Below are 1,147,155 nucleotides of genomic sequence, written 5' to 3'. Positions count from 1 at the left end.
AAATGTTAATTGCGATCTGAAGTACATGGATTTCCAATAATTTACCACACATTTACTTTGAACAAAGGGAGATTTTTAAACCGCAATCTATTCCCTACCTGTAGAGCGGCAGTTACGATCCACCAAATTGAAAAAAGAAAGAAAAGAAACAATCTTCCTCAGCCATTATCCTATTCCAAGATCACCGTGATCAAGTTCTATCAGCGCGAAAGAAAAGAGTAAAGAATGAATATCCCCTTTTCAGCTGGGCGACAATCAAACCCTCCCGCTCGGTTAACGCGTCGCAGAGAGCCGGGGGCAAAGAAGCATCGAAGAAAAACCTCTAAATCCTTTCTCCGTGTACCGTAGGGGTAGCAAAGAGACGGGTTGCTCGCGAGTCTACAAAAAGAGAAAGGTAGAATCAAGAGGTAGAGCGCAAACAGAGGAAAAACTGGTCGGCCTGGGGGGCGGGTGGTGGATGTCGGCGACGACGAAGAAGAAGAAACGATTGTCGAGGAAGAAAAGGGGAGAAAATTCGCGAAAGGGTCGCGCGTCGTAAAAGTTACGACAGTGGCGCATTGTCGGTGCGGTCTTCGGGCGTTACACAAACACAATGAGAGGCAGCTTGAGCGCGGGTTTTAAGCGACTTGCGTGTTCGTTAGCTGCTTGTGAATCCAGGAGGTCCGTCGAAGGGGGATAGAAAAGGGCCGCGACGGCGAAGAGGTGGCGTGTGATGTGGAAGAGAAAGATCGAATCGTTGGGGGATGAGTGAGAGAAACGTCGGCGTTGGTGGCGATGGCGATGGTCGGGGGTTGTCCCTTGCTAAGCCAGCGTTAAGGGTAGCTTGGAGTAGGTACGTAGAGCTTACGGCACGGTAGGAGGAGGAACGAGAAAGCGACGGAAGAGGGATGAAAGTGCGAGAGAGTGACAATGCCGGCTTGCTAGGCTACGTTTGTAGGTGAGAGAAAGAGAGATAGGGAGGATCAGAGAAGCAGCCAGGTATAGAGATCTAGGTAGAAAGAGATACCCAGAGTAGGTACATCGTAGGAAGAGAAAGCCGGAGGTGGTGAATGTGGAGAACGAAGAGGAGGGCGGGTAAGCAGAGTGTGTAGGTTGGCAGTCTTACAGATCAATAAAGCTAACCACCCTCACCCTCCCACTTTCCTCGGTTCACCCTCTTCGAATCACCCATCTGACCACCTACCACCGCCTCCTTCTCATCCGCCACCTTCTCCTCCTCCCTCGAGCTGCCTCAAGAACAAACCCCAATGTGTCTGACAACAATGACCACCCGACGGATTAGATGCTTCCCCAGGGCTCCTATAAACACGCGCGCGTGTATCAAACGTGTATGTGTACACTCGTGCTATTTATGCCAGGGAAGAAAGTATGACCGGTACCGATCAAACATCGAGGGAGATTCACTTCGAAGGGTGAACAGATTCAGTACCGCCGATGCATCGTCGTTTCTTCTTTTCTTCGGAGGTTGTAGCCGTGGATAGAAAAGCCTACCGGCTATTAAATTCTCCGAAGGGGGATGAATATTCATGGCCGATCTCCGACGGCTTCGCACCCAGCTTTTGCTTTCATCGTCGTTAATTGACACTGATTCCTTGACGGGCTTTGGCGCCACGCGGTCGTTCTACACGACGGGAAATTAGATTTAAATCGATCCGCGACGTAACCTCGTTGCGGTCATTTTTTATCCGCCCCGACGGTGGCAAGCCGGTACCCGATGCAACCGACTCAGGTTCACGTAATTACTCTTGCGGGATCTCGATCGGTCGGTTTGTCGAAATGTCGTTAGAATTTTTCCACGTCGTTTTTGAAGAAACGATATCAAGGTTAATGTGCTAATTTTTATTTGAAGAACAATGATTAATGAAAATAAATCGAAATATGTCAGGAAACTTGTTCGATTCTTCGAACCACCCATCGTGTACCAAAGAACGTGGACGAGGAGCGCATTCAAACAGGTGTATGGTATTTTTCTTCGCGTGAAAACGTCCGACCACGTGGTCGTTAAAAAAACGCAGCGGAAACAAGCGAGCACTTGGATCTCAATTAACGTTAACATGGTTTCTCCTTAGCTTCGTAACTCATGCACCCAGAACGTATATCTTATTTAAAGAAAAAAAAAAAAAAAAAGAAACATCTTACCGAAAGAAGAAGAAAAAAAAGAAAATCCTTTCTTTTCTCTAAGCTTTTCTTTTCGCGAAAGAATTCGTTCATCAAGTATAGCCGTGTTTACCCACAAAAGGGAAAGATAGAGAGTAATTGCTCGAGCAATTTTTTTTCTTCCTCTCCAGACTCGTTTTCTCCGAAATTCTGTCCGTGCCAACCCCTTCTATGGCGAAGCTCGCGAGCACACGTGGCTAAAGTGTCGGAGGATGGAGAAGGAAGGAGAACGGGTCGGAGAAAGAGCCGGATGCCAGCTCTTACGTGTCCCGGTACGTGTGTAATCTTGCCACGGTTGTGAGGGTAGGTTGCGAGGGGACGAAAAGGGGGGACAAAGTTCACGGACTGAGCGTCGGTCAGGCGCGCACACAGACACCCGGCACCGACCCCTTTCAGAATATTTTCTCGGTTCTTTCTTGCGGACCCTCACCCTAAGCAGAACAACGTAGGGGGTAGCTTGAGGTCCTGGTAAGACCCCCCACCAACGATGCTCCTTATTGATCGTCCTCCGGCCCACCTACCAAAAGGGGGCATACACCATGCTGGTGTGTGCTTTCTCCTTCTCCTTTATCCTCGCTTAGGTCCACCCTCACGGGCCACCCTTTCGCCTTTGTAGCCCACCTACCAAAAACCACTCTACCTATCTCGCTCCCTAGTTCCAGCTAACTCGGACAACGTCCTTCTCTAACCGGCTCGAATCTATCTACTGGTCTCTGTTACACTTACGTGTTGCTCGATGCTAACCATCGGAGCACAAAGAGCCCGGCATGATCCCCCAGAGTCTCGGCACTACCACGGGCAACGGATAGTCTGGAAGTATAGTTCGGCTAGCCGAGGAGGCTACCGGCGACGTCAATTTAACGGCAATTTCGTTCCCGGGGAAAATTGATTGTGGGTACGGTAGAAATTCATAATTAGCTCGACGTACCTGACTGACGTCCTGGACGGGAATGCCTCCATGGATCAGGACCTTAAGTATGATTAAACGTCAGAATGGAAAAGCGAACGGCGCGATCCCTCGTTATGCCGTTGGATAGCCTTTCGAGAAATGTACGTTTGCCGGCGATCTGAAAGAATGAAACAGAATTGTTAGTTCGAAGTCTGATCAGCTAAGCGGAATGGATGAAGGAGGGGACGGTGAAGAATTAGGGAACTGTACCTTACAGAGATCTGAAAGAACGAAGTGGAATTAATTGCGATACCATTTTTTGGAGAAGGTGATGTTAAAGGAAGAAGAAACTTAGCTAAGTTACTAGTCTCGTATTTACGTTGGAAAATTACAGTAGTATAAGTCATTTGGCAGGACATATCTAGAACGTATACTGATAAAAGATATTTCAGTGAAAATTATAACCTGTTATGCTTGATTACGTTAATTGTAACTAATTTACATAAACAGTGACAAACAGCAGCCACACCTGCTGACATAATTACAAAAACCGGAAATTGATAAGATACGCATTGTTTACACGTACGGTCTTCTTGTTGACGTGAAAAATTTGCAAAACAATAACAAATATATATTATAAATAGACAACTCTTTCCATGGCCAGCCATCCGAGTGTTAAATACATAAGTGAAAATACAATAGTTTTCTGGAATACAAAACCTACATTATATTTTCAATATTTTCTAATTAATAAGCTCAACGAATCTTCTTAAAGAAGTTGAAATTTCTATCATCCCTCTAAACATAAACTAAAAATCAACCCTCCTTATTGCTCTTTTTCTTACCCTTTTTACAAGAATCAACAAAACTACAAATCTTATAAGAGCAAAATATAATTTTTCGAATTTTAATGAATGAACGACTAAGAAATGCAGGTAAACACAAGGTGAGATGCAAGTGTTTACAAAGTAGGAGAAAAAGGGCGGGTAAAGTCGAACAGGTGCTGAGCACGTGGTCGATCGATGTCCGGCCAGTATGGGTTGCCTCCTTTTTTTCCAGTCGGGGCTTTTCCCGAAGAACCGCGCATAGCCGTTTTTCATTCATATTTCCACGGTCGTGACCCGTTCATCGAAGGCTATAACGCCACGCTGGCGGAATCGATTTTGAATGGCGTATACCAGGCGCACCCTTCTCCGCCTATTTTCCCGCCGCGAATGTTCCCCTAGGTCGGGGTTACATTTATGTACCGCCATACTACGCTTTTTTTTTCCTCTCCCCTTCCCTATATTTTACAACCCGCCGACTCGGCATAGCAATAAAAATAATGCGATACACACCGACCACTATCGCTCTGTGTCAGTTGTTTGAACTGCACAAATCGTTATTACATGAAAAACAGATTAAATTGTAATCTTATTTTTAAGGGATGAAAAGAATAATTAAAAATTAGTAAAAATTATTTTTTTATCTTCCAAAATATAAGTTAACTAATTTTTCTTCTTTCAACAAAATATTTTTAGAATAATTAAAAAATTCTTCTATTAAGCCTGTCATTTTATTTCTCAAAGCTAACCTGATAGGAAACCATAAATCACCCATGATAACTTACTTTATGTGTTTGTAAAATCCTCCAGAATTTGTTTTCAACTTGTCTGTAAACTGGAACATAGATAACCCGATAACTAGCATGATTCATGGGTTAACCATTAAAACGAAATAGACACTTCGAGTTTTTAATTGGATATATTTTTATTTCGAGAGGAATTACTGGATAAATTACTGCCCCAGCTGGACCGGTAGATCGTCGATAGATTCAACTATGTCGCTCTCTTTCTTTGCGCGCCAACATTTCACGCTCCGTCGATTCGTCGGACAATAAAAAATTGCGCGACTACGTGTTATATAGGATCGTGACGCTGTTCAATGTAGGAATTTCGCTCGATAAAATTGTCTTAACGAGGGTGGCATTAAGCGATACGCATAACGAAACTTTTCCGTCACGATGACGTCCATCGGCATTCAGTCCGTCGACGAATCGTCGTACTCGTTACGCGTGAATTCGAAAGGTGTCTGATTTAATACGTAATACAGAATGATTCCATTATTTGCTATTTAACGCGTTCATTTACCAATATTTCACGTCATGAAGTCATTGGTTTAGCTAGGAATATTTTTCAGAATGGAGCTCTTAAAAATTGTAGATTTGTGCAATTGTGTAATTTGAAAATTTTAAATTTTCCTAAGAGTAAAATCCATGATTATGGGCATGGTCATAATCTCCTAAAAATCAAAAGCCATTGGGAATCGAGTGGAAAGGGACGAATCAGAGTCGGGTTTGCGGCAATTAAATCATCTTGCAAAACGTATCGATAGAATCAGGCACACGTCATCATTCGGTTAAAAGGCGAAGTTTCCGACCACTCAGACTGGCAATTTATGAGGATCAATTTAGGGGATCACTGTGGCCGCTGTAGCGATGCCAGGCCACGCTCTATCGGAGATACTCGATCAGAGCAACAGCTGATGGCTAGCCGCTATCTATCGATCGATCGAACAGTATCGATATTGTAATAGTTTGCTAATAGTCGTACGATTGTTTGATCATTCACGACGACCTGTAAGCTTGCCCACCTACCATACCTCCGTGGGTACGGAGAAACTGATGGGAAGGGAACAGTCGACACGGGACAGAGAAAGCGGAAACTGGTAGAATAAGGGAAAAGAGGGTAACAAACGTGGAACGATTGGCCACGAAAAATTTTAACGTTCTATAACGTGCGGTTAATTCGATTATTCTTGGCTACGGATTCTCACTTTTTCGGTGTACATACCGTTCAGCTAGTGGCATACCGTTGCGGCTGAAATTTCTGCGGGTTTCTATTGCGGATACGCGAAATTGTTCCGTCTTCCAGGATTTAGAGAAAGAAATGTTTTGTACGCTTTGTTGAAGCGCACAACCTTCGAGGAAGAATAATTTTAAGAGAACAGTGTAAAATTTAGAAAATGAAAGATAAGAGAGAAAAAATAATAGTGGCCGCCATCCGAGGGTTAATGAATGAAAAGCTCTATTTAGATAGACATTGACATTTTCTCAGAAAGCAATTTTAGATGGTGATAATTACATTATATTAATTACCGTGGTGTAAAAATTCTACTGCCACTATATCAATGGAAAATAAACACAAATTATTATGCTTATGTCATATATTGTGTATTATGTATTGATGAATTAATGAATATTACTATAATCAACAAATACAATAAATTACGTAATATTAATTGAGAAAATGAATTAATTAATTGTTTCGATTTGGAACTAATTAAACAATACAATTATAGCTTACAGTTTACCATGTGATGCATTAAAATTGATCTCTACTAAATAAATACTCTCTCGAATTTTTTATTCTAAACAGTAACCTTTCATTAAAATTAAATTCTTTTCTTTTATTTTTTTAACTATTATCTTTAAGCTAACATTTTGAATAAAATCACAAAGTAAAAAGTATCATATGGAAAGAGATGAAAAGCATAGAATAGGGTTTTCCTTTTCCAAGAAAATTGAATTAAAACGTTCCTAAGTTAAACCTGCAGTTCTGTACAAGTTGGCTGACGTGTCTGGCTACAACGCGTTACTTCTACTTGCGATGGTATTAGTAAACGCAACAGGTTTTTACACGTTATCTCTTTTTCATCGTTTGAAAGAGGATGAGTAAGAAATAATTCTTCTCAGCATCGTGGGACAATGTAAGAATCAGAAATTAGAAACGATTCCTACCTCCACTTAATACCACGGAAATGGTCACGTTTAACTTCCGTGAAACGAATACCATTATTTGCCGTCAACAAAAACGTTAAGCGTGTTACGTGTGCATATTTACGGTGTTGTGAAACAGCTCCACAGGTCGTTCGTGAGAAAGCCAGCCGACTTTCTGTTTCAACGCGGAGAATTAAGCGAGCCGTCCGATCTTGGGCGGATCCCGGGCTCTTTGTAAACGCGTGTAAACACTTTTTACCGTCGCCATTAGCGATGGCTAGTCGGTCATCGTGGACTTTGGCCGAGGAATACGGTGGATCGCGTGTCCTCAAACAATCTACCCCTTTTTCTTTATTTCTTCCCGGGTCTGCCCCCTAATTATGTTTGCGCTCCTGAGTGCTCCCGAGCTTTTTCTTTTTTTCTTTTTTATTCTTCTAATTAGTCACTCGGTTAATCATACCGGTCGCGCGGGTACGTCCGGCCGAAGCTTTTCAACTCTCTCGTTTCTGGCTGTGCACGTGCATTTCCAGAAAGGAAAAGTGGACGTTTTACTCGCGAGACGGTTTTTGCGTACTTAAGGCGAACCCGTCTCATGTATAATAATTTCCTCGATGTTAATGTGTTTGAGCTGCAACTGAAGGAGCTTCGTTACCGCTGCTCCCCACGTACGAAACTTTTGTGTTTCGTGAAAGTCTTTAGCTGGGTGCACGGTTCAGAAAAATTTCTATATCTTATTTTTAGCGAAGCTATGGTAATTCAAAAGTAATTGCCTAAAATGGCCAAAATGCGAACTAACGGAGATCTAAAGTCATCGTAAAAGTCTCGAATACGCCGTAAAAAATTTTATCGACGCGAAATTTAGAGCGATACCGCAATGGCCCACGAATTGCTTTTCCGTGGTGCGTTTGCGCGTAACTCCAAGGGTGGCCAAGTAACAGCTGTTTTCTCCTGTCTCGTGACGGCGCCAGTAGCGTATAGGAGAGAAAAAAAAGCGCAGAAACAGAGGGGTAGAAAGGGGGTGGAGAGAGGAGCGATGCAACAATCGAAACCATGTCGGCCAACGACCGTGGCCCGTGCGCCACTCCTCGCAAATGGACCGTCGTTGTTGTTGTTTCAATGTCGCCGTACTCCATTGCGGCTATCCTTCTCGCGGCTATTTATTTTTCATACGTTTTCTGTCGCTCGCCTCGAATCCACGACGAGGGAGAAAGTGACCGAGGATAGTTCTAAAAGTATCAATTAGTCGTCGACCCGAGTCTGGACGGTTTAAAGAATCGTGCGAGAGAACCGGCACGTGAAAACGAGTCGCTTTAAAAAAAAAAAAAAGAAAAGAGGGAAGGAGGAGGAGGGTTTCTTTGCGGTAGTAATTAGTTTCCTCTTCGAGGGGCGGCGAAAGGGGGAGAAGGAAAAAGAAGGTAGCCAAAGGGGTTCCTTTTAATGATAATTGGTTTGCTCGAGGAACGGAAGCGGAAGAAAGAGACAAAGGAAGAAAAAGTGTGAATCGGAACCGCGTTAATCGGTAATCGTGCGGAGTAAGAACAAAAGTGTTCAATTGTCTTCCGATGCTGTTTGAGATCTACCTTTATCTTTCGACTCAATTTATGCAGAGATTTGAATAAATCACACGTTTATGCAACATTTTCTCTCAGAATTTCCGGAAAAACGGACGTTAAAATTGAACAAACATTCGCGAAGAAAAAGTGTAGATAGGTAAAAGAGGAAAGCAAGGACATGTTCTTTTTTCGACGAATAATGAGCTGAGGTCCGTATTTATTCCAGTTCATTTCACATGCTCATTAAAGCGTCGGACGGAAAGTGTATCGGCGTTAAAAGCTTGGCAATAAATACAAGATAACTCGGTTAATTCATGTTCCTCGATACAGTTTGCTAATTACTCGTCGTATCGATTTCACGGGTGTAACTGCAAATAAAATTAATGATCGTCAAAATAAGGTGTACCAAACGATGGACATTTTCCTTTCATTTCCCGAAGTGAAATCAGCGAGAACGTTGTTCAAACATCTGCGAAATGTTTATATTAAACAACCTCAATCATACTTTGCTCTTAACAAGTGTACAAACACAGATTTTACAAAAATAAAATCAATCGATCGATATTTGTGAAACCATCTACCGATCTTTATCAAGGTACAAGTGTTATTCATCTTACAAATAACAAAAACAATATTTTCAAACAAAGATGAACGATCGAAGGTCACCGAAAGATTAGTCCGACACGTGTTCATCGTCCTATTAACTAATTTTTAATTAATGCCATACGTTGAGTCCAGTGGCTCGTTCTCATTCAGCCTGAAAAGCCAGGGGGCAGATTTAAATTCCAACCGGATCAAACTTTTTCAGGATTGTTTAATTAATTATTTATATGCTCGTACCTCGTCAGTTTGATGAATGACGATACCTGAAACGTGATCACGTATCCCCAGGAACAGGAATTTATCGTGTCAGTTTAATTAGTTATCTGTTCGCTTTCGTTTCGTTCCGACAGTTTTTCTCGCTACTGTGAAAAACGATCTAATCCTAATCTAATCGATTAACATGACAATCACTTATGAAATGACAAGATATTTTCATTACAGAAGCAGTTGTCGAAAATGTACCATTTTAAAGTGTTAATAGTAAATACTAAGTTCTATTTCCTATAGAACCGATGAAAATTGATTAAACAAACAGATCAGATAGACAGGTTCATTCATTTCTATCATTGGATCTTATTAACCACTTACGATCCTGACCGCCATCAATTTTGCCCCTGCCATTTAACTTCGATTCCGTATGCGTTCGGTTATTGCCACGGTTCGACGCGCCTCGTTAATCAATCCTGTCGTAAAAACAGCCGCAAACATCGATCTGCAATCAACCGAGAGTAACACCTCAGAGTACAACTACCTGAGGATAGATCAAAAGATCCTTCAAAAAAGAAAAAAGAATCGCTTGATCAACGTAACCCAATAAACTTCTGAAGCGAATCAGATGGAAGGAAAAAAGCTACTCGGATGAAGAAGAAAAAGAAAAATAAGAGAAAAGCTTCGAAAGATCCGATTTATCCGAGGATAGTGGGGGAGTTAGAAAACGCCTACGACGTGTCGAACACGTCGAGGGGGTGAAAGTCGACAGGGTAAAAGTGTTTCCCAAAGCAATTAAAGAGTGTACCCGGCCGGGTGGTAGAGGGAAACGATCGGCTCCTTTCATCGGCAAACAAACCAGCCGCGGTTCCCAAGACAACAACCGTGCTCTCGGGAAAAGTCTGAAAGCGTGAATTTCCATATTTCCACGCGGCTGGTCGCAGGTACAGGTTCGCTGATCACGTAGACACGATCGGGGCAGCCGGCAACTCTCTAGTTTCGCGTTCACGCTCGCCCTCGGGCTGCTAGAGAGCCGGCCGCAGCGGAGGGTCGGCGAAGAGGATGGCAAAGGAACGGGAAGGACACGAAACGCTCGAACGAGACGTTGGAAAAGAGATGGTGTCAGGCTACTAGGAACAGAGGGGAAAGGAAAGGAACGCTTGGTAATTCCTGGGGCAAGGAAGCGAGGGTCAGTGGGGCGACAGGGGGTGCGTTAAGCCACACCCGCAAAAACAGCCCCCTGCAGCTCGAGCAGCGACCAAGCGCATCGACCGACCAGTTTCCCCACCATCAGCACCGCACACAACGCGAGCGACAAGTTCGACTCGGTTTGCAAAAGCTTCTCGAGGATACTACCGCCAGCTCGCACCCTCCCACCCCCGCTAGCAACCCCTTTCCTTCGTTCGAACCTTCCTGCTTCTATTCCCGCTTCGGGATCCTCTCTTAAGCGAGTATACAACGGGGACGCGGCACAAACATTCTTCACTGAAAAACACGGCATACTGTCGATTATCAGAACACTGATTATTCTTTAGAACTGATTGTGAGATCTGACTGAGATCAGACCTTAGATCTGAGTTCATTTCGATTTTCTTATGATATATTTTTAAGATAACGTTCTTGTTTTTGTTGTTATTTATTTGATAGATTTCAGTGCCCAAAGATATCCAAAATCAAATATCTTTGAGAGGCTTCTGCGTGTCCATCAGATAATCGAGATTGATAATCGAATACCTTCTTAATAATTCCCTGGAATTTTTCTGCGACTTTTAAGTATTTTGAAATTTGTACATATATGTCTGCTTAATTTGTACAATATACCGCATATAAAAAACAACGCATTAACATTTATTGCAATACTCAGTTGTCTGTAATATGTTTCTTTATTGTCTTCTTTTTATCAGGGTTTCACGAGTTGTGATTTATTGCGCGGTTCTTTTACTGGAACAAAATAAAAATGAATCTTTTTGTTCTGATATGGATTTCTTTTGCAATCCTTTGTTCAGACCTTATTTTATATATTTGCCTGAATTTTAAGTTAAGTACGTTTTTTGCGTTTCATTATTTAATAAAGATTGAAAGAAATTCATTTTATATTCACGTTGATACTAGTACTTATTTCCTTTTATTGATACTTTAAAGTTATCTGATGATCTTATGGTTTTGCAATAATACAAACAATTTAAGTCCAGATTATATCCAGATATATTAATCTTCAATGATAATATTACGATGACGCTTGATCAGATATTTACGTGCTAAATAAAAATCGTAATACATATCATGACATCTTATCGTTCGTACACAAATGATACTGTAAAGAAATCAATGATTGATAATATTTACGATCTTAAAATAATTATATAATAAAAGTACTTCAAACGAACATACATATCTTCGATTATTAAATGTTATTATATTTTAATTAGTGAAGTATAAAAATCAAAAGAATTTGAACTATTTGACCAAATATCTTCCATGAAAGCATCCCTTGTCCAAGGATAAAGATTCAATCTTTAAATGGAATCGCGCCGTTATTTCTTAGAATAAAAACTCGCTTCTATTCTCTAAGGGATTCTAATATACCAGCTTATAGTCGTGGAGGGATGAAAATCCCCTCCTCGACTCACCCTCGTTTCACTCCTCGTTCTCTCTTATCTGTCGATCTCCCCACTACTCAACCTCCTTCTTCGAACCCTCAGATGCCACCCCCAACATCGCCATCTCCACTAACGGCACAGCTAGCTCCATAACTACCACCAACCCCTACGACTACCCTCCTCTTCGCTACGCTGCGCACACCTTCTCGCGCATACAACGAAGAAAACTGCGAAAAACTGGAATTTTTGAGCGGGAAAACTTTTCGAACTTCTCGACGACTCGTCGGCGCACACTCGGTCCGAACGAAACTTTTCCGAGCGTGGGTGGGAGCGCAAACATTACCGCGCGAAAGAAATCTCACCCCTTAGCGATTAACTCCGCCAAGTAAAGGGAACACGAGGAGGTTAAAATAAGTAGAAAGAAATCCTTTTTCTCTCCTCGGAAACTTTTATGGATATATTACATTTCTCCTTGATAGGATAATTTCTTACTTCAAGCACTTTTAATCCTGGGAAAAGAACCAAGGGGCGGAAATTGTAAAAATTCTCGAGTTGTAATATCATTTACTTTTTTAAAATAGAAAAATTTTTAAATAATATTCGATGATTAATCCTCGCTTTAAATTCTTAATTCAATATCAGTAATTTTAATTAAGAATTTCTAAACAATAATTTCTATTCGTTCCAATTTTTACTTTCACCGAAACCTTCGAAAGTATCTATTGTTTCAGCGAAACAGTTGCAAACGATTGGCAAATATTGAACTGTCACGGAACATTGGTTGATCTTTAAATCCCTTTAAAAGTCTTAACCGTCTTTGTCCGGCTTGATATTCAACGTTGAGCGTGAATCTGTCAGGGGTGGAAGTTTGGCGGGTTGGGGTAAATGGTAGGGAAAGGGCGAATCCATAGGCGCAGTCATAAGGGCAGTATAGGAGGGCTTTAATTAAGGCAAGTAGAGGAAAGAAAAATCCTGAGGGAATTTATAGAGGTCCGGAGAGCCATGCCCGGGGTTAAGGGACCGAAGGGAACGGAGAACGTTCGTTGAGACAGGGTTTGGTCCTAAACTCGAAGGATGTGCCCATGGTAATTTAGACCTTCGAAACGACTGCCGGCCTCGTAAAGGTCTAAATGCAAAGCGGACTGTTCTACGTTAATTTCTTTAGACGATTCAACGAATAATCGTCCACCTCCTCTCTTTTTCATTACACCAAAATTACTACCCTTTAATGCATTTATCTTGTTTGAATTTGAATCTTTAATAATATAATAAATAACTAATGTAATTTTGTAAATGGAAGATCACAGATTGAAAATCTATATTCTATTCCCGACAGCATCCCGTCGACGATGGTTCGGGTCACGCAACGCAACGCGCTCGTCTTTTTATCAAAGTTTAACTCTCGGAGAGAATTTTCCTTGGGCTAGCTCTATTAATGCGGCGAATAATGATGAGTTTAAACATGGCGCCGTCGTGTACGGATAAATAGGCGCTGGCTGCTACCCAGGACGAAGGTAGTTCGCTCGGATTAACTTGGTCCGTTGACGAGGTGATTAAACGTTGATTAAACGCAGACTAAATTGCAGTCAAAAATATCGATCCTCCGCCTTGACTCCGCCACCGGTCCACCCTCGTACCCCCTTGAATTCCCACCCCCCTTTAGCCACACGGAACTACACGTCTATACCCTCTTGCCGTTCGCATTTTATCCGTTACCACCACCTTTCCAACGGGTCACCTTTCAAACCTCCGGTAATCACGGTTATCTTACTCTGTCCTAATGGAATTACGGCACCGCTTTGATATCGTCGCGTTTCGTGCTGCATAATTACGAGATTGCTTAACGACTCAGACAGGAATGTGAATTATTCCCCGAAGACGTGCCTCTTTTCCCATCGATACTTCCCTTTTACTTTTCGATGCCTTTCAACGCTTTTTACTTTTTTATACGCAACTGCTATCGAGTTTCTAACGCTAGAAACGAATTAATAAAATTTAACACCGAAAAACGATCCTGATTCCAGACAGCCGTTGATCAACAAAGGCAATCTTCAAACGAACTGAAAAGCTTCGATCTTCAGCAGGTGATGATTGAAAAAGCGTGCACAGTGATTTCGCGCTCGATATATTCATCCACCTTGAATAGAAATCCTTTCATCGTAACATCTCCTTCCGTAGCTGCCGATGCAGCCGGCGGCTTGTTAATATGTTCCGCGCGATCGAGCAAGCAATTTTTGCACGCTTGTTCAACCAGCCCAGGAACGTACAATTAGCGGCTCATTAACGATGAATGCGGCGACGTGATACCAAGTGCACTCATTGATTCCACGATTCCGAGGCTCGCGTGTTCACGCGAACGCCTCTGTGCACGCGTAAATCTACCCTACGCACACCGTCGAGTCTAGAAGCCGGCGCCTATACCTCTGCTCCGAGCAGAAGGGAGTGGAATAGCGCCGATGGATCGGCGACTTTTAATCAATCCGATTATTGTTAGAACCATCGGACTTGCCACCATTCGCTCAACCACCCCTTCCCTCTGTGTATATGTGTGTTAACGTTTCACCGCCATTCAGTCTCGATATATTTCTATACCCTTCATCCTATTTCTTCGTAATCTTCCATGTTCGTTTCCCGGCATCGTCGCCTGTCGTTCAATAACCTTCGATGTATGCTCATGGCTGTATAGATAAAGAACAGACGGTTTCCTCGATCGACCTTAATTGCCTCGTCCACGTTTCTCCTTTTTCTTCCTGCACCTCCGCGTCTTTATTCCCTGGGGCTCGAGGGGATTGGAGATTGAAGAATGAAAATGTTTTTCTTCAGAGAAAATTGGATCGAAAGGCGTTTAAAACCATTCCGTGATTGAGATCTTCTATTTCTCTGAGAAGAATTAATCGGGTACACGTTCTTAGAGCGTTAAGGGTTTTTCATTCGTTCGAGAGGGGGAATGTATTTTTATAGAATTATTTAAAATAAATTTGTCCATTTGTCCAGCATCCCCCTTTCCGGTAGACTACCCGTGCAAACAAAAAGCGTTAGAGAACAAAAAAAAAAAATGACGCGAAGGTTGGCCGGATATCCGCGTGCCAATATACCGATCATGCTTAGGAGGCAAATACACGACGTTGGTATCTGGGAATCACAATACAAGCCCGCCGAATGTTGTAGGTATCCCATAGCGATAACACACACTCACAGTCTCGCAAAGAAGTGGACAGCCTGGCCCTGACACTCAGAAGCACCATCAGTTATACAGAGACCGCCGACTGGACCAAGCGCACACCATCATCGGTACGGGTGACACCAACACCATCGTCAACTACCATCGCGAACCGTAACACATGGCGACGAGGCCGTGTGAGGGGCACCGGTTGGATGGGGCGGTTTTTTAAATCTAGCCATCAAGGATCCATCCTGGCCTGGCTGAATGCCCGCACGGCACACATCGAAAGCGATCTAACGTGGTCGCGGCCGTATTTGTCGGCCGCCCATTATCCTCGTCGAAATTCAATTACCGGTGCCGGGCGTTGATTCTATTTTTCCGAGCACCTGTAGTACCTTCCTCCATCCCTCCTTAATTTCTCCTCAATCGCGCCCTTTTAATTTACCTTACCCTCCTTCATTTTTTTTTTCCTTTCCCTTCGCATTCCTTTTGTGACATATGTAATTATCGATATAGATTCATATTATTTTTTAAGAATATTAAAGTAAAGTAAAATGTATCATTTTTAAACGAATTAGATACTTTGGAAAATAATTATAATTTTTCATTAAACGAATGTAATGAATTCTATTAAAATTTTGAAACGATGCTACCTTGAAAATAATTGAAAATTACCAATTCTTACGTATTTCTTGTTCGCGAAAGCGATCGAAGGGTGAAAATGGCACCATCTGGCCCGCTACAAGTCGATCTTTTTTTAATCGAATGCGAAGTATATATCGGGGAAACAGACAACGAAGAGATATAGTCACAGGACGAGAATCGTGTAACGCAATCCCATAAATTTGTCGGCTTCCTGTTATTCCCGTTAAAATTCAATTACCCATATCGGCGGTAGCTATGGTGTTACATTTTTGTTACAGCCTGTTCGTATTGGAAGGGATTGTTATATATTTAGCTTTTATTGGTTATGTTATACTTCTCGTTATTTAGGCTTCACCAACTGAGAAACCTCTTGTTTTTAACAATATAATAATTATTTAAGTCCCTCCCTATTTAAAAAGAAAGAAGAAATAACAATTATTTTAATAATACTTGACAAGAAGACCGACTACGTCTGAAATACATTTTCCAATTAATTTTCACCGTGAAAGTCCACGACAGAAATATTGAATCTTGATTAATTAAAACCAATTAAAAGGTACCGTAACGATCAGACGCGATTCACAAAGATTAAAAACGATAAAAATAAGCATCAAATCCTATCGTTACATCGCGAAGGGGTGGAAATAGATCGCGGCTATTTTCTCGCGAACATATAATATTTTCATTGCAACTTTTTCACCGGTTGATTTCCCCCGATATATTCCAACGGCAGGTATCGCCAATCTTTGTTTTTTTTTTTTCCTTCCTTTTTTTCCGGGGAAAGCAAAAATTTTTTTTCAGATTAATCGAAAACCGATCAACCGCACGGTGAATTCTCGAAAGGCTGGCATTGTTTATCTCCCGATTGGTAGACGGGATTGAAATCTTTCTCTGGCGCCCCTTTTGTTCACGACCTCTTTTGATTCAGGATGTTCATACACGAGCTGCAACCGTCTCTTTAAAGCGCGAATTCATTCCGCATTGAAACCTGAGACGACGTGACTTTGACGCAATTAAGCCCACTTCTGAAAACGCTCCACTCGCGCGGCAAGCCCTTCTCGTGTTCGCGATCCGCATAGATCTCTTCACTTCTTTTTTTGTTATTTTCTCGCACCCTCGAGTGGTATCGTGAATCGAAATGATTTCTTGCGTTAAAGCTCGCGATAGGAACTTGTAATTCGTCAAGTGAAATCATACGAAGGGAGGATACGTTCCGCTGTCACTTTATAATTTAATTACAATCCTTTCAATTACTTTCAACTTTCTCTTAATTATAACAATGAGTTATAGACGAATTAACAACAATCAGAGGTTTATTAATTAATTTTCAGTTAATCGATGGTATTAATAAGAGCCATAATTAACAATTATTACAAATGCATTGAGCACCTCCCAAAAGAAGTCCCTAAAAATCAAAATATGAAATGCACATTTAATTAGGTATACAAGTTCCGAATGAAACAGAACGGATTCCCATCCATGTAAGTATGGATCTCGGTTCACAGATATCCAATGGGTGCGACACTCGCGAACTTAATATCCGCGTATCGCGAAAATTACCATCCACCGTCCCGGTTCCCTTCATTTATTTCCCTGTCTTCTCCGCGTTCCGATCCACCTTCTTTTTGCTCAGCGTCACGCTTTTTCTTCCCTCGTTCGGCCAGCGACGCGGAGGGAGGGTAACGCGGCCGAAAAACAGAAGGGGTCGGCCGCGCCGGATAGAAAAGGTCGGGGCTGAAAAACGACCCACCGAGCCACGATGACTTTCGGAATCATTTTTCAAAATGTCTGCCTCTGCCGGGAGGGTGGCGGTGCGGGTGGGTGGTTAGAGGGGTCGGTACCGACCAACGAGGGGGAGGAGGGGGGTGGTCAACCCCCGTAGCGAAGGGTGGCAAGATGGCGGCTCACGGTAAATCGATGGAGGCTAGTCACTGCAGGCGCCCTCGCTTTCACAATCCCCAAACTCACCCCTTCCCCTCGTGCCGTCCCAACACCCCCAACCCCCTCATTTTCGTGCTTCACGCAAGCGCCCGCACCCTGGACACTGTGTCTTCGCCGTGTCTAAGAATGATTTCTCATCGATGACCCATACCCCAACGAAAAAATTACACTTCTTTTCATTTTTTTTTTCTTCTTGCATTTTTTTCTATGGAACGAAAAAATGCTGCTTTTTTGCAGCTAGAACTGTCTTAGGAATGAATTTTCTAAGTGATTCAATATTAATTTATCTTGAGAGATATGTATCTCATTTTGTAACTTCCTACAAATTTTCTTATCTATTAGAAAAATATTGAAATAAATATTGAAATTTACCCTTTCTTCTTTTTTAACCCACTAATTGTAAGTATAAGCATGCTACCGCTTATTTTGCAGGATTTATCCGGAATGGATTAAAAAGAAATAATCCATTGAAAGGAAAACATATAGATAGTGAATGAAGGCGCTTACGGTTAATATTGGGAACGGAAGTTGATAGAAAGGGAAAGGTTCAAAGGATACTGGTTTTTATCCCCTGAAACATCAACGCAAACCTGTTTGATTCTGTCTGAGAAAGGAACGCTTCGTCGGGGGTGAGAACTTGCGACTGGTAAGGGAAAAAGAACACCGAGAGTTGACCAGCACAACAGGTTTCCGACTCTTAAACCTATAACTCCGAGATTTTTCCTCCCACACCCCTAAAAATCATTTTTGTAGAGCATTTATTTCGTACAAAACATTTTTTCTGTACATATTAAATTTTTCGATGTTAATATTTTGCAAATAAATGTTATTTATAAGGAACTTTTTAAGCGGCTTGTTTTTCCAATAATTTTTACATCCAAAATGCAAATTCCTAATTTGAATTTTGTACCGATAAGTAGAATTGGTGTTGAATTTTTTTAATGTATCAAGTGTCTCTATTAAAAATGATTATACATCATAAATATTTTATTTGAGTGGTCCATTTTGTATAATATCGAAAGCTGACATGAACAATATTGTAACTAATTTATGATGGATAAATATTTATTTGCGCAAGACAAAAACAAGGTCCTGATAACAAGTACAAGAGACTCTGCGACAGTTGTCTCAGGTATCAACCTCGAGTTGATTTTTCACTTTGTCGAAAAGGAAAGCAGACAACAATACACGAAATTAATGGCTAAAGTAGACTGAATAATTTCGTTTAGTGTTTACAAGTGAATTAACCGAAAACATCAACATCCTTAGATACTTGAAAGAAGAAATTTAAAAAATTCACCATCTTTGGTTTTCATATCACAACAAAGAATCTTTAAGATCTATTATTAGTACTTTTACAAATGTTGCATTTTCCAAAGTTTATTTGCAATCAAATAATGAACATTAAAAGAAAAAGAATTGAAGAAAACTGGGCGTTGCTCTATACGACAATTATGGGATCAGTCATCAATCATTACAATATCTATCGGATATGCGTTTAACGTTTCAAACCCAGTTAATGCAAAAACAAAACAAACAACAATCTTCGTTATATAATGTACTCATTACAATTATAGTAGTTACTAGCAGTTGCTAATTAGGTACTTTTTCGGTAACAATTCACCGAAGTGCACTTATTATTGTAAATAACATTGCTTTTAAGAATAAAAACATGATATACTATTTAAACTGAGTGACAGGAAAATGCACTTATTTCTTGATAAAATCATTTTACTTATGTTACAATATGCAAAACTTGCAATCTTCTACATTTTCAGTTTATTGTTAACAGAACAATGCAATTAGTTTCTTTTGAATTGTTGGTTGAAAAGGGTATTAAGGAAATGATGATTTTATCTTTCATTTGTGTCCATTGTTTTTTATGTCGTATGTACTTAGATATGCAAAATATCAAAGATAAATATAACATGTTTGTAGACAGTAAATATAAATATCCCTCTACTTGCGAAAAGGAAACAAATATAACACAGTTGCCATTGGTCTTTGGAACGAAAAGGTGGTAAAAAGTAAGTTCAGTGACTCTTGTCGAATCATCTTACATTTGTCAGTATGTAATTTTAATATTGTATATAACTTTGTTGAAAGTTTTAATATTCAAAATTTGCATTTCAGATAAATATTACTCGCTAACAAAATCTTATTACCAAATCAAATGTTCGATGTTATTAAAAGCAAAGATAATAGTACACCTCATTAACAAGTGTAAAATGCGATAGGGATTTACAAGTAGAAAATTGAAAAAAAAAAATAAAATCATATTCTGAATAACAATTGCCACGTTCAAAGATGACATTTTATTTTATTATAGCAATTGTTTTCTATAGGTGTGTACACGCGGTATTCCCGAAAAGATGGAAATAAATATGAAGATGTACTCTCGGATCGGAGTCTTACTCTTCAGCAGCGTCATGGGTAAATATGTATATTACTCAATCACTCAAGAAGAGGAAACTTGTTGTTTGTGAAAAAGTACATTGTTATAAATTATCGTTATCACCTTTTATCACCTGCTATCGCCAAATTGTAATTGTTTACTAATTAAGGTAATATGTACATAACAGATAGACTTATCATTTGGAACATATCGCTGTTTAGTAAATGGGGTTAATCTAATAAGGAGATGTGCATATCCGAAAATTCGGAAAGAAAATGCCGAACCCGAATCTAACCCGAATTTCCCTCTACCCACACGGGAGAAGTTTGACTTCCAGTACTCATTAACACGTTGATTGTCACAGCTTTTCATAAATTTATGAAAACCCCAAAATATTAAGCATGAAAAAATATTATTCACAGGGCTGCTGATATTGAACAACAACAATGTCGGAGCGGCATTGGACCTATACGTAATAGACACGAGTGGCAATCTAGTAAAATTGGATCTAACCAACACCAGTGAGGAAGCGAATTTAACTATGAATGAACTTCCGAACTACGTTTCCTTTGCTCTGTATACAAGGGCTACAAATTATACTCCCGAAGAACTGATCATCGGTGATGTCGACAATTTGACCAACAGTCATTTCGACGCTGATAAACCAACGAAATTTGTCATCCATGGATGGATGAGCTCTTGTGACAGTGATGTCTGCATAGACATTCGCAATGGTATATATACGTATAATAAGGGTTAAGAAAGATACTGATTTGACATGAAACGACACAAAATACTGTTAACATTCAGATGGCGGACCATGAAGAGAACCCCAATTTTAATTCAATTCTTTTTTATAGCTTTCCTTGAACACGGTGATTACAACGTCATCCAAGTCGACTGGAGAAACATAGCGGCAAAGCATTACATATGGGCAAGTAATCAGGTGGAGATCGTTGCCAAACTTGTCTCTCTCATGCTCGACTTCCTTATATCGCAAGGCCAAGATCCGGCTAATATAACCGTGGTTGGTCATTCACTTGGTGCTCATGTTGCTGGACTATCATCCTACTATGCGAAGCAAAAAGTGGGCTACGTTGTTGGTGAGTATCAATCTAAATTAAACACCACCTATATTTCGACTGCTACTAAACCTGTCACACAAGTGTCTCTCGACAGATTTGAATAAAAGTGATATTTCTTTCAGCTATGGACCCAGCCGGACCCCTGTTTTATCTAAGGGATAAAGGCCACAGAATTTCCAAAGGCGATGCCGACTACGTGGAAGCGATTCACACAACCAGGCTTCTTGGTTTGATTCACCAAGTCGGCGATTCTGATTTCTATCCCAACGGTGCCCTACACCAAGTTGGTTGCGGACTTGACTTGGGCGAATCGTGTTCTCATGGAAGATCTTACGAATACTACGCCGAATCGATAAACGATGACCGTTTTATAGCTCGACAATGTGACAACTACGCTGAGTACGCATTGAACTTATGTCATTCGAATTCTACAGCTCGTATGGGCGGTGTCACGCCGGATTATAGTGCTAAGGGAAAGTACTACTTGGTTACGAACACGGAAACACCATACGCGGAGGGCTAGACGGTGTGGCCGTAACCATGGATCTTTAGCTCTGACCTATAGTTCCTATCAATGTATGTTTATCGACAATTCAGATCTGATCGATATATATTTTTAATAATCATATTTTAAATTGTAAAGTTATTGAGCACCTGAATAAAAGATCTATTTGAACAGTTCTACGGTGTCTTATTTTATTCATAATTGAACAAAGAAAACTATTTCAAATATCTATATTCCTCAACTCCACTTATAGTTTTCTCACGTGATAAATACATTTTTTCTCAGTCACGTGTTTTATCCTACAAATGCCCCTTCTTTATCCATTCTTATCGTGCAATATCTACTCGCAAAAAGTACAAAACAATGAAATTTTATCTTATCGATGCTCGGACTAGATTCATCAATCAATCGCTTTATAAACGAGCTTCCAATCGATGCCATAAGTAAAATCGAAGTAAACATGGAGTCGCACGCTTCGATTCGTTTCTTATTTTTTAGCAGTGTAATCGGTAAACATTGTTTTTTATATTAATCATTCGGGAAGAGAATTCTTCACAATACCTTGTTTAACCCTTTTAGGTTTAAAGAGCTGTTCCTAATTCAATACAAAAAATTTGATGATATTAATATATGAAGCTAAAAGGGTTAATTCGACTTTACATATTTCTAAAAATTTAGCATCTCTCTAGGGTGTCTTAGAAATTACCTAAATCAAGTGATTTTTATCGATTCTTCTTTAGTTACGAAAATTTAGTAGAAAACATATCTTGCTTATAGGTGTTTTGGTATTAAGCAGTAATATCGGGGCGGCGCCGACTCCAAAAACTGATCTCTATGTATTGGATGACGATGATAAGCCGGTCAAAATAGATTTGGACGCACCTGATACAGAAGCAAATTTAAAAGTGAAAGACCTACCGAACCGAGTTCTCTTTTATCTGTACACGAGGAACACGCAGAATAATCCAAAAAGACTAATTGTTGGAGATAGCAAAAGTTTGACAAATAGCCAGTTCAATCCTAGAAAACCAACGAAAATTATCACTCATGGATGGACGAACTCTAAGAGGAGCAAAGCTTGCACGAAGGTTCGCGATGGTATGTACCTTTTATATGTTCTTCTAAACTGACAATCTGTTATGATCAAGATTATCGAAAAATTAAAAATAATTAAAAAATGAAAATACTACCAAGATTGTCTTTGAAAATATTAATCATCGATACTTCAAAATACGGTTGTCTATGTTTTACAGCTTTCCTTAGCAACGGTGATTACAACGTCATTGTAGTCGACTGGAGTAGCATATCAAGAAGACCATACGTATGGACGAGTAATCAGGTCCCAAAGATTGCCCAATTCATCGGTACTATGATTGATTATCTGCAGACACAGGGAATGAATCCATCTCAGCTGACAATTGTTGGTCATTCTCTTGGAGGTCATATCGCTGGTCTTTCGTCTTATTATGCGAAGAATAAAGCTCAATACGTTGTTGGTAAGTACACACAATATTAAGCTAACTCGACATATCAGTATTGTGGTAATCGGTTGGCGGACCATGGAGAGAGCCCCAATTTCAATTCAATTTTATATATGTTTTGTAAGTTTGGATTACGATTGACTTAGGCACTATTCTTTAAGTATTAAAGGCTCTCAAAATAATCAGAATAAATCGTGGATTTTTTAAATAAATCTTCTATAAAGTGATGTATCTCTTTCAGCTTTGGATCCAGCCGGACCTAATTTCCATTTGAACGGTCGAGGCTCGAGGGTTTCTAAAGGCGATGCAACGTACGTACAAATAATCCACACAAGCAACCTTCTCGGATTAACCATGAATCTCGGCGACTCTGACTTTTATCCGAATGGTGGGAGTGCACAAAATAGTTGCAAAATGGATGTGGGTGGCTCGTGTTCTCATTCAAGGTCTTACGAGTACTTCGCTGAGTCAATTAATAATAATGGTTTTCTGGCACGAAGATGCGGTAGCTACAAGGATTTTGGAAACGGCAGGTGCAATTCGAACCCTATCGGATACATGGGTGGTCTTCTCCCGAACTTTAATGTTGAGGGTTCGTATTATTTAAATACGAACTCGCGATCACCCTACGCGAAGCACAGTGTGCTCTGATCTGTTACCATGATTGCAAAGAGAGTAAAAAATGAACCTTCTACCTCGATTATCAAGTTTCTTTAATGGTATTTGTATTAACCCCTCAAACCGATAATTATACAAAATTTTCATGGTGTGCGATATAATTTGGATGAATTGATCAAGTTTTGTGATCATTTTTTCCAAGTTACACGGAATGAAAATTACTTGCCTAATAAATTTCAAATTTTTAAGGTGAATGAATATTTAAAAGTGAGAGGTATATTGAACCAACAGAAAGAAATGAATAATTAATAGTTAAGATCTGAACGAAGTAGAAATTTGTTATAATAATGTTTGATACTGTTGGGTGAATGAATTGTAGGGTGAATGAATTGTATTAATATTTTGTTCCATGTATAAAATAAAGAATCTTTTTAAACAAATCTACAGTATTTTATTTTATCCATAATTGGAAACTTGTTCAAATCTCCTTTCGTTCGTTTATCTCGTACCCCGAAGGTGATCACACGTGTGCCGCGTAACGTTGTTAAAATAACTGAATTAAACTCTGCCGATAGTATGAAATCGTATTACACAAATTATCGTTTCTTCAGCCTGAAGAAATTTCTCATTTCCTTAATTTCTATTTGCACCGAATAAGAATATTCAACAGGTGATTATTTGTCAAAGGATATTAAGGATATTTAATATTTGTGAATTTCATTTTAGGTACTGGGCCTTGTTTTAGTAAATGATTTTAAAAGGAAGCAAAAAATGATGGAAACGTTTAGACAATAATTTTTATCATTTTTATCTCTTTTTCCATAAATTGGCCATATTCCTTCAACTCTCAACTTGGATAAAAATGATAAAATACTTTCATTATTTAAAAACGTTATCAAAGTTTTACACGCTGTTCATTTCACTGGCGTATGTTTCTATGCCACGACTATAATAACTGACGAATTTGTGTATGAACCTTACAGACCTAATTACGGAAAGCATACAGCTGTTAACTTAACTTAATTAACGCAGACTCTGACGTATACTTCAATGTCACAATTTGAATTGTATATCTTCTTTCAATATTTCAGAGCAAATGACGTGAACAGATGTTCTTATTTGTTACCTAATGCGCTTAATGTGATTATAATTACTCTAATTGTCTGTTATTGGCCTGATCGTTTATAAAGCCAACAAAATTAATTTTATTGTCAAATCAATTTATATCAATTTTCATTTAATTTTTCTTGAATAAATTTTTGAAGTTATTTTCCGCGGTGCTAAAGCTATTCAATTTTTAACAAAGTAGTCTAATTCTTTTATGTGTTGATTAGCGATATTTCTAATAATCGTTTGTAAAGCTCATAATACATGCAACTATGTTCCTTTTCATTGAACTAGCTCATACTTTTCCAATGTCTCTTTTATTTTCTATTCATTGTTGTACAACATTTTCTTTTAATTGATACACAACAATGCAACCTCGTCGCTTTATAAAGGAGCCTCCACTCGACGCTACTAGCAAAATTGTAGCAAACATGAAGATGCACGCTTCAATTAGTTTCCTGCTCTTCAGCAGTTTCATAGGTAAATGTAAAATAATTTTCATCATCATTCGAAAATCATTAATAAAAGATTACTTTTAGCAAATTTTAAACTTTTAATTGGTATAGTACAAGTGTTATTAAAAATTGCACAAATCGAAAACTATTTGTACAATTTTCTTGATACTCGGTAATTATTGGAACTCAATATGATAAATATTATTCGCAGGTATTTTAGTGTCAGGTGCTAGTATCAACCAAGAGCCGTACGTACTAGACGACAACGGTACACCAGTTAAAATAAATTTGGCCCAAACTCAAATCAGCAATCCAATATCGTTAAGCCCTGGCGAGCTACCGAATCGAGTTATCTTTTATCTATACACAAAAGCTACACCATCTAACCCTGAAAGACTAAATCTTGGCGATGTAGGCAGTGTGAGCCGTAGCCATTTTGATCCAAGAAAACCAACAAAAATTGTTACCCATGGATGGCAAAACACTTATCGGAGCAAAGCTTGCACCTTGATTCGTGATGGTATAATCTTCTACGTATACCTTAACCCTCGGACGACGGTTAGAATTTATATTTTGTAAATTTAAGTCTTGATTTATCCAGGCTCCGTTGTTCAAGGGTTAATAAAACGTTTTATCTATAGGGATTAACATTAACACCTGTACTTTGCAGCATTTCTTCGAAATGGCGATTACAATGTCATCGTAGTCGACTGGGGTAGCATAACGATATTCGAATACGTATGGACAAGTCAACAGGTTGTAAAGGTTGCCCAATTTGTTGCTAGCATGATTGATTTTCTAGCATCGCGAGGAATGGATTTGTCTAAGACGACCGTAATTGGTCATTCACTTGGTGCTCATGTGGCTGGACTTTCATCTTATTATGCAAAGAGGAAAGTGAATTGCGTTGTTGGTGAGTACAAGTCATTGAATTTTTTAATTTGGGCGATGGTAGTACACTTGGGTGCGATATAGTCTATCTTTGGGTAAATGGAGGATCCTCCATTATTTGATTTCGATTTTATTATTAATATTAGGGCATCCTAACTCTTAAATGGTAGGGTGAAATTTAACTCCGTAGAAATCAAATCTATAGCTTCCCTTCTTAAAAGTAGAATGCCTTTTGCAGCGTTGGACCCAGCTGGACCCAACTTCCATGGAGTTGGAAAAGGCCAGACAGTCTCCCAGGGCGATGCAGCTTATGTGCAAGTGATCCATACAAGTTATCTCGTAGGCACCAACAACCATCTTGGTGATGCTGACTTTTACGTCAATGGAGGCTCAGCACAAATTGGTTGCGGAGTAGATATAGGCGAAGCCTGCTCTCATTTACGTGCCTACGAATATTATGCCGAGTCCATAAACAGCAACAATTTCGTGGCACGTTCATGCAGCAGCTTCGACGATTATAAAAGTGGCAAATGCAATTCGAGACCAACCGCTATTATGGGTGGTGTTAATCCTAACTTCAAAGTTAAGGGACAGTATTTCTTGACCACTAACTCCAGACCACCGTATGGCAAAAAGTGATTGAATTGATTGGTTATTGGATGTGGAAATAAATTTTTGCCAATAATGTTTAATATTAAAAATATATTAAATGAAGTATAAGCAATAGTAGCTTAAAGTATTAGCAATAAAGCATGTTTAAAAAAGTTTTGCAGTATTATCATTATTAGAAATATTTAATAATATAGAAACTGGAATATTAGGTTTTTTCAAATATTCCTTTGTATAAATTAATAAGGCTCGACTATTTTTCTATTAAAAACGACTTGCTGTTGCGTTAAAATTTTGAAAAAGATGGTGAAAGCTAATGTGAGCTTTTTTATTTAAAAAATGTTACAGCATCTTCTTTCCAAAATTCGTGTAGATAATGTGTCAAAAATAAATTTTGTCTTAATTAACACTTCAATTCAGTGACTATCTTGTTAAATAGAACAAAAGAACTTAAAGTTACGAAAGTAAAAAATTTCGTAAAACAGAAAGGAAATTTTCATTTTATAATATTCCTTTTTATATTTTGATCTACTTCAATATAGTTTCTTTCCTTCTATTAAAATCACCACGGTTACGTGTCAATTACCCGGCTTTGTGATTGACACACAGGAAGATTCAAAGTACTTGAAGATCTTTGAGTTTGGTCAATGGTTCGTTTGAAAAGGGAGTACAAAAGGATCTGGGTACGGGAAATTCTTCAGGTGAACAGGAGCAGGGAATGACAATGAGCACACCTGTAACACTAATACAGAGTGAAACATTATCCAGTTGTATGATGTCCGAAACAGGAATGCATGTGATGCCGTTTCAAAAAAATGTTGCTTCGAACAACAGTGTCCTTTGCGGCTCTATGCGCCGAGAAAAAAGGATCCCCTCAGAACTACCATCTATAAAGGTCTCCCTTTAAACTTAATAAAATATGTTTTTTAATCGTCCATTTAGTTTTATACAGTTTGACATTGCGATGCAAATTAAGCAACAGAGTTTATATAATAATATCCCAAAAACTACAAATTTGATTTAACTTTCCCTCAAATTGAAACTTTTAAGAAACATTACATTTTTGATTAATTTTTCTACTGATCTATAAAGATAGGTGTATCGTAAATTACCATTAAAGACCTGATTTAATAACTACTTTTTTGTGTCACTCGTGGAAATTCGTGAGAAAATTAGAAAGAGATTTGAAAAATCTATTTTTCTAGTTGCATGCTCAGAATTACTTCACTATATCCGAATGTCCTTCGAGTCCGATTAAACGAGGGCCGTTTTGTTTATCAATCGTTCAGAACGTTTCGATCCTTTCATTGAGCATCAATTAGTCATAAAATTATCGAAATTAGTAACAGCAGGAGGGGTCGTTTCGAAATTTTCCACTTTGTTGGCCGCGTACGTGTGTTTCATGACACATTTCACCGGTTTTACGCGTGGATCGCATAAAATAATTGCTAAATGAATCGCGGACCTGTTTTTCCCGGTGTACTTATTAAGCAAACGTTTCGATTAACACGGTGATTAATTACCAAGGTCACCGGTTGATGATGATATGCATCATATTTACAGTGCTGGCCACGTTGCAACCAGGAAACAAGCGAAATTTTAAACGATCATCGAAAACAATTTAAAGCTCGTATCGTGCTTTAATATCTCCGATAACGTGGTTCATTATGCTCCGGTCAGAAGTAGTACGTCAGTAATTAATTGAAAGTGTTAATCGAATGAATCGAAATTCGAAATGTGCTGGACCGTTTAATTGAACCATTCATCGCGAACGATTCGCAGCTTGTTAAATATTTTTCAACACATTCCTTTCTCGATTGTCATTTTACCACCTTGTGCATAAAAGAATACTGATTTTCTAAACAAACCGATCTGTTTAGTTCAAAACAGAATTAGATAGGAAATGGAATTATGCAAGTTACAGAAAGTGGAATAGGAAAGGAATATTTAAACAGGAAAGACTATAGTACATCTTCAATTAGTTTTGTTCATTAGTCTATGTGTATAAGAAACCAGGTGTCCAGATAAGATTACGCCATTAAGGGAGCGATCTAAAGAAATCGTATGACAGATAATGGGACATCGGACAACTAAAAAGGCATAATTTCAGATCGTAAATATGAAACCCGAGCTACCTCGATCAGCCACTTACGTTTAATTGGTTCTTATGACGGCCATCTTAATTGACCATTTGACTATTATCGGATAGGATTACACCGTGTATTTGAATGCTACCTTATGGTATCATATACGTAAGCAAACGAATATCTTTTCTGTCAAAGATTATTAACACGTTAAATATTGCAGTGATAACAATCATACTATAATTATATAATTATGCAAATTATGCAAAAGTATATCATCCTAAATTAAATCAAAATCTTGAATCTAATCGAAAGCAAAGTAATTCAATGTTAATCTAAGTTCGATATTTATAAGACGTGCTATTACTGTTTCGTATTATCTATACATATAATTGGAGGATCTTATCTCTTAGAAATTTTTTAATTAATGAATTAAGTATCAAATAAGCATAACAAGCGTTAAGATAAAATTAATTAAATAAGATTCATTTTTAAGCAAAAATTTAATCCATCACTTGAGTGGAAAGTTTGACTTGAAAAAGAAATTTTATAGCAGATAATAAATACTTGAATATTTTGATCGGAAACTGACAACGACAATTATGATAAATAATGTCGAGTGGTAGAAAGTTTTTGTATGTTAAAAATTAATAGTACTATTTATAATTCGCAACCATTTGAAATTTGAGTGGGTAACTTCTGAACTCGCGCAAAATCCGATGGATTACCCGAGACCATTACTGCTAATTTTGAGTAACTGAGTTAATTTTCAGGTGCCTAAAACTTTCAAACACTTCACGTAATTCGAGGAAACTCTAGGTAATGAAATTTTCAAACATTTAATCCGTTTCAGGTATCCTACATTTTCAGACTACCCTATCGAAATATGTATTCTTTTTCTTCCTCTCATCTTCCCTTGTCTGAACAGATTACCATTAAAACTTAGCTATTTTGCATTTTTCAATATTTAATATTATTTAATCATTTAATAAAAAAAAATTTCGAACATTTGAAAATATTTTGGAAAATAAAAGATGAGAGATGTGACATTTTACCAAAAGGGTGTAGTAGGATAAAATGAACAAAAGTGCCCTCGAGCCGATTTTACCTGGCAATACACCATTCAATAGTTTGCCAAAAGAAAAAATTGTACACCAAGTTTCAACCCTCTACCTCAACCGAGAGGGTAGTTACAGGGTAAAATAGAATTAGGGGTTCTTACCACATTTTCCCTATTTAATGGTACGCAAAAATTCTAGAATACTTTAAACATGGTTATTTATGATTGTGAATTTTTCAGAATGTTTAATTACAAATTCTGAACGTGGAAAATGAAAAATGCAAAAAAATGTCGAAAAATGTAGATTGCTACACAAAATTAATATTTGCCTAGTTGCTGAGAATAACATAGAATATAAAATAAGAATTTTTCATGAACATAATATATATAAGAAATCTAATCACTAATCGATGAAATCTGGTTATCAAATCTCATCGCGATAAGGCTACATTAACGTCATTCTTTATCAGTATAAAGAAATCTTAAGTAAATATTGATTAGATCCCTTAATCTTTTATTGGCATAACAATTTCGAATAAGATATGTGGATACAACTTCAAATCGAGTACGCCATCGAAATCAAGATCAGGGTAATAAATACAGAAGCAGATTATTAAAATTAATAATCACGATTGAATCCAGGCTCCGGTGTTGAAGAGTTAAGGTCCAGAGTCGATAATGTCACTTTTAAACTTAGAAGCGTCTGGGGTATATTTCTACCCCGCTCAGTCGTTCTAGGGTTAATAAACCTCGAAGAACGTTCATTAATCATCGGCTATCTCGTAGTCGAGATTGCTCGTGTAAACATGGCGTAGATATTTGGCAAAACGCGGTTAAGTTTGTCTGACGAGACGGCTATTCTCGGAAAGAACTCATGGATAAAGGATGAAAATAAAAGGCCATAGACGTGATAGGGAAAAGGGCGATGTCCTTAATTCAAATATTGACCGTTCATTTATCAAACGACGATGCCTCGATCCACGCTAATTAGCTTCGCCTTCCTTGTCCCCGGATTTCGTTTCCGCCTAGTTGGCCACCGCCGATCGTGCCTCGAGTTTGACGCTCCTTTATTTATCGCTCGTCTGATCTTGCTACTACGTTTACGTGACGATAAGCAGAACTCTTTTTTGTCTCGCGAATACGTTTGATATCGAGGGAAAGAGCTCGATGGAAAAAGGGGAGGATGCGTGAAAACGTTCGCGCCGACACCGCCCATTTAACGCCGTTATTAATTAGCGTTCGTCGATGGATTTTAATTAGGACATGGAAGAATTCTGCTTCCAACGGGAATCTTGAACGAACTGAAAATTCTTCCAAGTAGTTGGTTTTTCGAATTCATTCAATCATCCCGAATGCTCAGATTTTAAGATATTTTGAACCATTCGAAATTTGGTATATCTTTTATTTTTTTAAATAAAATGGGAATATTATATGTTCAGTGTAATGATTTATTTAACTTGGACCTTCCTAACTAGGACCACCCTAATGTATGCAGTACATAATCTACACTGATACACAAAATCTCGATGAAAACTGTGTATTTTATTCTACACCATTAAAAATAAATAAGCTGTCATATAATCTAAATTATGATACGATTATATTTATAATTATAAGATTTGAAATACACCCCACCTACACGAACACGCTTTCCACCATCTACCTAATTCAAAGAACAATCATCTAACGTGAAAATCTATCACCACCCTCAGTGATCATCGAAACATCGGACGAGCGTCGATCGTCCTTACAGTAAACCAATAAACGTCACCTATCCGCCTACAATTCAGATCAACCGCAAAATCGATTATCCGTCTCGCAGACGCGCTTAACAAATATGGCCGACTACGAACCTGCAGGCCCAACCGACGTGCGTCCGTCGTTGAACTCCGTACTCTGCGTATTCGCACGCACGCACACACTCGTAGATCGAGATTCACACAAGCGTCGCGACGCCTGTATTCCGGTGTCCTCTCCTCGTTCCAATAGGTAGTATCTATCTCGCGAAGACGAACACCGTGAACGTATGTGGATAGATGAAAAATCGGCGGCGAATATCGCGAGACGAGGCACGATCGACGCCGTAGGAGGTTGATGCGGCTACGACTGGCTGGTGATGCAACATAAATTAAACTGCATAGCTAGCCTGCACACCCCAATCAGCCCCGTGTCCCATGGCCATCGTGCACAGTATTATCGGACAGTTGTGTTTGCGTGGCTGTGCGTGGGTGGGATCGCAGCCACGGCACGCGTACTGCTCTCTCGGGCTGATGCGTGTGCAAAAATTGGCATTGCGCGAGGGTTACAGTTCGCTCGCCGACCAAGCCCCGCATTTTCCCAAAAATACCATCTCGCTCTCTCTTCTGTTTCACGATTATCCGTCACAACCCTTCCCCTGCCCGCTCGTCCATGGCTGCCCTTCGCCGATCCACTCCCGCGTCGCGTCCAAAACGTTCGCCTGATAACGCCCTCGAACTTTTCTTCCTTTTTCTTTTTCCCACGCTTCCAGTCGTTACACCGATCGCGCTTTTTTAAATTATGCGCATTTTACGGCGCGATCCGGGACCACAACGGGGTGAATCGGACGACAGGGTAGCGTTTCGCCCGATGGAAACCCGTTTACGGACGATATCGGTCGGAAGTGTTTGGGAAAATAATTTTTAATAAAATTCTTTGGATTTTGGTGAATAATGGGACCGGAGATTTGTCGCGTGTGTTTGGTATAAAAATTAATTTAATCGATTAAAAGGACGCATCGATTTTTCTTGAATGTAGGTATTTATTCGCAGATAATTTTAGACTGTTATGAATGTTTTAATTTATTTCTATATAATTGGTGTTAAATATTTCAAGCATCATAACGCCAGTAAAATGAACCGGTGGCAAAAGCTTGCGGATAGTAAAAGCTTTGGCCGCAGGTGTTGGAAAATATTTCAACCCGAGGATAGAACATCTCCATCACGCGCGACCTTTAATAAATCCTTGCCGAGCAGGCGAAAGAAAATCAAAGTGCTGCGGTGCTCTCTCGTCCGGTGGGCAATATTTCCTAAATATCAGGTGGATAGCCGGCAATCACGGGGCCAGATTGGATACGCGACCGAAGCAAATTTCGACGCGGAGAGACCGCCGTCGCGGCGCGTCGTCGTTCGAGGATTCGGAAACGGGGTGAAGTGGAAAGGCGGTGTACAGAAGTGGCGGGCAGGAATTTCAATTTTCGCGGGCTGGCAACAGCTGATGAAAAAGTCTATCGCAATAGAATATTACCGATCGACGCGGGTCCTCTTTCTCCGGGCCGGCACAAATATTTCTCGATATCGCGAAGGACGATTGGCCCCGCGGAGGATGCGCGGGATTGCGTTTAATATTGTCACCGGTGGGTCAAAGTCAGTGCGACAGAGAAAACATCGAATTTTGAAGGAAGAGACGGACAAGGATAGAACGAAAGAACCATAAACAGTGAAGAAAGAGGGTACGAGATGAGACGGAACACCGTCGGTTCCCTTTTAATTGAAAACTCAAGTGCCCTTGCGATCTTAATTAAGGGTTGGAAATTTTCAGCTCGATCGATTGGATAAACGAGAAAGACTGGACCCTATCGGTTGCTCGCCACTCGACCAATAGTCACTCGCGTAGCGTGCACTTTACACGGCTATTTTTTCCTCCTTCTTTCTCTTTCCCAGCCCTAACCGTTGCTATCTACCTTTCTCCTATCAACGACGTCATGTTTCTCCCTTTTATCACTGTTTCTGCTCGATTTCTCGTCCTGCTCTTCGATAATACTGCACCCGTGTAGCCCAGCCGAGCAAAGTTAAGCTTTATGAGCTAACGATCACCAAAATGGCCAGGAATAATGAAGTACCGCCTATTTTGGCTTCAAAATTCATTCCTTACAAAGGGAATTCGTTACCTTGGAGACACTAACAAAATTAATAAATATACTTTGCTATTTTCTTTTACTGTGTTAGATCCATCACACTTCTCGTCCATTTTCCCAAAATCGTGGGTATTCGCTATGGATCTGTATTCGTCTTTCTACACGCTTTACCGTGCACCTCGTCTGTCCACTTCTCGTCCACTCAAATTTACACCGACAAATCTAGTGAAGGAGATAACCGTAGTACAAATCCGAGATTCCCGTATGCAGGAGGCCATAAGTCTGTTGCTTTCCAGGTAAATGATCGATATTAAACTCTCCAGAGGTGCTTCTCGTGCACCGTTAATTCCGCTTGTTGGAAACACTGGTGCAATCGTAGATGGATACTCTCAGTGACTAATTTGCGCGTAACCTGAGCCAGCCGACCTGAGTATCGGCTATACTCGCCGGAAAATTTTGGCATTGATTACGCTGACAGGCTCTTTGTCACGATGTTTAGATAATAGATGAATCATTGTATTGTAACGGGTTTTCACAGGCATTTCCAATATCGCTTCGGCAGCCTGTCCATATTACTCGATGCATAGCGCGGAAAATCGTTGATGATCGCCGCGAATATTTTCGTTAATTTCGTTCAACGTGAAACGCTGGGCGTCGTTTCAGACTATGGATTAATTTTATTGTCAAGTAAAATTTTTTGTAAGAAAATGGTATATTCATGAGAAGAATTGCTCTGCCAATAAATCACTCCTAGTTGAACGACTATTTTATAATTATAAAGACTATCATTCAACTGTTTCTTTCTTCTGTATTGTGATTGCAATCAAAGAATCATTAAAATTAAGATTTGATAATTGCAAGATTTTTCCTGACTAAATATTATAACAATATTTTATTTCTTAACTTAATAGTAAATAATTTTCTGCTTTTGTTCCCTCAGAGAAATATTTCTTTAATCAACACTGTATCCAGTTCTATGCGCCTGCACACTGCAACCGGTGCAACAAGCTGCAGCGAAGAGAATCAGCCTTCGGGCGCATTTAAAAAAATTTTCTTTAAAAATATCGTCTCCTACGATTACTAATTTTTACCATTTTTAAATTATTTATCAATTTTTCATTTTTCTACGCTTTTTTTTTTAGTTTACTAGGATTTTTCAATTTTTAAGAAACGTAATGTCGTTGGACGCCCAGCGTTTCTTCATTTTATCGATTTTGTTAGGAATCCACATTATCGACATTTCGATTTCCAAATTTTTTTCTCTAAACGCGCATGTATCTATATAGATTGGTTCGTATTCCAGCTCAGAGATGGCACCAGTTATCTGCTTAAACAGCGGTCAAAATGTTGTCCACTATTCGCGTAGAAATTAACGCTGCGGCAAATCTTTTGACCATCTTTGCAACATTTCTCACCGCTGTTTAACCGATTATTGCAATTTTATGGCATTAAATTAATTAAAAATATGTATCTATTTAATGAAAAGTATATAGCTGACTTGATTTATTAATAAATAATAATTAATACAGTAGACTCTCGTTACATTGCCGCGGAAAATTTTTTAAACTTCCAAGCTGTCATTTGGATGGGAAAGAGTGGCATTAGAATCCCTGAAAATCCGTGTGAATATCAAATTACTCACGCGGCAATATAGGAAGAGTTTGCTGTATAATAAGTTTTATTGGCAATATGGTATCCTTACTACAACTGGCTTTATAATTATAATTTTAAAACTTTAAGAGCACATCCACTATTTCAAAACTCTATCGAATAATTACTATAATCTTGATTTTTGTAGTATATCTTTTACCCCAAATATACTATATAAAAGAAAAGCTGAAAATAAACGCCGAAGAACCCATCGAAATGCAAAACAGCGAAAAGGTGAAACAGCAAAAGTGACGAATGACGGACCACAGAGACGATACGAAACGCGCTCATCATTTATTTAACATCAAGTGCGATTCAATTGTTATAATATATGCTAATTCAATCAATCGGGAGCCCATTAACTTCTACTTCATAATTAAAGCTCCGTTGTGAAGTGAAATTTGTTATTGACCGCCAAATAAAATAATTCCAGAAATAAACTCGTTGATACAGGATTTTATCTCGAAAATATGCCATTAATCTACTGATATACCTTGAAGTTCTTAAATAATTATAAATAACAAATTAAAATTGGGATACCTTTAATATTATTAAATGTAGATGATCGATTATTTGAGCATCTTTTCTTTTTCTTGAGATTCTACCTCTCCGTTTCTGGTTGAACTATTTTCCGCGGATTCGCGTTTTCTGCTCGTTTACCATAGTGAGCATTGTAAAATACCGTTTACCGGTTACATCGTTCCGGAAAACTGCGCTCACGACCATCCCTTTTTTAGGATCTACTTCCCCATAAACCGAACCATGCCGCGCTTGATATGAGATAACAATGCACGCGTCCGAGTCGAGCTGTGTCGTGTGTTCATTTTTACGATCTTTCGCGTTTTACTGGCGTATTTAAAACATATCTGGCCTAGGCCTTTTTGTTTTAACGGAGCAACAATGATGCGTTCAAGATTTCAGCCTACCCTGCTAGCTACGATCTTATCAATCGCGCTGATGAATATTTCAGCTTGGCTCGGGAATAACTTTAATCACGAATCGCGTGCCAAGGAATGACTAACGTCCGGTCTTCACCGATCGAAGGCGGGGAATTTAATGTTGCTGTTTTCGAGATATAAAAACAGAATATTTTGTAGGAATTAAACAGTGTCACATTTATAGACACTGAATTTTTAATTAAAAAATCACACGAAGATTAGGGGTGTCTATCCGTCTTAATAAAATTATTATATCATTTCAAAGTTGACCACTCGCTGTAATCAACACGATCAAGTAACGTCGAAAAAGAGGAAGTTTAGTTTGACAAAGAAATCGACTTCTGACGGCTCGTTAATTTTTGAGAAAGCTTCGCTTTCGCCTTCGGCTCGCATTAAATATACAGGACGCATCTGGACACAAAACCCTAGCCTGGTATTCGCGAGTGGCCATTTATAATCGGCCAGTCTTGCCGTGGCTACTTAGCAGGATATTTTCCAGTGAAAAGGTGGCTCGTCGAGGGACGAGTTCAAAAGTTCACGTGAAAAACAGCGTCAGGAAATTGCTAGGAAATGGCCACCTTTTCGACGACACTCGTCCCTGCCGTCGTCCTTCTAATAGCCTAAACAGCCGCAAGAAAAGCCTTTAAAAGGTCAGTCCGACGACAGGGCTTAAAAAATGTCCGCAAACTCGATACATCCTCTTCGCAAGGAAATTAAACGGTCCCTTCCCTATCCAAGTATTTCGACACCGAAATTCCTGTTTATCGGTGGACATTATATCTGACCATCGCTTTTGTAAATCTATTTTTAAAATAAAATAGTTCTTGTTACGAGATGCTGAACTTTGCATTTCTCGTGTATCGAGTAACTTCGATGTTCCATTTAAATAAGACAGTAAAACTGTGATTACACGAGGGTGTACACTCGTCGACGACTTTACCATTTCTAGCAGTTCTCTCATTGTAAACGTCGATTCTTTTTATCGCAGCTTAAGGTTATTACCAAACACCCTCTTGCGAGAGATTCACCCAAGGATATAACTCTAACATTCAACGTCTGTCGTATCTTATTTTATTTCCTTTCCGTTCAGCAGTATACCCAAATGGTTAAACGAAACTCGAAGAACTTCGATACAAGATGCTTGAAAATTTTACTCAGAATCAAACAACCTTAGCAGTATACGTAACTCGATTAAATAAATAAATAACAAAAGAGCATTGTCCAGATTTATTATGCACAAAACCGAGCAATAAGTGGTCCTTTCAGAAATTACCGCAATAAGGATCTCCTCTCACCCTTGATGAAGTTTCACGTAATCTCTCAGATTACGTTCCACGGTTGAAAGAATAAGTCTCAACAAGTAAAAGAAAAAAAAGAGAAAGAAACAAAAAAGATGGGGTCGGTGAATCGCGTACATACATAACATGTAATATTTAAAACACCTCAAAGGCGACGTGACGACAATGGGAAGTGGGTGGGAACACATCATTCTCGGGGAAACTTTATCCACCCCTAAACGCTTCGTTTTCCTTTTCCGTTTCATCCACCTTTGCTTGGCTGGCCTGGGGTGCAGTTTTTCAGCCAGCAACGCGTACTAGACGCGGTAAATACACGAAAGGCGAGGAGCTTTCTCTTTTCTTAACGGCAAAGTCCTCGCTCTCTGTGTCTCTGTCGCGGCAGGAAAGATTTATGCAGGGTTGCATGTGACCGCAAGAGACTGCAAGAATAAAGCCACGTCGTGCTCTCGATCCCGGCTTTTTTTTACAGTCGAGAAATCCTCTTATGCAACAGATAAAACCTGACGCCAACCGTTTACCCTTTTCTTTTTCAATCCCCCCCTTTCCATTCCCTTTTCTTTTATATCCGGCTATCACTTGTTTCAGTTAGCCCGATAATGTGGTTTCATTGCGTACAAAGCTGCTGACCGATGATTGCGATAAAAATAATAATAGTACCTACCGATGATGATAATGATAATAACAACAGCGATGATGTGCGTTGTTGTTATTATTATTATTATTATTATTATTATTATCGGACGTTGTCATCGTTATTATCGAATAATTACACGAGAAGTACATTCAGTAATTTGAACGGGATAGCTATCTTTCAAACGAGATGGATTGAAAGCGAGTACACACAAATACTGATTAATAAATTATTCAATTCATTTTATCGAGTGTTATTTACATTTAATGATTGATTTGCATACTTTTAATCCTTTATCGATATATATGTACACGTACGTATAGGGAATCCGAGCAATTTACTCTTGATCCTGGATGGCCGTGGTGTGCCAAAGTAAATTACCGTTTATCGCCGTTCGTCGATCGTCATTTTTTATTTGCTCACCGTGGTAATCAATTAACCGGCTCGGTTTAATCACGCTTTATGCGTTATTAATTTATTATCCGGCTGTATTAACAATATTTAATGTTGTGGAGAATATTAAATAACGATATTCAAATCGCCGCTGAACCACCGTGAAAAGATGCGATCGAACGTGTCCTACTCTTTCTTTTGTTTCAACATTTTAATTCGCCGCGTGATCGGTTTAATCCACCCTCGGACGTTCGAAACTTTAGTAGCAAGAAATAAAATCGTGGTATATCGGCTGACAAAGGAAGTAATATTCCAAAAGAAATTCTACAATTGAATATTTTTATTCATTTAACAGTGGAACTACCAAACCATCAAAATGACTGGCTTCAAGTTAATAAAATTATTTAAAAGCTACAAATTTTTCTTAAAAAAAAAGAAAACTATTATTTAATTTATTCCGAGCAAGGAAAATTTAATAAGGGTCCAGAGTATCAAGTTCATACCTAAGTGTTTTGTCCGCCAAAGGATTAAACTGCTCTTAAACTTAATGTTAATTACTCTGAGGATCGAGGTATTGTAAACAATAAAAATACGTCACCCTCGGCAAGCCCCGGGTGCTCGGAAAACCTCCCTCGCGGATGTTGAAATTCAAGCGAGACCGGGTCCCGAATAAACGAAGAAACAACTGTCGGGGAGTTTATTTCTCTTGCGCCTCTCTTTTTTCGTGCTTCTCTTTTACGGTTGGTGGCCAACGACATACGTATATAAAGGTGGGCCAATTTGCCGTGGCAAGAAAGAGGAATAAAGAGAAATAAAGAAAGAAGGCGAGGCGTGTCGGCAGGTTTCAGGGAACGGTAGGGAAGGTTTACGAGGTTCTTTCTGCCGCCTCGTCGTTTCATTTTACGGGTCGTCGCCTTCTTCTTGCGATGCGAATTTGATTCAACGCGAACAGCCCATACGGAGGCTCGCTATCGAACCGCAGCCAATTTTCCTGCGGTTATTCGAACGTCTTTTATATCCCCTTCTACTGTACACCGTGGTAACCGAGCTATCATTGCCGATACTACCCACATTCCAGAAATAATCTTACATTTCCCTTTTTTTAATTCTTACTTGTTGACAGTGAGAGATGGTTCAAAGAAATATCTACTCTATTTTCCAAATAAAATTTCAAATTAAAATAAAATAGAAAAATCAAGCTTAATACTTTAATAAATTCTATAATTTAAACTAAGAAACATGAATCTTGTCGTTTCAACCCCTTTGGTAGTTCTAGTGTAAACAAGCTAAGGAGGTGAATTTCTTCTGAAACTAACAGACCGAGTAGACAATTACGTAAACACATGTGTCCTGGTAATTCGTCGTATCATCGGAATTGCGTGGGACCGTAAAACAACGTCTAGCCATTCTAGCAGCATAGTTTTAGTTAATTCGCGAGAGAAGACGCGTCTCTCCACCGCGATCGTCTCCACTTTGCCCGTTCAAGGGGTGGATGCATCCGCGTGCCCCCTGCTCGAATGGTCAGCTGGACCCTCGTGCACGTAAATCACGGGGTTGCCGCAGATCCAATTATCAAATTGTCCGGCACTTCAGCCGAGACAAGAGAGAACCGGCCAGAACGTTGGATAGAGAGCAGTTCAGAGAGGATTTTCCAACGGAAAGAGAGGTGGACAGTGATATGGCTCGATTTGGAAGAGAGGGGTCAGGGGGATGCGGTCGCGAAACAGAAATGGGAAATTCAAGACGAAGACGAGAAGCGTAATCGAAACAGAAGCTAATGATTATTTAATCTACGTTTGTTTAAAAATTTTCACTATTTCTATGAATTTCACTATATCTTGAATATCACTACACCTTTAATTATGGAACAACCAGTAGCGAAGGACACAAGTAGAAGACGATGGTCGAAGCTAAGTGGCGTAGGATCGCTAACTAAGGGAGCAATAGATTCTACAGGGCAAAACCGCTAAAGACAGCTCGACGTTAACAGGGAAAATTTATCACTTAAGTGACTAGGAAGCACGCGAACCCCGGGTAGCATTTCGTCGTCAGATAAGGTAATCGGTCGATAAAGAAAAGTGGGAGGGAAACTGGTAGCTGTAAACACTCGAGGCGAACAATAGCAAAAGTAATAACACGTTGTTGCATAGTTTTCTAAGGAATCGGTATTTACGGTACTCTTATCATTTGCTAAGATTGCGTAATTGAGGAAAATATCCACGATTCCACGTAAACTCAGGTCGATCTGAATTCCTTGGAATTGTTGATAATAAATTTCGTGTAAACAAATAGTTTCGTTGGGTTTTCTCAATGATTAAGTTGTTTAGATAACATACTAGTTATTTATTAATAACTACTATTAATTATGATGTTTATGTCAATTATGTTGATATTGGTATTGGAAACTTCGTAATAGTTAATTGTAAACGATTAGATAATTAGAGTTTGGAAGCTTAAAAAATTTTTATTCTCATCGCGGCAATATAACGAGAGACTACTGTAATATTAATATTAGCTGTGATTATTGGTAGATGGCAAATGATTTGTGTAACGGTGCAATTTTTGCTCGTGATAAGAACGTGCATAACAGATTCCTTGGGGTTAAACGACACGTGCACCGGAAAATTCTCGTTAGCCCGGAAATGCAAATCGGATGTGCGTGCCTAAAGCTGCAAACACGCCCCTTTGTCACGCGATTCTAATACAGACATCGTCTTAAAGGCGAAGTTAATTCAGTTACGATACACGCAACAAGTAACTCGCTTAAGGGGGTAGACACTGATAAGGCAGCAAGGCGACATTACTGACACGGTAACGATGTCAAAAAAATGGATTTACGAGAATTCGATAATCTTGAAAATCATATCGTGAGAAAACAATTCCTGCCTGGTACATTCAACAATTTTTCAATAAAGAGAGCTCAGTACCGTTCTCAGAACAGATATCACATGGCCACTTTATCGCTTCTTCGAAATTGACCCTGGAATTGATAACTGTCACCTCGATTTACGAATAACATATTTTGTACTGTTCTTCTGGATTCGATATACAACACACAGCATCCATAGAACACGCTACTATGCTCAAACAAAGGATTTTTTACTCCCTGTTATTTGGAATAGATTAACGAGCCTATCTGATTGTCTCTATGAAAAAATCATCGAGAAAAGCATGTAATAATTAAACGAACATTCGAAGCAACAGGAGGGCTTGATCTTCTTTCGAATGCAATGAATTAATCGGGAACGGGTGTTTAATTATCGCTCTGATGAAATGATTGGTCGCTCGTTTGTTTGCCGATTATCAAAACCGCGCTCGATAAATGTTTTAATTGTCTTCATTGTATTAAATTGCAAGCAATGATGCACTTGATCGAGCGTGTTCATCAGTCAGAGAGAAATATTATTCGCGGTTAACGGAGACCCGGTTGCATACATTTTATAATAACATCGTGTTTACGTTAAACACGCGATCGAACTGTTTCCCACTTTCCATATTATAATATATACACCTGGAAAATTTCACCGAGAGCTTTTCACTTTTCCATATGGATCGTATACGTTGTTATCATTTCGTGTGTTTGACAATAATTTTTAGCTTCGAGGAAAGTTCAACCGGGTGAATTGAAAACAAAAAAAAGGTAATAGCAATCGCGGTCGACGGTTTCACTGGATTCCCAAAAATATCTCGACGAAGAGATCGCTTTCCCTCGGGAAACGACAATTGAATCAATTTAGAGGGCGGTTTTGATAGGTCGAACGAGATGCAAACGCATTACACGGCTGGTGTTTTGAAATATTACACCCGTGTTACGTCAATTATTGCCAATATACCGTGGAAAAAATCTAATTGATGATTACTGTTAACACGAAATCACGATACAAACTATGGAGATTGTTTTTTAATTGTTACTTGATGTCTGTTAACCAGAAGAACATTTTTCAACCTGAATTTTTCGAGAAACTATTGCAATTGGTAAAATGATTCTAAAATTAAGCGATCAGTCTTTGTGAATACGTTATACTAGTAGATTGGAATATTTATACTAATATACCTTTTTGAAAAATATAATTTTTAAGATTGTATAATCTTCTATAGCATATTCACATATATATTAATATATAAATGAAATATATTAGTATACTTAAGGAACGTTTTGTTAAGTTAATATTGTTCAAAATTTTATACAAGTCTAAGGAAATATAACTGAATAATAAAAAATAAAAAATATAGAATGGAAATTTTGAATATCATTATCGTTATACTAGTAACCTATTCACAACGACATAACCTAAAGTATTAATGATGTGTTACTAATTCCTATTATAAAACATCTTATTATACAGAGCTGTCCCGAGCAAAAAGTCAAAATTATTAAAAATATTCACGACGTATGTATATGCACGTATAGAGACGTAGAGGTCGCTACTAGTGACGGCCATGTTGTTATATGTATGAATATGTTCATTTCAATATGTTCATTACAGAGTAGCCGTATGAGACATAATAAAACCATGCAACAAAAGAATGAACAATTAAAGAAAGTCTTACCTGAGTAAATAACTGTTGTTTAACCTCCATGTGTGTTTTTGTCACCAGCACTTATCAAATACGTCGAAACCGTGTAGAGAACGCGATTGTTTTCGAAATGTTAGTGCATGTATTAAACACAATCGCGATCGAAACCACGGATAATTAGTAACAATAGTTTAAAACTAACGCGTTATTTTAATGAAGACACTTGCAAATATTTCATACGTCCAAGAGTCACGATTCACTAGGCTTACCGTGCGAGGGTTACGACAACGCGTCCTTCTTACGAACACAAATCACGCGAACCGTTCTCCTCGGCTGTTCCTTCAGGACTGGCTTTCAAGCGTCTTACGAATCGAAGGAATGTAAACTGTCAACATAGCCGAACAAATTAAATTTCAGGAGCTATAATCCGTCTCACGAAACGAGTCAGTAAATATAAACACAACAACTGCGCGGTGAACACGCGATAGACGCTACCGGCTCTTACTATTCGCTGTCAAGTATCGACTACAGCGCCAACTTCAGACGGTCCCTTGCCGTGGGCCCGTGGTTCAAAAGTCAGGCGGGAAACAGCGTTTCTGATAAAAATTATTTTTCATGATTTTGGGAGATGACTTTATACCTATTATTATTATTGCTTCAAAAGAAGTAGCTTCTTATTTTTTAGTATGCAGGGATCGATATACTGAAATTCTAAATTTCGAAATTGAAATTAATTTTTTTTTATTTTATAAAATAATACCAAATTCTGATGTTAATCAACATAAAATTACAAAGCTAAAAAAAAGAATAGAATTTTCTAAACTAATGGGTACATTTGAAACACTTCAAACAATAGGTCGTGGAAAATAACATCTACAGTGTTATTATTCTTTTAAGGCTATTCTTAGGAAAAACAATTCCTCTATCAAGATAAAGTACGACAGGGGGTTTGATCTTTTCTCTGAATTTCTGCAAAAACACGATACTTTACGTAATATGTTTATCCCGATATTCCCTGCAGTGTTTACCTGGCCGACAAACTCTGATAAACCTGCAATAATATGTGTGTAATATCGATTACAAATAATGTTATAGCCTTAAGAATCATCAAGGTATACAATAGACCTTCAGATCGGAAAAATTCATTATCGTATCCCTGTGTCTGTTCACCCTATAAATACCGAAGTCTTTGCCAGAAGAATCAGTATATCCCAGTCTCCAACGAAGTAAAGTAAAGGTGAGCTCTGAAATTAATTACAAATTTTATAATTAATAATATTACATATTGAAATATATATTTCTTAGTTTCTGCCTTAACGAAATAAATAACGAAGATGAAGATCATTTTTACAATTTTGTGTCTCGTACTTCTGGCTGTTTCCTTCGTCATGGGTTGCAAGCCACCAGGTTTACCTGTAAGTAAATCTCATTATTTATTTTATTTATTTATTACTGTATTTATTTATTGCTGTCTTTAGAGATTGTGGAGCTCGAATCAAAAGCTGAAATTATTAAAAATATTTTATTAGAAGCAGTAAAATTTATTCTAATAAAATTATAGTGCTATTTGATTAAATGTTGTAATCAAATAATTCAATTAAATCTAAATAATTTGTCCTTAGTGCACCGACGACAGTGATTGTTGTGGACCATTAATATGTAATCCATGGGCTGGTCGTTGCACCAAGAAAATGACCCCATCATCGACGAATCTGCCAGGAAATTCCGAAGTTCCAACCAATGAAAAACAAAAATGAAGGATGGATTGATTAACGTGGATATTAATTCGTAGGCCTACTAATTAAATTGCAATTACCTTACTTTACTAGGATTTTGAAATTCAATGTAAAAATAATATACATTAATTAATACACAAATAAATATAATATACTATTCTAGAAATTTTTTTCATTCACTATCCCTTATCACCTATCCCTTACCTTAATAAGTTGTTACAAGAGACAGTCACTTTTTTTAAATATAAATTTCCAGCATAATTTCATTATTGAAATGACTTAAAATTAGCAGAGAATTACTGTTGTTAATTTAATAAATGATTATATTTTAATTTACACAGACAGGTAACTAACCTATATTATTGTTATTTTTTATTCAAAGGTCGCAACAAAGATATCTATTATACTTATATACATATTGATACTGAGAAACTGTATTCTCCTTGTGTCAATAAGCAATGATATTTTACGATAACGTACACGTATAAATCCATGAAACCTATTTATTGAAGACAGTGTCGATGGTGCATTGACTGTAGAAGCTCTGGAAAAAAGTCTGTATTTCAATTTCAATATTTTACAACTTTGTTTAAAAACACTATACATATTCGTATTGATATTTTATAAATTTTATTATTTGTTTGCAGTTAATATTTCATAACTGCTTATCGTGTAACCAAAATAATTTTACAAATGCAAATTTTTCTTAAATTTATGATTTTAAAGGGTTTTCAAGATCGTCCAGAAAATTTACAATTTGGTTTCTCTTTCATTTGAAATTATTTCTCTCTCATGTTAAGTTTCATTTGAAAAATGTACCATTATTAGCTGAACGAAAAAATTGTCAGGAAATGTCGAGTTGAAGGAAAACGATTTAAACAAATGTTTCATTCAGCAAGGGATTTTAAATGTACGCTATGTCTACTTTATCGTTTCATACATTCTGAACCTATTGAATCCCTGTTCCATGCAATATAATTATTAAATTTTTTAAGAGCAATAGCAGAACCTGCTGAACCGCGTGCATGTGATAGAAGCAATATTTCAATTTTACTCGGCATTTCCTACGGTACAAGTATAACAGTTAAAACGAACGTAATGGTGAATTTTTACGAGCGATACGCAATCAGACAGAATTCAACGCAGAATATGAGAAAAGTTTGCATTTTACAATGTTTCTACTACGTTTTCTATTTCACCTTTCAATAGAAGTCTAAGTAATTAATAAATCATTTACAAATTATAAATAAAGACAACTGTTAACGACTATCCTCTTCTTGCTCTATTAATTAATCGCGATAATTATTCTCTAAATCTAAATTCATTATTGCAGCTTGAATATCTTCAACATGGGATTTCTTAGCCTTTTTTTGGTTATACTAATAGCCTTTACTACTGTTTCATCAAATTCATCGAATAATGCAACTTGTGTTCCGTGGAAAGGAATAGTAAGTCTCTAACTATAATTTTTTTGAATATAATAGAAAAGATACATAATTAGCAATTAACAATTTAATAAAATTGAACGTTTAATATAAGAATCTTGTGAAAAACTATTAATTCTACACATGTCTGTTTCAGTGTCATGCCTATGAAGATTGTTGCCGCTACCTTTTATGTCCCACATACGAAGCTCGTTGCGTGCCAAAAGAAGGAGTTATTATTCCCGGAGAAGACACAAGGCCCATTGGAAATGGACCATTTCCACCAGGATATCCAATTAATTAAAGTCACATATGATTTTTTTAAAGTTCTCTTGCAAGACTTCGATCTCAATAAAAATGGACTACATACATTACAATCAAATAAAAGTATTCATATAACTATATTTCGAAACTATACTATATAAAATAACAATAAAAATATTATTAGTAAGGTTTGAATTTTTTTAAGAATTTTTTAATTAGTAAGTTTCTATCCCATACTTCTGAAGATACCAATTGCGAAACCTCTCAAGGCTACTTCGTTTAAGAACACGGCTATAATTGAAGAACTGAAAATAAAGAACACTCTTATTTTATGTACGCGACAGAAATATTCAAATGATTTTGTTATGTGACTTTATTTAGAATAAATTTCAATTTTTGAGACAAGTTTATTAATTCATTAACCAATGGTGCCCTGAAAGGGTTAATAGCCTCGTAGCCGCAACAATCTTAATCCAATCCTGACTAAAACTACACAGAGCATCGAGTATCCAAAAATCCCTGTCTCCAAAGGGTTAAAATTCTACTGAAAAGTTTATTTAATTAAAGATATGTTTCCAATGAACCTCGTGAACCAACTTGTTAAATAAATAAAAAAGACGTCTGCACACATTTACACTGAAAATACAAATATTACAAAAATAGCCCTGTCCCTTTGCTATATATTTCCAAAAGCAGTGAAAAGATTTCGATTCACGGTAGACTGCAATCAGTTACAGTGACGTTAAAATAAAAAAAAAAGAAACACAAAAAAACAAACGTCATGGAAGAATAATCGACGTTTTCACTTGGCTGCCGTCTACGTATAAAGGGACAATATTACCGGATGATTCGGTTTTCTTTCCTGTTGTTTCCTATTAAGCGAATTAAAGAACAAGAGGGCTTTGTCGAGAGATCAATGGAATGTATGAAGCCAGGCAATATGCAGCCGATGGAATATTGGTGCAGAAGGCAAAAACCGTGGCACGGCCATTTTATAACCAGCGAATGGAAAAAGAATGTTCGCGGTGGCTGACTCTTTTCAATTGTTATACAGTTTAGGGTATAATTGGAACGAATTATAATTGGGAGGAAAAGAGTGCGTTAGGTTTCGGGCTTTCTCCGAATTTGTAGAGATACGCGCCTCGAAGGTATTATTCTGCAGAGTTGAATACCAGACCCAGAACAATCTGCAGTTACTGTAATTCAATGGACCGACCTTCTTTCTTGTTTTTTGTTAAAACAAGAGAAAAGAAGGATATACGTGCACCAGCCAGAAATGGGAAAATTCGGGTACAAAGATCGAAGGTAACGTTTCATCACTTTTGTCAAGTACAATTTCGTGAAAAATTAAAAGATATAAAATTGGTAAATAACAGCTAAAAAATAAAAATGTATTTCAATTTCCTATAATAGTTCTACTAAAACAACGTAAATCCTAGGAATCATGACAAAGATATCACAACAGTTCAAGTGACAAAGAAAAACATTGGGAAATCTAATGTGCTGATTTAATTTCGCGGAAAGCAACGCGCGATGTAACAAAAGACAAGATTAATCTTATGCGTGTTCCTTAAACGCGAGTTACGTGTGTGGGAAGTATAACATTTCTTGCAATTTCCTCTTGTACTCTTTTAAATACACACACACGCGCGTCCATGAATATGTAGATGAAGACTTAAAGGCTGGTCGACGTGACGACGACGTTGCGGTATAAAAGCGTAGTATACGGCAAGTTGAGAAATCAGTTAAGGTCGAACTGTTGAGACGGTCGCTGTTAAGAAAAAGTATATCCAGTGTTGCTTTGAAAGTCTCTTCTGGTGAGTAAAATTCACGTAGTTTGTCGGTTGAAGGACGTTTACGAAGTTACTCCGAAATTTCATTTGACGTGGAGTAAAGAAAAGTGACAGGAATTAATTCGTTGGCGGTTTAAACTCGACAGTGATCGCGTGTTTAATCGATCGATCGATCGATTATAAGGTTTTATACATCTGTGCGACGCTGAATATGTACTTGATCGTTTAATAAACTCGTACAAACAGAAAATGATGCAGAAATATTTCGATGTTTCTAAAACGTATGCTTTTATCGTTTAATTTTTCCAACATTTTCTGGAGATAAGAAAATTTCCATGAACAATTTTCAAGTAAACATTTGTTAAAGTAGTGACTCATGTGCAGTGAACCTTGAACGCTTCTGATACATATTGCTGTCATTTTAGCATGATAAACTTCATTAATGTACCAACTTATAAAATCAGTATTATTTTCTATGCATTATTTTTCACTGTAAGATGAGACCAAAATTTTCTGTCATAAATTCATCATTGCAATACTATCCCCCTTTTTATAAACAATATCGTTTTAACATCCTAGCAATTTAAATAAAAAAGTTGAATATTGTCATTTTGACAGAGTTAATTGTTTTAATTTCATTAATCAGCTGTTCCAATTATTTTGTTCGTCAGTTTACGCGATTACCTTTTACGAAAATATAAAGAATTCCGTCGCGATAAATACGTGACAACCACTTGATGAAGTAGATTGATGCCGTACATGGTTGGCCGTGACCGTACACTTTAGTCACTCTGTCGGCTATTCAGGAACGAGTCAGGTCAGTAGTTAATGACTCATTCACGGACACCTGTGTACGTTCTACTCATGCAAAATCCCACCGTGTGTTCGTTAGCTTGCGTAATGAGCTGGAATCTCATGAATCCGAGATTGATCTTTGTCCAGGCATACTTTTCGCGGACTCGAAACGAAACAATTGAATTTAGTTCACAAGTTGATTACCGGAGTGGAAATGGTCGTGTGTGATAAGACATACGGGAATTGTGTAATTAAGGTGTTTAAGTGTTAAACGATGTAAGTGCCAGAAATGAGAAGTTTCAGTAGGATTGAAATACTACCATGTACATTTCGGTATTTACATTGTTTATCACTCGAATATCATAAATTTTCAAGGTTCATGATTTTTACAAATTTAAAGGGGAAATAAATTGTAAAAATGTTAATGTAGTATTCAGTATTCTTCTCAGGTTTCTCTATATAAATATTTATCAATTCCATATAAATTTTTGTATAAGTCCACGTGATTTTCATTTAAAAATAAGTATTGTACATGGCTATTAAATGCTTTTTTCCTCTACTTTTCGAATCATTTTTATTTTATAATTTAAATTGATAATTCATCTTTCAGAGAATAAATACTCTACAAAATGTCGAAGTATACAATGCTCATTTTCGTCTTCCTATTGGCTACGACCCTTATTACGGCAGCTCCCAACAGGTGTGGTCGACATGGTGATCCCGTGAGTAAAAACTCATTTTCCTTTTTCTTTGTTGTTCTCATAGAACCATTACTATTATCAGAATTTGTTAATAATTCAAGAAGAAAGCAAACGATGTGGTTAAAGCAAAACGCTACTTTAATTAGTTCTTATTATTAATTATTCTTTTTCTATTTCAGTGCGTGAGCAATTCTGATTGTTGCAACAACATATCTTGCCACCGATATGCGAACAGGTGTCAAGTGGTGATCACGGAGGCGGAATTGATGGCTCAACGGGAGAAGATCTTAGGTCGGAAAGGAAAGGATTACTAAGTGACGTTATTCCCTGACGTGCATATAAACAACTATATACTCCAGGATTTCAGAGAATTCAAATGAAAATTTCAATCGCAGAAACGAGACACAAATATGCATAACACGTGGCTGTAATACACGAACAAAAAACAAGGACATGTTTTACGTTGGTGTAAGCAAACAAGTGACTAATAAAAAGAAGCAAAGATGATTTCAAAAGTAGAACTGACGTTTTTTTATTAAAAAATAAAACCGCACCCACACCGTAAATCGCCTTATTTCGTATTATTTCACGAACAAACTAGTCCAAGAGCTTCATCGAAAATAAACAGAATATGTCAGGCATTTCCATTCGGCGAAGAGGTCACGATTATTAAGTTCATGATTATTATTATCAGCTCATACGAGATTACTACGTTTTCTTTCCAAGTCACAAATGCTGCACATTTTAATATCCGTGTTCGTGGCTGTAGTAAAAATGATGTCATTATGAAATGAAATTGATAGAACTATGTAAAATTGCTTTGAAAATAAAGATAGGTAATTATGTAGAATAGAGTACATTTCCCTATCTTCAATGATCTTGACATGTCTATATTATAAAAAGTAATTTCTTGAGTAATTTCATGTGTTGCATTGAACGCAAGTTACATTTATATGCAAGCACGAAAGAGTGAGCTGTAACAGGAAAATATGTAATAGGTAGATAATAATCTGTTGTAGCTTCAACCGTTTATCGTTTATCTCCTTGACCGCGACCAAGGTTAATTACATTGCTTTTAATGTGTTTCTGCTATAAATAAAATTTGGAAATAATTAACAGGAAATTCATTTAGATTTAATCTTATTAACCCTTGAACAACAGAATCAATAATTATTATAGATAGAGTGTAAAATTTGGAAAATGGAAGTTCAAAGGTTACCTAATGAAGATCATTCCAAGAAATTCATAATGAAAGAATTAAAATTTTAATGAAAATTTTTCAGATATCTTTTGTTAAAAACACAAACACGAGTTGCGTTTCGATAAATGGACAAAAGTCCGGGTTAAATAAAACTAGCGTACGAAGAACAGGTGCGCAGAGGAGAAAGGGTCTTGCTTAATCACCTCAACTTATCTTTCGATAAACTCGAGCCCAGACCGACCATATGTGGCTCAATCGAAATCCCTCGTAAACGATGTCTTTCCACGTCTCCAGATTCCTAATCAATAGGCTAATCGGCCGTCCTAAGTACCTTTTAGACCTTTTTCTCTCATGTCGTAAACCTAGTGTAATTAAGAAGCTGATAAAAATACTACCATTCGCAGCAATGTGGCTGCCTTATACATTCCTTTTAAATTCAGGATATTATTATTACATAATCTTTGGAGAAGGAAAAGATATCGATACATAACGCATCATAATTAACCGATTACACAAGAATTTACATCTGAAACTCTACTTTCTATTAAGTGTTACGAAACTTTATACATTTCAGTTTAATTTAGTTGGAGATTGAATATAGCATAAATAAACTACATTAACTCTAAGGAAACGTTGAATTAATTCGTGAAAGTTTCCTCGTTTCTGGTCAGTTACCGATAAGTTGTTCTATCTTCCGTTAAGAGTCTTCCTAATTTCGAAAAGTAAGCGTACTCTGATTCAAAGACCGAAAGCTTCTTGAGTTCGTTAGACGATATTTCTGCCGCTTTTCAATCTCATTAGTTTCAGCTTAAAGTTAAGCTCCTCAACTCTTTCGGACCGTGTCGTCTCTGTTCTTTGACCATAGAGTTAGCAGGCCAAGTTCTTTTCGATAGGAAACATGGTCAAAAAAAGAATTAGTTTCAAGTCTGTGATTGTTTGAGAACCAAATGACACAGTAGATACACCCATGTGAAATAAAAACAGAGTTGGATATATTTCAAACAAAATTTATTTTTAATATTTTAAAAATTCATTTTGCTTAATAAATATTACTGTTAATTAAAATTGAAAATTTTTAAATGGAACATTCAATACAATTTTTCAAGATCAAAATACTAGACAGTATAATGAAGGCTAATTGTAAATCAATTTTCTCGTTAATTTTTTGATAAGCTTCTCAATAAACACTTTTTATAGTGGAAAATTTCTTCATCGATAAAGCAGTGAATTTAATTCTCCTGAATCTCATCCACGTGAAACTGATAAGGTGAAAAAAAAGTTATATCTAGTGGATCGAAGGTAAAGGCATCGCTATGCAAATATTTGCTCGAGGTACCTTATCGTGCTCCAGCTTAATTGCCATATGTTGTACTCTCATATTTTATGGTACACCTTCTGTCTTAGATAGAACGTGTACGTGATCGTATAAAATGATCAATTTCGCAAAGATTTAATATTCCGTTAATTCTAACCATTCTTTGATTAGGATCAAAGTTTCAGGATCAAATGAATTATTAATAGGTAACTACATTTATTTTCCAAATTCACTATAACTCCCTTCATAAGATTTGATAAAATACAATAAGAATCCCCAGAAATGAAATAATTTACACGAACGCTAAAGAGATAACCATTAATCTCTTCCCTCCGTCAAAGAGAGACCGCGAGAAATCCTGTCGCGGATCGGTGTGAAAATTGTCAGCCGAAAAACTGTTCGCCAGCAAAGGACAAACGTATCGGGCGAACGAACGAAGGGAACGGAGTTGGAGACAAAACATTGAGCGGAGGAAAGTACTCGACGCGAGTCGAGTGTCCCTTTTCGTGGTTCCTTTCAAGTTCTCTTCCGGGAGGCAAGCGGAGTCCTCCACGAGCTTTTAAGCTCGTTCTCGCTGGGAAGGCCGAAGAGCGAGAAGTCGAGGTTGTGTCGGATGCCAAGAGACAGGTTTTTGGCACAATACCGTTGCTCACGGTTACCACCGGATGTGCCAAGAACGAGCGACCCAAGGGGGCGTGGGTAGTTTCGAAAGGACTTAAGTTCGCCACCCGACTCCCGAGAAGAACCGGGTAACAAACGGGAGCCAAACGGAAGAAGGAGTACGGTATAATGCAGCTGGCACGCCGTAAACATTCCGGGGCCACAATATGAAAACATTATCGGAGGTAAGCCGGAAGGCACACAGTAATGTGCTGAGCTTAGCTCGGGGACATCCGAGGCACTGATTCACCGACCACCTCTCGGTGCACTGCCACGTCAGGATGTCAGGATTTCAGCCGGGTACTCGTTCGACGGATTCGCGTGGCCCGAAACCACTCTCAGGCCGGGCAGAGTGAAAGGATCCGGCTCCAAGCGACGAAGAAGAACACGCGAAATTTGCGGCCATGCAACGCGCTGACAAAACTGGCGCGCGATTTTTTTTTTTCCGCCCCCATCCCGGCCGAAATTGTTCTTTAACTTGACGACGAGCTCGCGGGAAATTCGGGGATAATCGAGGATTCTCCCTGTTTGCGCCCGCTCGCGACCGGATTTCATTGCCTGATAAGTCGATCAGCTTTTTCGAGAGACATTGTCATTTGTCGTGGCTCAGTGTCGAGTTTTTGACATTCTTTTATCTCGATTAATTGATCGATTTTTTATTATTAAAAATTTTGGTAAAATACATATTCACCTTTTCAGTATTCGATGTGACTATTTGATTATTAAAACAAAAACCAGAAAAAAATTTTATAGGAATATAGGGTACTTCTTGCCAAAAAAGTAAGAAAGATAATACAATTCATCAATAGACATCAGTGATTTCAGTTTATCGAACCTGAATCTGACATTGACGAAGAAAAAAGAAGGCAAGGGGGCGAAGGTAGGCCTCGATGATAGGCGACAAGGGCGTGTTTGTGAGAGTGGCGATAGCAAGGCGAAAGCGACTACAGGGTCGACGATACAAATACCGAGCTACTTAGAGAAGAGGGAAATGGGACTAGCCATTTAGGGCAAACTACCCCTGAGTTGGCTCACGCGACCGATCTTATCGCTTGCCAAGCCAGGTCCCGGCTAGCATGTGGGTTCACGTGCACCCACACCGTTATACGTGTTTCGTTTACCGGCTATCTCGTCGTAGAATTGATTTCTTGCATTATTTCTCCGAGACCAGGTCCAATGTTACCTTCGTAACAATTAACACAGTGATTACTCTGATCAACAATGACGAACGTTAGATTTCATTTAACACTTCTAATTCTTTTTAGTCGTTTAGAATCATAATTAGAATCACGATTAAAAATGATAAAAACTTTACGTACAATACAATAAACGTTACAATAAAAATTCTAACAAAAGTTTACCAGTCTTTGGCATGAAATTTCATGACACAGCAGGACACGTGTTGATTCGAATCGTAAGAGATTCCTGCAATGGCCAGCGGAATCTCGTGCCCCTCGCGTTTGCAGTTCGCTCGTCAACATCCCTCATATTCCAAGATTTTCATCGAAATTCATCCTGGAATTCCTTCGTAGCTGACGCGTGACTTTAGCATAGCTCGCCTACAGCATTCTCTAACCACCCTGCGGATTACATGGACTCCATCTTCGAAGTGACTCGAATCGAACTTAACAGTCGGTTAAGTCGAAGGTTTGTGCGGACCGTTTAACTTACTACGTTTAGTTCGAAGTCCGAACTGTAAGCCAGTTCACAATCAGAAGGGTCCGTCGGGGTCATGGAGATTTGCCAGTCTTATCTCGATTTGCATAAATTCATAGTTTGCAGTTTAGGCACTTGGACGTAAAGACGTTGAAAGGGCCGAGTTCTCGAGGCAACGAAATCTCTCCTCCTTCGGGCATTAAACGCGATATCGTTGTCTAACGTTGGGATGCAGTTGGTGGTGGTATTTTAAAAGAGATCCTTGGACTTAGGATCAATTTGATAATAACTATTATTTTCATTTTCTAAATTCTACACTATTCCTTTAAAAATTATTCTTCCAGTTTATGAAACTCGTACATTTAAAAATTTGGATGTCGATTGATCCAGGTTCCGGTGTTGAAGGGTTAATATCTTAAAATCCATCGAAATCGGAGAAAAATTTGCAGCAATGGCGAAGCCTGTGGCGCAGACACAGGTCGATGGAGGCAACGACGAACACTTTACGGAATTAATAAAATATTCACTCGACGGACAGACGGCAAAGTAAGGCATATAATAATTTTCTGGCACGCCACCTTCTGTCTGTCTCTCCGTCGCCACGGCTCGTACGTGTCAGCTATCGTCGGATCTGATCAGAAAATGGCGCAAACTCCGATAAATAAGATAAATAATGTAACGTGCCTTCCGTACGGGACAACCCCTTCCCGCGAAAAACTTTGAAAGTCGCGTGCACGTCCATCAGAGCCGAGCCCTAATGCCGTGTTTCGCGCGAAACTGCCATGGTTGGCCTGGTTCAAGGAGATTCGCTCTGGAACGACCATTATCAAGCCGCTTTCACCGTCGAATAAAAGTCGTTACCTGTCTATCGCACCATCGGTCGCGTAAATTACCATTGGTCTAGTTTTCTTCGTGCCGTTACATTCGACCATCCCGACATTTTTAGGACTAATGGACCTGGATGAACGCTAGGGTGGTTCTTCCGTAATCAAAGAAATTTTATTTTACATCCCATCTTATTTAAAGGAATATCGAAACCATGGATTTAAAAAAAGTACAAGTTCAACAATCAATACTTTGGGTTCACAATTTTTGTCTTTAATGAATCTTCAGATTTTCATTAATATTATTCCTATTGCCTTGTCAAACTTCTTTTAGAATATTCTGTGGACGATCAAAAAGTATGAGACGAGTCAAAAAATGTTAAGAATATTGATTTTAAATCATTTCGTTTTTATAAATCTATCAGCAAGTTGGTCGATCCTTAATCCCGCGGATATCCGCGGAACACTGACATTTTTAATGAACGTTGAAGGCTGAATTTTCATGGGGTCTCGACGGGTTGAGGATACACGATAATCATTAGACATAGATTCGCAGGGGTGACTGTCCGTTCCCTCGCCCCGTTCTCCCCTCCACCAGCCAGCTAGCACCGCACTTATCCACCGAAATTCAGGGTCCCTCCGACGTCAGCCCACCCCCTATCCTGCAGGATGCAGTTCCGCTCGCAAACTCAAACTGCAGCCGTGGGGGATGCACGGGGTGGCGAGGTGGTGCAGTCGGTTACCATGGCGACCCATCGTCACTGGACACCCTCACACCACCGTTCCACCTACGTTCAACCCCCGTGCACGGTGATCCAGCGGCCGGACAACATCGTCCCATGCCGAGCCAAAAACACTGGTCTCTTATTACGCGGCTAAGCTCGTGAATTGTCTTCCCTCTGAGTCCCGTTTGCTCGTCCGCCTTTCATGCGACTCTACCCAACCCGGTTCAACTTGATTTTCTACCCCCTTCCACCCCTGCACCGAGCCTTGTTCTACCCCTACACGTATCTCTAAGATGGGGCGAACTGTTGATTTCCCGGGTGCTGATGAGATCGAGCAACTCTTTAATGCAGCACCCGATTGTTTCAACCGTTTCCTGTGGCTTTTAATGAAAATGAGGGGTAGTATTTATGTACGTGACTGCTGACTAAAATTACAAATTAGGGTTGGTTCGTGACAAAATATATATTTTTTAAGGATAGAAAGAATGATTTCACTCAAAGGGACAAATATTCTCTAATTAATTGATGTTTTTATGACTGGTAGTTCCAACCCTTAATGGAGCCAAGCTTTTGCTGTTGAAACTCAGTCTGAAGATTCAAATGTAATTTTAAATCCTTTCGAATTTTTATTTTTTAAAGCTTACACTATTTTGTTCATTTTCATATAAAAACTTAAGTAATTTCTACTAATTAAGCGTTCGAATAAAGTGATAATGTGATGAAAAAATAATTCAGTGACACAGTAACGAAGAGGAAATAAAAGAAACTAATCAAACGGATTAGCCATGTTCGTAAGGTAAATGAAATAGCAGGTTTTACATAACCGGTGTAAGCGTGATGTCTTAATATTAGATATCCGTCGAGTAACCGGATGACAGCCACACCCTCTCTTGGTCACGCGAGAGAAGACTTTTCAAAGCCGCCTCAAGCAGACATAATTAATGAAACACAAGGGAGTGGAAAGTGTAAGCATTTTAACGACTGAAGTCCCTAAAACTTCTGGATCATTTCAACCCGCTCGACAATACACGTCGTACGTTTAATTCAAAAACACAATTTCGCGAAAGCCCCGTTTTCTCTTTGTCAAAATATTTCATTTCTGTTATAATAATTATTACAATGTTCGAGAAGTAAATTCTTTAAATTTGATAGGAAAAAATAAGGATTGACGCAAAGATAATAAAACTTTCTTCAGAAATAAACACGATCGTGAATCGTCAGCACGTTTCCGCCGCAACGTCCACGTGTTTACCCGGCAATTGAACGTTAACAATCCGACTTACGCATTCCTCGTTAATAATTGGTACGGTTGAAGCGACAGTAAATCCTACCGGCACGTTTATAGATACTAAAGCCTGGCTACGGTGAACTACACATAGCATTTAGGATCGATCGATCGAACTTGACGATACGATCGGTCGTTTACCATTACGTATCCGTGTGATCGTGTCGAGGGGGGTGCACAACCCCCTTAACGTGTGTCCCGCTGGCACAGTGACCCTGTTACCCGTATACAAGCCGGCACATCTCACCAAACATACACGCACGACCACATTGATGGCCTGGCCACGCCACGGTTCCCCCGCGTATGTTGTGTACACGAACACGCACGTATTGGTCCTCATCGATACCGATCAAATACCGAACATTCTGAGGCAGCCCGAGTGCACGTGCCCTGCGACCGAGGCGCCTGTTGCTCGTCACCTCTTCCTACAAAATATTCCTGGATTTCGAGATTCCGATGCTTCAGATTGCAACCCCTGGACGCCTGGAACGTCCTGGGAACGAATCTCAGAAATCTTACGCGAGAAAAGATAAAAAATAATATGCTTCCTACACCCCCATTGCACAAAGATTCGATTAAAAATTCCAAGCTCTAAGATGAATTCAAAGAATCAAGATTTCAAAAACACCCGAAATCCGTCAACGTAATGAGTTTCATCCCGAACGTCACATCTACTACATTGTTCTCGCCGATGTCATTAAGTGGAAACGTTGTAAACGCTCGATTGACCAATTATCGAAGGTCCAGATCGAAACAGCGATCGATCGATCATTGATACGAAATTTATTATTGCATGTATTTGTCGAGCCTAATGAACAACACGGTCAACCCGATCGCGCCGTTAGCACACGGCCACGCATCCACCGGCAGCAACGTGTATTTACGTATATAACGCGTCACAGACACCATCGCATACGTACATATAATATATACACGCATACGTGGCACCCCGTGCGATCCCGTGTTTATTTCCACAATCAGGCGAGTCATAATACTATTATCAAGGGGTGGACCACGGGGGTAGAACCACGATGTATCGTGGCACACGACCCACTGATACGATGACCCCATTGAATGGACAATATTGGCCGTGGGTTGACCCATAGTTAGGCTTCAATTTCGATCCGGTTTCGGTGTGTCAATGTGGCGCCAACGTGTATTCCACGAGGCCTCCGTCCGAATTTTCTTTACTCTATCTTGACGGCAGTGGACGACAGATTAAGTGTAAAAGAAATAAAAATAAAAATTTATTGGAACAATGATCCATTGTTTCACTGATTCAAAAACGCGTAGCAAATTGAAAGCATTGAGTCGGGCTCTCTCCATGGTCCGCCATCAGAGGGTTCGTAATTAATACGAATAGTGTCTTCCTACACATGCTCTCATTTTCTTACTATTATAGGGAGTCTCTCAAATACTATCTGACAAATTTGTCATAAGAAGCAGTGGTTCAAGCGAATAGATTCTGGTACGGATCATTTACTGAATTTCTGTTGATTTGCCGACAATACGCGGTTGATTTATTGTGACGGCGTATCGTTGTTGTCGGTAATTTTATCATCGTCGAACGTTTTTCCAGGAAATCGAAATCAAATGGGGGTATTAATATCTCATTGTGTGCCGCGTGTCGGCGACACTTGCCCGTCGCCCGCGCCGCGGTTTTCCATCGGTTTATTTCCCTCCCCATTTTTCCGCGCGCATTAAAGCGAGTGGCCGCTAGTCCACGTGCAACGAATCAACCGCGGCCGCTTTTGGAAACGACAAAATATTCACGATCGTCGAAACAATTACCCAGTTGTTTGCGCTCATATTATCCAATCGTATCGGTGTCAATGAATATAATGATACCAAGTGTTTGCGTGCAATTAGCATAAAAATGAAATGACCGGTGAAATTGTGCACGGTGAAAGGAATTTCTGTCGCGAACCACGCTGAATTCGTAAGTTAATCGGCGCGATAAACCTTTGCTTTTTAACGTCCATCAATGTTGTTCGTGTCGATTAATCGACGCGTTAATAGCTGCATTTCAATCGCACTTTCGATTTTCAAACTTTCTCGTCGTGGAAATACAAATTCGTTTCGAAGCGAAAATTAAGGGGTCGTTTAAGTTACTGTTGTAAATACTTTTATTCAACTAATGGATTGTTGCCCGAATGCTTGTTAGTCCGTGAACGCAGTGAGTTCCGAAGGTTATTGCGAATAAAGATGGTCCCTTCTTGATAACGCCGTGCTAAGATACCATAGTTTCGAAGCAAGTGGTGTATCTTGATTGGAATCTTCAACCCTCGCGCAATTCAACCCTTGCAGATGCATAGAAGATTTCGGATTAGTGCGTAAGAATCAAATCGCACGATGCCACGAAATGATACAGTACACTCTTGTTGTAACAGACTATAAATTATTTAACAAATACGAGAAATTCAACAAGATTTAATATTTTGCAAAAATGTTTTTTTTAACAGAAACTGTTGTACAAAGGATTTAAACTTTTTAAATAAAATATTTCTCAAATTTATTATTGTTAATTTTATTCAAAATGTTTAAAATAACATTCTCTCTGATTAAAAGAACTTTCACTTACTACTTTCCAATGAGAATGAAATTTTCATTAAAATCATACGAAATTAGGTAATGAAATACAGTTCGATGAAAATGAAATATTAATCAAGTCGATACACCATTTGCGGTTTATTTATTTATTATAATTCGATCGTTTTGTATTTTAACACTTTATCCTTCTCCACGCGTCCGAATCTCTCAACAAGTATTTCGATCAGATTTAGTTAATACACGTTCATGATGATCGCTCGTTGATTACCAGCGAATTTCAATTTTTCAATTTCATCGTGCCCCGTAAATCAACAATATTATGCTTATGTAAATACGGTAATGGCGGATTATATGTAAATAATTTCGAGCGACATCGTTGAACAAACTGTTGCAAACAACAATCATATGCAATATCGAAAGCCGTGGATAAATACTCGTTTTAATTGCCGCGTAATACTCGCAATCTTTTAGCTGTCGTTTTTCTTTTCCATTGTTAAACCGAGCCAAGTTGCGCGTGGAAAAGATGAAATAGATGCCTTTACTTTGTTCCACTGAGTCATTTATTTCGACGCCGTAATGAGATACATACGTAAAAGGCTGCCACGGAATACGCAACGCATCCCGCGTTATTTTATATTTTCGCAACGTGAGCACCTTCGAAAGCGGAGGACCGTGCATTGGTAGAGAGCAGAAGGATTTCGCGTTGTTATTTTGAAAGAAAAAATTCGAGAGGTGTTAATCAAACTGTAGACCAGCCTTTAGAATCTATAAATTAATTTAGCTCTCGAAGGGTTAACTTAAAATAAGAGCCATTAGTTAAAATCATTGACAAATTTTTAGTTTGACATCAGGTTCTGAAAGAAAAAGCCTCGTCAACCATTCGTCCTGTTCTTTATTCTTCATGACGACAGAAGGGTTCTCTGAACGCAAACGAATTCCGTTTCCGCCCATGTTAATGTAAAAGTTGCCCGCATCGGTAGCCGTGACGTGTTCGTATACGCCAACCCGTCACGCCCTTTAATTATCATACGAACCATCACGCCACTACACTTCCGTATACAATTACTTAGTCGTTCTATCATTCGTACTCGGAAGATACACACGAAGATGTCGAGCATCAAGATTAAACCCTTTAAACGGTCGTGTTGAATACACGCGTCATGATCAAAGTCAATATAAAGTGAAAATGATGACCATATTCGTATTATTAAAATTCTTATGTATCATAATGTATGAATGAAACAAAATGAATTAGTGAACAAGTGAAAAGCCAAACGAAGGTCGTCGAGCAGGCTCGATGAAATCGCGATTTACGGGGCTGGAAATGAGGCGCGTTATTTCAATAAAATTTTCCTCTCGCCCCGTCGATCGACGCAGAAAAACTAATATTCCTGGACTGGTATTAATTACATTATAAATCCACATAATCCCGCATTACCGCACGCCCTCCAATTGCCATCAATAATTATCGCATATCTGTCAGCAGCCGGGAACGTTGTTAAAATAATGTTTAAACTGCACGCTTTAATTACATTGCTACCTGTTGCTGGCTGATTGCAAAATAAATATTTATTTGTTTGAATATTAATCCCTTACCTTTGCGCTCTGCTGTCGTTACCGGCTGCAGAAAAGCGCTCGTTGCAAAAGAAAATTCAACGGGGATTTATACAGTTCTCGGGATGAATTTTTTTAGAAATATGTATTAGTGAAATTTTGTTCCACGAATCAAAGAGCTTTTCGAATCATTAATTTTATTTTGTCCCTTGTATTTTCGAGATTCAAACGTAGATTTCCAAAAAATATTATCTTTTTTTTATGCAGAGTAGCAATTAATATATAATTAAAATCATCTAACACTACTTATATCATAAAATATAGTTTTCAACAAAAGGACCCGGTACTTTGATCATCGTATTAAAACCTTGCAAACTTCTCGATCCACATCACCCCGGCAAAAGTTATTAAACAGCCAGTAAAACGTACCTCGTCAAACTTTCTTAACTTATGCAATATTTAACGAGTATCCTACAGGAAACTAGCAAAACCGTTACAGTCAGCCACGGAACGGCTACGATGTTCCGGGAGATAAAGAAGAGACCAACGGTCAACAAGACGAAGGAAACGTCGAAGAAAGTTCGTTAAGAACACAGAGAATTGCGTTCAAGTTACAAGGTGGACAGCTTGGGTGCATGGGGTGCACCTGTAGGGGGGCCCCTTAAGGTGCACCGCACCAGAACCTAACGTATCGAACTCTGTGCGGTGACCATAACGAAGACGTTGATCGAGGGAAGGTCTTTAAATGGCCGGATGTCTTACTGGAAATAATGCTATCAGCCCTTTAACCGTTGGCATGCTCTTGTTCCGTGTCGGTGAGTGCCACTTTAACAAGCTGAATGATGTGGAGGTTTCAAGTAAGCAGTGATACAAATTAGAGAAGATGATGGAAAAATATTATTCTAAGATAGAAAATTGAAAGGGCTATTTGTTAAGTTTCCATTTCCCGGAAACAATTATCAAGAGTCCTCTATATGTATTACAACCAAGGTTCTAGATTTGAAATATAGAGAGATGTACTGATAATCTTTTATATGGGTATAGATCACGTTAGGTCATGCACTCGTTTCAACCCTATAAAAACCATCAGCGTAATGAACGACAAATTCTAACGACCTTTGATGATCTCAAAGGGTTTGGATGACTCTCGGCTGACTGAAAATCGTATCTCCATATAAAACACCTCGAACGTTGTTTTCTGCGTCGAGGAGAAACGTGAAACGCGACCGGGTAGAGCGTTAATTTCGATGAAACGCCACTCGTCGTGAAATTCGGGCATTTTCGAAAGTGAAAGAGGCCGAATTTCGAGCGTGGCGTACGGCGATGCCTCTTACCGAGCCGTTCGCAAATGGTAAACACATAGGGGCGCGTGCATGCGTGCGTTCCTGAGTGCTGCGAGGAACGTGTTGCGGGTTCGCGCCGCGGAACCATTCGGAGAATGTGCTCCGCCAGAACGAAGCGGACAGGATTTCGACGCCATTATCGCGGCCATTGTCCAGCGGAAATCATTAAACTAAAATCTAACTGCGGGGCTAATATTGTAAACCGGCTGCCTATTCTCAAAGCTTTCATGCCAACCCCAGTTATGTACCTTCGGCTCGAACCGACCGCTGCCAAGTCGAACGATCAGTTTCTACAGACGTTCCGGGCAATTGTTGATCGAAAGGACGGCGATACAACGAGACACGATTACCAGGCTGAAAGGAATTCTTCGTTGCCAGAATTTCCTGGGAAAGTTACTTTACAGTTGCGAGTTGCAGCTATTTTGCTGCTGGTGACAGCTCCTAGGTAGATTGCAACTATTAATAATAATAAATTGATACTTTTCCATAAAAGAATTTCTGCTTATAAGTTATTTTTAAAAAATATCGAACTTCCAACTATCTATATTATTAATGATATAAATAATTTTTAAATCGAAGCTCTTCATTTTCTATCTAATACAACGGTAATGCTATTCGCTATTTTTTCTTTTATCCAATATTTTGATAAGCCAGGAGATATCAGACTTTCGAACAGCGCCAGTAACGTACGCAGGGAGTCGGTTCGAAAAGGAGCCCCCTCGGCCGAGTTTAAATAACAATTTGACGGGAGAAAATGAGCCATCAAAAACAATGCGACAGTTAAAAGGTTTAATTCGACTGGTCAAAGGTGGAGAGAGTCTGTTTGACTGCAGTCCTGCAAGCAGAGGGAAAGCGAGAAACGGAGGAAACGGGAAGGTGGAAAGGAGAAAGGGGAAAAAGAGCAACCAAGGGGATGAAGGTTGGGCAAGGGTGGTCGGCGGAGCAGGGGGATGGAGAGGACGAAGTTGAACCGGTACCTTTCAACCGACGTTGCCGACCTCCGTGCAAACGTAGATACGCGTGTACTTGTACGTCGGCGAATTATTATGGTAAAACGGGTACGAAAGCACCCCGATATCCCCCGTTAGCGGTCCGTGTTCAAATGTACCGTACGAGTTCTCCGGTGTATGAGAGCTCGTACGAGCACGTGCGTGCGCGCGCCTGTGTTTTCTCGGCCCGGATATATCCTCGGCTACGAGTAGTTACTGGTTGGAGTAGGAATGTTAATACCCTGGCTGTCACCGACAGAGCAGCAGGCCCACCAATCCGTCCGACCGGCTTCAGACTTTTCCGACGACTCGCTGCGAGAAAATCGAACAGTTATGCTTTCAGAACAGAAATCGTTTGAATATTTCCTTCCAACTTTCTATGTCCGTTTTATTATTTCTAATAGACAGGGTGTCTCAATTGAAGGCTACCTAACTATAGGGAAGAATATCAGGGATAGATACCCTGAAAAAAATTTCTTTTTTTCACCTACCATCGACTGTTCACTGTAAGCTAAAGATGACTATAGTCATTCGTCCAGAGTGGTTGTTGTACTCTAAAGGTGACTATAGTCGCGCATCAGAATTTTCTATCAATAAAACAACTGTTTCTAACGGTAAGGGAATCGATAACAAAGAAAAGCAAGTTTCAAAGTTGAATCAACAAGGTAATCGAAGTTATTACTTTCTTATGAATAATTTCCGATAAAAAGTTGTGACACTCGAACGACACGATCGATTTTAATCGTGCAATCGTCGAGTGTCTGAGTGATAAGTTTCACGTAATCAGAAGCAAGCTCCGCGAAGGGGATTAAAGGTATCAGATACAACAGGACCGTACTTATTATTACACGAGTATCGCAGATGAAACTGATACAGATGCCTCCAATTAAAGTTCCCGATTATCATCGATGAGAAATCAGTGAACATCTACGTTCTACGTATCGATTAGCCGTCAGACAATTTATTGGCACTTCAAAGAGGCCGAGTCGCTGCACAAGGAACATCGATGGAAACGAAATATCCATTAATTGCGTTAAATGGTACCAGCAACTTGTGTTCCTTCGATTTCATTTCGTTCCTTTAATCTTAAACAGTTTCTATTCGTTTCAATTTATACAATTTTTTCTCGGATTATTGAAAATCAGAATAGATAAATTGTTTCTGTTAATTGTCATATGCCACTCGTGTCCAGCAACAATTGGCAGCAAAAAGTTTCTTTGGTAAATACGTATCTTTAAGCGAGATTGGTTTGTACACCAATTGTTGTGTATCTAGCAGTGTGTACGTATACATTCGACCCTGATGGGGTAGGATGGAGGAAAAGACTGACTCCAGGGAGTCGATGCTATCGATTTGGTCGATCTATGGAAGCTGGACGTTCACAAATCAACCACTATAGCTACTGGATTTCCCCTTATTCAGTATACGTTGCTTGCCGATGACTATTATTTCCGCTACTTAACACATTAACTACAGCAGCAGATAAGTAGATTTATTAAATAAATAAAAAATGAAATATAATTTAATGGCCAACATACACTTCAGCAAAAACACCTGGATAAAATTTGCAAATTAAAATAAGAAACTCGAAACCAGTCTAGTGTTAATCTACTTCAGTAGATTAGGAATGTCTGACCACTTCCAAGGAGAAAACCCCATTCACTTTACTATTAAAATTCAAATTCAAACATTACTAAAAGAAATCTTTATCATTCTATTAATTTATTAAATACCATATCCCACACACCCTTACACAAATTAAGATTTAATAAACACCCATTCCTTCCTAGTTAGATTTCATTACATAGCAATTGTTAGAGTATAAAAATTAAAACTCCGCACTGAAAGGATTATTCTTTCTACAACAAGGAACTATAAACCCAAAAACAAAGCGATTCCAAGAACCAGAGCAGTCGTTACAAGAAGAAACAACAAAAGCATTAGTCGACAGAACAATAGAACATCCTGAAGAAGAAGAAGTAGAACACGAGATAAAGAAACAGTCAAAGAGTTGCCGTGTTGTTGTTGTGGTAGAGAGTAGAATGTTACAACGCACGGGAACCGAAAGCTTGTGCAAAAAAAAAACCGCAACGCGAAACCAGTACGGTCCGTAGAAAAGGAGCAAAAAAACGGGGATGAAATAAAAAAAAATAACCCGTACCCCACCGTTCTACCCTTCCAGCTCTTTCGATGCATCAACGAGGTGGGGAGAAATGAAATCGACAGGGCGTCCACCTATCGGTCCGATGCCGCGTATACAACACACGATCACACATGGAACGCCTCCCACACGTTGCTGGCGACGCTTTTGTCCACGTGTGTCGCGATACGTAACCGGGAACCGACCACACGGACGCGCTCTGCACCCACGTTCTCCTCGACGTTGTGTGGGTGCCCGTGTTGACTGAACGTGTGTACGCCGACATAACTAAACAAGCAACAAGTGACCTTAAAATCTGCGAATAAAAATACCGGCCACTGATCGGCTATCGTGCGCAGCTGCGAGGCAGCAAAGGGGCGAGGGGGTGTGTGTTCCACCGTGCCAAGGAACCACCGGCAACCCGTTACTGCATGTAAACACCGGAATCGTAATTCGAAAAAAAAAAAAAAAAAAAAAGAAAAAAAAGGGAAACTACTCCTGGCAATGTCAGTCGCGCTTTCCTTTTTTCCATCCACTCCGCGCGCCCCACTTCTCCTCTTTCTGTCAATAGGACGAAAGTTTTGCCAATTGGTTACGCGTTGTAACCTGAACAAGTGGTTCCCATGAGCTTTGTTTCTTTTTTTCTTTTTTTTATTTCGTTCGCTTCTTTGGGACGAGAAAGCGGTATGGGTTCTATGGATTGATGTTTGGATGATGATGATGGTAATTGGAGATGTAGCGCTCTGATTGGGTTCAAGCATAGAACTCGATGCTTTGATAAAGAGCAAGTGCGTGATGGGATTGATCGAACGTTTCCTGATAACGTTATAGGCAAACTCGTTAGATAGAAAAATTGATAAATTTGCAACCTTCGAATTCTGTAGGGAAGGGAATTAAAAAATTATCAAAGTGTATAGAAAGCAAAGTATGAATGGTACTCTGTTGATCCAGTTTGTGGAAGCAACTGTTTCCCAAGAAAGGATTAGGGGATGAAATTAAAAAGCAACAAGTGACCTCAAAATGGGCGGACATAAAAATACGAGAGGTTGATTGAGAGTTTTACGCGGCTCAATCGAACTCAAAAAGGAGAGCAGGATCATCCGGAAAGGGGGATATGGGGTTAGAGTGAACCGAGAGGTAAAAAGGGGTGAGAGCCGATAGAGGGATGGTACAGATAGAAAAATACTTAGAAGTCCCCTTGCTTTATTGACCATTTCTGACGTAATCGACGATTAAAAAGAGAATGCACCCCTTTCTTTGTCTTCCTTTTATCGGAATTAAAAACAAAACATTATGATCATGAAAAGATGCAAATCTTATAATATTCAAAAATGAGCTCAAATCATTTTTAAATACTATATCAATCTTTTAATCATCAAAAAAGGTTTGATAAATATATAAGCCTAAATTTGTTTAAAAAAAGAATAATAATGTTAATAATGGAAAGGAAGAAATTTTTGATTCAGGCGGTTTCTGCATTAGTTCCAGTAGCAGCCGTCTAAGCAGGAGCTCGCCACTGTCCAGTAACCCTTTCACCACCACAAACATCCTTCAACCCCTTAGTACACACGGATACAAGTCCACAGACGGGGGTGATTTTTCTTTGGAACACCATCACATTCTCGCAGCATCTCACCGCCACGCGCACAGACTCTATACAAGCGTGGGGTTGCGAGTATCCTCGTTTCGCCCCGAAAGGGGTAGCTACCCTCTCTTTTCTCTGGAACAGCGCATGACCGAAATCACTCGCGCTCTTACTCGCACTGCTTTTATTGAAACAACATCAAATAAGCCGCTTTTTCCAGCAAACATTAAACCACCAAATTATTATAATTTACGTTATTCAACAAGTCTCGACTAATTTGAATAATATTATATTTATATCAAACTAGTCGAATTCAGTTTGAACATTTTTTTCAATCAACTTATCTGTTGTTATCATTGAACACGGTAATTTGATAAGGATAAAAATTGTTTTCTTTTTCTTTTTTTAAATAAAAATATTCTCCGTTCTAATAAGCCACGTTAGCCCCGGTAATTTAGGTGCACTCGAAGGCTGTATGCAGGGAGCATCGGCGATATCAGTGTGTACCATCGCCTCGAAAGCCCCCGTTACACCTCGATGTACTCGTACAGAGGTGCACACGTACACCAGGAAAACTTGATAAAGTAGAAAAGCTCTCTATTGCTGTCGGACCGTTCTGTAGCCGTCTATCCGTCCCTCTCGCTGGCACACCGTCGCGAAGCATACGAGCGCGTGGTCAGCTTGCAAGGAATCTCTCCGTTCTTCCAACGGTGTCTATTCTATCGTCCTCTTCGTCTTCGTCCACACCATCCGCGCGGCTCGAGCTCTCGTTCCCTCTGCTGATCGCTCCGCAAGCTCCGTCCTCGTCTTTTAAACGCTGCCCAGTCGAGTAGATCTCGGACGAGTTCGGGGATGTTCGTGTCGTTCGCAGTCGTCCTCGTCGCGCCCTCCCGGACGTCAGGGTGCCTCGTCTTCCTCTCGCAATTGAACCCCTTCCAACGGCGTAACCTGTTCACCCACCACCGACGATTCCGTCGCAAGCTTTCACGATCGGGAATCTCCTCGTCGCACAAACGACTCCCTCGTTGATATCATCTTCCTCTGAACTCGTTCAGGGACGGCTGTTTCGCCTAAGTCACCCTATGCGACGGGATAAAAGCTCAAGCTCCAAGTGTTTCTTAGTGTTAAGAAGAAACTGGCATGACGGGAGAATATTTTGAAAAAGATAATCGTCTATTTGAAATGTTCAGTTTTGGAACCGAGTGATGTGTAGATAAAGGGGTGGACGTGTTCCGGTAGCTGATCGTCGGGCATAAGTCAGTCTCTGTCGTTGGTCCAGCTTCACTTTCTCTGTTTCTTTGGTCGGTCTGCACCGGTCGCACTCCGTCAGGAGGAGCAGGCGGCGAGCTTTCGTGTTCGAACGTGAGAGGAGCCACCGTCCGGGGCAGCGGCCAAGAGGGGCCGCCGCGCCGGCTTGCCTCCGCTGCTGACCGGCGCGCGTATTTCTCTCCCTTCGGCTTACAGCATCCGCCGGAGCTTCTCCTCTCTCCGCCTACGCGGTGCGAGTGTGCCGTGTGCGCCAGTGCGCCCGCAAGCCCGCAAGTTCGCGCTCCGCCACGCAGCCCAAGCTCTCTCTACCCGCGCGCTGATCGGCCACGTTCGTCAGCCGGGCCCCACGCAAAAAGGCAGCGGGGCCGCGCGCGAGCCGACTCGAAACAACAGGATTTCTTATCGAAATTAATCGACGAACGAAAATAATAAGAGAAACCACGTAAGGAAAAGGGAATTATTTATTAAACGAATCGCGGCCGGTTAGGCGTGAAGCGCGTTTTCAACGGCTATTGCAAGAAGAACACACACGACTGTCCTCTTTTATTATCCCCCCGAGGAAACGAGAAAAGTTCGACGACGTGGTGCGACTACGTGGAAGGAACAATCGAAACATCGGTGTTATCAAGACCGACAGTGACCATCGGAGCGATTTTTTCATTGACCAGTGACTGTGAGGGAACAGAGGATTTCAAGGACCCCTGTTTTGTTTTGTGAACAACGTTTACGCACCGAATCGAACTCGTCTTGGAATCGACACCATTGCACAGGTGAGTCCAAGTCCTGAAACACTGACCACAGTTTCTTTTTCTTTCATTTCTCCTTTTATTTTTGCTTGCTCTGTTTCTTTTCCACGACCCTGAAGAAAAAGAGCCGGGAATACTAATTAGGTTTTACTGTTTGATAAAGATTCTTTGATATAATTTATAATCTGCTGGCGAGGAAACATTTCTCCAACGATCTATCGTAACCTCTTTTAAAATCTTATCGAAAATCAATCAATTTTTACTGTTTATCTAATTCTTCCTCTTATAGTGATGTTTGTCGTGAAATTTATCAATTTATCAATCAGAGTGTTTTGTATTCCTTTGATGAATGGATATCTTTGAGATCTCTTCTTTCCTTCAGCAATTGTTCTTCTGATTTCTTTTGATGAAGTAGTATAAGATTGATGATGGAGGACGTAGTTTCCATTGACACTTAAGTGACTATCCTTTGGTCTGATCTCATTGCCTGTTATCCTCGGACACGTTCCCCTTGTAGTAAACGCATCTCGAGCCGAGACGCGTCTCCGATTGTGTGGTGACGTTCACGGTGATAGTGTGCACTGGTGGTGGTGTTAATTGTGGGCTAAACGACGCGTAAAAACGTACTGTTTCTGGAACGGGAGTCGAATTCGTCAACGGCGATCGAAGTGGAAGTGACCGTTCTCTTCGACGAATTCGTTAAATAAAAGTAAACACGTGTACGTAATAAGTGAAAAGAAAAGGTGTTTATATAATTACGAGTTAATTCCGCGATTATTAATTGCCGAGGTGTCGATATAATGAGAATCAATCTCACCTGTGCGCGTACATTAAAATATCATTAATAATATTTCGGCTGGCATATGTTAATTAAAACGCAACTGCGAAAGTAATCATAAAATTTGTGGAATTATTGTAAAAATTGAGGAGAAGGGATTTTTAAATACTTTAAACTATGCTTTCTTGGTGTTGGGTAATTTTTTGGATTAAAATTAAAGTAAAAATGTATTTGTTAAATGTTTTTTTTTTTTTCAAATATGTGACAGTTGAATAATTATTGGCAAGTTCTTATGTCTGACGAGTAAAAGTATAAAAAAAAATTTTTCTAAAATTCGAATACGGGAGAAATTATACGTGGAACGTAAATCTAGTGAAAGAGTCGCGGATTATAGAGGTCTAAGTAGTCACAGTCTGATCTTGTCAGACGTAAGACGATGCACTCGAAGACTTCTCCCGACGGAAGCCGTTCGAAACGACGCTCAATTTCGAAATAAACTAAAATTTCAAAGCAATAATAAACTACAATTAACACCAAAATACACAAGTGTTAATTACAAAATAATAATACATCCTTAACAAACGGTTATACAATCGAAGCACTAATGTGTATAATTAAAAATAATAAACAGCACTTGAGAACCGTGGAAAGTATAAAAACACACTATTTAAAATAAAATACAATGATTTAAACCTCACAATAAATCACCGTTTAATTTTCCCAAATCGTTCAAAATCAATCACGAATAATAACAATCAAAAACAGAAAATAAATTTGTCCAATTTTTCACTGATTTCACAATAATCCGAATAATCAACCGCGATCGACGTAAAACTCACGGAACGATCTTCGTAATGACGAGAGCTCGATTGAATACGAAAAATTAGTCACTTCCGGGATAAGTACAAAGGTCCCCTGATCGTAGCGTCGTCCCTATGTAACTGAGGGTCCGAAAAAACGAGTGTCCAGCTTCGATCGTGATTCCGGTATAACCAGTTTTCCCGATCCGAACGAAGGGTTGAAAATAAAAAAGAAAGAAAATGAGAGAGGTCGAAGGTGCAGGAAGGGTTACTCGTGGAACTCGTAGCCTTGGCGTTGTTCTGTTATTGAAACACCGCGTGGCAGTTAGCGAGCCGATCGATGACCGCGTATAAACAGCTAATAATCAAACGAATCGTGTCATAAACAATCGCACGGTGGGGGTCGCGCAGTGGTGGTAAAAGTATAAATGAGTTTCGATCGGGAGTGGGGTGCGGATGCACGGCTGGTGGGGTGATCGGTTCGAAAAGCTCGGCTTGCGTGAAAATTTCTTTCGAACCTCGAACAGTTAGGGGGATTATCCAAACTTCCGTGGAGGTGTGCAGGAATAATAGGCGACAGCTTAGGAAAGGAAACGATAAACCGGTTACGATTGATGGATCTCGAATCGGAGGTGTATTCAGAAACGCTTGCCGATACGTAACTTCTGTATCATCGGATGCACGCAGATTTTGCGTAGTTTGCATTGAAACGTCGCCCACAGTGGAATGTGCATTCGATCAAGCCCGCTCCGCTCCTTTCAAAGGCTCTCCCGTAGTTTCGCGTTCAATGCTTTCATTGGGATTTGTTCTTGTTTCTATTAAATCGTAGAGTCGATTGCGCCCGCGATTCAACGAGGAAGATAATTGCTCTGCTTGCTTCGTACGCATCTTATTTTGTGACGAAAAGTACAATGGAACTTGTTTCATTTTTTCAAATTTTTACAAATCTTTATATCTCAATTCGTTCGTTCATTAAAGATTTTTGAACATTGTGATTCGTTGAAGAAAATAGTAAAGTTCGAAATTTGAAAATTCAAAGGTTCGATGTTAAATCAAAGTTAAAATCGTCAGCACCGGTATAAATTCTCTAGCTACGTAGATCACAGGCGGTATTTCATGTTCGTCCGTTATTCGCCGTCAGTTTAATCTTCCGACATTGCATGACAACGTTTCCATCAGACACAGCACTGTGTTCTTTCAAAAATTCACGAAAGTAGCTAATACCGCAGTAGATCCGTTTCAACCCCTATCGCTCCTTCCAATTTCCAACTTACCCAAAAGTTTCACCGTTGAACATTTCACGAATGCCCGAAAACCCAAGTCGAAAAGCGTTTTTCTGAAAGCGTCTACCCCGAAGCGACTAAAGTCGATCCGAAAGAAACAAGGGCGAAAGTGATCTTGGCGTACGCGTCATAGCGGCACAATGCCGGAATGGGATACGTACAGGTCGAAGATCGATGTTCGTAAAAAAGTAGGAAAAAAAGAAGAACACAGTGACAACAATCTCCATATATACATGTAGCAGCCGTGAAAAAGCACGAGGTGATTCCCGTTGTTGCTGTCTCCCGTTGGTGGGAGTCTGACCGGTCAGGGTGGGGGATATGTGTGTTCCGAGGGTGAACGGTATGATAACGTCGAACAGGTCGACACGCGATGTATCGGTCGAGGAAAGAGAGGAAAAAAAAAGGGATAACAGGGGGTGGGGTAGGGTGGAAGGATTGAAGGTTGCCCCCGAAAGAATCGAAAGTCCCATCGAGTCAGAGAGAACGCGATCGAGGGAAGAAGAGAAAGAGTAGAAGGAGAGAGGATCGAAGGGGTTGGGGTTTGGGGGATGAATCGTGGTTGCTTGCAAGGGCTAGTACATAGAAAAGAGAGGGAGAGAAGAAGGGTAAGGTTCGTAGGGAAGAGAGAAGGGAATAGTGGTAGGAATAAGGTGGGGTGGAAGGAAAAGTCTGGCTAGGTGGTAGGGGTTGAAGGCGAGGGTGAGTGGGTTAACTGCAAAACCCGATCGTCCGTGTTTTTATCTTAAGACGACTCTGCGACTAGAAGCCGCGTAGGAGACGAGAAGAAGGGGTATTCTGGTTGAATTCTGGAAGGGGTTGTTCTCGACCTCGGCGTCCGGCTGGAGGGGTAGAAAACGACAGCGGTGGCGGTGGCGGCGACGGCGGTGTGCGTCGCGGAGTGTAGGGGTTTTCTGGTGGTGGCAGCGTTCAACCGTCTGGGGGTGGGCGAAAAGGGGGATAACAGTCTCGCATCTACGGAAGAAATAGTGGGGATAAGACTACCCTCGGAGGCAGGAGTGCGTTTGCGCCGCCGCCGTGGAGGTGGCATCGGGTGCTAAGGGTTGCTTATTCGCCCCAGTCCCTGGCGGCGGAGGGGTGGTCTCTCTCTCGCCCGTTCACGACGGGGGTGGGGAACCCCTCGTCCCCGACTGCAGGGTTAGGGTGGTCTTTAGGTCTGTCAGTAGCAAAGCGGCGGCCTCATCATACGGAGCTGCCGGGCTGACCAGCCAGGCCGAAATCACTTAAGACGCGTACACCTTGTAATATAACCACCGTAGAGGCGCGCGCGCGCTCCCGCGTCGCCCGCACCTACACTAACTACATACGTATATATATACATATACATAAAATACATACGCGCGATCAGCCAAACGTACATACAACACTATACATAGAAACGCGCGCACGCGGCCAATTGTATATGTATATATCTATATAAATATAAACTCAGTACACGCAGCCAACGCTGCAACTCACATACGCACAACTGCCGAACCGCCATCCAGGTCAATCTACATCACGCTTCTCTCCACACACACACAGACAAAGTGTTGTGCCGAAACACGCGGACACTGGTTTTAATCGCGGTATAGAAGCGCGCACCCCGTGAGAGGACAAGACGCGCGGTTACCGGTGCTTTTATAATACGTGCGCCCTAAGGACACGAAGGAGCATACGAAGTTGGTGCACCAGGTGCGTGTGCGTGTGTGGTCGATTGAAAACTAGCTGGTGGCGGTCGTTGGTACGCAGAAGGACGGTGATTCTTGTCAGTGGTGGACGCGTGTACCTAGAGAGAGGGACAAAGGGAATCTATGTGCCGTCGTGGTGGTCATCGTCGTCGTGGCCGTCCTTGTTGCCGGCTAACGTGACGATGAAACGTTCGTGGATTATTTTACGACCGTAACGTTAATGGCCACTGTTCAGTTCGTTAATTATCGTCGATGAATGATCCTCGTGATCGCATAGAACAAAGATGACCGGACAGTACCGCGAAGATCGAGTACAGTGTAGAAGGACATTGTGAGACTGGCGGCCGGTAGAAGGCAGTAGATCGCACTGCTTCTTCCTCGCGTCGGTCCAGTGCTTCGTCAACCTTCGACTGAGACTGTTGTGTTCCTACGTAACCTCCTCTATCCTACACTCGACTCGATCCCCCGACTGTTTAATAACAAATTATCGTGTTATTACCGTATCGTGACTCAGTGTGGCACGTGTAATTTTTGTCCTCCGGATAACGTGGCTGTGTGCAGAATAATAAGGTAATTCCACCGTGACGTTCTGTTGACATGTGTTCACTGATCAGTCGGATTCAAGTGATTCCAGTGATATTTCATTCGGGAAATTCAATTGTGCATTTATTATAGGGGATGTATTAATTAATCGACGAGCTTTGGAGTTTGTGATGTTACCTCGTTTGAGACTCGGCTCTACTGATTCCTTCTTCGTGAAATTTTACATTTTTCTTTCTATTTTCTTTTGTTTTTTCTTTATTTAAAAAAATACTGCGTCGGTTTCCATTCGTAAAGTGCGATAACGTTAAGTGATAATAACACGTATGTATTAATTAATTCGTGGAACAGCAGTATCGCCGAGTCTTGCACGCGATTTCGTTCGATGAAAATTCACCGTTTATAAAGTCATACTTGTTAGCCCGGCTACTATCAATAGCCCCACGGATTGTAATTTTAATGAAGCCACGTTTGCGATGTGTACGGAAGCGTTGTTCGCGAGTGATTGCGTGCTGTTTTTCGAGCTGAATGAACCGCGTCCGCGGTGTGTAACGCACAAGAGAAAGAAAAAAGAAACGCGTTCGGTTGTCGAACGGCGTTGAAAAGGGCAACGGATCGTATTATTCGGTAGTGTTTAATCGCGATTTAATTGACCCCTCCATTATTCATCGCGATTATCAATGAGCGGTTTGCCCGCGGTCTGTACTGTAACCAGTGTGTTTCACTTTCGTTGCCTTCCAATCCTTTCTGACGAAATACAGTTTATGTTTTTTTGCGTTGTATTTTTATTTATTTCCATCATTCTCCTTTGTTCTCCTTACCACAAGTTGATCGTGCAAATTTCATCGATCAATCCTTTCGAACAAACACCGTTAATCGCTGTTTGCCGGACAACTTACGAAGTCATTAATCAAGGGTAATTTGCACGATCGCTCCTTTTTATATTTTAATTTCAGTTTTAATTATGTTGACGCATTTTTGTTCGTTACAGTTTCTGTTAATCGAAGGATAATAGTCGAGTAACAAGAAACACGTTATGCTTCGTTCAAGGAGAGAGAAAAAAGGGAAAGAGTTGGTGACAACGATTAATTAGCGCGTAAACAAGGATATTGCCGCGACTACCGGAAGAATAGATACGCGTGATGTTTCAATAATCATTTTAATCCCATTTCGTCATTCCGTGTCCCCTCCGTCGGGAGTTTTTCGTATCGGGACGCACGCTCCCGATATGCATCTTGTTCGTTGCAATTCTACAGTTTTGTCCGTCGCTAAATGCATTCCAATCAACGACATACGAAAATCATTTTTTTTTAGAAAATATAAACCAACACTTTGTACTTTTGTGTTTTCGGGACAAGTTTCTTGTGGTAGTTTCTTTCGGTGTCGAATATGAAAAAGATCATCTTTGATTGAAAAATCATTGAATAAGTGGAAATTAGAACTACAATTAGTTTCAATGCGATTTTTATACCGAAGAAATGATTTTAGATGTTGCGGAATCGTTTTAGTAGTAAGAAGCGTGTAAAGTCAGACGTTACGGTCTGACAGCTCGTGGCTTCTTCTACTGAAGAAACTTATACTTCTTATCAAAACAACAAATAATTGGTCATAATTTATACTGTTTATTAATATTTCTACTGCCACAGTAAAAATGGACGTGTGTAATAAATCATTGAACTTCTAATCACTAAAAATATAGGTAGTTAATTTTTGTTAAGCTTGCTTCTTACTATTTTATATAATTTAATTAAAAAATTTTTTTTAAAGTTAAATCTCGGTGAACGTGTTAATTGCAAATGACAGGTACTCGAGTTACCCTTCGGTCTTCGATAATACCTTATCTTCTTTCAAAAATATGAATTTTCTACGAAATACTACTCGATGGAATACAAACAGAAATTCGTTGAATTTTCCGAAGAAAAAAAGAAAATCAATGCTTTTGTGACAATCGAGCTACTCGACCCCCGGGCTGTAAATCGAAGGATCGTCCATCGATTGATCGGTGGATTGCGCGTGAAATTGACCGATGAAAAAAATGACGCTTTTTTCCAGTTAGGTGGCCGGGGGAAAAATGTCGAGCCTTTCTTCGATAATTCTTTGATTCGTAAGGGGCCTTTGACCTATAATCAGCGAACGTGTCGAACAATACGGGGCAGCTGTCACTGTCCTCGTCTCTGTCGCTGTCGTTCGTTATCAACATCTGCCTCGTAAAGCAGAGTGGCCCCGGCGCGTGCATATACACGCGTGCACACGCAAACAAATACAGACAGAAAGCCGGCATAATCTACGACAGCTTCGAATTCAGAGTTTCACGCTTATCGCGAGCACTCCTTCCAATATTTGTTCTCGGCGAAAGGGGGATCGAGTGACTTTTATCAAATGGATGTATTGTCAGCGAGAGAATGGACTGTGCTTTCCCACACGGCAGAACAACCTCCTTAACGTTTCCCGATCGTTTTACGGGGTTCGTTAAACCGTGGTAACCATGCGACAATGCTAGGGTTCGTCTGCCAAGGAAACGCGACAACCCGTGCTTCTCCTGAAAATAAGTTTGACAGCTGAATTCTCTAACGACGTTATATGGTTCCGGTTTTAGAAAAACTCGAATCAAACCGCAACACTTTAGATATTTTTAATTGATCTATGAAGGTAGAGACAAAATTTTGAAAAATTCATCTTATTTCTTTAGACATTTTTTGTAATATATAAAAATCTTCTGATTCGAAACTCGAGTGTCAAATTTGAAATTATACGCATCGCTCTAAGTGTTTCGTAGATTTTGGTCAAAATTAACTATCATTCGAAGGTTGATAAAGCATTCCGAAATCGTTCGAGTGACAGGAAGGTGATCAGTTAGAATGAAATCCCGAGTGTCTCCTTCGTTTAGGATCTTAACTCTCCTCGCGTTCGGTTCTTAATTAATTTTCCTAAAACCAATTTACCGCGGGGATCAGGAGAAATCTCAGTTGCACGGAGTCGACGGAAAGTTTTTCCGAGCTTAAAAGGAAACGGGGTATAGGTTGCCTAATGAAATCTCCGAATCTCGCCCGTTAGAAATCCCATGGGTTTGCGTCGCGTTTCTCAAAGTTGCCCGCTTTGCTCGCGATACATACTTGAAACAACTAACTTCCTGTTACGTTTCTGGAAACGTCAGAAAGACGATAATTCCATGTCCTGAATTCTTTCAATGGAACGTGTTTTCATTTTTCTGTATCAAATTTCTTGTATCTTTTCATATTTTTTTTAGAAGTAATGGTCTTTTACTGTTTTTTTTATTGATTATCTATGGAGTTGTACGTGCTAACGAGGGGACGATCGAACGATTAGGCGAGTTTCCAAACGCATCCCGCTGCATCGAGCGGCTGTTAAGCTTTCAGAATCGTTATTTCGGCTAATGTCTTGGCAAGTGTCGACGCGGTAGACGTTCCCAAATGGTGGCCATTGTCAGGATTTCCTAAGTTTTCGACTGCGCCACCGTGACGCATCTTAACGTATCCTCGTCATCGTCTCAGTCGCGATAGGCTGTACAGGAATTCAACTCGAGACGAAAGTTTCGTCGTCGAGGCGCGATTGTCGAGGCTAATCTCGCGGGACGCGAAGAAGTCGCTAGCTAGATTGCATACGAATATCCGACTGACTTTCCTTTCGAGGAAAATTTGTTTTGTCAGTTTAGAAGGTAATTTCGCGACAGAATTATATTACCTGTTCAAACTCGAGGAAAGCAAAAAACTGCTTTTGTTCGATTGAAAAATTTGAAAAGACTAAAACGTTTCAAGTCCATGATTTTATTTACAAGATTTACTATAATTCAAACTATCAGATTTCACATTTCCCACCGTTAATAAAATTACCATAATTTCTATGATATTTGCAAAATTGATATAACATAAAATTCTAAAATTTGAGCCTCTGCGCAATATCAGACCGAAAGGGTTAAAAAAGAAGAGAAAATATCAGAAAATATTTTTAAAGGAATTTTGATTATTTTACTGAATAAGAAGAAACAAGAGAGGCGAGGATGACGAGTGGGAATGAAAATTCAGGCAGCATAGCCGTGAAAATGAAATCGAGACAATAAAAGTAGAGGAGAGCAAAGGGCAGCTCCCCTTGTTTTTGAAAGATTTGAGGCTACGCGGTAGACTTTTATGACCCTCCGCGAAGGAACCAACGGGGCTCCTAAGCTCGTTGAAACAAATGTAGCCGAATGCCGGCCTATTTGCATACTCATTGTGCCGTAAGTGCTTCACCCTAAAGTCGCTGGTTCGCTGGTCTCGTGGAGAAACAGGAAACGATGGTGTGAGTGCTCAAAAGCGACACGAAAATTGGGTGTAAGCGACAACGAACATCCCACCGAGAAAGAATTAATACTCGTTAAAACGATAACACATCCCTGCTTGGTGTTTAATGAACCACGATGTCTGTGTACATTGAAACCTCGCGAATTACGCTTCCAACCATTAATTGAAATTATTTTTTCTCGAAAAAATATCTGGTTTCACAATTTTCGGATATTGTTTTATCGTTACCACAATGGCGCGGAAAATAAATGCGAAAGCCATAGAAATTCTTTTGGCACATTTTCGAAAAATCAGGGATAAAAGTCAAAAATGGAATAATCGAAGGATATTTTGAGAGATTTATTTCCGTAAAGGAACATTTAGAGAATATCATTATATAAGGGAGTCTTAAACGCGTTATAAATACACACGTTGAGAAATAAAGCTTATCAACCCACCCGCAATCTCCGAGTTCCGGTAATAATTAAAAGCAAACCGCAGAATATTCTTCCTTCGATAAACAACTCTATTACTTCAGTCGTCACACGACTATTGTCAACCGGTAATTACCGTCGGATAATCGAAGGAAAATCAATTCTCCGATCAAGTCGAAATTAAGGAAATATTTTCATGAGATTAGATCATTTCTATCAATTAAAACTTATTTCTTTCTTTTTTCTCATTAACAGAATATCTTTCGTTATATAATTTTATGAAATAATATTAATAAGCCAGTCAATTAGATACAAAAAATAAAATAAACTGCAGTAATGGTTAAAGATTTATGCGATTACGTTATAAAATAAATAATTGAAAATTCTGGAAAAAAGAATGTAAACATTCATCACTTTTTAGTTTATTTTATTCAGAATATTCGATGGAAATGGATTTCATGGATTAACGTTTGAAAAAAGAAGCATTGCAATTTGCGGATAAATGAATGTTTAAAGAGTTTGCGAGTTCTCTAAAAATTTTGATATACATAAAAGTAAATTAATTTGAAAATTGATGGTCGTTTGATGATAGGATTAGTAAGTATTTATCACATTGGCTGACACAGTATAATCCGTCAAACGAGACGAGTCAGTATATGTTTACAAATTCAAGCATTCGACGCAGGACCGGAGCTCAGTTGTATCCAATTCTTCAAACGCTTCGGTCGAGATTTGTGTACAGTGATTCGCGCCTGTTTCGAGCACGTGAAGTTGTACGCATTTACTGTCTCGTATCGTTGGATGGAGTATAGAAAGAGCCACGTAATCAGGCATGTATAATTACTTTATCTTACTTTCCAATTAACTTATTGATAAATGTTTACAATCTGTCTCCAACGAGAAATAAAATACTTTCAAAGCGTGTCATTAACCTACATAGGTTAGGTTGATAAAATTTGGGGGTCGCTTGTATTTACTAAGATATTGTGGTAAATATTAACATAAAATCATTATTTTCAAAAGTTAATGACTTTGTGGAGTAAACAATACTTTTAAAGCGCGTTATTAACCTATGTAGGTTTGATTAATAGAAAAAATATCACTTACCTCACAGCAGACACTTGACCCGTCAACAATAGCCTCCTTGTTCAGTTCTAATTCCTGTTCATAGAGTGCACATCGCGGGGGACGCGTCATGAGAAAAAGGCGGGATTTTCTATGTGCGTCGATCACATGCGTCTTAAGAGAATATAGCCGCAAGTCTAGCAAAAATCGAGCAAGCACATCCGCTGAACGTAGACGCATACGATCGACGCACATAGGAAATCCCGCCTGAATATGTAAAACGCGAGTTCGTCGTGATATCAAGATTAGAATTGGCTAAACGTATCACTTTTAACACTTCGTTTAAATTCACACTTTAAAGTTATTCTTTACAAGGAGACTATTGTTGACTGATCAAGTTTTTGCCGTGAGGTAAGATACATTTTTTCTGATAACATAATCTAACCTATGTATCTTAAATTTTTATCAATAGTTTTGGATTCGAGGGGCAATAATTGATTTCTCGTTGAGACGCTAATTGTAGATATTTATCAACTTATTTATAGTCGAAACCTTGATAGTTATAAATCATTTAAAAATTCTTTTGAATAAAGAGGAACGAATTCATTTTCTTTTTATCTTGCGTTTCCCCGTTGCAGCCACTTTGATTACCATTAAATTAAATTATTCGTGAAAACTTATTCTCGTGGTCCAGCGAACAGGGCCACTTTATTAGTCACGGTACTCACGCGTTCCTTCAATTATCCTCTCCCTGGGACGAAAAACATGATCGCCGAACGGCGCCCGAAAATGGGGAACTCGTCGCAATTAATAATATCGGTAATTGGTGTACGCGGGTCTCGTGCCGGTGAACTTCAAAGGTCATCGGCTGGCAGCCAGTTTAATTAACGCAATCAAATGAAAATATTCATCGGCGCGACGCGGTGTACGTGTGGGTGTGTTTATACGTGCAGATTGGGTAGCACCGGTGAATCGGACACCCGCGAGCTCATTATGCAAAAGTTCGTCGCGGCCCCGCAATTTCGATATTCGTTCAATTCCCCGAAAGGCACGGGGCGTTAAATCGCGGCATTGACCCAGATCGTGCGAATTTCCAGTTTCGATTCTGTCACGACGTCTCGGTCAGCCGCGTTGCTGCCCCCCCTGTCCCCCCGCCGGTAACTCCCGTTGTTTTCCCCGTAATTAAATTTCAATACCCGCGAAATTTTGGTCCCTCTGATTTTTCCTACCACGGTAACTTTGTAACGTCAAAGTGCAACAACGATGTTGAAGCCATTTGGTGCACACAAAGTGCAGCAAGGTTTACAAATTTCGACCAGGCAAAAACAACTGCAGTAGTCATTTGACTAACATGTTTTATTGGGCACAATTGCAACCGAACAAAATTTATTTTTGAAATAATATGAAACCCAAAATTTTCTGAATTTAAATAAATTTTATTATGGGGAAAACGTCGTAAATGCCTTATTGGAAAATCCTTGTAGAAGCTCATCTAAATGTCACGCAGTTCCGTGACAGCTCGTCGGAGGTAGGCCATAGTTATCAAGGAGGAAGGATGTCTAAAAGAGCTTGATTACATTGCGACGTAGTATCCGTTCCACTCTCGAGAACGAATTTATCGCGCAAGGAAGCTGAGTAGAACGTGATGGCTAGGGAAAAAATAACATTCGATATTTAATTGAAAGCTTGCTTGCACGACGGATGTATTAACGATAGTTTCACAAAACGGACGAAATCACGATTCGAAAAAAAAAAAAAAAACAAAAAAAAGAAACGAAAAAAGGTTTTTAATCGCGTTTTCTTTCCTTCTTCTTCGTCTTCTTCGTTTTTTCCCCTCCCCGAAACGTAGACCATGAAATACCATTAAATTATCTCGACGATCGTTCCGAAACTAATTTCGAAAAAACGTCGGTAATAAAAGTAAAACTCTGGTGCTCAACATTTTACGTTTCAAACAATGCGTCCCCATTGAAAGGAGCACTCGAACGAAACGGCACTCGAGCGAAAGATCCGAAAGACTGCGATGAAATTACGGATTGAATATGTTTTTTAATATTCATTTCGACCAGAAACCGATTACCGCAGCTCTCTTCCTTATTCCCCTTCCCTTCGTTTCGCTCTGAAAAGACATTCCTCATACATGTACGTGTATATTTTTCTATTTTTCTTTGATAATACCACCGGTTATCACACACACGATCGCGTACGGTTGCTCCATCTGACGCTAGATATTACCATCCCGGAAGTCGCGTTGCTTTCTATCGTTGACTACGCGGCAATTGGTGTCCTTCGTCACCCTCTGCAATTGTCTCGAGGATGCGAGCGGATTCTCGCACGGTAATTGCGAATCGACCTGTCGTCGCGTTAATGCGTCATAGTCACGTCACGCATCTAGCAGCTTGAGTCTGCCATTAAAGCATAGTCTTCGAACCGTGGGAACACCGTGTCCACGGGATCGGCCTTGGTCGAAATAAAAAAAATTGTGCAAAATTAAATTAGAATTATGGATCTCTCGATGGTCCGCCGTCCTCCTTAGAGTTCTTACTTTTTTAGAAAAACGATCCATATTTGAAATATTAATAATTCGATACGATTTTTATTTATGAAACAAAATTCGAATATTTATTATTGGAATATCTGTCGAGAAGCTTCCGACAATGGGTCAGATCGTTCCTGTCTAGGATAATAGCACCCATAGACAGGGGGTCGTGGACGGACGTATTGACACTCGTGCGGTATGCGGTAACGTGCGATACGTCAACACACACATGTGTACGGTTCGTTGATGCATTCCCGTGTCGGGTAGGTGTGGGTGGCCAAGGGTGTGTTTGTCATGTACGACACGCGAGAGGGTAAAGGACACGAGATCAACGGGGGTGTGTGGAAAGGAACGGCCACGGAGACGCATACTAATTAAACGACAACATTGTCTGGCACGTTTGTGCGAAGACATGCTAATTACATTTCGTAGGAGAAGTCGTTTTTTTCGCCCCATAGACGTTGGCCATGAATGAAGCGCGAATCTCGCGCCCGCTTTCTTTTTTCCACCGAATGAAAAGGAGTTTTTCCACTGTTCTCTTTCTTTCTTTGTCTGCCTCCTTCGCGTCCGTGCACGTCTCCTCTGAATCGGCGTGTACCAGTTCGTATATACATCACGACCCCTAACGTTCCCATTGTACCCGACTCGCGTGTGTGAACAGGTTCCTTTTTAAAAACTACCCGCTCGTTTGTCCCTTTTCCTTGGAGAACTTTCTTTCACCTGTGTTCGCGCACCGATCGATCGATCATCATAGAAACGCGCGAAGATACCTCGAATGGCTGATAATTAGTAATTAACCATTGAACAGCGGAGCTTGGGTCAATCGACACCCAAATTCCGCAAAATACATGGAAGGATCAAATAAATTGATAATAATTTAAGACCTTGCATGTAATTAGCAGCCTCAGCAATCGACCCATATCATCTGCACATTATGAATACCGTTCGTTTCCTGTCGTTCATACGCGTTTTATTATTATTTTGTATAAATATTTGCGGATTTTAATGCGACGTCGACGATACGGGTTGCCACCGAAGGTGATACGATTTAATAGATATTACTTGAAATTCATTAAAACTACCGTGCGCCGTGATAAAAATTAATTTATCCCCGTCGATGAAACGCGTCAGGATAAAATCGAAATTATTTATCATGAATTCCGGCGCTTGCACGCTCTTGACCTTGTTGCATCCAATTAAACGTTAAACGGATTTTGTACGCGTAATGAATCAAGAACGATGACACGAATTTTCCTTTTTTCAGATTGACGAATGACGTCGTAACAGAGAGCTGGTTGATGCGCAGACACCGGGACACAAAAGGTAAGTCAATTTGTAATTACCTTTTTTTTGGCTATTTAAAAGTGAATTTAAAATGCGAGACGCTATGCATATCGATCACCGCGACTGAGATGAAAGAAGGATGAAAGTGTTTATATTCGATGAAATATGTATCGCATTGCCACGCGAACGGGACACGTTGTACGCGATACGTGTAAGGGGTAGCTTTTGAATCTTGATATTTCAATATCCTTGTCTCTTACTCTCGTTTTCCTGAAAGAATCTACTTTACACGTCAAGTAATTCCGGATCACAATCGATCGATCCAGTGCAGTTCATAAGTAAAAGACAAATGCTGGACGCTAGTTCCGTGTCCGTAAAGTCTGCCACGAGCGGTGCATTATAATTCCTCGGTGGCGGGGTTGGTCGGTCGTTCTTTTTTAACTTTTGTACATCACCGTCAGGATTATGCAAGCAAAGAGGCGAGGTCTTTCGACGACGCGAGTGAATGCTTAGAATTTAAAATGCATTTCATATCGTTACGCTTTCCCGTTCTCTTTCTCGCGGCTCTTCTTTTGCCGGGCACCGTCTCTCGCTTCTTCGTACATCGCGCGCGCTGCCCGTCACCCCTTTTTCTCCGCGGCCACCCTCTTTCCATCGTTTCTCTCTCTCTCTCTCTGTCTCGCTTCACTTTTCCAAGAATCGCTCCTCCTGCCCACTCGTTCAACAGACGGCATATATGTCTTTATGAACGGTATGTGGAGTAGACAAGTGCATTAAAACCTCGGGCGTTAGTTCAAGCTTCAAGAGGGAGAAGGAGGAGGTGGTGGTGGAGGAGGATGACTGGGAGGGTAGAGATGGAGGGCTCAGGAGGACACACAAAGGAATGCAAAGTAAGAACCACGACCTCCGCCAACCCCCTTCTCGCGGCTACCCCTCCGTTCCTCCGCTTCATCCGGCCTCATCCTCGGCAACCTGCTCCTCCACCTCCTCCATCGTCTCCACCTCCTCCTTCAGCGTATCGTTCTCCTCTGCCGGAGGTTACAACGCATTATCATACAAGGCGGCCCTCTCCTCGCCTTCCCTTAATTGTTTTCCACCCCCGTCCCTCTCCCTTTATCCTCTCGCCCATCATCTTCCGTCTTCCAACTCGCTCGGTTCTGCTCGACTACTCGCGATCTCGCCACCCCTTTTCGAAACGGTGCGGCGCGGTGTGTCCCTCCTCGTCGGGTAGCGATCACCTGCTGAAACGACCAAACGACGCGGAAAGAGTGTTTCCCTTTGCTTTGGGTAGACACTCGTCGCGATTCCACGAGTGGTCACTCGTCGGGCGCCGAATTCCACGCCTTTGCCGATTGTTCGACATCAAAGGTAGACCGGGGAACACTTAACGCCTCGGCTGAGAAGCTTGTAACCGAGTGACTGGAAGGAATCGACTAGGGTGTCCTCTCTTCTCGATCCTTACCATCAATAAGAATCGGTTTCGTGAATTTTCAACGCGTCCCCGATCGAGGATGCCGGGATATTCTTCTTTTGAGCGTGCTTGATTAAAGGAGGTGTCGAAGGATTCTTCGAGTTTCAATTATCGCCCGGTTCTTCTCGTTTGCGAAATACACCCGGCGAAGCTTGCTTAAACGTGTACGCGATGCATCGAATATTAAATCCCTCGAGAATTCTCGCTTTTTTTTTCCTCTCTCTCTCCTCGGGTTTTGTCGCAACCCCGTTTTATTCGCGCTCTCGTCGGTTACAATTTGCTGGAAAGTCGTTTGCCCCGCCAATTTGTATTCGACCAACGCATTCGCGTTTTCCGCTAACGTTTCGTTGCTAGGAGACGAACCGGACCGCGGTCTGCAATTGAAATTAATTTGGCTGACTTTTTGCACCGGCAACAATGGCTCGCCCACCGCCAGATCTTCTTTTCACCACCTCGCGGAAATGTCGCTAGACTCGTCTCGACTACGCATGCTTGTTTCAGAAATAATTCATTAACGGAATAATGTGTTCATTTGTGTTAATGAATATTTATATAGCGAAAAATATTTTATTTTTACTGAAATTAGTGGGGTTGTAAGAAAAAGTACTTGAATTCTTATTATCTATTATTAAATTTATTACCTACATTCTTTTACTTGATGTTGAAAGTTTCACATATTGGAAGAATAATTTTTGAAGGAAGAATGTAAAATTGAGAAGATGAAAATAATATGAAATAGAAAATTAAATTAAAATGATGGCTCTCTTCACGGTTAACCTTTGTAACTTTCTCGCTGACGTATGTATTAATAAATGAAATAGAAGTATAATGCGATTAAGATGACAATTCGATGGTTATTCCCGTCACCTTTCGGTGGAACAACGATTTTCGCAGTTCATCGAGGGGTGAATGAATATTTTCGCTATGATGATCGAGAGCCTCTCTCCGATCGCGGCCTGTTTGGTTTGTAGTAATAAAATTTGTGACGGTTTCCGTCGCTCATATGCATAATCGACGGGAATCGCTTTTACCGTGGCCGGCTGCGTTAACGACGCTTGACGACGCGTAAAATCAGGGGTGATAATTTGGAATTAACCGAATTAGTATGTTACGGCTTTGTAATTGCGTTACAACGGGATCGGTGGTGTGCGCTTGCGCTCGTGGAAACTCGATAAAAGAAAGTGTTTGTGAACTCGGCCGGCCGGCCGGATTGTCGCATTCGAAAACGCGGCTTTACGCGGTCGCTTCGTTGTGGCCGCCGTTGTAAATTTAATTATCTCATTAACCCGCTTTTCGTTCGATCAACGTTTTATTTTACACGACGATTCGAAACCGTTTCGATTCGACGATGCGTAGATGCTACGAGCCACCAATGGGACTTTCGTGGAACTTAAATATCCGTCGCGGTAATCGAGTTTCCGGGACAACTTGTACGGCGATCTGCGAATCTCCGGTTCAGAACCCTTAACGAGAGTTTGAGAAATGTTACATCCGTCCAGGTCAATCGAGGGTGAACCGTTTCATCTTAAACAGATGTCGATCTCTAACACCAAACTTGTAATCCTTCGTTTCTCCGAATCTCCGACCGATTCAAATCTTTCCATGAAGTATTAATATCGAAGCAAATTTTTTTTTTCTAACTAGAATTTTCTATATTTAAATGTAAAATAAATTATAAATTATTTATTATTAAAAAATATAATATTATGGAAAGGGAGAAAGTGCATCGATTGATTAGCGAAAATCGAGGTGACGATGTCAATGTCGAGCGCGAAGTTCGACGGTGACCCCAAATATGAGTATAAAGGTTCATTGAATGGCGAACGGCCTTGTACTGATCGCAATTTCTGATATCAAAATACATCGATTTACACCTCTATTGTTCTTCGACGCGAAATGTATCATAAAACAGCGGTGCAAGTGAATACGTAGAACGCATCCCTTGTTTTGAGTCATTCAACGGCTCGAATGGGTTAATGGTTCCCTGGAAAATGTGACCCTATTCGGGAGATCATTGTAACAGTTTATGTTTCATAACGTATGATGATAAATTAATCCTGAAATTAAAGCTCAATTCCTAGAACGATTAAATATTTTCAGGAATTGGACGAATTTCTATGCAGATGTTGAAGAATAATCTGGATTATGTCAAAAAAACTTTCAATACAATTGCACAGAAATTATCAATTGAAATAAATGCGATTATTTTAATTTTTCATACGATTGATTTCTGCAAAATTTCATCAATATTTAAATATCACTTAAATTTTCAAGTAATTGTGATGGAACCACTGAATATTTAACAAGCCTCATTTATTTATAAAAGAAAAGCAATAAATCTCGCGAAATTTATACGATAGACGATATAGAAGTTTATTTCGAAGTAATGCAGCTAGCAAGGAACCTTGACAACTTCCTGTCTGACTGTGTTTAATTAATAGCCGCGACTCGATGGAAAAGAGGCGAAACACAGGAAGCGAAAAGGGACCGTGACTCCGCAGGACAGGCTGAATTCTCAACGAGGTGGGGCGCTTACATCACGATTGCCGATCGGCCTCGTGAACGGTACGCGAATCTACGAAGGCGTGTAAGCCAGTCGAATCGTTGGAGAACGAAGGCGAGCCAATGCACGCTGAATGATCGTCGAGAATGGCGACTCGACAATGGACGATCGGCGCGTTCTTCCGGAGCGATCGCCGTTTTCCGCGTCGTTGTACGCCCATTGCCACGAACGGGGCCGGATCTTCGCTCTCTGGGCCCCCATAGACGCAATTGGACCTCCGTAGTCGTTTCGTGTTGCCCGCCAATCGCGACTTTCGAAACGTCGGAATAAAGAATCCGGATAATTGCACCGGTGCTTGCACGCGATCCGCTTCGTAGCCTGTCCTTTACGAGATGGTTGCCGGAACATCGATTTTATTTCCATGCCTATAGTCAGATTCCTATCGTATTGTCGGGTACTTGAAGAGACATTATTTCAGATGATCGAATGCATGAAGAGGTAGAGGTAGATTGGTAACTTCAGAGGTAGTTTAATTGATGATTCCTTTGGGTCCTCGAATGACGGACCATGGAGAGAGCCTCAATTTTAATCTAATCCCGCATTTCATATGATTTTCATTTCCTAAATTTTACACCATTATATTAACAAATGAATTTTTATTAATTAGATAGATAATGTCCAAGAATTGTGTCACTGTTTTCCATTCAATCGTCCCACGCGATAAATGGTGGAACTGGAGTGCTTAGATCACGATATAATGAATGTCGTACGAAGATTACGTCCGTGGATGGAGAAGCTATTTACGTAGACTCGGAGGGTGTGTTTAGGTGGTAGGGTGAGGAGAATCGCGTCAGTACGAGGGGAATAGAATTACTTACACAAGTAACCGAGATTACGTGACGCGTGTGTCATGTGGCCGCAGCCATATGAGTCGTCATGTCGGGACACGTGAAGATGACTCCCTATCCGTTGTCTTTATCGTTCGATTAAAAGCCCGTCATCTCTGAACTGCAGCTACTTCCTGAAGAAGATTAACATTTTCCTAGAACAAATTCTCGTTACAGTTTAACCATCGTACAACGGATGGTACGATTGTCTCGTGTACGACGGATGCTGCCTCAAACATAAATTATTAACAAGGAAGTTTTATTAAATATGTTAGATTTGAAGGAAAATTTATATTTCTTGTATAATTGTGAAATTATCAAAATTATCATTTATCAAAAATTATCAAATTTTTCGAAGCACCGAAATCTTGTTGAAAAGATTTTCGAATGGCAAGAGAACCATCGAAACGAATGCCTTTTAAAATTCAACTTCAGTTTAAAAGATACAAAATAGTCAGTCAGGGCCAAATCGGATGAATATGGTGGACGTTGAAGTAGTATAATGCCTTTAGACGCCGAAAAAATACAATTGCTTTTTCCGATTTTCGTTCAAGTTCAAGTGCCATTTTTCCACCGATATCAATAAAATACTGTTGCTTTGACGCAGTTATTATTGACAGAATCAATACAGACGTATCTATCGTATTCGTCACCAGACGATTTACAATAGACGGTCACGTTGAAACTTGGATAGGCTACAAACCAGTCTGCTATTTTTTCTCCAAGTTGTTTAAAGTGTTATTTGAAATGAAATTCAAAAAGACGTATGTAGGTGTTCGAAAAAAAATGCTTCAAGAAGGGTATCGCGACGAAGCGCGGTTCTTGCGAGATACCATAGCTATCGTCCGGCAATATATCCGGTTCCTGCCGAAGAAACGTGGTCCGTAAGATAATTCATTATCGCGTCCTCGCACTGGACTCTCACAGTCAGTTGCCGGCCGCGTAACGACAGAAGACGATGATGAGGTGGCCGTCGAGGCTGAAGCGCGCGTTACGCGACAAAGAGAAGGGGGTAGATAATTAAAGAGGGAGAATAATCCTGAATCAGCGTCATCGAGCGAGACGAAACGTATCCTCCTCGTCGTGTTCGCCGAGCGGATGCACATTGTGAGCTGTTCTTGCGTGTCCTCTTGTCACCGTGTTTAAAGACAATCCCAGCTAGCGTCGAGACGCGTCGCGGATGAAAGGACGACGTCGACGTCGATGCCGTTGCGATCTATCGGCCTAGTCAGTTCCCTTCTCTATTCTTCTTTCTCTTCGGCAACTGTTGAATAGATCCTCGGCTGGTGGTCGACAAGATGCTCGATCGAAAAAGCTGTCCCGTTCGTTTGCTCAGAATATTTCGATATCGATCCCCCTGCTTTTTTTTATCATCCCCTGATGCAACAATAAAGTCTGTAATTTCACTTGAAGAGGAAAGGAAGGATAAAGCGGGAAAGCAAGAAGGCAAGGAAGAATAATGGAGGGAAAAAAAGAGAGTAGAGACGTCTGAAAGCTGTCCTGATCGATCGGGCTCGAACAAAACGACGCTCCGATTGGCCGGCAGAAGTCTTGGGATGCCGAATGTAAGAACTGCCGTACGAAAGGGTTGAGAAAGAAAAGAGAAACGACCGAGGGAATAGGCGAAGGAATTTTCGAAAGGGAGGCAATGACTGCATTCGAACGGTAGCAGGAGGAAGAGAGGAGCGATCGGGCCGGCTCGTCTCATGACTCGCGGTATAAAACAATATTGATTGGTCGTACAATGCGGGTGGGATCATGGGGTGGATCGGCCGAGGGGGTGGAGGGTGGTCCACGGTGCATTGTGCTCGCTGCGTCCGGTCAAACTTTTCATCGTCCCTCGCAGCTGTCTCTCTCATCTCTTTTCTCCTCTCCTTTATTTTTCTGTCCGCGCGCGCAACCACCTCTCTCTCCTTTTCTCCTTGCCCTTTCGTTCTCCCTTCGCCGTTCTATTTTTCTCTTCTTCCTCGATTCCACCCCCCCGATAATTATTGCAGACCGTCTCGGTTTCGTTGGTCTCTCGATTCTTCCCGATGGATGAACCGTTGCACGGCTACCAACTTTTCCTACCCCCTCTCGCGCTACCCCGTTCGACGAATTCGCGAAGGTGACAAAGAGAATTCTTCGTTACGTTTCGTTTCGAAAAATCTTCGCGCTATTCGAGCATAGATGGTCGTTTCGCCATTCTGTCCGCCAGACACAAGGATTATTTGTCGCACGGGCATCGGTTCACGGTAAAAAAGCAATTTTTCGTCGAAACGGAGTATTACACAAGTTTGGTAATATTTAAAGCTCCCGGGTCGTTCATTCTGTCAAACGGTATACCGGAAACTTTGAGAACTAATATCACCGTGGAGCGGCTGACAAAGGCTCGCTCGACAACACCACGCATACGATCCTCCTTCCACCGACACACCTACACCCCCGCATTTTATAGATGCTCGCGCAAACACACGCGTTGTGTACACTTGGATTACTCGCAATTACGCTCCGTAGATCAGATGACTCCGTCTCGGCGAGCGCTTTTATTGCGGCTTTATTAAACGACGATGGCCGATCGCGTCCGCCGTGGATCTCGTAGACGCAAAGTCTGGAGGCGACGAACAAACGGAAACGGATAAACTGAACGACCATAAGAATCGAATATTGAAGAAATATACGTTGATTCGATGAAAATGTTGGTATTTTATAAAAGGGAGAATTAGACGACTTTTACCTGGTGATATTTTCTAGTACACCTTTCATAGAGATGAAGATAAGAGTAGCTGGTGCGCGAGTAGCTGGAGAAAGGTTGAAAAATAGGGAGGAGGGTATCCGTCGAATCGCGAGCCTCGAGGAACTCACTTTGTAAAGCCGTAAAACCTAAACCGCAGCTACTTCTGGTACTCCGTTGCAACGGAAATACGCTTTCAACGGAGAACGTCCAAGTATCGTGTAGCTACACGATAACTCTGGCCAAGCCGCGATACTTCTCCGACCGGTACACGGAGTGGACTCGAAGGGTACACAAAACGAGAGAAACCGTTTTTATGACTCGCGATTGCTTCGCGCTTGCCGGGACCCACGTATGAGAGAAAAGTCAGGAGGTATCAGAAGGTGATGCACTCCGGAGTGCATACCGGAAAAAGTCGAAACTCGAGAAACTCCGTTGGAACATGTAATGATACACGTGTGTTATGGTCAACTTCCCTCCTTCAGACCGAGGCCTTGTTACTCAGCGGCTATCGTACAAGTGCTCGTCGGAATTTCCGAATATTCAAACTAACTTCGACGAACGTACGTCGAGAAACAGGGCTGCTCGTTTTCTTTTACGTACGGACGTAGGTGGATCGCGTGGATTGCTTTTGATGTTACGAGTTAGCGAGTTTTCGATGCTTTTCTAGGTAACGAGCTTATAATTTCATTCAACTCTCAGCTTTGGTTCGGCTTCTGGTCATTTTTTTTTATATAATTTTGTTTGGAATTATATTTTACGTAGAAATTTTATTGTGGTAATTTAACATTTTATTAGACGTACGATAGGTAGGTAGAATTCAGAAATGAATAAATAATATTATCGGTTGCAAAATTTTACACAGAGCAAATCAAAGCTTTCTGATCGAGCAGGAATTCGTTTCCCCTAGCAAGAATCGCGGAAATGACAATCGAACCTCGTCTTTCTGGCTGCCCCATCGAAACAGTTAACGTAGCCGGAGGGAAACGAAGAACGAATGGTCGTTCGATCCGTGTTGAGATTGTTTCGCGAACGGTTCGACGTTTAGGAAGAAGGGTGGACATTCTTGGGCGCCGCGTGCAGTTCGGTAATTTATTTCTTGCCGGATCCTCCTGACCACAGGATGCCTGACGAGGGTGGCGCCTAGCTTCGTTTTGCCCAACTATTTCGGAATCAATTAAACTATCGAGGCGACCAAGTGTGCGATTGAATCGTTAATTAGCAGCTGCCCTAGGTATTTTACCGATCCCTTTCGCAAACTACGCAAACAACCGACACCGTTCTACCCTTTATTTATACTTGCCACTTCTTCGGCATTCCTCGTTGATCTGAACATTCCTGTTATTCAATTATATTAAATTCTTCTCCTATTTTCTTTCCACGCATAACAATTAAATAAAGAAAATATAAAAGCTCCAGATACCATGAAAATTAAATGTTACGCGATATCATCATTGCCCACAGAATTATGCAAAATGAAGATTAAGGGTGCATTCTCATTTTCAGACAGAATAGAAATATTCACAACGAACATTTCTGCGTTTAAATAGAAAAAAGAAAGAAACGAATGCGTATCAAAGAAATTAAAACTAATTCCACCCCGTACTTGTTCTTACAAAGCGCGACGCACGGTGGTGGTTGTAAATTATTCGTGATTTCCCCGGAGCGTTCGATCGCGAATTATGCCTGCACCGAAAGACGCGCAAGATTGTTAAGAATTACACAATGCCGCGCGACAAATGAAGCGTTTCAAAAAAAAAAAAACGCACGGTCCATCCCTACCGTGCAGGAGAACCAGATAAAACGAGAAAGAGAGTAGACCGCGACGAGAAAAAGGAGAAAGAGAGAGAGACAGTCCAGTGTGTTGCGCGAGCCTCGGAGCTCCATCAAGCCCTTCGAAGGGTTATGAATAAGGGATGAAGTTTCCTGCGTAGCGACGCACGTACGCCGCCGCGTCGGTGTCCACGCATTCATATGAACTCGGCCGAGTTTTAAGCTCGATTGTATGCCGGTAAACGAATAAATGTGCAAATTTGACAAACCAGCCCCACTCTCTGTCTCTCCATCTTCCTCTCTTTATCCATTGGAAAACGAACGCCCGTACAAGCACCGCTGTCAGCGACGATTGTACGCGAGAGAAAATATAAAAAAAAGAAGAAAAAAGAAAAAAAAAGAGAATGGTCGGAGTGGCAGCGAGAAAAAGATGGCATTATGCGTGCACCACCCTCGCGTCCATATTTCCGCGGAATTTTCTGGACACGTCTAGGACACGCGAAGGGTGGGTGCGAGAGGACGGGCAGAGGAGAAAAATCCAAACGCGTTCTCCTGGAGTAGGTACACGCGTGCGTATGCGTGAGCGGGTTGACCCACGGATCGGCCCTGATGGGCGCACGTTGGGCGTTCCTACGCGCCGCGGGTTCGTGAATAAAAATAATTAACGGAAAATATATACGAACGTCGAAGCGGCGATTGATTTACGGGAAAGCGCGAAGGTACGAGGCGGGTCCGGTAATTTCGCAAAAACCGCGTATCTGCGGGCTCGGCCTCGATTTTTGTTTTTACCCCGGCCAACCAGATCCACTGTGCCCCCCTCGTCGCAACCCCCCGTTTATCTCACCCTCCTGCTCGCTCTTTCTACATCCCCATTTCTTTCTCTCTCTGTTTCGCCGCGTGTATGCGATCGCTACGAGTGTTCAAGCTTGTACAAATTTACGTTTTGCAGATGTGTATGAAGTTTTTTTTTTTTTTTTTTTTTTTTTTTTTGATTTCACCCATCGCTCTCTCAAATCGACCGAACTCCACGGTCCATGATACTCGTTGCCACGGATATTACAGATAATTAAGCAATGGTTTTTTGCATGTGATCAAATACACTCGCTGCCGAAGCGAAGATACTTCTGCACGGACAATCGTGTTTTTTTTTTTTTTATATATATATATATCGTCGAGAGGGTTTTGTTTTTTCGTTCAGTCGGCCGGCTTTTTTATCGTACCTCGATAGAACGGACTTTCATCGTTTCCTCTGATAAAAATCAATTTTCTTTTTGATGATTGTTTAACGATCATTTTCTAAAATACTTGGGAAAAGTATTCTATTATTTTTGGACAAAGGTAAAATAATCAAACGCACCCCTTTCAGACACTCCCTTTCAAAATAAAAGTTACTTTAATACTTGGAATTACCATGACTTTTTAAAAATAAACCATCAATTAACCCTTTGCAAAGAGAAAAGGCACCGAATTAATTTGTACACCTAAGAAATTGAAAATCCTCGATTATTTGCAACTCGAAAATAGTACTGCGAACATTAAGATCGAAGAATGGCGACGGTCTATCCAGGTGTACGAACTTGAAAGTAGTGGAAGGCAGATGGTAGTCACCCCTTGGTAATAACCCGTGCGGTTTACCCGGGGTGGCGAGGTTACCCTTAAGAGACGTTCGCGATCCCGATTCTAAGTAGACCCGTAATTTAAGTAATCTTCACTGTAATCCGACAGAGCTATCAACCCTTCCAACGAAAACTCGTCGAACTTTCTATCCCACGTGTATCGTCCCTTTAAAAACGAGTCTTGCTAATTAACCGCTCCTCTCCTAATATAATATCACGATTGTTCCACGACCGCGAACTCGGGCACGGTCAGCAAACACCGAGAAGAATAAACACACAGCCGCGTCCCGCTGTTTCTCTTTCTTCCAAGATAATAACTTTTTTAATTAAAGGAACTAACAGAGGGATGGAAAAAAGAAAAGAAAAAAAAAAGGAAGAAGAAAAACATTGAAACGAGTAGGTGGCGACAGGGGCCGTTTCGCGTGACGTAAAGTTAGCACGGTTGCACTTTGCATTATCTTATCCTCGAGAGGGTGAGGCCGTTTACAAAGCAACGGGCGCGCGAAGCGGAGGCGATTTAACGCCCTGAACGACTTTCTCACCCCAACGCGTGGGTGGGGGGGGGTGGGAAACGAAGCACGAGGCTAGAGAGAGTGCCTAAGAACCCCGAGCGTGGCGTGGCTCGAGAAGGACACCCTGATAGAGCCGAGGCCCCGGCCGAAGAGGGACAGAAGACGAGTCTTGTAGACATAGGGCTAGGGTGCTTAGTTCGCCCGGCGTGAAAAGCGGAGAAAAGCGCAAGAGAGCTTTTTCTCTCGGGCTCTGAAGTAAGTGGCTGCATCGTACATAGCACGTATGTCCACAGGTGTCCGCGGACAATGACTCGTGTCCCTGTTGTACGTCTGCACACGCATACCCCGTGGATAGAACCATTGGATCCCAGTTGTGTGGGTGCGACATGTATTCGCGTTCTCGGGACGGTTGGCTGTGTGCGCTCGCGTACGCGGATCCTTCGAAGGGGTTGGTCTACCGGGAGAAGTCTCTTAATTTCCGTGCTTCGGGACAAAGGGGGAAAAAAACGAGCGGCCGAGAAAAGAGCCGAAGGTAGAGAAGGGCCGTTTCGTCTCTCTTTTCTCCATATCTCCTTCTCTTATACACTGTTTCCGCTGCCCTTCGTTCCCTGACGCTGCTGCTGCTGCTGCTTCTTCCTCCTCCTCCTCCACCTTCTTTCCCTTAACTCTCTGCTCTCCGATGGTAAATAGAGAGAAACAACCGGCGACAACACGGCGAGGGTGAGCCACGACTCGATACGCGTATATATACACGCAAACATTCGCTTAGCAGACGGAGATCCTTTGACTCTGTCTCCTAACAGGTTCGTTCGCAGCGGCGGTGAAGCAGCCGCGGGATCGCGGTGACTTTAATTCCACGATTGTTTGTTCCGACTTCCCTCAGAAGTTAACTGAAGTGGCACAGAAGTTTTACCGCGTCATACGTGCCATTATATCTTCGGCTCGCATCCGCGATCCTGCGTTTCGAGAAACGAATCCGGGCTCGGTTAACCGGCGAACTTCTTTTCACGTGATACGTAGCCGTCTGCGTCCTAGGATTCTCTCGATCAGGGGGAAGTGTACAGAAAGAACGTTACCAAGATTTTTTACATTTCATGTAGGATTTAAGGGGTTGGGTTAATTTGAGGTTTTTTTTAGAGAAATAATGAAGTTTTATTTCTAAAATAAAAGGCTGAAAAATTGATCAAGAAAATACCAATAACGAGTGCACGAATCGAATGAAAATTCTATTGAAATGATCGAATCGTTTCCAAACGTTTACTCCTCAGATTCGGATCAACCCCAAACTGGAACTTAGGGAGAAGACGTATTTAAGAAAGATATCAAGGGTCCCGGAGTTCTCGAATTAAATCCATTATCCTGGCGTTATTGTCTCCGCGGTTAGGGCAATTTCGACATCTGCCGAATGGCAGCTGAGAAAGAACAGCATCATCTCAAATTACTCCGTCGTTTCCTCTATCTCTCCTGCGGCTTCTCGCTCCCCCGCCCCCGCGGGCTCGAAACCGCGTGTAATGTCCGCCTGTCGCTAATCCTGAAAATCCTGAAAAAGGTTCATCATCTGCTTGTAGGTGGCTGTCTGTCTACGACGACTGCATAATGCCGCTCGTCTCCTGTTTACCGCGTTTTGTGGCCAAACAGAATCGACGATCTCCTCTACTTTTTCTGCTGCTTCTTTCCTCCCTGCCCCCCCCCCTTTTTTTAAACCCCCTCTTAGTTGCACCCCCGCAGCCGTGCACAGCAAACGAACGAAAGGCCGTCCTTTATCTCCGCGGTTTGCCGCACCTATTGTCGCTGTGCGCCCGACCGACACGCCGGGTCTTCTGCATATTTTGAATATATACGAAAGGACCCCGGTGCCTCCTTTTCGACGTCCTTTTTCTCGAAAACGAGCCTTGATCGAGCGGATCCCCGACGCTCGGCTGCTGCGTCTTCCTGGCCGGAAGGATGCCACCGTATACGTTTCGGGATATTGACGTAACAGTACGACAAGGGGTGTCGTTAAATATTTATCCCGGTCGCAGACACAATGCTCGATCCTCGAGAAAGAGGATCGTGGCGTATAAAGAACAGCAGCCGTTTATACGAAAGTCACGCGCCACTGAAAAGTTGAGATTTGCGTGAATCAAGGGGGGGTGATCGGTGTACGGGAAGAGCGATAGGTTCCGGAAATGCCAGGTGATGAGACCTCTTGCAGTCGATCTTGGTAATCGACGATACGCCGCTACGTGGGCGTAATTTCTTCCGACAGATTCGAGGAACAGGAGAGGGGAATCCTTTGTCGAATTGCAATCGGGACGATTCGAGCTGAACGAAACGCTTTCGAACGTTAAGAATGGAAAATGGATCGAGGCGAAGGGATGTTGGAATTATTTAGGGGTAAATATAGATGAATGGATTCTGAATCGTATGCTCGATTTATTTAGATCGGATCAAGCTAGAAAGAAGGCTGATGATGGTGTAGAATATTATTTCATTGCGGATTATTTGGTATTTTTGGTAAAATAGAGAAATACAAATTAGTGGCACATTGGGAAAACATTTCGAAAACTCTTGTAAAATTGTAAATTGATGAACCGTGTGTATTTTTCAATTACGGATTTATCCGTGTAAATACTTTCTGTCAAAGTTAATTTGATTATACAATATGAAAACAAAAAATTGATGCTGTAAACCAGAACCAAAAATTGCGAATACAATGGAGTTTTTAATTTTACTCTTGTAATTAAGATTATTATTTGTAAAAGCCAGGGTAACTGTATATATTTCTACAAATATTTCGCCATCCCTAAACAAAGATACCGTATTCGCCCCTATTTCTTCCCACACGTGGAATTGATAACGTGTTGCAACGAGCAAGGGCTATCGTCACGAAGGGTTTTATCTTCGTTTCCACGTAATTTCCTCGTAACGCCAATTTTCCTCGAGACTACTAACCCTTCGTGGCACGTTCGAGCGCCCTCTGGGAAAACAAAGGTGTCACTTCTTCAAAGAGCTCTTCGCTGCTCTGGCTCTTCTTCTATCCATCTCGCTTTAGGGATTCGTTGTCCCGCGTCTTCTCCTCCCTTAAAGATCTCGCTTAACGTTCCATCTTTATCCCACTTAACTCATCTTCGCTCTATCCGTGTCACTCTATAGATTTTATCCCAAGTATCTCAAGATTCTTGGCTCCTGGCCCCCACTAAACTTCATCCCCTTCTTCACAGTACCAAGAAAGCACTTTATCTCTTGAGGGGTTGCTTCAACAGGTTACAAGACATCGGGCGTTCGGTTTTTCTTAGACCGAGCCACCCCTAAGGAAGATTCATCCCCCTGCCTTTTCACCAGGCTTTCTTATCCTACGGGAAGTGTCTGCTAATTAAAGCTCCCTCCGTGTTGATGTTTTCGGCCTGTTAACCACTGTATGGACAATAAACTGTCTTCCCTGGTTACCCAACGTATCGAATACATTTTCCTCCTGACTTGATGGCTTTAGGAGAAAATTTTATTTACGAAATATATGCGTGACTATCTGTTTTACGTAGAAATTATTTTTATTTTTATAATTATATCCTGTTTAACTAGATTTCATATTCAAGTGTCATTTATAAAATGAAGGAAAATTGAAAACACAAATGATTAGAGATATCAGAAATTATTTTTATTTTAAAAAATATGATAATTCTTCTTGAAATTAGTCAGAACCATTTATATAAAATTGAAGTAAAAAGGAAAGGAAAAGCACCCTTGTTTATTAATAGCACTCTCCAAATATAAATACATCTTTCTAAAAGATGTCCATTCACTAGAAAAGAGCTTCTCACCCCAAACTCAGTTAAGAAAGTACTTTATCTCGTTTCACGGGGGTGACTCCAACAGGTTACAAGACGCTTGAATCGTCTTCACGGCTGCTACCCCTAAGGAAACACCATCCCTTTACATCTTGGTCGTTTCCTGAGCCCCAAGTAAGTCCACCCTCGGCTGAGTTTTCTTAGCCCCTTCACGGACGAAGAACTTCCCTCAAAGATTTTCCGGGCTACGGGGCGCGGATAAGGAACCTGTTGATGAAAAGAAACAAGCGGCGGGGGATGAAAGGGAGAAAAGAAACGAAACGCGTTTTCTTACGACGATACCAAGGTCTGTCCCACCCCCCTGTAGTACTTTCTCGAGACTACGTCCTGCTATCCACGAAACGCCCTCGAGGGAACAAGATATCAACTTGTTGCTGTCGGGATTGAGCGTGGGCCAAGGATCTACGGAGTCGAGCTTTTTATTTTATTATTTAGAGACGGCACGCGAAACCGATCCCCTTTACTCGTCCCGTTTCTTTTCTCCCTCCGTGGATTAGGAACGCTTTGTTTCCCATTAACCCTCGAACAGCCGAATCTTTGCTGATCCAACGTATGATTTTCGGGGTTAAATCTGACACTTTGATTGCCTTTGTGAAAAGGCAATATTTTATGAATAAGTTTATTGAAGTTTATATTCAATTTTTAGCCGAAAATGGCAATGACCGTCATGGAGAATTTACAATTTTTGTGTCGATATCCTAAAATAGCCAATTAGAATATTGTTGAAAATATTTGATAGGATTGTTATATAATAGTTACTTAACCCTATAGAACATAGATATTGATTAAATTGAATAGAGAAGAGGTATTGTCAGGATTGAAAGATCCTTGGAGCAGTAGAAACATTTCGTGACAAGTGGTTGCTTCTGGTAAACTTCCCACCAGGAGTTCCCAGGACATGCATCCATTCGGAAAACACTTGTTGAATATCGAACTAAGATTGCTCGAGCTAAGAAGCCACTTGTTGCTTCGTCCTTCCTGTAAGGAACTCGCAGTCCCGTTTCAGGATACTTAGCCTTAACAGCTGGATCAGTTCCACCCTCTTTTGATCCTCGACTCTTCTTCTTGATTGAAAACTGATCGAACGTGCGCCAGATTCGATTCGTTCAGACAAGTTTTCGAAACTTTTGTCCAAATTTTAAAAATGAAAAGAAAAAAGAGTTCTTTTCATAACAAAAAAAGGATTGTTCTATTTTTTTTATCTCGATTTTATCAAATGTTTGAAAGTTAAGATTAGTGGAATTTTTATTAATCTTTAGGCGTGTTTCATAACAGATACGTAATTGTAGCTTTGCTAAGGACGCCACTAATCCCTCGGTTCTTCGATTGAAATAATCCATTAGCATTGCAATGATTAGATGAAAGGGGCGTCTCCTGAGACAGGGGCCACGTGTTTCTAGCACTGTTCCAGACACACGTACAAGTTGCACGCACGACACCAGCTTAATCAATCGCACGACCTATCGGACACTAACTTTAGACTGATCAGATCATTCCTGAAAACGTATATATCTTCGTGATTGGTTTCCATTTGCCGTTTAAAAAATGGCAATAGTATCAAATGCAATTAATAACAGATACATTTCGAATTTATTATTTCAAATGAAATTACTATCGTTACATCAGAAATTATTTAGATGGGCTCGTTCACTCAGATATTTACCGAAACATCAAGTTGCGTGACAGAAAAACATCTACCTCCTCCTAGAACGAATTAATGAATTTCCAGCGAGTTAACACATTGAATGACGGAACTTGAAAAGAAAAAATGCAAGTTCACCCCGAGGAGTTGCAACATGATTAGATTCTGCCACGTGCCTATTGTGCCACCCATCGACGTAACGCCCCTTCCTATCCACGTGCACGCGTACGGGTATCATTCATGCGTGTCAGTGTTTCGATCGAGCAAGGACCGTAAGACGCAGAACTGTAATCTTCCAATGCGTCATACAGATGAAAACGATAATTTACAGTTCAATTGCCATATCAATAATGGATGCAAAGTATTTAGAAAGAGTTAGATTCGTCAAGTACCCGCAATCCCCGCAGCTAATTCCGTATCGAATAGCGAGGTATCGTAACGAGGTTTCGTCGAGGGGCGGTCTTCTAATCGCCTAATCGTCGTGGAACACGACGCAACTACCCTTCGATCATCGTCGACGCGGTTTCGTCACCGAGGGGGAGCATCTGATTGACGATCGCGAAGAAAAGTAAGAACTGACCGAGATTGAAGAGAAAAGGAGAGAGATAGAAAGATCAATCTTAACAGGGCCAGGTTTCCCATCGAGACTAGACTATTTGATTTTCAACCCCATCGTCCCTTTGACGATCTCGGATACCGTTCGACTATCTTTCTCTGTCGTTTTATTGAGTTACGCAACGACACGAAGAGAAAGCAGTCGGCCAGGTTCTTTGTCTATCGGGCCATCTGTCACCCCGAAGAGTCGACGTCTCTTGTCAAGAGGGTGTTCACGGACAACGGCGTGGGCGTTTAACGGTTAGACGGCCTACTTGTGTTTGTAAATGGCTGGCCGTTTCTCGTCTGAGCAGACGGTACGCCTGTATATTCCCACGGAACGACGATACGACGTGATACGGATCGTGATAAAAGGGAGATAGCGCGACAAGTAGAAGCAAACCTCTGGGATACGCGTGTATCGGGTATTGATTTTCCTCGTACGGAGTTACGGCAACGAGGTAAGCCGAGACGCGACAAAGTTTATTAATCCTCGGGGCAGCAGCCGCGTCTGCGTAACCCCGGCTATGGTGGTTTTATGGGGATACGAAAGTTTTCATTTCGTTTCGATGACTGCTGGGAAAGGATTCTCTGTTCGTTTAGTTTCTAGCGTCACGCAAAATATTTATTTTCTAACAAAAATTGATCCTGATCCTAGAAGTAATTTTCATTTTGCAGACCTTGCTTAATATTCGAAAGACGTTAAAATAATAATTTACAAACTGAAACTCATGCCGTTGATATTCATCGATCTCCCGGAATCTTTTGGCAACGCGTCGGTGGGTGTCGTTAATTCACTTAGCTGGAAGTTTCGTCTTAACTGCCGGCTGCCGTATAAATTGGTCAGCCGAAAGGCGCGACACACAGGAACGGTGGAAAGGAACGCGGGAGAAGGACGAACAGGGAACATCTAATACATCATAAACTTGGGAACAAAGAGGAGAGAGGATGTCGTAGCAGCGCCGGAGAATCCGCCAGCTCCGGTATCCTCGGGATGAAACTTTGTCTATTTGTTAAGTCTTGCCAACCGAAACTGTCTCAGATACTGGCATCGAACTATGCCTCACACCTATGACCTCTTTAGTCTCATCCTTCTTCGTTCTAAATCTCTCTGTATACTCCCCTCTGATTCTTTGTTCGAGTGCATCCTTCGTTGGGACGTTGAATAGTCGCCAGGAAGACATTCTGATTCTTGAAATTTCCTGAGAAATTAATGTAAATCGATAAACACGAAGAGTTACTTAGATAAAAATTAATTAAAAATTATTACAATAAAATTAATACTGAATACTTTTAATATTTGACTACCTATGACAGGAGTGTTTCCTCTAAGGGTTGGTATACGTTGAGAAACTGAGGGTCAATTCAAAATGGTCAGCTTTTTTAAAATGATGACTTTTTATTTTGAGAGTTTATACCAAGCAGGTTGGGAACAGAAGGAAGAATGCTATTCATACTGCATTAAGAAAATTACGAAAATTCGGAAACAAAGAATTTTTCTGTATCGTTAATAGGGGGAAACACAGGAAATGAACTTGAGACTATCCAGATGCTATTTTTTATACATTCGTTCCAACAAAAGCTATTCTTCTGTATCAAGAATATTTATAAAGTCCTCACGTAGAAGCTAATTTTTGGCAAACCTTCAAAATTGACCATTTAATATTTCCATAGAGGGACACGTTTTTCTTTATGCGAAACAACATTTCCCCTTCAAAAGCGTAACAGTTCTAATTGTACAGGGCTATGTAAATTAGTTGCAAAACAGCGCAACTATTTCACAGGCCGGTACCAGTCGCCAACTGAATCCGTACTGGAACGAGAATTCCAAATTAAAAAGTTCACCGTCCAACGTGGTCATCTGCATCTAAATTTTCTCCGGCGCAAGTTCGGCCCGGCTGGTCGCGCCGTTTCAAAAGGATTTTCACCGTGTCCAGAGGGACAACTCGAAAAAAAGGCTGATAAAATTTTTTACCATGCCGATGTATGCGTGATCAGAATTCGCGAAGTTTCGCGCATCTGGTTCGAGGCAAAAGTTCGGAACGCGACACCCGCACATGACATCGCTGTGTCGGAGGGTGTATCGGTGGCTGCTGGCGAGCTTCGGGGGAGGGAGGGGGTGGTTTCATTGTGACGACAATATCGCCTTGGGCGGCATTGGCGAGGCAGAGATGCAAATTTCGTGGAGGACAACTCTGTACTATACGTTTTCATCTCCTCGAACGATGAATTCGGTAATACTGCAAGGAATCCTACGTAATAGCGTTTAATTCTTTTAAATTTCCCCTGAGATTATTAATTTCTGTCTTAAGAATTAGGAGATCGTATCTTAAAATTTCAAATACAAATTAGCTTTAAAATTATTAACAAAAAATATTTTATATAATTTAGAAAATAACAGGATTGTGATCTTTTCGTTTCAGGGGACAGCATCTTTCACATCGCCACGGCAACGTTCATCGTAAGTACCCAAATTTTTGAAAAATCAATTTTTCAAGTAGAAATACATCTTAACCTCTTTTCAAAGAGATCACCTTAAGCATGAATTCTGAAAGACGCAAGAAACTAGCCCGACCGTGATATAAATGAAAAAATAGGGTAACGTAGAATGCGATAAAGCTTATCTGGAAAGAAGAAGAGTAATCGTGGGTTGCATAGGGTCGTCGATTTCTCAGCGTTCTACGCCAATGCGTGCATATACGAGTGCAGGGAACGGGTTGACGGAGGGGGGGAAGGGGTTGACAATGCAGCTGCGACGGGGTGGCAGCTTCGTGGTCGTCGTCGTAGTCGTCGTCGTCGTCGTCGCGGCCGTGCAATGTCAGTGGCGATAGCGGAGACGAAGTAGGAAGAAGGGTGGTTAGACGTGCGGGGGGGTGAGCGAGCAGAGGGGTGGCAGGGAAGGGTTGGAAACCGGTAAACGGAGGTGGAGACGCTCTAAGGTACATAATCATGCTTGCTGATTCCTTCTCTAATAAAAGTCTCACTGTCAGCCCATCCCCAACGGGTTGTATCTCACCCCCTTCCCTCGTTCCCCGCCTGTCCTCCCCTGCCCGTAGATCTCGCAAGTCGGCGCACACGCGTCGCGTAGACAAAAGTGCATGTGTGCCTGGCAGCGTAGTAACTGGGTCCGCGAGATGCACCCTTGCGTGTACCCCGAGTTCCCGTGACGGAGATCGGGGCTGAGCCGGTTGTGTAAGAAGACAAAAGTAGCTGGGTTATACGGTATCCGGGAAGGGGCAACGAGAATTACGCGAGATACGGGTCAGAAATGCTTGCCGTAGCACCATCTGAGGTTGCAATTTTTTTCATCTCCCGATATCCACTCGAAGATTTACGCATTCTCGTACATGCATCCGTCCCGTCTCGTCTCTGCTCGTTTCCGCTTCTCTTTAGTATTCCCCGCTTTCAACCTGGCCGCGGCTCGTCGATATCGATAAGGACCTATGGCGACGAGCACGCCCGCATCCGCTATACAGAGGGAGGCGATTCCTTCGAGATCCGTATCCGGAACGATTTGCAAATTAATTTGGCTTTGTCGGTAGACCGTCGACGGTATGCTGATCTTAGTAAACAGCACACTGCACGCTGGATATCCTCTGTTTATGTAATGTTAATAGGTATCCTATGCAGCCACGGATTTACTTGTGTGCACCCGGTGATGCGAATCTGATTTGCTTCTGAGATGTCAGGGAATTAGGATGCATAGGATCTCCACTTAAAGCGATAACGATTTCTAATCTGCTTCGTTTCTTGAGTCTTGAAAATTTCAAATTATAATTTCGAGAAAGCAAATAGAGTCTAACGAAAGTGGTCATCGGAATCAAGGTATCCATTAGCCTCGATACAAAGGAAACACCGGCTCCGCCGGCCGGAAACGTGATCCAAGCGTAGGGAACAGAAGAACGTATGTAAGCATATCAAAAAATAAAGAAGGTCGGAGCGTTGAATGGCGCGGTTATCCTCGGGGTTGTTAAGGCGAGCCAAGGGTAAGGGTACAGTCTCGGTGTCTCAGTGTCGATTTTTAAAGGGCCAAGCGTTCGAGGGTCCTTGGCCCAGACAGGTCTCAAGGTGCATGTCTCTGGTGGATTTAAAAGGCCCTCAAGGTGGTTGTGTGTAGGGAAGGAACCAGATGGCTCGACCTACCCCACCTTGCCTCGTCCTTCTGCTTCTTCCACCCACGTGTCTAGGTGCTCGAGTCGGTCTCGACATGAAAATGGATTTTCTTTCGCCCCCTCCCATCTTCTCATCCTCTACTTTCCCTCTCTTTCACGTTTTATCTGCCGCTACAGTTTCATTCACGAGGCGGTTTCTCTCCCTCTTCTTCAGGGGGGCACGCGTTAATAACGTATCTTGATGCGGACGAGAGAAACTCCATCGTTCGACATATGTTCGAAAGTCATTGTGCATCGCACGGGAAAAAGACGATACGGTTGTGTGCTGGCTGGGTCGATCGTGAACATTTTCGATGCGGTTCGTTTTCGAGGTTGTTAAGCTCCCGTTAGAGAGGCGCGTCTCGAAATTGGGGCCGGATATCGTGGAGAGGCCAATCTGTCACGATGAACCGAAGAATCGGCAGGCTTCGCGAGGGTGGATGAAGAAAAGATAGGGAGAAACACTGTTGGATAGCTTTCGTTTCTTTTCTAGACGAGCCACTTTGTTCGACGGACCGTTGAATCCACGTGATTCCGTGATAAATTGTGAGAGGCACGCGCGATACTCGAAGGCGTAACGGAGTTTCAGGTTGAGAGGCGAGAAACGGTTTTCTCGCCAGATGTTATTAAGAATTTTTGAGAAATCATTTTTTGGCTATTCATCTTCAATCTTCGATATCCAAGTCGCGGCGGACCATGGAGAGAGTCCCGATTTTAATTCGATTTTGTTCCAAAATCAGGCAATAATAATATTATTAATACAATTAGTATCAAATATAATAATGAAAGAAAACAGCTTGAGCAAACAGAATATCCCAATTTCGAAGCAGAATACAAATCGAAATTGGCAAACTTTCCAGGTGTAAGGTTCGGAAAAGATACGTTTCGGCACGCGTTCGGGACAGGAAAGCAAAAGGTACAAGGTTTTACGGTCAGGACATTATGTTTACTACACGAAACGCCCCCGCAACGCCTCGCCGGAAGACCGGATGTCTCGTGCTGAGAATTAACGGGACGGATTTACAAGCGACGACAAATCGCCCCTGTAGTTCTTCTCTTTCAAGGAACGCGTGAAAACGCTCCTCTTTCTCGTTACCGACCACTTTGGAACAGTTTAAGAGGGCTCGGCCACTTGCCAGTAATACCGGACAATGAAAAGCTTGGTCCCGTTTTCGCACCTTTGTACATCTTTATAGTAACCGCTATAATTAGCTGGGATCCTTTCTGGAGCTTGTAAATAGGAAGCATTCCTAAATGTCCCCGTCTCCTTTGTGGCTCGTTAATGGAGCAAGCGGCTAACCGTCCGATTGAATCGAAAAGCACAATGATATCCTTAACAAGCAGAAAATCTTTGTCAAAGAAAGATCCTTCCTTCTCCTTCGAATTTTCACCAATTATTTGCAAGCGAAAGGCAAACAGTTCGAGAATAGAAATCTTTCTTCAGTTACACAAGATTAGTTTGCCCATTGAATTCGATTCTTTTAGAAAATAATATATTAGAAGCTGTTGGTTTACGAAGGGGCGCATCCCGATGCGACGACAAATCGATCGAAAGTTCGTCACCTTAATAATCTCTTTCTGTTTTCTCGCCGGCCCGTTCCCCCTTCACGGTGTTGTACACACCCCGCGACGGAGCAGCCGGGCGTCTGGCCAGACGGAATTTCAATGGGGCACACGGTGGCACCCCACGGCAGTTCCGTCCTCTAATGTGGAAGTAGCTCGTGCTACCTGAGCAGCTGCACGTGTGTGTGCGAGGAAAAGGGGACTCCCTTGACAGAAGTTTTATTTTATTTTGCCTTACCTTATGGGCCGGCGAAGAAGGGGGGAAACGTTAACCAGAGGGTGAAAGAAAGAGGGAGGTAGCAGGGTGTTAGACGAAGAAAGGAAGGAGGCCCCATGGGTAGACGCCGCCAGGTACCCTGTAGGCCCAACGTCATGCTTGAGAGGGGTACCATCTGCCCCCCCTAACGAGTGTGTGACGTCAGGTGTGACGACGTGTGCTACAGGCAAGAAGTGTCTTCTGCTCGGGCCCCCCATTTTTCTACGTACTCTTATTCCTGTATGCTTAAACTCTCGATTTTTGTTTCGACGAAACGAATATTCGTTTCGAGAACTTTGGCACCGCGTTTCGGCGGCCGTCCATTTGCAGCGATTGTACCGGCCGCAAAAATTGTCTCTTTCAATTTGGCCGGTGTCGGTGTACCTACCTATAAAATATGAAGTTCGGGGCTTCACGGTTAATTGTATTGGCGTCTGAAGGGTCGCCTTTTCAATTCGCGAAATTAATTTCGCGGACTGCGCGCGAGACCGTGTCGCCCTATTGATTGGAAAGTTTACGCTCGCCGCGGATGCCTATCGATCTCCACTTCACGAAACTTCTCTGTCGCGTCTCAAAGCGAAAATGGCGCAAAGCGTTTTTTTTTTTTTTTTTTCACGCTACGGATCATTCTTTCCTATAATTAATCATTCCGCGAAACGGACCACGAAGGTGTGTCGATATTTTTCACGACGGATCGCATTGAACGTAACCAAAGGGTTTTCAGGCTGGACGAACGGGTTAAACGGAAATATAAAGTCGCGAACTTTTCGAGGGCCAACAACCAGTCAGAGTCACGTGCACCTTGTGCCCGTTTAACGCTTCGGTTACGCTTCGAACTTTGACGAAGTAGAAAAATGGTAGGGATAATTACCGGTTCCGAATTTCCGGAAGTATAGTTAAATATACCGGCCACTTTCACGACGACTTCCTTCCTTTAGCCTTATCGGTTTGCTGAAAGTTTATTCAAGCAAAGGTTAAACCCTTTTTCATCGTACTCTATAATATTCCCTTTTGATCGATAATTTTCCTTTGAATTGAATTTTTTTATAATATTTAAACGCTTTTGAACGATTTCGAACCCATAATAGTTATAGGGAATGTAAAAGGTGTAAGATTGGAAATTTTTTAATTTTTTCTCTTTCTAGAGAAATAGAATTTTTCTTCAAGCGTTAAAAATGTAAACTGTTTCGATGGAATATTAATTTGTGTGAACGCAAACGTTCGATAGATATATTATTGAAACGATTACGGTGTGGTGCGACTCACTTTTATCACAGTAGGCGTATTTCGTATCTTTAACAAGACCGTTAAATTGTTCTTTATCACAGCACGGCTCGGCATTATCGTGCTGGGCGGCTTCTGGAGATATATGCACGCACACTTACTTTTTTTTCAGCACGCCCAGAAAGGCTGCGCGTGATTTCTACTGTTTACAAAGAACATTCATATTCGAAGAGACGAGGCAGACTTTCCCGCGCGTTGACATCCATTTCAAAGTCGCTGTTCAATCAGCGACAAAAGACTTGGATAAAACGCGACTCCAACCGCGGAAATTCATCGAAATAGAATATTTACCGTGTAACGAAACATTTCCGTGAATTAAGATTACTAAAATGGAACCCTTTTTATTCCAACGTCTTGGGTTAATTATCGAATACAAAAATATTTTTCCTTTCTTAATTTTTCAATAATATTTAAAATTATTTTTGATACTTTAATTTGAAAAATTCGAAACATTTATACAGAAAAATGGAAGACTCATTTTTTATTAACTTCCAGAGTTAGAAAAGTTTTTACGCGAATGGCATTTCATATTTCCGCCATATAACTTCAGTCGATAATCTTTCTTCCCAATACCAGAACTCGATTCAAAGGTCAACGACTTCTCCCTTATCCGAGTGATCAGATAGCAAGCACGCTGTCTACTATCAAAGCAGAATGAAAAATTTGAAACGTTACCTGTAGAAACAACTATCATTGAATCGTTCTAAAAGAATCCTCGAAGTAATCCGAGCTGCCGAAATATCATAGCGAGATTCGTAATGTAAAATCGAAGCATCCCCCCATTGAGCGGGCGCGACCGGTGAAAAGCCCCGCGGGCGTTCGTGATACGAAAGGATCCGCGCGCGTGCAAAAGCTGGCTGCGCAATGCGTGCAATATATCAAAGAGTCAAGAGTAGTCGGGGCCCTCCTTCAATCGGCGTTCTCGTTCGCATTCTTCGAGGCGGGCGTCGAGAATCGTGCATATGCATCGATCGATCGTTTGGTCGCGTGTTACGCGCCTTGCACGAACGGGCTCCAAGTATAAGTACGTAATACGCAGGAACGAAGGGGCATGCGTCATGGAACATCTGCCGCGGGCGCGTGGCCCCCCGTTCGTGCCCCAAAGAGCACCGACTGAAGAGAAGGGTCCTTTGAGACAAAGAAAAAGTATGACGTACAGGCAGCTGCCGCTCACGGTGACGTAGAGGCACCCCCCTTATGTCTCGCAGGAGACCCACCTAAGGTGAGACTCCTCGTTCTCGAACAAATCGAAGATTTATCATCCCCGTTCGCGTGTGCAACACCGCAACTGTCCCGCTAATTGAATCCCGCTACCCCCATGAATCGATTGACTTTACCGTGACCGGCGGATCAATATGATCGATCGGGTGTCTACTGAAGAGACGTCGCTCAGAGATTACCGGTAATTTGCATTCTTAACTAGTTTGATAGTCGGTTGTCGATCGGGGGAGGCAGAGCTGATCAAATCGAAAACTTATAGCTCGGTAGTAGTGTTGGTTATACTAAATCAAGGAAATTTTTTGAATTTAAAGTAAAAGTAAATTTAATAGATTCAAATTCTGAAAGTCTAGTATCTTCAATTTCAAAGACCCCCATAGTATCGAGCAGCTTCAACCCCCTTTCTATTACCTATCAATAGACGATCGAAGCGTTTTCAAACGTCCACAAAGTGATTAAACTCGACCGAAGCTTGATAACTTGCGAAAATAGAGCGGTCCAGTTGGAGTCTCTATAAGGTCCGCGCTTCTTTTTCGCCGCGTCCCCTCTCGAGTGCGATAGCGGCCAAGCAAAGTCCGAGAGTCCATCCTCAAAGCTGCAAGCCGCTCTCTGAGTGCATGCCTTTCTTCTCGGGAGACAGAAAGTAAAGAGTAAAGGAGACAAAGACAGAGGCAGGCGGTAAAGCGTACTAATCTCCCAAGTAGACACGCTAATGAAAGCTCGGATGCCACTGTCTTTCCCAGTTTTTTTCCAATGTCTCTCCTACTGTACGCACCTTTTGTCTTCTCTTCCTGTGATCGAAATTACAGGGAAAAGAGAACGGGAACGTCTTTCGTCGTGACAAGAATCCGACTAGATTGCGAATGCAACGATCGATAGTCGGGGTATCAGACACGAGTTTGGCTACGTTTGAATAGGTAAACATTTGAATAAGTCACGTCCAGTCTTAAATTCACGTGCTGTCCGAAAGAATGGCGTTCGGGGATCCCTATTATTACCTGATGGTTCTTCCGCGTCCCTGACTAAGGGTGCTCCACGTACCTCTAACCACTCCCAATATTCTCGCATCTGTCGGGGCACGCGAATCGCCCTTGCACTTGAAAGACCTGGAGAGGAAAAAAATAACACATCCACCGGCGTACTTCCCCTTCTAAAAGGATCAATTAAAGCGTTCCTGTGAAATTGCGGGAAAGTAATTCGTACATACATACAGGATGTAAAAGGAATACAAAGTTTAACCCCCGAACCCGCTATATCGCCCTTACAATATTTCATTATTAATTGCCTTTAAATTTGCATTCAATTGTCTGATTTTTAGGCAACCGAAATTATTCCTTTCCGAATATACCTAATTTTGATTGATTTATTTTTTTTAAAAATATTTATAAGAAAAAGACAGTTTCAATCGCGAATGATTAATCATCATCCTAAATCGCACCAATTTCACGATGCATTTTCGCTGAAGCCGTGCACCGCGCTCGCGAAAGAGTTGCACGAGGGTAGCGAAAGGGGTTACTCTGCAAGACACAATTCCGGTAGATGCAGGGAGAGAAACAGAGAAGCAGAGAAGCACAATGACCGCGGCGAATCACGAGTGAATTTGAGAGCGAAATCGCTGGATATTGTTTGCGAGACAGATGCATCATATACGAGGAGATTGTGAGCCGTTGCGATGAAAAGGATTCGCAAAAGGGCCCAGTCGAGCAAAGCCGCGATTCCTTTTGCATTCTTCCGTCCGGGAAGAACCCTTTCATTTGCATCTGTCTCGAAAATGCAAAAAGGCTTTTTCCAAAAATACAGATGTTCCCGGGGTTAGGCCGCGGACGGCCGCAACTGTCGCTCGAGTGGAACGAAAAATAGGGATATTGTGCGTTTCTCGGCCTCCTTCAAGACATTCGTTTCCACCTTTCAGCTTTCCTTAGATCCGGAATCTTAACCTGTCCAGGTGTATTCGAAACCGCATCACCTGCTTGCACCCCTTTCCATGCGAAAAGGAAATCGCGTACCGTAGAGCAATTTTTCCTCACTGTTTCTCGACGAACGCGAAAACGTGGTCGCTCGAGGAAAATTTCGACTCGGCTATTTTGTCAGTCGAAGGGAAAAAACATTTTCTACAAATCGAGATTCACCGGCGAACGTTCTTTTATTTCTTTCTTTCGCTGTTCCTAGCTTCCGCACGGTACACGACCGTTTTCATGAAAATAACTGTTTGCTCTTCTGGAACTCGGCGAAGTCAAGAATTTTTCGCTTTTTAACGAGAACCGTAATAAAGAAACGAGCAAAGACACGATAAAATAATTTCGCATTTATTTTCTCTGAATTCGTTGTTTAAATGAAAATAATTAATTCGCTGTTATTAGGCTCTATGCAATTTGTCCAACATTTCCTCGTATAATTCAGATTGTTAGAGCACGCACCCGGGCGAGAGTTGCGTATTATCATCGTCGCGTTTATCATCGTTAAAATATTCTGCATCGACTGTCGATTCGCGTTAAACGTTGTTTACTGCCGTGTGGAACCGTGATCAACGTTCATCCGTGGAAAGCGATTAGCAGAAGGTAAAGTAAAAGTAAAAAAATGAATAAAGAAAAGGGTTGAAGGGAGGGTTGGAAGGGATTTGGGGAGAGAACGAGGAAGAAAGTGGAAAAAGAACGGAAACGGATCGGCGGTAATAATGCCTACCTGACATTTCGATTATCGAGATCAAAAAAGATTTTCAGCCGGTAGTTCATAGGTAGGTGCGCGCGCGTATTAGCTGACAGCTCTGAAATTGCGAAAAAGGAAGAAAACTCGATCGCAGACGCGCTCGCGCGTTTCGCTCTACCGGTCAGACACGTATATACGCAGTGGTCCAGAAAAAGAGAGTACGCGTTAGATCGAGTTTGCTGATTCTCTGTCGTAGGTAAATTCCTCGCCTTTTTTCCACCCTCCTCCGCGCGTTACCCGCCGCTACCCTCTGACCAGATTCCATCGTACAGCGAGCGTGGTCCGTGGAACGTTGGGGAGAGGACGAGGGGAACCACCCGCCACCCGGTGGTGCGCACTTTTTGCGCGGAGATTTTTCGCAACGCCCTTCGGCTCGTCCTCCACCTCCACCTGTGCCGTTCCACTCCCCTTCTCCACCCTCTAGCTAGCCTAGCCGCGTTTTTTATTTTACCCCGCGCGTCGCCGCTCGGACCGTCGAGCGATCAATGAATTGAAGCGTCCGTCCTTTTTTTTTCTTTTTTCCTCTCTTTTTTTTTTTGGTCAGCCTCTGCCTTCCCTCGTTCGACGCACTGCCGCCTGCATCTCCGTCTCCTTTGCGCCTGCTTCGAATCAACCTCCTCTCCCTCTATCCCAGCCGTTTTCATTCCTCTTTCTCTACCCCCGATTCTCCTGCACCCTCTGCATCTCCACACTTTCTATCCGGCACTCTTTCTCGTTTGGCCCCTCTCTCGTTCGCTCCTCGACCTCTCTACCACCCAACTGCCACTGGCAGTGTTCGTTCGTTCGTTCGTTCGTTCGTTCGTTCGGGCCTCTCTCTATCTGCATATCTCATTCCGCGTTTCCCATACCCTCCAGTTTCTCCTCGCCGTTATCGTCCTTCCTCCACCTCCACTTCTGGTCCAGCTCTGGTCCTTCTCGTTCCTCATCCGACTCACCCTTCCGCGCTCGAGAGAAACGGATTGGAAGCTGTGTCCCGCTCACGGCCCTCTCCTTTCCCCGTCTTCTTCCAACGGCCTATCTGACCCTACCCTTCCCGCTCCCTTCCCTTCCGTCTCTTTCCGGTACTCGCCGGACACGCGGCTTCCCTCTTCGTTTTCCCTCTCCACGCGCCCTCGACGCACCCACACGCGCGTACCGGCCGGTGACCAGGCTGCATGTGCAGGCCGCATGCACTTGCACGCATGCAACTCCCGTATTCCGTGATCTTGCATCGCCAGATAAATCTCACTGACGGTTCGCGTGCGAGCGACAGAGAGGAAGGTTGGATCAGAGAGGGAAAAGCGGGAAAAAAAAGAAGGGTAGAGAAAAAGAGACGGGGAGAGAAGGCCGGTGCATGCGCCGTGAAGAGAGCGTTATACACTTTTCCCGTGTATGCTATTCCGCAATGTCTATCCGCCGTCCTTCTCTCTCGCTCCCGCCATTTTTTTTCCCTCCGCGTTGCACTTTTATTTCGACAAAGACCCCCGGGGGCTAATGCGAATTTCCACGTAAAGTGACGGACGCGAACTTGGAGTAATATCGCGGGCCAAACGCGAGACGCGCGACCGTAAACAACCGGGAACGTAGTCGACGCGTTTCCCGCGAGCAGGGATTTCCGGAAAAATTATTGGACCCGGCTACGTTCGAAAGGCAATCGATGCCGAGGACCTTCCCGCGAGCGTTCCTCGCAATTTCCCAAACTTCCGTGGGAGCGATTTTTTAAAGGCTCCTTTCGACCGCATCGGGCGAAACCCGCTTACGATCCCCGAGCGATTGATAAATTCCGCGAACGTGTAAAAAAAACTGCGCGCGTATTTATCAAGGATAAATTGTATTTCATAGAATAAATTTAACCTTTCCAGATTACTTTCTATGGCACCGATAACGGGGGGAATGGCTTTCGAAAAAATATCAAATATAATAATCTCCCCTGTTTGATAGATTATGTACGTAAACGCTATCGTAGCGACAGACTCGCTAAACGAAAAAAAAAGCCGCAATTAGTCGAGCCGGCGTAGAAATATTTCCGGGAAAGATACACAAATTTCGAAAAATTATTACCGACCTGCTCGTATCGGTATTTCAATATTTTCAGAGATTCACTTATCTCCCTGCAGCATTCCCGCTCTGTTATTCTTCAGAATTTTGTTTTACGTACTTCCATATCGTATATCGTGCCGGCACAGCCGCACCGGGGACCAGTAAAAAGCGTTTCCCTAGAAACCGTCGCAGCATCAAATGCAAAATTTATAACGCATTACGTTCTCGCAAATATCCTGGCCAGTTATCATCTGAAAAAAAAAGAGGAAAGAGAGAGAGAAGGGAAAAAGGAGTACATCAATAAAAAAAATGATAATTGTATCTTTTTCCCCTCGCGCAACAATTCATCTCTCTTTCTCCGTTCCTATCTCTCTAAAAAGACGTAAGTTTATTCATTATCCTGGACGTACAGTACTGAACAGTAGCCGACTGGACAATTGGACTGCCAACCCCATGGAGGATAGCCTGGGAGCCCCAGCGGCAAATAAAATCGTATTTCATCCCCTAGCCTGCGAAAATTTTGTCTCTCTTTCTTTCCTCCTCGTTCCCTCCTGCTTCCCTCTCTTTTCGCGGCGCAAGCTCGTACATCAAAGCTCGCATGCGTCCATCTTCCTCCTCGAATGTTGCTGCTGTTGCTGCCACTGCTACTGCTACTGCTACTGCTGCTGTTCTTCCTCCCACGTTCCCTCGTTTTCCCTGTCGAGCCGTCAGCTCGAATCCCCACCGTTCCACCTACAACCCCCCTCCGCCCCCAGTCAACCGCCACATTGCCCAACTATCCCCTTTTGCCGCCCTTCCGACCGCCACCCACTCAACCCCATCCTGTGTACAACTCATAAACTTTTGTACGTAGCTTTAGTAGCTGTAAGTTAACTTCCGGTTCTCGCGACACTCTCCTATGTCCTGCACCGCGTGGCGGCCTCGCGTCGATTCGAAAAAAAATCGGCCCGCTTTTCCGACAACCGTCTGATCGTGTTGATCGTAAACATATTTGCTTGTTTATTTCGTCGGGTTGATATCGGCCGGTTGTACGGCCAATATTATCTCGTCGATACGTTTACCCACCAGACCGATGTTTCTGTTACTCTTTTCACTTGATTTTTATTTTACCTTTCCCTTTTTTAACCGCCCCTGATCGAATTTGAACTCTCGTAATTGTAACTCGATGGAAGGGCGTTGGATCAAATTATTTATTCGATATTTCTTTGCTTTTCTATTTTGCATCGATTTTCTTTCGCGCTTCCGAGGATTGGTTAAATGGTTTCGGTGGTTTTTGTAACGGAGGTATTTCGAAAATTTTTCACGATTTTCAAATACGTTAATTTGGAAATGAAGGGTAGGTACTTGGCGGAAAGTTAGCTCGAACAAAGCATCGAACGATTTATTTCAACCCTTTCGTGGTCCAGGCTGGTTTCAGGATGCAGAATGCAAGCCTCGGTGGTAAGCTAGCTGACCGCCAGTGGTTTTCATCGTATAACTCGATTAGCCCTATATATTCTCTCTCTTTTTCGATATAACTCAGCGCCAATGCAATTTTCAGTAATTGCAACGGCAAAGGAACGAAGGGATGCCGGGGGATCCCATCAAACTCGCGGGATCAGATCCTTACGAGATCGAGGAAATTGTTAATCCAGTTTATGTTTCGATGTTGAGCGCAAATCTGTCACAAGCAACGGTTCCATTCGAATTGATTTGTAATTAAAGAATCGTCGGAATGAAAAGAACATTATTAGTTAACTCCATTTCGTTTAAGAGTTATTTCTTATCTCTTAAATTATTTTATTTAAAAACTGCGAGGTACATTTTATATTGGTTTCGATACTCAAATAATTAACATAATGAATATCGACACATGTTTAAACATTCGATTAAAATTGGGTCCGCGAATTAAAACAGCACCCACCAGCTAAGAGTTAAATAAATGTCCCAAGATTTTTTACCTAGAAAAAATCTGTTTAACGACTCGAAAAAGCGACAAATTAATAATTATCTCAAACGACATTAACATCCGCGTTAGCGTGCACGAAACGCTAACGTTTCTAAAAATGAAAAGGCAAACAAAGAAATGAAATGAAACTCACTTCCTAGTTAGTTCCTCGAGCCGGTTAACAGAGCTTAGAAAGTCGGTTTCCTTTCTGAAAAGTACATACACCTTACTTATTAACCTGAAATTACAGGAAACTAGGTTAGAGGCGGGAGCTTTTTTTTCAGCGTGTTTTATTCAACGAAAGATTAAAGTACAAGAAAACGCCGACTGTGGACGAGATCACGAGCGTGCTTTCGACTTACACGCTTTCTGCCATCTCGCCAATTAAAAGCTGACTTCTGCCAATGCGGTTTAAGCTAGGCTTCCGCATTTGTGACCGACAGTTTCCATCGCATCGGTGCGCTTACCGCCTGTCGCGTTAAAAAAGAAACGAGGCGAAGGGAAGAAGCAAAGGATAGGGGGCGGGCAGGGAAGGGAAGGGAGAAAAAAAAAAGGTCGTTTTCCGAAAACCCTTCCGAGCGTGCACATCAAACGCATCAGGCCGCGGTGGATGCGGAGGAGAACGGGTCCGCTCCTCTTGCAGCACACTCGAAGGCGCGCACGCTCCTAATTGCGTTATCCGTCGCGGGAGAGGAGAAACGAAATGAGGGAAAAACTGTTATAATTTTTAATTGGAGAACGCAACTGTCGTCCATCAAATTGGACCATTTGGCACGTGGCTGCCACGCGAGACTACCGTTAAACACCCCATGGAGCCTGCTCCGTTAGGGTCTACGCCACGCTTTCCTACTGGAACTATAATAACAGGTGCTATGCATTAGTAATTATACCGCACGTTTCGATCCGGGCCGAACGATCGTTCTTCGACATTAACGATAGCTCCAAGGAAAAATTTCGACCTTGTTTCAGGAATGTCATGGTTAAAAGAAAAATGATTTTGAGATTAACGCTTGAAGAAGTCTGGGTCAATCAAGACCCAAACTGCTGGAAAAATAATTTTTAAAGGAACAATTTTATTTAGAAAATGAAACCTATAGTTAAGTTAAAAGTGGAGCTTTCTCTATGGTCCTCCATCCGAGGCTACTTATTTTGCTTAAGTCAAGTAGTAGGGGGAGTCAAGTAGTTATTTTCATGAAACTTTGATGTCATCGAATGGTGTCAGGCTTGAATATGCAACAACTTAAATCATTAAATTTTATTACACAGCAGACGGCTAGGTTGAAAAGGGTCAATAGAAACGAATCAGCGAGGAGGCTGAACCGTGAATGTTTCAGGAAGCCAGTAATGCATTTCCCTACCTGGACGCCGTCTAATTTCAGTCGGATTTTTATCCGGCGCCCGCCGACACGGAACAGACATGGCCGACAGATTCTTTCCATTTGTTTCGATCGAATGACAATCGAGCGCGTCGACGCGCGTTCTCACGGCCGGATCCGGAATCGAGTCGTGAATTTTGCATTCGAGGAGGGGGCGTACAGTATTCTATCGCACCACGTCCCAGGAAGTCTCCTCTCTCTTCGTTATGACGGGGACAACAGAAAAAAAGAGCGCTTTCGTCGCGTTTGCAAATCGAATTCGTCGTCAAGTGCTCGTTTATATTTCACGCGACGAGCTGCGTGTTGCTCCACCGTTACAACAGCTTTACGGAAAGGCCGCCATCGAATCGTCGAATCGTGTGATTTTTCATTCTTCCTTCTTTCCTTTTAACCGTACGTACCTTGTCTTATATTTTAAAAATCGGTAATTTTTTAATTTCAAGATTCTAAAAAATAATTTTGAATGAGAAAAAAAAAAATAACCCCGCTCGAACAGATATGATTCCTCGTCAGCGCGGGTTCTCGTAAGAAGTTGAACCGGGGAATCGGTTCGATTCTCCATAATTAAGAAGCGCCGTTTAAAATGGGCACGGCTGGTTGCTTGAGAATGCACAAACGGCTCGGTGCTCGAGATTTAACGCATTTCCCGCGTTGCAAACCGTGGCTTCATTCTTCCCGTGATTTCGTGTCTGCTGATGCGTGTCCAGGCCAGACAGTTTTTCGCCGAGCCGAAACGCGCGTATCCGTACGCACCGAACCGCGGCTTCGCCTCACCCGAATATCCATCTGCACGTACACCCGCGTACATACGCGCTGCCGTACACTCCGCTTTTTTTTATTTATATCTATATCTATATACAGGCAGGTAGATAGGTACACACGTATACAGGAGATAGGGCGCGAGCGCAAGCGCACATAGCGTGGCTTGCTCGTTCGCGAAAGCAGCCAGGAATTTCTCGTCGTCCTACCATCGTCGAATCGAGAATGCCGTCGTGAATTCTGCATAATGCACAGGCCATGCTCGGCCGAGCTTCCTGCATAAAATAATCTCTTTCCGCGATCGCGATTCGCGGCCCAAGCCGGCCAAGTGAAAGAGTGGCAGATGTCACGTTGCCGCGTATTTTTCACCGACCCACCCTCCTCATCTCCCGCCCCTACTCTACTTTTTTTTTTTTTTTTTTTTTACTTACCCTGCCTCCACGTTCCTCGTCCTCCTCATCCTCCGATCTCCGTCTCCCTTTCGCGTCCTCGTATCCATCGTCCCTCCTTCTCGCCGCTGTCGTCGGCAGGGTCGAACGAACGAATGGAACAGGCCAACGGGGAGAGAAATACGGAGAGAAGAAGAGGAAGAGGAACGGATAGGAAAGGCAAGACCAGGGAGAGAGAGAAAAAGAGAGCGGTGGTTGGGGATGGATGGACGGGGAGAGAGACACCGTGACAGGGTGCGTATACACGCGCGTAGGTGTACGTACGTGAGAGGGCTGGGATTACGGCGGAAAAAAGAGAGAATTCGAGAGTGACGATGAAAAATCATTTCGAGCCCGGGATCGAGCCTTTGGGACCACGATTGTTATCGTTATTGGTTGAACGCGAGAAAGTTCCGCAGAAGGAGGGAAAAGAATTTGGATTTCTTATTCAGGCTGAGCCAAGTAGTCGAAACTTTGACTTTAGAACCTAGATTATCAAAACTAATATAGAGACAAAAGTCACTAGAAAAATCCCTTGTTGCACCCTAGTATCTAAGCTTCAAACTTTAAATTTCTTCAATTCAAAATTTGATAAAAATTAAAAATATCTGGATACTACTTTTCACTCTATCAACGTAGAGTAAGTTTTAGGGACTCGTTAGAGGCGTATCCTCGGAGAGGTGTGATCCATGCATCGTGTTCAGGGTACGGAGAAACGAGCGGAACAAACATCACTGTTGGCCAGTCGTTGCCGACATTAATGCCTTGTTTCCTGGGCGGCGCTGGTTTTTAATTAATACTTGTTATGTCTGACTAGCGCGCGCGGCTGGTTCTTTCGGACGCTGAAACACGCGTGATATGTTGTTTGCACGCCGGGACAACGGACGCGGTGCAACACAGCCAGAATTAATGGGAGACCGACCCGACGATGTAATTCCAGAAACGTTTGATATTTCGTTGGCTCGGTAACAACGTTTTTTTTTTTTCTTTTTTTCCATTTTCGTCTCCTGCCTCGAAGATACATGGTACACGGTGTGTCGATTTCGCGCGAAGGTGTAGATTCACCCTTCTTCCTGAAAATTTACGAGTTAAATCGTTATTTGGTTATCGAACTTGGTGATACATTTCCAGGTAAAGAGTTCGTTTGAAAAGAAACATTGAACGTTGGAAATGGAAAAAAGTGCGACGACCATCTTTTCGATAAAAATTAAATATTCTGAAAGACACGGTGAACAAGTTAGGTAAAAAGAGCGGGAAACGTAGATAGGGAAGGGTGGACTGGGTTGGGCGATGACGACAGACAAATTAACTCTACTGGCGAGCGCATATTTTCCAGAAATTAATAAAAAAGAAAAATGAAAAAAAAATAGCGAATGCTTGAAACGCACGTCGACATGTTGCATACATGCATAATGTGCATAAAAAATCTGGTACGTCAGGTGCGTTTGAAAAATTCACCGTATCTGTACCCTTCTCGTCGCGACTTTGGGGGGGATTTCATATTAAGTAAGAAAGAAATAAAACGCTGAAAATTAGTCGCGATTTGTTGAACGACTCGTTCGAGGGTTACCGTCAGCGTGGAGCAGAAAACCGGCCGGTTGAAAGAGAATCATGTTCTATCGATACATTAGCAACGTACAAACCTATTATCTTTCAGGAACTTAATCTCCTTTCGAAACGGAAAACTGGTGCTCGCGTGCAAGTATCGCGGCGCGAAAGAGAAAATCGCAGCGGGGCAAGCGATCCCGGTGAACACGCGCATCATCCTCGATCACGCTCGGCCATCCTCAAAGCTTTGAAGAATGATGGTGTGGATTTATCCTAGACCGGTATTCTAATGAGAGTCCAACACGCTCAAGGACAGCGAACGGAAAAGCAAGCGGGTGCGAGTGGATGGAAGGGCCGTTGGTAAAAGGGAGCCAGGGAAGGAACGAGGAGCGAGGGGTGGGTGGGTGGATGGATGGTTGGAGGACGACGGTGGAGGACGAATTAGCCCAGCGGATTAGCGTCCGCATATTTTTGCAAAAACGAGATAATGCAAAAAAGCGCGCTGACCGGTCCGGGCAGGCTGGTACGGATGCTGCGTAGTAGAAAGGCAGGTGGAGGAAAAGGGGGTGGATGGGCGAGGATGGTTCGTGACGGACGGAGGGCAGGAGGTGGAGGAGGTGGTTAGGTTGGAGGATGAGGGGGGGTGCGTTGAGGGTGGAGGGCGTGGCCAGGCGGCCTCTGGCAGCTTTCAAACGAGAAAGAGAAAGAGGAGCCGCGTTTCCGTGGTACCAGAACTTGCGAGAGCGAGCCAGAAAGAGAGAGTAATGTCGAACGATGGAAAGAGAGCGGAAGAGAGAAGCGGCGATCGAGGGACAAAGAGACGAAGGGACAGAGAAAGAGTGAGAGGAGAAACATAGAGATGGATAGAGAGAAAGAGAGCGTAGAAAAGAGGAACGGAAAAAGGGAGAGAGAGAAAGAGGGAGTACGACGAGAAAAAGTTATAGATGCACCGTATGCATGTGGTGCATGTACGTGGGCCGACAAGATTCGCTTGTGCTGGTGCGTTGCATACGCGACACGTACGTGCACTCCACGTATGCATCGTCGTACACGTAGTGAACGGCCGGTCTGTGTGCGTTTAACTATAGCCAACGTGGCCCGTGGGGCAACTAGGGGGTGGGGTGGGACAAAGGGGTAAAAATCATTGCGCGGTCCAGCCTCGAGGCTGATCGATGGTTGCTGCACTCACCCCTGCATCTACTACCCTCTACCTCTCTGTACCCGTACCCCCGACGGCTACCCTATACCATTTTCCAACCCCGTCCCCCCGCGCGCACATTCACTGATCCCTGGGACTCACTGACTGGCCAGACAAAAAATGGCCGGTTCGAAGCCTATCCGCTTCTGCCCAGGCTGACGTCGGGTGTTTGATGACCTCGGGGTGGCAAGAGCGGCCCGGGAGGTGAAGGGTGCAACTACGAGCTAGGGTGCACCCGAAGGCGGGGGGGAGAACGAACGGTGCACCCGAGGGCCGACGGCCGGAAAACCGACACCCTCCACCCACTACAACCCCCCCCGAACCGCCTCCGTTTCGTCCACCTACAAAAGGGTGGACGCCGGGAGGGAATCGATGACGGTAGATGATTTTACGTATACTAGTTCGCCGGTCAGCTCTGCCCTCTTTTCACGGATTCGGTAGCCTCGCGGATACGCTGCGAACGTTTCTACGTGTTCCGCGCCGACACCGTCCTTCGTCCACGTTTCCGACTCACGTGTCGCTGCTGAAATATCACTGGAGAACGCGATCTTAGATTCACCCTCGTCGGAGAAGGTGAGGTAGATCTCCTAGGTAAACAGGGTAAAAAATAGTTTCAAAGATGTTTCTTTCTTTCTCTTCTTATTTATCTACATTTGCATGCAATTTTTTATGGCTCCTTGGGGAAACTATTTACTGCACCCCCCTTGAAGAACTAATTATTATTAAAAAATTAATTATTATTACATGCTTCAAACCATGACGTGTCTCAGGTCAGAAAGACACCCCCGCTTCATAACTGTCCGGTTTAGGTCCCGATTTTCAGTTAATTATCCAACATTTACTGTACATAATGTTCGAAAGAAAAAATTGCATATCTGGAAAATATTATTAAGATCACCTCTCGTCGGAGGGCCAAAGTCTTTCCCTTCAACGTAGCCTCTGGAAATTTCGATCCCCGACCGATGCTTTACAGGCGGCTCTCTAAAGTCGATCGTTGGTAACCCTTACCGAAGCATTCCGCGCGCAAACTGGCGAAGTTCAACGCCAATGACACGTCGTCGGGGCCGTTAATGATGCGCCCCTACCCCCGAGCGAGCGGCGCCTACACTCGACTCTCGATCCTTAGCTTCACACCCCCGGAGACAAAACGCTCCCTCTGCACCGAGGCATCCTAAACGGATGTGTGTATGATAGAATTTCTTCCGTCATTAAGAAAGCCTTACAATGTGTACGGGTTTCTAAGCGCGGCCGAATAACTGTCGTCCGGATGTCGTGCCAGGTTGGAGCGTGGTCGCTCTCGTCGTCGTCGGACAAAACTTTCACCGTCCTCGGAACGAAAGTACCGGGTCCATCCCACCCCTCCATACCCCTGTCGAGCAACCCCCGTCTGTAGTATATATTCGTCGTGTCTATTGAAGTAACGGTAAACGCGACTCGTGAAAATTCCTCGCACTTCGCGCTCCAGATCCGCTCGGTTTCTTGTCTCCTCTTTCTTTCTTTCTTTCTTTCTCGCCGCTCCCTTCCGCCTTTCCTCGTGCCCCCGTACAGCCTCCTTTTCCGCCACCCCCCTCTAGCCAGCTCGCTTCTTCTTCGAGCCCGTGCTTTTTTTTCCCCCCCCGCGAAACTGCTGCTTCAATGGTTACGCGCGTCCCGCGTCTATGCTCAGGTGACGACTCCACGGAAAGGGGGTGGGTAGCTGCTGCCGGCATTATGCACCGAGTTTTCTATGCGAGAGGGTAGAACGGAGATGTTCATCGGTTCTTCGTGCCGTGAGAGGATGTTACGGTTTGATATTTTCTTTTGATTCGGGGCGGTCTTTAGAGACCGAGCTCGTGTCTTGCCACTAGCTATGCTTTTCCCTCGGAACTTACCCTATGGACACGTGCACGCTTGATTCGGCGCTGTTGCGCCTTGTCTTGGGAGAAGGAACTCTGTTTCCTTGATTGACACTTTGAATTTTTTATTCTTGTTTAAAATTTAATTAAAAAATGTATAGAGATAAAATTGAAGAAATTATAAGACATTCAGAGCCCAATTTCAGAGATCAAAGCCAAGTATTCTTTTCAATTAGAAAATAGTATAAAAATTTGGATACTCCGTTCCACCCTTCTCTATAATACCACCGGCTATCCGCGCGAACTGATCAACTCGATCCTCGAGTCTATCGCGATAGCGCGTTGAATCGGGTCTTGACTCTATCAGTCGGCATAAAGTGTCCCATCGCGTTTAGATACCGATTCGAGCCGTCGATACGCCGGCAACCCTAACCGGGAGGTGAGTTGATTCAGAAAGCGGCGTAGAAGAAAGAGAGAACAGGAGAAAGAGCGTGTATGGATATAAAGCAGCTCGAGTGCGGATGATAGAGAGGGAAGAGGGTAGTTCGCGCGCGATCGAGAGAGAGAGAGAGAGGGAAGCAAAGAGAAAGAACTCGAGCCCGGCCTAACCTACCCCAATCGAGGGCTTACGTTGGAAAGCTTGCACGGCAGCGTAGCAGTAGAGGCAACGATAGGAGAATCATCGAAAAGCCCGACGCTTTGCCGGGTGGTGCAGGGTGAACGAGCTACCGGTGCGCAGTCATTGAATGGACGGAAAAGGGAGCAAAAATCATTGAAAAGTGATGACTGCTCCCCGACGCTGCCAGAGTGGATCATCGAATGACCAGAGGCTACCCCAGCCCGCTTCTACCATCCGCCCTCGTGTGGACCCCGCTTTCATGATTTCTACTGGAAATTAGCCAACTGGCTAACGACCAAATAGGAGCCTTTCGCCTTCTCCCTTCCTCCCTGTCCGCCTCTTGTCTCTTGAATCTCTGTCTCTCCTCCACCCTCTAACCCCTTTCTCTCCAGTCGAAAGCGGTGAACCCTCTCTGTTTCTCCGCTCGTGCACGCTCTGTGTCGATCGGTGCACCCTCTCTATCCCTCTCTTCCTCTCTCGAATTTCCGCCCTCCGCCGCGCCACGCCGTTGCACCCTGTCGCTCGATCGGCCGGCCATGTCCGCGTTTTTATTTCGCCGACTCTCCGACAGCGGCACGATCGTCCGGCCAACGTCCTTGCCTCCGAGATTTCGAGTCCAACGGCTGCAACGCTCGATCGATTGCCAGACGAAATCGCAACCACTTGTCCTCTTTCTACCGATGAATTTCAATCTTTTCATTGTTCCTAATCATTAGTTAACACCGGTCAAAATAATTGGCTCCGAGTTTCTTATTTTTAATTATAAATTTTATCGAGGTACTAATAATAATGGTAATAAATGAATGAAAAAAATCTTGATTAATTGCGCATACGTTTTCTTAAGATCGATAAACGAAGTAAAAATAGGATTCGTAACAAAGTCTCGAGTGGAGGGTGTTTGGTCGTAAACGATCGAGTAAAAAGTCAAAGTTGATTCCGGGTGTTATATGGTTTGTAAACGGTGGGTTCTCGGCGTACAAGAATATATCTCGGCTCGAAGGAAATATCGGATGATACGGGCCGATCCACGCAAGCTGGATAGTGGAAGGTGGGACGGGACACGGGAACAAAAGTTTCGCGATTCGTGATAGAATGATAGACGTTTGTTCGGGAAAGAAAAATGCAAGATTCGCTACAGTCACGAAATGGCAAATTGGAGTTGAAACTTCCCTCGTACGGGTTTGGGGTAGGTTGGGTTAAGGCGTGACGGTGAGAGGGTGAGCGGCACAGGGAGGGAGGGTGGTTCTCCTACGGAAAACACAGGTTGAGGGTGAGAGTTCTGGTTAATCGAGTTTCGTCTCCACGGGAATTACGAATTCGTGCGTATCGCTTTAAGCACAACCGACGATATTTAACCGTTCGGGTAATTATTATGTTCCTTTTCAAAAGACTTTTTACTGAAAATCGTTTCAACAGTTCTACTGCAATCCATTGATTTATTATTTTCATATTTTATAAAGTAAATCGTGTTAAGGATATAAATTGGAATTTCGATGGATCGAATGCCTAAAATCGTGTTCGAAAGGGGTGAAAGAAATACTCAAAGACCCAGTTTCGAGGCATTCAACGACATTTCCGTCTGGTCGAATTCTCTTCTCGGCTTTCCTGCGTTCATCCCGAAACATCAATGCCACCGTCAGAGGAGATCAGAGTCTGATCGCGATGTTGCCGATCGCGAGCGCCAGACTCCGCGTATTATTCCCTCTTTCACCGGGTCTTTCTCATAACGCGCCGGCTCGGTGGCGCTAAAAAGGAACCCGGTGAATCGCGCGTTACCGTAATATTATGCGAACCGCGAGACCAGAGGCTCGAATGGCTCGCCAGCATGTATATGTGTTCCGAAAGCTTATCAAAGCTTGCATGTGTTCCGTTCGGGGATTCGCACGCACGGCCCACCCCCCGTTGCATCGAGCCACGTGAGCCGACGCTTGGTATATCTTCCAAAGCCCCTAACCTTCTCCCTTGCCTTCCGTCTTTCTCTTACCAAAGGGATCCCGCGTCCCTTACACCCGCCACGTTCAATTTAAACTTTGCCCTCGGCTTTGCCCCCGAAAGCCGCATTAAGATTTTTTAAGGTTACGAGAGAATCTATACCGGCGAGACCGTTCGACCAGCCACCCTCTTTCTCCCCCCTTCGGTATACTGACACAGATTATTGGAAATATTTTATTGGTATAATTAACCCTTGTAATCCGACACTTTTCACAGCAAATAGAAATTATACGGAAAAGTTTGCTCGTCAATTTTTACAACACCATAAGGAATAAATTAATTATACTCCCACGATTCTTACGATTCTTCGAGAGAATAGAAAAAAGCGAAGGGAAGAGCTTTTCCCTCGGTCTGTACTTCTTACGTACTTTTTATCTGATCGTGTCTCCGAATCCCTCTTCACCACGAGGTATCGTAGGACCGAACCCCGACGTTGAAAATAAGGGTTGCATCGGGCAAGTAAGGCGCGCCAGGAGAGAGGGCAGAATATCACCCCAACCGAGTCTGGTGGCGCACTCCCTCCACCAGAGGATGCTTCAAGGAGGGTCCCTACTGCTTATTTATTTCTCCATTTGAATTTTATTATCTTGTTCCGTCGTTACGGAGCCCCGGTTCGTTTTCTTCGTCCTTACGTACACGGACGCCGTGCGACGCCGATGAAGAAGGATACTTTCCACGTCCTGCCCTCTTTCCCAGGGTAATTCCGCGGGCTCAGCGACGCGTTAATTCGAACGCGATAATAAATTACCCTCTACGCGCTAATTCGATAGACGGTGTCCATAGAAAAATATTGATGCCACCTCGATGCAACTAGAAAAAACCACCCCTCTTCCACAGTTTGCCGCCACGTTTAGTTCCCTGTGTCTAGTGTGCTCGTTTCCTTCGACCAGCGTCCTAGAAACGGGTGGAAAACTAAAATCAGACCGCGTCGAACGATTAGTTTCCGGCCGTTTGTTCTTGCCTCTCGAGGACAACGTTGAATATCCAGCGATGCCGCGATTTAACTCGGGATAAGTTTTTTAACATGGCCATATTACGTTTCACGGGCCAGATCCACGCGTCGTTTCGTGAGAGGAAAAATAAAAAGGCAGAGCCGCACAGAGGGGTTAAACATAAGTTTCGAAGGTCCTCCAAAAACCGTGGCTCGTGTGCACGTAGGTTTGCCAAATTGCCGTGTAGAAAAAGTTCTCTTTAACCGCCCTGCTCTATCTGACCGGTCCGTGGATATCCCTCCCCCTCTCCTGGGGGTGCCTCTAGCCGTTTCCGGCCATAGAAAACATGTGTGCTAACATGCCACGCTGAACCTGCCGAATGTTAGGTTAAACGCGATACGCGTTACGCGGACGGCCCAGCCGAGTTTTGTGGACCCTTCTCTGACCCTTCAACGCTCGCGAAGTTGGGTTTATCGATCGCTGATGCAGCCCCATGTTACGCTGCAATTTCGGTGTTTTCGTCATTCGAAGAAACTCGGCTCTAACGATCGGTTCCCCGCTTTCGTTCGGTTATTCGTCATCTGTATACACCCTCGTCCATAAGTCATGGGACACTTGAGTACTGTTTTCAGTTTTTCGTTTAATTCGTGGGAGAGGAGAGGATGATTTAAATTTATATTCATTTTTATTCAATTTTTTAAATTTTTTATTGTTCTTTTAATTATATAATAATTCCAGTGTTGCAATATTTTATTACAAAGAAGAATTGCTTTAACCCTATTTGAGTGAAATGAAATATTTTATTAACTCAGTTGCAGGAATCGATTACTTTGCTTTTAAGACTTTCTTCATATTAATTGTAGTATACCTTTAGAATCGAGTGAGTATCAAAGTTGTCCCTTATAGGTCGCACTAGATGGATTAAAGGTTGAGGAAAAAACTTTCATTTTCATTCCTGTAATTTTAATCAACTTATAGCCGCAACCCTCTAGAAAAAGATTCCTGTTTCTCTGTTTATAACTTCTATTACCTAGCTGTAGACGATTATAGTAATGAGTCCAATTTATCCACAGTTTCAATAAAACCACAGCTATCTGACCGTTTTAAATAAAATTTTATCTGACAGTAGCAACTGTTAATTTATTCTGCGACGGTAGTAAAAAATACGTATAAAAGACGAAAAATCGATGTAGATGCGTAGAGGCTTTCAATTAGTAAATGTAAATGAAAGTTCGATAACCAGAGGAGAAGCGTTCATTCCCTTTTGCGGTCGGTTTCTCGAGACGATGGAAGCCAAATTGTACCCACCTTAATCTCGCTACGTTTATGCGTACTTTAATCTTTTTCGTTCGCTCAAACTCAGTTTTATCCTACTTACCTCCGACGCTGGTTCGGCTCTCGTCAACCAGAGTAGAAGAAGGGTTCCAGTCTTTCTTCCCTCTCGACCGAATCCTTCCGGCTCCCTCTTTTGCCCTCCTTGCGAACATGACTTAAAGCTCGCCGTCCTTTAGCCGAATGGGGTTTCGATGGGGTGATTTCGACGATTCGCTCGTCGACTGCTTGCGAGCCTCTAACTTCGTCTCGAGCCGGCTACCCGTAGGGAAAGGGATTTCGCCTCCTTGGAAACCCGTTAAACTGACGAATTTATCGGGACCCCTTCGATGCTTTAAAATGCATGCAGCCGTGCACATTATTCCTTACCCGTCTGCCATTTTCTTCGTACCTGTCCACTAATGGCATCGATTCGTTAGAAAACCAGCAGACCATCAATTATAATTACATCAGAAAATGATGAATTTTAAGATATTCTAAAAAATTATGAAAATTTCTCATTTCCCATAGTACAACACAAATTTTTATTTGTTCCAATATCCTATAAAAAAATACCGAATGTTGGATGATGAGAAGTTAGCTCATACAACGGTTGGAAAGAGGCGAAGCAAGGTAGGAAGAATTTCGAGGACCGTTCGGGCTACTCGAGACTTCTTCATAAAGGATCGCAATTTCGCTCGATACTCGATCGAAAAGCGGCGCCGAGTCGATATCGGCGTCGATTCAATCCGTAACCCGTCCGATGAAGAATTGTTATTCGGATCTGAGAAATTCAACCCTCTGTTCGAGGCATGCAACGAGAAGTTTAATAAGGGTCGTTCAAACTTCGCTTCGGTTCTCGTTCGAGCAAAAATCGCGTACTCGGTTCGCGATCGAGCCAAGAAAAGCGTCGGAACCCCTCTCTTCGGTGAACAACGAACAGTTGTCTCCGTCTGGGATTCACCGTTCGAAAAACGCATCCCCGGGAAAAAGCTTCCCCGATATTCCTGAACGAACTGTTAAATCGGTCCGCGACATGAAATTTTCTTAATAGCTGGAACGAGCTCTGATTTCGGAGGGTGACTCGAGGACGAAAGGGGTGTGCCACGGGAAATCGTAGGATGGAAGAGCGAAAACCGGGTTTTGAAGAGTGGATACGGGGCGAAGAAGAAGACGAAGACGGTATGGTAGAGGGAGGGGGGTGAGAAAGAAAAGACGAGTGAAAGGAAGAAAAGAGGAAAAAGAAGGTTTGAGGAGTCGGCTACCGACTCGACGACCTCCACCGACGATGAGAACCTCTCTGAAGTGAGACGGAGAAGGAAAGAGTTAAGAGTCGGCTTGATGACGGGCGTAACGGAGAAGTAGAAGGAGAGAGTGACGGGGTGGACGGGGAGTAAGAGGGTGGCGGGTGGTGTAGTCGGGAGGTGGAGTAGACTGGATGGAGGAGCCCACGTTGCAATGATATCGATTCCAATGCTTCTTACTAGACGCGGTTGGTTAGGGTGGGCAACCCCTTACTTTTTATCCCTTTTCCTCCGCCTCACTTCCCTGCACGCGCTCCGACCACAGTTCTCGTCCTTCTCCCTGGCCCCTCCAACCCTCTTCCGATCCTCTCGCGATATTTTACTCGGTTATTTTTGCTAGTCTTCCCTTTACCTCTTTCCCCGATCGTTCCTTCTTTATCCCCTACGTTCCATCCTCCTGGTATCTTCTTCCTTTTTTCCCTAGATCCGTTTCGGTCACTTAACACCGCTGAAGAATTATCCTCGTCCATCAGTCAGTCAGTCAGGGTCAGAGGGAGTCGAGACAAAGTTAATGAAGTGTTATCGCTGACTTGATGCTGCCGCTTGTTAGACCGCTGATTCGATTGCAATCCATGGAATTTTGATTATGCGATGACAGGGATGAATCGTTCGCGTTCGATGTCTTCTCCACCAATCGCTGGGTGCATTGCTTTTAAAACGTGTTATGATCTTTCGAGATCTTCTACGAGTCACAAAGAAATTAAAATTGTCTATTTTCCATCTAAAATTAACTCAATTTAATTAATGGGCTCAAAATTAGGATCAAAACAATACATAATCATAATGGTTTTGATTTATTCTTTTTATTATCAATTATTCCAACGCAACTCGGTCCGGGCTAAACGGTTCGTATACAATTACCAGGGAAATGAAATGCATCATAGTTCCGTGCCAACCCCTTTTTCCAAAGCTACCCTGCACACCGGGTAACTTTGCACTCGAAAACGAAACTTTTTCCGGCCGCTGCACTCGAACGCGACCCGTTCAGTTTTTCTTCGCCGCGATATTATTATTCTTTCTTTACCGTCGAAGCCTGAACTTTGGTATCCTCCTTATCCGTACCTCTGCTTGATGAACTCTTCAGCGCCGGAGAAACGAAAAAAAGTGGAACGGAGACGAAAGAGTAAAAGAAAGCTGGGTGGTTGATGGGAGGAGGGATAAGATTGCGGGCGACGAAATAGATGAGGAGAAACGGTGAAGAGGGGGGGATGGGGATGGAAGAGTTATATACATACATTCTATATATATATATGTATATCTAGAGATCCCCTGATTACTGCGAATTCCGTCTTTCGCCGTCTGTCTTTTCGTCTTTCCCCGCTTCATCCACTTGACAGAGCGGCCTGCCTCCTGTTTCACCCCTTCACCTTTCTCCTTCTCCTTCTCCTTCTCACCTTTTCCCGTTCGCTCACCCTTTATCTCTCCGTCCTTCTTCGTCGTCCCTTGGCTGCCTTCCCCTTCCCCGTTCGGCCTTTCTCGCTGTCCTCCCTTCCCAAGTAAGCCTCTCTTCGTTTAATTGATTTCTTAAGACCCGATGGGGTTCGCGGATGTAACTCGAACGGATGCAGTTTTTCCTGCTCCTCGCCCCGCTCTACTCCGGTCCGTCATCCCCCAGTCGTTTCTCTCGTCGTTCACGGATTTCTTCCTTCTCCTTTTTTCTTCGACGAGAAGTCGTCGATGACGACGACGACGACGACGACGACGACGACGACGACGACGACAAGCAGGGAGAGAGCGACGTAAACGGACGTGGAGATGGACGAGTTGGAGGAAAAGGCGTAGCAGAAAGAAGAGACGGAGAAGGGTGTATCCCGTGGGAGGGGAATGCAAGATATTGCAGCCCCGCGGGACACACAGAGACGTAATCTCCACGACGGAGCCGGAGACGTATTACAATCCCGCGGTCCTCCACCACCAAGTCGTTTGGTTTCCCGTGCATGAATGGCCCATTCTCCTTGGCCTGTCTCTAGGAAAATCTCTATCTATTCCGATTACCGTTCCACCGCCTCCGCCCCATTCCTTCCTCCCCTTATCCAACCGGCTCTTACTCGCTCTCGGTACGAGCATCAAGCCGACGTTTCAGCACGCTTGCCGGGATAGGCCGCCGGCTTCGGAGAACAAAGATTTCATTTTTCACCAGGCGCCAGGGACCAAGGCGACGGGTTCAGGAACGCAGGCGGCAGGAGGTGGAGGAACGTTTCTTGCGTTGCAGATTTCTTTCATTATTCCTCTTAATCATGCCTCGCTGCGCTGACTGCGCCGCTCCGCGCCTCGCCGTTCCTCTCATGAGTTCTAACGCGCGGAATCAGGACACCGGATGAGATTCTTTTAAGATGTAACCCCGCCCCCTGCCCTCCTCTACGAGTTTTTTAAAATCATTCCCAAGAGGGTTGGATCTCCGATTCTTTCAACAACGAATCAATCTTCTAGATAATCTATACCTATGATATACCTATGAAATAGTAATTTTAATTAATAAGATAAGAAAGGGGTTAAAAATCTTGGAAGAAGGAGGCTGTAAATGAAGCGTGCCAGCATCGCGACAAGAATAACGATTCACTTCCCGAATCCACCTTCCTTAAAACATCCTTCTACCCCCTTAGCACAGACGGTAGCCCCCTTCGTCCTCGAAAATCCGTGCACTTCTTTTCTCCCTGTCCTTCGAGCGTCTCCCTGCCAGCCTCTGAAGCTTGTCTCTCCCATCGTAGACATATATACGAAGGGGTGCGAAGTCGTACGAGCGTGTACACGGAGCAGGAATTGGAGGAGGACGAGGGCCAGGACGAAGGGGACCGCGAAGAACAAAGAGTGCAAGTATAAGGTGGACGGGAAGAGAGGGTTAGAGACCGGGGGGGGGGGGCGGGTGGGTGGTGCATATAAGATGGGCGACGCACAATGCACGCACCCTCGGCGCACTCGAGGCTCCTCAAGCAATGCCCGTGTAAGGGATGAAGGACACGGAGGGAAGATTCCGAAAACTCGGCCGCTCAATACGGTCCGTGCTTCGACTCACCCTCGTATTTTCTTTCCTCCTCGCCTCCTCTGCGTCTTGTCTTCTCAATATCCGTCCTTTCCTATCCGTTTCTCTCCTCTCCGCATCCCCTCGTCTTTCGAAATATCGTTGAAACCTGGACGATCGACGCGACCGACTCGATCGAACGGTTCCTCGTCGTCACAAACGACACCGGGACGCGTAATTGCGTTTAATGGGCCTCGAAAGGGGCCACGTAACGGACAGAGAACTCCGTCGCGAGCCTGTTTGCTTTTGCGCGAGAAAGCGCTTTCGTTTAAATTGCCATCGTCCCGCACTATGTTTCTGATAGATCGTTTCGTAATGCGCCTCCGTGTCCCTCTGGTAATTGACCGTTTGAAATTACCGCGTTATGAGTGTAATTAAAGGTACGCGCAAACGCGATCACTCGTTGATGCCGCGATAACAACGGCATCCTTATCGGTACGGCTTGTCCGATGGGAAGGTAGACCGATTTTTCTCGATACAAGACGCGTAACGTGATTTTCTTGTAAAAGGAATATTTGAGCACCCCTTGTAAGGTGGATACACCGGCGACACTCCAGCATTCCTTGCGCGTTCTCGGGGGTAGGTGGTTGGAGGCTGAAGTGGAGTCATCGTTTGCGAGAGTGCTTACCAGCCCAACGGTATCCTCCTCCTGCCCTTCATCTTCCACCGATCTCCATCTCCGTCCTTCTTCCGTGGCAGAAGACTCGGCGACGAATCCTCGAGCATCGAGGCGTCGTCTACAACGAGAGCGGCGTAAACCTTATTCTTACGCCACTTTACTACAAGATGTTAGCCACGGAAGGGGGCACTCTCGCCGTCAGCGTATGTATAAGTATTAATCCCTTCGCCGGTAACGGTGACGAACTTTCGAGAGGACGCTCTCCCGTCTCCGTTTCCCTTATCTATCGCATCCTGTCCTTGATATTTCTTCAGTTTAATCGACGCTAAGTTTACACGCGGTTAGAACGATGAAATTTAACTTCCGGTGCTTTCCTGTAAGGAGTTCGTCGAAGGCAAAGTTTCTCCTTCTCGAGTCTTTGACTTAGTTCAACCTTCGATTGCATCCAACAGCCACGGCTATTCAGAATTATTTTCAAAGATCACTGGGTCAATTTACCCTCCATTCAAGATCCAGCCAGGACTGTTTGATGAACGATGCAGCGGGAGATTCGTTTCGAGAAGTTTGAGCAGTCGAAATCGATCGAGTGTTCTTAGCACTCGGTGCTTTACTTATTTCAGTTTGGGAATCTTTAGGAATGGTAAACAAGTTATTTAATTCCATCGAATGATTTATTTATTTCCATCATTTATCAAATATAAAGCAGCGAAGTAAATTACACCGAATTAATCATATCTTCGAATCAATGCTCTCGCGAGCTGCAGTTAAAACACTCCATTCATCCGTACCCTTTCCACGAGCAGAAGCTTTTCTTCGGCACCGCTAATGCAACGTACACGCATGCGAGTAATTCCGGCACAAGCTCCCGGCTATGGTACAAAGAACGAGGCTGCATCCGACCGTCTGCAGCCACTTCCTATCGGAACACTTTCCTGCATCGCGGTTCTTCATCTTTCTCATAAAGGAGACCTCGTCCGTACGGCGGGGGTGGCTACAGAGAAGCCGACCATCGTCGTCGTCTACGTCGTCTACGTCGTTCTCCATCGGCAGAGTGCTACTTAGAGAAATCAGAACACGCGGGCCTCGTGCTACTTACGTCGTAAATAGAAGAAAACTAAGAGAAAAGAGGTATCCGGTGGAAGGAGCCCGTTGGAAGCCTCGAACTTCAACGGTAATGTCGAGTGCACGCTTACTCGTCGTCAGAAGAGCTTTTCTTGTTCTTGATGCGCGTTGGACAATGGTGGAAAAAAAAAACACTCTCCTACCTCCTCTCGCTCTTTACCTCCTTCTCTGTCCCACCATTTGCCACTGCAGCCGACTTTACTCGTTCCACAACCCCTCAGTAGTCTTTTAACCGGCTCCGTCTGTTGGCTTCCGCGATGACACGAGGAGAAAGAGGAGGAGGAGGAGTAGGAGGTGGATAAGAGGACCACGAGAAAGAGGAGCATTCTGAATGTCCTGCACTCGCTTTTCTTTCTCTCCGCCTCATTCTGGAAGAAAAGACGCCTCCGGTGAAGGAGGCAAGCTCGTGAAGAGGACAAAAGTAAACCGGCTCACAGCTTGAGACGCGCCACATTCGCGGAAGTTCTTCCGGTCCTCGTTTAAGTAAGAGGCCGAGGACAAGGGAGGCGGTGACGACTCGAGGAATTCAAGAAAGCTGCGCCACGCTGAATGCGTCAAGGAGCCACGCTTTTTATCCACGCTTCTTCCTTCTTCTTCGTTTTTCCGGAGCCTTTCTTCGCGCCTTCAGCCCCCAGGGGACAGAGCCACATAGTATCTGGATAAGACAGAGACGGGTGGATCGTTGGTTTGAAGAAAAGCGTAATACGCTCGAGTGGCTTTCTTCGACGCTCTGACACCTTCCTCCTAACGCGAGCCGACAAGCTTATTAGTTACTTCGCTCTGAACACCTCCTTACTTCGCACTTAAGAGACGATGGTGTTTGCGTTTAAACGTCTTTTAGCGCCCGAACAAGTGCTCGCTGCTTCAACTAAAGGGTCCTTATTTATCATCTAAGGAAATTCAGATGACCAATTTAGTCTTCGCTGAACGGTCCTTTTAAATTGTCACGTATTTTCTTTGATTTCTCTTCTCGTAATGATTCGAAATACGAAAGGAAGTGATTTATAAGTTAATTACGAGGCGTGTCAAACGATACAACTTTCTGCAGTGCGTAGAGCACCCGAAGCGCGACAAATAGGCGCCGGAAGTGCGTATCCAGTGGACCAGGTATCCTTACTGGAAGCTTCCACTTTCATGGAGGAAATGAGTTCTCGCTCCTTCCGTTCTCGCCGCGATAAAGTCTCAATAGGAAAGCGGGCAGACACGTCGTCGTGCAAAACAATGTCATTTTTCCCTTTCTCTTTCGATATCAAACCGGGGTATCTTTGCGATCGCCTGTAAACTCGACGAGCAGGGAAAATAGGCGAGAAAAAAATGATTTTTTCCCTCATGCTCTTCAATTTCCCGACCAGCGTATAACTTTTTAATACGCTACATTGTATCAGATTTCTTCGACCTGGGTCCTGGCTGCAAACGCTGGATAATGGACTTTGAAACAATAACCCGGCCCGCGTTGCGTTGGAAACGTCCAGGGGCGTAGAAGGGAACGAAAAAATATTTATACTCTGCTGTTTTTCCCTCTCTGTTCCCTCTACCGGCGCTGAAACGACGAAAAACGATATTGAAAATTGAACCACGCGCGGCTGCAAAAACGAACGCGCAAATATTTTTCAAACATTATTCGAACAGGAACCGAGAGGAGAACAACGGTCGATTGAACTTTGATAGAAGAAGAAATTGTAATAATTTTCTAATGAAACTAAATCTACAACGAATATTGCGATATTCGAGTAGCAACTGACCCGACTTCGGTCGGGAAAGAGTTAATTAAGTAACCGGTAATAGAAATCAATCCAAGTATCGGCTCGATATCGGTTCGTTCTCGATGTTTAAAGTAATTCACGAGCAAACGGATTTCGATAATGATGCGAAAAAAAGCATAATATCGGGAGTATCGTAAGGATCCGATCGCGGAATCCACGGGTCAGCGAGCCGGAAAGAGAAAAGGAAGCGGCGACGAAAGAAAATTAAGCAAATAAAAATTCGCCGGTGAACGCGAATCTAATATACGCGCCAGGCCTCTTGTTAATCGATCAATCGAAACCGTTGGAAACCTCATCCCCGGCTGCACCTAATTATTACAAGCCGCCAATTACCATCGATAAGCCAGACCCGAAAATCCTGCCCGCTATCCTAACCGTAACCCCATCGGCAAGATCCCGCGCCGGGTATTACGAAACGTGACCGGAAATTCGTGTTCGCTGGACCAGGTAACCTCGCCTGGAAGCTTCCACTTTTCCAGAGGAAACGAGGCCGTGGTTCGTACCGTTGTCTGTCCGCGGTCGAAGGAAGACCGAGGGGCTGGCCGGAGGTAGAAAAGGTGCATAGAAAAATGACGGTGGACAGCGGGAGGGACAAAGAGGAGGAGAGAGAGATCTGATCAGCTAGGATGGAAAGACTACAGACATCGGAGGGAGGAATCGGTGGACAAAGGGTGGGACAAAGGCGGCAGAGAAAGCCGGAAAGAGGAAGGAAGAGGGAGGAAAAGAGCGCGTGAGAGGAGTGTCGTAGGTAAGGGGACGTGGAACGATACCTGTGCGACTGTCTGTCGTCCGGACGTCCGTTGTTTTGTTGCAATCACGTATCGGTGGGTTTACGCAGCCACATATCGGCACGTTGTTAATGCCGGCATACCAATACGAGGAACCGAACCAGGATGCGAGTCCGGGGCTTGGCTCGAGTGGTCGCGGCTCCGCGATTACTCGAAAGGTGCGGAACCCTGTGTTCCGGCCTTCGTCGACGCATCATTGTACGCCCAGGGGCCGGAAATGATGTCTTAATTGACCCCCTCCGCGCACCCGACGCGTCGCGCCGCGTCGCCTCGAATTGCCTGCAAGAGATTGAACGGGAATTTTTCTACCGAACCGAACCTGTTCGATCGGCATGGTTTATCGTGGCCGGTTACGAAATTACGGGACACGGTTACTAGTTTCAACGAAGGATCTAGGATGGGGGGATTCGAATGGAAAATGACGTGCTTCTTTTTAACTTCCGGTTGATTTGGCGACAGGAAACGCTGTGAAGATTGTAGCTAGATTGTGGATGGGTTAACCCTTGGACTGCGGACCATGAAGAGAACCTCAATTTTATTAACCCGCTAAATACCGTAGTACGGCACGCTAATTAATATAATATTAATGCTATTTAAAATTTTATGCAGTTCTTTTAATTTATCAATCATTGACGAAAGAAGGATGGAATATTACCCAAAATAGTAGATAATTGATACTTAAATCATTTATATATTTAAAAAAGTGAACGATAAATATAGAAGGTTCGGATCGATCGAACAGAACACGAAGCTCCGAAACATGGGTTAGTTTAAAACAACGATTACACAGAAAGAGAAGAAAAACTAAACTGATCCCTAGCTGGCAATTTTGATTCTCTTTATTATTTCAAGGAATCTACGTTCGCTGCTTCTAATGCATGCAACGGAGGACGTTAAAGGGGTTGCGAATTGATGAAATATTAACCCGTTCGCTCGTCGAAGTTTCTTGAAAAAAGAGTGTAGGGTTGGTCGGTCGTAATAAACGTCAAGAGAAAAAAGTTATAAAGTAGAAGTATAACAAAAATTCAACCTCGCGTGTGTTCTAAACACTAGGTTGCTGCATACCAAATAGTAGATTTCTAAACATATCTCACATCGGCTCTCTCCATGGTCTGCCGTTCATGGATTATTTTAAATGACTAATCCTACTTTGGGATAAGTAGACGATGAATCACTGAAATGAATCACCAAGTAAGATATCATTTGTCTTTATTTTTGTAACACATATGAGCTAAATGATACAATTTGATATTATAAGAAAAAGTAGAAATTCTTCTGAATTTTACGACGTTCCGTGCAAAGTCTCAGAAACGTTCATTCAAATTCTACAACGAGAACTTGTTACAAACGTGAAAACTTTGGAAAGTGGAATCCAGAGATACGTTAAAACTCAAGCCGAACGAGCGAAATAAAAAGCAGCCGAGTGTCCGAGTTACTTGCCGCCCCGCGAGGGGGATGAGGGTGTCGTTAGGTCGGAAGGAAGCGCGAGAACGCGTAAAATATTCCCGCGAACAATAAAATGCTTTTATAATACTTTGTTACATAGCCGGTCGACTAGTTATGTTTCGCCCGCGTGCATTACGATCGCTCTTTACTACCTCCGAGTTTCGCGCGGGCAGTTTACTGCTGTCGGAGAAGCGTGCAGGCGAGGCTCGTTGACAAAAATTTTCGTCTCGTCGTAAAAACGTGACTGACGGACCCCGTTAAAGAAAGAAAACGACCGATAAAAAGTGTATCTTTCTTGCCGAACAAATTTGATTATCGTAAATTGAGAAAGTTGCGTAATTAAAAGATAACGTAACGGGGATAAAATCGGCAGGTAACGCCCGAGTACTTAGCAAAGGGTAAAAGAAGTAGTATCCGTGGCGGAAACGCACAATGGGTTACGCGCACACGCGACCTGCCCGTGCAATTACCAGCGTACGCGGGCTGAGTGACGCGTGTGCACGCGTGTAGATCGCGCGTACGCCTCCCACACGCGTCGTTTCTCTCTTCTTCTTCTTCTTCGTCGTCGTCGTCGTAGTCGTCATGCTATGAATCCGCAACAAGTTTGCCGCGCGACGGACGCTCGCGTATCGCTCACTGGGTGGGTCTCTAATGTATAGTGATTACGTATTTAGAGCGACAAAGCGCTTGAGAGAATTCTCTTCGCTCGACCATGATTGCACTCCTTCCTATTCTATCCGTTCCTTTTTTCTATTCAAAGTCAAGGTATTTTTTTGAATTATTGAAAACGATAGGAAAACATTATTGAAATTTGAAAATTAATTATTTCTATTCTTAATAATTAGAGCTTCGATACATTTCACTGCGTGTTAAAAAAGAAAAGAAGCGCAATTTCTATTGCACTATACAGAAAAGTTTGTATCGCCAAAGAATTCGATCATCGATCGTCGCGAATCGAGCCGAAACTAATTATTCTCGCGGCGGTTGCGTTAATTAACCGCGTACGCGCTTAACATAAATAAGCCGCGGCGCGAGCGAGATGTTTCGTCAAAAGAACGGGACAAAAGGCGCATGACAAAACGTGCTACGTATGACAGCACTTAAATCGTTCAATTATCGATACATCAGCGTTCGGTTGAGGGAGGAGGGCAGAACGACGGGATTATTCAACGCGTTTCGCGCGAATCAAAAGAGACGAGTCGAGGTTACCGCGGGCTCGATACAGGGCGGATCAAAAATCTTCAAGCGTATTCTCTCGCGGCTCGTTTGATCGTCCGTGCAACAATAATGAAAATACTGAAGCGTTAAGGCGACCCCGCTAATGAAACCCAAATTAAGATGCGCGAACGCGTCGCGTGAAATTAAATAACAAGGAACCCGTGGTTGCCGCGTATTAATAAACTAGGCTGCCTCTCGATCGCATCCCTCGTTGATTTATAATTACACGAAGACAGAGAGGAGGATGATAATCGCGCGCAGACAACGAGACAGCGTCGAATTGAAATCAATTGAGACCGAAGCGAAAGGAAGGATGTTGAAAGACCGAGGACCGACGAAAAATACGAACGGATGCAAAGCCGGACGCAATCGCCCGCGTCGAGGGACGTTAGTCGCGTCAAATTAATCGTTGCACACTTACGTTTCTTAATTACCATCGTCGAACGAAGCTGAAAAGATTACCCCCCCCACCTTCCTACTCGGCGAGCGAAGTGGCTCGATTAGCATAAACGTTGAAAGGCTGGTCGGAAGTTAGTTACAAACGGTGGCCCTGGCGATGAGATACAGGAGAGCCTTTTCCTCCGACTCGTCTTACTCCCTTTTGTTTTTTCATGGTAACCCGCAAGGCAAGTGTCTTGACCAGAGAAGAAAAAGAAGGGCCACGGGATCCGAGGAGCTTCCGACAAGTGGCTTCTCCTTGCCTTAAAGAGAGAAGCGATAGGGGTGAGAGCGGAGATTGAGAGCATCAGAGCCGAGCGGTGAGATAGAGGAGGTGATGGCTGATTCTGTGGCGAGAGAAAGAGACGCGACCCGACACGATAGAAGGGGGAAGGAGGGATTATAGTCGTGAGTTTGTCGAGGGACGTTGGCCAGGGACGAAGAGGGGTAACTCAAGACGGGTCTAAGTGAGTCTTCCGGCCGACAGGCAATGATAGCCCTGAGAACTGACCCGACCCCCGGATATGTGTTGCGCATATATGTGGGGACACAGACACCAACCTCGTGAACATGTCACAACATTGTCCGCCTCTATTCGGACCCGGCTGATCCGTAATGGCTTATTTCGTAAATCGGAGATTCGTAATGGGGATACGCACGCGTGACGATAGGTAAGCCAATATGCGGTCAATTCGGCATAAGCGGTTTGCATGATGCCGAAGAGTTTCGGCTGTTGAGGTTACGAGGTGAACGCCGAAGACCAGGCTATTAGGGATGGAAGGATGAACGACGTTGCCAAATGGAGTTGCGACGTTCCTGTCGTTCCGTACAATTAACATTTTTATTTGCATTAATATTAAATGCCGCGTGGCTCACTGGTGGCCCAGCTAGTGTCTCGTAAAAAAAATGTCGATACGATATTAGAAAAATATTTAGTTTGTAATTTTAAACAGATTGTGGAAAGATAACGTTTCGTAATTTTATACAATTACAAATGTTATGAGCCGTGAAAAGGGTATTATAGAATTTTGACAATGTTGATCATCAATTTACATTCTTCGATAAACTGAATAACAAATTGAAACACAACGGGTATAAATCAAGCGGCCAAATACTGTTCATAAATTAATTATTTATTTTCATCGTCAATCATTTAAAATTTCCCAAGGTTACCGGCTAATGTATTTAAACGTATTTAATTAAAAGGTTTGATCACGTTCGCCATTGATTTTTCATGATAATTACGAATTAATTACTTTCACTTTGATATACATATGTATGTACGCGATTCAGTTTCGAACATTGAACTTTTCCTTTTTATCAAAGCAAATTTTATTTGAACGTTTTAATAGATCGACGAGTGACAAACAAATTGAGTGTGGTATTTTATTTTCCAATGAATTGAACTTTAATATTGCATTAAATTTACATAATTATAGCAAATAAATCGTATCGTGTAAAACTTTGACTTCTAAGGCTCTCTCCATGGTCCGCCATTCGAATTTTTTAATTTTTCCACATTTTTATTGAGAAATATAATTTTAAGTGAAAATTGAGTCATTATCAATTGATGAAAGGGTTAAACTTTACTTCGAATGTTAATAAATTTCATGAAAACGCTTGGTATAATTAGAGCAGGCTCAAGCAGAACACTGATTACACGATAATGCGAATCACGGAACAGTGACATAACGCTGCTTCCTACGCCTATTCGCAGCCTTGACGTCCTCAGATAATTAGCTCGATGCGCGACCAGCCTCTAGAAGAATCAACTCGCACGCAAAACCTTGCACTAAACATTGAAACATTTTTCCCAAGAAACTCTATCGCATCTTACCGCTTCGACTTTTGGACTCGTTAGTCTGAAAATCACATCAAAGATTTCCTAGATAGATAGATATCTACCTGAACATCACTCAAGGAGCACTCTCTTCCTTTTCCACGTCCATTTAATCGTCTACTTCGTAATTTGAATTTATGAAAACGACGTGTCATTAACACCGACCGACCATTTGCCACGTCTTACTTGTGTTCGACTTAAGCCTTAATGAGAGCCACGCGGTAAGTTGCTGCCGACACGTTTAATGACATCGAAGGTATCAGTTTAAAGGGAAGACGAAGGGGAAGGCGATCAATGGCTGTGTAGCACAGCCGGATTAAAGGAGTCATTTGTCTTCGTAACCACTTTGCTTGTCAAATCCGACCTATTATTATAGCAACGCTGTCAACCGGCTTGAATTTAAGCATGCTCGGTTATAAGCTAATATTCCGTTGCCTCTGACACCTATTCCCAACTTGGAACAGAAAGTTACCAACATGCCGATATTTATTTTGAGAAATTTCAAATTTCTCTGATCGATGTATCTATTTCCAGACAGTGCATCGTCATAATTGAATACAGAAATGTAAGTCCGTGGAGCAGTTCGTTAAGGTGTTAAGAGAAGATTCAGTTATCTTTTGAAAAATGAGAAGCAAAGAAACAGACGGGTTTCCCTCTCGCTAGGCGAACGGAAGAGCCGGAAAGCGTTCTTTATGCATCATATACCACACGCGTACAACTCGCTAATTAGCCTTCCCATTGAAAAAAAGGCTTTTCCTCGAGCATGCCGAGTCCTTAGCTCAGCCACGATATACGAGGGATTCGTCTCGAAAAAGAGGCCCGTCACAAAAGGGAGTAGCAAAGCGAACGACTGCGGAAAGAGGCGGTCACGCCGCGTTTCCGACCCGCTGACGACGCGTCTGCTTATTTACTAATTCGGAAGCAATGTAAATAATCGCGGCATCATCAGAGCCGGACGGCAATCACGAGCGGGGGTGTCTCTTTTCAGGAGACGAGCTTCACTGACCAGGCGATCGTGCCGGAGAAAGTATAGTCCCCTCGCGTGTACGGCACGGCGCAGGTGTGACGGGTCAATAAATACCCGATTCTCGCGATCGTCCAGGTGTATCGCCTTCCGCGGCATTGTCAACAAGTTCCGGATCTGAGATACCCGCCTACGTATCTGCTTCATACGCACGATTCTTTTCCTCTCCGGCTCGTTCCTTTTCTACCCTCACCGCCCGCCGCTGTTCCGCGTTTTGTTCGCGGAGGAAGCAACGCCACGCGAGTCCGCGATTCATTTTCCAACGACGCGGCGAGCGCGTGCATTCAATTTCTTAATGAGGTTTATTACACTCCACTCCTTTTACCTCCGACTACCATCCGGCTCGCCCTCTCCCTTTGTCCCGTGCACTTTTAACATTCGCGTTTGATAATATTTTTATTTCCCTTACGCCCCAGGTGTTTCCATTGTAACCTCATTAACATTACCGCGTCTCGATACACAAGTTCACCCTCTCCTTCTCTTTTACACTATGTTTTTACTCTTTATCACGACACCGCCCATCTGTCTATCGGACTCGTCGATAGATTATTCTCATCGACACGGAATATTTTTTTTCTCCTTTTTACACGGTTCGTCTGCGGGACGACGATGATATCTCGGATTATCTCTTTCGGACGGGCATCCGTCGAGTCGGTGGAAACTTTTTCCTGTTCTTTCTGCTCGTCCACTCTTCCTACGACCGTTCGTGTCCGCCTCTCTGGCTCCCTTTTTCTTTCATGTCCTGCCGCAAGGTCTCGTTTCATAACCACGTAAACTCTGTTTAATTAACGCGTGGACTGAAAGAGGAGGAATTTTCGATGTAAGCGGCGCGTTGCACCGCCCCGGTGCATAAGGTACGAGGCGCATTGCGATGATCCTACGTTGGGCGATGGAGTTGGTCGAGACGGTGCGGCGGAGGAGTAGACGGTTAGAGGTCGGGTCTGCAGGGGTTGCAACAGGGAGGAGGGTAATACCGGTGCCGGTGTCGTTAGGTGAACGGGGAACGTTGGTAGTGGTAACGGGGCGATGGTTGTGATGGTGGGTGATGGCGATGGTGGTAGTGGTGGGTACTTGAGAGAGCTCGCCGTTTCCCTTATTCCTTCAATCAACGTCAGCTGGGGAGGCGAGTCTAGTGTGTACCCTGAGCAAATACTCGCGTGCTCCGCACTAGAGCAGCATAGAGCTCAATGACTACATCATCCACGAAGGTGGTGGTTAGCTAGACGCGCCTTTGCCCCATCCGGGCAGACAGTCATCGAAATCGATTCTTTCCGCGAAATAAACGGCCGGCTCGCAAATACCGGCCCGGTATTATAGTAAATACCCGGGACTCCGCCTACTCATTGAAAATGCGGCCTCGAAATGTACGAAAACGAATTTCAAATGCCTGGTACTTTTAGAACCATCATTTACCAGATTTTTGTCATTTTATCGTAGCAATGACAAGAATTACTGTCGTGTAAGTTATGGTAGGAAACGGTTCAAATGATTTGAATTAATAATATAATCATTTTTGACCGGATATAAATGGTACTTTATTCGAGCAAGAATGTCTATCCTGGAAAAAATCTTTACGTGATAAATTCGTCTGGTAAATTGGATAAAGGTATCGCTGAAAATAGGAACGGAATAATCGATGCATCTGGATTCCCCCTCCTTCGGATGCATCTGGTTAGGTGTCGATGTCTCGCGGTTGGAAAAAGGTCTCGTTAAAATAGGAAGGAAGAGGGCCGGATACACGACGGTTACGCATGCATCATGGGTCGTCTAAACAAGCTGTTTAGACGACTTCAAGTTAACCCAAATTGACTGAATTGGATTAACCGCGCCGTGGCTCACCCGACACTTGGGAACCGGCCTGTACCGGCGTCACCGTATCCGCGATACAGCCAGTCCTTTGCTTCTCATGCAAATACGCAATGCGTTATTCCACCGCTTCAGCCCGTTTCTCTCCCCCGTTTCTCCGGCCGGTCCTTTTTTCTCACCCGTTTCTCCTGTCCCCGGCCCTCCTTTGCCTCGTTCGCGAATTTAGCTGGTTAGCTGAATTGACGGCGTTTGGGAAAATTGCCTCGTCTACTCCCGGGTGCTGGCTATCAGAGAGGTCTGCTCTCTCACAAGAAGACCCTTTTGTGTCTTCCTCTATTCATCCCGCTGTGTTCATCTCTCTCTCTCTCTCTCTCTCTCGAGAACTACCTCATCTCGATAGCACCCATTCGCGTAGCAGCGTTCCAGTTCAGCCGAGATAGGCCGTGGCTCTTCGGTGTCGTTCGGTGGGCGTCGAGACCGGACCCTGTCAGCGCGGACCACGAAGAGTCTTCCGCTCCTCGAGCCAGTTTCGCGTGCACACGTGACGTTCTGACGCACGTCGTTCTCCTCTGTCCTGTCTCTCATGTCAATTTGCGGCCGAGGGCCGAGGGCCGAGGGCCGCGGAAGGAAGAGAGGAGACCGGAGAGATCGGAGAGGCTTACGTTGATATCGTAGGATCGGGGGAGTGTTGGCGTTGCTTTCGAGTGTCCGTTCCTTGGCTAACCATGGACCCTATGCGTACACGTAATACACACTTAACCGTTCCTCTTCCATCGGCCTCCGGGTGCTTCTCTGTTACTCCCGATCGGTCGGACGACAACTCTATCTTTGTCACCGTTGCACCCGACCGAGTAGTTGTCTTTCTCTCTTGGCCGCTGTCCGCGATATATGGATCGTCGGAAGTCACCTTCCTCATTATCATACCAACAGGCTCGCTCGCTCACTCGGGCACAGCCTTCATCCTGTGCCCTAGTCACTTACGGGGCCGGTGGTGGCCAACCCAAGTGTCGACGGCTCGGTGATCGGGCGGCCGGTAGGCTGAACCCCGGATCGTTCAGCTGGCCGCGAGAACCACTGGCCTGGGGGACAAGACGCAAGTCCATTATACTCAATCACAGCGTGATTGGCTCAAACGATCGGACCACCGCTCGCCGCGCGTCGTTCCACGGAGGTTCGGCGCGGACGTGCCGCGTTGGCTTTCGTAATGTCAAGAAGGAAAGATCCTGCTTTGATTCGGCTTTGACTCTTCTCTGACGCTTCTGCTCCCTATCGCGCTTCCTCTGCTCGTTCATTTCTCTGCGATCTGATTAAAAGAACATCCACTTGCCTCTGTATCACGAGGTAAATTTCTGCTAGTGAAAAGATTTGATTCTTTTTTAATTTTATATTGTTTGCACCTGAATTTGTATATTCAGTAAAACACCCTTAAAGTTTCAATTGTTTTGACAACAGGCTCCAACTTTTAAAGTCATCAATTCGATATCTTTACAAATTTTTAAATAAAATTTTAAGAAAGTATTCTAGAAAAATATATTTATCTTATCAAAGGTACGCAACCCCTTAAGAGGATCATCGAGATCCTAATTGATCAGCATTCGTCCGATACATCGATTCGTAGTAACCAGGTGTTTCTGGCTTTGAGAACCATCAAAGGTGTGTTCCGTTTGCAGGACCTCGAATGTAGACCAAGGTCCAGCTGCAACAAAAGCCACGGCACGCTCTAAACGACGCAGACCCCATTTCGTGTCTATCTATTCCCGCATCTGTTCCGCTAGATCCGAAAGATGACTTTCCATCTCCAGTCTGATCTCTCGCTCTCTCTTTCCTTTTATTTTACCTATTGACGGGACAGATTATCAGGAAACCGTGTTGCAAAGCCAAGCGAGGATCGGTTCGCGTTCGTGCTCGGTATCTGTAATCGGAATCGTGGCTGGCCGATACACGAGCACCTTAATGACGTGAAACGTGCCCGTTCCTTTTCCTACTTTTTTTCCCTCTCCTCCTTCTCTCCTCCCGGTGGACAATGGCAGTCCGATATTTGCAGCCGTTCGTATCGAGGCCTTTGTCAGCCATAGGGTAATACGTCTTCCCTTTATTTCTGTTTCGCGATACGAGACGCTGGCTTCGCGACGATAAATTCGTAAATAACGGTCGGAAGATGCGGAATCGTCGCCCATCGTTCGCTGGCATACTTACCGTAACGACGGGACACGAAACGCCGTCCGCGGAGAGATCACCGGGCCGAGCCAAACGTCGCGAGAAACGCGAAACTTTGGCAATTGAATATAATTAAGTAATCTCAGGGAGCCGCGTAGAAATGGCAGAACGGCGAAAAAAAGAGTGGACGTTGCCGAAAACCGGAGAGTTGGTTGGACGGCTGCCATAAGGAGACCTCGCCACGAAATGCCAACGACAATAACGCCGATAATCCTGGCCGTTCCTGTTGGTTGCCAATATGCTACGGACGTATCTACATAACTGCCTCGAAAAGTAGCCCGTGGCCAATAAAAAGCAAACACTGAAAGACCGGGAATCTGTCGTTAAGCCTCCTCGATCTGCTTCTCCCTGATTACTACGAATCCCGAATCTGGGACTTTTACTTGGCACCGCTGGACGAAGGAGTTCCTTTTACGCTGAAACTTGCGATTGGACGAATTCGAGGTTGCTTCCTAAGTGATTGACGGCGAGAGACAGGAAATGATCGATAGAGGCAATGAAATTGATACACTTGGAAAGGCGACATTAAGGTGGATTAAAATAAATCATCTGGATGTCAGCGTTTCATTATTTATATTTTCATCGAAATTTATTACGGACGTTGAAAATAATATTTCTATTAATTTTCCTTTTTATCGTTTAATCGAATAATTAAATGGTCCGCTGCGGCCATCCCGGCTTCTCACTTTCCCGCTCGAAATCTTTCAACCCTGACCGCTATCCGAACGTTACAGTTAAAACGTCGCTACGCAATTATTATCATCCCCAAGACGCAACAGTTTATCTGCAAGGGATCTGAGCTGAGTTGAATAACGTGGTGTCGTCGAAAGGAAACAGGAGGACCGTTACTCCACCCTTGGCACGAGTCAACCGACCGCCTCGCGCGACTCTTAAGACGTTGTAAAAGTAGGGGTTCGTTTGTGTCCCAAGACGTTAGCTCGACCTCGGTTGGGGTTCCAACAATGGCAACAAGAAGCCGAAACGTCGGTTACGCCTTGCCAACGGCAGCTGGCACGCGCTGCTTCCGAGCCCTAAGGAGACCTTTCCTCTACCTTCTTCGCCCTTCGCCTGCGTCTTGAACGCTTGGCTAACCGGCTCCAAGAGGGGAGCCAGTCTCAAGAAGTTACCTTACCCGAATCCTACCTGGGGGATACCTGGACATTTAAACGGGGGGATACCACCCGGTAAAACCACCTGAATACTAGCGAGGGGGCCTTCTTGATCTTGCAGTGGCGTCGAATCATGATCACGTTCATTCAGAACGGATTTTAATAATTTCGATAGAAGGTAGGGCACATACGTTTTAAAATAGATTCTTTGGAAATAATAATTCTTTTTATTTTTCAAGTGTTTCAAATATTTTCGTTATTTAATATTATATCTATTAAATAGGGTAAACTTTTTTAAATGATTCATAGGATGGCAGACCCAATTTTGGTTTGAACCCAGATTCTAAAGTGCAAGGATTAAAATATAAAATATAAAATTTCATGAAACGAATTACATTTTAGTGGTTCACCAAAATCGGAAATTTAAATACCCTGACGAGTTCCCTTGGTAGGGTAGCGTCTACGCCGCTGAGGGCAAGGACCGTTGTTCCTACTTCCTTTCCGCAGGGAGGACGAAGGGCGCCGCAGGATTTTTTGTAGCTTTCAATATTAGACGTTGGCGTTTCCCACAGAGAGAAGTCATGGGAACACGTTCAGAGGAGGCCGCAAAATGTCTGGTGAAAATTCTCCGAGGAGATTTGCGATCGCACCTTGGATACTTTTCCGGATAAAGGAAGCCACGTTGAAATCCTCTTTCTTTCCCCAACGAATGATCACCCTCGATCTTGTGGCTCCCTTCTTACATCGTATTCACTGATATTATTGTCGAAGATTCCGTTAAACGTTTCATCTTTCCTCCTCTTAATTTCCCTTCTGAAGATTCTGAATTCAAAAGAAAATTCGAATAATTGAAATATTTGAATTGTTGACAAATTTGAATGACACTTGATTCATACCATTATTAGAAACTTTTCTATCATGGAGAGAACCTCAATTCTATACTAATTATACATTTCATAAGTTTGGGTCTATATTGACTCCGGCTCTGTGTTCAAGGGTTAATTAAAAATGTCTTCAACATTTTTAACCCTTTAATATCGATGAAACAGCGAGGATACCTGTGTCAGTGTCACGGTCAGATCAATTTCCAGTTTCCATTCAGTTGGTTAAACCGAAAAGTTCCAGCACCATCGAGACGCGTCGCGTAAAAGTGGGTGGCGCTCATTATCGCGCTTGTATTATCTGTAACGCGTCATGAATGGGTACCGAAATCGAAATGAAAACGCGGAGGAAAGGTCATGCTCGCGTGCCAGGAATAACACGGTCGGTCCGTACCGTTGACCCACATTGTTTTTGAAACGCGATTAAACTCATTGAAAACGACCGAAGGTAGATTAATGGGCGCGGGTCGCGTAACCGCGGAAAGCGAGGCAAAAAGCGAAACAAATTTAACGAGCTGTGAATTATGAAAATCGGTGACAGACCGCCGGCTTTTAAACGGTCTCCATTTCTCTTTCCCTCTTTACAACGCTCGCTCCGTCGCTCGTTCGCGTTTTCCCATCCTACCCGGTCCCGCGGCTTCGCGAAAGTTTGGTTTGGGCGCGTGCCAGTGAATCGAAAACGATTCGAATGCAAAATAATAATAAAACAGCCGATGGGATTGTGGCGAGGGTGGCGGTGCTGTCGGGTGAGACTGGTGTGGGAGGTGGGAGGCGGGCTCGGCAGCGCATTAACGCAATTAACCTCCAATTAATAACACATCAATTGACACCCGGTCAACTTGTTGCATCGGAACAACCCGATAATATGCGGAACGCGTGTGAGCCGTGTGTGTACACACACGAGTCACCGTTCCTCTGCTTTTGTACGTGTGTATCATTGTGCATATAGAACGTTGTTCATTCACTCTCTCTCTCTCTCTCTCTCTCTCTCTCTCTCTCTCTTGCACTTCGTATTGCTATTCTATTCTCTCTCCGTTTCGATCCCTATGTCTGAGTACTACTCGCGTACACACTCACGATTAGGCGTCACGAAACACCGACGCGTTTATGTGCCTGCGAATACGTGTCACCGAAGGGTGCTCCGTCGCCCTGTGCGGAATAATGAAACGAATGTTACAATAATTTTATATCGAGGGGAAAGCGGTGCATAACTATGCGTGTTCAGCGCAGGGTATTCATAGGGTGTTCAAAAATACTCATCGCCTTGAAATGTAATTCTTAACAATTTGGAAGAGTTTGTCTCTAAAATTGAAAATCAGAGTATTCTTTATTTTGTAATGTAACTTTGAATATTATTTTTATCGAAAGATTGAAATATAGATCTTAAATCGTACAAATGTTACAAAATTGCATAGGTATAGATCCATAAGAAAATTTCTTGCATCCACAAGTAACACTGCAGCCATTGACCTAGAGAGGTATCGAGGGTAAATACGAAGGGTAGTGACGTAAACGTGACAAGGCGGAAGCTAAAGCCATCATTTTATCTTCGTACCATTCTCTGTAGGACCTAAGTACACACGGTGTAGGTCAATGACTGCGGTGTTTCTTCCAGATGGACTTTTTTTATCGCCAAGCCCCTTATGGCCCTTATGGTAGCAATGCAGGCCAGCTTGCAACTTGAAAACCGTCTAACTATGGCAAAAATTTTCATTATTTTTTAATTACCAGGCTGTTTTAAAAATTTTCATACTGGATACATGAAAATAAAAAAAAGAACAATGTTCTTCAATTTTAAGATATCGACCCTTTTCGTTATGGGTTAATTAATTAAACAACTGTTAATAAAATATAAGGAACCATCTGAGCTAACTATAAGTATTACTCTTAGAACACCTTATACGTGCATACAGAATGGACACGGACTGATGAGCATAGTCGAGTTCCCATGCAACCCCCTGCGAACACTCTGACCACATGACACCTACAGGGGGTGGAATTCCGATGCACATGCCGTTACCGCGTTCCCTCGATAAACGCCATGTGGGGTACGCGCACCATGTGATATTCACCAAGCAGAAACCTTCTACTTGTACAGCTCGCCGGAAGGAAGTCGTTGGGGATCGCAAAGTAGAAGTATTGTTTCCTTTTCGTTGTGAATTCAGGGGTTCTCTCCATGGTCCGGCGTCCGAGAATTAATTAATAATACTATAACCATTTCAGAACCATTTCAAAAAATTTATAATATTAGATAACACTTTGTAAATGAATTTTGCAGTGTCTGCATTTTTCGTTCTGAAGCTAACACGTTCTCTCAACCCTTTATTATTATAAAGAATTAATTTTGATTCGAAAAGAATCTGATGCAAAGACTGAGAAAAATTTCTCAACCATAGCAAGTTCGTTCCTTTCATATAGATCCTTCAGCGTTCACCTTTTGATCCATGGAAGAGCGATGGGCATCCATCGGGCAACGAAGAACAAGCTTCTTTTTCTTCGCTGAACTCGTTAAAAAATTTCGATTCGGAGTTTTTCTCTTTGAAATTTCATGCTAGGTCGATTCACCGATAGAAACCGCGTGATCGATGGTAAGAGATTAACAAACGCTTTCCTTGCCCGGGGCCCTTTTGTCCGCGGATCTCTTCCTTAATTACCCGGCCTATAGGTGGAAGTTATCAGCGCCGATAGTTCGAGACAATGGCCACCTTAGATCCTAACCCTTTAACGATGGAAGTCTTCAGGAAAAGTCAATGGAATTACCAGTCCAGTCGGTCTCTCATTCACTTCCATTCGACGGTTAATTTTTTCATTCAACAATTATATCTTCCCTGTTTGTTGTTATTCTTCTTGAATTTATATGAGAAACTTTGAATAGAGTCACTGGCGAGAAACGATTTTCTAATCTCCTATCGCAACCCCACCGGCATGACCTGCAATCCCTTCGAATCAAGTCACCTGCTTAAACGGTAAATATCGCATGACGCACCGGAAATGGTTGCTGCTGGTTCATCAGGGTGTTTTCGCATCGTTGAAAGGTGATTGATTCGTGTGTCATTGCCCGTCAAAATACGTACTCTGCTAATACCAAAGCCGTGTTTTTTTATTCCACCACCGACGAGTTTTCAAACTTTTCCAGTAACACGGTTCGTTCATCGATCTCAATCGAAAATTATTCATTCGTTTAATCTATCGATGGAAAAAGTTTATTTTCAACCGTGCCGTTTTAAGAGAATACGAATATTGTTTCGTAAATTTCGGAAGGTTTCTTTATGGAACAGCAGTGTAATTAGCCGGAGGTATCTACTTCCGAGCGGAGGCGATACAGTGGGAGAGTTCCTAAAAGCATTTCCGGCGGGGCAGCTTTTCATTGCCGAGTATGGCACGCATGGCGAGGCAGAAGGGAAGTGAAAAATAGTAAGGACAGAAGTTGCTGACCCCCCTCGAAGCGTTCGCGTTCCTCGAGGCAGGTACGATCGTAGACGTTATCGAGCCTGAGACCATATGTCACCCTTTCGTCCACCGAGCGCACCCTCTGTTCGCTGCCTAAGATAATTGCGTGGGAGCAGGGAATGTTTCTTTGCCGGGAAACCGTTCGAAAAATATATCGAAACGAAGTTTTCGTTCTATCTGTTAAATTAAACGTGATGATCGATGAATTCTAAGCAGATCATCAGCCCTTTCTGTACGAGAATAGATGAGGGAAAGTGGAACTGCGCGAGCGCAACACGGAGGGAGAGGAGAAAAAGGTACAACGATTCCGTGTTTCCACCAATTCGACGCTTTTGCCACGTGTTGCTATATACGTATCGCTCTTTGAGCGTTCTTGTTGCTTCATGAGCGGTGCGTATATATACGTCTAGTCGGCTCGTCGATATATAGGGAGGAGTACTCGTGTCCTCGAACGCAGGCGGCTCGTACGTAGGCAAACTATGGAATATGTCGGCCTATTGAGCGCAGGTGCTTTAAGCTGCTCAGCTGTTGCTTCGAATCTTATGCACATTCACGCAAACGTGTATCGCGTTGATATTGGTGCACGACGAGCCGAGTGCCGTATCAGGCTGGCTGCGTGCAAACGCAGAACCGGCTCGCGTGTACCCACGCACTTACGTATCGGGAATTGAATCGTGAAACGATCCCAGCAACCTCTGTCATCGGTGAATGAATTCGTTGAACGGTCATCCTTTCCTTCTTACGCGGTTCGCGTTATTTGTTATTAAAAACAGAATTTACCAAGCCAGATGGTACGCCGGTCTATGGCTAAAAATTTCCTATCAATTACACTTTTGCACCCCTCTTCGCTTTTCTATCGATCAACGCGTAACATGTAATCCCAGACAAAGAGTCGACTTGTCCGGAACTGACTGTGCTCTGAATAAGAAATTCAACGTAAGTAATTTTCTTATGCCCTCTCCTTGTAGCAAGCCACTCTCTTCATCCACAAATCCCGACTACTTTTAGTTTGAAGCTCGAAGACATCCGCCAAGTCACATCACATTACTAGCGTTACGTAAACGCTACCCTTTGCATTGTCGCAATGGATGATTACTATATTTTTAACCCGATAAAGACTTACTTCTGCTCTTCATGGTTTTTTTTTTTATCGTTACGCGACTTGATCGTACAATGAACCAATACGCTTTTTCCACTTCAAGAAGGAATACTTAATTTCTCCTTGTAGGTTAAAACCGAACGATAGGTGATATAAAATGAAAAGATTACTAGTGGTTGTCGGACTTCCTTTTGGTACGATTTATTTTTAGAAATTTCTAGTGTAAATTGAAAGAACCTCGAGTTCAGCGTCGACTATTTTTGCGCTCGAAATTATCGATCGTAATTAAGTTTCGCTGAACTGAGCAGAGTTATGTCAGGGAGGAAAAATAATGTGACAGTCGTACTCAATATCGTTCAGCTTTATCTAGAGAAACGAAGGAACATTTATACAGACGGAAGGGGCTGAAAAGAAAATCGAACGAGCGATTTAACTGACGCCATAAGCGTAACACATCGACGTGCTACTATAAGCTGCGTGAAGGGATGATTTTTTAATGACCAACTAAAGTATGTTCGTTGCGTGTTTTCTGTTGCAGACGAATAAGAAGAATCGCGGCAAGGAAAATCGAGACGAGGGAGCGAGGGGCACCTAGCCCTTTGGCGAGCTCGAAGGATGCAGCTCCCAGGCGGGAGCACGAGGATTCCGCCCGCGAGAGCACCGGTCTCACTTCTCGTGATCATCAACGGGAGTAATATCGCATCGACTGTCGTGAAGAAACGCAACAACGGTAGAAACTGTAGCGGAAGCGGCGGTGCCGGTGGGGAAAACTTAAGGAAAAGCGATAGCAGTGGAAACGGTCCCGAGAACGAGCCGCGTCTCGTGAAAAGAAATCGTCATCCCGAGACGAGGACGAACAGCCGACACCGAGTCACCGAGAAGTTGCAGCTGTTGGCGTCAGCTCCAAGGCGGAAGGAGCGGGGCGAGGAATAGTGAAAAGAATCTAGAGAAAAAGCAAGGAACGACGGAAGAAGAAGAAGAGGAGGCGGCACGAGAGAAGGAGAAGAAGAAGGTGAAGAGGAGAAAGCAAAAGTTCGTCGGGAAGGAGACGTGTGCCGACGTCGTCGTCGTCGGCGGCGGCGGCGGAGGAGAAAAAGGCGGCGGAAGAAGAGGAGGAAGAGGAGAAGGAGAAGGAGAAGGAGGTAGCGGCGGCGGCGGCGGAGAAGGAGAAGGAGGAGGAGGAGGAGGAGGCTGCGGCGGAGGCGCGACGGAGGAGAAAAAGGTGGAGGAGGAAAAGGAAGAGAAAGAGAAGGAGACGCCGAAGACGAAGAAAGTGTTGAGAGGAGAGTGTGTTGGCGATCAAAAAGTGGGGAGGACAAGGTAGAAGGAACGAGGAGAAAAGGCGGCTGTGGTAGGGGAAACGGCGAGAGAGTAGAGTAGAGAAGCAGAGGCAGCGCACTGAGCCACGAGGGGCTATTCGAGCGAGAAGGGGAGGGGTGACAAGGAACCCTGGCGGGGAGGGGACGCGGAGGCCTTCGGGGGGCCGACCAACCAGACGGCCGATGATGTCATCGGGGGAGGAGACCGAGTATTTCGCCCCCTACGGAGCAACCACGGAAAGCAAGCAACAGCAACTCCAGAAGAAGCAGAAGCGCACCAGACAGCGCGTGGACGCCGGCGAGCCGCGCAACAACTACTCGAGTATACCGCACTTCACCTCCCGGCCATCCTTCCACGGCGGTGGTCTGTACGGTTCTATCTTCGGTGGCAGCGGGCCAACACATCAACAACAACAACCACAACAACAACAATCTCAACATCATCAATCGCAGTCGCAACAACAACAACAGCTCCAGCAACAACAGGCTGGAGCGGCAAGCAGTCAAGGTCATTTAGGTACAACTACGACGGGTCCTACAGCTCAGCAGCATTCCGCCCACGCGGCTTTCGGCTTCTTCGGGGCACCGGGTTACGGCCCCGCCAAGATGTTGAACGAGCTACTCGGACGACAGGTCAAACAGGCCAGTGACGCCGGTGGCTCACCGCCAGAGGGCGGTCACGGAATGACTGGTGCCGGCATGGACCCAGCCGCTAATTTGCAATCCGGTGCTGTAGTTAATTGCGACGATCCCGCCACCGCCGAGCTTACGCAGCACATGCTCCGCGACATACTCCAAGGGCGCAAACTCTCCGCGCGCTCGATCCAAGAGCAGTCGAACAACAATAACAGTATACACAGCAACAACAACAACAACAACAACACAGCGGATTTACTTAAGTCTCAACAACAGCATCAGCATAGTCCTCAACAAAATAGTGATAGTGCACGTAGTGGAACAGTGCAAAGTGGTGGAGAGGAGAGTGGTGATGGAAACAACGTCGTGAATAACGCGAATCACAGTGATCGTGATACCGTGATGCCGGGCGATGCTGAGGATAGCGCGGAGGACGCAGCCGCGGCCGCACGTGCTATGGAAGAGGCATTCGCCGAAGCTGGTATGGAGCCTGGGGCCAATCTCGATGGATCCGACTGCGAACAGAGTTTACCACCCAGTCCCACCCAACCAAGGTCAGGCTCTGTTTCCGTCAAGGAAGAATTGCAGGATTCGTTGAACATCAAACGTAGCCCGAGTCATTCTCCTTGTCCGATCATACCGAAAACCGAGACCAGTTCGCCGACCACGGAAACTAAACGAGCACGTGTTGAAAATATCGTCAGCACGATGCGCAGCAGTCCGGCCCTTCAAACTCCCACGGTGAACGGTTGCAAGAAACGTAAGCTCTATCATCCTCAGCAACAAACCATACACCACGTTCTCCAGCACGGTGTCAACGATACCATGATGGACGACGAGGAGGTGAACGACGAACTAGAGGATCCCCTGACTATCAGGCAGAAACGCGAGGAAAAGGATAACCTTCAGTCGCAGTTGAAAAGTTTACACGAACAATTGGCTGTGATGCAGCAAAAGTACGATGAGCTTACGAGTAGAATCGATTCGGACATTGGCGACATCGTTGGTGCACCGGCCAGTCCTCAACCACCGACCAAACGGACCCGACTTCATCCACCATCGTACAACGGGCTGCCGGCCCTGCCGACCGAACACCCGCATGCCGCGGCAGCCGCCATGTATCATATGGGACACAAACTCTACCTCGAACAGCAACAAGCTGCTCTAGAGAGAATGAAGCAGCATCAGGAGGCGGCTGTCAGGCAACAGCACCAGCAGCAACAGCAACAGCAGCAGCAGCAGCAGCAACAACAACAGCAGCAACATCAACGGCAAAGTTCTCCACCGCCACCACCGAGTCAAGCGCAGCAACAGAGCCAAAGCAATACCGGCCCGTCCACCCCGCAGACGCCGCAAATGCAGCCAGCGGGTACTCCTCTTCAGCACAAAGATTTCCAAGAAAGGATAAATATGTTCAGACCAGCCGCAGCGGCCACCGGCTCGTCGGCTTCACACATCACCGACGAGGACCTGCAAAGTCTGTCGGACGCGTTGAAGGTGGAGATCACCTCGTGCTTGACAGGTCTGATCGACAAAGTAGTTAACAGGTTCGTGCAACAGAGGAGGTTTCTTGGTAAACAAAGCGAGGCGGCTCAGGTTGCCGCTGAACAGTTGAACAAGGATCTGATGTTGGTGAGCCAAGTATTGGAAAGAAAATCGCCAAGGACGAAAGTAGTTGACAGAGCAGCACCGCAACCCGGTGGCCCAAACGGGCCACGGGGGCCCCACAATGGCGGGCCCCCTCCTCCACAATCTACGGGTTTCCCTCAAATCGTTACCATGGCTGGCGTTCCCCATGGTCCTCATTCCGGCCCCACGGAGAACAATCTTAATCAAATGAATCAGCTGCCCCCGCACGTGAGGGCGAACGGAGGAAGGTTTCAAACCTCCCAACCGCCCACGATGTATAGGACCTGCATGCAGGGACCGCAACAACAGCAGCAACAACAACATCAACAGCTGGAACATCAGCAGAGAGAGCAACAGCAACGCGACCAATATTGTAACATGAGGGGAGAGGAGAGAGAAAGCAGGGACTCGGAACAGAACGAGGCACTCTCGCTCGTCATAACACCGAAGAAAAAACGCCATAAGGTGATTATCTTTTAAATTTTCATTTATTCAAGTAAAGTAAAATCATTTTTACAAGTATTAGATTGATACATCAACTTCTACTGAACGATATTATTGAACTTTCAAACTTTTTAATTACTAATTAGAAGTAATTATAAAATCTTTTCATAGATAATTCATTATTCAATCTTGCATGTATATATATATATATATATATATTAACACGTTGACCGACCTAATGAAAATTCTATAATCTAATATAAATTATTTAAAATAAAATGGAGCGTGTCGGTGAACGTGTTAATTTTAGTGTTAAGTTTATATATAATAAGAAGCTGAATGACACAATAGTAAGTCAAGGTATCAATTAGTATTTCCCATCGCAGGTAACGGACACGAGGATCACGCCGAGGACGGTGTCCCGAATCCTGGCGCAGGAGGGTTGCGCATCGCAAGGAGGAAGCGAGAGTCCACCGCCCCCGCCTCCGCCGAGATCGTATCACGCGCCGCCACCGATGCTGCCAGTGTCTCTGCCAACCAGCGTAGCGATACCGAATCCAAGTCTCCACGAGAGTCAAGTGTTCTCGCCGTACTCGCCGTTCTTCAACCCTCACGCGAGTCATCCGGGTCAGGTACCACCTCCGGGTCCGCATCACCTACCTGCCAGTCCTCCTGGCGGAGGTGTAGAGCTCAGGGATTCCCCTCCACTGCCTCATCCGCCGGCTATACTGCATCCTGCCTTATTGGCGGCTGCCCAGCATGGCAGTCCGGACTACGGACATCTCAGGATAGACAGCAACGACCGGCCCCCCGGTGATTGCAACTCCGGCGACATCAGTTACGACGGGATTCAGCCTACAATATCCTTTTCTAATGCTACGTCGTCGAAAAGAAAAAAAAAAACGATCCGCGCTTTCCGTTGGTGGAAAGTTGGAGAACGTCCAGAACAACCGAGACACCGGTCAAAGTTTCGCTCCCGTTGCGACGGTATTTCCGGTTCCGTTAACGCAACAACAAGCAGCTGAATCTCGGTTGACTCGGAAGCGCGAAGTAATATCGCGGACGGACAGTGTCTGAACGTTCTCCAAAGAAAGTACGTACGGTTAAACTTTCGGTATTAAATCGGGAAGAGCATGGGGCTACTCGTCTCTAAAGAGCTGGATAAAGAGACGAGCGAAAAACGAGCGTTAAAAAACGGTAGAAAGGCGAAAGAGTTGATGACGATGCTTAGGAATGTTTTCTTTTTCTCCCTGTTGAAGGGAACGCGAAAGGCTTGGGAAAAAGTTTTGAGAAACAAGTAGAAGTTGAAACGGGAGAAAAAGTCGACCGGTCGACAAGGAGAACGAAGTCGACAAAGAGTCGAAGGGCGGAGGAGGTGGGATAGGATACAGGGGGGGGAAGCTCGGACGAATGTTAGATTAGTTTGCCACGGAGTTAGGCTAATGTTGGCTGCACCTACGAGCAGAGTTTGTCCGGCAACAACGCGCCAGGTCGAAAGTTCTTTGCCTACTCGGGCCCACCCCGAGCCTCCAGTCTCACCCAACTTCGCAAGCCAATAATCTGTCCCGCAATTTCGGAATTTAACCGCGGAAACGAGAGAGCAGCCGTTCCGCGAACTTCCCTTCGCGAACGTCTCGACTTATCGTAGATAAGCCACTTCTACTACTTCTCGGACCGTACGAGAATTCACCGGTCTTACTCTACCGAATTCATTTCGTTTATCCGAAATATTGAAAATCTTCCGAACGCGATGCAAATGTGAAACGTAACCTGGTAGTTACTCTTTTTCTCTTGATATAAATAGCCGGTCAAGTTAAGACGCGTGCTGAGGATCGTCTGTAAGCGTGATCAACGGGCGCGAAAAGTTCAACAGGCTCGATTATCACGCATGACCCGGCCAGGTAACTGTCGCGTTGCCCTTCTCCCTCACTTACCGAAAGCGCTCGTAAATATATATCCACACACGTATCGGAGCTGACAAGCAGGAAAAAACGACGTGTGCCGGGCGGGGGCGTGTAAACGCGTCGCAACGATGCAACGTCGGAAACTGCAACGGCATGTGTTGGTCCGGGTCGTTCGATCGGCAGCGCGGCGTTCTTTGCCGCCTTTTTAGCCGGCCTTTGATGTAAAATCAATGGCGCATTTTTTTCACTCCCTCCTCTTGGGGTAGGTCGAGCGCATGGCCGCGGCGCAACCTGCTGCTGTTCACCACTCTCTTCTCGATTCACCCTTGTCTCTCGCTGTTCCTGCCTTGCCGGCCTTCCATCAATCCGAATATGCTTTTGCACGTTTGGACGAGTTTCCTTCTCGGTAGATGCTCGGCGACGGTCATCTTTCTCAGGTTAGCGCCGATTCAGTCGAAGATATAGCAAAGGGTTGTTAATTAGAACATTCGCAGGTGTTAAATTATCTAAAAAATCAAAACGGCTTTCTCTTCTTTTCCGGTGTACCGCTTACGTATGATAATAAGGGGTAAAAGGGGACGAGGAAAGGAAGGCGAAATAACCCTTATTGCATTCTGGCATCTCGTTATCGCTCATCGACGTTACCACGAGCGCAAAATGCGACGCGCGGTGCACGCACGTTTGATGCGAACGACTACACTCGTCGACTCGTTCGCTCGTGAACGACGAGCAGCTTGCTTGTACGATGAGAGAGTTTCGCGCGTTGACAGTAACACCAATGACGATAGGCGTTCGTGAAAATTTGCAAACGTTCCGCGCTTTTCCTGTCGCCATACGGAATTAGATGGCTTTCAGTGGATCGAGTGTCCGGAGGAAAAAAAAAAACGTTGCGCAGATTTTTTCACGATTATTCCTCGCTTTCACCCCTCGACGAGGATCGTTCGAATCGCGCGGGAAACTGTTGCGCGATATCACGTGGCGAGCCTCGTTATTGATGCGGGTTCCGCTTCATAATTATTTGGTTAATTTATTTAAATCGTTCGAAATGATAAAAGAATTGTTCCAAGAGACATTGACCCGTTCAGAACTGTTTTTCAACATCTTCCAATCTTTCGAATGAAACGTAACGAAAAGTTTTCTGGTTACTTAAATCACAGACGGGCCGCAGAAGATTGGACACACGGATTAACCAAATAAGAATGCGATGAAACCACATGAAGAGATCCTATTACCGATAAGGAGTCGGTAAGGCTTCCGTTGAGGATACGACCAATCGTATGGGTCAACCTGGGCGAGAACGTTAGAGCTCTACCACCCTCGCGACATCCACAGCTTGTACGATTTCTAATCCAATTTGATACGAAGGAAACACGATTAAGTTTGAGATATTTGCGTACACAGAAACGTCCTTCTTCGGACCTACGATACGATACCGCTCGTCTATACTATTATAGCCCATGCTCTTCGCTCGTTGATAGCGTAAAGGTATTTCTGTTTTTCGCAACAAGGATTCACCCTTCGAATGGGGGTGAAATCTTGATGATGTAATGCAAGCAAACAGTATTTCCTTAACCACGATGAACTCGTCGACGTTGACGCCGATGCATCTGAGGAAGGCGAAACTGATGTTCTTCTGGGTCAGGTACCCTACCTCGTCCATCCTCAAGATGTACTTCCCTGACATCAAGTTCAATAAGAACAACACCGCACAGCTGGTCAAGTGGTTCTCCAACTTCCGGTGAGTAGAACAATGTAATTTATGGTTTGCCTTCGGAGTTGACCAAGAACTGTTTCGAAGTTCGCTTAGTAATCTGAATCTTTAATTATTCATTATTCTCTGATATCTTTTAATCGAATTTTGTATCAAGATTATTTGAAATAATACCCAACTATTGACGTATGATTACAACTTCGATAAAACAATTAGAATCTTTTGTCTGATATCGAAAGAATTCTTGGTCCGACATTTAATTGCATGCTCATTGTGTGCTCGGTAACTGAGCAAAGACTGTCACCATACGAATATACGAGGATTTGCATAACATTCGCCACGATCGTGAATTCATGGTTTACGACAAGAACCAAGTACCCATCGCGGATATCGGATCTTCGAATTCATTCTCGATTAACATCGTGTCGCCACTCCCTCGATTCTAGTTTCCGTGTTCGATGGAAAAAAAAACAAACGCGCGGAGATCCTGGAAGACGTTTCTGTTACGCGATCCCGACGTGTTCCGTGTATGCAAACGAGAACGAGTTGCTTTTCAAGGGATCGACCACTCCCTGCGTAGAAGCGGTCAGAGCCCAAGAGACGAGAGTCACGATGGGTGTGTCCGAATCTTAATTACCCTCTCTTCAGCTGGGCATAAGTAACGTGACTACGTTGCGCCAGGTATAGAGAGTAAGAGGCCACAGGTACCGACACACACCGGCCAACAAGCATTAGGCTGATTATAATTAGCCTGAGTACAGTACAGATCCGAGATACAAGGCGGTCGAGAAGGCCACGCATGGTCACGCCGCTACATTATTGCCACTTTCTTATCGCGAGAGACGCCCATCCTCCTGGAGACCATCAGTTTTCAACCGCCTCCGACACTTCGCGTTATGTATCTTCATAGTTAGACAAAACTGTCCGTTTAGTAGCCGTTCTTAATTATAGCTTTCGTCATTTTTCCTCAGAATCCTAATTTGGATAAATATTATTCTAGGGTCATTATCTCGCATTTGCAACAAATTTTCGAATAATTATTATAACCTTCGTGTAATGAAAAATATCCAATTTGTAATATTAATAATAATCCGTTTAAATTGAACTTATACCTACGTGTAAATGAATAATAAAAATTTTCCACGCGCTAGACGTCGAAAGACACGGCGTGAATTTCATCATCGGTTTCCGATGTGTCCATCATCGCGCATCGTTTCGCCGATCTGCTACGAAATATTCGAAGCACTCGAGCGAGCCGCGGCGAGACCGGCCGCAAAAATTTAATTAATACAGAAAAAGGTCCATTAAAAACGGCCCCATGGAAATGAGGAAAGGGTGTACACTTAAAATTCTGCCCCGGGAAAATGAGCAAAAAGTTGGCCGAAATTTTATTCCGTTGGAAAATAACGCGGTCGAGTCACGTTTCGCGGAACGTTTGAAATTGTTCCGATCTAGTGATACTCGGCGATGGATTAGGAACTGTCCGTACGAAATTCAAAACCCGACGCACGAAGCATAGAGAAAAAAAAAAAATAATTCATAAATCTGTAGGTTTTTATAACGAACCACTAGGAGGAGGAAGTTATCCCTCGTGATATTAATCGTACTCCACGTCCCTTGATCTCATCCCCCTGGCCCTGTTTCGTTCTCTCGAAACATCACCATCGATGGCAACGAGAAAGAAAATCGTTTACGGTGAACAGAGCGTGTTCGGTGAAAGTTAATTACATAAAGCTAATTACCGGACGAAATATATTTTTTGTCGTGTAAGCCGCGGGGCTGTTCGGTGCCTTTTCTTTGACCTGCCCTTTGCGATTCTTAACTTCGATCACAAACCGGACCAAAAATGAGCGAAACACGACGAGGGTTGTCTCTAAGTCTCTTTTAGAGAATTAGAGAGAAAAATTAGGGCTCTCCCCATGATCCACCGTCCGAGGGTTGAAAGAAATTATGTGATCTACGTTTGCTAACTTCCAACAAAATATTGTCTGTCGAACAATCTTAAGAATAGAACGTATGATTGTAAATTGAATATTTGAGATTAATTACCGGTACAGGTCGTGCTCGGCCGCTCTAGGGTTAACCGGGACCCGGCGATAAAATTAACGCGTTCGAGGCGGACCGTTTGCGACAGATAACTGTTGCGGCTGGTAGAGAATGAACCGCAAGGGGGAAAAAAAGATCCTCCCTTCGAACCGTGCCAGTAATAATCTCAATGTTTCTAGCCGGCCGTGTCCATAAATAATTACCGGCGCGCCCTCCTCTTCGGCCACCCTAACGATCGTGAAAGGGAGAAATTGACAACTTTCCTCTTGATAATCCTTGCATACTAGTTTCGTACAAGTTTTCCCGTAAAATGCCGATTAAAGGACGACACGAAGGTGCCAATCTCGCGGCTCATTAGGCACACTTTCACCCTACGGGGACCCTCTCCTTTGACGACTAATCACGTAAGGGTTTACCCCGGACACTTTTTCCTGCTGGCCTCTGCCGGCAGTCGTTGTCGAGCGTGCTCGATCTGATAGCCTAATGCACGGCTTCCTATGCGGAAATGCCTCGCCACATTATTCTACGCTGCTCCGTGTATCACTCCGCTCTTCACCCTTCTTCGCCCGAACCGGCCCTCTGAACGTTGTACTTTTGTCACGAGAACCCGTCCACTTTTCCCCCCTCCAAGCTTTTCCAATCTTCCCTCGCCTCGGAAAAATATTTGATCGAGTCGATCAAACACGCCACTACGCGGACATACTCGTCGATCTTTATCGCTGTCTTTCGCGGTTTCGACCGGCAAATCGCTTCTGGTGAAGGGTGGAAAAATTTGAACAATTTGTACGATTTATGGGAAATTTAATTCTGTGAAAATTAATTCCAAAAATTATTTCATACCAAAAGGGTTAACGATGTATGGGAATAATGATTCATAAATGGCTCGTCTGTCGCGAATTTCCTTCGTTTCCCAGTGCAACAGTGAGAAAAAAAAATCGGTCCCGGTGAGAGGGAAGACGGGAACAGAAAGGGGACGGGGGTGAGCGTGTAGGGAAAACGGGGAACGAAAGGAGATCGTGTGAGAAAGAGAGGGATGAGTTTTCACAAAGCGATTCTTCGCACCCTATTTTCTCACGCGCGCGTCGAATCGAAAGCACGTCCGATATCTTACGGAGACTCGTTGACGTCGAGCGTACATCATCGGATCTGCTTATACCGTCGACGACGACGACGACGATATTGACAGCCTTCGTTCGATGAAGCTTGCCGGGGGGGATGATTGGGGTCGTCGATGACAGGGTTCCGACGCCTGTGTGCCGCATTCGTGCTCGTACGTGTCTCTCTATCTGCCTGCATCTCTGCCTCCGTTCGTTCGTCTATTTGTGCGCGAAATAAGGGGAAAAAAGGAAGACAGAGGAGAAAGAAAAGGTGAGATCAGCGAGGACTCGGGTTAGTTTTGTTATCAGATCCTGTGCTAGGACACGCGACTCGGTTGAACGATCTTATCGCGCGGATGGAAGGAATTTTTATGTCGTATAATGGACAGCAGTCGTACACGACACGAAGACAACAACGCGATGGATTTGCGTTGCGTGGAAACGAGCTTTCTACGTGTGGCGAATAACTCTCTTTGAGTTTACGTATTGGATTTTATTAGAAAATCCAATATTAACCCTTTACACTATAAATTCTTACACTCTATCTAGTATACCAAGTTGTCTAATATACCGCAGAAATGAAAATACAAAAATACGAAATAGAAATAAGGAATCGAAAGCTCTCGAGTGGTTAAATAATAAAGTCGACGATGAATTTACCCAGTCACGCTTTCGAGGGGTTGCTTATCGTCTCAAAATCCCCGATATAATTCTTCAGCAAGGGTGCCTCCTTCTAATTTCTTCTTCGCCTCGTTCTTATCAATCGACAATCTACTTTGTAGCGGACATTACCAGCCGGCCCTCCACCCTATTCCTACTGACCACCATGGTTAGGGTAATGACGCGGTAATTTTCTAAACAGGAATTTCCTTTTCCAACCCCTTATCTACCGGTCGAGCACGTGACCGATCGTTAACGTCCGGTTTCCTTCGTTACTATCCTTGCTGACTGGTTTAGTCAATGATCCTTGATTCCACTGTTCACCAGAAAATGAATACCCACGTTTAAACGGAAAGCAAGAACTTTCGTTTGTATGAATCACGGATTTGTAGAAATTAAATTCTCTCCAGACAGCTCATTTACGGGTTTAATTATTCCTATCAGGCGAACGTTCTATTTCAAGATGCATTCATATAATCATTAATTACATACACTGCAATTTTTATAGAATTTAAGTTATTCAAAATAGAATATAGAATTTTAGTTTAGAAATATATAGAATTTTAATTATTCAAAAAGAGACAAATTATCATTAAAAAAAAAAAAAATAATGGTAACCAAGGATTTGAACCGAGGACCTTTAGATTGTGAGTGATGTGTTTAACTACGGAGCGGATCCATGACTCACAATCTGAAGGTCCGCGGTTCAAATCCTTAGTTCTCAACAATTTTTTTTTTTTTTTTTTAATGATAATTTTTATGTAATAGTTATTTAAAAAGACACAAATTATCATGAAAAAAAAAATGTTGGGAACCAAGGATTTGTACTAATTTAAAAGTTCACGACACACCAGCTGACAAAGTGTTAAACGGAGAATAATGTGGACTCGGTTGCTAAGTCAATTACCAGCCACACCTCATTTAAGACAGTTAAAATAAAATGAAAGCCGCAGGGTAGGTCGGTCGGAGGTTCACCGAAATCTTGGAGTGGAAACGGGCCGAGAGACTGCAGGCAATCTCCAGTGACGGGACCGCGTGTGTTCTCATCTCCTCGGCGCGCGGCGTCGGCTTGCGTTTTAATCGCACAAGATTGTGCATGCCTGGTAGGAAGTGCAAGGACGGGGGAGGGGGAGGGGGGTTGTGGGTGTGGGTGGGTCGAGGTTGGAAGGCGTGCGTGGGCGGCCGCGTGGTAAACAGGCGAGCAGGCGAGGGCCATTTAGCGAGAAGGCTAGACGCGAGCGTGACGCGTGTTGCCGCACGTGTATATACGCGGACACGCGTGTGTTCGCTCATACGCGAACGATGACGAGCGAGCCCCGGTTTTCTCTTATTGTGAGGAATAAGCTGGCTGCAACCGAAGGGAAGAGAAAGGGGTTGGGTAGCCGGAGAAAATTCGAGCCTTGAGGTAGTTAGACACACGGTGAAACGGATAGGAGAGAGAAAGAGATCGAGTTTCACGGAAGAAAAGAGACTGCGGCCACATACGTCGAGGAGACGCGAAACGCGTGCCTACGTTCGCAGATAACGTCCCGTCCTCCGTTACGCTACGCGACCACTTTCCCGGCTAGAAGCAGAGCAACACAGCAGCCTTGTAATTATTATGCTCTCGTAATCTATTCTACTTCTACCTAACTCCACCCCCTATGCGGTCGCTTCTTCCGGCACGTTCTTCTTTCAATTCGTTGCCGGTTTCGTTGTTTCGCAAGTCTCTTCCCTCGTTTCCTCGTCTTTCCCCAGGAATCGCTGCATTTTCCAAATCGCGTGCGCTCTTAATTGCACCGCTTTCCTGAATCTAATTTTGTATTAATTGATGCTATTCTTCCTCCTCCGAGGATCGTGAAAAGTTCTCCTTCGATTTTCTTCTACCGAAACCGGCAAGTACGAGTTCTTTGAGACAAAAGGCGGTAGAGTAGGGAGGAGGGACGAAGGTGGTAGGATCAGAGGGAATACGTCGAACATGGGAAAGGGTTGGGGGTGGCAGTGATAGCGGGAAGAAAAGGGAGGGAAAGGAGAAGACGACAAGGTGGTTGGACGAGAAAGGGGTAGGAAAAGACGGGAGAATGTATGGTGGTAGTTCCGTATCCAGGACCCTCTAATGAAGAGAAGAAAACTTTGCTCTTTGACTTTCGGACCGCGGCCTTGCTGACGGCTATACCTGCTCCTCGAAGGGAACGAAGGAATGGAAAAGAAGACGTCGGTGATCTCTTCGTCCGCCGCGAGGCCCTTGAAATCCACAAAGGAGAGCTCCTCTCGCTGGTCTTCTCGCCTGTGTCTGTACACGGTTGTTCTACACGCGCGTCCACCAAAGACGTACACGCACGAACGCAAAGGGGGGGCGAGGGGCAGGCAAGTTATATAGATAGCCGAGCGAGATCTCGAGGAATTCGCGCCAGCTCCTTAATTAAAAACTCAGTGCACGGCACAATGGAGTGGCAACTCTTTGGGTACCGTTGCTCGCTGCTACTACCACCACCGTTCCTCACGTTCGCCTTCTGTAGACAGGTGCCTACAATACCGACCTACCCTGCCGAGCAGACTTTTACTTCCTTTCCGTAACGATCAGGGTGCCTCATTTCTGACTAAGCGCTTACACGTACTTCCAAAAGCAGCGAAGAAATTTTATTTACCCAAAAATGACAATTTTTGTCTAATTTTTGTTGAATTACGTTCAATTTCCCTTGAACACTTCGGTTCCTTATATACTTGTGACTTTTTCAACTGCAGCGTATCAATTTGATATTGCACGCTGGAGGAATTGTCGGCTGGACAGGCATGCGTTTGAAATATCGTCGCGCGACAAGGAAAAAGCGCGTCTCGCAAGCGAATTCTTGGGAAGAAGGGTAATCCGGCTTATGGCGGTGCAGCCGGGAATGAAGCACCCTGCATCGAGTCAGCTTACCCCGTACGTGGTGGTTGTGCGCGTAAACGGCAGTCACTTAATTAAAAATTACTTAATTACGTTCTTGGCACTAATTAGTGGCGCTTGGCTCTCTCTCACCCGTGCGGCTCGACTACCTAGGCCGAGCTTGCCACCTCTTCTTTCTCTCTCTCTCTGTCTTTCTCTCTCCGACGCTCGGTCCGCCCACACCAACCACCTCCTTCAACCCTCTCGCCCTCCTCGCCCGTTAGCTGCCTCCTCCATCTCCTCTTACACCCTTCTTCGCTTCTACACTCCGTTCACAACCAGCCGGCAGCGAAATCTCTGTCTTGGTTTGCATTCTTCTTCTCTCTTCCGCCGCAGCGGTAACGGCAGCCCCCGATTCCCGGCTCTCTGCCGCTCGCCAACAATCCGCGCCTCGCCCTCTACCCCTTTTCTTTCCCTGCTCGCCGGAAGTCAGACTAGCAACGAGTTACCCGAAGCGCCGTAAACTTCCGGTTAACGTTATTTCTCTTCTTATTCGCTTTTCTTCCGCGGTTTTCACGCACCGTCGATCCCACCCTCTCGCTCCGCAGCCGTGTGGACCCAGCTTCCGTAGGGATTACCCCTTTGTTGCCGTGTACACGACTCGGGAGTCATCTTTGAAACTCGAAAGCTATATACCTGCCGAGCGAGTAGCTTCTTTTTCATCATCCTTCGCACAGATTCGAAAGAAACTGACAGACGTCGAGACATCTAATCGAGCGTGATCATCTAATTTCCGTGATTAAAAGATATCAATTTGTTTGTTCCTCGACTGGAGAAACACTCCCCTGGTGTCCCTGGTGCGACACCTTCGTCACGCAACTCGCTCCCCCTCCTGCGAACGATCGGGAAGAATAGGAATCCTGATCAGGCAGTCGGACGAGGAAAAGAGCGAAACGAACTTCGCCACCCTTCGCGAAATGTCAGTGGCGTAACATAAGGGGTTCCTGCTGGCGTTGCAGCAGCCATCCAGTCAGGCAGCAACGGCGCGGCGGTGGCATCGTTCCTTTTCGAATTTTTTGATAATGAACACAAGTACGAGAAACACGACGGGGTATTGGCTGGGCGGCAGACAATGCAGTGGCCGCAGGGTTATCGCGGGAGGAACAACGAAGGAGGCGGGGGCCTGGCTGACGGGATTTCGATGGGAGCGAGCCTCAGCGCGGGGAGAGAAAAGGAGGAGAAGCGGCAGTAGTAGCGAGAAGGGGGTGGCGCGGGGGTGATGCCAGGGGACTTTATAGGGGATGTAAGCTTCGCCACTGCAAGGCTAATCCGCCGCTATGAGCTGCTACTTGCAGCATGAGTACGGTACACTCCCTGCCAAAGACTTCCCCCCTTTCTCTCCTCGTCATCTGACGGAGTCTTCTTTCCGGTTCTTCCCGTTGGTCGAACCGTACGGTTCGTTGACCCTGCGCCGGCAGAGAAAACCGCCGAAGAACGACGGAAGATGTTCCCTTCTTCGCGCGTTTTCTTTACGAACAATTCGAACATCCTGATTATTCGATAAAAAGCTGCATCTCGAATGGTATCCCGGTTCGCGAGATTAATTCGTAGCGGAGAAAGATAGTCGGAACAATCGACTGCGCTGGCCTGATTACGTAAAGCCTCAGAGTCTCGTCATTCCGCGGGTATTTAATATCTCGAGGAAAATACTTGTGACGTTCTAAAGAATTTTATTGTCCGGGCCATATGAACCCGGTCCGAGAGGGCTCGTTATCCGTCTTCTCCATTGTGTTCGTCGAATGCATTCCGTGGCGGTGGGAAATTACTCCGAAACATCTGCCGATTGCCAGTGTACTACAATATCAGCCCTCTGTGTGCCTAAGAAATATCGGAAATAGTTGGCCGATCTGGGAAGGAAACACTTGGCAGACTGCCTGCCTCCCTCTCGCCGGCTTTGCTCGACGGATGTGCATCGCTGCCTACTTGCCGGTGCATTACTTAGCCGGCAAGTGCAAGCAGAGGTAGCTGGGAGACCCAGAAAATTCATCGCCCGTTGAATGCCGCTCCGTCTCCGGAGCGTACGCTTTTTTTTTCTTCTTCTTCTCTCTCCCCCGTGCATCGTGATCGCCTTGATTGCCGACACAAAAGGGACGCGCGTCGTTCGCTACGGAATTAAAATGCGATATTGACCGCGCTCCCGGGCTAACTAAATATTGATCGTTCTCCTTTGCGATCCCTTTTGTTTCGTTTGCCTGCCGGGAGAGTCCAACTGACACGAATATCTTCTTTCCTTCCCTTAAGACGAGACTAGTGGAGTCATTAACGGGGACGGCCTCGGTTTTCTCGCGACGTTCATTCCACTTCTTGTACCCCTTTCCCTTTCTTCTTCTTCTTCCTTTTCTTTTTTCTTTTCTATTTTTTCTTTTTTTACTCCCCCATCTCCCTCTGACGTTTAAACACACGCCCGACTCTGACGGTAATTGTTTTCGTAATTGTTGTCCGTGGAGCCGTAGTCGCGTGCTTTTTCAGACGGCAGCTAGAAGAGGAAGTTCTAGAAACTAAGGTTGAAGACTAGAACGCCGTGGTAGTTCCGTCGCTGGGGACAAGAACCAGCGTTTCAAACGAATTAATTCTACCGTGAGATTGTTAAGACGAGTGTCGACTCGCTCGTCTACCGTCACATTCGGTTATTATTTAATTCCCTGTTATATTGTTTTTCATCGTGCTACCGTTTGCCGAAAGCGTTTCAATGGGTTACATAAATATTTCTCAAAATTAACACTGACAACATACGCGATATATAAAATGAACTATCAAATCTGTCAGAGATTTCCATGTTCATCCTATTCAAAATATAAAATACTACTTTATGTGCATTCTAGCGGAACGATGTGTTCAAAATCTGATGGAAGTTTTAAAAATTGTATTCATTATACCAAATATGTTTGACCCTTTGATACAGCAACGTTCCATCAAAAAACGCTCATGCTACATTGATACGTGCGTACAATAGAATTCTTTCAACTCACCAATATTTCAGTATAAATTTTATTTTCCGGAGTTTACCGTATTTATTTCTTTTTAATACTCCGTTTTGATTTGTTTATGTAATATTTAGAGATCTATAATTCGATCGATAAGGACTTCTCAGTAATCAACCTTCAGACTTCGAACCATCGGTGAAAGGGTTATCGGTTCTCTAAAACGCTTCCAGATTCCTCTTTCGAAAAATATAACAACCCCTAACGCGGCTTCGTCTCCGAGGGATGAAATTTGCGCGAGCCTCGCCCACGCGAATAGTCAAAGGAAATTCAACTGAATCCCGTAATCGCATACGGTAATCCATTATCCGGTGTGTCTCGAGCGCGGCAGTCGCGTCGCGTGGTCCAGCCATCGAGAATCATTCTCCATGCGTGTTCGAAGGATTTTCGTGCCGAGAGAGAAGAGGAAAAATGAAAAGTGGAGATCGCGCGTATCTATCCCCGGGCAGAGGGCACGTCGTCCACGAGATATCGGGCACTCGTTGCCCGGAGACTCTCGTTGCCGGGCTGCGCGGAAAAAATGTGAAATGATAATGTAGCCGGTATCCCGCCCTAATCGGCTTTGTATCCGCCGTGATGGCTGGTGAACCGGGCGACTGCAAGCCAGCTGAGAGAGAGGACAGGGGATGAACGGGGGGGGTGGTGGTGGTGGTGGTGGACGGATCCTGGGGGCAGCTGGGAGATGCAAGCCTCCTCCGACCTCCATGGAGGATTTAATTTACAACCACCGGCGAAAAACGCGGAAAACAGTTTATCAAAAAAGTTACCGCGCAGGCTCCGACATCGGCGGAGAGAAAGAGAGGAGAGAACGGGAGGAGGAGATGCCGGAGGAAAAGGGGGCGCGGGATAGAAAGAGGGTTCACGACGGCAGAAATGAAATTGTCCGTGCATGGATTACCGTCGACTTCGTTATACCCTCGAATTAGTCTCTCCCTCCCTCCAACCACCCCGCCGACTACCCTCTTTCTCTCGGCTCTACATGTCCATTCTTCTACATCTATCTCGTGGCGCATCATTTATTCACCGCTCCTAAAACGGCACTTAAGTATTTTTTAATAAAACCTCTTAGCTCGTGCGAGTACTTATACCTCTGCCGTTTATTACGCCACGGATTTTTTCTTTTTCTTTTTTTTTTTATCGTCGGATAAACAGTGATTTAATTTTATACCGTTCTGTCCAGTCTCTGTCGCGGTCTTCTTTTCTTTTTTCCAACACCTTTTCGTCGTCGTTTAGAAAATGATCAGGAAAACAGATGTGTAATTATCCGAACGTGTATTTTGTAGGGAAATTTCCGTGAATTATCGGGGCAGAGAGGAGATTCGAATAAGAGAAACGGTCACGGCTGATCCCACAGGGTAACGTGCTTACGGTGCGGCTCGTTCGGCGTAACTTTAAATTTCCCGCTAATCCCACGGGGAATCGGTTCGATGCCTTTCGTGACGTTTCACGGCAAAGCGAGCCGGGATTCGAAATGGACGTGGACCGAGCGTAAAATTACTGTTTCGGCCAACATTTACCCCGGCACTCGCGGGAGTAACGTTCGACTGGACAGCGACTCTGAATTGATTTCGTTTGAAATCCCATCCCCCTCGCTCCCTCCTGCCTCTTCTGCATCCCTCGCTCGTTCTTCCCTCTCTGCCTCGCTCTCTCTCTCTCTCCTTCTTTCCCCGAATCGTTGTTCGCCACCCTCGATTCTCTTCTCCCTCCCTCCGGCCGGGGCCCTCTCGCTTTTCCTTCCACTCTTCGTTTTTCGAATCTCGTACGTACGGGATTCGGGCGAAATGCATTCCGATCCGCGCCATTTTCTATCGGTCACATCTGCGTGTCCAAACTCGAAATGAGAGGAAAAAAAAGGAGAAAAAGTAAAACGAAGGGAGACTCATTAGCCATGGCAGCTCGACACGGAGAAAGTGATACGGCAATCAATAACGCTCGACGGTAGTTTTTCGAAGCCCCTTCGAAATTTCTGCAATTTTACCATCGATTGCGGCCACCAAATCGCGGTCATTGCATTACGAATTTATGCGTTGTCTTCGACCCCTCGAACGTGTCCCCTTTCCTGACCAAATCCTTCCGAATTTTAAATAGCCCTACGGTTTTTAATTGATTCTCGGACGGCGGACCATGGAGAGAGCCTCGATTTTACTCTTTAAAAATTATCCATTTAATCATACATTTGCAAGTTTGGGTTTCGATTGATCGAGACTCTGTTAAAAATAAATTATGTCCAACGTAACAGCACCTCTGCCAGACGGTTTGATATCTATACTTACCTGGTCCATCTATACTCGAATTACTTTACCATTTTACACGAATCCATTAGCTGGACGTAAAAAGCTTGACGAGAAAGATAGAAGGCATCGACGGTCGATATAATGTAAACTGCTACGGCGCGTAGTACATCAAAAGAGCGAATTGCAAAATAATAGAGCAACGTGGTTAGTTCAAAATTCAAAGAACCCATCGTTCGAGTCTGATAATCAATGAACCTTACGCGGGACAAAGGGATCGATGAACGCGAATGACTCGATGATACCGAATAAGAGGAAAATAAATCGACGCTCATGAACGAGAGAGATAAAAGGGCTAGTTTAAAAGATAGAAAAAAAATAAAGAAAGATAAAGATTCATAGGAAAATAGAACCGATTCGAAACCGATAATATTCATCGTTCACTCGAAGACGGAGGGGGTTGGAACGTTCGGTGTCACCGGTCCCGGCGCCACGTCATTCGATATTTTTGTCAGTAAAACGATATCAGGCAAATTGCATCTGTCCTTTACATCGTGGCTCGGAGCCAGATCAAACAGTATTCGTCGGTGGATGTTACTCTTCCCTCGGTGGCTGCACTTTCTCGTTCCTGTTCGGCAGTCGGGCGTCGATCGAGTGCCTTTCGACGCTAGAAAGGGCGTGCAATAAATTTCGAGATCCGAGGGAATCAGTTTTATCGGGTAATCTATTTCAAAGCGACACGGCGCACCGTTAGACGGGTCGGCGAATTCGCGGGCGTCGTCGTACGTTTTGCGAAAACGGCGCGCTTACGGCGCTCGGACGTCGAAGGCGCGGCTGAGTTTCGTTGAAAGCCGCTGGAAAAATTTGTTCGTCCAACGTCGGACCAGAGAGAGGTCTAATGTACTTTTAATTTGGCGGTTATCCAAAAGAACTGGTTCGAACGGAGAGGCCGTGAGAGGAGCATGGTCAATGGCCGGCGAAACCGGGACTCTCTTATTGGCGTCGTATGTAAATCGCCCATATGCCGAGTCAACTCTTGAGCAGGCCGCAAGCATGCGGGCAAACCGAGTACGCAAAGCACGACTATCTTACGACACGGCATACGGGCGACAAGTAGGCCGGTGTCGTTAAAGGAGTACCAACCTCGGTACGTGTCTACAAAGAAAAATGGAGGTGACCGCTTTCGTTTCGTGATCGACATTCTTGGCTTAACAGAGACCAACCGTGGGAAAGTAGGATTTTATTATTTCAAGATCTTAATTAAATTCGATTGGGAGAATCGAAAATATTACTTATTACTAAGCGTACGATTAATTAACTTTCAATTTGAAAGTTTAAAAATTATTAACTTTAATATCCTTGTACACGTCTTATAAGCTTGCTATTCAACTATTCTGGCCCTACAGTCCCTACAGTCTACTGTATAATGAAATATCAATTACAAAGTCAATTAGCTTAAACCATTGTACCCGTGAAATCTATTATCGATTCGAAACCTCAAAACAATCCTGGTTGACCGTTCTTTTCACGTCGAAGGAGAGAAGGGCCTCGGTTCTACCTGGAGCCGACAGTATGGCATCGTTTAAGAGCCATAAACGTAAGCCGGTCGAATATTTACGGTAGTTTCTCCATCCTCGGTGGTCGACAGTTGTCTAACAAATCCTATTTACTGTTACCCAACGGTCTATGTGCACTAGAGATGCGGGGAGGGTGCCCATCACCCCTAGCTAACCTACTGCCCTACTGCCATGAGTCTCACCCCTGAAAGAGTCTGCCGTATCTCTTTCTCTCTTTTTCTCTCCAGCTCCTTTCACACGTTCTCCATCCCCCGTTCGTGTCACTTTTTCCCTAGACTAGCTCTTGCTTTTTTCTTCCACCCTCCACCTCCTCGCGTTACATCGCCATCTTTCGTCGCACGCGTAACGGTCCCACATAGATCGGATCAAGGGATCATCTGACGATACTCATCGCTTTTCCCTGGAGCAAACAAAGGACGGCTGGGTTTTTCAAGGTTTCTCGTGCCACGGAAAATCGTCCCCCTAGGATTCGTCTCTTTTCCACGGACCCCCTCGATTTTCCCTGGTAATCGTTTCGAATACGAACCAACAAATATCAAGTATCGATCGATGCTTCTTCCGAAGCGTTAGCTAATTTGTTAGATGTCGGTACGTTCAACTTTGCCTGCCAATCGCCGAGAATAAATAACGAGACTTTAGAATCCAGATGCTAACACGGGGGATGAAATAACAAAACTGAACATTCCTTCGTTAATATTAGAGCTATCACTGTTTTGTTGTATTTGCGGCTTGAAAATACGAGATCGTGCGTGAAAATAGAAGGAACTCGGTTGATCGAATTATCGGTGAGGAAAATAACGACCCAGAGCAACGTCTCGATTTCGTCTTGCAGCTCTTTCAGGCTACAAGGCAGACTCGTAATGTGGTTTAGCGTGGCATGACAGGAGGTAAACTTGACGACAAAGAATTATTGATTTTTTCTAAGCGGGTTGAACGAGTTGCTGGGCGACTGAGCGGTCCCGGTAGGGTATTCGACAAAGGATGTTTTCCGAGTCCCTAACCTAGGTAACCCTTCTCCTACGCTTCCGTCGTTTGTGTACGTGTTGTCCGTGTACTTGCCCCTCTGTCGACGTGTGTGTCAGAGGTTCGTCTCTCTTTCTCTCCTTCTCTCCATTTCCCTTCTCCACATTCCCCTCTTTCTCGTCTCTGGCCGCCGCGCCGCGTCGCACGCGGTGTGTACTCAGCCGATGCACCGAGGACTTAACTGCCTCATTGTCGTCCCAGCAGGCATTCGAGCTTCGGGACAGATGTGCAAAATTTAAGGTTAGAATACCAGGGAAATCGGCGGTAACGTCGAGACCCCGGCTCGGCTCGTGTAGCCTCCTTTCATAGTTTTCGAGGCAACGCTCCCCCACGTACCGCGGATGAATTCGAGGGGATGTCGATGACCGACGCGGTTCTCCTCGGATTCGATTAAATAATAGCATCTTCTAGGTACAAAAATGTCTACGCGTTAACGTGTTATATTATCATAGGAAATTTGAATTTTCAAATGTGCGTAAATAGAAAATAAATTACTAGTAGGTACTTGACAATTAATATTTACGATCAGTCGAAGGAGGTCAAAGACCCCCAGGTTCGAATTGCCGCGGGAACCGGCGCGGCATTCTATCGGTCAAGTAAGACGCTCAAGAATGCACCGTAGCGTGCTCTGATAATTGAACCATTAAAAATCCGCTCGATTCAGCGGGCATCCCTTAATCAAAGAATACGTTTAAAGCAAAGCGATCGGTCAGGCCCCCCTGCGCGTCTGACGTCCCCCTGTGTTCGAACGATCCAGGTCCGAGGCTGCAGCAGCGTTGAAAAGTGCATCCACGTTAGAGCTCGGTCTTTTTGGAGCATCGTACACCCAAATAGTCTAGTCCAGCTTTCGCACCTTATGCACGCGAGGCTGCACATGCATAGTGCAGCAGGGCCGGTGCATCGGGTGGCGGGTCGGCCGTGAGGGAAAAAAATCGATGAAATAAAAAAATGCTTGACCGATGCCGACGTGTGACGAGGACGCGAATCGCGGCCGATAGAGGTGGCGGAGGTGGAGGATGACGAGGATGACGGCGGGGTTGAAGGAGGAGGAGGAGGAGGAGGAGGAGGACGGGGGGGCTTAGTACAGTAGCAGAAGGAGGGATAGTCCGGGACCATTGAAGAGTGAAACCGCTCAAAGCAGCTGCCCCCGCCCCCTCCCTCGTCCAACCTTTCACCCTCCGCCACGTCCCTGATCCTCGACCGCTTCGGCCTGTGCGCCCACCGACCCCACAACCTCCGACTCTCTTACTCCTCGTACCTTTGAAAACCACCCCTCTCTGCTTGGACGTATCGTGCAACCCTGCACCACCCCCCATCTTTTCTCTCTCTCTCTTTTTCTCCTTCTCGCTCGTACACTCTTGTTCGTTCGTTCGTTCGTTCGTTCGTTTGCTCGCAGCCTTAAGGGAACCGAAAAAGCCGCGTCGGTAAGAGGCCTCCATGTGGCTGCGCTCTGCAAGAAACCGGGTTATGTTTCGCCGATTGATCCTTCCTGTTCCGTTCGCTGTTTTTCCCGACGAAACGGCCGCCTCCGATACACTCGTCTTTCAGGGTCGATGCGCGGCCACTCGGACCCCGATTGCGGGTGCCATGGAATTTCTCTGAATGAACCAAGTCGTCTGCATGATCGCTTTGCACTCTTACCGATTGATATTGCCGATTCGTTTCGATCGATTCTTCGTTTTCCTACTACCTAAAGAACTTCGAGAAACGAGAAAGACCACGTGTGTGCTAGGGTAGCTGCAACCAGCGAATCATTCGAAACAACGCGTTCTCAAACGAACGAGCTTTACCATGATGTATACAGCACGCGTGTCGGAGGATATATTCAAATGCCTCTCTGATTTCAATGAATCGGGCTCGGCCGCTGACAAGTCGTCTCGCCGCCCGTTCGCTTTCCGACTCTAATGCTCTTTGCATAATAAATTCAAGTCGGTCGATTTCCATTAGAGCATGTGCCATGGTCAACAAAATTATCCGTCCTTCTATCTGTCTGCCGACAACGCGATGCTCCCCAGACCGAACCGCCAAGAGAATCAAAACGAGTTAGAAGAAAAGGAGAGGATCAACGAGGGGCGAACGAAGGGGAACCGGGGGTCTAAGGCAACCAGATGTAGGAAAAAAGAAAGAGAGAAGAGAAGGAGAGGGTAGGGGAGCATCGAAAAGCAATGGGGTACACACGAAGAGTGTGTATTGTAAGATCGGCGCGTGCGGCACGCGGAACCTTCGCTCGCTAAGTCTATGCCCTGTGTCGTGTAGAACCCCCCCAGTATTCAGGGCCCCTCTTCGCCCTTCTGCCTTTTCGTGCCACCGTTCCTCGAGTTCCCTTTTTCATGAAGGGCGAGGGCCCAGGAGCTCATTGTCGGGGGCACATCTGCCGCGCGATCGTCCAACGATTGTCTTGCAAGCTTAGGAAACTTGCTCGTCGAAAAAAAAGGTAGCTTACCAGCCGTGGAGACATGGACACGCGTGTCCCTTATTCGAAGGGACGATCGGGGAGGGACGGCTGTTTTCGAAGCGACCTAACTTTTGCGACATCACTGTCTGTATGTTAATAAGTTGAATCTTGTTTCTTCTTAAAAAGAATTCTGTTGAATTTTATTCTCGTCCTTGGATATGATTTTTGTAGTTATTTGTAATTAAATAACTGAAGACTTAAAGATAAATTGCTATTATATTTATTTTTTCGCAAAGTTACAAAACATAACAAGAGCGTTAACGTAAGGTTAAATGTATCATTTTCAGACAGAACACCATGAATTTTGAGTTACAACAAATTAAACAAGTAGGAAATTTCCAAAGGGAGGTTATTCTTAACGAAAAAAAAAAACTAATACGTTTCAGCATGTCGGTTTCTTTAGCAAAATGAAACATCGCGAACAGCTTAGTTTTACGGTCGTTATATAAATCTGAAAGGTAGACGCGCGCTGTTGGTCGCGGCGCTCCTCAGGGTTTTCCAATGTCCTGAAAGAAACTCCAATTACGGTTGCCTCGTAATTTAAACGCGAGACGCGCAACCCGTTGAGAAAACGGTGCTAACCCGCGTATCCGTTCGTTCTCTGATGGCCAGGCTGGTTCCGCGGAAAAGTTCATCGTTCACGAGCCACGACTCGTCACCCTTTCCGAAAGGCGGCACCGGATATTACACCGGTCCCCCCTGGCACCCTTCGGTAAGCCCAACAAACCGCTTGGCTGGTCGCAATCAACAACACACAGTCAACGTCGACTCTTCAGCCCGCACGCGGAAATACTGTATACACGTATACGCTAGCTAGCGCGCGCGTGCACGAAACGCGTATCATACTTGGCTGAGTGGCCGTGACGGAACAGAATGAAGTAATCACTTGTTAACTTGTATTTTAATTACTTGATTTTCCGGGCTTCGCATCGCGCCAACGGTTGCGCCAGAACACCGACAGAGGAGGAGGAGGAGGAGGACGATGTCGACGACGACGACGACCAAGTTGGGACGAGCGTCGTCGCGTTTGCCGCTGCAAGTCTGAGTGCAGATGGCGTTAAAGTGTTAATTACTAATTAAGAAGGGTGCACAGGGTGCAGCATCAAGACCCTGCGCGACACCTTTTTGAACGCGCCCTCTGAATGGACGCTTACGCCCTGACGGGCAAACGCGTGTACTCACCCATCCATCCGCGCTCATGAGCCACGCAACCGCGCACACAACCGCGATCCAGCTAGAAGAGAGGAAGGCCGGGCGTCTGTGCTCCTGAACGTGACGGCAGTCTGCTCGCGCGCCTCAACCGACGTCGCGTCGTTGTCGATGCGGGGCAGAAACGAGCGCGCAAACACGTAAAGCACACGCGGGCGTTACAAGCGTGCGCAGACGCTTAATGTTCTCTCGTTATATGCACTTTCACGCCTCGTGCCCGTTACCCGTGAGGATAAAGTAGACCGTGGCACGACGTTCCTCTCGAATTCTTTGCCAGCTTCTTCTTCCGCACCCTCGCGGTGGCCGAGACGGATTTTCCAGCTGGCTGTGACGCTATCACCCGGCGCACAAAGCGGCTACGCCTGAATTTATCCCCGGTGATGGCGGCTGAATACGCCGGTTAAACGTCGACGACGATGTTTCTCTGTTAATTGTGCTGAACACACACGGGGCATTCTGTAAATGGACCCGTTTCTGCCCGATGATAATTACAAGGTGAAAAGAAGGCTGGTCGTGGTAATAAGGAAACCGGCTAATGTCACTTTTCCTTGTGCCAACAGTTAAATGCCCTTTGGAACGTTTCCGGTTTGCTGAGATTCCCTACCTACGGTTGCATAGTTTAGGAAGCAAACGAAATTCATTACCTTTGCGCTTGCTCGAGTCAGAAATTTTAAAGAATTTTCAGTTTCTTTATTTTCAAAGTATTTTCTTTACCAGAAGCGTCAAATTAGCAAAGCTTCGGGGTGAATTAAATTACTTTTCAAACGGTAATTAAAATGGTATGTTATTTTGTAAATGATAAAATCCTTAACGGTTTAGCAATCTTAGAAACCGATATGTAGTTTCAGAAGATCAACGTCGAACCTTACCCCGGGGGAATACGTTTAAAGGATGCAGAAGTTTGTTAGACCCCGGGACGGGCACAGCTGTTCGACGCAAAGGGAGACGGGGGGACAAAAGTTTTCAAGGTGATCGACACCGGGGCTAACACTTTGCGAATCTTGGCGGATTGTCGGTTGTTCCTTAAGCGTCTTCTCCCCTTCGAGGGAGTCGCCCGTGGGAAAGTTGCGCCAAGAAAGCCGCGCCGAGGGGTTCAGAGACTTTAAGGGTCAGCTACGGGTCTTGGGGAAGCGAGGTGTTCCGAATTGTCGAAGGTCGGTCGGCTTGGCATAACCGTTAAAAGGGAGCCGGCTGGTTGGCTTAAGAAGCACGATTGAAGATCTTTGAATAGAAAAACGGTGAAGGGGAGAATGTAAGGCGAGAAGACGCGAGTCGTCGTTACGCCCTGAGTCACTTTACCCGTTTCGAGTCGGAAAGAGAGAAAAGAAAAATTGCAACTAAACAGGGGATGTTTCGATGGCGATTGGTGTTCGCGGATCGACAGGGTTGCTGCGGAATGGTGCGAAATGAAAAAAAAAAAAAAGGAAACAAGGAAAACACAAGCAACCACTGAAGTTTCCCCTTTTAATTGGTGCTCTCGCTTGTACCGCGTGCGAGCCGTTACAAAAGCGACGCGTCGAAACAGCAACTCGCGACGATGAAGATCAGGTATGAAGAAGGCGTCACGACAACGAGCATCGTTCCCATTAAACGCTTCAATACGCGGCACCTCGAAAGCTCGCATTGTTGCTTCACCTGCGCGCCATAATACGCACCGCGGTTACGAAAAAAAGGTGTTCACGAATTTACGGACGTCGCTCGTCGCCCGAGTACTCGACGACTGGCTTTGTGCTCGAGAAGCACGCTGGAAAGAATTGGACGCGACTCAAGAATTCCTTGAACGACAGAAACGGTTCCATTCAGACCACGCGAGCAGGACAAATGAAAGGGAATATTATAATTGGAAGAAAGTTAAAATTTTAACACTTCCCTGGGTGTGGATAAAACGACGGTTAAACGAGCATTAAATAGAAGGCAGGATGTAAGATTTCCTTCATCGGGAAGAAGTAAGTCAAATCGTGGGAAAAGAGGCCGACATAATTTTATCCTCCCTTCTCGAGATAATATTTCTGATGGAGCTAAGGATCGCGAAAAGGAAAAAAAGAAAAGAACGCGAGGTAACGATTTCCGTTCGAGCTGAGAGTTAATTATTCCCTCTTCGAAGACACTCCGTTGCGTTCGTCTTCCTTCTAACCGTCACCTTTCTATCTGTCTCTCTTTTTCATTTTTTTCTTTCTCCTCTTTTTTTCGGTGGCAAAGGCAGCCTCGTAATTAGATGCTAATAATCAGCACCCTCCAGAAGGATCACGCTCTTTTCCTCTTCCTCTGGCCCCGGTCTCTCTCGGTCTCACTCGACGTCGCGTCGCCCCGTTGCAACGGGGCGCAAGAAAACCCAAGCCCCTGAAGAGCTTATTATTATCCTAATTATACAATACTATAATGAATGACTTCGCGGCTCACCCTCTAGCCCCTTACTCTCACTATCTTCCTACCGTTTCCACACTCTATCCGCCTCTCTTTCTCGCTCTATCTTCCTCGATTTCTCCCTCTCGCTCCTTTTTTCCTTTCTTCTCGCTCACCGTTGCTCTTCTCCTCTGCACTTGGTGGTCGAAGAGTGGCAATTCTAGCACTCCGGGCTTTTTGTCAAACCGACTACGGAACTAGTGCCGTCTCCCTCGCGCCCTTACACCCCTATTATGCGACCATCCAACGTCTCTCGTCCCGTTTCGCTCTCTGTCTCCTGGTGTCTGTTTTAATTAGGCACTTCGCGGATATATATACGTATCTACCCGGTACGGTATTACGTAGCTACATGAACCGGAGCCGAGACCTAGCCCAATCTGCCTACCGTATTCCACCTATACTCGGCGATCCGACGAGCTTGAATGCGGTTGATGGGTGGTTGAGTAAGGATTATAGGCGCAGGTGACACATACACGTTACCTCCGTAGTGAGGTTGAAGTCGGGGGGTGGCTCGGCCCCGATGGGTCGCTGCTACCGCCGCCGCTGACGGTTCAAGGAGACGTTGAAATAGAGTGAGAGAGTGAGAGAGAGGAGGAGAGAAAAAGAAGTGTGCTGCGACGGGAGCGAAAGGGAGAAACGAGCCAGCGCGAAGGGAGAAAGTGAACGCGGGTGATATAGGTGGTGAGGGAGCGAGAAAGGGCGCGGAACACGATTCTGCAGAGACACACACCTCTTTCAATTCTCCTCTCGTGTGTACAAGCTTCTCTGACTGACTGCTGATAAGAGCACGCGAAATTGTCTTAATTGGTGAGAGAGCCAATCTGCGAGTGATCGAATGAGAAGAGCCTCTCCCGTCTCCGCCAACTGAATCCACCTCTCGCCCTTTCTTCTGCTAGCCAGCTATAGATCCGGCCGCGACGCATGAAAGATCCCATTGTTTTCTTCCGTTGGCTCGAGTGCGTTCGATCAACGAGTACCGACCAAACCAATCATCCAGCTTTCCCTGATTCTCGATCTTCTTCGTTATTTTAAGTGTCATCGGTTTACATCCATCTAGTCTTGTCGGTTTAAATTCGCGCCCTCGCGTCGACTTGGTCGTTGTCAAATCAACGATATCCTTCATTTTTAGAATAAAATATCACAGTCTGGATAGGATTGTCAAAGAGTTTAGATAAGAAAAGAATGAGGAATCTTAACGGAATATTGGCGGTCGTTTAAGCGACTATGCTCTCAGTAGGAAACGAGATGGACGGATACGGAAATGTTCGTCGATCTTTCTGTTTCACGAACGGCGCGCGAGTCCGCCAGGCGGAAGCAATCTTAAAAATTGCTCCCAACGGCACCGAACGAGACCAAGACCCGAAGCTTGAACTGGTTGGCTCACATTGTCGAGCATTCAGGGAGGTCGAGTTATACAAGCCGCAGTAGCACTACCGACTCGTTGCTTTCCCGCTGAACCGTACTTCTTTGCATCCCCTCGGGATCCAAAGTGCAAGATCAACCTGACTGCCATTCTCACTGCCATTCTGGCCTGCTACTCTAGGATGTACTTCCACCAACGGGGGCCGACTTCTGTGTGCATTTAAGGGTGAGGAGGATAGGGACCCGGAAAGAAGAAAGATCGAGGAAAAGAATGGAAAAAAATATCCGACCAAGTAGCAGCCTCCTCTTGCTGAACACCGTTTCTACGCTCTCGCGGTTCTCGCGTCAACTCGTTCTACTGTTTTTCTCGATCGACTTTCTGTGCATCGGGTATACAAGAATGGCAGGACGTTTCTTTTTCTCATCCACGTCTTTTTCATTTCTTCAGTCGCGCTTTATGTAGAGGTAGAGATTCATTCGTTGGTTCCATAAGATATTAATACAGTAAACTCTTGTTATATTCCCATGGATGGGACTATAGGAGGGGAGAATTTTTCAAAATTTCAACCTCTTATTTCAAGGGGAAAGAAACAAAAAATTTCTAAGAAAAGAATTAATTTCCATATTAAAATATTAGCGCGAAATTTAACGATTTTTCCACTGAATGAACGAAAAACGTATCTTACAAGGCTGTTTCGTTCGTCTGGATGAAGAGGAACGGAGCGCAAGCGTATAGAAACTAAGTCCGGCTTTGGTTGAATTGAAAAAATAATTAATTTCTTAATCAGTGGCAGAGTTGCATTGAAGTTGCTCGCGCAAAGACGTCTCACAAAGAGGCACGGCTGGCGTTCAAAGTATTCGTTTTCTCTGGCGGCACGACGCGTCGTGCCTCCTTTCCTTTCCCGAGTTTTTCGGTGAGATCCACCGAAGCGAAGCCACCCCTTGATGCTGGCCCCGTTACTCCCCTTCCTGCCATCTCTGCACGGTAGCTCGGGTCACTATTACTATACAAATTACCCGCCAATTAGTGACTTGTGCTTGTTTAACTGCGTTAATTAATGAACGTAAACGGCAAACTTGGCGGGGACTCGATTTTTTCCTTTGCCGCCCACGAGAAAAGAAGAAAAAGCGTATCGCGACGCGATCCCACCGCGTTTTCTTTGTAAATGCGCGCGCTACCGTTACGTTTCACTGTGAACCTACCACCAGTTAGGGTGTCTTGGACGATACAGTAACGGAGTTCTTAATAGTTTCTTTGAACCGTGTCGCTCGACAACCGACGACGAGTTGTACACATCTCTTCGCACCCCCTTCTTCGCTTCTTCACCTTCTGCAGCTCGCGTCAGACCACTTTTAGTATCGACCCTTAATTAATTATCGGTAGTGCATTAGCATTCTACGTTCGCCCGGCACGACACCCGGTCTCGGTTTCGAAGGAAAAAAGAAAGGAAAAATTAATTTTCATGTTTATCTTCTTCTAATGTTAGGGAAGAAAAATAACAAATTGATTTTGAAAAAATCTTCGATATATTTGAAATTATATTCGTAACTGGTGAAAATGCTCAGATACCTTGTACAATACGAAAGTGATCATTGTCATTAATTTGGTTCTTATCTTTCAGGGAGTTCTACTATATTCAAATGGAGAAATACGCGAGGCAAGCGGTTTCTGAAGGTGTGAAGAATGTCGAGGAGCTTCGGGTCGGTGGTGACTCGGAAATCTATCGAGTTCTCAACCTTCATTACAACCGAAACAATCACATTGAGGTAAGTGATTTTATCTTTCTTCTAATACAATGTTTCTTGTAATAAAAAATAGCTGCCATGAGAAATTCAATATTTACAATTAAAATACTATAATAGTTTCGAATTTGAAAAATATCTCCCGACTTTCACAGTGAATTGAAAATTAATTAAATGAATAATAATTTCTATGATTCGGAATAAAGAGAGATTTTGTTATTCTAGCGTTAATCCGAGTAACCGTATAAAATAACATTTCTATCCTCTATGATTCTCTAATCAAATCGGTGATGTCAGAGTTGAAATTTCGATAGGACCAATAAAATAGCCGCGAGCCTGATCGTTTCTATCGCCTAGTATGCAATTATTCGGCGGTCGGTGTACGGCCAGGCGCGTTACCCATCTTTCGATCGGTAGAACGCTTTTAAACGAGTTCGAACTCGTACACATCCGGCTTTTACACGTCGAGGTTTCCTCGTAAATCACTCGTACGTCTCTACTTTCCCATTGTGGGGCGCAATTTACTTTCGCCACCGCGTAACGACCGTTGATTGTATTTACAGCGACCGGGTGACGGCGTGTGTGCACACGTAAAGCAGCTATTTAATATTATTTAACGAGTCTCCGGTGTAACCTGGAGGCTCTATTCTTCCTCTCGCCCGTTACAATCGCCGCCCGCTTGACGCGTAATTAATTACTCGTGTTCGTTAATAACCCAAACGTACTAATTATCAGTGGAAACTCTTAGCGCCAGTTCGTCCGTGTGACCGCTCGTCTCGCTCGTTAAGCGATACACGCGTCACATCGTTTTAATTGTTTCGCTCCTTCGGTGGATCGTAATGAGCGCGGAGAAATTATCTTTCTCGTTTGTGACGGATTTTATTTCTCTCTTCCTTTTCTGTTCGAGCAACCTCGCGATTCACTCTTTGATGTTTATTCCCTCGTCAAAATGCGAAGTTATCTAGAAATAAGAAAAAAAGATAGATAGTTCAAATCGAAATTGTTATAGTTTTTTGTAGAAAAGAGAATTGATGAAACTTCAACCCTTCTAGGATCATGCTCTAAAATTTATATTAACCCTTGAACAACGTAATTTGCTCAATGCAAAATTGAATTAAAATTAAGATTCTCCACTGTGTAAATTCTCCTTTTTCATTCACTTTGTAAATAATACTTGGAAGAAAGAAATAGAAGATGGAAAATTGATTTATGATTCCCACATGGTCCTATAAGGGTTGAAAGTGTTATTCCAATGAAAAATTGCAATTATTATTTAGTATATTCAGAAGAGAAAAGTAAAGGATCTCGAATATTATCCCCTTAAAGCCTGGTTATGAATTACAGGTACCGACCCACTTCAGGTTCGTCGTCGAGCAGACGCTAAAGGAATTCTTCAAAGCAATCCAAGGTGGCAAAGACAACGAACAGAGCTGGAAGAAGTCCATCTACAAAGTGATCGCTAAGCTGGACGACGCGGTACCGGACTACTTCAAGACCCCGAACTTCCTGGATCAGCTCGTATGAATCAGCAGGTCGCGTGACTCTTGCTCTTCGTGGTGCGCGGGCTCGTCAGCGCTCGTCGGCTCCCGGTAAAGTCAGAAAACTAACAGAACGATTACGAAGAGGGAGGAACGGTCAGCGAGGAAGGATCGCATCCGCCATTGGAGGTACACGTCCTTCGCGTAAAAGCGCGTTCAGGTATCCTTACAAACTAACATATCGCAGAACGATCGTGAGAGAGATAGAGGGAGATTAGTTGGGAGGGAGAGAAAGATAGATAGAAATGAGATAAAATGTTAGGGAGATTAGAGGAGTAAGAAAAAAAAAAAAAAGAAAGGGAGAGAAAGTACAGAGAGAGAGAAACGTTCGAACGAACGAACACGCGACGTACGGAGGCATCGATCATCCTAAACCGAAAAGGAACCCGATGAGGAGTGCCGACGAAGGATCAGGCTGTGACCTAATCACGAGACAACGTTCACGAGCGGGACCGGTTGGATTTATTTCACGCTTCGTGCCTTTTTAATCGGACCGATCATAGATAATTAATCGCGATCGGATGCGACCAGTTACTAAGCGAGGCCACGAACTGTCCAGCCTGTCCACGCCGCGGACGGCATCGATACGACGACGGTTCTGGGAGGAAGCGGAAGAATACATAGAACGAGAAAGCGTGGTCAACGAACGGCAAGGAATACTACACACAAGCTTCGAACGTCGAGTATTGTTTTCGATTTGTTGCGTAACAAGCAGACAACAGTTCACCGATTACCGCCTAATTTTAAGACCCTCGTTTATTCCGAATCTAGACATGTAAGGGAAGAGAAAGAGCATTCGTGAAAAACGGTGACGACGATCGATCGAAGGCTGGCATTCTTTCGAGCGAACGAAAAGTTCAAATGGTATGGCTACCGTTTTGTCCAATATTTCTAGATGAAACCGATTTAAAAGAAAAAAGAAAAGTTTACTACTTATCGTGTGTTCGATGGTGAAGCAAGATCCGCTGGACGGATCCTCCGCAGCTTCCGTTCGAGAGGCAGAAGAGGAGACCCTCCTCGTGGATCTTGGTGGAACGAGCGGTGACGAACGGTATCCGCCCTCCGTTTCCGTTCGTTTCCAAGGCGCTACAACGATGGCCAGTTTCACTTGGCATTCGTCACGCTGCGTACCTTTGGTCTTTTTCTTTTTTTTTTTTTTTTCTACGAGGAACCCTTGCTGCTCGATCGAACGCACCCTCGTCGACCCGTCGTCCCGACGGCAATTTCGTTTCTAACCGCGATCGCTCCGACATCCGCTCGACAGAGCCAAAGATGATTAGTTGTTTCGAAAGGGATCCCAGGATGACGGTTCGTACCGAATCGACGGGAACAACTAGCGACGTTACCAAATTTTACTTTCAAGTTAACCCCGTCGTTTCCGAAGACGATACAGCCGACCGGCAAACGGGCCGGTCTCCTGCGCGTCGATCCTTTCTTTTTTTTTTTATTAATCCTTAAGTTGTACATAGGTTCAGTTTTTCCCAAGAATTCTAGCGAATATTCTTTGAAGAGACGAGACGGTACACGGTAAGAATTCCTGAATGGCATTCGTCCGAACGTGATATCCGAAATCTGGATGTTTCGTTTCTCGTTCGAGCATGGATTCTTAGTACACGACGTTTACGTAGAGATGTTTTTTAATTAAATTAATGGTTAATTGATATGTAAACGAGGTTAGGCTAGTCGCAGTGACAGGAGTACGAGTAACAGGGACGACGAAATGGGAAGTGACGATATTTTCGATGATTTGCACGTGAATTAAAGAAGGGGGGAGATCAATTTTGAGAAAGAGACTAAAAGATAAATAAACAATCGTACGCCGGTGCGTAACTATAATAAAGGTAGATTATATTTAAAAAAAAAAAAGAACTTATATAATATATATATATACATATATAATTGCATCAAATTCTATGTATATATATTAGACTTTAAAGCAAAAAGACGAATATTGGCGCGATTAAAATTGCGTAAAGAATGCGTGACAGAGGATTAGACGACCATAAACCTCCCTTATTTCCACTTCTACCCTAACCACGTCACACACACGTTACACACGCGCGCGTACACGTCCTAACCAACCCCTTCCGGCCGCGCGCGTACGCACACTAAGCGATACACACTTTACAACCCTTATTGTACATACAAGCACATATATGCACGGTTTATTCGCGAGATGTTCATTGCTAACGCGTATGTGTTCTATCGTCGCAAAAAAAAAATGATTTCTTTTTTTCCCGGTCGACGATTTGTAGATACGTTATCGTACGTTATGATAATTATTACACCGAGTTATATTGTAACTTAAATTGATTGCCTTTTCACTATTATTATTATTCCCGCTATTATGTGCACTATTATTATTATTATTATTATTGAAATATTATTGCTATTATTATATTATGTTACGAGTATTTTGTGAGAATGCGAGGATTACGATTGATTTCATTCCCTGAAGCCTTAGTTATTAGCCGAAATTTATCACGTCGCAGGAATATCCAGCAATACGTGTGTACCCTGTTCACGAGATCCTGTCCCCTTTACTTTATTTCCCTCCCTTGTATATTTGTAAGCTTCACTCTCACCGTATCTACCTTCTGGCATTTTAGTTTATTATTGTATTTAGTTATTGTATTCGCCACGACCATTATAATTATTATTACTATTATTATCATTATTATAATTAAGCATGAGTTTATGCAAGTGTACACGACAAAGAGAGGAGAGCAATCAACAAAGGTATTACACGGAAGAAAAAGAAAAAAAAAACACGAACACATGAACACACACGTTTCTGTAAGCGGTGAGTCTTAACCTAGTCACGAGTCACTAATGTTTTAATTTTAACGATCGATTTATTGATTATTATTTTATTTATTATCTACGAGAATAAAAGCGACACATTAGACTCTAAGTTGTCTATTTTTCGTTTTCTTTTTCTCGCGTCTTTTTGTAGCGTCGTTACGTTTTCTACCACCGAGCAGTACGCGCCAGACACTTCGCCCCCATCCCCAAAAAAATGCCCGAAACCACCACCCCCCCTCTTCGAAATTGTGCATTCGAATTCGATCGCGGCCGGCGAATACGTTCTCAAGTGTTAATCGACTGCCGCCAAACCCGGCCTACCTTCAATCCAACACCGAACGAACCGATTTTCACGAGGAACGCGACGACGATTCACGTGTCGCGTGCGAAATCGTCGAATCGAATCATTGTGGAACGAGAGGAACATCCGGGGCTCCCCGCGAATGGGCAACAAAATCGGGGGCTGGGTGGGGTGGATAAAGGAAGATAAAAATTGGAGAAAATTTCGACTCTTAGATAACTAGACAGTGGCCTAAAATTAAAGTAGGATCTCCTTCGGCGCTGGCCTAAGATTTGGTCTAAACGTTCACGTTCGGGGAGGAAAAGGGGTGGAAATAAAGAAAAAACGTACCTGCGCTCGCACGGGAGCCTCAATCGATTCGATATCACGATTTCCGGCAGGGAACGTAGCCGTCGTCGCGTAAACTCGTTCGCGTTCGGTTTCAGTTCCTATTCGCACCAACAATCAGCGACCACGTTATTCGCCCGGCGATCATTTAGCAGTGAAACTTAATCTACAAATGCGCGAATTTTCGTAGCGAATTGTTAATCGATCCGTTGAAATTTTGGCTATCCGCTGATTTAAGCGTTGAACGAGACAAAATGATACATACGTGTTTGTTTAATAGGGGATGAAAAATAAATTTGCTAAATGTTAGGTGAATCGATCGTTGCGAACGAATATGATCGAGGAATTATTTAAAGGAGGCTTATTATTTTTCTACGAATTTATTTAAAAAATTCTCTCGAATATACGCGTCCAAATCAACGATTTCTTACTTCGAAGGGTGCCCCGAAAGGGTGCCCTGTTGAAAACGCATTCGTGGATTAAAAATGAGCTCGCTCCGGGATATTGAAACGCTTTTTCTCAAAACGGAGCATCCTCTTCGCGGCAATTAAATAAAAATCAATGAATAATCAACCCTCACTCGTTACCGTAAAACCGCTACACCGAACACCCTGACACTTATTCTTGCGACAAAGAAATCTGAAAATCAGCCGACCAATAGAAACAGTCTATCAAGTTTTTTCACACGCTTAACAGAAAGTGAGAAGCATGCCAACAGTTGACCAGAAAATAAATATTCCGGTATCGAAAGATGAATTTTCGTAAATAAAAAGAATACAAATCCCGAGTCGTCCTTCTCATCGCAGACGGAGGCGAAATCAATGGAAACAGGATCTAAACTAGCCGACAGATAAATCTCCGTTAATCGAGAAAATAAAAAAATCACGCGTCGAAGCCTAATTCTCGATTTGCAACGAGGATTTTCGATTTCTTTCTTCAAACGACCCGCCGCGAAGGACGAACCGCCACGGATCACGCAAACGAATCGCGAACAAGCGTTCGAAAGTCCAAAAATATAAAATAAAAGAAAAAATAAACGGAGCCGAAATCCGCGTCCGGTCCTCTCGATCGATCCGCTTCGTTTCGGAATCCTGACGAAACGAATCGTTGAGAAATTTTCGGACAAAGTCGATTCGAAAATGTCGAAGAACGGAGAATTCGGACGCGGATCGGAGAGTTGGAAAAAAAACGAAAGGGATTCCTTTAGCCGACGAAACCTTTACGGACAAGAGAGTGCGCGCGATCCTGTTCGAGATTACGAAAAATGGAGGAAAGTCGAGGATTGAGGAGGAAGAAACGAACGATAGCCGATCGACTCGCCGTTATTACGTTTTTTTTTTTCGTACAGCGGGGCTGTAGCACGGAGAACGAGTACACGGAACGAATTGATATAAAGAGAGATTAAGAACGGTTTCTTCGACGATGGATGGAAACGGTGTAATTAAAACGCACCGTACGACATACCTAAACGCGTAAATTTTAAGGGACACGTGTAAGCAGAATTAAGTAATAGTATTTAACGTTAACACTTGCAAGCTATTAATTATTATATAAACGATTAACTAATGGTAATTAAACGGAATGAAAATAAAAAAAATGTAATATTGATAAAAGAAAGCCGAACGGAAGGTCGTGTCACGCTGCAGCGAATAAAAAAAAAAAAAAATAATAATGAAAGAGAGGGAGAGAGAGTGAGAAGAAGAGGATTAAGGAGCCGCTTTAATTACGACGGCGAAACAAAGAGGTTGAGAAACGGAATACACGCAACACTAATAAACTAATTATTATTATATGATTATATATTATTATTACGATTATTGCTATCGAGTTCGAGAAATTCGTCGTGATAAAAATTGATGAAAAAAAAAAATTTGCGTAAGACATAGGTGATAGCTGTGAGCGAGTGCGGGATACCTATTCATTAAAACGCGGGAGAGAGTGATAGGAATATGTTGCATGAGCGTGAGAGGTGATCGTGAGACTGGACAGGGAAAATTTGCGAATAAACTTCGAGGTATGTTCATCGAGAATAATAATTCCTCAAACTATTAGGAGCGTAATTAGGATATATTTATTATGACGAGATATAGACATGGCGTAATGCAACGAGCGAGACACGAGGGTGAAAATGTGAGAGGCGAGAAAGTTTATGCGAGAATGAAGTAAAAAAAAGTAAAAAGGAAAAATATATAAAACGTTTTTTTCTCTGTAGAATATCGTCGCGAGACGCGCCTTTCGGATCGAGCGCGTTACGTTGAAAAATTTAGTCTAGGGACGAAAGGGAAGAAGAATCGTGCGATTGAGAAGAACAGTGAGGAAGAATGAGTGAGTGCAAGAGATAGAACGAACGAGAAATTATGTTTTTATGTGAGAGAACGCCTACGTATGCGAAGAAGGTTTTAAAGAAGAAAAAAAAAGAAAATTAGAGAGGAGGGAGAAGAGAAAGATTACTGATTGTTGACACCGAGTGAGCTAACTTTCTGTGTGATAATCTCGTAGTACACGTAGCCCGTTAAGTCTACAATACGTTTCGGTAGAGGAATTTTAGGTGAGAACGACTAAATCTTTTTTAAACGTCGGACGATATGAAATTAACGCGAAGGAGGAGACGATTACGGTCCAGGATTTCGAGAGGTCTTTAACAATTATATATTTTCATCGCTCCTTTCGGAAAATTCGTCGGTTTGGCCGACAGTCGACATATCATGTTGTATTTGAAAAATTCATATGCTAATTAGTTGCAGAGAACTCGACGGAGCCGTCGATTACTCCGGCCCGTCGAATTATAATAGACCATCAGTTATTTGATTTAGAGAGTAGATATATTGAGAATTCTTCGTCCTCAATTAAGAGATTCGAGACGCTTTTCTTTAATTTTACATCGCCCAATCGTAATTCCACCCTTTGCAGGCCGTGATTTTCTAACAGGATTCCGTTCGTATTAATCGAATCGTTTAACCTTTTGAGTAAATTAATTTATCATTAATCTTATAATAGCTTCGGTTAACCGCAGTGAATGTTACCTTGATTTTTATAAAGGGGTTGTTTACTTAAAATCGAGACGAACAGTTCCAGCGTGGATACTTTAGCAAAATGAAAAAATGAAGGGACTAAGAGTATTAGTTTCTAAATGTCTTTGGCGCAATTTTTGAAAAATCTATTTCGAGGACAGGAGTGAAAGGGAGGGAGAGAATGAACAGCGCGATTGAGGGGGAGAGATTGTTAAAAAGAAAAAAGAAAGAAAATTTCGTAGAGGCAGCGAAAATTCTAAATTAAAGTTCCTATCGCTTCGCCTTCTAAGCCTGACACGCCGGACGCGTAGATTTTTAAATAAACAACCCTGCCTTCCCATTAGACTGCATCGTTCGCCGTTCAACTACCTCGAATTATAAAAAAAACTACCGACGGCACTCCCCCTACAGCTAGGTAAACGGCCTGGAAAGGGTTGACAGACACCGTTCGTTTAACAGATCAACTCCGATATACAAATCTGATATTCCAAAATCAACCCCCTGATCGTGCAACCCTCGTCTCGAATTTCGAAAAATCGAATCACAACTCGACACGGGGGACGAAGAAATGGAACCTCTCGGAATTCGACCGAGGATCCGTCGAAACTTGGGGGTAGGAGGGTGGGTGGGTGGGTAGGGGGTTCAAGGGGTCAGAGACGGAGGCCGAGGAAATTCGGGAACGGTGTAGAAGCGTGTAGGGAGCCAAGTGTCCTTGATGCGACCGTCGTTGAAGCCACGAAATCTCGCGATCTCAACAGGTGATTTTTTGGAAACGTAAAAGTGGGAAATTTGAAAAATAAGCGGGGATAATATCGGAATCGGTACCATCGGGAGTAATTAGATAAAAAAAAAGTCACGACTGAGAAGAAATCCATACAAAGTGCGATTTCGGAACTGAGTTCGGAGCCACGGGCGATAGACGATCGGCGCAAAACCGATTCTAGTTGAGGGAGAGAAAGGAACGGAGCGTTAGCGAGGGAGTGATCGACGACGAACGACAGCGAATCGAGAGAATGGGAAATTTTTTGAAAGAAGAGAGAAAGTGACGACGAGTGATCGTGTTGAAGAAAAATTGATAAAAATTATACAGAGATCGCCGACCTCCTTGGCTACCGGGAGGTCCGCATATATGTATTGTAAAAAAGCAAGCTTAGTAAATGATAAAGAAGGAAGAATTAGGAGAGTAGAAAGGAGAGAAGAGAAATTATTAGACCAGTTGTAAGTGTAAGATAAAAAGAAAGAGGAATCTTTCGCCCCCATCCTTTTCGTGCACGATACTTTTGGCAATTCTTTCGCGAGCGAGAATGTAATTCTGTATGTAACGATGCTTAACGATGCGAATCAAATGAAAGTGATAGAGTGACAGATTGCGAGTGATTTTTCGAGATAAATGAAACGAAACTAAGAGGAAGAATAAAGGACGGGATTAATAGCCCATTAGAGGTCCGTCGTCCGACTCAGTAGCGCTATCGAGGAGGATAATAATCGATTGCAAAGAGGCAGGCGATACACACAAAGCACCAAGAATGGCAGTTATTAAAAGTGTCACTATCCATCCAACCCTTCAACCACCGAGTGTGAGAGCAACGAATGATTTAGCGGAAAAAAATGATGTGTGAATCTTGACGAGATCCTGCTTGCCAGCGGAACCGTATTCCGGATCCTCGAAATTCATTTCAATTCGTTGTCCAGTCTTCTACTCGGATCAATTCCGTTGCAAGTATTCATCCTCCAACCTTCACCGTTGATTTCACACCTTGTTCGATGATTTCATCACTCTCGTCTAGCTGATCTTCCGTTAGAGATCGACGTTATATCCCTAAGGATAATTCGTGAATTAATCGTTGCGCGTGTGAATGAATCGAAGGAGCCGGAAGAGGGTGGTGAATGATACGTGCGTGTACCCGAGAAGAGCACACACTAGACGAGTATATGTGAAAAAGAAAGAAAAAATTGTGTTTATGTCTGTACTCCTGGCGTGTATTACTTACGCATACGTCTCAGTCAGCAAAAAAAAAAAGTCGTGTTAGGTTATACGTATTATCGTGTAGGGAATCGTAGGTGTATTAAGGTAAACATTAACATACATAACAAACAAACAAAAAAAAAAATAAATAAAACAAACAGATAAACAAAGGGAGAGAAAGAGAGTGAGAGATTGAGGAAAGATAGCCGTTTTGGGATGAAACAGAGGAGAAGATGAATTATTTAGTAAACGGAAGAAGCGGAAGGGAAAGATGTTAGTAGCAGCGAAGCAACAAGAGAGATAAATAAGAAAAATGAAAATAAAATAAAAATAAAATAAATATCTACGTTGATGTGTGAGGATGTGAGCTAGATCGCCGCGTTAAGTCCAAATGAAGTCCTCAGAGATAATAGAGAAGCGCAGACCCTCCGTAGATTCATGTGAAACAAGGGACGCGAGCCTGAGCACCCTGTCGGACCATCATCGTCGCTCCGGGACAAGCATCAGGGGTTTATATAGTGTTTAAAAAGAAGAAGAAAAAAAAGAAGAAACTATCACGCCAATGCCAGACAATACTTTAATACAAAAAAAAAAATAAATAAATAAATAAATAAATGAATGTTAGTCGTTAAATTTCGTCGGGGGAAACAAAGTTTCGAACGGAAATATTTTTTTCGAAAGACGTATTCCGATAATCGACAACAGGGGAGATTAACAAACGGAACGACGATGGATGGTGACGACTTTTGCCCGGTCAGCTGGAACGTCTTGTAAGAATATTGTGGGAATTGTTTTTCTGCGCCTTGGCCAGCTCGAACTTTCGGCCTAGGTCGAGGCAACCTGCACACGCAAGTACATTTTCGGCTTGGTACCTCTGTCTCCGTTCGAACCGTTTCTTCATAGCCAACCATGAATCACAGATTTATCATAAGATTTTCTTTTCGATCCTCCTTACGACCGATCTTCGTTGCAATAGACTGATCGTGCACACACCGATCTATCCAAATAATTGTACAATGGATCCTGAGATCGACGCGAGACAGAGGTCCTCGTTCGCCAACCTGCCTACTTTCACGCATTACGATATTTGATGACTATATACCACTTTCGACACGAGATTATTCCTTTCGTACGTTTTACCGGCGTTTTTCTCAGTTCACTTTCGACACGAGAAGTTTCGGATTGATTCATTGCTGTCTTAGGTTGCGCGCAAGACGACACACAGAAACGTGGCGCGATAGAACGTCCCGGATATCGTTCGTCGCGAGCGCGGACCTCAAAGAGGTGCTCGCCGCAACGAGGTCGAACGAGAACCGGACGTTCTCTCGCGACGGAGAGCGAGAAAAAATTCTGTTTTTCGGCAAACACCAAAAAGAAAAACTCAACTCGTTGGTCGGTTCGGGAACGAGCGGGCGTCGAATTCGACGCGCGTCCGTTCCCGAGACGCCTACGGATTCACACGACAAGTTATGTGCTCGGTAGGACGGCGTACGTCGATCGCCTAGCAGCACACACCCACACACACGCGTACAACGACACATCGTACACACGAAATGTTAGAGGGACACACATCGACACAGCGCAGACAAACGTACACTAACACCCGGCACACGTACACGCAGTATTTTGGCCAGAATCTAAAAGACACATCAAGGAAAAAAGTACAAGTTTATCACGTTGCGCCTTAATGTTAAAATTAAAAGTTGATCAAAAGAGTGGAAGTTGAAGATGAAGATGAAGAAGAAGAAAAAAAAAAAATAATGCGAAGCGTATTCTTAACCAAAATCGGCCTTAGTATATACTTTTTCCGGGGCCAGCCAACGACGAGCGACGAGCGACCTTCTCGGATCGCGATGCCCATCCTCTCAACCCCCGTTTTACCATCCCTACCCCTCCCTTTCTCTAGATTGTATAAAAATGATATATTATAAATATATGTATACATATACTATATATCCGCCGGCGGCGGGACGTTTCGAAACCTCGCAGCTAACTCAGCAAACCACCGAACCATCGAAAGAATTTAGGGGAAAAAGATAGAAAGAAAGAAAGTGTGAATGAAGAAAGAAACGACGAAGATGAAGAAGGAACAAATAGTCTTCTCAGTTCCCGCCGCGTCCGGCCGGATTCGAAATTCTTACGGTTCGCGTCCATGTTGGACGAGGAGGATGGTTGCGCTCAGGGCGTACCGGAAGCGACCGGGTGCGACGTGGACGCGAAACCAGTCTTTCAAAAAATCCTTGCTCGTCGATCAGCCGGAAGGTCGTCAGTCGATCGTCAACGGGGCCCGAGACAACCCCCTTTGCTCCAGCGAACCCTGCAATTCGTCCCACGTACCCATCCCCTTTCACAACCCCACCCACGGTCCACCTTTCCAAATCCGCTCGAAAACGAAGAGCAGAAGAAATTAGAATGGAAAACACAGTGAAACAAGCCATCCGTCAGGCGGGAGAAGGAGAAGGATCGAAAAAGCCGTTTCCTTTCTCGCGTCAGAGAAGAAAAACACTTCCTGCATTGTGAAATTGAAGCGACGACGCGAGTGGACGGGTCAATCGAAATTATTCTAAGGACTCTCGTCTTCGGGCGGGAACGCAGGTGAATTGACGAACGACGGAGCAGTTTGTTCAGACGAAACGTGGAAGACGAGGATGCGTAGAATAATAACGAGAGGGATTAGAAGAGCGAAGTTGAAGTACTCGATTGTCGATACTCGCTGTTTTCCCGCGGCCGGGACGAGGGAAAATTCGCCGAAAATCCGAGAGAATTCGATAAACCGTGCAGATAAGAAACAGATAGAGAGAAAGCGAGCGAAAGGGAATGAGAGAAAGTGAGAAAGCGAGAACGAGAAGAATTTCAGGCGTTGAGGAGGGATCGACCACGTATTATCTCGTCGCGGAGATCCGCGATAATTCTTTGCCATCCGTTTTCTTTCACGAACGTATCTCCGAGGGACTCGACCACCACTCCGGAAACGAAATGGGGCGAGATAACATCCGCGCAGACTACCCGTTCTGGATGAATTCAAATTGAATACTGCGCATCGGTGGACGGCTGAACTTGCGACACTGGGCTGAAAAATTGAATCAAAATTCGAAAAAATTAATTATAAAAATAAATTCATTCCTCTCGACATAAGTTTGTCACCGAAATTTGGATGCCTGTTGATAACGAAGAAAGGATAAATGAGGGATTAATTTTTATTAATAACTCCAGTCAGCAATTAGGCCGATCTCATCGGTTCGCGTTAATTGGGCCAGCTCGTTAAACTCCCGTACCTGTTCGTTCAAGAGAATCGATAAGGCGATCGAGCCTGCGAAGAGAGAATGAAAGCGTCAAGGAACGATCGTTTCGGCAGTACTTGCGATCAAACGTTTCAAATTCGTCACGGATGCAAAACGATACGCGCCGTTCCACCGAGGCGCGTGATCTCACACACAGAAACCCGGCTTCAAACCCTCTCTGAACAGCACGCGACGATCCAACTGACCCAATCCAATCCGACAGATATAATCGAGCGGTACCGCTCGATGGAACCAGCACTCGACACATGGGAAACGCAACAAACAATATAAAGCAGCGCATTCATCGAAGCCTCTCAGCAGAAAACGCCACGAAACATGGAACCGTGACAACGTTCGAACGTTTTTGAACGAATGCGATCAGCCTCGACGAGGCGTAATGCCCCGAAATACATGCTTAAACCGTACAGCATCTCGGGATCTCCCTTCCAGAATCAAAGAAAATAAAATCGTATGATTGCGAAAGGAAAGTAAACGGAGGGACGGTCGACACCGTCTTCGCCGATTAGTCCTCAGTGTACATAGTAAACGATATCACCGGTAGATAATAATTCAGGCAGGCAATAATCGTAGGCACAATTATTGCTCGTTCGTCCGATTCGTCGATAATGTGGACGGGAATAATGATTCTAAGGAGCGATAATAACGGCGTACCGACGGTAATTACAAGCACGATAGTGTCGGATGCAGGTGCTCCCCGACACTGATCGATAAAGGCAGCTTAATATTTTGTCGATACCCTTTAACCGGACGGTTATCGAGGATCAATTAATTTTACTTACGCAGTAATTCGCTAAAAGTTCCTAAACTTAGAATACCGGTTTTCTTCCGCGTTTACATAAAGACGAGGGATCAGTTACAGGCATACACGTCGATGACAAATTCGACGCCGGTTTTCAGTTTCCTTCTCGAAACTAATTCCAATTAATACACCAGTCTAATTTCATTTTTACTACTTCTCCGTATACCGGTAAATTTCATCGCGACACATTAACAGAATACAGATTTAAAGAACGATGGAGTTAACAGAGGATTCACCGCAAGAAGTATATAACAGGATACCGAAGCTTAACGACGTTTACACACAGCCCCCATAGAATTAGCAGAAAGATACACGAAACGGCATTTCTCACGACTCAGTTGACGGGGACAGCATTACGAATCGAAGCGGCGAGCATCGTACTTCCGGCGCGATCAAGAAAGCCGAGGGATGCTGAACGAGACGGCCGTGAACCGGAAGAGAAGAGCTGAGCCACGCGGAACGATGAAGGAGATGAGTAAAATGGTCGCTGGCCCGTGGACGCGGCCCAAAACGCCGCCGATCGACTTATTAGACACGAATGCTTGAATTCTCTCGAACGAGAAGCCACGGAAGCAATGCGAACCGGAAACACACGCACGCACGTCACAGAGCGATATGCAAAAGAATAGAACCAAACGATTATACGTAACCCAAGACGAATCAAACAGAGGGAAGAGAAATAATATAGATAGAAAAAGAAAAAAATATATATAAAACGCACGACCGATCTTATAATCCGACAGATAAATAAAGAAACATTGAAAACGAACGATCGATGAGATATTTTTTCTCTTCGATCGATTCGAGGCTACAGCTTAACCCGACAAAACCTTGCCACTTGCAATTCGTTGAAAACGCGACGCGTTCGAAGCAATTCGCATAACGTAGAAACGAAGCGATGCTACTATTAACAGGATAAAGAAAAAAAAAAATGAAGGAAGCGTGTGTGTCTGAGAGTTAGGAGAGAAAGGGAGAGAGAGAATGGGAACGAGAAGAGAAGAGTGAACGGGAAGGAGAGTTCTTTTTTCCAAACATTTTTTTTTCCATTTTTTTTTTCTTATTTTAAATAGGTGGGCAGAGAGCGAGGTGGGAGAGAGAAAGGGCGAGAGAGAAAAGAAAAAGAACGGAATGCGTGATTTTTTAAGGATAAACGAAACCAACCAACCGACCGACAAAACAAGCAAGCAAGCAAATAAGCAAAAACAAAAACCTAAAAAAAAAAGAAAACAAATTCATGGAATCACTGGAGATTCGCTATTCGACTTTCTGATTTTTCGCAGATTTTCGCGCGGGACAACAGGTGCGTCCCCTCCGAGATCCCATCCCGCCCCCCGTAACCACCGCTGAACAAAGATAAACAAGATGAAAAAAAAAATTGTCACCACCTTCCAACCCCTCGGTAAATCCTTCCCAAACAGGAATAAGGTTTGCTTCCAAAAAATTAATAATAATAATAATAATAATGATACTAATAATAATAATAATACTAATAATAATAATAATAATCCGTACGCGTTATCGAAACCTAATAAAAAAAAAACTATAAACTACCTAACAATAATTATTAAACGATAAAAAGGGTTAAGAGTATTGATTAATTCAATTATACCTAACGGTTAATTAAAAATAATTAATGACTAATAATACTTATAACGATAATACGATATAATGATATATAGTATGAACGGTACGAGGACAACCCGATGATAACATGGCGGCTAACAAACAATCCACCGAGACGAAGCGATCCGGCCTAGATAATCGGCAATGGCCAAGAATGGGGGCAGTGCCGATCGAGCGTGACGTTTTCGATAAACAAACCAGAGTGATGATGAAGATGAAGAAAATGAGAAATGTGAAGAAAACGAAAAAAAAGTGAGAAAAATGAAACAAAATACAAGTCTTTCCTTCGAAGGATCGCGCTCGAATTCCCTCGTTCAAGTGTTTCGAGTCGGGACAAGGCAGATGCCGCGACGCCCTCCCCGACGTCGCAACCACCTCAGCGTCGGATTCCTTCTCGTCGAGGTGGACGTTTCTTACCCATCATTTATACGCTAGCTTGTAACTTGAGACTTAAGTATAAAATTGACGAAAGATGGAGAATACACGTTCGAGATACACACTGACAAACACACATGAACAAGCATTAATTGATACCTAATGATATAATTATATTATTGATATAACTTACGATTATGAACTATCCTAGTGGTATTATATGACGACATAGTTGATTGATCTGTTTAATATTGAATGTCTGTAGATCACGGAGCGTTTGGAACTCTATGCTACCCGCCGAACAACCCTTAAAGACCCAGCTTTGACCGTACCCTTACCCCATCCCGGATCTTCCTTGAACACGATATCCCAACGCCACGCAAAACTATCACTTAAGAAATACCGCGTGTCACTTGAAACAATCGTCGACCGAATTATAAACATCGCGATATATTGGATAAATAATTGGATACCACGTCCAGGGAATCAATCGAACCGCAAAATTTCTAAAAAGAAAACGAGAAAATTTCAAAGAAAATTGATCGAGAATCGATCAAACACGATATAATCCCTTTCGTCTATGATGAACGATTAAAAGCTGGAGCTACCTGTCGCGCAAAGGAGGGTTCCTGAATATAAATCTATATATCTGATTGTTGTCGATGAAAATCACACGCGAACCCTTCGAAGATTCTAAGGGTGCGAATGTTTCATAAGGATGCGCAGAAGGCACTCTGCTCTTTACAACCGGATTTCAGTTCCATACCTTTTACCGAATCGGCGCCTCCACTAGGCGCCGTTCTACACCGCATAGCAAACATAAACTCGAGGACAACTGGTTTTAAGTTTCGAATCGAACAGGACGATGCAAATAGTTCAGCTAAGTGCAATAGAAACCGAAGGGCCGTCCAGCGCCCTTCGTTCACCTAATAGCCTTCGTGTAAGAGCACATCCACGCGGAAACGACAGATCGACACCCTACTGCTTCGACCAATCGGATAGAAACACAGGAACGAGAAGTTCGATGGAATCAGCGTGGAAATCCGAAACAAAGAAAAGAAAATCTAGTGCAATTAATAGAATTAAAGAGGTGGAAGTCCTCCAGCGCGATCATGTATCGTCCACAGAGAAGCATAGAAAAGCGAGGCCTAGAAAGGACAAATTTTTTGCGAGAAACGCCTCCAAGCCCTCTGCCTCTGTTTTTTAAACAAACGCGCCACGCGGCGTCCATCGACAAGAAACACGCGTCACGAAACGGTTCGTTCTTCTCGATCGACGTCTCCGGACCATAGAATTGTTGTGTTTACGTTTTATTCTAGCGGGTAATTTTCTCGAGCGACCGTGCGATCTTCGCGCCATCGATCGGCCATTCGAACGGTCTTCGCGCTCGGACGCCATTCGAGCGGCGGCAAGATGGCCGCGGACGATCGCGCGACCGCCGCCATTATTTGTACATTCGTCAGTATATTTGTTGCCTCTTCGATGATCGAACAATGTGTTTTTTCTTACAGCAATGTTTTACATGCTGGTCAGTTTTTAACACGCTTCCATCGTGCTCTCCCGTTTACGTTCCAACGAGAGAGCCGGATCGCGACGAGCCTCCGTTATGTAGGTGATAAAATAATTACGTTCTTGCTGTTTATCTCGATTGATTAGTTCGATTGTTGACTCGTTGAACCGATACGGTAGACGAGGCTCGATCGCGACCGATTTCTTCTCTCGGGGGAAGAAAAATGAACCGGACGCGGACGATGGATACGTTTTACAGTGTTGAATTTACACGGAGATATCCGACCCGGATACGTTATGTATAGATTTTTCCCGTTATCAGAGGGTGATACGGACAGTTTGGGGATGATAGCAAATGTTAAGGGACCTCTAGGAGCTGCGCTATAGGATCACTCGTGGAACCGTCTTGCGAACGCGTCGATCGTTCACGCGATTCGCGATTTCGTTCGTTCGAGGTGAAACCCCGAGGATCGATGATCGTTCGATTCACGATACTTGATCACGGTGAATTCTTCCGGTGACGAGCAAAGCGCGGTTGCGTCGCAAACGCGTTCACTGCCGTCGGTTAAACTCGATTCTAGACCGATCGAAGGGTTCCTGTCGGTTCTATGTGCTTCCGCACTAATCAGCAATGTTTCCCTCTCCGACGAAATTCTACCGAGTTTAGAGAACGATTAAGAACACACTACACACTTGTACAAACACACGTCGAATACACGCATAACACCGAGTTTATGTATGTACTCGGGATTACACGCAGACTCTTCTCGTTATGATTCCCGTGCTCCAAGTCCATGTTAGAGTGGCCTGTCTTGGCTATTCGACGAAGACCACGTCGTACGACCAGCTCTGTTTGCTAATTAAACAGATTCAATTGAACAAGATTTTTGTTCCATCGTCATTCTATCCGAGGATCGAACAGGCATGATGATTTCTTTACCGAACACTGACGATCGTCGTTGATACTCCGACTGATCGTTCAGTCCCACGCTCTAAAATCAACAGGTTTTTCCTTTGAAAATTAGATACATAATTTTCCGATATTCCGATCGATCATTTCAGCCTGTCGATCCTTGGTAAGGACAGATTTCGAGGTTTCCATGAAACATCAATAGAAATGATCGTTTGGTGACCGGTTTTCATTTCTAAAAAGAAGAAACCACTCGAGGAGGCGTTGTCTTCGGACGAATCGCGGATTGGGGCCGCACGACATGTGACTCGAAGCACAAACGACCCTGAAGAGAGTTGAGTTTGGCCTTGGGCAAAGTCAGGCGAGCGTCGGGCCGGCTCTCAATTTTGAAATAGCCATTTCGACTAAAAGCGAAAAAAGTGAACAGACCCCCAAAACCCGACGCAATAGAGGAAGGCAACCGGATCAAAATAACCGCCACATGAATCAACAGTTTCTCGCGCGGGGCCCGGCCGCGGCTGCCGCCATATATTTCCGCTTTAGACGAATGAAAAATTAAGGTTAAAAGCCCTATCCTAATCCTGTCCCCGCGAAAATTCCTTGTTCCTTGATATCTCGTGTAACGAGCTCCACGAGTCTCGAGAAACCCCGAAGGATATCCAAGATAATTTAATTAGCTGCGGCAGCCCGTTAGTTTAGTGAAGGGGGGGCAGGTGCATAAGGCCGCCACCCTTTCGGGCCCGCAAAAAATGATAAAGCCAGGTTAGCCGCGGTCACGCGAGCGCGTGGAAGCGGGTCCCGCGCCCAATCTCACTCACAGCACACACTGGGCCGACTCGTCCGATAGAATGTGCCTTCAGTGTTGATTTTATACGAAAAAAATACTAAAATTATACAAAGGGGCCCGACATAGACCGAACGCCCACCCAAAGCCTGACTGGTGCTCGCCCGCTGCCCGTTTTTTCATCCCAACACCGGACTTCAGCATACATTCAACAGAAACATCATACATCTACATTAATTAATATCAGTCTCGTTAAAGAAGACGTTTCTTAGACCTGCAACTTTCTGGATTTAGCGTTTCATTATTTTCGGTGGATCGCGTTCAAAAAAAGAGACTATGCATTGCTTTCGCAATTAACTATTCGAATTAAGAAACTGCCCGAGATACGCGACCCCCCGTCCCTCAAAGACTAAGAACACTAAGAGGGTGTTCCTTTTTCTTTCTTTCTAAGATCAACACTCGCATCTGGGACCACGTTCAAAAATATTAATATTCCTCTAGTCGTTTATCATAAAAAATGTATCTTTGAGATCGAGATCTCTGTTTGAATTATCGTGCTAACGCCATTCTGGATGCAGGTCTGAAAGCGTGTTCGAGGGACGTTAAATTACTCTTGGAAAGCACCCCTGTGGCACGGACGCGGAACCACACGTACAATGACACGATTAGTGCACAGGGTGTGAAACACATACACGCACACACACGCTCGCAAATATATCCAGCAACACCCCAGCAAGAAAAAATAAGTTTTGGTTGATGCAAGGAGTTCGGAACGCTGCTATGCACCGATAACACACGTATATTGATTAAATGCAATTACTATGCGATAAGTATACTTACATAATATATATGTGTACTATGGTCTCTCCCACTTCCCAATCAGAATAATACCCCGAAGTGTTACGCGTCGATCGAGCGGATGATCGATCCACTCGGACGCGATCCATCGTTGATCGGCAAGTCGACGCGATTATCGCGGCTCCCGGGATCGTTTCTCGTTAACTAGATCGACGCGCGTCTTCGTCCGCATTCTCCGAATCCCCAAGGAAGCTCGACGTGACCCCGTAACCCTGTTCCCCGTCACCCAACCGTACCCCCCGATTCCTCAGAAATACAAGCGTAGAATTTAACCACATTAACTATGAATGACGAGAAGCTACGTAAGAGCTAACTAACTAACTACAATTAAACTTACTTAATTATTAACAATTAAACAAGCAGTAAAGCAGTATAAACAGTAAACGCCCAGTAATCATTGAATTGTGTGTCGACAACTACATACTAACTACCTACCGTATATCGAAGTAATAGCCGTATGTAAAACGAATGAAAAAAAAAAAATAACTTGTATTCTACCAGTTGTATCAGCCAGTCCAGTTCTAATAAGCAAGCGATTAAAAGTAACTCGAACGCCCGGTTTTAATCGTCCCTATTTACCCCTTTCCTCCCCCCATCCTCGCCGCCATCCGACTCTCTGTTCCAATTCTGTAACCCTATCTTTTCATCCACCCTTCAAGATTCACGGATCAACCGATTTACTTAACTCCTTCCGTCGATAATCGTCCCGACCTAATTACCAATTTATCCGTCTCCTTCGACGTTAAGTACCCGCAGAATGTACCCGGTGTCCCTATCGACGTTCCTCTCTGTCTCCCTTCGTATCCTCACCCCCTCATTCAACCGAGTGTCCACCGCCCTCCTTCCACGACACAAATTCCTCCGACGAATTAAAATACCGCACAGTATAACCCAGTCAGTGTTTTAAAACGAAACCGATCAGCCGGCTAACCGAATAAAAAAATAAAACATAAAAACATGATATTTACCATTAGTGTTTTTTCGTAGACAGACGTACATAAAGGATGGAAACAAAGCCTTCGTTTACGATTATACGCACACGTGTGGGGAGACCATGTAACTTTAGCTCCGCCGCTCATCGAGCCGACCGCGAATCGCGATCGAACGATACAGATTCGCGTTCTATCCGGAGACGTACGTTGGTATCTTCGGATCGAAGCGATTCGATCGATGGATCGACGGAACGATAATCGGGACGGAACGCTCGTCGATCGAGACGATTGCGATCGCGGTCGCGCGACGCCCCGAAACAACAAGCACAGCTGGTATTAGCAGCTAGCGCCCTTTTCGATTCCCCGTAACCAGTGTCCCTCGACATCCTCTCTAACCCTCTTATCCTTAAGAACCTAAATCGAAGATGAAAAAAAAAAGAAAGAAGAAGAAGAAGAAGAAGAAATTTGAAGACACCAAATCACCCACGTTCCCCTTTTATCCATGCCTCCGCAACCCTCGATTCCCTACGTGTTGTATTATCCGTTATTTTCGATATAATATTATATATAGTATACTAATGATATTTAATGATAATACGACGACGATAAGGTATGGGAGACGTTTGGTCACACACAAATGTAGGACACTACTACACGGATCACGCCATCCTTCATACCGACATACAGATACACGCACACACGTACACGAGATATGTACACGTACACACAGGTACACACGCATACGGCCCACGCACTTCTACAGATAACCAATCAGTAATAGAACAGACGTAACAGGAAACAAGATTACTAAACAGATAAAAAAAAAAAAAAAAGTAAAAATAAAATCGTAAGAAATGATAACAGAAACACTAGTTGCCGTGCAGTTTGTGAACAAAACAAGTAACAGATAAATAAACATAAAAAAAAAAAAATGCAGTAATGATAACCACCGACCTACCCGCGGGTCCGCTTCGTTCTTGCCCCGCGAGACTGAGCCGTGGATTCCCGCGCTGACCGTACGCGCCCGGATTTCCTGTTTTCCTCCGGGCACTGTCCACTGAGTACTTAATCGGACTGCGAGTACTTAGTATCGGTCGTTCGACGCATAATTATTCTTCTGCGCGAATCCGGACGGCTCGCGTCTCGCGACGACAGGGCGAGAATCAGCCTCAAGCGTAGCTAAACGTTTTTTGTACAGGATTTAATCGATGATGATGCATTAACTGGATGTAAAATCTTGAGTTACAGAGCAGCACTATACATACCACACAGATGATGTATATATTTTTACGTTACAGAATATGCCTGCGCTACAGTCAGGCGCCATAAGACTGGTTCTCATTTCCCACGAATACAATGCGTATATACATGCCACATAAACTTTAACGAGAAATGCAAAATGACCGAATATATTGTAATGTAAAACTTAATGATATTTGTATACAATGTACCGCCAGGTACCGCAACACGGGGGTTACAAACAGACACGCCACGGTCAAAAACGAATGTGGGGCTGCCCGCTCGCAACGACGGATAATCGGTCGGGATACGAGATCCGGCAGTGGCGATCCTTGGAAACGACTACGATCACGATAGGAGCTGAAATAAGAAGGATATGTTTCGATATTCGAGAAAAAGAACAAAAAAATTTAGAGCGAAAAGAAAAAGGAATTTCCTTTTCTAAAGGGTTGGATAAAGCTTCGACGCGTGAAACGATTGGTGCTAACAGAACAAGTCGTTCCAAGGTATCGGTACTCCTCTCGGATCGACGAGAAAATCGGTTGAAATCTGCCGGTAAGTCGGCTGAAAATCGTAGGTGATAATTGGCTAAACGAATTCGCGAACATACCCGTGCGTTTTATAACACCATGGAAATTACCATCCTGATTTTCACATTAGGCCGTTATACCCATCGAGCTCTACCAAAAACTCGTGTTCGAAATCGATGAAAAAAAGAAAAATCAAATAATGAAAGTAAGGGTGAAAGGAATGCGTTAACAACCAGATCCGTCGTTGATCCGCGATCAATTAGATCGATCGCGGGAAAGAACGGAGACACGTTCTTTGGGACAGTGTTGCTTGCGGGTACCCCGACAGAAGCATAACGCGGGTAGGAGTTTCTAAACATGAATTCCCGTCGCGCTCGAATCGCGTCGCGATTCGAGCCGCGGGAAGGTCCTAATTTTCCAAAAATAAAAAAAAATAAACATTAATAATAACGAACACTAAATCCGCACTCGGGGGTGCGTTGATCGCGCGCGGATCGATCGACGAAACGTGTCGATTTTATTCGACGGAACGAAGGAAAAAGGGTGTAAACAGAGGGGAAGGCGAAGAACGGGGCCTAAAACGATAAGAAAGTAATCGGCATCGTATCGATCGATCGATCCGTATCGCCGTCAACGGACTCAGGAGACCCTCATGACACACGTTTGAGTTGCAGTGCAAGCGAACATCTGTAGAGCCATATACGTATAGTATGTTGTTGTATCTTTAAAACGAGGAAAAAAAATCGAACAATTGACGACAATTTAAGCGCTGTAAGTGTACATTTTTATAATCGCGGTTGCATTTCGATGAAACGTTCAATGCGGCAGACAAATGTAATGAAACTTCAACGAACGAACAGGCAGAAACCTATGCGAACACACACAAAAAAGAAAAAAAAAGTAATAATGAAAAAAAACATGGGGCGGCAGATTCGTAACGAGGAATCACGATAATAAGTAACGATATAAAAATTCGAAACAAACGAGAAAGAAAAACGGCGTGAGAGAACGAGAATACGTCGATACGACGTGAGCGAGAGAGTGAAAGAGAGAATGTGTGTGCGCGAATATTGCGAGCGCGTGCGAACAAGGGGTGCGTATAAAGCGTAGACGAGCGTGTATGCGTAAGACGACAAAGAAAACGAAAGGAAACGATAGAAAAATGAAAAGACGAAACGACGACAGAAAGGTTGCATCCCTCGAATCGCGATCGACGGCTTGGTCACCGGCGGCCCCGTCCGTAACGGGTGCAAGTAACTTTAGGTGTATAAAAAAAAGAAAAAGAAACGAGTGAAAGCAAGAGAAAAAAAAGAAAGATAATACAAATTTTATCTAATCCTCTCGTGGTTTTTAGGATGTTCTAAAGAAATTATTGTAAAAAAGAGAAGAGACGAGGGAGAGGAGAGGGGACGAGAGACCTATTATAAACGGTGGTGTCGAGTTTAAAAGTGAACTTGCGTGAATGATCGAATGGAAGATAAAAAGTGAGAGAGATTTAAGAAAAAGATTTATCGTAATTTTTTGGGGGTGATTCGGTCGCCCGGTGACCTTACCTCGATCACGATGCGAGCTCGAAATTTCATGGGCGCCGGATACATCGTGCGCGGGGACGAATATCGGGACGGAAAAAATGAATTTTCATCCCGAATATTACTCCCCGTGCCGCGTTCGATGACTGAAATTACACTTTCCTTCTTCCTGGCCCAAAAAGAGATTCACCCGAAGGAAACGACTAAAGAGGAAACACTATATAATACATGTACATATATATTTTCGGAGGATTTCGGCTAAACGGAAAGACGAAAAAGAAAAAAGTAAAAAGAAGAAAATGATGTAAAAGAGACAACTAGGAAAATAGAGTAACACTGTGGTAAAGAAAATCGTTTTCGAGATCACACGATTCGGCGTCCTTGCCTATTTCGACCTGAGCACGCTTGTTTCGATTTCAACAAACAAACAAAAAAATCGATTCTGGGTTTTTTATATATTTTTGGCAACGATATCTCGATACTATTTAAGGTTTAAGCTTAAACGAAGATAAAAAAAAAAAAGAAAATGAGGGGAAAAAACGTGAACAAAGTGGCGGAGATTGATACGACGAAAGAACGACGGAGACGAAGGCGCATCGCTGTCGTGTTTTTGTAAAAAAACAAAAATTTTCGAAACAAAAATGCAACGTGTTACGGAGAGAGTGTATGTACGTGTGAGTGGATAAAATAGAAAAATAAAATAAAATGTACGAAACGAGAAGCGAAAATATTGTACGAGTGCGTGAGAAGAATTAAATAAAAGCGAGTGAGATCGAGCAGTGCAAATGGTAACGAGAGAAAAGAAGCGAAAAAACGGTGGTAAAATAATATTTAAATATTCGTATCAAAACAGAAGTAAAAAAAAAAAAATGAAAAAGATGTGTAGGGCCTCGAAAATACTGGCGACCGAAACGGGACAAGGGAGACAAGTAAAAAAAAAAAAAAAAGAAAAAAGTTGTGAAAAGAATGATGAGAGGAAAAAAGAAGATGAAAACTAAAGTTAGCGAAAGGCGTGAAAATAATAGAGGCCGAAACTACTAAAAATATTTATAATATATGGCTACAAGTACAAATTAACTTCGACTACTGAGCGTAGGTGTATTGATGTGTGAACAAAATTTGGTTGGCCGATGACCGTTTTTGAAAGCCATCATACTGCGTATCAAAGTATGTAAAATTTATTGAATAAACGCTAGCGTATTATGATATAATGTAATCTAATAATGTAATATTGTAATGACGAGTCTAAATGATGATGTTAACTTGAAGTTTTAGGAGCGCGCGCGTGAGATGTGTGCACGTGGATGATTTAAAAAGAAACAAAAGTAAAAAAAAAAAAATTGCAAAAAAGAAGAGGACAAAAGAAAAGAGAGGTTGAAGGAAAAGAGAATGACAAATTTCATCTTTATAATGATTATCAGTACTATTAGTATTATTATTGCGATTAACGATTGTCAGTCACTGGTCATTATTGCTAAAAACAAAAGCCAAAAAAAAGAGAAGAGAAAGAGAAAAAAATAATACCGTTTTTTTGCGAACGGTGCATTTGTCCTCCCAACCCCTACCTTAGTGATGTTCGTTTCTTATCATTGAAATCAATCCACGAAAGGACATGCTGACACGACGATTGTAACCGTTATTATGATTACCGTTAACCTTCTAATTACCGATTCTAATTATTATTACCACGGCGATTAATGGTATTCTGATTGTCATTATTATCGTTATCGTATGTACATTGTAAACGAGAGCGAAGAAAAATCGAATCAGTTGCACACAATTTTGAGACACGTATATATGTATATATACATATATATTATATAGATACGTTCTTCAGAGAAAATACCACAGAGAAACGATCAAGAGAATGGATAAACGTGGAGAAACGACTCGACCGCTTTCAGTATGAACAACGGTGCGTGATTGAGGAACGCGTGTGCGTGTGGATGCGTTGAACGAGAGTGTAATCGAACGATAACGAGCGACTGATAACAGGAAAGTAGAAAAGGGTTGCGCGAAAGGGGGTGAACGAGGGTGAGAATGGGATTTTGAATCGCGGACCAGGGAGAAAGCGTGACGAATGGATACGCGAAAGAGTTGGCGTGCATGAAAGTGGGCTGCGCGCGAATGTGGCAAATATACAATTATAATAGAGAGAAAGTTTGAGAGAAAGAGAGAGAAAATTACAAGAGCTAAATTTATTTGCACGAGGATAAATGAGACGAGCTGCGATCGGCGTGACGGTGGACGTTAGAAAGGGAACACGTAGTATCTTGCTGGGTCGTAAATGGATGATGACGATTGTGAACGAGACGAAGAAAAATTCCGCAAAACGGCGTGACGACGCGTTTTTCGGCGACGGTTAGGCACACATACTCATACAGGCACGATGTCACGCCGTGTCACTGGTCATATACTTTCGGAATCGTTCGGACAAAACGAGTCAAAAAGAAAATGGAAAAAAAGAAGCAAAAAACGAAAGCGACGAAAAAATTCCTAATAGAACTCGCCCGCGCCCGGCAGCGACGCACTTTCGGCGCCTCGCGAAATTCTATTTTTGTAAGCATATTTCTATAAAGGTATACTAACGATACGGCAAAATTTATTATTCCTAGTGTGGTGAAAATGAAAAATTGAACGTTTAGATTTCGTTAGTATAGTGTAAAGATGATGATGATGATGATGGTGAAAAAGATAAAAAAAAAAAACAATTAACGATGTCTAGGTCCTATTCGTGTATTTAAAGGCGAACTATAAGAAAATAAAAAAAATTATATCGTCGGCGGCGTGGTAGGTTGTAAAATTGTACATAAATTATTGCAAGAGGAGGCGCGGACGGTTGCATCGCTGACTAGCGGCACGCGGCTAGTTTTCCTCATAATATATGTATGTATGTATCTATGTATGTATGTATATCTTTGGCGCTGTATAGAGAAAAAAAAAAGACGAAAAATAATAAAGGTATTTAGGAGAGTGTGAGGGGGGGGAGGGGGTTGAGAGATTTTAAAGGGACACTTCTTTTGGCATCGAGGTCAAAATTCGCGCGTTTCCTTTGACGCGCCGTCTCGCACGTGATCGCCGATCAACAAAACCTCGTACGTTCCTACGACGTGTCACGATACCAAAGAAATTTTCGAGAGAAAGGAGGACGAAAGGGAAAGAGAAAGAAAATACGAGTGTGAGAGAGAGTGTGAGAGAAAGAATCAAAGGGGTGTGCGTTTAGGCTGTCTCGTCGCGAAACGAAGGTGAATGATGATGAAGATAGTTTTTTGGCTCGAGAAACGGAACGAACAATTTTATGGGGGAGAAAAACAAAGAACACCAAAAGGAAAAAGAAAAATTGAAACGATCGCCCTCCCTTCTCATAGGCCGAGAGTGAATTCGACGACGATGCACTGCCGCTTTTTGAAGTAAAAATAAAAAAAAAGATACAAAATAATATATATAAATATATAAATATATTATATATATATATTATATATATATATAGATAGATAGATAGATAGAGGCACGAAAAATGGCAGGAAATCGGGAAATTGTGCGAAATTCCGCGCGCGGCTAGTTGAATCGCGGAGGGCGCCCGTGCGAAATAATCTCTCTTTCGTTTACTCTCGTAAAATTCATTTCGCCGAAACGAAATAAAAAATGAAAGAAAAACGCGAGATCACCTTCTCTTATTGTCCGTTTTTCAGTTTTTCCGAACGACGAGCGCCGCCTATTTCTCGAGACGTTTACATCCGCGATCACATTCAAAGATATATACAAATATTAATTAAGAAATATACGCGTACACGATATGTCATTTCTTTTACCGTTTTCCGCTCCACGGCACCACGTCAGATACTTCCGGAGGCGATTCACGACAAGAGAGTCGATAGGGAGCGAATGAGACGGCGTGATTGCGAGACAGAGAATAGAAAGAGGGTGAGAATGGTGAAGGAAGGATGGGAGAAGAAGAAATTAGGAATAGAGGGATGTTGAATTCGAATTTTTCATTCGATATCGCGTCTTCTCGAGTTTCCCGCCAAATTTTCCGGTCTGTCGCGTTTCGAACATCCGTCGATGAGAACCGAATTTCTTCAATGATGGCATCCAAGTTTAACATCCGGTTAGAGGAGAGAAGTGCGTGATAAATTTGAAAGGGTTGGCAAGAAAATGTTGAATGAAAGAACGCGAGAATGGTTAACGAAGAGTACATATATGCGAGAAAGAAGCGAAATGGTGGGAGAGAAAGATTGTAAGGAAGAAAAAAGAGCGAACGAGCGAAAGAAAGAAAACGAGAGAGGAGACACAAGAGTATCGTAGTACACAAAAAGACACAACGCATTTTTGCGTACACTTGGAAGTACATACATATGCAACCTCACCTACACACATTCACACAACATACGCGGACACGAACACACCACAATTGTACATCCCCATTGACATATACGACATACAGGGACACGCAATATTATATATATACGACTCCATAGATGATGACGCGGCACACTCACATAGTGTCTCTCGGATTGTTCCACAAAACTTTTCATTCGAGTTTGCTTCAAGAAACCTTCTGTTTTCTAATGTATGACGTGTTGTTGTCGATATATAAAATAAACTTAATAAAAAAATATATCTGTGGCGCGCATCTATTCCCCTTCTGACGGATCCTACCCTTAAATTTGTTTTATTTTAACAAAAGGTAATTCAATCGTACTAAAATAATTCTGTTCCTATTCGATCAGTCTACATTGGTAGAGAATAAAAAATGAAAAGGTTGAAACAGCATTTAACGCGAAGGACAGTTTGCAAAATTTTCGAGTCCACAAATTTCGATGAACACATTTCAAATCCCTTTTCATGGAAAATTAAAAATAAGTAGTAATAAAAAATTATCAAGCGAAAGGTAGTTAATTTTTGCGGTAGAAAAACGATGAAAAATAATATGAAATGAAAATTTTTCACATATTCAACGTGTTGCCTCGGCTAATTAAACGTGTCTAAGTTAAATTGCGAAATGAAAAAGTAGCGATTTTACGAAGGTAATTATACCAACCGGAGGTTTTTCCAAATTTTAGTTAACATTTTCTAAACGATACAGTGATCGTTTAAATATGTGATATTTGTTTAAAGAAGAATAATCGACTCACTAATTGAAATCTTACGTCAGTATTTCGAATAAAAGGAAACTATTCAACGTTGATAATAAATGAGCGTAAAAAAATGTTCTGCGAAACAGAATGGTTTTAATTAAGCATTTCCCTTCGGTGTTAAAAAATATCTGCACTGGCGTCTCATTATTTTAGCGTAAACTAAATTGAACGATTACGGGCACGAATGAGCGCACACGAGGAAACGATTGTCGAGGTTCGTGTAACCGAGGAATTGAACAAATTGCTACTAGAATGGAGGTTGTGGAATCAAGGAAGCACTTGACGAAGTTTCGCTGGGAACAAGTCGCTAAAAAAGAATGCAGCGTATTTGCTACGATCGCAACGTTACAATTTTATTCAGGTCTCGCAGCAATTAATGTTCATTAGCGTTGAAGTCCGTATTCTTCCATTGAATGTTGGTCGCGCGGCTGTTCTTAAGTTCCCCGGCGCTCTCTCGTTCGTGACGTGTTAACGCGACGAAATTAAATTTCCTTTTTTTTTCCTTTTCTACCCCCCACCCCTTTGGGGGAGGAGGGAGAGCCACCCCGGTGACCGAGGCTGAATAGGGTGGCGTGGGGGAAAGAAGGGTGCTTAGAAAGAGTCCGGAAACGAAGAATCAACCCGGCTAAGTCCGCTAAGTTGAGGTCGTCGGGCCGTCCAGGAACAGGCGCCGAGAGGATCGTTCAATCGGCGCGCTCGCGCGACACCCTTTAGACGGGCAACGGCGCGTAAAAGCTCAATACAAAAACTTCTGGAAGTGTAATTAGAGCGGCAGTACATCTTAGATCGTTATTTTCAGAATATGTTAATGACGGAAAGTTAATGAAACGGATGAATAGGGTCTCCTTCTCTTTCCGCGGGGCGAGAAGGACGTTCTGGCTGAAAACCCCGTAGCCTCTGCCTCCGATCTTCCAAGTGACGGCGTACAGAAGAACCACCCTGAAGCATGTAAATTCGCTTACGCATCTCTAAGGGCCATCCACCCTCGAACAAACATCCAGCGGAAAGGAGACGGACTGATAGTCCGAGAGAGATAAAAAGAGACCTTACGCGGTGTGCTTCATTAGACCCTTAATGAAATTTCAACACTTTAACGCCCCGACGCCCCGGGAAATATATAACCAATGAACTCGTTTTCACACCAGACTGCATCGCATCTTCGTCGCCGTCACTCGGGTCCTTCGAGCTCTCCTACCCTTCTCGGGGTTGCGTCTCGAAAGGAAAACAGGGGTAGGATTCACCCTCGGTAAGATACTCAAGTGTATTCGCGGATCAAGGAGCGCGCCTACGTATTTTTTCAATGCGATCCTGTTGTGAAACACTTGAAACTACTCGTCGAGGACTGTTGAATCGGTAAACGTAAATTCTACATAACCGATAGTATGTTCATGATTCTAGGGATTTTCGTTGCTGTCGTTGGCACGACCGACGAGGATTTCATTACACCATCAATAAACTGGGAGTTCCCTGAAGGACGTCGGTAAGTACACTTACAACTAAAGCGGTAGTAGATTATTTTTTAAATAGTACATGATGAATTGAACAAAAAGAAAGTTACGAAAGTTAATATAGAAAATGTACGATAAACAGAGCACTTATCATTCGTCAAAGCTAGTTTACCTAACCGCAACAGTGAGCTATGTTATCGACTAAAGCAATACAAGCAGCAGAGAAAAACACTCGAGTGGCAAATATTTGTAGAACTCGTATCGACTGGTTCATACTCCTTGTTCAAAGGAACTTACGTAGAGCGCGCTTGAATATAGTTTATCTACATAAAGTAAACATTTTTATTTACAATGAAAACACCGCAACCACCCTTAATATGAAGAAAATAATAATTTTTCACACTTATGAATTAAATCTATAAATTTATACAATTTTCAATATCTTTGCAGATAATTAAATTATCCTCTATAGGAACCTGTGATATAAAAATGATTTTTCTTCACAGATTTGATATGTCACTGGATTTGATTTCCTCGTTCGATAGGAATTTAATTTTATTGCGACAATATTTCTAGTGTAATTCATCTGAAAACTCTTTATTAGTTGTCGCGGATCCGGTAGATCGTAAACGCGCTAGGCAGTAGCTTCTTGGCGAAATTCTCAGGTCACTTGAGGACAACTCTTTTCTTTACATTCCGTTCTTTACGATCAGCCGACGAATAATACCACAATGCTGGCCAGATTTTGTTCCCTGCATCTAAAGCGTCATCCGCTCTCGTTTACATTCCACGTTTTACGATCGAACGAAACATAATGTCGCTAAATTTATTACGATTACCGTCTAAAGCTCCGACGGCAATGTTAATCGGGACACAAGAGATACCCTTAATCAGACCTCTCGAACGTTCGATGGCGGCTTGGAAATATAAAATCAAATTAATCCCCTCGTCTTTCCGCCTATCCTCCATTCCTATAAAATGTAACCAAAATCCTCGAGAATCAAAGTCGTTTTGTTGAAGCAATTTACTCGGAAGGATGCTATAAAGACCGATGAAGATTCTTCCTTACCGCGTTCATCTTATCTCTTGTAACGCTTCTGAGAAAGGAAAAACAATGAAAATAAAGTATCGAGTCGTTCGAATTTTTGCATGGTTGATGTTACACCGGAAGAACATGTTCGTTATGATTATGTTAGCGATCGGTCGGTTGAACGTATGCTGGATCGAAAGCCGCTCCGAGGTTATTGAAACCAGAAAAGTGCATTACAATCTGGCACGCTTGGTTGTAAAGTGGGTAGTCCATCATTAGGTGGAACCGGTTTTTTTTCGGCCCACCCTACCTTCCATTCTACTGCTACTTGTTGCGTATTTGTAACTTCGAATCGGTCATCTCCGATCGATTCTTATCGGTACCGTCTTATCGGCCAATTATCGATGCAACTCCTGGGTCAGATCCGTTCGAGCATCGAACCGCGATCCTCGACCAAAGTCCGTACGCCTCTTTCGCATTCCAGCCAAATTGACGGACGCCTTCTTATTCGCCGGCGATAAAAAACTGTGAAACCCTTTTTAAACCTTGACGGACGTATCTCTGCCGATCATGCGAAAGATGCTGATCCGCTCGGTACCTGACGTATTTTTTATCTTAACTCGCCATTCAATCGAATCCAATAAAAGAATTATTATTAATTTTATTTGTTTTTACATAAGCGATAAATTAAAAAAGACAAATTGGTGATCGGTACGTTGAACAGGATGTCTTATATGACCAAAAAAACAAGCCTCCTGTGCGGTAAGTTTAAGAAAATAATTACTATAACATAATGTGTGGTCTAAGAAAAGAAACGATATGAAACAACAGAAAATTTTATAGGTAATTAAATTCTGTGAAGGAGTTGAATAATTGTAGGTCATTGAAAGGAGTTATTAAATTTTAAAAGAAAATTCTTGTTTTTTAGTAATTAGAGTTTCTTGTATACCTTTTAACAATATATGTTTTATTTATAAGTGATAAATAATGTGTTGATATAAAAATCAATTTCAGGTGAAAACGAACAAAAGAGAAGACGCTAAATACCCGGATAAAGCGTTACCTGTGCATCTGACATGAGCTGAGATCTACACCTACCACTTAAAGAGAGAGATAACCGCTCGTTTCCGGATTTGACAGTATTATCCATCTCCCACTCGCTCGTCCCTAACTTTGACCAGAGTAAGAAACAGCAAGAGCGAGTAAAACAGGTATTACCACCTTCACAGAACGGCAAAGTAGTGGTGGGGATGATGACTTGCCACCTAGGCAGGTAGAAATATTGCAACTTGCTCTACACTTTACAGAAACGATTGCAGATTTTCAAATGATTTTACACTGAATTCCATCCCGACTATTACGTTACACATAATCCTTATAAATAATATGAGATATTAAGTTGTAAATGCAAATGTTTCCCGCGGTATTACTTCACTGCCGAGCAAGAACTTGTACGTAAAAGAAACTTCACGCGATAACCGTACGCTTCGACAACTAATTTGCTCAAAGGTGTTCTTGTACCGAGAACGTTGAAACTTTATTATTCAATATCTCGGAAACTATTAATTGTTTACGAGTAAAAGCATGTATAGGTAGCTTCAAAATATCATCTGCGGAACACCTGTTTTAACTTCTACCTTTCAAGGGTTAAAGGATACCGCTATCCCTTTACGACCCTTCGGTTTGATACCCGATAACTCTGTAATTTCTTCTTCACCTCGGTGATAATGGCCTTTATTCCCGGCATTGGCGTAACTAGGTTTTTATTTCAGGTAGTAGAAATCCAGTGGAATCTCGTTATATTACCCCGGACGCGTGATATCCTGTACTTTAAATGAAAAAACGACACGGAACATCTTATTTAATGGCAACGATCGCACGCGGTGCGTTCTCTGCGTACGTTTTGCATAGATCGTCGCGTAACTTGCATTACATACACTGCTCGCGTTTGCTTACAGGGAACTGATCAAACGTTTTTAGCAAAACCGCATATTCGTGGGACACGGTAATCCGCGAACGCGTCACAGAAGACACGCGTGTCGGTAAGAAGTCGCCTCGTACCGATGAGAGGGCTGAAGACAGTGGTATAGGGCTGAAAATAACCTACGGTGTGGCTGACCCCTCGCACTCACCAACGGTACATCATATGTAACCTCGCGCACGCTATTCGGATACGATTTGCCAGAATCTTCAGCCTCGCGACGGAAAGCATTCGACTAGGAGGTCAATTTTAGAGGGCTGATTTTTCACCCTCCGCCAGCAGACGTCCGGTTTATTTTATCCGAAACCGGTCTACTTACTTTGTTTCCGTCTAATGGAGGTGGGGGAATATTGGTATTCGATACCCACGTATTGATACCTAATTAAACTGTTCAGGTGCATTTTTAATAAATTTTTCAATATCAAATAATTTATTTTTTAAAATTTATGAGTAATACTTTACCTTCGTTTTGCTAAAGTAAAAGCTTTTTAAGTTATTTATACTTTATCATAAACTGTTACGAGCACCAGTATCGGTGCATTTCATTATGCAAAGTACACCTTTTTAAACAAATTAATTACCCTCCTAATTAGCATACCGATTTCGTAACAAAGTATAAGAACTTCTTCGAAATTCAATGAATAATAAATTCTGTTGCACCGAGATATGAATATTCAATAGAGAATACGTAAAGCATTTAACGTTTGCAATTTTACTTAAAACAAAAAATATGTCTAACATATTTCGTGGCGAAATATTTTACAATAATACTTGATGAATCAACGAACAAACATGAATCTTGGATGGCTATCAATACTCATGCTCTCTCTCCTCTTATTTCATTTCTTTCCCTGATATAATCAATATTTGCGGTCAGCGAGGACCGCTATACCGATCATTCCTTCAGCTCGATCCTAAGGGCTTCTCACAACATCGCAACATTGCCTTTCTCCTCGAATGATCGAAAAGAACCGCATAATCATATCACGTTTGCTCCCAGTAAGAAGCAAGAAAACCTGGAATAAATTTTTTCCTAAATATACAAGGATCTTTTCGACGCCGATACGTCAACAGGGGAGGGCGGGTCATAGGAAAGCTTATTAAGAATGATGAAGAAATGAACGATAAGAAGCATCGAATGAACGCGATTTTCAATGTGAGACACGGGTAAAAAAGAGAGACAGAGGCGTTCCAGCTGGATGAAAAGAAAAGATAGAAAGAAAAAAGGGAATCGCGACCACAGCGTAAGGAACAGGTTTACCGGTGTAAAAAGCTTTTGCCCGCAATCGAGTTCCAAAACAAAAATCCTCTCAATTATAGTGCATAAAATGGGGGGAGATGCGAGGTGGACAGAAAAGGACGGATCGGAGAGGATCTACCGAGGTATGAAATACGTGCATAAGGGCGAAGGAAAGCGATAAAGCTTCTTTCGTGAGTTCGCCGCTCACGAATAAGGCTGCTGCTGAACGATCCTGCCGGCCAATCGACAGAAGATTATCGTGCGGTGGAACCAGAAAGGGGGAAACCGGTGCAGCATAGTCCTGGTTAACTGATCGCAGTCGAGATAAACAGGCAAATTGTGGTTACAATGTTGTACGTACAGTCCCGCTGGAAAGGTATTAAATAGTTTCGCTACCAATTGAATCGGTCAATTTTTAGAACGACGATTCCAAAAACTATATTTTGCAATATTTAGAGAAATAGATTTATTCTTTTATGCGGGTAATATTAACTCTTGAACAGCAGAGTCTGGGTCAATCGAGACAAAAATTTAAAAATCATATTACGAGGATATTAAAGAATTGGAACTCTCTCCATGGCCCGCCGTCCGAGGATTCATGACAGACAGTCGCATGCGATTCTTTTTCTGCAGTCTTGCATGTTTGAATTGCTTCCAGACTCATTTGAGACGGAAGGGTGCACCTATGTGCATCTAAATCTGCACTTTCTGTCTTTCAGCCGAGCAAAAGGATGCAAAGAAGCAAGTCTGGCGGTGTAGTTAAATGTTATAATGGGATCCACTCGTTAACGAGTAATTTAGGTTGAATTTATACAAGGAGCATTGAGAATAGTGGTATCCCTTGAAAGAGGGTGAACCTTGTTTCAAAATTAGAGCAATTTCTTTACGCTGCTCCTGATATATTATAATTTTCCATACACCCTGTATTGTAACAGAATAACCATACTACGTGAAAGCTCGCGTCTATTCTGTCGAAGTATCAAGCATTTCGTGGTTTTGCGAAGACGAACTGACACGTAAGAAGTTGCGGTCTTGGGGATAGTATGCGATGCGTGCAAAGAATGTTTCAGAAGTTTTCAGCTATGATTTATCGTACGTGTCTCGAAGAAACAAAGTGTCGAACAATTATGTTACCTAACGTTCTATTTCTTACAAGATAGACGCATCTTGCGGTTCGTATTTCCTTCGTTGTCATTTTGCAAAGAATGGAATTCTTCGCGATAAAATTTAGGAATTTTATTACTTATGAAAGGAACCTGTAAAAATTTTCTATGAAAAATGACACGGATTTATGCATCAACGATTTACAATTGTAGGTGCACTGTAACATAGGAAGTTTGCGTATCATTATGAAACATGTTCAAAATAACGTTATTATTATGGATAGAGCTATCGTTTACATTAACCGCAATAAGAAGACAGAGTGCAAACATGTTACGAGTACAAGTAAAAATGTGGTGGCGGTGAAGTTTCATGTAGCTGTAGCAAGCTATTGACGATAATACTGTCCAATAATCAATTTCTGTTCTAGTACGAGAAATCTAATTTTTTAAAAAATTTTCTTTTTAATTTTTATTCAGACAAAAATGTTTTTTAGACTTTTTTGAATAAATCTTTCATTATTGTAACTTACGATTTTGAAAAACTCATAAATATTTATAAAAATCTTGTTTTAATGTTTTCATAAAGCATTACCTATATTCTTATCGAAATTGTAATATTTTATTACTCCATGTTTGAATATCTTTCACGTGCATTATGCATTGCACGGTGCAAACTTTCCGCAACTCCGAATTTAATTGCAGCAACGTTAATTGCCGGTAAAAATAATGACCTTCAGGTGAAAATGAGTCTGCACATCCGGTCGATAGCCTTATAAGAGGTATAGTATTTCTGGTTAAAGTGAAGCATATGCACGTTGAAAAGCTCGAGTCTAGAGGAGATTGAAGAATCTAATGAACATCAGAGGGAATAAAATGATCGGCAGTCTCACAAAAACGTATTATTACCGTGAAAGTACTAATTGATTTACGGCCGCCTCTTAAGATAATTACTGCATTCAAGATCGCAATGTAGGAGTGAAACGCAGACAAGAAGATTTTTATGAGGATCAAATATTTTTATTTTATATAAAACTAGTATTTTCAAAAAAATACTACCAGTGTTATACGATATAACAACATACAATATAAAGATAATTAATCTTTTCAAGTGAAAGAAATAAAACTTCCACTATTAACCCTCGAAAGCCTTAAAATCGAATATAATCTTTTCAGCAGAACAATTTCAATTTTTGTTTTACTTAAAATCCTGCATTTTCATACACCTGCAAAAATAAATCACGTGACTTCTCAAAATTATTCTGAGAACAGAAGCGAGTACAAAATAATGATCAGTAGAAAGTGCAACAGTTCATCAGCTACCTACGCCACTGTTTGGTTACTTCGCCAAATTATAATCTCGAATGGAGAGCTTAGCTCCAAGAAAGATAAATGGTATGGAGCAAGGACCGACTACAACATTGCTACTTTGTCGGCCAGAAGATGTACGATGTGGTAGCTCTCGATGTGACGGCAAAGAGGTGAATTAAGCTGAATTCACATTCTCTACAGACTGAAGGAATTGAATTACAACCACATCAAGGATATTTTGCAATTTATGGTACATCAGGGTGGAGAAAAAAATGTGCAAAATAATATAAAATAAATCTAGAACATTTAATATTTATCTTCAGATTACTATCCCCATTATAAAGAATAATATATTACAAACTTTGTTATAATTAATAAATAAAAGAATGAATAATATATAGTATATATTATCATAGAATTTTAGGAGTAAAACAAATGAATAAAATAGAAATTATTTTCAACGTTACTTAAATAAATAGACCGTTCGATAACTCTGAAATATTAAGTACATCATGGATTTTAATCAGAAGAATGATTTTAAGTAGTATAAGACAAAAGTGTAGTATGAACAGATCTTAAGGTGGCTAGAGAGACGCGTGTAAAAGGAGCAGAAGAAGAAAGAAACACACAACGCAACGGTCGGCACTCCACCGCCAACCCAAGCAACGGGCGGCACATCCATTGGCGTAAGGAACATCCGGACAGGTCGGGTATGAGATTCCTTCCCGAGTCCGAGACTTGAGTAAAAGCGGTGGTTAAACGTTTGATACATCCAATGGCAATGATTACCGTTTACAGCGTGTACAAGACATCGAATTGCCGGCGGCAACCTCCAGACACCGTGAAAGAGAGAGCTGTTGCGCTTTTTTCTCATGTTCCGTACAGTCTGTTTCCACGCCAACGGGTAGTGCTTCTCGGGCACCTTCCCTCACCTTCAGACCGCCCTTTCTTCGTACACGTTTATTCTCGTGCCTTTTCACTGGGTCGAGTACGCACGCAACCGACCTGCCATCCTCATCACCCTCCCCCATCCTGCCGCTACTCTGTTTCATCTTATTAAAATCCTTCTTCCATGGCTGATTAGTTGTCTAGCTTTAATCCTCGTCCACCGGATACTCGGACGATGCACGGTACGAATGCTGGGATACTTTGATTTACACTGGAACTTCAAATAATATTTGTACATTTTGAAGGAAGATTTTGTAATCAGCTTTTTGTAGGGTTATTTTATTATCTAAGAAGACATGTGTTATGTATAGTTGTGAGAATAGTAGGTTTCCTTAGGGAGGTTCCGTAAATACCGTGCGTCGCCGACTCTCCGGACGGATCCTTGGTACTTATAGAGATCACTGATAGCTGGTATCGATTTCAATCTGGAAGTTAGTAACTTTATAGTGTATTTCGAATAGAATCTTGTTGATAGACTCTGTTTAGCTATGAAATTACAAAGTCTGTAGTCATATGAAAATTTGTCCCTGACGTAAGATATGTTCTTTTGTTACAAAACGCGTGGGAAAGACGAATCGGAATAAGCTGTGTCGAGATGATCTTTTCTTCTTTCTTTCTTCTCGTTCCGCGCGCACCGATTATTCGACGTTGAGGTCCGGGTTTATTTGGAAGGGTGTCTCGAAGCAACACGAAATTACGTGGAGTCACGCGGCAATCAACCGGTGAACAGAGGGGGATGGTGCACTGGAACCAATGAAACGGGAGAATATGAGCGAACACCGTGGAAAAGGAAGAAAAAAAGTAACGCGAAACGACAGCGGAAAAGAGATACCGGCAGAATTTGTTACCCAAGACCGTGGCAGTGAGGGCAAAAATCTCGACGTAAGAGCGACATGAATGTATAAACCGCAATACCGTATTTCGTTCCAGGGCACGAAGCAATTTACGATGTTGCATGTGGATGTGTTGCTACAGGTGATCACGAGATCGTTACATGCGATCGATACGTGTTTATTTTGTCGATAGAAATAGGTATATACATGCTTTTTGTGTCATTGTTGGGAGAATGTTGTACGGCTTGTTTGTACGCTCCGTTCAATTTTATTTTTGGTCAACAGAAAATTTTTTCCGAAAAATAGATTAGGAACTCATGATCATATTCTTAATATCGCCTCATCCTTTAAGTTTATTATTTTTAACCAGAAGAATTATTTTTATTTTAAATTATATAAATTATTATTATCTTTTGTTTATATATTTTCAATGTGTTCATGTTTTGTACAATGACATATGATGCATCAAGAATTCAATGGTTTTATTCGTTCTTTCGTTCATTTCACTAGAAAACGGGCACGAGTTTCAGTTGAATATCTGTAATTGGTAGCCGTTTTCACTGTAAGACAACTCTGTAATTTAGGCAAATTCCTGTAATTGACGTACCGTGTAAGCGAGTATTATTCCATCATTCAGATAAATTCTCGTAACTGCTGTGCTGCATAACCGAATACCATATGCTGCATTTTGCAACATAATTTACGTTTGTTTGCACTGTAATTATTCGTTATTAGAAACACTGTGGGTAAAAAATATTGTAGGTAGATACTATTTGTACTTCTACGATTAATTAAGAGGATCATTTATCATATTTTTTCTAATCACAAGTTTTCAGGCAGTGTAATAAATATTAATAATGGTAATTTCATAATTAATCGTTAATTATTTTTTTCTGCAATGATAATCAATCTTTGAACGGCGGAGCCTGGGTCAATTGAGGCCTAAACAGATAAATAAATAACACTTCTCTTTTTATGAGATCTATTTTATCCTGATTTTTGAAAACATTAAAATAACGATAGGTATTTCAGAAATCTTAGAGCATTGAAACATACACGAGATATTGATTACAATAATGCTCGTTTAATTACCGCCGGCTCGAAGATGAGCTGTGAAAATTAAGCAGGAACGTATTTCAGAAAGTGGCCGGTGTTATCTGACGTTGGTTCATTTGCCTTTGAATGTGTTGAAGATGAGAGCCGGATATTACAAGAATGAGAGAAGTGCAATGAAACGTTTTTTAACTTAAAATCATGCAAATATCCGAGTCGTAAGAATGTCAACAATTCGATTAAAATAACTATAGAGTGGTGCGGCGGTAGGAAGATATGAAAATGTAATTATACGCAATAAGAATAAAAATGCACGGGCGATTAGTGGATGTGCAGGTTCGGAAACAGGTAATAATTACCTTATGATAATTAGAAGGACCGAATTGAAATAATTACGCTGCTGCGGTAATTCTAATCTGGCTAACGTTGATTAATACAAAAATTTATAGATTTAACCGTGTGCAAAATTAAAAATATATTTTCCAAATTTTACAATTTTCACATTTCATTTCTGTAATTAAAATAAGTTTCAAATTATGCAAAGGAAAATGTAATTCACCCCTATTCCGTTAATACAATGCGGGTCAAAAGGATCAATTGATCACCTTAAGAAATTAAAAATCTTCTGTTTAATAAATACCAGAATATTTACAAAAATTTCACAAAACATTGCCGAGAATAATCAAAAATGAAAAAATTAAACTTAACCCTTGGATGGTGGACCATGGAGAGAGCCCAAGAGAGCCCCTAGTGGGATATGGATAATATCAAAAATATTCTGTATCTCTCCATTGTTTTTTCATATTATGTTCATCAGCAGTAATTTTACTATTTTACTGTCACGTTTTCTCTTATTCGTTAGACCGCAACGTCTTGCAGTAACTATTGTAGCTGTCCCGTGGACAGACAAAGGCACTTTGCTCGAAACATATTTGTCTGTTCGAAAATAGTTTATGAGACGCCCGATGTCGCAGCTTCGTGACACTTTGTAATGGTCCACGAGCATCGCGTTTCTCGCCCATGTGGGATAAAAGTGATGGCATAACGAGATCGGATACGATCGGTAGTTTGCTATTTCTGCCAGTACAGTCGGCCACAAAATCTAATATCAAACTGTAGCCAATATGTCCCAATTATAATGAGAAAAAATATTTAAAAATCGATTTATTTAATAGCTCTACATTTTATGGAATCTATAATTTTTGAAATTTTCACTTGTAATTGGAACGTATTGGGTAACAAAAATTTTTACTTTTGTAAAAAATGCAGTGTAACTAATTGTCAACACTTCAATTGCCAAAGGGGTTATTTGTTGTAGGGGATATTGAAATTCTAATTATTTAGAATAAAAATAATTAATTTCCAAATTTCTAATTTCAAGCTTTCAATTTGCTAGCAGCACTTCATAATATTACCATATGTTATTTATGTTATTTATTTAATTTACATATGAATTTTTCTATGAGCTAAAAATATAATAATTTAAAAAGAAGATTAAATTTCAGAATCACATGGGAGGTCATTGACGATCGATTCTAAAAATATTTATATGTCTAAATATTTTAAATTGCACTATATATTCATTTATTTTCTAATAAATCAGTCTGTGTTTAATTTTCTTACTCTGTAGATACACGTGCACTCGGCGAAGTGTAATTTTGTTCGGACGAAAGTTAACTAAGAAGATGAGGCGTACATAATTGAAAATGATCCAACTATTTTGGCTGCAATGCGTTTCGTACTCGCTTTATAACCGCCGCAGTAATGGTACCAAAAATAATACAAAGATATAAATGATATAATTGATACAAGTGAATGTACAAGCCGAGCCAACTTGTGCCAGCTAGAATTGCCAAGTGTATGTTACTCTTAGAGCGAATCTTAGACAGTGTATAAACTCGACTAGTGGCATAGTTGCGTTGGAAATTAGATATGGCTGCGATAGATCATTGCGTTTTCTTCATATACTTAGACTAACGGTATCTTTATTGTGGTTTTTATTCAAACATTTTTAACATCATCATCGTTATTACATATAGAAGAAAATAATTAATTCATCCTGATAAATAATGAAATTTCATATTTTTCAAAAGTGCATAATTTAATATCAAAATTAAATTTATAGTTTCTTTCCTCAAAAGTAAAGTTACGATGGTGGAAAAGTGGCAATATAACGAGAGTCAATTTAATCTAATGTTAGAAATTTAAAAAAAGACGTAAAAATTGCAAGAATCTAAGTTTCTATAAAATCTGACAACCATCAAAGTATTATTTGAATTATTTTCAAAACTCGCGCATATACCGTCTTTCTGAGGATTTTCAGCTATCCAACGAAAACCTGTATGGAATTCGCGAGGCCTCAACTTCAACAAGACACTCGCCTCAAGCAGAACCATTTACGTGTGTACCGAGTATCCGGTGTGATAAAACATATCATTCGATCGACTGTATTTTGCAACGAATATATTCTTCAGCGACGTGTCGTCCCGTTTTATCGCCTCGATTGTAGCCAGAGGAAGAATTGCGACGGCCTGGAAGTGTCGGTTGTTCGGGAAGACGATGTTTACTTTCCGTCTAATTTACACAAATCAGGGTCAAAGACCTAAGTACGGCTCGATCATGGAAAAGAAGTTACGAAATTGCTTACTCCCCTGTCACTACTTAGACACTTCCCAAACAACGCACACTTTGACACAATCGATGCTGCGCATCGGAATCGTTGCTGATTGCGGAGTGATAGTTGGAATGCTAAGTAGGGAAGCGAGAAAACCTGTGGATCGTCTGAGACAACCAACTTGTTGGATAGATAAAATGCCGTGCATGTAACAATTTCAAAATTACTTCTTCATTGTATTTTTAGAAGATACTGGTTTTGAAAGAATAGGCGAAAGTCATGGAAGGATTTATCCCTCGGGCGGCGAATCGCAGATTTATGCACAGTCTGTAACACAAGAGCGTGGACGCCATATTTCCGGGAGAAAGATTTCTTTTTATGAAAAACTTTATATAGATGAAAAGTATATCTTACAAACTATTACGCTCTTACTTAGTAGTGGGTCCAATCTCCTCCATTTGCGATTATAGCTTCGCAACGTCTTGGCATGCTTTCGACTAATTTTTCTGCATACGAGACAGGCAGCGACCTCCATATTTTTCTAATTCGGCTTACTAGCGCTTTCAGTGTTGCACTGCGTCTTCCTTGAAGCTTCTGCTTCATAATGGCCCAAACATTTTCGATCGGGTTTGCGTCAGGGGACTGCGATGGCCAAGGCAGTACCATGATGCCGTTTCTCGCCTTCCATTCGGTACACACGCGGCTCCGATGTTTCGGATCATTGTCTTCTTGAAGAAGCCATCTATCATCAGGTTGATTAAACCACCGTTTTGTTGATGTCAATAGCCCCCTCTTGTATAATTTGTTCATTCTTTGGGCGTTTTAAATTGCCTGTAAAAACGCACAAAGTCCCGAATCCGCGTGCATTAAAACATCCCCACACATGCACCTTTAATGGATGTTTTACAGTCCTTTGAATTACTGGATTGTCACGAATTGACCAGGCATGTTTGATGGGAGACCAGGCCCAAAAAGAAGCTTCATCGCTAAAAACAATATCACCCCAATTGCGATCAATATTTGAATGAGCCCACGCCAACCGATTTTCGACATGCTTTCTTGAAAGCAGAGGTTTCGCCATCGTACTACGCCATGCAATGTTATTTTCTTGTAATCGACGTCTTAGTGTCATTATATCAATATTTATACCTCTCCTTGCCAAAACCGTTTGGCCTTTACGTAATGAAAACTGTGGATTCTTTGAAAACAGTTGAAAAATCGCCCTATCTTCCCTCGCTGTAGTTGAGCGTTTTGAACCCCGATCTGGAAGGTCGTCCACGCATTTAGTATCTTTATATCTTTGTACCCACTTGTTAACGAACTCCCGTGATTTGTGCAGGTATTTAGCTGCACTTCGTGCACTCATTTTTGGTCCTTTCGGATGCAAACAGAGGAAGACCGCTTCAAACCGTTTTGCATACGCTGCACTCATATTAAAAACGTCTCTGTTTCTCAGCGATACAAACGGAACTAAAAGAATTGTGGCAAGAGCGTACTAGGGAGGACCATATATGTTTAGATTATAACGGTCGCCACTTTACTACGCATCAACATTCGGAGATATCGCGTCCACGCTCTTGTGTTACAGACTGTAAATTTAATTTTATAATACCTTTCTCCTTTTGTTTTAAGGATTTGTACAGTTTTGAATATTTCTATGCTCGACATACTGGCAAAGAAATGAAATGAAATTTTTGTAAAGTCCAGATAGCAATTAATTAATACTGTACAGTAATTAGTTTTCTAGTTACCATTTAATTTCTCGGAATGAACGAAGAGCTCCGCGACGAACCGAAAGAAGTAGAAAATACAGAACGAAATGAAGAGCGCCATCGAGCAGTAACTACGGAAATTTTATGACGAAACTTTGGTTTACTGCTCGCTTATGGTTTTGGTTGCTCGTCCGATTTCCAGGAAGAATCCATGGCGAAAAGTTATGTCTCCGCCGGAAACTGCAGACCTGACGGGGTTCACTAGGGTGCAGTATTATTGTTAAAGTTCCTCTTACATAAAAATTCTTATCATACGCCCATGAAACATAAAATGCTGTAGAGCTACGTATAAGAAACTAAATGTGTCATATACACGGTACAATTTACGCCGAAACTTTTTTGTTAAACGAACATGTATGACGTTCATTATAAATGGAATTATTTTCAACATTTTATGATATACGTATGATCTACATACGTGTCGCTCTAATAATATTAATGTAGACGAGTTTTTTATTTTTAACCCGGTCCTGTACGTTAGATAATTCAACATCAACTTCGAAAGATAAGGTACAAAGAAAAAATAGAAAAAAGGGGTTTGAAAGAAGAAAATAAGAAATTAAAAGTGAGAAGATATAAATATTAAGCAATCTTTGTAGCGAAATTCGATGGAACGAAAAATAAAAGCAAAACTTTAAATGCATCTTAAGATACTGCACGAGTATAACAGAAAAGCGTGACTAAGGGAGAAGAGGAAGGAAAATAGAATAGAAGGAGTGGAATTCAACGATGATGTCGTGTTTTCTCACAACGGCAAAGCAACGAAATGCCAAAGGGGTATGCACGCGAGAATTCGATACGTCGAGCAACATGCAACACACTGGTGATTTTGAAAACGATTTCAGCAAAAGAATAACAAAATAATCTCTCACCGACCCTCCAGCATTTCGCTTTCTTTCCTTCAGATATGCAATCTTTTGCCCTGAAAACATGCGATACTAATTTCACCTGAATTTCATGCATTATACTTAAACGTAGAAATTAGAAGTTTTATTGCTACTCTTTTATATTTGGCCTATGGAAAAGCTTCAGTCCTTTTTATAAATTCTTGCATTATTTTTATTTGCATCAAATTATTAAGAATAGAAATAGTTAATTTTGAAATTTTTAATTCCAAGCATTCAATTTGCTGTCTTACCATGTTAGTATAATAATAAGAATATTATGAAACATCAGCAATAACTAGTAGTATTTTATAAAGATGTAGAATCAATCAAAGTAATGACACAGATATCTGTGACGTTCGAACAAATCACCAGAAATTACAATAAATCTTGCCTATAAATGGATTGGTGGAATGTTGCGAAATGAAATAACCAGAATCGAACGAAGTAAATTCTTAGCCAGTTTTAAGCAAGTTGTAGGCATCGGTTGGCCTTCATCGTGCGATGCAATTTTCTAACTGAAGAGATAATTAAAGGCTTCCTCGTGTGGCTTCTTTCGTGCGATTCTTTATAATTTCAGAGTAGAATTTTTCAAATTCGTGCAAATTGGTTTCAATAAAAGTTACTTTTTATACGCCGGTTGTCACTCAAAAATAGGGTTGGGTTAAGAATTCTAGGACCCGAAGCTATTAAACCCTCCTCCTGATTGATAAAGATGTTTAATGTTTTTAATTTAATATTTTAGAAACATTTAATATCTTCTAAATTTGAATTTAATTTCATTGTTTAAATGATTGAAATAATTTTTCAAATATTACCTTCCAAATGCAAATAAAAATTGAAATGTGTATATTCCATAAATTATAATAAGATAATTTCATAGTAAACCTCTGAAATAAAATGAAAACGTCGATTTCTAGAAAGCAAAGTATTGTAGAAATATGTTAGAACCCAGTGATTATAATTCGTAATGAGCCTAGATAAGCACAAGTGTGCAGATATCAAGCAATTAAATTAAACAATATGTATCACTTGCTGTCACGATTTACTTAATTAATATTGCGGTACTATTAGCAGCTCATTAAAAATACAATTAAATGTATCTTCAATAATTAAGTTATATACTTTATCCTTTTTGCTAATCAACGAAAAATATAATTCACGGACGCGTGACTTTCTTTTCCATATCATTTTTCACTTTTCTTCTTCTTTTTAATTTAGATATCAAAAATAAAATACGTTTGTTAACGATTTTATTTTAGATTTATTATTCTAGACCAAAAAAAATCACAATTAAAAGTTTCTAGGTAATTGCAAATTCTCGAATCTAATTTAAACATATTTCTATAAAGCGGATACATTTCCTTCGATAAGTAATTAAATGTTTCATTAAATACGATGACGCAGTCTTAACGCATAGGGCATGTATGCATTTCTTCGGAGTTTTATTATTACCATGCAAATGAATTAACTTAGGCACAGATTTAATTGCACCTCATAATACTATTTCTCTACGTGACGAATGGTTAATTACACTTTCTATATATAGTGTATAATTTGAAGAGTCATAGATTATTATTTGAACACATGGTATGTCTAAAAAGTAATAAGATTAATTTTTCAGAATTCATAACTGTAGATTTTTTGCAGAGCCAGGTGGTTCCTTTCAAAGTACATAGCTTTTTTATTGAAGACTGACTTTATAGCAAGTACGAAAGTTGTATAGAAAGCAGCTACCATCAGGAACCGGGGTGATTGGCAAAAATTCTGCTGTTTCTTTACGTTTTTACGTTCGAACTTCAGTATATATTCGATCACCTATCGATATTCTTCTTTTTGTTTTTTTTTTTTTTTTTTCTTTTATAATGGACACGCCCTGCCGTTCTTGCTACACGGAATGCGCTGCGCCATCATTACAGGGACGACGAACTTTTACTCTGACTCTGCCAATGAATCGCTCTTGGCACTTTGGCTACAGGCAATTTATAATTTCGTTTAGCGAACCGCATTGATGCAGGATTTATTTTGCACGCTGAAAGATGTACCCTTCGGATGCCCATTTCACTTCCAAAGGCGAGCCGCGGTCATACATGGGGTGGTCCACATGATTCGAATAAACTTGATGCCTTCATAAATAACAATCAGGTATAAACAAATATTTCGTCGTTCAAAAAGATCACGCGATCAGATAACTTTATATCATTTTTTATGTTTTACAGCTCTCAATACTTCAAATATTTCACTGAACCGAAGACATTTCATTTTTTATATTATATCCGAGTGAAGAGATGCAATAGTACCATCGTTTAATAATTTATACATATTTTGTCACTTTTCTAACGTTTAACATTTTTTTAATTAAGTTTGATTACTTGGAGCGATTTACGATCTAGGTATCTCGAAACAATTCGACACAACTGCCCCGCGCAGAGGTTTCTGTCGCTGGCCTGGCATCTCCGGAACGCGTAAAATCCGTTTCCACCGCAACGACGACAGTTGTCGTAGTTCAATCAGTAAATTCAGCCGCAAGTAAAGTACCTCCGGGATATCGCGTGTGCACACGTATCTGTAGCTGACTATCGTACGGTGAATCCACTCGGAGGACAATTTTACGATCGTCCTTCCGCCTCCACCACCTCCATCCTCGGCTCCTCTTCTAAACTCGACGACCTCACCTACCAATTCTCTGTTTCCCCTCGTCAACCACGTCGAACACTTTCTATCTTGTCTCAATTAGACGTAAGTAACAATCGAGTAATTATATTGATTTTCTCATAGACGAACACGTATTATCTGTTTGATGATTCATTTAAAAGTGCATCAAAATGTTGAAATTTTATTTATCCCTTAGATAATGGGCCATTGTGATAGCAATAACTTCAATTTAATTTTAAACTCCATTTGTTTGTGAATTGAAAGTAGGTAAACGTTAAGTGCTATACTTTTTTCTGATTTTTATCGTGTGTCGAATGGTGCATCGGTTCGCGATGAAGTGTTTTATTATTAAAGCGGCATTTTTCAAGAACCGGGTCATGCGACACCATCACGCGAGTTAATCATACGAGGTTCAGCTAAAGGATAATGAACAAAATTTATGCAAGATAATATTGACTGGCAAGTCTATAAAATGAGAGAAAGACATATAAAACATTTTATTTCCCACCGAACGATTACTATTGCCTCTTTAGTTATCTATAAAGCGGGGAACGCTGCAAGACAAATACAAGACACGGTTTATGTAAAACGAACGAGCTAGGTATATTAAATGTAAAGTACGTATACATATATCAAATTATTTTTACAAAATCGAGATACGTTTTATAACTTACAGATTGCTTGCCGCCACAAAACTACGTACTTATTTTTCAGTTTATCGTTTTACAGTTTCGGTATGATCGTTTAAGATTCAATGAATTGCTTCGTTAAAGTACATACAAGAAAAATTGGGATAAAAATGTTTCCATGAAATATGATAAGTATCCTTCATTCGTTAATATTGCGACATACAAAATATCTTATTACAAACATGCTTACGTGTTTAAATGTAAAAATCGAAGTTCTACTTCCTTTACATAGTGTTCCTGTTTAAGCAAAATTACGGGTCAGCTTGTATTATTTAATTTCAAAGTGAAACTAAATAACCTCCGATATGAAATTCTGTCGCATTAGTAACGCTTCTCTGATTTACATCAAAGCGATTAAGTTTCTTTGTTACATCGAAAAATTGGTAGAAGCAAGTAGTTTTTTCAAATTGAGATAACTCGAGAATATTTTATTAAAACTTGATTTAAATCCGGATTCACCCTCGGACGGCGGATCATGGGGAGGGCGCCTTTCCACTTTTTAAATTTCACACTGTTTTTCTGAAAATTATTCTTACCATACATGAAACTCTTTTATTTAAAAAATATACTCGAATTATAATTCAATTTAGTATTTTAGTACAAAATAAATGGCTTTTTAAAATCATGACCTCTAACAGAAAATCAGATGATTTTCAAAGTTTGGATCGAGATCAATCGTAGTACGTTCATTGAGTCGATGATCGGTGCAGTTTGCCAACGACAAACGATGCACACGTAGGCGCGACAGTTCGCGCGGATAAGCCTTTCTCGCTTGCAAGTCGGTGCATCGTGCACGTAAGTAGAATCTACACGGCGGTCGGATGGATTCAATCGTAAAACTTCGACGTCCGTCTAAACCCGCGTGCCACCTCCATCCATCCAACCATCACTCTTCAACGAAAGACCCCTCGCCCTCCAGACAACTGAGTGCCCGACATGTCTCCTCCCCGCGCCAGGGACGTGCCCCCTCCCTGACGGTGCCCGCAGGCTACCATGCATCTCGTCGGCGTGCCGCTGCTACCAGCACTCTTAGTGAGTTACGGACCGCATGCAAGTGCGCATCGAACGTATCGGTGGTGTCGCGCTTATTCTTGCCTGCACTTTTCCACGTTTCACCATCTAGATTCTTCTTCGTGCCTGAACTGCTACGTGGTTTCTCCACCGACCACCTTCCCGGTCGAACGAGCGCAGTTTAAACCAGATATCCGTCACGGTTCTCCACGTCGTTTAGAAGAATCGTTACCTCGTGACATTTGTCAGTCGATTGGTTAGGACTTCGTTTCCCGAAGAGAAAGGAGATTCATTCGAGGAGAAATATCTTTCCAAGACTTTCACGATAAAACGTGCTCTCCCAGGAATATTTTGAAAAACAAACGAAACGAGATCCAAACAACGTGCATCGTGTGACGTATCCTGATGGAGGGAACCGTAGTCGTTTCTCGTCGCACGAGGGGAGGACAGAGAAGTAGAAGGGGAATAGAGTGACACGCGAACACGAGGAAGACGCACGCAGAGGAGATCATTTAAGTGCGCATGTGCGAAAAGTGCGTGGCGCGCAGCAGAAGCTTGCAAGCGTTGTTATGTTTTTGGTGGAACTAGACGTGTACGGCCTCGTTAATTTCCTTATCCGTCGCCTTGTTTTCGATTAGTGTACACAGTAAGCTTAGTAGTTCTTCGATGGTGTTTACGGATTGTTCGGCAAGTGAAACGAACAGTATACGAGAAGCCTAAGTAAGGGACAGAACTGACATCGCAAAAGTCAAGTGACAGAGAGATACCGGTGAATCTTTACCATTAAAATAGCAACGATCTATTGCGTTTCGTCATTCGAACATGCTGATTGCAACGTGCGTGCACGTGTGGTGTTAGTGAAGAACAGTCATACAAGAAATGCAAACATGTCGGGCTGTACACGCGCGCGCGCGTTCATTCTCGCGCGCAGATACGACACGAGGCTCGGAGTCGCGTGGTACGAAATAACGTGCATCAGTTGGTAAAAGATTCTACGCGGTATTTTTTCGATCAGACTGTGTTATTCGATGGACACGACAGACTACTTTTAGTGTAATACAGTGATTTACAAGAACTACGATCAACGATTACCAGTGGTTCCTTGATCATCGAACGAACAATTTACTTGAAACAAGTTCCTTACGCTACTAGTATCAGGTAAGAAAATATCTAACTTTTATTTCTTTCGTTTTTATAAATCATCAATGCGATTATCAGTTTGGTGTTTAATTTTTGATGTATTTAACTCTATAATATCATTTGTATGAATAATGATATTTCTTCACAATTTTGCGTTTTGTCTTCCTTTATTGCGAGCTTTCGGAGCGAACACGATACCGTTGAGGTTATGTTGGCATCGTTTCCTTCGCAGCGTTTCGTTTATGATACAATTCCGGTATTATCAACTGCGCTAAGTTATAATGCTTATTTAATCGTCATCAACGGTTTGATAATAGTAAACGTTTAGGACTTTACGATACTGCTTTTTACGTAATGACACCGGCTTTCAGACCGTATATTACCTATGAATGTATTTATCATGAGTGCATTCGTAACCGAGCTCACAAAAATGCACTGTAATTTTATCTATTTTATCTTATACGCCGTTGCAAAAAAAAGAATTTGACGATAAACACGTGTGAGAGTAATGTAATAACTCTTGCGAATTTTCTTCCTATCGGGCAATTGTTGAGTGCGTATTACAAAATGAATAGCATTATCGATTAACACCTTTGCTCTTTATAGCGATATGTGCAACAGGCTCGTGTCGCTAATTATCATAAGTACCCGACGACAAATTATTCTATTGATCTGAACGCTGTCGACCAGGAAATGTTTCTTAACCTTTTAAGAAATACAATACCGCGTAGATCATTCACAGAAAGTTTGGTAGCAGTTTTATTTTAGAAGAATTTAGAGTGCTTGTATTACAGTTTATAATTTACCTAGATTTAAATAATAACGGTAACTAATTATGGGTAAAATTTCAAAGAGGTTTACGGTACCAAAATGGCGGCAATGGCGGAGATCTAGGGAAAGGCATTTGTAAGGGGTACGTTTTTAATACTAGAACTACCAAACTAGTCAAAATGACTGTCTTCAAGTTTCTTATTTGAAACTTGGTAAAATGAATGCTGGCTATTGTTAACATATAAGTTATATTTCATCCTTCGTGTATTTAATTTTCTGCATTATTTTCAACTTAAGACCTTTGGAGCGATCGATAATGTTCCTCCGCATTGGTATCCTCAGTTAAGATTCTTCTCTTGGTTGAATTTGTATAAATTGCTCAAAAATATTAACTTCCAATGCGATCTTCAACTGTTTATTCCCTTGTACGCACATAACGCACCCCTCCTCTTTGTACACCTTACATGAACACCAACATAAATCATACTGGCGCCCGATAGGCCTATTATCACTATCAGTAATGGATATCGGTATCTATAATTCTTACCATGCTGGGAGAATATGGTGTGGATGAAAGGTGTTGTTAAAGAAATGTATATTTTATAACACAGGCAGCTCAAGCCACGTGTGTACTGTACAGAGTGAATAATTCAAAATCGGTAATTATCTAATTAACAGGCATTTGCTATCTGTTGGAAAACACGGTAAAAGAATAATTGCATGTTTTTCCTCTTTTTCGAATGAAACTTTGATTTTATTTAAAAATCGAAAAGAATACCACACTGTACAATAATTTTCTTGCCGCCAAGTTCTTCACGGTGAAAGAAGAGGCTCGATTGTCAGAAGCGAAAAAAAAAAAACAAAGAAAAACGGATGAAATTGTCCACGAAAAAACGCAGATACCTCTTGAACTCGCGCTTCGCTCGAAATCGGCCGAAAGAATTGCAGAAAGAATTGCATAGAGGTGCGAGAGGGGGAGGTAGCGAATGCAGTTGATAAGATGAGCGTGTCGCTACTTCGTGGTGTAATTAGAGGCCAATTTAGTGATTCGTGACAGAGTATGACGTACCGAGTCGCATGATAACGATGCGCGTGCACGGGATCCCAATGGTCCCAACGGAAAGATCTTTTGCACGACCGATACATTGTAGTCACTCGAGATTATATTGTTTCCCCTTTGGCCATGGTTCAACCGTGGGAACGATTTGCTCATTTGTTTTATTTCGACGAGCTCAGCCGTCGCGGCACCTTTGATGGCGGTACTGCAATTATACTTCATTTTTATGAAAATGGAAACCATGTAATTGCACCGTACAGAGATGGTTCAGCAACACCTTGTGTGAATTTTCAGATTTCTATTTTATATTTTTTCATTCAAATATGATAATTTTTCTTGCAAAATTGAAAGTCTTTCAAGATTTTTATTTATTGAACATTATTTTTAAAAAGATTATGCATTGGTGTAGTCGCTTGGAAAGCGGAAAATCTGGATCCCAATCCAGAATTATATTTTCCATAATATCTTTTTCATTTGCTCGTTTCAGTCGCTATTTTGTTGTACTTTCCGTCAGTTAACTTCCGTTAGTTGCTTCCAATAATTACTACTGAATGTCGTGCAGTGCATATGATGTCTCAGGAAGCTTGGTGTTTTACATAACTGTTAAATAGCGGGAAGTATGGGAAAATGATAATGATTCTCGCAGTTAGTTTTTTTTATATAGTATTTAATTGTTACGGTCTGGGAATTGAATCTAGTTTGTCTAGGAAGGCTCAAGTACGAATTAATGTATCGGCGCGCTTCGACACGGCTGCCGCCGCTCGCTATTAATCCGAATGTTTGGGCTAAGGGATTATCCCTGCTTCAAGTGCAATGCCAAATCTGCCGGTTTCGCCGGTAGTCTAGTGACTCCGGAAAGATTTCTCTTCATAAACTGAGGAGCCTGCTCCTGGTGAGGTCAGAAATGGCCTCAGGTCGACACCTGCGTCAACCCTATCACGCGGGGGGCTTAATGGCCACAGAAAACTCTAGGGTTTTCCGCGCACGCTGGGTTACACCGTTGAAAATTGGTACGCTTCTAGTCTTTTATCGGTTCATCCCATAAATGATCAAACACTCGGGTCTCCAATCGTCCTCGGATCATACTCATAATCATTTACATTTCTTTCTACATTTAATTTCACAAAGGTAAAGCAAGCGAAGTTAAATCTTAGTTAAATCCTACATTAAGTTGTGCAGATCAAACAAAATATCTTTTTCCAAATAAAATTCAACAAATTAAGTTCGAAGAAACAATTTTATTCTTCGATTTTTTGATCATTAACACTTTGTATTTTTTAAATTAAATGTTACATTTTTTTGTAAATGATTTTGAAGTAATTTATTGCAGTTAGAGTTATTATAGATTCAACTTTGACAGTGTCTAATCTGACCTTGCTATGATATCGAGAACTCAAGGTGTTATATGTATCTACATAGCCATTTCAAAATTTTCCATTTCTAGCAACACTGTATAATGATTGCATAAAGTACGAGTGTGCACAAATGGAAATGATGCATTTAAAAGCACATGTAATTACCTTAAGTTGCATACATCTTTTGAAACAAGTGTTAAATGTAATTGTAACGTTTCTGAAAAGATGATATTCTTAAGAAGCAATTAAGAAATTCATTTTTCTATTAAAATATCGAGTTGAAATAATACTTCTTCAAGGTTGTTCGTAATAACACTTATAAATATTTTGAAAATTTATACAGAATATTAAAACTATCTATCAGAAATGAAATAATCGTGTTGTCAGTAATTTTTGCATTATGAAACACATAAATTGGTGTTTAGATGTATAAGATGTACACGTATAAATAGTTATCGTGTAGTAATGCATGTAGTATAGTAATGCGATTTGTTACTTTGTTCAATACGTGATAACCTTATCGTCTAACGTTTTTAAAATGCGATTCCACTAGCGATAAAAAGTTTTCTAACGAATATTACTCACAGTCGATACGAATATTGTTTCACTTAAAGTTAGTGTACAAAAACAATGTTTTTAAAAATATTTTTTTATAATTTCGATAAAATTTGAGCTAAATTGAAATCATTTAACATTAGAACAATAGGTGTTTATATTTACTTGGAATTTAAGAATAAAAAATTTAATTTTTCGCTTAAAAATTATTTTTCTAAATTTGGACCACAATTGAGTGTCAAAAATTCGAATAATTCCTTTTCGAATCATCCATGTCATATTAAGAAAGTTTGCATAAGAATAAAGTGCCTCAAATCCTATTAATAACAATTATTAATGGATTTGCAGAGATTAGAGTATACAGTATAGGAAAGGTGAAGTAGAGTGCGATTTAAGGATATCCGTTTATCAGTTTTAGCATCAAGGATGAAAGGGCTTTAGGGCCTGCACCTTAATATGCTCGAGGGTCTCAGATTTCAAAAGAAGATTCTGTCCGTATATCCAACCCCAGCCTACTCTATATTTAGTAATACTTTGTTTAGTCGTGTGGCATTAACACTAATTTAATTTCCTACCGAATCCTCTTCAATCACTGTCCCCCGTTTCCATTAACCGGTTTATAAGTTCTGGCAACAGGTTTTCATTATGCAAGCGTCGATCTTCGTGTTACCTTCTATTCGGTATCTTCCTCGTTTATCGTCACTCCTAGCCGCGGTTCCTTACAACTTTTTGCCTGTTCGAATTAGAATTTTCATAGAGCGTATCCTTTGAAAAATTCGATCGAAATGAACGACAAACCGCATGCGATACTTTGTGAGACATGTACGTTGTTTCTGAAATCGATTATCGACGCGTAAATATACGTTGCAACAGTAAGTTTAAATCGATTGTCCATGAATATTTTACGTTGGAAACTACGTTGCGAACTACGTTGTGGTTACGGTTTAAATATGTAGAAATTTATATGATTTAATATTTAAGTTAAATATCGAGCATGGTAGCAAACATTGCCATTTTTCTTAGAAGAATAACAATTGAAGTTACAGTTTAACTTTACTAAAAATTTATTTCGAGCTTGTTATACATATTGTGAGTTATATGAATTTGACTCGATATTATAAAGTAAGGGGTGAAGATCCTCAGAATCTTTTCCACTTAGCACGTACTATCGTTTCATCTTATAAACAGCGTCGTCAATTTCTCTTCCTACATCAAATAAACACAGGTATCTTGTGTACGCGATAAATGTATACAAACTTCGTAACGTGCCTTTGAGAGAGCATTCTTTCTTCAGTGTAAATCGAACATCGAAAGAGTTCAGACCTACAGGCTGGTTCATACAATTAGAAAATGTTAATGAACTTTCTTAATTTTAGCATCCACTTAATTTTGATTATATCGACTTATATCAAAGATTTAATAATTGCTATTTCCAGAATTTGTATTTTCCAGGAATTTATTGACATAGAATCTCTTTTTCCGTCGTTCCATTACTTACAGCGCATGCTGAATAATAAGTAGCTTATCGTAATTTGAATATTGCATTCCTTGCACATTTTAGATAGTGATTTATCATTAGGCGCATACTATTAATATTAATATCGTTAACATAATATAATATTATGACTACACGCCTAAAGTAACACTAGAGCCTTTATATCTTTATCATTATCAAGTGATAAAGTTATCCAAGTAGATGATCCTCCAATTACATCAAACAGTGCCATTTATAGTGTACAGTGATGAGAAAAAAAAAATATCCTTTGATAACAGTCGGCATCGTATTCAGTTCGATAGAATTTTAATTTGAGGCTCCGTGGGTCACTAATTGAACGACGGTATCTAACATAGGTCTAATGCGATCCGACGGTAGTGGTGTGACGAATACATTCCACGTGTAGATATCGTATAGCTCGAACGAGATTGCTCTGATCAAGTTATCATGCACTATTTCCACTGTGAAAGCCGAATTTTTATCAATTCACCCGTTCACTTTGGATTTCAATCTGTCCGTCTTATAATATCGTAGCTCCATTTCCACGCAGTTCGAAGCACGTAGAAAATCGTCCATTTAGCTGGTATTATATATAGAAACTTTGATTTCCATTTGCCAGGATGTAGATCCCTTTTTTGCAATCTAGACTCGTTCTGATCAAGCAGCTAATTAAGATGATAAATAGTTGATAGAAATTTATAAGATTCTTTATATTTGTAACAGTTTCATGACAGTCGTGTTTATTCATTCGAAATCAGTTTGATTTATTTATTAATTCATGAATTAATCTTGAGGTCGAATAGTAACGTTGGGACAGTAGTATTTTAGAATAAAATAACCATTTTTAGATAGGCTTATAGGTCAGCGAGGATTTTTATAATTTCTAAATTATTTAAAAATATGAGATTGGGAAAAATTAAACTCGTTGCGTTATTCGTTTATTCTAGAGCTCTAAAAGCAGGGAATTATTTAACGCTTAGATAATCGCCACCTCTAATTTACTATTCTTCTTATGTTTCAGATTGTACGAAAAAACGATGCCATTGTATCAAAGGATCACACCTGACGTGTTTAATTTGAAATATATGCTGGAAGGATAAAGCTAACACGAGAAACAGTAGCGATCTGTTGAAACGTTTCTTCGAAATTCTTCGTAGTAATAGTAAGGAGGGCCCGACTAGCGGGCCGTTCGTGTTTTCGAGTAAAAAGGGAAAAGAAACAGCCGAAACTCTGGCTCCCATACAGTTGAGCGGCGGTAGTGTGTCCGACAGTGTGGAGAATTCGCAGGACAGCATGGAGAACGGAGACGACTCCGCTTCTGCTCGATTGGAAAAGAGCTCGTCCTCCTCCACAAATGGCACACTTAACCCCCGCAAACCACCGAATTGCGCGCGTTGTCGCAACCATCAGCTAAAGATCGCTGTGAAAGGGCACAAGAGATATTGTAGGTATCGTTATTGCAAGTGCGACAGCTGTAAGCTGACAGCGGATCGGCAACGGGTGATGGCGAGACAAACTGCGCTGAGAAGAGCCCTGGCGCTTGACGAAGTCAGAGTCAGGGCAGCCGAGGAGGTTAGTCCTTCTTTGTTCCGTAGGGAGGTTTTTTTTTTTTTTTTTTTTTTTTTGAAAGATTATATACGATCATCTTCCTTTCTCTTATCATCTACACAATAAGAAATTGATAGAAAATTTTCTTGAGTGGATATATTTGTGGGATATTTCAGTTGTTAAAATCAGTGATGCATATTTCATTTTTGAGAAAATTTACTTTGAATATTCATTTGGTATTTGTGTCTTTGAATGCAAAAGGTTAACTAAAGTATCATTGCCCTCAATCGTCGAAACGTTGATCTGAAATCATAGATAATGCAATTGCCTGAAAATAATTGTAGCAACTCACGATTATTTCCTATCTCATCATGCTCTTAAGCAATTTACAGTGCAAAGCGAAATGCCTCTATGTATTTCTTAGTGGATCCCCCGAGCACAATAATTTCAGATAATTCCAGTCGAAATATGAATTCTATAATAACTTGATTCTCTAAAGTTACCATTTTTTATGTCTCTATATTTTAATGTAATAATTATAGTAGGGAAAAATTGAGATTTCATAAATTCTGAGCTTCAATTTGTCTGAAAGGGTTCGTAATTAAATTTGAATTTCAACCCAGATCCTTCTAAAATTTTACGTTTGATTATCAGAACCTCAGCTGCGATTGCTAGGTTCAAATTATGCAATTTAAATTTCGACTCGGCAAGCATGGTATCTTGCCGACTCCCGATCGTAATTGATCTTTTACTAGCAGGTGGATCCACCGCCATTCGGGGTGGAAGGTGATCGACTTCCTTCGGTTCCTCAGCCAGCTAGAAGTCTCGAGGGTAGTTACGACAGCAGCAGTGGAGATTCGCCTATCAGCAATCATGGCAATAACGGTGTGCACAGTAACCTAGGCGCTGTCATCAGTATACCTACTTCCAGAAAATTACCCCCGTTGCACCCTCACACTGGTACCACCACCCATTTGCAGCAGTCGCAGAGCGGTGAGTGATACAACAATTTTCACTTTTCCTTCTTCTTTTTTACTTGAAAAATGAAAAAACAGTAGACCTATGCTACTTTTACGAAAGTCATTGACAAAGAAGATATTTTTGCAAATAATATAATAAGGATTAAAATTAACATAAATTATAACTATTTTAAATACGGGTACGTAATTACGAAAGGTTATTATTAACCTTTTATTCATCGTTAAATTACCATGCAGAAATATTTTTTACACTAAGAAAAGGCATTCAGAGGCCAATAAAAATTGGCGACTTTCATCAAGGGCGGAGCATGATACGGGCGGCATTGAATCGGTTGTGTACTTGATATGCATGTTCATCGGCTATTTACTGCAATGAATATATATATGTAATGTATATGTATGTATACGATGAACACTAGAATTGCCTACCTGTTGCTTGCTCCGATTTCTAGTCACCCCCTTCACCCATAAAATTCACCCGATGCTCGAGGAGCAGCATCATCCTTTATACCGTCACGAAGTGACTAGAAAGTTTCGAGTTCAATAATGCAAAGCAATGAATTATTAAGAGAAACTCTAGTTTCGTTTCCCTTCAGGACTTTTCTGGCATTTCCTTGCGGTGTTGAATCTCTCGTAAATTGTTGTACACCTTATTACGAACGACGCCTTTCACTCACGAAATCAAGATTGATTAACCTTTAATCAAAAACTATATAAATATATCGTAACATCCGTGACGAGTTCTCGAGTGTAATTGAGATTTCTTAATTTAACGCAAACTCTTGTTATTTTCAGTTAGACAAATTTAAACTCTTATTAAAGTCAATTAATAATGTTCAAATAAATTACAGATCTGCTTCATTATTCAACAGGATATTTCAGATTATTCATTTATTCATTGAATTTACGGTCCGGTTCATACACAAGTGTGGTCAGAAAATTCGATGAAAAGACTAGGAATGGTAATTTAGCCATTTCATTTTTTCGAGTTACATTTGCTACATAGATAAACTTATTTGTGACTAACGCGCCTTTTGTATTTGTCGGTTAAAAAGGCTGCTATTAGTGATCATTTTATTTGGACAATGATTATCACTTTGTAAATTTTTTGTCTTACGATTTTTATAACTTCAAGCTTCATCAGTTAGTTTCTCTGTTGCACTTTTTTTGCAAGCAAAAATGTTATAGTCTTCTTTTATACTCGTGAAAGGATGTTCAAAACTAAACTTATTTTATTTTGAAATAATTAATTCGATTGTTTGTCTGAAAAGTATGCCTTGAAGATGCATAGTAATTACGAACAATAGTAAGGTCCGGGCACCTTATTAATATAAAAAGCCTTGAAGTTGAAATGGAATAGTATATATGTAAGTTTTTACGAATTATAGTAAGGAATAATTTAGAAATTATGCCGGTCACGCTTTTATTAGACATACTGTATTCCGAAACGCATCGTATATATTGCCTACATTACCGCTAATTGTACCCATATGCTCATTAATTGCTTATCTCCTGCTTAATTTAATGTCTTAATTTGATTTTAGAGATATTCTTCGAAATTCTTATCGGATCGTTGAAGTTCACGATCATTTTTTCACGTTAATTTACGTACTTCTGCGTTTGAGAATAACTAAATATTAAACGCAGGAGATGAATAGTTAATTATATTTGAATTTCTTTTCTTATTTTCACACCTATTTTTCTATCTCTTCAGAAAATTCCTGTGTACTTGATATCAACCTTTCATCATAGATGGAAACAAAAAATCAGATATAAGTTATCCAAAATATTTTCTCCTCCTTTTTTATCCTTGCTCTGTTATTTTCTTTCTTGAAGAACTCAGTGCTTTGTAATAAAATTCAATTTAATTTCCAAAGATTAACCTTCCTCGCAAAATATCACTGTGCAGATTCACGCAGTATCAAATAAGCAATAAAGTGAAATAATTATAGAAGATATTATAATTGCCAGATAAAGAGACCTCCCCTGTTGCAAGCCCCAAAGACAAAGACTGGTATTCAGTTACACTCGATCAGGAGACTGCTATTTAGCCGCATATACGAACCATTTGATCGTTTGCAATCACCGTGCAAAATATTATTTCACGACGTCCGCTTAATGAAAGATCATTCATTATTCCCATGGACAATTCCAGCACTGTTCTCTGGTTCTTCGAAATCGTGTCGCTTCTTATTGATTACCTATAGTTTTCCTGATTTATCGCTTTAATTGCTGATACGTTGACAAACAAACGAGTACAACGAAATTTTTATGGAACAAATCGGAGCATGAATGAAATACAAAGCAATAAAATATTTTTTGCAACTTTCCTGGATAACTTGGATCGTGTACGTCCATGACTAATTTTGTTATTATTTTTAGCTCTTCAAAGAAGTCTGCAAAAATTCCTTACTCTTTAAGGGCTCTAGTTTCATGTATAACTGTTCCTCGAGATGAATATTTAAAGAATTAATCGGGAACAACAAGTATAAGGAAAAAGTTGGAATTCCCTTCGGATACAAACGAGCCAACCTTGAACAGAAAGGGTGAAATTATTCCATGTGAAATTGTGCAGACCTATCTTATTTGCTATCGATCAGATTATTCTATATCCGGTAAGGGTAGTGATTCGGCTTGACGGTATAGCATGCGGTAAAGGGTTAGCCGATTCCTCTAATTTGCAGGAAAGTCTGTGAACGCCTGGTATAACCGACCGAGAACGTACTTATAATGTCGTTCACAGTGATCCCAACGAAATTCAAGCCGCTCTTTCACTTGACAACCCGACCGAATGTTAACCCTGGTTTTACGAGCGTCCCCCATTGGTCGACGGGTCGTTCGAAGCCAGCTAATATAATACGAACTTATAACCAAAGCCAAAACCTGGGAGCTCGGTCTTGCTTTTACGATCTGGCTCGTTTTTAAAACTTATCGTTATTTTGCTCGCTTTCGGGACGAAATAGTTTGTTCACAGACGTAAACGGTCCGAAGGAGGCTAAAGTCTGCGCGATGGATAACCACTAAAGTTGAGTCGACGCGTACCGGCCAGTCCCGGGCTCTGTCTGGTCAGGATTCAGACCAAATTCCCTAACAACTTTTCACCGGGATAACTATCAGGACGATGATAAAATTTTTTACGATCGCGAAACAACGGAAATCATCCAATTCGTAAACGGAATTACAGTCAGATCTGTCGTATATGTTCGCTCAAGGATCATCTGTCCCCAATTTTCTTTTTAATGAAACGAATAGGCGACCATGGGTGTCGTTATTAGTGTTAATATCGGTCTTGGGTAAATTAAAATATAACATTTGAAATAATTAGTTTTTGCCGCTATAAACAGCTTCTTACGGTAGGACCAAGGATATCTCACGAATAAAACTGGACAAAATACGGTGTTAAATACCCGTGGAATTACACCAAATAAAAAGTCGAACGCGTATGTCGCTTTTTGAAAATCATTAATAACGAAATTTCTCAAGGTACCCGATGTCGTTTCTTTTCGTAGTTCATTCAGATGGCTTTCGATTCTCGGTTTACGATACTCTCGTACACATAAAAAGTCATAAACTGGTTAATTGATTTACAATCCGCGCGCGTTTCCACGGATCGACGATCATGAAATTAACACGGTATCTCTCTGTATCATCGTTGCTAATGGAAAAGTGGCATGGTCGGTTTGGAAGAGAGTACCTGAAGCGTTCATCGGCTCGGGCTGAATCGTTGCTGAACTTAGGGGTTATTATAGCCGGTATACGGGGTTGTAAAGTTTCTCTTTACGAGCTTGCACTTGGAGGCATCAAGCACGGGCCTTTTAATAACACGTTCCTCGTTGTTATGCCGACAAAGAACATGCTTGGTGAAAACGTAACATCGGTTTCCCTTCGTTTACGTGTATACACCAGACGTTCAGTCGTCGCCATTTTGAATCGCACGTGAGGCCGCGCGACTCAGCCATCTGACGCGTGGCATTTACAACTGCTCGTTCTCATAACTACTTTTTTTTTTCTTTTTCTTTTCTTCTTCATAAAGATAATTTCTTGAATTTCTTCTTTCAGTTACGAATACGTGTTCGTTATGCTACCGGTCGAAAACATTCGGCTAATAACTGATTATAATTAACGACTCGAGCTCTTGGTACTATCCATTTAATTGCTGTGTTTCGTTATTTAGTAGGCAGATAACAATAATTATTCCTTTGATTCTATTTAAGAATCGTTTCCTGATAATCGGATGGTTTCTCAGCAGTCCAAAGAAGTTTCAAACACGTAATTGACACATGTCATTAAGATTTCCCTCTATAATATACAGACTGTAGATTTTCTTCAACATTATTATATTATGAAATTGGTGTTAGTTAATTTTCATGTTACGGCTTCTTTTTTTATATGGTAAATGTACATCACATTAGATGGCATTTGAACATTTTTATAAGTATCCTAATAACCACATAATAAATGAGCTAACATGTAATTACTCAAAGTTGAAATTCGAAATCTAATGATTCTTAAGTATTTCGATTTACAACTTCGTTACTGTCATTAGCGTGTATACATGATTCCTGATATATCAAAACAAATCAGAGGGTCTCAATTTATATCCTGATAATGTTTTACGAGCGACATAATTTCTTTGGTACTAAGGCATTCGACACGAAGTACAAGAGAAAAAAGTAGCATCGTGTAGAAAAGAGGAGATCGTACGAAATTCATAGGTGCTCAAGCTGATTTTATTCTTTCAATAAAACGAAAGAATGCTTTTTAGCGAACAGCAGGCGTTTGATCGGTTGTAAAGATTAATTCGTGATCCTGCAAGATCTTGCCTGTAATATTGCAAGAAATATTAATTCTTTGACTAATAGTGCACGACTTCCAGAGATAAACATTCACGATAACAGAACAGATTAGTGCTTTTTTTATGGTGTTCCTTGTTTTGTGTATAAATCTCGCCTTGGTGCAATTGCAATTAGGCTGCTCTTCCAATTATACTATATGTATACTTTTTCTTAAGAAAAATCGTATAACAGTCTGTCTGACAAGTTTAGTTCTTTGTTCAAAATTCACTTCCATTTTGTTCGATCCACAAAATCAAAATTAAAAACTTTCAGTTGCCACATGTTTGATTTATAACGATCATTCCCGGAAAGATAATCAGAAATGAACGGTTTTGTGGTTACCCAGAAAATGCTTTTCTTCTTGTCATCGAACTCTCGAAAATTTTACGATCTTCGGCGATGCCTTTAGCACCGACCTTCTCGAAATTCTGACTCGTAAATCTCCAGTACAGTCTGGTCGGCTTTCTTTCTTCTTTCTCGGCTACCGCAATCGACGACGTCCGCATTGATAGGTAGTCAACTTACAAAATCTCATCAGCCCTTTTATAGACCTTCACGCGTTCAGGACTAAACGGAGGGTTAACCTCGATCTTATTACACGAGCGGCTGGTGCAGTGTTCGTAAGGGTCGCGTGGCACTGTTCCCCGCCATTTACGACTTCCTTGGGTACCGTTTCGGTGTTTTCGTGTCAGTACTACACGTGAGGGTAGGTCATGATGTACTGATCTATCCCGGCTGTTCTCGTTCTTTTGTTTCATTTCAAATTGTAATTTCATTTCAATTAAATTTTTCATTTAACTCCGGTTCGGTAGTAGATGGATAATAAGTTTGCCTTATGGGGGTGCAATAAAAAAAAATGGGAAATTCAAAACTAACACAGTTTAGGACAAATTCTTTGAAAAAAATAGAATAGGAAAAGTAAAAAGGAAATGCACTTATAGGAAGTGAAAGTTAATTGAAAGTGTAAAAAATAAGGAACACGATAAAATTTATTTTTAGACAGAAATGATTCTAAAAAATTCAAATTAATTTCTTTTTATTCACTTGACGATAAATTCATTTATATTAGGAATATTAATCAAAAATGTTTGTGTAGGCATTTTTATGGCAACTGATATGCCATAGGTGTTACTTTGTAAGACTTTTATGTCATGAGATTAGATCTCACTTTCTATGTTTCGAAATCGGCTATTTGATATGTTAGAACCTAATAATTCCGGTAATTATCGCCGATTACTAAGGTTCAAGAGTGAAATGAGATATTCATTGTAACCCCTCGTGTAGAAAGAGGTGGATAGTTTATGGCTTCATCGCACAAACACCATTAACAGGCAATAAGTCCGCGTTTAGCCCGGGGTAGATAATGATTGCACCCGTCCGCAAGCTTGAACGTTCCGAAGGATATAGCGAAGCAGATAGGGAGTGTAATTTGCGATTAACGCTTCTGTTACGCCATCAACTTGTATCACAATGTATTTTTACAATGTTTTAATTTATTCTAATTTTGTGGGTAATTACCAGTAATCAGTAAAAAAGAAAATCATTAATATTAATAATACTGCAATCACAAGATATATAAATACCTTAAGCATCACTAATTAGCAAATTAGTATGTATCATTCTAATATTACTGATTATTATAATAGTAATCATTAATCAAATACATTTCTGGACAATGTCGACTAAATTACATATGTGCTGGGCGAACTTTTCCCCTAATAAATAATTATCTACAAAATTTTGATTATTCTGAAATGATGGCAAAATCAGTGATTTGGAAAAATGGTATCTAATACAGAACACCTAGAGAACTTAATATCAACGTGTTCCCAATGATGTTATGGTCTGATTGATCCCTTACAATTTATTTCGATGTTGAATTATGAAACAGAAGAACGCTTTCATATTCTTTCGCGTAATACAGAAGGAAAAGTGAAGAATACAAGATTATCCAAGTATCTACTTCAAATTTGCTATCTAATAAATGTGAAGAATTATTTGAAGCGCAGTGCTTTTACTTGGCGTTTGTCAATAGCAAAATGATTTCCTTTTTTATAGCTGGCTTTCCCATTACCGAATCGGGAGAATGTGAAAGCGTAAAAGTTCCAATCGTTACAGGAAAGGATCGATTATCCGCGAAATCTCAATAATACCGCATACGGCACGTCTCGATATGCCGTTTTGTCATTTCATGATTGGCCCGATCAAAATAATCACCTAACGTGGTTAACGTATCGAAATAATATGAATTATTTGAAATAGTATTAATAGTAAAATTAAGCCAACAAAAAATTTTAAGCGAAGTCCAATATCTTTTTTTTAAATAGTAAATACAATTTCTTCTTTTTAGAACAGGTTAAAAGTGCAATTTTTATTCTTGATTTAAAACAGAAATTATTGCTTGTTCCTTTTTGTAAATTGAAGATTTTTGCAGAAAAAACGAGTCATTTAAAGAAATAGAAAAAATACTTTTTGATAATCTTTGAAATGAAAATGGTTCAGTCTTCGTATTAATTAACATTGTCGCTTGAAATAAAAAGGTTAACTCGAAACGCAGTGCATTGCTGCAGTAATTAACTAACTTTTATTATTACATTACTTGTCTATTGCGGTAATGTCTTCGTGTTGACGTTAAAACTCTCACGAAGATCGTAACGGCGGAAAAGCAATTTCACAAACGTAACACCGTGGAAATTAGAAAGTAACTCCATAAACGTAGACTACTTGGAAAGGTGATTTCGTTTAATGTTAGATACAAACTATTAAACGCGTAAGAATTATAACAAGATTTTCTTATCTTGCTTTGCTCAAATAAGTATTGTCAGACTGTGTTTTCTAATAACCACTTATTTACAAGATTAATTGCATTACATTTGTTATACATATATGGTAGGTGTGTCGCCAGTTTTCAAATTCGTCATTCATAAAAATTCATAAATTAAAATTAGGCGAGTTTAGTAGTTGAATTTGGTACGGGTGCAACCTTCTTTTCTTCCTACTCACAGATTTTAGTCCTTGTGCAGGGGAACCTTCTATGTCTAGCTATAGGACATCCCAAGAATTCAGTTTATAACCGCTGACTCCACTGAGTTTTATTACGCCTTTCTTTTCCTTTTCTTTTCCTCTATCGCCACTTCGCGTTCCCATTTTCCATCCCCTTTATACGATCTCCTCATAACGCAGGCTTCACTGTTCGGTGCACGATTTTTTTATTCAAACACTGATCGAAATTTCATATATTTTATCGTTTGTGCACTCACCATCAGTTGTGAATAATATTAAGTGCACTGAATAATTTTGTGTCTTTTCGTCTTCCTTTTTAATTAAAGATTAAAGGTATTTCATGTACGTAATGAATAATTTTATTATTATTTCAAATGATCAAGTTAGGCGAATCATCTTGTCTATTAATATGTAGGTTAATCGAAGAAATAAAATCTACTGAAGTTTACCTGCGACTTTCATATCATAAGCATATTATTACAACCACCTCCCTAATGGTCTTTGAACGTTCAATCCCAGGAACAGTTAAGCATTGATGATTTCCGAGTACGGTCAGTCAAATCAATCGATTCTATCAGCTGAGCACGCAACATCGAAGACGACAGGAAACAGTAACCTCGAATGCTTAAGAGAACTGTTGCCACAATGCTTATCTTATCCTACAAAATTTTACAGAATTTTTTGTTTTCGTTAATTATTGTTAGTGATTAGATAGTATGAACTTTAATCTTTATGCAGTAGGCATGAACAATTTGCACCCTTAATATTTCTCAAAGTCTAAATTTTTGAATACACATTTTTAATTAAATATTTTTAATTTCATACACTTTCGTGGGGGTGTTCTTGGGTGTTGCAGTGAGGTACGGGAGTTTTTAATTTTATTTAATTCGTTAAAAAATTTATAGTAGATTTCTGATTATTAAAGTGTTTAGAACTATTTTGCATTACACATCACTGTTTCGTGCCACTGCTGTAATTTCTGGAATATTGCTGGAATATTGATAGCTCAAAACGGACAGTTAGACCATAGTAGAAATAATGGATGATTCTATGAACTCTGAGGAGTCGTAACCGCATAATTATTAATCGCAACTAGAATGGAACGGTTACAGAAACAATACTTGAAGTAGAAACATAATAATTTTTCTATAGCATTAGAAAAGTCCGGTCACTTGAAGTATATTTTGCTGAACTTATATTTTCATTTTTAATGCTGTCTTATAAGTTAACTCATTTTTTAAAATACGAAATTCTTTGTATACAAATCGGATAAAATAAATGTTTCATTTAGTGTTTTAAAATGAGTTAATTTGATATTTATAATTATTTGAAATCGACAGTCTATATCTTCGTGTTTATTTACTTTTAATATATTTCGTGATATCTGACGTACATAATAACTCATTTACGATTTCTTGAGAATCATCTCCTATTAACACCTAACCAACCGGAAGCCTGTTAATGGAGTTCTTGATGGGTGCGATTATTGATTGAAAAGCAGTTAATAAGCCTTTGATCCTTAATGACTCATCTCGGATAAGCCGTCTTGCTAGTGTGTCTAAATTAAGATAAGTGGGTACTAAATACATTAATACCCATTTGCTAATAAGCAATCTCTTGAAGTGTTCTTCTTTGATTTTAATGAAACTGAATTATGTTAAATAGATAAACAAATTAAGCACTTCTTTCTTCTTGTTATTTATTGAGAAAAATTTCGAAAAAAAAAAAATTACGTCCGTTTCTCCTTAAATCATGAACACTCGAATTCAATTCTGTGTTTGTATAGTTTCGAGAAGAGGATCGTATTTTCGCGTCACTGACATCCCCAACAAGGAGCCTCGTAATACAAAGGATAAACTTCCAAGAGAAACGAGTGGAAGGAGGCTATTCGGTTCACTAACACGTGGGGCATTCGCCTAACAAGCCATGCAAACGAAGTCGTAAAATCAAACCGAAAAGAGCAGCTGAAAGAAATCGGGATCGTAATCCATTCGATTGCTTCAGCGATTTCGGGTCCTTGCCACACCTCTAATGTTATCGTGTCATCTGGTATGCAACAACCTTGCATTTTAAACTTAATAATTCAGTGTAATCATTTGCTACACCGACGCATTTAATGAATAATAGCCCAAGTTTCTGCAAAGTTTAATTATCCGATTTCTCAGTGACCTTGTTACCTTAAATTCTTCAAGGTGTAATATTCGTCCCGATCGATCTCCATTTATTCTGATCGATGTTCATCAGTTGATTACACGTTTCACATGCACGTTTCATGACAAGCGATTTTATAAAACGTGATCTCGATCGTGGGCAATCATCTTCAAGAATGTACGAGAAATCGTACAACAGTTTTGTAAATAATTTGTAATTTAAAGATGGATCGTAAATTAGCAAGTAAGTATCAAGATCGTTGTCGAAACTTCAATGAATATCCTATTAGAAACAATTCTGTCATCGAATATTTTCACGTTTGATAAATAGAATCGAGTTTCTTCAATTTTTCATCTTATGAACGTTTTATAGAAAAGAAGTCTGTCGATTTAACTAGATTTTAGACGATCAGTCGCACATTGGATCTGTTTTAAGACAGGATGTCAGGGGTGTTGGTTATCCGTTCTCAAACGAGGGTGGATAGTAAAGTTGGTCACAGTCTAGTGATTCGAGCGAGATCTCTTTTACGGGGCAACGGGGTTAAATGATCTGTCACTTTCATCCCCGTCGTATCTTCTCTACTCGGGGTAGCCTACTATTACAAAAATCCTATGAAATATTATATCACTGATTCACATTTATCAAACTTGCTACTTTTTTCTTGCCATGGAGAGAGGCCCCAATTTTTATTCTTCCAATACATGAAACTCTTTTGTCCAAAAATTATAGTTTGGGTCACGATTGACCCAACTGTTGAAGGGTTAATATTCTTTGTTTAATTGAACATCGTGACAACGTAGTTGCAAAATATTTGACGAGGAACACTAGGGTGTCTTCATTTTCATTCCTGCTTAGCTTGCCCGGCCAAAGAGTCCTAAAATCTTTACGGCCATCTACTTCAACTCTCTACCCGGAGGGCAACGATCTTCACGGCATCTCGAGCAGTCTTCTCCGGGGGTGTTTATGGTCCCTCGTTCAGTGCTCATTGTGTGCCGGTTTGTATATTTCAGAGCGAGGCAATGGCTGGCGGATTTAATGCCGCGACGCGGTGCGTCTCGTCGGTTCGCGTTGCGTTGCCTCCCGTGACGTCATAGTTTTCGTATCGCGATCCTGTTAATTCGGCCATGCCTGGTGTATGGTTACTCATTGTTAGCCGTTCCAGTCGAGCGTGAATTATTCGATGCTCGGCAATGCGTTTGTAACATAGTACGCTTCAGCCGTGTTTCATTAACCCTTTGTACCTCAGCTGCCAATCTGCATTTAAGAGTTTCGAGAGGTATGTTTTAAATAACGAGAGAGTAATTGATTATTAATTACTGCTCATAAATAAAATATATAAGCAGTATCATCTTATAACTTAACAATTAACTAAAGATGTATTTCCACTCTTTCTTGAAACACCCAGTAGACGCCCACTTGCGTATTCCCGCGTGCATACTCACTTTTCTTTCGAATCAAAAGTACGTTTGTCTGTTTGCGTACAGTAGCCGAAGCTAGGATGGATTTTATGCGAACGCTTGACAGGATAGAATTTTACTGCTTCCGAAATGTCCTGTCTCGTAAAAGCTGCTGCGTTCACGACCGTTCCTTCATTCGACTCTTTCCGCTGGAACTTATTGCGATTTCACGTTTACTATTTTTATAGTAGGGAAAAGAAATGTTGCAAAGGGTTTCGGTTATATCACTTTTATTGAAATCCACGTAAAACGTCGAGTGCGCGAGGATTGCGTAGACGAAACGTCTGCAACTTTCTTAGATTAGAAATCAGGTATTTATATTCACGGATATCTGGAAACGATCGAGTCTCTTTTTATGAAATTAGATCAACTTTCCATCGAACGAATTATACTCGATTACAAGGAAATAAAAATATATAATGACAAACTGATTAATTCGAATCTTTCAAATTTTTTAAAATTCTCAATATTTCATATTTTATCAAATTCTCTATTTTTCCTTTTTAAATTCTAATTTTTGCAAAGCTCTAATTTTTCCCTATACGGTTGTAGTTTTTGCATAGAAAGAACGAAAGTATATCATCTTTGTTTTTGTTGTACACGTGCAAGAGTGGTCCTGTGAACGATACCCGGCTCGACTACGTGTCTCTTGTCATCGAAACAGACCCTCGTCAGCGCACGGGTTGGGTTTCGATTACGTAGGCGACACAACGGTATCATTGATACAAAGCCCGTCTCTAAAGCTGTCCCCCGTAAAAGCGATGCATGCCGTGATGCATGTCCATCGAAGCTGGCCAGTGGTCGAAAGGTAGGTGGGGACGTTCTGCGTTTCTCTATGTAACACGAGATCCTCGTTGCGATCGTCGAGCAGAAAATTCGTGAATTTGCAGCTAAAATTGCATCCTCTTTGTTGTCGCTTGTCTTTGAACAGAAAAGGTTTACTACACGTGCCGTTTGATAGGAACTTTTCTTTCAAATTTTCAACGTTCGTATCTTGAACCCTTTGCAACCCTTTACAAGTACAGTAGACTCTCGTTATATTGCCGCGGACGATGCTGCAGGAGTGGAAAATTTTTCATGTGGCAATATAACAGTTCGAATTCTTTCAAAGTATTTTCATCCCTGAATGGTTTACTAATGAAATTTTTGGAAATTTCTGATTGAAATAAAAAAGATATTTTAGAGGTCGCGGTCGAAATTGATTGAGCTCTGCCATACGAGTTAAACAAGTTTTTCTCGTGTCATAGGTTAAATGAGATTACTACATTGTGTGAAATAATTACAAAGTCGACATGAGATATGTTAAATTAACGAGCAGTTTGATAAAGCGGAATAATCGTATTCAAGTTGTTAGAATTTGTTCATACGAGTCATCACACCGTTCATTTCTCTGACACTTGATATCAATAATGGACTTTGATGTGCGATGTCATTCATAATATAGTTATTAACACTTCATCACCTAGAAGGTGATGTAACCAAGTGATTGTATAATTTATTAAGCATCGGGATTTATCTTGTCCTCTGTGTGTTATAAATAAATAATTTTGTGATCTGCAATCCTCGAGTTGATTGCTGGTACATAACATTGACAAACCGAATTCAAATGGGAACAAATTGTGTTTATTAAAATAAAATTTCTTTAAAATAATAAAAGGAATTAAAAAAAGAATTATAAAATAAACAAGAATAATGATTGAACTTTATTTACCCAAAATTCAATATAAACATTCCATTGATAAATTTTATCTAAATTTCAGTAAACAAGTTTCTCAGTTTTTTAATTCAATATACTATGAAAATATTGTAGAATATTTTAAATTTATTACAGATACCCAACTGGAAAAAATAAATCTGCTTTTTTATTTGTCCCAGTTATAACATGCACCGGTATGAGTGGTTTTTATTGAATTTTATTGACAATTAATTCGTTTCATGAAAAGTATAGCGACAAGAAGACTAATTACTAAATTAATATTAATATTGCTCCAGGATTAGAACGACAGCTCGTATATGTACTATAAAATACGATTTGGTTGTGATCAAAGTCGAGCAAAGCTCTACATCATTTTCAATATTTCTACGAACTTATATTTGAAACGTGTGACTAATGAAAAATATGATCTAACTAAATGATTAACTTATGCAATATCAACGAATTATAATTTTTTAATTTGTTTTTACCCAGAGGGAAGGCCATTTTTCATTTTCAATGGATTCTATAAGTGATTTCTACTCGAATTATCATTCAAAGCAGAAATTGCGAACAGTCTACATTAAAAATAAATCTATCGTCGCAGAATTCGCAGTTTTTCAATCAAAGTTTTTGTTATTGGATATCGTTCTATTCTTTCTGTTTCGTTTTGTGTTTGTGCACGTTTGTTTTGCGTGTAGGTATGCGCGTACGTACCTGTGCATGGTGTACGATAATAAAATCGTTGGACGATGAAGTCGACAGGAAATGCAGCACGGTGCAACATTTCACGATCGCCAAGTAGGTTTACAGCCGAAGGAAAGCGTGATTACAGGTGTTCAAATACAACGTGCGGTTTTGTTAAGCCGTTCGGTAGCATTTCCTTTATTTATTTCCTTAATGTTTCAAATAGTATCAATCAGCAGATTATCCAGTTCCCGTTTGTATAGTAGAACCTTGATTAACCGGTCTAATCAGGAGATAGCGGATAAAGTAATCTGAAAAGTGGCTTGAAGAGAAATTAGTAAAGAATATTTTGTATATAAAATAAGCTCTTCATAGATACGATAAGAAATAAATTTATTTTTAAAATATATCGTTATATCTGGATGTATTTACAATACTTAGCGCCTCGTTGCGAGATTAGCCCTCGGACGGCGGACCGTGAAGAGAAACCTTGATTTTAATTTAATTTTCTATTTCACATCAAATAATGGTTTAAAATACCTAATTGTAGCATAATATTTTATTAAACAAATAAAATTCCAAAAGTTATATTTTTAATAAGTTCCGCTTAATGAAAAACATTACGCAGCGACTTGAAAGTGATTCGTTTAGGCGATCAGCACGGTATAATAAATGAGTCATAGATAAGCTTGTGTAACGATAGATTTAATTATCAGGATCAGATAGTTGGAAAAAATTGCAGTAGAAGACAAACTTACACGGGATCGTCGGCGACATCCTTATCGTGACTGTTGCACGTGTCATTTTCAAGTGCATACTCATGGTAGTTGTACAACTATGTTTGACAGTGCAGTGGAACGATTATGTAAGTAATTTTCTTACGAATAATCCGACGCGTTATAACAGTTTAGAAGAAATTATTCTTTGATAATTCAACACGTTGCAGATAATTCGCTCGATAATTTCTCGCTTTCGGAGCTGCAGAGGTGCGACTTTCTAGGTAACGGGAAATTATCGGGCCTGCATGCATTCTTCACAGTTCGTTCGTTTATGTGACACAGTTAAAGATTCATTGGCTATCTAGGTGAGAGAATGGGCGATTGTAACAGAGAATTATCAGGTGGCTAGTGCACTCATTTCCAGTATTTCCAGTTTGGGGGACCAAATAGCTACTTGTTGATCCTTTCTGTACTAAATCATTCGTTCAATTATCCTAATCTGCCAAGTTGAGACTTTGAACGAATTCACGTCTGATTGGTCGTGTCCCATCTCAGCTCGCAAAAAGCGATAGAGATCCACTAAAGATAAGTAGAATCCGAAAGACGGGGGTGAGTTTGGTGGGTGAAAAGTGACGGAAGAAGATTCTGCGATGTCGGCCGCGTAGTGGAGGAGGCAGAGGACAGGATAGAATTGAAAGGAACTGCTAGATCTCTCTTTCTTTCTCTCTATCGTCGGAATAGCCCTCCTCCGGTCAGAAGGCAGTGCCTCCACCAACCTTTCTCTCTCTTTCTCTAAATTTCTATCTCTGTCCCGCTGGCGTGTTCGCGCAATGCGTTCATCTCTGTCCAATATGAACGTGGCAGTCGGTTCGTAGAGACAGCACCCATACGCGCGTGTACGGAGCACGTGGTTGGCCGGGTTCACCTGTACACGGAAAAGGAGGGAAACAACGTTGGGCGTCCCGGCGGCGCGCGGCGTGGCACCTGCACTCCGCGTCGTGTTGTCTATTCGATAGAGAACGAAAGGGAGATGGCAGCGGCCGAGGGAGAGCCCGGTCTTGACGGGAAAGAGAGCCGCCAGTTAAAGGAGAGAGTGGTGGTAAAGGCTAGCGAGCAGAAAGAGAGGAGAGCAGGAGAGGAACGAAGGGCGGCAGAGGGGAGGGCTATTTCCGCCGTTTAAAAACGCTCCAGAAGGCCCCTTATAGGCGGAGCTGCGCCGAGCAAACGCGCCACCATTGGCTGCCTTAATGTCTAATATACCATGTCATAACGGCCGGGGAATTATTGTCCTTATCCGGGGTTCGCTCGCGCAAACCATCACGGTTCTATTTCACTTCCTGGAACTAACCGCCCCTCCGTCCAACGCTTCACCCCCTCCCCCCACCCTCTCGCCCCTCCCTTTTCCAGTGACAACTAGAGTCGTTGATTACGCGAAATCGATTTTTACCAGGTAGATTCCAGGTAGATTCGCGACGCGACGCTAGAGCATGCGCTATCATCTTTTCTTTTATTTTTTTCTTTTTGATAAGATTCTCTGGGGTTGCAAGTGAAATTCACGTGGTGCATAATGAATATATCAGCATGTGATTTATTGATCATGGATTGACATTTGATTGGGTGATTCCCCTTATTTGAGAACCATTTGTATGAAGGGGCGATGGCAATTTGAATGGGAGAAAAATGGAGAACGGTGTAGCAGTGGTTCGATAATTCCCCGTTAGGAACGCCCCCGTTCACACGCGCATGCACCCCGCTTTCGGGTATAGATATAGTCAATGAAATTCGAAACTCAATTCCGGGAGCCGACGCTGCATTCGAGGCATCATTTTTTAGATTTACCTTAATTTTCTAAGCTTGAAAGTGTTTTCGTATACTGCAATCGGATGTAATTGAATTTGGAGTCCCGAGTTGATATTTGGGTATCGAAAAAAAAATTCCCAACTTCAGTCCACCCCGAATTTTCGGTGTGCGGGCACCCCTAATCAAGGTCAATAGCTCTAACTAATAATAGATATTCATACTAAACACGCTCCATATCACTGCTTCTTATGTTAACAGTATACGATAACGTTGAGGTATCAATCTGTTGTTCCTGTTTCACAAATCTATAGGATCACTATACTTTCTTCTATTACAGATATGAGTACATAGGCATCTATACCTTTCGCAGGTCAATACAATTTCCGCTTTTACTGGTTGCTCTCGATTCGCTCTTCGAATGTAACAGGTGTTAGAAAGTTACGAGAAAGTCCGATTCAGTTACAGATAACGGGACAGATGTATCATTACACATGAAAAAAAGGGGTTATTGTTACCTTTTTGCCATACCATGAAATTTTGTTTTATGTATTCAGGACATCGATGCGGTCTGCATTTCATGTTCTCTTAAATGCTCTCGATGTCCAAGGGCTTGCCATTTGTTCAATTTGAGTGATTGCACGCCTGTGAAATTCATGCTTATTAATTGGTATTTAATCGTTTAAGAGACAGTTATGCTTGCAACATTTCGTACGTCCACGGCTGACGTGGTTAATTGAATGTACCTGCCATCATTTTGTAATATTGAAAATTATACTGGCATATGAATGACGTCTTGAAAATTGAAAATATTTGTCATAGCAGAAAATTGCAGTATCTGAGTCGTTAAATTTTAATGATTATCTCCTCTTATTAATTAATCAATTCAGTAATTGTACGTAATTTCTACCTTTCAGTAGCTCTTGAAATTGAAAAGCAGTAAAACACAAAATATGATTAATAGAATTACTTAATTAATATTTTGCGGCTTTCATAAATTTCAATTTTTTTTGCAAATGAATTTCGTTTATCGCTTTAAAGATTAGCTACATAGTCTAAGTATGACGGTGTATGCTTAAATGTTAAATTGGCAATGTTTGTGTCATAATTTGAATTTGGAACGTTTTCAGAAGAAGCGTAGAATACATGCAACCTTGACATTTATTATTTTCATTAAAATGATTCTCAAGTAACAAAATTAGAATAATTTTCCGTCGTAGAACGTTCAGGTAATAAAATTTACAGGTACTACATTTGTAGTGTTTAATGTTTCAGGTGACACCGTGGAAATTATGCTGGAATATAGTACCAAGCTTCTAGAACTCTTCCAATATCCTTGGGAAATGCTACCATTGATGTATGTCATTTTGAAAGATGCTGGGGGTAATCTTGAAGAGGCTATGAGGCGCATAGTGGAGGGTAAGTAATTTATTTTTTATTTTCTTACCTCTAAAAATTATATTTTAATATGCTCATCCAAAACTTTTTCATTTAAACTTATTTAACGTTGTACAATCTGTTCTTATTTATTATTATCTAAAGCAAACAAAAGTTAATGAAAATTGGGGCTCTTTCCATGGTCCGCCCTTTAGGAGTTAATATAACAATATTATTACAATGTTAAGTAAGTTTTAACAAGTTATACATAATTCAAAGGTTCTACAATTAAAAGCAACCTATGGCACATATCCTAATATTTCAGAATTTCAACATGTTTAAAACAAGAAAAATAATTTAGATTTTTCTTTCTTTAGCATAATTCAAAGGTTCTACTCGAAAAGATCGCGATGGGATACCATCTTGGAAGAAATTCTTTCGTTCATCATATATTTATTGCCTATTTGAAAATTTTAAACAATCTTTTTCCAATGAATCTCTCGCTTGTTTATTTCGATCTTTTAAAGGAAAGTTCAGCTACATTTATGAAGAAAAAGTATTTTGAACAGTTTTGCAACAAGCGTAAATTAGATTCTGGCAATTCAACAGTTGGAAGATATTTTCCATTTTTATCTTGCAATTGGCTGATGAACATGGAAGTACTAAACTTTCGAATCGTTACGCAGAGATATTTCCGGTTGTCTCTTAACAAACAATTGGCTCGGTTCGTCCAGTCACACTTTCTGCCAAATAATTTCGCGTTTTACTGCCAATTTTGTTGCATCTAAGATTCTCCGTGGTTCGTTAGAAAAATGTTATGTTCACCTGTCGTCGGTTACATTACAAAGTCGTCGTGCTCGAAGATTTTTCAAGGGTTTTAAAAACTAATCCTTCAGTGGCTCCAAGCCTCTCGTTTCATCACCCGAAGATATCACGTGTCATCAACAGGAAGATACTGATGCATCAAATACACTGAGAACAACGGGACGGGATTTAAAGGATTGAAAAATTTAGAGGTATATGGTACTCATCAAAATATTATAAATGAAGTAAATGTTATGAAAATGTTAATAATCACTTTTAGCTCAGTGTCCATTTGCGAAAAAAATTTTACTCTCAAATGGACGCCCATCCTACCGTTAGGGAATTTCAGTAGTATAGGTCAATATTATTCGTTGTGAGTAGTATTTCTAATATTGCACTCTACTTCTGTAGTGATGCACGAAAGTAATGATTTTTCATTTTTACATCATAATTAGTTACAAGTAAATTATTTATATTTACAAATGGTTTTAATTATAGGTTTGTTAATTATTTATTTCTAAAAATTAATTTTCAGAATAGTATTAAAACTAAGAAAAATTAAGTTTTTCCCTTTTGCTAATTAACTAATTCAAATAATTTATATTATACTTAAAGTAATTTAATTATGAAAAAAACAAATTGATTTTTTTCTTTGATTAATTTATTCAGTTTTGATTGTACATCACATTTACAAATTCATTTATTAATTTTTCCGAGTATCTTATGTCTCGAAATGTTTTCATTCATTTTTGGGATCATCGGAAAAGTGACCGTGAATAAGTTCACCATGGTAAACAAATTCCTTTGAAAACTACGCGACGCGTCGATGAAGTGTGTTCACTCATAGAAAGTTGTCCTTTCTAATCGTGACTGTGGGTGTTGTGTAGACCACATATCATTGGATTTTCCACGCTCGAAGATCCGGGCTTATTCTTGATTTTGTCGGACAGAATCTACACCGGATATCAAGGTAGGATTTTCCGTTTTTACAATTTCCTTTTTTTTTTATGTGTAATGAAACTGAAAAGTGGAGTGTATATAAAGAAAGTATCAGATTTGAGAAACACAGTGCTTTTAGGGCAATTATTTTGTTGTCTTGGACGGAGAACAAATTATATATCGTTCTGAAATTAAATATTTGAAATTTTCAAGTAAAGTAAATATAATTTCCAAATATTTGGAATTTAGAAAAAAATTTTATATAAATATAATCACGTAGGAATATATTCGACGAATCATTTGAACACTATGTATCGATATAGATAGATACGCTCGTGGTATTAAAGTTAAACGGTTGAATAATCTCTCGAAGAGATCATTTTCTGGATAATAAGAATCGTGATGCTATTAAATGTGACATAATGACCAGACACGATCAACCCCCCGTTTTTCTTCTTGACTGACGCGAATGAAATTCACAAAGGTGTGGAAGTCGAGCAGGTGCGAACAGAGTGGAAGTATAATTTGTTAAGTTACCTGCCTACTGTTTGCACGAGCCGATCATTATAAATCGATTAACCGGCCTATGCTCCGTTCGTCATAATATCACTTATAACAGAGAGAACCCCGTGGCGCTTAACATCTTTATAACCGCTCCACTAATGAACTACAAAGAAACTGACAAAATTGCTGCTTTATTATGATATATGTAGCCGGTGAATGATGCGAGGTCATTTTTCATTCGCGAGTCTGGGCGTCGCATCAATCATACTTAAGCGTTAGTAATCTTCTTATGTCCGAGGGAACATCGTGAACCCTTTTCACCAATTTCAATGAAACTTAAGCAAATGATTTAAAATGATTTAAAAAATGACGCAATTTGCACCGATTTATTTTTTGAAGGGTATATAATTTAACATTAAAATTAGATGGATAATCTCACTTGATTTATACAATTTCTTATTACAGATGAAATTTTATAAACAAAATTATTGTATTTACTTCAGAATATCAAATTAGATAATTTGATATAGAAAGGTATGAATACAGTTTTTAGTAGAAACAACCGCAGCGGAAGGGTTAAATATCAATAAGATATCGATAACTTATCGAATATCCAAACTGGCGTGTGCTAAGATCATTTTCAAATCAAATACACCGAGAAACGACCGGATAAAAACACTAACCACATACATTAACTCTTTTATTTTTTGCTAAGAGCCCTGCCATTAGCAGTCCGGGGATTAATGATGAAGATTTCGTTTCGCTGTAGGTGGTAAAACGTATAAAATTCTTTGTGCGTCGAGCGTGTGAATAAAAAACATGCACACGTAGGTACACGACGGAGCAAAAAGTAGCAGAAATAATTAGCGTGTTATACGCCGCGTTCTGACATCGTATTTCTTGCAGTTCGTTTTCTCGGCTTGGTAATGTCCTATCCTCGCCGCGTGTACGCGTGTGAAAACGACCGACTCGCGTGCAGCTTGAAACGCGTAAACTAAATAGCGAAAGTCCATTCCTAACCACTTAGGGCAGAGATTAATGACGTCTGGTGAAAAGAAAAATGTCTTGACAAGAGGTACACCGTGCATAGCCAAAGGGCAATCGAGTATAACATTGACAACACCCCGAGGATAATGAGCTTGTTACGCTACTGTACACGTGTTGCATTGTCGAGCACTGTATCACGTCTATCATTGAAATGGTGACGAAAACATTGCTGTGATTTTCTTGATAGCTATCTTACAGGGATTGAGATATTTTAGCAATTCCATATGCATAACTAGGGTGGGTCAGGAAATATACGAATTCTGAAATCCTAAAATTTTTGAATGTTACAATCTTAGAATGGTGGGGGAGCCAGTCCCTTTTTTGGGGGTGGCTAGATCCGCCCTTGTTCTCCCAAACAAGGAACTCTAGACACCCCCGTGTCAATTAGTACGATAAAAAGGAGTTACATGACAGTTGAAAAAATCCTTCTTGGTCTTTCTAGGACCTATGTAATAAGGAAGAGAATAATTCTTAGTTAAAATGGAGTTATATATGTCATTTTGTTCCTGGTATTTTCATAAACAGACAAATAAATTATTAGTATAATAAAAGTATATTGAGTCTGTGATTAGATTTCTACCACTGGTCGCTAGGGTTTTATAACGATAATGAATATTCACGACGAATGTTATTATAAGCTTCTGGTAAGAGAATTTACGATGTTCGCGTTTTACGTTATAAGTTATTGAATCTGACTTTTATGGATTGCGACAGAATTAATGATTGGATCGGTTCGAAGTAATAATCTTAAGGATTTCATGGCTCACGGTTTTCTAGAATATAGAATCTAAAGTCCTGTTCGAGACTTTTTAGTGCGAACTGTACTTATTTGGAAAGGTGTTCCTAAGTTTTGCCACCATTACAGCTAGTTTAAAGAAAAAAATATTTTTATATAATAATTTCTTATGGCACCTGTGTAATTTTCTAATTTCTTAAATTATTACTTTATAGTCTAGCTCATTAGTATTTATTCAGAATAAATGTTTAAATCGTATTGATTTTATCACCACAGTAAAAAAGAAAAAAGGAAACTTCATTAAATTGAAAGAAATGTTTTATCGAGTTCTGAGGTGTTGATTATTTTACTGTGGCAACTTGCATTCCAAACTGAACATGTGTTGCATATACCATTTTACGCAATTGATTTAATTACACATTTAATTTAGTTTGCCTACTTTCACGGAAACTGTGCAACACTTCGTTCTACCGGCATAAATTTTGGTCGACGGAATATGTCAGGCATACGATATGAGCCTGTTTTATACCTAACATAGTAATTTCAGGGAAACAGTGTAAAATAATTGGTAGTTGCATTGCGTGCAAACAACTCGTAAACTTATTCAGGGCACAATTTCCACGATAACAATTTTGTAGGTGTACGCCTATTTTTTGTTATTTGATGAATTATTAATTTAATGTGGTAATTTCACGTTTATTTTTATTTCCATTTAATAAAATAGGGTTTACCTTGAAATTCTTTGGATTTTCAGATTAGGTTTCTATAGAGATAAATGGCGATATAAAGGAAACAGCAATTTTTTAATCATTTGATTATATTCAATTTGTAATGTCAATGACTCTCGTGTTAATTGCTACGATGAAAAGTAGTTGAATCTGTCTGTCGGAGAGAGCTCCTCATGGACAGATCGGTGATCTGGCTGCAGGCTATTACGCTCGCATGATCTAAAAATACGAACCAGAGCGATTGATTAATAGCTTGAGGCCGGCTCTCTTATGAGTTGGTTACATTGTTACAAATCTCAGAGCACGCTCACTTACGCGTATCTCGCGTGATAAACGTGGCTTTGCATCTGCAAATACATGCAAATGCATCTGCATACATGCATCTGCATCGTGTGCAGTCTCTAAAACGAAGCGTTACCTGCACGAGCGATCGTGCACATTGGCAAATTGGTTGCACTTGGATCTCTCGGATAATTATTTCGCGCGAAACGAGCTGCGTTCCTTTATATTTTGCTTACCTTTATTAGAAGGACTGCGTTTCTTTCTTCCCTTGTTCATTAGACGTTGCAATTGTGGGAATTTTATCAGTTTTTCAACGAAAGTCTTTAGTTTGCACATTTCGTGGAATCTAAGATATTTTCAGTTTCATCTTTCTTTTTATAATTGATAGAAGATTATTTGTAGAATTATGTTTGAGAGGTTCGTTTTATGTACACTGGAGAATAATTTTCTAAGGGTGATTAGGATCAATTAAATAGATCAAAACAGGCTGAAAAATAATGACATGGGAAAATAAATATCAAAATTATAAATATCTGTCTGTTGTCAGGATTCAGAGTTGTCATACAATTCAGATTGAATATATTAAATTTGTTATTTCTTTTTTCAATTCTCTTGGCTTTTAATTTTTCTGTATTTTCTGTGTATAGTATCCTATTCCTCTATGAATATTCCTGAGAAGAATTTAATGTTTGATTTATGTAACATAGTTACATAATTGTATAGTAACTACATTTGAAATTATTCGAATGTTTATGTAGTCAGTTATGTAATAATTTGAAGTAGGTAATTAAATTGTTGCGCTATTCACTGCGTTCACTAACAACGCTACATTGAAATTGATTAAGTTCAACTATAAATACTTTTCTCATTAAGATTATATTGCACTTGAAATGTTATTCAATTAATTACACATATTTTAAATCTACAAAATGAATTTCCTCAGAAACGAAATATTTCATTTTTAACAAGAATCAATCCCTTACCATTATTATCGAAACATCATCTACACAATCTTACAAATCACAAACAAGTGTTATTATATTCGTGAGAAAAAAATTAATGTTCCAACGCGAGTCGTTGTTATTCGTTGTTAAATTTTATACATCTTCAGCATCATTAAACGATCTGTCTGCTTTCATTATGATAAATAACGTTCATGGCTAACCTTGCTCTGTATTAACGTTCGAACATCAAGATATAATTTTGTTTTAATCTTCTTAAAGAAGCTCAATAACCACGAGAACCGTTCTGCTTTTACGGAACTCGGTAGTTGTCACATTTCGTTACAGCCGGTTCGTTCGTTGCATTAAAATAATCATTATCATAAAAGGTGTTCCGTGAAAGGAGGATGGACAGAGGGGGGTTAGCCGTGGATGATGGAGGAACGTTAACGAAACCGAATATCATCGGCGTTATTCGTTCGTTCTTATTTTATCGCGATAAAGTCGATCATCGATGCGCAGATCTGTGACGTATGATAATGACCAGGCTCATTACACGAGGAACGAGACACCATATCTAGATTTTCAGTGGCCGGGTATGGCGTTACCCTTTATTACAGCTGCTGCTTTGACTTGCCAGCCGGTTCACAAGTTTTACACATAATTTACTTGGGCAGCCTGTGATTACGCCGGATTATAATACACGATCAGGGTTCAAGTGGCCCCCCGAACAAGCGAGAGAAGAAAGTTTTAAAAACGAAATGGAGGAAGATACCATGAAACATGAAGGTGGCTACAGAATTTTGGAATAGAAACCAAGCCCACGTATTCTCGCGTATTATTCATGAGACGCGAAAAGAAATGGCGAGTTAGCTTAATAATCGGTTGTTCGCCTGCAAAAAGCATTTTAATGTGTAAAATGCAAGAGACGCCGCACCTGTCCAGGGACGCCAATTATACTGTCAACGTCGCGACGATGATGCTCAGCTTCGAAAACGTTTACCGTACCGATCGTATCCCCGGGTTGGAATGCTACGGGTGATGCTTAAGGCCGTGTCGTTCAAGCATTTGAAATTGTCAGCCATAAAATGTATCGTATAATTATTCCGTCCAACAAGTTTTGTACCTTCTTTTTTCTGATTTTCTTCTTCAACATCCGCGGAGTGTTTTCTTGTTTCTTCGAGAAGGATCATCATCCTCAGTCATTCAACAGTTTTTCAGAAATTTAACGCGTTGCTCGGTACCGGTTATCAATGATCAGCGTTACTTCATTTAATTTTGGTGAAATAATTAAAAAGTAAAGAAGAGGCGAGGAAATGTTGGATAGGGATTTTAACTGGCAGATCATTTTATAATCATTTTCTATGTACCAAAGTAAAGTTCAACCTTTATTATTTTTCATTATTTCGTCAAATTTTTCTGGATAATATAATTTTGTGGTTGTATTACCAGCTTGATTTATTTGAGTTACAATATCATCACATTACCTCAAACTGTTGCTCTTTTACCCATCCCTGGTTATTTCGGCGGAAGTACATGCCCCTAGAGAACACGATCAGTTTCGGTAGCTGGTTAATCGGTACATGAGCTCAAACGAGCCGTGTTTCGGACAGCAATGTATCATCTATCACGGTGGTAACCGTAACAGGTTCTTTTCTCTGCGGAAGCAAAAGGACATTAAAATTGGCTGATATTCCGTATTGAGATAGACAGTGAGTCGAAAACCTGTTCACCACGCGGCAGGTGTTCCTTTACGATTTATTGAGACACTTATTTTTTTCTGTAACGATGAACCTTACCTGTCTTGCTTTTTGTTTACCGATCGCTTCGTGCATACCTGATATCTAGTTTTAATTGATCCCCATTAATTAATTATTCAATTATTGTTAATAGAGATATCATTAATTAAATGATTTAGAAGATACGGAACATCTGAATGCTTAATTAATTTAATTATTAGCAAATTTCTCATTCGCTATATATGTTAATTATAATTTTAGTTTTTACAAATTGTTTTTGAATACTCTGATGACTGTATGAGGGAATATGAGTCGTATGTCGCTTGATTCATTACGTATTTTAATTAACAATTAGTCACTTTGTACTGGGAATATTAATGAGGTGTTTGTATAGTAATTTTCATCCAATTTAACTGCTATTTTATAATACAAGGGGTGGGCATGTAGCTGGGATGATTCTGAACAACTTTTTCCTTTACCGAAATACTAATTAAGGCTTAGTTTTTGAATTATTAAATGAAAAGACCGAATAATTAGAGCGCGCATAGTGCGCAGGCGCGGCCGCAAGAGTGTCGGCTACGAACCGACGCGCTGCCGAGTAGTTTGTTCGCGACCGCGGTCGAGTGCGCATGTTGAACCAACACTTCCGCAGCTGAGCCCAAGCTCTACGCGCGTTCTGATTGGTCGGTATGTTTCATTAATAACTCAATAACTAAGCCTCGACGTGCATTTTGGTAAAGGAAAAAGTTGTCCAGATTCACACCCGCTACCACCCCCTCAAAGGATTTCCATCTTTAACCGAACACCCTTTATTTGTGAGTACACTATTTTGGCATGAATATTATTATTTCTTTATCAATATCTATACTTCCTTGAAAATTTGTCGTTTTTGATTATCTTGATGCTTCTAAACTCCGTGTAACATACGAAATGTCGTTGTACGGTTGTTAAAGGCATAGGCATATAATTATATTTTATAAGCGTAACAAGAATTTTTGCATAAAAAATCCGTGACAGCAGCAGATTATTATAAAGTTCTTATTTCTCCTGGAACCGTCCATAATCTTCACCATTTATGACCGAAATTAGCACACTGATCAGTCATTACGTTTTATTATCTTGTTCAATCATACAACATAACGCTTCACGTTATACCATATTCCTCGAACACAATCTACTTACAATTAGAACAAAAAAGGTAATATAGCTGGAAGGAATTTTATATATACCTTACATGTCATTAAAGTTTTACTGCTTTATTTGAAAACCTTTAACTTAAACAGTACATAATGAATTTGTATTTTTTTACAATGTTAAATTATGCTTGTTTAGCAGCTGGGTGGAAATTTGTCTTTTTTTAAACGCGATCTTAAATTATGTTTTTTTCTTTATTTTTTATGGAACCTCTTACATTACCAGCTATATTACATTTTGTAATGCAATATTGTAAATGAACATACGAAATTTGACATTTTACGGGATTAATATAATATTAATTTTTTAATTTCTGTTAGATATTAGATCAAATTAATTACGCGGCAATATAACAAGAGTCTACTATATATTAAGTTCGTAGTGACCCTCGTGGTATTCAATTTCATTTTTTTACCTATGTTTACGAACTTGAAACTTAATAAGTAAAAAAGCAGAATATTTTTAGATAAATAAAGATAAAAAGTTTATTTAGTATAGCGAGAAAAACAAGCATGCATTCGATAGCCTGACAAGTTACACTCCGCTCATATCAGTACTCATAATAATATTTTTTACAAATAACGATTTATAATACTTTGTACGTGTTTAACGAATCGAAGGTGAATCAAAGGTTTGTATCTTCGCGTAACAAATAATGTTCTTGATGCCGCAAAAAGAACTTACGCTCGTTAGCTTTCATTTCTGTCTACTTCGATCAAGTTATCCCGACGTGTACAAGTGCGACAGGGTGGTTCATCGACGCGCCGATCGAACGTTACAAATGAAGAATAACAGGAAAGATTGGTAGGAACGATGGTACGATCAGCATCACTGGTAAAATTAACAAACCAATTTCACTGAGCGAAAGTAGCCGCCCGATGAAAGAAAGAAAAAATCATCGCCGAGAATAAAATATGGGTCGGTCGCGCGTTTGAAACAGGCTTCAGCTTTGGTACAAAATCTTCGATCAATTTCAAAGTGTAGATTAAACGTACGATTAAAATTGTCTGAACGAATGTAGCGTACATTTTCATGGAATTTACATGTAAATTCGAGCAGAAAGGGAATAACCAGTGATAAGGTCGATCATATATCGCCCTTGAGACATGGCCTTTCGGAACTTTACCAACACCTTTTTCACTGACTGTGTTAACTTTTTTTTTTTCAAGTTAATTTCTGTTGTCGGCATATGTATGTGCGTACGTTTATAGAAGACTAACTACCCGGTGTGCGCGATGCTTTTATTAATCTTCAACTTTCTTGCATGTAAACGCAAGGTTACTGAACGTGTTGCACGATACGTGCCAGTTACAGCTGTTGCTTATCGCAATTACTAAATTGCTACCTGAATTGGATAGTTATCAGGCCGGATGCTTTATGAGACTAATTATTGTCCCATTATTTCTTATGGACCGAATCAGTGAAGTTATACATTGTAAACTTCATCATTTAAAGTCTGAAAATTGACTGTTCTTAATCTTAGAAATTAGAATTTCGATATGTCTTGCAATAAATATCAATTTTCACGAGACAGTAAACGTGTTAATAGTAAATTATATTCACACAGTTGCAGGATTTGGACTGTAACCAAATCGATAAACACATATCGATGTCTCACAGATCACAATAATCGAAGTTATCATTTCTTACCAGTATTCAAACCAATTATTGTTTAATAGTAGTTATTATATCAATTAGACCTATGCTCTGTGTGAATCATGTGACACGGGTGTAATAAAAATTCGAACGATGCACATGGGTTAATCCTTCTTTTCATGGAAACTTTGAGCACATATGTCACTGTAATTCACCCGAGTGTCTGGCGACTATTGGACGGTTGTGTATCTTCATCGATCGGTTGAAAAATAGCTTACGTAATGCACGTAATATCACAGCACATTTTTCATGTGACCAGCGTTGTAAATGCAATCTGTAATATAATAGTGGGCACATCTACTCGAATCGAGACGCACGTGTCACATTTTCCACGATCGAGCCGTGTTTTCTTCGACCTCTTCGCAGCCACTTTGCGTTTCATTCCTGTTATTTGTTCGCTTCCGTTCACGGGTAGGTTCGCCTTGCGATCTCCGACACATGTTCGTGTAACACAACGACGTTTTGCATGAACGTGTCGCATGCATTAGCAAGAATATCGCGTGTCAGTTTGCACCGCACAAAGTAACTAACATTGCGTGATCTCCACGTTACAAAACATATACATCTACCATACATTAACGATCAACGGAACGGTCTTTCCTTCTCGTTGCTCCTTTTCATTTCGCGCAGTTTAGCTAGATTCAGGGAAATACAGGGCAAACTGCACGAGCATACGCGTTGCAGATCTAATTACGGACACCGTCCGATATGGTATGTGACGACGGTAAACGTAGCGAGCCTAGAAATATCGTTGAATTATTTAACGCTTTGACGAGACACTGTCACGTGTACCTACTCATAATACCTAACCTTTCACGCTATTATACCTCCCCTTATTTTTATCGAATACTAATTATTACACTGCCGATGTTTATGCAAAATAGGCATAAGTAGAAATGGGTACTCTTAGTAATACATATTGACACTATAATTACCGAGGATATTATTTAGCTGTTTTCAAATTTCTCGCTTTCAATTTTTAACGAGGGGTATTGAATTTTTTATCTATTATTTTCACAATATTTCATTATTTCAATTACTTCATTCAAATATTTCTAATTGGATAATTAAAAAAAAATTTTGTATTGTATAATCGATGAATCTCTATGGAAATTCAAAGATCACACACATACGGTTGAATATAATTTCCTTTGCAATTTTCCTATGTTTATCAATGATAAACTTGCATGAACTGCGTCAAAACTTAAACACGTCATCTATTAAAAAATATGAATATTTGAAAAGACGTGCAATAAATTGTAGATTTGATCACCTCGATGTGTCTAAGAACAGTTTTTGCCAGTTTATCCAACCGAGCTCGTACACTCGATAGACGATAAAGTTTGTGATTTCCACGTACAGCTTTGAATATTAAAATTTTTTTAAATGATTTCAAAGTGCGTTTGACATTTTTTTTCTCTCGAACGTAAGAAACTGTTGCATTAAAATCTGTATCTTGAGAAATTATTTTAACATTCTCTCTTTTCATGTCGACCTGTTGTTTTTAATAGTTCATAATCCAATCATTTTTTGTCTCTTTCAAATCATTCGTAATTAAGTTTCTTTAAACAGAATACAATTTCTGCTTGTTCATATAAATTGTTTATTAGTTCACAAAGAACATTTACAATTTAATTGTCAACAATATTTGGGGCTCTCTATTTAATCGCTATTAATTCTTGACAGTTGCGTTAATCGGAACGATTATTCGTCAGATTTTACTCCTTTTTTCCGAATCGGCGATGATTCTCGATGTTGCTCCGTGGAATAATGGTAACATCGCGATTTATCGCACTGTTATGTAACAACCGTTGGTCTGTGTTGCAATGCACGTGGCATAATACGTGTTCGTTCATCGAGAAAGAACGATTAACGAAGTCGAAGGCGATAGGCGATTGCGGTTTGTAATTCAACTCTACAGCGACGAAATAATCGCGTAAGATACGATCGCGTTACGATTAATTGGTACGGTTATTGCTATCTACGTAATTAGCGGATTGTCAAGGGAACATTGGCTAAGGCTAAAGAGACACGTGCGAATTTAACGTTTTATTTACAATTTGACGAGTAATACGTTCAGTTTTCTGTACACGTGACGTTTGAACGGATGGTTTCCTAAAATTAGATAGGAAATAGAAGTAGTAGGAGCCGATGACGCATTCGGTAGATGCAGATACTCGCGATCTTTTTCATTGCAGATATCTATTTCATTCCCTAACTCGTGCACCGCATCGCGGACAGTATGCAGAAGTTGCAAGTACCACTCGCCGGCGGACAGTGCATAAAATACCACGAGAATCTGGATAGACGAATACGGGCTGCCTTGTACAGTCTGTCGAGAAAGTCACGGCCAGGTCTAATTCCGTCAGTGACGCGTGGTTAAACAGCTGCGAGGAAATACAAAACGTTCGGCACTGTGTTACAGCGAGAAACCGAGCCAAAATTTTCTAGGGCTGCCGAGTTCAGACAGCCTCTTCTCGTCTGTTCACGGACCTGCTGGTAATTAACGAATGAAAGTGGCGTCGGATGAAAGGGGAACGCTCGTTTCTTGCGAACGCAGGTGCCACCGGGGAATGTCGCGTCGTTTCTTTTTCTACCCGCATCGACATTGATTCGTTGCATTTTTGGGCAGGTTCGCATTTATCGCGTGTTTCTTTTCGCCTTTTGTGACGAACAGTTTAAATCGTTTGGTATACAGAAAGGTCCAAAAACGGTGTACACGGTGGAAATTAAAATTTCATTGCAGAAAGGACTTCTTCTGTTTGGTGATATAATTAAAAATTTATGTCTTGATTATTTGGAGGATATCCTCTTATCCTCGGATGTTCTTATCAGAAATTTAATCGTGCTAGAAATTCTAAAAACTGTTTTAATCTTACTTGAATTACGCATCTCATTAGTTGTACTTATGTGTGCCATGTGCTTATAAACTTTTACACGAAAATGCAATTGATTCATTGTTTATTGGTTTTTTAACTGATCGTCGCGTCGGTTTATCCTGCTTTCGTGATTATAACGTACATATTTGTTACGGTTAGTCCACAGTAACAGATGTCCTTAGGATGCAAATAACATGGACTCGTCTCTCGATTTGATCAGCAGGTGTATCTTAAGCCTTGTGATAAGTTAAATTCACCTTTGCATTTATGAACGAGCAAAAGAAAATATATAGAGCGAAAGTGAATCTGCGTCTAGAGATGCGGGATAACAAATAAAATACGAATGCAGTGATATGTTGCAGGCAGATAAGTGCATGGCACTCACAAAGTCACTCGTCAGCCTTGAAAGCGATCTTTCATTAATTAAAAATTATCTCCGATTTCTGATACATTCACCATTTTTGAAAGAGGAATAAATTATTTCATAAATCATCAAATTCTCCAAAATGACAGCTTTCAAATTTTTTATTGTAAATTACTAAATGAATTTATCAAAATTTGCCAGTAGCTCTAGTGTTAAAATAAAATTTACTTAACAGAAATACGTAGGTATTGCATTTATAAAGGATTCTCAATTATTTTTATTATTATTGGACGTATCACGTCCTTCATGATTTCAATGGATCTTCAAGGTTATGACTTTACACTTTCTTTCGTGCCCTTTTTTAAATAAGTCTCCAGGGTCATTTTCAATTCTGTTATATACAACCCCATAGGTTCTTTTCAATAAATAATATATTTCTTTTATTAATATGATTGCTATGTTATATTAAAAATTCACAAATAATTATGATAGGCACTGTACCCCTTATAATATTTATAAATCACAATAGTGTGATAAATAATTTTAAAAATGATACATTTACTATGTTAATACTGTACAAAAGAATTTATAAACAAATTTTACATACTTTTTTGAATTAATAGTTTTAACTTTGATGCAAGTCTGTTGCATCTAATGCATGCACTAATTCAATTGTATTGAAATGCATTCAGTAATCAATTGATTTTCACGCCTAAAGGTCGAAAACGTTGGCATCCACGCGCAATCTATATCTAATTTGTGGTCGTACACTGATACACACATCAGCTACTCCTATTTTCACTTATGCAATATGACTTGCGACTCGTAACACGCGAACACTGCACTTTGATCCTCATTCGTTACACAGTGGCGTGTTTTGCGAATAAGTATAAATTAATTACTTTACGATGGAACAAAGTGTAAAAAAGGAATAGTTAGAAAATAAAAATAAAATAAAATTTTATATTATAAATAAATTTTCAATAAATTTCAATTGTAACATATTAAGCTGTTATAAATATTAAATAATATTACTTCGTTTTATAGAACAAAAAAAAGGTGTACTTACCTAATAACCAACTGAATTTAATTCTAAATTACGTACTTCTCGTTATGAATGAAGTTCATTAATGTTCTAGATCCAACAACGCGATGTCCACGTAACGCTGAGTGATTCTGTTATTTTTAAATATTTATAGAGTAATCATTAGTATTTCTAAAAACGAAATGAAACTTTGATCGTTATAACGTGTTCTTGACGCTTATTATCTGCCAACTCGAAAATTACATTTAACCACGGAGTTTTTTTCAGTAGAAACACGCCACTGTGCATCGTGGCGGCTCGCGTTAGGTGGTTTCTATTTTAGTACGTTGTATGCATCAGCTTCTATATACATACTTGTAAACCACTGGCTATCTAGCAGACGATTATTTTCACGGTCACGTAATCGACTTAATAAGCCTGTTCACGAATACATGGAAGAAGCACCCTTCGGATCACTGTGATTTCGCGACCATAGTCTGGCTTGTTCGGAAAAAAGGTAAAACGGGTTCATTCGTCGTCGGCTATCGATCGTAATTTTGTATCGAGTTGTATAGCGAATCCCGTTAATGGCCGGTCAATTTGTCTGCTCCCGTTCAATTATCCCCGAACGTTTCTCGCTGGAATTAAATAAGGATAAGCCGCGTCGCGGACGATCGACCAACAGTTTTGTTCGTTTGGGTTTTGAAAAAATAATTATTTCCATCGAAATGTTGCTACATAACGCGAGCTTATTTCGTGTAGGATGAGTCTGCTGCGCCTTTGTCGCTGCTATTTCTATTCCTAGCTGTGTAATATGTTGAGGAAGTTGGAGCTAAGGAAACGTAGCTTCTATTGTAAGCTGAACACGTGAATTTCTCTGCATAAAGTCGAATCAAGTTCAAATTTCGAGTTAAGTTGAAAATTGAACGATACTCTGTTAAGGTGCTTTGATACATTTAACCAAGTATGCAGATCGCTAGTAATCTTATCTAGTTAACAGGTGATTGTTTCAGGAATTGTTACGAGAATAGCATCCAAGATAACTTTATGGAGCTCTAAAGTGATTGGAATTTATTTTATGATATTTGGGTATTAACATGTTTCCTGTCGTTAACCCTTTAGAACGTATTATACTACAGAAGAAAAATAGATAATTGAATATTCAGGAAAATGATGAGAATGTAAGTTTTTTGTTGTCTACTCTATTATATTTTATTCTCTCTTTAATATTTAATTATCTATGTACCTATTATATTTGTTACTATTGTTTGACGTAATCATTTGACAAAGTTCCGCGATGCGTCTGTTCTCGTGGACGCAAGTAAAAATATAACAGTCAGCCAAGGGATTAAGAGAGCCAGTGGCAAGAGTAATTAATCTGCGTTGGCAAAGAAGAATTCTAAATGTTGCCAAGCAAACGGAATGCTTTGAGAATTACACATTAAATCGGTACTGTGTTGCGTTGATCAATGAGCTACTTGTCAACAATACATTACTCCATTTTGCTTAATTAGAAGTAGAACTTGTCCTCTCGAAATGCATTATCTAATTTTCGGACGACGGACCATGTAGAGAATTTTGTTCAATCATTAAAAAGTCGACAAATATGAATGAAAAATGAAATCAAATGCATCATTGATACATGAATATTAGAGAAGCTTAATTCCCTTTCGAAATTCAGCTCCGCAAATAAATTACGAGATATGAAATTTCGTTTTGCGTGAAAAAAATAAAAAAATAAAGTTGAGTATTTCACGATGTTTCTCGACCAGTTTCTGGATATCAACACAGGTTTTTTGTTGTACAGCTTGACGCAAGCAATATAAAAATGACAGAATCATCGAAGACTGCATATAATCGAACAAGATCTCCGATCATTGCAGGTCCTTTGATCTGTGCCGAAAACAGGACCCCTTTCTTATCCTTCGAAGCTGGACGACGACCCAGTTCATTATTATGTTTATTCGAGAAGAAGTCTTCGCGCCCATTGGGATTCGATTAAATTGTCCAACAAATTTTAGCTTTCTTTTCATTTTTTGTAATTCTTTCGTAAAATTTCTTACGAATTCTTTGCACTGAATTTATTTATTTACGAGTTTATCGAATATACTTGCCCTTACTTAAGTTCATATATTTTCGTGTCGAGTTTTGGGGAATTTTTAATTAAATTGCAAAGATGTCCAGCTATTAAAGTGTCAGCTTCTCAGAAACCGAGGATGATGAAGAGATACTGTCCCCGATTTTTACTCGCATTCAGAGCACAGAACTCGTCTAAAAAACACACCTGTAATAAACATTACAAAAGGAAGTATGATACATGTTTCACAGTATTATCGCATGTTCGAAGAACACGGCTAATCGTGAATGCAAATAGCTCGATCAGATGAGATCCAACCATCTGAATACATGATCTGAAGCGTATGATAAAGCGAAGGCCGATGGCGGCGCCAATGATCGCGGGAAAGGTGGAGATTAAGAGGGAGTAAATGTCCTCCAATTTCTCTGGTTGATGGAAAATCGACGATCGATAAATTGACCGGTATGCGCTACTGACACCGAAACCGTATAATGCGTGGCTTTATAAAAAAGTGGAATGGTGTTGGAAATTGCATAGTTTCGAAAACACAGATCTTATAATCTTGTTAGATGGTACCCTTATGTTTGTAGCGATGAAGATATTTTTTCAGTTGAATATTTCCTTTGATTTATTTTGTCTTCCTGTTAGTGTTTCTCAGTAGTAATCGGGTCTAGGTGGGTCTGGTCCTCCCTCCTTCCTCTAAAAATTTGGACCTTTACCACTCTAAAATTGTAAGATTCTGAAATTTCAGAATTTGAAAATTCCAAATTACCAAAATTTCCAAGTTCCCAAGGAACCTTTTTAGTTTCCCCTAGGATCCCCCTAGGATCAAAGGGAAATGGCACCTCTTCCTGCACAAAGAAATCTACGTTGCATCACAGTGCAGAAATGATTATTAAATAACGCAGATTACATGATACAACTACGCAAACAAGTGTAATCGAGGCACGTGTCAGTTGAAATAAGAAGAAACATTAAGTTTTTATTTAAATTATTCGTCAGTCACATGAACATTGGAGATGGCAGACAGTGCAATGATAAGGATGGGGCTGGCGAGGTGAGGAGAGACGGAAGTAATCTCGTCGGGAATTGACAACGTTTGCAATATACTTGCATAACCACTAGCTACGTCTGAACTATGAGACATAAAGAAAGAAATATTTTCTGCGAGATGCACTTACAATTTGTTGGATAGAGATACAAAGTGTCACGTGCAACTGTACGTATGTATGAACTATTGGTGTGGTCGTAGCGATGGATACTTACAGCGGATAATCTGAGTTAATTTTAGTAAACAATCTAGCTGCCAGAATTTTAATGTTTTTTTCAATGTCAAATGAAATTACAAATGTAGATGCGAGCTTTAAAGTTGGTTCATTCAGATGGAAGTACTGAAGAGTTTCCTTCTGATATAAAAAATAGAATCCAGAAAAAATTAAATTGTATTTCGCATGAATACGTGCATACTAGTTTTAGAAAATACAAATGAATATTCCGTTGATAGACTGTCAGAGTCAAAGTGCAACGTTAATGTTAAAACAGAGTTGGTGATTGCCAGAAGTAAATGAATTCATTACTCGTTGTTCATTATTATCAATTCGACTTTGTATTTCAGAAAATGTTAATGAGGAGTCCTACAAAATGTAAATTAATTCTTTGCTAGTAGATTGTTAGAGTCACAGTGCAACGTTTCTTTGAATACAGTGTGTTTGACTGTCAGAGGCAAATGATTTAATTACCTGTTAGTTGTTTTTAATTCGATTTTGTATTTTCCAATCTTGTGACAAGATAGGTGTACAAAATGTATCATTTATTATAGTTTGTAATTTATTTCAATCGTATGCTTCGAAAAATTTTCAATTAAAATACAATTTAACAAATTTTATCAGAAATCCAGAAACATACTGCAGCATTAGAGCTACCAAAATGAAATAAATTAATTAATAAATATCGATATAATAGTAATCAATTGAAATGACTAGTGTTTATAGTTGATTACCACCAATTTGTGGCAAGAGCTTATGCCTCTTATCCTTTTCCCTCGATATCTTGACGTATTTTAAACACTAATCAGAACGCCACGCGTGCAATTACTTTTTTTCAGCTCTTGTATCAAGTCAGATCTACAGCAGCTATCGGCACTAACAAGAGCGCGTTACTACACATAAGATCGTGTTATCGAATAAAACGACGAACATCAAACGTCTGTTCAATCTGGAAAATTCTAGTTTTTGATCGTTTTGATACACTTTAATATCAGGAATTACCATCCATCTGATTCTAAGTTTCTCAACCGAAACGGTCTCGTTCCCATCGCTTCCAGGATCGTTCGCCTGAGGCCCAACTTATCGTACAGTATGTTAAAAAATTTGGTCCCTCGTAAAAATTCTCATAATTCTATAAAAATTTGCAAATTTATCCCTTCATAAATCTGCATGATTTAATTTAATTTAATCCATCAATCTGAAAATTAAAAATGCTAGAAAGTTTCTTCGTCTGTTTTGACCCTTAGCAAAAACAAAACCATACGTTGCACCTTAGTGTACATTGTATCGCGTTATTTCTTGTGTGCCATTTCCGCGATGCATGTCCATTATTTTTTTATCATACTGTACATAGCAAACGATCGCCCACAGCATTGCATTTCTGTGTGGTGTTCACACGTACTGGCGAACGAGCGAGCACGCGAGCTGTTGGACGTTGCACGCGGAAGGTGCGAGTTAGTTTTCCTTGACATTAGCCGCTACAATGTACGTAACAGCCGCTTATCGCGAATGCATTCGCGGTCGCTTGCGAACGTGCGCAAGCATATTTATCGAGCGCAAGGTTCGATCGTTCCGTCAGATTTGCGACTTGGAATGTTTTTTTTTTCTTTCTTTTTCGCTTATCGATGTTACTGTGCGAACTGCATGCCTCCTGGGGTGCACGTGAACGTGTTCCAGCGAATAATGGTATCGTGGAACTCGGCTTCCTCGAATTTTCGCCCGGAATTCGTACTTCTTTGAACCCTTTAACATATTTTCATCCGGAAACGCACCGACCTGGGTGCAAGCTTTCTTCAGGACTTTATCACACCGTTTCTTTCTATCGCTATTCAGTCACGCGTTGTTATCATATATTCTTATCAATAGTGTGCAAAATAGATTGATCTATCCATAACTGCTAAGTTTCTCAGCTCTTTACATTTTTCATTTCAGTCACTTTTTAAAGATAATTTACAATCTACACGAGGAACTTGTAATTGAAAATTTCAGGCAGCTTCATTTTTTATAGATATTCATATTTCATGATATATTTAAAAAAAATTTTTTAAACTCTTCAATTTCAGTTCTCATGATGTGTATTTCTTTTGAGTCACCTTGTACGTTCCTTTCTTGTTACATACGTTGTTTCTTAACTTGAATTGCCTTCTCGAGTGCACCTCGATTCCCATGACACAGTGTATAATCGTGCGTGCCCAAGTGCAGTTTGCATGATAGAAAGAGATTAAGTAGAGATAGGACGCCTCGACTTAATTTCCCTTGATATCAATTGTTACAATGTAATGATCGCGCTTTATCGTTGTATTTTCTTAATTAGAATTAAGCTAGAAGCCTATTAAATGTGTTATCGGCGATGCGTTAACGCAATAAAATATAATATGTACGTTTAACATTATGTTGTTACAAGAACCGCAGGCGTTAAAAAAAATTATCAATTCAATGAATGGAAAATTTCTATTCAAATTATAAGATTTCTGACGATAATTTCAAATCAAGTTAGAATTTTTAAATTTACAAATTTTCCCTCTTTTAATTATTATTTTTCTTTTATAATAATTTATTCCATAAAAGCTCAAAGGGTTACATGAATATTTATTTCTGTATATAATAAATAAATTAGCATATTTCTATAATAACTATAATCTTGTGGTGTGAAAATAGTAGAAGAGGTTTATTTATACACATTTTGTGATAATTTTCATGTTAATGAACGTTCTTTGTTGGTTTTTCATTATAATTCATCTGATGGTCACTTTTTCGTTGTTTGCGTGCAGACGCTGAAGATTTAAGACCGGCTTCTATGTTATCATTACGGCTGGAAGAATTTATTCCACGCGACATCGTGACTAATTACACACTTTCTGGCAAATTACATGACTTATTAAATCGTACAAGGAACACGTCCGGTCTTATAAATTCTGGAACCCTGGTATTTAAGTCTGTATTTTTCACTAACAAATGAATCCACGCATATTACGGTTTTAATCTTTCCTTCTACTTCCTTCTTAACGTTGGGGGTTCCTTTTAATATTCATAGCATTTCGCTCATTAAAGGCAAGGTATAAGTTTGTAGCGATGTTATTCCTGTGTTTCTTCATTTTCATTTATAATTAAATTTATTAAAATATTTTCAACTTAAAGTAAATTCGAAAATTAAATTTTTATTTGTACTTGAAAATTGTGATGGCCACATTATTATTATCTGCACTGTTCGTGCAAGAAATGTTTATTATACCACAGTCGATTTCGTTTCTTTGTTCGATGCATCAGGTCTATCCTCAACAAGCGGCACTAATTAATCGATACTTATGCTTCCTTATAACTTCATACGATGATCACTAGCACATCAATTTATAGACCACCAACGGAAAGTCCATAACGATACGTGTTACCCACCTTCCGGCCCAGAACAATGTACAATACGTCCAGAAATAATAATTACTGCTACCGATACAAGGCATACTTATTGATAATGATACAGCTGTTGAATGTTAATAAGTTTCAGGTATTGCACTGCTTTCGAAAATCTCTGAGAAGAGAAAAGAAATTCGTTTCACAGTAGTTAACATTTTAACTGCCATCGCGTACTTGTAATTTGATATTTAACATTTTATACTCTATTATTATTGATAATAGAATAAATTCCTTTTTCACGTTTTATCGGATGTTAATTGCAATCTAATAATTAATAATTGCACGGTGTACCATAAATGATGCTCCCAGGTGTAATTTTATCAATAACTTCTATTAATTAAGAAAAAGAAGAACGTAAAATTGTAAGAGCAATAAAATAGATTAATAAGAAGATAATTGAGATGGAGTACTATTTGCTAATTAATTTCTTAGGCAATTTCGTGTTTCATTTTCCAAATGCTCTGATTCATTTTATTTCGACTATTAAAACGTAGGTTAATTACCTTAATGAGTGCATCATTATATTCATTTTCTTTTTTATTTTAGACCGATATAGCCAGCATACAAAACTTAATGATACAGAATTGTTTTATGGGCTGGCAAATTTTATGATCCTTGAAATGCAATAGAATAGCAATGAAACTTAATTTTGCAATTTGTTTTATTTTTTTCTGCTGTGCACCAAGTTAATATTTTCTCCTTGACGTCTATAGAAATGTTTTACACATTTAGGGTTGGGCTGAACTCTTTTTCCTTAAACAGCCTGTACACCATTTATCACAATATGCCTTCACACATATACATATGTTTATGTATGATGTATGTAAGTGGAAAGGATTGACGTGCACGGCCGTTTTGAGATCTTGTCAGCCGATGCCCCGTATCCTCTTTGTTAATAACACGTAAGAATGTTACAGAGACAAAAGTTAATCGCGTGTTCTCCTCTACCCTTCCCCCGTCTTATTTTCTCGTTGCACGGTTCCAAGGAGGATCGGTGCGTTTGCGGGATGAAATGGAAGCAAAAGGAAAGGAAAGACGGGGGAAAAGGAGAAGCGGTGCGTCGGGGTGCAGGAGAAAGCTTAAACGCCCCCGAGGGCATAAAATGGTAAACGGGCCTTTGCACGCGGGAGACATAACAGCAGGCGAGCCGATTTATATGCGTTCTTTAGCTCGTGTACGCACTTTACGATATGTAAAACCATCGGTGCCGGCATTGTGCGACGTCGGTGCCCCCGTCGTAAAAGCGGCCGTTCAAGCCGCTTCGACTTTGAAAGACTTTCGAATAATATTACAAGTTTTCGCTTCGTGCACGATTTTCTTTTCCACCCTGTCGCGCATGTTACAGTTCCGACGAACTCCCGTAGGATTGTTCTACCAACACTTCGTGTAGTCGGTTGTTAGTATCCACTCAACGAGAAAGAAAAACATTTGTAATGTCCCGGGGGAGGAACAGAGGAATATACAGAGAGGAAGTTAATAAAATTCTACTGCCGACCAGTTTAATTAGTCGATTAAATATGAAAATATTTCAGGTGTTTAAATTAAAAAATTTTTATTATACCATTATTAGCGATCATTTGATTTTGAAATTTATTTGTCAAAGTTTTGCAAAAATTCAAAAGAGCAACTCGAAGCTATCTTTCAAAATGATTAATAGTGTCTATTAAAAATTCATGTTGTAACGTATTTCAATGCATGCAGTCTTCCAGCTCTTCATTACGTCAGTTAATTATCGTTTTAGCTGGTTAGCCGTGAAACGTGTCTAACATGTTACCTTACAGCTCAGAAACGATCTATGTATAGAGAAACATAGAGGGGTTCCAGAACAGAAAGCTCGAATTTTAAGTTAATTAAATTCAATGACACAACACGCAATTAATTTTGAATTTCTCCATGTTACAAATGACGACGCCTTGAATCATGTTCGAATTTATTTCCGTTCAGCAAGTAGTTCTAGCCAGTAATAAAGTCGCTGGTAACATCGATGCCGGATAATGCATACGTTTTTAGGCGCCGCGCCGTGATCTTCATTTTCCTTTATGGTTCCCGAGTTTAATCTTGATATCTAGATCTTTCATAAAAATATTTTTAATACCCTTTCATAATCATATTCGTCGCTTAAGAACAACGGTGCGTGATTCGTGGAAATTGTCGAAGTGGCGCGCGTGACGATAACCAGTAAGCCTTATAAACAATGAAACGAGTACACTAGAAGGAAGGAAAGAAAGGGAAAGAAAGCTGTCGTTCACCGATACATTATATTTAGACTGGTGTTGCTGTTCACGACGAATCGCAAAAGTGACGTCACGCGATTGTTAGCGGGCTACCGGAAGTTATGGCAATTACAGTAAACCATAGCGAACGCGTGTGCAGCTGCGAATCCTATTTTCAAGTGGCCACCAACGCCATATTCTCACCCTCTTTCAATCGTGCTAAAGCTCGTGCAACCGAGGGAAAACAAGAGTAATTCCAGGAACTTTTACATGTTCAATTACGGCTTATTGGTTTTCCTCCGCATTCTTAATTTAATTCAAAGGAAAAATGTAATAAACCTGTAATATAGCAATAATAGTAATTCATATAAGGGTAAATTATTAAGTTCGGATAATATCTTTTTTAAGGAAATATCGCGTGTGCTGTATTAGATCATTAGACCACGGATGGTAATGTTAATGTATATTTTTATGATAAATTGGTGGTAAACAAGGAAATGAATAGAAATTCTCTTTTGTATTTAGTTTTATTCCGCATAATTGCATGATTATTGATCGTGTAGTATAGCTTTTATAATTCATAGCTAGAAGTCTATTTCAGAAAGCTATACACTAGGGTGAAATAGGAAGGGTGTAAATCAAAAACGATCGAACTGGTAGACTAATAGCTTTGATTGATGGACAGGTTAAAAAAAAGTGATCTGTAATAGAATTTTAGTAATACCAATTTTCTGAAAATTATATAGGGTGTCCCATGACAGGTGGTATTTCAACCATTGATCTTTTTGAAAGACAGTTAACTTCTTAAGGGTAGTTTTAATTTTAATAAAATCAAATTTTCTCAGAGATTGGCGATCCAAGGGTTAAATTTGTGGTCTTTTCTTTTTACAAAATAAAGCATTTCCATGCATTTATGGCTGACGCAGGAACGAATTAAGATTTTTGAGACCCTGGGCCCCAGCCCCCCTTATACCCCTTTGATCAAACGCTAGGCTGTTAATATCTTAACAATGTTTTGCATCAGTTCGGAGTACATGGCTACGTTATCGGAGTACATGCGCTGGAATTACAATACTAACTAGTGATAACCAACCATGAACCCCGGTAGACGGACAGGATAATTTTTCAACATGATCTAAAATTATGAATTATCGTGGAACGTTTCGAATCGAGTTACGAACGATAAGCACGATACTTCAGCGGCAATCGGGAGCCCTCACGAAACCAGAATCAACCGACAGTCGTGCATGCGAAACCCTCGCTATTAAATATAATTTACGATTCGGCCAACGTTTTTACGTTCGGCTTTCGAGCGTACCGGACTCATCTGCTCGGCTCGATCCTCGAGCAAATCATTCGGTATCGTCGAAGAACCGAAAGATATAAACGAAAAGCCGATCTTCGCGTTTTAAGCGAGAACAGAAACTCTTATTTCGACTGTTCTTTCATTTTGAACACGTCGGAACAATTATCTCTCATAGTTATATTTTTAAATTTAAATCTTCATTTTATTTTGTAGTACTACGTATATGTTTAACTTATATTAAGAAGGTATATTTAGGTATTAATCGAGGACGCTTCCAGCGATAAATCCAACCTAACCCTTAATTACGTTTACATTTATTGTAATACCATGCCCGCGGAGACAGTTTACTTGGTGTTAATTCATTCGCGCTACACCCCTTCGTACGGCAATAATTACAGACTGCTACCAATTGCAATTCGCAGATAACAGGTTCGTCGATTGACATATTTGACAGGTAAATCCTGTTTAACACAATACCAGTGTTAAGTAACATTAATCGTACAATATTTTCCTTTCTCAAGAGTACGATGTGTTCCAAAATTTCAGGTATGAATTACCCCAGTAAACCTACTGTGAAAATGTTGCATTTAAAAAAATTCTGAAATCAGGCACAGGAATCTTGGTGTCAACAGAAAATGACTTGATCAATTTGTCTGAACTACTGCGATCAGTATTGAAATCAGACAGGAAGTGCGTTTCACCGAGTTGCACCGCTAACCGCAAACCCTGAAGAACCCGAAATAAGCCCTTCGACTTTGCACCAACCGCATCACGCTAAATAGTTTTTATTCACACTACGACAATAAGTCGTCTTTATTAGGATCGTGTTTCAGTAATTAGTGGCGTAATTAATCTGTTCGTATCATCAAATTTGAGAAAATAAATAATTAGAAGATATTATCGTGCTTCCAATAATTGTTTATTTGAATTTATCCATGTCAATGTTTCAAAAATTAATTTTTCATCGAATGTACAATGTGTCATTTAAAATTGAAGCACATTAATATCTTCAAGACTAATTTGTACTTAAACGTTCCGATTGTTCGATTTAAATGGAGTGGAAATGGAGTAGAACAGGAGCAGAGTCTGCTGTCAGTAGCTCTTAGCGTTTACACGTTTAGAAAAGACATAAAAGTTAATTAAACTTTTTTCTTCAATGGAACCACTTTACTTTTGAATGGATTAATCGATCCAGTCGATCGTTTGCTGTAAATGGGGGCCACCGTGGCGTCAATTAAGTGGTGGCAGCAGGAAACCGTGTAACTGGTATCCTCGTCGTCTTCGTTTTTGGCAGGCTGATGGATTCTCCAGTGGCCGTATATGCATGCAGTATACATGCTGTTGTGAAAACCACGCCTCGAAGGGTCGGCCATTTTGATGCATCAATGGGTGAATTCCTATTGGCTATGAACCGCTTGAATTTCAGGGTGTTGCGTTCTCAGAATCGGGGATGGTACTCGATTTAGCAATCGAATTTCCGATTAGGTGAAGAAACAGTTTGTGGTCTTTAGTCAGCTACAAGATAGCTCGACGATGACGAAGATCCTTTCCTTCGTCCGACAGTAATTTTTTGCCACCGATTTGGCCATCATTTCGGGGCTGGTGTTAACCGTGACCGGTCGGAATAACCGAACGTTCGCGAAAATGTATTTCCGGGTGTTTCCGAGTGTTCTACTTGACTGGATACTTGTGGTTACAGTGAGAAATTCTATTGTAAAAACAGACGCCAAAGATCAAAACATTTATAAATTTTCAAATCGCGCATTGGTTGGTATTCCTCGAATGGCAGACCACGGGGAGAGTCCCAATTATAATCTAATTAGGTGAATTCATTTTCTCAGTCCTTCTATATTTACCCTTATTACTAGCCGAAAGAATACTACGCTGCAGTCGAGAAGAAGTAGCAAAAGTGTTAAAATTCATACGAAATTGAACAAAATTACAGTGTCCTTTTTTTTGTTCACAGGTACCAACGAGATCCGGGCAATGCACTTCTGGAAAGCAGTAAGAATGGTCCAATCCGGCCGGTCCACGTATTGCTGCACCGGATACACTGCACCTACTGGTGCACCTACTTACGAGGGGCAGGTACCCTACATAGGAGTTCCACCACCCCCGAGTGGTGTCCACCTCAGGCCAATTCTGCATCCCTTGAATGCTCACATGTCGGTCAACAGAGTACCGCCCAGCCCTGACAGTCCTCCAGAACATTCTACTACGTAGCCATGGTGAGGTTTGTTAAATTTATCTTATCAATTTAATTTGAAATTTGTCTTTATTGTCATTTTATAAATTTTATATCATTTTTCTAATACACGAAAGTCTCGTGGGAATTGAAATGTCAACTTCTTGTTTTACGCTAATAATTTTTAGATATTAATCAATTACAGAATTTATTAATATAATTTCGTTGAAAGGTAAATTTACTTTAATATTGGTAAAGAATTTAATTTTCAATTTAAAAACAGGTATGCAGCTAGTGTTAATAGGAATAAATAGGACGTTACACCAGTTGCATACGAACAGTAATTATTAGCGGTTCAATTTGTATAAAAGCCACGTTTGTTTGCATGGAAAAGTTGTTAATGAATAACCGATCGATGATAATTTACCCCTTGAAACGTTTTATGTACATGTTCTTTGAAATGTTGATATATTCTCTTTGCTCGTTTCATTTTAAAATAATTATTAACTGAGTGACACAGAAGCTGCGCAGTTTACAGATGAGTTAAAACAATTTCACGTTATTTAATGGTTTTAATATATTTATGGTTGCATCGTTGATTAGTTACTGACATTTGCTTATGTATTAACTGTTGAGAATTTTATGTGGGAACCTGCTGCGTCCTTGCTCGTTAGTTTACAAGAAGATAATTCTTAGAAACCGTATGAATATGAATAGGGAACACGGATAACATACACAAGATAATTCCCACGTTAGATTTCATTAAAATCAGCTAATATGTTATCATGCGAATTATTCAATTTAAATAAATTTACTTTGGTATTCGTCGAACTTATTTTCCACGAAAGATTAGTAGCTTGTGAATTTAAATTGCAAAAGAATAAATCATTTCATAGATTGTAAAAGATGAATACATTTGACAAATTACTGTGTATAATCTAAGATAGTATCATCTTAAGATTAATCAGTCGAATACAGTGTTTAGGGAACGAGAAGAATAGGAGTTCCATACGGAAGGCTGAAAAGGGATTAACTTTAGGACGTAAAACCTTTTCTATTCCTTTTCCGTGACACTCCTTTTGTCTGGGACATTTGAAACTGCAATCGTAATAGCAAATCCGGCAGACATAAAACAGATTCCAACCTATAAAATGCTCTTCCTTTCAAGAACCAGGCACTTGGTCCAGCAAACGGTTTCCTTCCCTTTTTTCTTTTACTGGCTTTTACGATTTTTCTGATTGTTGACATCTTTTACATTTACGTTTTACTCTTTACCAATATATTAATTCATTTTGAATTAAATATCTTCTGGTATATTTTTCAATAAGAAAACTGGGTGATATAGATACAATAGAATACAGAATAATTAAATATTCATTAGCAGAGTTATCCTTAGAGTTTGCAATGCCTGGGACGAAATAATTTGACAAATTATTTGAAATTTAATGGGAGGGTTTTAGGTATATTAAAATTTTCAAAAAAGTCCACAAAATCTTTTTATAAATCATTTATTCTCGTTACAAAGAATAACAAATTAGTTTGGCAATGTCTTTTTGTCTTTCATCGGGATTGAATGTTACAAATCTTATACAAGAGAAAATCATGTGTAAATGTTGAAACATAGGCAGTTTTGAATCGAACATGTTTGCGTTAAAATTGAACGAGACACAGTCTGGCAGCTGGATAAATTTATCGGAATATATTTTGTCGCGATTCAGGCTATTAGAGAAGTTCGACCAGCAAATAAAAGAGAACAGCTGCGGTCATGTCCGTTGATGTGCCTGTTTGTAGCACGGTATTTCGAACCGCAAACATTTTTGCGACGAACTTCATCAAAGCGGTTCTCTCGCGTTGAAATCGCTGCATGCACCAGTTTAAGGGTACGGTTTTGGCTTTAACGATGACAACGTCATAAAGAATCGAATTTACGAGACGTGGCGATCCTTTATCCTAGTTGCGCCCGGGCTTCTTCGACGATTACTTTGTCCCTAAATCGTCTCAGATGAATCGTTCCCTTGGAAAATATAGTAATACTATGCGCTTGCTAATTTTATCAGCTTACTTTATGCTTCGTTACATTTCTCCCGGGATAGGTCATAATAATATTCTAAATAATTTTACTAGAAATATTATTAGAATGATTGAATTATTATAGTAATATTTTTAATTTTCAATATTTTCTTTTTTTTCTTGGCTCCACGAACTCCTCCCTCTCGTTTTCTTAAAATTAACCCTTCGTATTCCCAAAAATTAGACATTTAATATTATCCATACTAAACCCTCAGCAACATAATATTTGAAAAAATAATATAAAATTAGAAAATATGAATGGAAATTAATTGAAAATTAAATTTAAATTCTATGTTGCATTCTAAGTCAGCAAATACTAGTGTTATATCATAACACTTTAATAACCACTAATACATTGGTTTTTGCTGGTATGCTGCAGTACTGGAAAGTATATTTTGTAATTATTAGTAGAATCATTTATAGGAGGGCAGCAGGTAAAAGTCAATTACCGGGGGGATATTACACTAGCACTAGTTGATTACGTCCTATGCTAACCAGCCATTAGGTCTTACGTGACGCTTTCTATTTGAGAGAGTACGCGGGAATTCGCGGCGAAGACGTAGGAGGTGAACACGCGTTAAGTATTTTCGCTCGAAATTATTTCCGTCGACGTGTGCTAGCCAGATTTGATTTATAGTTGTATCGCCACACATGATTCCTCTTTGAAAACATACACGCAGCTTAAACGCTTTTGTAGCAGAATAACGCAAATATAATGACACAAGGCGGAGTACAGTGAAAACATAATTACTCGATCCATGAACCCATAGAAAAAGAGTTCTTTAATATGTCTGCTTAACCCTTGGATGGCGGACCATGGCGAGTCTCCTCGGATCAAGGCTGTTCAAGGGTTTAATTGAATATGTAATTTGAACTTGGTATAAGAAATTAATTTTACTGTTTTGATTGAGAAAAAAGGACACGTTGAATGATGTTAGAGCTTAATAATAGGACAATTACTTAGGGTGCTTACTATGTTTTGCCAGCTATAAGTCAGTGACACTTCTCGATGTAGCAGCTTATTACCGGATTCCACGAAGGAAAATAGTCGTACTGTGAATACACGCATTTCACGCATATTTCACGCAGCTGTTACAAAGCTTTCCTTTTACTCCATACGCAACATTTCAGTTTCACTTTGCCTGTCTCACGCATCAGAATAACAATTAAATACTACTAAGTATGTTGTTAATAATATCCATTTCAAAGTTGTGCATGATCCTTTAATTGATTCATTTAGGATCTATAAATTAAATATTTGTATCTTCTAATTAAGATTGAATTTTAATTTCATCCAAAATATAATTTTACGTGATAAGTTCTTTTTTTTAAATGAACAAAATTTCTTTTTTTTTTCTTTTTTAATACAGATACTAAATTAATTTGTACCCCTAATAATTAAATTTCAATTTATTTCGTTTGAACTGTAATTGCATCACGAATACAACTAGGTATTATAAGACCAAGGGGTTAATTGTTAATCAAGTCGAGATTCAAGTAGAAATTGAAACACACAACACTTGGTATGCTATGATCAAGTGAAACGATTCAACCGTAGACAGACTGTAGTCTTGGTATGTTATTGCATCGTGAAGTCGTCAAGAAATCGCGATACATAAACGCGTGAGAGATCACGTCCACGTCGTATCCTCCATAGAAACAGTGAATCATGTCTTTCGGAGCAGACTATATCGCTGGATGGTGGCCAAGTTTCAAGTTCTAACAGTGCTACTTTTCCGAAGGATTCCATCCGGAGATACGATAGGTCAATCTCATCTCGTTTATAGGAGACGTTGATGCTTTGTTTAAAGAGGAAAAAGAGTCAATAAATCTCCGCTCGTAAAGGATGTTGCAGTGCTGGCGTTTTTCTTTCACGAGCAAAGTAACGGGAAAACGAAATGCGTATCGCGAAGAGAATAGCAATCTTCTTCAAGAATTCACGTTCATACAGATACTAGTATTCAATATAAATTTCATTTTTTTTTTAACCCCGGAAGGGTGGAATTCTCTATTAGTTATTTTTTACTAAATTAAGATAAGAATTTTTGGAAAAATAACAAATTTTCAATTTTTCATTCACTGCTCTTTTAATATCTTTATTTCCAAATTATGTTTCATTTAATTAAAAGCCATAAAACAGCTTCTGATATAAATACTCGAGAGTGGAATATAGGGACAAACTGCACGGAGCGAAGGGTTACTTTTGTCTTCTGCAGCGAGCAGCATCAATGTAATCAGACAGGTCTCCTAGAGCGGGCTTAACGACACTCGTAAACGCGGTTCGCTTTACAGCTCGTGGTATTTTTTTCCTCCCCCTTTCCCATCCTCGTTCAGCTGCACTCGGTTTCTTTTGCTCGTCTTTCGCCGGGTCGTCCGGACATCTCGCCACCCCGTGCTTCCACTTCTTCGTGGCCGTCATCGCGAGGCCGTAAGTGAGGCGCACCCCTGACTCCAACTTATTTTATTCCGGTCGTAGTAAACTAGCTAAGTTTATGTGACAGATGCTAGCCAAGTCGAAATCGTCTGGTGGCACGAGGAACAAGCACCGATCCTCCTGAGGACACTCCGGAACTCGCGGACTCGTCTTCGCTCGTAAACGTTTCAGACGCCTTGAGGAAGAGGAGAAAGAGAAGCGAACATTCGCCAGGACGTTGTCCACGTTTATAGTTTGTCCGATATTAGGTTCTGATATTAAAGTAGTTAGATAAATACAGTAGAACGTTGATTAGTGGGATTATTGGGAAATTGATTATCAAAATATAGAAATTCTAAGGATCTTGCCGATTTATTTTACATGCTTCTGTTTTTCATAGTATTCACGAAATATTCTAAAAAGATGAAAAAAACGAGAAGAGAATCAAAATGAGTAAAATGCAGTTTACAACAGGTCGTAGTTTCAATGCAGGAAAATTTTATAGTTTGCATAAATTTCATTCTATAATTTAAACACGCGGGGTTAGAATTTACGGCTGAAAATCTAGAGAGAATATCCTGTAAACGTGTTAAGGAGCAATCGTATGGTGGCAGAGCCGACAGGACAACTTGCATATTTCACGACTACGCGATAGTAAAGATCTAATCGTTCCGCGTTCACATTACCAGATAATGCTTTTCTATAGCCACGTATTTTTACGTACTGCAATCGTAAAAACACGAAGATTTACGTCTCGATGTCTGCCGGGTATGAACGGCACAACAAAATGTCGTTAAATGTCTAGAATCTCTGTTTAATCCTACATGTAGCTGTAATTTCATTCGCTGGTGTTTCGTTAGATACCAAGAATTCCAATTAAAATTTGAATTTCTGGTATAAAATTTTAAACGTTGTGAAAATTAAGGTACAATCGTTAAACGTAGGAAATAAAATGTAAAATACTTTTACTGACAAAGGTAAAATTTCATTACAGTCCGCGATAATGCCTAATAAATAAACATTTTAACTGCGAATTCTTTATAGATGAACATTCGTTAAATTTCTCGAAGAGATCAAGGTAACGCTAGAAAGACGGAACGAATCAGAGGAAGCAAAGCTGAAAATTTAATTCAATTCTTGCAAGCTAATTAGTCGATGGGCGGAAAAGTAATAAATGTTGTGCAAAAGTGTGTCTGTCTGACCTTGACGTCGATCGTTGCCCATATTCCCTGCGAACGAAGGCGCAATTCCCAAGACAAAGCAATAATTAGCAGCGGCTAAGTGCGTGAGCCGACGCCGCGGCGGTTCTTCTTCGGCCGCCTCCTCATCATCATCCTCGTGTCTTCCACTTACATACGTAACCGAGAACCGCAGAGCGTTAAGCAGTGTAACAGGCCTGATTCTTGCTGGCAAAAGGAGTTTTACTACTTTCTAACCACAGTCGCGGGCTACAATTAAACCCCCATAAAACTTCGTCGTAACTTTTTTAAAAGCGACCGACCGCGTTCTCTCTCACGTACCCAGCTCCTTTCGTTTGCTCGGCAAAAACCACGCTATATTGCATCCTTAATGAAGCCCCGAGACGTTGCGGGTACCGCCTTCCGGTCGGCCCTAAACCCACTGTTCGATTCGGCAACCATTACTTATGTGGAACAACAATTTTTGAAATCGTTCCTCTTTCTAAACTTAGACCAGCTACCGGGCAGAGATGAAAGGTGCTTGATTCGAGGATACGTGAATGTATAGAAATCCTAAATCAAAGGATGCGTAAGTGGAGGATCATTTCGTAGTGGGTTGGGGAAAGATAGTTACATGTTATCCTTTGGTCATGAATGCTAGCACTCTGATTGTTCGTCCTGGAGCTAAATTTCTATGTCGCGGTATAGCGAGAAGGGTGATGTAGGAACGTAAGAAGACGAAGATGAAGGAAGCTGAGAACCAGACGTTGCGGTGCTTTCGCAGGGACCTGACGTTTACGGCTCGGAGCGGTCGAGCTAGCGCCAGTAAAACTTGAGAAGAAATACAAGCGAAGTCCGCATCGACAGTTAAAGTCATACGCGCGAAAATATAGCCGGGCTTCTATGAAATACGACGTCTGTCGAGCACCTTACCTTCGCCGAGTTAAAGTCACCGGTATCCGAGCGAAGGATACGCGGCTGGTTAATGAAAAGAAACTCCGCCTCCTACTGATCTGCTTGCGGACGATAATCGAGTTCCATGACCGAAAGGAAAGAAAATGACCACCCGCGTTCAAGGAATCGATCCGATTTCCTTCGTCTAAACGGCTACAACCGCCTAGCCGGGCACTCTTTATGGGACGATCGACCGCGAGCCGCGAATCCCCAGTCCAGGGACACATAAAACCGAGAATTCAAGTGGTCCAGTTGATCCTTATACTGTCTTTTTGTTACATTCGCTGAATCCCCGAGGAAATGGTGGATGAAAGAATGGAGATGGAAGTTAGACTTGGTTTATTATCTTTCTAGGAAGCATCCTGAGACTCATCCTAATCTCCCATTCTTAGTCAATGGTCGCGGACCATTGAGAGAGCCCCAAATTTATTTTCCCTTTAAAAATTATGAGTTCAGGTTAATGTTCTCGTATACGTTTTGTAATCTTATAATGAAAAATTAATATCCGCCCTTGAATGAATTAAATAACCAACTTCCCAAAGATGCTCTTAACTTAACTAAGCTTGTCGTTTAATAGGCGAGTGTTTAACTTAAGTAAGCTCATCTCTGTCTATGGTGCTCGGTATTATTCGAAGCATTCGCGTTGATTTTATGGTCTTTTCTACCCCTGGAAGAGGTGATCGGGATAGAAGTGAGAACCCGCGAAGCACTTACCACCGAACGTTAAATCTCCACCCACTGGGCACGGAAACCACCGTTGGCCGTTTCCATTTTAGCCGGATGTGTCTTCTTCTTAGACTTTCTTTACGACTTTCCGAGCAGTAGTTACTCGGCCTGGAATCTGCCTAGATCATCCGTTGGACGAATGTTTATTGGGAGACGTTTTATTGAGAAACATACAGGGTGCTCTGATTTTCTTTTTTTCGCTTATACATACAAGTGACACTTGAATTCCCATATAAATTTATCTTTTATTACCAGAAAAGCGTTTGAAAAAAGAAATAGAGCTTCAGAAAAAAGAAACAGTAAGATACAAATCCCAGATATGAAACAAATCACCCTTATATTTCATTGCCGGTAAGAAATAAATAAAGTGAAAGAAGAAGGACCTCGTGTTTCATGGTGTTGGAAAGTCATGAAAAGGAGAGGAATCGTAAAATCATGTAGCAAAGCGGTCGACCAGGAGGGCAAAATATTCAGAAGCCTGTAGTATTGGAGGAGAAACGAGAGAAATAATGCTGTTGATCGTTTGCCTGAGCCGAAAGCGGTGTCAAAGTAATAGTCGATCATTCGGCCCGTTCGTTTTACGAGTGGAAATAATATTTCCAGCTATGTCGATGGGTTAAATATGTGTAACATTTGATGGGGTCGTCTCGCGTAAGCGTTACGAGTCTCTCGTTACGAGTCCCATTAACTTGCTCTTCGTTCCTTTTCACTCGCTCTTCATCTTTCGCAAGAGCAACCCTTGAACACAGGGGAGCCTGGGTCAATCGTGACCCAAACTTACAAAATATATACAAGGAATATTAATTTAAAGGTAAAAACACTCTCCATGGTCCGCCGTCCGAGGGTTAACCCTTTCGCTGCATAAAAATCCTTCCACATTCTAAAACTCCAAGCGTTGAATTTAAAAATAAAATTCCAATAATTTTCACGTATTTCTTACACTTCGATGGATAATTCAAAAACTTCTCGGTTAGTTCTTCGAAGAGTGTTGTTGAATTGTTAAACGGATGCCGTTAACGCCGGAACGGTTCACATTTTCGTTTCGGCACCTTTATGTCTGATCACGAATTGGTTTTAAGGATCATCTTTTAGACACGCGTAGGGTATCGACAGACACGAACGTCGATTAAAAAGAATTCTAAAGGGAGATTCGAGACGTCCACGAAGATCCTTTAGAAGTCAGTCCTGTACGGATCCGGTCTTTATCGCCGCGATGCTTTCGAGCCGTATGTCGACGGGACACGTTTTACGATGCGGCCAAGTTTTAGTGCCGACCGTGGAGGTTTCGCTTCGCCAGGATTTTCAGACTTCTGCTTTAGTCTACCTCCTTCGTCGTGGATATTTTTGCGTACACCGGAAATTTCATTCGTATATCATCATTGTATAAATGTCTACTCTGCTGTCCATAAATGTATTCGGTTACCAAACAAATTGCGATAAACAATGTATTAATATTTTATTATTATTATATAACATGAAAACTCAGTCCTTTGATCGTTTTTGGATCGCTCGGAAATAAAAATTCAAATCTCTTGCACTTTTTTTTTGACATCGAATTTGTGCAAGGGGAACAGGAATATAGATGAAACGTTCTAGAAAGACAAAGAGGTAGCAGCTTGTCTAGACTTCCGAAAAAGTCAGTCGCGACCCTCGGTCGTGACGTAGCAGGAAACCGGGTCTGGCCTGGCCGGGGCAAATGGCGGGTGGGTGCACGTATGAAAACTAAGTCCGGGTTTCATTTGACTGACTTTACGAGGGAGACATAAAATGGATTTTACTGTCGGCTAGTTCGCCAGTTCTCGAGTTGGTAACGTTGCTTTACCGAGCATAATATAAAGGCAACCCCGTTGCCTTTGCTTTGCCTTTCTTCCATTTCATCGTTCGTTGTTTCCCTCGTCCCTCAGGACGATCCTTACCTCCCTCTTCCTTTGCCACCCCCTTTCGACAATTTTCTTTAATCCACGTCGTCGACCCGTCGTGTCCTTAAAACCTTGGGTTCGCGGTAAGTTTTCCACCCTGGACGGTGGAAACTTCTCGCCGAACGGATTTAATATCCGCCGGATAAGCCAGCACGACGGTCGTTAAGTGAACTTCGAATTCGTTTCCTGTACCTGCTTCGCAAGCGATTCCACTACTACTCCCGCTGTTACCTTTTACTCGCTTAATAGGATGTCATTACCGATCGTTTTCTGGCCCACGCCACTTCTTAATGACGTTTTTTACGAAACGTTTACCTGTCCATCCAGCATCTCGTGTTCCTTCTTCTTTGTTTTCTTCGCTTTCGAGTCACGATACTGGGTGATTTGAAAGGGATGATGATAGGTCACTAGGGTACACCTATGCGTTTATGTTTTTAGAAACATCAGTTTCCTGTTTAATTGGTACAGTGACGCCTTTGATTTCCCGTAATAATTTCTCTTCTCGTGTTGTATAACAAATAATATAATTATTGATCTGCATACATTTGTTGCTAAATTTATACATTTAACTTTAGATTAATATCCTTGTAAATATTTAGCAAATTTAGGTCATAATTGACATAGGCTTCAAGGATTAATTATCATTAAATTCTAAAATATCAAAAGCCAATTTACAAAAGTTCCTATGAATAATAGAGTGCTAAAATGAACGTATCTTCCCCTGCACGTGTACCGCAAACCATTATTACCAGAAGGTTCCCATTATACCGCAGTAATCTCGATCGAACAATGTGATCCTCCATTTTCCGATTGCCAAGAACCAGTGCACCGAATGTAACACATCGCTAACCGCAATGTTTTTTCTGATTTCAGATCGATTACCGACCAGTCGGTGAAGTAAAGCGACTGGAAGAACAGGTCGAATCCAAAGAGAAACGACGTCGTGTTAAAGCGAAGGAAATAGGAGGGGCCCTGGTAGAAGAGGAATCGGTATACAGAAAGGAAAAGAAACGTTACTTCTCAGTGTTATTTCGTTCGCTCTCGTTGTTCCCCGAATAGTTCGAATCCTCAGCATCAACCATCGTTTTCGTATACCCTTAGGAAATTTCCGGTTCAACCGGAACCGTGTGTTGTTATTTCACTCCTCGTTGGTAGCCTCGAGGGTACACAGGTTACTCGATTCAATCGACGATTCTCCATCCGGCGGAAGACGATCACGAACGGGACTGAAGCTCCTCTTCCTGAGACGAGACACTTGGCTCGAAAGTGGCCTGTTCCGAGAGGAACGCGAGTTTACAGACTATCGACGAGAAGGAATCGGTGTCTCAAGGTTGTCTTCGTTCGGGCAACAACGTCGCGATTCGTGCTCATGTTTCGAACACGAAGGGATCCAGCCGCAAACAAATCGAGAGAGAGAAAGAAAGAGGCAGAGAGAAAGGGAGAGTACGTTGTATTCAGCATAGGCTTCTTCGCGTTATTTCTCTCTTCTTTGGGATGTTTTTTTATTTTTCATTTTTCTTTTCTTTTTTTTCTTCCTTTTTCTTTCGCTGACCAAGAGAACAAGAAAATCATGAAACGTTTTTGTGAGTGGTTCGTGGGATGCCGTGGGGTTCACGGACAACGTACACCTCGGGCATCCCTCGTCCTTGCACGTCCTTCGGTTCGTTGATCGAATCTGTCTCCCCACCTCTCTCTTTTGTCTTCTCTCTCTATATATCTTTCAAATCGATCTTCTTTTTTTCGCGCTAAATATTCGCTCTGTAGAGCACGGATCGACGTTGTCAAGATAGGGGAACAGGACATGCGTTTGGAGCCGCTTCGTACAGCGCCGGGCACGGGGAGCATCCTTGGGGCAAGTGGCACTGGACCGAAGGAGATCCCTACCACCTTTAGAAAATTTTATTTAACGCTTCAGATATTTGAATTTTGAAAATTTTCTGAATTGTCAGGATTCTATGGTCTCCTTTACTTATATCGCCATTTTCTTTTAGGAAGCCCTCTTTGCTCGTCGGTGTACAGTTACAAAAGATGCGCCTCGCCGACCGGTTACCAGAATCCAGTCGTAAAACGCCGATCACTTCACGGTTTTCACGATGATCGAGCACCGATCGCGTACGGTATATTTCGCATACAAGATTCAGCCAATGTCCTCTGGCTTATAGGTAACTTTGTATAGGAAAGCCCATATGGGATTCAGGAGGCGCGATGGCTACCATTGATGGCCGCGGTTCCACGAGACCGGGCTCATTTTCTACCCCTTCCTGTCAAACAAATTTCGAAACTGGATCCCATTGATGATCCCGATCAATATTTTGCCAATCTGAGGGCGTCGACGAGCCTCGTATATAATCGAAAGGAGGTTTGTGTTCATACGAACGCATTACTGTACCGTGGAAGCGACAAATCGTGTGATTTAGGAGGCAAAGGTAATCGAAAAGATTTCTGGTTTAACAGCCATGGAAGAGATTCGAGACCCGGCTCTCCTGTAATATATTGAAATTTCATTCTCGGCCGAACGTCCGGCTGGTTTTTATTCTTGTCAATTTGCAACGTTGCTTTATTACTTATATTCAAATGAAACTAGTCGCACACCTGTCCTGGCATAGCCGATTTGGCTAATAGGTGAATTAAAGTTAATGCAACTTGGATCCAAAAACGTGTTTTCCAGGAGGTTTATGGCCTGTCTACAAAGCTTGGATAGAAATTCAATTTTTCACTCGAATTAAACACGCTTCTCTGCTTGACGTGTAATCAATTTTAACCTTTTCCCTGCTGCATCTGTTATAAAGTATCATTTCGATTTAATCTTTATTACTTATATGTAGTGATGCTCTTGAGGTACATCTTCATTTCATGGCTCGATAACTAATTCTGCATAGATTATGTGTATCTTCGACGATATGTATGTACTTACAGGATGATGCAAAAATTAGGAATAGATTTTAAATAACTTTAGTATTCCAAAATGATAACATATGATTAATAAAGATTATTTTTAATAATAAATAGAGGGAGGTTCTTTGGATTCTAAATTTAAAATAAAATTCTGCAATTTTATTTTGCATAAAATCATGTAACCTTCCATAATAAATCTCCAAGATGTGTTTTGTAAATTCTAAATGATTAAATTAGGAGTCAATTTGTAATTAATAAAAATCTATCTTAAGATGATTCCATAATTTTGTCTAGGAGCGTACGCAGCGAAAGGGTTACATCTCGATCGAATACACATCACATTACAGAAAATAATTGAGAGTACAAAGCTACTGTTCGTTGAACAGTAAAAGAGAAAATACTGTCGTTTAATAAAAAGTAGATCCGTGTCGATAGGAGGTGATCAAGAAATCGGCGGATGCGTCAGTTGCATGACCGAAATGCAATAAAACGGCCGCTCAAAAACTGGTCATTCCATCTCGCGGCAAATTAATTTTCAAATAAGAATATCGAGGGCTGTTTTATTCTTTCGCCCCCTTTTTTTTCTCCCCCCTATTCCCGAGCTCCTCCTCTGTTTTTTCTCTCTCCACGTTGCCGTTCTCCTCCCTTCCTCCTGCTCCTTCCTTTTTCTCCTCTTTTATTTTTCATCCTTCTTTTCGTACAGCGGGAACACGTTCCGAGTAACAATTTGATGCGAAGCCTGATTGGTTATTACCGTACCGAGCTTAATGACTCGACCCGTTTAAATGAATTTGCTTCCCGATAATGAGCATGCGTGCCTCCAATATTTATCATTACCCGTGGCCCGGTCTCTCACCGCTTAATTTGCAATAACAGGATTTTATTTACAAACTGATGCTCGTCGTCTCGGTTTCGTTTTGTCCGCGGCCCTTTGGCCAACCATCCGAAGCAAAAAGGGTCACTGCACCTGGTGGATACCTTGTTGGACATTGTGGCCATTTTTGTCTTTAGTCACGCACGTTCATGCAGGATTAAAAAAAAAAAAAAAAGAACTTAGAGTATCACGATGTAGATAGCGAGAGAGAAGTGGGACCGGTGTACCGTAAGTGGTACGACCAAATAATAAATGAATTACAGACAGTGATTCCGATGGATGCAATTTGCCGGAAGAGAAATCGTTTTATTCGGTGAGGTATTATATTGATAACGATAAATAAGAATTCTTGGCACACATGGTACGTTCAGGGAATAGCGTGAGCGATTAGCATGGCGTCGATTTTTTATTCGTTTAAGTTCCTTGGTTAGAAAGTGCGACGCTTATAAATGCGAATATGATTTCGTGAAAAAGAGTAAAAGAAAAATTCTTCGTGACACTTGACAGGAATTCGAAATATTATTTTTCTTTCCTCACGTTAAACTTGATTGAAAATGAATTTTTTTTTTGTTACGATGAATTTTTTCGTTTCCTTTTATGTTTGTATAAGTAACGATTTCTATTGTTGTTTCGATGAATAATTAAACCAACTGTACAGCGAAATTTAATATTTTTAAAATTATAGCATTGTTACGTATATAGATGTTTGTTAAATTTTTCTGAACAAAGGTGTAGTTCCTTCTACTTGAAACTTGAATGTTTGTATCGCGAAAGATGTGTATTTATTAATCGATTAAGGAGTTCAATTATCAGTTTGTATTTCTTCTGTAGCGACGGATAGTAAAGCATAAGCAGTTTAAACTACAAATTATAGGAAATGCAGAAAAAATATATAATATGCAATAGCGTTATGTCCAATTTCAACGTACTAAAAATTGACTAATGGTATTAGCCGAAGGGCAGCGATACTTTTAATTTAGTCTCATTCATTTCTCCTCTTTTAAAAGTGTGCAATAAAAATATGTTTCTACCGAATTTATTCGTACAGCTTTGCGGAAATATTCGTTTCGAAGATACATCGTGATTCATACGCTCGTAATCGAATGTTAATTAAGCAAATTTAAGCCATTTATTTTATTCCATTCTTTATTTGTACTTATGGGTAATGTAATAAGATATAAACTTCAGTATGTTATTTAATGTATTTCTTTTATAATACCTTACATTTTTATGTACAAATTAAAAAAATTTTTCATCCAATCGAGAAATCATCGTGACATCTCGAAACAGCTTGAAATGAGATATGTATCCCTGTTTCTAAAGAAAAAAAAAAAAAAAAGAACAAAAGAAATGTTCAGTCGCGAGTGCAATATGACGTTTCACACGATGCAATTCATGCACCTTCTGTAATTTTGTCGCCCACGAATTTTCTTGTATTTAATAATATATCAAATGTTTCATGCTATATACTTATCGTAAACGGTTGACAAAGAGACGGGTTACTATCCCTCAATTTCGAGCTTCCGTTTAATCGGTGTCCAGACCATCAATGTCACTCGAAAGCCTTTGACCTGGACGCAATTGCAGATCGTGAGAAGAGGCGTTCCTTGTTTACGAAGGATTCGATCGAAATTAAGGTGCAGAACCAGGAAACGACGACTGGGGGTGTGCTATGAAAACCGGAAGCAAGTGAGTATCCCCTTTGGCCAAGACAGGAGTGGATTAAGATTTCTGGAACCCCGGAGCTATCGGGCCTTTGAAGGCTCTTCTAGTTAATAAACTTGGTTTAAAAATTGAAATTGATTCTAAATAAAATAACGTTCAATTGCTAAGAAAAGAGAACAACGATACAAAAAAATATTTTTTGACATAGTAAATGGAAGGCTTATAACGTAGCTCCCTTAATCCAGCGTTGGGCCAAAAAATTATTCTGACCTTAATTTATAAAATATGTATTCTGGAAGGGCTTTACAAATTTAAAATTAGTAGTTTCTTCATTTTTGGACCCAATCGATGGGGCACCGATACTGCATCAGTTTCTCCAAAAGGGTTCCTCTTTATACCTGAAAGCATGAACTGCAAGTTCTTGGGTCATTGAAATTTCAAGGATATATGTCGGCTATTCTAAAAATTCTAATGATTTCTTTTTCCAAAGACGAACAGGTTGATTAATGGTTTCTTTTGGAATTAGTTATAGTTTCTTTACACAGCTTCAGCATTTGAAATTTATTTTAAGAACACAAGGGTGATTGAAAAAATTGATATAATTTATATTTAGGATACTTTCCTATGCAATTTCAACTACAGTTTCCAGAGGAGTGAAGGGGTTAAAATTTATATTTAGAGGATTGGCAAATGTCGATTTCAGATTCCTTCCCATTCCCTTCTGTTTTCCGTATCTCCTATATTTATACGTAGATGTAAAGAAAGACACGTACGAGTGGTTGAACATAACGAGGATTTTACAACGCCATCCGGCGACAGTTTCGTTTTTACAACTTGTTACGTCTCACATAAAAGTGACCAGAACGGTAGTCAAAGCGAAATGAAACAGGAGACGAGAAGATAGAAGAGATGAAAAAGTTATAAGGAATCATATTGCACCCACTTCGTACAATCTACCTGCTTGTATCAATTAATTTCATTGATGTACCTTTTTTTTCAGTAATTCACAAACGAACATATATGATAATAAGAATATGGTATTCAATAAAATTCCAACACCATTTTATGACACGAAAGTATTATAAAACAGCATTTATGACTTCTCAATTTGAAGTTTAAAGTTTCAAGAAAATAACTACTTTAAATAAATGTTTTATGACTCATTTTTCACTAAAACAAATAATGGATTAATCAATAATTGTTACATGGATAAAATTATTATATTTATTTTATGATAGTAAGTCCATTTTCTCAATTATTTTCTATTTCTATTTTTTTTATTGAAAATTCCTTGCCACCGTGTATATTCATTCAAAAATAGATTATATTATTTTTGCATACAAAGAGCCTCGAGTGTTTGACCTGATTCAAGGATTACTACTGATCCTATGCAAAAATAAGAGCGTTTATCTGAACAACTATAAAGAGAAATAGGTCTCATTGAAAAATCCTCAGTGGAACGTTAATATGATTGTTTTGTCAGTGTTTAGTAGTAATATCTAAGGATTAAATGAACGTTATTATTGGAATATTCATTCGATAACCATCGAAAGTGTGTTACCAGTATTTATTTCACTAGTTCAGATGTAGCTTAAGAAGACAGACAAGTATGAGAAGGTACAGAAAGAAAAGAGACGTAAGTAAATATACCGGTTACATTTTATTCATCGAGGCTCATGTTCGGTGTAAAAAAAGGTGGCGCGAAATGGATGACACTGTACGATTGAACGACTTATGCAGATTATCCGAGACACATCGGTTTGAATAGCAAAATATGCCGGAGAACTTGTCTTCTTTCTTCTGACTACTTGTCAACTACTTCTCTTATTGTTTGAGTTGTGAAAATTAATGAAATTTATTCTTATTTTAGTCTTTTAAAATATAAATGAAAGATAAATGTGCACAATTTCACTATACGTTCTCATTTCTAGAAAGTTGTATAATTTCTTTTTATTTTCAAATTCTGCACACCTACCTTATTTCTATATTATCTCGTTGCGGTTCTCTGACCGAGTAATAACGTTTCTCCTAAAGCATTAATATTACCAAAAAGAAGCACAGCTAGAATCCACGAACGTTGTCATTTTCGAAATAAGAGGAACCATGTCAAAGTCGTTCGAATTGTCAGTTCTCCGACTTCGTTTCCGCTAAAGGATCGCACACCGTTATTATGGCAAGCTTGGACATTCTTCCATTTGGCAGAAGGTCCTATGCACGCGATCAATTCTTGCTAATCTGTTTTCTTAAAAACAAAGAATCGTTCCTCAGCAGTTCGCGTGCAGGAACATAATTCAAGATTGTTAGCTGACGTCCGAATGATTTGTTTAAATGTAACAAATTAGGAATGATAGGTGAAACGACTTCTTTCGAAATAGCACAGGAAAAGAAAAAAGTTTTTCCAGGGTCAATTAAACATTCGTCCATAATAAGTTACGTACTTCTTGTTATAAAATAATTGTAATATTTGCATAAAATTTTAATCAAAATGAAAATTTAAATTCTGTTTTCAATCGTAAATAAGTAATTTAATAATTTTCTCAGAGCCTCGACGATGAAACGAAACAGTAATTTTCTTTATAAATAATGTAATTGATGACGCTTCTTCTTTACTATTCATTAGACATCGAACTATGTAATGATATGCTAATTCTATAGAAGAATAATTAAATTGAAATCCCTTGGATAGCAGAAAAGCTAAGTAATAAATGTTCATCATCAAAATTGTGTACGAATGGAAAGTTTAATTAAATTTAATGATAATCATCGTTTAGATATCCGTGCATGCAATAATTTCAACGCTAGGCGTTATTAAATTCAATGTTTATGACTATTCCAATAACGCCTATAAAACAACCGCTGTCAGTCACTTTGAATTTCACGATTGGTGCATGATAACTTCCTTATTTCAAGTTTTTTTTTTTCGATACCTGTTTTCGCTCATCCTGTGGAAACAGTGACTAGAAATAAATTAATTCAACAAATTTTATAACATAGTTCTGCGTTTCCTTCGTTCTAAAATTTGCAATTTCCAACTGATTCGTGTTCTATACATATAAGGTGTACCAAAAATATTTAATAAATTGAAGAAATAGGTTTTTGATTAATATGTTACTTCAAAGTTCCGCAGGTGCATTGAACAAAATTATCGAATTCGAAACGAATGAAAATATTAAAATTTCCTCCCAAGGTTCACTTGCTGCACCGAGTATATCTTAATCTCTTAATTAAACGAACTTAAAAACCGAAGATAATGAAATAAATTAGTATTCATGAAAGTAAACATCTCGTCTTCGAACGTATAGGTAAGAGAAAGACGCTTTCGAGTAAATGAATAGACAGATAAAGATCTGAATAGCATAGAAATACGTATTTAGCTACATAACCAGATAAGAAGTGCATGCAAACGGATTAACGAATATAAAAACAGGAAACTGGAGCGAATGTAAGTGGTAAAACGAGATGGATCAGGAGAAATAAGGAAGGCGAAGAAAGAGGAGGGTTCGAATAGTAGATGAAGGTAAGAGGCAAATGGAAAAAGAAGAAAATTTTAGCTGAGGAAAGTCATGCGAGTCGGTCGGTCGGTTCGAGACGGTATAAAAGCATTGCATCGCTTTAGCTACGGTATATTTCTGCATTATATAAGCAATATAGTCCTTAGTTTATGTTAGGGACGCCGCAGTTAAACGTTGCTCAGACTTTTATAGGCCTGTACGCGAATTCCCGTACTTATGCCGGTTACGACGCCTGCCGCGGATGCACGCGTGTGTTACACTTGCATCCTTCGCGTTCCCGCTTCTTTTTGCAGCCTCCAATAGGAAGAAAAGACATTCGCTACGCAAGATGGATGACTCCCCACTGTTGTATAACGAAGTGTTAACCCTTAACCGGTAGCGTACATTTTTCACGGCGATTAAAAGCCCGACCCTCAGTCTCGAGTCGTTATTTTGACGAAGTACATGCTGACGTTCAGTATCTCTTGACATTTTGATGACCGCTGTCAACTATTTCTGATTTTCATGCTTCAATATCATCCTTCGTCTTTTTATACGTCCCACTTGATACCGATTATGCTTTGAACGTTCTATGGACAATTTCCTGTTAGGTATAGAAAAGTATTTATTATAAAATTACGAAAGTCATCAAGGTGTAAACCGTTTCTGCCGGAAATTATTCATTGAATTTTCATTATTATCAATTAATTATCTTTTCTCAGGTATTATTAATTTAATATTCAAACCCTTATTTGCTATTTTTTACTTTAAGTGTTTCTGTGTTTAATTGGCATTTTAAAATTACTTCAAAAATTTGTCTTTTAATGAAACCAAGAATATTAGAGTTAAATGTATAATTTTTAAACGAAGTATCTAGTATATTAATTTACAAAATTTGCTAGGTCAAGGTCGTTCAAGGTTAAGTTCCATCAAAGTATCGCAACACTTTCTAAACTTACTTAACATTGAAATTCGAAGGCGAATCCTTGAAAGTCTGTGCACTGATCAATCTCTCGATCCCATCGAAAGTTTCGACACGAATTTGACCTCGAATAACCCTAATTTCGAAGGCTATCGAAATTGTCTCTTCAGAGGAAAAAGTATAATAGTTCTACGTAAAAGTTGTGAAAATGATCTTCAGATTTCTATAAAACTAGGTAACATTATTAGATATACAAATTAATTCTGTGCCTTTCCTTTAGAATTTAATTTAAGTAAAGTCAGCATTTATAAAATATTATTTTTCACACTTAATAAAAATTACACGTTATGAAGTTTACATTTCAGTAATAAAAAATAAAAATTTATTAGTTTGATGAACTAATTGTTAAATTTTAGTCCACCCTGTATCTTACATTACACATTACAATTTCAAATGACTCGTGTGTTGTGCATTTAGTGTATCTGACACCACATTTCGACGCTTTCAATAAGATGATTCGTCCATTTCTCGTTGTAATTGTCTTAAAATAACTGGTTAATTATGAATGAAACTTACGTGTATGAAGTACATATTTCATGTTGTTGCTAAGTAGAAAAGCGCAGTCTCACCACGCGGCGGGAATGATACAATCTTAAATGCATTTATCATTCTCGTAAATTACCTAACAAAATAATTAATTCATTTGATATTGTTTAATTACCTATTTGATAGGAACATTTCCTATCTCAGGTATCACGTAAGTGTATAATATTTTTTAAATACAAATTTCTTATTTTATTTAGAAAGCAGATAGACAGACAACAATTTTACTTTAATTACAGCTACAAACTTTATAATAAATTTCCTGATAGAATCTACAAATGATATAAAATCATTCTAATTTGTCAGATATGTTAATCAATTTTCAAAATGTTTTATTTCATACAAGAATTAAAAAATATAACACTTACCTTTTCCGTTAAGTCCAAAATTTCTTGAAAACTTATTTCTCTGATTAAAAAGTATCAGAAAATGCGAGAAAGATATTTGTTTTTATGACAGTGTCACACAAAGGAGATCCCTCAGGAAATGCACCAGCAATTTCATATTACACTCTGTAGTACTTGTTTCTTTCTTACGGAAATCGTCGTTTTATTGATCACGACACAGCATCAATAACATTTTTTATCACTCACACACCATTCTGGGTATAACCTGTTTTCTTTACTTCTTTCTTTTCCAACTGACGTTCGAATGCCCGACAAGATCTTCAAGTACGTATTGCACGAATCTTCGTGTTTCTTACCTTGGCGTGTCAGCCGGTTATTGGAGTGAATTTCTGAACGATCAAGCCGCAACAACCGATCCTCTCACCGTTGGATACAAAGTGTATACATATAGGAACTACGAGAGAACCCCGTTCTGGTACAAAGCCTGTATGGTAACTAAAGTTCCCGATGGGCGTGAATGGTTCGATCCGAGCTATGGAAGAAGAAACCCGGAGTTACCTGCTCCGGCTTCGCACGCTATCCACTCGATGAAAGTTGGCGAAAAATGGCGGGTGTACCACGGAATGGAGGGCAAATGTCGCAACAATATTCTTCTGAGTAGACGGGACAAGGTAATCGTGTACCTTGAAAGCCAAAGAGGTTATTTAGCTGCAAGTGCAGGATTATAAGTTTCTGCATATTGCAGGTCTCGAACCGGTATTATTCAAAATCACTAGATTTAAACAACTTCTGGGTCAAGCTTCAACATACTCGATCTCTTGACATGAAAGCCGCGTGCAACGTGTGAACGAATATAAGGTTGAAAAAGAATTCTTAATGGAAATTGATTTTTCTAATTGGAGTTATTAAAAAAAATAAAACATAAAGACTTTTTGTTTTACTTTGTTTAGAGATACTTTATATAAAAGCACGAGTTCTTAAATTAGAAAGTTATCACCTCAAAATATTAATTCTATGAACTGTCTCTTAACACTTCTCTCCCAAGCATCTACAGGCGTTCCCTTTTTTGGTATCCAAAGACTCAAAATGAAGAGTTATCACCTCCGAAAGATGAATCACGTAACTTACCTTTTAATACTTCCGTTTCTCGAATCGAGTATAAAAATGAATAATTTATTTTGCGATAATTCCATGGTATTTTGTAAATTATTAACTCCACAATTATCTGCACGTGACTGAATTATACCTTCAGCGAAGCAAAGGTAAGAAGTTGCGCACTATGTAAATTTACGTGGTATGCTGTAGCGCAATAATACCATGAGGCAATGTCCTCACAAATTACCAAATTGTCGCACCAATTAACAGAATACAGCAGGAGGTGATGTCAAAACATCAGCACGATCCACATTAGTCGTTTTTGATAGCAGAATTCGTACTTGTATTAGATCCAGTTGAATCATGCATTTTGATTTACTAGCTTTTTCTCTTAAGTATAGTAGATACTTTTATAAATGTAATGAAGTGATTTAGGCTTTGCGTAGGTAGGAAAAATGGAGGGAAAGAAATTATTCCAACATTTTTCTTATTAGTTCATATTTTTTATTTTGTAAGACAGGAAATACAGTGTTAGGTTTTCATTGGGTTTTACAGTGTTAGGTTTTCAACTCATCCTAAGCTCTCCTTAGATTTCTATGCACTCCATAACTCATTATCAGTCGGTGTCTCGAGCTCAGTCTTGCCATATTGAAGTAAAAACAGGAGCAGCAAGGGGAGGTTGATCCAATCCTTCTCTCAACACTGGATATGACAGCTTCACCGTGAAAAGCGGGGGGCTGTCATGGCCGCTGGCGTTGGGAGTGGGGGCTCCTGAGGAGAAGTCGGTACCGGGTGCGACCCCCGGTGTCGGCTACATGCTAGGCATCCTAGATTGGCACTAGTGTGCCAGGCGTGGAGGGCTCCGGAGTAATACACATAAACTCCTGGAACCCTTCTTTAACGCCAATATTGGTCGCCGTGGGGTTTTAGTCAGTAGGAATCTGACACTCCCCCGCCGCTCTCCCCCAGGGGATGGTGGGGGGTCTTATGCAAGATTTCCCCACGTTAAAAAAAAAAAAAAAAAAATTCACATCCCTGCATTCCTTACATCCCTACATCCCTTACATCCATGTATCCCTTACATCCTTGCATCCCTTACATCCTTGCATCCCTTACATCCTTGCATCCCTTACATCCTTGCATCCCTTACATCCTTGCATCCCTTACATCCTTGCATCCCTTACATCCTTGCATCCCATACATCCTTGCATCCCTTACATCCTTGCATCCCTTACATCCTTGCATCCCTTACATCCCTTACATCCCTCAGATTTCTGAAACCCAGACATCCCAGACATAACTTTTGAGCCCTCTAGCGGCAAAAATTTCAACTAAAATCTCGATGTCGAATCAGCGCCATCTGGTTTTAGAAAAAGGAACTAAATCAAGCAGCAATTTTGGCCCTCTAGCGGCAAAAATGTGAACTAAAATCTCGATGTTGAATCAGCGCCATCTGGTTTTAGAAAAAGGAACTAAATCAAGCAGCAATTTTGGCCCTCTAGCGGCAAAAATGTGAACTAAAATCTCGATGTCGAATCAGCGCCATCTGGTTTCGAAAAAAGGAACTAAAGTTTGCCGAAATTTTGGCCCTCTAGCGGCAAAAATGTGAACTAAAATCTCGATGTTGAATCAGCGCCATCTGGTTTCAAAAAAAGGAACTAAATCAAGCAGCAATTTTGGCCCTCTAGCGGCAAAAATGTGAACTAAATTTTGAACGTTGATATAGCGACCTCTCGCAGTGAAAGTTGGAACTAAATTTATTACGATTTTTCAATCTCTGGTGAGGTACATAAAGGATGCAGATGTATGGAATAGAGTGATGTAAGCGATACAAGGATGTAAGGGATGCAGAAATGTAAGGGATTCAAAGATGTAAGGAATACTGGGATATAAAGGAACCAGGAATATAAGGGTAGCAGAGATATAAGGGCTACAGGGATGTCAGGGATGCAGAGATGTAAGGGTAGCAGAGATATAAGGGCTACAGGGATGTCAGGGATGCAGAGATGTAAGGGTAGCAGAGATATAAGGGCTACAGGGATGTCAGGGATGCAGAGATGTAAGGGATGTAGTGATACAAGGAATGCAGAGATGTAAGGGATGTAGTGATACAAGGAATGCTGGGATATAAGGAATACTGGGATGCAGGGGGTGCAGAGATTTAGGAGTAGTCCCCATGAGGCCCATGAAAAGAATGAAAAAGATAAATAACTGCGAAGGGAGGCCTTAGTCCATAAAAAGGAATAGGATAATAAATAACTGGGAAGGGTGGTTTTCGCGATGCCCATAAAGAGAAATAAAATAATAAATAATTAGGAAGCGCGGGTTTGGTCCATAAAGAGGGATAAAATAATTAATATCTGAAAGGGTTGGGCTTTAGCCCCTAAAGAGGAATAAAATAATAAATGATTGGAAAAAGTGAGGCGGAGCTCATAAGGAAGGATACAATAATAAATAACAGGGGTGGTTGGCCGAGGGTTAGAAGAGGGATAAATTTATAATATTCTTTATTTAAGAAGCGAAAAAAATAAATAAAGCAAGTTAAATAAACCCCGAAAGGAAATTAGAAATACATGAATATATGATAGGTTGATCCGCACCCCTCGACGGTCGCTATAAGACTGAGGAGGTCGCACCTCGTTCTAGGTCAAACTTCTCATATTGGGAAATAATTACTCTCTTTTGATTTTCATGTAATTAATTTATTTATTAAAGATCAAACAGTTATTGAATGTTGTATGTATAAATAATTGAGTTAAAAAAAAAAAAATTGCGAACCAAGGATTTGAACCGAGGACCTTTAGATTGCGAGTCATATGTTTAACCACGGAGCGGACCCATGACTTGTAATCTGAAGATCCTCGGTTCAAATCCTTGGTGCCCAACAATTTTTTTTTTTTTTAATGATAATTTTTATGTAATAGTTACTCAAAAAGAGACAAATTATCATTAAAAAACAAAAAAAATGTTGGGAACCAAGGATTTGAACCGTGGATCTCTAGTTAGGTGCGGTAAAACAGGCACGATTATCATACCGGCTGTGCTCTTTGCATGCAGACCTAATATCATCTGGGGGTGTCTGGAACCCCAAAAATCATGACCCCTCGAGAACAAAGGCATGTCCAATCTTCTTGCATCTGTAGTCGCTGCAATAATACCAATAACTGTCACCAGAGGAATAGTTGGCGCTGTTTCATAAACATTCGAGTGATTTTTGAGTAATGTTTTGTTTAATTACATATATTCGTGCAATTGTCAGGAGCATTTTAATCTTATTAAATAACATTTATTTTATCTTGTGATTTTCTTGAATGATAAATTAAATCCCCTATGGTTACACTTAATAATGATGTTTATCTTAACCTCAACAGTTAATAGTATTTCGTTTTTAAATAAGATTAATTGAATGTAAAGGATTGAAAATTGTTCCGTGAAAAGTTTTAGTAGTTTCCTTTGTTTTGGGTAAGTGTATGTAATAATAAATTAAATGTTTGTATAATAGTAAACTATACAATTCACCTAACCTGTATCATAATCGCTTTCCATATTTACTTTCATAGTTTTATGAAATTAAATGATTCTGAATGCATTTCGCATATTCTTTTAGTTCCTTTGCTGTACAGGTGGTTCAATTATGAATCCAGATATTAATGAGAAGATCTTAAAGTTTGAAACATTTATCAATGAAGTATTAAAAGAAGATCTTGCTAAGTTACAGCAGAAAATTGATGTTAAGAATGCAGATGTTGCAGAGTTTCTTCAGCTAAAATCGACCATAACTACTCTTCAGAATAATGGCTTTGATAAAAGTGGTTTCAAAACCCAAGTAGATGTAGGACAGAGTTTCTTCGTCGAAGCACATATCCCTGATGCCTCTACAATTCTTTTGGACATTGGCTTAGGACACTATGTTGAATTTTCGCTACACGATGCCGTAGTAATTATTAATGTAAGAATTAAATTACTGGAACAACAGATTGCGCATCTCCGTAAAGAAGTAGCGAAGACGAACGCTCACATCAAGCTTATTCTTCTTGGTATCAGAGAATTACAAGGGTTCGGAGAATGAACGTAATACACAATATAATTTTGTAATATCATTGTTGTACATAATTTTACGCTAAGTAACCTGTACATATTAGAGCTTAAACTGCACGATTGAATGAGATTGAATAAATACTATTTCTTTATTTCCTCCAAACATTGTTGCTTTATTTTCAAAATCACCAATGCTAATCAATCTTACGAGGGTTATTATACAGTACAATTATTGGTAATGCCCCGTTAATTTATTAGCCCGGATGCTGGGCTTTTGTTTCCTCGTTAAGGGCAATTGGGCGAATTTACCAAGACCTTGTGCTTCACTTATATACGATAGAGGTCAATCGCGAGCGGATCAGTACGTTTTTTGCCTCAAGCTGCTTTCCCATTTTCCCGACGCTTTCTGGCGTCAGGCAATTTACATATTAATGTCGGATTGGCGCAGTATACCATGCGAGGAAAGACACAAACGATTTCTCGAGAAGTTTATCGCGGCCTTGATCGATTCCACCTTCGAAAGCGTGTCCCGTAAAAATCCAGTGTTGAGATGGAGAGAACCAGGTCACCTGCAACATATCATAAACTTCGGTTTAGAGGAGGAGCCACGAAGCCAGGATAGTCTTTTAGAGATCGCGGTTCAAGTTTTTAAGTACAGCGCGAAAACAGGACATCCTTACTTTATGAATCAGTTATTCTCTGGGTAAGATACTTTTAAGTCCACGAACTTAATTTTATAATGATGGCAAAAATTATAAGGTTCGTGAGTTAATCAATAATTCGATGAAGTTTATGGAATAATTACACTCTAGTTTTTTGATGGCTTGTAATTTTATGTTTGTTTTTCATATGGAAAATTTTCATTAAATTATGTTTGAAAATTTGTATAATGTACGTCATAAAACTGTCAGATGTTTGCAAGTTATCATTATCTTTGCCGTCTTGGATCTGAAACATTCTCGAGCCAGATCTGAATAAGTGTACTCTCTTTCCATTATTTTCAATTTTGGTCATAAAACACAGTTTTACGTAGCTTTTTTTATTTTCTTCTGTGAATGGTACGAAGTCATTTCGTATAATTACTTCTAAAAAAATAATTTTTGATTGCTACATTTAAGTAAAATTCTATAATTAAATGGTGAAGTTTTCGTATTGCATGTTTGTTGAACATGTTACCTTATTTTATTTTCTAAAATTATGGTATTCTTAGATATAATACTGCAATTTTAATACGTGAAGTAACTTTATTTCTTCAAGCAGTAAGATAAAGGGTTGAAACATTTTATATTAAAAGAAAAAAGGAATTGATATTTTTGATATATTTACGGGAAAGATGTTGCAAGTAGTGTACTATTTCACTGCAATTTATTTAGATTGGATCCATACGGTTTAGCCGGTCAATGGCTTACCGATGCTCTAAATTCTTCCTTGTATACTTACGAAGTGGCACCAGTTTTAACACTGATGGAGAAGACTGTAATAACAAAATTATTGAACATGTTTTACAATGAAGAAAATGGTATTACGATTGGGGATGGTCTCTTCTGTCCAGGAGGTTCCTTCGCGAATGGAATTGCCATCAACCTGGCTCGATTTTCGTTTAGGAAGAAAAATCCAGACGTAAGTATCTGAACAATTGTAAAAATAATTCAATTCTTTCTAAAATTTCTTAATTCCATTACCACAGAATTCATACTTCATGTCTTTTTTAAAAAAATTTTGTAGCACTCTGATGAGTACGATATGCTTTTGAAGTTTGATTCTTCTTTTTTAACACCTTGTATAAGTTTCCTAATTTTTAAATAAATTTGAAAAATTAAATATTACCCTTTAATTTATTTTGATCCATTTAGAATAAAAAAGTTCCATCAACAAATTTGATATTATTCACCTCCGAAGATGCACATTATTCGGTTTCGAAATGGGGAAGCGTATGCGACGTGGAAGTTATTCTAATAAAAACAGATGAATACGGCAGAATGGATGTTAACGACTTACGAGCCAACATACTGGAAGAACAAAAGAAAGGGAACCATCCGTTTTCGGTTTCTGCTACTTCAGGTACGATAGGTGACTGAATAAATCGGAAAGAAGAGAAGAGTATATCGGTGACTGATGTGGAATGTTATTTGTCAATAATGGTGTTCATTTTTAGGAACGACAGTTTTGGGTGCCTTTGATCCGCTAATTGAAATTGCAGACATTTGTCAAGAATTCGATATGTGGTTGCATGTTGATGCAGCCTGGGGTGGTGGTTTAATATTCAGCAGAAAGCACAGTGTTCTCTTAAGAGGAATACAAAGAGCAGATTCCATTTCATTCAATCCACATAAATTACTGGCAATCCCTCAACAGTGTTCAGTTCTTTTAACCAGACATGAGAATATTTTTAAGGAAGCACATGCTAAACAAGCTCCCTATCTCTTTCAAAAGGACAAATTTTATTCTACTGATTTAGATGTTGGAGACAAGTATTTACAGTGTGGACGCAGACCAGATGTGCTGAAATTTTGGTTCATGTGGCAAGCTAAGGTAATATTATAATTCATATTTTTATCTTAATCTGTTTTTGCTTATTTAAAATTGGTTTATCCCTGATGTAAAATATTTTCTGTGTAAAAATGCTTACCTCTAAAGGATCTTGCTGTCTCATACGATATACCATGATCATAAGACAAGATTTTGCATTATATAGAGTTTCCTCTCTTCCCCTTATTAATCTTTAAGTGTCAACCACTTATGCAAATATCTGCAAAACTAGCCTTGGTAGCACTTTTTCCCCTGATCTTCCTTCAATTGTGCATCTTGTACTTTGTGGTTTAAGCAGCTACTGCGATGCACTCCGTACAAGATAAGGGTCTGTATGCTATGTTTCAAGTGCTTGCCAGTATACTTATGCATATATTAACTTCCCCTGCTAGGAATAAAGAATGTTCATACTGCATCTATTCACTGCATTTTCAAGATCATAAAAGGAGCTTCTGAAATTCTCAAGGGGGTCTGCGGACACCAGTGCATTTAGACCAGCAACTTCCACAGCTCCTACCAGTCCCTTTAGCACTTACATAATGAATTATAATCAATATATCTCAATCTTGAATTAGTAGGCTATAAATTATAGTGTTACACAGCTCTTACCTTACAGGGTAAATACATTGGCATGTATGTCAAAATTCATACATTTTCCTCTTAGCTAATTCTTTAGAGTTTGACAACATATAAGTATAATAAAATAGCGAAATTAAGAGATTGTTTTATTGTTATAAAAGATTTATTAATCCAAAGAAGTAAAATAAAAAATTTTTGGGTAGTATTGTATTTTTTATTTCAATATTTTCGATATTATATATAAATATAAAACATTGTTTCTGCATTATTTCTTGATAATTAAATTTTACCTAAATGCTGTTACAAAATTACAGATAAATTTGTTTCAGGGTAGTTCGGGTTTTGAGAAACACGTGGATCATTTAATGACATTGTCAGCTCTTTTTAAAGAAGAGGTCGAGAAGAGAGAGGGCTTCGAATTAGTAACAGATTCATGTTTTATAAACGTGTGTTTCTGGTTTATACCGCCGTCTTTGAGAAATCAAAACCTTATGTGTGATTACAAAATACAATTAAACAAAGTAAGTGAAATAAATTCTCTGAAGTGTTTATATACTTTCATTTATAATTATTAAAATGTGATTTTTTATAAAAAATTGCAGTATGATATGCAAAATATTGTAGATTTCTTTATAATTCAGTAGAATATTACTTTTTATGCATTATATTAAGTTTTTAAAAAATATTTATAATTAGCACAAATAATAATTTCTTTAATTTATGGATTGCAAATAATAAAAATAAAATATATCTGATATGAATAGATCCGAATAATTTGCAGAATTATAATTTTGAATAGTATATACCAAGTACTTTATTTTCTATAACAATTTGAAAATGATATTTACTCGTAAAAGAAATGGAATATAATATTTTGAAAGTTAAAAAATTCATTTTATAATACAGTAATAGATTTACAGTTTTTTACTATATCAGGAGTAGATATTAAAGAAATCTACTATTTAAGTTGATTGGTATCTGTTATACTAACTGTAGGTATTCAGTTTGAATGATAAAACAGATTTCATTTATACTAACAGTTAATAAAAAGTTAATTACTGGCAAACAGTAAATTATTGTAAAGAGCAAAAAAGAAATATGTTTGACTCTTTTGACATAAAGTATTTAATTAATTTAAAGTATTTAAAGTATTAAAAGAATAATTTGTTTAATTAGGTTGCTCCGAAATTAAAAGAGAAGATGGCGAAAAGAGGTAGCTTAATGATAAATTACCAACCGCTTCACGAGAATCCCAATTTCTTCCGCTTCGTTATTCAAAACTCCGGAGTATCCGCTCAAGATATTTATTATGTCTTCGACGAACTGGAGAATCTTGGAGAATTTATGTAAATTCCTTTATGATGAACAAAAACCACGTATTGATAGTTGCCAGACTTCATCGATTTTAGAAATAAAAGCAGGTAATAAAAAATATTATAATCAACCCTTAAAAGAAGTAGGAGCTTATCTGGTCGAAGGGCAAGTCCTTCATCATAAATGTTTGAAACATTTTTCAAAAATAGACTAATTGATTGATTATTTTTAGTTAAAAAATTTGTTTCAATATTCTTAAATGAAAATTAACGGTGTCCTAAATTGAATTGTATTTTACCTAGAAGAAGAACAAATTCTAGCCAAGGCAATCAATTCTTTTCAGTTGACTAGGAGAAACCTAGCAATCAGTTGATCTGATTAGGAGAGGGGCCGCTACTAAATTTCTAATGCCAAGCTACGATGCTAATTCATGACTCTCTTCGTTGTAGAAACCGCGGCGTCGCGACGTACCGGTTGACTAATCCTGATTCAAGTGACAGCATATAGAGAAGCCCTATGTATATCTATAACACTACTTTTCATGCTATGTAGCGAATTGATTTGCAACCACGACAAATCGCACGGTTTCCCATCGAAATTACACTCTTTCGATGTTACTTGAGATTTAAAAAAAAAAAAACACGCTACATCAGATTTGTGAACGTGTTATTAAAAAAATTATTTTATAGAATATGTCGAATTTGAACTTAAAAGCAAAAGACCATCTGGTTTGAAATTATATTTTATAAGTTACCAAAGGTTTTAGCTATGACGGTACTTAGTTATTACACCCTCTATTTTATTAGTATAATTGAAAATAAAAATTTAATCACTATAATTTACTTATTTGTGCAACAAAAATAAGTGAACAGTGGAAAGTTACACTACTGTTTAATTTTATACTACAATAAAAATATTTATGCATATTATAGATCAATTTTTAAAAGTATACATTTAAGTAAGTCAAGTGATACAGTAATTTCTAATTGATAATTTAATCTGTGTGTAGAAAATATTGAAAATAAATGTATGTCACAAAAATAAGCGAAGAGTGAAAATCTTTTAACCCTTGAACAGCGGATATATTAATATGAAATACAAAATTACATAAAATTTCTTCACCGATAACGAAATGGCCATTGTGTGAAGATTAATACATTAATACAAAATATTGAACGAAATGTGCAATTTCATAATTTCATTAATTTTTGGGTATTATATTATCAAGCGTTGCTGGTTTCGTTTCAAAAGCGTTTTCATCACTTACATTTGCATTTCATTTGCCGTAAACCGTGCTAATGAAATGCTTAATATTTAATTGCTGCTACCATTAAATCGTGTTAGTAATTCTGACAAACAATACGAAATGCTCGTATGCATAATTAAGCATAAAAACATAGATAATCATCGTGACAATTGGCTGGAATTTTCAAACAGCAGAGGTCATGAAACTTGGACATTCATAATGACTTACAAATTATAGAATTGAATATTAACATAATAGGAGAGTTGAAAGCCTACTAAACGTATTCACGGTTTATCTATGCTTTTAGCTTATTATTTTGTTCCCATTAGGATAGACGTATCATTTGTCGTCACAGTATTATTTAATACAAAAAGAAAATTAACTTTGAAAAGTTATCAATAATTCTTTATTAAAATAATTAATCAAGAATTAAATTGATCAATAAATTTTTCAAAAATTGAAAGCTAATTAAATCAAGACCATTTAATCGATTTGTTTTTTATAACAGCGTGCTGTGTAATGAAAAATATAAGGCACAATTTATAGTAAACATGCGGGTAAACTATGCTTCGTTGTACAGCTCTTGAACGCGTTTCTTTATCGTATTAAAATAGGGTGTGCGAGAAACCCTTTACCCGTAACACACAAGGGAAAGTGTGCTTGTGTGTTACAGTTTCTTTCCCCGAGCCATTGCTAGGGGTGCATGGCCTGCGGATGAACTTAGACAGTGGGTCGCCATCGTGAAAGACGGTGTTAACGTCGATAGACATCATTCGTATCGTACAGTAACCCGAATGTCAGTCGATACATGCAAACTCGATGGCCAGGATCGGAAAACTTTCCCAATTCACGTATCACAGGTATTTAATTTTTATTTTTCATAGCAATAATTAATTTTACTATCGTCTTTCCCTGTCATAATATTGAATTTGGATGACTTATTTGCCGCTGAAAGAATATGGGACCCTTAGAAACGTATCGCTACCTCATGGAACACGTGGCAGGTAAGTTTTATAATTTATAATAATTGAAAATAAAATTAAAGAAAATTCTAAGCATCACTAATATTACAGATGAAACATGTTATACGAGTAAATTCTTTGTTTTAGATCCTAGAGTAGCAGACTGGCTTCTAATGGGTACTCCGTTTCCATTATTAGCGATTGTATCACTGTATCTGGTGATCGTTCTTCGTTTGGGTCCATTATACATGAGAAATAGAAAACCGTACAACTTGAACAAAGTTATGATTTTTTATAATATCTTCATGGCGATCGCGAGTGGCTGTGTTTTTCACGGGGTAAGTTTATTCAAAATTGTTTAATTACAGTAATTAGTTTAAGGTCTGAAGAAAACTTTAAGTAAAGCTCGAGACGTTACAAAATGAAACTCTGATAATTTCCTTTCAAATTATCCAAACTGAGTTGAAAAGGATTAAGTAAAATTTTTATTGATTTAATTACAGTAATTATAGTAATGGTTGCTGGTGAAAATTAATATCTCAAAATTTATAAGATTCTTAGTGAAAAGTGGCGACGAGATTATTCTGCAAACTGTTTGAGTTTAATTCATAGAGAACTGGTTTCATAATTAAATACAAGAGTGTCAGAGAATATTCTTTAGTGAAGATAGCAATGTACTTATTAAGACGCACGAGCATAGAGTGTTTATTCGAGAGCATAACCGTGTTTTAAATATAAACTTTAAATTACATAACGTGATTTAATTATATTGCACTCTGAATTTTAAACTGTTTGAAACAATTAGAAGAGCTTGAGGAATAAGGGAGAAACTCTGTAAAAGTTTACGTAAATTTTAAACAAATTAAGGGCAAGAGAAAAACATAGTGAAATATTTCATTTTTGTCATCAATTAAAGTTTTGAAGAAATATTATTTAATTACCATTGTAATTAAGTATTTAAAAACACGTCAAATTTTGGAGAATAAATTATCAATAAATAATTAATTACATCCTTCTACATTTACATTACATTTTACAATATTTTCTTCACTTCACTTCAAAAGTTTATGCTATATGCATCTGTACTTTTAATTCCACTCATACTTGTCTGTACTTTTAAATCTCACACTCTTTCTGTACTTTTAAGTCCACTCATCTTACTCGTTCCTTTACATCCCCCTTTTAGTCGCCTCTTACGACAGGCAGGGGATACCGTGGCTGTATTCTAAGCCCCCCGAGCCACAGGGGGTTACAATATTTTCTTGTTATTTATTAATATATATTTTAATTTGCAGTTACTTACTTCAGGTTACACCACAAAATATTCTTTGGGATGCGAACCTCATATTGTTTCACACGATCCCGAGTCTTATCGAGTAAGTACTTAAATTAAAGAAAAATATAAATAGATTCTCGTTATATTGCCGCTGGAGGAGTGGAAAATTTGTCAAACTTCCAAGTTCTCATTTGGAGAAAGAAGGTACCAAAATGTTTGAAATCGCTCACATGGCAATATAACAAAAGTCTACTGTAAGTACATTTGAATACTTGGAATTTAATTGAATTTCTTATAGATGGCTAAATGGGTTTGGAGGGTCGTATTGTTGAAAGTCTTCGAATTAAGCGACACATTTATTTTCATATTAAGAAAGAAATATAATCAAGCCTCATTTCTTCACATCTATCATCATACGTCGACTGTTCTTCTTTCATGGATCGCGTGTAAATTTGTCCCAGGTAAACACATTCTTACGGTTTACCTTTAATTTGAATTTATTAAATCACTCATTAATAAATTAAATCCCTCTTTCATTTAATATGAATTTTCATTTCTTTTTCACTTAATATAAATTCTAGAATTCAGAATATCTGTTAATATTTAAAAGAAGAAAATTAATTTATCTTCAGGAGGCATGTGGACGTTTACAATTATGCTAAACTGCATCGTGCACGTAATTATGTACACCTATTATCTTCTTGCCTGCTTGGGGCCAGAAATGCAAAAGAGGATCGCACCTTTGAAGCAATACATTACAGGATTACAGATGGTACGTTTCCATTTTCTATTACCACATTAAATATCGCTATTTCTCCTAGAAAAGCTCTAGTGTACCCTGAACTAGCTAGAATAGCGATTTAAACAAATGGGATTAAAAATACCCCAACATTGCTCATTTAAATTTCCCTCCCGCATACTCCCACGATTATATCTCTGGAAAAATTTCATTCAACCCAATATCCAGCCGGGAAATCATGGATAAACGAATAAAAAGCAGGTCGAATATCGTTTGAGATCCGGTGAAACAATGAAAGCTGGCCACGCCTTTGGCCAACGAATCTTCGTTAAGAGATGCAATATGTTTTGTCGATGAGCACGAAAAACGCATGCTGTTTGCTACGGAATGTGTATATTGGCCCGTATTCGCTCTTCCTAACTCGATAACCCGCTTTTCACGAGGGTTGAAAAGGTCGCAAGTACCGGATGTGGAATTACACGTGTACTAGCGCGATTTGATTTGCGTTCGAATTCTAACAAGAATAACAGGCTGAAGTACACGGGCGGCCTGTGAATGGGGTTGAAATGGGGGTGGTGGTGGTGGTGGTTTGCGTTTTTAATTAAATACTCCAACGGCGGAGAACTTTTATTTCTGGCGAGATATCGACGGAACGATTTATCGGGTTACGTGGTCGTTTAATTTCAAGCTAAGCGTTTATACTATGCGAAGCGGAACGGGGGGGGATTGAAGAGGACTGCGACAGGGTAAAGTGTCATTTTACGTACAACGAGGAGAGAGCTTATTAAGCTCTGTTGTACGCGAACAACGTGGTTCTCGGTTCGCGTTTCGCCCTTGAAACGATTATTTCTTTGCCCCTCGTTTTTTTTCTTTTTCATTAGGCGCGCACGTGAATAATTAAAATCTTCATGAGCGTTGGAAAATTAATTTGAAAATAAACGAATATTTCCTACACGGTTGTGAGTAGTCTTGTGAAAGACTCGTCATTACTTAAAAAATATTCAGTTTTGTGAAATAAAAAATGACGAGCAAAAAGAGAAAAAGAAAATATTATAAGTGATTGAAGAGCAGTTAGGAGTAATGCAGCAAACTGTTTGCAAAAGTCTACGTGAAGCAAGAAAAGTCTAAAAAGAAAGCTAAAGATAGAAAAGATCAATGGCTGACAATGTACCTTTCTTTTCTCAACAAGCAGTGTAGAAGGTTTTTCATAGGAAAAATCGTTCTATCTTTCTTAGTTAAAATGTCCTATTTACTACGTTTTTCTTTTTCGAGATACCATTTTCAAATATTAGACATAAATATAATGGAGATTGATGGAAGTATTTTTAATCATTGTAAATGACTATGAAAACGATTTTTACGATTTTTGAGTACTGTAATATAAATGGTTAAAATCAATCACGACTTCATTTGCATCAAACAAAATAACTTTTTATCCATTTTTTTCCTCTCGAATAGAGTTACAAATATTTCAAAACAAAAACTCCTGTATAAAATTGAAAATGTTTCTTGGTTTCAGGTTCAATTTATTATCATGATATGTCACACCATCCAAACTTTGTTACCCTCCTGCGAGCCAAATCGAAAACCAGTGGCTTACCTCTACATGTCTCAGATTCTTATAATATTCTATATGTTTTGCGATTATTATAAGAAATCATATTTTAGAAAGAAAGCGGACTAATGATGTAACGAATAGAATAAATTAAGGTGAGTGAACAAATTTTCAATCTATAATTAAACTCTAATTAAACAAACTAATATGTTTAATTTAACCCTTGAACAGCGGATCTTGTGTATTAAAAGTGGGACTCTCTCCATGGTCCGCCATCCGAGGGTTAACAAGTCTATTATTGATTTTAATTGCAAATAATAATCAATTTCTGTCGATAGATTTTAAGAAGAATGACACACCACCTGAAAGCCGCTGCAAACATTTTTCAATCTAATTTTTATCATTCAATTTTCCAACAACTTTACTTTTCTCCAAAAAATATATATTGTTCGTAGTAGAAATCGGAATGCAAAGACGATAGGTATTCGATGTATCGTGCAAGCGAAATACATTAGAACAATACATATATATTTTGTCGAGAATCAGGGACACGCATGAAGGAACAGTAAAATTTCTGTATATCCGAGTCAGCTTGCATTTTGTTCGTAGGAATGCTTTTAGCCGAATTCTTTTTTCTTCGTATCTGCTGTTCTCATCCGGATCGAAACATATTACATTCTGTTTCACGTTAATATCGACACAGCGGTGACGTGGCTCGCGAGGATATAATCATGATTGAGGTTTTATTAAAATCTGACAGACAACTGATCAATATTAATGTTACATATTTTTGCAGAGTATTTTTACTTACTTAGCTTCGTTTGTTTTAATGTTTCATCTTTTAACTCTCGTAAAGCGGGTTCAGGATTAATCGATTTTTCAACCAAAATATTTCATATGCTTAGAGATTAATATTTAAAATCAGTACATAAAATTTAAAAAATGAAAATAATATAAAATAAAAGATGAAATTTAAATTGTCCTAATCTCTGCTGTTCGAGGGTTAAAATTCATTTTCTTGTAGTCATTATAAGTATTTGATATTAAAAATGTTAAACACTATATGTTAATTAAGATAAAATTAATTAAAAATGACAAGGTAAACGAAATTTGTCTAAGGAGATATTAATTATAGTTATGATTTATAGAAACATATGCTCTCAAATGAAACGTATTTTATACATGTATTGTAATAATAAGCTGAAATGTTTATAATCAATGTTTTGAATACAGATATTGAAATATATATATATATATATATATATATTGTTTTTTTTTTACCACAGAATATTCCAGTTTTAACGCAGTTGCATTTAAGTGCATATCCTTGATTGCGTCCGAACAAATGCACCGAGCATTCTCTTTGTACGTGGTCGCAACCCCCCTCACGGATACGCGTGTTCGAAGGGGTGGCATTAAAGTCGTCGTTTTCCTGGCCAACCAAAATTAGCATAGGGGATTAGTGCGTCCGTGGCTTAAAGTCTACACGCATGGTTGCATGCCGATAAGACTTTATTAACACTGAGCTTATTTATCTTGCAATTTCAACCGACGCGTAACCCTGTTTTACACCCTCGATTTTCTCTGTCGGAATTTAGGGTAGGCTCACGGACGTACAGTCATCTACGAAAATATTCGGACAATACTTTTATTTTATAATTTTCTATTATACTTTGAAAGTCATCTTTTCAGTTGGTAAGAAAAGGGTTAAAAATGAAAAAGAAATGGTCCTAAAGGTACCATTTAATATCCTGTCTCTGAGAATAAAGTGTTATCATAAATATTACCCTTCTTGAAACTTTGATACCGACGTTACCTGTTTTGTTCTGTCCTCTATAGGATTCGCTTCTTTGCATTAGTAATATTTAAGAGACTGCGAAAGGAACCGTATTTTCACCCTTACTTTCTCTCTGTCTCTCTCTTTCTCTCTATGCAATACTTATGACTCTGAAAGAGAAACGAGTCACGTGGATATTTCCGTGTTAAACGTATGACCATGCACCCGTGTGCTTCCTCTTTGCTGAACCAATTTATTTTTTAGGCTTCCTGAGGTTTTCTTATGCTCTACCATATTAGGCTTTAGAGAGGAAGGTCTATGGAAGGGGTTTGGAACATTGTCATTTTTTAGGGAGAAGCCTGATTTGATCGCGAGTTGAGGTGCTAATTGACATTAAAAATGCAAAAGTGCAGTGAAATGCATCGCAGGGAATTGCATCGTGCAGCTCAACAATGGTGTTCTTTATCAGTGGAGGATTTTAATTTTCCAGCTGGACTCATTATTGCTGGATCACGAGTGGCCATGACTCTTTCCCAGCATGGTCAATATCCCGAAATTTATAAAGTACAGAGCTGTTCGTATATTACGTACCACCATTATACGATGAAAGTGCAAAGTACTAACTCATGGATCTTTAGTACACTGATGATGATTTAGTATTATCTGTTGGTTAATATAAAATATATCGTATATTATTTTTTATCGATTTGCAAAATTTATAAAAATACAACGATATTTATAATTTTTATAACGGGATCGTGATGCAGTTTGTACAGAAAGCATGCACGATTATAGGATGATGGAATTTAATAACCATCGAGCACGAACTTGAACTCGTTTAGAACTTAATACTAATTTAAAAGAGATTAGTTCCGTATCCGGCTCTAGACAAGGATCACTACCCTCTCAGCTACCCCTTCCCACGGTGAATTTCAGGGGCAGTAACCGGGCACAGAAGCCGTGTTCCCATGGGGGAAGCGGCTTAATTAATTGAGCTTAATTTAAATTTAATTTAATTTCCCCTTCGCACCCCTCTGTCTCCACTCTGCTGTTGTACGCGACGGAGCGCACGTCTTTTCTCGTCTTTAAAATATTTCGTTAAGAAGAGAAACTCTATTGAATCGTAAATATTATTCTTATCAAATTATTTGACCTAGGTGGATTCTATTAGACCCTAACAATTTATATTCTTTTTTTAAATATAATTTAAATTAGGATATTTGAGTCTCTTTCCTCACCTTCTCTTTTTTTATTTTAATATTATAATTGACCAAATAAATTTTCAACTGATAAATCCATAAAAATGAAAAATATGTTCCAAGAAACATAGGGCTTACAAAGAAAATCCTATACAGATACAAAGGGAATATCTTGAAAGGCGAATATTTTTTGCAGCTGTTCGAAAATTACTTTATCCGAGAGAAACGTTATCCGTTTTCGACATAACAAGAAAAATAATGCTCGTTACACCGTTCAATAGAGAAAAATCGTTTTCCGGAAACGGATTTCAGCCATAAACTCATCTCGATACGTTCCCCCTCGGTGCCGGTGGTTTTACATTTCAACCGGCGCGGCGGTAAAGCGGGCAAAAGTTTTCAAACATGCCTAACATCGGGTGATTTACTTCGGATGTAAATCATCGCAGGTTCTCAGGATGCCACGTCAAAGTCTACCTACGTGAATTTCGAGAAACGATTCCGGGAGCCTGCTGGATATCGAAAACCCTCTCCAAAGAACTTTCCTCTTTTCTATCCTTATTTTTTTTTATCCTCTCACCTTTCTTTCTTCTTCAATGGAGGAATTCATCTCGCGAAAAACTTCCAGTTGTTCTTCCCTCTCGCAATGTGATTGCCTGTCCGCAAGAAAGACGGACGAGGAAGGAAAGACTATCGTCGGGTAAAGGGGTGGAAACCGATTCGAACGAAAACTTTGAATATTTACAGGTAGGGCGCGCTCAGGCGTTCTCGAGGGCACCCTTTAAAATTTATTAGCGAATATCGATGAAATCCCAGTGCGCCGCGAGGTGCGATTTAACCGGTAGAGGAAACGTCTGCACGCTGCGTGCGGCCAGAAAAATCTCCACCGACACAGAGCGGAAAGGGGTGGCAAAGGGTTAGAGGGTGGAAGTTTATTGAATCTTGAAATTCGCTCGACATACCTGCATGCAGAATAGTGAAAGAGAAATTTAAAGGAAGTTTAACCGTTTCGTGACCGGAGGGTCGTAAGGGTGGTAACCCTTGGAAGATGAATGAAGGGTCATTATAGGTCCACCCTTAGGTTTTCATATTTTTGGTTTATATAATATAATTATCTATTATCACAAAGATGTAAAACAATTTCATTCCACTCAGGAGCGAATTAAGATTTCCGAGGCCCGGGATTATCAAACTTGAAAAATTAAAATTTTGAAAAAAAGAGCAGTAGTGAAAAAATATTGTATTTAATATTTTTTGACATATAGAAGAGAATTCAGGGATGTAACTCATCTGGAAACCCCTTAATCCTTCCACTCAATTAAAATGAAATTAATAATGTCATCGAGTAATCGTTGACTCTGTTAACCACGAGTGGCTTGTCGAAAGGGAAATTTTACAAGTTAAACTTTTGCTTCGGTTTCAACGTCTTTCTTAAGGTCGTTATCCTGAAACGTCGGCTTATCCTTAAGCCTCAGAGGAGAAACTTCTTAGTTGCCGGGACGGCGGTGGGATTATCGAAAGTTTTCATCTTACGCACGATTTTCGTAATTTTATATCTGATCCATCTCGGCCGAAGTGACATCAAACATGTTCCTTTTAGTAAAGTAGAAAGCTGTTCGTTTGTCTGAAGTACCAGTAACAATATTACCTTATCAAAGTTTATCCGAAGCTTCAACGAAGAAGGTAACTCTAGATTGGAAGAGGGCCGGGGTAGACCCTAACGAAGTCGGTCCTTTACTTCTTCCAGATTGAACTTTCTCATCGTACTTTACTTATGAATATTCAACGATCCGTGTGTTAAAGTCGACGGGGAAAAATGTGAGGAACTTCCCCCTAACCGAATGATGTTTTATTCCGGTGCATATTAAAAAGGACAATGTGCTTGTCTTAAAACGAACTGAGATAGAAATGGTCAAACAGCTACACGATGAAATTAATGCAATATTTTGCCTCGTAGAATTTCAAAATGGTACACCATTTGCATAATATAGACAGAATAGATCTTTTTCTTAAGGAAATACTAAAGTTACTTTGCAACTCGAGCTAATGTAAGAACAATAGCAAGAACAGCAAAAGTAAAAATAGAAGATAAAGAAAGGAAAGTTGCGTTATCTATGGCGTTCGTGGTTCTTTGTAACGGGTGACCAGGTTCGAAATGGGAAAACGGCCGGAAGTAAGTGTCGCTGATGGGGTAGCTAATGAGGGAAAGCGAGGATAATGTCGTTGTAATAAGTAGCTGCAAGGAAGAAGCTAAGGAAGATAGTGTTTTATAGCGCGAATGATCCTAAGGACTTTAAATGTTCTTGCAGACGTTAAGTGACTCGAACTGGAAGTCAGATAGCGCTTTATTATCGTCAAACAACTTTCTCCACGGACCAGTAGGCTTTCCCTTTATCCTTGGTTGGTTACAACTATTTACTTGCTTTAAAAATTTTTTTTTTAGTATTATTGTAATATACGCCACGACTATGAAAATATTATTGCAGATGATTTGTCTGTTGTTGCACTGTAATTCTTTGATTTGCTTTCGAAATCTGCAGTGAAAATTTTTCAAAGTTTTTAATCTTTCCTCGCAAATTTTACAAAAGAAGAAAGATGAATCCCTCGAAATATTTGCATTCCTGCAGGATATTTTCCCATGAAAGTTTTACGATTTTAAGCCGTCAGATTTTCAGAAACACGTCGTTCATGTTAAACGTAAAAACGCAATTCAATCATTCGTTTCATCTGATTCAATATATCGATATGTTTCTGCTGTGTGCGTCATCAATTTCAATAAAAAATCCGCTTATATTATTTTACAACAGATATTCAAATTGAAATTTTACTTAAAAATTGTATTCTATATTATTGATCATCCTGGAAGCATATTAAAAATTTTCCAATTAAAATCGAAAAAGTCTAACATGATTTAATGGTAAATAAAATTTGTATAATAACAAATTTGTTTATAAATAAAATGATTCCAAGAAAACAAATGTATACCAATTAATGAATACAATGAGCCAGAAATCACCCTCTATTTTAGCTACTCCCCTTAACGAAAGGGATGAAAACGCTACGTTATCGTTGAAAATGTCGACCATTTGTTCGATTGGTAATCTCTCGGAAAAATTCATTGAACTCCCGGAAATACACAATCAGAAAATGCATCAACGGTTTGGAAACGGTCGTGGGTTCACATGTGGCACGATGAATCGGTTTCAGAAGCGTGGGAAAGTGTCCTTTGCCGTCATTTGGCAGAAGAAATATTGTGGAGGTCCGATTTAAAGATTAGGACATTTTAAATGGACCTTTCCCTCTATTCAAATTCCACTGCAATTGAGCATGGTATAAAATTGAGTTCAATGACAATATGAAAAAATGAAAGAAGAAAAACTGTTACATATCACTAAACAAATAAAAAAAAATACTAAATACGAATATAAAAATCATTTCTTTTTAAGTTACAAACCAGCTTGAACCAACTTGAAATTAAAATATCAGAGTTTCGAATTAATTTTGCAATAATTTGTTATATCAGACGAGTGTTTGCATAATGGTTTCAGAAAACTTCATGTACGATTAATAATTAGCAAATACTTTGAGTAATACCGTATGTTCGTATATGTTTCAGAGTCCGATAAATCGCGAGTGGAGTGCGTGCTGTTCGTTTAAAGTAGTAAAGTATGCAAATAGTGAAACAGCGTCGCGGTGGTGACAGGATCCTTGCGGGTAGAAAGCAGTCCGCCTCGGACGATTCAGCATACCGCATGTACGTAACATAATAGAAAACGGAAGGAAGCTGCAATGAGCTAGAGTAACTGAACCGAGCTGGGTGGAAAGAGAAGGAGGGTGGTTAGCGGGGGTCCACCAGCTACCTCTTTCCATCCCCTCTTTGTCATTCTGTGGGTTGCCGGAGACAGCCGCAGAAACTTGAGAATTTATGGTTCTGCGGCCTGCGGATTTTCGTTTTCTACTGTACGACCCGTCGTTGGAAATTCCACGCCCTCGTACGACGCCGATGGGGACTCAATTAATATTTATGGGGATACCTCCATCTCGTGCCGCATCCCCTCGCGCCACCATTGTTACCGTCATCTAACTCTAACCCGTTTCAACGGTGTTGGTTTAACTTCGCCGAGACACTTTGCGATCACATGTGTCTACGTTTAACATCGATTTCAGTGTAATTCCCACCAATCGTACGTTTTTCTATTTATTCTGAACAATTTAAATCACCTAACAATTGCACGACAAACTTCGAATCCCTGTCGCTCGATTTATCTCGCATAATTTCCTGGGAAACTGCGAAACGCTCTTAAACATCTTTCCACCAAAGCGATAAAAAGAACCTTTCTGTTTTTCCTTCTTTTTACGATACGAAGTGACCATATTTCCCTTACAATTTACCAGCAATCCCTTCAACAATGCATCTGGGACAAACTTTAAGGTTCTCCCGTTCGCGCTTTAGTCTTCATTTTCTTTCTTGTACCTTCTTTCCTTTTTTTTCTTCTTTTTTTATTTATTACACCGTGTAGTCGGTGTTCCGTAATTCTACGAGGAATTGTATCGCGGGGCTGTTGCGAAATTGAGAATAAAAGCACGGATAGGGGCGGCGGATTCGTGAAAGATCCTTTTATTCCAGGCAATGCAGCCAATGCCAGTCGGAGGTCGGGTCCAGTTAAAAACCTCCGTGAAAACGGGAACGAAAATTCCCCGGGTGGAAATAAAAGTAAATTAAAGCGTACGCGGCCGGTTGTTTAAAATGTAACAGCCAATTACTGAACCTCTGGTGTTACCGGCCTCGTCGATCGCGCCAACGATCAAAGCTTCCTTCCGCTTTTCCGCTGATTTTCTTCCAACTTTCTCCCTTTCGATGCTTCTTTGCTTTACTAACTTCGATCGAGGTCTTTCTTCGCGGATGTTTACTTTGTAAACCTCAATTAGCAATGATTACCAATCGTCACAAGAATAACTCTATTTTGAAAAATAGATTAATTGATTTTAAACACGGATGGAAAATTTTATATTTGTTCTAAAAATACTACGCAACCCTTATTTATGCTTCTCGATTTTATATCAATATCCATTTCTGAAAATAATACTGCTAATAAATAAATGTAAATACAGTGTACCTCGACGTGTCACGTAAACGGTTTTACGAGTGTTCGCCTCGCAAGCGGATTCCCTTCGTTGAAAGACGAGTCAAGAAAGCAGGATCACGCCTGTTCTTTTACACGATTCGACCCACCGACACACAACATTAAATCTTTATCGTCGACAAGAAAGCATCCCGTTTCTCTTTCCCCCCCGTCTATCCTGTTCCAGTTAGACTCTCCCTTTCTTACCTCTTTATTTTCCGTTCGTAACGGTATCACTGTCCTCCCGTAAGAGGATCATTCTCGCATAGTTTTTATCTGCCATTCCGTTCTCGTCCCTTACGCCCCTTTTAAACCAGCCAATTCGCCTTTCGAACGAGAAAGTGGTCTGGTACGAAATACAGGAAGAGCGTGGAATTATCCGCTTTCTAGCGGATAGCCAGTTATCCAGGGTACGATTACGCTCGAGTTATGCCCGGATGTCCTGCCGACGTCGAGCACCCGGCTATCGTCTCGTTTTACCAGTCGCGAGTGAGGAAATTGTTTCGTTCATGGTTACTCTCGAGTACATCCAGGAACAGACGATAATCCGAAATTTCATTTTTCGTTCTTTCCCTTGAACGTTCCCGTTCTTCGGATTACATCCGGCTGAAGTAGAATCGCTCCGCGTCTAGTCGGACTATGCCGTTGGATCGTTAAGAATTATCGAAATAAAAAACGAATTTATTTGATCATTAAATGGATACATACAGTTTTCTATCGCGAGTACTCGAGGAACTTCTGACGTACGTTTCAGTCGGTATTTAATGTATTATATCAAGACGGACGTCGGCATCGTTATCGGTCTTTTTTCCGGTCTTTTTAACTTATCGTTTTCTACGAACGCGCATTACGAAGATACTTGCCAGGATGAACGTTCGAGTCGATGGCTCTCGATGTTGAAGTGGATGAAGGCCTGCGGTACATAAGCCTGGACCATTAATCAGCTCGCAAACGGCATTTCGCAAGCTTCGAGCTTGCGACTCCAGGCTCTTCGTATTGGCTACTCTACCTTTTGAAAATTTATCGAACACCGACGTGGCTTGATGTTCTTTGCGATAAGATATCGCGTCCCCGAAATTCAACTTACGAACATCAGTAGTGTCATTTTTGATCCGCGTTTAAGTAAATTTTTTAAATTGAAAATTTAGATCATGTTCAAAAATAATATTTAAAGTAATTGAATAAAATTAAGAAAATTAAAATAATTCAGATCTTAAATCAAGTGATCCAGAAACGTTAGCACAATTCGTATTCCAAGTAGCACTAAAAACACAGGAAACCTGGTGCTCTCCAGGATCTATGCATCTGCTGAACCGTGTTGTTTCGCATAATAAGAAGTAATATTATTTCTAACTCGAATAAATGTTAGTGTTTTCATTTTACATCTACTTATAAGTTCCCTATTTATTGAAGAAATTTTGTCTATTATTTCTACCACATCCCATTGTATCTATTATCCATCATTTTAAATATTTAATATAAGTACTTTGATTTCTATAAAAATTCAAGTGGCATTCAATGTACTAAAATAGCTAATTATCTTCTGTTTGCCGTCATAATTACCTACCTTAGTTAATCTCTGCCTTGGCTCAGCTACATATTTCAGGAACTGTCACAGTGTTCTTTCATCAGCAATTCGAGGGGTCAATAGCGTAGATCCCCGAATTATACCGGAAAGGAACTATTTATCAGGAACCGTGTATACCGTGGCTGACGTTGCCCGCCTAATCCACGAGGGATCCAGAGAAGCGGACAAGTTTCCATTGTTTCGAAAGCCTGAAACTCCGCGAAATTCGTGGGTTTCTGTTGCCAGTCATCGTTTACCTGACCCACTGTGTGCGTGGTCGTTTTCCGTGTGGCAGGACCAATAGACTGGAATAGAGAAAGAGAGAGAGTTGAGACCTATACGAGCCGCTTGACACGGCTGGTCCAGATGGGACCAAAGACGCGAACCTGGCTTGTTTCGGGGTGCTCTTGTTTCAAGGCTACAGCATACATCCCACCTCTTCCACGGTTAATGACGGTCTTCAGCTTTCCATTGTCCTCGGCAAGATGCAGAATTCCTCGTGTAAACCTTCGAAATACCCTGCTATTCGTCCTACCTGCTGACTGCCGGTTGCCGGTTATGACGCTAAGTCGAGCGTTTCTCTTTTTAAAAAGGGGCTCGTTACGAGGGTACGCGCGATAGAATTTTCAGAAAATCTGCTTGCGTTCGACCAGGGACGATTTATGGAAAGATTTGTTTGCCTTCCAAGGTAATTTCTCGTCTCCCTTCGGCAGCTGAGGAAGCACTGAAATGGAAATCAGATTTGGTATGTGGTTATCGAACAAGTGATATTAAAAATATTAAAATTCTTATTTCAGTAGCAAAATTATTTAGTATTATTTGAATAATTTAGAATCTAAATAATGATTAACCCTTTTCCTAAAGAAGTAGAAAATATAATTCTATTTGTCGAACGCACGCACTGTGTCATGCTCGACAGAGTGACGTTAAACGCGAATACGCTTTTATTCGTGCGTACAAAGCAAAAGCGACAAACTGCCGTGATTCTCACAGATTCTCAAGCTCCTGGTAACAAGCGGCTATGAAGTTTACTACTAGGCTAATGAGAAACGTTAGGGAAACGGGGCTCTGCCGACGACGCACTTACCGCGCTCTTGGCATCAACGAATCGAACAAGCGAACTTCTGTTGACGCTAATAAACGTTCTACTAACTGCGCAAACCCTACTTACGCAATGTGTTCTCAGTCATGAAAGCGTTTACAAATCTGTTATATAAACAAAAGATTTTGTGAACGCGAGAGTCTTTTGATCAAAGATACTCGGTACAGTAAAATCCCTTTAACAGACTTCAATATTTCTTTAAAAATAGTCGAACCAAGTATATAAGTATTCAAAGTTAAATAGAAAATAACGCGAGAAATTGAAGAAATATTAATTTGTATTGATTCAATTAATGACACTAAAGTATTTTGAAAATAATGGTAGATAGAGGAACACAGGAAAGAACCATTTAACGTAAGAATTGATCTTGCTAGATGTAGAAGACAAATGACTGTTGGAATCAAACTATTGAAAGACTTAAAAAACGTAGATAAGGAGGTATTTTTCAATGAAATTCGATTGGCTCGACAAGTGAAAGATATATTACCTCAAACGAATATCTTGATTGTGAAATAAAATTAACTTGTGGATAATAATTACATCAACTTTGGAGTGAACAAGAAAAATGTTGCAATTCCAGTAGTCTAATTATAAAATTTCATTAAGATTCCAAACGAGTAAATAGCGAAAGGGTTAATAATTAACCCTTAAACAGCGCAGACTGGATCAATCAAGACTTAAACTTACAAAACATGTATAAGCACATTAATCTAAAAGTAAAAGGTAGAAGGAACAGTGTAAAATATAGGAAATAAAAATGTGAAATAGGAGATTAAATTAAAATTAGAGCTCTCTTTTTTCCCTGCGACTATATGTCAGACCATACACGGTTTCTTCTACTGTAAAAATCAACACCTTATCTCCGATTATTTGATCGGAGCATATTTATACTTTTTATTTCAAAAGGAATTCGATGATAAAGCAACTGATACTCGAAGGGAAAATTCCTTTAAAGAATAATTGATTCGAAGCCGAAGGAAAAGCTGGTACGAGCATTGAAGTCGAGATCACAGGAGATTATTCCACGTAGCGTCTGGCGTACCGGAAGACATTCCAAGCAGCTGGTGAGTTGCGAACAAGTTTTTCAATTACGGAGCATACGCGTCTAAAATGTACACAAGGTTGGAAGATAATTGGACGAAGGACAGGCTGGATGAAATGATCGATGACCACGTGTTGTGTTGGCCAACACTGAACACACTTCGTAGTCCCAATTATATCTTTATCGGGTAGAAGCACACCTACGTGGCGATACATCATCTCTATGGCGGTGGCTGGTACCCTGAAGTTTCGAGGTCGAGCTAAGATTTATGCCGGTCGGCTCGAGAAACGGAATGAACTCGCAAACCATTTTCCTTCGAGTTTTTCTTCTTCGATCAGGGGTCGCTAAGATATACCACTTGGACGAAGAAATCATTTTCAGTGCGGTTGTTGAATGAATAGCTCTTCCTTCGAACCCTCGATTCTTTCATTTGATAACACATTTGTTAGGAAGAAATTCATGATTTCTTTTTTTTCCAGATTATTTACTATTGACAATATTTTGTCTGATAATGTAAAATTTTTTGCAAATAAATGTATCAATCTATCTAAACGTAACACAAGGATTTTAAATTATTTTTCTCCAGCTGCAATTTCATAATTTTCCTCTTTTAATCTACAGAAATGAAACGTCTCAAATATGTATTTCTAAATAAGCAAAAGTAGGCCATAGAATAGCGTAATAAAAAAGTAGTAAACTATAGAGAGATTACGACAATGGATACAATTAATTCCATTCTTTCTTCACAATGCCTTTCAAGAGTTCCTCTTTCTTTAAATCTATTGTTCACTAACCTTTGTCCAAGAAATAAGCCAAATTTGATAAAAGAACACGAGCATAATTTATGAGAATTTCGCCTTGAAAACTTTCCATTGAATAAACTGGTAGCAAGAAAGTGTGACGCGAACAGGGTGCTCTGTTTCCTTTTCTTTTTAGAATATTCTTCCTCGCATTTTGCGTGTCAGTCAGCTTAACATGCATGAAAATGATATTACTTTACGGTCGGCGCACGTAGATTTGTCATTGCACCGTTAATTTAAACGTGTTTATTGAATTTGGAAATTGGGGTTTAAGTTTGAAAATATTGATATAAAATTTTCTACAGTCATTTGCATAAAATTGTAAACTTCAAATTAATAAATCAGGAACGCTGCTTAAGTAAACCTATCAAAATGCAGTAGACGAATGATTGTGCTTCAACCTGAGTAAGTCTACGAAGCACAGAAGGAAGTACTTAAATTATTCAAAAACTTGGAATGTTCAATTTCTGCAGAAAATTGACTAAATATTTAGCATGTTATATTTTCCGGACCAGACCAGATCATCGAACTCTATCCTATATAACTGCTATTTCTAAATATTGCAATTAAAAATGGAAGATCTCACTGGTAATTATCTTTAATTGATAATTACTAATTGAAGCAGAAATAGAGATAGCAGTTATTCGAATATCCAGTATCTATAATGCAGAAAGTATCCAAATACAGTTTCTTCTAAAATTACTAGAAATGAAAGAAATTCTTAAAACAAACAAATTCATAGAAAATATTGAATTTCATTTTTACCTCAGCCTCTCCACGTTTTTCACATACCGTAACATCATAATGCTTTGAAAAATCAAGTAAAATCAGCATATACAATTATTTCAAGAATTCCTTTCTTCAAAACCATCAACGAATGTCAAAGCTTGAAAGGCCACTGTCAATGAGGATAACGTTAATTGCTAAAAGCTTTTAATGTGGAGTGGTTGGTTCACGTATTCAAGCAGAGGGAGTATATCAAACGAATGGGACTACCACGCCATTTTGAGTCTGTCTAGATGCATGCATTTCAGATTATGCACTCGACTCTAACGATCCCAGGAATCGTTGGAGTCAGAGGTGCTTCAGGGAGATGTCAACGGATAGGAAAGAAGACATTTCACGGTTGACGGACACCGTTCGACAATGCCGGATACGCTTGAGCACCGCTGAAGGTAATCTAGACTCTATTGCCACTATCAGAACCGGCGATCAGCGTTGGTTGTTTCTCTTTGAACCATCCGGGTCAACTGGCTGCAATGTCAACACGCCGGAAGTGCTCCTATAACGGTCCCCTTCATGAGCCCCAGACTCACCTTTGCGTCATCCTGCTCTTACAATCTCCTTTTCTTCATCCTACCACGTCTATCACCTGACTTGGCCAATGAACAGTCCGGAGACGAAGCTATTTTGACGGAAATTTATTTTTTAGTAGAACATAAGACTTCCGTCTGGCATGATTGTTTTTAGAGCTAAATATTAAAAATGATAAGATATATAATAAATAACGCTAGGTTTAAAAAGAATAAATAATTTAGCGTAGTTGGGATCTCTGTACGCCCCTTTTCAATTTTTACGAGCCACATTCCTCGTGGCGAGAACGTCGAGCGTAATTCAATAAAACAGCAACTAATAAATCATACACGACGAGCAATTATCCACACACCTATGGTAACTCGTTAAAGTTAGGAACACCTCGAACCTCGCGGTGGTAGCGTTGAAAAATCTACGGGGCGAAAGATTAATGCTCGCATAAAAGGGGAAAAGGAACAGGTGGATGGTACGCTCCTGTTACGATACGAGGTATTTTATCAAGTCGTACACTTCTGAACAAAGGATGAGCAACCGGATATCTTGCTGTAAGCTCGACGAGTTTGAACGATTCGTCTAGAAGTTTTCTCAGTTACCTCGACTTTCTAGTCCCGCGAGACAAGCGATTTGACTCCTGGAAACTAAATTTTCCAACGTCTCGAAACAGAATTACTAACTCCCCTATGATCACATTGTTTCAGTAATTTAATACCATCAGAGATCGTTTCGACGTTCAATTTTTAATCGGATGAACAGTAATATAATTCTAAAACTGCTACGATGTTAAGTATACTTTGCTGGTTTTAGTATTATAATGAAAATAAGACTGCTATATTTATTTTCCGACAAGAAAATTCGATTCGTTTAACTCTTTGATCGTGGAACCCTTATGGAAAGATCATTTCAATTTAATCCTTGCATAACGAACCATGGAGAGCCCCAATTTTAATTTAATTTTGTATTTCGTATTATTATTGAAATATTCCATTATCAATTGTTATTAACAATTACATTTATTTATAGATTGTAATACCATACCACGTAATGGATAATTTATCCTTAGGTGAGATCAGAATTGATCCTGTTCCCTCGCGCTCCAGTGATTCAACCTGGATGGCGTGGAACCCACAATCAGTAGTATAAGCGTATAATATATCAGACATCAGTCTTAGCGTTCAATCTCTTTCAGATTATTCGAAGATAACAAATGGTACGATAATGAAAGAACTCTAAGAGCAAATAGAAAACGTATGGCTCTATGTACTGTGAAAGTTTTGTAATTTTATAAATGTTTGTAAATAATAAATTTGAAATTTCATTTAATTAAGCAATGGTGTTAAAAAATTTTCTTTTCCTTTTTCATATCAATCACCCTATTATATTGAAGTCATCAATGGTAGTAAATGTATTAATTAAACTAGTACATCATTACCGAGAAGCTCATAAAAAATTCTAACAAATTAAAAACCATTCCATATATCCCACTGAAAAACCACAAAGCATCCATTCAATTCGATTCGAACGACACATCTCTCTGGAGAAAAACTTCATCCCTCATCAGTTATTATTCAATTGGCCCCTTTCAATCTGATATACTACATCGCACTCATTCATTCGTTATTTACACGGTTTCGAGGACGCTGAAACGCAGCCGGTGCAGTGTGGCGTTTCGCTTTCCTCTTTCCCGGGATATTTCCCCTTCCAAGGAGCCAGGGGTCCATTCTGTCAGCCGGAGGCTTGACCAATCGACCGGCCAATCATCTTTCCGGACTGAGATAGCTGCTAGTTAGCTGGATGTTCTGGCTCGCCTGGTTATTCATAGAATGAGTAATTTCAGCGAGGTTGCCGGACGATTCAACGTGGGGACGTTTGTCCGTCATTTGGTTTGCTCCGTTGAGGATGGGGTCTTCTGCTCACCTGCTGGCTGGATGAAGCTTGTCGTATTTGCCATCTCTCTTTTTGACGTTTGCCCTGCTTCATTTCCCACTTTGTTGAACCACCAAGGCGATGGGCAATGTTGAAGAGAAAAAGATGGAAAGAGAGAGAGAGAGAGAAATCAACTGGACCCCTGGAAAGGGTGGGGGCTAGAACACGGTGGCGGGTTCGTTTGAAAGAAAATGAGGCTAGCATTTTAATGAGACACTCCGGGGAGTAGCTCCCAAGACCAGCAAATAGATTCACTGATATCCTTCTTTCTCTCCGGAAACCTTCCAACCTTCAAATGCCCGTTTTCATAAGCGGATACGCGAATCGCGTGAATCGCTCTCGGTCTTGGTCTTCCCTTTCGCTTCCTGTGCCATGCCATTTCCTCCGAGTCTCTTTCACCGCGTCTTAAATGCGTGCCCTCTCCTCTGTATACGTATATACGGGAACGAACTGACGTTCGCATTCACCTGCTTTCTCGTCTGCCTTACGAATGCTTTTCCGACCCCGTACACTGCTAATGATTAATGCGAATTCACCGGAAAGTACACCCAAGAGAAATCGTGTGTGCCTGGTTGATCTTTGATTTGAAAGCTTCGCGGAAAGCTTTCGAACGTCTCTGAGAGATTGCGACCGTGTACACCTTTGTTGCTTGTTTGAACTGTTGGCCGATCGATGCTGTATCTTCATTCAAAGTGATTAGTTTCCATCTCGTATTGATTCACTTTATTCTTCGACAAGAAAACACGATCCATTTAACTCATTGATCGTGAAACGCTCATGGAATGATTAGTTCAATTTAACCCTCGGATGGCGGACCGTGGAGAGAGCCCCAATTTTAACCCAATTTCGAGTCTCATTTTGTTTCAGACTCCGCTATTTTTGTTTTCACTGATATAGCAATAATTAAAATTTATCTTTTCTACATACATTCTGTTACCTGACGAAAGGTAAAATCGTTCAGAGTAGTCGAGTTAAATTAGACGTTCTGTACATAAATGTGTCAGAGAAAGAACGGAAGTTTTTCCAACCGGTGAAATGTATTTTTACGTGATAAATGGGCCGGAAAAGCGAAAAAGCTTGCTTGAACAGACAAATTTAATCGAAACGTTGAAGCAGCTGGTACAACAACGCAGAAACAACTGGCTAGAAAGCGTATAACTCATTTCAGGTTGAATTGGAAACACTTTTGTGATTACGTTTTACGAACAAGCCGACGGCTTCTCGCGGGCAAAGAAAACTGAATCGAATTAATTCAATGGAATCGGGATCGTTAAAGAGGATTAAATTGCTTCCACGACGAGGAAGAAGAATCCATTCCGCAACCTCGACGGCAGCGTCGGTCGGTGCCACGATTTATTTGATAAATCAATAGGATGCTCCCTAAATTGTTCGTTCGCCTCGATCTAGGTAGCCGCGAGGCAATTAAGAATCATGATTAATGATCGCTCGTGTAACTCTTGGCGAAGTTACCTCTAGCCACACCGTTTCCACTCTCTGGCCAACTAACTGCTCGCCATTGAAAGGGTGCGACATCCAGAACGAATATATATTTTCTACAATTTTTAAAACAAATTAATAAATCCCCTTAGTACATTTGTTTCATATTTTCCTCTTGTGAACAGCAAAATTTTAATTAATTACAAAATAAACAAGAATTATAGAATCAAACCCAGGTGTAATTTATTTTCTCAATTGAAATAAAGATAGTTAGTCTGAAGAAGGATTTACAAAATCGTAATCAGATAGCACTGCTAACCAGGGAAATGCAGTTGAAGCTGAAGTTATCTGTAAATACTTCCGTTGAGAGGAGTATTTCATTCCTTATCAGATGTTGCAGTATCGTTTAAACGGGGCACATCTGAAGCCTATCTCGAATCATAATTCCGGGTCTCAGATGAAGCTGAAGAAGCGCCCTTTTGCAGATGGAATAAAGATGGGAAGCCAGTCGGTAAATAGAAAACGTCTACATTCCCCGAGTTTCTATGGCTTCTCATTCGAGTCTGCTTCTGGCAGGCAAACGGTCTGATATCTCCATCTCTATTACCAAACCATTAAAATTGTACCACGGTTTGCTCTTCCTCATTAAACGAACCTTCATCACGCTTTTCTAATCTTTCATCTGTCTTTACTTTGTTTGCAACTACACACGACAACGATACAAAACCTTCTTCCCTTCAGCTTTTTAAAATATTCATGAACAGATGAAATCTATGACATCACAAAATTGTGACTATCACGATTAATAATACCAATAATACACAAGGCAGAAAAAGGGTTTCAAAACGTAGGAACATCAACGCGTACCTACATCTATCTTCCAGTGAATTACGGAAGACTCGAGAAAGTATGAAGGTTAGTGGACAGACAGAAAGAGAAAGAAGACAACGAAGAAAGCAAAACGATGAATGGATGGAAGACGAGGGGAAACCGGTGGGTGGTAGTTTATAGCCGACTGCAATTTACTTTAAATCTCTAGGATGGTTTCTCGTCCGCCTTCCCGGTTTAAGATAAGCTAGAGGGTCCGCCCGGAAAACGGAAGTAATGGCTTACCAGATATTATCAACTGCTACAGGGTGCATCGTAAAGGGGTGGCGCTGTTTGTCTGGAGAACCACTCCCTATATCCTGCGCTACTTTTAAGGCACTACTGTACCGAAACTAACAAGCATCGTAAACTTTTCCACGTGGCTAACCACGTTGCACCCTAGAATAAGCGGCTTATTGAATTTTTCCCCGTTCAACCAAGAGGAGTTACCTTACTGACCCTACGACATTTTCCGCCACTTCGATGCATTGGATTTATTCTTTCCCTGTTTACCATGTTGCCCACCATGACGTTCGCTACGGATTTTTATCTCCCAATGGAGGAGCTGAATTTTTGCTAACAATTGTTGATTACGAAGTAGATATTAGCTCGAACGATTAAATCAGTTTATTAATATTTGTCTCTTTTGCTATCTCGAGGATTCATTTTCTTTACATATTATATACAGGGTTCAATGGGTACCAATAGATACATCGTCCTTTGTACTATTTTCCGATAATTCGACAGAAAATGAGGTCCATCCCGGCCGTGATTGAAAACGACGTAAAATTGATTCCACGAATTGAACTTTCATCGAGAAGCAGTTATCAGTGACGTCGAAGGTACCGAGATCATAAATTTCTTCCATTAATATTTATATTCTTTTTATCGTAATTTTGATATCATCGAAGATCAAGAAAATGGAAAATTTAAAAATTCGATAGTACCGAAGGGCGTTGGAATTTCATCAAAAGATTAAATCTCGTAAAGTTTCGATTTTCGTTTTTAAAAAATTTCCAACTCGATTTCGAACCTTTCAAGCAGGAAAGTTCCCTTTTGTAACTTTACGTCTGTTCACGTATCAACTTTAGTTCTCTTCGGTTTCTTCCGCATTGGAAACCCCGGTTCTTGTGTCGAGAAATGATTCCTTTATGCTCCTCTTCTTTTCCTTGTTATCTCTTCCGTAGAGAGATACCCTACGATAGAATGCAATAAACGATCCTTCCTCGGTTTTTAATAAAACTGCGTTGAAACATGATATTCGTTACGTTTCTCTTGTTAACAACCATTGTTAACAACCGTTGAATAAAATTGTTAAAAATTCTGCTTGTAAAAAATCTTGTTAATTTAGTTTAGATCATTATTATTTACAAATTTTATACTGGATTGCAGATGGTGATTCACATCGGTGACTCATCGAACCACGTTTTATTTACCCAATAATTCTATTCTCGTCGAAGGAAGTGGGCGTTTCGTACTGACCCCTGTGCAAAAGGAAGTCACTGCGAATCCCTAGGGACTCACCCTTAGCTAAGACCTTCCTTTTCCGCTTCAACACGCTGTTACGAATTCCGTTCGTTTGTTAAGCTAGACAACCTTTAGGATGTTACTTGTCGTCTTTTGTAATCCCCCTTGAAAAATTACCGGACATTTGTCGGAGCATCGCGAAGTAACTGAAGCACTACTTCACTGGTCGATTCGTCACGGCGAAGCCACTTCAACGAACATAATTTATTAAAAATTATGTTTCTATCAAAGAATTTACGAATGCATGCAATGTCGATAAAAATTAAATTGTTTTCTTCGTTTTATTTAAGAAATAATTCAGCCCCATTTCCAAATTTCCTCGAATTACATTATAAATTTTATTTACTCGTATTTTTGAGCCACGAGAATGGTAAACTAGAACAATCCGAAAATTCTCTGGCAACACGAAGCTCGACGCTTCTTTGTCCCTTTGTGTTTGAACTAACGATCCTGAATTTCGTCGTTAATCGTCGCCAGCCATTAATATTCGTCATGAATGCGCCTTAAGCCGAAACTCTACTCAAAAGGAACCTTGACGCGTTGAAGTAAGGTAGCCTTAAGGGTGAAGTACTAGGAAACAAGGAGCAGCCTCTTCTTGCCTTCCACCCTTCCCTTCACGGAGTTCACTATTTGCATAACTAAACTATTCCAGCAGCTATGTCTGCTGTTCGTGCTCTTTAGCACGGATGCAGCCACTTTCTCTGTTAGGTAGAAAGTCAGCGAGTGTAGATACTCGTAGACGGATACATGTGCGCACGAGTTTCCTCGCTGTTCAGATCCACCCCCTGGCTTTCCTTCATCTTTCTTCAAGGCGACACAACGATAAATTTCGTTAACTACACGCAAACTATTTAGCTTGGCAATGCACGTATTAAAAGGAGGATTATTTAGAAAATTATGTCGGCGACGTGTCATAGACGTACAATTAGTCTGCGCGACGGACCATGGAGAGAGGCCCGATATTAATTTATAGCCGACAATTTTATCGACCGCAACTTGCAGACCCCGTACGCCGGTTCCTGCATCAATAGATCGCGATTGGAAAGCAATAGCTTTTGTTTCGAAGGTCGGGTTCATTATGGCAGGGTCGAACGAGCAGCTTTCAAGGTATTCGAGGTAGTTGACGAAGCCGGTGAGATAATGTCGGATATTTCGCTGGCAACCTAACGAACGCCCCGAACGTCTAGCACCCTTCCTCTACCCGGCTTTCTCCGACTTCTTGTAATTTTAGCGAGTACATCTAACGAACGAGAAACGATGAAAGAGAAGATAACAAATGCTTCCAGCTGCTCGAGTTCTATGCAACGACAGGGAACCGAGGGGCGAGGAGATCTTAATTAATTAGAACGCGTGCTAGAACAATCCTTGGGAAATTTTCGACGATTGCCTACGTGGCGGGAATCTAGATCACATGATTTCCTCCTCACCTTCATAGAAATTACTTTTCCCAAATTGTCACCAAGAGTGTACAATATTTTCGAAACGAGAGAATTGAAAATGTCAGGTTTGATTGATTAAAATTTGCGGTAAGTTTTGTAATTTTTCGTTTGATCGTTTATTCGATAAATTAATATCATACTAATTAGCTAATTATTACGTGAGAACGTAATAAATTTCTTCTGCATCACCAACTGCACGACACAAATTACATAATCATACAATTTCTGTTTTCATTTAAAGAAGAAATGGAAACGAGGGGGATGAGAACACATTTCGTCAGAACGTGCTTTGACTTTATAATTAGCTACACCCCACATATTGTGAATTCGCCAAACCAATTAACACAGTTTCCCACCGGCAGTATTCCACGAGTGTTTCTCATCGGAATAAATAAAATAAAGATAGAGAAGACAGGCGTTGGTTATCTCTGAACAATTATACGCCACCGGCTGAAATAGAGGTAAAGAGAGAGAAAATGAATGGTAATTGGAGTATTTTAAAACTCATCACCATCATTTGCTGACCACATTCATTGTGGTTCAGACTGGTAGTTTCTACTAATGAGTGACTAGATTCTGGGTTAAATTTGTTTTAAATACTTAACAATAAGTGATCTTTCTCTATCTGAATATGTGTTTAAAATAACAATGTTAATAAGGAAAGATAGACACGTGTCTATGGAAAATTCTCTTTTCTAATTCTCCAGACCTTTGATTGCACACTTCTATAGATTATGAAAATTAATATTAGTTGCGAATAACAATGTGTATTAAAAATTTCTTTTCAAAGGGTTAATCGATCCCTCGAAAAGCTCATTAAAATTACAATTTCCCAAGGAAGGAGATCAACCTACTGGACGTTTAGCAGCATTCCGAACAGAAACCGTCCCTCCTAAATCGTCGACGGTATTGCCGAACAAACGGTGGACTCATATCCTCGCTGAGAACGTGCACCTCCATTATACCGGTACATCAGCTCATAAAGAGTTCATCGTGACACTGCAATTTCACTTCCCAGTTTCAGTCATCGTTTCCCTTTTCATTCCCTTCTACTCTCGTCTCACAAAGTCGACCGTATATCGGGGAGAATTGTTTAAAAGCAGTATTATTTCGTTGACAAGCGGAGATCTAATTTCTCTCCGGACAATGGTAGCTAGGGTTCGATCAAAGCTTAAGTCCGGCTTCGAAATTTCATCCTTTTTCCATCGTCCACAAAAGGGAACGAGAACACCGGCCGCTTTGCGACCGTTTACATCGACGATAAACATTCGGCCGTCGTTTGAGCCACCCTCGTCTCGATTTTAATCCCAATTTCGAGCATAAATCTACACGGGCGTTTACAGCCGCGAAATCATAAAACTCCACGGCACGAGCAACGTCATAAATTTAATATAAAACTTCCATAAAGCATAAACATAAATGGCAACGTGGCCAGGGTTGACGACAAGCTGGTTGGAAAGGGAGGGTGGCAATCGTTGGACTCTACCATGGTATGGAAGTTTGAAAACGGAGGTGGAGGGAAGGCGACAAGTGACAACTGCAGGCCCGCAAGGCCAACATCCGGTTGGAAGGTCGAAGGGGTGTGGAGGTGAAAAGTTGCTTTGAAAATTAAAATTCGAGCTACAGGATATTTAATATCTCGCCTGGAGACCTCGTAACACCCTGGTCGAGGATCTTTCGAGCGTGCAGCTAGTGTTCCCTTGTCATCCCCCGTTATCTCGCAAAACTTTTCATCTGGTGTCGTTTCAAAATGACAGTAATATGGTTTAATTACTGTTATCCTCGAGTTTTTGACAGATGCTGTAATAGAATTGAAAACAAATTCCCGATTGTTTTCTTAAATTGTTTAATTAAATTTTTCGCGTATGAGGATGTCAAGGCATTTCAGAAAGATGTCAAAAACTCTAGAGGATACGTATGAACATTTTTGCTTGGGTAATGAAAAAATTTTACTGCAGAAACTATAAAAAAAGGTTATTGCCAGAGTAGCAAGATTAATACTGACTGTATAATCAAGCAACCTGGGAGGTATATTGATGAGCATATGCTATAAACATTTTATTATCTTTTTGGGAAGATTTTTACTGCATTATTGATCGCATGTTTTCACAACTATATGAAGCATTACACATTATAATATTACAACGAAACTCTTAAATATGTATAAAGTATTAAGAGACATATGATTGAAATTTTTAATTAAAAATCCTATACTGTTATTAAAAGAAAGTTATCAATTCCTGACGTTAACATAATCCTGCCCATAAATACTAATTGCAGCAATTTCGTGTGGTGTGAAGTACAATGGAGAAGAGTAATGCTTGAAATAATCTCTTTCTACACGGTCGAACATCATTCTGTCCGAGGATAGAAAAATGATATCGCTATCATTCTGGGAATAAGGGAGTTCCATTCTTATCACGCGGTGGTTCAAAGGGCTTAACGAGTTTCCAAGATTATCTTCTTGCTAGAAGACTTGGTAAGCGTGTGTCAATCTATTTCTCGGTTCTCGTTATAGTTTCCCCTTTGTACGAGATCTAGTCTCTTTTCAAAGTGATCATACCTTTATGTAATTGCGAGTTCTTTCCACGGTAACAGTCTCTGGCGGATATAGCTTTGCTAACGAGTCTGTCTGCGTTTGTATCGAAGTCACGTTGATACATCGACGATAATCCTTGGTGAAAAAGTGACGGCAATTTTTTGACCTACACACGACCGTGTCGCATGTTACCAGGCTTTTTTCACGGGAAACCGAGCGAGTTGAACGGAAAGTGGGTCGTTTGATCGTGCCGTGTTCAGTTCCACCAATCAAAATTGGTTAAAACACGAGGAAAAGTAAGTTCAACGTGGCGAGTCGTTTAAACGTTTGTTCGGATCGTTTTCGACAGGATTTTGAGTTCTCTTTTTTTTTAATGAAAAAGGGTCCTGTTTGAAATTGAAGCTTTCAACGTAATGAAATTATTTCATTCGTAATTAATCAGTCGTAAATTGGCGAGAATCGTAATTTTTTTACAAGACATTAATCGGAGCATTGACCCGAAAGGAATAAATAGGAGGAATGAGGCTAATGTAAGACGAGGTTGAAGGGTTGGAAACGCGAAAGTTCACGTCGACGCGTACACTAACGCATCTTTACGTGTGCTCTAAATGTCGGTCTGCTTAATTCGACGTGAAACCGGCCGTGAAAAACGGCCGTTGCGAGTTAATTCCCCTGCGTGTCGTTTTACCTCGTTTTCCCCGATTTTCTCTCGCTCCGCTTTCCTCCGCGATTCAACGTTTTTCCAACCCTTTTTGTTTTGCTTTTGTGATTTCCTTTTTCTTTTTTTAATCCACGATGAGAATAATTCCGAGTCAACGAACGTGGCTACGGATAATCGGATTTATTGACCGAAACAACGAGGACCACATCCGGAAATAGCGTTCACTTTTCGGTCATCTCGATCCTCGGGGTTCGATACAGCCCATTTTGACTTTCGTTGAGACCACCATTTATTTCCTCCCCTTTTGTTTTAGTCACTTTGACTATGCAGTTTGATTTGTTAAAATCATCAAAGCTCGAATCGTTTGCATTCATGTTCCGGATCAATGAACACCAATCAAGGGAGATTCGGATCGATCAACTGACCAATTAAAAACGGCTTACACTGAAAAGCCATGAACTACGTTTGGGAACAATAATCCAACCCGTGAAAGCCTGAAATTTACAAGGATCATCGACCTAGTTTTGATTTAACTCTCTATGATCCGAATCTAGGTTTACGAAGAGAAATGATGAAGCACTTTTAAAGGTACTCGTACCTTGGAATCACGAGTGATCAATTTGCAATATCTTCTTATTGTTCTATGACATATTTGTTAAGATAGAAAATTCACCCTTTATTTCCTCAAAATTACATTAATGTATAGATTGGGCGAAAGGCAATTAGAAAATATAATTACCTTCTTCCTATTAATTTTTACTAATTATGTTTCTTTTCCTTTTTGGAAATCCACTATTTTTCTTCTACTTTCCTCTTTCTATCTTATACACGTTATTCTTGTCTCTGGACCAACATTTGTCACAGTTCCCTGATCCACATAACAACCTTTCCAGCGGATTTTCCACTCTGTTTAAAGTACTTTTGTCGCTTAATAAATTTTTAAGCAGTCGTAGAAACGTTTGCTGTCTCCTTTATGCTTACTTCATTCTATTTATCATGAAAATTTTTCAGAGATATTATTATCCCTATTTCATTTATCATTTATGAGTAGCTTTTTCATTTTAAAACTAATTGAAATTTATTTCGACGTGAAATATTTACATAAATAATAATCTTCTCGAAAAATTTTCTCCTCCACTGTATAACAATTCTATTTTGATTTCATAAAATCTGAAATAATTTTTATTTTTCATCAGGTATGCGCGTTATAATAAACGCTGTAAAAAATTCCAATTACTAAACTGGCGCTAATTACTTATTTCATTTCGAAAGCCTTCACGTTCGAAACCCGAGCATAGATGTTATTTTCCATTGTGCTTTTCGATGCAAATAATCTCTGTCGGATTTCACTTTATTTATCACAAATAAAACGAAGCGTAATCCGGGTACGGGAAACGAACCGATAGAGAAAGCACGCGGTTTTATCGTCGGTTCGATACATTAAAACAAAAAAACAAAAAGAAATAAATGTGGCAGGGGGGAGGAAAACAAATCGAAGAAACGCTGATTATCGATCGAACGGTAACAGAAAAATCTCGATACGTGTTCGTGATCGTTATGGGGATGTCGGGATAACGCGCTTGCAAATACCGGCGGACATGGTGTACCTATTCGAATAAACTGCCTCGTGTCCTAGATAATTTGTCACTGCGAAATCCGCGGGGATTATTTGTCGAGCTAATAATGTGGGTCCACTGTCCCTGCCTGCTGTGTAAACGATAAAATCAACGAAAATGCATCCGCATCGAGTAATTGCACGCGCAAGTATCCCTGCTCAAATATCCCTGTATAATTATTAATGAAAAGCAAGGGAATTACATCGACGCGATGCCAACTTATACATATTCTTCTATAATTCTGCGAAATCGAAGTCCGACGGCGTTTTCTTGTAATTTATATGATTTATATTCTAAACAAAATGAAATAATATTTCATCGCAAAGAAAATAAAATGTATCCATTTTGATGTTGTAAATGGAAGGCTTAGAATTATTATTAATTTCATTATTTCATTTTACAAAATTTCCTAAATTACATTTGTCCTTTTTTAAGTAGAAGATTTAATACGCATCAGTTTATCAATTACTAATTAATTAAGATTTTTCTGTAATTAATTGCAAAACTAATCCACGAATTTGATTAGATCGCCGAATACGATTCATGATGTCGATAAACGTAATAATCCCTGTTGGAAATGTACGTTGATCTATTACCATGATTACCGAAGCTGGCCTATGTGTATCAGAGCCTACGTAGTTTCAATTTTAACCGTACAAAACATTAATAACAATGATCGAAACGTGTATCAACGCGGAAGAGGAACATAGTTGCTAATTACAGTTCGTCCGCTTTGTTAAATTCGTAATCAGGGTGTCTACATTATAATTGCCGATAATGCCTATCCGTTCAGTTGACTGAATCGGATTATTTTAATACGTTATTCATGTTTTAGCTCCGTAACAATTCCAACAATTCCACGCGGATACGAATAATCGTAATAGATCCACGTAACACTATTGTATAATTCATGATAATTCGAGGTTGCATCATTGTGTCCATTCTACTGTTTATTTGAAGATACGTGGTCGCATAAACTTCAGTATTAAATGATGTAATTAACCGAAGCTAAGCATGATATTCAATATGCATATCATTTGCATTGGAGAAATATGATATAATAGAAAGGGAAATATAAATACAATTCTCTCCTGTTCTTTCTTATAAAAATAAATAATACCGATTGAAAAATCTTGTACAATAATATTACGTCAGTTCCTTCTGATATTTATTCAAATAATTTATTTCAAGAGAACTGTTAAGGATCGTAGATATTTCTGTGACGTTGATCCTTGATAAATATAAAAATCTCGGGTTACAGAAGGTTAAAGGGAATAAAATCTTTATAGTTGAAGAAAGTTTCTGGAAGATCGAAATAAACGTCAAGGGGATACGGTTGCCGAACTCTCGTATCTCGACTTTCTCGAACTTTTGTTCAATGGTGATTGCAACAAATATCAGCGGAGTTGCAGAAACGACGGATAAAAATAAAGCAACCGTTGCAATTTCGCAATGGTAAAAATCTCATAAAAGTTTCTACTTTTACGAATGCTCGTACAACTTCTCTATGCCCATTGCGAATAAAGGGGATCGATTCGCGTTTATTCGAACTTTAATTCTATTCGACGGTTATTCGAATACGGAGTATTTGCAGGCAGCGAAAACGGGGAGCAGGTGAAATCGAAATTTCGAACACATCCATTCGAGCAATTCGCGAAACGGTATATCGAATTTGTCATTTTCGATTTCCGGAATTCGTTGCTCACAAAATTTTTCCAACATCCGCGAGGCCGACACATCCCTCAGGCTGGCGTTCCAATGACTTTTCGACAAATTTTCGAATAACAGGAAAAATCGCTTACTTCCTAGATCAATCGCAAATCTCAAAGATTCCGACCGACGAAGAATCCAATTCGCCGGAAACATTTAGATTCAATCTGTTGGGATATTCTGGAATTAGTCTGTAATCCTCGTAGATCAATCTTAATCACTTTCATCTCCATCGTCAAGCTTCTTAATCGTTTCCAGTGATTTGCAGACACAGCAAATTTTTATTAATCAAACAAAAATATCTTTCAAAAGAATTTATTAAAATTCATAAAATTGATAGAAATTTTCTATGCTGTGGGAAAAGCGTTTTCTCAAAGAATTTTTGTGCAATAAACATAAAAAGATATTTGCAAAACATATACAATTAGGGCTCTCTCTATGGTCCGCCGTTCAAGGGTTATGAACTTTTCGTCCGTGTAAGGGGTGCAAGCGTTAAGGGGTTAAATCCGTGTAGATCTGTCGACATAAAATAGTTCGACACCGTTCAGAGGTAAAGGAAATCCATGTAACATAAATGTTAACCATAAATCGAACGCCGGTAAGGAATCCAAAATACAGGGGAACAAAGAACGCGTCAGGAAATACGAATGCCCCGATATTTCGTACGTCTTCGAACGCGAGTCGCTGCCAATTCGTTTTCTCTCCGAGGTGGGTCTAACCGGTTCATAAATATCCCATAAGGTGGCCGGTAGCACGGACGGTTTAAAAACAACGTGTACACAGGGTGAACGGAACGAAACAAATTACGGGTGAACGGGCACCGCGAGATATTCCCGGTTGAATGTAAATTTCAACCGTGTTCTTGAAGCTACGTGTCGCGAAACAGTGGCAAGAAAAACACGAAGAAAAAGTCTCGGGCCAGAGGGGTGGAAGTTGAGGTGGAACGAACGGGTGTGAGGCATCTGGAGAGTTATGTGCCGACAACCCCTTAGCACCGAGTGACAAATACGAGGCGCGCTGTGCCTTTGCTGCCTCGACACTATACTCCCTTGTCCGTGAAGAGAGAAAAGAAAGAAAGGGCGGCCACCTTCTTTTCCACCCACGATGAGTCACTCAGCCAGCGGCTTATGGCTGCGAGTGACAGACCCTTCGCCGACCTGTCTATAACCGATTCCCAAATTTCCTTCACCGTCATCCTTTTCTTTAGCCTAATTTCCGAAATATTTGATATTAATCCTTCAGTATGCATCTGGCAAAATAACAAAGGGGTGCATGGATTTATCAATGCCCAGAGCTTTTCTCTAAAATCGTACTAAATCAAAGGGGAAATAAAAAAATTGAACTGTTCAAGTGGATACGATCCCCTACGCCTATTTAAGGGTTAAGGGTAAGTTTTTTTGGCAAGGGTGCAACCAGGAAGGACGTTATCGTTATTATTTATCCGAACGATTTTTCTTGGGATACTTATAGCCGGCTGTCAAGCTCAGATGCAAATATTCGTGACTTTGAAACTGAGTAAACGCGGCGGGGGTGAAAGCGGCGAAAGCAGCGGGATATTTCATGGCGGGCAAAAGTGGAAATTCGCGGGAAACGGGACGGAGATATCTACTGCTACGGCTGCTGTTGTTGCTGTGGTTTATGAGGCTGAAAGATTTTAGAGGGGTTCTTTGGAATCGCTCGAGCAGATGCATAATAAAGCAAAATCAAGATATATACGAGCTGGTTGCTGGCTGAAATTTTCAAGTTGCTGCGTTATAACCGTTCGCAGGACAATTTCGTTGCTTCGGAAGAAAACAATGAAATAGTTATTCATTTTCGCTTTCATCAACTCTTTACTATATATATTACAAAATTAATTAAAATTTTGTGCTACTACTAGAATTCATATAATTAATAAGTGAAGGAAGAATATCTTTTATGAATGTATCCAATATTACCAGTTATCTCTAATTATACACGAGGAGAGAAAAAACTGATTAAAATTTTTAAATAAATTTAGTATTACGTGAATTAAACTACCATTGATGAAGGATTAAAACGAATCTGAATATTTGTGAATGTTAAGAGTAAATGCTGAAATATAAATTTGAAAAGTCTTAACCAGCAATGCAACTGTTTTACTATAATTTCGACGAAAGAAATGTAAGAGAAATACGATGAAACCGAATCAGCAGAACGGAACGGCCGAGTTGACCATTTATTTCCGTGCGCGAAGGAACGCGTCTTGCTAGCCGTAAACAATTTAATTGTCGCGGAAGATTAATCGTGACGGCCGGAATTAATCAGAGGAACGCGTTTATTTCTGGTAGGAAACGTAGTTCGTAATTAATGAGAGAAGGACGGTCTTAATGTGTTCTGACAAACCACGCTTGTCCACCGCATTTATGGTAACCACTATGATGATGACGTGCATGGGAATGCGAAAGGCTGGGGACAAAGGAAAGTACGTAGTCAGCCATGACGGTATTAAGGATGGTTGCGTAAAATGCTTAATAATGGTAAGCGATGCTACCGTTATCGCTATTACTTCTACCCTGCTGCTTTTCGACGATGATAAAATTCGTTGGTGGAATATTGCTAAACCTTGAACAACAGACCCTGGGTCAATCGTTACCCAAAACGTATACAAGGATATTCACCGAAAATTAAATGTATACTTTTTTAATAAAAGAATTTCATATATTGAAAGAATAATTTTAAAGAGAAGTGTAATATTAAAAAAATTAAAGTGATATGAAATACAAGATTAAATGAAAATTGGGGCTCTCTCCATGGTCCGTCATTCGAGGATTAAGCATTATCGCCATTAATGAATGAGTAATTTCTATAATCTAGCTAATAATTTTTGTGTCTTCTGCTCGATTAGAAACTTAATTAGTTTTAAATTCCGACAATTAAAAGAAAAAATTGTAAATTGGTAAATGATAGTCTGTTCAATTTTCACAGATACATAAAGTTCGCAATTTCCACGGTGCACGTGTTTTTTTGAACCATGCTCTATATTCAAACATTATCACCAGCGTATTTCCAAGCGAATTTCCATAGAAATCACTTCGGGCGTTGTTCGCATCAGCGGCAAAAACGAAATTCGAGTAAAGATTAATCGAATAAACGTGAAAGAAAAACGTGGAGCGAGCAACAGAAGCGTTGAATTGAATTAACGTATATTCCTGGCAAAACGTTTTAAGTTGAAAGCGACAAAGAGTTCTCGTTGCCGGGAGCATTTTCTGTAACGATCGTTAGAGAGAATTTAATCCCGGTTTCTTCGGCTGTCGTCAGCCTGGACAACGAAGAACGCGGAAGAAATTAGGGCAAAACTTCCCTTCTGCATCGATTTCTTTTTCATCCCTTCGCCTCGTCGAGTTTCTGTGTCTCTGTGTCAGCTACGTAAAGACACAATTCAACGATCGAGAAAAAAAAAAAAAAAAGAAAATGGAAGGGGCGGCCAGCTCGACACTAGAAAAGGTCAAGTGAATGCAGTTAATACTTCACCAAGGTATACTGGCAATTCCTCTCGAGTATGTTTACGTGGGTAATCTTAATCGGTGGAAGAAAGAAAGCCTGGCTGACTCGAGAGGCCGAAAGCAGGTTGAGTGTGAGACAAAGGACGGGCAAGAAGGGAAACTTAACACTGAGTTGAAAGGTACTAGACCAGATATTGGCCATACGGGCTTCTTATGCGAATAAATGTCGATGCTGAAGATGTCTCACTTCGGGGTGAAAAATTAGCAACGAAACCCTTTCCTTAATCACAATTATTTCGATTGGTTACAAATAAAATTTTCTTCATTCGATCAATTGTTAAACGATTCAATGGAACGATTCAATTTATTCAGTTTCAACGATATTTCAAAATGAAGCCACGTCAAGGAATGTTTGGATTGTTAGCAGAAAGAATAAAAGGATATATTGGTGGGAGGAGAGGTATGTTTCTGATTGAACCACGTGGAATGAAAAATACGTGAAATGAAAATTGTATTACGGTCCAGATATAATTTATCCCAGCGTATCTCAATCGGTAATATTTCTTGAAATAATATAACATTTAATACCGTCAGCTTCATAAGTCTAAAAGGAACTCGGTTAGCTAACTGTGGACAGAAAAAGAAATATTATACACAGTTCTTTTGAGAGAAAAGAAAATAGAAGGTTCTTGCTATACGCTGGCAGAATGTGAGGGAACAAATGAAAAATTTAATTTCCTGCCACGAATTATGAGTATTATGATTCTTGCATCGTTAAATATTTTGCTTGCGTGGTCGTTTAGTTTCATAAATAAACGTAGAACACAAACATTAATTATTTACAGAAACATGGCAGAGATTGTATAGGAAGATAACCACTAATTGCATCCTTCTAATAAATAATAAAAATGTAACGATGAGACAGAATCAATATGCAAGCAATAATGTTTCGGTGCAGTTGCGTTTTATAAATATTCAAACCGCTCGTCGATCTGCAACGATATCGTGAAAAACAGATACAATATCGATGCACTGTATGAAATGGATAAAAAATGTGCCCTGAGATTTACTTCGTTCGACTGCAAATGTTTTAATAACGAAATGTTATTTACAATTGCCATTTCGTGCAACGTTCGCTAATTTATAGCTGTACTGCGTCGAGAATTTTTGCGAATAATATTGCGTTTACAACGTGGACAGAAAGCGGGAAATAAACTTTCTAGATACTGTCCGTTTCATATTTTTCATAAAGTTTTATGAAAATCTCGTGTCACCCATTATTTCCGTCGAAGCTCGACGTCTGTATTATATCGAGATACTAATAAAAAATCATTTCAATCAAAAAGAGTACATTAATATTTTTAAAGGGACAGTGTAAAATTTAGAAAACAAAAATTGGGTCTCTCTTCATGGCCCACGGTTCGAGGGATGACAGAGCTTTTCAATTTCTAATGTCTAATTTCTAATTTCTAATTTCTAATTTAAAATGCACCTTTCCCTGAGAATTAAAGATAGAAAAACGACGCAACATTGTCTACGATAAAGTGGCACAGCATTGATTTAAAAAACTTCACGAGGCACACGTCGACAGTCATTAAATTTTCTTTGCCATTACATCGAACAGAGTGCTACAGAAACGTCTCATTAATAATCGACGAATCCAATTATTCAACGACGTAGGTTCTCGTAAATGGGAAGAGAAGAGTTGCTTGGCACGAGACCATCTTCGATGCTTCTGAAGGTCTCATAAACCTCCTAACACACAAGGTTTACTATGAGAAAATCGCTGTGCCACTTAGCCGCGTGCCGTGGACGTTTATGACTTTCAGACTACTTTAAATGTGACGTACCCTTCTCCATGCGAAACTAGTTGCACACAGATATAAGTATATAATCATAGGTTGCATTTAGACATAGCTGACGTGCCTGTATCGCGTATGTACACACGGGACAATCACGTGTCATGGAAGCTTGCTCACGTACATTTTTACAGGAAGAAATAAATTCAAGTTTAAAGAGCGAAACCGGGGTATTGAATTTTATGAGCGTCTCTTTAGGAGACGTCACGCAACTAACGTTCTTTGCGAAAGATTTCTCGCCTGGATTCTTTGCTTTCACATTTTGGAGAAAAATTATTTAATTGCATTTAAATTATTCAGACAATTGGAAGGTTTTTCAACTTCTCTAGGGAAGCCTACCGTGCTCGACATCAATGCATCATTGAAACGTAATAATGTACATAGTTTGACTAAAATTCTTTCTCCTCTTTGAAATTCCTCTCGAGAATTTTTCCAACAATTTTATCGACTTCCACTCGAATTCGACAAGGCTGGAGCTCGCAACGTCTTGTCTAAAAGAATACACTATGTACATTTGCTGAACCGCTCGAACGTCGTGTGCAACGTGTCAGTTTGACGAGGGAATAAATGATTCATAAGCATTAATGTTTGACGATCCCGTGGAAAGCTTCTGGCGTAAAGAGTACAGCGGGTTGACCTATAAATTGCATGACATGCCATACACATTACGTCGTACTCGAGATCCATAATTCAAGAGGCTCTTTGCTTAGTAATTGCCAGCGATACACAGTCCGGTCTATAGGTGGAAACTTTCATCTGGCAATTACGGTCTTCGTGTAACGCGTTTAAACCGATTACTGGTCTGATGCTTTGAATTTCACGTTGAATCTCGTTTACATTGCCGAAACTCGCGAAATTAACGCTGACCTACGGAGAAACAGTTTACTGGTCTCTCCTATGAATTTTGCGGTCCAAGTAATTATCCATTGAAGTGAACAGACTAACGAAGAGTTTGTGTTCGAATGTGTTTACGGATTTCGTTGCAGATGATTTTAGAATTACCGTGGAGGCGCGATCCTATGCACTTGTTGAATTCAAGGCATTTCAAATTTCAGCGTGCATATAATCTGTATAAGTGTAATTAATTATTGGACGACGGAGCAAAATTAAAATTAAATTTTAATGAAAATTTGGAACCTGTCTGTTTAAAAATTAATAAAATTCCTCACACCCTTTAAATCAAGCACAAACATCCCTTACATATGTAAACGCTGAACAACAACATTTGTACATGCGAGAAGTTCGTCGAAAGTTAAGAGACGAGGGATGGAAAGGGGCAGATAAAACAAGCTGCGAACGGTAGGCTAATTTTCCTTAGGGAGGGATTAACCCTTCACGGAAAAGGAACGGTCCATAGCGTCAACGAATGAGGTAGTACGGCGAGGAAAGACGAAGAGGATCTTAAGGAAGAGGTTCTTACCCAGTGGTAGGTACACCTAAGAAGAGCTTGCGGTCTTGAGAGTCGAAAGATGGTAACGGTAGAGAAGAGGCGGTAGTTGAGGAATAGCGGGCATACAGCCACCGGTCTGCGTCGCTCGTGCTGCACCCTCCTACTTTGCATTTCGTTGTTATTCAGAAATAGTCGCAAACCGCACCGTCTTGTGGCTCGTTGCTTTCCTACTGTATCTGTATCCTCGTCCCTCCACCTCACCGTCCTTTTTCCACGGAACTTCTTACCCAACGAGATGTTTTATTAATGAAAATGAAGGAGCTACCTATATTTTCCTTGATCCCATTCCTTTATCTGTGCTCCTTACGATTCTTCTTCCTCTTTTGCATCTTACGTATTTCGGCGAAGGTCTTTCTCTCTCGCATTCTCCAGCTTTGTCCATTTCTCACTTCCTGCCGCTTGGTAGCGTCACTTCCGCTATCGCTCGAGGCGGTAATATTACTTTCCGTATAGCGGTCCGGTCTCCGGGGAATGCGACAACAAGCTATTGCGCGAAATTAATTCAGACCGGGGACAAGGATGCCACCGTGAGCCGAAAAATGGAACGGCGGCGTTCTAATGCCTAAGCAGATGTAATAAACACGCGGCCAGACTCTCTGATCTTGAATTTAATTATTCATGAAAGACGCGTTTGAGCGTGAGTAATTGCTCCGCCTGCCGGACGGTCGTCGTGTTTTAAATACGCGCACGCCGCGTGAATCCCGTTGAAACAAGGAATAACTTATTACTTTGGAATTCTGGCTTCTTGTTTGAGTTACGACGGAAAACTGGCGTAGACTTTGCCGAAACGGAATATAAAATTAGCAGGGGAAATGTTCCTCACAGGGAAAATGTTAATATCATCGCGCGACATTGATGCAACATTTGCTTCGTCTAGCGATATTTTAGAAAATAACGATTGTATGGAGCACGTTTTAGAGTAAGGAGCGTTTGAAGGCGGATAGAAGCGCTCTAAATGGCGGTAGGTACTTTGTGAATTGCGAAAGGGTTGTGTAACAGGAAAAGCGAGGGAAGTAAATATCGACAAGGTTTCTGGAGCAAACGTTTAGAGACGGAATAGCTGAACAGCGTGTCGAACGTAAAAACAGAATTAGATTCATGGTGTTTCATTAGTAAATGTGATGCTATAAAAGAGAATTAATTGCTCGTTTAATTTGAATTTTTAATTAAGTCACAGAAAATTTGAATTTTAAAATTCGGGCTCTCTCTAAGGTCTGTCGTCCGAAGGTTAATACTTTAATATATAACCATCGCTTCCTTCAATTATACACTCTCGTAAGACGAATCGTAAGCCATCTAAATTATCCCCGTGTAACAGGATTTCTACCGAAAACACTTTTCCAAATGGCCTCCTTATGCAGTAACGGCGGGCATTTATGGCGCGGAAGAGGAGTTCGAAGCGGATGGACGGTGAAACTGATGACGGCATACGGAAGGTAACGCAGGACCGGCTTTCTGGTTTGGCTCGGTTGCAGGTGCATAAATGCACAGTCGAGCGGGCAAATCGTTGGCCTGGTTTGGTAGCGTAGTTTCAGGATATCGCGTAGAAGCAAGGACCGATTGCACGCGGAAATGGAGATTTGTCCTGTTTCAACCTTCGAGCCTCTTCGTCGTTTCTAGTTTCCCTATAGGTATACCTATCTCTTTCCCGTACCAAAATCCCCCTCCCTTTATGTGTAGCCCATCTCGTGGACTGTGGTTTCATAAACTAATCTACCGGAACCTATTGCTTTATCAGATTACAACAGTTTAAGTGATTTGCCATTGTTCCCTTTCACCCTACATGACAAACATATACCGTCATGTTTGGGTTCTGGTGTTCCAAATATAATTGTAAACTCAATTATAGAAAAATTGCTATTGCACTATATTTATTATATTTTCACCTCTTCTTTTCACCATTTTGCCAATTAGAAATGTTCACCTCCTATAATGCTGACTTTGGACAAAAAACTGTGACGATAGTTTCAACAAGTTTGCAAAGTAACTAACATAGTTTGTTCACAATGTTGTTCATCAATATAAATGATGTGTGCGCGTGTCCTCGAAACAAAACGCTTTATCTCGAACCGATCAATTACTTTCAGCGTACGGCAAAAGCAATTTCGACCCTGCAATCTGATATACGGGAATAATTAAATTGGCTGCACGGTTCATTATTGATGACAAGATCAATCGGTCAATCGAAACGTAATCGTGTACCCGTTGAAAGGACGATGCAATAAATGCTTGTTCACAGGCGATGTTTTTCGGTAATGAAACAGTCTTGCCCGTTCAAGCTAACAAACATCTGGTAATTGTAATTGTTGCGGTCAGACAGCATGGCGGCAAACAACGTTTGTCCCGTCTGTTTTGCAGCGAGTTAATTACGGAGACAGAGTCTATTATTCTAGCGCGGTGTCAACTCATCCGTGTATTCGTAGGCATACGTTTAAAAAATTTTTACCCTCACCGCGGCAATATAACGAGAGACTACGGTACTATTAATATTACCTGGGATTTTGGAGAGGGCGTACGACTTCCGGTAAATGATTAGTTAATTAGAGTTTGGAAGCTTAATATCAAAGTTTTCTATATATTCTGTAGGTGTAAGGGTACCCAAAAATTCGTGGCTTCATCCAATTCCGAATTTAAACATTGTTCTTCGTTTCATTCCCACGTAATTTTAAAGCGTTTGAAGCTGGAATGATTGAAATTTTGCAGAAAATATCCGCTCGTTCTGGTTACGCAGAAGAATGTACGTACAAGCTTTTTCGTACGTTTATTGCTTTTTGCGGAAACATTGAATTTCACCGATATTAAAGAAACGGTGGGACCAGCCTCACGGAATCGTAAGAATTTCACAAGAACATCCAGTGAGCTGTTACAATTTCCGCCAATTGGCTCTTTGAAGTTTCAAATCATCTGCGAACGAAATATTTGCGATGTGATCGTTCATGTCAACAAATAACAATGAAATTTAGAATGCAGCATTCTGTCAGGCGTAAAAAGAAATTGCTTCGGGAAATATGAAAGTTTCTTGAATTTCTCAACCTAGTGAAATAGAAATTTCATTGAAAAATGTAATGAAAAATCAAAGGGGCCCTATTCTAAGCCTTCCATTTACCATGTGAAAAAATTGCAAATTTTTGACCCAATTACTATTGCAAAAATAAATTCTCTAATCAAGGACCCCTCGAAGGTTTAATAGTCTAAGGCCCTAGATATTTGAACCCGATCCTGAGTAGATAACAACAAAAAATTCTGATTTACAAACTAAAATGTAGTTTAACTTTTGTTTCACAATTTTTTGTAAAACGGAAAGCTTTGAAGTTTCATGGGGTCAGTTACACGGAACGCTTTGTATTTAACATTATTTTTCACGTATGGTCCGACAGAAATTTCCAGTCACTCATCAAACGTGCACAGTTTTTGTTAATACGATTGAAAATCGTCGGAACAGAAGAGTAAAAGCTGAGAAGAAAGGAATCTATCTCTTTGTTCTATTGACTTTTCGTGCTGTTCCTTTGAGCCTGCCTTTTGCGTATAACGAGACTCAAGCTTTGACTTTGAGGAACTAGGTGCTGGTTGGCAGACACCGAATGAAAGGAAAGCTGCGAATAATTACGTTAATACTTTCATACTACTGTCCTTTGAGGAAACAGTATTTCGTCTTGTCGAATGTTTCCGAGAGTTTGCATTTCAAAACAACGTTTCATTACCTCTGCTCAAAATTTGCGAATGAAAATTACTAAGTATAATGAATAAAGTTGACTTTACGTTCGACAGAAATAAAAATTTGCATTTCATTTGAAAATAAAAAAGAAACAATGTCTATAATAATATCTCGTATTCCAATTAATAAATTCGTGATAATTCAATATTGAATTAGAAATCTAAGCACGATCAAATGAAGAAAAAAAATTCTACAAAGAACTTTTCAAACCTTTCGTCTGTCAACGTCAGTAGTTTCTTCTGATTGATCGGATTAAACATGAAGGGTAGTTCCTAAAATTTCCGTGCTTGTAAATTGTGTGACATGCCCGTTTCTGACGTGTCAACTATGATGAATAGTCCACAGAATGACTCGTTGGCGGACCATCAGGTAATATAAGAATGGGCTAATAATACATTTCATTGAATATTCAAGGGGTCAATTGATATGTACTACTTCGTAATTATTTCATCATGTTCAGGACAAACAATGCTGAAAAGTCAGACTACTGCTAGTCATGTCGCGATGAAATCAGGTTTCCCTGGGGAAAATGATGATATAGGAGAAGCATGAATTTACTTCTCGATTCCATTACGAGTTTTTAGTGTTATATGTCAATAAATAAGCAAACAAGATTTAGTTTATATACCAGTCTCGATGGATTCCATGGAAATTCGACAATGCTGGCAAATCGTTCGCGATGAATAAATTCGCGAGTAGTTGGTGGGCGCGGGGCAAGTCTGGAGCTCGAGTTGGATTACGTAGTTCTTACGACTTATCGGAGACTTTCGTCGACTAGTTGGTTGAAGTTTGTCCCGTGGCAGGGGGTTATGAAGCTACAGCGAGGACGGACGATTAAATGCAAACTTGCATCCGAATTGTTAGTCCCGGGCATAGTTATAGGCGACGTGGCCCGCGGATTTTCCGCGAGTCGAGATACGCAGTTAGCCGGTTGCCCGCGAGATAAACGGGGTTTGCTTAGTTTAAGTTGATTTGCAGCCGCCAGTTGGTTCCTTGGCTCGTTCGCTAAGAGTTGCCGGGACATGGAAAACTACGGTAGCCTAAGCGATACTTGCGAGCTTTACGTTTTTACGGGCGACAATAAACATCAGACTCTTTGCTCTGCTCCTTGGCCGAGCGTGGACAAGCCAGCTTATCGCATTAGAGCGCACGCGACTGGAATAAGCTGAAATAATTCTGTTTATAATCTTGAGGGAAACGTTGAGAAGCTGGAGAGCAGAAGCTACGATGCATTAAATATGTATGCTGCAAGTATCATCCTTTCGCGATATGTCCAACCACTGGATATCATCGAGACAAATATTTATTCAAATAAAATTTATGTGCTTTGCTACTTTATTTGAAATTCATTCACCTCAAAGCAGGAAAAAGTGGTTTTAGTTAATTACTTTAACTCTTGAACAGCGGAGACGGCGTTGAAATTAGGGCTCTCATCATGGTCCGCCCTCCAAGGGCAGAGAAAAATTAATTTTATCATGTTAAAGGCATAAGGAATCCCCCTATTTTAAAAATATTTTAATTAAATACTATATTAGAAGTAACCGTGAAACCTTTCCAATTAAAAAATAAAATTCTAATTGACACATAAACAATTATTACTACCCAAATATCGACGTATAATTTAATTTCGAAAATATCTTTTCACAATTCCATTTTCAACACCCTAAAGACACTTATTAAAACGATTTTGCTAGGCAAAATTATTTATCAACCTCACCGGAGCACATCTATCACTCGAATGGACGATAATCAGTCACTAAAGGTGGCGTAAAGTGGCAGAGATCAGACGGGTGTCTCGAGGGGTGTGAGAAAAGTTAGACTTTATGAATCACAAAGAATACCCTTACCACCTCTCGTCCAAGAGGCAGCCGCCTCCATGGCCGGGTTCTTCGTGGGTTAAAGAGACAACCGGACCGTCTGCTGGTGTGCGCTGATTATATGAATCATTAGTCACTGTCCTCTGCAGGGGTAACTTACTCGGATTTAAAATTAATGGCCACGGGTTTTGCGATATTCGCTGGCCGAAAATTTTTGCTGCACTCACATCCACGCGAACGTTCGCGAACTACCCCTGAATAGAGGACAAAGAAGGGAAGTTGTAAAAGGAGAGAGAGTTAGATGGGGGTGGGTGGGGGGTGAGTGAGAATTGAAATGAAAATCACAGAGACGAACGCCGGAGAGAGAAGATCAAAGGGGAGGTAAACGAGGAGATAGAATCTGAACAAAAAAGGGAAAAGAGACATAAACCGAAAAGAAGGAGGTACGAGAGGGAGGTTAGGAACTGTATAGAAAAGATGAAGGAGAAAGAGAGGTTGGTTCCTCGAATAAAGGGGCAAAAGAAGAAGGCAACGATAGCGGAGGGCTGGTCATAAAGAGACAACGGAAGGGAAAAGACTGGAGGTGGAGCTAGCTCGCCATGAGTCGTCGGTTTACGAGGGATGGCCCGTGCTAGAAAGAATAAAACGGGGAAAATTTTTATTAATAATCCGGCAACCGACCACCGCCCGGAACGAAAGGTATCCGTAAGAATAAAATTAACATGGAGAAAAGATCCTGGAACCCTTGACATTGTCATAGATATACGACATCATTGATGTGAAACATACATTTTATACTTTTTTTATGTTTATCATATTTGTATTTCATATCTCTATATCATACTCATACAAGGTATCTAATTTTAACCCTCTGATGGCGGACCATGGAAAGAGCCACAAAATAATTTCAAAATGGTATTTTTATACAAAAATTTGTCTACCCACGATAAAAGAAAATAGCGTCTGAAGGAAATTAAAAACGAAAAAAGAGAAGAGTAATTGTAATTTAAGCTTAACTTTTTGCGACAAAGTTTCTCTTCTTGTTTTCAGTGTTTTATTATTCTGCAAAGCGGTGCCTTCATCGTTTGCCAAGCCCGATTTCGCGGGGCCCTTAAACTCCGTGGAAAATAATTTAAAACCAGATATGGTTTTTACTAAGAGCACAGATACAAAAAAATTCCAAACGACCTGGCTACGAAACAAAGAATGGCTCGCGAGAAATTTATTAATGAAACAGCTGCTGGTTTTATTCGTGAATAGATATCAACCAGTTTTAGGTTGAAAATGCTGCTATATTTTCCACGAATCGTAGTTTTCAATTGATTAAAATTTTCGTACTGACAAAACCGACCTCAACAAACGCGTTAATAAACATTCTAATGAGGATCGAAATGTAGGATGAACGCGTAAATCATAATTTTAATTTCACGTGTGCTCGAACAATCCAGCCTCGTCGCGAGATCTCATAAATCCTGTTGGAATTTTATGATATGCTTTATACGAGCTATCGAACAATCGGAATACAAATAGAATGGGATGAATCGGTTCGCGATGAAACGCTCGATTCAATCGCAGACGTACTAACGCGTATATTAATCTGAATAGCTTAGTTTTGTTGATTCTCATCGCTGAACGATCCGGCCATCTGCACTTTGTAAACACAATGCACTTTGCATTGATCTTGAACGGCTGAGCTTTTTCATTAGACCGCTCTCAGGACTTTCGCGCGCGAAAAGGGAGGAAATATTAATATTCGAGAATCCTAGGGGCTCGACCTGTGTTTAACGGTAAAACTGCAAAAGCCTCTTAAGCGTGAACCGCTTTTCCTTTCTTCGAATTTCGAATAGACCGTGGAAAGGATTCAAATGCAGACCACCCTCGTGTTCGATTCGTGCTATTTTTTTTTCCTTTTTTTTTGCGCTCGAAGTTGTACAATCAAATTCGCGGTTAGTTTTAGCCCACGTACACCAGATACGAAACGAAAGTTTGACGAGGGAGGGATAGGTTAATTCTATTGATAGCTTTTCCACAGGTCTTTTTTATTCTGGTTGAGTTCGTTTCAACAGACGATGATTGAGGTGTGATCTTTACCTGGGCCATTAACGTTACATCGTTAATTTGATAATGGTAAAATTTTTAATCGCGAATCTAATCTTTACAGAAAATTCATCATAGAAAAATAATAAATTATTTCGAATTTTTGTAAAAACTCTACAATCACGAACATGGTATACCAACCTACGCACATGTAAATGTTTCCGTACCATTTCAACTATGTGGCAATTCGCAATCAGGATCCGCTTCTAATCTCGGACCATTGTACCTGTACGTGGTTGGCGCCGTTTAAAGTTCATGGCAAACGTGGTTGCGAAGTGTAGGTAGAGAAAGGTATGTCACAGACGTGCTGATAAGTAAGTACTTACACAGAGTTCAGTGTACGCTTTTAACACGGTGGGTTACAATACACTCAATGAATACTCCATGTATACCCAGGACCAGATTAAGATTTCTGGGTCCCCGAGGCTATTTAACCTTCGTAGGTTCCTTTGGTTAATAAACTTGGTTAAAAAATTGAAATTCATTCGAAATAAAATAAAATAAATCTGTCTTATTCAATTTTATTTCTTCTAGCTCAATGCAGAATTTAACATTGTCCTTTATAAATGAAACTGATCGAGCAAACTGAGCAAACTAGCAGGTTTATGCAAATGTACGAACCCGACTGCTGCTTACCTCGTATCCTATTTCACTGCTGAAAGCTCTCATTCTAATCTCTCGCCCTCTTCTCCCCCGTGCACCATCGTTTAAAAGCGTACACTCTCTTTCTAAACTCCCTCTCACAATGTACCATTCGTTTCCACAAAGATTTACCCTCCCATGCGTGCATTCCCTCTAATAAAACACGCCCTGTGCCTCCGCTTGGCACTTCAAACGTACCCACGCATTTTTCGAATCCTTATTCCTAACCGTCATAGTCACGTTTCACCCTTGCGAATGCTCCCTCGATTTTCCAGCGACGAGGACAAGAACGGGGCCGGCACACGCGTGCAGGGAAACACGGGAAATAGGCCAAGAAGTGTGCATAGGTCAGAGCTGAAGGTGCCTTGACACCATGCTGCAAGTTCGACGAAGAGGCTCGTGCCCGCGGTAGAAGCTGCCGTACTTAGGACGGGGTTAATAAACACTGAGGGGTTGCAGGCCGATGCCTCCTCTACGTGGAAGGAATGCTGAAGCATCGTTAGCTCCAGCTCGGAGCTATTCAACCCCGCGGAATAGTTTACACCAAGTTCTCGTCCACCGGTCGAGCTACTGACACGTATTTAAGTGTCGTGACACCGCGTTGACGCGAGTCGTGTATACTTTTGGGGGAAGAAAATTTTTACAACTCATCGTTTTGGCCCTAATATTGGTTAGCCCTTGGACGGCGGACCATGGAGAAAGCCCCACATTATAATTTCATTTTGTATTTGTATGAGCTATCTAAGGAGCGATAATATCCACCAAACAATTCTCTAATAAATTGTTTACCATTATTCAAAGTTTAGTTTCTATTCAATCCATTTTACGATACCTTAATGATTACTTTTATTTTATTAAGGTCCTTTTACCGACAGCTTTCAGTAGCCACAGGCTACATAGCGAGAGGAGAAAGGTAAACAGTGGGAATTAGGAGGATGTAGCTAACAGGAAGGAAGCTGGTGGAAATGGCGAAGAGATATGTAAGTCTTACTAAGTTGATTACACGAGGCTACGTGATGGACTTGCCGTTTTCCCTTGACTTAGGGTTGCGAAGATATATAGGATTAACTATTGTAAGTTTGTTTTATCTTTTTAGGGAAGAAAAGAATAACTTGCATTACTTATTGGATGATCTGATAGATCTTTGTTGCGAAACTCGTCGATACCGGATTAAGACTTTTGGGGCTAGGGGCTATCAAACCTTTGAGGGCTTCTTGATTGATGAACTTGATAAATTTGATTGATAAATGTAATTAATGAAAAAATATATGAAAAGAAACTTTTTATGTCATCAAATGATATAAAATTAAAGAAATTCGAACGATCACATGACCCTGGCACGTTTAATTATCGTAAGTAACGAGGAATTGTGCAACGATTAAGCAATTAACCTTAATTGTCTAATAAAAGTTAAATTAGTTTTCGTTTTTCCGCCGCGTATAATTATTTGACAGTTTTCAAAAATAGAAAGGAAAGAATAGATTGCGACACGGTGATGCTGCAGTTTCGTTTCATTTTGCTTCCGCTCTTGTCGCGAGTTTCCCATTTTATCAGATTGCACGGCTTTCCGTGCGATATGCGTGCGCCTTTTAGCAAAATTAATTTTTTCCGTGCAGAAGTTTAAAATGAAACGATCGCAATTACGTTCTCTCGTTACTGTCACTTCACGTTCGTACGCTTCACGTTGACAAAGATTCACGAAAAGTTCAAAAGATTATATTATCATATATTATCATGTTCTGATACATTTTTATCTTCATTACTAACAAAAGAATATTAAAAAATAAAAACAATCTAAAGTGAAAAATTAAATTAAAATCGCGGCTCTCTCCTTGGTCCACTGTCCAAGGGTTAATTCACAGTTTTATCGAGCAGAATAAGCTAACTTCTGTAAACGTTCAGACAATATCACGTCTTTGCAAAACAGACAAGTGGAAGAAGCTCACATATTGCGGCTCAAGATTTTAAAGTTATTTGCTCGTGTCTCAAGAGGTAATACACGAAGAGAAATCTGTCGACGTTGTGGAATCAAAACATTCTCTTGAAATAAGACAAAAATCTTTTCCTAGCCACTCCTTTCATCTCGGCAAATGCGTAGACACGATTCCTGTTAGATTCAATATCTCTCCATCTGGTTAGCTGCCATTGTACAGTTCCATTTTGAGACGGACAAGGACATAGTGGAACCAGGTTATTGTCCACAGAGAAAATCTCAGATGGATCATTTTGTAAGCTTGTATGAAAATTTATTAATACATCCAAACTATCTGACACAATTGAAAATTCCTCTAACAATAAATAGAATTATAGAACAATGATTCCAAGTGTTATTATCCACATTTACCTTATATTAAATAAATGAAACTTGAAATTTTCTTTATATTTCAATCTTGTCTTACAAACTGAGATTATAGCTGCTGAAGAATCGCGTATATGCACCTCTTGAGATGAAACAGAGTGTTATCGCTATGCTTCGTCTTAATAAGCCCGTGAAATATGGTCGACTTAAAGGGTTTCTATTAATACCAGCAGTGCAATGTAACATGTTAGTGCTCTTCAAAGAGGGTAGTACTTACTGTACGAATATCGTTATTTAATTTTAACTCTATACATCCTACATCCCTTTTAGCCGTTTCACAAACTTCTGTTCGTCATTACGAATCACTGCACCCCAGTAAATAGAACTCACGTTTATTTATCCCTCAACGAAGACGCCATAAAAAAAGTTAAACAAGCTACGTAACGACGTCACGTAACTTAACCAGCTGCAGGCTTGGAAACCTTATTCGTTGTAACGAACGCGATAAAATAAAATGGTCGCATTAAACCGTACGTTTACCGCGAAACGATACTCCAAGGGTCGCGGATTCAGGTTGGAACGTTTTAAGGGCACATTCGTAACTTTCACGTTCCTGACGTAACGGATCGACGAAACGAGCCTCGCAAATTCAGTTACCGGTCCCATCGACACGGTCACGGAGCCCACGTACAGGATGTGAGAGCGTAAAAAGGGCCTTAACCCGAACCTAGGGTCAATGTAGACGTACCGAACGTTGGATGGGTCATTTCAGAAACGAGGATCGACACGAGTCGTACGTGTCCAGGACTGCTGACGTTCGGCTTACCCCGAGTACGATTGAAAATAAGGAGGCTTTAAGAAGAACCTTCAAGATTTCCTGTAAGACATATCCGTTACGTCGGATTTTACTATTTTGAGTGTAACATTTTGTAGAACAGGTGTTCTCGATCTGAGATTTAAGAGGACATTTCTTTCGGAAGATTTATTTATTTTGAACACTGAAAAATGATTGAAGTCTATAGTTATGATAATTTTTTTGATAATTAAATTAGTTAATGACCATTCAGTTTGTTTGAAAGATTTCTTAATGAGAAGATTTTTCTTAGAACCTTCACGCACCGAGAACCAGTAATAAAGGTAACCAGATTTATGAATTTTCATTCCAGAATTTTTCTTTTCAGGGTATGTACATTTATCTTAATATTACTTTATAAGAAGTTATTAAAAAACTCCAAACGAGAGATGAAATTACTTTAAAATTGTTTCAACAGGTGAAGCTGTTATAAAATTATGTTGTAAGCTTGCTGGACAAGTTTTCAAATCCGTGTACATTTTCTAATTAATGTAGTGGCTTAAGAAATTATCGTTCAAGCGAGTAAATAATTAAAAATATTGACATCTACGATTTTCCAGGTAAGAATTGATTTAACGAATTACGAATCTACTTATTTGAAGTTTCGAAGACGATTACCTATTATTCTACGAGGCCTATTCGGAATACTTAGTAACATTCGAGGAGAATATAATTGAATCAGGAAATCTTCCGTGAGCAAATTGCAGGATGCTGATCCGTAATCGACGTGCTCTCTACTGACAATGCGTCGCGCTATCCTCTATCACCGTACGGTCTTCTGCTAGATTATGGAAGTTAATAACTCATCATCGTACCCTACTTATACGGCTACGTGCTGTCATAATCGGCTCATGAATATCGTATTATGGCACGAAACGGCAGCAAAATTCGCTTCCACGCAAGATAGCTCTCCCCTATTGTCCTCCCCTGATTAAACTCCTTGTTATCTCGAAAGCATTTATCAGCTGCTACGTGACAGAGAAGAGAGCTGATTGTTTCACTGGCTAATATGAATACGTGTCAAGTTCGAGTGCGTGGAATCTAAATTAGCGCCGTCAAACTTTGAACACCCGAATTATTCAATTTGGATAATTTCGAATACGAATTATCTATTAGAGAATTCCTTTCACTCTATCTCTTTCCTACTTAAAATTATCACGTGGTATTTGTACTTTTGCCTAGATTACTAACCGAAACTGTTAATGAGGATGTTAGGTATCCAACAGCTAATTGAGTAACTCTGGAGAAGGTAATACATAGGACCGGAATTGCGTCACTGGTATCCACCTGGTTTATTAACATCTACCCTTCAGCTTCCTACGTGTACTAGTTCTATGATACGAGTTCGCAACGAGGTTTATCAGATTGTCGTGTGAGTGCATCCCAATACACGTGTGTCTGTGTACTTTAACCCACGTTTGCAGTAGCAACACCTCGTGAAAACGATTAGGTAGGTCAACGAGCTCGAATAACTCAATCTAACACACGGGATAACCAATTTTTTCTCTGACGAACATCGCATGTTCTTTTTTGAAGATGAGTTTTCAAATATACAGAAAAAAAAGATCGATAGAGACTGTGATTTTTAATTGGGAGACTGCAATTTCTGCACCCAACCTAAAAACTCGACATATTTCTAATTTTTATCATTTCTAAGCTTCATAAATTCCAAATTTGAAATTTTTCAACCTTACAATTTGTAAATTTCAAAATTTAATTCTATTTCATTGCCATGATCGTCCTTATCTTCGTACCATTCGCCTAGTGAACGATCATGGCTAACTCCTAAAAATCCCTGGAAAATTGGATCCAAAGATTCATACACCAACTACTTTATATCTTACAATAAATAAATATAAATATACTTGATCGTATATCGCGAACGTTTAAATCTCACCGTCCAGATTATCATCAATCTAAATTTACATTCGATCTAAACTCTCTTCGAAATAGAGTTCTTACCGTTTGCCAAAATTTATTTGCGCTTTTCACCGTTTATACGGTAGGTTCGCGATGCGATTTCACCGGCATCGGCAACTGTGAATATCTATCTATCGGCGGCGGCCAGAAACGAGGGATAGCCTGGCTATAACGAAATCGATCTCTCGAATCGATCTCGGTCCCGTTCGTTTTGTACTTGGCCATTTTTGGCGAGGAACGCCGTTCGACGCATCATGGATTTCCATCGGAAGAGATAGCCAGGCAGTTCGTAAACGTGAAAATCAACGGTCCGAGGGCAAGAGGCGAAATGAGTTTCCGGAGGCGAGAAGCGAAAAACGGCTAATGACGTCAGGCAATCCGGCGGAACGACGTTAGTGGACCGTCGAAAAAAACTCCATCACCTGAACCGTCCGTATTTAATAATGGTGTACATCATCCTCCTGATTCGAAGTGATGAATGTTCCCGAGAACGACGGGTAAGCTAGCGCGAGATTAAACGCGGACATCGCAAAAAATTTCTATTAAAATTTTTCTGGAGAACACCATGTAAAAGGCGCAAGGGATGTTTCACGCGAGACCACTTAGATATTGAAGGGATTTTCTTCAAGGGCTACGAGAAAGGATGAGATTATTCATTTACTTGGAAGAAATTTTTGAAATACATTTTATTCTCGAATGACGGACCATGGAGAGATACTCTAATTTTAATGTCATTCAAGGGTTGGTACCTAAACCTATACTGGAATTTGAATATTTCTATGGGTGACTACATTTCCTCTATCATAGTGTACAACTATTTTAGTGCTCCTTTGAATTCTATTCCCTATCGCTTTGAAAATTGGTTATCGTTAGCTCTGGACCAACTAAAATGGTTATAGCTTGGCGAATAATGAGAAGCATGATTGTATAATACGACATCAGGAAACTCCTGACAAGTCTTCGAATCGAACGGTTGACTTCCGGTTATAACTACAAATAGAATTGATTCAGCGTGATTTCATTGGAGCACGTTTCGGGGGAGCAATGGAGAATTCTGCTCCTTCCGTCGAACTTCACGGACGTAACTACAGAAACGTGATGTATTATTTGCGAGAAGTTTATACTCGGGTTAGCCAATGGCTATGGACCTTGGTTTCTCATCCTGCAACCCCTTTGCCACGTGGCGATGGTTTCGTCTTTGTGTTTGAAACTTGGTCCTCTGCCGAAATTAACTGCAATTTCCTGGCAACTTGGCAAGGAGATAAGTTCACTGGACAATACTCGCTTTTCCATGCAATTTCATTGTAAGAATAGCACTTACAATTTCATAGGGCAGTGTAAGGTATATTTCCAGAGAGGTACACTAATTTTTATTTATTTCATATTTCATAACTCTACAAAGACCAAAGAGGGAGTTCGTCGAACCCACTAATTATAAAATGCTAACAACATATTACTTTTTCTATTTAAAAAATGTATTTTCATCTATGCTTTCAAGATTAATATTGGAAAAGTGATTTTGCTTTAATAAAAATATTATTTCAAAAAAACAGAACTTCAGAGTATGATTTTTTCTAAAATTAATTTTAAAATCTTTTTGCACAGGTATAAAATGATTCCAAATATATGAAAAAAGTAATAACTACGTAACGCTCTCTGAAAATATCCCGAATTTTTCAGATTAAAAATCGAGATTTAGAATCGCCTCGTCGGCACAATGAAAAAAAGAAAATAAATAATAATCGATAACTATGGTTGTGTACTGCTATAAAAATCAATGGGCTGGTGAAAATTTCAATAAACGACGTATATCCGATTGTAATCTAACATGATATATAGTAAATTCTATTGGAATAGGATATCGTGTACAATTCACGAATAGATTTTCAAAATAAAAAAAAAGTAAACACAAAGTCGTGAAAGTGTTGTCGGTTCGTTGAAAATTATATTATATTCTCTAGAAGAGAGAAGTTTTTCGTTACGAATATTTATAAGTATGACTTTTACAATAGATATTCTCAATATTCACTTTGCATTTACTGTATAAATCCTAGTTGTATTTTATATATTTAATTATGAATCACTTTACTAAATATCTTGCTCAACTAATAAACACAAACACAAGTTATGCACGTGTAAAACTGAGCGTTTTTAGCGTATTTCAAAGGTTGTTTCGACGCCATTTTGACTTGTAGCCTGTTGTCGTCCAATGAGTGGAGTCGCCGCCAATAAGTGGCGGCCTAAACCCGGTATATTTAAGGTTAATTTTCGGTTTTATAAATATTGGATGCGAGGAAGAGTCAATATGGCGTCGAAATAACCTGTCAAATACGCTAAAAACGCTCAATTGTATGTACACACGCATTACTTCTGCGTGTTCAAAGTTCAACCTAATACAGTGAATATTTAAGAACCTAATAATATTTTATTCCACTCAATGTACACTAGACTTACTTGGATTTCCGTCTGCTCGACATTCTTTGTTGACTTCCTCAGGTTCTGTGGTAATTGACCCTCAGCATAAATCTCACCTGTTCCGAACGTCGCGTCAACCTTTACCGGTAGGCACTCCCGAAGAGACTGATGTAGCGAAGCGGGCCTCACATGGGTCTGCGCCCCCCCCCCACCCCGCCCCCCCCCACACTACTCGCGCGCAAGAAATTTGACGTGCTATTTACTTATTATTCATATTTCTCAGTCATATACTAAATTTTATAATATTTAATCATTAAAAATCATATTATTTTGTTTCCAAATTACTTTTAATATTAATACCCTCAAAATTAAGATTTTGAAAATTCCTACTTTCCTTATATCGCCAATTTCCTCGATCGCAAGGGTACATCAATCGATCAATACAATAAATTCCTCTACCTGAAAATTTGTCCAATTAGATTGACGATCCGTTACATTCTGAACCATCTTATATCATTCCCAACGAGGCAGCAAACTAAGCGGGAATCTCCTCGAGACATTCTCAAAAGTAGAACAGTTATATGTCTGATTGTACCAGTCGGGAATTTATCGCAATCCGTCTGGCGTCGAGTATTCCACGAAAATTCTCCAACTTCAAACCAGAGAACTCAGAAGGCATGGAACTCCGCGGTGAGTCTGGCCTCTCTCTTCATTCGCGGTATGGAAGGTCTGGCACGGTAGCGATATTGTTCGAACTTTCTTGCAAGGTATGCCACAACGAGGCAACCCTCCCTGACCCTTCCGCAACGTATTACGTTTGCACCCGGTATATCGGAAAAGCTGCGAGCGCCTCTTTAATTGGACCCGGTCTACCATAATTGGAAAACGATGGTAAGGGTAGAAAAAAATCCCTTGATATTCCCTTTTCTCCTGTTCTAAAAGATCTCTAATGAACTTTAACCGGTGTAATCTGATATAAAATATAAAAGCAATCATTGAAAATGCCAGGCACATGATTGCCATAAGGAGATAATGATTATGATAGCGTTGGCATCGATGACGATCGATGTAGATTAATAATACATTAATACAAGTACTAAATAATCATAAGTCTATACGAGAAAGTGTGACACTTATCCTAATTTTGAGGACTTAGCAACCCTGGTAATGTCCAACCTGTTCCCGCCAAACATACGCGGCCCCCATTATTGGTCCATTTGTCCCCCTCCCATCAGTCGATTCATGCCTCTAAAATTCTACTCCGAGTTGCAATTTCAGAAGTTCTATGAAAATCAAAAGAAAATCCTCAGCTATTCTCCGACTCTTAAACGAGTTTCGACGTTTCGATTAAGGTCACTCTTACTCGAGGAGAGACTAAATTATCTTAAAAGAAAATTAGAAAAAGATTAGCAGATAAATCCAAACCCTGACCTAAAAGTGTATCAATCCGATAACTATATTTTTGCGCAGTTTAGTACGTTCCCGCCTATCAGCTTAATTTATTATAACCAATTATTCATCCACAGAGGTGAATAGCACGTTTGTACAAGTGCGATTAAATTGCAAACTTGCAATTATTTGTTTGTTCACAGGCAGATCCTCTTTAAGAAGTTGAAAGAATGATAAATTACCACAATTATAGCAAATTTCGTTAAATTTGTTTGCGAGCTAATTTTACATCTAACAATAAACAACATTAGAAGTTTTGTTTCTAATTTCAGAGGATAGATCAGCTTGAAAGATAGGTAGGGTGTGGCTGAAGAGTTTACCGGATGTTTAGGTCTAATCAGGATGGATATGGCGAGGTGATAATGAGGGGTCGCCACCCTTGGGTGCCACGTGGAACCGAATGAAGACAAATAGCCGAGCTCTACATTCACAGGCTCGTATAGCACGCTCATCGGTGTTGATGGTCGTTGTTATATTCGATGTTAAGTCCTCGCCATGCCTCATTATACGATGAGTTGCATAATTATTTCTACCCTCTCAATTAGCAACTGGACGTGCGTAATATTTTTTCAGTCTAAATGATATGCGGTATCGATTAATAGAAATATGTACTACATTAACTAACAATCAATTTTGTATTACATTTTTACAATCTGTGGAGAGTTTGTCAATAGTTCGTTGATAAGATTATTCATAGACAATTTTGAGAGCTTGGTGAATGATTATTGAAAATGAATTATTTATTGAGAAGGTACGGTGAAAATAGAAAATAAGTTTGCGAAAGCTACACCGTTCCCGATCGAGGCAATTTCATTTTTCCCTATCAATATTTACTCGTTTAAGATTGTACTGTAAATACTCTTATTTCTATCAAACAGAATACCTTCCTTATTTATTTTCAGATCAATTTTATCTTCCTTATTAGTTCGAAATTTATGCGTTGTGTAATAAATAATTTATCTTTTAAATGTAATGAGTATTTTTCCATTACTTAAGGCTCAGAATTCATGTGATAAAATGTAAGGCGGTTTGAATTAGAAATACAAAAGTTCAGGAATTAAGGTTGTGAGAAGTATTCTACTGTGGTTACAAGAACCTGTGTAACCAATGGGGTTGAAAGTAAGGGCGTGTCGAGAATTTCCTTTTTACCCTTGAGAAAAACTTGTGGTAAACCTCAATAGAGGATGTCGACATGGAAAACGGGTAAAATACCTTCTCTTTTATCCTACAATGTAAGCTTGGTTTTATAACATATTTTCTGGTTTTAAATGCATCGTGCACAAACCCCAATCCTCATAATAATAATTACATTTTGAAACTACATTATAAAATTTTAGCCCTCCTTTTTCCCGGAAATAATCCGGTTAAAAATCTGAAATGGCAACTTATAAATGATTAAAGCGATGAAAATTTCGGTAACAATTAGCAATATTTCAAAGTAGAATCTCTTTTTCCTGCAAATTCCATTGAAACGTCTTCTTGACGTCAATATTTTAACCTCTCATTGACCACATCGCGTGGACAGCAGCCTGTACTCGGCTCTCCCCGTACTTCACCTCTGTTTCCACCGTCACATCCGTTCCTCTGCTTTTATTGTCATTTCACTCGTCTCTCGGTGGAAAATGGATAAACGCCAGGAAGAATATCTCCGCGTCCCATAACCGGAGGCTCTTTATTTTCCGGCATTGTTGAATTTCACGCTGTACACCTGGAAAGGGCGAGCGCGTGCTGCGATTAATCATTCTGTTTTTCGATCCTCGCCCTCCCCGGGTCCAGCTAGCACCCTCGCACCGCTATTGCTTCTCTCTCGTTCCTGGCTCTTTTTTTTTTCTCCTCACTTTTCACGAAGAACTCGGGATAATTGTTCGTTGGCTGTGCGAACAACAAGCCCGTCAAAAGCCGGACGAGCCGACGAATTCGTTAGGCGAACATTTAACGAAAAAACGAGGCGACGATTCCTGGGACAGCCTCTTCCCCTCCGCTATCCTCCCGCTATCCTTCGTTGTTGTTTTATTTCAATTCCCTTGAATTTCTACAGACGTGTACAAACACCTGTCAACAACCCGTGCGTGCACCAGAAACGCGGGATTTATGCGCGATTTTGCCAACCGTTTTGCTTCCCTTTACGTTTCTCTTCCCTCTGGATGCTCGTATCTCCACGCCATCTTTCTCATCCGTCAGTCTTTCTGACGTTACGCTCATAGCTACTCGTTTCACTCGATTTCCCCTGTCCTTTTCAGTTTCTGTATTGCGTTTTATCGGGAATAACTATCAAAGTAAATCCGTTCAATGTAGCGCCTTACCTTGTGTCCGTTATTCTAAAAATTATTCTTTCAATATATGAAACTTACTTTTTCCTTCATCAACTCCTGCAATTATAGCTTGTTTCTTCTCGGATCATTTGTCTCGGCGAACAATGGATCGTTTAAACGTATTCTGTGCAGTTCGATAGGATATCAAGGGACAAGCTCCCTGTAACGAGGTCAAGTTTCTAATTGCGGCAATTCTGTTGTTGCTAACACGACGACAGCTTCCATTATGATTTGAAACGTAGCATTCGATATTCCGAAGTGGATCTTCGGTTGATTGATGTTCTGTGGTCGATATTGTTTCAATAGTAACAGTAAAAACTGATTAATATTTTCAAAAGTTAATCGAACAATCAATAGCATCGGAAAATTTTCACGAGCTCCAGCATTCGAAGAATTTTCCATGGAGGAGAAACTTCTAGACGGCATATTGGATAAAATTTCATAGCAGTTTCCATTGCGACGGAATATTACGAACGAACACCGTACGAAACAAAGTGCACTGGAAACTGTATCCAAGATTAGTACAAGTTCAACGAAAATTCCTTTAACTTCTCAAGTATTTTAGAAGCATTATCTCGACGTTATGATTAAAATGTGCAAATATATTTCATATCTTTCAATCTATATTTCTGTCTTTAAAATGATTTCGTAGATATCATAATTAAAAGCATATTTTTTAATATTTTATCATTTCGTTTCCGCATTTATTCGCACCCATCGGTCGCATCGCTAACCCACTTCAAACTTGGCTGCTGCGCTATGGTCAGTAGTGGAAGCTTAGTCAGCGTTTTATTCACTGCTAGTCAGTGCTCGCGAATTTTTGAAAAAAGAAAAAGCAAGTCACAGCATTTCTAACATTTTTCCATGTGCTTTAAACGTTGCAATTTTTAGGCTTTGTACTATTCAATTATTCTAAATATTCAATTTAGAAAATATATGACCTCCTTCCTGAGCTTAAAACTGATATTTTTTCTACTCGTCAAATACTATCAGAACATATAAAAAATAGTCAATAATTTTGCATCCCCTATAATAAAGTTGCAGGAATGTAAAAAAAAAAGTACATGGAATCCGAACGATTTCATAGCATAAACCCATCCTCGTTTACCATCTCGACTTTCGTCGTTGCGTAACGGATTTACGTTTATCGAAATCAGTATTTCCGGCCGTTTGGCGGAGATTTCCCTTTAGAACCGTCGCGTTTTATCTTTTCCCGGCGAAGGTGCGCCGGTAATGACGTGCCAAGAATGTCGAACGCGTCAGGTCGTAGTACATCGAGTTGCCGAGTGGTTCGACCAGTTTTATTGATCTTAAAGTGTTTCCTAGGGTGGTTGTGGCAAAAACCGTAGTACCATAACCGTAACTAATGTAAACTTCTTTCCGCGGCGGAAAACTCTTTGCCGTAAAGTTTCGCGCAGTCGCGGAAAAGTTACGGGGCGGGGACGTGGGGGTGGATGTACATTTGCACTCGCGTGTTTCGTCTATTTGAATATCGCTGCGGGCGTCGTTTCTCCGCGTGCTGAATTTATCTCTTTCGAGTGTGTGCACTCGGTTGCACTGAATGCGTATATCCTCGCCGGGCATCGAAAACTAAATCCACGCCGTGAGAAGAAGCTGCCTCGCATAATTTTAAACTTCCGCCACAATCTGATTTCTGCGATAAAGGAACACGCTGAACAACGCGAAACATTCGCCGACGGTTGAGAATATTTCCCGCTGATAAAATCGCGGGAATATTAAATTTAAGGTAAATTCATCATTTTTTTATAATTTTTCTATTAATTACAAAAAATCACTATCGTTTTATTCGAATTCCTTTAAATTTTCAAATAATCTGAAAAGGAATTGAATTTTAATATCAAGGTCTGATTTATTATACACTTGTTCTACTGAATTTTCTATAGAGAAGTAATAGCTTTTAAAACTTCGTGTTTTTTTTACCCATCCTGTTAAAAAATCAGCAGAATTGAATAATTTTTTTATTCCATTCATTTCAAATGAATTTTCTTCAAAAAAGATTATAGATATAGACAAGAATTCCCTATATTCCCAATACGGGGAGTAGTTAGTAGGAAATATGGATCTGTTCGTGATCTTTCTGAATTCGAAGCAAATTAATGCAACGATACGATTCGATCCGTCGCTATCGTTTGATTTAGGTTCAGACGTCAATGAACGAATTGACATGTAAATGAGCCGGTTCCTCTGTCTGGTTGCCTCCCGCTGTATTATTCCTTTCGTGCTGCTCCGGCAGATTATCAAGGCTCATCGCAGTGTATTCGCCGCTGCAATTATTCAACGATATTTATTGCCGACGTCGCCGTCGAGATAGGAAAGTTTATGCCATCGTCTCGTCCAATGACCGCGTTCATATCAATTCCTTGCTATGCGATTCTTTTCTTCAAGATTGCAAGTGCTCTAAATTGATTTGTGAATTCGTTATTTAACCATTTTTTAACCCACTTCTGGCGTTAATTTATTTTTATTATATTATTCAAGTGGCTGATATAAATATTTCTAATCAGATAAGTCAAAGAATTTCCAAACAATATGAATGATGGTTTCCCATGGAAATTCAAGCGTTAAGATGGTACTTATGGTTACTTCTATTACCTACTGTTTGCATTAGTAATGCTATTGGAAATTCTTGGAGAGCATTGCCTCAACCATTCAACGTCCTCGCGGCATATTCTGGACACTCGTACTTGACCTATTCACTGGCGCTCGAAGTAGGAACATTCAAAGCAACCGAGCCAACTTAACGAGCAACAGTTCTCCTCTTAAGGATCCCGATCACCCTCGTACCGTTTTCAAGTCGTCGTTGTTTCTCTGTACGGCTTCTTGACAGTGCCGAGCGACAACAGCACGGCAAATTAAATTAAATCCGCCTACAGGGCAAAGCGATCGATAGATTTTCATTTAGCGTGCAGCAGGACTTCGATTGGGGCAAGCAGGACGTACAGAATCGCGATTGTACAGAGGGAGGGTGTTGGAGGGGTTGAGGAGGGTGGCAGAAGTGAGACTAGCAACGACGCCGTAGAGACGAAAAAGAGAATGAAAGAACAAGGGCGAAGTGAAAATATTGCCTCGCGGCCCGGTACCCCCCTTTCGGTCCCTTGCACCCCCCTATCGGTCTCGCCGACCACCGTCACCCACCTCGACTCTGTCACCCACCTACCCCCTTTAACCGTTCCTCTTTCCCGCTGTCGCCCCCGGCAGAATTTCCTCGCTTAATCTGCCGATTTATTCACCAATCACGCGGCCAGACCTGAATTCTTTTCACAGCCGGCGTACCGGGGTCCCGGGCAACCCCGTGTAATTAATAAACCGAATCCGCGACGCGTCGCGGAACTCGTCTGCTCGCGGAGGCGTTGATGGAAATGGATGGAAAGAGAAGTTTCGGCAAGTTCTACTCGGAACGAATTATTCATCCAGCGAAGATAAAATGAGAAACAATGAAAAGGAAAAAGCAATAGTATCCAACGGGGACGGAAGGAGCTGTAAAAAGCATCGAAGCGATGCTTTAATTCGATTGAATTTTAGCAATAAACGAAGGGAACCGGCTTTCTGACTACAAATAGCGAACTACGCATATCGATCAATGAGGTTAAGTGTCGGCCATGGATTTATTTCGAGCAGTTTCGATAGCAAAGTACGCCGTACACTGAGCCGATGGAATGGTATCACGAGCGCTATTAACCACTCGTTATTTCGTTATCGATCGTTCATAAGCTTTATTTCGGTAAACGTGCACCAGTAATTTCGAAGCAAACCTTTTACGACGATGTTGAACGTTTTTGCTTCTTGCAACGATATTGTGGAAAAAGTTAATGACCTCTGAAACGTAAAAACAGAGTAGTACTTCGCTTGATGGTTATTTACCAAGTGAAATAATATCAACCTTTTACCTGACATACTCTTGAACAAAAAAGAAAATCAGAATCATAACTTTCCAATTAACATTTTATATTTTATAGCAAATAAAACCTGTTATAAGTTACTCCTCAATGCCTTAACATTTATTTATATATCTAGACAGAATAATATGAAAAGCAATTTTCTCTACGAAATTTAATAATAGATTTAAAGAGGTTTTATGAGATCTCGTTTCACTGATAATATTGAGAATATTATACGTGTACACCTTTCAGGCTGTATAGTTAGATTACAGCCTGTTCAGCATTTGCAGCTCATATCGGAAGAAACGGGAAATTTCTTCTTGCTCGTCGGCGATTCGCGTATAATGATATTGGCCTCTCAATTTCGTTTCGCGTTATTCGACAACGGTTCGATGCAAAAGTTCAAGATTCTTTTCCCCGATACTAGCGAAAGGAGGGAACGCATGAATGTAAAGTTGAACATTACCGACAGATTACTTTAAGGGCTTTGGAATTCATGAGAAGAAATCCGATTTCTTTCTACTTAGTTCTTACAGAGCAGGTTGTATTTAATGATATCAATTTAATACCGATTATTTTGAAACTTCTACAAAGCCCGTAACCAGTACTGAGTGAAATAGTATCTATTTAATTATTTAAAGGATTAAAGTAAAACAAAAGTTCTCTCATCGTCGATGTATCCTAAAATTTCCTTTAAACAGAAGCAGTATCGTGCTGCTAACTGTCTGTGTTCTCCTTAACAGATTTCCAGACTGGAGATTGTCAATCGAAACAGGACTTCCGGCACGTTTGTTAGCATGTGACTTGAGCACGTTCAAGGCGCAGCAACCAGTTCGAAACTGTGAATTTCGCAAACAGCCAAGGAGAACTTGTTCCCGAGCTCGTGAAAACTAATAAAGCCGAGAACTGCGAGCGCAAAGCGACGAGGAGCGGGTAAACGACGACGACGCGAGATAAGAAGTAGCCGATGGAACGCGTTCGTACGATCTTGGAGACAGGACAACGTGTTCAAACAAATGAGAGAATAGGTTAAGGTCCTTAGAGCGAGAAAGTAATTAAATTGGTACCCTTCTGCCACCTGATAGAGCAGTGTCTCTCGAAAGAATACGATACTCCCCCTTATGGGGACACTGCATCTGGAATAATTCATGGGGTACGGTAGAAAAATTTTTATATCATGGAAGATATTCCTGGACCCCACAGTAGTAATTAAGGATTAATGTACCTTTCACTCCTGCCAAAATCGTACGTTTTACTACGAGTCATTTCTGACAGATTTTTCTAACGACAAATCTTTTCCTGTTCATTGACTTTTCTTGCACTACGTCGTGTGATAAAGTCATGGTTCTTCACTTTGTTCCGGAAAATTTCATCTGCCTTTGTCTTTGATCCTAGAATTTGGACCTCCATTCTCCCTTTGTAGGAAGAGCTATTTAGACGGTTTCATGGATAAAATCTTAGACGCGGAAAAGATCGTACTTTTTGTTAAAAAAGAAAGAAAACGTAAGATTCTCATTAAATAAAGTATTAAGCTTCTATCCAATTTCTTCAACTTCAAGTTTCATTTATTTTCTTTTATTTTTACTTTTCAAAATTTCATTTCCCTTTAAAGGAGAAGCCAATTCGTGTAATTCGATGTAATCACCAGTTTACACTTCTGTACCAGTCTAATTGTAATTGCTGCTGTTTCAACTGTCTTCACGTGATCGTAAAAAGAGTTTAAACTTCAGTTACTACCGTTTCGAGTACCTTTGTTTCTCGGGTTTTCACAAGCCCCTTCGAAATGCACTGCTGCGACCGGGACAATAGAATCTGACCATTCCGAAGCGACTACCGCTCTATAGGTGAATCTTAAAACGGCAATACCGGATATTTGCAGTCGAATCGGAGAGCGCTATGGGGTGAATTCCATCGAATAAATTCGAATGACCACGAGAACAGCCGCCGAGTGTCCCTCACAATGCTCGTATACAAGGATTATTCAAATTTCCGGGATTTTCCTTCCGTAGAAAACCGTCGGCAGAGAATGACGTCGTGGTAAAAAGCAGCCGGTCGAAAATATAAAATTACGCGATTCCGAGACGATTCGAAGAGGTTCTTTAAGACAACGTTCCTATAAAATTCGCTTAGAATGCAGAAAAATATTTTTCTCTTGTTTGCACTTTATTTGGAAAACTCTAGCTCATCATTTATTCCAGCGAGCGTTTGTAGGAAAATTTTTTTCTAGAATAGAAAAATTCTCATGTAGTTCTTTGTTAATAAATTTTGTTTATAATTATCTGTGAAAAGAATCGAATAATTTTTAATTAAATTGACTTATAAAAAATAGTTTGAATCAAATCAATGTTGCAATTATCACAGAAAAATAATAACACGTATGACCCATTGTGCGGTGAAATTAAATTAAAATTGAATCTCTCTTCATGGTCCGCCGTCCGAGGGTTAATACTTTTATGAAATATTATCGTCCACGCGACTTTCATCCCCGCTTCAACTTTGAACGGCATCCCTACTATGACACGGTTTGTATCTTGATACGATAGTCGTAGCCAGATAGGATGGTAGCTCGCGTAAACCTGTCGCAAACCGTTGGCAACCGGTCCGGACAAGTTGCTGCATTTTGTAGGTCAACGCCGGTTCCACCGTGAGGGTGGTTGACAGTTTCTGGAGGGGAGGGAGGTGGGAATCAGCGGCAAAGGGTGAGATAGTCGAGAGTCGAGGCTGGTTGTACGTGTCGTGAACAATAGCCCCGAGGGTACACGGCAACCTGATGTCACTTCCTGCGTCGGTGAAACTGCCCTAATTGTCTCCAACTGTACTCACGGGCTAACCCGTCATTCTCTTCTTCGTCGCGCTCCCTCTGTCCACGTTTACTTTCATTTACTGAATATATAAGTAACAATCGTGGAAGTGAAATTTTTGTCGAAAAATGAAAGAACTATGAATATTCAGAAAAGGTGGTGTAGAAGAAAGACGAAGGAAAATGATTGTGGAAAGTAGCGAAAAAATGGATAAGATGAAATCGCAAACTCTTCAGTGAACCTTTGAATCTTCGGTGAGATCTTACTTGCTTTACTGAAACACGGACTCTATGTTCAGTTGTCCCTTGGGACAGTTTCGTGAGATCGGATACTCTCGTAACAAAGTAGGGAACCGGAGATCGTCTCCTTCGGGGCGCTTCCTGTTGGCCCGTACCGCTCCTATCCTTTGACTCTTTCAGAATTCTGGCTTCGTTTCGTTTACGATCGAGTTTCAGGGTAGTTTCACGTATGAACAGCACGTAGATACCAGCTCGACACGATGCTTTCAGTATTTTTTCAATGGGGTGCTCTTCGTATCGAGCACCGCATAATCCACCGTTTGCGACCACCATTTCAAAGTAGTTAAGGATATTCTAGATCTGATAATATTGTGGTATGACATATGTTTTCTTCTTTACTTTCAGTAAAGTCTAATGAATTTAATGAAATAAACATTCTTACAGGTTGTTTACCGAAACATCCAGGTGCTTACGAAAACAGCTGCAAGAACCTTTTGAGAAAATTTTATGCGCGAACTAACTTTCTGCACGAAGCCAGTAATTTTACAATCTACAAACGTTACGTATATACACTTCTTAACTTGGAGAACCTACTTGTAATCTCAGCCTCTGTCTGAAGTCTGACGTTTCCCTGAAGTTCAACGCAGGTAGAAACTTCAGGTTCTTGAGATCTTAACCCTAACTTGAAGTCCTCTTGAAACATAAATAATTAAACTATAAGGAATGAGATGTAGCTTGGCAGAAATAAAGCACCGAGTTCTAAAATCATGATTTTTTAATTATGGTAAATGGAAGAAGAAAATTCAATTCGTATATATCAAGATTGGTTCACACTGAGATAGATATAATATTGCCAAACATGAAAGCCAGTGAATATATAAAAAAGCAACGTTAGGAAGAATGGATCGAAACAACGCTAATATCTGACGCTTTGTTTTCAGCAGAGAGGCAAATGATAAGTTGGAAGTACGTTGATATACGGCATAGAGAAAAATGCAGGGAAATATTTCATATGGGAAATCATGTTGCAATACCTTGGAACAGATGGGAGTAAAAGGGGGCGGTGATTGAAGTGCAGCAGCGCAAACGGTGATTGCCGATGTCAAAGGAAATCGAGGAGTGGCATCGGCATAGGATCGCTCGAGATATTCAGGCTTTCATATTCTATTTATACTGTACCGTAGTCACCTGAGGCTGTCGCATGCCATGTTACCGGTGGTACTGGTGGTGGTTTTCAACCCTCCACGACGTACGGACATTGTCAAAGAGCCTTTTCTTTGATCGGGAACACTGTTTGTTCAATGATTAGACGTGCCTTTGTTTCGTCCCTAATTTGCATTGTCTTTGAAACCGAACATTCAAATCGACTTTAACGGAACTCTTGTCACGCCACGATCGAACGTGTCGAATAAAGGCGTTTATATAGATATTCACTTTCAAAATAATTCAAAAAATTTCGGGAGCTTAGGGTGAATCTGGCCCCCCTAAAAAATTATTTTAAAATTAAAATTCCATAATTCCAGAATTGTAGAATTTCAAAATGAAATTTCAGATTTCCAGAATGCAAGAATTTCAGAATTACAAAATTATCAAATTTTTGTGGTACTTGGCCCACCCCAGAAAATATCCTAATTATGCCAATGGTACATTTTTAATAAAGTAAGAACTTTAATTCATCCCCAAACAAAAATTTTATTTATGTCAATTGAACGTAAACGATCAATGTAGCCCAAGGCAAGCATTCAAATCATAAATACCACGTATTTTCTAACTTTCAATGTTTCAATGTATGTTAAAATGGAATGTTGCTATAACGAACGTGGTTCCGGAACCAATTACGTTCGTTTCAGCATACCCCATTGTGTTTGTTTGAATTTTTATGTTACTCCCTCAAAGGGCTACTTGTTCGTGTTTGCTTGTTTTCGAAACATACGTTTTCCATCTTCAAACTAAGTTTGTTTTATTCTATCCTCGATGGAAAATAGAAAATACAGAAGTCGGTACACTCATTTTAACATTTTTAAATGAATATTTGCAAACAGTTTTGATATACTTGTTTCAATGTTTGCAAGTCAAAGTACGTAGGTCTTTACTAGGCTATTGTTTGAAAGGCTTTTTAACAAACGTTTGTAACAGGTTTCAAAAATTTTAATTTTTATGGCTTTCTTTACGTTTGGTTATTCGACAAAAGTTGTAAATGGTAAATCTGTTCCAATTTTAAATATTTAATTAAAAGTATAATTTTTAAAATAACGTAAAATGTTTCAATTCATTGATTGATAAAGTGCTATCAGAGTAGCTAGAAACTACTTTAAAAGTTATTCGTATCATACGTCGTTAGATATGTGAAGCACACTCGACTAATATCATCCCCATTTTTCAATAACGATTTTCGGTCAATGATGATCGATCGCGGGTCACAAAGGAATCATGGAATCAATCAACGTCGTTGTCTGACTTACATCAACACTCGAGGGTTTCAATTAATCAATCCATCTGTACAATGCGATTGATTTCAAACTGTTGCCTGACAATGAGAAGAGATCAATTTTAGCAAATATAAAATACACGTCGTATAATTGAGAAATTTAATCGAGTTCTATTGATTGGATAAAAAGAATTTCCTAAATAGAGAATTTTTTTCAAAAAAAGAAAATTAGTTGAAATAAAATTGTTCAATTATTTCCTTGGTTAAATTTAAAATAGAAAATGAAATGAAATCGTTCGATGTTCCAAATTGCTCTTATTCCATTTTCTATACTATTAAATAATACCTGTTGCAAATAATGAAGCAAAATGTTATTTCAAATACTACCTATTTATTTGATTTTTAAAGAAAATCTACTCAATTCTGGTATGTTCTACTTTTACCCTGTTGTCATTTGCATTACTTGCTAAGCCATTGTATTAATTAATTACAGCGGAGTTTCGATAATCAGAGTCAGGATCGATTGACGTTCGTTTAAACCAATGTTGTTTAAATCGATGTTGGTTTAATTCCGCGCTCTATTCCAATGAGGGTCTTGTTGATGCTTATACATACACAGAGTATTTTCCGTAGTATGATTATGCTAACAGACAATTTGATAAATCAAATTATTAAACAAATAAGAATAGAATTCATGAAGATATTGAAATTCAGAGATTAATAAAAAATAAAAAATAAAAAAATTATAAATATAATACCTTGGTTATCGATAACATTTTAATTAAAATTTTTTAATAAATATTTTTTTAAAAGCTATCTTGCTTCAATCATTCATCTTGATATACGAACATTCTATACGTTCAATTTCAAGTAAACCATTTCTAATACTTTAAAAGCATAGCTTTTCACAATTTCGAAAAACTATATAGACAGTTTCTGTTAAGCTAACATGTAATAATGGCTGGTGAAATGAATTCAGCTGGTACCGGGCATCGAGGCACGATCAGAAGGATCTGTTATTAACGACTTTCATCCCCATATCTCCATATTGCATTTAAGGATTTACCGCGGACAACGATTTGTCCGCGACCGCGTTTTACAGTTTCAAAAACGCTCCGATAATACCGGCATTCAAGAGTCGTTCTATCCGGTATTTCAGCTTGCACGCGAGCAGCGTAAGCCCGGTTATCCGACAAAGCCATTTCGAGAATGAAGGTACTCATATCGGCGAACGTCATTTCCTGGGTGCGACAGGATCAGCCCTAGGTAACGAATGAACGTGTACGTAGAAAGATAACGTTCCGTTAAAATATTACTACCGACGTCCATCTTCGTGTTACTCAGTTTTATATTAACAAAGACATTTGATAATCTTTCAATTCAGAATGAAATTCATACATATCGTATATTATCAGAATTTCTGTAACCCTCCTGACGATTTGACAGAAAAATATCAATCATAATTACGCCCAGATTACAATAGTTCGAATTGAATATGAAAAAGTAGATGACTCATATGGCGACTAAAAACTGTAGCAGTTAAATGTGTCACCAGGGAATATGTAATTTAGGTCAATAAAAGCACTGTATAAAAACGACATTAAGCTCAAATTCCCTGTACATTAACCCTTTCGCCATTAAGGGTAAATATAAGTTACACCCCGTGAAACGAGTATATTTGATACTTGAAGTAATTTTAAATAATTACTCGAATCGAAAGAACACGGTGGTGTGCTTTATTTTTAGTTTTTATTTGTTCGCCGAAACGCGACATTTTTATAGTGGAGATACAATTAATCTTTCCGTGACGTATTTATGATATTCCAATAATTTTTATTTTATTCGACCGGATGTAGAGATAATATTTCACGAAGAAATGGATGCCTAGATGTTTATTTATCGTGGAATTACGATGTGTCACATTTGAATGATTATTTTAGGGATAATCTAAATAATTTTTTATATTTACCTTTTTATAATATTTTAGAAAACTATTAAATTTTATAAAATAACAAATTTTCTCGTCTGTATAATCGAATAAACATTCCTATTTAAGGGAACAAGGTCCGTTCGTTGTCCGTTCTATCGAGTGTAGGCTACGAAATTACCGGCCGATTGTAAGCATAGGCAGATCGATCGTAATCTGACGAAGAACTTCTGCATTCACCGCATAAATCTAGCTTATCTACGAAGCCACACTAACCCGAACTATCCTTCTCTCGTAGCCCGGAAGCATCGGCAAACTTGTTATTGTTATTAGCCTCTCGAAACTCATCATGATCTCACACCGACGTAATTTTCAGGACACGTTAAATAGATACCCGCAATTTTAGCCGCATGTACCGGTATTATCGCGCGTGTACCTTCAGGATAGCTACATTCCAGGACAAAAAGATAAAACGTATATAAAAATGCGATATCATTTTTGGTTAGTGATCCGTAGGTACAAACACAGTTTTGCGTTAAAAAGAATTATAATAGATATACTAAATTTATCTGAATATTAGAATGAAAATATTATGGTGTTAAAAACACCGTCCCACCGATCACGATTACGAGCGAGGGATCAGGGTGCGCAAATCCCATTCCACACCCATCTTCTCTGTTTCCGTAGATCAAAGCTGGAGATGTTTTACGTGCTCGATGGCAAAGTGAACCGTCACGATCCTCGAGTTCCTTTTACCAGTTAAAAAAGAAAAAAGAGAAGGAAAAGAAAAAGGGGTGACACCAGGGTAGGGGAGGTGTTGAAAGGGTGTCGTAACGAACCGAACGAGGTGCTAATCGCCCGCACGTTCTTTTTCCACGCGGGGTGGTCCCGATGGGGGTAAAAGAAACTACGCGATTGCGACGCTCTTCAAGTTCCACCCAATCTAGGACGAAATAGTAGCGCGACGGGCGATGGGGAGAGGGTGAAGAAAAAGCGACTCTAACGTCCCCCTTAATCGTTTCCCACTTGCATGTGCAAATTTTAGCGAAATTGTCCTTCACTCCGTAGGCTCTTCCCTTCGAGACGATGGGCGAAATCCATTCAGGGAACACTCGAAAAACATTCGAGCGCCCATTGTACGAGTGGCGAACGTACGTTCGTCTGTTCAGGATGCTTTAGCCTCGTTGATGTACAGCCCCGTTCTCTTAGCTAGGTAGTAAATTTCCGGGTAAAATCACTCAACTGGAGTATCGTGTTAATGGAGGGTGTAAAGCTCTAATCAGCTTCGAGATAGAACTGATTGCATTCATTTCACCGGCTGCGTGCACCGTGATATCGCGTGCTTCATTGGAAAGTACCTTCGAGGTTCGCATAAATGTCCTGGATTTTCATACGAGTATTTTGGAACTGTTAACTATCCATCGGTGAATGGAAATTTGTATGGAGGGAAAATTTTCGGACATTTCGTGATTTAATGCACTCGCCGCTGTGTCACTCGTGTATGGATCTCGTTGAATTTTCATAGGAATTATCGCGGGATATTTTATTTACCTAATTAAAGGTATTATATAGATACTTAAAAATGCAGATGACAGAAATAATGAAATATCCTGATATTAGTTGATGAAAATTTCAACAACAACTATAGTATGCTCCTCCAAGATATCTTTGAAGGGTAACATACCGAGCCAACAAGAAATTTAGGGAGATTTTCCTAAAATCCAATATAAGCCTCGCGCAGCCCTTACTGCATAAGTTACAAGCGTACAACTTTAAACATCTTTAACCTTTGGACCATGGAGAGAACCCTAATTTGAATGTAATTTTGTCGGATTTCCTTCCTTTACACCATCTTTTTCCTCAAGGAATTCTACCATACTTAGCACTGTACACAATCTGAACTCTCTGTCGTTTAACACACACATCTGTACACCTCTAAAAATCGCCAGACGACGAATAAAATCTGACGGTTGAACTCGAAGCTTCAGAAGCTTCATCGAACTATCTATTTCACCGATTCCAGTGCTTTTCTTCGCTCGTTTTCTGTGCATCAACCTCGCGTTTAAAGTTGTATACGTGTGTGCACGTCAGATATCTCGTGCACAGGTGAGTCCGTCTTTCTCGTTGCACACATGGGAACGGTGCTGTTCTGTGTACACACGCGGTCATGCTGAAGAGATCGCGTGCTCGTCGCCCATGAGGTTCACACGGTACTTTCCTCGAGACGTTTACTTTTATCGTCGTTGAGCAGCTTGCACTTCCGTCGTTAATGCCTCGATATGGAAATTCACGTTGGATGTGGACCGGAAAATGGAGGAACGTCTGACGTATTTGCCGGCGTTGAACGTTAATAAAAGGAAGCCGTTTGTCGTGCCACGGAACTTTCGCGTGAGAATGCCGGGCGAGGGGGCGGACGTGGGTGGGGTTGTTCGGCAAGAGGAAAGTTACGGAAGACAGAGAAATTGCACGCAACCACGCTCTTGGAAAATGCGAAGCCGGTCACACGACAAGAAAGCGGAGAAATAAAATCGAACAGCGGTCTGAGCTGCACTTTGACGCTGTTATCAGCGCGCCGCACTGAACTTGAGAGAACAATTCGAAGCTTTCGATCCGATTTCCAACCCGACGACCCTTTGTACTTAACCCGGTTAAATGAAATTTTGTAACGAGATGTGCCTGCTGAGCTGTCACATTTCATCCTTTGTATTCATTTTTATTTTTCAAAAATTCTTATCTCGCTTTCTAAATATCAATGAAAAATTGTAATTTAAGAGTTAAGGTGATGAATTTCTATGGAAATTCAATTCATTATAATTTTCTAATTAGCTGCCTTATTTTCTATTATTATACACCACTATTTTCTAAATCCTCCACTCGAATATTTCAAAAATAGATAGGAAAATACGAGGCAGTGAAATCGATAGCCAAACCAGCTCGTTACTGTCCGATCGAACAAATTCCAAAGTAACCCGGTCTAACGGGGGCGCAACAAGAAATTTTTCAGGGTTCGACTGGGATTATAGGTGCAACGAACGAAAAACAAGTTTGCGCACCGTGGCTGATCGACCCTGACCGCTGAGAGCATGCTATTCTGCTCGATCTCCGCTACCATCAGCGTTGATGCTTCCAAACTGGATTTACATGGCAAGGGTTTTGGACGACGGCCAAATTGGCTGCACCTGATTCCGATCGACGTACCCCGGGCATTACGCTATTTTATACGACACCGAGCCTGATCCCGTGCTACCGGACAGCCAAGTTCGTCCATTCGATTTTACGAGACCAAGTTTCTACGACGCCCGGCAAATGACGGACCTCAGACGATCGACCAGACACGAAGCCGTTAGACAAGACGGTTTCTTGATCGTTGCTAAGGATTTCCGGTCATCCTATAAATTGACCGCAACTACATCCCTCAATCGGGATCAAGATTGCTGGCGAAGCAAATTCTTCTTTCGAACTTAAAAGCAATTACTGACAAAGGAGAAATAGAGAAGTAGGTCATTTTTGATATCGAAGAAAATCAAATGAACGACGGACCATAGAGGAATTTGATCAATAAACCATTTGGTACATAATGGTAATATAATTGAACTGCAATTAAAATCTATAATATCTATGCATCTTTTCTAGCAAAAAAAAAAAAAAAAAAAAAATAACAGTCAGTTTACTTTCGCGTCGTTTCGTTGCACCAAGGTATTTGCCACTCGATTAAAGCCGGACCGAGAACAATCGCGACAGTAACAATTCCTGTTTACCGTAACAGGCACGCTGTTTCACAGTTGATCGTGTGTACTGCTCGAAATTTAGCCGGCACACGTATTCACGTTCCGCCAGTTTGTTTTCGGGTTCTAAACAAATCAGCCGCTTTTTGTTTCAACCGGCACGGCGGGTACCGTCACTGGCGGGACGATGTATATTCAATTTCAACGAATTCGTGCTTCCCTATCGAGTAGCTCGATTTTGAGGGCGGCGTCGTTACTACGACGTGATCGTACTACCCGACATATCCATTAACAGGTAATGCTTTGTAAACGGGATTAAGTGTCGCTCAGATACCACAGTAATTACGTGAAATGGCTAACCAAAATCCTTCCCCGTGGCAAATCATGCCATTGACTACTATCTAATATACCATTGTCTTCGACGCCGCGACAAAACCGCGTCTGATGACTTATTGAGACCTGCTTCCGGTTCACAATAGCCGCGACAAGTGCTCATGACACGAGGAGTATCCGATCTGTTAATTATTTTGATAGCTTTATTTATATTTTAATTTATTTATCTCATTTATGTTTGCAAAATTATGCTGCCGTCGAACTAATTAAAATTTAATTTAAGCATAATTGCTTTTTAAAAGCGTTAATGTATTCATAAGGATCAAATATAACCTGACCTGATCTATGTTCTGTAGTTTAGAAAAATGTTCAACAACAAGTTTAAACTTGTCAATAAAATTAATATCATACATCTATCAACCGTACAATTACATTGTTCACACATTTCATCTGTTTTACAAGTAATCACCATTTGTCCCCAACGCGAACGTTATTTCAGTCGACGATAATATCTTCGTGATGAGTAAACATCCACCCACGCGTTTGAATCATTAATTTCGAGCTTCCATCTTGGTGGAAGGATCGATCGCGTCTAATAATACCGAAACTGGATCGAAACAAAGAAACGTTATCAAATTCTTATCCATCTAGGTCGGTTAAGGTAACCATGGCCGTTCGCCGCAGCCGCAGAGTGGCTCCATCAAGATTTCTGATTAAACCAAACGATTTCGATGAAACCAACGGAAACGGTGAAGAACTCGAGAAAGGAAGAATCTCACCGCGAACGTTAACTGGTCTCTTGCGGGGGAAACTCGGCAGGGTGGTAGATAGGGAGGGGGGTGGGTGACTGTAAAAGCAGGGTGGCTGCTGATTTCACATCCACCACAAAGACGTTCGACGAACGCGAGAAACGAGGAGGTTGAATTTTCGAGGGAAACAGATATAGCCGGCCGGATGAAAACGGAAGAAGGGTGGAAAACGGAAAGTACACGAAGAGGAAATGGTGGTTAGAGGGAAACAGGGGTACGTCGAAGGGGAAAGGAAGAGAAATGAAAGGAGACGGTGAAGAGAGAAGAGATTGGAAGAAAGATAGGAAGAGATATCGAGACAGATAGAAGGAGAAACAGAGAGATGAAGAAGAGAGGTTAACGGGTATGGAGGGGGTGAACCATTGCCGCATTGCACCCTCGCCAACACGATTTCACCTCTATCGATTCGCGATTCTCCGTATGTTTTGTGCCGTTGCACTCGGATAACTAGACACTCTCCCTTTGATCACACGTTATTGTACCCGGGACCCTATTATCCTCACGGCCCTTTTTACTGCTCGTTTCTCGCGAGCCACTGGAGCGCGTCTCGCGTTTCCCTGCTACGCGTCCTTCACGGGAAAAGCTGAGAGGAAAAATCGTTCGTTGATTAACCAACGAGAAGTCGTTCGAGCGTGGATCATTATTTTTCCTCATAAATCAGATATAGTGTGTCGGCCTCGACTTCTTCTATTCTTTTCTCGTTCGTTTATTAGGAACGCACGCACGACGGCTGCGTTGCATGCCGACAAATTTCATATTTAATTAATTCCTACCTGTTCAATTCCCGCGAAGGCTGAGGGGGTGGCTTCGAAAATCTTCCGTCGATTGGTACTTCCGGTGGAGATATTATGTCCATTACCGTAACTTGGTCCTTCTTAGGGCATGGGATGGGACCCTGAAAAATGTGGAAATATTAGAATTATGGAGCTTTGGAATTTTTAGGATCTGGAATTCTGGAATTTAAATATTTTTGAAATTCTGAAATTTTTTCATTTTGGAACTTCGGAATTTTGGAATTTTAGAATGGTGATTGTCTACAATTGACCCCTCCCTAATTATGCCAATGATTATAGCTGGTGAAGTTCGATGAAAGGAAAATCGCACGCGGTTAAAAAGAATGATGAATGAACGTGGTACATGCATCGATCGATAGAGAGATATAATTAAATGGGGACGAACGTTTATGTTGGCCAAGTAATTAACGACTGATTTCGCTGATCCTTGAGCATGCTGTCGTGAGAACGGGCATTAAGTGTGTCAATCTCTGGTACGCTTCCTGATTTTACATCAGGATACCTCGTTGAGCGTATAATAGTTGATGCGATACACACTATGGATCCTAACACAATCATAATTAATTCACTGCGAGTTACCGGAACTCGTTGCACATAAGTGCTGCTTCAACAAAGGCTTCGCTTCCCCTCTTCATTCGTGTTTCAGGGATTCGACGAGTTTGATGATTCCAGGTAATTGTCGGTAATTATGTAGTTCCTTTCCTCATTAAATTCGAAATTAATCGATCGGTCATTTAAATTATGACTGTGTCTATGGTTCATCGTCCAAGGGTTAAATTGAGATTAGTTAATTGTTCAGCATTTTAATTTATATTCTTCTAAATTAAAAGTTTCATAAAAGCACTCCGTTTATCTTAAAACTCGAAAATAAAGTAAATCATGTTATACTTCTTAAGTGAAACAACCATATAAATACGTTGTTCGCGCGAGTGGTTATGCGGTTTTTTCAAACGTTTAAGAGAACTCTCGGCACCGGTACCTATATTCTTCTCTGCTGTTCTGTCAGGAGGAATTTTGCGCCTTTCGACCCGTGGGATTTAGAAAATGCGGTACTTTGCAGCTGTGCAATGTGGCCGACCCCATGCAAAGCTTGAGCTTGCGCCAGGAAGCTCTGGTGTACAGTCTAAGACACAAAGTGCCTGAATATTACATGCTTTTGTGACGATCGCAAAGGGGGTTTGTTAAAATTTTATTAATAAACTTTAATTCTGTCTAATAGTAAATTAATCATTTTTTAAGGAACACTGTGAAATTTAGAAAATGAAATTGTGGTAATCATACAAACAAGACAAAGTGTATTAAATCTAGGGATAGAATGTGGTCACGTACCCGTTTTCGCGAGAACGACTTTTTGAATACTGCATCAGGAAACTTTTATTCCTCGTCGTGTACACGAATAAAACTCCGTCAGCTTTCTTGTCGTTTCGTTACGTCGAGTTTTCTACTTCGAAGCGATGGGGCCCGTTCTTTGCGACCGTAAAAACGTATTGTGTACAGGAAAGCTTGCGCAATAAATTGTATAATTTATTTGAGCCGAACGCTGAACGAATCCATTCTTTATTATTGTCTTTTATTTAACTATTAAAATAAATTTCTCCAATTCCAAGAGCTCAGACGAAGTGAATTAAATCTGAAATGAAGTATCTAACTGGTATTCGTTTTTCGAACGAATGGCTTTCTGAATTCAACATGAGAAAACTTTCACAGGATAGTACACTCCGGAGTTGGTAAATCCTCTGGCGGCTTTCGCGGTTATGTTGTCTCCAGAATCCTGGATTTCGAAAAAGGATCGCAAATACTTCTCCGCGAAGCCATTACATTATTTTACTACTGGCCGTATCGGTTGAAATTACAGCCAGAGTTTGTTTCAAAATTCTTAAATAAATTATTAATTAAGTTCAAAAGAAAAAACATTCATATTCACATAATCAACTCAATATAGAATAATTATTTAACACCTACAATTAACCCTCGAACATGGGGAGAGCTCCTATTCTAATTTAAATAACCCCTGCACTTTTATTTTCTACCCAAAATACCATTTCACCCAGGCCTGGTTAACATTAACGACACCGTACGAAACAGTTACAAGTACAAGAATCCCAACTCCGTAGGAATACCTGCTAAACTTCGAACAAAGTTAACCGCAAAAGTTGCCGATGCCGTGGGCCATGCGTATCGTTACCCGGGAGAGCGATTTCCGTAAGGTCGCGTAAGAAAACTTCTTTCATACGGCACGATGCATCCCAGTCGGCGTACAGTGCCGGGCATCTTTCTTTCCTGCCCCGTTTCCACGTTTCAACCTTAAAATCGTCCGGTTCCTCTTTTGCGGCAGACAGCTCCCGATACGACGACGAGGATGGGTAGCGCGCTGAGATAGGTCGGCCCGCCTGTTCATCGCAGCGGAGCGGAGGAGCAAGGGTGCGCCGGAATCCTCGCAGAAAATTCGTTGAAGGCGTCGAGGTTTACCCACGTAAACGTCTTCATCCCCCCGAGTGCACGGTCGGATGACCCGGGGGAGCGTGCACCATTCCAGAATGGAATCAACCGACGACTTGAACCATCCTCGGGCCAAGGTAAAACGGGCCGGGGACGATGACGACGAGCGTTTCGCGAGCTTGCTTATGACGCCATAAGCAGTTGCCTCGTTGAACTCGCTGGAACGTGCAGGAGCTCGCTCGTCGAGAAGAGAGGATGAGTGTGTAGCCAAGTGGGTAGACACCCTTGGTGTACTAGAGCTAACCCCCCTACCCCCCTGGCATCAACCAGTGTACTCGTTTAACGGTTTGCTTATCCTAGTCTTCCCCATGGCTCGTTCCTTACTACCAAAATGGAGCACGATGTCGGGGCTAATCCGTGATAAACTTTTGGCAAGCCTATGCACCGATTTAAACGCCCTGCTAACCGGCCGGATGCCTCGGACGTGTTGCAGAACGCGGAATGTTCAAGGCTTATTACACGCGCATCAGAGACGGCGAAAAGTAGGTAACAGCCTGAGTGCAGCGCGGATGGAAACGAGTTTATCGCGTTATTATACTTTTCCTGCTTGCGAAACGACAGAGAAACATGTGGATGCTCGGATGCATAAGTCGGGGCAGCCGAGTTGTTCACTCAGCAGGTTATAGAGATCGTTAAAACGTTTGGCTGACTCTCGCTATCCGTTACTACTCGCTGCGATGGTAGACACAGCACGTGACTTTTCCGATCTGGCAAGTCAGGGAGAACCACTTGCATTACGAATGCGAAAAGACTATTCTCAGCTATTTATTTAAATAAATTTTAAACTATCTAAAAATTTTAACATTTGAATTTACTATTTTTTGCATCTATTAAACATTGTAATTAGAAACCTACTCTCCGGTTCAACCAGCGGTCACCAAACGATTTTGCTTAGTTTATAATAGTTCAGTTAACCCCTTCGGCTGTGCACAAAACCTCGGAGTCGAGCTGCGGTTAATTTGTAACCAACGTGCACCCGTTTTGCCTAACTTGCCACGAACCACTCGTTGAGCCCACCTAAACTTACCCATTCACCACTTCTAACTTCGGTACAATTCAAGTACCGTGCAGAGGGTAGGGTTGCCCTCTCACTTTTAACTTGCTTCGTTATCCGCCGAATCAGCGTGTCGCAGTTGGTTTCGACAAAATGTCATAATTCATCGTTCGCGGTACACCCGGCCGGGGGTTAATACGCCGGCGTGCCAGTACGGCGGCTGTGAAAGTGCACTCAGTACCGCCAAACCTCATGCATAATCATATATTTACAGTGGCGGGGGTGGTAGCCGATCCCCTACCCAACGCCCTACCACCCCCTCGAACATAGATGCACGGACATACCGGGGACGAGCACATATGCAGCTGCTACTAGCGCTGCTTTAATTAAATATTTGCATGCAAGTACACATACTTCCACGAAGGTACCGAAAGCCACGACGACTACGTGTGCCACGAGTACCAGCACTATTTCGTGACGTACGGCTGCTGCACCCAGGCTTATGGTGTACACTCCACTGCAACGTATGCTTCCTTTGCTTTAAAGTAAAGGGAGGTGCATTTCATTTATTTCCAGTCTTAGTACACCCTCCTGTCGTTGTACGTACAGAGCAAGGTTGAATTACAATTAGTTTGATAAAATTTTATTTATTAAAGATACGAATTGTTAATTTTCAAATTTAAAACTGCAAATTGCTATAGTACAATAGTGTTATTAAAAATTTATCTATTCTGTTCTTTTGTTCATCGTTTCATTAGTTATATTAATTTCAATTTTAAAGTTAGGTTTGAGTACTGATAAATGGAAGCATACATTGCCCGCGACTGTACACCTTAAAACTCTATCTTCTCGTTTCTCTTTGCTACCTCTCCGGAGAGATTAACCGCAAAGTTGGCATTTATAAACGCATATTCGTCCACGAAAAGAGTTTGATTTAATTCCCTGAAAATGATAAATTTTACAATTCCGTCGTATGAAGATTCTACACTTCTATAATTTCATTAATTAATAGTATTATACTCTATTAAACTTTTGTATATAAATGTAACTAATTACGTATTGATCCTATTTAAATATTAATAGGACCGACTAGATAGGTAATGAAATCAAATCCAATTATTAATTTAACATTAAACTAAACATTAACCGGATTAATTACCATTTGAAATGTTTTATAACCTGATACCCTAGCATTTGAATATTGCATTTTAGTTACAATAATCGTGTAATTCCACACCATAATCCTCCAGTTAAAATATGAACCACTTTTCTCCCCATTCTAAAATTCATCCAAGTTATATCAGTAATTCTGTAAATAACGAACGTTAATCGTTATACCGACGACCCTTCGCTTTCTTCCATCCCTATTGACACGTGCCCGTGGCAAACATCGCAACACGTTTCGAATGTAAATGTTGTTACACAAGTTGCTTGGTATTCGAGCACAGCGAGTATTTTAATGCGATTATGGTAACGTATGTCGTGCAGTGATATCAATGGTGTGCCGTGGCTTGGTCTACATCCTATTACCCTGTCCGCAGTTTGAGAGGATTGAATATGTAACGGTATGACTGTGCTTGGAATGTCAAGAAGGAAAATTGAGATCTACTGCTCATAGCCTAACGGAAACGATGCAAACTTCCGCTTTGACGTGGCTTCATATTTAAATCCTAGTTTCTTGTTCATTAGACTTTCATCTTCGCTTCGTCGTAGATTCGTTTGAATCTAAGGCATACCTATAAGTTAGCAAGCTTAAGCTTTGAGTTCAGAATGTAGGTTTCATGTGATTGGGACTTAAACTTTCACCGGGCTCTAATTTTAATTAATTAATTAACAAATCTCTACCCCGATTTTCCCAAAATCTCGATTCCCAATTTGCCCCTAAATATGTTTATGATGGATACGGCTCTGTCCTTAAGAAAATGCAAAATGGCCATCGATTTTTTGAAAAATACCCCCTTCAGGGTATCGCGTGTGCCTTGATTTACGAGTGTGCTCGCGTTTCCAGGATGACGACGAGGTTATCGCTGAGAGTTCGTTTTAATCGAGCCACTTAGCAGATCCCTTTCGCTTAACTGATTCGTATATATTCATCAGCGATTAAGCCATTAAGATGTTTCGTGTCGACGTTAAGCCATCAGAGTGGTTTATACCCTTGATAATTTCGATCAGGATCCATACAAAGTTTGCTTCTCGGAACCGGCAATCCCTTTGATGCATCGAAACCGTCATCGCATCGCTGGCAAAACTCGCGTTTACTGTCTTCCGAGGTTAAAATCCTCTTTACGAAAACATAACAGGCCGAAAGGAGATCAAAAGCATTTGCTATGAACATCGATACTTAGGTGTGATCTACATATTGGTAGATGCTTGATAGTTGCATGAATACGGGGATGAAAATGCATGCGAGCAAGCAGTTCGTGCAATTAATTAGGTAACCAATTAGTCGCATGAAACCTGCCACTTATAACATGGTCACTTATTATGCACTGCGTATACAGTGAGATACAAAATTAAATCAGTAATTGCATACTGTCATAAAATTATTATTTATTTCTTAAGAAATAAAACAGGACTAACTTTTCAATTATATTTAATAAAGCTTTGAATTTTTAATATTTCTAATTATTCCCTTCGATAATTTTCTAACGTACGTTGTTTCGCACAGATCTGATAATGGAAAAGTATTATTCGGTTTAGAATAGCGTGCCACTTAAAGTAGCAGTGTCGTGCAGATTGAAACTTTATTAAACAAGCAGAATTGCCTTGGTTTCGCAGAGGAGATCGTCGAGTCGAATTAAAGCGTCTCGCCGGCGGAATTGCTCGGAAAAAGTGCCATAAGTGCTTCAATTAAACCGCACTAAATCTACTCGATAGAATCTCGTTTGCTGTAGAAAAGGCAACACGCTGTGTGTGATACGCGTGTAATATAAATTAAGCCAATGCAAGGTCTGCCGCGATTCATTTATTATGCACATACGTATGAACTTTTGACTTATAGATTTATGCTAATTCTTTATGATTCAGAAAAAAACCTTGTTACGAACCACATTTCACGCGAACGACTTGTTAAAGTGTATTTCAATGAATCATGTAATTACCTACATAGAGTGTGCTGGAATTAAAAAAATTTTTCAAGATTTTTCAATTGATTTTTTAATACAGTATTATTGTAATTATAATGAAATTGATAAAATTAATATTATGACAATTACTTTCCTTACAGGATATCGTTCAATGTGGACCACAATGTAATTTCCTTTTTATTACAAAGAGGCCGGGGTTTAAGTCAGGGAACTGGGTCAAAAGAAGCCAGCAAAGGATTTTATGCATCTCTACTTATACATTATTCAGACTTGTGGATGCTGAACCACGAACGAATGAAGTAGCACCCAAACACCTTCATGGTTTCACGCAACCCTATACGATAACCACCGACTCGCATTGTAACCGTACATATTTATCAGGTTACATACAAAGGATATTCGAGTCATCAGGAGTATGGAATGGGGCAAAAGAGAAGAGATGAGCAGACGGTCTCGCCAGGTGTATCCCTGCTATACCCACCCAAGAGTTTTTTATATGAAAGTCAAATTTATTAATAAATAATAAAGTGTATCAATGGTTGAGAAATGTATTATTCAATTTCCAATATCATCCAGATATTCACCCAGATATTTAACAAAATATATTTGAGAAGAAATCGAACCGGATAATTTATTAATTACTTTATACTCTGGAATTTCGATTGGTGTCTATTTGAAGAGGAAACGACGGAAATATCAGGCCAGCAGGTAAACTGATATTCGATGAAAAATTTCCCGCACGGAACGAAGGTATGATACAGGACCGCAGTGAACGTGTTAATTGACTCGTCTAATCAATATTCCCAGCGCACTGAAATTCCACGTAAATTGGTACTCTTGGAGAAAAGCCGTACAGTTTCACAATATTTCCCGCCGTTTCAACCATCCAATTTTACATTGCAAACAATGAGTGATGTAGATATATATCGCGAAAAAATTACGAGTATCGTGGATAAATTCCATCAATCTCGGAATCGTGTACTCGAACAATCTTATTTCGTTGGAACGAGTACCCGGGGCCAAAGGACACGGATTAACGTGTATAACGATGATAAAACGAGAGACTGACAGAGGAGTTCTAGAAATGTCAGCGGCGGAGAAAAGTGCCGCTTTAAACCTCCACGGGTGGCATATATCGTGCCGAGCAACGAAACACGCGAACAGTCTTTGCGTCCAATCGTCTGACCGCCGGAAATCGCCATCGTTATCAATGGATCACGCGTAGGCGTTGCGGGCGAGAAGGTTTCTCCAAAAAGATCGGCCGATCGGTTGAGATAAAACGAAAAGGGAGATAAAATGGAGAAGCACCGGTGAGAAACTTTGAAGATGAAGATAAGGCTTTGAAGGATGAAGAAAGAAGGGACGCGAAAAAAAGTTACCGGTGGACAAAGATAAAGAGCAGGGCGGAAGATCATGAGAAAGAGAAGTGAGAGTTTTGGGTTGGAAACCAAGATGAAGTGAAAGAGGAAGAAAAATAAGAATCTATTAAGAAAAGGATTTTCCTAAATTTTATATTAATATATTTAAAGCAATCAACATTAAATGTTTTACTGTATATAAATTTAAAAAAAGATAGTTTAATATATAGAGCTATATTTTATTTTTAATACAACTATGGGAATAAATAGGTTACCATTCATGAAACTACTTTCTGATTTAAAATTCATATTTTTCGCTCGATCCTTATCAGATCATTAACACGAGAGTGTTCCTTGAAAATTGATTGCAAACTTGTCTCGTAAGTGACGTTCGAGTTTTTAATTGTTTCCCAGCACGATCCGGGATTTGCATAGGAGTAGAGGAAAATGAAAATGTACGACGCGCCGACGGAAGTGGAAGTGTCGATAAATCAGAAAAGAGTCTTCGACGGTTGTAAAGCAATGAGAAGTTGCGCGAACACGTTATAGTTTATGAACAGAGCGATAAATTACACGGGATTACGAGCGAGGAAAAACGTCCCATCGTTTCAGGGAAAAACCGTACGACCTGGAAGCTTGCACTTTATTTTCCTCCGGTAAACGCGGCGGACAGCTTGGTCTTCGATTTCTTCGAAATCTTTATTGTCGGAAGGTACTTGCGAGTGCAGCTTTATCGAGGGAAACAAGAGTTACTTGCAGTAAATAATTTTTTATTTCAATCAGAACTTTAGTTTTTTTTGCGAGAGTTTTTAACAAAAAACAAAATAGTATCGCTATATTAACCCTCGGAGGCACAATTTTCCTATTCTTGAAATTTAATTTTGAAAGTTTTGGAAAATGCCTGTTTTGAATTCAATTCAATTGAACACCAACTGATCCAAACTTACCGATTCTTTCTTAAGGGTGAAAAAGTTACAAAAAATGACCTGTCATCGTACAAGGCAGAAGACATTCAAGGGGCAACTGTCAAAATATACAGATCATTCGTTAGGGCGGAAGAATTACAGCCGACCAGCATAGCGGTTCATCGAGATGTTGATTTTTCTGCGAATTCTATTTCAGAGCAAGGCACGTGCTGTTCACTCGTGAGTTAACAACCTCGACTGTGCGGTGATTAAAATTGATCCGCCTATAACCGCGGGAAAATATGAAAAGTTCCGTTTGAAACTACTGTAATAATCGCGTACAGGAGATAAGAAGGTTCAGCTGAACGTTCCACCGCGAGATACAAGCCACTTACGGTCAATTATTTTAATTCGACCGACAAAGTTCCGGTCAATTCATTCTGTTACAAATCTGTACATTGAGATGATTAGTTCCTAAAGAATTAATATCTTCATTCCCTTTAATCTCCAGAAGAAATATAGCGAAACGTTTCCTAACATCCATTTATTTTGTTTCATGGACGCAACTGAAAGATAAGTTCAATCTGAGCAGGATGGAGGGGAAAAAAGTGAAGAAAATGAATTCGTACAAAGTTGTAGCGAGCATCGTTGCTCTCCTGACGTGGAAGCACCGCTTATGCATGCAGTATAAACTAAAACTACCGGTGTCACCGGTGATATAGCGTTGGTAGACGTTGGCCAAGGCTGGTTTATTGTCCATTTACATTCCGCATTCGCATAGGGTCCCTCTCAAATTTCTAACTTACCCCTTCATCCTTCTCGAGGATAGCGCACCTTTTCTCGCGACGAGAAAAGAGCTGTACAACTATCCTTTCCCCCCGGTGTGTTTTATAAAAGGAAAGAGAAACTGCCTGCTTTTAGTCGTTGCTTCGTCCAACGCGAGCATAAGTGTTGGTAAACGAGAGCCAACTCTTTCCTGCCACGCTCTGTCTTTTACGGCCGTTTCATGCCGAGCTTGTAATTCGTCAGAAATTTTAGGAAAATTACGGTAACCGCGTCGAGGAAAATGTTTTCGAGGCATGAATATATGAAAGGGAGGCGAAGGTGTTGCCAGAGTATTTGATAACGAGAGACGGGGATGGTGGAGGGTTTTTTTTTTAATACGACTTTAAACTTAAGGGATGGATAAATACTGTCTACCGTAGAATTAAGGGTCTTTACAGAAAGTAAATTTATATGTTTAATTTTATTTCCTTTTTTAATGAAATAAGTTGTAACCCGTCGAAGTGTATTATATTAATAAAACCTAGAACCATCTATGTGAAACACAATAAATAGTTGACGCTTGGATTTCTGTTCGCTCAAACCAATTGAATTAATAACGATCGACTCCGTGAAGGATATTAAATATTTCAATTTAACTCTTTCTAGTCGAGCTTTAATTATTCTATTTCTCAAACCAGAGTTGAGGTGGTTTGAAGTTAATAATATTTGCTGATTCTTTAATCGCTTTTCATTGGTTGCTATTGCTAATAATAACGTCACCAAGAAAGTTTAAGTAATTGTAAGTAAGACTGACGTGACCTGGGAGTTGAAAGGTTAATCCTTAGCATTGTATAGCCAATGGAAACCTCCACGAATGAATTGATTCTTCCTGAAAATATGAATCAAAGGTTAATTCCTCAGATCCCATACATCTCTCCACCACAATTCATGCTTTCACTAGGAAGAGACGAATGATTATTTGCAAAGAAATTTTCTTCGTTGCCTTGTATATCCGTTCAGGCTCAACGAAACCATTTGTCTTGATCTCACATCGTCTAATAGCTGCGTGTAAGCGTTAATATTCATAGAAGAAATATGGGGATCATATTCTTGTTAAATCTTTTAACTTTCATTTTTAATTGGAAGCGTTCAGAATATCCTCAATGAATGTTATACAATTCCGCATCAAAGTACATCTGCATTGATAATGTCTACACATTGTTGCAATCTTTTTCAAAATCCGGCTATTAAAACTACTTGTTAAAAACTTTCTTGAAAACGTATCTTCAGGTTTCACCGTCAATTAGATAACACGCATTACTCATGGAATTCGTGAAACTTAGTTGGAGACACGAAAGGCAGTCTTCGCTCATTATACTTCGCACGCGTATAATGATGGGGAAGAATGGTTTCGATTCGAAGTAACTTTAACCACGTCTCAATTAAGCAATTATGACTCATAAATCTTACAAAATGAAGAACCAATTAAAGTTGATTCTCTTCGAATTCTTAGCTAAATGCAGATGGTAATAAGGGGCATAAAAAGAATGCAAATGTATAAGTAAAATTTGTAGCAAATGAAAACAAATAATTTCTAATATTTTCTAACTGAGGGGGTTGAAATAGTTACCCTTAGTCTTTCTAGAGTTAATCTCAGAATATAATATAGATTAATGCCATGTAGGAATGCTTATCCCTCTAGTCCCAAAATTGCCCATTTTCTATCGTTGTCCCTTTCGTTTATCTATCGCGGAGAAACGAGGAAAGATGAGCGGCAGGATAAACTAACATAACGGTCAGGAAATGGATCAGGATGATAGGGTGGAAGTAATCGGAGAAAGAGAGATAGAAACACCAATAAAACGACCGCTTGACTCCTTTTCGGGAGTGGTTGAGTGGAAGTAGGGTCGATAAATCTCTGTGGTGGGGGTAATCCCGAGAAAGGTTCGTCGGGATGATAATCAGGGATGTTGCCCTTAACGATAAGGGTGGCTGTCGCGTGCGATGCACAGTTTACCGTCGTCGTAATTCAGGATGAGCGTGCCCTGTGTCCACGAGAAACATCCCGATGAGCATCCGCCGAAAAAACTGGACTTTTCTTTTTTTTTTAACTTTCGAACGGCGGACCATGGAGAGAGACACAATTTTAATGTAATTTTCTATTTCATTACTATGTTCATTACGCTTGACTCGGATTCCCTTGTTCATGGGTTAATTTCAGAATAACTAACGGAGAATACCGTGGTTCATTAACAGTATCAAAGTAGAAAAAACGAGTGCTAGACCGTTGATGCGAAAGTTTCATCTTTCTCATTACATCTCCTCTGATCCTTTCGCTTAGCCCCGGTTATTAATCACAAGCTACTCACCGTGTGACGTCTGAGCCGTGGATAGCCGAGAGTTTGTCAAACGTTCGTTTAATCCTGTCCGTTGTTCCGTGGCTTTACATCATCGCCGACAAAGCTGTGACTCCGTCAGATATAGAAATTGCGTGGGAGGCGAAGCTGAAGAACGATCTTGCAGGTAGTCCAGGGGGGCCGGCTTTAAGATGGAATAACGGAGTTGGCTCGTTGGCATGGCATTGTATCGCCCCGAGGAAGCTCGAGTTAAGAACGCTTTGTTCACCGATCCCATGAAACACGGAATCTGTCGTATAGCCCGCAGCTTTCAACCACGATGAAAACAGACAAAGAGAAAGAGAGACAGTGGGATCTTATGATTCCAAAATTAGCTGTAACTGTTGTGCCGTTCTTTCGACCAGTTTATTCCAGCTGGTTCTTTGGCCGCGTGAAAGTTTGCGCATGGAACGAACTTGGACCAATGAAATGTTTAATCAGTCCAGGCCAGTTGATTCTTCGCCAGACACTGTCGACTCGATGCAAACGAAACGACTCTGTTATTGCAACATTGTTTGCACTCTGTCCCCTCGTTTCTTCAACTTCTTCAAAGACGTTCCTCGAATTGCATTTCTTCTTTGTGGAAGAGATGGTGAAAACATATTATTCGGTATACGGTACCTTCTCTTGTAAGCAAAGATATATGTAAATCATTTTTTAATAATTTATTACTTCAGTATTATTATCTTATTCTTAGCCATCGAATATTCTGGCACAGTCTGCAGGAAAGATTGAGACACTTTGTATATTTCTTAACCCTTTTCATCTCAGATTATTTTCACCGCATGCTTCCATCTGGCCCGCGTAAATTCAAAGAAATCTCTGCAGTGCGAGGTGGATTGCGTTGTGTTAACACTTCAACATTTTCATTCTTCTCAGAATAGACAGTATTAGTAACGGAAGAAAGGAAGTTTGGTTGAAACTATATACAATCACAATGTAACGAGACATGTTCTTGGAATTTTTTGATTTATTTATAAACATTCATAAACCTGAACGCCCTGGTAATTTCGGCACAGGGCTAACTGGAATAGAATGCGAAGTTAAGTTAAATTGATTTATGTTTCGTAGGGCCATTACTATCCACAATTTTTTAAATAACTTTTAAGTACCGAGTTCCGAACTTTATAAATTACGATTTTGTAATTTTGACAATTCATTTGTAACGCGTTTGCAATATTACCAGACGTTTTAACAATGTTTCCTCGCATAAGCTCATATACCGAGAAGTAGGACATCCAATTTATGGTTCCTGTTTAGCTATACGTTGTGTAAATTTACTTAAGTAAATTTACTTCCACGCGGCGATGTATGTGTGAAAGCAGTACCAGCACGAGCATTCGTTACATTCTCAAATAAAATTAATGATGTTCAATGCACGAGAACAGATTCACAGGTGTGAAGTAGGTACCATTTCAAGTGTAACATCGTATTGTCTATAGACAGACAAATAATTTAGACGAATTAATTATTTATCTAACGAGATCTTGCGGTTTTTTACATTGACTACTATAGAATTTTAATTCAATTTTGTAATTCATATAATTTTAATTTTCTAAATTTTATACTGCTCCCCTTTAATTTTAGATTAACATATACTTTAATAGGCGGAGAATCGAATTCAATGCCGATCAATTCACCAAGAAGCTTCCGAAGATACCATTTCCTTCCCCTTTTCCCTTTGTGTTCCATCCACAAAATACCTGGTTGGCAAGGATGTTGGCAAGGATTTTATGAGCGCGATAACTTCCGTAAGAGCGATTTAATTACGCGTTATCCCCGTGTACGTTCACTGCATAAAACGGTGCTCGGTCGATCGAGTCCATCTTAAGAGCAGAGGAGGGTGAGAAAATGGGGTAGCAGGCAGCAAGTGCCGACCCCACAGTAATCTATTCCTGCTTTCCAATGCGAGATAATTATTATTCTTTCTTTAAAAATTAAATTGATATTTAAATAATCGGACACTAAATTGAGTGTTTAAAATATATTTAATTTTGACTTTAATTTAAAATTTTTCCCACGTTTTATGATATTTTCTCAATAAACACCGAAAATTGGTGTACTAATTTTTCTTTTATCAAGACTTTTTGTTTGCCGTTAGAGACACAGTTTAGATCACCTCGAATAGCCAAATTCCGGTTGGGAAATTGATGAAAAGTGGGATTTGACGGGAGCGGTGTGGGCTAAGCGGATAACCAGATTGCTCCTCTCGCGACCACTTCACTCACCAACTATTTTCGCGTTCGTTCGCCGAATTCCGGCTTAAATTATTACGCGCACCTTGTCACCACCTCTCCAAGGAGGGCGCATTCGACCCATTCCTCTAAGCTTCCAATTACCGCCACTGAATGCCCGGGTATCGCGATTGCGTCTGTGCGAGTATGTCGTCCGAGGATCTCCCTCGAAGAGCCTACCGAAATACGGGGCAAGTAAATTGGAGGATGGTAATCGGACTCGCACAGTTTTCCCTAATTCGGCAAGCTTTCTTCCTGCCCTCTCTCTCTATTCTATTCTAGCCGCGCTCTTCCGACCCGTAGCCCGACCGTGTTCTAGCGCGAAATAATGAATGCCTCTCGAGTTTCCACAGGTCTGATTCCGTGGACACCGTTCTCAGCTTCGCTCTACCCCTTGTCCACTTTCGGAATATTCATTCGAGACTTCTGAATTGCCCCCGACCATTTTAAACCCCTTTGTTACCCGGCAACGTTATACATACTGATGACGCGAATTAGGCGCGTGCTGGTTGCGCGGCTAAACGAAAGAAAAAATAACGTGCTGATGGTTAATGTCGCGTGTGGAAACACGGAAACATTCGGTTGTTACCAGGACGTTGATGAATAAGAAGATCTGACCATTTTTCCTTTGGTGTTGGTGAAACTAGGAATTGAAGAGTATTTTAGGAAAATGAAAGAAACTACTGTAAAATAAAAAGAAATATTAATGGGAAAAATTAAATGATGTCAAAAGAAACGAGAGATAGATTTATTTTCTTATACTTTAAGTTTTGTCATTAATTCGTAAAATAACAAATGACCTGAGGTTTCCATAGTTTTGCATTCTACGAGCTCCACTACCAATGTCCAAGCTTCCCTCATTCGGAATATTCATTTGAGCCTTCTGAATTACATTAATTTAAATCCCTTTGTTCTATGACTACGTTATACATACTGATGATACGAAGCAAGTATTATACGCAACGAGAGTGTATAAATACACACTGGGAAGCGATGTGAACGAAGTGGAAACACCTATTGTGTTGCTTTTTGTAAAAAGAAAACGTAGCTAAAAGCAACAATGAACTGTCTGTTTTTAAAAAATAATAAACAATTTCTCTGGTAAACTTCTAATATTCCTTTTTGCAAAGAAAAATAATTAATTCTGATTTAATTAAGCAATCAAATTTTTAGAAAATTTGGAAAATTAGGATGAAGTTAAATGTGGATTTTAAATTATTAATTAAGTCAGTAATGAGAGAAAAGATCAGGATTTCTTTTACCACATAATTTTTCTCAGCAAGAAAAAGAAGATCTCATTGTTTCAGAAACAATTAACATCGTTCGCGCTTTCTGGTTTATCTCAAGGTAATTTTACAGAGGGTACATTAATTTTCACGTTAGACATTGTTAGAGGACAACGAAAGAAGATCAGAATTAATTCCCGCAGCAAAGTTTCAACACGTCATGACCTCTGATAACATCGGCTGACCGTTTTCGCCAGGTTACAGAACTTTGATACGGAACTAACTGGCTAGCGATGAGAAAAGGGGGAAGAAGAAGGGTTGGAGAAGGGCAGGGTGAGTTCAGGAACTCCTGAAACGCGGGACTAGCAACTATAACTTAGCCTCAGTCGGAATTAATCGTTGTAATGCCGTGATTTAATACCTAGACGAGACGAGTATCCTCCATTTCGAAAATTGATGGTGGGATTCACTTTGCTGCGACAAAAGAAAACCTTTGAATCCTAATATATTTACCTATAATACCTAATTTATTGTACGTTAAGTCATCGACCGTATAAAATGGACTGCGCTCTTTGGGAATGGAAATTGTTAGCTGAATGAAAGGATGTTGGTTTGGCAGAGAAATTATTTCTAGCTTAATCCAAGTACCATTCATTCTAGAACTATTAAAAAAGGATCTTAAGTCCATAGAGAGAAAACATTAAATTTTAATTAATATATTGCAAGAATTTATAATATATTTTTTATCCATTACCCTTTTTATAAATTTATAAATTTGTATGGTTTATAAAAAGAAAGAACATTACAAAAAATGGAACAAACGTAAAAATTTCAATTCCCATTTCAATTCCCTTCGGTTATTCAATACCAACAAAATATGTACAATACTAGACTCGATTTAACAATAACTTCGCTAACGAAGTCAATTTCGAACGCGATGAAAACGGAGGACAGGTTAAATTGGATTTTTTTTTTTTTTTTTTAGTTGTATCCTCTTTGCGGATAAGTACGGCTCGTTAAAATTGACTGCGTTTGAGTTTTCGCTATCAATTGACTCCTCCCTGCCGATTTGAGAGAGGTTTTAACGAATTTAATAGACAGCTCTTTCGGGGTAACGGCCCTCAACAGTCAAACGAGACGAATGTGCGGTTGTCAAACGTTTCGCTGGAGTTCCAGATTAACTAGAATCCGCTCGAAACGTTCGTAAAAAATCAATCGAACTTAAATGAACGTCGTGTTTATTTATGGTCCCCGGAAAACGTCAACTGGCTAAAACGAAGAAACCCATTCTGTGTTAATTTATACTTTTCAACGTTTCGTAACCCTTCAACCACGGAGACTGGTTATTCAATATTACATTTTTAAATCATACAAATTTTTTGTCACTGTAATAATGCCAGATCACGAATAGTTTACAGAAAATGAAAAATTAACTAACTGTTATTTATTTTCATAATAGGATGTATGATTTTAGAAAAATGAGGAAGTTTGCTTCTTGTTAGCCAGCTTAAGTACTTTTCTAAAGTTTCCAGAACGATGCATTCATGAAACTAATTAGGACCTTCATCATTCCTGTATGTCTGCAGGCATTAGAAACGTACAACCATTACTCAAAAGTTTGATCAAGCTCTTACGTGCATTCGGACCGGAAGCCGATCTTAATAAATGGCTGGGTCAGACCGTCCAGTCCTTTTCGAGACGTATAATAGAGCCAGGAAACAATGTGCTCTCTGTATGCCAGAGGCATTATCCTTTCGTTCTCCTTGCGGCTTAGAATTCGCAGACAATTCGTAGTTTGAGAACCGTCGAGATTTCTGTTTGAGTATTTTCTAATCCTCTGATAACGATATTTTATCTAAAATATTGCCATGTTTGCTATTTTTTAATTAGAAAAATTCAGAGTGGACAGTTCGTCTAACACTCTAACATTGTAAATCGCTTGTATAATTTGCAGACTGCAAAAACTACTCGGTATATCTCCTACAATCTTCATATATCCTTTTTTGAAAAAAAAGACACTCGACCTTTAACTTAACTCGTGCCTCATCCCAAATATGTTGCCACTAGTAAGTTGTATAGTACGCTGCCCCTAGTAATATCTTGGAACGTTTATACGAGGGTCATACTTTCCATTGTACCTCGTGTGTAAAGCAAAATATGTCCCTAATAATTTTCAGAAATCCTTTCTGTGAAAATTTTGAAAAATAATAAAACGTGTGAAATGGTGTAATTCAAAAAGTTTCGTAAAGTCAAGTAAATCTTTCGTAAAGCAGAGAATTCAGCAGAAATATCAACAAATTTTCAGTAAAATGAGATAATCTGTGAAACTGACTGAACAAATTAAAACAGAACGCTCGATTTAATGTATACAAAGACTCGTCGAGAATACCGTGAACACGGTCTACTCGTAAAGGCAAACAAGAAGAAGCTGTTGCGTCGCAACTCCAGGTCAGTCATTTGAAGTTGAAACTTTATGTTGAACAACAAGGACACAGCGTTTTGAAGTTTGCAGGCAAGGCAATAAACGGTATGCTGAAGAACGTTTTGCTAAATGGGTATACTTTTAGCTAGTTCAATTTAATGGATGATGCAATCAAATGAATTTTTCACTCGCTAAATCTGTGCAAAGGAGTTGCTAGAAAACTTAAATTGCCATACTTTGCAATTTTTCATACAATATATTCTATGATGATTCTTCAATTTTTAAGGATTTTTTAAACCTTTTATTGCCTGATTTAAAACCTAAAGTTTTAATAATTTATTATTAACACGCTGCAATAACAATATATATAAGATATAACGATCTAAAGATTGCAAGTAGAAAAACCCCTTATATGTCAGCCTTAACCCTTCAAATGGCGGACCACGGAGTGAGCCCCAATTTTAATTGAATTTTGTATTTTCTAAAGTTTACACTGTTCCTCTGAAAATTATTCTTCTAATGTATAAAATTTTTTCGTTTAAAATTTAACATTTAATAATATTTAATAATATCTTCTTTCAACACATTATGTATATCCATTACTTTTGCTTAATTTAAAAGGCCGACACTTTAAGCTCGAGGAAACAGTGTTTCCAATTCCCAGGACGTTTCCTAGGCCAAAGAACGGATCAAGGACTGGGAAAGAACTTTAAACAAACTCTGAAAAGGTATAAAACTGTGTGGCTACTCGAGGCAGATCGAGCCTCTGTGGAGCTTGCATAATGAATTTGGGAAACGTAGTTCCTCGACCATCTTTCTTGGTCCCCGTCCCAAGATTCCACCAGTATTCTTCATCCCCATTCGCGTCTTTTCTTGAAAAAAAAAACCGCAATACACAGCCGTTTCTTTCTGTTCACGTACAAAGGCAATGTCACCGCGACGTAATTATATTTATTTCATTTGCCAGCTTGGTTCTCGAGTAGCCGTCGGATCTCACGGTTTTAAAAGCAACCCCATCCCCCGCCCCTCGAAAAAAAAAAATGAAGGAAAAAAGAAAACAAGGGTGACGCTGTTTTCACGTTTTCCTTTTTTCGCGTTCCACCTAAATACTTGGTCCTCGTCAAGCTTCTTCAAGATCTCGTTCCGCCACGTAGTTTCAGTGGTTATTAAGGTACCGAATGGCGACGATGCGGCATCGTGCCGTGAATAAGAAATTAATTTTCTTTTCCTGCATCCAGATTCCGTCGAGTCTGGACCCCCCATCCTCTATCCTTTTCCGTCAGCTAATCCAATCACTAATAGGCAAGGAAGGCGCTCAACTTTATAGTTACAAGCGTAAACTTCATCAGCAGTTTCCAATTACTTTTCTGTTCCCATCTTCCCGCTGTCTGACCGTCTTTCTTCCCGACTTCTTATCGTCTCGCTACTCCCGTATTATTCTCCCTGTACAACGAACGAATGATCTTTCCTTTTTATATCGGATGTAGTGACAACGTCAGATGACTGTGTATTGCTGTTCTCATTAGTGAAATTATATCATGATTTATAAAGAAAAAGTCATGTAAAGATGAGTTAAATACATGTACGAATATTAATATTGATTACTCGACACTTCCTTTGATTATTTCATCTTAATCCGTAAACGAGCGTGCAATGTACGTTTAAATTATTGCGTTTCCTTTGATTCGTTTGCCAGATTTGTACACGCAACTAAATGAGACGAACATTTACCTTCGAGCCAGCCAATATGAAACAAGAGTTTACGAGAGCGATGAACAACGTCGATTATGTCGAGGCTGAATTATTTAGTAAAAATGTGAAAGTGTCGCGTGTTAAGTTGCAGTTCCGTTTTAACTTCCGTCAGACGTATTACTATACTTTTTCATGTCGTTAGCTTGTGTCGAAAAAGAGAAGGGAAAAGAAAAAAGGGTGAAAAGGATGCAGGGTGAGCTGTTACGAAAAAAAATTACAACGTTATTAGTCACGTGCTACTTAATTGTTGATCGATGATAATGAAATGAAGTTATTAAGTTGTTGTTTCTTAATGGAGGAGATTTTGCTGGTTTGTAAACTTTCTATTTTTGTTTATAATTATTCATAAAAAATTGTCAGGAAAAATAATGCAAAATTTATTATACTTTTTTTTCTATCTAAGTCAAACCATCTCAACTCTATCGAATATGTTTAGGGAAAATTATAATTGAAAATACTGAATTATGATTTTAGAAAAGAATAGGGTAATTCCTAATATTCCTGGGGTAATAAAATTCCTTCATAAAAATGTTGTCACAAATATATGATTTAAAGATAAACACTTCATTTTTAATCATCAATTTGCATTAAAAGTCAGGTAGTAAAACGTGAAAGGACATTCAATCCTTAACAATCATGAACCACTCGTTATTTCAGCGACGCAAACGAGATTCGTATTTCTCGTTTCCCATGCAAAAACACCATCAATAACAGCGCCATAACGTACGTGTAAAAAAGAAATGACACATTTTGTAGAAGTTGATGAAGCATGCGCAATTACACTTATCAATATCCGCGTTCCTGTTGTTCCACGCTCGGTTCTGTTATTTATTCCATTTCGAGAAAATGAACAATTTTTTTCAAAATTCTGTCCGCTGCTTTTTGGTAAACAAAATTTTGAATAAAATACTACAACTTCCATAAAAGAAGGCTGCCTATTATTTTAATTTGAAATATATAAACTAAATTAGGAACTTGTAAACCAGAAAATACAAAATAAAATTAAAATTGTGCCTTTCTCCATGGTCTACCACCCGAGGGTTAAGTAAAGGAAGGCCAAGTTACACCATGCACCCTCGTCCAATTATGTTATTTATGTCCGGTAAAGGACATCCTTTATTAATCATAACCCCGTCGTAAACCGATAAAAAGGGTATCGATAAGACGCGAGCACCCGGTTCGAGTGACTCTCGAGTTTTTCTCGCGATTTCATCCCTCGGGAAGGGAAAGGGATCCGGAGTGACGGCAATGGATTGGCCCGCAGCAGTTTTCGCTCGCAACCCAACCCCAACCGCAGTGTCCTCGAGCGTTAGATAAAGGCATTAGGACACTTTGATAACCGCGATTCCGATTCAACTTTTTTTCCTACCCGGAGATTTTGATGGCCAGTCGAGGCAGTTTCATTCGGCGGACTGAAATTTTGCGACTCGTCCGATCGTTTCAATTTCCAGCATCGAAATTGGGCTGGATTTCAGGAGAACCGTTCGACACACGTCGGCTGTCGTTTATGACCGACGGAACCCACGTGCACCCGAATAACAAGTCCGCGGAACGTAGAGACGGTTTGCGGTTCTGTTTTTCACGCGATCAAAGCTCGGCTATCGTCTAATTGATTGGCGGCAATTCGACAGAAATTAGGTTGCCCAAAGTGGGGTTGGCTTTCGTTTAAGCTCCTGAAAGGATTCAATTAACGATGTCGCACAGAGTACCACCGTGATCTTGAATCTTGTAAGATTAATAGTTTCGACAAATTAACGTAAGAAGCTGATACGATAAAATGATTAATGATGCTTTCTATTTTATCTTCGTGCTCGTAACGTTCAGATTTTCCAGGGTGGCAATCAAATTCAAATATTTGAAAAATGGTAGATACGAGAAATAGATTTCAAATCATGTACAACTTTTCTAGCGTTTAATTTGTATTACTTGGCTGCGTTTAGTGATGCACAAGCGATCGTCCCAGAGCGCCGTATCCGACTCGCTTCCAGCAACTTAACACCACGTCGCGTCGCACTGCAATTAACCATGTCTCTCGCATAATAACCCAAACTCCCGACGCATCACGCGGTGCATCGCATCGCGTCGCGTCTGTCTAAACGAAATTAGCCGTTTCGTCGAACGCAGCCGGCACCCTCATCGACGTTGTTTGACGTCCTCGACGAAACGCAACCCCCGTAAACCGTCACGCGCATCGCCGGCTTCGTCGCGTTAAGAAGACAACAGAAGTGCCGCAGATGAAAACTAAAACTAAACTTGTAACCCCGGCGACTGTGTAACTGCATTAAAGCGCGCCACTTGTATAAATTAACTGGAATCTCAAGAAGCAACCGGCCGTAGAGCAAAGCGCTAGTTGACTTGCTAATGCTATTTACTAGCCTGCCGACGTAACGTTAGGCGGCTGGAAATTGTTCTTCGGAGGCGGTCGGAGTCCGGCACAGAGGCCCCTTTTCCCTCTAATTTCCCGTACGCAGACCGTCCACCTGAGTAAAAGTCAACGACGGCCTTTCTCTTCCAGCCACCGTACGAAATTCCCCTCACGGTACCCCGTATTAACATCCTGGAAAATTAATGCCTCGTTGCGACTCGACGAGCCGAAAGAGGCTCCGGCTCCCTCTTAACCAACTTTCCGGCGGGGGATATGCTACCCTGCCCTGTCGCAGATCCTACCGCAAACACTGTATTTTCTTCTCTTTTCATTATGGTTCTTTTCTTTCATTTTCTTTTCTTTTTCTTTTTTTTTTAGATGGCTACTTTTCGCTCGTTTTGCGCACCTGCGAAAGTCGTGCGACATAAACGTGTTTCTGTTTACCGTGGCTTTGCGACTGATTTACTTTGCCGCTGCTTTGTCAGAGTTCGCTTGCACGGATTTTAGATATGCCCCAGGCATATTCATTCGTATTATGAAATGTAATGTCGTCGGGAAACCATTATCTGATTTGTTTTTAAATCCAAGTCTGTTGTTCAAATGAAACCTAAGGGAAAATTCGGTTTCCGCGTGATAATTATGATGGATTTTGTTCAACTAATTTTTAATTAATCTCTTTATATGTAATATCTAATTTATGTTAGATTTATTAGAGTTCCCATTCACTGAATTCTGGATATAAATATGTGAACGAAGGAGTGTGTGAATAATTAAGAGTGTAGGAGGAGACAAAAGTTGGTAGCTGCAGACGAGGAGTTGAATTTTTCAACGGAATACTGTCAGAATCGCTTCTTCTAAGAATAAAAAGTTTCAAACTTAGGAATGTTTCTGGTTGTACATTTTCTAAACTGTTAAATATATTTCCTTACATAGATTCTATTTTTGCTAGACTTTTGCAGTTATTTAATATTCTAAGAAACAGAAGGCGTAAATATGAAAATAATGTTTCCTGTGAAAAGTGTTCTCAGGTAAAGTCAATGGTGTACGAGATGTGACGCGTGACAAAAGAAACTTTCCTTTCTTGACTTTAATTCTTACGAAGCGAGTATTATTTCAAGGAGTCCCTTGTGTTTAAATTGGCCGTGTCACATGGTCGTGAAAGAATATTCAAAGGGCTGTAGCGTGTCACGAAAAGAAACTTTTACTTCGTTCTATTTTTTAAGTAAACGAAGTCTCGAAACGTTTGAGAAAAGCTCACGAATCACTTAACGTTTCTTCTGGGAAAAGACTGCGGTCTAAATACAGTAGTGCTCGAATTTTTTTTAGAAAAACTGTTGTAAAAATTCAAATATTTTTAGAAAAATGCGCCAGTGTGGGTGATGGGTCGATATCAGCCTAAATGGTCGAGCACGATATAAATATGCAAAAAGGAGCGAAGGTCTTATACGAGCTACCAGTCGCGGATGTTTTCATGCCGATTTTCAAGATTGATTTCAGGTAATTTCTTCGACGGTGGTGTGCTAGAGGCGGGCCTCTTCTCCACGTCGGAACCAGGAGAAGCACGCATCCATCGGGAAGTGGATGCGATGGGGATCGCGGATGTGGCAATTTGTTTCGTTCAGCTCCCGCTCTCACCTACTAATCTTATGCATGCAAAGTCCTGTTCGAACTGACTGCTCTTGCAGGTAGTATTTTCAAGTTCTGGCAATTTTAATTTTTAAATTTGCCATTTATAAGAAACTCAAAATTAAAATTGCTGTTACTTTCATTCGATATGGAACACTTAATATTCTTCAAAATTTCGGATGTGAGTGAAACCATTCTAGAGTTGTCTAATTAACGTTAAACAAAGGTTAAATGTACTACTTTGATGCTACCTTCTGTCGAGATACTTTGCAAATTTGTAAGCATTAATAGTAATTTAAAGTTTCCGACTTTAGCGATAATTTGATTCGATTGTATCTCATTATTTCGACTATCCATTCGTGAAATAATTAACTTCAAGTTGGCAAGGGAGATGAGTCTTTGGCCTCTTTTACCATGGAACTTCTTCGCGATATTGTGTTTGAAAAATTTAATTTTAGGTCGGACTAACTTTGCTTACTAAACTTTCCGTAACTTCTTCTTGTTAGCCAGTTAATATACAGCTTCACGATGTAAAATATTTTAAATTAGAGTCGAGTAGTATTGTTCTGAATCGAGCGTGCAAGAAGTTCAATTTCTTATAGAACCGAATAAGGGAATAATAATTTCAAGAGGGATTTCTAATAATTCGCAAGAGGTATTCCGATAAAATCAACCCCGTATGAAGCTACAGTGTCGACACCTCGAAACGAAGTTTGTAATTGACCCCTGAATCCAACATGATTGACGCCAGCAATTTTCCAACATACTGACGGAGGTCTACATGTGTCAGGGGTAGCTATTATTCCATGTCCCGGTTATAGTCCAGGGTCGCATTTAAACTGCACTTGGCTCTACTCGTCGCCATTCACCGCGTCGCTATACACCGTGTGTACAGCAACGTTTCAGCAGCTCGTTTTGTTAACACGTGTCAGGAAACGGGTGAACAAGGTTCGGCTTAAGGAAATGAATCCTTCCTTCCTACTCGAAGGTGAAAACGCAAATTACGCAAGACTCCGTCGAAACAGCGACGATTCAAACGGAACAACGTCATTATGCTGTTTCAGTCACACTCTGACAGGCGTTAATTACGCGTTAATTGATCCGCGGGGAACGCTTTCGAAACCTGGTTACCCGGTGGCCACGCGAGAAATTCTATTTATTGTAAACGATTCACGTTACGAAACTTACTTATACGAGGCTTTACTGGCTTGCTGTAAAGACAGCTGGTTGGAATTCTCAGCTCTTAATGGAGGAAATAGAGTATAGGTTAATGGGATACACACGGTACGTAACTTTTATCTAAACTTCCTCCATTACATTATATTGAATTTCCATAAAAATAGAGAATATAGAGATTTGAAAAGCTGAATCTCATCGTATCCATCTACGAATTAAAAAATGATAGCATATAGTGATACGATTTCTATCTATCCATTTGGTTAATCAATATTCCATCTGCTAGAGAGATACCGGTAAGTCGGCATGAGGGAAATTCAGAGAAAAATGGTTGCACATCGCGGTCGCGGAGAATTACTCGAGAAACCAGACATAAAACCTGGAGTTGTTACCGCGGATTGCAACGATGCGAGCGACAGTGCTTAACTTTTCATTCGTACGGAAACTTCAATTTCAACTTTTCCTCTACCCGGTGTTTCGTCTACCTATACGCGTACATTTTTGGCGTCTTCCTCGACGCTTCGTTTTCGTATCAACCACGATATCAATGGGAAAGTTGAAGCGCCACTCGTTGCAACCCTCCTCGACGACGAGGGCGGTCGTCGACGAAGTGCATCGACGAGTGGCTCTGCTCTACGTTCGATGAATTCTGGACAACGAGAGCAGCGGGATGGCTCGTAAAAAATGATCGTAGCTGATCGTAAAAACGAAACGAGCTAGAAGGGGTGAGCTTCGGTGGTGTACGCGGCCTCCCGGATACGCCTGGAGGTAACTTTTCGCGGAAGTGCGGATATGGGATGTAAGCAACAACGATACGCGGAATTTCACGGAAAAATCTACTCTGTCAGATTATACGAGTCTTTCTAGTCCTGCGAGATAAACCTTCCTGTTAGTATGGTTTTTATGATTTCATGGGTGAAACACCGGTGGACGTCATTTCATTTCTGCAGCTGGATATTAGGAAATAAAAGACACGATAGGGTAACGTACGAAGTTATTGATCCCTGGATAATGAATTTGGAACAAAAAGCGTAATTTTTAAACAAAAGAGTTCCAGGGATTGGAAGAACGATTTTTAAAGGGATAATGTTAAATTTAGAATGGAAGTTTTTTATGGGTAATGTTCGTTTCACATTTTTCTTTCATTTTCACGCTAAGTAAAGTAAACTAGTAAAGCTTAGTCACGTGTTAGAGTTAATCTGCATATTGGCTGCAGGTTGCATCAAAAGTCATAAAATATAGTTAGTGTGTACATATCCCGTTCCCAAGTAAAATACCTGCGCGAAGTTACCTTAATCCTCCAATTAATTATATCATTGTAGACGAAGTTTATGATACAGACGCATTTACTGGGTCATTTACGAACGAAGTACTTGCTCCCTATCTTTGTTTATAGCAAAGTACCTGGAGAATATTTGTCTCGCGATTAAAACATTTTGGTTTAATTAACTATAGAGACAAAGAAGGGACTTTAATTTACTGAATTGTGAATTATTAAAGGTAATTGTTAATTGAGATTAGTTGATCAATGGTATTCAAGGAACTTTTCATTGTCTGAATCAAGGCTATTTCGGCAAGTGTATTTGACTTGATCTTATAGTGGACAAACAAGAGACAACAGAGTACACCTAACAAACTTAATCACTCAGGCAATTGCTGGAATTGATTTGAAGTGACTATTTCAATTAGAGTAATTCACTTAGCAATTTTGTTTGAAGAATTGGTAAGTGGACTTTCCAAAGTAATAAACAAACACTAATTCTTAATGAAACCCTTCTTTGTCATAAAATTCATTTTGTAAGATTAATTTTCACGTTATTTTTGCAAGAAATAAACTCATTATCAGAGTATAAAATTTGGATAGAATATTTTATAAAGGATTATTACCAGGAAAACTTAACTGTATGAGTCCAACAAGCGTTTAAACAAAGAATACAAATCAGGTTAAAGCCAATATTTATGCAGCCCCATACACAGCTCATATCGATCTCGACAACTGTGCTTAAAATAATGCACGTTTCTGTGTAGATTTAATGGGCGGTTTAGGTTGGTAAGTGCAGTAATTTAGAATACGATTCCATGACCATACCACCGACTCGTTAATTATTCGAGAACGATACCGCCCATAGGTATCGAACACTTTACAACCTTTCATGCAATTTACTTATTGACGTTTTCAAACAACGTATCCAGGACGTTTATGCTTCCGAATAAAAGATTTAACTTTCAAAACGATGCTAGGCTAAGTTGTACTAATTTTAGTATTGCACTAATCGTTAGCATTTGTAATTTTAAGCAAATGTTCGTAAGAAAATTACATGTCAACCATCGAATGGCGGACTAGGAAAATAGCCACGATATTAATTAATTCTTCAACTTTACTTGCGCCTCAAAATTTCTGATGACTTTAAAACCTAACCTCAAAAAAGTGGCACAATGATATTGTACTTACCGTCGTAGAAAACCTTTTCTAACGAAGCAATTTACTCAAAGTGGTCACAATCAACTGGTTCCGGTTAATTTTGAGGTTAACTTGGACAACTGAATATCAACTTCAACAAAATCGGGTCAAGCAGTACTCATTTCAATCTAAAAGTAATAAGTAAATACGAAATACTTAGAGGAACGTCAAATTTAGTTGTTACTAGTAACATTAATGATAATATTATAATTACGAGTGTCTAGTTTGTAGTTTGTACAAAATCATCGGATTACACTACTTGGATGGATCGTAATTACTTGGTGTATTCACAAGCAGAGTTGGTGACAGTTTGGAAAGCTGGGAGAACGTTGGATGCAGAGTAGGTCGTCTTAATAGCCCCAGAGACACGACTGGCACATATAATAATAGGGTACGTGGCGTTCCCTGCTGGTCGTTGTTAACAAGACCGAAGGTGCGTAATGTATGCAAACACCGTTATGCCGAGCTCTCAGAAATGTACGAGTTACAATGTCTCGTCCAATAGCGTACGCCTTTTTCTTGGCGCGTTGCTTTTGTAATTTTCAAGTATTATATAATACAAAACTGTTAGGAAAATAAAAAGAAGGCCAATTAAATTTCGGGCGAATTAAAATTGTAAATTTTAGAATAGAATTTTAAAAACAAATTATTTAAAGGAAATTAAAATTGCACTTACCTGTTCATCTATTATCTATTCTGGATTCAGTTTTTGTAAGCTGATGATGATCGAAGAATCGAAGTAGGTAGATTTTATTTCAATGAAAACAATAACTGCATCTACAAAATAATGTAAATATGAAAAAATGTTAACTTAAGGAAGATATGCATTTTGAGATAAATAATAATGACTAAAAGTGTGAAATCAAATTTATAATACAATAGAATACTAAAACATCGATAATAAATTATGATCAATTGCACATAATTCGCAGTAATAAATCTATTTGCAATATCAGCAAATAAATTTATGATATTTTAGTATCTGATATTTTTTGCCTGTAATAAATTTTGCAAAATAAAAAAGAAAACATAAGATTAACACAAATGCCAAATTAAATTTATATTCAAGCATTATAATACACAACAAATATAGCATCAAAATTACAATCAGAAGTTGATCGAGGTAATACCTAGCTCTGTCTAGAAATGATGAAAATCAAGAGAAAGGAGTTACTATATTTTTCAAATAATATTAAAAAAAGAAATCCTTATTCGAATAAATTTTCATCTATTATCTGTTATTCTAATAAAACAAACCAACACTAGCTAAAACGAAAGAAACACGTTCAATAGTTGGGCGTTTCACGCTCGAATAAAATTTTCATAGGACTTTCACCAACATGGATGCACTAAGATTTCTTTCACGTTCGAAATGGAAACGCGACGGTCAATGCGATCACACGATCGCCTTCATTCGGCTCACGTGCGACCGAAATTTCGGCTCCTCGTTTCCTACGTTTTTCTCTTCTCTTTTAATAGAGAGAGGATCAGGGAAAAGGGTGGGACGACAAGTGGTCGAGACTCGTTTCTGTAAAACAGATGAAACGTATTCTCTTTATTTCGTATGCCATCGAGTATTTATCTTACGTGACCGAACAATCCTCCCTTAACGTGACTTCATTTGTATCTCGTCTTTTTCTTTTTTTTTTCCAACGAATGAAATTCGGACATCGGTGAACTATCCACTAGGTCCAGGCAGTGTAGCCTATTTACAATAGATCTTTGTACAAAAACTAATCTCATATAAACAGTAAAACGCACGAGACCCGTGCCGTGAACGGGAACAAACATCTAAGTTACTTGTGGCTTCGACGACTCTGTTCCGTCAAATTTCTCTCCTCCTCTAAATGAAGTTTCTCCTCGTTGAGATGCTATTATAAAAATTCTCCAGGTAGAAAAAGAACGAACAATCGAACGTGGATTCGTTACCTCCAATTCGCTTTAATCGTTGACGTTTCATTAACTTTCCCGGACACTCGCGACATTCTTATATCGTTCTTCCGACGAGAGTCGAATAAATGCAGTATTCTCGTTCCCGTCTCACGGCGACTCGGGAAAATTTTTCCCTCGAATTTTTGTACAACGAACGTTCGCGGTGTATCGTGAAATCGCTTGGAAATTTAGCACGTCGACCTGTAGGAAGACGCAACGTGCTACGGCGATTTATTTATTTAAGCCTGAAACGTTGTCGACGGAGAAATGGAAACAGTTTGAAACGTTCAGAAAGATGTTCCTCTGTTTTCCCGGCAGAGACTTCGCACGGTTTATATACAACTCTCCTGTATTCGATTCGAACGCGTCACCACTTCCGGCTGATGGAACTTCCCCTGGGCTGACACCGACGAGGTAACTGGCCTCTGCGGCATCGACGACAACCCCTTGCTCGACCTCTGCAGACTGTAATAGACCTGCAATCAATCGAACTAGTGCTTTGTTTTCAAGAATAAATTCATCTATTATTTGCGACACCATTCGATACCTCTGGGATATTTGTATTGATTCATTAGGAAGCTGTTGAATAATAGATTAATTAAGATTTCAATTTTCAGTCACGACTGACAAGGGGTTAATTTGAAGCACAAATAATTAACAGTATTAAAAATACGGAAAATGATGTTAAATTAAATTAATTTAAGTACTAATTAGTAAATAGCGGCTTGAAATTAATTAAGATAATATCTCCTTTCTCTGTCACTCATTTTATATAAAGAAAATAATTTTTTTTCAGCCCGAAAGTAATTGGTAAAAGTTGATTAATTTCTTGTGAATTTAATCTGAAAATGGATTTCATAAAAATTTTCTAAATTATTTAATGCGGTCAAACGGATACCAATTGCATAAAACGAAGGCTATATAGTCTTTTCAGAATAATTTCAGAAGGAATAATTACGAGAAGGTGTTTGTGAATAAAATTTGAGTATTTTGTTACGAATGAGGGAAACAGCTGACATTAATAGCAGTTTAAACTTCCACAAAATTGAATTTTACTTAATTGCCTTAGGTGAAATGTTTCATATTTCGTGGAAAGTTAATTCCTGTTTGCGAAACCTTTTCAAAGATAAATATTCTTTGCCTTTCATTTTTAATCTTAATTAAGGTTTTTCGTTTCAATTATTGCGTGATTGCTTTCAATTTCCTCCTCTTAGTTTGCAAATAATTTTAAATTATTAATTTAACTTTCATGAAACCAGGCTGTTCATAATTATAAATGTAATATCAAGAGATCATTAAAAATTCCAACTCCACGAACATTTCAATACCAAAAAAAGAGAAAAGAAAAACCGAAAAAATTGGCGATAAAATTACAGAAATGAAGCGAAGAAAGGGAATGGAAATGCAAATACATCAATAGTTGTGAAAATTGCAAATTTTGTGCGAAATTAATAATGGAATATCCAACGAGGCTGGAGTGTTGGATCGATGATGAAAATAATCGAAAACCGCGGAGGGTTATGTAATTTGAGGAAAACAAAAACACCGCAACGAAAACATCCCGAGGGAATATCGGGTCAGTTAATGAAGGTGGCCGCGAGGGTGGTAGAATCGGTATTAAAATCATTCAAACACTTAATGGAACGCGAGCAGCATCGAAGGGAAACGGAAGCCGAGTTCGAGACGAGTTACGCGCATCGGGACTGGCCCTCTCGAATTATCGAGGAAACTTCGACGTAATTAAACTCGCGGAAGCACAGATAACCCAAGGCTCTGCTAAACCGGAAAAGTTAAAGTGGAAGACTGGCGCATATTAAAGCGAGCGATCCCTCTTCTTGGCTCGTGTCCCGTCCTCGTCGTCTTCGAAACTTCGAATATTTAAAACAACCTTGTCGAGTTAGTCACGAAAGATGGTCGACCGAGAGAAAAATCAGAGAGGATCGATTCAACCGTTCCCAACCACGCATGCTGGGAATATTTGCATTGAGAAGTTGATGAAAATCCAACATTTTTAATAATAAAAAGATCGTTTCAAATAAAAATTGAAATTTCAGCATCAAACAGCGAACTCTGTTCAGAACAATTAATTCTCGGATGGCGAACCATGGAGAGAGCCCCAATTCAAGAGCTGTTCAAGGGTTAAAGGGTAAAGTTTCTATACCGAAAGCAAAAAATTCTATATAAATTTAGAAATATTAATTTTTCGTTCAAACAACGCATCTTGCGATAGAAAAAATAAACATAATCTCCTTATTGAGTACCGTATCATGTTCTATCGATCGTTCAATGATTCGCCGTTCTATTCCTCTGCCCTTCCCCGCCGCAGTGGCGAAGAGAACGTTAATTGCTTTGCATTAATCAAACAGTTTCGACTAAATACACTCTATTAGATGTCGCGAAAAAACGCCAATGAGTTTACGAGACTAATCGTCGGAATGATTTATGTATCTACCGGAACGATCCATTAACTTTGTTTCCGGAATATCCTTCATTTCGATTTAAAGATGATGTTGTTCGTTTTCATACTATAATATGAAGAAAATCGTAAAGAATATTAAAATATACAGAATGAAGATAATCTACTTTTGCGAAACTCTTTTCTTCAATTTACACGATAATGAACATTCACGTGTAATTAATATCTTGATATAAATTGAAATATATTCGAGCACAGACTTCGTGTAGAATAACGGTTAATTAATTCGGCGTTAAATTAATTAACTAAAACATTATCTTCGCTTCCGTTTGTTTAACCCGATATACATAAATTGATTTCCTATGATTTAAATCTCTATTCAAACGAAGCAGCTATTGTTAACAAATAATTATTACTGTAACACTGATAATTTGATAAATATCATTACATTTATAATTTAAAAATTAAAAAAAAAATAATTTCTAATTTTTTCTTCTTTCTAAATTATCAAATTAATTAGTATTACGCTTCTGTCAGCGTTATGCAAAAAAAAAAATGATTTCCATAATTAGGAATTAAAGTATAATAATTTCTTACTTACGTTTTGATTATTTCGCTGATTGTAAGCATCCATTGCCATCTGCTTGAAATCCGCCATGGTCGGTGGGTTGCTGTAAGTGTTCGTCTGCGAGACGTGATTCTGTGGGTAACTTATGGTCGGTGTTGGCAGGCAATCGGTCAACATCGGATCCGGCGGAAGATCTAAACCGTGTTGCACGATCGGCCTTTTCTCCGGCGAAATCGCCTCGTCCGTGACTCGATCCTTCTTTCTTCGTTGCGGGGGTGTCTTGTATATTGGGGTGTACGTTAGGGGTCTTCTCTCTGCGAATAGATTCGACGAAGCCATGCAAAGTTCCATATCCACTAAGAAGATTACTCGATTAAATCTAGAGAGCACCGGGTTCTTTACGCGAACAATAGTTCCGAAAGCAATATACTACCCTTCGTGTTTTCTAACGATACCTTCCACTTTAATCTTCTAATATCCGAATTCTTTATATTTGCGATCAAGTATTATACAAATAAAGTATTTTAAAATGAAATAAAAATTCATTAAAAATTATTGGTCATTGGCCACTGCTATAATAAAATAAAATTCAAATTTAACTCCTGAACAGCGGAGCCTGGGTCAACCGTGATCCAAATTTACAAAATTATTCATACAGAGATATTAACTTTAAACAGAGAAATTTTAATTAAAAAGAAATATTATACCTTACGGTACAATTCACTTGTGACAAAGGAATAATTACTTTGATAAGTTACGAAGTAAAGAAGAAAATACAATGAAGAGAAAAAAAATTGCTTTGCGTCCCTTTATTCCGTACGATTCTTTTTTTTTCGATTTATATTTCATGTCAAAGCTTTCAATCGATACTCTGTCCACGTTCGTTCACATTAATGCTGAGATAATAACGCAGAAGTTTAATGAACACGCGTTGATCACTGTTCATTGTGGATAAAGGCATCGCATTTCCGATCTATTAATGTGTACTGAAGCGTATAAATTTAACCTGACAATGCATTTTGAAATTCACTGCTACGCGACGTGGAAATATCATTGATGGAAAAAGAATAATGAAGCTTTTGTTATTAATATCCGCAAGAATTTAAATGAAGGTGGATAATGATGTTGTACTTACAAGCTATGGTGACGTTCGGTAACTATTTTCCTTTCATCAATATTTGTAAATTAAGATTTAATTATTTTGAAATTTAATTTTAAGGAAAAGTCTATTTACAAAGAAACCACGGCTGCGAGTTGATTGAATATCCAAAAATTAAAATTAAATGTTTCAAGAATATAAAAAAAGTTGATTGTTCATGAGTGTATTGAAAATTCATTTAGATACTAAAACTTACTATTTTTAAGATTGTCCTTCAGAGAGTAGGTACATGTAGAAGAAAATAGGGCATCTAATTATGTGTCTTATGTGAAAAGGGCTTGAGTGAAATTTTAAATAAGCCAAAGTATAAAGTATATACTTTGAAGATTTTGAAAATTCCTATTTTCCCTATATCACTATTTTTCCTAGGGAAACCTGATTAAATTCATCCATTTATTTAACATCCTACTTATTTTAGATTTATGTAAAATTTTCAAGCTTTGTAATGTTTATGGATGACAATGTACACGTTAAACTGCACCCCCAGGTAAATCCCACAAAGCTATATGTTCCAATTGCAATCCACAAAACAAAGAAACGAGACAAGAATGGAACAATTTGCTTCGATAATCCAAGGAATTGCACGGCTGGGGAGCACGTATACATATAAATCGCGTGTAATCGGCCAACAAATGTTCCATTTACATGAATTGTAACCATCGATCGGGTCAAAGAGGCGTAATTGAACAACCGATGAAGTTATAAATAACTAAACGAATGGATTAAAGCATTGCACACCGATATTCAAGCAACTCTGCTTCGTTATAAAATGAAATTGTAAATTATTACAAAAGTCTTGCTCACTTGGCAATATTTAATTAGTCAAAAATTTAGGTATACTTCAATTAAAATTATAGGGTCTAATATTCTACATATCTAACACTGCTCCATCTAACACTATTATTAAAATCACTGCTATTATAATATTGGGAATATTTTTTTAATTACCATGATTTACACCTGAAACTCTTACACAATATAAAATGTAAATTTTCCATATTGCAATTTACTGTCAATTGATCTCTATCTAATTTTCATTCCTAACATCCTTATGTTAAATTGTCGAAAAGATTGAAAAGAAATGAACACCCTGTATATTTAGTCCAACCAATGCACCTGTATTTGCGCGGGCCGTAATTTGGCGCACGTTTGAAACAATCGGAAAGCCGTAGACTCACCATACTCGTTGGGTATGATGTCCGGATCGATGTCATCGACCGCCTGCTTGGTCTGAGGGTGGACCGGGGTAGTTGCACCTGCATTAGGTGGCTCGCACACGATCGGAGCGTGCTTCGGACTTCCGGGCCGGCCGTTTGAGTGCTTCCGGTAGAGCGCCGCCAGGATTCCCGTTACGGCCAGGGCCAAAAGGGTCGCCGTCGCTGCCAGGCCCAACAGCAACGGACTCAGCATCGAGGCGTCCGTGGTGCCTGTCACAGAACAGCAATGCAAAATGCTCCATCAACCGGAACTTCTATCGAGCAACCTATCTGTTCTGCCTTCCTCTGTTTCGTCCCTGCTTCCACGATTATTGCGGCAAGTATATTTTTACCCTTCGCCCAACAGCCCCCCTTTCTCCTCGATAGTTCCCGCCACCGAGACTCCAATTTCACCCGGGCGCCGCTGCTAAATTTATTGTTCGCCCGGCATTGTTTCCTTTCGCGCTAAACTTCGAACAGGTTACGTTCGTTGTTCCAGCGGAATGCTGTTTCGTTTTCAAAGTATTTGCTGTTAATCGCCCGAGGAGAGATTTATCGCAAACGCAATGGTTGTTGATATCTTTCGTTATTTCGGAATTCTATAATTAGATGCACAGAGGAAGAATTATTGTCTGCGCGTTCAATTGAGAGGAAACAGAGTAAAATTAACTGCGAATGTTAATTATCTGTGAAACTAAAGTGTAGTTATTTTGTTAATCTTGAATAATTATGTAATACATTTTATAATATTAAAAAATCGATAAAAATGTAATAAATCGTTAAACATAAACATATATTTAGTTCTTTAATTGTCCCGATGCACTATTGGTATTGATAGATCAAAATTAGGAATAAAACCAGTAGTTTAGGTCAACCATTGGTCAGACGCATGCGATTATTCCACTTATATCGCACGTAGAATGCTATTTTTCGTTCTATTTCTACCTGGAAATCATATTTTATTATATTTTATTTTCGTTATACTCAGAATTACGTAAAAAGTCACTCTTGTTTTCAAACCACAAAAAAAAAATGAAAATTCTGTAACTATGCGTTACAAGAGCCACCTGATGTGCACCTGCAATGTCTAATTAGAACGGTGTCCGAAATAAGCAAAGATCAAGCGATGTACCCTGTAATGAACGAAAATTTCGTGCTCGCCACATACCGTCCCTAATAGAGGGCCGTGTCCGACCGCGTCATTATTCTCGCCCATACTCTTCTCGTTGACCGAGAGAGCGGGTAAGAGCGTCGCTGTATCGGGGCCAGGTAAACTTAATAAGCAGACGATAATTAACGAAGGTATGTCAATTATGATGCTATTACGGTTCAGTCAGTGTACGTATATAATTAGACGAACGTTCTTGCATTGGCCTCTCTCGATATGCAGCGCGCCGGCAACTCGTCCGCTTTGACTGGCTGAGCACGTGGAAGCTTGCAGGTGCGTGCGTGCAGACGCGTGAAAGCGTATGCACGCGCCACTGCAGGGGGTGAATCGTAAATCAGCCGTTAGGAGCCGCAGTCGCTTTGGGCTCTAATGGGGGTAAAGCTAGCCGCTTCGATGTTACGCGTTGTAAATTTTGTCCGGTGCGTAAGCGTTGTAAATTATTAACGCCTGATTCGCTTGGCTTCGTCGGAGCCAATTTTTTTTAGCATAGAACGAACGAATACGACCAATGAACGTGACGAGTATCAATACCGGCTGCTAATTGGTGTTTGCGCGAAAATGTTTGCTAGTTTGCTAGAGTATCGATAAGGCTGTTTGATTTCGTTTTATCGCGTGTTTACCGACTGTTAGTTGGCCGGATTATTTATTAACGATTAATTGGGAATTTTTCGAAAGCATCGATAATAGTTAATAGCGCGACGAGAAAATTATTATATCCCTTAAAAGGGAGGCTTTGATGCTCCCCGCAAAGACACGGAAATATAAACTCTCTTTCGAAAATTTATGCAAGAAAATTAACGTCTTCTTTTTATTATAATTTGTAACGAAGAAATTAAAATAAAAGATAAATTGCGAAAACTCTCCGCAAAAATTTCCAAGAACCTTTAGAATTTTATATCGAGAGAGGACCGCGTCAACCGCTCGATTAACCCAGCACTTTTTATTCATTCGGATGCTGAAACCAAGAAACAACTCGAGAATTTGACTAATACCAGCTTCTCGAATTTATGCGCTGGAAGGAACGTTTAAGTTTCAAGCGGGCGTACCGTTTATAGCTCGAACAGCGCGCTCGTTCCAGCTGCATTTACGTTTTAATGCTCCTTGGGATAAAAAAAAGAATGAAAGTAGTAAAAAAAAAAGAGAACGGAGCCGCAGAAAGCATGAATTTCTTGCTGTTTCTGAAATAAAAAAAAGAAATAGAGAGAAACGACTCTGGCATGGTCGCGCAACAGTTGAAACAGACGTTTTCCATCGAAACGGAATTACGATTCTGGAAAAAGTAATTAGCGACTTTGCAAACGAAATGACAGAAAAGAAATAGAAAATACTGGTACACAGGTGAACGGAATAATTCTTTCGTACGCATTGGACAAATCGCTTTCGCGTGTCTCACAGTAAATTCCATTCCCTCCGCTAAATGAACATTCGAACGTTTTCTCTTCTTAACAAACCGACGCAGGAAATACGAAATTATTATTAACTAAAATTCCGCGAGCAAGAGGTCTGCTATTGTACCGTGCGTTCAAAGGCAGCACACCGGGGAATTAAATTAAATAACGCAGAAATAGTGGCGCAGAAACGTTCTCTTTCAATTCTGCCTATTACATTTACATTTTCTCTGTAACCGAGTTTAACTCGTTACGGTCGCTGTTGTGAAATTAAATTGCGCAGAGGATAATGCGATACGAACCTTTTTCCAAATATTATTTCGTTTGCCAAAAAATTAAATTCAGTTTGCAATGAGAATAACGAGGCTGTCGCGTTGAGTCATTTTGAAAATATCCAACTTTGCCAGTGCTTCAGGGAATAATTTAATAATTAACGGGTATTGTAATGTTTTTTGAGGTACAAGAAGAATTGCATGTATTAAAATTGAATTAAAATTGTGGCTCCCTCCATCGAGGGTTAATTAAATTTGATTTAAAAATGCATAATTTTCATACGAGTATTTGGAAGGAGCGTTTTGCAAATATTAACTTTGTCATTTAAAATTTGTTAAAAACGTTTCCCTCCTTCTACAAATATACATAATGACTGAAATTCAGCGAGTAGTAAATGACGTGGAAAAAATTCGGATAGGAAGTCTGAGATTCTTGAAAGGAATCATAAATCCACTGTTATCTTCAGCTGTTGCCAGAGAATAATTCGCGTGAAATCTCCGTACTGGACGAGAGTCCTGGGAGCATTTGTGATACTCGTTAAAGTTTGATTAGACTTTGATTGCCGGCAGAAAGCGGACCAATTTAAACTCCACCTCGAGAGCCGACCGGCAGACTTGTACAGGATAAAAAGCAGAGAGAAATAGAGGGTGGAGGAATGGGGGGTGTGGAAATGGCGGGAGGACATTCGGTGATCAAGCGAGTGTTGCATCTCGCCTGAAGTTACACTTCTATGGAAGAATTTAGCGAGAAGTCAAGCCTGTCCGGCTGTCTTTCTCTTGTACCGACGTGTAGACAGCTGTTTACACCGGAATATGTCCCCAGACTCGAGCGTAATTAAACTTTTTCCACCGCGAAATTGGTTGCTCGCCACTCTCGCTTCTGTCCCTTCGGATAACCCTGCAGCATGCTGGACGGGAGATTAATCGATTGCCGTGGAAAATGGTAAAGGCGAAATTGTCGGGACGTAGAAAAACAGAAAAGAAAAATAGCCATTTTGAGTGGAAGCATTATCAGAAGCGGAGGAACTTTGCTAAGTGGTGCAACGTGCACCGGACAATTGATTTTGTTAACACTGCTGAAGAGGACTGGTAATTAAGATTTTAGGGGAATTTTTAAGACATTCTAACTTTGTCTAAAAGGTGAAAAATGTATGAACTTTAAATATTTCAAAATATCTCGAGCAATGAAAAATGGTAATTAGAATATTTTAATTAAGGAGAGTAACAGTAGTTACGCAAATTTTAATGACCATAGAAGTTAAAATTTAATCTAGGCTAATAAACATAATGCTACATTTCTATCACCACTAAACGTGTTTGACCCTTAATTGGTCCCTAGCTTCAAGAAACTACAAAATCTCTCGGAAAATTGCGTGCAGGTATACTCTTTTCTACACCGTCCCTCTGTCGCCTAATTCTGAAGACAAATCTAAAGAAACAACTGGTAAGTAAACCTGAGCTTAAACGAATAACTCACTTTGTTTCCACTTTCGAACTACCGAGACAAAGTTAATTCACCGTGCGAGATACAGTAACCGGAACAAATAAACGAGCCCAAAGTGAACGAAACATTTTCAGCTACTGTAATCTACCTGTAGAAAACTGTATTTTGTACTTCGATACACAATTAGAATTTCCTATTCACGAATAACTGGCCAAACGAGGCAGAAGTTAAACGATAGAATAGGATTGTAAGATCTCGACTATTCCCATTGCTGGGCCAAACATGCTCAGCCGGTTTAAATACGTTTGCTGGACTGTTTGCGTTGTAACTCGTGAGCCTGGCTAGCGACCGTTCCATTACTAATTGCGGCAGAAACACGAGCAAATAATGAAGCAACGACGAGAACAGGCACCGCCACGTCCACTGTGGCCAAATATTGATATACCTACTGTTAGGTTACGGTAACGACGCCGAACTTACGGCAACAACAAACGAGGCTGCCTTTTATAGAGCAAATAACCCGGTAAATAGGCGGTGAAATTCTTAGCATAGACGCTGCATAACCAACGACGTTAGATGCCACAACATTTTCACCCTCGCCTCCGTTGAATATTTAGGCAGAAGCTTTTCGAAAATATGTCCCTTAATAACGGCCCAGCTATTTCCTTCCATGATGCGTTTATAAAAGAGTAATGGATTTTTAGAGATAAAGGCGAAAATTAATTATCTTCATCCTTTTTAAACTGTTACAAATGTTACTGCTGTTGTATCAAATTAACTTGAAACTAATGAACGAAAGGAAATATCTTGTAGAATATATTTACAATCGCTAACGAGGGAGTTTCGAGTTTCCCTACTTTGCCAGATAATTCGATCGTCCCGCGTTAACAGTCAATATCGATAATGTTATTCAATTACTTACGTTTCCATTGATCTTAATTTCCGGTATTAATTAATCCATCATCAATCCAGCAACGTCAAACTATTTGAAGCTTCCCGTTGAAATTTCCCCTAATAATCTCGTTAATTAACATCTGTTATCGGTATAAGATTTCACATTATAGATTTTCTGTTACAATACAGACTTGTTGCTTGGTGAATTTTCGTAATAAATTTCCCAAATATTGAAGAACTTATCAGCCAATAAAATAGAGAAAATGGTAATAAAAGCACAGGGATAAACCGTGTCGATGTTCAGCCATCGATTTTCCATTCAAGCATCTAAGGTGACCAAAGTGCAACGGTAAATAAGGCGGAAAATGGTTGAGAATTTCAAGCGAATAGCTGCTTGTCCCTTTACGAGTGCAACTTCTTCAGAACAGAATTTGAATGCACTTAAGACACTCTCTGGTCGTAACGTCGTGTTGACCATGCACTTTGTTCCGCCTGCATAAACAATGCAGACACGAGGTAGCTGAAGCAAAACGCGCGGACAGACACTCGTTCGAGCCTCTGTAGAAACAACACGAGTGCACACACTTGAAATCATTATGCAGCTCGTCCCGCGAGCTGATAGCTGCCAACTGTCACCTAACCTATCTGTCAACACTCGTTCAGAGAACAGAATTTCTGTGCACCGGTGCGGCAGATGCGTTCGGAATGTCACGCTCCGAGAATCAAAAGATGCAGCCGAAGAAAAATGGAAATTTCACCTACACCTTGCTCGAGTTTAACCGTCAGTCGTAAATCACATTTCTCAACTGCAAAGGACATCCATCGAATAGTGATGTCGGCCGTGAAATCCATGAGATATCAATACATTTCATCGTATTTTACCATTGAATTATAAATTAGAAATATAACACTTTGAAATCGAGACAAGTAGCCTTGGGTGTTAAATCGATTGGTCTTTTCACGTTCGTAAGTCATGGGAACAGAGATCAACTGGAACGAGATGAAACGAAAAGGACAAAACTCCTGTTACTAGAATAATCCTATCTCGGGCTAAGGATTCGAAGTCTGTCGAGTTTTGTCGAAAGTTTTCTGCGTTGAAACCGAGTCGAAAGTGCGCCTCGTACGAGTGGCTTAAGGCAGTCGCGACACAATTCATCCTAAATCGAGGCAATCTCGCGGAAACCTGAAACCAATTTCGAAAGAATTGCATTCTAAAACCATCCACGTGTCTAGCTTCGGGCCAAACAACCGACCACCGCGTATATCGTCGAGACGTCGGTCCAATTGAATGTCGAAACTCGTCCAACAGTTCGTGGTCGTAGTCGATATCTTGCTAAGCTAAGAAGGGAAACAACTTTAACGGATATTCGATTTTCTTTCTTAAGTAATCCAATGCCACCGATCGCCCTTAAGAACCTCTGAGATACCTTCCCGATATTTTCCTGGTTGAAGGACATGTATAATTTTTAAACGAAAGAGGTTCATACATATATTAAAAGTATAATTTTTCGATGAATCGTGTAAAATTTAGAAAATGAAAATAATATGAAATAAAATTGGGGCTTTCTACAGGATTAATAGTTATTCATTAGTTAAGTGCAAAGTCAAACATGTCTCATCCACTGAAACATTTCTTCTTCCAAGTATATTTCACCCTCCACAACTTTCGAAAAGTTCTTGCAAAGGATAGGTAATTTTAAGATACCTAGAAAATTGAATTGGACGCTAGTTTCGAAGGCTGTGACTCTCTGCCAAGTAATCTTTTTTAATTTTTCAAGTGACCGAAAGTTGCATGGCCTTGGAAACGAGTTTTGAAAATTTGAAAAGCTGCAAATTTCGAAATCCCTTCGATGAAGAAACTTTATTCTATCAACATTCGAGTCACCTTTATCGATCCTTTTCTACGAGATATCTTCTCTAAATTTTAAAGAAAAGAGAAATGCTAATTTTGAGAAGGAAATTTACAATCGTCTAAGTATCGTAATGGCAACGAGTTCCAATTAGCCTGTAACTATAAATTTCAATAGGGTTCAAGTAAAATCCAATTACACGAATTGCTCGTTGAACGAATTCTCGGTCGACGAATTTCTCCGAAAGATTCTTTTTGCCTGGACTAAATACGAGAGGGGATGAAAAAGTGTTGGGAAAAAGGCGAAGAATAACTATTTATCACCTTCCTTTCGTTCTCTCATCTCCGATATCTTATCCACTTTTTCCGGGGCTGTGCTTTTTCTTCCCGTCTACTCGGCTTTCGCTATCTTTTCCTCCGACAGCCCTCCGTTGCGTGCTTAAAGAAGAGGATCCCTTATTTCTTATTCTACGATTCGCGACAGTTCGAGCGGGTCTAACAAAGAAACGTAGGACACGTTACTCCGCGAGGATTAAGTAGACCCTGTCCCATGCTTAATTTTCCTAATGGATTAGCCGGCAGCCGACTGCCGGTACCAAATGGAAAGACGTTGAAGCGTGGTTCCGTTCCTCTTTCCCTCCATTTTCATTTTACCCGTTCATTTTCTTGCTCCGTCGCGTTACCTTGCATCTGGTTACCTAGCGTTTTTCTTTCGCCACCAGAACAGAAGGAATCCGCCTCTCTTCTCGATCCCTGAAACCATTTCCTTGCCTTCGCCTGTGATCCCGACGGTGTTGTCCGCGACCGGAAACCAACGCGTTTTTGAATGCGTCTCGTCGTTTCACGCCGTTACCTTGAATCGAGATATCGAGCTGGGGAACGAGAGCTACATTGTCGCGATTCGAATACAAGAGGATTTCTAGCGGATCCTTTCGGGACTGTTGGACCTATGATGGAGGTTAGGTAAAAGATGAAGTAAAACAAGGTCTCATTCTTTTTTCTTTTTTAAATAATAAAGGAAAGTGCACGCGATGCGCAAGGTGTCTCAAGATTTTTAAATGAAAGACTGTCAACACATTCTATGGGTATATTTGAATGAAAGAATCAAGAGTTTCGAAGATGCTACTTCAGCGTAGAAATGCAACGCGGTCAGGTTTACACCAGCCTTGAATGGTGGTTCAGATAAAAATAGGAGAAGCGCATAGAATAGAATCGCTGAATGCGCGAAGAGAGTCGCACAAAGGGTTTTGTGACGATTTTCTTGGTGGACTGACCCCGATGGCGTTCCATCAAAGGGGGGACAAAGCAAAGGGGCCGCAAATTGGCTCGAACGGTCCGCAGGCAGGCCGTCGCGTCGTTCGAGTAAATCAGTGCCGGCGGGCTTACGGTTGTCAAATCAATATTTGCACCTCGCCACCCTGCCAGCCAGCCAGCACAGACAGGTCGGTGTGCAAAGTCAGGCGTGCTGGAATTAGAGAAGAAGGAGCCAGAGGGAGGGAAAGAAGAAGGAGGGTTGGCGAATTGGACAGCGAGCCGACACTTTATGCGGTTGGTCGGGCTGGAAATCGCTGGAAATCGCTGGCAAACTGAATTAACCTCGATGTTGACCCCGGCACCGTATGTTACCAATAACTTTCCATTATGTTCCGGAAGGTGTTTGAGCAGAGTCGATTATAACCGCGCGCCAACATCGGGAAAAGGAATCTCGGCTACGAGCAATTTGACAAATATACACACGTCGATACCTTGGACCCCGACAAATCGTCCCCGAGGAGTTTCTCGCGGGATTAAACCGAGCGACGGATACCTCCTTGCATCGGGAATCTCCTTCAGAACGGATACGTGCCGGGAAAACTCGATTGTTAACGGGAACATGACGCGTAACGAAAGCACGGCAAACACGGCAAAGTGGAATATATAATCGAATATCCGTCAAGATTCGATAAATTTCATTGCCTTTTCTCCTTGAATTTCTCCTTTCAAAGAAACTAGAACGCAACGAGAATATTTCCCTGATGAAAAAGCTAGAGGAAATATAACGAACAAGAATAACACGATTCTATTTTTATCATCCCTCGTAATCGATCGATATACGAAGCACCAATAACTTTGCCGAATATTGATGAGCCCTAATAAGTCCTATCGGTTTCTTTACCCCTGTCATCATTCCGTTTGATAGCGCCAATCAATCAATCAACCTGGCATCACATTTGAACATCGTCGGTCGATCGGTTCGTGTATTGGCAACCCCTCTTATTCAAAATCTAGCCCATTTATAATAGCTATTTGAAAATGTTTCCCTCGACGGATCTCTAAACGGACGGCAATTCAAAAGCAACCGTGACCAGGGTAGCAAAGCGGATGTGGTGTATTGACCGTAGGAAGAGCCGGTTGTCGGCAGAGGATTCCGGTATTTATCATAGACCGTACTCGCAGAAGGCAACGCGCGGAAGGGCATTGAAAGCCAGCGAAACAGTCCCGACGCATAGACAGATATGTAGGTGTTCGTTGATTGAGTGTAATCTGTTTTGTTAATTGCAAGGTCCGCAGAGTCCGATACCTGCGGTTGCGTTCCGCTGCGTTCAGCATTACAAGCCGAACTGTTGCCGTTACCAACCTCTCGTTTCTCCTTCGAGCTTGTACAACCAGCCTCCCGTACAACCTACCCCGACCGCACTCAGTCTCCCTTATGGGAGCCATCGGAAAACAGAGTTCAGTGACGGGAGGGGGAGGAGAGCCGAGTTTGAGGGGCGGTTAACCGACTAATTGCAATACTGACGCGTCCGCTTCGACTATTTGCGCAATTGCAATCATATCCGCTCGCTACAACGTCACCTACCACCGCCTATAATACGCGTGCACGATGCGAGTGCCGTTAATGGACCGTCGAGAGGAAAAGTTCAGCGTTTTTCCGACGTTCCTGTCATTTTTCAAAAGCCACCCTCTGACCCCGACACGGTGAAACTGGCCGTAGTCATTGGTCGTTGTGGCGTCAGCGACCATTACCAGTCGACCCTCCTTCTCTTCCCACTCTCCCCCTCTTTTTTTTTTTTTTTTCCCGAATTTCAGCAACGCGCAGAGAAAACAGGAACGATGCAGGATTTATAGAGAACCGATTTTGCTTTGTTTGCTGGTTCGCCTCGCTGATTTTTCGACCATTCTAATTTTACAGAATTGCTACCCTTTTTCTGTTTCTACGGTATTCAGTACTTTGGTGTGAAAATTTTGGAAATTTCAAGTTAGGGATACATGGTTTTTGTTTTATCAGTCGCGCTACTGAAACAAATCATTATAAAGCTTGATAAATTCATTTGAATTTTGTTAGTACGTAATTATCAAGGGGTTAACGAGTAGCAGAAAATGTTTCGTCTGGAAAACAAAAGATTCTTGATAACGATCATTGAATATTGCCTTCAGCAGAAAATAAGGCCACGATAGGTGCATTTAAGCCGAGCTCGATACTCGATAAAAAGGATTGGATACCATCTTTAGTTGTACCATCCAATTTATAGTCCATTTCGATCATTTACTTCGTCGTTAATCGGACCGAACTGGAAAACAGACTCGTGACCGAGTCTTAAAATTCACCGGATGTTCCGTTTCTTTTTCATTCTCGTTTTGTTAATGGCAAGAAGTTCGTTCCACGGGCGTCCCAGTTTTCTCCGGCTTCCGTTTTCTTCTTACAGATAATACGAAAATAATCATCCTCGGTAACGAGAAAACTTCTCGACGTTTTACCGGATTCGATAATGTAAATAACCCCGTCACAGTTGAATTACAGAAACGCAGATACAAACATTCAGCCTAGTTCCCCCTGGATTCTTTACGCGAAATTGTGAAACTTGATAAGAGTTATACCTTTTTCATCCGCGTTAGATATACTATACGACCCTTATCCGATTGTCATTTTAAATTTTTTAATCGTATCTGTGTTTGAAATTTTTAAGTAATTTGATAGGAAGGTACCTCCAAATGAATTTCAGATAATTATTTAAAAAGAAAAAATAAACATAAAAGCCAAGTATTTGATATACAAAAGAATATTTCAATTAAAATTATTTTTCCCTCCAGTAAAAAGAAATAAATGAAAAGATTTTTATCACTCGAGTTTGAAATGTAGAACACACCTGTAATTATATTTACGGTATTATTCAGTGTATATCGAAGAAACAATCAAACAAGCAATAATTGCATCGTTAATTAGTTATCGTGGAGTCTTTCGCTTAATTGTTTCTGCTTCAAATGATTGCGTGATCACCGCTCGCTGTTATTAATGCATGAAACGTGTAAGTACCTACCACAAAAGTAACTGCACGATCGATCGAATGGCATCGAGATTTAAATTGGGGCCTTTAAGGTCTAGTTACCCTGCACGTAATCGAACAAAACCTTACGATATTTATTACCAAACCAGGAAAATAATATGTTACGTAATCATGCACCCTTTTGTGCTATTATTACTTGCATTAATACTACTTCCTTGAAATTCGTTAACAATTACTTCATTTCTTTCAAAATTTCTCATATTTTCTCAAATATTTCTGCGACAATTATTGCTCATTTTGGATTCTAGTAAGATTACACAAATTTATGACAAGTGAAATTTAATTTCAGACTAGAAGCTCTTAACCCTCGAGGAGTATGTTCGAAATGAAGTTAAAATTGGAACTCCTTCCATGTTCCACCATTCGAGGGTTTAAGGTATTATTTTTAATTGAATACCTAATTTTAGTCGAAACATTTTCTGACACATGTTCTAGATTTAATTATCACATCTGGTTCGACATCCATCATTCGAAAATTAAAATACGAGTTTTAGCAGAATTTGTAAATCTGATTGACGCCCCTATCTAAATCTGTCGATCTTTAAGCTAAATGTAACTCTTATTAAAAAGTCAATGCACTCACCGGTGGTGTACATGGCAACACCCTTCAGGGTCACTGGCTCCAGAATGGCAGGCTCGCTCCTCCCTTTCGCATTAATCGCGTAGAGAAAAAGTCGGTAACTCTTTCCTGTCGTTAGGCCTGCTACCTCAAACATTGGTCCATTTGGGCTCGCTGGAACGGTCTTGTTCAGTAATATCGGTCCACCGTCCTCGTCGGAGACGACCTCTAATTGGTAACTGTAGATTGGAAGTCCACCGTCGTATCCTTCCAAACATCGCACCAGAAGACCGGTTCCAGATTTTGCGCTCAATTCTTCATTATCCAAAGGGGCGGACATTTCTGTCGCGCTACAGTTGTGGAGAGCGTATGGACGTCCGGCAGCTATCACCTAAACGATCCCCAAATTTTTATTTTTTATTATTATATAAATTATTTAAGAAATTATGGTATTGGGGCTCCAAGAATTCTTTTATTTCTTTTCACCCCCTTTCATTTTCCCTAATTCAGCGTATTGTGTCAAACACGAATAGCTTTAAAATTCGACAGATGCATCGTCTACCTGGACAAAGCATTCTCTGTTTCCAAAGAAATTCGATTCAAAACCATTAAAAGCAATCTCGTGTTTACAGCTCCAATCTGCAACGATGCAGGGTGCATTCGAGTAACGTATCGGCAAAGTGGCGTCAGCGTTTCTCTTTAATCGAACCAAATCGAATCTGATTTTTTCAACCGTATTCTCCAATCTACCTCCCGACAAAAAATGGATTATTGTATTACCACTCTATGCGCTCGTGTAACTCTAAAGTAACATGGCGAGTTTCAGTGTTCTTTTATTTCAAGGAATACCATTGAAAATTGCCATAATAAAAGGGGTGCAAACTTTCTTTAATTACTTCCAGCATTACAAGAATTAGGGACTTTACACTTTGCTTTCGTACATTTAAGACCCGAACGTTGCAATATTAAAATTTCCGGCACAAAATCACCTGGTCCAAATTGAACTTCTTCGCGTCGCTTCAGATGATTTAAAAAATCGTGAATTTAAATCGAAAAGTGAAACGCAAATAAAACTTCACCTCATTCAAATTCATTGCCTTTATGAAATTCACCACGGGCAAATTTTAAAATGCTGAATTTTATGCATCTCTTTTTTTAACATGGTACTTTCCTCGCTTTCAACGATTTGATTATTCGAGTTTCCTTAAAACTTTTCCAACTGTTTGGAATGAAACATTTCAATTTAATCCACGTTTAATCTCGCGAATAAATTTTATCGAATTGCGCGCTGTGGACATAATTTGGCATTTGATTTTAATTTGGACGAGTTATGTTCGTAATGAAGTAGCAATTAACTGTTCAAAATAATTTTCATGACTATGGTAAAATTTTAATATTTCTCTAAATAGTGTCAACTTAAATACCATGATGAATGGTAATTTTTCTCTGCTATTAGAAGTCACGAATAATAAGAAAAAAATATAACTAAATTTTTCTAATGCAGCTTGTTTCAATGCTAAGAACCATTCTTTGTTAGCAAAACTGTAGTCACGTTCCAAGTTTCATTTTTCTCGATTCGTTCATTGAGAGGATATTCTACTTTACACAGAAACACACGAGAACGGTGGCATCATTCGGAAAATGGTCAAATCGTGTTCATGCCTAGAACGTGCAAGTCTGTTGAAAACGTGAAGTCGAATTTTTTTACTCTATACCATGAAAGAGCAATCTGAACTGAAATGATCAACGCAGAAGCTACGATAAAAGCAATGGTAATTAAAGAAATAATTGAAAATTGGAAAATTTCTTTACCATATTTTTGAAATTATTTGATAGAGTTTCATTAATCACGAGGTGTTAATTATAAATAATCTTACACGCGAGAATCATGAGTGAGATGACTGTGTATAGCTGATGAGAAACGAGGGAAATGCACTTACTTGAAATAGACACGGTGCTCGTTGCTTGCCAACTTGGTTAGTCGCCCAACACGCTACAGTGCCATAGTCCATTTCCGTGGAAGGTGTGTAGTTTAACCTGGAGCCGTGGAACTGTTGATACTCCTTCAGGCTTTCGGCAACGGACGGTGTCCCTGGTGCTGGCACATGCGAGTAACGAGAATGAGGAACCTCCACCAGCTCGCCAGAATTATTGAATGTCCAGTGGAAAGTCAACGGTGCGGGATGACTTTCCACGGAACAAACCAACGATACGGTTTCCTGTTTCAGGGCACCCACCACCACCTCGCTTCTACCCTCTTTGCAAACTGGCGTATCTGCAAATGACCATACTCTCTTCTTACTATAATGCTTGGAAGAAAAATATTATTTTTATTTTTATAAATATATATAGGTCTTGTCAGTGAAGCTTTATGCAAGGTAATTAAATTGAAATAATTAATTTATCATCGATATATACTTAATTGTATATTAACCCTCGAACAACGGACCATGTAGAGAGCTCCAATTTTAAGATAAATAACAGAATTTTTGTTTTACTGTGAAATGCAGTATGAAAATTTAACAATATTACGAAATGACAGAAAATGACATCTTAATGTTATTGGTCCGGTGTCGGAAACCCGAAACCATAGGGTATAACGTAAACTGAAACAGTCATTTGAATTCAATTGATCCGCTACAAGGGTAAGTTAGACGGTACATAGTGCGGTAGTTGCAGCCATGTTCGAATACTCTGAACGTCTATGCAGATATCGCACAACTGCAATTTAACCAATTGGACTGCAACTTGACACTTGCTGAGGTAATCACTTGTCACTCGAACACGTATTCCAACTGGAAGTAAATTGTTTTCAAACGAATTACTCATCGATACGTCTTGGCCTATTTATTAACGTTCAACTTTCGAAAGTGCTGAATCTGTGTTACTCTAAAATATGATGTCTAATTGTACCAATTAAAATTTCAATTTGTTGCAATTTCACAAAAAATAAAAATAAAATTTGCTCCACAATGTAATTAACCCTCGGACGGCCAACCATGGAGAGTGCCCCAATTTAATATCCTTATATTACCTTAAGTAATATCCTAAGCTCCGCTGTTCAAGGGTTAATCGATAAATTTCGATTACCTAACACAATCAATGACATCATGATATACCTTATAACAATGTATCTACTTAAACTAAAAGTATGAAATGAATTAAATGAAAAGTTTAGTAAGGTGATACTAGCTAATCTGTTAATATTCAGAAGTGATCTGAGCGTGTGAAACGGAAGAAGCCTCGACACCGTTCAAACCGTAGTATGTTCGATCGATCGGCTAATAGGAAATTCTCTTGACATTGGTATTTGCAATAGGCCATGGCACACGGAAATTCCAAATGGCACGGGAAATGATTTATGATGGATGGATCACGGGACGGATCCGTTTCAATCTGATGCGTTTGATGTACTGCCGAATTAATTACTAATACGAGAAGTCGACGATGCCGAGGATCATGTCAGCAGACGTTCTAATCTCAAAACAACGTTCGCCGATTGAGACACACATTGCTGTGCGATTACTCGTTAGGAAGCATTAGAAGATGTTTGAAGCTAATTGGAACAGGTATATTCTAGGAATATACCATGTGATTTCCATGAGATAATGGAGAAATCAGCTTTTCAATAACGATAGAAATTAATTTAGACGACTAATATTTAATGTCAATTAAACTGAAAGGTAAAATTAAGGTAATCTTAGAAACACTTTGGTAACTTAACGAGAATCAATGCCAGTAGTGCATCGAAGATCAGTTAAAACATTAGGATAGAATCGCGGTTACCTTTAGTTCTGAACACCCCTTGCTCCCCCCTTAACCGGCCTAGCTTAGCACATTGCCAGCCTGCGTTCACCCACACATGAATATTCAGTTACGCTTTACATACATTGAATATGCATCGCAGTCCTTCCTTCCCTCTTAGGTCATTTACAAGATGCAGATACGTTGGACTACCACCAATGGGGTACCAACCATTCTAATAGAATAACTGGTGCTGTGTGTTTTACAGAAAACTATCCGCAACTGTCCTCGCCCTCCGCGAACCTTTTCACCCTATTCCTCGACGTGATTCCTGGAGGCGAGGATCCTTTCAGAGCTCGATTCGCTGCTACCGCTTATTCGGCTGCTACTTGCCATCGATTAAGTAATTATCGAAGAGCCGAGGTGAGAGCTGGCAAATTAGGGAATTGGTCCGAGAATATCAACCCCGGGGTGAAATTCTATTCGCGGCCTCTTCCGTTGTTCCAGTGATTAATGACTGGCTAACTATTGTTTGCATTAAATTTCCGCCGGTTTCAGGGAAGTAAAATTCAACGTTGTTCCAACGACTTTTTTACTTAATTGCCTGAACAATAATCGGGATTCCGGGAAATTAGAGATAGGCGAGATTTCTGTTTAAAGTTTCTTCTTCTATTTTTAAAAGATAAATTAAATATTCGGAACGAATTACGGTAATGTTAATTTTTCAATTTTACGCTGTTCATTTAAAAATTATTACTGCAATATGTTTTGTAACTTTGGGTCGCGATGGATCTAGACTTCGCTGTTCAAGGGTTAAGAAGAAGTAGAATTTGAATGGTAACAAATATGCAGACTCACACATTATTCGAAGAGTGACTGGATTACTGGTAGTTTTTCCTTCGCCATTGGCAGCACGACAGGTGTAATCACCCGCTGAGTATCGGGTTATACCTTGAAGAACCAGAGAATAATCGCTGAGGACGATACCCCCAGTGAGATTGTTCTTCAGTTCTTTACCCTGAAACAGATAATACCTTTTTGCTGCAAAATTTGTTCCCATTTATTAACAGAAATGCTATTACTTACATGAAACATGAATAATTTTACTTATAACACAAAAATAATATCTTAAGTTATGATTAAAAAATTGTTTATAGAGTAGCTACAGAAAGAATGGATCAAGTGTTATGTCAGGACTTACATCCTTGAACCAGGCAAGCTTGTACACTTTTGGATTAGCCCTGACTAAGCACTCGAAATAGACGTCGTCACCCTCTTTGATACTATCCGGATTCAAGGTTTCGCCCATCTTGAGAGTCACCACAGGCTGATACTGCACGTCCAGTCTCCACTTGTCCTCCAAAGCACTGTCGGGAATGGCAGGGTTCTCCGCTCGACACGTCAGATATTTTCCATCGTCTTCTATACTTGGCACGAAGCTCAAGATACTGAGGCTCTGATTATTCTCCAATGCGTACTGCGAATAAAATGTAATTTATTTCTACTTACGTATGTAATTTAAATGTCACAGATACTGAAATTGTAATTAAAATGTCAAAGAATAATGAACATCAAAAATTGAATAAACTTTGTTATACGTCAGATCAACAATGTTATAAATTTCTGAGAATATTCTGGCTGTTCTTTGTTCGAAAGCTACCATTCAATAAATGCAATTTCCTGCAAGTGTTTTTTATTAAATTTCATTTGTTTCTTACAAGTTGCCGTCGATTGGATCGAGATTAACGCCTCGAACGGCAAGCAATTAAATGGTAAACAGATTTCACTCGGTGACCAGGCGTTGGCGAAGCCGTCCGAACAATTTGTCACTGGTTTAATATGAAAATCCATTCGGTGCTGGTACGCGTTGCCACAGAAAAGGGACGAAAGAGATTAACGATTTTTTAGGATTTATGGCGCAGTAGCGTGGAATTGAGGAAAATAAAGGGCGAAACCGGCAGTACGAAGGCGAACTCGTGACTAACGCCCTATACGTTCCCAGTTTGCTGTTTCTCTCCAACCCACCGCGTATACCCTTCCGCTTCCGTGATGTCATTTTAATGATAGCGCCAGTAGGCATACGTATCGAGAAATGCCGCGTATCTCGCATCAGTATCGCGAATGCGATGAATGGAAGTAACGGTTCGTCAGGATGAATGTCGCATCATCGCTTCTCCTCTACTTTCTATCTCGTTTACTCTTCATCCCTTAAAACCACCATCTGTCATTCTATCTCTCTCTAACCCCATCTCATATAGTCATTTTTCGTCTCACTTTGATATGACCGACATACAGTCAAACGAATAGCATTTTAGGTGGAAGGAAATACTAGAATCTCTATTTTAGATAACCAACATCGTTACGTAAGAGATTTTGAAGAAAAAAATATTTTTCAAATTTAAATCAATTTTATAGAGTAATTATAATTCTATTTTCCATGAAAAGATTCTGTAGATTTGTTTAAATACATTGATATGAATTTTGGTACGATTTTGAACAAATTTTTGGAATGTATTTTAATTTATTTTAAAAAATAAGGATCTAATAAAAAAGCAAATTATACCACGTGATAAAGCGGGTTTTTATGTTGAAAAAATGTTTAAAGAAAATTGCAATAAATTATTTCGTTAAGGTAAGAAATTAAATACTGTGAATGGTGAGGCGCCGACAGTAGTACGACTCAACGCTGGCGCAGCCACTGGCCGGTTTATGTCATTGATTACTACTGCCGGCGCCTCACCACTCGCGGTGCTGCTATCTTTATGCACACTCGCGATCAAAGTAGGCTTCCCTAAGAAAAATTGTGATGTCTCGCGTTCTCGCCCTTCCACACAGGTATGCCTGTGAATGCTATAAAATTTTTTAAACGAATACTATTATTACCAAAGAACACCTCTGAGTAAAAAGGAATGACAAAAAATATCTGGTGATTGATACGATTTATTTCCACCTAGAATGCCCATTCGACCCAGTACGTGACGGTTCCTCTTCCATTTTTCCCATGTAAGCTTCGCTGCGTTACGTTTTCAGTTCGCTTCGTTGCAAAGCGATCGAATATCGCGATAAAGCTCTCCGAACAATCGAACGGTAGCGTCAATGTATTCCGCTGGGAGATTGCGTACGGACTATGGTCACGATTACACCGACGGATGTATGCGTAAACCGAAAGTTATCCACGCAGAAATAGCGACCCTCTCTTCCGAGAGGAACGCAGAATAAATCGGATCTTTCGTGGATCGCTTCACAATGCTTTGACTCTCTATAATGGATCGCGATGTTTGATCGAGACTTCGCTCTTTCTGATGTTAACGAAACGCAGGAGCACGATTTAAAATCGTTGCACAGGGTTATAAAATGCACTAAAGATAACAATTTGTTTTACATTATCATCGCGGAATTGGGATTTTCAGTTCCATTAAAGAGAAATCATGAAAATTGATGAAGAAATAAAAGAAAATGTTAAATAGCTATCATTTGAAGTAGCAAATTAGAGCGTCTGATTAACAAATTATATTCTAATATCCTTAATAATAGTACTAGACATTGCTGCTTCTAATGTGGCAATCAACGTGTTAATAGTAGTCGTTTCGTTTTCTTCGAACCTATTACCGTAGCTGCATTATTCATTAGTATAGAGGAAGAAGAAGAAAGGAGAGAAAGAACGTAGAAACAAAGCCTTTAGAATTCATACAAAAACGTTAAATGTTCATTTCGAACGTAACTTTTCGTATTATTTAAATTCATATCGAAAGGAAAAAGAGAGAAAGTAAGATAAAATTCATAAAGTTAAAGCGAAACACTTTTATTTTTAGCCTTTTGCATAATATAGAACTTTTCTTTAATTGAATTCCGTATTCTCTATTATGCAAACAATTTTCTATTTCCTTTTAGTGAAGACTAGAAATAAAATCCAAATTAAAAGATTAACATCCCTTAACACGTTAAATATCGTGAGGGTCACTGAAGAAAATAATAGAAAAATATTATTTTAAATAATATTGCTGTTGTGCAAATAAGGTGGTTCTTAGAAGAAAAAGAAGAACCAAATAGAAGTAAAAAAGATTCGCATCACAAATAAAGAAAGGAGGTGAAATCTTCCGTAATTTATCGAAAGAGGCAAGGAAGGGAATATCCAACAGATTCATCCGTGAACTTCTGCGTTCGCCCCGTCAGCTTTGAAGAAAGTGTTGGGACAAGTCGATCGAAACGAAGACGGAAAGAAGCAAAGGGGAACCGAACTAGTTGTAGCAAAAAACGAAATAACTTCGCTGCTTCAATGTCCTGACGAATCGTTGCAAACTACGGAAACTTGCGAACCGATTTGGAGAATTTTCTTTAGAATCTAAATCTCAACTGTGCTGACATACGACTTTGGTGCCCTAACTTTGGATTTGAAGCGCAAACATTAATTTTGTTACAGTTTAAAAGTTACATATTTAGGTTGATATTTTTGTACATAGGTATTTTGTAAGTTTGAGTCTCAGAAGATATATTCTATTAACAAATCAGAGGGAAATTTATGACGAACAGAGAATTGAATATTTAGTAGATGCATAAATCATACATGCATATAAAATACAAATGTGGACGAAGATAATTTACAGCGAAGCTCATTAACTTGAAATATAGTTAAATGCACGTATTAACAAGTTCCATTTTCCCGAAATTTCAAATCATTTTATACGAATAGTTAATTTGCAAATTCAAGCTTTCAAATTGCTATTTAGCATTATTAATATAACAGAAATATTATTTCAAAATTATCTCCTCCCTTCTTTAGTTCAATTATTCAATTAGAATCTTCAAATTTAATGTTAATCAAATGTTATCTTCGAAAATTATATGTTAAAGTGGAAGAAAAATATTTCATAAAAATAGAAAGTGCATCAATTTACATTCACGAAGATCCTATTATTATTATAACATTTGAAAATGAATGGCTGGATATCCTGATAGCGTTTTAACAGCAATCTGCATAAGCAAATTCACGCAATTTCAGAAAGCCAGATAAATAATTCCACAGCATTTAATAATCACGTGGTTGCAAAATTCGAATCAGAATATTGATTGAGAGTCATTACACGGCGATGTGTGTTATTGGATTTTACGAAATTCCAATTTCCAAGCAAAATTACTTTAATCACCGTATCAATGTATTTTCTTTTCGATCATTGTAACCTAATGAATGTACTGGTGCTAATGGAATTACAATGCCAATAAAAAGATTGGTTATTAAGTTGTTGCATATCAAACAGCCAATTTCATATTATTTTTGTAAATTAAAAAAGAATCAAAATAATTGTTGATATTCTTTGAGGAATTGGATATTTCATACTACAGAAATTGATGCTTTCCTTGAACAGAACTTACGTTTTGTGCCATTTTCTTAATCTGCTTGTTCGCTTTCCACCAAGTAATTACTGCTTCTGGCCTGGAACCACTTGTTCTGCACTCCACGTCGTAGTTCTTGTCAGCAGAAACTCGAGGCTCCTTCGTCAAAATCTGCACGACCAGTGGCTTTACTGAAAAACAAACGAAAGTATCGTGTTCGTTACAAGTTTGATAAGAAATCACGACAAAAGCAACTTATTCCATTATCGTTGTCAAAGGAAAGGAAGAAAAAAAGGGCAACTATAACAAGATCTTCAAGCTTACCTTACCGCGACAAATGGGGGCATAACTTTTCTCTTGTCGAAGTAATTGCAATTCTAAAAGCGTTAAATATGAATGCCGATATATCGTTGAGTTACCCCGTCGGGCTAACAAGAAAACTTTGGTCATCCGAAAATTCAGATTTTCTTGAAACTTTCCTAGTTTGCACCGAGCTTGACACTCATATTAGATCATTTCTCTTTCTAACCTATATTTAGTTCTTAAAATGTGTAATTTTCTGCGAAGGGTAGTATCATCCCCTCAGAAAACGAAAAATGAAAAATTAATAAAATCGAATCTCAGACTATAACAATTCCCTTGCGTTTATAAACTAAATAACTGTCAAATTAAACAAGAAAAAGAATATGTGTACATGAAGGTAACTGTGCAGCAGGACAACGTTGCGTTGGGTCATAAAATAATTTGGCACGAGCGAGCAACGATAAGTGTGACGGGATAGGGATGCACGGGTGGCATGAGAATTAAAATCTCGTAAAAATTCGTAACTCGGCGTGGATCGTTCTAAAGCGCATTATATGACCAACTTTCACCCACTTGCAAAAACAAATTTTCCCTCTGAACAACTTAACTTTAACTAACTTATGTGAGCGTCGCTACTTCCGAACTTATCCTCTTTGCTCCGTCCCGTCGTTCGCGAAAACTGCAAATTATTCTGGCGAAAACCGCCATCCCCTTTCCATTGCGTTCAACGCGTCCGGATAACGCGAACTGATCCCCCGAACGACGAGGCTGGAATGTTTAATTTTCGACGGCGTTTACTGAACGGAGATAGTGGTTTTTCTTAAAATTGACTTAACTTTTTGTTGCAAAAATATTACCTTCTGATATTACACTGCTGATTGAAATTTTAGGGGACAGAATATAAAAAAAAAAATACTTAAGTACTAATACATAAATATCTAATAAATACCTAAAATAAATTTTATATTATTGCACAGTTAAAAGAATTGAAGCAATAAAATGATTCTATTTTAAGTATAATTATAATACGACTATTTTCACTGCGGCATTTAACGTGTTGAAAGTATTTTATAACGCCTAATAAATCGCCTTTATATCACTTGAATGAATGCAATTGTTTGCTATTGTGTACAAATTTATTCTGTAGAAACGTTTTATCGAAATTACGTTTACTACTTATATCGCGCAATTTTGTAGCTGCAATGGTCGAGAATATTGAATTTCCTATTAACGTCATCGCTTGTGCATTGCCTACGGGAAATTCATAGCTTTGAACGTATACATCTGTCACGGTAAATGCATATATGTACTGCCTGTCCATTTCCATCAGTGATAAATCTTGCGACGTCTATTGATTGCAATTATTGCATGCAATATTGGATCGCCTTAATCACGCAGAATAAGGTATATGTGACGGCCAGGTAGCAGTGTAGCAATGTGTTTACCTTAATTGCTTCGCGCTTTTCGCATTTTATGCAAACAGCAATATTTTTAACAGGTGTCGTAAACAAGCAGGCACGATTAAGTACCTGTCTAATATCTATTTTCAGATCGAAAATAAACTGTTGAAATAAATGAATAATCCAATAATAATGCATATAGGTATTAACTTATATAATTTAACTTGGCAAAAGGATTAAAAAAAAAATGATTCTATTTTAAAGGGTGGATATTTTTGTAGGCCACAGCGTGTACCATATCCCTGAACAGGTTAACCATTGCCGTTCCGTTCGCCGTGCCTTCGTCGAAATTTAATAACGTTCGAGAGCAAAAACAAAAGCCTAGCTGTATCCGGTACGATCCGTAATACCACGCTGCCCATCGCGCGGTCTGCCTCGTAAATTCCAGGGCACGCTTATGCGCCGCCGCAACCAGCCAGTCGTACAACCCCTAATTGCCATTAGCCGGTAGCCACTTCTCTGAAATTGGTTCCTCCGTTACGTTTCGCGGCCTCTCCGCCACCCCTAACTGCACGCCTCTATGCTGATCCTTCCCATCGCCTAAACCCCTTCATCCTTTTCGACCGATTCGCCTACCCTACCTGATACATACGTACCTTCGGATTTCTAAAGATCCTCCGTTTCAGAAACAGCCCGTTCCTTTGTATACTAAAGGGAATTCTAGGTAAAGGGAAAACCGATTAGAAGGCTGATTTCCAATGGCACCAGTGAATAGGAACCGAAGGCTTTCGATACGGAAACTGTTTACAGCTTTCTAAAGTGCAAGAGATACTCGATCAGTTGCTTCTTTGTCAGTTTATTCTCCTATCCTCTGTTTTGAATAGGGCGAGGGTTTTCTTGAAACGGTTTAAGGAGTATCGGGTAAACTATTCTTTTCAGTATTTGTATAATTCTACCCTCCTATTTTCGAAACGCATCCATTTATAAAATGTTTAAATGGGTAATTATAAAATATTATATTTTTGTTTGATAATAAAAAAATCAAGAAAAAATTCTAAATAAAATCTATTGAAAAAATTATTACAAATTAAATAAATTAAGAAAAGGAACAGAGGCTTTATACAGAAAGGAAAGATTGTAGTTGGACAGAGATTAGGGTTTAACAATTTCAACTTTCAATTAGACGGTGATGGAAAAATCATAAACAAGAATCAGAGAGGTTCGTTTCGTGCAAAACACGTTAGGGAACAAGTATCGATAAGAAGCATCGATAAGAAGGGGTAAGTTGAAATCGGAGAGTGCATTGGTCGGTGCACGAAGCATCGCATGTCGTTACATCGTGACCACGCTTTTCTGCCTCTCGAGAAGTGAAACGGAATCGATTCTATTTTTCTTTCTGCGGTTAATTAACAGACGGATATAACTGACTCTTGGATAACAGTGTCACGTTTGAATATTTACTGAAAGCAGTATTTGTCATTACATTATCAAGTAATGAAATATTTGTATATTAAGTTACATGAAAAAGTGTTTAATAACATTGTAAACTTACGACAATTAAATATTTAACAAAATAAAAGTACCAAAGTTAGTTTAGACATAAACAAATCTGAATAAGCAATAAATTTCACATTTACAGTCTATTAACCTGCAGTATGTGTTGTTTACAACAAAGCAACAAATGCATTCAAATAAAATTTAGTACCTCCTCTATTTCATTCATGTTAAACAAATTGAGCGAATAATAGCGTACACGAAAAACAGTTTAACAAAAGTTAAAAATTTTTAAAATGCAATTTTATTTCCCAACCCTGTCATTCGTAAATAAAATGTCACCGTCCGATTTTATCAGGGAATATTAAACTTAACCAGACAACAGTTACCACGATTGCACGCAATTACAGATAATGCATTTTTCCCCTCGGTAAGTTCGCAACAAGATTTACCTTGCAATATTATCATTCATCTAAACGTGCTGACTTCAGCTGCGACGTACACTCCTATTCAAAAATTACAAGGTACTTAGCCATTTTAATCATTTGTAATTACATATATAATATGAATTATTTAACTTATGTAGGTTTATTGCTGCCTAATTAACACTTAAGTCATGGGACACTTGTCTCTGTGAATACCCGAAACTCAGCTCGGGCATAATTTTTAAAATTTCGAATAAATTATTGCACATATTTGTATTAATACATTGCTAATAACTTTTGAACAGGAATGTACATCCTATTGACTCTTCATAGTACGTTCACCTATTACGCAGACGTATGTTGACCATCAGACTAGTAAATTAACTGTTGTGCAGTTAACGTTGCACCATTCACCTTAATGTTACCCACGCGTGTTTACCGTGGCGTTATCGTTTTCTGTTTGAATAATTTCCTACGAGTCCGAGCACTTGCTGCACGCTCATCAGCCAATATTTTGCACCCACTCATTTGATTACAGGACATCGCCTGCGTCTCTCAGAATCAACCTGAGTCATACTCCCGATAAAAACGAACCACGTTACAAAGTGACCTAAATAATCGTGTCGAGGACCGAGTGTTTCGTGTTACTGGAGATTCTAAATTCGGTCCGTGCTAAAGAAATCGTATGGCATTTTAATACTTTGAAAAACCATCAAGAAAGAATTTCTATAAGTTTCACCACGAAACGATTCTAAAATAATTAGAGATAAAAAAGATTTCTTATTGCAAATAAAATTTTATAGGAAAACTTATTTCTTTTACGCTCGGAAATTAAGTTAATTAATTTAATAAATTCGAAAAATTTTTCTCCACATTTTTCGCCACGCTTCACGAAAAATAAATTACAGAATAAGGGAATAAATTTTGTTTGAATCAATCGTTGGAATTTATAATAGGAAAATAAATACCTTTGAAGATACTTTATCACTTTTTTGCAATGAATTTCACATGAAAATTATTCAACATTTTATCCGAAAATTCAGCGAAAGTATGTTCACGGTTAATACATCTCCGAATAAAATGGCTTTTTTGAAAATTTATTCATATAAACGTATTTAGTATTCAAAAATATACCAGCCGTACGAATGCTTCGAATGCTACCAGCGAACGAATAATTTCCGCGATATGTTCGATCAAATACGGTTTTCAATCCAATCTTCAAAGGTTGTTTCTACCTTTTCAATAGCTAAACCTGCACGCTTTAATTGGTCAGTGTTTTTCATTAATAACTCAAAAGCCAAGTCTTAACGAGCATTTTAGTAAAAGAAAAAGTTGTTCACAATCACCCCAGCTACCACCCCTAATATCACAGGATATATATTATAATAATACTTTATTAATAATAATGGCGTATTATTATATATCATAATACCCCGTTATTGACGTATGTTGCAAAAAATAAGATAGTTAAAAAAATTTCATGTCACATAAAAGCGTAGCCTAATGTAAGCTATATCCTGACGTGTTAACCAAGGACTGAAATGAAGTCGCATGGATGAAAAAAAAAAAGAAATGAATCGTTTTTCATGACGTTGCCAGGAACGGTGGCAGAATGATTTCTCGCGGACAGCCAGAATAATTTGTGCGCCACTGAAAGGTTGGGTGAACTGCATCGAGCCTGTTATTAATTATTATTCCGCGAACGGTTCCGACGTGCATCACCGGGCACGAGTAAATATTGCAACTTAACACGCGTGCACATCTGCACGGTTACGGATAACCGCGCACAGGTTACCGACGTATTCCCCGTCCATATGTGTACAAATGAACATTCGAATCGACCTGATGTGAATTAGTGATAGTAGGAACAACGATATCTATTAATAATACGACCTGCATTTATGTTACCCTGTAAACCTTAATTGGCATCGTATCGCATAAATTGGCGGGATATTAAAAGGGCAATTATTTGCTAAATTCTCGCAGGTGAATCGTCCCGGTTCAATTTTACGGCTACGTGTTCCTCATAGATCGTATTCTAGATTCGGAATGCTGTAACGTGACTCGTTTTATTTTTGCGATAGTTTCGCGTGTTATCAAATTGAACGTAACCCGAGCCCCGCTGACTTAAGTTAGGACGATCATGCAACCGCCTTCGTAAACCGTTTCGTGTCGATGAAGAGGATTTTCAGGAATTAATCTTCAATTGTACTGGAGAAATATTATTTTTTACACGTCGCTATTTGCGTACGCTTACAACTACATGGCATCTAATGTACTCAGAAAAGGATTAAGATTTTTGGGACCCGGGGTTATCAAACCTTCGAGAGACTCTCTAAATATTTCAGAATTTTAGTATCTGTCGGATCGATTGATAAACGCTTTAAAATTGATCTTAGTTTTGGTTTGCATGAGGTTTACGGGGAAACCTGATGAAAATTAATGAGAAAATCTAAGACTTTATATTTAGAACGTTACGGCGCCTTTGCACGGTTACTTAAAATTCAGCATGCCGCAGAAACGGGGGGAATCTGTACTAGAATAAAAGAAATTTAAATACTTCAGGATTTAAGCTAAAACTTCACTTATGTGGAAAAAAGTAATAGATAACAATTTTCTGTACAACTTCATACGACAACTGTAACTCGATTAATAATACTATTATTATACAAACCCTATCACGAAACTGGCCTAGTTTTATCAGGCAAGTCAATAACCTTCCAACCCCCTATTCTTCCCTTAACCAGTGCGTGAGTAACCATAAGTCAATTGACGGGATCAACTAGCCCCGGGTTTAACACCTCGCACGACACCCCAAGCTCTTAATAGTTTTACGGGTGTTTACATTAACGTTATCGCCGAGTTCGAGTATAGTTTTACCCGTCTAGATTGCCGAGCCAGGTCGTCCCCTAATGCGGCATTTCCAAGTCCCTAGAAGTCGAACATCCTCCCAGTCACCGTTTACACGATATCTTAGTGTAGTTGGAGGATCCTCCTTGCTTGGGAACACGTCTTACGCCCTGGCAAGTACGCGTTCCTGTCCGCTGTATACCACAAACCGTTTAGTAACACACTCTTAGAGTACGTGTAGTTCGGTACGCGTACAGCTAGGAGAGAAGGATGGGACACACGTGGCCTCGTCACCCCTATCGACCCGACAAAGGGGTTGAACACGAAGCCACACGGCAGCAGCTCGCGTAGAAACACGGAATCGAAGCTGGAAGCTAGAAGGCACGCGATCCACTGATCCGTCTTGTGAGAGGCGTTACTGTTATCTCCCTCGGCCAATCTCGAGCGGACGACTAATAGGTTCAGCGCGTGAACACCTTGTCCAAGGCAGCTAGCCACGTGAAAAGGCGTTCGGTAACAATTCCGCTCGGCCGGCTCGTGTGCTACGCGAAATCGTCGTGGAGAATTGTTTAACCGCGATGGGAGATTACGACGATAGCCCCGGCTAGGCCGATTCGTGAGCCGTCTTACATCAGCTCCGCGATTGATATTACTTTGAAGCATTTATCCGGCAATCTAGAACACACTGGATTTCCTTTTGATTCCCTTTCAGATTATGCGGAATTGGACTTTGATTCTGATTGTTCCTCTCCGAACAGCACGAAAGTAATAGCTCTATATCGGTGGCATAGATTGCACGATACCCTGTCTATTCTATGAGATAGGGTCAACTGAAGAATCGTGAGAATGGAGATGTTAGTGAACCGCCATTGTGGATAATAGGTGTCAGAAATGAGATGGAAAAATACAAAAATTGAAAGATTTTTCTCCTATTGCCATTTTTCCCAGGGAAGCCTCGTTTCATCGCGAGTGTTCAAATGAGTTGTTCTCCGCAAGAAAAACTTAAGTCGACGAAAGAAGAAACAGAGAAATAAAAATAAAATTCCACACTTGTCGTATTATGCCACCTGCTTAAACATCAGAAATAACATATCACCCTTGTTTTCGTTTCAGTTACAATGTAAGATATTGCCTGAGGCGATCGCCCTGCTGCCCACCCTCCTGTAAACAGTCGGGAGATGTACCTTGAAATAAAAACATACCACAGAGATAGAAAAGAGCGAATGTGTGAAAGGCGAAGAGAAACGAACGAGGACAATGCAGAATGTTTCCAGACTCAATAATAAGGGAAACTGGGAGAATAGGGATGTCATGGACATAGTGGACAAGTCGATTTCCGGAGTCGGTAGTTCAATTTTTCACCAACTCCCACAATTTCACCTTTAGGCGGAATAGACGAAACACATCTGGAGAATATTTACCAGGTGTACTATTCACGACTGACCCTACGTGTTATGGTTAGATACCGAAAAGTCAACATTGTCTTAAGGGGAGCATCATGTACACTGACATGTTTGGTACGACAACATGGCATTAGTCAGTATTCCTATGCTACAATAATAGGGTTGTATTTAGAATTGGAACTTACAATTAAATTAAATAAAAATTGAGACTCTTTCGAAATTAAAAATTTTTTAAAAATTCTCTAATTTCACTTACGTCTTCGAGATTAATACTGGAGAAGTAATTTTAGTCTGACAAAGATCTACGCCCATATTTCCTTAGGGAAATCTACCGTGTATGATACTATGCATGGATTTCTGACTTTTAACCCGAACAAGTCGTTACATTAGTATTTTCCAACAAGCGTTATTTTCGTTCCATTCTATCACTCACCACCAATGTATCATGTTCATCTTATTAAAAGTACTGAAATACCAGTTTAGACGTTAACATATTTTCTCAGCTATAAGTAGATATCATGTGACGTAAGGTGGAAAGCATTAACGGAACGCAGAGCGTTTCTTGTGATCTTTGGGATCGCGTCGGGACTTTCGCAACGAAATTATGCAGAAACCAGTTGCTGTTGCGCTGGATTAACGCATAGGTCACGGTGTGTATGTGACTTACACGCTTCACTCGCGGCAGACAGTGTCGTTTTCTATGGTTTCAAACGCATGCATGCGCAGTGGAGGCAAAGACCGATTAAGTGAACGTTTTGCTCGTACATTCGAGAATTTATATCTCGTTTCCAGCTTGCAGATGTGTCATAGGGATAATAGAATTTCCATGCGTGCAAACGGTAGATTTTTATAAAAGATACGAAATCTTGTCACGATACGTCAGGATCGGATTTCTAGCCATTTAGGCCGCGTACTCAACAGTGGATTATCGATGAATAATTTTCTTGAGGAAAAATAAATGACAGGGATTAAAGTCATAGTGGCATAAATCAAACTTTTCAAAAAATTGACTGGTATGAAGAGATACAATCTATAAATGTCTATTCATTGTGTAGTCATCTTTAGAAGGGAAAGGTTTAATTGTCTATCGATCAGGAAAAAGCGAAGTCGAGAATAATTTTCTAGCCATATTTCTACTAGATCCCAATGCAATTTACTAAGATAATGAAAAGGATCTCCTCTTTCCGAAACCATTAACTGCAGCATGATTAAATCACCATCACGGTGCTCCTTGACCATCCTTCCAGAAATCTTCAATTTTAAATTGCACCAGGTTGAATGGAATAATTATCGCCGAATTATGTAAGTAGGGCGTGGAATTTCTCCGGATGTAGCGAAGTACAAGCAACGATGAAATTAAGGGAACAATGACGTTTCGAAATGCAACGAAATGCACCACCTACCAAGATGGTAGAGGAGATGGGAGAATGAATATTTCAGAGACAGGAAGATACATTGGGAATAACGCGTTCCTGTATCCCGAAACGTGCGATTCCACTGTCATACTCTCGTATAATATACAGGGTGTTCGAAAAAGATTCTGCTAAATCAAGTGGGAATATAGCGTTGATATCAAAGCTACACTTTTTGCAAGTGCAAATTTTCGATCAGCAGTGCCTGAAAATCATGCATAACGGTACATGTTTAAAATGAAGAACTCACGATTGACGTCGAGGATGACGAGTCTGGTTTGCGGTAGCTCCAAGTTAGTGTTGCTCGCCTCACAAATCAGCCGGGCCTTGAGGTGTTGCCGTCCAACTTTAGGGTAGGACAAGCGGTTAACCGTCAGACCTGACTCGGTGTTGTAGTGATAGGACTCGTCTATCACGGTGTTCTCGAGGTACCACGTCAGCTTCGGGGGCGGCCTGCCACCTCGTACCTCGCAAATCAGGTTCACGTCACTCCCCTCGTTGTAGGGTTCCTCTAACCTCGAAATATCCCTCGTCGTTCCGTCCAGTATCACCGGCTTCGACGGAGGCACTGCGCGAACACAGGGTGCATGATTGAATCAGCGGAAACGCGGATTGATTATTTGTCCGTCGGTCGAGAATGGGTGATCTATGCGTTTCGATGCGTGCCACCGTGATTTACTCATGAAAGATTGATTAGAGCCAATTGAATTCCGTTGATGCGAATGATTTACCATTTGCTGAATACTCTTTTGTTGACGACGCCCGATTACACGTCAATGGATGGATGGATGGATGGAACAATAGCAAAAACCGGCGCGTCGCTATTGTTCCATTTATGCAAACGCGAAGCTAACGATGGTGAAAATCAGAGATACAAAAGTGGTTCGTTAGAAACTGAGGGTTTAATTATTTCAAATTACTCGAAATAAAATTTACGCTAAAGGATGTTTCAAAATGAATATAATTTTTAATAAATGAGCAGAGGTTCATTGCTTACCTATAACAGTCAGATTCGTCTTCTGCTTTCTCGTTGGCGAGTTCTTGAAATCTACTCGACACCGATAGATCCCTTCATCCCTGGATTCCAGCTTCTCGATGCTGAGGTGAGCAGGATTCGACACCGGGAAAAAAAAAGCTCTTGGTCCCAATGCCGTCGGCGACGACCAAAGGCGAGCATTGTGAAACTGTCGACGACCACGAACGTCGAAGCTGAAATCAGAAATTGTATTCTTCTGTAGCTACGCGAAGATTTTACCCTTTCACTATTATGCATTTTTTAGATGCATCATTGCACTTATAAAAGAGAAATTGAAGTTGTTGAAAGATAAATCATCTTTTAATATCCAACTTTCGACATGTTGTATAAATACATTTATCATCACTTTCATTTCTCTCTCTTCTTATGATTTTCCTCGATTAAAAATAATGGCCTGCATTGATCATCGACTGCAATTATTATTACCCGATTACAGCGAAAAACTTATATACATTTATTAATGACACAAATTTATCCTGTTAAATTAATTATCGATTTATTAACTCTCTAATTACACTCGCCGACGTTATAAATCACTCGTCAACAGTTAATTTATTCCTCGCCTTCTGGACGGAGTAATTACCTACTGGTAACATTTCATTCTATTTTTAGATTGAAAACTTGACGAGCGGAATTTATTAAAGCATTCAGATTAACAGCATAGCGAGGGGATTGGTGCCTCGGTGAATTCGTATCAGCTTCTTCGCAAGGACGTTTCTGTAAGGGTACAAGTTAATACTAAAATCCTACAGAAGTGAGACAGGAATTTTCATGAAACCAGCACTTGTAATCTCGAAGATCCGACAGACGACGAAGTCGACAATGCCCTTTCACGACGTCTCCCCCGTCTCAGTCTTTGCCCGATGTCACGTGCAAAGTTGAGAGAACACGTTCGCTTGAGCTCTCAGTACGCCTTATTGCTCTTCAACTCCTCAACAATTCTACCTTCAGAATCGTCGGCAACATGAATGTAGAATGAATTATCGTGCCTTTCATTTCTGATCTGGCATCAAGTGAAACGTCTTCTTCGAGAAACTTGCTACCATTATTCACGAGGATATCTTGTCGCAGATACGTATACTCAAGATTTTATACACTTAATTAAGCTTTAATGCCGCCGTCTGAATTGCTATGAAGAAGAACTTGAGAAACTTTGATACCTAGTTACTACTACGATATTTATTAAAAGATCGTTTAAAGAGCTGATCTGAGTTTTGAGAAATTTATCAACTCTCAGAAGACGAAGTTAATGTCCTTACTCAAGGGTGCAATAATTATTAATATAACCATTTGATTAATTACCTTCTCTAAAATTAGTATAATTTATAAATTATAAATAAATAAAATTACACGATGTTCCACCTGCCAAATAACTCAAATTTCTTCAATATTTATCACCCACATTACACCTGCTGTTTATTCCTACCAAATTCACCGAGTACCTTTAAACACAAATAATCCTCGCCGTGTAAGAAGAAACCTCTCAACCGAATTTCCAACCCCGCTTCCTTATCCAGATTTCTCTTTTGATGGATGAAAGCTGTAGCGAATTAAATTATTCAAGCATGTTCTGAATCCGTTTCAGCTGTGCAACCAGTACGTAAGAAAGAAACATCGACCATTATGCTTTTTCGCATTCGTTGAACTTCATCAGGCAGGATACGAACACTCTCGTCCGACCGATTTGAGATCTTCAGACAGACCGTGAAGAATCGGCTCGCAAGAAGCGTAAGAAAATTATAACCCGACAGGATGAGGGGGCAGCATGTATGGAGTCACCTAGGGAGCCATCGCGGTTACGTGATTGCATATTAAGCATCCGGTACCAACGAACAAGAGAAGACTTCATGGCTGGAACGAGACGGATGTTTAGCAGAAAGATAGAAGGCGGATGAAACCTCTCTCTCTCCCGCTTTATGGTTACTATCGAGGGTCTGCCAGAGTGGGTTGAAAGAAGAGAGAATCGTTGGTAAGCGAGTATGGAAGGCAACGGTTCCTCACGAGCGACTAAAAGTTAAATTGCGTTCCACGACTGCACCGGAGTTCGGATTTCCGCTCGTGACTGAGTATTCCCAAAGCTATCCCACTCTGTTGCCTGCTTTCGCGGCATTGACGTTGAAATACGATTTAATTCTTCCACTTCGCACTTCCAGCAGACGAGGAAAGCGCTTCCGTGACGTGCTGCCACACTCCGGACGTCCGTTAGCTTGCTTTGCTACCAGGATGCCGGCCCTTAGGGCTCCGCCGTACAGATGCAATCGCTTCTCCACACGACCTTCTCTCTTTCCAGAAAATCACCAGCCTTCCGTCGGGGCTCGAGCGAACCGTAGATATAACGCGTTTGTTCGATCGCTTCTCTCGCCGTACGATAACCCTCGAAAGCGATTTCTGGTATCACTCTTCCGGCCTCGCCTCGAATCGATTCCTCGATCCCTCGCGTGCCTCCTACATCACACCCTACGCTCATTCACGACCAGATTTCCCAACGAAGAATCGCTATCCGAGCCTGGCCCGGTATGCGAAGAGATGCATGGAAATCAAGCCGAATCCACGATCCCGGCGTTCTTAGCTGAAATCACGCCCGGTGAGCTTCGTGGATCGGCAGCACGATCGGCGGAATAGAGCGATATCGCAGGAAGTGGTCTCCAGTGGCCCATACGTTAGATTTTCGATGTTGTTTCACTCGAAACGGTTATATTCGGTCCATTGAACCGTTTTGAATTAGACTGTTGCATATTGGATGGGCTGGTTTGAAATGTTGGAAGTTTCATCTGATTTGATGGTGTAAAAATATTGTAAAACGATATTCGTATTATATTAATTTTTATCTAAGAAATTTTCTCTATTATTTCCACAATATTTTGTTATTTTTATTTCTAATTAGGAAAATAAAAAAATTTGTAATTAAAATAATTTTCTTATTTAACCCTTCATTTAACCCTTGGAGAGAGTCCCAATTTTAATTTAATTTCGTATTTCCTATATTCATCTACAGTCGACAGCAGACTGTTAATGTTTTCATTAGAAAACGATATTCGAACAATCATTTGTATAATGCGTATGATTTAAATGTCACCAAAGAGGTAGGACGAACAGAATTGGACGAATTCAATTCTATGAAACGACGTCCCTGAAGAGTAATCCGGGATGCTATTCAGAGAAGTCGCAAATATTACGGAAAATTTCATAAAAAAGTTGAAGACGAAGAAGCTAAATGCGGAAATGAAGAAAAGGGAAGAAGAAGAGGAAAACGAAGAAACAAGATCGTCCAAGAAAATGAAAAGGGTGAAGCCGGTAATGAAGAAAATGAAATAAGCGAAGCCCTGTCAGAGTGAAACGTTCAAGTGGCAGAATAAATCGACGTAATATGATTAAAAATCAGATTAAACGGAAATAACGCGTCAGGGATGAGGTACCATCGAAAATGTTTGAATTTCAAATTAACAATAAGCGACAGAGATTTCAAATATAATATGAATTATCTGACATTTCGGATTCCTTATTTAATCAATCATGATAAACGGATAATAGATTGTTTTAAACATTTATATAATTGATAGAAATATCCATCACTCGTTTATGATAATTGGTTAAGTAACATATCAAAAATTTCATACAATCAATATTTAGTTAGATAACAAGCAAATTATATTTGTCAACTCATCCAAAAAGTATAATATTCACACATGTAAAAATGTATTTAAAATCGTCCACATAATTCAGCCTTCAAATTCAAATAAAATGGCGACATAAATAAGGGTAAAAGTGGCGAACATAAAGTGTCCGCATTCCGAGGGTTACACACGTGGTAATAAATTTTCCTTTCCACATTTCAAAATTGTAAAAATCATTCTAAACTCGTGAACGGTAGTTTAGCGACCCCTGTTCCGTACGAATCATCGAATAAACATTTCACCGTCATAGTTGCCTCGAAATTTCTCACGCGGAACTTAGCAGACCTTTCCCCTCGAAGGATACAGTAGGAAAAGAAAGATAGCAAGAAATGATATTCACGATCATGCACGGCTGGTCTCGCCATTTCGTTTCCTTAACTGTCTGGCGCACGTATGATAAGCGAACCGGTACGTCCCGCAATAAATATTTTACTGCTGCACCCGCAGGAGGGCGGAAAGGGGGAGGGTTGGGCGAGGCTCGTTGAGAGGGTACACGGGGTGTCTGTCTGCCTTTAAATTTCAAGTTTCTCCTCTGGTGGCGAGGATTAAACTGACTTTACAACAGGCGACGACCTGTGCCCTCGACTATCCGATTCATCCCCTTCCGCCCTCTCGTCCCGCGAAGAAGGGTGGTGGTACGGTGTCGAGACGATGCATCGCCTTCCCGGCACATATCTCACACCTTATTACATTTCTTAAATATGACCCGACGAGTACTAACGTCGACGATCCACTCCGAACCCCACCCACCCTCCTTGCCCTACTGCGCTTCTTGTCGAAGAGGCGAGCCAGGGGGGAGGGTACCATTCTATATGCAAAATTTCACGGGTCGCGGAAGCGAAATAGCGAGTCAGGAAGCAAATGAAGTTCACCGCGGAAAATAACGCTAGGAATTTCTGGACCGGTATCCCCGCAACCCCCACCCCCTCCGGCTACCGTTCCCTTTTCATTTCTTCGGGGTAATTTATATTCCCGGATTATCGGGTTTCGGGGGAATTTTAGATGTTAACCGGCCAGCCACGATGTTTTTCCAACCGCTGGATGGGTTCTTTTTAACCGTTGGAATGAATTGGAGACTTCCGCTCGATTGACTCCGGGTATTTAAAATTCATTTTCGTATCTTGTAACTTCTCGATTCGCTGGCTTTTATGCAACGATTTATCGAATATCCAGGATATTTAACCACTTGTCTTATAATATCGAATCACACAATTATATTATGGTAACGCAATTTGGCTAGAAGTGTATATTCGTGTTTGTATTTTACACGAAACTCCTGTCACGTAAAAGGATCTCGTGCAAAATCTCGACAGGTCAAAGAGATTTAGCTCCTTCTCTTTTGTAGCGGAATATGTCGTATATAAAGGTGTAATAAAGGTTTGACAGTTTACCTGTAGATGGGTTCTCCCTCTCCTTCTTTGTACCAAAGCACCATGCTGACGTTGTCGTTTTCAGCGGAACGAATGTCACAAGGTAGCTGCACTTTCTTTCCCACTACTCCGCTAACGGTAACCATTGGAACTGCAAAATAAGCAAAAAATTAAGTGTTAATAATAAATCATAAAAACCGACATATTTTATCTTAAAATTAATCACAATATTCTGATATAAAGAAGTGATTGTGATTTTTTCTGTAATATCGAACATTAAAAATAACAAGCAGATTAATCGATTACGCTAAACGTGCGAATTATCCAACGGTAACGTACGGATGAAATGATAAGGGGTAGTTAGAGCGAGCAATAATTAACCACATTCGTTCGTCGGTAAAGTGGTTTCAGAAGCGAACAAGAATCCCTTCGGAGACGGAGCCGAGGTGCTTTACAGGAGTCACAAAGACATCCTTCGGAATTAGGTCTCATTACAGGAGAATTTAGCGGTGACGTACGCGCTGACGGTTAATGTCGTGGCTTTCCAAGCAAGCTTAAGTCGTTCACCGCCAAGTCGTCTTGCCGGCTGATGGTGTAGACTGTGGTTAACGGGGGTTTTGATGCCCTAACGGCCCCGTCTAACCGATTAGATTTACATGTAGATGGAGTTATCACGTTTTAACGAGCTACTCGCTGACGTACACACCCGCGAGCACACCCCTTGTCTTTCACTGCTGACGCGGTAGTCAACGAAAATCAACGATCCTTCCAAGGACCCTCGATGACCGATCGTTCCCATGGATCTCATCGATCAACCCCTCCCCTTCTGTTACCTTCGTGATTCCCTGGCCAATCGCAACAGCCCTCGATTTCCACTGATTTCCATCTCGAGCCTGGAGACGCTGATACTTCACTGTAACTTTCGAAATGAGACCTCCAAGTCGGAGACACAGCCGCGGGATGGATAGACGGATCCGAACATCTGGAGATGAACTGTTGGAAAGTTCGTTCGGACGCTTCGGCTGACAAATGTCGGTAGTTTACACGAAATGGCACACTCGTACACTATGTAATATGTTACAACGCTTTCGGGAAAATTACTTCCTGAAACTCTTGTTTGTTTACCGGAGATATGGATTTCGGGACGGCGGACCATGGAGAGAGCCATAATTTTAATTTCATTTTGTTTGTTTTACATCGTTCCTATAGAAATTATTCTTCCAATGTATGAAATTCTAAAAAATAGTTCTACTTAAAAGGGTAAGCAACCCTCGAGGCTATAAAATGATTCCTTGAAAATCACAAAAGTATCTTGTCGATGTCTTCTGTTTTTTGGAATTTTCTAATCCTTAGGCTGAATACACAGGGGAGATTTCTTCGCCCTTCTCTCGATCTCAGGATAATGTATGACTATACCTACTCGAGGAATTTAACCACCATTTTTCTCCCTGTGGTAAATGAAATTGTTCCCCGCTAGGCGAGCGTGACACTTGTCACTGCGGATGTCTCTCCGACGTGAACTCACAGAACGGACCAAAAAATTTCATCCCCCAGAGTAAATGAACTCAGCGATAAGTTGGCTGGATTGTAGGTGCACTTGAGTATGAAGTGGTAAATTCAGTGTTTTATTTCTTGGAACAAATTTATTTTCGTGGCAAGGTGTATGGTTCATTTTCTTTTTAACTATTTACTGTGATATCTATGAAATATTAGGTGTTAGAGAGAATTCTTCAAGTTTTATTTCTTCTTCTCTATTTTCATCTCTGGACTGTTTTATAGAAAGAATTTCTTTCTATCGTGTAGTTAAAATTTAATTATAAATAATTAAGGCTGCAAAATGAGTTAATACGTGTTTTTGAAAAAGATCTAAGTTCAGATTGCTGTCACCAGTTTCATATTCAAGGCTTATGTATCTTTTATGCACAGGTTTACATATTTTTTGCTATTGCATTTTCCTTTTCCTTTTACCATTTGCAAATTTTACATTTGCAAGTCTGCTTCTTGAAACACCTGTTTGATAGATCTAGCTGCTTGTTTTTTCCTTATGGTAATACATTAGCAAGACCTTCTTGATCGATTCAAGTAATGAGCCTAGCCATTTTATATTCTACTACCTTTCATTCGGAAAAAAACTCATTAAATTATAATGTATTTTAATTAGGGAAAGTTTAAGCAAAGAAAAAGATGAAAACTTCCCTACCGAACTCTCGATAACTTGCCGCTCGTTAACTTTTCGCAGCCGCCTATTGTCCTCCACAAGTTAGTATTTTTACCAATCACCAAAGCAATTGAATGCTCAAACAAATCATGTACCTGAGAAATGATGTGCTAAAAACAAATGATAGGGGTCTGCAGCAAGTTATCAAGAGTCTACTGTAATTAGGAGTGTTCGAAATAAAATTGCTGTAAGATTAACAGAAGTTTGAGGAAAACTAAGAACTAATTGGTTCGTTGCAACTTCGTATTTGACCTGTATGTTTAAGAAAAAATAATTAAGTCGAGCCACTCTTGCTCTCGGAGAAGTTCACTTCTCCGATATTCGATACTTGATCGACTGCGTTCGAGAACGGCAATCGAGTCAGGTTCAATTACTGGAATCTTGGCACGAGTCACGTGGCGTACACGAGTGTAAGGGTCGTGTAGTTAGGATATCATACAAGTATCTCTAAAATCCAATAAACTGTATAACAAGCGAGGTTCATCTAAAAAAAAAAAAAAAAAAAAAGATGAAACGTTAGAGAATCTAGAGTCTGTAATTCAACCCTCGGATGGCGGACCATGGAGAGAGCCATTAACGCCGAGGTGTTAACCATCCCTGATCTATAAAGAACGGACATTCGCAGCAACTATAAACCAGATTACCCTTCTAACAATTTTACGACTTTGAACCTTGACCCTTCCACCATTAATGTCCTACCTTTACAGTCGAATTAATAGAACAAGCAAAGATAACGAACGACATTCGAACACCGGCTGACCAGTTTATCTTAATAGCTGCGCTTCGTTCCGCCATTATCGTAAAACGAGCTTGCATGCCGAACAACCACTCGAGGAAATAATTAACACGGAAACAAGATCTATCGCGACGTAAATCTAGATGGGGTTAAACGTGACTTAAGAATCGTTTGACGTTTTTATTCCTCGATTCCCAGGGGTGGGGCGGTCTTAATTACCTCTACGTGGGATAATTTGTCTTACCCCCGCTCTGTACACCTACCCCCCTCCGTCCATCGATCGAATCGAACCAAGGAATACGGTTTTGTAATTGATGGGCTTTAAATTACGCCAGCTGAATGAGCAACGCAATAGTATTGGATTCTGAATCGTGACGCGAATTTTACAACAAATAAACTCGACGTTTCGAGAAAGGAGCTTTGGTTTAGCTGTTGCAAAAGCGAACGACGAAATACATTCATTCGTTGTTCAAAAAATTATAGAAAGTTTTAAGCAACATTTTCATTTTGGTATTAAACATGTTAAATAGGGCTTTTGTGGTTATTTGGAACAGATTCAACTTCTGTTTTGCTACGTTTCAAAACTCTTCACTATTGTTTGGAGTCTATACATAGGACAATTATTCTTAATGACTTCTTCACTATACTTGTATAAACAGGTACATCCTAATTCAGATTTGCAGAATTTAGCTTTTTCAACTGGACAGTGATTGACACATTGTAACTTTGCCAAGATGCAACTTTCAGGTCCAAGTTGCTTGTTAGCGACATTCTCTGCTGAAAGACACTTCCTGTTTCTAACAACTCCCATTTTTCTTCTATTAGAAGCTCTACTTACAAGCTATTAAATAGGCATCTGCTTGGTAACTAACTACCTCGAGTTGTTCAGTAACGAAAGTACTAATTGCAGTAGAAGTTCTATCTATATTTTAATAAATCATTACCGGATTCATAATTACCTAAGAAAAGAAGAACCATCGTTTGCAAAGTTTAAGAGCAAGGGAATAATTCTGTGTTCCATAAACCGATAACGAACAACAGCAACACGAAACGCAAGAATAAATAAAAGCGTTTAAACAGTACTTGTTCGATAAAAAGAAGAATAAATAAGATTCGTTGGTTAAGTTTGCCTGATGGCGATCATTCTGGAAATTCAAGAATCTCTCCCCCGCGTTCGAAGAAACGGAAAGATTACTTATTTAAGAAGCTGCCAACCCCCGAGCAGTCACGAGACGAGTGAAAAGAAGGCGTTACGTCGCGTTTGATGTTATTTCGAATTGGCTAGTTAAGGATCGTGGCCGTTGATGGATTCGTTTTCCCCGTAGAAAGGTTATTTATGAACCGTGCGAGCCGCGGCATCGATCCGTACCGGGAACGACGTGGGCGTTCAGAATTCTTCGGCAACAGGAACAAATTACGATGCACGCTATACATCCGCTCAAACGGGAAACTAGACAGCCAGTACAGTTTCTGAAGTGAGTTGAAATTACTTTGCTATCTGGTCACGGCAATTGATGCTTTTATAAACTAATCACCGCGAGACGTGTTGACTCGTGTCAATCGAATGGGCTTAATCTTTTCACTACTTGCTCTCATGTATTCGTGATTAGGATATCAAACTTTTTAAACTGGTAATTATACGAAATTTGTATTTATTAATCGTCAAATGGCAGTGGCTGGGTGAATCGTGACTCAGACCTATTATATTTAATTACAATTTGGTATTTAATTAGATTTTCATTGAGAAACTAATATTTAAAGAAACAGGGTGAAATTTGGAAGAAGAATTTACCCCTCGAACGGTGAACCATGTTATTAATTTTTCTACGTTGTTAAACAAGCTATAATTAGAACAAATTAAAGTGATTACCATTTATCATGAAATTCCAATTATTCGTTGGCATAAAATATTCCATAAATTCAGCACGCACGTAGTACATAAAAGAATTCTTAACATCAACAAATTCATATCATTCAATCTAACGTTGCAATTCAAATTACACAGAAAAATTTTTTCATAAAAACTTCATGAAAGTGCAACATTCATAATTGAAATATACGAGAAAATATTTCTTTGCCAATGAAAAACTGAATTTATTGAAATGCGGTGGAAAACATTGCAGTAATGTTTCAATTAAACACGCGTGTGCACATATGCAGTTAAATGCACTGCAAATTATGAATCACGTATAAATGAAACATTGTATAATATAATAATTGTATCAATGAATTCAACTAATTGCTCGAAAGTTCAGGAAGAATATTTAAATATACCAACAATGATTATAATAAAATTAAATTAGTAACCATTGATTGAATTTAATTATTGCCAGAATACCCAAAATATATTGAACACTTATTTAACTTATAGAACCGTGAAAATACGCTTCAGAAGAAAAGAAATTGTAAAATTGAAAATGGGGAAAGGAAAAGTAGATTCGTGTGTTTCTTAAGGTGACCCTTCCCTCCTTCCCTAGTAGGAGAAAAATGAAGAGGACTATTAAAACAGCGGTTCCTGGAAGAAAAATCCTCTTGCCAGCAAGGACGACTCTCTAAGTTAAGTCTAGATGTATTGTGGACCGCAGCGTAGTAGGTAGATTAATAGCTTCTACTGGTGCTCGAGAAAGCTTTTTATGGCGAAAGCTGGGATAGAGTGGCACGAGGGGTACAGTTTGGGTTCTGCTCAGCCAGTAAAAGTTGTAATTACTGTAAATCGCGATGTAATTGCCGTAGTAATTACCATGGAGCGAAGTAGGCACCCAGTTCGCGTAAATAAAGCTGTGCTTGCAAGCTTACTCGTACTCCCCGTAAATTTCAATCGTGAATGTTTCATTTGTTATGGGGGCTGCTTTAATCGTTTCCCTCGTTTCCCTTGTTCCATTGATTCCATTGGTCGCCAAATATCATTTCCTTCCTACTACATTCTCCAATGATAAAGGAGTTCTTTCTTTTTAGAAAAATTATTATTTCAATTAATAATTTTAAATATTATTTTATTCGGATAAAATTGTTTCAATAAATATTTTCAGTCACTTTTATCGGTATTAGGATAAAGTGTAACAAAGTGTTAAAGATTACGTTATGTTACGGGAATTTATTTGAATCCTGCTAAAGTAAATCCAATATGTCCAACAGTAAACCTTAATGAACTTGGTAAGCTTAAGCCTTTAAATCTATTGTAGTTATAAAGTAGGTTAACCCTTTCTCGTCTATAAATCCATGTATGGATTCCAGCGAAACGCTCTCTGCGGTCTAACAATAAGGATCTATGCGCATCCACTATAAGTTTTATAGCAAACATGTTCGTGTATTTTATTTCTCAGTTAATTTTCGACGTCTAATTACAAATATCGAGAGTACCATCCTTACAAATCAAATTACCGAATTAAATAAAATTTAATAAGTATCTGAAGAAGCAAAACGTTACAACTAACAAGCTTCCATTACTTTCACAAACGACTGTACAGCCAGATTAACGTAAAGAGCGAATAAGAAGTCCATTCAACGAAGTACTCGATTCAATGTTCCTCGAAATGCAAGGTACGTAAATTCACGTTTTGAAAACATCATTTAACTTTACGACGGATTTATCCCGACGTGTTTTCAAGGAAAACCGGCTTTCAGCATACGTATTCCTTAGCAAGAGAAATGAATGCTAACCTCATACACGTGGCTGAAATTAAAATTCTCAAAGAATCCGCGATATAACCAGACGTCTGTGCATCTAGAAGTACATGCCGACTGTCGAGTAGCATCGGTAATTAGGTAGGCGTACTTACATTCCAGTCGATTATGAATGAAAAAAACATGCGCTTTGTTAGTTACAGTTTGCTGAAAATCGACTTCCCGTAGTTAGTAATTTAAATCGGTGATATACATAATCTGATTCTGAGATAGGGATCGTCAAAGGGAATCCATAAAACCGCGACGACTACGGTGGCTATAGGGTGTCCCTGAATTCTAAGACGGTAATGGTAGATGAAGATTCGGGGGAAGGAGACGAGTTATTAGCCCGAATGAATCTGAGTAGGTAGATGATCGCAGAGAAATGTGCAATTTACGTGCACAGCTGAGATCAATATTTTTTCCTCCGACTTCTTTGATGCCGAAACCTTTTCAGTTTATTTCATTGAATTACGCATCAATAGCGAATGCTTGCGCACTTCGGAGTAATTTTATTCATTAGCCCGCGGAAGTTGATGCACTTAAAAGAGCATCAAAAGATAATTAATTATTTAATAAAATGCCTCGATAATTTTAATGGCATTGATATTTATATAATTGATAAAATAATGTTTGTAAATGATCGAAGTGCCAATATTCAGCTATTTAATAAGACAAAACCGATCGCCTATTGTTCTCTCTTGATCGCTTTATTCGCGAGGTAGCGTTTCCGGAAACGATTTCCCGGCTTCGAAACGGCCCCGCGGTGGTTATCAATAAAGAAAGCTCGAATTTCCCGTGGAAACGCTAAAAGGTAGCGAGCTGAATACTTTAAGCTCTCCTTTACGACATTCCGCAGTCGCATCACGATTCTCGCGTCAGTTTCCTCCGCGCATAACAGCTTTCGTATAGAACAGAATAGCTGTGTAGCGAAGCTTTACAGTTTTCCAGTTCTACCAGAGACATTAATCTCCCTTATGAGTTACGACACGCGTGCGTGCCCTGCCCGAAACCTTCGCCCATCTATGATCGCATCTGCCCCGTCTGATATTTATACAAGAATTTATACCTATGACGCGAGAGTTTAGCGAGCTTCTTCAGAAATAACGAAACGTGGAGGCATTAAACGGCACGTGAAGACAAGAAAGGAAGGGAAAGAATTAATCGAGCCTTCGGGGTTGAGGGAAATAAAAACGAGCCCCCGCGTGTTAACGCGTGCTCCTCTTCTCTCCATCGACACGTAAGTCGATTCGTTTTACAAGCCGTCGTAATTTACGGTTTACGACCGATCTGGACAGGCCGGGACGCTTTATCGAATTTAATTAAGTAACGGCGTTTCCAGATTCCCTCGATACCAACTGGAGCATGAAAGTTGGCGCGAAGAACCTAATCTCTTCGCGGCGTGGTGTTTCGAAATTTGCGAGAAACTCGCCAGAATGCGTGCCGTTTCTTACAATTAGTTTCGCAGGGTAACAAGCAGACGAGGATTTCAGGACCGGTGAACAAGTTTGTTTACTAAGGCGCTTGACACGCTGTCACTGTCGAGTTTGAATGAGGATTAAATTGGTAATAAATTGTCGCAACTGTGAATTACGAAGTTGATGTTAATGCGGGTAATGAGGCATTTAATTCTTGAACAGAGAAACTTGGCTCAATCGCGACCGAAACTTAGAAAAGTTGAGTGTATAATTTTTAAAAGAACAGTGTAAAATTTAGAAATTTAATATTATAAAACTACCGTAACCAATAGAAGTACGTACATCTCGTTCAATTAAAAAAACTACAAAACGATCGATCAAACTGATCCAAGTGTCGGGAGGGTGAACTTTTTCCCATAAATCGTAATATTTCCACTTGAATAGCCTACTGTGTCGATCGCACTTGTTTCCAAGATGTACCGATTTTCTTTTATGGTCCGATAAAAAAGTTCGATGATGAAACCCATCGAACCTCGTCCTTTCTTTTACAACCCTCTGCCCTTCTGCTTTTTACGACTGACGGCTTTCACAGGACACAGGATCACGATTCGCCTTTGCATCATTTTCAGGGTGAAAAAGCGAATAATTTTCTTTTTATGAAATAACAATTTGTGTGGATACAAACTGACCATAGGTACTTTATTCGCTGTTGTCTCAGTTCGAAAGTTGGATTAATCTTGATCCAGACTTACAAATGAAAGATTTTCATAGAATTGGTAAAATAATATTCAGCACAAGTGATTTTTATTTAATACCGATATACTTGACAAATTATAAAGAATATTTTAAACGATTAGTGTAAAACGGTAAACTTTTTGTTCACTCGTGATTGGATTCAAATCGGTTTTTTTTTTTTTTTTTCAAGTGCTATCGACAAATTCGAGGTCCAAGAATGGCCTCGGTCCTTCAAATTTCGCAATAATAGCAGTCAAGCTTTCCCGGAGCGTGACTGTTCACGTTTTCACGAACAAGTGATTTCAAATATCGATATATTGCCGGACGTGTCGTTTGGAAACAAAACGTGGTGATTTTAAAAAAGAGGAAAAAAGGTGGAAAAATATAAAAACCCGCAAGTGAGTGAAAGAATAAAAAAGGATTCAATCCTTTTATCAAATTTTTTGTTTAAAAAAAAATTATTATATCTCCGCAAAATACATTAATTTCATTTGAAATTATTCTTCTACTTAAAAAATCTTTTATTTCATTTGAAATTTTTGGAAAATTTTCACCCACATTTTTACTATTTTTTTTTCAATTTCTAATTTCTAATGAATATTTATATATTTTTGCAATACATTTTCAAAATTCTGTGTAGTTTTTATTCACAAATTAAATGGGTCAAAGTTTAAAATCAATCTAAAATTTTATACAAATTTCCCAAAATATTCTATCAAAAGTTGTGCTATAAAAGCTTCAAGAGAATCTTCCTGTAGTAAATTTTAAATTTAAATGATCCAGTTACTGTCCACTTAACTATGTGTTGACACCCATGTACGTCTAAATATAGTACACCTAAATATACCGAAACCCATCAAAATGACGGGCTTAATAATTTCATACTTCATATTCAGGGACACTCTGCATACCAGACTGATGCATATTAAACAAAACATTATTATTTTACAATCTATTCTCACCAATAATTTCAGTCCTATCTTTAAAATGTATTTCTCAATCAGTATACATTTTTGCGTAATTACTTCTTTCGCCTAATTAGAAATAAGAACCACTGCTTCCCACGAACGATTCTCAACGCAAGCAATTTTTATTCAGCTTCGAAAAGGTGCAGATTCAAATTTACGGTTCCAGATAGGTATTATCAACACCGAACCGATTCGCGAACGAACACTGTCCCGATAATCAGGGACGCAGATAAAGCCAGGTGGCTTTAAACGATTCCTTCGGGCCTGATGCTGGGTTTCGTTGCTGTGAGTGCAGTGATTTATCGATCAACGACGATCTCGGACAGGGACCAGGATCGTATATACGATTTGCGAACGTCTCACGAGAAAAAGAAGGTGAACGCTCGTAATTACGTCGTTCCGAGCGTAGCGCAATTATCGAGAGGCTCGCCTCTCGTTATCGAGGGCTCGGAGAAAGGCGAAATCACTTTGTTGGTCGGTGTGGCGAAAAAGTCACGGCTAATAATTACGGGTCGGAGCGTGGAAAAACGAAGAGGATACCGTACGAGACGTCGACGTTCATGATGCTCGATTTTTCAAGGGCGTAGCAGGTTTCGATCCATCTCGAACGCTTCCTGCTGATTAGCTTTCTTTCGCGCGACCAAACTTACATACAAGAAACGATTTCCGAGAATATTATAACGGAGATGGTTCTCCGGAAATTAAATGATTTCATGAAGATTTTATGGGTATAGGATGCGTTAGTGATGCTACTTTTTCATGTTGGTTATATAACATTGAAATTGAAGCTCAGAGGTTTAATAAAATTTAGATTTAAGAATCATAATTAAAGAAGAGAGAAAATATTTTAAATATATTTGCATAAACATCTGTTAATTTTATTGGTAGCTATAGTAATTATGTGAAATTAAAAATTTATTACTTGATCAATTATCATAAACGAGCAATGATCGATTGAAATCAATAAAAATTGAATATATATGATGAAAATTATGGATAATAACTATAATATTAAATGCAATTTTGCAATACTTTCATGTCAGAGTTTCTGTATTTCGAAACCGTCCATTTCATATGCACTAATTTAACGCAAAGTAATTTTATTAGAGATCAAAAATGGAATTCATTCATAAATGATAGCAAGTATTAAATGTTACGAGCTTGTAATAAAATTAATGGTCCGCCATAGAAGTTAAATGTCAGCATAAATTCAGTATACAAGTCAAAATCAATTAAACTGGTTAGTTGTAGCATGTAATGAAAAATAAATGGAATGGGAATAGATAGAACGGTTGCTCGTCGATTCTGTGTCCCGTGTTTAATTAAATTTATTTAAACAGTATCGTGTATGCATAGTAATAAAATAGAATAAATATAGAGAATCTGATAAAATATTTTATAGTTTTTGTAAAAATTACATTCAAACAACATTATTTCTAACTTTTTCCTATTATTTTTATTCACACCACCATTGCAAAAGAAGTTTCCCAGAGAACAGCAGTGAACTGCTAATTACACGCCAAACAAGCAGCTAAAGTTTCATTTTTCTTCACGCCATCCTAATTTGGAGATAACGAACTTTTATTCTCATTTACCTCAGGAACCCAGGTAAAACGTGGTTCGAGTTATCCTCTCATCAAAGATTCAGTAACCTGTTAAAGGAGCATCCAACCCACAGTCCATTCTCACCTTTTCCCTGCACAACAGTTTCGATTTTTGTTTCTATTTCTTGCAGACACCAGGTATACGTCTAGGAGGGTGAAAACCGTGTACAGAATAGTATTTGATGTCTACTCTGGCAAGTTTTAACGGGTAGGTCCCGTATGCCAGACGCGTGCCAACTTCATCCCCTCGGCCTCCTTTCGTCTGTCTACGCGTTTGCCTTGCACCCTTGAAAAGAAGAAGTTGAGGAAACAGCCAGCGACTATTTTTCCTCGGCAACTACACTTCGCTCGCCTTTTCTCCCCTTGAACGCGTCAAATATCTTATCTACTTAACCAACCACCCTTGTTTCTCTTTTCACAGTTTCTGTTGGTCAACCAACCATTACTCCGTTTTCTTCTAAACTTTTCATGTATCGTGTGATAATTTCAGATAGTTCAGAAATTGATACTTTATAAAATTCTCCTCCGAACAGAATTTATCCACATTAATGAATTTCTACTGAATTTTAATAAATCGATAATATTCAATATCTACCAAAAATTTGAAATCAAATGAAATATGTATTCTAAAGTATTAATCTTTCAAGAGTATTGTGTGTTTTAATCTTCTACAGAATTTTTCGATACACAGAACGTTGTTATCCATCGGAGAAATTTCATCCATTATTAATGAAAAATTGCAACTCGTATATATAACTCGTTCTCAAATATCGTCCAACTCGATGACAAAAAAAAAATAAATATATGTTGGACAATATACCTCGAGGCAAACAAAGTATTTCAAAATTGCGATTTCGATACGTTTGAAGAGTACGGTCTATCTCAGGATCAAATTTGCGTAGGACAAATAGCGCTTGTATCAAATACATAACGGCTATAGAAACGAGGGGGTGCTTCAACTCCATCGTCGAAATACACGATGGCTCTCGAACGATTCTCAGTAAGGAAATCTCTCTTCCGCTTTTATCCGTGCCTCGAAGGAAGTCGAATCTCTGGTTCCTGCAGGATTTCCGGGACAAGCGTCCCTTTGCTGCGAGGGAAATCGAGAATATATCCCAGAGGTCAGGTATTCCAATGAGAAATTGCATATTCCGTTGCCTTGAAACTGTTGACAAAGACGAATTTTCTACCTTATTCCTTGCAATGTTTGCAACCATCAATTTTTAAATATACCTCAAGTATGTCTCTTCGTCTTCGTATCTCGTTCTTTCACATTGTAAATAATACGAAACACGTTGTAAAAAATGTTCGTACATTCCATTCTTATATTTCTGAAGCTGGCTTATAATTAAAGGCGGATAAGTTCTTGAACGATAAGAGTGTTAAAAGCTTAACGAACTTAAGTACCTTTAAATTAACGTTTGGTGCACTTCAATTTAGTCAAAGTACTTAAGATTATTAATTAAAATGCAATTACATTATTTTATAGTAATAAAAAAGAAAGGAGGCTACGAAGTAGATAATTCATATTCACGTTCCTAATTATATGAACACTAAGGAAAAGTACAATAATTTAATGTACTAATTAATTTTTTGCATGCTGAAATCTGATAAATAAAATTTTCTCAATTTTCTAGAAATCTTTTCATCCTAAAAATTATTGTTAATTTTAATAAATCAGTGGGTTAACGAAGAGCTTGAAAACAAATAGTAGAAATGGTAGAAGATTAAGTGATTCGTGATAAAAAAGATTAACCTAAAGATAATACGAAGAGAAGGATCCCTGTACGGGTAAAGCGATCTCAATTAGTTTTCTTCCCCTATTATGGTCGGTGAAATTTCGAGCTACCCTCCTAGAAGTGAGTGTTATTGGTCCCTTCTTCAATAAAGAAAGGGTCTCCTTATCAGAGTGAAGATGATCAACACCTAAACCCTTGCCTAGATTGTCAAAACCATATATTTTGACAACTCTTTTTTGATAATCCAAAAACAAACCAAAAAATTATTTTATACCCATGTTAATGAAAGACTAATTAATGTTAAATATGAATGGGCTGAATGGACTGAAATATAGATCATGAAAATTGTTAACTCTTTCACCACCTCACTTTTACTGAATACATTTAAAATCATTCCTGTAATACCTCCCTGAACTCGTTTAACTTTAATTCTGATCCACTTTACAGACGCATTGTTGAGCATTAGCTGAAAGCACACAGAGAGTGCTTTTGTATCCGATTACTTATTATTCGCTCCTGCTGAAAGGATGTCCGGGATCAAAAGGTAAGACCACAGACTCCTGGGAAAAAGGACAGAATAGTATCTGTTCGGTTCATCTTTAAAGATTTCTCCTTCATAGTAGGACCACCCGGGTTACGTGTCTTATCACCCCTGGAACTAGATCCCTTGGCGCATTTTGATACATGCACTGCCTTCATTTCTGACAAATCACTGGCCACTTTAAATAACGTTACCTTACTTTCATAAAATGAGCAAGCAATGAACTATGAAATTTTCTAATAACATAGTATGAATTATTGCATAGCTTGAAAAATATAATTTATGCAGGTTCTAAGCGAGTAATTTATTTTTAATTTAATAATTATTACCAAGTTTGGTAATCTTCAAAGATCCGATAACCCCGGGCCCCAGAAATCTTAATACGATCCTGCTCTGAACAAAAGGACAAATTATTACGCGCCATGCAAATTCCTTAATAATACACGCCAGTAATAACGTAATGTTCCAACGCTAATGTGAATTACAATATATATACAGGGTATAAAATTAAATTTCATTCCCCATCGTTCATCCAATTTTCATCCTTTTAATGAAATGAACGGGTACACGTTCGTGTCCACGGGTAAACCAGTATTTCATCGACAAAACTACGGGTGCTACGAGAAAAATACGGTTGTCATGAAATTCTGAAATCATGCTGCTATAAACTAGTAACTACTTCCGTCTGCATATTCTTCCCTGCCATTTGAAAAGGGGTACTTCGTAAAATACTAGCCTCGTTTTAAGCGTTTTCAGATTGCCTTTTGTTGCGAAAATTGGACTGTATAATTTTATTTAAAGCAAGCTATACTAATTTCCGCGATACGCTAATTATTAGCATTTTTATTTTAGTAAAAATTATGCTGTGCATGATAATTTATTTTTCATGAAATATGAAACATTCCAATGTTCAAATTATCTATAAATCTACGGAAAATTGAAGGAATAACCGTTATAGAAAATAGATGGAAAAGGTAAGAAATGAGATTCAGTAATTTTCTCTCCAAGTAATTGAACCTTTCGGAAAGTTTCGATCTGAAAGATAAACACTCATCGCGTGTCGGTATAAAAAATTCTCCTCTGAAAGCACCGTCCATGTCTCACGCGTCCGATCAAAGAGGTGATAATCAACGAGGTGAGACTGAAGAAGGCTGTAGAAGAGGGTGGAGGGATCGTTAATTAAGTAACTCGAGTTTCGAAGCTGAGTTGGCATCGAAGTACCATCTCGGAGGCGAAACCCTTGATGAACCGAAGGCTACTTTCACAAGTGTCGAATGGTTCTCAATTTTCTAGAATGTGGTCTTCAAAAGAAATGCCCTTCGCGATCAACCGGGGATTGACTCAGCTGCGTTCGGATCTAAGGGATAAATGAACGATAAAGAGCGTTCTTTAAGTAATGACTGGAAAACTTGAGAATAGGTACTTTGCTTACGCGCGAAAAAATTTAGCAGTTGTATGCTAAATTTTGTAATATTTAATAAATAAGAATTATTTTATTTCTACAACTCCTTTAATGTTAATATCGTCAAAATTAAGGTTTTGAAAATATCTGAAGTCTACTGTGCTCAAAGGATAAAAAGACTGCTTTTTTAAAAATATTTTAAGTTTTCCCCTTTTTTATATTTTTATTAAATTTTAGTAGATATTTTATGATTTTTTAGCGAGGATGTATGTAATATTGCAAAATGTAACATATGTTAAGCATAAAACAAGTTACAGTGCCTTGAAAGTGGTTATTCGCTCTTTTAAGTGAACATGTCCGCCCAATGTCAGACTTTACTACTGAATTTCTAGTAGCAACGTTACTACTGCTCTTATACTCTTCAGTTTATATCAACTATTATAATTTCTATGTTAAATAGATGCAGGTTATTTTATTTTAACATTATTCAATTAGTTATTCCCTATATGACAAAACAGACTATCCAGATAAGGGTTAAAAAGGTAGACAATTGTAACAACAAAGTAACCGAACGGTTCGATCAGTGAAACTCATCGACGAAGGGGCCGCACAATGAAAACATATCGAGTGACAAAGTTAAGTTCAACAATCCACGAAGTGAAACGAGACGGGCAGAGAAAATACACAAAGAAAGAGCGAAGACAATGAACAAAAGCACGAAAACGCCACAGAACGGAAACCAACTCGGGTATAAAGAAACAGAAAGTCTGTGAAAGCGAGGAAAAGGGAAAAACTAAGGGGGAAGAAAAAGAAAGAGGGGAGAAAGGGTAAAAATGACGTTGGGAGAAAAAAAGAGCAGAAAAACTAAACGGAAAAGAAGGAAAGTTAAACGAACGTAGGAAGGGTTTAATAGCCCGTTACCGTCGGTCGTGTGTAACTTGCGAGGCTTGACTTACTCCTCTATTACTCGCTGCGCCGGTTCTCCGCTTCGAAACTTCGTTTTAATACGCTCGCATCGAAGAACGACGAGAGGAAAGGCGACGCGACGCGGTGCGGCGCGGCGTCTGCGATGGAACAGAAACGGGAGAACGTACCCCGATACACCCTTAAGCCTCCTAGTTTCGTCTACTCCCACGGCTTCCTCTCGACAACTTTCTCGTAGTTCCGGCGAACGCGATCGTTTCATCAGGAACGGAGGAGCCTTTTGAATCGCGAGCGGTACGCTCGGATCCACCTCCTCTAATCCCCCTCTCACGTTGATAGCCCGCGAACAAGGGAGGCTTCTCGCGATGGAAATTTCGGATCCTTTATTCAGTCAACGTGATAATGCGAAAGATTAAAAGTTAACGGGCGGCCGCAAATTCGCCGCAGGATCGATGCCGCCACGAATTCCTCTCCACGATCGATACAGCCGTTTGGGGTGAATGAGGTAATCGCGGTCACCGGCCAATGGTTACTATTAATATTATAATGGAATGTCTAAGGCATGCGGTTGTTCTTCAATATATTTAATAATTTTAGCTTTCGGTAAGCTTTTACTTTGTGTTTAAGAATAATGAATTTTTGAAGGCATACAGATGAATTAGGAATTTTTAAAAAATGCATTGATTCAACAATTTCCTGCTGGAAAATTAAAAGCCCAAGTATGCGAAGCTAACCAAGTTGTATGACACAACTTCGTCACCTAATATAGTCAAGAGAGCAAACAAAGTTACTCGTAGCAAGCGAAGAACAAAATGTAATCTAAAGTTTGTGCCTGGCCGCAAAGTTTCACATACTTTGTGTACGTATTTTGTTCTGAAAAGTTGAAAGAAATTTATATTAGCGTTTACTCTGCCGTTAATTATCAAATTTATCTGAAAGGATTTTACTAAAAAAAATAATAATAAAAGAGTGGATCCAATTAAAACGTCGAAATTTAAAACTCATTAGTTAGCCAAAAATAAAAGTAATGAAATTATTCTCGAGATAAAATTTCGAAATTTATTTTCCGAGTATATGCGTACTTTCAAACAAATTTATTTATTCTTTCACTTCAAGTAATTGTTTGCCCTCTTTATCTGCTATTTTCATTTGAAATAAAAAGTACCCAACCCGCTGTATATCCACCTTCGCAGATATTGTATTCATAACCAGACAGCGCACACACACAAAAAAAGTTGAAAAAAAAAAAAGGAAACAGTTAAAGCGCGGTTTCTCCAGGAGATCACGATTAAAAGGAAGAAAGAGAGCACATAACAAAGACTGTATTTATTCGTGCACCGTGGAGTTTCCCGAATAAAATACGCGACGAACGTGTGCGAGACTCGCAGCCTGATGAATCGGCTTGCCTTCCATTATTTTCCAGCTCGTGCCACGAGGCACGTTCCACGGTTTATCCGGATTCGATGAAGCTTCAAAGACACGAGTCTTCCATGCCTGTCTCGATTCTATTGACCAATCTCATCAGCACGATCACGAGGATACAAATGGAAGCTCCGCCTTAAGCTCGTATTCTTTCGAAAAGAGGTCCGTTTGCTGCCTTAGCAGCAAGACTTTATACGAAATCACCTGCCCTCCAATTGCTACCGAACGATTCTGCCTTTACAGTACATGTTCCTCCCTTTCCCATTTTAAGCCTTTCATTAACAATGTCAAAAAATATTGAATGACATTTTTTTTTACTGTTGCCTTCCTCCTTCAAAATTAAATATTATATAATTTTAAAATCTTAATTCGGTCCTGCTTGTAAGTATCTTTTGTAAAATCCTTATTGTAAACCAAGGAAATTTAAGTAACAAATTGTTTCGATATCTCAAGTAATAACAATTCTAACAGTAGAGAATGTTTGCTGGATTCCGTCGACCAGTATCTGATGCATGAATGGGATTTCGTTGGATGTTGAAGTTTTGGACAGAACCGAAACACGCGCAGCCTTTATCACGCTCACGACAATATCATACGGACGAGCTGTAATCGAGGCTACGGAATTTCGGACATTTCGGTCACGGTGGCGTTTGTTAAGTTCGCTGAATCATTTAGGGACATCGACGCGACGAAAATGTTTGCTTCACTCGGTCGTCCATCTGCTGTACCATTAAAACTAGTATAAATGGTTTACGCTCAGATTTCATGGCTAGTTTAATCACACATTACCACAGTAAAATCATTTTCTTAAATATCTACATACGTGTAGATCTAAATAAAAAATTCTTTAAAACAGGATAATTTTATTTGATAAATAAAATCATATTTGATGATCGTGTATACATATGATATCACCGAAAGGGTTAATCTTGCGCGATTATGTAATCTCGTGTGCACAGAATGACAAATCGCCAAAGTCCATAAATCGGATTTAAGGTTTTCGTTCGACGAAGAAAATTTCGTTACCGAATTCACCAGTTTGTCAAAGTAATACGTTTCGTAAATTTACTCGGGCTGTTTCTCCTTTCAATCCTCTTTCACCCTTAGGTCCGTCCTCTTTCTTGATTCCCGGTGCTCTTGCCAACTCGGTTTTGATTCTTAACCGCTTGCTTGACTGCCCCGCTATTCTAACCTTCTTCCACCTCATCTTTTATAACCTGTACCTTGAAATAGCTCACTATTTTCGCATTATTCCAGCGATAAATTTGGCGACGGAATATAATACGAAATCGTCAGAAGTCGATTCATTTATAAAACGTCGCAGTGCATTTATTCTCGGTGAAGAAATGATCAGAATAGCAATAGCAATTAAAACCTTGTTTTAATATAGATTAATTAATCATTAATTAACGATTTCTATTCTTAATAATTATAAACGATAATAAATTTAATAAAAAAGTTATGAACCATATTTGCCAATAAGCGCCACGTTTGTCAACCAAGGAGGTCCCCAAAGGTTTGCCGATAGGAAGATTGAAAAAAATCAATTTGTAGCGAGGTAAGAACAATTTAAATTTACCGCTACTGCTTGTGCGAAGCAATAAATCTCAGTGAAATTCCGTGCGAACGAAACTGCTGATATAAAAGAAAGAATGAAAAAAAAATTGCTTTCGCATATAAAACGATGGAAAAGCAACGAGAGCGGGTAGATTGAAAATCAACCGGCATCAAGGACCTTTGTTCCGGAGCATAGAACACCTCAATTACTTCGGCTTTCGGACTTTGCTGATACACGTAAATTACAGACATGACCCGTCTCACCCCCTAGGGGACGGCAAATTCGTATGGTCAGTGTTAAAGTGCAAGTACAATGGTGCAAAGCGAACAGAGAAATTGTACCACCAATGAAATATCCGCTGTCGACCGGCATCGGCCGAAGATTTGTCAAACGGGAATTGATTTAGGTTCGAGGGACCTTAATCCTTCGGGAAGCTGGCAGTGCCAGTTGGTTTGCCTTGGAATTCGTTCGATTGCAACGACCGCCGTGCCGTTCGTACGCAAATAAATCGAGACCTTTATGTCGGTCAAAGCACCGGGCTCATGTTTTATTCCGGTCACTCGAAATCGTTTGATGCATGTTTGCCACGCTCCCTTTTAATATAAAACAGCATGGTAGAAAATGAAAGAAAAAAAGAAATAAACGAGTGGAGAACTAACATAAATTTTAACCCTTGAAGCCTATGTTAATCGTAATCCAAATTTACAAAACATACGCAAGAATGTTAATCTAAAATTAGAGCTCTCTCCATGATCCATTATGACTCTAATATTTTTTCCTAGCAATGATTACAAATTTGAACCAAAAATATTGCTTAAAGCAATGTAGAACTGTAAAGAAATAGGAAAAGAAAAAAATCTACTATATTCTTTCTACTATATTAGAGCACAGGCTAGAATTGGATTTTTATCGTCCTCTTAGGTGCAAGAGTAAAAAAAGTTAAGTGGGAACGTATATGTCTCGCTGGTCACGAAAGGGTTAACGGGCTTATGACAGGCTAGCTGCTTAATGAGTTTATTGACGCTTATAAGTATAATCGCACTACTGTTCTCTGCTTACAAGAAGTCTCGCAGGACAACACAGAAGTAAGAGGGGGTGTATAGAAATTAAAATAATAAAAAAAGAAAGAATTTCTTTTTCTTCTATGAGTATTTGATCACAGGGTAAAGTACAAATTAGAATTGTAGTTTCAAGAAATACAAAGTGCGTTACTAATTGGACCACATAGTTGTAATTATTATCACGCGGCATGTGTCTCAGATTATGTAACGCATTTTTTTTTTTTTTTACAAAAGCGTATCATAAATGTTCCTACGGCTGCATAACGAGGGGCCCTAATTACACTGTAAGCCAGCTACTCCATGTTTGATGTCATAAATAATCTTAAAAACAGCACTGCTCGTTGAATGCTTTTGTGCGTTATGGTGCTCTCTCGACGAACATGATGCAAGCTTTACAAAAATTAAAAACTAAGGGCTGTCAGCATTAAATAAAATTGCTATTCTCGCTAACATTACTAACAATTTAATATCACACAAAATAGTACTGAAATTTTTAATCATTTTATGGCATAGATAAACTTTGGAACATGGACTTTAATTTTCATAAAACTGTCAAATACTGTAATGCCAAGCAATTAATTAGAAATTAAACCAATCTATAATTAATTTTCAAACGAGCACTATAAACTTTAACGACGATAGATTCATTGTTCTAATTGCAACTATACTGTTGTATTATCTTGCACGCCATAAAAACATGTTCGCGAAATACATAGTAGACAAAATGAATATTAGTAGCAGGCAATTTTGAACATCTGCTTCCCTGGGGTTAATCGATTCAAGTCTCGAGAACGTCGCACGAAGAACGCGAAATCTGGAAATTGCTGTTAGAATGTGCAAGATGATTCGTTACGTTAATAGATACTTTGATTGTACAATTTTCAGAATGGTTCTTACGGGAAGTTTAAATGAATCGATCGTACAGAGGCTCGAAGAAATTCTCGTTTCACAGTAGGTGAATGCTCGTCGCTAACGATCTTACCGCAGGAAGCCAATAGCTGTTACGAGCTGAATGCTCACGTCTTCGAAACGGTTGGCAAAATTAACAGTAACGTAATCGCAGACTCCCAATTTTCTTGCAAATGAGATGACAACAACACATTAGATACTCCATATACACCGTATCTAGAAAGGCAGTTTCCAGGAAATTCTGAACAGGGTCTTTGGTTTAATGGACGTTGAATGGCGAATAATAATGCAGTAATAGGGCTTTTACTTCCATTATCATTCGAAGATAAAGCCTTGTATTGCAAATATACTCCTTAAGAATATTCACTCCAAAATCGTCTTCCATTTCAAAGTTCAATAGAACACTGGCATAATTAAGTAAGAACCAGGGTGGTCTTAGATCCCCCCAAAATATGGACTAGCCCCCTCATTATTCTATAATTATAAGATTCTAAATTTCCACAATACAAAAATTTTGTCAAGTTATACGTATATAATTATCTATATTTTTCTCTTCGAAAATTTTACTTCCCAACTTCTTCTTTATTAAGGTTTTTAATTACTTCCTGTTTATCTCTACTTTTGTATTTCTTTTTCCTCGAGGTTTTATACAGACACGGTTAACATCACCTCGCTCATTTGGCAACCAGACCTGTACTTTCACAGTTTTTCCACTTTACACTTCTTTTTCCCTCTCTGGCTTCATCTCTTTCGGAAAAGCGTAGAAAATAAAAGCTAGAAACATCAAACTTTTCTATTTTTGTCTTTTTGACACTTTGGACGAGTGTATTTCCCAAATATTCCACTATACTTGCAATTTCTATTTTATGCATATAATTCTACTATGCATATGGTAACTTAAAAATTACCACAACCTTCTCTTATATTACCAATAATTCGATTAAAATGAATTGAAGTATCAACCAGAGAAAAACTATCAAATCAATCTGAATGAAAGTAGCATCGAATTTGAAAATCAGTGTAATAGTGATAAATTTCTATTCTCCTCGCGTTAACAGGTACCTGCAGTCGAAACTTCATCGTTCCATCGTTCCGTTCGCAAAAAGCAATCCGTGCGAACGTATTCCAGCCGATATGTCTGGAGAATGGACAAACGCAACGTCCGCGAAAAGTCGATTTCCCCAGATAACGATGCAACGGGTCCAGTGGATGTCGAGCAGCTCGGCCGCGTCCGCGATAGTCGGACATTAATCCAACTGTTCTCTCCTCGGTGAGCACCATAGATTACAGGATTCCAATTTCCAGACGGCCGAGCGGTTGCGTTCACGAGAGGAGTGCGAAACGGTGGCGGGTAACAGGAAACGGTTTGGGATGGGACTGGAAGAGGAGAAGCCCATACGTCGGTCATACGGTGTTGCGTTTAATTATCCACGGTACTCGCGGCCGCTTCTAAGGATGCCGAAGAGGCGACGGGTATTGGATTTCCGGTACCGGGTAGACGACTGAAAATCCTGTTACAGTTTAATTGTTAATTTACCACCTCGACTAGCCCGTTGCCGACTAAGCCACGCTATAGTTAAGGCGAAAACAATGGCCTCGTAGCCGGCTCTCCCAAAGACCATCCCTCTGTGTTCACGCTACTTCAGTTCTATCGGTGAAACGACCACCTGCGCGCAACGTGCAACACCCACCCTCGTCACTTAACCGAGAGTTTGCTGTCCTCGGTAAGTTTCAAGAACGAGGCGTGCCAGGCTAGCCACGCGTGTCCGGATTTCGACGAATCTAAACGTCACCTCTTTCGAGTAAACCTCTAAATTAATAACTCATAAATCGAGCTATTTCATTTGATTTTATTATAGATGCAGGGGTGAGTTAACGCCCCTAATACATTCCTAACCAACGTTGTATGCGAGACCTCTATTTTGAAAATCGATTAATTCCAAAAAATAGAAAAATTGATGAAATATCGGAAGTTAAACGTCAATCAAATCCTTTGACATTCAAATTTTTTTTAATTCAAAAAGTGAAGTTAATTGCTTTGAGCTGTGAATGACTTAGGCAACGTTTTCAATTTTTGGTTTATAATGCTGGATGATTCCGTTAGTAATTCACAAATTTTTACAATTTTAATGCACAGCAAATAATCCCTTTAGCGTGTGCGTTCGCTGAAAACCAAGAATGAAAATTTGATTTTCATTTCAGTTTCTGGGGAATATCCGATACAGTAGCATTTGTTAAAAAATTCGTGCGCTGTTCCGCAAGGAAAGAATTAAATCCCAGAACATATCGAGCTGCTACGGCGCGGAATTCTTTATCACAGCGGCAAATGGTCGAATAAAATTTCGTCGGAGAATGTATATGTTAATGCAATGCCATCTTATTTCACTTTAAAATCCCTGCTGTCAAACCATATTTTCTCCCGATTCTTACCCCTCGCTTACCCTATTCGTATGGTAGACGGCAGGAAAATACGCTTCCCAGAAGCTACACACCTTCCTCCTTTAGATTCTACCGGATATCTGTTGGCGGTTAGTGAACTGTTACACCAAAATTAATAGATATCCGGCTCCATTTCTTCACGGTGCTGGAATAGCCGCTGATAAACAGCCGCGGTTCCAGTGTATCGGTGCACTTTGAAATTTATGTTCGTCCCATAGAGTGCAATCTCGCGCAGTGATTTTTCATTGCTTCTTTCGTCATGTCAGCGAAAGAAAAAGCAAAGCTCCGGAGACGAGATACTACGTCGATACTTTAGCTTCCCTTCGATACCTTCTCGACATCATCGATTCCAGTCCAAAAGATTTCCTCTAATACCAACAACTTAACTCCTACCAATATTTTCTTATTAATTTTACAACAAAGACACCGAAAAAATTTAATTTTGTATCTTTCAAACCTTTTCTCAAACCTTTTTAAAACGAAAAGTAGTAAATTTTTAAATTGTGAGAAGATACGTTTGTCTACAAAGGGTTAACAGCGATCCAAGATTATCTCGAATCTCAAAGATAATTTCTTTTACGATATAAATATCAAGAGAGTAGAATCGTTCCAAGAGATAAGACTGAATTTACACATAGATGGCCGTGCAATTTCAATTTAATTCACCAAAGCGCGATATGCTAACAAACTTCTGCTTCTCTCCGAAGAAGCGACGACGGTGGAAAGAAAAGAAAAAAAATGTCCTTATCAAGCCGTGAAATTTTTAATCTTCAGACCTGCTCTTTTCCCAGCCACGCCGGCTCTCCTCTTTTTCCTCAGCCAAGGAAATGTCAGGAAACGCCGGCACCGAGTGTCTGATCGCGCTCGAAGGGTCCGAGATAACTACGGGGAAGGGTAGCTCTGAGGGGTCGTGAGTTGGGGAGCCATGGGATTCGACGGTACTGGAGGACCACGAGGAGTTAGAGATGACGAAGCGCTCCCAGGATGGTCCTTACCATTTTCTGCCAACCTTACCTCTACCTCCGGGCCAGCAGGTATTACAGGTTCATTCACGGCGTGGAACATTTGCGAGTTTCACCGCGAAAAATGAGTTTGACAGTTTGCAATTAGTCACGGTTGTTCCGAGTGAAATACATAATTCTCTGACGCAACGTTTTTTTTTCTATTTTCTTTCTTTACCTTCATTTAGCACGGGTCACGAGTATTAAGCTGCTAACCACGAAAAATCGACAATAATATTTTGTAAGAGAAAAGTTCATTAGGACAGCCGTCTGTTAACGGGTTAATTAAAGTAGTGAATTTTAGTTCCTTCGAGATTTGATGGTATAATCAAGGAGAGATGTAAGCGTTAGATTAGGTGAATAGAATGTTAAGTTCAAGGTTCGACTAATGGGTCCGTCAATCGTTTCTTGATTACCTTGAATTCTTTGGTAAGTGGAATAGTTATTTTTCTTTCGCAATCTTTTACTTTCTCACGGGTGGAACTGGAACTTGGCTATAACAAATGGTTCTTTCCCTTTAATTATTCTTTCAGTAATTACTATACCGAATAAGTCGTTTAATTCGATTATCTTAAGTTATCTATAAATTAAGTGTTATAAAAAAAATAGTATAATTAGATTTTTGTTATCTTAAGTAACAAGAAATGGAAATGATATGAAACATAAAATGAAAAATTTAATATTATTGACATTTTGTTTCTTAAACTTTAAGAAAATTTCAACCCCATTTCCAATGAATTTATTGGAGTTCCCAACAAAACATATTGCAATGGAGTGAAAACGCGAACTAGAGCCAGTTTATCGATTTATTCAACCGAAACGTGTCCGGTTTCCAAACAATTAACTCTGTCAGTTAATTAATACGCATCGACACCTGCATTGACGTATCGTACGTAAATTAACATACGATCGACTTGAAGTCATTCTGACACCCATGAAATTCTGTCAGACGGGGAACGCTAATAAACTCATTTCTGAAATCGGAAGCACTATAATATTCAATTAATTATTATTCTTTGAAAGCTAATAATTTTATTTATAGATTTATAATTCGATTAAAACTTGACCCCCGTCTTCATTGCTCTACTAACTGAATATGTGACACTCCACTTGACCACCGAATTAAAAGCATAAAGAGTTGAATGTTTGCATCGAATAATTCCATATACTAACAAGCAGACGGAAATTCAAGTTGTCTAACAAAAGAGAGGAGCCGTTCGCTCGGAACTTATAGTACAACGGGTTTTCTAATGTCCACCGATACGACAACGAAATGTTTGCGAGTAAAGAACGACCGTCCGGAAAAGTGGTACTCCAGAAGTTTCCTGGCCGTCACGTGAGACGAAGAATGCGGTCGAATAGCACGGGCCATGCTCCGTTTCGGAATTCTAAACATCCTCAACTTCTGGAATCCCGAGCGCCGCGATAAACGCGGCGCTTCGTCGAATGTTCGGTATGTTTACGATTGCACGCCGTGTCCGTGAGCAGAATTTCGTTTCAGAGGAAAAACTGCGCGTTTCGGTGATAAGCGAGGGAAAATTGTATCGGGCGAAATCCGAGAGGGAAAAAGAGGAACGGTACAAACGTGGACAGCGGTGACGCGAGTAACTGGCTTCGTCCCCGTTGCACGGATCCCTTGAAAGCTTTAGTATCAAACAAAAAAACACAGTTTAACGTTTCGTTTGACTTTTTGACCTTTTAATATCATCCACTCGTAGCTGAATATATATATGTATTTTTTTTTTTTTGGTCTACTTTTTCCTCTCTGTTTGCTGGGTACAAAAGCGTGACTCTATTATACGATTGTAATAGATAAATGTTTCTTTTATTTCGTGGTAGGTTTCGAAATGCTGAAAATCTGACACGATTTAACGACATAAAAATAGCGTGAAATAACAATTGTGTCGTGGCAGTTTGGTAATAAAAGTTTGAGGAAAATTAATATATTAATTAAAAATGTTATTTAATTTTGTATAGAATAAATTTCAATTTCCGAATCAATTTTATCAATTAAGAGAGCCTTTGAAAATCGAATATCCTCGGGTTACAGAAATTTGAATTATTCTGATTATTATACCCCTATGATATAGGCTTTCATAGATCAAATATCACCGTATGCAAATAAAATATAAAACGCTATTTTTTGTTGAATTTAGAGCACACTTTATTGCTTGCACAATTGGAAAAAATGGTGGGGAGTTTTAAATCAAATACACCACGAACAGAGATAAATATTGCAATTAATAGTGACCCGCATTGTGGACGCGAATCATAAGAAATTATGTTAATCGAGAAATGATACATTCACTTAATTCATATTAAATATTAATGAAGCTGGATCGTGAAAAAAATTATATTAGCCTATCGTTTAGTGTTTTATTAAACTTTTGATGAATCCTGTGATTTCATGGAAACGAACAATGTTTGAAGGAAAACATTTGAACGAAGTTTGAATAATGAAGCGAGATTTAATTTAAAACTTAACATTGTTAATTGATAAAGTTTCGAAAGTGCTGAATAACAGTTCGAAATACCGTCGTTTACATTGATCGTCTCTATGCTGATATTATAAAAGCCAATCAGTTTAAACGTGATCCCAACTTTCTGCATACTCCAGGTAGTCAACATATTCGCGAAAACTTTGAACGATTAGCTTGATCAACGACTCGTGATTCGACTGTTTCAAAGTTTCCCATAAGTATCCTAATTTTCTACGAAAACCTCCATCAACCTCTCATGAAAGTCATCAATTAATCTATCACTAATAGGCAGCTTTTAATAGACAACTGTTAAGGAAACTAATTTTTGTTAAAAAATAATAGAAAAATTATTCTACAAAAATTATTAATATTAAAGAAATGAGAAAATGAAAAATCTGAAAAATTAATTAATTTCTAGCCTTCCTAATTGGGGTGAGTAATCAAGCAAGGGTTGAAAATATGAAATGGTTTTCTCCCAATTCTAAAATTCAAAAATTTCAGAAAAATGTTGCAAATTTTCTCGACCAAAAATACCCCAAATACAAAAGGTAATTCGACCTGATTCTAAAAGGAATAAGAATAATAGTATCGTTCGAAATACGCTTATCGCAATGTCTGTCTCGTGGGATTTCTAACGCCTTTCATGTCTCACGGTTGCTCTTCTCCATCCTTCGGTTGATCTAATCTCCCATTTCGAAACAGAAACCTTCGATCCTGAGAGTAATAACGCAATATCGGTAGGAAGTTGCGGGCTGCTTTCGAAGCTACTTCCCGCGCCTCAACCGTGATCCAACTCTCGCGCCAACAGCCACCATTATTTATGAGGCATGCGTGCCCGGCATACGCGTGCCATTTCACGTGTGAGCCTTGAGATCACGTGTGCATCAGCTACGAAACGTGAGCCAGGAAAGAACCCTACCTTGCTGCATGGAAAGAAGGAACTTTGTCCACGACACGCGATACCGATGTACAAAGTACAACAAACTTCTTACACGGAAGTACGTACATCCTTTGACTAGCAAATCAGGACCAAATACAAAAGTTTCACTTCTTTAACTATAACATTATGTGATAAATAGTTAAATGTCCCCTGATCATTTTAACATTTATACTTCTAACATTCTAAAATTTCGACAAGACTATAAATTCCTGAATTTCTAAAATTCTAAGATTTTACCATCTTAATAATCCAATATTTTTTAATTCCATGGATCTGGTCCACCCCATAAAAAAGATGCTAATTACGCCAAGGGTAATAATTATTACTATTAAAATATGTCCCGTATAAATAAACATATCTGAGAAGTTGAAAGAAACAATGACCTGGTTATTAAACACACCATTTTCTAGAAAATTGCACTCGCGGGTCTAATAATAGCACGTGCGTTGATTAGAACCCGGCTCCGTATACACTGGAATAAAAATTTTCCTCTATAAATATACAGAAGAGCAATTTGCAACTGTTCCATGGCGAAAAAATCTTCCCTGTTCTACAAACAAATAATATATCACAAAGGTGAACGAAACGGTCAGCTACGTTTAATTATTGATTTGCTCAGTCTCGAGCTTCCACCAGAAAAAAATCAATGTATATTCTGTTGTTCATTCCGAGACGGATGCTTGAAAAATTTAAAGAGAAATGTTTCGACGAAAACAATTCTTCTTTGTTTCGAATTGGAGGCGTGAAATTTTGATTTTTAAAAATGAAAGCATACAAAATTCGAGCATCTGAATAGAAATTTTGGAAAGATACGAGGTCCGAGTCTCATCCAGAGCCGTATGCAAAATTATAATTAATATTTCGTGGTAGTTTGAAATTTCGAATGCTTAAAACTTGTTATGTATATTTTTGTAATGTACACGCAATTTAAGATACATACGGTTTCCAGTTCACGCTTTAATTTACGATCTCACTATATCTCCGAACCCAACTATACTCGACTTCCGAGAATCCACGTCTCACAAGGGATGACGCCTTTTTCGGAGGGTGACAAGAGAAGAGAACAACTGGGAAGACCACACGTCCCGGCCATGTATCATCTACCCTTTGCTTGCAACCGCAAGTCAACTACCTCTTCGCGACCGTCATACGTTTTGTGCATCCAATGACGACTGTGGTTAAAACGTTGTTGATTTCCTAGTTTGTCACCAAGATAAAATATAGGCTGTGTCGTACAAGAGACTAACATCAAAATAATATTCATATAGAAATATTTATGATGATAAGAGGTAGAAATGTATCATTTTCAAATGAAACATTCTCATATATGAGAAGAATAATTTAAAAAAAAAACCGTGTCAAATTTATAAAATGAAAATAATATAAAATATAAAATTAAATTAAAATTCAGGCTCTCTTCATGGTTCACCCTCCGAGAGTTAACCCTCCAACCTACTGAAATTCACAATATTCCCAACTGACATGACGTTTCTATTTTGTTTCTTATCGAAATCGACGTTGAACATACGTATCATGTCGTTCGGTGGTTGGACACGCCGCGATGCGTGACTGCATATGGATTATAATATGGTAAAGGGAAGTCGGTGAAATAGGAGTTCGTGTCAAGCTAAAAAAGAACGTTCCTGCATTATTCAACATGTGATTGTACCCGACGTAATTTCTTCGTGGTTTTCGTGGAATCGATTTTCATGGTAACGGTATGATAAAAGGGAAAGAGTAATTATAGTTACATTTACTGGACAAATAAGAATGCGGTGATTTAAACATAGGTAGGATTTACTATATTGATTATTGAAAATGTAGATCTCTAATTTTCTCAGTAAATCAATAATGTGTAAAATTACTTGAATATTAAAGATTACTTTTTGCACTCTCCATGTGAAAGCTTTCTTCATGAATGGTTGATCATCGTTCAACGTATATTTCTTTAATTAGCTGACATATAGGAATCGGGAAATATGATTCCAGCTCGGATAGCTTTCCTCCAAATCATAATTTATCACTGACGTATGAATACGTAGTCATATAATACTGATAACACTGTGAAATATGTGATTCTACTGGTATGCAAAAATTACAACATGAAGATTTGTTAAAAACGTTGAAATATTATCAAAATTTCATTGCAAGATTCTGTCCAGAATATTTTAAAAGTAATAATGATGGCCTAACATCATTTCTCGTATTTAATGATGATCTAACTGCCTTTATTAAATTTAATTAGAATTTTAATTATTAAGTAACAATAATAATTCTATAGGCATACATTAACATAAATTTTACACACCTACTTCATTTAACCTTAATCATCCTTACAATCAATACTACGCAAGTCTATAGCAGCAAGTGCGAATGAAGTGTCGCGTTAAAAATTAACAACGCCATACCTTCCAATTATTATCAAACACCACGGCGCCTTCATTAAGACAATATTCGGCCGAGCCAAATGAGAACTGCCGAAATCCCTGTGCCACCACTTCTCTATAAGGGAGAGGTGTCTATATTCCACCACTTATCATTTCACATAATATGATTTCATATAATATTCAAAATTATAAAATATGGCAGTAGCATATAGACAATTCTCCCCTAATAATACTATTCTCAATTCTCCATTATTATAATCCAAGTAAGAAAGACCATAACATAAATAACAAGCTTCAGCTCCATCCGAACCCTTCTTATATCATTATACAACACTGCTTCCTATGGAAGGGTATTGTAAATACAAGTATTCAATGAGGGTACGAAGAGAATTTTTCTAAAAGACTGCTTCGTACGATATTTACGAGGTTCGACAGAGTAGTATTCGGCAAAGCTTTGACAATTCAACGCTACTTTTCCACGTCTTTACGTCACCGCGTGTAAGCAGAGCCATTGTGCGGTGGTCCACTTTGAAAAGTGCAACCCCAAACCGCCGTAAGCCGGTGAAAGCAGTCGTAAAAGGGAACTCAACCCCAGGACAAGCTTTTACCTAACACCCTACTGCAAAGAATCTCCTCGATACCAGGATTCGGTTCGCGTTACGGCTTGCAAGACTTTCGGAATCGTAAGGTCGATGATCGCTTCGATCACGAGCTTCTTCCTCGGCGAACAGACAACGAGCTCGTGCACGATAATTCGATACGTGTCCTGAATCACTTTCCTTCGAGAAAATCTTCGATACCTCCGAGACAACATCTGTCTACTCTCAACGAACTGTCTTAGAATTTTTACAACTTTTAGATAGATCGAGAAAATAGCTGAGAAATATTCTTTTCATTGACTAATTTAAGAAAGAATACCTAATTAAATAGTCCTCGAATTTTACAAATAATTCATTTGTGACTTGACACCTTTATCCTATCCTGTCTTCAATGATCGCTTAGTGTTCATCTCCAACAAGCCGCCCCTTATATTCCAAGGGGTTCAAATTGAATTTTCGCTCGGTTCCACTGTATTTCAACCATCAAAGGGTGCCGTATCTCCAATTTCTTCGAATTTCAAACGTACGAGTGCTTGTTTAATGCGAATCGATTACAACACGAACAGCACAAAGCACCCCCATCTATGAAGGGGAATAACGTGGAATTTTTACGTAATTTAACTGATTGCTTCGACGAAAAACACTCAGCGTTGAAGTACTTCAAAAGCTTTAACCGAGAGGTTTCATAGAAGTCAATTATAATAGTTATGGAATTGATGAGAAATACACAGGATGCAATTGAACGGAGCTAATCAAAGCTTGAAAACGGCATGGGTGATCAAATTGAATGATTTGGATTAAACAAGAAAAATTGTAAATTGGATAAAAGTTAACAATACCAAATATTAAAAATAGAGCTTTCTCCATGGTCCGCCGCTCGAGGGTTTTACTGAATATCTAATGTTAAAAATAATGCCAAACAAAACTATGATTTAAAACTAGATGACTTCGTTGTTGGTTGCCATTGAAAGTTACAAGTCAACTTCTCACGCAAACCAATATAAATCCTAAGCCGGTGTAAATTTCAGTCAACGTCAGGTTCAGGCTTCCTTGGCTTGTGCATCACGATGTCACACCAGCCGAGTACAACTGTAAATACTGTCCGCGGTAGAATTTGCGCGACGTATTTCTCTAACTTTACCCCCCGCCCCCGCGCGACCAATAATATCGCTGCTCCGAATCTGTCTGCATTAATCAGACACGACGGACAGTAATTCCTCGGGATATATAGTTTCGCGTTATGCACACGGGCCTCGGTGTTTCTGCTTCCGAATTGCTCGACGATAAATAAAGAAAATTGGAAAACTACCGCGGCATGACGGATGCCCAGCTGGAAGAGAACAATGAGGCGCGACAATATCGACCGAATTGATGAGTGAAGCGTCCCGATGCTTCGACGCTATCCGACGGACGAGTGACAGAAAAAGGAGAGGAAAAAAAGAGGGAGAAAAAAAAAGAACGGGAAGAAACGTTGACATTTCATTCGGATGGTGTAATTGCGAAATTTCCTCGAGCGAACCTACCCCGTTGAAAAATGGAACTGCTGTTCCGGATGGACAGAGGAATTGAATGAAAATTGAAAAATCGGCACACGTTCGATGCTCATTTTCAAGCTGTACCGTTAATTATCGAAGTGTTTCATCGATACAGGAATTATAGATATTCTATGAATTTTCTACGAATTTGCTGATTGTGCTTTTAAGTAACAGTGATGATTAATTATAGAATTTAACTTAAGAACTTTCTTCGTGGTTAAATTTCTTTAACGTTTCACATAAAAAGAGAATTGAGTGTAGGTATTCTTAAATTCTACAGAATTTCTTTTAATCGTCGATATTTATGTAAATGATTTTCTGAAACAAGAGGTCGAAAGTGTAACGGCGATGTACGTTATGGTAAGAATAATAAACCCTTCGAAACTTTGCATATACATCCACAGTAAAGGAAGATAACTTCCTGATATTATCATAACCCCACGAACGCACACATTTTATGCCTTCTCGTGCAAAAATTATGGGATATTCTGCCTCAAAACACGAGTTACAATTGCGAAACTAATAACTGCTTTTTTCCCCTGTGATGTATATGATATTGCCCACGATAAATTTGAAAAATGTAGGTTAAATTAAAAACGAGATAGGTTCTTCCTAACTTAATAAAAATACAGCTTATCTGCATATATTTTTTACAAATATTTATTAATAATTAATTATAAATTTCATTTTTATATTTGCAACTTCAATATTGCATTGCATTAATATGTTAATTTTGTATGAAAAACTCTGAGTCAGGACATGACAACTTTTAATTTTGAAACACGATATATTTTTCAAACGTTTGCACAAACGTTCCCACTTTATCAAAGAGAAAACTAGAGTATCCTAGAACGAAGAGTCTACCATAATTCTAACGTAAATCGCATAGCTGAGCCAAATTCTTTGCAATGAATGCACCTTTCAGACCACTTTTTCCTTAACCGACCCTATTAAGTGGCTCTTTTTACTACCCTCTCGTACCAACTAAAACTTCGTAAAAGTATACTTAGAAAGTACGACGCTTTAAGCTTTTTAAAATGTTAGTATGTATTACAATTTTACTAAAATATTTATTTTCAGTTTACTACAATTTCCTTAAATATTTTGGGATTTTTGAATTTTAAAATTCTAGAAATTTAGAAATTTGGAAATCTAAAATTTAGAAAGTTTGGAAATTTCTTATTGCTGATAATTTAAAATTTGGATTTAACTAGAAAAAACTAGAGAATAATTACTACCACTGTACACCTTGTAAAATAGCGTTTCTTGTAAAACAAATAACCGTACCGAGCAATTGGAGCGCAAGTTAACCGTATAGTAGGATCAAGTAAAATCGAATTCTACCGATCGAACCCAACGAATTTCGATAAATTCGCTTCGTGAGCCAGCTAGCACCTCGAGGGTGGTTTCCACCCTCTCCAAGTCTGGTTGGCGGCGGTTACGAACCGCCCTACCGGCTATTTCTCTCCGCGGCCGCAATTCAGGATAGCGTGCCTGAAACACGAATCTGATATTATCGTTCCCTGTGCAATTTTGCCCTCGTAGTTACACGGCGGAGTACGAAAACGGACCAGGTTCGATCGATTTCGTTCCGCGACGACGACCGTCCGAGGTGAACACTCCTGATCGCGGCGGCATGTTAATTGGCTGACAGTAAATAATGCGTCCGCCCGATACACCCCGCCGTAGTGTTACTTGCGGGCAAGGACAGCCAACCGGCGGGAAAATTAATTCCTAGCCGCGCGGCTTAGCGCCGACAGGATGAGCGTGCAAAGCTGACCTGCCATTTTGCACCCTTAACAGATGCAACCTTACCGAATGCCCCAATTTTCATGAACCGAGGATTTCTTGGAATTCAAATTTCCCAAATAATTCACGAAATTATTTTTACAGCTAATATTTCCAATGAAAATGAAAATTTTAAGTTATTTATTCGGATCACACTGAATCAGAGATTTAGAACTTTGCTAACAGTGATCAATCTCTCAATTGTATATCACGAGTAGGTTGGCTCGTTATCAGCTTCAAGAGGATGCTTTTCACTGATCGAAATGATAATCGCCATTGTTGCGGAACCATTTCATAATCGCCTTTGTCCCATTTAACGATACGCATAAATTGAGTAATCGCCTTAGAATGAAATGCACAGGGCTCGAAACGGCGCACGAATAATTGCTACGAACATTACAAAATCAACATTCAATATGCCACTGTACATAATCCGTGATTTGCATCATTTAACATTATTGGCGAACGGTGTCGAAATAGTTGTGTTATTAGCGCCCTGCACTTTCCTAAACATGTTAATTTGACGTATTGTTTGGCGTTTAATCGCGTGACTATTGCATTGAATTTCCATTCATTGAAAACGTTATACAGAATATTTATTTTGTAGATCAGTAAATAGTTGATTGTGAATTCTGTTAATCGCGATGATGATTGATAGAATTTTCTAACGATAAATTCTAATACTATAGAAATTAATGTGAATAGTGAAAATGATAGTGGTAATGTTAGTTAAAATTGTGGCTCTCTCCATGGTCCGCCATCCGAGAGTTAACCAGTCACAGTGGTTCTTGAAGAGACCATGACCATATGTACAAGTCTGTAAGAATGCTCCATCATTTTGTCATAGGGTACACGTCCATGTATGTTCAAGAATAACAGACTCGTTATTTTCCCGAATAGGAAAGGGAAAAATGGTGGTACTGGCTGCAGGTGAACATAGAAACTGGCGTCACGTTTCGACAGCGTTAGCAACGACGGCTTTCATCAATGTTAACGGCGCTTTTCGTTGTTGCAAACGACGTCGGGGTCGAACAAAACGGAAAATAATGCCAGTTGCAATATCACAGCCTCTCGTTTCAGCTGGCAGCCATTCGATATCCCCCCTTTTCCACACTGGCGTTAAATCATCGTTTGTATCAGATTACGCATGATTCCGGAAACAACGCTTCGATTTGCGTTACGATACCGGTACACGCAGCTTCCGCCCTTTATTCTAGGACCATTTTACTGAATTCCGAGTAATTGGATGATCAACTATATGCTTTCTAATTAGCATTCAAAATAATAATTTTATTATTAAAATGATGGCTATTTTTTTTCTCTATTAGCTATTCATAATAAAATAAAAATTGATCCCACAATGTTTAGAAAAGTCTGTAGAATTCTTCTCCGCAAACAACAATTCTATAGCCTTTTTGGTCGCAAAGAAATATTTGTTTAAACGCGGAAAACATCCGTTTGTCCTTTTTATTCAATTTCTCAAAAATTGAGAGCGATTTTTAGATTCGTATTCGGTACACGGAATCCTATTGAAAACATCCAGTGGGTATTGCAAAATGAAAAAAAAAATTGAAAAAAGGGTAGCGTACTCTGTCACGTACGATCAGTATTATAAAATGTTCCGTTCACGCACGGTAAGGGTGAAACAAATTCCATTGTCAAACTCAGCAGCAATAAAAACTGTTAAATTCAATTACGCGCCTCGACCGTTGAAAAAAAAACAGGTCCACTAGTACGGCGACAGAGTTTCGTCATATATCGTGCTGTACTACTGCGAAATAGAAATCGTTTGACACATCGCACATTTTCCATCAACTTGACAAAACTCTGTGCAAACTGTGCCAGGTTCTCATGAACATTCGTGCCCTTTTTATTGCTGTTGTTGTCGGTCAAACATTGAGTTTAAACAACCATTGCATTTCATTTTGAATCCGAAAGGACAAACGCGGTTTTCAATCGTAATATAGGTCACGACCAATCAGGCTCGCATTCCTTTGCCTCGCCATTATCTCATCAACGAACAGCATTATTCTAAGATCATTTGAATTTTCCATCTCTACAAACGCGTTTCTATTTCAATAGCAAAAGTAACGATACGGAAAATATTTTGGCGCTTTTTTTATTTTTAAAACCACGAGTGTACAATTTATGGTGAAAATCCTGTGTCGTTGATGAGCACGAAATATGTAGTGTCGAAAGTACTTCCGTGATCGGAAGAACAGATGCATGAAAAAATAATGATCTCGTCACAAAGAGGCGACGAGGTGGGAAGGCAGAAAGTGAACAGGGCCGCGAACGTGTGACGGCTCGACCAGACCTCTTTGAATTTCGTTAGGCTTTTTTAATGAAACGAAAATCGTACGAGCATTTTGGCCGCTCGATCTCGACGTCATTAACGCCTGAAATTTTTCCGATTCGTTGTCCGTTGACGTCCATCCGTCAAGCCGGATGGATCGTTTGATTCGACCACCCGGTATTACCGCGCCTAGCATATCAATCACTGCCTCTAGCATTATTGTGTTGGCACTTTTACTGTTTATTCGGTGGGGTGGAATTGCGAACGTTGTGAGAAGGATGGGATCGCCATGGTTATATAGAGTCGAATTTTTAGCGATTGAATGAAAGGAAAATTGAATTATAATAAAATACAAGAATGTAATTTCTAAATTTTTCAAATCGAAAGATGATTTAATATATTGCGTTTCTAACGTGAAAATTTGGATAAATCGACGTCAAGGAAAATTGTCGTACGTCTCAGGCGAAAGGTGTTTCACGAAGAAATCGTCTTTTTAACCACGAGGAAAGAAGAGGGTGACATGTACCATCTAGCATTATTCGTGCGTGAGAAGATGTGAATTTCATACGGAGTTGGTGAAAGTTTTCAAACTGCGAACATCCCTCTAGCTACGTATACGTCGCAGCGACCTCTTTCACGCCGATGAAATAATTATGCGACCGCGCAAGAAGTAAATTCATCGTGAAACTCTCGTAATTTGCTTGAAAAAGTGAACCAAGTTCCTCCCGATAGCTGGCTTAATAATTTGGAGCACGATTCTCCTACCGTTATGAATAAATATTTTATTTCAGTCACACGGTGCCAGAATTGTTTGAATAAAAGTTGATAAATTTATGTTCTGTAGTAAAATTTCAACATTTAGAGAGCGATAAAAGTGTTCACTGTAATCTAGATTAATAAATTATAGTAATTTCAAAAATTAAATAATAAAGGATAATTAAACTGAAAATATTTATAAAAATACTGATGTATTTAATTTTACTACCATATCTTTTCCATTTTCCCCCAAATAAAATACTGGTACCAAAGAATATACATTTGAAATTATTTTTCCTTTTACGAGTCCATTGCAAGAGGGTAAAATGAGATTTGATCAAAAGTAAAAAATTATTGGCAAATAGGTACGAACACGAGTGGCCAGATAAGAAGTGTGTGTGTGCGTGTTAGTAGCCCGTCGACATGTTGTGTAATTACCTATTAGGTTGGTGCAATGCACTTTATAACCAGCATGCACCCTTTTAACACGGCGTACACGAGGATCGCGCCAAACTATCCACGAGGAAAATTACTATCAAGTATCGTGGCGAGTAGGTCCCTTCCTATATTAGAACCGCGCCACAAGTGTCGCATAACTCAATTATTTATTAATTCTGCTCGCTACATCGAGTGTATGTTTATTAGGCTATTCGAGCGTTCGAGGTCAGGTAGCTCGTTTGGTCCGAAACTTAATATACAGTGGTCTTCGTTAATATTCAGACACCATGATATTTAAATAATTTACGTTCGATATAGCCGTTTGATCAGAATACATATTTCACCTAACTTTATATCTACATCAGAGGGTGCAATTTTCAATCCTCGAAATAAAAATGAGCGCTTGCTTTTTAAAATATTATTGCATCCCTAAGATCGTTTATTGCTAACGGTGAATCCGAAGCTATTGTAACGAAGGTAGCTGACACTGGTAATACCTTTTTATACTGTGCTCGCATGGTTAATACCCTTTGCAGAACTTTAAGTAGCAGAAATACCGTAGCGTACGTTTTAAACCGGGATTGTCTTGTATTATTTCAGATTTAAGACCGATATTATTGTAATGCACAACTACAACACCTCGGCTCTTAGGTTTCAGCTGTTTTTACCGTGGCACAAATACCCTATACGATTCTTGAATCTTTAGATATGGATTTTAATACATTCGGGACGAACGGTAAAGTGTTTGCATTATACCTTCCTACTGCATGCGCATCCGTGCAATAAAACAGCAGATTATTGAAAGAAATATCTGCACGATGTCTCCCTTGTACCATGTAATTCCAGTATTTATCGAATCCTTCGTTTTACCTTTTTTCCAGAAAAAAAAAACAGTGCATTCACGTTGAATGGTACTTTTATAAATCTCCATTCCTCCAGCGGAACAATATCAGTGCTGCGTTTGTTCCGTGAACAAATTCTGTCGATATTTTCGAGAAATATGGCATCACGGTATCTTGAATAGTGGAAAATAAAACATACCCTATTTTTATGCTTTCATGACAATATAGTAAAGTTACATTTTTGACAAATATTGCTTCTTAAATTATTTGATAGTCTGAACTAACTAAAATCTTTCAATAAAAAAGGGAAGAAAATAATTCTTCAATTTGTTGAGTACTTTAATACCATCCTATCCAAGATTGAATAAGACACAGAAACAAAGACAATTCTGTCCTTTATCGGTTCGATCGAAGCACGAAATCGCTAGAAATGTTGCGAACGTTAGAAACAGAGCTGGCAATAATCCCGGCTAGTGTAATCGTTTCCGGATGAACGGCGTGCCGGAAGGGCAGCGTGAACGAAAGTTTCCAAAGTTGAAAACGTCCAGGCTTAAGCCCCGATGAACTTCTAACCCTGCTGCCCTGCAGTTGTTCCCTACATTCGAACAACACAGTCCGGCTGAAGAACAGATTGCTCCGAAAGTTCCAGTTTCGACTTAATACGCTACTCCGAGTGTGCCTATGAACCAACAAGCTTAAACCAACAGGGACGCGTGAGCTTTTCGTTTCCGTGTCCGGCTGACCTCCCCTCCCACACCAGCGCAATAAATCCGCTTACCAAAAGCAAAATGGCAGCTATACTTTGTTTACATTCCACTCGGATCTTTGCCCGTCGCTCGAGGCTTCGAATTTTCCATATTTTAAATTTTCCAAATCGCTATTCTACCGTTGAAAATTTAACAATCATAAATTGCTAAATCTTCAGCTCGATATTATGGAGGCAGCTGTAATTCTATAATCTTCATAACTAAACTGGTTTAGCAGGAATAAAATGGAAAATTACCCTTCTTTCCCTTAGTCGAGACTCTAATTACGCAAGAACATAATTCCAGTGTTTGAGAGTACAATATCTCGTTTCTATGCGACGGTAGACGAGAAGGTACGCGATACGTGCTATTAATTAGCGACTAATACGCCGCTTCGTTAACGGATAAAGGAAGGCGATGCGAGGGGTTGACAGTGGGGTAAAAGTGATGCCAAAGACAAATCGGAGCAACGGTTCGATGACTTCTGACCCGCGAGCCGAGTTACACGCCCTCTGTTTATTAACAATCCGCGAGTCTTCCTGTGTTTCTTCGACCTCTTTCGCGAGAGCTCGTTGTCGCTGGAGAACAATAAGCGACAACGAACAACGCGTTAACAGCGGGAAGATGGCAACGACCCCCAAGCGCGGATAACGAAAGTCGAGAACACTGGCCGGAGATCAAGCGTAGTCGCTTGAATGCTTGATCGTTGAAACCTTTCATTTCAAGGTTCGCCGTTTATGAAACGAGTGGCGTTTCTATAAACATCCCTGGTTATCTGTTATAATACTTTGTTAACATTTGAACAACAGAGACTGGGTGGGAGGGTGAAAGGTATTTCTAAATAACGGAACTTCGTATATTTTCTTTCCATTTTGGAAATATATTACTCTTCGCATATGTACAATGAAAAATAAACATTGTTACAGACAAATTTGATTTCCAAATATCCGAATACCAATTTTAATTACAAAACTCAATTTGTTAAAGAAAAATATAAAACAAATTTTTTATAACTATCGAAGGTATGATTAATGTTTATTTTTCATCAATTCAGTTATTTTATTTCAGTATCTGACAGAGAGGATTGATTTATACTTATTTGCTCTGATTGGCGAAAAAAATCAATAGAAATTTCAGTAAAAAATCCAATTCCATTTTAAAAATTAGAATTAGAAATCAAGAATTTTATCTGATATTAATTAATTAGCTGCTATCGCATACGACATCGTACTATAATTTATCCTCACAAAAATATTACTACCCTAGGTTTGAAATTTTCGTCCTCAGACACGTCCGGTTATCAGAGGGTAGGAAAACTATTGCTTTTTCGGCCTGTGTCACAGGATGTGGTACAATATCGGTATTGCTTTTTTTGTTTCGAATATATCCCTTTTGGCTAGAAAAACGAACGCCTCTGGTGGTACACGGTACGCGATTAGTCGAATTGACAGCAAAGACAGACGAGTTGTACATCGCTCAAAAATGGATTAATATCCAGAAAAAACATTCTTTAGAATCGTCTGACAATTTTCATAATTTAGTATATGAAGAGATAAAAATCATGATGGCATAAGTTATTTAATCTTCATTTTGAGATATGGAAATGATAAATAAATATTTTGCTACCTATTTAAGCACCTCAACAAACACACTACCCTTGTTTCCTGAATTACAACGTAACACATAGCCTCGAGAGATTATCCTGTAGCCTGTTTCTGGAGTTATTGAAGACAGTATATGTATACGAACCAAAACAATAAATCCACTCGATCCAGACAGCATTCGTACTAACAAGCATTTCTTACTGACAAACACGTTTCCGCTAACAAATACATAAAACACGAGACCTTCCTCTGGCATCATTAACATTATCGAAATAATTGACTTAAACGATCTCCCGTATCCCCAGCTCATTAATTCCGAGTAACGGAAAAAGTTAGCACTCCGGCGATCAAATACTCTCGGGTTGAAACGCCTTCAACAACTCGCACGCACACATTTCACTTACCGTTTAACCTCCGTCGAGATTAATGGTCCGAACAAATAGCGCAGGTGAAAATAGGCCATCGTGAAGCATGCGAGAAAGCAAACGGTCGCTTCTCAGTAGCTGATTGCCCATAAAAAATCACGAGCACCTTGGAGATAACACCGAGGGTTAGGGTAAAGCGAGAACGGCCATCGGTTCGCGTTCGATACGAGCGGATAAAACGCAACACGGCCCCCTCTGTAGGTGTCCGGATCGCGTGATTAACGCTCCGGAGCGGCGCGGACTAATTAATTGGGCTCGCTCCGAAAGCGAATATTAATCGCTCGTAGGAGGGCCTCTGGATCGCGATTAGGATCGCGCGAGGTGCTTTTCTTCGCCGGAGAATGCCCGAGGGAAAACCGCCCGCTGCGAAACCGCGACTGACAACTCGATACTTATCGTTGGCACAAAAGGACAGCAGAGGAGATAGATGTCTCGCAACTCATTCCTTCTTTTTCCTCTCTTTTCCCCCAATTTTTTTCTTTTTTTCTTTTGCTGCAGTTCACGACTTCGAGTCTGTTTCACGATCCCGATGACTTCTTCACTTTACTTTTTACCAGAGCATGGACACTGAAAGCGAACCGTAATGAAACCGGAGATGTATCGTTCCCTGGCGAATAACGAGTTTTATATTTCTAACTTGACCCGTAGGGTCTGAAAGTTCCGGTAACGAGATTGAAGTTGTACACCGGTGACGAAACGGGACAGGCATAAAGGGGTGAGAGTGGTAATTAGCTGCGTTCGAATTATGTTTCTCTCATAATCGATTTCGCTCACATATTATATTTTATTCTTGAATTTTTTAAACAATTTTCTTTAAATCAATTTCTTTCCAAAAATAACAAAAGGGTTAATGACCTCCCTAATAGCAAAGACCTGCAGTGTACGACGTACAGAGCAGTTGTAACACCTATGGAAAATCGCATTGGCCCCTATTAGAAGTTCATATGCACACGATCGACTCGCACAGCTAGAGACGCCCCATTGACCCACAAGAAACGATATTGATCTAAACACGTTCGACTTACACCGACGTGCTCCTATTATTAACTGGCTCTAACAAAGCCCGGTCTCCCGGGCTAATTACAAAAACGGGGAAAAGGGGAAAAAATGGTGGTGATCTTATCGGGCTGCTCGACACGAGAATGAACAAAGCTCGGGGTGTTGTTCGCCGAATGCCAGCGAAGTAAGTAATTACAGCAACCGGCTCGAAAACGAAGCCAATGCTGACGATCACGGCCGGCAGAGTTTCCCTTTGTCCCATTTATCATGTCGCTTCATAACTATCTCGCCGTGTCTCGCGATGTGTGTAAACGTTTAAACAGACGAAGATGAATTGCCAGATAAGCCACGAATGGAAGGATAGGAAAAAATTTATTGAATCGTCCGGGGTTGGAGTGTCGGCTGACTTTTAATGTTGTTCGAGAGTCGGAGAGATGATCAGAATATTTCTATCGCGATAAATCGACGCGTAGGAGAAAGTTGAAGAGATCGCAATATCATCGATTGATGATAAAAAGGCAAACTTGTTATCTGATCGACCTTAAGCCACGTTCTCGTGTATGCTATCATTGGCAATCATAAGAAAGTTGTATCCAATCTTTCCAAACACCAATTATCTCGAGGTAATTTGTTAGATTTCTCTAACGTATCGATGCTGATAGATTATTGATGTTTCCTTCGATTTAATAGTGAGATTGATTTAAGGAGAATGAACACCTGTATGAGTCGATCTAATGGTAATCTGATATTCTACTAGGAATTCTATTTTATTGCACATAATTATTGTTAATAACATTATTTCTCAACCACATTAAAACTTTGTAAAAAAGTCAGCAATTTTGATTATGAAGTATGAGAAATATTGTCTGAAGCTTTTTTGCTGAAAAGTTGTAAAATTATAATTATGTAGTAGAATTTTGTTAGTTCAAGTATGTTACTAAACTAGCTATAAATTAATATTCTTTTTAACTATTCGAAAATATTCTGAGATAACCGAGCAGCGCTGAGTAGTACTACTAGTAGTATACACTACCCTACGTCGCACTATGCGTTGATATTTCTACTGTGGTAGTCAGCATGCTTAACAGCAGTATGCAATTTCAATTCACTTTTCAATTACCAATGAATTAATATGTAAAAATTGTAAATTAATGTATAAATAAATTAACAGAAGATACTAGTAATATTTAAAATTAATCTTTATTAACATGTTGATTGTCACAGTAGAAAAGACCATGTATAGTCAAACATCCATCCGTCCCGGATTAATTTTTATAGCTAATTACAGAACACGAACATCCGCAAACTTCGCAGAAATTTAAACGTTTCAAGAAGAAGCAAACCCATAAAGATACACATTTAAGCAATTACAAGCTGTTTGTAAATACTCGATGGCGCGGGACACGAGAAAGGAAACAGAAATATTTTCACAAGTGAACATGCGAAGTCGTTTTATATCAAACAGCGAATGTTTATTCAGTCAGAAAAGATCGATCAGTCGGATACCAAGTACCACCACCGAGTGAAATACACTTGGCCGAGCAATGTTTGCGCCATAAACTGCTCAATGTCTACCACGTTTACTCCCGCTATTATTCTTCTTGGTCCCGAGTATTACTGGACATACGTGAAAAAGATATTTTAAAAGGGGTTATTCGCATATTCGCACCACCCCTTTAAAATTTACTGAGGAGAAAAAAAATGAAAATAATATGAAATGGAAAGTTAAATTAAAATTGGATCTCTCTTCATGGTCCGCTGTCCAAAGGGGTAAATTTTAACTTCCGGAGTGCAGTTGATCGCCGAGCGAATGACCGAAAAATATGCACCTCAAGAGCTAATAATATTTCAATGAATTTCAATTTGAAACAGGGCAAACGCGTCCCCGATCGGAAAAGTTGCCGAGGTCACGCAGTTATTGACAGATATCCTGCATTTTTCAACCGACTGTGGCGAATTGCACTTTATATCGTACAATATTCACGAGGGAACTCGCTGCGAAATGACCACGCTCTGCTTCCCTGGTCGGCTATCACCGAACATTTCGTACTCGTCGCCCTCTTCAAACAGATTATTTTACGGTTAACTGACAGCACCGACACCGTGACTGGTAGTACTTTATAAAAATGCGCCTATAAAACCTTTCATTCAACGATTCCCAATTCAGTCCCCCATCCGTTCAAAGATACACCATTCAATGCGTCCGATGAATACTTTTATAGAAATATAGGGTATCGTGTAACTGATGTCATGGTCGGAGAAAATTGAGATTCTATATGAAAAAATGAAACGAAAATGTGGTATGAACTTTTTTTTCACGTGGCTCCCTTTTCGAGAAAATCGGCTCCGAATATTGTTGATATTTTCCAAATAGATTACACGATTTTTTCGTCAATTGTAAATTAATCAAGTTCCACTTTTTTAAATATATTTTTAATTGAATACCTTTTTTTTATTTATTCATTTAAAAAAACACCTCCTGTTTATCGAAATTTTAGAATTTGTTAATTAATTAAACGTAATATTTTTGGATTACACGTGTCGTGATGATTTATAAACTTGTAATAGGGACATTTTATGCGTCGACTTGGACGGAGAATGGATTAAATTAAATATGACAAATGTAAATGATTAATAGAGAAATTGGCGAATTGTGAGTAAAAGCGATAGAAATAAAACGATCTCGATTCAATATTCGTCTGAATTCGTACGAGTACATGTTTACAATGATCCTGGAACAATAATGCAGTCGTTCGTTAATTATTCTATCGCTTTCCCTCCATTCGTTCCGAGACAGAAGGTAAATTTTATTAACGATACACCTAATATTTCTCGTCATTTGACGATGAATATTTACACAGCGATATTTATTGTCGACGAGCACACACCGATCGTTCGAATTATTAGGTCGCTGCATATGTAATGGGATTTTTTAATTCTCGAACAGCGGATCCTGGAGAGAGCCACAATTTAAAATTAATTTTGTATCTCATATAACTTCCATTTTTTACTAAATTCACAGGCACTTATTATTTCATAGCTGAATGTATTTATCGAATATAGGATTTTTATTTTTTAGAAAATTATTACTTCGGAAGATAATGAAATGGATAGATTAAAGGCTTCTACACTTTAGATAAATACCCTGGATAATCAGCGATCAACTACCGGCGTTAATTATTTTCTGTTCGAAAGGCTAAAAGGAAGGCTAACGAAGACGAGAAAAACACGGGAACGTGAGGAATAAGCAAACAGCGCAGCGGAAGAAGCGGAGGAAGAGTAAATTATACGTGGAAGCTTATTAAAGGTCGGCATTATTAGCTTTTTATCGATGCAGAAGTCATCCCTCGACCAGTTCAGGGACCGCGTTAACGAGCTGCTTTTATGATTACGACTGGGCTTCGGAATAGTATGAACGAGAGATATCGAGACAGGAAAAACGGGAATCAAGAATACTCCTCTCATTTCCGTTCTCGTCTCTTACCTGAAATTTTTCTTTCTCCTTTCTCTAAAGGTATATAATACCAGGCGTACTTAATGAAATTCTTCTTCCACACCGCTATCATATTTTTTACATATAATATGTAAATATATATTTTCATACGTCAGTAGTAGTTATATGTATTGATAAGAGACTGTTTTTCTTCGAGTTCCAGTCGCAATAAGAATCGATTGCAGCTACGAACATACGTGCAGGAAAGAAGTCGAAAAGCATACTATGGTAACCCGCAATGTTATCGTTCATGGAAACGATACGCGGTTGCATAAATCGTAATATTACGACTGAAAATTGCATCGTATCCCCAGGGGTAGAAAAACGTCAGAGACACATAATACATGGATATTTGGCATCGATATAAAATCAATATCAACAACAACATTCTCGTATCTCGTACTCTCGAGGAAAACACCCTTTTTCGCTATAAATCAAAAACAAAAGGATCGCTTTTGATCTTGGAAACAAAATTTATCATCGTTTCTTCGAAAATTTCAAGAGCACCCAATTAATATTTAATTCATTATTTTTTATCTGAAAATTACAGCTAGCGCTGCTAATTGCTCAATGTTTTTTATTTTCAATTGCCAAAGTAAAACGTGACATCGAATTCTCTCATCGAAGAATTCGAATAAGAAATCTGAAATCCGTCATTTCGACACTCTTGATTATCCGGCTATTGTCGTTTGTCAATTTTCTTACAGTCATCCAATTTCGTGGGTGTTTCCAAACGAACGCGCGAAACGAGGATCGAAATTCCTCGACACCCACTCGTTCCTTTATCCCCGTCTCATTAAGCGGAATGCAAAGATAAATCATGACGAAAGGTAAATCACGTCGCTTCCAGCAATGGTCGCGCATTACGCAACGGCAAAAACTTTGAAACGTTAGACCGTGCCGCGCACGCGGTTGGCCCAGAAAAACTATCTCACTCGATCATCGGGTTGCCCGGATGGATTATCTAATGTCGGATTATGACATTGGAAAATTGGGTTGTACCGTTGGCTAGGTAGGGCACGTACGATTCGTCAAGCCTCTGGTCACGGTGTAACCGTGTCCCACGGGTCTCCGGTAAGATCGGATAGCGGATACTCGACGAACGGTTGTAGCCTTAACTAACATGACAGTCACTCCCCTTGGGGGACGTGAGCAAGGATCACGTTGGTATCGCGCGATCCGTGTCATTTACCGCGCCAGCAACGAATGCAATTTGTCTAAATACCTTGCGAAATATTTTTCTATAGTTGAAACTCGATATTTGCAAACGACCCTCGTTTGGTGCATGCCGACAATATACCGTAGACTCTTGTTATATTGCCACGGATTGTCAAGCATTCTACTGGCGCTTTTTCATCTCTAAATAAGAGCTTGAACGGCCCTGTCCACGGCAATATAACGAGAGACCTATATATGTGGAGCGTCGATTTATATCTATCTTCTGCTATCATATTTTAATTAAATTTTTCATACTTTTGGATAGAGTACTATATTTTTGTGATTTGGAAGACGTCGGCTGAAGAAAAATGGTTGACAATTCTAAAAAGGATTCAGAAACCCTTCGTAGCACCCCTAAAGAGTTTAGTATTCAACGCACTCGTCGTGTACCTGTCACTCTGTCATCTTTAGGGAAATACTGTGGAGATAGTTAACGAATCACTTTCTGATACCTTGTTTTTATGAAGAAACATGACAGGATACATTTATGTAAAACTGGATCTGAATATATATTAATTTTGAAATAAAATGCTACACCTCTACTTCCTTTTTAAGAGCCATACAATTTTCGAAAGTTGGGAGATACGTGCAAGTTTGTTTTCAATTATTCTCCGAATAATTTAACTAGGTCCGTATCTCTGTTTTACGAACACCGATAAAACAGAGTCTTACTTTGACTCTCGATTCCAAAGAATCGTGGCTTGGGTAATCCTTGCCAGCCCGGAGTTTAAGAATCGAAATCCAATTTAAAAAGAGCTATGGGTGTTTACCGGGTTATACAGGCATTCATCAGGGAGAGGAGTATTCCGTTTGAGATTATCCGGTAAAAGCCTATAAAAATCTAAACAGAACCGTACCGGAGCGGCTCCTTAAAACGATCCTATCCGCGATTTTACGTTTTCTCATCTTCAACAAAGGATATCACAACGTTCCTGAATGTTTCCAGGTAAGAGATCCAGCATTTTATTGACGTTCCCGCAGATTGGACCTAAGACAGGTATACCGAAATCCTTTTCTAGCTATACACCAACACCCGCCTCCTTTATATTTCCCGTTGAATTGTGACTCCGTTTATTTCACGACATCGCTTTATCACGATTTCGTTTCATTTAATCTTAATTCGAGAAAATGATATTTACTTTGAGAGAATTTCACTTAACTGCCTACAGACGTAATTAATTTTTTCTAATTAATTTTTCTATCGATTAAAATTTATTTACCAAACATTATCCTCAGTTGAATATTTTTATTTATGGACCCATTTATGGATCACAAAATAAAATGTCACATTATGTTTTCCTTCGTTCTAAACAAATAGCACTCGAATCGTTTCGAAATACAAGTGATTTTCTGGCAAACACAATTTATCAAACCTACACAAAAGCGTGAATTACTGTCCAATTTCCATTCGAAAAAATGATATGTATTTCAGGTTTAGTTGAATCCGAAAGGTGTTCAATATTTTCCACGCAATCCAGGTTATTTTATATGCTTTCCTCTGAATTTAAATAATAATTTATAGCGGAATCCATTGGAATCTCTTTCGGTCGTTACCTTTATTTTTTTGAATAATTTTATTTTCGCTATGCAAATTCATAACGTTATTTCGGGATCGTGAGAAACAACGCGATCCTCTAAATAATCCGAAATGAAATGGACCAACACAGCACGGTTTTCACAAGCGGCTTTAGATACGTGGCATTAATTGGCACGAAACGAAGATTTATAATGATAGTCGTATGCAAGCTTATGAGAAAGGGTCGCGGTTAGAATGTGATAATGACTCTACGTGTGCAAACTGGTCCTTAAACTGGACTAGTTCCGACTTAATACTGGCAACACACGAATGACATTATAATCCCTTTTAACGACGAGATTACAAGGTGTAAGTGAATGCTAGCGACAGTTTGCCACGATTACACAACTGTTGGAAAAGTTTGGAACTTGCTACTCGTGTTGAGGGTTCTTTTCGGTGCTAATGGATACATAATACATAATAAAATTACAAACAAAATTATTAATTTAAAATGGAATTCTACATTTGAATTTACATTTTATCTTAAGTAATAATCATTAACGAATCAAACTATTAAGGCTACAAAGTATTCTATTATGTATTTCTGTATCCAAATTAAAAACTGCCTTAAAATCATCGTCACTTAAATGGATATCTAAATCGCATTTAAAATTGATATGATAACAACTAACAAACAGCCGGAAATTCGTCGCAGAAACATCGTTAAACTTGCAACAGAACCTATTGCTTTGGTCCCGTCGCGATGATACGTTGGCTAAGTGATAAAAGACATCAATACTAGTTAGATGAACAGGCACAGATAGGAAACAATGTTTCGTGCCAGCCTTGGAGCAGAGAGTACGATGTCCGGTAAAGTTTATGAAACGCAATATTCGCCGCGAACTTACGTAAGCTGGAACGTTTTCATGGAAACGGTGAAAAGAGCCAGGGGTGGAAAATGAATCGCGTGCAACTGGGGTAGGGGGGTCAAAGTGCGAGGCACGAGGTACAACGAGTCACTGACGAGTACCGATCGCTAACTGGAAAATATCTTTTATTAAAATAATAAAGGAATTTCATTACACGAGACGTCTTAGAAACGAGGAAAATGAGAAGAAGAAGAAAAGATCGCGGAGGAAAGTGCAAGAAGGTCGGCGGAGAAGGGAAAAAGAATATGACACGGTAACTGTTAGCAGCCGAGCAAAAGCCGGCGAGTATCTTTTCACCCTCTCATCCCTTATCACCGTCGCGTGCATTTTTCTCCGTAGCAGGGTCGCTGCTCTCGCTGGTTTTCTTTTTCATCTCACGATATCCGCCGCGTTTAATCCTGTTGACACGGATTAACGAGGATTCTTGACCGTTGTGCGTCAATGGCCACTTTGTTCTATGGTAAATTAATGGATGTCGCGCTTCGAATTCTTTCATCCGACGCGCGGAGGACGTGTTCGCGTTGTTGTTGCACGTCACCCAGTCCTCCGCTCGTCTATCAAAGGAAAAACTCGCGCGGCTTGACGAACGTTTCCCTCGCTTTTTCTAAAGAGTCATGCAACACCTTTTTGCAGCCGTGTACACCGTGTTCGAGCTGCTCGCACCCGCCGTGCGCGCTGAAATATGAATGCCTCGAATGCCCTGGGATTAATTCGGCTGATGATGGTGTGTTAAAAATCTCTATTGGCCGACATTTTCTGCAACCGGCTAAATCCTTTATGTTATATCACCGCGTGAAAAATGAATTTCCATCTGTCACTTGTTTCAAATGCGGATTTGTATTAATCCCCCGACGGTGGATCAGGGAGAGAGCTCTAATTACAATTCAATCTTGCATTGCATATTTTCAGTTTCTACATTTTACTAATTAATACTAATACTTCTACAAATTAATACTAATCGCCTACTAAAAATTGAAGCTATACTCCACCCCTAACCCTGATCGATAATATAACAGTTTTCAACCCTGACTCGATGAATCACACCCCAAGCAGCTGGTAAAAATATTCACCTTTGATCTTGAATCGAGGTTATCAGTCCATTAGCTGAGAATATCCGACTTCCATAGCAGTGTGCGCACTCTAATCAGGTGGCAAGCGATTCACACCTGTCGGCCTCTCATTTACACCACGCCACGGCTGATTCTACGCGAAATCGGAGCAAAACGAGGCGAACCTATTAAACGTAGCTCATCAAGTGGCGAACGTTTAATCCGCTAATCGAGAGTCTGGAAGAGCGGTCCGCTCTACGAGAGATACATATATCTCCCGCGGTGAAGTTCATTTCTCGGCCGGTGTCAGGCTGGTGCTGTGAACACCATGGGGGATTGAACGGCGTCGTTGGATAGGAATTGAAGCGGATGGTGCCGGCGGGCCGAGCCACTAGGTACACGGTCAAACTTCTCTGTCTCGCGCTGAAAGCGTGCGTAACTGTTACCCGAACCCGAGGGATTGCTGGTAATCTGCGGTAAGCTAAGGTACGCGAACAGGTAGCAACCTGTTCCGAGATATTGTTACAGGTAGCCGGCAGCCATTTCGTCGAATCGTTCGAACTGAAAACAATTCACCCGTGTTCTCGGCTATTCCAACCCCCTGCGTCTTGCCTACTCGAGTCGGCTAGTCTCGTTAGCGACTGTTCGGCCACGCCTGGTAAAACCGGAATGACTATGATAATAGTTTCGGCTACGAATTAACCGGCAACTTGCGAAATTCCGTTGCATCGCCCAGAGAGTACCGAACACTCGTGCGGCTACCGATACGATCCGCGATACCTAACCGTGGCGGTCGGTTATTGCATTTAATATGCTAAAACATCGCGGCAACAGCCACGAGATATTTCCGGAAGGGTGAGAGGTTCGCGGTATCCACCGACTGATCACCGATATGAAACGTAACCGCTACGCGATATCTCACGCTCCGGATATATATGTATATCGCGGCGCCTGGTTATCGATTAAGCGAGGAATGCCGGTCTTTTCTCCTCCATCCAGCCTGGAGGAGTAGTTGCCGCTCCGACGAATAAATCTAACTTACCGCACGGAAACAGCTAGCAGGCAAATTTTTTACGGAACTCCTGTTCCCAATAAGTGAAATGAAATTCCAGCCGAACGAATCGAACCGACCTGTCAGTATCGATTCGCCACTCTGAAAAGCCAATTACCATTAAACGAGAGCAACGAACGAAGGAAACGGCGTGTCTTACTCGTTTCGAAGAACCATTACGATTGTGCGGCCGCGCTTCCGAACGCGCATCGCCTCTAACGCGGGGGCTGATTTTGAAATTATTCCAACGCCATCCGCAGGGATTTCATGAATACTAAGCAGCAACCTGTATCCTTTGACGCGGATTTATTAACGAGATTCAAATAGATAGATCTAATTAAAATTTAGTGTAATCGCGTTTCCTATGCCACCGCTAATACGGCTTTGACTACGGCTGACCAAGGAAAATTAAAGCTGCCCGCTCGTGAAGATTAATTAAACGCGTTAACCATGAATAACTTGTACGCTGCGACAATAGGGTATAAAGAATTAGGTTTTTAAGCGAACCTTTCTGACGTTGAACAATAAATAAAAATCAGTGTTTTTTCTTTTAATAAAAAGATCGACTCCTTTCATGAGTTTTCGTTTTTTATCTGAATCTCCAGGTCGGTCGTAAGAATCCCAGGAATGGGAGGATAAAATGCTCGTTTAGCTTTCGAAACTACCTACTTTCCCGAGAAACCAACCAATCAAATTAAACGTCGCGGCAAAAGCAACCGCCTTCTTTCGCTATTCAATCACGCTTTCATTCCACCACGAGAATTCTCTAATATGCAATTTCAGCCGGCAAGATAACTTCGAAGAAGTCGATCGTAACGATGCCCGGCGAAGAAGTTTTTCTTTTTTTTTTTTCTTTTTCGAACGTTTAATACCGCGCCGAGCGATCAGAACTTAGCGTAATGAAAAGTTCGAGCGACGAAATAAAACGCGAATGAATTCTTGGTGACTGCGTTAAACGGGTATCGTTTGATATTTCATAAACCGCGAATGGAAATATTCGTAAAAATTTGATGCGCTCGGGCCACGAGTGCAGCTGCAGTATCGGTGCATCGGAATCGGTCCACTTGTTACATATATTGCAGTTTTGCGGGACGAGACCCGGGGGTACGATATTCTGCGTTTTCAACCCCTGCCGCGAAACAGATATACGAAACGTAAAATGTATTCGTCGCCTCGTCAGGATATAATTACACCGCGCGTAATGAATTATAATATCACGAAATACATCTCGATCCTTGACGGTATTCCTGCCTGTAACGAGCTTTTACACCAAACGCAACGACTGCTACTGTTACAGAGAATTCGTGTAATTTTATCAATGTTTCGGTATACTCTGGCAACTTAATCGAGCGAACTGTATGCCAAATTGCGACAACGTTTGTTGGTTAAACGTTTATGGTACCATAGAATAATTTGTGTAGTGGTAATTTGTTATTTATTCGGGAGTGTTAAATTAGAGGTTGAGAATAGCTACTCTAAATATTATATTTCTTTACTAATTTGCGTATTCAAATAATGTAGACATAAATAAAATTTTAATTAAAAATGAAACGAAAGTAATGCGAAATACATAATTAATTTAAATTGAGGCTCTCTCTAAAACATATCTCCTTCATTTATTATAGAATTTAAAATATTAATTCTGCTCACAATTTCGACAAGTTTGCAACTAAAGATTGCAGTCACAACTGTTTTAACAGGATTCAGATAAATGATTAAAAAGAAAAAGACTGCTTTCAAGGTTCTGTAGCGTATCATGTATCTCACGTGTTGAATGTTATCATGACACGAACGATTTGTGTCTTTCAATTAGCGGACCAGCCTTGCTTGTGTTTTCATTAGTAAACATATCATTAAATGGAAACGTATGCACCCTGAACCAGGTGCAACTAGCGTGTAAAGACCGTATAAATAGTACTTTTTATGCCGTTGAAATTATCGGTACACCGTTACGTTATCAGCCTGGAAATGCAACATTTGCAATTGTCACAGTTGGGAATAATAGTGAGACAAGGAAGGAGCATGTTTTACCTGAAAAAAATGTATGAAATTATTTAATATTTTGAATCAATACTGGATTTTTTCTGTTTCTCAAAGAAAGGTGCTTAAACTACATAATATCATTTCCCGAGACATAACCGTTCCAAAATGAAATATGCCTATCATAAATAATGTTACAGGCTGCAATTAAAGTTAAAATAAGTACAGTTACAAGTTCATAATTTTTTATGTAGTTAGTTGAACGTGGTTTTGTAAGGAACGTAAAAATCGTTATGAAGGAACTTAGGAAAGAACTTGAACTCCGATAAATCATACTTTAATTACCAGTAAAATTAAGCTATGGCAAGTCACTTTTTATTTTCAGGCTGCTCGAGTTCCTTATCTTTATTCTTTTACTGTTGAATGTGTACTAAACACATATAGTACGATAATAATAGTTTTAGAGGAAAATTTTACTGTGTTTTACGTATAAATAAATTAAACTATTTCAGAGTATGACTATGCTGTTAACCCTTGGATGGTAGACTATGGAAAGAGCCTCAATTTTAATTTAATACTGTATTTCATATTATTCCCCTTTCAAAACACGACGCTGAAAAATTTCTTCCCGCAAATCAAATTTTATGAATAAAATTAATAAAACCACGGACAGAGGCGAGTGTAGCGAAAGGATTAACCTTCGATTCAAAGGTGTAATTGTAAATCCCAAATTATACGTTCAACTTGAACACGATATGGATGCGACAGAAGGGATCCTAAACGTATAATCATTCCCTCGATCTTTACCAATCAACAGCGACACGTAATATAGCGGGACCGCTTGTTAGATGTCGGATAAGGAGGTTTTTAAAGCTGCGTGTTTCGGACTGGCGTTATTTTGCTGTTTTCCTCGATCTTTGTGTCAATTACGCGACAACGTTACTCGTGTTTCCATCAACTCGTACACCGGCGTACGTAGGTGTGTACGAAGTCGCGTGCAAATTATCGTCTTTGTCGAGGACGTGCAAAGGTCTCCGCGCCTCCTCCCCTGTTCCGTTCAACGTTCCCGCCTTCCACCCTTCATGGAATGACAAATGGCTACCCATTAGGCCGATTTCGTGGTCAGTACGCGGTTCCTCCGCTTCCGAGAGTCGCACGCAAAAAATTAATTACCATTGGCATTCGCTGGCCGATGCTGATACTGCCACTTTCGACTGTCCCCAACTCTTTGCCCGCTTGAATACAAGCAAAGACGTGTGAATTTACCGAAGCAAGATTTATCGCCATCACCAGCGGATGCTTTTATTAGGACCTTTCAGACACGTGATATTTTTGACAAATAACGTCTGCGACCATTTAACGCGTTGGCTGTCAAGAAAAATTAGCCATTGAGACTGTATACGTTGTAACTTGTATCTCGTATGAGTAACGAATGTTTGAATAATATTTAATATTTTACTGTACCAGACTTCATGAAAAGTGAACTAAATAACCTAGGCCTTTAATCTTCTGCTTAAGTCGTTGAAACCGTTAGTTAACTGTAAAGCAACCACGGTTACTTTTACCACCGGTGGTTTGCAAAATTGAATAGCTCTCGATGTGGGCGTTCAGTTAGCCACAGCACAGTTTTGCAAGATACACAGAGGTTTCTATGCGTTTACCGCACAACGCTCGTCTAAAGGTTTCATGCTAAAAAGAGGATACCTTTGAAAGTCACGGACAAAATATCCTACGGTGAAACCAGATTGACGTGGAACAGGCGTTACCCTTCGCGCGCCAGATACTGGACCACTTTGACCCGTAAGCGAAAATGTAGAGGATTTAGTTAAAATAGATTAAACTCTTGTGTTTATTCAGTGTACTTGAATTTAAGAATTTAAGAAAAAATAAATTTAATTATAAATATTAATCTATTCATTCCCAGAAGTTAAAATTATATTATTTTCAAAACAGGAATAAAGTTTAATTATAAAGAAAAATATATGCAAATATAAAGTCAAGATAAGTATTTAGTTAAAAATAAAAAAAAAAAGAATTGATTATAAAAGGCACAAGAAACAAAAATGACACTAGATAATCAATTATTAATTACCTACACTTTCGTTGTGGTGTTTCTTCACAAACATCATTATACTTATACCCATACCAGAAAATAATTAAGTTACTGCGTTATCGCTCGATCTTTACGATCCCCGTAAATTTGGGACCGGGTTATTTCCAATCATAAAATACCAACATACAAGTGTCCAAACGACGGGGTAATTAGCACTTTAGTGGCTCGTAATTTTTTCATTTTCTTAAAACTGGAATCTGGCTATGATAAGCTTTAATTCTTAGCTGTAATAATTAATTAAAAAATTGTATTACTCTTCAGAGTGAAAAATAATTTTTCCGATTGCCGGTTAAAACAAAATGATAACCAGGGATTGAAGGGTCGTAGAAACGAATATCGAAGTAAATTAATACTACAACCTTTTCATCGTGTACGTGAGTGGTTAATTGCGACCGCAATTGCCTGTTCCAGTTACAAAACTGTACCGTGACCGTGTGATCGGATGTTATCCCTGCGTTTCAATCGGGTTTGTTGAACATTTATGTCAACAGGTGTCGACGAAGATGAAAAAGCAAGAGGTGAACGCTTTTTCCTGCGTGTATGCCACGCTAATTAACAGTTTTTCGACGTATCGCCTACGAACACGTGAACAATATCCTCCGTAGCGATATTTTACGAAACACGGTGACGTTAAGTTTTCTTTAACACCCGACACCGTAATTAATGGCCGGCGTATTTGCCGCGATTACCGGCACTCTGATATTAGACCATGGATTTAGAAATCCGTTTGAAAGGAAGGAAGGAACGTTGGAACTTTTACGAGTTTTTGCGATAATCAGACAGAAAAGGTACCGTTAGGACACATTCCCTACCGTATTATGAATCCTTTTGAAATTTCATTGATTAATAGAAGAAAAAACGACGTTGAGTTGTTAAACCTAGCTTTATCACATTCGTCGATCTGTCGGCTGATGTTCAAAGCAACGTTTTATTCGCTATTATTTCTATCAGTGGAATAATTAGGTATTTCAACCTAAAATCGAAATTACCCGAAAATGATAAATATCCGAATAATAATTATTATAATAATTTTTCATAATCGCAAGTCATAAAATAAAAATTCTGAAAATAACTTGAAATATCAAATTCAAGAACGCAATGCTTCTCCCTATTTTTATCATACCAGGTCAACTCATTAACAACGTTCCTCTAGAAACAAGGAATCGAATCGATAAGCAACGCAACTTTACGTTGTATCGAAAGTATGGAACGAGAAAGAGCAATAATTAAGCAGTCTGCGAGAGGAAAGATCGTTGTAATAAATAGAAAACTTTAACAGGGAAGTTTCGAAGACTGCAAAGTCGGTGCTACATTATTTTCCGACTTATGGCTCGCTAAGCTGAACTTCGCTATTGAAATTTCAGCTTTTTTTTCCCTTCTCCTTCTGTTCTGGGAATTTCTTTTCCTTTGTTAGTCAACGATAAATTCAGAAGGAGCTTAAAGCAGCGGTTTAATTAAACTAGTTTAACTGTCATTCTCGTTCCTTCAGGTTTGCTTTCCACGCGGCACAGCTTGAATCGATAAGGCGACTTTCGCTCTACATTTTTATTACCTCTATATACGGATTCTAGAGTTTAATATTAATTTTCTCTAACAAAGAAACGCCTACGCGATTACATTCCGGAAATGACATTCTCATTTTTCCGCCCGGTTTAGTTCGAACAATGAAACATTACCTTTCGTCGTATCAAATGAACGATTTTAAACAGTAAAACTTCTGACACGATTTGATAACATAAAATTATCATAAAATAGCATTTATGGCATATCCATTTGAAAATATTCTAAAATACCATTATAATAAAAAATCACCAATTTTATGGACGTCTTCACTTAGTGAAGACAACTATGCTAATTTCAATCAGAATCTTGGAAATGTCTCATATGCACATTGTTGCTGTAAGCTTGGATCAGTGGTTATGATAATGCGAACCAGGTTTAACGCGATAAGTTAAAGGTTCTGACATTTACGAGATCCGAACACGGTCCATCTGGAAATTCGTTCTTTCCTGTTCGCCTGGATCTCGCATACTCGTCGCACGACTTTTCCACGGTAAATGCAATCACGAGACCCGTCAAGAATTTCTCAGAAACGTTCGTAATTTCGATTTTCATCGACGTGGGAATTCACGCGTATCCTCGACGATTATATAATGCGTACTTATATCACGCATCCGGGACTCCAACCATGTCACTGTGATTAAAAACGCGTTAATGTACCAACGCATAGTAGTCTATGCAACGATAAATAAATAAATAAAAAGTTCATTTCAATGAAAGATAATGTTAATGGTTTCCAGACGAAACGGAGCTTCGCAAAGTTGTTTCAGAACGCGACGAATCCTTACTTTTACGTACTTGAGTACGTACTAAAGCGTACACGCAATTTTTTGCCATCCGACTACTGAACGAGATGCTTCTTCAGTGACAAACGCGACGCACTTAAATTTCTTGCTAATTTGCTACCAGCAACGGTACAGAGAGCTTCGTGTCTCGAGTAAAAGCACGCTTTTAACAAAATAATTGAAATGTAACATGTAATAAGTCAAAGGGAGTTGAAACGAGATACTCCGGTTTCATTTAGATTCTAATTAGATATGAAATTTTTTAGTCAATTGAAAACATGTTTTCAGGTTCGAATTTGATGAACGAGGAAAAATATTGAAACAATAAGAAGAGTGATGGAGGTACGAGCACCGTTATTACGTTTTCAACGCAAATAATATTGGAGGGAATAATAAAGTTCATTTTTAACAGATTTCGAAAGAGCGGGAGATTACTCGATTCGATCAATTTTTTTTATGCATGTTCCCCGATTACTAAAAAGTAATCGCTGAAAGTATAAAATAATTTTTATTTCATTTATATCGATACTCCACAGCTATTAATAAAACCTATTCAATCGTTAAATAGTATACTAAATACATTTCAACCTTTTCGGAGGCGGCGCAAAATTAAAAATATCCGAATAAATGATGCTGCCTGAACTTGATAATTAATAAGTCGTACAAAAAAATATAGATACGGATGATAACATTTGTAATTGTAACGTTTGCATCAGAATTTTGCAATACTTCTGACGTAATTGTTAATCCGCAATGAGTATGTTAATTCCTGTCAATTATTGTTTACTTGAAATTATCAAATTATCACTTGGTGACCCGCGGGTCATAGCTTACTGACGGCTATACAAAGGTTGAAATGTATTCAGTACACTATTTAACGATTTAATAGATTTTATTAATGTGTCAACCAATTTTGTAATATCCTTGTATAAGTTTTATAAGTTTGAATCACGATTAAAAGAAAACTTATAAAGTATAATTAATTAACAATCTTTCAAGGTTTTAATCTGCTGTAACCATTTCCCAAACGCTCGCCATTTTAAAAGCGACAAATTTATCATTTGGTAAAAATGAAACTGAAAAAAATTGCAGAAAAGAATGATAGCATGCAGTAGACACAAAAATTTGTCTATTTTTTATTCGGAAAGCCGGAGCACTGGAATTACCTAGCGGTTCCAAATAAATTAAGTGTCAGACTATTCGCAGTTATCTTTTCCGGCTCGTTCCCCGTCGTATTTCATCAAAAAGTTACCGTAAAAATTCGGTATATAAGCAACGGTGCCCATTACCTCCATCACTCCCCGTTCCAGGATCAGATATAAATAATAATAACTGTGTACAACTCACTTGGCTTATCCAGATCAGATATCTCCAGCTGCGAGTAAACCGTGGCAACCCCCAACACGAACACCGTGGTCGTAGTCGCGACACTCCACCGGCACCTCCACCACATTTTGTCTCCCTTTCGCGCACTGAACACACACCCTCGAACCTCCAACTCTCAACGACGTCCCGACCGACCTAACCACCCGCCCCCGCGTCCCGACGCTCTTTCAGCGGTTACGTAGTCTCGCGACCGTCGTGAGCCGGCACTAATTGCAGCTGCTGTTGTTGCTGCCGGTGCAGTCGGTGTTCTCGTTGTTGTTGCCGATTTTGCTGCCGGTGCCACCGTCGTTGCTGCATTGCGCCGCCGTCGTCCACATCGTCCCGACGCCTTTGTATCCTCCTCAACTTTACCGTCGTATTCCTTCTCGATTCCCTCCCCGTCACCTGCTCGACCTTCGCTACCCTAATCGTCCTTTCGACCGATCCTTCTTTCCACCGATCCGACTACCACCTCGATCACGAAACTTCTACCACCGCGGACTCCCTCCTAATTGCTACGCCGGTAGAGGATCTCGAACCGGTGTCTCAATTAATCCCGTTCCGCGAGATTAATTGAACGAAACGAGATTGTTACTCGGATTTCCTGCTCGGACTCTTTGATCGTTTCACCGGAACGCTTAAGTACCAATGGCGAGCTAAAATCGCTGAGTTTCTTCCGGAAAATAGTGAAAATGATTTCGATTGAGTCTTAAGCAGCTAGAGGACCGGAGAGATTTAGGCGGTAGATCAACGAATCCTCTGAAGCGACGCGACGGCAACTCGGAGAATTATTATGAAACACAATTATCACTGTGATTTTGATGAATCGATTCACGGTTCAAGTTTAATGCAAGAACACTTTAAAATAATGGCAGTGAGTTAAGTATGAGACCGAGATACACGTTCGACTCCACCGACAAAATTAATTGCACCGATCGAAAAGCTAATTTCTATCGAATGGGGTTATTGAATCGTTATACGGTTGCGATGAATCTCCTAATGTTTTACGATTCCAAATAAACGGTCTGGTTATCTGGCATTACGTGACTGTGCCAGTTGGAATCCCCGAGAATCGTCAAACTCCGAATAGAACCGAACTTAACCACAAATAACGTTCCGGGCACAGCGTCTAGTTTACTGCACCACTGGGTTCATACGAACTCGCCGGTATGCCCCTATCTTAGAGGTCGTTACTCGCACCGACACTACACGGGAACGTACCTTGAGGAACACGCAGTAGAGGTATCCAGAGATTTGATACGGATGATGCAATTAAATCGTTGCGTATCGGCATTAATCAATCGACGAAATCGATCTCGCGAATGTAAATCACCGTTTCCCCCGCCATCGCACGCTTTACACACTACCGGTAAATTACGCCGTGTCACGAAACTGCACTCTTATTCTTATCCAGTCAACGAAGAGTCGGAGCACGATTGGATTCGCGTATACCGGTACGCATACACGTGTCTCCGTTTTTCTGAGAATCATCGAGGAGAATCACGCACCACGGAGAGATAATCCGTGTTTACCCAACGTTCAACCGCCCTGTTGGATATAAACATTCGCGGGACCGCACGCGTTCCCGGTAAGAATAACCTCTTTTGTCATACCAGTGCCAATTTCCAGTAACGAATAAATACTCGATGTAGATTGATGTCGACGATGACAGGCGGTAGATTATTAGAGAATCCTTTTCCAACGCGATTTTAATTCATACACCACGAGTAGCACCGAAATTACGTTTGAAAACAGTGAGAAAATAGATGTTCGACACATCGGAGACACAACGAGTTCTGACCTGTGGCGGCTCGGTACTGAAACCATTGAGTACCGCGAAAGACCGCCGCGCGTCGCTTCGGCTATCTTCGCCGATAGTCGGCTAACTTCGGGCACGCTCGCACTTCCGTCCTCGTCGCGTCGCTTCTCACACGCTATCCGCCGTTGCTTTCTAACTATTTCCTACGATCAAGTTTCTCTTCTCTTCTTCCTCTCGTTTTCTTCGCCACGCACGCCGCGAGGAAATCATAGTGATTTAGTGGCGCGGCTAATGAGTCACCGTAATCGTCGCGATGTCAATATTTTGTGCGCGAGTGTGGGATATTCGAAGGATCAACGAGGAACGCGGCAAACAAACGGCAGCTTCGAACGGCGTCGAGGGATGTTGTTCCTCCCATTTTAATAAAGGCCGCAATATAGCCGCGAAGAAACATCTCGCGTTCTAGCTGAATCACTTTCAACCCGGACCGTTTTTATTAGACGAACGAACTCTGGACTGGAGTACGAAGGATATTCGACCAAGAGGTAAGGAATTCTTGAAATTTACTAGGTTATGTAAGGCGCACGGCTTGCCGGGTAATCTTATTCGATTCTACGCATTTGCGAAATTAATGCGCATTATGGAAAGATGGCGGTCATAATTCGTACGTTTTGCAATGCCGTGTGAATTGGTTAATGTCTATGATATTTTCGGATTGCCTCGCCTTAGAGGCTATAAAATACGTCGAAGAATCTATTTATGAGGAAATTATATGTCTTATTTATTCAATTTCTTGGTGAAATTTATGAAAGGATAATACAATTATTAATATAAAATTGATAAAAATTTCAGCAAAATTTCATTTATTATTATAGAAAATTTATTTGTGTACTGTGTAAATAGATAAATCCTGTTATTAACTTGCACACGGCTGCTCATGTTTGTCTTTATAAACACGAATTAGAGAACTATTAATTTCCATTAATATCCGTCAGCCTCTGTCCGCCATATTGCATTTCGGAATACATTACTACCCACACTTTTTAACAAACTAAATCGATGATAGAATTTCTATCTTTGTATAATTAGCACAAAAGATATGAGGATAAATTTTTTTAAGCAATTTAAAAGTATAAACACACAAGTCTGATGTCAAACTATTCAATTTAGGTTCATAAATATTTGTTAAAATTATTTTTTTACTTTATAAACAGTCTTTTTACATATTTAAGCACTTTTCTTACGTGAGCAAAACTAGAGGAATTTTTCCTTGTTCAATTATCAATATTTAATTATCTATCCAGTACCGGAATAACAGGGGCTATAGGCTGGGGCACCGTCATGCAAAGGGCCCCTTCAAAAAATTTTTTACTATTACCCATTTTCTTTAAGATTAATTGTTATTTAATTTTATTCAGAGTAAATTTAAATTTCTGAATCAAGTTTATAGACCAAGGGGGCCCTTGAAGATGCGATAGCCCTGAGTCCCAAAAATCTGAATCCTTCTCTATTTCTATCTACAGAGGCATATTTTGAACATAGTATTGAAAGTATTAAGAATAACGTCATGCAATCATAGTAGTCATTGTGTTTTTACTAAATCCGTTTCCCATGACTCATACAATGCCTCACAATTACGTTGTCTAACAGTTCTCTTTTTAATATTCTCATTCATCTTATACAATTCGTTCATAAAAAGACTGTCTATTATTCACGTGTACCATAAATTCATAAGTGGCACTTACCTGTATTAGTGATTGCATGCATTCTTGGAATCTCTACCGTTCCACACAGGCATACCTAGTAATTACCTTCCGCGAATTGTAGTTACACTTTAATAGGAACGTAGAGTTCGGTAGATAGGTGAATAAAAATTCATTTCCTTTAGATTTTCGGAAAGGATAATTTTCTCCGGTTATTTATCCATGGAGGTTGAGTAAGAAATGGTTAAATAAATCTCTGTGCATGCGGTCGCATTAAAATGCAAACCGTAAAATTACAACTGGTATCAAATGTTAATCATTTTCGTAAATACACGTTTAGCGGGACTTTCGGATCGAATTCAAAATGAACCGATGCAAACGAACGTGCACGGACATTTAATCTTTGTAATTCCGTGATAAGCGTTATCGCTTGAAATCCGCCCGGAAGGAAGTGTGTTCGATACACAAAATATATTTTCACCCCTCTCCGTGGTCCGCGCGATTCGAAATGTCCCGTTACAGAATTAAGCATGCCATCGAATCGTAACCGGGTTAATGAGCATCGCGAAACATATGCTTCGATAGTCGGAGGGACGCTTATTTGCGTCATAAACATGTTCATGAAAACTGATAGTTCGTACATAGGTAGTGCACGCGCGAGATAACACCCCTCGAAACTTCATGACTACGAGAACTCTCCGCGATCGCGATAAATTCTGGCTTTCGTGTTTCCGTCGCTATCGGGAATCGCCTGTAAATCACTTCCTAATCCTCATCGAGTAGGTATCTCCGAAGGTACCTTTCCTAAATCCCCTTTCAACGTTCCCCAACATTTCCAGCTTACCTGTTAGCTATACGTATCGTTGTTTTTCTACCTTTCGCGATATAACGTCAAACGTGACAGGATTTCTCGTTTCCTGGTATGAAACTGTTTAGTTACAGTTTAAGATGTATAGTCGTCTTATGAACTTACGTACTAATTGGTATACATGATGGATGTATGTAGAGTACCGTGCATAAATAGGCTTTTCTAGGGAAAATGGGAAGAGGCTTTTCATCATTAATGTGCAAATATTCACGAAGGAAAATTCGGGCAATTTGTATGAATTAAATAACTTTCACGACTAATCCTTTGGAGTGTACAGATTTAACGTACTTTTTAAAAAATCCCTATACCTGTCGAGATGAAATTGTTATCAGAGACTAGGATTGACGTGCGTGCGTGGATTGATCCATGCGTCGGTCTCCGGTTTGGTTCATGTGTCAGTTTCGACAATAATTTATCCGTGTCAAGATATCTACACCATGGGTTTCTGCGCGAACGTTTTTAATTTGCTAACTGCGACGTCTGGCTTTCGTTTCAATTTTCGGTCGAACATAATTTTACAGGATTGATTAGAAATTCAAATGGGACATAACTGTTAGAATCCCTACGCTTAGAAATCCACTATTTGATAGCTAGTAGCCTAATATGTCGATGAATATGCAGCATACCCATGTCATTAGTTCGAAACGTAGAAATGCGTGTGTATCGGTAATGTACCGATTGTGTCTTCGACTCCGAGCCCACATCGATGAAGGGCTCATTAATCTTGCAAAGGAGAGGCAATTCCGTTATGCTACTGATTGACAATGATTATTCATTACGGAAAGTCCATTGGCTTTGACACGAAGTTTTAATCCATAGCTCAAACTCCGTGTAATATATGCATCCATCAATCATCGGGGTATTATACACAACGTAGGAGATGTAACATTCGAAAACCTTAATACTGTTATTAGAGAACAAAAATCTCAGATTAAATCGTTATGTACTTGGTTACTCGCTCCAAAATCACAGCTAATATTAATATTTTAGTAGTCTCTCGTTATATTGCTGCGGTGAGGGCAAACATTTTTTAAGCTTCCAAACTAATCATTTACAGTAAATACATACCTTCTTGAACGAAAACTTTGGATTTATAGATTATATTTACATTTATAGGATGTTTCAACGCACCAAAATACGTAGATTAATGTCGCTCTTACGAAACATGTTCTTTCCATTTTCTATTCATCTATTCGTGACGTTAATATCCTATAAATATGAATTATGTAGGCGATACTAAAAAATGATGGATAATAACCTTGTTTAAATTGTCGTAAATATAGTTAAATATAATTATTTCTTCATTATGGCATTCGGTAATATTGACTAACATTTCTAACAGTATTATATACAATGAGTCATTAACGCTGATTAGCTTAATTATCTTCATTGTTTGCTGATCTTCGGATGGCGGACCATGGGGAGAGCCCCAATTTTAACACTAGATTTATGGAACCCGTCAAAATGACGGACCATGGGATGTTTATTATTTTCATTTTCTAAATTTTACTCAATTAAATAATACCGAGTGTGTATACAAAAGTTCTTTCTTTCCACCTCTATGCAAACTTCTATCGAAATCCCTCCAACGCGTGAATGTTGAACGAGAATAATCCATATAATGTTCGATTCAGGGAAAAATCCATTAATACATAATTGAAAGTAGGAGAAGCGATTCAGATTATCCGAGATAACACCTCTTGAACGGAAATTCGAAAGGCTCGAGTGCGCTGGTAATCGGTGACTACCATTCAGAACTTGCTGCTGAACTGGTTAGAGTGTGTCTGGTACTAATCCAGACCGCGTGCCGGATCAACGATATTTTACATCGGGCACAGAACCCGCTTTCATGGTATTCCCTGAGGATTGAAACCTAACACCGCGTCATACATCATGGTACACCGTCGAACACCCAGGCTGTTAACCCGAAGCACAAGTTGAATACGATGTTATAGCTTTCCCGGTCTGTTCTCCGACTTGTCGAATAAACTATGAAGCCTGTCAGTCACATCGTTTTCTCGTTCACGATCGTTTTCCCGTTCCTCTTTTTATGTTTCCCGGGTGTTTACAACGCTTGTAACGCGATATACCTACAGTGGTGTTTTCTTTCGTACTGTTTTGTCCATCGTTTCGTGTTTTATAAATGGTTACTGTTTCCTTGGAGGGTAGCCGATAGAAGCGATATAAAATATGAAACGATGATAAAATTGATAAAGTGTCATAGTAATTTGACAGAATGGCGTAGAGAAAGAAAGTTGGACGACATTTGAAAATAGTGTTATTGCTGTTACAATAGACTCTCGTTATATTGCCGCGGACAGGGCTGAAGGAGGGAATTTGTCAAACTTTCAAGTTTCCTGTAAGGAGAGAGAGAAGGGGGTAGTATGTACTATTATATTAATAGTATAAAGTTAATAAAGCTTAAATTTGAAAATTAACTAATTTCAGTTTCCACCTTCATTGTAACAACGAACGTGTTAATTTATGATCCATTTTCTGCGCCCAAAAATTTCTCCAAAAGTATTTCAAAGTAACGAGTAATACTTTCTCTTGATATCGACACGAACTGAATCGCAATAATACTTTCTTTTCGGCAAATAAAAGAACCCTCATTGGTTTCTATCGAAAGAGGCCCTCCCACGTCTGGTCGATCATAAGCGTATTATTAATCACTTAACCGAAGCTGGCAGCTAGGTTATTGTCATTATTATCGCCAAAATCGATCAAACAAATGAAAACCCCGTTGGTTCGTAAGTTTGTTCCAGTTGAATGGGAGGGGTACGGCTTGCTAAGCGAAGGGCGAGAAACACTAGATGGCCCGTAACAGTTAACGGTGGCTCTGGATGGTCAGGGTGTAACGTAAAAGGGGGTGAAAGGGAACCGTGTGGAAATTTATGTCGGTGTTTACGCGCTGTGAATGGCGCTGTTGGTGAAGCTCAGAAGGAGAATAGTTATTGCGATTACTGTGCTGAAGAGCAAGCAAAAGAGCTTTCGTCCACAAAGCAAAAGATTTTGTCCTTCTCCTTGCCTCTACTCAGTGTCATCCTAACTCTTCGTTTTTCCTTCTTTCTATTACACCTTTTTTATCCATTTCTTTTAAAAACGAGAACTTTTCTTTACTCTTCCAAGAATATTTCCTCTTATTTGCGATTCGAAGAAGCTTCTAATGAAATTTTGCCAACTTTTATTTCTCTGGTTAAAGTTTTTTAATTTAACATTCGATGCTCCACTTTATCTTTATATTATTATTTCACGATACGTATGATTATATAACTAACTTATAAATTAATTCAGTTCCTAACTCTGCCACTATGTGGAACACTTTTGTTCAAACTTTTCCATTTTACAATACGACCAGTATCTCAAACGAGCAGCCCTACTTTCAACAAATAATAGAGGAAAAATATGATGGGCCATTTCAGAGGAGGTCGTTAGCAAAATATCGTGTGACGATAACGATCGTGCGAAATATTTGATGAAGGATGCCAAGGGTTTTGTTCGTTTTTGAACGGTCGTGAAACACGCCGTATAAGAGATCTGACGATGAAATAAGAAAGCCGCGAGCCGGCGCGATCGCCGCTTGAAAAACGTGTTCGAGCAACGATAATGGACGACAGGGCGTGCTACGAATATCACGGCCTTTCGCGCGAAAGTAGTCGCATCTGCATTGCACCTGCACCACGGCATGGGAACCCATGGACAGGCCACGTATTATGCAGATGACTCGCGGTCCGAGAAACGAAAGTGACGCGACCCATTCTTCTTTTTACACCTCTCTCTCTCTGCTCGTCGACGTTTATGCTAGCGAGGCAAAAAGAAGCGGACACCCTGCCGCACGAAACGTGCCTCCATTGTGTACAGTAACAAGTATCGATGCAACTCCGACGGCTGAAAGTGTATCATTTTTATCGAGCGGAAGCATTTTCCTGCGAAGTTACCCCGGGAATTCGTATAACCGTGCCCGCGTATGCTTCGATAAATTCGAACCTAACGACACGATCAAACCTTCTTCCTCCGGCTTGATTTATGATCAAATCTTTGCATGAAAAGATAGAAAAATTATTTGAGGTACTGCAACATTCGGGTAACTTAGGATTAGAATAGGAAAATTTATGTAGTTACTCCTATAGTGGCCACTAGGGAGATCCGGGTACCCGATACATATTAGTCAGGCCGCACAGCACAATTGTAAATGATCAATTAATTAGAGTTTGGAAGCTTAAAAAATGTTTACCCTCACCGCGGCAATATAACGAGAGACTACTGTAATATTAATATTAGCTGTGATTTTGGAGAGAGGGCACGACTTCTAGGGTAATGAGGTTAATTGAAATGAAGTTAATTCTGCTTCAATCTCGGAAATACAAAATTGCAACCGAGAAGATTGCACGGTGTAACAGTTTCTCTTGTATAAAGTCGTATTATTGCTGGAATGATCTTTATGCGGTGGTTGCTTTTACAACACACATCGCTCAGGCTTTCGTATTGAAATGAGCACGTAAGTCGACAGCATCTTATCGGCGACGTATACACACACATCCATAATGAAAGAACGGATCACGAGTGCGCCCGAACGTACGCTGCATCTGCAGCAAGAATAGGAGTTGGCAATATGTAAAGCATACAACACTCGTTGGATCAACATAATAAAGAGGAGAAGAGAGCCGGGTAAAAAGCAAGAGTGGAAAAGAAGAGTGGAAGCAAGAGAAGGAAGGTTTTGTTGTAGATTCCACGGATACAAAGTTCACCGGTTGCTTCCGAGCCCCTCTTCTCTCGAGGCTTCTCCCTTAACGAGGAACGACTTGTCCTCGTTACCACGCTCAGAAAACACAGATCAAGGGAAAGGAAAGGGAGAATGATGTTTCTTTCGAGCCGAAAGATTCACAGAGCCCTAGGGAGAATTAGCCTGGTATAATGCAATGTTCCACAAACATCACCGATACGCTTCGTATCACATTCAATCCCGTAACCGGGAATCAGTGGTTTTAACGAATTGCGTGCGATTTCAAAACGTTCAAATACCGTTGACGTTTCAATGCAAATGCATTACGATAAATGAGGAAATTTTAATTAATAACCGTGTGACAGAGATCTTTGCTAATGAACGGGGCAAAGGTCCGTGAAATGTATTAAGGTAATTCCACGAGAGATGGACATTTTTAGAATCATTTCAAATTAATAATTAATGATTTATGTGATCGATGATTTTTTATAGATTTTTTCTGGGGCCTAGAAAAATCGAACCTTTGCTTAATAAACTTGGTTCAACAATTGAAATTGATTTTGAATAAAATTAAAATAAACAAAATAAAAACTATTCTCTAATTTAGAAACAATATATCATAAATGGGCGACTGGTGATTGAACGATTCTATTCGTGGGAAGAAAAAGATAAATTTGCGCGATACGTATTCAATGGTGGCGCGGGTGATCGTGGAATCACGTAGAACTACGTGCTCGGACATCAAAATGTTAACATTTGATGAATATGCCAATAGCGTTTAACCGAACATTGTGCACGTATCAAAATATTATATTACAGCCACTCCAGCAATGCAATAACACCTCATAATTTGGAAAAGAAAATTAAACTGTAAATTATATCGCGTCGCACGATTTCTACAGGGTGGTTTAAAAAAGAAGGTCAAACCCTTTGAAAGTTTACAATATTCATCTAAAAGGAGTAAAAAATTTCTTATCTTCGCCAGAATGTAATTCACGCAACTGGCCAGGTGGAAAACAGAAAGGTGTGCATCGACATTTTTATGAGCAGAATACTAAATGAACGATTCGCCGAAATTTCGGGTTTTACTGAATTCTTTCACGGACCTGTTTGATTCAATAGGGTAACGTTTGCAAAAACTTCGAAGAAATATAATATTTTTAGTGTAATCATAAATTCAATAATACTGCAGTACCCCTTTTCGCAGACTTATGACATTTTTCTTCTTCATATGTGAAATCAAAATCTCTTGACCCAATAAGCAAAAAAGAATCACGGAGGTAGGGATGTCAGGGTAGCGATGATACCGTAGTGGATAAAGTAGACTGCAAACGCAAGGGTTCTGGGTTCGATTTCCGGTAGCGCAGTCCATATTTCTCACAAATTCCACATGTACAGGGTGGACCAGTAAATGTGACCATTTTGAATATTTTTCAAGCTTTAACAGTTTGAGAAAAAGTTATGAAATAAATGTTTAATTTTTTTCTTCCAATGAAGTTGCTTTGGATTTTCATAATACGTCTAAGGGCGAGGGAGAGTCCGGGAAAGGGGAGGATCTGCAGCGAAGGCCAAAAACCCGGAAATCCGGAACTCGGAACCCCCAGGAAGCCTGTAGGGGAACTCAGGAATCTGAGAAAGTATACAAAGGGGTGGGAGCATTACTATTTTTCCTGGAGAATCCTGATTTGATCGCGAGTGTACTTTGCATACATATTTATGGGCATAAACCTAGCCGTACAAAAGCCATTTACGCTTATGTTACATCTTGTATACACAGGAATGTATGATCGAGCGACGACTTGCCAGAATGTTGCCGCGGATGTGTATACCAGCACGTTAGAAAGAAAGGTAACGGTGAAAAAAAGTAGAAAAGAAAGTGATCATTCTTCCTACTACTCTTAATGGCTTCTGGCGTCACCTAGCTGAAGCTCTGTCCGGCGCGGCAAAGAACACGGGTCAGCCAAGTCTGCTGTACGTGTTTGATGGCGTAAGAATAAGAAACTCATTGTCCCGTCGCGTATCAACTTTTTCATTTCCGCCGTTTCACACGGCACAATACCGTACACAAGGAGCCAGGCGAAGATTTTTCTCCATGCCGTAACATTTATCAACGTCCTAATAATATTTTCAAATTCACTCTGCCCTTAATACGACTGCTGGCCCCGCCATTGTTATCACGGCCGCGTGACAAATGCCAGGACGATTTCAAACGGACGAATAAACATTGCGACGACGACGACGACGTACGCGAAATTCGTTGGGAACAGGGAATCGCGAGGAATAAAGAATGCTGGTGCCGCGATACGGTGGTGCAGCAATCAGCCTGGCATTAAATCCATCCCCGTTCTTTTAACGTTTCGCACAGAAGCCAACCCCGTCGGGTTAGGCTGGTCCAGGATCTGGAAAGGGTGGAGGGTGGACGCGACACGTTTCAACGTTCGCACGTTGCACGTTTTATGCGGGCACGGTATGCAGGACCGAATCACCGACGAATTTGCAAGCCCGTTCGGCTGCCTCGAAACCGACAGTGTTTAACGTCGAGCCCGGTCGATGATAATTTATTATTACTGCCGGTGCAGCTATTGCGCGTAATCTGCGTCACGTTTTACAATTTGCCGGCTTCCGTGCCTCCGCAACCCCTTTCGCGCCCCTTCCTCATCCACACCCCTGTGCTACCAGCTCTCGCGATATCCTTTTCTCCCTCATCCAGTGGGATCTCTGTTGTTTAGGTCACGTTCACATTGGTATAGTAAACTGTACCCATCGCTAACAAGGAACAATTGCCAATTAAAGAATTCCGATTTTTATCGAATTTATTGAGATTGTAGAGGTCAATCATTCTGAGGGGATGTTCGTGAAATTCGTGAATTTCTTCTGGTAATTTTTAGTTCATGACGGACCATGAAGAGAAGCCCAATTTTAATGCCATGTAAATATTTTAACTGTACTAATGTGAATGGGGCTTTACACTGGTACACCTAACCTTACCACGAGCCAACATGGCGGCGGCATAAATGCGCGAACCCTTTAATTACGCTTTTATCTGATGCATGGCGTAATGATGTTGCAAAAGCTTCGAATTGTGATGTATAGCGGGACGATATTACACGCAGAAGGAGCGCGACGCGATGCTTCGGGATTAAACAAGAAAAGGCTCGATGGCGATAATGCGCGAGTTACAAGGGATGATTTAGATCCCAGCCGAAGATTATCGTCATTGAGGGGGGTGGGCTGGAATGAATACGTTTTGAATAGATTTACCGGGAACTCTCAGATGAGAGCGAAGAGAGATTACGATACTGGGATTTCGACAAGATCTTGTTGATACTTCGTACGAATGAGTTAAATCTCTTTTCGAATCTTCCTATTACGTTGAAATCATACGTGAACTAATTTGTCAAAATTATTGACTCTATAAAATAAAAAGTAGAAAAATTGATAAAATATAAGAAATTTAAAAAAATTTTAAAAGTAGAGTGAAATCAAAATGAATCTTTTTTAATATGGGTGTTGACCTCCTTTAGAAAATATTTAAACGGATATCCAATATTGCGGATAATCGACATTCTCTTATATTAAAACAAACTTTTCTCATTAAACTTACTTACACTCCGATTGGAATGTTTGGCATCTGATAAAAAATTGCCATGTTTGATGCTGTCCATTTTCAGCTATAATTTATAAACGTAAAAAAGTTTAGACAGAAAGCACCCTCATTTAACACCGGTAGTCCTCCATAAACCCATAAAGTTTCGCGGTGTTCAATTCCTTTAAAATACTTAACAAGAGCAAAATTATAATAATTGTCACGCTTTGTCGCGTTGTCCCTGCGTGGTTTAATAACTGCCCTAGAGTTGCACCGAGTTGGCCAACTCGGACACAGAGGAATGCAACGCGTAAATAAGGCTGAATCGATAGCGGCCAGTTGTTCGCGAGTGTACATTGATTTCGAAGAAAATTAGTTTAATCGATATTTACGATACACGGTATTACCGTGGCTTGTTTGAACGGTCAACGAATTCACCGGTCAACACGCAACCGCGAAAGTTTGACCTCCAGTTTTACCAGTTATGACAATGACTGTAACGTAATAGATGCAACGCTGAATGACCGAGGCGAGCCGCACACGGCCAGGCTATTTGGCCGCATACTCGCCGACGCGTGTAAATAACCAACGCGCCCGCCGATATGTCAAAGCGCCGTGCCAGTTATAAATTCGAAATCGCCGGCACGACAAAACGGTCCGCTCGCCATTTGTAGATTGAACCGGTGATATTAACGAAAAATTCATTAAACATGCGGGATTTATAGATTATACACCTACCGGCATTAATAGCCACCGGCGCGTACAACCCTTGCATTTCACCTATTCAAAAAATTTCACCGAGATAAAAGCTTCCTCGAACTACCGATTTACCGATTGTTTAATCTTTATTACCGGACCACGCTTGACCATAAATATTATTATTTAACGGCCGGACAGCGCCATTATTGATCACTTGAATTGATATATCGACCACTATAAAACATCTTACTCATTGCTCGTTTTGGCAAAGTGAATATTGATGTTGGGAAGTTCAGGCAACCACAATGGTGCAACTTGGTTCAGGGGGTTAATTTCAATTTTTAACTAATTGTAAGTTTATAAAATGAGGGGGACCCCAAGAATTTCAATTCATCCCTTACTCGACTTCTTGATTTTCTAGATATTTTCATGAAATACGAAACGATCGAGTGGAATAATAGAGGGTAAAAACCGAGATTACATTAATTTCTGTAGTATTGTGTCTTCCGTTTAATTACGTTCACCTTTCCAATTTCCTCTGAATTATTTGAACGCTAAGAGGGATCGTTTACTCTTCAGCCTGCACGCCGGGGCCGCGTCTAAGCTTTAATAGGACAAGATCGCTAATGTACAAGATCGACCGGGCGTCTGCTAACAGCCAACGTGTAAGTCGTCTCTCGGTGATTTCAGCTCCTGAGTCACGTTCCTTAATTGTTTTATCGCAATCAGTTACAGTTCGTTGGCTGGTAATTACACGAGCCGCTCTTACCGAAACTCGCAACCCTTTTTACTAAGAAAACCATTTCTTCTTGATCGTTCTAAGAAAGGATGACATTCGTTTCCTAGAGGCGCGTACGGTTGCGCCGTGATGAGTAAACATCAATTATCTCCGAGGAATTGAAGGAAAAAAAAAAGAAAAAGGGTGGTAGTTGGACGATTTGGCCGTTTCAGAAGAAAGAAAAGTCGAGCCTGGCTGACCTTTGGCCAGATACTTGAAGAAAAATAGGGACACCGATCCCCGCTGACTGCTAGCTTCCTCCACGGATATCAGGAAAAGATATTACGATCTTCCGATTGGGTCCGATTGACCCTCTCACGAGACACTCTATTTCGTTCGGGATTAAGGGGTAGGAATGATTTAAGGTTAATTTCCAAGGGATTACTCGTCGCCTCGCCCTTCAAACACCTTCTTTCTTTGAACGCTAGTCTAGATATTGTGCGCGATTTAGATGAAAAGTCGAGAGACGGATTTTGTTGTAATATGAAATTTTTAATAAACAGACATTTCTCCGATGAGAAATTTAATACCGTTTGAAACGGAGAACCGTGGATGAATAAAGAAACGGTACACGCGAAGAATTTCATTTCAGCAATATTCTGTCATATAAGTGTGCTTGCTAATTAGAGGTATAACACCTGGGCATTCGGTGACTTGTCTTGACGGAAGTGAACGGTCTATATTATGTAACTAAAAGTAAACGTCTTTCTTGGTTCGTTAACGTTCCTTACGTTGCAGACATCAGGCAACTATTTTTCATTCATTAAGGTTGAAGATAATTTCTCTTTTCGTACCGTTGGTAACAATTTCTGCTTGCTTGAAAATCGTTACGATTTAATGAAAAATATTTTCATTTTTACATACATTTTTGTAACATGCGTTGCTAGGTTTTTTTGCAGTAGGAAAAGTTGATTAACTTTGTTAAAATTTAAAATTAAAAAATTAAAATTAAAAACATAGTACACGTGAAAATGTAATTTTCATTGTGGACTAAATAGACCGAATAGAAGACAGACAGGATTAACAGATACGAATGAACTGTAACCCGAGAGATATAACATTAAAGATCCTAAGCTCCGAAATGGGACAAGTTTATTCGAAATTTACGTGGTGGAAAGCTAACTGATCAACCGGTCAAAGTAAAAGGAATCTGGTAGATGGGAGAAACGACAGTGCAACGGGTTAAAAGCCGAGTACTCAAGATGTCATTTAGTTGGACATTTCTCTCAAGGTCTTAGGGTCTTGCCGTCTCGTCGTGTATCTCTTCCGCTTCGAGGCATCGCGTCACGATAACCCGGCGTAGGTGCCAGCAACTGCGAGAAGTTTCATTTCAGGATTACGAGCACTCTCGCCGTTGCTGGTAAAGCCGGTTGGTCGGTCGATTCGCAGTCGGTAGACCTCGTATTACAAGACGAGACTGGCATCGTAATGAGGAATGAGAATTACAGGGCCAGAAGTTCGATGTGGTTCGCCGCAAAACTCTATCTTGTCGCAACGTTACTCTTCGACCGTCTGCAATCATCGGCCCGTTAGAATACGAAAAACTTTCCACGGCTTCTTTCAAACTTTTTTTCTTACCCTCCTCCTTTCCATCTTATTCCCGGTGTCTTGCTTCGATACCGAAGTTAAGGAATAATTTACTGCTCGCCGTTTCTGAAATCGAAGAATTAAAACGAACTTCCTTCTTTTTAATTAAGAAACTAGAAACCTTTGATATTGCGGGGAAAAAGACTTAATATCACGATTGAATAATAGGTAAAGAAAATGAAAAAAAAAAAACGCGATACTCCTACAACGTATAATAAATGATGGAGAACCCATAAAAACCATAGCTGTAAGGCGGCTTCTTTCATGATTCAACCACGTTGATTATAGTCGCAAGCTCTGACATTCATAGCTGTACAATAACCTGCCAAAACAGAACACTTCCTCGAGTGACCTCAGTAATAAACTCGACGCGTTTATATTAAGAGTAATATTGAGTTTCGAGACGCTTCAACCGATTGGATGGTACGTTCCAATCTTGTGCCAGCTATCTTTGAACGTACTCCGTATGATTATCAGATATCGTGAAATTGATCGACGTTATGGGATTTTATATTACATACATCAACGCGAGATGTACTTGCTTTCTGTGATCGTACAGAGTGATACTGACAGGTGAGACAGGGTCCAAGTGAAATTAGAAAATTATATAATTATTCACATTTCAAGCTCTATAATCCAACTTGTAATTCGTTTTATAAAAAAGTTATTAAATAAGATAATTAGAAATTGATGGATTCCTAATATGAAAAGTTGCACATTTCAATTTCTCTTATGTACCCTAAAGTGAAGTTGAATCAAATATTTGATACGTTTGACACCGTTTCATAGGAAATGTTATACTAATCTTTGAATGAAAGTCGAAGGTACGTGTCTCTAGGAAAATATAAAGAAAAGTCAACTTGTGCCTCCTTAAAATAAATTTTTATCGAGTTGCACATAGTTTCTAACAGCACAGCAAGTTCACTGTCTAGAGACGTCTCATTACTGCCTAACAGTTCATGCCTCGCCGATCGATCGTTCGAATCCACGTTGAACATACTATCGGTGCTATGCATTATTTAGAATCTCGAAATTACTTTTGCCTTACTATCCCGGGTTGGATTTCGCAGCAAACTCGCCGGCTACGTCGTAATCGGATGTCCCCGGTGTTCCTGCTTAATCCTAGTCGGCCGACTTCTTGAATCTCGTACGAACTTTCAAGAATGACTTATGCATCGTTCGCTAATGCTTCAACGCTACGACTGACACGACGTTGCATTGTCGGAATGTATTACCGTAGTCGTACATCACTCATTCCTACCGGAGGATGCTAGAACGTATTGGCGTTCGGGAAACCGCGCACGATATTCTGTATAACGTAACTTTACATGTCAGGACGGAATTTAAACGTCAAGGGATCACGAATGCCGCGCAATGTTTGCCAGGTTTTTAAAATCATCTTAGTCGACATTTTATTTTATAATATGAAGCAGAAAAGATTTTCCTTCTTTTTTTTTAATTGAAGAAAATTCTTAAGAATATAATTTTGACGATATTAATATTAGAATAATTTAGAAAAAAATAATATGATTTTTAGTTATTTAATATTATAAAATTAATCACTATTAAATATTTTTAAATTCATAACCCTGAGTTATGAACAAATTATTTACTTCTCTCTGATAATTTGTCTCTATTCACCTTTGCTGTTTCAATTCCGCCATATTTTACGGTAGCCAAATAACCGCTCGAAAGTTTTTCATGGCGCCATTTAAGCGAACGTTTGATAGTTTCTCTAGCGAATACCTTCTTCAAGAAAGATTTATGCGTCGCCAGCAAATATATCGACATTGCGCCTAACACGTCGGTACGGTGCCTAGCCAAATATATTACTCCTATCATACATCACTCGACGGTGCATATAGTGCATGTACACGTTGCCCGCACTTACGTACACGAGAATATACGAGCTCTAATAATGTCAGAAAAATACGATCAATCTCACAGATTTATCCGGCGATCATTGAAAATTATTCGATACAGGCTACTTGAAAAATTAACATCAATGCTACGTATCATTTATAATTGAATTGTTCTGACGAGTTTATCACACGAGGATATTGAAAATCATTAGAAAGTAAAAATCGTTTGCCACAAACAGAGCCTGTTAAATCGATAAGATCGATCATGAAGCACAAAAGAGTAGCCCTTAAGTACCGATAAAATCCTGTTTATTGCCCGGTCCTTTCGAACCGGATGCATAAAAATCCGACTTTCCGTTCGACTTTAATAAATTTATCCTGAAAAGGAATAATATAATCGCGATACGATCGTAGACCTCCGGGGTTGAAGCTTAAAATCCTCGAAACTTTCTCATCGTCATTCGCTGACTTCACCCATTGATATTCCTGAATCAATTTCATTGTATCGGGTATCGTATGCACATTAATTGGGTATAACAGTGATGTATAATTCGTGACGGTTTTTAAACCTTCTTCCGAACAGATACGATCGTTCTTGGAATGACTCGGAGAAATCATCGTGTGGAAGAAGAAATTATGGCACGTAATGGCTCTTTTCCCACTGGAGATTTAAACTGTTGCAAACTGTTCGTGTGACTAAGTTTAGTATTTATATTTAATGATGTGGTTTAATGGTTTTGCGTGTGGAGCTCGGGTTTAATGAATGTTCTCGATTCGAGAAATCTTTGAAATTTTCTCTGGGGACAAAAACGTATCGAATATTAAAAATGAGAAAAAGTATGTAGCATTTGCAAAATGATCCAGTTTTGAATTTTAGAAACATGTATAATTCTTTTTTTTTATTTTATTTTAATATGAAACTGAATCTTTTTGAAAAATTCACAAATGGTTGAATAAACTTGCACGTAGGTGTAACTTCGTATAATAGATCAATAGAATTGTGGCAGGTAACCAGGTATATATAAAGTGCCTTCGTTATTTTTAATAATTCTAGCGTATCGTTACCATATTCCTCGAGAAAAATCATTAAATTCATCATTATATGTATATAGTGCGGTGACTGAAACGTTTAATTCACGTGTCAAGCTTTAGTTTTTACTTTCATTCCATTCCATGTTGCTAAAAATAAACGTAGAATTTTTCAAGTACAACACTTTAACGTGTTAGCCCTCGGTCAGCGGACCATGGAGAGAGCCCGAATTTTTCAATATTCTTGTATATGTTTTATAATTTTGGGTGACTCCAGGCTACTTTGTTCAAAGGTTAATGTATTAGATTGAATATTAGAAGGAAAATACCTCGCGCACATTTTTACGATTATTCTTGTACACCGATTTCGATGTGCAACAAGATGCTATTAACCATTCCTCGACGTATCAAGAAAGGTTGAAGGTGCTGTTTAAAGATAACGACGCGGTAACTCAATACTCACGTTAACGTGGCAGATTCGCCTTATCACGTGAAATAACTCCCACTCAATTTATCGTTCTACCCATTTATTACGCCTTATGCGGTAGGTGGAAACGCGGCGAAGTAAATTCACCATGAGGAAAGCATTTGCCACGACCGAGAAGAGAATGTACTGGAAGATGAAGAAGTACGTGCTTGAAGCAAAGGTTCTCCTGGCTTAAAACTGAGGCTGCTCTTTCGCAGTCACACAATACCTTTTTCTACCTTCACTTCGCTTATTTTGTACCTTTGAGGCAGAAAACTTGTCGCGAACTAGAGTCTTACAAACAGGCAAGACAAACATAATTCGGTGTTGAAAAAATATTTTTTATTATCATCTCTTCATGGGGCACAATAATCAAGTGTAAATTGTTATCAAAATTCTTTTATGGCGAATGATATCATCACTGATCGCAACATTGAGAAGGGAAAATGATTTTTCGACGTTTCAATTCCCCTTCAAGTGAATCCTAAATAAATACCATTCCGAATTCTATCTTTGGTTACCGGTACCTCGATCATTCTTATCTCTTGGGACCACGAGGGTCAACCTTTGAATACAATTAGCATAAGTTCGATTCCAGATAAGAAAGGTTAATAGGCGATGGCAGGTGGATGCATGGGGTGGAATAAAAAAGTGGAGGACTGTCTACGAGATTCGTTTATTCTATTGGCACGATAGACAGTACAATAGAATTAAATAAAATTCCATCTATTTTCTAATTAGTATACAAATTAGTTCGTCAACTACAATTGTTCATATTTAACATTGATAATTATTACCATGTTCGGTACTGTACGCATATTATATTCGAAGATTTAATATTTTACATTTTATAATGGAAATTAGATAATTATTCTCATTTTTTTAATAAGATGATATGGTTAATGAATCCTTAAATAATGAATGGAACATGCAGAAAATAACTATGGCTGTAGACAACCATGTGAACATCCATATAACAAGCTTCCATACATTCTTGATACTAAAATCAATATCGTCGTATTAGTGATAAAAGCTTTTCAATTTTAATTGCTTTAATGGCGAAATTTGACCATTAGGTCACAATGTCTGGCATTCGTTGTATTGCTATTTTAACTACGTGAGAAATTGATAACATTCGATATGAAATATTCGTGTTATTGAGAGCAATTAATTTTGATACATTCCATGTCATTAAACGACAATTAGTGACTAATATTCTCGCGTTAAATAATATTTGATAAATAATTTTAATCGAAACACACTTGCCTAAAGCTGTCAACTCGTCGCAATATTGTTCCAATTATATTAAACACACGAATGGTACATTAAAAGTTTTCTTAACTTTTTAATTGCTTTAATTTATCATAAACGATAACGATCGAACGTTTTGTTTCTGCTTCACAATTAAAATTCACTCTACGTGATGTAAAATGTTATAAGTAAATGCATAAAATCATTTTCGTAATCAAAGCTCAAAATTCCAATTAATTTAAGGAATATATTCTGCATCATTATTCCAGAATTCTACCAAATTGGCATTAACGTTACTAGCCAGCTCTGATCATCAATTAGACCAGTCAATATAGAGGACCGATTTTAAATGAATTTATCTCATTTTCCGTAACGTTTTCGCATATTGCTGATCGCATCAGCGATACCTCGTGCAACAATAAATTTATTTGTGTAATTGGTTTGGAACAACAAAACAGATGCGATAAGTAGCCTTGGTTTAAATTTTTATTTAGACAGGACCGAGAGATAAAAGAAATTTCAGGGAAAAGTAGTGGAGAAATAATGACACCTTATAGAATTATACTAATTCGACTCGTACACACTATGCGATAATTAGTGTCAGTTTTGTAGATAGCAAGGAAAGAGGAGAAATCCCTCGCCAAAATATTTTTTTTTTCAACAATCCTAGTCAGATTTGACCCCGTCAAAATTAAATTTCCAATTTCTCTCTTCAAAAATGGATAACAGTGTACATTCTTCAAAAAATTCGATCAAATATAATCCCTTGTTTATCCGAAATGGAATGTTTCATCGAATGATTGTGAAATCTGTCTAGTTCAGCTTATTTCGTTGAAAAATAGGTAAAAATTAACGTTTAGGTGAAATCGAATGGAGAGAATATTCGGTGCTCGTTGCAAACAAAATCAAATCAATTTTTGCCAATATTTCAAGCGGATCACGGCTGAAAGCACGTGCAGTCAGCAGGTAAATAAAAGGGGTAGAGACGGTAGGCCACGTGCTGTACGGACACACGCAAACGAATCCGTGGGTAAAATAAATTTCCGTGCTAGCGTAATTAAGCACTCGCTGCTGAGAATTGCATTGGGATCGGCGAAAACAACTCTTCGAGCACGTCCACTCTAGTGAGACCTCTCCGCATAATTAAGCCCTTAACATTCCTCGGCTCTTACCCGCCTCACCGCTCGTAGGAATGCAGTTTCGTTTGGACAACTTCGTGGTACATATTGTAGACAAGGTGGATCCACTCGTTGACACGTGTATTTTCTTTTCTCGGGAACAGATTCTTCCTTCCTCCTCGACAACCAGACTACCAACGGTAGAGTGTTTGCACCGAAGAGCAAGTCAGATCTTGAAATTTTTCATTTTTGTTAAAGATAGAGACATTTCTTTATTCGAAAGACAATATTTTAACCTTTGGACTTTTTTGCTTCGTTTTTTATTGTTTTCCATAACCGAAAGAAAGTTGATGCGGTTTTGATACATCCAAAGAAAATATTTGAACTTGTGGATTATGTGTCACCGTGGGTAGAAAAATCGTAAAATAAAAAATAGAGGGTGCATTCTATTTCTTTCTTTTGTATCACGTGAAAAGGGATCCAGGTGGTCCTTCGTGTGTCCAGTTCGATTCTGCGCACCGATATCTTGAGCCAGCACTAATTAGTGAAAATAAGCATAGTTTTAATTCGAAGTCGGACTAATTAACCTATGCCGTGTGTTAGTTCGCAAAGTATGCGAAGACAGTCACGAGTTCCTCACAGTCAGGATTAACGTCGTATAAGTAATTAGAAGTTGAGTTATGAGAGTTGAAAGTTGTTCGTTTCGTTGAGTGTTTCACTTTTGGACAGTGTAAATGTCCAAAACGTTGCACGCCTTGTTTACAGAGTTCCTTACGGAGCATCTTCTTCGTTAGAAGTTTGTTTGAAATGGCGAAGTTTCTACCTTTCAGGATAATGGCCATCAGGATTTTTGAGATGTTTCTGGTAGTCTGATAAAAATTAATTTAAAAAAACGGGGCAGTTTTCACCCCCTCACGATTGCCGATAAAAAAGATGCATGTAAAATATTTTATTGGAGATGAATGTTATCAAAATCATCATGTATCAGTTAACTAACGTTCTTTGTTAGTTCATATGAGAAGGGTTCTAACTTTGAAGGTTTAATGAAACCTGCGCGTTTAATCAGATCGTATAACATGAAACTCTTTATCGTTCCTGGAGCAACAATCAGAGAGCGCCACCGTGTAGTAACGAGTGTACGTACACTACGACAGTCTCTAATCTCTGATTTCGATGAAACCTTATCGTGCAATTATCACCAGCCAGAGAATTGCGAAACGGTGGCACTGTAATCTACGGTATCTTGCCAGACGTCGAGCCTGAAAGTCGACAGTGGCGGTAAAATGGAGTTACCCTTGGCGTAAACGAAGTAGGAAATCAAAAAGAAAAAGAAAATAATCGTTTCGAAGATTCGAAAAACGAATCTGTAGATTTGAGATTGGACGATATTGCATCTGCACTGTGCAGGATGTACTGCTAGTCCTCAATTTATAGAGTACTCGGATTAACACGGTCGAAGGAACGCGGAAAAAATTTCATTTTACACGGTACCATTTCGATTCAACGCGCTCGAACCAATAAGCAAACTGATCATTTAAAAAAACGATAAGTATCAGATAAAAAGTACTTCATTATGTAGTAAACGAGGAAGATATGGAAGGAAAACGCTTTTTTAAATATTTCTTACTCTAAGTTTATTCTAATTAAATTTATTCTAATTAATATTTCATTGACCGTGTAAGTCTGGTAGTGAGTATTCATTTGAACTAGAAATAACAATTATGCGATAAAAGGAAACAAGGATCCTCTAAACGTATCAAACAGTACGTTTTCCATTCCCTTGTCAATTCTCCTTCTATCTGATACCGTATCTCCTAGACGTAGTTTAAATTGTAGAGCAGGTTGAGTCTGGAAGACGGTAAACACTTCACGGTGGTCCTAACTGCCAAAGAGACGCAGTTAATCCGGCCTATTTTGTGCCAGTGGGGTTGTGAAAACAATTTATGGACAGGCCAGAAGCGTTTCTCTTCAGTGTTAATAATAACAGCGACAAAGCTATTGATCGCCACAATGTTCCTTTCTGTGTCACCGGAGAAAAGACAGTGTCTTATCTTCCGGAAACAGAAGCCGGAAGAACGTACCGCATAATGTTGTGGTAGTGACTGGTACGGATAAATAAAGTGGTAAATTTAAAAGTTCTGATAAACAATATTCCAATTCCATTTAAAGTATTGAAAGTTGTGGGAGGTCTCTGTAACATTGAAAAACTAATGTCTAAAGAAATGTTTTATCGTTCAGAAAATAAAAACTTAAATTAGCTCAAAATTAAATCTAATTTTGAGGATAGATTCTGATACAACTATCTATTGTCTATCTATAGTTGACTAAAACTAATGAGGATATCACTAATGGTGCCGGTGTTATCTGAGCAAAGGCAAATGAATTTCGAAGCCCCATTGGTCCGTTTCAGCGAACGAATCGTAGAAAATTTCGCGTTAATGTATAACGTTATCGATGACAAAGAGGATATCAATCACGAAGGTATGCGCGTATTCTAGGATTCTCGGGAATCGTACAGAGGCGGGGGATCGTATCCAGGTGACCGGTATTCAGCGATATCGATTACAATCAACGTATGGATCGGTCTGGGTGCGAAATTCATACCGCTTGCGAAAACCAGTCCGCATATGATATCTTGGCGATTACTAGAAGGAAAAAATACCGCGCGGATGATAGCAGCGAAGAAATGATCGCAGATATTTTCCATACCAGTGTTTGGTCATGGAATAAAAAATAAAAATGAAAAAAAAAAAACAAAGCGTGGAACAGAGGGAAAAATAAAAGGCAACGAAGGGAAAATGCGAGAAAGGGGGGCGATGGGTGGGAACGACAGAGGGAAACGCGATATCGGTCGAGCATCAGGAGCCATGAAAATAAATAGAAAGAAATATGTGCCCAACCTGCGGGTTGCGTATTTGGGTCAAGCTCGTTGAAGATCAACATTCTCTGATCCGTGCTACCTCGTACACACGCGTATCAGATTTTTTTTTTTCCCGCGAGAAACTGACCGACCGAAATGTTCAGTGAAACGTTCTCTCGTACCTGTTATACGGATTTTTCTCTGCTGATTACGATTAGATTTCACAATTCGATGTTTTCTAAAAATATCTCGAACGTTGTTTGTCGACGTACTATGAGCTTCGATCGATTCGTCGTATCTTTTGTAATAAAGTATTCAGTTGATTGCATTTATTTAATTAAGAGAAAATCAAATTATCCGGGTTTATATTGGAAATCTGGTCTTTGAAAGTAATTATACATTTAAACGAAAAAAGTTATTTTTTATTCAAAAGTGCATTCTGAAAAATGCATTATGACGAGTGAACTCTTCATTTCCATGTCAAATGTTAAATATTAAAATCACCTAGAATACTTGGATAAATTTTTAAAGAACGTCTTCTAAAAATGATAAAATGGACGATAAACAAACTTCGTCATAATTATTGTCAAACCTTTGAAACGGTACTTTACTTTCTTAACTTGGTCGCTCATTACCCTGAATAAAAGTTTAAACTTCAGTACTAATCACGCCCTTTTGAGTGTTCCGTGTTGCTCACGTTAACGTTAATCAATTTCCGGCAATATTTGCTTAAAATACAACTCCAAGAGCGTGACTCTTTGATCATCAAGCGTATGAGTTTTCTAATTATCAGGCGTTTCTCGTTCGTTTTCATTTTTCCCTTACCGTCTAATCATCGTGTCGCTAAGGTATTTCAGCCGCTCCAATTCTCGGACGGCAGTTGCGAAGGGCTCGTTGTAATAACGATAAGGAGAACCGAAAAAGATGAATATAAAAGAGGCGCCCATCTGTTCGTGACACGCGGTAAAAAGGATTATAACAAGCGCGGCCGTGTGTGGTTCGACGTGTCTTGCCGGCAGACGAAACAGCTGATATATCGGGCAAACGATTAGTTTGGCAGTCAGGTATTTATACCGTTCGTCAGCTTCTATAACTGCCTACCTGCGAAATCTTTAATCTGTCGGCTCAGTTTGACACGTCTTATAATTCGAGATGGATTCGCTATCTAAAATATCTTGCGTGGTCTATTTATTTGGGCGAATAAAATCAAATGATTTTGCGATATTATTTTTAAATAATATTTTTAATTAGAATTAATGAAAAATCAATAAATGTTGAAAGAATAATTTTTAGAGGGTCAGTGTAAAATTTAGGAAAAGAGAATAATATGAAATGCAAAATTAAATTAAAATTAAGTGTTTTAATATATTTCACCATTTTATTTTCTGTAAATGTATAAACGGAATTGTTAATTATTTTAATTTCTAAAGACATGATACTCGTATAGTTAATTACCACTATAAGTATGTACAAATTAAATGTCTGTCAATACAGGCAGCACTTGATAAATTACAAAGAAACTGTATTCAATTATAATGTTAAAATATTCTGATAACTTCGTGTCATCTTAAGAAACGCAAATACGAACGTAAATATTTCTTCAATCTCTAAATTATAGAGAGGAAAGTATAAGAGTATACTTAATCATTCTTAATTAATCCATGAATTCTTAAATAGCTAAATCATATGGATAAGGTACAAGTGCCTTCATTAATATTGATGTAGAACCGGTTGAACGAGTTACAAAACTTTGTAATCAGTTTTAAATGAACAATGTATCTTAATGTAACATCTCATCATAAATTTATCATTTCAATGTACTATTACACGTATAATGATTTAATCCGGTTATCATACTATATATATGTTTTAAATATTTTCTCACATCAACCGTTTAAGCTCATTTATTACAGCAACAGCGTAAAACACATGGATCTAATGAACCATATCATTAAATTAATGATTTTTAGAAAATTACACCAAAATTATTAACTATACTGAAACAATTTATAGATTATTACCAGAGTAAGTCGGTGTAGAACGGGTTGAATAAATTTCCTAGTACTCAGTGCCCTGTATCATCTCTAATAAACTTCTAATTAAATTTTAATTAACCATTATTACACGTACCAATTTAAATTTCGCGTGAACACGGTTAGGAACGATTCGTGCCGTAACCATATCCCGCTGGCCCTCGTACCGGACTGGAATACTCTCAGCTGCTCTTAAAAACAATATCGCAGTTGGCTGCAGTTGGCGTTCTCAGAATAAAAAAAAAAAAAGAGTTCAAGTCCACCCAGCGTGAAGCTTCCTCTCCATGGGTAAAGCAACCATTATTCACTGTGGTTGGACTGAAAGGACGACGGGATAAAGAAAGCCGCTGGGTGGACGAAAGGTAGACCACGTTCGTACTGTTTATTTAAACAAAAAAACAGAGAGGAAGGAAGTAAAAGGCCCACCATGAGACTCTTATGTCGACTTTCGTACCCGGTCCATTCAAAGTGCGAATAGCCTGGACATAAAAAATCATGCAAATGAATGTTAAGTCGCGTAACAAAGGATGCGAAGGATGAATGGATCGTGGCACATGTTGAAACAATATGTTATCGACCATTTTGTTGGCATCGTATCAAATGGGCGATTTCGAAATAGAGAAAGTTTAACGCGATTTGACGATACAGATATATCGTAAAATGGCACTTATGGCATATCAATTTAAAGCTTAACGCTTTGATAGCCTCCTGTTCGCTGTTATACCTAATAGGAAATTACTAATCGATTCCGATTTGGCAAGTTTATTTATAGAATGATGGGATCAAAGTTAACTAAAGGTAAAAATTGAACCATGTCAATTTTCAACCGCATAGCCAAGCAAAATTCTGCAATTTTATAGTAATGAGGGGACCTGCTCAAACGAATGTTTAAAAACAATTAATATTTCAAATAAAATTTTGCAATTCATTTCCATATATCTGGAATATATCAGTGCCGAATTCCGGTCTGTACCCTCGATATCGTTGTTCAGAAGTTTAACGCTTGCAGCGGGGTGCATCAAACTGCATTTAACTAATGATCAGGATGCATTAATATTCCGCGGTTTCGTCTTCTTGCGACGGATCATTCGAGCGGTACTCCTTCAATCCATTTTGCTCCATTAATTACTTTGGCTTTTTGTGGCCGTCCGGCGGTATCCCGGTCGACGTTTCCACTCCGGGGAAAATAATTTCCTCCCTCATGTCATCGTCCCCGTGCGGCGACTGGTTTAATTGCCGCACACTCAAGGAGACTCTCGGCTACGAAATCTACTTGCTCGTTTCCCCGGTGGACTCGAATGCTCCTCCCATTATACCCTAATGGCATAATAATCTGTATATCCCGCGATATGGTTTCCAATTTCAAGCGCTGATGCAGTCGGGACGCAACGTTGTATACGTATAACAGCTGGCTTTCTGGACGCCGCCCGTGAGTTACGATTGCCACCGAGTAATGGCCACGTGGATGTTTCGTTGCTTGCCAACTGCTACCTATACGTATACTCTACAAACTAGATTCCTACCGGTACCGTTCAAGATCGTTTCTCAATCCGACCGAGGAAAATGTAATTCTGCATTTTCCTTGAGTGGATTTTGAACGAATACCACCTCCCCTCGCTGGCTAATAGGACCACTGCAACCGTTCGATTCTGCAAACGATTCAAGGAATTTGCTCGCTACGCCGCGTTACTCGATGATTGAATTTAAATATTCGATAACCGCTTTCACGCCGCTTCTTCGGTCTACCACTCGACTCGAGTGGAAAGGAAAATACGAAAAGGTGTATACTTTATTACCCACGTTTCATTTCATTTTCTCTTTCTTTCTTACTTCCCTCTGCGAACAACTTCAAATTACTATGAGAAATTCCGAAGTTTTTATTGAAAATGTGGTATAAATTCATTTATAAAAATTTAAAAATTTTATGTTAAATGTAGCAGATAAAGAAACTTTTCCTACGACTGTACAGTCGTGTGAACATTCACACTGTTTTTCGTTGAATTAAAGAACAACCAAAGGGTACAACTACCGATGCTTCTTTTCATTTTACCAGACGTTAACGCGGCTGGAAATATCTCGTAGAGACACAGGCAATCGCTTGTTTTTCGAAGGGTGCCTCGCTAATGAGACATCCAAACGCAGCTCTGCGTGTTGAATACGATCACGAACACTTCCACGGCTCGTAAACGTCTCGTGGATTTACGCAGCGGAGCATGTCAGGGCTGCCGTCATGGTGAATTTGCAATAAATAGGAACTTGTATGTTCATGGGTGTGCGTGTCACACAAGTGGAAGGTCCTTTCAGTAATAATACCGTCACTTAGGTTTTTTTCTTGATTTATCGCCGAGTATTTAAAATTAATAGTTGTGTTCTATTCATGTATGCACAGTATCGAGCAAAGTTGGCTTTTCTGAGGAAAATGGTGATATAGGAATAATAGGAAAATAGTAATATAATTTCTAAATACTAAATATCATAAAACTTATTACATAATTAAGAAATTAATATGAATTCAAATTTTCCCGCATAGATGCTTGAGTGTGAGTAGTGGGGGGGACCTATGTGCATGGGGCGTTCACCTCTACATCGTCAGTTTCCACGCGACCGTCGCGAAGACAGGTGGGAGATCTGTGGAGCCTATAGAGGGAGAAACCAAAACATCGCCATCTTCTCTGGGTGAGTCTACCATGCCAGCAGTTGTACATATCATTTTATTATCATTTCAATATTATTTTCAATTAATTTATATTAAATTAAAATCGATTTTCACCGTGTGGATATTCTACTTATGCATGGCGTATTCTACTTGGTTTCTTGAAAATTTATTTATTTATTTATTTTTTTAAATGCTTAGCTTCTTTCGGTAATACGTAATCAAATATACAGAGCGTGCAACGTACGATATGTACACGACTAATAGTACTATTTTATCTTTCAATTGCGTGTTCACGATAACGTCCCTGCATGTAGATGGACGATAAAGAACGTATTTGCAAATATTTTTCTTGTTGATGACTGTTAAAAATTCATAATGCTATTTCACGTCGAATGTTTGCATTCTATTACGCTCGTCAATTTTGCACGCCATAAATAGAAACGTTAGAAAAATTCAACTGAACGGTACAGCTAAACGGTGAAAATTTTCCAAACTTGTCGACATGTAAAACACTTTTCCCCACCGGTTGCAACCAATGTAGTGCGATTAACAAGAAAGCCGTTGCAGTTTTTCGACTGCCGATTGTCACTCTAACTGGCGCGAATTGACACGGCTACGGAAAATAATTAAACGCTCGTTTCGTTTTACCCTCGCCCGCGTGGGTGTACGGAAAAACAAGTTAAAATGGATGAATTCACGGAAATTTCGTTCGGTTACCGTGTCGTGTGACTCGGCCCGACACGGTGTGATCTGTGAACACGCTTCCGCAACTCTGAAACAACAATCGTTAATCGACCGTGGAGCTCGTAAATTATTTTTAACTGTAGAGTAAACCTGTAGGGATGAGCAACGAAAATTCCTTCGAAATTAGGGCTACGTTCGTTCTACAAATTTTCGTTGCTTTGTTATGAAACGCGTCTTTGAGAAACATTCCATCTTGTTTACGACTATAAATAGATATTACACGCAATTCTAACCGTTTCTTCAGATTTGTTTATGTTTCAAAATCCACCATTCAACGTAGTAAACAAAATGTGAATTTCGTCTATTATTTTGTCTTCAAATTATGAGAGAAATTCTAAATGTCTATTCCTGGAAAACTAATATCGAGTGTGTAGTATGTTAATCGTTGGCCTTTGTTAATGAATTATTGCCACACACGTTCGCATCTGACGTAGTGCCGGTACGACAATCAGTCAGTGCAGTCAATGGTGACGTTGACGAAGAGTGAGTGGCTAAGTGCGACACGGTAATTTTTGTGTCGTTCTTCGTGCAAACGTTAACTTCCCCGAGTGATTTCTATCAATTTAAATACACGCTGTCAGGATCAAAGCGTGAAAACATATGCATACCTACACGAACTCGATAGATCCTTCATTAGCGAGCAGTGAAGAAAATATAGAAATTTCCAATTTTCCAACTTTCAAATTCAAAAATTTAGAAATATAGACGTATAAGAATTTTCAATTTTCAAACTCCAAAATTTCCAAATTTTCAAATTTAGATACATCAAGATTTGGAAATTTGGAAATTTGGAATTATAGAGGTCTCAAGTTTACAAATTTTCAAATTGCAAAACTTACCCATCACTTTCCCACTGATTATAATTACTGACAAAACTAATTACTCCGCCGACTATCAGAAGCTCCCCCAAATATTAATTAGAATAACGACTGCTACCACGCTTGTCGAATTGAATCACGAAGAAGTTGAAATGACTCGATAAAGCTCTATTGTTCTTATCGTTCGTGTTCAAAACTAGTACGTTCACTTACCAGAACGTGATGAGAAATTGTGATGAGAGGTTCTAGCCACGAGATCTCGAGTTAGTTTGCCAGCTGGGAACGTTTCTTACATAGGTGTCAGTCTACCTGTCCTCTGAAGTCCGGACGACACCTGCGCTGAATTTTCGTGTGTTCGTGATATGTTCACGGTTATGGCATCGTTTATTCAAGCAACACGGAATTTATATGGCGTGGAAACTGTTGGTTGCATGAACCTGCAAGAAAACTCACGCTATTTACGAAACTCACTTCTTCGAGATAGATTTAACGCGCTTTCTTCGGTTTAAAAATACAAAAAGGAAAATACGAATATTGCAGGGGAACGGTGTACGTGTATCGTTCACACGTTTCGTTTATTCGTCGAATAACAACTTTAATTTAATAAAACATACAAATTGATAACATTGTACAACACGTGTTTTGTTTTGCAAGGTACAATAGATATTTCGTGTGCTGAATACCAGTGCGAAAACCATTTTTCCCCTGTATCCTCGATTTTTCATAAATTCAATTAAAATAAAAAATTTTCTGTTGTATTTATAAAGGTTATACAATTGTTGTTTACAGAAAAACATTCTGTAAGCTTATCAAAATACGTTGATATTAAATTTCGTTAATTGATTAAACATTTAATTTAAAATCTCAATTTAGTACATCAATAATAATAGCTCGCGACAATTTTTTATATTCAAACAGAGAATTATTTATTTATACAAACGGTTGATAAAAATATTCCAAATTTTTTAATCTCGAATCAGCGCTTATCGTTGGACCAAATGTAGAGGGACTTAAAGTTACCGTAGTACTTTCGTCAATTTATCAGGATTATAGATGTTTTAACGATATAAAGACAATTTTATGGTCGTCGATATTTTAGTTACGATTTATGAATAATCGATTGTGTAACATCTGTGCTTCATAGTATTACCACAGGCATTATCAATATTTACCTTATCTAAATATTTTATGAAAATATACTTCTATACCTTCACATTTTCATAGCGCCACAACATGTATAATAAATCACGCAACAATTCGAATTAAATGAAATTTTATTGGGAGGATTTGAAATTGACTTGGTACTTGGCTGGGCAAGGGTTAAGTAGAAATACTTAAACATTCCAGCAACGTAGCACAAGTTCGTATTTCAATGAGACTTCTTCGTCAAACACTAGAAGGTCTTCCTTTATCTTGCATCAAGTTTTCTCTTTCTTCTACTTCTCCTTGGGAACCAAACTGAACCTACCCAAAGGATATCCAACCTCTTATGCAATGTCTATCTCACTTCGGGTGGAGGGTTTGTAGTTCGAGCCAGCAAGCTCTAGGAAACTGCTCATATCGAGGATATAGCGCGTACGAAATCGCCACTTTGGAACTAAACCGTTAGAGCTAAACGTTGCTGGCTCGATGTGACTGGTTAGGGGAGTTATACTCGATGTTGCCCTGTTTCACGTACAGAAGTTTGTTCAACCACGATTCAAGACACTCAATATTCATGTTTGGTCTTCGCCGAAGAACAGATACGCCCGGGTGCGTACACGAGGAATGACAAGTGGTCGGATCCGACCCCTCCTGAAATCGGCCTTCTATGAAACCCGAGAAACGTTCGGGTAGTCTGGTTTTTGTTAATGATAAGAGGTCTAGCGCCTCGCGATCAACCTACGTTTAAAGGGATTAAAACACGATTATACGTGTCGTTTTACCACCTCGAGTGTTCCATACTTGAGAATCATAATTTATCAAATTTCATTTATCTTATTTTTATTTCTTCCTTTTCCTACGGCATCGTTTCTAAACATCCAATTAAAATTATTCCAGAAAAAGGATTCGTTTGTTTAATCTTCTCGAGGGAAGGCGAGAATTCGTAACTTACTCTTCGTTTTGTTGCAATTAAATTTCTTATATCCTCCGGTAAATTCGACGATACCCAGTGGTACATAAAAATTTACTTCGGAGCCGGGCGCTTTTAAGCAGCGACCCGTGAGAGTTACATCTCGTGAATTACGTCACGAACAACGTAGAACTCTCCTAGAGCGAGGTTAATTTGCGAATTACGTCGGCTACACGAGAATAACGCAATGTCTCTTGCAACTAGACGTACCTTTGCAGCTTTCAGACGGTTTATGCTTTGCCTTTCTAAAAAAACAACACGATTGTTGCACGATAATGATAATCGCGTAGGAACAAACGATTCTTGAAATTAACTTTTGTTGAACTTTATTTTCTGAATTCTGAATTTACAAAAAGATCAGATGATTTATTCGACTCCCAATCAGGGACAATATATTTATGATGGTCGTTTATTTCTTTCGTAAATCTTGAACAAAGTAATGGCAGGCTTATTGAGACATAGAAGTATCGGTATCACTTTAAATGACAGCTTCCTGCAGTTTACCTGAGGAATTATGGTAAGAGTATCGCAGAAGTTTCTGAATCGAATGGCAACCGGGGCTGCGGGTGTCTTTCAGGTGACTTATCGTACCCGTCGACGTGGATTACGGGCTCCCACAACGAAAGACGAAGGGACACGCGAGAGGCCTGAAGACGGGCTCGATCGATCGATCCTTGGAACAACAAAACCATTATCTGCTTCGGCCGTTCAAGCGCTAGGTAAACTGTTTCTCTACGCTAGAGTAAGACTGTTCTGTCCCAAGTCACAGGATCGGTTCTCTGATCTTCGACGTTGCGGCAAGACGTGCATTGTCCGTTTCTATACGTTACCGGCTAACAGTTCGTTGTTTCCAAACCAGTGAAATTGATTTAAAGCTACCGTGTATAGGTGGAAAGACAATACCGAGTGTTTTATCTCTATACCTACATTCACTGCTGCTGTGAAGATTATACTTACTTCGAATATAACAGTCAGACAACATGCTCGTTTTATGTACACTGTCCGTCTATCGTCTTCTTTTGTTAATCCTCAGACGATGGTGGCATAGACCTAAGACCACCGTGTAGATGTGCAGGTTCTTCACTGCGCAAGGGTGGCTAATCAAATAGGCGGCACTTTGATTGATTATATGGGTAATAAAATTTATTTATTTCGATTGAAAGGGTTAACAGCAAAACATTATACATGTTGGTATTGTATTTTATATAATACTTGACAAAAATAGTTTTAGTTAAAATTTCTTTTCTAAGGACAATTTACTTTAGTTCCAAACTAAGCATCGGCTAAGAGGAGAGATTCATTGAAAAGTCGATGAACAATGGTCGATTGTTTTCGAGGAAAGTTTCAGCATAATATTTAGATTTGTGCAGCTTCCAGCTAGAAACGTCGGTGTCTTTTCTTAATTTCGGTCTGCCTTTTCTCATGAATACAAAGGTTTACTGAGGGCGATACGCCGACGTGAAGTTAAGAAAAGGATTACACTGATTATTTGTACAGGCCGATTCCGGCAGCGCTTTGCATCTGCCGTGGGAAAAAGAGCATTGAACCCGAGCGGAGATGCAGATTTTACTACTTTCTTACTATAAATACTTCTTCCACAAATGAATCTTCAATTCATCGATTTAAAAAAGAAAGCATGTGATGTAGGAAATGTCGAATGAAACTGCATCGATTACAAACTTCAAATTTTAATTATTAAAACGTTTAACCCAGAAGTCTGTAATTAAACCAGAAATTGCAGTCATAAATGCAACAGTAAAACGATAAAATGCTATTATAAATGGATACCCATTAAGAGAGCTTATGGTTGAAATTTATAAAGCTTTACATTTTGGAAAGAGATATTGTGTTACACATCATTCAGTTCCTCAAATAACATTTTTAATTTTATGAAACAAATTCGTGAGAATAATTACGCTTTTGCATAATAATATTTTTACTACATTTATGCGTTTGTTATGCTTATATATATTCCATTTAAATTCATTAAAACTGACATAAATAATTACAGAAAATTCCCTATTCAATTAGTTGTAACATGAACAGCTTTTAAGAGAAAGTAAATTACGAAATTACCAAATGTTCGTAATATTTTATCATACGAAAATATTCATTATTTGAAATTTTAATGTAGCACTTTTTATGAATAAATGTATACAAATGTAACACGTATTTATGATACGATGTAAATTTTTAATAATTAAAAATAACTGATAATGAATTTGAATCAAAGAGATATTTTCAAATAATGAAATTTCATATGATACTATTACCATCACTATTACCAGATCGCTATTTCATTATTAGTATGAAATTGCAAATTGAAAGCTTAAATTTTCAAAGTACGCGCTTGTATCCCTAATAATTAAAATTTCACTTCTTGTATTTCACGAAGACGAGGGAGAACAGCATCAAATAGATGTCTCGTGCATCGTATAAGAAACGGTGGATATGCTGCAAGACGAGGTTCTGAATGTTTTCGGACGATTAATATGTAGAAGGGTGTTCTTTGGTCTTTGTCGAGGAGGTCAAAGGACGAAGTTAACAGGGATGGTCTGGACGTCTTGCGATTTTGCTGCTCTTGCAAAACGCCCATATGACGTGCACATCACGTGTGCCACAGTGAACCGCAAGCTTTTTGTCGAATTCAACTATCAATTTTGGGGATTAAGGGGGTTGGTCCCGGTTCTCTTTGGTAATTAGGCTTTTATTATGCGGGTCTGCAGTCTTGGCAAGTAGGGCGATGGCGACAAACTTATGACACAAGATTATTCGAACTTTAGAAGATAATTGATGAACAAGTATATTGCTGAAAATCATTTAATACATTTCAGAAAGTAATCGTTCTAAAATTATAATAGTATAGTTGAGTTTCTCAACTAATACTTTATATTTCTAATACGAATTGATTAAAAGAGAAGTTTATTCTCTCCAAGTAAATTCCATAATGATTGGCAATGTTTATACAAATAATAATCAGTACCATCCCTGTTCACATGAATATCGTTGCACAGAAATAACGCTGATCAGCATACTCATCGTCTCTGCAGCATAACCCTGAGTTCTAACAAATTATGCGCTCACGCGGTTGCATCAGCTGCTGTTTACTTTACGTGCCAACAGGAGTGCATTTATTTGGTTATCGGTTAAATTAGTCACGTTCATATACCAGTTTCATGTTTTTCTAGCCGAGTTTCGTAATTCTGCTTAACAAATTCTCTCACGATTCTCTTGTGAGCAGAGAATTTATTATTTACCAGAAACAAAAAACCATATCTCGTTGCTTTCAATTCTATTCTTATCGAATGATTTCACTTTGGAAAATGCACGGGAAGGTCGGTGTTAAAAATACAGATAAATTTCAGCTCGTCGAACTATGATTTATGCGAGTGACAAGCAGACCCCATTTCGTTCGTTTTCAAGACGATTCTCCTTGTACAGCGTTCACCCTGGAACGGGTATTTTCTCCGATCGCCAGCCTCTGATATTTCAAGCTCCGCATCGATGGAAGCGTAAGAAGTGATATCTTTAGGGGAGTGCTTTTTTTTTCTCTCCATCCACGTTTCCCGACAAACTCCTTTTCGTGTTTTTCTTCGGGCTTGCTCGACTACATAGCCGCTCGTATAGCGACCGACAACCCCGCGATGGAGGATCGGAACGAGGGTAGGAAGTGACTCACTTTCGAAGCATTCTCGGCAGAAGCGAACCGCTTGCATCGACCGAGTGTCCCTTGCCTTCCCATGAGATTTTGATGAATCTCAAACTTCCTGCAATTTTCTTCTGATCGGTCGAGAAAGTGCACGGACTTTCTTCGTGGCGAATAAAAAGTTTATTCCGGAATTTAACCTCTCAAAGAATAACCCGATTTATTCCCTGTAGTTGGGGCTCAATAGGCGGACATTTCTAAGGAACGGGGAATTATCGAGCGTCAATCGTAAGCGTGCATTCTTTACAATTCATTTGTTTCTGTGACAAAGCTATTCAATGAAGGGAGTTAAATTTTTAGTGGTAGATTAGTGAATTTTGGAAAATTGAAATTTTTTAGTTTTGAAATATTGGAAATTTGGAAATTCAGGAATATCCAGCATTCTTTTCGAAAGAAAAGGAAAAACGTTTTTCTTGTAGAAATCTTGTAAACCGCATAATGGGATTAAGTTCTTCTTGCTTACATTTTATAATCCGAAATGAGTTCGTGTAACTAGATTCTCAAAGTGTCTTTTCATGTTCTTTCCACGAGCTTCTTTATAAGAAACAAACGCTTTACGTTTGCATTTTGCATTAATAATCGTAATTTCCTGAATGAATGTAATCTTCGTGAAGCGACGAGTTTTTATTAAAAGGAACCCTCGTAGCTGTTTCCGATGTTACGGAGAGAAAACGTTTGCGTTTTACGAAAGAAATGAAACTTCGTTGCATTTCTTCAGTGACAAAGTGGTACATGAATAAAAGACGGTAAAGTATGAAAGAAACATAGAACGGAGGTCAGTCGCGGTTTTTTCTGTATCTTTTTCCTTTTATTTGCATGATGGTTTTATTATACTCTGATTCTTGATAGTAGCGTTTTTACACGATCAAAAGCAACGAGTTAATTGAATTATACTTTCAATATTTTCAGATCGTTCGTATAACATTATTTTTTTTTACTGCTTTTCGCCGATACGTCTCCGCTTTGTATGATCGATTTTTATTTACGATACGTGATTTATTTCTGGAAATTCTTTCATTGGGACTGAATAATTCAGGAAATAGAATTGATAATATTGAGGAGCAAAAAACACGTGCATGTTATTAAAATAAAGGAATGGAACTATTTCGGAATTTTAAATAAATTGAAATCGAACGAAAAATGTATTGTATAATTTAACATACACTTTAAATCTTCAAATCATATTCGGAAATAACAGTTTATATATACTATAGAATTATTAATTTTTTAGATAATTATTTCTGTCAGAAACTTTTTTCTGCTCAAAAATTGATTGATTAAAACCATTTATTTGAAATTAAAAAAAAATTATCACATTTCTTTCACCGGTACAGGTATCATAAATCCTTTCTTTCACTAATAATGGTCACGGCCACATTACATGAAATTGCTGATGGCGATTCCATGCAAAACTGGCACTGTTACGATTTACCTTTACGTTTATGTTCCGTCGAAAGGGAAAAACTAGTATCGTGTAGCATTGTAGATAGGTACCAAGGTAAATGCAAGAGACGAAGAAACGCATACGATGGCAGAAGCAATATTATCGTTGAGAGGGAATGGTAACACCTGACTGTCCCAGGTGTCCTCTTTCTCTCTGGAGCACCGATACATTTCCTGTGGGTGCACTTAAATGTTACCAGTCGATGTAAGAATGTTTTAAAAGAGTGACAAATGTACCATGAATGAACGGAATAGCTTTCGAAGGAAGGCTTTTAATTTCTCAATGTACCTTTACAGGTACAAAGAGTGATTATCACATTGTTTTTTAATAACTTAGACGGGTATACCATGAAAAATTTGCAAGAAAATAAAATAGAGTGCAACTATTTCGAGGGAAAATTCAATTTGAAAATCATTTCCATTCGTCAGACATCGTGGAATGGGTAAGAATTTCTGTCTCGCCTACAGCGTCGATTGTTAATACAGAAAGCAGGGAAAATGCATGGACAGGCAGAGAAAAAGGCAGAAACGATGGCCGCAAGAAAATGGTGCAAAACAAAATTTAACGAGAGCACTCTATAGTTACCCGACGCGGCGGAGGGCGTAGTATACCGTGATCGGGGATATGCAAAGCCAACCAGATCGTTAGACTTCCATTTCACTTTATTGTAATTCCATTTTTCTCGTCTGCAAATAAACGCTTCGCTGGCTACGTCTATTACGTTATCCTCGAACAGAGGAAAAGTTTCGGTTCGGTGAGGGTTAAATAGCTTGCTTTTCATCCTTTCTCATTTTCCCTCTCATTCTCGCTCTTTCCATTCACTCTTATACTCTCCCCCGTCACTTTCAATCACCCTTCTATTTCTTTTTTTTTTTTTGTACAATACTTCCTTTCGCTATACGCGTTTCTTGTTTTACATTTTCTTTTCCTTTACTTTATTAGCCGAACGATTGTACCTGTTTACCTTTAAATATTTCAATCTTCCACCGTGGTACTTGAATTTCTCTGCCTTTGTTGTTCCTCCTTTGTTGCGCTTTTCCGCTCTTCCCGTCGCTTTGATCACCGTCTTTTTTTAACCTTCTTATAAAGCTTGAAACGATTTACTTTTACGCTCCCTCGTATCCACCCCCTTATCGCGTGTATACTCTCTTACCAGTTATTTCGTTTCTGATACGTTAAGAAATATTATTGTCTTCCGTAAATCAGTTTTTATTTATTTGCTCGATAGTGTACATTAGCCTTCAATTTCAACTTGGTATTTTATATAATTAGTAAAACTGTATACTACGCATTATTTTCATGATTCAGCTCGTGGAGAAAATTCGATGCTAGATCGATCAGGTTTTAATCAATCTCGTATTTCAAAATTATGTTTGCACAGCTAGATTTAAAAACATCGCATCACGGTACGTGATATTTCATTCTCAACTCCGATTCTTCTCCGTTTATCAATTTTTTTTTTTTTTATTTTTAGCATCGACCAAATTCACGTTCGAGTTTGCCTGGTTCCTCGTAAATAGCGAAAAAATATTTCGCGTAAGCAAACATAGTTGCTGCCCAAACTTTGTTAAGCATTATTTCAGATCATGTGTTGCGACATTTTTTCTCTCATTTATTACTAGCTGTAGACTGATATATTTCTCTATTTTAACGGGAAAGGAGGTGAATATGTGAAAAAATTATATTAATGTCCTTTCTATACAGAAAAGGAAAAGTTATTTTCTTTTTGTCGGCTTCTAAATCAGGTAATCGGTAAAAATGAAAGAAAAATATGTTTGTTCCGAGAATTAAAAGTCATACGTGGGAAGATTTATTTCCAACCTTATTACAAATATTTAGGAGAAGCTGCGATGAGAGAGGTAGGTTGCACAGAAGGATGTTCCACCAGATGGGACTGCTGGATTTTTTACTTTGATAGTGTTTTCATAAGGCGCGTTAAAGAAAACGTTACCCCTCTTAACGTGGCGACCGGTCTCTTTGAATATTTAAAAAGCACACGTGTGGAAACTATCGCGATGCTACTTATGTTTTACCGCAATGAAAACACACCGCAGTTTTATTTCCTCTTATTATTTTATATTTAAAATTTTTTGAAAATGCAATAAATGGAGGGGGCCATAATTTTAATTTCACTTTCTACATTCTGAAAATTGTGAATAAAATTTGCTAGAGACAAATGTATTATGTAATGAAATCTTCGATAACGTTTGCATGACAGTGAACATGTTAAAGAAAAAAATGTCGTGATAGTGAGCGAGATCCTTTGTCAAGGGTTTCTGTCGTGGAAGATAACGAGTTGATAAAGGAGGGTGGAAGGTGTTATCCGCAAACTCTTATGGGCTTGCCGTTAGGGTAACTCCAGTCATTAAGGCTCCCCTCTTGCAATATTTTCCGCTCTTTTCACCATTAGCCATTTACTTTAAACACCGTCGATCGTAAGTAATTTCTCAGTCCTTGCGTCTTAATAAAGGTACTCGAAATCAAGGGGACGTCCAAACGCATTTTCTACCCTTATTTGTCAATTTTTTCTTCTTTTATACCGTATTAAAATAACCGGTATGCAATGAAATGTAAAAAAGCGGCTGATTTTGTAAAATTTAATTCAGTGTTTTAAACTGCACATTTCAATGCATGAATGTTTTACACTTGTTCATAAATACCTCAAGAGCTACCTGACGATTTTGATGCATACATACTCGTAAATGCATACAAATTTTGAAATAAATTAAATTTTCATTAAAAACATTTTTCAACTCGAAAATATGATTTAAAATGTTTTCATAAATTAGCCATGGTTTAAATTTGAAAAAAAAAAGATAAAATGAAAAAAATATGAAAAAATATAAAATTATGTAAGAGAAAAATACAAATTTACATAGATCCACTTATGGCCCACCAGGTGACCTAATTTAGAGTTAACTAATTTTAATAATTTTTCTAATTAGAGAATTCGGGTTAATAGCTTACATTCACACACAGTTAAATTATCGAAAATCTGTCGGCAGGTATTCAGCAAAAATTACCTTTACGTTTTTGTGCCCTCTGCTGCAATTTCTGTCGAAATTTAGCAGTTTGTTCGTTCTGAAACGTAAAGCCGCAGCCCGCAAACCCCGACATTTGTGATTTCACAGTTCAGGACAGTATGATTCGCACTCGATCAATCCCTTCCCATCCCCTGTTCACCTCTGTTTTGCTGGTGTTTCTCACACATTCGAACAGGCCTTAACGAGTCATTGTGAACAGAACTGTCGCGTGTTATTTATGCGCAGCATGGCGCATTCGTAATAAAAGCCTCCCTAGCCTTTTCGGTGGTGCCGAGGTGGCGAGAGATCGGGCCAGAACCAAATGAGTTGTAAACCACGGCCTCGAAAAGGACTTTCTGTCAGGTCGCTTTTACGATTTCAAAGATTTAAGAGCCTGCCACGGAGTACCGTTGAAAACACGAGAATGAACAAAGTGGGAGCCCTTCTTTAGTGGTGATGATTGTAATGGTAGAATACAGCTCTGATATTCGAGTAAATTAGAACGAAGGACGTTCTTTAATTATCAATTAATTCTTTTATGACCAACGAGACGTTACTTATACTTACACTGTTGTACACTCGCGATCAAAGCAGCCTTCCCTGTTTTCTTGCCTTGGTAAATGGATTGGGATTCTTATTTTTATTCGACTTCTTCGATTGAATCGACATCTAAGACGAGGCACAAATGAACTCTTACTTTCATTGAATTATTATGCAAAGCAGCAATTATCTTCTCTATTCAGTAATGGAGCACAGAGACTTTCATATAAGATATCGTCGATGAATATTTAAATACAATGCAGAACTCAGCACCGTGGAAACGGAGGAAAACGATTGGACGGTTTCTTTTCCTTTGGAAATGAAGGAAAATTTTCCGTTTCCTTCTTCCCTTTGGTCAGATGAAACAGGACTTCGAACTGTGTTTTTACATCAAAAGAACCGTCCAATAGGAATGCAAAGGAATACTTTAATATTTCAACAAAAGTCCTTGAGAAAATATTTACTGTGTAAATGATATTAAAATTTGTTTGCATTTTACACGGTAAAGATATTTTCAATCTACTTTTGCACGAAATTTTCTTTCATCTTAATTAAAGTTTGGATTGGGTAACATTTTCAATTTATATTTACGTTTATCAAATTTCCTTTAATCTTCATAAAATTTTTGATCGAGTATAATCTAAATATAAATTCAGGAAATTAAAAAAAAAAGCAAAATTGTAATTTGCAATTTATTATATTTCTATTGTAAGTAAGGAAGCTTAAAGTGGAGGGAAAATTATTTTCAGTAAAAAATCATTCTTCCTTGCTACATTGTTCACAGCCTGTATAAGTATGCAAGTACAAGCGGTGTCGGTTTAACAGGAACGTCGAATAAATTTGTCCGCAAGCAAGTCCTAGCTGTTGAATGTCATCTGAGTCTAAATTTCCTGGCCGTCCGGCGCGCAGTGTGAAGGTAATTAGTTGCGTGTACCGTTGATGAGAACAAACATTCTCGTCGCGAATGCTTAAGCGTATGCGGGCTGGCTTTACTCTAGATTTAGATGTGGACAAGTTCTGTCCCCCGTCGCGGTGTTGGCTCTGTTGTGACACGCTCGCAAATTCGAATGACGCACGGAGAACAAGGTTGGGATACGCCACGCCGCGCGCCGTGACGATGATTGCCGAGTCGCAGTGCAGCCACGCATTATGTCGCACACATAATGACGAGCTCGCATGAATGCACAGCATTTTCGGTACGTTCACGCCAATTCGAGTGCCGACAAAGGCCGAAATTGGACTGACCACGTCGACTGGACCCTCCCTTGTCTCCTGTCTGTCTGTATCTTCCAGTTTGTTTCTCCGTTTCCCGTCCGTGGTTCCCATCCTTTTTCGCTCCGATCCTTTGTCCGTCTTTCCCCTCGTGTTTCCCGTTTCCTGGCTACATTGGGTTAGAAAAATATTTCGTTAACCTTCCATAACCAGGACCGAGCGAATATTTTATTTTACTTTTTCATATTTGTCTCGCGTTTAATATACATACATTTGAAATATTTTCATAAATATCCACAGAGAAAATGAATAAATTCGCGGGTTTCGAAAAATATAGAGCCTGAAAAGGAAAAGTTAGATTCTGAAAATGAGCTATGAATTAATTTATGATTTCTAATGTTGATTTGATTAGCCACTGTATAAAATATAATAAAAGTGGCAATTTTCCTGTACGATAAAATTGCTATAAATAAACAACATTCCCGAATATCCGTGATCAGTTTTCGATACGAAGAGATCATCAGCCCCCGTTCGAATTCTCGTTACCGTGTAATCCGATTGGAGGGTGAACAGAAAGAAAAGTCATTACGAAATAACCAGATCCAGGGTGTAGTTTCAAGAGGGCGAATTATCCTGAACGCGGTGAATTTGATTACTTAATTCGCGAACAGATACCTATGTACATCGGGGAGGGGCGTTAAGGGGGTGCAAGGGGCGTTTGGAAAGGGTGTTGTATATACAGAGGCGAAGGCAGGATGCAAACTCCGTAATCCAATTAACGCGGTGAAAGGCAAGATTGACGGTGACTCGGCAGAGTTTCGAGGGGCTCCAGAATCGATTCGTACGCAGGGTTCCAAAGCAGATCGATTCTCGGTACGCAACCTGTCAAACTGTACCCTTGGGACGGTGGTTGCATTACGTTCGACCTATCGGTCGAGCGTGTTCGCGCGATTAGCGCGTTGCAAAGCGTCCACTGATGCTGCTTGTCCGAGCTGAGATAAGTCGATTTGCGGCCGTTTACGACGACGTATTGTACTGTTCCGCATCTGCGATCGACGTTTACGTACCACTGACAACCACGCGACGTTCATTCCGTTCTTCCGGATCACTGTTTCGGATTAATTGTAAGTGCTTTGACGTTCCTCGCCCCCTTGATTGTTCGATTGTTACACGAACGGACTGATTTTGGAAATGTCCGACTCGGTTTGATGACATACAGGAACGTTCCGGAACAGATAAAAATTCGGGCTATGTAATAATTCATCGATAGCCGACGGGAATCGGGACAATTCGGATGAAAGTTTCATTTTGTCTGCAAGAATCTAGTACCCTTTATATTTGATTGTTTATCCAGGATGTAGAGTAAATGCCAGCAAGCTTTTTGTACGCTTGCTGCGCAGCCTGAATGAAACTGGGAGGTTTGTGTTTTCTGGGAAAGGGTTTGACAATATGACCGTTCATTAAGAATGCAGTTGAAAAGCTTTAGCTGGTAAAAAATGAAGAAATGTCTGCTTTCGAACGCGAAGTAAAAATTTCTTTTCATAATAATAACAAAAAATTTTTATACAAATAAAGATCGATATTTTTATTGAAAGAAACATTCATTTTTTTTTCGGCTCGTCGAATTACTCATCGGTGTTAAATAAATTTCAATCTATATAGATTGAAATAAAATATTTTCGATTTCTTTGGAAACGGATATCGAAATCCATGGAACCGATCGAGCTTCCAAGTAGCTCTCCCTGGTCGTCGGAAAACTCGATCGTTCGGAGAGTCAGTTCTGCAGCTGCCGCCAGCTACTGCCATCTACACAGCGACGGGGAACGCGAACTTACGTAAATCCACGTGGGTTTTTGACACGTACACAGGGGTGCGAACGTATCGACGCTCTCTTTATAACTGATTGCAACGGGTAGTAGCTGGAAAAGGTGGCAGAAGCTTTCGTTCGATCGTCTCCTTTTCCTTCCTTCCTCGCTCCTTTCGCCCGTATCTTTCCCTCTTTCGCGCTATTACCAACACCAACCCCCATTCTTTGCGCGATCGTCATTCTCAGCCTCCGTTCCGATCCTCCGGTTCCCCTCTCAGCCTCTTTCTCTTGATTTCCTGCACCCTCTCTTTCCAACGGCGCCTCGACCAAAGGGAAGTCTATAAATTTGCCGGGAGAAATTGTCACGAGAAATATGGAATATTGAGAGAAGCTCTCGTTCTTCGCTTCGACAGTAGTCGCTGGAAAAGGACAAGAGAATTGCTAGCCGGCGACATCGGTTCCCGGAAGCAGAGAAGGTCCGAGCCAGCTTCTACGCCAGCCTTTTTTCATCTTTATTTTCATTCTTGAAATATCGTGAACGTTCGGCGAGGAATATGCGCGAGATTCCTACCACTCGTCGTCCAGGTGACTCTTCTTCCTTTCCACTCGCACGGTACGCGTATTTTCTCCTCGTAACCGGTGACAAGAATTAATTTGGCTCACTATTCCTCTCCCCTGTCCTCTGCAACGTTATCCATTCGTATTTATCTCAGATCAGATCAAGATCATCGATTTTCTACCAGTGTTGCGAAGCAGGGGGTGATTTTGTTCAATTAAGCGATGGGATTCGTGATTTGTAATCGAAGAGAAAATGTTTGAAGCTGCTTGGTGAAGATTTTTCAATTAGTGCTTATTAGAACAAATTTAATTGCTCAATAATTTTTTGTTTCGTTCCAAGAGATCACTTCGTTTTCGTATATTGAATTGAAGGGGTTAGATTGTTTTGAGGTTTCGAGTTATCCCTCGATCTTGCGTGGAAACGGTTTCCACCTGCAATCATTTCCCGCTCTTTCCTGATATCCGAAAGCTGCAACCTATTAATGTGCATTCACACGTCGCGTGCACATCCGGCGACCACAAACACACGGAGGCGTTAGTTTGTTATTACGGATAGGTAAGCCTGCAAAACGTGAGCGGGCGCTAACGTCTGCGTATAAATTATTAGTCGATATTTCAAGCATAACGTCACTTCCGGCAATGTGCCGGCTGGTTTCCGCCGTATGATGGATGGTACCACCCTCCCCTCCCATCCCGCCGGTCCGTGTCTCGCCACCCTCCTCGCGTTCTCGTACTCTTCATCAAATCGTTGCACATACATGGATCTTCTGGCGAATACACGCCGGCAAAGTTTCGCGTAATACGTATATCATAGGTCGGACAAGAGATATGTGTCCCTCATTATGTATCATTTTGTATCGGAATTGAAAATCGATTTCAAGCGATTGGCTCGATTAGGGAAACGATTCGAGGAAATGTTGCGATTCTCTTCTGACAATCCTGATGGATGATTCTAGTTTTCAAATTTCTTCGTTTCTTTCACCGTCGTGTCTTATTTCATACAGGAAACTTACGCAATTAATTTTTACACAGAAATTAAATATTAATATATCTGTAATGTATAGTGTACTGAAAAAGTTTTGAGATATACCAAAATAGATAAATATGGTATAGGGGAGGTATTAAGGGAGCCTCACTTTTCAAGGGGCCATCGAAGGTTTAATAACCCCAGGGCCCCAGAAATCATAATCAGGACTTGCTTCGCTATATTGTACTACTTATTATAGTATCACAGGTCACGTTTCATAATTTCCTATTTACAAGGGTGAAGAAATCAGGGGGGGGGGGGGGTCGTGTCGGGAGAATTCTCTACTTAGCCCTTCCCGTTGCAGTTGGAATTTCAGTTTGCCGATAAATAAGACGCCGGGGTTATTAAGTATTATGGGCACGGATCACATTCCAATTTCACCGTTCGAGGGCAAAGGATCTTCCACCGGCTAGTCTGAAGGTCTAATGCTCAGGTTAAATTGCCGGAGCAAAGATCAATTTATACCAATACGGGCAAACTATCATCGACGAACCCAATTACTTTGTTTTTTATTACTTATATCTACTGAATTTATTACTGTAGTTAAAATTGGGGCTCTCTTCATGGTCCGCCGTTCAAGGATTGATACGACGTTCGCATAAAACAATAGAGATGTTCATAAAATGGAACCAGTTTACTGATGGTGGAAGACGTAGCACGTCGAAGGACGTAGTCACGCATAACGATGTGGACTTAGGTATTTATCGCTGCTGGCGTTTACACGCACGAGGGAAGACAACCTCGACGAGAGGGCTGTTTCACGCGATCACCCTTTCAATCAATCGATTTGATCGAGTCGTGACGGCTCGTGACGCGCGTTACTGGTCGCCTTAAATCTTGCAAGGATGCGAGAACTTCCGCTTTGTATTACCAGCGCAATTTATGGTTGAAGTGTGTCCTCAGCGATGGACAAATGGAATTTATCGGGTCTACAGGAAGGCTGTGTTCAATCGTGTGCTTGAAAGGTGATTCATTTCAATTTAGTCGACGATATAATTTTCCTAAATTGCAAAATTTGCCAAATTTCAATGAATAAAAATTCATTTTTTCATCTTTGCTTTCATTATTGTTTCTGAATTTCTTTCTCGAAATTTTTCTGAATAAATGGTGTTGAACGACTCGATGGCAGAGTTTGAAGTTAGGATTGATTCGAGGCGTCGACAAGGTATCTCAATCGCGTCCCATAAGTCGCGGAAACAGCCCTCAGCGGTCGTAAGGAAAGATATCGGAGATTTTAAAAGGCTGCGACGTAACGGAATGTAAAGAAGATATTTATCTGCAAAGTGAGTTTGCGCTTATAAAAGGGAACGTGTAGGAGCTTTTGACGATAACACGTGGCACCTTCGCACGACCGTACATGTTTACACGATAATAGAACCAGGTATTGCACGCTAAATTAAGATATTAACACAGTGTTTACACGTTTGCATAACACCCTCGTAACATTTGGCTCTATTTAATGAAAATGCAAAACTCCATTGCCAGAGAGTTTATAATCGCTTCTCATTTATCTTGTGATGTCCACGTAGAGAAAATACGATGGAAAATAAAAACAAATACACAAAATATAATTTATTGCCTTCTGTAAGAGAAATCTATGGTGGTGTATTATAATTGAAATAAATTTAAAATTGAATGAGGCATTATCAATATTATTTTGAATTCATATCAAATAGCTTGGATGGCAATATAACGAGAGTCCATACCATGAATATTATTTGAAATTATGAAATCATGTCAGACTTCCAACAATTGGAAGATTTCCAACATTTGATATGCAACAAGTAAATACGATAAAGAGTGGTAAACGTTCATCGTTGAATATCCCTTAATGATTCTCCTTGCGGAGAATACACGCGGAGAAGGTATTGGAATAAATTACGTGGAAAAAGGAGCTTATCCATGACGTCGACGAAGGATTGGAAGATAACGTGCAAGGGGTGGCACTCGGGGTAGGAATTTAATAAAGTACGACCGCGTGATAAATCCGTGCACACTCTTAGTAACGCGGTCGGCCGCGGTCGGGAAAAAAACAAAACTTAAGGAAGACACATAGTTGGAAAAATCCTAATGAATAGTAATGGCCTGGACGGTTATACGGCTCCGGGTTCTCAGGGCTGTATCGTCCGGGAGGTCTTTAGCGGCTTTCGTTGCAAATAATCAGGGTGAAAAATCGGTTCGTCACATTTTTCCGGCGTCGAGAGGTTCGAGAAAAATTTATAATGGCCGATAAGCTCGATTTTTAATACGTTGTTAAGTTCCATAGACGCGGGCGCCGCGCCGGGGGGGTTCGTTTGGAATTTTTATCCGTCGTCCTTCCTTTTTGTTGGCCAGCCTCCACGGTTTTAAAAAAGGAACCGCCGAGAGAGTAAATGGTCGAATGGAGGAGGGATTAAAGGATTATCACCAGGAACAATCTGCTAAAAAAGCTGCGCCGTCTACCTTTTATTATCAGAGACATATATATTTCTTGAATTGAAGAGGAAGAGCGAGAGAGAGGACAGGGGGAGTAGATACTTTACTCTGATTCATTAACTCGCGTTTGCTCCGTGATAAAAAGCTCCGCCGAGATTTGTCACTTCTTACTTAGGATAACGTTCAAAAGATAGAAAATTTTGCCACTAATTAACAAACGGGAAACAAGAACACTATTTAAAGAAGCACCTCGATCGATCTATGCTGGCGCTATCCATAAAACAGGTCGATCAACTGGCAAAGACCAATCATCGGTACGAAGACGGAAGTGCGGAAGAAAGGAATGGAAAAGAAGAAAGGTAGGAAGGAAGGAAGGAAGAGGTACCCGCTTGTCGGATCAGCAGCTCGACCGGTTCAATTAACTATCAAGGGAGAGTCCAAGAGTCCTGATTTACGGGGATGAGGCGGGAAAGGTAGAGGACGGGACGAGGGGGTGACAAATCGACCAATCAGTCGTGATGATGAAGTCCTCCGTCTTATTCGTTCCTTCTTAAAAGTCCCTTTGTGATTCTATTCACCGCGCATTTCTACCTCGATCTGTTCCAGACGGTTAGGAGAATCTTTCCAAGTTTTCAGAACAATCACCTTCTAAAAATCATTCGGTCGATTAGGTTGACGCGGGATTACCGGAAAAAGTAGCTCGCGGTTTTTCTCGAAGCAGTTTGAAGGAAAACCGTCCATAACTCTCGTTAACAAATTTTATTCTTATCACGTGCTAATTAGAGATCTGAAAAATATTTTTTCTTACCGTCAATAATTTCTGAAAAATTTATTTTTAATATGACCCAAAATTTCACAAAATTTATTTTTCTCAGTGAAAAAAAAGAAATCGAATAGAAAAAGGTTAAAATTTGTACAACTGCAAAAAGTGGAGAACAATGAAATAAAAGCAAAAAATAGATAATACACATTGGATGAGAGAAGAGGTGAAATAGTTCGCAATAAAATTTGAAGTAGGTTAGTGGACCAATAAGAACAAGGGATGAAGGGAAAAAGGACAGTAGCGGTGGACCCTTATTTTATCGTCAGCGAGTTATATTGAGGCATAAATCATATTCGGTAAGTCGCACCTTTATCCTGCCCACTTCTACAGGAAACGATTCCCCCAATCCCTGCGCTTTATCACGATGTGGGTTCCGACTTCTACTTTTTATCTTGTACCAACTGACTGCCCTTCCTGCTCGTTTTTTGTTGCTTGGACCATCGCAAACTTCGTCGGGACGCGCGATAAGTTTGACGTGTCGAGGAAACGTCGTGTAAAATCGATATAACAAAGCGTCACCTGCTCGACGAACGCGTTCTTTGGTCAGTGGTTCGCCTGTATTTTACAACAATTTCTCTTCATATAGAAAATAAATAATTTAATTTTGCAGAGGTGACAATTGTTATTTCCATTTTAGTTATCGTTTAGTTGCTCGAGTAGAACAAATCGAAACGCTTTAGTTTACGACGTACGATCTTGAAGAAAGGAAGAGGGAAGAAATTTATTGGCTATTATGGGAAACGAACCTGACAAAGTTTCATCAAGTTTTCAGCAGCGTAGAGATCAATGCCTAGCCCATCCTGAGACAACGGTTTATCGATCGAACGCCTCTGCTCGCGATGAAGATTTGAAAGATTTCGTGAAGTAGTAAATAGCGAGAAAATTCGCGTTAAGGATCGACCATCCCCCAATCTCTATTTCTGCTATCTCCAACTTTTTAATAGAGCGACTCGACGAGGAAAGCAACACTTGCGGGATGGTACGATGATCATCCTATCCTTCTTCTCCTTTTACACCCTTCCCCTTTTTCACCCACTTTGTATCCCATCTCCATCCTCTTCGCTTCTCAGACTTTCTTTTCTTTTTTCTTCATCGTTACAGATTTCTCTCTTTTTCCATCTTGTTTTCCCTATTCCTCGATCCGCCTCTATCTTTCCCACGTCGCCCTTCCGCCAGATTTTTCCTGCATAAACAGCAGGTCATTAACCAGCACTATGGGGGAAGATCGTATCTGCCTTATCTCGCGGAGACTCTACTATTCTCCTCGGTGCGATACTACCCCATCATGGTTTCTACGCTTCCTCTTCTTCGGATAACGTCTGCCCTCAAACGGGTTATTAGTTTGTGCAAAACTATTACGGATGAGGTCGATGAACGATACTAGAGATTCGGATGTAACCGTACGATTATTATTCGATTTGTATTACCATCGCGTTTGACTTAACAATAGTAACAGATCGACATTTGTAACTGTCAAGTTCCTAACAAATTAAAGTCAGCGGTCATTTCTCTTTCCAAAAGAGAGAGAGAGAAAGAGAAAAGCAGAAAATCTTTGAAAAATGTTAGCGGAACCGGTGCAAATTTATCAAAGTACAGAGAAATTCCATTGAACCGCGGTACGAGCTGGCGACAGGAATATCGCAGAGCACGTCAGACTCTGGCGAAAAATCATTTCCTGTCAGCAAATCATCATCCCGATGCGTTCTCAAAAGATTCATGCAACTTGACTAATGGCATATCCATCCGTGAATAGATCGATGCTCAAAGCGTGGACAGCTTTAAAACTCGCTTTCCCAACTGTCACAGAGGCAAAGACGACATCCATTACCACCGTCGTACAAGCTAGAGACCGGTATACTCGATTCGTGTCCAGTTACGATTTCCGAACCTTTTCCACCCATCTTTCACGAGTCTACTCGTCGCGGCTTTGAAAATAAGAGTTCACGGGTTCACGTGTGCCCCGGTTCCTCGTTAGTGAGATCAAAGTAACGATGGAGCGACAGAGATATCCGTTAGTTGGACGGAACTGGGTTATCTGTTACAGTTGATCGTCTACGAGTTTGCACATCCCGATTATACGAAGTGCATTGCTTCTACACGCGGTTTGTTCTAAAAGTAATGAGATCGTTTGCTTTATAAGTCACAGGGAAACGTACCAACTTCAACTGAAAATGTTTTTTGCACAGACATTTTGATTTCTAATTATTACAAGAAAATTACTATTTATTTTTTTACAATATTTTTTAGTAAATAAAAAATTTGGTAATATCTATACACAGTGGTGTACAGGAGTGTATTGAAAGCTCTGAGAAATTTCAAAGCGATGGAATAATGGTTCTGCTGGGGAAATGGAAAGAAGTTAAGAAACGAGAAGGCAATTACGCTTTCTCATGAAAGTTAATGGTATGTTTAAAATATAAATAATCGCTCCAGATACGGCACGGCCTTATAAGATGACCTAATACTTTTCGCATGCCCAGACGGTGACCCATTGACTGCCTTGCAATTTTCATTGCATTTTAATGGATTTGAAAATTGTATTTGAAAATTCGATCGAAACCATTGACAAAGATGTAACGTGTCGTAACGTGTTAGTCCAGAGTATTGATCATATACTGTACATGTCACATAATTAACAGAGAGACACGATCGTACGTATAACGCTGTGGTTGCACAGCGTCGATTTGATTACGTTAATCAACTGTCACTGCGTTGTAATCGGTCCATCCATCATACTTTCGTGCCCCATAATCGTCTATTATCTTGTAATCAGAATTGCACGCGAACTGATGTCTAAATGTATGAAGAAATCGAGATGTGTTTAAATTAACCATCCAGACGCATTACTTAAATTGACGTGTATCAATCTCCATTATTATTGTACGATGTAGCAATTATCCTGACGACTTGTCTAATTATAGTTGTAGATGATCCACTGAAATGGAAATAAGCTAACAGTGGTAACCATATGAATTATATTTTAATAATTTAGACTGAGTTATTAAAATCTCTTGAATGGTCTTAATTATTTAACTGTATGTCGAAAAATTAATTGACTGGATTCAACTAAAATTTTTCATTTGAAATTTAATTAATTAAATATTAAAAACTTGACGTTATTCAGAATTTTCTTTCGCTCATTCTATTATATTCTATTTAAGGGGGCGAACAAAGAGCTCCAGGTATTCAATATTTTAAAATTCAAGCAGACGTTTGGAATTCTTCTCTTGCGGTTGCAATTATTCATTGGCTTCCTTAGATAGAGGGTAAGAGCGGGGGAAGAAATCCCCCGCCATTCGACTGATTCATCCGTGCTTCGATCTTGGTTGGTTCCGAGTTCAATTGCAGCTAAACCGTTTCCGAAGTTGTAACCATTGAAAACTGGTCACCAACTATTATTGGTCTAGCTCGCACAGTATAATTACTGTTCCCCGTCTTGATCGAACCTCTCCTTCGGGAGAGTCTCTTTTAACCAGTGTTCGATCGAGAACGCGTAACTGTCAAACGCAAATATATCGATTAAACCCGACCATTAACTCTATGCGAAACTCGGCAAGGTGAATTGTACATCTCATTGTTAGATCAGGGGTGGCTAACTACTTTCCCGCCAGAAATACTCACGGCACCTACTATTAGTCACTTTGTCCCCCCATTATCGGTCAATGGTGGCTAATGGCCGTTCCATGTATCCCTTGTGGTAAATTCGTGGATGCGTAACAATACTATGTATTAAAATCGGCAATTTGATTATTGACCGATGAATCGATGTTTCGACAAACTGCATTATGGAAGCATATACAGAAGGGGGGCATTTCCCTGTAGCTTATCCCTTATGTCTCGTCCTTATCTCTGTGATAGAATAATAAAAATACTATAAAGGTGTGCAAGGTTTCATTATTCATGGTAATCGCGTTGCCACAAAGAGCAAAAGAGCAAGTATGTTTCGGGTATTCGAGAAAAATTTTCCGATTCGAGAGGCTATTAATCTTTCGTCGAATCCAGAGTAGTATGAAAGTACGACGTCAGGCAAAAGGCCGACTCGACTTGGCTAACTTTCCCACGAAACTTTCGCGGGTGATACGTGAGGTGGAACCGCGTGAAAAATTCTTGCGGCCCACTTTTCCGCGGGGAACAAAGGTATGGGATAGGGGCGAACTTTGTACGTACGCACACCTACTTCCATAAAATCTATACCGGTATTACGGTAGGGCAACTTCCACTTTGTCGGTTCTCTCTGACAGGACAAAGGCCTGTTCAGTATTGGCAGCTAGTGATTTAGATCGTTTGCCCCAAAGCTTCGCGTGTTCCACGAAAATTTGTACATCAGATGACGAGCCTGTGATTTGCATACAGAAGGCTGCACCGCCTAATCCTTTACGTGTTATGCATACCTAATTCTGTAAACAATATTTATGGTAATACACCACCGGCAGTAATTTCATTTAAATATTTTCCACCGAAACGAACCGTTCTACGAACACCGTGGAAGGATTCAATTTTAATCTGAGGTTCACAAAATTTTGGGTGTACTCGAAAATGGTGTATTCGTGATCAAATCAGGCTTTGATAACTAGGAATTCTCAAACCCTTAATTTTGACGATATTAATATTAAAAGTTTTAGAAAAGAAATATTATAGTTTTTGGTTGTTAAATATAAAATTTAGTGATAATCAATTTGGTGTACTAACAAGTCCAAGCTTGGTGTGATGAATACCTGCGAACAAATCGTTACTTACAAAGACCAGCTCCTTCCAGCAGTGCTCCAAATTCAACGGAGAACACGAGGAATTACTAATTCCTTAGACAAAAGATAATTTATCGATATTCCATTTTGAGAGCACCGAAGAAGAGATAGATAAAGTGGAGAAGGAGGTAGAGGAGTTGTGTTTGTGTCATTAAAACGTAATCAATTTTGTAAAATGTTTGCAATTAAATGTGGGAAGTCTGCTATTTTTAGTACTATACCATTTATGGTACAAAAAGTGACAAAAAGTTTTAATTAATTGAGAAGGTACAAATATTTTTGCACCTCACTGTACTTTTAATGAAAGGGTGCTATGTCAGAATTTTAACTACAACCCTCGCTATTCGAGTAAAACTCATAGGGTTCTCGTTGCCGCATTCGTGAGTGTTTTCCTCCTCTTTCAAGGGTGCAATCAACTGAAAATCATGTTTCTCGCATCGCTCGTCTGTACAAGGGAAAAAAAAACAAGGGAAATCGGTGGAACCAAACGCGCCAAATTGCATCGCCATTAGAGGAATAAAACAGCGTGACGCGCACACTATCGTCACCGTCGATGGATGGGATCGACGCCATGAAAGTCGACATAATGTCGTTCGAGAACCATTCGCGTCAACACCATTCGGTCATTAGAAATGGGATATGTCATACGATGGTACAAGAGTCGTGAAAAATACGAATACGCGTGTTGACAAATTGGTTGGAAGTAATAGATGACGAAACGAATTAAAAATTTCACCTGTGGCACAATTAAATAAGCAAAAAAAATTTTGCCTCTTTTACTCTTTAAATATTTTATTTTATTTTGAAAGTTAGAACTTGGGTGCTTAACCCTCGGACGACGGACCATGAAGGAAGCCCCAACTTTAATTTAATTTAATTTAATTTCAACCCTCATTTAATTTAATTCTTGTTTTACTTCAATTTTATTTGCAAAGCAAGTTATGTTCTTCGCGACGAGTATATTCGTCAGTTTAAAGAAATTGCCATCTTTTCATGACGAGTTTACTCGACGTAAACATCGAAAGGGTTAAAATAACTAGCCGAAGTATGCGTTTCAAATGAAGTTTTATCCAGTGAAATTTATCGAGCTGAGAAAATTTGCTGGCCAAGTTCGGCACGGTAAACGTAATTCCAATAGGAAGGAAGTGTCGTAAGTCAGCCTGCGTTCAATTTCGGTGGCCGCGATTAAGCGTGAAATCTTTTCTATATGCAGTTTCTCATATCGGGTCCAAGCACAGTCGTAGACGCAGTAGATCAGCGGATAAAGGAATAATCTGGAACCTTGGCGTACAGATTATGCGAGGAGCACGTGGACCAAGAGGCTTCCTACAATATCCCCCAGTTTTCTGGCCACCGTCTCTATTCAACGAGTGACAATGAACGCTCTCTAATAAATTAGATATAAGCTACTTTACTTGGGGTCCTTTTTGTACCACCAGTTTTCTGCTCTCCGCTTCATTGTTATTTATACCGTAATTATTCGACACCTCTTGGTCAACGTAAGCATTTATTAACCATCCACTATTATCTTCTTGTCAGACATATAACTACCATGTTTTTCTGGGGTGGGGTTTCAAATATTAGAATTTTAGAAATTTGCATTTCTGGAGTTCTAAATTTTAGAATTAAAAAATTTTAAAACCTTATGGGAACCAAAGAACTGATCAAGATACAATATGGTTAATTTGAAATTTAAGTTCAGAATGAGAAAATTAAAAGAAAGAAGTGAAACTTATTTAAAACGTTGGGGTGGTACACTCCCTTAAGTATAATACTGTAGCAAGGGATGATTCTGCTTGAAGATATAGTCTAGGTGAAACATTCTGACGCAAATGATCGTGGGGCCAGTAATAAACCTGACCAGTCTGGTGCAACTGTTTATACAACGGCGACATTTTATTGGACTCAGCGTCCTCGTCAGCACCATATTAGATTCCAAAGCGTACCGCAGCTTCGCATATCAGCCAACGTGCAACTACTTGGCAAAATATAGCGATTGTTAGCGAAGACTGCTATCTAAGGGTCGTGCCTGTATACGAGGTACTTAAAATTTTGTTTCTCTTGTAATCAGACGCAGTTTTAAGTTTCTCTATTACTATTAAATATATCATAGTACCGGTATTTATATTAAAAGGGTGCGTTTGGCAATCAGAAAAGAAAATCGTTTTTTCACCAGCAGACATGGCGATGAGCCAGCGTCCTGATGTGTTTGCCGAAATAACAAGGTCAGTTATTCCAGCCTGTAAAGGTGGACGGAAACTGTCCCGTTATCGGCTTATCGAGTTACAGAGTTCGTGTACTAATTACGCAACATTTTACATGCCACATCTTTTCGGCGCCGGTAATCGGGAACGCGAAAAATCCCGGATTTTCTGCTTCCCTCTCTCGAATCTCGATTTTCTCCCTAATTCGATCGATTTTCAAATCGTACCTTTGCCCAAGGTGTTTTCGCAGTTCACATTTCGCTACCGTTCAAAGGGAATACTTAATGCCGCTGTCCCCGGTACGAACATCCTCCTATTACCTTGATAAAGTGATCCTGTCGTGTTCCAATTTTGGTAATGCGTTAATGAAGGTTTTGTTGCGCTAAATTTTATGCCAGTATAGTAGCTACTAGATAATTCCCTCTTATCGGGGCTCTAGAAGTGAGTCTTTGTATTAAGAATATTGACAAAATGTTTATACAATCAAGAAAAGCCATTTCTATAGTTTAAAAAATTTTTAATTGCAGATTTAATTGAAATTGTATAATCCTTGAATTATTGTGTTATTTTAAAGAACGTGTTTAAATCAAAATCGAATATCATCTATTCAGAATTTATTCAAAAATATATGCAAATCCAACAGGACCAAAATTCTAGGCCTCGATAAGAATATATTTGGCGAGTAGACATTTATATGTCTCGGAATCCTGAATTCTGAAAGGAGCGAGCGAATTCTCGGTGTGCCTTTGGGAATCGAGCTACCCTCAGGCAGTAGGGTGGACGGGCTTTCTATGGATGGGCGGTCGGCTCGGTTCGAAAGCACATTTTTCTCTAAACCTACACGACAGGGATGAGAAGGTCGAACCTCCTCTACCCTCAACACCTTCACCTAAACCCATACTTCTCTTTTTTTTACAACGACCACTCACGTCCCTTCTAATGATTATTTTTCAATCGATTCGTTTGCTCTCCAGTCTTGCGGTTACATTCTAACCCCTCCGAATCCTTCGTGACCTCACTTTGATTTCAAAGTTCGTCGAATTTCTTATATCATTTATATTTTCATTGCCCATTTTTAATACTTATACTTTGAATTCCATACGAGTTACACGAGATTTTAATTTTTTCCTAAAAGAAAAGAATTTACAAATTGCTGTCATTTCCATTCTTTTATCGCCTCTGAAACTTAAGATAGGGTAATTTCATCCATCGTCGCTAAGCGTAAGAAACTTCCTCGCCGCGAATTTTGTCACTGTGAAAAGCTCGCCGCTCAGAATATTTCAATGATCCTATTAGCTTGGCTGCTCGATCCCGTCCCGGCGGGGAAGCGTCCCGAACGCGCGTAGGGAAGGTGTCGTTTTCGACGAAGGTTCGTAGACTACACGAGCGCATATTAGATTTACATGTAGATAGTTCTCAAGCAGCCGGCTACGTCAACGAACTAGGGGGAAGTGGTGCCGGTCGACGCAAGCCAAACACTTTGCACCGGGAGTAAGAGACCCTGGGGCACGAATTGAAAATCACAACCCAAACGCGAGATAAGATGGAATAAATTAGGAAATGCGTAGACGAATCTGTGAACCAGGCCGTTGGTGCTTAATTTAAATGAATAATATATTTTCACTTGTTATCGTTATTATTTTCGACTCCTGGTTAAATTTTACCTCGGATTACACAAAATTATTCGATCAGTATTCGATGAAAAAGAGTGAAAGAGATTTAATTAGAGTGACACGAATCGGCCGACGGTCAGTAGCAGAAGCTGAAACGCCGGGACTCAGCGAATCATAAAACGTTTAATAAAATCTAAATGGTGGTAAAACGTAGCGGCCACTCGTTGGGCTGAACGTATGCCACTCTCGCTGCCAGTGAACACTCCGCTGGATTTGATTTCATATTGTTTGCCGTTTAATTATATTATACACACGCTTGATTCCGGTTTCACGCGGCCGTTAATGGTTGCGGGCATCGGCCGTGGTCAATTATATTTCCCCGCGATGTAGATACAAACGCGGCGACGCCAGTGCGAAGAGCATCCGTCGAAAATTCATCCACAGAAAGCACACGTTTTATCTCCCTGTGGCTCGGGGATCAGAATACGGCCACGGTAACCCCTGCCTGTCGTAAGAGGCGACTAAAAGGGGCACGAAATATTCGGATACCGTTTAAAGGAGAACATGGTTTCAATATTTATATGATTTTCCCGACCGAACGCGAAAAGAATTCTTGACCCGAATTGTCGGCTACCCAGACACCTCTGATTAAACCATTTAAAGCGGCAGATTTTTAATTCATCCCCAATAGAATCGCCATTCGAAAATATTTCCAGATTACCTTGGTCCTGTGATCTTTGATGATCAAAGAGAACCGTAGAAATTAGTAACGGGATAGGTTACTTGTACGAAACACAATTTTAATGCCGAACAACTTTTAATCAAGTTGGAAAAATTAAAAGGAAACTTCGCCCAAGCGTTATGTCCTTCCTTTTTTTTCTTCTTCTTCTTCAGTCCCCTTTTTCCAGCAGTGCTTTCGCAGTTTCTTTGCTCTTTCCCGCACGGAAACAGGGCGCTAAGGAAACTCGATAAGTAGGAAATGGACAAGTTGGCACGTTTGCTAACTTCATATGTCCACCCTCGGTGTGATATCGAGAACCGGAGGTAAAAAAAGAACTGCGCGTACAGTTCATCCTCGATCCGTCTGTTTTTCTCAATTTTCGATTTCGCCTCGTCTTCGTTCCCTCGGGGCCGCGCTCGGAATTCTTATATTTCCTCCTCAATATTTCGGCTTTTATCGTGATTATCGGGTATTGGAACAATTCATACGATAAGTTCTTCGTTGTTCGGAGGATTCGATTCAATATACTTGGATGAAATTGAATTCAGGAATGCCATTTAGAAAAGAGTTTATACATATTCCAAATATTCCTGAGAATTTATTCTTTTCCTCTCATATGTACAAAGTGAGCTTCCCTAGGAAAAATGGCGTCACAGGGGTAGAAGGAATTCTGAAAATCTTGATACGTATGTTTTGTCAGTTTCGGTCTCGATTGGCCCAGCCTCTGCTGTCTCAAGGTTTAAAAAGAAATTTCTGTGAAAATTCCGAAAAATTTCATCCTTCCCAACTCTCACAGATTAGAACTCGTATAGCTCGATGATGCAGCAGGTTCGTAGGTCCCAGGTGGCGGTTAGACCTTGACTTTAATACGATTCCAACAGCAATTTTATGCTTCGAGCATTTCGTAAAGCCACGGATAAGACGAAGAGAGAACAGAAGCGAATGAAAAAAGAAGTAAAATGAAAAAAAAGATGGAAATCTAGTTGGAACCCTTTTATCCTATACTCTCCATGGAGTGTTGTAAACTCCAATAAAAGGGTCTTTTGAAGTTGCCTCTGATCGGAAAGCGACAAGATTCGAAACATCATCCATAATTACGAGTGCCCGAGGGCAGAAAATCGACATTCACTCGTGACAGGTACACTCTATCATCGACCGTGTAAAAATGTTCTTCGCTTCTAGAGAGCAGTAATTTCTGACGCGTCATAAATTCCTATTTGACACGCAATTTATCGAAACGCGAAAGAACGTGGTAGCAAATTGGCAGAGGAGCGGGGAGGTGGAGAGGTTGGACGTGAATAATGCAATTTGTTTCATTATCTGTTTATTTAGTTGGCGATAATGTAAATCGAAAATCTCTCTCGCACAGCCGCGCGACAATCCGTCGAAACAAAATGCTTCATCGTTGTTTTCCAGCATCGATAACAATTATACACATGGATCAGCAAGCAAACGTAACAAATCCCGAAAGCGGATGCTCGATGTTCCAACCGTGTTCGAGCGAGCCCTCTTTTGCACAGATTACCATTTACGAAAACCGTAACCGCCAATTATCGTCGCGGCAATCAAAATGCAAATGAGCATCAATCGAGTGCAGCATCACCCAATCGCTACCGTATCCCTCCCTTTTTTTTCATCCCTCCACCGTGTTTCGTAAAATTTTAACTTTGTATTTTTCGAGGTGTTCGATGTTAAACTTTTGAAAAATTTGACAAAATAATTAATTTATTTTTACGTGAACATTGTACTGCACATCGCGGTCAGTGGTATGAATATTTATATCGCCCCTAATAGAAGACTAAAATCTCTCCGTCGAATCTTTCAAACTTTTCTTCCTTTCTTCATTTCCTTCCCTATCGTTCGGTGAACGCAGCGAAATGTTCATGTTTGTGTGCACTATGAAACGAGGCTTGTACTGCACGTCGCACATGCGGCACCGCAGCTGCCGTTGCCGGCGTACAAGCGCTGTAATTTACCGCCGGTACAATTAGTTTGCGTATATGAACCAGAGACCGTTCGGTGTAAACTATGAATTCGTATCTGCTCGGTACACACGGCTGCATGTACGTTGCCCGTGGATTGCGATTAAATGCAAATCGTCGAAGGCCCTCGGAGGAGGACCCCGTGGGAGATCTTCGGCAAGCTGCATCGATGACTGACGTTCGGTCACGATTGAAATGGTCTTGATGGAACGGTGCGAAGACCAGGTTTGAGCAGCTGGTGCTCTTCGGCCCGTAGCAGGGATCATTGGTGACACTTAGGTCAAAAGTTCAATAGAATCAGTCAGGTTAGGATAGTTATTTGCCTTCTTTCTTTCTTCCTAAGGATTTGGTACTTCCTGAACTCGCCGCTAGATGGATACTCATAGTACCTTTCTCGCTAGTAGTCAGTTAACAAGTCATCATCTTAACTTAATTTCTTATATTATTCAAAACTCTTCCATAATTCTATAGCTTAGATTTTTTAATCGAATAAAAATGAAAGTAGACCTACACTCTTTGATTATATTAATTATACTTTATTCGAGGAATCAAACGATAATCTAGTTATATTCGAAGTACACTTGTTCCCATTGTTTCTTAATTGAACGATAATTCAGTGATTATTCTGATTAAGGTAGATCTTTTAGCGAACAGTTTTTCGCGTTCATTTTGTATAATTTCGTTAAATTGCTCGGACGAAGACTAGGTGGGTAATGGCACTCAGTCGACGGTCCATTGTTTGGTGGCGGATGTCTCATGGGATGAAGTAGTCAGGGATGAAAATGCGGTTACAGAACTACGTGTACAATTCAGAATCAGTAGAGGAGAGTAGAGATAATAAGATAACCAACGTGGTTGGAATAGAGACGTCATTTGGGAACAAGTGCAACGCTTTCCTCTTCCTTCGTGCTATCTTTCCAAAGGTATTTTTTCTGTCAAATAGAATTACCATTACGACCAAAGGGAGGTGACTCTGAATTGGAACGTCATATATTACGGGTACGTTCGATAATTGAATTTATCTGAAACGTTTTCGGATAAAGTAATCTCTATCGTTTTGTAAGTTAAAATTTAGAAAATTTACAATTTCTATTATGTATTTAAAGAAAACTGATAAGATTGAAGCAGATGATTCAAAAATTAGTTAACATGAATTAACAGTCGATAATTGAGTTAGCAAGTTACAGTAGAAAATGAGTATCATGCGATATTCTATAGCTACGTGAAGCTTTCGTGATCTCCTTTTAATTTTGTTTTGTTGAAGTGCAAATTAAACATAGGGGTGTGTTCAATTTCTTGGTACCTTGAAAATTAGTTCACTACTGGGAAGTATCATAAATTAGAATATTAGAACGCTTAGACAGTCATGAATATTTAAGTGAATTAGACCAGGGTTATTTTAATCTTTTACACAAAGGCCTACATACACTCCATAAATTTGTAATTTTTTTTTTTTTTTTTTAGAAACGAATTTCCACTTGAATGTGGGTAATGAAGTATAAAACCTAAATTTGATTTTTTAGTTAAAAACAGTAACACATAATTCTAACGAGGTGTAAAAGGTTCCACTACAAACACTTTCACAATTTTCGTCTATTCGCACTTTAATACGCTTTAGAAATAGCACCAGGAAATTTCGTGCTTAGCATTCGAGACTCTTTCGTTTTAAATGAACCGAATGAATGAAAAAGAGAAAAACTGTTCGCCTGGGTTAATTAGCCTGACGAAGGGTGTTACACGGAAGTAACGTTGACAAATACAGCTGCAGCTCTCAGTGTGGTTACCGGAAGCGGTAACAGGATTAGCTCGGTAACTTAGTAATATGGCCACGATACCCGTGCCGAGAGTCGAGAAATTAAGAAATTAAGGCCTTAAAAGCATTACCATAGCAGAGGGTGGTTAGTACGTGGTGTTCTGTCGTGGAGAGTGGTGGTTCCATTTGGAAAAGGGGCAAAAAACTTGGATTAAAACTTAATCCAATCTCGACTTTTTCTTCTCGTTATTCTCAAATTTTCAACCACTGTCGTCGTGTCCATCTCGTTCCCTCTACATTTCAGATTCTCGGCTTTACCTGAAAAGTGTGAAAAGAATTATTTCACACCTATTTATTTTTTTTTTAACTGTTCTTTAGGCTTCAATTCGGCCAGATTTAAGCGAATTCGGTTTCCCGAACCACACGGGGTACCCCACACCCCCATGTCTGTAAATTCGTCCGATTCAGTGGAACATGTAGCGGCGAAAGGGAAAGAGCAACGAGAGAAACTTCCTCTCTTCGGTGCTATTTCTCATATCGTGAAATTCATTATCCCGCAGTTGCGTGTTTGCCAAAACGAGATCTTTGCCCAGAAAATCTTGCCAAGGTCTCTGTCTGGCTGATACAATATATCAGAAAGGCCTAGCAATAATTCACTCAAGTAATTTCTCACTTCTAAAAAGGAGAATATTATTAAGCACCTATTCCAATCAAGAAGAGGTAAATGAAAGTTGAAAACCATTCGACTTTCTACATGGGTTATGGAATGTTTCTTCTCGTATAAGGACGAAAAGTGGATTCCCATAAATCCGTTCTTTCGCCTGATTATACCAGTAATGTCGCATCGTTGCCCTGCACGTTTCTACCCCCCTTAACTGTGCATGCGTTCAGTTACGTCTACCGGTGTTGTCCTAATTATCGTATCCTTGCTAATCCTTGGCAGGAATACCGAGACTAATCGTACCGAACATGAGATAAGATAATGGTATTTGAGTTACAATGTGATCGCAATGTATCGGATTACAGGGAAATGTGATCTGTTCTAATCGTAAGCGTCTTGTAATGATTTAATTAAACATGATTCATTCAAAATGTAAATTATAAAAATTTTGTAATTCCCTCAGGAATAAACACTGGGGCTGTAATTGAAAAATAAATTAAATTAGCATTTAGCATTTTTACATGTACCATTACTCTAGAAGTCGTAAAAAATGGTATCACAGCTGCCATTGATAAAATTGAGCTTGAGACTAGTTACATGAAAATGTACTGAGAAATTGGGTTAAAAGAATCCGAGAAGATCACTTGAACGATATTGCATTCCATAATTGTGTCACCAGAGATTCTCACCCTATCTAAAGTGTTAAATAAAGATCCTTTTTCAATCGTGTATTAAACGCTTTGAATCGTACAGTTCAGATCTTCGAAGAGAAAGAATAACGAAACGTATTCTGTTTGTTTCGCCAGTTTATCGAACGTCGTCGTCGCAAAACGTGAGTATGTGCACGTGTTCCCACGATTTCTTCAATCTGATATGTATAACATAATGCTGTTTCGTGACAAACGTTTGCAAAGCGATATTCCTTGGTCGTGGCTATTTACTGTTCACCTAAGGACTACCTTCTTGAAAGATTTTTAATTATGAGTTATATTGAATTAAGGGGAATCTAAGAGGGGTTACAGCCCTGTGCCCTACTTTGCAAATGGTACCTTCTATTTACTATGTGATTTTGCAGAAGACTATTGAAAGAAATGAAATATCTTCCAAGGTACCATAGGATAATATCGCAATAAAGCATTTCATTTTCTATCAACTTTAATTACTTTTGTGTTACATTTTCTTAGATAATCTAAATCTTCTAACTATAACATTTTTTTCCGTCACGACGATCGTGATATCGAGGAGAGTTTGTTGATAAATGCAGCCAGCTGTTGGTCTGCTTAACGAGTGGACAAACGATTACGACAGTCCAGATACTACCTAGATTTATAAGAGTCGCACTGAACTTTGTCGCTAAAACTCGTTACACGCTTACAACGACCTCTAACGAGCTGTAAGCTTGAAGTTATTGCACGCGAGCACGTCGCAGACGTCCACGATTTTTAATTTAGATCTTGTTCTCGCCGTAACGGCCGGCCATTATTCTTCGCCTCTTGCTGGCTCATCTGAACAGCAACGAGATGCCGAGTAATTTCTTTATTAGTTGCTTGACACGATGCTTCGAACACCTTTTAACGAGTTTGCTCTTTTCTACATCGATCTCATTCATTTTTATTCTGCCAACCATTCGCCACTCGGTGGAGATACTTTTAAAAAAGTCGTTTAACTCTTTCACTTGAAAAGACGGACGATCATCGACGTAGCTAGGCTTCCTTTCTGGGATGGGCCAGATCTCTTAGCTTTATTAACAGTTTCAAGTATTTAATATCTCCCATTTTCCTAGATTTGACGAGGGAATTTTAGAGATTTTGGAATTTTATATTTTTCACGAAAGCAGTTCATTTTAAAGTTACTGAAAACGTTTTCTGAATTAATACAAAGCTTTCGTGGTAGATCGATTTCTAAATCCTGCCCGGTATGAATCCTTCATTCTTCGTGAATTCCAACCGGTTCAATCTTTAAATCGAAAATCGAATAGCCTTTAGCATTCTGAAAGCATTTCATTTCTCGCCAGTGCTCAACTTCTCACGTACCGTGAATCTAAAGCATTCCTTTCTTCGCTTACAGAACAGAATGTGACTGCAGTCGAACGCCACAATTGATGAGAATACGTTCACATATGCGGGCTTGCATTAAAGAAATATAAAGTAAACTCACGGGACTCTTTAGGGGAAATGAAGTTCTTCCATAAAATACGTTTATGTAGTTGAATATTTATCGTTAAATGTCCTAATAATTTTAGAAATTTCGTTAAAGAAAAATTGTACAATATTGAAAATTTTTCATAAAAGACACAAGTATTGTATAATATATATGAATCAAATAGAAATGTTATGAATTTCAACCTTTCCATAACTTTTGATTCATCCTGTAGTCGGATAGTATCTCCTGTAAGTACCTTCAATGGTTTCGTTCAAAGATCCTACCAGTGGAATCTTAATTCGCCCTCGATGTATAATCCCTGATAGGTCTTCCCCTGGCTAAAAGTAACCCCTTGGCCGAGACAATGCGGATTCGGTGGAAGACAGTCTGCCGCATCAATATCGGCGTCTTGACGATGCAGTTCAGTAAAACCGCTCTCTATTCATTAAACGTTCGCGAGTACTCGTTAAAAGTAGTTAGCCGTCGAGAAAGTCGTACTAACTGAAGCGTTCCAACGTTCTCATTGCCCTCCACGTTGTAAACGTGTCTGCAAGGAAGCTTCCCTTTCTTTCTCGCCTTTCCTTCGGTGTAGCTTGTAATTCCTTTTTATAATTAGCCGTCTCATTACCATAGTTACGATCGAAAGTGATTATCGACCCGCTGGCCGAGCTCTGTCTCTGCTTCGGCAAGGCGAGGCTATCGCGTAATTTCATGGAAATTCGTCTGACAGAGGGTACACGGAGAAACTGGAGAACGATACGCGAGTAGCAGCAGCGAATGGAGGAGAAAAAGAAGAAGGAAATTTATTCTTAGGACCAAGGATTTGGAGGATAGAGTATTTTGTAGAGGAAAGAACTTCCAACGACTTAAATGAAATAATTTCACTCGGGTGAATTTAAAGAAATATTTATTTATTTAAATATATAAAGGTAGACACTATCGTTATATATTAATTTACATCTACTTCGAAGGATTTAAATTAAAAAATCATGATTTTGTGATATCAGGCATCAAACGTGTCGATTTGCATACAAATTAGTTTGAGATACGGAATGTAACGCAAAATCGTAAATCAGGTAGAAACTTTCCGTCGTCTTTGAGCATTTTAAAACCGCCCTCAATTTGCCGGGCACAAACGCGCGTAGGAGTTAAGTTCCGCAACATAGTCGATCGTAGGACGCACGAAGTCGAGCCGTAAATAAGCGATGACTATCGTGTAGCGTGGTAGCACTCGAGACTTACCACTCGGCATGTAATATATTAATTACAAACAATTAGCCATTCTTTGCCCCGGCCGTACGCGAGTGTACACCCCTTTCGAAAACTCCTTTTACCCTCTTTCTCCGCGTCGACTCTTACGTGCTTTCTCTCTATTGGCATGCCTGGCCGTTTTACTATGGAAAGTCGAGGTGGCAGGAGAAGGAAGCTTGATGAGGACCTGCTAGGAGATGGCGTGAGGTGGTAAGGTAGCACGTAATGGTCTCGCGTGCCAAGGGGTAGTTTCACCCCCCCCTGTAGCTGGTCCTACGGTTTACGTGGCTGCTTTCAAGCTTCGCGAGGGTTCAGACGAGTGGGGGAGGAGGTACTCACGGGGTACATGCGTCATCCTCGACCGGGTCTCCCGCGTTTCGTGTATCTCTCCCTGTCCTTGTCTCGCAATCGCTTCTCTTTTCATTCCATTCGCAATTATACACCTAATTACGCGGAGCTCCTTTTCCCCTGTAATTGCTCGTTCAACCCTTAGCGCGCGACCGTCGCGGCAATTTCGACGGGGTCGACGGAGATGGTTGGTTGCACGTGGAAATTTGAATGGAACTTTATTAGAGTGGTCGGTCGCTTAACGCAACCGGCTGTGTTCAACCGTTCGCCTCCGCACGTACCGTCGTAATCTCGAGGCGTCGAAACCCCGTTACCCTTGCACGATAATTTAACCCTTGGACACCGAATGCTCGACCATTCTGTCTTACATCTACTTTATAGTCTGCTTAAATTAAGCGTAAACAGCATTGTCTTTATACTACTTATTTGAACGTAATTTCTATGAATTGGAAATTCGCTAGTAAAGTTGAAATAGACTTGGAAAATTTACACCCCCTAGCTACTTCGAAAACTAATTATCGGATATCTGCCAATACTTTATGATTAGTAAAATTACTTGGTCGCTTATACCACAGGGTGATCGAATTTCTCGAAGGCCAATATCAATGAAAGGGTTAATTAATACAAGGAACAGCTTCTCTAGAACAGAGATAAATATTTTCCTAAGAAACGCGGAGGATCCCGTCGACACGTACCCTTTGTCGCATCCTGTCATCGCTCGTTCCGTACATCTTCCTTTAAATTCCGCATTCGATCCCGGAACGGCTGATTCGATCATGCAAATTAGACGTTATCTTATTAGTTGCTTTATCTACCATCCATAACAGCCTTGCACATTTTACTCCTGCAATTTCGTCTCCGCTGGGAAACCGGTCCCCGAGGTCGATAAACTATATCCGTTTTTATTTTCCTTTTTACTTCGTTCCTTTCTCTAGCAAACGGCAGCTCGACAACGTTCCCTTATTGCCGGCTTAACCAGCTTTCGAAGAGGGCTCGTCTTTTAGAGTACGCCTGTATGCGCGCACGTGGATTTCGGTTCACGTGTATGCACACACGCTTCCTCCCCCGCAACGACCGTCAATTCACAAAAGCGCTACCCTGTGCAGTCTTACGATGGTTCGTTGCTTCTTCCGGGGAAAATCAACCGGCTCTCCTGACTTTTACTCAACCGATCGACGATGAGGAGGAAACGAATGGGAGAGGAGGTAAACGATCCAAGATTGGGAAGGTTGGAATATGACGTACCGGAGATCGATTCTAGTTTCTGCTAATCATTCAACTGCCAGTCATTGCATTGGTAGGAACCACGAGCAATACTCGTCGGCTTCGCTTGTTATATTGCTAATTCGTTCCCGTGAACGATGTTGACGTCGCGACGGAAATTCATCGCGCACTTTGGCCATCGGCCAATGTGTTTTATTTTCCATTCGTGCAGGAGAAAGGTGACGTTTATTGTATGGAATTAATCTATAAAGATGTATTTTGAATTTTAGCATGATCTAGCTTTGTTAAGTATAATTATAAGAGTATTGAAAAATGTGACAGAAGATACAAAGTACGAAAAAGAGAAAAGAGGGTGGTGAGGTTTACGTGATCGTCGAAAAGGAATCTGGGCGGACGGTAAACGTGGAACATAGGATCGAGTACGATGGAGGAAGCTGATTCCACCGGGGTTCGCGTGGCTATCGAGGACCAATAAATTCCGACAAATTGTATTACCCGCGTTATATACTGTCATGCATGAAGTCAAACGGCCCGTATTCTCCACCCTCGAGCCACCAGGATTTCCTCCCCATACCTACGTAAACCTCGCGACAGTGTCATTAGTTATTGCGAGGGAAATACACGCATGTGTTGGAACGAAAACTTTGCAATACGTGCATCAACTTCCTTAGTCTTTTTCTTTCTTTCTTTCCATGTCTCGACATTCTTCCATCTTCTTATTTCCCTTAATTTTCTTTTTTTATTTTAACGTAATAATTGATATTCATTTATTATAGTTTCTTACTTCTTTACCCCATGATTCAATTAATAATTTATCCAAGACTGGATTTACAGACCTGGAAAGCTATCAAACCTTCGGGGGCTCCTACCCTTAGTTTTCTGAAAAATGTCTATCGTTCCTTTCATAAAAATCGATGAGATTTTACCACGTTTTCTTCGCTTTCAAATGAACTTCCATTACCATCCACTTGTCCCTTTCGACATCTTGGTATTTCTTTCTCTGCAACCGATGCTTCCGTATCCTTTCGAGCATCACCTCTACCGATAAGTTCATAGATCGATTTCCCTTCTATCGTGTACCTCGCTTTACATTTTTCCCTGGCAAACATATTCTCAACCCTTCGAGCGGTGATCGACGGACGTGTAATCGTTTACCATTCACCGCAGCATCGCTCGTTTTCTTCCTGTTTTAATTTCCGTTGCACTACGTATCCATTGTGTTCGACCATTTCCCCATTGTCGTTTGAGACCGCGCTTTTTTTTCTGTCGCGGCTGTACATCGACATTTTTCGCTGCTTTTATTTCGATCGTATTGTCATATTGTTTCGTTTCGCCCTTTCTATCGGCTGTCGATTTCCTAGAACCCGATAGGCACCCGTCGAGGTTTTGCATTCTCGACCAATCGTGTCATGTCAATTTCTAACCGTAGCATTTATCGCTTTTAAAAGCACGTTTTCAATGCTACTGCCTCTTACGTTCCGAGCTACGAGTGTACAGTATTGGGAATGGTAGACTTTATTAAGGAAAATGACGATATAGGGAAAGAGGTCCTACCAACCTAATATTTGAAAATTATTATTTCCCATAATTTTATTTTCCTCCTTTCTCGAAGAAGTCAATTTGATTCCAAAAAGTGAACATTGTTCTTCTTAAGTGCAAGATAGAGTTTCGTCTTTAAACTTTGAAGAAACTGATCGGAATTCTAGATTCGATAGAGCACTTTGGATCTCTCTCGGGGAAGTTTAGAGCACAGAGTTTTTACAGGGAATACAAATCGGCTCGGCTACATCTTCGCAAAGCTCTACCCTACTGAATAACACATACACCTATTTGCATTGCGAGACTCTGTCGTTGTCAGTCAGACTTTCTAGACCAGTGAAACGAGGTGACGGCATCTATGCTTGGAAATGTACTAATTTATTTTTAATAGTGATATCGTAAGAATTAAGATCCTGGGGATTCCTGTTTCGCCATTTTCCCTAGGGTAGGTTGATTTGATTGCAAGTGTACTTCATTAAATTAGGAGAAGATTGTACGTCGTTACTCGACGATAATGACACGCGTATATCGAGCGACAAGTTGTCGCCATTAGGGGCGAATGCATGCAGGTCGAGGCACGGAGGCCATTCACTTCTCTCACAGGATCCAAAACACGTGGTGGCTTTGCAAGAACGATAGCGCGCGAGGTTGCAGGGGCTAAACGCTTGGAATGCCGCATCTGGTCCACTCTAACGATCCTGCTTCGTCTTCTATCAGGATTTCCCTGCGATATAATTAACGGCTACAAAGTGGACGCGGTAATTGCAAAGGGTGCCTGCGATCTGAAAAACGGATGCTCGTTGACGGGTCGTTCGTCATCACTTTGACTTTACTGTGTTTCTAACTAATTGGATTTGTGATGCAATGTCATCTGGTTGCTTGAAATAATTTATGCAAAAATCTTTTTTTACGATTATATTTTCATTTTATATATAAAGATGCTTTAAGATTTCGTTTGTACAGCTTCTCTGTCAACGTAAGAAGACACTTTCCTATTATTTACAGAATTTCTACCCTCGTTTCCACTAATGAGGGATAGACACGAGAAGATCGTGGTAGACTCGTAGCGCGTAGAACATGCATGGCCGTGTACAGGTTACTTGGAACACAGCTACGCTCGACAAGATGGGTATCCATCTTCCACGGAATTTGCATAATTGCTTTGGCCCAGCAGACGTTCGTGAACGGCTGCAAACCGTAGGAAAAAAAAAACTCGTTGCCTTTATCTCCGCTTGAGAGGCAGCGTTCGACGCTTGGAAACGAACTGTCCCGAAAGTTTTCACGCGAAAACGATGCAGTAGACGGAGCATGAAAGTATGGTACCTTCTTCGGGATGCAACTCTGCATCCCATGTGTACAACGAAATAGAAGTACGATCAAGGTGGCGGAACGTTTCAAATTTGACGTGATTGCGTTGATTTACAACCGCAAGTGATGCTGTTATTATAAATGTATCTAGTATTTGAATATCAGAATACTAGGATACTGAAATGCTAGGCTACTGAGATACTAGAATATTAGAATTTTTAAATCTTGGAACCTCATGATCTAGAATTTTAGAACCTTGGAATCTGAGAATATTAGAATGATGAATAGGGCAATCTATATTTTGGAGGGCCCAGGCCCACCCCGACCCCTACCTAGTTACATCACTGTTGAATGTGAATTACCGAGGCTGAGAAACTATGTATCTAGAATTTTTGGCTCTTTTACAAGCTCATAAAGTTCCATCCAAATAGAAAGCGGACCGTTCGCGACTTTTCCTTGTCAGTGGCATGCAGCCGTTTATTATCTCGACGTGCATTCACCTCGATGCGTGTTTTCGTGCAATCTCCGTGTTCCTCTGAGATAATACCAGGTCCGACTAACTGGTCGAATCCTCGCGTTTACTTAACGAGCAGAAAATCGTGAATTTACGCGGTTAACGAGGTCGCCCGTTTTCGCTTCCTCCTCTTTTACAGGTCGTAAATGAAATATTCTAAGATTCACCTCGCCACGACGAAAATTTTAACTAATATCATAATAGGACATGTTGGAAATGGGGAACGTGGGCAGAAACCTTTAAATAGCTTTGACAGCCGCCTATACATAATGCACCAGCTGTATGTGATTGCGAATAATTATTTAATCCCAGGCCCTGCGCCGTTCTTCCTGGTCCGCGCATCGAGCCAGGGATTCATACTGTCCACTCGTAAATCAAATTTCTCGATAGTCGCCTACACGTATAAAGCTATCGAAAGTGCATATTGGTTATGTTACCAGCAACCTCATCTGACCTCCACTCATATCCCCGTCGTTTAATTAAACACGTACGAAAAGTATACAGCCTACCATATTTTCATTCAACGAGGTATTCAAATTGGTTTCGTTAATTACGTTTATACAATGTGTCGAAGAAATACATAAATTATTCGAACGTGAGTAAACCGTGTGGTGGCTAATTAAGTCTTATGCATCGCCGGATTAAGTGAAGATTTAAGGGGGGCTATAGTCCTGAGCCTTACTGTGCATAGAGACCCATTACGAGTCTTCCATTTACTATGTTAAAAAATATTGAATGGAATTTTTTTACTAGGCAGATTCCATCATCATTGTTTTCATTGTTCCTAGCCTTAATACGTTGTTCTCTGAATAGATGTAAATCAACCATTCAGAATAACAATATCCTATTCAATTTTCATTTTACGTGATAATTAAATTCCACAATTTCAACGTAATACGATTATGAATATCCAACAGGAACAGATTTGATATAATAACGAATGAAGAGGAAAAATTAAATGTATAATTTTCAAAGGAACCGTGTGGAATTTAATAACTGGAAATGAAATGAATTCAAAATTAAAATGATGGCTCTCTGCATGGTTTTTGGGCGGGGGTGATGGAAGTAGCATCAGAAACGTTTATTCTTACCGCGTATATAAACTGCGGCGCAGCAAGCAAAACACCCGAAAAACGACTGTGGTCGCATTCGAGCACGTAGGCAAATTCGTTGCAAACATCGAGACAATAGGGTATGACCCGTCGTGGGCGGCATTTTAAATCGGCCATTCCTTTCTCGTACCGAAACACGTCCAACCTTTTGCTCTTCGTTCAACTCGGTTATCTGCTCGGTGTCTTTTCGTTCCCCGTTCACTTCTTTCCTCGTTCGAAAGGACAAAATTTACCCATCATTCGTTTGGAAGAAAAGGAAAACGATAATGTGTTTGCAGCCGGTACAGAGTACTGCATATAAACATACCGGCTTTGCATCCTGGATAAATGCCCTCACGACGATAGCGAGTGCACGTGACAGCAATATTAATAACCACCGAAAGATTTGAGGATCTAAAAGGCACAACGCTTCTTTTCTTCCCTACATTCTTGCCAAAGTGGATTAGGAAACCCTCTTATGTGCTACACGGATTTGAAAAGTTAAACGTAAACTGCAGCATTTGTTAGTCTTGTTATTTTCTTTTTAGTGCACTGTCAAGCATGGTATACTAATTTTCCCTAGGGAACAGGGGGACATAAAGAAAAAATGTCACACTATTTGCATAAAATGAAAAATGATAAATTTAAAGATTTATTATTCATTTAGATTTTGAACACTTTGCGTTTCCAAGTCAAAGTATAAATTATGAAATTTTCTTGTTTTATGGAGTCTAGGTAAATAATGTTAGACGGCTGCAAGATACGTCGAAAGTAGTTTCGTATTATGTCGTTAGCTCAGCATCTTGTAGACAAAATAACGTAAATAATGCGGTGGAAGTGCGAGAGGGTTGGTTTAACGAGCGGTTCGCCGCGTGGATTAAACACACGGCTAAACCTGGAATAAGACACACACGGGCTTACCAGTGGTGGAAGCGTAGGCTTACCATTATCGTGGGGCGTGATACTCGTGACTTACGTGACTCGTGCTGTCGTTGCAATTTATGCCTGTACATAATGCCAGCTGTGTTACACGGACGCACTCAGACACGAGAATCACCGATCAGATCGGAATTGGAAGGGGGTTGGCAGGCCTTCGCTGGCGACGAATCTAGGGAATTGTGCGGGAAAATTAACCCCATGGTAACTACCCCGTGTCACGTGATGTACAGATTGAAGCCCGTGACTAGCCGCAAAAGGTTCGCATTGTAAGCGGAAGCTGTGGTTAGATAATCGACAAAATTTTCCACCGCACGAGATTATTACACCGGTCGGGCGAAAATGATTGATCTTGATCATCACACCAGAACGCGTTATTATCTTTTTAATGTTCCTTTATTTTGCAGTAGAATTAGATTTCATAGTAGCTCTACTGAGCTACGGGTATCAGATCAAATAGAAATAACTAGGTTTGTTAATTATACAAACATGACTAAATTTATTTGAAAGAACTATTTTTATTTTTCTAAAAATAATTTTAAAATAATTATCAAGCTTTTCTGTGATAATAATGTTCACGAAGCTATTATGAATTTTTAAAATTTTTCAAAAGAAGTTTTCTTACCATAGAGTTTACTCGAGCAACAAATTATTCAACTTTATCGCTAACATAAAATTTCAAGGATAGTTTAAAATACCGTAAAATTCATTTAAAAAATCAATTCTCGCGTTTTACGATTATATAGGGGTTTTATACTTTTGTAAAACGAACATGAAGTGAAAGATACGCCCAAGGGGCTAATTTGAGCACTCATGTTTAAGTAAATTATATTTAACTTACTAAAGCGATCCCTAAATGAGCTCCGCTAAAAGTAAACTTACGAAAATGCTGTATAATTTCGAAGTTAACACGTTAGCTGCCGCAGTTGAAACGGCGGTGTAAAATCCAGTACACTTCAATTAGAACAGGATCATTTAATTTTTTAACCCTCAGACGGATCACTATCACAAATGCAAGTATGATTTCGAAATTCAAAGAATAAATCAGCCCGAGCTTCAATGAATCAAAATAAAACGTATGAAACGTATCGAGCTAGAATTAGGTCAAAAGACAAAAACACGTTGAATAAAAGTGTGTGTGCAGTCTGTTTGGCGAGGGAGCAAGGGAAAACCGAAAATTAGAATGGCAAGGAGTAGAGTAACCGAAACGAAACACGTGAATTTAATTAGTATCGTGAAGAATACATTCCACGAGAGTTTGCAAAGCTACGAAAACGAAACGAGAACCGTCCCCGATACGCCGCATATCCATATCCCTTTCTCCAGCATTTTTGTGCCACTTTTTCCCCCCGAATCGAGTACATAACTACCGCGAAGCCACGAGTTTGCATTGCAGATTGGTAACTACATTCCGATTTTTCGCAGACGATTTTTTTCTACGGCCGCATTCACAATTGTCAGTTGAACGCCATCCTCTTGGACAGGAACCCATCAATTGGCTGGAAAAAAAATTCCTCTTTCTATTTGAATTGATCGAAAAACAAAATAATAAATCTTTGCTCGACGAAAAGGCTTGGAAATCACTGATTTTTATAAACAATTTTACAAATTATTATACTACTACATGCACTTTTCTAAATTACATTTTTTAGTTTGTGGTATAATATAAACTCAAGTTTCTTTTAATTATATTGTTAAGTGCTCTTGTTTTTCCCCCCTCGTTGTTTGGCATTCTTTGTGCTTTACCTTTACTACCGTCCAAACACAAAACCAACAGTGTTCAGTTTACTAAAAAATTTCTCTGACATGCTTTTGAAACAGCTTTTCATAAATTTGTAGACTGGTACCGGAGAAAATGGGCCACGGTTTCTATGGAAGAATTTTAAACACAGGTAGAAAAACTGTCGGTATTGCGGTGCTTTTACCACAGGAACGAATCTTCATTTGCAATTCTTTAATAAAACAATATTTAACAATGAGAGCGGACGATTCGGTAGAATGAAAAAGAGAAAAAGGAACGAAGATTCACTTTGGGTTCTTTTAAATTTTTCAAATTCTTTTTCAGTCGGACTAAAAATTTTCAACTGAAATTTAAAATAATTTCAACCGAACATAAATGTTTGCATGAATTTTTTGATAATTTCGTTTCATCCAAATTACCGAGCGCGCAGCTGCTTCCATCTGCAGCTGTAACATTACTATTTAACTGTAATTTTCAACTCGGATAATCGTTGAAACTGTTCTCTTTCTACGATAAGATAATTATAAAATTATATCCTCGGATATGAGTTACATACGATACACGTTAATTAACGCAGAACGGTTTCGGTGAATGCTAATTTCGTACACTGGACTTTTCATTACACGTATTGAGCATGTTTCGAACCCATAGTCGCACGTGTTCAATGGTGAATAACTCGCAGCTAATTGAAATTTCCTTTAATAGCGAATTGCACTTTCTACCATCGTTATCGGGAAGAATTATGAACTCGGTTAACTAAATCCTTGAAATATAATTATGGAAAATAAAAAAGGGATTTAAATAAATATTATTCAGTTTAATAATAGTGAAGAAAGCACTTTTCAATCCTGTAGTAGCAATAATTTGTATCATAATGAAAGAGCGTACGCCGGGGATCGTTAATGCCTGACTTATACTACTTAAAAGCAGCAAATAGAATAAACTCGCTCTTCCAAACAACCCAGACATGAAAGTCCAATATGAAATTGATACATTTCAATTTGACTCTATATATTTAATACTACAGAATAAGATGGACAGAAAATTTAAATAAAATAAAATAAAATAAAAAAATAATAAAACTTTGCAACTATCAGAAAATCTTTGCTTCTTAAATTTTCATCAAAATTAATTTCGAAATTATTTCTTAGTTTAATAAATGAACAAATTGATATAAAAATTACATTTAAACAAATGAAATGATTTGCAATATGATCAATGATTTGTAGAAAAATCAGTTCGAATCTTTCTATTTAGCACCGAACGAAACTTAACGTAACCAAATCATAATTAATTATCCCGGTTAATCCATTATCGTTGGTTATATTCAGTGCGTTCACGTAGCCGCTTTTAAAGTCGGAGGATATCGTCGTCTCCCATCAGCAATAATTAGCTGGCGGCATCATTCGAATTTTCCATTAAGAGGTGCCGCGAACTCAATTTGTGAATTTAATAAATGACACGCTTTTATCTGGGGCCATCACGATAAAACTATTATAAATGACCTCGCCGGTATGATACACACAGGCCGTCCAGGTTATTTTTCATTAACAGCCTGTCTGTATATTTTAGCAAGCAACGCCGAGAAATTTTCCGGGTTAATCTACTAAGAGACCCTGCGCATCCACTTAGTAAGGTTTAAACGATAATTGGAAATTGTTGCGCAAGGATCTTGCGTTTAATTCAACGCCAGGCTTTAGAATATATCCTGAAATAGAAGCCACGGATTCTATGCATTTATTAAGTGTACAAACTAATTCGGTGCCTTTAATATCACTCTTTAATCACTATTTTATAAATTTCGAATATTTTACCAACTTTTACACTCCTGCGTTTAAGGGTATTAAGAATGTTCCATCTAGTCTGCTCGTCGATAAAAAACCGCTGATGAGATAAAAATAAAATTTCACTTGACCTACTAAAGGGTAAATAAAGATTCAAAGGGAAAACGGGGTGCAGCGACAGGTCAAAGAAACGCTGAGTGGGGAGGAAAAAACAGACGACTCGTCTCGCCTGGTATATTCTTTAAATAATAAATAATTAAGCAGTGTAACTGAAGAACGGCTGGTGTACCTTTTAGTAACGCGCCGGGTACAGTGTATGTGCAAGTTGTTTAGAAAGTGGTGGCTCGCTCATTATAACGACGTTACTCTCAAGTAGGTGTACGTAAACAGATGTGAAAAGCACGAAATATAACGAGACGTCTGCTTTAGAAAATAGACATCCTAGCGTTTCGGGAGACTACAGTTTGAGCATTCTTCTTGTTATTTAACTTTATTATAGAAGTAGACCCAGGAAATCACGTTTTACGTATAATAATTCTTTCCAGTGATTGCGTTAACACGTGAAAAAATGTTATTCCATTAACGCGTAGAATGATGAAATATCGTTTCCAAAAGGTATCGAAAACGAAAATCGGCTCGAAAGTTTGATTGATTTCAACTGACTTGACAGAAGGGAAATAGCTAAACGAGTGTTTCCCGTTAACAAATAACACATGTTGGCGAAAGCATAGGTCGGGTGAAACAAAAAAATTGATTTCTGACAGGAAAAAACTATTTGTCAAGGTAAAAAACCATCGCTGGGACAATTGGATCCTCGACTGATGAATGGATGATTCGGTACAATACTCTGGTTTTTAACAAAAATTGAGAATAATAAATCATTGCATTGTTAGAAATATAAGGAGCTTCCATTATTTTATAATAATAAAACAAATTAGTATAAACTTATCATAATAATTATTTTTAACTTATAATAATAAATATTTGAACTTGAATCAATCGGAAACAGTAGTTCAGAACGATAATTCAGATTTATTTATAAATCGTGTTTGAACATAATAGAATGGATTAGTTTGATTAATGAAGTCGTAGATATTTCATAGGTCACAATCTGATACAAATTTTGGTACAGCTGTTGGTTTGCAGCTGCCTAGGTATGCACGTTTCGACAATGAATTACACACAGTAATAATTATTCATCGTCGCTGGAAACGTTCATTTCTGCACACATGTGATCACATGATCGACGTTCAACCCCATTGAAACACTTCGGCAAGTACGGTTAGCTTGTTTCTCACGCTTTGTATTCAGTCCGTGCATGTTCATGAGTAATTTCATTTAATAATTTCTAAATGCAAATTCGCGCAAATAGTTACATTATCGTTATTGCTTATTAGAAAATCATAGAAACTCCTATTTTTTTCTTTTCTTTTAAAATTACTTCATTGAAAAATTTTCTGCAAATATTATTCTTATATTTTAAATTGTGAAATTACTTATTGGTAAAATGGTGTCATTATTTTCAATAAGGATGTAAAGAATTTTTTTAATGAACTCTTGTTGCATTTAGTGAAACATTCGGATTACAACAATGCAAGTTCCAAGGGTATTCATGGTAATTTCATGATTCCTCGATTTTAGATGGAGCTTATATCCTTTATGGCTGCCATTAGCAGCGTGCTTTTAGTGTTAATTATAATGAGATGGTACTTTTGGTTTTAAAATGGACTTTAGACTATTATCGTTAAAAGGAAGAACCAAGAAAGGAAACTTGGATGATTCTACTTCTGAAGTTTGTTTTATCATAGAAGCATTAGTGTATTTTTATATTACACAAAATTTGTTGCTTAATGAAGACACTGTAACTTGAAAAATTAAAATCATTAGCTGCTGGCAAAACATTTGAAACAATATTTAAGAAATCAAATGCTTTTAAGTAATAATTGACCACCTGTTGGTCCAAGCAAGGTCAAAATAATTTACGGTTATCATTAATTTGCGAATTTGTACCGTAATTACTTTCGTGGCATGACATTTATTGCGGCAGCTGCTGAAACTGTTACGTTATGCGTTTGCTACTATGAATGGAGCAATAAATTTACAAACTAAGTTATTCGTTTTCATGTCAACTACTAAAATCGATTTTTTAAGCCAACAATTAAATCATTCGAATCAATTCAATTGAATATTATTTTATCCATATCTATTTACAATTATAAAATTTGGGCAGAATTACTCATTGAAATATAAAATAGAACATTAAGAAAAATATTTAAAAATTATTTTCACTTCTTATTTCTATAACTGAAAATTATATTATTTATTTTCTAAATTATTCTTCGGCAACGGACCATGGAGAGAGCCACAATTTTAATTTTATTTAAATTTCATATTATTTTCATTTTCTAAAATTTTCCTTAGAAAAGTCTACTTTCCTCGATCGTATTAGAATTCTTAAATTTTGCTTTCAATTATAAGTGTTTCTGGAAAAGTCGAGAACCGCTACTCTATGCCATATTACATAACAAACAGAACCGAAATGTTATTTTATTTATATCTCGATCTCATAATTCAAATATCCCCAAGGGATGCGATGGGTTCAATAGTGGCAGACACATGACGCAATCTGGTATTATTAATCCAGGCAGACTTAGATAACGAAGCGGCCAGTTTAATTCGCATGGCCAGTTTTGCCCCGGCCCCGGTAAGACATAATCCTTCCTAACAAAAATACGCCACCGAGTCTGAAGCGGTCAACGCACGAGCTCATTCATGCTCTTTAGCCTGTAGCTAACTTGGGGCGGTTAATCGCGTTAAAAGGTTATGAATGGCCGTGGAAAATACGCGGCTACGCGTGGCTGAACACCGCCAATTAGGACATTTAGCGTTTTTCGAGGGGAAATTGGTATCGTCTCTACTGCGTGTCGCTACACCTACCATGCTCTTTTGTTTCAACGTTTCTATGATACCGGTGAACATTGTCGAGGGCGCATTATAAATGCGCCCCGATTTCAAGCTCGTTGAACGTATTTGTTATAACGTGCTCTTCTCTTTGCTTTGTATTCAGTCTGGCTTGCCATACTATGAAATCCTCCTAATGTACTTTTCAATTTTGATTAGAACTTTTTTACTGTAATATTTTATTTGTTTTGTAGAATTTACCCTAATTAAATTTGTTATATTAAAGCTGTATACTTTCCCACGATTTATGTATTTAAAAAAATTACAGTAGCTATTATAACTTGTTAAAAGATTGAATAGGTACCGAGTGCATTTAAACATTTCTCTTACAGCAGAAAAATAATTTATGAAATTTGAAAAAGAAATTTCCACTTCTCTGCTCGGAAAAGGAAAGGAAAGTTATGTAACGATACACGTAACAATAAAATTTTAACAAGAAGTAAATTTCCTTCAGAGAAGAAAATAACTTACGCTCCAGTGTTTCACTCGCAGTAACCGTGAAACGATGAAACCAACAAAACAACATCGACCTCGAAGAAATAAAATTACTGCTCTGGTTTATCTAAAAATATATAAAATAGAAACTCTTGAGAGTTTATTCTATATGGAGAAATTATTGCAATAATTTTTATTATTATATTTTCCCGCCTTTTTTCCGCGCCAAATACACAGAAGCGTGGGAAAGTATTCAAATTTGAAATAGTGATTAGGAAGAAGTGATACCAAAGGTAACGAATTAAATTTTACAAATAATTATCAAATTGAACGAAACACTACTCTCAGTAAATTCTAACAACAATCCTGACGGAGAGATCTGACACTTGAGCAAGGTTAACGGATGAGAGGTTGGGATAAAGACAGGTACTTGCTTACTTGCTTGACGGACGAGAATTTCTACACCTCTTGGGAAAAGAGTTGACAAATTAGGTTGAGGGTGTCAGTGTCTGTGCAGTTACGTCTGTCCTTGCTTGAGCCGTAAGGAAAGGATTGTAGAACTGAGAACTTTCTTAAATCGAAGCAATTTCTTCCAACAATTCTACGAGTACTAACTTTTTCAAGGAGTTAGCGAACTGACTGTTTCTTAATTTCTTTGAGCGTTTATCTTTAAAATTTCCTTTATGTCCACAAATGTCTTTTACTAGAAGTACTGTGTCAAGCAATTGTAACATGAAAATTGAATAGAATGGTAGCTACGAAGCTAACAATAAATGGTGCAGGTTTGGATATGGCAACGCAGGAATGAGCAAAGTGTATTCCTGGCCCACTATCGCCAGGACGACAGGACTGAAACAAACGACTGTCGCATAAATTACAAGGATATCTTGATACTCGTTGCCGCTATGGTAGCTGCACGAGGAAGATCCCGAGGATCTCGAGAAACGATCACCACGACGACGTCCTTTACGAATCGAGTCTCTTTGATATCAACGAGTAGTTCTTTTTTAGGGATACATTTTTTTAAATAAGAATCTGGTCTGTTTTCGTGTCGACAAAAATTTGCTTGCTAATTGGCTAATCAAGTAACATGTTTTATGCTATATTGTCGTTGTCATTGGCAGTTCTTTTTCAGAAATCTTGATCCTTTATGGCATCCAAGTATCCAGTAAAAAATCTGTACAGTATCGAGCAAAGTAGGCTTCCCTTAGGAATATAGCGATATAAGGGAAGCAGTCATTTCCAAACTTTTAATTTTGACGATATTAATATTAAAAGTAATTTAGAAAATAAATAATATGGAATATTAGTAGAAGTCGCTTAAAAAATTTTAAAATTATAAATTTATTACAGTTTGCAAAATTCGAAGCATGTTAATTGAACAATGAATTCATATTCATAAGCACCATTACATATATCATTTCGCCAAATTATTCGTCGGTATGAAAGGTAATTCACGGAATTTCGGTGCATTAAGAAAATGGTGTGGGTGTAGAGATTTAGTTTACAGGCTAATGACCAAGAGGAAGAAGAGCAGGAAGGGAAGTGTAATCAAGCACTTCTACTGCTCTATTGCAAGACAACAGGTCCGAAACAAACGACTGTTTCCATAAATCATTCTCGCTACATTTCTAACATATTTTGAAATGCAATGAAATATTCTGCTGCTGTCGACAAGCCAGGCTAATCAAGATTCTCCATAAATTTTACATAAAGAAAATAATGAACAAAGATGATACATAACTGAAAGCTTTACATTAGTCTTCTTATATTTATACAAAATTGTAAATCATATAATTAATTACTTTCGATGTTTGGGAACAGATGTAAACAGGTTTAAATGTGCTGGGGATATAAATTTCTGTCGATATATTTGTTTATTTTTCGGGATTAAATTTGAAGCGTTACATGCATTCATCATTTGCGATTCGTATATTTCATTTTAGAAGAAGGAAGAATAATCCATCCCCTTTTCACTGGTGAAAAGACTATTGGAAAGGAGAAACGTAAAAAAGGTGAAAAGTTTCTTACGACATCGGGATACCATCGAACAGGCAATTGCTAGTCATAAAACAGAAAACGAGATATTATTCTCCGAGTCGAACATCCAACTACCGGAGTGCTCTCGACGACAATAATACGACGAAACAATAGCTGGTAGTTCGAGTATCCTCGAAACGTATTCCAAGTGTTCAGTAATATGAAAGTTAAGAGAATGGAGTGGCCATGGTGTCTCGGTTTACGAGGGGTGACTGAGGGGTGGGTAAGGAATAATCAAGCCTCACTTCTGTGTGTTTCGCTATAAATTACGATGATATCTGGTAGAGAATGGCATGCCACTCGAAATCTTGAGAAGCAGTCGCGAAGGGGAGATATAGCTAAACGTTCACCTAGTCCTGATACTCGTTAACGGCTCCTTCGGTCGATTCGAACATTTCCTTTAGTTCCAGGACAATTTACTTAATGAGCTTGCGTGGATACTTTCAGATTCTGACTTCATCGTACGATTAGAATGAATTTTCGAAAAACGTACTACGTCAGCAATTGCCAATATGTTAATGATTCTAGTTCGGAGTAACCATTTTTAATTTCATTCATTTTCTTATCATACCGCTTTTAAAAATATGGTTTCACAATAACGTAAATCTAACTCAGACACTCTTCGATGACAATTCTCAAGTGGAGCCCATTTAATCTGAAAAATGATCGTCGAACCACGACAAAATGTGGGGGGAGATCTTAAGCCTGGTCCGTAACGAAATTACTATCAACCTACATGAAATCGCATTTTTATCAATCACGCGATAGAAATGTCGTGGTTTCTCACGAAAAAGGAGTGGCTCGGCCATCCATGGATCCTCCGGTTTAAGTGACGTGGGAAAAGAGGAATGTGAAATTTTTGCGCGCATCCATCATTTGATTCGCATCTATCGTATCGTTTGGCATTGCTCCACCAGTTCTTTCGCTTGCTTTCATTGATAATCCAGATAAGTGTGCCCATCGTACGAATTCCGCGAAGAAGACGAATGACTTTCGATGACGGTCGATCGAGTTTCTGCGTGCGCGATCCTCGATTTTTTACCAATCACGAATTCAATATAATTTATCTACTCCTCCTCTTCGAAAACATCCTCTTCAACTAACCTCTTCATTTCATTTCATTTTCAACATTTCTCATTGGTAACTTCGAAAACATTTATTTGTTATAAAAATTTAGAATTTTTTTATTGTTAGATTATTACACCTCGTAAACTGGCATGTCAATTCGATTCACCATGTTTAACATAGCGATGCTCAACGATGCGAAATCGTTCCCAGCGTTGATGTGTCCTTAAGCGAAAATAAATTCGCAAACGCGTACACATCGCGATTCCCTCTGTTACGACTCACGCTTTTTAGTCGCCGTAAAGGACTTTAACACCTTCCGCCTGGAGTTATTAATGGCTACCACGTTACCATCTTACAATGCGTCAAACACCCCCTTTTGCAGGTTTTCTTTTAAATACATTCCTTGAAAATTTGTTTTAATTTTTAAGGATCCTAATGCAGAATTTATTGAGAGAGAAAACTCGTTACGAGTTCGGTTAGTTTATTCGCCAACCAATTTCCCAGCAATGTTAATTAGCAATCTAAACGCGGAATAGAACATCACGCATTTATGATAACAAACACGTTTTGGGAATTTCCCTGGGTCCTTAGTCCCTTTGGATTTACATTCCCTATTTGATTTTCTGTCATACGAATCTCTTACTCTTCTATTTATTCTCTTTTACAGAGATGTTCCTTGCTATTATATATTTAACTCTATGAGAATTTTTTCAGCTTAAAGAAATGAAATGAATAAACGTAGAATTATGAGAGAAATGATATCTAATTTAAATAGACACCCTACGGTAATAGAATAAAAGGGTTCTGCGAATAGAGATATTGACTTTCGTAGAAAGTTACTCAATTATTATCATCCCCTCGAGTGTCATCATCTTATCGTTTTACGGCCAGAAGCTGGCATATTCGTTTGCGAAGAACCGCATCCACGATTGCGTAATTAAATCGTTTTCACCTCTTTCTCGAGTTCCTCGTATCTCTCTTAACACCTTGTGAACCACTTTCGCGCCAGAGCACATTTTAGCACATCTCGTTGCCGAGCGCGTAGCCGAGTTACTACAAATTTTACTGAGCGAGTGTGTTTGAAGATGCCTGAAGTATATTAAATTATACGTTGCCCCGGTGCTTTTATTTCACCCCCGCGTTAATAGGACCGTGAAATTTCAAAAAGTAATAAAATTATATAACGCGGTAATTATTCAATAAAATTACTCAAAGTAGGAATCAAACGTTACGTTCAATAAATTTCCACTACTTTTTATGGACTTCATTATGCATTTTTTGTAGACCTTCAAATACTAATTACAAATTTGCAAATTACTTTTCCCCCTCAGATAACTTTTTAAAAATTTATATTTTCTGGAATTAAATAAATTTCGTAACCATAAAGTTATAAAAATTATTTAATTTTTTTATGAAGGGGAAATCTGAAAACTGTTTACTAAATATACTGATATTAATTTTTAACGTATTATAAACCTTTAAACATATTTAGATTAGAAAAATTTTTCAAAGAATCGTTAATTCGTGTAAAACCCCAAAGCAAAGTAGTAAATCATTATTGTACCGTTGAATAAATAACAAGAAACCGCGACAATAGTAAAAGGAGAAAATCGTTCGTCTGGCTGCTGTCAGTGTCCGTAAAGGTCTGACCAAAAAACGAGCATACTGAACGTGCGAAAAGCCGGACAATAATCCTTTATTAACGATTCTCGTTCTATTCGTGGTCGCAACTTCTGATCGAACGGAGAACCGAAACCCCTGCTGCGGAACAGCTAGCAATTATTCGTAATTCAACTCGGTCCGATTCGCACGGCGGCACGAGATCTTCAGGGTGTCTCCGCGACCGGCTAATAGCCATGAAATTAGCATAATGTCACGTTACATGACGGAACGGTGCTCGTTCGATTCAAGTCCGTTACGAGGGTCAGCCGTAATCCGACGGATGAAATTTCGGTTTGCTGCTATACGTCTGGGCAACTTCGGAAAATTGGTATCACTGTGAAATTTAGAAAATGAGCTCAAAGCTCTCTCCATGGTCCGCCGTCGGAGAATTAATCTCAGTTTTTTAATATCATAAATTTTGAATTCTTCGATAAATGAGTTATGCTACTAGAGGGTTAAAAACAGAGACGTTAAATTATTATCAATTCATTCATCAATTATACTTTGCATGGTATATACCCACTGGTTTATGAATCGCATTATTTTATTACGCATTCATACTCGTATACCGGATTGAAAAATTATGCGAACAACCTGTATAGTCCAGTAGAGGATCGCGTGCATTTGCTTCTGTCAGCTTCATAAAAGAGTGAAAAAAGAAAAGGCAAAAGAGAAGCAGAAAGAAAGCGTGAACGTTATACCGAGGTTATGTGGGTGCACGGTTCTGCCTCTAATCAGATCGCATTCTTTCTCTTCTCCCCGTGGGTCCTGGTACAGGTATACAAGGTGCTCCAAACAAATTGCATTTACTCAAACACTGTAAATCAGGTAGATTGTTTCGCGATTTTTCGTTTAGGCCTCACAGTATGAATAATTCAAAATTAAGATTTAATTTTGAAATTTTCAATTTGATACTGTTTAGATAACTTTATAATCACTTTCAAGTAGCCAATTATTAATTATTGTAACAAAAGGTGATTATTGCTTGTTATAAAATAAATGATTTTACCCTGATATATAGGTATCTAAACACAATTAATTAGCAATTTATAAATAAATTATAGGATAGGAGACTTTTAGTATAGTAGGTCATAATGTGTCAAGACACCCTATATATTATTGTCCGTGCACAAAATGGCTGATTCTAAAGAAGGCACTGGCTGCCGAATAATTCTCAACCTCGTTATCGATTGCCTGCAAGAGATATACCGCCTGCTTTCTGCCACTCTGCTTGCTTTACTAATCCCCATTTCATGGTAGGATTTACTACGTGTCCGTGTAAACACGCGACGCCTCGAATGCGTCGGGAATAAACTGTCCTCAAAATCTTCGCTTCATGCTTTAGAAAAGTTGAACGAAGAATTATTGGGGATCCTCTTTACTCCTAACGAGTCTATTATATGTAAATTTTATGGGGAAAAATTAAAAATGAAAGTTTAAAATTGAGAAACAAAGAGGTCCAGACAAAACTGAATCTATGGAAATGATATAGAAGCTCGATACCACTCGGTGAAATTTTTTGGCCTGTTCGGTATGCAAACATTCGGATCGCTTGGATCAATGCGATGCGACTAAATCTCCCTCACAAAAGAGCCGTAATAAAAAGTAGAGTTGATATCGGCAGGCAGCCTGTTTATATTAAAATAATGTTGAAATTCACCGACCGTTTCGTTAATAAACTACCCTCGCCATTCTGAACGGTACAATAATTTGAATTTAATATATACGATCCCACCTGGAATAAATAAATTAAATATAGAAAAATATAATAGGTACTTATTAAACATTTAATATGCAGATAACTGTGATCAAATTTTCTTCATTTTTCTGTAGCATTTAATTTACTTCCAGGTGAAGAGTGTAAAATTTTACGCCTTTTAAAATTACCCCTGTACTTTTATGACTTTCTGACGTTACGACTGTAAAGTACAGTCGTTTCCTGTTCAAATACTTTTACGGTTTCTTACCTACCGTATGGCTATATTTTAACTCTACATTTCATGTGTTCTACTTATTGTTAGGATTCCTCACTGTATGTAAAATAAATAATTAAATCTACATTTGCTCACAATGTAGAATAAAGTTTATTTTATTACTTATATTCTTTTCTTTCCATCATGTACACTCGTGAGCAAAATAGACTTCTCCAGAGAGAATGCCGATACAGAGAAGGCGGAATAATTAAAAAAAAAATAATTATTTATAAAAAAAAGACACAAGTTTTACTTGGAATCAACCTTAAATAATGCAAATATTGAATTTTTAATTTATTAAATTTACAATAATTATTTAAATATCAGGTTAAAAGTAATCATACAAGACACCGTGTCTATTTCATACATCATATCATTTAATTATAACAAATGAACTCTCCTTAATGATACCTCCACTTGTTGAAGTAGATCCTGTATTTGCATAGCCTGCTCTGAGCTCCATGGGAGATACTAGGATTTGTAGGATCATCCCGGGACGTTATCGCCTCCACCTAGAGGCCTCGTTACGCTCTAGTTGTCACGTGTGCACACCTTTCCATCTATTGAACCTAATGATGTGTGAAAAAAGCGGCCGTTGAGATTCGTTTTAATTAAGCTCCTCGATTGTGTCGACTTTTCCCGATAGTGTTTACCCCTGTCGCTAATGGACTAATTATATTCTTGGCATCGTGAAGCTGTCCGAGGGAAAGAATTAATTCATATCTTATAGTTAAGGGTGTGCAGGTACCCCTACTGACATTTATTTCAATTTATAGAAATACGAATTATATTTATTTAAAATAAATTAAAAATTGTTATTATAAATTTTGATAATAATTTCATAGAAGGGATATAATTACTTTTTCTTGATAAAATAAAAAATGATGATCATCATTTAAATAATTAAACACCAGACCCTTGAATGTTGTAGAAATTAAATTCAGTATGAATACAGAGATATCCGGTTCGAAATGGTGGACTGCGATCGTGTCACGTGTAGGGACATCATATTCATCATCATTGTAGAGACTAATGCTTTGGGGCATCCTAAAAAATGAGGTCTCCTCGTTCAATATACGCAAAAGCGATCGGATTTAATGGTTCATACAGATAACTTGCAAATGACATCTGTTTATCGGACAAACGCGGCATATAAACTGATCGTTTCCGGATATTTATAGGGGTCTGTGTTTGTTGAATGGCAAATATGAAATAAATATTCCTTTATAAGTAATCTGTAAACGACGCGATTTTTTGGGAATACATGAATTGCGCGGGAAACCGATTGATTATCAATGAGAAAATTTATTTTTCTTCGTGTTAATGGAAAATTAATTGCAAATAAATATATAATGATATAGAGATCAGGTTTTATTCAAACGTGAAATTTGGGGGGATGGGAACGCACTTGCGGAAATTGCAACAATCGGTTGACAAGGCTGGAACGGGAAGAACAACGCAATGGAGGGCAGCGGATACTGGCTGCACTTCTATCTACGAGAATAACAGTGTCCTCGTCGACGGTAATTTGATACAGCGAGTGGTCGCGTTTCGGACAACTTGTCACTTAGCCTGCTGTCGATGTACTCCCTGTCCTGCCCCTTGTTAGGAAGCAAACCCCATTAAATTGGCACCAAAGAAGTGGCTACTACGAGGGTCGCGTTTCACCGACCGGTTGTCTTCGATGCTTTTCCGTGGATATACGAGAAGCGAGATTAAAGGGGAATTTGAGAGCTTTCGTCAGACTTCTTACAGTCTTGTACTCATCATATTCCTGTCGTTTTTGATCAATTGTTACTTCGATCAAAGTACCATATATATTTCAAGGATTATTATTAACCCTTTGTATTATAATTTATTATTAACAATCAATGTCACAGCAAACCTGAGTCTATTTTCGATATAGAAAAAGAAAAATCAAATTGCTCTAAAAATTCGTTTAAAAACAAAGAAATTCATTTTCTTCTTCCAAAATATCTGTTTTTCGCTGAAAATAATATTTTTCATCGATCCAGTGTCCTCCATTTCTGACCTAGATTTTTTCGATGAAGTTTAGATTGCATTAGAAAAAACACCCGAGGATATCTGAACCGTGTATGGTAATTAAACACATATAGCATTTCATTACATTCGCTCTGCTGGTTGCGAAAAAAAGTATTCCGAAAAACATGCTGCCGGAAGGGAAAAGAGCTACGCACAATAGCTTGCAGGTCAATTTTGGAAAATTTTATTTTTTTCGCAGACAATTGTTCGCGAAACTTTGACCGCGATAGTTTGTACATTCGTTGTCGCAAATATTTTTCTTATAAATGGCAATATTTTTTGTCGCTTCAATTCTGACTTCGAGCGATGCGGTTTTTTCAGAACTCATTATTTCCTCTGCACGTCTGACTAATCGATCAGCTTCACTACTTGATATTATATTAATTCTACTTCAACATATGAAAAGTAAATTCATTAATATTGTTAGTTGATTTTATTGTTAGTTAAGAGAGCCACAATTTTAATTTAATTTTATATTTCGTGTAATCTTTATCATTTTGAAATATTACGAGCAACTATGTATTTCACAAAAATGTTCTTCCCTGGCGTTACCTACCGTGCATAACTCAAAATCGTAATTGCTCGTACTTACCTCTTCAGTAACATAAAAATTGCCCTTGGTCCCTACTCCGCGAAAGAAAGAGTACCTGTCTTCTAATTACCGTATCGTCGACAGGGGTCGGATAAGGTAGTTAAATACTTATTTCCCTCGGTAAAAAGCGTGAAGGTGGATCGCGATGCACGCGAACCTCTACCTTCACGCTGACAGATTTATGTTTCTTTTGATGTTGCCGAACAATCGAGACCATCCTCCGCCGTAAATTCATCCTTGAAAATCGAACGTAATTTCTTCAAGGCTGTTAAATAACTCCTACGATCGTTGCTCGACAACCGGTGTGTCTCGTTTAATCGTCGCCATTGTAATCGATTCGTAACACCGGCGAATCGCGTCGTGAGCTGAATTTAATTTCACGAATTCTCGACGAGCTCGTCGGAGGGAGATCGGTACCGTTGAATCGAGAAATTAAAACGTTATTAGTTATCGATAGCATTCGTGGGACAGCATATTTATCCCCTCGTCTCTTTTATTTTTCCCTCGCTCGCTCAACGCGGAAACGTTTTATTGAATTCATTAATGCACACCTCGTGTCTACGTCTCAACAGGTTTCCAATACGCTGTCCTCCGACGATCGTGTGCGCTTTCATTCACGTCACTCTTGCCACCCTGTATTTACCGACCGATGAACAAAATATCGGCGACATTTAATCGGCATCATGTTTAATTTTATACGAGTATTATCCACGCAATCCGAATATGTACGCGCACGTGCTCGGACAGCCGTATTTAGTTTCTAACTTGTATTACGTTTGTCACTGTATGCTTTCAGAGATCGTTGAATATTAAATTTCTTTCGTACAAAATATTATTTTGCATTATTCATAGGGGACACCGTACGATTAATACCCTTATATTCTGGACTATTACCAATACGGTTTGGTATTAATATATTTTAATACACTTCGTGAAATATTTAACTGAAAACAGATACGTGAAATGGGGGTGAATGTTGTGTATCCCTTTGGTGATTTTAATTGCTTTTTGGTAAAATGTCAATTCAGTGTTAATGAGTACTACGGTTTTTTATTTTCTATAACAATTTTTTGTTGGTCTGTATTTAGCTAATGTTAGTGGTAGCTGCGAATTACAAGTGAAATTCGCGTCACAATATGTACCGTTTCCGGCTGTTTTGAGGCATTCAGAAGTTTCAAAGATTCTCTTGACGCCTTTAAGACTTTACGAACTTTTCAAGTCTTCGGGACCTTCGAAACCTCGGAGACTTCAAAACTATTAAGCTGTCGGCTCTTTGAAGGTATACTTGAAAGGGCAACAGCACCTTCAACGCTTTATTCCTAGTAATCACACCTGGTGTACAGTGCTTCTGACGCGTCTGACTCTCGAAAGAAGAAGGAAAACTTTGTGTTAGCGAAGATTGTTGTTTTAGACTTGGAAATTAATTCCATAAACTTCTTGAAACATTTTCTCTCAAATTATTTTATACAATTTTAAATTTTCCTCAATATCTTTTTATGGAGCCCCTTGGAAAGTGGGACAAATTTCAAATATTATTGAAATTTAAATTCAATTAAATTTAATATTGCCTTGAAAATTAAATTATTTATTCAAAGAATAATTTTCATATACTTCGCTAACAGTATTTTATTAACTAATTATATCACCTTCTTCAACTTCAATCTAGTGCATTCGTTAGTTTTTCGTCGACATAAGACGAAGAGCAACGATGCGACAAATATAATAACGACGTTGCCTTCTACCCCTCTCATCAACCCTTTATACCACGCAACGCTTCTAAATTATTTTAAACCGTTGTTCTGTCGCAATATGACGCTAAGAGTCGACGTGATGCTACGTCCCATGAATGTTTACCATGGGACGATGAGAAACAATAAAAAGATGACAAAACCTCTTGCAGGTGTTGTTGAACGTTGGAAACACGCTTAGGATACAGAGGATGTATTACAACACATGGTTATTATTAAACATGACAAATTTTCTAATTTGTTAACTAAAAAAATTAATTTTAAAAAAAGGTTTCGATCGAGTTGGATCAGGTTGGAAATTATTTTAGTCAGCTCAAAGTAAATTAATTAGGTTTTTGTAATATCTGAAATAGCAACCACATGCAAAACAATATTTTTCTAATTAATTTTTAAAAAAATTATTTCAGTACATCCGATTCTAAATCGGTCATTTAGTAATAAGATTATGTATCATTTCTCGTTATGGACTTGTTTATCAGTCCTCCTGGCAAGAAGACTTTCCCACAGGAATCAAGCGCAATTACCTTGGGAACAGTGCAAGAAAGCGTGTCGTACGTGACGTTATTGCAACAAGCAAAACGATCCGGGGGATGGTGGTGGAGACCGAAGGAGAAGGAAAAATACAGAAGCGTAAGAAGCGTCGACGGAGGGTAGAAGAGGCGGAAAGCGAAACGGCGAAGGAAGCGAGCTCTCACGGACCAAGAGAGATAAGACCGTACTTTCACGGAGTTAAACCGTGGTAAGCGCGGGACTAAAAGTTCGTTCTGCTATCAGTTGCCGCGTGGAAAGTAAGGAACCTCCGTTACTCTTACCTCTTCGGTAACTGTAACTCAGAAACGCCCAGAGACTTTCCTATGAGTTATTTTATTAAATCTACGCCCCCGCGAAATACTCTAGTGTCCATCCTACTGGGCACTGTTGTTATGGGATGCCTAACCGAACTGTGCCGTTTCCACTTGTTTCCATGAAAAAGACCTTAAAGTAGCCAAGTGAGGCCCAGTGTTATCAAACCTTCCTTGGCTAATAAATTCGGTTCAAAAATTGAAATTTATTTCAAATAAAATTAAATAGCATTTAATCATCAAGAAAAAGGGCAAGTGGCAGTAAGTGGGGGGCTTACGATCCACCCTTGGATCTACCCCTAATTCTTAAAAACTATTCTGAAAAAATAAGAATTTTTTAAATTATTATTAATGAAACATATTTCAATTTTAGTAATTGAAACTTGAAGCTTTTACTTTCATAACACTTCACAAAAAATGAATAGGAAAGGGTATACATAGCAAGTAATATTTAATGGCAAGCACTACTGTTAAACCTTCAAAAACAAAAGGTCTTAAATACTCCCGTTATCAAGCCTTTGTAGTCTCAGCTGAGGTTTTTAAGGAACATGCATGCATTAAAATTACTCAGAAGTATTCAACGTCTTCCATTCCGAGATTGTTTCTTTATTCTCAGCCATGTCTTGACAGGAAAGAATTTGCATCAACGCTTCTTCTCAATTCTTATCCTTATTTTCAACTGCAATGAAATGTTTTACATAAGATCGTTTGTTTCTGTAAACTGTTCCCTAAGCGGGGATTTATTACGGTATTATTTCTTGAATTAATAGTACTATTTGAATATTTTTAATAAAATTTTATTCTCTGTCTGTCAGAAGAAATGGAACTTAGTGAATTAAATGTCTTTTAAACTACTTAAAATTATTTTCAATATCTTTGAAACTATCTGGCTCGAAACCACATTAGGAAAATTTGCAGTAACATCATCCACCAACATGCAAAAGCTCGTTAAAATTTGAAGAGTACACTTGAGATACTTTTCTTATTAATTTTGCTACGTTCCAACCTTCTTTTAAAGACTTTAAAAGATCTCTAAATAAGGTCAAAACTTATATACTAAATTTTATATTTAATAATTGAAAATCATATTATTTTGTTTCTAAATCACTTTTAATATTAATCTCGTCAAAATTAGGATTCTGAATGCATAGCCATTTTCCTTAGGAAAGCCTGATTTGATCACGAGTGTACATTCAGTTTTGCGAGTAACTGTACATCGATGCCTGCATCGTCAGTTAAAAACCAACAGCTCGTATAACGTTGTTCATCCAGCCATGGAGGTTCATGCATCCGCGTTACGTTAATTCACTTCCCCCCCATTCTCGACGGAGTATCAGTGCCTATTGTCAGGGCTCATAGCGGGATAAAAAGAGCAATTTTTAAGTAGTCCTCCTGCTGGTTTTCTATCGTCGTCCGGGTTGGGATTGATCGCGTGGCGTAGGGGATGACGAGCACGGAACAGGAACTTATGGGGAGGGTTAAAGCTCGTTCTCGGGAGGCTCCATTCATTTGCCAGCGTTACCGCGACTGGCTGCTCCGCTTTTTTACGAAACTAATTGAATGCACTCCCCCGTTACACACAATGCGCCAATTACCGGTAGAACTGTCGTCCGTTGGCTGCGTGGCCGTCTCGCTGCCCACCGAGGACAATATCAAATCCGCACCGATTTGGCAAAACAGTAGGTTTGTAATGGCACTAATTAGGTGTACTCTGCGAGCCTCCATCCCTCTACCCATTCTCGATCCCTAGCCTTCACCCTTTCCATCCCTTTCCTCTCGCATTAATCCCTCCTTCGTGCCTTTACAACCTCCACTCTTCGAAGTTCTACACCGGTTTTCATTTACCATGTATCTGCGACAATTCGTCGCGTATCGCTCTTTACCCCTTTTCTCCCTTCTTACTAAAGAAACACCTCTTCATCGTATCCCTCCTTTTCACGATACGCTCGAAACCTCCTCCACCTTTCCGGTCTGCTCTCGCTTGTTCGCCATTGCCACGAATAATGGCTCCACACTTCTGTGCAGGATCGAAGAAACGAGATACACCGTTTCCGGTTCGCGGTGAAAGTCTGGCTTGTGGGCGAGACGAGTTTCGGGAGCTTTCTCTTCTTTTCTGTTTCTCTGTTTTCGCAGAGTTGTGGATGGGAATAAACAGGACCTGATTAAGACGCCTAGGGTCCTGGGCTGTTTTAGGGCAAACCTCCTTATGTAATTAAATTATAGCAACTATTGGAATTAATTATTACAATAATTTTTATTTGTTTCATAAATTAAATTAAGTACTGTAGAATTGTTTCTAGGTAAATGTTTTTAATAATCAACTTTGACCGCCTCTCGATAGATGTCGTGAAAATCTGTTATTTCGCGAGTAACAGGACGAGAGCACTGATTGACAGGGCAATTCGTGCAATGTAGCATTTTTGATACGACCCAGTCAGCAGGAATGTATTGGTAATAAAGTTAGAAAATCGAAATCGATTTTGATGTAGCATTCGTCTTCGCGTGTCACAACGAGGTCTATATGAAAACTGTATAAAATAAGCAACAAGACAATTTCATTAAACCAAACTAAGCATTCTTAAAATAAAAAGTATCTTATCGAAGATTTATAATGAAATATAGATTTTTATTAATTATCCGTACAAAGGTAGTCTTACAAATTAATAATTGAGTTAAGGAAGGTAAAGCTTCTGTAAGAAATAATTAATTTGCATACAGTTTGAAAGTTACAACCAAAGAAGGAAGGAAAGTTTTTCAATAAAATTAAATTGCAAAAGAAGAATCTCTTTTTTACTTAGCAGAAAAATTTCACGATAAAACATTATTTTATAAAATATTTTAGAATGTCTTCAGCTTAGGTACCAAAACGAAATTGTTGAAATACATATGAAATTAATATGAAATACAAAATTAAATTAAAATTGGGGCTCTCTCCATGGTCCGCTGTCCGAGGGTTAAGAAAATTAACCAGTACATTGTCCGATCAATCGACTGAACTTTCATCAATTTAATTCCCAGTACAGTTGAATTTTCGCACCATCAAAGTTCCACTCGCTCACCCTCTCGGTGACAGATCTCGCTCATTTTACATGCGTCCCTTCCGGGAACGAGTAAATCGGGTAGTTCAACAACCTGAATGCCCCAGGTTTCGTATCACCTTGACTCGACGCTGTCATAAATTACTCCGAACAGACGTAGCCATCATTTATCGGTTGTCGATTCTCGAGCGAATGTTGGCAAATTGTTTACAGCCTCTATGCATCGAATCGAAGGGGAAGATTGCTGTAAAAAGGACCTTACTCTTCGGTATTGCGTCTCAGCACGCAATCTCTGACAACTTTATTATCAACTGCACGGGTCATGCACACATTCATATTAATCGTGATCATATTTAAAGAGCACTGTGCTTGCGTGCAATACAGGCTATTGGAAGGCTTGTGATTAGTATCTTGCCTCTTCTGAATATGTCTTCAAAAATTAATTAATAAATTGGATTTGTAGGATATTTTCACTTGTTCTCCTTGTTAATTTACTTAAGAATTTGGTTAAGGAAATTTCTTGTTTTCCTTCGTCACCGCAATAGAATTCTAATCAACGCGAATTTAAATTTACTTGTCTTTGGTAACGCTATAACATCGACAAGCGATCAGGGAAACATCAGTGTGTACGAACAAGAGGGCGGGCGAGGGAGGAGTTTTCGAAAATCCGTCAGAGGAAGCGGTACCGGTTTCATCGTGTACATATGGTGTTTCGATGTTCGGTAAACGTGCGTCCATTATCGTGTGTCCCTTCAATAGGCTGCGTGGCCACGGTACGTGTCAACTTCCTGATTCGCTTTGACAGACGTGCGTGAATCAGACAAACCGGGGACACAGGGAGATACCCACGAAACGACGTGTTGGACGCCGACCCGATTCACCGTGACCAATCAACCACAAGCACACAGGCTCGTTAATAACGCCAGCACAATCGACATTGATTCTCGATTAGGCACGGCTTGGATTGCACCGAGGCTTCGTTTAATCGCTAATTAACTCGAGATCCATCGGTTTCGTCGAATTCATCGGATATCCCTTCACCCTTCTACATTATGTCCATTTTCTTTCTTTCTTCTTTTTTTTCTAAACCTCCTAGTAATTAGTATCTATTTCTATCTCTTAATGAATAGGCGTGTTCTGTAAGCTGGCATTAAACGTTGATGCATATTTAGGTGAAATGCGTGGGACCATCGTTTCATGTCAGGTCATTAGTAGATTGAAATGGACCGTAAAATTATTTCAATTAAACCGGATCATTATTCCAAGGTGTAATTCGTGTTTTTGTAATTCATATATTCGAATACTGTCCTGATTCACTGGTTAATTTCCAGGGACATCGTAGCTGTACACTGCTCGCATCGATCCTTCGCAGTCGTTCGAAAACGACAGAACGTTTCCTCATAGCCACGGCATGTTTCCAGTAGCGTAGTGAATGGTTTTCATTTCGGTCTGAATCGTTGTCGGCCCGCTTTCCTGGATCCACATTCAACGGGGGGCAGAAGGAGTGCAGCGAAACACGGAAAAAAACATCAGGGACCTCGACGACCCCGACGCGTTTTCTATGGCCGATTCAAATTATGCGACGGTCATTATGGTAATAACCGTTCGCGTATCTCACCGGCTATTAATTCCGACTACGGTATAAGCCGAGCGTATTTACAGCGTACCACCGTTTCCACCGCGTTGCAATGACAACGACAACACCGACACCGACCAGCCGGAAAATGGCAACAGCAGCTATATTAAAAGTCGGAAAATTGAATGGGAAACACCGTTGTCCGGCTTGTCCCATTCAATTGCACAGGGTGGGAGGGACAGAGAGGGGCTGCGGTATGGAAAATAGAGAACAACAGAAAAATGGTGAGGGTGAAGAAAAATAGGATAAAGGATGTGGGTAAGGACAGGGTGAAAAAATTACTTAAAGAGAAAAAGACAAGATTTGAAATTGAAATACCGATGAAATTCCAAAATTTATGAATCAAATTTTCGTTTTTATTTCCTTATCGCGTATAGATAGAAGCGAAGGGAAACCGATCGCGGTGAAAAACTTGTTCCATAGACGGAAGCAACGGTGCAGCTGGAAAAACGTTTGAGGGAATAACGAGAGGAGAAAAGCCTCTCCCCTGCTCACCAATCTTTCCCTCGTCTCTCTTTTCTATCTGCACGACGCCCTTCCTCGATCGCGCTCAGTTGGTTAGTATCACTGCTTCACGCTCGGATGAACACCGAAAATACGAGAGAGAGAAAAAAAGAAGGTGGGAAGCAGCAAGAAGAGAAGGTAGACAGACAGAAAGAATCCCTCCGTTAGTTTGCGATCTACAGAATTCCCGGTCTCTCTGTCGGTGTTTCTTTCGCCCCGCAAAGAAATCGATCGGCTATGAAAACTCTTCGTGGTACACCGACGTAACCTACGCGTTTCTTCTACCTTTCCCATCCCCTTACCTCTATTCTCAATATTCGCACAGACCTGGAAGCTAAGCTTTCCTTTCTCGGAAAGGAGCTCGATAAATATTTCCGAAGCACCGATGAAGGCCAGAATACACGTGATTTCTGTCGAAAGTAACGAGACTGTTTGCTTTGTAACTGAAATTGATAGCGGTGACAAAAGGCTAGGCACGTATCGCGATCTACTTTACGATACTCCGCAAGTTTTCATAACGAATCCATCTTTCTTTTCTTCCATTCCTTTTACCGCCAGCTCGTTGTGTAAAGTCAAAGTGACGCCCTATTAATTTCTCACGCTATGCCCCGAGTTATGATACAGCTTTGAAGTTCATCGGCGCAACATGGAATACGTTAAATTTCTCAAAGTGAATTCTAAGCGACGGGCGCACCCTTTGAAGTTTGGCTACGTCATATGCGAGACTTATAATCTAAGTCGTTTGTCAAATCAACGATACGTTCGCAAGCCTCCCGGGTACTTTTTCTTCCGTGTGTACGGTGAAAGTTCGCTAGATACGTTTACACAGGGTAAGGTACATAAAAGAAGGATCTTTTTCTTTTTTTTTCCCCCTCGAAAACTCGTTGTCGCCGCGTTAGATGCAAGTCTTGGCGACGGTTTTGCACGTACCGCGTAAAGGGAAGTGTCTTCATCCGACGAAAGCTTTTCCAGGGTTGGGCGGCTTTTCTGGGGTGGAAGAGGGAAAAAGGAGGTGCGAGAAGAGAGGACAGATTTTAGCACGAAGATGCGGTAAAGTCTCTCTTGCCTATCATTCCCCGTGTCACCAGCCACACGTTTACATTTCTTCCCTGGGCTTTCTTTCTTCCTCGCTGCCCTTTCTTCTTCGTTCCCATCTTTCTTACGTCGCGGTTCACCATCCATCCTCGCCACTGTTCTCCCTCGAAACGTAAGCATTACGGTTACCCTGCAGTTCCGCTGCTTAAAAGGTATCCGTTTGAAAGCTCTTAAACGTTTAAAAGTAAGCCGTTTAATTGCTTTCGTCTCGCAAATTATTTTATGGAATTTTTAATTCATTTTTTTTTTAAGAAATTAGCAGAATTTTCTTTATTTCTTATACTAGGAGAAAACTAGGTAATAGGGTCCATTTGATATAACTCCCCGCCATTTTGTTTGATTATATAATTATACGTGCTTAGAATTATTATTTTTCGTTATTTTTATGACGAAAAGATATGGAATTATTAGAAAATATTGATTTTTTTGACTTTTCTAGTTTTCCCCTAGTACTTCCAAGAAAATAACTCTTCGCTAATGCCTGGGAAGAAAACCGACTCCAACAAATGTTTCTGTTATCGACGGTAATTTCATACAAAAGCAGGTCCTCGTGATTAAACCACGATTGTCGTTCCCGTGGTTAGTTCCATTTCTGTTTACGCGCAACAATGGCGATCTACAGCCACCCTAGCAATCCTGCACTCGAGCGAATGCTCTCGTTGTCCATTTCTCTCCGTTTCACGGAAACTTCTCCCGTGCCGTCGCTCTCGACGGTATCCCGTAGTAAGCCGGTGCCAGAACGATCATTCTTCTCGTTACAAATTAAAATTACACGGCAATTAGAGTGGCTCGTTATGCAATTAAAATGCCCTCGGCAAACCGGGGTTCTTCTTCCTCCGACGCTGGTTGCTGTTTCTTCCCATTATAGGTGAAAGCGCGAACGCGAAAACGTATTCTGTGCGTAAACTTTCATAATAAATTTGCGACCAAAGTAAAGGTAGATCACACGCAATTTCAACGCTAATACCAGCAACAGGCTTTTTAGTTCCCCAGGGACAATACATTCTAATTTGTCCACGGTGTTACGTCATTTAGAGGTGAACCATTGCTGGTGGATGTTCCTTGTTGAAAAGTTTATGATGAACGTGTGTATTTTTTCTAGAGTCACGATCAGTTATTTAACTTCTGTTGTTAGGTTGTTATGTTTGATGGTAGATTTTGAAATATAGAAAATCTGATATAATTCGGTGGCATGTCAATTGCAGAAAATTCTAAAAAATGAATCAGATCCACCCCAGAAAAGATCTCATTTCCATCGATGCTAAATGGTTTCATGAGTACTGGATTAAAAAAATGTGCACATAATAGAAAATTAATTTAGCTTCAAAAAAGGACGAGTAATTCATAAAATTTAGTAATTACACAAGCGGATACCCATAAAATTTTGTAACTTACGATTGAAGCGAGACGATACGTACAACAAACGTTTTTCATCGCGTAAAAACTTGGTTGCCTTAATTATAATCCCCATAGAAGTAACGGGCGGCTATGAAAGGATTAATTAAAACGGATTACCTGGAACGTTAATAATACGACGCGTCTTTCAAACGGTACTCTGGTTAAGCGATTTACAAGCCGGAAATGCGATTTCCTTTGTAGTAATAATTTCCCTCTCTCCGGCTCTCGCAGTCTAGCTGTGCTTCTTTTTATATTTTCAAAGTTCCCGCGACATCTGCATCACCGCCGAGAGAAATTTTCCGACCGCCCCGAGCGTTCTCACTCCTTTTCGTTGGAGTTCCTTTATTCCGATGGAAAGTTAACTTTAATTGGGTCGACATCGATCGCTCTAATGAGAAAAGTTGTAGACCAGAAAAGAGAAGGAGAGGGAGGAGAAGGGGAGAGGAGTAGAGATGGGGTGTGTCTTCTACGAGCACTAGTTACGCGGACGACGCACTGTACGTCGAAACTTCTTTTCTCTTACCCTGGTTAGTTCCTCTGACAATTATCCAATAAATGCTACGTGGTTTCCTCCAAAAGTAATGAGAATACTTGTTTTATCACTCGAATTGCTAGGATTAATAAAAATTTAATTGCTACGATCTGTGATAGGTACTAAAACCTTTTAATCCTCAAACGACGGACCAGCGGGAGAGTCTCAATTTTATATTATTTTAATTTTCTAGATTTTACACTGTTTCTTCAAATTGGAGTTACGTGATTCACAACGTAAAAGTAATAAGCACAAAAGTATAATAGAGTTTTGATCGCGTTTGATAAAATATAGGATTGAAAGATTTATGTTTCAGTGTTTTGCATACGGTATTCATAAATTGCACTGGACGTGTGAAAAAACACGAATGACAACATTCGATACCGTATAATTGGAGCGTTTGATGGATCCGTTCAGTGCTCTCATCTTATTTCCATATGAATCTGCATTAAAAATCGGTTGAATGTTAAAAAAGAGAGTGTATACAGATGTTATGAAGTATCGACAAATATGTTTTCAAAAAACAAAATAATATGTGATTCGTTAAGTATTAAATTTATAGTTTTGTTTGGGGAATTTTTTACAAATATCAATGAAACGGTGACTACAAGTACACTTATCCAATTAACGTAAAGTGCGTATGCATCATTAATTTGGAGCATTGTAAACAATCCTCCACTATATTTTCATCAGTAAACGCAAACAGTGGTTTGCAAACGAGAAGCTGTACGGTTCGGCAACATCGGCTTAAATCGTCGGATTCCATATTCGTTTGGAGCCAAATATTTGTAGACACGATCGGTGCAACGAATCTTATTTAACGCGCGTACACCTGTCGCATTTGCATATAGAAGTCGCTTGTTTAAGTATGTCTATGCACGTGTTATACGCTCATGGTATGCGTAATTGCATACGCGCAGACACAAATGGTACGTTCTTGCTCATTATTCATGGATAACTGTTTACATACGCGAGCGCGAATATCTACAAACCGCTTCGCGAACTCTGTTAGAAATTGTAGCGTGTGCGTTTCGAACGCGTGCCATATTTTGTTGAGTTTCATTTAATGATGTGATTTTTTCAATTTTCTGTATCAAGTTTCGAAAATTTACAAGCATGAAAATTCCCAATTTCCATAATTAATAATTGAACCCCTCGAAACAGCATCCCTCAAATTTCCCAATTAAGATTGTATAAAATCATCGCTCGTAATATCCAATGAACAACAATCGTTCCTGTAATCATTAATCAAAAAATTAACGTACCAACCAAAGTTCACGTGTATCGCTTTCGCGAATGATTGACGCCTATGTATTATCCGTTAAATTCATCCGAGCATTACGATGCCGGTTTCACCGAACGGTAAATCCCATCAGGATGCAGCAGTGTTACCGGGTTTTATAAATTGGATCACTGCATTAGGCTTGCTACTCATCAATCTTGTCTCCCTCGCAGCTGTATCTATTATGCAACGAGTCGTTTCTATGGGCCGCTAATGCGGTTGTCCGTGTTCCGGCTAATTTCAGGGGCGAAAGTAAGCGCTCGCGCGGCCATTAAGTTCGAAATGGAGTTTGGTTATCCATCCAGGTGGGGGTGGCAAAGGTGGACTGGGCAGGAATGGGAAGAAGGGGGTGGAATCGAGGCAGCAGCGTCGATGGCAAGTGAGCGTCGAAAGGCGTCCCGTACGCCTGGGAGATCAGTTTTCCTCGTAATTAGATCGGGATTGAATTCAGACTGCTCGACCGAGAACGATAGAGCCGAGTTAATCGACGAACGGGGAAAAAAGTAAAATGACACGAGGAACAAAAAATAGTTTACGCCGACACAATGGCCATTCCGCGAGCGTTCCTCTACGATGCCCGAACGATCCGACGTAAACCGAATAAACTTAACGAGCGGCGATGCCGTGCCCACGGTGACCGCTCCCAAAACCAATTAGTCCTCGATATTTGATAGCAAACGGATAATCGGTTAGTTAGCCAGACGCGTCCCCCCTGCTTTTCCACCTCCAAGGAACGGGGCGATAAAGTGATCCGACAATTTGCATTCTCCTGAACTGGTCGACCGTTGTTCAGGATCGCGTTTATTGATCTTTCGACGGCTCGTTTTATCGTCGGTCGTTTAAAAACGCCGGAAGGATGGGAACGAAGGCGGGACACGAAAGATAATTGTGTCGGGTAACAACTCGGATACATGTATTTCGTTCGATCATTTCATCGAAGGCGAGGATGTGGAATGAAAGCTGATAAGGTGGTAACAAATGAAGAGGGGTGCCGATGAAAGAGTAGGTAAAGATGAAAGACAAGAAAGAGTAACGGAAGAGGCTTTAGATTGCGAAGCACGAGCGGAAGTCACAGCCAGTTACAGGCAATAAAAAGAGATTAAGAAACTCTATTCTACTCGTACCCTCCTCTGTGGGGGAGAAATACTGATGGAGAATCGTTTCGGCATTCGTTCCCGAGGGAAGAATCATCCTCGACGATCTTGACGAGATACCACTCGTTATATCTTTTGACGAACGACCATAATGTCCTGAACATGATTGTACGATGTAAAAAGGTAATCAACAACAGAATTTGGAATTTTAGAATTTCAGTAATCTAAAATTTTAGAACGACGAGGAGACCAGTATATTTCTTTCTCAATTTGTCCAGTAATTATCTGCGAAAGCAATAACAGAAGATTGGTTTCGCACCCTGTAGGTACATACAACGTATATCCAATACCATAGTTCAGTGCACTTTACTTGATTGTAAATTTCGTTTTCACCAAATTGTAACGGTATTCAGTGAAGTGACTTTTCTGTTATTGGACCTCTTTCGACAATTCGGTTCTTCGTTCCCATTCCAACGCGGGGAATACGTCCCAATTTACGTGCGCATCCTGAGTAGGTTCATCATCAAATGCAAACACAAAGACGGAGTCTGTGCTAAACATCAGCTGTACGTTCCACGTACCGTGTTTCAAGAAAATTAGAAAGAAAGAATTGTACGGTTTTACTTAAGGAAATAGTAATGATTGAGCAAGTTGGAGCAATAAGAAGGCAGCTCCACTTTCTGGTAATTTAAATAAACTAAAAAGACTGTTTAAAAATTAAGTCCTTTTACAAGCAATTTAATTTTTTAATGCAAGAAAAATAATATCTAAGGGAATACTTTAATGTTTGAGAAACGAAAATTAGCGTCATTCTCCTCGGGGCTACTTATGAGTATAGGTTTTACTAGCTTATCAAGGTACTTAAACTAATTACGAACTACACTAAAACTATTAACAGAGTTATTATTTATCGCAGATTCGTCGCGGGTCGCAAGGGCAAGGGATGGAAATCAGGGATGCCTGACTGGGATGCCTGACTTAATCGCGAGTGTACTACTCGCCAGTGTCTGACCATACAAAGCGTCTACCACTGCGACGCTGCGCCCGTAAGCATTCCGTTAATATAATAATTTTCATTGAACTTTGAGCTCGAAATTGATAAGCAGGAAAGATATTTAAGCGTATTGCTCTGAATGTCTTCTCATCAGCATCCTTTTCCAGCATAAAGATACACATTCAAGAAGGAGATAAAAAAATTCGCCGTTTTAATTTCCAATAAATCGTCGAGAAAAGTGTAGCTCGGTGAACAAATTCGCCGGTCCGCCTGGTACGGGAGAATAAAGGATAGAAAAGGCAGAAAGAAGCGAAGCAAAGGGAAGGAAATTATAGAAATTCGCGAATAGAAGTTCGGAGGCGCTTTGTCATCCGGGATATAAGAAGCGGCCCGCATTATTTTCCAAAGCGTGCCGAAAAAGTAGTCGAAGGAAGAAATGACCGAGCCTTGGGACAAGGGGAAAGAAAGATACAAAGGAAGAGAAATGGAAAAAGAAAGAGGGAAGATTGGGGCCAAACCCCCCCTCTCGCTGCCTCGCCCGCCATCGTTCGGCATTAAGGTTCGTGTATAGCTGCAGCTAGCAGCTAGTCGTGGCCACGATTGTCTTAAATTTAAATAATCGCGGGAAAATGTTAATGCCCCGCGCGCCGTAATTCAATGATAAAACAAAAGAAGGAAACGCGGAGCTACCCGGTTGGATTATTCGTTGAAATAGGCGGGGTGGAAAGAGGCATTTGAGGAACCAGTTAGAAAGAACGAGGAGAACTAGCCGAGTGGAAAAAGGCAAATAGAATTAACGGGAAAATGAAAGAAAATTAAGGTAAGATACATCTGCTCGTTCATCATCGTTCTTCACTTTGATTCGCTTTTTCGTTTTAGCTAAAATTGTTTGCAAATTAGAGAATTTTCTATCGTTTACGTTCAAGAAGCACTGATAAGAGTCGTTGCTTTTACATTGAAATTTCATTTGGATGAACAAAATTGATGTCAAATGATACTGGGCTAAAATGAATAATTTTAAATTAATGTTAAATTAGTATATAATTAAGAAATATGAATATGAGATTAATATCAATACAAATTCTCCCTCGTAAATGTTTGCGCGCAAGTGGTGGGGAGCCTCGGAGGTATATACACTAGGTCTTCTCCCCTCCATCGTCATTCTCCTCGGGAACGCCTAAGGAGAAAGATGGGAGTCCGGGCGGCCTACGGGGAGGGCTAGGAATTCAGGGAAGGGGGCATTGCCATTCTCTCCGTTAAAGTTAACTATGGCTGATTCTGTACAATTACCAAAGGTAATTAAAATTGTCATACTGTATATTACAGAAATTATCGACGTACCACTAATTCATATCATTGACGCTCAATTTTTTGTTTTATTTTAAATTATTTATTTATCAATTTAAATGGCGAAAAATCTACAAAAAGATTTTCATGCAAAAAACATAAAACTTGTTGTCTTCTATTGAATTCAAACCGAAATTACGCCACGCCATTCGGTTGAACTATCGGAAGCGATCGGTGAAAAAAACATCACGTCGATGACATCGGATCGCTGGCTGGCCGGAAACAAAGCAAACAGACGTCGAAGGGAAATAGAATAAAAGTTGTTTCGTTCATTACAACGTTCCTCGGGCGACAGCGGTCCCGCGTGTTCCCTCTAATTTGCCACCCCTTGACTCCATCCCCCAAAGCCCTTTACCAGGCGCGTACGAAAACCCCTGCTGCAAGTACGTCGCCTGGCTAAAGCGAACCAGGTCGTGGCACGCGTATTTGTGAAACGTGATTCGCTCTCGTTCGACCACGTCGAGTGGAATCAAAGAAGGGCGTATATCGATGCCGGAGGAGTAAATCAACGACAGAACAGTTCGTAGAAAGGTGGCGAGAGCGTGCAGACGAACAGAAGGGATGAAATACTCGCTGGAGTACGAACGCGAGCAAAGGTATTAACTCCGAAATTGAGTGACTGCAACGGACGAACAACATCGCTACTTTTATCCCTCTCCTCCATGTTAACCCTTATAGGATTCTACAGCTTTCGGGTAGCGTTGCTAATTTGGCTTTCATGACGCCAAATTCTAAAATTCTATTTTCTTTTCTAAATTGCTTTTAATACCAATATAAAAATTAACGTTTTCAAGTTTCATTCTATGTTTGAAAATTTAAGTTAGAATACTAAAACTGATAATTTCATTTTAACGACCACGGTAGAATCGAGCACAGAAGATTTTATACTCACGTAAGATTTCTTTTTTTTAAGAATCTCTTAAGTTTATGAACTTTAGAGATTTTCACAGATAAATCGGTGAATTTACTTCCATGAGAACCGTTTTACCGTAAGTCTGTCCAATTTAGAAGTTCAGGTGAACGTTATTGTAACGTAAGAGTCTTTATCTTTCGTTGTTTTCTTTTCAATTTATAACTATCGTAAAACTTTCTTCAAAAAAGAAAAGGAACGTTTCATCTAGCGATAAACTTTAGTTTCAACTTCATTGTTATGTTACAGGGGTGAAAATGACAATTCTTGATGCGATCAGTGTACAAATTTTTCTTTTATTTTAAATTCAATTATTTCGTTACAAAATGTAATACTTCTTTCACTTCTCAATACCTCTCAACAATTTTTCTTCGAGTACTTAAGAAAGCACGAGGCGTGATTTCAAGGCAGACGATTTACACTAACGTGGTGGTAGAAGTCTGCGTCGTTCCATTAAACACGCCTAAAACATATGGACGTAAATGGACGATCTTACGCATCTCCGCTTCACCGTGAAAATTTATGTCTCAATGTCGCGCGAATAGTAGGACGTTGCTTGTGAATATCGTGCAATTCGCGGAAAATGTTTCACTCGCGTCGACGTTTGCTCTAGTTGGATAAAACTTTCCCCGATTTAGAGCGTCACGACAACAACGTCGGAACATATGCCCTTATATCTTCGACTACTTCTTCGACGCTCGTCCACCCACGCCCCTCTTACTCCCGAACCGTTCACCCCCCCATTCTCATCCTATCGCGAAATCCTCCGTTTATCCTGGCTGAAAACTTTTCTCGCTTTGGTGTTTGCACCTTCCGGCAACGCTGCAAGCATTACGGAAGATACGCTTCGACCGACATCGATGAGATGCACGAAATCGGCCCCATCGATGCGAGGAACAGCCTTGTAAACTCGACTCGTTTCACCGAAGAAATTTCGTTGCTTCGTAATTGCGTGGATAGACTTTCCTTGCTTTTACTAGGTTCATCTTCTGCTTTCCAAACGGAATTTTCTATGCATTTGAAGTATGCAAAGGTTTTCCTCCTCTCCACAAGCCTCTGCTTTATTTTTCTACCATATAGGATGGATTCTTTTAGAAGAAGTTAGAAATATGTTTAAATGGTAGAATAATTAGTATATTTGTTCATACGAATAATTAAGCTCTTAATACTATTAATTTAATTCTACAATCATCGGTATGTGTTCCAGCCAAAAGCTCCCATTAGATTGAATTTCCACGGATTCCAATTTTGGAGGAAAAAATTAGTTTTCACTATTTCAGAGCGAAGCGAAATGATCGATCGACCCGATTCATATCAACGGCGTGTTTCGATTCACTCTTTTGGAAATTCCAGAAATGATGAAATCGCTTCAAACTATCAGATAGTTGCAAGCGCAATCCTTTACGCTGCACGTAAACGTATCGATATTTCAATCACATTAGTTGTGCACGATACTGTGTAGTTGCGTTTGTAAAATTTACAATCCTTTGTTTATCCGTCCAATTTCTAACAAAACCGGATCGATAAATCATCGATAATCATGACTCTGGTAGTATTGTATCATCTGATAGCAAGGAGATATGTAAATGAAAAAAATAGAATAATTTCTGAATTATTAATATTTTTTTTTTAAATATACGATTAGATGGGAACTAAAATAAATTTGTTCAAGTAGGTTATCGTACAAGAGCAGAAAATTTTACCTCCCAGCGGATGGATTTCGACTTTATGGAAGCAGAAAGGATGAAATCATCGGAAACTTTTAAACATCTCTCGCGATTCTTTTCTCTGCGAATCGCTTTCTCCACCATCTCACCGGTACTATACGTTTTAAAAACTTTATTCGGTTCCACGTATATAAAGAATTCCGCGGGAATGCTGAATTCAAATCTGTCCAGCGAAATAAGAAGGATTTATTATCGTTCCTTACTTAACTTGAGATGTGTTCAGACAGATTTCATAAGGCATAAAATCCGTCTGCTGTTGGGTTATAAAAAGCATGATATTCAAGTTTCTTTTTCCCGCCGTCGTAACAAGTAAGCAGAGCTCAATTACTATAGGCGGTAGCGAAGTTGCGAGACACGGCTTTGCTATAAACCTAGTAATAAACCGGATGTTATTTGGATTTGTATTACTCGTTTCAAGAATTCTTTGACGCGCAAAAATTCGAGTAAATATACGGTTTTAATTCTGTCGAGAACAAATTTATTTATAACAAAAATATATCCATTCTGTTTTATATTAAAGAACAATTTAACAGTCGTGTTAACAGAATTCTTATAAACAGCTTTAATTGTAACGAGAGGAACATAAATGAAATGTTTGTTAATTAATTCATGGAAACCTATTTTCTGCATTTTCATAGATTGCATTATTTTCTATTCATACATTTTAGCTTTCACGGTTCCACCTTTCAAATTCTTCCCTATTCACTTCAGATTATTTCAATTTCACGTTTTTTAATAATCATTTGTACTGGCAGGTTTATAAGTTTATTCATTTCAATTCGCCCATTCACAACAGCTACCTTTCAACTTTTTTTACGAAGTTAACAAGAAAAGACGCATGGTGATTCATTAACGATTGTACAAATTTCTCATTAATTATCACGAAAAAGCATTTAAACGGGATTAATTGCTGCAGTAGTAGATTACAATGCAAAATCAATTAGTAGCAGCGGCTGCCTTGGAAATTGGAAAAGAGAACCTTTCAAATTCGTTCGATTGTTCTTTTTATGATTCCTTTCTGCAGGAAAATTGCACTGTGTATGCAACCAAAATATTATACTAGGAAATACAAATGTAACGAGGTAACTCGTTTGTACAAATGCTCGCATTTCAAGCAACAAAACAACATATTATTATAAAATAATTGCAGCTGTTACGAAGAAAAGAAAAGAATTTGCAGTTCTACGAAAAGAACACATTTTTGAAATGAAAAATGTGACATGGACGTAAAAAAGGCAATTGAATCTTGTAATAATGAATTCATTAGATTTTTCTGGACAAGATTTTCTACAATTTCTAACTTATAAAATAAATAATTATTGAAGAAATATTTGCAGTCGAAATTTGAAAATTTTTAAGTGGAGGTACTCTAAATACCTGAAATATTAATATAATATTGAATGATACAAAGAATATTTTAATAAAAGAGTATTTTAATATTCCTCTGCTTCGCAATACAAAAGCTATTAAATAAATTCCCAACTTTTTATCTTCCTCTGTTATAGAGGAATAATTATAAATTATTTTCAGTATTGCTTTCAATTGAAATGTGAGCAATTGTTGATATAGAGATATTACACTTCTTTAATTATTTCGTATTTAATTTCTATAGTTATCATTTTCTACTTCCGTATCGCGAACAATACATTTTCATATTCAATATCACAATGCAATGCAAACGTTTACACGGTAGCATTCATACCAAATTACATATTATACGTAATGCTATATTGTATCGTGCTGTACTGTAATTAATCTTCTGTAGAATGTTGCCGCTTGAAAAGCAAACAGGATGCGATTTTATAAACAAAAGTGTCCGGATTATGAAACGCTTGGACAATAAAACATTTTCTGATAATGTTCATGTAGCAAACATTGAAATGCAGGGATCATTATAAAGTTAGTAGGAAGTAAGTGAATCTTATTTATTGAACACTGAACTTTTTAATAATCTTATTGGAATTATGGGATTTTAGAATTTTGAAATTTTGGGATTAAATTCATAGGTGAATTTAATTAAAATCTTCGGCTTTCAGTAGATTTACTCAACGATTCTTCCAACATAAAAAAGATTCTCCCTAATCTTCCCAAACAAGCAACTAAGCATGATAACATTCTTGAGAAGTGTTCCTTCTTGTAATCTCTTGCGACTAAGTAATGAATGCCTAGCTGATAAAGTCTCACTCGCACCGGCGGCGACCGCATCACTCTTCTGCGTGTGCTTCCAACTTCCTGTAAACCCAAATTATACACACCTAAATGATGGATGACTTCCTTCGTATTCCAAACACCATGAACCTGTTCTATTGGTCCAACATAGTTTACTTGGAACTTTCATTTGATAGCTATTGTTCAGATACGAAATTATGTGCAAAAACATCTTGCTTCCAGTGAAGCTAACTTCACAATATCATTATGACAACAAACTACGATAATTATTGTGGTAATCAGGGTGCTGGTCGTAAGATCTAGTGATGGAAAAATAAATTGTATTTTAGAATAGATGATATCATAGTAATTATGCAGAATAGGGTAGGCCTCACTGGGTTTAATAATTATAATCTAATACTTTTGCAAAAATTTGCATCATTTTTTAATCAAATTTATTTATTTGACACACAGAATTTTATGTCCTATTAATTTTGTACTATCATAGAAATATATTCTTTGATACATTCAATAATGTATTGCACAACAACATGCACAGATTTCATTACTTATAATACCATTCAAATTTGCTTGAAATTAGCACAACAAATTTACGTAACACCCAAACCAAAGTAGTAATTTGTATAATATATTCCGACCATTTATATTTTCATCATTGATTAAATTGAATAGCCAGCTGAATTTATATAAGTATACATATGAAATCTCTTAAATCAACTTAATATCCATGAAAATTAACGTATCTTTGCTGTGTTACAATACTTCATTGTTAAACAGAGTATAAAAAATTGATAAATTAATAATTATTCAACTTGTGTAATTAGTGGCCAAAATATGAGGGTACTCGTCAAATCGTACGGCAGAAATTGATCAAATTAAATGTGACATCGGTGGAAAAACTTTTAATAGGTTTAATCACTGTGATGGACTCTTCACAGTTAATCGGCAAAAAATTTGGAGTAGGGTGGGACACGTAGTCGTTAAGCGAGGAACAATTATCGAATGTGAATTGAAGTAGACACGAAGCTTGGAAGAACGAGTGTGGAAATCGGTTAACGAGGATACCTAATTAGAAAATCGACAAATATACTTTATCTTATTCTTCACCCTCCGAATTTGAAACTTTGATAATTTGGAAATTTGGAGTTTCTGAACTTTGGAAGTTTAGAATTTTGGGACTTTAGAAGAATGAAATTTCGAAATTTTTGAATTTTTAAGCTTTGGAGCTTTGAAATTTTTGCATCACAGAACTTAGAAATTCTGAATTAAATTCTCAAATTACGACTGCGACTTTTATGCAAATTATAATGATTAATCTTCCAAGACTGTTGGAGCGACAAACTTGGCTACGATTTACAATCGACCTTTCTATCCTTTTGACGGTGCTAAAATGCTATTTCTTGGGCACCGATGCGAGACTGAATTAAGTCCTCGAAAGCCGAATTAACGGAGCATAGAGAACGCGTGGTGTCACGCGCACACGTACACCCCCGCACACGCGTGAGCGCAACCTCGCATACTACACGCTATCAGCGTTAAAACGTTGGAATTAACATAGCTCTCGCGTTTGTGCTACAATGGAATTAATTCCCGGGAGTTGTTGGGCTCGACTAACGAGTTTATACCAAGATCGCGGAAGGAACGACGAACGCCCTTACTCCTTTCGAAGCGTTCTATCGCACACCTCTTACCACCCCACCGCACCTCCTTCGCTTCTCTATTGTTTCTGTTCTCGATGTTCTTTCAACACAGTTTTACTCCCCATTTTCAGCATAATTGTCGAGGTAATCGAAGATTTACAAAAGTGCTGACATGAAATGAATTAACCCTTTTCTGTGATATCTCAAAGATTTCTCTTATTCCCTTTTATTTCGTATGCAATTAAATATTTTTGTCTCGTCTGTCCTTCAAGAAAATTATATTATAAAGGATAGTAAATTACAAATCCAAAATTGAACGATCCAATAGAATGATTTCATTCTTTTTACGAGCAATTACTGAAAAGTAGTTTTGATCAAATTCATTCCGCTCCACAATTTCCTTTATTCTTCGTGCTCCTCTTCTCCTCTTCGCGTTCCTATTTTCTATCATCGTCTATCTAGAAATAGAGGAAAGTGGTACAGCGTCTCCCTCGCTCCTTCTATTGAACGAAAACGGAAGGAAGTCATGGTTTCACGCGTGACGCTTCCAGATTTCTTGGGACGCGGTATATCCAATAAATCATTCGTTTTCGACGTAAACGCTTGCAATCTCTAAATATGATTTCGCAACTGGTGGAATCTGATCGAATCGAGGCGGCTCGATGAGCATTTTATTCGATGGGGAAAGTCGACAGATGATAGGAGAAATCGTAGCCTCGTCGTCATATTTTGAAATCGAAAAACGCCCGGTTTAGTGATTCGCTTTTAGGATTCAATAACTTCATTTTTTATACCCAATAAATCTTTTATTGTAAAATAGAAACACTTATCTAAACGTTACAAGTGAATACACAGACATTTTAACTCTCTGATGGCGAACCATGGAGAGAGCCAGAATTTCAATTCACTTCTGCATTTAGTTAAAATAAATTAAAGCTCCCTTTTCTTTATTTAATCGTTACACGAATGCTAAACGAAGCAAAGTTTCCACGAGAAGTTCGGTAAACGATAAGTATCGAAAAAAATTGGCTAAAGAAACAGGTCGGAAACGAAGTCACTGGTATGTAGCAATAAGCGCATTCCGGAAGAAGGAGATTCATCCGTTCACGGATTACGCCGGAACAGATTCTCTATTTCCAAGGCGGGTAGGGCTCGATGATACGTCGAATGGCTTTGCTTCCTTCCCCTGAACCAGGCTAAATTGCGTCTGTCAAATCCGCTCTGTAAGTCTTTCCTCGATATTACGGATTCCGTAAGCGACACGGAGAAACCAGAAGCGATGCCGTGCAATTGCTCGCGACCAACCTTCCCGCAGAGAAAACGCTTTCGTTCGGTTTGCTCGTTCTTACAATCAGCATAACATTCCTTCCGGCGTCGCTGTCAAACCTTGAATCGGATTACCCGAGCCTCGTTCCGACCTAACATCCAACTTCGACACGTGCATCGGTTGCTTGCCACGGGCCTGATCCCGCAGTCACGCGGAAAAGTTTCAATGAGACCCCCGTCGAATCTGCCGAAAGTTTCTTCGGGAACAGGCTATTATCCTCGTGATAGGGGGGATCATTTCTATGATGACACCGGTGGATGTAAGTGTCATGTAACGTGACTTTTAGGTTTCAAAAATATTTTTATTTCATTCTATCGTTATTAACTTCGAATTTTCAAATTCTGTACTGAAAAATTGAAGTTACTACCTATAAATTATTAAAAATAAATTAAAAACAGAAAAGGCACCGAGTTAATTTGTCCGCCTAATATAATTATATAATTCATATTTCTTGGGAGAAATGAAAATAAGAAACACTTTTCCTTTGTTAGAAAGATATCTCTCCTTTTTCATTTCATTTGAACAGAAGAAATCAATTCATTTATTCGCGTCGATATTATAAGTTCATTTGCATTTTTAAATTTCTGATGGCACAGTGATCCCATGATGAAAATAGTCGAATAAATTTTTCAGACGAAGAAAACACGGGGTCTCTTCTTCGTTTGTTCTTGCTGCAGGGTTAAATGCGTTCATTCGACCATGGGGCAATGCGACCCTATGAAAGCGAGATTCATGCAGCTCTTTGATCCCACCTTTACCTATATATTTTCCTCGAATGTAGTCTGCACACGATTCCTGAAGCAAATAAGAAAGATATTTTCCTCCTTTCCGTTCGTATTTTTATTGCATTTGTTAAACGATTGCTGTATTTTTCCTCGGAATTCAAGAAAAATATCACTTTGAAGAATTTTCAAGCTTCTTAAATCTCAACAAACATTAGAGTTTGTTTCTTTTTTTACTAATCACAGAAAAATTCTATCAACAGATTATTATTTTTTAAACAAAACATATTCATAGTATTTCTTAATGCATAAAACATTGAAATAAGAGAATAGAATATTGAAAGATGATAGAAATGAGACGATATTTTTAGTCTTTCTATTTTTCATTTTTAAAAAATGTCACGTAGCTCGGGCGAAAATTCAACAACGTGCGCCAGAATTTTTCAATTTTGTTCAACAAATAGTAGCGATGTTTTCACAGATCCAAGGATTCAGGGATAAGAGAGATCACTGGACGGGAAGTCTTCTGAAGGAATCACTTTCCGGAAGAGAAACAATATTACCTTTCTCTTCGACTCGTTCACACGTTCAACTTTCATCACGGCTAAATCTACTTATTACTTTTTCTTAGAACAGTCTTCAAATTTATTTCATTTCAAAATATTCATATAAATCTATTTCCTTGTTTCTATCCTTTTTACAAATATCACAAATTAGCTTTACTATTTAATTAGGATCTGATCAAGTTAGTATAATTATTTCAGAGGAACCTAAGGAGGCGTGGTTACAAGGTTTCACATAGTCGTCAGGTATGAAAGGGGTTCTCGGGTAGACCGGCGTGAGACTGAAATTAATTTGTTTTCAGTTAATTTCGGCTTCGGTCAGACCACCCTGATTGCTTCGAAGATTGTTTAGTCTAACGGTGTTCGGTACACAAGCTTACATAAATAGACACTTCCATAAAGTGATTATTAATTAGAATGGGATTACAACTAATTACGAAGAGTAAATTGAATGATTTCAATATTCCACTCCGTGGGATATCGTCTGGAAAAAGTACGATATTATAATAGCATTCAACTGGATCCCTTTTGATTCAGTAATTAGGAGAAACTCAATATTTTTGCATAATGATGTGTGCCTTGTTAATTAATATCTTTTTATAATTTTTCTGATCTATATCCTTAATTAATTACCTAATTAACTAATTATCTCTATTATGAAAAATTCTTTGATATCGAAAGGAACATAATAAACCAATAATAATTTTTTAAAATATTCTTCAAGTTTCTTTTTTTAGTAAATTTCCTATAATGAGCTTCATGATAATTTTCCAAGTCAAATTTTATGCAACTAAAATGTACGTCAGGTATGAAGGGTTGACAATTTTGATGGGTTCTCAGGGCCGCGTTTGAACCATGAAACTGTTAAAATAAGTACACAATTACAGGATCTTCTAAATTCACCTGACACAATTACAAGACGATCCTTCGACCAAAGCAACGCGATATCCTTTGTCGCCTCGAAGGATAATGCTTTTAACTACAGCGAGTAAACTTTTTATTTCCAGGTGATATACGAGGAGAATCCAGTATGCTCTGCGCGGATTAAACGAGCTGGATCGGTCGGCGTCGTCAATGGACTTCGTTTCGAGGGTCCTTTCATTATCCCAGGAACACGGGCCTGGCCTCCGTCGAAGTTGTTCGCGCTGGCAAAGGGAAGAGGACAGAGGCGAGGCTTGGCGAGGAAGGGGGTGTGTAAGAGCGTGCGAGGAAAGAAACGAACGCCGAGGGATGAAAAGGGGGAAGGTGAGCATTAGAAGAAACAAAAGGGGTATTTTCGTGGTGGTGAAATAGAGAGGAGCAGACTTTTCTCCTCTCGCGAACGTATAACCACCTGAGCCACCTTTATGCGCACGCGGTCTCCAAGGATTAATGTTGCACGGCACGTTGCCAAAAATGGACCGGCTGACCCGTGGGATAGCTGCCATTTTAACTCTTTCGATGCTGTAACAAAAATCCATCAACGAGCTTGGTATTATTATACATACAGTTACTGACGATAATAATTTATCTTTTAGAATTAGAAAATCTTCTAAAATATTTCATAAAAATTTCTCTCAACCACATCATTATTTACTTTCTAAGAATAATTTCTCTACTCCGAATTATCTCGTTTCTCCGTTTACTCCTCCGGCTGGGTCATCCGGAGTATCGACCAATTGGACGCAGCTAATACTTGGAAAAGTTCTCGTTCCGGAAATTCTTGAAATTCGTCAAGGCGAGGGTCGGCAACAAATTAATTTCGGTTTCACGCGGGCCCCGTACGAAATGAGTTTCAGATAGATTCCGCCTCCTGGAGGCTTCGTAAAATAATAACTTTACGGTACCGACAGAGAGGTAACCGGTGGATGAGACGTTCCCAGGCGAAGAAAAGGTCGTTCCAGACGGAGAGGGAAGAGCCGTGTCGTGAGGTGAAAGAATAGAAACTAAAATAGTCTTCTCAACGGCAAACGGAGAAAAACTCATTCCGCCTGCTCGCCCGCAGCCCGGAGCTGCTCCATTGTGAGACGACCAAGTATTGTGTAGTTCGTAGTAACCGTGGGCCACTGTCGTTCTCCCTGGTCCGTCCTTCTCCCTCGCCAACCTTTCCTTTCTTTCTTTTAACGTACTTGTTTCTTCCCTCCGTCGTTCTTTCCTGGAATTTCCCTGACTTTCCACGTCACGGATGTTTCGTTCTCATCATCGCCGTGACAGTTTTCAGAAATCGTTGACGGCTAAGGTGAAATAACTCGGTGACGCGATTGAAAGAACTTATCATTCAGGAACGTAGAAAATGAAAAATAGAAAAAATACTTGCATTTAAATTTGAAGCTTAATTTCTTTAATGTATTTTCATTTCTTTTTTTTCTTTCCCGAGAAATAGTTTCGGGAAATTGTTCGACGATTCAGTCGACTGACAAGGTAGTGGATGCCGAACATTAAAATCGGTGGGAAGAAAACGCGGTATAGCGAGAACGGTGTTCAAAGGAGAGTTCAGGCTTGGTGGAAGAAAGGAGTTTCGAGCGGAGCCGCAATATTTGGGATATGAGTTCGGTTTCTTTTTTAGTTTCTGTTCTGCTCCGGGATTTTTACCTCTTTTCGTATCGCCGTGCGGCTCAATGCACCCCGCGACGCTCCAGTTCTGCGTTATTAAATCGAATTTCCGTGGAAAAGTCAAAAGATGAAGGAAGAAAGCGTCGCGTCGTGCAAGCTTGCGCTAAGTTTTTCGTAACGAGATATTTCATTCCTTGAAAATTTCTTGTTCAAAAGTTTGTAGCTGGTTTTAATCCGAGATCAGTAAATGCAATGTTTAATAGACCTCGCAAAAATAGAAAAATAGAAAAATAGGAAAATTGACTATGCAAAACATTTAAGTAATAACTTTTTTCTTTTATTTATTACACCTAGTATCCAAAAATATTTTTAGCATATTTGTTTTCGAATTCAATAGTTTCAAGAAACGTGTCGGAGATGATTTTCAACGAAAAGTCGAAATTCTCCGAATACCGTTTTCTCATTTCCTCATCTACTTCTTGCAGTCACTCATCCTCTGCTTGGCCACCGTCGCAACACCCTCGATCGTCCTGAAACGCTCTTAGCTCGAAGCAGGGAGGAAGTTTTTTTTAGAATCCCGCCGGGAAATTAAAAGTACTCCGGGTCGATGACAGTCCTCCTTTCGTTAATGTAAGGTCTAGCTTTATTGGAATATTTCATTAACAATGGAACTTTTACAAGATCGAAGCGAGTTGCTCGAGGAAACGAAGCTCGGCTATTGGTTCATAGTTCATCGATAGCCGCCGGGTAAATAGAGGCGGATAATTGGTATCGATTAATTATTTACACCCAACGATTTCTACCTGGGACCCAGACCATTATTAATTAATTGGTTAATTGGTGGTCATGGTAATGTTCCCTATCAATTTTTCAGCTCCTATTAATTTGAATAAAGAAACAAATATTTAGCATCCTTGCTGCTCTACTTTAGTTTAATAAAAATATTTCTTTCACTATTTTACTATTTTTCTATTTTTCTACCCCTCTTGCAATGATAAAAATTAGAACACCCATATTTTGTAAGCTGATTTTTTATTATAATTTATTTTGTTTAACTCTCGTATAATGGATGGAAATTCGATGTAACGAAAACGCTATTTTCAACTAATATTATTCGTGTAAATTGCAGTTTTCATGGCAAAATACACGTTGCACCGACAGAATCCGTATAATTTGAATTCATAAGCTTCAGACCTCGATACTACATCCATAAATGTTTTAAAACCCTGTTTTGTCATTGGGATTAGCACATAAATGAGCTTCATGATTGTACAATGCCTGGTCTAATAGCATAAGAGCCTCCCCGTCATTAATGGGGTGCCACCGCGTCTCCCATCGCAAGCGCCATGTCGAACTATGCATCACATCCGACCTACAATCCATAACATCTCAAATTTCATAAATGAAATGTATATCATTTGAATTAATTACACGTGTCACTCTTTGGTTAATATCATCAGTTAAATAAACCTTAATAAATATAAGGGTCATTATAATTAAAGCCGATATAATTAAGCCTTTCGACCACTTTTTAAAGCAGAATAACATTTTTAAAATTGGGACAGACACTTTTTTTTTAATGAAAAATTATTTCGCCTAGTATATTAGCTGAAGTCGTCATTAATATATCTGACAAATTTTCCCGCAAAAATAAATGTTTATGCAAAAACAAGATTATCGTGTTAACATCTACGTAGAGAGAATATCGAGGCGCGGGAATGAGATCAGATCGAACGATCGAAATTTCGTTCGACGCTTCGATACATAAGCGTAATATATTTCAGCTGCTCTATAGGCAGGATTCCGAAAATTGTGGACATTCGTTTCAGCGGCGCGACGTATCTGCTTAATCGCTAGTTTTAAAGATTTATCGATGGAACGGCCGATCCGTTTCGCTATCCGAAATCATTTTTCGATTGATTATCGCTGTCTGCCTTTTTCCCCGATCTTTCTCTCTCGGCTCGAACGTCGACGAAAAATGTTTCGTGACCGTTCGTCGCCTGACCAACCTCATATCTACCATCTCGTTATAGAAAAAAAAAACCGTGGAATTTTCAACGCTCGAATAAAACTGACTAAAAAATATCACAGAAAATCCCTGCTTCCTAGATTTTTCTGTAGAAAGATTTTCCTGGTTATCGTACTTTTGTTAGATCAGTTTTTGATAGAACAATTGTATAAATTAAGAGTAAATTAATATGTATCAAACAAAATAAGGTATTTCTTGGAATAAATTTTTAAAATAGTCGGTATTGATTTAAAACATGATTTATTTTCCATGAATACAGAAAGACATAAATTCGACACGAATAATCACATAAGAGAGGGTTATTCGTTCACGCAAATTTATACATGATTGATCACCGTCGGAATCGTAATTTTTCTGCCAATAGCGAACGTGATTATCGAAAGAAACGTAGATTGCGATAGATCGTAACTATTTCGCGGTTGTGGTCTCCGTCACATCGCGATGAGATTCTACAGCGTTCATCCGACACTTCTGAAACAACCTATTTTGTTTATCGACGATGGATGGTCCGACGGCAGAATTTTAATTATCCGCGGCTCTTCGTTCGACCAACCTTGGACGAGTTACCGGCCTCGTTATTATCGTCGTTGGTGTCCTCGAGGGTGTTCCAAGGATCAATTCGTGTGTTGGCCGCGGTGCTCAAACGCAGACAGAGATTTTTCAACGACTTTTCCATTTCTTCCCGAGTCACCCTGCTCTTGCCAGCGGTCACCGCCAAGTTTCTTGCATCCTCCAACGACTCCTCGAGGATGTCTGCCAGAACCGACGATAGAATCGCCTCCGCCTTTTTCGATATTATGTACGTCCGGTCTGTGCGATTCAAACATGGTAAAAATGGTGTAAAGAAAATTTAATTCTTCTGCTTTTTATCAATATTCACAATAGACGTAAAATTAAAATATCACTAACAGGCTTCGTTGTTGGAAATCTATTTCTAGATCTCTAAAGCACTTAGGATATTTTATATATAATATCGCTTAGGATGAAAAACCATATTTAACTTCAAATATATGGTAGATAATAGGATTGTCGATCAGCCAACTATACTGAAACTTTTTGTCTAACATTTAATGTTGGATTCCCAGAAGTGTACCCACGGATAAGATTCAGATAGCATGGAAAAAAGAGCGAATCTGGGGCAAAGAATTCGATTTACGAAGATAGGCACTTTGGGAAAAGTTCTTGAAAGCGAACAGATCAGAATTATCATTTGGTTCGTTCACCTGGAACTGTTGCGGATTACCTTAATCGAAATGACTCTCGGAGAAATGGTAGAAGTAGAATTTTGGAATTTGAAAATTTTTAGAATCTGGAATTTTGGCATCTTGAAATTTGAGAATTTGGAAATTTCAGAATTCTGAATTCCAGAATTTTGGAATTTTGCTCCTTCTGATATTATAGAACACAGATTGATAGTTGAATTTTGGTTGGCCCACCCTGTATACTGAACAGAGGGACGATTCTGTTTCCCTCGAATCGAAATGCTTTCGACGATTTTCAATCGCAATTGCGATGCTAACCTTAACTCGCGGAGACAGTGTGTCGCGTACACATAGGTGTGGTTGTCTCTTTATAGGCGTGGGTGTATCTCATTTCGTAAAGTGCGGGACCACTTCGGTTTCACACCCTTCCACCAGCATCACCACTCTTCTACCCCCTACCCTCATTTTATCGTGATTTTCAGTTCTCCCGTTCTACGTTTGTCCTGGCAGCCACTTTGTTGTGCATTTCCCGCTATCTTACTCGACATCTCGTTTCCAACAAAATAATCTGATACCTCTCTTTCGAAACGATGGCTCGAAGAATTTTGTAAAACATAAATAAAATAATTTTTAACAGAAAATACAATTTTAAGTTATTCAAAATAGAATATAGAATTTTAGTTTAGAATTATATAGAATTTTAATTATTTAAAAAGAGACAAATTATCATTTAAAAAAAAAAAAAGAAAATGCGAACCAAGGATTTGAACCGAGGACCTTCAGATTGTAAGTCATGTGTTTAACCACGGAACGGATCCATGACTCGTAATCTGAAGGTCCTCGGTTCAAATCCTTGGTTCCCAAAAATATTTTTTTTTTTTATGATAATTTTTATGTAATAGTTATTCAAAAAGAGACAAATTATCAGTAAAAGAAAAAATAAATGTTAGGAACCAAGGATTTGAACCGTGGATCTCTAGATTGCGAGTTGTATGTGCGAGTTTGTCATACTTCAGAATGTAAGGAGTAACTAACTGTAATTGTTAATATCTTTTAAACAATTAGCCGTCTGTCCCGAAAATATAGGCGTGTTCAGCTCGACGAGCTCTACAAACTGGCAAAATTTCATTAATAAGTGAGTGTAACACTTACAATTAGATAGTTCCCCTTGTTAGACCTTCTTCTGGGGTGGTTCAGGCCCCTTAGAAATTATAGAATTTTAGAAACTTTTTCTATAATTCAAACAAAGTATCATTGAAGCTTTTACAAATTACATTACTGCTAATTAACCTCCAAACACTTCATGTATGCAAAATATGGTTCTTTTAAAGTCTATAAAAATTCTGATATATCGATTCTATTTAAAAATACATCTTCATTATCTCTGTTAAACACTAACGTCATTTTACTATCTTTAGAATTCTTTAACATTATTAGTAAAGTTCAAACCTCAAAAGGTCAGTATGTTACAATGGTATTTTCGCTTACTTGTACGCCTTTTTATTTTGGAACGATTATTTCTGGTCCGTTTGGGATAATTCTTCCGCCGCATACTTTCAAATAAAAATTATTCCCCGTCAAAGCATACTGCGCGATATAATTATTTATAAAAACTCTATGAATTTTTATATTCCTACATGTGGATCAAAACAGCGTACTGTTTAATCGATTTGTGACTGAGTTCATAATAGAAAAATAGAATTTTTCATAGATACTTTAGAATAGGGTGGGCAGAAAAATTTTCTTCGCCATTTTTTTTATTAATCCATAGACAAAACATTAATCCTTGGAGACTTTAAAAGTACAAAGAAAAGGAATTTATCGAAGCATGAAACATAGAGTGGAAAATGTTTATCGCGTATATGCCGTGCAGTATTAAAATCGTAGTCACGTAAACGTTCCTATTCGTCGACGTGAGGTTGCACCTTAGTGGAAGCTAAAGAGATACAATTTTTCCTGCGAACATTCGCATATACGTGTCTAAAGTCTCCAGTAAGAGAATAACGACGCTTTCAAATAAATGTAAAATTTATGCTCGATACGTTCAAGAAAAACGTTAAAATAAAATAATTTATTGCTATTGCTTGACATTTATTTCCTCTCTGTGTTCTTTTCAAATTTCCATACATCTCTTCAAATGTTATTTCATTTTATTCAGAACGAAATTTCAATTTTTTGAACGAGTTTATCAACCAACAGGATCCTCGAAGGTTTAATAGCCCCGGTGTCCTGGATATCTTAATCCGCTCCTGCATCAGACGCAATTAGTTACTTTCGAACAGTCGTCGTGTTTGCGATGAGAAAGTTTTTTGGTAAAATTGCCGGAAAGGTAGAGGAGGGGTCGATGTCGTAAAATTTCACGGTGGTGCACGCCATATCCCTGATATTCCCGATTCCGAAAGTCCCGTCGCGGCTTCGATCCCCGCGGGGCTTTCAAGCTTGACAACGCTCTTACTTTTTCGCGTATCGACGTCGCGTTCGACGAGAATTTTTCTCTGTACAACCCCTTTCCCCTCGGAAACGATACAAATTTTTGCAAGCACAGTCGAACGATTCGCGTCAATGAACAGATAAATCTCTTTCGAGCCAGGTTGCAGCCACGCAACGAGCGAGAATTTACGAGCGTGACGATTCAAAGACGTTGCTGCTTGAAATTTTGATGAGATTCCGTGCAACCTTGTTACCCGGTACTAGTTACAGAATCTTAAACGAGATTCAGGAGCGTGGACTGAGAAAAGAAAGGTTTTTTAGAAAATAATAGTCATGGAGATATTTAAATATTTTTTATTGTAAATTATTTTACAATAATTCTTTATAAATATTTCATGCCTCGTATTTCCGTGTTCCGCCAATTACATAGACGTATGGTGGTAATATTCATTATTTCATTCGGGTTCGTGATTCAATATTAACTCGTCATTATGAATTAGTTACCAATATGAAAATTATGTATGGAGAACGTTTCGGTTCAATAATCCAATCGACTGATCCTATTTCTCCGCATTAATTTTCCGTCAGCAGTTAATTTATTTAAATCAGAATTAAAATTATATTAACTTCTGTAAGCAGCTCAGATAATTAATCCTGAAACAATTGTAAAATATTTTTAATATTTCCACGGGTATTTCTTTTTATATTGAAAACACTTTTGTTTAAAAATATTCTTTCCTATCTTCGAAAACAGAGAAGTTATTATACATAGATAGCTTGTTGAGGTACTTCCAGTACAACAACGAACAACCGACTCTGTTTATGAAACTTTTCATACCGCTCTGTGCAGTAACAAATGCGGCTCCTCAGTTGTAAAAACGTATCGTAAAAATCCGAGCATCGTACCGGGAACAATATCGCGATGTTTCCGGTTTGAACGTAACATTGTTGATGCAAAATTCGTTCCAGGCCTTTGTTGAAAGCTGCTTCCGTTTCATGGTCACCAATACGGACTGCAGTTAGTAGAAATTCCTCCTTTATTAACCCTTGGATGGTACAGAAACTTTGTCGAACAAATGTATTATTTAAAGTTGAAATTTAATTTTTCAAATTAAAATTATTTATCCTCTACAGGAGATTTCAGTTCCTTTCTTATTCTATGAGTAAATAAAAACAAAATGAAAATAAAATACATTAGATTCTCATAATATTGGCGCAGTCTAAGCTCTCATTTGTAGAGGAACATTAAATAGCTCGTGTGATAATATAACAAGGGTCTACTATAAAATATTAGTATAATTCTATTAAGTTATTTAATTAATTTTATCTTAAATTTTAAACCTAACGCAAAGGGTTTCGTAAATAAGTTTGGGATAGCTTAATTGGCTAACATTATATAGGAAGTTCTGGTTTTAAATCGTGGCAGAGCAATCCGAGCAATCAATTCTTCTTTCCTTTCCAGTAATATTTCACTCATTGTGAATTCTTGCGCGCTAGATTTACGAACTCGGAAATCCTGAAACGGCTTCGATTGCAGCTGTTTTTCAATGTTCATGCTCTCTCCGATAGATCTATCCATTGACATTTTCAATAGAAAGTCCAATGAATTGCCAAGTCAGTCAATAGTGTTTAAATAGCTACACCAATTTCTAGTAAATTCGTAACTTCATAAACGGAATGCTAATGCACATATAAGTTTATATAATAATTAATTATAGCTAGTTGCTTTTGATATCAGGAGTGGGGGCTCCAGACGCCATTGCATGCAGCCTAAAAAGTGGCCGACACAGGGTACGACCCCCGGTGTCGGTCATATGCAAGGTACTCTAGATTGGCACCTATGTGCCAAACGCGGGGGGCTCCGGCGTACCATATAAGGTCCCGGAGCACTCCTTTAGCGTCAATGTTGGTCGCCGTGGCGTTTTAGTCAGTAGCAATCTGACACTCCCCCGCCGTCCTCCCCCAAGGGACGGTGGGGAGTCTTATGCAAGATTTCCCCACATTAAAAAAAAAAAAATCATCCCTGCATTCCTTACATCCCTGCATCGTCTACATCCCTATATTCCCTACATTCCTTACATCCCTCCACCCTTTACATCTGTCCATTCCTTACATCTCTCCTTTCTTTATATCTCTGCATCCCTTACACCTCAGCATCCCTTTCCTCCTATGCCTTATACCTTTGCATCCCTTTCATCCCTGCATCCCTTACACCTCAGCATCCCTCTCCTCCTTCTATGCCTTATACTTTTGCATCCCTTACATCCCTTCATCCCTTATGCACCTTACCAGAGATTTGAAAATCGTGATAAATTTAGTTCCTTTTTTAAAAACCAGATGGCGCTGATTCGAGGTCGAAATTTTAGTTCACATTTTTGCCGCTAGAGGGCCAAAATTGCTACTTGATTTAGTTCCTTTTTTAAAAACCAGATGGCGCTGATTCGAGGTCGAAATTTTAGTTCACATTTTTGCCGCTAGAGGGCCAAAATTGCTGCTTGATTTAGTTCCTTTTTTCGAAACCAGATGGCGCTGATTCGAGGTCGAAATTTTAGTTCACATTTTTGCCGCTAGAGGGCCAAAATTGTAGCTTGATTTAGTTCCTTTTTCAAAAACCAGATGGCGCTGATTCGAGGTCGAAATTTTAGTTCACATTTTTGCCGCTAGAGGGCCAAAATTGTAGCTTGATTTAGTTCCTTTTTCAAAAACCAGATGGCGCTGATTCGAGGTCGAAATTTTAGTTCACATTTTTGCCGCTAGAGGGCCAAAATTGATGCTTGATTTAGTTCCTTTTCTTGAAACCAGATGGCGCTGAATCGAGGTCGAAAATTTAGTTCCAATTTCCGGCGCTAGAGGGCTCAAAATTTATGTCTGGGATGTCTGGAATGTAAGGGATGCAAAGGTATAAGGCATGGAAGGATGTAAGGGATGCTGAGGTGTAAGGGATGCAGAGATATAAAGAAAGGAGAGATGTAAGGGATGCAGGGATGAAAGGGATGCTGTGGTGTAAGGGATGCAGAGATATAAAGAAAGGAGAGATGTAAGGAAGGCGGAGATATAAGGGATGTAGGGATGTAAGGAATGCAGGGATGTGAATATTTTTTTTTTTTTTTAACGTGGGGAAATCTTGCATAAGACCCCCCGCCGTCCCCTGGGAGAGGGCGGCGGGGGGTGTCAGATTCCTACTGACTAAAACCCCACGGCGACCAACATTGTCGCTAAACGAGTGCTCCGGGAACTTACGTGTTATGCCGGAGCTCCCCGCGCTTGGCACATAGGTGCCCATATCCGGTACCTTGCGTGTGGCCGACATCAGAGATCGCACCCTGTGTCGACCTCTTCTTGGGCTGCATGCAATGGCGTCTGGAGCTCCCACTCCTAACGCCATTTGCTTCCGAATTTCTACGCTTAATATTATTATAATATTGTAATTAAAAATGTTAATATAATATAATATAAGATCTGATTTCAATTCTAAGAATAAAATTATTATTTTTCTTTTTTAGAATATAAATCACCTACTGACCGTGGCGAAAGCTACTAATTATTCTCATCATAACCTAATGACCGTCATTAAGACGTTATCCTTAATAAGACCACCAACGTCCGACAGAAACGAATTACTTCGTACGAGTTTCTAATTAAATTCGTATATTAGTCTTTCGTTAGAATGAGCGATGCGTAGGATCCACGGGGTGCCCATAGGGTCTACGACAAAAAAGAGCAGCCAGCGAAATGGAAACTATAAGATAAAATGAAAGAAGCAGTCTCGAGACTTTGCGCTTTTCTTATTCCTGTATATACTTACCTACTACCTTCTTATTAAATTTCCAAATCAGCGGCCACGAAATATTTCACCCTTGGGTCTGAACATATTTTTCCATTTGTTTATTATTCCAAACATCCTTTCATTAAATTAACTTAATAATAATTTTGCTCATTTAAGTCTCCATTGAATAAATTTTTAGAACTATCTCTTGAGAACGATTATCAGTAATATGCATGCAAATTGCTGGTACCATCCCCTAATTACATTAATCTTGAAATATGTTATAATTATTGCCCTAAGAAAGGGTAGAAAAGTTTTGCAAAGTTGCAAAGTTCGTACCGGTTAATCGTGGAATTCGTTCCCTTCGAAGGGAAGACATGTCATGTGCTCGGTTCCAGCAAGAAAAATTTACGAGGCTCCAAAATGTTAGGGCGTCCGTCATAAATTCCCGAACGAGCACGAAAGAACCGACTCTATATCAACGAGTTAGTGATAAGACCCTGGAATATAGTTTAAGGGGTTATTGGTATCCAGAATATTTGTTGAAATACCCAAATATATGAAGGAGAAAAGAATTTCAAAAATTTCTTATAAAAAAGCAAATCAATCTATTAAATAATTTCAACTATTTATCCTAAATCATCAATACAGCAATGAATCGGATAGACCTTAGATTCTAGAGCTTTTTAATTTTCCTTCATGCATTTATTTGAAATTAATAGATCAAACACTCTGTGCAATTATTTTCTGTTTGCTACATCGGGTAGCAAACCATGTATAAACAGTGTCAAATTACCCTAACACCTCTGACGACCCCGTTGTTCGTCCACTGACGAAAGACCCTGTTTGAGAGATATAGTGGCTTGTATACCCCAAACTATCGTCCGAGAATGCTTCTAGAGAATCCGTCTCTGTCACCTATACATAGATAACGAGCTACTGAAGGGCCTATTGAAACGATCAATGTGTCTCGAAACCATAGAAATTTATTATAATCAACAATTTCAATGTCTATGTCACTATATTACACTTTTAGAACGAGAGAAATAAAATAGCAATTTTTTTATAAACATATAACAGTTAATTACCGAATAAAGAAGTGAAAATTTTTATTTAGGCTTTATTAGCATGATGATAATTACTTAGAAAATGTGAATGTACAAATGTAAAGTACAAAATTACATTAAAATTGGGGCTCTCTCCATGGTCCGCTGACCGAGGGTTAATTACTTAATGAGAGCTAACCCTTTCGATCCTCTTCAATCAATTTGTACAGTTTATTTTAAACTAAGCCAACTATAAGCCAGAGAATTGTACTATCAGTTGATAAGCTGTAGATAGAGAGGATTGCGGACAGTTTGTTTCGAGGTGGCGTGAAACAAGATTCGCTGGATGAACGTTGTCCTAACGATGTGATTTATCGTTTCCCATCACCTTCTAGACCTCCGCTGCAGCGTCAAACCGTCCACAGACTGAAATCTGTGCAACGGAAATGCGAGCCGGTGTGTACGCGATGTTGGACGTTAAACGAGATATCGTGAGAGATCTGGAGATCTCATGGCTGAGGATAAGCGGCTTACTGAAATATCTGTTGGTCCAACAAATCACTAGCGATGCATTCGAAATCAGTCAACAATATCCCGACCATCGAACAGTTAATGGAAGAGAAACAGTACCTTATCACAATAAAATTAAAATTGAAAGAGAAGGTGAAACTTCTCAAAAGCCTAATTTTGTAAATATTAATATTAAAAATAATTTAAGATAAATTGATGGAAATTGTTTTACTTACCTTTACCACTCTGCTCTACTTATAGACATTTTTAATGATTAAGAAATGATCTAATAAATTATTAAACAACAAGGTTTATTATCCATATATACAAACGTTTACATGCTCATTAAGAGTTTCAACGCGACGTGGTAACGCGTTCGCAAATGAAACACGCACACTCTTACAAGACACCAATTATCCTCATTAAAGAAATAATCGACACGAGACCACAATGAGGCTGGAAGTACGGGAAGATTCTGACAAGGAGACGAACATTTAAGGAAGGAAATTTTATTGTCTATGTACAAACGTCGTAAATCGAGTCGTTCGTGATGATGAATCTGACACTCCTTTACTTATATCTACTTACGATTAATTAGTCCTGGTGAAAAATAAGGTCGAAACTTTGATAGCTCAGCGGGGAAATCTTAAAGATATTTATTGTCTATTTACAAACATCTTTAATTGTGTTTGATGCTTTTGGCATGAATCAATCGCAATTTGACGTGAAAAGGGTGATGTGAGAGACTTTGTCATTTACTTGGAGATTTAATCGAATTCAGCATTGTTCATTTTATTTTTCAAATTTTCTTGGGCTTATGTTTTTTTAAAGAAATATTAATCTAATGAATTATTACTTGAATGATTAGAACACAAGTAATGATTATTTGACTAGTATTACCTACACTTCTCATTAGAGATGTCAGTAATTAATTTCTTCCTTAGCAAATGGAATCAAAAAGTGTTATTTGATTTTATAATAAATCGATTGAAAATTATTATCTATGAAAATGAAATAATTTTGTTTGAAAAAGAAATATGAAGATCACGAAATTTTTTACACAAACCTCGTATAATATTCTCTGGCTGATATTCACTTTAACCAGCCCATGATCAAGGAAAGGGTTTGCCAGGTAGTTCTACTAACAAATCCATTACAAAACATCGCTCCGATTTTATACAACACACCCGCCACAACACAATCCGAAGAGAGCAATGAAGCAAAAAGATTGACCCATCAATTTACGAGTCTCAGTCGAACGAGAAACCGTTTATATACAACTTTCTTGGACTCGAGAACTTCTCGTGTAGATATCGTGGCTACGATGGACCGGAAGTGTGCTGGGCCGCAAAGGGCTCAGACTCTTCTCCGTCTTCTCCGTGTAGCCATTTGGATATACCCAGGAGTTCTTAGTATGTAGCACCGATGATGGCGACGGATAATCAAGCTCCTCCAAACGACCGAAGTCTTTCGTCCTTTCCGGTTTCGTGGTCCCATAATTCGGCTCGAAGATATCCGGTCTCTTGTCCACCTTGTTTGGAATAACATCCGGGTCGTCGTCCCCCGCGTCGACCGGGATCGACCCCTTGATCTTTTCCCTCGATTCTTTACTCACAGGGGTTATCACCACCCTACCCTCTTTGTTCCCGTATTGCACCATTTCCGTGTGCGTTTTCATCGATTGCATCGGATGGCTACGACGATACAAGGTCAGAGTTACACCGACGACCAGGATGCAGACAGCTGTTACACCCCCGGCGAAACAAGCAACCAGAAGGCTATAGTCCGTGCTCTCCTCCGAAGTTTCGCGTCCTGGGGACAGAGGAATACGTGACTCGCGTAAGGGGATCGTTAGAAGGGTTACAAGTTTCAGGTTTAAGGGATGGTCTTGTTACGATGCCGGTAACGAGCTGCCTAACCCCTTGCCTTACGATTTTTGATACCATTCAGCAACCTGTCGCTCCATTAAGGATATACTATTCTATGAATTTCAATTTTCGAACAGTATTTATATTCTCTACCCCTTTTTTTATTTTATTAACCATATTTACCCCTAGGCAAAATTTAATTGAGAAATATATGTAAGAAGGGGTTTGATTTTAACCCTTCGATGCACTGTGTTATAAGTTATAGAAAATTATAGATAACAAGGTTGCAAGACTTTTCTTTTTTTTTTAATTTTGCAATAAAGAGCTAATTAATTAATTTTCTTTCTTGCCTATTCTTTGAATCTGTTTCAAATATTTCCCCAGTTCCACTGAAAGAAATATTTTTCCATTCGATACAACGAAAGTAATTAAAGATTAATTCTTAATAGAAGAAGTTCGTCTTATTGGAATTGCTTTAGGAAAACAGGTACGAGACAAATTTTGTCTTCGTTAGAATGAACATTCGAATGTACAACATCGCTCGTTCGGGAAAAAAAAGCGAAAACGTTTCAGACGTGTCCGGTAAACGAGATTCGCCTTTTACTCTATTTATTGGATCACGAAGGAAACGTAAAGAACTTCCGACAGCAAAGATTAAGAATAGAAGAAGAGACCGGACCACTGACGACGATAGCCAAGCTCTTTGGCATTCAGAAAACGCTTTGGTTCGTTAGCCAACGAACGTTTCGCATGTACACGATTTTCTTTGTGTACGTGGAATCGTTCTCTGTTATGTACATACGTATTCCATGGTAACACACATATCGGGTTAATTTGATTTATGTACGCAGCTACCTTTACTGGCAATTTGTAACCTGAGTAAATAGTTCGGAATGCACTAGTTTCATTTTAAATAAAGTTAGAGAAGGAACGGATAACTCGAATGAAAAAAGGGTTAATTGGAGAATACAATAAAGTACAATTAAGTGCATATATTATAAAATATTAACAAGAAAAATGGTCAAGGAGTATAAAAGAAAAGCGGGGTTTATTGTACAAAAATGTGACGTTGGACTGTGCAGTCTTTGCTTTGAAAAAGTCAAGCGGACGATTAATTTAATTTTCATATTTCCATTGTCTACATTTCACACTCTGTTCCTTTAAAAATTATTCGAAACAAATTCGAAAGAAAAACAAACTTCTCTAGAGAAAATGACGATTCCCTGGGGGATCCAAGAATTCTCAACTTTTAATTTTCTATGTTTCAGAATTCTTCATTTGATTTTAAATTAATTACCTTCTATATGTTTTTAATCGACAGAAGAAATGACAGGGTTGAAGAGAAACCGGTTGGGACAGTTCGAAGAGGTGTGCAAAGGTTGGGGAAGGGTTAAAGGTGGTCCAAGGCATCCCGGTATTATCAGCGCCAGTTGAACGTACACTACTAACAATCCAAGGTGAATCGGTGTTGCGAAGGTGTTCGAATACCGACACAGAGACGCCTAGATAGCAAACGTTCCAACACACACCGAAATCGTCCACGGTCCGACATGAATAAACCATGAGGATGGAAATTAAAGGCGATAAATGCGCCTCGAATGAGACAGCAGCGAAGAAAGAGGACTCGCTCTTTATGGGATTTTAATTCAGGGTCCACGGAAAGGAAAATACGAAGAAACGTATCGTATGGAAGAAGATTGCCAGTGAAAAGAGATCTTGAAATTAACACGAATACGAATATAATTTCACCTCCGAGTACCGAGGAAAATGTTTGCAATCTGACGAATATAAATCCTACTAAAGTAGACCTTTGTTATATTGCCATACGAGCGATTTAATGTTCACACGAATTTTGAAACATTTCAATGTTGCTTTTTCATTATCATATCTCTACGAAGATGATATATTTCTATGTCCCTTCCCTCTCCAAATGAGAGTATTAAAATTTTAGAATTCTGAGATATTAATTACTGGAATTATTAAGTATTGAAATTTGGAAACGCTTCCACAGTCTCGTCCATGGCAATATAACAAGAGTCTACCGTATAATTTAACTGAATTGTGGTATTAATGATTCTCGACATGTTCCCATAATATTTACCAAAACGTCATATCACTGTTATTATTTACCTTGGTCGAACATTCACTGTTAATATTTGGACTGTATAATGATTTTGATGAAAATTCGCCCGAAAAATAGAACAGTGAAATATCTCCGTAAATACAAAATTACGTCGTTTAATGGGAAATACACTGATAGAAAATTAAATCATATATTTGTAGCTATCAAGTCGATATTTTTAAATATATCAGTGATTAGAAATTTACAAATTAAGAATTGAAATTACTGTAAACTTTGTAGAAAAAGAAAATTTTTAATAAAAAATTGCAAATATGAACCGGTGGTTTTATTATTAATTTTGCATCCCGAATTTTTAATATAATTATTAGAGTATGAAAGGGTTAAGATTAATAAGTTAGTGTTATAAATATTTGAAAAACTCACCAGTGGTATACATAGCGACTCCCTTCAGCGTGACTGGTTCAAGGACAACAGGATCACTACGTCCTTTGGCATTGACTGCGTAGAGATGTAGCCTATAGTTACGACCAGGTTCTAATCCAGGAACTTCGAAAACCGGACCAGATGAACTGGATCTCTCTGTGCGGTTCAAGTAGATGATATTGACGTGATTAACGTTCTCCTCGCTATAGACCTCCAGTTCGTAATTAGTCAAGGGCAAACCGCCATCAAATCCCTCCGAGCATTTGACAATCAACCAGTCAGCGTCTCTCGAGTCGGTGGCTTTAAAGTCCTCGTGACCTGTTTCACACGAGTAAATGAAACGTTTAAAGAAGAACGTCGAGATAAAGAGTGAGAACTCTACAGCTCAAAAATGTCCCTACCTACCCTGCTGTAAAGAATTAACATTTACATTTTCAAAAGCATGGAAATGTCTGACATCGGTTGAGTGAGAAATTTATTAAGGTGAAAGCATCTGAGCAAAGGGGGGAAAAAAAGGTTGCCTAAAGCGAGCCCAAAGAGCATCGAGCACCCTAAGCAGCAGGATCTCCATCTCCGGTATCAGCCTCCCCTGTAACGAGAAACCCCAGACCCCTCGAATCGATCCCCAAAGCGTCGCCTAATTTCACGAATTTTCCCGCACGACTGGTCACCTTGTCTTTCCTCGTGTACAGCAGAAAACAGGCTGTTGAACACAATACAGGGCTGTTATCGATCGAATAACCCGTCATTCTCTACGATGGGTCAGCTTAATGGCACAGTTGACACCGTTTAGGTCAGAAGAAGGGTTCAAACAGCGTGGATCAAGTGTTACTTACCCATTCGATACGCATAGGGTCCGGTCGACTGAAGTGCCGTACAATTTTGCAAGGGATACGGTTTCCCGGCCACGATGATCTGAAAAACACACGGCGTCTTTTGCACCCCTATCCGATTTTTAGCCCAACAAGCGACCGTTCCGTAGTCCATGTCGTTCGCCGGAGTGTAATTCAACCTGGACCCGTGCCAGTGGCTAGTGATCAGACTCAGAGGTTTGACATGTGTAAATCTATTGGCAGGCACATTCATCAGCTCCCCGGAATTATTGAAGGTCCAGTGGAAAGTAGTGGGCGGTGGTTTCGATTGTACTCCACATACCAACGAGATCGTCTCGTGCTTTAAAGCACCGACCACTTGAGTAGACGAACCTTCCTTGCAGATCGGTGCATCTGAAAAATGAGACAAGACACGGTTCCGTATGCTGCTCATCGTTTTCCTTTCAATTTCAATTTTAAGGAGATTTTAAAAATAGACGATTGATAAATGGAAAACTCGTCTTTTTGTACTCACATAATACTTCGAGAGTAACAGGCCTACTGATTGATTTCCCTTCGACATTGGCTGCCATACAGGAATATTCACCGGCGGAATTTCTAGTCACGCTTTGCAAAACTAGAGATTGCCCGCTTGGAAGAAAAATTCCAGCAGTCGCATTCTGATGCAACTCTTTGCTGTCTTTGTACCATACCAGCTTGTACGCCTTCGGATTCGCTTGTATGTCGCATTCGAAGTACACGTCGTCCCCCTCATTTATATCGTTCGCTTTTAGACTCGAACCTAGCTTGATTGTCACTATTGGTGCATCTATGAATTATACATGTAATGCAAATGAATAAAAAAATATTTCATTTCTGAAAATTTCGTTTTCTATTATTTGATACTTTTTATTTTTATTTTATTTAATATTTCTCTAAGTATTCTTTTCTAAATTTTATCAAATTCTATAAAGTGAATGGGAGAGATTGTGAGATAAGATTATAATAATTTTTAATTAAGAAACGTTTGTCTCAATTCTGATGAAAATACAATTTAGACAGTTAAGTGGAATAAAAAAGAATTTTCTTCGCTCACAATAAACTAGCAGCCGCCATCTGTCTTCCAGCGCGCTGTCAGGTACAACTGGATTCTCTGCCCGACAAGTCAGATATTTTCCATCGTCCTCCATAGTAGGTACGTAACTTAAAATACTTCTCGTAATGTTCGGACTATCTGCAAACTACGAAGAACTCAGAATCGAAGCTCATACGCGCAGGTCGCAGATTTTCAGGAATTAAATATGATAAGTGAAGATGCAAAATGTTATACTCACATTTCTGGCCATGTGTTTCACCTGGTGGTTTCCCTTCCACCATGTGATCACAGCTTCCGGTCTGGAACCCGAACTGACGCATTCAATTTCGTACGTTCTTAGCGCCGATAAATGTGCTCGCTTGTTTGTGATATTCACTATTAGTGGCTTTACTGGAATTTAATTTAATTTAATTACTAGCAAACCTAGTGACCCAACCTAATTCCAGTAAAATTTGGTAAATACCAAGATTTTCATTTAAATTTTCCTTTCAAAATTTATTTTAATTTAAAATATATTAATTTGAATAATAATTAAAAGGAACAAATTATCAAATGACTTAACTTTTCCTAAAATAATAACTTTCTAACATTCGAAATAACAATTCAAATTTAATTAAATAATAACTATTTATATATCAACAATTACTTACAATTAATATCTAAAACAATCTCAGACGTCAATGCTGGAACAAGATGCGTGTTGTTCGCCTGACAGATTAATTTAGCCCTCAGGAAATCCCTACTTATTTTGCTGATATGAAGACCATTTATCGTGATGCTTCCATGTTCTAGTTTATACGTATCATCCAATATTTTCTCTTCAAAGTGCCACGTAACCTTCGGCGGCGGTGAACCCCCTATTACTTCGCATAGTAAGGACAAGTCGCTGCCCTCATTGAAGGGTTGCAGCATATTAGCCAAAGTTCTACCGACCCCGGTGTAAATCACCGGTTTGTTTGGCGGGACTGTCACAAGGATGAATTTATTAAGATTATACAAAAGAGCATTTGCACTTGCATTTTTCAATTTTTTCTTATCGAATACCATTGGAATATATAGAAAAATGTGAATAATTTTATTTGTCTCAAAATAAAATTCAACCGTTTTACGAAAAACAGATGAATGCATAAGAATTACTACTTGGTGTAGGCGTTTAGTGGAGGAGGAAAGGGTTTCGTCTCCCCGGACGCCTTTGGTTCGGGCCGGAGACCATTAGGTGGCGGCGGGAAGATCGGAGATCAATGTTCTCGCTAGTAGTCGACCGGCATGCTGTTCAAATATACATATAAAAGTCTCGAATTGGGGTATGACAGGTGTCTGGGGCAGAGATTGACGAGTCTGACAGACGATCTCGAAACGAAACGCCTTTCTCTCCCCTCTCCTACATTGGTAAAAATCTATTGCTTATTTATAAAAATGTAAAGAGCATGGAAACACAGTGAAGTTGATGTGATCAATTCTGAAAGGAAAGCAATTAATCCGGATCGATCATTAAAAGGAAACACTCACCTATCACTGTGAGGTTAACCTTGTGATTTCTCGTCGGACTATTTTTGTAATCCATCCTGCATCTATACAGCCCTGCATCGGTTGCTTCCAAAGGATTGATTTCCAATTTCACAGATTCCACGTTCGTCCTCATGGTCGCCCTTTTACCGAACACGTATGGATCTGACCAGAACCTCGCCTGAGCTATCGATCTGCCGCGAGCATCCAAGCTGCATATCGGTTCGCCATCCCTCTTGTCTTTGTACCAAAAAACCATGCTCACCGCCTCGCTTTTTCTCAATGGATCAATGTTGCAAGGTATTACAGCTTTCAAGCCAACCACAGCCGACACGTTTGACATCGGGACTGCAAAATACAACAAAATAATATTATTGTATAACAATTCAAATTTGTCCTTAAAAAAGGATATTAAAGAAATGTAAAGTATTCTTATACCAGAAGTTGTAAAAATGCAAAATATAATATTCAGATATGTTAGGCAATCATTTTTCATTAACCCTTCAATGATAGTGTAATTATTATAAATTTTTGAAGAAGATTATATAAATTTTCGTCGGTCCTTATGATCCCTATAATTCAAAGGGGAGATAATTTTATTTTTACATTGTTAAAAAAATCTCAATAAGTGAAGTTTCCACCACTGTCTGTATTTGACCGCGGAAGACAAACCAACGGAGGTTCGAACGCCATAGATTTTCTTCCTAATTCTACTTCCAAACAAGGGAAGGCTGGTGAATCTGAGATCCCGGGTACCGCAACGTCCGATCCCGTATATTTTCTTGCCGCAACCGCAAATTTCTAGTTTTAGTCGGTAGCCAACCGAAAGCCGAGTTACTGCAAATTGGCCAAAGCTCGGTCCGACCAGGTTGAGGTGCATTACGGACGCCGGAAACAAAAGTTCGTAGCGCACCAGCGCGGGTGTATGATCAACGACCGCATGGATAGATATACAGCAACGGCGGAGGGTAGAAGCCAATTAATTGATCTACTTGCCGATTTATAACCTCGGCTCAGGGCGTTTGCGACTTTCTTGGCTTTCATAACCTCCTCATCAATCGTGCTCCTATCTAACTCCCCCTCACCCCTCCCTGTGAAATAGCGCAGCGCTAACCTCGTTACCTTTTTCACCGTCAACCTTAGGATACAACAAGACCCCGGGAAATTGCTGTTCGTTCCTTGACTCGAAGATTAATCACGCGCGACCTATCGATTCCCTGCATGAATGTCCAGCGTTTTTCCGTTCGCATTCCTCTCACGAACTGAACGGGGTCGAAACGTTTGAAACGAGAACGAGCCGAAAGGCTGGATAAGAGGAAATCAGGTAGAACGTCGTTTGTGGGGTTTCAATAGGAATTATTGGATTTTGATACACGCACTTTGGGTAAGTGGGCCGTGTAACGACAAGCAATTGCGTTCGATGAAATTCATAGTAACTAGGAACATCGATAATTAATGTGAATTGAAAAAATCGAAGAAGTAATAAATTGGGAATATAAGTTCTTTTTATAAAATTCAGGGTATCTTTTTTTATTAGAAAAGGATTTTCACTTTTGTAAGAGAAGATAAGTTAGATTAGTATATCTACCCAAAAGAAGCCTACATTGCACCTAACTGCACATATTCTTTTATTCGTGGCGGTGTACGATTTTCTTTTTATTTTCAAAACTTAAAGAAGTAACAATAGCTCAACAAACTTAGCATGGACACTCTGTACATTGCTCTTTCGTTTCTCTCTTTTACAAACACAACTGTTATAATAGTATTCAAAAGTTTAAAAATAGATTCCACAGCATCATAAACAGTGTTTGTATTGTACTGCTCTACTTTTTTAATGTACTTGATCGTAGGAGCGTTGATACTGTAAAAGGATAAAAAGAGAAGAGGAACCAAGTTTTAATTAAATACTCAGATAATTGATTCCTCGATCAACAGACCATGCCGCATCATTATTACCACTTGGTATACCTTTCGATTTCGACCTGGCTTGATTAAGTACGAACCAATTATTTTAGACTTTGAGATTGATCCAAAGAAGGATAACAAAGGGATAAACAATACAATGATAAATTCATGGTTTATGTATTCGAGGCTTAAGAAAATTATTTGTGGATAAAGTTAGCGAATGAAATGTAATAAATTTCAACACAAATCTTTAAACAGGAAACAAGAAATACCCTAAAGAGTATGAAATCAACTTGGATAGAAGAGCAATAATTGTAATATTTAATTTTAAAAGAAATGTATTTACTTTTCAATAAAAATATGCAAAATATTAATTTATCTTCATTGAAAATTTATGTGCTCCAACTAAGTACATAAATCCAGACTGAAAATATTATGGAATTTAAAATTTTATTCTGATAATAAATATTTTCTATACAATTAATTTGCATATAAGAATATATGGAACACATTGTTTGGTTAAAATCCCAATTCTTTACGTCTCAGTAAATACCATCTTATTTCATGTTTTATTCCCGAGAAAGAAATTCCCGCGAGCACAAGCTGAATGATAAGAATTTCACGAAAATTCACCAGCCACGGGAATACGTCGTATTGTGAGATGTGCTTCAGAGCTCATCAAATTTACGGGCGATAGAACGTTTTAGGTAACGCGTCTATCGTACAAGCTCTCTGATGCGAATTTATACGGAAAACACCACCGGTAATCAAAAGTCCTTTTATATAAAACCCTCGAATTTTCCTTTATAAAAGCCCATTAATAGATATTATATTAGATGTGAGAAGAAATTTACATTCAACCCTTATTTGGGCAATGGACTTATTAATTTATAATTTCAAAAATTGTAACCTTTGGTGCAAGATTGAATTAAGATTTCTAGGGCCCGGATCTGTCAAATCTTTGAGAGCCCCCTTGGTTAAAAAATTAAAATTTATTCTAAATAAAATTAAATAAAAGGGCCGACAGTAAAATAATTTTCATGGGAAATGAGGTAAATGGTTGTAGTCCCCCTTAGATCTCCCTTTGATCCAACACTGCTTTGGCATCTATGATTATTTCGCCAAGTTTGGAGGAAATCGATGATCGAAAGGTCAGAAGGTTGCCTTGTAAGTCAAATAAACGCGGTAGATTCGGTATCTTGCCGTTGAATTATCGGCATAGTAGATGTACGCGCAAACAACGCACGGTCGAACGTTTACGAATTTGACATGCGTATTTGGGCGAGTATCAACGTTTGCTTGGCGGAGTTGTGTAGATCCGATCTCAGCCCGGGACACGTATCCTGTACACGCCGATCCCGCAGTAATTATTCAAAGCAAACGTGAGTTCATGTCGCGGACCGGTAATGCATCGCATTACTAGTTTCCTTGTATGTGCAAGTTCACGCAAACACGCACGTATAATACACACCGATGGATACGAGATATCACGGATCGCGGACACTTCGATAGATGTGATCTTATTCAATTCAATAGGGCTTCGATCCGATACATTTGTTATCGATAGATAGTAACATATTTACTTTTCCATCCGCGAAGCCAATGATTTCAAAACCCAAGTCAAAGCTAACGTCGTGAATTTGCTTGAAAAACCGTAAATGTAACGCGATAGCGGGTATTCATATTCTGTAAACGGGTTCGAGATATACGAATATTATCAGTGGTTAAATTCTATGCCTCAGGTAACTCTATACGTAAAGTTGAAAGGATAAGATCGCTATACGATAAGTACACAAGAAAGGTATTCATACTTATATATCATTATACAAGGTAACTGTAGGCTTAGAGAATATAAATTATTAAAATATTTAAATAATATTGTATACTCATGGAGACATCGCCGGATTAAGGGGTGATCTAAAGGGGTCCTCTTATAAGCCTTTCTTGGTTGCCTTCTTTTCCTACAAGTAAATAGTATTTAATTTTATTTAGAGCGAATTTCAATTTTTGAAATTTATTAACCAACGAGTCCTCCAAGGTTTGATAGACCTGAGAATAAAATAAAATAAACCACCCCAAAACGAATGCCCTATTCAATAAAACATTTAATCAAGGGTACTATATTGTAAGGTAGTATTATTCAGAAGGTGAAAAGCTAAATGGAAGAAAAACAGTTGGATGCATCAGGCCGATAACGAGCAGTTATCACGATGCCACGTACTCGTGAGAATTCTCGTAAACACGTCCGCGGTTGAAACGGAACTACCCTGTAACCGAGAACGACGCGTTCGTTCCAACGATTGTTATCGTTTGCCAGTCTAAACCTGGTACGACACGGCGCCGCTTTCGCCGAGACTTTGTTGCGCAAACAACGGCATCCGTGCAAACGTAGTAACAACCCTTCCCCGACGACACCCGGTGAAAAACAACGTTGGCCCTCCGCAAAACCGTCGCGTCGACAAACACACGTCGCGCTGGAAAATCGTACAACCCCGACCGAGAACTTGCGACAGAAGCTGCAAGTAGCGAAGACAAACAGCCCAGGGTGGTCGCAGTGCAACGACGATGGCTCACAGACTTTTGTTTCGTGCGTGTGCTCGTGGTTTGATCAAAGCTCTCAATTGTGCAGGGAAACGAACTTCTGGGTAAACGAGAACGGATAGTTTGAACACTTAAACTGTATCGCAACTATTCCTTATACAAGTAACGGATTAAAATTTCTTGGATCTGAGATGTCGGGGTTCCGATAAATTTCATACAAAATTTCAAAATTTATTTTAAATAAAATTAAATAGCAAAAAGGTGGGGCGATGGTGAAGAAAGACATTTTTAGTAGAATTGTTTCGCGCCATTTTGAACGTCCCCTTTATGATATCTGATAGTGTACATATGTACACCTTTTTAAAATGCTCGTATGCTTTCTATTTTCTTACGATAAAGAGAAACTTAAAGTAAGAAGGATAATGTTCTCCGAGAAGCTTTCAAATAAATTTTGTTTGAGAAGAGGCACATGTTATTTTCTATGTAACCTACATTTCTAAATGGGTTGCATTTGGAAATGCAGCCTTCACGGCACACTTTCTGAAAAACTTTTAACATGTATACGATATAAAACTGAGTTAAAGAAGCACATTCATTTCGTATAATGGATTTCAAATATAAATCGTTAAGAATTAAACTACATGAAAAATGAATTTTGCAGAAATTTATGAATACTTGTTCTATATGGTGGAGAAAATAATATGATTTTTAATTATTAAATAATTAATTCTGCGACATGACCATTTTTCCTGGGGAAAATTTTAAATAAAAATGCGGGAATTCTTAAGAATATTAATATTAAAATAAAGGAATAAAGAATTCAAAGTTTGGAGTAATTTTATGTGTAATGGCTTAATTTTTCTGAAACACAAGTGTTCATTTACACTTGTGATGAATGGCGGACAGCATATTTAGAATAAACTGCAGGAAAATATAAATTCTGGAAGAGAATTTCCGAGAAACACTCTGCTTGACGTAATAATGTACCTGCTCTGCAAAAATTTTAAAATGGTGCAAAACTAATTACAATTTTTGAAAAAAGTTCATTTTCTTTATCAGACAGTCAAGGGTTAAAATTAGTACAATTGTAACTGAAATCTAATAAATTTTATAATCCAGAAAATGATATAAAATTTAGAATAAGAAAATAATATGCAGCATAAAATGAAACTTAAATTATCACTATCTCGTCTTAAAATTGGGTTACCTCCTAATATCCATATTTCACATCATCAAAATTTTATCTTTAATTTCTCGCCTATTACAATATACATATATTCATGAATTTTTCAGCAATTTATCAACAGTTTCAGTGAAACTACACAGCTATACCGTGGAAGCTTCAATCGTTTGGAACTGCTCTCAGGTTTAAAAGGAATATCGAATAATGGTAAAACCGACTCCCCGTTTCAAACCTGTAAAATTTCAGGGTGATTTCCACGAAGATATAAAAGGAGTCGATGCTTGAAAGGGACCCGCGCGGCAAAGTGCGCGAACGAATAACCGAAGCGAGCGCTAGCAAGATCTTTTCGATGCGAGTAAAGGAAATATACGAGCGAGAGATTCTAAAAAAAAGGGGGTAGAAATCGTCAGCCCCCTCTCCAACATATGACACATTTTTCCTAAAGCTACGTTTCGTGCAATTCTACAAATACAATTGAATTTTAAGGTACTTATTTAAATTTGCAAAAGAAAATTTTCATTTTCTATTAATTTTCTATTATTTTCAGCTTTTATTTCTATCATGTAGAAGATACTTGAAGTAATATCTCCACTCGGTAGGAGGCTTTGGGAGAGGGCGAGATTGGGCTACCACCTAGGGTGACAGACACCCAAGGATGCTTTAAATTTAATTTCTAAAAACTTGTAATATAAAATGCACCATCTTCGAAATGGAAAATTTTTAATGTTCATATGCTATTACGAGCAATTTCATTCACCCATGTTACAATTTCTATTGATTCAATTGATTAAAAAAAACTGAGTAGCTTCGTAAAAATTTACAGGGATTGATGGGGTGAAATAAAACCTTTTCGCTCCCAGTGGAATGATTGCTTTTCAATGATATCGCTTATAAATAATAATAACACTGCACCGAGAGGATAGTATACGATATCAGAAAAGCATAAATGAACAAATACGAACGGAGAATGTTTCCCTTAAATCAAGTATTGAATTTTAGTGGTGGAGTTTTATTTAGTTTCTTTCCAAACATGGTAAAAGTACAAATGGTGGATCGCTTTTAACTCGATATTTTTATATTGTTACTCTCGTCTGTGTTTTTACAAATATCATAATATTTTCTTTGATTAAAGAGAAGAAAAATTAATTCTATTTTAGAAAGTTTAGTATAGTATTTCATAAAAGTTTTGAAAAAGCAAAGGCAAGAATTTATTTTAAGATTTTGTTAAAAATAAAATGAAATTTTTGCAAACACTCAAATGTAATATGTAAACAAAATAAATGCAATAAATTTGTGAAAATATAAAAAGAAATATAATGTCCAAATTAATTATCCTGTACTGTAAGTAAAGAAAGTTTGTAAAATGGAAAGTATTTGTGACAGGGTAATTTGGGTATAATATCATATAAAACGACGCTACTTATAACGTTCAGATTTAAGAGGTAGAATTTAATTAAGTTTAGTGAATAACGCGAGAACAATTTCGTCCAAATTAATTGAAATTCTTCGCGAGCATTATAGAAGGATACTGTACGGAAGTAGAACGTGTTATATCTTCGAATAGTTTGAAATATGAAGGAAACTTGTGAAGTACGGTTAAACAATATTTAACGTTTCAACTTTTAATATTAAAACCACTGCCATGATATTATAATTAATTTTCAAATTTAAACTTCCATCGGTGGTTTTGGCTAAAACTATTAATACGTTTTGGAGACTATAAGTTAAACTTCAGAATTAAAAATAAAAATCTAACAGAAATTCAAAATAAATCCTATTGGTCTTCATGGGAGATCCATGAGGAGTTCAAAGAAGAAAAGAATAGAGAGAACCCCGATTCCATTTTCTAAATTTTACATTATTCTTCCATTATATGAAACTGTTTCGTTTAAAAATTCTATATTTAAATTTAGATGTATATTTTTATACGTGTTGTGTAAGTTTGGGTATCGATTGACCCGAACTCCGCTGTTGAAGGGTTAAGTGAAATTACTTGCATGTAAATAACGGTATTCCATTTGTCGAGGATAAGCTGGCGTGTTCCCATTTATAGCCATAAGAGATGATGTAAGGAGCTCAAATTGTCAATTTGAGCCATAAGGTCTCCTTATTTCGACACGTTACACGTAACATGTTGCTGGTATTTGTGCACGTTTCCCTAATGTAATAGCCATACTACTTACGATACATGAAACCATATTTGTCTGCGCATATGCTACCTTTATCGTAAGGCGCGCCAATGCTCGAGTATACTACTGGAATATGCGTCCATTCACTGGATCGGATAACGGAGACAGTGTAGCGTACCGATGATAACAGCGGAGTAACAGACGTCATAAGAGAATAAGAAATAAGGGAAAAGAGATGGAATAAGAGAAGAAAAATTGCAGAAAAAGAACAAAAGTGTAACGAGAAAGACAAAGAAAGAAAAATTGGAAAAACTTTGAAGATATAAAAAGAAAAATTGATGCTCGAAACGGATGAAGAAACAGTGGAAGAGAAAAGAATTTTTAAATTATCAAAATTAAACGTTCACGATTATTCATGCCATGTTTTTAAATATTGCATTCTAAATAAATTGACAAAATAAGTAGCAAATAAGTTCTTAAATAAAAGAAGCCAGTATCTTGTTAGGTAACATAAGGGGTAACTTTTCCAAGGGTTCAAATTTCTTTTGAAATGTAAGGTTTCCTTTTCACAATGGACATTGTGACAAAGAAGCACACGGTAGATCATTGTTTCGAAGATTTCGCAGGTCGGTGGTTTGGGCAGCCGTTTCATCGAAGAAAATCACGCTCGTTCTTTAGAATTGATGCCGGCAATGTTTCTTCCCGAACGTTCGAGGCCAAGAAGCGTATAAAAGTCCGAACGTTATAGGAAGTCGATGGCTAGGTGGCTGACCACCAGAATGAATCCGGATTTGAGAGATAAAATGAAGAAAAGAATTCCCTTCCCAATCTACCATTTATTTCATATTGCGACTCATACCTTATCCTTATCTCTCATTGCAACAAACTTTTATTATCTTTGTTGTTAGTTAAATCGAAGTGAATTTATTATGCCCTGATCAATTTTATGAAATAAATTATTTATTAACATGGACATAACTGTGCATGAGTTGAGAAAATTTCCAAATACCTCGGAGTGCTTATTCGCTGGTGGCTAATTCAACTGAGCTAATGGGTTCGTTCGTTGCAAGTGAGGTATTGCATGCAGCCAAGGCGTGATGCACGAGGCTCGTAGCCATAAGAAATGCTAGCATGTAACGATATTAAGAGTATTGTACAAGGTGGGGTACGTATTTGTCGGACCATACATGTTAGGTTTAATGATCGTCCTTGCGGTCCTTAATCGACAATTCCCTGTTGAAATTACTTATACATTCCACGCGATTCTGACGGCAATGTTTTTGTTCTTTCATTGTCGTGATAGAACTTCTATTATGGCGAAATTTCGCCATGCTTTTCTCGAAGGGATGGTTAGTTATTAACTTTCAAGAAATTGGAATCTGTAAAGAACATCATAGGCAAGAAATTATTTGAAAACATTGTACAATTTGTAATAAAAATATTAATTCAAGATATAATAATAGAAAATTGTTCTGTGATGTAAAGAGAGTTACAAAGCAGAAGAGAAAAGATGAAAGGAAAACGATGACGATGAAAGGGGGTAGTGTTAGGAAGCATGTCGAAGAAAATGAGAGGATAATAGAAAAGAAAATCGGTATTAATATGCAGCAAATTGGAATTCTTTACGAGATGAGCTTTTAAAGAATAAGGGTAGATTTTTTGAAAATGAAAAGAGCTTTCTACGTACAGTTTTTGAATATGCAACGTTTTATGCTCTATATTAGAGGTTCTCAACTAGGAGTTTTATTAGTGGTTCCATTATTGTGTGCTTCGTATTTAAGCCGTTTATCGTTGAACCGTGATCGGATCTCGAGAACGGATCGAAAGGGCACGATTGCCAAGGAAGCGTATCAAGCGTGACCCGATAAACCTGATTTAGGTCACTCGGTTTCCTCCATCTTTCGCCTTCCTTTCCGAACCGACTTATTTTCCTTTCGATTCCTACCCTTCGTCTTGTCTACAACCGCTATCCATCCTTTCGCCCTGTTTTCTCTTCGTCGTCAGGAACAGTGCGAAAGGGGAAAGACCCAGAATTCAATACCAGACTGATTGGTCTGTGCAATTGTCCGTTCGTCGCCGATTGTCTCCGGACCATGGTTGCTAAAGAAATCCGGCAAAGAGGAACGTTAAAGGGCGCGTTTCTTAAAAGGAAAGAACGATGAAAGGAGAAGGCTACGTTCTTACGTTTTATCCGCAGACGGATTCATTTCAGAGTTTCTGACGGCTGGATTTTTAAGGGCAAGAAACTCAGCGATGGGTTGAAAAAATTAATTACATTTTAATTTTATAGCTTACAATAGACCGGTGTTGTAATAAACACCTAGACCCTCGAAAATAGGAATTGGCCCCCTCACCATTCTAAGATTCTAAGATTTAAAAAATTCCCAAAATTACTCGGAATGTCGGTAATATTGCTCACTCGGAAGTCGACGCGCGCCCGTAAGAAAACAATGGGAAGGATGGAAAATAAGGCTATAAATGCAAAGCAATAATGACGCTCAGCTGGGACTTCCTCTCGAAGCAACGTCGCGAAGGGCGTTTACCGGTTGAAAGACTTTTTGCATTTCATCTTTTGCTGCGATTCCTGAGCTTTTTGTCTGTAAACGCTGTTCTATATTTCCCGTGCTACGATCCGCATTGCATTTTTCTATTCTGTCGACGAAAAGCTTAGGATACCATGATTTTCTTTTGTTAAAAAGCACTTTATATCTATCTTCGAATATGTACTCGAATATGCAACATTTTATACTCAATGGCAGCGAACTATAAAATTGATAGTTAATTGTAATAATTTTTTTATTTTGTTCCCCTGTCATTGTCGAGACTATTAGGAAATTAGGACAAAATGGGAGGAAGTAAATTTAAGTTACCGATAGTAGAATGGAGCATGGATGCTGTGCAAAGCTGTAGAATGTAGACACTGATATCTACTTTATCGTAAAACGAATTGGATCGTGAAACGAAACGGATTGGGTTTGAGGAAGGGGCGTTGAAGTTGAGTTTAGCTTTCGGTTGCTTCCTGTAAAAATGGGATAAGTAGAAAGTAGATTAAGAACGAGGAGAAACCGTGTTTCACGGTTTGTTGCAGCCTCGATGGCGGAATAAGAAGGAAATGAAGAGTTCTCGATGCGTTCGACTTCCGAGATCCTCTTTGTCAAGTAATCCCCTTATTCTCTCACTGTTTTTTCTAATTTCACAATTCCCAAATTCTCAAATTTTCAAAATCTCAAGATTCTAAAGTTTCAGAATTTTTTCAAATATCAAATTTTTACAATCAAAGTGCTCTACTAAAAAGTATTATTTTTTGTAACTACCCATTTTATATTTTGCTGCCATTGATATCCACGCGTGTTGAATAATGTTCAATGATTTATTTGAACGTTCGGTGTTTAGCTCGATAGAATTTCACGGCAGCGTGTTTGTCACGTGGCTATAATTTCGAGTATGGTAAAGAGAGTAAAGAGATTTGCATATAAAACAAGCAATTTACTTCGTAATGATGGGGTAGAGGTGGGAGATGGAGTCATTACTCCTGCTTTGAAGGATAATGGAATAAAGCGACCGCCTTGTGTCCGTTTTACATCGTTATACCAGTTATCAGGGGTTTGGCTTTGATTATATAGCGAAAACAGAGAGCAATTTTGACGGTGGTCCTATTAAACATTCAGGATAATGGATGGATTCGGCACCAACGACGTGTCGCTTTCGATATTTAATTTCATCTCGTGACACTCGAACGACTAACTGGATACCGATAATCCTCTTTTCTTCCTACCAGCGATTTAGACCCCACACGTTTAGAATCGAAACACGCTAAATCCAAATGGATCTGATGCGCTTCTACGGGAATTATAACCGATAGACAATCGATAGATTGGTGTAAAACGATAACAGTACACTCCTGTCGGAAATTTCTTATTGATTTCTATTCAATAGGGTTGAAAGCGATGAATGTAATCCGATGGAGTTAAAGTATTAGATTAAGAAAATAAGGTTCTAATTCCAATAAAATGGTATTAGATTTTTAATTTCTAATTTCAAATGTCTAATGACTAATTTCTAACATGTAATTTCTAATTTCTAATTATAAATCTGGAATAATCAACTTTAAATTTCAATGCTTCATTTCAATCAGTTAAATATTTTAAAAAGTTAGTTTACCCTCGTGCTTCGCGTTAGGTTCGTATTGAATTTTCCTTGATGTTTAATCATCTGTGCACGCTAAGGATAGCCACAATTGTCAGGGCGAGGGAACTTTAGGCGGTAGCCATTTGGGTTTTAAAGTTTGGGGAGAGAATATTCGCCGACCGCCTGGGCAGCTTAATGGTTAGACCAGTCGGCCGGCAAGCGGAAGTTCCGGCTTCGAATCCCGATTCAGCAATCCGATCGGCCGAATATATTTTTCTCTCTACATCTTATTATTGGTAACATCTGCAATGCAGGTCGAACGAAAAAGGATGGTCGAAAATAATATTTCAAAATTTCAATTATATCTAACATAGACCCAAGGAGGACAGTCAAATTAATCAGTGCACGTTTAATTTCATTTTTTAATAAACGGTTTCATGTATTCTCACTGTACACAGAGTGAAGTGATTACCTGAAGTAGCCGGTAGCTTGAGATTTCTAAAAGTACCACGAACAGGTGGGTTGCTTTTTAAAATACCTGGTGTATGGAAAGCACTGAAACTCGAGATCGTACTCTATAGTCCATCTAAATCCATTACTGACTAAACCCGACCACTATCCGTTACCAAGATCGATCGTTGCCGACTCGTGTGAATCTACATTTTATTTTATTTTCACAGCGAAAAGAAACTACTCAACTGATGGACAGTCAAATGCAGTATCAAAGACTTAACCACTCAACGAGAGCCCAATGAATTAACTCATCTAATATCTAATACGTAAAAATATCATGAATGGTATTTGAGGACATTTTACAGAATTTATAAAATTCTCCATTGTAGATATTTCTGGTATTTCCGGTTTGTCTCATCCGGTTTCATAAGCTGAACCCTTCGGTCTATATATATTCCTGGATAATGTCGATTTATATATAACGTTCGTTAATGTATAAAAGATTCTTATAATAATTTTCAATATTTTATTTATAGAAAGCATAGTTCCTCTAAATCAGAAGCCTGATTGAAATATTTATTGTACCTAAAGAAATATTCGTTTCCAAAAAAGGATACACAGGTTGAAGCAGAAAAAATGAACTGGATACGAAGCAATCACCGGGAAACGCGTTTCATAAATCACGTAATGGCGGTCGTCGACACCATTTGTACATCCAACGAATTTCGCGAATCGAATAATCTAACACGGTCGCGGGTCGAAAAATCACGCGACGTGTTCTGCAAAATACGCTTTCTAGCCCGCGTGACAAAATTGCAAAGGAATTCCGCCTTCGAAATAAAACATGCGCGCGAAACATTTAAAACAACCACTTTGATGTATGTCGATGTTACTACTTCTGACAAAGAAAATAGGTTAAACAGAAATTACATGGTTTTCGTTGAAGATGAATAAAGTCGGCTTGAATGAGGGCTTTTGAAGCGTACGAGCTTCATAAATCTGAAAATCACGTTTATCCTATTTAGTGACGAGATGTATGTTTTTGTAGGATCTCGTTGAATACGTGATAAGCTTCTGATATCAAAACCCTTTTGACTATTTTGAAAAATAATATATCAGAAAAAAGAAAAGAAAATGAGTTAATTTTAATTAATTACTTTAAATAAAATTATATTTAAGAGTAATGAAACAGTAATGAAATTACTGTTATTCCTACTAAATGATTAAAAAGAAAAGAAAAGAATTATAATATATTTTAAATAAAAAATAATTTTTCAAATCCTCTGAATTTGTTATAAATAATTTTACTCGATCCAATGTATACCTTTTATCTCCTTAAAACCCTATATGTTTGATTTAGTTTATTTTTCTCTAAAGATAATAATATTAAGGTAAATCAAGGTGGTAATTTCAAGTGTCTCGTCCAGTATATCTACGGGCCTGAATACATACGGTACGAGCAGTTTCCGGTTATCTGGAGTCACCGATCGTTACTCTGCTGTCTCGTGGAGGACACTGAAACCTACTTTTTTTTCTCCTGTTTCTCTTTCCATTTGCCTCGTAACTTGTGGTGCGACGTATACGCGGATGATATCCCGAGGGGTATGTCTTCCCTTTCTGTATTTCTCTTGGGGTGCTGTCGTAGCGAGCGCATAATTGTAGTTTCTCTTCGCCTCGAATCAAGAAACGTTAATACCGTATGCTCGAAACTTTCTTTAAAATGCGTTTTAACTGCTTTACCACAATTTTTACTTTCTCTTTGGTAAATCCTATTTACTCTATTAAACAGAACCGCATTTTGCGTTTTTCGAACCTTAGGCATTTGCAGCACCGGATTAAGGGGAAGTTCAAAAAGGGCAACAGCCTTAGGCCCCACTTTCCAAGGGACCACCTTCTAAACCTTCCATTTATTGCACTATATCAAAAAATATTGAACGAAATTTTTTTACTGTTGCCCTTTTCCTATTTGAATAAATTTTATTTAATTTTATTTTGAATTAATTTTAAGATTTGATAGCCCCTGGGCTCCAGAAATAATTGGGTCCTGGATATGTACCGCTTTGGGTCTATATGACCCAGAAATTTTGAAGTGTTTGTAAATGAGGTGGTAGCAATGTAGGTCACCACAATTTTCAACTCTGTACAGTAGTGATAGCTATGAAAACTTTTGTAAAGTACTTGTAATGTTTACAACATTTCCAAACAACTACTAGTAATTTTGGTTAGAGTTCTCCTACGTAATTAATGCCCGTTGTTAGAGGTACAGTGAAAAGTTCGGACGTATACGCCTCCATTCAACAATGATTTACAACTACTCATTCAGCGATTATCAAAGAAGCGAAAGGAATAGATTATTTTGTAATAATTACACTTTTAAGAAATTGATGATAATTTAAATGATAAACTAAATGAATAAACTAAATTTTGCTTCCAACTATTACTGGCCTATATTATTACTTCAATAATTAACGATTCTTGATTTTCCTACATTTATTTTTTAAAGCTATTTTAAAATTTTGTAAGTTAAAAATTTAAAATTTACATCCCCCAAATGTAAAGTATGAGTCGCATAAAGCATTGCAGGCTGTTTCCTTTTAAAGTAATAGGGATAGTGACAAATTTTTTTTTACGTTATGAATGCAAGAGGGTCTTTCATGCAATATGTAAGATACTACTATCGCTTCCCCGAGAGGCACGAGATGGGTCACGTTTCCATTTTTTTAAATAGAACGGCACTTCAATTTTTGCATTTTTTGAAACCTTATTAAAATGCCAACGAGCATTTCTTTGATATATTTTTTCATATTTTTTAGACTTAAAGAAATGTACATAGTCAAAGATATGTTTCATCCAAAGTAGTATGAAATTGACTGAAAGTGAAATGAACCTAATCTAACGTAACTGAAATCAACCTAATCCATTTTTAATAATTAAATAAATAAACTAAATGGAAGATTTTTCCCACCCTTTAGAAACCTTGCAAAATTTTACAACCTTTCCTGTGTGTTGAAAAGCATGGAAATTTTTAGATTTTGATATTTTATCTCATTCAACATACATTAAATATTAAAACCATTTTTTCAACGAACGTTGCACCATGCGAACATTGTCCCATGGGCAATCCTTTTCCGCGCATTCGTCGTTATACTTCCGGTATGGTTTGTACTCGCAGCTCTCTTTATTCCTAATCAAGAAACGCCTGTACAGTGTAGCGTTCATGTTCTATGAACTTCCTTCATCCACGGTGGAAAACTTCGGAAGCGGAAGCAATTAAGAGATATAAAGACCGCTGGAATTGAAATTATTTCGAAAGGATGCATTTAAAGTTAACTGCAACGATGCAGCTAGCTGGTTAATGATGGTACCACGTTTTTGGAAAATTGTAAGAATTTTAATGGTGTAAATAAATGTTTTTTGTTATAATAATAAAACTTGTTAATATCCCTTAAATACTTCTCTAAAATAAGGACTATTAATAATTTGAAATTATAAAAAAAATATAAATTTCCCATATTTTTTGTTATTCTATTAAAAGTAGTCAAAGGTAGAACTTTTTGAAAACCTATTTATATTGGAAAGTTTAGTATTCAAAGACACACAAGTTTTATATTAAAAACTTTTTTCTTTACAAAGAACCATTTCAGGGATATTCGAACAAATATGGTTTCCAACCCCAACTTCAAGGTCTGTTTTTACCCCTGAAAGTGAATGATGACTGATAAAGAAAACATATATTGAATACCTTTTCAAATACTACATCATACTAAAATTTCACCAAAACTGACACGTGTCAACTTCGTAACACCTTTTTTCTACAAACCTAACAGACAATCGGCGTATGCACAATTTCACAGAAATTTTCAGCTTCATTTCTCTAAGTGTTATATTATTGACAAATAAAATTTTTAAAAAACTACCCAACATTTTTGAAAGAATAATACTGATAATATGGAACGTTATCTTTTTATTTCAAAAATACAACGTCTCATGCATTTAGTTCCTAATTGCAAAATTTATTTAGTAATAATAATATGATATTCATTTATTTAATTACCTCCGGAATGATAAACTAAAGATTGTGGTGATATTACTCGTAATTAAATCATGCTTACCCCAAAAAAATGATTACCCGGCTTCCCATCCTTCCCCCTAGGCAGCCGCGCGAAGAATGACATTGCAGCGAGAGGCCCCGTCATGCAGGCTGCACCCCCCACCACTTGCGTATAAACGTTTACGCGGGAGAATTTGAGTTAATATTTATTATTCATACTTCTCAGTTATATACTAACATTTGTAACATTTAATAATTAAAAATTATATTATTTTTCTTTCTAAAGTACTTTTAATATTAATATTATCAACACTAAGATTTGAAAAACTCATTTTCCTTAGAGAAACCTAATTCGATCGCGAGTGTACGTTCCATAACTGTTAAGTCGGAACACGACAGAAGTGCAGAATTTCACGAAAGTGTTAGGCGATGAAATTTCTTGAAATAATTCCTGAAATATCCTTTTCTCAACCGCGATGGAGTTAATACTTTCATCAGGCGAATCGTCCAAGAACCGCAACGTTACCGTATCATTATAACGAAATATCCCAACCTAGCCGTGCATACTCGGTTCGCGTGTGGAAAATTGTTCGATAGCAGGCTTTTTCGAGGAAAGAAAATGCCACAAAATACTTGGTGAAATATATTGATCTCGACTACTGATAACGTGGCGCTTTAACATCGATTTTACTACGATTAGACATTATTTACGGAGGCTTGCGGTGCCGTAGGATCGTGAATTTATTATAATTTCGCCTGTGAAGGTATACCAGCCAGGAATACCACCTACTTTACCCTTAAGTTGTTGTATGCACGTAGAGGAAGGACAGTTCCTTGGCCACACTGTCGTGTTGCTCGACCACGCCATAATTTTTCTGCCACGATAAACGACTACTACGTGTCTTTTCATTTTGTACACAATGAGAGGACTGGAAGAATATTTTCTATCTGTTGAATCTTGGAACAAAAGGGTTTTTCAGCAGATTCAGAATCTTATAATTAAAATCAAATCAAAAAGGGGAGGCCTGAGGGAAGCTACAGCCTAAGACCCCACTTTACATGGAAGCCAAAAATATATTGAATGGAATTTTGTTTACGAATTAATTTTATTTAGTTTGATGTAAAATAAATTTCAATCTTTGAAACAAATTTATCAAGTAAGGGGGTCGAAGGTTCGATAGCCCTGAGTCCCAAAAATGGTAATCCTCTTCAACATTATCTAAATAAATTTCAATTCAAATAATTGTTTAATTGAAAATTATTGTTTGTAATGTTCAACTAAAGGACGAAATTAATTATTTATTACATGAATAAATTAAAATAAATTATTCGAAATACTGAGATTGATTGACAAATGCAAGTTTAATTAATATTTATTAGTTATTGGATATTAAATGATGTTATTTTGTAACTGTTAAATTAATTCTTAATTTCCCTATTGTTCTCATTGTTCTGTTCCAGCCCTTCTCAAATTCTACTATGCAGTATCTACAACTTAATAACGAAAAATATGACTAACCAACTTTGAATAGAATATCTCGGTTCTCAAGAAACAAACGGTACGAGGACCACAATCGAATAATACCTTCTAATACTCGAATTGAATACACAGAATCCTGGCAGTGTTCATCGTTTCAAGTTCTGAGCTATGAAGAGCTACTTCAGTAGATTTGATTTCGAACCCGCAGCATGCTACTGCCAATTATTCGGCGTACACATTGTCCCGTTGTGAATCGGTCGAGAGACGGTGGTCGATTACTGTATTCGAAGTAGAGCCGTTATGTCAATTTGCATAATGCATCGATTAAATAAACGAGTTGCGGCTTCGTACGATGTCGCGCAGTGCCGTAACCGAGCCGTTGTTACCCGCAAAACAACTATTGACAGTGAAATTCTCTACCCTATTCACGTATATCACGGAACGCGGTTCGAATTAATGGCTTTTCTTATATTTTTTCATCGTACGTGTTCATGGATTTCACGCGCCGGCACGATCGGGGGACCGTAAGTGCTTTATAACGATTATGAGCCAGTCGACAGCGTCATTACCGATGACTGACACCGTGGCGAGTTGTCTTTCGGCATTAATTGGACGCATAATTGCAACGATCCACGCATAGAACGTTTTGACGGCTAACGTTACCGCGTCCCGTTCAATGGGAATTTCGGCGTCGACTGGAAACGGGAACAGGAAACAATTAGCCCGGCAAATAACCGTATTGTTCAGTCGGGGATTTATGAAATTTTCATTTCAAATTCGCTCACTTATTTCTTCTCTACGTTCTGACGTCACGCGAAGAATAATTATCAAATTATTTGGAAGAATAAAGCGATGAATACCGTGTACTTTTTTCGGGGGAAATAAATGAAAATAGATGATATCAATCAAATACCAATTATGTAGTTTTATATAAAAATGTTTTCCTATCTGAAATTTCAATTTTCCCAACCAGGTACCACCAGTTAACCAAACTGAACAAGGAAGACGAAACAATTCGTTCCGTGTAATTCAAAAGCCAGGAGAAAATTGCATTTCATCAGAGAGCAAAATGTCGAGAAAAGGATGTCGCTGTCGCTTCAAGCAAGGTCCCCTTAATCGCAAATAGAATTACTCTTACGTCTTAATTGAACGTTCCTGCGAGCTCAGTTGTACGGGAATCAGAAGTTTCAATCACTTACTCGGCTCATCGACGTTGCCGAGGAAAACTTCCGCCGCGACAAACCGAGCCATCATGCTCATCAGGAATAGCAGCCCCTTCATCCTCGCCGACTGTGTCTGGCTGCGAGCGAATAGACGATTCCTACCCCTCTCTCTCACCCCTTCGGATATCCTGTTGGCGGGGTAGCAAGTTGGCCGAGATAGCTGATAAGTTTCAATGAATTTAGTTCTCCGATAGCTTGAAACTCCACTTCCGAACCGATTCTCTACGTCTTCTGGGATTCCGGTCTATCCGACCTGGCACGTCGTCGTGTAAACTTCACAACACACTCGGCTACTCTATCCTCGACACGAGTAGTAACAGCTGGATCCTCGAGAATAATCCGACGAATAATCACACACACACAGGTACCGCGCGTTTAACAGACATCGGAGTTCATTGACGAAACGAACGAACGAGAATGAGCCTCCGGCCGAGGGTTCTCGTCCTTTTTAAACCGTTTCCCTGAGTCTATAAAGCGTCTTGCACGGTTATTAATGGAGCTACTCGATCGGCTAATCGTATGCACCGTCCACGGTCCATTAACGTCTTCCTTCATACACGGCTACACTTTGCGCCTACCCGTCATCGATAATGACGTAACGGTGCTATTTTTCAGGATAAAGTCGTAGGACGTGGAACTTGGACGCTGGAAATAGACGGACCCCAACACCTAACCGGTATCATCAGGGTACGTCGGATGGTATCATCGTACCATGTATCGTCAGAGTCCTTTCATGGTGCACCATAACGAGACGTAGTTATTCATCGAACCCATGGAGTTAAAGTATCACCTTAATCGTCGTCAAGTTTGAAGATAACTCAAATTTTTCATACGCCAGTGAGATTGTTTCATTTTCATTCATTAAACCGAGTGTCTTCCGGCGAAGACAGAGATATCAATTTGTGAAAAATCACTTGATTATGGATTATATTTAAATTGGACGAATTTTTGTTCACTGTAGTTGATTGAAAGTTTACCAGGAGCAACAGCTGATACAACTATGTTCCACGAAATGACAAAAGCACACTAACTATCTGGATCACGATTTGAACTTCAACCTCAGACACTTTCGGTAGACGATACACGAATGGAATTTAATGATGGATAATATTGTTTTATTTTAGTTAGAACGAAGAGAAAGAATGTAGAGAGCGAAGATTATTGAAAATCATAGGGAATATCGATGGGATTCCGACGAAGAAGCGCGCGATCTCTACGGAAAGTAGAAGGCGCGCTCACTGCTGCGTTGCGGCAGGCCTACTGACAGGGGCAACGCAGCTTTCGGTTCAGCTCGGTACGTTTCGTGCGATTTCGCCACCCTCCGGCGGCAGCTTAAAGCATTCTCCGACCACTTTTCATATCCCCTCCACCCCGGTATGTGATCACTACAGGCTATCCCCCTTGTTCAACCCTCCGACGAACAGACAAATGTTAGAAATTGGTGTGAGAATTCATTATTTGGTAGATTAGCGAGGAACGTTTCGAGGAGCCGATTATCAATTATTTAGAATGAATCGGGAAAGTTTTACTACCCTATCGATTAATACAAGAAGCGCGAGATGACTTCTCGATGAATCATGGATTTTTGAAATCCATAAAATTCCAATTTTCAAATGTATAAAATTCCAATTATGTACCGGAAATAATACCCCGCAGCCCTCTATTGCTAATACGATGAACTTAACAGTCAGTTCAAAACTCTACCGATTTTTCTGAGTTTCATCCCTTTTTGTTAGGCAAACAATAGGGAAGGGACAGAGGTAAATTTCTATGTCCTGAAATGTTGCAATATTTCTGACTGAAAGTTAGCCGTTATTCAAACAGAAAGCGAAAAAAAAAGTTTACAGCCAGCAATTGAAAACGGTTCTCCATTTTAATGGAGAACTTTCAAATGAACATTTTCATAAATATGTATCGCCAGACTCACACTTTCTCCGCTTTTGTCGCTTCTACGTTTTCCGTCGGGACAAACGAAATAACGTTTTTATCACCTTGGTAATTAAGTTAGCGGAACAGCTGTGATAAACTGGTAAACTTTACTTACTGAATTATGTTAACCGAACACGTCATTCCTATTTTATTTTAAATGAGAAAATATTTACATTCTCACGAACTATTTTATATTAAACTGCGCGAAATGCAGAGTCTACGATGTATCAGAGTTTTACAACTTCGCAATTTTATAATTTTGCAACTTTACAATTTTGGAACCTTAAAATTTCAGTATTTTAAAATTTTGCAATTTAAAAACTTTGAAACCTTAGAATCTTAGAATAGGGGAGGGTCTACATTTAATTTAGATCCAAATAACAATTTAAATTCCGACTTGATCGCGTTAACTAAGAACTTAAAAGGATCGGGAAGGACTTCTTATTCCCGATTATAATCTCTTGAATCGGTTACAAAGGGATTCGTTGAATAAGATAGGAAATGCCACGTTCGTCATAGTTACAACGAGGTTACTAAAAGCTCAGGAAAGTAGACAATGGGATGCCCGCGAAAGAAGTTTATTGCTTCCGCAATAAGTTCCTGGAGCAGGGCCTAAGAAAGGGGTTAAGTTCAAAATACACATTTACAATGCTCGAAATTCTCAATTGTCTTCGTGAATTAATGCGATGATGGCTGATTTTTCAACGAACCATCGTAATTACCATTTTGGGTGCAAAATGGTATCTATTTGACCAATAATGCAACCATAATTGTCCAATAGAAGAGACGAGGATTAAATTAAAATTAGGACTCTCTACATGGTCCGCCGTTCGAGAGATAATACGGAAGATGAGTCTACTGGACCTTATGACCCTCCACCCCTTCACCCTAATTGCACTACTGTAGTAGACTGATTTGGCTTTGAATCTCTACTTCAGAATTTCAAAATTTGTTTCTTCTTTATCCATGAATCGAAGAAAAGACTGTTATTATGAACTGAAAATGGCTATTTACTAGCCAAGGCAATCATAAACTCATCTTGCTCCATAACAATGCTCTTTCGCATGCAACAAAGGCAACAAAGGATATCATTTTCTCCTTGGAAGTTCCTCCTTGTGTGGCTTATGTCAGACATGACCCCTTGAAATTGTCATTTGTTTAAATCTCTAGAATATTATCCAGTAGATACATATGATTCTAATCAATCGATATCGTTCAAAAACGCCTACGAAAAATAGCGAATAGTAATTATATATTTTCAATTTTCTTCAATGAAAGTAATATAGGATAAATTATATTTGCCACGAAATTAATAATAAATACATTTATCAATTTTAATACTTATAAACAAGAATCGAAGAACGAATTTAATTAATACCGAAGATTCTACTTTAATTTCCCTCTGTTCATTTCTATAGCAAATATTTAACAGGACTGCTTGATTCGTTTGTTCTTCGACAAGCACGGCACCCGGTAAATATCTGTCTTTTATAAATATTTATTAAGGTTCTTCATTTATATTGCGCGAGAACGATGTTCGAAATACTTAAGGGAAACTCGTCGAAATAAATTAGTAATTAAATCAATCGGAGCTGGAAGTTTGCATAACAAAACTTACCAGATTCTTTGAAACTCTTTTCATAAACCTGAAAGCATCGCAGAATTACATTGATGTAGTTTGTCTCGTTAAAAATAATCAAATATTCTACAGCCCCGGCTTATTTATTGAAATTAATATTAAAAATTATTTTTAATTCTTCGATTCTTTTTATTTTTTATTCCCTTAAAATGTAAAGATCAATTTAACGCGTTAAGCTTTTCTCGAATTGTTCATATCTTTGATATTAGAAATCAATTATACGGTACATTCATTAGCTCTTTAGCACGAATCAAGGTGGCCCACAGACTGCATTCAATTTTGGCTAAAAGTTAAGCAACGGGGGTACGAAACTTTTCATTCGCTTTTCATTTAAACGATTGCCATAATTGAATCACTCTACTCGCAAACTCTCGTTAGGAACGTTTTATTGGGTGTTCCAATTTTAAGAAAGTTATACCACGATATCGAAGTCTTCGATTACTTTGATAGGCTTCACGGTTCGGTTATAAGTTATTAAGAGTGTATACCGTCAATTAAATTTTCACGGTGGTTGCAAATAAAAAAATATAGTATTCCAAAAATTCTTCATTTTATATAAGAAAATTTTTCTTTAATATTTAATACAGACAAATAACAAAATATCTTATACGATTAATTTTAATTTGTAATTGAATAATTAATACTTTTCTCGTTGTATAAAATCGTTCTGAAACTACTTTATTAAAAACCACTAAAACAAAAAGGAAACAGTATGACAGCATGACAGTATTTAAAAATTCTAACCATAAATTTTAACCTTCAAATGCCAGCAAGACAGTGAATTATTGGCTTTATAAAAATGTGAAAATTTTTCAGAATAATACAAATTTCATTAAATAAGAAGAAAATTTAATGTGTTATTTTAAAATTTATGTTAACCATGTACTGAATGTCTTTTCTTGTTGTTAATTTCAAGGTACGCTATTTAAGAACAATTTCTTCATTTTATTCATTTAATTGTACGGTCGTTTAATTATTTATAGGTGGGTCTGGTTCCCTCGCATGTATAAATATCTATAGATTGTAAAATGAAAAGAAACTTCAGAGGAGGAAGTTACGCTCTTTAAGGTACCAAATGTAACTTTATACAAAAGAAACAATTATCAAAACCGTCGCTTAATTCCTACGAATTAAGCCAAGATCCTTGTTCCATCGACGAAATTAAAATTCCAAAATCCAACAATGACCGAGGAGGGATATCTAGACAATTGCCTATCGATTGCCGAGGATGACGACTACAAAGAGAAGACGAGATTAGCGGAAGTCACAGCCACCACATTGTGCAGGCTGAATGGCATAATGAAGCGAATGCGGGGGTGGCGCGACGACCGTGTCAAGCTTACCTCCAACATTTGGCGGTTGAAGCTCGCCCTCCACGTCGCTAGCAAAGAAACAAACGATACCCTGCACGCTGACCCATTGATCGAACATCAAAGAGCGGAAATCAAACGTCTCGAGGCTGATAATCAATCTCTAAAGCAGGAAATCGCCGACATTAAATTTTCCACCGTCAACTCGGATTCTTTTGCCAACGAAAATCAAGAGTACCTCGTCGAACGAGAATACTTAAACAACGAGATCCAATATTTAAAAAGTCGACTGAAAGAGGTCGAAGATGGACACGAACACAATTCCGAAGTGGAGCATCTGAAATGTCAATTAAAACATTTCATGATGGTTGATCATACCATGGAAATAATATTCACGGATATAGTTAACAAAATTGCAGAGACTATCGCTAATTTATCCGAGGAATTAGTAAACTTGAACGATCATTTACACAGATCAAAATTAAAAAATAATCATTTGTATGTTAAAATCGATCGGTTAAAGGCGATGTTGCGCTCTAAAGGTGGTAATATTTTAGACTATCAAAAAAGGATCACAGAATTGAATGATCTGACGGAATGTATAAAAAGAGAATTAGGTAAATTCAAAGACAATTCAAGTATAGATTCGTTTGGTAAAATTAATTTGGATAATATCGAAAGATTGGCGATTGGATTGAAAAATAAATTAAGAAACGATTATGAAGCTCTGCTAGGTGCAGGTGATTTGGACTGTCTGAAATATATTCAAAAAATCATTGAACTTAGGATCAATTTAAGAGAATTTCACATGGAATTGAAGTCCAAAGAAAATCTATCGAACTGCTCGAGATTCAATCCGAAACAGTTATCTAATATAGAATCTATTTTAAAAGAGATCAACATGGAGATTGGTAAATTGAAGCAGGAGCACGTGAAAAAAAATTGTCGAACGGTGGAGTTCGAGGGTGTACAATATTTAAGGAAAATCGATGATCTCCGTGTGATCATAGAAAAGGTTAGAATAACGATAAGCGAATTCGATGGTTCAAACGAGGACGAGGAGATAGAAAAATTGGATGATTTCGTGGGTCGAGTGTGCAAGGAGATCAAGGAATTGGAAGTAATCGTCGTGTCTAACGATCGTTCCGTATTGCTAAAAACGATAGAACGCTTGGAAAATTCTCTGGTCGAATTAAAAGTGAAATCGAGGGAGAAAGACCAACACCTTGACGCCTTGTCAGCGGAATTATTTAACATGGAAGAATTGCTTAAGGAGGAGGAACGAGAGGTCGATTTGTTAACAGAAAAAAATAAAGCTTTGGAAGAGAAAGCATTGGATGTTCAACGCGAACAGGAGTGCACCAGGATGGAGCTGGAACAACTGCAACAGGTGAATCAGGACATAAATGTAACAAGAAAGAAGTTGCAAAACGTAGCTGCTGAAAATGAGAGATTGTACGATACTCTGGAGGAAAGGAACCAAGAGATGAACGTCATCGTTACTGAAAAAGTTTCTCTGGAAAGGGAATTGAAGACAAAGATTGCTGAACTAACGAGGATCCACGAGGAGAACGAAAGGTTGCAAAACAGAGTGAAGGAATTCGAGGAGTCTAATAATTTTACAAACTTCACCAGAGCTGGTGAAAAGAGGTATCTTCAGGATGATGATGACGAAGCATCGAGGTCGAAGGAAGCTCTGGATATCGCAAATCGTGAAATATTTCATTTACAAATTGAATTGGAAGGAATGTTCGGTGAAAAATCTAAATTGGAAACAAATATCTGTCAATTGGAATCGAAGAACGAGATATTAGTGTACGAACTTGGGGTCGAGAAGAGCATCGGTGAAGAAAGGCTGATCGAATTGACGAAATTAAAATCTGACTATAATAAATTGGACATCGAACGAATGCATTTGAAAAATGAAAAAGAACGATTGAACACCGAACTGATAAATTTGACTGATAGAAAGGAGCAATTGGATGAGAAATGTTTGAAACTCGAGAATGATATCGATAAATATAGATCCGAGTGCGGTGTTCTACGGGAGGAGGCTAGGAACTTTGGAATAGTTAAAGAAAATCTGTCGGCCAAGTTTGCGGAGGCTGAGGATAAAATAAGACGTTTGGAATTCGAAAATTCCAAGCTCGGGGACGGTTCGAACGACTTAAGTTTGAAGAATATCAGCCTCGAGGAACGTGTGCGAGTGCTACTGACGGAAAAGAATGACCTCGTGACGCGTATTAATGAACTCGATGGAAAGAACGTCGCGTTGAAAGATCAGTTGAATAAAGTTAAAACGGAGAACGAATATTCCTCCGTCGAATTGAATAAATTGAGAACGGAGTGTGACAGAGCGAGATCGGCCAACGCCTCGCTTCAGAATACGCTCGACGATTCGGCCCTGAGCAACCAAGCGCTGAAGAAAATCAGCGACGAGTTGAAAATAAAATTGAACGAGATCTTCAGCGAGTGCAGGATACTCGAGAATCAGCTGAGGATATTAGAGATCGAAAGTTCAGCGTTGAAGAACGAAAAGGACGCCTTGCAGCAACGCGTGAACAATCTCCAGTCGAAAATTTCGAAAATGAGAAACAACGGCTCGAAAGAACGGAAATTAATCAAAAAGATTGATAATGAGACTAATAAGATTAATAAGAAATCCGACAAACGGGTATATTCTAAAATAAAATTGAAAGAAGAGAAGAAGCTGCTGACGGTAGAGAACGAAACGCTGAAATTTGAAGTATTCAATTTGAAAGAGCAGAATTTTAATATTAAGATGGAAATGACTCGTTTGAAAGACGAATTAAAAAAACAGAAAATTCTAATTGGTACAAATGAATCCGAACAGTCGAATAAATTGGAAATTGTTAATCTTTATTATAAAGAGATCAACAGTTATTCGAGCCGTCAGATCGAAAATATGGGCACGCTCGCGTGTATAAATCAGTCGAACATATGTCCTTTGGATATTCAATCCGAAACAGAGATCGAAAGATTGCTGGAAGTCATAAATAAATTGAAGATCGAGAACTGTGCACTGAAGATGGAGGTAAACACTTTGAGATGTAACTTCCTGGTAAACGTGACGGAGGACGAAAAACGTTGGAGCGAAGTTCGAAATACACGGGAAGAAATTCGAGCTTTGAAGGTGGAATTGACGAAACTGAGGGAGGAGAAGGAGTCGTTACAGAATCGACTGGATACAGTTCGAACGAAATTGGATCAGTCGGAATCTGAGAAGGCCGCTTTGAAGAACGAGCTTTATGCCTTAAGGAAAACGAATTCCGAGCTTATACGCAGAGCGAACGAATTACAGGGCGATTATCAGAAGGTGAAGAGAATTAGCGAAGGATTTGACAGCTACGTAATGGGTGCCATTGAAAAGATTAAAAAATATACCGGCAGAGCTGGTAAATTGGAAAAGATAGACGAAGAACTGAAGATTTTCTTGGAGAAGTATGTTTTAAATGAACAATTTTTACATTTGATACACGAATGGGAGGTGAACGCGGAAGATACTTAGAATAAATTTATTATATTTGTATAACAAAAAGAATTATACTATTTTCAATTGTGTAATCTTTCATTATTAATGTGAATAATGGATACTGTACGATTATCAAACCATTAAAATTGTTATAAATTTAAATATAAAATTAAATTTTTTTCTTGATTAATTCTTATTAAAATATTACCTTCCCTGTACTAATAGTTGAGAACCACTGCTATATACTATTAAAATATGAACGAATTACGTGACTCAATAAAATAGACGGTCTGACGTTAAATCAGATTATTGATCTTCATTAATAACCACAACAGTGTGGTAGTAAAAGTATGACTGCCGCAGTGAAATACATCATTCCAACCTCATATTTTAGTTGAATATTTAATGTTTTACCTGCTGTCCGAGAACAGTTTTGCGCTTAGGTGCGATGAACTGTTCGTAATTAGTTGATAATCATAATTTACTTACATCGGTGATTCGATTACGTGGATAGAAAATAATTAGATTCGCGTAACCTGTAAACTATGATCTAGCAAACAGATTGGACGATTATAAAATAATCAAATAAGGGTCTTATAATTGATAAGGTATTGAATATTCATATTTTAATCAAGGTAGAAAAATTAATTAATGTATATTCAATTTGTTTAGAAAAATTATTCAATTTATTAATCGTTATTATTTTACCATCTGACAAAGATGCAACTAAACTAATAGATCGTTTAATTAGAAATTATATTAGAAAATTATTTAGAAAATGGACGAAGATGCATTGTCACTTTGTCGATGCGGATGCAACACACCGTCGTCCCAAGAATCGATCAACCCCCCGAACGAACCGTGCTGTTGCTGTATTTACAACCCCTTCGATGACGATACCAAGGAAACAGAGATATACGACCTTTCATTTGCTCTAAGGAAGCTCACCGTAATGAAGTGTCAAATGAAGAAGTGGCGAATGGAAAGGCTTCAGTTGGAGAGTGAAAATAGGTCTCTGAAAAAAGCCCTCCAGTCATTCGGTACCGATGTATGATACTTCTTACCCTTTTGTCGCTTTCCCTATCAATTCGCAGCGAACCAATTAACCCCTTCACGAGTTAATTTAATTAATTAAGTACTCTTAAGCGCCTGTAAGTGATCCGAATATACGATGTTAAATATAAACGACGTTTACTGATTTACCATTCCTACAAATTTTCCACTTTTACGGTCTAAATAATTTTTTATTTTATTCTTGAATATTGAATATTCTTTCGTATGTAAAAAAAAATAAGTAATTTGCAATAATTAGTAGCAAATTTATTTCCAGGTGTAAATGCGGATGAAATATTGAAGCCTGATCCTCTGCTAGTGCATTCCCGTGAAGAAATCGAAAGGTTACAAAATGCTAATGCCCTGCTTGACGATAAAGTCAGAGATCTAGAGGAGACTCTCGCTGAGCGAGATTGCTGCGACGATCCTTACGCGTCGGTTCACTGCCTCAGAGAGAAGATGAGATATTTGAGGGAACGTTTCGCCCTCGAGAAAAAAGAGTACTGGTCCCAGGTTTTATTCTGCTGTTAAACGTAAACGATTTAACCGATGAGTGTTGTGATTTCGATACACTTTGTCTTGTTTTAACAGACTCAGAAACATGATATCGTATTTGAGATTAAAACTTGCGGAAACCGAGGAGGACGTCAGCTGTCCCGCCATATATCGCCTGAGAGCGAAACTTCGTGAATTAATGAAAGGCGGTCAATCGAGGGACTGCGATGATCTACAAGCTGAGAACGATCGTCTTCTAGCTGAAATAGCTGAGTTACGACACCAGTTGTCTGGCATGGAGGAAAAGGAATTAACTGGGAGGATGGTGCAACCGAGATCGGTCGAAACAACCACCGTTCCAGAATACATTGACGTATCTGAGTTGCTGCAGAAGCTTAAAGATTGCGAAGGGACTGTGTCTGATTTGAGAGAACAATTAGCAGAAAAGGACAATCTCGTTAATTCCTTGAAGGAAGGAATGAGTGATCAGAAAGAATTATTGGATGAAATTGCGGCACTGAAAGCGGAACTCCAAAAGAAAGACGACAAGGTATTGAAATAATTTTAATTTTTTTCCAAATTTGTTGAACTGATATTATGAAAAAATAATAATAATAGACAGAATAAGCATAGTCTCCAAGTTAATGAACAGAAGAAAGGTCTCGTATATATAAAAAGATTAAAATGAGAAGGGAAAAAGAACTCTTAATCCTCAAGGTTTTAATCCGTAATCCCTGAGATTTTAATCCTTAATCCTTAACAGGGTTACCATTGTACTTGTCCGAAATTTTAGTAAATTAAATTTACCCTCTCCCATCTTGTCAAACAATTTCTTAACAGAAATATAATATAATCTTGTTTCAGATCAAGGAACTATTAGACGAGCTAAGGCAATCAGAAATAAACTTAGAAGGTTTGAACAATTTGAAATCACAATTAGAAGATCTTAAGCCAAAATTATATGATCTAGAATTAGAAAGAGATCAGTTATTAGAAGAGCTTGCCAAACTTCAAAACGAACTTGCTCATTGTAACGCTATGAAAGAGGACCTGGAATCAAAAATAGAGTCCTTAAAAAATGACAAAGAAAAATTATTGAAGGATCTAGATGATTCTAGAGATCAAATTTCAGCCCTGTCTAAACAATTGGACGATGAAAGATCAGCCAGAAGCGCTCTTGAAAATAACCTTAACAATTGTCAAGATGAAATGAAGAAATTGCAAGACGAAAATTCGAACCTGAAGAATCGATTAGACACCGCGGAGAAAGATTTAGAAGCCTCGAAGAAGCTCGCCGAAGAGATGGAAATGTTGAAGACGGAGCTGGAGAAGATGAAGAAGATGAACGAGGAGTTGGCAAATTTGAACGACACCTTGAAGAACGACTACCAGAGCATGAAGCAAGCGTTAGGCAACCTGGAAGCTGAAATTAACAGACTGGAGGAGCAATTGAATAAAACAGCCGAAGAACGGGACGCGTTGTTGAAGGAGAACGAGGACGCGAAGAGGCGGCTCGAAGAAGCGATCGCGAAGAACGAGAGTCTGAAATCCGAACTGGATAACGTCACCGAACAACTCGGCAAATTGAAATTAGAGAAGGATAAACTGGAAGAGGCTCTCAACGATACGAGGCTGAAGAACGACGCCCTGAAACGGGATATCCAGGCTTTGGAAAATGACCTTGAACGTGCAAAACAGGAGATGGAGGATCTGAAAAGATCCGAGGAGGCGTTGAAAGCTGCGGACAAGGGAAAAGATTCGGAACTACGGAAATTCGAGGAGGATTTGAAAAATGCGATAACTGAAAGGGATCGTTTGATGAACGAAAATGGCGATTTGAAGGACAGGAACGCTGAACTAGAAGGAAAACTCAAGGACGTCGTGGACCAGCTGGAACAAATGAAATCGCGGAACGCCGATTTACTGGCTGAGATCGATCGGCTGAAAAAGGAGCTCGAGAAATCTGGCCAGGAAATCGATCAATTGAAGTCTGAAATTACTTCGCTGAAGAACGCCATCGATAAATGTACGGACGAGTTGGACAAACTGCAAACAGAAAATAGGGATCTTAAATCAGAGAATCAGGCTATCAAAAATGAAATCGAAAAGTGCAGAAGTGAAAGAGATAATCTGAAGAGTGAGCTCGAAGAGGCAAAAGCACAATTAAGGGACGTCAGTGATGAATTGCAGAAATTAAAAACTAGAAACGATTCGTTGGAGGAAAATTTGAAAAAATTGACCGATGAAAATGACAATTTGAAATCAGAGGTTGGAGCATTAAGGGACGAGGCGGAGAAGCTGAAGAAAGCAGCCGAGGAACTGCAGGCGGCGGCTACCAGAGGGAAAGATGAAGAAGATCGGTTGAAAAGCGAAATTGATGGGATTAAGCGTGAAAGAGACGATTTCCTGGAAAAATTAAACGAGCTGAAGAACGAGCATTCTGCTTTACAAAACGAGGCGAACGAGTTGAAGAAACAATTGAACGATTGCAGGGCGGAAAATGAAAAATTGAAAGCGGAGAAAGATCAGTTAAAAGCGGAGAAAGATCAGTTAAAAGCTGAAAACGATAGTTTGAAAGCTGAGTTGAATTCGTGTAAAAAGGAAAATGAAGAACAGAAGACTGAAAATGAGAAACTGCAAAAACAAATTCAATCGTTAAACGACGAATTAAATAAATTGAAGAGTCAATTGGAAAATGCAGAAAATACGATTAAGGATCTTCAGCCTCTGGTTGATCGTTTGCAAAACGAAAATGATCGTTTGAAAAATGATTTAAGAATGTTAGAGAATGAAGCAGCAGATTTGAAGGCAAAATTGCTGAATGAAATGAATGACAATCAAAAAATGCGAAACGATTTGATGATCCTGGAAAATCAAGTAAATGATTTGAATGAGAAACTGAAGGGAATTATAGGGGAGAAGGAAAAATTGGAGCAAGAAAATCAAATGCTAAAGGCAAACTTGTTAGAAGCGAATAATGAATTGTCTCAGGCGAAAGGGGATAGTCAGGACTTGAAATTCGAAATTGATAATTTAAAGAATAAGATTTCTGAATTAGAGGCGAAAATTGCTAAATCAGAGGCGGATGTTGAACATTGGAAATTAGAGAATTGTAAGCTTCAGATGGAAATCGATAAATTGAAAGCTGAACTTGAAAAGGCGTTGAAGGATTTGAATGAGTTACAGGTGAATAAGATTCTTTTTAAATTTTTTAAAAATCAAATTTTACGTTGTAAAATATGAGTCTAATAATTAAAAAATACATTACCTTTTTTATAGGCTCAGAAAAAAGCACAAGAAGAAGAGTTAGCCCGCCTTCGAACTGTAAACGCTGCTCTAGATAAACAGATCTCTGATCTAAATTCACAAATGGATCAGCAAAGAAGTGCCTTAGAATCAGAAAAATCAGCCAAGGAGAAAAATGACTTGGAAATGAAAGCTCTGAAAGAGGAATTAGGAAGTTTGAAAAACGAATTAGAAAAACTTAGAATGGACAATAACAATTGCAATCACGAAATAGAAAATTTAAGAAAGCAACTTTCAGCGTTGCAAAGCGAATTAAATTCTTGCAGAGAAGAAATGTCTGCGTTAAGAGCCACCAATGATGCACTGAAGACTGAATTAAACGGATTGAAAGCTGAGAAACATAATCTACAAGACGAATACGATAAATTGAAAGCCAAGGCGGATAATTTAGAAAAAGAAATAGCGGATCTTCGAGAAGGAAGAAAGAAACTCGAAGATGAATACAGCAAACTTAGAGGAGAGGGTGATGGACAGAAGGTTGAAATTGATAAACTCAAGTCAGACTTGGCAGCCGCAGAGAAGGTGAAGATGGATTTAAAAAATTGTCAAGAAGAAAATGAAAAATTACAAGCGCAAGTGAAGGATTTGGAAAGATGTAGAAACGAAGTTGATAGACTGAATGCTGAACTGGATGATCTGAAGAAGGCACTCGCAGCTGCCGAGGCTAAAGTGAAATCCTTGGACGATCAACTCTCGTCTCTTAGGAATGAAAGAGAGGAATTGATCAATGAACTTAATCATCATCGAGACAATCTTAACAATCTTAAAAATGAAATGGATAAACAGAAAGCTGAGAGGGATTTGGCTGCGAGGGAGTTGGCGGACCTGGAAGAGGAACTGGATGCCCTCAAAGCTACCTTAGATAAGATTCGCGGTGAGAAAGAATCATTGCTAAAGGATAATGAGAAGTTGAACGAAGAATTAAAAACAGTGAAAAATGATAATGAAAAGTTGAAAAATGATAATGAAAAGTTGAAAAATGATAATGTAAAGTTGAAAAATGAAATGGATGAATTGAAGTCAAAATTGAAAGAGGCAGAGAATCGGATAAATGATCTGGAGAATCAGAACAAGAACTTGAAGAATACGTTAACTGAAGTTCAGACTGCGCTAAAAGAACTCGAAGCTGTGAAAAAACAATTAGAAGATGAATTGGATAAACTGAGAGCAGAGCTCGATAAATTGAAGTCTGACAACGAAAGACTGAAGGACGAGCTAACAGAAGAGCAGAACAAATCGAATAGATTGAAGGACGATTTGGAGAAACTGAAAACGGACAATGATAAATTGAAGAATGATTATCAAAACTTGAAGGGTGATTTAAGTAAATTGAAAAAAGAAAAGGAGGAATTGGAAAAATCTGATGCAGCAGCGAAGAGTGGTATAGACAAGATGAAAAAGGAAAATGAGGAAGTGAGAGCTGAGAATGTGAAATTGGCTAAAGAATTGAATACTTGCCGAGAAGAAATTGAAAAATTACGCAGGGAATTGAAAAACTTGAAGGATGATTTGATGAAACTGAAAACGGACAATGATAAATTGAAGAATGATTATCAAAACTTGAAGGGTGATTTAGCTAAATTGAAAAAGGAAAAGGAGGAATTGGAAAAATCTGATGCAGCAGCGAAGAGTGGTATAGACAGGATGAAAAAGGAAAATGACGAACTGAGAGCTGAGAATGTGAAATTGACTAAAGAATTGAATACTTGCCGAGAAGAAAATGAAAAATTACGCAGGGAATTGAAAAATTTGAAGGATGATTTGATGAAACTGAAAACGGACAATGATAAATTGAAGAATGATTATCAAAACTTGAAGGGTGATTTAGGTAAATTGAAAAAGGAAAAGGAGGAATTGGAAAAATCTGATGCGGCAGCGAAGAGTGGTATAGATAGGATGAAAAAGGAAAATGACGAACTAAGAGCTGAGAATGTGAAATTAGCTAACCAATTGAATACTTGCCAAGAGGAAAATGAAAAATTACGTAGGGAATTGGAAAACTTGCAGGTGGTGAATGATGCATTAAAGAAAGCAGCAGGTCTGATAATAATTACTTTTTAACTTAATAATCAATTAATAATTTGTACCTATGTCATTGAAATTTTATTATAAAATAAATGCAGTGAAACACGTGGAACCAAAAGAAACGGAAATGGACAAAGATATTGTGGATGACTGTGGGGACTTCATTAAGGCAAACGATTTATTAAACGAAAAATTTCAAAAGCAGAACGAAGGTAAAATTTCAATAAAATCTCTTTTCAATATTAAATTCTTTTCACTTGGTATTTTTCTTATGCAGTACTTTTACAGCTATTTATGAATTACATTAAATAAAACCACTCAGAATGGCTATTTAATATTTGTATAAATTATTTGTTATTTATATGTAGTTAAAAATGAAACATTCTATACATCTGAGTCTTTTATTTAATAATTCATCCCTTATAATTTTATTCTTTCAAAAATGGGTAGTCACCAAGTAATATAAATTTAAACAAATTTATTTCATTCAAAGTATGCAATTGTCATATTATTTATAGGTGTACAACGTGTTCGAGACTACATCATGTATTTAGAAGGTAAAGTTAAAGAGGAGCCAAAAATGGCTGATCAATTAGAGGAACCTGAAATCGATCCACAAAGAAGGGAAGATATTGCAAATTTGTTAAACAAGTCTAAATTGTTGTCTGAAAATATCAATCACACTGAAAAGGAAATACAACAGATTGGTGATTTGCTGAAAGAACTCAAAGTATGAAATGACATATTTCTAATTACGTAATTTGTAATTAGCTATATCCCTATTTTCTCATCCCTGAGCCATAGGTCTCAGAAATCAAGATTTTAGAATCAGATAGAAAAGAAATTTCTATTCGTTACTTATATTGAGCAAAATTATTACTGTGATAATTATATACTAATTAAACATTTTATGATATGCAGGAGCTTGCTGATAAACCAACCGCATTCGATCCTGATTCTTGGCTAAATGTAAGTGCAAAGATAACATTATCTTTACATAAATTCATATTCACCAATTTATCCCTACTCATTTTGCTTCTTTCTTTTTTCAGTCGTTAACATTGACACAGTTAGCAGATCTTCACGACAAGATCTGCCTGTTGACATCGGATATGGTGCAGCATGATAACGGAGCAGTAACATGTGAACCAACAGCACCGACAGCATCAACAGTACCTTGCCCTGGGACGAATCCATTAAGAGCAAATTATAATACTTTGAACCAGCGAATAGCTGCTTTGCAAAAGCAGATCGCAGATAAACAAATAGAGGCAGGTTGGAAGCTGCAAGAGTTGAGACGAGCTCTACGACAGGAACAGGCTAATCTACTTCGAATCTCCGACGAAATGAATTTAGCGAGAAGACGAAATTTAGCTCTTCAGTTCAACATGGACGATTAAATTTAATTCAATTGAAGACATTTCATAAACGAGAAAATTGTATCTTTTAATGTACGATGGTCACCGATGTAAGTTTTCCAAATAAAAAGTGTAGTATCCCTTAATTGAATTAAAAACAATTGAAATTGATTGTCAAAGAATCGTCTTACCAATTCGTAGACCAAATGAGAGCTTAGAAGTTTAAAAAATTTTCTTCTTCTACAGCCCCGTCCATCTACGTATGATATAAAACCACCGAACCAGCGAAACTAATCAGGTTAATTTCAAAGATAATTAATTTACGAAAGGCAAACCGGCAAAGGGAAATCGGTACTTTTGAAATTGTCACAGGATCGATTGGCACGCAAAATACACGGACGTCGTAGCTGACCGGACGCTTTACGAGCTTATTCCAATTCCAACCCGATGGACATACGGCTAAACGGATTTCGTCAATTCATTTACCACTTGATCTAGCCGCACATTTCAATTATATGCGCACTCTTTGTCGGTAGTATCTCGCGTATCATGCGCACCCACACCGACGCAACGGTTCCTGATAAAGTCGTGGGAACGGATGCGGTCCACGGTACAATTGAATTAATCTCGATCGAACAACACGGGCTTCGAAACGAAACAGGAAATCGCGTTGTCGCGCTGAAAATCGAACAAACGCGAACCACGCTAAATCTATTGGCCGTTATTACCTGTTACTGTTTTCCAGAACGTTACACGTTATTGCTTCACCCACGTTTCTTTTTATCTTTTTTTTAATATTTTTTCATCCCTTCCCCCTGCATCCCTGTTAATTAGAATGTAACCGGCGCCGTACGATTAAATTACTCGAGCAGAAATAATTTATACGATTCGCGAAACTGCCCGGTCATTTAGAAACTGAGTTTACAATGCTTCCAGGGATAATCTGGACTTTATAGGGCTGGAAAAGTCGGTCGTTCGCGAGTTGTTTACGAGTGGTTTGAAAATGAACTAATCTATTTTTCAAAATAATTATTACAGGGAGAAATATATTAGGTCAGTGATGGAAGTTCCAAAGTTCCAAAAGATAAACCGAATGTAACTTTCCAAAAGACGTTTCACCCACAGGCTTGAGTAAATTTTCCAGAATTTTTGCTCATCTCCGAAAAGCGATCGTGTGTATTCAGTTTACCCCAACAATTATTTCATCTTTCCAAATATCACGCGAAACGATGAACCCTTGGAAAAATGAACATAACGATTGAGATCTGAAATTTATCTTTCGAACTGCGTGCTACGTATTCCTTTAGACTGCGATAACGCTTTCTGCGGTCAAAGAAAGTCGAAAAATAGCGGATACAAGTCACGTTATGTCTGCTTTGTCGATGAACTGGGAGCATGCCAATGTTAACGGTCGATAGGCTATTCCATTTGGTATTCTTTTCGATACAGCCATCGAAAGAGGAAAAAGGACACTGAGAAAAGCTAACGTCTGTATCTCAGACTGGAAAGATTGTTTCTATTGATACACGGATACGTATCTTTTAAAAATTTCGAAGAAAAACTCGATCCACCGATTCGGTCAGAATTCGATCAGAATAAAAAATTTAAAGATTGGGCATAATTTAGGCGAAATAATTAAAAGGACGAAAAATTACTGTCTATCTGTCCCTTTTAGAGTTTCTTTAAAATCATTTAATATGAATATATCAATTTACAAAAGTAAAGTGAAATAAATAAAATAAATGTTACTATTGTGTAATCAAATAATATACGTAGTGTATTACATTGTTATGATTGTTCATTGTGATCATTTTATAAGTATGAAGAAACAATGACTTCTGATACGATCAGAGATGTTACGTTACCAAATGGAATATGGGATACTAATGCGGATGGCAGTAACAAGGTTTAATACTACTCGTGCAGGTGACAGAAAGAAATATCTTGATACACCTGTCAAAATGTTCCTCTTACTTGCATTCTGTGTATTACCATGGGACATTGTACAAGTAAGTAGTAAAATATTTGATATCTTATTATCATTTTGTGTATAGAGTTTATACATTTGAATTTTTTCTAAAATATTGATCCCCTGTGAGCGGAAAAGTAAATTAATCCTAGTAATTAATATACTTGTGTATATTTCATAAATTTGAATCTAATTACTATCATTGGTAAATACTAATTACATTGGTAGATATAAACATATCTCTGTGAAAATTTTCATGCAATTTGAATTATTTATTGTTGATACAAGGCAAATCTTGACATAATATTTGATGACGCCGAATGTCCAATCACTGATGATGAGTACGTAAAACACGACTCATGTCACCTTGAAGTGAATGACGATAGCGAATATGGGACCAGTTTATCCACATATTTTGAAATCATCAAAGACTTTCCCGATGATGTCAGAGTACGTATTTACATTATTTTCAATGAAATTAATATACAGAGTCATTAAGGGTAGTTTAGAAAATTATACAATTCCATTTTAAAAAACAAAATGGACTTAAAATCTTTGGAACTCTATTCGACACGTTATTATAATGTATTATTATAACAAGCAATTGTTATTGTTACACTTGTTACAGGTTGCGGCCAAAATTTATGGAATTCACATGGGCGAGTACACGAATGATATTGGACTTCACGTAGAAACGAACTTTTGCGAAGTGGCAAAAGAAGCTCACACTATAGCAGCCCCGATGATAAAAGCGGTCGGCATGACTTCTGATAACTGTCCTCCAAAAGCGGTATGTAATAGGGGTATGCGGGTACCCGAAACAGGCTCGGCCGGGTTCTCGAACTATACGAATATTTGGGCTACCCGAACCATAATTCATATAATTCAAGAACCACCCCAAGTACCCCTGATTTTTTCCGACCCGACTCGACTTTCCGGATACCCGCACATTCTAATATCTAACCGACTTGATCTGCTAAATCTCAAATGTTCATATTTAATTTGATATTACACAAATTAATTATTTAATTCATTACGTTACAGGGAATCTATGGAACAGAACACTTTGTTGTTAATGACGAAGACGGTTTGCCAGAGACATTTCCTATCGGAAAATATTTAATAAATTTTACGCTCCTGAACGACGCAATTATATTTGCCAATTTTGAAATTTATATAACAGTAGTGTAAATAATTTTGTAACGATGCACTAATCTAAAATTTCTACTAATTATTCACATATATACGTTCACCGAAAATCTTAAAACTAAAAAATAATTTGCAAGATATTAAATCGTTGTAATTTTCTTTTTCCAAAAATTATTCCTATTTTTTTTTTTTGTTAATACAGTGTATAAAAACATAACAAAAAAGGGAATTACCGCAATCATTTCCTTGATAGTGAAAATATTTAAAGTAAAAAGAGATTGTTATAGAAAATTTACAGAAGTGTGTAGGTTTTATCCGAATTAAAAATTTATTTCGTGCAATTAGAGATGATTCGATAAAATATTATTTATAGATATAGCAGACGTAATCTCTACCAAAGTGGTCCGGTTCGCGCGTTATAAATGACACTTTATTACAACAGTGCGCAATTGGACGAAGTAAATTCGGTAAAATATTTTCTACTTGTTATACGAAACAGTATTTTATCGAAATAGGGGTACTCGCGTTGAAGATAAACTTCCTTTCGCGTTCATGCCTCTTTATCGGTATCAAATGTATGCAAATAAAATCTTTTATGATCCTTTAGTACCCTTCATTAAAATGGCAATAAAAAGTTCACGTGTGTAGCGCGCGCGTAAAAACGAAACATAATTAAGTCAATTAACTATGCAATAAAGAATCATAAAATCGATACTTTTCTTTAAAAATCATCCAATTCACTTTTTGTTGACGCATTCGTTTCTAGAAGTTCACCGAATTAATTTTACACGTGATAAATTTTTCAATACAAATCTATCGATTTGTTTTTCAATGCAATATTTTAGGAGGTGTCGAAAAATATTCAATCTGTGTAAAAAATGTTTTCAAATTAAATTCCTACCAGTGGGGTTAATAAATTTTAACAGGTTAAAAAATGCATCGAATCTACTTTCACCTAGAGTTCCCTATGAAAGAAAAAACAAAAAGTTATTTTATGCATGAAGTGTATCACCGAAGTTTATTGCCAATTCCATCTCGTTCGCGCCTTTTCCCAGGAAAAACGTTCGCGAATTTTCATTTGAAAATTTCACGGGTGTGTTTTTTGTTCGAAGGCCGACCGGCAATGGGAACGAATTAAATGACAATGCATATTAATTAACTGTTTGAAAAGGGAGCTACGTTAACGATTCGCAGTAAAGTCAGCCATGCCGGGTGGCGAACAAGGGGCAATTAGAGAAAATCAATGTTGCACAACACGTTTGCATGTTTCATTTAATAATGATGCTTGAGTGCTACTCGATTCGTCCTTTAACTGCATAACTAACCGTGGGAACGGAACGAATTGGAGGCGATCAAAAATCAATTTGATCACTTATGCTTTGTATGAACTACCATTGAATCAATCAATTCAAGAGAATCTTCGAAAAGAAATTAAGTGTTTCTTTTAGAATTAACGCATGAAATATATTTAAAGATGACGGAAGTTTAAACGTAGAACGTCTACCGTCTTTAAGAGGTTAAGGGAACAAGAGCTATACCATGTTTATAGTCTAATCCTTTCTTAAAGAGATAAAGATGTATGACAAGATATTACGATGTTAACTGAATTTACTTAATTGTGTAATCATTGTAATTGACATTCGTAATATCATGTACATATACATATCTATTTTAATATAACGTCCCTGTACTGCAGTAAATTACGTATTATGTATGTACTTACAATTAGTCGTTCTGTAGTGCGCATCATGGCTAATTTCAGTAAGCACGTCTCACTTAACACTGTCTCACTACTATACACTTTCAAATTCCGACGATTATATACACGGTAAACAAAAATTTGCGAATAAAGGAAACCCGTTGCCCCTACAACGCGGAAGAGTATACTAAATAAAGGGCCACTGTGTAAATGCGCGATGCTATATTGCGCATGCGCATAGGTAGCGCGCTTCAACCAATCAGAGCTGAGATGCGCAGAACGACTGAAAACTGATTTGAAACAAAAACAAATCTGATATATTTGAAAGATTAAATATAAATAAACACATTTATAACAAAAATTATTTGAAAATAAATTGGGACAAATTTAATAAATTATTATGCGCATTTCAGAATTTATGTTTTGTTTTTAATTCTGTATAAATATCAATGACTAATAATTGTTATACTGACGTTGATTGATATTAAAACGCACCTACTATCGATGAAAAATACAGTAAAACTATAAAAAAAATTAAATTTTGATGTTACACAAAGTGACTAAAAAGGTAATAAAGAAGATACGAGGAACAAAAATGAAAAACTATAATGGCACGTTACGCGTATACGCCAGCAGATGTGTTTTATCGTGCACTTCACATATGGTGAGACGACAAAACGCATTTTAATCGTAGGAAATCATGGTAATTAGAAAATGTTGGCTCACCTAGCATTTTCCTACCATTTTTATAATTAATATTCTATTTCCTAGAAAATGAATATTAGGTACATATTTACATCGAATCATAAAATTCTGAAAACAATGATTTTCAATTTTTGTAATATATCAGTAAATCAAAGATAAAATCACTTCTGATATTTCCTCTTCGATCATAAGAGTTTTCTCGTCTAAAGTAGTACTATAAGTTTCATATAATAATTCCAATATCTCGTCCACAATTAATAGATGTAAACTAGAATATAAATTTCGACTAATAGATCATTGCAACTCGTTTTCCTAATGACCATTAACGCAGCACTATCTCAAGTACTTTCTATCATTGGACTCTCGAATAATTATCTCGAGTAAATTAATGTTTTTCTGATGAGAAATATAGATAACTAAACCGTACAAAAACAAGCATACAAATGTACTGAATAAGATCAAGGCATATAAATGAAGTCATAGTCCTGTTATCATGCTTATGAATCATATATTGAAAATTAATTGACACATCATTGTTAATCTTTGAAAGTGTTAATCTTAAACAGTTTTTACAACTTTCAAATATCCACAAATGAACTTAACTTTAGATTAATATCCTTGTATATGTTTTGTAAGTTTACAAAACAACTATTACATAAGAGATTAATCGCCTCAACAAACTGTTATGTAACAATCAAGTATATGCAATGCAACACTGAATGTCTACCAATACATATCTATAAATAGAACAAATTCTTTACGTAATTAAAAACATATCTACGCAAGAATAAAACTGTTTCTACCGAATCATTCGGAAAAGATACGAGTGTTTAAACGCTTGATAACCTTAAGTTACAAGTCACGCTATCTGCTCCTCGAAACACAAAACGATGTGTCGAAGAGGATGCTTATACATTTCATGCAAAACCGTGGAACACAACAGTGCAGAAGTTGAATTACGTAATAATTACATATCTCGGCGGTGTTCGAGAAAATATTACTCAGTGTTTCGTTAAACTCAGTGCTGAATTCTCATTTGAAATTGCTAAGATGTCTTGGCCACTGTTTGAGGCCGCTGGACTTCTAGCTGCGATTTTGTTTTTGTTGTATTATTACTCCACATCCCTTTTACAATACTGGGAGAAACGAGGCGCGAAAGGACCAAAACCTATCCCATTTTTGGGCAATTTTAAGGATATGTTTCTTGGAAAGAGTTCATTCAACGATTGCATCATCAAAGCCTATTACGAATTTAAGGATGAACCACTGATAGGAGTGTTTAGTGGTCACATTCCAATTTTAATTGTGAGAGATCCAGATTTAATGAAGGATGTTCTTATTAAGGATTTTTCGAAGTTCGCCGATAGGATGACAAAACCTAACGAAGAGGTACGTTTAGATCAACGATTCTTTAAGAATCTTTAAAGAAAATGGCAGTATAAGGGGAGCAGCAATTTTCAAGCTCTTAATTTTGACAATATTAAAAGTAATTTAGAAAATGAGCCTGCTAAAGCCTACAAATAATTCACTCTAATGTTATTATTTACAGATTGAGCCATTTTCATTACACCTCTTCAGGCTCGATGGAAAAAGATGGAAACCCTTGAGAACCCGTTTTTCACCCGTTTTCAGTTCAGGAAAACTGAAGGAGATGTTTTACTTGATCCTGGAATGTGGGAACCACTTCGAGAAATACCTGGACACAATGGTCTCAAAGGAAGGCAATAAAGGGGCAATAATCGACTGTCGTGATATTTCTGCAAAATTCACTACCGATGTGATCGGTTCCTGTGCGTTTGGGATCGAAATGAACGCGCTGGCAGCTGAGGACAGCGAATTTCGTGAAATGGGCAAACGAGTATTCCAAACGTCTTGGAAAACTGTCCTTAGGGACAGATTGCGAGAATATCCATTTCTGTTTAAGATCTTCGCACGATTCATTCTCGATTATGAAATCGTTGACTTTTTCACGAGAATCACCAAAGAGAGTATAGATTATAGGATAAAGCATAATGTTCATAGACATGATTTCATTGACGTTCTGGTAGACTTGAAACAAAACCCAGGAAAGATTGAACTTGAGGGTAAGCAGTTTAGAACATTTACTCTATGCAGATTACAAAATGATGAAAGATAAAGCGTAATTAATTTATTTCTACAGATTTTAATGACTTGTTCTTAACTGCACAAGCCTTCGTATTCTTTGCTGCTGGTTTCGAAACTTCCTCGGTAACGATCACTAATGCCTTATACGAGCTCGCGTTAAATCCATCGATTCAAGAGAAAGTTCGAACAGAAATACAGAACGTTCTAAAACGCAATAATGGAGAAATCACGTATGATAGTATAAAGGAAATGAAATATTTGGATGCAGTATTTCAAGGTATTACCCTTTAGTATTTAATAGAGAGTAATTCGAATAAGAGTGAGGATAGTGTCAATTTGGAGAGTGCAAAGGCACTAAAAAAAAATCCACTCCCCAGTAGCCACCACCCTCCAAATGGCGCGGGGTATGGATGAATTGAACTCCTAGGCTTGGCCAATCAAGTATCGGGTACTTGACTTTGCCTCAGCCTAAGGAATTCTCTTGGGTCGAAAAAGCTAACCCGAGTGGGTTATCAACTACACCCACCAGGGGCTTTACACCCGTTGACTGAGAGTGAGATGGTAACTGAGATGATTCTGAGTAACTTTATTCTTTACTAAAATACTCGTTAATGCTTAGTTTTTAAATTATTGATGAAAAGATACCGAGCAATCAGAGCGCGCATAGTGCGCGGGCTCAACCGCGAGAGCGTCGGCTATGAACCGCACCCGACCGTGGCCGCAAACAAACTACTCGACAGCGCGTCGGTTCGTAGCCAACACTCCTGCGCCCGCGCCTACGCCTGCGCCTGCGCCCGCGCCTGCGCATTATGCGCGCTCTGATTGCTCGGTGTTTTTCTGTAATAATTCAAAAACCTGGCCTTATTAAGCGTTCTGGTAAAGGAAAAAGTTGTTCAGAATTACCTCAGCAATCATCCTATATGAAGTGTGAATAATATTTATCATCTTTTGCTTTTTATAGAAACATTAAGAAAATACCCAGTGGTATTATGGTTATCCAGAAAAGCAACAACAAATTACACATTCTCGGGTACAAAAGTGAACATTGAAAAGGGTCAACTTGTAATTTTGCCTGTTTTCGCTATTCAGCGTGATCCAGATATTTTCCCAGACCCGGAAGTCTTTGATCCTAACAGATTTACGGATGAGAGTGCTAAAACCAGACATCCAATGTTATTTTTACCATTCGGAGATGGTCCAAGAAATTGCATTGGTAAGACATTTAATTAAGTTAATTAATTCAGAGATACATTTTTGCATTTGTTTTTTCTTCAGGTGCAAGGTTCGCCAAGATTCAATCAAAGATAGCTATGATCAAATTTTTATCAAATTTTAAAGTTGATGTTTGTGAACAAACTGTTAAAACGTACGAAATAGAAAAAAAGTCATTATTACTTTTACAACCATCACACGAAGTTAATCTGAGGATAACAAAAATTTAGACCTAACAACATGAAAAGAGGAATATGAGCTAGTCAGAGAATTGTCTTGTTCTGACTGTCAAAATTCTGATTGCGCCAAGGACGAAATGTAAAAAAATACATTTACAGCAAAAAATATTTCAAAATAAGCTGAGGAGCTTGGAAAAATTATTTTGTGATTTTTGTACATTGTTAATAAATTAAAGAGAAGTCTTTATAATTATATATTCTACAGTTTCATTATTACTTCATTATCAAATATTGCACCCAGACACGAAGCTGTCGTTTAGTTCCTTAATTATTTTTAAAATTCTATTAGCAAGACAGCAATGTCTGTTACGAATGCAACACTGCTGACAAAAATGGACAACATGCAATTACGTCTTGAATAAATGAACTTACCACCAGGCTAAATACTTGGACTATACTATCTGTAATTCATCCCTTCCTAGCAGAATGGAATACCCTGTATCTGGCATGGTAGTAACCCTAAGACAATGTAATGATACTGATTGCGCCTGTTGATGGCATACACTGTTGTAGAAAGGGCAGCAAGGTTCTACTCGCCTACTTTACTTCGGTATAGATGGCACTAAAAAAAAACCCGGTCGGTAAACTGTCGAGTAGTTTCCGCCGTTTTCGTATAGGTAGCGCCGTGGTCGAATTTAAAACATTTTATCGGCGGGAGAATTTGAATTAATATTTATGTTGTTCATATTCCTTAATGACATACTGAATTTTATGAAATTGAATAATGAAAAATTATACCGGGGCAAGAATCAAAATTACATTTTTCTGTTTACATAATAAAGAGTAAATTTATACAATCAATTACAGTATCATATAAATAGTAACAACTATGCGCAAATTACAAGTATTACAATATTATGAGTGTAGTAAAAAACATTCTCTGTGCTATACTACACTTACATGGTACTTATCAGTAATATTTACAATGCTCCACATTAAGCGCAATTTCTCCTCTTTCGGTAGGAGAAAAACACCATTAATGAAGCTTAACAAGTTCAAATATTTTGTGGAACGTGAGACGTGGAACATGTTCCACAAATTGTAAAACGTCGAGACATTGACTTTTTTTTGATTAGACAGTTCATAGAAAATTAGGATACCTATCACAGTCCATGGACACAGATGTATATGAAAAGTATATTATTAGTTTGAATCTCTGTTTCAAATTTACAAGTCTACAAAAGAAAAAGACTTCAAAAAACAATTTCATTGTTTTCTACAATTATTCTCAAGTTCTTTGTATCGTCTTGATTAATATGTTTCAATTTGTCCATGTACAGTGCTAGAAGATGTGTTTTTTGGTTTGGTCAGAAGTACAAACGACCGTTTCATGGAAGTTAAGACAATAGATGACGTCAAAAGTCTTAAGAATCTAGTATAAGTTAAAAATTGATATAGAAAGAGCTACCAGAGCTCTCCACAATTATTCGCGAAAACGCCCTTTTAGTGCAAAACGAACGGTTACAAAAATATGAAGAACTTTTTTCTTTTATATCAAAGATATTAATGGTCCTTTCTCTGTAAAGGCACATTTGAATAGATATTGTACGCAAGAGTCAATGAGGCAAGAATTTCACTAAATAGATTAAGTCCTTGTAAAAATCTGACCAACTTTTCTTTCTTTACAATCTTTCTTATTCTCTTATTTTCCCTTAAATATAAAGGAGAAAAGAAAATGTATTTTCTCTTTATTCTGTTCTTTTATGAGAAAAGAGCATTGTTAGAAGTTATTAAGAAAGATTACAAGTAGTATAATTTGTTATTACAAGGATCTTAAGTGTAATTGACATTAGTATTTAATTAAAAAATTTCTTTTCATTAATTTTGATTTTAAGTGACATATATACTTTTAAATCCATAATCTTAATTTTTAGTTGATTATAGCTAAGTATATTTATTGGCAATATCTTTTAGCAAGAATAATATTGAATTCGAGCGCTAATAAGATCTTTTTCTGAAACTCATCTTAAGTTCAAAAATTCAATTTCTAAAAGCTGACATTTTTGTTTCAAAATTTAATCTTCCTCTAAATATATGAAAATCACAACTATTATTTGTAATTGACCAAGTAGCTGAACATAGAAACAAGTTTTTAAACCTTTTCTAATCCACCAAAAATATGTTTTAGGCAATGATATTGTTTTTCTAATGAACATACTAAAAGTATTATGTACTTGAATCTTGTAATAAGTTCATTTAAACAAACTGCTCACAGAGCTGAAACATTTTCAAATATTTGTTGTATATTATAAATAAAATGTAATACTCATTAGAGTATTACAATATATACTTCTTAAAAATAGTTACTATACACCCAAGAAATTGCAACATAGAAAATAGATTTTTCATTTATACCAATATTCTATCCCTTATAAGACATGTAATGAATCTCACAAACGTTCACAATGTTGAAAAATTAAATGTTCTACGGAATTTTTATAATGCAAATTACACATACGGTTTTTACAACTGAATATTTTCATGAATATCTCAAAACTACGATTAATTATATCTTTAAAATGTCAGCAATTACAATAAGCGTATAATCAAAGAGATATAAAAGAGGTAACAGTAATGTAACGCTAATAAACTATGGTTCCCTATATCTATTTTATACTACCTATACATTATTCAGAACAAAGATGGTTTTGATTATTTATGCGTATCTTACTTTTCTATTGTATTTTCATTCAACCTCTTTCCTATACTTCACTATGATATGCTTATGCTATTAAGAAATGAAAGTAGAAATGTAATAAGATACATTACAGTACCGTAAAGGTGATACATAAAGGCAACATAGTACCGTATAGACGATAGAGTCATAAACAGTTATTGCAATTTACATGTATGAATTAAAACCGCAATGATAAAAACCATGGCAGTTGAATTAAAGCTTGGATAAGAAATATATAGTTAATGTTAATTTCTGAAATTAACATTAAGTAATTACTTCTTTCGTTATTGAGAGCCATAAATTGTGTTCATTGTCGTATGTTCTAAACATATTTGTCATAGGATAAGATAAAATGGCACAAATTTCATTGTACATATTTTCATTTCTTATAAAAGATGTAGAACACTGGAAACGTTAATATCTTTTCTTGTTCTTTAAAAGTTCAATTTCATTTGCCTTCCTGAGACAAGTTCGAATTTATATAAATTAACGTTCAATACGGTATTAAATACGGTACATCGTTAATATGCAATTGCAGTTGCTTAAAATGAAACTGACAATGTACATTTTCTTTACAATAATCTGTGTGGTTCTATTGGCACATGGCTAATACAAATTTTGAATTTCACTTGAAAATATGTTTTCTGGCCTTTACACATAAGTACCTTTTACAGTTTCATTCATTTAGGGAGTGTTGCAAACATACTCTTCCCATTAACGTTCATAAAATTTTCTACTTTCACATAAATCTCTCATTGACACCAAAGAAAATGATACAGTATAGGTATGCATGCGTTGTACTTCAAAGATCGGATTTGTCCTGCATGACTTCCTCCGAACAATTTCTGCAGGATAAACAAAGTCACGTGAAAAATACTATAAGAACCCATAAAATGAAAATAATTGCACCAACTCATACACATATAAAAATCAAGTACACTTTCAATTTCATACCTTGCATTGACTTTAGCAATAAATTAATTTACAAATGTAATATAAACAGAGTTGGTGAAGAGACTTATATAAAATAAATATTGATGATAATAAAGATATTAAGAGTAAATTTTAATATGATACATCCGAAAGAGTAGCAAGCAAGCTTGTCTTGAAATATACTAATGTAAAGAATCAAAGTCTAAGAGAATTAAATAAATATGCATTAGTTAGAAGCTAAGTATTAAATTAATTTTTGTCATTTGTTAATATTCTAATTAATACTATAGGCACTAATTAGATACAATTTGTAGTGTTACTGTGATAGTATTGAAATTAGGTACTTATGAATAGTATTAATTTCAAAAGGGAAAACAATTGTAAACTTTTGATATAACACAAACTATAAGAAACCGTATAGGTGAATTTCTTTTTTCACAAAATTATACACATACGAACTATACTAACAAGCGACATTATACCTTCAACTGAAAGTAATTATTAATACAACAGTGCATTTGCAAATTTCATATGTTATTATCAGCTCTCTTCAATCAAAATGAGTATTCTTTTTGATCAATAATCCATAACACGTTACAACGAATCAATCGTCAATTTTCATCCAAGCTTTTCCAAAGCAATGAATTTCTTCTAAGTACAGTAATAATAAATTTTATATTATTACTAAATATACTTGCAACTAGAATTTTTATACCAGTCTTTGTATAATCGTTTAAAATTTTACACAGGAACATATTGGTACATATTTACCAACATGTGAGATGTATTTGTTACGTATATGGATCTTACATGTATTGTAAATGCTGCCTTTGATGAAACAATAAACACAAAATGATGAAAAAGGTTTAAGGCACATGAATAATGGAAGAATTGACCAAATGTGGTTACGCAACAACAGCAAATGAGAAAAAAATGGTAGCTTCTAATATACTAATTACAACCTTCTTAATGAAGCCATACTGAGGGAACTGCATTTGGCCTTTCGTGTCGGTTGAACCGACATAGGTGCTACTAGAACATCATCTCTAGATGGCGAGCCTGAACCACCATTACCCAGCTCCTGGAAAGATACACGAATATCTATTTATCCTACTCATATATACACAAACAAAATCACTTAAGACACACAAGTAACATTTAGTTTGCTAGCAAAGAACAGAAAGAACAACTAATGTACCATGCAAGTTCATAGGTGTATTGAAGAAAAAAATGCTTATACATGTGGTTTTTCTCAGTGCAAATATATTTTACAAAAAAGTAACGTAAAGAAAAGTAAGAAAATAACAAAAAGGGATCCAGCCTTGAGTTTATAAATGAAAACAAAAATTAAAAAATTTTTTAAAAGTTTGCTATTACAAAACAACTTTATAAGGGGGCGAGTTAACTTTATAAAAATATCAACGTTTTAACATTTGTAGAATCTACTTCTGAAAGTATCGCCCTAATTATTAACAAGATAAATTTAAAGTTCTGTATTTAATTTGTGACGCGAAGTATTTTGATCCAGTCGAAACACTGTGTGACGTCATTTTCCTAAAATCAATGTCATCTATTGAAAAAATATGATTCTATTTTATCCTCCTCTCTACTCCTTTTCACAAGAGGAAATTTTCAGAAACTAAATTACTGTTCTTTACATATTATAAAATGAATATTAATGAACTGTTTAGCACTGAATTATTCAACAAATGTTTGTTAAGATAAACGTGCTATATTATACTTACGTGATAGAAAATGAAAATGTATTCATTAACGCTACAGCAGCATAAACATAGAACTGTATGATTAATCTTGTATCGAAAGAAACATAGCAAAAAGGACAAGATCGACATACACTATGGATAAATTAATGTAACTCGTAGAATAACAAATTAAGCAGAATAATATATTAAAATGTATATAAAAAAAGAACAATATGTAATAATTAATATACAATAAATTAATCTTTTGAAGAAAAAGCGAACACAGTAAAAAAAGAAACAGATAAATATCTTAATCAACGTTTGAAAATCTGTAAAGATACAATATCAAGAACATCAAAATATGTACAAAAGCAATAATATTCTCATGGTTCCATAACCATGATCTTTAAATAGATCCTAGTAGAAAGAGTAAAATGGCCAAGATAAGAAAAGGTAGTTAATTAAAAGCAAAATGAAAGTTACAGCAAGCAAAAATTAGATGGAGAAATTAAAAGCTATTTTAAGAGAAGACAATCTCCTGTCGTGAAATGAAAGTAAATGAGGAGAAATGGAAAAAAAAGTATAAGCATATACTAAAGAAAAAAAATTCATGCGATAATAAATTGTCAACTAACGTTAATGTTATTGCAACTAGCAAGTCGCATCTGTGCAAGCTGTTGACTCGCTGGTGTAAGACTATTAGTTGATCCAAATGGTGACATCATTGTTGACATTGCTCTCTTCAACTTGCTTGGAGTTTTATTAAAACTAAACGCTCTGCCGACTTTCATCCTTGTACGAGAAGCAAACCTGAAGAAAAACATTTATTGCAGATTTATTTAAACTTTAGTTTCCATATAGAAATAGAACTGAAGCATTTATTGAAATTTTATTTTCCCTGATCGATATAATTATTATGTTTGAATAAACGAATTTATCAAATAACATGTTGCAAAATAATTTATAGGAACATGCCACTGAACAGAGGGAAAATAAATTTTCTAGCAAATCAAGGGATGTAGCAAACCCCAAACCTTAATAAACCAGTTCAAGTAAAAATTATACCACAATTTTAATATGCATGCAAAAGGTGAATTGTAGTTTAGCAATAATTTTGGAATCTTTTCATGCCAGACTATAGATACTACAAGACTATGTTATAAATGGAAGAATATATGTATATAAAAAGAATTTATAATTCCAGAAATACAGATTTTTAAAGATAATTACTAAATCTTTTGTCATTTATTAATAAGAACACCAATGATTGAAATATATTAGTCATGTAAATTATTATGAAGATATGTGTTAAAATTTTCAATATTTTCAATGTATATATATGTATATATAAAATCTTTCAATCAATTGATGTTAATGATCTTAAACAGGCTGATATGCTTGAACTGGTCAAACTATTTTCGCGGAGCAATATAATTCTATAAATTTCATCATAAAAAACTGAAACTGATTGATTCAAATAAGCAAGGAATAAAGGACCAAAGCGAGTAAAAAAAAAATGTAATCAGCCTGGTGCGAAAACTGACGGTAGTGGGACATGTAACGTGGTTTCACACATGCTATTGAGTAGGAACACATACGGGTCCATATACTCCAGGTAAAAATTATGAAATAGGCTCCTGCAACCAAACGAGTCGTCGCCCCATTATTTTTTGTTAACATGCAATACAGGAGAAAAACGGTTTAAAATATCTAATAACTTTTTCCTTCGCAAATATGCATACTATATCTTATACAAATTAATCTTCCTTTTTTTTTTATTTCCCTATTTAATATTTGTGCTAAAAGTGCAATGATCTTACAATTTTTAATCAGGGATTGAAACAGTTTTTCAGATTCTATTTAAAACAGTTATAAGAAATTAAATAATTTTACAATTGTTATCAGTAAGAAAAAATACTTGCTCATATGGTCCCAGTTATAGTTCCAAAACAGTTCAATATCAGTTCTAAAAACGATTTTGTAACAGTTTCATATGGGTTTTAATAGTAACAGATAAATTCTGATAAAGTCAGGTAAAATTATAAAAAGTATTCCCCTGTAACCTACAGTAATACTAATACCTACAACGCCTACAATAGTAATAGACAGTTAAAAGGCAAAGACCCTCTTGAGATTTCTAGAATTTAAGATCATTTCAAGCGAACCAGAATAAACTGTGTCAAGTAAATCTTAAAAGTGGCGTTTTGCTATATCATATTGACTACCTTACTTTATTTTTCTACATTAGAATAATCAATTAAATTAGTATCAGATTAATATTACATTTGTATTAAAATTGTGTTAAGACAAAATATTAGAACAATATTGTTAGTATTAAGATAGGTAAAGTATTATTATGAACTGTTATGGAATCGACATTAGAACCAACACTAGAACAGAAATCAGAATCTTGTTCAATAGTTTTGATTTTTCGTCCTTAAAAACGAAAATCACTGTAGTAGTTCAATCCCTGTTTATAATACATACATTCTATGAACAAGCTAAAAAACCTACAGCCTAACAAACTTTAGTAATAATACAGCGAAGTTAAACTATACTAAAAGAATAGATATACTAACTAATCATTTATCCGTTTTATATACGAAAATTATACTTCTAAAAATATTTCTCTAGAAAAACTGTAAGTATTATGTACATGATAATATAATTTTTAAGTCATGGATATGGTGTTTTAAATTACAAAAAAAACTTACTTACAGTTACAAGAGAAATATAATTACTTCGAATATTAAAATTATACAACGAATATAGATTAGTTTTTCTACTTACTTAAATGCTTTACTTAATGTTCCCAATGCTACATCACTTGTGTCAATTTCAAGTTGATGCGAGTCTAAACTTATCAAGAACGTATCCTAAAAAATAAAAAAATTTACATAGTGATAATGAGAAAACAGACTAAAACTAAACTACTAAAATTCATTGTTTCGTGCAATGTAACTTACCGCATCAGGTTTACATACTGTATTAGCCATTTGCCTGCATAAGGTTCGTAAATAATTTGTCTTGTTTACTTCCTCATCAGTGATTGTAAACGAAAACAATTTCTCTTTTAATTCTTGATTACTTCTCACCATTAAAGCAAATACTTTATGGCATTCTACAAGCATGCATAGTACATATTTCATGTCAGAAACATTTTCAACACACATATAAATATAAGATTTCTTATAAATGTAAATATACAAAAGGGTTCAGAAACATTATTAAACGTTGTATATACAATGCTTATTGAAATAGAATCTCGACATTTTCCGCGCCAAGGGCTCCAGGCGCGGAGCAAGAAATTAGGGTGGCGTTGCAATGTCACTTTACCGATGCTTTCTTCACACTTCGTTTATGTACGCGCGAGGGAATATGTGTGTGCAAGAGGCGTTCCTAACCGGAAATTATCTAGCAGGAAAATATCGAGGTTCCACGGTAAGTACTATTATAAGAAATATCACTACAATAAAGTTAAAATTAAAAAATGGAAAATATTAACAACACCTCAGTTTAAGAACTTACCATCAGTTTCTTTTATATCCACAACCTTTTTTATCGTACTAAGTGATAACATTTTGATATGTTTATACGGCTTTCCCTGACTTAATTTAGTCGTGTGCAATCCATTTGCTGTATTCGGACTCTTTAATGAATTAAAAGCTTTCGACCTTTTCTTGCATATTTCAAGAGTATCAGTAAACAGGAATAGAACTAAATGATCGCCACGCCCACTTAGACCCTCACTAAGTTCCATCACGTCGCATTTACCAATGAATGATCGATGTGATGAAACTAAATGCGGTGGACAGTTGTCAATTTCATTGAAAATGTCGAACATAACTAACTGGCCTTCGGTTTTTCTTTTATCTTCATTTATATACGTCATGACTTCTTTAATACTGCTAATGGATAATTCCAATGCACTATGATCTGGATTATTTTTACTGGTGTGTTTAAGAATATCTGTAATATAGAAATATTAGAAATATTAGTTATCCGTAGTTAATTATAAGAATTCATTGAATAATTAAAATTAATAAATTTACCGTTTAGTAATAAACTAATACTGGGCAATCTTTGTACCGGTTTAATCAGTAATTCCTTTAAGCTTTGTCTGCCACATTCTGGTTTAGTCTGACAAACTTTCAGAAAAGCGTGAAATCGCGATTTATTTTGATCACACTGATCGAGCATCTCCTTTGTATTTTCGAAGAAATTGACATATGGTGGATACGCCTTGACTAGGTCAGGTGCGAACTTCAGAAATATATTACCTATACTTATATCCTCCATCCAATGAGTGGCACTGTATCTCAATTCTTCTAACATTTTTTTATGAACCTCATAAATGGGTGGAAAATTTCCAAATATAATTTTAGCTTCTGTACCATTTAATAATTCGCCACTTGTATCTATGAGATCTTCCAGCGGTGATTTAAACAGCTGAAAGCAAATAAATATTGCATTATACAAATACATTATATCGTTATTTGATGTAATACATCAATATATTACCGTCATTATTGTACTAAGAATTCCAACATAATTTGACTCTGTTTGTACTAATTCTAAGAAAACTTGATGACGCGGTGATAAATTTTTCCTAGCGTTGTCCGTATTAACAGCTTCCACTTCTGGAATATCTGACAATTATTATTAATTCAATTTTATATTATCTTCCCCTTCGTATGGTTCATATCACATGTTATTATCAAACTTATACAATTGTTAGGGCATGTTAAATAAAATAAAAAGATATGGAATGTAATATTTTAAATTAAAAAAATAAATGAACCACAAAGGAAGGGAAGATGTTGCAGGATAGTTAAAAAAGCAGCAAAACGTTTCACAGAATAATAGTTAAATAACAATCTTAAACATTGTAGATATAAATTATAAGAAAAAAAGGAAATGTGTAAATGTTAAAAGTAACTAACCATCAAGTAGTGGCTTCTCTGGACTTGTTGTACAGTCCAGGAAACTTCCACTAACACTTAAATGCCCTGCATCACTGATACTAGATCGTCTCTTATGCAATGCTGGTGAATCTGTACCATTCTGAACCAGACTAGATAAAGTATCTGCTAAGCGTTTACGTTTCCGTCTCGTGGATGCTGTGCTTGGGGTAACAGCTTGCTGACTATCACGTCTTGCTGCTACAGTTGGCGATAGAACGGATTCTAAATACTAGACATAAAATAAACCATTAGACGAAGATACTTATATAATAATGTTATTAAACTTACATCCTCAAATAAATATTCCTTCTCGTCAGCAGCACCTTCGTTTTGCACAGATGTCCAAAACCATTCAGCTTTTACAATGTGAGCTCTTACAGAAGCTAAATCCGGTAATGCACTTACATTTGATTCATCCACAACCTAAAATAATAATAATTAGTTAGTATGTAATAATGTGTATCTTTTTTAATAATTGGGACGAATACAATAGATATATATTGAAACATACAACATACAAAATTTTGTTATTTCCCTTTCCAATGTTATAACATAAAATCCATAATCGTAGAGTATGCTATGTAAGTTATAATATATGAAATACTAATTATATAAATATACAACGTTACAAGGTAAAAAGGACACAATCTCATGTATTTATATTAACATTAAATCACAGTGAAAACAGACAAATAATTTATCATTAATAATCTCTACATTTGTACCCATTCTGACAATACATTTCTCTTTGCTTACAACTCAACAATTAACCAAATAAACTACTGATTGTTTTCACAATCTACATAATGATCTAATGTTTAAAAAAAAAAGTAAAAGTACCAAAGATAATGTTTTGTCCTCCTGTTTCTCCGATTTCAAACGATCGCCCTTCAAAGGGCAAAGTTTAGAAGAAACATTTGAGTATTTTCCATCTGATGCAAAAATATTTCTCGCACCAAGTTTAGGCTTTGATAATTCTGCTACCTTAGCATGTACAGGAAGAGGACTAGGTAAAGGAGTATACTTTTGCCTTTGATGAATTTCTGGAATTTGGTGACATGGACTAACCACAACGTATTGTTTAAGTATCGGAGAAAAATTTAAACGATTAAACTTTGATAAAATAGATGAATTCAGTTTACAGGTATTCAAAAAATTGTTTCTTCTCATTCTTGTAGGTGAATTATGCAGAAGAGAATCGTTCAATTCTGAGTCATACTGTCTTAATAAATTTGGTTGAGAATGTATTCTCTTAAATTTGAATTTATCTGGTGAAGTGATTTTACGAATGGAGATACAAGACTTAGCTTTACTCCACTTAATATATCTCCTAGGGGTTGTAATTTTCTTGTTAAGAAAAATAGAACTATGTGGACATTGTGTATTCTTGCAAAATTTTAATAAATGAGCTTTACTATTAGAACAGTGATTATTTATGTATCTAGTAACTCTTTTCTTGCACAATGTAGATGACTTAATATTATGTAACCCTGATCGAGTATATGCGTTACCATTATCACTGTTCTCGTTTGAAATAACATCTGGCACAATGTTTCCAGTTCTTTTGTTACTGTAGTCTAATGAATATGGAAACATAGTGGATGGAGCAAGAAAATTAGTTTGTTTCGATGCACTTAAATCATTTGTTGATGTCATACTAGAATACTTTGTAGACATATCGATACCAGAATCAGTTCGTAATATTGATGATTTAGACGTATTGTAAGATTCATCTGGAATACTTAGATAATCGTTTAAATTATCATCTATACAGATCGCTGAATCCTGACTGATATCATCTGGTACAGAATGATTGCATCTGTTTTCTTTACATTCTAAATACTGATGAATGCAAGGACAAAAGTTAAATGGAAGATGACTACTATTTTGCTTGTTTATTAAATTAATGTGGCTATTGTTGCAGATATATAAAGGATTTACTTTTTTCATATTAGGTATAGTATTTGTGTATGGGTTATAGAAAGTAAAGGAAAATGGTTTTGTTTCCATATAGTTTGGAGTGTAATTAGGATTTTTAGTAGATGGTAGCATATCAAAAGCACTGCTTGATTTCTTGTATTGATGACTTCCTAAATCTGTTACCTAAGGAATGTAGTGTTCTTTGTGTATCAAATGTTTATGTTGTATGCTGTGTATAAAATTCATTGGTTATTGAGTATGTTTGATAAGCTTACCACATGTGTACAATTAGGATCATCAATTTCTGTAGATTCACCGCCTTGTTGTTGTAAAACTTCACACATATGACGCTTTTCCTCTTCAGGGAAACCAAAAAAACATACTTTTGCACCAAAAAATGGTTTTAGTTTATAGGTTGTAATCTGTGTAAAAATAATAATTCTGCACATTAAATGTAAAATTTTTTAATTCTATACACTCTTCCATTTTCTTTAGTAAAGACTTAGATGATATGAATAAAAATTAAATAAAAGATGATTGTGTAGCTTTTATGTTGTTATTATTATTCAGATTATTACCAATTCTTCATTATTTCCGTAATTGGAAATATCGTCTTTGGCATTCCATAGTGCTATTACCCACTCCATTGACATAATAGGGACCCTAAATGTAACAGCATACCGATACTTATCTCCACCACAACAGTTGGCAATGAGATGCGTCACCTTAGCACCCATTTCTTTTCTAATACTTCCACCCATATTGTGAATCATGTTGATCAGTTTAGTCTATAATATCAATCATTAATATAACAAATATATTAAAAATTATAGTATCATATATTATGAAGTAATAATTTGAGACATACCAATTCATCTTTTTTCCTGAATCCAGTAAACACTACTACTGTGCCTACCATAGCTTGTGTATACATTGGTCTATTAATACTAGGTAATGAGTCCTTTCTTTCTGCCAATTGCAGAAGTGCCGTCGGTCCCAAAATTCTACAATATAACCAAAAATCAAAGCTTTTTTATTATCTTTAAGAAAATTAATATATGAAAAGAGACACGACGAACCTATGAGCACTTTTATGAAGAGCATCATATTCAGGTCCCTCAAACTTTTTTAATATAAAATAAGTACAATATGCTGTATCTTCTACATATTCTAAACCAGTTTCTGATTTGAGAACAGGTACGTTAAACTGCTGAGCAGCTGCACCAAGTGCAGGATCATCACCAGCTGCACCAATTAAACATATCCTTTTCTTACGCGGTATAATCACATCTGAAATTAAAAGAAAAACAATTTTTATTAGATAACATCATTAACAAAAATGTAAATAACATTTTTACTTAATATAAATATTTTTATTTTCAATAAATTAATAAAATTCAAATAACTATGATTTATTATTGTTATTATAAATAATTCTTTATAAAAATTTAAAAAGTGACTGACAAAAGAATAAAGGATGAGACATTAATAGTAATATATACCCTATAAATTATCAAAACCACAAATTAACCACTAATTATTCAAACAATAACCACAGTTGAAAAGAATGACAATTTTAGAATGATGATTCATGAATACAATAAATACATAGAAGTTGACAGTAAAGGTAATCCTTTTACATTCAGAGGCACAAAGTGCAGTAAACATCTATTGTTCCAGGCCTAATCTCATTTCACATAATAGGTACCAAACAATCCTCCCCTATTCCTTTCTCTTTTATATCTTAAATACCCCATAAATAAGCATATATAAATAATGACAAACCTAACATAAATTTCAGATGTATGGATAGAAGATATTGAAAATACAATTTCTGTTTATTTATTAATGAGTCACTGATTAATAACAAGTTTAGTGATATTTCAAATGACCTCACTCTAAAATGCTTTAATTACTCATAAAAATGTCAACATTTCTTTTTTTCAAAATTTATACCAACAGAAATTTTCTGTTTACCTAACAATTAATCATTGAAATTATTAATGAATTATCTACTAATGAAAATTTAGTGATATTTTTCAATGATTTGTTAAAAATTTTTTACAATTATACTGATACATGAAAGAAAATAAAATCTGTATACATTTAATAGTTACTTATTAATTAATAACGAAAATTTGACAAATGTATTGAAATATTTTGTCTACAAAATAGTTACATAAATACATAATAAAGATAATGTTACAATAAACGGAATATTTTATAAAAAATCATGTCGCATTTCAAATAAAATAATTCATAACAAATTATATATTTTCAATTAACAGTAATTTGTTTATATGTATAGAAAACTAACTTAACTAAAGAACAAATACGAAACGTATTATCGGTTCAAAACAAATACGTATACAACGAATAATAAGAAAACTTGTACTAATATTTTGAAATGACAAATTGTACATTTCTGACGTAATTTTGTGGAATAAGTCAAGGACAAATTTTTATAAGGAACCACTGACATTCCTTTAATGGTCAATTCAGAACGTTGCACGAAAATATACTACAAAAATAAGGAATATTATGTCGTGATTTATCTGCGGATCACGGCGAGTGACAGATATAAGACACTAACATTGTCGCGTGAGTTTTGATAATGAGTGAGGTAGGGTTAGTTACCACAGGTGCTCTCCGTCTAGACATCAATTAATAACATACGTAAATTCCCAAGGATGATATTAAAAATGAAAGTATCGGCGGACTTACGTTCATTTCTAACTGTTTCTTCACTATTTATATCACTGATACTGCTATGAACGCTTTGCTCTTCCATTTTGGCCGTTAGTTACAACATCGTTCTGCTCGTACGCTCTTCTTCGTACTGATTATTGGAAGCGCCTCCTACAGGCGAATCCAGCGAGAAAAAGAATTCAGAAAAATAAGGGAAAACCGTGGAGTACGATAGCGCAACGTATGGCACCCCCAAATAATGATGACAAAACTGAAGCTCAAACCCTAAACAGGTCTTTCAGGTGTACTTTTTTTCACGGATCTTACAGTACACGGAATTCTTCAGCATCTGTGTGCGTGTGTGCTATATGTTCACATATATATGCTTTGCTGTTGGCACTGAAAGGCACTTATCGTCGGCATTTATTTAAAATCCATTATGAACACAACATCCGTGTGGTCCATAGTCATTCAACCGAGGTTGACATGACTGTCATGGAGTTGTGCGAAGACGTAATTATTCACAATAACGTAATTTAAAAATTTTTTTCGTCTTTTTGTATTCAGAACTCTCACTTTTACTATCTGTTGATTGCTAATTTTGCTCCGTTTTTAACTATATCGCTAATACGCAATTATTTCACTCACTTCAGATTGGTGTGAACAATTCGTTTTATCGTTTACAAAGAAATTGATAAGTTCAAATTAAATATTTGTATAACACTATGATAAATTTTCGTATGGAAATATAATGTGCACAGAATTAAAAGATATATAAAGAGAAAATGGCTTACTATAAGAAATAGTATTTTAATGATATTTATTGATTTGAAATATTGAAAACCAATAAGTAATATATGACAGCGACAGATCACACGCGCCGTTAACATCACTATTGAGATGAAGTTATCGCTAATATCATATATCTGTATAGTGTTTTTTACGTCACAAGATGCCAACCATTTTTTCACTATATCTTCGAATTACATAAATGACAACTGTTGCAAATTATATTTCTACACCAACAAATATATAAATAAAAGAATTATATTAAAATTATAAATAAAGAAACTTACATAAGATTTAGTATTTGAGCTTTTTAGTGCTTAGTACTTAAATATTTGGTAACATTGAATATGCGCCATGTTTTTTCTGTTTACAACTTAAATTCTTAAAATACTAAATAATTAATTTTTAAATAAACATTACAAATGAAGTTTTATATTAATGCTGTTGAATTTTAAATAAAATTTATATTAATATTTTAAATGAGTTATTGTTTTCCATTCAAAACGAAATAAATTATTTATGAAAACATTTGCAAATTGACTTCGTTAATTTTTATTCGCGTTTTAATTTTTTACAAATTATAACTAAAATCGCGCCAATTCATAAATACATTCATACACGATATTGATACTTAACATATAATTGCTAATGTTATTTGACTTGTATAAATAATTTATACGATTTCATCGAACAATTTTTATTTTTTAATTTCTTATATAAATAAAACGGAACATTATTCTATTTCATGTTTACATTTAAGTAGAGATTAAAATCTTTGATAATGAATATGTAAATATTTTGGTTTAGAATCTCGGAACATAATTTTATATTATTTGAGATTGTTAATTACAGAACAACTTTCTGTCTAATCATCAAATATACACGATATATTATTATATGCTATTAAGTTATGTGCCAGCTTTTTTTAGGAAGCAAATATTAATGTATTTAAAATTTTGCATGCTTTAAAGAAATATACCATTTTGTGATGTATTTAAATAAATCTCAAACTCAGGCACCATCGGTACGTTTTTAAGAAACAAAAGCATATCAATGTATATAAATCTATACACATTTTTTACAGGTCTTTCATGTTAGTTTCATTTTTGGATTTAAATCTAAAATTCTCCTAATTTTAGCCTTAGCCTTAGAACTATAAACGGAGTAGACAATTTATGTGAAAAATTACATTATTTTGGATACTACATATTGAACATAAGAATAAATAATCTTTATTATACATTTACCTATGTATTAAAAAATATTTCATTCACATACTTGATAAATATGCTATTATAAAACTATGTTATGATTTAAAAGTACAAAAATGGTTGTACCATTTCAGGGTTATCATATCTGCATATTTTTTAAATAAAAGCACCATATTTAAAAACACGATTTCTATATTGATATCACCTTATAATGCTTATTTAATTGATTTTGATTAATTTTTATCAATCGAATTCTATTAATATCTTCCTACACACAATTATCTAATGATAAAAATAAGTTATTATTAATTTGCTGCTCGAATAATTATTTTCTCAAAAGATAACACTGAAAGCTAAAAACGGGTGAATTTGTTTTTTAAAATAAATAATGCATAACTAAGCTAATCATCTGTAAAATAATACATTTAAATTTGTTCTGTGCTATTCACTTTTGTAATCTCCTTGGTACGTTTAAATAAAATTTATATAATATTCGACGAATTTTTCGCTACTTTACATTTTGGTACCATTGATTACATCAGTAATAAGTTATAACATAACTTAATACTTACTGCAACAAAAAATATTGCTTGCAATATATCTATATATATGTAACATTTAAACGATTATTTATGAGGTAACTTGTAAAAAATGTTATATAAAATTAGGAATAAAATAATTGATTATTATTGAAAATCATCAAATGAACATACGAAACAAATTTTTCTGTATAAAGTATGAAAAAGTACCTCCATACTATTGTAAATTCATGTAATGAAGTATGAAATCGAAATTGAATAATGAAGTATCTTTCAAAACATAGGAACTTATTATTAAGAATGCAAATAATGATAATGAAGAAACTCCCGAGAATAGTTGCAGATGATGTTTTAAATAATCTATGTGATTTCTGTATGTAATTCATGCATAATACATATATTAATTTGTATATAATAATCCATAATCGGATTCAATTTCTATGCCATAACAGATAATAATTTTATATTGTATATAGTATGAAATCATACCATAGAAAGACTATCAAGCACAGCATTAAAATCCATATCAGCAAATCACATAGCTGTATGAAAATATCTTTAAACATTTTTAAAGAGATTGCACGACATTTTTGGTCAGAATGAAGAATACGATTGTGACAACACGGGTTATCATTTAGAGTGTAAGTTTTCCTCTTCGTCATCGCTATAGTCATCACTCAAATAATAATTATTCCGTGAACATTCATAACGACCAGTCTTTTGCGGTGGTGGACTGTAAAGCAGAACATATTAATTATATACATTAAAATGTAATATAAATACGTAGCATTTCCACATATTTATATTCTATTTAAACAAATATTAGTATTTGTAAGGAATAAGGAAAATTAGATGCAACTTTAATAACAAGCATTGGTTAAATAGTGTATTAATTGCTTAAAATTATTGTATTAAAACAGTGGGGTTATATACTAACATAACATGCTGCAAATGGGTGGTGTGAAGTATTGAAGGTTTTCATATAGAAGCAGTACAGAATGAAGTGGTGTTGCATGTTAGTCAATGGACTCAAATGCTGTGATGTACCTTGTCTGATCTTCATCATTATTGCTGCTATTACTCCCATTTGGACTGCCATCTCTTTTGGGACTTGCTGGAGGAGATAGTGCTTGCATTAAACGACCTTTACTTTCATTCCAAATTGTCGACTGGGAATAAAAAGAATTAGAATATATTTCAAATTCAAATTTTCTGTTTACATTTTTATATTATCATCGTCAATAAATATGCAATACAATATTTGTAACAAAACACATACGAAACAAAAAACTACAAGTAACAAATTATTTTTTAAAAACAATCTTTAAAATAAAACCTTTATTTTTATCTATAAACATGTTTTATTAAAAAAGTTACTGATTTAAGGTAGAAAGAGTAACCGTGCATATCAAATAATTAAACTATTGTTTATTCTCTTGTAATGCATATTTTGCAATGTACCACTAACATTGAATATAAAATAATTAACAAAATTATTCCTCCATAAATGCTACCCACCAATCTGCCTTCTCTTCCAAACAGTAGAAGAAAAGCATCTATAAAGTCTCGAGATTTTTCTTCCCATTTACTAATTATGTCCATACGTTTTTCACCAATGTTCTCCATAACTCGTTTACCCTTATCTTTCAAATCATCAAATTTATTTTGTAAACGGAATTTCTTTTCCTATAATAGCACATTATGTGATATAAAGTGTGACCATATATTATATTTAAAAAATATGGACTTACACTGAGAAAAGAAACATTGAGCTCTTTGGCACTGTAACCTCGTGCAAGATTTCTTCTTACATATATATCATAATCTTTGACTATTCTTGCTACAATATCTGATGTTGATACTCCTTCTGTCCTTTGAGTAGCCACAAACATACCCTTAGCTTTCAAACTTGCATAAACGTCTGTGCTGTCATCTGTCATATAGGGTATATCATCATGAGCAACAAAGTCAATCTATCAAATTAAACATCAGACAGTTAACGCTCTATAAGTATATCGCAAAAAAAAATGTATATATTTAATTTTACCTTATGTTTTGTAAGAAACTCATCATCCAATTCCCAAGGTGCATCCCTAACTACTTCATCTACATAACGACAATGCCTTACTGCATCGTATCTTTCAGTATCTGTCATGACTGTTCTGCCTTTTTTACTGTGTGTTAGTTCATCATTACAGACTAAAATACGATAAAAATTATAAATTTTACGAAAATCGTATATGTAACGTATTTAGAAAATACTATTTATTTCTTTTACCTCCAACAATAAGGTATACATTAGGGAAAATATTTTTTGCTTGTAAAAGTTGCCGTGCGTGTCCTTGATGAAATAGATCATAAATACCATCTGCATATACCCTGATTCTCCTTGGTGCTAAAACATGTATATTAACATTGTAAATGAAGTTAAAGAATTGTAAAGAATATTGAAGATACTTCTATTCAAACTAACCTTTGCCATTTTTTGCCATTTTCAATGTAATGCGTATATTATAATCACATGCATTTCTTTCAGCTAGTGCTTCTGGATCATCACTGAAAGGAGCTTCATTACAGATTGACTAAAATCCATCAAGAAAAATATTAATAGTATAACTAAAATTATATGAAATATATACAATAAGTATTAAGCATAATTTTAAAAATTAATATAAATAGATATTTGTTTATATTAATAACGAAAAATTTTTTATATATAACTTAATTTTTATAATTTTATATCTAACATAAAAAATTATTTCAGTATTTTATATTTTTTATTTTAATGTATTTTACATATAATATAGATAATAGTTTAAATTTATTTTTAATATAAAAAAAATATAGAAATATTATACTGTATGGTACTAAGCAGTGGAAAAATTATAAAAAAAAAAAAATAAATTAAACTCACTGGAAGTTCTTTGTGGTTAACAGAAATTTCACTATTATATTTTTTTAGTGAAATTTGACTTGATTCATTATTTGAATTCCTGTTGGTCCCCCAAGTCATTGTCACCAGCTGTTAATGTTATTAAAAAAATGTATCTTTTTAAAAATGGGAATAAATTTACATGTCAATTTGCTTTAATATTAAATTTTTATCACAATTTTAATTTATTCTTCTAACAAAAACAAACAAACTTTCTTCAATAATAATATCTTAATTATTTTAGATTAAATTTGTAACTATGTTGTACTAAATTCTTTATCTAAAATATATACATTGGAGCATGTGTTAATATTATTACTCGCAAAACATTCCAACAAGACTATTTAAGGAATGGAATATCCACGTATTATATCAATTTAGATATGTTCATGATCTTGCATCACATCATACCATTATCATGAGTTCTTGCTTCTACATATGATAGTAAGTATATACTATCACTAACAGATTATAGATAATCCTTCCATGCAATAGTAATGTGTATATACATTTTGTATATAGTCAATATAATACTTTAGAAGATAAAATTAATACACATAGAGATACCATACATAACATTGCTTACACTATGATACTTAATATTAAATATAATAACTATGTATTGGGTGTAATTTAAATAGGAAACAAACTTACCAAGAATAAATTATAATTTTTACTTTATAAATATATTTAAATCTGATAGAGGAATGTAGATACTATGAAAGCAAAAAGCTATATTAAATCTAGTCTTCCTTTACAATTCATGAAAGTTATATAAAATATATATTAATACTTACAGGACAAATGGGAGAATCTTCTTTTGAGCATGATGCATCTTCCCCATTCTGAATATCTGAATATGGTGTAGAATTCAACATAATTTCTTCTCTCACACGCTTCCTAGACATTTTTTAGAGTTTCAATGTCAGATCCATAAAAACCCTACAAAACATGTAATAATTCAAGTTATTAACATGAGCAAATATGTAATATATCGATTATTAAAATACTGTGGTTAACTTCATTTAAATTGCATGCAAATTTATAAATTTATTGAAAGCTATAAAACTACATATTCATATTGTGTTTCTTTAATAACAAGTTGGAGAATATTTCCTAACTACTGGAAATATTATTTTAGAAAAATAAAATATGTAAAATTAAAATTTTATTCAAAGTACTTTTAGATATGTATGAATTACTTATCAAAATATTGTTTTACATAATTAATAATCTATACAGTAATTAACGAACGTTTACCTGGCCTTTTAAAATTATCTTAAAATTATTGATCAATGTCATTAGTACAATTTGAGAAATACAAATCATTATTATTACAAAACAGTTGTAAATAGCCGCATAATCTCAAAGAAGTGATTAAAAATATACCGAAATTTGTGTAAATTAATCATGTTTGGTGTTATTACATGTTATTGTTTGATAAAAATTTACTGACATACATTTAGCCCCTGCAAAGCACCTAACATGTCAAAAATTATATTTTAAGGTTAGAAAAAAGAACACACGAAACAAAATGTAACACAAAACAGTGAACTACAAATACAATATTAATACAACGTAATTAACAATTGAATTGTACAAAGAATGTGCACAACTAAATCACTTGTTCACCCGGCATTCTATAATTTATTGGCATGTGTAATGTCTATTATATATATATATATTTTTTTTTTATTTTAAAATTTTTATAAATTCCAAGTGAATTGATTGAACCTTTTCACGCCCTATTTTTTCATATCGCACAACTACACCAGTAAGTAATAGTATATGACGAAAAATCGAAGTTCCGTTAAGAGTTTATTGAACTTGTAAATTTTGCCAAGTTGTGATACGAAATTTGTAGAAAAAAACTTATGTTAAATAAAAATACGTACAGACATTTATAAAAATGTTACGTTTCATGTTACTATTACATACTATTTAACAACTGATGCAGCAGACGTCTGCCACGACACTTGTCGTGGATATTCTGCGCACTGCAAGCGTTTCAATGTGCAATCAGGGGCGGAATAACAGTACTATGAACCCCAACTAACGAACTAAGAAATACATGTGTATTCAAGGAATACGGGAATTACGAACGAGGACAAGAAGCCGTACCAATACCTTTATTTGAATCTAGTTTTCTTTTCACAACTGTCGGGAATAAAAGTACCAAAATATCGTGCTGCGGATGATTTTCAACCAGAATTTCTATAATTTATTCTAACTTTGAAAGAAAGAAGTCACGTAACAAGCTCGTAGGAGCTACGTATTCCAAATTTTATTGTCATAATTGGTTATATTTTTTTAAATGGTATTCTAAGGAAAAATCAATGTAATTAAGATTATTCTGTTAATTACAATATAAACCTTATAAATATTATTATTCAAATTTTAGTACAAGCCTAAATAAGGCATACAATTATGAAAATTCGTTGAATGAGTAAATTATTCATACGTACAAATAGTTTTCAATATGAATTACTGAATGTTTGAAATTGCCGCCTAAGATGTGGATTAGAAAATAGAATGAATACGATTTGTAGTCCTTATTTTTACGGTTTAAGAAAACATACGGTTTTAAAACATACAGTTACGTTGTTTAAGATTTCTTGATTGTTGGAGTAAATTAGTTAATAATTACAATTTTAGCTAACACGATTAAATAAACATTAATTTTACACAATACAGTAATCACTTTTAATGTATAAAATACGTTTAAATACACGGAATATATGCGAATAGGTGTTTCACGATAGAACGAGCGCCAGTTACAAAAAGGGGGAATACTGATGACGTAATATCGGATGATCAGAAACGTCACATACTTGTAATATCACATGCGCACATATATTTTTAATTCAGAAAAAATGTGTAATGATTAATTGCCTTAATACCTATGTATTTAAGATAAAAATTTTAATACACGTTTCGCATTAAAATATAAAATTATATTTCAATGGTAATTTGAAAAATTAGTATCTTTTTTTCAATAATTAACTGTGAATATAATTAAAATGATCATATTATATGAAATTCATAACTATAGAATTAATACGAATTAAATTAATGGAAATTTCCATGCGTTTACAATTTCCCTTACAACTTAATCTGCATATATTTACCCTCGCTTTACTAATATGTTGACAGAACCGTTTTGAATCACGGCATAAAGCAAATATGCATAATTCAAAATAATGTTCTATACCTCTTGTTTATAGTAAAATACAAGTTTACTTTGTAACTAATAATTGTTCCAAGTTTATAATAGCATTGTTTTACTTCTAAACGAAACAGACGCTTATTTGTAAGCTAAATAAAAATTGAATGAGTAAATGATTATGCGGTATAATTGAAAAGTCCAGATTTTTAGTAAATACAAATAGCATTCTCATTTAAAATATAATTCCACGTGTTAATTATTTATTATTGGATAGTTTCGTCTGAGGATTTATTTTCGATATAATATAAAATTGCACTACAAATATAAACGAGTATCTATATAAATATTTCTATTTATTATTTTTGTACGTGATTGATAGGCTCTTCTACATATTAATAATAAAAGTTTTATTTAAAATGAACTGATATATGATGTAGATTATAAACAAACAATTAATTTATATTTAAACCACTGATCAAAAGCACAGATTAATTAAAAATTTATATTTCTACATTATGTTAATCATATAATAAGTGGAAAAATGTAATCTTTTATTAAAACAGCATGCAATGTATTATTTAAATTCTTTAAGTTCTAGTTGTATGAAAGTAAATTTAAAATAGTTACCAGTAAATAAAAATATGTCTATCACTACTATATTTTATCTTATTGATATTTAAATGCACGCATGTGAAATAAATAACAAAACTAAAGTTTAATTATGTATAAAGTAGTGTATGATATTTAAAGAAAATATGCAAATTAGGTGTAGGTGAATGTAATGATGATTATAGCTTCCACATCATATTTTCAAGCACCTATTCCCTTTGTATTTAGAAAATTTCGCTTTCGCGATATATATGATATTTAAAGGTGAAGTAGGACAATCAATTAAAAAGCTGAGATTTATTTTAAATAATAATTACTTTAAAATAATCTCTATATAATTATACGAATTATAACTTTACTTTTTCGCACTGATTTTGTTTTCACATTTTTTTGTCACAATATATCGCACAAACAGTCCTTCAGCAGTTCTTAATGAAATGTTTACAACTTCATATTACTTGTATTCGTTTCATAAGTATCTTTATGTACTTTTTTTTATCTTGGTCTTGATAAAATAATTGATGAGGCAGTGTCTACCAAAGATCAATAATAATTACATTCATGTATGTACTTATCTTTAGTATTTATATACTTTGATATATATATATATATATATATATATATATATACATATACAAATGAATATCCAATAATTATTTCTATCACATTTCTATATATATATATATATATTTTATATGTTGATAAAAAATTTTTTTTTAAGGATTTTGTTGCAAGTAGCCGTAAATTTTATGATGAGATATATTTTGCATTGCGAACTTGCATGCAATAGTAAATATCGGTAATTACTGATTACAAATAAATAGCAACAAGATCAGGAAGTTGTAACGCTACTCCGTTCAGTCATTATTTTTTTAACATCACTGTTCTTAATTCACGTTGTTATTTTATTACACAATAATCGGAAGAAACGTAATGCCCAGCATTGTCACCGTTTTCGCTCATTTCAGTCGTATTTCTTAATTTTATTGTTACTTTTATTTGTAGATGACATAATAACAAAATAAGTGTAAAAATTACAGCTAAATAAGCGTAATGAGTCAATATAAATTAGCTGTAGAATCATAAATGTTAAATACAATTTTTATATAAAACTGAAAATGTTTCTTTATCTTTTCTTTTGCTTTTGTTTTATAAAACACAACTCGTTAAATTAGAGTTAACAGAAAATTTAATATACTATACATCGTTATTTATCCAAATCTTAAATTTTATAGAGCAGTTCATTACGTTTCATGTAAAAGGCATTCGTATACAGTTCTAACTTCAACGCTGTAATATTATCGATATTATTATTAAATAACATTTACTGCACCTAAATTTAATAATAAAAATACCTAAATCACAATATGTTCTGCCACCGTTCGATAGCAACGAGTTGGTGTTTTTCCAGTCTATTTTTTGCAGTTTTATCGTTCTGCCAAAGAAGTTGATTCAAAATACAGACAATTGGGACGAAGAGATCGCAGTGACAAAAACTTCTCCAATGTCCTCAGAGCAATGCTACAAGAAATTTAGAAATAAAATTTAGAAACGTTAAGCAATTTACAAAGCTATATATATATATATAAAAAAAAAAAAAATAATAATTTAGCATCGTTCGGCTTTCAATGGCGGAAAATAGTCTTGTACTAATTTTGTTACGTTAAAGTAAACCCGTATATGTACATCATTTTTATGAACGATACGAATGGGAACGAATTGTAGAAATTTCGTCAATGCGAACTCACAAATGACTCAATTATTTTCATATCGCTAGATTTCTGTGCAACATATCACAACTCGCCGAGTAGTGAGAAGCACAAGTTTGTTTTATATAATTTGCAACAATTCCAAATAGTAAAAAATGAGATTACTATTGTATCAAATTAATGAAATACAATCAACAAATATGCGAGATATATCAATTACGTACAGTTGTGTCTGTTCATAATTAGGCTGGCGCATGTTCCATAGGTATAATGTAGCTACCTAAAATTTGTGATTTCTCCGTAAACTTTATTAAAGCAAATGTTTTTTTTTTTGTTGTTTTATATTAAGGTGTTAAAGTTCTGGGGTAAAAGCAAATAGCTAATTAGTAGGCTATGCACTAAGTGCCTCATGCAACGCTTGTTGTTGATCCGCTGTTAATGCATTTATACATGCCTGGAACATAGACTCGTTGTTCTGAAACAAATTAAATTATTATTATTATTACACAGAGCGCAAAAACATAACGTTAACATTTATCATACCTGTATTTGTCTAACAATACTAAGAATTCTACCCATGACAGGATTATCTATAGGTACTGCATCTTTAAAAAGTGCTTCTGCAAAGTAACTTATTAGTCGAGGTAGATTAGCATTATTTGGTCCTAAAACTGCTACATGATTTGCTTCGATCAAATCACACAGATATCCGTAAACGTAAGGTGCTTCATCTTCATCTTCTACCACTGGTAGCCAAGAAAGCCTACAATTAAATAAATAAAAATGAAATATTGAACAATAATTAATTTACTACATTATGAATTAAAAACTTACCAATGAGGAAGTATTTCATCAACGTTGATTGCTTTATGATTATACTTAAGAATTTTTGTTACTGCAGAAATAGCATTTTCAGTAGGATTGACATTTTCCGGCGATCTAGATTCTGGATCGTTTATAACTTCCATTAACCTAGGTAACGCCTCTGCACATGCTTGAGCAAATGCTTCTCCCCCATACTGCCCCAAGACCCCGCAACCATATGCTGCAGCTTGTCTCACTTCTGCCGATTTATCTGATACGTACTGTAACATTGGCCGCAGAAAATATTCTTGATATTTTGCACATTCGGGTCCACCAAACTCTATAACGTCGTCGAAAACGCATAAAGCCCATTGGTGATCTGACCAAGACCTTTCAGGACTTAACAATTTAACAAAATGTCCACAGATTTGATCGAAGAAAGGGAAAAATGCAGACTTGTGTGTACTAAACAAAGCATGTAAAATATCTCCTATTTTACTTAAAGTATATACATCTTCGTTATCTTCATCGGCTAGTTGTTCCTCAACAACCTGTAATTTTAATTAATAATAATTGTAATATTGTACATACGTATGACATCATACGTTTGATGTAAAATCTTACTTCATCATAATCTTCATCTTTACGTTTCTCCAATCGAGCCACTGCTCTTTCAAAATGTTTGTTAAGCAATTTATCTAATATGCGCAGAAGTTCTGCCATAGGTTGTGCTCCTAAGCAACCAGCGCCAAGTGTTTCAATACACTTAGCCAATGAATATAATAATTCAAGCAGAACTTCAGACTCGGGTTCTGTATCAATTGCTTTCAAAAGATCAGGACAGATGTACGCCCACATACCTTCAAGGTATTGTGGACCTGTAATAGAATTGTTATATTACACTCATATTTTTACCTCATAATAAAAATAATATAATATACCGTAATTACTTAACCTTTAATTTTTGCACAGTCGAGAAGATATGGCAAACTTGCAGCGGCTGCTGTTCTAACACCATCGTGAAAATAGAACTTCAACATAGGAACCATTAGTCGTACTACTTCTTCCGCATAATCTGCGAATCCTTCTTTTAATTCTCGCGCATAACAAACTAACATTTCACAGGCAGAAGCCTTGTCTTCTAAACCAGCTGTTTTAATGCCAAAGTTCTGTTGTTCTCCAAGAGAAATGAATTCCCAATCAAGATCTTCTATACCTTCCATATCTTCATTGTCTAGCAAAGCAACTTCCGGTTTCATAGCCGCTGTACGTAAAACTGGGCCCATTACTAATGGTAGATACTGCTCGAATTGTTTTCCTAAAGAATATAATTATAATTTGAGTTACATCTTTATTTAGAAATATAATCAAATATACAAGTTTGAAATATGTACCAAGAATTTTACAAATTCGTGCCCAAGCAGATATAAGATAACTTGTTTGTGGATCATCATCTGGAAGATCTCCTTCTGAATGCGTTTTTAACAACATATCCATAACTTCACTGGCGTCTGCAATAAACTATGTAATCGCAAAAACATTTAGTTACGTACAATATTTATAAAGAAATACTTAATTTATTCAAATAAATATAGCATTATTATACTTTTTCAGGTCCAACTGCAAGTCCTATAAGACTAACGCATTCAATTGTTTTACCACGTAACATCTTGTGTTCTTGTTGATTTGCATTCTGAATAATGTATTTTAGACATGGCATTAACCTATCATAATATGTAACAAACTGTTCTTCACACGTATCAGCAACTGAGGCGATAGTTGTGACAACCTGTAAAGTATTGATTAATAATTATTCTACTGTTTAGTATTATTTTTAATTAAGTATACGTAATTCGTATACATACTTGTTCCAAAACAAGTTTAGTGCCTTTTTCAACCAATTCTTGAAATTTAGCAGTAAGTATCGATTCCAATTTAGCCATAATTGCATCCAGGTATGGCGTTAGAATATTTTTCGGACAATCTTCACTGAAATTCACGAGTGCCGCTCCCGCGTGAGCTTGAACTCTTGGATTTGCATTATCATCCAAAACCATCAGTAACCCAGGAATAACTTTGTCATGGAACTTTTTTTCAAATATAGGTGCGAAGTCAGTGGACATTTGACCTATTGCATTGCAAGCCGCGTACCTTACACGAGGGTGCTAAGAAAAAATCCAGTCATTAAGAACATGTAACATAAAATTTCATTTCATGTGAATCTTGTACGTTCCAATACTAAGGCTAATTCATGCGAACCAGCCAACTCTCAGGAACGCCAAAGGATGTGCTTTAATACATATTATCAAAACGATAACATGTATAAAGATCAACACCTTTTTATTTACTCTACCATGAATGTAACGCTATTATATCCGTACCATAAATATAACTGCTGACTCCATTCATGGATTTTAAATTAAATTATACATGAATAATTAAACTTACAGGATCTTGCAAATACTGTATAACACCTTCCATGATTTGAGGTAATATTGCTTCCATTTGTTTATGGCAACCTTCACCGACAGCTGATATTGCCATTAGAGCAGCATGCCTAAGTGTAAATGTTTTATAATTATATACTAAAATTTTATATTAAGATGTTAATAGATATGCACAAATATAAATGTATGTTCTGAAACTATGACAACGATAATACTGGGTTATTATTGTCAACTCTCTTATTAAAGAACCCCTTACAAGGTCTCAGATATCTAACTATCAGAACGATAGTTAGAAATAGAGAAAACTTGAAAGTTATTCTATCACAGATATAACACAGTTATTTGCATCGAAGCATATAATTGCTGACGTTACTGTGATGTAATAGCATGAGAACACTTAACATATATTTACCTGTATTTCCAATCACTGTTATTCAACATTGAAGGAATATTCTGTACAATCTGCGGTAACATTGTTTTACCACCTAAACCACATGCTAATCTGTCTAAAGCACTTTCGGCAACAACATTGTTACTGTCATTATCATCATCAACAATCTCATCAGAGAAACTCCATTTTTCATCTTCTTCTATGTCTGTCATCATTTTTAATACCAACGGAACAAGGGATGCAATATATTTCCCACCGACTTTACGTACCATCGCTGGAGCGGTTTCTGCTAGTGTTACTAATACCTCTAATGATAGTTGCCTCCACGAATCACCCATCTCTTCGTTAGAAAATATTTTCATACACATTTCCATTATAGTTTCTAATTGTAATCTCAAGAACTTAGGCGTTGATTCTGCCAAATCGATTAAAACTTTTAACAGAGCATCGTCTCCCTGTTTTTCTACTGATTGAGCAATTACTTGTACAATCGCTGGTAGTAATTCTGAGAAATGTTTTTGAATATTTTCTTCTTTATCGTGCAAAGTAATAAAAGCTCCAATTGCTCTTACTGCTTGGAATCTGACCTACACAACAAAAGTTACTGCTATAGTAATTATACAGTAGTTCAAGCAACATTATTATAATAAAATGAAATATGCATGAAGTATATTCGGAGTGATATGAACCAAATTTACTTAGGATAATCGAAAAGTCATGCAATACAGAAAAAAGTCATTAATCACAAGTTGACCCAGAAACAGTGTTGCTAATTATATCACGGCAATGTATCGACGGTATATGTGATCTGTTGACCGGGTCAATATCGTCCCTATATCACTGTGATACTAAGTTCTAATTTTGAACTAAGAGATAAAATGTTGACAAATTTTTGTATGCCCCGTATCTGTCTGTAAATTAAAACTTCACAAGTCACAGTCATCAGAAGGCAACTTTTTTTAGGACGACTTTGTGACGAGAAGCTTAACTACACGCATCTCGTGTATCCATATCTTCCATATTAAATAACAAAAATATTTTTATATTCAAGCATGAAACATATTTTATATTACCTCGTAATTTGCCGAGTCCATGACCGACTGCTGTAACATTTGTTTGATAAGATCTAGATAATTTGCTTGTTGATTTCCAAATATACCGGGGACGGATCTATATGTAAACAAATATGTAACTTAAAATTATATTTTTGTCGCGTTTGTATCTGCAGTTAAAACACTAATGTAAGCTTACGTGAACATTCGAAGTGCACTTTCTTTTAGTGCTGGTGAAGGACTATTTGCACATTGAAATAGGAACTGCAGAAACTCTGGCCACTGATTAGTACCATCTTCATCAATTAAATTTCGGGCGACTTCGGCCGCAACTTCGCATACTTTACGTCGAATAGTGTCGATTTGTTCATTTTGAACAGATACCAAAATTTGTTCTTTCAACTGTACTTGAGCTTCTGGTGGAATCTGAAAAACATTATAATAATGCAATAAATGTATTGTTGTAATAAAAAATCTAAAACAGAAATCATTAATATGTACATACAACTAAATATCATTTATAATGAATAAAAATTTAAATACAAGAATCATTTGCTTTCTTTCCTTCATTTGTATAAGTAACCAATTATTAAGATCTAATAAATTAAAGATATAATTACTTTTGGATAAAAATCCATAAACTCAGAAGAAAAGAGTCTACGTAATAAGACAGCAGCCATAGCACGCATCTCTTCTGTAAGGGTAGCATTGCATAATGAGGCCAACAGAAACGTCACCTTGCTATCCACCGGGAGATTGTTGTATGCCTCCTAAAATATTTGGTATGCATAGGATAAAATTTTATTTATTTTCAATAACATTAAACATTAAGATGAATAATAACACCAGAATCATACATATTGTTAATAATCATCAGTAATAATTAATATTAAATATAATTTAGAAATTAATTACAATAAAAATTACATATTTATTACGAGCTATTATATTCAGATTAGAATATTTAAAAAATGATCTATGGTAAAATTTTAACAAGTACTAAAAATAAAAAATAAAGCACATGGTGCTTGACAATGACACATAAACGTGAGTATTATTAGTATTTTATTATAACATATGTAATGGATACAAAATATATAATAAACATAAAAACGATCATTTTAAGAAGAATAATACAATGAAAATTGAATAAAATTCGAAAAAATCAGTATAAAATCTGTCTAACTAAGGCAGGTCCAGAAATGCCGGAAACCTCCCAAATACTGTTGCGTGTAGGCGGGAAAGTGAAATACACAAATTATCAATCTTATTAAGCAGTTATGCTATATATGACGTTTCATTTAAAGGTAAATTGTTTAATTTTTTTATTTACAACAGTAATACGTGAAAAATATAAATAAATGCTAAACAGTATTCAAGAAATTTATAATGAACTAGGAGTAATTCCAGATTTTATTTTAAAGATTGGCGGAGTGCATACTATCATGCGACACCATTTTGGATTTTATTAGGTTGTTCTAAACACTTGTCAGTAATCATTACAATTATCAATTTCACTTATCCTAAAATTAATTGCATTAATACTGTATAAAAGTAATTTATAATAATATCAAACAATGAATCACTGTTTAATAGTAGCGATCAGGTAACAGACTCCACATGCGAATTCTGACAACACGTTGGCAACGTGCTCCAAAAACGGAACACCTTTTTTTACGAGATTCATGTTTTTCGATCAACTAATAAGTACAAGACATGTATGCAAAAATTGGGAAAGGCATACGCACCTCTGCTTGTGTTCTGGCATCGTTATCCGTACTAAGAAGTGTGTGTAAAAGCTGTTGAAACTGCTCAAGGTCTGCCGCCATTGTCGCCGAACGAATGAACCCACGGCGCACACTCCTGAAAAGTGATCGTCAATTAATATTACCAAGATAAATTCCGAAAATATCCCTAAATTTCTACTGCCAACTTCATGACATATCTCTATTGAAGATAAACCTTTACGGCACTAGAGGAAGTTTTAATTATTTTACAAAAATTCTTGTTTTTAACACAAATTAAACCATTACAACACTTTAATTTACAACCTAAACTTAAAAAAAAGGAAATATCATCACCGATGCAGATTAATGGAGAAGCGACTGAATCAAACCTACTTTCTCCAGGGGTATTTGGGACCCCTCGTGCATAAAACACGTTCACTATTTTTGTATCTGTAGCCAATGCTGCTTGTATATGTAACACTGATATACACCGTCTTTAATGGTCCCTTGCAACTTGCAACATACGTTCTAAGTTATGACAGTGACTGGGGTTTGTAGTCACTGTTTACGAATAAATCTCTTATGAAACGTTTTAATAGGAAATTGTTTATATTGTATTAAAAATTAATAGGTTTTTTATATATCATTATATTGTTTCTAAATGAGACAATTTATGAACGAATGACCGAGCTTTATTATATCTCCGAATAATTACTTATTTCGGAAATTATATTTATTGTTTTTTGTAAACTATTAAAAAATGTTGAGTTACATATACCGGTTCTTTAGACCAAAAAATGTGGAAGATGCTGCTAAAAAAAGAATGTATCTTTCAATGGTATATGGATTTTTGAGTTGGAATTGTTTTATGTATATGTTCTATACAATAGTTGTAAGTCAGCTACCAACAGATCCAGAAGAACAAAGTATCTAATATATATATTTAATGATCCATTTCATGCTTTCTAATTATAGCAGTTATTGTTATAATTTAATACTTTTCAGAAAATGTATTAATGCAAAAGCTGGCTCATGGTCAAAGTATAAAACACATACGCATGGAGGGATTAACACTAGTAGAAACTGATCTCATAGATCAAGAAACACCTAAAGTTGAAAAAGAAGATTAAGAGCTGCTGCAAATATAATTCATAGTGGTAATTGAATATTTAATGTGTATATAATTTATTGAATACTAATAAAATAGATTTTTTAAAATTCCAAAAAGTTTATGTTATTCACAGATGAAGATAATAAAATATGTTTATTCACTTCTTTCATTCACATTAGAGAAATCATTCTTAGCACACAAAAAATTAAAATATTTACTTAACCAAGTTTTAAGGAAGAGACTGACGTAATGCAATTGCTCCTGAAGTTTCTGGATTCAACTCTTTTAATCTTTGTTCCATTTCGCATAACAAAGCAGATCTAATAAAAATGTTATTGTATAAATCTTTTTGAACATTTCATTAGAAAACTATATTTTCAACATACCTGTATTCCTCGTAACGCATAACTACTTCCTCCAGTTCTTGTTTGTACAATCTAGTAAGCATTGCATTAAAACAGTCGAGTTCCGGCAAACGGAAAAGCTCCCACCGTAATTTACGATCTAATGCTACCGATGCTCTACTATATACATATAACCAATGTGGTATTTCTTCGTTAAGATAAGGATTAGCTGGAACTAAAACACTGTGAGAATGAAAGTGTGTGTGACGCGGAGGTGATACAACCCGTACCGCTTGTATTTCATGGGGATAACATGGATGTTCGTATTGTGCTTGTCGTGTAATGTGGCTAAAAACAAATAATGATATTTTGTTAAAAATAATATACATTAACGTTCTAATTTATATTATACTTACTTAACATAATATACACCATATTCAGGTGATTCTATCCTTTCCCAACCAGTAGGTAAGCCTTCTTTTTCAAGAGGATGAGACCAATGAGTAGTTTTTGTATTGTGGTCTATGTAATATTTCCTACCCCTAAGAGTGAAATCTACAGACCATCCAGGTGGTAGAGGAAGTTCTTCCTGTTGTTCGTTTCTAGAACTAGATCTTTCCGAATGGCATCTACTATATCTTGAACATATGAAAATAAACCAAAAAATATATGCATTTATGGTAATTATAGAAATACAAATTATGATGTTATACCCTGTACTTTGATGATATACTGAATGATTATAGTCTTCATAGCCGGAATCGATATCTAAAGGCTTATAAGGCATCTGAGGTGTTTGGACCCTATCTAAATGATACTCCGATCCAGCATATTGATTAACATAAGTATGAGATATAGCAGGTGAAAGTCCAGTATGATACATTGGAGTTGCAGTACGGGATGGCATTCCATCCCTTGTACTAGTATTAACAGAAAGACTGGCAAATCTGAATGAACAAGTTTTAACTTACTTCTCTGGTTATAAGAAATCATTAGTTAATCTTTAACTATATCAAATAATTACCTTTGAGCTAAATCTGGAACAGAACTATTAGGTGTATACTTCCCCTCATGACTTCCCAGTCCTACTGCACTCATTGTTGTTTTAGTGTTTCCAAACTTTTGTACCATACTGGGTTGTTGTGGGATTGACTACATAAAGATTCATTTTTATTTGCTTATCAGAACTTGATATTGTATGTACAATTGGTATTTACCATTGATGTTGGAATTGTTGGATGATTATTGCGATTTCTTGTTCTCCTATTTGGCTCTGTGGTCCATACATTAATAACTAAAAAGAAATAACAGAAAAGTTTCTCGTTTTTTTATTCAATTCTTTCTTATTAAATACCTAGAATAAGTAACAGTAACAGCTTACTTGGCATTTCAGGAGGAGTTTCCTTCTTAACATATTTCCCAACAACTCCTTCTTTAATTGTTCTTAAATCTTTATTCTTTCTTGACAACATGATGATAAATATTTGATCGAACGTCAAATCGATAAATTGTCGATATTTATAACCTACAGAATATGATATTGCAGGCGCAATATTGATGCAAATGCATTTCGAATGTATCAATTAGTGCTTAAAAGTGAAAAGATTTTTATCTTACATCATCTTAAAAATGTATTTCATTAACGTATTAAAACTTTAAAATTTGTCAAACTGTACACTGCGCTTGACATATGTATCCTTTACCTTTGTATTGTAGACATTCATAAATGATGAATGGATCGACAATGTATTATGTATATCAACAATTTAAAATATTGAGCTTTTTGACAAACTTTTCCTGTTCATTTTAACTAACTTTTTGTAATCTATTGAAGGTTGAAAAGTTTGCAAAAAATGAAAATGCGTTTAGTATTTTAAGAAAGAATTATGAATATGCACTTTGTGTATCTGTCAACGAGTTGTCAATTTGACAAGTTTATGAATTACTATTGCCTTTTTAGAAGGGAACTGTTAATTAAATTTGATAAATTGATAAATTATTAAAAAGAAAATTGATTTGCATTTTATTTATCTTATCATTTTGTTAATTAGTACACTGTAAACAAAAATCATTCATTAGACTTTTCTTTTTGCACGCTTGGCGTTCCAAACGTCATAAGAGCGCTTACGCCACCACCCGCAAAATGAACGAAAGCTTGTCTTCCGGTAAATTCATTCTTTTTATGATGAGGAATTATAATGTTTTTTATAAGAATAGTAATTTTCATAACCTACCTCAAAGCACCCATAGTTGACCCACTATGAAATAAAATAAATTAGTCCATATATCCATTTGTTCGCAGGGTTAACACACATCTTTTCGTTATCCTGTACGTACTTATTTAATGAGTACCTAAACAAATAAAATGAATAAATTGCACATCTCCATTTATTACATTGAAAAAATTTCCAAGCAGCTATAAATAAAGATTTTATGAAAATTTTTCCTTTTTGACCTCGAAAGATAAAGAAATCAAATAAAAATGACATTTTTTGAATATTTTTTTTAAGTAGTACCAATTATAGTAATTGTAATTAAATTTAAATTAAAAACAAAAGTACTTGGTTACAGTAGAATATCCTACTTGTATACTTGTATGTGATCAAGCAACAACTATTTTAAAATATACAAATAATGACTAATCTTATTGAATTAATGCACTTAAATTTATTATACGAACAGCTAATCATTCTTATGTTTAATATGACAAGGATAAATTAATCAACTTTCATTTATGTTACTCTTTTTACATTCTAAAATCAACTGTACAGCTGTTATGTTCCTAACAATGATTAATATGAGTATCTGAAGTATATATATATATCTATTAAATATATTTACAATGAAATTATATCCGCTATAATTCGGACTACTCGTATATATTGAGGTTGTTCCAAGTGTAATCTGCATGAGAAAAGAAAACTAATATAATCACTAATGATTGCATTTTAACGATAAATACGTACGATAGACTATCACAGTGTAGCTCGCGTTTGTATCCGTAGGATCTCTATTGTTCTAATCTTTTGATTATATTCACTTTGCCGCAAAAAATGGAAGTACTTATTTGCAGATATTTCGTATCCGATTCTGTTAATTATATGCTGTCATACAAATGCAGTTTATACCATATAAAAAAATACTAATATATCATTAGAATTTCTTATTGTAATATATTTGCAACTGTACTAAAAGCTAAGTTAGCCCCAAACATAATAATTATCAAAATGCTTTATTAGTGTCAACACAAGAGGACGATGTTTGTACACCTTTAACAAAGAGAGAAAGAAGAGAAAAAAGGAATAAAGAAAACATAGGCCACGACAAACTTTAAGCAATCTACAATGTTACCGATGTTCGACTAAGTAGTGATTAAAAAAGAATTAGAGAGTAGAAATAAATTAGACATTCATTTAATAAAGTGTCTATTTATGCGTATAGAACTCTTATGAATTTATCCGTGTTGTTTTCCTCGAGTCACATTACAGCATTTACAATAATTATATATATATATATATATATATATTTATATATATATATATTTCAATTTATTTTTTTTTTTTTTTAATTAATTTTCATGAAGTGGAGATAAACAGTGTACAAGTGTAAATAAAATGTACAATGAGATGAGACAAAACATATTTAACACAAGAAGGATGGAAAAATAAAATAAGATAAATATGTTAGATGTTTCTCAGCTACTTCATGAAAATATGAGCAAGCAGTCACTCATTTGTTAACCATCTATTTTATTAAGAGCTACTATTGTTTATTATTATTATGCAATGGTAAGAAACTTTAAAAACGATCCCACGTCTTTGCGGTGGCCTGTGGGAGCACAGCTCCGAATAAATCTTATGCATTGTATCTCTATTATTTATTATATTTATAAGCAATGGATATTTTGGTACAATTAAATTTTTTATTGTATACTTGCCCCTCGCATCATATTTTTTTTTTATTTATTTTCTTTTTTATTTAAAAAACAACATATATTTTTTTACGTTTGTTTCAATGAATTAAACCTTAATCATTCAATAATATTATTCTTGATATGCTCGTCGCATATCGTCACGGTTCTCTTTCTTTGAAAAAATTTATTCCATTTGCTGCGGGCATGCAGTCAGCACAATGTTAGTATTTGTAGCACATCGGTCTGTACGTTACACGTATTTACCACAGTTTTCATGTATTCGTGTGTGTGTGAATGTGTGACTTGTATCATCAAATATTACTATTATAATATATTGTATTATATATATTTATATATATTTATATATTTACCTAATTTTATTATGTTTTGTTATAGTTATTATTATTAATACGAATATATGATACATTTCAAACAACGCCCCTGCTGGCTCTGTTGGAGGCGAGAATCGGAGTAAGGTGGGTCAGTCATGAGAGGACATTAGCCATTTAGTAACTGAAGCAAATGTCACATGCAAAAATCAATATTATAACAATATACTGTATCTACTCGAATTTACACCTTGATCGTCTCCTCCTACCGAGCGCAGCTGAACCTTAGTTAAGAAGGGACTAACATTCTCGTATTGTGTGCTGACACTGAGTACATTGTACAACTTAAATCATTGCTGTCAAAGAAAAAGAAAAAAATTGGTAAAGTAGAAATTAATGTACACAATAAAAATATTAGAACTCATCAATCATCATTGCGCCAAAGAAGAATAAAATTGCGATTACTGCTCCTTTCATTATTTTTTTCTTCTCCATTTCGCCCTTTTAGGCACAACTAACGAAAGAAATTACATTACGTCAAGAATACCGCCGTGAAACATTTTTTTTTTTTTGCTCCACTAACAACAGTAATTTTTTTGTATGTAGTGTATGGACAATCGACGTAAACTAAGGGCTAATGATTGGGCAGCGTGGTAATGTATTTCCACCTGGAAACAGATTTATAATATTTGATTAGTCAAAGATAATAAGAAATTTAAATTGAAAAGAAAATCAATTACCAGTCGATAACCAACAGAAATAATTACACACCAGCTCAGGGGCGGGCTCGTGTCGAAGCTGTTGTGGCAGGAACTGGATTATTGGGGGGAGGAGGAGCTGTAAGCGCGTTACGTCGTTCTATCTCCAATTCAGACAGTTTCTTCCACAGTTCATCCCTTTCCTTTTCTCTCTTCTTTTCTCTGATATTATAAAATATTTCTATAGATAATGTAAAAAATCTATCGACAAGCTTTTATTTCATGTGTTGTCTTGAAAAAGAAATAACTTCTTTAAACCTTACTTAATTTTCTATTTCTTGAACATTACTTACTTTTGCCTTTCAGACTTATAGCTGGCAGTTAGTTCATCAAAGAGCTTGCTATTCATTTCCATAAATGTTTTTAAAACGTTATAAACAAGAGCGACAATCGTCTGATTCCAATGTTCCTTGCTAATTCTATACAATGCCGGGAACATAATTCCCATTATTACATGATTGTTATCTTCGACTAGAGACATTACATATTCATTATTCCAAAAGAACAATGCTCTTTCAGCGACCTATAATTAAAATAGTTTTAGCGTTGTAAAGTTAAAGCATCATTTCATGAATGACAAAGCTAGATTTATAATTGAAATACCTGAAAGTGCGGCGAAGACACAGAACGTGCAATTTGCCTGAATAAAGGTTCTTGTATTTTAACAAATTGGCTAGGTTCTATCACGTCCAAGATTTCTTCAATTTCACCAAGGAACATTACCTCCTTCTGGCTACACGTTTTAGGCCAGAACTTAAGGAGGCCTCGTATAACTGGTTCCGTTAAGGTTGCATCCTTTTCAAGAAATTGCACCACACAATAAGCTAATTGTGCATGATATAATGATAAACTTTTCACCTTATGTAGTGGTAGCAGCACCTGTCAAACAATAAATGATAAACGATATTTTCAAATGAATTTATAATATCTTCACTCATACATTAACAATTTTTACCTTAACTAAAAACTGCTTGTGCTCGACTTTTAAAGGAAGAGCAAATCCATTTATAATGCTACCCAGAATTTCAAGAAGTTCACCCACCCCATTGAAATGCTCGGTTTCATATACAAACCTGTAACAATGATTAGTTAAGTAAAATTTCATTGTATATGCATACACAGAGCAATGCTTATTATATGTACAAATACCTCAAAAAAATGTTGTTGATTTGTTTACGTATAAAGGCTCTAAGGCCAAGGAACTTCCCATAAATACGATGCAAAACAGTTTTCAAAAAATCTCTTTCTCTAGGATCCTCTGAATCAAATAACTCCAATAACTGAAACATTAAATTCGTATAAAAATAAATCGAATAATAATGACGAATATTGCACAGAAACAAAATAACACATGTTACAAATCATACCTGTAAAACAAACTTTTGGTCAATAACTTTTTTGCCAATTGCTGGTTGAAAATCTGAAGATTCAAGAAACCGTAAAAAGAATTCATAAACCAATTGCAAATGGGGCCAGCTGGCTTCTAGCGTTGGATCATCCTCCTCTGGATCAAAATCTGGATTTTCACTAGGTGGTAATGTGCGAAACAGATTTGCAGAAATCTTTAACAAACACATTATCATATTGAAAAGGTTTTTCTACTAAATTATACCTTACAGATATTGGTTTCAAAATATGTTTACCATTTTAATGATTTCAGGATATACAGGCTCTGTAAGAACCCCTCGTCCAGCTGTGATATATTCCACCAGTTCATTGAGTGTACTACGTTTAATTTCTTTGCCCTTAAGATCTGCCATAGGATCCATAAAATCGAAGGTCACGCAACATTGTCGGAGCTTTCTGATGAACAGTTCTTCTTGCTCCGATGGTGTGACATCTGTAACAAATGATTAACGTCGTTTAAAATTTCTGTTAAATTAAAACCTATTAATTTAATAGTATTATTATGATAATATCAAATGCAACTTTGCTGTAAATACACGGTTCGGCCATTAATATTATCGTTAAGTCGTTCGTAATACTAATCACTTGATGTGCCACCTACGAGATACGTCAATCCCAATATAGTAGGATTAACAGTCTGTGAAGTTATTTTCGGTTTGCTTATGGACTGTGTAACATCTTTAGAATTGACTTCGAACGTTCCAACTACATAGAAATTGAAGCTCAAAAATTTCCTTGCAATTAAACGAAATTCATGATCAGTAACAAAATCTTTCGCAAATTACTAATACGATAAATACAAATGTACTAAAAAAATAAGTAAAATAAATACAGTTTATTATTAAAAAGAAGGAAATAAAATAAAGAGGGACAATAAATAGATAAACGAAATTAATTAGATTGATTAACATTTATTTGAGATAGTTTTTGCGCTTTGCAAATATCATAAAAATATGCATAACATTGATACATTTCTATTATATTGCCGGCAAAATATATCGTACGATATCTTATTGGAGGTTATGTCAAGTAAGGTTATGGTTATGTGCTCATACGACACGCGCGCACCATGCGGTGTACGCGTAGTTATCCATTAGCAGCGCTGTGACCAAGGTGCATAAATTCGTTCGCTACTGTTTTCTTTGGCGTCATCAAAATATTAGATGTTATTTTTCTTCGCCTGTTATATAAACGATAAACAAAATTTTTTCTGCATCATGCTTGATTTAACAACATTGTATTCATGAGAAAATTGTAATCGCATATACCAGGTTGCATATACGCCAACATTTTGAGGAAAACTTAAATATTTCATCAACCGCAAGAAACTATTTCGAACAATGAAAGTAGGCCAACTGAGTTTTGTAAAAAGTAGGGAAAAAAAAATCATGCGTTGAAGCGACATCTTATGGCTTCTGTTTTCTTCGGAATTTGAACGAGAAAATAGCAGCTGTAGTATAAATTACTCAGCTTTATTAGCGTGTTTACTCCTGGGGGTTGATCGTTCTCGCGAATGAAGTTTTCATTCACGCTACAAGGAAAGGAGGACAGAAGGCAGAACAAACTTTATTTTGTCCTTTTTCTTTTATACGTCGGTCCCACTTTACCATTTCACAGTTTCTATTTCTTTTCGACGGTGGCGTATCGATTCAGCCACGTAATGAACTTTAAACTTGCATTTCTGCTGTCTCATTCATCTTAAGCCCTTGATAGAAGTATCAGTTTTTCTATTTTTACTACAAAAGGTAAAGAATTATCGGTAACCGTTGGATAAAAGTTAATATCGTCGAAAAACTCTCGTTGTTCGTTGATCTGTATCAAATTGGAAACTGATAATCAGAAATTGATGATCGTATATATTTTCAGTTACGCGCAAACACGGTTCTTGTGGCTTCCGAATCGTGGATTGCGCTATCGAGAGTAAGATAATTAACGTAGAAGGCCATGACGTTAAACCAATGTCGCCATTTGCTCGTTAAAGCGAACTTCCGCGACGGTGATACTCAATACTCCATTTATCATAGTAAAAAATCGGTGGTTCTTGAAAACAAATCAAAAACAACAATCTGATCAAACAACACCCGTAGGCAACAATCCGTTTAGAATATCAAAACTAATGATAAATATATTTGTTGTAACTATAGAAATGATACTAATAATAGATCCACAATACTTGATACAAGGAAATTGAGAAAGAATGATTGCTTCGTAGATCAAATCCTTCGATACTCAGAGTACGTGTTTGTAATGGATAGCCAGACGGGTTACGGTTGAAGGGGTGCTGAGAGGTGAATGCAAAAACAAGCCAAAAACGTGCACAGCATGCACGCACGATACTAGCAAGAAGCATTAAAGATTCTCTCGCCAGAGATCGCTTTAATCGCGAATCGGGGGAAACGAGCAAGCGGCGACAACTCTATTTCAAGTTTTTATTTAACAAAGTTACTCTTCAATTACGCTGGCCTTTACGTTGCCCCTATACGTACGACGGATTTACGTAATTGCAGAGCATGCTGCACGAGAGAACCGAGATCTCGGATGAATGAAATTTTGAGCCACCGATTTTCGCCGCAATCACGACCGTTAGAATGCCGCTAATAGCGGCCGGTAAAAATGGTCGATAGGTGGCTCTCAACTCGTACACGAAACTCGTTCATTCAAATATTAACTCAATCATGATTTCCGACAGAAAAATCGTATTTGACGTTTCATACAGGGCTTGTGGTTAATAAAAGAGATACAGGAATGTAATTTTCGAAAAAAAAAAAATTAAATTAGGGACATACTTTTCTACATCTATTTGACTTTAATAATGGCGCGTATGAAATTGGAATGAGTGTCTCGTAAGTCACAATCACAGTGCTATCGATGACGTAAGATAAGATATCGATTACTTATCGATAATCGACAGTAGCATCTCGAGACCGCAGCATCCGACATGATACACAATTTTCATCGTATGACTTGCAATACACGTTCCCCCAGCGTATGTAATGATAGAAAGAAAAAAACGATAACGAGTCAATCGGTTTGATCCAACTGGAAATTCCAGTGGAAAGTATACCGCGCAACGAACACGGATATACGCGGGAAACGTTCAGTGTGCCAGAAGCCTCACGCCAATGTGCTGCTAACGATCAATTAACGATCTACTTATTGCGAACGCGTAACGTTATATGTATACGTATCTCGTATACAGTACGAGTGAAATTGCGAGCCGAATATTCCAGCTATGCGACCTTGTGAACGCGTGCGTTTGAACGTCGACCGATGTTTTCAGTACGGTTTAAAAAAGATGGAAAATCTAATTGTGAACGCAGAAGTAGTCGTAACCGTAAGTAGCAGTTCGATCGTACGTCGAATTGGTTCGGACTGATAAACTTTAAAAATATACCTAGCTCGAACGTCTACGTGTGTGAACGCTGACTGAATCTTTTTTCGCCTCGTTTCTCTGCTACTTTCATGGTCGATAGAGATTTCAGTCTCGACGTTCCGATGGTAAAAAACGAACGAGAGAAACAGAGAACAGAGGAGGGAAAAGAACTCTCTCCGTAGGGTTTATTTTCAGGTCAGTCAATGAGTCGCGAGAGCAATAATCGTTGTTTTCTTTACGCGACCGAACAGCCTCGATAATTTCGTATCTTTCTATCCACCGATGTGACCAGAAACCCCTCCTTCATTTTATTTCCAGCCTCGTACCACTGACCGGCATTTTCTCAGAACGTTTTTACTAGAATCGAGTGAACGTTCGTCGACTAATCGAATTCGCTTTATCGATGAGTATAACAATCGCGGGAGAAGGACCCGTGTTCCCTAGTAACTTTGCTTTCCGTGAGTCTGAAGCATGGCCTCAATGAATTTATCGAATTAGGCGAATGCTTCTAGACCTCCCTCTTATGGCGTGTTTCCACGCGATACGTGTACGTGTACAAAACTTCTCTATCTTCTTTTTTATCTGATACCAATTATAATTAAAAAATTAATAATTCCTCGACGTTCGAAACGCTTAACCAATTTTTCTTAACACGCCATACCGGTTAGTCGGCCAAAAGGTGGCACGTGTTTAGAGACGGAAGAAGGAGGAAGAAATTGGTTTGTCACGAACAAGCGTCATTTTCGAATGACGACATTCAGCACGCGAATTGATACCGTGCCCGGAATGAGAGTGCTTGCTACATGTCCAAAACATAATTAGAATTTCACCAGCGCCGCGTCGACTGGTGCGCGGTATAGCACGTCGGAAATGCGATTTTATTATCTGTTATTAGCGGATCGAATTTGCATCATACGATCCAGGGTCGCGCATGCTTCTATCTAATCTATAATCGAATATTCTTCGAACCTAACCCTGTATCACCTGTGGATGCACCAAGAGTTCATAAGGTCATTTTCATGAAAATTTAAGCTTCATATGGATACGCTTCTAAGTGCTATTTTGTACCAATTTCCAAAGACGATTTAGATTTGTTATTCTTTCATCGATCAACCGCATCAAATCAGACGGATAATATTGTACGAGTCAATAAAGGGGTGGAGGAAGACGGGGTAAATCGATGATCGCGAAAGATTCTAAAATAAGAGCAACAAGAGGCTCGGCAGGTTGTACCTGAATTACGTGCACGATCACCTTAGCATGCACGTATTTATAATTTCATTCATAAAGCGATGTACTTTCACGTACTGTTGCCGGCAAGCGTAGTATATCGCTCCCGTGGCCTTGCAACATGAACACGTTTTGCTTTTACGACTATTCGCCCACCGCCACGATTCTTTGATGCGACCAAGGGGTCTCTGCTGGCTCTTCAAGCGACCAACAAAACGATCGCCCCTGTGTGTGTACGCCTCGCTCGATACTATGTACTTGGTCACGATGCAAGCGTTCGAAGAAAAATGTAAATCGTGGTAGATGCTTCGTTACCCTTGCTGGTACATGCTCGATGCAATTAAAGAAAAAAGAATGAATAGTTCAAACAATACCACACTGAGTTTCAAGGGGTTAATAGTATTCATTTTATCCCTCCGGATCCCACCTGACAAGGAATTAATCTTGCCAAAGTGGTTACCGGTAATCCCCTCGGCATTATTCAAAATCATGCGTTGTTGTGCAGATCTATCTCAGCCAAAATGGTGACACAGAAAAACGTAGCCGTAGGTCTGGTACACGGTTCACGAATAACGCCGGAGGCGCAGAGTAAATCACGCTTAAAACGGTGTGTCGTTTATTCCAAAATGGCAGCACCTTCGACACTGGCGCGCTACCGGAAGCGACCAGGAGGAGGCTGCTACGCGTAACTTCCTTTCAAGTTAGGGAGGGGCGTGCTACAAAGCTGGAAAACGTTCCAGAATATTACATCAAAAGGAAGACGAGTAACCTCAAGTAAGAGACAAAAGAGGATCGCAATATGGTGTTTTAATATATCCCCAGGAAAAGAAGAGGAGCTCGAGAGAGAGAGAGAGTTGAAATTTGATACGGTACCAAGGATACGATCGCGAGGTATGAAATCGAGGAAGAAGGCAAGAGGCAAACGAGTAATTCGTGGTTTAGTTAGGGTTTTGCCTTGGAAGCTCAGAGAAAGGGAGTGCGAACACTTGGTATAAACGAAGACCGGAACAAGAACAACGATGAGGATGGGGTTAAACAGAGATGCTAGAAAGTGTATGTGCACTAGACCAGCCACAGAGAAGGGAGATAGGGATAGAGTAGTTGTAGAGAAGAGAAGAGAAGGTAAAGGAGTAGTGGAGAGTGTTCGAGGCAGGCGGTCGCCGGCATTCCGGATCAATACTCCCACCGCCGTCGCTTCTCTGGGGGTTCGTCGGGTGGCCCGGCTCTTTCTCTGTCTCTCCTACTCTTTTTTACCTCCTCTCATTTTCCATTTCTTCTTCCTCTTCTTCTTCTTCAGGGCATACGTATCGAAGATCCTTCAAGTTCGATTTCTTCCATCAGCAATGTATATCGCCATCTTTCTGGGATCTTTGCATTCAATTTTCTCTTCCATCAGCTGCTGATCGATATAGAGATATATATATATATATATCTTCTTTGCTAGTAGAAGAACACAGGAAGCTGTGTGGGTGTGTGTTTTCTTTCAATTCGATAGAGATGTAAGAAAACAAAGATCGACAGGTTGGATACGGTATTACAATATTTTAATGAATGAAGATAAGGTTCGTTTTGAGATAAGAGTCTTGGTTGATTCTCTCGATTCAATTGCATCAAGGGGGTAACGATTGCAAGTCGATTCCAGGATAGAATGCAATGACGGCGCGTGTCGTTACGTAATTCTCATTAGCTGAATGGGACAACGTAATGCGATATCGTCTTCAAGAGCGCATAGAAAGGTCGATGTTCCGATGATGTTACTGTAATTATGAGTTAATTCAATATTTTTTTCTTTTATACAAATTCTTATAAAGCTCCTTTTATGAAGTCCAATTTCATTGTAATTTATATGAAAATATTAAGGAGATTGTGATTAGTAATAATATCTGGGTGAAGAAAACCACTAGTACATATCATAGTAGCAACTTTCTGTTACTATCCTATTATACTTGTCTCGCGATATCGTCTAGCGAATTAACTTCAGGGTTTTCACTTTGCTTCACAACTACGTAGCGAAGCAACAAACGTTATTTTGTGTGTCTACACATTTCTTTCTGTACTATCATTTCTTATTAGTTTTCTGAAGAATTTCCATTTCATATTTTTAATTAATATAATAGATAATTAGTATTTTTACTAATGTAGAAATTCGTTAAAAACCAAAGGGTTTACACACCCCGCGGAGGATTTGAACTCTGATCCTTTGGATTCGCAGTCGTTTACCTTAACCACTAGACTACCACTTGCTCACTGTCATTTTTCCCTTCACAGCCTACTTATACGGCACGGCAATAGTATTTATACTCATTTAATATTTTTATAAAAATCCATGAAAAACCGAGTAATTATATCCTCGGTTTTAGTTGAATTTCAGTCGCCTTTTAATTCGTATCACCAGCAATAACCTTCGTTAATTAGGAAAGCAACGACTACAAAGTTAGCGGGCGAGAATTAACAAGGTTGCAACGCCGAGTCGAGAAACGATACTAAAGAACGCGGCGAGCAACGAGATCGTAGATGACTCTATTAAGATTCTCCTCTATCAACGCTCCTCTACCCTGTTTTTCTCGAGGACAATTAACCGACGTCTAGTCGTAAGCTCGACACGTAATTTGCCGATGTAACAATCGAACAGTTGTTCATCGGTGACCGATGTAATCTCGATAATTGCTCGGACAACATCATAACGGGAGCTCTACACTTCGCTTTGTTTACTTATAAATATTAATTCGTTATTATTCATATTTTTTTTTTTGAATATTATTCTGCTCGAGTTTCAATAAGTGCTCTGAGCGCACGGATAATAATGCAAATTAGGGCGATCGTTTCAAGCGCTTTGCAATATACAATTTTCCTTAATCTTCGCAATGTATTCTTCAGAGAATAGTTAACCGTAATAATCGCTTCTGCCTTAGAACTGCATAGTTATAAAAGTATAACTTCCTCTGGTAGGGGACTCCCTGCTAAAAGAAGATCCCTTTCGCTTTGGTAACTCACAATTCATTCCTAAGTCTTGCTCTTCCTTCGTTCTCCAGTTCATTCACTGTTTAAATATTTTGTTATAGTCACAGGTATCTTCTTCCTCAACAAGATGATCGTTCAGACGGTTGTACAGTGATCCAGAACTCTGTTCGGCGTAGACTCGACGATTCTCGGGAAGAAAGAGAGATTCTTGACCCCTGGTTCTCGTTACACCAGCTACAGCTTAACTCCCATCGAGCGTGTTGCTCGGCAAATACGCTTGGACGGGATCCAATCTTTGATTAAGGGAAAAGGTCTCGATCCTTTCGGTGTTCCACGGATGGCCTGCATCCAACGCGGAGGATGCTCGCAACTACAATGGGGAGCGTGATTGCGGAAGAATCGGGATTCGATTTTCACGGAGGACCAAGAAGCAAATTAAGCGCAAAGTATACGACGTTCCATTTTAATCGACGGCAACGTTATCTTGCAAGTGAACAAATACCTGTTGATCAAGAAACCAATCAAAGGCTACTTAATTAGTAAGCTGAAATATTTAATTACATAACTTGTTTCAAGGTCGATAAACAGCATCAATGCAATGCCAATATACGATCCATACGCAGTTGACAATAAAAGAGGAAGTAAAAATAAGATAAAGCCCCGTGGTAAGTGATAACACAAGTCGAGAATATTTTTTCCCTCCATTTTCTTCGGCCATGTTTACGAACGGTATGAATCGAGAAATGGCTGACACAGAATGAACTCTTCCCCTGTTAGGAAACGCGAACAGAATGTCGAACGAAATCGAAGCCAATTAGCGGAACGTCGAAGGGAATGTTTAAGCGACGCGACGCCATTCGTCGCGTCTATCGACGCCGTTCCGTCGATTCCACTCGTGGATGCACTCGTTCCTCCTCTTTTCGTCCACTGTTCCTGGGACGCCTGTTATTAGGGACAGGCCCTGGTCTCTGCCATAACGACTCGCGTCAATGTCAATGGCAGGAGCAATTAACGCGTTCCCTCGTTTTGTTTACGATTCACAGACGAAGAAAAGAGAGGAGAAGCCAAGTGCACGCGTCACGTTATTAACATAATTATTATCGCCGGAGCGAGTTCGAGAGGATACGTTCTTTCCATAAACTCGAGGCAAATGACGCGATAGATTACGGTAAAACGTCTCGCGGACATCGATTAACGAGAATTGTTTGCGTGTCGAAGGTGACGGTGAAACGTGGCATTTTCAACGAACAGAGGTGTGTCTCTTTATCAAAATGCAAATAAGGGGAAACGTCTTTCTCCGAGTATCAAGAAGATACTCGATACCTAGGGATTCCATTAGGTCGTTGCATATCAAACCAAGTCTTTTCGGGTCTGACAGTAATTTCATGACATAAAAGTATCACAGAATGTTCCACGAAAATGACTATACGAATTCTAATCGACGAGGTAAAAAAAGGAATATTGTTCTCGATACTAATGTAACTTGACGATCACGTTGCTCGCCCACTCTCTACTGGAAAACTGCGCTAGCGATGATCTTGACAATGACCGTAGCGCGATCAATGGTGCTCGTCAATTAGGCGAATCGCGTACTCACTCGCGTTTACGGCTCGGTGGCCAGTGTTGTATCACCGGCCGTTCGTGGACGGCGAATCACGTGGAATCGTGGAAACACCTACAAACTGTTGCTTTCAGTGTCAAACCGGGTGATTCTGTGTGAGAATCTAGAAGAAGGAAAGAGTAAAGTGAAACCCTTTGGTACCGCTCTCCATTTCCAAGAGGAGAATAAAGTATTGGGTCGTTTAAAAAGTTCCTAGTGAATGAAAATATTATTTTAAATTCAAGTCACAATAAATAAGCAAACGTTAGAAAGGAGATTTATTGATTCTCGTCTAATGAAGCTAAAAGTCTTTCCTCAAACCGCGAGATGCTTTTCATGAATTTCATTGAAATACCTATTTGTTACTCGAGCAACGCGCAAAGAGAGTCAAGTGAACACGTTGCTACGGTTATAATATCGTTGAACTAGCTTCGTTGCTGATTCGAACGCGAACCCTTTTATCTCTTTGAAGCCTCCACGCGTTTAGACCAGGTCTCGTTTAATGCAATAACGTTAATGCATCGCGAGCAAATTTTTATTTTCCATCTCGGCAGCCGGCTGCACCCTTGAAACGTTATAAGCCGTTCTGTTGTCGCAAACTTTTATTGTTTTTCAACCGTTTGCCCTCTAGTAATTTTCTGTAGACCTCCATTTTACATCGGTTCTGTCGAAGTGGAAAAGAAAGTAGAAGGGTAAACGGCGAACGGTAGACGGGCAAAATGCGTGAGAACCCTACAGGAAACCGGAAGTGTACGAAATTAGTCCAATTTCGTGCGCGACAAGTGGAAAAACGTTCGCTAGTAGCGACTCATCGTCGCTGGAGGGTACACGCGTGCCGTAAGAGCAATTCTGCATGCATTAGTCTACTTCGAATCTGATTATTAATATAACTAATATCTAAAACGTATTTTAAGTGCCTCGAGTAGCTCAAGAGTAGAAAATATTATTACCAAATAAAAGTAGGAATAATACCCTAGGCGCGTCATCGAGTTTAAACAGATTTCTCAACTGCGATACAAGACGCGCTAACTGTCGATTCCCCTTTAACCCTTCTGCGATCCATTTATTCTGTACATTAGAACCAATCTGCCAACGAATGCAACTTATTATTGCGAATTAATGTATAGAGTATCGCAAGTCAACCTTTGGAAACCTACTGGAATGCAATCTGAAATACTGAATGTAAATTTTTCTTTCATTTTTTTAGAATTGTGCATTCTGAGATTGTAAAATTGTTATGACTGATATTCCTTGTAATTACGCAAAGTTTAAGCCGAATCGGTGAGTTCACGGCCGTACGTTCCCCTTGTTAGATTCTAACAGTTAGAGCATAAGAGGATGCGTTAGGTAATCGATCGCTGAGAGAAAGAATCAGTCAAAAGATGGCGTAACAAACGATTCGTTTTATGCAAAAAAAAAATATGAGGATCTATTAACATTGACGTGATGATAAGCGAGCAAGTGATGGGCAGGTAGTAATCGCAAGAAAAATCATACACATGTTATACCGTTGCTCACGGTACGCGCGAACAGTTTGTTTTCTGCTCGATGATAAATCTGAGGCTTCATATCTGTCAGCAACCGATTACCGAGGATCGTACTGGCCTGTTGTAACATTCGGTGATACAGCACGTACAGATAACGATACGTCTCGATCGTGAGTTCCGAGACGATCCATCGAATACCGTAGGCAATATCGATAACCGTGATCCTTCGATTCGGAGCATGAGTTTAGGAAATTTGGGTTCGTGAATGTTACGTGACGCGCTCAAGTAATTCTAGGAAGAATTTTTTTCTATACTTCAAAACACGTAATATCTAATAAACGAATCTAACTTAATCAGATCACTTAAAGAATAATCTTTTTTAATTTTCTAATTTCAGATAATTTGATAATATAAAATTACTTTCTCCAAGCACCATTCGTAACAATCTTTTTCCCCTATATATATACTTGAAACAAAAAAAAACTTGAAAACAAGGGTCACAATGAAAATCTAATCAAAGGATAAGGCGTTTGTTGATCGAAAACATATAAAACTTTTCCTCCTACTTTACAACACAGACGATTAAAACTTCCAAGGTACTTCGGCTGGGTGATCGCAAAACGTAGGCAGACACCGGGCGCACACCTACGTGTTTCTAAATAAGTCTTATTCGTAGGCTGGCTCTGCAGAGCAGAGACGAAATGCTCGTATTATTATCTAAACGCGATTTTAAACACGTCACTGTCTCTGTATCGTCGTGAATCGAGTACTACGATCTTTCCGTGTAACCATACACCTACGGGACAAAAGGTAATCAATTCTCGTAGGTCCGGGTCACAATTGACCTGATATACGTACGAAGGACTCCCTCCTGCAGCGTTCTGTCTCTGAAAATCATCTCGAGCACCGCAATCGTTGGTACGAGTTCCTTCGTGTACGTAACCAGCCCGAAATATATTTCCTTGCTTTGGTCTTATGCCGCAGACTCTATGCAGTACATAAATCCTGCATGAAACCAGGATTACACACGTTTGACCCTTCTACCGAGATATCACGAGCTATCGCAAAGAACGACGTTTCTTTTATTTTTTATCGTTTCATTAACAGATCGAAGAATTGATAATATTTTTTTAATAAGCTCCTAGTAATTTTTTCTAGTAACTAAGAGTTTGGGTATCCCTAAACGATTACCGATGTTTGATAAGGAGATATCAAACGTTACTGAACGTTATAGGAAAAGGGCTACAATATTTTTGTCAAGAGCACGAGCCTTGTTCTCTACTTTTCATTTATAATCGAAAGTTACTCTTCCATGAAACAGGTGACGTCGCGTGTCGATACGTAAATGCACGTAGACGACGCTCGAGTTGAAAACACGTGCGTAAAGGTTATGTACGCGGCGTACGGGTATGAGACGACGAAGAAACTAATGTAGAAATAAAGAGACAGGAACAAGAAGGAGAAGAGGAGAAGAAGAGAAGCGAAGAAGACGACAGTGTATAAGGGAAGGAGAGACTAAGGACTACCACTGCTGTTTTATTGGCAGAGGTGAACGACACTGCCTACTGCAAGGTGGATGCCTGTATTTCGCATAACCGCTCGACGTTGGAACGTGCCGCGAGTTTATAGGTCACTATATGTATACTGTTTTCAAGCACCACCTCCCATACGAAAATAGTGTAAATTCGTTGAGTCAAGATTGATCCGACGACACGTTAACGCGTCATAGTATGATCCCTCTTTCGAATCAAATCTCATGATTTTAATAAAAATAATCGCAACAAACTGATAAAACGGTCCTCCATCTTTAAATTATATCAATGCTCAAGTATCTTTACTTAAAAAAATGAAAGAATAACGTTGAATTTCTGAATAGTTGATTTATCTTCAAACATCCAAACGGATGCTTGGTTAATTTAAAAACTGTTATTTCAACGGTATATGCAACGGTTCTTTTTCAAAACGAACAATTAATCCCGTATAACCAACTTCCAACTGCAAGAGATAATAAGCTTGTAGAGGTTATGTAAGAGTGATTTGAAGGACGGGCGACAGGGGAACGGCCTAATCAACAAGAACAGAATCAGAATTCCACAGATAATCTGATTTTACGGATATTGTCAGATTGTTGTCAACCTAGAGGGATGTATAAATCGACAAAATAAAATCCCCGACAGGGTAATAGAAATACGTGACGTAAAATGACACGCACATGGCGTAACAGAAATTTGCAAGCACCGATATAAATTCCAGTTTTCAATTCGCACATAGTCATGCACACATGTATTATGTGCATAAAATAAACTCAATTATTTTGAAAAATGTGTAAAAAAACTTGACAACGTTTTTTTATCTTTCGCGTTATGATTATTGATAGCCCTTAAAATTTATATTGCAGAAAAATCAGTCGAGTAACGCGAACTGACCTCTGCTTTGCTGTTCTCATCGATTTTCAGAACATACGTCAATACGAAGTACGCTGGACACGTATTCATAGAATTAAAACTTATCTTCTCGAAACATTCGATAAATCTCAATTTTTGTCATCCCATATCACGATTGTATCAAGTATTTAGAAAGAAACAATAAGATTTCATGCTTAATTCGAACACGCTTTCCCCTCAGATATTTTGAGGTTAGCTTCGGCAACTGTACACCTATCTATACGTATCGAGCAATCTAATGTATAATTCGTGAAAATGACATGAAACTCATATTAGTTATACATTTCATTCATTATTATTGAAGAAATATTAATATTAGAATTGCATTTTGCTGAATATGTGCATGAAATTTATATCAGACTGAAAATAAATCAGTATTGGAATCATTAACATATTACTTAGTAACTTTGTTTACTACCACAGACAGTTGCATTTCATTTGTACATTATGATTGCTCGATACAAAAAGAATAAATGAGTTATTAGCTATACAAATTCAATAATGTTTGAACCTAATGATATCAAGAAGCAGACAGTTTAAATTCTCACATCTTGGTGTCAGTAAATAAATTTATTTTGATATACTAGTTCAAGTGAAATATTCATTCTATTATATAAGAGCAATGAATCATAAGTGTGATAAAAATATAAAAACAATAAGTACTAGACAAATTGTCATACTTGAACCACATACTTTGTGGTTCAACTATAGCTGTACAAAAAAATGCTCACTGCAAGCTATTACTGTTGTTATTTAAAAACCTATAAGGTTTGAAAAAGAATAAAGCAAAGAAAGTATCTATTTTCATAAATTCTATTGCTATACGAGTCATTATTATCTTTCTGATGTTATTATTGAAAATGTAATAGAGAGAAGAATAAAAGTAAGTTATGGAGTTATAACTAACCTTTGAGCTGCGGTAACTGCTGAAGCTCAACATCTTGGGAGTTACGGTATCGTGATGAGCCCTGTGATTTTTTGTTTTTTTTCTTGAGAGATCTCTTGGCGAAGGGATCTATCCGGTCCACAAAAGTCCCTGACGACATGTTGAGATTAACAGAGGCACTGTGAGAGCTGGAGGGAAGTGGAACACTGGAGGTACTTTCGTGCCTCGGCTGCACTTTTCCGGCGTTGGACGCGACTAAAGATTGCGTCCACCCCGAGGAAGCCGCATTCCGCGTCGACGAGGATGAACGCACTACACTCACAAGGACAAAGTAGCACTACACGATTACAAAGCGCACGTGGTGTGTTTGGAATCACGGTAACCTACTGTTCAGATGTTCCTGTGGCAGAGAGGGGTGAAAATTGATAGTGATGCGTGCATAGCACGAGGAGCTTTTCCGTGTAATAGGGCAGCGTGCTAATAGAGAATGCTTGTCAATCGAGCAGATCCACCGAGTTCACAAATTGATTGAATTTTCGGAAGAAATTGCCGACTCGTTTATGTATCGGCCGAGAAAAGGGGCGCGATCGCTTGTTAGGCGTTGTCACACGCGAACGCACGCCCCGTCGTACGTCGAATCTCCCACCTACACTGTGCAACACAGAAGCGGCACCGTGTCGTTCCTTGATCGTATGTGGATTACACGTTACCTGAAACCACCGGTGCCTTTATTTGTAGCTTCGTTATTCTTCAGTTTTTTCGGTTCAAACGAAATATATGATTCACAGCACCAGAGACCGTGAACGGCTGGCAGGCTTACTCCACCGTGCTTGCGTGTCGGGTACCGAGTCGCTAAAGAAGCACCGTTACGAAATACCTCGTAGCTCGTCTGCAGGCGGTCTCTCGCCGCGCGAAATCTATCTTCCACAGGATTTATCTTGTTTCCGTAAGTGGTAGCCGAACTTCGTTCGATCAGTTAAACGCACACACTCATTTAAACGCCGCGATGGGGGACACAGAGGCTTGAACAGCTCTCGGCCGCCATCAGCTGCTCGGACCGACGAGCTTCTTTCATTTTTGCCGAAACGACCGACAGACCGTCAGGCATTAAGCCCTGCCGAGACGTCTTCCAACATCGTACGTTTTATTACGTGCAACACAAGCCACTACAATTTCGGCATCTACCGTACGTAAAATTTAAATGAAAAAGAAAAAAGGATCTTTGCACCGTCGCCCTCTTCACTTATTGAAAACCCGTCAAGAGGTGCCTTGTGTGCCTGAAAATAGTAATGTGCACTCGGCAATCATCGGCCGGAGATTGCCGATCAAACACGACTACGTACGAACGTTCTAGATCGCGCTACTTTACAAATCTTTATCATTTGTTATTTTATTATTATTTTTTTATTAGGAATATTTGAATTTATATTTAAGCGATCATACTATCAATAATATTTAAAATTAATGACTAAAAAACATCCGAAACTATTTAATTGCTGTTTCTTATTCGTACAGCGTTGTTCATTATTCCCTACTTCCATGTCTATGAACGTGCCTTAAGGTGATGCAAACGTTGAAAACTTTATTGACAGTCCCTAGAAAAATTCCTAGAAACGAGTTCTCAAATTACGTCGTCATTATTGAACAGATTGCAAAGAAATTTGAGGGACGTGTTCAAAAGGCCCTAAAGAATGTTAATCTGGTCTTTATATTACCCAAATAGTCAAAAAATTATAAAATATTGAAATTGATGTCTGTCAACGGTCAGGAAAATGGCGGATCCCGAATCATCTGCGTTCATTTATTCGTAATATAAACATTTCTGCGAATCGTATATCCAAATGGGTACCAGAGAGCCATTCTTCGGGTCAGATAGAGCAAAACGAGCACTCAGGGGATGATGTACAAGCCTCCGTTTAGAAAAATAGTGAGAACTACGATTTCGTTCATTTTTTACTGAAAAAAGACGTCAAAAAGGTAAAACAGACCACCAATTTAGTTCCTCGTTTTTTCTATAGGGCGCAGTTCATTCGTTTTCTACTGTTCGACTGCTTTACCGACGCGAAATTCAGAGTTCGGCCTCGACGCTTGCATTGCCTCAAGATGTATATATATATACCACAGTTCACCAAAGTCCATAACTGCGAAAAGACCAGTTTTCGTTCTTTACGCATCTCCAGTACGCATCTTCGCCCTGATTGGCGATACTCCCAAACGAAGTGGAAAGCGATTAGCAGAGAGCTCGCTGCGTTCCCCCACCATCTTCCAACCTGCACGTCGCAGTTATGGACTCTGCTGAACTGCGGTATATATACATATAGGCAGATGTAGGGACAATTCAACATTACAGTGTAAAAAGTTATTTTAAAGTCTGAATTTAGCAAAGAAAGAAATAAAAATGCCAGCAGTAATTGTAGGCCCTCCTCAACGGAGTGAACAAATGTGGCAAGCATTAAAAGCTCACATTACAAGAGAAAGACAACGAAAGAAACAAGGTAACCTACTTTACATCGTTTTCATCGAACTCTCATTTTTATTTCAACTATTCAAGGTATATAAATTATTTACTTAGAACAAGAAGCAGATGCAGAAGAAGAACGGCAAAGAAAAGAAAGAGAGCGACAACAGAAACAAGATGTAATGACTTTAGGTGAAACCAGAGAACAGATTTCAAATCTTGAGAATGAACTGTCACAGTTGAAAGATGAAAAACATCAGTTATTTTTACAATTGAAAAAAGTTTTAAACGAAGATGATAACAGAAGACGGCAATTAATTAAAGAAACAAGGTTCATATATTTCTTAAAATTCAAAATATGCAATTCAATAATATGTCATAATCAGTTATTTTTATTGTGCAGTGTTTGCTCTGAAGTTTTAACAGCAGTAGGAGGATATCCTGGAACAGGTCCCAGAGTAGTTCATCCACAGTTATTCCTTCCACTACCAAGAAGTAGTAGTCCACTTTATAAAGTTGCTGTTGGTGCACCAACACACACTTTATTACCAACTGTAAGCTCAACTTGTATATCTATGTAAAACCAAGGTACTTTATAGTGTTTCTTCTTAGGGACCATTAAAAAGAACGCATAGTCCTTCACCACCACCACCAGCTTCTCCATACCATGCTGGCTATGGGTACAAACCAACACCAATTCCAAGTTATAATCCTCCACCTTCCAGTAAGTATATACAGATGCAGCAGTTGTGGACTTAAATGGTTATATGGAGAAAAGACAGCATTAAACGTAGATATTTATGCTTCTATAGAATCTGAGGAAGCAGCTAGGAGATCTGGCGATTCCCGAGCTGTTCTCTGGAACAGTGAGTGAATAAACCTTCTTTAATTTCCATGCTCTCTCTTTAAAAAAAATCATCGATTGATAACATTTGCATCGCTCGTTAACAATTAATTCATGGTGTATTATCTTGCAGAAAATAATCAGTATTCTGCATCCAATTTTTACTCGACCCCTACTGGTCAAAGTGTGTATAGTTACTCTGCGCCGAGTTCGCAACAGTCTCGAGAACCCGAACCTGCGAAATCTGTATACCTTTCGGGTAACAGAACATTGTCAACGCATCAGACAGGTACATCGTATCTTAATCTACTTCAAACTCATACCATAACAAATACATTATAATAATTTTCTGTTAGCTTATGTGACAAGTTTACATTCATTGGATCATAAAGGTGCCTATGGAGAAGATAAATTTTATTTGCGGCCAAGTAGCCATGTTACTGTTCATGGTGGGGCTATTCCGATTCAACAACCGCCACAGGTATCCACTTGTATTTAAATATATGTGTATTACGATATTTATGGTTGCATACTACGGTATTTGTTGTGAACAGGGTGCAAAAACCGGAGGAATTACATCAGGATATCCGGTGAGAGCACCGCAACCACCACCTGCTCCATACCCACCCCCACCGCCAGGTACGTATGTTAGCGCATCCGGTGCTAACGTTCCTGGCCGATTGTTATACACTCAGCCCGGTGCGCGTTATCTTCAGAGAGAAGTATAAAATATTAATTTATAATCATTTAAGTTGGGGTAATCTGAACATCATATATATTTTATAATCACAATCAGTCGTATCAAAACGTTTAAAAAAATATAACTAAAGCTGTTTATCAGGTTCACTTAATAAACTGTAAAAAAAAGCGTATTTTATATGTATCTAACTAAACGTCGTATACGCTATGTATAAATATGAAATATGTAGATATGTTACTTTATCAATAAATGTAACAGTATTATTTATATATCTTTCGGATTAAATAATTATCCGATGTAGTTAAATAAAAATATACCACCAATGATTTTATAAAGCTAGTTTAAATGACAATGTCATTTAATAGGAAACTAAAGTTCACGTAAATTCTCACGAAACAACAAAAATATGTAAACAAAACTGCTTTACATAAAAACAAAATTAAATATCACTCTTATTTACCTAGTATTTCTTAATATCGGTCAAATGTAAAAGTAACTGTCAATTAATAATAATAATACTAATACTTTCCTCCAACATTACACTACGTTTTTCGCCTTTATCTTATGATTTAAACTTTAATTCCTAACGTTTCCTCGTTCTGTCTGTGTTGCTTAGAGTACAAATGTCCACGAAGATCAAAAATATCAACTATCGTAACTTTGCATAATTTACAATGAATTTCAGTATTTTCAGGCTTTCTGGGATCCCTATTAAACAAAAAACAATATAAATTAATCAGAATAAGTTGAACAGATCTTCATATTTTAATAGTTTACTTACTCAATTGTTAATGATCGTAAATGTTTCACGTGTTCCGTAAGTTCTTGTAGTTCATTCGTTTCTTCCAAGTCCAATGCACTATGTAATCTATAAATGTTATTCTTGACCATATATTGCTTACTAGGTTGAAGAAGCAGAGATTCGTCGTACAAGTTCCATTTATCAAAATGATTGATTAATTCGGAAGTTCGTGGTTTCCTTTGTTTCTCAATTAATTTCAGTAATGCATCTTTAATTCTGTTTTGACAGATAATCATTTCTTCCATATTATCACTGCTTTCATAATGCTGGTTAATTTGTATTCCAATGTTCATCCAATGACGCAGTCTATTTATCTAGCAAAGGGCAACCAGAAAAACAATTAAAGTCTACTTAAATAAAAAAAAACACACATTTTGCATAGCATACTTACAAGTTGTAGATCATCAATGGTAATTTCAGCATCAAATTGAAGCTCTATATCGTGTTCTGGAAAAATACTTCTTTTGGTATTTGGTTCAGACCCTAATCCGCATAATGCACCAATGTAGTAAGTTCCGAAACTGTTTCGTCGCAATTCCATGTACGGTGTGAAAATTAATACCATCAGAGCAGTCAATCCAGGAAGTCGTGGCATTAGTGTTGTATTAAACAATGTCAAATTAGTGCCATTTGCATTTTGTGACACAGACCCAGCTACTAAAAGTCGCTGGAAGACGTCCTCCGGATCAGTGTCCAAAAGGACAGAGTTTACAGAATTTACAGCCATCTTTATTCTTTTATCTCTACCAGCCATAGTAAGATGAGTTAATTCAATTTCTAGCGGTGAAAATGGACCCCGTAAAGCCACCGTTGAACGACAATTATTAAATGAAGGTGGTTCCGGATAAATCGATGGCATGAAATCTTGATCGTATTGTAATTTTTCATAGTGATAACATTGTTGGTCCACCATATCTTCGTGTTGAATTCTTAGATCATGATTGAAACGTGAAAAGTAGTCTTCTTCTTTTCTTATTGCAAATCCCTTGTCAATGAGACACTGATTGATATTAGTTTCTTCTCCTTCTTCGTTCACATGTATAAGTTCCAATGAAATAACGCAATTAACAATGGAATAAATGTTACCATGTAGTCGACCTGGTTTGTTAACTAATACCCAGAAGAGACTGGATGCAGCTTCTGACCACTCGTCACTTAATGTACGCGCTATGGATGGCCGAACATGGGTTAACACACATTCCATGGCCAGTGCCGGAATATCAGCAATGTCGCTATCGTCTCTTAGACGTCTCAAATCACATAATCGACATTCACTCGAGTAACCATAATCAATGAAAAATAATTGGACCAATATTTCTGGTGATGTTACATGTCCTTCAACTACCGCCCGAAAATATGATTTGCAATTATTTTGTTCATATGGTGCAATCACAATCGTGCCGGTTTCTGGAGCTTCCGTGAGTGCTTCTAAATTATGCTTTTTGTAGATTGTTGAGTTTATAGCATTTAGTTTATACTTTATCGAAGAATCATACATCTGTACCCAGAAACGACCAGGATCCTTTAGCTGAAAATTTAATTATTAATTTAATAAAGTATTAAGATACAGTTTCGTTAAGGATACCTACATGCTGCATCACTATTGGAATTCGAGACACTCGTATACTCGGCAATACAGGTTTATTTTTATCTTTGACAAAATTTTCACATGTAAAATATGATTTTCTAACTAAGTTCATTTCTTCCGCTTGCTGCTCGGCTACATCCTCGTATAAAACAGGTATTTCTATAGGAATATTACACTGCCTCATCCTGACAGCTTTGTAAACAAAAGGAGATATTCTCTTTGTCATATTGTATTGAGTTTTAGCCACTTCATCATTAACAAATTGAACATATACTCGACTGGATGAATCAAAAGATACCTTGATCTTTTCAGCAGAGCACACTAAGTTATCTGCGAATATACCTTGAATTCTACGAGCATATAAAAGCCCAGGTTGTCTTAATGGCCAACCTTGTAAATATACTGTTTTCGATGGATCTAAACCACCTAACATTTTTGTTCCATTATATTCGCTTAACTGTCCCTCAGGATTATGTTTTAGAAAATAGTTCGGATAAAATGCACCAGCAATTGCAATCTTCAAAACGAACGGCCTTTCTGTTTCTTTCCAAACAACTTTGTTGAGTCCGACACTTTCTTGGATTCCCATCTTTTCTAATCTCATAGTTAATTCTGTAACAAGCGCTTTGACTTCACGCAATACTCTTATCTGTACATAATTTCTCCATGCCCATTTCTTTTCCGCGGCATCGCTGTTTATTCGACGATTTGCTTTTTCGCTGATCCATACTTTATAAACAGTCATAAATGCGACGCAATCGCTGCAAGAATTAGCAGACCAATTGAGTCTAGCGTCGTATGCCAGTAATTTCTGTTGAAAGGGACTGCTAAATAGATCTTTTACAGTTAGACTAGCTGCAATAATGATCGTATCTTTCAAAACGCTGAAGACATGACCCAACATCATTAATTTTGCCAGATTAATGTTCACTGGCAAATTCGCCATGATTCGACCAAGATCTGTTAGTTCTCCATCAAGGTGTTGAATTTCGTCGACTTTGTTAAGCAATGCGCCTGCTTCTTTCAATAGTAATATTGTCCTTTCTAAATTACTAAGATCGGGTGGATCAAGAGAAAGCGCTAAAATTGCTTTGGGTTCTCCCATATCTAACAACTTCGCTTTTAGGACTAAAGATTCCAACGGTGAACGTAACATTTCAGGAGACGCTTCTCGTGGCAATACGGTTTCATAAAATGCTTCTGGTACCAATCTGTATACTCTTCCATCCATTACTCGACCTGTACGACCCGCTCTCTGTTCACAATTTACCTTGCTTGCCCATTTTAATTCTAAGCATTGAAAATTCGTTTTTGGATCGATGATAAGTTGTTTCGTTAAACAGAAATCCATTACATATTTTACATCAGGCACCGTAACACTACTCTCAGCAATGTTTGTAGATAAAATAATACGACGGTAACCACGAGGAGGTTTTATAAAAATTCGTTGCTGTTCTTCAGTTGTAATTGATGAATGCAATATTACTATATCCCATTTAGCTTTTTCATGTTTCGGCAATGATAATATATTATGCATTTCTTCGATTTCGTGGATACCTGGTAAAAATATCAGGATCACGTGTCTTTCATAAGTATTTGTTTCTGGATCATAATTCGCATCATCAGCTTTCAGATCCACGTCGTCAAGAACTTTTATTAGATTAACACAAAACTCCAACATTTTGATTGAAACACTTGGTTCAGTAGCAGAAACTTGAGGCAACTGTAATAAAACATAAATACACTGAAACTTATTCAATTAAAAATATAATTATATTCAATAATTATATGAAGTATTTACCGGCCCTAATCCATCCATTTGGCAAAGGTAATAAGAAGTAATATTAAAATAACTTTTTTTAGCGATATCAACAATAGGTGCAGGTGCAAGTTTGTTTCCTACAGGTGAGGAAAAATATTTGGCAAATCTGTCTACTTCAAATGTGGCAGACATCAGAATTACTTTCACCGAACGTGAATTCGTGCGTAATAATTTTCGAACAAGAAGAAGTAGAAAATCCATATCTTGATCTCTTTCATGAACTTCATCAAGTACCACATGGGTATATTCTAACATATTTTTTGCATTTATTAATTTATGTAGAAGAACACCAGTTGTACAATATGTCAAACGTGTATCTTTACTGGTGTGATTTATCAAACCCACTTGATATCCAACAAGACTACCTACTGGCCACTCTCTTTCCTGACTAACACGTTTTGCAATGCTTATAGCAGCAAGTCTTCTAGGCTGTGTGACTATAAAATACAATGATACATGTGAAAATTTTATTTAAACAAAATTAAACATTCTTATAAATGCAATTAGTTACCTATGATGTTGCAGTGAAGCTTCTTTTTATAACAGGAATCTAGAATAAATTGTGGCACCTGTGTAGTTTTACCACAACCAGTTGGACCTTGAATCACTACTACTGAATTTGTATCAATCATAGATGTTATTTGATTTTTATTAGCATTAATTGTTAAACCAGGCTTTGGGCGGTAAGCAAAATCATAAGTGGAATAAATCTTCATTGTTTCTTCAATATTTGTATCTTGCACAGCTGCTGTACCTTGTGATATAAGTTCTAGGTTGTTCTGATTATTTCCATTATAGTAGCTTGCTGACTAAAAATACATAAAGTTAAATAGAAAAAGGTTCCATCAAATTTTATTTAAGCTGCAAATTAATATACCTCCAAAAGTTCATCTTCCTCTTTTTGTACATATTCCTTTACATAATCTGTTCCTCTCCCTATATGCTTTATATTTACGTTTAATTTTGCATCTAATAAGGACATATCTTTTGGTAACTGCCTCCGACTCGATGGTCCTGGCAGTATTTTTCTTTTAAATGTAGCGTTTGCATTAAAAAGATTTAAATAATCCATTTCACCGGAATATTTACGTCTAAAAACAATACTAAATACACTTATCATACAACGTTAAATAATATATATAAAACCATATTTTCATTCATAACGATTATATAATTATTATTGTATACCTTTCAAGTTTTTCGATGCCTTGTCCCTTTTTCAATAATTAAAACAATACATTCCTATTTCTTTGTTAGAATCTCCACGTGCTATACTTTACCTTGCAAGCAGTCTGAATGGAGTCTGAAATGAAACTATTGTTTAGTATCAATTGAAATGTTGACCAACAAGTAAATACAATATACTTTTGTTATAATTTTTGTATACTAAAAAAATAGATAAATTTTATACATTTATTATGAATATTAAATTCGCATGTTACCAAAAATAAATTAGAAACTTGAGTAAGGATGGTTCATTTTTTAAGTGTGCACACCTGTAACGCAATAGCGGTACTTCGAATGTATCCTGAAGAATTGGGAACTGGTTAAGCAATACGGTTCTGTTGTTGTAGCATATTATTCAAATATTTTACATTGTTAGAATAATTGTTTACCTTGATTTGATTTTATTCGTTCAACGGTATATAATACTGAGTAACCTAAGTGGTTATAAAATTAAAAATAGAAAACAGTATGAAGAATGCAACTAATTCAGAAAGTATTCACAAAATAAAAAATGAACATTTATACAAGCAGCAATCAAATAAAGAAACACAGAAAAGGACAGATTTGTACGTATAATTATATTTTAATTTATCTCATACATGTATATTTTCTGATAATAATGCAATTTTGTTAATATGTTTATATAGAAGTTGGTGGCTACTATTTGGAATTATTATAATACTAACAGCAGGAACAAGATTTTATAAAGTTGCAGAGCCCCAGCATGTTTGGTAAGATATTTGTAAAAATATAATGGTATGTTATAAATGTATAGACAATTTCTATAAGCTTTTAATGTTTTAGTTGGGATGAGACTCATTTTGGTAAGATGGGAAGTTGGTACATAAATAGAACATTCTTTTTTGATGTTCATCCTCCACTTGGAAAGGTAAATAATACGAGAAGAAATTTATGTATATTAAGAATTAACATTATCAATTTTTAGATGTTAATAGCATTATCTGGATATTTAACTGGATATGATGGAACATTTCCCTTTGAGAAACCAGGGGATAAATTTGAAAATGTTAAATATATTGGTATGAGAATAGTAAGTTCCTTTTAAAATGAATAAAAGGTATTCACATATCATGGTATAGAATTTAATCTAAATGTTTATATGTTTTAGTTTTGTACGTGTTTAGGTGCATCTATTGTCCCTTTATCTTATCTCATTGTATGGGACTTGACAAAATCTGTTAAGGCAGCTGTATTTTCTGCATTATTTATCTTGTTTGGTACATATGTTATGTTTTCAGTGCTTTAATCATTTGTAAAAAAGATATATGCTTATCAATAATCATGCATTTCAGATGTGGGGCTACTGACATTGAACCAATATATTTTATTGGATCCCATACTCTTATGCTTCATGATGTGTGCAACTTGGGGAATGGCGCATACTGGTTCACTTCGTGATGAACCATTCACGTGGAAATGGTGGGGTTGGTTATCATTCACAGGAATATCACTTGCATGTACAATTAGTGTAAAATTTGTTGGTTTATTTGTCGTACTTTTGGTTGGACTGTATACCGCTTTTGAATTATGGAGAGAATTAGGAGATCTTACAAAACCTATTGTAAGTTTCTCAAACTGGTTATTTCCAAAATGATTATTTTAAGCATGTATTTACATATATTCACTTATTACAGACGTATGTAGCGAAGCATTTATTAGCGCGATGTATTTGTCTGATTTTATTACCGATATTGTTATACATGTTATTTTTTTACATCCATCTTACTGTTTTAAATAAAAGGTAAACAAATTACTTATATATAATAATACTGTATATTTTAAGTACATATCACATTAATTTGAAACATTTTAGTGGAAGTGGAGATGGATTTTATAGTTCTGAATTCCAGTCCTTATTAGAAGGAAATTCATTGTACAATGCAACCATGCCACGGCAATTGGCTTATGGGGCTACAATTACGTTAAAAAATCACCGTACTGGTGGTGGATATTTACATTCTCACTGGCATCTTTATCCTGAGGGTGTTGGAGCTAGACAGCAACAAGTATTAATCTATCTATTTCATATATTTTTACAACATATGTGAATAGAATACTATAATGTATTTTTTTCTTTAGATCACAACTTATTCGCATAAAGATGATAATAATTTATGGTTGGTAAAAAAATTTGATACTGACGATATTCCACCGGAACCAGTATTAGTAAGACACGGTGATCTCATACGCTTAGAGCATGTTATTACACGACGTAATTTACATTCACATAAGGAAATTGCGCCTATTTCTAAGAAACACTATCAAGTTACTGGATACGGTGAGGTAAGACAAAATCATTTATTGCTATATTCTATTATAACATTATACGATTGTATTTTTAGAATGGTACTGGCGATGCCAATGATGTATGGAAAATCATGATAATAAACGGTAAAGATGGTGATGTGATCGAAACGGTAACAAGTAAATTAAAGTTTGTGCACTATCTACATCATTGCGTTCTAACGTGTAGCGGCAAAACATTGCCTAAATGGTTAGCTGTAATGTCTTATAAATTTCCAAACAGAAGAAAATGAAATAATATTTTAAAACTGCTGTAATTTTTGTGTGTAATCTATAGGGCATACAGTCAGCAAGAAGTCTCTTGTAACCCAAACATGAGAGATAAAAATGCGCTATGGAACATTGAAGATAATAACTATGCAAAGTGTTAGTATTTTGATATTCATAATTCCTCAATGTTTTATAATGCATATTTATTAATGTCTTTTGATAGTACCAAACGTTAGTTTCCAAGTATATGCGCCAGGATTTTTGGATAGATTTTTCGAGTCGCATGCAGTCATGTTGCAAGGAAATTCAGATTTGAAAGTAAAGGAAGGAGAAGTATCGTCGCGCCCTTGGCAGTGGCCCATTAATTATAGGGTAAGCCTTACAGCTATAAAAGACACAATCAGTAAAACATAATCAAAATCGAACATTTCAGGGTCAATTTTTTTCTGGCAGTGATTTAAGAATATATTTACTCGGTAATCCGATTATATGGTGGAGTAATATCGTATTCTTAATACTTTTTATTATATTATATATTCATGCATGTGTACGGCAACAACGTGGTTGCGTGGAAAGTCCTGCTGTCCTTGAACAAAGGAATAGGATAGTAAATGCAGGAAAGTGGCTCTTCATTGGCTGGATATTGCATTATGCACCATTTTGGGCAATGAGTAGAGTCTTATATTTCCATCATTATTTCCCAGCTTTATTGTATAGTTCAATGTTAACTGGAATAACTCTGAATTATGTTATCGACAGTTTACTTATTTTATTTCCAAATAGAATTGGAAATGTTTTTTATCATACAATAGTGGGTACTGTTATTTCAAGTACTGTATATAGGTACGAGGAATTAAACGAATCTTCATTAGTAAATTTAATGACAAAATTTTACATTATGCGTTTTGTTTCAGTTTTTACTTATTTTCTCCATTGGCTTATGGTATGGTAGGTTCCTCTTCGTCAGACCCTGACAATCCAATGCATTCTCTAAGATGGATGGATACTTGGGAATTTTAACAAAGTACTTTTGTTAAGCAAGTAAAATGTTTCAAGTAACAAGGTATCATAGATCTATTTATAAGTTTTCTTAAAGAGATAATAATTTGTACATATCAATTTTTTATACGTCTTTTATAAATATAACAAAATTTTTAATAAAACTTCACTTGTATATTATTAAATATCTATTTCAGATATTTTATATGTTTTTATAAGAAATTTCAATTGCCCAGAATAATTTCGAAATCGTAGAAAAAGGATTATGGTATACCGATGAGAAAAGAGCGCTGTACAAACACCCACGAGGCGAAAATGCTTTAAAACCTTTCGAACAAGCAGTCTACTCAGCTGATCGACTCACGTGTTGGAACTGCGCCTCGACGATGCGACACCGTCTCGATTCACTTTTAAGTGCCTGATTAAACGGAAATCTTGTCTCGTTTGGGATATCTCGTTTTATCTCGCGAGATTATTTAAGCACGAGTTCAGAATGTTCAGCGGCCGCTTGACGTCACCGTTTCTACCAGTTGTACCGTTGTGAACGCGTTTACCGGTGAATTAAAATCTTTCTGCGGCGAACGATCAATAAACGGCTCCCGGGGATTTTCAGTCGGTCGAGCGGCCACGAACGCTCTCTCACGTGAGATCAGGAATAGCTGTTAAAGGGACCACGTGTTCCTACGAGTTCCCGGTACGTGTTCGCGCATATCTGTATCTACGTAAAAAACAGCACAATTTATTTTATCAATAATCGCACAGTCCACCGATAAAGCAATAAGCTTCTAGTAAAGTTTCAACTTCCGCTCAAGATTGTATTCTGTTCTTTTAAATCACTCGGAGCGAAAATATGACCGTGAAAATCTATGAAAATCTATGCTAACGTAAATTAATCGACAAGTGTTGAATAATAGTTAAGTTTGTTCGCTTACCCGTCTACTTGGTCAACGTTTGACTAACATTATCGAAAATATCCGGCCGGCGCAAAAGGGTCAGAAGACGGTACGTGAAATTCGCGCGCTAACTTCGATTGGCTGGACAACTTGTCTGTTCGTTGAAAGTTTGAAGTGAACGCATTGTTTAGAACACTTGTTGCTGAACCGATTGAAGATAATCGGTGGCTTAAACTTTGATGAGCTGGCATCGTTTCCGACCCTCTTCTCTTTTCTGCGCGCGTGTCTGTGTGTGCGAAATGATTATGAACTCGCATAACAACGTTAATAGAAAGCAAACGTGTAAGTGTGTTGACACGAGCAAGTAATGTTAACACTGTACCATTGTAAATTGCCGCGTTACCGTGCGGTTACTTTAAACTTGTTTCTTCAGTTTCTTTCAAGAGATTGAACGTGACGTGATTCGGGCACGCTGCGTTACCCCGTAAATCACGATAATTAATCTCTTCGTTCCACTTCTGAAACTAGTGATTGATGTACCGTGCATTGTTCTCTCGTTGCAAAGAGCGTGTAGACGTTCAGCGATATTCTTGAATTGAAATACACTCCTCAAATGATTCGTACAGGATCAAACGCCGATTTAAATCCATTGTAACACGTTCGTCGACAAGTGTTTCGAATTCAAGCTGGCAATAGTTAGTTGTTGGCGTTCAATTCATAAGTGGTCGTATTATAGGAAATCAATTTTCCATGCATTATTTACCAGACTGGGTTCAATTGTAAGGTAGATTAATTTATTTCAAGTGGTTTCGTTTAATAATCGGAATTCAAGGAAACTGCATCTGTTTTATTTGTCTTCCGAACGATTTTACTGATAATATTTTTGTCTGATCGGTTCATGGGTCACCAGATACTCATTCTATAATCTATTTTTCTGTTGATAAATATGCTCGCTCTAACTGTGTCAGAAAGTATTTGTTATATCGTTTAAGGGTTACTCTGAAAGTTTTGAGAATTGCAATCAAAGTAATAGACTACTTGCGACCAGCTAAAGATACTCCACAATGTTGCCAAGATTGAATAGAAATTCAACGAGATTTTGTCTACCGTCTACCGTCTGTAACTTGTCTGATAAGCTATCGCTTCTTCGAAGCGCAGGAAGCGCGCGAATTAACAATGGAATCTGACCTATTTCATCATTAATATCGCGCGAATCTTCTTCAAGTGCCTGAAACGAGTCTCGTAAAGAGCCGACCGGCGAAGGTGTAGCTCCTGTTACTTCATTTCCTCTGCTCTGAATTACCACGAATTAGAATATTTCCTCATTGACCGTGTAACGTTACACCGATCTTATCTTGAACCGCGGTTAATACATCCGCTCGTTGGTCTGAATTGTTTGAAATATGAAATGTTTCTCTTCCAGGAGACGTCGGTGCAAGAATAGTTTGTTAAGTACAAAGGGCTTGTTATGTGGCGGATCGTAGGATTTATAATATGCGAGACAGCGTAGCGGTCTTTACACTATCATGGATCCTTTTTGCGATACAACCAGGACTATGCGGCAAACTGGAGCGTATTGCTCAACAACCGAACAACGTCCTCGACGATTACCATGCCTACCGTCATATTTCGATCGTCCACTTCAATATACCGGACTCCACTGTCAGGGTTGCGTTCAAGTAAGTATCCAAAAGAGTCCCTAAAGTAGACGATTCTTAATATCTCATTTTTAGGTTCACTGTAAAAGAAGAGAAAACTGGAGGAATAGGTAAATGCGCGGCAAAGAACGTCTCTCTGTTTCTAAAATCCGGTAGCCTGCCGTTTGTCCGGCCGGATGGATCGAAGATAGCGGCGAGGCTGATGAAAGGAAGACGCGGGTATTATTCCTTGGATATGGAAAGCAACGGTGATGAATATAGGATTGAAATTGAAGCGCCTTCGCCGGGTGATTGGTACGCCATTGCTTTTCGATCCTGGAGCGATCCTGACAATGGAAAAATCACTCAGCAAGGTGAATTACTTAAAATTAAAAGTAAATTAGTAAATTAAAAGTCTTATGGGGGCCCTAGGTGGTCGCCTAGTCTGCCTAGGCCCAGGGGCCAGATGAGGGCCCCGGGACCTCTAACCAACACGCCAGGACCCTCGACAAATTAGGAGTACCTACAGAGATTAATAATATATATTTTTCTTCATAGGTCTCGGTGCGTCCTGCGACACGGTGCTAGATGCTGAACTACTCGTGGAGTCTGCCTTAGTAGTATTACCGATGGATCCGAAAGGAGAGCACAAGGTGCACATGAACAAAAGCATAGATTCCGCGGTGATGCAGCTGTTCATGCCCGACGAATTCGTAGATTCCAGTCTCCTCTTGAAATCCAGCTGCGGAGAAGAATGTAAAATAGTGGTACACGTGACTGCCGATGATCATCTCGCGGGAACTATCCTGAATTCAACGAATGCCAGCGTGTTCTTTAAGCCTTACTCGGACGCCCTTCACTACGTTACCCTTCGTTTGCTCTCTGGAGAATCGTCAGACGTGGTCCTACAATTGATCGATGATACACCTCTTGATTCGAGTCAAGTGATCACGGTGGACTTGATGAGGAGATCCTTGCCAGATTTCTTCCTTTTCGACTACGAGCATTTGAAAGAGAATAGCACGAAACCCTCGGCGTTCAACCTCACCGCGGATACCTTGTCCGTCCTCAGTTTTGAGATTGGCCGAGTGTACGACGTCGGTGGAACGTTGACCGTAGGGTTCAAGCTGGTCGAAGAGAAGGAGAAGAAAAACGTTGTTGTAGCCGTGTGTATTTCATTAGGTTAGAAGATTGAGAACAGAAAGTTTGCGCATATTACAAAAACGTACATGTACATGTATATTTTAAATAGGTTACTACTCGAACATCACTGCCGGTGGAGGGTGCTCTCGTATGGGGAACACAACTGCGGCTGACATTTATGTGAACAGTACAGGGCCATCCACCCTTAACGCACCGTTTCCAGAGCCAGGCGTATGGCATATTACCTTGAAGGCATTTTGCTTAGAAGAGAATTGTCTCTGCATCAAAAGTTGTATAAACGAGACCGCGTGCGAGGATTGCGACTGCATGGGTCCTTGCGACGCCAGGGTGGAGAGCCGCATTTCCTCCTCGCCGTGCATCGAGGGTCGCTGCAATTCGAGAGGAAAGTGCATGCACTACATGAGCGGAGGCTTCGTGTTCGCCGCGTGTCATTGTACAGGCGCTTATCGAGGATTCGACTGCGCGGACGACGCTTACGTCCTCAGCAATAGCGACATCATTGTCCGTGTCCTGTTGCTGACGTTCAGCAACCTGGCGTTTATCGGCTCGATATACGTTGCCGTGCGCAGGGAATATTTTACAGAGGCTATTGTTTACGCGGCTGTGATGTTCTTCTCCACGTTCTATCACGCCTGCGAGGCCGGGGAGGATGTTTACAGCATGTGCATAATGAGATTAAGCGTGTTGCAGTTCTGTGACTTCTTCAACGCCCTCCTGTCCATCTGGGTGACCCTGGTGGCGATGGCTTCCTTTGGACCAAAGCTTACCGCATTTTGTCAAATAACCGGCGCCGTTGTTCTCGCCATGAGCGCTGAAATGGACCGCACAGCCCTCTGGGTGTTCCTTTTGCCAGCTGTAAGCGGCTTCGCTTTGATCGGATTCTCTTGGGGATTGAGGTGCAGGAGGAGAGGCACCGTTCGTTATCCATTACGTCCTTATAGGTAAGCATGGTTCCTTCAACGATTAGAAATATGATACGATGGCGGTGTTATACAATGGGACGTTAATTTATGTTCACAGAAGCATTTATTTTCCGGCTGGTCTCCTTCTAGTCTCCCTTGGTCTGGTCTGCTACGCGTTCCTGCAAACGCGAAAGAATTACTACATTGTTCACAGTCTGTGGCACGTGTGCGTCGCCATAGGAGTCGTGTTACTTTTACCTAAGCGACAGTACATGAAATGATTGTTATGTAAAAAATGTTAACGTACCTCTATAGTGAAAGTTGTTGAATTTTAGAGAAAGAAATTCGAATGCTTCGTCGTCAATTTCATAGGGACGAGTACGAGAATGTTGACATTAACAAAGGTGCTCGTAGGTGATTGTACATTTAATGTATATTGTAATTAATCAGAGGATCTTATTCTTATAAAAGAAACGAATGACGTTTATAAATAGGGGGAATTTTAGCAATTAAATGCGTCGAAAGAGGCAATACGAACGTAACGACAGTATTAATTACTTCGAAATCGCGTAATTAGCTAGCACGAAAATTGTTTACCTCGAGATAACAGATGACTTATTCGACTTATCAATATTCACGATGCAATACGAATAATTGAAATGCTAGCTAAGGACCAAACGATGTTCCAAATACGTACATGTGTTAGAATGATAATGAAAAAAATTATCGAATATTTTTCTGTGAAAGGAAAAATCGCATTTTACTAATGTGTATGTATCATAATGCTTTACAATTTATCTAAGAACCCAAGAGTTCACTATTTTTGGGAACTTAAGTTCCTATTTCAACGTCGATCGTTCAAGCGACGATATCAATTTTAGACAATTCGTTTCACTTTTATCTTAGGAATGAAGACCTCGCACGCATATTGCTTGTAACCCTTTCACTGCATACAATTATAATTATTCACTTGCTACCTTATGCAATTAACACAATATTGATACTGCTTAGAATGTTTTTTTTTTCTTACAGTTATTCACTGATGTGCAGTGAAAGGGTTAAGGAAAAGAAATGGAAACTATATATTTGTAAAAGATTAGTGTACAGATCGGGAGTCGTAGACCGCGTCTACCTTGTTCTAACGTCAACAAACAACGAGATAGCAGAGATCGTTATGCTCATTTATCTTACACGAAGATCCTGCAAGAAACAAGTGTTCGCAACGAATGAAAGTTGTCTCGTTACACGGTAAAGTGCGTTGAGTAACGATACATCGTCGCTTCACGCGATGACAATTTCACTTTTCTTGCTTCGCGCGTGTGTAAGATGTGAAACAGAAATAATAATTATACAAGAACAATCATTGTACACGTGTGTGCTTTAATTTCTCGAGTTGCCTGCAACTGTTTCACCTGCGATTAACAACTAAGATCTCTTCGTTGGGAACCGGGGTCATTCTACGTTTACTTCAGCCATACATAAACGAAACGTGAACTTATGGAATAATCTAATACTTGTTTCGTTTTTATGGCGTTCAAGTATCTTTAGTAACATTTCTGTACATTTCCTTAACATTTTCAACGCTTCAATTCTAAACTAAAATGCTTCTGTACGTTGATTTTTAAGAATTACAACGTTCCAGTTCCCGTGGGGCTCGTGATTTCAGTGTTAACCGAGGAGACAGTTGCGATTACGTTTGATAACAGGGACAGCATGGTCTCCATAGAAAATCCGCAATGGGGATAAGCACGCGAGCAACTTCGACCGTTTTTCCCTGCTTCGATAGCTTCTTCTATCGCGGTACCCTCCATAGCGGTGCGGAAAATCTGATTCGTTGTAACGGTGTTGATCATGCGATCGAAGGACGACACTTTCTCGTCGTCGTTTAATTGATTCCCTTCTCTGACGGACGATGCTGCCTGTTGCGAATACGTGCACACAGCTCGTTGCATGCAAGATGTAGTGTCGATTCCGTGACGTGCTAACACGTCGTCTAATTTAGTCATAATTTGAGTGATGCCGCTATCTTCACCTGAAATTAATTACACTAGTAGTATGGTTTACCTGTAATTCTCAAAACTTTCAGAATGCAATGCCATTTCATTTAACTTACTTCTTGCATAATGACCATAAGTTCCAGATAGAACGTACAGCAATTTAGGAATGATGAGGATGGAACCTATTCCTATAATGGCGCCTAATAGTAGGCCACCCAAGTCTATCTTCGTGGGCGCGTAAGTCGATACCCCGTAACCCTATACGTGTATAAATTCTCATTTTATTAGATTTTACATAAGAAATTTTGATTAAAGGAAACTGCCTTACACTTCCTGTGGTACCAAGATTCGTGAAACCAAATCGAGCATCCTGGCTGCGATCCATAATACTGTTGGATTCCGTGTCACCTCGTTTCGTCGACGTCTCGCTTCGCAGCTCTACTTGAGAAGGCATGGCTATTTGATCCTGCGATTTTCCGTTCTTCTCCAAATAAACCATTGAACTCGGGACAAACCTGAAAAGTAGTACAATTATTGTATTAGTCAATTTGTTCAAAATTGACTAGCACAGTAGAAGTAGTATGACCTAAATAAAGATATTAACACGTTGAGCACAATAGTACAGCTTAATGAAAGATGTTAACACTTTGTCATAGTAGAAATACTATGGCTTAATTAAAAATATTAACACATTGACTATCATGGAGGTCAGTGGTGATCAAGGCTACAAATTTAATATAAAATAAGTATGGAAAAGAATTTTAAATGAACTCATTTACTTTCATACTGATCAACGTGTTAAATAAAATTAAAAATCTCTCTTACCCTCCATCATCAAACTTTGGATTCCCCCTGACAACCACTGCTGATGAAATTAGGATCAAAACGATGCCTTGACAATTCAACATCTATGAAAATAAGTTAAAAAACAATACTGTTATTAACGAGACAAATGTTTCAATGTGCAAAAAAAGTGTACCTTGAATAAACGTGAAAAGCAGATGCTTTTTGTAAGGGCGTGTCGTGTGGATCGGTTTTGAAGAAACTGAACGAGAACAACGTGGTTTTGTGGCATATATAGTCGTGCACCTACTCCCGATGGTCACGACATGACAAACCATGGACAATAATTGGAGCCGGTGGTTTCGCTTTCATTGTTAGATTTTCATGGGGACGCCATCCACGGGTGCGTGACTCGTTCGTCTCTCCTGAAGTAACAGGAGGACGTTAAACTGTCGCCACGAATCACTCGCGATGGGTATTGTTGTTGTGCAGGCAAGCATCTGCTTAAATCGTAGAAACTTCTTTTAAATATTTCGCAAGAACCCTTACAAATGATTTGTTAACCATTTAGATAGCGAGCCAGAGACAAAACAGAGGCAATTTTACCCTTATTATTTTACCTGATTTACAGGTACAAGGGTCACATTTAATTCTAGACCTTTTGTTCTTTAAACTTCAGATCTACATTATTTTTTTCCATATACCAAAATTTTAAGTCTAGATCACTATTTTCCCCTAACAGTTTAACGTTAAATACTATCCTTACTGATTAAAGAGCATAATTGCATTATGATAAGAATGCTAAATATAATAAGAATAATGTTTTGCATTTACTCGGTGAACAGGAAACCATAGAATCTTCATGAAACCATAATGCGATACGTATGTACGTTTTGCGACTCTGCATTTGTCTCTGGTTGAATTTCAGACAAGGAATTCGTTCTGGAGGTTGCTCTAGAAAATTCACGAAAGTCGTGGCCTCGTATGCGTGCAATAACAAACTTCCCATATGAATGCACAGAAAAATTAAAAAATGTCCTACAGTGTTTCTCATCCGTTTACCTCTTTCCAGTACTCCTGAAATATCATGAAATAATTACATTCGTCTTAAACAAAGATTAAACGTAGGAAAGTCCGAATTGGAGTTATAAAAGATGAAAAATTCGAGGACATAGGAGGTGCGTAAAAATTTTCACCTGTGACGATGGAAGACGTAACAGCTGCACTAATTTCCCAGCGATAATTGAACCAGAAGTGTCTTTCTTTTAGGTTCGTTAATTCCACTCGTGAAAACAGAATTTCCTAGTTGCCGAGGGTGGGCTGGTCCCCGTACAAAAACTGCTGGCAAGGATCAAGGATTCGTCAGACGAGCTTCTGTGTTCGCTCCAATTAGTTGAGTCACCTGCAAGTGTTAAACATAATCTTAACAAAACAGTTTTGTATATTCTTCTTTTGTTTTAGAGAAATTAAATCATGAAGACTTCAATGATGTGTATGGTCACTTTGATCCTATGTCATTCCGAAGCGGTTGATCCTAATGCTGATACAAAAACAAGGATCTCCAGAGCTCAGAGCAAAACATTTGGAAAACATCCGAGTAATGGATTGATTTCTTTCAATTCTGAAGAAGAGAAGCTTCACGTGAGTGATTGGCCTATTAGATATTGATATATTCTACTAGAAATATTCCATTACTGGAGGTACAAAATCTACATAATTTCATTATCATTTCAGATCGACTGGGCCGTAACAATTCCCTTCATCTCAATACCCCTGGATCACAAAATAGGCGAACACGGAGAAATTCCTTCCCTACTCAACGTCAACACAAAACCTCTTGGATTAGTTGGATTGGTGACTACTCTACTCACTGTGATCACACCGCTATTTTCCAAAACGCATCCGCAACACAATGCACATCATCACTATCGTGAGCGATCCTTTCAGCTATCTATGTTTACAAATGTATTTTTAATCTTTTGTCTAATGCACAGGTTCCGAGGACAACGTGCAATGGTTCCAAATGGGTAACATCATCAGTGAGATGATTTTCAGTAACAATTACATGGTCCCCTGTATGCAACAAGTTGTTTGCTCCATTGTTTCGCTGGCTACTCACGCAGAGAACCCAACAGGCACGGATAAAATAATCGACGGTCTGTCAAGGTAACGTTAGAAAAGAAATTAATAATCAATTCTATGTGAAACAAAATTCTGAAGTTTATAATTGCATAAAACAGTTACAAATGGTTCAAAGATTTCACAAATGGCACAATTGTCGATGAAGCTATAGCAGTCGGTCAGAAAGGAAACGATTGCGCACGCGTTTACAAGGACTGTGTAATATCACCGAAACTTTTGAAAATCATGATGAACCAATTTGGTATAGAGTGACCCGTGAATGTAATCCTTATTGTACCGTACAAATACAAGAGAGAATATTTCTTTTTAAGAAAGCTAAAAATTCTTTTCAAGTTGTTTCGTACTTCAGACCATAGACGAGCTGCTTTTTTCAAGGAAATACCTTATTATCTTAACTCGCGCGGTGTGAAACGTTATCGCGTGCACGCCAGCGTGGTTCAAGCATAATCGCAGTCACTTTAGACTTTCACTTTTCGTCGACTATTGTCTAAAGTGTTTAAACGACTCTGCCATTATAAAATATAAAAACAACAGATGTTGTATACGTCATGAAATTGTTAGTACGACATCCGAACTAGAACATTCTCTAGTACAATGCAAGGACAATCGTTTAATGGACACGCTTACTTTTGTACTATTGCGCCAGGTACAAAGAAAAGTTTTATTTTTATAATAATACGTTATCCCGCGTGTTAAGTCTACAGACAGAGCATCGTTTCACTTTCATCTCCTTGTCATCACCCTGTCCTATGAAGGTAACAACAAAAAGGCTGCTTCGATGGAATCTACAGTTACAGCTAAGTCATACGGAGATTGATTTACTTTGTCAACGCTGCCCGTTTCTGCGCCGTGTTTCAATAAGAATTTGACAGCTTGCACTTTATTGTGCAGAGCCGCAAGATGCAACGGTGTTCTTCCAGAGAAATCTTTCTCAGAGAGATCCGCGTTGGCGAAGTGATAAGATTCGAGGCGTTTCACGTGTCCAACAGCGGCCGCGGCGCACATCTTTTCTCCTATCATGCACGCATTTTCGTGCAAGTGGGCGCCGCATTGCATCAGGAGTTTAATGACCTGGATAATTATTAAACATGATTGGTAACGCGTTAAACGCCAAGACGATGACCGTATTTACCTCGTGATGGTCGCATTCGATAGCGTCTATAAGAGGTGTACGGCCGAAACGATCCGTGATATGCACATCTGCACCCATTCGCAGCAAGCAACGCACGATTTTCAGATCTCCTTCGCAGCAAGCGATATGCAACGCAGTGCGACCGTCTGCGTTTCCCTGGGAGATATCTGCGCCCTAAAGGAAAAACGCATTAGCTAAAGAAATCACGTGAATCCCTTTTTCCATTCCACTCACGTATTCCTTTAACGCTTCGAGTTTGACTACGTCTCGATCAACTACAGCAGCGTTTAACATCGCAGGGAAAAGTATGGAGCTTAATTCCTGAAGCTCTGCCGTAGAAGAGAGCTTCAAAGACCTCGGCCAAAGACCAAAGAGCTTCAGATCCTGAAGGGGCGGTGATCGTCCAGCGGTTAACTCTCCGCGCAAATTCGTTTGCATCATTTGAAGCTTCGTTTCATTATCCCATTCATTTTTTGATAATACGTACGCGAGCTTGGTCAATGCAGCTTCAGGTGTCATGTCAAAGCCGGATATTACACCTATACGAAGCATTCTATTATCATTTTAAAGATAGTGGAAGAGTGTCTGATAATAAATATCAAGTTTCCTGTACCAGCATCCTCCAGTAATTTTCCAGGCTCGTACGTGCCTGAGACGCAACCGGTCGAGCATTGCGTGATATTGACGATGATTATACCGCGTTTCGTAGCCGCGCTCAGTTCTTTAATTATGTCCTCCTGGTTCGTCGGCACGTTTCCTGATCCGTACGATTGTAAGACGACACCTTCGATCGGTGGTTGCAGGAATGCTTTCAGCAAGTGCGTGGTTATGCTGGGAAATATACGAAGCAAGCCGACGTTCCTATTCAGTGATGCATGGACGTGGAATTTCTCCAGGGTGCAGGAGCGAAATATTGCTCGATAGTCCACTGCAATGAAAACACCTTGCAACAATGTAGTCGTACAGTTTAGAAAAAGAAAGATCTATCTTTGAATCCTGGTCCATACTTTGCTAACCTTCCACTTTGATGTTAGCCTTCGCCAGGGAATGACAATTCGGCGAATGAAACGCATCGAACGACGATGTCGATACTTTGCTCGTACGATTACCTCTCATCAGATTTGTCCCGAAGTACACGCACACTTCTGGTATGTTGTAATTCGCGGCTATTACTAGAGACGACAATAAATTATCCATGCCGTCGTTCCTAGTGTCGAAGATCGGTACCTGGGAGCCGGTTAAAATAACTATCTTGCCCAGAGATTCGAGCATGAAGGACAGGGCAGACGCGGTGTAACTTAACGTGTCCGTTCCGTGTAAAACGACGAAACCGTCGAATTGTTCATAGTATTGCTAGAAAAAAAAGAAATTTTTATTTTCTAATTTCCTTTATATACGTCTACCTATTTGTCGCATATCTGCATACAGTTCTTGAACTAGGTCTCATACATATGCCCCTTATTAATGTCCATACTGCACGCAGTAGATTGTTACCTTGATATCGTTGGCGATACGAATCCAATCGTCCATTGTCATGTTACTGGAGTCGCAAAGCGGTGAATATTCCAATACATTATACACAACGCGTTGACTATCCGTCGATGTCATCCTTAAAATAAAAAAATAAAAAATATGAATAAGTTCATCTCGTAATTGCGTATTCTCACAATCAGATACTATTAGATAGTCAGACCGCAGAGAATAAAACCCCCATGATGTCTGAACGATCAGATACCTGAACTTACGGAAGTACTAGCGATCCCATAGATCCGAAACGTTCATCCGCGTACTCTTTATCATGCATGTGAGGATAGTTGCGCAATTTCTTCACGAAAGCGTTCGACTTGGGTACAAGAACTGTAAAAGGAAAACGTATTAATTTTCATATTAAACAATTAATTTTTAAATTAATTGAAACGGTACCTCCATTCTCGTTTCTGATCATCCCAATCGTGCCACCAGTGTAAAGGACCAACACGTGACTCTCTAACACATCCCTAACACTCTTGGTGGCCAAACTATCATTCCTCAAATGTTCCATTTCACTTTCCTTATTGTTTGAGACATGGTTGTTATTGCGAGGCACGTTTACAGGTACCTGTGACATCCTAATCTCTTCACGTGCCCCTTTGGGCAATGGTGTCACGATGAAGTCTCTATTAAGAGTGATTTATTATATATTAAGAGTGGGATTAATCAAGGCTCTTGATGCACGTGTTTCTTAATGCGACATGTGTGGTTAGAAGATAGTTGCCAGGAGCCAGTTGCGTCAAAGTAGCGTTTCACGGTCAAAGTCGCTAAAACACAAAGGTCAAACGTGATAGATTAGAGTTTTTCTGTACGTGATCTACTGGAAAATTTGTGAAAATCTAATCTGACAAATACACGCATTAAGATTCTCTTTCAAAAATCATTAAATCTATGCAAAAATTTTTAAGTATTTTTTTATAGTTCTATAGTTCATTTTTCTATAGTTGTAGAAAAATATACAATACGTCTGAAAGAAAAGCATTCGAATGAAATACATATATGCTTTGGTATTTATGTTTATCTATCGTGAGTTCGAGTTAAGTGTTTAAACGACTCTGCCATTATAAAATATAAAAACAACAGATGTTGTATACGTCATGAAATTGTTAGTACGACATCCGAACTAGAACATTCTCTAGTACAATGCAAGGACAATCGTTTAATGGACACGCTTACTTTTGTACTATTGCGCCAGGTACAAAGAAAAGTTTTATTTTTATAATAATACGTTATCCCGCGTGTTAAGTCTACAGACAGAGCATCGTTTCACTTTCATCTCCTTGTCATCACCCTGTCCCATGAAGGTAACAACAAAAAGGCTGCTTCGATGGAATCTACAGTTACAGCTAAGTCATACGGAGATTGATTTACTTTGTCAACGCTGCCCGTTTCTGCGCCGTGTTTCAATAAGAATTTGACAACTTGCACTTTATTGTGCAGAGCCGCAAGATGCAACGGTGTTCTTCCAGAGAAATCTTTCTCAGAGAGATCCGCGTTGGCGAAGTGATAAGATTCGAGGCGTTTCACGTGTCCAACAGCGGCCGCGGCGCACATCTTTTCTCCTATCATGCACGCATTTTCGTGCAAGTGGGCGCCGCATTGCATCAGGAGCTTAATGACCTGGATAATTATTAAACATGATTGGTAACGCATTAAACGCCAAGACGTTGTAGAAAAATATACAATACGTCTGAAAGAAAAGCATTCGAATGAAATACATATATGCTTTGGTATTTATGTTTATCTATCGTGAGTTCGAGAAAACTATAATCAACGCAGGATTAAAAATGGATTATATCGTGATTAATCGCTAAATTGTATTTTATCGAGAATTTCTTAGTAATCCTTAATCCGATAGTTATTCGTATCAGTCTACATGCGGATATTTCTTAAGCCTCTGTAATTATGTAACACAATACGCTTATCCGCACGATGAACTTGGCAGGGAACGTAAAACGCTGTATACCTGAAATTCAAGAACATTAGACAGAAACGAGAAATTGACAAATTTTATTTTATTTGAAAATGTTAAATATTGTTTTTTCAACTTTATACAATTCAGTTATAGGTGAAGTTCCTTCTCAACAGTCAGTACACGTTTCGTATATGGACGTTAGTGTTCGTGTTAATTAATCATCTAGCCTTCGAGTATTAGAAGCAGCCTTTTAATAAATGTATAATTGTAAATGATCAAACGCGCATGATCCAACAATATACCACATAGACTGTATACCTTTGGCTCCTTTAATATGTCGTAGTGTCCCTTAATTAAATCGTACGTGACCAGAACAAAGGATCCGCATATCGTCGTCAATTGATTAGCGATAACCCCTCTATAAAAACCAATTGGACCGTCTTTCTTTAAAACCCTACTGATCTATAGTGTGTTCATTGAATAATTTAAAAAATGAAGGTTAAAATTCCAATCATGACTCATTTTACCGACCATTTGTCTTGTTGTCACATAATTTTTCAAACCATGTCCGCTCCAAAGCATTTTCTGTCTAGCTATCGTCTCGAGTGGATAAGAAATTATTGTTCCAGTGAAAGATGAGAATTCAGCAAGCGCCAGGGATACTAAAAATGGCGTTCGCATCGTTTGAACCGTCGAATCTGACGAGTTTGCGTTCAAATATATTCGTTTAGAGATTGTGTAGATACCAAAGTAAGCTGCCCTGTAAAAAGTTATTCAAAATCGATGATCTAGTTTATGTCGTATTTTAAATATTTTTATTTTTCCATCATTGATTCTATATCGAAGAAAAAATTAATATACCAATTACAGTAGTCTATCGCGTGGCGATACAAATAACAGGCGATGGACATATTTTAAAATCATAGATATTAAGATTATTTTAAACCTGTAAATAAACATTCCGGATGCCATGAGTGACATCCCTTCGTAGAAGCCCCTGACTCCATCATTTTTGTAAACTTTACCCAAACAGTCCCTTAAATTTAGAAATTCTCGTTTGACCGATTTGTCGTCTCCGAGATCTACGGATATTCTGGTATTACAAAAATTCAGGGGGAAGAGAAGTATGCAGGTCGTAACGCCGACGGCGCCACCCGACAAAAACGGAAGTAGATTATGACTATAAGCCGTCCATGGTTGAATAATCTAAATAATACTATGTAATGTTTACGCACAAACGTGATATTTATCTCCGATCGTGTGCAATTTAAGCTTCCTTTGGTTAAAAAGATATATGAAAGGTTTTAATTAAATTAGACTCTCTTTAATCTCTTCTTTGATATTCTCAGCATCCTAGATAAGTAGAGGGAGACTCCTCTCCCTATAATCAGCCAAAGAAAGCCTACATTGCATCATGAATTTGATGCAACTATTTTTGGACGTACTTGTAATAAAGCATTGTAATAAATATCATAACAGGAAAAATTAATTGCTTGCGCTGGAAAGTATCGACATATACTGAGCAGATTACCACGCCACAAAGATAAAAATCCTTGTTCCTTGGGTATTCTAACGAGCGCGTCGAGAAAACCAGAGTAAGGGGTTCTTTTTGCCGTTCCAATTTGACGGCTACTCGACTGTGTCTGTAGAATTAACTTAACTCTTTCTAATGGTGCGACTATGGTTTTAAACACCATCGCCAAGAGTCCAGAAATGGCAAAGGAAAATCCAAAGTCGGCGGCCGCGGATAAGCGACTGTATTGATTAGTAAGGTCAGTCTGTGATCCATCATTTGTTACATTTTTACTTTCTTTCATTTTTGATACAGTTTTTGAGTTACACAATTTATGAAATCACATTTATCATGGATCATTCTATTGTAATGTACTTAAATATAGAGGTTTGCAACCGGAAGTAATAGGCGAACTTCATTTGGTTAATTTAACACGTGCGTCAATAAAACTTTGTATACATTCTGTCATCTGTTTTTGCGATCATGGATCAATAAAAAAAAAAAATAATGCGTGTATACTAAAACAGCAAATTACTTTGCAAAATGCACGTTAATTGTAAACATATGTACCGTAACGTGGTTGACAAGAAAGAAGTCAATGTCGGTATCTATTATGGATGGGGTCGGTATAAAAGATAAGATAGACGCCTACAGACGTCAAAAACGGAATGAAAAAATGACGGAATCTATTAAAAATGCTATACATAATGTCTTACCGTGGAATAGAAATAAAACAGCTACGGAAACTCCACTGTTACCGCCCACAAACGACTCAGAGGTAAAGGTTATGTTATTTTATGACGTAAGGTATATAATACCGTGTTTAGTAGCTGTTGTATACCACTCGTATTGTTACATCATTAAATAAATGAGTATTATTGTAGTTTATTTACAATAAATATATACGGAGAACAAATAATATTTATTGAAAACTTGATATAATAGATTAGTATGATTAAAGATTAAAAGCTTGCAGGATGTCCAGGATATGGAAAGCACCTGTTCAGATGACAGTACAGACCAGTCACAATGTTCAGTGTTAACAACAGTAACATATCTACTTTACTTCCTTCTGTGGGCCACTTTATACATAATTGCAATTGAATTTGAATTTGGAGCAGTATATTTTGTTTTATCGACATTGGTATTTATTTGGTTGAATACTGGTTCTAAGCCAAAGAAACCAGGTGAACTTAGTGCATATTCTGTGTTTAATCCAGACTGTAAAGCTATTGAGGGAACACTTGATGCTTCACAATTTGAAAGGGAAATACGATATGGTATAGGGAGCATGCATTAATGTAAAGCTCTTAAATTCATCTTATTTATCACAGGTAGAAGTAATACATGTTTTGTACTTATTTTTATGTACATAAACATGCTGTGCATTTTATAATAATATCTGAATGAAACATAGGAACTCCTGAACATAAATTTGGACTTAATATGTGGTAAAAGTGTTAAAAAGAGTGCAATAAATTTCAGTGGTAACTAATTAGTGTTACCACAGTCATTAAAAAATATATTATACCTAAATTGTTTGTACTTTTACATTTTTCCTATCGATCTTGTAATAGTTGAATGGCAATTTCATAACACTTTACCATCTCATTAAGATACATTGAAATTATGTTAAAAGGCTCGTGACTTAGTTTAAGGAATTCTGACCAATTAGTTCTTGATTGAAGTTTATTATCAGGACATAGAAGGGTTCTATCTAAGTCCATTAAGAAATCATTCAGTATTCTGGTCTCAAGTGTGCTGGAAAATAATAAGAGACCTTTTGTATTTTTGAAATTTTAAAATATATAACTATGTAGTAATTTATAAAAATTACATACTTGATATTATCAATTGTATCAATCTTTTCATTTAAAAGTTTGATATTATTCAATAATTTCACCACAGTCTCTTGTATTTTTACTAAAAAATATAATTTTATTTAATATCATTAGAATTGAAGTATACCTAAATATTCTATACCTTTGGTTTCCACTAATTCAGTGTTATTTATGAATCCTAATGCTGTAGAAACAGTTTCATTGAAATAACTTGGATTCCATTTTGTAACTAAACATTCAGATAACTTCCAAATGGTTTGACCAAGTACTTGGGCTAAAATTATTTTACGTAATTCTCTCTCATGATCATTCTCAGTGTATGTACTATTGTTGTTCTAAAGGTATAGAAATCCAAATAAAAAGTGTTTATTACATAAATAATAATGCTTGTTACTACTGCTTACCATGAAAGATAATACCACATGAGGTGTATCTAAAGTAAGTCTAGAAATTGTAACATTATGAGACACATTGTTTAGAGATAACAATTGACTGTTATAAGATAACCAATTTTTCACAGTGGTTGCAGATTCTAGAACTACAGATTGTACTATATCAGATCCAGATACAATAAATGGACCTCTCCCTGTAATTAATTAAATTATATATAAAACTGAAAATTTCCATACACATTTTTAGGATATACAAACCCTGTAAAGCTTGATGATGTATAACAATATAAGCTATAACTTTGTTGCGCATAAATGTAGATAATATCTCTGAACAAGGGTTGGAAAATCCCGAAAATAAACAGAAAATGATAGATCTGCGTGGTTTCCACCGGTGTTCTCCTTGAATGTGATTCAAAGTTTTTGCCAATTCTAAAACAATACCAACGCCTTCGCCGCTAGCCGACAAAACCACATACCTGTCTAAACATATGATAATTAATAAAAAACAATTACGTTAATTCGTTTAAAATTGCTACATAGAATTTAATTCACCAGGTTCTCTGGATCCTCGAGCAATTGCGGCAATATACGATTCGTGTTCGATGATTTTATGAATAAGCGATAAATTCGAAAGAATTCCATTTACTCGACGCACGTCATTTTCTCCGACATTAAAAAGCTCCCATTTCCTGTTTTTACAAATATTCAAATGTAATATAACAATTTGTTAATTGACGAATGGAAACAGCGAATAGGCATACGTTTCAAAATCAGGATCGAGTGGCGCCCTTTCCAATTGCTCGTGCAACAGATGCTGTAGATGCTCAGTGTTCTCGAGACCGTTTCCCGCAAATTCGAGACGTTTCTTTTCTGCTCGAAACTCTATGGCCCTTTGCGTAGCAAAACGTCCAAGTAAGAAACCGCACAGTAGACAAAGGAAACCGACGGAGAAGATGAACGAAAAACACATACGTTTCGTTACAAACTCACTAGACTCGCTGAAACCGCGAGCCATTTGAAAACTTAGAACCCGCTGCATGTTGGCAATCTTGATCACACGCGTTTGAATAATTCGATACTAATAAGAATCATATTTCTTACACATAATTAACACGGTAGCATATGTATGTCTGAAACAAAATGTTAAAATGAAAATTTACTCAGTAATGTTTATAGAATAATATCAAGAAAAGTATTATGGTGAATGTGTCCCATTATTACTAAAATATTACCAAACTGATCAAGAACTAATATCTTATCCAAAGACCTACGCGAAGGATTATTGATTAAAGAACTATGAAAATGATTGTAGTTTTAAGCGTCATAGAACACGAGGAACTCGTTTCAAAGTAAAACACGCGAAAGATATTCGTTGACGAAACTCGCAGTTCCCGTAATGCAAATTTCCATGACTGTTCTTTCGTCGTCTCCGGTCGGCCACTTGCTTTAACTGCGTGGGTTAAGACTGATATATTTGTCAGTCCGTCTCGTTAGCTTTCCACCTCTCTACCAACGCGTCGATTATTATATCCTCTATAGACATGTGCAAACAGAATCGAAGACAGGACTCGGGTTAAAAATATTATAAAAATGTCGAACAAAATTGTACCCTCTAACGCATTCATATTTTATATTATTTATTTACAAAGAACACGTTTCTTATTCCATTAATTACCATAGGTTGAGAAAATTACAATATTTATAATATTGATATCATCCTAATTTGTAATTGTTCATAAAGTTTGAATTTTTATTAATTTGTACCAACTTCACGGTGTTCGATCGATATATTGGCGCGCAATTAATCATGGATAACTTCATGCTAAAAATTAGTACCCCATTAAATACAGAATTCGAGTAAAATAAATCACATACATAAATGATATTTATAATCGTAACACCATCTTTTCTGTGTTTGCGTGGAGCAACTTATTTCGGGCAATAATACGATGACGGTGTTTCGCTTATAAATAGTTTTCGATGTATTACGTGCACGTGCAAGGTTGTTTTAACTATAGATACGCTGTTTCAATTCTGAAAATACGTAAAATTACTTATTTTTGAGATAACGTTTCTAAATGCGTCTTAAATAAAACAAATTAATACACGCCAATTCGTAATTTTAGCGCAAAATCCGTTTCTGTAATTCAATTGCTTTAAACAAAAGAGGTCTGCGAAATCTACTTTAGTTGCGACGAAATGAATTCCGAAAGGATGTTTTGAAATGAACAAAGTAATTTGATTTCAAACAAGAGTAGTAAAAATATACAAAACTGCGGAAATCGTAATAGCTAAAATAATCGACCGACAAAACAGGAAAGTTAACAGTTGAAGGTAAGAATTAATGTCGTTTTATATTTATAGTTCTTCATTGATTTGTGTATGTACCGAGTTCTATGGAAACATAGTAAAGCCCCCTACCACGTGCCCTTATTACACCTATAAAATTCACATAAAGACGATTTCAGGCTGCTAAAGAGAGCAACACGTGGTTGCAAAACTTCAATAAATAAACATGAAGTTGTAAGCATTCACTTTTTAACCACTTTATAACGAAACGCTAATTAAATAATTGTTATGTAATTCGATATGTTTTTAGGATAAATATAATGGCATTGGATTCGATATTATCAAATCCGCGGGAAGAAACTTATCAGATTCGTAAAAGTGTGTTGGCACAATATTTGATGCAATGCAAGAAAGGCTATCCTTCAACGAAAATACAATGTCCATTCGATGCTTTTCATCTAATTGACGAAAACTATTTTGAGGTGAAAATAAATTATATTAATTATAATAATTATATATAATTATAATAATACAATTGTACTAATAAAACATGTTTGTGTGGATGGTATCAGAATAGAAAACATTCATCTTGAAATTTATAACAAATGTGTATAATTGTAGCATCACATCTTAAACTGTGCCAGCAGTGGAAACGTAAAAGAGTTGTATAATTTTCAATCAACAAATGAAGTTGGATCAGTTCCTTTGAAAACAGTAAAAGAACTCTCCGTACCTTTAATGGAGGATTGGAAGGAGGAAAATGTTGAAGTGTACAATCCTTGGGAAAGTACAGAAAAAAGGAACATCATACGATGCTTATTAGGAGCAACAAAGTCACAGAGGAAACTGTTTAAGTTAACCGAAAGAAGAAGAATAAAGAATCTTGAAAAACTTGGTATAATAGATTCAAACTTAACAAATAATTTTGTAAGTTTTATTATTTATTTAAATTTATATACATGTTTTATCACAAATATATGAGTATTGTTTTGTATTTTTATATTTTTAGAAATATAAAAAGTTGGGAGACCATATAAAGATCTCAAATGTTATGTTGAATTTAAAAAGATTAGCTTTAGACGATTTCGATACTTTAGTGCAAAATATTGATATTGGTAAACTCGTTTTAAGCGATGTTAATAATACAGTTAACCAACCAAAGGAGGTGCCATGTGTTGTCGAAGAGGTAAGAAATATTATGATACACGTAAAAATAATCATATTACAATATTTAAAAACGCGTTACAGATATTAGTACAGAAATTTAAAAAACAGATGCTCTGTTATTTAAAAAAGTAAGTTCCTTTAAAGAAATCACAGCCAAAGCATGCATGGATGGCATAATAAATCTTTATACACTATTTTTGTACTTTCATAATACTGTTCTTATAATTTCTATTTAAAAGAATATGGTTTAAATAAAGAAATAAAATAAACTTTTTATTTTTTACAAAATTCCCTTATAACTGTCTTCAATATATTTTTGTATTTCATATGCATTAAAGAATAATCCCAAATTTTATCAAAGTAATTGAATAATGGACATTAATAGACTGATTTTTAATTGTTTCGTATAATTGATTCATTATAGAGCTTCGTTAAGTGTAACAGAGACAGGTATTTAATACAATGTATTAGTATCAATTTTCAATTTATAATATTTCTTTGCGATACAAAAATCATATAACAAATAAAATTTACGTATCCTAACTGTACAGCTTATCCCGCATAATATTCGTACAAAAGTATTTAAGGCAAAGTTATCTTTAACGACCCGCGCTTTAATTATTATTCCCTAATAATTCCGCCAACAACCAAGAGGACGCTTCTTTGTGATGTTGCTTTATATGATTTCTTAAGTATCTTTTCTGACCGAATTTCATACCGCATTTACAATCAAACGGTTTCTCATCGTTGTGTATAGCCCGATGTCTAACGACTTCTCCCTTAACAGAAAATGTTTTACCACAAATTTCGCACGCGAAAGCTTTGATACCGGTATGCGTAGTCTCGTGATGAGTTAATCTTTGCCTGCTTCTGAAATGTTTTCCACAGTACGAACATTTGTGTGGCTTATAATCCGTATGTACACGATTATGAATATAAATCGAATTCAATGTACGAAACATTTTTGGGCAATGTTCGCAAGCGTACGGACGTTCGCCGGTGTGAATCCTTCGGTGATCATCTTTAGCTCCTTTATTCGCGAACGCACGGCCGCAAATGTCGCAGGCGTACTTCTTCAATCCTTCGTGAACGTCCCTTATATGTCTAGCTAGATCTTGTTCGATTCGATATGATTTCCCGCACAAGTCGCATCTGCAAGGTCGTTTATCAGAATGGACACGAATATGCCGTAAAAATCCACGTTTCGTGAATATGATCTTTTTACACGTGTCACACTTGTACGAGACACGATCGTTGATTATTTGCTTAGCTTTATTTACGAGTTCCGTTTCTTCTGGATTTTGGATTCTGTTCACGTCGGAATGTCTGTTTATGTGTTTCTTTAATTCAGATTTCTTCGTGAAACTTCTCTCGCATAAATTGCATGTGTAACTTGAAAACTGTTCTGTATCAATTATATTTCCATCGAACACCTCATCGCCCTTCTTTGTTTCGTTCATGCATTCCACAGTTTTATTTTCAGAGATGAACTTTGAATTTTGATTATCAGAATTGTGCATCGATATGTGTTCCTCGAAATCTTTCTGCTGACCGTTGTACACGAGCTTGCAATACTGACAGTAATGCATCTGAGTCTCGTGCTCGGCGTTCATATGATCTATGAAATATTTCATGTTTACGAAGACGACATCGCATTGAGCGCATTGGATGTATTCTACCTCCTCAGCGTTTGTACTTTCGCTATCGACTGTAGGCATTTGTACGATCTCGTCAGTGTCGGTCTTCCACCTGCAAAATAAACATGTCGATATCATGCTGATCGAATGCTAAGTCTTATGTAAATTCTTGCTGCGGTTCTTCGAATACGTTCTTCATTGAATTTCATACGAGACGAACGTGTTACACTGTTGCTCGTTGCAAACGCGTTTACGACTAGGTAGAGCCCTTGCTATTTTTTCTCGCACAAGGAACATTTGTGAGAAAAGATTTTTTTAATTGAATTATTTATGAACGTGCAGAGATGCCTTTTGTTTCTACGATTTTGAAATCTTTCTCCTGTACAGATTCTTCTATGCATCGAAGACAAATGTACGATTTTTCCTCGATGCGAGGTGGTAAACTATTTTCGTGCCAAATCGTTCGGTTCTTCCAGACTCCGTTGCGACGATGATGCGTGCTCTTTCCTCTCGATTCTTCTGAACATTATTTTACTCGAATCACTGAAAGCAGTAGCATTCTCAAATCGTTATTACGTCTTTCCGTACTTTCATTGTCTTGCCAGAAACGCTTGGCTCCTGTTTAACATCGAGTTTCATCAGTTCACAATTACACCTGAAAAGAGAGCATTGCTAAATTACTTCACAGAAGCCACGAATGCGGTTGTACTATGATTACTTTTCTTATGATTAACTAAATAGCGTTTCTGTCGAAACGAAAGGTCGCACTCGTTGCATTGCCACGGTTTCTCGTCGAAATGTATCAGTCGGTGTCGTTTCAGCTCGTATTTTATACGGAAACATCGGCCGCATATGTCGCACGCGTGCGGCTTCTCGCCGGTGTGTTTAGTTATGTGAACCATAAGCGACGGCCTTGTTCGAAAGCTGTGCTCGCAGTGATTGCATTTGAAAGGAAATACGTTCGAGTGAGTACGATTGTGCACGAAGAGAGAAGCTTTCTGCTTAAATGATTTTCCGCAAACGTTGCAAACGTACGGTCGTTCACCGGTATGAATTCGTTTATGATCCTCGACGTTACGCTTGGTAGAGAACATTCGTCCACAGATATCGCAAGGAACGTTCTTAATCCCCGCGTGGGTGTCCCGCAAATGTCTTGCCAGGCCCTGGTTCACGCGAAATTGTTTTCCGCAAAGATGACAAGTGTACGGACGTTCCCCGGTGTGTATACGTACATGCCAGGAAAACGTGTACGGCGAGTAAAGATTTTTACCGCATTCGTTACAATGATAATACACTTTTCCATCGACCTCCATTCTGGCACGCATCACCGTCTCGCGATCGGCGCATTTCAATTTTTTATCCTTCTTCCCGTTGAATTCCGGATGAGATTCCATGAAATGCAACTCGAGTAATTTCTTCTTTTTACTTGTATAATCGCAATACACGCAGGGATGCGATTCCAGTCTTTTCCTTTTATGTTTATGAAATAAATTCCAGTTCTTCCGATTTTTGTCCTGTACGCTATTATTCTCCTTGGGACTTTCGGTACGTTGTGAATCGTCGTACATTTTGAATAACGGCGCTGTCTCGTTTGAACAATTTCGAGGGGGTGACAATGTTTTTATCATTTCTGCCATATCGAAATCCGTACTATCGTCGTTGTCGAACGAATCGGTACTTTCATTCGTCTCGTTTGTGCTCTCTTGAACATTTATCTCGTCGAATTTCTGAGGTACTGTACAATCGTTATCGGCCGTCTGCCATGAGCAGTACTCGGTGAAGGATTTCTTCCGAGGTAGACCAAACCTGGAAAAATAATAAATGTACCAGGATTTGAATACTCTTGGTCTGTTCGTATAATCGAAGAACTATCTGTGTAGAAGTAAACGATATAAAATGCACGTTAACATGCACGTAAGGTTTCGATGTGTCTGCTTTTAATGTGATTATTTAAGTAACGTTTCTGTCGGAAAGCGAGGCCGCACGTGGTGCAAGCAAACGGTTTATTCTCCGAGTGGATTAGCTTGTGTCTGACGAGTTCTGATTTCACTCTAAATCTTTTCGAGCACACGTCGCAATCGTATTTCATCTCCCCTGTGTGAGTGGTCACGTGGGCCAGCATTTGCTGCCTCCTACGAAACTTTTTGTTACAGTAAGAACAGGGATGCGGAAATTCGTCCGTGTGTAATTTACTGTGAATGTACAGGGATGCTTTCGATTTAAAAGCCTTTCCGCACGAATCGCACACGTAAGGCCTTTCGCCGGTATGCGTCCTACGATGATCCTCTCTCGTCGCTTTCGATGCGAATGATCTACCACAAATGTCGCAGGTGAAATTTTTAAGCTTCGCATGAACGTCTTTGAAGTGCCTGGACAGGCCACCGGAATCCCGGAATTGTTTGCCGCATACGTGACAAGTGAACGGTCTTTCGTCCCTATGAATTCGCATGTGTCTCAAGTAAGAGTCTTTCAATCTAAAACATTTTCCGCATTCGATGCATTGGTAAGATTCTTGAATCTCGACGACGCCTTTCTGCTTCGTATGCTCGCAAGGATTATTAGAATCGTTCGAATCGCTACAGCATATTTTACACTTTCCTTTTACTCTTTTGCTTCCATTTCTTGTGTTTCGAGGATTTGATTCCTTGCACGTTTCATCGTCTAATTTTAGTTTCTCTAAGCTGTCCGACTTGTAACGTCTATCCAATGTCTGACAGCTGTCTAATATCCGTGAATCCTCAACTTTTACCTCAATGTCATTTTTCTGAAGCGAATCAGATATATCGTTAGGTTGATCGAGTGTCGAATTCATCACTGTGACCCACATCGAATCGTAATCCCCATCGTCCATACATTTTTTTTTATCTTGTAGCTGGTATTTATTTCTGTATGGCTTCCGAAAAATATTCTGCGTGTCTAGAAACACCTTAAACGGTGTCTGCATATTACTGGACCTGTAAAACAGTCAATACTTGTCTTTGGATTTGCAGCTATACGATGCGGAAGATTGTTCTTGTTTCAATCCGATTATCAATGGCTCTTGAAAAACTTTTATCTTTCTTGACAACCTTCAAAGTCTAACCGTTGTATTTCATAGTCACATTTTCATTTTCGTTGTACGTTTGTATAAATATTTTTCATAACCGACTCACAGTAATCCTTGTTCCATGTTTCAAATATAAATAGCCAACGTGTTCTTAAAGAGCAGTTCTTTAATTTGTACACAAAATTTATTTATCCATTTCGTATTCACGATGAAAAATTATTATGGAAAAGTGAATCATACTATTACATGAAAATATGTACTGGTCAGTAATTATTAAGATTAATTTATAAAGGGCATTTTTTCTGCACGTTCAATGTATATATTATACAGATCCAATGTATCATGAGTTTGTTTTATCTTTAATTAAAATAATTCATTACCTGTCCGAATCATTAACAGATGATTCTTCTGAAACTTCATCCTTTACTACGGTATCTTGTGGCTGATGCTAAAATTAAACGAATTATTGAAGAAGTATCAAAATTAGAGATGCTAGAAAAATAAGTAGATGAAGCAAGTGTAACAACGTGTAAAACGTTATTAATTCAAGTTTTTCATACTTACAAGAGATTCTGTTACATTAGATATAGCTGTAGTATCCTCCTGTGTAGAAGCCTCCAATTTTTCTAAACTCTATAAAATTAATATAACTTACTGAAATCAATCATTTCTTTTACTAGAAGAAAAGAAATAATAACATACTTGTTTTTCTTGTAAAGCATCTTGCATTTCCAGCAATCTTCTTTCCGCGTTCAAACATCCTTCTGATAGCTCGTGCCATGCTAATAATGTAGCAGCACAATGATAACATAATTGTAATGGAAGTGTATCATTTTCAGATACCTATGAGAGATATTTAAGCAATGTTATGTATGCAAATGTAATGTATACGTAAATATATCTAAATGAATACCTGTATCGGTAGATATTTATGTATTTTGTTACACAAATCATGTTGTAATCCTTCTCCTTCAAATATTGGAATTATGTGATCATTGGTATTAGCGCATACTCTGCACAAATTAGACCAAGACAATCGTTCTTCGGACTGTGTTACAGTTGATTCCTCGTTTGAAACTTCAATCACATTTTGTTGTTCGTCTTGAACATTTGTCACTACAAAAAATCCTTCCTCGCTTTCCAATTCGGTATGGGTATTTTCAGTCACCATGCTCTTTACAGTTTGAATCAAAAGTGAATCCTCTTCACATGATTCTAGCATGATAGAATTTTCAGAATCCATGGTATCTGAAATGCATCAACGATATAGTACTTTTGCTGCTGCAATTTCTATTAAAAAATGTATCTAATGCTTTCATCAAAGTTTTATACACACTTACGAAAAAATGTATTAACATAACAAATGTATTCTGTTATAAAAATATAAATGCAGAATTTCACGTACTTTATGTACGTGCGTTTATGAACTAAGAATTACGCCAACTTAAATTTCGTTTTAATCGGATTTCATTTTCTTTCAAACACCATCAAACGCTATACTTGTAAGATTTCAGTTACAACTTAATTTACCATTTCTCAGAAATCAGAACTGTCATTTTTATACATACATATTTTACAAATCACATATCTTTTTTCTTTTTTATCATCATTATAAGTGTTTACAAATTATTGGAACTCTTCGGGGTATTTCAACGCCGACTAATTTCTTTGTACAATAAAAAGTAGAGAAAAAAACGATATTGATATACGTATGAAAATGTAACTCATTTAACTGAATTAATTTCATTAAGATTTCACTACGTAGTTGTAGTAAATTGTTAAAATTTCACGCAATTCTTTTTAACATAATGCTACGCGCCATTAATAGAAGGATTTTATGGAAAAGCCGATGCGAATAGACGTGTAGTAACGTTTCCAATTCCTAATACAATGTTCATTATTTTCTGAAAGCTATGTACAGTGACTAGTGTTAATGGTATTCGGGGTCCCAGACACCCCGAGATGTCAAATCAGTGTGCACAGAGAGCGGGGTTCTTGAAACCCCAACAGGGATCCTCGGAACCCCAGTACATCAGACCACTGGCGCCATCTGTCGGCGAAAGTCGCAAACTAGTCGACAAGTAGTTTCCGCGATTTGCCGATAGATGGCGATAGTGCTCTACTATACTGGGGCTCCGAGGACCCCAACAGGGATCCTCAGAACCCCAGTGTCGCAGACCACTAGCGCCATCTGTCGGCGAAAGTCGCAAACTAGTCGACAAGTAGTTTCCGCGATTTGCCGATAGATGGCGATAGTGCTCTACTATACTGGGTCTCCTAGGACCCAACAGGGATCCTCAGAACCCCAGTACCGCAGACCACTAGCGCCATCTGTCGGCGAAAGTCGCAAACTAGTCGACAAGTAGTTTCCGCGATTTGCCGATAGATGGCGATAGTGCTCTACTATACTGGGGCTCCGAGGACCCCAACAGGGATCCTCAGAACCCCAGTACAGCAGACCACTGGCGCCATCTGTCGGCGAAAGTCGCAAACTAGTCGGCAAGTAGTTTCCGCGATTTGCCGATAGATGGCGACAGTGCGCTACTATACTGGGGTTCCGAGGACCCCAATCGGGGTTCTGGGGACCCCGCTGCACTTTTATGCTGGGGTTCTGAAGACCCCTGTTGGGGTATCTAGGACCCCGCTGCTCAGCTGTACTGGGATTCCAAGTCCTACATGAATGATTCTATTTATAACGTTTGTGACAAATTAGTTCTTTTTTAATTAACAAATTTATTTCAATCATGAGCCGAAACTTTTTAGTAATTTTTTATAATAAACAGATTTTGTGATAACTGATAACTGTATGCGGCGTCACCGGCGGTACATCAGAGGTCTCAGATACCCCAGATGAGATGATCTGCATACAGAGACCTCTTTCATGTGGGGGTATCTGGGACCCCCCAAAATCATTACCCCTCGAAAACAAAGTCTTCTACATCTGTAAAATAAAAGTTTTATTTCATATCATTCAAAACAATTGTAATATCGAAAAAAACATTAATATTCAGTAGTAATAAATACAAGAGTGCTATTAATTTAATAACTGTTCTTTTGTAGATGAAAATGAGTCTTATTTATTAAAAATGTTAATATCAGTAACATAAGAATTACTAAAAAGGGTTAAATTATTCCGAATTGCTGTAATTCATGTTTAGTCATTAAAATGCCTGCCACAACTTTACATAAATTTATAACATTTATAGGACTTATGTCGATATTGCATGCAGCTTATTCAGCAGCTCAACGTATGTATTATTCGTATACTTAAATCTTATTTAATTGCAATAGAATACCTACGAGATTATAATGTTTCACGTTTGATATTTAATCTAATCTCGTGGAACCAATGTTCTTATAGATCGTACGTATTTACGAATAACCGAACAAGAATTTACTACTTTACCAATAGATGTAAGTATTGAATAACATTAAAAATTATATAAAGTGCATAATCACTAATGAATAATGTTATTTCTCTAGATTTTAATACAGGGTATTGTCAGTTTATTTATGGTTATGTATGGTGTAATGTATATTGCGGGTGATTTCAAAGAGATCCGAGCAGTAGTTGATCTGGAAAATAAATCTTGGGAAACATTAAGAAATCTTCCATCATTCCAAATGTTCAGTCATCGGGGAAGATCTTTATCTCCATATTATTCACAATAGCACTTGTGTTAGTAATATTTATTTCAAAATGTAATTTTTGTAAAAAAATAATGTATTCATGACACATTCATAGAGAATTGCAAATGAAGTAACAAATAAAACATTATGACAGCTTTGCAATTTGAATATTTATTATTAGTTCTATCATAATGTAGATAACAAATAAAGGAAAGTGCAATCCTCTGCATTGCTAGCCTTAAATCATGTATTTAAAAATATGTGTAAATGTACATATAATTTTTAAACACAGCAGTAAAGTACAAATAAACGGAATATGATAATTTCGTCTCTCTTTTTTTCACCCATGTGTTGTATATTTATTTTATGCAAAACATTATCAATGAATGAATAATAAAAGTGAAATTCTATATAAAGACATCACTTTTTCTGTTTCTTCTTTTCAGCTTCTGCTTCTTTTTCTTTTTCAATTTCGGTGACATAATCCCCGATAGTATCTGAATCTAACATCTACAATATAAAAAGCATTTGTAAGTAATGTAGTTTTTTGTATAAATATGAGAACGGGTGTAGAAGTTATACCTGCAATGGTTGACCACGCCGCATTACCGCGATTTCTAAATTCTTTTTCCCTGACTGTACCACTTCCAATAACGCTCTAATAGCTAGTTTTATGGTTCCTTTTTCTGTTGCTACTTCTTCTGGCGTGTAATACTTTTGCAAAAATTCGTGAACAGTTTTAGCACTTCGACCTGTCGCGTTTGCCTTTACAAAACGAAATCAAGAATAATTTTCTTTAGTGTTTCCAAAGTAGTCTTTCTTTTTCAAAGTAACAAATATTCTACAAAAAAATATACCTTCCATTCATAATAAATGCCTGAGGGTTCTGTTTGATATAAATGAGGAATACCATCATAATCAAACCCAGCTAAAAGGCACGATATTCCAAAAGGTCTTCTACCATTACTTTGTGTATACTTTTGTTTTAAACCTACAGATAATTAATAAATTATTTTCAATTATCTCATATGAATAATAAAATACATGTACTCACTTGCAATATATCTAGTTATATATTCCAATGTAACAGGATCTTCTACAGTTAAACGATGACTTTGGCATTCTATCTGTGCACGATTAATTAATACCCTTGCATCTGCAGTTAAGCCTTAAGAAATAAAATGATTGACATTAAAGGATGATGAACTAGTAAATTAATCCTTAATCTGATATTTTGTATCTAATCTATCTGAGATCGAACCTGCAAATGCCATTACAACATGATCATCCAAAAGACATATTTTACGAACTGTTCTTTCTTCTTGTAATTTTGCAATAGATTTTTTCTCAACTCCTAAAACGACTACATCGTTACCACGAACGCCAACCTGAAATGAATTGAAATTTATTGAAACATACTTTTTTAAAATGAATGAATGTTTACATTTCAACATGCAAATATTACTTTAATTTTACAATTCAAGTATAATCAAGTGCCGTTTTAGAAACATTCATCCAAAAGAAGATGTACTTGATCCAATAAAAGTGTATAGAAAACGGCATAAAGTTGATTGCAAACACGAACAGGTTAGATATAATTTGTCACCGTACCGCTGAGGAACCTTTCCTAACGGCTTCTTGCGCGTATTCCACTTGAAGCAAATGTCCATCAGGCGAAAATACTGTTATCGCCCTATCGTATCTTGCTGTCATTGTTTTAAGTTTTTAAAAAATTATATTGAACCTACTTAACACACAAAATGACTTCGCCGTTTTTCAAAGAGGTTGCTATTCATCCGCAGCACTGATTCTACGTCTTACCGGTAGAGGGTAACGTGACGTGAAAATGCAACTTAACTCTTTTTGATTTTTAATTGATCTTTCTATGATGTATCATGGAACATTGCCTTTATTTTACGAAAAAAAAGGATATTTCAGATATCGATCTCTACATATTCCAGTTTTAAAATTAAAAGAATGATTTACGCGGGTATGTAATACATGCATAATTTAAAATTTATCACTCGGAAAATGCTAGAGAAGTGATTTCCAGGCGAGCATCTATTTCGTTTGAAAAGAAAATGTAAATGTATTTAGATTTTGATCGCTCATTAATTATAACATTTATAATTGCATTTCGCAGATTTCAGTAAGATATATTGAGTTTAGAAATAGAAGCAAATATAAGATAATACTAAAAAGACTGCAAAAGCAGTGATGCAGGATTTAAATAAGCGTATACATATATGTATAAAAAGGAACACCCTTTCTCGTTCCATGTACAGGGGAGAAAGTGTAAGAAATTACGGTTTAAAAAAACCTAAAAAAGATGATAAAATAGTATTTTGAAAATACTCGAAGAAACTGATTGAATTTTATGTTACGAATGTGTAAGAGTAGTGGGGATGAACAAATAGAATCTGTATTGTAACCAGTATAAGAGGCAACGATCGGCTTGGTGAAACGTTTAGTCAAGGTTTAATGTTCTTCAGTGCCGTGTTTGCTCACGCAACATGATCGGGTTGGTAAAGTTTTCTAATCCTCACGTTTTATCTAAATCTTTTTACGAACGACTTTTCTTCGTTGGATTTTCTTTCCTCTTGATGGACCATCGTGTAGGATCATCATCGTTGGCGCATCATCTCTATCGATCATAGTTGCGCGTAACAGTGCGAAAATTAAATAATCTTTCACGCAAATGTGTGAGGTTCGATGATTATTTAATTAAGTGCCTTTACACGTGATATTACATCCAGTTAATTTATTAGAACGCGAAGACAGTGAAGTTCTTCAACACAATTACGTTACCTACGTGATTGTACATTTTACACAACGATTGTAAATGAAATTGACCGATAACAATTGCATCATTGACTATTACCTCGTCTTCGAGATCAATTGCATTACATAAAAGATATTTCCTTGCAATATTATACGCAAACGTGAATTTCAACGAATCGTTGTTAATTCTTATTTCTCTGATTTACAAGTGTTACGCTATTAGATACTATCCATAGAAAGATACAAAGTAAATTAGGTAGATAACTAAGTAGACGTATAATTTTCTATATCAACCTTACACGGGTATAATTAAGATATCATTTTCACCTGATCGTAATCACTGATATCGCAGACGGATCGGAAATTAATTCTAATTATAGTACCGAGTTTTTCTTCCTTTCTTTATTAATAATTTTTATGAAAATATTATACAGTTCACCCGGTGGATGTAAAGAAAAATATTTGTAATTTTTTAGATTGCATTGTTTCACGTACAATTATTATCATAATAATTGCCACTTATTCTATTCGAAGGATAAACTGTAATCGAAAGTGACGAGGAACGAGTTAATCGTGTCAGCGATACAGGCGCTTGCCAGGCGCCTCTACATCTTCTAATAAATTGCATCAAGATATTTGTTAAGACTAGGAAGAAGACGATTACCATTTCGCAAAAATAACACTGTATAGTTCTTTTCGAATCGAAATTCAAATTAAACGAATTTACATTGAATAACAGGTTTTAAGCAATCTTTCCGTAATTGTCGACCGAATCAGCTGAATACATTATTTTGCACAGACACTGATTGATTTGCAAAAAAATAATTTCCATGATATCGCACACAACGATCAGTCGAAAAGATCGACTGTAAATAAACTTGAAGTAGTTGTGCATCTTTTTTCCAACGATACACAATCTCTATTTGGAAAGGCTTAAAAGGAATTACCTTGAAAAGTATCCAAAGATTTATCGTCAAAATATTCTGTTTTCGCGTTCCTTCGTTTCGAAGATTAATTCAATCATTCCTTCCTATGCAGATTAAGCAAAAAGAAGATCCTAATATATGGGGTGAGCATCGCTATAATTTTAGCCCTGGTCTTAGCGATAATAATCGTTTTACTCGCTAAAAATTCAGCAAATGGAGAGAGTTCGGACAGTGACTCGTACAGCGGTACTTATAAACAGGTGCGGTATCGATTATCCTAATTGTTGATCGAACGATCACTAAAATAAATGTTATTTTATAGGGAGCGGTATCGACAAACGGGCAGGAATGCGCCCAAATCGGTGCGGATATGCTTATCAGGGGCGGCTCAGCTGTGGATGCAGCGATAGCTGCGCTTCTGTGCGAGGGAGTCGCCTCTTTGCACAGGTAACTCTTTAATTCGATAATCAACAGATTCTCATAATTCTTTCGTTTACATTTTTCATTTCACGTGTTTCTCATTCGAACGATTAGTATGGGATTAGGCGGTGGATTTTTAATGACAATTTGGGATGGAAAGAAAGCGAGTTATCTGGACGCGCGTGAAACGGCCCCGTCCAAGGCGGACAAAGACATGTTCCAAGGTGACGCAAAATTATCACAGCGCGGTAAGTCATTACCTTTTATATTCTTATCGACAAGGAATGTATCTCGTCGATGCACGCGCGTTACACTGATACGATCGGCAATAGGCGGCTTAGCGGTTGCTGTGCCTGGCGAACTCCTCGGTTACTGGGAAGCACATCGAAGATACGGGAAACTACCGTGGTCCGAATTGTTCGAACCTACAATTTCTCTATGCCACGATGGATCGCGGATAAACAATTACCTGGCTAATTATTTGACGAGCAAGGAACCATTGATAAAAGAGGAAGAATCTTTGGCTGAGATTCTTATAAATCCTGCTACCAATTCAACCTGGAAGGTGAACACGTTTTTTTATTTCTTCATTCATCTCCCCATTTCTTTATTTATGCATCGATGATGATGTAAATTGGCTCGCTGTTAGGTAGACGATAGAATAAAAAGGCCACGTTTAGCGGAGACGTTGAAATTGATCGCGAGACACGGACCAAACATATTTTACAACGGCTTTATAGGGGACATTTTGGTGGAGGAGTTAAAGGCCTTCAATGGAATCATCGAGAAGGAAGATTTACAAAATTATAGGTTTGTCATCATTCACTATCGTACTTAGATAGTCCGGCTTTCTTATCATATTTTAAGTCATCCTTCATGATCAACATTGATCATGACCTCATCCCTTACCGACCACTGGACTCATGATAACTCTCATCTTCCTATGAAATACCCAACACTTTTTCCTCCGGGGGCAGATTTTTCCGGACCATCTTAGGACTAGAGTCTACTTTTATCACGACGAATATTGTATTAAAAACTTCGCTTGTATTTCGCGTTGCAATTAAAAATGAAAGAATACATTGAATTCATTGCAGAGTAAAATGGATGGACCCTATCGAATCCAAGGTTGGGAATTTGACCATGTACACTGCACCGCCACCGGGCTCGGGGGCCATTTTAACGTTCATTATGAACGTGCTGAACGGTTTGGTACCGAACGAGGATGTTCGGGTGATGTGGCAGTATTTCGTGGAAACATTTAAATGGGCTTACGCCAGGAGGACGGAGTTGGGTGATCCCGCTTACGTTAACGTTAGTAAGTCGTCATTTTATATTATCTCATAGGGATATTTATACGCAACAAAGTATACATTTGTAACAACAAAAGAATTAAAAATGCTTCATTGTATCAGATAAGTAAATGCGTGATAAGCGTCGGTTTAATTTTCTTCTGTTCAAAAATATTACGAGCTTATTGAATGCCTGGTATTTGTGATAAGGGATTGATATCGTAGATAATTTGAAAAGCGTATTATTTTCGGGGTCTGATCGATAACTTGAAATATTTCCTATTAATTGCTCCTGACGTAAATGATACCGATTTAACTTGTTGCACGTGTGCCACGCATTTTAGCTAATCTTTTAGAACGTAACGTTGAAATGTTCGCAATCTTTTCAGCTTCTATACTTAACAACTTGACGTCTACCGAATACGCTAACACGATACGAAGAAAAATAAAAAGCGATAAAACGAGTAACGATCCAAAGTATTACGGTGCTGTCACGGCTTTGCGCGAAGATTACGGAACCTGTCACGTTTCCGTTTTGGCCCCTGACGGTTCCGCTGTGTCCGTAACATCCACCATAAACCAGGTGTACGTTAAGCCCTTTATATTTATGCTATCTAATCGAAGTCGTGAATGGAATATTTTATATTACACGTTGTATCATGATTTCACAGTTTCGGCGCGATGATACGTTCACGAAAGACTGGAATAATATTCAACGATGAAATGGATGACTTTAGTTCACCGAACATTACCAATGGCTTCGATCTACCTCCTTCGCCAGCGAATTTTATTCAACCTGGGAAAAGGCCGCTGAGTTCTATGAGCCCAGCGATAGTTGTAAGCGTTTCGCTGTAACTTACGTATCCGTCGAATGTATCGCGTAGACGAATACTTTTTTTCTTTTCTTTCTAAAGGTAGATGAAAGCGGAAATGTTCGTTTGGTAATCGGTGCCGCGGGCGGCGCGAAAATTACGACAGCAGTCGCAACGGGAATGGCATTAAATCTTTGGTCAGGATACAGTATAAAAGAGGCGCTCGACGCGAACAGAATTCATCATCAGGTAAATGGAAAGCTATTACATCACTGACCACGCAACGTGATATTAATTACAAATTAATTAAAATTGCAGCTAATTCCAATGGCTGTTCAAAGCGAGAAAGGCTTTGCTCCAGACGTGTTACAATATTTATCTAGTATCGGTCATAACGTTACCACTTTCTCAGGAATTGGAAGCGCTATCACAGCAATAACCAGAGAAAATGGAAAGATATTTGCTAGCTCAGATCCTCGCAGAGAAGGAAGAACTGCAGGCTTTTAAACGATCGTTAATTATTATTAATGGACGAAACGAAACGCATGAGCGAAACGAATCAGGATAGAGGACGGACGTTCTGTCCTTAATTAATTTATGCGAGATACCATATCAACCAGCAATGTTAAATAGTAAGACTCCCGTGAGAGATTACTGAAGAATGTGGCGGTACAATATTACACGCCCACTTGGAAATTACAGAGTGATCTTTTCATGTCTGTTTAATAAACATTTCAAAAAGTATTAATAGAATAGGAACAATATACAGATGTTAATGATTACAAATCGAATAGATGTACGTTGTTTTAAACGTAACATTAGGTTCAATTGTTGAATTTGTTATCAGATTATTTCGTGTATTTAACTTTTTAATAAATATTTCTAGAAAAGGAAACAGTTATAAAAAAAAATAATGTATTTAAAACAAGAGATCTATAAATAAATGTAATACTTTGAGTATACTTCATACCGCTGCTTGATCTTTACACGTTTGTATTAACATACTCATCAAATGTCATCGATACGAGAATCTGATGGCTAATTTTTATCGTGTATAATATTATATTAAATGATTTACGAACTATCACTTTCAGAAAGTTCAGCTTCCTTTTTCACTTTTCTTACGCAACGTTTTATCTTTTTGGTTTTGTATAATCCTTGTTTTGATTTTCTAAGTACTTCGATCGCGTGTAATTTTTTCTTCAAAGCATTCGCCTTATCCTTTTCTCTTTGCGGTATATATTCTTCGACATTTTTATCGTTGTTAACTGCAACGTGACTAATCTCAGGTTTATTGGAATCATCGTCACATGGTTCGCTCCTCTTTTTCTTTCGACTTTCATTCAAAGCTTTCAACTTCCGTTTCGGGGCTTCTTGTCGAGTATCCTCTGTAGTTTCCGGCTTTTCTGGATTCTCTGGGTTCTCTGCGTTGTTTAATTTTTGCACAGCTTTCTGTACTCGTTTACTCAGAGTCATCTCAATCGACTGTGGAACGGTTTGCAATTTGAAATACATGTCTATTAATTTTTGAGTTTTCTTTTCTTCTAATCTTTTCAAAACCGGTGTCATAATTGCATTGAATTTGCTTTTGTCCCAAGCAAATTTTCTTTTCGTATAGTCGTATAACAGTACCATGTTAGGTTTACCCCAAGTGAAACATTCTTTCGAATCGTCTATTTTTGGGAAAAGATATGCCTGTACCACAGCCTGGCTCGGAAATCCTATGTAGAAAATAATAATAAATCGTACGTGAATATGTATAACGATAAAACAATTGCCACATACCTTTATGAATTTTTAAGTTTTGCAGTTTGTTTCGTAAACCCGCTTTCCCGGGAGCTGCGACTTTACCAGTTTCCACCCACGAACAGAAGTCTGTTAAACCCTGCAATAGGTCGTCACCTCCTGATGGAAACGCTGCTAATACTTCTAAGGCAGTAACAGGTCCAATGCCGCTTAAACCTGTAGTATAATCGCTACCGACTAAAAGCGCAAGTCGTATCATTTCGTTTCGGGTCAATTCTAGAAGACAACATAATTATTCATTAACTGAAACTTTCGAATACCTTCTGCGTTTAACAGAAAGACATTTAACTTACTAAAATGATGCTGTATGTCGCCTGAACAAAACTGAAGGACTTTTTTATTATTATTGAAAAAATTTTTATAAACGCACTGTCCTCCAAATAGCCAAATATCCGAATCGTCTGTGATTGTACCATCGGTGAGCTGGATTTGTTCCAAGTATGCGCATTGTGCCTCTGCTTCCATAGGCGCCACAATGTATGGTATTCCAAATAATCGTAACAATTCCTATTAGATGAATGATTGTTATCATATTTCATTGGAAAAGCATGGTACTTATTTGGAATTATATGATTTAAACGTACCTGAGCTTCGGTCCGTATGCGATCAGAAATGTCGATTCCCTGCCTCTCTAATTTACCGATATTTGCCATTAATTCAGTTTGCTCATCCTCTAGACGTCCCTTTAAGGATAATAAGTCGTCTTCGTTCAAAGGTATAGGGCTTGTTTTCTCTGTTACATTGGTTAGTACAGATTCATCTGTATTATCTTGCGCACTATCCGTTTTAAACTCACTTGTATGTTCCATATCATTTGTCTCCTCTATTTGATTTTTTTCTAATTGTACATTTACATTTGTACCATTAGTATCATTTTTCATGGGTTGTACATCGACATCATTCATTTTTGTGATATCGGGCAACTGTTTGTCTTTATTTTGGTCTTCCATTGAATTCAAGGTTGTTTCTCGTTCGTTGAACAATTTGTTCCTCGATTTTTCAAGTATTTTGTTAAATAATAATTCTTGCGAATCTATTTTCGTATTCGGTTCACTGTTTGGCGTCTCAAATATATCAGCAAACATATCATTTTCGATTTTTTCATCGGATTTAAATTGTATTTCAATCCCTCCGGGTGAAGTGCTTTTATTAATACTAGTATCCATGTCTGACACTGATTTATCATCTATCTCTATAAAATCATCCGTATCTGAATCCGTAGAATTAATTATAGTTACTTCTATTGACTTAACTTCGGATTTATTTGCAATATTTGATATCATCACTGATGGAAGGTTGATATTCATTTCTGTGTTTGAATTAGATAATTCTGTACTCGGTGTATCAAGTGATTTTACAATCTCTGTAGAATCATGTTTTGCATTCTCTTCTTTATCTTCGGTTATCGAGGTTAAACATTGCATATTTAATAAATTATCTTTTTTCTCCAAGTCTACTATTGCAAATGCATTAGTACATTTTTTATGATTGTCCTGTTTATTCTGTTCAAGAAGATGAAGAATTTGTTTTTCCGGTAATCCACTATACTCTAACATGTACGTCAAAGCAGGATTCGCAACATTTTTACCAAAATATTTTTTCGGTAATGGTCGCGATTCGTTCAAATCTACTTCCGATTCCGTATTGCTGGTCGTTTCCATCGTTATTTCAATATCGTTGTCCCATTCATCGCTAAGTTCGTATTCATTCATATCATCACAAATTGATACAGTTTTACTACAACTAGCTACAACTTCATCGATTTTGTTAGCATTACTTGTATCGATCTTATCTATATTATTTGTATTGATTTTACCCGTGTCATTCGTATCGCTTTGATCCGTACTATTTGTATCAATTTTATCCGTGTTACTTGTATCGCTCTCATCATTTGAATTAACATCATTGGTATTGTTTTTAATATACGCATTTTTATCTGAAACGTGAAAAGTATGAAGATAAAAAACAATCGATTGAAATATGAAAACTAATAAGATCTATAACATACCACTGATATAAATTAGTCTAGTTGTACTGTCCGAAGCAACACGATAAGTACAGTTCTGACCAGTAGTATTTATACCCTGTTCTTTTAATAATTTATCTAATTCGTCCAATGTAAGTGTTTTCCCACCCATTTCCTTTTCTGCAGATTCTAAACTTTGTTGGACTAATCGACGTTTCAACAAACGTTTCATTTGATAACCAGAAAATTCGTGTGATTCCTGAATGGAAAGATGTTTTAAGAAAAGAACAAAGTAAACGTTTATTTAAAATTGAAAGTGTACAAGTACCTCGGGCATTTCGTGCAATCTACCCCATGAATTTTGCTTCCTAGTTTCCTTGAGATCGGTCAGGATTTCATAGCGCATATCGGCAGGTAAAGCCTTGAATTCGGCACTGCTCACATCCACGTTATGAATGTTTCCGATCCATTTTGTTTGTTTACGAGGACTCAGCTCAACAGACGAATCGGAATCGTAATCATCGCTAAGACTTAATTGTGTTTTACTGGTGCTTGGTTCGTCTGGTAATTTGAAGATATCATCCTCAGGTTGCTTATTTTGCAAGTTTATAACTATTTCAGAAGGGCCAATTGTACTATCTTCACTCCCTGGATTGAGAACGGTTTTCACAGCAGAATGCTTTATCAAATTATTTATTAATTCTGTCCTCATCTGTTGGGCTTTATTCTTGGCCATAGATTTCTGCTTCCTGCGTAAAGCCTGTGAACACAAAAGAATAAGAGTCTATTTTCTCACTACCCGGTTCCCACAGCAAACTAATTACATACAGACAATATTATAATCAAGATAAAAGTACAGTTTCATTAATACATGCACGCACAATGTATATACCAACTATGTTTTAGAAAGTTAAATTCAATAAAATTTATTAATTGCATCAAATTAAAGATATACTTACAATTGTGTCCTTTTTGAGCATTGGCACACCTCCATCAAATACAAAAACTGGTTTGATTCTGTAATACAAGAGTTTGCATATTCTATAGAATAAACCAATTAGATGTGCATTAGGTTTAGGATTACCAAAACGGTCCTGATATCCCTGTAATACTTGATGTATCCATATTGATATATCTACAAATATACAGAAGTATGTTATTCCAATGAATGTAAGTTAAATACAAGCTACCATATGTAAGTTTATCAACTTGAATAAATATATAAATATTTAAATATACCAATAGCTAACACTTTTCCTTCAAGTGTTTCCAAAGGAACCTGCTTTCCTGTTTTATCAAGTAAACGCCATAGACCGTAAACACCCATTGTGCCAGGTGAAAAATCTGTAAAGAAATAATATAATTAGCAAAATAAGCATGTATCACACTAGCTAATATAATGTAATACAGTGCATACTCTGTCCTTAACTTAAAATAACTGTATATTAACAACGAGATATGTTTGTAATCATTTATAACCTAAATACTCAATTAGTATAACAGAAGGGAAAAAGAAATTTCAATACATTGACATTTATATAAAAGTAACGTTATTTGTACTTATGTTGCGCATATTAATATTACACGTCGTTAAATCGTTTGACTTTTATAGATTATTAAATATGTACCTCACTGTATACGTTTTCACCCAACCAGACATCGCACCGCACTGATCAGCTGATTACAAAAACAATACACTTGTATGCGCGCTTTTGACATTTCCATCTACTATTTGAAAAAACTAAAAATTGTAAAATAAAAAGATAAAAATAAGTTTGTAATTTATTTCATCAGATTTTGTAAACGTTATTGACGATATTTCGCTTTTATTAAAGTGCATTCAAATCAGTCCTATAAAATGACACATTTATTTATATTGAAAGGGTTGATTATTTTTTTATTATTGTTCCTATAACATACGTAACTGCACCGATTTGTTAATTATTTGCGCGAATAATATTAAATTACAATAAAACTTGTTCGTATAAACGTCATGAAAACATAATAAAATTATCAACATTATAATAGACTTTTAATAAATTACGGAATAAGAATGTATATAATTGTTTTCAAAAAATTCACGGTGTACATAATATGTATTTCTGAAACTACTGTCCATCGGTTTATTTAAATAAAATTATATTTGCAATAGAGTAAAAACTAAGCTGATAGAACGTTAATTTGCCTAACCACATATTCGTCCTATATTACGCAGTATCAAGCTGTGGACGTTCATGTGCTCGTACACAAATACAGAACGTAATGCGTATAAAATACATTTCTCTGTTCACATATATTCTGTATGCATGTATGCACACGTTCATAAGCACGATGTATACATATATCGTATCGTCATCATCAGAGAAGTGAAGTGAGGTAGAGGCCACCCACTCTTTCCCACAGCAGGTTTTTCCCACGCCCCCCAGGGTAACCCCAACATCCTTTTGCGGCAGCAATTCCAGGGCACCTACGGGGCAGAGGGGAATAGCTCACATCAGGTGGGGAACAAGAGGGGAAACTGGAGGCGCTTGGGTCGACCGGGCCATTGTACAACAGTAAAACAATAGAATCTGCAGCTCAGTAACGTAGCTATCTAAAGCACTTAAACATTGATTAACATTTCTGACCAACTAACAATTGGTATTCAAATCTTCTAGAGAAATTAAAATTAATATAATTTTTACGGGCGTTCGGTAATGTAAATTGTAATTTTATAAAAATTTTGTAGTGACTCGTAACAAGTGAACATACATTCTTCGTTTCTAAACACTTTCATAGTATTTTGAATATTTAAATGTATAACCGGTTTATATTTATCATTTATCAAGAGAAAGAATAGTTAAATGTATAGAAACAAAGTGTGAGAACCATTTGGTTTTCAAGGACCTTACTATAGTCCATAGGTACGCTCCTGTTACAGCCACTTACGCGGTAGTAATAACTCTACGTTGTCGTTTCGAACTTAGTTACTCGGCGAATACCGCCGAAGAAGGTTGGGTGTTTTTCGGTCAGTTTCTTCAAACAAGTGTTCGTGATTTGTTGTTAAGATTGGCAGTGAAGAAATTAAAAAAGTTTTGGAAATAAAGAAACAACAGCATAGATTTTACGATTCCGCTTACAGTTAATTCTAAACAGTGTTTCCGAATACTCTGGTTCGATGTTAGATTTAAAGTAGCGCGCGCGGTCAAATAATGTCTAAGGGTTGGTAAGACTGTTCGGAAAATTCGGAAAGTGAACAGGTGTTTTTTGAATGGATTAGGGAGAATAGTCGACGAGGACGCAGAAGGATTTACGAATGGTGAACGATCGACGAACGGTGCAATATTTGTGAATAATCGACAATTTAGAAAATGCATTGGGATTTATGTTTTAATTCGAGCTATTATAAAAAATGAGGTGAGCACCGAAAACGTAACCTGTTTTTCTTCGCTCCAACTTTCCCTGTATTAAAAAAGATAAATAAACGATTTTCATCCAAAGGATTGCATAAACCTTTTATTTATAAAACGTTTATGAACCACTTTTTATATCGGAAAGGATATAAAAGAAAAATATCATATTCAATTTCTGTTATTAAAGTTTTTATATAAAGTGAACTCATTGTTTTTAGTAGATCTCTTTTGGTAAAAAAAAAATTGTTTGTGTTTTATTATAATATTCCAATTGATATAAAATAGAAGAGGAATGTATAATTTTGATCATGTAATGATTGTAAAACTTAAAACAGTCTTATTTATGTACTAATGTTAATTTAAGTTCAACAGCAGTGTAAAACATGAAGTCTAGTTTGTTGATTTCATATGGAGATATATGTTTCTGTTACTATTCATGATACATTAAATTGAGTTACAAGTACATATAACTTGTGACAGCCAATTGGCAATGTAAACTTTATCAGGAAGTATAAGTTTCTTTCACTTCCTGGATTATTGTTCTAATTTATATGTAACTATGTTGTATAAACATTGAATGATGTATTTTAATTGCTGGAAATGGTATATAGAATATTAAAGAATCAAGATCATTGCAAAAAAAATATATATAATAATGCATAAAATTAATCAAAGAATACCTTTATACTTGCAAGTACATAGATACAATTGCACAGACACAATGAACAAGGGTGATTTAATTCATGCAGGAAAAATGAGCTCAGCTTGGTTCCCACAGCATATATGTGTGTTTCCTCTTTCCTGTGCTAAGACTAGCAATTCTTGGTAACTTGTTTAAAGAAAGATGCCTTACGTTAATTACATCTTAGATCGTGAAAAACAGAAATCTTTCTCACGCTAAAGTCTTCGACAAGCAGTGTTGTATGTTTCTGTGCCTGTTTCAATCTACATAGTTAATAATGCAGCTTTGTTTTCTATTATACCATCCTGATGTTATATTGTATTTTTTATTTTTACTTCTCCAAAGTATATTCTATTAATAAGTATTAATGCAATTATTTGGTACCGTGTATTATAAGTTTCACGTTGAAATTTATTTCAGGTAAATTGGCACAAGCAATTATGACATGCATAGATGACAAGGATAGCATGCGGCCAACCTAGCATCTTTGTTATACCATAAGAGAGAATAGAACCGGAGGTTAAATATGCCACACCAGTTTGGTTTGCCTACAATGGCACATGGAATGCAATCTCCTCCGTCGCCGACCTCAGTGATGTCGGTTTACCCTCGGTATGGATCCGGTGTCTACAGACCGGATCATCAAGATCAAAGGTTGACACGCGAAGCAATGGAGCGTTATTTGCGCGACAGAAGCGACATGGTTATCGTAATTCTTCATGCTAAGGTTGCACAAAAATCGTACGGTAACGAGAAACGATTCTTTTGCCCTCCACCTTGTATCTACTTGTTCGGGGATGGTTGGAGAATGCGTCAAGAACAGATGCTACGCGAGGGTGAGAGCGAACAGTCCGCGCAACTTTGCGCGTTTATCGGAATCGGTAACTCGGACCAAGATATGCAACAGTTAGATCTCAACAATGGCAAACAGTATTGCGCAGCAAAGACATTGTACATTTCGGATTCGGACAAAAGGAAACACTTTATGCTATCGGTGAAAATGTTCTACGGTAGCGGTCACGATATCGGCGTGTTTCATAGTAAAAGAATCAAAGTGATCTCGAAACCTTCGAAAAAGAAGCAATCGCTGAAGAACGCCGATTTGTGTATAGCGAGCGGAACGAAGGTCGCACTGTTCAATCGATTGCGATCCCAAACAGTGAGCACGCGTTACCTCCACGTGGAAAACGGTAATTTTCATGCGAGTTCCACGCAGTGGGGCGCGTTCACGATACATCTGTTGGACGACAACGAGAGCGAATCGGAAGAGTTTCAAGTGCGAGACGGTTACGTCCACTACGGGAGCACGGTGAAACTGGTATGTTCCGTGACTGGAATGGCGCTTCCGCGTTTGGTAATTCGTAAAGTGGACAAACAGATGGCCAGTTTAGAGGCGGACGATCCTGTATCGCAGTTGCACAAATGCGCATTTTACATGAAGGACACGGATCACATGTACCTTTGTTTATCCCAGGAACGTATAATACAGTTCCAAGCTACACCGTGTCCAAAAGAGGCGAACAAAGAGATGATAAACGACGGTGCTTGCTGGACGATAATCAGTACCGATAAGGCGGAATACCAATTTTTCGAGGGTATGGGACCGGTAAGATCGCCGGTCACACCGGTGCCGCTTGTTCACAGTTTGCACCTGAACGGCGGCGGCGACGTGGCGATGCTCGAATTGACCGGGGACAATTTTACCCCGAATCTACAAGTGTGGTTCGGTGACGTCGAGGCAGAGACAATGTACAGATGTCAAGAGAGCATGCTTTGCGTGGTACCCGACATATCTCAATTCAGAGGCGAATGGTTGTGGGTACGGCAACCGACTCAGGTACCCGTCTCGTTGGTACGCAACGACGGTATCATTTACGCGACCGGCTTGACGTTTACCTACACCCCTGAACCTGGCCCACGACCACACTGTCCGCCCGCGGACGAGATCATGAGAGCGCCGCGTACCATGCACAATCAAGCGAGCATGCCGCCAGCGATCGCGGACGTACCTTGGAACACGCATCAACCACCCCAGTCGGGTCTCTGATATTTCCTAGACAATTACAGTGTGCATCACCAAAGTTTACGACCTAGTGAGACGAACGCTGTTTCGAACGTTATTCATCCACCGAACGATATTTCGATTACCGTGGATAACGAGTCGATCGGCGACGATACCAGCTCAACGACCTACGCGACAAAGAACGCGTTACTTCGAGCCGAGAGCGCGGCAACAACGTTAGACAATACGAAGACGTAGCGATTTTCGTTACGTCGCAAACCCTTTCGCGAAACATAGCCCGCCGCGGATATGTAATGTACAATGTGCCGTGTATCATTTCCCTATGTTTATAACTACGTAGGTTCCTAGCTTTAAGCGTTGATACAGAGCGTTACACAGGGATTAGAATTTATAGCGATCTTAGAATTAAGAGCTTTGTACGAATGTGAATAGGTAATTATCTGACGGAACGGGGGGGATAGTTCTATTCCAGCGTGTTCTGCGAACCATCTGAATTTACGGCAATTTAGTCCGTGGCAATTGCATATCGATCGCTGAAAGTGATTGTGTTATCGAGGAAACACTATTTGATTTACATTTTACACGTTTATAAAGCTCTATGATCGAGAGAGAGAGGGAGAGAGTTCTGCGATTAAGTATCCGTTTCGTTTGTCGTGAAACGTATCCCGATACCGATTCGAGACACTAGGGAGAATCAGAATCCATATTTTCGTTTCAGTACCGAACTACTCGGGCTCTAAGTTTATTTTCGAGGTGCACCGCAACCTCGTGCACGCGTTGATGTAAATTTCATATGATAATCGCGTTTGCGTAATAACACGCAAAGTTACATGTAATCTCAGAGAGAGACGTTTGCACTAGTTTTGCAAAATTATCTGCATGACATAGGAATAATTCTAGTTTTTAACCGGGGGGAAGAAACGAGTCGCGTCTTAAGGTCCTATCGAAAATTACCTGCGCTATCTCGATTAATTTATCGCCTTATTCGGGTGTATCACGGTCTTTTTTCTTTCTTCTCTTTTTTTTTACCGATCATTATTTATTTCTATACGATATATTTTATTTTTACCGGCGACACATCTCGGATTTTTAGCTTTTTTTTAACCCTAGACAAATATCACGTTACGCACGCTTTTTATTAATCCCGCTCTACCTGTCGGCATGGTGGTTTCTCGAAATTCGCGGTACCGTTTGCAATCCCGACCATGCGCTTCGAAAGGTACAATAAAGGTATCGATGCATTTCGGATGGGTGAGACACAAAGATGAACCAACGTATATATACGTTTTTATGTCTCTCTATGTTTTACAATAAATTTGAAAGATTTCTATAATATAAAGCCTTTTGCTTTACGACCTGCACACGTTACTTCCAGATCCCGAAATCTCGTTAAACGAAAAGGTAGAAAATTAATCGGTTAAAAGCGATTCGTTTCTTAACTTCTCGACTACCGTCGAATCGGTACAGATTTTTCTTTTTTTTTTTTGCCAGATACCATCGAATATAATTATCTGCAACAGGAAACGAGATAGGATCGCTTTGGGAATTGTCTTCCCAAAGAGATCCATTGTAAACGAGGAATGTCGGTCTATGTATACCATGGGAATTTACCCACGATTAAAATTTGCACCGAGTACCTGAAGAATACGATTATCTTTATTCACAGTAATAAACTGCGGATTATTAATAATTACATCCTTACATGTATCAGTGGACGGATAATCGATGAATAATCACTGCTATTCGTTACGTCGGAACATTATTTTTGAGCATAAGTTTTCGTACATATATGTATATAAATATATATGTAATCTAATTAATTTTCCGAAGAATTTTTCATCGATATTGAATATTATTTTGACCACACACGTAGCCTTAATTGCACGCAACTTCGTCTTTGTCCGATAGAATATATTTGAAGGTGAACTTCTTTAATTGTATCTCCTACATATTAAAATAATACTTTACAAAACTACATGAAAATCTTATTTGTAAATAAATCATATACAATTTCTTTTTTTCTTTCAGCTAATTACTTGGATACACGCGAATTTTGCGACTTTCCTCGTGTGTCCTATTCGGAATGAGTAATATATTTCTGTATAAAACATTTTTTATCACATCGCGTAGAAATTTATCGAGAAAAAAAATAAAAAATAAATGATTGGTATTCAAGTGAATTTTCAACGAATTACGTTTTAAACGTAACACGTAAAATTGCCAAATTATCATTTAATGATTTTGTTCTACTACCTTGTACGTGTTTACTTGATTCGTATTGTACGTTGTTTGTTCATATTCGTGAGCATTAAAGAGATGTAAGAAGTTAAGAGGTCATCCATTTTGTAACCCAGCGATGTTTCGCACAATAATTTCGAACCACGCACTAAATTTCCGATCGTCATATGGAAGTAAGTGTTTCCTGACGACCAGTTTGAGATTCTGGTGAAAGGATGCGTTATTAGTATATCCTGAAAAAAAAAAACAAAGGCAATCGTGTGAACATTTTTCTAGTTTCACCTCATGGTTAAATATAACTAAAAAATCTGATTACTTACCTTCGTTTGCGGGTGTATGAGACTTACACCGTGTTTGTTTATCGCGATCAACAATAATTCTGGATAATTTGGCTCCGTACTCTGTTTGACTTCGAAAAACGCTGAACCGAATGTTGGCCATCGATAAACGATTTTCAAGAACGTTATTTTTGCGTCCTCGGGGCTCATTCCTACGAATTTAATTTCTTGATTTGCCGTTTGATATTATATTTTCTCTTCACCTTTAAATACAATTAAAATAATGGCTCACCAGCATCTTGATTGTAGGCTGCTATTATCGATCTCTTCCAATCGTTGGCACTTTGTACCTTTACCAAATCGCCTGGTATAAGTTCCCTTAACATTTGCCTGTAATCGTTCAAGTTAAATCAATGTTTTATTACCTGTTTCACGAACGAAAGTATTTCGACGTGTCTCACTTACGGAATCGCTTGAAGTTCTTGTTTGTTTTCACCGAAACGAACTCTGTACACTAACGCCGCTAATCTCGAAGCTTCTTCCTTCGTACATTTATGATATCCTATAGGTGAAATTGAACAAACAATGGATTAAGACGGCAGCGAAATTGGGGAAACTGTCTGTACCTCTCAATAATTTAGGAAGCTCTTGATGGAAGTGGAAAATAAGATCAGCATTTCTATCCTTCCCAGGCACGGTGTTGGTCCACAGTTTCTTCATGAAGAACACTTGATACGTGAATTGAGGTGATACGCCTGTATGTAAACCGACGATATTACACGATTGATTAACAAGGGTTCGTCAACGAGAAAGAATGGAAAACGTACCGTCGCGAGATGGCCGAGCTTTCCTGATCCAATCCGTCAAATGTCGTACGAAATCGAAGAAGAAATCGCCTTCCGGAACCGAGATTACTTTATCGGCAATTTTCACGAATAAACTAAACCCTTCCGCGGACCGTAGGTTGAGTCTTTGCGCGATGTTTTGACAAAAATCTTTCGCTCTTGTCGATGAATCCACTTCGAATGCCTGTGTACAATGAAAATCGTTGAATAATTGTTCTTTCAACGAACAGAATGAAAAAAAAAATACTACACACTTCATCAGTGTCATCGGGGAAATACACTTTGTGGAATATTTGAGTTGTTTTGTGCTGGATAGCCTCTACTTCCACTTGGTGCGGTGGATACTTCCGTTGACCGTTGCGCAGAGTTTTCTGTAGCCTTTGTAGAGAATCCTGCGATATGGGATGTCGTCTCGTGCGCAAAAACAACGTCAATTCCTGATAACGATACGATTCATGTATCTATAAACATCGTGAACGTAAAAATATTGATATACCTTTAGAAGACTTTGGCTACAAGTGAAGAGACCAGTGGCAAGCCACATCAATTCCCATCCGCGTTCTTCGCTAAGTCGGTTTCGATTGTCGGTGAGCTGTTTCATGATCTGACAATAAATTTCGTCCCGAAGAATTTCGTTCTTCAATGGACCATCGAAAATAAGATCGGTATATTCGTTACCGATACGCGGTCTCTTCGTCGGCAGGTCTCCCATGTACTTTAAGATGGCATTAAAAGCGAAACACGCTTCTTCGGCTAATTCCTCTTTGGATATCAGCTTTTTTAAAAGTGGTTGTTTTATCGGATCCCTGGAATGATGCCACAATTCGTCGGTGTGCCCTCGTCTCGCCGTTGTCAGAGTCAACGCTTTCGACATTGTTCTCTTCGGCGGTGTTCTACGGGAGAAAAATGATCTTTCGTTATTTGGTTGCCCTTGGCAAAGATTCGTCGAGCAGAGGATGTACCGGAAATGGTCGATGGCGTATTCTAAGAGAGTATGAGGCTTGTCGCGAGATTCTACTCCGTTCACTTGTTGAGGGTACAATTTGCGGCCGTTCTCCGTTCCTTCGATGCTGAACAAGGACTGAAAGCAAAATTGATCCGTTCATTCGTTCGATCTCGATCGGTAATGCACGAATATCGTGAAGATTGTATTACCAATATATCGTTTGGTGGTTTCGTTAAGGAGGGCAACACGTAAACAGTCTCGGCTGGAAAATCGCCCTTTTCGCCGGTCCTTTCGCAGGTACCGACGCACCATCCGGAGTTGAGGACAGTCTCACCGGTGCTCTCGTCTTCCAAAGTAATGAGGTCCCCTTTCAGGAAGCTGAGGAACGAGGAACCTTCGCCGGGTGCTTTGTAATCTTGCAAAGCGATCACGTATTTGCTACGTTTCTTTAGACCCTCTAAAAAGTAGACCACCAGATCGCGGATGTCCTCGGCATTTGGGCTCTGAAACGTGAACTCTTCTCCTCGCACCGTCGACAAGTTGAACGTCTGCGTGAACATTTTGTTCGTTCTGGAAACAACGATACGAAGAAACCGTTCAAACCAGTGAAGAAAAGGAGGTGGCGGAGAACTAGAAAGGTGTAGATAAAAAGAGAGAAAGTGCCTCTTACCGTTCGATTAAGAAAAACTCTACTTACTTTTGACTAGATACGGTAGTGATTTCGGGAAAGGACAATTCCAGAAGCACCTGTTCCTGATCGTCAACGACGTACACACCGGTCCAATTCACCGCTATGATAACGTCGTTTTTCGGCAGATTGGGCCCCGAATTTCTGTAAGCTTCGTAGAAGCGAGAAAACAGCAAGGGCCACTTGAATTTTGCGTAGCCAACGATGTCCTCCTTCACTCGTAACGCGGGCACTTTTTCTTTCAAGTAGTAACTCTGGAAAAATAGAACACGTTAAATAACACGTTTGGAAAGTGAACGATAAGTATGGCAAGTATGGCTATTCGGTCACCTTTTTGTACGCCTGCAAAACGAGGTGCCCCCATCTGTCGATCGCCTTGTCGATGCCTGTTAGGCAATAGTCCGGGATATAATTGGGCAAAAGGGTGTACAGCCTCTCGACGTTCATGTCGGTGTGATATTCGATGTAATACTGTTGCGCGGCAATCATCGCCAGATCTTCCTCTTTGTCGCAACGATATTCACCGAATTTCACACCTCTGACCACCTGCTGATAGATTAAATTAGTGGCGACCTGGTCTTCGGTCGGCTCGTGCCACGGTGCGAATATCTCTTTTCGGAAGAACAATCTCCACGGTGCATTTCGCTCCTGAGCACCCTGTTCCTTCGCGTATTGCTCGCATTGAGAGATCGCGTCCATCACGTGATCCCCGCCACTGCCCAGCGAGGAGACCTTATCGAACAACGCGATGTAAAGGGAGAAGCCGAATTGATCGCGAAGAGATATCTTGTCGGACAGCTGATTGCACAGTTCTCTGGCGGTGGTCGCGGAATCGGCGAGCAGCGTTTTAGTATTTCCGTCCATGAAAGTAATCGGTAGCATGATGGGTTTCTTCGACTTGGTGGCTTGCAACTCGAGCCAACTGGGCGGCTGATTCCGAGTGCCGTTGTTGAACGTCCTCTTCAACCTGTCCTCGCAATACGGCGCGTAACCCGGTGGTCCCTCCCTGATGAAAGCGCGCAAATAATTAACAAACTTTTCCGAAGGTGCGAAACATCCGACACAGAGCGATAGGAGGATCCAGCCACGAGCGTGCGACGACTTGGAGGGATTGTTGGTCAGTTGCTTGCATATCTGACAGTATATCTCGTCCCTCAGTTCCGCCCGCAGTATCCCGTGGCCGATGATGAAGTGCAACTTCTCGAGATTAGACGTGGGCCTCGCTTCGAGCCAAGACTGATAGCTGTCCGCCGTGTACTCGTCTTCCTGCAACTTCCGTCTGACGTCCTCTCCTAATTTGTTCTTTCGTTTCAACGTCAACGAGACCAGCTTGTGCCTAATCGATCGAGGCTTCTGTCTGAGGAAGGTTTCCGGATCCATCCCCATCATCTGCGCCTCCTGAAACTCTTTGCTTCGTATGAAATTACGACCGAGAGTGGCTGTTACCTTCGACATGACCGACGTCGTGTCCCTGTCCATCGTGTGGAATCTCGGCTCCGGTAAATCGCCCGTGAAACGAAGGATGGTGATCCATAATGCTTGCGCGGCCAGCTGATCACCTTGCGTGTGCAATGGCAGCAGGGGGTGTTTCAAAGGCTTTCTCGAATACTGATGCGTGATGTTCCCTTGGAAATAGGTTGCCGCGAATTTCTGGAACTTAAACTCCGATAAATCCTCCTCGTCTTCCGATGCCGTTTGAACGGGACTGATGATCTCCTGTTGATCCGCTTTTGGCGCGGGTAGATCGTTGAACACGGAAGTTTCTCTAGCGGGGGTTGGAGCTTCGCTGCTGGAATCCGGCAGAAAGTCGAACATCGCCTCGACTAATTTGCTATCGTCCACCGGTTCGTCCTGTTTCTTCGCCGCGTCGTTGATCAGATTCTTCTTAATTTCCATTCTGCGCCGATCCTCCAGTTCCATTTCTATCTCCTTCCTCTCTAATTCCTGCATTCGTTCCCTGTAATTCTGTTCAGCGATCTCTTTCGCCCTCTTGTTACCCTGGTCCTTCAATTCCCGTTCCTCCTTCTTTCGAAGTCTCAACGCCTCGATGTGTAACCGATACTCGTACTTGATTTTCTTGTACCGTCTTTGGGCGATCAATCTTCTAACGTGAGCCTGTATCTTCACGATGGCCCACAGTTTCTTCTGATACATCTTACGCACCAAGTAACCTCTCGCTCGCGCCTGAAGGGCTACGATGTGCCCCCTAAGGTGTCTGAATCTGTGCGAGAGTACCCGCGACCTGATGAGTGCCTGCAGTCGCATGTAACCTATACGCATACGCTTGTATCGTTGTCGTTGCGCGTAACCTCTCCAGTACTTCTGAACGATCGTCGCGGCTGCCCTCATGCGAAGGAACCTCCTCCTGTACACCCAGCCGCGTATGTTCCGTTGCAATATCAGAATCTTTCGCGTTAAAACGCGATCGCGTTCCTGTTCCAGGAACAAGTCGTGGGCATCCTTGAGGAATACCTTCGTATGCCCTAGCTGGTAGTCCGACTTTCCCAATACTATGTGACAAATCTTCGCGGTGACTGCGCGACAGTCTACTTTATGCGCCGGAGGAATGCCAGCTATAAGAAACCGATATCTGTCGACGAACTCCGGAAACGAATGTCTGATGGGATAACCGGCTCTACGGATTCGAATCGTCTCCATCATTCCGGAGTATCTCAATTGTCTACAACACAGACCTCTGTCGAACATCATCGGTTTCTTAAACTCGTTCGGTTTGATGCATCTGATGAAGAACGGCTGACAACTGCACAACGTTCTCATCAACGAGTCCAATGATTTTTTGAACTGAGTCGACAAAGTGGGCGCTCTTTTCCTTGTCTCCGAACCCATCCCTATGTCCTCCACAAAACACGTCTGAAGGAACTTGTTCGACGTTATGTGAATTAATTGCAAGAGATCGGCGCTGAAGGTGTCTCGGTTCTTCTCGAGGAAACTCCTGGTGTCGTAAAACACCACCCCAGCGAAATGATTCAACCCGAAAGACGTATTGATGTCCGATTTTGGTTTCAAGTAATTCCGATGGCTGCCGTGAGTTTTGTGTATCTTTGCCAGCATCGTTTGATCCGTCCCCTTGGGAAACTTTGATTCCTCGTCGATCAGAGCCATTATGTTTAATTGTTTAATGGCTATCAAGTCCAACGCGTCCTGATTGTCGACGAACTCGATGTGCTGCCAATTGATACCCTCGTGATTGTACTCCTCTTGCTCCAACTTGAAAATGTGTTGCACGAAAAACTGCTGGAGGTTCTCGTTCGCGTAGTTTATACAGAACTGTTCGAAGCTGTTGTGGTTGAAATTTTCAAAGCCGAATATATCTAGTACACCTATGGCGCTTCTTGACGTGTTCTTAGGCCTGTAAATCGCCTCGTTGATCTTCTTCACGATGTGCACGAACAATCGTCCGTAGATTCCTTTAACGAAAGCGTCTCTGATGTCCACCGACTGCTCCCTGGATAACGTGGAGACCTGCACACGCGTTACGATTGCCACATCAGAACGACACCGTCTGTTACAACGTGTAATAGCTGCGTACACATTTCTTACTCGATCTTGTTACTCACAGTCTTGTTGGCTAGATCGCAGTAACAAACGTGTACGCAGCTTTAGATTCGTAACGCGAGTAATTCGTTACTTACGACTGTCTCACCGTGAGCGAATATCGTTTTTCGAGTGAGCGCATCTATCAACGACTGAACGGGTACGCCCAATAGATGCGCCACCCTTTGCACGTTTGTCTGTTCCGGTATTTCTGTAGCATCCAGGTTGTCTAGACAAGTAGAGAGATTACAAGTAGAGATTAAAATCGTAGAAACGAAACGTCGTACAACTTACCAACGACCGTGGCTCTGTACTTGACGTTTCCCATGTGCAACAAAGCAGCCAGTAACTTTAAAATCTCCCATATTTCCGAATCGGAAAATAACAAAACCTTCATGGCTGATCTTATATCGGCAAATTCCGCGGCATCGTCGCGGCCTTCGCACGTGATGCTACCACCCTAATAAACGGAATGATTAACCACCTTGCTGATTCGTTTCGCATCCGCTTTTCTCAACATTCACACGTTTACCCCTGTTAAGTACTTGTAGGAAGACGCATCGTCCAGTTCCAGTTTTTGCTTCTCCTCCCTCGAGAGACCAGCCAGCATGCAATAAAATATATGGTAGTTTCTCTCGTCCAAACTTTGCGATACAATTCGCGATTTTTCCAGGAGGTATTGCTCGATCTTGGCTCCTTCTATAACCCCTTGATCGTTAAAATGAATGTCAATGTATTTTCCGAATCGGGATGAATTGTCGTTTCGTACCGTCTTGGCATTACCGAACGCTAAAACAACAACGAAAAAGAATAATATTCAACTATTATCACCTTTCCAACAAAATAGTCGCTCTCTCTTTTCGATTCTAAAACAGTTTACCTTCCAATATGGGATTCGCTTCCAAAATTTGCTGTTCGATCCAAGAATGTTTGCCGCTGATCGCTGCCAAATATTGCAAAATTAATTTCGTACTTTCCGTTTTGCCGGCTCCGCTTTCGCCGCTAACAATAAGACACAAAGATTCGTGAATATGACAAGGGTAACAGGCATCAAGATATCGAAAGACAGCCGTCGGAGAGATATTTTCACGAGAAGAAAGAAGAAAACGTCGACCAATACCTGATCACTATGCACTGGTCTTGACCATATCTGTTCATGTGCGCGTAACTGTTGTCCCCGATGGCGAATATGTGCGGCGGTAATTCTCCGATTTTACGATCCTTGTACAGTTTGATTTGCTCGGCGGTATAAATAGGCAGTATCTGATACGGATTAACAGCGACTAGAATGGAACCCGTGTAGGTCTGCGTGACAGAAAAAAAAGGGATACATAGTACAGAGTTCGATGATCGATAAAGTTTCCTTTAGTCTTTGCTGACGAAACGATCGCTTACATATATGAGATTCTCGTTGTAACGAATCAACAAATTCCTTAGAATGCCCGCTTCATGGAGGTCTCCTAAGCTGATCATATCCTCGACACCTTGCACAGAAGTGGCGTGCATCGCCTTTATTCGTCTCTCCGGAGTCAGCCATTGTTCCTGAAAAATTTCAATCGCACCTTTGAAACAGGTTTTTCAGTTTTCAGTCGCCTCCCGGCATTTCTCTCGACTTTTTCTTCATCGCGCACCGAGATACGCGAATCCTTCTCGACGAATCGAGACGGTTTCGAGACTGATGGTGAAAAAGTAGGCAACGATTACCTTGTTATCGTCGTCTTTCACTTGGATGCGTCTGCCCTCCGCGGAAATAACTCGTGCTCCGATCGCAACGTCGAATTCTCGTCCTGAGATTGGCTCGATCCATATGTAATCTCCCTGAAACGGAATCGTTATCATTGCGCTTGTACGTAATTCTCGATCCCTAACATTGTAATTCGCACCTTGGGCGTTCTCATGAGATAACCGATAGCGGACATTGCCGAATATCTCGCGGGTAGTTTCCCCGTTTTTCGCGCGTATCGATTTCCTTCGAACGGACGGTAAGGACGATCGACTTTCTATCGGACGTTAGCCCTGGTACAAGTTGCCGTTTGCCGCGATCGCGTCTTCTCGCCGGTAAGCTGTCGTCCACGGCAGCCGATAATCGCGTTAGCCGAGCGAACCAGTATTACTCCGGCTTCCGGCAAGGTATTACGCGGAACGCAACGCGATACGCGTTAAGATCTGGCTGGACGGCTCGTGATCGCGATGCTTGAAACGAAACGGCAAAAAAAATCATTCCTCCCTCGGTTATGTTCGAACGAGTCGACGGCTGCCAAAGATCGTTTCGATCGTTTCGATCGTTTCCATCGGCAAGAGGTCAAGGTGCGCCGAAACTCCCACGAAACCCTCTTAACGATCGTACGTGTCTCTCGGAATATTCTCAAACCGTTTTCTTTCCAACCGGCTAATTAGAAATGATGAAAGGAAAAGGTCGTTCCTACGCTCCGGTACCGCTTAAGGGAGCCAAGTTTCTTAAATAGGAACAACAATAGACGGTTTTTATTCGCGAGAACGTAATGTAACCTCTTGCACCGGATCCTTAGATCGGTCGAAAGAAAGTTTGAGAACCTCTAGCCTAGCTCGGTTCTACGGATACGTGTACACACGAACGCGCAGACTGTGCCTGATATTCGTATACGTTCCGATTGTTCACCACTCCGGAACATCGGAAGAGCTCGTCCGCTCGTTACGAGCCGAGAACCGAGCCTCCGTTCGATTTCGAGTTTCTTTTGCCGTTCGGTTTTACTTTCGGTCGTTTCTTTATTTTTATTAACCGACCTCGAAAAAGGTGGAGGAGGTCAGGATTCGATCGGTAGATTTATTTCATTTTTATGCATCTTCACCGATTACTTCGGGACGGATGGAGGAGAATTAAAAGTTTTCTTCTACTAGGAAGATCCTAGTTCAGGGTCATAGGGTACCGATTGAAAATCGTGAGCGTTTTCTAACGCCTGCTCGGTTCGGGCACGCGAGTGCACGCCGGCCAGGAGAAGAATAGAATACGATCGAGGGTACAAACGCGTGTCCGGTAAAACGATTCACGTCCCGTTATACGACGGCTGGTTCGCTCGCGCGAAATGCTAAGGCGCGTTGTACAGGGCATCCGCGAACTGATGAAGGACCGTTAACTATGCCTAATTAACCGACCATTCGTCTAGATACGCGTATCGTCTTCTTTCCTGCCCCCTTTACCGCGAAATATCGACAGGACGAGTGCATCGAGATAATCGTTTAAAAAAGAGTTCCCAGAGAAGAGAGACGCGCGGCCTTTCGAGTCGTAAGAACTCTATCCCGCCTTAGGCGCATTCCAGCTTTATCGAGGCATCAAGCCACGAACGCGTCGAAGGTGGAAAGCGATCTCTTCGATCCAAGCGTCGATTTTTCAAAACTGTCCACGTGAAAATCGATGGAAAGATGGAAAATCTCGCGAGACGCTGAAGACGTTGAGAGAGTTCGTCTCTCGGACGTGACTTTTCATGCGGAGAAAGAATCCGTGGACGGTCGTCTTCGTCAATTTCACTTGTCACAGATTCCTACTGACCGTCTTCGAAGAAAACGGCGAGGAAAGAAAGCGGTGATATATAGCGTGGACGAAGGCGCGAGGCTCCGCCCGGATGACCGCGTGTGAACGCGTGTCGCGAAACGATCGGATCGTTTCCGCGAGGATACTCACCCGCGTGACGATGACCATCTCTCAAGTCGTGGTTGTCGGCACTCCGCCTGAAAGGAAACAAAGCTTTTTCACTCTTCTTTGCGCGTCGAGTTACGTAGACGATGATCTAATTAAGGCAACCTTCATCTACATTCAGGCAGACTTTGCCCGGCCGGCCGGGCAGCGCCCGTGCCATTTTTCCCCATAATCCACTGTCGATACCTTGGGGAAGTTCTCGGGGAAAAAAGGCACAGGCAGACTTTGCCCGGGCCATTTTTCCCCATAATCCACTGTCGATACCTTGGGGAAGTTCTCGGGGAAAAAAGGCACAGGCAGACTTTGCCCGGGCCATTTTTCCCCATAATCCACCGTCGATACCTTGGGGAAATTCACGGGGAAATCTCGGGGAAAAATCATTCCGACCGGCGACGATGATGTCCGACCGATCACCGTTAAAGTGGAAGCAGCACAAGCATAAACCTGTTCGCAAAAGTGGGTTAGGCAGTTTCTGCTGCTACCACATATTCGTACATGAGAATTCTTCTCTCTACCAACATGTGCCTATCAATTTCGGGACCGTACAGTTTACCGTTTACCAAGTCGAATCGAACAAATTGAAATCGAGAGAAGTCGAATGAATTTCCGATTGTTCTAAACCCGAGAAGCGCATCGAAATTGCTGTTTACGCGTCACTGGGATCGATTTCGTTCGCTAAAAGTCCGGCGTCCATTCGAATTATGTTCGCACGAGTAAACTCATCGATCGGCGAAGCGCATCGCGTCCATCAATTTTCTCTTCTTTCGCGATTGATCGATGACAGACTCGTCGGAGGATCGATGAGATCGAAATTACCATAGAGCCTTGGGAAATTATATCGTTTCTCTCCGATGCAAAATCGAGATCGATTGATTCTGAACTGATCTGCTGCTGGGATGGATTTTTGAAAAGAAAAGTAGCACGGAGACTCGATCTTTATTCTTGAACTTGAAAAACGGAATGCGGTTCGGTATCTTTACTGGTCGACTTTGAAAATATCGAGAACGAAGAACGGTGAGCGATCGCACCGCGTGCGGGAGACTTTAACGGCTGATCGAACGACGACGCGTGACCGTGCGCGCTCGTTTTCCTCCGATTCTAATTGACATCTCTACCGATCTGACTGTTTTCTAAGAAATATGACAATAATATATCTAAGATGACTCCCCGTTTACTCGGTCCGTTGATTCGAGCCTTTTGCTCCTTACGTCACGTTCGCTTTCCACGTGTGCATCTTCGCTCTATTCCACTCTCGTTCTTTCCTTCTCGAATCGACTCGATCCGGTTCGTCGTGACGCAATTTCTATTCGGATCGAGGGAAAAAATCGAGAAGAAAAAAACGCTATTGAAGTTGAAAAGATTTAATGCATCGCGTAGTGTCGCGAAACGTTTCCCGCGAGAGAATACGCGCAGCTTCGAAGCGTTACCGATAGAGGGAAAACCGATCCGGTTGATCGGCGAAAACTCAGACGTCTCTGGTACGAGATCGTTTAGTAAACACTGCAGAATTTTGCAGAGAACAAGATGCAAGTTTTATATCTGAAAGTTACGCTTATCTCCTCCGCTTATTATCACGATACGCGTACGCGAAATCCAAAATTATATGAAACAGTCATCGGTCTGTAATCTCCTCGGGCTACCTTTGTATCTACGCTGCGTTACACCTGTACGCTTTACGATTAATGATCATTACCGCGGAAACCATTGAAAGAAAGAAAAATATATGATAACTTTGTTGGTAATTACAGGCGTCGATATTAATTGCGGTAATAAAAGAATCGTCTCTATCGGATAATGCATCCGTTCGATCTACAAGGAGGAAGGACGCGGTTCCGGAGTCGACGTCAGGATTCTTTCGAACGAAATATATACGCGTTTAGCTGACAAAGAAATCCTTTATCCTCGATCATAGAGAATTTCAATGAACGAATGTCGATTGCCTGGCAAACGAAGAAATTTAAACGTACCTTGTGCGAGTAACGAGAAACACGACGAAAGCGGCTACACGATGTCGGCACACTCCATTAAGAGGCACTGCACTGCACTTCGGACGCGACGTAAAGCGCGCTTTTCATGTCCGACGTGACTAGAGATGATCGTCGGAGCTTGGCGCTTGGCAGAAGCGGCGAACGTGGAAAGAGGAAAAGATCGTGTACCGTGTTAGGAAATGGGACACGAAAAGCAACAGTAGTCGTTACGGAGAATGGGCCACGGTGACCGGCACATTAACGCGTCCACTCGGGGAGCTTCGGTTCGAATCGGGCGTGCCAGGTGGAAGTAACTGGAAGAGGTGGAAAAACTACCTTGAGTTAGGCCACGATCGGCTTCGACTTCGTCTGCACCCCACCAAAGCTCATACTACCTTGACAACGATTCGAGCCAGGCCACCGAATCGTCTTTTTGACGGCCCTCTCTCTGTCTTTGCCTCTCCTTTTGAAGACCCCTAAATCTTCTTTAATTCTGTGTCTTGTTTCGATCGTGACGTCATTCCTCGTAATGCACGTACAACCTGTTGCGATTCGATGCCATCTATGTTACCTTTTCTCGTTCTCCAGGGGTTCTACTATTACCGACCGAGATTTGCTCTGCAGTACCTACCGCGATTGGCGCGAAAATCGATTCAAATTGGTTACCTTGCATGTTCCTTGCTAACTCAGGGTAACACAGGCAAAATGAATCGCTTACATTGAAAATATATTTTCATTCCATACGAACTTCACATGAACGTTGTACATACATATACTGTGATAACTCGTAACATGTACATCAACATGCAAAGTATTGAAAATTCCAGCAACAATAACAACATTGGCGACGTTATGCGTATTGAATTAACGATTTTATAAAATCATTTCTATATATAAACATGGTTTTCCTTTTTCGTACAACGAGAACGACACCTTCTTTTCAACGATCTATCTTTTACGAGCATCTCAATCGGTTCTCTACTAAAATTACAGAAAAATATCACGCTACTTTGTTACCGACTCGTTGGTTCTAACAGCAACGAAAACCATAACGTTGAGCAAACGCTAAAAATAATCTTTAATTTGATCGAGTATAAATTATTTGTATAAACGAGCGATTCTCTATAACATAATGCAACAAATCCTGTATATCCTATTGCATACGATATGAGACAATGGTAAAGCCTACGTCTTAATAAGTATATAAATTAGATGGAGGAGTACACGTACACGTACATTTATATATATATTTCGAAACGATCGAAACCTTTATCGTGAGCATCATTAATACGCAGCATAACATTAAATACGCAGAGCACAAAGAAATTAATCTGGAAGCATGTATTCTTTCAACAACGTACAAAGTATTTATAATAATATGCTGCAACTTCGTAAGTTGTTCTAAAAACATATGGAATAGATACGTTTAAAAATGAAGATGAATTCCACTGTGGTAGAAACTATTGCACCAAATTATGGTTGAACATTCGCTTAAAATGCAATCTTATGACGTTAGTGCGTTATGACGATAAATGTAATCTCTCTTACCGCAACTACCTTTATCACTAGATACAGTAGAGAAATCAATGCTATTTGGTACATCGCTCCAGCACGATTAACAGTAATTATATTCAGGCACAAGATATGCTTATTTATGTTAAGTAAAATCGATGTATGTATAATTACAAATAACTGTAGAAGAAATAATTAAAATAGAAACATTGCGTTTCTTCGTTGTAACTTTATACTAGGATAAATATTATCGCTACGAATATCATTACAACTGAAACACTAATTTATACTTTTCAATTAACATACCTGTTTTGCATAACCCGTGCCTGTTTCTGAATTATCTGTTAAGAAGTCGACGACGAGAAATCAATCAATTTTAATAACGAACTGTCTGTTTAGTTACTTATTAGAAGTTACGATTTTACGTATATTAAATAATTAGGAATAAGATAAACAGAACGACTAGGAGCTATAATGACTTATTTGTAAATTTCTCCACTGCTTTAACAAATTTTTAATATAATTCAATTTTATAGTTTAAAATAACATTGTCATATGGTACGGATTATCTTTCAATATTTTGCTTTTCTGCAACAGAAACAGTTCATTCGTATCCATCGCGTTATTCGTATGAATTTTACCTTCTTGTATGTACTTTGATTGAAAATAATAATTCGTTGTAATAAATTATGATGACATATTCTACCGATTCATGCTTTGGTCGTTTTTTAAAAAGTGATTGCACAAAGTAAGAAATGTTAAAAAATAGACTAATATATATTAGATCCTTAATAAGTTATCCTGTTATCCCTTTTGTTCTGTTGAGAAAGATGTTTCCAAGTAATATATGTTTTAGTGATTTTACAAATGTTATACTATTTCGGAATTGTAGAATGTTTGAATGTCATAAAACTTTTTGTACAAGAAGCAAACTGTGATTTCATGATTACATAAAAATAAGCTTTGGATAACGAATTTTTACACTGAAATATGGTAGTAGGTTTCTCTTATACCTTACGATTTGATTAGTTTTGTTAATTATAAATTAACATGTATGGAAGTTCACTGAAGAAGCGCGGAAATATCCCAAATTTTAATCAGACGATCCTGACCGATCGTCAATAATCTTCGTCTGGACGCATCAAGATCCATTCCAACAACGTTATGTTTCGCATCATGGAAAGATGCTAAAGGAGTTTGGCTATATAACAAACGAAGTTACTGAATAACATTTTTCCTCTTTAACCTTTAAAGTATTAGGTAATCGTCCGCTTACTTTGCAGCTTTAAGTTGAATGTAACATGGATCACACACCCTAACTTCGAATTCAAAACCCATTGCTGGTATCGGTATTCGTTGAGACGTACATCGTGCGCATAATGCACGACCACAATGACGGCAATGATGTTGCCTCAGACCAAGTTGTCGTTGGTCCATCATTGCTTTGATATTCCAAAAGAATGGTCTTCCACAAGCCTAAATTCAATATGGTACTAATAGTAAGTGAATCAAAAGGACAATTATTAAAGAATTTGTTATTCCGTAATTGTATACCTGGCATGTATCTGACTCTACCCATGCTGCAGTTTCTTTTCTATTCGCAGCCATATCCCAACACACAATTACCCCATCTTCTCCACCGGACAATAATACGCGTTCGGCACTTGCATAGCACAGTGCCGTTACTTTGTTGCTGCGATATTATAAATAAAATTGTAGAATATACCATTTATTCGGAAATGTTTCTAATAAATTGAGTGGCTCACTGATGTCCTTGAAGTTCATACGCCGTACCCTGACGTCCACCAATGTCCCATACTATGATACTTTGGTCAAAACTACCAGAAAATAAAAGCTGTTTTTCAGAATCCCATGCTAAGGTATGAATACTTCCTGTATGTGCCTTTAACGTAGTGATTAGCGTAACACCGTTAGTATCTAACTTTAACATTGCTATTTGTCCAGAGTAATCACCGATAAAAGCATGTTTCGATTGCGCGTCAAATCTAAGCGAGTTAAGGAAATTCTTAATATTAAATGAAAATTCCTATAAACAGTACAACAGAATAAGCAAACAAGAAGTATATTATATGTAATTTGTCATGAAAAAAGGATACTGCAAGGCAGTATACCATGCATCTGTCTGATATGAACCCAATTTCTGCCCTGTTTCTGAACAGTGTAATTGAAACATTTTATCCCGACCTATGCTTAGAACCCATTCACAGTTTGGGGCAAATATAACACCTGTGACTCTTGCTTGATGCGCTGCATATTCACGCATGGCAGTCATTCGATTGTAATCTTGTTCCAAAATGAATTCCTAAAATTAACACCTAACATATTTATTCTAAAATAAAGAAACTGTTGATAATAATATAAAAAGCTTGCACGATACGCACATTTATTGTTCCATTTTCCAAACCGACAAATAATTGTCTAGTTTGGACACAATAATTCATGGATGTTGCTCCAGCAGCCATGTATTGACAAACGCTAGGCCAATATTGGCCCGAATCGCGTTTCAACCAAACTCGAACCGTTCTGTAAAAATTATAATAAAATGAATTTAGATAAACATGAATGTTAGATTACCTTCTTGGTAACATGAAATTAAAAAGTATCTAAACCAGTTATTTCAATAAATCTTTTCAAAAGAGAATTTCATTATTCAATAAAATAGTTTAATCTACCTGTCATCACAAACACTAATCACACCATCTTCCCGCGGTATAATGATCGCCGCATTGACATCGTCGTTACATCCTTCCAATTTTGATAAAAGTATAGGCTTCCGGCTTGTACTGAATTTATCATGATTCACTCCAGGAGCGGGTTTTATTTCTGCTGCCATTTCAACTTTTAAATAGTATTATTCGAAGCAGACTTGTCATTTGACAGTTGTCGGACTTCGATATTAATCAAAGTTTATACCTTATGAAGGCGGAAGGTTGGACTTTTTAAGAGATTGTGGAGAACCTATCGGCGTTGTTCGTGCTATTTATTTGTCACACGAGACTTCTTTGCCTTCCTTTTCTGTTCCTCTTTATCGACTGTAGACGTAGTCTACTTCTAAATATCCATAAATATAAACATATGCATAATACGTAAAAGAAATAAAAAATGATTGCCAATTATGTAAGCATCTGAGCGACAACGCCTTCATCTATAGAAAAGTTAGCAACTTTTTTCTTTAATGACAAAAAAGTTTGGTTTCATTCTTCTTTTTGAATTATTCGCCTTATTTCTAATGAAATATAACAAAATCTAATTACGATTTAATTTACATTAAATTTTGTTACAAAATATCAGTTTATTTGAACTTTTTATTGATATTTATCGACATTCATTGCTGGCAAATATTATTCGTTCATCTGTGAGATGGAGTATTGCGTATTACAAGAGCAGTGACTACAGTAGTCACTGTTACAAGGAAAATGATCGACGGTAGATTCCCCAAACTCAATTAACGAATAACACACATCTTTTCTACCGTTAGTTTATGTTACTAATCATCCGTCGCAGTTTGTGAAAGTATGGGAGGTGATTTCGTTATTTAAAATTATCAATATCGATAATAATTGAGAGGATATTTTTTTAACGTAATACATATAATATCATTATGTCAGGAATAAAGGTAATGCGGAAAAGAAGAATAATTACATGTCCTATTTCATTCTCGGTAATGAAAGTATAAAGTTAGAAAATAACAGCAGATATTTGTTAATATTAGGGAGATACTAATAAGGATAATAATCTAAGAAGACAGGGTTCGTTTAGGAAATTACTGCCTCTGAATACCAATGGAGATTCTCAATTGAGTATGTCTGTGAAAATGATCGACAGGCCGACCGTTTCGCAAACTAATAAGGAATATGCAATTTATTTGCAAGAGTATAACATTTTATCAGAATAGTAAGATGTCTTCCACAAAATGTATATCATCGTATAAACCTCTATCATTAAATAAAATAATTCTTCTCTTTGTAGCAACATGTTGTGCACACAAGATCTGAAGGGTGTATATGTTATACCATCTGCTCAGAATTCCTTATGTAAGTAATACATATAAGTAAAGATTAATTTTTTATTTCAAAACACTTTATGTACGAAAAGAATTGTGCTTAAATTATTTAGGCCAATTATCAATTGATTCTTAGGTCTTGCTTATCCTGACTTCACCCTATATAATGGTTTCCATGTAAATATGTGCATGATTTATTGTTTGCCACCATTTCTTATACTTAGGTTTCCAACAAGCATCTACTAAATTATAATGAATTATTTTATGTTAGTATGGTTTGGTGTACAATTTGTCCGGCAAGGAATTTATCAAGGAGGAATCTTCAGATTTAATATTACACTACCTCAAAATTTTCCAGATGGGGGTTGTCCTGTAAGACTTTTTAACATATAATATTTTCACCATGGACTACATTAGAACCATACCAATATAATTATTTTAAACAAATTTTAGAAAATTGTATTTCAAACTCCAGTTTTTCATCCTTTAATTGATCCTGAATCTGGAGAGTTGTGCACAACATGGAGTTTTTCTGAATGGAGGAAAAGCAATAGAATTTGGCAATTGGTACAATTCATAACAAAAGTACTGACTAAAGTTGATATCAAAATGAATGCTGTAAATCAAGAAGCACTTAATTTGTGAGTGCATGGATAATGTTATGTTAGGATATTGAAGTTGAATGTACATACACACCTGATACATTACTTATATATTACAGATTAGAAAATAACTTTGAAGCTTTTCGAGATCGCGTAAAAAAATGTGTAAGGGAGAGTTTAAACAGAGTTTACGATCCACCTCCAGTTGATGATCCTCATTATATTACTTTTAGTCCATATGTTGGAGAACTTTATGATTCCATCAAACAAGAAATTTACCAGTCCAAGGTTAGAAATATATATAAGCATTATTTAATTTATGAACAAATTGTAACTACACGATTATACGATTTAGGATGAAGAAGAAAATAGAGCATTGGGTTTGTCCTGGGTACAACCAGGCTCTCTTCAACCATTCTCAAAACCTGAAGTGAGATAGTAATTGTAGGAAATGAAATCTTAAAATAGATTTATAGACGTCCTTAGGAAGTAAGGAAATTGTACATTTTATGTATGCAGGGGATAAATTATAATGTATTTTTGTATCGTAGAAAGGTGGAAATTTTTTAATAATTTTGTGATTAATATGGTTTTTTATACACATATACGAAACTTTATAGTGAGCATGTATAATACTCTTGTATTTAGCTAAGTTATAAAAATATAATCATTGATTGATTAGTTGTTACGTGTGATATTGCATCCTTTCTTCTTTTAAAATCCTTGTCCCAAACATGCAACTTACGCAGAGAACAATATTAGAAAATAAAATAATTCTTTGACACTTTTTTAAAATTCGATTCCAATGCCATCTATACAAAAGCGGCTGAAACTACTCAACAGGGAAACATTAGCGCTCTCTATCGAAAGGTAGCGGAAACTACTTGTCGCTTACCGGCCAATCCTCCTACTTCCGATAGTGTTTCCATCGGTCGGTAACCTGTTGAGTAGTTTGAGCAATTTTTGAATAGATGGCGCTACTGTCGCGCGCCGAAAAAAAAGAAGCACCCCCCACTTACTCTGTTCCGCGTCCGAAGACTTACTGATGTACTTCAGCATGGAGCGGTTAATTATAACGCGCTTGCGCAGACGAAGTATGCGCAGAGCGAACCGAAAATGCGTCGTATGATAGGTGCGATCTTTCGTTGAACGAACAATACGATGTGCGCATAATGATTTAAATTAATAATATTACCATTTGCCGTTGTTGCTATTATTTTAGTATAAATAATAATTAAGTATTAATTCTCATTGTATTTAAAATTATAATTGGAAGTTAAAAACGATTCCTTCAAAGGCGTTACCGTAGCTTGGTTATCATGCGTACTGGATTTTAGGCGTGTGCGTCAAGCATTCAGAATCAGTATCCGTCAGAGGAAATGTATATTTCGTGATAAAGTACGGTAGAATATATTATAACCGATAGTGCCGGAATATTAGATGTGTTTATGTAGTGTTTTATTTTCGTTTCAAATATCTCGCATTATTTTCCCGCTGTATTTTAAGATTATGAACTATAATTTTAGCCTTTAATGACAAACTTACAGTTGTAGGTAACTGACTTGGTTTTTCATTAAGTGGATTAACACGATTTTATTTTAAGGTTCAGTAACAAATGTCAAATAAATGTAGAAGACAATACGAGGCTTTCATCTTTATAAAAAGTAGCGTAAGGTTTTAAATAATTTCATATTTCTGTGTGGGGCGTTAGGTACTTATTTGTAGGTTAAGGGCTAACCCAGCTCGCATATGATTTACGGGAAAATCCGTATTGAGTATGTATATTTCGTGCAACTTGGTAAATAGTACAGGTGTAATTATCGTTTTATTTGTTTGCAAAGTATTAAGGTGCTTGGATGATTATTCGTAATTCATACAACTCGTAATAAGGTCACGTTGACAGATTGTATATAATTTATATTCGTACTGTCTTCCATTTAAAGTTATTCTCATGATTAACTTAAGAAATTTATATACGTATTATGCTAACATATATTTTACATGTTTTAGATAATATAATAAAGATATCAGTATGCAGACAATAAAGTGTGTCGTAGTGGGAGATGGGGCTGTGGGTAAAACTTGTCTCTTGATTTCATATACTACAAATAAATTTCCATCAGAATATGTACCCACAGTCTTTGACAATTATGCGGTAACAGTAATGATAGGTGGTGATCCGTACACTTTGGGATTATTTGATACTGCTGGTAAGAATCAATTTACAATTATAATAAGACTAAAATATTAATATTTCTTTGTATTATAGGACAAGAGGATTATGATAGGCTTAGACCTTTAAGCTATCCACAGACGGATGTATTTCTTGTGTGTTTTTCAGTGGTATCACCGTCTTCTTTTGAAAATGTTAAGGAAAAGGTTGTACATCATTATTGTAGTAAAATGAAAATTGTTATTTAAAAAATATAAATTTCTCGTATATCGTGTTTTAGTGGGTACCCGAAATAACGCATCATTGTCAGAGGACTCCGTTTCTACTTGTTGGTACTCAGATTGATTTAAGAGACGATGTTGCGACTATCGAGAAATTGGCAAAAAATAAGCAGAAACCAATATCGGCAGAGCAAGGCGAGAAGCTGGCTAAAGAGTTGAAGGCAGTAAAATACGTAGAATGTAGCGCGCTTACACAAGTAAGAACGTGCATTGAATATAGCATTCGTTTCTGTTACAAGCTTTCAGTAATTACACGATGTTTTTAACGTTACAGAAAGGATTGAAGAACGTGTTCGACGAGGCTATCTTAGCTGCACTGGAACCGCCAGAACCAGTGAAGAAGAGGAAGTGTATACTCTTATAAAAAGAGTATTAATTTGGAGAGAGAAAGAGAGAGATGCATGTTCAGAAGAGGAAAACAAAGCGATGAGTAAAAAACAGCAAGCGGCGAATTTTATACGTAGTATAAAGCACTGTTAAAAAAATTAAAAATCGTGCTTACATGGTTCCTTTTTTGGAAAAACAAATATTAATCTTCGGAAACACGTTAAGAGCCGCTAATATTACAGCGCGACAACTTCAACAGTTTTTCTTTTTCATACGATCATACTAAAATCGCGACCACATTCCACGCAATATAAAATTTCTATCGGCTTTTCGAGATTTTTCTTAAACGCATGCTGCACAAACATTTTCTAATTTGTCAAGCTTTGCATAGAAGATTTTATATCGTTTAAAAATTTCGGTAATATCCCTATTAGAAGAATTGCTGCTATCGATTAATAGTATTTTGTGTTTCGTACATCGTCACGGCAAAGAATCAATCAAACATTACGGAAAAAGAAAATCAAAGTGTTCGATTTTAATATACCGGATTAAATTGTATCTTTCTAGTAAAATCAGTATTAGAAACTTTACGAATGTATAGACTATGATACGCTATAGATACGTTGCCGACGTTTCTTTTTCTCGAATAAATTTTCAAACACGCAATAACAATTTCGAAAATTCTATGCGGCAGCTACGTGTGACAGAAAATTTCCGTAGAAGCGCGTTGCTTTCACCGATTTTTCATACCTGATTTTGTACATATCAGCGTTCGTTACGGTACGGACTGATACGAGAAACGAAAACGACTGAGAGAGGAGGGTGGTTATAATCGGGATTTATACTTTGTAAAATTCAATCAACAAATTCGTTGGTAGGCGATCTTGTAAGAGCGATTGCAACGTTCGATAGGTAGTACACGCGATTAGGTAAGCGAAAGCACAATGGACTGGTCGAGAGAAGCGTCGCTCGCACGCTTACTTACTATGATAGTTATATTGAAGGAACATAACTGTATTATTCGATAAACGAAGAATCGATGCCTAACGTTTTCTTTTTATTTTTTTTTTTTTTTCATAAACTTTAACGTTACGTAAACTGGATACGCGTGCAGCGATAAGTCTTGAACGGACGATCGAGAACGTCCGTCAAGAAACTTAGCGATCGATCGATTTTCACACGCGGCGTCCAATTAAGAGAGGTGGCATTTATTAACACTATTCGTGTCACGATATGTAGACACAATCGCATTATGAAATATTCACATAAATATATTTATACTACGCATAAAGATGTTTTTTCGTTATTTGGACGTATTATTCTCCCCGGAAAGAATTTCAATCGGCATGCTCGGTGGTTTCACGTTTCGTCGTTCCGTGGGTTTTCTCGTTTAGAAAGTAATGGAGATCCGGAAAGCGCAAGGTATGCTCGGTATTCCTTGGCTCTGAATCGGCACGTGCGAACGGAAATGTAGGGTGCAGAGAGACAGAAACGGGAGGTAGTCGTTGTACGCGGGTACACGTACACAGTTTGCCCACTGTGGTTCGTGCGAACCGTTCTCTCTTTTATTTTTATTTTCCGTTTCCTTTGTCCTCTTTTCCTTTTATTTTCTTCGTTGTTCTTTTCTTTTTTTTTCTCTTTTCCTTTAACTCGACTGCTCTTTCTCCGTCTGATCGCGGTGTTCGTACAGTCGGTTTGCTCGATTGCATTGCCTGTGTAGCGTTGCGCCTTGTGGTTACTTCAATTAGGTGGATTCGTGGTTACGTATCGACGTACTGGAGCAACTTGAGCACGCCGACACAAAAGGTACACCAGTCACGGACTCATCACGGACGTGCCTCCGTGCTGCCTTGACATTATCGCTAATCACCTCGAATCGATTCTCGTATCCACGAGAAAGAGAGCCGAGTTATGCATCAGACGACCAATTTTCTCTATAATCGAACGCGATAGCAACGCCGATCAATTAGTATAAGTTGCAAAAAAAAAAATAGTAAAGGTCCAGTTTTGTACTTGGAGGATTCGCAAGATTCGAGTGGATTTTTGAAAACGTTCCGAGGATCGATCGAGCGGGATCGCAGCTAGGTATACGTGTAATTCCGAGACGGATGGAAAAAGATGAACACGTAGAAGAAGCCGGTATATACGAAGCACGTATTATAAAACAAGTTGACCACCTGGTGGTTGCGGCGCGGGGGGTCTCGAGCAGCACGTTGACACAACTCATTTTTACGCGGTGTCCCACGCATGATGGGCGGCCCTGCTCGTCCTCACCACCACCACCACCCTTCCTCCATCGGTTCGTGTTTATGCTGGTTTATGCTGCCTTCCTACCATCGCTACTCTGACTAATGGCGCGAGATCTGTTTCGAAGGGTTGCGCTTCTCCGACATCGGCACATCCTCCACCTTCTCCGAGATAGCATCGATTCTTGAAGATTCTATCGCCAGTTCTCCCTCTGCTATTCCTCCTACACCTTCCTTCCTTATGACTCAACGAAGCCAGGAATACCGGGGTCTTCGAAAAACAAGAGTACGTTTATTTGTTCGATATGAACGTTAACTAACGCGAAACGAATTATAGGTAACTCGATACAGTGTTCTTTACAAATTAGATATTCCACGTGCCTCGTCCATAGATTACTCTTCCAAACAACGCTTGTGGTTTCCCGGCGGTCGTTCAAAGGCAAACTCGAGAGGAGCGTTCAACGATCCTGCGGTCGCCGAAAACCGTCTCGACGTACTCGAGTCGTCGAGTGGTCGAGGTTCCTGGTATCTAGCCAACCATAAGTTGCATGATAACGCGATGGATAAGTGGCACGTGTCGCTTACGCTTCTTTCTATCCGACGGAGAATTTTGTCTCTGAGAAGAATCACCGCTTAAGATTCAGTTTGAAGCTAAACCAGACGCCGGCGTTCGGGCCAGTACAGCTTTTAACCTGTCGCCTTGTCGCGAGAAATTACGCAGAGCTCGAATATTTTTATACCCCGGAAACGTAGTACGCGAGCTTGTGTTAAGGAGCATCTTGTCAGACCATCGACTCGTTTCCATAATAGGCATCATAGTCGAAGTCGTTAATAGTGGTAGCTTCCAGGCAGCATTCTTTTCAGAGAGGATTTTATGGGTAACGGTGGATTCGATAACACGCATTTGTATCTAATTTTACGACGACCATTCGTTCGGTCCGAAAACGATAGGAAATCTTGAAAATTTTCGTCCGTTCAGCATCCGGAAGGGACCAACGAGGAGAAGGGTAAGTCTCGCGGGAACGTTTTCTCACGTATTTATACCTTTTTATCCAAAGTTTCGATTTTGAAACGGTCAACGCGATTTACGAGAATCGTGCTCGCTAGGATTCCATTCCCGATATCGCGATTTTAGGGTCCCAAAGTAGAGTAGATCGAACAATCGATAGGGGGATGTAAAAATTGGGAAATACTTGTGTCGGTGGTTTGCAGGGGGTGGGCTACGGTCGCTACGGGATAAAGGTAAGAAGCAGAAGCCGAGAGAAAGACACAACGTGGGTGGCAACAATAGCTCTTTCGAGCGGGCAGATTCTAGTGGCACGACAGCATTGTACGAGCACGGTTTGAACGTGATTGATCACCGACGGTGATCGCGCGTACACGCGTCCACCGCATCCAGAGATACGTGGCTCCTTTTCCATCCTTAACGAGGGACGCATGCTCGTTTAACGTGTCCGGTTGACAACGAACCGATCGTCGTTCGTGTCCTCTTAGTCGCAAGTCAGATCTGGATTTTCGATGGAACGGAACCATGGGGGGTAAGGTTGGCTAGATGCGACCGATCTCGACCGAGGCAAATCGCCTTTCGTTTAACACTAGAACTACCGATGTTTAATGCGCACTAATTTTTATGTTATATTTCGTTTATACTAATAAAACCTCTTGTTACATTAACAAAATTTCTATTTCATTTAAACCAATACTTCACTCAAAATTAAAAACTTTTCTTCTACCGGGAAGACGTCGGCAACCTACGACGAATGATCCATTTGATAATTTCAAATATTAATTCCCAAGTTAAAACCGAGGGAACCGTGTCCTACAATCACGCGAAATCTAATTCGTAAGAAATAGGAAACAGGAAACAGGAAAGTAGATTGATCGTTCGGACGGCCAACCTGTAGGTACCTTCTCCTTTCCTGCTTTTTTTCCCCCAAAATCGTTTGCCATCGCGAGGGTAGAGCTCATTTCAATACAAATTGTTTGGTCTCTGTCTATACGACGTTACCGCATGTCGCAGGGAGGGCGTTGCTTCCCCTGCGCCATCATTACCGGTCCCTCGGCGAGCTTACTCGATCGGCAGCGTCATATGGCCGACTCTGAGCGGACGTTTAGCGTAAGTAGCGCACTTACGTTTCCCGCGGGGCTAATGCGTGGACCACTCCGCAGCCCCGTCTATCTCGTCTTCCGTTTATATTCTTCAGGAGCCGCGACAGATAACTGCCTCGAGATCGGTACTCGATCGCGACGAGTTCGAGAGACAGCAAGTTGCATGCGTTGGGATTGTAAAAGAAAAAGAAAAGAAAAAAAAATGGAAACGGTGCGGTGATAAAGCCGGTAGCTCTAGGTGGAAGACGGTAACTCAAACACGATTACTGACGCGAACGCGGAAACGGAGGAAAAGGAGGAAAAAATGGGCGGAAGGGGCTGAAGGGAGAAGGTCGGTGAGTGTCTCATCAGGCTGATAACCCGAGAGGAGAGGAGAGAGAGGAGAGAAGAGACGCGCGTGTCGCCCACTCACGGTGATTGCTGCCACCAGGTTTGTTCCTGAAACCCCTCTGACACCCCTGCCGCGATCGTTGCTTCGCTGTTCATCGGCATCCCCACCGCGCTAGTTATCCCCGCTCTACGCGGATCCACGCTCCCACCAGAAGTCCGGTTCATCCCTACTATTCCTCGAATCGCGACCGTTCGACCGTGCCTCCGTATCACCTTCTGCTCTCCAGCACCCGGATTGTCCACCCACGCTCCTCTCTTTCTTTTTCACCCAACCCCCCCGGTGTCTCCCTTCGCTTCGCCTTCACGCCCATTCCCGACCTTTCTTTCTCGATTTTACTTTCCGCCGCGCTGGTAGAGAAAGAGAGAAGCAACTTGCGCTCGATTAGAAGGCAATAGGCGAGAAGCTGCTACGTTTGGACCGTGTTATCGGGGTTGAAAGCATCAAAGACTATACCGTAGCCGATATCAGGCGATCAGGGCAGAAAAGCGCTTATACCTAATTAGTATTCCAATTTTAGCTACGACGGTACTTATACTACTTCGAAGGATTCGTCAATGCGCCGGTCGCGTCGAAGGGGACGATTACGTTTCCGGTGTAAACGCGTGCACGAGCGGATCAGGTAAGCAACCACGCGATACGTTTCTTCGAGAGAAGTTACCGTTCCCCGGGGATCTTCGATCGTTGTCATAAAGAAGATTGCTTCTGGTCGGTTTGCGTGCGATTAAAGCGTGCGTGCTCGACTAACGTTGTCGTTGTTCGAGACGATTTTTCCTGTGGCTGGCAAATTGCCAGCAGATGACGGAGGTTCCTCGTGTGTGCACTCGGCTTCGCCGAGCGAGGAAAGCCGGAAAGATAGGTTGGCAACGATGATCGAGCGAGTGGTTCGCTTGAAATTTCTCCAATTCTTTGTTGCGAGAAATCGAGATCGAGCCTCGCGGGGTCCAGCCGGTTGCGGCCACCAGCTCGATATCCGGTTGTAGCTCGAAGCTGAAAAGCGTAGGGGAGTTAAAACGCGATCCAATTTCTCAGGCCATTGAGTGCGGCGACTGCCATCTGTCTAACGGGTGGCCCCGTGCTTTTTACAGGCGAACCGTGAAATGCGCAAACAGAAGGTCCGTACCTCCTTTACATTTTAATCAAATCATTTCTCTGTTAGCTGGATCGGCTACCGCCTTAAAGGATCTCGCGAGACCGAAGGGTTTAATTTCTTTCAGCTGGTTGTTCCTTTAATTTCCTCGCGTTTTCTCCTCCGCTCGATGGAAAGACTCCTATCCGAAGACACCGTAAGCGAAAGGCGCGATCGTAGAGGGAGGCGACGAGAGGCGATCCGTAACGCGTCGCTCTCGAAGCTGGCTGGGATCAATTTAATTTTGTTACAAATAGCTACAACCCTTTGCTTCCCGGCTCCCGTGGCGGGCACGTACGCTTCCAATCGGTTAATGACTGTTTCGAGGATCGATCGTTCGCCGAGCGAAAGCCTCGAAATAATCATCATGGGTTTCACCGTAATTGCTCCGCGGGAAATGAGAAATAGCTCGGAACGCCGCGCCGGCGAGGCGCAATTACGCAAAAATTAGTTAATTGTTCGCGAGTACGGGATCGTAGGCATTGAAAGCACGATCGAGTAATTGAGTCGATTTGCGTAACGCGAATCCGATAACGATAACTATACGTTTTCTAACCGAGGAGGAACCTTTGTTGCCTGTAATTACAGTTAAGTCGACTTTCTTTTCGTTGTCAAGGAAGTTCGTCTCCTTGTTTTAAGGCGACGACGACGAGTCGAATTAAGAAAGACGGACATCAAGCAGGACGGAAACAGAGTGAGAAACGATTTACCTTCCGTCTCGGTGCAGACGCCTAGCTAGAAAGCTTTTTTCCCGAACGGGCCGATATACGTCTAGTTCGGATTGATATACGTCTAACCGTGACGTTGGTATGTATGGATTTTACGGCGCGTAGCCGACTGCCACGGATGCTTGATGGCGGCCGTGGAAGCAGATTCATCTTTGGTGTGAATTGGCCAGGGCTAAATAAAGCTGCTCCGATGAGTCTCAGCGGGACCCTGGCCGCTCGATATACTCGCTCTTCATAGATAATTTACCGAGCACGGAATCGTATCGAAGATAGATGCGACTCGCTGATGCGAACCGTCGTGCTTAGCGCGAATCTCTGTCGGGAACGTTCGCGATAATGTTATTGAAATAACAGTTTCCTCTAACCCGTTACGATCAAATATTAACGCCTCGCGAATCCAGCGAAATCTTTCCAAAATAGAAAAAAAAAGATCAATCTTTAAACGGGTCTCCTTCGACTTCCTGATACCGACTAGTAAAATGTTGTTACGTCCGCCTGTTGGTCGCGTTCCTCGAGCTTCCTCGACGACGCGGAACGGAAATCGAAGCAAGGGGGTTAGAAGGTTGTCCCGCGAAAAAGATAAAAGATTCGCGAGGGGCGATGGAATAGAAGCGATGGTACGTTGGGTTCTAGCGAGAGATACGGATCCGGCAGCGAGAAAGAGGAACGAAGGGGTTGGAAGAGCAAAGGGAGGAAGAGGGTAGGCATAAGGGGGTCGATAAAGTAGCGATCGCGCACGGGACTCAATTACACGCTCCGGCGCCCGTTCTCTCTCTCTCTCTTCTCATCCCCCTTTTCCTCTATAGTCATCCCTTTTCTGTTTCTGTTCTACTCTGCTCCGCTTTGCTCCGCTCTGCTTTTCTCGCTCGACCGCCATCGGCACTGCCGCCCCCGAAGCAAATCCCCCCCCATCCCCGCTTCCACCGTCCGCTTTTCCAGCCACCGTTCGCAACCGTTTCACCCCTAACCTCCCGCTATCCCCTGGGAATCGTTGAAGGGACGGCTACACGCTCGACTCGAAGCAGGAAATCAGCCAGACGACTCGACGGCAACGCTGTTCCTGTCGCGACTTCCCCGCGTGATTCGCCGTTTCTACCAATTTTCCCTTCGCCCATTCGACTACTCCTTTACTTATTCCTCCTGTCGCGATCGATTTCCGCGAAACTTCTCGCGATTTATTCTGTTAATGAATTTCCATCTAGGCGTCGTAGATCTGTCGCCGCGAACTGACGTTTCCACCGGGCGTAATTCAATCGTTATAATCGACAATCGCCTCGTCGGATAAGCATATCCATGCGAGGAACGTTTACGAGCGTCGAGTAATTTAATGGTTCGTGACCAAGGCTCTTTGACTTCCTTCGAATCGTTTCCATCTGGGAATCAATCGTTTCAATTATCGTGAACGCATTAAAGGAATCCTCGTGACTGACATCGTTTCGTTACTCCCTCGACGATTGCTTCCTAACTTCCGTTCGCCGTTTTCCACGGTGAAATCGTAGGAAAGAAGGCAGCCGGGAAAAATGGTGTATCTCATCGGGGAGGAGAAATTCTCGAGAGTATCGGTGGTCGAAAAAGCGCACGGTTGTCGAGGTACGAAACGAGAAACGAGAGAGACCAGGTTTCAGCCGAAGTAAAAGCGGAGAGGAGGAAAGGGAGAATGATTCAGTAGTGAAATATGTTAGGAGGTCGGCGTAATGCCTTTCTTTCTGCCCCTTTTAAAAATCGAGTGTATGAAGCCAGCCAGACAATAATATTTCACATGCCGCGAGGCTAATTGAATGCTACCACGGTAGTTCTGGTCCTTAGCAGGCCCTCGGGAGTTCTCGCCTCTCCTCCACCCTGCCAGTGGGTCCCTTTCGCTCTTCCTTTCCTTTCCGTTCCGTGGCACCGATTCACCGTCGCGCAGGTCCCGACATCGGGCCCGTTCCAGCCACCTACCTCCTCTTCCTGCTCTCTCTTTCTCCCGGGTAGCAGGGATTCTGGACCCGCCGTGCGAAAGGACAATAATTAACCGGCGGTTAGTTTACGTCGCCCCCCGTCGTTTCAGGCCTCTATACGCGCCAACCTACGTCCTAGGGGTTCCCAACTCGAATCGATCTCGCGCAACTCGCGGACCAAATATTCCTCTCCTTTTTCTCATTTCCTTTCCAACGGAATCGTTGAATCTTGCCCCTTTATCCTGACATCCTCGGAGGAAAAAAATGATCTTCCGTATTCGCGAGATCGAGCCCCTCGAGCGAAAGATCGTTAGCTGTCGTCGAGGTGGATAGCGGTTGGGAACGTTTTGCCGTACACGCAGGCCGAGATTCATAAATACGGCTGTCCGTAGGTGTAGCGAGCGAGGCAGAGTCACACCTTCTTATAATTATTAACGGGACAAATGAGCCAGGCCCTGTAGCTCGTATACAATACGAGATTGGGTACGGCGATTCGATTCGCTCGTTTCTCGATTCACGACCGTGCGCCCGTTCTCGCTCGACTTTCGGTAATTATTTAGATTACGCACGGCACCTCCGATTTCGACGATTTTTAAATATGTCGTAGAAATCAAACATTTTGAACAACATTTTCCTATACACTACAGCGGGACACGAAAGTATTCGGAATACCTAATGGCTCCTCGTCTCGGATGATAAAGAAAGAAGGGAACGCGAATGATTTCGATAGGTGTCATAGATTCCGGAAGCGTTCACGTCGATCCGATCCTTTGATTTTCTTCTTCTACCCGTGTATCGCTTTTAAAGAAGACCACGCTCATCCGAAGGGTTCTTTTTATCTTGCACAAGTCGAAAACGTTTTCATGGTCTGTCGTTCGTCGATTGATTTGTGGGCAGCGAAGTATGGGCGTGGTCTGAGCTTTTCGAACGATAAATACCTGCGCGAGATTTCCATCTGTTAGGATTCGAAGACACCTGCTGCTCGAAACCTTTTCACACGCTAGCTTCGAGACGCTAGATCCTCCTTTCTTTATCCCCCCCGTCTCTGGGCACCCTTTTCTACGAGATGCGGGAGTTCGATCTTATCGAACGACTTTGATTCGTCGACGAAATCACGATCGTAATTGTTTCGAGGAAAGCGAAGCGAGATCTGCTTCGAGGAAAGGGGTCGATGAAAACGAGAGGGTGGTAATAAAGTGTCGCGAAACGAGGCGTTTCTTTCGACGTTTTTCTTTTTTTTTTCTTCTTCTTTGGTTATCGGCAGCGAACGGACCGATTATAATTGTAAATGCTACCATAAAGCAAGGCTAATGCCGGCAGGAGAGGAAATGAATTGGCACGTTCGGGTTAAGCTCCGCGGGGGGTCCTCGGGATGAGCGGGCAGCCACGGCGAGCGTTGTGAATGGTCCCGAAGAATAACGTCGGCCCCGAGGGCCCAACTCTCGGTCATTAAGTTACGCGTGGCATTAAATCATCGTTGCTGTCATCATCCTCGTTATCTACCGCCTCCGCCGATTCTTACCACCGCCGATTCGTCGCTGTTCGTTTCTCGATCGATCCGAGAAACTGGTCTTTTTCGATTCGATTACCGATCGATTAGGCGACTCGTTCGATCGAGGCGAAATCGAGGATGGACCGAGAAAATATGGAAAAAACGTACGGGCGAGGATGGTCGAAGCGTGTAAGTGGAAGAAGCGATCGGTGTATGCGTGGCTGGCGCGTTCCTCCCCGGGGGGTACGTCAGTGTCCCCCGGTGTTAGCCGGTTAACGTAAGGTTAGCCCATTCCTTCCTATCGTACCTCTTTCTTCGTTCCCTCTTTTCCCCCCTCGTGGATCGCGGCGTGGAAGGCTTCTTCGCAGCCTGCCGGTCACCGCATTCCAATCTACCCGTTCTCCTTTTCTCTTCCACCGAATCCACCACCCTTCTCCACCCTTCCTCGCGTCCACTCGTGTACCGGGGCATACGTTGCTGGCCTTCTTCGACGCTTCAAACCTCCTGACACTCTCGTATACCGCTGGTATCATCGTAGTTGGGCTGCAGCCTTTAAGCTTTTATCCCTCTCCAGCGGCGAAGATAACATCGGCTCGCTCCTCTTCTCGGCTCGCCAGCATTTAGAATAAGAGAGGAGACCCCACTGAGCGAAGCACCGCGGTGGGTATTCCGGGTACAACCTGCCACTCGTCAGCCCACCCTCCTTAGCGCGCGAGACCGCTTGCTCCCTATCCTTATCCTTTTCTTCCCTAACTGTCCCCCCCAACATCCTTCTCATCCCTCCTCGTCTCTTCTTCTTTTCTCGCCCGCTACCCACTCGGACCCCGTGCCCGTTCGATCGCGACTCTTGTAAACGAGCAGATTCGTCTACGCTCGAAACTCTTTTGCTACCAGTCTCTCTCGACTTTCGATTCACTCCTCTCTACCCACACCTAGAGAAACGAAGATGATCGTCGAACCGAGCAAACAGAATGTACGATCAACCGAGCTGATAGCGAACGTGGTACCAATATGAAAGAAAAGGCTCGCACAGGATGCATCCTTGAAAGGAACCTGACGTATTCTATTAGGACTGATATATCTCCTGCCGACACGTTCGCTGATTCCACGTATTTCGTTGTGGACTTAACATCGTACCGTTGGCGTATCTTTTTTAAAAAATTCCAACTTTTTCATTAACGAAACTATCGAACTCGAAGTTCTGCATACCATTTGACGTATAACGCCTTCTCGTTGGATCGTTGAAGAAAAGAAAAAAATAAACTGTTTCAAGGAAGAAAGTTAGAGGAGAAGAAAAAGCAGCTCGAACGGTGAAAGTATGAAACGCGTGAAATCGTTAATTGCACGGTGATTGATCGAGGCTCGCGTCGAAATGGAGAAGAAAAAAGGATACTATTCCATCGGAAGGAAAGAAAAGGATCGCCTCGTCATCGTTTGTCAGCGTCCGAACGCGGTTTTCTGAAGTGGCTGCCCGTTAATGTTGTTTTCACTGCTACCGTATAATCGTTGGCGGGGGTTGTAACGCAACGAGAGAAGATTCTTTCAGTGTTCAGACCGGAGCGTCGAGGGTGTTCGGCGATGTTTGAAGAGGCTTTACGACGTGGACAGGTCGAGTGGATACGAAACACTTGCCCTGCCTCCGTGGCTGATGCAGCCAAGAAAACACACTCGAATCAGTTCACCGTAACGAAAACACTAATTTCCCTTTCTCGGATCCGTCTCGTACTTAACAACTCGGCCAACGATCCTACCCTTTTCATTATTCCATCAGGATTTTTCTTTTTCTTTGTTCGTTTTGAATAACGTAATCGAGACTGTAAAGAGTATCTTCTGCGATAACCGAAATAAAAAAAAAGAAAGAAGGAATTTCGTGAAAGCGTTTTGGCAAACATCGAGTTCCCTCGATTTCGTGACGTACGATCGGTTAATCGAATCGAATCGAATGGAATCGAATCGAAGGGAGTTGGAGGCTGAACAGTGGTCGCGTTTAATTCGACGTTTGTCTTCCTCTTCTGTTCGCCGCGTGCAATTTCTTGGACGTTACGTGGTGCCGCGTACGTGATGGTTCACCCGGTATGCGGCTAATAATTCCGGCGTTATATCACCTATCGACCTAAGTATTAGGCGGCGACCGATATAATGACGTATCTAAGGCGAAATAGGAGGGTACAGAGAGGCCGCGGGAAGCCGCGTTATTACATGCTATTGGGAACTAATTTGAATCAATTTACTTTAGGTGGCCTCTCAGCGCACTTTCTTAACTCGGCCTCGCGTTTAGCGAGGACGTGACGGCGGTACCGCGAGGTATTCAAAGGATACACCTATATCCATCGATCCTTCGGGTTCCTTGCCCGGTTACTTTTCCCCTCGAAACCTTCCCGATCGATCTCTCAATTCGCCACGCTCGTTCCTTCCACTTTTCCAACGACTCCAACTCCTTCGATTAGGTTTAGCCCTTTCCTACCGAACGACGCGACGTACACAGAATACCAAGGAAAGCTTAATTTTTCAGACAACGCGTTTGCGATATAGGCGCAGAGAAGTTTGATATAGAAAATATACAAGAGGATCGTAAAGTGTCGATTTCGCACGGTCGTCGATCCGATCTTTATAATCCGTGGATTAGACGCAGTTGAAAAAAAAGAAATCGCAACAGCGATTTCATTAAATTCTTCACGCCTCACCCTTGCCCCTCGCCGTTCTCGAGACTCGTAAATCTCCCTATCGAGGGATTTATTGCCGTCGAATCGGTTTCTCGATCGCGTACAACGACTTATCGAGTTTACTCGCGATATACGCTTACTCGTCGATTTCCTTTTTGAAGAAAGAAACGTTCTAAAGTAGTCGACGAGGAAATTTGTAAAGGCAATTGCATAGAAGATAAGCAGCGTGACGCTGGTACGGGTGCGTCGCGTCCGCGGAAAGATTGGAGAAGTAATGGGGTCGAGGGTGGCACGAGTCAAGGGTGCGCTAGCCCACGGTACGATTCTCCACGGGGATCGGGATCGGACGGTAGCCTCCCTCTGTCGTTTTCTCGCTCGTAAATCAAGGATTAAATCGGATGCGTGTAATTCGCAGTAGTTTTTAATCGTAAACAGTTTAATCTCGGTCGAGCGCGTAGCTCGAAATCGGCCACGTCAAAACAAGAAATTCTTCACGGCCTCCTAAATACGGCTCGTCCTCGTTGCAGGGGGACTAGCTGAGAGCGAGAGGAAAAGAATAATGCCCGGGAACAAGCGGAACCGTATAATGTGCCGTTTCGAATAGAGAACCGTGGGCAATGCGATCTCCTTCTTTTTCTATTAATCGAATTTTCACCGGGGATTCGTATCTTATCCGAACCTCGTTCCCGTCCGCGCCCCTTTCCTACGAACGTTAAAACGAAAACGAACGTTTAGCCGTCGAAATGGGTCGCGTTCGGCGGAAATTTCGATCGATCCGATCGAAAGGATACAGGCAGAGGGATAAAATCGACGAAATTTTTACGATTCGTCGTCATCTGTTGAAACGGCCACGGGCATCCAACGGCGGTTGCCCTATAAAGTAGCTCGTAAGTTTATTACGATCGTTATTAGACCGATGCATAATATCCTTGCCATTTATTGCCGCGATATCGGAGGCCCGCGATATTGCCAGCAGAAAAATGTATTCGCTGCACGAACGCCGATACTTAGCCGAAGGAATCGTAACCGGTGAACCTTCATCGAAAAGTCGAAAGCTCGAAACTGGGTCGCGTCGTAAGCTGTTTTTTAATTCACCATCCAATCCCTTTTCTTTTCGATTCCACGACCCTTCTGTCCAGACTTTTTTAACGAACAACGTCCAACGATTCCAAGAGTTTCGAAAGTTTATGCGGCTATATAAAGCACGTGATACAAACCACTTTGAGAGGGCAGGCTGGTTCTCCGCTCCCTCTTCTGCCCCTCACGGAGGATATTCGGCGACATATGCGTACGTGCGCGAAAGCAATATGCAAGGGCGAGGGCGGTGACGAGGGTGGAGGGAGGAAAAGCGAAACAGAAGAGAAGCAGAAGGAAAGGAGAAACGGAAGGCGAAAGGCGAAAGGCACGTGGAAGAGAGTAAGAGGGTGGGCCTTTGAAACGGGATAGTCCGGCCACAGCTTGCGGGTATGCGAACCTTTCCAGAGCACCCCACGAATGTTAACGCGCCGCATTAACTTCGTATTGGTTAGAAACGCGGGCTCTAGCAATAATTCTGATAACGCAGCATGTTGTCGCGTCGCTCGGCATACGAAATGGCCGCGACCGTTCCATTCCCTTTATACGAAAAACCGTTTCCGCTTTCTTCTCACCCCCTTCGCCCTGTTCGTCCGTTACCATTCTTTCGATATTGTCCGTGCTCCGCTTTGTAAAGTACCCCACTCGAAACCCGTAAAACTTTCATACGCGTCCTCCTCGTGGAACGTCGTTTCGAAAGAAAATTTCTGCGACGAAAAGAGTTGCTTCGGTCCTGGGGAGATCGTTCGGTAGCGCGCTTTTACCTCGGATAAGGGACCCCTAAACGAGCCATCCAGCATAAAAATTCGCGGATACTATTGCGGAAAAGGGGACGATACCGTGGAACGTTATTCGCCCGTAAACGTAACGGCGAACGGTGGTCGCTAATAAATTTCTTACATCGCGAAGATCTCCCATCTTTCCTTTCTTTTAATGGATTATTCGTCCCTCGAAGGATTTCGACGCGTGTTTTCGCTAAGAAATAGAAAGAGAGAAAAAAAAGAAAGAACGAAATGAGAGGAAATACCGTTGGCAAAAGGTGGTAGTTAGGAGGGAAAGCTGGGCGAAGGTGGGTGTCGGCATGGGCGAGCGTGTGGGTAGCCAAGTGTGTTTGGCGGTGTGCGGTCCGACGAGAGAAGAGAAACGCGCGTGTGCACACGGACGGACGCGTTAGGAAGGTAAGAAGGTAGCTCGTAGCCAGCCAGGAAATCTATCTCGCATCGGCTCCCTTCTCCATCGCCAGGACCTTTGCACACCGCCCTGTAATCATCGCGAGTCAGTGGCGGCGGCCGCTAATTATGTTTCATAACACTTCTTACCCCCGCTCCCTAATATCCACTCCCTTAGGGGCAGCTCATCATTTATTTACATCATATTCGTCCCTAAGGGATAACGCAACGACCTCCGTGGCATCGTTTTTTACATTGCGAACTGACCCGTTCGCCATTCGATACGAAATCATGTCCTGTACATCGCGGATTTTTACCCCTGACGGAATTCGTCGTTAACGGAAATCCGTTAAGAAACGCGTCCGGTGAATCCGAGGCGAATCTGGATTTAGGTAAGCACCGTCTAATAGGCGTTTGTGGCTCTCGATCGATTTCAGGATTAGTCGAAAGATTCCGGCTGCCAACTGAGATCCCTTTCCTTCGCTTTCTTTCGCCTCCTTCCGTTTTCTTCTCTCCTCTTCGTCGTACTATCGGGAATCTCGAAAGGGTCGTCGGTTGTAGCCGCGCTTCGCACACTCGGTAAATTGGTGCCACTTCTGCGGTCGAGCGATTAAGTGCTTTCAAGCGATATCCTCAGAGAAAATTGGCAAGGTTTCGAGCGAACCGAGTTTTAATTAACCCCCCGTCTTTCCACGAGCTTTTTAGGCAGCCGCCGCCTTTCGAGCAACGGCAATTGTCAGTTTTACCAGATTCACGGAATCCACCGGATTGTGCGTGTCAAACCGAGGAAATTTTCTTTACTACCTTTTTCTTTTTCATCGGCACAGGCGATTATCGCTTTAAAAGCTTTCGTTCGAATTTGACGCCAGAACCTTCCTCGACTCGCGTTGAAACGCGTGCGTGTACAAAGAGGGAACGGACATTGGCGCGCGAGCGGTACTCGTCAAAGAGGTTTTCGTTGCTCGATTCCCAAGCGTTCCGATCGGTCACGCGAGCCGAATGGCTCGCGTTACCCTGCCCTTTCCTCACGATATTATTAAATATCGAGACTGCCATTGAGTGTCGAACACGTCAAAATAGAGGGGTAAAGTTGGGTTGCTTTACGGTCGCGCACCACAGTCTGGTAGCCGTCAATCAAGGGTCAGCTAGCAGAAAATGAAAGCTACGTAAATATACCGAGTATTACCTTACGAGACGATTCGATGAATTTACAGGATACCATGCAAAGCGACAACTAAAGCTCGATGGAACAAGTACCGCGTAGCGATAGGTAGTCGCGATTAGCGCTAAGAAACCGATCGGGAAATCTTTGGACGCTATGACGAGTGTCCCGCCGTATCGACTGGACGTTCGAAAGATCGGCAACGTCATCGATCAGATTCGTACGACGAAGGAAGAAAGAAAGAAAGAAGAAGAAGAAGAAGAAGAAGAAGAAGAAGAAGAGTGGTCGTCGCGAGCATCGAAAGACGAGAATAAGTGCCGCGTAACCGGGCGGCGATTTGTCCGGATCAGCGTCAGACTAAGCAGATTACCAGCTCTCCCCAAACGAACCGGCAACCCCGAGGAAGCGCGCCGATCGGATCGAGTGGAAGCCACCCGTTGTCCGTTGGGAGTTTCATCGTTAGATAAACTCGAGAATTACGCGTCGTTTCCCCTTGTCGATTCGAATTTCCCGCGGCGCTCTCCCAAAGCGCGCAAACTCGACGTTTCGATACTTTTTTTTTCCCTTGTTACGCCCCGTGCACTCGTAACAATTATGGAGCGTCTGGTTTCCTCCGGCCGTTATTCGTATCAACGAGAGACGGTAGTTTCATTATCGATATAGCGACTGTGCTTTTAGCGACTAAATATATCCGCGCGTTTGCCGGTGCCGGCAAAGAGGCAAGGCTACGCTAGCCGAACGAATCTAAACGATACGTAATGCTGGCTCGAATGGAAAGGAACGCGTCTGCTTTGACGCCATCCTTTGAAGTGGTTTCCCTTGGACCGCGAGTATTAAACGGATTCACCTGATCGTAACGCTGGCTCTAACCACGAGCGCGAGCGCGTCTACCCGAGACATTCGACTAGCAGGAACCGTGCTACGCTCCGGAAGCTTCTAAACGACCGGAAACGAGGTCGTAGCGGCTTTTCCTTTGACGCGTTGCTCGCGGTAAAACTCGCCTTTCAACGCAGCAACTCCGCGATCTATCCCTGCAATTTGTCGTCACGGTCCTATCTTTTAACAAACTCGTCGCGTTTCATTTTTAAAAATTCGTTTCAAATTGATTATTGAAATTTGAGGAATTGAAACATAAAAGTAAAATACGATCTACCGAGTTAAAATTGCGCTCGAATTTCTGAACGCGGTCAAGAAGTTTGAGGTTACTCGAGAATAGGTCGACCGATTGCTTCGAAGCCGAGGGATGTAAGAGGTGAGCGCGATTTCGTCGGAGCGCAACCAATCGACCGGCTCCACGTTTTCCGCCTTATTTCTGCCGCGTATCTCCCGCGGATTATAATGTTTATCTTTCGCGGATAATAACGGAATTGAATCGCGTGAAATTTCTAACTCGTAATAATATCGCGGCCCGTTTTTTCTACACGTTAAACCGTATAATTACAATAATCCGTCGATGGATATCGCGCGGCGTGCACGTACGGCTACCTACGTATTTAGCGCGCAAGCCAATTTCCTGCTTTATTATAATAATATCCGGAGCAATCTGCTCCCTACCCACGTCCCGAAGCGTAGACTCGCGTCCTCGCGAGAAGTCGCGTGTTTTAGACCTCGCTTGCGGTCCCTATACGCCGAGCCTTTCACCCGAATTTCATCCGCTTCCGTTTCTCGTCGATTTCGAAAAAAACCTCGAAGAAATCGATAAGGCGTTCGCGGTGGCGACGACTCGACAAGGAGGAGAGGAAAGACGAGATCGTAAATCGCGAAACGTTGCTCCAGGCGAAACGGGGGAGAACAATGGAGCGAAGAATAGGGGAGGGAACTTAGGGGAAAAACGCGGAGGGCAAACGAGCCGGAAGATAAGATTCGACGAAACGCATAGACTGCATACTAGCAACCACCCACTAGCCTTACCAATCGGCCGTGTTTAAACCTCCGCCAGTAAAATACGATAAATTGCGCGACTAGAATGGTATTTCGTGTGCAGGTAGGAATCAGACGGAGGGAGAAGCGGGCAAGAGTGGCAAAGAGGAAAATGGAGAGAGGAAAACGCTGGTCCCTGTCAGCAATTGCCCCCTCTGGTAAGAAAAAATGGCTGCTGTCGAGGCTGTATGCCGCGTACCGAACCGTAATGTCGTACCACCCTCCACGTTTACTCGTGCACCGCGCAGAGGCTGCGAGAGGGCTTTCGAAGTCCGAGGAGAAACGGGAGGGCCACCGTGCCGAAAGAAACAACCTGGCCGAGAGGAAGAAGGATGCTAGGGTAGAACGAAGAAGAGGAATAAACTCGATATAGGGAGGCAGAGGGGCAGGCACGTACGATCCGTGCGACAACCACCACCATCTCTGTCGCTGTCGCGTTCGTCGTCGTCGTCGTCGTCGTCGTCGTCGTCGTAGTCGTCGTCGCCGTCGTCGTCGTCGGTTGCCACCACCACCACCACCACCAGCAGCAACTACCGCCATTGGGATCGTCACTACCACCAATGCCCACGGTCGACAGGGTCGGCACGGTGGTCGAGAGAGAGTCGCATCGCGTTGCTACCATTAACGGCGACGTGGCCTGGCAGCGAAATCGGTAACGCGGCGAGGCGGCGACGCGGGAACGAGCGGAAAGCGCGGAAAGGGAAGGAGATGGAAGAGAGTAAAGAGGCCGCGCGAAAACGCACAGGCTGTAACGCGAAGGTAGCGGACGGCACGTAGTAGGTTGTACGCGCGTAGAAAGACAGCTGGCTGCCGGTTGGCGATCGCGATCCTCGAAACGGGGAAGAAGGACGGAAGCGGTGTAATAAGGTGGTCGCGGGGCTCGGTTCGTGTTCCTAGGAGGAGAGAGGCTACAGGCGGAGTCGGGTGCTGATCGTTCGGGCGGAGCTTGGCTGGAGGGGACCGCCTACCGAACCACCGACGCCTTGTCTCCCTCTTCGAACCGTCTCTCACCCCGAGAGAGTGTCGAGTGGCGCGCGTTCTCTCCCGCCGCCCCGTCGAGCTTGGTGAGCCGGTGAGCCGTCGAGCAACCAAGCCGACCGCGTCCCTCCGTGCGACGAGACGCGACGCGACGCGACCCGACGCGGACGATCGAGCTCGAGAGAGAGCCGTGCTGCGCCGGGGGTGGGGGCCGAAACGAGAAGCCGACCGCCGGTGGCGCGGGTCAGTCTGTCGGGCAACCGGTCGCTCTCTCGTTTCACGTTCTGTCCGCGCTCTCCGCTCGACTCGAGAGTTCTCCACGTTTACGAAACGATACGCCGCTACGAGTACCTAACGTGATATCGCGATCGAGTTTGCGCCTCACTTTTGTCACCACCTCGAATCTCTCGGACTCCGAAAGTGACTCTCTTCCTTAGCCGACTGCGGCGCGAATTGCCCGTTGTTTTGCCCGCTGGATTTCGCGTATCGTAGTGTCGTTACGATGCGCGCGCCGTCAATTTCCGCCTAACCCAGGCCGAAAAGGAATCCGGGTACAAGTTTGCTCGCGAATCCGTTCCGATTAGATTCTCGCAAAGACGTCGCGATATCGCCGTTGAAAAGGAAACGGGCTTGGAGAGGATGCGGAGGATTCCGCGTCCCAGTGTCGTCGGCGAGGTTGCGATCGTTTTCGATACCAGTCGACCGTTTCTCGTCCGATAATCGCAAGGCAGTTGAGAGAGGAGCGAGTTGCGGCGAGTAGCAGAGCACGGGGTGATGTTGCTGGAGTCGTCGCGAAGTCTCCCCGGCAGGAAGAGAAACGGATTGACCCTGTCTTCGTTCGGTGGTGGCGGTGGCGGTGGTGGCGGTGGCGGTGGCGGAGGCGGAGGCGGAGGTGGCGGCTGCGGCGGTGGTGCCGGCAGCGAAGAGGACGACGAGGAATCACGACATCCGTTTCTTGCGAGGAAAATGCAAACCGAGGGCACCGCCGCCTCCGCGGTTTCCACCAGCTTGTCGTCCGGATGCACGCGCGACGACGGCGACGACAGCTCCAGCCCCTCGCCCAACAGCAGTCTCTTGAACAATCTGAACAACAACTGCAACTCGAACCGTCAATGTGCCACCGACTTTAGCATCGCGGCCATCATGGCTCGAGACTCGCGGCAGCAGCAGCAACAATCGCAATCGCAGTCCTCGCCGTCGCCGCAGCAGCAGCAACAACAATCGTTGCAATCGCCGCAACAATCGCAGCAGCAACAGCAGCAAACTCAACAACCATCGCACCATCATCGGCAGTTGCAGCAACAAGCCGTCGGCGGAGGGAAACTGCACCAACACGGTGAGTCCCCTTATCGTTCCTGCACCCTGGCCCTCCCACACCCCCCCCCCCCCGACCCCCTCTGGAAAAGCGTATTTACTCGCGAGCTTGTTATCGAGATAAGAACCGAGTAGCCCGTGTTTTTTCTTCATAGCTCGTGCAATCGAGCTCGTTTTTCTTCCTATCCCCGCTAACGACCCTGCTCGCTTTCGTTTCTTCTAACGAGCAAAAAAGGCAAGCGAGAAAAATATTCTTTCGGGACGGTCCTGCGCGTCCACGATCGTTTCTCGCCTCTTTCCAAGATAATCGAAGATAATCGCTTCTCTACGCTCCACGTTCCCCTCTCGTTCTTCTTAGCCGACGAATGGTTGGCCGCGCGAAAGGTCGTTGTCCCGGGCTGGAGTAGACTGTTAACCGGCAGGGATGTATCGTACGATACAGCGAATACGAAGACCGAGGGAAGAAAAGGATTTGGTGGTTAATGAATTATTTAGCGGATAAGGTTCTGAATGAAACCGCGTGTGGTCGCGCGACGATCCGGTCGCGTTAATTCGCCGTGCGAGAAACGGGCTGCGTGTTTCGCGGAGCCAGGTGAGCTGTCTCATCGGAATTCTGGAAACGAGCGTGGCTGCTTTGCCCAGCCAGCCAGACGTCCGAACGAGACTCGACGGTGTTTGGTTTCATCATCGCGTATCTTGGACGCCCGCGGCGAATAATCGCCCACGAAGATTCTACGCGGACGAAATTTACGGTTGGCCACGGTGCAATTCACCCACGGAAACGGACCGTCGTTCCCAAATAAACTTGGGTAAACGGCGCGATGAATCGACCAGCCTTCTCTTTCTCTCTTTCTCTCTTTCTCTCGTGTACGTGCACACGTGTGTTGGACACGCGCGACTACTCTCCTGCACCCCCTCCTCCTTTTCCACCACCTCCACCTCCTCCTCCTCCTCCGCTTCCCCTTCGTACTATCCCTATGTAGCTGGCAGGCTTTACGCTGGAAATTGTTAAATAAATCGCTAATCCGAAACTCGCCTCGTGACTCGTGCACCGACAACAAACTGTTCGTCCCCTTCCGCGAGTTCTGCTTTTCGGTAGCGCGTCAGCGGCTATCGCGAGCCATGTTTGCTCCTCTTCCACGCGACGACCACCACGAACGCCATATTTCTTTTCACTGCTCCTCCTCGATCACACTCGCCCTCTTCCAGCCGATGGCGCACATTTTTCGCGTACCCGACGAATCCGATACACCGGGTGTCACCGCGAAGCTGCCATCGCTTCGAAAGACGGCAGAAGAGGAGAAAGATTTCGTCGGAGCGTGATAAATAGTCAACGACTCGGTTCGACGAGGAGCTATCGCCTCGGATAGATTGCCACGGCACCGACGACCGTTCGAAGGAATCGAAGCTTGGGAACGTCTGTTGAGAAACGACCGGAAGCCGTTACCATTCTTACCGTCTTCGCTTCCTCGCTCGATTTCTCTGGTTCACCGGTCGGCTGTCGCGAGACCTGTACTGAAACGTTTCAGAAACGGAAGCGATACGGTGAAAACCTTTTTGCGAATAAACGCAGATCGCCCGAGGAGATTGAAAAATCGTACGATTAGTTTGACTATCTTCTTCTCGATCAAAGAAATCGCGTACTTTGCATTCTCTGCTTTTGCGTCAAACGAGATTTCTCGGAAGGATAGACGATAAGCGAAACTGATAATCGGCCCGATACAAAGTCGATGATTTTATCGCGGTGAAATTCGTTGATCTTTCGACCGTTCCACGTTATTCGACGACGAACGCTGCATCCGCGTTCGGATCGAACCGGCCGATTGCAATTTCAGCTGGAATCGGATAGACGGTCAACTGGACGTGGCGATATGGTTCGTTCAGCCGGAATTACATCGTACGAGACTGCTCGAGCGAGACGGATTCGCGTGGCTCGTTCGGCTCGGAAGCACCGTCGGAAACGATGGAAAAATTACGATTCTGTCGGTGCAGCTCCATTCGAAGAGTCGTTGTTAGTCGATAGTTTCTCTTTGAAAACTCGCGAACGTGGATAGATGTACGAGAGAGGAGAGGAGAGGAGAGGAGAGTGTTGGAAGGGTATCGCGTCTCGATGGGACTCGAGGACCGCGTGGGAATTCTATCGGAAGCGATCGAGAGAACGAACGCCTCGTCACGGCCAGATTAATTTACGTTTCGCGAACAAACAAGCTGCCTCTTTTAATTACTTGCCGACAGATTGATCGATCGACCAGAGTCTCTCTGTCGCAATCAGATAACGCGTTAATGCTCCGCGTAACCGGCAGGTAGGCAAACGCGAGAGCTACGCTAATTTTTCTTACGCGTCGCGCACCGACCTCTTCTCCCTCGGCCTTCTCTCCGACAATTCCGAGACGAGGATGCGGCCGCGAATACCATCGTTCGATTATTAAAACGATGGATATTAATAGCGGAAGGTTAGGTGAACGAATAAATCGATCGCATGCGCGTCGAAGAATCGAGCGAGACGAAACGTTTTCTCGGCAACGGATTGTAGATTCACGCGAAGCTATCGTGAAAGAGCGCGAGGTTCGAGATAATCGAGGATTCGCTCGATTATCGTGCTCGATACGCCGTCAGCGTTGTTCGAACGCAGGGTCGAATTTGCGTTTCCGCGTCTTCTCTGTTCCGCGCTCGTAAATTTCTCCGCCTGGCTGGATTTTTTTGCAAATGATGGCAAAGGCGCGATCCGTAAGGTGCGCGTAAATATCGCCAGATTCGCCGACAAATATGAAACGCTAGAGGAATCGTTTGAAACGCGTTGAAGAGGGAGAGAAAATAGAAGAGGAGGAAGGGGGAGATTGTCGTAGATCGTGGGAGGGACATTAGCAAGCGGACTCGCTTCAATCTGTCCTCCTTTGCCTCTTTGATCCGCTGGCGTGCACTCGCAATCGTAACTCACTTGACGAGGTCGCTCGTAAAGTCGGCGGAAACTCGTGCTGTTCGGCAGACGTGCACCGCACGAAACCTAACCATCCGAACGCGACGCTAGGCGACGCGACGCGACTCGTCATCCGTTTCGTCAGTCGTTTAACACCGCCGTTCGTCGCGTCGAATAAAAATACGCGGATGACAGACCACACATCGTGGCAACGTTCCCTGACCGGCCAATTAGCCGCTACACGAGCCCGCGAAAATTCATCCTTTAAATAATTGCTCGCGTTTTCGCGCCTCGCCTCGCCTCGCCTAGCTTTCTCCGTTCACGATTTCACGTCTTCCGGAAGGAACGCGAACAAATTTATTTTGATTTACGCCTCGCCAGGTAGATCGTTATTTAAAATCGATCGACCGATCGATCGCCTCGCGTTAACTCCGTCGATAAACGATCGCGTAAAGTAATTCGCGGTTAGGAGAACGGCTTTTCTCCTCTATTTCGTTCCGACGTCCATTTTGCCTAGGTAAGAGAATCCGTTTAACGAGCGAAAGTAATTTTTAACCGCGTCGTATTAAGCGAAATACGCGGCTATAAGAGTATCGACGTAGAAAATCTCGCACAAGAATAGCCACTAAAGCTGCGGGTATTTATTATTAATCTGTTTGCGATAATTTCGAATTATCGAGTACGGCCAGACGCTTCGTAACCAACTTAAATCGTGCACGAATCGTTTCGATTTTACCTTCGTTGTTATTTTCGTAAACGACCGCGTCCGTTTTCACCCTTTAACCCCTCTGTTAAGATGAAGAAGAAGAAGAAGAAATTGAAATGCAGCAAAGTAACCGTCTTACATCTTAGACGAAGGAGCTTTATAATTTCACGAGCCGCTACCGGTCGGCCTACGTTGCGATTAATAAAGCTAAAGTAAAGCATGCCCCGATCGTAAGTGGATAATTATCCTTTAGCTACCACGGCGGCGTCGTGATTATCCTACGACGCGACGAGTCTGCTTCGAAGGAAGAACCAGGAAAATTAGTGGAACGCGTTTGGTTACGGTGTTGGAGCTTCGACGTGGCGCAAAACAGCGAGCAAACGATCCTTGAAAATCGCCACGGTTCGATTAATTACGGCGACCAAGAAGTAGCGCGGCTTTGAAGGAAAAGCTTTGGTCCGTTTGTCCCTGCCAGGCGATCGCGTGATTGCTTTTACGTAACCGCGAAATCGGCCATCGGGAACGGGAGGGGACGGGACGGCTGCTAATTATCGAGTGAATAAAATTCATTGTATCGGAAGATAGACACGTTTTCGCAAGAGAGAAGCAATCGTTGGCGGATGGCTCGCGTCGCATCGCATTAGCCGCGAATTACCACTGTTGCGATAACGGCAATTTTCTTTCTTGCCGATGCTAGTTTTAACTCCCTCGTGCCCGGATCGTTTCTCCTCCTCTTTACTTTCAGCCTTCCATTTACCGCTGCTGGCTGGAAACCTTTCAATACAGCAAGATATTTACGAGATTATCCGCACGCAACTCGAGATTTCCTCTAGCCTCGATGACCACGATTCAACCGATTAATTATCAGCTCGTATCGCCTTTTTATTTCTCCCCTCGTCTCGCACGGGCTGGATAGATACCTAGGACGCGAGTAGATAGGATTTTAGAAACGACGAGCCATTCGTTATTAACCGTTTACCCGTTTACGCGTTAAACTCTGTCGACTGGCTGTCGAGTGACGCGACGTCGGAAGAGAAAAAAACAGACGTCAACGACGTGCTAACGACAAACGACGGGGTTCGAACGATCTTTCCTTTCCGCTAGTCGCGCGTTCGTTTCTTTCGCTGTCAGTTTGAAGGATCCTGCTCGAACGAGTCTGTTTTGCCTGCTTTTCAGAGAGGGAACCGAGCGTGTCTGGCGTGGTCCGCGGCGCTCCGGTGATCCAGGAACCGATCGTCGCCGAGGACGATCCGGAAACGGACGATACCGGAAGCACAAGCGGGAAAGCCGCATCACCCGTCAATCCTCTGCTCCAGGAACGTTCCAACTGCGAGGAGCTCAGGCACGTGGTGTGTCATCTCGAGACGAAAGACTTGTGGGACAAGTTCAACGAGTTGGGCACCGAGATGATCATCACCAAGACTGGAAGGTAAGTCTTGATAAATTAAAATGGTGTTTGCGTTCGAAAAGGAAGAAAAGAAAAAAAGGAAAGTAGAGAGGTGGCTGCCAGCAACGAAAGCCGTCGGTTGAAATTCAATATTCGAGGAGGGAACAGGTAACAGGGACGCGAACAAAGGTGGAATTACAAGGCGAGAATTAAAAGAAATACGAAAAAGGAAGCGGTGGCAGGCGGTCGGTTAAATTGCTATATCGAGGCTCGGTCAATTAGTCGGGCCGCAGTGGTGTGGAAACCGAACGAGCTTATATGCCAGTTTATAAAGGTCCTTGAGAGGAGCGGTGGCAAGCGGTGGCAAGCGGAGGCGCTAGCAGCTAGCTGTCTTTCGAGAGGGATATCGCGCCTCCACTGGAATCCGGTCGCAGGCCTTACCTTTCGCCGAATAATCAGCGCCCACTTTGTACAATTTTTCCCCCTCCGTTTCCTGTTACCTCCTCCCCATCGGCGATGAATGTTCCACCCCAAAATTAAAACGTACAATGCGGAAGCAAAGTTCCATAACTAATATGTATCAGTAGTCGGAGGGTTAAATTCGTTCTTTTCTAGAAAAAAAAAGAAGTCGAGTAGATTGAACGGAGGAAATGGGAAAGTATCGAAAGGTTTCGGTGTCGAAGGGTAGGAAGTAAGAAAAAGGAAGGGAGGAGAAGCGAGGCGACGCGGCGGACGCGCGCCTAATTGCCCGCCACGATGGCAACATCCGTGGCTCTTCCAGCTCCCGAAGGGGTTCCGCTACCCCACTGCGCGTTTACTCGTGCGTTAGTAATTAGATCTGCGCCGCGACGCTGCTCGTCGCACCCTTCAGCCGTCAACTCCCTCGTTCCTTCCTTCGATCTTCTCGCGCGACCCTTCGCCACCGCCTTCGGCTTCCGCTTCTTACCATCTCCCCTCGTCTAACCCCCGTCCTACCCCTCCGCCTTATTCGCAGAGAGAGAGAGAGGCTTTAAGGGCAGAACTTCCCCTCCTTTCGCCCGTTCTTCTTTCCTCCCAGCCACGAAATTCTCCCTTCTCACGATCCTACCCACCCTTGTCCTCGCCGTTTCGCTCGCGAAGTGGGCGTGAACGTTCAAAGTGGTCGAAGGAGGGAATCGAGGAAAGAGGGGCGAGTTTTAGCGGCATCGAATCGAGGAAAAACTAGTCTCGATTTTCCAACGGGGAACAAAGTCGTCGGAGGTTCGGAGGGGGTAGGGGGAAGTTTGTTAGCGAAGGAAGCAGGAATGGGGGTGAGGGGGGTGAGAGAAGAAGGAAGGTGGAATCGAAGAGGCCACCTTCTCTCGCGAGGCGAGTTCAATTCATTAACAAAGGACGGCTTGATAAATAAAAGCATTACTCACGCTCGTGGCGCTGGCGGGATGAATGCATACCGAGTCGACAAGGACCGAGGAGAAGACGTAGATAAGATCGGCGGGTGTCCCCGCGTTTTAGTGGTCGAGCAGCGGGGGGCCCGACACGGTATTAATGTTTGGCCTCCGAGGCAAAACATTCACGCCAGGCCCGATCCTCTGCCCCCCTTTCCGCCCTTCTTCCTCCACTTTTCGTATCCGCGAACGCAACCGTCTCGTTTCGTCTCGTCGCCCCTCGGCGCGCGTTTTACCGCGTTCGTTCGAAAATTTTCACCGCCCCCATCTTCCGCCCGTTTCGATTCTAAATCCCCCGCTGTTGCTTCACTTTCGCAGGAGGATGTTCCCGACCTGCCGAGTGTCGTTCAACGGATTGAAGGCGGACAGCCGGTACGCGGTGCTGATGGACATCGTTCCCGTGGACAACAAGAGGTATCGTTACGCTTATCACAGAAGTTCCTGGTTGGTAGCCGGAAAGGCGGATCCACCGGCACCGGCGAGGCTCTACGTCCATCCGGACTCGCCTTTTACGGGGGAACAGCTTCGAAAGCAGGTCGTCTCGTTCGAGAAAGTCAAGCTGACCAACAACGACATGGACAGACACGGACACGTGAGTATCCTTTTTCTTCTGAGTTTGTCGTCGTCGTTTGCGAGTCCAGGGTGTCGGGGTTCGATCGGTGGGTATTCGGTGCCGAGGTGACGGCGATGGCGGCGACGGCTCCAGGGCCCCTTAATTCATCGGATGACTGACGTAAATAGGAACTCCGATCGGGCCTATGGTTCTTCACGGTACTCATTTTGTATTCAACGTGTTACCCGCTGCCAGACGAGGGCAAAGTGATTCTTTTGAATGGTAAGCAGGAGGGGGTTTCAGGGAGAGCGACAAAGTGCTTCTAATTCGTACGCTTTTTCTTTCATCGGAATCCTTCGGTATCGTCCATCTATCGCGCTGGTCAACGGACCGTAGACAGAGACGGAGGTCGAAAGGGAGCAGCAACGGGTTCATCCGTTCTCAGCCTTCTTCGACCCTCGGATTCATCCGGTTCTGACCGTGTTTTCGTAAGAAGACGAAATTAGAAAACATCCCCAATTATTTGAAAAATTGAGAAATTAGAGAAACGACCGTTTGGACTCGCGCGCCACGACGACTACGACGCGATTGCTTTTCGTTTATTCTGAAACGCATCCTCGAAGATAGCGCGGCGTAAATCTACCGATGAATCGCAACGATTTGCAGCTGGTGTTGAACTCGATGCACAAATACCAGCCGAGGATCCACCTGGTGAAGCGACCGGACTCGGGCACCGCCAAGCCGATAACCGACCTCGAGAAGGAACCTCACAAGACCTTCATATTCCCGGAGGCGATATTCACCGCTGTCACCGCCTATCAGAATCAACTCGTAAGTGTGTCTCCTTTTTTCTTTCTCTCTATCGCTCTCTACACCCTTCAGCTCGTTTCACGGTTTTTCTTATATTTTTCTCGCGCGTATAACCCTTCGGGACTTCTCTTCCTTCGTCTATCCCTTTTTCCCCCCTGAAACCGATTAACTTGCCGAGCGTACCGTCTGAGTGTCCGGTGAATCTGCAACGATGCCGCGCGATCGTACATTTATCCTCGTTGCGTTCGCTTTGGAAGCAGGAGAAGAACGTCGAGTCCCGGTATCGTATTTTACGCCAGTCGTTTAGAAGCGACCGCGACCGCCTCGTGTGTGGTCCGGCTCGCGGTCGTTCGCATTCCACCGGCGTCGCGAGGCATCGCGACGCGATTATCCCTCGGCTACCACCTTTCTTCTCCGCGCTCTTTGCGCATCGCGACACGATCGGAATTCCGTTAGGCTCGTTTAACCGACTCGACGATGGGGCCAGCGGTGGTAAGGTAGCAAATCGAGTCGGTTCAAAGTACTAACGGGTGGTCCAACCTGGACCCACCCTCGTCGTACGCGACGACCACGAGAACGACGGAGCGGAGCCGTTGATGACGATGATGAGGTGCGAAGAGACGGCTCGGCAATTACCTCGAGTCAGAGCTCGCTTCTTCTTTTCCTCTCTGTCCATTTATCCTCCCTTTCGTGTCCTCGCTTTCTTTGTTCTCTCCGCCCGGCTCGTTATCGTCTTTCTTCCATTTCTTTTTCTCCGCTCGTCGCTTCCGCGACGAGTCTTTCGCGGGAAAAGACAAGAAACGCGTATCGTCGTACTTGGATAACTCGAAGAAAATCGTCGCTGTGGTATCGCATGGCGGGTCCATGGTTTATACCGTTGAGACGATATCTCTCGTTTAGCAGCCGGTCTGGAAATTCATTCGTCGCGGTTCGCGCCTTTCCCGTCGCTCGTCGTTATCCTGTTCAACGTTCCCTTTCGTCTTCTTTATTGGCGTCGTTGTCCTCGTGGCAGTCGCAGCGATCGTCGTGCTCGTCGTCGACGTCGAGGGATGCGCTCGTTTAGCAGCGATGTCAAGTTTTTCTTTTTTCCTTCGCCACGGAGCCACTTCCCGTGTACGGCACGCCGGTTTTTGTCTTCCTCTTGTCGCTCCTTTCCGAGTCTCGTAACGACCTCTAAGACTGACTCGATTCGTCTTTCTCGCTCGTACGCGTCATAATTCATAAGCTAACTGCCGTCCTCCTTCCCTCTGGCCACGCTATTGCTCCATCCGTTCTGCTGCCTCCTTATCGCCAACCGATGTGTCCCTCCTTCCTCTCAGTTTCTTCCTCTATTTCACTCGGTCTATCCGTTTCCCTGCTGCCTCGCTAATCGTCCTGCTCGTCGTCGCGAACCTTCCTTATTCCGAATCTAGTCGCCCTCCGTTCTACAAGTTTTTCCAATTTCACGATCCCCGAAAATTATCGGAAGACGCTGCTTTATCCGACCTCGTTCCCTCGAAGAAGATAACGCTGTCGCAGAGATAAGCGTACGAGCGAGCCAACGATCGAATCGGCTTCGAGCTACCCGGTAAAAGGGTTTTAGCGTTTTCAAGCAGCTTCGAAGGACGATAGGGTAGGTAAGCTCGAGCTTCGCGAAGATATCACGACGGCGAAATGTTCGTCGATGGCTAATAAATAGGAAGATGGTTGGAGATGCGCCAACGACGATCGACGAGCGATAAGCTGGAAATTTCGGGAAAGAAAGAGAGCGTTTAAACGCGGTTTCAACGGGTACGCGGAACAATAATTGCCGGGCAATCTTAATCGCGACGATCGCGTTGGAAAATTCTCGAGGTAACAAATCGTGGCTCGTTATCTTTATACTTTGCTGTCGTATACTTTGCTTAATTAGCTGCTCGAAGCTGAAACAGGGGGGACCAGCTGTCTGCCAAGTCGTTTCACGTTTCGTGAATTCTTCCGGAGGGAAAAATGTGCGCGCGTGTGTCGCAAGAAGCTGAAAGTCGAAGCAGCAGCAACGCCGTGAAGAGGGAAGAAAGGAGGACGAGAAGGAAAAAGGAAGAGGAGATGGAAGAAGGAGCCGATGGTTTTAGTGGCTGCAGGCGTCGGCGTCGGCACGCTCGAACGAAAGAAAACATAAATAATCGCGTTCAAATGAGACAGAGGCGCGGCAGAGGGAGAGGAGGCTCCTGTGGAAACCACACACGGCGGCTGCCCGGTTCTTCGCCGCGCACGCTCGTACCAGCTCCGGGCTTTCCACCATCTCGCCAACGCTTTTCTTCCTCGATCTGTTCCCGGTTATCGTTGACGCGTCGTCGAGAGGAAAAGAATGAAGAAGCGAGATAGAGACGGTGGAAGGAGGACAGCGTGCATGCGGCACTAAATAGTGGCGCTCGGTGCTGTTCCAAGGCAAGCACCGGCACCCTTTCTTCGATGAGCGCGTCTCTATTAAATCTATTATTAGGAGCGGACCGGGTGCGAAAGCATCCCTTTCAATTATCTACGGCTTCATTTCGCGCAGCTTCTGCGGAGGGAGCGAGCTTGGGACAACCGACGGGAACGTCGCCTCCTTTTTTCCTCGCAAGCTCAGCCAGCCGAGAAATTCGACGATTCTTCTTCGATCCGTACCCCGTTTCGGCGAGGCATGGATGCACGCGAACCCGACGCACGAACAAACGAGATTCCCTCGAGTCCGAGAAACTGCAATTGTTCCCAAGAGAGAAAACGAGAGAAACCGGCCCATCGCGTTCGCAAATTCTCTCCCAATTTTCATCGACGCTTCGCAGCCGGAGGTAATTGGCTACCTGTCCTTCGATCGGTAAGAGACTTTGTTCGGCACGTGTGAAAAAATGACTTTGTGTCCAGAGTGGCGCGCAGAGTTTTACGCTGACATGCATCGCGTGACGTTCCGCCGCGTTCTTTCTTCCGTCCGGTCGCGAGTCGAACGCGAGAGATCGAAATCGTCCGTGCGTTTCATCCTCGAAACGAAACAGGGCAACGACCTTGCTCCGCCGACATCGACGACAAAAATCTCCGGCATTTTTTTTCCCGCGATTCCCGCTATCCCAGCCGATATACGGAGTAAAATATCTGGCGGCTCGCGGTGGACGCTGCTCCGATTTATACGTCCCGACGACGACGCTTTGCCATCGAAAGAGAAGGATGGGAGAATGGGAGATAGAGGAGGACGAGGAGAAGAGCGGAACGAAACGGACGAGGAAATTTATCACCGCGTGTACCACTCGCCGCGCGTCCACCGTGGACGCTGTAAATCGGTCTGGGAAGCGGTCCAACCGTTTGGTCGGCCCGTGTCAGCGAATCGTATAACTTCTGCCTCGTTCGCGATCGCTCCGCGTTTACGATAAACGTTCGACGAGAATCCGCTTCCAATTCGGGCGAAAGGAAAACGAACCGCAGGATATCAAAGAGGGAAGGTTCGAGTGAAACATCGAGCGTGGCTCGATTTCAAAGACGAGCAGAGTGGCTCGATACCGGCGCGTAGCTAGATCGTAAAACGAGCAGACGAGACGGGACGAGCGAAAAAGAGCGGACAGAAAAGGGGGAACGACGACGAAGACGAGGACGCGGTGGAAGTAGCTAGATAGGCGCGAGCAGGAGGACGCTGACGGCGGAGGTGGGCCAGATGTTTGGCTAATGATGTCAGCGGAATCGTAACTAAAACCGAGGCAGCTCCGGGCTTAGCGCGGCTTAGCCTCGGCTTTGAAGGAAAGAGTCTTATTACCAGGCTGCACGTGCTGCTCGTGAGCGCGAAACCGTAGGGTAATTGGACCACCCACTCGACACCAACTCTGTCGTCGTCGTCGTCGTCGTCGTCGTCGTCGTCGTCGTCGTAGTCGTCTCTCTTTTTCCTCTCCTCTAGTCTCTTCGCTAACCACTCCATCTCGGCTTTCCCTTCGCAGACGAGGGAGCGGCGGTTCCTTTTGTCGAACAAATAAACCCTGTACGCTCTACTCTCTGGGTAATCGTTCGAAAAACTGTGAAGCGCGGCTCGAATCTGGAGCAACGCGTTTGCGGAAGCGACGGGAAACGGCTTGTCACCGAGTCGAGAGTAAGGCCGACTCGGTGGATCTACCTACCGGGAGCTGAGTTTGATCGGAGCCACCTGCGGGTTCGTCGCGTCGTGGGTGGGCTAGGGATGGGTAACGCGAAACGAGCCACTCGACTCGGCTCCGAAGCCGACTTAGGGTGGATTTCCACTACGAGGGATGCAGGTTTCGCGAGCGCGAACCATAGGTCGCGAATCCCATCCCCCTCCCTCGCACCCTATCATTTTCCCGGCTTCTTCTAATTTTACGAGCCGTTGACTCTCGATCGACGGAACGAACCGTTTCGAAACGGCCGGCCGTTTTCCGCCGTCACGCGTCGTTGCCCCGACGACGCTCTCACCGTAATTTCCCAGCGAATTCGTTACCAATGGCAACCGTGTTCGTCTCTGTTGCAGATCACGAAACTGAAGATCGACAGTAACCCGTTCGCCAAGGGTTTCCGAGACTCGTCCAGGCTGACCGATTTCGAGAGGTAAATGTCGACGATCGTTGGACCGGGCGGGTTCGAAACGGTACCGCGTCCGCGATTCGTTCCGACGAAAATGCGTAATCGAGCAGCTTCCCTTTCAGGGAGACGATGGAGTCGATGCTGGCGGAGCAGCAGACGCTGAGGTTTCCTCATCGACTGCCCTTCGAGATGGAGCAACTTCAGGCGGGCGCGGTGAGCAACCTGAGCCTCGAGGAGAAGGCGTTGTGGGCGGCGCGGTCTCAGATGTTGCTTAGGGCCGCGGCCGCGGTCGCGGTCAGCCCTTACGCTCAGCTGGTAGGTCCCGCGGCCTTGGTCTATCCTGGTGCCTCGTCGGCCGGTACCAGCCATCAGCAGCAACAGCAGCACCAGCAGCAACAGCAACAGCAGCAGCAACAACAGTTGGGACACCTGTGGTGGGCGTCCTCGATCGGACCTACCCTGTTCGCGGCCGCCCATCACCAGCACCAACAACAGCAACAACAACAGCAACAGCAATTAGCCGGGTCGAGTTCGCAGAGTGCGAACGCGGGTCCAGCCGCCCCACGACCGCTCTACCCTTCGGCCCTGGCCCTGGCGCACCATCGATTCTCCCCGTATCACACCGCCGCCGCTCCCAAGTCGTCCACACCCCTCGGAACCTCGCTCTCGCCCTCCAGGAGAGCTACGCCCTCTCCTACGGACAGCCTCGGCAGGGACGCTCAGGACTTGTCGCCGTCGTAGTCGCGGCCCACCACAGTCCACCTTCTTGCGAACCGCGAACCGTCGTCGATGAACCATTTTTAATAGCTGCGTCCCAGCTCGTAAACCACGGGACCACTCGCCGTCTGTCCGATCGGTGGGACGCGACGCGGATATTAGAAGAAAAACGAACCATTGTACATACTTGAAATCCGACCGCGGACTCGATCGGAACAGGGTCCATACACCGCGCCTCTACTTCTCCAACGACGCATCGTACCACGAACCTTTTACTGTATATAGATATATATACATAACGTACAGATTCACGAGCCTCGAGCAACACGCGGTTTCGCGTTCGTGTAACATAAGTTGTATATTTCGTATCATGACTTATCGTTATTTATGTTTCGACACCGTACTCGACGCGTGAGAAAAGTGGAGCGACGCGACAACCGATCGCGTACGCTTCGCGCAATTTCCGCGATAGCTTAATCGACGATCCATCGCCGCCCGTGCCGGCAATTAGCGTTAGCGTAGACCGTTGTATCGTTGATGCTTGTGTTGCGAAGACGCATAGAATATCGCTGTGCAACCTGTTCCCTTGTAAATAACCCCTAATAAACTCTTGTACCGAGCCTACTTATTTCACACCTTTGTTCGATTTTTCACCCTATTCACCCATTCCTCGTTTCGAGGATTTTCCTTCCGATCTTCAACGAAGGAGAACTCGTGTCCGAGGTGAGCGGATCCGTTTTGGTTAACCGAGTACAAGAGGCGTTAGAAGAGCATTGGCGAGCGGTTAACGAGGAGGGTGCAACAACCAGGATCGGGTGAAGCTTAAGCGGCCATGGGAATCAACTCGCTTTGCGTCGGACACAGTTTGAACGATCTCGAGGAGTAATCCTCTAAATTGGAAAGCTTTTTAACGTTTGTTTTTTCAGAGAGGGAGAGAAAGATCTGTGAAAAGGATAGAAGCACCGGTGGCGTTTCAACGCGAAACGAAGGCATTATAAAGCCATTAGCCGATGCTCGGCTTCGCTTTAACCGCAAGGAAACTACTCGTTCAGTTGCGTGCGAACGCGCGCATCCACGCTCTTTATTTGAATACACAAAACATTAACGGGCTCGCTCATCCTCTTTCTCGAACGACGAGTTTCCTTCCTGTCCGGCGCAACGCGAGAATCGCGGCCAAATTTTTAACCGACCGTTTTCCCTGCCTTTCGCTCATCTATCTTCTTCCTCCGCTTCACATTCACCCGTTTACCCTGGCCTCCGCTGGTTCGCGACGCTTCGCTTCTAATAACAGCTTGCTCCACCGACTTTGGCGCGTCCGTTAAATCGCTAATTACCCCTGCGAAACGAAAGGCAATAGGGAAGAATCGAGATGAAAAAGCATCCACGGGAATTGGACGGTGCTGCTTCTCCTTACTCTCCTCTTTCCCCGGTTCGCCCGTTCGAAGGTGACGGCGAAACGCCCACTTCCTGGCTGATCCTCGGCCACTTTATTCCGCGTTTTAAAGGGAAAAGGAAGTAGTCGCGTTGCCATGTTGCACGCGCGAGAAACGGACGAGTAAGTGCATACTTCTTTTGGAAGAATAATAATTTTTGCCCACCCTATACATATACGGGATTTTTACTTGACAGCCAATAGTAAAACCCGGTAGCATCGATCGCGTGAACACCGGACAGCTGTTTTGTTTACAATTATTCATTTCGTTGGACGGACTATAGACGGATAGAGAGAGGGCTGGTTGTCGCCTAATTTGCTCGCTAATGTCCCGTAGGGAATTAACGAGCCAGGCGAGTAGGGAGAGAGGGACAGGTCGGTAGCACCTAGCCGACATTAATTATGTCCGCTGCCACAGGTGCCAACAACTCGATTATCAGATCTCGATCGGATGCCGATCGCTCGTTTAGATTGTGCTGCCTACCACGCTCCGTTCTCTTTCTACGTCTCCTCTTCCGCTTCTCCCCTTCTCGACTTTTCCTCGCGAAACGGAAATATGTACAAAGCGCGAACGCGTAGGCGGAATGAAAGAGGGGGTGGGAAAAGGGAAAATCGAACGGATCGTTAGATTTCGTTTGCAGCGTAAAAATTGGCGCGGTTGAACGGTGGTGGTGGCGACGGTGGTCGCGGTAGGGGTAGAAAAAAAAGGGCTTGCCGCGAAATAAAATGGCGGTGGCGAGGATGGCACCGGGTATCGATTGGCTCTCGAAACGCCACGGCAGCATAGGTACGCGCGGCTGCACGTAGGTGCGAACCACAGGGCATCGTTTCGCGTGGGTGGTTCCGCGCTGGCAGCCGCTACCATCCGAGTCTCCGATCCTCGCTAAAGCGGCTATTAATTGATTGAATTAATTTGCCAATGCGTTCGCAACGAGCGTGCCGGGGATACGTGTGCCCTCGTGTGCGAATTTTCCCCCGTAACCAGCTGCTCGCCGCCGTTCGAAATTCGATAACGGGCTGATTTTTCTCCGATCCACCGGTCTATTCTGCTCGAACACACCGAGATTAGCGACGCGCGGTAGGTCGACCGAGGAACGAAGCATCTCGGGTTTCGCCTACGACTCCCGGCTCTCTTTTCGTTTTCCAGCCGGATCCTCTCCGTTCCTCCTCGACTCCTAAACAGTCCACGTTTTCGCGCATCGGACGATTTTAACGTCACGAAGTCCGTTTCGATGCTGGACAATGGACTCGCGTGCCTGTGAAAATATTTCTACCCGATTGTAACCCATGGACCGAACGTTCGACAAGGGGATTACGCGAGAAGGCAAACCGATCGATTTCGAAACGTCTCCCGGGGTGAAATCGTCTTTTGAATGCTTTCAATGGACGGACGAGTCGTCGATCAAAAAATATAAGCGGGACTTTCGTCTGGTACCGTTGACAGTTTCGAAAACGTTCGCCGGACAAAGTCGAACGATCCTTCGGGTCGATCAATGCGGATCGTCTGCGGTTAGTGTTGTCTAAATATTTGGAATCGAGTGGAATTCGGCTGACACGGAGGAAAACGCGCGACGAGTCCGTGACGAAACGCTCGACTGCAGGTGGCCTACAGATGCCAGGGGATTACCGGCTTTATCCCCCAGCGGGATATCGATCCTATTGTAGTCTGGCTATGAAGCGAACGAGTAGACTGCGGAGTACAGTCGAAATCCACCGTCCCACCCTGTCCTCTTTCTCGCACGATTCTTCGCTAACTCGGTCGGAAGATACTCTGAGGGATCTTCTACGATTCCTAGGACCAGATACAGAGAGACGAGGTAAATTTTTTTATCTAGTCATTTGCGACAATTAGCCCTATAACACCTATATTTAGCATAAAAAATACTATCGGAAACCATCGTGAAATCGAGACGCTAAAATTATCCGAACGTGGAGCGTTGAAATCGCGAAAGAAGAGATCGGTGTAAAGGAAAAAATTGATTAGCATCAAGGAAAATAAGAAAGAAGAGTCGCGAAGGGGATGGAAGCTGTCCCGTTCGTGTTCCCGTCTAATTCGAACAAGTGGCAACGTAACAGGCAAATGAAGTTGGATGTAACTTTATTAGCGGTAGGCGGCGAGCGTCGCGTTGCGGAGGGGCGAGTCGGTCGTCGTTTCTTTTGGGAAATAAGCTGTCACGTATCGTTGGTAAACGCGAGGGGAACTCGCCCCGCCGTACACAGGGGGAATAACGGATTAGACCTCGGTTATTCCTCGAATCGAAATATTATTCGATGTCCCGCGGTTTCAACCGTACCCTCGTCCAACTCGACGCACCCCCGTCCTATCTCTTATTTTACAGGTTAATTTATTTGCCAGCCCGGTTGTAAAGCGTCTCGATAAGAGGCGTAATTATCCGCTCGTAAATCTGAAAAATTTGATTCAATTAAAAGCGGCCATCGCTCACAGCGGTGAACGTTCCTTCTGAGTTTTCGTGGATGTCGCTTGGATCGATCGCGCGATCAACGATCCAGATTGCGCAAATATCCTCGTGATTGAGAATCACGGGAAATCGAGGAGGAGAAAGCGAGCAGGGAGGAGAGGAGTAAGAGAGAATTGGAGAATTTCCGTTCGTTACAGTTGGAAAGGCGCAAACTATATCAGGAAGCGGTGCAATTGTCTTGTCGCGAGGAGACGAGCCGTTTGCCCGAGGTGTGCGATCCTCGGCACGCAACTAACAGGAACCCGATAATTCACGGGCCCACGAGCGTCCACTCGACTCTGTTCCCGTCCTATCCCTCGATCTCGCGTCGGTTCGCGAGCGAAAATCGAAAATACGACTTTTCCACTAAATACGAGACGAACAAATCCTCTCGCGGCTGATATACGCGAAGGTTAATTAACCGTTGTAGCTCGAACGCGAGGCGACGGTGCAACGAAGACGCGTTTTCTACAGAGGTTGGTAGGTAAATTACGGGTAAACGTAGGAGGTGCTTCGGTTTGCTTCGCCTCGGCTCGCTGCCGGCAATTAACTTGGAAGGACGCGCCAGTTTGTTCCTCCGTCTTCGACGAAGCCACCTTTCCTCTTTTCCTTCCCTTTCGTTCGTTAGCCTGTTGCGAGAGGTCGAATTCGAGGCGTTCGATGCGACGACGATAAAACGCGAGAAGAATCGGCGGGGTACGTGCGCGCGGCTGCGCATCACCGATCGGATGCACGTAATCGTGTCCGTTGTTCCGCTATCGAGCAGAATCAACGCGCATCACGCAACGTTAATTTGTCTTCGATTGCCCCGTCGAGCTTCGTGGCGTGGGAGACCTCTCTCTTATCCTTTTCCCTCCTCTCCGCCACCTACCTCAGCCCCTTGCCCTCTCGGTCCGCCTTTCATTCCAGATCCGCATCGTCTCCGTCGAACGAGATTGACGTCTCCGCGGTTTCACCCTCGACCTCGCGACACGCACCCAACGCTCTCCCTCGCGAATTTCCAGCGTTCCCATGTCCGAGCCACGGAATCCTCCGAAACCGTAGTAATTGTTGGGAAATAGGATAGTCAGCTACCTTGTTACAATGTCGGTTCACAGATATTCTTATAGAATTTCGTAGGAATTGATGAAAGAATAGAGAAAGGGGGACGAAGGAACGTTCAGCGGGTGGATCGACTCGGGACTCGCGGAATATCGTGGGTCATCATCGCTGGGCGGCTCCAGCAGGATACAAGCTCGTAAATAACGTTCGTTTCAATGTTAATCTGTTGCTGGAATCGGATCTAATAAGCACGGAGGGCGAGTGGCGGTGCAGCATAGACACAACTTTGCTAATCGTCCCGATGCTACGTCCGCGACCGGGATAAAGGAAGAATCGAAAAACGGGCCGGGGCTGAAGAAACGAAAGGGGAAGCAAGAGAGGAGAAACGAAGGAGAAGAAGACGGGGCCTCTCGGCATTGTTCGCGGCCGCTCGCTCGTGACTCGTGACTCTTGCGACCCGGATGACCCGTAGCCTCAATTACCTCGGACACATCCGCCCGTCTGCCCTCTCGCGCCTCCCTTCTACTCTCTTCTTCGACATCCGTCCGAGTTTCGTTCCTCCGTACCTACCACCGCCTATTTGCCCTCCGTCTCGCTGCAATTTCACTTCCATCCTCCGTTCTTAATTCGTTGTTGTTCGAATAAATAATAGTCGAGTGAAAGAAATTGAACGATCTTGCGGACAAGACAAGCGGGAGAAATTCGAGTTTCGGTGTTGCCGGTGAACGGGCCAAGAGGCTCGAACGTGCCGATAATTAGTCGAGTTATCGGTCTACCTGACGCTATCCCGGTTCCATCTACAAGTGTTCGGAATCCAAATAGTTGGTAACGGCGTGTCGTCGTAAAGAGCTCGTCGCACGCCCTCCGTGACACGAGCGTGGCCACGCGTGTCCACCGGTAACTTTATCGCCTCGGATAAAGATCTTAAAGAGGTTGGTAAACGAACGGGGGCCGCGTTTCGTGGCGAACCCTTCGATGCCTCTGCATCCAGTCCTGTTCCGTGTCCATTCGCTGACTTCTTCGATCTCACCTCCGTTTCCTCGCGTTCCAGCAATTTTCCCGTCCAGCCAAAGATCGCTCTTCGTCCACGAACGATCGTTTCTTCGATACCCGCCACCTTTCTTATCGCGTGCAACATCGTTGAGAATCGATTGAAGAGAGAGAGAGAGAGCGAGAGAGCACGGATTTAACAAGGGAAACTAATCCCTGAAAGATCCCGAGCGATCTCTCGCCGCGCCGCGGTAAGATCCGCCCACCGGGCGCAACGAGGATCAATGCGTCCAGTCGGAGAAACTCTCGAGGTTAGAGTAACGAGAGTCCGTGGAATCTCGGGGTTAAAGGGCAAAGGCGCTCGATATCCGAGATCCTCGAGATACGCGTGTGCCGGTACTCCCCGCGATCTCCAGCACAGGGACATCCGCCAACAACTTTCCCGCGAATAATCGTGAAGCGCCCTTTTTTCTAAGATTAACGAAAAAGAAATCAATGCTAAGAAATTCTTCTTCTTCTTCTTTTTCTCGTTGGAATTCGGCATGAAACTCGAGCGACACGCGTTATGAAGACATCGAAGGGAGTCGGAGTGGCACTTAATTTGTGACCCGCGAAAATGATCGTTAATTTGCGAGCTGGAAAGGCGCGTTAACGACTACGACGACGCTACTCTCTGTGTTCGCTCCGCTTTCTAGGAAACTTTGACCGGGATGCCTAATTCGTGTCTGTTCTCGTGCAATCGTCGACTCGCGAATCACCACCCTAAGCGAAGTATAATTGAGGTCGTTAGAGGCAGCAGGCTGTCGTTTCGTCTCTCGTGCAAACGGCGTGCCCTTTTCACGAATATTCCCTCCACGAATCGCGACCATTGACTTTCCTCGACGACTAAATATCCTGAAGGGTGGAATCGCGAAATCGAGGAAAAGGCGGTTGCGATCGAATTCCGAGACAGGTGGCCGAGGGTTTGGCAACGCGTTGCCGGGGGCGATTCAAAATGCCGCCCTAATTACAGGCTCCGTAGGTGAGATTATTGTGAAACAAAAAAAAAGAAGAGTAATTCATTCGATCGGCAATTCGCTAAGTTTCTCGATTAAAAAGCAAAGAGAAGAGGGAAGCGTAAAGGAAAGAAAGAAGGCGGAAAGGGATGTTTCGCGGTCACGTGGCGGATGCGGTGTTACCATAGCGACAAAAGGCCAGTCGCTGGGGCACCGTAGGCAGAGAAAGAGACGAGGGAAGAAGAAGGGTGGGCGAGGGATAAATGCGCGCACGGATGAGAGATAAATGTAATGTAACGTAATGTAATGTAATGTAACGAGGGAGGAGGCGTAGCTGGGATGTTGGCAAGTGCCGTTCCATTGTGCGACGACCAACCGACTCGGCCCAAACAATTTGTCGGCGCGTGCAAGATGAGCAGCCCCCTCGTGTCATCCCGCCTAGGCGAACGATCTCTTTCACGGGGTTGTTTGCGGACCCTGTGGGCGTGTACGTGTCATCGTACATGCGCGTCTCCGTTCTTTTATCTCTCGGTGCTTGCAGCTCGCCGTTAGACGCGTACCAAACGAAGGGGAGATTCTGCCCTCCGGCCTAAAACCAGCGCTAGATATTTCTCTAACACGTTGCACACCGAGAAACGTTAAAACGATCCCTCGCGCGACGAATCGCGAACCCCTATAACTGTGGGAAACAGCAAACTATATATTTTTATAACTTCAAAGAGAAACCTGCCTTTCGAAAGGTACCGCACCTTGACCTGAAAATATTTGTAAATCTCTCGAAAAGCCGTCCCTCGTTACATCAATTTCCTTTCAATTTAATTCGACGCTGGTCAATTTAATTCGAAGGGTTGACGCGTTAATTCGCGTGCACGCGAACGTAACGCGACTGAAACGGAACGGAACGAATGAGACAGAGGAGAATGGGGAAAGGTAAACGAAAAAGAGAAGAAAATGTATAAAGGAAAGGAAAGAGCCTCGAGACAAAACGATTGCAACGCAATTAGCTTGATTGGAGGCATCGGGGCATCGACGCGGCACCATATCGAAACGTTAATTAGCACGTAACGATTTCGCGTGTGTACGGTGACGCAAGGTGTTCCTCGATTCAGCCCGATTACAGGGGCTGCCGCGGACCGTGGATGACTGTGCAACGCGTTCGTTATACGCGCGACCATGACTCTGCTGTTTGGGCGGCCCAGCGCCCAGCGCTCCGCTTCGCTCCGTTCGTTCTGTTCGCTCCGGCCACGCGTAATACGAGATGTTTATGCCTCGTGAATGATTCCAGGCAATATCAATGGGAGAACGTCGGCCACGCTTCCAGCCGAACTATACTTAGCCGTCGCGGTTTTTACTCCGCTCGACGGAGGCGGAGACCACGCGAGATTTTGCTTCGATGAAATCGTTCGAGAGACATTGGCGATTTTTCAGAAAATCGCCAATCGGAACGGCGGATAAAAGGAGAGAACGAATAATTAAACGAACGAACGGAAGTAGAGCCCCTGGAAAATAAGGAAAAAATTAAGAAAGAGAAAAGAAAACGGTGTACGTGTGTGTGTGTCTCTCTGTGTACGTGGAATAAGAGGGTTGGGGGGATAGAGAGAAGGAAACAGCGACGAACCGACAGATGGCTCCCACGCCGAACGAAACGACGCGGCGCGGCACCTTGATTTGTGGTTGAGCATTTTTCAAGCCATTTGGCTCGGCCGCCTATAATTTCCGTCGGTGGCCGCGCGCTCCGGCCCTCGCGTGTTTTCCTGCCTTCTGTTTATTTTCTTAACGGCCGAAATAATAAGCCCGACTAAGCCTTACTACGCTACCGAGTAACGGCCTGCCTACCTCTTTGCGCGTATTACGCGCCCATGGAAATCGCTCGACCGTCCCGCCATCGCTCCATACGCCAACCGGCCTATTCTTTTCTTTCTTTTTCTCCTTTGCTCTCATTTTCGCCGAATCGCCGCGACGAGATTTAGAAATTTCTAATAGAACCATCAAGCGACAGCTGCGTTCCAGGGAGTTAGCCGTCGCGGCACGCGACGAAAACGGCCACTCTGCGAAATTGTTTCGGAGCGGAGGTAGAAGGAAGAGAGCCGCGTGCCGTTCTTCGTAATCCGTGTATCCCCCAGCTAGCCGTGGTTCTACGAGCAGCGACGACTAATCGACTCGATCGAGGTGTTTTCCGAGGGGGCAATTTCAAACGAGCAGAGTCAAGTGTCGTCCGACACCCTGCCCTTTGCCGCGACACGTGTCACGAGGTCGGATTAGAAGCGCATCCACGCTGGAATCGGAGAAATTTCGATCGATCCCTCGTTCACCCCTCGGCTTTTCCTCGTCCGTCCTCGTGAAATCCGGGACAAACGTCCTTTTCACCGGTTACGCGTTAAATAATTCATCGAGCTAGTCGGACGAGCATGCTTGTTGCGAGGAAGGAAAGACGGTGCTCTCGAGATCGTAAACATCGATACAGAATATCCGGCCTGGCGATTCAATTTGCGGAAGGGACGCGAAACCGCAGAGTCACGTATTTCGTATCGGATTAAGGTAGCCCACCATCGTCCACCGCGTTCCGCTTGCAGACAACTCGCGCGAGCGTCGGATGCTAACGCGGCACAATATCTTCGAGAGCTGTGCGGTGGCTCGATTGCCATGATTGGCCCTAAACGCGAACCAACGTCGTTGCCAATAAAAACGGTGTCATCTGGGACGAGATGGGTTCGGGACGCACGTGCCGGTCTGCCCATCCGAAACACTCGAATCGCGGCGGAAACGCGCCGCGTCCGACGATATTTATTAGACCCCGCTTCTGACTCTCGGGGATGACGCGGCTGCCGAGGGTGGCGAGAACGAATTAAACGAGGGACGAGGTTAACTGGTTTACCGGTTACGACGGACGTCGCGAATCGCAGAGGATCGCGTCGCGACGACGAATTCGCGTTTCGGCCAGCTCGAGGGGGAGGCACCCCTCTGGTTCGACTTCGATCGCGATTGCGTGAACGATATATCTTGATTTCACGACCCTTCGCATGGGTATCAGGTTGCACAGAAATCGGGAAACTCGGCTCGATTCGAAGAGCATGCGGCACGGTAATCCAAAGCCATGGGAACCGAAGCGTTGCTTATTTGCCACCCGCCCCTTTTCACGTCCTTTCTACCCAGTTTCCTTCGCAACCCCGTAACGTCGCTAATCAGCCGAAATTACCACGCATCTGTAACGCGTTATGGTCGTTAACGCGCCAAGTTTCTCAATTTTCAAATTCACGAAAATCGACTTTTGGTCGCCGAGAGCGATCTCCTTCGACAGCGACCGGCTTCAGTGGAAGCGACGATTCCGCATGGTCCTTCTGCGATTCGAGACTCGTTTCACGCTTCGAACAGGAAACATGGACAAAGTTTAGCCGGCTGGTTGATGTTCGACCGATGGACCGACCGACTGGTAAAAGGGACAACCCCCTGACCGGACATCGAGTTATCCAAAAAGCCCGGGCCACACACAGTCACGGACACGCCTCGAAAAAGCTACGAACAGAATGCTGCGCTATTTAACAGCCCTTAGCGGTGATTTAGTGCCAGTGGCAGATTACGGGCCGGGCCCGAAAAGAGGGAAGGAACGATCGAGTGGGTGCGTGTTCCTACCTATTTTCCGTTTGTCGCGATACACGAGAACCTACCAGCCCACCCGTCACCTGCCTGGACCACCAATGCTTACCTACCCCCTATCGCGATCCTGCAGTTACGGAATACTTGAAATACCCCCAACCGTTGTTATACTTTTCAAACGTTTATATAAATTGAAATAGATTGAAAGGTTGCACGGGGAAGAGTAGCTGAGGTTGCAGAGAGGCACGAGAGGCTTGGTTCTTGCCTCGCCTCGATCCGCCGCGCCGCGCCGCTCGGATCTCGCCGACAAAGCCGAAGATTTCCCGGCTAATTACTAGGAGACTAATTGAATGCCGTTCCTCGCACGCTCGCTCGGCCACCTCGTTTCGTCCTTCTTGTTCTTCTCGTTGCTCCTCGAGTTCTCGCGCCCGCGCACCCTCGCCTCCACCTTTCGATCTTACTCTTTCTCGACCACCTTCTGGCCACTGTTTCCGTCTCACGGTTGCGCACGAAAGCACCCTCTGTCGGCGAAACGCGGCTCCGATCGCAACGTCTCTTTCTTCCTTTCTCTACTTCGGCTCGTTCTTTCTTTTCCTCCGTTCGTCCGGTCCTCATTCATATTCATGCGCTGGTAATAGTCTGCCGCTTGGCCGCCGGCGGACATTACTACACTTCTTGCACGCGTTCTCGCCACCGCACCGCGAGCCACGCCGCTGCCATCACCCTCCTCTTTCGCTCCCAGCGCCCATTTTCCTCTCTTCTTCGTCCATCATTCTCTCGCGGACCAGATCTACCCTGGTCGAGTTTCTTCGGCAAGTATCCTTTCGAAGGCTCGTGCCGCGAAACATCCAGGTTGACGTTCTTCCGTTAAGTTTCCCGTACTTGTTTCCGGTTAACCAGGCGAGGAGGAGATCCTATTCTTTATCGGCCAGAAGTTTAATTTCTCAAATTATTTCCAACGAAAGAGGTAAAAAAAGAAACCATTGGAAATTATGAAATAATTTATGCGAAGAATTTTAAGATCACGTTCTTGGGAGATGGCTTTTTTTCGTTTAGTTATTCATGCTCTATTTAAATTGGCTGAAAATTCCGATGATACGGTTTTATCGAAGATCGATGGATAGACGGTAAGCGCGTGTCGGAAAAAGCGAATAGCTCGCCGGTGGTCGACACGCCCCGAAGCGCAAACACCGTTGTCGCGCAAAAGGTAGACATTGTCCTTGGTAGTCTCGTCGCCGGTAACACGGCGTGAAGTTATCCATGAAAAGACCATTTTCGGGATGTAAACTCTCAAATAGAGATCCTGCCTCGCCGGGCGACAACAACGAGACGCGCCCCGTCACAGACTTGTCCCGGCCATTTACGTCGAGTTAACGGTTCGTTACTGAATAGAGGACCTATGCTTTATCCGACGATGAAAAGATGTTTGCCCTCGGCACGGTGAAATCGTGCGGGTACGCGCAGGGGCGTCTCCGTTCTTCGACAATTTAGGGACCGTCACGTTTCTCGCACCCTTACTCGTTATTAGCGGGCATCCCTCTGTCGCGTTTAGATTCGTTTCCTCTTCGTGCTTACGTTCGACGTTTCACCCAGGAAAATTCGAGGACTCCGGAAGAAGAGTCTCGATACGACGATCGAAGGATCGGGGTGAAAAATCGTGGCACCGGGCGACAGAGGGAATCGGACGAACCTGAACTGGTCGCGAAGGATACCCAGGGGGTCGATGGGGCGCCCAGGGGTGCGTGTCGAATCGAGGGGTGGTTTTTGTCACGCTGACCGCAGCCAAGAGTCAACATTCGACACAGCGGGCGTTGTCCCAACGATCCCAACCATCCCAACCATCCCAGCGAGCCTCGAGGATCCCCGAGGATCTCGACAATGCCCAACTTCCTCTCTCTCACCGTTCGCTTTCGCGTCTCCACGTTCTAAATGCATGTTCTGTGAAGAACGTTTTCGAAAAATGCAAATAGACAGACTATTGTACGCATTCGTTTCCAAAGAGCAGAAGAAAGAAAAGGGAAATTAACGTGACGTTTAACGAAGGATCCAGAACGGAAGTCAGTTGGCAGAAAAAGAAAAACGCAAGACAGGAACGTATTTAGCCGGTTAATCCGTTTCGCAGTTCGGTCCGGAAGGGTGATCTTCTTTATGAGATTTCTTTGGTAATCTCTGTCGGATCGAAGACGCTGCCGAGCAACGGAGCTGAATTTTTATCGGATCCAGGAGATTGCGCAACGCAATTTAGATCGATGATTTAGATCGACCGGTAGCGATCGATATCTTCCTACCGGACGATTTTCTCTACGCTGCGTTACTCGCCTTCTCTTCCGTCATGCGGTGAGAAAGATGTGGAAAGATACCGGCTCGCGAAATTTCTTCCTTCTTCGCTTCCTTTCGATATTTTATATGCCGTCGCTGAACCTCGACGATATATAACTTATGCAGAACAAGTGTCCCAGAAACTTGATAAACACGTCAAGTTAATGCACTTCTTATTGTTGACGATCGTTCGTCCAGTAAGTAAACTCCTGTATAAAACGTCGATACGCCTACTCTTCTACTCCAGTTGGCGCGATGCGTAAAGGAAAAGAGCAAGAAGCATCGGCGAGGTCGTAGGTCGTAGATCGTAACAGGTAGAGAAGATATGGTGGTTCGATGGCGATGGTGGGGATGGATTAGGTCAAAGTGACTGTAAATAAGGGACGAAGCGGATAAAAAGGAGAATTTATGGTGAAAATATTTGTGCCCATTCCCATGCTAGGTAAACCATCTCGTAGGCGAGGGTGGCCCATTGACGGTTTTGTTGAAAGTTTCTTCCATAAATCCCGTTCGCATTGTCGGACTTTCAAGAGGAAACCCGCAATGCTATTGTGACACGCCTTACGGACTGCTGTAAATAATAACCGCCCCCTCGTCCCCGTCGTTCTCGCCTTCTTTCACGATCTCTCCACTCCATCGCGACCTCTTTCTAACCAAACAACCTTCTTCCTCGCCCTTTTCCTTTTTTTTTCTCTCTTCATCCTCTTCTTCGTCGCTTGACTTTTGCTCTTTCCTCTAAAACTTCTTCTCGCGCTTTTTCACGTTTTCTTTCTTCTTTTTATAGCGAGCCACGAACAAACAGACTCTGCTTTCACTCGAAAAGTAATTTCGCAAATTTTATAGTTTAAGCGCGAAAATAGACTGTTTGATAACCGTGGAAAGTTTTCGTTCCACCGATGATTCGAGGCAGATTTATTGGCTTCGCGGTGGCTGGATGACGCAAGTTGGATCGACGATGATCTTTCGACGGGTTATGCGCGACCAGTTTGTAATTGATCGCGTTGCGAGATTGCTTTTATAGCGGGACGGACAACGCGTTCTATCTAGCTGTCGATGATCTCGAGTAGACCGAACAAACGATCGTAAAGTTCACGGTAATATTGAGGCAATAAAATCTTGTCGAAACGTCGTGAAATCTGTTCAACGCCCACGTTCGTAATCGAACGTTTTCGCGTTTCTATCGACGCTCGAGCGATGTTTCGCGGGTTGAAATGGAAACGCGTCGAATTTTTCGAAAAAAAGTACGCGTAACGCGGGCTGTTATAAAGCGTTGGAACGATCTTATAATTAGTAAGTAAGGAAAGGGTGGCGGTAGCTTTCGTGCCGCGTGAAATTAAGTTTCACGAGCAAGCCTTTGAAAGCAGATCGAAAGATTACGCGCCAACGATTAATTACAGCAAGATTACGAGATTTTGTTTCGTTTTTCCCCTGCTTTGATGCCAAGTTAAGCCTCTAATAAACGTCATAAGCCACGCGTTAACGGCTACAAAGAAACGGCGCGTGTTGCCGTCAGGGGAAGGAAAAAAGAAAAGAGGAATTCGTAAACCACCCACGAAGATTCGGTGGTGTTCTCTCTTCGATTCATCGATATGAAATTCGAAAAATGTCTCGTCGAGGGTTTAACGAGAAAGAAGAATAGGAAGGGCGGCAAGGACGAGTACGCGCGGTGGCGCGATGGCGAATACGCGTTGGAAAGAACGTCAGACTCAGCCTCGATCCGGACGGTCCCGCGCCTCGCTACTTACTGATATTTATTGCGGCCAGAAATGTGTACGGGCTGCCATAAATCTCCGCATTCACACAGAGTTCCTAATTTACATATTCTCCGACGACTCTCTCCCTTTCTCTGTCTCTGTCCGTCTCCTTCTCCGCGCGCCACCACCGCCCCTTTTCTTTTTCTTCCGGTTCTTGCTTCGCGACGCGTCGTTTCGCATCCACTCGCCCCATGGAATTTTCCTCCCTCCCTCGTTCCCTCCGTTGGCTGACGCTCGATCAGCTACCGTCCGCTTACGAGTTAAGAAAGAACCTCGGGCAAACGGAATCGTCCATAAAAGAGGAAGAAATGGCGAGAGGTAAATTAAAGATCGGAAGGTTCGAGGTAGAATTACCAGTGACGGACATCTGTCGCTGGATTTCATTAAAATCCTTTCCACGTCCCGCGACATCCTCGAGCCGGTCCTTGGGCTCGGCTGGTTCTGTTCGCCTGGCTGAATTCGTGCACCCGTGACTCATTCATTATTCATTCGTCCAATTCATCACGGCGGGATCGTGGTACGGGCCAGGTCGAACGCCACGGTTTCACCGAGGCAAGCCACGCCACGGCAGGCCAGGGCATCCCAAACAACGGGCCAATTACAATCTGAACGGCTCGCGATCGACAACGGGCCAGGTCGAATCGCGATCGAGTCGTTTCGTTTCGTCGAGAACTCGAAGCGGAACCCAGAGGCGTGAGAAACCGATTCCTCTCGACGAATACGATCTACTCCTTGACGCGCATCAATGCGCGTTCAAAGGTTGTATACGCGAAGGGCTGGCGTGGAATGGCGAGATAGGAAGGGTGGTGGTAGAACGGTGGTGGAATAGTGGAGGTAGCGGCGATGGTGGCGGTGGTAGTGGTGATGGCAGTGGCGGGTGGAGCGTCTTCCCGAGAGCCTCGTAAAATGGAAATCAATTACATCTACACTTAACCACTTAAACTGGTTTCGCCACGGTCCTAAAGCCCGTTTACTCGTTGCGTGGGGATGAGCAACGCGTATGGTCGGTACTACACGAACGGAACGCGTCGAGGAACGAGGGAAGCGTCGTTGCTTCGCTTCGGAAGAACAAGGAACCGGGATAAACGGCCACGTTACAGAGCAGCCGGTGAACACCGCTAGAGGCCTCGTCTCCTCCCTCTCTTCTCCTTCCTTCTTACCATCACCTCCTCTTTCTTCTTTCTTCGCCGCTATTTCTTCTTTTCGCTTCTCTTCTCCTCTCTTCTCTTCGTCGGTTTGCGGCGAGCCGCAGATCATTCGTATCAACATAATTACAAGCTCGGGAGCCGCCTCTCTGTTTCTCTCACCTCGCTCCACCCATCACAACGTAACACACGATCGCTTTCGCGCCCCGCTGAAACCTTCTTCTTCTCTTTCTTCTTGTCTTCCTACTTGTACGCGTCGATTCCAACACCTTCCTCGACGCGGTGTATCGAAAGGTTCTCCTAAACATTCAAAATTCACTTTTCTTTTCTTCGTTCTGCATAGTTTTTTCAATCGTGTACGATTAAAAAATAAAATGAATTACTCGCGATCGAGAAAGGGGTGCGCGACAGGGGACACGGCAGATAGGCAATGATTTGGTTCGAGGGGTCGCGAGACGTTAGTCATGGAACGAACCGGCCTTAAAGCGGCTGCGTCGAAAAATAATTGCTCGTTGACAGGCCGTGAAACGAATTTATTTAATTTCAGATAGGTATAACAGAATTACACGGCAGTTGGAGGCGCGATGAAGCCTGGCTGGCGTGACGAGCCACTCGACCAGCAGCAGCCCGTCGTGCCTCGGGAAACATCGAGCCGGAGAACCCAGTCCACCGGATGATCCGGCTGAAAGAGATCTACCTTCCTACCTACCTACCTACCTACCTACCTACCTCCTTCCAGTACCACTCGAAACGAATCGTCTTCGTTAAAACACGCGTTTCAAAAACACCAACGGTCAAACACGCAAAGGGAACAATGGAAGGGAATAGAAGGCGACGCGTTAATGAAAACTCGTTTATTTCTATCGGTGCTACATCGTGAATAGGGCGACGTTAACGCTACTGATCGCTACCGGTAAAAGATTTTATGTACAAAGTCGCTCGTCTCGAGGAAAGACGCGTTCAATACTATCATGGTATATGTTACAGTTATGCACGAATTATTTCATCCTCCTTCGACGCACGCACTTTCGTGCCTTTGTCAACCCTTTTCCTTTCCTTTACATAACGTCTATGTTACATATTCGCATCGATTTTCTTCGCGTTGCAACGCATTCGATTGGATTCGATTTATTTACAGGTTGCCCGAATCTCGAGACGAAAGGTCTACGGTTACATTACGCGGACACAAATAGCCAACAAGTACGGGACGTTTCCTTAAAGCTAAGAATTAGGAGAATTCGAAACGCTTTCTCGCCGAATTCCTCGCAGTCCGAGAGAGGAACGACGCGATACGAGTACGCGTAAACGATTACGGGTAAAATTACGTCTACGTGAAAGGTGTATCAACAGAAGAGAAAGAAAAAAGAAGATCGGATGATCCCGTTCGGCCCGAGGGAATTCTTTGGCTGCGCCGCGTCCACGACTCGTCCGAAAAGAAGGAACGCAACGAAGCGGAGCGACGGCTGGACGCGGGAAGGATACGATTAAGGGGGAATTAAGGCGAATTGCCGTGGGGCTGTGTAACGCTAATTGGGGGTGGAAGGACGAGTCCTAAGTGGCGGAGGTGTACTGGCGGGTGGAGGATAGGGAGCATACCTGAGGGAAGGAGCTGTTGCCGTAGGAGGCGAGGACCTTCGTGAGATCATGGCGACGGGTGGCGGCTGCCAGGGCCACGGAAGGGTGGCTGGATAAGGAAACGGAGCTGAGGCTGCGGTGGCTGGATACGGGGACGATGTTCCAGTGGCTGTTCTGGTTCCGGGGTGCGCTTGCCCCACGGTCCCGTACAAAAGTGCCGTCGACGGTGTTAGCCACGGAGACAACGCGTGCGCCCCGTTCTCCTGTTGCGATTGCTGTTGCTGCGACTGCTGATGGTGTTGTTGCTGCTGTTGTTGCTGAGCACCGAGCGCGGCCGCGGCTGCGGCTGCGGCTGCCGCTGCCGCGGCTGGCGACGACATAGCCAAATGTTCGTACAACCTAACCGGAGCCACGCCACACCTGACCAATTGTTGCTCCATCAGTTCCATTGGATCTCTGAAACAAATAATTTACCGTTTATGCTTTCCATACATATAATTTTGTTGTTCAGCATGAAAAATACTGTCGGTAAGTATCGTGAAATCAAGGCGCCCAAGTTAGAGGAATGTAACCCTCGTATGTAGCTAACAAGAGGGGTCGTGGAAGGTGGAGGGACGACAGTGAGCTGGCTGTTTTACATCGAATCCTATATGCTAAAGGGCGCTAATCTGTGTTTAATCGCAAAGCTGGCGAGGATCAGGTATGCAGTTTCGCTCGGGCAAAATCACGTGTAATGGCAAGTCCCGTGACCTTTGTTCGCTTAAGCGTTTACCATCAGAAAAGGTGTACGAGGAACTTGTCTAAAACGGGCGGAAACGAAACTCGTCGTTAACGCAATCGAAGGAGAAATCGAACATAGATCGATCGAGACGAAGGAAGACGTTATCGACGTTCAGCTCGCGCTCGAAGAGGAGAATGATTCGATGAAATTTCGCACTGATAAAAAGAGAGACGAAGATCGAGGGTCGAACGGATGTAAGAGTGGGAGGAGGAGATGGCTGACGGTGGCGCATAATTAAGACGACGCGTTTCTCATCGACGTCCGGGGACGCTCGATTCGCGACGGACTGACGTGATGGATGATTTGGTGCATTAGACGCGAGAGCTTAATTAGGGTTAATTACGAGCGATTGTACGCTTGGGACGATCGAGAGACGCTTATTGGCAGGACGCTAACGAGCGAATTATTGGTCGGTCGCGAATGAAAACGAGTCGCGTCGCGTCGCGTCGCGTCTTCTTGGTGGCGTCGCGTGATATTCGCGATAATTAATGATCGGTATCGTTGCCAAGTCGTGGTGGCCGCGTTGCACCGTCATTTCCTACTTTCGTAATTACCGCGGGCGCGGGAGTGCTACGTAAACACCGTGCAATTATCGCCGGTACTATCTCGACGATTAAGACTTCATTGTGATCGCGAAAAACAACTACGCGTTTTTTTTTTTTTCTCTAGCGGAATTTGAAGCTTCTCTGTTGCCGAACGATCCCACCCGCGTTGACCTACGCGAGAAAACGATCTCGACGGAGGAGCGCAGTTCGGTAGGCTCCGGGAACGTCAAGTGGTTGAAAGAAAACCTGATACCAGGCTGCTCGTCGGATAATTCTACCGAGGTTCTGTTCGAGGATGATACCACCTATCGATCATCCGGTTCCTCGAAAGTCCGACGAACCTCCAGCCGTCCGTTCCTGGATCCGGAGATTCTCTTTCACGCTCGCTATCCTCCGTTCCTTGGAATCGTCTTCGAGTTCTTTCTTCTTAGGAGGAGACGGCTAATTCCGTGACGAAAGTTTTCGACGGGCTGAGGGATCGCAGAAGGTGAAGAAATAAAACCCGTCGACGGAAGAGGATGCCAGAAGAAGAGAAAGGGTAAGGGTGAAAAAGAGGAACAATGGGTGTTATCGTAGTCTCGGTTACCACTCGACTACACTGCTTAACGCGTAACGCGACACCAACGGACGCCAGGGAGAGAACTAGACGAGAGTGCGGTTTTATGCGAGTCGAGCGGAAACGTGAATTCTGGACCACCGTGACCGCGCGAAGAACAAAGAAACGAACACGGAAACGTGGCACGCAGCCCTCGTTAACGGGAAAACACCAACGAACGATCGGTTCGAGGTTCCAGGGTATATCGACGTTACGCGATTTCCGGTGCCAAAGCGAGTGCGAGAGAGAAGAAAGAAGGAAGAAGGCGCGAAAGGGCGAACAGGCCGAAGAAACGAGTGCCGGCTGAAAAAGGCGAGGGATTAGGGAGGGGGCCCGGGGCTAATCGCCGTCCGCTCGAACGTGCCGGACCACACACCGCCACGCCGCGTCCACGGCCATTCCTCTTCTCGTTCTCTTGAAATATCGCTGTCAAACGGCCAAACTCTATTAGTCGTCCAGTACCATTCTTCGATTTCGCTTCGATACCTAGCGTCTAACGTCGAGGAAAGAAACCGAGTCGAGCGCGGCAAGTTTATAAAACTTTCAAGTGTAAAGAGAAGCGTAGCTGGTGCTCGTTACACTGGACGTTACACCTGTGTGTAGTACGCAAAACGGAAATGACGCAGCACCGAGAGTGTTAACGCTGGTTGCAACTCACGGACGCCCCGTAGCCTGGCTGTCCTTGAATTACAATCCTTAACGTTTTCATAAAGCTTCCTTATGTACAGACAATAAAATCCCTAATTACAGTCGTTTGCCACAGTACCAGAGAACGGCCCGAGGCGGTCGTCTATTACTATTCCCGCTAATGCCAGCCATCCTCTAATCCTTCCACCGACCAATAAATATCGCTCGTCGATCCGGCGAGTCTGCGTTTCCCGCGTAATCACGCGGTTACGCTCGAAACGTTCTAATTACCGGCCACCGCTGTTACCCATTAAAATATTAAAGCGTCCGCGACGCGACGCACGTTGATACGCCTCTCGAGCACCGGCAACATTTCAAACCTTTCGGCAACGCTTTTTCCTTCTTCGTTCGCGATTTTCTCGCAAATTCCCTTCTTTCTCACGAAACACAAATACGATTATAGTTCCCTTCCATCCCCAGTCGATTCGTATCGATAAAGGAAGTACGTATGATAAAAAGAAAAATTTTTCCACGGTAGGCGAGAAACGCTTTCGTAGGATGCGATGAAGCAGAGACTAGTGATATTAGCGAGCGAAGGGGAGTCCCATCGAACGGGGAGCCTGTTATTCTCCGCCTACCCTGAGGCTGACACAGGGCATTAGGTAAGTGGTAGATAATAATAGGTTACACCCCACTGATGGCCAAAGGTAGTCGATCGAGCGACGCCGCTTCGTTCGACTCGTACCGATTGCTCTCTTTCTCTTTATGTCTCACGAAAACGCGTCGCGTTCTTCTTCGTAAAAAGATAACATTGCGCGGCTGACCCCGCGATCAGCCGAAAGGGTGGAATTCCAAAGGGATAAGTAAAAAAAGATAATTTTTCGCGTGACACAGGAAGAAGGCGGTTGCCAGATCGAGTCGGAAAAGCGAACGAAAAAGCAACGGAGCGATGGGAAGAGGAGTGAGAGAGAGAATAAGTCGAAGAGAATGGACAGGGTAGAAAAAGAGGTAGGGTAAATGAGAAACGAGCGAGCGATCGTACTGAAATACGGGTAAGAAGAAGATTCGAAAGAAGTGGAAGCAAAAGGAAGGATGCGGAGGAAGGATCGGCGCGAGTAAAGAAGGAAAGAAAGGGAGAAAGGTGCAGAGAAAGAGCGAGTGTAACAGTGAAGAAATTAATAGCCATAAAATATGAATAGAAATTAGCAGGTTCGGGGTGGCGTGACGCGTTTGCTCGCTCATTTCCTTTCGGCGCGTTGAAAAACAACAAAACAACGCAAAATACGGTCGAGCCTGTAATTTACCCGGCTGCCGCCGACCCGTCCGACGCGCGATCCAGCCTTCTCTCTTTGGAGAACGCTCCGACTCTCAATGTATTTGCCTCGGCTTCTCCGCGTGTGCGTGGACAACGATCGTGCGTGGAAGCCGCGTACGGCGAGTAGCGTTACCGCTGCGAGGTACCGACCAAGAGAGTCGGTGCTCGCAACTCGGCCCCATCATCGTCGTCGCACGGTAGGTATGGAAGGTAATGATCCGGTAATGACCCTGACGCGTCGGATATACCTTCTGCCTCGTCCACCTTCCTTTATCCCCTTTCTTTACCCTTATAACACCTTTGCTAGAAATTTTTCTTTTCGTCTTTTAAACGGCGCGGTTATTAGCTTCGTAGCTTTGGCTACCAGAATCGTCTTTCATCTTTGACCGTTCGTTCGTTCTTTCGTTCGTTCGTTCGTTCGTTCGTTCGTTCGTTTGGTCGTCCATCTGGCAGTTTGGTAACGCGGTTGGCTAATGGAGCGCAGAGCTAAAGAGGAGTCTTTGGGTATCGGTTAGAGAGCTGTCGGTGAGTTGGCGAGGGTTGCGATGCCGCTAGATCTGCGCCGGTGGACGCGAACCGGTGGATACCAGGGCAGAGAGTATCCTGCTCGCTCGAGGACGCTCCGAGACGCGAACCGGAGAGAGAGAAGAGGAAGGCCGAGAGTTTGCGAGGAAAAAAAAAGATGAGGAAGAAGGCCGGAGCGGCAGCGGTAATGACAGGCCGTCCGCTCTCGAAGCTAATATAGATGAATGCCCTGCCCTCCTTGCCCTCCGGAACCAGCGAAGAGAAGAGAACCTGGAATCGCTCTCTTTCCCTTCCCTCCCTCCCTCTCGATCCCCTCTTCCTTTAGCAGTTCGCTTCTTCCACGTCACCCGTTTCTTCGACTTTTTTTCACTTTCAACTTTCGACGATCCGCCAACCGAACGGAGTCTTTCCGAGTAACACCTAATCGTAACTAGCTCGTTATCGACGCGGACCGATAGATTCGAGCTCAGACTCCCGCGAAAACGGGCCGACAAAGAACTCGCCTCTCGGCGGGCAATCCCGTTCGTGGTCGAACGTTTTTCGCGAACGTCCGCAAGCAAGCCGATGTCCAGGCAATTTCGAGTTTCTCGCGGCAGCTGGCCGTAAATTTGGACCTGCGAGGCAAGGTCAAGCGGGGCGAAGCAGAACGGCAGACGAGGCGAAATAAGGAAAGAGAAGAGCCGAGGCGAAGGCACGTTTTTATAAATGGTTCTTAAATTTTCGCAGTTACCGTAATATCTTTATAACAACGATTTCGTGGCTTTTTGCGGCCACGTATGCGAGCATGGACCCGACGATGGTCGACTCTCGGCGCGAGGAGAAGTACGGTGGAAGGGTACAGGGACGAGGGATAGATCGAGGGTGAAGAAGGCAAGGTTGAGGGTGAGAGTAAGGGCTAAAGAGAGAGAGAGAGCGAAAAAGGGGGCAAAAGGGCCGGAGGGGCATCTATCTATCAGCGGCGGCGTGAAGTGGGCGGGAGCATGCGCCGTATTGCCCCGTACGGCCGCTCTCTCATTAACTCCGGACGCCGCCAGAGCCGCATCCGTGCAGCCGAACACGACTGCCGTTACCACCGCGCCGCACCGCTCAGCGTCCAGCCTTCCTTCCGACCGATCGATCCTTCTCTTCGATCTCGCACGCCCTACGTTATCGCGACCCGATACCGAGATCCAGAGGCTCGCGAAATGTCGCGCGGATCACGCTTCCAACGATTTCCTCGCGGGATGCCACGGCTAGATAACTCCCTGGAACCGATTATATTTCGAATCGAGTAAATGGAAAATCCTGGAACCGAGGGATTCTTTCTTCTCCGATTTTTCCCCCGAGATAAATCCGCTGTAACGCGTGGAATGACTATGCAAGATTTTTCGTGATCTCGGTTAGGCAGGTGCTGATTTGAGGAGGGTCGCGTTAGAGCCTGGCCAGTGATTTCAAAACGATCGCCTCCTCCAAACTGCCGTGTCATTAAAGTGGTCGATCGTCGAACCGTTAACTTCGGGGGTCGCGTCAAACTTCTCCGACCTCTCGCGTTCACATGGTTTCGTGAAACGACGACTCGCCCTCGTCTTCTCTCCTTTCCTCGATTTGACATTTCACGAAAAACTTTTGAAACGCTCGGAACGCCCATGGTTTCTCGGAAGCGCGTCCAACATCGCGTCGAACGCATTAAGAGCTGGAAGAAGGACTTTCCGCTTGAGCCTCGACACGCCTCCGATTTGCACGTGATTACCGGTCAACCGAACCAACCGAACCGGCGTTGCTTTCCAGACAATCCTCTTCAGATGTATATCTGACTAGAACTTATACTTTTGCTGTTCGTTAATTCTACTTTCGCTCGACTCTCCTGCAATCGATCTAATTTGAAATTATAAACACGGTTAAGCGTGGACGGAAGGGAGTTAATTAGATCGGTACAGTTCCCGTCGGCACTAAAATCTTTTACTTATTGCTCCATTACGAGCGGACAAATTATTTAATCGCATCGGTTGCACGATCCCCGAAAGCAGGTGTTTCGGAGCCCGCACCACGATCGCCGCACTCGACTCGAGTCGAAAAAATAAATAAATACATAGCCTTATACACGCGTGTACGGCCAGCTAAAGGAACACGTTTGCAGCTCGATATCGTTTTCGCGAGGCAAAAGCAACAGAGGAAGACGACTTTATTGGGTAGCCGTTATCGATTCTCCGGGCAACGCACACGGCCACGCACATCCTCCTCTCTATACGCGTCCTGGCCAGCATTTGCATAAAACCTTCAAGCGCGATCCGGATATCGACTGGGTGCGACGTTAACGATATAGTGGGCGTATTTGCAGCCAAGTAGCCACCGTTTCTACTCGTTAATCGAACGTCAAACGACCGGATAATCGTCACCGAAGAAGCATTCGATCGAACCTTTGGCACGCGTACCGTTTCAAACACAAAAACGCTCCGGAAAAGTATCGCGGATTTTTCGATTTCGAAAAACGTACAGAGCACGATTCGGAAATATCTAAGTTATACTTTCGTTCGTTTCCGGTTCGAGTTGTCGAGAATCAACACCTACTTTCTGGAAGTAAAACGAGTTGTCAGACTGGGGAAACATTCTGTATAGTGTTCGATAACGAAAGATGTTGTTCGCGTCCATCTGCCAAGATTAATCAAGTTATCGAAGCATTAGTCGTAAACGATAATCCTTTGATGGGGCGCGTATAGAGCTGGTGAAAAAAAAAGAAAAAAGAAAGGAACTTCTTTTCTGTCACGCGTGTATCCGCCCTGCTCGTAAACGCGGAGGAAAAGGACGCGAGAGCAGGTGCATCGTCATTCATGTAGATAGACGATCGTGGATAAGTCTCTTTGGAATCGAGCGTTCGTGCGAGCAGGCTTATTCGAGATCGAGAGTCTCGCTTTCTCTCTCATTCTTTCCTTCAACATTTAGCGTTGTATAAATTTCCACTTTTAACGAGATCTAAAAGATCGTGCGATAATTCGGCCCGCGCTATGATTAAGGTGCCGACGTTATAATGGCGCGTAATGATCGAGGCCCCGCCGCTCTGCTCGAGCTGCCACGCCGTGCCACGCCGCCGCGCCGTTCCGAAGAATCGCTTATCGTTCTCCAGCTTCGAAATACACAGTCAAACGAATATTTTACCTACCTATCGAAATCGGTCAGCCTCGACGAATCGCGGAAACCTTTGGCGAACGGATTGCTGTCGATCTTCAGTTTGGTTATCTGCAAAACAATCGGGTACACTCTTCGTTAGCTGCGAAACGTTTTAAATCTCTCTTTCACCTTGATAGAGCCATATACTCACCAGTTGATTTTGATATGCAGTGACCGCCGTGAAGATAGCCTCGGGAAATATAAAGGTTTTGTGTTCTTCCTTCTGAAGGTCGGTGATGTGAAGATTATTGTCGTCAGTGTGCCGACAACGTACCAAGTGTATTCTAGGCTGATATCTGTGCATCGAGTTTAACACGATCTGAAAATAAAAGCGAACCAGCTCACAGCGAGAGATCGATTGATGACGTATTGAGTCTCGATTAGAAAAGCTCGAAAGCATCGTACTCGTTCGTCTCGCAACAGGTTAACGCGTCGAATACTGTGTCTACCGTTTTCGAGCGACGCGTGAATTTATTAATTGATCGAATTTATCGTAAAAGTGTTAACATCGCTGCGAAGCGTATAATTTAAAAGTTTCCGCGACTAGTGTATTATTTCTAACTAGCCACTGTCCGTTCGACGAAACACAACTGCTCGTGGCGGGGAAAGGCAGTGTGTATTAGTGCGCGTCCTATCCTGTTTTATCGTTTATCGTGAGTTATAAACATTGACGAACCTGCTACTCTGCATTTCACGATCTTCTGACGGTGAGTTATTTAATATTTTGATAATATTTTATTAATACTTTTTAATAATGTAAATGTTCAACGAAATGCGTAGTAATACTATTGTGAGGTTATGGTTATGTCACATATTCTGAATGACGTATTACAAAAATATGCGGATTCTATTTTCTCAAACGATTTAAAAAGTATTCCTTAAATCATTCGTTCGTTACAGTTGGTAATCTCATTAAATTTTAATTTTTTCATGCGTACATACATAATATGTGCAAATGCGCAACATGGTGGGTATGAAACGCCGGTATAATATAAAAGATGAACGAGACAGTTCAAACAGATTGTAGTCTTTCAATTGTTAGTGATCTACTTACATTATTTCTGACCAATTATCACAAAATGTTTTTTCTCTAACTTTTTCATATTTCTTAAATATCTAACAAACCTTAATGGGCCTTATGGTCAGTTATCGCGTCAATCTAACCTAACTTTTCTTTATTCGTGCAGTTGTGCAAATTTCTTACAAAACATTTTATTGCCTATAAAATAATAACAAAGAAAATTGTTCTAAAAATTATGAGAACTTCTGTACACCCCTAATTAAGAGGATATCTAAGGGAGATTTTAGCCCCGGCGCCCCGTGCCGACATATTACGTATCGTTCAGGGAATGCGCGCGCAGCTAAAATGTGCGACTCATAGACTTTCTATAGAAAAATTTAAACCTCTCTAACTTTTGACTCCGATCACAGAGACGCGCAAACAAAACGGTCTCGTGGAAACATTTCCAACGACTATAGAGTGTATCTCTAACCCTAGTAGTTCTCAAGTTGAAAAGTAACACGGACGGTCGTCTTTGCGCTTTATATATAAATAAAGAAAGATAAAATGTAGCAAGCTGGAACGTCGCGTTGAGTAGACCGATGCTATAATCGATGGGACCGGAACAGAAGTCGCGTATCGATTTCCTGTCTGAAACAATGTGCTACGATGAAACAAATTTCTCGCATATCGCGTCTCACGCTCTTACGAACACTTCAATCTCTCGGTTGTCAGAATCGCAACTTTAACGCGAAGTTGCCGCAAATATTCCAGGTAAAGTGTCCCGGTGCGTCAACTATTTCTAGCACGAACTTTGCGATTACGTGGACGCGAACGCGTCTAATCGATACATTTGCGAGTCGGGGAATTGAAATTGCAACCATCGTTTCACGTTCCCTCCATTTAGATTACTTTTGCATACGGTACGAAATTTCATTTACTTCCGCCTGTCAGTCTGGATAGCGGTTCAAGTTTGACCGATGTCTAGAAAAAAAATCAGACTATCACAAAAGTTGGACAGTTTAGTCCTTTGTACGTCAGATGCATCAAACGACGCTGCATATTATGCGACGTACATATATGGAAAGTTGGGTTTGCCTCGAAGCTCGGAAAACGGAGTTTCACACCTACAGACACGCTCGCGATCGCGATGTCCACCCGATAAACCTGTCGTGAACGTATCCAATCAGATAACTTATTTCGTTACCCGCGAACCACTCTGCGAAACGAGCAAGCCTACGTAGGATCGCCCGAATGTTGTTCACCCGGCTCCGAATTACACCGGAAAATAGTTGTAAAACTGTCTTTGTCTTCGCGAACGAATGCTCGACGAGGGAATTTTAATATATTTCGACAGGAGCCTAATAAATTCCTTAACGTTAACGTGGAAACGAATACCTGGCTACCCGGTTATTAACGCGAACGATAAAAAAGACGAATGTTTATTTCTTGCTACTTGTTGAAAATTCGTTATCGTTATTAACCCGAAGGATCGTTAGGAGACCTACGGCAGCGTGCATCCTTGGAACGCGTTATTAAATGGGATTTTTATTAGCGACAAGATTATCGCTGAAAATATATCTCCGATATCTGCGGCTGGCATCGCGCGCGTTAACACGCTGGAAGACATTCCCCGACACGAATATACTGGCGTGCCGTTGTACGACGACGAAAAAATAAAAAAAAAAAAAGAAAAAAAAGGAGAAATATAAAAGAAAAAACAAGAGGGGGAAAAAAGAGAAAATTACGCGTACAACCTGTCCCCAATCGCGTGAAGCGAGACTCGTCGTTATCGCGTTATTCGATAATTAACTAAACGTCTCAATTTTTCGTAAACGAGCCTGGTCATCGGGCAACCGGTAGGGTACGCGTGTCTTCCACCGAGCGTGACTCGATCATATTCAACTTTATTAAGCCAACTTACAACTCTACCTATCTCTTACGAAAATTCATTCTCGTTATTGTTACGATCACGCTATCTTTGTTATCGAGAACGTCATATATAAATGGTAATTGCAAGAAGTAGAGTACTCTGAAATTAGCCTCGTTTTCGAATTTTAATTTTCGTGACAATCCCTCTCTATCGCGCGCTGTAATATCGTGTATGTACAGCGTGTAGAGAGGAGAAATCGAAGTCCAATCCAGTCTCATCGTCGGACGTTGGCAATTTGCATCTGGCGATTTATCAAACAACGCGGCGTCCATGTAATACACGTTGATAGCAGTATTACACGCAGGATTTATAGTCGTTTTTCTTCTTTCGTGGACTCGCTTCGACCGATAGTTCTCGATCGAACGTAGGAACCCGAGGGAACAGACCTTCCTTCTTCGTCCACGGCCTGAATCTCGTTCCCCGGATGGAAATGTCCTCAGAACCCTTTTGTTACTTAATCCGGCTACGCCGCTCCACCGCTCGTTTCTCGCTCGTAATTTATTTTTATAACGCGAGATTATACCATGAAATTAATATCCCGATACATTGCTGGCCACCAAGCGTTTCCTCCTCTTTCGTAACGCTTCTTTACCCCGGGTATTTATCGTTACCGTTATGGATCTTCATACGCGACGAATTATTATATCGTTCCCCTTGTTTTTCGCGATTTTATAGCCACTCGAAGGGGCTCTTCAACGAAAGCCGATCAACGTCCGGGCAGAGAGGAATATAACGTTTTCGTTTTAGTCCTCGCTACGTCTAATATTCCGAGGTAGTATCCAAGTAAAATTATAGACTGAATATATAAAACACTCCGTGCCATGCATGGCCGCTCTACCGTAAGCTTTCTGACAATTCCAGCTTACATTTTCATTTTTTTTTTTCTATCGTACCAAGCAGAACAGCAGCACCGATGAAATCGAAATCGAAATTGAAAAAAATGCCTATAAATCGTAGCTCATTGGATTCTTTCCTCGAATATCATCGAGGCGTGGAATTTTCTAAATCGTCTCTATCCGCGTTGGTCGAAAGAGACGGTGTGTCGCGATTACGCAACGAGCCTTATAAATATTTCATTCGCCTTCTGGCACGACGATGCAAGGACAAATTTTGAAACTAGTAAAAGATTAGGATTTCTGTACGATGCATCGGCGCGTAATGTAGCGGGAAGAGGCGAAAGTGACGAATTTAATCCGAGTCTGGATAACGAGTACGCGGGGTCCCGTGGAACGGAGAGCGGACCGTAGCTTTCCAAGCGGGCAACTTTATGCCCGTACGATTATAGGTGTCTGGGATCCCGGGGTGCCCCTATCCGTTTTCTCTGCGCCGTTGGATGGTGGGACACCCCACTGCAACCTGTCAGAACTCCAATTTGCTCTACTCCGTTCGGTTGCTACGTGTGGATGCCACTGTACTCACACACCCGTGCACCCACCGGCCACGCATACACCCAGTGATCCACTCGTAAACGCGCGTTACACGATATACACCGTATCCTCTTCAACCGTTACTTTTTTACTTCTTTTTTACAATATTTTAAAGCTTAACCCCTGCTCCTATGATTTTTTTTTATAGTTGCGTCAGTCGAAGCTAACGTTCATTGCTTGAATATAAAAATAAATAAAGAAAATTGAAATATCGGGTAAATTATAATTAGAATTCAACCCAAAATTCAACCGTACTAAAAGTATTAGCAAAATTTCACACGTTTCTATTGTAAGTTGCGTCACGAGTGTGACTCGATATTACATGGCAAAGGGTTAAGGTACTCCTATATCATCTTACCCTAATTTATCCCGAAACCGTCGCGTCGAGCTTCTCGGTCTATCATCCTCGACAGCGGTTTCGAACTTTCTTTTTTAATCGAAACAGTAGCCTTTCTCGTCCGTCGCATCGGTCACGTTGACAGTCCCTTGGATATTTAAAAATTTCCGAAATTAACACCACGTATACGAAGGCTCGTAAGTGTAATGCACGCGGATGAAACAGCGCATCTGCATAAATTTTCGTTTAATTCATCAACCCTTGCTCGGTCGCGACTCGCTCAGGTATTTCTACAGGAAACCTAATACTTGGCGTGTCAGGCAAAAGGAGATTCCTCGCGAGATCGTGAGAACCATCATTTTCCAGCTAGCTTCATTCCAGATTCAAAAGGTCTATTCGTTTATTCAGACAACTGTGTTTCTTTTCTTTCTTTGTTTTCCGACATTAAAAGTCTACCTTTTATCGAACGCTACGGCTCGTGCTTTAACGCGTTTGCCATCCGTGTTTTGAAACGTGTTAGAATGTTATTTCGAATGTTGACTATTTCTTTCTGCAAAGCAAGATATATCGGCGATACTTTATTATCCGTTAACTGCCTGTAAAATCCACCGTGTTATTTTCTTTGAATAAACATTATTATTTAAATAATATTTAATAGCCTCGTCACGCATGAGTCTTCGTTCGAAACGCGTTAACCTTTTGATTTATAACGTCGAATTACTGGTACCGTAGGTAGCGGTCTACTAATTAGTTATCGTCGTGTTTCAATTTGCTTAACGATTAGACAAGATAATCTATACTCTGATTTAATTCGTGTTTTTTTGAATATCTCTGAACTGCCGTGTAATTTGTTTGACAAGCTTATGCAATCGATTCGTAGCTTACTCATAGCGTGGAATAATAACAAAATTACTTTTAAAAATATATTCGTTGAAATTTATTTAATGAAATTATTTTCGATAAAGCAATAACAAGGGAGTGATTATACTTTCGTCGAATCGAGCCTTCCTCTCTGCGCCCGTGTTTATTCAATTACACCGTAAATCCCGATCGAGTATTCGCCGTCTCCCTTTCGGATGTATCATAAATCGCGTTTAATCTCGATGTTATGGCTGACTAAAGCTTCCTGGCATCTCAGGCGCTACAAGTGCGCCGCGTTAAGAAATTATTAATATCCATTGATTCCAGCATTCCCTCCTCCCGTACTCGTACAGTATCGTTCAATATTTTTCCTCGTTAACCCGTTCGAAGTGTCGCGAAGAGGTGGAAAAGAAAAATAATGAGAGACGTTAGATTTTTTATTCCCTTTTTCGACACGAGGATGGACCGAGAAAAAAAAGAGGAAGAAGGGAAGAAAGATGAATTAAAGTCGCCTTCTCTCGCGATCCAAGTTCGCGTTGCATCGAAATTGTCCGAGATGAAGAACGTCAGCGTGTTCCAGGGGTAATTTAGATTTAAACGAGAGAGAAATATCGGTGGATCCAGCGAGAGCGCGGAGATACCGCGCATCCCCGCAGCTAACTCGCGGAGGTGAAGAGGATTCCTCGCGATGCTCGCAGGTGGACGGTTGCTTTTGGACCACCGTGTAGTAGCCAGCACACAGGCGGGGGTCTTATAATATCGCGTCATACGAAACGATGAAATAGTGGCCGTAGCGAAGGAATGTTCCCTACCACTTGAGTCGTCGAGTTGAGTTGACTGGCGTTGCGTGGCTCTCCCGGTCTCTCCCGGTCTCTCCCGGCACTACTCCTCTCACCGCGACTGCTTTTAACCGGTGTGCGTGTTCCTCCATGGTTAGCTCGACTGCTTACCTCTTTCTTTCCTTCCATTCTTTCGAACCTCTCGGCCGCGCTTCATCCGTGTATCCTCACCTACGTGCGCCTATCTTTTCCACGGCAATCTTTCATTCCGCAAACGCGTTTCTACGAATGCCACGGTGAAACGAACAATTCAGAATTCCAGCGATCGCGTTTTAAACGGTTGACCTAACGAACGATTCGGTCGAAGGAAATCGGTCCTCCGATGGGTATTTCGAACACACGATCGTTCCGAGCGGTAGTCGAAGCAGCTTTCCGAACCTTGTAATCGTCCGTATCGTAATACCGTGGTACCAGCCGAGATAAGGTGAAGGAGGGTAACGTAAGCAGAAAAGAGGAGCCGTGAGAGAAGGTAGGCGAGAGAGGGAAACAGGCTGGGTGGAGAGAGATTCAAAAGGTGCTCAACGGGCCAGGCGTGGGCTACTCGTGATCATCATGACAAAAGCTGCAGGCAAACATCCATTCAATTTATTAGCTTATAGGCACGCCGTCGTGCCTACTATACGCACCACCTACGACACCACCAGCAACCGCCTATAATGCTCCTAACATTATGGCCAGTCCGCGGAGCGGACCGGACGGTTCGCGCGACCCTCGTTCGCCTCCTTTCTCTACCTTTCTACCTCTCTATACGCTCTTTTACCCCGTTACTCTCTTTTCCCCCATACAGTTACACTTTTTACGGTGTTAACCTCTTACGGCTACGATATTTCAACGTGCGAGAAAGAAACGGACTCGATTCTATTTAAACCGTGGTTCAGAGTTTTCTCGGAGAATTCCAAAGATCCGTGGCGAACAATTTTTCTTCCGTCCAAGCCTGCTACTTCAATTCGTTTATTTTCATCCTTTATACAATGTACGCAAGGAAGATGGCTAAGGAATACAAAATTCACGCTCGCTCGTAATTAAGTGGTCAGGAGATGAAAAAAGAAAGAAAAGGAGGGCGAAAAGAGGGAAGGGAAAGGTTTAGCACGCGCGCGGAAAGATTGGTTCGTCATCGATCGGCTCGACACGACGATGGAATATTACGTTTCACGGGCTGGCAGCTTCGACGCCCACGATTAACGAGCAATGTTGATGATAACCACGCCTACGTACCGCGGTAACGTCGCGTATCCGTTTTACGAGGCCATTTTCGGTGCGCGCGAACGTCCGAAATCTCGTCGTCAACGACGTCTTCGATGCCTCGAAGGAGAGCGAAACTGCGCGATACAGGCCGGTGAAAAACGACACTGTAATCCGTGAGCATTGTCCACGTCGTTGGCACCGGTCGTTCGTTAAATCGACCGCCTTATATTCGACAAACTTACGCGCCTTCCGGCCAAATGACACCTCCACACAACCAGACCCGGCAATCTGTGAATTTACCGATAAATAACCAGGCGAATATATCGTTTCTCGCTAAACGTCTATCCTGCTTTCCTTCCACGTCCTTCGAATTCCCTCCTTCCATCGCGCATTATCCGACTTTCCAGCGATTTAACGAAACGATTCCGAGTATGTTAATAATCGAATATACTCCTTTAAAGAACGCGTCGAAACAAAAACGAGCATGTTCTTGTCCCCGTGATCGATATTTGACCTTTTTCTGTTCCACTTTACGAGGGTGCACACGAACGAGGGAGCGATTAACCAGCAGATTTCTTACCTGACCGTGTTTGTCCATGTCGTTGTTCGTCAGCTTGACCTTCTCGAACGAGACCACCTGCTTTCGAAGCTGATCCCCGGTGAACGGGGAATCCGGGTGAACGTAGAGCCTGGCTGGTGCCGGAGGATCCGCTTTGCCAGCGACCAGCCAACAGCTCCGATGATACGCGTATCGGTATCGTTTGTTGTCCACCGGCACGATGTCCATCAACACCGCGTACCTGCCATCCGATTTCAATCCGCTGAACGACACCCGGCAGGTGGGGAACATCCGTCTTGAAACAAAAATCGTTTTATGTTAATAAGAATTCTAGAGTTGACTGTACGCGGACCAGCGTAGTTTACGTCGTCTTTATCTCCCTCTGTTATTTCTTTCTTTCTCTTTTTAAACGATACGATCTTGTACGCGAGACGATCGTTGCTTTTTCGAAGCGACGAGAAGTACGAAGTTGTCCTCGTTTTTATTTTTATCAGACCGATGGAAAATTTGACGTTTAACCTCGAAAGGACAAATCAATAGTGAAACGATGAACGAGTCGCGAAATTGACGTACCGGTTTAAACGCATCTGGCGAAAAGAACGAAACGGAAATGCGAGCGAAATAGTCGTGGAGGTTCGAAAGATTCTTGGAACGAGTGGGTTTTCGTCGGATCCACGGAGTCGTCGAGTTCGAATCCGAGGCAAAAGGCGCGTCTAACTAGCCAGGCTTGATTGAAAGGAGCGCCCGCAGGCCTTTCAAGCTTCGTTACGAGCGAGTCACCCTTGAACCTCGTTATATGCAGTCAACTTTTCAACACCTTCGGCGTCGAGGCGCACGCGCCGCACAGATGCGCCTTCTCGTTGACGTCAATGCGTCCGAGAACACCAAGGCATTCTACTAAGGCTTCGCGAAACCACCAAGAAGAAGGAGAAAAATTATACTTTTAATAAGATTCATTTTATAAATTCATCGTCGTTTGTACATGGCGGACAAAGATATGAGTTTGTCGCGACGGAACCAATGCCCAGGACCGTGCAATCCTCGAAACCGAACCGGTCGGAAAACTTGCCTTCAAAACGTACTATCGCTTCTCGACGAGCTACCTCCCTGCATCCGGATGAGAATTTGCGAGGACGATTTGCTTGCTTTATTCGATAAATCTCGTCGGTACACCAACGGAGGACCTGATACTCAAAAGGTAACGACGACTTGTCCGTCTGGTACCGAATACCTGTCCCCGGAGTCAACGCGATCGCCGAGCGAGAAAATGACAAGCGAGAGAACACTGATCGAGAAACTGATAAGCGAGAGAACACTAATCGAGAAAACACAGAGCGAGAGAACACAGGGCGAGAGAACACCAAGCGAAAGAACACAGCGCGAGAAAACACCAAGCGAGAGAACACAGAGCGAGAGAACACCAAGCGAGAGAACACAGCGCGAGAAAACACCAAGCGAGAGAACACAGCGCGAGAAAACACCAAGCGAGAGAACACAGAGCGGGAGAACACCAAGCGAGAGAACACAGATCGGGAGAACACCAAGCGAGAGAACACAGAGTGAAAGAACACAGAGCGAGAGAACACCGAGTCGTCATACGGAGAGTGTAAAAACGGTGTTATCGTTTGGAAAAACGGAGCAAATGTTTCGAAAAATGAGGGTTTTGTCTAATAAACCGGAGCAGGAAGAAAAGGAGAGCGAGAGGGTAAAAGGAAGACAAGATAAAGGTACGAATACAGAAAACAAGGAAACTCAGACGGACTCCGCGGCGAACGAGGAGGCGGCTAGAATATTCAGAATGTGTTGCAATACTATCGGAAAAGGATGTGTTAGAGCACAAAACGTGGTAGCACGTGGAATGCACGCGTTGGATTTGGTCAACTTATCACCATCTACTTGCCGTGTGATCAACGCGATCACCTACGCGATCATTATCTGTCTACCGGCCATGTTCTCGTGCAACAGCCCCGCTTATCAAATCTTTTTATCCAGTCAAATTTGCGGGATTCTCGTAATGTTGAGCTGGAGAATCTCCGGAACCGTTCCTTTCTAACGTGAATCTCGACCTCGTTCGCCTTTTTCCCCTCTTCGAAACGCCGGGGAACAGAGATAAACACAGCGTTCGCGACACGCTGAAAGTTACAAGAGAAGAACCACGAGATAATTATACGGCCACCGACGACGACGCCAAGAGCTTACGATCCAGCTTGGTTAACAACGATCACGTTGAAAGCCACGAATGCAACAAATCGTGAGATCGCGTTCATTGAATGACGGCCGGAGCCGAGACCGCAAAGCCCGCAATCGTTTTAAAGTCATCGACCGCAAGATACGATTCACGGACCAACGAGCTTTCGATTTCTCCGCGATTCAACAACGATGCACGAGGAAACACGTTTAACCCTTCATCGATGCTCGAGCTCTGTTTGTTATCAGAAATTTTCACGAAAAAAAAAGCACGTTACAAGATCGCTCGGATTTCTGGTAAGCACCGATCGTGACGACCGATAAATCATCGAAGAAATTACCCGTCCTGAAGGGTCGTCGTCCCCTACATCGAACACCATTGGGCAAATACATTCGAACGACTATTAAGTATCGATAGTAAGTCAATCGAGTACTCCCTCGATCCTTTATCGTCCCTAATTCCCGTTATCCTCCTAACCGTTCCGTATCCTTGTCTCTATCGAGAATCATTACGAACTAATCTATCGTCGACTGGTTTCTTTCAAAATGTCAATTAATCAACGAAACGCGATCAAACGCGGAGAAAAATCGTTTTCCAATCTACCATTCGTTCACCGTGCTTGTTTTTGGTACTCGACGTCGTTCTACTGTATTTCCCTGTCAAATTAGGCAGAAACAAACAAGCCCTCCATGGGCCGTGGCTAACGAGCCCATAATCGCAGGAACACCTCGACCCCAAAGCACCCCGACGAGCTGGAAGCACGGCTACGCGTACACAGCAACGTATATATGTACATCTGTTTGTCCGCAGTAGAAAGGAAACATCGTGTGGGTGCGTTTCGGGAGTTAGAGGGAGTCCGTGAAGCCATCAGGCCCGAGGACAGACAGAAGCGGCAGGAAGGGCTGCTACAAATGGATTACGGAAGCAGTGGATATTATAGCGATCCGAAGGGCCATCCGAGTTACTTAAATGTTTGTCGAGCTAACGACTTCGCAACGCTCCGCGCCAGGTGTTGTTCCTGTTATAATTATATGCCCGTGGCACTTTTCTTCGTCGTAAAATAGCCAGCTTCGAAACGTTTCCAGGATTAGTTATATAAAACAACGCGTTTCCCATACAATTCATACCAACAGCTACTCGATTAAAATCCTGTTTACACAAACGTCTCGTTCCGTCGAGTAAAATTTCCCTAATGTAAACGTCGCTTAAACGATTCGACGATTACGCGACCTTTTACCTACAGCGAACCGCAAAAGTATTCGCGCACCGTTTGAAACAGAGTACCTCGTTTAAAATTGGGCCGAATCACTCGAGGTTTCTCGTTTTAAAAAATTGCAGTTTGCTGAAATCGTGAAAAAAAAAAGATTAATTTGTATAGCTTCTCGAGAAACCTGAAGTCATTTGGTCCAATTTTAAAGGCGGTACTCTACCAACCCAACAGGAATTCGATCAGATACCGTATGTCTATATCGGAGGCGATCCTTTCTCGCTAGTCAATCGAATTGTTAGCCGAGTCTCGATTTTTCGAATTCTCGAGTTTCTCCGCTTTTCCCTATTCGTCGTCTTTCCGTTCCCCGGCGCGGCGTTCTGTCGTGTTTCGCGATCCGTGTACGTTCTCGCGTAACGTGCACGTTCAGCCTGGCGAGCGAGGCACGCGTGAGTGTATAATGTAGGTTGCTGGCACCTTGATGAAGGGTTCGCGTGACGAGTACCCTCTGTCTGCCGGTATCCTGTCTCGCTCTCCGCTGACCTGCTCGTCCACACCTTCTATTCTGCCCCGTTGCTTCCCAGTCCACGATCGCCTACTTAAACTTTGAAAAATATACACGTACCTCGCGAACTGAGCCCGTACGACTTGCCCTCCAACTAGCCGGAACCGTACCCAGCGGAAACGACGCTCTTCGCTAGGCGAATTCCCGTTCGATGCTGACGCGGTGACACGGACCGAGGGATCGACGTCGAATGAGAAAGAAACCGTATAGGTCAGGTGGATCGAGGTTCGACGAAAACTCGTTGATTACACGTTTCGAAGTGAAAGACCGGCTCTCCTCTCGCGACTCGCTCTTTAGATCAAGAACGGGCAACCGAGTGTTTCCTTAAAAGTCTCGGAGAACGCGTTACCAACGGTTCGTTCCTTCGTGTTTGTACGCTTTCTTTCTTTCTTTCTTTCTTTCTTTCTTCCTTTCTTCCTTTTCCATGGCAATGACGTCGTTCGACTTTGCACGCACGAAATTGGCTTTGTTCACGATATTGAAATCGGGGCCGTCGGGAGTAGGCAACTCGAAGAAAGGAAGAAAGAGGGAAAGAGGAGAGAGGTAGAGAGAGAGGGAGTAAAAAGTGGCGAGTGCCAACGTGGGAAAAAAGAGCCCGTGAGCCTAGTCGTGGAGGAAGAATCAGAGGAGTATATGGTGCTGGCACCCCGTAGGGCCAGACAATTCCACCTGATTGGTCCGAATTCGTATTGTCACTCGAGAGACTGACGTTTTCGTTCAGCTGGGATTTCGTGCCAAGTTTCTCGTGCTAACGACGCTATTCGTGCATCGCCACGTTTCTTGATATATCGATCGTGCTCGGGAAGAACGTCAGCCGCAGCGACACGCCCCGAAATTATTTAGAAATTTTTCTCTTTTTTTTTCTTTCCAACCCTTCCGACTCTCGACGAATTTCTATTCGTTATAGATCGCTTTGATCGCCAATGTTTCTTCGATTTCGAATAATCCTAATTACCAAAAGTAATTCAAGGTTGAACGTTAAGACGGATTTTTTCCCGGATAGATATCGTGGACGAAGGAACGCGATTACGCGCGGATTCGATCGATCACGGTTCGAGGGCAGAGAACAGGAAATTGAACCGGGGACAGCGTTAGACGAGGCTCCCTTGCGTCCAAATATCATCGTAATTTCGACATGGTCACGCATCCTTAGAGCTCGCGCAGCTGCGGCCTCGACTTTATTAGCATACCTATAAAAATGAAGGTGCACACGAGCGCCCGTGTGTTCCGTAGCCACACAGAGGCACAAATTACCGCGATAAATTACACCAAAAGCTCCCTTAAATATCTCGTAAAACGCCAATCAATGAAATCCATTAGTTCGAGTACGTCGGGCTCGAAGCGTGTGTGTCTGTTTTTTTTTTTTTTTTTTTTATTTCCCCTTTCCATTTCTGTACGACTCGTCGCAATTTGCCAGTGACAGACGGTAAAAGCGGCGGAGAAGCTTTTTACCGTAAGCCAAACGGGGGTCGAAGGTGACATTTTTACTTTTTGGAAGCATAATCGAATTTTTACAATTGTCAAAGTGTAAACGCGCATTGATATATTTTCAAATATTTGACTGGTTAGCTTGTAGCCGATGTCTACCCCAACTGCGAGCCGCGTGTTCGAGCAGCGATAATTAACGAGCGCCACGGTAATCGTAGCGGCGTAACGGCGGGTAATTACGGCCGAAAAAAGAATTCCCTTTTCCCGTTAGCGGGCGAACGCGTTTTTCGTTCGCCGCGCCTTCCAATTCGTTTACACTTGGCAAATCGAGGCAATTATCGAAGCCGTAACTCGAACGAACGGAAAGCAATTTACCGTGGGACCACCTCTCCTCGATCGTCCCTCGTATTCCATCCCCTTCTTTTAACACCGATGATTATTTCCTCGAGTTTCGTACGATCTGTTCCGCGATTCCCTGGAAATCCTGTTCGTTTCGCGACCACCGGACAAATACGTAACCCTCTCTGTTTCTGGCGGTTCGGCCATCTTCCGTTTGCACCTGCGCACGCCATGCCACGCGAGCCGACTTATCGGTGGCTATCGGTCGCGGAAACCGACCGATACGCCACTTTGCTAACCGATACGACACGCCACTCACCTTCCTGTCTTCGTGATGATCATCTCGGTGCCGAGGTCGTTAAATTTGTCCCACAGTTCCTTCGTCTCGAGGTGGCACTCGACGTCCCGAAGCTCGTCGGAATTGCAGCTGGTTCTTAACCGGTGCTTCCGTTCGTGATCGTTGTAAGAGTCCTGACACTTTCTCGTCGACGAGGAACCGGTCAGATCGTCCGGTACACCGTGAACGGGACCATCGTCGACGCTGCTGCACTCTTCAACGTCCACGTCAACTTCCTCGTCCTCCTCGTTTCCAGACTTCTCGGTGCCTTCGCTCTCGCCCTCGCAGTTTTCCACCTCGTCGTCGGCCAACAAAGCTTCCTCCGTCACCACCGTCGCAGTCGCGACGATGTTCACCGGCGACGTTCTTGCTCCTGAAACATCCGCATCTATTTTTTCGTTTAACACCTTGCGTTGCAAGCAACGTTCGATATCGAGAAGAAAGAAAAAGTAAGAGGGAGCAGCTGATCGTCGGTGCCGTTTCGTAAATGACAAATAATGTTTGTATAAGAAGGGGATTGTTAGCGAAACGATGTTTCTGCACGTCGACGGTATTGGAATGGAGCAGCGTGTCGATTTAAACGAGCAAGATGAAGCAAAACGATAGCCAAGGGAGTAGAGAGAAACGTAGCTGGAGCGGGGGTAATTAATCGAACCGGCCGCGCATCTGCTACGAAGGTGGCGCCTAATTAAACCGTCAGATTTCAAGAAAGCCAATCCACCGCGCCAGTGTACACAATGTTAATTGCACCAGTCACGATACCGATCTGTTAATTTGTACTATTCCGCGCGAACAATGCGTCTTCCGGCCTCGTATCTCAAATTGGATCCGCGGACTGATACCTCGTGTGCATTTACGCACACTGGTGTCGAGCGCGTGTCGTGGACGGGGGAAAAAAAATTGCTTCTATTCCAGATAAAAGTCTTTTCTCGTTTCTTTCTTCCATCCAGGGGAGAAGGTAACGTACAAATTGGAGGAAGTTAAATTTTGTGAAATTTGAATTCAAGAGACAAACGGTTATCGAAGAGGTAGCGAGCGAAGGCTGATTACAGGGATGGCGCGGAAGTGGAACCGAACGGTAGCGAGACGAGTTAAAAAACACAGTCATAAGGAACGCAAAGAGAAAGAAAGAAAGAAAGAGGAACGGTCCTGCCCCGTTAAGAGGATTGGCTGACGATCGCGACAAGAAGGCAGCAATTTCGAGTCAGTCACCGTTCTAAAAGTATGCGGCATACGGTATCGCGTCGCTCAAACTGTTTCGGAAACGTTTCAACTCGTGCCAGCTTAACGTTTCCATCGATACCCGACTGCCTAAACCGGTTTTCCGTCAAATTTTCGACCCTACCTATGACAACCATGACCGTTGACCAATTACTTTCACCGTTTTCATCTGCTCGTTTCGTTACCACGCTCTCTTAACGCACGGATAAATTTGTTTAACGAGTCTTTAAAATTTCATTAAAACCAGAGCCAGATACTCTGGCAGTCGAGAAGATTGTTCGCAAACTACATTGCCAACGTTCTTCGACAACAATGGCCGATCGTTGAGAGAATAAAAGAAGATAGTATCCTTGATGACCGGGTAGCGGTCGGTCGGTGTGTAAGAAGAGGAACAACGAGGACGCGTTAAAAACGATGCCGAGTTAAGAGCGAGCGGATCGCGTGCGTCTCTCGCTGCTTGCGTGCACTCGCATCTGCGTGCACTGTACACGTACTTACGCACTCACGCACGATCTGCCACTTGTCGTACATGCATACATACCCCTTTACTCCACCCATCTACCTTTCGTTCCATCAAACTGCCTCGACAATAATAACGCGATTCTAAAGACATTGCGTTCGATCCGACCTCGCGACCAACTGCACACTCCTCTTCCTACCTAGCTATGTGTGCAACACACCGTGTTCTCGTGTAACAGATGAAATTCCACAATTTCCTTATTGAGCCATCAAGCAGGACTGGTTTCGCGAAACGCGTGCGTCGCTTCGAAACAGCCGGCCGACAACGGTGTGACCATCGGGGAAAGCCTGGTGTTAAAATTAACACCTCAACCGTGCATGTTGCGTGCGCCCCGACCTCCACTGTTCTTTCGCATCGCGACCGTTCGCGATTTTCTCATCTCGAATTCTCCTCGGTACCAATTCCACCTCGACAAAAGGCTATCCTCAAAGAAGCGGCACACGAATATTCTTGAAAACCACTCCGTAACGGCCATGTACGCGATCAAACGGACGCAATAACGACCTTCCACGTTCTTCGAGCGTGTATTAATAAGGTTGTGTAACGACACGCGACGCGTTACACAGGTACAGATAGCTGGGCGTTGATTTCAAGTACACGCGGCTAACCGGACGAATCGGGGATATTTACGGCGTTACGTGATCGAATCCAGAGCGGTAGCTTCCATAAAACCGGAAGCTACGTCGTCGTCGTCGAAAGGACGGTCGAGTAGAGAGCGTGGGTCGTTTTATGTATCCCAGTGGGGATGGAAATATTCGCAGACCGCACAAAAGAAGATCCGTGAGGGTGCATGCCTTTACCGGAAGCTTTCCGGAGCAACAGAAGGAGTTAAAGCTTTGGGCGGTGGTGTGCCACGAGGTGGTCCCATGTTCCATGATCTTAAGGCAAGAAGAAATATGACCGAGCTACTGACGTCAGTTTCCTTTTGCCACGACCGACAGCCGACCACCCAGAATCCTGTCACCACCCAGCCGTTCGAAGGACGTTGCTCAAAAGGATCGAGACGCTACGAGCCGAATAACGATCGCGTTACACGACTTGACGCGCTTCTTCTCTCTAGATTCTCCCTCGCCATCCGCTCCAACCGGAGAAATGCGAGCGAGATTACGCGGAACGAGATTACCCCGGAGGATCGGATCGGATCGGATCGGATCGGATCGCTTCGAATCGAATCGAATGAGAACGAATCGAACGTCCTTCGACGCGGATTTGTCGCGTTCCTGGTCAGCCGAGCCCCATTGTTATGCTAAGTAGTCGAAGTACACTGACCCATATTAATATTCGGATGCCTATTACTTTTTTCGACCTACTCATTATGCTCATTTGATTAGACGATACAGCAGCAGTGCGTTACTCCGTTTTTCACGCAGTGACGAAATTAAGTTATCCACCACGTGTCTCAAACGAAACGAAACTCCGTCAGAAAATAACAGGCAATGGTTTCTCGCGTTATCAACAAAATTGCGTGATTACCTAGCCCTTAAAAAAGAAAAAAGTAAACTGTGTGTTTTTTTAATATAACCAAGCCATCGAGTTTAAGCGTTCACCGTGTTATTAATGTAAATTATTTCGGGCGTTATTGAATGCCGGTCGGTGGATGTAACGCGTTCGCGAAACAATCACCGTAGACGCGGGCAATAAGGATCCTATGAATCTAATTGAGGCTGTGGTATTTAATGTTTTCCACCTCGCCCACTCTACACGGCGAAACTTGTTCTTGGGAACGATTAAGAATCCCGAGATTGCTACGGGAGCTGTAATGGCGTCGTTAAGTGCGCTAATGTGATTACCGGCTGAAAGCACCGGACGAGTTCCCGAACGCAAAAACAGCGGGCAATTTACGTTCCCTCGTAGAAAAATCGTTCGTTCGTGAGAAAGATACTTTTTCATCCGAAAATGAACGCGAATCTTGCATCCCGTCCAGTAATTTACTCCTGTTTCGTCTCGAGACGTCCACTCGTTCGCTCATTATTTTTAACGCCAACGATTACTCTTTTTTCCTCCTTTTCAATATTCCGCAATAACGTTGACGCAACAAGAAGAATCGGTCGAGTATATAAACGACGAAAACCGAGTCACGAGTCTACGGCCGCTAGCCTCGATCGTTAATTTCGGTGCGAACAGGTAAAATTTACGCGGTATCCGTTGGCAACAATTAGTCGCTTATTTTCTGCTCGTCGCTCTGCTCCCATTTCGGACGCCAATTATCATCTTAGCCCAGGCCAAATGTCTTTCTCGTGCGCGGATACTATTTTCACGCGTCGCCTAATGTATCACGAATTTGTAATTAAACGGACAGTGGCCAGTCAACGCCTAAACTAATGGATCTCGAGCGTAGCTCTAGCTAAACTCACCACCGGACGACCATCGGATGAAAGTTTTATTAGTAGAAACGATGGAAACTAGTGAAACACTTAGCAAACTATGTACGTAACGAGCAATGAAACGAAAGAACAGAATCATTGCTTTGCGAAGTTTCTTTCCTAGCTTTTTTCCGGAGTCAACAGTCCTTAACCATTTATGTAGGTACCGTCGCGTCGGATAGAAAACGGCTCACGTCGAATCACCGAGTTCCAAGAACACCGTCCTACCGAGAACCGGGATTTTGAATGGTTTTATAGTTGGCCCTTCCGCGAACGACCCGCCGTCGGAGCAGACGGCTCCGTTTCACGCGACAGATCGTTTCCCAGGTATGACTTATTCACGGATAAAGCAAGGTTTATTAAATGTAAACAAAAGTGTTGGAACGCTATTTACTTAATTACATTGGTCGCGAGGAAAAGGGTAGAGGGTAGACGCGCAGGAGGGTAGAAAGAAAGAAAGAGAGGAAAATTGAATGAAACTTACGGTGATCGAGAGCAGAATCGGCGACGAATGCTTTGCCAGTTGGACATTCCAAGCTGGTATTAGCGGTAGCGGCAGCGTTGCCAATGCCCTGCAGGTGGTAATGCCCGAAGGACGGACCCCTGGGCGCCATGATGGCCGCGATGCTGAAGTCCGTCGCTTTTCCCCTTTCCCCCTTCGTAGGCATCCCTTCACGGGCGACGACACTTTGATTTCTATTCTTTTTTTTTTCCCTTTTCTCCTCGTGCTTCTTCTTCTTCTTCTTTAACGTCTTTTTCCTTACCCGTGAACGTTTACACTTTTTTCCTTTTCTCCCCGATTGATGCGCGATACGATCACTAGTCTCACTCGCGACGAGACCCGTTGCAGCTCGTCAGTTTTCTCGTTTCATCAACGGATCCTCGAGACCGTCGACGACACGACGAGTAATCACCTCCGTCGCGCTTCCCATCGACTTTTGATCTTATTTAAAAAAAAGATGAAATCACGGAAAGGAGCGAAAGATCGAAGGAGATACGTTCGCGGGATATCGTCGATCCGTGAATCGGTCGCGATCGGCGATGGAAACAGGATGCTGCTGCGAAACGTACGACTCGACTCGGCTCGGCACGACGCGACGCAGAACGAACGCGTCTGCGCTGCTCGACTTCCCGAACTCCACTGGGCCGCCGCTTCTCCTCCCACGCGCACCGCTCACCCCACCAACCGAACCCCGGCAACGACGCTTCGGGCTCGACCGCTCGCGAAACCCGATAACGACACCCGAACGCTTCCGATGTGGGACCGACAGAGAAGGAAAGTGCGCGCGCGTCGCGTTGCTCCCCTATTGGGGCGTTACCTCGACCCGGCCCACTCGACGAACGAGGCGGTCGCCTGGAATTGCTCCCAGCCAGGCTTCCCGCGCCGTGGTCACGTGACAGCTACAAGTTGCGCCAACACGATCAACCGCGATACCTAGAGAGACGAGAGACAAGGGCGGCCCGTTACGTAGGCGCCTCTTTTCCAGGCCACGCCTCTCGTTAACCACCGACACGACCATCGCCACCACCACCACCACCTCCGCCGCCTCCACCATCGCTAACACCGATCGCGGAGGTATCTCGAAGCGGCGTGGCAGCGGCACGGTGGTCGCGCAACGACGAAAGAGAGATCGATCGACCCCCTCGTGCACCGGATGGCCGGCGTTTCTACGTATCTACGTATGTACCACGCTTGTACATACAGTGGCGTAGCACCTTGCACCGCATCATTTTCGCACCGACTACGCCAACCTCTCCCATAATCGCTTCCACGAATCTCGGCCTAATACAAAGTACAAAGATCCTAGTAACTTGGCTACCGTGTTCCTTCTCATTTTCTCGCGACAAAATTATCGAGGTACCGATTATGAGCTAAACCCGTGGTCTACCGATCGTTTAGAAGGTGTATACAGTTTAAAGTAAATTGCGGATCTCAGCCCTCGCACAACGACGACCTCGATTTTTCGCGACGGATATTTGCATCGAAAATGATGCGATATAGCCACCTTCTGTGCTGCGATTACGCCATTGCTGCTGGCTCAGCCGTCACGATATACACTACCTACAGCGGCTGCTAATAGAGGCGTACTCCGCGTCGGGTCCACTTTCTAGGCAGAAGCTTGCATCGCGTTCGGAATTTATTCAAGCTCGACGATACCGTGAAAAATCGTGGAAACAGCGAAACGCGGGGCTCGTGTTTCTGTTCGATTCCAACGCCATCTTGATTTCCAGTCACCCTCGCGTATCTCACGATTCGGCGAGGTGGTAGGAAAAGGATGGCGCATCGACGGGTTCGGTGAAAACGATAAAAGAAAAGCAAGTGGCTAAAAGGGGGATGAGTTACGAACGAGTGCTTTTACAGCGCGGCCAATAAAGACCGTTGGAGATAGCTACGAAGATGTATCCCGATCGATCAAACGTCGAAAGATTCGGATTGTCGGTTTCGAGAAGATCGTGTTTTACCGCATCGGCTTGATCTTCCGGAGCAGCGAGGGTAGATTTACGGCGTGCGTTTAGGCACTTAGCCGGTCTACCTAGCCCCCCTTTATTATACTAATTTCTCGGGCATGTCAAAATACCTATCGTGTACCGGCCTCCTGAATTCTATTCGACACGCTGGGTGCCTCCGTAGTCGACCGCATAAAGGATCCCATCTCGTATAAAATATGAACGCTCGTCCTTCTCGCTCCCTCCTTCGTTTACCTTCCTTCTCCCCTTCAGGTAGCTGAAAAGACGCAGCGTGCTCGAGGAGTCCTTCGAACCGCAGGAACGAGCTGTCCCGGACCCCCCGTTTGCTTTGGCATTCGAATGTTTTTAAGGCGGTTGCGGATACTCCGAGGTGTCACCGTCGCTTTTCAAATTCGTCACCCGTGGTGAAACTCGCCTTTTAACGAGCTACGACTGTATCCACTTAACTGACTTTCCCGTGCAACCACCTAACGTTACCAAACTCTGCGACGTTATCTCTGCTCGACATCCAGCCACGTCGTCCGTCCGTGAACCGAGCAAGGAAAAAAGAAGAACGTAAAGAAAACGGAAAGATGTAAAGAAAGACTCGCGAAAAAGAGAGAGGATGGGAGTGACGGTGGGACAACGACGCAACGTACTTACAAGTACACGAAAGTCATTCATCATCGAAGGAGAGGAGAGGCTGCGCGAGCTGTGTCCCCGTTCGTTGGTGGTTTGGTTAGCAGTGGCGCATTGCTGGACGAAGGTAGATGGCAGAGGTGGCAGGGCCACCCACGCGGTCAGCTCGAATTCGGTGGCCAGGCTGATTTTCCTGTAATTCTATCGCACGCTCTATGCGTTACGAACGCCAACGAGCTAACCAGTTCGATTGCGCAATTGAAATTGACGCCAGGGAAAAGGTGGCGCGACCCGGTAAATCGTTTCCCGCTGTTACGAAACTGGATCAGCGGGAAGAAATAGAAAAGTAAAAAGAAATCGTGATGCAAAAGAGAGAGAGAGAGTGGGCGTGCAATAAACTAAAATCCATCGTGGCACGAGCTTCTCGGCTCGTCGAGTGGCTTCTGGAGAGGGTAAATACACGATTGCTTTTCCTTTGGTGCTCGGCCGTTCCTAATAATAACAAGAAGATTACCATTCGTGGCGGCGATAACGAGAAGACGATGTCGAGGGAAGACTAGACGAGTAGTAAACACGGAAAGCGACAAGGACGAGTTGGGCCGGTCTTTCCTGTGAGAAGGGACACTGTGTATGTATATAAGTACTTGTAGGAGCTACTCGAGAACGGTCGAGGGGTCGGTTGAACGTCGAGAGCGTCGCGGCGCCAGCCTTGCTTCTCGAGAAGCCCGACATATCCCTTCGCATCTCTCTCGTTCCGCGTGGAAAACGTAAACTAAAGTGTATACCACGGTGAACGTGGATTTTCACTGATCTTTGCGGCCACTCTTGCATTCGGTAGAGAAGCGGAGAAGCCGTTGCGACGACAAACCCGCACTCGAGCCAAGCATCTGTCGCGAGGGATAAAGCCGCGAGATAAGAGTCGTCGCGACGCGACGGACGAACGCGACGATTATTCAAATTAAAGCAGATACGGATCGCCGGAAAGGCCTGCGCTCAGTAAAAGAAGAAGAATTCTGAGTTGCTTGCGCTTCACAAGTTCCGATCGCGCACACGCAAAGCGTACATAATGCGGCCACATGCCGCGCGCGACACATTCCTCCTCCGCGTTCCTTTTTTCTTTTCCCTACGCGGCTCCTCGCGTCAGCCTGGATTACAATGCGTGGGTTCGAAAGTAGCGAGACGAGGAGGATGAAAAAAAAAAGAGATTCGATCCGAAGAAAGAGAAAGAAGGAGAAAAAGGGGGGGGGGCAAGAAGATGCGTGTGCATGCGTGACGTTAGAACACGTGTAAGAGGCAGTCCAGAGAAGCGTATACTCCATGAATAACCCATGTCGGGAAGAAACATGCTCGCTCTCGTGGGTGTGTTCTTGTTGGTAGCTTAAAGCGATGCCAATTCTTGAAGCGTGTCAACTCGAACGAGCCACGGACCCGTAGGATTGCTCGATCGACGCTTATACCCCCCACAACTCTTAAAAGGCACTCGGCGAACGTTTCGTTACCGGTTCGTGGGCAGGTATTATCCGGTGACAAATCGCTGGCAATTATCAAATGCCACGTCATACCTCGCGATTTCTTTCGCCGACGTCTGAAGCAATAAAGTAAGAACGCGATAAACGCTAAAAGCGGAGAAACGCGAAGATTGGCAGCGATAACGATCGCGAGAAAGCAATCAGCACGCGAGCGCGTCGACGCCCGGTTCCGTGCCGGAGGAAAGCGTGAAAATGTATGCGCATCGAAAGTGGGCGGGATTGCAAGGCAGAGCGAAGATCGAGCTGGAAGTAAGGCGCGATCGCATCCGGCTTGAAGCGTGTTTGTTTATCGCTCTTCCTTCCTAACGTTTCGTGAATCGTGCCACAATCGAATCGATAAATCACCTCGGCCTCGACAGTGGCCGATATCGTTAAGCGGACGCTATAATTTAAGGACGCGTTAAACTCTTTATTATCCGTTCGTTTATTGTTCGTTCGCCCGTCGACAGGCACGTATATCGTGTTCAATTGTGTTGCGAGTTAATGCTATCAGATTTTTACTTTCGAAGCCTTTCGAATAATAAATTATCTATCAAGTGTTGGCCATTTTTCAGCGTTGCCCCAATAAGCGTAAAGAGCGCACCTCTGAAGAAGTCGCACGGAGGGAATGCGGATCTAATTGGTCGGCAGTGGAGGGGGCACTTCTCGGGACGTAGCGTATTATTGGTCGAAGCGGTCGGATCTACCGATTAGGCTCGCATAAAATGAAAGAATCGTATCTTGCCGCTGTGTCGTCTCAAGTAACATCTTTCCACTTCTCCAAAGTAGATATACCCCCGGGCCCATACGGGAACTCGTGAAACCAGTTCCGTGTCCATCGGTGTTAATTTACTCGTTTATTAATTATCTACACGAGTGTAGAGGAAAATTTGGGAGTTCGATTCGATTCGTCTCGGCGAAACGATCGCGTCAAGAATTACGAGACAAACTCGTCCAAATTCCGAATGAAGAAAAAAAGAATTCGACGCGGAGGCGACTATTAATTACAGGCCGGACGCACGGACGGACATAATGAAGTCAGCATTTTATCGCCGCTACCGGTAGTAAGTTTGTTCAGAGGAAGGAACACCGAACACGACCAGGAAATATCGTAGCTGTAAATTCCGGGGAGGTGGTCGTGCGAGATCGTGGAAGATAAAAATCTCTTGGCCGAAGATACTGGCCCATTTTCACGGTATTTCGTGCCTTTACGGAAGGGTCGTTTAACGAGAACCGATGGGTCTCGCGTTTCTTTCCGACGAGCAGATCAGCGACGGATTATAAAACGAATAAATTGTCCGCGATGTCCAGAGGCGCGAGAAGCCGAGTCCTTCGTAGGACCTCGGAACGTCGACGAAATCTTTTGTGTTCATTGAGGAGTCGTTGGAGATTTCTCTGGTTGGTATCGACGAAAAGCTTTTCACTGGGTATTTCGAGGGGGCGGTATAGAGGGCTGTCAGGCCGGAACCGACAGGATGGAATTCCAGGAGGACCGGCTACGCGTTACAACGTGTTTCACACTTTGGGTTACTCGCCCACGCCCCCAAACAAATATATAATGCGACATTAGAATAACAAATACCGGTTGAAGCATCCGCGCCTAAGAGCCGCGGGGTGCCACGACCTGTGTATAGCCACGCACCCAACATAAATACTAATACGCGCATAAATAAATATATTTTTCGAGCGATTCGCTCAGAACCCGATCACCCCGAGGGAATCGAGGAAAATTCTGCGGATTTTTTCGTCGATGAACCTCCTTGGTGCCAAACGTGTTTCAGAAACGACGAGCGTTTACCACTAGCAGGGGGTGGACAGGAAGGGTAGACACCGACCACGGCGAATAGGTGCAATGCTCGAAATTTTTTTCACCGCCAGGAGGGCAAAGTGAGAGAAGCACCCCGGGACTAATCGAGAGAAAAGCGCGGATGGCAAAGGATACTTTGCTACCTGGCTACCTCCTGTGATAACGGACCGTCGTAAAAAAAAAATTCTAGCGCGAAAAGTGGCAGAAATTGCTCGTCGGTTTCCACCCCCGGTTTTTTCTTCTTCTACCCCACTTTTTCTCGGTTTCCTACCCCTCTCGACCGAGGGCGAACGCCTCACGGCTTGTACTTACCCGATACCGAACGGTCGCTCGGGGACCCTAATCGAAATTACTTTTTTAATTGGGGCGACTTATTTAGCCATTAAAAATGACGCTTTTACTTGACAGAGGAACGATCGTTTTCTTTAGACAGCGTACGAGGAAAATAGGGTCAAAAGTGGAAGATGCTCGAGAGACTCGAACGGAATATTGTATCGCGATCTTCCGTGAATATTAATCGAGTCTCGGGCTGTTAATAAGGGAGAGGCTGGTAGAGGTTGGAACGTTTGTACTTAGGTTGGTTAATCGAATAAGAAGCGGTTCTTTGCTCGGGAAGAAAAGGTAAAGGGTGAGCGAATCGATGATGGCGGTGAGGCAAAGTGTATGGCAACGGAAGGTAGAAAGGAGGGCTCGAGAGCGCGTACGAGGGTGGAAATGTTAGAGAAGGGATAATGAGGAGGATGAAGAGAGTATCGGCATAATTCGCGCTCAAATATTGCTGGAAAAGGAGCGCAGAGGAAGAAGAGAAACGGAGAGGAGAGTAGCCGTAGTAGTTTCTGGGTAATTTCATAATTAGCAGGGAGAGGGAGGTAGGGGCAAAAAGCAAACTGCTGCGAGTTCCATTAAGCCCGGAAAGGAAGCTCGGCAAGACCGATCGAACTGGAACTATTAAAGAGAACCCTCCGAAAATTATAAACGCGATCGTTATCCTCGCGATCTATAGAGGGTACGTATCGAACGAGGGAGATGAGTTACGACACGATACGTTTTCACATTTTTTTATCGATTCCATTTACGAGACGAAAAGGCGATTTCGTTCGCGGAGGGTAAACGTCATCGAAGGGAGCACCCTCTTCTTGTCTCTTTTAACGACAAGACCTGTTTGCAATTCTTCCTTGCGAATTGGTCTTCCTCGCGAAAGAGCAATAAGACGGGTAAAATTTACTTTGCGAGTCTTCACCCCGTCGCGAAGCGACTCGTAAATCTGTGTAAGGTCAACGGAATGAGGGGTTGGTGGGAGGGGGATTCGGGGAAAGGTCGGAGGTGAGGCGCGGAACGGAGTCACCCTCTTTCGAGATTGCTCTTCGAGCGGGACAGCTCGGTCGATAAAACAATTGCCGGGGGGATAATCGGCATTATTTACGCCGGATTCTCTGGTAGATAGAGGCTAGGGTAGCAGCTGGGGGAGGGAGGGTATAAGAGAGGTGATCTGTTCGAGGGGAAAGAGAAGAAGAGGGTTAGCTTGTCGTATCACGGGCCGGAATACACTGGTTGCAAACAGAAGCACACTGCTGCACAAGGGTGGATAGGTAGAAAAGAGAGAGGTCCGAAGAAGATCTCCCGACAGTTATAAGCCTAGGGTGATCTCGTGCAGCGGCTTCGTCGGCTTACAGCTTATCCTACTGATCCGCCCTCGCCGTTAAATTGCTCCCAATTAGATACGTCACTGGATCGAGGATGTCAACCGGGTATACAAGCCCGCGATCTCTCCCTCGGGACCAAACACGTACCCGTTGTCTAACCCGCGAACTGCACCACGTTTTTTTCCTCTCTCAAAAAACTTTTTATCTCTCGCAACAGAGGTTTTAGAAAAGAAGATTGCCCGCTAAGTGGACGTTCCTCCGTTTCGCACAAATTATGCGGCTAACTGTCGATGATACCTGCAACGTTATTGCGAAATCGAGTCAATTTGGATGACAAGCGATCGCAAAGAGGCACGCGAGACGATTAGATCGGTCTTTTCGACGAATCCAACAGGGGTTGCGGTTCGATCGGTCTTTGGCTACCGGTATTCCATCGGTATCGTGTCGGAACGAGCCAGACCGCAGAACTTCGACGCACGTTCGCCTCCTCGTTCCTCGTCCACGATGGCCAAATGTTCCCTGCAAACCCGTCAATTTCACATCACGAGCATAACCGGCAACGTAATAGTCGCTGATCAAAGATGGCAGACACAATGGCTGCGAATTCCCGCGGCACCACGCTTCCAGCCTTTTCGAGCACGCTTTTAGCCATCCTCCTAAACGTCCTTCTTTTCGCTAAACGTTGACACGCGATTCTGTTTCGGAGACAAGCGGTCGCGCGGCACGTTAAACGCCGTTCCCTCAACCCTAATCGGGCCCCGAGCCTTTGTCCTCTCGTCTTTTTGCTTCGGATAAATATACCCTTTGAACTCGCGCAGTTTCTCGAACCGGTTCGATCCCCTCGCTTTCCTTTCAGCGCGTGACTCGCAAAAGGACCGACGAAACCGCTAACGAGCCTCGTTCCGCTCCTCGTTTACTCATTCTAAGCGTTTCCGTCGTTTCGGCCAAATCGTTCTCTCTAGTCTTTCGACGATTAGATGCAGCGGCTTTACGGGGGAATTTGCGTTGGACCAGCGGCCGAAGAGCGTGTCAGTCAAATCGGTCGGTTAGTCAACGAACGATCCTGCTCTTTGTTGGTCGGGGTGCATGCGTAATAAGGTAGACGCGCCATATCCTCGCACCCTTTTCTTCCTGCCCGCCTCCTCCCTCTACTCCGAATTTTCCTCTCCTCTTCGGGATCCCTCCTACGATCCCTCGATACACACACCACCCTTCCACGACGATGCGAACGAAGGCGGAGTGGCACGATCAACTAGCTCCTTTCCTACCGCCCGTCCACCAAATCCTCCCGCAAATACGCTGCCAGCCGAACGCAACTGTTCCGGCTTATGGCTGGCTAAACACAACCTGGTGGTTCGCTCGTGCGATGCAAATTAGATTCGAATTCGATACGACACGGTACGGTACGTCTAGGGCTCGGTCCTGTTCGACGAGGAATCGTCGACGCAGCTTCCAAGAACGCTTATTTATTTAACAAGCATTTGCTGAAAATATTTTCTCGCTTTCCTGATGAATAAGATAACCGCTCGTCCATCTCCGCGAATGGAAAGTTTGACGCGTTTCAAAGAAGATACGGGATGACAAAAGATTGTCAGCTGACTTTTCCTGTATTCTAACTGCGGGAACATTGTGTCAAGCTCGACGACGTTCGCATCGATTCGATGAACGAGCTTTCTTCTCGTCGTTACACGGTCGTACGGCCGTTGTTTGGACAAAAGCGAGTAACCGAGCGGGGAATCGTCGAGCAAACAGAGGAAAGCAAACGGTAAGCTGTCAAGGGATGTCACGAGTCGACCGAGACTCGATTCGAAATGTCGACCACCGCTTCCACTCGCGTATTTCTCCGTCTTTTTTTTTAGCTTTTTCAGGAAATACCTTCCTCTCGCCCTGCAGTTTTTCCTTTCGTAATAAATTTTCTAACGCGCTATCAGAATCACCCTTATTTACGATTGATGCGACCCACACAAGTACTAATTTATCGATTTCATTCGTCATCTTTGCAGAACGATACCCTCTTTTTTTCATGTTTCTGTTAACTGAACGAGTTCCCAGTTTCTAGAGCTCTAAATTTCAAAGCAGAAGATCCCTTCGGGTATCTCCCGAGTAGATAACCGTGGTGCCATCTAGGATACTTCGTTCGAAGCAATCTATTCGCTTCGAGGGGGATGAAAAACACGACTGGCTTGCTAATATACGAAGGCAAAACAAAGGGCAAAATGGTATCCAACGAAGCGATACAAGTTAATTAGCTCGATAAATAAAAAAGAATTAACAGAGAAGAAGGAACGAGACGGAAGGTGAAAGGTGGAAGAGAAATCTGGTAAAAATGTTTGGAAAAAGCTCGGTCACACCCTCGACCTCCTGCCATCGAACAATATTTCATGATATCTTGTGGGATTCTTGTAGGCCTGCGAAGACCCCCTATGGGCCGTTGGCTACATGAAAACATATACGTCACTGACGTACTGTTCGCGGCGATTCTGATGGATCCTGGGATATTCGATGGGAACAAAAGAATGTTGGTTTAGCATGGAAGGCGTGTTTGTTATTTTGATGAGGTATAATGGGATGGATCTTGGGTGTTGATGCATAGCGCGTAGCAGGGTGCCGAGTCCAGAATCCCGTGGATCGAAATGGAGATCGGTACGGGCCCCGTAGGCTCCTTCGAGACCCCTGTAGACAGGGGCCCCAACACGTCCATCACGTGTCACGGTTATGTATTTAGACATATCTCACAACTATCTTCCATATCCTTCTTCCTCCCATTCGACTCTGACCTTTTCGTTTATCATTTTTCTTTCTCCCTTCTTCGATCCTCGTATTCGTCTTCACTTGCTACCAGCTTACCGTTGCCTCCACCTCTCTTTCCATTCCACGAATCGGGACCAACAGCTCATTATACAAGTATTACTCTGAACAATTTCTACTTTTCTCGTAGCTTTCTTTTTCGATCGAAGCGTCGTAGTAAATCGAGCGCGTTCCTAAACAGAATGGATCAATCTTTCATCGTTCCCTCTATTTAATCTTCATCGATCGACGCTTTCGCCGAACGAAATTACTCGATCGATCTCGCGAACGATATCGAATTCGAATCAATTTTTCGTACGGTTCGTTTCATTCCACGGGTTTTCACGGGCAAAGTCCCGTCGCTATATCAGGTTTTGCTCATCTTCCACGATATTTCAACGTTAATTTCCAAGATGGTGATACATGGCCCCGCGTCACTGTCGCGCGTACGCTCGTACACTCATCATCCTCCTGATCGTTTCTGCTTCGCGTTCAATTTCCTCTCCTCCTTTCTTCTTCATCCTTTTTTATTCACCTCCGCTCCCTTCGAATACGGCCGCTTAATCGTCTTTCTCTTATTCCGAATAATCACGCACACGACACAACGACCGTCTCGATTGCCGCTCATTAATATCGGCTGCCGTCCGTATGGCCGGTAGTCCCGGCCGGCTATCCACGCCGCTCCGCAACCTCTCCGTCGATTGAATTTTTTATCCGACCAAAGTGGAAGCCTGTTTCGAACCGGTATCCTACCGTTTCTCCCCGTTTCTGACATCACGCTCGCTTTAAACGCGTTCGGGATCGATGCCACCGGAAGTGGCCTCTTCCATCGCGATAAACGATACGAAACTTTGTCTAAAACTTTATAACACGATTCATCTTGGCTATCTATCTTTTATTGTATACAAAATAGCAAGAACAAGTATTAAAAAATAGAGAAAATTTCATGGAAGACCTACGAACACATGTTCACACCGATACGAGACCTTTGCTTGTCCTTTTCTTTTCTTTTATTCACCGTTTGCAACAGCTTTCGCCGGTTTCACCATGAAATTGATGAAACCGTCAACGTCCTCAAGCTCTTTCGAGTAAAATTTCACGGCAATAGTGGCGCGTCCCTCGAATTTCGGCACCATGGAAAAGGAACATTCCGCGTCAGCCTCGACTTCCACCGTTTCGGACAGCTTTATCTTCAGCTGCTCGTCCAACCCTGGTCCTTCGATTAAAAATCTGCATTTTTTCAGTGGAATTGGTAATGGATTCTTAAACCTTGCAGTCGCGTTCAAAGTTTCCCCAACTACCGGCTCGTCCTTCAACTGCAAGCAAAAACGTGAAACACCCTTTATGTTCGATCTCGAATCAATGAGCACGCGATATACCTACCATGATCTTGATATCAGGCTTCCTTACGCGAAAATCGTCTTGAGCAAAGTACTCAAAGTTAGTGTCTTTAACGGTGGCCAAGCAGGCGATATTAAAAGCGCACTGATTCAACAATCGTGGCCCGTATTCTTCCCAGGAAACGTCCATACGCACTTCCTCCAGAACTCCGGGCTTCACCAGTCGATCCATGCTCAATCTTTTCACCGGATCGCCAACCCTGCCCGTGTACAGGACGGTTTCTACTCTCAGAATCACGGAGACTCTATACTCGTTGTAGCTGCTTCTGTTTTTAATCAGCAGCACCACGCTGTAAAAAGAAAGCACTATTCGTTATAGTCGTTTCAAGGTAAATTCAGAGAAGAAGAGACAGGAACCTGAAGGGTTGTCCTATTACGATGTCGTCGCGAAGCTCGAAGTTGAACATGATGTCGTTGAAATCTTCGTTCAGGTAATAGCGACTGAACAACGACTGGCTTTGACGCAGCGCCTTCAACATCGCAGCCCGTTCTTCCGGCGATTCTGCGAAATTTCAATCAAAAATTATCTGATTAAATTATTCTAGTTCACGGTAAAATCAAAACTTACTTTCCGGGTACTTGTAAGTGTGGGTTATGTCTTCTCGAGCCCACCTGCCGACTGCTTTCGTGCTGATGTATTGACCGATTCTAAAAATCGAGGGACAAAGTGTTGTAAATGGGTAGCTTAGTTAAATTTTCAAGAAACAACTTACCCGTCCACGTCCTTTCGAATCAACTTCAAAGGTTGAGTCGGTCCGTTGTACCGCCAAAACACCTTGTCCGCGTTCACCTCGGCAAAGAGGAAAGCGTTGTCGTAAGGTCGAAGAACCTCGCCATTCTTCACCGAAATCACGGAAGCTGGCCCGCAACGATACGCGTCCTCGCTCAGTTCCTGGGGCGTTGCATCGATCGCTTGCCAACCAGGATTATCCAATGCCAAGTCCAATCTCTTCATCCAAACCTCGTTCCACACGTGGAAATTCCTGTAACGATCGATAACGATCTTCGAATCTTCGAACAAACAAGTTCGTCTCGTAGGCTAATCGTTTCTAAGATATGCAAATTCGCTTTTTCAACAGCGACGTGGCTCGCAATGTGTAGGTACTTGTAACAATTCATCGTCTTCTATTGTTTCGCTTACATTTTAAATGTCGTCATTCTATGGTACGCGTAATGGTACGAATGACATAATTTAGAAGATTAAGAAGCGGATACAGAAAAACATGTATTTATCCGTTTCTTCCATACGACTTCAATTAAATTAATGGTCTGTTTCACCGTCTGATAGTCTCTACTTACCATATCGAATCGCTGTTCAACTCCTCCATTATTTTTCCCTCTGCATCGACGAAATAATCAACCGTCAAGCTGCTCTGAGTATCGTGGGCGCTCGAATAGTTGGTCACGACGCGGCAAGGAATACCCAGAGTACGGCAAACGGTAGCCAGCACCCCCGAAAATACCCAGCACTGTCCATATTTCACCGGTTTCTTGCTTTTGTAATACTGCTGCAGAATCTTTTGCGAGCCCAACCACTTGGTCGGCGGTGTACCACCTCCGAAATCGTCGGACCAGTTGCCCATCACGGCTCCGTTGTCGTCCGGTGAATTTACCTGGAACAAGAGAATTTCTCGCAAATTAACGAGATACACGTTCGATTATATTTCTATCGAGTACTTACCGCCGCGGACAGGATGCGAGATATAACGACAGCATCGCTTCTGCCGGAGATTCGAACTTTCCCCACTTGAATCATCAGATGCAGAGCACAGTCCAATATATCTCTCTCGAACTGCGAGTACTTCCAAACCGTTGGTCTCAGGCGATTATAACTTCCCCGCCATATCAAACCATCCTCCGCCATCACGTACTCCTGCCGTTGATCTTCGTCCTCCATGTACACTATGTCCTCTGAAACGAAATTGACCTAATTGACATTGCGTCAATTAATCAAGACATAGTCTACATTTGTTACCACGACCTATTGACTAGGTAACAGATCGCGGTAAGAAATGCGTACACAGCTTTATACCTGGGCACCATGGATTAAAGATCAGATAAAACGGCTGTTTCATCGTGTAACTAATAGCGCCGTCCAAATTCCTGTTCTTCGTGTCAATGTCCATTTTCCATTTACCTATTATGGCGTTAGCGGACGGAACGATCTATGAAGAAAATTACATACACAATTAACGGCTCCTGTTAATAACGAATATACGGAGGCTTGCCTTTAATCGAAGGAAATTCGTTTGAACCGCATCGATGGTGGCTTGCCAGGAACCCTCGGACACCTCTCCAGGATAGAGAACAGCGGTGGCGACCAGAGTTCCATGACCGTATTGCGGCTGCTCCACTCCATCCACCGTAAAAACTATCGACATACCGTCAATGTTCGGATCGTAGTCCCTGGATAAAGTCAAGTGGAGATAAAACTCTTGTCCCCGTCGAACGACCAGCCTCGACTTGTCGTCCTGTCGGCTCATCAAATCGTATCTCGACGTCCTGTGCAAGCTCCCGTTCTCCGCTATGCACGGGTCCACGTCTATGATGGTCAAGACCGGAACACCAAAGTCTTCCCCTAATGGAAACGCAACGGATTCGTTTAGATATTCAATTTCGTACGCGTGGCAAATTACCAGCCAAATGAAAAAAGTGTCTCTAAAGGATGGGAAATTTCGAAGACGAAGAAGGAAACGAATAGCACTCACAATAAAAGCTGTAGGGAAAAGGCCTGAGTCGACGGTCGTCGAAGGACCGGTAACGATCGTAAAATCTATAAAACATCCTTCGAGGATTGGGAAAGCGGAGCTCGTCCCTTGAAAACGAACGGAAGACTGAATCCATCGGCGTCGTTCCCGCCGAAGTCTTACGCGATTGCTAGGAGTTCCGTGAAATCACTGAACGATCAGTGACGCTCCTCGTTGATCAGTATCAGAAGGAAGGATAACTCAAGTGGACCCGACGCGACGCGACTCGACGCGCCGCGTCGGGTGGGTTGCTGCATTCTAGGAGAAACATCAAGGATCTTTCTGCATCGACGAGCGCGGCCATACATGGTGTCATCGATGACTCCAACTACCCAGTAGGAGTCACCTACTTTTCATTCTGTCAATTACTTCTCGTAATTTACGCACAATCGTTGAATCGTTAATTTTCTGAATTCCGCGAAACACCGGTACCTGACGACATCCGCGGAGAGTGTTCGCCGGAAGTTGCCGAGTACCAATTCGATCGGTACTCGGCAGTACTTGGAAAGTCGGTCGGGACAAGGCCGAGGGAAATGGCGATAGATCAAACTGTGAAACGTTGACAAGTTTGCCGACTTTGGTATAAGATAATTGCTCGATTTCCATGTAATCGTTCTATATATCATCGAGTAGGTATCGATCGGTGCAATTAGCGTCGATCAATTTGTTCGGATTTTTCTCATGACTTAATTGAAGGCAACTGACAAGATTGCGTCCATCTACGACGCGAACCTTGACCAAGGAAACTTGCATTTAGAATCGCATCGTCTAACAAAGGGTATCAGAAACGAGGACTCGTTCGCATTGACCGTCACCCGATTCCGATCATTGCCGACAGCCTGTATATTTCTAAAATCGATTTAACGCGCATTTTAACCATTCACCTTCAACGAGGAAAGAAGTGAAAATATATGCACGGAACAAACGGAACGCGTCTTTACTGATACTCGTAAACATTGTGTCGACGAGTATAATCAATCGTGGAATAGATACGTGTCCAATGTCTGGGCCAGTCTTTTGTGACATACAGGTGTTCGCTTGTTTCTAATTATCATTTCTAACAAGAGCGCAGCCTTGCCACGCTAGCCTGACGAAGATAGAAACAACGAATATCTCAACCCTTACGTTACGCGTCAGAAGTGTAACACCGGGCGTCATCAATTGTTCCGGATAATCTGCAATCTAGAACGCTTGTGTGTACTTTTGTATGCGTCTATATATATAAATAGCCAAGTGGTTCGCATTGTTATTTTTGTCCGAAAACAATACATCTCGGAACTCTTCGTGGCTTACCGGCTCGCTAAAATAGAATCGGTTTCGCGCGAAACTGGTCGAAGTAATCGAACGAGAGAAGTGTAACTCGATCGTTCGACACGATATTTATTACGTAATCGTTTGTTACCGGTTATTATACAGTTAATCAATATTTACTGCTAATTGACCTGGCCACCTATTACGTAGAATAGCGTTAATGGATTATTATTAAAAGCAGAGGGTGGATACCGCGACGGGGAATCTTCGATTATCAAAACTTTCTCAGCGTGAAGAGCGTGGAAGATTAAACGGCAAAGCGATAAATTTTCTTTCGTCCGTGTTGCTTGTCTAACTTATCCAACCCATAGCTGCTCTTCCTTATTCTCTCGAACTTTTTACGTCATCGTTATTTACCTTCTTTTTCCTACTGTGCATCGACTGATAATTGTAATTTCCAAACTTTCGTTGACGAACCTCCGCGATTCGAAGATCGAAGAGCGATACGATATAACTGTCGGTCGCACATTTGGGAAGGATATGCACAGTGTGCACTGTGCAAATATTATTCCCTTGCGGTGTTGACGAAACAAACACCGGACCGCTGAAATCACGATAATACGCGAAAATAACTTGTTAACGACATAACGAAGATATCGGAATCTTATCGATTCCGACAAGAACGCATGCTTACGCATAATATTAATCGAAGGCTTGCGTTACGACTTTCGCAGAGCGCCATACCCATACCAGTAAAACAGAGAATTATCTCTTCTATGCTGCACTTATTTCTTTTTCCTACGTTAATTGCCGCGTTAAATTAGCATTCTTGATGTCGAGCGTGCCATTGTTGCATCCTCGAGATGCTTATCCTGTAATGGACTGTACTCTTCGAGCGTTAATCAAGTTTTGTATCTTCCTCGACGCTGTCGCGTCCCGACGACTTCCGTTTGGCTTCTGCATATTACATTGGTGTCGAAGAAAGGAACGGTCTTTTACGATATTTTTATCGAATCGTGTCAGACTTTTTCCGTGTCGAAATCAACCACTTATCGCCAAAGCAAGCTGGATAAAAAAGAACTTTGGACGCACTGTTTCTACGTCCCATTACGAAAGTCGACAGACGATTACGAATAAAAGTGATGAATCATAAAAGTTGCTCTGCTTTCAATTCTATTTAATTCATCGCGTTCACGAAAAGCGGTGATAATGATACCAGTATGCGTAATTAACGGTGATGTCATTTTTCAGTGGCAGAGTGTCACTTGCGTAAGCTTACTCTCATCCATGGCAATGATCACGCCTCGAGGCCACTAAATGCATCTCACGACTTGGCATCGCGTCCACTCGAATTCTTTGTCTCGTTGCTCAGGTTTTTCAAACAATCGTTAAGTCGAAAAGTTTGGCAAAAAAAGTCGAGTAGAAACCGATTCCAAAGGATTTCTCGCGAAAGAGGAGAAAAGTGAGATTCACCATCTGGCGGGAAGTTTATTTTCCTTCGTGAAAACACTAGCGACCGAGTCTTCGAGCGAACGAACGAGGATTTTTGTTTGCTTGCTAATTCCCCACGGATATCGTTGCTTAAACTATCGCGAAATTTCTCGTAAATTTTCGAAACGACTTCGCCTTGGTACGATCTTGAAAATTATTGAAGACGCTACCTCAAAGCGTCTAAGTACGATTGTTCCCAAGAAACAAATGATCCGAACGGAAATTAATGAAAGTGATATATTTACACAGAAACACAGTGACATCATCGGCAAGAAGGACGCGGTGGCAAGGCTCTCCGTGTAGCTTCGAACAAATCGAAAACACGTTTCGAGAGCGTTAATGTATCGGAGGAAGGGCAGCCGGTCCGGTAGTGCCGGCACGTGGGTCTCTTAAAATAGGCAACAGTATGCAACCGGAAGAACAACGATTCGTGCCAAAACGCTGGAAACTTTGAAAATCATGTTCACGATCAGTTCTTAGCGGTGTTAAAATAGAAACGCGATAAAGCATAGCGTTTTGCTTACACCGGCGTTAAGTGCGCCGATGTATCAGCGAAGCTTTAACTAGAAACGTTACGCGAACACCAATTCGACCGACTGAATCACTGAACCTGGTGGTCTGGTTTTCGAGGAATTTATTTAGAGAGCAGGAAAGAATAACGATTGCAGAAACGGCAAATCCCCAACGAGCTTCCATTTCGATGATATAATTTCAATAATGACATCGTTCGCCGCCCACGCACCGATTCGCTGCCATTCTATCTCGACACGTGCCACATCGCTATTCGCCCCCTGATATCATTTATCCGACTGTACGGGCAATTAACCCCTTTCGAGTACGGGTCACATAGTACCGGCCATCAGTGGACGCGAAAGGGCGATAGAAGAAATTAACTTATGCCAGCGGGAAATAAAAGGCAACTGGATTTACGATGATTTACGAGCCGAAAGGAACGCGACTGGTGTTACGCACGCGGACGTAAGGAATGTTTGCTCCCGCACGCTTTAATACTTTCCTTGCGAAATACGTCCTCGAAAAACCATCTATCCATTTGCGATATTAAAACTTTTTATCGAGGTGAGGTATCGCGTGTAAAACTTACCATCGTTAGGCGCTGCAGGTGGTCGTGGAAGGCACTCCGGTTTGGTGCAGAGGGGCTTCAATGGAGTATCGGTCACAGTTTCGGGCCTGAAGATCGCTCTGAATCTTGAGAAACACGAGAAACACGAGCAACACTTGCCCATTTTCTTTCGATCTTGTACACAGATTAATAGAACGAAACTTATTATCTCTCTGCTACCGTCGTATATATACGCGTTAATTTTTATTTAAGAAGATTAAGAGTTCGAATGTTTTACACCTGTCGTTCCCGTATCTCTCGTGACGTTTGATTTCATTTCAATTTTATTCCTCGAGTACTTGGCTCGAATCGTGGAGGAGAATCCTGGGGCAGTAATTATTCGATCAAGGGCGTCTAGTACAATTAAACTGCTCGTGTAATCGATTCATTACCACGCAAAAAAGAAGAAAGGAGTAATTTTATCGTTCGTAGAAGTACGCGTATAGATTTCCAACAGTTTAAAATTAATTTTCAATACCGGTAGGTGGAGTAGTTTTGAAAATCTAGCGAAAACTGTGTAAAATGTAAACAGATGATATCACGTCACGTTTTAAGCGCGAACGCGAACCGATAGAGACGACGCGTTGCGTCGATCTGCTCGAAAGTAGATGAGCGACTGTCAGAGAATTAGCTGGCATCGGGAATGATGCAAACGACAAGTTCTCCCCGCAGCCTTCGGTTAATTTTTAGGTGGTCGCTAATGGTATCGATGATGTCCACCTTCGTACACAGGCATTTCATTATTTCTCTCCTTCCCTCTTCTTCTTTCGATGAGAACATTATCAATGATGCCTCTATCTTCTATGTATAATAGCAGACGTTCGAAACCCGTTGCAATTATACAACGAAAAGTATTTAATGCATCTGACAGATAAAACATTATGAAATGGAATGCGGTATTTCCGTTACCTATTATAAAAATGGTTTTTCAATAATTATGTAAATTTTAATCATCGCAATTGAACTATGACATTCGTTATCGAGAAGAACGAATCGCTTAATACAAGCATAGTTCCGGGAACATTTTGAATCGCCGTTACTCATATGTTTCACAGAAATGGATTATGATACGTTCAAAAATATATGTGGGTTTCTTTTATAGCGTACCGCTTGCAAGTATTATCTTTTAACGATCTTCGATATCTCTACATTTTATTTCACATAAGTGTTACAAAATTATATTTAAAATTAAGTATTTTATACAGTATATAAAGTACTATTTAGAATGAGTTGAAACGTTAGCTCAAATCAAATTCTACTTCATCACTGGGGCTACTTGGAAGGTTTCTATTATCTTCTATTTTAATAATAGTTTGCATTATATCATCTATCATCACGTATAAGTATCTATACTCATATTTTCCAGATTCATTCTGTAAACAAATTTAAAGTGTTAGCTTTGGATATAACTGAACACATATATTATTAAGAAGAAAATCTTACTTCCTGCACTTCTAAATTTACTGTACCACGTCTCCTTATACCTTGAATATAAAATTTCATTCTCATGTGTCGTACTCCATCCTTTTCAAAAATTATGTACCTACAAAGTAATGTACCATTTATTTAAAACGAAAATTTATAAGCAATATAAATTTAAACTTACTTTATATGACTTCTACGTCCACGACGACTTTCTTCTCCGTATGCTTTGATAGGCTCTCCAAGAGCATTTACTACTTTAGGATCTTTGATACACCGCTCTAATGCCTTGCTGTATACGTTATTTGGACTTTTAGTAGAAAACAATTCATTAAAAATCATATAAAACATAAAAGCAGTGATCCCTACACCGCCAATGATTACACCTAAGTATCCAGCAGATTTTGTGTTTTCTTTAACTGAAACAACAAAGATTATTCAGAGAGATACAAAGTTTCTAATGCAAATATTTTTATACACATTTATGAAATTTACCTACTTCCGCAAATCCAACTTGCAGCTTATTTTCATGTTCAAGATTATCAGCTTTTGCAATTGATCTCTTTGTGCAATACAATGCTTTTTGTTGAAAACCAGATGTTACATTGTAATAAGAAAAAACGCATACATTTCTTAGACTAGATACTGCTGCGAATCTTTTGTATGAAATATAAGGGATTATTCTTGCTGTGGCCATTTTCTAAAACGTTGATAAATGTAACGTATACAAAAAAAAATAAGAAAACTGATAGCTGTTTCGAAATATCCGACGACCCCATCTTGGTGAACAAATTTTGTACGAACTTTTAACAATAAAATTCGTACGGAACGATCAATTAAAATATTAAAAATAATATAAATACGGTATGCATTTTTTAATAAATGATGTTTAATGTACTTTGTATGTTATAAAACAATCGTAACAGTACTCTCAAAATCATAAAAACTATTGGACAAATTGTGCTACTATAGCCTCAACGTATCTTCTCATAAATGAATGTTCGCTTCTTTTTAAGTTTTACGTACCTAGATATATATGAAAACTGTTTCATTTGTGAAAATCAATAACTAAATTTCAAAGAAATACCAATTCAAACGGCACTCTGATAGCTCTTAATCATGTTTGGTTATTTCGTGCTCCATTTGAAAGATTAGGTAAAGTTAGGTTAGGAAGTTATTAAAAACAAACGGAACATAACCTCCTTTACGTGTCAACGGTATCGGTTAGTGTGGTTGCTTTTAAAAAAGTGATTATTAAGAAAAATACAGAATAGAATTAACAAAAAGGAAAGTAAAATAATAATTCTTAATGAAGACTGCTCCGCATCAAAGGTTGGTCATGGTTGGCGATCGCGACGGGCAAGTATTTTGAAAATAAAACAAATGTTGTGAGTTATTTTTTAAATAAAAAATTGTGACTCATTTTATTAACATTTTCTTTAGCTTAAAAGAGTTATTACGTCGTCGATTAGTCGAGTGTGGCTGGAGAGATCAAGTGAAATTAATCTGCAAAGAATTAATAAAAGAACATGGTCATGAAATTACTTATGACAAGTTGCTTTCAATGGTTACAAGCAAAGCAAGAACACTTGTACCAGACTCTGTTAAAAAGGAACTTTTACAGAAGATAAAAAATCAGCTACTTGCTCAAGAAGAAAAATTGAAAATGTAATGATCTATAGACTTTTGTTTTGTATATGCAAAGGACATTGGCTGAGACTGAATACAAACCATGATATGTCATTTTAATATCCATCATGTATTTCTATTTAATATTACAAATATCTTTAATTTATAAAATAGGCTAAAATTACATATAAATAAATTATATTTACATAGATTAATACAAATGCTTTGGTTAATCATAAATATATCTACTTTTACACATATAAATATCGACATGTATTTAACAATAATTTATAATTTAAGTTCCTGAAACTTGTACAATAATCAATACCATGAAAAGAATTGTTTTTACTATCCAAACATTATTGACATCATTATTCATTCAACGAGAGATGATACCTGTCATATTACGCATTTTCGTTCGTTCTGCGCATTCTTGACTGCGCACGATCGTCTGCGCAAGCGCGTTGCGACACTGCGGCACTGCGCAGGCGCGTTGCGACACTGCTCAGCATACCTAGTGGTCCCTATATTCAGTACTTCTCGGATCTTCGGCGCGTCGCGATGTGCGTGATTACTTGTTTTGTTTATCCTTATATTCTTGTTCACCGTGTATATGACCACAAAGTGCCACGAAGTTAGAAGTAAAATAGAGGAGCTCTCTGAGCTGCGCGAAACAGGTATGTTCTTTCGTTGAACGAATAATTTAAGTTAATGGTTTGCCGCCAGAAGGCGGTGTACGAACCTTTAAGATTTTTACTTCGATTTCAAAGAGCTGTATAGTTATATCTTATTGTCAGTAGTTTTTAATTTGTAATCTTACAATAATTATTTAAGTTATTTTTTAACGCATAAACAATGTTGATCAAAGTGAAGGTAAGAACAATAACCGGCGGAGATGGAGCTGCAACATTTATAACCAGTTCTGAAAGTATATTCTAACCTTGTTTCAGACTCTTACCGGAAAGGAGGCAAGTAACTTAATTGCGAATTAATGTTATGTATTTTTTAATATGATTCGGAGGCTTATCGCATAAGACAATGGTTATTGATACATGGGTACACGTATGAATAGAGGGGAAAAAGCTGTGTAAACAAGATAACCTCTTCTAACAGAAACGCGTTGCCGCATAAGAGTGTAAAACTTGACATTTCATGTATAAGAACGTGTTTTTATAGATTATAATTTCTCTAATTCAACAGATGCTTGTATTTCTTTGTATTTAATACTATTTGTTGTTGTACCGTACAAATATCTCATTAAACAATAAGTGAATTTATATTTAAGTTTAGAAGCAATTATAGATATCGTTGTTCTCATAGATCGAAATAGATATTGAACCTACAGATAAAGTAGAAAGGATCAAGGAAAGGGTGGAAGAGAAGGAAGGCATACCACCTCAGCAACAACGATTAATATTTTCTGGGAAACAAATGTAGGTATTGTAATTGTTAATAGAAATAATTTATGCAATTATTTAAGAAGGTTGTTATAGCAAAAACTAGCTTTACCACATTTCACTTGACATCACCTTTAGTATGAAATTCCTTAAAGCAAGGTGTAACACATAATCCTACATTGCAGTAAGCACAGTAGTAACGAGATTCCTTTCTCAGTCCTTTAGATGCGCAAATTTTACATCTTCTTGTAGCATTTGCCTTCTTTGCCGTTGATGGAACATATTCTGGAAAGTGATTTTCTGTACTCCTTACTGCATCCGAATCACTCTGTTGTCTTGCCCTCCATATTCCTGTTCCATCAATCACGACGTTTCAGTATTATTTTCTCTTGTCTCCCTTTTTGTCATGTGCAGTTTGTATTTACATAAAAGTGAACGTAGCTTAAATTAAGCGTATAGTTGCGTGTTTAAAATTAATTTACAAATGTAAGCCATGTTTTAGAAGAAAAAAGAAAAAAAAAATAAAAGAAAAAAAAATATGTTTGATATTTTCTAGGAATGATGAGAAAACGGCGCAAGATTATAAGGTTCAAGGCGGATCAGTGTTGCATTTGGTACTCGCATTAAGGGGGGGCTTATAATTATAACATTCCACGATTCGGAATGTATGTATGTGTGAATATTAAGGAATTTACAAGATCAACCACAAAAATAATAGGACGCTTTCCAATGTTACATGCGCGCTGTGTTTGCAAGGACTTACAAATCGTCTTTGTACATCAATGTGATTAAACGATTACGTTTAGAATTCAAATAAATATTTAATAAAATAATTCAATTATAGAAACCTAATACTTGCTTCACCGATAAACCGAGTATACTATGAATCGAATTTCACAGTTTTCGCCGTCTCGATCGAAGCGAGACCCGATCCGAATTCGAGACGAACGTCTCAATATCTATGGTATTTACCAATATCAGTTGTTGGGCTCCACTTTATTTAAAAAAAAATCGTTGAGAAAATAGTGCAGCACGCGGTAGAATTCTGCGACTCTTCGTGTTTCGATGTACTTATGTCCATGGTTGACGACTCTTTAAATTTATCTATTTTCGTTAGAGTAACGTTATAATGATATTGTATCGCGTTTCCTAACGTGAGAATTTGGTAATCTTATAAGTATGTTACTGTCGTTCGTATTTAATGTAAATCGATTTATTTACATTGCTGTAATAACATTTCAAAGCATACTTTAATATCGCTTTTAACTCGCTTACAAGCTCACAATGAATTACATATACATAAACACATTTCTGAATTGCCGACGAAAAATTTGCATACGTACCTCTACGATCATTTTGTATTTCTAGATACGTGGTGCGTTTTGCATTCGCGTACAATTATAATTACACGTTTACGAAATAAACATTTCATCGAGACGTAATAGCTACGCGTATTGTTTCTTCGCGAAACCTACTGGCCTGTGAAAACAAAGATTATTCTTCATTGCAACGAAAACTCATCGTATTCTCTTAAATGCATTGTTCGCCTTTTTTTCTTTTTCTCTGGTTTTTATTAATTTTTTTTTTTAAGATTTAGTAAATCTATCGTGCGATACATCGTACAAATTCACACGGTCCTAATAATCTTATCGACTAATTATAAGAGAAAGAAACGCATCGCAACGAAATGAAGTACATGTTTCGCTTAAAATTTAATTAAACGCGTTTATCCTGATCGTTTGCTTAGCAAGTACCCTTGATTACTTTTTTTTTCTTTTCTTTTCATTTTCTTTGAAGCTTCGTGCGATTCTCAACAGCGAGTATCTACGTTTAAAACTACGTCACTACGAATTAAGTGCATCTTCATTGTGCATAAACGCGTTCTTTCGTTTCGAAATCGTATAATTTCATATTCGTTAACTAATCGAAACGGAATACCTGTATATCTCGGAAACAGCAAGCAAAGTTTCATAGTGTTTCACTTGAAAAGAAAAATCGAACTCTTCTTTAAAATTTTTTTTTTTTCAATCATAAAATGTGGCAATAAATTTCATTACGTTAATGTATTTCTATAACATTATCGATTAATTTTCCGTTTGCTTAATCATAATTATCTTTTTAGACATTTTCTTAAATACAATCTATTTACTGAGATTACGTAGAATTTATAGACCTTACAGAGTACGATTCTCGAACAATATTGATTACTGGCATCCAACTAATTCGTAATAAAACGATACACAATGCGCAATATGCAAATGTTCATCTTTTTTTTTTCTTTTTTTTTATTTCATTAATCAATCGCTACCGTAACGACACGGAACGAAGGTGTTGAAACTCGCGCGAGATCGTTTCGCAAAATGCATCGGTGGCGCAAGTTTGAAATCTTAATTCAATTGAAATGGTACAGACTTTGGGTGAGGCGAGTGTTACTCGCTTTACGCATGATCGTAACTCTTTTTTTATTTTTTTCTCTCTTGAAATCTGTACAGAGACAATGTTTACACGAAGCCACTGGCGAAAGTAATGAAAAATTGTTGATTCTCTTTATAACTCTCTTATAGTCTCTGTCAACTGTGGTAAACATCTGGAAAAGTTAATATGTAAACTGTAAAACTATACAGATAGTTGTGTGTAAGGCACTGTCTATGCGTTCCATCGAAGTAGCTAAGGTTTCATCTTGATCGCAACGAAAAAATCGAGCACGCGAACAACAGACGTGTAAACAGAGTCAGTGTAACTGGTGGAACTTCGTTTTCCATTCGATTCGAATCGTTCACAATGATTCGATTTTATCGTCGCTCATCATTCGTCTCGAAACACTGCGATTTTCATTATTTTTCCTATTCGTGATATAAAAGGTACAGTAATTGCGCTGGTAACGATGGTACAATCGGGGGTCATCTCGGATAAGTCATGGTGGTTGCATTAAAAAAGAAACTAGTGGAATTGTCAAGTTCTCGCTTTCGTCCCCGAATGTACCATAATTACAGTCGAACACTGTACATGTTTGCATTTTATAATATTCTATCATCCTGTCAACTAATGCATAAATACAAGTTTGCGGCTGATCGGTAGTATCATCATCGATCTCTTTTAATGATTTTTGCGAACGGTAACATCTGGACGCGTAACAGAGATCCACTTAACGATTACAACAAGAGCAACAGACGAAACAAGTTTAACGACCACTTAAAGTACTGTACAGCAATGACTAGAATCCTTATACGGAAAGGAGACGTTTTGTCGTTTTATTGTTACTTGTAGACATCGAACAAGAATTAAACAAAAATAATAGATGATCTTTTCGATTTCTTACCACAACATTGAAAGCAACGTGGCAACGAGAAACGACGCGCGTCGTCTTAATCGAGTTAAAAAATTAAAAATTAAAATTGATCGTTTGTTGTTTGTGACAAGATTCTTGGTTTTCGATGGAAAAATATACTTCTGTCTTACTACGGAGAGTATAGTGTAACGATTACGGGGAACGTAAGAGATCTGGTAGACACTGGCAATGAAAGTGAGATCGAAAACGATAATAATAAATTATAAAGTCCCATGTTACTGTCCACGGAGTCGCAGTTTTACATGTTAAGCTTAACGCTATAAAAATCGCGGGTAGCGTCAACGAATTCTATGCGAAAACTATGAAGGAGTACGCGAGAGATTCTTTAGATTCCTGCCTCGTTTCTAATACTGTAGACGCGATCAGCGTGTGTCAATTAGCTCGTCTCTCTCACTGTGTACAAAGTGTACGAAACGTTGTGTCGATGGTTTTCTTTTTAAGTAAATCGAAGATGGCTCGATAAAAATGCACTTACCAAAGGAGAAAGAAGATCGACATCGGTAAACTGCTGAATGGCAAACACGGAAAGTAAGGAAATAAATAGACGTGTACGATGTAACGAGGAGGAGGTGGAGAAAAAAGTAAATGATAAAAAGATAAATAAACTGTAGTTACGAATGGAAAAGATTGAACGATCTTCTTGAATCGAGGCAAAAAATATTTTACAGGAAAAAGAAATGAAAAGAACGTAAGGGAACCAGGGCGGAGCGAGAAGCAATGTTTCTCTCGGCGTGGTAAAGAATCTCTACGAGTCCAATTCGTTTTTCGAGCTGCGCTGCTTCTGGATCGTTTTTTGCCATTGCATGTTATGTTTCAAACGCATGTGACGTCGCAGGTCGGTTCTACGACTGAGAGTGGTGTGACATAGGATGCAGGTTGTCTGGTTGCGATGCACTTCGAGGTGCTGGGTCAGCGAAGCAAGGTGCTTGTAAACGCTTCCGCAGAGTCTGCACGAAAAACGCCCTGGACCCTGCATCACCACTTGACCAGTTGTATCGCCAACATGCTTCCGATTGCGTCCCACCCCCCCTGCAACACATTAACACAGCCACGTGACCCGCCGATTCCTCATTCATTTTTAATTATTTTTTTTTTGTTTTTTTTTTCCTAATCAATCAGAGTCAGACATTCAATCAGATCTTTGAGGGGACAGTAACACGTAACATAGACTACAGTATTATCTCTCTAAGTGACAAGGTTTCTAGAATCCTGACAAGCGAGAGTGGAAGGTTGGAGGCGTAGGAGAACTGGATAGGTACGAGGGGATAAAAATCATTAATGCAACTAAAAATATACTGGTCGCAGACATTGAAGGAACATTTCAGACCAGCCTAACCCGCCATCTGGAGCGCATTTATCGCGTTGTAAAATACAGCTAGTCAGAAATGGACCTAAAATGGTATCCTACGTAATCCGTACCACATATACAATGTTGTCCACGGGACAGACCTCGGTTCAATCTCCCACTACTTTCCTTTGGCTTTCATGGCGCAAACAAAATCAATACATATCTAAACTACTCGGGGACTGTGCAACAAGTGTGTGCGAATACACACACACGCGAGGGAGAAAGGGGTAGACACCCCTTATCTTGAACTGGACCTGGGACCAATTAGGGACAAAGGGGTAGAAACCCTTATCCCGAACTGGACTCGATACCAGTTCCCGCGGTCATCTCTCCGTTCACGTTGTGAACAGAGACTGACCGGTAGTGGGGGAAGGCCCACAATTTATACCCTCCACCGTGCTGGCTGCGCATGCGCACTTCTCACTCTCGCTTGACGCAGCCGTCATCTCCACCACTCACTGCAGTTATTGTCTTTCAGTCGAGGGGGTAAGAACAAAGTTGAAATTTTGAAAAGAATATCTCATTAGAATTTTTTCATATGATTCGAACGATTTACACGTTGGTCGTCGAGTATCAACATTGTTAGCATGATAGAATCGAACGGAAATAAGAGAGATGTTGATGTAAAAGCGTGAAAATGTTAAAGCACAATTAACATAACCGCTGCAAGTAACCCACTCTCGTGACCACCTATTCGAAGTTGGTTAATAATTTACAGGTACATGTGTTTATAAACAAATAAATTCTTAACGATACGTTTGCCACCATTAACGAAATTATCCGTGCAAGTTTGTTAATTTTTCATGGAGAAATTATCTATACGATGTCGTGTGCGGTATTGTACCTAAGAAAATGATATTTCTACTTTTAAAAAAAGGACTCGGTTGAATTCACATTTTGAAACTTTATTCACACATATTTTGTTTTACTTACATCGTTAATCAACTTGCATAAGCCAAACATAAGACTGTGTAATGATATATTATAATATTTTATATATATATATATTTTTATTTATTTATTTATTTATATAGATGTTTCTTATTTTTATAAATAATCAAAGAAAGAAATATCAATTTGTCTAAAGTAATAATTGGCATTCTTGTACTTATTTGTATTGTGGCTTCTGAGGAATGTGCACATTCGTTTTGTTTAAAATTAAACACGCGAGTTTATCAATTATAAAAAATATGAATAAACGCGTGTACAGTGTTCCGTATTTCTCGTTTCTTAGAGAATTTACGTAAAATCACATACTATAAGCTAATATAAATTAAAAAAAAAGGAAACAACAAAATAGTATATCGCACCTAAATATTGATTCGTGCCTTTGAAAGTATCGTTGCTAGTTTCGATTTAAAAATAAAGACGCTGAAATTATCTAATTAAAAATTAAACGTGCAAATTATGCGACGTAGAGCGTGACAAGCACGGAACATAAACGCATGCGATCGCAAAATGGAACACAAGCATTATTGAACTTCGCCCAATAAATAGTGAACTCTATTTTACTCGCGCGTTGACTGCCACAACTAATTTCTTGCCAATTTCATGTAAAATAGACACACGGACATTTTTCACACAAAACAGAATTAGCCTAAAATAATTAAAGTTAGCGATTAACTCCTTCGACCCGTCGCTTTTCGCCTTCAGTCTCTACTTCTGTAGTAAAAACATCATTCCACGCGACTGTACTTTGCGACATTTCCATTAAATTGTCCTCTATCCAGCATTTTCTCAACTAGCTTCAATTTGTACTTCGTCACGTCACGATCAAATTTTGTGTAAAACGCAGGTAGTTTGCAATGTTGCGTTCGATTGCAACGTCCTATGATTTTGGCATACAGCAAGGACTCGCTTTCGATAAATCGCGATCGATAGCCTCTATTTGTGATTGCACGATAAGGAGAAAAAATAGACTCGAATCGGAAAGTTCCGATTATTGGCTTCTTTGGGTATTTAGATTAGATTAAAAGGTACCCGCAATGGCGGAACTAGATTAAAGCTAAGGTAACTAAAACGAAATAAAACAAACAAACAATATAAGCACAACAAAAAAGAACAGGGGAAGCTAAAGTAAAAATGATGATCGATTAAAGGTATCCAACTTTTATATCCTTACAGGGATAAGACGAATAAATGAAAATAAAATTCTTTACATACAACTACGTAGACGCACGTGTACGATGTACGTGCATACGAACTGGGCAAGCTTTTCTAATTTATAACTAAAATATATATATATATATATATATATATATACCTACATATATATGAGTATATTTAATATCGTAAACGTATGTATTATGGCCAAATTTTTAGTCTGCGAACAGACTGAGCAATTTCAAATGCGACTCTGAGCGCGAAAATGCTTTCACACGGGATTGACTTAAAAGATAATGGCACGTTTCGATACAAGACTGCGCATCGAATGAAATTAGAAGAAAAAAAAAAATCATCGGTTGAAAGGATGAAAACTAAGACGACATCGAATCCACAGTCTCACAGTCGATCGATTCCATTCACCGTTTGACACGGTGTCATCTTCGCGAGCGCACAAAGAAAGATGCACATTCCTCCTTACGCTATTTTTTTTTTAAGTACCGAACTCATTTGACTAGATAAAATAATTTGCCTTTTTCCCTTATTATCTTGTCCACTGCGTATGTCTTTGGTTACAAAAAGAAACATAGGTATTCCGCGCGATTTACGCACACGATCCTCCTTCTTTCTCAGTTTCTTCTTCTTCTCCTCTTGCTCCTCCTGTTACTTCTCATTCACCTTCTCCTCCTCTTCCTCCATTTTTATATGCATATACACATATACATAGACGTAACGTACACGTACACGCGTGTGTACAAATGACTAGGGCGTAAAAGTGTAAGACAGGCATCTTTAGTAATAGGTAATCCCGTCGACGACTAGAGTGGAATAGGTTCTGTTCATTTTTTTTTTCGTTTTTTTTTCTTTTTTTTTCATTTTATCATTAATGCCGCGTGCATCGTTAAAGATTGCGCATCTGTGATCGAGAAACTCCGAGACACTGGCGAACGCAACCTCATTGATTAACTTAAGTATCTCTTCGTAAACGGAGCGAGTCTCGCTTTGGGAAACTCTCAGCGACCGAGAAAACACGATTGACAATCGACTAATTTTTTTAACACAATTCGCGTAATAAATAAATCTAATATATACGAGCAAACGAGTATATCGATCCAAAGATTAATGGTTCCCTTATAATTCTACGTTCCCATCGGAATAACCGGGTTAGGGACATCGACTACGAGATCGCAGAGAGAAATAGAAGCGCGAAACTAACAGGGATAAACGTTGGATGACCCAAAAAAATTACTACGGGTGTTTCGAAATTTTCATTCATCCTGCGTAAATTTTCATTCCCTCCACTCATCCCCTTCTATCGTTTACTTATGCCTATTGGAAAATATTTCTCTCCATCGTTCGAGGCGAGGCTCGACAACCGCGTAATGCTTTTTAGAGCCATCCACGATGTAAGAAGTTAAGTGAAAAATAATAGAAAGGGGTAGGTGGTGAGCGACGAAGGATATCGCGAGGTTCGGTTTTTAGCCTCTGTTCTGTCGACGGGCGTGATGTGGCGGGTTCGATAACAAGATATGCTCGCACTAAGGAATAGGACTAGAAGTGATCCTTTCGACGCTGCTCTCCCTAATGCGTATAGTGGTGTAGGTGGCATTAGAATCGAGATCGTCGGGTGGACTTCCGGCGTTCTGGTGGGCGATCTGATGGGCGGTGGAGGAGACGGAAATGGGCGTCGGCAAGGGTGCGGTGGCGGATGTATCGGTCGGACCGGAAGGGCCGGTGACAGCGGTGACAACCGGTACACCGGATACGACAGTGGCGGCGGCGGCGGCTGCGGCATTGGTGGTGCTCGCGGTTGCGGTTGCTGCTGCTGCTGCGGCTGCGGCTGCGGCGTTCGCCACTGCGGCTGCGGCGGCGGCGGCGGTCGTCCCGACGCCTAGCCAACCGTGCCGATTTTTTAAATGTCGCTTCATGTGCGTAGTGCGGCTCAGCACTTTATGACACACCGGGCACTGTGTAGTCCCTTTGTGCATGTTCATGTGTTTGTACATCGAGTCCCGATTCCAAAACGTTTTACCGCAGAGTTTGCACGAGTGCGACGGCTGTTCGATGACCACCGTGCGTGAATCTAAATCAGATATAAACGTTTCATGGTAGTGCGTGCGCCGATCATCACGATTCCATCGTGTATCGAACGATCACGATATTTTTTTCTTTCCTTGCACTATCATCGTCACATACCAATATCTTTCTCTCCCACCCACGCACACACACGCACACACATGTATATATGTACACTCTCTATGGATCGAACGATCGATCTCGCGAAAGCTCTACACATTGATCGATTATATTTCCTTGGATAAACGTTACAACAACATCTCGCGCCATGATCTTCTTCGTTTCTCTTGTTAGAATCCTTTCGTTCCTTTTGCTATCGTCTACATTTCCTACTCACTCGCTCGCTACCGTCTCCTTCGATCTCTATTGGCGAATCGAGGGGATGAACGGTGATGAAAAGAAAAAAAAGAAAAAAAAAAGGGCAGCACACACGATGTGAGTGTCGTACAAGGAAGAGCTGTCACGAGGTGATGAACACGCAACTGTAAAAACTCTTGGAGCAATCATGCTACTGTGAATTGTGGATAACAACGTTCGAACAACAATAAAAGAAAATATTTAAAAAAAGAAAAAACAACGGATTTACGTACAAAAAATGTTCAATATTCATGCAGAAGAATATCAAAGGTCCTAGTAGTTCGATGGTGGCGATCGGTTGCAAGTTAGAGATGCAATTGAAAATCACAAAACAAGCATCTTGTAATTACGATAATATTCACACGTGTTTGCCTTAGATGTTGTACAAAATTACGCTCGGTCTGCGAACTTTTCTCAAAATATGCCTGTCGTGTGCAGTGAACCGACAATCATGTATTTCCTTTGGCTGTACAGCGTACGAATTATCCTCCGCGAGCACTGACGCTGTTCAACGAAAAAATACAAAACATTTTCTACGATACTTTTATTTTCAGTTTGCGCACATACAAAAAAAAAAAAAATTGAAGATAAGATCGATAATCCGTCGTCGTTAAGGGTAACATTGCTCCGTACATTTACAAGTTACAACGACGGAGCAGTTTGCTTAACGACGATCTTTACGTCGTTGTATCCTTTCTTCCTCTAGAAAATTATTTTCAGGAAACTTTGAAATGATATTAATCTCGTACAGTACAATTTCTTTCAATCATGCTTTGAGCAAAGATAAAAAAAAAACTTAAACAATCAGTTCGTGAAATAGTCAGTCGCGATAAAAATATTCACGCAATTTGTACACCATGCTACGATTACCATAGGTAAAATATGTACAAGATAAACCGCGAATTGTACCGTACAGTCACGCGCAACAATGACTTCTTTCGGTGTGGGGGAACTGGAGGGGGGAAAGGCGGGCTCCTAGGAGGACACGCCTACCGAGTCACAGGTGGGAGCTCCGCTCACCCTACGGTTCTCCTACCGAAGGAAGATATCTTTGCACGCGGATGTACCGTCCGATACGACACAGTTTTATCGCGCGCCATGTTCTTTAAACGTCGCGATACACGATTCTAAAGCGAGAGCAAATCCGCTTCACTCTCCTTGCGTCTAAAACGTGAAGGCTCGTTGTAGCCGACAACGAGCCGGTGTAACTCCTAAAATCCTGTAAATCGCGTTCGTTGTCCAGACGATTCGCTAGCCTTTCGATGCACCTTACTTGATACCGTGTATGTTAAACATGTGACAACGCATCGTGTACTTTCGGGTGAAGACGGACTGGCAAATCGGGCAGATCGTGTCCCCCCTGTGTATGCTACGATGATGAGCTAAAGAGTCGCCGCGATTGTATGCACGGCCACAAACGTCGCACACCCAACGACCGCTTTCGTCGTGTAGAGGCTTAGACCTACGTCTGATCCTTTCGTAAGCGATGTTCGTCTGTTGCTGCTGTTGTTGTTGTTGTTGTTGTTGTTGGTATTGGTGTTGTTCCGACTGCAACTGCGACTGCTGTGGTGGTTGCTCACTTTGACGTTGGTGGTTCCCGATAGGCGTAGTATCGTGCTTAGTTTCTGCGCACACAATCCAAAGTGTTCCCATACACAGACAGACAGCCTCATACTTATGTAATAAAATTTCGCCGATTTTTGTATTTTATTTTTTTTATTTTTTTTTTTTCCTTAGAGCTTCCGCTCACTTTCCGTAGGCTTTGCTCGCTGCTTCACCCTTTCCGTGTCTCGTCATTTTACCGTCGATCTCTGGGCGGGAACGTGACGTATTGAGAAAGAAATAGAACGTGGTTGGTGAAATTTTGACGCACGTGTGTGTTAGAGTAGTCGGACTGTTTCGTGTGTTTCTCGCATAAGGAGATTTACCGAAGCGATGATCTTCGATCTTAACGAGTTTCCGCACGCTGATAGATTACGCCGTTTTGAATATTCAGCTTTCATGCGCGATACAATTTGCTGATAAAGCAGTGGTAATTTTATAATCGCGCGACACATTTCTCAGGGTGGCATTCATCGTGAACAGTGTCATCGGGAGCCCGAAATTCGATAAAAAGACGATGGAGAATTGGTGGTGGCGTAGTGAGTTAGATAAATAGGCTAACGAACTCGAATTCGATCCCCGTAAATCGTTCTTGCAATGTGAACAAGTATAAAGAAATATAAATTGTAAGGTACCCCACATACAACATCGCTAACATTAGTAACATTGAAACTAATGGCCAGAACCATGAATAGGGAGATTCATAATAGCGTGATCTATCAACGTGCAAAGCTGATTAAAATTTCAGGATACCGCTTCGGAAGCTTTCGTTGTCAGTGCAAAAAAATAAAAAATAAAAAAGGAACGGGGTTTGACAAGGGGATGCAGGGCGACAGAAGGCGAGCGACGAAAAGGCAAGAAGAGGAAGAAGATGATTCTTCGTTGATCGAAGAACCATCTTGTCGCGTAGTCGCTCATCCTCGAAAGGGTGTTTCATTGTCGCGTCGAAGAGGTTGTACGTTTATCTGTTGCGTAGCTGCAAAGTTCCCACACAGTACAGTTCCCACCAAAGCACGGTCAACGAAGCCTCCAGCCACAGAAAGAAAAAGGGTGTCTTTGTTTTTTTTTTTTTTTCGACTATCGGAATGACACAAGCTTGCGATCGGGTTAATGCTTATCCGAAATTACGCTTCTGAACACGGTTCGTTCGTTCGTCCACGATCAATTACTATCTTTGAACCAGTGAAACAAAGGATTATTTCTTTTTCGGCAAGTTTTATTAAAAAAAAACTTCCTAACAGCGATTAAAATATATAGATATATCTTTCGAGATTATCGTATACAAAACATCCTGCGATAGTGTAAAACGTTTTTCATTATAAATAGCGTGTAATGTATAAAATAAAATAAAAAACGACGACGCACTCGCATTTTATTCGACGCATACGCGAACGATTCACTTCCGGTCTACTAATCTACGGCGAACGGGATGATAAAATGCACGCAAAAAACGCATCGAAGTTAAAAAAAAAAAGAAGGTAAAGGTAAACGAAAAAGCTATAAAAAACGATCGAACCTTATTTTATAAGGGAAAGCGAATAAGAAAAGATACGCTGATTCTTCGAATCGATCACTTATTAGTTTCTAGATACGTTTCTTTCTAAGGAACTTTACGTTTTCTCGCGTCATCTTTTCATCGATGGCACCTTGTTCGAGTCTTCTGGCTGTCAGTCTCTAATTTAACGCGGATATTTAATTTCGATTATATCGATTAACGAAATATCCGTCGAACTTTTTTTTCTTTTTTGATTGATTTTCACCGAAAATCTCTCGAGTCTAATCGCAAGCTTAATTAACGTAACGTAACGTAACGTAATATATAAATGCGAACGATAGATAAAAATAGTAGTACGCATATGAGTACGAAACGAATATTCCAGGGTTATCTCGACCGATTAAAGGAAAAAAAAAACGATTCGTTGCCACGCGATCGATCACTTTCGAAAGTTCAATTTCGCGTCGACACTGAACGTGCACTTGTGGATGCGCAGCAAATGAGCCTTCATGTCGTAACTTCGACTGAAAATGCGCTGACAAATCGGGCACCTGGTCTGCCCTGTATGCAAGTCCTTGTGCAGTGTCAACGACATCGGATGCTTGAAACCCTTCCAACAAATTCTACAGCGAAACAATAATTCTGTGTCGGTCGACTGACCGTAGTCGTCGTCCGAGACGAGGTCCGCGGTTGCACCACCGCCGCTACCACCCCCGCCCCCAGCGGTATCTCCTGCTCGTTCTACAAATAAACACAAACACACAAGATCACCTCTATATTAACCACAATACAATTACACACTCTGCGCCGTATGCAAACTTATATATCCGCCTTCATCCCCACTGGCACTTGTGTATCCTTGCCGCTACCCCGACAAATGCACCTTCCTTTCGATTACGACCGCGACACGCTCATCGTTCGATCGTTCGATCGATCGCGGCCAAATACACGCGAACGCGACCACCCTCTCCAAATCAAAGCTCTACCAGTGTTCTCAAGATTCTCATCCGATCTTCGTGTTCGATTTTACGACCGACCTGCGCGTACGATCGCGGCCAATGAAGCCTTTTTTTCTCTCCCTGAAGAGATAACGGTCATCGTTGCACGCGACCGTACGATGCATCTCGGAATCAACGTTGCGGCACGTTGCTAAAAGCTTAAGCTGATTAGAACAAGTCCGATCAGACCAAAAACAGAGAGAATAGAAGGCATACGACACCAGCAAAAGGAGATTCAAGCTCGCCAAGTTCCCAGGCTGCCGAGACACATCGAGAATGTTAAGTACCAATCGATCGGGATCGATCGCGTTCGTTTATCCGCGGCGTGGGTTTCAGAAAAAAAAAAAAAAAATAATAATTATATCTCGTCGATTAATTAATCGATCAAGCTTCGATTCGTTTCTTCATTTTATTACAAAGCCTCGCGTACGGTTTTTCACAACTTTTCTTGGAACGTTTCGTCGGGCCGGATACTTTATACAACGTTTCACGCTAATTACTTTCACCGACTACGACGATCGCGTGTTACGAGTATTGGTGTCAGACGTAAATTGGACGGCATTTGCGTTTCTTTTCGTAAATCGTACATGATTCGTACAAGAAAATGGCTTAACTCTGATGAGCGTTTAACCCTTTGCACTGATATTCGTTAATTTGTACCGATACACGATTTCACGACAATTTCTCATACTTATTACAAGATATATATACATTTCAGTTAAGTATATACATGTTTTACTACCCCTTCGTTGCGCCAATTTCCTTTCAACTTAACCCCTCGGGTGCCGGTATTCGAACGGATTACCAAAGGGTTAATTACGAACAGAATTGTCCAGATAAATAATTACACAGCGCAAAGGGTTAAAGGTTGACGCGAATCTTACAAAGTACATATGAACAATCAGTCTACGAGTGTTTCCACTTGAACTTCCCGTTACACCGGTGTTCGTCCTGCGATCAAGCCCATGATATACGTACAAGTAGAAAAAGAAAAGCGTTCGCAAACTTAATTCTACGAGATCTTCGGAGCGTCACAACGATAAACAATAATGATAAGGAACGCAGAGTTTCCATCGAGCAACTTTCTTTCTGTTATTTGTACCAATAAAAAAAAAACAAGTGGACACGGACTAGCAAAATCCGATGTATATATATATAAAAAAAAAAGAAAAAAATTCATATCCAGCGGCCTGATCTATTTTCTTCTGCCTTTTTTTTTCTTTGCTCGTCGATCATTAAATATCACGACTGTTGACTTATGATTATCGACATTTCATGGAAGGTATATATATATATCAAAATACAAATAAAGATTCATCAAACGATATCGACGAACAGGCGCGTCTTGTACAAAGTGAACGAACATTAGGACATAATCGTCACGGAAACAGAGGTGCCAAGTATCTACATAAGTACCGTTGACAGAGAGATAAAGAGAGAAAGAGAGACGGTATTGTAAAAAATAAAATAAAAAAAAAATAGAAGAGTAGTGTAAATGGATAACGAGTTCACTCGTCGCAGTCTTATGTATAGAGTCAAGATTAAGTTAAATAACGATCCTTCTATTGGTCTAACGCGTGTACACGCGCCGATCAAGAAAAAACCATTGTCGAACGCGATAAAAATAATCCCTTAAGTGTAATACCTAGCCGATAATTTACAATTAACACGATTTATAAATAAACGCTAAATCGGTAGCTAACGTTACACCGCTAAAACGTTTCAGTCGACAGACGAATGAGCGATGCTTCGACACGACCAGAGTACGAATACGTTTTAGAACGAGAATTTTTGCCCTTCCATTTTACAACGTAACGGGGACAGCGTCGAACAACGAAGGATTAAAACGATGTAACGTGGACAAACGATTACTCGATCGCTTATCGTCACGATAATCGTTATCTATGAATCATGATATTCTCGGTTCCATTCGTAGAACATACCGGGAAGGAAAAAAATATACAAAATGAGAACGAATACGAAAAGAATCCCTTCGCGAGATTGTCTTCTCTCTTTTCCCTCGTTGTTTCTCACTACTTCCGTTCGCGTTGTTCCTACGTCTGATCGCGGACGTAGAATATAAAAACAAAGGGTGAGTTGAGAAAAAAAAAATGAAAAAAAAAAATAGTAGAAAAGCAGAGGGCGACGGTGGCGGTAATTAGTTGAGTAAAAGAATTAACTGAGGGCGGCCGGAGGGGGCGAGTTGGTGCTATGGGGGCGGGATGTGCGGGATGGCGCGCATTTTGTGAAAATCGACGAAACATGGCCAGCGGCACAAACAGGCATTGCAGGGCCAACATTTGAAGCGCGTCTGCCTGAGCTTTCCACGTGATGTGACCATTCCGCGCTGCTTGCAGTGTACACATACTTTTCCGTGGCCGTTTGCTTTGCTGAGGCTATGCGGCTGACCAGATACGTACGTAATCCCTCCTGGAGAAAACACATTGGCCAAACACTTTCGGTTAGTCAGTTCTTAAGTACATGTGCACATGCAGGCAACCATTAGTAAACAAATTGCAATTTTTTTTTTTTACTTTCTATTTTCTTTTGTTTCGATTTGCATATTTTTTTTTTTGCTTTGCTTTTTTTTGTTTTTAAAATGACCAATCCCAGCACCAACCAATCCCGTAGCCGTGAAAGCCAGTCTAGAGTATCAGCAATACCAATACCCACACGATATATGTATATATATATTGTCGTACGTGTATGCGTGTATTTAGGTGGAAATATATAGCATTGCCAGGTGCTAGCCGAATCTGTCGATTTCTCTTTTCCTTTTATTCCGTTTCTCTTCCAGTTTCCTTTTCCCTATCACCCTTTCTTCCCTACTCTACCTCCCTCCCTACCGCCCTTTCTTTCTTACTCTTTTTTTTTGTTTTTTAAGCAGCCTGGCAACTAATTGCAGACCGCGAATTTCTCCTTTCGATTAGAACCGAGACTTCGATGAATTGTCCTCTCTTTCTTCGATCATCGACAAAGTTCTTTCTGCTTCTTCTTATTTCAATATGTCTCTCTGCTGGATCCTCTCGGAAATATTTCTTTCTTGGTAGACGTACTTTCATTCTGTCCATTTCGTTTCATTTAAGTTTCTTTCTCCAGCAAACCCATCGTGTTGCTTCGTTTGATCGACCAACGATTTTGTCGTTGTGATAAAACATTCTTCGATTCTGTATTGCATCGTCAATTTGAACAGGATTACAATCGTACTTGTGTCTTTTTACGTCGAGTTACAAGGTTTAACGTGTGTACAGCCAGCAAAGGAGAATAATTCCACGCGCGCACACACAGAACACTCGTTAATTATAAATTATCGAGCTTCAACTTCTTTGATAGCGCCTCGATACAAACTCCTGTGCCGTATATTTTTATTAAAACCGTCGCTTTACACGCTTGTTTCACGCCTAAACAGCAACCTGGGTTTATACCTATGTGTGATTCGCAATCGCGATTTACATGTTTCTCTTTTATGTACCGTAATCGGATGGAAATTTGTCACGAAAGAAACTCCTGAATAATTCCTATACCAATAGTACACACGTTTTACATTTTTCGCGTCTACTCCTTGTCTCAACGATGAAACGAACGCAATGAATATTCCGCTTTTACCTACCTGTCGAAATTTGCCTTTTTTTTTCATTATACATATATAAAAAAGATAGGAAACGTATTTCGGATCGGGTCGCGTTTGAAAGTTTTCTCTCGAGATACCGCGCCGCAGTGATTGATTTTGAATGAAAATGATTTCAGGAAAACCCGTCGCTTCCATTTCCATCGCGCGCGTTAAACACTTATCGATTCGACCTAAATAATATCGGATTTCCCACGCAACCGTATGGTTCTTATTTTTCTTTTTTTTTTTTTTTTTGTTCCAACATTCACGATACACCATGAGAAGAAAGAATAAACAAGATAATACTCAACTGTGGAAAAAGATCGTTTTACATGCTATTATCACCAGCACCACCACCATTGCTACTTTAGATTAGTCGTATTGCAAGGCTACGTATTTTCCTCGTAAGGGAAATAATTACCAGTTTGCAAGTTAATCTCAACTGCCAGTAATCGCAACAATTTCATTGGGAAAATGATCGTTGCAATTTTTTCATTTTTTTTTTTTTCTTTTTTTCTTCTTCTAAATATAATTCCAAACACTGTACGATTCCTAGGAAATTCCTGACGATTTTAAGATTAACTTTGCATGCGAGTAAATGACGCGTGTGAATAATTGCTACACACACGCGCGCGTGCACGTTTTATAAAGTTTCTACGATACAAAGAAAAAATTACCTCATACCAGCATCGAAAGATATTTTTTAGTGTATACACATAGATATGTTTTACAGTTAGTGCGCATAAGGAACGTAGTGGTGGCTTTTGTGTATGAGTTATTAAGGAAATTCTGATGATTGTCGGCACACATACAGCACTTGGCAATGCTTGCTAATATCTACAGTTCAACCTACACCCGAGTGCCTATACCAATACATTTATATCCAAAAAATCATGCACACTGTGCTACGCTATTGTACAGCTAAATAATTAATAAGAAATAAGGTAATCATTCTTTCACAACAAAAAAGAAATGCATTTCTCCGATAAATAATTGTGAAACGTTTGCGTCAATGTTTTGCCACACGATCATTGCTTTTCAGTCAACGCGGTCCTAACATCTTCGCAATGAACGTAGATGAGAAAAAAAATAATTATTTCAGACATAGGATTCGAAAAACTTATGCTTTTTTTTTAGAACGAATCAATGGCAATTTAAATTTACGTTGTTTGCAGAAAATACTACCGATATCTCTAACTTCGTCAATCTTTAGTAAACAAAATTTTATGTAATCTTTGTTGCAAGAAATTATCGCATATTTTTTCTCCAAATTAAACGATAAAATTAGTTTCCCTCCTAGATCTATGATTTTGTCACCAAACTTTGATACAAGTAATCGAAAGTTAATGAAAGTTATATATAGAAATATAGACGACCGTTTTGTACCCACGTTACGAAGATATTTTCTTAGAAGATCTTAGAACAGAGATATGATTTTACATATATACATCGTCCCAGAAAAAAAAATTTGTAAATCCATAATACCAGTGTACATTACACATGGGGACAAAACGTTAAGTTATTCGGCAATGCCATTTCTTTTATTTAAAAAAAAAAATATGAAAAAGTAAAATTTCTTTTCGTATTTATCATCATAATTCTGTCAATAAATAATTAGTAGTAGAATTTAAAAGATATGACAAAGCATCGAATTTATCGTAAGAAGGTTAAGACGAATATTGATTAAAAAACACTTACCCTGTACTGCTTCTTGCGTTAACCTTTCTCCAGATGTACTAGGTTTTGAAAGTAAGTGGCCTAATTGAAAGACAAAATTATACAACATATCTCTCAACGCATTTCAAAAAAGTATTACAACATTATTGAAAATATTAATCATTGTAAACATGAATAAAAGTCTTACCAACATCCGCCGACTGATGTTTGAGATCCATACTATCCGAAGTGGACTGATTACTTGAATAGAACGTTTGACTGATATCAGGTTTCTGATCGTGCTCCGGCGTGTTAGAAGATGTATCTTCTATACCCATTTTATTTAGCGAACTGTCTCCTAGACTTTGTTCTTCGTAACTACAGCTACTTCCATCTTGTACTAAATACTCAGGCATTTCCAACTTCAAATTTGGCATCAGAGGAATTATTTCAACAGGATCCGATCCGGTCGTCGACTGATTTTCTGACAATTTATTTTCAGACTCTTTTGTAGATAAAGCATTACCCACGGTCTTATCTGCATTTGTATTTGCATTTTCTCTACATTTTCGTCTTTTGCTCGGTGGAGCATCGGGTTGTAAATCAACGGCATGGTAAGGCATCGGCGATGAAGGTGATTTATTTCTTTTACTATCTGTTGCTTTGCTAGCAGCATTTTGAAGTTGAATTTCAGGTTCATTAGGAAGTTCTATGTCGTCCTGAAACATGATTTATAAATATGATTAAAATGTATTAATGTTTTAATGTAATGTTAATTTAAGAAAACCTACCTCTACTAAACTATCGTTATCTTTTCCTGTACCATCTGTAAGACCTTGAACAGCTAATAATTCAGCAGTTGTTAAAAAACTTGCTAACTGCTCTTGAACTACATTCACTTCACCCTGATACATAAAATCAACTAATGCAGCTAAATCATCAAATTTCACGTTACGAAATATTATAACAGGATGCTGACATGGATTTTCCTATAATAAAATAAATGTTACAACATGTTTACTTTTAACAATCGTATCAGTCATTTATCTGTTTTAATTTACCTTAAATAAATCTCTGAAATATGTACTACATGCGGATAAGAGCATTTTGTGTGCTCTTATTCTTTTTCCCTCACAGCTTAAAGTTACATCAACGAGATCCTCTTCTGTCCTTAACGTATCAAATGCACAGGTAATGTGTTTCAAATAATTATTCCACCTAAGAGAGAATTGTTGACTGGAACCCATACTGGTTTTCTGAAATAAAACAGAATTATTGCACAAATATTGAAGAAACATACAATATATAATTACAGAATCACTATCTCTATTAAAATGATGAAAAATAAATAATGATATTTTCTTTAATCTTTTTGTACATAATATTATAGTATTATTGAGTATGTTTTTACCGTATTTGCAATTAATGCACTCCCAAAATAATAACGTAAGTGAGGTCAAAAAATCTGCGGCCCTTAATACGTAGCGCAGTGAAATTATTAGCGATGATCGAAAAGCGGCCGTCAAGATATTAAAATTATTGAAAAAATGTGGAAGTAGCGTTAACGCATTAGTCCTGATACGTTTGGCAAAAAATAAAAACTGTAAACAGTAGAGCGGAATAGAATTTCATGGCACTGTGGAAGGTTTCACGGGTTCCGCATGTAGATGAAAAGTGGCGTCGATCTACTAAACGATTTCAACGTTATGTAATTGCATCGCGCCAGACGGTCTTGTACACGTTAAATGATTTTTCACAGAATCTTATGTCACTTTACAAGCCACACTTTCCGATTAAATGACAGCTGGTAGCCATTTTCCTTCAGGAAAACGCGTAAGATGCGCGAAAAGAACTCAACTTCCTACAGAAACCACGCGCGATGCGTGGGACGTTTCGATGCATGTGTTGAACACCTTAAAGGCGTATTCATTGGAACTTAGGGAACGTTTTTTATCGATATTCATGAACGTTACCATTCTTTTTTATTTGTTTAATTCTACTTTATATTATGACTAAAATAGATGCAATGTGTGTTGAGAAAACGTATTGCAATCTCTTCAGGATATCAAGAATCGAGAACAAATAGTTTAGCCATTGGTCTATCGAAATTTATTACATGTTTATTACATAAAACGAAGGACAATTGACATATAAAAAACAAAAAGAAATGAAAAACATGTAATTTTTGATCCATTTATTCTTTCTTTACATTCACAGAACTCCTTATTACTGAAGTTTACAATCTTCGTCAATTTATGTTTTACGCTTATACTTAGTTGATAAAACAGTTCAGAAACCTTTTATTATGTCCTATCAATTCTAGAAAATAAATCAAATCAGAGGGAGTGATAATTGGTTCTTTCCAGATGTCAGTTTGAATAATTGTAATGTTGATAGTCTTTTATTTACTCAGTTGCAAATTTAAATGTCTTACATTCCTACCTGTCGATAAGTCGATAAAAATTCGACTCTTTCGCCATCTATGTAAGAACGGCCGAAACTACTCGGCAATTTACCGACTGCAGGATTACCGATCGGTAAGCCGGCAACTTACCGACTGTCGGAGTAGATTCTCGAATAGTTTGGGCTGTGTTTGTATAGATGGCGCTGGAATTACGTATTTCAGAAATACGTAAGTTTAACCCTTGTGGCTCGGGGGGAATAGAATACGGCCACGGTATCCCCTGCCTGTCGTAAGAGGCGACTAAAAGGGGACACACACAGGCTCAAGCAAAAAATTGTAAAAGTATGGCAAATGTATGAAACAATGTAAATGAAAAAAGGCGCGCAAAGGCCGATACTAGCATGCAGGTCTAATCTCATCAGGGGGTGTCTGGGACCCCTTCAACAAACAAAGGCATGCCCAGTCTTCTACATCTGTAGTCACTGGGCATGTCCAATTTTGTTAGATCTGTAGTAGTTGATTTTATTTATATATAAAGTAATATATTACTTGTATTATGGAATTACCTCCAGATGAACAAAATCTGGCACAGATACTCGACAAATTACATGAAGATGAGGTTTTATCATTTTTTTTAATTTTTATATAAAGTTTAAATGATGTCTACAAAAATAACAACTTGTAACATTTTTAATTACAGATTAAGATAGAAAAAAATTTGGAAAATATACTATCAAGACAATGTTATGTAGAAGCAAAATTGCAAAATATAAGTAAAGTATTACCTAATGTTAATATAATACGTACAGAAGCTGAAAAGTTTTGTAATATGATTGCACGTACCAATGATTTAGCAGAGAATGTTAGTGCCAAAGTAAGACAGTTAGACCTGGCAAGGGTATGTAGTTATCTTTGTATGTAACTATTAACTGTATAATGTACCACAGTAGTAATCATTTAATGATTATGTTGTTTTAGAGCAGAGTATATGAATGTCAAAGACGTGTTAATGATATTCTTGATTTACAATTATGCAGTGAAGGGGTAGCTATGGCATTACGTAATGAAGATTATGAACAAGGAGCTGCACATGTTCATCGTTATCTGTCAATGGATCAACAATTATTAGAAAGAACAGCTGAAGATATCTTAATGGATCATACTAGTATTAGTAGTTCTTTAATCACTTTACAACAAGCTGCTTTACAACTTAGAACAGTGGTCACACATAAATTTGATGAAGCAGTGAAGTCAGAAGATCTGGCTTCTGTTGAAAGATTCTTCAAAATATTTCCTTTATTAGGAATGCATGTAGAAGGACTTAAAAAGTTTTGTAGTTATTTATGTACAAAGGTAATAAGTTATACACATTAATAAATTCAGTTAGATAACAATTGGTATATTGAAATTATATATTTTTTCATATCAGCTACATGAAACAGCACAAAAAAATTTGAAAGCTGCTTTGGAAATTAAAAGTAATGACAAAAGAGCATCAGTCATTTTTGCTGATACTATGACATTATTATTTGAGGGAATTGCTAGAATTGTAGAAATACACCAACCAATAATTGAAACATACTATGGTCCTGGAAGATTGTTAATGACAATTTCTATTCTCCAGAAAGAATGTGACAGGTAAGTTATATATAAATACAAGAAATAATGTTAAATATTACTATTAATTACTGTTTAAATAGGCAAGCTAAGAAGATTATTGCAGAATTTATGAAACATAGATGTATATCTAAAAAAATACAGATGGTGAATGATCACCTTCGGAAACCAAGTTCTGAAAGGGGAGATCCTAAAGAATTTGATTTGCTGCTAGGAGAAATTACTATAATGCATTCACGAGCAGAATTGTACATTCGATTTTTAAGAAGAAGGGTTAAAGTAAGTTAAACATCTTTTACATAATACAAATTTTTCAAATAAATACATCGTTTTTATTACACAGAATGATACAGAAATTAGTGTAACAAATGATGAACAATTTAAAGATTTAATGAATGAATTTGAAAGTATTATCAGTAACTCTGATACAGCGCGTGGAATGCAAGAACTTTTGGGTGCTTATCTTGCATTAGAAAGATACTTTCTTGAAGAAAGTGTTAGTAAAGCATTGGGAATGGATACCTTAGAACAGGATCAGCAAACATCTAGTATGGTTGATGATGTTTTCTTCATAGTACAAAAGTGTATCAGGTAGCAGAGAAATATTAATTATGTATTACATTAAATAGTAGTATATTTTTTTACATTTCACTTTAATTTTATCAAATTTATGTACACAGGCGTTCTATGTCGAGTTGGAGTATAGATGGTGTCTGTGCGGTGGTTAATATGGCTTGTGGCATTTTAGAAGGAGAATTTGCAAATCGATTACGAAATCGATTACGACAAGGCTATCCAGCTGGATACTTAGATTTGGCTCAAGCTTATAGTGCCCTTCAAACAAGTATTCAACATGGTCGTTTACAAACTTCGGATACAGAACTCGCTCGTTTAACGTTTCTGGTAAAATTAATTACGATTTTGAAAGTGTTAAAAACTTGATAGATCTATACATCTAACGTATCTATTGTTTAGGCGTATCTAAACAATACCGACGTAAGTATTGAATATGTTGAGACGCTATGTAAGACCCTTAGTACAGAAATAGATGCCACATTTCCTAATATGCAAGATAAGGATAGGGGTAAAATCGACAGTTGTTTGTCTGGTTTGAAGGGCGTTATGTCTATTTTGCGAGCTGTTACAGATTATGGTTTAGAACAATTACGTGTAAGCGCTATTAAACCTAGAGTCACACCTTGGGTCGACGCCTTCTCATCGATAGATCATCACATGAACGAGGTAAATAACAACTACGTAGAATCCCTAGTTATTTAAAACAATAAATTATATTTTCAGGATGATTTATTAAGATACGAAACGGAAGAACCTTTTGTACAAACTTTAATCATGAATTTAGATGGTTTGCTTCAAAGTTTTAAAGGAAGTCTAACAACAGCCAATTACGATGCGTTAATTGGTCTTCTTACTGCTGAGGTTACAGCTCGTTTAGAGAAAGTTGTATTAAAATCGACTTTTAACAGAGTACGTATATTTAAAATGTACGTGTTTCTATAAGACTATAATTAATTTTAATTCAATTTAGGCAGGGGGTCTTATACTCGACAAAGAAATTAGGTCATTAGCAAGTTATTTGGCTGCCTTCACTTCTTGGTCTGTACGTGACAAGTTTGCGCGGCTAACCCAAATAGCTACAATATTAAGTGTAGAAAAAGTGGAAGAATTAGCCGATTACTGTGGTGCAGATGCAATAGCATGGCGACTAACACCCGCGGAAGTTCGACGAATAGCTTCTTTAAGAATTGATTTTCGCCCGGAAGATATAAAAAGATTAAAACTCTAATTCTCATGTTATTCGTATTAAACTTACCCCTTAATAAATGTTTCGATCCTATTCGGAAGCATCAAGAATTAATTGGATACACAAATTTAATTTTAACCCTTTTTATTACTAATGAATTCAGTTTTACATTTACATCGTTATAACACCATGAATTAAATCAATGTAAATCGTTTATTCAAATTATATACGAGTGTACATTGTTTTCTTTATTATACTTTTCTTGCGTTTATCAATTTACAAATTAATAATTTTATGACATTTTTACTACCAGAATTCACGTAATTTCAACATGTGCAATAACCTTTTTTAAAAACTTACTGTGACCTTTGTTTTTAAAATATTATAAACGTTTTGAAGTTTTTTACAATTGTACGGAATATTTTGCTAAAATCTCGTGTACGTAACAAATTTATCAATTGTAACTTCTAATGCATACATTACAAAATTGTGTGTTATTTTTCTAGATCTCATAGAATTTTGCCATGTTGATATTTTTTAATGTTTCACAAATTTAAAGATGATGAACAATTTATCTTCCTGTGAAGTCTTCAAATCTTCAGTGATGGTATCTTCTTTGAATAGTCTTCCTAATGAAATTCCAGCGCTGGTTCTTCTTCTTCCAATCCCACGAAGCCTCACGTTGATGCTGTCCTCGAATCCCACGATGTCCCACGTTGATGCTGTCCTTGAATCCCATCAAGTCCCACGTTGATGCTGTCCTTGAATCCCATCAAGTCCCACGTTGATGTTGTCCTTGAATCCCATCAAGTCCCACGTTGATACTGTATTCAAATCCCGCGAAGTCCCACGTAGAAGATCGGTAGCAAACTTTCCCAAATCCCATCAAGTCCCACGAGGTTCCATGTTGATAATTGTCCACATCCCACGAAGTCCCACGATGATCCCTGGTCCATGTTCCACGAAGTCCCATGATGACTGCTGGTCCACGTCCCACGAAGTCCCACGCCGACTCCTGGTCCACGTCCCACGATGACTATTGATCCACGTCCCGCGAAGTCCCACGACGACTACCTCCTGGTCCACTTCCCATGAAGTCCCATGATGGCCCCTGGTCCACGTCCCACGAAGTCCCACGTTGATTACTGTGTGCCTCCCACGAAGTCCCGCGTTGATTACTATGTGTATTCCACGAAGTCCCACGTTACAAATTGGTCTACGTTTCAGGAAGTCTCGGTATTGAAAATTATCAGACTTCTACGATGACCCATGGTAAAAAAAAATCTGCATTCCATAAAATCTCAGGTGAATAAATTCTCCACATATTACTTTCCATTCATTATGCGTTCACCAAAAAGACGAACTGATTACCTTTTTTATTTAGGTCTTCCATAAAACTCCATACTGAAACGCCTTTTCTCCTGCCTACATTAGTTCTATCGAATGCTGTTCCCACATTATTTTATTTTCTTCATCTTCTTCGTTGCGCGTCATTTCGTGCTAGTATCTTTTCCTACTATACGATGTCCTTATGGTGATACTTTTTTCGTCTCATATAGTTTCTTGCTTATTCTTCATATAATGAAGCCCAATGTAGTAACCTACTTTTTAGACCTCATGAAATCTAACTTAATACTTTCATTTTGTGTCTGACAAGTATACACTCAGATTTCAAAAAAGCTATTTTTACACAAATTCCTACAGTATTCTTGGCGTTTCAGTTACTGGTAATGAGTTCTTTTTATAAGTTCTAATTTGACTATGTTATATCATTCGATACTGCATATGTAATTGCCCATTTTTCAATTTTCAATTCTTCAGATTTAGTTAGAAAAGATCTTGCAAAACATTAGATGAAGTACGTTTGAAATTCTTCCCTGTTTTTTAAATATTAAAATGTAACTCTTGATCAAATTCATTAAAATCATACTGCTATAAATAAATCTGAAAAGAAACAGAAATTTACTTAGTTTGATTTCCTGTGAACCAGGTTTGAAATTCTTTTAAATTAGACGAATCTTACTTTTTTTAAATAAAAAGGAAGGCATTTTTGCTGGAACTCTGCATCCTGTATTCCTCTATCTCAAAATGCCTATACAACAGATCCTTTGAAAAATCCAAGTGGAAATCCACAACTGCCTTCCCCCTTTTGAACTCGCATTTCCATCATAGAATACAATAACAACGAACAATCCAGATACATATAGTCGACTTCAATTTTCGAGTTGTAGCATCAAATTGGCATTTAACTTATTCCTCCATTTTATATTTCATAATCCGGCCTTTGATTTTTCGTCAGAAAATAGAAGAAAACCCACGAACTCAACGAATCCCATCCGATTTTCCAGTTATTCGACAATCCAGAAAACTGCTAACAGCTGCTAATGACGAGCCAGAATACCAAATTCCATAAGACAATGAATAGAGATCTAAATCGCTGTTATGCTTCTCCCAGATATTAAGATTTCTTGTTTGTACGAATTCTCATATGATCGTGATGATCGATTCCTAAAACATTTGGTTAGCTTTTCCGAAAGGGAAGCATGGAACATGAAAAAAAATGTACGTTTACAAACTACTCCACATGAAATAACCACAACATAATTTATATAATGATTAAATCCTAAATTGTCACGTTGTTTTAACTTATCTGCTGAGCATAGATTCCCATGAATTTGCGAGAACTGGGTACCAGAAATTTTACATACAGCATATACTTGCATTGTCTTTTCCACACGTTTTGGCAGAGATCAAAATGTATAATGGATACATGTGAGAATATTTACGTGAAACGTTCATTAGCTTCAGTCTTCGAACTGCTTCATTTTTTATGTTAACTTATTTTCTTGCGAATGTTATCTACTTAACAAACAATTAGCGGCAAGCTTTCCTGTCCTAACTCATCTCACGCTATTATATTTCTATTAAAATGGTAAATCAAGTCTGCAATCATACATTAAATTACACAAGCAGAAATCATATAGAATCCTGAATTATCAAACGAATACCCTAGAATAAAAATTAGTAAATTATCAAAGCATAATGCAACATTAAGAAAACACTACTACTGTAAATCACAAATTAACTGCATTTACTCTTTCAGTCTCTTCTTCAAAAGATTTGTCTTAGGAAAACTGAACTTTTTTTTCACTCACTAGAACTATAAATACTGTTAGTAACATGTTCTTGGATTATCTGATACATAGCAGACTTTGGATAAATCATTTTTTTATGTTTAACGTTTCACATTCCCACGTAATCACGAACTTAATGCATATTTTGTAACTTTCAACACTTGTAACACAGTGTAACTGAACTTTAAAGTGAAACAATAACTTCATTTGAAACTGAATATTTTCAAAAATTTTACATTTAGCAAAGCACTAATCATTATAAGCATTAACACTATGTTTACACTCATCGAAAACATTCAATACCACGATTAATATTAATATTGAATCCTAATCAAACTGTTACTTACAGTTACTCGACAAAAACCCAATGATGTTGATTTTGATCTTTTATCTTCGTTCTGTACAAACTCGTTATTAAATATTTTCATCTCAAATATAATGAATTTTACTTTTTCAAATACATCTTTTATTACTTTATAACTAAAGTTTTTGAAAATTTTCCCATTTGCCATATTTCTTGTTCCTAATGTAATGAAAATAATGTTCTTTAAAGTAATATATACATACATAATGTACTTCGGTATACGGGGATTGCCCCTTAAAATAGCAGCTCAGTACAGTCTCATTACTTGACGAGTGAAATTTTCTTGCACTTCCTGAAGCAAAAATCAAATCCACCAAAGATACTCCAGAAAACATTATCAGTCATTTATACATTTGAGGAAGCCTAATTTGGTAACTGCATATGCTTTAATGCCATCATGCTCATTTGCAATGAATCAGTTTCAAATGTATGGTCAACTGCTAATATCTTTCTGTGAAGAAAACTCAAAAGATTGTGTCTCTTACAGCCCTCCCCAATTTCTCCAGGTACTTCTCTCTCTCTCTCACACACATATTAAGTAGCCACGTGAACTCTATTAAAATGATAACACATGAAAAGCATCTTCACAGTATTGTTAAGAATCCATTGATGAAATACTCATGCTGGAATGGATCACCCCTCGTCGATCTAAAATATATCTTATCGAAGATAATGCTTTAAGCAAAATGAAAATAGGTTTCTGTACAAGAGTATACTCTTCTCATCCTCTTCCATTCCTTAATCAATGTTTCGTTGTACATCTCCAAATCCTTCAACAGCCGAATGCAATTTAAGTGCAGAAAAAACTTACAATCGTATCATGCTTATTGATTACAGTGTACATATAGCTGTATCTGCTTCAAAGTACTGAAACTGTAGAATCAATATTTCTGCTACTACATAGAAAACGACCGGCTTGGGTGTATCCATCCATTATTAACGAATTCCATTCCAGATTTCATCCATCGCAGTTAAGGGATAGCAACAGCATCAACCCTGTAGCTCACAACACAAGATTGCATACCCCATTCCCACGAAATTCCCCCTACTTATATATGCACAATTTTTACAAATTTTAACTGCTTGCAATTACGCTGTTACCTTCTTTTCACACTGCCTCTACTTAAAAGCGTAGCTTGTACTTAAATCAAGTATCTCATCGGTCAGTTTTTGGTAGTAACTATGTCAGGATCCAGTTAGGATTTATACGTAACGTGTGTGTAGGTCAAGAAGCGTGCACAGATGATTAAACGTGTTCTCTAGCCCATTTTTCTAGCTGAAACATAACATGAACTCTCTTCGCCCCTCCCTCCCGCACCCCCCAGCCATTCCAACCCACTTTCTACAAAGTATTCTACTTAATATACAGCATATACCTTAAACCAACATGAACGTGACGCGCTCCAGCAACAGAACCAATTGCCTGGCTGTAGTCGCTTATACGCCACCCACAATTTATCTTTCCAGCCACTCCTGCAGTATAAAACAAAGACACCCGAACAATTTCTTTGGAAAAAGCAACATTTCAAAATAATATTTATGAAGATACGTTTTGATACCACGTTTTTTCTAATGACTTATAAAGAGATTGAACTCCTTTAAGCTGGACTTCAACTCACGGGGGTCGATCACAGATGCAACCTTAATAAGTACCTTCCACCTGCATTCCAATATCCTGATTTATCGCTGATAACAATACCTCCTTTAAATTAAAAATATCATATCATTCCGTTTCATGAATATTCCATAAATATTTTTACGTATATTTAATAATTTAATGGAAGTTTATTCGCATATACTCCTCTATTATTTTGGAAACTTCGAAATACCCCTCAATCTCAAATTATACTGATGGAACAATACTTGGTATCTTGTGTCAGTTTTGTACGAATCAATATATATATACTTCTATTCCTTTGTTAGCTCAATTTTCATATACACTTCCCATCAGGAATTATTTTATTCGTTAATCTAGAACGTTATATTACGAAGATATCTTTTTCCTTGCTCTAGCATCTGAGGAATAATGCAGCAATACTAAATCTGTGAACGTAATTATCCAGTAGCCGATTGACCAAAAATCATGTTCAACTTAATGTGATATATCGATATTCAATTCAACGTAATCATGTAATTGTTGAGCCCTTTTCATATAAATATATATGCATGCCCTTATAAAAATGAATTGATGCTACTTGCAGTACTTGGCCTTTCTGGATCATCTAGGTTCGAGAGACATGCATCGAATTACTCCATACCTCAGGAATCTTATTCCTAATTGAAACGGGGCTATATACGGTTTCTTCGGGTGTGTGCGTCCAGTTTAGTCGACCTCGCATGGTACACGCGTCAATGAGTAGAACACTCGCGTAACGACTTGGTATCGGAAAACCTTCTGGACCTGAGAAAACATATTTGCACAGGTAACGGATAAAAGGGATTAAGCTCACCAAACAGGATTTGCTCTTTGTGCGCTGCGCTGTTTGTCACGGTATTGCCTATGTTCAACCGCAGCCCCGGATGATTTTTCAAGACTTAGTCGACGACGATCGGTTGGATTCTCAATACAGAGAAGCATGGAGAATGTAAGATACTTGGACTTGTGTGTATGACTTCAGCATTGTGCGTAATTCGGCCAGCGAACTTGACGTGAGTATTTCTAAGAACAAACATGATTTCCCCTTTTTTTCCTTATCCCATAACCACATCTCACCACTCCTGATCTCTCGCATACAGACAGACGAAATAGCCTCGCTGATGACCAACCAGCTTGATTACGTGCGTAGATCTCTTGCATGTGATAGAATTTTGTAAGGTGTATGCCAGACTGAAAAGGATTTTTGGCATTAATAACGGTGATGATTAAAGTGATTACAGAAAGAATTGTCAATTTTTCTTTTCAACATTTATTATCTTAATTCTTTGGCTCCTCTTCTGCTGTATCACAATGGTTACAAAAAAAAGTGTTCAATTAACGTTTGGCATGATATACAAATCCCTTCGAACGAAAGCTATCATTAAATCTATGTGTAGTATCTAAAATGTACTGTACAAACTTTTAGAAAATTACACAATACAAATACATAACGTTCTATGTAAGAGTCGGTGTGTACTTCTGAAAAAATAAACAATGGATCAAACGCTCTTTGAATGGTTTTTTTATGAGTTCAAATGGCATTATTTTACAAGAAATTTGCAAAAGGAAATGCATTTGTTCCGATACAGTTTACAAACCAAACCGATGAAAGGCGTAGATTAGAAACATTGGGATCCCCCTTTCTGCGTGTACGCCCAGCATCGTCACTGCGAACGGCAACCTCCCTCCGCCCGTCCCAATGCCATCTCAAACGGCGAGACTGCAAGTAAAAAATATCCAGATATACACCAGGATAGTAATGCGACTTCTAGTCCCACAGTACCGACACATCACCGATGCGGTACTGCATTATTCGAGATTCCTTCATAGATGGCGCTCTGTTAAAGTCGATAAGATTTCATTGACAGAACACTGCTAACGATATTATCTTCTTCTGAATCGGGTTTCCATCGCGTTCCTAGGTTTTTCAGACCCAGGAGCTTCCTTTTCAAGTCTCTTCACCGCTGCAACGGTACTTTGATCTCACCCAATTTCGACATGAAATTGTCCAAGCTGCTTAATTCCGGACACAAAGGACCCTGCCATGGATTGCTCTCTTCGTAACATTTTGAATTCTTCAGATCTTCGCTATTGTAAAAATTGCAATTCGTATAGTCTGCGTCTTTTAAGAATTGCTTTTTGAATTGTTGCCATTTTGAAATGCGAGACAATTGTTTACTACGCAATTCATGTTCGGCTTTGAAAAGCGCGCAAGTAAGCACTGCTTCGACACGTAAATCACGTTTACGGTTACGACGACACATTAATTTCTTGCAGCGGACTCTACTGATCCAATTAGCTAATTGTTCGGTATGGCTCGGTCTATCGATATCGATATCCCGAACACGATTGCTGGCTACCATGATTTCTTGCTTCTGAATATAGTTTTTTCTTGCTTTATTGTTGAACTCGGGTGATATCTTCTTTCCAACGACGGCACAAGGTAAATCGATATTCTATCTTGATCTCTTGAGAAATTTAACTTATTACGAAGATAATAGTCGCCACACGCGTTCTTTACGACTTTAACTCTTTTTTTTTTCCACCTAATTACTGAATAAGCAAAAGGTACACCAACCTGTATCTGGCTCGGGTTTTTCGCCGAATGGAAGAAAAACCCCACAATAGCGAGACTTCGAACCAGCGAGCAAGATACAGCTTCACCGTGTGAGGATGACTCAGGAAATGCCAAGGCGTCACCCCCCATACCTGACTTATATACCCTCCACTTCGAGTTAAGTGGTGTTCTTACGCGCGATCGATAGAAAGTAGTTCCTAGTAAATCCTAAATTATCGTCAATTTCTTCGAAATATGCTTGTTTATTATATATTTAAGTATACACCTAACAATTTTCTATTAAATTTTATGTATTCTGTATAAAATTTAGTTAAATTTGTCAGTTTTAAACAATTATATTCAACGTGAGAATACGTTGTGCGGTCAGTTTCCCCACCACTTGCATGCCTTTTCATACAGCGTCGTAGTGTTCCGTTGCAGATAATTCTCAGCGTTGCCAAGTTTCTTCGAATCGTTTCGATCAATGTTATACCACACCTTAATTTTATTGGATTTTCCCGAATTTTCTATTTACGTATTATATTTTATATGCATTTTTAGGAATGTAGATAAATGTACTACTTTGTACATTTATAGGTTACGAATTGAAAGTATCGCTTACGATGCTAAGCACTTTCTAAAACGTCGGATAAACGTTCCTTCAAAAAATTAAAGATATTAGACGTAAAACAAATTTACTTCCAAACAAAGAACTTATAAAACAATGTTTCTATTATTAACAACAGTAATATCAAATAAATATATGTCTTGGGAAATTGATTAAAATAGAAAATGTAAATTTATATTAAACAAATCTATGTTTTTTCTTTTATTTCTAGTAAGGGATTGCTTTTTTTAATTAACATCCATATAAAATCAAACTGTGAGTCAGGTAATTGATCAAGGTATTAATTTAGAAATATAAAAATACGCAGGCATTCTAAAACGTGGCAACGCCGGCAAGAATAACTGTCTTTATACGCAAGAAATGTAAAAGGACGCTTTCCTTTCTGTTTATTTTTATTTTACAGAGATAAAACCATGCTTATTGTACGTACACGTATAAATTTAAAAGCTAAAATATAACAATAAACATGCTTTTCCTATATATATGACGTAGATACTTTTCTTTGTCATGACCTTATGATGCACTAATTCGTAATAAATGACGCAGGAAAGATACGTTTCGAACACGTATTTGTTCAATCATTTTAAAAATAGTATTTGTGATGTAATAAAATACACATGAAAGCATGAGTAACATAATGACGAAGTAGAAACACATTCCACTATATATACATCCTTCCTTTTAATAACGCGGAAACATGTCTGTGAGTGACGCTGAGACCTTGTACGCATGCTTGAAAACAAGGCAGAAAATGTTATAAGTGTATGTAAGCCCTCTTGCAATGATAGTATCACAGTATCGATCGAGCATCAAATTTTTGTTAAAAATTCAAAGTAAAGATCATTTGCATTAACTTTAAGACGTTCATTGAATGATAACCACTTGATTAGCGCCAGTGTTGGTCGCCGTGGGGTTTTAGTCAGTAGGAATCTGACACTCCTTATGCAAGATTTCCCCACGTTAAAAAAAAAAAACGTCCTTTACATCTCAGCTTTCCTTACATTCCTACATCCCTTACATCTCGGCATTCCTTACATCCCTGCATCCCTTACATCCCTGCATCCCTTACATCTCTGCATTCCTTACACCCTTGCATTCCTTACATCCCTGCAACCCTTACATCCTTGCATTCCTTACATCCGTGCATCCCTTACATCCCTGCAATCCTTACATCCTTGCTTTTTTTTTGTAAGCATTCCATTACAGCGCCATCTGGTTTCAAAAAAAGGAACTAAAGCTTGCCGAAATTTTGGCCCTCTAGCGGGAAAAATGCGAACTAAAAGCTCGACGTCGAATCAGCGCCATCTGGTTTCTGAAAAAGGAACTAAACTTTGCCAAAATTTTGGCCCTCTAGCGGGAAAAATGCGAACTAAAATCTCGATGTCGAATCAGCGCCACCTGGTTTTTGAAAAAGGAACTAAACTTTGCTCAAATTTTGGCCCTCTAGCGGGAAAAATGCGAACTAAAATCTCGATGTCGAATCAGCGCCATCTGGTTTTTGAAAAAGGAACTAAACTTTGCTCAAATTTTGGCCCTCTAGCGGGAAAAATGCGAACTAAAATCTCGACGTCGAATCAGCGCCATCTGGTTTTTGAAAAAGGAACTAAACTTTGCTCAAATTTTGGCCCTCTAGCGGGAAAAATGCGAACTAAAATCTCGATGTCGAATCAGCGCCATCTGGTTTTTGAAAAAGGAACTAAACTTTGCTCAAATTTTGGCCCTCTGGCGGGAAAAATGCGAACTAAAATCTCGACGTCGAATCAGCGCCCTCTGGTGACAAGATAGGGAACTAAATTTTGCAAAAATTTAAATTTAAAATTATTTTACTTACCTGTACTTACCTTTACTTACCTTTACTCGAACCAGTGGCCATAAGGATTTTATTTATAATATATTTATTATAAGGGTTGAAAGGATACAAGGGTTGCAGGGAGAATTCAGGAGTGTAAGGGATACAGAGATATAAGGGATGCCGAGGTATAAGGGATGCCGGCATATACGAGATGCAGGAATATAGGGGATGTGGTGACATAAGAGATACAGGGATGTTAAGGATGCAGACATGTAAGGGATGCAGTGATAAAGGGCTGGGCCTCGTGAGACAAAAAAATAATAAATAACTGGGAATAAATATTGTCTATGAAATTATTGTACAATATAGGTACATGTTTGTAATAAATTATTATTAGAATTTGTTAATTTACATAATCATGACTATATGTTTGTGATCAATACATGACAGAACAAATTTACACTCTTAATAAAGAAAATGTTCATTAATACATGTATATCTGTAGTACAGATATCTTACTATCAAACAGAAAATAATTAATTTTCTTTTTGTATTTTTCATTTGATGTGTAAAAATAAATATGAAATATTTACTTGTATAGTTTATACAAAAATATTTCTACCTTTAACAAATTTCTTAAACATATTAAATTATAACATTATTCAGAAAACCTTTGATTATACCATTTAATTAATTACATGTTCAATTTAAACAAATACATTTTATTTCTCCTAAAAATAGCGTATCATTAAAGTGCATAAAATTCATTCTTCATGAATGAATCTACAGAATCTATTATATTGAAATTTAATACTCCTAGATACAAATAATACAATGACCACTTAAAAAGTGTCCATTGTTTAGATACAGAAAGTTTCCATTTTTCCCATGTATTTGTACAAGATTTTAATTTCTCTCCGTATACCGAAAGTATACAACATTTTGACATTTCCATCATTCCTGACATTCTAGATTCTGTGTGTAAAGAATATTCAATGCAACGCATAAGATCATTCGTTTTAAGAATTAATAACATTTGTCGATTCACTTTTTCTAATACATGACTAATTTGTGGCAATAAATTTGGTATTTCTCTTTGAAATTCTTGTTTTTCTACTGAATCATACTTGGTTTTCCGAACACCAGACATAATTGTATTCCAAGATCTTCCTGAAACCATGCAAGCCAGCAATCCATACATATCTCCAACACCTAATTTAGCACAGTGCCTTTGCATTGCAGCTTTATCACCATTTAATATAGCTAACCAAAGCTTGGAATATTCCCACCTAAATTCATCAGACAGATTTGCATACAAACCATGATCTAATAGTATGATTTCTGCTTCATTATTATTATTCGTAACTAAAACATTACCGGGATGTGGATCAGAATGTACAAAACCCACAATAAATATCATGTGACTATAAAGTCGACCTAATTTACTGCTGACTTCATAAGGATTTAAGTTATTATCCTGAATGTATTTCAGATCATTAATTTGACCTCCTTCAATAAATTCCATTGTTAATACCCGTGATGATGACAGGTTCCAATATATCTTTGGTATTTTTAACCAATGATAGTGTGAAAATATTTTCTGAACTTTCTCTGCATTTTTTCCTTCTTGACTAAAATCTAATTCTCTAGGAAGATTCTTTTTGGTTTCGTCAACGAGCCAATCAAATTTAAAATCTGGAAATACTAATGATGTTATTTTCACTAAAGCTGACATGGTCTTGATATCTACATAAGAATTTGTTTTAACAGCTCGATGTTGAACTTTAATAGCTACAACATCACCATTTTTTAACACAGCTTTATGAACCTGTGCTAAACTAGCAGCACCCAAAGGTTTAGGATTGATACTTTCAAATATTTCATATGGATCTCTTTTAAAATCTTCTTTGAGTACAGTGAGTACATCTTTAAAGGATGATTGCGGTGCAGCACTGTGTAATACCCTCATGGTATGAACATATTCTGATGGTAATAAATAGTCTAGTGCACCAATATGTTGGCCTACTTTTATATAAACACCTTTATTGGCACAGCAAAGTTCCAGGAGCTTTTCTGCTCCATATTTGTGTACTTTTGATTTTAATTCTAAGTACTCTTGAGTATCTGGATTTAGGTTACTATCATATAGTTCAGTTTTATAATGACTCCCAATTATAAAAACAGTAACTGCAGCACGTCCTAGCCGCACAATACCTATAGATCCTAAATCATATTCATTTGCTCTCAAAGATGCCAATGTACCTACTCCAATTAATCCAACTGCAACTCCTTTTAGCAGTCTTTTAGATATAAACATTGTCTATTAAAAGTCAAATAAGATTTTTGTTAAATGTTGAATCGTAAATCTGAAACAACACAAAAGCTCTTAAAAAGATTTTTTATTTATAACATAAATATGGCATAAGAATAACCTCTCTTTACATTACCTTAAAAATAAAATCCTTCTTATTTTTTTAATAATTCTTCCTTACGTAATTCAAATGAAGTCACAATCAAAATTTTATGCAGTACACTTCTATTTTTGAAACCAAAAATTATTAATATGTTTCAGAAATAATTCAGAAATAATTCAGAAATAACCTATATAAATTATGTGCATACTGAGAACATAATACAGTTATAATTACAAAATCACATTTAACAATACTTTAATTTATGCATTTTTTTCTCAAAAATATTTGGGTATTTCTATTGAATACTGTATTAACTACTTGTTTTTTCTGAATTAGTGACATAATAACCTGTTACTATATTGTTCTTTAACCTCTAACCACGTGGAGTAACAAATGATATGCATAAATTTCTATATCTTGTCATATTTTTGGCACCTGAAATTAACTGGAAATTTATTGTTTTATGTAAATTTCGATAAATCTTCCATGAAATATCATTAAAAAGTTTTCTTAAATATCAGATTCCACATACAAAATATATTATTTGTGTAAAGACCATAATGATTTAGAATTAAAAGTATAATAACAAAAAGAGTTACCGTGTATAAATAATTACTCAGTATATACCAAATGATATAAATGATCATGATCTTAACTTTTATTTCAGCAGTGATTAGTATATATATATATGTATACTATAATACAAAAATATTTACATAAATTATTAACATAAATTTCCTGCTTGACCAGATGCATGTCCTATTAGAACTTTCTGAAAAAGTAATGTAATTATTAATAAATTGAAGTATATTTTCCAATTTTAATACAGTAATGAAATACCTTTAAAGCTGGAATAGCATTTGTTAATTGCAATCCCAAACTTCTAACTAGCACAATAGGGGCTGCTGTTCCTTTATATAATCTATGTAGTGCGTCAATAGCAAGCATTATTGGAACATTATAGCGTTGTCGCAACGTTTCGTATTTTCTTAAGTATGTTATGTCTCCCAAAGGAGCTCCATTCATAGCAGCTTCTGCAAGAAGTGTAACCAATAGTGTTACATCTCCAAAACCTAAATTTACTCCTTGCCCAGCTAATGGATGAACTCTATGTGCTGCATCTCTAAAAAATTTAGTATACGAATTATTGTCTTGCAAGTTACAATTTTTACATATATTATTTTGTTTCTTTAGTTACCCTACTAAAACAGTTCCTGGTCGTACATAAGACACAGAGTGACCAAAGTGTAATGGAAAAGCTGCCCGTGATCCTTCTATGACATCTGATATTGATGGTTGTAACTGTCTTATTACACCAGTTTGTAAAGATAATCCATCAAGTAATTGCTGAAGTGCACGCAAACCACTTTCAACCATACCATCTTTTGGATAAACCTTCCATAAAGCACTGTTTATACTATCAACAAATTCCTCTTCTGAAACTTTTAACAGCCTTTTGGCTTCATCTGTTGGTAGCGACCATACGAGAGAACTCAGACTATCTGTTAACTATGATAAAAGGCAAAAAGTAAATTGATGCACTACTTTAGTTGGTTCTAGTTAACTGTTAATCTTACTGGGAGTAATGCTATTGGACCATTTGGTAAGAACCTCTGCCATGCAACAATATTTTCTGTAGGCTGAAATGAAAATATAATTAATATTATTGTAAATAACACACTGATTATACAATAATCTGGCATTTACCTCTGACAGTTCAAGTGTTGCAACTATAGCCATTTGATCGTAATCCCATTTCACATACTGTACTCCCATTACTTTTCGTACCAATGAGTTTACACCATCTGCTCCAATCTGAAACAAACATTCAATAAAATGTATAATATGGATGATTAATTTCAATAAAATTTACTATGCTAAAAGCAGTAGAATAAAAATCTGGATGTCATGTAGATAATGTAAGTGGTACGGTGTTTGGAAGGGGAAACATTAACAGACAGGCAATGTGTCTGGAAATAACTTCAGTTCTGTGCCACATTTCACTGAGAAATCTGAACATACTGTCAGACTGCTTTGTACTTGACCTTGTAAGAATCAACTGCTTTTTCACATATACAAGGTTCTTTACAGCCTTAGTTATTCATAACAAATAATTTAATGCTACCTTAATGATTACAATTCTAATATAAGTTGTTTAAATTGTAAATGATTAAAACGTTTGCCTCAAGTTCTTAAGGAAAAAATAATCAAACATATAGTTATTTCCTCAAAGGATGTTCTTATCAATCAAGTAAAGAAATATGTTGTGTAAGTAAAATTGTATGATGTGTATATATTTTAAGTAGAAAGTGTATAACTTTTATATAGTGGTAACAACAGAAGAAAGTACTTTAAATAAAGAAGCTCTAAAAAAATTTCTTTCTTCTGCAAATTTACATGAAAAAGTAGGGAGAGCTAAATATATGCCAGTTCTGTTTTATAAACATCAGAGAACATGTGTGGGCTTGTTTCAAACCATACTGGTAACTGAAATAGGTTTGAAGTACAGCAGAACCCCGATTATTCGAGGTTTTACATCATCGAAGACGAGCCGGTAAGTGTAACACACACCTTTCCTTAAAATTTATAAAAGCTTTGTATTTTTAGTAAACAAAATTTTTGAAGAGTTATTTTAAGAATTTTTAACGCAATACGTAGACACATAAAATGATTAGTTTTTCCTTACTTTTTTTCACTTTATATTCATAGGAAAAAATAATGAAAAGCAACATGTCAATTTTAAAAAAGAAACCACTTTTAAGTAGATTATTGAGTAGTCATAATTCTCAAGAAGAACTGAATGAAGAACATGTAATGACGCCGCCTACCATCGTTATTAATGATACAGTAAGTATAAACAAGCGTATTAAATGTTATTTATTGAATATAAATTATTTCAGGAAGACTGTGAAGAGTCCGAAAATATTTGGATGGATAATATAGAAAAGAACAGTATTAGCTCTGAGCATAGTTCTGAATCTATTGTTACGTGTCATATAAATGAGAAGCAAATGACAAATCAACAACTATGGAATATAGAAGAGATTGTTCAAGCTTTATCTAATCTTCCAGCAGGAGAGCATGCACTTTCTCTTATTCCCACCCTTCATGGTGACACCTTGCGCAATTGTCTTGACGAATTTTTAAATACTGACTTGAATGAAGTTACACTGAAAAATCAGAAAACTACCATATCTTCATTTGCAAACGGGTACAATTAGTAGTTTATTTAAAATTATACAAATTATACTGAATATAATTCGAATTCTATTTAATATAGACACATACAAAATACATCATTGAGCATTGAAAATGAAGCAGCTGCAAATGCAACTGCTTCACAACTTTTTACAAGGTGGCCAAACACTTGTCTCTTAGTTTCTTGCTATCTATGTCATCTAGATCTGGTCAAAGCTTTATTAAGTAAAAATGCAAAAGTTACTGCCAGAGATAGCGACGGCAGGTATGAAATTGAATGATAAATTAATCAAATTTTCGGATATTAATCTATTCATCCTGTAGGACACCGCTACATTTAGCCGCGTGTGCTGGATCGGTGAAAATTATAGAAGAATTATTAAAATATGGAGCTAATCCGTGTGAGTGGGATTACAATAAAAAATGTACACCTTTACACTGTGCCGCTGCTACAGGTGATTTTGCTTCTGTTAAATGTTTAATAAAATCGCGAGCTGATGTAAATGCTGGATTATCTGGTAAAAGTCCTCTCTACTATGCTGTTGTAAGTAATGCAGCAGATTGTGTTGAAGCATTATTACAAGCAGGTGCTTCCCCTAATAATCCACAGGTATGTATTTACAAGTATCACTTGAAATACTAAAAATTCGTTCATTTTAGTCTAATCCTTTAAACAGGTTTACACTGAGACCCCATTGCATGTGGCAGCAAGTTTAGGTTCTGTTACATGCATGAAATTATTATTAAGTTATGGGGCGGATGTAAGAGTACAATTCAGTTCTATGAGATCCACACCATTGCATTTAGCAGCCGAAGAAGGTAGCGCGGAATGCACAAAGCTACTTTTAGATGCTGGTGCAGCATGCGAAGTGAAAAATGCAAGAGGTCAAGCACCTATGCATTTAGCGGCTCTGTCTCAATCTGCAGAGACTTTAGAGACCCTTATAAACTTTGGGGCTACAGTTAGTACAGAAGATAACGACGGTCGCACCCCTTTACACGCTGCTGTTGCTAAAGTGACCAGAGGAATAGAATTGGTGAAGATTTTGATACAGGTTCATTAATTGATTATAAAAAAATTAAGCGAAAAAGGTATAACCGTTAAAAACTATGGATTTTATTTATTTTAAAAGGCTGGTGCTTTAATCAACAAAGCTGACAAATTTGGTTACACGCCTTTGCATATTGCGGCGTTAAATGAAAGTTCATCAACGGTAATGATGTTACTATCGAGAGGAGCAGATGTTACTGCTAGAACAAAAGGTGGTATCTCTGCATTAAGTTTTATCGTACGTAGAACACCGGACGTATTGCCGAGATTTATTTCACGTTTAGATCATGCGATTTCTGTACACGATCATGAATTGGGTGATCTTGATTGCGAATTAAGATTAGATTTTAGACCACTGGTACCCGGTGGTAGAGGAGAAACGGATTTAATGCTTTGCCTTGTGGAAGTTGGTCAAAGACACGTACTGAAGCATCCCTTATGCGAAAGTTTTCTTTACTTAAAATGGTTGAGAATTCGTAAATTTTTTTTACTAAATCTAATATTTCATTCTATTTTCGTAGCATTTTTTACATCATACATTGCAGTAACATATTTTTGGAATGTTGAAAAATTTAAAAAGATACTGTTTTGGCTAGTGTTAATATTTACCATAGTATTAGCTGGCAAAGAATTCTTTCAAATGACTCATGGTGTATACATTTATGTTAAAAGATGGGAAAATTGGCTTCAGTGGAGTGTTATATTATTATCAATCATAGTTCTACTCATGCCAATAAATGACTGGCAGCATCATGTGGCAGCTGTAGCTATTTTATTAATTTGGATAGAATTAATGATGGTGGTTGGAAGATTTCCTATGTTTGGCCTTTATATACAAATGTTTACTCAAGTATCAATTAACTTTTTCAAATTTCTTGGTGCTTATATATGTCTTATAATAGGTTTCTCTTTAGGTTTCAGTGTATTACATAAAAATTACAAATCATTTAGTAATCCTCTAGTTGGTTTACTGAAAACTATTATAATGATGTCTGGAGAGTTAGAATTTGAGGATGTATTTTTTGATGAAGATGCACCAATTTTATATTCTGGTACTGCACACTTGATGCTTCTAAGCTTTGTTATCTTAGTGACAGTGATTTTAACAAATTTGATGATGGGCCTTGCCGTATCAGATATACAAGAATTAAGAAGATGTGCTGGATTGGACAGACTTGTACGTAGAGCAGAATTAGTAGCACATTTAGAAAGTATGTTATTTTCAAAACTGTTAGATCATGCACCAAAAAGAATAGTGAAAGCATGTAGGCAAGGTGCACTTCTCTTACATCCACCACATCATTGTGCAATTCATATTCGCCCTAACGATCCCCGTGAAAAACGTTTACCACGCGATTTAATAAAAGCTGTGTATCATTTAGTAAGTGAAAGAAAAAATCGTTATATAAATACAAAAACTACTTATACGCGTAATTCAAATAGTACAGAAACAGGACAATTCAGATTAAGTAGGCTATATAGTACAACTTCCACAAATGATAATAGCCAACAATTAAATGAAGTGGTTACAGAGTTAAAAAGATGCTCGTATAATATCAGTGCACATTTAGATAATTTGACCAACAAAGTTGAAAACATTGCTAGGGATTATTATAATTAAATAAGATGTATAGCATTTACAATATCAATTTCATAATATACTTACATATACTTTTCATTTACTTACCAATAACTTTGTTTTATACTTTTTGCCATTTTGTAATTGTACTTCTGCATTATCTCCTTCTTTTTCAGGTAATTTGATATTTTCAACCTTAGAGTCATAAATCACGTTCACATTTTCCTTTTCTGTCAACTGCTTATTTACTCCATGTAATAGTAAGTCATTTTCTACTATATAAGCAATTTCTTCAGCCAAGTGATCTTCATTGAATACAATCATGGCATCAGAACAGGCATCCCATACCTACTAAATATTTTACATTTAAGTACAACATTTGTAAAACTGTTATAAGGAATAAAGTAATAAATTTTTCATGTTAAACTTTGGTAATACCTGCATTTTTCGTACTGCACAATATCGTGTTGCTTCTATATGTTGCCAAGCTCCTATGCTCGAAAGTAAAGTACGTGTTTGTTGATTTAAAGCAACCACACGATTAGAATATTTTTCTGGAAGTGTGTATTCAAACTTTTTACTACCTTCTAATAAGAGAATATTTTTATTTTCGAGTCTTCTATTATTCGCTGTTACAACATAAAAAAAATGAATGAAACAGGACACTTGATAAACTGGTGGATAAATATTAAATATTATTTTAAGACCGAAAAGAACACTAACCTAAGGCGCATAAAAGTGTTGTTCCCACCATACCACCGCCGCAAATAATAATATCGTAGTTTTCATCATTTTGAGTAGCTGTAGAACAATGTCGCGTTAATGTTGTTGCAATGGGAATTACGCATTTCTGTTGTCTTAAAATTGGAGTTAAAATATCGCAGTATGTCACTGCTTTAATCAAACTCGCCATTTTAATGCTGCAGAAGCGCGCCAGTGAATGTCATTGGAAGTTGTAGGAGAAGGGGTACTTTCGGTTTTCGACCTTAGCGCCATCTATACGAAACTGGCTGAAACTACTCAACAACTTACCGACCGACTTTCCGAAATTTTACCGACCGGGGTCGAGGTCGATAATGAAGAAAATGTGTCAAATAATTAGTTTTTGCATCCCATTTATGCATTAGTTTTGCATTTTTGCATCCCATTTCCTCCGGGCGGTGTTCTTTAAGGACTTTACCGTCCCTTTTTGTCCAACGAACTCTGTCGGTAACGCGCCTAGGGGGTTGGCACTACGGCCAACACTCTCCCGCGCAATTTTGAAACTTCTTTATGCTTACGCTAATCGCTCTTTTACTTACATTCTTTCTTACGCTTTTAGTTCTCGCTCGCTCCTTTACATCCCCCTTTTAGTCGCCTCTTACGACAGGCAGGGGTTACCGTGGCCGTATTCTACGCCCCCCGAGCCACAGGGGGTTAATTAGTTTAATTATTTTCCGGGTTTGTGATGCAAGATGCACAATTAATCTTATTTCGGGGTGTCTGGGAGCCCCAAAATCAGATCTCTTTGAGAGCAAAGCATGTCCAGTCTTTTTGTATCTGTAGTTACTGGCAGCAATAAGTCGGCGTGATGTGACGCCACCAGAGGCTTCGTCATGAAGCCTTCATCTGGCAACGGTGTTTTGTACTCGTGTGTAATTGTATATACAGTAAATAGGTAGCGTAAAGTGATCGAGGTATATAGTATGAGCAAAAGTTGATCACTTTCTGTATGCAAATGTAAACTAAAGATGTTTGTTTATAGTTGATAATTGTTCCGATAATATTAAACATGATGGATTACGAATTTAAAATGAAAACCCAAAAAGATCGGACAAAGGTTGAGGATCTTTTCGAATTTGAAGGATGTAAAGTTGGAAGAGGAACGTATGGACACGTCTATAAAGCTCGTAGAAAGGAAGGGTTAGTATTTCTAATCTACCGTATAAAATTGCGTAGTATATAATGACAGCTTTTCAATTTACTTTGAGAATAATCTCTAATTTTTTTAATTTTGTAAATTTAGACATTTATTGCTAGAAAACTATAACTTCTACTCGAATGTACCATATTACTTGTAATGGAGTACATCAGACATTCAAACATCTTTTGGTTTTTACACATTTCTGTTTGAGAAATATTTTATTACATCCTTCAACTATGTAACAATAATTGTACTACATGGACCATTTCATTTATACAATGCCATTCATCTATCGTATTGCCTTCATCTTCTGTTATTATAATCAAGAACATATGCATATTGATAAAATTTAAATAGTGTACCAGATAGTGAATTAAAATCCCGGCCAGATACAAAGGATTTTGGTCTTAAACAAATTGAAGGAACAGGCCTTTCTATGTCTGCATGTCGTGAGATTGCAGTGAGTATTTATTTTTTGTGTTTAATGCATTATATGTTCAGTATTAATTATTTCTTGTTTTCATAGCTACTTAGGGAATTAAAACATGTGAATGTAATTACATTAATAAGGGTTTTTCTATCGCATAATGATCGCAAAGTATGGTTACTATTTGATTTTGCAGAACATGATTTGTGGGTATGTTTATAATGGTTGAAAATGTATCTGTGAAATCATGCAAATAGTTGACAGCTTTTTATTTTTACTTGTAGCATATAATCAAGTTTCATAGAGCAGCAAAGGCTAATAAGAAACCTGTTATGGTACCAAAGGGTATGGTCAAATCTTTGTTGTATCAAATCCTGGATGGTATTCACTATTTACATTCCAACTGGGTGCTCCATAGAGATTTGGTAATTATTTTTACATATATCTTTATATGTGTACGTAGATACTGCTGTACATAATTAATTTTACACATTTATGATACTTTAGAAACCTGCAAATATTTTAGTAATGGGAGAAGGAAATGAAAGAGGAAGAGTGAAAATTGCAGACATGGGTTTTGCTAGATTGTTTAATGCTCCTCTAAAACCTCTGGCAGATTTAGATCCAGTTGTAGTAACATTCTGGTATAGAGCACCGGAATTACTTTTAGGTGCTAGGCATTATACAAAAGCTATAGGTATCTAATCACCTACATTTCAAGTGAGATTGTACTTACTTTGATTTTACGAGATTCGTTGTTGTTTTACAGATATATGGGCAATCGGTTGTATATTTGCAGAACTTTTAACATCTGAACCTATATTTCATTGTAGGCAGGAAGACCTAAAAACTAGCAATCCATATCATCATGATCAATTAGATAGGTATAATGGAACATTATCGGAGTAATTATCATTTTACAATATAAAAATGAAAGTAACAATTTGGAATTTCTCAATGTTTAGGATATTCAATGTGATGGGATTTCCTTTGGAAAAAGATTGGGAAGATATTAAAAAAATGCCAGAGCATCCTACATTACTAAAAGATTTTAAAAGACAAAAGTTAGTATTCGTTTAAAAATAACTATATAAAATTTGAAGTTTGATTTCAATGCAACTATTTTTTTATAGTTATGCGAACTGTTCACTCACAAAATATATGGACCGACATAAAATTAAGCCCGACAGCAAGGCATTTAATCTGGTATAGTTACACAAACTTTACTCTTTCAAACTATCCTGTTGGACGATAATGTTAATTAAGCTGTTTTTAGCTCCAAAAATTATTAATGATGGATCCTAATAAACGAATAACATCTGAACATTCTATGCAAGATGCTTATTTTCAAGAGGAACCACTGCCAACGCAAGAGTACATTTTTCATCACATGCGATTTCGTTTCATTATATTAATCACTTATTTGGAAATGTAACGAGAATATCATAATGTTTTAGCATATTTGCTGGATGCCCAATTCCGTATCCTAAACGAGAATTTTTAACGGACGATGACACAGAGGAAAAGACTGAAAATAAAGCACGACAGAATCAACAACAAAATGTAAGTATACTTATTTACTCGGCATTATTTGTATTCTCATGTATCTGGTAATATTTTAGCAACAAAATCAACAACAGCAACAAGGAAACGACGATCATAACCACGGACAAAACGCGAAACGGGTAAGACTAAATGGACCTCATGGAGCTCCAGAATTTCACCAACATCAAAGTCACGCCATGACTCATCAACAACCACCTGGCATGGTTTATTCTACTGCTCAACCAACGCAGCCGTCAAATTTTCATCAACGATTTTGAAAGATCATTATAACGAATGGACTTGTTATTCGAATAATTAAATTACTAGATTCTCAATTTAATCAATTTCTGTATCAATGAGGAAAGTCACCGACTCCTGTGTATATTTCTTCACAGCAAAGTAATAGAATTTAATTTATATATTGTAAAATACGTGCATATATAGTGCAAAGTATTTTTTACACCGTAGCGTACCTCAACTTTTATGATGAACATCGAAATGAATTTACTGATGATAAAGAAAATTTAATGATCCTATGCAAATTGATATATCTGTTATCTGTAATAATTGATGTCAATAAATTTTTATGACAACGTATCGCAAACCTTAAATACCTTTATGTTACCGCGACAATTGTTATCAAATAATGGTAAGAAAACACGGGGAGGGTAAAAGAGGGAAAATTAGAATGAAACTACGAACCTTGTTTGCTAGGGTATAATAAAGAATGAGAGATGTTGGATCAAGCGGAGGGGGAGTGCGCATGCGCGTTAGATCATTCCGTAGCATCGTGGCGGTCTGTCGCGCGCTCCTGAAACGCAGTTTCCGCGAATCGGTGCTCGACGAAAAAAGTGTGCGTGTGTCGCGTGTACCGCGATCGGGATGCCAATAAAGCTAAGGATCACCCATTCTCCGGTCAACCTGTTGCTCAAATGAAAATAAAAGGTGAGAAAGAAAGAGAATCTTATCGGTCACACGATTGTACGAATAACGAATTATTTCATCTCTTCGTACATTTATCGAAACCGTTTTACAGACACCTGTCAAACTCTGTCACGTTTTATGTCTTTCATTCGGAGAAGTGTCATCTTCTAAGAAAACGATTCCTTCCGTTTTTATCGATCGTCAGAACGATACGCGCGTACCTTTTTCTTTTTCCCGATCGATTTATCTATTCGTCAGGATCGATACTGCAATCGTTATTCCCATTTTCGGATTACCAATTTCATGTTGCTCAATTTCGAGATACTCGTTGCATAATAAACGATGAAATAATTATAAATGAAAATTAGAAAGTATCGAAATTGTACGCGCGACATTTATATTTTGTCCATTTTTTTAGCGTTATCTTAATATATACGTCAACGTTACCGTTAAACATACAACATCGAGCAAACCTTTGTCAAGAATGTTAATGCAAATACGTAGTGTCTTCGGAATACCGATCGACGATTACTAATCGGTAGAAAAAAAATTTTAGTAAATTATACGGAGGAAATGAGAATGGTTTGGTAAAATAATAAATAGAAGAAAATACCGTGGCCGGTCCCGAAATTGACGAACGCATAGAATCAAAGAGGTTGTCATAGGTGTAAAAGTAAAAGTAAAGGGGGGGGGGGGGGGGCGATCCTGACCACTATGTTTCAAGCAGTCGGGGCCATGACCACGTTGCGACAAGGTAACCACAATTAATTCGCATCGGTGCAGAATGATTCAAAATCCCAAATTCGGGGATGCTTCTCAATTCCAATGAAAACGAATACTATACATGGTCGTACGAGATACAACGCGATGCTAGTCGCGACGCAATGTTCGTAAATCGTTTATAAGTTAAATGAAAAATGATATTTTGGTATACGTTACCGTACGTGGCCATGAATACCATGAATCCTGAAATCGTGTGCCAAATAAGATAAAGAAAAAGAAAATCCACAAGACTGGATCTTCGTCTCGTGCAAGGACGATCAACAGACTTATGTATGTATGTTCTATTCCGACTTTCACGCGAAGACGAACGTGACGAAACTAGCAAGTATATGTCGGTAATGCAAAAGAGATTTTGTTGAAAACGATACTGAAATCTAGTTGAAAAAATAAATAAAACCGATAGCCGTTGCTAGGAAATAAAATTGTACGTACGTACATGTGTGGGTAGAGTTAGTTGGTGCATCGATTGTATCGATTTACCATTTCGATATATAGGATAATTTCGTCGCATTGCTTTTTCCTCTAGTTGGAGACGAAATAGAAAATATCCGTATGTCCCTGATCGTGTCTATACATGGACGTTTAAAGGTAACTTCTGTCGCGCGGCTGTTCTACGAATGCGACTAATCGATTCCGAAATATCGACCGCAGTCTCGCGCGACCGCCGGTCCGGAAATCGATATTTTCGAAATTTCCCGCGATCCTCAAACGCGATACGCGGATGTCCTCCTGGTTCCCGACGAATTCTCTGTTTTCGGTGAGAAACGTCCGAGAAAACGACATTGGCGACGGTCGAAACTCCTTTTGTCGGTAGTGAAAGACGTGGGAAGAGAGGAGAGCAGATTGTCGGTGTACACACACTTGGGTTGTTGCGTTCGCGGACGAAAGAGAACGAGAACAAGAAGGAGAGACAGAGAAAAGAGGCGAGGTCAACAAGGTACCCGATATGGTATCCCACGTCCGCCGTGAGTGCTATTTCATGTATATGTATGCCTAAATACACACGATACACAGGCAAATTCGTACATACGTCCACGATCGTCTCTGCTCGCCAACTATTAGCGATCCCCGCGATTCAATTATTAAACGCGATAAGTAACCGAGCAAGTAAGTAGCACACTTACGTTATTCGCCATCGACGCTGCTTCGTTATCCCCCGATCGATGAATTCTTTTTCAGCCGAGGAACAGAATCTTTTCCCTTTTGTAAGTCGCGCCACGCGACCATAGATCATTTCGCGGGGTATAAGTTTTAGGCGGCAGCGTCTCGGAGACGGACGAACGTCCGAAAGTTTTTCACAACGGAATATTGTCTTTTTCTTTTCTTTTTATTTTTGTTTCTTTGGACGGATCAGCTCGCGGCCTTCCTAAGATGGCCAGTGACCGTAAACGCAAGTGCAGACACGCAAGTGCGAACCTCGAGGTCGGCTGTAGGCACGATTGCAGGAAGCTCCGATGACTTAGTACGGCCGTAGCAAGGCGTACCAGCATGAATCACTTCGTCCAACTTCTCTGTTACCTGTTATATTCGGAATTCTACTCGCAAAACTTACTTATTGCCGTTCGAACCGTGTCCTTTTCGGTTTCGACGCGGAACCTCGTCGCGAGGGCAATTCAAATGTTTCTCCTCCATCTATCCAAATAAGAAAAAAAAAAAGAGAAGTGACCAACTTCCTCTGTGACCAATTGAATTCATCTTGGGAGTAATTTGTCGCAAAATGGCCAGGATGTATCGTGGCCCTTAATAATATTGGAGAATCTATTTTTAAACGTGACTAGAGGTATGTGCATGCATATGGTGACGCAATCCTATGGTCTTTCCCCTTACCCTTTCACTCTTACTCTTTTCGCCTCGCTTCCTCCACCCATCGCTTCTCTTTCCTTTTCTCTTTCTCCTGTCCGCCCTTTCATTTTCTTCTCTTTCCCCTTTTCTCACGTCCTTCCTCTGTTTCCGTACTCCCACGAGCGCCCAACATTTCGTACGAATGCCGACGCGCTGGCTATTCTATTCTAAATAACCCATGGGTATTCGTTAACGATTAAGAGCAACGTTCTTAGCGCTATTATTCTTTTTTCCTTCGAGTTCGCGCTGTTAGTCATGCGAGCGAGGTGCGCACGTGGAAAGAGCGCGATACGCTATTCTCAACCTAGACCTCGCTCTAGCCTCGATCCACTCTCGTTACTCCGCGGATTCGCGATCCATCGATCCAATTCGAATTCGAATTGAAATTTCCCGCCTCTTTCTGTGTTTCAGACTCGGAGCTGAGATTTTTACAAATGCAGTCAACATGGATTCCCACGTTGGTCTCGACTACATCGTGGATAATCCCGATTACTGCGTCAAGCTCGCCTCGGGTAAAGATTATTCAACGATTATTATTCTCGGTTGTTTCGATCGCCGCGTATTTATCACGATTACTCGTATAATTTCAGCCTTGGACACAGCCTGCGAGTCGGTGAAGAAACAAGTGGTGGAATTGCTATCGGCGCTTTGCGTCTACAGCCAGGATGGAAGGCAAAGAGCCATCGACGCTCTTCACGAGTACCAGGTGCTCGAAGCTTGATAGATCGGTTTGAATGGAAGAACGATAGATAGGATCACCGTGGATCGCGAAGGTGTTCGGTTGAATGCGAGATTGCTACGATCCACGGTTCATTGTAGGAACACGGGGAACGCGTGCTAAGTTTCTCGGATAAAAGTCACGGTTCAAGGTCCTCCTTCGACGAACAAAAGGAACGATCTACACCCGTAACGTTTTCTACGAGCTCTGTTCCCAACCTACCGCTCGATCGATCACGATTTTTCGCTATTCAACGCACGCTTATCCCTGTTTTTCGCTTGCCTCTTATAGAGCTTCGCGCCGGCACGCTTGCGACCGGAGAACTTACGTCGAGATGATTTTAATTTACCCCTTTGACACGGCTACCTTCTTGCCGGGCGTTAATCGTCGAACGAAACATTGCAGAAACGAAAAGGCGAACGCTACCGATTGCGAATCGTCGTGGAAGAGCTCCAGAACGCAACTGCCGAGGATTATCAAACGGCGTTACTGGCATTTATTAATTGCCTGGTCATCTCTACGCCGGTGCTGAAGGATCGCATAAGAATCCGCAACGAGTTCATCGGTGGGTAATTTTCTACGAGGTGATTCTCTCGTTAGTGTAAGTACTCAAAAGAAATGCCGCCATGCCGGTATGAATGAACCCAAACCCTTTTCTGTCATCGATACCTCGACGGGGGTGGCATGCAGCTGTGCGCACCTCCCGTCGAGATACCGATTACAGAAAAGGGCTTGGGTCCATTCATACTTTGAGCACACTAACGAGAGAATTACCCTGCATCGCTCATCTACGGCTCACGGAATACGACTACAGAGATTTTACGCGTTACAAGATAGTATGCATAAACAGCGAGAATCGAATGAATCATAAGATGCGACGACCTAATTGCCTAATTCTCCTTGCAGGCTTGAAGCTTCTCCCGATTTTGAACGAGCTGCGGTGAGTACTGTACGACGACCTGGATTCATGACATTAACTGATTAACACCTTAACATCGTTGAATAATAAATAATAATGAACGTTACGAAAGGGCGCTTTATTGTACCCACACCTTCTCATTCGCACCTAATCCAACGTTAATATCGCGCATGCATCGAGAAGCGGTATGCATCTAAACAAAAGTATCGAGCGATTACGTATCTCTCGAGGAGTGGTTAACTAACGAGGCAGGTATTCATTCGACCTATACGACACACGGGTAATTGCATGCACTAATCCCATCATCGTCTTTGCTCGCCTTGGTCCGCGGCCCATATACCCGTTCATTCTGTCCTGTAAACGAAACGAGGCATAGGTACGATCGGAACTACAGGTATTTGCGCCGAATCACGATGCACTGGCTACTGGTTTTGTGTTTTTCTTTAGGTCTCCGCTTAAATCACTCGCTACAGGAATAGTACGATATGTCATTCCTCCATGGGATGACGGACGAGAGGAAACTATTCTTGATCGGGCAAAACTATTCAAAGGAGTCGCTTTAAATATCGTTCGATCGCTATTTGCGATACAGGGAATCGGTTAATATTAACGTTCGTTGAATTTTCACGGCGTTTCATAGCGACTTACCGAGTTCTCTTTGTCCTTTCATCAGCTTCGTCTGTTGAAAGTTTTGGCAACGCGACGTACTCTCGTAGCGATCGATTCCACGAGGAAAAATGAGAAAGAAAGGGAAGATCGGTTGGCGCGAGGATAAGAGGAAATGTAGGGAAGGTTCGCGCGAAACCGAAATCGAAAGAAGGTTCGCGCGAAATAGAGGATAAAAGGAAAAGAGTGAGAGAAAAGCCGAAATTAACTTCTCGCGGCGCGAGATGCGTGCACCTATAGTCGCGACTTGTACTCTGCTGGAACGGTCGCTGTTGCACCGTTCCGATCGCGAGACTACTTGGAACTCGCTCTCTCGACTTTTAATTATTCCCTATTTTCTCTCTTTACGTGCCGCGGACGATACAATTCTCATTGGAAAGTGTACTTCCCTCCCTGCTCTCGCGTAACGAGAACGTTCATTGTTGCCCGATTTACCAGTAAAGACTACGGTTTGTAAAGTGAAAAGTGAAAAGTGAAGTTCTGCGTCTTGTCTCTCAACGACTGGGGCTAATCGTAAGGATAAACTATTTTCGATCGTGCATGGAGAATACGAAAAGAGGAAATTAATTACTTTTCTTTTTTGCTTTGAACGTTGCAACGTTGTTTGTCGCTTAGCTAACGTAAGATCGCTTTTGTACTAATAACGAAGGTAAAGTAACCGAGGAGAGAATAAAACTGGGCTGTAGAAACTGAGATTCTAGAGGGAACGCGTGTCGGGCCGGGACGAAAATAGAGCGAACAACTATGTAAAGGCTTAAAACGTAGCCGGATTCAGGAAGACGACGATTATTCTTACAGGAAAAGCGACGCTCCGGACTTGAGGGTACAACTCGACGCGTTCGACGATCAACGAGAGACCGACGAGGAACTGTCGAATCACGGACCACCCGGGATCGATCTTTCTTCTCACGTGGACGTGTTTTACGCGATTCTCGGACAAGTAAGAAACGAGATATTCGAGAGTTTCCGTTTTAGAAAAGAAAATTCATTGAATCTCCGTCGCGTATGCTCGTAGATCGCAGACACACCGCAGGAAATACCCTTTTTAAGCATTCTTCAACATCTGTTGCGACTGGATCCGAAGGATGCCGCTAGCGATTTAGCGTGGGACACGGCGGAGACGTTGGTGCATAGAGCTACGCTGTTGGAGAACAGAGAAGACGCTACCAAATTGTTGCGATCACCCAGCCTTCAAGTACGTAATAATGAAAGATCGTTTCAATTTCTTGTACTTACGACGTTTGTTTTACAGACGAATCTATGTTGCCATTGCCGAGGAACCGATCAGACGTGCGGTACGTCTCGAAAGGCATCGTTGCAGGTGAACAATTCGGGATCAACGTCGCAGGCTTCGCCGCCTTTGCCACCTCCGCCTCCACCTGCCGGCTCGTTGGCTCCGAATCAAGGCCGCGTTTTGCCGCCACCACCGCCTCCGCCCCTTTTCGCCGCCAACGCGACGCAGGCCGATGCATCGATGGATCCTCCGCCCATACCGCCGCCGTTGCATGTCCTACCGGTCACACGGGCGCCCACCCCCGAGCAACCGAATAATCACGCCAGACTTTTGCCGCAACAGGAAATACCCACCCCGAAGGCGAAAATGAAAACTATCAATTGGAACAAGATACCTAATCACAAGGTACTCCTACGCTTCGACCGGGACCACCCTGTATATCTTTGCTATTTCATTTGTCGTTCATCTTCTCGAGCGTAGGTGATCGGTAAACGGAACATATGGTCTTTGGTGGCGAACGATCATCAAAATTCCCCTATGGCCGACATAGACTGGGCAGAGATGGAGGGATTATTTTGCCAACAAGTGCCGCCTATGATACCCGCTGCATCGTGTTCCTCGCACGGCGCCAGTTCCGACGCTGAAAAACGTCGTCGAGAACCGACCGAGGTATCTCCCTTTCGTTTATACCTTTTTTCGCTTCTTCCACTTACTCGATTTATTTCAGATCGCACTTCTGGACGGCAAAAGAAGCCTGAACGTGAACATATTCTTGAAACAATTCCGAAGGTGAGTATCGATCGATCGTGATATCGCGTTTCGAAGTTAACGGACTGCTTCGTCGATTCCGATAGTTCGAACGAAGACATAATTCGACTTATAAAGGAGGGTGGCCACGACGATATCGGGGCGGAGAAGTTGCGCGGCCTTCTCAAGATCCTACCCGAGGTGGACGAGCTGGAGATGCTGAAAAGTTTCGACGGCGACAAGTCGAAGCTCGGAAATGCCGAGAAATTCTTTTTGCAACTGGTTCAAGTGCCAAAGTGAGAAAGAAATTATGTCTTTAATTAGATCACCGCGGTTCATCGCGAACAGATTTAATTACCGTTTCTCCCTGGCTTGTCGACAGTTACAAACTACGGATAGAATGCATGCTGCTGAAAGAGGAATTCGCGGCTAACATGGGCTATCTAGAACCGAGCATCAATTCGATGATACTGGCCGGTGAGGATCTCATGACGAACAAACCGCTTCAGGAGGTTCTCTACATGGTTCTGGTCGCTGGAAATTTTCTCAACTCGGTACGAGTCGACAACAAACTCGAGATCATCGTAGAACGAATGAAATAACTCTAAACTAATGTTTCAGGGTGGTTACGCGGGAAATGCCGCGGGGGTGAAGCTGTCCTCTTTACAGAAATTAACTGAGATTCGTGCGAATAAGCCAGGAATGAATCTGATACATTACGTTGCTTTGGTAAAGTAAACTTTCCTTCTTTGTTCGACTCTTTCCTATCGCGTATACAGGGTGTTCGACAACAGGTGGGCAAAACTTTAAGGGGTGATTCTAGGGATCAAAATAAGACGAAAATCAAGAATAACGAAATAGCGTTTACGGCTTTGCTTTCCAGTAATTAACGTTTAAAAATTCGAGTAAAAAGCGCCTGAAACCTGCAACCTGCCCAGCACCGACGAATGAACGTCAGGTCAGCAGGGGTCGGTACAGTCATAACCAAGAATCGAAGCCGAATGATTGTACCGACCCCTGCTGACCTGACGTTCATTCGTCGGTGCTGGGCAGGTTGCAGGTTTCAGGCGCTTTTTACTCGAATTTTTAAACGTTAATTACTGGAAAGCAAAGCCGCAAACGGTATTTCGTTATCTCTTGATTTTCGTCTTATTTTGATCCCTAGAATCACCCCTTAAAATTTTGCCCACCTGTTGTCGAACACCCCGTATACTCGTCTAAACGTTTGCGTTGCAGCAAGCCGAAAGAAAGAGGAAGGATCTGTTAGATTTCGCCAAGAGTATGACCGCTTTGGAAGCTGCCACTAAGTAAGTGCAAGATAGTTGAATTTTAACGCGATTCCCTGTTTTATATTTAACTCTATCTTCTTGTTGCAAGGACCACGATCGAGCAGCTGAACAACGAATTTAACGCGCTGGACACGAAGATTAAGAAGATCAAAGCACAGATTCAATATCCTTCAACGGAGATTGACATACAGGAACAAATGGCACAATTTTTGCAGGTATAGTTTGCCGCGATAAGAAACGAATTGAAAGAGAATTGTCAAAGCACGCGTTTCTACAGATGGCGGAACAAGAGATGAGTCAATTGAAACGAGACATGGAAGAGCTGGAAACGCTAAGGAGATCGCTCGCTGAATTCTTTTGCGAGGACGCGAACACTTTCAAGATCGAGGAATGCTTCAAAGTGTTTCATCAGTTTTGTCAGAAATTTAATCAAGCTGTCGCCGAGAATGAGAGACGCAGAATCCAAGAGGAACAAGTCTTGGCGAGGCGCAAGCAACGAGAAGAACAGTTGTTGGCTAAAAAACGACTATGTATGTTTCAATAATTTCTGATCTTTTGTAACATACATTTCCTCCTTTATTCGCTGTATACGTTTTACAGTAACCAATCAAGCCGAGGCGCCAACATCTGAATCCGAATCTAATCTACTAGACTACGATCCCATCGATTTCAATGCCAGTATACTTCAAAGAAATTACAATCGCAGCCACGAGGCCAAGGTAAACGCGTATAAGAAAGTATGGGATTTTGGTGAGGCGGAAACGAATGCCGATTTTTTTGCCAACAGATCAAACGATTGCAAAACGGAGGAGTTACTTCCGACGACGACGTCTCGATTACCGGCTCGCCGAGTATCCGACGACGTCTAGGTTCCTGTTCCGGTGGAACCATCGACCATCAGTCTGCCAAAGAAGAAACATATTCTCCAGGTTTTTCTCGAATAATTTGTCTACGTTTCTATTCCCTAGTCTTTTTACTTACGATTCTCTTTCGCGCGACAGATGTTACACCGAACGGTACCCTCCGACGTCGCAGAAGTCGGATACCTTGCGAAGACGACGACGGTAATCTGATGGACTTCTTGAGAACCTCGGGTCAAGATGGTAGTCGCGAAAGAAAATCTTGGGGTAGTTTAGGTAGTTCACTGCTAAGATTTCTAAGAAATCTATGCTTTGTAGGTGTTTCTATCTCCTTTTTATTATACCCTTAGATCGTTCCTGGGCGCGAAGAGCTCGCGGTCAGTCTCGCAGAAGCGATCTATTGAACGCCGATTTCTCGGGTGATCGCGAAAGGCCGAGTTCGCCGTCGCCTTTGGTGGAAAGCAAACCGTTCTTGCAAGAAGAAGAAACGAAACCTGCAGGGTAGGACATGCTACTAATGCACGTAATCTCTCCTTTTCTGTATATAAACGTAAAACGTTTGTACGTTGAATTAGAAAAGCGTGGCGGCAAAAGATCGAAGCGTGGTTGTCGGAAAACGAAAAGGAAGATCGTGCGGGTGAAGAACTTCAGAGAAAAGCGAGACAACTGCATCAAGCGAATCGACGGTCCTTCGAAGACTCGGGTAAGTACACGAAATGTTCTTAGTCGTTAAATGTGATTATCCTTTAAATTATATACGTTTGATTCGATAGAAAGCGAAGGCAAAACGAACACCCCGACCGAAAGTAATTCGACGCGCGAAGCGTATTCCGAAGTTTACGACTGGCGTCCGTCGGTCGAGAAGACGGACGTGATGCGGACGATGGAAGCAATCGAAGGTTACCGATTTAATATCCAATTGTCGACGGACACCGTTCGAATATTTATATCTTCGCTTTCGTTTTCAGAAGCGGAAACACATCCATCGCAAAAGGACAAATCCCCGTGGCGAAAGTCTAGTTTGAACGTACCAAATAGTATGGAAGAGACTGATCCTCGATATTCTCGTAGATTAAGATCGAGACTCAGCGCGGATAATGTGCTCACGTTGAGTACACTGCAGGTTAATATTTTAATCCCTTAAACGTTATTTTATTTATCTTTTCCGACGATTTCACGCTTTACGTGATTGCGTAGTCTATTAAAGAGGAAGACCGAAAGAGGAATAAGATAAACGACGCTATAAGCGCGGAAGCTCAGGACGAGTTGACGATATATCTACGCCAACCGTACACGAATTCACAGGCCTCTACGTCGCGGAGATTCACGAAGTTAAAGAAGGGCACGGAAGAAGAGAGGATCAGCGACAAGATCGAAATCGACTCGGACAACATCGAAACTCCTCCGGCAACTAGGAAATTATTTAGTCCACCGAAAGAGGTGAAGCCGGTGGAGAAGGAACCGTGCAAGAGGGAACGTTGCAACGGTTCCTTCCAGAGTAGAGACCTCAAGAACGCGGCCGTGAAAAACGTAAACGGCGGTACTGATTTTGGTGCAGGTAAGTTGTCTTTCCTCGATGAGGATAGAAAAATAAAAAAACAAAAGAACGAGATTCGTTTCGTTTCAGGCAACTTTGATCGTTACTCGGCGGCAAGAAGAACGCGAAGATACAAAAAGAGCCAGGATCCTGGGGAGAAAGAATCGAAGCAGGAAATAGCAAACACTGAATCGTTCGAGGAGAAACCAATGCAACGTCCGCATACTCTACCATTGTCCGAAGAGGGAGAGGGCGAGGATTTCATGTTGCGCACCTGGCAAGATAAACTGAAGCGTCGTGAAGCGTCCTCGTTCGACATCGATACCGCACTGGCGGACATCGTTCGTTCCGGCGAGGATCTTCAGCATTTATCCCGACCATTGACGCACCGAAGCTCGAGATTACCGGTCAGCCAACCACCGCCGGTCGTCGCGGTGACGAATACCGTGCTCAGCCCCGTGATGCAGGAGTCGCGACCCCGGGAACCGTCGTTGACGGTTCTGCCGGAGAGAGCGGTTACCAGCCGGGAACGACAGAGGAGCATGATCGATCCTAGTCAAGTGAAGGAGGCGATCCGATTGGCGAACAATCCGCCGAGTCAGGTGAACCAGATCAATCAGAACGACGTGACTACGACGTCGCGATCGAGAAAGTCCGACGACTCTCGGAAAGATGAACGAATCGAGGATCGAACAGACTCGATCGATGACACGAAACGACGAAAAACGAACGATCAGATCCGATCGGATACGACCGATACTTCCGCGTTTCACGGTAGATACGTTCCTGACATAAACGTCACTTCTCCACCCGCGTTACCCTCTTCCGCGAAAGGGCGAGAATTAGAGATGAACGACGAAGGATTCGAAGAAACGCAGAGCTTAGTTTCGGAGACGCTAAGTCAAGAAACGTCGTCCGGAAATTACGAGACAGACACGCACGACTCGATAAGATGTTCACCCGCAGAATTACGGTACACAGGGAACGAACACGAACGGGTTCGAGGTGGAGAGACCGGATCAACGATCGAGAGCGCTTTGAAATCGTCGTCGATCAAAGCGTTCGATCCGCGAGCGAACGCGACGAAACGCACCGCTGAAAAATCTAGCTTCCTACCGAAACGAACGACCGGTATAAAACGAACTGACGTTGGGTCTAGGAAAACGGAATCCTTACAGAGGAACTCGAATCAAACCCTTCGACCGAATAACAATCAATCGCGGAACGAAGTTGAACGTTCGGGATCGAGAAGCAGTCTACGAAGTTCGCGAAGTTCTTTGAACAGCGCCACTTCCGTGAACACTGTAAGAAACTTGGTGCCAAATCACGCTCACCTTCGTACTTACACGTCCGCTATCTGCGCGCTGACCAACGATCTACGAAAAAGTCCGTCGAACGGTCCACCGCTTCCAAAGGGTGCAGAAAAACGTCGCGGCAATCCGCGCGCAACCGTCAGTAGAATACCCGCTAGTAGAAGCAGCAGCAGCGGAAGCAGCGTCGGTCCTACAGCGAGAACCGTTCGCAAATCTATCGGGGTAATTAACGAATCTGCAATTTATACTAAGCGGATAATTGCGCATCGGTGCATGGTCCTAAATCTGCGTCAACGCTTATATTCTATCGCTATATTTGGAAGTCGCAAAACCATAAATCGATGTATCATTTGAAATTGGCGTCTCCTATTGATATCTGGAGAACCGTTGATTTCCGGCAAAAATGATTGATAAACGACATGAAAATCTACATCTATTTATGGTTTTCGATTTCTGTTAAAAGGAACTACATCGAAAACAAATTATATTTACAGGCAACGATCGAAGCGCAAAAAGGAAGCAAAGGTCGAACGATCGCTTCGCGTAGCAGCAGTAGCGGAAGCGGCAGTAGTACCGGACAACAGTCCGCTCAATTAAATCGATCGAACATCGGACAAACGACAAACACGAAAAGTAAGTTGATTCAGCCAAGAGCCGGAGCTAGGAATCACAGTTTCATGAGACCAACCGCAGCGAGCGTGAACAAAGGTTCTACTCCGAATCTACCACGAAGCATCAGGGGATTGGTCAAATGATTCCGTCGCCAAATATAAGAAAAATTGGTCAACGATTTCTATCGATACGCTACGAAGCGTCCATTCGATGCTCCCTTGAAACGTTGCGCTTTCAATCTTACACGTCTCATGGCGTTTTATATTATTATGGTAATTACTTGGTTGTACACAAAGCAATAACGTCAGAGCATCGCATGGTGCGATCGACGTTGATCTAGTTCAAAAGTTACACGTGGCATTATACGAACTTTACAATAAATAAACATTCTGTGACTTAAACACTGCGATTAAATGTTAAACGAATTTACGTACTTACGAACCATGAAATTTCAACGTCGCTTCTAGCAACCGTTTCAGTTAATATATTTAATAATTATCTCCAATCCTTTAGAGTTAAATAATGATCGTTATGCACCGTGTAAATTCAACTAACCACGTCTGTACGATATGCGTGCAAGTTGCGCCGAACGCGGTACGCATCTTGTAGAAATATGGCCATATTAGAAAATCAAAATAAACGTAATTTAATTTCACCAGAGATAAAAAAGAATGTGAATATTCACGTCTGTTGAACTTTTTGACGCGTTCATCGTTACATTTAACAAACGATTTGTCTACATATTTTTTTCTTCTTTTATTTACACGAATGTTATATGTCGTCGATTTCAATTTTTATACCTTTTCCAAGCGAATTCGGTATCGAATTACAGCTTTTTACATAGAGAATTTGTCGACGATCGACGTTCTCTAATTTCGACCGTGACAAACGATACGATGCACAATAAACGTAGAGAACGGTCGCATTCGGGATCGTCTTATTTTCACCTAAACTAAACGGGAAAACTTTGCAACAAATGTGAGAGAAATAAAACGATCCCAAAACGTCGACGCGTGCACGATTAAATATAAATAGAACGATAAATATTCTGAACGAAATAAACGGAAATACGTGCTTTGAACGAATCAAAGGAGTCTTAGGAAAACGGTATACGTACGAAATAACACATGAGCAACCGTGGAAACGGCGCGAAACCTCTGTGAAGATTTCACCGATTAAGCGTTTGGTCTGTTTTGCCCGCTTACGTTCTCGAGTTGTTACGCTTTTTGAGAACGATCACGGAAGCCAAGAGTCACAGGACTCTCGGGGGCAAGAATGAATTCAAACTGCAAGCCAAGCTCCTCGTCCACGACGATCTCGAACTCTCGTATGATCTAGCAAGTGTAAATCGACAGTTTAGTAAATGGTTGAAGAAAAATCGTGGAACTCGTATTGCCTGTGAAACGAACCTTCGCAAGGATAAGCTGTAGCGCCAGTTCCACGAACCGCTTACCCGGGCATATTCTTCTCCCAGCTCCGAAAGGCGCAACTAGTAACGGTGAATGCGGAGCGATCGGCGTTAACCATCTCTCCGGCAAATACTCTGAAGCATCTTTAAAATTGTCCTCGCTCAAGCCTGCTATCCAAGTGTGCAAAAGAATCACCGTCTACGATGCAAGCGGAATTACCGATCAGAAAAATGGGTATACGGTTTGTTTTCAAATGGAAACTGACACGACGGGGAGAAAAACTTACTCCTGCAGGGAGACGATATCCGCTTAGTTCGAGGGATTCGTCCAGGATCCGAGCGATACAAGTTGTCGTAGGGATCATTCTAAACGTGAAAGAGTCAAATATTAAAAAAAAGAAAACCAAAAGGAGACGATTCCGTTAACTTGGGCGCCTTGATTTGACGATGGTTTAATATAGTACAGGTCTACTATATTAAAAATAAAAATAAAAGTAAATATTAACAAATCCGAGTTACCGGAATGTAACCAACAAACGCTACGATTTGATTCGACAGAACGAAGAGAAGCGTACCGAAAGGATTCGGTGATACAGGCGCGCAGATACTTGGCTTTCCGCAGATCCTCGGTAGTTAAATCACAGCCAGGAGGAGCCAAGGAGTAGCTTTCTTCGTACAGTTTCGCTTGTACCCTCGGATTGCGACCAATCAAATCGAACAAGAACACCAGCGTATTTCCTAACTGCAGAATACGAGTTAGACGAATCGATCATCGAGGATCGGAAATCTCTGACCGTTTTACGAGTTCGCTCACCGTGTGTATGCCAGCAGCTATGAAGTCAACGATGGCTGCCTTCTTGTCCCGTACATCGAGACTCTTCTGCTTTAAAATGGATTGAAACACCGCCTCCACCGATTCGTCTTTGGCATCGTTTTTCTTCTCCCATATCGTGGTTTCCACGATATCGGATATGATGCTAAAAGGGGAAGAATGCTTTAACCATTGAGACCGGGATTGAACCTGGGGTCGAATCGGGCGAGTACTGTTCGCGCACTGGAAGAAGGTCGAGTTCCATCAAGCTAAAGTCACATGGGCGAGTGGAATCGTGCCCAATTCTTTTCTAATAGGTCCACTGCGATATTCGGTATCCCCCGGTCTTGCTTCGTCGCATTTACTTACAAGGAATTTTAAAACTAAGCTAAGCTCTAACGCAGGAACGTGGCGGTAGATTATCGCTGCCACACATGCCTATTAGAAAAGAATTAGACGGTGCAAACCTACTTTTTCGGCCTTCTTCTGGTACGCGAACAGTACCTGTATATAGCATCCTCGCTCTCTATCAGCTGTTTGTACGCGGACGTAGGCAGCAGCTTCCAAAGCGGTAAACCGTAAAAAGCGTCTCGGGAGGCGGTGAAGTGAATCCTGACCGCTTCCGCCAATCTGCTCGACAGCTCGCTGCTGGAGTCAGACTTCAGGAATCCAAGGTGTCGACCCAAGATCAGAGTACACGTACCTGGTGGAAAGGGGGAAAGGTGATCGAAAAGCGCAAGGTCGTCTCGTTAGGCTGAAAAAGGAGAGCCACCACAGGTGGGGAAGAGACAGAGAAAGACAGCTTACTCTCGAGTCCCATTTTATAGGCGAGCTCCTCGAAACCCGTTACTTTGTATCCCATCGTTCTTCGTCGACGGATCAAATCGATGAAGGAATCGGCAACCACGTTGAGGGCCGGGAAGAATCCAAGGACGGTGTTGGCCCCCGTCAATTCGGACGTAAGCGCGGTCCGAAGATCGTGCCACCTTTGCCCCTGTCTATCGATTTATTCGTTCGTTTAAATCTTCGTCGACGATTACCGGAATATATCGCACGCTCGTATTTCTCGCGCTGAAATACGCTTCTACGGATAACAAAATATCCTATCAATCAAGAATTAAGAAAATATCAATCTCTACCGCTTCTACAAAAGTATGATTTCGCGTTCAAAGTTTCCTACCCTAATGCCGTCCGCTATTCTATTCTATCGCGAGGATTTCTACCCTCTTTGACTGAAAACGGGCAGCAATCACCTACACGTTCGCAAAGTTTCATAATTTTTAGAATTTTCGGCTTCGGATACCTTGTAAGTAAATGTGACAATGCGCGGACGGCCTAAGAATCGTTTAGGAGAAAACTAATCGATACTCACTCGTTGACCAAACCCAGGTTCGTGTAACGATCGTGACGATTGCGACGATAATGGGATATCACCTCCTGAGGAGGACGAAGCGGATACCTCGGGCTTCGTCGGATCACAGCCTCGATGTCCTGACGGGAGAAGACGGAGATCACCGGGAAGTTCCATAGTGCCTCTTCTTTGCACAACGCTCCGTATCGTTGATTCAAATCTATTCTTGAATCCAGAAAAAAACGCGTTGCGTTAAAATGTACGAAACGATGCGTTGCTATTTGGATCCAGGAACAACTTATTCAAAGCTGTTGCATCAAAGTCAAAGAGTTTTTACCTTTGTAAGCATCGTGGATCTTGTTCAAGGTATAAGATCCGATGCTAGAGAATATCCACCTGGTTCCGAAAATCGGCAGGGAATACGGTCCCGGTACATCCGAGACCGTCTTAAATTTCCTCCGGTCCTGGTCGGTCACTTCGGCTGGAGCTGGCAAGCATCGAGGCGAAAACTCGTTAGATTTCAAGCATGTAGTCTATCGTCTATCGGTTTTATCGGAGGCGCGCAAAAGCTGTTGGTAAGGTCGAAGGATGCGAGGTCGACGCGACGAGGAGCTTGCTTTCAACCTTCGAGCTTAGAAAGGCAGCCACGATCGTACACGCGCGATTGCTACCAAACGAAGGTCGTTCCCCAAATGCCCCTACGAGACGTTATTTCTCTATGCTCTTCCTTCGTTACCTTACACGCGTAACCGCCTTCTTCTTGCGTAGAAAATTTGCTTTCGCAACGCGAACAAACACGCGTTTAAACCCGTTCGACCGATACCTATTATCTGCTTTCCATTTGCGACGACAATCTTTCATGGCATCGGCTCGGTCCATAAATAATGTCGTTAAGAAACATCGCGCGATGAAATGATTTTTTTTTTACGATTTTACTATATTTCGACGAAATCGATTGAAACGAAAGGTTGACGGAGAAACTCACCGCTAGCCCTGTGCGAAGCTCCGCTCCAGAACCACCAGACTGGCCGATAGCTAGTCGCGAAGATTAGTGTCGTCAATAGTGCTGCTGCGATTACCTCGAACCAAACGCTCGAAATTAGCATCTCGATATATTCTGGCGAAATTCCTAGGCAAACGCGAACAGAAGCTCAACAATCGACTATTTTTCTTTTCCACGCCGCTGACTGTGCTTTCGCTCATTCGCCGATCACGACATTGAACCACAGATCCTTATCGCCCCTGAACGCGACAAACCGATGTTTAACTTTGACAACGACCAACAATCGCGTTAATTGTGTTCACAAGCGTTTTTTATCGCGTTGATAAGGAAATGGCATACACGTGGCCGGGTAAATCAGCCACTGTTTAGAAAGAGGTGTAATCCTCGTGCAAACGGCAGCCGAAGATGAACCTTCTTGTTAACCGTCCTCGAACGGAGACAGAATTTTCTTCTTCTAACGATCGCGGTTAAACGTTAGGTTTTCCCAGCGTTGTTCGCGCGAACGGCACGACGAAGAACGCAAGCCCCGAGACTGATAATCGAGAGGCTCGGTAATACTCATAAATCACAGATAGTCGGTAATCCGGTACCGGGGCTGCGTAGAACGCGAAACAGGAAATCGAAAGGGTTGCGCGACGCGCTTTCATTTACCGATTTAACGCGTCTTTCAAGATCACTCGCGAAAATAGATAACAAACGGGTCTCGAAGAACGATGATTAAAAAGAGAATAGCGATCGTTAACGCGTCTCGCATCAGCGTTTGTTAGAAGCTGACTGACTGCCCCAGTGTTATTTACGGATCGCCAGTTTCTTCTATTTGCAGTACGCACCGATAACGCGTATCGTCGCCGATGACCCTGCTCTCTCTTTGACTCGCTAATCTCGAAACTGTTACACGGATCGAGGAGAAAATGCCTAAATACCGAGCATTGTGTCGCGATACGATGACTTGCGATCCATCGCGCCGTAAACGTTGTTACAATCGCCTGTACTGTTCGAAGAATTCGTTTCTTCCTTCATTTCGATACGACCGCAAAATTCGATGACAAGAAGGAACACGAGGGACACTTCTACTCGTTTCCCTTTTCTTTCTCGTTAGGTAAACCGCGATTATTTGCCGAGGAAAACAACGCGTCACCAATATTCTATCGTCCCGTCTATTCTCGCGTTTATCGTTCGAACAAACGTTTCCTAGTATTCACGGCGAGTTTAAACGATAGATACAGGAAAATGGAGAAATTGTAAGAGAAAGTGTCGCGCAAGTCTATAAGCGTAAAACAAACAAAGCGTTGCGCGCGAAAACTGACTTACGTTACGCTCGATGTACGGGAGGATTTTTCTTTTTTTCTTTCCGTATGAGATTTATACGGAACAACGCTATGTGCCACGTGCGGAACGTTCGAGTAACGAGTGGTATTATGGTAATATGTATAAAAGGCAACAAAGACAACGAATATGGGTAATTGTGTACAAAGAAGAAGAAACGGCGCGGCGAACGCGCGATAAATAGAGATTAGGCGAATTTCTCGTTACGAGGCGACGTTGATCGTTCCAGAAGGTAAGCAAAGTCGTTAAAAAGAAATCGGGAGGATTAAAACCGTCTCGACGCGACATTATCAAAGAGAACGATATCGTGGGCAAAGAATTTCTTACCGTTAGCTTCGCCCTTTCGTCTACCCGAAAGTGCAAAGTACAAACATCCCGATGAAAAATACATTGTTTAATTTCTTACGTAAATCTTCATTCTTCCCGGATGCGTAACGAACGTTCAGGCTAAAATGTTAAACGTATATTTATCTCATTAGCCTGACCTATATGCCTGTTGTTCGAGTATTTACATTTGATAACCCGCAGATAAAGGCCTTCTAATAAACATATATATATAATATATTACGCCTATTGTTAGGATATATATTTATTTTTCGCGCGTTCGCGCCAATACCGCGTTCGCGCGCTTGCTTTCGTTCTCCAACTCGGTCGATATCTACCAACTATCGATCCTTTCGATACTCGATCTAATCTCTAATATTTAAAAAAGCGAACGATTCGCGCGCCTAAAATGTGTTAGCTCGTTTTTCTATTGAACATCCTTCCCTTTACTATCACCCACCCACGTGTTCTCAGTAATCAATTTAAAAAAGCGCAATCAATTAATTTGAATAACAATGCAACGATGCGATACACGTTTAATAACACTCGCGTTAAATGCAATAATGTAGCTAGAAAGCAAGGATGAAAGCGATAAACGATTTCTTCCTGTTTAATTAACGAAACGTTTACAGCTAATAACTAAATCACAGTGAAAAGTAAACGTTGATTAGCCACTGAAAACACGTGCTCACAGAATGCGACACGCACTATTTGCTATAAACACGCGTACTCCCCCTTAAGATAATTAATTACTCTACCTCGCGCGAATTAAAAAGCTTTTCGATTATATCCGCTTAAGATAAATCGCTCGAACCCGGAAATTCGGAGGATCTGATCAAACTCGCGACGCGCTTGATTGTGTACTTGTGTACTTGCGGTCACAGGTGGCGATCGACCGGTAGATAAAACCGAGACGAAACGTTCTTGTACTTACGAAGGGTGCCCGTAGTCTGAAGTACAGTTAAAAAGAGACACCAAACGTTGTCGTCGCTGATGATTGTACCGTGGCGGTAGCGATGGTAGTGGCGACGGTGGTGGTGGCGATGGTAGTGGTGGTAGTGGTAGCGATGCTGGTGGAGGTGGTAATGGTAGTGGTGGTATGGTGGTGCGCATCATTGGTGACGATGATGGTACTAATGACAATAGCGCTTTCATTGATCGCGCCTTCTGATAAGACGTTAACATGTTTTCACGATTCATTGCCGTTCCACTAATTGAAACGTAACTAAAAAAAAAAAAAAAAATGAACAACAATGTATAAAGTAAAAAGCTAACAATTGAATTGCAATAAGTAAAAATAAGCGCCGGTAAAGTATGAATGAAATAACACGACGGGAAGGACGGAGAACAGACAAACGTAGGAAGTCGAAGCGACCTTTAATTGACGCTAATTGATAAGGCTGCCGGAGCGTTCACCAAAAGCGGACTCCGGCCATCCTCGGTGTACGCTCCGAGTACAAGGAGATTTCTTATTTCCCTGTACTCCGTTCGCCCTCCTCGCTTCTTTCTTAAACTGGACCCAAACGGTATTGTATAATCTGACCATCTGCAACAGAGGGGACGGAGTTACCTTGAAGTGGGGATTCAAAGCTAGAACAATCGCGACACGTTCGTCAGATGGCGCAAGAAGACATCGCGATCGACGAACCTTAGGAAACTCGTGGACTCGGCAACCGGTTGCTCTTCGACTAACTTTTGTACGATTTCCTTGTTCGCCGAATTTCATCGGTGCTGGTAGCAATCGATATCCTTTTTACCGTGTAAGAAATAAACCAACTTCACCCGTACATAGTTTTGAAATGAAAGAAAAACACGCGTAACGAAGCAGCGCGTAACAGAATGCCGATACGCGACTAAAGAATAAAGATAAATAAGGGTGCATAAAAGTTGAATATTTTACTTTCTTTTTTTGTCTCGATAAGCGTACGGTAAGACGGCATCAAACCAGATCGTATAGGACAAACTAGATCCAGTAGGGGGACATGATGTAGATGTATTTGTAAAGAGCGTGAATATACGCCGATCAAAACTCGTTTTGAACGGAATCAAATAAGACAGGTTCGCGTTTCGAGGTGGGATACGACGAATCACCGAATCGCTCTGACGAGTGGTTCGTTTTAATTTTATTTCACGTAATTTCTCTTACCGCGTAAACGATCAACCTTCTCTATACGAGGCGCAGTAGAAATATTGAACGCGATAATTTCTTTTGTGTACAGAAACGAGATACTCGTACGGAACGTAGTACGATAATGTTTGCTACGCGCACCGAATGAAATTCGCTACAGGGAAATTGACGATGTAACCGTTCCAGCAGAAGATTCGGAAGGGTCCCGTTACCGAAGATGCACGTGTACAAATGGTATGTATACGCGTATGAGGAATAATCCGAGGGCAGCAGTGTGCATCGGTACGGAACAGTTGCGCGTGTAAACACGCGCACGGATGGTATATCGGCGTACCGAAGATGGTCAACCAACCAGGAAGCGATCACGAACAAACTGGTCACTCGCCTGAATTCTGTTTTGTTGCGAATACCCGTTGCAATCCTGCCATGTCTTTTAAAACGCTTTCACAACCCTTTAACAACTTCTTTTTATATCTAAAAGAAACGTATTTATATAATTATCTTGTTAAAACTTTTCTATTATACCTCTTTACGACTTACGATGTTTTTAAACGTTGTACATCGGGTCCACAAAGATAAACGGTACAACTTCGGTGAAAATATCGATATTTGGATCCAAACTTCGTCCGAGACCCTCGATCACTGCCATGCTCAGTATTACGCTACTAAAGGATCCATCTTGCTTGACCCGATATCGAATCATCGCGTTGAACAGCTCGGTTACGATGCTGCTTACGTTCACCTGTAACAGTTTCGAAAACAACCGTAAGCAATCGTCATCTTTCGCAGGCTTTTCCACCGTTTCAAGCATTACACTAATTTTACTCTGATGATGGGTATTCACGATATCTCTTATCGTACGCTTGAAACCGTCTGGATCGGGAGACATGTGCGAACTATGTTTCAGTATGTATTCCGCTGCCAATTCGCCCTAGTGGGAATAAAAGCGAAAACTTGAAGAAGTACTGCTAGTATGTAAAAAAAAACAGAAGTAAAACAAATCTGTACGTACATCACCCATCAGCACGGAGCGAAAGACATTTTTAAGATTTTGCCGACAACGATCGTTCAAGGATACTACCAAGCCACAGTCGAGAATGACCAAACGAGGATGGTCGCGGTTAATAAATTTCCAAAACCAAGCGCCAATTTTTCCTCTTGGCTCGGTATTCGTTTGCACCAATATATTACCAGGATGTAAGTCGCAGTGAATAAAATTGTCACTAAATACCTAGGAATAATCATTGATAGTTCTAAGGTCGGATACGTCGATCTTAAATAATATCACCGACCATTTTTAAAATCGTCTTGATTCCTATTTTAGCTAATTTTTCTTGCATTTTAGTATCGTCGTATCTGAGATAATTGGCGATAGGGGAACCATCGTGGAAGCTTTCCACGAGTATCTCGGGCTGCGTGACATTCGTATAAGGACGCGGGAAAACGACATCTTTCTTCGTGGCAAAATTATTTGAAAATTTAATTAGATTCTCCGCCTCCAAATTCATGTCGACCTAATACGAACATTCGAGACTTGTAATCATAGCTTGCACGGTTAACGTGAAACGCTCACTTGATTTTCCATTATGTGCGAAAATTCAGTTATGCAGTCGGTCAAACTGAGCCACTGCAACTGTGGCACTATGTATGTGATGCATTTACAAATCCCTTTCATTATACAAAGATCTCTTCTAAAGAAAAGGGAGAGCATCGAATAAACAATAATCTAAATATCGATCGATGAGAATTCATACCGTACCTCAATTGCTCTTTAATTCCAGGATGCAAAACCTTTACTGCTACCGGTTGCAGATTCTTCTTGTTCGCATCATCGCGTTCGATTCCATCGTTTCCGTTCAATATTCTATCTGAAATAAAATCATTGTTATCCCGCGCAAACAGCTTTTATCAGACTTAACGGGAATTTTCTTATACATATTTACCGATGTAAGTAGCGAGCGGGCCGAGTTTGAAATATTCGATAACTGTAAAGAGATTCGTTTAGGACTCACGATATACACGGATATCGGAAATGACTCGATAAGTCTCGAAACGATCGTAATAGTAGACGAAACCCTAAATAAAGTAACCATCTATACTTGAATAATTTACTTTGAACAAATGCTGGTATTTCAGATTTCTGCGTTACTTCCAGTCGAGCATTCGGGTCTATCCATGCCTTGTATACCTACCGAGAATACCGTATCAAACTTGTTCGTTTTTAATTTGCTTTTGTACCTGACCACAACATCCTGATCCTATTGGTTCTTCATCTTCGAATCTCACAAACATCTTCTTCCAATTTGAACCATAAATTGATTTCAGAAGTTCCTTGGTATAGATCCAGGAATGAGGAGACGCGGTCCGTTGCAGTTGCGAAAGTGTATGACAAATATTCTCGGGAAATAAATCTTTCCGCGTAGATGCCCACTGACCAAATTTAATAAAGATCGGCCCAAGAAATTCGATACCTGCAATTCGTCAAGTTGAATAAAACTTTCATTTCAGAGTTGTTCTACTCGACACAGGCTACATCTATATTTTAACAGAGTAATTACTTTTACGTAGAATTGTCGGAAATACGTGTTCGTGTGTAAAACGGGTAACAAAGTATGCGGCGGTTAATCCGAGGATGATAGATCCTATCGTAAAGATCCTGGCCATAATTAAAATAGCATCGAATAAACTATAGGTTCCCGTATCTCTCGCCAAGATTTTGTCATTCTGAATCCATACTTGACGTTTAGGCTTGTGAGAAAGAATCAGAATAGCCTGAACTGCTCTTTTGGAACCCTCAAAATTCATATTGTTTATCACCGCTCGATGAAATCGAATCGGTGTTACGTGTCTTTTTATTCGCCACTTTTCTCCTCGATTTTGAAGTAATTTCTTTGAACGAAGCGCTCGCAAAATGTTTAAATAGAAAGCCATAATCGATCGTTTTTGCCTTCAGCGTTGCCATTACAAACAATTACTCCGATGAACGTGTTCTTTTCGCAAAAATTCCATCAGGACCAAGTTACTTCCGACACATGACTGAAACCAAATTAAAATTAGCTAACATTTGTATGTATTCGAATAAAAATGATTTTTTTCCAACGATAAGGTTGGTTTAGTTACAATTAAACTCTACATGATAAATGTATAAACTGTCTCTGAAATGCGATGCATTTGAAAATAATTTTATGTATAGTTGCAATTGAATTTCGTCATTTTTCATGTGGTAACACTGCCCCCATAAATTTCTCAAGCAATCTCTCAGAAACACAAAGTAGGCTAGTATGTAAATAAATTTTCTTTTTAATATGTAACGTTTTATAATTAAAGCGCTTAATGTGTATCGAGAAAATTTAAGAAACGATAGAAATTTTGAGATAACTACAAAAGGTAACTGTAATTGTTCAGTTGCCAGCAAATCTAACTGTGTTTATATTTCCCTAACCAAACCTGATTGCTACTTGCTTACCATCCATATTCAAGAACAATTCTCATTGATCATTCTAAACAATAATCTAGTAAAGCTGTATTATTTTTATTAAAAATTTGCTGTTTTCGAAACAAACGTTTAATTTTAGCAAACTTGTATTACAGGAAAATCAAATGATTAAAATAGAATGTAAAATTAAGAAGACTGATGTATCAAATGAACAAGATGATAATATAAAAACAACCTACTTTACTATGGATAAAAAATAAAATTTGTTATAAGAACCATAACTGAATGAATAAATATATGATTTATCAATGCTGATAGAAATTTAAGAAGATGCCAACAATAGCCAGTTCCTCTTTAACATATGAAATTCTTATGTACCTTAATTCTTTTTATTTTGGCATGTTTGCTATATGTGAATTAGGCATGGGATTTTTTAAAGCTGCAAATCTGCCTTCACCTGGTACAAGCACGACACTGATAGAGTTTGCATTGTTGTTTTTCCTCATTGTCACAGAAGGTGCTAGAATTTATCTTGGAAGAAAAGGAAATTTGACAGAGCACGGGTTACCAATTCTTATTGGAGTTATTTTGACCGTACCTAGCGCCTTAGCGACATTGTATTTTTTAATCTGGCAAAATTATGTACTTAGACTAGAAGTAATTCTTTGTAGCATACAACTGGTACTCCTAGCATCTGAATTAATCATTTCAATTTTGTGCCTTATAGCTATTTATCGACCATCGCCTCCCGACGAATAAACAGACCTATTAAAAACGTTTAAAAAGTTAATAACATTGTATACTGTGTTTCTCTGTATAAGTAAAAATTAAAATTGTTTTGATGTAATAAATTGTGCAATTAATTTTCATACCTTCAATCAACAAATTAACATTATACATAATGATTCGCATCTTCATCTTCATGATTTTTCTTTTTTTATTAATACCTTTTAGTAAAAATTATACATTTTTTTTTCTCTGTATCTGATATTTACAACAAAATAAATATCTCGTTAATAAATAACATGTGTTTGCAAAATAATCAATATCGATAGATATTTCGAAGCTACGTTATACTTAAAAGTACACTGTGGAGTAATGAACATGTATGATAAATAATGAATAAGTAAGTAATTTTTCTCTCAAATGTATGTGAAATACGCATAAAAAATTGTATGATCAAAAATACTTAATAAAATATATGTGCATTTAAAAAGAAAATACACATTTCATAGAATTTGTACCTATCGTTTCCGTCCTACCAATTAATCTTTTATACTAGTCGCTGCAGCTCTGCGTCTTCTGATCGCCCGTAGTCGATTGTTACAATAGATTCGCAAAAATACCGAACCAAACACTAGTAATATACCAATAATACCAATAACCGTTACACGATGATGATATATCAAACAGGATAACAATATGGCCAAACCCTGAAGCAAAAAATACATTTTTATTGTATATACTATTAATAGCGATATGTGTAAAAAAAAATAACTACCTGTCGTATTGTCATCATAATGACGAATGTTACTGGCCCAAATTTAGATATCGTATAAAAGATATACAATTGACCACTTGCAGAACAAATTGATATAAGTAAACAATCCATGATGAACCTAGGATACTGTGTGATAAAACAAACTGTAAAAACTGTACGAAAAGCTGTTAAAATTTACACGATTTTCTGGAATTCAAGTCACCTTTGTCATGAAAGATAGTATGAGGGGGAAACTAGATTGCTGAAATAAAGACAGTGCAGTTAACATACAGGAAAACATATTAACAACACACATCATTTGTACACTTGTTGCACCATACTCCACGAATAATGCATTTTGCCAAGTACTTGTAAAACTATCTAACAATAAGTAGCCTCCTAAGAGAATGATACCAGATGCAGTAGTAGCTCCATCTAAAAGTATTAAAACAATGATAATGACAAATACAAAAATGATGTTACATTAACAACATATAAGTTTTTACCATTTTTATGATCGGAACTATCTAACATAAATAGCGTCATTCCAATAGAAATAAGTATTGCCGTAACATATTCATAATATTCGTACGTCGTTTGTGAAATTATTTTTCCCATTATCATTACCGGGATTATTTTCGAAGCTTTTGCCAATACCTACGATACATGTAGTTATTAAAGTAATTTTTAAATGTATGAGATTAAGAATTCAATGAAGCAATAACCACCTGTGTTGGAAAGCTGACATATTTTAAAGCTTCATACTGGCACCAACTACTCATAATATTTGATAAGGAACAAAATGCGTATTTATAGAGTGGAGCTTTATGCTGGGGTTGCCTTTGAATTAGTAAATACAATCCCGACATCAAAAATGCAAGAATTCGATTTATAAACACTAAAAATTGGGAGTCTTGAAATCGATCTTTGTTACCAGCAACATTTTCATACTCCTGAAAAACAAATTTATTCCTACCATAGACATTTCTAAATCAAAAAAGTATCAATGAAATTAATTGTGGTAGTTATCAGTGACATGTCTCAATATTTATAACTGTACTGTGTAATTTATTCTGCAATTTGTGCTTAAGTCATCTTGAAATAATATTACAGAGTTATATATTTCAAATGAAATACAACTGAAGATCTTTTCTTGTAACATTGTGGGTATTATGATTAGTACCCGTACCGTGTTTGGTGTAATGAAGGGATAAAAAACACCATCTTCAGTACTTTGTTTCACAGAAAGCCTGGATCTCCTAGAAGTAGTGACTAGATGATTCACATTGAGATTCTGAAATCTAAGTTAACAAAGTGTCCTTGTACATGGACATTTAACTACAGCAACAGGTACTTGCAAAATCAACATTAAAATTAACTATTTAACTTCTTGAATGATCAATTGGAAAGTATGCAGAATATAAGCTCTTAAATGCAGTTCATTGCAAAGCATGTTTTGTGTCTCCATAGATTGACTTATTAAGTATAATATGTATCAAACAAATTATACCTGTGTCATTATCTTCTCTTGTAAATAACCCCATGTTAAATAACTGATTTGTAATCCAAAGAAACAGTATAAAAGTAACAGGGCATCTTGTGTAAAAGTACGTTGATTAGAGGGATTAGATGTATAAGATGAAGAATCCAAAAGTCCTGTTTCACAGTGGCCAACAAAACACGAATGTACCAATCTTGGAATGCATCCCTTACCTACTCAAGAGTTTTATATTATTTTAAATAAAGATCCATAAATTCTTCCAAGCGAATGTATTTTATTTTGATGTTTATTTACCTCCCCTTTGAATATATTTTGTGAGCCGCACATATTTGTATATGAGATAACCTGGTAATAGCACGGTAGCATAACTCAATAAATTTAAACATAATCTGATGATCCAACTGTAGGAGGTAGATTTTAAATAATTTCCTCCGGTATCAACAAGAGATTTAATAATTTCACTAGCTCCAAATATAAGACTCATTGATAGCAGCAACAATATGCTATGGAAACAATGATTTAAACACATTAAAAATAAATCATTTAGAAATTTGTGGCTATTAGAATTTATAACCAAAACTTACCAAATTACAAAATCACCCACAAAATTTCGCATGATTACAATGGAATTTATATAAAACAAATGATTCCTAATGAACGGATTATCTCATAATTTTACATAAAATGATTAAATATTATATAATTACACCTAGAAATACAAAGATGTATAAATTATATTATAACGGCAATGTTTAATTGCCGCTAAACCACATTTCGACTCATATTTCACTTAGATTTTTAAACTTATTCGTACAGATCTGTTCGAGGAAAGATGTGAGATTCATTCAAAACCATCAGTGGAGAATTGGCTTCGATTAATAATTTAAAATATTCAAAAATATTCTAACAAATCATCTAAAATATAAGTCATTGCTTCATTGTGGCCACTAGTGTCAAGTTCATATCTACTCTAATAGAAACACGTGACTTTCCAATACCAAATGCTTTTTTTTTAACCACAAACTACAAAAGAAACTACAAATTCTTTTCATATTCCTTATTCTTTCCAACAAAATTTGTTCACTCTTTCGCAGTGTTAAAAGTGACAAAATGTAATAATAAAATAAAAAATAAAAAATTTGTATAAATACAAAAATTATAAGTTTGAATGTTGGTCCATAGTGCATATTATTCGTTCAACAAGAGATCATACCTGCTTTGCGCAGCTCAGGGAGGACCTCTATTCTTACTTCTAACTTTGTAGCACTTCGTGGTCATATACACGGTGGACAAAAATATATAAATGAAAGAAATACGTATTCACATCCCGACGCGTCGGAGGCCCGAGAGATACTAAATATAAGGCCGCTGTATATGCTGCGTAGTGCTACAACGCGCATGCGCAGACGAAACATGCGCAGGCAAATCCTGCGCATACGGAACCGGCGCAGACGAATCATGCGCAGGCGGAACCTGCGCAGACGAATCATGCGCAGACGAAACATGCGCGGAACGAACGTGTCAAACGACAAATACGATCTCTCGTTGATTTAAATAATGAATATGTCGTACGTCTATGATGCAAGCATTCCGTGGTTATCCTTGTACGAAAGTAACCTACCGGCGTAGAAACATTAGTTTATAATTTTTATCTTTTAATGTAAATATAGTGTAACAATTAAATTAGATCATCATGACTTTGTTAGGTAAACTTCAATTTCACAAATAATCAATCATGATCTAAAATAATTAAAAGTAATATAAGAATAGCCGGCAAGTTAAGTACACGTTAGGTTAGGAGTGTGCTTATCCCCTCTCTAAAGCATTTGCATGACACCTCCACAAAGTAATATATATATACTGTAATTCGCGCGGGAAAAGGTCAATAGACTTGTATCATATCTACTTAGTTTTTACGTATTGTATTGTTAGCCGTATTTATTGCTATATCCTTAAATTTTGTTAAAGTTATGTATTTAAAACTCTCAGAAAGTGATATTCTTGAGGACTTGATTAAATTTAAGTCCTTAATATTTTGAATATTTCAGTAATTCAATTAAAGATTCTAAATATCTATTTAATTTGTGTGTCTGGAACGTTTTAATGTACTATATTGACGCCTTCCAACAGATAAATATATCTGTTCAATAATAAGAAAAGTGAATTAATCATTATATCTCACTGTTTTATTAGCTAAATCAGTAGCCAAAATGCTAACAAATATCATCAATTCCTCTTGTAAATTGTCCAAACGACCATTTACAGTATGTATAGAGGGAAACATAGGAAGTGGTAAAACAACATTTCTAAGACATTTTAAAAAGTTTAAGAACACAACAATTTTAGAGGAACCAGTAGATCTTTGGAGAGATGCAGGTGGAACAAATCTACTGGTAAGTTCCTGTAAAATTAGATTTATCAGCATAATGTAATATTTATGTTTACAGTAACAATATAATATTAACATTAATTTGTTGAAAATGTTTAGGAATTAATGTACAGTGATCCTTCGCGTTATGCTTTTTTATTTCAATCCTATGTCCAATTAACTATGCTTCAACTGCATACATATAAAACTCCGTTACCTTATAAAGTTATGGAAAGATCTGTATATAGTGCAAGATGTTTTATAGAAAACATGAAGCGCACAAAAATATTGCGCGATGTAGAAGTAATGGTTTTGGAAGATTGGTATGACTGGTGCATTAAATGTGCTAATATAGAAACAAATTTAATAGGTAATATATATCTTTCACGAAAACGTGTAACATTTTATTTCAGATTATTAATTATTATTCTTTTGAAACAGTGTATTTAAGAACATCCCCAGAAGTTGTATATCAGAGGATGAAAGCAAGAGCAAGGAAGGAAGAAAATTGTGTATCATTAGAGTATTTGAAGCAGATTCACGATATTCACGATGAATGGCTGTATCATCGAACGTTATTCACCGTACCCGCACCGGTTTTGGTATTGGATGGAAACAAAAATCTTGACGAAATGTTAGCAGAATTTGAAAATTGTAAGAAACAGATTTTTGATACGAAAATGGACGAGAAAACTACACCGTCACCAGTATGCCCTTGACCCGAAGTTACGACAGATCCGACGAATTAATACTTAAACGACCGCTCACGAAATTTCTCGTGTTTCAATACTGAGATGCAGTCGTTTAAGTATTAAGAAATTGATTATTAATTTAGATTTGTATATTTTTATTTTGTATATATGCAATGTAATCGGTGCAGATTACACTGATTTATAATATCATTACATTTATGATAAAAAATTTGTCCATTGTAATAATGGTACACATTATTATATTAATATACTTATAATATATCGTATATGTATACATATGTAAGTATATACACCCAATAGAAAATAATTACTCCAAATTTTTTCGGGCGGAAACTAGCTGTTCCGCGCAATCGTATTCGCGACAAGTCCATAATACCTTTACTAACTTACCAATTTCTGCATCTTTCGTGTTTGCTTGTTTCCAATCAAGGAGTATTTGATATACTACCTGAAAAGAGAATTATATTATTATATGATATATAACTTTTTTTTATATAGACAACTTACTTCGCCTATCCCTCTGAATCTGTAATTCTCTTCGAATTGATCAATTTGTCCATCCGAATATAATAACTTTCTAGCAACGTCCCTCCAACCCCGTCCCATGTAAGTTTTAATGATAAATATATCCTCTAAATTAATTTCCTCTGTAGAAGCACACAAATCTTTAATATTCGCCGGCATCTGACGAACTTCAACTTTCGACCCTCTTTCTTCCGATGTTTCCGCATCTTTCGAAGAAAATTGATTAATATTGCAAATATAACTGGTCTTCGGACCAATTTTCACTCCATTCGAATTAATTATATTGTAGTTTACAACGTGTGCTCCTTGTGCTGTGAAACAGGAAATTGTGTTTAGTCCATAAATAAACCAGTTTGAATAAATTTTACTTACAATATCTGTACTGTTTCGACTTCTTTTTTGTTTTAACATTTGGTCCTTTATTTTGTTTCTCATCAGTCGCAGAATAATTTGTATCGTCGAAGTTTTGTTTAGTGGAGGAAGGATTAGCATTTGTTGGTATCGCATCGTTTAACACAGATTTCCTTCGTTCCGATGTTACATCGTTTTCCTCGAATTCTACTTCTGGAGTAATAGAAGCTAATTTTGATTTTGTTTCTACTTTCTCGTTCTCTGTATTAGAATTTAGATTGTGCGTATATCCTTCGATCCTTATGCGCGGTGGATCAGGTTTTGCATCGGTTGTTAACATACTAAATCGTCGAGACAATTGCGATAGTATCGGCATTTTCTTCAAACTCAGTATAAAAAGAAAATGTTTCCTCGTTTTTTCTCTTCCTTTTCTAAAAAATAACATTATTATATTATTCAAGATTAAACTAACATTTAAAAAAAGAGAATAAGATATAAAATATTTATTTATTATACTATGTTTCAATTCTCCGTATCGCACGGATGAAAAGATAAATGAAATAAGAGAAGATACTCATTTGCTCACCTTATCTTAATATTTACATACACCAGTCATTAACAAAAAATTTTATTTTTTTTCCGTCACTCTTGTTGATACGTCAAGTTTTTCTTGAAAATATGAGGCTATCGTAATAAATCTTGAAACGTTTGATTTTAATGAGCTTCTAATTTCTTTGTAATTACACTACTCGTTGTATCAACAACGCTTGTAATGCGAAAGTTTAAACACACAATTACACATTATCGTGTATTTTGTCATCGACAGGGTTGCAAACTAAAGATAAATAGAATAAATTTTATAGCAAATGGGAAATTCATCCATATTTATGCAGTCAGTATTCTTGATGACCTCGCGTTGATTTGGGTTTTTCACAAATGAAATCAGCTCTCCTTTGATGTGGTTAAGTAACAATTACGCAGATTATACACAGAATCTGTAAATGTTAAAAGAAAAAAGATTTATTAACAACATTGCTATCGTTAATTTAAAATATTTTGTATTCACGAATTTTTTATGATTCGACACAAAGAAATATTCCATTTTATAGATATATACAGTAACACACGTCCATACATATGAAAATTAGGCGCAACAGGTTTCAGATACTGTGCTCAATGTCAAAACTTGATTAATTAGAATATAAGATACTGTGATATTAAACATTCATATGTAGAGCATGTGTAAAGCGTATGTTATGTTTAAAATATTTCAATTTGTTTAATGTCAAAAAGATTTCGAATCGCAATACGTTGATTTCTATGTTTTTAAATTGAAATATTTCTTTTCTACCGTTTAGGTAAAAAGCTTACCTTATCTTCTAAGAAATTGTTAACTTGTTAACGCAGAATAATTGTCGCATAACATTGTTTAGTGTCCGTTCAATTATTCCGACCTTAACCTTTTAATTGACGAGCTCCATACTAACGCGCGTTCTTTAAGACAACTGAGCCGTCGATTCGTGATGTGCAATGCATTTTGTGCAATCTGAGACACCGCAAATCAAATACATTGCACGATTTTACAGATAAACTACTTAATTTGATCGTTCTATGAAATTATGTATCATCCAAATATTTTAAAGAATTATACACTATCACAGTGTACTCTGGAAAAATTAAACATAATTAAAGATAAATTAAAAGAAGATACATTGAATAGCGATCCTTTGTGGGAAACTGTAATAGGAAAGGTTTGTATTATTACTATTATTAATTAGACTAACTCAGAAAATTTAAAATATTTGATAACTTATTATTGAAAAGAAAGGGGAAGAAAAAGAAGAAAATGAAGAAGAGGAAGATACATCTCAAGAAACAAGTACAGATAAAGAAGAAATTGTAAATGAAAGCAATGTAGATAATAATAGCATTTTGTCTAAGACAATTGATCAATTCCCATCTACTCAGTTTTATTTTACACAAGTTGATATAAATCTTGAGAAAGAAGCTAAGGAAGAATCTATACAACAAAAATATGATATCACAGAATGTCTGTTGGAAGGATTAGAGCAACCTAATGGAAAATTAGATTTAAGTCAATTAGAAAATTTAACAGACAAGGAATTATTAGAAGCGGTCTGTGATTTAGAAAAGAAACTAAGTACATTAGGGACATACAATCTGTACTGTTCTCTGAATAATGTAACTTTGGAACAACAAATCAAATATGGAACAGTTTTTCATAGCCATTTGTTATTACCAAAGGTAATTTATTTTCTCATAAAATATTCATGCAACAAATAGTATTAACATTTTTTAAATCCTGTTGCAGATAATTGCCTTAGAAGAGCCTTCAAGATTGCTAATATCTGTTATCAGTGAGTATGTTAAAAAGTATCCAAATGATGTTAAAGAGTTGATTTTTATTCCTCTGTTAAATGTTGACTTAAAAGATATAACAATTGTCAATGCTATCATAAATGCCTTTGAACCAGAAAGAAATATTACTCTCCTTATGTAAGTATTATAATTGATTGATCACATTTTAACTAATCTATACTATCATGAACAATTTATACTATTTTTTGCAGGGAATATCTGTCACATGTGAAAGAACTTAAATTATGGCATCTTTCTATATTACATAATCTAATATCAACCAAAACAGACACCACCACAAATGACAAACTTATTCAATTATTATCAAAAAGAGCATTTGATTTTGCGCGAAACAAAGATTTTGGAAAGCTTATATTATCATTTGTAAAAATGAACGTACATTTTTCAGAGCAACAAAAGCAGTTGTTAAGGGAAATGGCCAATATCAACCAGACATTATTTAAAAAACCTATACAAAATATGTTAAATGCTACATAGGATATACTAATGTAATGCAAACATTTCACATATTATTTATGTTTTATAAAATTATTTCTTTTCTTCAAATTGAACACTGTAATACCGATTCATCCTGTCTACGCATGTGTGCAACACATGCATGTATATCTATATGTATACCAATGCATACGCTTTAGGTAAACATGACAGAGGAACTATCGGGTGTAACGATAGTGATATTTATCGCAGCTGGAGTATTAACAATATTATTATTGTTCATTTTTGCAAAACGACAAATTATGAGATTTGCATTGCGATCACGTCGCGGTCCTCATATTCCGATCGGACATGATGCGCTTAAGGTACGAATGTTTCTAAAGGTTAAGTTGCAACCGCTTATCTTTTATCTAATTTGAAAATTGACTAATCTTTTAAAATAATGTACTATCTATATATATTGGAGCGTTCAATGCATGTTGATTTTATATGTATATGTATGTATGTTCACATTTACATTGATACTTAGTCCCTCAAGAAGGAAATCGAGAGAAGAATAGAAGTAATCCCAAGAATTCAGTACGATCCGCCACTTATCAGCGATCCTCGATTTATCGTAACTCCCCGAGGACAAGTTCCACCCCATTATTATAGACTGAAAGCTGTAGATGATGTTAAAATTTTAGGTAATTATAAACTTGTTACATTAAACTTGAAATTTCAAATGTAATTTGATTTTTAATGTATCCCTTTGCAGAAGCTGAAATTACTAAATATGATAGTTGTTTGAAAAGACATCCATCTGAAAATCTGAGAGCATATTTACTTGCTACATTAGCCACTCCATTGAATGGAACTGGACAACGATTGATCCATCAGTTCTGTGATTTGTATGAACATGCACGTCATGATCCAACAGAATTTGGAGATGAAGAGTACCAAGTATATACACGTTTGTTTCTCAAGTTAATGGACGCGTAAGTTTGAACTCTGAAACTACCATCTGTTTAAAATTAAAGCAACAAGTAAAAATTTCATCTTATCCGTTTGTTTAGAGCTCGTTTATTAAAATCCTATCCAAGTAGTAGGAAATCTAGTCCGAGTCGTACGCCTATAAAAAAGAACGTTGATACGAAACGGAACGTGTTGGAACCGAGAATGAAATTACCGGAGGATCAAATATTAACTGGCTCGCGACCGAATACATTAACGGTCATGGCTCTAGATAATAGCGAAACATCTGTTTAGCATTATGAAAATCGTCACATACATCACATGTGACGAAATGTTCATTCATTATTGCTAAACGTCGGGTTACGTGAAACTGCAAGTAAGTGAAATTATATTATACATTAGTATATGTAGCATGTATTACACATGAAACAATTATGATTTCTTGTATTATAATTTCAGTTATTACGAGCAGACAATTTATTATAAAAATTGTTTGCTTCTAAAATGTACAACTTACAATCAGACGTTGATGTCAGTCTTAATAGATAAATATTTAGTCCATACCTCTTTATAATACGCGTTGTGTTTTAAACATATTAACGATCGATGAAACGTGAACTTACATGTACTAGAGATAGGGCTAGTTCTCATATGATTCAACCATTCCATAATCTAAGAGGTACGATAAAAAATTTGTTAACTGTTGTGTGATTCTTTTTGAACAAAAGGTCGTTCAACTAATTACAGTATTTTATTAATAAAAGTAACTGTAAATACCTGTGGAATTGCATGCCTCCAATCCTGTCTGTTTAAAAGAACCATCAGAGCTTCAGGAAATAATTGTACTCGATCATCTCGCGATGAAATCAATAAATCTTGTTTCATTAACATATCATTTATACCGGACAAGCTAACGATGGAAACAAATAAAACATCGCAATAAAATTGTACTTTATCACAATGATTTTGAGACTCCATCAAAAGTCCTTGCATCTGAGTTGTGAAGTCTATCACCCAATTTATACTGGACTTATCAAATCGCATTTGAGCCTGCACTTTTTGCATAATCTCGAGAAAATAAGTTTGTACGCTTTAATAAAAGATGTAAAAAATAAATTTTCATTTGTATTATTTGAAAGACGAATTATAACTATCAATTTTACCTAGTCAACGATGCAACGTCGTCGATGATCTCGTTTAACCAAGTTAAAGGAGAGTCGGAAACCTTCTTCAAAGCTAATTGAGCCCTGATTGCAATGGCATTTCTTAATTTACAAGGTGTTACTTCCCACCACACTTTAGGGGACGTCATTCGTTCCAGATGCGTTATCGACAATTCTAAAGCTGCTGTAAAATAATACTCAAAACGATTGCAGGTCAAATCTATTTTGTCTAAAAGCTTTTCCAGTGTAGTAGACAGTAATGTAGAATTGGCATCGTATGTTTCCTGATTTTTCAATGCCTGCGCGTATGAAGACATGATGCATTGAAACGACTCTATCGATTCTTTGCTCTCAATATTCATCTTTTCAATTACATACTCCAATGTGACTTCCAAGAATGGTTTAAGGAAATTTGGTTGTACAGCTTGGCATAAATCATGGAGGTGCGTATACAGTATAGCGTACTCGTTGCTTTTACAAGCTAAGTTCGCCTCATCCACAGACTTGTAAATTAACAGATAATTTTCTATAAAGGATTTGGCAGACAGAGATGTCGTTGCGTGACGACACGCGATCGAGAGAACGTATTTCTTGGTTTCGAGCGATATATCAATGATATCGTTAAGAAAACTCCAATTAATATTGGGCAATGGTTTCGGATATTTGTAGGCAAATATTCGCAAACATTCAATAATTATACGATGATTACTGGAATCGGATTTGTCGCACCGTCTCAAATATTCACCGACGCCTCTTATTACACTTTTCTCTGGCAAATATTTGAAGTTATTTGGATCACCTTTAGGCCAGACGTAGATTCCAGATCGAAAACCATTCACTTCTTCGGTTATTAAAGAAACTAAAAGATTTCCAGCTGATGTCAATGCCATTTTATTTACCCTTTGAAGCATCTGAATCCAACAAGTGGCAGGTATGTACGGAAGTACATCCTCCGGCTTCCTGGCTGCATCAATTGGCGTTTTCGCGTATGCAGCTGGTAATACAAGATCTTTCCTAAATTCTGCTGGCAATGCTTTTAAGGGAATCTGTTCCAGCCGATAGGAAGCTAGCGCTTTAAATGCAGCCTCGATGACTTTGATGTCGTTGTGCAATGTGTATTGCCACAGTTTTGATACAACGTTGTTGATCAATGCATCGTATTCTTCGGCGTGTTGAGACGATGGATACGATGTGATATCGCCAAACATTTCGCACAAGCTTTCTAAAACAATAGGACGTTTCTCTTTCTCCATTTTAGGAGCCAGCACTTTCCAAGTCGAACAGATATCTGTTATCGATCCTTTGCAAAGAGCGGATATACATTTGAGCGCGAGTGCACTCGCAGTTCCTCCGTTCATGTTCGTAGAACGATTCAATATTTGCGATATCAACGGTACCAGTTTCTCGCCGTGTTCGGGATAATTTTCACATACATACTTCATAGCTCTTGTGCAAGTTGCATCCGAGCACCAGGTCGGATCGCTTTTTATCATTCGAATTATCGCGGTAGACACAAATCTGTGACATCTTGGTTCTTTCCTAAGTGTTCTTAGGTACAATTCAATAGTAAAATATTTCAATTGTTTGCCACCGTTTAACAGCGTATCCAATGTGTGAGTAATGATCGGAATGTTTCCTTTGGTAATAACGAGTTCTGGCACAGCGAGTAATAAATATTTCGATTCTAAACTACTTCTAGACTTTGTTAATTTATGCAGTATCAATGACAATACATGCGATCCAAAATCTTTTTTGTCTTTTGCGACATCAATGAGTACGTTACAACAGAACTCGGTCACCTGAGGCTCGTGTGTTTGCAAAAGAAGACCAGATATCAATAATTTACATTTATCTTTCAAGTCGAACGGTACATTTAACATACTCTTCAACCACGATATAACATCGTTTACTTTCCAGACACTTAAACAACGTATAATTTCGGTATAAAATTGAATATGCGAGTCGGAGTAAGTAAATATAGTAAATATTCTGCTTGAAAATATCGTGCCGTTGTTTTCCGTAGGTTTTGCTTTGGCGAACATTGTTTGTATTAAATCTCTTGCCACGTCCAAAGCGTCCGAACATAGCACGGATGGATATGCCATCCATTTTAAAATAGATGCTAGCAAAACGTTTAAGAAGATATCACTACAGCACAGTTTACTCGTTATAAGTACACCTGTAACATAACGAACAACATATAAAATGGATAGAAATGCGAAATGCTTGCTAGATTAAAAATACCTACACATTTGCATAGCATTGTACAAGTAGATAGCTGGGCACGAAACAATTATTTCCGCCATCAATACTAACGCAAGATCTCCTATACGGTTGTCACAGTAATTTATGATACTAGACATAGCATCGAAATTTGGTTTCGGGTCGGATCCTTGTTTTAGCAGTTGTATGATCATAGATGCCATCATTGGCAACAAAGCTGTGCAATATTCTTTATTCTTCTCTAGTAAAGCTTTCTCTGAAAGTTCTAAGAATCTGTAGTTTGCATTTATACAGGAGTAAGTTTCAGCTGTGCACAGCCACAGTAAAATTTCAGTCTGCAAATGTATACTATGTTTCGATTTGATTAAAAGCTGCCATGCTTGTTGCATACAGCAGTCCACAGAATCCACAGAGGGATTACATAAAATATACAAGAATACGGGACGTAACATTTCTATACAGCTTTCTTTAACTCTGAAACATTTAAATTCAATCTATGTATCCATATCTTTGCAGAAATATATATATGTATACCGACATACATACCGAGGATCCGGATGATTCATAATGAACATCATTTGATTTAATACAGTTTGCCAGCTCCGTTTATCCCGAGTTAAAATCATTATAAACGGATGCTGTGGTACATGCAGAGTAAATGGGTACATGATTTTATTTTCTTTATCATACTTGAGATCCAGTATTAATAAGCGACTTAGGGCCGTGGCAGCAACCGTATAATTTCTGAAATGCATGATACATGTATGTTATTACAAAAATAGAATTAGAGTAAGTTAAATTTATATACAAACCGTATGGAGGAAAGACTCGACGTGAAGGTAGATAGTGCTTCGCTAATATCCCATAATCCATTTTCTACTAGAGCGATTAAGCCTTGACAAGCGGATATACTAAGTACGGTATCTCCGCTATCTCGCTTGGTTAACAGTAATTTAAATTCAGCTGTCTATTAAAATTGGTACGATTAACAGAACGTAGATGATCGTATGGTAATCGAAGAAGCGAAATTTACATTACCTTTGAAACATGATCCGTCTGTTGATCGTTCTTTTTTTTCTTAATGGAATCGAAAAGCTTCGATATTGCCTGTAAGAAAATGTGTAAAAAATAACAATAATAAATTGTAGATTTTTACAAAATGCTGAGCAACTCACGTGCGATATCAAAACAGGATTCCCTGAGTCTAACTTGTAATCTACCTCGTCCATTTTACAGGGGGAAACAGTTGTTTTTATTCGAGACTCTTATGCGTTTTTAATGTTTTCTTTTTCAAACGAGGTGCACGAGTAAATTCATGTTTCATTACGTACAGAATCTTCACTACTACTTAATGTCAGACGAATACAGGTATTTAGGTTATGAAGCATAACCTATAAACCGTAGTATTCCTATAAAATATAACCTCAGTCGATGTGACACTATATTTTACGAATCTATTATACATCTATTGACGCTAGAAGACTTAAAATTAATTAGAATGCGTTTATAAAATGAACAAATAGTGTTAGAAAAATAAAAACATGTATACGATATATCATTGTGCACCTAGCGCACCTCTTTCGTGTTTACACGTGTCGATTATCGATCCTAACAGAGGTTCTCAATCGATAATGTTGTAAAATACAATTTTCAAATTTGTTTCGAGTAACAAATAAAATTAACATCTGTACAATTACAATATAAATGTAGTAGTAGTATGTAGGATATTGTTAGACAGTTTAATACAAAAATGAAAAAAATAAGTAACAAGATTTTTAAAAAATTCCCTGTAACAAGTTGAAAAACGCGAATCTCATCAGAGGATTACAATAACGTTCGAATATACCGTATAATCAGATTTTCTCAGTATATTTATTCGTATGGACAAGTTGGAGCATAGTGCACAATATATTTAATATATAGTAGTCTGAGGAAGGGATCGGAGTACATTCTGGAGTTTGAACACAATATCTTACAATTTAACGACAAGATGCCTGCATTTTTGTATTTGCTTCTGTACGTAATGTTACTCGTATATCCATATATTCGAAGTGTATAATATATAAAGCGCAACGACTCACTATTTTTATCATTCTAAAAAAAAAGAAAGGAGACGAGAATACGGGTCCTTGTTTATTACGTTACGTTACGTTATAGTTCAGTCCGTTTGATGATGTTGTTTAATTTACTCGTTCGAGGATTCTTTTCAATGGATTATGCAACATCGTGGCAAATACGCAGTACTCGCTAGAATATAATCGTTAGTAGGAGGTTGTCTCCGATTGCTACTAATTAGATTCGTTTTTTTTTTCTTTTCTCGTTTACGCTAATAGGGAGTCGAAGAACCTCGTAAGAAGTATAACAACGATTGGACGAGTGAAGAGAAGCCGTTGAAACGAAAAACAGGGATCAAAAGCTTGGATGAAATGATGACCGTTCCTGATACGTCCTTTAAAATAAACGATTGCCCGCCAAAACAAAAAAGAAGAGACCTTCCCGCGAGAATCTTCAAATAATCGACGATTGGAGACAGCTCCTTTCCTCGCTCGATTAAAGTTTAACGATCTATATTAAATTTCTGTTTAAAAGTAAATACACTTTACAGCCTATACACAATTCGTACAAGTTCGTTTTCCATGTTTCTTTTTTCCTTAGTTCTCTTCGTTCATCGTTCTATTCGCGTTACGTTTCGTGGGGGAGTGCAGGGCAGGTCCAGGTACTTAGGCTATCTGTATATTTTCATAAAAATTTGTCAAGATTTTTCCACTTTTCTCTCCTATCATCTTACTCTCTCTCTCATCTTTATCTCGTGTTTTTTTTTTATCTGACCACTTTTCTTGTTTGTTTTTATAAAAATCACAGCACAGCACCAGCATTTATTATAAAGCCCGCCCGAATCTCCTTATTTCCGAGTGCGCCTCATTAAAACTGAGACGACGGTTGTCTTGCCGTTTTCACCGCCAATTTCGGCTAAACGAATATCGCCATTTTATTATGTTCGAATTAAAAAACACGCCTTGCTCTCTTTTACTTTATTTGGCATTTTGCAACACTATGCACGGCACGATAAAACTATTTTCCCGATTCTTGGCAACGCGTTTTACCAATCGTTCGTACAACGCTTTCATCTCTCTTAGCGACGACGCGATGATAAAATAATGGAACCGATAATTATTAATGAATAATCGTAATAAAAGATACAATGATAATAATCGTTACTGAACTAACGTTAGGTAATCGCCATGATACTATGCGTGTATGTATCACCGTGGCGCATATGTATGTATATCCTAGTAGCTTTTCCCTCTTTTTTTTTTTTTTCGTTAATTAGTCTTATCTGTTTCATTTGCTTCTCTCTTTTTCATGCACACATTATATCCCGCTCGATGCACGCGTACAAGCACACACATACATACAAGCGCACAAAAATTACACTTTCGCTCGCACTTTACTAAAATTCGCACCACATTAACTACTGTTATTTTAGTAAACAAATAGCATTCTAGCGTATTCAATGTACAATCATCACTTACCGCCGCGTTATCGTTATTTAGAATCCTTATTTCATTTTTTCGTTCGTACACGACCTTACGCGACACGTATCATCGTGTTTCTCTTTTTTCCATTTTTTTTTCTTTTTTACTTTTTGATATCGTTCACCGACATTATATACTTCTTAATCGATAATAATCGGTAATCAAATCGTCTAAGAATCGTGTCGTTCGCGAATTAATAGAATTATTTTTTTTTTTTTTTCTAGAAAAATGTGTCTGCGGATTAGCAATCTTTTTTTTTATACAATAAAATACAACGATCTATTATTTTACCGTTATACACAACGTTCTCGATCGAACGTATTCCCATACGTCGTATAAATACGTATCGAGTGGCGCGAAATACGCGATACGCACGCTTACAGGCGCGCGTGAATTTTCCTTTTTTTAAACATTCGCACACGCTCTTCTACGTTCTCTTCTAAGTGCAATAATAAAAATGTTGCCTCGATTCGATACTAGACGAGCGCGCGAAGTCATCGGCTCGAGGCACGCTCTCTCGCATCGAAGAAAAATCGAATTGGTTCGCGGTTACGTCGAAGCTTCGTATATTTTCCTACTACAAGGTTCGCGGTACGAGGAATTTTACTACGATCGTCTCTCCTCCTCTCCCTCAACCACCATTCAGTGAGGATCAGTCAGTCTAACGTAACGAGATCTCCGCTATGCAGCTCGTCCGTTTGTGGAATTCGTCTTGCACGGAATCGTTCTCCGTTTGTCTGCGAATCGGCGGATGTACAAATTTCTTCCTTATCCCACAGGCAGCATCGGTCCGAATTTCAACGAACCACAACGTTTTCTTACGCATCTACCACCTCTATTCGAATGCTACATTTTACTTTGATATCGGTAAACGTTCTCGGGCCGCATTCGCGATTCGCTTTATCTCTTTGTTCACCGTCACCGTCACCATCACTGTTACTATCATCGTCGCAAAGTTGATTCTTAAAAGAAAGAACACAGCAATCTCGGTAGGCAAGCAGTCTTTTCGACTCGGTTCGTTTCGGGTCGGAACAACGCTGTTCTCTCGGAACACGAGGCACATACGAAACGACAGGATCGACGGTGATCCGAGAGGTACGACGAAAATGGGTGAGAAATCGCGAGGATGACGATGCCGGTGTCGACAAAAGATCCGGTAAGAGGCCGGTATACGAGGACGATAGGCTGTTTGGCAGACTGGCGAACCGGTGTGGTGTACAGGCTGATGAAGAGCGGCGAGCATGCGAGAGCGATATCGAAGAAGAGGTAGCAGCGACGAATTTATCTGTACTCTCTGTCGAGGCGATCCTAAGGTTGCCTGCCAGCGGAGGCAGAGTGTGGATGTCCCGCGGCGGTCGCACCGCTGACTGGTGGTGGATGATGAGGCGTATGATGATTTTGTGCGGAGGTGGGTCCGGTTGTTCCGGCAGCTAGTACGGGACCGGGGGCCGCGGGTCACTTGGGCGGGAATGGCGAGATCACCGATGCGGCTACCGCGGCGGCCTGCTGACTCGCCAGCATTGCCGCTGCAACACACATGCACAAACAAATGCCGAGCCATTAATTAATTTTCTTCCATCGCATCGTTTCGTTCGACTGTTCCGAGCATCGAGCGTCGTTTACGCGCGTTCGCATTTACGAACGCGTTCAACGACACCCTCGACGTCTCTTCATTTTCTCTCGATACAGATCTAATATTGTACATTCGTTCGTCTCTTTATCCTTGTCTCTCTAGGATCGCACACGCGCTTGTTTCTCTCTCCTGCGCCATGTTCGCGTTCATCGACGGGAAGAAAATGATGTCTTTTTAGCTCAAAACACGCTTCTCGGCGATTTCGTGCCACTCCACAGCCCAAGTATCGCGCAGCGACGCCGACGACGACGAGTTAGCAATCGCGGAAGAACGATGCAACGCACCGGAAGCGACAGGAAAGAGAAAACAAGAGCCCGAGGAACGCGCTCGAGTACCGATGCTCCGTGCGAAGGTGGTCAGTCTCCGGACGTGGAAGAGGGGGAAGGAAATGTACATACGGACACTGAACGATCAGCAGCAATTATCACAGTCTCGGTGTGTATGTGTGTTTGTGTGCGCACGCATCTGTACACGTGTCGCGATAGAATTAAAAAAAAGTTAGCCCGTGATTCATCGACAACTAATCAATTATCGTCAAACTATACAAATGACTAAAGTTATTCGTCCCGAGTGAATTATATATACATGTATTTCGTCCTAACGCTTAGACACGTCAAATAGTGCAAGAAAAAATTTCGATTATCTACGGATAGATTGTCGCTTTTTCAACGCAGAACATTCGCGTGCACTAATATCGTGTATCATTGGGAGAGGGAAGCGAAGAAAGAGTAAAAAAATATAGCGATAGTTGGGGGAGGATTTGTGGGTAAGAAAAAGAGTATCGTTTGAGCGTTCTCGTCGTTGCGCGTTACGCGTCTCTTGACCCGTTCCTGCCGTCCCGGATAACCGGTGCACCGCGCGTCGCGCGTTGTTTCGGGAAGAACGGGGTGCGCGAACCGCAAAGGAAAATGAGCGAGGAGGAGAGCGTAGGCGTAGGATATAATCGAGGGAAATGTAAAAGGCCGAGTTTCGAGAGTATTTCGAAGGGACGCAAACGACTCGGCTAAATGCTTACTGTCAGGGTCTGACGAGAGGCTTACCTCCGTAAGGGGCGGGGTATTGTCCGGTCAAAAGAGGGTAACCTAGGCCCACGTGCGTGTGATGGTGGGTGTGCACGTGTCGTTGGGGCGGGGGTGATCTATTGTCTTTCGCCAAGGTGCCGGTCCCAGCGTCGACGGGCGCTTGTTGTTGCTGCGATTGCTGCCCCCCCGGTTGATTCTGTTGCTTCGCTGTCGGTTGTTGGTTCTGAGGCTGCGGTGGACCCGGGCCCGCGACCGAACTAGGCGGCCCGCTCGGCGGTCGCGAAGGCGTCGGCCCCGCCGACGAGGGACTCGCCGAAGCCGCGGACGTTTTCGGGGTCGGGGATTTGAGCGCACGCTCTTGAAGTTCGTGTATCTTGTGCGCCGAATAATACTGATTCGCGTGGTGCTGAAGCAAGTCGAGTGCTTTGCCGCCGGGTGGCCTGCTCAGATCCTCCGGCGCGTGATACCTCGGTAACTGATGGAGGTACGGGTTACCGGAGTACGGTCCCGGGACCAACATCGGGCTGAGTCCTCGATAAACCGGATGACCCGGGTCGAACGGCAACGCGCCGTAATGTTGCGGTTGCATGTAACCCGGATGTATGTAAGCGTATTGCGAAGTAGGAGGCGGAGGAGGTCCTTGCGTCTCCATCGTTGGCTTAACCCCTTCCTGTTTGTTCTTCGAGTCCTCATTTTTCCCTAAATCTTGCGGCTTTTCCTGTTTCGGTTGATGCTTCGGACTCGGCGGCGGTGCCTTCGCTTGTTGGCTCTGTTTGCTCGATTCTTCCTTCCGCCTCTGATCGCTCGGGTACAGGTAATACCTTCGGTCGTCCTGCATCGGGCCGGGTGGCGGTGGCGGTGGCGCGCTCCTTTGACTCTGTCCCCCGTGATACACATGGTACGGGCTCATCTGACTCTTCATCTCGATGCTCTCTTTCAGTATCTGATGATTTTCGTGCTGCTTGTCCTTCAAACTAGGCTGCTGCGATTGCGGCTCCTGTTTGATCTTTGCTTTCTGTTCGTGCATCTCTTGCTCCTGTATCTGCTGTTGCTGCTGCTGCTGTTGTTGCTGCTGCTGCTGCTGTTGCGATACGGACTGCGCAGTCTGATAGGGATATCCGGGTGGCATGTAACCACCGTAACCACCGTAATAGTGCGACTGCTGTTGCGGTTGTGGCACCGACTGACTCAGCTCCTTCTTCTCCTTTTCCGAAACGACACCCTGTAGACTGGCCATGCTCGACATTTGCGGTATGTTGAGCGGTTTCATTTCCTGTTTCGGCGTTAAATCGCTCGGCTTCTGATCGATCGGCTTGCTGTCCGGAACGCTCGGCACCAGGTAAGGCGGTTGCCCGTAATACGGGTACATGCTGAAGTGAGCGGGCAGATGCGTGGTCGTGCTTGTTTTCCCGTCCTTCTCCTGACCCTGCTTCGATTTGTCGGCCGGTTCCGCTTCGAGAACGGGCGCCGCGTCGTCGGAAATGTCCGAGTACGCCGGACTCTGGACGTCTTCCCTGGCGGCGTCGACGATCGGTGCTTCCAACGGCGAAGGATGCGGACTGCCACCGGGCGATTTCCTCGATTTCTTTTTGTATCCCTGAGGCTTCGATGCCCTCGGATCTTTGCTCTTGTCCTGTTCGGGCATGAGAGCCGCGGTCGGCTTGACCTTAAACTGCGGCATTTTAGCGTGCAACGACACGCTTTGATACTGCTGCAAATGCGACTGTACACCCTGACCCGGATGGCCCGGTTGCGTGGCAGCCTGTTGTTGCTGCGATACCTGGTTAGCCAGACCCTGAAGTCCCGGATGCTGACCCGCGATACCCTGCAAACCGGTCGGTTGCGATTGTTGCTGCAATCCAGCCTGTTGCACCACGTGAGCTTGCGTCGGTTGACCAAGTGGCGCGGACAACGAATGTTGCACTGACAGCTGATGCGCGGGAGGTAATTGTTGTTGTTGCTGCTGCTGCTGCTGCTGCTGTTGTTGTTGTTGTACGGACGATTGCAACTGCTGACTCGCTTGAAGTTGTTGCTGTTGCGGCGTAGGTGGTTGACCGGCCTGCAACGGTTGCGGACTGGGTTGCAGAAGGGGATTTTGTTGCGGATGCTGCGACATTTGGGACGGTTGCGGCGGTTGGGGGATATTCAAGGGAGCAGGAATATTGACGCTCGGATGGGGCGAGGGTACGGACCTGGGAGATTGACTGGGTCGAGGGCTCGGACTTTGTGGCGAATTCGAACCGGTCAACGACGATTGATTCGACGATTGCTGCTGTTGCTGTTGCTGCTGTAGCGACGGTTGCCTCGTCGACGTCGGTATCGAGGGAGGAGGCGCGGGCAAATCGTCTTGTCCGAATCTGAGTACACCTGGCTTCACGATGCTCTTGTCCGAGGTTAACACAGGCGCGGGCGATTCTATGCTCGGCGATGCGACTCGAGGCGGGGGAGGTGGCGTTTCTGGGGGCATGTTGCCGGTCGGAGGACTAGCCGGCCTGAGTGGGGTTCCCTCGGGTTTGTCGGCAGGCGATTTCACCGGTGTCGCCGGACTCGGAGCCTCGATGTTGCTCTCGTCGTTCTCGGACATACTGGTGATTCCTTCTTTCGTGTCGTCGTCGTCCGCCGAGCCGTGCGCGTGACTCTGGTGGTACTTTAGACCGTTGATGTGTTTGTACTTTTTGCTGCAGTTCGGCTCCGGGCATTCGAGCAGCACCGGACTCGCCGGCGGTGAGCCACTCGGAGGCGTCGGTGGCGGTGCTCGCCTTTTGTTCTTATCCTCTTCTTCGGGACCGCGAGATTTCCGCTTCGCAGCTGGATCCGGTCGCGGGGGTACGAACGCCGCTGGACTAGGACTTGCCGCCGGTGAACCTTGCGCACCGCGACGTCCTTTCGCGCCACCGTTTCGTAATTTGCTATGCACCGAACTCCTAGTTTCCGTAAAGTTGCTCAGGTCGTTGCCGGGTGTCGCGTTCGCCGCGGCCCGACCGCGTTTGCCGCGCCCCTTTGGCGTCCGGGCGTCTAGATCGCTCGTTGGCGAGTCGCAGAACCTTGGCGGTGCCCAGTCGTGGCGAGTGCAATCCAGCAACGTACCCACGTATGTCTTCCCTCGCCACGTCACATTCACCACCAGCACACCTAAGGTCGAAACAATTTATTCCAACATAATCCTTAGGTAAGTTTCCTATACCCTTCCGTGATCAGAAGCAGGCAAACAAGGATGACTTCGGGACGGCTCGAACTGGGGGAAAGCGGAGGAGGGAACGCTTACCTCCTTCGGTTTCGTGCCAAACGATGCCTTCGAGAGTCACCGACGTTCCAGGCTCGCAGGGTCCCAGACATTCCGGTTCGGTAATGGTCCCCACGCTAGTGCCGACGCATACGTCGGACATGTCCTGTAACGACAAACGTGATTTTAACGTTCGTCATCTTGATTCACAGGATCACGCATGCTTTCAAACATTTTTCTCTTTCTTTTACTCCGCGAAGGGGAAAGAAAAGAAAAAAAAAAAGACAGGATAATCTTATCGGTTAACAACGACGATTCGAAACGCAGGCCCTAGACCGAGCAGCCACGTACGTTCCATACGACGTACGATACGTACAATTCTTTCTGAAGGAAGAAGGAAGAGCGAGATACCAAGTACGAAAGGAGAGCGTTTTAGAAAACCATTTACCATGACGTGTTCACGAGATACTTGTTTGCAATGAATTCCAACATTTTGGATATTTGTAGAGAGGGTCGTCACAAGATACGCGAGATCGAACGAATTCGTGTAAAAGCAAATCGGTCGTTTTCCTGTAGGCGAGTCTGCACGTGCAATCGGTAGGCCGGACGTAAATACAGCACGTGTGCGCGCGTATATTCCGTTAATAGGTGTGCTAGCTAGCCAGCTAGCTCGAGTAGAGCGTTGTCACGCGACGTACTTCGCACCGCATAATTTCCATCGCGATAAGGATGATTTATGCGAGCTACAACTTTTACGCTCGCTCGATAAGCGTCTCGGGTCGACTTGCTTTCGATTCAACGAACGGCATCGGAATGGATCGGTTGTTCGTTGGCGGTCGAGCGACTAGCGAAAACGATGGAGGGACCGGCTTGGATTAGCCAATAGGAAGCAAAAGCCCGTTTTCCATTACCTATCTAACGAGTAGGGATAACAGGTGCTGGTGTCACGCTCTCTGCGTGTTTTTCATTGCGTTAGAACGCGGTCAATCGCCGAAAGCAAAAAGGGAGACGTCCGTTTTCGGTGTAGGGTCGGCCAAGATCGCGACGACAAACACGCGTCAAATGGGCGTACACGACGATTACGTGGATTTTAACTCGAAAAATCCGTGCTGGTCGCGTGACAGACCACCTTTTCGTCTGATCGTAATCTCTTATTCCCGACCCGAGAGGTATTTATACCCTGCTGCTACGTTCTTACCCTCGACTGTCGACTCTTTGTTCTCAATTTCAGTCTTTACCTCGTTACCGTTGCTCGACCGTCCAACGATTAACCGAAAAGTGAAAAAAAAAAGTAGCGATAAAGGGCGGAGTGAACTTTTAAAACAACCCTACACCTATGAGGATTACGCGATAGTCCGTACAAATTAAACGGCACGATCTTATCGAAAGACCTCTCGTCGAGCGTCAGAGTTGTTAGTGAAACCGATGAAAAAACGAGCCGGTGTCGTTCCTACGCGCGGGTCGTAAGGCACAAAGATAGGAATGGAGAGGAAAAAGCGGGAGAAAAAAAGCTAAGCAGAGAGATGGATGAACGCGTTTGACGATAGAACGATAGGACGAGTACAACTCGATCGGCCCCATTACGCGTTGTCTCGTCGACACTCGTGTCTGTGTCTCTATGTATTCGGCCGTGTGCTCTCTCGGAGGCGGAGACCGCAGAGTATTGATTTCACCCCCTTCGCGTATACCCGAACCGCTTCCGTTCCCCAAGCCAACGCAACCCAGAGTCCCCAAGCCGGGTCTCCGTCTCGCAGCGGTAACCACCTCTTCACGTTCTCGCGACCTACCGAATTCTACGTGTTTGTAAAGGCTAAAAGTAGGTACAGGAGAAGGAGTAGTAGAGTGCAAAAGCGAGAGAGAGATAGAGAGAGAGAGAGAGAGAGAGAGAACAGGTTGCGCTTAGTTAATCGAATCGAATCGAATCGAATTGCAGCGCAGCGTAGGATCGCAAAGGAATGGTGCAAAGGGTTACCTTTGGTTCGGATACGGAAGTCTTCAGCTTCTTGGGAGGCGGGGGACTAGCCGCGGTATCCATGGCATCGTCGGGCGTCGTGGTGATCGGAGTTCCGGTACCGGGCACCGAGGCAAGCTTGGTTTGCTCAGGTTTGGCAGCAGGACCGGCGGCGGTCGCGCTTGCCGGGCTCGGGGGTGGACAGGGTGCCGTGGCAGAACTGGTGGGTGGACCAGGCCCCTGAGACATGGAAAAGCCGGTCCGCGAGCTCGGCGGTGGTCCCTGACTTTGTTGAGGGGCGGTCGCGGCCGCCGGCGGTCCCTGAGATTGCGCGGCCGCCCCGGCCCCGTTTCCGATCCCTGGCCCTGGCCCAGGCCCCGGTCCCGGACCCGGACCGCTCGATGTTTGACTCTGTCCACCCGTGCCGCCACTCCCGCTACCGCCACCAGCGCCACCACCGCCGCCTCCTCCAGCAGCACCGCCTCCACCGCTTCCGCTACTCGGCCTCGCGCTTCCATTCATCTCCGACTTGCTCTGTTGCGCGATCGCGTGGTTGCTCTGCGGCTTCTCGTGTTTGTCCCGCGTCTTGTCCCGACGATGTCCGCTCGAGCCTCTCTTGGAACCGGCGGTCGAGGAAGTGGTGCCTCCGGTCCCGCTGCCGGAACCCGTCGAATGACTCGGTTTCGATTTGTTCGACGACGAGGACGACGAGGACGAGGAGGAAGACGATTGTCCACCGGCACCGCTGCCACCACCGACACCTCCGGCACCAGCGGAACCGCCGGTGGCCGTTCCGGGACCACCGACGCCACCGTTTCCACCGGCACCGATACCGCAACCACCGGTACCGCCGCCACCGCCTCCACCGCCGCCTCCACCACCGCCACTACCACCACCACCACCACCGCTTCCACCGACACCACCACCACCGGCACCGCTTCCACTCGCGTTACATTCCGAGTTCTGAGCGTTCTGACCAAGCGCCGATGCGGCCGACGAGCCGCCGGCCGTGGGCCCCGAGTTGGACGACGAACCGGTCAACGATACCGAACCGCCCCCGTTTCCGCTCTCTTGCGACGACATCGTACCGTTGATTTCGTTCGATTTCACGATCTCGTGTTTCGCCTCGCTGCTTTTCGTGCCCGGTTTCGTTCGTTTGATCTTCATTTTCAGGCCTTTGTCGACGGTGGCCGAGTGTTCAACGGCCATTTTGCCGGGATTACCAGTATTTACTGTGTGTGCGGCGGCGTTCACACCACTCACCACCGCGTTGTTGCTTTGTTGCTTGTTGCCCGAACCCGTTACGACGATTGACGAGGAACCGTTCGGGTTGCCGGACCCGTTGCTACCGCCGCTATTACTTACGACGTTTACGTTTCCGCTTGCGTGGCCGTGACCGTGGCCGGGGCTGTTCGATCGGCCGGACGAGTTGAGGCCGCAGGAAGAGGACGCGGACGACACGGACGACGTCGACGAGGACGACGCCAACGACGATGGCGACGACGAGGATAACAACGACGACGACGAAGACGACGAGGAGCAGGACAACGCGGACGAAGATACGCACGCCGACGACGACGAGGACAACGATGAGTTCGATGACTGTCCGCAACCGTTTGGACTAGCTGAGGTCACAGAAGAAGACAAGTTCGAGGAGCCTAAGCCGTTTGCGGAATTTTGCAGCTGATGATGATGATGGTGATGGTGATGATGATTCGTGGTATTGGTTGCCGATGCTGCCGAGGCAGGCGTTGAAGCCATGCCTGTCCCTGAGCTCAATTTCTCGTCCCTCGTCTTCTCAATGTCCGCATCAAGATCGATTATCAAATCTCCTATTCCAATGTCCCATTCGTTATCGTCGTACTCAAAGTTGTTGGTCGCATTCGTCGCGGCCGGATCCAGCTCATCGGTGTTTGCAGCCACCGTGCTTGCTTTACACTCGCGCTGTTGTCCCGATGACGACGACGACGACGACGACGAGGACCTATCGCGACCTTGATGATGATGGTGATGGTGATGATGGTGGTGATGATGATGATGGTGGTGGTGATGATGATGATGCCGATTATCACGATTATCACGGTGATCGCGATGATCACGATGATCACGATGATCCTTTCCCGTTAGTCCGCGTTCCTTGCTTCTCGACGCGTGACCGCTGCTGCTGCTGCTGCTGCTACCACCACCTCCTCCTCCTCCTCCTCCTCCTCCGCCTCCAACGTTACTACCAACTTGTCCGCCGCCGTTGTGTCTGCCGCCGCAGCTGCTGTTGCTGGTGCTGCTGTTGTTGTTGTTAGCACTGCTGCCGATATCGTTACCGTTATTGCCACAGACTTTCTCGTTATTACCACCGTTCTCGTAACCACCGTTGCGATGGCTAACGTAATTGTTGTTGGTATGATGGTTATTATTGTTGTTGTTGTTGTTGTTGTTGTTGTTCTTATTGGTAGTACAACTTTCGCTATTCGTGCTGTTGCTCTTGCCAACGTGATTACCGTTACTACCACCGCCGATGTTGCCACCGCTGTTGTAATTGTTGGCGTTGTTGTTGTTGTTACTTCCGGTGGTGCCGTTAGCGTTGCTGTAGTTGATGTTGTTGCCAGCACCGCTAGCAGCGACGAACGGAGATGGTCCTTTGCGGTTTACGTTAGGGAGGCGACCGCCTAGTGGCGTGGTCGCCATGCCCTTTGAAACGTTTCCCCGGCGCCCGCCAGCCTGATCACCGACTGCCCGCCTGTTCTCACCGATTTCAAGCAATTACACCACGCGTGACACGCGTCCGTTTTACCCCGACCACCACCCGCAACACGCGCCACGTCCATCGGACACATCACTTTTATCGTCTCGCGGCTGCTCTCCACCGATATTTACCAATATTACGAAAATTCCCCCTTTTCCTTTCCTTTCCCTTCGCTTCTCCTTTCTCGCTCTTACGTTTCTTCAAACTATTCTCTCGCTCACACAGCCTTTCGCGCCCCGTTCTCACCCTCTCCTCTCTCCTTCTTATTTACCAAATAATCACCGTACCAACCCCCGTGAATTCCTTTTCCCTTCGCGTAAGGATCTCGCGTACCCTTTTCCTCGTTTCACCTTTTCTTCTCTCCGTTTCTCTGCTCCTTCTCCTCCCCCACCTTCGCCTCTTCCTCCTCCTTCTTCTTCTTTTCGCCACGCTGTGTTCCCTTATCGTCGTTCCCTCTTCCTCCTCCTCTTCTTCCTCCTCCGTCGTTTCCTTTTCCTTCTCCGTCCTCTGAACGACACTTTTCACCGTCGCGACACTATCACCAATTTACACTCGCGCCGATCTTTTACCTGACACTCGCGCCAACATCGTAATTAGTCGTCGCTCGTCGTCGTTGCGTCTCGCATCGTATCGCGATGTGTTCTTTTATTTTATTTTATGTTATTTTATTTTATATTCTATCCTATTCTTTCTTTTCGTTTCACTTGCGTCGTATCCGCTCGTCGTTGTTGCCCGAGAACACTAACGACACCGATTCGCTCCACGGGTATATCCTTTCTTTAGGCGGTCTCGACAAATCTTCCTTTGGTCCTTTTACCAAGCGTTAACTCGTAACCGGATTTCCCCTTCCAACTTGGCGCTAAAACGGCGACGGTACTTCCCTTGCCTGGCATAATTTCGATCTGCAATGAAAAGAAAAATACGATTCCTTCAAGCGTACTGTGCGATCCGCTTAATCTTTTATAAGTTTCGTCGCTTGCGACTCTATCCTACTCGATAAACCGGACAAAGGAAGGAGTAAGAAACGAAGGAAGAAGGAGACGAAGCAGGAGGAGGTAACAATCAAATCGCAAAATCTAATGTTCGGACGAAGGGCGGTAAAGCAACCCCCGTTTGTTTTCCCTTCCTTCTCCATTGTGTCAGCAACCGATTCTATCGGTTCATCGCTCCTTGTTTCTTACAAATTGATATTCCCACTTAGAGAGGAATTCGTGTCAGGGAACGATTAATTTTACCAGTGGCATTTGGCGCCGATCCAATCGCGTCGGCGTTCGCGTCGATGTCGCTAGCTGGGACGGTCAACGGTGCGAGAAAGCCTAAATTATTCGCATATTCTCTTTTTCCCTATCGCTACGTCCAGCTTTCTCTTTTTCTCTCTCTCTTTCTCTTCTCGATTTGAAAAAGCAATGAAAGTTAACACGGTGCAATTAGAGTTTCGTTGATCCTGCGAGATTTAATAGCGACGAAGCCATCCCAACGAAGCCAAACGTATTCTAAATATATTTAACGCGACTTTTTCACTTTTTCGACGACTGTTTCGAAAAATAATTAACTCGCAGTATCTTTTGGCCAGCACGGCAACGACTTTCCTCGCGCTTTCGATTCCGTCGGAAACGTTGCCAGCAGCGGTGACTACGTTTTCGAAACCTTTGTCTTTTCGCGTGTGGCGTATTATTTTTCGATTGAATTCGAGCCAACTGTGAACGCGGGCTTTTTACAAACTCGTGCGAACCGAGGAGCTGCGAGAGAAGCGAGTATTCCAGCTTGATGGCTCCGCTGGCGAACGAGGCGATTACCGTCACAATGGCTGATTTATCGCAAATGAAATTACTACCTCCCGTTAAACGAGTAAAGAACGAACGTGATAGTTCTTTTATTCGCTACCGTGTGTATACTCGACACTGACGATCAATTCGGCTAGACCCAGTGGTCACCAAACTTTTCGAGAAATGGGCCCGGATTGAAATCATTCATTTACATTGCATGTGTAAACAACATTGGGACAACGCGAGAGACATTACTGGGTTAGATTCCGATAACTTGGGGCGCCTTTTTCTCTATCGTGTAATATTTCTCTACGAGCGCCGTAGTTTGGTGACCGCTGGGCTTAGACCATTCGCTCCGCTTTTCGACGTTCGAATTGTTCTAGCCTTCCCTTATCCGGCTCTCCTTCCGAACCCTTTTGTAACACCCGTTCCTTCTTTCAGCTAAGCTGCATCCCCGACCACCGAATCGCCAGCAGCCTTCCTCTTCTACCATTCGTGCCACCTTCATTCTCGTAGCTACGAACGGGTTTTCATTGAGTAACGAAAGGAGAGGGAGAGAGTTGGTTCCACGAGTATAGGCAACCTCTGCCCACAGCTGGCGACTCGCTTCGTCGATCGTGTTCTACGTCTCGCGATGTAGTTAGCGTGTTTAACTCGGATTTATAGCGAGGACGGAAACGCCTACCACGTCCACGAGCCGCGTTTCCCGCGGTTTCAATCATTTGTTTCGAAGAAAAATCTGCCTCTGCATGAAGAGTTAAAAGTAAATAAATAAGAACGATCGTCGTTCCAATTTCCCAACTGCATCGACTCGAATCGTTCACCTATGCTTCTCACAGAGGCCATTGTTTCCTCACCCTTCCGTAGCCTTCCTCGCCAACACGCCTTCTCGCTACCGATACTCTCGCTATTCGCGACCAATTACCATTGCCTATGATTGTACGCTTGACCGGTCGAACAATCGACTAGATACAATAGCTGTCTGTTGCCCTGTGAACCTAAGCGCACTCGTGCCTATCCGCTTCGCCACGGTGTTGCGTACGTTTCGTCGTCGAGAGGATCGAGCGTACGTCTCCCTCGAATCAATTTGTTAACGCGATGCGACCCGTCGTATCGACACAACGGGGTTATTAAGCAAGGTAAATCGAAGCGGAACGCGAGACTGAAAAAGTTTGCCGAAGGTGTGTTGCGCGAAGAGATGCATGGAAATAGGAATCGGCGGAGATCGAGTGGGAAACGTGAAAGTTTGCGATCGCTGTGTGCATCGTGTGCGTCCGATGCTTGCAGCACGCGTTCCCTCTCTCTTCGTAAACAGCAATCTAAGCAACGAAACAATTCGCAAGCGTTTTACGAAACGTTATACCGGGGCAAAGGAAAGTTTCCTCGCTCTATCGAACTCTTCTACCACATTCGAATACGCGTTGTTCTCCGGTCAAACGAAGCTTGATAATCGTCGCAACGATCGAGTACGCGATAACGAGATAAACCTACCTAAACGGTGTCTCGTAATCGGTTAGAAAGGAACTTTGAGGTTACTACGTTTACGTAACAAAACCAGTTTCATGACAAGGCGTTAAACGGTATAGAAGAGCGCGCAATTTCTCGGTGACGAGATGGAAAACGTCGCGTAATTTAAATAAGGCACGTCCCGTTATCGTTGATCGTTCCCTGGAAAATCGATTGAAATTTTCCGCAACGACATCGGTCGCGATCGATAGACAAATCCTACCGATGTTTACTTATCACCGTTCCATCCTTCTTTCGCGAGGTTTCAACGCGAACATCGGCTCTCCTTTCATTAGCCTCGATGTTTTCCCACCGTTATACGATCCGCGGAGAGGAGCTTCTTTATCGATATCGCGTCTCGTTAAATTGAAAACGACGGATTCGTCCGTGGAAGAAGCATCCAGTGATCGGTGATCGATCGAGCGAAAGAGAGTTTTTAAACCTTTTTCGATCGTTAACGGAGGAAATGGAATAGCAAAGGGAAAAGGAGGATGGCGCGGTAAAACTGTTCGAAGAATCCACCGTTCGATGAACAGAGCATCGATGAACTTTATTCCGAGCACGTATTCCCATTTACGTATCTATCGTGTCGGGCAAGTAATGCCGTGAGTGACGATTGTTGCGAGGAAAAGGAAAGAAAGAGAGAGGAGATGGGCGCAAAGGACGGAGAAACGTTTTCGCGTTTCAGAACAGAGCGCATGCGTTCTGTATCGCGTTTTAATATACCGAGGCAAACAATTCTGTGGGAATACAGAGTGAATCGAAAGGGGGAGGGAAAAAAAAAGTCGATTTTCCTGGTCGAATAAAAATTTCGTAAACGACTTTGATGGCTGAACGAGCGGGTCGGAGAAAAAGGTAGCAAATGTTTTGCTACGCATTGGGAACACCGCTGATCGACGATAAAAAATTAATGCCAATCCTCGATAGCATTCTCTAGTAAATGGCTGAACACCGGCATCAATGTGGCTCGAACAGTTGGCGTTTATCGAAGCGAGGCGAGGCGAGGCGAATGTAAGGTGAGGCGAAACGAGCTGAAACGGCCCGAGACACGATGAGGTGAGCTCCTCCGACAAGGAGAAGAATAAAGAAGAGTAAAGAAGAGAAGAAAAGAGTGGAATAGAGCGAGGAGGAGGAGAAACGAGGCATCACCGTTCTCTCCTACCCAGCTCGGCCGATACGACCGACCACTGGCGTAATCCTTCAGGGAACAACTAACCTTCTACCTACTCCCCTTTCTGTTTCTACCTCCTTTTTCTTTTCTCACCTTCGAAAAAAACATTCGACGAGAAATTAAAGCAAACCGTGCCACGATCGTTTCGTCTCTACTCGGTGTCTCGTAACTCCTGTAACACCTGGAAATTAGGCTTGCTGAACAACTCTTTCTTTTACCAAAATGTTGCTTGATTAACAAAAAAATTAATAATTCAAAAACGAAACTTCGACCAACATTTAGGTAAAGAAAAAAGTTGTTCAGAATCATCCCAGTAATCTCCCATTTCCGGGTGTTATAGGAATGATGGGACACCCTGTATAACGGTATCGGGTCAAATCTTGTACATTCGAAACGGAGTTAAGATATTCAAACGACTGCGAGACGATAAAATGTATCCTGAATAAACATTTTTCTTTAAGAGGAAAAAAAATTGATCTTTATCGTTTGCATAAAGATCCTAGCACTTCGGAAAGGAATAAACAAAACTTTTACTGCTTGTCGACGATTCGATGCTTCTGGTAAATAGCATTGGCAGAACTCGATCCGTGTTACAAGTTCCTCGAGTTTTATAAGCTCACCGGCTCTACCTGCCTTCCCTTCTGTATTCATTCTATCGTGCCCTCGTACACATCTTTCCCATTCTCTCTCTTCACGGTCTGCCTCTTTCCTTCCTTTCTTATACCTTTCTCACCCTTACCCTCCCAAGCTTTTGTCCCCTATTTTCCTCATTTTGCGCCTCTGCTTCTCCATCACCTTTTTCTCTTTCTTCTCTTTCTTCTCTTTCTTCTATTCTCTTAAAACGCTGACTTTCCTCGTTCGAAACGCGTTGGCCTCGAACAATATCGTTAAAGATAGAAAGATTATGTCACGAATACCTCGTAAAAACGAAACCAATCCAGAGGATACCTTCTAAACGCACCGTTTAACGTTAATCACTTTTAAATGGTGCTTTTCAATTACACGCGACTAACATTGACGCAAAACGAACAGAAATCGCGATATCACGGCTCGTATTGCACGGACATAAAATTACGAGGCCTCTCTATCATTATCGTATCTCTCCATCTTTTATACGCGTTTTTCGATTTGCCGATTATCGATATCTCCGTTATTGACTACAATTAAAGTATTAATAATTTGACGACGATAACGACGAACGCGGAATAATAAAACGGAAAGCGGGGCAATTGCTATCTGAAAAAAACGAAAAAAGAAAATCGTTTCAATGTTTCATCGCGTTGTATCGATAATTTCTAAATAGCAAGATAAATTTGCATCTATTCGAACGATGATCGTACAGAAATCGGTGTTACAATTAACACGTGTCTGACCGTGTATACGCGTGTCGTATCGCATCGTATCGTATCGATCATATCTATGACTGAATGCTTTATTTAAAATCGACCATCCGATAATCGTCTTACTCTGTTTGATTATAACATATCCCAACGTCTCTGGGTATTAATTACTTTACCGGTTCTTCTCATCGCGACACAATTGGACAAAAAAGATTCAAGTTAACTACAGTTTGCGTTGCACGTTTATGGTCATTGCCGTTGGGAGATGTTAATTTGTCGGTTCTGTGCTATTTACGCTTCCGGAGAGAAAAAGAAGCGCTCGTAACGGGACGAAATTAGACTGTTCGAGACGATCTAAGACGTTTTATCAAATTATTCTGTCTCGGTGGAGAAATGAAAGAATCGAGCGGAATAAAGGAACGTACCGGTTAATTTGATACGAGGTCGTAGACGTTCGAAGAAAAATGAGCGCGCGTTTCCGATCGAGAGGTTCGCGTGCACGTCATCTATATACACGATACGGAACAATGTAGCTCGGCTGGTTACGCCACACAATTAGTACGTACGCGGTGATCGTGGAACGTTGCGAGAACCACAAGCGGTCGTGTGTTGGCACCGCTGGCTACACGCTTCTACCGGAGTTTCACTGCCACGCTACACCGACACACTACCTCTCTTTCGCGACTAGCCTGCTATTGCCTCGCAACTTCGACTTTACTCCTGCCACTAAAAAGCGTAAAAAACACGTTCGCCGTTTACGATTGTTTATAATAGCAAAAAAATAATACGAGGCCGTAAGTCGCGGATTCTCGGGGGAGTAACGATATCCGTGGTATCACCGATAACGGCACAGATCACCGGAAAGATTATCAAATTCCTGTAGAGATAACGAGAAATTTCTCATCGTTAAACCGTGAACGTCATGTGTCAATAATACAAATCGGGAGTCGGATAAGATGGACACGAAAAACGGTATCGTTCCGATGATTTCGACGGTGAAACTGCAAGAAAAAAGAAAAAACAAGCTTCTGCCTACGCTATAACTCGACTCACACGAACGCCGATCCTCTGTTCGCATACGAGAAAGAGACAATCCGAGCGAAAAGACGGCGAGAAACACGAAAAAAAAGAAGCTGAAGAAAAAGGAAGAGAGGAGCAGAATGGAGAAGGTGGAGGGCAAACGGGGTGATACTGCAACCTAAACGAAAAAAGATATTATATGGTTAAAGGGAAAAGGTAAAGGAACGCGTATATACAAGCGAACGAGTGTAAGCGAGAAAAGATACAAGAGAGCACCAGGGTAAAGGGAGCAGGGAGGCAAAGGGAGAAAGAGAGAGCGTGTACGTGTGTGCACGTAGTGTACGCGTATTCGCGTGTATACGTAGGAAGGAACAGGAGAGAGAGGTAAAGGAGAAGAAACAACATCTCCTGACTCGCTTCCTCGCACGCACGCACGGTCGATCGTTCCTGCTGGCAGCCATTTTGTGCTTGCCCGTAGACCCGACATTCCGCCCTGGGAAAGTATTGGCCGTGATTCGCTTCGACCGTACGTTTGTCCATGCGACTGCACTTTGCCTAACCGCGAAAAACGCGTCAACGGGAAAAGAACCGGTCCAAGCGTACACTTTATTTTTTCCCGTAAAAAGACTCGGCTTAAAGTATCGTCGCGCTTAAACGGCCAAACATCCTATACTTCTGGACAATTAGTTCTACGCCAGATACCCTTCCATAGTTCATCCAGTACAGTCTCGATCAAAAGCCCCCCTCCTGAGAACCACGACTACCAAAGCTTGCCTTTAACGTCCAACCTCTTTTTTTTTCCTTTTTTTTTCATTTTACTTTTTACAGCTTTAACGGATAATAACGCAGCAACGTCACGGGGAGACGATTTTATCGAAGCAGGGGTTATCGTTGCAAACACAACGGTCGTTTGATGACCGTGCGTCTAAAGTCAGACGTTCAATCAATTCCAGATTATACCAACACGCGTATCGTTCGCGCTAATTAAGAGAAACCGCGTGTTTCTAATCGTTTTTTGATCGTTTACGAGCGAAACGTTTCGTTGTTTCTATATGTATGTATAATAGAATAAAATTCATAACATCGATATTATCGAAAGAGTTGAGAGAAAAAGAAACAGATGGAAGGGAATACCGGCTCGCGGAGGAATCACGACCCAGAAAAGATAGATAAGATTATTTTCGCACGCGTTTCATCGAATCGTACAATGTCTCGTAAGCTAAACCAACTGGCGTGCCGAGTGTTTACGAATACGAGGAAACGAAGGAGCCCGATATATCGTACATGTACGTAAATCGTGAACGGGAACGGGCGATGAAAACGTCTCGAAATGGACACGTAACTATGACGCGTCGTGTCGTGTCGCGTCGCGTTTCAACGAGGTTGAAACGCCGGAAGAAAGTCAGGGGAACTAGTGGCAATCGAGATAAATCGATCGAGCATCGATTTCCCATTCTCTTGTAAGAGAACGACCATTTAAACCGCTCGTTAACGACACTTGGAGGTCGGCAACGATGCCGCCCCACCGACGACGACCGCTAATTACTCTCCACGAGGATCGTTTGGGTTCACTCACCGCTCTCACTCTCTCTCCCTCTACCTCTTCCTCTCTCTCTATCTCGGTTATAAACCGACAATAGACGATCCTATCGCAACTATACGCGTAGCCTCCGCGCATACCGACGCGTACGTATGTACACACCGCTCTATCTTCCACGTGAGTGTCTGTGTGTGTTTTACCACTTCCGGACAAAACGTTCTCGTTTAATGTCGGTCAAGACGATGCGAATTAATTGAAATATCCCATCTTCTTCGTTTCATAGAACAAACCGCGAAACGTCGTTTGCATCGTTTGCATAAAGTTACATACATCTCGTAATCGATTCAACGCACGATCGTAAGACGATTTTTCAATCGCAGCACACCTTCTTCGATCTCTGTTACGCAAACACCTGTACCTTAACACCGAGACGAGGACGCGACGGTACCGATGCTTTTACGATAGTACGATGCGCGCGCGAAACAGCAATTACGATCATCTCCGTCAGTCACGACCGATTCGTTTTGCTAATCCCACGGTTTCGCTACCGTCACCGAGATGTACGTTAATTTCGTTATTACGTAAAAGGAAACGAGGTCATTGTTTATCTTCCAGTGAACGTTCTACATATACATATAGACGCGATGGCAGTCAAGTTACGTGGCTAAATCAGCGAACGTAGAATAATCGGCAATCAGCTACGAGTTATCGATGTTCCGTGAATCGTACGCTCGAAAAACGGTTACATCTGTTTACGCGATATAGAAACCTTGTGATTTATTCCGGTTATTTTAAGCCGGATCAGCGTCGAGTGATAAATAGTTTGGCGAAGCAAGATCGTTCTACATTTTTTCTGCTTATTTAACGCAAATCTGACCGATGATTTTTCGAAAGATCTATTAATCAATTCAGAGGCAACTCCTATACACCGAAGCACCGAATACTTTTAGAAAGAAATGTACGGGACGGTGTCGATTTGTATCGCTTGAAACGACGTTAAGAGCTGAAAGAATAATCGCATCGTAAATAAAAGGTAGAAATAATGGAGGGATCGTACCGCGAAGCAGGGGATACCGGTTCTAAAGACTAAAGAGGCGCCGAAGAAGAGAACGCGTCGGGTTCGGGTTCGGGTTCGGGTTCGCGTTAGCTCGTTAGCTTCCAACAACTCGAAGTCGTAACGCGTAAGGACGCACACGCGGTACGCTACGACACCGACTCGGACACGAGCTAATGGCAAGTAGGTACGTGCCCGATGTAACACGCGCGCACGTACACCGGGCCAGGTAAGTTGCGCGAATCGACGGAAGTACCAGCTCCTTACCATCGTGCGTGCGTATCGACGACTAGAAGTACGCGGGCCCGAAGTAACGCGTCCTTTCCACGATATATCCGTTTACCACTCGTACGGATTCATCGAGGGCAGTGTATTCCGCAAGGTAATCCACTTCCAAGAAAGATGATCAATTTTCCGGCGATGCCGAGTGTTTCGTGACGCGTTGTAAATTCACCTCGCGACCCCGTTCCCACGCACCTATACAAGTCACGCACGGTACACATTCGCAACCGACGACAACGACGAATCACTCGAGCAGATCTCGATACGTTTAAATACTGCACCGTGCACTAATACCATCCTGAACAACTCGATTATCCACCTTACGCGTTCACCTTCCACTTCCTTTTTCTTTTTCTTTTTTCCTAATAATTAACCAGCCTTCTTTTCCTTCCCCTCATCGTGCACTCTTTTCCTTTTTTCTTTTTTTCCTTCGATGCTCGGCACTTTATCTTTCGACGCAGGTACACAGAAATAAGGAGAGGGGGCGAGGGGAACAGCACTTCTTTTTTCCGTTACACACTCGGTAAACATGAACAACACGCGACACAGGAACGAACATATACGTGGTAGTACTTTCTCGGAGTAGGAACCGTACGGTTTGCAGGAATCCTCTCGACGGGTGAACGAGAGCCGTTTCGAGAGCCGTTTCGAGAGCTGGCCGACAAACTGCAGGGAAACGAGAAAGGAATTCACGAAATCGGTGTCGCTCGATCGACCAACGATTCTTACGATACTAGAGATACGTCCGTAGTACGATCCTCTTCCCAACGAGAATACACAAAACACAACGAACAGAATGGTAATACCGATACAGAAACGAGCATGCCCGTGCGCACTGGTTCGTTTGTTCCGTTTGCTCGCGCGCTCAGCCTGCTACCACACGCAAGAGATACAGAGACAGAGGTATCGATAAAGATGGAAACAGATGAAAAAAAAGAAGAGAGGACGGGTGCTTTGAAGTAAAAGAAAAAGAAGGAGAGAGAGCGAGAGAGAGAGAGAGAGAGAGAAAAAAAGTTTGCACGCAGCACCCTGCGCGTCTCTATCTGGCAGTTACCGAGGATACGATTATCGTGCGCACTCTCTCTTTCTTCGTTTTCACTGGATGCAACCGTTTCGATCTCTACGCTGGTCGACGTCTACCGGTCTTCGATTGCTCCAAATCGCTGCTATTCGTTTCGATCGAGCACTATTACAAACGCACATTCACAGACACGCACACACATTATCGAGTACAGACTCGCGTACACATCGAGAAACGAAGCAGCTCCTTCTTCGTCGTCCCGTTCAGCGGACGCCGCGAGAAATACACTCACTTTCTTTCCCAAAGGTCGACTTTTCCCAGTACTCGGGCACACCCGAATCTTATCGTTACGATCGAACGATTCCTCGGTAACGCGTACTTTATCGGTGTACCACGAAAAATCGCGGTTTTCCAGTCTGCTACGAGTAAAGAAAAAACGCAGACACCGCACCTCCCTTGTCAGAAAGCACTCACGGCAGACCGCAACACATGGCTACGAGCCTCCACCAAGATCGGGCGTCCTCGACCGTATTCGGTTAGCTCCGGCCAGGACCGTACCTATCGTTCCAGTTACCACTTTACGTATTTCGAGGAGGACAAATCTTTCTCCGTCGTTCGTCGTAAATAAAACCTGGTAATTTGCAAAACACTTTATCCTACTTTTATCCTTAGTTACGACTTCCCGAATAAACATCAATTTATTCGTATGAAAATGTATTCTCGTCTCGTATACCCATTTACGGTTATTCGTTTTACTCCTTTTAAGCTGCAAAAGTTCTAAACGTTCGATTCATAGTTTCAGCTAAACGTTACGCGAATAGCTACAAGGTTATGCCGTTTGAATTTTATCGTTCAACCATTTTACGATATGTATCTTCGTTTTAATTGCCTCCGCATACGTTATCGTATATAAAACGTTCGTGTTTTTGAATTTAGAGATACCGAGGCACGGAATAATGCATAGGAACGTTGAATAGCGTATCGTATCGAGACAATGTAATTATTTTCCGTACCAAGGAGGGTTTTGAATTGGTAAATGCATCGAGGAAACGATAAGTAGTCTAAAGACGATCGAATTGAGAAAAATATAATCGTCAGGATGGGGCTCCTGGTTGCTGGTTTCCGGTGCTGGCCAACCGTTAGAAGCAGAGCGAGGGTTCTGCACAGGCGTCCTCCGTCGTCTTCTACCGAAGGCCGTGTGGTGTCACGGTGAGCGTGGCAAAACCCGGAAAGAAGAAAAGAAGCCGAAGGAGCTTGGAGAAGTACGAAGGAACACGAACGAGCCCGAAGGAGCTTGGGGACTCTCCTTCTTTTCCTCTTCCTTCTCTACCTCCTCCTCCGCCACCTCCACCTCGTTTTCCTTGCTGAAAGCAGCCCTGGTTGCCGGCTCTCTATGTACCATGTATGCATGTATATGTATACGTATAAACATCGAAATAAACTTCCTTCTCTTTTCTCTTTTTTTACACGTCTATTATGTTCTACCCTTCATTCTATTTTCTTATATTCTACGTTCATCGTGCTTTTTGCACAATCTTGCGTATCAAGCTTCATCGACGAAAAGGTTGAGCATTTGTCATCGACAATTACCACTCGGGCTTCGAGTTAAACAAATTAAACGAATTCAAGTTCGTTCGACGCTATGCTTAGCGCATGATAAACGTAATACGGTATATCGTATGCCACCAATGAAAAGATCACTGTCGTACGTAATGTACGTTTGACAATAGCCGATACGGAAGCATTTTTCTTTTCCTTCGTCGTTCAATTGCTCTTTCTTTTTCTTTCCTATTATCTTTCCTCGTCGTAACTTCCCCACCCTGCTTCGATGCTACTTTGCTTTTTTCAGCCCCTCCATTCTCACTTGTTCTTACTCGCTCGCGTGCATACACGCTCGCTCATTCGGTCGGCTCTTCTCAAGTACCATCTCTCCTCGACGATTCTTAGTTCCCATAATGAACCGTACGACGTGGTTCGTGGTTAAGAGCAAACGGACGTAGCAGTTTTCCCCTCTCATTAACGATGGTTTTAGAGGAACTTGACCTTTTAAAGGCTCGAAACAAAACCGTCGTCGAAATTCGCTTTGTAACGTTATTTTTGACAGGAATCAATTTTATATCACGATCGTTCAAAATTACGTCGACTCGTGCCACGTGCAACGGTTCGAAAACAAATAGGAAGAAGAAATCAAGCGACCATAGTATTTTCGATAAGCGAAACCATTATCGGTAACGATCGATAGGAGAAACATCTCCGAATGAAACGACTTCCGATTATCGGAGTGTGCTCGAATTTTTCTTCCGATCTCTTCACCTTTTTTTTTTTGTAAAACCTTTTATCGTTCCCTGTCCTCCTTTGTTCCTACTCGTTGATCATCGTATTTTTTTAACCGCCGACAATTGGGAACGAACGCAACGGTAATACCTTACGGTCAGCCGTGCGCATAAAGTATGTATATAAGCGGATGCGACGAAACTACTGTTTTGATCGTGAAAAGAAATCGCGCGATGTCTACGTGGCTCGCCTTCCACGTTTCCTCGAATAAAAGATTATACTATTGTCTAATCTAAATATAACCGATCCCAGCGACTATAAAGATTTTCCGGTTCCGAGACAAAGACACTCGGGGATTACGCATAGGTCTCGAAATATTTGAAAATTTTTTGGAACGAACACGAAAACTCGCCGGCTTCGAATTCCTTCGTTCGATTTTAACGAAACAAAGAAAAGAGGGAAGTGAGAAGAGTAGCGAGGAAAAATGAAAGGAAGGAATTAACGAGAGACAAGAAGAATGTTCGTTTCAAGTTTGATATGTCCGAGGCACGAGCGAAAAGCAACGTTGTCAACGAATCGATATCCGGATGGGCGTGGCCTTGTCGATCCTCGCGGATGCTATAACGTGGAATCTCTCGATGCAGATGTTCTCGTTCGAAAAATTTAGTCTCTTCGAAAACTCGATTTGAACCGGCTTCGAGTCGGTTGGAACCGCTTCGCGATCGACTCTCGTTGCACGTTCCTCAGCGCGAAATTTATTTTACCCTTACCCGGCCGGTTTCCTCGTTTTTTTCTTTTTTTTTTTAACGCGTTCCCTCGGGACCAGTCCATTATCGATGAAACATTTAGATTTCCAAATCCAACAAAATCGCCTTTATTCTCTCTTCGTACCCGCATCGATGAAATAATTAATACGGTAAAGTATCCGATTTTTCGGTAAACGAACAAAGATAAAGCGAAAAGGATCAAGAGGTTTCCGAAGGGAATAAAAAGAAAAAAATACTGACAAAGGCATAAAAGGGTAAGGAGATTTGGGGAAAAAAAATCTGGTCACGCTTCGGCGTCAGTGGGACGTTCAAGGAGCGTCGGTGAAGCGTCGGAAGGACATCCGAAAGGGGCTAAAAGTCCACCGGAGAAGAAAAGTGGAATGGGACGAATGGTTGGATGATGGGAAAGAAGATCAGAGAAGGGGGATTTGTGAGGGTATGAGAGACAGTATTGCGAGGAGAAGAGTATTCGCAGCATGTGGTCTCGTCAACCCCCTTGCTCGCCTCTTTTCACTTGGTCCCCCCCCTCTAGTGTCCTTCCTATCTTTCATCTACTACCTCCGCACACCGATTTCGTATTTTCATTCCCGTTGCTCGGCTTCAATTTCCCCCCGGGGCTCAAACTTGCTTCTTACCTCTTCATTGTAAACGCTAATTGCTTTATACAAATGTCCAAAATCTACTTAACGTCTTCCTTTAACGTTCCGCTCCCCCTACTCTCTCCCTTCCTATTCATTCCCCTCTTTCCTTTCTTTATTTCAACGAACGATTATTGTGACACGTTATTGTATCGGTTTACGATAGGAACGGTGAAATAGGAATTGAAAGGTAAAAGCGATCGACCGCGATAGAATCGGTAAGAAATATTGTGAAAATACCAAATATGACTCTGGCTTATAGTCGTAATAAAAAAAGAATAAAATTTTCCTAGAATTCACTCTGCTCGATTTCAAACATATAAACGTGCATGTTGACACGCGTCCGAAAGTGAACCGGACCTTATCGCTTTTTTGTCACTTTTATCGCTCTGTTTACTAGTATACGTACCCGTGTAAAAACACGAGGCAACGATCAAAATTATTAATGCGACAGGTACCAAGATCGGTAGTTACGTTACTGAACCACTACCCTCTAGCGGTTTGGTAAGTTGCTAGGATACACCCCACGCTCGGATCCCCCACGATTCGGCTATCAATGCCCTTCTACTTATCTACCACTGTGTTGTTTTCAAGAACAGCAACCAGCAGAAAATAGAAGCAAACGGGAAGAGATGAAAATTCTTTCAGTGTCCTACGTGTGTTACGAGCGATTTCCAGTTGGAAAGAAAATATTTCCTCGTACCTATAGCGAAGATTATGAATGGAGATCACCGCTCCTACTTCGACGAAACAAGTTCTCGTCGTTTCAAAACAATCACATCAAAAATATTTTTTTAACAACTATCATCCGCTACTAAATTATTCACCCACGTCAGAATATCGAGTCGCAGAATTCGGAGAATTTATTTCTGAATTTAAATATACGTACCGAGTAAAGTACAGAGTATAGTGTTTACAAGTTAGCCGTGCTATCTGTTTCACCCAAACCAAATAACTCGTCGCCGAGAGTGAGGTCGTAATTGCTTTTACGCGAATGCAATTATGGAACCTTAACGATGACGCGACGCGCTTAATTGCGTTTACGTTCGACTAGAATATCTATGCAGTCGAAGAAACGACCAACGACCAATATTTAGACTTTCATATATTACTTATTTTTCTTACTCGTCTACCTGCTTTACAAGCATTTTATATTCCGTACGCGTGTACTTGAATTTTCTGGCAGCGTTTCGACGCTGAATATATAAATATATAATTGATTCATAGGGAAGTCGAATTTATTTACCACTAAATTCTAGTGTCGTCTAAAAGACGGAAACACAAAAATAATAAACGATCCTTACCGTTTCCTTCCAAACAACGGAAGTTCTTTTAGATTATTTAGTGGTGACATCTCTCGCACTTCATAGGAACTTTCCCCTTCGACATGTACCGGTTTACTCAGCAACCGGTACTAACCCTCGACACGACACAAAGAACACTTAATTACGCACTATAATAAATTGTTTCACACATGCACTTTTACGAGGTTATGACGGTACAACGAAAAATCACTAAAATTTAACAACGATACATAGTTTAAGTAGAATTTCTCACAAATACACGATTAAAATGACAACTCGCGAACCAATAGCCTCCACTTGTGCGTTTACAGAATTGCTGTAAACACCTCGTAATCAAACGAGCGACTTAACGCGTGAAAACCGTTTTACCTTTAACGTTGCTTCGATAGATAAATTGTTTAGTAAAATTAGAATAATTAATTATGTAACGATACATTCTGGTTTCTGTGACTCGTGTACAGGACAGAAAGTTGAAATATTATAACATATAGCGGTGAATTTGACTAGGGTACTCGAGATCCGGCAATCACTGGTCGAAGCGCCATCACTGTCATGGCCTTTTCCTGTTCACGCTTGCTCCAAAGAGGACGTGAACGTAAGTTGTATGGTAAGGAACTCGGAGATTCGATGTATTTACCCATCGGTTGTGTACGCAAAAGTGATATCGAGTAGCTGGAAATATACGGAGCTAGTTGGTGTTTGTAAATGTACGATATGTTCTGTAATTGTTCAGTCGGAAAGTGTTCCAGTTGTACGTGCGACCACATGGCCACATGCTTTCACGATTTTCATATAGGTTTTATATCAACAGAGAGTGTAGTGATTTTCACCAAACGTTTTAACTTGGAACAAAAATTGTTTTTAACGTGTGAACCGTTTCGATTGAAACGATTCGATAGCACGATACGTGTCAGAAATTTTCTGTTCCAGCTAAACAACATTTCCATATTCTTTTCACCCTCGATGCATTGTATTTGTTGACATTTGAATATATTTGTTTTTATTTTTTACGCATCACACAACCGATTATTTTACTTTCCGGCCTACTTACTACTTCCCTTTTGTTATTTATCGCAGTATCAAAATTTGACACCTGTAATAATTTTTTAACTTTACATCGTTTCTACTTGTTGGTTACCTATAAGATTTATAATTGATTTTAATATAACTTTGATGAAAAATACTTGAATTAATTGACCAATTTTATTTTCCAGATAATCATGGCTGATATAGAAACGTTTGACGATATAGTGGTACCCACTACCGCGGCCTTACCGGTAACGCTATCCGCAGAGTTACCAGAAATTAAATTGTTCGGTCGTTGGAATTGCGACGATGTGCAAGTAAACGATATGTCCTTGCAAGATTACATTGCCGTTAAGGAGAAAAATGCTAAGTATCTTCCACATTCTGCCGGACGTTATGCCGCGAAGCGGTTTCGTAAAGCTCAGTGCCCTATCGTAGAACGTCTTACGAATTCGCTAATGATGCACGGGAGAAATAACGGCAAAAAATTAATGGCAGTCAGGATCGTGAAGCATGCGTTTGAAATAATCCACCTTCTCACGGGAGACAATCCCTTACAGGTAATATTCTGCAAAAGTCCTTCTACATATTTTATAACCATTTAACATTTTAACACGTTTGTATTCTTTGTTTAAGGTGCTCGTGACGGCCATCATCAATTCAGGACCAAGAGAAGATTCTACTCGTATCGGTCGCGCTGGCACGGTCAGAAGACAAGCAGTAGACGTATCTCCGTTACGACGCGTTAATCAGGCGATCTGGTTATTATGTACTGGTGCTAGGGAAGCCGCATTCCGTAACATTAAGACAATTGCCGAATGCCTAGCCGACGAACTTATCAATGCCGCGAAAGGTTCATCAAATTCGTATGCGATCAAAAAGAAGGACGAACTCGAGCGTGTCGCTAAATCTAACCGATAAACATGTTCTTTTGACAACATACAAATAAATACTTTATCTTTAAAATGGTCTAATTATTACAACGCTTTTCCTAATCGAATGCAACGTGTTGAGAAGGATTTTTTACAACAAACTTTTTATTTAGGGGATTTTGTAGGCGTGTATAGTTGGTAACCAATTTACCTAACAGTGGTACCACTACAAATACCTGCCCTGTATTGGGGTAGATCAGGTTAGAGGTGAATTAGGAGCTGCTAATAAAATCTTTGTTTTCAGTGAATCGTGTCAAATATTAAGATCGAGCATGGCAGGTGCGCTGAAAAAGGTAAGGAATTTGTATAATTCGATAGATATATCAATAACCTATAAGAACATTTAATCGATGCGAAACTGGTTACTTTCAAAACATAACCATACTATAAAGTTTCGCTGTCCTTTGGATTTTGCGGTCAATTCTTCCACATTGTTAATGATTTTCTATTCTTTTAGACAACAGGATTAACTGGTCTTGCTGTTCTGAAATTCCCTCATCGTGAACTCGACATAACGTACGAGAAACTTTTGCGTCTCTTGGCTGCCATGCCAAAAGACTCTGCTTACAGAAGATATACCGAGAAACTGGTTAAGGAAAGACAAGATATTGTAAAGCAGGTGACTAACGATTGTTTTCGTACATTTAAACGATACGGTAAGCAAGTTTAAAATGATAATGTTACATTCAATGTTGTATCACAGAACCCAACAGTCGAAGCAGTGGAAGAGAAAATAGGCTGTGGCCAAGTTGAAGAGCTTCTAATACAAGCAAAAAATGAAACAATCTTGGCTAAGGATATGTTAAAATGGAAACCATGGGAGAACTTGATGGAGGAACCTCCGGCGCATCAGTGGACTTGGCCTCCTCACAAATAAAACGAATCATTTCGCTGACATTTGTACATAGGACTTAAAATTTCGTCGCTTTATGCAGTATCATAGATTAAAGTATATATTATAACTACAGTAGTATTTATTTCTATTTGTACATAAGCTTGTCTGATAGTGTTCAAATATAAAATCTAAATTATTCATAATCTATGTACATTTAGGCATAACTGATTGATTCGGCGTAACTAAGCGATCGAAGGTGAAGAATTATTGCCTCGGAGCGAGTCTAGGAACAAAAGGAGTTGAATCTCGATTGGAATCTCTTGCAGGAAAAATATGTCGATGCGTTCGGCATCAAGTACACGAGAAATCATAGCCGAGTAGAAGGTATAGCGCGAGGAATGTAGAGAGGAAAGGGTTTAAAGAGCGAGAAAGAGGAAAAGAGGGGAGTAAAACGTTACGCGTTACTCGAATGTAGTGGGGAAACGAGGAAGGAATAGAGTAGGTTGATGGTAGGTTGTGGAGGTAGGAGAACGGTTTTAACCAGGTATTCGAGGGTGGGGGATTCGAGAGAGCCGCTGTTCAGTTCCGATTTTGCGTCGCGCGCGAGGATAGCGAACACGCGAATCGCACTCTGTTTCAAGACGTTCTATCGCCGATACGTTCTTTGCTACCACGTTTTACATCTTTGTTTTCCTCCTCTTCCTCCTCTTTATCCTTTTTCTCTTTTCCCTACTTTTATCCTCGACCTCTTCCGATTTCTTTCTCTCTATATCTCTAACCCGAGTCTCTCCTGTCCCCTGAATTTTCCATGCCCGTCGTTTTTGTTTAACGAAAAGTAAACACGGTTGTTCGAATGGAAATTCGGAACGTAAGAAGGATATAGGAGAGTCGCGGGTTCGTAGATTCGAAATTCGGCCGCGGAATGCGCGTGTGCTTCGGTGCAACGAGAGCTGCATCTTGAACGCGAACGACACTTGTCAGATTGTTTGTGATAGTGAACTAGCCCGTCGGGTCGAATTAAAACAACCGCTTTGCTCCTCTGGGAATATCATCCGAAAGATATCGATCGATGGATCGAGTAATCTGGTGATACAGGAAGACAGGGAGAGCTACGAGACAACGAATTGAAGATCGGTGTGTAGTACAAGATTTTCGAGTTAAAAAGCGCGTTGATTTCCATCGAGAAATGATTTTTAATTCGTTAAAGTATCGTCTACGATGAGAGCGGACGAGGATCGTAACGAGTATACTTACTTCATCCTGTTCCTAACGAATATCTACGATATTTCGAGGCGAGGAGAAACAATAGCCGTGGAAGGAAACGCGTTCCCGTTCGAAGACAATGCGTGTAATTTCGTGGAACGCGACGAAACGAAAGCGGCTAGGATATTACCCTCGCTCGAACGAAAGCAGCGAAAACTGTTGCCCCGCGTTTGATCAGAGGAGATTTCCGTTTCAAGCGAAAAGCCAGGGGAATGATTGCGCGAACGAATCGGAAGAACGTTAACGCGCCGTGACGTTGGCCCGTTACGCGGTCCATGCTCCGCGCTCGAGAGTTAGCTTTGTTTACGCTGCTCGTTGGCGAAGAATCAGCGGAGGCTAGCCGCGGAGACAACCGAGCGAGAAGAAGGCGAGGCTCCTTTACCGGCAAGGCTGATCGTTATCGTTTTAACGCGTTTCCTTACGTAACGCACACACACACACACGCGCGCTTTAAACTCGTCCCTTTTTCTCAATTATCCGAACCGCATTCTTCTCCGCTCTATCGAGTCGCAATTGTCTCTGGCTACGATAAAGCGAGGATAATCCGAGTTGTTTGTCGGTTAGAATCGTTAGGAAAAGAATTTCAGTCAGATGATAATTTTTCAATTCGATCGGATCGTAGAACAGGCTGTAGTAATGCAACGTCGAGGGAGTAAAATCGGTTTGCGACGAGACCGGTCCGCCTCGTCGCAACGTTTTACCGTTTTGATCTTACCGGTTCACGGGTTCCGACCTCGATCGAAGCAAACTCGCTCGAGCAGAGTCGAGTCGAGTCGAATCGAATCGAACCGAACCGATTCATCTTCTCCTTTATACACGTCGCCTGGCGTAGTCGCGCGTATCGCGAAAGCGACTCGCTCCAACGAACTTGTCGCGGTCCGTTCGGCTCGGTTCGCTTACGGTACGAAATCGGCGTTGATTTACTAATCGGCGTGTATCAACGCGACCGTTTCGTTTCGATCGAGCGAAATGCAAATCGACGTGATCGACAATCGCCAGCTTCGGATTTCAAGCAAACACGTTACTTTACTTCGCATCGTTTTACGTTTTATAATACGTTTGCGCGAGCAACTTTCACTTCTCGTTGCCTGTTATTCCTTGTTCGTGAGCGTCGAGAATGTTTCGCGAACGGACTTATCGTCTGTGTCATTGGAGAACAGCCTACGCGGATTTCATGGTAAACGCAACGTCCTCGCGAAACGAGCGCGGTTATAGGATAGAGTCGATTTTTTCGAAGAAAAAGGAAATAAAATAGACGTTCCGAGGATCGAGCAAAATGGCTAAGAAGGTATTCGCGCGAGTTACTGCCGTTTACCGTTGTTTTTCTGCCGTCTAGCATCGAGCGCGATGCCTTTGCATCCGTCGCGTCGCGTCGCGTCGCGGTCAAGCGTTTCTCTCGGGCAGACTTCAAAACGATGCTCGATGGTCCAAGCGTGCATCGCACCGCCAAGATTGGGATCGAGAAAGTTTTCGTCTCGCGAGGAGAAACGAGATTACGAAACGTCCGTAGCCGCGAAGAATGTTACGCGCACGCGTGCTCGCAGGAAGTTTTGCAAGCAACGCGTTTCGTCTCACGACCTGGATGTTCGACGCCGGTTTCGCGATGCATCGGCCGATCGGCAAGCTATCGGCGGAGAACGATAATAGAGAGGAGAAGGTTCGCTGAAAGGAGACCGGTAATCCGAGGCCGACGGAAAGAGACGTGGAAGGGTGAGAAGGCGAAACGCGTGCCACGTAGATTACGCGCATCCCGTGGATCGGTATGGAAAACGGAGCCGCTGCAGCGGACAAAATTGCTCCGAGGGTTGATCGATGAGAATCCACCACCGTTCTACGTGCAACCGGCGAACTTCCGTTTTCGCTCCGTTGCGTTTCCTTCTCTTCTTCGTATCCGTTGTATCCTTCGCTGCTGCAACCTACGATAAACCAGCACGCACACCTACCTACTACACTCTTCTCTTCTTTTCCCTTCTGTTCAGTTTTGTTCGCCTTTCGCTCAATCACTCGGCGAACCTGGCTTCGTAGCTTTCCTTCCGCATACCGAAATTCCTGGGAAACGGCTCTCGGTGACTCTCGATGCTTGTTCTCCATACCGTAGACGCGGCTACTCTGAAACGTTCAATCTTCTACGATCCGTTATTGGCATTTTGCATTTTCCATCCTCTGGTTCCACCCTCCGTTGTTCACCTCCGAGCGTTCTAGTTGATCGGCAAATCGAGTTACCGCTCGACGGATGGAATTTCTTCGATAAACTATTCCGATTCGCGTAGCCTCGAGCAGGCAAAGCGCATGCGCGCAGGTGCGAATGGAATGGGTGCGCCACGGTGCACTTGCGCGGCTCTGCCTGACCCAGATGCCTCGCGAATAAAACTTATCCGTGCTCGTTCTTGACATCCTGCTCTTCCCTTCTCCCTCTCTACCCCTCTCCTCTCTCTACACCTGTTCTTCTCTCTTCTCCGAAATTCCACGCGAGAATCTCTTCCGAACAAGGCTTCTTCTCCTTCCCATCTGCGATGTTTCAACGAACAAGCTAGAGAAAAGATTCGTTTCATAAATGAGAAGGGTCGGCGATCGTTGCACCGTTCCATCTACTCGGCTGCACGCGATTTCCGCGTTCCCGCTCGACTTGTTCGTTCTTGCGTTGTTGGCTCATCGAGCCCGGCAACCTTCTCCAGACGCTGCCGATGTCGCTACAATTTCCCTGCTACTCGCGTTTCACGATACAATTATCCTTTCCCACACGATATCCCGCTCGTCTCTCTCCTTCTTTTACGCCGCGAAGAGAAATCGAGACAAAGGTCCAGCGTGAACAATTCTTCCGTGAAAGAAACTAACGATCCGCGACCGATCGTTGTTGGCTAGGTGCGAAAGAAAAGCGTTCGATCGAATAAATCGTTCGTGGGAACGAATCTCCTCTGTGCTCTGTTTCGAGTTTGATCGATCGGAGATAAGATCGAAGACGTCGCGTCGGATCCGCGCGTGGTAGACGTAGTCGATCGTTGACCGAGTTGGCGAGTTCTTCGACGCGTTTTCTCGATACATACCGCGTTCCCGGGGCCGCTTTCTATGCCAGCGAATGGAGCGTGTTTCCGTGTCTTCGACTTATTTGCCGACTTTCAGATTCCTCACGGATTCCGTTTGCGTTCTCGTTAAACGAATTTCGGTCATCGAACGCGCGCGCTCGACTTCGAAAGCGAAAAGAGAAGGAAGAAGAGAAGGAGGGAGAAAGAGACAGTCGTCGTCGTCGTCGTCGTCGTCGTCGCGGCTTCTCCGCTCTCACCGGATGTGCCGGATCGAACTCGCGTTTCCCACCCGTTCGCGTTCAGCCCAGCAGGAAGACTTTCTTTTTCGCGCGTGGACCGCGACCTCGATCCCATTCGATCACGAGCCAAACTTCTTTTTCTTTCACCGTCTTTCACGCGAGCTACCTGTTCCAGCGTTCCGTCGGCGGATCGGTGCACACAGGTTGTTCGCGTCGTTAACGCATAAGGATCGTCGTGCGAGAAGGAACCGTGTGCGCGTCTCTCCACAGCTTTCTCTTCGATTTTACGCAACGTCGCGGGCCTCTAGGAACATCGACGCGGAATGGTACGCGTTTCATTCCCTCCGGCGGATTACCGGCTCTCGAGAAATCGAACCCGTCTCGTTTCGTCTCGTCGCGACGCGTAGTACATCGTTCGACGAGCAGGGCACTCTCGAATCGATTCGAAACCGTTAGAGAAACTTCGTTATCAACTTTCCTTTCGTTTCGTTTCGTTTCGATACGACAGATGCGAGATGGAGGACGAGCCGGGTTTCTCGTAGCGAGAAGGCGAAGATGGGCAATAACGGAAGCAGCTCTCGGGAGCAACAGGCCGCGTCCGTGTGTTCGAACGGACTGGCAACGACGTCGGAGGCAAGCCGAGGATGGTCACAGTCGTTCCCTCGGGAACTGGCCAGGCACCATCACCGTTCCCAAGCTGCGCCGGTGGTGGCGGCGCGAAAGGTTCTCCCCGAGCCACCTAATCAAAGACTACGCGCCACCGACAACGGATCCATCATACAGAACGGCGGCACGATAAGCGGTCGCAGAGCGCCAACGTTTTCATCCTCCCGCGATTTCGCCAAGGTAAACGCTACAGATTACACGATTACGCGGTTGAAAGTTAGAGGGATTGCTGCGATCCTGACGTGTTTCAGAGGAACGAGCCGTTTCGAGAGAGAAGCATCTCCGCGTGCCAGCCTGCCGAGGGCCGATCGCGAAGGATCGACCGACACTGTTGTCGTTATCGAGCGGAGCAAAATCGAGCGGAAGCGACCTCGAACTTGAAGAGATTCGACAGCGAGCCCGATCTCCGTTACTCCCCGGATGCTTCCTCGTCGATCCAGGACCGTTCGAGTATCGGCAGATCGAGCGACAGAGAGGACGGTGCTCGAACCTCGAACGGTCAACGAGCGCAACTCAGAGAGTCCAAGGAACGGCTCGAAGGTAGATACAAAGCTAGGAAAAAGTACAAAGCCCCGGCTCCTCCGAGCAACGGCGATCTCGCGGACGAATCACCGTCGACTCTCGGCGGAGGCGGCGATGGCGAGACTCGTTGCAGACTCGAACAACAGCAGCTTCAACCACCCCCGAGGAGATCTCGTCTGTTCAAGACTCGAGCGGAGACGAAGAAGGCTCAGGTCACTTGGCAATTGTCCTCCGGCGGGCTGGCTCGTTCGTTCGATCGTGCACGCGAGTCGGCCAGCCGTACGATCGAACAGAACACCGATCAACGATCCGCTTCGAATCGTTGGAACGCTTCCAGTCCGAATCGTTTCAACGAGCAGACGTCTGATCATCGAAATCGATGCAAACTCACCGACGGGAAGAACACTCTGCAGAGGAGTATGAGCAGTCCCGAGTTTCAGGCGGAGCTGATCCAGGTGGCGAGGCGAGTTCGCGACAAGCTCGACTGCACCGGTAAATCGGTCGGCCTCGAAGCTGCTGATTTCGAGGGACGAGCGGCGAACGCATCGCCGGAGGAAGAAAGATCCCTCGTTCCGGCGGCGCCTCCTCAAGCCGAGGGGAAAATCAACCACGCGAGATCGACCAGCGTGGATCGAGACGCGATCGTGAAACCTACGAAGCCGGTGAAGCCGATGCTTCGGAGACTCGAGGACGACGAGACGACGAAACGTCGAAGCGGATCGTACGCCAAGGCCGTTGAACTCGCGCGAGAGAGAACCGTTACGGGTGCGAGCGGTCCGGAAACGTTGAGAGACAAGGAGAATCGGGATCCTGGACGATGGAACGGCGAGTCGAACGGCGCTCGTCGAAAACGTTCGATCGACGGAGAACGAACGGACGGCGTGGAAACGGACAAATCGGATACGAAGAGAAGGAGCAACCGTGTCGGCGAAACTACCGCGTCCGTGGTCGAGGATGATCGTTCCAGACAGGAACACCGTCGTTCGTAAGTTACTGGTTTAAACTTTCATTCGCTTTCGACCGTGTGATCTGAAAATCAAATGGTCTCTGTGGATTCGTTAGATTCGTCTCCCCGACGCGATCCGCGCCAAAGACCTTCTATTTTGGAATGAACGAAACGCGGACGGAAAGCAACGAGCCAGATCTGCGGGGAACCGAGGAAGCTGAGTTCAAGTTTCCGGACGGTGGGAACGAGGATGGTAGACCGACGGTGGATCTGATCGGCGACGAGGACGACAACGTCAGTTTAAGATCCTTTGCTCTATCGGAACGCCTTCTTTTTCCTTTGACGCGACTCTTTAACCCTGTTTTAGGAGAGGAACGTGGTCGAGAACATCTCGTTGAAATTGCGACCAACTCTGCCGAAGAAACAGCTCGAGATTCCACGATTTTCGCCGTCGGCCGCATGGAGATTGCTGTCGGCACTGGAAGCACCCGGACCAAGCATGAGCACCGCCAGCGAAGAGTTGCCGGTTCGTAAACGCGTTTTTCGATGGATCCGACGAAACAAATTCTCTAGCCGGTTGGCGTTTCAGGTGACGTTCGAGGAACGAATAGAACGTTCATCGAGACCGCCGCCCCCGTTTCCGTTGTCGCTGGGCCCGAGGAGCTGGCACGACAAGTCCGGCGATTCGGGCATATCCGGCGACGCCGGGGCGGCGAACGACGACTCGTTGGACGTGAGTACGATCAACAGGATGAAAACGACGCCGATCAGGCCCGCGTGGACGCCGCAGCAGGACTTGGGGGAGGAATCGAGCAGCGACGCCGGTGTCGACTCGCCGCCGCCTCCACCGTTGCCAGCCCCGTTTAAATATCCCCCTCGAGCTCACGTCTTCTCCCTCTCGTTGCCCAGAGACGACGCGAGAACCTATTTCTGCGCTCCTGACCCGAAGTCCAGAGAAGGATCCGCCTTCAATTCCCTTCAGAAACTGAAGAGGTCGGTGTCCGGAGCTTTCGGCATCGGCGCGCACGACCCACGAACCAGTTCCACCCGCGACCTTCTCGACGACAATTGGCTCTTGTCCTCGAGCGCGCCAAACTCGTTGCAACACAGTCGGGTCGTCGATGCGTCGCGAAACTCGCCGTCCGCTTGGAAACCGTATTTATCCCGCGAATCTACCGGGCAGCGTGTTTACGGACGCGACAGCGGCCCCGAGGACGACGAGAACGAACCACGCGCCGAAGACGGACACGACGACGGCGACGATGGAGACGAAGACGAGGACGAGGACGAGGATGACGACGTGGACGATGACGAGGACAGTGACGCCGTGGACGCGGACGTTGACGCTTCTGTACGATACGAAGCCGACGGGGTACGCGTCGACGCGGACGGCTCGAAAAGCAACAAGTCTAACGATTTCCCGGTCGTCATGAAACCACCGTCTTTCTCTTACTTGACCCCGGGCGGACACGTGATGTATCTACCGGAATCGAACGACGCGGAACATCGGGCACAGGGTTTTAACGGCGAGAAAGTTAAACGCGACGAGGACGAGGACGAAGACGAGGACAACAATGACGTTATGCCGGCGAAACGACGATCTAGAAACTCCAGAGGTTACATAGACGCGAAGAATTCGAGGGGAAGGAAGGAATCCGAGATGTACGAGGCAAAGAGGGTGTCGTCCGGTTGCGAGGAAGTGGTTTCCTGCAAACAGACGTCCTCGCAGGTGACGGAGACGAAACCTCAACGAAAGAGCAGAAGATTCACTTTTCAATCGACCGTTAGGCAAATAGAGAGGCGCAGGTTGGCCGAGAAGTTGTCGAGGGAAGCCGAAGCGAAGGAACGACAGCGGAAGGGTGAACTGGAAGCGATGCGAAAGGTCGAGGAAGAGTTTCAACGGAAACGCGCGAAAGAGAAGGCGAACATCAGGCAACAGTTGCGCTTGTTCAAAGAGATGGAAGAAAATTTCGAGTAAGTAACAGCTTTAGAGCGATCGCGGCAAATCTACATCTCGCGAGTTGGTTGGTTGGTAAATTGCAGTAGTCTGGCGAGTCCGAAATGGGACGGTTCGCAGTTGTCTCGCGCCGATCCGGACGGCGCTCCGTCTTCCACCGCTTCCTCTCCGACTTCCATGCCGATCGGAAACACCACCCCAGCGTCCGGCAAAAGCTTCGTCCACGAGGAACATCGCCGGAAGAGAAACGTTGGCTCGGACTCGAAGAAACGTCGCGCCGGCGAACAGACCGCTCATCGAGCGAAGTACTACGACTGGGCGCCGGACGCCTCGTCGCACCTGGAACACAAGCAAACCACCGTCCATCCGGAGATCGTTTGCGACATCCCGAAAAGTTCTCCTGTTTTTGTCGACGCGAACGTCCATCCGGCCAAGCCGGTCGCTTCCAATTCCACTCCGAGGTCGGACAATTACAGGTAAGTTCAACGGAGAGCTGATCTTTTCCTTTACCAACAGTAAACACCACCGTTGCTTCGTTTCTTTTTCTTAGGAAGGATTTCGCCCACGGTGCCGTGATAACCAAAACTTCGTTTGCGAGCAGCGACAGCGAACTCTCGCAGCCGAACACGAGACCGCACTCCAGGCAGACCGGAAGCAACGGCAAATCTTTTCGAGCTGGGTACGCGTCTTCCTCTTTTTCTTTTCATCTTTCCCGTGAATCGCGATCATAGACGTCTTTATCGGTTCTTAGTTCCGGTGATTCCCTGTAGAATAGCGTTATCGCGCCTCACCTCGCGGTAAACGGTCGCTAATCGTTCGCTTTTCCTTTTCGTTCCATCCAGGTATTAAGTTGGGCATGACGCAAGTAATTCTAACGCGACTCTAGTCACCTTTTAACAACGCTTCGCTAAAGCTATGCGAGGATACGCTTTTAATCGCGCATGGATCTGCAAGAAGCGTGTCGTTCGCGAGAATTCCTTCCGCGCGTTCCTTCCACGTAGAAATTGTTTTCATTTCCGCGAAACCTTTTCAACGAAACGAGTTAAACGACGTGTGCAAAGAAAACGAACGAACGGTTGAGCAGGTCCGGCGGAAGTCCAGGACAAAGCGAGGAGCCGGGGACTGGGGACAAGGAACTGGACGACCCGGTGGAAGCAACGGAACAGCCGAGGAAAGCAACGCACGATTTTACACTGAGCGGAGTGCAACCTTTCACCAAGCAGAAAGCCTACAGACCGATTTCTTTCAACCCTCAACCACCTCCACCTGTTCCAAGCTAACCAACTCTTACCGTCTCCTTTCAATGCAACGCAATCCTCTCGTTCAACCTATATTTACTCTACGTATATATGTATATGTATGTATGTATGTACATATGTAACATAACAAAATAAAACAGTGTCTCGTTAAAAGTCGCTTTCTTTTAAATTTAAATATTTCACTTTGCTTCTGCGCACACGTCTGCGCAGACTCTGCGCATACGGCTGCGCAGACTCCGCGCATGCGCGTAGTCTCCCGCGTTTGGCGTCGCATTATTCCAGCAAAATGGCGGATACGAACATTGTCGTTGCCGGTGTTATCGCTTCTACTTCATCGACCGATGGATCTTCTAGGATTCGTCGAGCCATACCATCGATTCCAGCAATGTAACAAACCATTTTCTTTCCTTTTTTCTTCATTTCTTTCTTTCTCTTTATTCCTTCGTATCTATAGACGCAGCGAATTCGAGTCATTGTTGTCCAACAGCAGCGACGACGAAGACAGTTCGTTGCAGGGAATTGATATTCCGATTCAATTACAATCGAAAGGCATCAACGATAATGTTAACAAACCCAGATTAATAGAGACGGGTATTTACGAAGACGAAGACGAGGTTTGTAGAGAAATTGAATTTTCACTAGATCGCACGGTATGTTGGTGCTCGTTCGTTTCGCAGATCATTTTATCGATAATTTGGAACAAGAATCGGTTGGGTGCCGCGTATTACAATGTTCTCACGTCCGAATTGTTCGTGATGGAGGATACGACGGACGACGTCGAGTGTTTCGACGCGATGAAAGCTTTGTACAGGCAGTGTATGCCACGTTACGTACTCACGTACGCCGGTGTGGCTGGTGCGTTCATCGTCGCTCTGAAAGAGATGATAACAGGGGATACACCGAACCAAGCTTCGTTGAGTTCCTACGACTCGAGGCGCACCGCGGAATTGAAGGTAATGTGCAGGAAAGAGCACAATTACGAGCGATGCTCACAGAGAGTGCGTTGTTTGCGGCTGGAATCCGAACCTAAGGAGGCGAGTATCGCGGACAGGCTGACTTTCTTGAACACTATACTCAATTTTAAATGTTGCACCATGATTCACGCGCTGGGTTCGCTGTTGTTGTTCATCGACAAACACTGGAACGATATCGCCTTAGTTCCATCCGGAAGACCGTCCTTCGTCTCGCTTAATTTCATTACCCTGTAAGCAATCCTTTCTGTTACCATCTATCCTACATTGCTCACGATCTTACCTCTTACTATTTCCTCGAACAAAGTCAAGACCTGGTCGCGATAGACGAAGACACCTACGAAGCGTTGAACATCGTGCGAGCCAAGGATCATCCAAGTCTGTTCAAGTTTGGAAAAACGGACTCGAAAACGAGAGGCGCGAGCCTGTTCACCCTGCTCAGTCGTTATTGTCTCTCTCAACCAGGAGTGCAGTTTCTGTGGTAAATCCTTTATTTCCTCAGCCACCGATCAAGTCGGTGTATCTGTATGGTAAGGTAATCGAATCGTCAACAGGAAAGCGCTGCATCATCCGACGCGGAACTTGGACGTGTTGGAGGAGAGATTGAACGCGATCGAATTCTTCTTGGACCTTAACAACCAAAACTTCATGGAGAACCTGTCGAGTTGCTTGAGGCACGTGTACCGTTTGACCAACGCTATACTCGCCTGTTGTTCCGGGCCTCAAGCGAAAGCCTCCAATTGGTATAAATTGCACAAGGTTCGTTTCTCGTGGCGGAACGGTTGCTTATCAAAGGGACGAGGCAACGATTTACTACTTCGTTCTCTTTCAGACCGTATCACACGTAATTTGCATCGGCGACATATGCGAGGATCACGCCGAAAAGATTCCAACGTTCAAGCGAATCGCTGAGAGCGTCACTACCGAGATGCAATACGTCAAGTACTTTATCGAGTACATAGTGGATTTCGGCGAGAGCAGGCGAGAAGGGAAACTCGTGGTGAAACCGAACGTCGATCCTTTGCTGGACGAACGTGGGTAGAAATGCTTTTCCATCTTTCCATTTCTTCGTCATTTTCTTTTCTCCTTTTTAGTGAATCACGTACGACGCACTTTGCCCGAGGTGCTCACCCGGATGGCAGAGAAAGACATGCGGGAACATCTTCCTCCTTCGGTCGAAGGCTGCAACATGCTATACTTGCCAAATATCGGTTACGTGCTGGCGATAAACAAGTGGAATCCGACTCCACCGGACGACGACGTTCTCTTCACCGATTTGGAATTCAAATTCACCATCAACGACGTGCGGTATTACAAAAGCTCTTCGGCCAAAGGTTTGCAGGAAACGAAACGTAATTTCCTTTTTACAATAACGAGAATTCTTTTGCATCGTCGTTTCAGAGCTGGACGAAACGGTGGGCGATATCTTTCTGAAGATCGCCATGCGACAAAATCATATCATACAAAAGTTGGTGCGATATGTAAAGAAACATACCGGGTCGATCTTGCGCTCGATTCAATTGTGCGCCGAACTGGACACGTACGTATACGCAAAATAAAGTTTCGAAGAAGCAACGATTAAGAAATTACCATTACAGGTTGATCGCGTTCCACAAAGTGGCGCGCGATTACAATTACGTGAGACCGATTTTAATCGACTCAAAGATATTGGAGGTAGTAGAGGGACGACACCCGTTGTTGGAGTGCGATTGCACCTTCGCGCCGAATGATATCCATTCGGGAAACGGGAAGAGTTTGATCAAAGTCATAACAGGGCCGAATTCGTGCGGCAAGAGCGTGTATCTGAAACAGGTAGGGCTCTTGTTATTCATGGCGCACATAGGCTCTTACGTGCCAGCCAAATCGGCCACCATCGGCACGATCGATCGTATCTCGACTCAGCTGTCTTACACGGAGAGCATCGGCTTGAACGCTAGCTCGTTCCTGCAAAATCTTCGACAGGTAAAATACAGGTGACTTGTTTATAGATTGAAGATGAACGAAAAAATGGCTTGGTTTCAGATCAACGTTGCTCTTCGCGCATCTACAAGCAAGTCCCTCGTGATAACGGACGAATTGGACAGGAATACGTCGGAAATTAGTGGATCGTCGCTGGTCGCGGCCGTGCTGAACGAGTTTGCGGAAAAAGGCGCCGATTGTCCCCACGTGTTTGCCACGACGCACGCACACGGCGTACTCGCGTTGCTTCCCCGAACATCATTGATCCAGGTTCAGGTAAACGAAGCAAACATTTCCGGGAAAACTATTCAAAGCAGCTGCGCGATTTCCCTTATGCGTAGACCTTTGAATACACATTGAACGAGGACGACAGTTTGGCCTTTCTTTATCGGTTAACCAACGGAAGTAGCCAGCGCAGCTTCGCGCATTCTGCCGCGAGAGTCGCGGAATTGGACGAAAAGGTCGTAAAGCGAAGCCTCGAGGTATGTAATTCCATTGTTTCCCGCTCTACTTATTTTTCAAGTCGTGCGATTGAATTCGTTGCAGGTGTACGAGAAGATCAAGCAGGACACGTTACCATCCCCGGTCGATCAACGCTTCGAAACGTAAGATAATTGCTATAAAAATTGCAAGCGTGTCCTTCGGAATTGAGAGCGAAATTTTGATTTCAGGGTAAAGCGTATCGTGGAACTGTTCGAATCGAGCACAGACTTAGATTTAGACGAGGTGAAATCGTTGGTACGGCAAGCCGTACATCCGAAATAATGTCAAGTACCTACTTTTAACTACGTTTAAAGAATACAATTCTACGCGTTTCCTTCTTTGCCGCATAATTTACAAATAAAAAAAAAATAAAAAAAACAATCGGTAGGGGTCAGATTGATTCGTTAAACGTCCGATAGATGGGAGGAGGATGCAGGATTTAGAAAGGAAGAACGCGACGTTTGACAGATGTCGCGTCGATCGCGGTCGACCGAAAGTTGGCGCTCGCAGTCTTTCCGTTGTCAATAACGGACACTGGCAGTATCCCGGCACAAAATCCCGGAAACGTCTTGTTCGTAAAAATTCGACGAATCTCCGGATGTAAGTTCGAGTCGTGGCATAATCGTTTCGGCGTGCGTATAAATTGGCGAAAAAAGAGCGTGTTGTCGCGGGTGATACGCGACGTATCGTTTTATGTTGAATTCGCGAAACGGGCGTGCCTTGGACGATCGGTGACGTCCCTGACGCGAAAATATACAACGACCAGAGGCGGCGAATAACGAGAACGAGACTGCGACTGCGACAGCGACTGCGACGACGACGATCACGACGACGACGTCGACGACGATAACGAGCTGGAGGAGGAGGAGGAACGTCAGCGGTAGTACAGGAACGAGAAGGCGTACAAAGAAAATAGAGCAACGGCAAACCGGTGACGGGAAGGGAAAAGTACCACGGCGGGGAAGACGAACGCACCGCCGCGTGATTTTGAACGCGAACCCCAGCTCGTAACTGTCAACGGTCGGATTCCGAAGTCTCGCGAACTAGGACCGTACCGTGAGTAAGGCTTCTCCGAGTGAATCGTTACGTTTCTCGTTCGCGTTAACCACGAATATCGTCGACGCTCGATCCGGTGAAGAACCGGCTGTTTCACGGTCCTGGCTACGGCGCGAGAATACGACTAAATGACCATGGACCACGGCATGTGCAACATCGAGACCGGCTACAGCATAAACATCAAGAGAACGGACGGTGAGTAGTAACGATCATCCCAGCCAAACGTATTTTTAGCAGTTTTCAAACGGTCGATCGGTCGAAGGTTTCTCGGAAGGTGGGTCGGTGCCAACAACGGTCGACGAGGGATCCGACGACGACCGCGACATGCTCGTGTATTTCGTTATCGTTCGGCACCTCGTCGACCAGATGGTCGCATTCTCCCCTAATATTCCGCGAATAGTCGTCCGGTTTTTCCCTTCTAACGCGACGCTTCGCACCTTCCCGGCGTGTTCAACGTTCGTTGCCAGATTCCAACCTAACCTCGTTCGATGCATCGCGGTGCAACGCGACCACTCGACCTACCGACCGATCCTCCCCGCGGGGATTACGCATCGTATCCTCGCGATTGAAAACTATCACGATTCGAGGGGTTCGCGATAATGCCGATAATAACCGTCGATCGGTGATACGTACACCTGCGGCGTCTGTGTACAAATACTCGCCCTTGCGCTACGACCGCGAAACGTGTTTACGCCATTTTTATTTCGTTTACCGTTTTTTTTTCTTTTCTTTTCTTTTCTTTTTCAATTTTGCGCGGCGCGTTTCGTGGCCGAATTGAAAATCCAACGAAGCCGGTGTTCCAGCTGGTTCGCGATCGTTTCCCTCGGTCGCGTGCAACGGATATCCTTTCACCGCGTGGAACTTTGTTCGCAACGCGTGCAACCGAAACAGGAGGAAAAATCAGCGTCGCCAGGTATCCTCTTCGAGTCATTAATCGCGTTCTTCTTACGCGCTCTGAATGTCACGCACGAAACGCAGCCGTCTCCCCTCCGGGGCGTTCGAGTAAAACAGCACGCGTATGGTAGGCGCGTGCATTTCATGGCCAATTTACGAATCGGTGGAAAGAACCCCGCCAACGATCGACGACCGTCGTTTCACCGATCGGTCGCGAATTCTCGTTGAAACTCCATGACTCAGAGCACTCGCCGAGAAAGGAGAGGCAGCAACCGGTCAGAGGTGGACGACGGTGCTCGGTAATCCGGCCTCGAGGTTGCGATCGATCGGGAAAATCGTTCGCAATTACTTGGTAGCGTTGTTGGAAAAGCGCCCGCACGGTCGCGGGAAGAAAGCGGATCGCTAACCCAATCTCGAAACACGCTAATAATATTTATAGCTTGCTGCAGCCGTCCATATAAATAGGTGTACACCAGGCGTACGAATTTCGAGCCTCCTCGCATCCCTTTCGTCGTTGTCTAGCTGCCTTCTCGCCGTTTTCAGCGGTGCGGATCGATTACCGAACAGAATCCGATTATCCTCGATACCTCGCCTCTTCCACGTAATTAGACTAACCTCGTGATCGAGCACCTTCACGCTCGCTTTCGAGGTTGATTCGGTTGTTCGCGAGAAAAATAGCAGCCTCGTCCGAGACGGATTACGAATTAATACGAGCGATCGGAACGAGTGCGTGGTCGTCGCTGCAACGCATTGTTCGAGCTGGGAACGCAACAAGTGGCCGACTTGGCGACACGCCGCCCGACACACTGGGCCAGACCGCGAATCTAGCTGGATAAAAATCATTTGCAACAATTAGCTGAAGTCATTTCTAGATGGAAAACTTTAATCTTCAAAAAAATTTTTTTAATTTTTAGTTTTTTAATTTCAGTTTTCAACTCTTCATTTTTTTAAGCAAAAGGTAGAAGACCTACTTTATATGATAGCGAAGATCATTTCTGAATTTGATAATAATTGATGATCTAAAGAATCGAACATCCCTAGTTCCAGCAGCGAAGCTACGCGTTTCGCGTGCAACAACGCATGTACGGAAAATTTGGAAAAATTCGAATCGGTTAGTTTCGCTTTGCAGAACGTCGCGTACTCGTCGAGGAAAGACCTTGCCCGAAATCGAAAGCCGAGCTACACTCGCGTTCGCGACTCGCACGTGGGCGCTGGGTCCTTATAAGGAGGCTCGTCGCGAGATTCTTACCTCGCCGAACCTTACCTTTTATCCGTTCTTACGTCATCCACGAACACGTTTCTCCGCGATTCCTCGTTTCTGATCCACCATGTGCGCCATAAACGAATAGACAACCCTCTGTTATCTCTTTACAGGGATTGTCTATCAAATTGCCATTTGCCCGTTGTTTCTTAATCAAAATTGTCAAATTTATCACTCGAAGTGTAACGTTTTCGAGTCGGTGACTGCCGTAATTGGTTCGACTTTGATTACACGCGTAACAACGCCGCGTAGGTGTACCACGACAAAAGAAGCGCGGACGCAAACATTTCAACTCGATCTCGCGTCTTATTCTATCCTATTCCATTCGATTCGATTCAATTGTGCATGTCCGACGTCGTCAGACCTCGACGCGCATTTCTTTTTCAAATTCCAATGGTAAAGGGAAAAGAGAAGAACGGCGCTCCTATTCTTGCACCCGAGAAAAGAAAGAGAAATGGTTGAACGCTTTGCTGATTGTCAGCGAAGTTGAGTAACCAAGAGGCTGGTAGGATAAGCGTGTCGCGATTGTTTCAGGTCGCGTCCACTCCGCGGTGGTCTCTGGCGTTAATTGGGAACAACGCACAGTCACCGTAGAATGGTTCGAGAGAGGAGAGACCAAAGGGAAAGAGGTAAGTTGACGAAGAACGATTAGAATCGATTAGAAGGATAACGAGGGGTGTTGGTATCTGTTTTAGGTGGAAATCGATGCGATCCTCGCGTTGAATCCCGACCTCACCAATCAGAAAACCATGGGACCACCTGCTCCGATCAACAACCACGTGTTGATGGCTTCCAGAGCGGCGAGGGTACGTATCGTCCAACGAAACGACGATCGTAGAGTAATCTTGTTCGTTGCTCTGCTCGACGCATACTCGTCGATGCGAAAGAAATACATATCTACTTCGAACGGTGTTTCGTACCGCATTGAATAGATCGTCGTCGCGTAATCCTGTCATCCATTTGGTTACTCGTTCGGTGTTACGCGGTTTTAAATGTTACCAGGACTGCACTTCGGCTTATGGGACAACAAATTTTTGGTTAAAGAATATCAAATCTTTAGTTTTCGACTTGAAACACATTCGAAAATGCAAGTAAAAAGTTTAGGAAACCATTGGTTTACGAAACTTTTCATTTGTATTTTTGAATATTTTAGGTTGAAAACTATAAGATTTGATATTTTTGAACCGCTAATTTTTGGTACCCCAAAACGAAGTTTTACCTTTACCGGTTATCACCGATCGAGCAACGACGATCAACGTCGCTTCGTCGTTCCCGCTACTAACACGATGACATTTTTTCCTCCATGGACGCTGCTCTCATTATCACGGATTTGGGTCGACGCATGGATCGTCAACGATCTCGGCTTCCCGTTCGAAACCGATCGAATCCCAATACGACACCTCGCATCGTCGTCTCATCGTCGCGATATCCGACGATCGCTGCCTGCTCGCGCTCGTCGATCCCCTCGTTGAAAATCTCTTTTCTCTTCGATCATCTTTTGCCTCGAACTCGATCGAACGGTCCGAGCTATCGCGAGTACTTTTTCGCTTTGACGCGTTATCGAAAACGTAGGATTCGTCGGGCGAAGAGGACGAGGGGGTAGACGAGTCGGAAAACCAAGAGGAGGGCTCCCTTGGACGGCACCCCGCAAGAAACGGCCTCGCATCCGCAACGCTTCCTGTACGAGTCGTTTCTGCTCTTTCGGTAAATCCTCCATCCCATTTCTTTATTCCTCTCCCTGCTTGTCTCTTTGCTCCTCGCACTTTCATGCCACTTTACCACGTTCCAGCCATTGATTCTAACTTCCTTAGAACCTTTCCCGTTTTACTTGAAATCTTATCCATCGTCGTTTCACCCCTCGCCAACGCGCTTCTCTTTTATTTCACAACCGCGATCCGCTTTCCACCAGTCGTTTCTTTTTCTATTTCTTCATTTACGTTCGATAACGCTCACCTTACCGATCTTATCATCGAGAGTTACCCTGTTACGCGACGAAACAACGTTCTTTCGATTCAGCCTTCAAAGTGTGAATTTCTTCACGGTTTCGTTGATTTCCCGCCAACCAACGAAACGTTTTAATCGCTTTATTTTTTTCGCACCGTCGGACAGTCGGACGCTTATCGTACGAATTTAATTCACGCGTGTATTTCTTTTCTTTCCCCTTACTTCAGCGGCCATCAAACTACGGCCCGCGGGCCGGATCCGGCTCTCCTTTTATTTATAAATATTTTATATAAGAAATATTAATAATTCATAATAATAAAATGTCTTGGCTTTGCATTCTATATTTGTTTACACGTGTAATATAAATTAATGTTCTAATAGGATTTCAATAAGAATATTTTTCAATCCGGCCCGTTTCTCGAAAAGTTTGATGACCACCACCCCTGCCTTACTTTATTTCAAGCAGAACATTACGATACGTTTTCTCTGTTTCTTTTTTCCAGCATTCTACCAAGCCATCGATCCCGGTAAAAGGTACGTACCGTAGGGTAACGTAGTCGAACAGAGAGAATAAAGTGGCGATCGAGTACGAATCGCGTGGGACATTTCGCGGCCACGTACGCGAACGTGGAATAAATCGATTTTCCAGCTGGCGAAGGTGTGCGCCGGCTATCGTCGCTCGTGTGCCGTTACTACGTGGCGTGCTAACGTCCGCAGCTGGCTGTCGCAGACTATCGCCGACTATCGTATCGTCGACGCTGCTGCGCCGTCGTATGCAAAGACACACAAGGGCAAGGACCTCGACGAACGATGAACGGATCGTTTAACCGAGTACGCCGGCCTCATCCACGCCGCGCCTTTTAACTTTCAAATATTTCTTCTTCTTCTTCTTCTTCTTCTTCTTCCTCCTCCTCCTTTATCCTTGTTTTTATCGCCTAGCTCCTTGGCTCCGTCGTTTTCCTTTTCCGCTTCCTGTTTCGCACGATCGGCCTCGCGTCTAACCTTCGCCTCGCTGGAAATCGATCGAAGAGGAAAGCCGGTGGCGTGCAAGCGCTCCTTGAGCCATGAGGTTCGATCCGTTTGGCTACTGCTTTGGAAGGAAAAATAAGATAAACGACGCCGACGACGAAAACACGACGGACGATCTGAACGTTCGAGCGTTCTCGGAGCAGCTCGAACACGGTAACCACGCGACTCGTATCGAATTCGATCTTTCACCCTCTCTCGTTACGATCATTTCGGTATAAATTGAATTTCACCGAAGATCACGCGACTGATCTGTGTATCGTTTTCAGCTGGCTCGAATCGGCAATTGCCCCGACAATCGGGTCGACCCACCAACATAATATCACCAGCTCCCCCCTTGAACGGACACGGTGATTCCGTGACAGGATTAACTAGCCGCCGAGAAGTGGAGAACATACCACCGACACCCACCACGCAGACTGTCCCTTTCAACGTGACCACCACCGCCTTGGCTAAGCAAAAGCAGCTACAACAACAGCAGATACAGTCTCAGCAACAGCAGCAACAACAACAGCAGCAGCAGCAAACCCAGGTCGAGAATGGTCGAGGTAGAAGATCGAACGTCGTGAAAGAAGTGGAGAGGTTGAAGAAGAACAGAGAGGAGAGGAGACAGAGGCAAGCGGAACTGAAGGAAGAAAAGGAAGCTCTCATGAATTTGGACCCAGGAAATCCAAATTGGGAATTTCTCGCCATGATAAGGTCAGTGTCGATAGTCTGTCTCGTTTTATCTTCGCCATATTCACACGTCCCTTTTTCCTTCGCAGAGAATACCAAAACAGCATCGAGTTCAGACCCCTTAGGGACACGGACACCGTGGAGGACCATCAGATCACGGTGTGCGTTAGGAAACGTCCGTTGAACAAGAAAGAAATGACGCGCAAAGAAGTGGACGTGATCAGCGTGCCCAGCAAGGATCAGATGGTGGTTCACGAGCCAAAGGCGAAAGTCGATCTAACCAAATACTTGGAGAACCAAATCTTTCGATTCGATTACGCGTTCGACGAGACCTGCAACAACGAGATCGTCTACAAGTACACCGCGAAACCTTTGGTTCAGACCATATTCGAGGGCGGAATGGCCACGTGTTTCGCGTACGGTCAGACCGGTAGCGGGAAAACGCACACGATGGGCGGCGATTTCAACGGGAAAACGCAGGACTGTAAAAAGGGTATATACGCGATGGTCGCCAAAGACGTGTTCAAGTGTCTGAAATTGGCCAAGTATCGTCCATTGAATTTAGTCGTCTCCGCCAGCTTCTTCGAAATATATTCCGGCAAGGTGTTCGATCTCCTGGCGGACAAAGAGAAGCTCAGAGTGTTGGAGGATGGCAAACAACAAGTATGCCGTATTTATTATCTTAATCTCACGTGTTTTATAGTTCGCCCTTGTTAAAAATTCACTGTTGCATTGTAGGTGCAAATAGTAGGATTGACGGAGAAGGTTGTCGAGACTTGCGACGAAGTGCTGAAGCTGATCCAACACGGAAACAGTGCCAGAACGAGCGGACAGACCAGCGCAAACTCCAACTCCTCGCGATCGCACGCGGTCTTTCAGATCATAGCCCGTACACCGGGCACGCACAAAGTTCACGGAAAGTTTTCTTTGATCGATCTTGCCGGCAACGAGCGGGGAGCCGACACCTCGTCCGCCAACAGGCAAACTCGTAAGTTTTACAGAGAATTTTGCGTGAAAACCTCGTAACGCGTTTCTTACTTCTGACAGGAATGGAAGGAGCCGAAATCAACAAATCGTTACTGGCGTTGAAGGAGTGCATTCGCGCGTTGAGTCGCAAGGGTACCCATTTACCATTCAGGGCGAGCAAATTGACCCAAGTGCTGAGGGATAGTTTTATCGGTGAAAAATCCAAAACTTGCATGGTAATTGATTCTTGCCAGGTTTCATTTCGCGAGCAAGGGAAGGTGAAGCGATAAAAGCAATTATCGACGTGTTCACAGATTGCGATGATTAGCCCGGGAATGAGCTCCTGCGAGCACTCGCTGAACACCCTCAGATACGCGGATCGAGTGAAGGAATTAGCCGCGACAGATCCAACGGAAGTGAAGGTATCACCGACAGACGACGATCGAGGATTGAAGATCGAAGAGCAGTCGAACAACAGCGTTCTATCGGACAGCGATTTGGCGCAGCTTAGGTCGTTGAACGTAAGTTCGCGTCCATCTCGTTTACTTTTTTTTTTGTCTGAAATTTACCTCGTTCACCACGTTGTTCATTTTACCCCAGGAGGGTGAAATTTCGCAAGATCTTTATACCTTCCACGAGGCAGTATCCGCGCTGCAATTGCTGGAGGAGGAAGTTCTGGACACGCACAAAATGGTCATGGACAATACTACCAGATTCCTCAATGACGCGCACAGTGTGTTTAGCGCGACGCACGAAGTAGATTATGACCAAGAAGGTAAGACTGTCGAACGTATACAGGATATCCCAAAAGCAATGTACAATTGTAGAACTGTAGATTTGGACGATCGGAGAGTGTACAGTTTTCGGATTGTACGTACTTTTTGGGACACCCCGTATATGTGGACGTGTACATGTCTGCTGTGTGTACATATTTATATATTTATATATCGTTTGTTTGCAAGCAACTCTTTCTGCTTAGCGTATGCGTGAACGCGCACCTACAGATAAACGTATGCTTCTTGTTACCTTGTTTCGTTCCCACTTTGTGAGATCTCGTAACTTCCGACTAGCTCCGGCACGAAACTTTCACCCCTCTGTTCGCATGCATACTACGCAACTGTTTCGATACTCGTCCGTACGTTTTTACCGCGGCGTGCAATCGGTTTTTGCTCTCATCTATTTATTTTTTCTTTTTCTTTTTCATTCTATTCCTTCTCGATTACTAAACCGGACGCGATACTTTCGCTCTCTGCCTCTAGTCCGTTGCAAAGGTTGCGCGACGATCGTAGCTCCGTAAGCCGGAAACTTCTAGCGATACAAGAGACGAATCGGAAAGCAGAGGCGAGCGGGTTTAGAGTAGGAAGCGGTGCATCATTTGTGTGTATGGAAATTTTGCAACAGATTCGCGCGGTAAAGATAAGGCATACGCAAGCGAGCCGTTTATACGGAATGGAGAGGACATCGGGACAAGGAGAGCGACGAGGACGTTAAATAGAACGGTGGCGAGGATGGACGATATCGAGGTCGCATCGGCCGGTGACTCGTGCTTCCGCCTCGCGAGCAGGAGCTTCCACGTGGCCAGTAAAGCTTCCTTCGCGTCTCCTTGGAAGGACGAGATCGAGCGCAGAAGCGACGCTAGCTCCTGCTGCGATTCCGACTGCGAATCGTCGTTCAACGAACTCGTCGAGCACCGAAACGAACGAGCCTCGAGCCTCGACCGCGTTTCAAGAAGGAACCGTTTCAACGCAAACGCGACCATGCCTAATCCCGCGCCACGATTCAAATGGTCGGTCGTTAAGAAAAAGAAAGCTCAAAAGTACCATTGGTCCGGGACGTTCAACGATCGCGTGAAAAAATATCGTTCCTTTGGAACCACGTCCGATCCGAATTACAATTACAACTTTGACGCTTTCGACGAGCAAAAGGCTACGAAGAAAACGAAACTGTCTCACTATAACGATTTAAACATGGACGAGGAGAGCAGCGAAAGTAACGAGAACGCAAAACGTAACGGTCGCAGAGGCGAAACCGACACGGCGCTGAAATCAACTCGGAAGGCTCGTGCATCGGAGGAACGACGAAACAGCGTGATCAAACGTGATAAAGCGTCCTCCTATTTCCTCGAACGCTGCTCCCCCATTGACAGATCAGCATCCTTCAGACTTTGCAATTTATTGCTTTCGCTAGTTAGAAATCTCATCCTGTTTTCCTTCTTGCCCACCCTCTACGTGGCGTTCTTCGTTTACGTTGAAAGAACATCGCAGCATCGATAAATGTTTGCAGAGTGCTTTTTTTACCCTCTCGCGGTCGTTCAGAATTTTAGAATCGATTTTAGAAGTTAAGTATCGCGTACATTCCATACTCGTCAAGAGACATATTTTTTATTTCTTTTACTCGCGTCGCGTACACTCACCCTTCGATAATCGTCTCGATCCACGATCAGAATCGACGAAGAGTTGAATTCGGAGACCCTACGAACAGAAGTGTCCGACATTACGGAACACGAAGGAACAAGAAACAAGGTTTTCGCGTAATCGTGGTGCGCGCCTATCGCGCGAAAAAAAAACTCATTGCTTTGTAGCAGCCGTAAAAAGGATGCAGTGCGAACATCGACAGCTTCTACAACAACAACAAAGAACACAACAACGACACGTATGAACGTAACGTCACAAACCGTTGCAGATTTGAGACGGAAAAGAGCTAAGTTTGAGTCGTCCTGCCTGAGGAGGTTCTCGTTGCGTAGACGTCTGATAGAGAGAAAACAATTTTCCGACGGTACGACAATCATTCGATTCGCAATCATGTCAAAATACTGCTTTACCACCCTTTAATACCCCACCAGAGATACTCGCTAATTTACTCGTTCACGGTTTACGATCCTTGAACAAGTAGCATCATCAAAAATCGCATCTACATTTACGCTAATGAAATCCTTGGGTCGCATAATGCTTTTTCACTCGAATCCCCTGAAACTTTGATGGCATCGATTTTATATTAATATATATTAGAAAAAGAAAATCGTCGCGAATTGACGAAAACTCGAAACCCTTCTCTACCTCTTGCTTTCCTCCATAGGCGAGAACGTTTCAGCGCAGTTATTTTATTTTCTGTTCATGTACACGAATTGAATTGTTAATAAAATACATATTATTTTTATGGATTCTCGATCTAACTAACGACATTGTTCCCCTTACGCATCGGCCGAGCAGATATTCCTTTTTCGAATGGTCAGAAACTCGTTTAGCTTTCGGCTCGATCAACTTTGGAAGGTCGAGGAGGAGGATAACTGGCGCGTTCCAGCCTCTCGAGTCACGAAAAAGAATTTTGAAAACGAAACGGAACGGATACGACGGCGCCAACTCATACCAATTCGCTTCTACCTCACGCAAACTCACCGCAAGACTCTTTTTTTTAATATTTTTTTTCCTCTCGCTCACCAGCGTCGCGATGCAAGGCTAGCGAGAGCGAGCCGACTACTGACAAATCTGTTGTTTGTTGCAGCGTATGCCCAAAAGTGGGAACAGCTACTCGTGCAACAACGCGACACCTTGAACTCCGCGATCGATCAGGTCAGTCAATTTCGTGGTCAGCTGTTGCAAGAGGAACAGATCAGCCAGAAGATGACGCGAACCCGTAATTTGCGGTACAATTAAGCCCAGATAATATCCTTTTTACGAAATCGAGATACAGAAGCGCTAAACATCACGAGATTGCGAGAGAGAGCGTACGAGCTTAACAAGGACGGAGACGAAGGAGGGAAGGAGGAGACGGACGAGAGAGTATTTGCCTTTTATTGTAGCGGGATGAGAGAGGAGTAGAGCAAAATCACGAGGTCCATTTTAATATCAAAAGTAAAACGCCCACCACCTCTGGCTTCATCCTCCGCTCTCTTCCTTCTCCTCGAGAACACGGAGAGATAAACCGAGTGTAACTCCAGGTGATCAGGTGCCGCGCGATTACCGTCCATTCATCCTTCTCCTCCTTTATTCTCCGTTTTCCCCTTTTTATGCAATTAATCGAAACGTTCCGTTTCTCCGTGGTAGCGGCACCCTCGAATAAAATCGAGCATCGCGCGGCGCCTCTCCTCTCGAATCGCTGCCAAACATCATCGTAAACGCTTCACGCTTCGTCCGTTCGAAAGGCAACCGAATCGCTTTGGAAAGAGCCAAGCGCGAACCGTTTACCGCACCTACGTACATTTTTTTTTCTTTTTACCTTCTTCTTACGTATCGCGTAGGTAAACGCGTGTAAATGTATACGTATGTTAATGGCGCCGCACGCCTTCTCTCTCTATATAATGTGTGTGTATCGGTGTGTGCTTGTGTGCGTGTGTCGCGTGCGTGCGAGATAACAATGGAGGAAAATACGCGGTAGAAAGGTATCACCTTTAAAAATCTTTCCATCGAAACTCTTTTTCTGTTCGCTGTACCGGTGATAAATGTACAAGGTGCGAAGAGTACTCCTTCCCTCCGAAGGTTCCGAATAAAATTGAACAATGAGAAATCGCAGTGCGCGTCTGTCGAATCTTGCGCGCCGAAATTTGTATTTGAAGTCCTCGTCGAATCTATCGCTGCGCGCGACTCTGACCATCTTCACGCCGGCAGCCGATTGGCGGGGAGAACTCGGAGGAGGGGTTACAGCCAATCGGCTGCCTGCGTGAAGATGGTTAGTCGCGCGGCGCGATATTCGATGAGATTCAAATGTACCCGGTTAATCGTAATCTTTTGACACGTCTTTTTTTTTCAATTTTATCGTGCAACGGATCATTTGTGTCATTGGATCGAAGAGAATAGGCTGGCACTTTGCGATCGACGATCCCAACGTTCCTATAATCTGAGGGGGATCTGCTACGTACGACGGAGAAAATCACTGTCAAAGAGAATCCTCGTAGAGCGGTACTATTTTATACGTTCCCGGTGTGTCCTCGATAAACCAAATCCCATCCGAGTTCGACACTGTAGTCGTAGCCGGTCAAACAGAACAAAAATGTTAAGATATATATATTTTTTTTTTTTAGATTCTATTGCTAATCGTTTTAGATATTCTTTTATATGCTCTCCCCTTGTATCTTTTTTTTTTCCCCTCGTGATTTTGTAATCGATATAGCGACGATTTTTCTTTTTCTCCCGTTTGATTTCAATTTATTTTTGTTTTTTTTTTTTTTTAATTTTTACGAAAGTGCGGTATCGAACGGACCGTGTTCCACGGACAGAAAGAGGACGGGCTTTGTAACCGCTGAAAGATTGGGAGTTAAAAATAGATGGGAATGGAGAACGAACGTGGGAAAGAAACAAGAGATCAAACGATAGATCGTCGACTAAGTTTGTTGACAAGATTCGATTTTTATAGAAATGTATTTATATATAGATAAAAATTCGCATGGTTGTATTGCGTATAAAGAGGAGAGGAAAAAACAAAGCATTTGCACGTCTAGCGTTAAGAATCGCAAAGCATTCTGTTCACTCGTGATACGTATTTTAATCAATCGCGCGCTTAAACAGTCGGTGCGAACCATCTCTGTATCGTTATTTTATCCGATGAGGCATCGATAATGTTTTATTAGAAGTAAAGAAATTAAAGTTTCGTAGAAGTCGTGCGTTTAATAATTATTTTCTTTGTCTTGCCATTATTTGAAACGGTCGTACGAGGTTCGTCGAGTCAGGTAACGAGACGAAGGGAAAGAGCTTACGAAATTGCGCGCCACCGTTTTATTCTGTGTTTAAACGCGTGTTCAAACATGCCGATGCAGTTGCATATTTTTTTATATAAGAAAATGACGTAAAGGAGAGTGTAGAGAACGAGAGGCGCGTTTGATGGCAGTAATGTACGGTCGTTCCTTAACTTTACGCTTTGTTCGTAAATACTTGTAAGAGAGAAAAAGATGAAAAATTCTAGCCCTGTTACCTAATAAATAAAAAACAGCAGTGATCGATTTAAAAGGCTGAGAAAAATGGCGGGCCCGTTTAACGCGTACCAATCACCGATACGTTTGCGAAAATTTGTATCGAACCGAAACGGTGAACGAAAGAAAATACAAGAGAACGATGATTTCGAAAATAACGTATTTATTAAAAGCAGTGTACGTATTTACATTCTTCTATACGTAGCAAATAACTTGACCAGCAAGTAAGATTTGCATTTATCTACACGCGATACTTAGTTTTACGGCAAGATAGATCTACCGACGTTTAAAAGTCTTCCTCCCTGTTAAATATACTACTTACAAAGATTCTTACGTTAGATCACAGTCTTTGATCGGATTTTGTAACGTCCATGCGTTTCTGCGATGCATTTTATTCTAACCGCGACAAAAAATGTACGATAGAGCGGAACGGAAACTTTTGTGTAACGGAAGCATATTTGTACCGTCGACTCGTCGACGATCATGGGTTTCTCTGCGCGAATCAACGCGCAGAGAATTCTTTGGTCGTGAAAATACTAAAGATACGTCGCGTGAAATTCCGCGACAATTCACCCGTACAGGTGTCAGTCGTCGTCCAAGCTGTCCTCACCGCTGCCATCATCCTCTAAAGCGATCGTGTCCTGCCGTTCGGTAAACAGGGTATCTTGGCTAAGAGCGGGAACTTGCCTGGAAAACTCACTGGTCGCCCACAAGAACAGATCCAACGTTTGCTCGGTACACTCGGCGATGAATCTAACGAACGGCCGAACATCCCCTGAATTCGCAATCTGAAGATTTTCATAATAAGTGTGTCGATGCTGCTTGTGAATGATAACCGGCGGATAACCAGCCTGCATTAAGATCATGTTCATCAGCAAACGAGACGTTCTTCCGTTGCCGTCTGAAAATGGATGTATGTGCACCAATTTGTAGTGTGCCAGAGCCGCGTACCTAAAAGCAAAATGAAATGGAATAAGAATGTTACCCCGACGGTACGGCATTACTTTCCAAGTTTCATTCACCTGACAGGATGCATTCGAATAGCCCTCTCGCTGTTTAACCACAACGCAAACTCCTCCATGAGATAATGTATGTCACCAGGACCAGGAGGGATGTGACCACCGACGTACACCTGAGTACGTCGAAACTGGCCACCTTGGACGGGATCCACGTGACCCAATACACGCGTGTGGATCTCAAGTATATCTTTGATGGAAATAGATCCGACTCGGTTGACCAGCGTCGCGTTTATGTACTTCATCGCGGCGTCGAGACCTAGAATTTCGTTGTGTTCATCGATGCTCTTACCAGCTACCGCGGTTCGCGTTTCAACGATCGCTCTGGTTTGAGCCAGATTCATCGTGTTTCCCTCTATGCCAACGGTGTGATAGATATGCTGGAAGTAAGCTTCCTTTTTCGCGCGAATCAACGCCGCGTTGTTATCCGGTATAGCCGACAACGCGTTTCGTTTCTCGTCTATACGCCTGAGCATTCTTCGATCCAACTCTTCCACGACCCGGGCTGTTCTCTGACTGTTTATCAGGGCACCCTCGTGATTCGGTTGGTAAGTCAATGCTCGTACGTAATACTCGTTCGCTTTGATTACATCGTTTTGCGTGTGTTCCAGGAACTCTCCGTAATGATTCAAGATATCTGGATGACGAGGGGCCAGTGCCACCGCATGCTGAAACAATTTCACCGCTTTCTTTTGCTTTCCAGATAATTTCATCTCCAGCGCCAAGTGCAACGACGTTAACGCCTCCGCGGTGGTCCTAGCGTTATTTTGCATTTTCAGTTGATCCAGTTGGGACGAGGTGGGTAACGCTACGCCCAAGGTGGATTCATCGTACAGGTCCAACGTCCCCTCCGAGGGCAACGGAATAAATACGTGGCGAAAGTCATAGTCTGAAAGGGAGTATGGTTCTTTCGATAGAGGTTAGACGACTGGGAAGGGCGAGCTGCCTGACAATTTATATAAATTTACAGATCAGAAAAATTACCTGGTAAACCTTTGGATGCACTTCGAATGTATTGGGACAGCAGGGTGCCGATGACAGCAACCGCTACACCGGACACAAATACGAGAAACACAACGATCCGATTTGCCGTCATAACGTTGATCGCATTCTCTTGGCTCCTATTATCCTTCACGTACGGGGACTTCTCGTCGAACGCGTAAACAAAGTTTCCACGCGACACCAACATGCTTTCGTTTGAAATTTTCTTCGATCAACCAGTCCCGACATAACTCCCGTGGATGTAGGTATCGTTCTACTTGTTTCTACCTTTTTCGATCAACGAACACGGACGTAAAGTGACGCGACACTCGACCATGTGGTTCTTTTCGATTGGTCCAGGCCTTCCAACCTTCCTACTTCTTCGTGTCGAAGCGCTAGTGTTGCTGATATCTCATCCACTAATGAGAAACGCAGGAAAAAATAAGGTTTCTATCATTTTCATACAAATAATGCTTCAAAATTGAAATAATAACTCCCCGTAGAAAATTAATTTTTTGAACTACTCTACGACTTACCGACATGCGACGGTCGGTAAATTGTAGAGTAGTTTCCGCCGTTTTGCGACAGGTGGCGCAGGAGTCAATTTTTATCGACTTACCGAAAATTAGTTTTAAAAAATATTTACGATTAGTCGTGCAATTTGTATGCATTTGAATCGCTGTTGCCAAGTGCTGTAGTTCATAACGAAAAGTTCAAAGTGCCTAAATCAATTCGGTTTTCATGAGAAGCATTAGCGACGCGTAGATGTCGCCTGCGAGGTAGAAAGCAGCGCCCTCGAGTTTGAGCGCGCGACTAGAATTCTCTGCAGTGGCACGAACGCGGAAACGTCAACGTTCCTTGCGATTTGCAATCGTAATTCGATACGAGCCTTGGAAAGTGACCTTCGACGTAGATCATTCGGCGAATCGTTCGACGCGAACAACCGTCTTGCATCCGTAAACGTCGAACGTAAAACACGAACGTCAAATCGAGCGCGAACCACGACAGTGGATACCAACCTTAACGCGTTCGTTGGACGGAAAAATTTCGATCGCAAAAATGCCAGCGAGATTTACGATTCGAAGAAACCGCGTCCTTACAACCGGAACCGATGGTACGATGAGTCGGCGAGGAGAAGAGGGAACGAAAAGGTACGCGATGGCTTGCAGCGTGGTGGCGAGGAGCGAAGAGGTGTGCAAGGCGAGCCGAGTCGAGGCTAGACGAAACGAAAGAAGGCGAAAGGATGCATGGCTAGGTAACCGGCGAGACAGTGCAAGACAAAACACGGCGAGAAACGAGGCGGGGTAACGATGCGAACGAAGAGAAGGCGAGGTAAGTCGGTGCAAGCGAATAATAGCCGAAACGACCCTGAAACCGAGGCCATCGTTGTTCGTTGGCCCGAACAACACGCAAGCACGTTCGTTTCTCTTTACCTTCGCGCGCAATCTTTTACGTCGTATCGAGCGCGTAAATGCTCCTGTACCAACAAAAACATTCGACTCTTAAAATCCTCTAAATTCTTCTAAAATCTTTCAACGAAATTATCCCCGAGAAGCGTGGTAGCGAGCGTCGATAAAACGCGAAAAGCATTCGAGTTAGTTTTGCTAGTAGGTACCAGAGGGCGCTACCGAAGTACTTTACCCTGTTGGTTGATCGATTCCCAACAAACTACGAATACAAGAAGCGTCGGCGTCGTTGACACGACGTAACTTCTCCCTTTGATTTTCGTTTTTTCCCCTCGGAAGATAGATAAATAAACCTAGCACGATTCGATTTTCAAGTAAAAAGCTAGTCTCTTTGCGAGTTGAAATTCGAAGCCTTCGAGAGGTTCGAACACGAAACGAAAAGCCGAGGAAACGGAAATGACAAATGAGAGCGATACGACTCGTTTGTAACATCGACGCTCGGTTCTGCTCTAGTTACGTTATCTTCCGATCTTTCTTCGGTCATGGTTGCGCGTTTCCGTATCGAATCATCTGGTTTAAACCGATTCGACTCGATCGCAAACTTTTTACCATCGACGTCGCGTTGCTCAACGGAGCGTATTATTATTAATTCGGGCTCTAATTTTCTCGCGACGGAGGGCGCGGAAAATTCGCGAATAACGTTGACGAGTGCATCGCAAAGCTCGGATACTAAACGGAAATACCCATGCGTCGCGCGTCGCGTTTTACCTCGCGACGCATCGCGTTGCTTTTCTTAACTACTCGGCTGAAACCTTGGCGCGACTCTATGATCGAAACGTCCGAAACAACACCGAGCGATCCGGCTCGGATGTTTCCTTCTCGTTTATCGGTCGTTCCGAGAAGCAACTTCTGCCTCTTACAGTTGCCGCGGGTCAACGTTCCGTGATCGTAAAGCCAGGTCGCGCGTTCAGCGATACGGAGCTGGAAAAGAGAAAGGATAACCGCGGCTAAAGACGACGGACGCGCGACGCGTGCACGGAAAGGGACGACATTGAAATTAGTAATACATATAGATCCTAACGCGGGATTTATTCCAAGTTTGCCCGCTCGAGGAAAAGAGAAGACGGAACGAAACGGAACGGTTTGGCGAGGCGGTCCGGGAGAATCCAGTGAGTGTCGGAGCGCTCGAAATGGCCGTGCTCGTTCGACCGGAAAACCAGGCCCGAGACGAAAAGAGAGAGAGAAGCGACGAAGCGAGGAACGGGTGAACGACTGGAGATTTTCGATCGGTCCTCCGTATCGAAGACGGTGTCGCGTTATCGTAATTGGACGTCCATCGAATTCGCGCTCGTAGAGATAGGTATCTGGGAATCTCGCGAATAGGGGAAGTTTGACGCGTTCGAATCGCGACCACCCGAAAGGCAAAATCGATTTATCCGAAGAACCGTAAAAGCGAGAGAACGATGCAGAGGCAGCGCGTAAACCTCGTCGACGGCGTCCTTCTTCGAGAACTCGGTTCTCCTTTTACGGCGCGGAAGGTCGAAACGGAAAAAAGCGATTCGTGGAAGGCGTCTATCCTCGGTCCCTGTTCAGCTGCCGGGATAGTCGGCCACTTTGTCGGCGAGTTTATTATTCGTAACGGAGAATTCGAGAGAGGATCGAGTGGATTATCGTGAGCCTGCCCTCCGCCTCCATCGCCGACACCGTCAAAGTTGCTCCGAAACTGCGGCCTGTGTTTTTTTTCTTATCGTCACGCGTCGATGCATCATCGATAAACGAAGATTATCGCGAATCGAACGCGCGACCTTCCCCAATCGCGGACGTTTCTTTTAGTATTCCTCCGCCGCGGCGCGATCGCGTCGAGAACCGTTTCCCACGGGAAGCGGCAAACGGAGGAAACGTTAGGACCGACCAAACGTCGAGATTTACGAGGAAAGCTTGGCAAGCTTCGCATTCTCCGCGTTCTATCGATAGACGATTCTCAAGATACGGTAGCGTCTTTACCCTTCCTATATCGCGCTTCCTCTTGGTCGTCGTGAGAGACCTACGCGGCACGGTCATCGAATCAAAGGCGACGTTTCCTCGAACGCGGATACCGTTCGTTCGCTCGTCCCTCGACTCTCAAGGTGGTTTTCGGATCAAGTCGCAAAATCATAAATCGATATACCATTTACGAATCCGGTACGATCCCGGTTTTCCCTCGACGAGGGTCACCAGGAGGGTCACGAAAGAGGGCCCCGTGGCTTTCTTCGGATCGGTCCGCGTACTCGACCGAAAATCGTCCCTTCCTTTGTACCTAACAACTCCCGCTCGCTCGCTCGTATCCTCCTTCGACGTCTTTCGGTTGTCACGAAATCGGACGTGGCACGGCCATTGAAACTCGAGATCCTTCGCGAAGACGGTCTATTCAAAGCGTGCACCGTCGTCTATCCTCTGCTCTCCTTTTTCTCCCTATTGCCGTCGTCTCTAGGTTGAAACGTCCGCTGATGAAAAGGAGCGGAGGGTCGAGGATCGGAGGCGATGCCAGAATCGAAAAGAAAGAGCGTCCTTTCGGGACCAGCGGACGCGGAGCATTGAATTTTATTCGTTCGGACGTTTGCCGCGAGCAAACCTCCTCCGCTTGTCTACCTGCGATGGAAACGTTCGCGCGTACGAAAATCATGCCCGCGGAAACGAAACGGATTCTCCGAGAGCAGAAGGCGACTGTACACGGTTTAACGAGGCTTCGCAGCGGGGGTAGGAGGAAAATTGAGGAAAGGGCGGAGAAGAGGAACGAGAAAGCCGAAGCCGGTCGGAAAATCGGGTGTACGGTGACGCAGGGGAAACTCCTGTTCCTTGTCGTTCGGACGGCGAACTGCGAGAAAACTGCAAGCCACAATCGGATAAATATAACCTCGCGGGAATATAACCACTCGCATCGGTTTTCGCGCATTCGTCGTCGTTACGATCAACCTACCACCCTTTTCTCTCTCTCTTTCTATAGCTTGTAGATTATTAATTTCTCGAGACGCTGAAGGGTGAAGGGGGGAGAAAGTACGCGAACGAGGGTGGCACGCAGTGCGAACGGCTGCGAATCGATATCTGGAGAAACGAAGGGGAGATAAATCTCGGATCTGGCCTGGTTCCCTCGCTCGGTTTCCCTCGCGAAAAGGGAGTCACGAGGCAACCGAGTTCGACTACATACTCCGATGCGGTCGAAACGCTTCCGTGACTGTTGGTCTCGATGAAAATTCGTTTCCTAGCTCGTTCGTTCGTTCGTCACTCGCTTCGATGACCTACTTTTCAAACACGTGGCGCTTTACGATCCTCCTCGGTGGGTCGAAAAAACCAGAGACGCTACGATGCCTCTGAAAGAACTCGGAGCCTCGGGGAACACAGGGGTACCATTGTACCCGCACGGCAGCTGCGTCGCAAGCATTTAAACGCGGCTTTATTTAGCGATACCGAACAGCGAGCAGAGAGAGAGAGAGAGAGGACGGTAAACCCGATGACAACGAGCCTTCGCGTCGTTTCGACACCTCGTCCCATAGCGTCGATGACGATATGATAAGTTTTTCCTAGCTCTAAGTCGGTATCGGCAGAAGTTTCGAAATGAACGCTATCCTGTAGGCGAAATGTTTTTTTTCCACGAAATCCATTGATTCGGAAGAGCCGGGACCGATTAACTCGGCACGGGACTTATCGCGCTGCTGCCGGGCAAAGCTTCGATAATCGCTTCGAAGCCCCGTTGGTTAATCCGAAACTAATTCTCGCTGCGACGGAGCCGGCGCGCTTCTACAACCCGTAAAGTTCCGGCAGCCCCTCGAGTTCGCCCTCTTAACGATCCACTCCCCGTTTCTAGCAGCGTAGCGACCGAACAACCGGCAGCCCCTCCCCGACCGAGCTTTCAAAACTTTTCCACGCACTCTATATACTTTTTCGTTTTCAATCGCGAAAAACATGGCTCTAGGTGTTTGCACCCGTGACTCGAGCGGAGATTCTAGAAATAGCGCTGTATTTTCCCTCGCGGGGAATCGAACTCGCGACCTTACGAGTTACACCTCGACCGCACCCCGTTACGTATTTTTAGACACCGCTACTCCCGTTCTCTCTTACTCTCCCGTTTGCACGAGAAACATCGCGATGCGTCGCGATGCACGCGAGCCGCGATAACATTTCCCCCCCCTTTTTTTTTTTTCTTTCTTCGATCAGGTAATAGAGCGTTGCTTTTTTGCACCGACTATCTGACGCGACGAAAAGAAAAAAAGAAATCCGGTCGTTCGGTGTTTGCGGTTTTTGCCGTCCACTCGGAACGATTTTGCATTCGGCGTAGCGGCAGGTATAACTGGCGAGGACGAGGCCTATTTCGTAGAACCAGTTCCGTCGGCGAAGCCCGGAGATTTACGATCGTTCGGGACCCCTTTTCGGACCACGATCGTCCCCTCGACCGCGGTTCTTCTTCGTCTTTGCCGCGGTTCGGTCCCGGCATTTCCCTTCGATTCCATTCGATTCCATTCGATTCGATGCAACGCGGACCGTTTAACTTCCACCTTCCGCGTGTTTTCGCTATTTCCCAATTTTTAACGCTCCTCGATGTCGAGAATAGAACGCGATCGCTGTTTATTTTCATCCTTTTCGCCTTCTTTCGCGTCTTTCGTTTAGAGAAATATTGGCAACGTTACGAGTATCTTAACTAAACCATCTATTTCTAAATATTCTGCTGCTATTGCGTGTTTACACAATTATTAGTATGCTTTTCTGATAGTATTTTTTACTATCTTTTTCTCTTAGTTTTGCGCCCAAGTTATCGAAATCGTGGGCAAATTTTCCATTCGCCAAGCACTTGTGGTTGACATTCACGCAATTCATTCTATTATAAAAGAGTTCGTTCCGTATAATTCAAATAGATATTCTGGTCTTTCACAACTGCGGAGACGATGGTATCGCGCGATACGAAAATTAATAACGTACGTCTACGATTTATTCGCTCCTCTACCTGGCTGCTCTCCAGCCAGTTTGCCTGGCTCCTCGGCTGCCTGTTCGCCTTCCTGCTTACCTTTCCGTCCGTTTGCCTCCCTATTTACCTACCTGCCTACCTACTTACCTTTCTACCTACCTACCTACCTATCTACCCACCTTCCAGCTTACCTGTCCGTCCGATTGTCCGCTTACCTGCTCGCCAGTTTCTTCGCTCGTTTCAGGGCGCCGCGCAGCAGTGTTTCTTCGAAAACGATTCTCGGTACGCGTATCGAGTTTTCATCGAGATATCGAGATCGGGGGATCGATTAGAATAAAAACGATCGCGGGCTCTTCGAAGTCGCGTCTCGCGGGCGTATTATCGCGAACCGGTAGAATCTTTCGCTTTCACCGAAGCAAAGTTACTTCGAACGCGGGCCTCGCCCCGTCTATGATTACGCAAGCCAACTTCTACGACCTGGTTCCCATAATTGCTCCGAGTACGCTGGCTGAGACGATCGGAACGGTCTTGGAAAGCGCGCGGCAGCCGTGTGTACCTGGAACACGATGGGCCGAATTCTTCCATCCGTCGAATCTTACAAAATTTTCTCCTGATTTAACGCGAAACGATTTCTCCGACAATTTCAACTTGGCCCGTTTATCGATAAAACGGAGAAGGACGCGTTGCGTCGCGATCGTCGTTGAAATAAACGAATAAAGGAAGGGAGAAACGCGACGCAAAGCTGGCCGACCGACGTAAATAATATTTTTACGAGGGAACCGCGGTGCACCTCGGCGACGCTTGCGGCTTTCTACTCCTCGCTTTTTACCCCTTTCCTTCGCTAAGAGGGAATGAGTTTTTTCGGTCGCGGTGCCAACGAAATCACGGCACCCTTCGCGTTTCCTCGATACCAGGAACTCCGTCGACGGTGCTCGCGGTAAATCGCTCGGATGTTCGCGGAACGCGTTCTCGCGACGCGCTTTGCCGACCGACCGATTTATCGTCGCGCCTCGTTATCGCGCGCCTGATTCTTCGCTTCTCCGTTCCAGCGTATCGGGTTCGCCTCGTTCTTATCTTTCCGCGAATTAACACCGAACGCGCGGATGCAACGGCAGCGATCTTACACCTTCTCCGAAGGCGCCTCCGCGTTTTCTTTTAAAACGACTGACCGAAAGATACGGAGGAAAGCGAGACAGGACAGAGGAAACGAAAGAGAAAGAGGTGTGCGCGCGTGCAAGGACAGATCGAAAGGATGGAACTTGTCATTATGGTAATGACGAGGAACGTTTTAAGGTCTACTTAAAAGTACTCGGTTAGATTCGATCCCGTGCCTACCGATTACCAGCTACCGGGTACCAGGTACTTTGCTCTCTCGCGTGCAAGCTGATTCACCGTACAACTTACGGCGTACGGCGATAAAAAGCGACGTGACTCAAACTCGATACCTTAGCCATAGTTCCCGAATGCCTTTCGTCGACGGAGTGATAAACGCGAAGGCAAAGTCGAAAATCCTGAGGTATCGAGAACGAGAACGAACGCAATCGCCAATTCTCGTTTGCCCATCGCAGCGAATATCCGTGATCCTATTAATAAACTTGCGAGAACGAGAGTCGCGCGACGTTGGCGAACCGTAATGACGTTCGCGAGGACCTCGTTTATTCGCGGCGTGGAAGGTTAACGAATCTCTTTACCGCTACGCGCCCTTGGCGAATCGCCACGCGGAATTTCAAGCGCGACCACGAGCAGTCGGAAATCTCGCGACTCGGCTCGCATGTTCTCCGTGATCTGGCTGCGATCGCGAACGCTAACGCTGCACCTTTCGAATCGTGATAGGTCGTCGCTCGATTGGGCGTTCGCGATGAAACGGCAATCTTTTTTTTTTTCTTTCTTTCCTTTCCCATTAGCGCGCAATTCTTGCTTCAGCTTTTCCCAAGGTGGTGGGCCGACTGTTAGTCATACGTTTCGTTTCGTTTGCTCTTTTCTTTTGCGGTTTTTCTTCACCGACCGACCCACCCATCCGAGTACCAAGGATTTCGCGTGAAACGAACGAGTTTCACCGACCTTGACCATACCGGTCAAAGATGTTTCCTTCCATCGCCATCGGTCGACAGTCTTTCTCGTCGACTTGTACATATTTTCCATCGAGCGAAAACACGTTCCGAAGCGTGTTGGAGGTTTCGATGCGTCGCGCAACGAGATGCGATCGCAACCTCGGCGAGGTCAGAGACCCCCGATTTGGTTGGTAAACCATGTGTACCGACCGCCCTCGTTCTCTCCACGTTCCAGCGACGTTTCCACGAGACGCGCTGGCGACTGGTCTCGCAACGACACCGAGAACCGAAGCAATTCCCTCTCGAGCTTTCCATCTCGCGCGATCCTCCTCGAGTTTGCCCGTTCCGTTCGTTCCGTTCGTTCCGTTCGTTCCGCGTGTGTCGTTAAATATCGGAGTTGACATCGTTTGACCCGTCTTTCCGTTCCTCTCTCGACTCTCGACTCTCGGTTCTCGCTTCTCGATTCGTAGACTCTGACTCACGTCAGGGTCGTCGGTACGAGGTCAACGACAAACAAACTTCGCCTGTGAGCGCGCGATCTCGTCTCGGTTTGCCCCGCTTCGCGCCTCGCCACGCCTCGCCTTTCCACTCTTCTTCGACTCGTCTCACCTCGCTTCTCCACTCTACTCCTCTTCGAACAACGCACACGCTTCGTTCCTCCTATCTCCTCTGCGTCCACGCATCTTTTCCCGATACCGTAAACATTCCTTTTTTCCTCGCGGTCCGCGATATCGCTACCCAAAGACGCGGTTACGCTCGATTTACCGCGGTCAACGCGACCCTGCGCTCGTCCACCAGCTAGAGTAGTCTCAGCGGAATCTCTTCTAGCGTTGGATTCGAGCGAGGACAATCGAGCTATCTCCAGTCAGTCAGTCAGTCAGTCAGTCAGCCAGCGAAGCAACAAACCAGTCAGCCAAGCCTTGTTTTCAACCCAGCCAGCCAGCCACCGAGGCTGCCCCCTGAACCGGATCGCGGCATTAACCTCCGCCAGCGTTGTATATCGCTCCGCGTCCCTGCCTCTTCGCCTTCCGCCACCACTACCACCATCAACCGTCCACCCTACTACCATTACCACCGTGACCGTCACCCTTTCGTGCGCGTCTCCTCTTTCCTTCCCTCCTGCCCCGCGCCGCCACCAGCACCCACTCAAACTCCTCCACCTTCGCCTCCATCTCGTCGATGATTCTTACCGTCTAGCCTCTGCTCGCGGCCGCAACATCCCGACTCCGCTCCACGCTCGCCAATTTCCCACAGTCCGACGCGACTTTACCCCCGACAGCGAAACGCAACCGCGTATTTCTCGCGAAAGGTTCGAGATAATCGGTAGAGGACCGCTCCAAAGGGTCTCGTTCGGATCGATACGAATTCGAAACGTAGATTTCTCGTTTCGTGCAGGAAACCGGCGTACAAATGGCAACAGATAAAAGGGTAAACACGCGGGAAAAGAAGGAAGGTAAGGAAGGAAGAAAACCGGTTCTAGGGCTACAGGCTTATCAAACGAAGGTGTTATTTGGAAGATCGAAAGGTTCAGCTGCAGCGAAGGGAATATAGGCCGAGGGGTAACAAAGAGGTGGAAGGGAATAGAGAAACATCGATACGAATAGTGTTTAACCCTTTATTCTTCCGAACAAATTATTGACTTCGAATGACAAAATCCAGACACATCTGGTCGTCCTTGGTCATTTTTGCTTTTACTTAATTGTACATTGCACGTACCACTGGCCCTGAAAGGGTTAAAGGGAATTGGAAGAGCGCAAGGATCGTTGGCTGGTGAACTTTGGCCTTGCGCTTCGAGGGTCAAGGACACGGTCTATCCGCCCCCTCCCTGCTCGCGACCTATCGCTGCCCTTTCGTTCACCGCTCGGAAAACTCTGATCGATTCCCGGCTATTTTTGCGGCTAGTCTACCTCTACAGTCTCGTAGCTCGATCGAACCGATCGCTCTGGAAAACAGGGATCTCCGACGGATCGTTGCTCTATCGAGTAGATCAGCAATGCTTTTACCATCAGATTTTACGCGCCGAGAGTTTTTTCGCTGACCCCGGTTGCGTCTGGTCTGGCCCAGTGGAGCGTGTTTTCCGCACGCCGTCACGCGTTATACACCGATCGAACCCTGGCAAAAGTATCGTCTCCCTCGTCGGTGTATCTACTCTTTAAACCAACTCGAATCGAATCGAATCGAATCGGTTCGTTCGATCGTCGCGTCGGATCGATCGATTGTTTTAGGCAAACTCGAACATGCTAATATCACGCTTCACGATCCGGTTGGTAATACACGGTGCGGACCGTCGGGATCGTCGGTCGGCCGCGAGTTTACCGTGCGGTCACGCGACACCTCGTCGTCTGGCATCCTCCGATTCACGCGATACGCTTTTCACCCTCGCCCCAAAGTCCGTCGACCCGTTGCAAACCGTCTCCCCATCTTCTACTCCCCTGTGTTTTCGGCTTCGAATAGATTCAACCTTCTCGAATTCGAACCTCGCGGTGTACATCGAGATCGCAGCGGAGATTCGCTTCGGTGAACTCGCTTTTCTTCGAATCTTTACCAGTGATTTTCGCTCGATCGCGCGTTCTCTAGCTCCGTTTCTTTCGACGTGCTTTTACTACGTACTTCGTTCGCAAGAAGTCGACTGCCTCCGTTCGCCACTCAACTCTTCTTCCTCCCGACCGTCTGGCCGCTGCAGCCGCTCCTCCTGCCACACGATCTGCTCCTCTTCCTCCGAGGAACCTCGGAGATTCGATCTATCTGCCGTCCTAACCGGCGATCGTGATCGCCAAGCTTGTAATTACATCGTAATTTATGCGTGTGTTACGGTGTACGGTTTGCCCTGCCTCTGGCCCTTTGACCATCCACCTCCTCTGCCATCCCTTCTCTTCTCTTCTCCCACCACTGTCTCTTCTCTCTTGCTTCTATATTCCTCTTTATTCTACCATAACAAACTTCCTCTTAATTCTTTCCTGTTTATTTTCTTCCTATATTTTCCCAGCGACAAATATTTTCATCGTCGCCGATGAAATATACACTCGCCACCGTGTTTTTCCTCCAAGAAATTCCTCCAAACCTTTCGGATAAATTACGATCGGGATTGGATAGGGTAGAGGAGATCGAGTCACGATCTACCGCGGAGGAGAAAACGATATTCGATCGATCGAGAGTAAAGCTACGCAAACGTGTACACGAACCGTCGAGGAAAATATTCGAGCTCGAACGACTACCGCCCACGCGGCATCAGCATCGCGACGCGGTCGACGCTCGCAAAATTGAAGAAAGTTGTCTCTCGTCTTTCTTAATCGAGTTAACGATCGCGACGATACGCGGCAGAGAAGGTTTTCCTAAAAAAACGAACGAGCGTTGCTCGACGAGCCAGCTTGGCAGACGACGACGACGATGCGTCTGCTGGTGCTTAACCGCCGATAAGATAAAAACGAAGCGTACGAAGGCTCGTCGATGATTCATCGATCATCGTACACGCTCGTAACTGCGTAATACCGGGTTGTTTGGAGTACGTTAAACCAAACGAAAGGATCGATCTTATCGGGTTAGATCGATATCGGTCGGTACACTCTGCGAGTAAAGAGAACGCGATGTACGGACAGATTTTCGCAAATGTCGGGCTTGTTCTCGATAGTTGAAAAATTCAAGAACACGGGAGCCTTTCAGATAGTATTTTTTATAGGGCTGACTGCTTTAATTTTCGAGATTACAAATTTTTAATTTTTCGAGGTCGTTAAATTAATTATTGTTAAACAAGTAAATCATATTACCGTCTTTCTTACAATTAATACAGCGATAACGAAACGATCCTTCGCTTCGATCGCGACGACGAAAACATCCGTCGCGACGTCGTCGTCGAAAGGATCCTTTCGCCGCAGCCAGCGGCCAATCTTCCGAGAATTTGATTCGAGTTAATTATCGTACTCGCCTACGCAGCTGGTCTGCACGCGGCCTGAGCGATGGGTTCGAGTTACGACCGTTCGCTACCGCGTTCGTCTTTCCGATTTTCCGTGTGCCGCAAAAACCGGTACGTACCAGGAACACGATAAAAAGATTTCGGTAAACGGCGATGCTGGTCCGTGTCGGAGATAACCGAGTCGAGCGATCGGCTTCGCCCGGCTCTCCTCGGGTTCAGTCGGATCCGAACGACCCTGGTCGGTCGATTCAACGCGGAGCAAGCGTGCAGTTCGAAAGTACGGAGATCCTCGGTTGCTTTTCCCCTTTTTTCCCCATTTGCCGTGATTGAAAATCAGAACCGCGAGAAGATGGGCTGCGGCGCGTTCGGAAATGCGCGGGGGAGGAAACAAAGCGTCTTCCCGATAAGACGATCATCGATCGAGGCGAACGCGTAAACAAACGGAAGAAACGCAGCTGGCAACGCAGTCACGGTACGTGGCATTGCGAGTGCTAATGCACCGAGGTCACCAGGAAGCTGCTATCTAAGGCACACGCGGTTGCGAGAGTCCGCGATATCGTTTGCGCTCTTTCTTTGTAACGAACAGCTGGTCGAGCTGAGTCAGTGGTACGGCCTTGATTGCGCCGTAGCGGAAGATCGGTCTTGCTTTCGTTGCGACTCGTGTCCCGTGTCCCGCGTCCCTCGCTCCGTACACCGTAACCCCTTGCTCCTCCTCCGCCCCCGCACCCCCCGCACCCCCCGCCATGACGAGCCGACGCCACGTCGCGTTTCACGGAGCGTCGTCCGACGCACGTGTTTCGCTAGATCGACCGACACCGCGAACTCGCGTGATCCCCCGTTCGTCGCGCGCTGAACCCAAAGCTATACATATGTACCCGGAATCGTTACGATTTCGCAACAGACCTGAATATTACTTTTTGCAATATCGTCGAACGATAAAGCACGCGGCGAATCGGAGCGAACGATAGCACCGTGCTAGAACCACGTCCGACCCATCGCGCTCTGCCGCGACTGACGCACGGTATTTTGCAATCAGTCTTGCCGTTAATCGACCTAACCTAATTGCGCTGTAGTTTTACCAGTCAAGTCTGTGTTGCGTCCAACGGGATCGGTGATCGTGGCAGGGAAACGCGTTTAGCCTTTCCCTCTATCGGTCCCTCCTCCTTCTTCGTCTAAAGTCTAAAGCGTCGTTTTTCGCTCTGCCGCAACGCATCAGAAACATTTGCAACGCGATCCACGCGAACCTCAGATAAGACCTTCCGAGAAGATTATCGCGCCCGCTCTGCCGTGCATGTTTCGCGAGCAAATTATGGTTATTCGAGACGCGGAGTTACGCGTGGAAACGGGACAAGTAGGGAAAACGCGAAATACCGTCTAGTCGGGGTAAAGTTGATCGACCCGCGGGACCTACGTAAGTAAGTATGCACACGCTTATCGGTCCGTGATCGGTAGGAGCGTTTCGTTTCGGCCCCCGAGAAAAAGTAAGTAAACGATAATGTACCGCGAGGCGAGCACGCGAGGCAAAAGTCCTAAAAACCCAGATAACGCGTACAACGTCCGAACAAGACAATAACGATCGGAATGATTCACGGTGGCCGATAATACCGGATACACCGTAACTGCGTCTCGTACTTTGCCCTTGCTGCCAGCTACGGCAAACGTCACCGTTGCCCGAGCTATCGCGTTAATACGAAACGCCAACTATCGCTTCATCGTGTTTTTTTTCTTTCTCTTTCCTTTATATTCGAAATAGGAGGTCGCAAGCCGCGCTTCTCGGGTCGCCGCGGCCGGTTGCGGAAAAGCGAAGAGCAACGTCGACGTATGTGAAACAGAAATTCCTTCGAGAAGCCTCGACTGTTTCCTCGTGTCGCCTAAGGAACGGGGTATTCGTTGGCAGCCACCGAATACCGGAAGCAATTTAAGCGAAATCGGTTCGAACGATTAGCCAGAATCGATTAGCGAGGCTAACCGCGGCGACTCGGTCCGAGGTCTCGTACGCGTATAAGGTTTTCTCGGTCGCGTTCGTGAATCATTACTCGCGTGAGTCATTACGCGAGTCGGCGAAGGTGCAAAGTATCGCGTACACTTCGAAAGCGCAGCTGGAACCAGTAGAAAATATCTCGAACGTCTGGTAATTGAACCGACGTGTTTTTTTGTCTTTTAATTCGTTTATTTTAATTTTCATAGAAATTTACAAAACACATTTATACAGCTTTCCATGAAAATGATATTCTCTGCAAATTAATTCGGAATGAAAGAAATACGTACCAGTGGCCCTGAAAGGGTTAAGACGGGGTAGGGTCGATCGGTTCGAGGTTGGAAGACGGAGGCTGAGAGCACCGGCTGCCAGGTCGATATCGGCTACCGTCTGCCGTTTACCGTATGCCGTCCGCCATCGATGGTCCACCTTGCTCGCTTACCGTCTGCTCGTCCCCAGAATCCTGTTCCTCTTCCGCCCGCACGACTGCACAGCGAACCGCAACCTCGTCGGTGCATTCTGAACGGAAAAGATTTTCGTCTATGCGCTCTGTAGGGAAGAATATTTCTTCCGGTTCGAGGGAAACCGAATGCGCGAGTAAAACGGAAGCGAATGCCGAGGTACGAAGGATCGCGAGGAGCCGGTTTTACGTGGTTTCGCAGGCAAAAGGGAAACCGAGGCAGAGGATGGAAGAAGCGATGCGGAGAGTGGGTGAAGGGGCTAGGTGGCGCGCGTGCGTGTATGGGTGCGCGTACGCGTGTAGGAGGAGGGTGCTGGCGGTAAAGGCGACGGCGCGGCGAGGAGCGAGCTACGCGAAAAAACCTTGAGGCTAGCCGGGTGGTATGGCCTCGACTTCTCTCCTCGGAGACCTTCGACGCGTTTCCGTTCGAAAGCAAAACGCTCGGTTTCGCGGAGGATGCGTTCAAACGACGCGACGCGACGCGTGTGGCCGTAATTCTTCCGCTAATTTTCAGCTATCAGAATTCGCGAGATCGGTCGCGAATTTATTTTTCTCGCGTACGTACATACACGCGGAAGAGATTCGATCGCGACCGTGGCGAGTTTAGCCAAGTACAGAAAACGGTAGCGATTTCGCGGCGCGCGCGTTATAGGTCGATGTCACTGGCGAGGGTGAGAGGGAAAGCGAGAACGAGAGGGAGAGCGGGAACGAGAACGAGAACGAGAACGAAAACGAGAACGAGAGCAGAACGCGCGAGTTTGTCGAGTACAGGCTGCGCATAAACGCGCGTCATCGATAAATTATTCTCCATCGACGGTGGCCAAGCCGTTACTATAAATCCTACGTTATCCGAGTGTTTACGTTACTTTCTCGTTGCACGATTAGCAATCGCGCAATAAGAGCATGTCGAACAAATCGGCTCTCCGAAGGGAAACACGCTTGTTCGCGGCGAAACGCGATGCAATATTCTTATCGTTCGAACGCAAATTACCTTCGTAGAATCGTCGTTTCTTTTTTTCATTTTCGTTCCCGAGGAGATAGGAAAGTAAAGTATTAGTAAAGATTAGGATTCGGTAAGCGCGGACCAGGGAGAAGACCTTTTATATTCGCGTGTAAGAGAGGAATAAGTGGGTCGCGGCGTACGTAGAAACTCCGGTCTGTCGAGTGAGTCGGTGGTGCAGCAGGCCGCAACTCGCGAGCTAATGTCGCAAGCTCTGACTAACGGACGCAATTTTTCTTTGCAAAACTAGTCGCGCTATCGGGGCACGGTTATCAAGCTGATACGTTGCAACAGCGCCCGCCGTACACCCACGCTTCGCTTTGCCCCGTTTCCCTTCGATTTTCATTCGATCGCGCGCGCGACCCCGATGCCGAAATCGAAGCGACGCGGCGCGAACTGCAAGCAACATCAGCCGGAAACAAAGAAAAGAGCTAAGAAAGATGGGAACGAGTACGAAGAACGAGTCGAGTCAGGTTTACGACGTACAACTTAAAACCGTCCGCGTGATTCATAGCGTTCGTCGCGCATCGCCGGTCGAGCAAGATCGTTCTCTCTCTGGTGCGACCGGTTTTGGCAGCAGCCTACGATACACGTGTTTCCAATAAGCTTTTATCGTCGAATAAATCAGTCGCGACCTTATCGCGAGATTATGATGTTTGCACGCGACGACTCGCGACGACTCGCGACATTTGTCGTTCAAACGATTCTTTAACCTTTGCCCTCTCCCTCCCTCTCTCTTTCATTTTTTTCATCGTAACCTATTTTCCTACATACGTCTCTCTATGCTCGAATACGAGAAGCAGGTCAATCGCGAGCGTATTATACAGTTTCGCGTATCGCGAACAAAGCGACCGACACGACGGCTCGACCGCCAAACCGGCCAGGGGAAAATAAAAAAAAATACGAAAACCCATGACTCTGGTTCTGCGACTCGCGCGCGAGTCTCGACCTCGAGCGTTCCACGAACGGAGATCGTTGCTCGGCCGCGAGAGGAAATGCCGCAGTCGCGTTGAACCCAGCCGCGAGATTCGAACTCAGGACCTTGGACTAACCATTGACCTCGATAGCTATATACTCTACCTCGCGGTATGCAGCCACCAGCATCCTCTCTGCTCGAGCCGCGACTCGTTCCTTCGCCAGACCTTCCTTCCTCCATCCATCCGACTCGCTAACTACCCGCTAGACGTCTCGCGAAACAATTAGATCGATATCGGTATCCGAAAAAAGAAAATGCGAGTTAACGATAATATGCGATTAATTATTATTCAAGTTTCCATCCTGGCGGAGGGAAGAGCACGCGTAAAGGGATGCGCGCGACAGGCGTACATAAACAGAGAGGAACGAAGCGGCGTGGCTGTTGGCAAGCCTGTTCTCTCTCGAACGAGTGGGTGCAACGCCACCGCAGACCTTGAACGATTATTTTACAACGGAACTCGCTTAGCCCCGCGTCGTGCTCCATCTCGACGCGACTCCGGCTTCGAGCTACGGCTGCGCGGTGCTGATAGCGGCGCGTTTGCCTTGCGAAAATCGCGAATTACACGGGTGTAAGCACAGCGAGATGATAAGAGGAGGAAAAAAAGATGGAAACGGTGATCGCGAAAACGATCGGCAAGCAACGTTTCCCTCGCCACCCGTTCGTTCGTTCGTTCGTTCCCGTCCAATGCTATTAATAGCTCTACTGCGCGTTATTATCGTTGACGCAGACGGTTCATCGCGAGATCGCTCGCGAAAGGAAAACTCGGAAGAGATGGAAAACGTGCCGCTTGTCCGTCCGTCCGTCCATCTCGTCCATTCGGACGTTCACCGACCACCACCACTACCATCAGAAAAGCGCGCAATAACATCAGCCAGCTGCCTGGCCTGGCCTGGTCTGGCCTGGCCTGGTCTGGCCTGGTCTGGGCTGGTCTGGTCTGGTCGACATGCGCCCGTCACATGTTCCACACTCCGAACGCAACTCCTGGGAAATTTATCGACGGGGATCGGAAAAGAGCGTCGGAAGTGAGAAACGCAAGGCTGGCTCGTTTTCAAAATACTTTTTTAATAAGTTCGATAAAAAAAATTATATAAATCGAATACTTAATAACAAGGTAATAAGTATTATTATATATATAAACAAAGGGCTAAATACAAATGTACAGTCGTTACGCGTTATAAAGTTAGTCGTTAATGCAACTAATTTCACTATCGTGGTACAATGAAAAAAACTTAAACCTACGAGACGTAATCGCTCGGACACGCGTTATTCTTCGCTAAATGCTTCTCCGATCGAATATTTCCACGAATTTCTTCGTTGGAAAACGAAGGAAACGCGCGAAGCGCGCACCGAACGAAAACGAACGAGTTTGACGAAACTCGTTCGTTTTCCTTCGACGCGATTCTTACCGAGAATTCTTTCTCGCGTACGACGAGATCGAACGATCCAAGGTAACGGGACGAAAATCACGGAAGCAACGAAAAGTCGAAAGAACGGGTAGAACGAAACGAAACGAAACGGAAAGAAACTGGCGAAATAACGAAAAACCTCGTGGAATTATCGCGTTCCACGAACGTGTAACGTTAACTTAATTAAAACACCGCACACTCTGCGATCCGGCTGGATTTCGAGAGCAAACGCCTCGACGTACGTTCGTCGAACGCGATAACGACCACAAACTCCTGCAAACCGTGTACGTGTAAAAATATTGCCAAACGCGCTTTCGTTGGCATTTTTCTGCAAGATTCTTTCGCGTCGCGCTAATACATACGCATATATACCGTAGAATCTACACATTAACTCGACGATTACATCGATGATCGTCGTTGAAAAATAGATTTAATCCTTTCTGGGTGAGATCGCAATTCTGCCCTTTCTAATTCGAATTGAACGACCAGGCGAGCTCGTATCTCGATAACTGTGTCGTTTTTCTTTTTTTCTTTTTTTTCTTTTTTCTTTCTGTTCGGTGTTATGCGCATTTACAGACAGATATACATACGGGGTAATATTGCACTTTGGTGTGTTCCTTTGTATCTCTACTTTACGGGTAACGGAGTAGAAACGTACCAATTTCTCTCTGGTCGTCAACTTTTGTCCCTTCATCCCCTTCCCTCACGCCCTCCCTGTCCATCCTCTCTCGTCGACGTACGCGACACCTCCCTTTCGATCGTTCATTATTCGCGATGATAAATCGAACGTAAGGGGTGCGCGGTTACCCGAAATTATACTTCTCGGCTACCCGCGCATCCCTCGTCGAATCTCGATCGTCGGACGTCTTTAGATCAACAACGACGACAAATAATTCACAGCCTATTAAATTGTAGGAAAAAAATAATGGGAGAGCCGGGAAGGCGAAGAGAGACAAAATCTGTTTTTCTACTTTGGCTTTCAATTGTTTGGATTCAACTCCGTTTCGTGGAATATATATCGCGCGTTTCACGTACGCGCCGCAACACGAATACACTCGAAACATTCTTTCTCGTTTGTTGTTCTCTTTGCGCGCGCGGGGTATTATACTTTCTTTCGACGGGAAGAAGAATCGAAGCAAGGAGAGAAAAATAAAAAAGATGGGCAATAAATCTTTGAGCGTCGCGTATTTCCTCTCATTTTTGCCTGTCGCTCTGTTACGACTTACGAACTTACCACGATGTAAGCAGTCTCTCTCTCGACCATAGATGTACGTGTGTACGTGTGTGTTGTGTGTGTGTGTGTGTGTATGTGTGTACCGTGTAAATGGCAGTAGCGTTAAAGAGCTACGAAAAAGTATACGAAACGAATATCGCCGTTTACAAAGAAATATAAAGAGCGGCGACATAACGAAAATTGGATTCGTTTCGTTTTTGGCAGTTGCGCAAATTGAGCGGACGAAATTAAAGAAAAGAAGAAAAAAAAAATGAAAGATACAAGTTTAGTTGGCAGTGTGCTCGATACGCGTGTTGCGACGACGATTGATATCGGCCCGTTAGACGGTTCGCCAAAGTACGGAAACAGCGAGAAAGGATTGAAAGCGGCCGCGTAACAAGTTCCAAACTAAGATAGTTCTAACTGTAAAGAAGAAAACATGAGATCAAACGTTTGATGCATCAAAGACGTTGGTTCCGAGGTTCGTCGTGGCGAACAAACGGATCGCGAAAAAATCGAAGATCATCCTCGATCGTCGCATCGGGGGGCAGGGCCACGACTGCCGCGTTCGTCGGTTAATAATGCCGTACAAAGGTATAAAAAGAGAATGCCTTAAATCTAATATACTACAGTACATGTACAAAAAAAAAAAGAAAGAAAGAAAGAGTCGGAGAGAAGTTTGTAACGCGAGAGGAACTCGCGCTCTCCCCTTCCGTCTCAAAAGCTGACCCAATCGTTGCCGACGCCGATAGTGGACAGCATGTCCGTGACGTCGGGGGTGCAGGAGAACTCAAAGTGCGAACCGCTGCTGGAGCTGGCGGTCTCGAAGGTGTCCAGGTCGCTGGTTATCGTCTCCATGTCCAGATCGAGCTTAAAGTCCGACGGTTGTATCTGCAACAGGTCCGTCAGGGAGTAGAGGTCGGCCAGGCTGGGATTGTTTCCCGGTTCCTCGAGTTTCACCACCGTCGCGGTGACGTTGGTATCGTCGAGGACCGCGTCTTCGTTTATCGTCGCGGTGGTTCCGGTGTTCGTCGACATCGCGACGGTGGGAATGGTGGTGGTCGCGGTCGTTAGAGAGGTCGAATCGGACGAGGAGCTCGAGGACGTTCGTTCCAATCCGTGCATGGTGGCTCGCGACGGTATCGTCGTGGTCGTGGTCGCGGTGTTCGTTTCCATTTCCATGTCCGTGTCGACCGCCTCGATCGGTTCCTCTTTCACGAAGAAGCCGGAACGATGGCAGGGTGTTTGGGCGCGGTAACTCCTGTCGCTGATCAAACCGTCGATGCCTTCGACGGTGGACGGGAAGGTAACGGGGATGTTCGATGAAACGGGACCGACCGACGATAGCAGTCGATCTTTCGGTTCGAACGTCGACTCGTAGTCCATTTCCAGGTTGGCCTCTCGCTTGATCTTTCCGGTTCCCTTCGGTGTGCCGAGGTTGCTGGAAGCGGAGGCGGAGGCGGAGGCGAGTCGAGCGGAGGAGCCGCATTCGAGGAAGTTGTCCTCGTAGAAGCTGGCAGACTCTGGGGAATCTGGCGTGACGCAGGATGGACTGCTCGGTATTTTAGCGGTGACGATCGGCGGAGCGGGGGTGTAATCGAGCGAAGATCGTTTGTCCAGCGCTAATCTGACCTTCAAACGCGACACCGGTTTGCTACCGTTCGTATGCGTCTGCAATCTCTTAACCGTACTAGCCATTCCGTTGTTCGTCTGCTGCATGTTGTTGTTCGTGTCGTTTCGCGACTGACCCTTCGACGTCCCGACGCTGATCGCGGAGGACAAGAGGGAAGAAGCAGAGGTCGCCAATGATTTCCTCGGTTTCTTGACACCGTCCTTCGTCTTAGGACTGACCGACGCGCTCGGCTTCGACGTCTTTTTCCTAGGTCGATATTTGTAGTCGGGATACTCCATCATGTGCAACTGCCTTAGCCTCTCGGCTTCCTCGATAAAAGGCCGCCTCTCCGCCTCGTCCAACGTTTTCCAACGTCTCCCTAGCCGCTTGCTGATCTCAGCGTTGTGCATGTCCGGCTGAATCTCGCATATTTTTCTTCGCTCGATCTGCGACCAAACCATGAACGCGTTCATCGGTCTCTTTATATGATTCGGATTGTTCTTCTTCGTCTGAAACAGAATAACCAGAACATCCAATCATCCTGTTCGCTCGAGACGCGTTTTCATACCGACTGGCTGCAACGCGTTTCGCGAGGACGCAACTTTGCCGCGAATTGAAGCGATCGCGCGTTGACAAAGAATATAGACAGCGAAAGAGAGAGACGTAAGAAGCAGGCGTGCACGGAATCGAAATCGATGGCAAATTACAAATTGCGTTTCTTATTAGACGGCGGCGCGCGGTTATAGAAGCGCGGATAACACGTAACGCGCGCGCGTTCTGCCCATTATACTTTTAGATATCGTCGATTGGCCGACACGCAGCCGAGTGGAAATCGAAAGGCTGGATATGTAGGTTAGCAAGGTGCGACGACGGCTGCTACAACCACCGGGACGCCAACAACCACGATCAAACGATCCTTCTCTACTTAAATTTTTTTCTCATTCCGAAGACAAACGTTTATAAATTAATCGATGAACAATTTATCGCAGCGCAATTAATCAAACGGATTAATAAGTAAATGACGTAAATGACGGTATTTATCTAGCATTTGTGGTTATCTAGGTTCGCGTAGTTGCGCGATCAGCTGACGATACCGTACGATCGGTATACGCATATACCGATGCGTCACGAGAAACGGATCTCCCGAGAGTTTCGATCGCAATCCGAGTCATTTTTAATATTTTTTCAATGAAATCAGCGTTACCTCGCTTCGTTCTTTTCTTTTCTTTTCCAACTTCCATCGTACTCGGCCGGTTATTATCGTCGGTTCGTAACAGGTGTGCAACTGTGCAACACGTATCGATTCGCTGAATAGAAAGTATCCACGCGGTCGAAAGATCGAAATCTAAGGTGGTCTCGTTGCGAAAATCGCGTTTCCTTCGACCCTCGCGAATCGAGACCGACCGTTTATCGTTAAAGTTTCAAAAGCGTCGCGAATTTTAGGTGGAAATATGAAAAACAGAAACTGACGATATTTCGTGGAAAAATGGTAAATTTTTTACATTGAGACGAGCGTAAATTCAACAATAACGAAGCAGCTAGTTGCAAGAGTAAATAACGTTGGCTAACAAAACATGGTGAAATAAAATTTTAAAAAAGAAACAAAACAAGAAGAACGTCGATATGGAATCGAAAAGAACGTAAACAGAAGTTAAAGCGATCTAAGAATAACGGACTAACGACGAAAATAAACGATTCCCATTTTTTCGCGGCTGTTGGTTCGCCGCGAAAATAAACAGGTAAGAACGAGGCATCGTTATCGGGAAAAACAAGCGTTCTTTACACCTTTCCAACGTATCGAACGAAAATTGATAATCGAATCATTAATTAATCGGCATCGAACCACCGAATTTCCTATCGACGCGGTGTTTACAGTGTATTTTTAACCGAACGCGGCCTGATATTTTATCAGCGTCGAAAACAAATTGGTCAACGCGATACGAGAAAGGAAACAAACAGTACGCAGTCGATTTCTTTTTTTTGTTTTTCCCCCAGGGTGTCCTAGGGATGGGCGCCGTGTAGTTTAAAGTGAAAATTACCTGGGTGGCATCGGAGTACGGCGTTGCTGAATTTTTATCCACGAGCAACGATCCAAACATGGGTATACCCGAGCTAGACGGGCTGTCCTGTTGCTGTGGCACCATTTTTCGGCCGGACTTAATTTTTCTTTTATTTTCCTCACTTCACTTTTAATCCGACGGTCACACTGCACTCGGACAACTCACGTCGCACCAGTTAAATACCCTCTTCTTCTTCTTTTTTTAATAATATAAATCCTTTCGCTGCTCCTCTTCCTCTTTCTCCTTACTCCGTTGGTAAAACTGAAAGGAGACGACTAGGAGCAATGCGATTGATCATCGATCGCGATTCAAGCAAATCTGACGATCGCGCGACGCTGTCTTTCGCGAGACGAACGCGCGATTTTTCTTCCGAAAGCGATCGCTTTCGAGGAAACGCGGTCCGCTTTGCACTTGGCACTACACAGCAGGTGTACGGTATAAATTCGCGCGATCTAAAAACTCGGTGAATTCGCGCGATTATATATTTCACGTTAATTACGATCCGACGGGTATTCGTCGATCACGAGACATTATCGATCGACGCCGTAACGACGCACGCCCGACGAGCGCTCATTCGCAACTAGCTCGCCCTCTCGTCAGCCGCGTTACCTCTATACTACGCTCAGCTGAGCTACCAACTACCCCCACTCGTTCGCGTAAACACGCTGCCTTTCCAGCCAGTCACGATGCAGCCGTTCTTTTGTGTCCCTCTTTAACCCTGAAAGCTTGTCCGTTGCTCTCTTTACTTCTTTCTTTTCCTCTTTCTTCCTTTTCCTCACCGCCTCGCACCGCGCTGCTCGACCATCACCCTAGCGCAGTCCAATTCAAAACTTTCGCGCATCTTCGGCTAATTAATCGTATCGGTTCTTTTTACAAAATTCTCTATTTACTTATTTTAATCATCGTCTTCCTGTTTTTCCATTCATTTTCAATTGATCAGAGTACTCGAAAAACGGGAGATTATCGGGCGCATCAATATTCGTCGGTAACAGGATCTTATCTCGTCTACGCGATCGTCTGCGCGATAATCTGGTAATGTCGCTGTTCGCCTCGTTATCGGGCGTGTTGTGTTGTTTTGCGCCCGGTAATGTCGCAAACAAACAGCGATTGGAAAATTGGTCAATTTTTAGGGAGGTAGCTTGTTTACCGGATTCCCGCGAAAGGTGGGGGAGAAGCGACGGGAAAGCGTAGATCGCGATCGCCACGGTCGTCGAAATCGTTGACCTATCCGCTCTGTTCAAGGTCCGCGGCGTAGTCGAAGGAGCGAAATGGAATCGAGCCAGGAGCCAGGAGGCAGGAGCCAGGAGTCAGCAGAGTCGAGGAAACGAGCGAACGAGCGACGACGTGTGCGCGATCGGTGGGAGCGGCTGTCGCCGCTTAACCGGATGCTACCTGCAACTCGAGAATACTAAACGATCCTGCTGATCGATGTATTTACCAGTTAAGTATTTCCGACGACGGAGTTCGCACGCTCTCGAAAAGATTTCGCATTTATCGTACAGATCATTTTCCACTGTAGCACCGAAAATAGGGGAAACTGCGGTCAGATAGGTTTCGAAAGGTCCGCGACGAGGATCGCGGAACAGCAATCGCGGGCTGCATTTCACCCGTCTGAGTCAGCGCGTATCGCGCGAGTCGCGCGACTCGTTGCGCAATTATCGCCCGCTGTCCGGAACGAGTTGGCCCCTGCCGCACTCTTTCCGCGCCGACCAAACTCTCACCGGCGCGGCGCGCCGCGCCGCGGCGTGCATAGATTGCACTCTGCCCTTTCGTGGACCCTATTGCGCCATCCGTCCGCTGATTCACCTTAGACGTCCGTCTTTGACCAAACCGCGTCTCCTCGATATCGATCGACTCTCGAGCGTACCGCTCACCTTTCCTCGATCAATCGGCCCAGACAGATAACCGACATTATCAGCAAACGAGCATTCTATCGTTGCACTTATATCTCCCTGTCTGTTACACGTCCCAGACGTCTATGATCGATCGGTGCGAAATTTTCAAAACACCGAGGAAACTGCGTCGATCGACGCCGATATACCTGTCTGCAACCTCGGGGGTGGGATGGAGAAAGGGGAGGAGGAGAAAAGGTAAAAAAAAAAACTGGCGGATGTTGCGTGGTGTCCCGTGAGAACCGTAAGAAAAACGATCCACCGTCGAAGGTTTCCGAGAGCGGTGTGCATACGGTACGCGTGTGTTCTTGTACAAGAGACGCGCATATGGCCCGCCGAATATACGCAAAGGCGACGCGTATGCACGGATCGTGTCGGTTGCCGTTTACCGAACGAGCCCTTTCAACGGGCCACGCAACGCGAGACTGCTTCGAAGGAAGGATGTGGTCGAGCCGTGGAGAAGAAGCAGGTGTTTTCTTCCGTTTCGCATCGTTCGTCGGGCCTGCTCGGTTCACCGGCGAACGATAAGGACCACACGGATCCGTTCTACGACGTCGAACGATCTCGCTCGATCGAGAATCGATCGAAATCGACCGTTTCCTCGAGGCCCACTCGCTTAAGGACTCGACGATCGCAAACTTATCATTACGAGCGGACCGAGCGTACCTGGAAACGGATATATCGGTCCAGCTGTTCAGCTGTCCAGCAGCTGTGTACTTCACCTGCCGGTGTATCGCTACCGATGCGCCTGCGTACCACCACGCGCGACGCACCTATTTCACCTTCCTGCTTCTTCTTCTCCCGAGACGCGAATCGCCCTTCTACGTATATGTCTTTCAACGGGAAAAAAGGGATGTCTTCTTTCCGACCTACCCCTTCTGATCTCGCCCTTCTCGTCTCTTAGCCAGAGATCGTTTCAGGGGACGAGAAACGTCGAGGGACGATTTTCAGACAAATTGTACTCGTCACGGGGAAACGCTTCTCGTCACGGTACAAGAGTCGAGAGACAATGATTTTACGTATCCGGCTATTTCGTCCTACTACACGCTCTTCCTGCTTCTCCCGTCCTTTCTTCGCGAATCCATCGACCAATTGCACGAAACTTTCCACACGTAAACTCCATTTTATTGGTTTGTTCGAAAAATTCGACAGGTGTGTAACGTCGCGAGACCCGGTACACCTGCGCGCGTAACCGTACATCGGCTCTACCGTTTCGATAAGAAGTGGAGAAAGAGAAAACCCTTTCGAGCTTTCCTCCTCGACGTCTTGGAGAAGCTTGCAATAGAGAAGAGATACGTATACCCGTATCGCTTGGAAAGCTTCACGAGGTAATTAAAAACCGTGCGTAGCTCCTTGAAAGTATCGACGCGTACCAAATGATACGTTTTCATATCGAATCGTTGCGAACGTGCGAACGTGCGAAAGTGGGTGCGGGCGAGGCTGCTGCGGGTACCCCGATAGATGAAATATCTCATCTTTTTTTCTCATCGACCATGTATTTTCTGACCAACAGTCGCTGAGCGTCCACCGAGTCTCTTTACGTCAAATGAGGTTAGCTATTTTTTAACCAGTGCAAAATTTCAGTTTTAATTCCTCCTCCTAAAGAAATTTACAAATCAGTAGCTACAAATGCAAAAGGAATGGACATAGTTTGTTCTCTATGGGGTCTCGCATACCCCAGACAGTCATACCCGGACCCAGCGCCGTCTATACAAAAGTGTCTGAAACTACTCGACGATTTACCGACTTATCGACCGCTTCCCGCTAGTCGGTATTACCGACTTACCGACCAATCCTTCAGCGGTCGGTAAGTGTAGAGTAGTTTGCGGCGTTTCGATATAGGTGGCGCTGTAGTCAAACGGAAGAGTACCAAGTACCAGTGGAGGCAGATACGAAATAGGTAACTTCTCACCAGCAGGTAAGACAGTTTTCTCCGCCACAGTGGTCGATAAAGTAAACCTACCTTTTTGCGAAAAACCAAAAAATATATTAATGCTGTTAAATTTTTTTTGTACGATCCCTAAGCTTTCCGAGCATAGCCACGTAACAAAGTTAACGTAATAACAATCGACGTATACTGAAATTTCATTCCATTAAAAAAAACCGCTGAACGAGCCATGAGTGAATACGTTTCGATCAGAAATTTACGGAAAGCAATGTTCTATTTTCCATTAACAATGCTTCAGGATAACGTATGATCGATTTTCCTCGAGGCGGAAGGAATCGAATCGGACTTTAGTTTAAAGGGAAAGGGGTCGTAAGTTTGAGAAGAGTGGATTCGCGATCACGATCGCAACCCGTTCTCGCTTCCGATCGCTCTAACCACCTTTACGTTAGTCGTCCACCCAGATATACGCGTATCTACTCGATTTCTTTTCCTTCTGACCGCGCACGATCCCGTCACGCTCGATCAAGTACAAAAACGATAAATTCTAATTACAGGACAACAATGTGACGCGGATGCACCGAACGTTCCGTGAAAATATCGCGTTCCTCGGGCGTGGTGGGAAGAAGAGAAACGGAAACGAAGACGGTGCGGCGGGGCGATTGATAACACGCATATGTAGATCACGGATGAAATTTAGGTAAGTCGAGCGACCATTTGACCGACTCGTAACTTTGTCGTCGATTAGTTTCTCCTGGAACGCAGAGCCCTTGGAAAATCGTCTCCCTCGAGAGAGAATAACCCTCTCGGAAATGTAACTGGAGCGAAGCTACTTTGCCGCTAACGTAGCTACGAGTTTACCGATTTCCCAACGAATCAATTTCGAGAAACCGTTCTCATAGGAAAACGCGACTCGTATCTACGATACGGCTTATAATCAGTTAGTTAGATGGCTAACTACTCAAATCATCCCCCTTCGATCTGTAAATCTCGTCGAAATGAAACTACGTCTAGAAGAAGAAATCCGTTTGCTATTTTCGCAACGAGTTTAGAAATTGGAGAAACGTCGTATGGGACGTTTAAATAAATCAAACAGCTGCGACGAGCGTATCAGATTGATTTCCAGTTTATGTCTCGACAAATATCCCATAAAACTGGACGGAGTTGTTTCGTTTTAGCGCCTAACGATATCTCTTTCTCCGAAGACTTCGATTCGTTCGTGAACGAACCGCGTATAAAATGAGAATCGCGAGATAGAATGAAACGAGAAACGTACGAGATTCTCTCTTCTCTTTCTTCGATTTTATTCGTTCAATAACGACGGAATCAAGAAGGTAAAGAGAAACTAATCCACGCGACGAAAATTGAAGAGAAAAACACTTGTCGAAACGAAGACGTTTTCCTTAGCTTCTACTCTTGTCCTTCCACTTTTCTTTTCTTTTTCTCGCCGCGTCGGCCAATAAATTGATAACCGTTTAGAGCCTATTTGCAATAATCGGAAGCGATTAAGAAGAGGGAATTCGACCTCTTCTCTTCGACACCGTTTCCCACGTCGAAAACCATCTTCGTCCCTGCGAAACGTGATCGCCGGAGAGCGCCGCCAGTCTGGTTCGAATGCGTTCATAACGCGTCATGCCAGCGACACGGCTATTTGTTTCCTACGAGCGGCACAGCCTTTCGGGATATTATTAAAATGGGCTATCAGGTGATTTGCATGCCGACTAATGCTAAACGGCGCCCTGGGAAACGGACTGCGACCGCATAGGCGCCACTATAAACGCTAAGACGATTCACCGCTTCCCACGAGACGGGAAGAATTTCGTGAAACGAAAAGAAAAGGGGGGTGAATTAAAGAAGGAATTTTCTTCCAGGTCGCTTCCGTCAAATCGCTCTCGTTTTCTCCTTGATGGGCCGAGACAAATTCGAGAAGGCTTTCTTAATATTTACCGTATCAAAGTATTTACATTACAATGAAAACAGGCGGACAGACGAGCTTACGCTGATCGAAAAATAACATATATACGATCACCGTCAACTCCTTCCCCAAAGGTGGTTCGAACCTTTTTGAGAATCTTTCGAATCGGAAAACGATCCGAAGAGACGAATGACCCTCGGACGCGGATTAAAAAGGAATACCGTAAGGAAAACGCAAACACACAGTCGATGGATTAAACGTGACTAACGACCGATGGGTTTCTAGTTTCTTTCTTTAGATTCGCGAAGAGGTTTACCGGTTTACAAGTTCCTCGCAATATTCTTCCCATTTCTCTTCTCGCTAAACTCTGGTCGTTACGATTAAACGAAATACAATGGTTAAAGAAAGTAAAAGTAAGGGAGGAGAGGGTGAAGTTTTAAAAGAAAATATCCTGGTAAGCGTAAAAGGGAGATGAAATAAAAAAATAAAGATCGAGATCGAAGGGAGAAATGGCGTAGGTACGCGTCAGGCTGGTCGGTGGTTAACGGGTGGAGGATGGATGCCGAGGAACACGGGGGTGAGACGGCGCGAGCCTCGGAACGGGGTAGTACACGGATACGTTTGATTGGTCGACGATGTTTAGATATTACGGGGTGGGGATAGGGATGAAACGAGTGCCGCAAAGTCGCGGGCTTATATAAACCGTCAACGAAAGATTCGGATTCGCAGAGCTTCGTTCTCCGTTCACCAACTTGCTGAACCGTCGCTTAAACGCGCTACCCGTTTATCGTCTTCGATAAGCCACCCTCGTGAATCGAGGTAAGTGCACTTCCGTCTTGTTTGTTCCATAAACGAGAATATCCGTTCGTCGCGACCCTCGAAAAAAGGTTTCTCCGTTCGGTGGACAAACGTCAATCGGACATTCGCGACCTCCTTTCCATTTATTTTCAGAAAGGTCGCCTCATCGACGAGAGAGCTTTCTTTCCTCTCTTTTTCTTGCCGTTTTCCATCGAAACGACCATCGTGAAATTATTAAAAAAAAGTGCCTCGCTCTTTTATTACGAACGGAACGATGTTAACAACGCGAAATTTCGTTTTCACGAGAAAAGCGCGGTCCTTTCTTTTTCTTTTTCTTTTTATTACGAACATTCGACGATAAACGTACGCGCGCAATGGTGAGATACGCGGAAACAAATGGAAATTGAAAAGTCGATATTCAGATGAAACTTGTCAATTTTGACGAAAATAAACCGTGACGCTTCCATCCGTTTCGCGATACGATTCACATATTCTCTATCGAAACACAATTTCCATGGTTGTAACATTTTCTTTCCAACAACGGGCGAATAAAAGCGGCCTCGTTTCGATGCGTTGTTTCACCCGGAGGAAAATAAACGCTCATTTCGCAGCTTTACGAGATTACCTGCTCGCGACGCATCGTTTCGACGCGGAAAATGTCTCGCGCGAACGAGCCTGCAAATAGCGCGTAAACGTAATCGAAAACGCGAAGAAGATAGATCGGTGATCGTAGCCATCGGATCGAAGCGATGGCAAATTTTCCTCAGGAAAAGTAGATAACTTGCGTCGCGTTCGCGTTTAATCAAACGGTATTCCGATTGCTCGTAAAACGGGAAACGGAAAGCGGAAAAGGGAGAACGGAGGGGACGCGGTTAAACGAGAGAAAATGGGGAACGGAAGAGGAGGAAATGGCGGTAGTAGGCGTCTCGAATACTCGAGACGAGGTTTCTGTTCGTTCGGGCGTACTTGCACTTTCCGATAACGATTTCGAGCCTTAACTGACCACCAAGACGATATCCTTTCAATTTAGATTCAGACTCGATTGTCCTTCGTGGGCTAAATTTGAACGAGTCTTGTCCGACGGTACTCGGAGATCCTTGAAAACGACAGCCGTTGATTTTCCTTTAAACTGATTGAACATTGTACTAAATATTTGGGGACGACTGAAATCATAGGTCGGAGATGAATTACTGTAAAGCCTCGTATTCCCGTAGAGGGAATTTACACGTTTGTTCGCCCTTAACGAACGTACCCAAGTTCACACGCGTGAAAACGTACGGTCAACATCAATTATCGGAAGCGACGAATCCAATTATCCCCAGTTACGGCTATTCGGCACGCTCAAAGCCACTCGTGATTGCCTTCCCTCGATAAAATACTAATTGAACAGATATCGATGCCGGAAAAAATCGCAAAGCGCCCCTATCGTGTACGATTCGCTGGTTTTCAACGAATGAGAAATTTGTTTACGATAAGCGGGCTGTAAGCGCGAATCGCGTACAAAGCTTAATCACGGTGTAAGTACACAATTACAGGTATATACACCGAGTCGAAACACGTGTCCGCTCTCGAAACTTGTCCGCTCTGGTCTTGAATAGTTTGTTAGTCGCTTTGCTCCAACGCGCCCATTTTCCAACTCCTTCAACAAAGTTCAACTACAAAATCTTGCTTCTCCCTCGCTCGTTGTTCTCAGATTCATTAACGTCTCCTCTTTTCTTACAGATCCGAAAGCAACGAGGATGCAGCAGGGAATCGTGCCATTGTGCATATTCGTGGTGGTAATCGGCCTGTTCGCCTCGTCGAATTTATCGACGGATGCCGCGCCGTAAGTATTTAACGTTATACCTTTTCGAAAGAAACAGGTGCAATCGTCCTCCGGTGTATTTACGTTCGAAGTGAACGCAAACACGCATCGGACAGCGTCGCGGAGTTTAACCCAGTTCCATTTGACGAGGACGATTTCCTTCCCTTGTCTAACAGTACATTGTCGTCGCTCGTTTCCGATGAAAAACTCGAATCGGTTCCGTGGTACACGTTTCTAAAAGGGGAAATTCTCGCGTTACAGGCAACAGAGTTACTGGAATCAAGTCGACGAGGAGGATCCGGAAGCGTTGATGGAGTTCATAAATCGACTCGGTCGCACCATAATGCTCAATCCAGAATTGGAAAAGTGAGTATACAATTTATCGGCCTGTTGCCTTTCTTCTACTCGGAATATCGTATCAATTTGTGGATCGTTCTGCACAGTAACAAACGTGGACTGGATTTGGGTTTGAGCCGTGGATTCAGCGGCTCCCAGGCGGCGAAGCATTTGATGGGATTAGCGGCGGCTAATTATGCTGGAGGACCCGGTCGACGACGCCGTTCCGAACAACCCTAGATCACTGGCAACGTTCACCCTTTTCTTCGATTCTTCTAACAATCTTCTCCTCTTCTTTTCTTTCCATACTTTCATCCACTTTTTCCCCGAGTAAGTACTCCGCTTTCGTTCAATTCTTTCCTATCGAGTCGTTGAAACGTTGCGTGATAATAATTAAAAAAATGGATACGGAGTGTAAAGAGGACGATTGATAAATTCATCTATGTAAAATTGATCGGCAAGGACTATACGTTGAAACGTTGAAATGTTCGAGCGTAATTTAAATGCATTCGACGCTCTCGAGACGTAGGAAATAGTCTACCTTACTTATTATTCACAATTTTCTTTACGATCGCATCGATCGTATCTCAAGTATAGTTTAATTGCGTTGAGAAAATGATTCTCTATATATATATAAAGCTGTACAACTATAGGTCTCCGATGCATCATAGTCACCAATGCGAATATTGCAAATAAAAAGGTTACAAAAACATTTCTCGTCGAGTTAATCGATTCACTCATATCCTAATTGCATTCAACCATTTCACTCCTTCAGTCTACCATCTTCTTTTATTTTTTATCGCAAAGGTGTACTTACTTACTAGATACAGTGGGGTGCAAAAGTATTCGCAAACCGTTTAAAAGAGAATACTTCATTTAAAATTGGACCAAATGGCTTGGGGTTTTTTGAGAAGCTATACAAATTAATTTTAAGATATGTGTTTCTGTCCTTTTTAAAAAATTACAATGAATCGACTTCGATTCATTGACTAGTATTTTCGAAATTTACATTCGCGCTACTGTAATGCATAAATAGATATCGATCTATCGATCTTAGACAACTGTACAAACAGAGTAAGTTGTGCCTAAAATGAAAGACAAATTTCTTACAATTTGCATTCATTCGTTATTCATCGCAACAGGTGCGCATGTTTGTACGATGGCATTCAGAGTCGGTGTCCAGAAGGTTATGCAAAGAATGTATCCGTGTTAGGGGTTCTCGAAACCCCCGTATAGTCGGTCAGCGGGGTCCTCGAAACCCCAAGTGGGGTCCTCGGAACCCCGACACAGTAGAGCGCTGGCGCCATCTATCGGCGAAAGTCGCAAACTAGTCGGCAAGCAGTTTCCGCGATTTGCCAATAGACTCTACTGTACGGGGGTTCTGAGGACCCCAATGGGGGTTTCGAGGACCCCGCTGACTAACTATGCGGGGGTTCTGAGGACCCCTGTTGGGGTTTCGAGGACCCCGCTGCTTTACTATGCTAGGGTTCCGAGATCTACATGAAGGTAGCCAGAGGGAAAAATGAAACATCATTATTTTTAATTACTCTTAGTGTATTTCATTTGTAAATCGTCTGTGATTAATTGTGAGTCTATTTTTAACGTTTGTGACAGATCCAGTCGTACCCATCACTACCTCGAACAAGTGAGTTTCACGATTTGTTCGTTTTTAGGTCTTATATTTCGCTATTTACTTTGGGGTCTTCGAAACCCCAGATACCATAACGTCGGTATGCAAAGAGAGTCATTGGTGCTTTGGGGTCTCCGAAACCCCAGATACCATAACGTCGGTATGCAGTCTTTGGTGCTTCGGGGTCCTCGAAACCCCAGATACCATAACGTCGGTATGCAGTCATTGGTGCTTTGGGGTCCTCGAAACCCCAGATACCATAACGTCGGTATGTAAAGAGTGTTACTCGTGTTTTGGGGTCTTCGACACCCCAAGATCTCAGGTCGTTATGCAGATTCATTTAATTTGCTGTATTTATCTACTTAGCTTACTGAATAAACTCATTAAGAACGTGTTGATTGTATTACTCCTGTGTGCATCCTTTAAATATCTGATTCCTTTACATCTCAACATTCCCTACATCCAAGTATTCCTCCTCTCATTCCTGCTTTCTTTATTCCTCTGTACCCTTCACATCTCTTCATCCCTTACATCCCCACATTCCTTACATCGCTTCATCCCTTACATCCCTACATTCCTTACATCTCTTCATCCCTTAAATCCCTACATTATTATCATCGCTCCATTATTATCATCCCTACATTCTTTCCATCCCTATATTCTTTTCATCCCTACACTCTTTTCATCCCTACACTCTTTTCATCCCTACATTCTTTTCATCCCTACATTCTTTACATCCCGACATTATTATCATCCCTACATTATTATCATCCCTACATTCTTTCCATCCCTACATTCTTTTCATCCCTACATTGTTACATCTCTTACATCCCTTCCATCTCTGCATCCCTTACACTTCTATATCCCTTTATAAATAAAAGGGAACTAATTTTTACGGAAATTTTGGCCCTCTAGCGGGAAAAATTTGAACTAAAATTTCGATGTCGAATCAGCGCCATCTGGTTTTTGAAAAAGGAACTAAATCAAGCAGCAATTTTGGCCCTCTAGCGGCAAAAATGTGAACTAAAATTTCGACCTCGAATCAGCGCCATCTGGTTTTTGAAAAAGGAACTAAATCAAGCCGCAATTTTGGCCCTCTAGCGGCAAAAATGTGAACTAAAATTTCGACCTCGAATCAGCGCCATCTGGTTTTTGAAAAAGGAACTAAATCAAGCCGCAATTTTGGCCCTCTAGCGGCAAAAATGTGAACTAAAATTTCGACCTCGAATCAGCGCCATCTGGTTTTTGAAAAAGGAACTAAATCAAGCAGCAATTTTGGCCCTCTAGCGGCAAAAATGTGAACTAAAATCCCGACCTCGAATCAGCGCCATCTGGTTTTTGAAAAGGGAACTAAATCAAGCAGCAATTTTGGCCCTCTAGTGGCAAAAATGTCAACTAAAATCTCGACCTCGAATCAGCGGCCTCTGGTTTCAAGAAAAGGAACTATTTTTGTATAAGACTTTAATTACCTTTACTTACCTTTACTTACCTTTACTTACCTTTACTTACCTTTACTCGGATCAGTTTTTGTAGTATATTATTATATTTGTAATATATTTATTATAAGGGTTGCAGGGGTACAAGAGATGAAGGGATGTAAGAGATGCAGGGATGTAAGGGATGCAGAGATGTAAGAGATGCAGGGATGTAAGAAAAGCATGGATGTAAATAAGGCAGGTTTAAAAGGAGTGCGAAGGTGTAAAGGAATCAGGGATGTAAAGGATGCATACAGGAGTAATAAAATCAACACGTTCGTCCTCCTAATGAGTTTATTCAATAAGCTAAGAAGATAGATACAGTAAATTAAATGAACGCAGAAAATAAAATAAGAGTATGTGTATGTTTAGCAGGTAGATCTGCACTCCTCGGCGGTCGCTATAAGACTGATGATGTTTCACTTCGCTCTACGTCGAACGATTGATAACGGTACTGCAGCCAGCTGCCTTTGTTGGAACCAGTGGCTGTATTATTCGGACTAACCTTTCTACCGACGCGTTCCTCGTGACGTGGACTATTTACACACTCGTTTTTTATTTCACATGACTGCACGTGGTACTATTCGCTTTCTCGAATTATCGTACCTCCTTCGTTTCTTTACCATCCACGCGTTTATACAGTTTCCGAAACATTTCTCCGACGTTGCCGAGAAACAAGCGTGACGTCGATCGACCGATCGAACGGCGTCAAACGGTCGAACCGAGTTATAATCGATAGGAAGAAAAATCGAATTTGCAAATCGCAAAATCTCGATCGTAAGCGGGATACTTGATGGAGTTTCGAATCAGTGTGCGTGCTCGAAGAACGATGCGTGATTGGGTAACGATCTCGCTACTGGAGAGCAAACAAGAATTTAATCGATAAGAAAACGTAAAGCAAACGGAGATACGCATGGATCGAAGAGTCGAAGAACGATCGTGTCGTGGTCATCGGCAAAGTAAGTTGCGTATCGGTATAATCGTAGCGATGCTTGGAATCGGCGTTGGTACCGTATTGTTTGCGTACGCGGCGTTTGCGTCCACGATCGACGCGTCGCACGATCGAACGTCCATGCGACAAGTCATTTTCGTAGGTATCTGTACATGATCGGTAAGTTTCTAACTTCTGCTGTCCGAATTAATTTCCTAATCAACGACAGGTGTTTCGACACGGTGATCGCAGTCCCACGGAAACTTATCCGACGGATCCGTACCGAGATTACAAATGGCCTGGAGGTTGGGGAGCTTTGACCAAGGTTGTAAGATTCATCTAGTGAAACGAGATGTCGATAGGACAGACGTCGATACGTCAGTTTCATAGAACACGATTGCGTGCCGGTAATCGTAGAATCGTTTCAGGAAGGCATGCTGCAAATGTACACTGTCGGCGAATGGATCCGCGAGCAATACGGCTCGATAATTACCAATAATTATCGATTCGATCTATCGTTGACGCAGAGTAGCTACGCGGATCGCTGCATAATGTCCGCTCAAACTTTACTCGCTGGCTTGTATCCGCCGAGCCCCGAAGAACTGTTCGTTTCGAGCCTGAGTTGGAGACCCGTTCCTGTTCATTCCACTCCCAGGAATCTGGACAAGGTGCGTGTTTGTTCAATTTCCCTGGGATAAAAAAACAATGAATGCGCAAGGAGAACAATCATTTTCAGTTGATCACAGTCAAAGCTCCCTGTCCGAGATTAGAGGAAGCCTTGAAAGAAGCGTACGCGAATGAATCCACGCGTCCTGGAACTCCATCAGCCGAATACTACCAACAGCTTTCCACTTTTACCGGACAAAATATGACTACAATCACCGACATTGAATTTCTGTACAATACTCTAGAAATCGAAAAACTTCACGGATTGAAATTAGCCGAATGGACGACAATGTATTACAACGAATACATGCGTGAACTCGCGGCTAGAAGTTTGGCCATATTCACCAGCAACACGTTGCAGAAACGATTGCGAGGAGGTAGTGCTTGCACGTTAATCACTCTTCATATTTTGTCGATCTTCTCTTCTTTCAGGACCATTGCTTAAAGAAATCTTGGGACGCATGAGAGCTTTCAGAAACGGGGAAGATACAAGGCGAGCATATCTTTATTCCGCCCATGATATAACTCTGGTGAATTTGTTGAGAACCATGGGATTCACGAAGGAATATCTGAAGCCTGCGTACGGTGCGATGATAGTCTTCCAATTGCACTATACCTCCGACCTTGTAGAAGATGCAGAAGTAAAGGTACCATTCAATTTCTACTTTACTTTGCATATCGATTTCATTTCATTTCGTTTCATCTCCGTTTCTTTTCCTTCGTTCATTCCAGTTACTGTATCGAAACGATACCCACACGAGCACACCGCATCCTATGGAAATACCAAACTGTACCACGCCTTGTCTGCTCGGAAACTTGACAAGTTTATGGAAAAACGTGCTTCCCGATAATTGGGACGAAGAATGTCTACTCTGACGGATTTCTCTTCGTTTCTCCGTCTCTGTACCATTTTTTTACGCTTGTACTTACAGCCTCGAACATCTTATATCCGAATACGACCGGTAGTTTTTGCGAAAAGAACGGAAAAAGCCTGTGAAATGATACACGCGTCGCGCAACGCTCTGTGTCATACGAATCAATTCTAATTCGAGCGAAGCCGGTTAAGATTACTAAATTGGCACAAAATCGTTTAACCAGGATGTGTCCGCGTTGCTTACGCAACAAATGACACTGGATGTTTTGCATGTCTCGTTACGCAATACCAGAACGATTATTACAACCAGTCTTTCCGTTGAATTCAAATACTCGAATGTCGATTAAACGTCGTCAAGGTAGTATCGGTATCGTTCGAGATATCGCGCCCTTCTCGAACGTTACCGTTCGCTTTTCTTATCGAACCTATCAATTCTTTTTCTCTACACGTTTTACCATACAACTGTATTCTTTCGTTAACGCTCAATTAACACCCGTCCAACGCGTGTGTTTCAACACGATAATTATCAAAGGATGTAATAGTACCAATGAATCTCGAATATTTCGGGTGTAGTAAATGATTGTATATAGATTTGTAAATAAATGAATAAAAAACCAAATAAGTGGTATCAATTGATTTCAGGATGAAACATTACGATAACACACCGATGTCATCCGTATAAATATAAATGAACCTTTGAACGACAACCTTTATACGAGGAAAAAAAAATACTTGAAAAATTGTACCAATACATAAAACGATAATGCGATACGCGTCAAAGTTTCTTATTCGCCGTGTACATTCAGAACATCTCATTCGAAACATAATTACCATTCGACTCGACCTACTTTTAGCTATTTTAAATCATTTATATCGTTAAATTGGAAAAGCAAATGCTTTATATATCACGCACTCTTATCTGTCTAATCACCGCTTAGTTACTCTGCTGATGGAATTCATTGCTTTTTGTATTATCTACATTGCGCTTCCGAGCGATTTCGAAATAGTCATTTATATCGCCTCATATCGATTACACGCGTGAAAGATCTTTGCTCGACTTTTGTCCCTATTTGCAGGAAATATCTCGTTCTAATATTTAGGAAAAAACTAGGAAACGTAGGTAAACGTAGAGTGCATACGCGTGTTACAATTGTGCACGCGCGTTGCCTGTAGAGACAGAAATGGATCATGGTAGGAGTGTCCATGGGCTGAAAAAGATGGGATGAGAGGAGAGGGGCAATTGTCGGGGTAGCGAGAAGAGCAATGGGATGCGCAAGCCAGAATATCGGTATAGGTTTATCCACAACGTGGTCCGTTGATCGTTCGGGACCGTTCGTTTCTTACGTTGCACGATCGACGTGTCGGCCAGCAGAATTAGCTTCGATTTAAAGGATCGATCGACGGATAGGAAATCTTTTCGATAACGATTCTCGTTTATCAGACCGAGCGGCTTCGAAGAATAAAAGGAATTTATTAGATTTCTATCAGTTTTAGTGATTTTTTACCGTTCCGATTACATCATTCCAGCAGAAGTGTACGCTCTGTCAATCGTACCGTATGATAGTGCGCGCTCACGCCTGTCACTCTATATTCTACTATACTGACAGCACAGCGAGAGGTTAGTTTCCTTTTACTTTGAACCATCTTGTTAACTTATTTCATTCTTACCATTCTATTTCTTTTCGATTTGTATCAATAGATTTCCCGATCGAACGTAAATTTTCTTATAAATCTACTGGTTATTTAAAAAAATTGATTAATCATTAAAGAATGAAGAGAACAGCCGTTCCAATTGCAATGTTATCGGTATACAATTCGCCGTACGCTGCGTCATCCTACCTTCTGCTAATCACTCCCGTAATGTTAAAATTTTAATTAAAATTGAATTAAACGTGATACCGATCATTTGTTCGCAGAATCATCGCTTGACTACAGCACGAGATGTTCAGTTGGTTAAGTCGGGAAGAGACTGGAAAGCAAGACCTCTTTGAAAATGTCACGGAAGGTCTTAAAAAAATATACAAATCCAAGCTACTACCTCTCGAGCAGCACTATCAGTTCCATGACTTTCATTCACCACAACTCGACGATCCGGATTTCGATGCCAAACCTATGATCCTCTTGGTGGGTCAATATTCTACCGGCAAAACTACCTTCATCAAGTATTTGCTAGAAAGAGAATTTCCTGGAATAAGAATTGGTCCTGAACCAACGACAGATCGCTTCATTGCAGTTATGTACGATGAGAAAGAAGGTGTGATTCCTGGGAACGCGTTAGTTGTCGATCCAAACAAACAGTTCAGACCGCTTTCCAGATTTGGAAACGCGTTCCTGAATAGATTTCAATGTTCCACCGTTGCGTCTCCTGTTTTGAAAGGGATATCTATAGTGGACACGCCTGGTATCTTGTCCGGCGAGAAACAAAGAGTAAGTATATTTAAAAATATATAACTTCCTACCAGATATCTACTTGTTAAAATAAACGTGTACTTCCGATCCAAAGCTTTTTCTCTTTAACATCAGGTTGACCGAGGTTACGACTTCACCGGAGTTTTGGAATGGTTCGCCGAACGAGTAGACAGAATAATATTGTTGTTCGACGCGCATAAGCTCGATATTTCTGATGAATTTAGAAGATCCATCGAAGCGTTGCGCGGGCACGATGATAAAATTAGGATCGTACTCAATAAAGCCGATATGATTGATCACCAACAACTGATGAGAGTATACGGAGCGTTAATGTGGTCTCTAGGAAAAGTTCTACAAACTCCAGAAGTGGCTAGGGTATACATCGGATCGTTTTGGGACCAGCCTTTGAGATACGATGTGAACAAGAGGTAATTTCATTTTTATTAAACGACTGATCGGGATTTTTTCTGATTTTTTAATTGAAAATCTTGCAAATTCTTTGCAAGCCAATCACAGTGGTCACTGTGAGTGTTTATATAGAATAAAATCAGAGATCGGTGGTATCCTTGTAGTATCCTTTTAAATTAGAATATCGCTCTAGTGTGTTGTATAATAATTATTTTTTCTCGCAGATTGTTCGAAGACGAGGAACAAGATTTATTTAAGGACATGCAATCGTTACCGAGAAACGCAGCACTTAGGAAACTCAACGATTTGATTAAACGCGCACGGTTGGCAAAGGTAAATAATATAAAAATCATTCGTATCAATCACCGCCCTACTGCTAATCGTAATCGATATCGATTACACAATATTCCATAAACGAAGATAAAATCCAATCGTCAACCGATTACTTAACAGGTACACGCTTACATAATCAGCGCTTTAAGGAAGGATATGCCCAGTGTCTTTGGTAAAGATACAAAAAAGAAGGAACTTATCAAACATTTAGGCCAAATTTATGATCAGATACAAAGGGAACAACAAATTTCACCTGGCGATTTCCCAGACTTGAAAAAGATGCAGGAGAGCTTAGCGCATCATGATTTCAATAAATTCAATACTATAAAACCAAAACTATTAGAAGTAGTCGATAAAATGCTCGCCGAGGATATTGCTAAACTCATGGCTATGATACCGCACGAAGAAATTGGTACGACGTCAGAGTCACTCGTCAAAGGTGCGGCCTTTATCTCTATCTTCTATAACACCATTCTTCTAAAACGCTTTTTAATTATTTACATTGTATTAACGTTACAATTAAATATTTTTCTATTTACGATTTCTATCAGGCGGCGCGTTCGAAGGTGTAGAAGACCAAGTAAGCCCGTTCGGATATAAACGAGGAGAAGGTATCGATGCTGGAGCTGGCGAACCAGAATGGATCGTTAACAAGGAAAGAGACAAATACGATGCGATTTTCAAAACGCTTAGTCCTTGCGATGGAAAAATTACGGGGGCAGGTAATTGTCTTGTCGCGTTACATTAAAAAATAAAACGCCGCCTTTCCATTTTATATGGCACTTTCTTTATTAACGATATTTATTTAAAATATTTCCAGCGGCCAAGTCGGAAATGGTGAAATCTAAATTACCAAATAGTGTGCTTGGAAAAATTTGGAAATTATCTGATGTCGGGAAGGATGGGCTTCTGGACGAAGATGAATTTGCCTTAGCGATGCATTTAATTAACGTAAAACTCGGAGGTTACGATCTTCCAGCTGAATTGCCGGAACACTTGATACCACCGTCGAAACGAGACGTATAAAAATGAATACCGATCGTATCTATTCGTCTCTCGTCTCATCGTTGATACGTTTGGTACATACATTTGGCACGCACATTACACAATTGTATTTATTGATTAGCCAATAATGCGACTCTAAACACATTGATGAACGTTGTCATTTTGTAAACGTTCTGAAGAATACACTATATTTACGAATACTACGTCAATAAATTATTTTATATCGTTGTTGGACATTTCTTTGCCTGTTCGTTTACCTAAAGACAATCGATCGTTTTCTTTTGCATTTATTATTTACTTTATGACACATACTTTCATTGAGATAATAAATATGACGTAAACATGACTTTACACTTTATAATCGCAATATCGATACAAGGGAAAGGCCTATAGCTGAAATAGAAAAACGAATGAGGAAAATGAAGAGATGAGCATTTTAATATATAATATTTAAATAATATCTGACGCTAAATCACACTGCATTTGGTATCAGCACTGCCTCCTTATATGTAAATGTGTTTTATAAAGAAAATATATTCTTGTTCAATATTTCTTTTGTATTTTATTTAAAAGAGAAGTAATAAAAATTAATTGTAAATTTTTATTTTGTTTATATTAAATACAAAATTAAATAAACGAAGAGAAACCTCTTCAAGTAGCATACAAAGCTAAATGCACGATTGAGAACGTTTAATTACGCTCTAATTAGTCGAAATGTGAGAGAATTAAGATAATGTGTATAAAATACTTTTAGAGAGTTCGTCATACGGATACGTAACAATAAGAGTATGTAACTATAGATACTATAACTCATCGTGATTAATGCGGGCTACAAAGTCTGAAACGCTACGTTTTATACTTTCCGCCATTGTTCCATTAATTGGAAAACCGTTCATAATCTTTCTTGTACTATACCGAGAATTATATGCCAGTAATGTTGGATATGATCTAATTCCAGCATCGGCACACTCGGTAACATAAATTTCACAATTAAAGCGACCAAACTGTATTGTTTTCTCCGTCAGCTGGAAAAAGAACATCATTAGAAATAGAACTTGCAGTCATGTAAATTTCTGTATAATATTATATTTACTTGAGCTACTATGGCCAACTGAGGTTCAAGTTTTTGGCAATGTTCACACCATGGAGCATAAAAATCAACGACCCATACATTTTTATCGTTTAATACCTCCTTCTTTAAAGTCGACGGATTCAAATCCCGTACTTTTCGTGGAAGAAACTGTGCAATCCATTTTAATATCGGAAGCGAATATCGCTGTCCATTATACGAGCTGAAAACCATCATCAATCATTTCATTAATTGTTCGAATCAAATTATTTATCAGAAGATATGACCAAAAATTCACTTACTAAAACTTTGTTAAATCTTGATTTTCACTTGAATATAGTCTTATAGTAGGATAACTACGGATTCCTTGAGATGCACACAAATCGGATTCCGCTTCGCAATCGATACTGGCCACTTTTACAAGAGGAAGTGCGGATAAAGAGTTCGCAACAGCAATATATTCGGGCGTTAGCCGTTGACAAGGTGCGCACCAAGGCGCGAAAAATCCCACAATCCAAATAAACTTACCCATTCTTCGACCAAGTTGATTTTTGAAATTATTCGAGGATAGTCGTATCACTGTGTATTATATGAGAAAATTAATAAACTATTATTTTTACGATACACATCGTTTTATGAATATGTCCTGACCTGTAGGATTTCGTAGTTCGCTAATAAATTGAACAACGTTGGCAGCTGTTTTCTGCATTGAAAATCTATGAACATTGGTTCCGTTCACAAGCATCGCGGTTGGATATGAACGAATGTTTTGCCGCTGACAAATTGCCGAGTGTACGGTACAATCTATAGTCCCAAAGCGAACTACAGACTTGTCAAATTCTATCGATGCTTTGCGAACTTCTTTTAAAAAGCTCATGCAAGGAGGACACCATGGCGCGTACCAATCGAGAAACCATGCTCCATTTTTTCCGTCCAATATGGACATTATCTGCTCTTCATTCAACGCCCATACATTTACCGCTTTAACACTACTATACACAAATTTAGTAATATCATTAGGCACATCCTTTCCGTGGTGCAATTCGAATGCTCCTCCTGATTTAAGAATACCCCACATTGGGTAACGATTTATGCCAAGCACGCTGCAAATACGTGAATGCCTGGCACAGTTAATTTTACCTACAAATAATTCATTGTAATTTAATAACGATACGACATCGTGAACAACAAAAATAGAAACATTTAATAAAAAATTCAACATTACCTAGCTTAATATCATTAATACTACTAGAAAGCTTTTTTAACATTGGATCTAGTTCGATTATCTTTCCGATATAAAAATATAAAAGCCAACTAGATTCAGATATTTTCCCTTCTTCCAAGTGTTTCTTGATATTCTGTGAAAAATAATAGATATCGGTAAATAACTAACGATAAGTAATAAATAGTGAGAAATACTTGTTTCTTATAAAGAGGAAAGATAGGATAATTTACATAGAATTCGTCAGCATCGAGTTCCTTAGGCTCCGGTAAATGCTCCAACAATTTCTCCATTAATTCTTCAGGTTTATCTATATCTTTGAAACGAACAACGCGCCAAGAATTATTACTAGACGCGGACAAATAAATCGCATTAATATCATACGAATCTGCTACATTCTTGCACTTTTTTTCTTGATCACAAGAAACTATCCTTATATCAATCACGTTTTCCTAAAACAAAAAAGCGTCAAATATAATTGTAAGCAATTAAATAATATAACATGAAATATTTTATAAATGGATAATATAATTACAAATATCGCTGCAATTTTGAGACGGTCGGAAGACGTAAAACAGTTTCGATGTAGACCACAAACGAATATTAACATACATTTTGTTGTTCCGTCACTACCGCGCAAAATAAAATTCTCCAATGGTTCGTCCACTTCTTGTATATGAACCTCCAACTTACTTAAAATAAAATTCATAATGCCAGTGTACGTCTTTTCTCCGCTATATCGTACTCCATTTTTTGAATACTGTAATAAAAATTAAAGTGTTACCAATCTTCGAAATTTTCACCATTATTTCTATAATTTGAAATTTACATACCTTTGGATAATACATTAAAGTAGGATACGACTGTATTCGAATTTGATGACAAAGTTGCCATTCATCTTCACAATTTACAGCCCCTATTCTAACTACCCCATCAAATTCTTCTGCAATTTTTCTCCAAACTGGTGCAAGCGTATGGCAATGACTACACATTGGAGAATAAAAATTTACTAACCAGGCTTTTTCTGTATTAATAACATTTTCAACTGTAAAAATAAATAATACATTATTTACTATATGCCATGACTATAAACTAATATAAATTTAATTTTAAGAAGTAAACCTACAATAATCATTATTATCCAACTTAATAACTTGGGGATCATCGTCGTATAATTCAAAATTATTTGCATAGTAACTCCAAGAATGATGGGTTCCTCCTCTATTTGCATTATCAAGACCACCCTCTCCATAGTTATCATAGGTTTTTCTTAAAACTGGATCTTTCAATATTTCATAAGCTTTTGTCAGTTTAATAAATCTCTCATGAGCTATGGGATCATCCTATAATATACCAACATAATTATACTCATTTTAAATATATCAATGCTATTTAATTTTAATATGTTGCTAATATTAAATTAGATGCAGAAATGTTTAAAACTATCAATTGAGTTTTATGTTCTAATTAGTAAGTATACATGAATTATTAGGAGTGTAGACACTGACTATGTGCAGTTAAAATCCTTGACTTACGTTAGATAAGAAGTTGATAAGAGAGTTGCACTTTCACGTACATTATTTTTGTCAGGATGTTCTGTCACTGCCAATTTCTTGAAAGCCCTTCGAATTTCTTTTAAATCAGCTGTTCTGCTTACACCAAGAATTTCATAATACTCATTTCCCATGCTCATACGTATTATATCAACAATAACAAGGAAAATATTTATAATAATTCCCCTGTACCTGAAAGATTTTCAATTTTAATTAAATTTTATTATTAAAGATTCAAAAAATAAATGTAAAAGTATCAGAAATGGTATGAAAAATTAAAATAATTTTATTTTCAAACTTCTAACCTATTGAAAGAACTTTGTTATTTTAAAACACATACTTCTATGACTGATTTCTATGATTTGAGTGATATGGAAACATTAATTAATATTCCCTTTATTCCTTGTAACAGCATGATTTCAAATGTATACATACTTACATATTTTTTATAATCATTTTGTTCCTACAATTTTTTATTACAGTTATAATTGGTTATAATTATGCCTATGGGTATGGGCATGGGTATAGCACCATAAAAAGGACCACGAAATGAGTGGGTTGTAGAGAGACTAAATTCATGGCGAGAAACCTAAATTTAGCTGTAAATTTTCTCGCAAGAGCGTTACATTTGCATGATTTTTGAGTATCTTAATGTTACATAGTTTTAGGAAATATTCTCACGAGTAAAATTACCGGGAATAACCGGGAATATTGCGCAATTGCGTTGTTTTGCTAACAAATAATCATTATTGTTTCTTGTGAAATTTGACAGCTATTGTTCAATATGTATTCCCTTACCGAAGGAGCATTAGATGTGGGTTTCACTATAAACTGTATAAAGTTTATTGTTTATGATTAAATAATATGTTTAATTATGTATGCTTTTTTCAGAAAATCATAAATGGCGTTGATGTTGATAAACCAATACTGCAAATACTGGTAAATAAATCACATAGTTTACATGATTTAGTTGAAATAGCTCATATGAACATATTATTTTGTAGGGTCATAAAAAATTGGCAAGTTCAAGCAGTGGAGAACGTTACAGGCTACTTGTGTCCGATGGGAGAAGAGTAAATTCGTTCACAATGTTGGCTACTCAGTTAAACTCAATGATATCAAACAACATTTTGACTGAATTTTCTATTTGTCAGATTAATAGATACGCAATAAGTATGGTGAATAATGCTGGAAAGCAGAAGTATATAATATTTATTTAAAAACTTTTATTTTATGTAATTATAAATCATATAATATTAAATATCATGTTTTTTAGACGCGTAATGGTGATATTAAATATTGAAGTAAAAGTTCCTGGTAAAGAGGTTGGACATAAAATTGGAAATCCAACAAGTGCAGAGTCTGAAAGTGATTCTAAACCTGTGCAATCTGTACAGTCTAAATTAGCTTCACATCCTCCACAGCAAAATGGTAACATGAGCTAATTTTGTAATTTATAATCATAAATCGTGATAACTTACAAAGTTCATTATTTTTTATCAGATTCTGCAACATCAAAGCATAATCCACCTCAATCTTCTACTAATGATATACAAACAACTCCCATTATTGCACTAAGTCCTTATCAAAATAGGTAAATTTAATTGTATCTTGTTTTAGTGTTGCGCAATTTTAAGTAATGATATTTCTAGGTGGGTGGTAAGAGCAAGAGTTGTTAGTAAATCTGGTATAAGAACATGGAGTAATTCCCGTGGGGAAGGAAAATTATTTTCCATGGATCTTGTTGATGAGAGTGGAGAAATTAGATGTACAGCATTCAGAGATCAGTGCGATAAATTTTATGAGATGCTTGAGGTATTTGTTGCGTGCGAATACTGTTAAAATGTTGTGATAGTATATGTAAATTTTATTTCAGATTGGAAAAGTTTATTACATTTCTAGAGCTACTTTAAAAACAGCGAATAAACAATTCAATAATTTAAAAAATGATTATGAAATGAATTTAACCGGTGATTCAGAAATCATTCCCTGTCATGATAATGAAAAAGATATTCCAACTCTTCAATTTGATTTTCATCCGATAGGTGACATAGAGAAAAAGGAAAAGAATGACATGATGGGTATTTACACATTCGACTGAGATACATATAATTAAATATTTTCTGTATTAAATATAATCTTTATTATAGATGTGCTGGGTATCGTTAAATCTTGCGGCGATTTGCAATTGTTAACATCAAGAACTACAGGTAGAGAGATGAGAAAGAGGGATATTCATCTTGTTGATGATAGTAACACTATGGTAAGAATTATATTGACTTATAAAAATGTTAAAAACTTGTTTTCATTTAATATCGGGGTAAAAATAAATTGTATAAACGCGTAGGTGTGTCTTACGCTGTGGGGGACAGAAGCTGAAGACTTTGATGGTAGCAATAATCCAGTTGTAGCTGTCAAAGGGGCTCGTATTGGCGAGTTTAACGGAGGAAAGAATTTATCTACTCTCAGTTCCACGGTTATGCAAGTTGATCCAGACATTCCAGAAGCACACAGGTGCTCTAATTTTTTAATAGGTCTCTTAGAAATACAGACTCTGCTGTACAAACTTTTTTCTTTTAATCTAGATTACGTGGCTGGTTTAAAACAATTGGTTGTAATGAAGATATGAAATCAGTTTCAAGAGCATTTGGAGGTGCAAATAATACAAGTGGACCATTGATTACTTTCAAGGAAGCAGCAGACTTGGAATTGGGTCATAGAGGAACTGATATGTACGTGATTAAAGCTACTGTTAACATGATTCGAATTGAAAATGCTCTTTATAAATCTTGCCCTTCCGAAGGTTGCAAGAAAAAGGTAATTTATCTTGTAATAGATATTTGTATCTATTTAATAATACGCGAAGGGTTGTTTCATTAAAATATCGTACCTTACAGTTGATTGATCAGGCAAATGATATGTATCGGTGTGAAAAATGCGATAAGGAATACCCAAATTTTAGATATCGTTTACTTGCAAGTGTAAGTACAAAATGAATTATGGTATTATATTCCCTTAACAGATCTTGCATCATGGAAATAATTTTTTAGTTAAGCTTAGCAGATTGGACAAACAATCAATGGGCTACAGCGTTCAATGAAGAAGCAGAAAAAATATTAGGTGCTACTGCTCAAGAACTTGGAGAGTTGCAAGAAAATGACAATGATGCTTATCTTGAAAAATTTGGTGATGCAACGTTTAAAAGTTTCATATTTAAGATCCGAATTAAACTGGAAACATTCAGCGTAAGTTTATTTATTTATTAAAATATTTATAATATTGATACTGTCACGATTATTTATACATTGATATAAATGATCGTTATTTATAGGATGAGAAAAGATTAAAGGCAACATGTGCTGCTGTATCTCCCATAGATTATAAAACGTACAATAATCATTTGATAACCCAAATTAAAGAATTAGCTGAAATTAATAAAGTATAAAACAGCTATTACTTTTTTTATGGTAAGTTTGTGTGTATTACGATTTTTTGAATTCTACTATTAGAAATGTAAGCAAAGTATTTTCATACAGTTCAGTTATTACAAATTTAATAAAACAGCAAATATATATTATTATCAATATTTTATCTATTCGAGCCCTTAAATAAAATCTAATAACTTGAGCAGTAGATGACTGATACTAATAGCACTGAATTTTGCTAAGAACGATAATCTTGGAACCTACATCGGGGCTAAAGGATCGATGGATCCTTCCGAAGAAAAGAATCAGAATAAAAAAAATAGCGTGTTCGCTCGAAAAATTGATTTTACTACTTTATGTTAACCAAATCGTAGCTCTCAGCTCGATATTGTTTTCTAAACATTATCGTCTGATAAATGTTTAGAAAACGATACCGATTACCGGGTCACACCACGTGGAGGTGGCTACGAGAGTGACCCACCTAAAACAATAAAATTCTCAAAAAGAGACAACATTAAATACCAATTTAAAATGTTGAAACAGAAAATATAATTAACATCATAATTTCAGCACTAATTGAGAAAATAACAATTGAACAAAAAAATGCTGTAATAGAAATGATGATTATTAATATCATAGTCTCAGTAACAATTGAAACGGTAGAATACGGAAACAGAAAGCAATTACCATTGCAACCTCAGAATCATTTAATAAAAGAAACCAGAATACGAATATATGATGTGAGAACATAAGATATGATTTACATATAAAATCAATAAGAAGAGAATAATTTCCTGAAATAAAATAGTGACCTCCCTAAAATCATAAAACCCCCCAAAATAAACAACATAAAACTTTCAACAATAAAATGCTGAAATGGAAAATATAATTTACATCATAATTTCAGTAACAATTAACAAAATAATTCAACAATAAAATGCTGAAATAGAAAATATAATTAGCAACATAATTTCAGTAACAATTAACAAAATAATTCAACAATAAAATGCTGAAATAGAAAATATAATTAGCAACATAATTTCAGTAACAATTAAAAAATAATTCAACAATAAAATGCTGAAATGGAAAACATAATTAACATCGTAATTTCAGTAACAATTAACAAAATAATTCAACAATAAAATGCTGAAATAGAAAATATAATTAACAACATAATTTCAGTAACAATTAAAAAATAATTCAACAATAAAATGCTGAAATGGAAAACATAATTAACATCGTAATTTCAGTAACAATTAACAAAATAATTCAACAATAAAATACTGAAATAGAAAATATAATTAACAACATAATTTCAGTAACAATTAAAAAATAATTCAACAATAAAATGCTGAAATGGAAAATATAATTAACATCGTAATTTCAGTAACAATTAACAAAATAATTCAACAATAAAATGCTGAAATAGAAAATATAATTAACAACATAATTTCAGTAACAATTAAAAAATAATTCAACAATAAAATGCTGAAATGGAAAATATAATTAACATTGTAATTTCAGTAACAATTAACAAAATAATTCAACAATAAAATGCTGAAATAGAAAATATAATTAATATCATAATTTCGATTACAATTGAAATGAAAAATGCCGAGAGCAGAAAATATAATTACCATTACAATCTCTGAAATATTTAATAAAATGAAAACTCACCCAGACTATGTTTCAAATAAACTGAATCTATTTAAAATGAGAACATAAAATATAATTGATGTGCAAAACAATAAGAAAATAATAATTTATTTCAATAAAGTAATAAACGAAAAAGAAATAGGGGAATAAAATCGCGAGTTGACCATTCAACGAGCTGGGTATTGAACTCGTAAAATTTCGAGTTCAATACGTCCTGGACGGTATTATTAATACCGTTTAAGAAAAAACACAAAATATGAAAATAATTAGCGAGCATAGTGACAGAATGACTGTCCATCCGAAGATGGAGAGCCATTAGTAGTTCCCCTCTTCTGGGCAAATTTTGCCGGGGCTCTTCAGCATATAGCCTCTTCTTTCTTCGGCAATAGCCTCACAAAAATCACTCGCGAAAATTTTACGTTTCCTCAGACATTTGTAAAAACGTAACACGTAAACGAGTAACGATTCAAGGGATCGTTACTCGCATACCTGCACAATTTTTGCAAATGTCCAAGCACACAACACTTTTTAATTTCACTTCACTGCACTTTCACTTTAATACTTCATTTTTGTAATCGGGTCTAGTACCACGACTACGACTTACAAACTAATAAGGCTTGGCCTTGAAAAAATCAAGAGAGAATGCTAAATTAATTAATTAATCAACTAATTAATTTGCATTTTCATTTTTCCTCTTGATTTTTTAATTTCCAACCCCAGATACAAGCTTCTCACGTATTAGAGGAGAATACGAAGAGAAACATGAAAGCTTGCTCTGGCCCTGCCTACTTATAAATTAAACTCAATCACACCAGAAGTAAACTACCTGCCTGCCTATCGCTATATTTAAAAAAGGGCAAAAATCATTCTCACAAAAATTCACTCCACGGTTCTCATTCTACCACCCGGGTGCAAAAAAGCCTACTCCTAGGGAGAACGTCCCGGGACGCCTCCGACACCCGAGTTCAATTCAACATTCACACTCTAATAATTTCATACCTTTTTGCTGAAATCGACTGACAAATAATAGTGAACATTATGCTAAAGTAATACATTTCATTTTCGTATTCTATTGAATTATCTAATGTAAAAATTTTTCAATTTATTCTTGATAAGTATTTTCTAATGTTATAGTAAGTTAAGATTGTTAATAAACGATACAAATCCCACATCCTAACCACACACACACATGTGGAACTTGTATCGTGGTTCACTATTGGTTCACTACTTTTGTCAGTCGCCAAAATGTATTACACTTAAAACTAAACCTTGTCCACCGCCCTCCACCCACGCGAGTACATCTAAGTACCCGAATGAGCTTTGGGCATAAAAATGAACAAGGCCAAAGGTATTTTCACCTACCAGTTTTCTTCATGTGTGCTGAAATGCCTAAGCTAAAACGTATGATTAGCAAAAACTAAAGATGATATTCTCACTTTATTAAAAGTAAGAATATCGGCGAAATTTCACGGCTCTGATTTAGTATATGGGCTGGCCCCCATAGGGGGGTGGAGTATAACCGCGAAAGAAAGACAGAGTAATTGGGGGTAAAAGGATATGCGTAACGCGGTGTGAGGTCAGTCGAAGAAGATAGCGATAAAATAAACGTTTTTACCAGACTATTTTAATAAAAGTGACTCGACTTTGCAAATAAAAAGCTTGAAGAGCAAATACAGAAAAGCAAAATTGAGCAACTATGACGTAAAACATGGTGCACTGCTAATACCAGCTGGCAACGGAGGTTCTTAGGCCCCCTGAACTTGCGCTCGACGCTACATACCACCCACCCCGCCTGGACGTCGTAACGCCAGGACAGGATGCACCCCTTCGCTAAGAGCGCTACCCGCCCGTCCAACACGTTGCATCCAACGGTGTCAGATTGACGGACGCCCATAGTATAGACAAAAGGACTACAGTTTAGAATATGGTAACATATTTGCATATGTTCCGTATTCTAAAGCTGCGCCTGCAAAGGCCTAGTAATGCATGGGTTTGTCTCCCATGAGATGGTGTTTCACGGTCTTATGCCGCGGAATCCTTGTAACTAATTTCATTAAATAAAAACCAAAAGGATTCCCACCGAATACTAGTCAGTGCATTGTCATATTTACTCTCGCGTTCGAAATTTTTCGCAACACTAATTAAAATAGAAAATCCTGATCTAAAAACATAACTAGTACATAAACATCTAACGAGCGAATATTTCACTATACTGGGGTATGCGGATGGATATATGATTATGTGATAGAGTTCGTGAGGCTGAAGTGTGAATGATGAATGTGTAGAGTCGAGAATCGTGAACGTGAAAGAATGAAGTTGAAGTATGAACGAAGAGCTTTCTACAATGCTTGAAGAGCAAATATTGAAAAGCAAAATAGAGCAACTATGACGCAACAACGGTGCACTTCTAATATAGAGCTGGCAAGGGAGGTTCTTAGGCCCCCTGAACTTGCGCTCGACGCTACCACCATCCACCCCGCCTAGGATAGGATGCACCCCTTCGCTAAGAGCGCTACCCGCCCGTCCAACACGTTGCATCCAACGTGTCAGATTGACGGACGCCCATAGTATAGGCAAAAGGCTGCAGTTTACAATATGTAACATATGGTCGTGCGCCACATTCTAAAGCTGCGCCTGCAAAGGCCTAGTAATGCATGGTTTTATCTCCCATGAAATGGTTTCACGGTCTTATGCCGCGGAATCCTTGTAACTAATTTGATTAACTAAATAAAACATTGACTTTCAAAACCAAAAGGATTCCCACCCTATACTCGTAAGTGCAGCGTCATATTTACTCCCGCGTTATTTTTCGCAACACTAATTAAAATAGAAAATACTGATCTAGCAACATGACTAAAGGGGAGCTTTAAATTATGCTTGAAGAGCAAATATTAAAAAGCAAAATTAAGCAAATATGACTCCACATGCGTCCACTGCTAATATCAGCTGGCAACGAAGGTTCTTAGGCCCCCTAGTTCATACGCCAGACGCTACATACCACCCATCCCGCCTGTTTAAGGCACCTGGCCGCAATGGCACTTGGCCATTAAGGCAGGATGCACCCCTTCGCTAATAGCGCTACCCACCCATCGAACACGTTGCATCCAACGTGTTCGAGTGGTGGACGCTAATAGTATAGGCAAAAGGACTTTAAGACAGCTTAGCGTATGGAGTGCGACATACTTAAATGTCCCGTACCCTATGGCTGTGCCTGCAAAGGCCTAGTAATGCATGGTTTTATCTCCCATGAGGTGGTGTTCACGGTCTTATGCCGCGGAATCCTTGTAACTAATTTTATCACATAAAAACCAAAAGGATTCCCACCGAATACTAGTCAGTGTATAGTCATATTTACTTTCGCGTTGGAAATTTTTCGCAACACTAATTAAAATAGAAAATCCTAATCTAGAAACATGTCTGGTACATTAATATCTAACGGGGTAATATTTCACTACACAAAGGTATGCAGATGGATAAATGGTTATGAGACAGAGTTCGTGAGGTCGAGAACCGTGAACGTGACAGAATGAATTTCAAGTTCGAAAAGGGAACTTTATACAATGCTTGAAGAGCAAATACTGAAAATCAAAATTGAGCAACTATGACACTAACATGGTGCACTGCTAATATCAGCTGGCAACGGAGGTTCTTAGGCCCCCTGAACTTGCGCTCGACGCTACATACCACCCACCCCGCCTGGACGTCGTAACGCCAGGACAGGATGCACCCCTTCGCTAAGAGCGCTACCCGCCCGTCCAACACGTTGCATCCAACGGTGTCAGATTGACGGACGCCCATAGTATAGACAAAAGGACTACAGTTTAGAATATGGTAACATATTTTCATATGTTCCATATTCTAAAGCTGCGCCTACAAAGGCCTAGTAATGCATGGGTTTGTCTCCCATGAGATGGTGTTTCACGGTCTTATGCCGCGGAATCCTTGTAACTAATTTCATTAAATAAAAACCAAAAGGATTCCCACCGAATACTAGTCAGTGCATTGTCATATTTACTCTCGCGTTGGAAATTTTTCGCAACACTAATTAAAATAGAAAATCTAACGGGGTAATATTTCACTATACTGGGGTATGCGGGTGGATAAATGATTAGGTGATAGAGTTCGCGAGGCTGAAGTGTGAATGATGAGTGTTTAGGATCGAGAACCATGAACGTGACAGAATGAATTTCAAGTACGAAAGAAGAGCTAATACTGAAAAGCAAAATAGAGCAACTATGACGCAAAAACGGTGCACTTCTAATATCAGCTGGCAACGGAGGTTCTTAGGCCCCCTGAACTTACGCTCGACGCTACATACCACCCACCCCGCCTAGAACAGGGTGCACCCCTTCGCTAAGAGCGCTACCCGCCCGTCCAACACGTTGCATCCAACGTGTCAGATTGACGGACGCCCATAGTATAGACAAAAGACAGCAGTTTATCAAATGGAAGATTTGGTACTCCGCCACATTCTAAATCTGCGCCTGCAAAGGCCTAGTAATGCATGGTTTTATCTCCCATGAGATGGTGTTCACGGTCTTATGCCGCGGAATCCTTGTAACTAATTTGATTAATTAAATAAAACATTGAGTTTAAAAAACAAAAGGATTCCCACCGAATACTAGAAAGTGCATCGTCATATTTACTCTCGCGTTATTTTACGCAACACTAATTAAAATAGAAAATCCTGATCTAGCAACATGACTAAAGGGGAGCTTTAAATTATGCTTGAAGAGCAAATATTGAAAAGCAAAATTGAACAAATATGACTCAAACATGCGTCCACTGCTAATATCAGCTGGCAACGGAGGTTCTTAGGCCCCCTGAACTTGCGCTCGACGCTACATACCACCCACCCCGCCTGGACGTCGTAACGCCAGGACAGGATGCACCCCTTCGCTAAGAACGCTACCCGCCCGTCCAACACGTTGCATCCAACGGTGTCAGATTGACGGACGCCCATAGTATAGACAAAAGGACTACAGTTTAAAATATGGTAACATATTTGCATATGTTCCGTATTCTAAAGCTGCGCCTGCAAAGGCCTAGTAATGCATGGGTTTGTCTCCCATGAGATGGTGTTTCACGGTCTTATGCCGCGGAATCCTTGTAACTAATTTCATTAAATAAATAAAATATTGGATTGAGTTTAAAAACCAAAAGGATTCCCACCGAATATTAGTCAGTGTATAGTCATATTTATTCTCGCGTTGGAAATTTTTCGCAACACTACTTAAACTTGAAAATCCTAACGGGGTAATATTTACTCTCGCGTTAAGAATTTTTCGCAACACTACTTAAACTTGAAAATCCCAACGAGGTAATATTTCACTACACAAGGGTATGCGGGTGGATAAATGATTATGTGATAGAGTTCGTGAGGCTGAAGTGCGAATGATGAGTGTTTAGGGTCGAGAACCTTGAACGTAACTGAATGAATTTCAAGTTCGAAAGGGAAACTTTATACAATGCTTGAAGAGCAAATACTAAAAAGCAAAATTGGGCAACTATGACATAAAACATGGTGCACTGCTAATATCAGCTGGCAACGGAGGTTCTTAGGCCCCCTGAACTTGCGCTCGACGCTACATACCACCCACCCCGCCTGGACGTCGTAACGCCAGGACAGGATGCACCCCTTCGCTAAGAGCGCTACCCGCCCGTCCAACACGTTGCATCCAACGTGTCAGATTGACGGACGCCCATAGTATAGACAAAAGGACTACAGTTTAGAATATGGTAACATATTTTCATATGTTCCGTATTCTAAAGCTGCGCCTGCAAAGGCCTAGTAATGCATGGGCTTATCTCCCATGAGATGGTGTTTCACGGTCTTATGCCGCAGAATCCTTGTAACTAATTTTATTAAATAAATAATATAATCGATTGAATTTAAAAACCAAAAGGATTCCCACCGAATACTAGTCAGTGCATTGTCATAGTTACCCCCGCGGTGTAAATTTTTCGCAACACTAATAAATCTGAAAATCCCACCCCCCTGTGGGGGCCAGCCTATATATTAACCTGATGCCAATTTCACGAATAAAATCGGAAAAACGTTTCAATTTCAAGAGCGATTTCCTTATCAAAGTAAGTAGTTGGAGTAATTAAAAGTATTCATGCTTATTACTTTGATATTGAAATCTGCTCATCGCGAAATAAATTCTTGTACATATAAAAAAGAAAGTGTATTGTGAAATCGGAGGGTCATCCGACTTCTCTACATTTTTAAACTCGAAATCTATATATGTAAATATGTACAAGAAAACCCTATCCTGAGCTAAGGCATAAAATATACAAAAAACCAATTTGCACGATTATCATTGTATAAAATGATACAGTGATATTCGTGGGTCACTATGCTCGCTCAAAAAATAAAAATTACAACCAATTCCCGTGTCGCTACGGACCATTCGTCCTACGACATGATGGGAACCGGAGGAACTTTAAAGCATGCGACTCACCGATCGTTGACTTGTACTACTGCACTCGCCACGCATCTTGTTAGGTTAGATTGATCCATGATTGATCCATAGCTCGTCTGTTGACTCGTCAAAGAAACGATACCCCCCTGGTCAAAGCATTCATCTGAAAGCATAAAAATCACGATTCTTGAACGATATATGTTTTCTCTCAATTTGTTGTAGTTAATATGCTAATACATAGGATAATTCAAAAATATGCATGCAAAACTATATGGGAATAACTAAATGATAAAATACGGTAAAACACATGCAAATAAATACATCACAAAACACATGAAGATCAAAACCATAGAACACCATAAAATATTTGCAAAATTGTAGTAAAACACATAGGGTACCACTCCATAAAACCTACTAATAAATCCGTATAAATATACCAAAACACATAGGGTACTACTCCATAAAACCCACTAATAAATCCGTATAAATATCCCAACACACATAGGGTACTACTCCATAAAACCCACTAATAAATCCGTATAAATATGCCAAAACACATAGGGTACCACTCCATAAAACCCACTAATAAATCCGTAAAAATATGCCGAAGCACATAGGGAACCACACCATAAAACACAATAAAGCACATGCAGGTACATGGGGTACCACACCATAAAACACAATAAAGCACATTCAGGTACATGGGGTACCACACCATAAAACACAATAAAGCACATGCAGGTACATGGGGTACCACACCATAAAACGAACTAATATATCCGTATAAATATTCCAAAACACATGGGAAACACTATAGGCAAACACAGTAACACTTGTGGTAATACACTGATAAATCCATGCACGAATATCCATGGTATCAACCCGTACCGGTATAAATTTGACAGATCGATCCGTATCGTTCAGCGGTCGCGATAAGACTGACTAGATTTGACCTCTCTCCTGGTCGCGCTTGTACCTGCGCGCGGCGCGCGCAATCAAGCGTGACGTTCCGTTTCACCGGTTCCGGTGAATATCTATTTCATATTTGTTAATATTTGTTTAATAATTATTTTATATTTTACAATTGTTTATTAATCAAATTATTGTTAAATCTATTTAAATTGTTTATTTCTTTACATTTCCGCGTGGGTATATTGCAAAATTTTGTTTAATTATTATATTAAAATTTCTTTAATTACTATTTTTA

At 40.3% G+C, this 1,147,155-nt stretch overlaps 78 protein-coding genes, 1 long non-coding RNA gene and 1 other non-coding gene across 206 annotated transcripts; 45 read left to right on the top strand and 35 right to left on the bottom strand.

Annotated features, from left to right (window-relative positions):
• The first annotated feature begins 19,492 nt into the window (after positions 1-19,492).
• Positions 19,493-21,663, top strand: LOC114882824 (phospholipase A1-like). Its single transcript, XM_029199886.2, has 5 exons — positions 19,493-19,542; positions 19,861-19,948; positions 20,333-20,644; positions 20,771-21,013; positions 21,118-21,663. The coding sequence occupies exons 2-5, from the start codon at positions 19,888-19,890 to the stop codon at positions 21,516-21,518; spliced, it is 1,017 nt and encodes a 338-aa protein (XP_029055719.1). The 5' UTR covers positions 19,493-19,542; positions 19,861-19,887; the 3' UTR covers positions 21,519-21,663.
• A 281-nt stretch (positions 21,664-21,944) lies between these two features.
• Positions 21,945-24,039, top strand: LOC114882823 (phospholipase A1-like). The gene is made up of 4 exons (XM_029199885.2): positions 21,945-22,009; positions 22,278-22,598; positions 22,754-22,996; positions 23,223-24,039. Exons 1-4 carry the CDS (start codon positions 21,961-21,963, stop codon positions 23,630-23,632), a joined length of 1,023 nt encoding a protein of 340 aa, XP_029055718.2. The 5' UTR covers positions 21,945-21,960; the 3' UTR covers positions 23,633-24,039.
• A 1,044-nt stretch (positions 24,040-25,083) lies between these two features.
• Positions 25,084-27,076, top strand: LOC114882821 (phospholipase A1 VesT1.02-like). The gene is made up of 4 exons (XM_029199884.2): positions 25,084-25,186; positions 25,373-25,681; positions 25,832-26,074; positions 26,291-27,076. The coding sequence occupies exons 1-4, from the start codon at positions 25,138-25,140 to the stop codon at positions 26,689-26,691; spliced, it is 1,002 nt and encodes a 333-aa protein (XP_029055717.2). The 5' UTR covers positions 25,084-25,137; the 3' UTR covers positions 26,692-27,076.
• Positions 27,077-48,238: 21,162 nt separating this feature from the next.
• LOC114882832 (omega-conotoxin-like protein 1) lies at positions 48,239-50,341 on the top strand. Its single transcript, XM_029199912.2, has 3 exons — positions 48,239-48,348; positions 49,730-49,841; positions 50,000-50,341. Exons 2-3 carry the CDS (start codon positions 49,749-49,751, stop codon positions 50,132-50,134), a joined length of 228 nt encoding a protein of 75 aa, XP_029055745.1. The 5' UTR covers positions 48,239-48,348; positions 49,730-49,748; the 3' UTR covers positions 50,135-50,341.
• A 104,427-nt stretch (positions 50,342-154,768) lies between these two features.
• On the top strand, positions 154,769-155,283 carry LOC123988510. The gene has a single exon (XM_046288809.1). It carries the CDS (start codon positions 154,769-154,771, stop codon positions 155,084-155,086), a length of 318 nt encoding a protein of 105 aa, XP_046144765.1. The 3' UTR covers positions 155,087-155,283.
• Positions 155,284-155,367: 84 nt separating this feature from the next.
• On the top strand, positions 155,368-187,351 carry LOC114882827 (homeobox protein prospero). Of its 4 annotated transcripts, none has more exons than XM_029199900.2 (5): positions 155,368-158,202; positions 158,568-159,041; positions 161,669-161,823; positions 185,368-185,512; positions 186,833-187,351. In XM_029199900.2, the coding sequence occupies exons 1-5, from the start codon at positions 155,656-155,658 to the stop codon at positions 187,010-187,012; spliced, it is 3,501 nt and encodes a 1,166-aa protein (XP_029055733.2). In that variant the 5' UTR covers positions 155,368-155,655; the 3' UTR covers positions 187,013-187,351. The 4 variants fall into 4 exon arrangements, with proteins under 4 accessions (XP_029055733.2, XP_029055731.2, XP_029055732.2 ...); XM_029199898.2 differs by having other exon boundaries at positions 186,815-187,351; XM_029199899.2 differs by having other exon boundaries at positions 158,553-159,041.
• A 55,751-nt stretch (positions 187,352-243,102) lies between these two features.
• On the top strand, positions 243,103-303,671 carry LOC114882870 (protein doublesex-like). Its single transcript, XM_029199999.2, has 5 exons — positions 243,103-243,478; positions 244,210-244,447; positions 262,052-262,195; positions 289,229-289,495; positions 299,581-303,671. Exons 1-4 carry the CDS (start codon positions 243,200-243,202, stop codon positions 289,483-289,485), a joined length of 918 nt encoding a protein of 305 aa, XP_029055832.1. The 5' UTR covers positions 243,103-243,199; the 3' UTR covers positions 289,486-289,495; positions 299,581-303,671.
• Positions 303,672-313,777: 10,106 nt separating this feature from the next.
• On the top strand, positions 313,778-314,767 carry LOC114882856 (protein UXT homolog). Of its 2 annotated transcripts, none has more exons than XM_029199970.2 (2): positions 313,778-314,061; positions 314,223-314,767. In XM_029199970.2, the coding sequence occupies exon 2, from the start codon at positions 314,234-314,236 to the stop codon at positions 314,666-314,668; it is 435 nt and encodes a 144-aa protein (XP_029055803.1). In that variant the 5' UTR covers positions 313,778-314,061; positions 314,223-314,233; the 3' UTR covers positions 314,669-314,767. The 2 variants fall into 2 exon arrangements, with proteins under 2 accessions (XP_029055803.1, XP_029055802.1); XM_029199969.2 differs by having other exon boundaries at positions 314,207-314,767.
• A 133-nt stretch (positions 314,768-314,900) lies between these two features.
• On the top strand, positions 314,901-320,103 carry LOC114882852 (cysteine sulfinic acid decarboxylase-like). 2 transcript variants are annotated; one of them, XM_046288995.1, is made up of 7 exons: positions 314,901-315,340; positions 316,011-316,257; positions 316,491-316,698; positions 316,793-317,169; positions 318,075-318,266; positions 318,922-319,166; positions 319,509-320,103. In XM_046288995.1, exons 1-6 carry the CDS (start codon positions 314,901-314,903, stop codon positions 319,093-319,095), a joined length of 1,638 nt encoding a protein of 545 aa, XP_046144951.1. In that variant the 3' UTR covers positions 319,096-319,166; positions 319,509-320,103. The 2 variants fall into 2 exon arrangements, with proteins under 2 accessions (XP_046144951.1, XP_046144952.1); XM_046288996.1 differs by having other exon boundaries at positions 319,403-320,103.
• Positions 315,122-527,657, bottom strand: LOC114882850 (hemicentin-1-like). 6 transcript variants are annotated; one of them, XR_006830157.1, is made up of 19 exons: positions 525,816-527,657; positions 466,623-466,752; positions 461,519-461,730; positions 460,772-461,089; positions 451,274-451,425; positions 447,105-447,380; positions 446,762-446,921; positions 444,100-444,434; positions 442,184-442,550; positions 430,243-430,491; positions 427,939-428,219; positions 423,666-423,766; positions 423,204-423,553; positions 422,981-423,117; positions 395,704-395,825; positions 338,761-338,849; positions 334,887-335,224; positions 334,501-334,805; positions 315,122-315,206 (listed from the first exon to the last, which is right to left on the bottom strand). XR_006830157.1 is itself a non-coding variant. In XM_029199953.2 (12 exons), the coding sequence occupies exons 1-12, from the start codon at positions 525,919-525,921 to the stop codon at positions 425,254-425,256; spliced, it is 2,730 nt and encodes a 909-aa protein (XP_029055786.1). In that variant the 5' UTR covers positions 525,922-527,656; the 3' UTR covers positions 424,025-425,253. The 6 variants fall into 6 exon arrangements, 2 of the variants coding, with proteins under 2 accessions (XP_029055786.1, XP_029055788.1); XR_006830155.1 differs by lacking the exon at positions 338,761-338,849; XR_006830156.1 differs by lacking the exons at positions 315,122-315,206; positions 338,761-338,849 and adding an exon at positions 333,853-334,427.
• LOC114882857 (elongation of very long chain fatty acids protein 1-like) lies at positions 321,020-325,673 on the top strand. The gene is given in 8 exon segments (XM_029199971.2): positions 321,020-321,068; positions 321,071-321,165; positions 321,261-321,309; positions 321,415-321,605; positions 322,563-322,643; positions 322,842-323,004; positions 323,176-323,315; positions 324,802-325,673. Coding segments are annotated over 8 exon segments (933 nt in total). The 3' UTR covers positions 324,967-325,673.
• A 132-nt stretch (positions 527,658-527,789) lies between the features above and the next one.
• Positions 527,790-657,620, top strand: LOC114882855. Of its 8 annotated transcripts, none has more exons than XR_006830159.1 (5): positions 527,790-528,137; positions 554,686-554,831; positions 629,458-629,587; positions 640,948-641,185; positions 656,645-657,620. XR_006830159.1 is itself a non-coding variant. In XM_029199963.2 (5 exons), exons 3-5 carry the CDS (start codon positions 629,972-629,974, stop codon positions 656,755-656,757), a joined length of 474 nt encoding a protein of 157 aa, XP_029055796.1. In that variant the 5' UTR covers positions 593,611-593,666; positions 629,458-629,587; positions 629,703-629,971; the 3' UTR covers positions 656,758-657,620. The 8 variants fall into 8 exon arrangements, 2 of the variants coding, with proteins under 2 accessions (XP_029055796.1, XP_046144955.1); XR_006830160.1 differs by lacking the exon at positions 656,645-657,620 and adding an exon at positions 653,341-653,668; XR_003790487.2 differs by lacking the exon at positions 656,645-657,620 and adding an exon at positions 641,773-645,014.
• On the bottom strand, positions 653,750-706,505 carry LOC114882851 (hemicentin-2-like). 5 transcript variants are annotated; one of them, XM_029199958.2, is made up of 9 exons: positions 706,396-706,505; positions 661,247-661,591; positions 660,388-660,702; positions 659,976-660,127; positions 659,738-659,882; positions 659,177-659,470; positions 658,666-659,055; positions 657,830-658,147; positions 653,750-655,267 (listed from the first exon to the last, which is right to left on the bottom strand). In XM_029199958.2, exons 2-9 carry the CDS (start codon positions 661,584-661,586, stop codon positions 654,726-654,728), a joined length of 2,496 nt encoding a protein of 831 aa, XP_029055791.1. In that variant the 5' UTR covers positions 661,587-661,591; positions 706,396-706,505; the 3' UTR covers positions 653,750-654,725. The 5 variants fall into 5 exon arrangements, with proteins under 5 accessions (XP_029055791.1, XP_029055792.1, XP_029055789.1 ...); XM_029199959.2 differs by lacking the exon at positions 706,396-706,505 and adding an exon at positions 701,786-702,031; XM_029199956.2 differs by lacking the exon at positions 706,396-706,505 and adding an exon at positions 680,313-681,581.
• Positions 685,087-688,761, top strand: LOC114882830 (synaptonemal complex protein 1-like). The gene has a single exon (XM_029199910.2). It carries the CDS (start codon positions 685,087-685,089, stop codon positions 688,741-688,743), a length of 3,657 nt encoding a protein of 1,218 aa, XP_029055743.2. The 3' UTR covers positions 688,744-688,761.
• On the top strand, positions 690,362-696,986 carry LOC114882831 (nucleoprotein TPR-like). The gene is made up of 9 exons (XM_046288957.1): positions 690,362-690,805; positions 691,120-693,441; positions 693,535-694,939; positions 695,024-695,128; positions 695,276-695,599; positions 695,685-695,798; positions 696,105-696,296; positions 696,524-696,555; positions 696,639-696,986. The coding sequence occupies exons 1-9, from the start codon at positions 690,362-690,364 to the stop codon at positions 696,984-696,986; spliced, it is 5,286 nt and encodes a 1,761-aa protein (XP_046144913.1).
• Positions 698,852-700,424, top strand: LOC123988544. Its single transcript, XM_046288997.1, has 4 exons — positions 698,852-698,953; positions 699,202-699,363; positions 699,542-699,703; positions 699,958-700,424. The coding sequence occupies exons 1-4, from the start codon at positions 698,906-698,908 to the stop codon at positions 700,102-700,104; spliced, it is 519 nt and encodes a 172-aa protein (XP_046144953.1). The 5' UTR covers positions 698,852-698,905; the 3' UTR covers positions 700,105-700,424.
• On the top strand, positions 703,275-706,173 carry LOC114882854 (probable cytochrome P450 6a14). The gene is made up of 5 exons (XM_029199962.2): positions 703,275-703,855; positions 704,016-704,550; positions 704,628-704,849; positions 705,534-705,785; positions 705,848-706,173. Exons 1-5 carry the CDS (start codon positions 703,517-703,519, stop codon positions 706,012-706,014), a joined length of 1,515 nt encoding a protein of 504 aa, XP_029055795.1. The 5' UTR covers positions 703,275-703,516; the 3' UTR covers positions 706,015-706,173.
• A 706-nt stretch (positions 706,506-707,211) lies between the features above and the next one.
• LOC114882826 (protein ECT2) lies at positions 707,212-722,041 on the bottom strand. 5 transcript variants are annotated; one of them, XM_029199889.2, is made up of 17 exons: positions 720,945-722,035; positions 719,300-719,510; positions 719,089-719,224; positions 718,799-719,008; positions 718,496-718,642; positions 717,141-718,403; positions 716,589-716,723; positions 716,280-716,529; positions 715,858-715,985; positions 715,389-715,785; positions 714,865-715,305; positions 714,303-714,457; positions 714,127-714,212; positions 712,881-712,973; positions 711,972-712,146; positions 710,596-710,714; positions 707,212-709,545 (listed from the first exon to the last, which is right to left on the bottom strand). In XM_029199889.2, the coding sequence occupies exons 1-17, from the start codon at positions 721,009-721,011 to the stop codon at positions 709,503-709,505; spliced, it is 4,056 nt and encodes a 1,351-aa protein (XP_029055722.1). In that variant the 5' UTR covers positions 721,012-722,035; the 3' UTR covers positions 707,212-709,502. The 5 variants fall into 5 exon arrangements, with proteins under 5 accessions (XP_029055722.1, XP_029055723.1, XP_029055724.1 ...); XM_029199890.2 differs by having other exon boundaries at positions 715,858-715,976; XM_029199891.2 differs by having other exon boundaries at positions 712,935-712,973; positions 720,945-722,034.
• Positions 722,042-722,378: 337 nt separating this feature from the next.
• Positions 722,379-729,273, bottom strand: LOC114882828 (choline-phosphate cytidylyltransferase A-like). Of its 9 annotated transcripts, XM_029199905.2 has the most exons (12): positions 728,974-729,270; positions 728,845-728,887; positions 728,507-728,701; positions 727,177-727,321; positions 726,362-726,469; positions 725,921-726,029; positions 725,726-725,842; positions 725,495-725,646; positions 725,199-725,420; positions 724,966-725,133; positions 724,495-724,616; positions 722,379-724,180 (listed from the first exon to the last, which is right to left on the bottom strand). In XM_029199905.2, the coding sequence occupies exons 4-12, from the start codon at positions 727,285-727,287 to the stop codon at positions 724,078-724,080; spliced, it is 1,212 nt and encodes a 403-aa protein (XP_029055738.1). In that variant the 5' UTR covers positions 727,288-727,321; positions 728,507-728,701; positions 728,845-728,887; positions 728,974-729,270; the 3' UTR covers positions 722,379-724,077. The 9 variants fall into 9 exon arrangements, 8 of the variants coding, with proteins under 8 accessions (XP_029055738.1, XP_029055739.1, XP_029055737.1 ...); XM_029199906.2 differs by lacking the exon at positions 728,507-728,701; XM_029199904.2 differs by lacking the exon at positions 728,974-729,270 and having other exon boundaries at positions 728,845-728,944.
• Positions 729,274-730,436: 1,163 nt separating this feature from the next.
• On the bottom strand, positions 730,437-738,420 carry LOC114882859 (importin-5). 2 transcript variants are annotated; one of them, XR_003790489.2, is made up of 15 exons: positions 738,306-738,420; positions 737,178-737,327; positions 736,757-736,983; positions 736,579-736,675; positions 735,527-736,092; positions 735,116-735,224; positions 734,533-734,832; positions 734,274-734,456; positions 734,062-734,188; positions 733,623-733,985; positions 733,292-733,545; positions 732,698-733,218; positions 732,407-732,626; positions 732,088-732,338; positions 730,437-731,675 (listed from the first exon to the last, which is right to left on the bottom strand). XR_003790489.2 is itself a non-coding variant. In XM_029199973.2 (14 exons), exons 1-14 carry the CDS (start codon positions 738,384-738,386, stop codon positions 732,255-732,257), a joined length of 3,282 nt encoding a protein of 1,093 aa, XP_029055806.1. In that variant the 5' UTR covers positions 738,387-738,420; the 3' UTR covers positions 730,437-732,254. The 2 variants fall into 2 exon arrangements, 1 of the variants encoding a protein (XP_029055806.1); XM_029199973.2 differs by having other exon boundaries at positions 730,437-732,338.
• On the bottom strand, positions 736,396-736,524 carry LOC114882879. The gene has a single exon (XR_003790495.1). It is a non-coding gene; the product is annotated as a small Cajal body-specific RNA 8 (non-coding RNA).
• Positions 738,421-739,529: 1,109 nt separating the features above from the next.
• Positions 739,530-742,091, bottom strand: LOC114882862 (protein salvador homolog 1-like). 5 transcript variants are annotated; one of them, XM_029199980.2, is made up of 9 exons: positions 741,974-742,091; positions 741,443-741,794; positions 741,121-741,264; positions 740,957-741,033; positions 740,764-740,891; positions 740,453-740,686; positions 740,156-740,377; positions 739,782-740,087; positions 739,530-739,715 (listed from the first exon to the last, which is right to left on the bottom strand). In XM_029199980.2, exons 3-9 carry the CDS (start codon positions 741,209-741,211, stop codon positions 739,625-739,627), a joined length of 1,149 nt encoding a protein of 382 aa, XP_029055813.1. In that variant the 5' UTR covers positions 741,212-741,264; positions 741,443-741,794; positions 741,974-742,091; the 3' UTR covers positions 739,530-739,624. The 5 variants fall into 5 exon arrangements, with proteins under 5 accessions (XP_029055813.1, XP_046144829.1, XP_029055814.1 ...); XM_046288873.1 differs by having other exon boundaries at positions 741,121-741,794; XM_029199981.2 differs by lacking the exon at positions 741,443-741,794.
• Positions 742,092-743,284: 1,193 nt separating this feature from the next.
• On the bottom strand, positions 743,285-761,428 carry LOC114882861 (serine/threonine-protein phosphatase 2A 56 kDa regulatory subunit epsilon isoform). Of its 3 annotated transcripts, none has more exons than XM_029199975.2 (9): positions 760,149-761,428; positions 746,383-746,579; positions 746,107-746,301; positions 745,889-746,019; positions 745,695-745,812; positions 745,343-745,618; positions 745,033-745,262; positions 744,722-744,901; positions 743,285-744,649 (listed from the first exon to the last, which is right to left on the bottom strand). In XM_029199975.2, the coding sequence occupies exons 1-8, from the start codon at positions 760,285-760,287 to the stop codon at positions 744,757-744,759; spliced, it is 1,431 nt and encodes a 476-aa protein (XP_029055808.1). In that variant the 5' UTR covers positions 760,288-761,428; the 3' UTR covers positions 743,285-744,649; positions 744,722-744,756. The 3 variants fall into 3 exon arrangements, with proteins under 3 accessions (XP_029055808.1, XP_029055807.1, XP_029055809.1); XM_029199974.2 differs by having other exon boundaries at positions 744,753-744,901; XM_029199976.2 differs by lacking the exon at positions 760,149-761,428 and adding an exon at positions 749,041-749,190 and having other exon boundaries at positions 744,753-744,901.
• Positions 761,429-762,379: 951 nt separating this feature from the next.
• Positions 762,380-764,398, top strand: LOC114882843 (protein enabled homolog). The gene is made up of 8 exons (XM_029199942.2): positions 762,380-762,622; positions 762,700-762,916; positions 762,989-763,139; positions 763,198-763,309; positions 763,398-763,451; positions 763,563-763,718; positions 763,786-763,910; positions 763,984-764,398. Exons 1-8 carry the CDS (start codon positions 762,526-762,528, stop codon positions 764,155-764,157), a joined length of 1,086 nt encoding a protein of 361 aa, XP_029055775.2. The 5' UTR covers positions 762,380-762,525; the 3' UTR covers positions 764,158-764,398.
• LOC114882835 (probable ATP-dependent RNA helicase spindle-E) lies at positions 764,176-774,120 on the bottom strand. Of its 5 annotated transcripts, none has more exons than XM_046288909.1 (9): positions 774,035-774,120; positions 769,530-769,644; positions 769,219-769,432; positions 768,853-769,150; positions 768,321-768,778; positions 766,521-768,242; positions 765,323-766,459; positions 764,911-765,245; positions 764,176-764,837 (listed from the first exon to the last, which is right to left on the bottom strand). In XM_046288909.1, the coding sequence occupies exons 3-9, from the start codon at positions 769,411-769,413 to the stop codon at positions 764,699-764,701; spliced, it is 4,284 nt and encodes a 1,427-aa protein (XP_046144865.1). In that variant the 5' UTR covers positions 769,414-769,432; positions 769,530-769,644; positions 774,035-774,120; the 3' UTR covers positions 764,176-764,698. The 5 variants fall into 5 exon arrangements, with proteins under 5 accessions (XP_046144865.1, XP_046144867.1, XP_029055751.1 ...); XM_046288911.1 differs by lacking the exon at positions 774,035-774,120 and adding an exon at positions 773,467-773,542 and having other exon boundaries at positions 769,219-769,444; XM_029199918.2 differs by lacking the exon at positions 774,035-774,120 and adding an exon at positions 773,467-773,542.
• On the top strand, positions 770,035-773,266 carry LOC114882836 (protein O-mannosyl-transferase 2). The gene is made up of 14 exons (XM_029199923.2): positions 770,035-770,134; positions 770,216-770,299; positions 770,373-770,457; positions 770,515-770,619; positions 770,698-770,806; positions 770,882-771,150; positions 771,224-771,330; positions 771,403-771,595; positions 771,669-771,872; positions 771,932-772,083; positions 772,171-772,259; positions 772,327-772,475; positions 772,537-772,946; positions 773,018-773,266. Exons 1-14 carry the CDS (start codon positions 770,037-770,039, stop codon positions 773,121-773,123), a joined length of 2,160 nt encoding a protein of 719 aa, XP_029055756.1. The 5' UTR covers positions 770,035-770,036; the 3' UTR covers positions 773,124-773,266.
• On the top strand, positions 773,708-779,066 carry LOC114882838 (transmembrane protein 8B). 5 transcript variants are annotated; one of them, XM_029199924.2, is made up of 6 exons: positions 773,708-773,796; positions 775,419-775,674; positions 775,729-776,006; positions 776,191-776,814; positions 776,885-777,737; positions 777,817-779,066. In XM_029199924.2, exons 2-6 carry the CDS (start codon positions 775,490-775,492, stop codon positions 777,977-777,979), a joined length of 2,103 nt encoding a protein of 700 aa, XP_029055757.1. In that variant the 5' UTR covers positions 773,708-773,796; positions 775,419-775,489; the 3' UTR covers positions 777,980-779,066. The 5 variants fall into 5 exon arrangements, with proteins under 5 accessions (XP_029055757.1, XP_029055759.1, XP_029055761.1 ...); XM_029199926.2 differs by lacking the exon at positions 773,708-773,796 and adding an exon at positions 773,836-774,104; XM_029199928.2 differs by lacking the exon at positions 773,708-773,796 and adding an exon at positions 774,249-774,337.
• On the bottom strand, positions 778,702-781,157 carry LOC114882844. The gene is made up of 5 exons (XM_029199943.2): positions 780,675-781,157; positions 780,521-780,603; positions 780,024-780,210; positions 779,812-779,953; positions 778,702-779,730 (listed from the first exon to the last, which is right to left on the bottom strand). Exons 1-5 carry the CDS (start codon positions 780,768-780,770, stop codon positions 779,327-779,329), a joined length of 912 nt encoding a protein of 303 aa, XP_029055776.1. The 5' UTR covers positions 780,771-781,157; the 3' UTR covers positions 778,702-779,326.
• Positions 781,158-781,453: 296 nt separating this feature from the next.
• On the bottom strand, positions 781,454-789,494 carry LOC114882839 (L-asparaginase). 3 transcript variants are annotated; one of them, XM_029199932.2, is made up of 10 exons: positions 785,676-785,908; positions 785,498-785,609; positions 785,247-785,361; positions 784,769-785,105; positions 784,366-784,680; positions 783,987-784,291; positions 783,753-783,926; positions 783,443-783,691; positions 781,675-781,880; positions 781,454-781,555 (listed from the first exon to the last, which is right to left on the bottom strand). In XM_029199932.2, exons 1-9 carry the CDS (start codon positions 785,857-785,859, stop codon positions 781,830-781,832), a joined length of 1,842 nt encoding a protein of 613 aa, XP_029055765.1. In that variant the 5' UTR covers positions 785,860-785,908; the 3' UTR covers positions 781,454-781,555; positions 781,675-781,829. The 3 variants fall into 3 exon arrangements, with proteins under 3 accessions (XP_029055765.1, XP_029055766.1, XP_029055763.1); XM_029199930.2 differs by lacking the exons at positions 781,454-781,555; positions 781,675-781,880 and adding exons at positions 782,355-782,636; positions 789,427-789,494; XM_029199933.2 differs by lacking the exons at positions 781,454-781,555; positions 781,675-781,880; positions 785,676-785,908 and adding an exon at positions 782,353-782,636 and having other exon boundaries at positions 785,488-785,580.
• On the bottom strand, positions 785,915-788,687 carry LOC114882847 (ADP/ATP translocase 4-like). Of its 4 annotated transcripts, XR_006830151.1 has the most exons (5): positions 788,144-788,687; positions 787,729-787,957; positions 787,516-787,659; positions 787,338-787,444; positions 786,914-787,248 (listed from the first exon to the last, which is right to left on the bottom strand). XR_006830151.1 is itself a non-coding variant. In XM_046288916.1 (4 exons), the coding sequence occupies exons 1-4, from the start codon at positions 788,176-788,178 to the stop codon at positions 786,041-786,043; spliced, it is 417 nt and encodes a 138-aa protein (XP_046144872.1). In that variant the 5' UTR covers positions 788,179-788,687; the 3' UTR covers positions 785,915-786,040. The 4 variants fall into 4 exon arrangements, 3 of the variants coding, with proteins under 3 accessions (XP_046144872.1, XP_046144871.1, XP_029055783.2); XM_046288916.1 differs by lacking the exons at positions 786,914-787,248; positions 787,338-787,444 and adding an exon at positions 785,915-786,049; XM_046288915.1 differs by having other exon boundaries at positions 786,914-787,444.
• LOC114882845 lies at positions 788,886-794,668 on the top strand. Of its 3 annotated transcripts, none has more exons than XM_029199947.2 (7): positions 792,698-792,945; positions 793,070-793,277; positions 793,412-793,466; positions 793,543-793,714; positions 793,854-794,159; positions 794,242-794,418; positions 794,481-794,668. In XM_029199947.2, exons 3-7 carry the CDS (start codon positions 793,459-793,461, stop codon positions 794,529-794,531), a joined length of 714 nt encoding a protein of 237 aa, XP_029055780.1. In that variant the 5' UTR covers positions 792,698-792,945; positions 793,070-793,277; positions 793,412-793,458; the 3' UTR covers positions 794,532-794,668. The 3 variants fall into 3 exon arrangements, with proteins under 3 accessions (XP_046144869.1, XP_029055780.1, XP_029055779.1); XM_029199946.2 differs by having other exon boundaries at positions 792,698-792,987; XM_046288913.1 differs by lacking the exons at positions 792,698-792,945; positions 793,070-793,277 and adding an exon at positions 788,886-788,969 and having other exon boundaries at positions 793,308-793,466.
• LOC114882846 (SAYSvFN domain-containing protein 1) lies at positions 789,135-790,233 on the top strand. Its single transcript, XM_029199948.2, has 2 exons — positions 789,135-789,488; positions 789,687-790,233. The coding sequence occupies exons 1-2, from the start codon at positions 789,309-789,311 to the stop codon at positions 790,008-790,010; spliced, it is 504 nt and encodes a 167-aa protein (XP_029055781.1). The 5' UTR covers positions 789,135-789,308; the 3' UTR covers positions 790,011-790,233.
• LOC114882842 (transferrin receptor protein 1-like) lies at positions 790,021-792,551 on the bottom strand. Its single transcript, XM_029199940.2, has 8 exons — positions 792,176-792,551; positions 791,705-792,073; positions 791,496-791,632; positions 791,202-791,423; positions 790,956-791,137; positions 790,694-790,886; positions 790,552-790,633; positions 790,021-790,471 (listed from the first exon to the last, which is right to left on the bottom strand). The coding sequence occupies exons 2-8, from the start codon at positions 791,980-791,982 to the stop codon at positions 790,270-790,272; spliced, it is 1,296 nt and encodes a 431-aa protein (XP_029055773.1). The 5' UTR covers positions 791,983-792,073; positions 792,176-792,551; the 3' UTR covers positions 790,021-790,269.
• A 12-nt stretch (positions 794,669-794,680) lies between the features above and the next one.
• On the bottom strand, positions 794,681-801,020 carry LOC114882840 (zinc finger protein 70-like). Of its 5 annotated transcripts, XM_029199938.2 has the most exons (7): positions 800,423-801,018; positions 799,996-800,330; positions 799,785-799,925; positions 799,647-799,715; positions 799,463-799,530; positions 796,755-797,842; positions 796,590-796,691 (listed from the first exon to the last, which is right to left on the bottom strand). In XM_029199938.2, exons 2-7 carry the CDS (start codon positions 800,323-800,325, stop codon positions 796,675-796,677), a joined length of 1,713 nt encoding a protein of 570 aa, XP_029055771.2. In that variant the 5' UTR covers positions 800,326-800,330; positions 800,423-801,018; the 3' UTR covers positions 796,590-796,674. The 5 variants fall into 5 exon arrangements, with proteins under 5 accessions (XP_029055769.2, XP_029055768.2, XP_029055771.2 ...); XM_029199936.2 differs by lacking the exons at positions 796,590-796,691; positions 796,755-797,842 and adding an exon at positions 794,681-796,148 and having other exon boundaries at positions 800,488-801,007; XM_029199935.2 differs by lacking the exons at positions 796,590-796,691; positions 796,755-797,842 and adding an exon at positions 794,684-796,148 and having other exon boundaries at positions 800,423-801,007.
• A 993-nt stretch (positions 801,021-802,013) lies between these two features.
• Positions 802,014-802,874, top strand: LOC114878752 (ER membrane protein complex subunit 5). Its single transcript, XM_029192895.2, has 3 exons — positions 802,014-802,330; positions 802,444-802,496; positions 802,566-802,874. Exons 1-3 carry the CDS (start codon positions 802,249-802,251, stop codon positions 802,752-802,754), a joined length of 324 nt encoding a protein of 107 aa, XP_029048728.1. The 5' UTR covers positions 802,014-802,248; the 3' UTR covers positions 802,755-802,874.
• A 67-nt stretch (positions 802,875-802,941) lies between these two features.
• On the bottom strand, positions 802,942-804,525 carry LOC114878751 (proteasome subunit alpha type-7-1). The gene is made up of 6 exons (XM_029192894.2): positions 804,324-804,525; positions 803,974-804,100; positions 803,767-803,880; positions 803,570-803,703; positions 803,295-803,477; positions 802,942-803,222 (listed from the first exon to the last, which is right to left on the bottom strand). Exons 1-6 carry the CDS (start codon positions 804,423-804,425, stop codon positions 803,133-803,135), a joined length of 750 nt encoding a protein of 249 aa, XP_029048727.1. The 5' UTR covers positions 804,426-804,525; the 3' UTR covers positions 802,942-803,132.
• Positions 804,526-805,131: 606 nt separating this feature from the next.
• On the top strand, positions 805,132-809,779 carry LOC114878747 (glutathione hydrolase 1 proenzyme-like). Its single transcript, XM_029192890.2, has 11 exons — positions 805,132-805,233; positions 806,532-806,679; positions 806,742-806,866; positions 806,954-807,087; positions 807,172-807,404; positions 807,489-807,649; positions 807,937-808,157; positions 808,521-808,716; positions 808,803-808,968; positions 809,046-809,192; positions 809,262-809,779. The coding sequence occupies exons 1-11, from the start codon at positions 805,226-805,228 to the stop codon at positions 809,448-809,450; spliced, it is 1,728 nt and encodes a 575-aa protein (XP_029048723.2). The 5' UTR covers positions 805,132-805,225; the 3' UTR covers positions 809,451-809,779.
• A 62-nt stretch (positions 809,780-809,841) lies between these two features.
• Positions 809,842-821,134, bottom strand: LOC114878746 (DNA excision repair protein ERCC-5). Of its 4 annotated transcripts, none has more exons than XM_046288934.1 (9): positions 821,066-821,134; positions 813,955-814,059; positions 813,675-813,850; positions 813,044-813,475; positions 812,758-812,974; positions 811,334-812,685; positions 811,043-811,256; positions 810,729-810,965; positions 809,842-810,664 (listed from the first exon to the last, which is right to left on the bottom strand). In XM_046288934.1, exons 2-9 carry the CDS (start codon positions 814,040-814,042, stop codon positions 810,018-810,020), a joined length of 3,363 nt encoding a protein of 1,120 aa, XP_046144890.1. In that variant the 5' UTR covers positions 814,043-814,059; positions 821,066-821,134; the 3' UTR covers positions 809,842-810,017. The 4 variants fall into 4 exon arrangements, with proteins under 4 accessions (XP_046144890.1, XP_029048721.2, XP_046144889.1 ...); XM_029192888.2 differs by lacking the exon at positions 821,066-821,134 and adding an exon at positions 814,344-814,946; XM_046288933.1 differs by lacking the exon at positions 821,066-821,134 and adding an exon at positions 814,133-814,307.
• Positions 815,674-820,356, top strand: LOC114878748 (suppressor of hairless protein). The gene is made up of 2 exons (XM_029192891.2): positions 815,674-816,111; positions 817,210-820,356. Exon 2 carries the CDS (start codon positions 817,316-817,318, stop codon positions 818,834-818,836), a length of 1,521 nt encoding a protein of 506 aa, XP_029048724.1. The 5' UTR covers positions 815,674-816,111; positions 817,210-817,315; the 3' UTR covers positions 818,837-820,356.
• Positions 820,447-833,515, bottom strand: LOC114878745 (myosin-VIIa). Its single transcript, XM_029192887.2, has 22 exons — positions 833,398-833,515; positions 833,003-833,316; positions 831,021-831,067; positions 829,067-829,180; positions 828,758-828,904; positions 828,483-828,667; positions 828,243-828,364; positions 827,895-828,151; positions 827,657-827,822; positions 827,461-827,591; positions 824,138-827,290; positions 823,817-824,061; positions 823,329-823,689; positions 823,136-823,254; positions 822,670-823,066; positions 822,428-822,610; positions 822,156-822,357; positions 821,955-822,083; positions 821,794-821,890; positions 821,621-821,718; positions 821,371-821,540; positions 820,447-821,283 (listed from the first exon to the last, which is right to left on the bottom strand). The coding sequence occupies exons 3-22, from the start codon at positions 831,036-831,038 to the stop codon at positions 821,077-821,079; spliced, it is 6,501 nt and encodes a 2,166-aa protein (XP_029048720.1). The 5' UTR covers positions 831,039-831,067; positions 833,003-833,316; positions 833,398-833,515; the 3' UTR covers positions 820,447-821,076.
• A 197-nt stretch (positions 833,516-833,712) lies between these two features.
• On the bottom strand, positions 833,713-837,593 carry LOC114878749 (WD repeat and FYVE domain-containing protein 2). The gene is made up of 7 exons (XM_029192892.2): positions 837,208-837,593; positions 836,917-837,058; positions 836,632-836,837; positions 836,281-836,520; positions 836,069-836,207; positions 835,791-835,990; positions 833,713-835,715 (listed from the first exon to the last, which is right to left on the bottom strand). Exons 1-7 carry the CDS (start codon positions 837,366-837,368, stop codon positions 835,577-835,579), a joined length of 1,227 nt encoding a protein of 408 aa, XP_029048725.1. The 5' UTR covers positions 837,369-837,593; the 3' UTR covers positions 833,713-835,576.
• Positions 837,594-837,805: 212 nt separating this feature from the next.
• Positions 837,806-839,821, top strand: LOC114878750 (AKT-interacting protein-like). Its single transcript, XM_029192893.2, has 7 exons — positions 837,806-838,151; positions 838,248-838,429; positions 838,505-838,569; positions 838,810-838,910; positions 838,992-839,179; positions 839,260-839,428; positions 839,496-839,821. The coding sequence occupies exons 1-7, from the start codon at positions 838,137-838,139 to the stop codon at positions 839,577-839,579; spliced, it is 804 nt and encodes a 267-aa protein (XP_029048726.2). The 5' UTR covers positions 837,806-838,136; the 3' UTR covers positions 839,580-839,821.
• Positions 839,822-840,355: 534 nt separating this feature from the next.
• On the top strand, positions 840,356-843,227 carry LOC114878743 (cdc42 homolog). 6 transcript variants are annotated; one of them, XM_029192884.2, is made up of 5 exons: positions 840,356-840,538; positions 841,151-841,350; positions 841,410-841,519; positions 841,594-841,791; positions 841,869-843,227. In XM_029192884.2, exons 2-5 carry the CDS (start codon positions 841,173-841,175, stop codon positions 841,956-841,958), a joined length of 576 nt encoding a protein of 191 aa, XP_029048717.1. In that variant the 5' UTR covers positions 840,356-840,538; positions 841,151-841,172; the 3' UTR covers positions 841,959-843,227. The 6 variants fall into 6 exon arrangements, with proteins under 6 accessions (XP_029048717.1, XP_029048715.1, XP_029048710.1 ...); XM_029192882.2 differs by having other exon boundaries at positions 840,356-840,689; XM_029192877.2 differs by having other exon boundaries at positions 840,356-840,743.
• Positions 843,228-861,152: 17,925 nt separating this feature from the next.
• Positions 861,153-875,889, top strand: LOC114878722 (T-box protein H15-like). 4 transcript variants are annotated; one of them, XM_046288792.1, is made up of 6 exons: positions 861,153-862,252; positions 867,030-867,282; positions 868,983-869,256; positions 869,884-870,048; positions 874,487-874,563; positions 874,662-875,889. In XM_046288792.1, exons 1-6 carry the CDS (start codon positions 861,691-861,693, stop codon positions 875,278-875,280), a joined length of 1,950 nt encoding a protein of 649 aa, XP_046144748.1. In that variant the 5' UTR covers positions 861,153-861,690; the 3' UTR covers positions 875,281-875,889. The 4 variants fall into 4 exon arrangements, with proteins under 4 accessions (XP_046144748.1, XP_046144747.1, XP_046144746.1 ...); XM_046288791.1 differs by having other exon boundaries at positions 874,650-875,889; XM_046288790.1 differs by having other exon boundaries at positions 869,845-870,048.
• A 15,951-nt stretch (positions 875,890-891,840) lies between these two features.
• On the bottom strand, positions 891,841-919,528 carry LOC114878721 (T-box transcription factor TBX20-like). 2 transcript variants are annotated; one of them, XM_029192829.2, is made up of 6 exons: positions 918,886-919,528; positions 914,280-914,685; positions 908,255-908,528; positions 900,244-900,411; positions 900,085-900,161; positions 891,841-893,016 (listed from the first exon to the last, which is right to left on the bottom strand). In XM_029192829.2, exons 1-6 carry the CDS (start codon positions 919,067-919,069, stop codon positions 892,512-892,514), a joined length of 1,614 nt encoding a protein of 537 aa, XP_029048662.1. In that variant the 5' UTR covers positions 919,070-919,528; the 3' UTR covers positions 891,841-892,511. The 2 variants fall into 2 exon arrangements, with proteins under 2 accessions (XP_029048662.1, XP_029048663.1); XM_029192830.2 differs by having other exon boundaries at positions 914,280-914,670.
• A 10,579-nt stretch (positions 919,529-930,107) lies between these two features.
• LOC114878744 (annulin) lies at positions 930,108-937,870 on the bottom strand. 2 transcript variants are annotated; one of them, XM_029192885.2, is made up of 10 exons: positions 937,225-937,870; positions 932,862-933,211; positions 932,666-932,798; positions 932,315-932,544; positions 931,933-932,246; positions 931,347-931,616; positions 931,202-931,281; positions 930,991-931,135; positions 930,617-930,923; positions 930,108-930,549 (listed from the first exon to the last, which is right to left on the bottom strand). In XM_029192885.2, the coding sequence occupies exons 1-10, from the start codon at positions 937,364-937,366 to the stop codon at positions 930,244-930,246; spliced, it is 2,277 nt and encodes a 758-aa protein (XP_029048718.1). In that variant the 5' UTR covers positions 937,367-937,870; the 3' UTR covers positions 930,108-930,243. The 2 variants fall into 2 exon arrangements, with proteins under 2 accessions (XP_029048718.1, XP_029048719.1); XM_029192886.2 differs by lacking the exon at positions 937,225-937,870 and adding an exon at positions 933,342-933,626.
• A 507-nt stretch (positions 937,871-938,377) lies between these two features.
• Positions 938,378-939,783, bottom strand: LOC114878765 (mitochondrial import inner membrane translocase subunit Tim21). Its single transcript, XM_029192918.2, has 5 exons — positions 939,691-939,783; positions 939,160-939,364; positions 938,849-939,083; positions 938,686-938,785; positions 938,378-938,615 (listed from the first exon to the last, which is right to left on the bottom strand). The coding sequence occupies exons 2-5, from the start codon at positions 939,359-939,361 to the stop codon at positions 938,481-938,483; spliced, it is 672 nt and encodes a 223-aa protein (XP_029048751.1). The 5' UTR covers positions 939,362-939,364; positions 939,691-939,783; the 3' UTR covers positions 938,378-938,480.
• A 155-nt stretch (positions 939,784-939,938) lies between these two features.
• On the top strand, positions 939,939-940,486 carry LOC114878766 (transcription and mRNA export factor ENY2). The gene is made up of 2 exons (XM_029192919.2): positions 939,939-940,023; positions 940,108-940,486. The coding sequence occupies exons 1-2, from the start codon at positions 939,974-939,976 to the stop codon at positions 940,334-940,336; spliced, it is 279 nt and encodes a 92-aa protein (XP_029048752.1). The 5' UTR covers positions 939,939-939,973; the 3' UTR covers positions 940,337-940,486.
• Positions 940,487-941,044: 558 nt separating this feature from the next.
• On the top strand, positions 941,045-942,523 carry LOC114878767 (NEDD8). Its single transcript, XM_029192920.2, has 4 exons — positions 941,045-941,166; positions 941,244-941,261; positions 941,614-941,726; positions 942,247-942,523. The coding sequence occupies exons 1-4, from the start codon at positions 941,149-941,151 to the stop codon at positions 942,329-942,331; spliced, it is 234 nt and encodes a 77-aa protein (XP_029048753.1). The 5' UTR covers positions 941,045-941,148; the 3' UTR covers positions 942,332-942,523.
• Positions 941,734-962,201, bottom strand: LOC114878764 (broad-complex core protein isoforms 1/2/3/4/5-like). Of its 5 annotated transcripts, none has more exons than XM_029192917.2 (6): positions 961,696-962,201; positions 961,346-961,540; positions 961,076-961,273; positions 960,493-961,003; positions 960,327-960,386; positions 941,734-942,041 (listed from the first exon to the last, which is right to left on the bottom strand). In XM_029192917.2, the coding sequence occupies exons 2-6, from the start codon at positions 961,529-961,531 to the stop codon at positions 941,809-941,811; spliced, it is 1,188 nt and encodes a 395-aa protein (XP_029048750.1). In that variant the 5' UTR covers positions 961,532-961,540; positions 961,696-962,201; the 3' UTR covers positions 941,734-941,808. The 5 variants fall into 5 exon arrangements, with proteins under 5 accessions (XP_029048750.1, XP_029048749.1, XP_029048746.1 ...); XM_029192916.2 differs by lacking the exon at positions 941,734-942,041 and adding an exon at positions 942,888-946,068; XM_029192913.2 differs by lacking the exon at positions 941,734-942,041 and adding an exon at positions 947,277-950,573.
• A 747-nt stretch (positions 962,202-962,948) lies between these two features.
• Positions 962,949-966,181, top strand: LOC114878718 (conserved oligomeric Golgi complex subunit 4). 2 transcript variants are annotated; one of them, XM_029192825.2, is made up of 10 exons: positions 962,949-963,307; positions 963,389-963,586; positions 963,667-964,041; positions 964,118-964,326; positions 964,389-964,584; positions 964,649-964,896; positions 964,986-965,208; positions 965,281-965,547; positions 965,605-965,790; positions 965,852-966,181. In XM_029192825.2, the coding sequence occupies exons 1-10, from the start codon at positions 963,245-963,247 to the stop codon at positions 966,107-966,109; spliced, it is 2,223 nt and encodes a 740-aa protein (XP_029048658.1). In that variant the 5' UTR covers positions 962,949-963,244; the 3' UTR covers positions 966,110-966,181. The 2 variants fall into 2 exon arrangements, with proteins under 2 accessions (XP_029048658.1, XP_029048659.1); XM_029192826.2 differs by lacking the exon at positions 962,949-963,307 and having other exon boundaries at positions 963,494-963,586; positions 963,726-964,041.
• A 13-nt stretch (positions 966,182-966,194) lies between these two features.
• LOC114878720 lies at positions 966,195-973,901 on the bottom strand. The gene is made up of 4 exons (XR_003789786.2): positions 973,780-973,901; positions 968,091-972,921; positions 967,439-968,011; positions 966,195-967,351 (listed from the first exon to the last, which is right to left on the bottom strand). It is a non-coding gene; the product is annotated as an uncharacterized LOC114878720 (long non-coding RNA).
• Positions 972,928-973,773, bottom strand: LOC114878719. Its single transcript, XM_029192828.1, has one exon. It carries the CDS (start codon positions 973,562-973,564, stop codon positions 973,160-973,162), a length of 405 nt encoding a protein of 134 aa, XP_029048661.1. The 5' UTR covers positions 973,565-973,773; the 3' UTR covers positions 972,928-973,159.
• A 2,949-nt stretch (positions 973,902-976,850) lies between the features above and the next one.
• On the bottom strand, positions 976,851-978,984 carry LOC114878726 (aarF domain-containing kinase 1). Its single transcript, XM_029192843.2, has 2 exons — positions 978,626-978,984; positions 976,851-978,544 (listed from the first exon to the last, which is right to left on the bottom strand). The coding sequence occupies exon 2, from the start codon at positions 978,493-978,495 to the stop codon at positions 976,927-976,929; it is 1,569 nt and encodes a 522-aa protein (XP_029048676.1). The 5' UTR covers positions 978,496-978,544; positions 978,626-978,984; the 3' UTR covers positions 976,851-976,926.
• A 244-nt stretch (positions 978,985-979,228) lies between these two features.
• Positions 979,229-985,806, bottom strand: LOC114878727 (ubiquinone biosynthesis monooxygenase COQ6, mitochondrial). Its single transcript, XM_029192844.2, has 8 exons — positions 985,144-985,806; positions 984,859-985,049; positions 984,529-984,768; positions 980,300-980,407; positions 980,170-980,232; positions 979,791-980,101; positions 979,433-979,715; positions 979,229-979,364 (listed from the first exon to the last, which is right to left on the bottom strand). The coding sequence occupies exons 1-8, from the start codon at positions 985,331-985,333 to the stop codon at positions 979,317-979,319; spliced, it is 1,434 nt and encodes a 477-aa protein (XP_029048677.1). The 5' UTR covers positions 985,334-985,806; the 3' UTR covers positions 979,229-979,316.
• Positions 980,414-984,534, top strand: LOC114878724 (transient receptor potential channel pyrexia). 8 transcript variants are annotated; one of them, XM_029192835.2, is made up of 8 exons: positions 980,414-980,860; positions 980,999-981,146; positions 981,302-981,439; positions 981,493-981,803; positions 981,873-982,055; positions 982,115-982,400; positions 982,468-982,845; positions 982,924-984,534. In XM_029192835.2, exons 3-8 carry the CDS (start codon positions 981,311-981,313, stop codon positions 984,460-984,462), a joined length of 2,826 nt encoding a protein of 941 aa, XP_029048668.1. In that variant the 5' UTR covers positions 980,414-980,860; positions 980,999-981,146; positions 981,302-981,310; the 3' UTR covers positions 984,463-984,534. The 8 variants fall into 8 exon arrangements, with proteins under 8 accessions (XP_029048668.1, XP_029048667.1, XP_029048675.1 ...); XM_029192834.2 differs by having other exon boundaries at positions 980,921-981,146; XM_029192842.2 differs by having other exon boundaries at positions 980,414-981,146; positions 982,924-983,053; positions 983,756-984,534.
• Positions 985,807-985,992: 186 nt separating the features above from the next.
• LOC114878759 (cyclin-dependent kinase 8) lies at positions 985,993-988,892 on the top strand. The gene is made up of 12 exons (XM_029192905.2): positions 985,993-986,096; positions 986,165-986,322; positions 986,681-986,783; positions 986,850-986,960; positions 987,035-987,175; positions 987,258-987,447; positions 987,520-987,634; positions 987,716-987,814; positions 987,884-987,956; positions 988,027-988,124; positions 988,208-988,313; positions 988,373-988,892. Exons 2-12 carry the CDS (start codon positions 986,192-986,194, stop codon positions 988,571-988,573), a joined length of 1,368 nt encoding a protein of 455 aa, XP_029048738.1. The 5' UTR covers positions 985,993-986,096; positions 986,165-986,191; the 3' UTR covers positions 988,574-988,892.
• A 1,938-nt stretch (positions 988,893-990,830) lies between these two features.
• LOC114878756 (formin-J) lies at positions 990,831-1,002,140 on the top strand. The gene is made up of 26 exons (XM_029192898.2): positions 990,831-990,967; positions 992,256-992,356; positions 992,435-992,550; positions 992,968-993,127; positions 993,469-993,502; positions 994,946-995,087; positions 995,163-995,342; positions 995,400-995,786; positions 995,862-996,050; positions 996,109-996,170; positions 996,236-996,424; positions 996,511-996,682; positions 996,750-996,857; positions 997,365-997,435; positions 997,506-997,632; positions 997,695-997,947; positions 998,018-998,136; positions 998,205-998,346; positions 998,419-998,553; positions 998,628-998,778; positions 998,853-998,980; positions 999,051-999,176; positions 999,246-999,400; positions 999,475-999,835; positions 999,905-1,001,349; positions 1,001,622-1,002,140. Exons 2-26 carry the CDS (start codon positions 992,290-992,292, stop codon positions 1,001,880-1,001,882), a joined length of 5,280 nt encoding a protein of 1,759 aa, XP_029048731.2. The 5' UTR covers positions 990,831-990,967; positions 992,256-992,289; the 3' UTR covers positions 1,001,883-1,002,140.
• Positions 1,002,141-1,002,334: 194 nt separating this feature from the next.
• On the bottom strand, positions 1,002,335-1,010,498 carry LOC114878757 (ecdysone 20-monooxygenase). 4 transcript variants are annotated; one of them, XM_029192901.2, is made up of 13 exons: positions 1,010,425-1,010,498; positions 1,008,897-1,009,187; positions 1,008,045-1,008,085; positions 1,006,295-1,006,438; positions 1,005,647-1,005,796; positions 1,005,331-1,005,529; positions 1,004,766-1,004,956; positions 1,004,463-1,004,661; positions 1,003,962-1,004,124; positions 1,003,723-1,003,889; positions 1,003,435-1,003,513; positions 1,003,149-1,003,346; positions 1,002,335-1,003,073 (listed from the first exon to the last, which is right to left on the bottom strand). In XM_029192901.2, the coding sequence occupies exons 2-13, from the start codon at positions 1,009,160-1,009,162 to the stop codon at positions 1,002,957-1,002,959; spliced, it is 1,914 nt and encodes a 637-aa protein (XP_029048734.2). In that variant the 5' UTR covers positions 1,009,163-1,009,187; positions 1,010,425-1,010,498; the 3' UTR covers positions 1,002,335-1,002,956. The 4 variants fall into 4 exon arrangements, with proteins under 4 accessions (XP_029048734.2, XP_029048737.2, XP_029048735.2 ...); XM_029192904.2 differs by lacking the exons at positions 1,008,045-1,008,085; positions 1,010,425-1,010,498 and having other exon boundaries at positions 1,008,897-1,009,045; XM_029192902.2 differs by lacking the exons at positions 1,008,045-1,008,085; positions 1,008,897-1,009,187; positions 1,010,425-1,010,498 and adding an exon at positions 1,008,721-1,008,890.
• A 129-nt stretch (positions 1,010,499-1,010,627) lies between these two features.
• Positions 1,010,628-1,013,994, bottom strand: LOC114878761 (uncharacterized aarF domain-containing protein kinase 2-like). Of its 4 annotated transcripts, none has more exons than XM_046289077.1 (11): positions 1,013,905-1,013,994; positions 1,012,649-1,013,126; positions 1,012,329-1,012,561; positions 1,012,203-1,012,278; positions 1,012,034-1,012,075; positions 1,011,850-1,011,958; positions 1,011,664-1,011,781; positions 1,011,383-1,011,604; positions 1,011,103-1,011,321; positions 1,010,916-1,011,021; positions 1,010,628-1,010,832 (listed from the first exon to the last, which is right to left on the bottom strand). In XM_046289077.1, the coding sequence occupies exons 2-11, from the start codon at positions 1,013,019-1,013,021 to the stop codon at positions 1,010,756-1,010,758; spliced, it is 1,575 nt and encodes a 524-aa protein (XP_046145033.1). In that variant the 5' UTR covers positions 1,013,022-1,013,126; positions 1,013,905-1,013,994; the 3' UTR covers positions 1,010,628-1,010,755. The 4 variants fall into 4 exon arrangements, with proteins under 4 accessions (XP_046145033.1, XP_029048742.2, XP_046145032.1 ...); XM_029192909.2 differs by having other exon boundaries at positions 1,010,635-1,010,832; positions 1,010,905-1,011,021; XM_046289076.1 differs by having other exon boundaries at positions 1,010,635-1,010,832; positions 1,010,905-1,011,021; positions 1,011,664-1,011,778.
• LOC114878762 (transmembrane protein 216-like) lies at positions 1,013,313-1,014,373 on the top strand. 3 transcript variants are annotated; one of them, XM_029192910.2, is made up of 2 exons: positions 1,013,313-1,013,477; positions 1,013,682-1,014,373. In XM_029192910.2, exon 2 carries the CDS (start codon positions 1,013,857-1,013,859, stop codon positions 1,014,283-1,014,285), a length of 429 nt encoding a protein of 142 aa, XP_029048743.1. In that variant the 5' UTR covers positions 1,013,313-1,013,477; positions 1,013,682-1,013,856; the 3' UTR covers positions 1,014,286-1,014,373. The 3 variants fall into 3 exon arrangements, with proteins under 3 accessions (XP_029048743.1, XP_029048744.1, XP_029048745.1); XM_029192911.2 differs by having other exon boundaries at positions 1,013,314-1,013,369; XM_029192912.2 differs by lacking the exon at positions 1,013,313-1,013,477 and adding an exon at positions 1,013,503-1,013,605.
• Positions 1,014,374-1,014,657: 284 nt separating this feature from the next.
• Positions 1,014,658-1,017,864, bottom strand: LOC114878760 (adenosine 3'-phospho 5'-phosphosulfate transporter 1). Of its 3 annotated transcripts, none has more exons than XM_029192908.2 (9): positions 1,017,721-1,017,864; positions 1,017,092-1,017,216; positions 1,016,802-1,017,010; positions 1,016,517-1,016,719; positions 1,015,735-1,015,959; positions 1,015,513-1,015,663; positions 1,015,230-1,015,441; positions 1,015,028-1,015,153; positions 1,014,658-1,014,959 (listed from the first exon to the last, which is right to left on the bottom strand). In XM_029192908.2, the coding sequence occupies exons 2-9, from the start codon at positions 1,017,121-1,017,123 to the stop codon at positions 1,014,792-1,014,794; spliced, it is 1,326 nt and encodes a 441-aa protein (XP_029048741.1). In that variant the 5' UTR covers positions 1,017,124-1,017,216; positions 1,017,721-1,017,864; the 3' UTR covers positions 1,014,658-1,014,791. The 3 variants fall into 3 exon arrangements, with proteins under 3 accessions (XP_029048741.1, XP_029048740.1, XP_029048739.1); XM_029192907.2 differs by lacking the exon at positions 1,017,721-1,017,864 and adding an exon at positions 1,017,322-1,017,650; XM_029192906.2 differs by lacking the exon at positions 1,017,721-1,017,864 and having other exon boundaries at positions 1,017,092-1,017,650.
• Positions 1,017,865-1,018,060: 196 nt separating this feature from the next.
• Positions 1,018,061-1,019,601, top strand: LOC114878736 (deoxynucleoside kinase). The gene is made up of 4 exons (XM_029192862.2): positions 1,018,061-1,018,213; positions 1,018,701-1,018,900; positions 1,018,996-1,019,245; positions 1,019,317-1,019,601. Exons 1-4 carry the CDS (start codon positions 1,018,201-1,018,203, stop codon positions 1,019,592-1,019,594), a joined length of 741 nt encoding a protein of 246 aa, XP_029048695.1. The 5' UTR covers positions 1,018,061-1,018,200; the 3' UTR covers positions 1,019,595-1,019,601.
• A 104-nt stretch (positions 1,019,602-1,019,705) lies between these two features.
• Positions 1,019,706-1,024,148, bottom strand: LOC114878735 (protein immune deficiency). 2 transcript variants are annotated; one of them, XM_029192860.2, is made up of 6 exons: positions 1,023,817-1,024,148; positions 1,021,836-1,022,131; positions 1,021,051-1,021,459; positions 1,020,486-1,020,895; positions 1,020,096-1,020,424; positions 1,019,706-1,020,036 (listed from the first exon to the last, which is right to left on the bottom strand). In XM_029192860.2, the coding sequence occupies exons 4-6, from the start codon at positions 1,020,838-1,020,840 to the stop codon at positions 1,019,896-1,019,898; spliced, it is 825 nt and encodes a 274-aa protein (XP_029048693.1). In that variant the 5' UTR covers positions 1,020,841-1,020,895; positions 1,021,051-1,021,459; positions 1,021,836-1,022,131; positions 1,023,817-1,024,148; the 3' UTR covers positions 1,019,706-1,019,895. The 2 variants fall into 2 exon arrangements, with proteins under 2 accessions (XP_029048693.1, XP_046145036.1); XM_046289080.1 differs by having other exon boundaries at positions 1,021,836-1,022,010.
• LOC114878734 lies at positions 1,021,466-1,023,410 on the top strand. Of its 2 annotated transcripts, none has more exons than XM_046289079.1 (5): positions 1,021,466-1,021,713; positions 1,022,051-1,022,215; positions 1,022,289-1,022,729; positions 1,022,797-1,022,981; positions 1,023,056-1,023,410. In XM_046289079.1, the coding sequence occupies exons 2-5, from the start codon at positions 1,022,084-1,022,086 to the stop codon at positions 1,023,339-1,023,341; spliced, it is 1,044 nt and encodes a 347-aa protein (XP_046145035.1). In that variant the 5' UTR covers positions 1,021,466-1,021,713; positions 1,022,051-1,022,083; the 3' UTR covers positions 1,023,342-1,023,410. The 2 variants fall into 2 exon arrangements, with proteins under 2 accessions (XP_046145035.1, XP_029048692.2); XM_029192859.2 differs by having other exon boundaries at positions 1,021,466-1,021,822.
• LOC114878737 (protein C1orf43 homolog) lies at positions 1,023,506-1,024,805 on the top strand. Its single transcript, XM_029192863.2, has 5 exons — positions 1,023,506-1,023,664; positions 1,023,829-1,023,985; positions 1,024,057-1,024,276; positions 1,024,355-1,024,629; positions 1,024,713-1,024,805. The coding sequence occupies exons 1-4, from the start codon at positions 1,023,506-1,023,508 to the stop codon at positions 1,024,545-1,024,547; spliced, it is 729 nt and encodes a 242-aa protein (XP_029048696.1). The 3' UTR covers positions 1,024,548-1,024,629; positions 1,024,713-1,024,805.
• Positions 1,024,707-1,029,404, bottom strand: LOC114878728 (focadhesin). The gene is made up of 8 exons (XM_029192845.2): positions 1,028,815-1,029,404; positions 1,028,678-1,028,746; positions 1,028,452-1,028,606; positions 1,028,186-1,028,383; positions 1,027,665-1,028,113; positions 1,025,417-1,027,595; positions 1,025,031-1,025,343; positions 1,024,707-1,024,925 (listed from the first exon to the last, which is right to left on the bottom strand). The coding sequence occupies exons 1-8, from the start codon at positions 1,028,866-1,028,868 to the stop codon at positions 1,024,773-1,024,775; spliced, it is 3,570 nt and encodes a 1,189-aa protein (XP_029048678.2). The 5' UTR covers positions 1,028,869-1,029,404; the 3' UTR covers positions 1,024,707-1,024,772.
• Positions 1,029,405-1,030,927: 1,523 nt separating this feature from the next.
• On the bottom strand, positions 1,030,928-1,057,830 carry LOC114878753 (zinc finger protein 608-like). Of its 11 annotated transcripts, none has more exons than XM_046289065.1 (5): positions 1,057,428-1,057,830; positions 1,039,026-1,042,646; positions 1,037,096-1,037,219; positions 1,033,849-1,036,962; positions 1,030,928-1,032,701 (listed from the first exon to the last, which is right to left on the bottom strand). In XM_046289065.1, exons 2-5 carry the CDS (start codon positions 1,041,684-1,041,686, stop codon positions 1,032,631-1,032,633), a joined length of 5,970 nt encoding a protein of 1,989 aa, XP_046145021.1. In that variant the 5' UTR covers positions 1,041,687-1,042,646; positions 1,057,428-1,057,830; the 3' UTR covers positions 1,030,928-1,032,630. The 11 variants fall into 11 exon arrangements, with proteins under 11 accessions (XP_046145021.1, XP_046145028.1, XP_046145018.1 ...); XM_046289072.1 differs by lacking the exon at positions 1,057,428-1,057,830 and adding an exon at positions 1,057,013-1,057,035; XM_046289062.1 differs by lacking the exon at positions 1,057,428-1,057,830 and adding an exon at positions 1,052,478-1,052,967.
• A 108-nt stretch (positions 1,057,831-1,057,938) lies between these two features.
• On the top strand, positions 1,057,939-1,059,419 carry LOC114878738 (40S ribosomal protein S5). Of its 3 annotated transcripts, none has more exons than XM_029192865.2 (3): positions 1,057,939-1,058,022; positions 1,058,642-1,059,013; positions 1,059,090-1,059,419. In XM_029192865.2, exons 2-3 carry the CDS (start codon positions 1,058,648-1,058,650, stop codon positions 1,059,372-1,059,374), a joined length of 651 nt encoding a protein of 216 aa, XP_029048698.1. In that variant the 5' UTR covers positions 1,057,939-1,058,022; positions 1,058,642-1,058,647; the 3' UTR covers positions 1,059,375-1,059,419. The 3 variants fall into 3 exon arrangements, with proteins under 3 accessions (XP_029048698.1, XP_029048697.1, XP_029048700.1); XM_029192864.2 differs by having other exon boundaries at positions 1,057,977-1,058,034; XM_029192867.1 differs by lacking the exon at positions 1,057,939-1,058,022 and adding an exon at positions 1,058,041-1,058,134.
• Positions 1,059,420-1,059,553: 134 nt separating this feature from the next.
• On the top strand, positions 1,059,554-1,060,350 carry LOC114878739 (NADH dehydrogenase [ubiquinone] 1 alpha subcomplex subunit 5). Its single transcript, XM_029192868.2, has 3 exons — positions 1,059,554-1,059,678; positions 1,059,843-1,060,004; positions 1,060,089-1,060,350. The coding sequence occupies exons 1-3, from the start codon at positions 1,059,658-1,059,660 to the stop codon at positions 1,060,260-1,060,262; spliced, it is 357 nt and encodes a 118-aa protein (XP_029048701.2). The 5' UTR covers positions 1,059,554-1,059,657; the 3' UTR covers positions 1,060,263-1,060,350.
• LOC123987643 lies at positions 1,060,254-1,070,248 on the top strand. Of its 6 annotated transcripts, XM_046288941.1 has the most exons (10): positions 1,060,254-1,060,334; positions 1,060,439-1,060,604; positions 1,065,254-1,065,591; positions 1,065,663-1,066,918; positions 1,066,996-1,067,173; positions 1,067,247-1,067,405; positions 1,067,469-1,068,853; positions 1,068,923-1,069,312; positions 1,069,387-1,069,515; positions 1,069,921-1,070,248. In XM_046288941.1, the coding sequence occupies exons 3-10, from the start codon at positions 1,065,301-1,065,303 to the stop codon at positions 1,070,114-1,070,116; spliced, it is 3,984 nt and encodes a 1,327-aa protein (XP_046144897.1). In that variant the 5' UTR covers positions 1,060,254-1,060,334; positions 1,060,439-1,060,604; positions 1,065,254-1,065,300; the 3' UTR covers positions 1,070,117-1,070,248. The 6 variants fall into 6 exon arrangements, with proteins under 6 accessions (XP_046144897.1, XP_046144899.1, XP_046144896.1 ...); XM_046288943.1 differs by lacking the exons at positions 1,060,254-1,060,334; positions 1,060,439-1,060,604 and adding an exon at positions 1,060,666-1,060,729; XM_046288940.1 differs by lacking the exons at positions 1,060,254-1,060,334; positions 1,060,439-1,060,604 and adding an exon at positions 1,060,762-1,061,354.
• Positions 1,070,249-1,070,335: 87 nt separating this feature from the next.
• Positions 1,070,336-1,074,703, top strand: LOC114878741 (mutS protein homolog 5-like). Of its 2 annotated transcripts, XM_046288945.1 has the most exons (13): positions 1,070,336-1,070,482; positions 1,070,550-1,070,709; positions 1,070,773-1,071,299; positions 1,071,374-1,071,547; positions 1,071,621-1,071,825; positions 1,071,899-1,072,100; positions 1,072,161-1,072,400; positions 1,072,468-1,072,606; positions 1,072,665-1,073,028; positions 1,073,089-1,073,301; positions 1,073,367-1,073,507; positions 1,073,572-1,073,630; positions 1,073,697-1,074,703. In XM_046288945.1, exons 1-13 carry the CDS (start codon positions 1,070,382-1,070,384, stop codon positions 1,073,788-1,073,790), a joined length of 2,619 nt encoding a protein of 872 aa, XP_046144901.1. In that variant the 5' UTR covers positions 1,070,336-1,070,381; the 3' UTR covers positions 1,073,791-1,074,703. The 2 variants fall into 2 exon arrangements, with proteins under 2 accessions (XP_046144901.1, XP_046144900.1); XM_046288944.1 differs by having other exon boundaries at positions 1,070,550-1,071,299; positions 1,073,367-1,073,630.
• LOC114878729 (kinesin-like protein Klp10A) lies at positions 1,074,036-1,086,920 on the top strand. Of its 5 annotated transcripts, XM_029192849.2 has the most exons (13): positions 1,074,043-1,074,759; positions 1,077,254-1,077,348; positions 1,077,415-1,077,525; positions 1,078,292-1,078,399; positions 1,079,167-1,079,197; positions 1,079,959-1,080,388; positions 1,080,454-1,081,027; positions 1,081,103-1,081,352; positions 1,081,412-1,081,566; positions 1,081,645-1,081,851; positions 1,081,931-1,082,105; positions 1,084,013-1,084,105; positions 1,084,832-1,086,920. In XM_029192849.2, the coding sequence occupies exons 1-13, from the start codon at positions 1,074,693-1,074,695 to the stop codon at positions 1,084,981-1,084,983; spliced, it is 2,448 nt and encodes an 815-aa protein (XP_029048682.1). In that variant the 5' UTR covers positions 1,074,043-1,074,692; the 3' UTR covers positions 1,084,984-1,086,920. The 5 variants fall into 5 exon arrangements, with proteins under 5 accessions (XP_029048679.1, XP_029048680.1, XP_029048682.1 ...); XM_029192846.2 differs by lacking the exons at positions 1,084,013-1,084,105; positions 1,084,832-1,086,920 and adding an exon at positions 1,082,732-1,084,004 and having other exon boundaries at positions 1,074,036-1,074,759; XM_029192851.2 differs by lacking the exon at positions 1,084,832-1,086,920 and having other exon boundaries at positions 1,083,912-1,084,099.
• Positions 1,086,921-1,087,378: 458 nt separating this feature from the next.
• On the bottom strand, positions 1,087,379-1,089,609 carry LOC114878733 (protein adenylyltransferase Fic). 2 transcript variants are annotated; one of them, XM_029192856.2, is made up of 3 exons: positions 1,089,233-1,089,609; positions 1,088,255-1,089,155; positions 1,087,379-1,088,183 (listed from the first exon to the last, which is right to left on the bottom strand). In XM_029192856.2, the coding sequence occupies exons 1-3, from the start codon at positions 1,089,435-1,089,437 to the stop codon at positions 1,087,817-1,087,819; spliced, it is 1,473 nt and encodes a 490-aa protein (XP_029048689.1). In that variant the 5' UTR covers positions 1,089,438-1,089,609; the 3' UTR covers positions 1,087,379-1,087,816. The 2 variants fall into 2 exon arrangements, with proteins under 2 accessions (XP_029048689.1, XP_029048691.1); XM_029192858.2 differs by having other exon boundaries at positions 1,088,255-1,089,137; positions 1,089,233-1,089,608.
• Positions 1,089,610-1,090,044: 435 nt separating this feature from the next.
• On the top strand, positions 1,090,045-1,121,579 carry LOC114878740 (diuretic hormone class 2). Of its 6 annotated transcripts, XM_029192870.2 has the most exons (7): positions 1,090,045-1,090,561; positions 1,113,480-1,113,677; positions 1,115,282-1,115,457; positions 1,116,572-1,116,714; positions 1,120,450-1,120,552; positions 1,120,793-1,120,897; positions 1,120,975-1,121,579. In XM_029192870.2, exons 5-7 carry the CDS (start codon positions 1,120,467-1,120,469, stop codon positions 1,121,105-1,121,107), a joined length of 324 nt encoding a protein of 107 aa, XP_029048703.1. In that variant the 5' UTR covers positions 1,090,045-1,090,561; positions 1,113,480-1,113,677; positions 1,115,282-1,115,457; positions 1,116,572-1,116,714; positions 1,120,450-1,120,466; the 3' UTR covers positions 1,121,108-1,121,579. The 6 variants fall into 6 exon arrangements, with proteins under 6 accessions (XP_029048703.1, XP_029048704.1, XP_046144903.1 ...); XM_029192871.2 differs by lacking the exon at positions 1,115,282-1,115,457; XM_046288947.1 differs by lacking the exons at positions 1,090,045-1,090,561; positions 1,115,282-1,115,457 and adding an exon at positions 1,113,382-1,113,400.
• LOC114878732 (transcription factor SOX-4-like) lies at positions 1,106,989-1,112,683 on the bottom strand. Its single transcript, XM_029192855.2, has 2 exons — positions 1,112,217-1,112,683; positions 1,106,989-1,110,686 (listed from the first exon to the last, which is right to left on the bottom strand). The coding sequence occupies exons 1-2, from the start codon at positions 1,112,319-1,112,321 to the stop codon at positions 1,109,283-1,109,285; spliced, it is 1,509 nt and encodes a 502-aa protein (XP_029048688.1). The 5' UTR covers positions 1,112,322-1,112,683; the 3' UTR covers positions 1,106,989-1,109,282.
• A 2,683-nt stretch (positions 1,121,580-1,124,262) lies between the features above and the next one.
• LOC123988553 (lysosomal acid phosphatase-like) lies at positions 1,124,263-1,127,051 on the top strand. Its single transcript, XM_046289060.1, has 6 exons — positions 1,124,263-1,125,062; positions 1,125,133-1,125,228; positions 1,125,332-1,125,571; positions 1,125,640-1,125,946; positions 1,126,002-1,126,216; positions 1,126,302-1,127,051. Exons 1-6 carry the CDS (start codon positions 1,124,886-1,124,888, stop codon positions 1,126,443-1,126,445), a joined length of 1,179 nt encoding a protein of 392 aa, XP_046145016.1. The 5' UTR covers positions 1,124,263-1,124,885; the 3' UTR covers positions 1,126,446-1,127,051.
• A 468-nt stretch (positions 1,127,052-1,127,519) lies between these two features.
• Positions 1,127,520-1,130,826, top strand: LOC114878755 (EH domain-containing protein 3). 2 transcript variants are annotated; one of them, XM_046288835.1, is made up of 7 exons: positions 1,127,520-1,128,061; positions 1,128,360-1,128,870; positions 1,128,967-1,129,280; positions 1,129,485-1,129,593; positions 1,129,714-1,130,032; positions 1,130,145-1,130,315; positions 1,130,414-1,130,826. In XM_046288835.1, the coding sequence occupies exons 2-7, from the start codon at positions 1,128,385-1,128,387 to the stop codon at positions 1,130,617-1,130,619; spliced, it is 1,605 nt and encodes a 534-aa protein (XP_046144791.1). In that variant the 5' UTR covers positions 1,127,520-1,128,061; positions 1,128,360-1,128,384; the 3' UTR covers positions 1,130,620-1,130,826. The 2 variants fall into 2 exon arrangements, with proteins under 2 accessions (XP_046144791.1, XP_046144792.1); XM_046288836.1 differs by lacking the exon at positions 1,127,520-1,128,061 and having other exon boundaries at positions 1,128,475-1,128,567; positions 1,128,677-1,128,870.
• A 359-nt stretch (positions 1,130,827-1,131,185) lies between these two features.
• Positions 1,131,186-1,134,983, bottom strand: LOC114878730 (dnaJ homolog subfamily C member 10-like). Of its 2 annotated transcripts, none has more exons than XM_029192852.2 (11): positions 1,134,882-1,134,983; positions 1,134,466-1,134,634; positions 1,134,016-1,134,232; positions 1,133,723-1,133,934; positions 1,133,425-1,133,649; positions 1,133,123-1,133,341; positions 1,132,893-1,133,025; positions 1,132,319-1,132,807; positions 1,131,970-1,132,246; positions 1,131,692-1,131,890; positions 1,131,186-1,131,623 (listed from the first exon to the last, which is right to left on the bottom strand). In XM_029192852.2, exons 1-11 carry the CDS (start codon positions 1,134,896-1,134,898, stop codon positions 1,131,402-1,131,404), a joined length of 2,379 nt encoding a protein of 792 aa, XP_029048685.2. In that variant the 5' UTR covers positions 1,134,899-1,134,983; the 3' UTR covers positions 1,131,186-1,131,401. The 2 variants fall into 2 exon arrangements, with proteins under 2 accessions (XP_029048685.2, XP_029048686.2); XM_029192853.2 differs by lacking the exon at positions 1,134,882-1,134,983 and adding an exon at positions 1,134,783-1,134,866.
• A 136-nt stretch (positions 1,134,984-1,135,119) lies between these two features.
• On the top strand, positions 1,135,120-1,138,019 carry LOC114878731 (replication protein A 70 kDa DNA-binding subunit). The gene is made up of 13 exons (XM_029192854.2): positions 1,135,120-1,135,256; positions 1,135,334-1,135,381; positions 1,135,447-1,135,643; positions 1,135,719-1,135,873; positions 1,135,946-1,136,036; positions 1,136,095-1,136,257; positions 1,136,319-1,136,523; positions 1,136,593-1,136,705; positions 1,136,790-1,136,956; positions 1,137,028-1,137,259; positions 1,137,340-1,137,423; positions 1,137,493-1,137,687; positions 1,137,774-1,138,019. The coding sequence occupies exons 1-13, from the start codon at positions 1,135,227-1,135,229 to the stop codon at positions 1,137,885-1,137,887; spliced, it is 1,794 nt and encodes a 597-aa protein (XP_029048687.1). The 5' UTR covers positions 1,135,120-1,135,226; the 3' UTR covers positions 1,137,888-1,138,019.
• The last annotated feature ends 9,136 nt before the right edge of the window (positions 1,138,020-1,147,155 follow it).

The sequence above is a fragment of the Osmia bicornis genome, chromosome 15 (assembly GCF_907164935.1).
Source record: "Osmia bicornis bicornis chromosome 15, iOsmBic2.1, whole genome shotgun sequence".
NCBI classification, from domain to species: Eukaryota; Metazoa; Arthropoda; class Insecta; order Hymenoptera; family Megachilidae; genus Osmia; species Osmia bicornis.
This window is presented reverse-complemented; position numbering and strand designations above follow the sequence as displayed.

Coding starts and splice junctions, on each gene's coding strand:
- LOC114882824 (XM_029199886.2), top strand. CDS start 19,888: ATGGAAATAAATATGAAGATGTACTCTCGGATCGGAGTCTTACTCTTC. Junction 19,949..20,332: donor ACTCTTCAGCAGCGTCATGG/GTAAATATGTAT, acceptor TATTATTCACAG/GGCTGCTGATATTGAACAAC. Junction 20,645..20,770: donor CTGCATAGACATTCGCAATG/GTATATATACGT, acceptor TCTTTTTTATAG/CTTTCCTTGAACACGGTGAT.
- LOC114882823 (XM_029199885.2), top strand. CDS start 21,961: ATGGAGTCGCACGCTTCGATTCGTTTCTTATTTTTTAGCAGTGTAATC. Junction 22,010..22,277: donor ATTTTTTAGCAGTGTAATCG/GTAAACATTGTT, acceptor TCTTGCTTATAG/GTGTTTTGGTATTAAGCAGT. Junction 22,997..23,222: donor TAAAGCTCAATACGTTGTTG/GTAAGTACACAC, acceptor TATCTCTTTCAG/CTTTGGATCCAGCCGGACCT.
- LOC114882821 (XM_029199884.2), top strand. CDS start 25,138: ATGAAGATGCACGCTTCAATTAGTTTCCTGCTCTTCAGCAGTTTCATA. Junction 25,187..25,372: donor GCTCTTCAGCAGTTTCATAG/GTAAATGTAAAA, acceptor TATTATTCGCAG/GTATTTTAGTGTCAGGTGCT. Junction 26,075..26,290: donor GAAAGTGAATTGCGTTGTTG/GTGAGTACAAGT, acceptor TGCCTTTTGCAG/CGTTGGACCCAGCTGGACCC.
- LOC114882832 (XM_029199912.2), top strand. CDS start 49,749: ATGTCGAAGTATACAATGCTCATTTTCGTCTTCCTATTGGCTACGACC. Junction 49,842..49,999: donor GTGGTCGACATGGTGATCCC/GTGAGTAAAAAC, acceptor TTTCTATTTCAG/TGCGTGAGCAATTCTGATTG.
- LOC123988510 (XM_046288809.1), top strand. CDS start 154,769: ATGCAGCTCCCAGGCGGGAGCACGAGGATTCCGCCCGCGAGAGCACCG.
- LOC114882827 (XM_029199897.2), top strand. CDS start 155,656: ATGATGTCATCGGGGGAGGAGACCGAGTATTTCGCCCCCTACGGAGCA. Junction 158,203..158,552: donor CGAAGAAAAAACGCCATAAG/GTGATTATCTTT, acceptor GGTATCAATTAG/TATTTCCCATCGCAGGTAAC. Junction 161,824..185,367: donor AAGTGGTTCTCCAACTTCCG/GTGAGTAGAACA, acceptor CTTATCTTTCAG/GGAGTTCTACTATATTCAAA.
- LOC114882870 (XM_029199999.2), top strand. CDS start 243,200: ATGGAGAACGGAGACGACTCCGCTTCTGCTCGATTGGAAAAGAGCTCG. Junction 243,479..244,209: donor GAGTCAGGGCAGCCGAGGAG/GTTAGTCCTTCT, acceptor ATCTTTTACTAG/CAGGTGGATCCACCGCCATT. Junction 244,448..262,051: donor TTTGCAGCAGTCGCAGAGCG/GTGAGTGATACA, acceptor TTAATGTTTCAG/GTGACACCGTGGAAATTATG.
- LOC114882856 (XM_029199970.2), top strand. CDS start 314,234: ATGAATCCAGATATTAATGAGAAGATCTTAAAGTTTGAAACATTTATC.
- LOC114882852 (XM_046288995.1), top strand. CDS start 314,901: ATGCTGGGCTTTTGTTTCCTCGTTAAGGGCAATTGGGCGAATTTACCA. Junction 316,258..316,490: donor TTAGGAAGAAAAATCCAGAC/GTAAGTATCTGA, acceptor TGATCCATTTAG/AATAAAAAAGTTCCATCAAC. Junction 317,170..318,074: donor GGTTCATGTGGCAAGCTAAG/GTAATATTATAA, acceptor AATTTGTTTCAG/GGTAGTTCGGGTTTTGAGAA.
- LOC114882850 (XM_029199953.2), bottom strand. CDS start 525,921: ATGTGGTGGAGGTGCCGGTGGAGTGTCGCGACTACGACCACGGTGTTC. Junction 451,426..460,771: donor CGTCATCCTCGACGTCAATC/GTGAGTTCTTCA, acceptor TTTGTTTTTCAG/TAAAGCCACTGGTCGTGCAG. Junction 442,551..444,099: donor GAGCACCGTGTCTATTTCAA/GTAAGTGCATTT, acceptor GGGATCGTTTAG/GTGATAGCTGCCGGACGTCC.
- LOC114882855 (XM_029199963.2), top strand. CDS start 629,972: ATGACCGAGCCTTGGGACAAGGGGAAAGAAAGATACAAAGGAAGAGAA. Junction 630,095..640,947: donor CGCCATCGTTCGGCATTAAG/GTTCGTGTATAG, acceptor TTTTATTTCCAG/GTGATATACGAGGAGAATCC. Junction 641,186..656,644: donor GAGGGATGAAAAGGGGGAAG/GTGAGCATTAGA, acceptor TTTAATCGACAG/AAGAAATGACAGGGTTGAAG.
- LOC114882851 (XM_029199956.2), bottom strand. CDS start 680,394: ATGAAGGGGCTGCTATTCCTGATGAGCATGATGGCTCGGTTTGTCGCG. Junction 659,056..659,176: donor TGTTACTCTCGAAGTATTAT/GTGAGTACAAAA, acceptor CTCATTTTTCAG/ATGCACCGATCTGCAAGGAA. Junction 655,268..657,829: donor AGTCGCTATGTATACCACTG/GTGAGTTTTTCA, acceptor CTCTGTCCCCAG/GACGCGAAACTTCGGAGGAG.
- LOC114882830 (XM_029199910.2), top strand. CDS start 685,087: ATGACCGAGGAGGGATATCTAGACAATTGCCTATCGATTGCCGAGGAT.
- LOC114882831 (XM_046288957.1), top strand. CDS start 690,362: ATGATATCGTATTTGAGATTAAAACTTGCGGAAACCGAGGAGGACGTC. Junction 694,940..695,023: donor ATCTGATGCAGCAGCGAAGA/GTGGTATAGACA, acceptor ATACTTGCCGAG/AAGAAATTGAAAAATTACGC. Junction 695,129..695,275: donor TGATTATCAAAACTTGAAGG/GTGATTTAGCTA, acceptor ATACTTGCCGAG/AAGAAAATGAAAAATTACGC.
- LOC123988544 (XM_046288997.1), top strand. CDS start 698,906: ATGTTCCTCTTACTTGCATTCTGTGTATTACCATGGGACATTGTACAA. Junction 698,954..699,201: donor TACCATGGGACATTGTACAA/GTAAGTAGTAAA, acceptor TGTTGATACAAG/GCAAATCTTGACATAATATT. Junction 699,704..699,957: donor ATAACTGTCCTCCAAAAGCG/GTATGTAATAGG, acceptor ATTACGTTACAG/GGAATCTATGGAACAGAACA.
- LOC114882854 (XM_029199962.2), top strand. CDS start 703,517: ATGTCTTGGCCACTGTTTGAGGCCGCTGGACTTCTAGCTGCGATTTTG. Junction 704,551..704,627: donor AGGAAAGATTGAACTTGAGG/GTAAGCAGTTTA, acceptor TTATTTCTACAG/ATTTTAATGACTTGTTCTTA. Junction 704,850..705,533: donor TTTGGATGCAGTATTTCAAG/GTATTACCCTTT, acceptor TGCTTTTTATAG/AAACATTAAGAAAATACCCA.
- LOC114882826 (XM_029199889.2), bottom strand. CDS start 721,011: ATGGAAGAGCAAAGCGTTCATAGCAGTATCAGTGATATAAATAGTGAA. Junction 714,458..714,864: donor GGATATAAAAGAAACTGATG/GTAAGTTCTTAA, acceptor GCATGCTTGTAG/AATGCCATAAAGTATTTGCT. Junction 712,974..714,126: donor ACATTAAGTAAAGCATTTAA/GTAAGTAGAAAA, acceptor GTTTGGTTGCAG/GAGCCTATTTCATAATTTTT.
- LOC114882828 (XM_029199905.2), bottom strand. CDS start 727,287: ATGTCTAGGAAGCGTGTGAGAGAAGAAATTATGTTGAATTCTACACCA. Junction 726,470..727,176: donor AAGATTCTCCCATTTGTCCT/GTAAGTATTAAT, acceptor TAACATTAACAG/CTGGTGACAATGACTTGGGG. Junction 725,421..725,494: donor AGTTTCTTACAAAACATAAG/GTAAAATTAAAT, acceptor TTAATTTGATAG/ATTGACTTTGTTGCTCATGA.
- LOC114882859 (XM_029199973.2), bottom strand. CDS start 738,386: ATGGCGGCAGACCTTGAGCAGTTTCAACAGCTTTTACACACACTTCTT. Junction 736,676..736,756: donor AGTGCACTTCGAATGTTCAC/GTAAGCTTACAT, acceptor GTTTACATATAG/ATCCGTCCCCGGTATATTTG. Junction 732,627..732,697: donor GATGAAATACTTCCTCATTG/GTAAGTTTTTAA, acceptor ATTTAATTGTAG/GCTTTCTTGGCTACCAGTGG.
- LOC114882862 (XM_046288873.1), bottom strand. CDS start 741,211: ATGTTGTCAAGAAAGAATAAAGATTTAAGAACAATTAAAGAAGGAGTT. Junction 740,378..740,452: donor GTATATCATCAAAGTACAGG/GTATAACATCAT, acceptor CATATGTTCAAG/ATATAGTAGATGCCATTCGG. Junction 739,716..739,781: donor ATGCGTTACGAGGAATACAG/GTATGTTGAAAA, acceptor CATTTTTATTAG/ATCTGCTTTGTTATGCGAAA.
- LOC114882861 (XM_029199975.2), bottom strand. CDS start 760,287: ATGTCGTCAGGGACTTTTGTGGACCGGATAGATCCCTTCGCCAAGAGA. Junction 746,302..746,382: donor ATCCTGAAATCATTAAAATG/GTAAACATATTT, acceptor TGTTTGTTAAAG/ATTTCTGCAAATCTGTTTCG. Junction 746,020..746,106: donor ACCAAAAGTTTGTTTTACAG/GTATGATTTGTA, acceptor TTAATGTTTCAG/TTATTGGAGTTATTTGATTC.
- LOC114882843 (XM_029199942.2), top strand. CDS start 762,526: ATGCCAGCAGTAATTGTAGGCCCTCCTCAACGGAGTGAACAAATGTGG. Junction 763,310..763,397: donor TTATAATCCTCCACCTTCCA/GTAAGTATATAC, acceptor ATGCTTCTATAG/AATCTGAGGAAGCAGCTAGG. Junction 763,452..763,562: donor CCGAGCTGTTCTCTGGAACA/GTGAGTGAATAA, acceptor ATTATCTTGCAG/AAAATAATCAGTATTCTGCA.
- LOC114882835 (XM_046288909.1), bottom strand. CDS start 769,413: ATGGATTATTTAAATCTTTTTAATGCAAACGCTACATTTAAAAGAAAA. Junction 769,151..769,218: donor AGGAAGATGAACTTTTGGAG/GTATATTAATTT, acceptor ATGTATTTTTAG/TCAGCAAGCTACTATAATGG. Junction 768,243..768,320: donor AAATGGATGGATTAGGGCCG/GTAAATACTTCA, acceptor GTTTTATTACAG/TTGCCTCAAGTTTCTGCTAC.
- LOC114882836 (XM_029199923.2), top strand. CDS start 770,037: ATGAAGAATGCAACTAATTCAGAAAGTATTCACAAAATAAAAAATGAA. Junction 771,873..771,931: donor AAGTTACTGGATACGGTGAG/GTAAGACAAAAT, acceptor TTGTATTTTTAG/AATGGTACTGGCGATGCCAA. Junction 772,260..772,326: donor AGATAATAACTATGCAAAGT/GTTAGTATTTTG, acceptor GTCTTTTGATAG/TACCAAACGTTAGTTTCCAA.
- LOC114882838 (XM_029199924.2), top strand. CDS start 775,490: ATGCGAGACAGCGTAGCGGTCTTTACACTATCATGGATCCTTTTTGCG. Junction 775,675..775,728: donor ACTGTCAGGGTTGCGTTCAA/GTAAGTATCCAA, acceptor TCTCATTTTTAG/GTTCACTGTAAAAGAAGAGA. Junction 776,007..776,190: donor TGGAAAAATCACTCAGCAAG/GTGAATTACTTA, acceptor TTTTCTTCATAG/GTCTCGGTGCGTCCTGCGAC.
- LOC114882844 (XM_029199943.2), bottom strand. CDS start 780,770: ATGCCACAAAACCACGTTGTTCTCGTTCAGTTTCTTCAAAACCGATCC. Junction 780,604..780,674: donor GCTTTTCACGTTTATTCAAG/GTACACTTTTTT, acceptor TTATTTTCATAG/ATGTTGAATTGTCAAGGCAT. Junction 780,211..780,520: donor CCAAAGTTTGATGATGGAGG/GTAAGAGAGATT, acceptor ACTACTTTTCAG/GTTTGTCCCGAGTTCAATGG.
- LOC114882839 (XM_029199930.2), bottom strand. CDS start 785,859: ATGTCACAGGTACCTGTAAACGTGCCTCGCAATAACAACCATGTCTCA. Junction 785,362..785,497: donor ATGGGATCGCTAGTACTTCC/GTAAGTTCAGGT, acceptor TTTTATTTTAAG/GATGACATCGACGGATAGTC. Junction 784,292..784,365: donor AAAATTACTGGAGGATGCTG/GTACAGGAAACT, acceptor TGCTTCGTATAG/GTGTAATATCCGGCTTTGAC.
- LOC114882847 (XM_029199950.2), bottom strand. CDS start 788,178: ATGTCACTCATGGCATCCGGAATGTTTATTTACAG. Junction 787,958..788,143: donor TCCGGAATGTTTATTTACAG/GTTTAAAATAAT, acceptor AACTTTTTACAG/GGCAGCTTACTTTGGTATCT. Junction 787,249..787,515: donor ACATATTAAAGGAGCCAAAG/GTATACAGTCTA, acceptor CTTGAATTTCAG/GTATACAGCGTTTTACGTTC.
- LOC114882846 (XM_029199948.2), top strand. CDS start 789,309: ATGTCGGTATCTATTATGGATGGGGTCGGTATAAAAGATAAGATAGAC. Junction 789,489..789,686: donor CGCCCACAAACGACTCAGAG/GTAAAGGTTATG, acceptor AAAAGCTTGCAG/GATGTCCAGGATATGGAAAG.
- LOC114882842 (XM_029199940.2), bottom strand. CDS start 791,982: ATGCAGCGGGTTCTAAGTTTTCAAATGGCTCGCGGTTTCAGCGAGTCT. Junction 791,633..791,704: donor CTCGATCCTGATTTTGAAAC/GTATGCCTATTC, acceptor TTGTAAAAACAG/GAAATGGGAGCTTTTTAATG. Junction 790,887..790,955: donor ATGTGGTATTATCTTTCATG/GTAAGCAGTAGT, acceptor CTATACCTTTAG/AACAACAATAGTACATACAC.
- LOC114882845 (XM_046288913.1), top strand. Junction 793,715..793,853: donor TTGACGAAAACTATTTTGAG/GTGAAAATAAAT, acceptor GTATAATTGTAG/CATCACATCTTAAACTGTGC. Junction 794,419..794,480: donor TGCCATGTGTTGTCGAAGAG/GTAAGAAATATT, acceptor AACGCGTTACAG/ATATTAGTACAGAAATTTAA.
- LOC114882840 (XM_029199936.2), bottom strand. CDS start 800,325: ATGGATTCTGAAAATTCTATCATGCTAGAATCATGTGAAGAGGATTCA. Junction 799,716..799,784: donor ATGCTTTACAAGAAAAACAA/GTATGTTATTAT, acceptor TTAATTTTATAG/AGTTTAGAAAAATTGGAGGC. Junction 799,531..799,646: donor CTAATGTAACAGAATCTCTT/GTAAGTATGAAA, acceptor GTTTAATTTTAG/CATCAGCCACAAGATACCGT.
- LOC114878752 (XM_029192895.2), top strand. CDS start 802,249: ATGCCTGCCACAACTTTACATAAATTTATAACATTTATAGGACTTATG. Junction 802,331..802,443: donor AGCTTATTCAGCAGCTCAAC/GTATGTATTATT, acceptor ATGTTCTTATAG/ATCGTACGTATTTACGAATA. Junction 802,497..802,565: donor TTACTACTTTACCAATAGAT/GTAAGTATTGAA, acceptor TTATTTCTCTAG/ATTTTAATACAGGGTATTGT.
- LOC114878751 (XM_029192894.2), bottom strand. CDS start 804,425: ATGACAGCAAGATACGATAGGGCGATAACAGTATTTTCGCCTGATGGA. Junction 804,101..804,323: donor TTAGGAAAGGTTCCTCAGCG/GTACGGTGACAA, acceptor AATTCATTTCAG/GTTGGCGTTCGTGGTAACGA. Junction 803,478..803,569: donor GCATTTATTATGAATGGAAG/GTATATTTTTTT, acceptor CGTTTTGTAAAG/GCAAACGCGACAGGTCGAAG.
- LOC114878747 (XM_029192890.2), top strand. Junction 806,680..806,741: donor ACAGCGGTACTTATAAACAG/GTGCGGTATCGA, acceptor GTTATTTTATAG/GGAGCGGTATCGACAAACGG. Junction 808,717..808,802: donor ACATCCACCATAAACCAGGT/GTACGTTAAGCC, acceptor ATGATTTCACAG/TTTCGGCGCGATGATACGTT.
- LOC114878746 (XM_046288934.1), bottom strand. CDS start 814,042: ATGGGTGTTTACGGTCTATGGCGTTTACTTGATAAAACAGGAAAGCAG. Junction 812,686..812,757: donor TAGACTAATTTATATCAGTG/GTATGTTATAGA, acceptor TTCACGTTTCAG/ATAAAAATGCGTATATTAAA. Junction 811,257..811,333: donor GCATACGGACCGAAGCTCAG/GTACGTTTAAAT, acceptor TTCATCTAATAG/GAATTGTTACGATTATTTGG.
- LOC114878748 (XM_029192891.2), top strand. CDS start 817,316: ATGCCACACCAGTTTGGTTTGCCTACAATGGCACATGGAATGCAATCT.
- LOC114878745 (XM_029192887.2), bottom strand. Junction 827,291..827,460: donor TCGCTCACGGTGAGACAGTC/GTAAGTAACGAA, acceptor ACGCGTGTGCAG/GTCTCCACGTTATCCAGGGA. Junction 821,284..821,370: donor TCATACACCCGCAAACGAAG/GTAAGTAATCAG, acceptor TTTTTTTTTCAG/GATATACTAATAACGCATCC.
- LOC114878749 (XM_029192892.2), bottom strand. CDS start 837,368: ATGGCAGCAGAAATAAAACCCGCTCCTGGAGTGAATCATGATAAATTC. Junction 836,838..836,916: donor TGGAAAATGGAACAATAAAT/GTGCGTATCGTG, acceptor TGTTAATTTTAG/GAATTCATTTTGGAACAAGA. Junction 835,991..836,068: donor TAGAGTCAGATACATGCCAG/GTATACAATTAC, acceptor TATTGAATTTAG/GCTTGTGGAAGACCATTCTT.
- LOC114878750 (XM_029192893.2), top strand. Junction 838,911..838,991: donor TTCCAGATGGGGGTTGTCCT/GTAAGACTTTTT, acceptor AACAAATTTTAG/AAAATTGTATTTCAAACTCC. Junction 839,429..839,495: donor AAGAAATTTACCAGTCCAAG/GTTAGAAATATA, acceptor TATACGATTTAG/GATGAAGAAGAAAATAGAGC.
- LOC114878743 (XM_029192884.2), top strand. CDS start 841,173: ATGCAGACAATAAAGTGTGTCGTAGTGGGAGATGGGGCTGTGGGTAAA. Junction 841,351..841,409: donor GGGATTATTTGATACTGCTG/GTAAGAATCAAT, acceptor TTTGTATTATAG/GACAAGAGGATTATGATAGG. Junction 841,520..841,593: donor TTGAAAATGTTAAGGAAAAG/GTTGTACATCAT, acceptor ATCGTGTTTTAG/TGGGTACCCGAAATAACGCA.
- LOC114878722 (XM_046288789.1), top strand. CDS start 861,691: ATGTTGCTGGAGTCGTCGCGAAGTCTCCCCGGCAGGAAGAGAAACGGA. Junction 870,049..874,486: donor CCGCCTATCAGAATCAACTC/GTAAGTGTGTCT, acceptor TCTCTGTTGCAG/ATCACGAAACTGAAGATCGA. Junction 874,564..874,649: donor AGGCTGACCGATTTCGAGAG/GTAAATGTCGAC, acceptor GTAATCGAGCAG/CTTCCCTTTCAGGGAGACGA.
- LOC114878721 (XM_029192829.2), bottom strand. CDS start 919,069: ATGCCTACGAAGGGGGAAAGGGGAAAAGCGACGGACTTCAGCATCGCG. Junction 900,412..908,254: donor ACATGGACAAACACGGTCAG/GTAAGAAATCTG, acceptor TTTTATTTTCAG/ATCGTGTTAAACTCGATGCA. Junction 893,017..900,084: donor AGGCTGACCGATTTCGATAG/GTAGGTAAAATA, acceptor TATTTGTTTCAG/AGATCCAATGGAACTGATGG.
- LOC114878744 (XM_029192885.2), bottom strand. CDS start 937,366: ATGGGCAAGTGTTGCTCGTGTTTCTCGTGTTTCTCAAGATTCAGAGCG. Junction 932,247..932,314: donor CTCGCATCCTGTCCGCGGCG/GTAAGTACTCGA, acceptor CTCTTGTTCCAG/GTAAATTCACCGGACGACAA. Junction 931,617..931,932: donor TTGAACAGCGATTCGATATG/GTAAGTAGAGAC, acceptor CGATCGTTACAG/GAATTTCCACGTGTGGAACG.
- LOC114878765 (XM_029192918.2), bottom strand. CDS start 939,361: ATGGCCACAGCAAGAATAATCCCTTATATTTCATACAAAAGATTCGCA. Junction 939,084..939,159: donor AGTTGGATTTGCGGAAGTAG/GTAAATTTCATA, acceptor TTGTTGTTTCAG/TTAAAGAAAACACAAAATCT. Junction 938,616..938,685: donor TAAATTTAGAAGTGCAGGAA/GTAAGATTTTCT, acceptor ATTTGTTTACAG/AATGAATCTGGAAAATATGA.
- LOC114878766 (XM_029192919.2), top strand. CDS start 939,974: ATGAAGACTGCTCCGCATCAAAGGTTGGTCATGGTTGGCGATCGCGAC. Junction 940,024..940,107: donor ATGGTTGGCGATCGCGACGG/GCAAGTATTTTG, acceptor CATTTTCTTTAG/CTTAAAAGAGTTATTACGTC.
- LOC114878767 (XM_029192920.2), top strand. Junction 941,727..942,246: donor ATATTTTCTGGGAAACAAAT/GTAGGTATTGTA, acceptor GATATTTTCTAG/GAATGATGAGAAAACGGCGC.
- LOC114878764 (XM_029192913.2), bottom strand. CDS start 961,531: ATGGGTTCCAGTCAACAATTCTCTCTTAGGTGGAATAATTATTTGAAA. Junction 960,387..960,492: donor ACATCAGTCGGCGGATGTTG/GTAAGACTTTTA, acceptor TCTTTCAATTAG/GCCACTTACTTTCAAAACCT. Junction 950,574..960,326: donor AACGCAAGAAGCAGTACAGG/GTAAGTGTTTTT, acceptor TATCTGATTTAG/ATTCACGCACGGTGGTCATC.
- LOC114878718 (XM_029192825.2), top strand. CDS start 963,245: ATGGAATTACCTCCAGATGAACAAAATCTGGCACAGATACTCGACAAA. Junction 963,587..963,666: donor GACAGTTAGACCTGGCAAGG/GTATGTAGTTAT, acceptor ATGTTGTTTTAG/AGCAGAGTATATGAATGTCA. Junction 964,042..964,117: donor GTAGTTATTTATGTACAAAG/GTAATAAGTTAT, acceptor TTTTCATATCAG/CTACATGAAACAGCACAAAA.
- LOC114878719 (XM_029192828.1), bottom strand. CDS start 973,564: ATGGTAGCCAGCAATCGTGTTCGGGATATCGATATCGATAGACCGAGC.
- LOC114878726 (XM_029192843.2), bottom strand. CDS start 978,495: ATGTTTATATCTAAAAGACTGCTAAAAGGAGTTGCAGTTGGATTAATT.
- LOC114878724 (XM_029192835.2), top strand. CDS start 981,311: ATGAAAAGCAACATGTCAATTTTAAAAAAGAAACCACTTTTAAGTAGA. Junction 981,804..981,872: donor ATATCTTCATTTGCAAACGG/GTACAATTAGTA, acceptor TATTTAATATAG/ACACATACAAAATACATCAT. Junction 982,056..982,114: donor GCCAGAGATAGCGACGGCAG/GTATGAAATTGA, acceptor TTCATCCTGTAG/GACACCGCTACATTTAGCCG.
- LOC114878727 (XM_029192844.2), bottom strand. CDS start 985,333: ATGGCGAGTTTGATTAAAGCAGTGACATACTGCGATATTTTAACTCCA. Junction 980,408..984,528: donor AGTATAAAACAAAGTTATTG/GTAAGTAAATGA, acceptor TGTTTGTTTCAG/ATTGGAGCAGATGGTGTAAA. Junction 980,102..980,169: donor GTCCAATAGCATTACTCCCA/GTAAGATTAACA, acceptor CTTTTATCATAG/TTAACAGATAGTCTGAGTTC.
- LOC114878759 (XM_029192905.2), top strand. CDS start 986,192: ATGATGGATTACGAATTTAAAATGAAAACCCAAAAAGATCGGACAAAG. Junction 986,961..987,034: donor TTGCAGAACATGATTTGTGG/GTATGTTTATAA, acceptor TTTTACTTGTAG/CATATAATCAAGTTTCATAG. Junction 988,314..988,372: donor GACAGAATCAACAACAAAAT/GTAAGTATACTT, acceptor GTAATATTTTAG/CAACAAAATCAACAACAGCA.
- LOC114878756 (XM_029192898.2), top strand. CDS start 992,290: ATGGATTCCCACGTTGGTCTCGACTACATCGTGGATAATCCCGATTAC. Junction 995,343..995,399: donor TGCGATCACCCAGCCTTCAA/GTACGTAATAAT, acceptor TTTGTTTTACAG/ACGAATCTATGTTGCCATTG. Junction 995,787..995,861: donor ACAAGATACCTAATCACAAG/GTACTCCTACGC, acceptor TCTCGAGCGTAG/GTGATCGGTAAACGGAACAT.
- LOC114878757 (XM_029192901.2), bottom strand. CDS start 1,009,162: ATGAATCGTGAAAACATGTTAACGTCTTATCAGAAGGCGCGATCAATG. Junction 1,004,125..1,004,462: donor AGCGAGGATGCTATATACAG/GTACTGTTCGCG, acceptor TTCCCCTTTTAG/CATCATATCCGATATCGTGG. Junction 1,003,074..1,003,148: donor TACAGCTTATCCTTGCGAAG/GTTCGTTTCACA, acceptor TACACTTGCTAG/ATCATACGAGAGTTCGAGAT.
- LOC114878761 (XM_029192909.2), bottom strand. CDS start 1,013,021: ATGGCTTTCTATTTAAACATTTTGCGAGCGCTTCGTTCAAAGAAATTA. Junction 1,012,562..1,012,648: donor TCCGACAATTCTACGTAAAA/GTAATTACTCTG, acceptor GACGAATTGCAG/GTATCGAATTTCTTGGGCCG. Junction 1,011,022..1,011,102: donor GCTCCGTGCTGATGGGTGAT/GTACGTACAGAT, acceptor TATTCCCACTAG/GGCGAATTGGCAGCGGAATA.
- LOC114878762 (XM_029192910.2), top strand. CDS start 1,013,857: ATGCCAACAATAGCCAGTTCCTCTTTAACATATGAAATTCTTATGTAC.
- LOC114878760 (XM_029192908.2), bottom strand. CDS start 1,017,123: ATGCGAAATTTTGTGGGTGATTTTGTAATTTG. Junction 1,015,442..1,015,512: donor TAGTTCCGATCATAAAAATG/GTAAAAACTTAT, acceptor TAATACTTTTAG/ATGGAGCTACTACTGCATCT. Junction 1,014,960..1,015,027: donor TTATGATGACAATACGACAG/GTAGTTATTTTT, acceptor TTTTTGCTTCAG/GGTTTGGCCATATTGTTATC.
- LOC114878736 (XM_029192862.2), top strand. Junction 1,018,901..1,018,995: donor CAGGTGGAACAAATCTACTG/GTAAGTTCCTGT, acceptor GAAAATGTTTAG/GAATTAATGTACAGTGATCC. Junction 1,019,246..1,019,316: donor TATAGAAACAAATTTAATAG/GTAATATATATC, acceptor CTTTTGAAACAG/TGTATTTAAGAACATCCCCA.
- LOC114878735 (XM_029192860.2), bottom strand. CDS start 1,020,840: ATGCCGATACTATCGCAATTGTCTCGACGATTTAGTATGTTAACAACC. Junction 1,020,425..1,020,485: donor GTCGAAACAGTACAGATATT/GTAAGTAAAATT, acceptor CCTGTTTCACAG/CACAAGGAGCACACGTTGTA. Junction 1,020,037..1,020,095: donor GATTCAGAGGGATAGGCGAA/GTAAGTTGTCTA, acceptor TTCTCTTTTCAG/GTAGTATATCAAATACTCCT.
- LOC114878734 (XM_046289079.1), top strand. CDS start 1,022,084: ATGTATCATCCAAATATTTTAAAGAATTATACACTATCACAGTGTACT. Junction 1,022,216..1,022,288: donor GGGAAACTGTAATAGGAAAG/GTTTGTATTATT, acceptor ATTATTGAAAAG/AAAGGGGAAGAAAAAGAAGA. Junction 1,022,730..1,022,796: donor GCCATTTGTTATTACCAAAG/GTAATTTATTTT, acceptor ATCCTGTTGCAG/ATAATTGCCTTAGAAGAGCC.
- LOC114878737 (XM_029192863.2), top strand. CDS start 1,023,506: ATGACAGAGGAACTATCGGGTGTAACGATAGTGATATTTATCGCAGCT. Junction 1,023,986..1,024,056: donor AGATGATGTTAAAATTTTAG/GTAATTATAAAC, acceptor ATCCCTTTGCAG/AAGCTGAAATTACTAAATAT. Junction 1,024,277..1,024,354: donor TTTCTCAAGTTAATGGACGC/GTAAGTTTGAAC, acceptor CCGTTTGTTTAG/AGCTCGTTTATTAAAATCCT.
- LOC114878728 (XM_029192845.2), bottom strand. CDS start 1,028,868: ATGGACGAGGTAGATTACAAGTTAGACTCAGGGAATCCTGTTTTGATA. Junction 1,028,607..1,028,677: donor AGACGGATCATGTTTCAAAG/GTAATGTAAATT, acceptor CAATTTTAATAG/ACAGCTGAATTTAAATTACT. Junction 1,028,384..1,028,451: donor TCGAGTCTTTCCTCCATACG/GTTTGTATATAA, acceptor CATGCATTTCAG/AAATTATACGGTTGCTGCCA.
- LOC114878753 (XM_046289065.1), bottom strand. CDS start 1,041,686: ATGGCGACCACGCCACTAGGCGGTCGCCTCCCTAACGTAAACCGCAAA. Junction 1,036,963..1,037,095: donor TTGGCACGAAACCGAAGGAG/GTAAGCGTTCCC, acceptor TTTCGACCTTAG/GTGTGCTGGTGGTGAATGTG. Junction 1,032,702..1,033,848: donor ATACCCCGCCCCTTACGGAG/GTAAGCCTCTCG, acceptor TGTGTGTTGCAG/CGGCAATGCTGGCGAGTCAG.
- LOC114878738 (XM_029192864.2), top strand. Junction 1,059,014..1,059,089: donor CGGGAGACAATCCCTTACAG/GTAATATTCTGC, acceptor TCTTTGTTTAAG/GTGCTCGTGACGGCCATCAT.
- LOC114878739 (XM_029192868.2), top strand. CDS start 1,059,658: ATGGCAGGTGCGCTGAAAAAG. Junction 1,059,679..1,059,842: donor TGGCAGGTGCGCTGAAAAAG/GTAAGGAATTTG, acceptor CTATTCTTTTAG/ACAACAGGATTAACTGGTCT. Junction 1,060,005..1,060,088: donor GACAAGATATTGTAAAGCAG/GTGACTAACGAT, acceptor GTTGTATCACAG/AACCCAACAGTCGAAGCAGT.
- LOC123987643 (XM_046288937.1), top strand. CDS start 1,062,453: ATGCAAATCGACGTGATCGACAATCGCCAGCTTCGGATTTCAAGCAAA. Junction 1,068,854..1,068,922: donor GAGATGGAAGAAAATTTCGA/GTAAGTAACAGC, acceptor GGTAAATTGCAG/TAGTCTGGCGAGTCCGAAAT. Junction 1,069,516..1,069,920: donor GGCAAATCTTTTCGAGCTGG/GTACGCGTCTTC, acceptor ACGGTTGAGCAG/GTCCGGCGGAAGTCCAGGAC.
- LOC114878741 (XM_046288944.1), top strand. CDS start 1,070,382: ATGGCGGATACGAACATTGTCGTTGCCGGTGTTATCGCTTCTACTTCA. Junction 1,072,607..1,072,664: donor TTGTGCGCCGAACTGGACAC/GTACGTATACGC, acceptor TTACCATTACAG/GTTGATCGCGTTCCACAAAG. Junction 1,073,631..1,073,696: donor GTCGATCAACGCTTCGAAAC/GTAAGATAATTG, acceptor TTTTGATTTCAG/GGTAAAGCGTATCGTGGAAC.
- LOC114878729 (XM_029192846.2), top strand. CDS start 1,074,693: ATGACCATGGACCACGGCATGTGCAACATCGAGACCGGCTACAGCATA. Junction 1,081,567..1,081,644: donor AAAAATCCAAAACTTGCATG/GTAATTGATTCT, acceptor ACGTGTTCACAG/ATTGCGATGATTAGCCCGGG. Junction 1,082,106..1,082,731: donor AGTAGATTATGACCAAGAAG/GTAAGACTGTCG, acceptor ATTTTGCAACAG/ATTCGCGCGGTAAAGATAAG.
- LOC114878733 (XM_029192856.2), bottom strand. CDS start 1,089,437: ATGTTGGTGTCGCGTGGAAACTTTGTTTACGCGTTCGACGAGAAGTCC. Junction 1,089,156..1,089,232: donor TGCATCCAAAGGTTTACCAG/GTAATTTTTCTG, acceptor CTCTATCGAAAG/AACCATACTCCCTTTCAGAC. Junction 1,088,184..1,088,254: donor ATTCGAATGCATCCTGTCAG/GTGAATGAAACT, acceptor TTTTGCTTTTAG/GTACGCGGCTCTGGCACACT.
- LOC114878732 (XM_029192855.2), bottom strand. CDS start 1,112,321: ATGGTGCCACAGCAACAGGACAGCCCGTCTAGCTCGGGTATACCCATG. Junction 1,110,687..1,112,216: donor CGTACTCCGATGCCACCCAG/GTAATTTTCACT, acceptor ATTCTGTTTCAG/ACGAAGAAGAACAATCCGAA.
- LOC114878740 (XM_029192871.2), top strand. CDS start 1,120,467: ATGCAGCAGGGAATCGTGCCATTGTGCATATTCGTGGTGGTAATCGGC. Junction 1,120,553..1,120,792: donor TTATCGACGGATGCCGCGCC/GTAAGTATTTAA, acceptor CTCGCGTTACAG/GCAACAGAGTTACTGGAATC. Junction 1,120,898..1,120,974: donor CTCAATCCAGAATTGGAAAA/GTGAGTATACAA, acceptor CGTTCTGCACAG/TAACAAACGTGGACTGGATT.
- LOC123988553 (XM_046289060.1), top strand. CDS start 1,124,886: ATGGATCGAAGAGTCGAAGAACGATCGTGTCGTGGTCATCGGCAAAGT. Junction 1,125,229..1,125,331: donor GTTGGGGAGCTTTGACCAAG/GTTGTAAGATTC, acceptor GAATCGTTTCAG/GAAGGCATGCTGCAAATGTA. Junction 1,126,217..1,126,301: donor TAGAAGATGCAGAAGTAAAG/GTACCATTCAAT, acceptor CGTTCATTCCAG/TTACTGTATCGAAACGATAC.
- LOC114878755 (XM_046288835.1), top strand. CDS start 1,128,385: ATGTTCAGTTGGTTAAGTCGGGAAGAGACTGGAAAGCAAGACCTCTTT. Junction 1,129,281..1,129,484: donor AGATACGATGTGAACAAGAG/GTAATTTCATTT, acceptor TTTTTCTCGCAG/ATTGTTCGAAGACGAGGAAC. Junction 1,130,316..1,130,413: donor TGGAAAAATTACGGGGGCAG/GTAATTGTCTTG, acceptor AAATATTTCCAG/CGGCCAAGTCGGAAATGGTG.
- LOC114878730 (XM_029192852.2), bottom strand. Junction 1,133,935..1,134,015: donor GTTGGATAATAATGATTATT/GTAGGTTTACTT, acceptor TTATTTTTACAG/TTGAAAATGTTATTAATACA. Junction 1,133,650..1,133,722: donor CTTTAATGTATTATCCAAAG/GTATGTAAATTT, acceptor TTTTTATTACAG/TATTCAAAAAATGGAGTACG.
- LOC114878731 (XM_029192854.2), top strand. CDS start 1,135,227: ATGTATTCCCTTACCGAAGGAGCATTAGAT. Junction 1,136,037..1,136,094: donor CTAAGTCCTTATCAAAATAG/GTAAATTTAATT, acceptor TGATATTTCTAG/GTGGGTGGTAAGAGCAAGAG. Junction 1,136,706..1,136,789: donor TTGATGATAGTAACACTATG/GTAAGAATTATA, acceptor ATAAACGCGTAG/GTGTGTCTTACGCTGTGGGG.